We start from the raw sequence: 1016273 nt of genomic DNA on the forward strand, positions 1-1016273 counted from the left end.
AGTCGGACACAACTAAGCAACTTTCACTTTCACTTCACTTTAGAAGTATGAATCCTCTGAAATTTATTTAGGTGGTAAAGGAAAGTGACCAGAGTAAATATCATGTGACTCTAGGCCATGAAAACTGAATGAGTCTAGGCAGAGTCTAGGAACTTACTATAATAGCTCATGGAATGAACTGAATTCAGCCAGCTCTCCTTAGAAGTTACTTCCCCAGATCCTAGTAAGTCATCTCTTTATTTTTCCTGGTCTGCATCAAACTCTTATTTTGTGAAACATAAGAGTAAATCTGGGACTCTCAAGAAAACCCATGCTAGCTTCCCTGGTGGTCCAGTGGTTAAGAACCTGCCTTGCAATGCAAGGGACACCAGTTCGAGCCCTGGTTTGGGAAGATACCACATGCCAGGGAGCACCACAACTGCTGAGCCAGTGCCCTAGAGCCCTCGAGCCACAACTCCAGAGTCCCTGCGCTGCAACTACTGAAGCCCAAGTGCCTAGAGCCTGAGTTCTGCAACAGAAACCACCTCAATTAGAAGCCCACACACAGCAATTAAGAATAGTCCCCGCTTGCTGCAACTAGAGAAAGCCCAAGTATAGCAACAATGACCCACCACAGTCTAAAAAATAATAGTAATAAATAAATCTTTAAAAAAACTTGAAAGAAGTTTTTGCTTGAAGTCAATAAAAAGAGTATTGTTACTCATTCCTATTGGACGTTGATGGTTTCTTCCCAATCATAGTGCTTTCTGGACACAATTGCAGTTGCCCTATGACCCTTAGATCTTTTCTTGATGTTTTCACACAGAGCCAGGCATACCATAACTGCAGCTGGTTTCTCCTACTTCCTTCTCAATTCCAACATGGCTCCCTATTCTACTCCATCCTTTCAGGAATTTGTAACCTTTGACAGATACTCCTAAGCTCACCCTGGTGTCATCTGGAAGTCTTATGGCATGCTCCCATTCTGTGATAATTGAATAATCTTGATTATCCCAATTTCTAATCAGCTACATAAAGAGAATTAACACCAGGGTCACCAATGCCTAATTTCCTAAACACAGCACACAATTACTTCTTAGCTTTGCCCACACAGGGGCCAGCACATGTGTTTGTGCTGATTGTCTTATGTACTACTGAATAAGTATGTCTTTGTATATACCTATGAATGTGGTTTGGTGGGTGTGGATATGAGTGTGGGTATGTAATCAGAATTCAGGTCTAGTCTTGAAGTCTGAATAATGAATGTATGGTATTTTACTTTAATTAGTCCCTGTGCATTCTTAGCCTCAGTTTTTGTCTACCCTCAAATATCAGAGGAAGAATGAGTTCATTTCCTTGAAGTTTATTAACTGTTACTGAAGGCAGAGCAAATTCCATAAAAGAGCAGGTTCCATACAGAGCAGTAGAAGGGGAGCTCTGAGTTGGTATGAAAAAATGCTTGGAGTGGGGACTTCGAGTGAAAGGTGAAAAGAAAGATCTTTCCTTGCTTTTTCCCTCCATTCCCACAAGGATCCTGGATTTTCAGAGGGGGTATCCTGCTCAGTATTCCCTCTACAAAATGGAACCAGAGAGGGGAAACTTGATACAAAGTAGAGGCGGAAACACCTCACAGCTCCTCTGTTTCTCCATCCAAGGGGATGCTAATATCCACATTGTAGTCTACAGGCTCCCCGGAGCTCAGCCAGGGAATAGGGGTTCGATTGAAAGAAGGCCTGTTGGAGAGGTTCTGGTTGTAGAGAACTAAGGGTTCGCTCAGCAAGGGCCCCAGGTCAAACTTGGGCATCTGGAAGGTCATGCGTTTGGAGGCCTTCTCATATCCACCATAAGGCATTGCTGTCCTGAAAAGGAGAAACATGATTTCATTAAAAACCAGAACAAAAGAAAAAGAGGGTTTTTTTTTGTCAGTGAAATGTTACCCTGTTTGGAGGATGGAGAAGTCTGTGAATTCTAGTTTAAGATCATTTCTGCACTGCTTTTTCTTCTTCTCCCTTAGTAATCCATCCTGCCTTCTGGTTTGCTTGTTTCCCCAAGGCTAATAAAGAAAAAGTAGTCTAGAGGGTACTAAATAGTCTCATGGATAGCTGTGATCCAAACCAGTCAAATTTCAGAGAAATTGACAACAAACGCTACAGGCCCAAGGGTCTGAGATCACCTTAAATTATAATGTAGAGACCTCCCTCAAAATCCCTACCCCACCTCCAGTGGATAATGTGTGCCCTAAATGAGAAGAATTAACATTTCCTGAAGAATCCAGGCACCTCAGGACCAAAGGGCTTCCCTGGTAGCTCAGCTGGTAAAGAATCCGCCTGCAGTGCATGAGACCCTGGTTTGATTCCTGGGTCGGGAAGATCCACTGGAGAAGGGATAGGCTACCCACTCCAGTATTCTGGCCTGGAGAATTCCATGGACTGTATAGTCCATGGGGTCCCAAAGAGTCAGACATGACTGAGCAACTTTTACTCACTCACTCTCTTAGGAGCAAAAGCATTTCTCTAGTGCTTCCCTGTCCTGTTTTCACACAGTCTAGAGAAGCCTGGAGAAGGCGATGACACCCCACTCCAGTACTCTTGCCTGGAAAATCCCACAGACGGAGGAGCCTGGTAGGCTGCAGTCCATGAGATCGCTAAGAGCTGGACAGGACTGAGCAACTTCACTTTCACTTTTCACTTTCATGCATTGGAGAAGGAAATGGCAACCCACTCCAGTATTCTTGCCTGGAGAATCCCAGGGACCGGGGAGCCTGGTAGGCTGCCACCTATGGGGTTGCACCGAGTCGGACATGACTGAAGCGACAGCAACAGCAGCAGCAGCAGAGAAGCTTAGCTCCAAAACGATAAAGCCTATTTGAGCCTTATAAAGTAGGGTATGGGGCCTCCCTGGTGACTCAGACTGTAAAGAATCTGCCTGTAATGTAGGAGACCTGGGTTTGATCCCCAGGTGGAGAAGATTCCCTGGACTAGGTGGACTAGGGAACAGCAACCCGCTCCAGTATTCTTGCCTGGAGAATTCCATGGACAGAGGAGCATGGTGGGCTACAGTCCATGGAGTCACAAAGAGTCAGACACAACTAATTAACACTCATTTCACGTTTTATTTCAAAGTAGGGAATAAAGAAACAGAATCTTCAATAATATTATAATAACTGTGTGGTATGTAATCTATAAAAATACTGTGTCACTGTTGTACACCTGAAAACAATATAATGTAAGTCAACTATACTTCAATGAAAAAAGAAAAGAGAAATAGAATTCTACTATAAGGACAGTAATGAAAATTATAACTTTGAATGAAGGGACCCCCCCCCAAGAGGCCTTTACATGTGTGTAATGTATTATTCCCATTTCACAGTCAAGGCAACCAAGGTTCAGAAGTAGGGTTACTTTCCTACACAGCTAATAACAATGAACCAAAATTCAGATCCTGCCTCCGAGCGAATCTTTCCTTCATCGTACCATGCTGTTTCTCTGAGCTGGAGTAAAAAGGGCAAGAGCCTTCAATTAGGGCCCCCACATTACTCCTACGCCTCCTCAGTCTCCTGAAACATCTGAACCAAAGTCTCCATTCCAACTAAGGACATGTTGCCATACACTGGAATGCATCAGGTTCCTTTCTCACCCCCCCTTACCTGTTGAAGGACTTATACTTAGGGAGTTCAGCTTTGGCCCCATAGGCCAGCAGGTCGATGCCAAGTTCCACTTTCTGTTGGGGGTCAACCCCCATGGCTTTCTCCCATGGGGAAATATAGGTCTTAAACACAGTGACATGTTTTCCTTCTCCACCTGCCTGGTTGTCTGGCAGCCGAGGGAGAGAAATAATAGTCAAATGATAGCAGTTAGGAGGAAATGGAAATTAGTCTAGAGCTCTGGACTAGAGAAGTCGCTAGGGGCTGGGGACCAAAGGTAAAACATGCTAGTAATTGTTTATGGTTTGCGAAACTATGATAGCCTGGAGTCAGATATGTGATGAATGAGAGAAAGGTGACTGAGAGATAGGACTTCTGGGTGGAATAGACATGTCTCTATATCCTTCTGGACCCAGAAGACCCATCAAGATATCTCAGCAGGCCTTTCCTGTATCCAACACCCAGTCCAGGCCTCATTCCTAGGGATTTCTCTGCTTTAGGGACCAGACGTTTGACTCTTGGGTAAGGATACTTACCTGTTCCTGTCTCACCAACCCCTGCTGTGCCAGCAGCACCTCCTCTGCCCGCATGGCCCCCAAGACCACCTGCACCCCCAGATCCAGGGCCAGAGCCAGACCCAGAGCCAGACCCAGAGCCCTGACGATGGTGTTGCTGGTCAGAGCCATACTGCCCGGCAGAGCCACTTCTCCCTGCCTGGCCTCCGACACTGCTCTTGCTGTAGGAGAATCCCTGGCCAGCTGTCCCCAGCTGTCCCCCCACTGTGGGAATGAACTTCTGGAAGTGATCCTGAAAAGAGAGGACAGAGTGAGGGGAAGGTTAGCAATGGGCACAGGGAATACCATAGCAAGTATGAACTGATCAGAGACAATGGCCAACTCAAAGACCCTGAATCCTCTGAGACTTCCCCATCCACTAGATGTTAGTGGATAAACCTGACTGAGAGAAATTAAACTCTCCTTAAGGGATACAACCCCATTGGCTCAGTTCTTCGAATTACATCTAGGATAGAGGCAAGTTTTTGTCCAAACTCCCCTTTCCCATCCTTACCAATGCAAAAAGGATCAAGACTTCTGTTCCACTAAAATTTGAGAGATTGGGTTTGGCATGGAGAACCCAGCCTTAATTTGAGGAACTAAGGAGATCTCTGCCTCTCTCCCACCATCTTGTCTAACAGATAAAAAGTGTGTCTCTTCCTCTCCCTTCCTCCTTTCGTTGCATAGGGAACCAGGACTTCCTGACGGTGAAACTGTAGCAGGTAGGGGGAAGGGTGGCCCAAAGGGCAACACTGGAGTCATCCCCAAAGCCTAAAAATAACCCTGCCAACTCCTTCAGGAGGCTCTCCTGGCCACCCACCACGCACACCCCCACGCTCCACCCAGTGTAACCAGACACAGGCAGGGAGGAGGGCTTTTGGCCTCCTAAAGTTAGATATGGCCGGCTCAGCAATTTTGTTCTGCTCATACATATGGGCCAATGGCAGACACTCCTGCCCCTGGCCCCATGTAGGCATCTATTTTCACCCTTCCCTGGCTGCTTGGGAAAGATGGAGGGGGAAGAAAGGAAATGGAGACGATCCCCTCCTCCTCAGCTGTAACATCTTGTGCCTGGCCCCTCTCCAATCCCTACTTCTCTTTGGAGAATGACCCTGACTAAGGGATGTTGGGCGTTAATGGATGGTTTCAGTCCTTGCATCTATGGCCCTTAGACTGACCCTTAAATAAAAGAATGGCTCAAGAAGAGATGGCTATGGAGAAGGCATTGGCAACCCACTCCAGTATTCTTGCCTGAACAATCCCATGGACAGAGGAGCCTGGCAGGCTACAGTCTACGGGATCTCAAGAGTCAGCCAGGACTTAACAACTAAGCCACCACAGTCATGAAATGTTACAATGTTACAATTTAAGGTAGCACTCATACTTGCAAGTTACTGCAGAAAATCAAGACAAAGATTCTAGCCAAGAGGGTATTTTCTTTGAAACATTGTTATAAGTTATACAGAAATGAGACAATATTTTTGAATATTTTCTTATTTAGAGGTTGGAAAAACAGTGCAAATCTAGATACTTGAATAATACATTTCATTTTAATGGAGTAATATTTTCAGAATTTATGGCAAGCATTTGAAATTAATTCAATAAATAATTTTGGAAAATGCAGTTCGAGTTAGTATCTATGTATAAAAATGCAGATTAAAACATAGTAAATATTTTTATGTTGCTAAATATGAGGTTCAATTTCTGAAACATTAACAAATTGTATTTTAATAACAAATGTAATGGTCATTTGAAAGAAATATTGTTTTAATAACCTGCATAATTAAAATAAAATCAGTGATAAAGTGAAAATTTGAGCTGAGAAAAATAAAGCAATAATGTTTTAATATAAAAAAAAAAAGAAGAGATGGCTATAAAAATTCACTTACCTCTTTCTAGGGTTGCGAGATTTTTGCACACACAAAAAAATCACAGGACACCAGTTAAATTTGAATTTCAGATACACAACAATAGTTTTTTAGTACAAATATGCCTACATATTCATGGGACATATTTAGATATAAGAAAGTATCCATCGTGTATCTGAAATTCAAATTTAACTGGGTATCCTGTATTTTCTAATTTAATTTTTATGTCCCAAATATTTCATGGGACACACTTATACTAAAAAATTATTGTGTATCTGAAATTCAAATTTAAATTATCTTTAATTTTTGTTTCTTTTTCGACTGTGCTGCATGGCTTGTGGGATCTTAATTCCCCAACCAGGAAGAGAATCCAGGCTCCTGGCAGTGAGAGCACCAAGTCCTAACTACTAGACCACCAGGGAATTCCCTAAGTGTCTTCAATTAAGAAAAAAGAAAGTTACATCCCAAATATTGTGTGAGATATACTTTACAAAAAAACTATTTGTGTGTATCTCAACTTTATTTTTGTAACTGAAGTAGAGTTGATTTATGTATAGATTATACACCATTTAAAGGCATTATAAAATATTGGCTTTATTTCTGGTGCTGTAAATATATCTCTATAGCTTGTTTAGTGTGTATCTCAAATTTAAAACATAGGACTGGGCATCCTGTGCTTTATCTGGCAATCCTATCTTTAATACTTAACCATACTGGGGAGGAATTTTCTCTCTGAAGGTGTGGTACTCCTCACCCTGCTTCACCAGCTCTAAGATACAAATTTAGTTTCGGGGTGGATGGTAATTCACCCTCCATCTATTGGAGGCATGCTATATCTGAGGGGTTAATGAGTTTATAAATTTGCAGGGAGGGGAGGTTGATAATATTTTGGAAACTCTGGGCCTGCCAAGAAACTGTCAGAAGAAGCACTAGGCTTCAAGAGTTGTAGAGTTCTAAACTCACCATTGAGCTGTCAGAGAAGACATCAGGGTGGTTTTCATAGATAAACTTCTCCACACGCAACTGCCTCAGTTTGAACATCTTGGAGCCCCGGTTAGTGAGCAGCGAAAGCTCCTCCAACATCACGTCTCTTGGGACACTGATCTTCTTGCCCAGGTTCAGGCCTGAACTCTCTTGTCGACCTTTCAGGGAGGTGGGGAGGCAGAGACAAGGGAAGAGGAAAGTGGGGTTTGCTAGTTCCAAATGCAGCTGCCATCCGCAACTAAGCGTGTGTGTGTGTCCCAGTGGAGGTCACTGAGGGAAGCAGATGCTGTCTCTGATGTCTGGTTAAATTCTGTCTAGTCTATGAGGGATTTTGATTTCCTGGGTTTGGAGTTGGAGAGAACGCATGGGAAATGGGGTGTAGAGGGGAAGACAGAGGGAATACTAAAGTGGCGTGGAGAGGGTACATGGCGTAACAGAGGTATGGGGTACAAGGCAAAAGAGTAAAGAAACATCATAGGTGGAGAACATTGGGGAAGCCTAGCATGGGGGGAGGCCCAAAGGCCACCTCTAAATATAGACTCCTGTCTCAACTTCTTTCCCTTCTCTTCTCATAAACTCTGGCTGCAAACAGCCTCTCGGTATTAGGAAAGCTCATCTACCCCCAGGAAAAATGCTCAAGGAATTTTCCGTTTTAAGTGCTCAGACAAAGCTCCTTCGTTCTGGGGAAAGAAGTAAGGAAATTAAGCTCTTATTGAGACCTTACTCTGTGCCAGTCTGCAGCATATATGTTTTCTCCTCAAACAAACCTCATTGACCTGTGGGTCCTGTTGTCTTGGACCTGCGCTGGGTAATATGGCAGGGATATTACTGTCTCAGATTACAAGGTGAAAAGGGTGGAAGGGGGAGTAGTCAGTGTTGAATTCTTTCTTGTTCTCCACCCCCCACCACCCCTGTAAACCCCACCACCACCCCAAATTCCTCGTGTCTCTTCATATCTCTTCACCTTAAGACATATACAACCTTATGATATTTCTGGAACTCTTGGGCCAGAGATACTCTTACTAAGAAGTCCCATACTAGGTAGGTGCGAACATGCCATACCTCCAGTGAGTTCCATGATCAGCTTGCTGGATTTCCTCTTCTTATTGGGGGCTGGGGTCCCTGAGAGCGGCATTGTGGAGGTGGATGGAGCCTGGACAGGGTGGGAGGGGGAAGCTGAAGGATGGACAGGGTCTAGAGTGAGTGTCCCCAGTAGGTACTGCTTAAAGACTTGCAGGAAAAACACTTCATTAGATTTTTCAGAGGAAAAGGCTTCCCTGGTAGCTCAGACAGTAAACAGTCTGCCTGCAATGCAGGAGACCTGGGTTTGATCCCTGGGTCAGGAAGATCCTCTGGAGAAGGAAATGGCAACCCACTCTAGTATTCTTGCCTGGAAAATCACATGGACCATGGACGGAGGAGCCTGGCGTGCAACACCCCATGGAGTTGCAGAGTCTGACACGACCGAGCGACTCACAAACACACACAAAAGGTGAAAACCCATTGCTTTATGGCTTCTCTTCTTAGGAAGCAGAGCAGAAAGTATAGATATACCCCCTGTTCCTACCTTCTACCAACCTCTCTATTCAGCTGTTTTACACAGAGATGGTGCAGAGTTTAGGAATACAACGTTATGTTGGGAATAAAACAAACAAATTACAGGTAGGGCAATGCACCCAGATTTCATTGGTTTGGCATGATATGAAGTTTTTATTTGCATGGGTCTCTCAGTTTGGAGCTGTCATTCCAAGCTCTAGTCTCTCAGTTTTCCCCAAGCCCCAGGGCAGGGGTGGGGAGGTGGGGGTGGAGCAGAAAAAATGTTCTGCCAGCATTGAGGAGATCCAGCCAAAAACATTCTCCATAGGATGAAGAGGTTATTGCCCCTCCCTTGGGCCAGCTGGATCATGGCCTGGGAGGTCACAGCACTCTGCTTCTGCTCTCTCAGTCACTCCCCCCTGCCCTCCCCAGCCCTGACTGGACCCTAGAACCAGAGTGCAGAGGGAGGTCAGGGGACATTTGAACCTTGATGCATATCAATTCAGCAATATCACAGCAGCACAAAATTCAGGGAGGACAGAAACATACTCATAGGACCTGGCAGTAGATGGGGACAAGCTGGAAAAAGATACAAATTCCAGCCCCTCCTTCACAGAAGCTGGGTCTCAGCAAAATGCTGTCTTCTACTGAGTCCTATCTCACAACACACCTGCAATTCTACTTGCTTAGTGGGGTCTGCTGCAGCTGGAGCCCAGGAACTGCTAAATGGACTTTCCCTGTACCCCTCTCAACCCCAACTAGGTTCTTATTTTCCACCCAGCCTCTCAGTCTCCACCCCTCTGCCCGTTTCTTCAGTGTCTCCCCCAACATCTCAGTCCCCCCACCCTCTGGAGTCCTTCTCCCACCAACTCTCTGTGGCCCCCCTCAACTGGACAACTGGGGAATAAGTATAGATGGAGGAAGGGGGCAGCTCCCCTGGGATCAAGGGTCACTGTTACAGACACAGACACAGCAGTGACAGAAGGCGCTCCAGCCCCTTGGGCCATCAGCTGGAGACTTACCGGCTGCTCAGGCGGTGGTCAGCTCTCCCTGGGGTCCAGCAGCTCTGGAGGACTGAGCTGCTGTGACTAGAGAACCCGAGCTAGGCAGGCGTGGGGGCAGCACTGGCAGTGGGGGAGGGAGCATGGTTATTAATAGAGATGATGAGCGCAAGCAGCTCAAATGGCACAGGGGGTACTGAGACCCTGGAACCAAGATCCCGCCCTCCTTGCCCAGAGGCTCGGGAAGGGTAGGAAAAGCCTTTGGAATTCTCCCACTAAGCTGTCTGAGCCAAGGATCACTCTGCCCAGGGACTCCCCTTCCTTGGCACCTAGAGGCTCAGATCCAGAGAAGCACTCAGGGAGAAACTGAAAACTGAGAGGGAGAGAGGAAGCAGGCAGCAAGTGGTGGACAGGAATTCGGAGTGGGAGAGTGAGAACCAGAACGTGTCTGGAGAGCCATGCAGAGCCAATGTAGGCCGGGGCTTGAGGGACATGTGGGTGGGAAGGCTTAAGATGCTATGTCTGGAGAAGGGAATTTCTTTTTTTTTTTTTCTCAGTTCAAGCCTTTATTTTTTTTTTTCAGGTTTAGTTTTTTATTTTTTAAATTTTAATATCTTTAATTCTTACATGCGTTCCCAAACATGAACCCCCCTCCCACCTCCCTCCCCCCAACATCTCTCTGGGTCATCCCCATGCACCAGCCCCAAGCATGCTGCACCCTGCGTCAGACATAGACTGGCGATTCAATTCTTACATGATAGTATACATGTTAGAATTCCCATTCTCCCAAATCATCCCACCCTCTCCCTCTCCCTCTGAGTCCAAAAGTCCGTTATACACATCTGTGTCTTTTTTCCTGTCTTGCATACAGGGTCGTCATTGCCATCTTCCTAAATTCCATATATATGTGTTAGTATACTGTATTGGTGTTTTTCTTTCTGGCTTACTTCACTCTGTATAATCGGCTCCAGTTTCATCCATCTCATCAGAACTGATTCAAATGAGTTCTTTTTAACGGCTGAGTAATACTCCATTGTGTATATGTACCACAGCTTTCTTATCCATTCATCTGCTGATGGACATCTAGGTTGTTTCCATGTCCTGGCTATTATAAACAGTGCTGCGATGAACATTGGGGTACATGTGTCTCTTTCAATTCTGGTTTCCTCGGTGTGTACGCCCAGCAGTGGGATTGCTGGGTCATAAGGTAGTTCTATTTGCAATTTTTTAAGGAATTGGAGAAGGGAATTTCTGTTCACAATGTTTTAAGTGCCCTGTGAAAGTTCCTGGATAAGCGAGTCTTTCTTCTGGGAGGGCCAGATCTTAGCAGGATAAGGGACCAAATTAACCAAATCCAGTGCTTAGGCTGTCAGGGATGATGTGGGGCAAAACTTGAGCCAGTTTCCTCATTTTTACCCCCATTTGCTGTTGGGGTGCTCAGCTCAGCCTACTCAGAGGACAGATGTCACTTCTCCCTGGATAGATATCCTTCTTCCTGAGAAGGACATAGAGGCTTCTGACCTGCCAGGGCTTTACTCTCTGAGGTTCCTACTTAGAATTTTCTGGACTATCTCATTCACACTGGTCTAGAGAAGCCTCTGGGCTGGGGCACAAGCTTGAGAGCACCCTGGAGGTCTGTCATTTGCCTGAGCCCTTTCTCAGTAGCTGCAAGAACACCCTGGATCCTCCTGTCTTCTGCTCAGGTTTTGCAACCAGCTGTTTCACCTCTGCTGGAGCCACCACCATGCTGTAGCTGCCTTAGGAAGTGGCTTCTGTAGCTCCCAGAATACCATTTCGTCCTTCTATGAGCTAGCCACTTTTCCTGACCATGTCCTTTTCCCATCCTGAACTTTATAGGTTCAGGTTAGATTGCCGGGAGAAATCTCAATAACCTCAGATATGCAGATGACACCACCCTTATGGCAGAAAGTGAAGAGGAACTAAAAGCCTCTTGATGAAAGTGAAAGTGGAGAGTGAAAAAGTTGGCCTAACACTCAACATTCAGAAAACGAAGATCATGGCATCCGGTCCCATCACTTCATGGGACATAGATGGGGAAACAGTGGAAACAGTGTCAGACTTTATTTTGGGGGGCTCCAAAATCACTGCAGATGGTGATTGCAGCCATGAAATTAAAAGATGCTTACTCCTTGGAAGAAAAGTTATGACCAACCTAGATAGCATATTCAAAAGCAGAGACAATACTTTGCCTCATGTATGGATGTGAGAGTTGGACTGTGAAGAAGGCTGAGCGCCGAAGAATTGATGCTTTTGAGCTGTGGTGTTGGAGAAGACTCTTGAGAGTCCCTTGGACTGCAAGGAGATCCAACCAGTCCATTCTGAAGGAGATCAGCCCTGGGATTTCTTTGGAAGGAATGATGCTAAAGCTGAAACTCCAGTACTTTGGCCACCTCATGCAAAGAGTTGACTCATTGGAAAAGACTCTGATGCTGGGAGGGATTGGGGGCAGGAGGAGAAGGGGACAACAGAGGATGAGATGGCTGGATGGCATCATGGACTCGATGGACGTGAGTCTGAGTGAACTCCGGGAGATGGTGATGGACAGGGAGGCCTGGCGTGCTGCGATTCATGGGGTCGCAAAGAGTCGGACACGACTGAGCGACTGAACTGAACTGAACTGAACTAGGGGCCAAAAGTTCTCCCTGCTCCCCTCTACTTGGCCTCTGACCAAACCAGTTTAGCCTCCAGATACCTCATCTTTTGTCCTTTTCCTCTGTTCTCTCCTAACCCAAAAAAGCAGTTAGATGAAAAAACATAAGTAGCAAAAGGTGATTTTGTCATCATCACCATCCTCCCCTCAAAACCCACAAAAACCAACCAAAATTTGGTCTTCTATGACTGAGTACCCAAAACTACTATGTGAATGAAGACAGAATATGTATTGTAGGCTTTCTGAGCCCTTGCTTTGGAATTCTGTGAGTGTGCACGCGTGCACGTTCAGTCCCTTCAATCGTGTGTGACTCTTTGCGACCCCATGCACTGTACCCGTCCAGGCTCTTCTGTCCATGGGATTTTCCCAGCAAGAGTATTGAAGTGGGTCATCATGCCCTCCTCCAGGGGAATTTTCTGAGAGGCTGCTCACTTGTGACAGGATCAGGGTCATAGGGCTGGTTATTGGCACAAATCTGCCCCCTGCTGGTAAAACTGGAGTAATAGAACTTTCCTTCTCAAAAGTCTAAGTCTAGCCTGCTTTCCAGTGCCTTCTCTTTTATTAGTCTCAATCCAGGCTGATCCACCTTCTCTCTCCCTCTTCCTTCTCTCACCCCACCTTCACCTTCAGCCACTGCCTTCCCTTCATTTCCTCCAGGCAGTTGGAAAATGTTGATGGCAAAAGGGTTAGAGGGCCTTTTCAAATTGTCTTGGTTCTGTAAGCTTAGGCCTCATCTGAGAGGTATGGAACAGGGGATGGAGACGGAGAGAATCTAGACAGAGGGAACCGAATGGAGGTGGCTACACGGGGTCAGGACAGAATTGGTAGAGAAGAGCAAAAGGCCTTGGGGTGAAGGGCAGAACAGTAAAAAACAGGAGGGCAGGAGCTGAGAAAAAGATCAGGATTGGGGAAAATGAATTAGATAAGATGAAGGGGAGACCTGGATTTAGGCAAGAAACGAGACAAGATGACAACAGAAGATATAGGGCATAAGTTTATTCTTGTGCACAAACCAAAGCACTGTGGTTCACACTCAATATGCAAAGGAAATGATCAGTTTCCAGGTCAAGCAGCAAAAGTGACTGGTGTTCATGGTGAGAGGGGAGTCCGTATCTCTCTCAGACAGAGATCAGGACCTCAACCTGGAAAGGAATAAGAGCTAGGATTTACGGGATGGGGTAGCACTAAAAAGAGGTTTTGGCTCTGGGTGTCTCCTTACCCTTTCCCAGGTAGTTATGACAAGCTGCAGAAGATAGAGGAACAGATTCACAGGAGGGAACACAGATATACCTGTGTTTTCAACATTCAGCACACATTCTCGCATCCCTCTACCATCATCCCCCTTCTCTCTAACAAATACATATTTCTTCCTCATTTTCTCCCAGTCCCCCTTTCGTACACGACTGGTTTCTTATTATCCAATATTACTCTACCAACACTGCACTCACCCTAACCATGCTCCTCTCTAAGTCTCAATCAATTTCATTCATTTCTGTCCTGCTTCTGGCTTCTACCTTACTTGCCACATTAAGGTTCTTTTCCCCTTCCTTTCTGTCTTAGGTTCATGAGGCCATGAAGCCAATGATTTGGTCATTCTCAGAGGAGATTTTCTTTCTTTCATTTCCTGGATGCTTTGTTGCTCAGCATGGGCCTCTCAAGTTGTTAGCTTTCTGAAATCCTGAGGAACAGAATTCTTAGTTCTATTCCTGGTCTAACTGATGTAACTCAACCCATACAAACTGCCCTGGTCCTTCGTGTCTCCTCACACTCTGTGAATTTCACAAGATGCTCTACATTTGCTGCAGATGATGATATTTAACTCTAGTCAATCTCTTTCTCCCCTCCAGACATTCTATGCGAGGAAAAACCTCTATGTCCTCTATGTGAGGACAACTGACTCTTCCTTCATCAGTGCAAAGGTGAGACCCAGATTGGGTCTTTATGTAGACTTTTCCTCTTACTCTTGCCTCAGAGAGAAGAGTACATCTGTGTTCATGCACACACTTGCACATACACACACATTCACAGACATACACATGCCTAGGAATATACCCGCCAAGCTGGGAAAGAAGAGTGAGGAACAGCAAGTAACTTAATGCAAATAGGGGGTCAGTCATTCCCTTTGCTGCCTGTCTGGTGGTGAGCTTCTCACCTGAGGTCTTAGTAGTAACTTCCCTGTGTGTTTCTCATTGAATGTTAAAACAAGGCCCACAGAAAAAGGCACAAATGTAGAGAAATAGGGACCAGCACAGGAGTGTAGGTGAAGAGACCTAAAGACAGAGATCCAGGCAAGGAACTACGAAGAGAAGCACAGACACCAAAGCAGAGAGAGTAGGCTGGAAGGCAACAGGGAGGTTGGGAGCCAGGAGGAAGCTGCGGAACAGGACACCAAGTCCAAAACTATCTCTGGCAGGGGGAATTTAGCCTGCTTGGGGGTGGGGGGGTGTGTGTGTGGGGTGTGGGGGGTGGAGGGAGGGGTCGCAGGGAGAGTGTTGGGAAGGAGAAGCAATTTTAGGAACTGGATGTTCCACCTCCCCTTGGTCCTGGGAGCTGTGCCCTGTTCAGTGGTGGCCCGCCCCAGGCCTCCACACATGAGCCTGCCATCCTGTTCTGGTAGCTGAGAACCGGGGCCTGGCTACTTGGAAACCACAGGAGCTGGGGGAAGTCCCAAGACCCCTGGGAGACTCTGGAGGAGGGGGTGGGCTAAGGACAGGGGCTGAGGCCAGCTCTGTCCTCCAGATGGGCTCATCCAATGTAGTGGCTGCTCTGGGGGCAAGCACAGTGGGGGCCAGGGGTTCCGCAGTGGGCTGGGGCGCTGGAGTTGAAAATCGGCGGATCTCCTGGACTCTGGCAGTTTTGGGAGGCCCTGAGGAGGTGGGTCCAGGAGTCGGGGGAACCTCATCAAAACAGAACATGGCAGTTTTAAGTTGGTAGGGCTGGTGCCGCATGAAATCCAGAGCCTTGATGCCCTGCTTAGTGGCTGCCCGAGGCCCTTGGGATTGGGTCTTACTAGGGTGAGTTCGGGCAGCGTGGGGGAAAAAGGGTGAGAGCAGTGGGTTGTAAGCAATAGGAGGTGGGGCACGTATATTGGGTGAATATTTCCAGGAAGAGGGCAGTGAAGGGGTAGGAGAAGGGCTTCTGGGCCGAGGGCCAAGGCCAGGACCAGGTGGAGCTTCCACCACATACCTGTCCGCTCGGCTCTGACGTTTGGCAAACAGCTCCCCACCCCTCCCCTGAAGCCTTGGTGTTTCAGGGATTCCAGCCGCAGGGGCCGCCCCGTTCACTAACCCATCGAGGAACGCTCGTGAAGGGGGCTTAGGAGCCACTGGGGGTGGAGTCTTAGGAGTCGTAGGGGGTGGGGTCTTGGGAGCCGTTGGAGGCGGGGTTTTAGCTGTCACGTGAGGCAACGTCTTGTAACTCCTGCCGCCTGGTGGCTGCATGAAATTGCAGGCTTCAGCCCCGAGGCTCAGAGCATCCTCCTCGGGACCAGATTCCGCGCCCCCAGCCCGGGGTTTTTCATCCAGGTTTTGCACCAACGATAGCAGCTCGGGGTTGGGCGAGTTCTTCGTCTCCTCATTTCCTGACCGGAACATCTGCTTTCGGGTTCCCCGACGCCGGGCCTCCTGGAGGATGCCCGTGCGAGCAGCTGGCACGGAGATGCGTTGCTCCCGAGCGCTGGGGGGCTCAGGGGCCGCAGAGCTAGGGGCAGGCGCTTCTGGGCGCACAGCAGGTCTCAGAGGCGACGACAGGAAGATAGAAGCGGTGGAGGTCATGGCAGCTCCGCTAGCGGGGGCGGGGGCCTCTGAGGCTCCGCCTGGTGTAACAGGACGTTGAGGGGCTGGGATGTAGAGGGAGCTGGTGGCCGTCACGGGGCCGGGGGGACGTGGGGTGCTGGGGGAAGCGGGGACTGGCACGTGGCTGGGAATCCCTGAAGTGAAGTTGGGCACGGGAGTGGTACCCTGCGGAGGAGACAGGAAAGGCGGTGGGGCGGAGGGGAGGCCTCCCAGGCTCTCATTTGCCCTCTTGGGAGCTAGAGGCCGGAAAATCACAGAGGTGGTACCTGACCGCTGCCCTTGTAAACCGGGAGTAAAGGGCCTAGCTGAACGGTTAAATATGCTTGGAACTGAGGTAGAGGTTCCACAGCCAGGGAGGAAAGGTCTGGGGCTGGCCACAGGGGCTGGCGAAGGGCTGGATGGGAGCAGAGCCGCCTCTGGCGGAGCGCTTTGTGGCCGAGGTGGAGACTGCAGGCCCTGCCCGTTGAGCGTGGCCACTGGACCTTCCTGGGCCAGCTGCTGGGTGATGGCGGCTGTGCGCTGGCGCTGCTGTTCAAAGAGTTGGGCCCCTCGCCCGGAGGCCTCACTCAGCTGCCCTCCCAGCCCCCGGTCCTCTGCTGTGCCTGAGCTCGGCCTGGCTAGCTCCATGTCCAGGTAGGGGCTGTCCCAGTCGGACTGGTTGGTGAGGCTGCGGGCGTCGGAGAAAGCCTCTTCGTCCAGCTCGGACTCACTGGTTGGAGGCAAGCCGTCCTCCTCCTCAGCGCCGGTCCCCGCGGCAGCCCCAAAGCTCACTAAGGTGTACTTCTTGGCTCTCTGCCGACGTTTCTTAAACATCAGTACCCCCTTGGAGTGGGGGTTGGGGGCTGCGGTGAGCAGGGCTGCAATCGTCCGGCATTTGGTCTTGGCCTCCTTCACACTCCTCTCTTGGAGGCTCTCTGCCCTTTGTAGCTCTGAGGAGAGGAGAAGGGGGGTGGTCAGTATGCATCTGTGAGCCCCAAGGTTCTCCCCTCCTCCCAGTTCCTTTAGGCCTCTACCTTTGGCCTTTTCACTGGCCTAACCCACAAGGGCTTTCCTACCTGTGGCAAAGTCCTCTGACTTGGGGGCAGAGTGGAGGTGAAAGGTGAAACCAAGGACAATGGAAGGGAAGGCAGAGCCTAGTTGGCTGCCCTGACACCACTCTGACCACACAGCTCTCCTCCCTCTACTCTGCTCCTGTCTTTCTGGAAATCACTTTTACTCACACCAGGCACTTGTCCCCCTCTCCCCTCCATTTCTGGCTGGCAATGTGAGGGTGGGGGATGGGGGGGGGGTCACTTCGCATGGCAGGCAAGGACATGAAGCAGGTCCCAGGGTAAGAAAAGATGAGAAGGGACACTTCTCCCACCAGAGACCACGTTAGAGGGCTTCTCGGAAAGTTTGGGACTTCCCCTTATCCTACCCCTTACCCTGTACTAAGGATAAAAGGATCCTTAGCAGTGGTGATCTTCATTCATAATTTCACTACCATCATGTAAGCCACATCATATACATTCACAGAAATAACTCCCACACATTGTTTCAACAAGAATATGGCCCTAGGGAAAGGCACCTATGAGCTTATGCTCTCAGATGTATTTTTCTCCCTCATTCCCATATACTCTAGCTTATATAGACCCCAGTTAATAGACACATGTGTAAATCCATGTGTCCACACAAAAACATACATGCATAGCCCAGGTAGCTCTTCTTCCCAGAATTCCCCTAGCCAAGACACTGTCACTAACAGTTGGGACAAAATTCCGAAGGCACTCCTTTGTGCCTTAAACCCCTGCTACTCACAGCCAGGGATGGCCTCAGATCCGAGATGCAGGAAAAGCCAGAGTGTTGCTCTCCAAGGCGAGCTTCCAAATCTTTAGGATATCTCAAGGTCACCAGCTGATACAATCTCCTTTCCCCCAAGCTGAGGCTGGGAGTGGAGTGGGCTTCTTTTAGAGTCAAAAGAAGCCCCCTATATTTCAAACCTTCTAGGTCGAGTGCTCAGGCACCACCACCAGGCAGGCACAAAAGGACTGTGCTAAGAGGAGCCAGGACAGGGCCTCCCAGGCCATGTGGGGCCTGGGAGGTGGGGCCAGGAAATGGGAGAGGCTGCCCTGCTGCTAGGACCCTGACTTGGACACAGTTACTCTCTAATCCGTGATCCCCAGTTCCTCCTGAAAAATTCTTGAAATTCCACCTACTTTCCACTCAAGATATCAAGCTCCTTTCTAATTTGGGCAGCCATTCCACCCATTCCAACATCTGTACCACACAATAGTCCTAGAGATAGGCACTGGAGTCATAGCTTAGCTCAGATTTCAGTTCCTGGGAGAGTTACTTCATCTCAATGAAGTTCAGTTTCCTCATCTGTAAATGAGGCTAATGGCTACCTCACAGAATTGCTATGAGGATTCAGTGAGATAATATAGGTCAATTTAGCATTTAACCTAAGGTCCACTATGAGTAATCATTACTATCAAAGCTTTCTTGATACTGCTGCTGCTGCTGCTAAGTTGCTTCCGTCGTGTCCGACTCTGCGACCCCATAGACGGCAGCCCACCAGGCTCCACCGTTCCTGGGATTCTCTAGCTGCACACAAACGTCTTATTCACTCATTTCTTCTCCCAGAGGCTCCTACACAAGAGTACTCACACTTCTCTCACACACACCCTCTCTCCATGAGTTTTCCACAGCTCATGTTGTCACAAACCCCTGTGACATGTGGCCATAGCATTAGCCCATCCTGAGAAAAGGGCAGTGAAACTCCTGAGAAAAGAAGGAATAGGAAGGCAACAAGGAGAAGGGGTGTAAGGGGGTAAGATCTTTCCCAAAGACCTCCCTTCCTATACCGTTGATATAGTCCCTTTCATTCTAGATTCCAGAACTCTCTTGGCTATGGGAGGGTAGTACCTGCATAGAATGGGTCCTGGAGCTCAGGAACTGGGTTTGGGGCTTTGTCGCAGCTGGCTTGGCTGAGGGGCTCTTGGCTGATGGGCTCAAAAGTCTCCATGCCGAGAAAGGCAGTGTTGGCTGGAGCAGGACCAGCTTGAGCCACCCCCCATGCCTTTTAAAGCCCCTTTGTCTTGGCCCCAGAGCTGGCAGCTGAATGAGCTCACTGTGCTATTTTTGGAGCCTGGCCCCTTCCCTCCTCTCAGCTGCCCCACAAGCCCCGGTGTGATGGACATGGGCACCTGCCTACCCTCCCCCTCCACTCCAGTGCACTGAACAATGAGGTCTGCTTGGCTAAAAATATCCGTGAGCCACTAACTACAGTCTCATCCAGCATGATGGGGAAGGGAGAGGGTGCTAAAAGGAGAATTGGGGTTAAGCATGGGATCCTGAATGTATATCTGGAATTTCAATGTGGGACATGGGACACTCTCAGGAATGTCAGAGGGTGAACTGTCACGTCCTTAGCCTCTATTCCAGACTTAGAGGCACAAAATTCTATTGATCAGGAATCAGAGTGGTGGGAGAGAGGAGTGAGAGATAACTAGGGGGTAATCCCGAGATTTCCAAGGTGACGAGAATGGAGTGCTATGGGAGGCGTAAGACAGGGAGAAACTTCACTCTTAAACCTTGTACTGTAGCTCACATCAAAAATAGTAGAGAGCCCGAGATAAGTGGAATAGGCTTTTTCTGTCCAGGCCTACATTATCGCCTGAGATACGAAGCCAAAGATCTCTCCCTCCACCACTTCCTAGGGATCTCATGACTATTCCATAGCCTCCTAGTCCCCAGGAATCTTCATGGAACTAGCAGTGCCAAAGGCAGCTCCGATGTTATGCCTGCAGTAACACTGAAGAATCCCTATGCCCCTGTCCTGCTTCTAAATACTCCCCTGCCCCATGTCTGTGCTCCCCTCACCCATCTGACATCTAGCAATATCACACCAATAGGCAAACGCTTCATCAATTCATGTCCCTTTCCAACTTCCCTACTTAGGCCGTTCCTGGGTTAGGTTGAAGAAACCCCCTGTATCTTTTTATCCCACTGGTTCAGACAGAAAAAATAATGGGGATCGTGAGACTAATTATTTTCCCCTCCCCTTCTCCACCTATTCCCAAGACTGTATTCAAGGGAAGCATAAGGTAGATAATTGACAGAATGTATAGTTAAGGGGGATTAGATTTAGGACTCAAACTGAAGTATCCTGAATAATGAAAAGGAGTTCATGCACTCACTGGCTTGTTTGGCCTTCTGGGTATAGGTGGTGGTAAGATCTTCTGCCACTGGGTGGGGAACAGGCCCCACCATAGGGATGAGATGAGGGCCAGGCCGGAGGGGGCCACGGGGCAACAGCAGGGCTTCGGCAGGGGGTGGCTGAAGACTTGTCCCATCCTCCCAAGATGGGGAGCTCACACGACTGTCACCCTGGCTGGGAGGGCCAAGGACAGCAGGTGCTGGCTCTGCAGGGCTGTCAGACAGGTAGACCTCATCCGGTGGGGCTCCTGGAGGGGTGGGCCTTGTGGGGCCTCGGCGGCGGGGTCGGCGGGGCTTTTCCTGGGTGGCTGGGCCATCAGCATCACTGTCTGTCTCTCCATAGTAAGCCTCACTGTCAGGGGGCGAAAGGAGGCTCCCGGGCTGGAGAGGCTGGGGAACTGGAGCTCCTGGGGGCTCAGGACTCAGTGGAGACAAGGGTGACCGTGCCTGAAGCTCACCCGGGGATGGAGATCGCACAGGTCCCTCGTCCTCTACCCTGGATGGGAAAGATGACAGAACTTGAGAAATGAGCTGGATGACTGATAGCTAGAGAGATCTAGAGGAGATGGGAGAAGGCCGTATGGGGAGAGGGGACTGGCATTTGGGTGGAATGGATGGGCTGGATAGAGTAGAGATTTGAAGATGAACTGGGAGGCAAATCTGCTTGGCAGGCTTTGAGTGGAAATGGGCTTAAAGAGAGAGATGATAATGCAGAGACAGGCAAGGGGTCTAAGATAGGCCCACGTACCCACATTCAAGTGCTCTGAGAGGCATACACAAACATCCGTGCTCCAGCAAAATACACAAGCAGAAATAGGTACTTGTTAGTAGCTGAAGTCAGGTCAGTGAGACATAGAGCTGAGACAGGCAACGGAAGCCCTGGACTAGGGGGCTGGGGATAGGCTGGGGTGGAGGGATCCATACCGCCGCACAGTGAGAACAAGCTGATTCCCTGAGGTATCGATAAGGCCCATGGCACTGGCATGAGAGAGGCTGGTGCAGGAGACCCCATTGATGGCCAAAAGCTGATCCCTCTCTCGGAGTCCTGCTCTGCCCGCCTGGCTCCGTCTTCGGATCTGAGAAGGTGTTGGAGGAGAGACTGTAGGTGAGGGAGGGCTCCAAGGGGGAATAGAATGAAAGGAGTTAGGACAGGAAGGAACCATGTGTGGAGGGGATTTTATTGGGTTAGCCAAAAAGTTTGTTCAGGTTTTTCCCTACGATATTACTGAAAAACCCAAGTGAACTTTTTGGCCACCCAGTACTTTAAAGGGTAAGAAAGGGTGGAGAGGGGCAAGGGGTGACAGTTAAGGGGGTCAATCTAGAGGGAAGAAGGTGCTAACTGGAGAAAATAACATTGTATGAAGGGAGGTAGGGTAATTGCTAAATGAAAGAGGCTTGGGGAAAAATGCCTAGGAGAGACGTACTGGAAATGGTGGTTATCGCCTCAAGGCTTTCCTCCAAAGGAAATATCTATGCTAGCCAATATTCTTTCTCTTCTAATCCTTGAAATCCTAGGCACCGTTATCTATACAGTCAAGATTTTAGAACAGTATTCCAGACTGGAGAGAGTCCAGCAGATTCTGAGATTATGATTGTGTGTGTGTTGTGTGTGCACACACATACATATGTTAAAGTAATAATAGTAGTAGTGGGTATCATTTACTGAGTGCTTACTAAATGTTAGGCACAGTGCCAAGCACTCAACATGTTTTATTGAATTTAATCCTTCAGAATTTAGTATCCATGGAGTAGGTACTATTATTACCTACATTTTACAGTTGAGAAAAATAAGCTTGTGCTATGAAACCAAAATGGTAACAACTTCATCTGACAGGTCAGATCTTGCCATAACGCTCCTAGTACCTAAAATAAGTCTTGCCTAGTGAGAGAAAGGATCTCGCATAGGGAAAGAGGACAAGGGGCAAGGCTGGGCTCAGCTGGATGAGACAGCTTCAGCTCATCACACACCAATTTAGTTAGAAATGAGAGCCTTCCCTACATTCCTGGAGTTTAGGGTAGAGAGGCACAGGCCCAGGAGATTGGAGGGCCAGCCCTGGGCCTCTGCTGCTATGGTGACGCAGGGAACCAAGCCAGTCTTTCTTTTTCTCTGCTCCCAGAAACCAGGGATTCCCTTTTCTATAGCCCCCCACAAGAAGCCACTGCTCAGATACTATTCCCACCCCCCCCAACAGATTTGAGCATGCTCCCTCGACCACCTGCCCACTCCCACTCCACTTCTTCACAGCCTCCCACTTCTCCCCTATAGGCCATCACATGACTTTTCCCAAGTTCCCTTGGGTTCCCCTTTCCCTGAAACCTCAATATAGGCTCCCTTACCTTGGACACCTGTAAAGGTTTCCTCTGCTCGGCCCCCCCCTGAAGTCGGAAGCCCCAGGGGGCTCCCCCTGACAGTGTGACCAGCACCTCCTCCTCAGCACCCATCGCTCAGCTTGGCCTATGGCCCTCGGAGTTTGGACAGCGTCCCAAGGAGAAAAGTCGAGGCGCTGGTACCCCGTCCGGCCTGTGTGGCTGTCCTGCTTCTGCTGCCCTAGGCCTTCCCCCCCACACCACACACCACAGGCAGGCAGCCTGGCCCTGAGATCAGTACAGTCCACACACGTGTCCTGTCAATCGGAGCTGCGCCCAAAATAGTCACCGGCTGTACTCCCCTTCCTCCCCCAGCTGTGTTACTCCCAGAGCTAATTATAGTGAAAATTTCTGCCCTCCCCGTCCCCCATTCTTCTTCATGGACTTTTTATTCAGGACTGAGTACTAGCTCTGTGGGCTCTATCACTAATGTACATCCTTTCAGGGATGGTGCCTTCCCTGATGGGGTCATGGACTGATCCCAGCTGCTTTCCTCCAAAGCTGATTCCAAAATGGCAGCAGCAGGGGCCTCAATTCTCGAGCAAGGAATGGCTAGGTTTGTCCCACAGGTTGGCAAGCTCTCCAGAAAGACAGTGCCCCTTTGCTGTATGAATTAACCAATTAATCAAAGCAGATAACCATATGCCACTTGCAGTGCTGGGTACAATGTAGAGAAATTCTGACAAGCCTGCTCCAGCTGAAGTACTGCCTGTTTCATAAAGTTTTCCTGACTGTCTCCCAACTCCCTACCTAAAGAATTAATCCTTCCTTCCTCTGGGCAAAAAATGTAGCTTGTTTATATGTCTGTTATTGTAGTTTTCAGCCAATATTAGCTTGTTTATATACCTGTCTCCCTAGGTTGTGAGAGTCTTGAAGGCAGGGACTGTGTGCAACAGCCAATCAATAGCCCACAGAGCAATGACTGATTTAACAGGTGCTCAATGTTTGCTGAAATAAATTACCTTCTACAATACATAGTTGGTCATGGAAAGGTGGGTATAGATAGCTGTGCCTAAACATGTCAACCCATGTTAATAACACAATATTTACTTATTTTTAGGTTTCCATTACATTAATATCTCTATATTAATATTATGATGCTGTAATTATTAAAAGCTACAGTTCCTGGAATAGGTGCTCTGCTAGCCTGCTAAATGCTGTTTGCCTTGGTGTATGATGTAGTCATGAAAAGCTCTTGGAATTTAGTCAGAATTGGACTTGTATTCTTGTTATATTATTTCTTAGCTGCGTGACCTTGGGCAGTCACTTGACCTCATCAGTAAAAAGAGTATCTAAATATCCATTCATTCACTATTCAAACATTTATTGAGTATTAGCTAGTAATACCGGAGAAGGCAATGGCAACCCACTCCAGTACTCTTGCCTGGAAAATCCCATGGGCGGAGGAGCCTGGTAGACTGCAGTCCATGGAGTCACTAAGATGCAACTGAGTGTCTTCACTTTCACTTTTCACTTTCATGCATTGGAGAAGGAAATGGCAACCCACTCCAGTGTTCTTGCCCGGAGAATCCCAGGGACGGGGGAGCCTGGTGGGCTGCCGTCTATGGGGTTGCACAGAGTCGGACACGGCTGAAGTGACTTAGCAGCAGCAGCAGCATCTAGTAATACGTGTAAGCCATTGTGCCATACCACTGGCTTTCAATTACCTCTACACATTGAAATCACCTGGAAAACTCTGAAAGCTACTGGTTCCTTAAACTAGAACTGTGTATAGGATTAGATGATGTATAATGGCATTTTACATAGTATATAAATTTATATATTATACACACACACACACACTCAGGCTCCTCAACCTTGCTGCTGCTGCTGCTAAGTCGCTTCAGTCGTGTCCGACTCTGTGTGACCCCATGGACGGCAGCCCACCAGGCTCCCCCGTCCCTGGGATTCTCCAGGCAAGAACACTGGAGTGGGTTGCCATTGCCTTCTCCAATGCATGAAAGTGAAAAGTGAAAGTGAAGTCGTTCAGTGGTGTCCAACTCTTTGCGACCCCAGGGACTGTGGCCTGCCAGGCTCCTCCGTCCGTGGGACTTTCCAGGCAAGAGTACTGGAGTGGGGTGCCTGCTCCATCCTCAACCTTAGGGATTCTAATTTTACTGGCCAGTTTTAAAAGCACTCCAGGTGATTCTAATGTGCATCCAAGACTGAGAACCAGAGTAGGGATACAGAAACCAATGAAATGCAACGTATCAGTGTGTATTCTCAAAAAAACTGACTTTAGGACTGCTCTGGTGGTCCAGTGGCTATGACTCTGTGCACCAATGCAGGGTGCCTGCTTTGATCCCTGGTCAGGGAACTAGATCCTACATGCTACAGCAAAGAGCTGGCATAGCCAAATAAAATTAATTTTAAAAAGAGAAACTATGAATTTAAACTCTACTACTTACTAGGAGTGCATTAAGCAAGACAGAAGATACCTACTTTCCTATGCGTGAGCATACATGTTAGGACCGGAAAGATGGTGAACTATGTCTGGGCAGGGCGAAGCCACAGGAAACTCTGGTGGAGGTCCGTAGCGGTAGCGGTCCTGATGTGCAAATCGGTCGTCTGACCCAGGTATAGGGGCGAAAGACTAATTGAACCATTTAGTAGCTGGCTCCCTCTGAAGTTTCCCTCAGGATAGCTGGCGCTCTTGCACAAACCATGCAGTTTTATCCAGTAAAGCAAATTATTAGAGGTCTTGGGGCTGAAACGATCTCAACCTATTCTCTGACTTTAAATGGGTAAGAAGCCCGGCTGGCTGGTGTGGAGCTGGGCGTGGAATGCGACTGCCTAGTGAGCCACTTCTGGTAAACAGTGGCGCTGGTAAACAGAACTGGTGCTGGGGGATGAACTGAATGCCAGGTTAATGAACCCATGGGTTCAGTGGGATAAATGATGTGGCAATTGCTCAACAAATGTTAGCTAAATTTCACAAATTACTAATCCAGACTAGTGGGTCTTAAATCTTCAGTGTGCAGTGGAATTATCTAGAGGGTCATGGCTTGCTGGGCCCCACTTGCAGAATTTCTGATTCAGTATGCCTTGGATGGGCCTGAAATTTGTGTTTCTAACAGGTTCCCAGGTGAAACTGACACTGTTGACACCAAGATCACAGATTGAGAAACAAACTGTGATTTGACTCCATTATAAACTCCTGAGGACAGAAAAAATCTTGCTGTTTTCTAAAATATGCTCAACGACTAATACAGCTTCCAGCAAACACTAAAAGCGCAATTTTTAAAATGAGTGAACCATTTTGTGCCTCAGAATAACTAATATTTACTGCACAATATGAGAGCAAGAACCACCCCCCCACACACACATTGGTCATTAAATTCATTTAATTTTTTTCCCCTTTAAATGAAAGATTAATGAACAAGATGATAGCAAGAACTTTTCTACCCCATTGGTCATAAAACTCTTAATTTAACATTTTTTTCCCTTTTAAATGCTTCCACCAGTGCTCTTTTCCCTCATTTCTTTTATTAAAATTTTTTATTCTGAAATGAATTGTACATAATACATATGTACTATTTTAAAATAACAATAAATATCCATGTGAATGTTAAGAAATAGAACACTGTTAGTATTACTGATGCTCTATTATGTTCCTCCAAATTATACTTTTTCCTTCCCCAAAGGTAACCAACAGACTGAAATTTGTGAAAGAGTGCGCCAGAGAATTCTTTTTCTTTATAGCTTTATCACGTGTATATAATTACAAAACGATAGTTTAAATTGGCCAAAAGCTTTTGTTTGTTCACTGCTGTATTCCCAGAACCAAGAACCTGGCCTGATACACAACAATGCTTAAAAAATAATTATGAAATGAAAAGATTATTGAAAGGATTAAATGTAGTTACGTATGTTTTTAAAACTCCCACAAATATTATCTAAATTATTGTTATTCATTAAACAGGGTAATAATCATTTCACGAACTGTAGCTCTTCTTTTAGGCTGGGGGCATTCTTACAAATCATCAGCCTCTGGCAGAGCTCTGCATCTAAACCTAGGCGCTATATAAAAATGGTTAATAATGAAAAAAAAGTTAATAAGGGCTTCCCTTTACTGAGCACTTACTATGGTGCCAGGCAATGTGTGACTTAATTCCATCCTCTCAACAAGTTACTACAATGGCATTCCTCTTTTCTCCATTTTACAAATGAAAGAAACTGAGGCCGAGATTAAATTACCCAAGTTAGGGAACTGCAGGGACAGAACTTGAATACATGCTGCCTAAAAGCGAAACTGCTACCCTTTAAAGTCTAAGGGCTTCAGCAACTCCCTGGTGGTTCACTGATTAGAACGCTTGAATTTTCACAGCCCAAGGGCACGGGGTTGGATCCCTGGTCAGGGAACTAACATCCCGTCAGCCACATGGCCCGGCCAGAGGAAGTAAATGTACAAAAAGTATACTATATCAGAATAATCATAATTTTTTAAAATCCCCAAGCCAAAAAACATTATACTTTCCATTCCGCAAGTCTTATGACCGGCAAAGGTCATGGGTGAGAGAACCTCCCAGACGGAAATCAAAGGGGCCAGGGGTCAGCAGGAAGTCGCCACAAGACTTTGACTAAAATGCCATTGGAAGGAGAGTTACTAAAGAAAGTTCAGTCGCATTTCGGTTTGGGGTGGGACCATAAAGTTACCACGACATCTCAGAGGGGGAAAAAAAAAGGAAATACATAAAAATCCTCAGAAGCCCCCGCAAACGGCCATCACAGAAAGGAAACTAGGGCGTGCGCGGAATCCGGGTTCCTCGGCGCGTGCCTACTGCAGACGTGGCAGAAGGAGGGGCCTTGGAGCGTGGGGGGTGGAACTTCCGGGGGCGACGCGCCGGCCCCCTCGGAACCGGAAGTGGAGCCTGGGAGCCTTGACGTTAGGAACGAAGTCGAACCTGGATCTGGAGCCGGGTGAGGAGTGGCTTCGGGAGGTTGGTGGGTAGGAAAGCAGAGGAGATGCCGGGGTATCACTGGCCAGGTCGGCGTCCTGTTTGCCAAGGAAGAGAGAGGCTCGGGGGCGGAGCCCGGGGAGAGACCCTCACCTCATGCATCCACAATCCAGAATCAGTCCTAGACCCTCCTTTTCTCCTGGCCCAGATTCCGGCTCCCGCTTCCTGTCCGGAGCCTGTTGAAGGGCGCAAGACGCTCGATCTTCTACTTAGAGCAACAGTCTTCTCATTGTGGCCCGAGAAGCTTGTTTGGTTTCTTGGTCTTGATCCTCGGCACTCCCAGCCTCCACAGCTCGACTACTTTCAGAGTTCTAGGGAAGCTTGCCCCGCCCCCTGGGTTGTCACCCTTGACTGTCCACGCAGAGTGAAGTCGAAACTTGAGCCTGACTCCAAACTCTTGTGTGTGTTTGAGGGAACTATTTCCTCCCATCCCCACCCCCACACCGACTTCAGGAAGATAAACGGGAGGGGGACATCCGTCAAGCCTAATGTTATGACCTGTGCAAGGTTCAGGATTTGGAAGAATAGCTCCTGAGATGGCTTTGAATTTAAAAAGTTCTAGTGCAAGAGCAGCTCAGCTTTTCTGTAGTTAAGGTTGCCCTTCCTAGCACAGGCGAGAGGCCCATTGTTCCACTGCAGCACCTATGAGCTCTTTTGCTTCCTGGGTTCCTTCTGTAGGCTAGTTGGAGTGATCAGGTTGTGTTGAGTAGATGTGATCAGATAGTCCTGTTCTTGGAAGGATCCTGGAAAGACCCTCCAATTCACTCCTCTATTGTTGGGCAAGATTGTAATAATTTTGGACGTGGCCTAGATTCATGACAAGCCTATTAGGAGAGCAGAAAGAGTTGGAGAAGTGCCTTGAGATTTGGAATAATTACAGTCCCTCTGCTTGAAGGATAAGGTGAATGATCTTTTCCCATGAAATCTAACTTTGCTATTGATCTTTGAACTGTTTCTCTGGGTTATTGTGTGAGGTTTTTGTGCCAGACCTGCACTCAGTTCTAATCTGGTACATTGCTAGAGTTTTCAGCTGTCCTTTACATTTAGTGATTTTAATGCTTCAGTACTAAGGTCCATACACTCTTTTGGTGGGAAGACTGAGGATGGAGTAAGCACTTGATTTACTGCAGTTTAGCCTAAGAATGTCATTTTTCTAAATGGTCACTCTAAAATTTGTCTTCTGAGGGGGAGGGGATTTAGTTGATCTGTTTTAGACATGCAGTTTGAGTGATTAAAAATGACTAGCACACTGCAGGGTATTCAGTTTTGTGGAAGGAATGGATGCTAGAGTGAATGAACAGAAAGTGGGAACATTGTTTCATTTACCTGTACTATCACAATAGTTCATCAGTGGCAGGACTCCTTATATGACTAGACACTAGAAATCATACCACTAGGGAATGGAGGCTGCTGCTCCATTCCACTGGGCCTGTCTGAAGTTGAAATTTATACCCTCTTGGCAGTGACAAAGCATAGGGTTCAGAGTAACAAAATCCTTACTTTGAGGAGGCAGTCTGTCTACTGTCTGGGGAAGAAAATTACAAAGATCCTGTAATAGTGTGAGAATGATTAGGCTGATCACTGCCTGATAAGGTCAGTCCGTTTCTAGCTCTATTTCCTACTGTGAATAGTGCTTTCACTTTAGAAAGTTGATTTTGACTAATTTCTGTCTTCTCTCCCATCTAATAGGTGAGACCAAGTCGGGGATGCTCTCATAATGAACGTTAACCAGTCAGCTCCACCTGTGCCGCCATTTGGGCAGCCCCAGCCCGTCTATGCAGGGTATCATCAATCCAGCTATGGTGGGCAACCAGGGTCCACAGCCGCCCCCACTCCCTATGGAGCCTACAATGGCCCAGTACCAGGCTATCAGCAAACCCCTCCCCCAGGTATGTTTCCGAGCTTCCTTTGAGCTAAGGAAGGGAATTAGTAATCTTCAGGTTGGGTGGTATTGCCCTACTTAAGCTGCCTAAAGGGTTGTGGTGACTGGGATTGAGGAACATGAATCTGGCTCTTGGTCACTGAGAGTCCTGTGGGCAGTCTGCCCTTTCCTGTTTTTATATAAGGTGACTGTGTCTTTAAAACATCTAGTAGGGTGTCCCATCTTCCAGGTTCAATGGCAGTTTACTTCATGTTGGTGTCACCCTGTGCAGCCTCACCTGGCTGAATTGTTCACAGCTGGATGGAAGGACTGTGGTCATAGTTCCTCCAGAGCCAGTGATAATTTCTCTCATCGGACTTGTGGGTCTATCTATACATGACTGTGGGACATAGGGATAAAAAGTATGATGTTTGTATGCCTGGGTTTTGGTGCTTCTCATATCTTTTTGGTGATAGCATTCCTTTTCCTTTGAGTTTCTTCAGCTTCTTAGATGTTGTTTAATATCAGGGAAATTAAAGGAGACTGGTTGTCCTTAGGGTCAGTGTTTGGCTTTTATATTACATTTTTCATGAAGTGGAGCTCGTAACCTGTGGGTTATTCATAGGGGGCAAAAGAAGATGGTTGACAGTAGCTCTTTGGTTAGGTGAAAGGGAAAGTGTTAGTTGCTCTTTGCGACCCCATATACTGTAGCCCGCCAAGCCTGTCAGACTCCTCCGTCCATGGGATTTTCCAAGCAAGAATACTGGAGTAGGTTGCCATTTCCTTTACACCTCCCACATTGCAGGCAGACTCTTTGCAGACCCACATTGCAGGTTAGGGTTAGGGTTTGGGCCTTAGGGTATGCCAGATGCTTTATGCTTTTTAAGAGAGTTAATTCCATCATGAGATATGTGAAAAAGAAGGCACTAAAGAGGCACAGGTAAAATTTGAGAAATGAATGAAGTTATTACCTTTTTAAATTTTGCCATGTGGCATGTGAGATCTTGGTACCCCAACCGGGAATCAAACCCATGCTCCCTGCAGTGGAAGCTCAGAGTCGTAACCACTGGACCACCAGGGAAGTCCCAAAGTTGTTACCATTTTTGTGATGACTTTGGGGGGGAAAATATATTTTTTTGGAGTGATGAGATTAGGTCTCAGGGCTTTGGAAGAGCCTTACTCTGGGTTGGGACTTTGGCAGGACAGAGTCCACGTCTGATTTGCCAAGCTGTGGCTTATCAAGATGGAGCTGGCATTGCCCCAAGAAGAAGCTCTGTTATTGAGAGGAAAACATACCTGGCTCTGTGATGGCTAGTGAGCAGGCCAGTGAATGGCTAGTGAATTCAGATTAATATGATTAATATGAACCTGCAGGCAGGTTCTGTAGTGTCTAATCTCTACTGAGGGCAGAACAAAAGAAAAACAGTGGTTTGAACAGGGGTCAGCAGCATTTCCAAAGTGATATGCCAAGTAACTAATGGCTTTCTTTCTGCATTTCATATGGGAAGGATGATTAGCAGTCATGCTGCTGCTAAGTCACTTCAGTCATGTCCGACTCTGTGCAATCCCATAGACGGCAGCCCACCAGGTTCTGCCATCCCTGGGATTCTCCAGGCAAGATTACTGGAGTGGGTTGCCATTTCCTTCTCCAATGCATGAAAGAGAAAAGTGAAAGTGAAGTCGCTCAGTCATGTCCAACTCTTAGCAACCCCATGGACTGCAGCCTACCAGGCTCCTCCATCCATGGATTTTCCAGGCAAGAGTACTGGAGTGGGGTGCCATTGCCTTCTCCAGATTAGCAGTCATAGAAGTAGCTTTGATGGCAGCTCTGGTGAGCAGAACACGCGTAGTGCAGCTTTTGTGAAGACATAAGCGACAGCAGTAACTGGAGGCCAGGAGACCTGTCCTGAGGGCTTCCCAGGTGCACTAATGATAAAGAACCCGCCTGCCAATGCAGGAAACACAAGAGACCTGGGTTTGATCCCTGGGTCAGGAAGATCCCCCGGAAAAGGGCATGGCATCCCACTCCAGTATTCATGCCTAGAGAATCGTCATGAACAGAGGAGCCTGACGGATTACAGTCCATACGGTCGCACAGAGTTGGGGACAACTGAATTGACTTAGCACACATGTACAACCTGTCCTGACTGAATAATTGGGCAGAAACAAAGTCTCCGACCCATGGGAACACTTCCCTGAGCCATGTACTATTGGGAGTGTCAGCATTTAGAAGTGGATGAAAAGAAGGTGCTTAGGATCTGTAGAATATATGAGGAAGAGGCTGGCAGAATAGTCTCTCTAAGGGGCGCCTTTCTTTCTTTTTTTTTTTTAAAGAATTAAAACAATTGTTTATTTACTTGGCTACATTGGGTTTTCATTGCGTCATGTGGGATCTTTCATTGCAACACGTGGATTTCTCTAGTTGTGATGCAGGAGCTTAGTTGCTCTGTGGCATATGGGATCTTAGTTCCTCCACCAGGGATTGAACCTCCAGCCCCTGCATTGCAAGGTGGATTCTTAACTACTGGACCACCAGGGAAGTCCCAACGGTTATGTCTTTACAACCTAGTTCAGCATGTTCTTGGTCATCTGCTAAGCCGCCTTCCTCGCATATGTTCTGAGTTTCTGAGTTCTAGGATGGAATCTTTTCCTTAAAAGAGTTGATGTTTTGTCTAGGGTAAGAATATTAGACCGTCCTGGATTGAGTGAGGGTGTCTAGTGATCACAGGAAAGCTTTTCATTTTTGTGGCTCTGGCTACAGCTTCACTAGTAGTATACCTATTACACCTGTTTAAGAGAGTGAAAACTCTCTGGCTGGGCATCCATGTTCAGAATTTCTTGTAACTGGAGTTGCATCCTGATGGTGTCCTTTTCATTGCCAAGCTATGATATTATACTTGTGATATTGCAGTGAAGGTTGGAGCTTATTGATCCTTGCTTTGCATTCCTTGCTCAAGGTGGAGGAGAAATTTCCTAATTTCTTAGCTTCTCTTCATTACCCTCAGGTGTTTCAAGAGCCCCAGCTTCTTCAGGGGCACCTCCAGCCTCGACAGCACAGGGCCCTTGTGGCCAGACTGCATATGGCCAGTTTGGCCAAGGAGATGTACAGAATGGACCAAGCTCCGGTGTTCAGATGCAGAGGTATGTACTTGGGTCAACCTAAAATTGGTCTGATGAGACTGGAAGGATTAGGAATGTATGAGGGCCTATTTTACTTTTCTTTTTTTTTTCCCTTTGTTTTTCTCTTGGATTCCTTTTCCTCTTCCCTTCATCTTTTTGTAATTCGTTTCCCTTCTTCCAGATTAGAGATGCTGCTGCTGCGCCTCTGTGGATTATTGACTCATTTAAGCACCTGTGTTGTTTGGCATATTCTTTCCATTTCTGTGAACTTGAGTTTTTTCCTTGACTAGACATATCTTAAATAATTGTTATGGTCCTTCAGAACCTACCCTAAGGAAGAAACAGGAAGAAGGAACCTTAGGATTATTTATGTCTCTTTTGACTTCCCCTTTCCCTCTAGAACAGGAACTTAGTAGGATTTATTGGTTAATTTGGGTGTGATCAGTCATGAAAAGAAAGATTGCAAAGGAAAACTACATAAATGATGAAAACTTTGGTGGTGTGTGACCCGATAAACCCTTGTCTCTGTGTGGAAGTCCATTAAAGAAGGGCAGTCATCTCTGTTGGAATGCTGTTTGTATTTTGGTAAACAAAGAATGAAGCATAACTGTGGTAGGATGTGTAGTAGTGGAAGAGTTGCTTTCTGACATTTTTATTAGGTGTCCAGAATATACATTTTTAGCATCAAATGTAAGCCCAGAGGACTGAGCCTTGGAGCTTACCAACTTATAAAAGGCATTCAGAGTAGGGGCCATCAAAATGCAATGAGAAAGACCAGTAGTGAGGTAGGTTAGCCAGGGTGTCATAGCATCCTGAAATTAGGTAAAGTAAGTATTTTAGGAAGTCAAGAGAGTAATCAGGTGTGTCACTTGCTGCTGAAAGGTGAGATGTAGACCAAGAATTGACCATTGGGTTTGACATCATTGACAAATGTAGTTTCAGTGGAGATATGAAGGCAGCTGTCTAGTTGGAGCAGGTGAAAGAATTTCAGCTGGGAAGTGGATTAATGTAACCTAAAACCCTTCTGCTATAAATGTCTAGAAAGGGGAGAGGAAATAGAAACAAAATTTTTTTTTTTCAAATCCATAATCAAGCTTCAAGGAAAGTTAAATCCTCAAGTGCCAGATAACAAGTGGGAACTGAAAATCAGAGTGGTAAGTTGATATTGTGGCTGCCTGTGCAAAGGGTGGAAATTATCTTGAGGACCTAGGGGCTTAAGTTTAAGCAGGTAACTTGGGCATTTCTGAGCTGAGGTTTAGAACTGAAATCTTGTTTATGAAATCTGGACTTAGGCTACACTTCAGTAAACAGGTAAACTAGAAAAAAAAAAATCTGTACACTGGCAGAGGGAGATAATAAGGAGTCCTGATTCTCCCAGGCTGGCTGAGGATAAGTTAGCAGGGGAGTCGGGGGCGGGGTGTTTTTGAACTGCATGTGAACACCAGGGATCATTTGGGGTGGTGAAAATGTTCTAAAATTGGATTCTGGTGATGGTTGCACAACTCTTTAAATTTACTAAAAATCATTGAATTGTGCACTTAAAAGGAGTGAATTTAATGATTTGGAAATTACAACTTAAACTTAAAAAAAAAACTTTGATACTGGGCAGCAGTATCATTGGAGTACCCTCCAGAAGCAAGTCAAATGCTAAACAACCACTCTAACTCAATTCAGGGATTTCTCAAAGGAAAAAAAAAAAGATTAGACTATGAGAGGAGAGCAGATAGTAGGCTATTACATTGATTAAGGGACTGTAACTGTCAATATAGGATTATGTACCTACCTAAGAGAAGGCAAATAAAGGTGTTTTCAGAGACTGGTAGTTTACCCTGTATGGGCCCTGGCTGAGAAAAGTACCAGGGAATAGACTAGGGGGAAAAAAGGAAAAAGAACCTAGAAAGAAAGATCTTTTAAAAGAGATATGAATAGTAATTAAAGAAGTAGAGATAGAGACTTCCCTAGCGGCCCAGTGGTTAGGACTCCTCATTTCCAATGCAGGGGACTTGGGTTTGATCCCTGAAGGGGGAACTAAGATTCCACAAGCTGCATGGTGTGGCCAAAGGGGAAAAAAAAGCATAGACCAATTTTTTCCTAATGTTTGACTAAAAGATAAAAGCTTGAGGGGGATGTGAGGTTTTAGGGCAATTTTATTTGATTGTATTTTTAAAATCCAATCCAATTACATCTCAGTTCATTGAGATGTAATTCATATACCATGACCATTTAAAGTGCACAAATTTAATGATTTTAAGTATATTCACAGATATGTGCAACCATCACTATCGTCCGTTTTAGTACATTTTCATCACCTCAGGAAGACACACAATATCCTTTATCTGAGGAGCTATCCCTATTCAGCTTTTCCTTAAATCCCTCACTCCCCCAACCGTAAACAACCACTAATCTACTTTCTGTCCCTATAGACTTCCCTATTCTGGATATTTCATATTAATAGAATCCTATATATTTTGTAACTGATTTCTTTCACTTAACATAATGTTTCCAGTGTTTATTTATGTTGTAGCATGTATCAGTACTTCATTCTTTTTATTACAGTATTTCATTATATGATTATACCACTACATGTTCTTTATCCATTTATCTGTTGATGGACATTTGGGTTGTTTTCACTAATAGTTGGTTATTTTTTGAGATATTTGTATGTTTTTGTGCTGATGGGAATGATCAAGGAGAAAGACATTGAATGGGAAGTACTTTGGAAAGAAAAGTTCCAGAATGGAAAAAGATATTTACACATAAAGTAGATAAAAACATAAAATAGTGTCCAGAATATGTAAAGAACTCCTACTAGTCAATAAGAAAGAGTCAGTTCAGTTGAAAAAATAATAAACAAAATCCGGAATAGTATTTTATGAAGGAAGGGATACTAATGGCCAAAGAACAAATTAAAAAGCGGTTCAACCTCATAAATGAAGAAAAAAGTAAACGTTAAAAACCACAGCAGAATTATCCTATGTATCGATCAGATTGGCAAAATTAAAAAGCTACTAGTACTGAATATTGCTGAGCATATGGATTATCAGGAACTCTCCTCATCTGCTGGTGGTCAGATGCAAATCAGTACAACTACCATGGGAAAATAACTTGGAATTATCTGTTAAAATTAAAGATATCATATCATATAAACCAGTAATTAAACTCATAGCTGTATGCCTTAGAAAAAGCCCAGGTATGTATAAGTTAAATATATGATTTAACATAGTAACATTATTATTGATAATATCCCAAACTTAGAAAACCTTCAATATCCGTCTGTAGTAAAATGCTTAGGTAAATCGTGGCCTATTTATTTAATGGAATAACATTTTGTGATGAAAGAGAATGCTAAATGCAGCAGCATAGGTGAATTCATAAACATGTGGTTGAACAAAAGAAGCAAAACTCAAAGTACGTATGATGTGATACTGTTTAACAAAAGTTTGAAAACCTGACATAACTGAATTATAGTTTTAAAGACAAGGGAACAATTTTTAGAAAGTTGGGAAAGTAGTTATCTTTGGGAGAAAGGGGGCTTCCCTAGTAGCTCAGCTGGTAAAGAATCTGCCTGCAATGTGGGAGACCTGAGTTTGATCCCTGGGTTGGGAAGATCCCCTGGAGAAGGGAACGGCTGCCCACTCCAGTACTCTGGCCTGGAGAATTCCGTGGACTGTACAGCCCATGGGGTCACAAAGAGTCGGGGACAATCCTGAGCGACTTTCACTTTTGGGAGAAAGGAAAGGGTTGTGAGGAGAGGCACACAGGGCCTTTGGTGTATTCCATTTCTTGACTGGCCTTTAGGTTACAGGGGTGTTTGTGTTATTCAGCAGTACACATATGTTTTATGTATCTTTTTCTATTTATGTTACATTTCACAATTTTAAAGTACACTGGACTAAGAATTGGGCCTGGACCTGGGTTCTAGTTCTAGTTTAGCCTGCTACTTTTATCCTTAGTGTTTTAGTTTTCCATCTGCTCGGTTCTCTTCATTAATTTGCTGTAAGAATTAAAGCATTTAGAGATGCTTTGTAAACTATAAAGCTGTGTGCAGATAAGGTATGAGTTTATATGATAGAATACCAGTAGGCAGTTGAGAGTATTATCCATATTAATAGAGTAGTACCATGGAATACAATTGTTCTGGCAAGGATTTGTAAGCATCTGCCATGGGCTAACAGTATGTTTGCTGCTATGGAAGGCAAAAACTGCAAAACCCAGCAAAGAGCTTAGGGAGGTAAGTTTCACTAGCATAATGCCCTGAAAATGCTAGTTGAATGAACAAATGAAAAGTGAAACTGCAGGACCAGTAGAAGCTGACCAAACATAATAAAGTTCCAGTTATTTAGAAAGACAAAATAAACAGGAAGTATAAATCAGGATTTCAGTGTAATAGGCTACTATGATGAAGAATTTGATTCATTCTTGAAATCCCAGAAGGAGCTTGTTATGTACAATAATCTATGCTGTAGATTTCTGCAGTAATATTACTGTAAACCACTGGTGCAATGGCTAGTTGGTATGCAGTGATATTACACTGATGCTGTGTTTGTATTTTAATGTGGCAGGTGGTACCATGGGAGTGTCCAGCGCAGTTATTCAAGTAATGAGACTTTGCTGGATAGACTCAGCTAGCAGGCTGCCTGGCTTATATCCTCTGTGTCTAGCCCTTAACTCTGGTGAGATAGCATCATCTTTCTCCTTAGTAGAGAATTCCAAACTTAGCTCACCAGCTCTTCTGATCTTAAGAGATTTCTAATACCTTTCCCAGGATTAAGTGATCCTTTGGTTTAAAGGTTAAACAATCAAACTGCATTTGTTCAAGCCCACATTTATTAAGCTTCTGCTGTGTTAATGCTTCTGTGCACCTTTAATTTCGACTTCTTCAGTGCTTTTGAATATAGAACCGAAGTGGCTTGTCAACAAAGGATTAAGGCAGAGGAGGTGATACTCTAACTACCAGGGTAAATACTGTTTGATCTGAGGGTGCTTGGCACGTGTTTTTGGAGTGAACCTAATGGAAAACAAGGTTTGCCCTGAATAATCACAGTGTAGATTATGAGGAACGTGATTTATTCACAAATATATAAAAATATGAAGCCATATAAGAGCCCAGATGAGAGTAAGATGCTGTAAAACAGTATTGTTTCCCATATAATGTGGGGCTCCTGTCAACTTGGAAGGGATTCCTGGCCCACTAGAAGCTTCTGCTTTCCATCTCTTCACAGGCTCCCTGGGTCTCAGCCGTTTGCGTCTGCCCCATTGGCCCCTGTGGTCAGTCAGCCAGCTGTGCTTCAGCCCTATGGGCCTCCCCCGACAAGTGCACAGGTGACTGCTCAGCTGGCCGGAATGCAGATCAGTGGTGCTGTGGCCCCAGCCCCTCCCGCTTCGGGGCTGGGCTATGGTGAGTACCTATGACCATAGGAATACTGTTTCCTTTTTAGAGGCATCTGTCTCTGGGGTATACCTGGATCCCTTTTATTTCTTTTATGTATTCCTCTAAGCCCCAGCAGATGGGACAAGTCATTCCTGCCCCTCGGGTGGAAAGGAAAGTGGTTTGCTGAACAAGGAGGCAGAATGACTGGGGTTCTGACTCTACTTCTTCTACTTCTCAGGCCCGCCAACATCACTGGCCTCAGCCTCAGGAAGTTTCCCTAATTCTGGTCTGTATGGCTCCTATCCTCAGGGCCAAGCTCCTCCCCTTGGCCAGGGTCATCCGGGGGCCCAGCCTCCCCAGCGATCTGTCCCACCACAGGCCTCCAGCTTCACATCCCCCGCCTCAGGGGGTCCTCGGATGCCTTCGATGACTGGTCCACTCTTGCCTGGACAGAGTTTTGGGGGGCCCCCAGTGAGCCAGCCCAACCATGTGTCCTCACCTCCTCCTCAAGCTCTGCCCCCTGGTACCCAAATGACTGGGCCCCCAGGACCACCACCACCTATGCACTCCTCCCAGCAGCCAGGCTATCAGCTGCAGCAAAATGGTGAGTTTTTCCCAAGGACTACCTAGGAGCCAAAAGCTTCAGCTATTCAGGTGTTTTCATTGTTGTTGTTATTTGCTTCTGGTATTACTTGCTAAGTGGTGAACTAGATAGACAGCTTCAGGGTATTATTACTAAGATGTGGGGTTTATAAGATTTTTTTTTTCTCACAGTTCAGATAACAAATGGTTATTACTGTACCTCTCAATTCTGTGTTTATAATAGGAGTCTAGTCATTTCCGTGAGGCCTTAAGAGATAGGGAAGGAATATTTTGTTCATCAACCTTGCACTTGTCTCCCAGGTTCCTTTGGACCAGCCAGGGGCCCTCAGTCCAATTATGGAAGTCCCTACCCAGGAGCAGCCACTTTTGGCAGTCAGCCTGGGCCTCCTCAACCATTGCCTCCTAAGCGCCTGGACCCTGACGCCATCCCGAGCCCTGTAAGTAGATACTTATGTGGTCCTGGGGAAGGAGCTTGTGGCTATCAGATAAGTGAGTCAACCTAGATGAGATGTTTGCCTAGCCTTTTCTGATTATTTTTCCCTTTTGTTCGTCATGTTGCAGGTGTAGAGCCTACGTGTAATTTTTGACTCTCTAAATAGAACTTGACGTTCCAGAAGTATTTTAGGGGTATTTTTACTTTATAGCTGGGCAGGAAAGGAAGGGAAGCCAGGAGTGATCAGCAGTGTCATAGAGCTCTGGGTTGCTGTCACCACTGGACAGAGCCTGGAAGCCTCTGCTCTTTTGTGGAGTACTGGCTGTGTCCAGGTCTTGTCCTCTTAGATCTAGTAGGATAGCATAGCAGTCTTCTTAATGGTTAGAGCTGGCGGGGAATCTCTGGTGTTATTGATGAGAAAAGGAAAGCCTCTCTGGACTCTTTCTGCCTCTACTTGGATAGTGTTTTAGGAGAAAGCCTTCGATACTTTTGCTTGCTAGTCTTCTGCTGTGTGGATGGAGAAAAGTGATCTACAATTTCAAGGGCAATGTGGGGAAGTTCCTTCTCCCAGGAAGAAGGTGAATCTTACCCTTAGAGCCATCAGAATGCTCAGACCTTCCTCATCATACTCAAGAGTAGAGGCTGATATGGTATTCCCAAGTGGAGGCCACTGTCTAGTTCTGTCTGCAACATTTGCTATGTCAGTTGCCTCACCATGCTTAGCCATTGTCATATTCCATCCTGTTCTCTTCCCTCTTCCTTTGGGGAACCATCATGGTGAGGGACCCAGCTGGCTAAGGGGGACCCTAGAGGATGAAGCAGTGCCTCTTTCCTTTTTCCTCTTTTAGTGAGAAGGAGCATCTGGTTGGATGTGAGGGGAGGCTTCTTTCAGTGTAAGAGTAGTTCTTACATGGGAGGCTTGGCCTTTTGGAGGGAACATCCCTCTTCTTCCTTCTTAAAATTTCTCCCATTCAGCCCCTCCATATAACCCCTCTTGCCTCCTGTTTGCCCCCTTCCTTATCTTTCTACATCATAGGCTAAGCCATTAAAGGCTCTTTTTTGGCCCAGAAAAATTTGGAATTTATGATCGAGAGGGGGCCTGATTTCAGCAGTAGGAGCTGGGCTCCAGCTGTTCATGTCTAACTCATCAGGGCTGAGAGAAGTAACATCTGCTTCTTGTTCTTTTGTCTCCCTCCCTGTATTCCCCTGCTGCCTTTATTATTAAAACACTAAAAGCAACTCAATGAGCTGCCTCCTCAGCAGAAAACCAGGCACAGAATAGACCCTGATGCCATTCCTAGTCCAGTAAGTGCAGGGGGTGGGTGTGTGTGTGTGATCCCTGTGTTAAATCACCCGTGCATGCCTATGACCTCATCTTCACCTCATCCACCATGTCCATCCCTCTCCATCCTCTTCCCTTAGTCCTTCTAGACCCTTGCTTTTACAAGCTAGAAGGATATGCATGCCTCAAGTCACCATATAATGAAGTAGCACGCTGTTAGCAGTGCCTTTAAGTATGGGATGGTAGAAGGTCAGGCTCGAAGGGCGGGATCAAGTAGCTTGTTAAGCTTTGGTTTTAGCCCTGCTGGTTCCTCCAGGAGCCTGCCTGTGACATATGATGGAAGAGGACAAAACAGTAGATCCTTCCCTTTTGGGTTTGATTTGTCTACTGCTTGTTGCAGAGAAACATGGGTAGGTGGCTACTAATGTACAAGTCTGGGAAACTGGCATTTCTTACAGGGAAAGGGACTGCTGGTTTGGGAAAGTGTGGGTCACTTTCTCATCTGGAGAGTCTGTTTGACTCTGATATATTTCTAAGCTTCAGCTCTTTATTCTATGGGACACAGAGTCTTATTTTCCCTTTACTTTTTCTGGTTTTACCAAACCCATCTTGAAGTAACTGACAAAGGTTATCAGTCTGCACAAAGATCTGATCACCAGCTTTGCAATATCTCTTTTTTTTTCCTTCGCTGGGTCTGTCAAAATGTGGGGGACTGAGGATTGGGCTATAAGATCCTCTTCTCCCATGTTTACACGCTGATGCTTACCTGAAAATAAGGCAGCATCTGCTTCCTCACCTTGCCTGATCATTTCTGGCTGTGTAATCCTCTCCTCACCCTGTCCCTTCTGCTCTCATTGAGTGTAGAGTCATTCCAGGTAGATTTCATTTTTACATGGTTACTGTTGTCTGTGTTCCTGCTCTTGGGGAGAGAAGGGGAGGGGAAGCCTCGATGTGGGAGGGAAGTGGAATCTGACCATGTCTGAAGGCTTGTGATTAGAGCTGGAGCTTTCCTGGAGTAGGTATTGTAACAGGGTGATCACTGTTTATTGGGGGTCAGGGCGATTCATAAAGAAGCCCTTTCTCAGTGTTGCCCATGCAGCAGGTTGCTGCTGACTATAGAGTGGAAGATTGGCATTACTGCATTTTATATGATCTCCAAAAGGAGAGCAGGCCTGGTGCATGAGGTGTGTTCCTTGGCAAATTCTTAGTTTCTGTGCTGCAGCTCCAGCCTTTCTTTCTCCTGCCTCTGGGACGTGGTACTCCCTTCTCCCTTTTCATCTGTCGCTTCATTCATTTCACTTCTTCCCTACAGATTCAGGTTATTGAAGATGACAGGAACAACCGGGGTTCAGAGCCATTTGTTACTGGAGTACGGGGCCAGGTGCCACCCTTAGTCACCACCAACTTCCTGGTGAAAGACCAAGGTGAGAAGGGCAATAACTCCTCCCTGCAGGACTTTTTCTCCAGCATTATCAGCTTATGGATGGGGCTCTTGTCAGAGACCAGTCCCTCATTGGTCTCTAGGGGGAAAGAGCCACCGTCACCTCTAGCATCTGTTGGGGTGATGGGGTGTGTCAGCAATGGTGAGCTGGTGTCTGGAGTGATTCTGTGATCTGACTCAGCTTTTCCATCCCCTCCTTCAGGAAATGCAAGTCCCCGGTACATTCGATGCACATCCTATAACATCCCTTGCACCTCTGACATGGCTAAGCAGGCTCAGGTGCCGCTGGCAGCTGTCATCAAGCCGCTGGCAAGGCTGCCCCCAGAGGAGGTGAGTCAGGGACAGACTAGAGTATAATAAGAGGGAGGAAGTGAGGGGGAGCGAGGATAAGACTTCTTCCTAGATGTGATTCTGGCAGTCACAGTGGATGAAGGCTTGGTTGGTCGGGAGGGGAGCGTATCATCAATAGCTTTCTATCCCAGGGCCCATGCCTGAAGAGGGTGATAGGGAGGAAAGCAAAAGCCCAAGAAATTCCTGGATGGAGCAGAGTTCACACGTGAAACACATTTTGAAAAGAGTCAAGGCCAACTTGTAGGGGAGAAGACAGCTGGAGGCAGGAGCCTCCTGTAGCACGGTCATCACCTGGTGATGAGAGGCACGTCACTCTGGTTTTTCTTGTACTCTGTCCTGTCATCCCAGGTAGGTTAGAAATATTAGGACAGCATATTAAGAAACAGAATCCAGGGGTCCTTTTACCTGGTTTGGGCTATAATCTGTCACCCAATACCTGGAATCAGGATGAAAAGAGAGAGTGCTTGGAGCTGCTGCTGCCATGCCGTGGTGTATATACACTTGTGTTCATGCCTTAATGAACTTGGGGGGGTGGATTTCTCTATAACTGGACATTCAGGGCTCACCTTACATCCTGCTTCTTTGTCTTGTTCTGTCTTTTTCTCTTTCTCTTTTCCTGAGTCTCAGTGAGGGTGGCTGGACACTTGCCTGCTGGTCTCTTTATCTGTAGGGTAACATCTGCCTGGGGTGTCAGTAGGTATCACAGAAATCCAGGGATTGGGGAGGACAAGTGTCACAAATACTTGGGTAGGAAAGGAAGCAGGAACGAAGGGGATTGAAGATTGGGCCAGAAATGAGAATCCTGGGTAATCTTTGACTTTCTCCTCATGTGCCCACGTCAGCCCCTGGCTTGTTTGGGCCAGTTCCATTGTTGCTCTTCTCTTTCAAGAAGTGAAGTTCTAGAGGTAAGGAGTAAGGAGAGGGACTATAGTCCTTAGACCGTTAGGGACATTTGTCCTCATTCCCCTTCTCTCTGCTCCCTCCGCAGGCAGACTGTCTGAGCCATGTTCTTCTCCCTCCAGGTTGTTCCTCCTCATCTGTTCCCACATATCACTGTAGCTTCCTTCTGTGTCTGAGCCCCTTCCCTTTGCTCCTTAGGCTTCACCGTATGTTGTCGACCATGGGGAGTCTGGCCCTTTGCGCTGCAATCGTTGCAAAGCATACATGTGCCCCTTTATGCAGTTCGTTGAGGGAGGGAGACGCTTCCAGTGCTGCTTCTGCAGCTGTATCAACGATGGTACGTTCACAGAGGCTGGGGCTGGGGGATCCTGACTGCATCTTCATTACTCTCTTTCTAGTTAGATAGATGAGGCTCCATTGTTTAGGAGATGGGGACGTGAAGTGCCTCTGGGGCTGTGGGGCATTAGAGTGAGCTCAGCCAGGACCAGACGAGGACCGAAAGCGGACCCATGAGTAACACTCTGGCCTACTCCCCACAGTTCCTCCCCAGTATTTTCAACACCTGGATCATACCGGCAAGCGTGTGGATGCTTATGACCGTCCTGAGCTGTCCCTGGGCTCTTATGAATTCTTGGCCACTGTAGATTACTGCAAGGTGAGGGAGGGGAGCATGGGGAGGAGCAGTGGGTGAAGGACAATGAGACAGCTGAGACTTGCTGTGGTCATTTCCTTCACCCTGTCACTGTCCCCTTGGATGTTGGCTTATCTCTAGTCAACTGACCTGCTTACTGCTAGCCCTCTCCCCTCCAACATTTCCTTCTTTTGCAGAACAATAAGTTCCCCATCCCTCCTGCCTTCATCTTTATGATTGATGTCTCCTACAATGCCATCAGGAGTGGTCTTGTCAGGCTCCTCTGTGAGGAGCTCAAGTCACTGTTAGACTTTTTGCCTAGGTGAGAGTTAGGGGCCAAGGTATCCTAGGGATGATCATGGCTGGGGAGGGGGCGCAAGGGTGGGTGGTTGGGATAACTCAGCATGTGGATCCTGACGTCATGCAGTTGCCTGGTGGAGAAGGTGGCAAGTCTGGGTAACAACATCCCTTTCTGCAGGGAGGGCGGGGCAGAAGAGTCAGCAATCCGCGTTGGCTTTGTCACCTATAATAAGGTGCTCCACTTCTACAATGTGAAGAGCTCATTGGCCCAGCCACAGATGATGGTTGTATCTGATGTGGGTGACATGTTTGTGCCACTGCTGGATGGCTTCCTGGTCAATGTCAGCGAGTCTCGGGCAGTCATCACCAGGTAAGAGTCAGATTGTGGGGGAAGAGAGTCAGATTGTGGGGGTAAAGTAAGGTGGAGGGCAAGGTACAACCACAGAAAGCCAGTGATAGACACAGGCTATGCCTCAGGAGTTCTCAGAGTCTGGGGGCCAGATGACTTTTTGGGGGAATTGAGGGATCTGAAATTTGGATAGAGTTTTGATTGCCTCCCATCACCTATCTCTTAAGCTTATTGGATCAGATTCCAGAAATGTTTGCAGACACAAGGGAGACGGAGACAGTATTTGCCCCAGTGATTCAGGCTGGGATGGAGGCTCTGAAGGTAAGGCGAGAGTCCTGGGCAGCCGCCTGTGTGACACTTTCTTCTGAGCATCTTACCTCTGGGATACAACCCCTGTTTCTTTAGTGACTGGTGACTGTCCAGTGAGTCAGCTTGTCTGACATAGTTGGCACTGAATAAATGACAAGGGACGGGATGAATGAATAATGGATGAATAAAGGAAAGAATGGACCAGTAGATCTCTCTCCTCTTCTAGGCTGCTGAGTGTGCAGGGAAGCTCTTTCTATTCCACACCTCCCTGCCCATTGCAGAGGCCCCAGGGAAACTGAAGAACAGAGACGACAGGAAGTTGATCAACACAGACAAGGAGAAGGTGTGGGACTGGGAGCTGGGGGGAGGACTTCACATCACAGAGGAACGTGCTGTCTCTTTACAGTGCAATACTCTAAACTTTCTCAAGGGGCTACTGGGACGAGATCCTCTGTCCTTTCATATCTGTGGCTGCCAGCCTTCTCCACCGCTCCCACACCTCTCTACCCCATCTCATCCCAAAGCCCTTGGTAGACTTTTTAAAGAGAATGTTCTACTACTATTGCAAACTGTAATGCAGCTCTGAAGTCTTACGTGTCCTCGAATAATAGCCCATATTATATACATAGTTCTCAAACAGGGTGGAACTCAGGTCTCAATACCTTCTTCTGTTCCTGCCTAGACTCTGTTCCAGCCTCAGTCAGGTGCCTATCAGACCCTGGCCAAAGAGTGTGTGGCCCAAGGCTGCTGCGTAGACCTCTTCCTCTTCCCTAACCAGTATGTGGATGTGGCCACCCTCTCTGTTGTACCCCAGCTCACTGGTGGCTCTGTCTATAAATACGCTTGCTTTCAGGTACGGCACGGGACTCTGGGTGGCACGTGGAGGCAGGACTGGAATGCCTGCCTACAAGTGGAGTGGCTCCTTAGCTACTGACTCATTGATAGGAATATCATTGAGAAGACCACACAATGTGAAGAAGAGTGTAGCGAAGAGGAGCACGGGGCTTGAAATGAGCCCCGGGTTGATATTCTGGCTCTACCACTTGGCCGCTATATGACCTAGGATAAATTACTTATTTTCTGCTTTGTTTCTTCATCTATAAAATGGGATTTTAAAGTAGTTTTTAAGTAGGGTTTGTCATCAGGATTAAGTGAGCACATGTAAAGCACTTAATGTAGTACTGGGCATGTAATAAGTGCTTAAAAGCTTAAATAATAACATCGTTATTATTACCTTTACCTTATTGTCATTACGATTCTGCAGGCTTGTAGAGTGGAGAGGGTACAGGGATTGTTGGTGGGTTGTATGTAGTAGGTGATGTGACTCTGGGCCTGGGGATGCAGGTGGAGAACGACCAGGAACGGTTCCTGAGTGACTTGCGTCGGGACGTCCAGAAGGTTGTTGGCTTTGATGCTGTGATGCGGGTCCGGACAAGCACTGGTCAGTTCTGGTTGGAGATGAGCAGTTGAGCGTGGGCCCTCAGTCTGTGCACCTGTCATATCATTAACCGTGTCCCCATCCATGTGGCCTCAGGTATCCGTGCTGTAGATTTCTTTGGGGCTTTCTACATGAGCAACACCACAGATGTGGAGCTGGCTGGGCTGGATGGGGACAAGACGGTGACTGTGGAGTTCAAGCATGACGATCGGCTCAACGAAGAGAATGGAGCCCTCCTGCAGGTGCTGGACAGGAGGCAGGGGTCGGGGAAGAAGTGTCAGCGGTCACGTCACTGGATTTAAGTAGGCTGTAGGGAAGGGGGTGAGGGGTGCGCAGAGAGGACTAGAAGAGGCTGGAGAAGGCGTGGCTCCCATCTTTCTTCTAGCTTCATAAAATAGCAAACAGGAGGTGTCTTGAGGGTCTTGGTGAGGGAGGGGTGTGAGTTGCCCCTCTCACTCTCCCCGTAGTGTGCCCTGCTCTACACCAGCTGTGCAGGGCAGCGACGGCTCCGCATCCACAACCTGGCTCTCAACTGCTGCACTCAGCTGGCTGATCTGTACCGAAACTGTGAGACTGACACGCTCATCAACTACATGGCCAAGTTTGGTGAGGGCAGAGGCCAGGCAGAGTGGGATCGGGGCTGAGGATGGACAGCAGTCCAGCATTCCTGGGTGGCTGTGATGGTGGGAAGGCACCCGTGATGGAGTGGCTGACCAGTGACTATGCTGTCTCCTTTCCCATCCAGCATACAGGGGGGTCCTAAGCAGCCCTGTGAAGACTGTTCGCGACACTCTCATCACTCAGTGTGCCCAGATCTTGGCCTGTTACAGAAAGAACTGTGCCAGCCCCTCCTCTGCGGGACAGGTGGGGCAAGCTTGTTGGTGGAGAAGGTATTGGGATACACCTTTGCATTGGGAGGGATTTCTCATGATCATGATCACTGACTTTGTTTTGATAACTCCCTTAGTTGATCCTTCCTGAGTGCATGAAGCTCCTCCCTGTTTATCTGAACTGCGTATTGAAGAGTGAGGTCCTGCAGCCTGGAGCTGAAGTCACTACTGATGACCGTGCCTACGTCCGGCAGCTGGTCACCTCCATGGACGTGGCTGAGACCAATGTCTTCTTCTATCCTCGGCTCCTACCATTGGTGCGACTGAATGCTGGAGTGTGAGACACTGTACCGAGAAAGGGGCATCATAGGAGGAGGAAGGGAAGGATTAATATTGTCTGTATCTGACGCTAATACATTTTTACCTATATTATCTGATGTAATATTTTCATACTGAGAGTTACTCAGGTGCTTAGTTTTCAGAAATTTTGTGTGTATGGGGGTGCAGGATGGGCAGGTGCAGGTGGGCAAACGAGTCTTAAAGTCATTGGTAACCCTTTGCCCTCTTCCTTTTGTCCAGACAAAGTCTCCCATTGAGAATACCACTGAACCACCAGCAGTCCGAGCATCTGAAGAGCGTCTAAGCAATGGGGATATATATCTGCTGGAGAACGGGCTCAACCTCTTCCTCTGGGTGGGAGCGAGTGTCCAGCAGGGTGTTGTCCAGAGCGTCTTCGGCGTCTCCTCCTTCAGTCAGATCACCAGTGGCCTGGTGAGGGCAGGGCGTCAAGGAGAGTGTGGGTGTGGAAGAAGCTTCCTGATAAGAGTAGAAGCCAGTAAAGTTAGTGTGCTCATTCTCTTAAGTAGCAGGGGACACTGAGAGGGAGGGTGCTGTCATTCTTCACAGGCTTCCATATTTCAGATAATGCATAAATCTGTGCTGCCCCATCTTGTCTACTGGATTCAGCGTACCTTACCATAAGGATATTGAATTTTGTGTTTCAGAGTGTTCTGCCAGTTCTGGATAATCTGCTGTCTAAGAAGGTGCGAGGCCTCATTGATAGTTTGAGGGCACAGAGATCGCGATACATGAAGGTAACAGAGATCCGAACCTGCATTTCTTACCTTGTCAAGTCCTCACTCTGAAGGCGGGGTGGGAGAGTGAGCACCTAGATAATGGGATTTCGGGGCATATGGTTAATTCTCTTCAGCCCTGCATCATGACCCTGTATTCTGACTATAGCTTATTGTGGTGAAACAAGAGGACAAGCTGGAGATGCTATTCAAACACTTCCTGGTGGAAGACAAGAGCCTGAGCGGGGGAGCGTCCTATGTGGACTTTCTCTGTCACATGCACAAGGAGATTCGACAGCTGCTGAGCTAGAGCACGTGGGTAACCAGCACAAGGTCCAGGCCAGCTTCCGGAAAGTGCCCAGGACAGCAGAGAAACTGGGACAGTTCCATATCTTATATGTCATGTAAGCTGACCTCAGTCTCTTTGTGGGGAGGGGGAGGTATAAGGAGACACCTTCTTTCTGGGCTCAAGTATCCTACCACTCTGTCATGTCCTGCTGTTGGAAGGTGCCCCTATCCCCTCACTTTATCCTCCTTTTCCTGCTAATCCTGTCGTAATGAATGTAGTTTCTCAGTTCACTGTATATGATTTGGTGTTGGGGGATTTGAAGCCACCCAGACCCTGGCAATATTATGTGTCCCTTTGGACCAGCCTCCAAGAAGCGAAGGGCAGGTGGGATGGCACGGAGATCCCAGGGGGTTACTACGGCGGGGAGGGGCTGCTAATTCAGCTCATTGTCATCAATGACTTCCTATATTAGGGAAAACATACATACAGGTGCACGAGAGCTGGGCTGTAGGCCATAGATGGTAGATGGTAGGTGGTCAGTCTTCTTGGGCCTGGAAGTCAACAGCCAACTCAAAGTGACTGAGGGTGGTTGATTAGCTTTCTTGCTCTGCTTCCACTGCTCTTTCTCCTGCAATGACCGATGATCCCTTGGTGGACAGAGACACATTATCAGAAATGAATGAGCCTGGGAACAGTTGCAAAGTATATTGAGACCTAGGAGAGGTATTAGCCTCCATTCCAGCCAGAGCAGCCCCAACACTGGATGGTTCTGTAGGGAGCCTGGTCATCAACTTGCAATACCTCACAGAGCCAGCCTATGTACCACTCTGAGCTTCCGCTGGAAACACTGCTCTCCAAGCTGCTGGGGAGAGAGGCAGAAGTGGCTAGTCTCTCCTGCTAGGACACCACTCAGGCTTTGGTATTGACAGAGTGGCTGACAGTTATCTTCCAACCCGACCTGGCTGGGGCAGGACAAGGGCTAGGCTTGATGGTGGCCAGGCTTGCCTGCTCACAGCCTGGGATGCCCCTGCTCTGGACCTCTCATTTCTCTTCATTGGTTTATTTTTCAATGCATCTTTAATTTGTAAAGAAATAAAAATAAATTAAGATGTATCCAGAAGCGTCATTTTTATCTGCCACGTATCACTTTCCCTCCAGTCCTTCCTGCCAGGACTAGCGGCTCTCGGGAAGTGGCCGGCTGAGCTGGCCGCTAAGCCGCGCATGCGCCACATGCCCCTGTGGCGTAGGACCTCGTCCCATCGCTACTCGGAGCCAGGGGGGGACCGGTGCTGCGGGCGTCGGCCGCCAGAGTAGACATGGGGGCCGGCCGCACGGGGTGTGTGCTTGCTGTCCTGGGAGTGCTTGGGGTCTGTGCGACCAGAGGCCCAGGACTCGCGGCGGAGGGGAAGACCGGCGGGGAGGCGGAGTGGGCGGAGCCGTGGGATGGCGCGGTTTTCCGGCCTCCATCGGCGCTGGGCGCAGTGGGGGTGGCTCGCAGTCCGGGGGCCCAGCGGCCCGGGAGGGAGGAGGCGGTGGACTTGCCGGTGCTGCTGTGGTGGAGCCCGGGGCTGTTTCCTCACTTCCCGGGCGACTCGGAGCGCATCGAGTGCTCGCGCGGGGCGTGCGTGGCGTCCCGGGACCGACGGGTGCGGAGAGACTCACGGACGCGCGCGCTGCTCTTCTACGGCACCGACTTCCGCGCGTCCGAGGCGCCGCTTCCGCGCCTGGCGCACCAGAGCTGGGCGCTTCTGCACGAGGAGTCGCCCCTCAACAACTTCTTGCTGAGCCACGGTCCGGGCATCCGCCTCTTCAATCTTACCGCCACCTTCAGTCGCTACTCGGACTACCCGCTGCCGCTGCAGTGGCTGCCGGGGATCGCTTACCTGCGCCGCGCGGCACCTCCGCTCGAGGAGCGCGCAGAGTGGCGCCGCCGCGGCTATGCGCCGCTGCTCTATCTGCAGTCCCACTGCGACGTGCCTGCGGACCGAGACCGCTACGTGCGCGAGCTCATGCGCTACATTCCGGTGGGTGAGGGCCGGGCGGAGCGGGAGGGGAGGGTGGCGCGTGGGGCTGAGACCGGGACCCGTGGTGTCCTGGCCGACGTGCCGTGCCCTCTTGACGGCCGTGCTCTACCCCTCTCAGGTGGACTCCTATGGGAAGTGCCTGCAGAATCGGGAGCTGCCCGCGCCGCGGTTACGGGACACAGCCACAGCCACCACCGAGGATCCAGAGCTCTTGGCCTTCTTGTCCCGCTATAAATTCCATTTGGCTCTCGAAAATGCCATCTGCGACGACTACATGACAGAAAAATTGTGGCGCCCCATGCACCTCGGTGCTGTGCCCGTGTACCGCGGCTCTCCCTCTGTGCGGGACTGGATGCCGAACAACCACTCCATCATCCTCATTGACGACTTTGAGTCGCCGCAGAAGCTGGCAGAGTTTATTGACTTCCTGGACAAAAATGATGAAGAATATATGAAATACTTGGCATACAAGCAGCCTGGGGGCGTCACGAACCAGTTCCTTCTGGATAGTTTGAAGCAGCGCGAATGGGGAGTGAATGACCCCTTACTACCTAACTACCTTAACGGCTTCGAGTGTTTTGTCTGTGACCACGAACTGGCGCGGCTGGACGCCGAGAAGGCCCACGCAGCCTCTCCTGGGAGCATCCCGGTCCCTGAGCCTCATATTGCCCAGCCCTCACACATGGACTGCCCAGTGCCCACACCTGGCTTTGGCAGTGTGGAAGAGATTCCTGAGAATGACAGGTAAGGATAGCTGGGGTCCCCTGGGGCTGTCAAATCAAATGATTTACAGACTTACTTCCTGCAGGCAATAAACTAGCCCTGGGTGCTGAGGGGATGTTGTATAAGGAAATTATGACATGAGGTCACTATGCCTTTAAGGTATCAAGAGTCTAAGAGAAGACAAATTGCGAAAGAGCAGTAGAAAATGTGAGAGGTAATTGAGGGCAACAACATACAAAAATCAGCTTGTATAAACAGTGTTTGTAGTAGTGATTCAAAAAAAGCTTCAACTAGAGCAGAGGGCCTGTTTAGGGAAGTGATGAGGGACAAAGTTGGGCCAGGTTATACATATTCTGAATACCAGGTCCTGGAGCTGGACTGTCCTGAAAATCAATTCAGCTGTTTATTGAGCATCTTCAACATGGTGGGGCTGTGGATGAGAAATACATTAGTGTTTCCAGGGAGGTTTGCCTGCAGTAATCAGGGTTTATACTTGTTAACTTGGTGTAGCTATTAACAGCATCTCCTTTGACTCTTAAAATTACCCTGATTTAGATGATAAATTATGTTTGTCCTAGACAGAATAGAAGGGATGCTTTCAAAAGATGATTAATGATTGTGGCCAATGTGGATTGGAAGGGAAGTGAGGAGAGGACTGAAGGAGGCAGCAGAAGGCAGTGGCATTGGGAAACGAGGTCGGCATAGGAGATGGGGTAGAAAAACGAAGCCGCTTGCGTCAAACCACACCTGTTAGGGGAGGGGCCATAAAAGACTATGAGAGAGACTGCTAGAATGACCTGCAGAGATCACCTTGGACAGTGGATGGCAGCAGAGGGCTGGCGCAGCTTGGTCCTGGGAGTGGAGTGGATTTGTATCCAGTAATTTACATCAGGTAATTTGTATCTAGTTTGTGCAGAACATATTATGATTTATCAGAAGTGTAACATTAAAAAAAGAAACATTCAGGTTATGGCTCATCTAGACACTGGATATGGTTGCACTTCTTGATTACTGAAACAGGTGTAATATAAAAAGTAACCATCTAAATACACGCCTTTGCTTTTCTTAGGAAGATTACTGTTTCCATAGTTTGGCCCCTGCTCTGCCTACCTCTTAATTCCCTCCACATGTGGAGACCAAGAGCAGGCAAGTCAGGAAATTTAACTCACTGGGATATGTGTGTGTGTGTGTGTGGTGGGGGGTGCTTGGATAATGAGTTTGTGTTTTGGGCTCACTGCCTGTCCCTTGGATTAGTACTGGATTTACTTCACATTTCCTTCCCTCAGAGCAGATTGTTGGTCCTAACCAGAAACCACTGTATCTGCTGAAGATTTCTTTGGCCACTGGGAGAAAGGTAGGTTCATAGCTATACTGAGGCTCCATAATCCAACTCTCATTTTGATGTTTCAGCTGGAAGGAGATGTGGCTGCAAGATTACTGGCAAGGTCTGGACCAGGGGGAAGCTCTCACTGCCATGATCCACAACAATGAGACACTTCAGGGGAAATTTTGGGATTACCTAACGGAGATCTTCATGAAAAGGAACCAAAATCTCTAACTGCCAAGTATTTAACTTGACAGAGCTAAGGAGATGGAAGTCCTTATTCAACCATGGGACATGAAGGATATCCAGTGCACAAGTCCTTAATGAACACTGTCTTACCATGAATCCAAGGAGTAAGTTATATCCACTGATATTTTATTCTAATCATGTGTAGCCAGGGTCTCAGCCTACGGTAATAGAGCCTCTTCTCAAGGAGAGATGGAGGCATCCAGTTTTTGATTCAGTGGGAACCAGAAGCCTGAAACACTCCCATTTGATTCAAGGTGCTGATCAACAGAATTTTTAAAGAACTCCTTATTTTTCTAGCTCTTTCAGCCTCTCAATCGTGATTTGGGATATGTTAGTACTTGGCTGATGGGCCAGGTTTACAGTATGAAAACCTCTCCTGTATTCTTTAAACCACTCATTATTCAATACCTTTTCCTAATTTCTATTCCTATTTCTTGCTTTATAAACTATTTATGTTGGTGGTGAAGCAAAACTCCTGGTGGGTTATGTTCTGGCTCTCTGGAGTTGTATTTTTCTCTATCACTCACTTTGCCTTTCATGTCAGCCTTTTTGAGTGGCTTTTGCCTGGTTTTCCACAGTTTCTGTTGGAGATGGAGTAGCCTTGCCACCATTCCCACACTCATTCCCACCTGCATTAAACTGGCTAGAGATTGGACCCCTTTTCTTACTGCTGATTTGCTTCATATCTAGGGCATATCTGAAATTCCTTCTCACCTCATGAATATAAAAATTCAGAGGCTAATATCATGTCAAGTTAAGGAATCATCCTGCTCTATTTTAGAGATGGAGACTCAGGGTGCCAATGACAGCAGAAAAGGTTATCATTTCAAAAGGTTAACATAGGTCAATGTGAATCAAAGCGCAAATTTTTATAGGTCTTTGGTCTTTTTCTGTCTGCCTAATGAACTCTTTATTATCTTTATATGCTACAAAAGTCCATTTCCCCCCAAAACTCATGAAAATTATGGTAGAAGAAACAGCCCAGCAATATAGCTCTAGTAATTATCTCGTACTGTCTCATATTCTGTGGCACTTTTAAGTGGGATAAACATTCCAACTTAATCCATTCTATTATTGTTACAGTGCATAACTTTTTAGTACTTACTGAGGCCATATTTTTATGAAGTCCATCCAAGGCCCTAAACCCAAGGGGATGAGAGGTGAAGCAAGACATTTAAGCCATCATGAGTGGCTGGCTAAATAAAAAGCTGTTAGATTTGGGGAGATAGCCAAACACTTCTATTACTGTGGTTTAAACATACAGCTTAATGGAGATGGAGATCATCTGCTTTTTCTGGGGCAGTGGGACAAGAAAGAACACCTTGGATCTTAGAACTACACTGGTTGTAATGTATTAATGAATTATCACTAGAGAAATCACATAGTTTATCAATATATCTGGTTTAGTGTGTATGCGTGTGTTTATGAAGTGAAGTCGCTCAGTTGTGTCCGACTCTTTGCGACCCCATGGACTGTAGCCTACCAGGCTCCTCCCTCCATGGGATTTTCCAGGCAAGAGTACTGGAGTGGGGTGCCATTCCCTTCTCTAGGGGATCTTCCCGACCCAGGGATCGAACCCGGGTCTCCCGCATTCGAGGAGGATGCTTTAACCTCTAACCCACCATATGTGATGCTAAAGCTGAAACTCCAGTACTTTGGCCACCTCATGCAAAGAGTTGACTCATTGGAAAAGACTCTGATGCTGGGAGGGATTAGGGGCAGGAGGAGGAGGGGATGACAGAGGATGAGATGGCTGGATGGCATCACTGACTTGATGGATGTGAGTCTGAGTGAACCCCGGGAGTTGTTGGTGATGGACAGGGAGGCCTGGCGTGCTGCAATTCATGGGGTCGCAAAGAGTCGGACACGACTGAGCAACTGAACTGAACTGATATGTGGTTGTAAAGATTGAAGAGGAAGATGATGCTTATGACTTCAGTATAGACTATGTATAATAGAACCTTGGGTTTCTATCAGGGTTTTTAATATTTTGAACAGCCTGCTAAACTGTTCTATGTGTGATATACCAGTTTGTTTTTAAATTTAAAAAATCTAGCTATTTATTTACATCAAAGCTAACATCAAGTGTTTATTTTAAAACATAATGGCACTTGCTTTGAATGGGGTAAAGATCAGAGACTTTACAATTTTGGGCTGACATGAAACTATATAATATCCCACAAAATGGAAAGGCTGCCACAGACCTCACAACAAACACTTATATATGTGGGGCGCTCATATATATATTGGACTTCCCTGTGGCTCAGCTGGTAAAGGATCCACCTGCAATGCGGGAGACCTGGGTTTGATCCCTGGGTTGGGAAAATCCCCTGGAAAAGGGAAAGGCTGCCCACTCCAGTACTCTGGCCTGGGGAATTCCATGCACTATGTGTAGTTCATGGGGTCGCAGTTGGATTTGCACTTTCATGTATACATATATGATGCTTCCACTAGGGCCCCACACTTACTGTGGCCTTTGAAGATGTAGCCAACCAAATTTAGGCTGGATTTCACTGTCAGGGTGATTCTTTTCGTTTTTTGACTGTGCCACACAGCTTGTGGGACCTCAGTTCCCTGACCTGGGACTGAATGTGGGCCTGTGGCAGTGAAAGAGCAGAGTCCCAACCACTGGACCACTTTTTCATTTTATTCAATAAAAAATGCCCTTCAAGGACTTCCTTAGCAGTCCAGTGTTTAAGACTCTGCCTTCCAACGCAGCGGGTTAAGTTTGATCCTTAGTTCTCTGGTCCCGAACTAAGATCCCACATGCTCCAAGGAACAGCCAAGAAAAAGAAGGGCCCTTCATAACAATATGGACTTTGGCAGAAAAGAACAAGACAGACCTTTGAAAATACTTACATTAAAATTTGATATAGTACAGACTCTTACGAAAGCCAAATTCAGGACTCTGATTTGTAAGCATGCAAGCTATTTAAATGCAGACACCAGTTTATATTGTATACAAAATACAGTATTACCCAAGTGTAAACTAAAGTTAGGACTCAAATTTCATTATGTGCAATAAAATGGGTAGGCAATGGTTATGCAAGATGTCGAATCATTCTTACTTCTGTTTAATTACACCAGTTCAACTGGCATTACCTTAGCACTTTTATGTACAAAGCAGGCCAGTTGTTTAGGAATGATTGCGGATGGAGACTCATACCTGGTTTGTGGTCCGTGCTTCCGAGACTTTCTTCTTTATTCCTCTTACCACAAAAGTATTCACAGAAGAGCAGGGTAAGCCAGGTGCTACCTTTCCACAAGGGAAAGCAGAACCAGTAGCCGCCACATGGCTCTCCAACTAAAGGCTTCACTTTCTCTGTAGAGAAAGCAAGTAATGTGAATTTTCTGTGGTTTGGGGCCTAGCCTGCTCTGTATGCCTCAGCAGGCTTGAGGTTATTAGTGGTAGAAGTATCCAGTAGGAATCAACTTTATTTGTGTTGCTGGAGTGGGGGTGGAGCATGGGGCTGATGCCTTTATAATTCCCAAGAGTTGCTATTTTCTATTATCTCAGGTTTAATTTTGTATTAATAAATGGCTTATTTTTAAACAGTGTCTCCTGCTTGATTTTATTTCTGGGGTGAACATGGTAAAGTTGGAGACTTGCAAAAATATTTCAAACATTTGTTCATTTAACAAGTATGTATTGGCACTACTCTAGGCCCTGGGATATAGCACTGAGCAAGACTGACAAGGTCCCTGCTCTCACTATGTGTACATTTTAACTGTGTGTTGGGGTTAAAGCTGTAAACAAACAATAAATGAATAAAATAATCCAGACTATCATAGGTACAATGAAGAAAATAAAACATGTTGATGGTGGTTTGGATGGAAGTCAGGGAACTCCTCTTTGACATGAAGTGAGACTCAACAGAACAAAAAGAACCAGTAATGCAGAGATAAATGGGACGATTCTAAATATCTGTGACAAGTGATTAGCACACACTCAATTTACATAACCAAATAAACACTGCTCCTCAAAGTAATCATTTTATGAACTGTAAGGCTGTCCAAGTTATCCTTCTATTACCAGAAACATTTCTTGGAGATCGTATGTAAATGCCTTGAGCATCAGTGGTACATCTTTGGACTGAGTTTTGTAAACAGCTAAGTCACTTCAGAGGGGCAGGGGGAAGAAAAGATCACTTAGAACCAAGTCTAGTTAAAGCTAGGCATTACAAACCAAGGGCCAAGTGTATAAACAGAGATGATACTGCAAAGTATCTTTGCAGGATTGGCGAGATTAAATAAAACGATGAATGTGAGAAAGTGCTTAAACCTCACCCTATCCAATGAGATCACTACAAATGAGAAAACTGTCACGTCCAGCTCGACAGCACAGATTTCCCCAAAGCGCCACTGTGGCGAAAGAATGAGAAACACTCAAAGTTACAGTGGGGATCAGGGGACAAACAGCCCCACAAGGTGAAGGCGCCCGAACTGATCTTAAGTCTGCTTTATTATACTTTTTGAGACTTGCTTGTACGTGTTTACGTGAGCGTAGCAGGCCAGGTGGCCTTCAATGATAATCCGGTGCAGCTAACATTTAATATTTTTGTATCCCTGTTTTTCTGCCTCAAGGACAGAGACCCAGGTAATCTCTGTGTGCCTCCCAGGCACCAAGGACAGGAACAGTCTGCTGATGGCTTCCCATCCCCAGGTGGCCAACCTGCTTTCAAGATGTTTGCTGTTCCTGCCTGGATTCCTTCACGAGTCACATACTGAGTCATGTCCTCTCAGCAAGATTGTGTAACTCTTTGGTCAGGCCTTTTTGTAGGCCTGTCTCCTACATCTCCCCCTTTTTGTTTCTGTAGATAACTGAATATAGTCAAGAAGGCTAACTGTTGCTGCTGCTTCTTTCTTGTTCTTCTCCAGACTATACAGAGACAAAGCGGAATGATTAATAAAACATTGCAACTAATTTTAAGTCATAACCACAGGATTTGGTTTGTTTGAGAGGATTTAAGGAAGACAGTTCATCAGCTAGAGCATTAAGCAAAGAAGAGCCAGTAATCATATCAAGTTTTTTATTAAACATGTCTAGAATGTCACGTTGTAATTCTTGTATATCTAATGTAATATTTCCTTGATTTAGTAAATGTCGTTTAACCTTATCCCAGTTGAAAGCTGCTTGATTATATTTATGTGCAGTCACACAGAATGATGTGTGATTCCAGTCACACTTTGTCTTATTTTTGTAGACTTACCGATTGATCTAATAAAGTAACAGAATGTTGTAAGTCAGCCACTTGTGAAGCCAATTTTTCATCTATTTTTTGTTGAGTGGGCCAAAGAATGTCTGCATCCTTAGGCCATTCTTGCTCAAAATGAACACTTTGAACAGACTGATGCAGTGCTATTCTGGCCACTGCTGTGGTGGCGGTTATTGCTATAATTCCCAGAATAGCTGCTATTAACATACCAATAAATCTTTTTGTTCTTTTAAAAGTTGCTTTTATAATTTCTTCTATGGCATAAAGAGTAGGGCTTTCTTGCCAGCCTCTTTGTAAATCCACTGGTATCCAAATACCTGAGTTTTTAAAACATAAATACTTTGCCAAGATTCACTGAAAGGAATGGTATTGTTTAAACAAGTATAAAAAGAACAATTTATACAATTTATAAGACCAGTAGAGATGTTCTATATCGCTGGCCCTAACACAAATACAAAAGGTAATCTTACACAGGCCTGAATAGTAGGAGTAGAATTTTTAGTAAAATTAAAAGTTGCCTTAGGATCGTTTAAGTTGTATTCAGTATAACAGCCATAGGTGTCTTCCAAATCTCATTATGTACTGGGTGATGGATAAGTTGAGGAATGGGGGGAGCAAATCCCTCTCCTTGCCATATCAAAGATGCATTTCCATACGTACCAAGTGTGTCATTATGATATATCCATGGACTAGAGATATTTGTTCCTTTAATCTTAGGGGTTCGTCTAGGGCCCCAATCTATAGTCTGTCCCTCAGGAGTATTTAGTAACAGATGACCTTCAGACCGTCTACCATTTTTCCACTGGATCCAGTCCTCCATCCACACCATGTCCTATTCTTAAAGCATAGCCTGGAAGATTAGGAGGACTATAATGTATGGTGGAATTTTCTCTTTCTTTAAAAGTAAGTGCTGTTAATAAGAAAAAAGTGTTCTTATTCTCGCCAGGCTTTTCTACAATAGAAAGCCATCCCTGGAATCCTATCTTTAAACAGAATTCTCCAAATCCTATACAAATGGATGTGCTGTCTGTTCTTACTGTATAATTTTTTAGAGATCGTCCTTCTTCTTCCTTTTGTAAAGGAAGGCTTTGATCATAAGGACCAGGAAAGCCAGGCTGATTCATTGACAAATATAGGAATACTGAATCTTCCTATGTAATGGGTCTTAATAAATGAGGATCGGGAATATATGCCCAATAATGACTGGAATCAGCTTGAACACTTACCGACACTGTGATAAGGGTTACCATAGCGAGTAGTAGATTGGCAGATGTTTTTGGACGGCCATGATGATGAACTAGGCTCTCAGCGTCCTGTGATAACTTCTTTATCTGACCCCAAGTGGGTATTGTAGCAGTTCACGTTCGCTTGGTCTTGGCAGGCCCAAGTTCTAATGTAAGGTACGGCGTGGCAGGCGTCCGAGGTCGGGAGGGTGGGTCTATGTCAAATCATGTTTTTTTTCTTTCCAGTACCAGATTCTCCTCCTCAGGATCCATCGGTGTTCATTTTCCTCTATTAAGACAAGAGCATCCCCTCTTCCTTATTTAAGCATGACACCCTGCTTCCGTCCCCTGTCCTCTTCCCACAATATTTTTTGCCAAACCTCTTATAAGGGAGAAACTTTAAGGGAAGTATCTTTAGTCTGTTGTGAAAAGTTCCAGTGAACCTCAGCTGCTGGTTTCTCATATGGTCCTCTTATGTCCAAAACACTTTTGAGTAAAAAGAGCTAGAGCTATTTTATCCTTAGGGGAAATAGGTCCCAAGCCATACTGTTCTCCCCCTTTTTTTTTGTAGTTTTAAAGTTCAGTGGGTACGTTTGATGATGGCTTGTCCTTGAGGATTATAAGAAATGTCTGTACAGACCAGTCAGCTAAAAATTTTTGAAAGATATGACTTTTATAAGAAGGCCCGTTGTCAGTTTTTATAGTTTCTGGTAGGCCCATATAGGCAAAAGCTTGTCTTAAGTGAGGGATACATTGAGCAGTTGACTCTCCGTTATTAACTGAAGCAAAAATCATTCCAGAATATGTGTCAATGGAAACATGTATTAAACCTTAATTACCAAACAGGGCATATGAGTAACATCAGTTTGCCATAAGTCATTAGGATATAATTCACAGGGATTTATGCCTTCCTGATTCATGGGCACTACTGTAGAAGTTTGACAGGTAGGGCATTGAAAAACAATATTTTTAGCTTGTTGTCAGGTAACTGAAATCAGTGTTGTAATCCTCTGACATTAATGTAAGTTAAATCATGAAACTGAGTGGGAGTAAGGAATGTAGTTAATTTAACACCAATCTGGTCATTACCTTCTGATAAAGGTTCTGGTAATTGAGAATGAGAGCAGATATGAGTAATATGAAATGGAAATTGTCAATTCCTAACTATATCTTGTAATTTCAAAAATAATTGATGAATGGGAAAGTCCAAGACAGGAATATGAATAGTTTCTATCTGGAAAGTTACCTTAACAGCATATTGAGAATCTGAGATACTATTAATGGGTATTATTAATGTCTGATAGGACAGTAATTATGGCATCTAGTTAAGCTTGTTGTATTGATGAATATGATGATTGCCAAATTTTGGTGGTTGGACCATAATATCCAGCTTTACATTCTATATTTGCATCTGTAAAAAAGATAGGAGCACACTTGATAGGTTTTGTTTTAGTTATTCTAGGCAATGTAAAAAACATGTTTTTTAAGAAAATTAATTAATTTAGAAGATGGATAATGATAATCAATTGTACCAATAAAATCAGATAATGCTATCTGCCATTCCACGCTTTGTGGAAAAAGTCATTCTATCTGATCTTTAGCTAAAGGAACTACTATATATTTGGGATCATATCCTGAAACTTGTTGAATAAGAGTCCTCAATTTAAAAATCAATTTACTAATAAGGTCTACATAGGTAGTCATTTCGTTTGTTTATGGGGTTAAAATACCCATTCTAATTATAAATTCTGATAAATTCATTTTGCCATATTATTCCTGTAGGGGAATGAGGTTTAGGCATAATTAAAGCAGTTAAAGGCTGTTGAATATCAATTCAAGATAACTGTTTTTCTTGTATGTTTTGATTCATTTCTTGTAATTCTCGATTGGCTTAAGCTGTAAGTGTTCATGGACTGTTGAGATCTGTATCTCCTTCTAGAGTATTAAATAAAATTTATTAAATAAATTTGTCAAAGCATAATTAGGGATACCCAGTGTAGGTCATAACCAATTAATATCTCCTAATAATTTTTGCAAGTCGTTCAGAGTATCAAGGTAATCAGTTCTAATTTGTATCTTTTGAGAGGATACTGTATGACAATTAAGAATGTATCCCAAATAATTATTTTCTGTATTTTATCCGGGGCAATTATTAAGCCAAATTCTTTCAATATATTTTGAGTGTCTAAAAATATATGGTGCAATAACTGATTATCTGGATGAGTCAATAAAATATCATCCATATAATGTATAACAAAAGCTTGGGGATATTTTTGTCTAATGATAGATAAGGGCTGATTAATAAGAATTTGACATAAGGTAGGACTGTTCAGAAGCAGAAGATATTAAGAAGAGGTGGCAAGAATACACAGAAGAACTGTACAAAAAAGATCTTCAAGACCAAGATAATCACAATGGTATGATCACTGACCTAGAGCCAGACATCCTGGAATGTGAAGTCAAGTCGGCCTTAGAAAGCATCACTACGAACAAAGCTAGTGGAGGTGATGGAATTCCAGTTGAGCTGTTTCAAATCCTGAAAGATGATGCTGTGAAAGTGCTGCACTCAATATGCCAGCGAATTTGGAAAACTCAGCAGTGGCCACAGGACTGGAAAAGGTCAGTTTTCATTCCGATCCCAAAGAAAGGCAATGCCAAAGAATGTTCAAACTACCGCACAATTGCACTCATCTCACACGCTAGCAAAGTAATGCTCAAAATTCTCCAAGCCAGGCTTCAGCAATACATGAACAGTGAACTTTCAGATGTTCAAGCTGGTTTTAGAAAAGGCAGAGGAACCAGAGATCAAGTTGCCAACATCCTCTGGATCATCAAAAAAGCAAGAGAGTTCCAGAAAAACATCTATTTCTGCTCGATTGACTATTCCAAAGCCTTTGACTGTGTGGATCACAATAAACTGTAGAAAATTCTGAAAGAGATGGGAATATCAGACCACCTGACCTGCCTCTTGAGAAACATATATGCAGGTCAGGAAGCAACAGTTAGAACTGGACATGGAACAACAGACTGGTTCCAAATAGGAAAAGGAGCACATCAAGGCTGTATATTGTCACCCTGCTTATTTAACTTCTGTGCAGAGTACATCATGAGAAACGCTGGACTGGAAGAAGCACAAGCTGGAATCAAGATTGCCGGGAGAAATATCAATAACCTCAGATATGCAGATGACACCACCCTTATGGCAGAAAGTGAAGAGGAACTAAAAGGCCTCCTGATGAAAGTGAAAGAGGAGAGTGAAAAAGTTGGCTTAAAGCTCAACATTCAGAAAACGAAGATTATGGCATCTAGTTCCATCCCTTCATGGGAAATAGATGGGGGAACAGTGGAAACAGTGTCAGACTTTATTTTTTGGGCTCCAAAATCACTGCAGATGGTGACTGCAGCCATGAAATTAAAAGACGCTTACTCCTTGGAAGGAAAGTTATGATCAACCTAGATAGCATATTGAAAAGCAGAGACAACACTTTGCCAACAAAGGTCCGTCTAGTTAAGGCTGTGGTTTTTCCAGTAGTCATGTATGGATGTGAGAGTTGGACTATGAAGAAAGCTGAGCACCAAAGAATTGATGCTTTTGAACTGTGGTGCTGGAGAAGACTCTTGAGAGTCCCTTGGACTGCAAGGAGGTCCAACCAGTCCATTCTGAAGGAGATCAGCCCTGGGATTTCTTTGGAAGGAATAATGCTAAAGCTGAAACTCCAGTACTTTGGCCACTTCATGCAAAGAGTTGACTCACTGGAAAAGACTCTGATGCTGGGAGGGATTGGAGGCAGGAGGAGAAGGGGACAACAGAGGATGAGATGGCTGGATGGCATCACTGACTCGATGGACGTGAGTTGGTGATGGACAGGGAGGCCTGGCGTGCTGCAATTCACAGGGTCGCAAAGGGACTGAACTGAACTGAACTGAGGACTGTTCATCATTCCTTGAGGTAAAACAGTCCATTGATATCTCTGACTAGTATTAACACTAGACAGTAAAAGCAAAATTAGGAGCATCAGAAGAATCTAAAGAAACAGTAAAAAAACCAATCTTTTAAGTCTATTATTGTAAGATGTCATTTTTTAGGAATCATAGATGGTAAGAGAATACCTGGCTATAAGGTTCCCATGGGTTCCATTACAGCATTAATTTTTCTTAGGTCTGTTAATATTCTCCATTTACCTGATTTCTTTTTTATAACAAAAACTGGGAAGTTCCAGGGGCTAGTACATTCAATTATATGTCCTTGGTCTTTATGTTCTACTATTAGCTCCTATAATGCTTCCAATTTTTCTCTAGTTAAGGGCCACTGCTCCATCTAAATGGGTTTTTCTGAAAGGCAAGTCAGTTTTAACACAGTCTTTTTTGAAGCAGTGGCCACTAGGATAAATTTGGATTTTGGAAATGGTTATATCCCATACTGGACATAATTTGTTTAGCTTCTGGGGATAGAGTGGGTATGGTTACATACGCTCCCCATTGCATTAATAAATCTCGTCCCCCAAAATTGATTGGAATATCTGCAACCAGAGGTTGCAAAGTGGCAGTTTGTTGTTCTGGGCCTTTACAGAGCATAGTTTGAGAGCTTTGAGAAATATTATTCATAGTCCCTATTCCTGTTATAACAGTAGGAACTGATTTTAATGGCCAGGAATGAGGTCAATGTTTTATAGCTATTTTGAAACATCAGCTCCTGTATCCATGAGCCCAGAAAATCTCTTTTCCATTATTTCTATATCTAGTTTTCGTCTCTCATCAGTAACACAGGTCTGCCAATATACTTGTTTTCCCGTACTTCCAAATCCTCCTTCTCTTTTCCTAGGGGAATTATTAATCTTTATGTAAGGCAAGAGAAGGGAGTTATGTAATTCGGTCTCCCTTATTTATTTGATATGGAATATTAGCACTCATCATAACATGAATTTCCCCTTCAAAATCTTCAATGATTCCAATTTGTACTTGAATGCCCTTTATAGTTAGACTACTTCTACCAATCATAAGCCCAACAGTATTTTTTTGGAAGAGGACCCCATATTCCTGTAGGGATTTTACATATTCCCATAGATGGCATCAATAACTGATTATCTAGGGCAGGACTATCTACTGCTGCACTGCCCGAGGTTGCTGGGAGTAAATCATAGATTGATTGTTTTCTAATATTTGGGTAGGATATGTGAATGGGACTGCATTCCATAAGCTCGGATTGTTTTGGGAGCCCCCAGCTCTGCCCCGAAAGGCATTTCCCAACAGAGGATTCCTGTCTTTATGAAATTTGGAATGGCATGGATTAGCCCAATGATTTCCTTTTTGACATTTAGAACATAATCCAGGGGCTTTAGCTTCCCCTTTTCGATCATTATTATTTTTTATTTTACAATCTTTTTTCATTTGTCCCAGTTTTCCGCATCCATGACATTTAATTTTATTGTCCTTTTTTCCTTTTGAAAGGGCCTATGCCAATAACTGCATCTTATAGGGTTCTGATCCAATATCATGACACGCCTTTATATAATCTTCCAAGTTGCTTCCCTGAGCTTTTTTTTCTTTCTTCCTTTTTTTTTTTTGTTTTTTCCCCCGAGCTTCCCGCCCCCCCCCCCCCACCCCCAAGCTTTTAAAGGTTGGAGAGACTTTTGGCATTCAGAGTTAGCAGTGTCATAAGCCAACAGCTGTAAAAGCATGTTCCTTAGATTAGGCTGAGATACCGTGCTCATTAAATGTTTTCAAAGTCTGGCTATCAAGTCAACATAAGGGTCTCCATTAGACTGTCTAACTTGTGTAAATGATGGAGTAGTATGCCCAGGAGGATTAAGCTTTTCCCAAGCTCTTAAACATACAAATCGTACTTGGGAGAGGACCTGCTCATCAAATTGTATCTGAGGCTGTATTCCAAAATATCCTGCTGACCCCATCAGCTGTTGCAAGGAAATGTTAATAGGTGGATTTGAAGCAGCATTTTTAATGAGCTTGTTGATTTGTTCCATCTTGCCACCAGGTTTTAAACTGTAAAAATTCAGAGGATGAAAAACAAGTTCTTGCAACCATACCTCAGTCAAAAGGGATCAGCCTTTCAGCTTGAGAAAGTCCTTGAATTAAACCCATAGTATATGAAGAGTTAGTACCATATTGTGTACATGCTTGTTTTATCTCTTTGACTGTCTTAAAAGGAAGAGGATGATAATCATTAGTAGTAGCACCTCGTGGATCCTGTGGACCAGGGGAAACCTGAGTGACTACCACAGGGAGGGCTAGGGCATCTTCACCCCCTTGTAGTTGTGCCTGTCTAATTACCCTTTGAAAGGGAGAAATATGGTTGGGCACTGTCAGAGGAGGTTTCAAAATGCCATCATCCCACGGAGTCTCCGGATCTAAAGGGGGTGGCTCCATTAAGGGTGCTGAAGGATGAGCCACATTAACCATGGGAAGAATCATTACTCCCATACGATTTTCTTTCGCTGTTTTCGTTTGGGGTGCAGAGGTGCTTTTTCCCCTTCAGAATCACTCTTCTCATATAAACGAGATTCATTCTCTGACTGTTCATGTGTTGTCTCTACAGAATTTTCAGAATCGGAGGCTTCTGAATGTAAAGGTCCTAGCGCAGTGCTAATAAGATTCCCCAGTGACCAGACAAAGGACTACATTCCCCACTATGATAAGCTCTGCGTAGGCAACGCATAACTTCTTGCTATTCTTTATACCTTAAAGTCCCTCTATCTGGATCAAGTCAATAGCAATGTTTTCCAATAGCAGAAAGAAAGTCTTTTAAAGCAGAATGAGAAACTTGCACTCCCGAGCTTTTCAACAAAGTCTTTTAAGACTTGCATATACTTGGTATGCTTAGGGCTTCCCTTGCGGCTCAGACGGTAAAGTGTCTGCCTACAATGCGGGAGATCAGGGTTTGATCCCTAGGTCGGGAAGATCCTCTGGAAAAGGAAATGGCAACCCATGCCCCATTGTTACCCTGATTGAATTATCCACGGGGTGTACTCACCAGGTACTTTCCACTTCCACCTCTTCAGTCAGAATTCCCCGAGTTCCTTGCCTCCTAAGGAGAAGCTTTCTAAAGCTGATTTCCCTTTAAGGTCCCTGTTGGGGTGCCACTTGTCGAGTTCAGCTCGACAGTACAGGTTCCCCAAAGCGCCACAGTGGCGAAAGAATGATAAATACTCAAGGAAGTTACAGCGGGGATCAGGGCACCAACACCCCCACGAGGTGAAGGTGCCCAAACTGATCTTAAGTCTGCTTTATTATACTTTTTGAGACTTGCTTGTACGTGTTTACATGAGCATAGCAGGCCAGGTGGCCTTCAATGATAATCCTGTGCAGTTAACATTCAATATTTTTGTATCCCTGTTTTTCTGCCTCAAGGACAGAGACCCAGGTAATCTTTATGCGCCTCTCAGGCACCAAGGACAGGAACAGTCTGTTGATGGCTTTCCATCCCCAGCCGTCCATCCTGCTTTCAAGATGTTCGCTGTTCCTTCTTGGATTCCTTCAGGAGTCACATACTGAATCATTTCCTCTCAGCAAGATTGTTTAATTCTTTTGTCAGCCCTTTTAGTAGGCCTGTCTCGTACAAAAACGATTCCTTAAGCAGCAGCAGCTGTTCAAATAAATGAACCTATTTTTCTTCGCGGCTTCGAAGTGGCTGTAAAAGTAATCAAAACCAACAGTTCTTTAAGGTTTATTAAAATTAAATCATCCCCTAGTTAGCATCTTTAAGTCTCACATTTTGATCCGCTCCCATCCTCTCTGTCCTTGCCTATGTCAATCACTCTCTAATGCAGACTTTACCACCCGAAACTTGAGCTCTTACCTGGGTGTTCCTGGCCCAGTACTGCCCAAGACTTCAGGGCCCAGAGCTCACAAAAGTCAGCGTGGACCCACAAAACAGCCCCAGAGATTCTCCTCCTAACCTGCACATGTCTACACCAGCCAGGGTCCGAAACCGGAATCAAGGCGACACCGCCAAGAAAAGAAAGAAGAGCATCCTGGGGCGGGAGGTGGGTGGGTTGCAGCCGAGCCTCTTCGGGCTCGTAGGGGTCACGCAGGGTCACGCACGGTGCCGCAGAGCCTGCCGGGAGCTCCGTGCGCAATGGCGACGCCAAGCCTCCGGGGTCGGCTAGCACGGCTTGGGAATCCGCGGAAGCCTATACTGAAGCCCAATAAGCCCCTCATCCTAGCTGACCATGTCGGGGAACGGCGCCGGGAGAAGGGCGGTGAGTCGTCTGAGCCTTGGAGGCCCCAGAGCGGAAGCTGGAATAGTGCCGAAGACTACTGGGTGGGAGGGTCGGAAAGTAAGGGTTTCTTTGTGACTGAGGATCCTCCCGTTCTGCCCCTCCAGAGGCGACCTGTATCACGGAGATGTCGATAATGATGGCTTGCTGGAAGCAGAATGAATTCCGCGACGAAGCGTGCAAAAAAGAGATCCGCGACTTCTTCGATTGTGCTTCGAGGGCTGAGGTGACAGGAGGCTTCTGGGGTGCCCTTTTGGGAGGAAAATAGGGGGCATTCAGTAGCGGTTCTTCCTGTTCTTGCTTGGTGATAGGAAAGTCTCTCTCATTCTGAAAGGGAGAGGAGATTTTTAGAAGCTACTTGAGTCACGCCAGAGTGGGAAAGGTTACTGTTTTGAAATCGCTGTGATGCTGAGTGATTTGTTTCATTGCTTTCAGCTTCACCGGGTGCAAAATGAGGTTAATAATTAATACTCGTTTTACAGAATTTTTTTTAATCAAGCGAAGACATGCATGGGAAAGCCACTTGTTAAAATTTAAATTGCTTTTCAAATAGACATTATTGTTTAAAGACAGTAAAGGACAGGTTGTTTGGTTTCCAGACTAAATTGCCGGCTGGCAATTGTATACTAAATTGTATAATTCAGATTTTACAATCATTCATGGATCCCAAGTCCTATGAATGAAAGGGAACTGGGAAGATGACACAGATCTCCAGGCTGGTTAACACCTTAGTGTAATTTGGCTTGTGTGAGAACTGTTAGTTTAGGTCAGGGCCAACTTCAGAGCTGTCATTTTAATTTTTGTTCTGTGTTTTCAGGCAGCCCGAAAAATGAGATCAATCCAGGAGGATCTGGGACAGTTGGGGAGTTTACCCCCCAGGAAACTGAATAAGCTGTTACAGAGGTTTCCTAACAAGCCTCACGTCAGCTGAAAATGGAGAAGCATTTTCAATGACTGGACTTAGCTTCTGAGAACTAAACAGAGGCATTTTAGAGATATTTGCACTGCCATGCTCTCTTTGAAGAGTAGAAGGAGGCAAAACACTCTTTTTTTGTCCCCCCCCCCCCTTTGGAAACATTATGTGGGTGGAAATTTTGCTTTATTTTGAAATAAAATCTTTTGAAGAGAACTTGGCCTTTTGTCATGGATTAGGTACTCCCACCATAGTTGAATCTTGTGTCCTCCCCTACATTCTGAAAGGTCTTTGCTCCATGATTTGCACCAGGAGGAGGACAAAAACCTTTTGTGTTGTCCTGCAATAGAGGTCCTTTATACCATTTAGTGCCCTTGCCTTTGGATGCATTAGGTTGTTATCCATATGTGCAATTTTTTGCCATCATCTGTAAGTATATTTAGAGAGGACCTATTTTTGTGCATAGCCCCTGTAAGGTGCTGCTGGAATAATCAGAGGTCCACAAATTAATAACCCACAGTTACTGCAGATGAATTTTATTTGGCCCACACAGTTAAAATTTAAATTAGCTGACCACAATAGAAAAACTGTCATAAAAAGTCCACTTTTTAGCTTCCCTTAAAAAATCAAAAGATCTGACAACCCTAGTTTCTTATCCCCACATGGAAATAAAGATTAATCAAATAGAGTTGATTATCTTCATTCTCCAGAGATCTGGTCATGGGACTCCCCCAAGTGGTGAGACTAAGACTTAATTGGCAATTATCTTTATGTATTACCTGTTCAGTAGTGTCATTATCTGCCTAGTTGCTGAAGGCATTTACTTTTGTGACCTCTTGATATTCTATAGCCTGCCCTTTCAGACATAACTGAGTTAACTTTTTCTATGTACTTTACAGCACATATATCCCCCTTGAATGTACAAAGGGATCAGCGGGGGTTTTAAAGCTCCAGTGGGATAATAAGATAAAAGAAGGGGCCATGCCTCCTTGAACCGCATACCCCATACCACCATATACCCCATTGATGGAGTACTGGACAACTGCCTATTCTGCCAGCTGAGGCTGGTAGGAAGAAGTTCAGTGCTTAGGTACTGTGGACTAGCCTTGAAGTTCTTAACGTTTGGTCAACAGACTCCCAGTAAAAGTTCTGTGAATATGGATGAGAAGAGAAAAAGTTATTTTTAACCCCAACTGAAATTGAGTATTTCAGTTAACACTGGGAAACAACAGTATTATTAGCAATACCTATATGAAACCACAATATTTTATACATTACAGTTTGTTACAGATGTCTCAACATTTATACTCATCACAGGGAAGCCTCGTGTGCTGCCGTCCACGGGGTGGCAAAGAGACACGACTGAGTGACTGAACTGAACTTCAAAATTATGGTAGTTACACTTGCAGCTAGACTTTATTTAATGTACAAAGAATTACTGTCTTACACATTTACTAATATTTTGATAATTGTATGTCAACATAAAATATTTTCTTTGTAATTCTTTGATTTAATCTACTTATAAACAATCTGAGGGACCTCCCAGGTGGTCCAGTGATTAATACTCTGCATCCAGTGCAGGGGGCGCAGGTTCAATCCCTGTTCAGGAAACTAAGATTCCACATGTGGCCAAAAATGTATAAATAAATACTTACAAAAAACTATGGGGGGGGGGGTGGTGTCCAGGTCTTCACCAGGCTGCTATGGCACACACATAAAAAAGGTTAGGAACATCTAGACTCAAAAGCCCCACTGACAACAGTTCTACCACCTCCCGAAATCAAATGCCTTCTTTTCCTGGTGTTTCGCCAATTAGACCCCATAAAAAGTCTTCTGGAATGCAGGCTTCTGAACTACAATTCCCAGAAGGTGGTGCGGCCCTGAGCCTATCCAGAGTTAGGACAATAACCCCACCCAATGGTTCCTGTGTTTGTCTCTTGACAGCCTACAATTCCCGACATGCGTGGCGGCTGTTTATTCCTTGGGAGTGTTTCGGGCGCCGACTTATTGCTGGGATCTATAGTCATTTCGTATACTTTTGGGGGTTGGCTTTCTCTTAACGGTACTGGGGGTGAGCTCCAGAAAGAAAATAAAAGTAGCATTTAAACCGCTCTCTTCTGTCCGCGCGCACCGGGTCGGGGTCCTGGGCGCGCGAGGGCGGAAGTGGTGGTGGCCGGCGCGGCCGGAAGTTCAGATCAGCTGATGGGGGAGGCGGTGCCGCAGCCTCTAAGAGGCCCCGGCTGCCGAGCGCTTCGTCCGGGCCCTGAGTCTCCGAGTCTGGCTGCGATCCCTGTTCACACCGAGCAGTTGGGCAAGGCCCCGTCCCATATCTCTCCCAGGCCTGAGATCCTCGCCCGGCACGGCCGCCCTGAGCGCCCCGGCCACCCCCAGCCCCGGCTCGCCCCTCAGGCCCCGGGCCTCCCCACAGTCCCCGGCCGGCGGCCCAGGCCCCGGATCCGCGGGGGGGGACCCGGCTCCGGGGGGTGCGGGCCCCATGGAGCTGATGTTCGCCGAGTGGGAGGACGGAGAGCGCTTCTCCTTCGAGGATTCGGACCGCTTTGAGGAGGATTCTCTCTGTTCCTTCATCTCCGAGGCTGAGAGCCTCTGCCAGAACTGGCGGGGATGGCGCAAACAGTCAGCGGGGCCCAATTCCCCCACTGGCGGCGGTGGCGGAGGTGGCAGTGGCGGTACCAGAATGCGAGGTGAGAGAGTGGGCTGGCCGTGCCCCGGCCTGTCTCTAGGGCTGTCCCTGGCCGGGAGCTGTCCCGGACCGGGAGCTGTCCCAAGCTTAGAACGGACTTCAGGACTCGCTTTTCCGGTCTTCCTGGGGCTGCTTTCTCCACAACTGCGTGTGTGTGTGTGCGTGTGCGCGCTTTTCCGGTCTTCCTGGGGCTGTCTTCTCCGCACCTGCGTGTATGTGTGTGTGTGTGTTGGAGTGATGACTGGGGAATCCTGAGTTGGATAGGATTAACAACAGAAAGTAGATCTTTTGTCGTTCATTGGCCTTAGAGATAGGGTAAAAGGGAATTCCCACTTTGACTTGGGAGTACTTATCCAGTTCAGCCTGAGGCAGGGCAGAAAATAGAAATGAATATGAGTAGGGGGCGGATTGTGAAGAAGTGACCACTTGAAGTGTCACCCCATTGCAAAGTGCACTTGGAGCTGCTTCTTCAAGGTGATGATCTCTCATCCCAGCTGCACCAAGAAGGGATTCCATCCGCAGGAAAGTGGAGGTGAACTGGCTGGTGAGAGCAGATGTCACATAGGTTTAGATCAGAGGCTTGGTTCCTGGCCGTGTGTTCAGAAACCATGGCTGGGACCAATGTATTAAAACCTTAGATTTCCATCACCTGGAGCCTGGGGAGGAGTGTAGATACTTGTCTCCAGAGTCTCATGAAACATTCTTGTTTTCATTTGAGTTTCTTCCATCCTTGGGCCTTTCAGTGAGTTAACTGATTAATGCTGTGAAGGATTTGTTTTTATTAAAGAGGACGGAAGAGAAGAGTCTTGATAGCTGAAGTCCTGAAGGCTCAGGACATTCTTTCTTTGCCTTCCTCAAGGCACAGTTTTGTCCTGGGCTTCATTGCAAGTGGACTTTTTTCACCAGTTGAGGGGTTTAATTTGTGATTCTATTCTGGACATTCTAAGGTCCTGTTTTTCAAACTGCCCTGCAGAGATTTCCAGCACTCCTTAGGGAAGGAGAGAAACTTACATGTGTCACTACTTAGAAGTGATACTGTTTATTTTCACTTAGATACCATATGCCCTGTACACACACAGACACCCACGTGCACAGCGGCAGTCTCACTGTGGGTCTTCAGTGGCCGCTCTGCTTCTTACATATTTGCATGTGTGGGTAGGCTTGGGGCTTAGAGATCCCTCATTTTGACGGAAATAACTGAAGATGGTGAAGATTTTTAACATAAATCAACTATACTGTGATACTGTGAAGTTGCTCAGTTGTGTCCGACTCTTTGCAACCCCATGGACTGTAGCCTACAGGGCTCCTCCCTCCATGGAATTCTCCAGGCAAGAGTACTGGAGTGGATTGCCATTTCCTTCTCCAGGGGATCTTCCCGACTCAGGGATCGAACCTGGGTCCCCTGCATTCCAGGCAGACGCTTTAACCTCTGAGCCACCAGAAATCAACTATACTCCAGTTAAAAAAAAAAAAAAGTTTTCAACATGTTGGTATCTTCTTGAACAGGTTAAAATCTAGGAAAACACGTCATTTCCACCCCTCCCCAACCCGACCCTAACCCGACCCTTCTTCGGTCGCTGACTGAAAGAACCAGAGGAAACTTAACTTTTTTCAGAAAAGTTCCTTTCCGCTCCATCATTTTCTAATATGTGTTTTAATCTATCAGTTTGGTAAAATATGCAGTTTTGTATCTTTTTGACTAAAACAATGTGTCACACTTTGAATGGTAACTACATTCAACTCCAGGTGATTCCAGGAGCAGCAGTCAGGTTACCTTAGGATAACCTAACCCTGTCCCAATCCCCCACCCCAGGGCGTTTGTTGTGGAAAGCCAGAGTTCAAGTGTGGCAAAGAAAGGGCAGACTCTCTTGCTTCCGGAGGCTCCTCTCTTGAACTCTTCTGGGTTCTAGACTGCCTTTCCTCCTTAGGTGGAGGCACGGAGTCATTTAGAGAAAAAGGATAGTTTTTTTAAAAAAGCAGTTAGAGAAGAGAATGGCTGGTGAGATATATTAACAGTGTAATATGAATCTAAAGTGCTAGGTATATGGGAAACTAGATGCCAAGCCAAGTGAGACTAATTACTTTCTGGGACCCTGGAACACACCTGTTTGGCCAGGAGTTTCTGGGACATCCCAGGCATCTTCCAGCAGCCTGTTGCCTGGGGTTTGTTTAGCTCCCTTTCCTCAGATAGAGTCTTAAGGGTTAATGTATCCTGACAGAGGGGGTCCCTTGGTTTTTCATCCAGATGTCCTCCTTTCATGGTGAAAGTGGGAGACCCCAAGATGTGGCACTTGTATTGGTGCTGAATGATCATAGCCCTTTTCATTTCCCTTCCTCTTTCTCCTCACCTTGACCTTTGTTTCCATAGATGGACTGGTGATCCCACTGGTGGAGCTGTCAGCAAAGCAGGTGGCATTTCATATCCCATTTGAAGTGGTGGAGAAAGTTTACCCCCCGGTGCCTGAGCAGCTACAACTCCGAATTGCTTTTTGGAGCTTCCCTGAGAATGAAGAGGATATTCGGTGAGGCTAAAGGACTGGGGTGGAGGGGTGGGGCCCTGAAGTTCCGCACTGTGTGCCAGGCTTCCCAAGGAGCAAAGGAGATGCTGTGCTTGGGACTGTGGTAAAAAGACAGCAGGGGCAGGGAGTACCTGGAATTTTCCCCAAGAGGGTGTAACACTGGGGAGAGTGCCCGGGGCAGGGCAGTCTCTGACAGGATCTGTAGAAGGGTATTTGATACACATGGCCATGTCCTCTTTTTCACTCGCAGACTCTATTCCTGCCTGGCCAACGGCAGTGCGGATGAGTTCCAGCGAGGGGATCAGCTGTTCCGCATGAGGGCTGTGAAGGACCCTCTGCAGATAGGTACGGGTCCTGTCCTGCCTTGTGGTACTTCCGGCTCCTCCCTTTCCCTGTGTGAAGAGTTCAGGAACTACTGCAAGAAGCTGGAGCGGGTTGTCTAAATAACCACAGGTTCAAGCGCAGAGGCCTGTGTCTTGGCGGCTGTCCCCGGCCATACCCATGTTTCTTCCCAGGGTTCCACCTGAGTGCTACAGTGGTGCCGCCTCAGATGGTCCCCCCCAAAGGAGCCTACAACGTGGCTGTGATGTTTGACCGCTGCCGAGTCACTTCCTGCAGCTGCACCTGTGGTGCTGGGGCCAAATGGTGCACCCACGTCGTGGCCCTCTGCCTCTTCCGCATCCACAACGTGAGGCCCTCCCCACCTATCCTGGCCCAATCCTCCGCTCCATCCCCTCCTTCTCTGCTGCATCCCTGGCCACAGCGTGAACCCCTTCGCCTCCCGGACTCTGCCTCTCTGTCCCCAGCTCCAGTGTCGGCAAGTCTTTCCTCAGATTGTTTCACTTCTCTCGGTGCTCCCTTCAGGCTTCTGCAGTCTGCCTGCGGGCCCCCGTGTCAGAGTCCCTATCTCGGCTGCAGAGGGACCAGCTGCAGAAGTTTGCTCAGTACCTCATCAGTGAGCTCCCACAACAGGTGAGGGAGGTTGGCACACCCTTCTCCAGCCAGCTCTAGGGCTGTGTATCAGCCTTCCTGTGAGGCCCTGGCCTCCTCGGGTCACTTCTGCCTTTGTGTCCCTTTCTCCGGTCAGATCCTCCCCACAGCCCAACGTCTCCTGGATGAACTCCTCTCCTCCCAGTCAACAGCCATCAATACAGTGTGTGGAGCCCCGGGTGAGTGTGGTGAGGAAGAAGGGTAGCAGGAAGAAAGCAAGCTGGGGTTGCAGAGCGCCACTTACTAAAAAGGCAGATCCAAGCCCCTGCCTCCAGGTGACGGACTGCTTGTTACCCCCAGACCCCACAGCAGGGCCCTCCGCCTCCGATCAGAGTACGTGGTATTTGGATGAATCGACGCTCACCGACAACATCAAGAAGACACTGCACAAGTTCTGCGGCCCCTCCCCTGTGGTGTTCAGGTGAACTGGGTCTCTTCGTGCCATGTCTGTGGCGGGCTGTGGACAGATCCTTTGTCAGTGCCCGCCTCCCCCACCTCCATTCCCTGTGTTGGTTCCCTGCCTAGTGAAATCAGTGGGTGATGAGAATTTTAAGTAGTCACAGAGTGGTCTGTCCTCAGGTAAAGCATGCGTTATTTTTCTTCCTTTCAGCAACTGGGAAACTGAGGCAGAGAGCGATTAAGAATTTTTGTCAGGGTCATACTTCCCCCTGTACTTTGTGTTTTGACCCCTTTTGTGTCAAAGTCGTATTGTTCTTTCACCTGCTTTATTCAGCCCCATCTTAGGGTCATCATTTTCCACTCTGCGACTTTCACAGTGACGTGAACTCCATGTATCTGTCTTCCACGGAGCCTCCGGCCGCCGCTGAATGGGCATGTCTGCTGCGCCCTCTGAGGGGCCGCGAGCCAGAGGGCGTCTGGAACTTGCTTAGCATCGTGCGGGAGATGTTCAAGCGAAGGGACAGTAATGCTGCCCCCTTGTTGGAAATCCTCACTGACCAGTGCCTCACCTATGAGCAGGTAATTCTCCCAGAGCCAGGTAACCCCATGCTGGTTCATCCTCTCCCTTTCTCAGCCGCACCCCTTCTTGCTGACAGGGACACTGGAGCAGGCTACTCTGTCTTTCTCCAACTTAGCAGGTTCATCTCAGAGCCCTCTTTGTTTCCAGATAACAGGCTGGTGGTACAGTGTGCGCACCTCAGCCTCTCACAGCAGCGCGAGTGGGCACACAGGCCGGAGCAATGGGCAGTCTGAGGTGGCGGCCCATGCCTGCGCCAGCATGTGTGATGAGATGGTCACCTTGTGGAGACTGGCTGTGCTGGACCCTGCGCTCAGCCCCCAGCGGTAAGTCTCCCCCAAGGCTCACTACGGTCTGGTGGCGGCCCAGCCCTGGATGACCCAGCCTTCGTCTCCTCACGCACACACACTTACCACTGTTCTAGTCCTGGGGACACGGGAGGTGCTGAGCATTAGGTTTCCAGTGATTTATGAGTCCTTTTTCTGAGAGGCTTTCTTCCTTCCCTTCCGTAAGTAGCCCACTCTCCCAAATCCCTGATTGTTCAAGTGACGTCTATGGGGCTGGCTCAAGAAATGCTTCCCAGGGTCCTTCCCTGTAACCCGCTTTTGGGGTTCGTCATCTCCCCTCTGCACCCCTCCCTCCTTGGTACAGAGTGTAGCCGCCCCCACCTCCCAGCAGCGCGCCCCCTCTGTTCCCTCAGCCGCCGGGAACTGTGTGCACAGCTGCGCCAGTGGCAGCTGAAGGTGATTGAGAACGTGAAGCGGGGACAGCACAAGAAGACCCTGGAGCGGCTCTTCCCTGGCTTCCGGCCGGCTGTGGAGGCCTGCTACTTCAACTGGGAAGAGGCCTACCCGCTGCCCGGTGTCACCTACAGCGCCACGGACCGCAAGCTGGCCCTGTGCTGGGCCCGAGCCCTGCCCCCTCGGCCGGGCGCCTCGCGTGCTGGGGGCCTGGAAGAATCCCGGGAGCGGCCCCGGCCTCTTCCTGCCGAGCCAGCTGTGCGGCCCAAGGAGCCAGGGGCCAAACGCAAGGGATTGGGTGAGGGGGTCCCCACGTCACAGCGGGGTCCCCGCCGCCTCTCGGCAGAGGGGGGAGATAAGGCACTGCATAAGATGGGTCCAGGTGGGGGCAAAGCCAAAACACTGGGTGGGGCTGGCTGTGGGGGCAAGGGCTCAGTGGGCAGCGGGAGCAAGCGACGGCTGAGCAGTGAGGACAGCTCCCTGGAGCCGGATCTGGCTGAGATGAGCCTGGACGACAGCAGCCTGGCCCTGGGTGCAGAGGCCAGCACCTTCGGCGGATTCCCTGAGAGCCCGCCACCCTGCCCCATCCCTGGTGGCTCGCGAGGCCCTTCTACCTTCCTTCCTGAACCTCCAGATACTTACGAAGAAGATGGTGGCGTGTACTTCTCAGAAGGGCCTGAGCCTCCCACAGCCTCTGCTGGCCCCCCTGGCCTGTTGCCCAGGGAGCTCTGTACCCGGGACGACCTCCCTTCCACAGACGAGAGTGGCAATGGACTCCCTAAAACCAAAGAGGCAGCCCCTGTGGTTGGCGAGGAGGATGACGACTACCAGGCATACTATCTGAATGCCCAGGATGGGGCTGGGGGCGAGGAAGAGAAGGCTGAGGGTGGGGCCGGGGAGGAGCACGACCTGTTCGCTGGACTGAAGCCGCTGGAGCAGGAAAGCCGCATGGAGGTGAGGGAACTTGGACAGGACTCTGAGGGTGCCCCATGGCCACAGCAGGGAGAGGGACCATCAGCCTCTGTTTGGGAGTTAGAGGGCTGTTGTGCGATGGTTAGAATCCTGTGGCAGGCTTCTCACTGGCCTCGCTGCCTACAGTCCATTCTCTTCTGTCTAGTGATTTTCCTGGACTGTTTGGTTGTGTCACTGGTGCTTTAACTCTTCAGTGGTTTCCGTTGCCCTTAGGGTGAAAATGAAGGGCCTCGGCATGGCCTGCAAGGCTTCACTTGTTCTGATCTTTGCCTGCCTCTGCAGCTTCATCTAGCTGCTATCGTACTATACTCAGTTGAGCCATTCCCATAGCTTGCCATGCTCTCTTATATCCGTACTTGAGCATGGATTGGTCTGCCTGTCTGGAGTGTCTTTCCCTCATCTGGTTAGCCCCTGTTCCTTCTTCATGCCTCAGAGATCTTAGAGATCATGTCCTCTGGGAGGTCTTCTCTGAGACTGCCCCAGGGACCAGTGAGGTATCCTCCCCATCTGCTCCCCTCTGGACCTTCCCCAATAGTAGCTGGCTGCACACCTCTGTGTGTTCGTGTGCCTGTGTTTCTAACTGGCTGTGAGTTTCTGGTGGGACTGGCACAGGGTCCAGTGGATTGTCGGTGCTCACGGGAGATGTGCTGCCTGAGTGAGTGTGCTGTCCTGCCCCTCGGGAGCATCAGGGATTCAATGCATCTGGTGCCCATGTCCTTTTTCCAGATACTGTTTGCCTGTGCTGAGGCCTTGCATGCGCACGGCTACAGCAGCGAGGCCTCCCGCCTCACCGTGGAACTTGCCCAGGACCTGCTAGCCAACCCGCCTGACCTCAAGGTAGAGCCGCCCCCTGCCAAGGTGAGAGAGACCCCTCACCCTTCCCTCCGCGTCACCCCCAACCCTCTCCCACACCCCCAGGCAAGAGTCTCCTCCTCCCTCCACCAAGGTGAGTCAGACTCATCCGCCTGCCTCCTTGTGCTTCCCTCGTTAGGGCAAGAAGAATAAGGTCTCTACAAGCCGTCAGACCTGGGTGGCTACGAACACGCTGACCAAGGCAGCTTTCCTGTTGACAGTGCTGAGTGAGCGTCCAGAGCACCACAACCTGGCCTTCCGAGTGGGCATGTTCGCCTTGGAGCTCCAGCGGCCCCCAGCTTCTACCAAGGCCTTGGAGGTCAGAGGTCCTGCCTGGGCCTTGCACTGCCATCTCCTTGGAGCCTTGCGCCTTGGCGTCCATCCGGTGTGAGCGGTCTGAGCGCCCCCCTGTGCCCTCAGGTGAAGCTGGCCTATCAGGAGTCGGAGGTGGCCACTCTGCTCAAGAAGATCCCCCTGGGCCCCAGTGAGATGAGCACCGTGCGCTGCCGGGCAGAGGAGCTCCGTGAGGGGACGCTCTGTGATTATCGGCCAGTTTTGCCTCTCATGTTGGCCAGTTTCATCTTTGATGTTCTCTGTGCTCCAGGTATGATGCCTGACTCGACAGGAAGTGGGGAACTGGAGCAGGGTAGCTTTCTCTAAGGAGAAACCAAGAGCCCCAAGGCTTTGAGCTCCCTTTAAGACACATCGGGCAGCTTCTTGGAAGAATCTAGAAAGATGAACATCTTGGGTTTGTTCCCTTTTATTCTGTCCCATGTTACTTCTGCCTGTGTAACTTATCCCAACTTTTATCCAGTGGTTTCTCCCACGGGTTCCCGACCCCCAAGTCGCAACTGGAACAACGAGATGCCCGGGGACGAGGAGCTGGGATTTGAAGCAGCAGTTGCTGCCTTGGGTGAGTCTGTCAGTGTCTTGAGCCCATGTGTGAGCTAAGCCTGGCTCAGGCCGTGAAGGGCGTTGAGACATGGGCCCTCTGTGGAAAGGGGAAAGCTAGCGTAAGATGTAGGGCCTACAAGACTGTCAAGAATTTAGGGCAGAGACGTGTGCTGTGAACATTGGGTGTTACAAGGACAGCAAAATCAAACTCCAGGGTAAAGCTCTAGGAAGGGGATGGAGTATGGGATGTGAGTTAAAGGATCCATTAAGTTCCAGGTAGGTGGATAAAACACTGTGAGTAAAGGCCCAGGGGCAATCAAGTCTCCATGAGAGTGAGGAGCCCAGCTTCCCTGAAGTGATGGATGTGTCAGGACAGCAGAGGGGCCAAACTATGAAAGCCTTAGAAAGCAGACCAGAGTGTAGGCAGTGGGCACCTTCCACAGGGAATACAGGTTGAACTGGAACCCCTTATTTCACACACTGGTGGCTGGGAGCCCGGTCCTGGGAGTTCTGGCCACTCACAACCCCTGGGCGCCTCTTTCGTCACAGGCATGAAGACAACAGTGAGTGAGGCAGAGCACCCGCTGCTGTGTGAAGGCACACGCCGGGAGAAGGGCGACCTTGCCCTGGCCCTGATGATCACTTACAAAGACGACCAGGCCAGACTCAAGAAGGTGAGGGGCTGTGGCACTGAGGTTCACAGGCAAAGAGCAGATTTTACCACCTTCCTCGGGGTTCCAGTATGATGAGAAAAGGGTTGTTCTTTAAGGAGATAGCGGGGGAATCTTGGAACACCTGGTCAGGAACACGAGAGACCATTGGTTCTTATAGGAATGCTTGGGCTTGAGGTGGAAGAAGAGAAGAGGGCATAAAATCGTTCATTCATTTCAATATTGAATATGAACATACTCAGTCCTGTGGTCAGTGTTACAGGGCATACCAAGACATGTAAGCCAGCCCCTCTCTTCTAGAAGGTTCTCCTGTGGAGGAAAGCCTTGCTGAGGAGAAAGTTTTAAGCTCTACAAGGAGAAAGAAAAGTAATAGAAGACAGGAGATAAAAGGTCCTGTCACCACTTCTCTTTCAGATCTTAGACAAACTCTTGGACCGAGAGAGCCAGACGCATAAACCACAGACACTGAGTTCGTTCTATTCATCCAGCCGCCCGGCCACAGCCAGCCAGAGGTCTCCTTCAAAGCATGGGGGCCCATCTGCCCCAGGGGCCCTGCAGCCTCTGACCTCAGGCTCTGCAGGGCCTGCTCAGCCAGGGAGTGTGGCAGGGGCTGGGCCAGGCCCCACTGAGGGCTTCACAGAGAAGAATGTGCCTGGTGAGGTGGGGGCACTGGGCAGGGGGGATGAATGGTCTGGAGCCATGTTGGGTTCCCCTTTCCCAGGCTCATCCTGGTGTCCTATTTTCCTGATGTAGAGAGTTCCCCACATTCCCCCTGTGAGGGCCTTCCACCTGAAGCAGCTCTGACCCCAAGGCCAGAGGGGAAGGTTCCCAGCCGCCTGGCACTTGGCAGCCGTGGAGGCTACAACGGACGGGGCTGGGGCTCACCAGGGCGGCCTAAGAAGAAACACACAGGTATGACAACCCATGGGATGACGTGGAAGGAAGGAGGTTCCTAAAGGTTGGAGTCTGACTTCTGGAGCAGATTTCTGAGACTGACTTGTCTTGTGGGTTAGGCATGGCCAGCATTGACAGCAGTGCCCCTGAAACAACGTCGGATAGCTCCCCAACCTTAAGCAGGAGGCCGCTGAGAGGGGGCTGGGCCCCTACCTCCTGGGGTCGAGGCCAAGACAGTGATAGCATCAGCAGCTCTTCCTCAGACTCCCTTGGCTCCTCGTCCTCCAGTGGAAGTCGCCGGGCCAGTGCCAGTGGAGGGGCCCGGGCGAAGACTGTTGAAGTTGGCAGGTCAGTGGGAAGAAATAAATACCCTTCTCTTCTGCCCTGGTCCACCCCGAGCGCCATATCCCTAGGGTCATGCAACCAGTCCCCCTCAGTGTCCTCACTTAACCCTGGTTTTTTCCAGCCTCCCTGGACACCCATTTCAGAGAAACCCCAATCCCGGTCCCTACCCCGTTGCCCCTTCAGGTACAAGGGCCGCCGTCCCGAGAGTCATGCCCCCCATGTACCCAATCAGCCATCAGAGGCAGCTGCACACTTCTACTTCGAGCTGGCGAAGACAGTGCTGATCAAGGCAGGGGGCAACAGCAGCACTTCCATTTTCACACACCCATCTTCCTCAGGGGGCCACCAGGGTCCTCACCGCAACCTGCACCTTTGCGCCTTTGAGATTGGGCTTTATGCCCTTGGCCTGCACAACTTTGTTTCTCCCAACTGGCTCTCACGTACTTACTCTTCCCACGTTTCCTGGATTACAGGTAAATCTAGTATCTTGTGATCTGGGTATGGGAAGGGAATTAATGCACGGTGGTAAAAGCCTTATCCTTGTAGTTCCTGACCTGATAGGAGAGACACCATTCCCATTCCCACTGCCTCTGTTAACCACATCCTGTTCTCTCCTTTTCCCGAAGGCCAGGCAATGGAGATTGGGAGTGCAGCCCTGACTATACTGGTAGAATGCTGGGATGGGCACCTGACGCCCCCTGAGGTTGCGTCCCTGGCTGACAGGGCATCACGGGCACGAGACTCCAACATGGTGAGGGCAGCGGCGGAACTCGCCCTAAGCTGCCTGCCTCATGCCCATGCGTTGAACCCCAATGAGATCCAGCGGGCCCTGGTGCAGTGCAAGGAGCAGGTATTTCTAGAGGCCACTGGGGACCTGCTTTGGGACATCTGGGCAGGAAGGTTGGGCATGGGAAAAACTGATGGCCCAGGTCTTGATTTCACAAGCCTGGCATTCATGAACTATCCGATTGGTCCTCTCATGGTGACAGTTGACATAGTAACGTGCTTTAATATCCATTACATCCTTTACAACTCTAAGGATAGGACTGTTCCTATACCAGAGAGATTCTCACTGGGGGTGGAGTCCTTGGGGAAGGCCTGAGGGAGATGATGGAACTCGGCTGGGAGTAGCTGAATTAGGTTGGAACTGGGACTGCAACTTGGGTCTTGACTTCTGCTGGTCAACAGAGATTTGTTCATTGTCTGTGTGAAGCATTCACCGCGCTGACAGACTCTGAACATTGGCTCTGACCTTGGCTGCCTCCCCAGAACCAGCCAACTCTGAAGAAGCGTCAGCATTTGTCATCTAGAACTGTCCCTGAGTAAACCTCTTCATCCTTAACCCTCTTTGCCCCTCCCTTTCAGGATAACCTGATGTTGGAGAAGGCCTGCATGGCAGTGGAAGAGGCGGCTAAGGGTGGGGGCGTATACCCCGAAGTGTTGTTTGAGGTTGCTCACCAGTGGTTCTGGCTATATGAGCAAACAGCAGGTGGCTCATCCACAGCCCGTGAAGGGGCTACAAGCTGTAGTGCCAGTGGGATCAGGGCAGCTGGGGAGGCTGGGCGGGGGCTGCCTGAGGGCAGGGGGGGCCCAGGGACTGAGCCGGTTACGGTGGCGGCGGCGGCAGTGACAGCAGCCACAGTGGTGCCAGTCATCTCGGTGGGGTCCAGTTTATACCCAGGTCCAGGCCTGGGGCACGGTCATTCCCCTGGCCTGCACCCCTACACTGCTCTGCAGCCCCACCTGCCCTGCAGCCCTCAATACCTCACCCACCCAGCTCACCCCGCCCACCCCATGCCTCACATGCCCCGGCCTGCCGTCTTCCCTGTGGCCAGCTCTGCATACCCGCAGGTGAGACCAGTGTTCTGCTGGGAGGCTGGGCATGTGGGGGAGCTCCCTGGGGGTTCACAGGGGTTGGAGGAGGGCACTCTGGGAGGATGGTGGGGCTGTCCCAGAGTCCTGGTGAGGGGGCGGGAGTCGGGGGACCAGCCCGACTATGCTAAGAAACGCAGGGATGCCCAGGTCTGGATGAACGGGAGAGAGCTCCATCCTAACACAATTTGCTTCTCTTCTGTTTCTTCTCCCCACTTCTAGGGTGTGCATCCTGCATTCCTAGGGGCTCAGTACCCTTACTCGGTGACTCCCCCCTCACTTGCTGCCACTGCTGTGTCTTTCCCCGTCCCTTCCATGGCACCCATCACAGTACATCCCTACCACACAGAGCCAGGCCTCCCACTGCCCACCAGTGTGGCCTGTGAGTTGTGGGGACAGGGAACAGGTGAATGGAGGGGTGGCACGCTGGGCAGGGGAGGTGGGGAGGGAATCCTCTGTCCCTCTTCGGGCTCTTGAGTTCCTCACACGGCGTCCATCCTACCCTCAGTGAGCAGTGTCCATCCAGCTTCCACGTTTCCAGCCATCCAGGGTGCCTCACTGCCTGCCCTGACCACGCAGCCCAGCCCTCTGGTGAGCGGGGGTTTTCCACCACCCGAGGAGGAGACCCACAGCCAGCCTGTCAACCCACACAGCCTACACCACCTGCATGCTGCCTACCGAGTCGGTGAGAGGAGGTCCCTTTCGGCACCCCCACCAGCAGTGCCAGAGGCTCTTTAGTGGCCCTTCCCCACCCTGTCTCTTCGTTTGTTTACTGGGGGGCTAGGTGATAGGCTAAGGGGTAGGGGATGGACCCTCACCACGGTCCCACCCTTTTCTCCCAGGAATGCTGGCACTGGAGATGCTGGGTCGCCGGGCACACAACGATCACCCCAACAACTTCTCTCGCTCCCCTCCCTACACTGATGATGTCAAATGGTTGCTGGGGCTGGCGGCAAAGCTGGGTAACACCTCCCCTCCCCAGGACCATTGTCCGCCCTCACCTGCTTCCCCACCTTCCTATCCCAGACCTCCTTCCTAGCTCTTGCTCAGAGTTGAGGCCTTGGTCGGGTATGTGTGCGTGCGCGGGGGGCGGGGGGTGACCTCAGCTCCTGGGGTGGAGGGAGGCTCTCTGCCAGGCCAGAGCTGAGAGAGTAAAGCTGGGTCCCTAGGGCAGAGGTGGCCACCCCCGTCTCATGCCCCTCCCCCTGCCCCCCAGGAGTGAACTACGTGCACCAGTTCTGTGTGGGGGCAGCCAAGGGGGTGCTGAGCCCGTTTGTGCTGCAGGAGATCGTCATGGAGACGCTGCAGCGGCTGAGCCCTGCTCACGCCCACAACCACCTGCGTGCCCCGGCCTTCCACCAACTGGTGCAGCGCTGCCAGCAGGCATACATGCAGGTGACCACCTGGGCAGTATGGAGCAGGGTGAAGCACCTGGGCAGGCAGGGGGAGAGGCCTGATCCTGTGCTCAGTGGCTTCTCCTCACTCCGTCCAGTACATCCACCACCGCCTGATTCACCTGACCCCCGCCGACTACGACGACTTTGTGAATGCCATCCGCAGCGCTCGCAGCGCCTTCTGCCTGACCCCCATGGGTATGATGCAGTTCAACGACATCCTGCAGAACCTCAAGCGCAGCAAGCAGACCAAGGAGCTGTGGCAGCGGGTCTCACTCGAGATGACCACCTTCTCCCCCTGAGTCTGACCCCCATAGGGCCCTATACAGGGACACAGGCCTCTGGCTATGGGGGCCCCTCACCAAGGGGGAATGAGTCTTGGCTGGACAGATCATCCCCACTCAGCTCCCCAGTAGCCCAGACTGGCAGCTGCTCTTGGGCTGTAGCTTGGGGCCAAGATGCCTCAGACCCTAGAAACCTAGGGTTGGGGGAGACAGCCCTGTCTGGGAGCGGGCATTGGGTGGCCTCTGGTATTTATTTGGCATTTATAAATATATAAACTTTTTTTACTCTCGTCTGCCTGGGCCTTTCCCTTCTTTCCCTCCATGTGTGGATGAACCCTGAACTAGGGCAGAGGAAAAGCTGGATGCTTCCTTTATTCTAGGTTTCTCCCACTCCAGCGAGGCAGACAAAACAGAAAAATAAGGACGTTTATTAAAGTCATTTCTAGCCCACAGCTAGGGCTCATACTCAGCTCTATGAGCCATCGTCCGACCTCATCCCCATTCAATGTGAATGACATTAGGGAGGCCGGGCCACAGGTAGATCCCATTGATCCCACGGTAAGGGGTCCCTCCCATAGCCAGTATAGATAGATACACTGCTGGGGATGAAGAGGGAAAGCACTGGATTAATACGTTCCTCTACCCTCTGCCTGGACCCTCTCATTCCCTCCACCTTCCAAGACCATGGGCCAAAGGTGCCTAGTACCACCTTGCAGGGTATCAAGGGAATCCCCTTTATTATACCCCAAAACTATGGCAAAGGGATGCCCTACCCTTCTCAGCCATCCCAGGCCTGAAGGCCACTGAGGTAGAAGGGGGAGGGACTGCCCTGCTCTGGAGCTTGCCCCTTAGGGAAGCAGGGGGCTTTTGCTGGTACAAGAGGCTGATACATCAGCCCGAACTGGAATGTTGTAGTTCTTCTCGAAGCCATGAGGGCACTGGCTGTCCAAGCCGGCTCAGCAGCTTTGACAGCTCCAAATTGTGGTTCCGGAAAAAATCCATAAGGAAAAGGCGGGACTAACAAGAGGAAAAATGAAGTCAGAATGGTAAGGAGTGGACAGGATCAGATCTTAGACATGGAGAGGGAAACCCTGTCCCTGGTTTTCCTTACCTCAGCGTCCATATCTGGGTACTTCCGGCCTTTGCTCTTGCCTAGACAACGAGTCTTGCCACCTTCAAGTCCCTGGCACCAGAATCCCTTATCTTCATCAAACCTGCTCAACAGGAAAAGGCCATGAAGTAACAGAAAAGAAATCCAGGCCCCATAAATGAACACTACAGCCTCTCCCAGCCCACAGGGCACATGCCTCTCCTTGCAAGACAGGGTAAATTCATTTCTCTTCCAAACAGACATGGTCAACCTGCGTCCCCATTTCCCCCAGAGTCATCCTCCCCTGGGTCATGCTCTCCCACCTGAGGGTCCGTGTGTAGTTCAGAAAGGGTGTGATACCCAGGAACTTCTGGATGCTCTCCATTGAGGCAGCTGGGTTGGTACGCAGCTCTTGCCCATCCACAATCAGCAACTAAAGGAACAGGGATGTTCCCTCTATATTCCTTAAAAGCCACTGGGCTGACAGGAAAAGGAAGGGGACCCCCATGAGGGCTACTGGGGAACTGTACCTGTCCAGAGGGGTAGTAAGTCAGCCAGCGTTGTAGATGAGTGGAATAGTAGCCGGGGACAAGACAACGGTTTTGTAGGGAACGAAGTGCTGGAGGGGCCTGGGAGGAGGCTGAAATCACCTGGTAGAAGGTATAGTTCAAAGCAACTGGGTCTCCATGTGCTCGCTGATGCTGAAGGACAAGGAACAGGAAGGGAAGGAATCGGTGACCTGACAATTATTCTGCCTTCCCTCTTGGTCTGGTGAACAGACCCCTCCCCAAGGCACTAGCCTGCTTTCCCTACCCTCATTCCTTCCAGTCTCTCCAGCAGTCACCACCTCTTATGTTCTAGTGTGTCCCGAGTTTCAGATTCACCTGGTACCAGGAGTATGCCCTGTCAGCAGGGTTGGTGAGCACAGTGATGATCTTGGCTCGTGGCAGGAGGGCAGCTCCCCGCCGTGGTACAACCTCTGAGTCAAAGTACGTGGCACTTTTCTCAAATAGGAAATCAGTGCTGGCATTGGAAGGGACAGGGAAGAAATCCATGTACCTAGGAAGTAGTAGACAGGAGAGGAAGACAATTTGCAGACAGAAGGGGCCAGATGCCTGTGCTGGTGGAAGCAGGAATCGGGGGGGTTTAAGAGGAAAGGAATGTTCTGAGAAGCATCCCAGGTCTCACCAGTCAATGCCCTTGTGGTAATTAGGGCCATTGAAGAACTGAATCTCCTCAAAGGTGCTGGGGCTAGGAAAACTGCTAGTCACAGCTGGGTGCAGGCTCAGGAAGAAGTGAATAGCTGTGGTCCCTAAACGGGAGAGAAAGTCCAGACCATGGTGGGAGAGAACCCAGCTCAACAACATCAGCTTGAAAGAGGTCAGAAAACAATCACTCTGGGTAGTAAAACACCCTTTGGCCAAACTAGAGCGAGAAAAGAAAAGCCAAAGAGAGGTCCAGGGAAGGGTCAAAATGGTTCTCAGCCTTGACTGCGCATCGGAATCACTTGTGGACCTTTAAAAAACAACGGCGACAAAAAAAGACATAATTCTGATATATAACCAGGCTAAGAATCTCTCAAGGGGACTTCCCTAGTGGTCCAGTGGTTAAGAATCTGCCTCACAGTGCAGGGGACACCGGTTTGATTCTTGGCTGGAGAAGATCCAGTATGTTGTGGAGCAACTAAACCTGCTCGCCACGCATTCTAGAGACTGTGCTCCACAACAAGCCACAATGAGAAGACCACACATCACACTAGACAGCAGTCCCCTGCTTACTTGCTGCAACTAGAGAAAGCCCGCACAGCAACGAAGACGCAGCACAGCCAAAAACGAAAGCGTCACTCAAGGGACTGGACTGATGAGGGGTGGTGTGAGAAGGGGACTCCTCGGCCAGAGAATTCTCTGGGTTTAAGGCAAGGCGACAGAAACTGGCTGAGGACGACTCACCCGTCTTCTGAGGTCCCACGATGAGGAACTTGGGCAGCCGATCACAGGTTTTCTCCTTGGACCAGATGTCTTTGTGCCTCTTGTCGTCACAGGGATTCTGAAGGTGAGGCCAATAATCAGATAATCTTTTCCTCAGCAGCCACCCCCATCACGTCTCTAGGTTAGCCTGCGCTCCACTTCTACCTGCCAAAGGGGGCTTCGCTCTTGAGGGAAGAGGTCAAAGTACTTTCGTGCGAGAGGGACAGGAGGAAGGGTCTGTAGGCGCAGCCTCGTCCAGCACTGGAGAAAGCGCACCAGGCTCTCAAAGGTATACAGGCCCAGCCGATCGTTTCCATAATTAGACAGATGAGTCATAAAGATGCTGATCTGAAAGGGGGTGCCTGCATGTCAGATTTGGAGAGCCTACCCCACTTCAAAAGCTGGCTTGGTGAGTAAGTCTCAGCCTGCAAACACACTGGCTGTCCCATCTTCTAGTCCTTCCTCTCGGCACCTTACCGGATTAAGCAGCACTGTCAGAAAAAGTTCTCCACCTCGGATGCTCCGGTCGAGTTCACGAGAGCCTCCTGGATACTCATTATAGAAGATTGTGTGAGTGAAGAGACCACACGTCTGCCGTGGCAGCACCTGAAGAAAAAAAGAGAAAAAACAGGGAGAGATGAGATTGGAAGGTAGAATGAGAACTAAAAGGCATCTACAGAAGACTAGACAGAAGACTTGAGGCATTTTAGGATTCCTTGGGTTTACAGAGAACAGCTTGAAGTTACAGCAATAAAGCTCTTGCTCTATGCATTATGCGTTTTCACCCCTCTACCCCCTATTATTATGGACGAGCTTGGATAATGCAGGTTGGAGGCTGGCCGATTGTGGGAGTTTGATTCAGGTTTGTACTGGGAGACAGTCCCTCACCATAATGCCATTGTGAATGAAGCCACGGCGGTAGCGGGCAGGGCGGAGATGGGGGTACTCCTCAGTGCTGGTCACCTGGATGCCCCACACAGATTTCCAGGCTTCATAGAGCTGTGTGTGGATGGGGTACACGCCGGAGTGGTGGGGGGCCACAGCATACCCCAGATCCGTGGGAATCCCATGCTCCTGGGAATGGGGCATAGACTCTCACCAGGATCTGGTGAGGTTTGGGGAGTAGAGGGTAAAGGGGGGATGCCCCCACAGAAAGAAAATACGAAAGGACAAGGAAAGGGTACTCCGCTAGGGAAAGGTCGAAAAGGAAGCATTATCTTTGGGGAAAAGTATGGGGAAGAGATCCAAGGGGGTCTCACCAGAGCAAACTGTTTGTTGAGCCTCATCTGGTCAGCCAGCACGGAGCGATTGTGGAACAGATGTGGCTGCATGTGGCTCCACATGTGGGGGAACCACCAGAATTCTTGGCGGTGCTTCAGCAGCATGTCGTCCCCAGCATCCTCCTCCTCTGTCCCTATGACCACACACTGACCACTGACCACAGCCAGTTAGACCCTGGTCCTCCTTCGTTCTGTACCAACATGGACCGTTTTCCATCCTTGGGACAAGACAGCTGACCTCTGCCCACCTAGGACTATTTTCCCCATTGCCAACCTGCCCTCCAGCCACCCATGCTAAACCAAAATTCCCAGCCACTGCTAGCTCCTCACAGCATTCTGACCCCAAACCTTGCCCCCTTTCTCCAACCTGTCTGCCCAGGAGGATGGGCAGTGAAGGGACAGATCAAACTAAGACTGATATGCTGAAGGAACAAGCGAACGAGCTCACCAGTATGATAGAACTTGCCCGAGAAGCCCAAGTTGAAGGTGAAGTTGGGGACTAAGGTCCTGAGTTTGTTCTGGGTGGTCAACAGGGCCTAGGAAGAGTAGCAGGAACATGAGAAATCAGGAGAGAGCAATCTAAAGAGAAAACTGAGAGGTTGCATTCTTCTTGCCTGTAAAAGGGCAGGGAGCATTACCTATGACAAGCTTAGAATCAAGGGAGGGAGTCTGAAAGGACAGAGCCTGAAACAGCTTCTAAGGAAAGAAATCAAAGTCAGGAAAAAGAAAGACTGACCTCAACATCAGCCACCTTCATGCGGGTACCTTCCTTGCCCACAAAGATGTCATCGATGTCTACCAAGATGTAACGGTCAAGGTCCAAGCAGAGGCGCTTGCCAGTGAGGTATGCAACGGCATCGACGAAAACTAGTTTGTGGAGCCAGAAGGAGAGGCCGTGACCGAAGAGCACCCGCTGGATGCCGTCGTGAAGCCCCAGGTCCTGCACCACAGTGGGAAGCCGGGCCCGGCGAGGCACTGGTCCTGGTACAGGGGGCTCAGCCAGCCGAAGGCTGGCGAGAAGCACTGGTTCATAAGTGCTGTGGTTGGACTGGAAGATGGTCCAGTCATCACCGGGTAGTGGCCCAGGCTCCAGGCGGCTGGGACGTGTGAGATGCAGGAGTGGAGCTGTAGGATTCACTTGGTAGTCCCGAAGCCCCAAGTTTGAATGGAGAAAAAGGGGAAAGCCCTTGAGCTGGGCACTCAGTAGGCTATGCTCATGGGCTCGGAAAAAGCCAATGATGCCCACACCATACTCCACACAGTACCGGTCTAGCAGTTCCCGACTCCAGGCATCCAGGTTGACATACTTGAGCAGGTTCTCATAAATAACCAAGACATACCGGCCACGGGTATGATCAGTCAGTGTGGGCATGTCCCCTCGGCCAGGTGCCAGCTCAGTGCTATAACGAAAACGGCTAGACTCCAAGATGGCCACAATCTCCTGCCCCAGCTGCGAGTATGCACTCTCCACAAACACAAGGACCACGGGTTCAGTTCGAGCTGTCTCTGGAGGCCTGGGGGGCCGGGGAGGGACTGGAGGCCGCACGGGGCCAGGACCACCTGCCGCGCCACTGCTGCAGTCTCCCAAGGGGAGGGGCAATGGTTCCTTGGCCTTGGGGCTGGTGGATACGTAGTAAGCCAAGAAGCCCATGGAGCCCAGACTGAAAGCAATCAGCAGCAGTATGAGGCGGTGCAGTTCCAGCTGCCGAGCTGGGCGTACCACCTTCCACAGCTTGAGCATGGCGGGGAGGTGAGGCAGGGATGGGGACCACCTCAGGGGATGGGAGGTAGGAGTTCTATAGGCTGAGGCTCTCCGGGAGGGTAGAAGGATATGAAAAGAGGGGAAAGGGATTCCCGCAGGGTCAGCTCCCTGCAAAGGTGGAAACAAGTCCCCTTAGTATAGGGTAGAGGAGGTAGAAAGGGCAACAGGGGGCAACTGGACAGAGTTCATCGGTCTCAAGTCACCATGGCCCACTGGCCCATGCCTTCGGGATGCAAATCTAGTTAGGCTCCACCTTTGGTCCTGGCTGAGCTCGTCACATCAGATGTTAGACAGAGTTCCTCACAACCTGTAAGAGAAATTGGTGCATTACTTCTCTCCTTGAAACTGTCATTAATCCATCCCCCCATGCACCCCATCTCTCTTACCTCCTGCTCACAGGATGGTTTGTTCTCCAAGAACAAGCTCCTGCAGAAGAACAACACAATCTGAGTCTCATACCTTAGCTTCACAGACTGTTCCCTTTCTTAGAATGCTGACTAAATTCTCCTCCCTGAACTAAGTTCAGAACTGAAGCAGTATATCCAAGGTCTGGAAGAGAACAAATCTCCCATCAGTAAGAGGCCAAATAGCCCAGGACGCTGAAATGAACCTGCTCTGAAAGGAGTTCCCAGCCTGTGACTGAGCAATTGGTCAGCCAGTAGGGGCTCTGGTCTTCCTGTGAAGAAGGGAAGGAAAGCCCCAGAAGTCCCATGTTCCAACGAAATATCAGATAAGAGGAAACTCGTGTGTCTGTTAATCTCCCTCATCTATCAAACCCAACATCTCAGGCTAACAGCACTAACGAACTTGCAGTCAGGTGGACACTATAGTAGGGGAATTAAGGGGAAAGACAAATGTGCTAGCTAATGGTTCTATTACCTTCCAAGCCCAGAACCTGAGGATTCTCTTCCCCACTCCTTGTGAAAAATTACTCACCCCTGCTCTTTACCTCACCTGTGCCAATGTCAGGAGGGGTGATAAAAATGTAGCCCGAGAGCAGGCCACATCACTGGCACCTAAGAAAAGCTAGAGAGGTGAGACCAGAGTCTGTCTCCCTATCCACTCTACTTCTCCTTCCTAACTTAGCCTGGGTGGTACTACATCCTCATCCCTAAATGGCGCAGAAGGGTCCTGAGCCAGCCTAGACAGACATGAGGGATTGAGTCCTACTACAGAAACAGAGCAAGCTTGAGTAGGGCTGGGTGGCAGAGAGCAACAGGAGCTTAAGTAGTATCCAATCAATAACAGAAAAAGGACAAAGTACCGTCGGAAAATAGTTTTAAAGAGATCTACATTTTAGAGACTTTTTCCCTTAAGTAGACCAACTAGAAGCTTTACTGTCACTCTCCCCATCTTAATCATTTCTAGTAAGGCCAGTGGCTGGCAATCTCTACCACTCACCCCCCCACACACACATACACATTTTGGGGTGATTAAGCAGAGATAAGGGTCTTTCAGAATTAAGAAAGACAGTTTAAGAACAGTTCAGCTTTTGCCTGAGTAAAACTAACTGGCATGAAGAGAGCTGGGAAAGGATCAAAATGGTGATGGGAAGGGGTGAATCCTAAGACCTAGAGGAAACTTTTTGGGGTAAACACAGTAGTGAGAAGAAATCACTGTAGAATGGGGGAAGTAGATACTGGAGGGGTGATCACTCATAATGTTAGGGATAATAGTTAACATTTACTGGGGGCTTATCTTTGCCAGACATTTTTCTAAGAGCTTTCTCTATATTTAATGTTCACATCAGTCCTAAGAGGTAAGTAATATCCCCGTTTTACATAGGAGTAATTTGAGGTCCAGAGAAGCTTAGTAACTTGCCCAGGATCACACAGCTCAGTCAATGGAGGAATTGGGACTCAAAGTCAGGCCTGTCAAGCTCCAGCCCTGCTCTTAACCACTGCATTTTAGCTTCGGACCTAGAAGCAGCAGCAATATTCAGAGAAGGGGTGATGAGAAAGTCCTGGGGGAGGGCGCGGGGTGGGATGATAAATACCGAAGCTGGACCACGGCCGGGGAGGGGTTGCTGAACGTGTGCGCAACAGCGGCAGGAGAGCAACTGAGGTGGGGGCTGAAAAAGCCGGGGGTGTGGGCCCCGCGCTGGGAGACCAGCAGTGCAGATGCCGCGGGAGGAGGGGGACCTAGCAGCGACAGGAGCGTGGGGCGCTGGCACATGGGGTCACGAACGGAAGGCCCAGCTAGGGGGGACGTGGGTTCACAGGTGGGTATGCAGAGAGTAGGGCGTGAAGCACTCAAGGGGAAAGAAGGGGCTAGGGGCGCGCGGAGGAGAGTCTGCGGTGACATCGGGGCGGGCGTCGGGCTGGAAGAGCCCCGAGGCGGGGAGGCACCCGGGGCAAAGGGGGCCAGCCGAGAGGAATGAGGGCACGACCAGGGCGGCCTGCGGAAGGGACAGGGGGAGGGGAGCGCGGGCCGCCCCGAGGGGCCGCGGGGCCGCCCCTGCGGGCGGTTTCGGTGGCCACACTGAGGGAAGTCTGTGAGGGGAGAGCTGCGGGGCCCGTGGGCGGGGGCCACACTCAGCGGGGCTCTCCTCAAGGGCGGCTCACCCGGCGGACTGGGCGGCGTCCCCGCGGTCCCCGGGCTCCGCCACGTCCCGGGGCTGCCCGGCTTCCCTGCTCTCGGGGCCTCGGGCCGCGTCGCGGCGGCTCCGCCATCTCCGAGCGAACGTTCTGCCGCAGCCGGGCCCAACCACCGCTCCCACCGGGGGGAGGCGGCGCGCTGCCGCTCGCGGCCCCGCTCGGGCCCCCGCTGCCTCCGGGCCGGCCAGCCGCGCGGCCGAGGCGCCGGGCTGCGGAACGGTGCTCCTCAGCGCTCGGCTGAGCCGCGACCTCAGAGACAGCCGGCTCCGCGCGCCCCCGGCAGAGGCGCCCCCCTCCTTCCCGCGCGGTGGCACAACCTGGCGAGCGTCGGCGGCGCGGCTCCCGAGGCCGGGGCGGGCCGAGGGTGCGGGATCTTCCACTCGGCCCGGCGGAGGGGGAGCCGGGCCGGCACACTGAGGGGCGGCGGGGGAGGGGCTGGGCGGCCCTAGACGGGGGCGGGGCGAGACTCCGAGCTCACCTCCCGAGAGCGCTAGTTCTCCCCAACCCCAGTCCCAAACTCGCCCCGGCAATGCAGTGGGGTGATTGGAGGCTGATGAATTTAGGAGGAAGTTTTATTCTAAAATGGGTCCAAAAGGAATGGGAGGAGGTCCAGCTCTCCACCAGAAGCCTTGTAACCCAGGCTGTTAAATCTAAACCTCTGGCCATAAGCCTCTGACAGCAGTAACACAATGGACTGTTTAAAGGTTATTTTATTAAATATCTTCAGTTCAAGGTTTCATTGTAACAAAGCTATGAAGGGTCTACCAACATTCAGAACAAACACTAACAATTTTTAAATTATTTCTATGTCATCATGCAAAAATTCTGCATCAAATGCCTTCCATTTCCTGTTTAAAAGGTGTTGTTGTTGTTTTTAAGTCTATTGTCTATAGATGCTGACATTAGCCCCAGAAGAGGAATAAGAATGCTAAGAAGTGGGGCTGGAGCAGCCATATGAAGCTATGGGTCTTAATGAACTCTAAGACCATTTGTCTTCAAGCCAGCAAAACCAAACCCTGTGGTGAAGGTGTCTGCGTGCTGGTACTGCAGGCTGCTGGGCGGGAGACGGCGGGGACCCGGGGGCTGGGGCATGCAGGAGGTGCTCGGAGGAGCCTGGCTAAATCCAAGCACCAGCACCTGTGAGTCTGCTCTCTTCTCAGCTGGCTCCAAGGTAAACCTGTAGCTTTGCCTCTTCTCCCAGCTCCTGTGCCTCCTTAAGGCAGTCCAGGGAGCTGGGGTCTACCCATCTCTCCCCCAATAGTGCAGACATTTGTGCAGACAAACCTGCACAGTTGTTTGGGGGGAAACCAAAGCCATGACCAATTGCTCCTCCATTATCATCTCTGCTATCTGCTTAGAGTATACATTCTTCCCTCCTGGAATGGAACTCCTTGAGCACAGAGAGGGACAACGAAGGTAGGAGCCTTGGCTCTGGACGTCTCTTTTGGGTACATGCAGGTGAGACGGGGGTGATGCCCATGCAGATTGTCCAGCAGTAAGTCTAAACTTCAGTTGGTCAGTAAAGAAGTCTCTTTATAGAGGATACCTCTTCTTGCCAGAGTAGCCAAGTCAGTCTCAAAGACAGGAAAAGAGATTGGCGTGCAGCAAGGGAAGAGTAAGAAGGGAGGCAGCCCTGAGGGCAGCCTGAATGCATAGAAACCATCAACTCAGTCCCGCTGCCTCACTCCTCCCATCCCACAGGAGCACTTGGCAGAGGGCCTAGGCCCAGATGAGAGTCAGCACAGGGACCACCACCAAGAGAAGGCAAGACAAAGATGGTCCAAGTCAGCACGGAAACAGAACTGCCAAAGGCGGCAGGGGGAGCCCAGACCAAGGCCTGGCTCTCTCCTTGCTAAGTTATAAGAAAACGAACACAAAGCAAAGCGGCAACCCCTCCCACTTCCCAGCTGCTAGGATTGGGCCTCAAGATCAGAGCCCACGTGCATTGTGCATCCTATAGAAATGGATGAGTAAGTGAGTGCATGTCAGACTAACACGAGGTTCTCATCAGCTTCGGAGCAGACACGCTTCTGCAGCACCAATTCTCTTCCCTCCTACGCTAAATGGTAGAGTACAGCAACGTCCGGGCCCTGCTTCTCAGTCCTGAGGCCACTGCTTCTCAGCTGCCTCCACGGCAGGCTGGGAGCTCCGCATTCTCTCCCAAGTAGGTCTGTTGGCCATGGTGTTCTCATAAGCCTCGTTCTAGGCGCGTATACAAATTCTGAAGAAGTCCATTCCGAGACCTGGGGCAGGCAGGCCATCTCAGAGGCTGCAGTCACATCACACAGCCCCCAGAGCTCTGTCAGAGTTCTTGCCTGGTCCCGAGTCCATGGAGGCCAGAGGCCGAGCTCACCTCTTCAGGGCTGGTGGGTGAGCCCACTGCTTGTGCCAGGATGGGCATCACACAGACTCCTGCCTTCTTGCCAGCCCAAGGGCTGCCGATGGTTTTAAAACACATCATGGTATGGATCCCACTTTTTTTTTTAACAATCTTTTTTTTTTCTTTTTTTCCCCCTTAAATGTAAAAAACACCTCGGTACAGCAGAGACAGACACGAAGGGCGGGCGGGAGGGCTGCATGCAGGGGCGTGCATTGGCTGCTGCCGCTTTGTAATTTAATTGTTTTAAACCTCAAACGAACAGGACTGCCGCTGTCACTCAGGCCCTCCAGAGCCACTGGCTGCGAAGGTTTGACCTCCGGCTGGGATCTCCTCATGCCCCTGTCAAACAGGACAGACGTGGTAACAGGACAGAGGACAGTACGCACATTGGAGTTCCAGAGACTTAAACACATTACACACGTGGCCAACTCTGCCAGAGAAGGTGGAGGATGGGGGAGAAGCTAGTATTTAAACATAACATCGCCTCCCATTTGCTGAGCACTTACTGACTGATTTACTTACAAGGACCTTATTTAAATCTCACAACAAAGGAGGCAGGCACCGCTCCTTCCCTCTTTTTAACAGCTGAGGAAAATGAGGCTTAGGGAGGGGAAGTAACCTGTTCAAGGTCACCCAATGTAGTGTCCTGGAGCCAGACCCAAGTCTGTCTGACTTGAGAGCATAACTTATTGCAACCATCACACTGTCTGGCCTTCACTGTGCTTCTGGGCTGGCCCGAATGTCCTCCCCCAAGGCCACCTCTCAGCCCCTTCTTCCTCCTCTGACCCCACGTGTCCCAGCCCCCCGCTCCCCACCAGGTGCACCTGTGGCTGAGCTCACTGCAGCGGTGCGGCAGGGGCCCCTGAGCAGTGATAGTGGACATTGAGCCACTTGCCATCCCGGCGATGCCAGACCCGGGTCTCCTCCGACTGGCTGGTGCGAGGCCGACCCTGCCCATCGATGTACTGGGTGAGGCGGATGTAGGCAATGCAAGCCGCGTCCTCTCCGATCACGTGGACGTGTGGGTTCAGGATGGTGGTGTGGATGGGCTTGCTGTTCTTGGACAGGACTGTAGTGGGCAGGGTGGGGTGAGGTAGGTAGGAGGGCGTCAGGCCTGGGGACGGGCATTTTCCTCCCAGCCTGCACTTCCCAAGTCTCACCCTCTCTCCAGTAACCATTCTGGGAGTCGCCAAGTTCCCCCATACACTCTCCAGAGGCTGGGAAACCCCATTAGATTAGTTTCAATTATTTAAAAGGAAGAGAAAGGTGGGGAGCAGTGTTAACAGCAGCTAGTATTTTAATCAGACAATGTACTGCGGGTTTTACATGCATGAGCCATATTCCTTGGTCGATACTATTTTCTTCGTTATAAGATAAGGAAATAGGCTCAAGGAGGTTAATTAAGTAATTTGCCCACACAACATTTGAACTCAAGATTATCTTAACGAAAGACTATGATGATCTTTCTTCCCCGACAGGTGGGTTTAGATTTCATAAGCCTTGTGTGTGCTCAGTCGCAGCTGACACTTTTGCAACCCTATGGACTGTAGCAGGCCAGGCTCCTCTGTCCATGGGATTTCTCAGGTAAGAATACTGGAGTGGGTTACCATTTCCTTCTCCAGGGGATCTTCCCGACTCAGGGATCAAATCCTTGTTTCCTGTCTTGGCAGGTGGATTCTTTACCATTCTGAGTCATCTGGGAAGCCCTCATAAGGGTTGGCTTGTCCCTAATTAAGACTGTAGAGCAAAACCAAGAACTTAAAATATTCAAAATTGATTTTGATTTTTATAAAGGCCCAAAGTTAAAAAAAAAAAAAAAACTCAGCAAAGCACCAAGCTGAGGGTACTCCCAGAGCCCCCAGGATCCTCTGGGGGAAAACCAAAAGAAGATGTGTTGCCATTATCAGCAAACACCATGAACTGTGTTGCTTTTACTGAGATTCACATTTTAGTTCAATTCGAATGTTAGGGGCTACACGAGACCTTTCAGAGAGTTTCTGTGCGCTCTGGAATTGCTTCTGGCTAATAGAATTATTTAGATAACCTAGGGTTTATAACTGCAGCTGAGACATGGAGAGGCTGGTAGTCAGCAGAGAAAACAGTGAGAAAATAAAATTCAGGGCGGGATGGGGAAGGTCCAGGATAAAGTGGGAAAGACGAGGAAAAAAAATAAGGAGGGGGATGGTCTTAGTGGAAAGAAAGATGGGAGGAGGTGATGAATTAGCTTCTTATCCTCTGGGACTTCCAGGAACTGTCTGGAGCACAACACCCCAGCCACCCACCCCTAGCCAGGACTCCTGAATCCCTCAGTGGCTGGAAGGAGGACCCTAGCCACAACTTCCAATCTCACAGTCACCAACGGTGCCCTGTTACTTGTTTGCACATTCTTATCCTGGTTTTAATTTCCTCTATTGTGAAACCTGCAGACACAGAGCTTCATTATTACTCGTTGATATCATTTCAATCTAACCTCTCACGGTTTCCAAGTATCTTGGAAAGAGGTAAGGCTTAAACAAATACAGTGGCCTTGATTACTATACAGCGGCACTGCTGCAGAACAGAGGGGCACACGGGGCTCTGGGAGGAGGGCCTTTGGAGATGCCAGCTGAAGACCATCCTCAGGCCCCCGGAGGCAAGCACACAGACCAGGGTGCAGCAGGCAGGCCCAGTAAGGGAAAAGCGGGTGGCTGGAAAGAGGAGGTGAGCAGGGACAGAGGCAAGGGGGTGAGGGGCAGGCAGGAGTATCTCAGCAGCACGAACCCACTCACGATTCTCAAAGTAAAACTTATGGAAATCCATCCCTTCCACGAGGTTACCCAGGGCCTCAGGCTCAAAGGAAGTGAGGCCTGGATCACAAATCTTCCTACAGGGGAGGGAAAAAAAAAAAGCAGCCTGTCAGTCTTATATGAGAATTATTATCTATCTTCCTCCAGTGGCAGCAGGTGAGCTGTAGGCTGGGCCTGACAAGATGGCTGAGATCTCAGGGCCCTGCCAGCTGAGCAGCTTAGCTCCACCTTTGCAACCCACCAGCCCAGGCACCATGGGTGGGCTCAATCACCAACGTCTACCTGGAAGGGCTCTCAGGGGCCTGGTGTTTAATTCAGATGCTGTGCCCAAGGCCCAGCCTTCTCTTTTCCCTGGGTCCCAGCTGCTTTTTGAAAGGCAGGAAGGGCTTGAGAGATGACTTGGATCTCAAGGAAATGGGTCTCTACTCACGTGTAGGCCTCAAAGTCCCCATTGTTGATGGCCTCAATCAGTTGTTCTGTGATCTTAATGATCTCCTGTTTCCGCACTGTAGGGGGAAAAATCCAGCAATTTACCCATGTGAGACTGGGATTCTCCCAGATGACACAAAGCCCTCCCCAATCCATCAGAGAATCCCCTGTGATCTCTTTGACAAAGACATCCCTCTTCTCTCTTTAAGGCCCTTCTCTGGAAAAGCGAGCCTACCGTTCTCTCCCTTCGCCCTCTGTTGTCCACAGACCTAATGACCCTTTTGTCCTAAAGCCCGCCTTATGATCCTCTGGCCTTTGCCTCCCTCTCCATCAATAACCAGGATGCAGAAAACACTCTTGTCTTTAAAGCAAGGAGCCTGACACACCTTTGTATCCCATCCCCACAGGTTCAGGCTCTCAAAGAAGCATCTCCTGGATATGGCTGTTTCCACCACTCATTTCTCTCACCTGAAGGGGCTCAGTCAGGTCTCAATTACCAGCCCACCCTCCATCCCCTCAGCCCTCACACAGTGGTCCAAAACTTAGTCCTGGGCACCAGCCAGCCTGAAATCAGACTCTAGCCAGGGTTGAGGAGGGCTCCAAAGAATGAACAGACCCCTGGGATGGATGCTTAATTCTCTTCGCCTTATTCATCTCCTCCACAGGGCTTTTTGGGGTAAAGGGCCTTGGAACTATAAACACTCTTTTTAAATGGAGCCTCTTACCAGCTCCATTTACCCTTGGGAAAACTCTAAATCTCACACCAGCTCTCAAGCTAGGATGTGTCCCTCAGGAAAACCAAGGACAAGGCTCAGACTGACAGGCAGGCAGAGTTGGTGCCCTCAGAGCACCCCCCACCCCAATTCCAAGCCAAGGGACTGCTAATGACACCTCGCTCTAGTGGGCAGCTCACTTACAGGGAGCGCCACTATTAGCAGAGGGTGCTGCCAGGGTAAGGGAGCCCCAGGCTGGCCCAGGCCATGAGCGAGAGGCTGCAAGACAAATGTGAGCATTAGAACAGCACAGCCAAGGGGCACATCTGGGAGAGGACAGTGCAGCCAGCACAGGGCCCCACAGGCATTGGCACCATCAGGAGGGCGGCTCGGGTGAATAAGCAGGAGGGTAGGGGAACCACAGGGCTTCATCCACTTTCTAAAGGCAAGCAGGTATATGCACACACAGACACGCACACACAGACACACACACACAGACACGCCCTCTCCAACCCCACCAAGCCCATCTGCAAGACCTGACTGGGGCCCTATGGGTGAAGAGGCTCGTGTTTAGAAACTCTAGAAGTATCGATGGTAGGAGGGAAAGCAGCAGACGAAGGCATCCTCTACAAAAACACAACTGAAGATGTAAATACAAGCTACCACTAACCAGCTAAGCATCATATCAAGACATTCCACTATCCCATTTATATTTCTGAGGTGAGTGTCATTTGATTACCACTTTACAGATAAAGAAACTGTAGCTCCAGGAGGTTAAGCTACTTCACGCATTTTTGAAGGCAGTGGAGCTAGATTTAAACTCAGGTCAGTCTCACCCCAAGCTCTTGGTATGATATTATGCTGACCCTCACGAACCACTGAGGGGAACACGTTTTCTTGACTATGAATTTCTCCACCACCTCACACCCACTACCATGGGCCTGACTTCTGACTCCACCTTTCTTCCCGCTCAGCGCTGAGACGAGGCCCTCTGCATATCCCACTGGCTTTCTACTCCTACCCTCCTGCCACATTCTTCCACCCACTTTTCTTCATGTCTTTGGGCCCCAGTCTCAAGGACCCCTGTCTGGTCTTAACAGCACCTCCATTCAGCTCCCCCACCCAGCAGAGGCTGAGCTCCCGAAGCTGTAGTCACTAGATGACAGCTGGGCTGGGCTGACAGCTCTGGGTGGTGGGTGGGGGGATCCCTGAGGGGCTTCAGGACGAGCCAGGGAGGCGGAAGCCAGAATGTGCCTCCCTCACACTTACTGGCTGAGGAGCAGAGAGAAGGCTGGGGCTGCATGCCTGCAGAGGGGGCTGTCCTGTCCCGGGAGCTCCGTCCTTCAGGCATCGAGCTGCCATTCCCAGTGCGGAGCGGGGCAGCTAGCCAGCCAGGGCAGGGCAGGGCAAGGCAGAGCAGCCAAAACAAACAGAACAAGGCAGGTGAGCGAGCAAGCCGGACAGGACCCGAGCCCATGGCACTGAAGAACCGAGGCATGGACCTGGGACCACATCCATGCTGCCAGAGAGGCCTCCCGGCTGAAAGCCCCAGGAAAGGGCACAGACCTGGGTTTGCGGCTTCCAGAGGAGCCTTCCAACAGCCTGTACAAGGAGCCCTGGTCTCAGGGAAGATGTTCTAGGGACCCACGCTGCAGGGTCCAAAGCCCAGCAGTGACGGAGCCACTGACTCTACCAGTATCACCAGAACTGAAATGACCTGATCTCAATCCCGGCAGCCCTGAAGGCACTGTTCTTTGCTGCCTTGTGTGTTTCTGCTTTCTCTTCTTGATTACCAAAGGTTTGCTTGCTCCCTTATTGCCTCGGGTGTGCTCTCTCAGCTGTGAGCTGCAACATTCCCCCGACTTTTCTGAGAACCTGTCCTAAGGTCACTTAGGACAAAGGGAGCAATCCCAGGAGGCCAAACCAAAGAGTCGGACAGAGATTCACAGTGGTCTAGCCTGCCATGCCTTCCCACGTCCCCTGGCACTCTGGCCAGGCCCAAACTTAAGCTGGTGTCCTCATGGGACCACTGGGGCAGGGCCAAATGCGGTTCTGACTCCGTCACTCACGCCAAGGCTTTGTGACAAGAGTGACCCACCAACCCCAATGTGTCCAGGACTGTTCTAGTTTTAGAGCCCAAAGTTCTACATTCTGGGGAATTACCTTAGTGCCTGGGAAACTGGGATCACTAGTGACCTTGTTAATGGCTCATGACATCTGCAGGCCACCTCTGCAGGGACTCAAGATGTCCCTGATCTGGGATATCACACTGTAGCAGACAGGAGCATCTCTCTGAGCCCTGGGCCTCAACAGGCTTGGGAAAAGCCCTCATTTAACTATCCTGGACATGAGGTCAAAGAAGAGAAGCCACCTGCCCAGCCCAGCAACATGAGACAGGGGCCTCATCCCTGGGCCCATGGAAAGTAGCTTTTAGGCCAAACCCTCTCCTGGGGTACAAGGAGCCACCAATCTCAGTTCTGGGGGCAGATGAGGCAGGTGCCCCCTCGGGACACTGCTGGGGCCCCTTCCCCACTATGGGCCAACACCTACCTTTGAGGTCCTCATCTTCTGTGGTGGTGTTGCAGCTCTCTGTGGAGCCCTGCGGGCCAAAAAGAACAAGTTCCTATAAACTCAGGCCCTTGGAAACCAGAGGAACCAAGCAGAATAAAAGCAGAGTACATGTTCCTATGGGAGCTGCAAGGAAGAATCAGACCCTTGCCATGTGACTCTTATAAAACTCTGATTCCCAAACACCCTCCTAAGTCTTCCCTAACTCACTAAATGTACCACTTATCCAGTTGTTCAGGCTAAAATCTGGAGGTCTGATTTTATAATATGCTAATGCCTTTCTTTCTTCCCCTCATGTCCCAATTATCCAATCGAAAACCAAAAATCAGTCAGTTCTACCTCCAAAATAAATCGCGTCTTACCTCCTCTCTTCCAATGCACAGCTGAGCCCAAGATACTAACATCTGGCACCTGAACTCCTACCATAGCTGCCTGGCCTCCCTGTCTCCACACCTGCCTCTTCTCTAAAGTTCTTGCCCATAACACGGCCAGTTTTTCGATGTGTAAATTGGACTCCATTACTCCTCCGTTATGGGTTTCCCTCATAGCTCAATTGGTAAAGAATCTACCAGCAATTCAGGAGACCCAGGTTCAATTCCTGGGTGGGGAAGATCTCCTGGAGAAGGAAATGGCAATCCACTCGAGTATTCTTGCCTGGAGAATCCCATGGACAGAGGAGCCTGGCAGGCTATAGTCCATGGGGTCGCAATCATGCCGCCACCCCTCGGCCATGGGGTCCTCCTGGCTTCTGGCCCTGACCTCGGGCGTGGGGTAGCTCCTCTCGGCCGCACTATGTGCGCCGTCGCAGGACTCCACCAGGACCTCCCTGTTGGCTCAGACGGTAAAGTGTCTGTCTCCAATGCGGGAGACCCAGGTTCAATCCCTGGTTTGGGAAGATCCCCTGGAGAAGGAAATGGCAACCCACTCCAGTACTATTGCCTGGAAAATCCCATGGACAGAGGAGCCTGGTGGCTACAGTCCATGGGGTCGCAAAGAGTCAGACACAACTGAGAGACCTCACTTTCACTTTCTTTCACTCCCCCGCTAAGAGCCTCTAACAGCTTTTTTGTAGCTGCTGGTAAAAAATACAAATTTGCATCAAGCCTGACAGAGCAGGTCCTGCCTGCCCCTCAGGCTTCACCACCCTCCTGCCTCCCTCTCCTTGCTCACCATGCTCTGAGCTCTGATTTCCTCTGCGCCTGGCCCTGACCCCTGCATCCTCACTGTCTAGGGCACTCTGCCTCAGGGTCTACCCGGCTGCCACCTTCCAGTTGTTTAGTGTTTTAGCTCAAATATCACCTCCTAAAAGAGGCCCTTCCCGACCACTCAATTAGAGGCCCCGTTCATTCTCTATTTACTTCGTGACATTTTCTTCACAGCACTTATCACTACTGGATTTTATCTTATTTGTACAGATTTTGGTTTATCATCTGCTTCCCTTACACCTGTGGAGAGAGATTTCCTCTTGTTACCTCTGTAAACCAAAGCTGTGGATGATTCAATAAATATTTACTAATGGTAATGAAAATAAGGAGACAAGGATATTGAGGGCATCAAGGAGTGAGGCAATGGACAACTGTTGCTCTAGGATTTGTATGTTTTTGCCTCTGTTTTACTGGCTCATGTTTACTCATTTAAGCTTCACCAGTCATGGAGGAAGATTCTATTATTATTAGCATCCCCAGTTTTCAGATAAGGAAACTGAGGTGCAGAGTGGGAGGGTGACTTGTCCAGTGGCCCAGCGCCAGGATCCAAATGCAGACCTGTCTGCCTCTAGAGGCTGAGCTCAGAATCACTGAGGTATGATGTCCTTCCCAGGAACACAGTGACGACAGGCCATATGCTGCCCCCAGCCGAGACTGCAAACACCGTGGCCCCTAGGTGCAGCCGTCTCCAGGACCCTGAGACCCTGTGGCCCAGCCCACCTGTTCCCTGCTGACCTGGAAAGCAGGAGGCCAGCTTGGGAGCCACTCACCTTGATCCCATCGGTAGCGTTGTGTACCACGGTGGTTTGTGGCTCCTGTGAGAGAAGATGAAAGTTACCCTCCTGACCTGGGAACGGACCTACGGCTCTCCCCTGAGGGACCCCAGCCCTCAAATATTGACCCTACGATGACCACTGAGGCCTGCTTGCCAGTCATTCTTACAAAATATCCTGGTTCAACTGGGTCCCAGCCAGCTGGAAGCCCCAGATTTAGGGGACAGCACTGGCTGGTTAGGAGTAGAGGCCTAGTACTTAATGGAAGCAGGTACTGGGGAAGCTGAGGACAAGGGCCCCTGCTCTCAAATCCAGCCAGACCTGAGTGTCCTTTCTCCCATGGGACAAGTACCCTGGAGCAGCTGAGGGTACTGAGGGCTGAGGGCACAGGCTGGGCCTGGCCAACAGTGCTCGTCAGGGGCTGTGTGGGAGACAGGGATACTGGGAGAGTGGACTGAGGTCTCCCAGAAAGATTCACAGGAGGCCCTCAGCGAGTTGAGCCCAGACTGCTGCCTGTTCCACCCACCCCTGCCTCTCTCCAAGTTCCTGTCCTCAGCAGGCAGCTCTGGGGGACAGAGTGCAGGGAGGAGGAGTGGGGGGGCAGCAGCACTGGTTCCCCTCCCTCCTTCCCTCCCAGTTACCCCTCTGCCATCTCCACTTAGCAGCAGAGGGGGACCTGAGAGCACATAGTGCCCTTGACTGAGCCAGGACAGAACTCAGACAGCATGGGGGCTTCCCAGAGACCTCAGCACCATCCAGAGGTGGGGGACTCCAGGCCCCCTTCCTATTTATTGCTTTGTCAAGGAGGGGCTGAGGCAGATTTTACAAGGAGGCCTTCAAAAACTGAGATACAGAGCCCAGGGAAGCTCCTACCCTCTCCCTTTAGAAGCAGCTCACCTTCCTGGCCACCCAGCAGACCCTTTCGGGGCTGGGAGGCTTAGCTGAGAGCCCTGATCACTCTTCCCCCCCAAGAGCACAGAGAGCAGAGTTATGCCATGCAGGAGGGAGCATGGCCAAGCAGGACCATGAGAGGGCAGTACACAGAGCCACCTGCTCTATAGGGATGAGGAGGGAAGTGGCCAAGGAGGCCTGGCAGCGGGGGCAAGAGAAGGAAGCGGGCAGAAGCGGGAGGCAGCCAGGGGCAGGGGCGGAGAAGCCGTAGTCAGGAGGTACCATGGCCGTCTGCAAGGGCGCGGGCTCTTGGGCTGGGCTTACGAGACTGTTTTTGTTGTTGCTCTGTGGCTGAGACAAGAAAACAGATGGTTTAGTTCCTCTAGAGTCGCCGAAGTAGATTGGATTTGACTCCCAGACCTCCCTTGTCCCCCAGCTTGGTCCGGAGGCGCTAGACCTGAGGTGGGCTAACACTCCCGTAACACTCTGGGGTGGGAGCAATGGCTGGATAGATGATCAGAGAAGATTATTTGGAGGGACCCAGAGACCTAGCCCTGGAGGCATCCTCAAGGTGGAAGGAGCCCGAAGACTCGTTTTAAAAGCATCTCTCCAGAAATCTTTGCTGATGCTAGGTGCCCTGTCATTGTGCAATCACACTTGATGCAGAGAAATTCAGATCTTCTCACTTTATAGGGGGAAAGAAATGTAGCTTATGAGAAAGCAGAACGAAATTCAGAAACTCTGGGTCCCTGTGGGCAGTCCCTTGCTGCCCTTTCAATCTGCCACCTGCATTTCCTTCCCCTTACAACACTACATTGAAGCCTGATCTGAAGAGGAGCAAGAAGAGAAAGAAAACCTGGTCGAGGAGACAGTATCCACAGAGGAAAGGGATGGAATTTGACTCTGGATACAAAAGGCAACCACTGACCCGGGGGCGCAGACACAGGGCTGTGCTGTTGGCCTTTTTGCCTGGCTGATCTTAGACATGATCAGCTGGGAATATGGGCAGAACTCCAGAGAACAGCAGGTGAGTCCAGGTGGGAGCTGTGTCAGCAGTCCTAGTCCTCAGGAAACAGCAGGCTGCCTAGCAGGCCAACAGCAGCAGACCACTAGGCTATCTCCTTGCCTTTCAGAATATTACACTGAGTGGCACAGCAAGGGAGGCGGGAAGAAGATGGCGAGGAAGAAAGGAGGCCGATCTCCAGGGCAAGGAGCCATACTGATGCTCTCTGCCTCTTACAATCCCCTAACCAATAAATACACTGAGTCTCACTGGGAGTCTCTGTGGAACCGGGGGCCACTAAGGAGCAGCCTGATGCCTGTGAGGTCTTCAACATGCAGACACACAAATGTCCAGCGACCATCAGTGTGCGGGGTGCCAATGACGGCACACTGGCAGCTAGGACATGCTTTTTCTCCCCCAGAACACATCCAGGAAGCTCTCCAGACTGTCCTACTTCTTCTTGCCCGGAAGCCTCTTTTGTGGCCCCTCGGACCACACCTGAAGCTGTAACTTGTTATCAGTGGTTGAGGCGTTCCCAAATCTGGGGCTTGGCATGGAACCTCAAGCCAGGTACCAGGTGCTTTAAGTCTCTGCTGAACTCTGCAGGCTGGAGAAGGGGGCCCCAGGAATAGACAGAATGTGGGCCTAATCTCACAAAAGCTCTGCTCTCTTCCATATCCCCAGAAACTGCAGAGCCCTCCTCACTCAGCTGCTGACATGGACCTATTGGGGCTGATTGAACAAAACCATTCTGTTTGCAAAGCTGAGACAAAGACCCTGGCATGGGGTAAGGACTGTACTGTGTCTGTAAAACCTGCCATATCTGCGGAGGGCTGGGATGTCACCCAGGTAGCCCCACCTTTGGCTTTAGTGTCAAGTTGGCCAAAAAGTTCATTTGGGTTTTTCCATAAGGTGTCATGAAAAACCCAAATGAACTTTTTGGCCAACCCAATAGATGTTTCATAAAGATTCAGGCTGCTGCATTCCCGTGGGTGCTCTGTGTCCCTTGAGAAAGAAGACGAGCTCTGCAGCCTTTCAGCTGGTGCCCCTGTGGGTGGGGTGGGAAGGACAAACACTGGGCACAGCTGGCTAATGGGCACCAGCACAGGGGAAAGCTGAGAGAGTGAGAGTGAAGCTCAGAGCCTCCACCCGGCTCCCCCACACTCCACATGGAAGGCCCCTGGCTGCCGATCCGTAGGAAATAGTGCTCGTGCCCAGTGAGCAGGGCCTCTCCTCCCGAGCGACCATGAGTGAGGGTCTCCCCCTGTGCTTGCCAACTGGCCCCGAATCCCTACCAGATTTACATCCTGCCCCGGGGCTGCTGGGGGCAGCCCAAGCGCTGTAGCAGGGAGTGCCACACCACACCTTCCAATGCCTAGTTCTGAGGCCGCCGGGTGACCTCGGGCATTGGACCCCGCCTGGCAGGACAGGCCGCACCTGCCCGCACGGCACAGACATGCAGTGAGGATGAGGGAAGCACACGCACACGGCAGAATGGGTTTGCGTGGCTGGCAGGCGGGCGCAGGCAGCATGGAGCGGGCGGATGGGTGGGCAGGCAAGGCTCACCATTAGGTGCACGCTGGAACTCGACTTCCTTTTCTGGACACACCACAGCGAAAGGGAAAGAGAAGGGGAAAGAGGAGGTAAGAAGAGAAGCACAGAGACGCTGCAGGTTAGTGCACCAGCGTGGGCTCTGCCTCAGGAGAAAGGAGGAGGAGGAGGAGGAGACCTGGAGTCCAGCACCAGAAGGGTTAAAACAGCGTCTAGCCGGACAGGCACACACATCCCTCCAGACCCAGAGAAAGGGAGGTTCACAAACACTGAGTATATTCTGAGGTATCTCAGCTTTGCTCAGAGAAACTTCTTTCATGGAGATTAAGTCACAGGTCTATGAGAGTGAGTAACAATTTTGCTGCAAAGTTATAGGTTTCAGCTTATTGAGCTCACCTATAGGATTATTTTTCTCACTACTAGGTCTGCTTGAGAGCTGAGTGAACAGTTACTAGGTAAAGAGCCAAAGCTGCTTTAACAATGCTTCACTTCGGAACCTAGACTTTTTCACTGCACATCGATAGCTTTTCAGATAAAGATGTTGGGCTTTTGAAAATCATTTGACAAACATCATATTTTGGCACCCATTTCTCTGTTGCTATGGCCATGCTCATTTATAAGATTTCATTGTTTTATTGCATTTTGCAACTAGTGGGCAATGGAACACCAGGAGTGCAGGTGGTTAAAAGTGCAGTGATCACACGGCCACAAAGATGCCAACCACAGGGAATGCTGAAAGCATGGATGCCTTAGTCTCAACTAGATGCTCAAAAACTTTATGTCCAGATATAAATAAGCAGAGAAAAATAAAGACTGTATGGAACACTGACAATACATCTCAGAAGACTATGTCTAAAAATTGAAAGGCAATTAAGAATTTTATCATCAGCTTGCTGGGAGACAGGAGTCCTCTTTGAACATGTCTGTCTGTCTTTTGACTTGCATATTCATGAACATACCCAACAAATGCTTGTTGAGGACTATTCTAGGCATGGTGAACACAGACAGATGTTTCTGCCCTCGAGAAGTTGATATTCTACTTCAGAAGACATTTTTGAGAATGCGTTGTTTTTTGTTTTTTCAAAAGAAGGGGACTACAAGTATTTAAAAGAATGCTCACAATTTAGAAATAGATCTAAGGAAAAAGAAAGTCTAAATATAATGAGGCCTCTTGCTTTTACCCTTTCATACGTACTCACATAGGAGATTTTACTTCCAAGTTATCCAAAAAAGAGCAATTTGCTTTACATTCAGATATATATTTATCACTTTATCCAACCAGAGGGGTAACACTCTGAAGGAAGGTCTATATCTTATTTGTCTTGGCAATTGAGCAAAATGTCTTACAGTTAACATTCGATCAACAAATGTTTGCAGAGTTAAACTGGGTTTGTTGACTGTTACTGTGGTTTTCTCCTGGGTTAAAGCAGAGCACAGGCTTCTTCTAACTAGCCTGGAATCCCAGCACCAAAAACTCTGCGGGGGCACAGCCCAGGGCTGGTCTTGTCAAAGGCCATGCAGGTTGCTTTCACTCACTTCTTGCCTTCACTTTCTGCTGTCTGCTTCAACTAATGAGGAATAAGTTCCCAATTTGCTCCCAACTGGCTCTCTTTTTCCTAAACTGCCCTGCAGGAAAACCCAAGATAATCCTTTCTACTCATGGCTTAGTTTCTACCAGGTGAGCAGACTTCTTTCCATTTCTTTCTCCATTCCTTTAGGGCTTTGCCCGCAGCTGTGCATAGCTGGCCTCCTCCCCTGCAGCCAGCAGTACTATTTAATTTCCAGATCATTTTTTAAAGAACCACACCTCACTTATGTTTAACAATTAAACGTTTAAAATTTTAAACCAAAAGAAGGTTCAAGCGTCCTTCCCACACTGAAACATTCAAACAGTACTTAAGGAAAATAACAGGACCTCTCTCCCTTTTCTTTCTCTCCCTTCTTCTCTCCCTTCTTTCCTTATTTCTCCCTCCTTTTTCTCCTTCTCTCTCCTTAAAGACTGGATGGCCATGCTGGCCTGGAACTAGTGGAATGCATAAATTATTCTCAGTGAGAAGTCTGTCCTCATAAGCGGCTCTAATCCTCCATAGACCCTGGGTCACTGGCATCTACCTTTGAAGAAACCTAAGCAGAACCTGAAGTCCCCATATTTAAGTGCACAAGGAAGACTCGCTGCTCAAACCAGTGCTAATATCCGAGAGCGTCTGTGAAAGCTTCTGGACAGCAAGAAAGAAATCCCCCTATGGACTCCCAGCAGGAGCTGGGGAGTGGGGTGGGGCTGGGAAAGCAGCATGGGGTCTAAAAGAACAGTCTGGGATGCTGACAGCTCACGATCTTCTGAGCAGCTTCACAGGTCTCCCTCATGACACAGGTTATCACCTTGACGCTCAAGAAGGCCCAGAAAAGAAAAAACCCTGCATCTTGCCTTGTCCTTTCCTTCCGCTTTTGGGGCACTTTTATCCAACCACGCTGTTCATTATTATATACTTATTCCTCATAAAAGGACCGCAACCACATTACGAGCAGCTTGGAAAAGAGGGGGAAAAACACCCAGAATCCTATCACTCTTGCTAGTCTTTTGTGTATCCAATTTAAAAATATCATTGTAAGCTGTATCTGAGTTTATCCTTCCTTTCTTTTAATACCTTACTTTAAAAATAAATAGCATCTTAATTTTTCTTCTGATTATCAAAGTAACACACACACTAGGTGAAAAATGTAGAAAATACAGGAAAATATATGAAATAAGTTTCCAAGTTCCCATCACCCAGTGAAGCTACTATTAACACTTCAGTGGGTTTTCTCCTGGTTCTTTTTCTATTCACCTATTATACACTGAATATAATCTGAAAAACTTTGTTTTTTTAAACAAAATTTAGATAGCAGTGTATGTATAGCTTTGTACCTCATTTTTCCACTTAAAACATTTCTGTCATTATATAGTCATAAAAATTAATAACTTTGTAATGGTCAATTAATTTCCCATAATTATTTCGTCTTTATCTTATTGGCTTTTGATGTTCCCCATGTCATTATCTTGTTAGCTTTTGATGTTTCTCATCTTCTCATGGTTATAAATAACGTCATGTTGAACATCTTTCTGCTTTCAGTTTTTCCATATTTTGAATGATTCCTTTAGGGAAAATTCCCAGAATTAGAACTAAAGGGTAAAATAGGAACACTTTTATGACTTTTGACACACAGGCTGTTTTAGTAGGGGGTCATTCTGATTTACACCACTACCACAAAACTAAAGAGTCAAAAAATGGGGACCTCCCTGGTAGCCCACTGGTTAAGACTCTGCCCTCCCAGTGCAGGGTGCACAGGTTCGATCCCTGGTTGGGTAATTAAGACCTCCCATGCTGCGTGGTGTGGCCAAAAAAAAAAGTGAAAATGGGACTGCATTTCAACCTGCCTCTGACATCAGTGAGACTAAACACCCACATTTGTTGACCCACGTTACTTCCTCTTTCATATTGTTAGTTCATCCTCGCTGACCATTTATCTGCCAGGTTTTAGGGGGTATTCTTATTTATTACAGAAAGCTCTTTTGCATAAAAATAATATTAACTCATCCCATCAATGGGCTTCTCTGGTGGCTCAGGTGGTAAAGAATCCGCCTGCAATGTGGGAGACCTGGGTTCAATCCCTGGGTTGGGAAGATCCTCTGGAGGAGGGCATGGCAACTCATTCCAGTATTCCTGCCTAGAGAATCCCCATGGGAAGAGGAGCCTGGAGGGCTACAGTCCACGGGGGTCACAAAGAGGAGGACATGACCGAAGCAATGAAGCACAGCACACCCCATCACACCTGCTGAGAATATTTTCCCCAATCTCTTATTGGCCTTTGAATTTTGGTTGGTCATGCCCTTCTTAAAAACTTGCATCTTAGTTTCTGGTCCCACCTCTATATTTAAAGTCTTTTCTCAAGCATAAAACTCATTTATGTAGCACTCGATCAGGGTCAGACCCTGGGCTAGGTTCCCCAAAGCAATTTAACTGCTGTTTCTGTTTGCCTAGCCTGCATTTCTGTGTTCCTGTAAGGACTGGCTTTGTTGTACACTTCTGTTCTTTGTCTACCTCTTTCTTCATTTCCTTTGCTGATTCTTCTTCCAGCCTCTTGTTTAACCCTGAAATTTTTGCCTTTTCTGGACTCTTTAAACCTTTGTGTGCTTTGGATTCATATGGAGGAATGGAATTAGTCAGATTCTTCCTTCCACCCAAGGCTTCCTGAATTTGAAATCCGGGCTGGACCCTGACATCTGTGTATTTTACCTAGCTCCTTAGGCTAGTCTTACATAGCTGTGCCTGAGGCCAGGAACTACAAAGTTCTGCTAGAAACCTATTCCTAGGTGAGAGTGGGGTTCATGTTTGGGAACGCATGTAAGAATTAAAGATTTTAAAATAAAAAAAAATAAAAATTAAAAAAAATAAAAATAAAAGTAAAAAAAAAAAAAGAAACCTATTCCTTAATGACACCTTTAACCGTCCTCTCACCATCTCAGCTGTCACTGCTTTATTTCAGGTCCTATTTTGTGCAACGACTCTTTGCTTCTGCCATACAAAAGCTAACAGAGTTCCCAGAATCATCATGTTGTTTCAAACTCATGTATCTTCACATGTGCTATTCCCTCTGCCTGGAATGTCTTTCTCTTCCCTCCCCTTAACTTGGCAAAATCCAACTAGTCCTTCAAACTCAGTTTCCTGTTCTGGCTCAGATGCTGGTCTCTCTGCTCCCCAGTGGCTATCCTGCATGCACCTCCCTCCTTGACCTTAACAGACCACACCAGAACTCAGGGTTTCCCTGTCTTTCTCCCACAGTGAACATTTTAAAGGATGGATCATGTTGCTGCCTTCCCAGCTCCTCAGAATCAGAACTGGCTGAGTAAATGGACTCATGAGATTCACGCATGTGAGTCCCCCTTTGCACATCTGGTGTTGACCTCCCTGGGCTATACCAACAGCCTTAACGACCTCTCCACCCATTCCCTGGCGGTCTACTCATTGAGAATCTGCCTGCCAATGCGAGGGTCACAGGTTCACTCCCTGGTCTGGGAAGTTCCCACATGCCGGGGAGCCACTAAGCCCCATGTGCCACAACTACTGAGCCAGTGTTCCAGAGCCCGCGGGCCACAACTACTGCGTCCCTGCACTGTAGCTGCTGAAGCCAGTGCGCTTACAGCCTGGGTTCTGCAAGAAGAGAAACACTGCGATAAGCTTGTGCACCATAACGAAGAGTAGCTCCTGGTAGCCACAACTAGAGAAAGCCTGTGCACAGCAATGAAGACCCAGCAGAACCAAAAATAAATAAATCAATCTTAAAAAAAAAAAAAAAGACCTCTCTACCCACATCTCTACCTGTCTCTGAGTCTCAATGTGGTTCAAAAGAAAATGTCTCTTCCCTCTAAAACATTCCTTCACTACTCCCCATTCCAGCAGAAATACCACCATTTCTTTTAACAGTCCTGAAACTTTGACATTACCTTTGATGGACCCTCTTTTAATCCCTGAATCCAATGAGAACATCCTTTGTCATACCCCTTATCAGGGCTAACGTCTAATCCAAGCCTGGCACTCATGGGTAGAGCTGGACCAATGACCCATAGGCAGCACCTATTCCAGCTGGTCGGTCTGTGCTCCTCTGGTTAGTTTGAATATTAACTCTATATTTCTCATCGTCTTCACTTCACCCTATACCCAGACTATAATAAGCCCTAGTTGATACTTCTGTGTCTAGCTCCTACTGTCAACTTAAAAAATGCACAGTGTGAGAATTGTGAATTAAGTATTATTTGGAGCAAAAATGAGGACGATAGCCCAGGCGACAGCACCTCAGATAACTCTGAGAAACTGCTCCAAAGAAGTAGAGGGGAAGGTCAGTATATGTGTGATTTCGGTAAAGAGGAAGTACATGCCATCAAACACATATTTTTTTTTTTTTTTTTGCAGAAGGTTTCTGCTAGTCACGAGGAACACTTGTCACCATGAAAGATTTTAGTGGTTTTCTAGATATGGGAAGTTATAAGAATGAACTGGGCTCATAAAATTGGCTCCTGATTATATCTAACTATCTGAAGAGCTGTTCTGCCAGTTTCTACCAGAGCACAGAGTGCCTCGTTGCAGCTCTCCACTCTGAACTCCTTTCAGGGGGTGTTGAAAATTAGTAGCTGCGGCAGCATATGATTTAATCCTTGTAGAGGTAGATGCTAAGTACCAATGGCAAGTGCCAATTTGTGGTTGACACTACCATCCTCTATTTACCCTTACACACTCAGCCAAGTCTTTCAAAAACATCACTCTTAACCTTCCCTGCTCAGCGGCCTACGGTGTTTCCTGTGGTCTAACACACAAACCTCCAATTTCTCTGCCCAACCAGACCAATCCAGCTGTGTTTTCTGTATCCCTTTACCATATATTCCATGTTTCAGTTGAGCAGAGAACATCAACATGTATAATAGAACCTATAAAAATATTTTTTGTTGTTTTTAAGTTACAGAAGTAATATATTCCCATTTTAAAGAAACATGTGTACAAGTTAAAAAAAAAAAAAATGGTGTGTCTCCCCATCCTGCCCTTGCCTCCAATTCCATTTTCTAAAGGCAATCACTGACTTGGGTCCAATCTCCCTACATCCTGTAGCTTTCTCCAGTAAGTTTCTTCCCAGAAGCTTCTTGGACTGAACCATCCCTTGTAGGGTCCATGTACCATTCAGTGCTTAGCTGATCCCAGCTGTGTCCACTTTCCTTTTCAATTAACCTTGCAACCTCTTGAGATTGAATGCGATCTGCATCTCCTCTTTATACCTCTTATGTGCCCCTAGCACTGAGCCTCTGATAGGTATTTAATAAACACTTTGTGAAGACAGAGTCTAGCTTCTTCTCCAGAAAGACACATGCAAAATCTCTAAATAAACTGACCACCTTTTCCTAGGGATTCCCAGGTGGCTGAGTGGTAAAGAATCCATCTGCCAATGCAAGGGACACAGGTTCAATCTCTGGGTTGGGCAGATCTTCTGGAGGAGGAAATGGCAACTCGCTCTAGTTTTCTTGCCAGGATAACCTATGGACAGAGGAGCCTGGCAGCTATAGTCCCTGGGGTCACAGAGAGTTGGACACGACTAAGCAACTAAGTACACACACACACACACACACACCTTTTCCCTAACTTGGCTCCACCATCTAGTCCACAACCCTGAAACTGAGGGGCTGCCAATCAACCCCAGCTCTATGTCAGCAGGTGTGTGTGGAGCCCAAGCTCCCCTCCTTGGGGCAGAAGTACACGGAAGCAGGCATGCAAAGAATGAGAGAGAAAGGAAGGGATGGGGGCAGGGAAAGGGGCACAGCTCTATCTCAGTGGGGAACATAAGATCCCAGGGAAAAGTCTAATTTAAACTTACGTCTTAATTTAAAGGTTTGCATGATAATGGTTTGAAATTCTCTGCGATATAAGTTGGTAGGTTTCAAGATAGCATGAACTCCTATCTATCTCCCCAGCCCAGGGCACTTTATGGCCCCAAAGCATCTAAGAATACCTTGAGCTTTGTGTGGACCCCTCTACCTTGGCCAAGCAGCCACCCTCACTGAGACTTCTTATTTATGGGGCCTGGTCCCTCCTCTTGCCTTGATCCCCCAGAAAAGTTTCCCTCACCAAATGAAGATGAGCTGTGATAACCAAGTCCCTTGCCTGTTTCTAAGGCACCTATGCCTCGAGACAGTTCAAGAAGCTTTCCCTCAACGGTGAAGTGCTTTGGAGATCAGAAAAAAAGAGAAAAAGGATAGTAGCTTCAGGTGCCAAGCCTTGTGCCCTGAGTCAACCAGGCAAACTTTGTTTTCCTTTGATTAAATGGGTTTCTACTTTTAAAAGAAAATAAGATTAACCAATAACCTAAAAAACCCAGAGAATCAAGCCCTGGAGATAAAACCTGTGTCTGGAAGTCAAGTTCAGGATTCAGTCCTAGCAAACTATAGTTTGAATCACCTCCCCTGAGTCTTTCCAATCAAGCTAGGGTCAGGTGAAGCACGTATCCCTCTGCCCTCCCAGGCCAGTGGAACCTGCTGTTCTGAGCACAGAGGTTTCTGGCTTAAAGCAAAAAGCAAGGATAGGGAGGTTCTTGGGGAAAGGGGAGACAAAGTGCCAAGGAGTCCCAGGAGTGACTTTTCAGGGAGAGGGGCCACACTTGGGCTGCAGGAGTGGAGACACCTACCTTGACACCGCCGTCCGACTTCTTGTTCAATAGGCTTTTGGCAGCTGTGAAAACAAAGAGAAAAATCAAGTCTCCTGCATTGTACCCTCTCTTCAACCTGAAGTCTGGCAGCTGGATCCGCAAGAGACTGACATGTTTGACAAAGGGGCCAAGAGTCTCCTGAAACCCCTAAATGAGGCCCTTCCTGAGGCCCCAAAGCAAGAAGGGCATCTCAGGCAGCGTCAGATCCGCAGGGTGGCACCCCAGGATCTCCTCTGCCATGGAAGAGGACTCAGCAGAAACAAGGACACTCCGGGCTTGGGAGAAAACCACAGTCAACACTGGGGCTGCCTGGGTGATTGGGAACTCTGCCTTCAACAGCTTCCACCTAGGCCTGGAAGCAGAGTGCCAGGGTGAAAGGTGAGGGCTCCACCCCTAGATGCCGTGGAAATTCTCAGGACGGCCAAGCTGCAAGGATGCAAGACATCTCCTGAGTGTTCTCAAGAAACAAGAGTGGCACAGTTCACGAAGGAGACCAGACGTGAGGACAGACAGACACAGACACAGAGACCAGGACCACCTACAGGAGGGTTTTGCCGGGGGGCTGAAGCCTTGACTGGGCAGGTCCTCAATGCCACCCTTTCCTTAGAGTCTAGTCTCTGGATCCACTGAGCAGAAAGGACTGGGCAGACAGACTCTAGCCAGGGACAGGCTGATGCTGATGAGCTCCACTAGGAAGGATGGCGATGTCTGTTGGCCACAAAGGCCACAGGAAGGTGGCAGGCAGTGGATGGGAGATTCCAGGGAGACGGAATCAGTCCAACTGTCTGTCCACCTTGACTCTGATGGGCTTGCATCTAGGGTCTACCGCTTGCTAGCTGTGTGAGTTACTTAATCTCTCTGAACCTGTTTCTTTATCTATAAAATGGGATCGTGGCATGAAAAGCACTTAGCAGAGTGCCTGGCACATAGCAAGCACTCAGCAAGTGTTAACAACGGTCACTACTGCTGCCATTCTTCCCTTCAGGTGGCCATTCCTACCCAATCTGGGTCTCCCGTGAGAATCACAACTCCTCTGACCTCCAAAAACAGACTTCGGTCCTATCTCCAGTTAATGCTGGGGTAATCTGAAAAAAAATTTTTTTTAATGCGCTTATTACTATGCCTGACCAGCCACTGTGTTAAGTGCTTTACATACATCAAAGTTCTCAACTCTGATAGTACATTAGAATCACTTGGGAATTTGGGGGTGGGGGGAAAGCTTATACCTATCCCATGCCTTAGGGATTCTGATTTTATTTATCTGGGGTGGGGTCTCAGCCACAGGAATATATTTTTTGGACAAGTCTTCTCCTACAGGCAGCGTTGAGAGCCTTAGCCAAAAATGATTTTAATTGTTATATTATTAGCGCCATTGGAGAGATGAGGATACTAAGGCTGGGAGAGCTGCTGTGACTTGCTCAGGGTGAGGCAAGGCTAGGATCCAAAACCAGGGACAGCTGTCTGCACAGCTTCTGCACTCTATTGCCTTCCAGACCCAGAGGCTTGCAAGGCCAGACCTCATAATTTTGAGGGGCGTGGCTGCCCCCGCGGCGGGGCGGGGCCTACCAGTGCGGCTGAAGCCTAGTCCTGGCCCCCAGCGCAGGTCCCGGCCAGGCCAGGCCAGGCCAGGGTTGTCTCGGGTCGCCTTGGGTTGCCTTGGCCGCAGCCCTCACAGGTAGGCCAGGCTGTCAGGCGGGCGGCGCGTTGGGAGGAAAGCCTCCTGCTGCCCAGCTCCACGTCCCCAGGCTATTGCCTCCTGAGAGTTGGCAAGCGCCCAGCATGCACGGCTGGTTAGGGGGCTCCGTAACACCGAGGCGCTCGCAGATGCCAAGTTAGGTGGTCCGTCCGGCATGCCCATCTCAGCCCGCAAGCATGGGACTCGCCTCCCTGGTGAGCGGGCCTGGCATGCTGGCCCTCCTGGTGGGGTGGCAGGGAGCCGAGGCAGGCGGTCGGGGAGGACTCATGCCACGTACCTTGCCCGGCCAGGCCGGCGGCGCTCGCGGCAGGCGAGGCGGGGGCGGAGCTCTGCCTGCCAACTGAGGGGATACAGTCTCTCAGTGCACAGAGCTGCCGCAAAGCCACGGGGGCCAGTCAGCAGCGAGCATGCCCCAGCGCGAGGCGCAGGAACCCGCTGCCGCCGCGCACAGCAGGATCCGGGCGGCGTGGCCAAGCCGGCCGAGCTGGGGGAGCGGAGGCGCCGGGGGCAGGCTGGTGAGCAGGTGCAGCCAGCCCTGCAGCAGTCTGGGGACCTGAGAGGGCCAGGCTCGGGCAGGTCGTGGGGAAATCCCGGGGCTCCACCTGTCCCATGACCACCTCGGGTGGAAGGTCTGCAGGCCCAAACCTGACCTGGAGAGAGGTGGCCATCCTTTCCAAGGCAGCCCTGCCCCAGCTTAAGGCTGGGAGGAGTCGGAATCTCATCTGCAGACCTTCCTCTCGAGGGGACCTAAAGGAGGGCATTTCCAGATGGCAGCCCTTTCCTTCGCCCACCTGGGGCCCTGGGAGGGTCTGTGGCCCTAGTTCACAGCCCTCAGCTTCTCAGAGACACAGGTCACTTTCCCTCTTCAAGGCAGGTGGCCAGGAAAGGCTTTATTCACAGTGTTCCAAAGGTGGAGGTGCCCAAAAATGAGCCCCCAGAAAGAAAATCAAGGCTGCTAAAGCAATACATTCTAGAAGCCCCTATTCACCATTGGCCAGCCTGCTCGAATCCAGGGATAAGCTGAACTTTCTACTTGGGATCAACTCAGCAAACAGTCTCACTTGTTCCTGAAGAAGCACACCAAGTGCCCTTTCTTCTTGATTATACCTGTACACACCTCTTTCTACAGAAGCTTCTGGAGACAGGCTGTCTTCACCTGTCCCAGAGTCAGGGCAGAAGAGGTTATCCTGGAATGCTTGCAACATTTTTTTTTTTTTTTGGGTCTCTTGAGCCAGGGAAAAGTGAGTGTGAAGGCCAGACAGAGTCTGAGCAGCAAGGACAGGAGGCTCTTTAGGGACCAGGGAAGGTGCTGTGTCCTAACAGAGACCGAGTTCCTGAAACTAGGACACCAATTTCCTGAAATGGACAAGAAGAAGCTGACGCGGAGGCTGTCTCATGGCCGGGCACATGCTATCGATTTCCTAGCAGCCTGTTACACGTCTCTTCTACTCAGAGAGAACAGATCACCCCACTCTAGGGTGGGCACAGAACTGCCCTTGAGCATCCTCTCAAAGGGCTTTCTTAAACCCAGAACATAGACTCTGTAAGCAGAAGTAGCCGACCAGAGGCCCAAGGCGGGCAACAGATCCACCTCTGCTGGAGGTGGCTCACTGTGCCCTCCCATCCCCATCTGCAAGGCGAATCCAGCACACAGCCTTTCCTTCACGGGTGCCCACAACACAAGACTGAGCCCCAGCCAGGGCCACAGGTCCCTCTGAGGAGGACAGTCTCCCAGCTCACTGTCTAGTCCTGACCTTCCAGGGCCCTGTGGCTCGCAGTCTAGAGTTCATGAAACCCCAGAGGCAAGGCTGGAGGTTACCAGGAACTACTAGAGCCAGGCCTATGGATTCAAGTTCAAGGGAGCAATCTCTGCCCAGGGAGCCATCCACCCGAGCCTCCTGCACACCCCCTCCCCCCACACGATGGCTGTGCAAAAGGAAAGCAAGGGCAGGAGTCTGGTTATGAGAAAGCAGGGGAAGTTCTGAACCAAGCCAGTGGGGCTGGGGGAGGGAGGACCAGGGGAAAAGGCAAGTTGGGAAGACACCTTTCTAGTCTTTTAAGTCCTGTCATTACTCTCTTCCTCACAGAAAAGCCACAATGCTTCCCAACTGAAGGCCAACAATGATGAGGGCGGGGGCGGGGGCGGGGGCGGGGGCGGGGGCGGGGGGGGGGGAGGGAAGGTGGAGTGTCTTGCATCTTAAAAAGAAATGTCAAGTGTGATTTACAAATTATTGATCCCAAGATTCCCAATTCCACATACAAATTTAAGCAAGTTCCTTTCCCTCCATCCTGCTGGCTTGTTTCTTCATTTTTACGGTTGGTATCACAGAGAATACTTTAAGCATAGTCGCTGTAAATGGTTTAAACATCTAGAATGGTTTCTATTAGTCATCGCTACTTGGACACAACAATGTAGAGATCGTCCCAATCGGCTAATTAATGGGGGTAACTGGGAAGATTCACTCTATCTCATCTCTTTCTTTTCCCAAGCACATCCTCCAGTGCCCTTGAGACTGTCTAAAATCTTAAAGTGCTGAGAGTCTTCAGAGAATTAAGAATCCCCAAGGACAGCATAAATGGAAGACTGGGCAGGCTACTCTTTGTGAAGTTCTAGGAAACACCGATCATAAATCTGAAGTCAAGTAAAGCCCCCCAGAATTTCAGGTTACAAGACTCAGCTGTAGCAGGGCCTCCAAACAGCATCCTCACCATCCTGGTCAAGGTACTGCCTGAGATACGCAGCATCGGGATGGCATGATACCTTGGAACGGCCCATCCTGACCCACTCACCTCAAAGAATGAAAGTGCACAGCCGAACACATACCTGAAAAGTTCCTGGAGACAAGCATGGTTGTGAGGATGGCACCCTGGAAAAAGAAGAGGGTCTTGTGAATTCCATCGGGCTCTACAGAAGCGCGCTCTGTTCTCAGGCAGAGTGCAACTGCTGGGTAGGGGCCCTCCTTGGGTACCATGTTCATAGCTCAGCTCCAGCCATGAGATTGTCCCAGTCGGCCGATTAATGGGGGTGATGACTGGGAAGATTCACTCTCTCTCTCCTGTTGTGATGGGGCAGGGGGCGCACTGCCAAAGGGTATGATTTCAGGATGCTGGCAGCCTGGCCCAGAAGGCACAACTCACCTTCAGTTTTCTCCGGGCATTGAACTTGCGTAGGCACTCCACTGTCTCTTGACGATGCATCATAGATGCCACTGTGGACCGTTGCTGGAAGCCAAACAGACAGGCCTGTGAGCCCCCAGGCACATCCTCTGCCCCTCACCATAGTCCCAGCATCAGTGGCCTTGTGCTCAGCCACTCGAGAGTTGCTCCAAAGATAAGATGAGGTCATAGAGGTGAAAAATGCTTTTACAATAAAAGCTCTACCCAAAACTCAAGGTTATGTAAGGATAATAATTTGAACATGAAAACACCACTGGTAATTGATGCTGGATGAGGGTGCCTGAGAGAGCATTCTGATCTTCCTTAGGGGATGGAGGCTATGGAAAGTGTGAGTATTCTCTGTGTTGTGATCCTCACACAGTTATTCCTTCACCTACTATTTAGTGAGCACCTAAAGCACTCCAGATTCTGGGCAGTGAGAAAACAGGAAGGGGTCTTGCTCTCTACAGAGAGCATTCATTCTTTCCAAAAGCTCCTCTCAGCAGCCCCCTGCTGCTGCTGCTGCTAAGTCACTTCAGTCGTGTCCGACTCTGTGCAACCCCCGAGACGGCAGCCCAACAGGCTCCCTGGTCCCTGGGATTCTCCAGGCCCCCTACAAGGTCCTAAATGAAGTTGTGATCTGAGAAACTGAGGATCTTTACCATGACGCATCAATTCTCTTCACCATTTTGGATGGGAATTTTTCTTCAATGTATTACTGCTAACTTTTAAACAGAGTCCCTTAGACACGATTTACATTTCCCTGATGACTCAGGGTCAGCAATACAAGCATCAATTATTACATAATATCCTAATATAGAGATGTCCTCAGGGGCTACTGAGATATACAGGATGATAGGGAGTAGGGCCCACAAACATGCCCCCAGAACATACGATTCCCACAATTCTTGAGTACCCGTTTTAAGTGGCTCATCCCTTTACTCTGCTCTTGTTGTATCCTGGCTAGTCTGCTAGAAAAATAAAACCTACAACACATAGCCTGGTGCCCACTCCCCCATGGGACCACCCTGCCATCCCTGCCCTCATCCCTGGCTTCTCCCTTTCCCGGTCCCGGAAGCAACTCTCCCTTCTGTCTACCTTCTGGAGTGGGGGTGTGAGTGTATCATATTTCCTTTCCTCCTCCAAAGTGTAAACTTCTAAACCAAGAGAAATGAGAGATGATTGAGCAAGAACTTCTTCAGTTCCAGCCCCCACAAGCTGATTTTCACCCCCCTGCAACCTAATCTCAGGTCTCAGAAGCATCACCACTCATGTGCTGGCCCCTGCCCTGGGCTCCAGAGCCCCTCTCTTGTGCTTTCCAAACACTGGTTCTTCAATTAGCCTATATATATATCTTGTTTTTTATACAAAACAAGTCAAATTATCTTCCAGATTAGTAGATAGGACACCTTCTACAGGTCTCATTGAGCCAAAATTTAGCCAATATTTTTAACCCTTTATTCTGCATCATATTCTTCTCTGCAGTCAACACAATATAATCAATTGCAAGATTTTAAAAATTCCCGACTCATCCATCTTCTCTAAGCAGTATCACTGGTCTCTCTGCCTCCACTGCCTCTTTCAGTGAAATAATGAAACAATGGTTTTAATTGGTCACAGCCAACAGGCTCTCTTCCATCTTTATCATGGACTTTCTGAAGCATCTGATTACAGACCCTCCCTTCCTGAGACCTCATGTTTCTTAGGATCTCCTGATCTTCCTCCCGCCATGGACATTCTCATTCGCAGCCCCCTTTGCTGGCTCCTCTCCGGGCCACTAAATGCTGGTGGCCGTATCTTCTCTTACAACAGCTCACAGTAAGGAGTCAACTAGCAGAGAACCAATCCCATCTATTTCTATAGCCCCAACACCATCCATACAGAAATGACCACAACCTGTATTTCTGATTTTTAACTTCTCCATACTTCTAACTCCCCACGAGATATCTCCAGCTGGAGGCCCTCATACTTAACATGTATGAAACTAAAATCATCATCTTTTCTCATAAAAGGGTTCCTCCTCTAGGTTTCCTCTGGGTCAGTGAATGGTACAACCCTCCAACTCAGTTACCAACTCAAAACCTGGCAATTCCCACAGATCTCTCTCTCAAAAGACCTTCACTTTCCAAATCCAGTTGGTCACAGAGTCCTTCTTATTTTGTCTCTCAAATGTGTCCACTCCTTGCCACACCACCTATCCTATCATTACCCTCAGCTGAAACGTTGTCTGGCCTTGCTTAGACAACCACAACAGCTTCCTTAGCTCTCTCTGCCCCTGCCTCTTCAATTCCATTTTCTACACAGCTTCCAAAGCGATCTTTCTTAATTGCGTATTTCATTCCCTCTTTGAAACTCTTAAATGGTTCCCTACGCTTTTAGAGTAACACCGAAACTCCTTAGGCAGAAACTTGTATGTCACTGGAATCGTTTTTGGCTTCGTTCTCTTATATTCCTGCAGCCTTACCTTCATCTACAACCAAACTGCTTAACATTCCTTAATCTTGCCGTAATTCCCCATGGCCTCTCACCTTAGCCCGTGCTAAGCTCAGTCTGCAGGTTATCATCCTGGGGAACTTCCAGTAATCTACTAAGAACCAGGACAGAGCTCACCTCCTCCACACCTTCAGCAATCCCACTGCCCACCAGAGATGGCAGGGGCTCCTATACACTCGTTAGGTTTTTTTTACGTACTTGTCACATTGCAGACTGGTTGCCTGCTTGAGTGCCTGTCTCCCCAGATCATCTCTGAGATCTGTGGGGGAAGGCAGCAGGCCTTATTCATCTTTGTATCTCCAGCACACAGGGACCAGCACCAAAGAGGCATTCAGTAAACATGGAAAAGAACAAATGAATACATGCATCATGGTTGTCAGGAGGCCTGACTATAGCAGACCCTGTTTGAAAAAAGATATTGCAGCCAGATAGAAGCTTACACAAAAACAGAGCATGATGATGACCCACATCGATAGCCTGGGGGCTCTTCTAGGATGAGCTTTGTGACTGAACTTCAGGAGCTCTTTTTCATTGCTCACAGGCCCCTTTTGTTTATTTGTTGGGTCTCGTCACCTTCCCATTAGAGTTGTCTTATTTGGAATCTGGATATGCACTCTAGGCATGGCAATTTACTTTTGAGTTCTGCTGGTTGCTTTCTGTCATCAACTAGAGTCTGCAAGGGTCAACCTAAGCCCTCATTCAACAGCAAAACTAAGTCATACCTGCCAAATGAGTGGGGAAGGTCAGGGAGAGGTCAGTTAGTCACAATAGCTTCCCTGGCTTCTCTTGGTGACATTTGCTGCCCCTGGGCTCCACCCAGTCCCCTGTCCCCTCTGCACCGTCTTAGCTCAAGGCCCCACGTGATTATTCTCTAGTCACAAGAAGGAGGGTAAAGACAGTGCTATGAGCACATTGAGAGCTGATATCCTGGATCTCCTTGACCTCAGGAGAAGACACTTACGCAGACCCATGGGTGCTTGAGAGCCTGGTCAGCTGTAATACGCTTTGCAGGGTTTATGGTCAGCATCTGGTTGATCAAGTTCTTGGCTTCTGGAGTCACTGTGTCCCACTCTGGTGATGGGAACTAAGAAGTGGGAACAGGAGAAGGAGGGATATAAAATCTGTGCACCTTATACCCCCTGTAACCAGGGTTAACTATCGAAAGCTGCCTAGCATGAAGTGGGCTAAGCACTGGGTATCCCAGGAGTCAACTTAAAGATTGGGAAAGAAAAACAGAACAATCATGGTTAGAATGCCAGAATATCATATCAGGGGACCCTGACATCTGGTTCAACTCCATCTCCCTACAAGGAGGAACCTGCTGCTCAACACTGTGCCCAAGGCCCCACCGCAGTGGGAGGAGCCGCCATACTTCTCATCTCTATGTCACACGGCACACTACACAGCCACACCATTCTTTGCAAATAACAGAACAAAGGGCTTTAGTAGACTCCCTGATTCTGCAGCCACCAACAATGGCTGTGCAAAAAAGTTGCTCCCTGGGACAGGTGGTGACAAGAATTGAGGCCTATATGGTCCTCAAAATCCCTAACTCCCCACACCCTGCAACACACTCAGCACACCCCCTTCCCCTAGACAGTGGGGCAGGAACAAACTTGTCCTTACATCATAGGCTCCAGCCTTGATCTGCTGATACAGCTTGTGCTGATCCTCATCCCAGAAAGGAGGGTAGCCCACCAGGAGGATATACAGGATGACCCCTACAAGACAGAACACAGGTCACTGGGGTCAGTCACCTGCTTTGCTGAAGAACCAAGAAAAGCCACATGGGGCTCCGAGCCACCCAGAAAGTCAAGGACCATCCCAGAGAGAGAGGTGGATGGCAGCCGACAATGCTGTGCCACTGTGCTTCACACCCCACATAACCACGCCATGTCTGGGATTTCTTCAGGCACAACCCACCCACTAAGGCATGGGTAAATCCCTCTTTTGAGAAGGAGACATCATCTTCTAGGAAGCTGGGGAGGAGGTTGTGAAGGGAACAGCCATCCCGGGGGACACCAGAGCAAATGCTGTGACTTCACATATACCAGATGCCTGTGGGACCCGCAGGGAATAGCAATGCCTGTTTCTTGTCATCGCTGGAAGCTGAGCGCCCTTAACACCAAAAAGCTGAGTGTGTGGAATGGGCTTACCGCAGGCCCAGATATCCACAGGTTTTCCATAGGGATCTTTCCTCAAGACCTCAGGGGACAAGTAACCTGGGGTGCCAGCAAAACCTGTAGCGGAAGAGAGAGCGGAGGCACACTGAACCCACTTTCTCTCTCATTAAATCCACATCAGCAGTTTTCCCCAAGTCCCTTCTTACTCCTGTTGATTTGGCTACATAAGCTCTCAGCACCTGGGCAGCAAGAGACGACGGGCTGGGCTTCTTGCAGTGCCCGGAATCTAAACCAGAGGGCGAATACATGTGCCTTAAAGGAACTTCCATTGTCCCCGGAGGCAGCAAAAACGCAGTGCTGACAGCAGCTAGTCTCACTGTACTGAGTCACGGAGGGCCAGGGGGAACTCTGTGCCCGCCCTTCCTCCAGTCTCTGAGGAGGCCAGGACCATTAAGGGTCTGGCCTGTAGTTCTGAAAGAGGAAGGCAGATCAGGAAGAGGAGGAAGGGCGGGAGCTGCATTCCAGGAAGACAGGGTCACTCTTACCAAACCAAGCCTGTTGCTCTCCCTGTACTTCGATGGCTAGGCCAAAATCAGCCAGCTTGACAGCAGCACCCTTGCATTTACTCGCCAGCAGCAGGTTCTCAGGCTGTATAAGGAAGACAGAGAGCCTCGTGAGGCACCAATCCCACAGCCCAAAGGGAGCTTAGCTTGGGACCATGCAGTACTATCATCTGGCGCCAGGTGGCGCCAGTGGTTCACAAACAAGAGGCAGAGGGGAGCCGGGCAGAAAAGTACCTTCAGGTCCCGGTGGACGATGTCATGCTGGTGGATGTGGTTAACACTCTCCAGAATCTGATGTATACAGTGGCTGCAAAAGCACGAAAAGAAAGGTCAGTGCAGGGTAAAACCATCCACGACGACATGCTGTAGACTAAAGCACTTAACTCTGGCTAACGGATTCACACAGAATCACTGAATGAGGAGCTAAAACCTCGGACTTTGGACACCATCTGTTCAACCTACTTTACCAAAGAGGAAACTGAGGCCCAAGCAGACTAAGTGGTTTGTCCAGGGTCTTCCACTAGATAACAGCAGAGGACAGACTAGAACAGGGTCCACCAAGCCTCCTTAGATTGTGAAGGCTCAACATATCCAATTTGTTTCCAAGGAAGAATACCTCAGACTCCTGAGAAAGAGACACCATCCAACCCCTTCCTCCTTCCTCTTTCCCCCTATAGTAACTGTGTTCTTGGAGAAGAGGCTTGTGGTGGCAACTAAGGAAGGATAGTCCAACCAAGCCCAAGTTGTTTTGGGGGTAGGGAAACATTTATCAAGCACCTATAAGCACTGGGCTGGGTATCACACCAGCTGTATAGGGGACCCAGTGCCTGCCCTGAAGTTTATCATCTAGCAGGGGAGAGAAATGAGTACACAGGCATCATCGAGAAACAAGACACTTAAGAGAGTTTCAAAGAGGCACCCCAAGGAGCATTTCTCATCATGCTTTTGCACAGGAAAAGACACACCAGCCTAGAGTCACATTCGGCTGCTGATTCTCAAATTCTCAAAGGCCACCCACCTTCCAAACCATCCTCCACACCTGTGGTCAACTCCCAGTGGAGTGCACCAGGAGTCCAGGGCACTGGAGAAAACCAGAGGATGATTTCGGCCCCCCAGGGGACATCTGGCAACACCTGGAGACACTGCTGGTTGTCACCACTGAGAGGGAGGGTGCTACTGGCATCTAGCAGATAGAGGCCAGGGATGCTTCTAAACCTATAACGCACAACAGGGGCCCTCACGACCAAAAATGATCCGGCCCGAACGTCAGTAACCTGGACTGACAGTATTCCTTCCTCTGAAATCTGAGGCTGGGGCTTCCACAAGAGCCAAAGTGTCTCGCTGGGTTCCTGGAGGCTGAGGCTTAGGCCTCCCCATAAGGACATGGTCCAAGAGTAGGCCGAAGAGTCTTTAAGACTGAGCTGAAGAGGCGAGTCTCCACAGAAATATATAATTAGAACAGAGCCAAGCTAGCAGGGAGAGCCTTCTGGCCAAAAATGGCAAAAGTGCGAAGTGTCCCAGCAGAGCCAGGCCAAGCCCACTGGTACCGTCACCCGCCCCAGCTCCCCCTCCTCCCCGCCAGGCTCCCTGAGCTATCACCGCCTCCTCCCCCCCACCGCCCCAGAGCCTGGTCCTCCCCTGCTGGCACTGGAATTCATCTCCCACTTGAGAATTTTTCCTGAGGCTGAAGCATCTGAAGCTGATCAGCGAACGTTGGCCTCTGAGGGTTGAGAAATCTGTGAGGAAGCTGTTTCCCCCTCCACGCCCCCAGAGGCAGCCAGAGCTGGCACATATGCCTGAGAAGGCTGCAGGCAGGACACCCAAAATCAGGTTGTCAGGACATCACCCTCAGAAAAGATCTGGGGTGGGGGAGGAGCCGGGGCAGGAAAGGCAGGCCAAACAAGTGCCCAAGAGCTGTGGTGTGGGAGGAATTCTGCTGTGTCATGTGGAGAAGCTGCCAGGGTTTCTCAGAGGGCTGGGGGCTGAGGGGTGTGGCCGAGGAATGGTTTTCCAACCTGAAAAGCTGGTCCTAGTGGTCGAGACACAAGGTGATAGTGGCTGAAATCTCCCAGGAGGTTCCCTGGTTGGATTATTAACCCAGACGTTTACACTCCTTTGGGACACAAACCATGTTTTCCCCATCTCTGGATCATTCCCAGGATGCCTTGTATGCAGTAGAATTTGTCAGAAGGAGAAAGTGGAGATAGGGGAGGGCCCTCATGAGTATACAGTGGGGCAAAGGAAAGGCATTTCTGGTGTGACAGGGTGAAAGAGATTTGTAAGAGCTTTGCAGAAAACTGACCTGGGAGTGCTGAATTATTAACTTCTAAGCATGCCCACGGAATGTAGCCTGAATCCAACCCTACAGAATCTTTGTCCAGGTAAGAGCTCTTCTGACCGCTCCCAAAGACGGTTCCAACAGGCACAATGCCCTGCCCCCTAAGATGGTTAAGAGGCACACTTACACCTCAGGGCCTCATCTCACCTGGCATCGGCTTCACTGTAGTATTCCCTGGCCACAATGTCTTCAAACAGCTCTCCGCCGGTAACACTGCAACCAACAAAGAGGGTCAGAGGAGGCAGCATCCAACAAGCAACCAACAGCCACACTGCACAGCGGCTTTTACAGACGTGGCAACTCTACGTGTGCTTCGTCTGCAAGCTCAGAACACACCAATCCTTCAATGAAATGGAGCTTCTTCCTGGGACAATGGGAGCCCTCCCCACCCCCTGCACATTTCTGTGTCTATAATTTGTAGATTACCTAATACTCTGGTAGAGATGAATGTACAGGCAGTTAAGAGAAAATAACTGACTTACTCAAACAGTCTTAGCTTTATTTGAGACCAATGAATACTAAGATCCAGCTGCCCAAGAAGGACTGACTTACTACTGAAGTTGAAGAACAGTGAGACCAAGGACACAGAGACCCAACCCTGAAAATACCAGAGAGGCATTTCCATTAGGTGAAGAACCACTTTTAAGACATTAAACCACAACCAGAGTGGGAGAGACCAATGGGAGCCCAGTTTACAACTAACTAATAAAAGGTGCCTTCAATTTCCCAGAATTCTTAAGGTCAGGCAAAGAGCTACGTTGTGTATCTCCACTAAGGACAACACACTGAGAAACAAGGGGGGAAAAGCATCTGCACAAGGTGTGCTGCAGAACAGAAAGTGCAAGAGCAATGCCACCCCAGGGTCAGAGCCCTGGGGAAACACTGAGTGAGCAAGGAGACCCTCGGCAATCTGCTCATTCCGAGCGGATGGTCAAAATCAAACCCCTCTCCACGGGCACGACTGAGCGACTTTACTTTCACCTTTCATTTTCATGCACTGGAAAAGGAAATGGCAACCCACTCCAGTGTTCTTGCCTGGAGAATCCCAGGGACAGGGGAGCCTGGTGGGCTGCCGTCTATGGGGTCTCACAGAGTCAGACACGACTGAAGTGACTTAGCAGCAGCCACGAGCAAAGGAGAGGGACCCTTGGCAGAGGCTGAAGACCCAGTGTAGGGCTTTTTTTCCCAGCCTTCCTCTTGAGCCGGCTGGAGGGAAAGACCCCCACACCCTCAGAAAGTGGCACTTACAGGTCAAACACGAGGTAGTGAAACCCTTCTTCAGAAATACTGTCATGGAGGCGTACTGCAAGAGAGGAGATGGGGACAGAGATTAACAGAGAGAAAACCTGGAAAGCCTGCTCCTCTCCTCCTTGGCCACCCCAGCCCTGTCCCATCCTGTCAGCCCCACTGGCTCTTTCCCAAGAAGAGGCAGATGCCCAGCATCCCTGGGTCCAAGATGCGGCCACAGAGCAGAGATGACCAGACCCCAGGGCCAGGGCTCGGGTCGCCATCTCAGACTGCCTCAGATGTAGGCGAGAGACAGAAGCTTTGTGGCTAAGAAGTAAGGCAGGATGGAGAAAAGCAGGAACCTTCTTCCAAGAGGGGCTGGTCCCAGTGAAGGTGGTCCTGGGATGTGACGTGTAAGGGTGATGTGCAGAGCAAGAAGCACCTAGGGATGCAGACCTCAGAGGGACAGAGAATGACAGGAGGGGAGACCCTGGAGTAAATGGGAGCAGAAGAATTAGGGGCAGGGGAAGAAGCGGCAAAGGCACAGCCCAGCAGGCAACACACGGATTCAGGCAATGACAATAACCATTTATTAAGTGCTGACTTCGTGCCAGGCCTTGAGTTAGGCTCTTTGCGTACATTACTTAAGCTACAAGTATGTATCGAGTGCTGACTGTGTGTGGTAGATGGTAGGATTTAGGAAGGACATAGTGTCTACTTCAAGGAGTTTATTATTCCTGATGACCACTCTGAGATAAGTATTTCTCCCATTCCACAGATGAGGACAATGGAGGCTCAAAGGCATAGAGTTTCTTGCCAAAGGCCAAAGATCTGGTGGGTCCAGATGTGAACCCAGCTCTTTCTGACTCCAAAGACTGGTTTATACCACTGTCTCCTACAAGAAATGTGGAGGAGCCCACACACCCAGGCGACAAAGCAGTGGAGCCTGGAGAGAAACCGCTCACGAATGTGCCCACAAGATGGGGACGGGAGGCTACTGCATGGAGCTGCAGTAAAGGCGAAAGAAAAGGCTGGTGAGCAGAATCTCTTCCCACTCACAGCCTCCAGAGCTCCTGGGCAAGAGCCCAACCTGATGCTGCTGAGGTCTCCTCTTTAAGCTTCTGCCCACAAAGCCACCTCAGGGGGTTAAAATGCCAACACCCCCCTCAGCATCATTCTAATGCAAACGCACCTCTGCTCTGATCAACACTCCTGCTTGGTCCCTTCCCTCACCTGCACTCATGGAGAGCCTGTGTCCCAAAGGGCTCCCTCTGTTTGACCTTCACGCAGTTCCAGGAGCTCCTCACGGAGCACTTCAGGAGTGGCCTGACACCAAACCGACCAGTGAAGTTCTTAGATACAAAGAAATCTCTAGTGTGTCAGGCCCCCACCAGCTCAAAAGATACCTTTCATTTCCAGTACGAGGGTGTCTCCTCAGGACTGAGGCACTTCCCTGCCTCCCCTGTGCCCCACAGCAAGATGAGCTGAATGTAAAATCCAGGCCCTCAGCCATCACTGGAGCCCTGTGCTTTTCCTCACTCGACAGATGAGGACTCGGGCCTGCCAGGGCGAGAACCAGGGCCCAGCAATTGTTTATGCTTCATCCTGCCGACGTTATTAGATCTGATCTGGTTACTCAACCTCAAAATTCCACCAGAACTCAGTACTTCTGCGATTTACCAATGGAATCAAAGGCGGGTGGTACTCCTAAAACCCCTCCTCCTCAAATGATTCTCTCCTGTACTTGGGCGAACAAGCAAGCTCCTACTTCTCTAGGCCTGTGGGTGACAGAATGAAGAAGCTACAGCCAGACCCCTGCCTCCCCGCTCCCCCTCACTAACCCAGGCGCGCTCAGGCGAGCTCCCCCAAAGCCCTGCCGCCCTCGTTCCTGACTTGCCTTCTCTGGCCGGAATGGGTGGCTCACGCTGAGCCCTGCTGCAGCTGCTGCTCCCTTGCTTCCAAAAGGACTTTCCATTTAATTAAAAATTTGCTATTAAAACGCATTAAAGTGTGTAATACAAATAATCCCCTGGAAATCAGCTGTCCCAGAAGCTACAGATGAGCTTCATTAGGGAGGTGACTAACAGCAGCAGCAGGAGGCACTAACAGGGCAGCAGGCACCGTGCTAACAGGGATAGTCCTGGCACCTGGCTGTCCTCCCCAGGACCCTGATTCCAGACCTACACACCCCGCCCCCACGGCCCCGAGCCCAGAAGGGCAAAAAGGGCAGGCACCCATGCCTCTGCGCAGACAGGGAGTCATGGGCACTTGCCCTTCCCCATGAAGACCACACACAGAGTCCAGGTGTGAGCAGACTGGGAGGGGAGTCAGCTGAGCAGAGCTGCGAGGGAAGACTAGTCCTCCCAGGCCACCCAGCCCAGAGCTCCACTTTGGTGTGGGTCCCAGGGCCAGGCACCGCCAAGGCAAGGAGGGACAGGTGTGGAAGGCTCCATCACTGAGCAAGACTGCTATCTTTCTCTTTCCATTTGTAGAGAAAATGAACAGGGGGCTGAGAACAAGAGGAGAAACTTGACTGCACCACTCTAAGTGCCAACCTAGCAGATTCGCAATAATAAAGATCCAAATTATAATACCTAACACTTAGTTGAGCTGTTTCAATGTGCCAGGCATTATGCCAAGAGCTTTACACATGTTATTTGATTGAACCCTTGCATTAGCTCTGTAGGGTAGGTACTTCTATTAACGTCTGTGTAACAGGACAGGCAACAGAGGCTCCAAAAGAAACTCACCCAAAGTTACACTGAGTGGCAGAGCTGAGACTTGAGGCCAAAGCCGGCCAATATTAAGATCCCTAATTTTGTAGAACTGCCTGGAAGGAGTCACTTTCTCCATCCTCTTGGGCAAAGAAGCTCTAACCTGTCCCTATTAGCCCTGGCCATTCCGACTTGCTCAACAATGTCCATGTGGCACCCCCCTGAAGCAGGCGTGGCTGGACATGCCATGGACACAGCTGCGAACAAGAGAGATCCAGCAGCCTGTGCGGGGGGGACGGGCTTTAAAGAAGCACTTATACAAATACATAACCAAGCATTAGGGGCTGTTGGGGAAAAGTAAAGGATGTGTTGGGGGGAAAAAAATCCAATACCCTGGCCATTCCATAGTCATGAGAGGGTATGGAGGCCAAGGAGAACCAGACCAACCCTAGACAGGAAGATCTGGGAAAAGAAGCATGAAGCATTTGAGCATTACAGTCGTAAACCTAGTTATTGTTCTTTACAAACCGTGGAAGGAAGAACAGGCCAAAAACAACACACTCAGTGTCTTATACCTTCAAGTACTGACAAAGCCACAACCCCAATCTTGTGGCTATTTCCAACTCTTTAAAAACCACCTGACAGTATGCCATATTTTCACTAACAAACTTTGGTCAAAAAAGCACCCACAACTATCACTGTTCATGTCCATGGAAATACAGGGCCGGGGAGGAGGTAGTGTCATCCCAGGGGGCTGGCGGGGGAGTGGAGGCTGCCCTGCAGGGAGGAGCACGTGGGCATGATCTGGGAGCTGCTCACCTATGCTCCAACGTTTCCATCTCTTTCTTTGCAACTGTTATTGCTACACTTACTATTTATTAGCTGTGTGTGGCCTGGGCCCAACATAAAAGGCAGCCAGGCTTGAATAACATGTGTGAACTGAGTTGGGGCTGGAGGGACTACTTCTGGGAGCTGGAATCTCCAGTTTCATCACCTCCATTTATTTCCTAGGCCTCGTTCACTTGCTCATCCTTCTCAGAACAACTCCATTAAGAGGCACAGACGACAAAACAGAGGCACGGGTAAGGAAAATCATGTGCCAGAGGTCACAGCTGCCCAGCAAATCCCAGATTCAGACCTGGAGGACTGGAAACTGAGGCCACAGACCTTTGCTTTTCCACGTGCTGAACCAGCAGCATGAGCTTCACCTGGAGACATAGGGAAGCTCAGGTCCACCCCAGACCTACTGAATCAGAATCTGAATTTTAACACGATCCCTAGGTGATTCACAAGCACATGAAAGTTTGAGAAGTACTGCTCTAAACCACAATGCTAGGCTGTGATCGAAACTGCTGGGGCAGCTCAGCACGAAAGAAGACAGAGTCTATTCATTAGAGGAATTCAGAGCAGGGAGCAAGCAGATCACAGGTAGAAGACACTTCATTCAGACTCTAGACGGTCAGCACTACTGCCGTTTCTTCCTCTCAACTCGGCACCTCTGGCCACTCTCCCAGGGCTGTTTTAGGTTCTGCAGTACGCCTCAAAACCAACAGGCTTAAAAAAAAAAAAGGCTTTACCTTTTAAAGCAATTTTGGGTTCATAGCAAAACTGAGAGGGAAGCACAGAGAGCTCCCACCTACCCGCTGTCCCCACAAACGCACAGCCATCTCCACAAAAGAAGCAAGCTCATTACAACTGACGAACCTACACTGACACAGCATTATCACCCAGAGACCATGGTTTACATTAGGGGTCACTCTTCCAACAGACTGTCAACTCCTGGGGTAGAATATCTATTAAGGGAAAAAACTGGGGGTGCCTGGCTCCTTGTACCAAATACCCTTCTGAATGCAAGTGCTGGTGAGTCTGACAATGATCAGGGGTGGACCATGTGCTCTCTGCTTCCTCACCTCTGCACCACTCTTAGGCTGGTCCACTGGTATCCCTGTGGGATGGAATTAGAAGCTACAGCCAAAAGGGCCACCGCTCTGAAGGATCGAGCAGTGGAGAGAGAAGAGGGATAGCGAATTAAGCAGATAAAACGGGCTCCTCTTCTGCCGCAAGCCAGGTCAAGATCCATGGCAACCCCCATCTCCTGGACCCACAGCTCCCCCTCATCTCTAGGAGTCCCGGTTCCCACTAGAGGACAGTGGGACAGCCTGACCAGATCATTCTCCCAGGACATGGTCCTGACTACTCATCCTTCCTTCTCCCTTCCCTTGACCCCAAATAGGGCCTCAGACCAATGCCCCCAGGGTCTGGGAGCAAGCATGAAATGAAAGCACAGTTCTAGGCAATGAGACGCTGACAAAGGGAGAGAGCCTTGCCTGGCCTTCCCTGGGTTCTGCTGTCTCCCTAACAGAGCAGATGGCTGGGGGAGACAGTCCCTCCATCTGCCTTGATTCTGTGCTGGGGACTGGTGGTTAAAGAAAAAGGGGCTACCAAACAAAGTCTAAAAGGTTCAAAAGTATGTATCTAATTTTCGAAAGCACAGAAAAAGAAGGCTAGAGTATTTCCCAGCTAGAATTCCAGTTCTGGACTTCCTGGTCGATTCTCAATTGTCTTTGTTCTACCCTGACCCTTCTGTGGTCAACCACACCCATGTTGCAGGTAATAAGGACATGGTTCCACCTCCTGCACCATCGACCCCACCCTCTGTTCTCCCCTCCCTCCAGGTGGGCGATTCATCATTGCTCTATGAGTTGGTCACTTGGGGTGTAAGGAAAGGAAGTTGTTGTCCTCAGACCCTGAAACCTGGGACTGGAACACCAAAACGCTTCTGTGCTTGTGGGTGGCTTTAGTCACCCACCCGCTTTTTTTCTCCAGTTCTGGCACGGCTAGCTCAGAGTGACAAGCTCGTAAAGCCCAGAGGGACCAGGTAAGCAGTAGAAAGTTAAGTTAACAGCATAGAGAGTGGCCAGCAGGCTAAGGGGGCAGTCACTGCCCAGGTCCAGCTGATTCTGGCCATGCATGGATGTGGGCTCGGCAGAGCCAAATCTGATTTGAAAGATTGGGAAAGAGAATTTTTTTTTTTCAAAATGTGAAATCTCATTTTAAAATACTGGCAAATAATAAAAATATTTTTAAACCACTAAGCCAGCCAAACAAAACATGCCTGAGTTGGTAACTGCTGTTTTCGCTGTTCCTTTAGTCGTTTCTCTCCTACCCAAGGCGACAATTTGGTCCCCACTATGCTGTTTTCAGGTGAGGGCTGAACTTCAGAGAGCTCAGGGGTTCCCAGCCCAGGACTCGTGGGCTGACAGGGGCTGGCTTAGTGCAAGACTGCACCAGGCAGAACTGAGTACCAGCTACCCCAATCTGTGTCGCGTGTAAGCCAAGCTGCTGATTGCCATCTATAAAGCCGTGCATGGCTTCAGTTCTGGTTACCTCAAAGCTCCCTTCCCCTCGGGCTGGAGTACGACCCCGCTCTCCCGTGTCAGAGCTCACGGTGAAAATCTCAGTCCTAGGTCTGTGAAGCTGGAGGCGGAGTAGCTCAGGAGGGAGCACTGAACTTCAGCAAGTCACCTCACGGTGCTGGCTACCAACCCAGCAGAGTGGGCAGCCTCGGGACACCCCTAATATCTAGGTCATGCCTGAGGAGCACAGAAACTCACTCTCCTTTGTGATAATTGGAGCTTTCAGGGAAAACCTAGGAGATGTTCCCTGTTTTTCTACCTCAAGTCAAGCCTGGGGTTTCTGCTCAGATGCTGAAGCCAGCCCAGTTTCTGTCCCCTCCGAGAGAAGCACCAAATCAGGGCCAACGCTTTTGGCAAAGACTACTTCAGCTGAACAATGTAAAACTGAGCCAGAGTGGGTTGTGGCAGGCAAACCTCCTCAGGCTTTAGAACAACCAACAATGTGCTCTTGTCCCCCGAGTCAGGGTGGGAGCAGGGAGAAATCCTCTTAATTTTTCCTCCTTCTCCAGCCGAGTGGCTCCTGCCACCCCTTCTTCAGGGAAGCCAGGCGGGTGGGCAGCTTGCTTTCCTGGCTCCGGGGAATACAAATGGGAGTGCCATGGAAACCCCCAGAGTGCACATGGTCCCGCAACAAGGAACAAAACTCTTTCAAGTCCAGAAACAAAGTGCAGACCCTTTCCTGACGGCCGCGGAAGGCCCCTGGCGAGGGGTGCTGGCAGGCCACTCGCCCCGAGCCTCACACGCCGAAGACCTGGCCCTCAGCCCAAAGACGGAAGGAGAGGGGAAGAAAGGGAGCCTGAAACATATTCTGATACCTCACTCCCAGCCCTGAGATGGCACCACGGGGAGGGAGACGTTCAGGTCTCTAAACTAGAACACCCCAGAATTCCGAGCTGCGATGCTGCCTGGGTAAAAAAAGACACCAGGCAGACGCCCAGGGACAGAAGTGGTTCCCCACACAAAAACAGTGGATCTCTGTTCTCGCCACCTTCTACAAAATACCCAAGACATGCTCTATATAAGGGCACTTACCGATGTTTGGATGTTTCAAAAGTCGGCATATCCGGGCCTCACGTTCTAGTTTCTGGTGATCTAAAAGTGGAAGAGAGAAAACGAAAGCGATCAGACATCCATTCTATTTGCGGCCACTTGGCTATTCATATGCCTTCAATTCTGAGGCACCTACTATGGCCCTTTTAAAAAAAAAAAAACAATTTGCTGAATTAACATAGCGGGTCACAGCAATTCTGGAGACAGGTATTAATGACAACCTTTTGCCATGAAGCAGTGTCTTAGGAAAGCTTCCCACGCTAGTGAGCGGCAGAGCCAAGATTTAAATCCAAGTCTTAAACTAAAACTCTGGTGCTCTTTCCACCACAGCAGGGATTTCACTGGGCCAGGGTGTCCAGAATCTCTTCCTTGTTGAAAATACTAATAATAATGGCTAAGTTTTACTGAACACCTACTACATGAACATATATTGTGCTAGGAGTTTTGCATATATTCCCTAATGCAGTCTTCACGGCAATCCTGAAACATAACCATGCTGACAATGGAGACATGATAATTTGAAAAAAAAAAAATTGCTAATGTTTATTGAGTGCTTACTTCTACACCAGGCAGATACATCTTTTAATTCAGTCTCAAAACAACTTTTGCAGGTTGGTAGTATTACGATGCCCATTTTGCAGAAATCCTGCTTCTTCCCAGGACCCGCTTGGCTGCCTACTGCTGGGAGCTCTGACCTACTGCCATGCATGTTCTGAGGTCACGCTGCTTTGAAACAACCAGAATCCAAGAGCCCACAAATCTAAGCAAGATGTGGTAGTTGATTCCTTCCAGAGGAAGGCAGAGCTCCAGGCACAGAAAGAGAGGCTGCTACTGCTTTAAACAAGGTAGCCTAGAAGCCCCAGCCACTCTACCCCCAATCTCTACTTGCTGAACTCCACCAAAACCACCTCCTTCACAAAGTCTTCCCTGTTTCTCCCAGTAGACTGTGATTTATCTCCCCATGACCAAGCTCTGTCTCCCAGAGCACCTCTTATAGTTCTCACATCACACATTTAAATCACTTATCTTTCGGTCACAAGCCCTTCAGAGTGGCACCTCTCTGTGTGATGCTTCCTAGAGCTCCTTCCACATCAGAGGCTTCATAATGGTTTATCAATAGCATTGACAGTACTAGTAAAAACTATTCTTTATTAAGTATTTACTATACGCTGGGCAGACGCACAATCTTATTTCATCCTCACAGAAACCCAGTGAAACGGAGGATCTGATTTGCTCAGTTACATTGCAAAGGGGGAAACTGAGACTTAAAAGTTTCAAGTAACCTGCCCAAGGTCACACAAACAGGCCCCAGAGGCAGGTGGTCTGAGCCTAGAGCCCTCTTTCTCCATTGCTACGATATGATGACAAGATCAGGAAAAATGAGAGCATCAAGTCAAGACTCCAGGCTTTAGGGGCACAGTCCAGTTCACCCCCACTCCTACAGGTCTAGGCAGGTACTGTCCCTTCCATAGCTGCCAAGCGATTCCTGCGTCCCTTGGTAGGGGCTTGTGCCCACCCCACCTCTACCTAAACAGCAAAGAGCCTCTGTAAAGCCTCCCAGGACCCTCACAACCATCCTACCAGGTGGGTGCACTGACTGTCCACATTTCACAGATGATAAAACAGGCCCAGAGAAGTTAAATAATTCACCCAAGGTCCTACAGCAGGAATGGGAGAGAAGTGCGAATTCAAACCCAGGCCTGCCTGAGATAACGCACGGATTATAGGTGAGAAGGAACTCATATTTACTGTCTCAGCAAGCACCCTCAGCTCTATCCTAAACGTTCCCTCTAGGGATGGCTCTGCTCTATGGAAGAAGGAGGTAGGGACAGGCAGAGATTAGTTCCTGCTGCCCAGCTAATCTATCCCAGCTGCCCATAGATCTGGGTCGGGCCTTCCGTCCCATCCTTGAGTTCGGTATGGGGACTGACCAGGATGCAGCCAGGGAAGCCCCAGCTAATCCCACACTGCCTGTGACCCCTCGGGGCCGGGACCTCCAGAAGGCAGTGCAGTTGGCGAAGCGGCACTAGCGTTGCCTGGTGACAGGGGGCTTGCTTCTTCCAGACCTGACTGGGGGACGTCAGGGCGACCCCACCTTCCTCCCCAGCCCTGGTCGTGGGATGGTGGTACCAAGCAAGCCACACTAAAGCTGAAGACCTCCTGGCCCTCTCTCTCACCACTCACCTCACACCCTCCAACCCACAACTCTCAGGCTGGGCTGCCCGGGCAGGTGCAGGAGGGCAGTATCTTGCGATGCGGAGGTGGCAGCTGAGGGGAAGGCCCAGAAGATTAATGTTTATCTCCTCCCTTAAGTCTCTTACTGGCTAATGGTTACGGTTCCACAACACCAACGACACTAAAAATAAGGGAGCTCTGGCTTTATCAGTGACTCAGAGTGGGAAGAGAAGAGACACAGTCACACTCCCAGCTCCTCGAAGGAGCTGCCCGAGGTCCAGAGGGTCCTAGACAGTCACGCAGTTTGACCCTAATTCCACGGAGCTGAGTACCACATTCTGCACAAGTCTTCTTTGAACCCCAGGCTGTGCTGAGGTCCTTGGTCTGACCCTCAGTCATGGAGTCTGGCCATTAACCCACTGGTTTTGAATCTGACAGTCCCAGATGGAGCCCTAGAGCTGCGAGTCCCAAACCCATCTGAGTCTCATTTATTCATTCAGAAAATACTTACTGAGGCCTACTATGCGACAGGTGCTGTTTCAGATGCTGGGGATAGAGCAGTGAACAGAACAGACAACAGTCCCCACCCTCAGCAAGCTGATACGCTAGTGGAGCTTGGTCGGGGGACAGACCGTAAGAACTGGATGGCATGTTAGATGTCACAGCAAGTGCAGTAAAGAAAAATAAAGCAGGGCAGTGCGAGAGTGCACCCTTAAACTGCATGGTCAAGGACAGCCTCGGCATGGAGTGACATGTGATGGAACGGAGGTGACAGTGAGCCAGGTACACAGCTTGGGAAAAAGTTTCCTCACTTCTAAAATGAAGGCAGGGATGTCTGTGGCTTAAACGACGTATTTGGGTAAATGCTCTGCACAGTGCCTGGCACTCAGGGACAGCCTCCTTTCCAAGGGTCCAGCAGTAAGACAGATGAGGTCTCCCAGGCTGGGCTTGTGCCCACGGCCATCACCAGAGACACGAGAGAGCTGGACCCACTCTCCATCAGCCTGGGCATTCACGGGGTCTTGGAACACTAACCAAGCCCTCGACCTGGCTCCATCACAGCCTTCCATTTGGGTGGGGCCCACTGGTGTCCGCAGCCTGCAGAGGAAGGCTACCAGCAGGGTAACCTCCGAGAGAGGACAGCCCAGTTAAAGCCACTGTCTGTGGGAGCCCTGGTCGTCCTCGGCCCCAGCCTTATGGGCTGTGGCGTCCTGCCATCCTGAAACAATGCTCAATGAGCCATGTGGTTCCTGCCTACCACGCTCTCCCTGCTCCTGAGGAGGATCCTCGCTCAGCCGGCCAGCACCCCAACCTCTGTCTCCCATCCCTTTCCCCCTCACTTCCTGTCCTGTTCTCCACTGTGTGTCTGGGAAGAAGCACAGGGCTCCGTACAAGCAGCAGCAATGTTTCAGGAACAAGTCAGGTTTGCAGAACATCTTTTCCAGCTGCAGGGTTTGTCCTATAAACTCAGCATGCTGTGCTGTGCTTAGTTGCTCAGTCGTGTCTGACTTTCTGACCCCATGGACTGCAGCCCACCAGGCTCCTCTGTCCACAGGGATTCTCCAGGCAAGAATACTGGAGTGGGTTGCCATGCCCTCCTCCAGGGGATTTTCCCAACACAGGGATCAAACCCGGGTCTCCCACATTGTAGGCAGATTTTTTATCAACTGAGCTATCAGGGAAGTCAGAAACTCAGCATCCCCAAGTCCCGAACGGCTAAGGCCACTGACCTGGCCTGGTCCACAGTGGCAGGTCCAGGCCCTAGCTTGATATCCCAAGGTGCTAACACATCAGCAGTGCTCCCGTCACGAAGGCGGCCTTCTCCCTTGAGACACTCCTCCTTCCAGTGACCGCTGAGCTCTGTTCCAGACCTTCTTCAAGGCTGACCCTCTTCCCACCCACCTTTCGACTGGGCTCGTCCCCACCCCCTCACACGGCCCAGCCCCCCCTTCCTGTTTGACAACAGCCACTTCCCGCTTTTGCACAGGGCCACTTCCTGCCTGCCTGTGTGCTACTGCCATGGAGAGACCCACCCCTGCCGGCCTTCAGCCCAGCTCCAACCACAGCCCTCTGCAAGGATTTCCACCTCAAGAGCTAGATGGTAACAGGAGCAGAAAGCAGAAGCGGCCGTTACCAAGATCCCCCTTCAGGCCTTCCTGATAGCACCCTCAGGTGAGGGCCAGGCCCTGGACACCAGGACCCCTTGCCTCCCCTGCCTTCTGCACAAGAGCTTAAGACTGTCAGGGCACCACAAAGGCTGAAAACCCTTGACGAGAAGGGCAGCAAAGGCGTGACCAGATGCAGGGCAGAGGAAGCAGACGGTGAGGAGACCTCGAAACACCTCTCCCCGAGGGATGATGCCTGCTCCAAACTCACTTTCCTGCCCCACCAGGATGGAGTGCAGGGAAAGCCAGCCAGGTTCTCCACAGCCCTACAGAGACACACTGGCTGATTCAGTGACGTCTCTAAAACCACAAATGCTAGCACGGACTTCAACTAAGATCCTGCTGACATCTAAACATACAGCCCACTGTAAGTGGGCAAAGACACAAAGCCCTGCTCTGGCTAGGGGGACCCTCCCCAGGTTCTGATCTCAATGACATCCTCAACTTTTCGGAGTTATTTTGAAGGTCTGTGCCTGTGGTCCCAACATGGACCAGGAAAAGCTTCCCACAGCCCACCCAGTTCAGATGCTCTGTGTGGGCGTCTCCTCTTGCTTCCCCCTTCTGGCCCTCTGAGGCATCGCTCAGAGAAGAAACAAGGGCAGCACAGGGATTTGGTGTCATAATCCACATTCCCCAGCTGCTTATAAACAGCCCCTGGCCTTGGGAATCCCAAGCTACAATCCCATTGACCTCACCCTGACATTGTGATGCCACAGCCCTTCCTCTCTGAATCTCACTCTAAAGGTGCAAAGTCCCCAGTTAAGAGCAAAAGTCTGTGTATCACATAAGAGCAGGGGCCACAGCTTCTAATTCATATCCATACAACTGGGGACTAGCTGAGGGCTGTGAATACAGCCCAGTGGGGCCTGAAAAGTCCCCATGTGAACCCCCAAGGCTCTGTCCTTTGAACTGGTGTCCTTTCCTTCTCTTCAGCCCTAAATCAAGCAGTTTTAACTGGGTGACACAAGGACCTGAGCCTTACTCTGGTCTTTGGATCTTAAGACAGAAGCTTTAACTAAGGAGGACAAGGAGAGAGGCTCCAAGAAGAGGCCCATAGTGAAAGTTTTCCCAAACCAGCTTGGACAGAGAAAATCCCCATGGGGTCACTAGCAAGCCCCAAGAAGGCAAGGCTCTGCCTCTGGACACTCTCAAGGCCAGAACAGGGTCAGCCACTGAGCTCTCCATGCCCCCAGCAGGGCTCTGGGTGCCTGCAGCCTTTGCCCACTGTTTTGGTGACATTTCCTTCATGGTAACCAGCCCCAAGTAAAACATCCCAGGAAGCAGCCCCTAAAAATAGCTCCTCCCAGGGCAGCAGCAAGCTGGGGGAGGGGAAAGAGAGGGAGGAGAGAAGAGGGGAGCAGATGGGAAGCTGCTGCTGATAGGGCCCAGGAAGTAGAGGTGGTGTTTGGGGGGGAAGTGGCTGGAAACATCCCTACCATACAGCAGTCTCTACCCGCAGAGGTATGTTCAGATGAGAGCGAGACTTCGTCAGTGGAAGGGAGGGATCTGCTCCACTGGGCTCAGAGCTCTGGGTCTAGATGGAGAGGCGTGGAGGTGATCTATCAGGATTTAGCACAGAAACAAAATATCTAGAATCTGTATTTTAAAGGGAAGAGCCAAAGGCTAAATGATGACCACACTGCTTAAAGATGCTGGGATCTGAGCACTGGCAATATCACTGGCATGCCTACAGCTCACAACGAACAAACCGGTCTTTTGCGTTCTGGTTTCCCCACTGGCTGTAAGGGAGATCTGTCTGGCCCATGGACAGAAGACAAAGGGCTTCTGCCGAGAGGCACTCGAAAGGTGCAAAGTGCCCATCTCTTCCTGTCACCACCCTTTTGGCACCCATGGGATCAGGCCCTTGTCAGCCTGCCAAGGCTGTCCAGAGAGCAGCACGCTCAGAGATGGGGCAGGAGCTGGTCACACCCACTCCACCCCTTCTCTGCCTCCAGCCTCCGCAGAGAATGGGGTCAGCCACTCACCTCTAGGGTTTCAGCACAGCCTCAAAGCTTGGAGCACAGCTCCTGACCAGGGCCCAGAGCAAGCAGCAGGAAGCAAGCACAGGCTTCTCCTACAGGATGGGGCCCCTTCCAACCTGCATCACCACCCTATGATGCTAGCACCCAAAATCACTCTGGGAAGGGGCGGGTGGGCAGGACGGCAGGCCACTGTTGAAGGAGCTAAATGACACAGCTCACAGCATGGCTGGATGATGAAACCAACCCTTAGCACAAAGAAGGGGCCTCCAAGCTGTTTCCTCATCCAGCGGGGAGAGTCAGAGGAGCTCAGTCACCTCTGCACAGGATGCTCACTTCTCTGTCCACAGAAATTGGTCTGTTTTATCCTCAGGAGGAAAAGCACCGTTTCGGATCTAACCTCCTCAAATGCTTCAAGTCCCAGAGTCCCGGTGCTCCAGTGCCGTATAGATCTCTCTTACTCCTGCCCCCCTTCACTGCTGCGTCACCCTCCCCTCTCTTCATCCTTAACAGGAAAGTCTCACTTGGAGATACCACAGGGGACACAAATGTCATGGGGGCTACTCAGGCCAACACTAAGGGGGCGGAGACTTTCAGCTGGCACCACCCGGGGGGGGATCCTATTTCAGTCCCCAGGGCCAGCTGGACCAAGAAAGTTCAGTCCCCAGGGCCAGCTGGACCAAGAAAGGCACAGCCTTTGCCCTTCTGGTGGCCAACATGCCACAATTACAGCCACTCAGCTTGCCACAGCCTTGGATGTGAACTGACACCCCAATCTGGGGGCTCAGAAGAGGCCCCTAATCACAGAACAGCCCGTGTGCACAGATGGTCACAGAACGGCAGAGACACCACCTGGAGAAGGCTGGGCCAAGGTGTGTCTGGTAAATATCAAAGAGCATGGCAAGAGCAACTGTCACGGCTGTCGCTTTTTAGACGGCATTTCTTAAACGTGTGGCTCAGGGCCCACCTGCATGAAACTCACTAAGGCACTTGTTAAAAGTGTAGATTCTGAGGCTCCACCCCAGACTTCCCAAAGCAGAATCTCTGGCTAGAGCCCAGGAATCTGCATTCTTAACCAGTCTTCAAGGTGATCCTCTTGCACACTAAAATTGAAAACTGCTGCTTAGAGGAAGTCCTGACATTGCCCTAAAAGGCCATTTATGACAGGGAAGGAAGATGATAAGCTGCAATATCCTATATCTCCCACCTGTCTTACTCCCCAAGCACAAGTCTTTAACTTCATCTGTTCTCTCCTACAGTTGTATCAGGACTACAGCCTGGTCCATGGATCAGAGAGAACCCAAGCCAGTGCCAGGGTACAAGGGTTCCAGCAACCTGGCTATGAGTTTCCTGAGAGCCAAAGCCAAAAGGCAACCTGGCTGGTTACACAGTCCATTCATTCAACCTGTAGTATGTACCAGGCACTTTGTTCTATCAATATGTATCAGGCCCCTGTATCAATATGTATCAATCATATACCTAAAGAAACAGATATGATTCCTATCCTTACCTCCCAGGTCCTGGGGAAGGGGAAGGCTTTTGCTTACATTTAACTTCAACAGAAATTTCTTCACATGGGGTATACAGATTAAATAAATAAACAAACAAGGCAAGTGTTATTAACAGATTTCATAATATTGTTTCCCATAGCACCTTTTAGTAAGGCTAAGCATCCCTTCCCAGTGAAAGCAACTGGAATTCAGATAAATGGTCCAAACAGAGAAATTTCTTATGATGTAAACTGCTCCACGGATAAATCCTAAACTACATAGAAAAAAGAAAGGACCATTTGCCCTTCAACTGTAGCAATATGGGAAATGGTTTGGATATAAGCAAGAGAGTGGGATATGAAATGTTATGTTCCACGAGGTGAAAATCTATATGCATATGAATAAAGATAAGAAGGGAATCTGAAGATTTAAAAATAAAAGAAGACATAAGGGCTCAGGCTCCTGGGGGAGGGGGTGCTCTTAAATCTTAAAATAACGACTTATCATTGCCATCACCTGGCCCACTAGCTCTGCATCCAAGCCTATTTTAAATGCCTCCTTCAGCCTAGCTGAGAGCTAAGCTTGGAATCACAGGCTCAAGAGCCCCAACTCCACACCTATTGCCGTTCCAAAGCAAATGGAGTGACATTATGTGACTTTCAGTGACTTTACACAGACAGACCCGCAGACGAAGACAGTGCTCAACACTCAGCTGCCTGAGCTCTCTACGCTGTCACACAGCCACCATCATGGGCCCCTGAGGCCACCATGACAAGAAACAACAGAGCAAAAGGATTCTTATCCAGAGCTGACCCCCCAGAAGACCAGGTGATCTCTCCCCATGCCTCCCGGGCCACCTCACCACGGAGGGCAAGCAGAATCAGCCTGACAGTCTCTCTTTCACTCTGCAGCACAGAGAATCACAAACAAGACAGGAACAGGCAGGGAGACTCAGCAAACGCCCTTCAGACTTTCATGGATGACCCTGGTGGGCCCACCACATTCCCAGATACAGAAATCCAACACCTGTGGAGCCCTAGACAGACAGACAGCGATGAGTGAAACCCAGCCCCAGCCTCTGCACCTTTATAAAATATACAGCGTAAACTGAGAGGCTGCAGGAAAGCCACGGCCTTCACTCACTAACCCCACGGGCACTAGCCTAGTGGGCACCCTGGCCCAACCCTCCCCCGGAGCTCAATCCCCTACACCCACACCTACAGTGCAACCCCCGGACGACTCCCTCCATCTCCAAGACAACAGCCTCCCACTCTCAATCTCCAAACAGTATTGGCACTTACATATCCCTGACCTCTCTTGTTGGCATCTGTACCTACCAGCCAGGACCAGGCCAAAGTCAACCTGGCACACAGGCCACACAGCAGAGCCCCAGTTTTGGCATAACCATCTCGAGAGGGGGAGTTGCTGCCTGAAGCATATGATCTTACACAAGAATCTTCTTGAAGAAAAAAAAAATCAAAGGGAAATAAAACCTCATCCAGTTTGGGCAGGGAAAAAAGATATCAGCTGGCAAAGATGGGACAAGGTTGAAAGAAGGTGAAGCCTGGAAAGGGACATGACCGCACAGGTTAGGGAAGTTCAGGTGGGTAGGGAAGGAACAGAAGAAGACAGCCTAAGGCAGGCAACTCCACAAAGTCACCACACCAGCTCTCCTCACCCTAGAGTTCAGCTCGCAGCTGTCTCTCCCACCCTCATGCCTGGGTCAGAGGACAGCGGTGAGACCGGGAAAGCAAAGCATTGCATCATTAACTGGAGACATCAGACACCAGCCCCGTTACTGATGCACACGGGCTATGCTGTGTGGGCACCAGGAGGTATCCATTCTCAAACCGCCATCCCTGCCTGCACCCTGCATCCCTGGCCAGAGGATGTCTGCCAAAGAGCCCAGCCCACTGCACCGTCCCCCCTCCTCAAAGGAGGAGGGCATCTGACTGCCCACATATCTCTATGGCAACCATCGCCTCCGACTCAAGGTACCCAGAGAGAAAGAAAACAAACAAATAAGTCAACTTAATAGCCAGTGTAGAGAAACAGCAAGAGGCAGGGGCTGGGAGGAAGACAGCGAGTCAACCCCTGCTTGTGGGGATGGAGAGTGGTGCTCCCAGCCAGGAGGCAGACACAGACCTGCTAAACAGGTCCCAGAATAACTGACAAGAAGCCCACTGTCAGTTTATAGCTCCTCCAATGCTTAGAAACATGTATTACATCTCTCATTCCAGAGACGCCCAGGTCATTACTAGTCATGGCCCACGTCTTCTCCAGGGCATTCTACTGCCCAGTCTTAACTCTTTTCTGAGTCTTATAACCTTTGTCCCAGGGCTACACTTTGCAGCTCTCAGTGACCTGACCCATCCACATACCTCCCTACTCGCCGTAGCTATGAAGAGGACTTCACATTGCTGGGTCTATACCTATCAGATGAGTTGACTTTGGCAAGCACCCAGCACAAGCTGCAGGGAGACAAGGTTCAAGGTGTGAGGCACAGGGCCTGACCCTCCCCATCCCCAGGCACTTGGGAGCATCTCACAAGTTAGGCTCTCAGGCCTGGGCCTTCACAATCTTCAGATCCTGAGGCCCAGCTGCTCGTATTCAGACCAGGCCATTGAGATTTCCAGACCATGAGGCATCACCCTCCACCCAGGACAGACTGCATCTGCTGCTGCACCACCAACTTTGTAATTTGATCAAAAAAGCAATCAAGTTCATCTGGCAGGATTTGTTCCCGAGAAGCCCTCGCCAGTAGCAGCCTCCCTTGATGTTTACAGATTCCCTTCCCTTGGGAGTCTGTTCTGCCGCCTGGTGGGTAGGGGGAGGCTGGGTTTGTCAGAGCTGTTCACTTACTGCATTTCCATCTTAAGTCACCACTGGGGCGCAGGGACTAGTCAAGCCTGGAGTGGCTACCACTGCCCCAAACACAGAGATTCCAAACGCCCCAAACGAAGAGCTAGCCACCCACCACTCCCGATATCCTCCCCCTCCATAAAAACCAAGCTCCCTTGAGCCTTCAGGGACCACTCCTCCTAGCAGCAATCAACAACTCTTACATCTTCATTCTTTTCTATCTGTTCCCTGTATAATTCTCTGCCTAGCTTCAAAGGTCACCCACCCTGAAATTCCAACTCTTCTCCAAGAGCTAAAGCCACAACCCCCAACTGCTGGTTCTTCTTCAGAAGAACACTAGCCCTTGGAGGCACCCCCATGGAGAGACTGAGACGGGGAATACTCACCCCGAGCAGATAACTTCTTGGTATTGATGATTTTTGCTGCATACTCTTGCGTGGACGTTTTCTTCACACACCTGCGGACCACAGAGAAAGCACCCCTGGAGGGAGAAGGGGGAAAGAACTGGGACACGGAGCAGAGCAGAGTGACACAAACACACTTCAGGTCTGAGGACAGTGATGCTCCCATCACCAGACCTTTAGTCAAAATCACACACACACCAGTGTGGTGACTATTACCATCCAACCTGGGGCAGAAGGATGTGGCCTCTGCAGGCCGCTCAACAGATGTGGGTGGAGGACCACGCTACTCCCACGCCCACCCACATCTGTTCTGGGTAAAGCAACAGCCCTAACCTCAGGCTGTGCGTCAAGAGCTGGTGGGGGATGCTTAAAACACACACCTGCTGCATCTCACAGACGGCCCTGCAGTCCCAGCCAAGAAGACCGGAGAAAGGAAGACCCTGCCCTTTTCTCAGCAGGAATAGTTGGGGTAGGGGAAGGGAACATTAGAAAGAGGGTATGTCTTTCTAATACATGTCTCCCTCAACCACGGGGAGGAAAGTGAGACTCAAATCCCCCCAGCCGGCTTCATCCCACTGCGTCCTAGCTCAACTGATAGCAGGGAAAGAGAGGACCCAGTTGTGGGTCTCAGACATCAACAACTCCCCTTCCCCATGACACTTCCCTCTACACGCCCCCCAGCCCTCAATGGGAGCTCGCACTCTCCAGCTCTGGAAACATCCAGGGGGGCGGGCTGGGCGGGGGCTGCAGTGGCCAGGCTCGGCGCCGCGGGTGGGGGTGGGGGGCCAGGGCTGGTGCAGCGGCCGGCTCAGTGCGGAGGGGAGGGGGATGCTGCGGCTGCGGCGCGCGGCTCCCGGGACCACTGCAGGGATGGGGGGAGGGGACGGGGGTGCTGCAGCACTGCCCAGCAGCGGGGCTGGGATCCTGGAAGCGGCACTAGCCGGGGGCGGGGCCGGGTACCAAGCATCCCCCACAGCCGGGCACCGCAGCAGGGTTGGAGCTGCAGGGCCGGGGAGGGTCCTGAGTCTCAGGCGCGTGGGACGTGGGACCGGGTGCTGAGTGAGCTCTTGAACAGAGTGGGGAGGGGGCAGCAAACAGGCGGCGTTGGGATTAGGGGGGGCGCCAGAAGGGTGCGGAAGGGGCGGGGCTGGAGGGCGCCCAGGAGCGCTCCGGGGGCTGCAGTCCCCGCGGCAGCGCGGGGTGCAGCAGCCCGGGCAGCTGCTGCAGGGCGCGGAGGGGGCTGCGGGGCAGGGCGCTGGGGGCGAGGGGGGCCCCGGGAGGCGGCTGGCGGGAAAGGCTGGGGGTGGGGTGGGCCGAGGGGGCGCTGCAGCGGCCGGTGCAGGGCCGGGGGGCGGGGCGAGGAGCCGCATAGCGCCCGGGCGGCAGGGGCAGGGTGTGGGGGGCCCCGGCTGGCGGCGGACGAGCCGTACTTGCCGAGCTCCTCGAAGAGCTGATAGTCGTCGGTGAAGCGGGTGCAGGTGGCGGTGGTGGCCATGCTGGCGGGCGGGCGGACGCGGCGGTGCAGCCCGCGCCGACGTCGGTGCACAGTCACCGCCGCCCGGCCGAGGGAGCAAGAGGAGGAGACGGGGCTGAGCCCGGCAGCACCGCGAGACTTTACCGGGGAGAGCGAGGGAGGGAGGGACACCCCCGCGCCGCCCGCCCGCCCCGCCCCCAGCCCCGCCGGCCCCCCGCCCGGCCCCCGGACCGCCCCGGGGGAGGGGCCTTCCGCCACCGGCCCCGCCCCGCCCGGGGAGCCGCTGGGGCTGGGCGGAGGCACCCGGGAGCGAAAGCGGGGGTGCGGGTGGGGGTCTCAGACCCGGCCACCTGGAGGGGGCTAGAAGGTTCCTGACCTGTGGGCTTGTCCCAGGGCAGACCCTACAAGTGCTCAGGATGTGAGTGCAAGTATGCATGTGTTGGGAACGGGTAGGGGTCTGGACCACCGAGTTCTCTGGCGGAGCTCTACACTTGTGTCCTAAGCCCCGAGTCCGGCTCACACGACGAGAGAGGGCCAAGGTCAAAAACGCCCGTGTCACACTGAACACTTGGGAGACGCCCCCAATCTGTGCAGAGCCAGCTCTCAGCAGCCTTCCCTCGGGAAGCTGACAGTCTAGACTTGTGTAAGCGTCAGGGCCATTATTAGATAAAATCCTTCAGGCACGGTTTGTTCAGGGAGACCAGGCCAGGGCGAAGGATGCAGGTGGAACTCTGCCTTCCTTCCTGCACTCCAGCCTTAGAGATGAGAGAATGTTCTCTCTCTGGCCAGCAAAGAAAGGGATGAAGTGGGAACCACTTAGAAAAGGCTTAGTGCAGTGTGGGCTAGAAGAGCAAGTGGAAGCAAGAAGAAAATAACCCCATTTTCCTTCAGGCACCCTTTGTTTTTATTTATGGCTCATCACATTGTATAATGATGTGTTTACCAGTATGAGAGGCAGCACACAAGAGCATGACTGTCTTAAGTGTGAACTCGGGTTAGACTGCTTGACTTCGGTTTCTGGCAACTCACTGACCAGCTATGTGACACTGGGCAAGTCAATTAGTCTATCTGTGCTTCAGTTACCTTATCTGAAAACGGGGAAGAATAGTAACTAACTACCTCACAGAGTTTTGAGTATTAATGAACTAAAGCACATAAAGCATTCAGAATAGTACCTGGTACCTAAGTAGAACTGTGCTCGCTATTTAATATTTGGCTTCCCAGTAAATTGTGATAGGGCAGGGCTGCCTTTGTTCACCTCTCTACTCAGCCTCAGACCCTTAGTAAATATTTGTGGGATGAAGGGATTCCTTGGGATGCTGGCAGAGGGAGTTACCAGCTCTTTCTCTGTCTCCACTGTCAGAGGATGGTAGGAACAAGACACATAACTGTTTTGGAGGAAGAGAAACAGGCTGGGCAGGTTCCTGACCTGCCTGGGCAGCTGTACCCCCCAAGTCTAGAGGCCAGCCCCCACTGGGCAGGGCGGAGCTCAGCCAACTGCTGCTGTTCAGTCTTGATTACAGCAGGATGCCCACTGGGAGTCGGGCTTCCATTGTCAGCAGGCTGACTCGCCTGCCTGAAGAAGGCAGCTGAGAGGCTGAGAGGTGTCCCAGCCTCCCAGGCCTCCTCCCCCAGGGGGTGGGTGGAGCAAAGCTCTCCGGGAGGGCTCCTCTCCTCTCCTTACCCAACAGTCCTGGGAGCTGGTTTGAGAACCAGACCTGCCCAGTAGGGGTGATTAAGGGAATAGGATAGGAAAAGAATTAACAAATTGCCTGGGAGAAGGCAGAGGGCCGAAGGAAAGGGGTGAGGTGACTGAATATCATGCCCCACCCCTCCCCAGGGCAACAGGAAGTAAGGTGCTGGGGAGTAAGGCCACTTCCTATCTTGAAGCACAGGGGTAAGAGCCTGGTTCCAAGTGCCAGTGTGGGGCAGGGCAGTGAGATTGTACACACAGGGATGTGTAAATCATCCACCTTAAAGGCAGAAGTGCAGGCTAGCCTACACTTCAGTAACAAGGCCTGCATGCTGGTTAATCATCAATGTGTCCTGCCTGAGCCCTCAAGGCAACTTGGTTCCTGACCTCCAGATGCTGAAACTTTTATTCATTATTGTAAGGCAGAGTGAGAAGATGGAGGGACATCTCACTTCTCACAGAGCAAGCACAGATCAAGGCTTCTAAGGAGGCCCCTAGGGTATCCCAGGGGAAAACAGAAAAACAGGATCACAAACCTGACCTGTTCTCGACAGAGGGTAAGGGAGGGCTCTACTACTTCGCTTCTCCTACCCGCACTGCTCTCAACAGCCTCTCTGACGTGGCTTCAGAGGTGATTTGGAGACCACAAATGCCTTCATGTGCACATACAAACACACCCTGGCACACACCTTCCTTGATCCCCATTGCTGTCGCATCCACACAACTTCCAGCCACCGCAGGGCAGTTAGAGGGCAAATACATATAAATAATAACAAGCTTGCCAGCTCCCTCTTCAACAGTATCTACGGCAACCCCATGGGGTCCAAGACTTGTGATGTTCCATTGCACTTGATCCCCGCCACCCCCCGCCCCCACCCCCGGCAGGTCCAGCCCTCAGTCCCCCACAGCACAGGGGGCCCCACTAAGTGAACCCTCTGTCATTCTGGTGATCTTTCTTTTGAAGGCTCTGAAAATTACACCAAGGACTGCCCCCTGACTGAGAGGCACTTCCCATCCTAGTTTTGGAATGCAAGTTTAGAGTAGGTTTATACATATATGTTCAGTCATGTCTGATTCTTTGTGACCCGATGGATTGTAGCCCCCCAGTCCTCTGTCCATGGAATTTTCCAGGCAAGAATACTGGAGTCGGTTGCCATTCCGTACTCCAGGGGATCTTCCTGACCCAGGGATTGAACATCTCTTGTGTCTCCTGCCTTGGCAGGTGGATTCTTTACCATTGCCCCATAAAGGTACTTACTCTTGAGCTGAGGAAAATGGAGCAGTTCAAAGTGATGGTTTCTTTTTATTGAAGTATGGTTGATTTACAATGATATACGAGTGTCAAGTAAACAGCAAAGTGATTCAGTTTTATATTTTTTTCTGGTTATTTTCCATTATAGATTATTCAGTTCAATTCAGTTCAGTCACTCAGTCCTGTCTGACTCTGCGACCCCATGAACTGCAGCACGCCAGGCCTCCCTGTCCATCACCAACTCCCAGAGTTCACTCAAACTCATGTTCATTGAGTCAGTGATACCATCCAGCCATCTCATCCTCTGTTGTCCCCTTCTCCTTCTGCCCCCAATCCCTCCCAGCATCATAGTCTTTTCCAGTGAGTCAACTCTTTGCATGAGATGGCCAAATTATTGGAGTTTCAGCTTTAGCATCCATCATTCCTTCCAAAGAAATCCCAGGGCTGATCTCCTTCAGAATGGACTGGTTGGATCTCCTTGCAGTCCATGGGACTCTCAAGAGTCTTCTCCAACACCACAGTTCAAAAGCATCAATTCTTCAGTGCTCAGCTTTCTTCACAGTCCAACTCTCACATCCATACATGACCACTGGAAAAACCATAGCCTTGACTAGATGGACCTTTGTTGGCAAAGTAATGTCTCTGCTTTTGAATATGCTGTCTATGTTGGTCATAACTTTCCTTCCAAGGAGTAAGCGTCTTTTAATTTCATGGCTGCAGTCACCATCTGCAGTGATTTCGGAGCCATCTGCACATCTGAAGTTATTAATATTTCTCCCGGCAATCTTGATTCCAGCTTGTGTGTCTTCCAGCCCAACGTTTCTCATGATGTACTCTGCATAGAAGTTAAGTAGCCAGGGTGACAATATACAGCCTTGACATACTCCTTTTCCTATTTGGAACCAGTCTTGTTCCATGTCCAGTTCTAACTGTTGCTTCCTGACCTGCATATAGGTTTCTCAAGAAGCAGGTCAGGTGGTCTGATATTCCCATCTCCTTCAGAATTTTCCACAGTTTACTGTGATCCACACAGTCAAAGGCTTTGGCATAGTCAATAAAGCAGAAATAGATGTTTTTCTGGAACTCTCTTGCTTTTTCCATTCCTCTGCCTTTTCCAAAACCATCTGGAAGTTCACGGTTCACGTATTGCTGAAGATACCAAATATTGTTCCCTGTCTATGCAGTAAATCCTAGTTGCTTACCTATTTTATGTATAGTAGTTTGTATCTGTTAATCCCATACTCCCAATGTATCCCTTCTGCTCTTCCTTTCTCGTTTGGGAACCATAAATTTGTTTTCTATGTGTTTTCTCTGTGAGTCTGTTTCTGTTTTGTCAATAAATTCATTTGTGTTATTTTTTAGGTTATTTTTTAGATAAATATCACAGGATACTTGTCTTTGACTTTGCTTAGTATGATGATCTCTAGGTCCATCCATGTTGCTGCAAATGGCAATGTTTCATTCTTTTTTTTAAGGTTGAGTAATATTGCATTGTCTATATATACCGCATCTTCTTAAACCAATCTTCTGTTGATGGGCATGAAAACGAAGTATTTAAAAGCAAGAGAGGGCTTCCTAGGTGGTGCTAGTGGTAGAGAACCTGCCTGCCAATGTAGGAGACCAAAGCAAGAGGGATGACACTCTTGAAAACAAAGAATAATTATCTGCTTGTTAGGGGTTGTTATGAAATAAATTTGAAGAGAATACACTCTTGTACTATAAGGGGTTTTTAAATCCACAGAACCCTATGAGTTACATGGTCATGCCTCAGCAGCTGCTCAATATACTGGGGTTCTATGTAAGATTTTGTTAAGAGAAGAGCCCCTGGCTAAAAGGAGTCCCTGAAAGAAGTTTGAAACCCACTGGACCTTCTGAGGTCCCCTCCAACTCTAAGATTCTACAATTAACTTTGGAGAATTAGGAGTGATGAGGTCATGGCCTTTCTCCAAGGACTCTGACAAATTTTATTATTTTGAGGCTTTTGAAACTAGTGAGATGTGATCATGAGCATAGGTAACAATGAGAAAGACAAATAAAAACATTTAAGTAAGTAATTCCCAAGCTAGGAGGGGATGTGGGATGCCCCTCTCCTCTGGAAGACACTTCAAATCACATCCATGAACAGAAAAGTTGATATGACCCATCCTCAATGAGAACTACTCCCAACAAAGCCACTGACCTTGATGAGAGTGTTTTCCCATCCCCCCTATGACTGAGAGCTGAAAAAAAGGGTTAAGAACCACAGACTAAATCAATGACTGCAGTATTTCTTAATGGAGAAGCTGAGGTTATTTTAAAGTGAGGGACTCAATTCCTATTGGGCACGGGGGATGAGATTTTGGGTTGAAAATCTGAGAATGTTTGAGGTGAGGGCTAAAGCATTTGGTGTGAAGAACTGAGGTATTTGTAATACCTATGGTCTGAGATACTGAGCTTGGAGCTCAGAATTTCAGGTGAGTTGTGAGGAGTCAAAATAATTGGAGTGAGGGGCTGAGGGGTCAGAAGGGAGGAAATGCCTTCTATTTTCCAGCTAGAGGGCTGGTTCTGAAAGGCAGTCAGATTCTGCCTTTGGATCCTGCAAGTCCAGCTCAGGGTTCCCTTGGCCTCTCAGCCACTCTATCCTCCATTATCCCCCATAGACTGTGTGCTCCTTGAGGACAGAGGGTATCAGATCTTTCTCCCTTGTATCCTCAACTCCTAGCACAAAGCCCGGCATACACTAGGTGCTCAACAGGTATTGTGGAATGAATGAAGTATTGGGGCAAGGGGCTGAGATAGTTGGGGTGAAGAGGGAGCACTGGTAGAAAGGTGACAGGGTTGTCATCATAGAAAAAAAGGGAGGAACTGAGATGGGGGGCTGGCGGCCTGCATCAGCCAGGCATGGCTTGGGCATGTGGGGCCCCCTGGTGGGCAGACCTGAGGTGCACAGGGTGCTTGGAGGGAAAGACAGGAAAACCAGAGAAGACAATAAAAATGACAGAACTCCAGTACTTTGGCCACCTCATGCGAGGAGTTGACTGCTTAGAAAAGGCCCTGATGCTGGGAGGGGTTGGGGGCAGGAGGAGAAGGGGACGACAGAGGATGAGATGGCTGGATGGCATCACCGACTCGATGGACGTGAGTTTGGGTGAACTCCGGGAGTTGGTGATGGACAGGGAGGCCTGGTGTGCTGCAATTCATGGGGTCGCAAAGAGTCAGATATGACTGAGCGACTGAACTGAACTAAACTGAACTGACTAGCACTTGGGGAGAGCTTGCTACACAGAAGACACAGGCACAAAGCACCCAGCAGGAGCTATTTCATTTAACCCCCATCACCGCCCTGTGAGTGTAGGAGCCAGCAGCCCCATTTTACAGAAGAGAAAACTAAGTTTAGAAAGGGAAAGCAGCTTGCCTGAGGGCAAATAGCTACTCTGTTGTAGAGCTGAGATAATGTGATTGAAGGGAAGTGAATACAAAGAGATGTGCGGTGGCATGGGGCTTCAGTTTCAATGTGCTCATCCAACCTATGGAGGCTTCCCTGGTGCAGCTCGTAAAGAATCCGCCTGCAATGCAGGAGACCTAGGTTCAGTCCCTGGGTTGGGAAGATCCCCTGGAGAAGGGAACAGTTACCTACTCCAGTATTCTGGCCTGGAGAATGCCATGGACTGTTCAAAGAGTCAGACATGACTGAGCAACTTTCATCTCCAACCTACAGGATCTAGACTGTATTCTTAAACCTCACCCACATTTATCCTAATGTAGACCTGGTCCTGAATCCAGGCACTTACTCATAGGGGACACTGATCCATCCTTTCATTTCTTCATTTTATTAAGCACCTTTTCTCTTCCCTGGGTTTCCCGGTGGCTTGGTAAAGGATCTGCCTGCAATGCAAGAGACCCAGGTTCGGTCCCTGGGTTGGGAAGATCCCCTCCAGAGGGAATGCTTACCCACTCTAGTATTCTTGCCTGGAGAATTTCATGGACAGAGGAGCCTGGAGGGCTACAGCCCATGTGGTTGCAAAAAGTCGGACACAACTAAGCGATTGACATTTTCACTTTTTCTCTTCTAGTCACTGGGGAAGCAGAAGAGAACAATACCACAATACGACAAAACTCCTGCCCTCAGAGAACTTACATTCTTGTGGGCAGGCGATGAAACTAGAAAGAGGTCATTTTAGATTGGAATTCTACAGAGAAAGTAAAGCAACCGATCGGAGAGCCAGGAATGGGGAGAGACTAGAAAACGCCTTTAGCTGAAGTTCTTAGCTCTGGCTGCCCCCGGAAAGTGACTTGTACGGGAGACCTAAATGATGATAAGGAGCTGGTCACTTCAAGATCTGGGACAAGACCATTCCTGGGGGAAGAAAGAGCAGTGATAGCCTGAGAAAAAATATTCAAGGGGCGGGAAGAAGGCTGGTATGGTGGGAGCAGAGCGGGCAAGTGGAGAAGAAGGAGGAAACTAGGACCCAGAGCCTTGTCAAAGCCCGCTGTCTAGTACAACTGCCCTAGTGCTCCTTCCACAAGGACGGCTGCCTCTGTGCTCACAGAGGCACAAGACCCCAAACCCCAACTCAGTGTGAGAGGATCCCTTGATCAGAGATGGACATGAATCTGGGCCTGAAGCTGGAAATGATATTCCTTGCATACCATAAAGAAGGGTGGTGAGATGAGCACAGGATGACCTCTCAGCACTCTAGGGCTTCTGGGAGTGATGTGCAGAGGGGTTCTTGCAGAAATCACCAGTGTTGTTACTCTGCTGCTTACAAACCCATCTACTGACCCCAAATTCTGGTGAAGGATAGTACAGCAAATATTTCAGGATGCCAAGCAAGGAGAACAGGCAACTCATGCTCAAAATATCCGAACTTCTTAATGGCTCTCAGGGAATGGTTTTTAAAGGCAACATTAGGGGTGAGGATTGCAGGGTGTGTGATCAGCTCAACAACTTTGTTCTGTTTGGTTGGTGGTAAGGTAACAAAGGCAATGGCACCCCACTCCAGTACTCTTGCCTGGAAAATCCCATGGATGGTGGAGCCTGGTAGGCTGCAATCCATGGGATCACTAAGAGTTGGACACAACTGAGCGACTTCACTTTGACTTTTCACTATTATGCATTGGAGAAGGAAATGGCAACCCACTCCAGTGTTCTTGCCTGGAGAATCCCAGGGACGGGGGAGCCTGGTGGGCTTCCGTCTATGGGGTCGCACAGAGTTGGACACGACTGAAGCGACTTAGCAGCAGCAGCAGCAAGGTAACAGATCATTTGAGTTAAATTCACCCATTCCAGTCCATTTTAGTTTGCTGATTCCTAGAATGTCGACATTCACTCTTGCCATCTCCTGTTTGACCACTTCCAATTTGCCTTAATTCATGGACCTAACATTCTAGGTTCCTATGCAATATTGCTCTTTACAGCATCGGACCTTGCTTCTATCACTAGTCACATCCACAACTGGATATTGTTGTTCCTTTGGCTCCGTCCCTTCATTCTTTCTGGAATTATTTCTCCACTGATCTCCAGTAGCATGTTGGGCACCTACTGACCTGGGGAGTTCCTCTTTAAGTATCCTATCATTTTGCCTTTTCATACTGTTCATGGGGTTCTCAAGGCAAGAATACTGAAGTGGTTTGCCATTACCTTCTCCAGTGGACCACATTCTCTCAGACCTCTCCACCATGACCCGCCCATCTTGGGTGGCCCCACAGGGCATGGCTTAGTTTCATTGAGTTAGACAAGGCTGTGGTCCTAGTGTGATTAGATTGACTAGTTTTCTGTGAGTATGGTTTCAGTATGTCTGCCCTCTGATGCCCTCTTGCAACACCTACCATCTTACTTGGGTTTCTCTTACCTTGGACGTGGGGTATCTCTTCACAGCTGCTCCAGCAAAGCACAGCTGCTGCTCCTAACCTTGGACAAGGGGTATCTCCTCACCACCACCCCTCCTGATCTTGAACGTAGAGTAGCTCCTCTCGGCCCTCCTGTGCCCATGCAGCCACCGCTCCTTGGACGTGGGGTTGCTCCTCTCAGCCGCCGCCCCTGACCTCGAAGGAAAGTTATGACCAACATAGATAGATAGCATATTCAAAAGCAGAGACATTACTTTGCCAACAAAGGTCCATCTAGACAAGGCTATGGTTTTTCCAGTAGTCATGTATGGATGTGAGAGTTGGACTGTGAAGAAAGCTGAGTGCTGAAGAATTGATGCTTTTGAACTGTGGTGCTGGAGAAGACTGTTGAGAGTCCCATGGACTGCAAGGAGATCCAACCAGTCCATTCTGAAGGAGATCAGCCCTGGGTGTTCTTTGGAAAGAATGATGCTAAAGCTGAAACTCCAGTACATTGGCCACCTCATGCGAAGAGTTGACTCATTGGAAAAGACTCTGATGCTGGGAGGGATTGAGGGCAGGAGGAAAAGGGGACGACAGAGGATGAGATGGCTGGATGGCATCACCGACTCAATGGACGTGAGTTTGAGTGAACTCCGGGAGTTGGTGATGGAAGGGAGGCCTGGCGTACTGCAATTCATGGGGTCACAAAGAGTCGAACATGACTGAACGACTGAACTGAAGGTAACAGGGTGATGTTTTGGGAATCTCTGTCATTAACTTTCTGGTTCCAACCAGTCTGGGGTCTAGAGCTTGTGGTCAGAGTATAGTCACCATCCTCCACCTGGGTCAGGGTGGAGGATAGTTTCTGCAGAACAAGTCAAAGATATGCATCAGATGGTTATCTGTATCTTCTGGAGGATCCAGGAGTCCTGTGATTATTCTAATCATTAACTGCTTGAATCTGCTCTTTGAAATTCCAGGAAGGCCTAGGAGACTAAAGCTTTTTCTATAAACAAGAAATGGGTAGACACAGAGAGTCTCTTGTACCCAGGAAGGCTCTAAAGTCTTGTTCAGTTTCAACATCCCCTCAGTCCATTTAGATAACCATCTCCCCAGAATGGGTAAGCTTCAGTCCTAACTCTTCTAAGGGATAGAAAGATGGGCCAGAAATAGTTCCTGCCTTAAAGGAGCTTTATTCACTGGGGACAAGAAGATAGGCATGGTAATAAAGGGACAATATGAAAGATTAGTACCCCAGTACAAAGGGCTGCCTGAATCACATTTCCCCTCCTCTGCCTATCCTCCATTTCTCTGCTCAGTTGTCACTTTCTCAGAGAGGTTTTCCCTGGCCTCTTGACCAGATCAAATCCCTATCATGACAGCCCCTCAAAGTCCACACACCCCTCCTTCAAAGCACTTGTCCCAAGGGTGATCTCACATTTGTCGGTATGATTATACCTCTTTTGTGTAGGATGTTTATGTTCATCTTGGTATCCTCCATGTCTAAAGCGCCTGGGATGTAGTAGGTACTCAGTAAATGCAAAGAAGATAAAAGCAAAGTGCTATGGGACTTTGGGGCTTCCCAGGTGGTGCTAGTGGTAAAGAAACCCCCTGCCAATGCAGGTGATGCAAGAGGCGTGGGTTCAATCCCTGGGTGGGTAAGATCCCCTGGAGGAGGTCATGGCAACCCACTCCAGTATTCTTGCCTGGAGAATCCCATTGACAGTGGAGCCTGGAGGGCTCCATTGGGTCACAAAGAGTCAAAAATGACTGAAGCTCGCATGCATGCATGGGATTTTTAAAGGGGGAATAATCAGATCAGTTGGAATAATCAGAAAAGACTTAATGGAAGAGAAAGAAGAAGGGAAAGGATGTTGGCAGATAGGGGTGGAGATGGGAGAGCATTGCTGGCAGGGAAGAGAATGCAGGGAGTTCCATGGTGGCCTAAACGTTAGTTTTCTGGCTTTCAGTGCCACGGCCCGGCTTCAAGGGTTCAATCCCTGGTCAGCAAACTGAGGAGAAAAAAAGAAGTGAATTTGAATCAGGTCTTGAGATACGGAGGGCCTGGCAGATGTTTGGGCGACTGTGTGGTCAGGGGAGGGCATGAAAAGGAGAGGAACAGGAACCAGCCAGATGAAAATAGTGTCTGGCTGGGGATATGCTTACAGGTCAGGCAGGGATGGCCTCAGGAAGGACCAATGTCCAACTTTCTGGACTCCAGAGCAGGTCCCAAGGCTCTTAGATCCCAGTCCTGAGTTACAGATGATCACACGTCAGATATTCCCACTTGAATGTCCTGCTGGCCCCCAAATACAACAAGGATGGTTGGTCTATGGTTCTGATATGGTCCATTTTCTTGGTAGTGGTGCCATTTTGTGTACTCTTGACCATGAGTCTAAGGATGGAGAACCTGGCGATCCTGGGGGCAGAGAGGTGTGGAAGTTGGACCTCTACCCCAAAAAGGCAGTGATTCTGCTTGTCCACTAGAGGCCGCGGTAGGCCCGGTTTTTAGAGAGCCAGCAGGGCTGTGGCTTGCTCAGTCGACCCCACCCGTAGGAGTCATTTCCAACAAGTCTGTTCTAGAACCCAAGGCCACAGAGAGGGCCTATCAGTGTCTCTGGCTTCAGTTTCTTGTGATAGGTCATCAGATTCCCAGACCTGGGACAAGTTAGCTCCAGAAAAAGTTGCTGATGGCAGCTAGATAGCAGGCGAAGCAACAAGTAGTTCTAGATGCCCCTGAATTAGCCAAATCAAGAAATGTATATGGAGCAACCTACTGAGTTCCTGCCCGGTACCATGCAGTGTCCCAGACTCTGGATCTACCTCGGTGAACAAGACAGACTCTGTTCCTGCCCTCCCTGCTCTTATGATCTAAGGAGACAATTAAACATGCAATCTAAAAATAAGCTGCGAACATGGTTTAAATTCCAGGATTAGTTTTCTTTGTGTCTTCAGTTCACTGTGGATCAACCTATGTGATATCTGCCTAATCCAGAGAAAGGAAATAAAGGCAAGAAACAGAGAAAAGAACCTTTGCCTGTATTTGGAGAATCGCTGCAGGGCCCCCTCCTCTCTTGAGGTGGAAGGATTCCCAGTGGCTTCTAGCACATCTGAGGGTGTCTGGGGGCAAGGAAGTTCCAGGGCACATCACCACAGCCTTTCTGGTCTCCTTTCTCCAAGCAGCCTAGGAGCTTTGCTTGGGAAGCGAAGTAGATTCCCCAGATTTTGGAGTGTGACCCAGACTTCTGGCTTTCTCATTGCTTTCTCTTTACCTCTTTCTTTTCTTTGTTCCTGGTCCTCAGGTTATCAGCAAATCAGTATATTTACCAGATGAATAATATGTTCAGGGCACATTTTTTGTTTTGTTTTGTTTTGTTTTAAACCAGGAAACATGAGATTAAGGAAATTGCAACAGAGTTGAGTAGATAGAGGGGTAGAGATAGACACCCAGGCAATGCAGCATTTTGATAAGGGCAAATTGGTAGCTGCAGGCAGTCATTGTCAGGGTTGATCCCTGGGGGTGGGGGAGTTTTCCTTCATGGACAAAGTGACCAGGCTAAGGATAAGCCCTCACTCTGCCCAGTGGTGAAGTTTTTCTGGAAAAGGCATCCTTAGAGAAGAGGAAGAAGGGTGAAACATTCCCCACACCCCAGCTGTTCATTCCGCTGTGCATGGACAAGGGCTCAGAGGCCCATGTGCTCAACATTCCTGAGAAGCAGCTTCTGAGTCAGAGTCCCAGAAACAGCTGAGGCAGCTTCAGGCTGGAGTCTTGGCTCTCTTTTTCCCTTTTCTGTCCAAAAGCAACTCCCTCCCTAGCTATTTGGATGTGACCAGAAACCCAAGCAGGGTTCTGGTTAGAAGCCTGGCACAGCCAGTCTGTAAAATGCATTTGGTCCCCACATCCCCTCCTGGGCGGCGGCCCTCAGGTTAAGGCATGTTCCCAATGCCACCTGTGCCAGGAAATCCAGGGACAAGGGAGACTCATCCTTTGCCTATAAGTTGCAGCTCCCAATCCGGCCATTGTTGGACTGCCCTCCAGAAAGGGGGCCTTAACTGGGAACTGGCTTAAGACAGCAGCGTTCCCTGGGGCAATCTGCCAGTGCCTCCTCACTGCCTGGGCGTGGGGCCCAAGACATGCCAGGGCGATGCCAGAGAGCTGACTCAGGGGGGCAGCATGAGGGGAGAGGAAAACCCTTTGACCCTGACACCTAAGAGAGACGATGGAGCTGCCCTGATGCCTGTTGTGACCACCCTGTAGTGCCAGACCACCCACAAGATGTGGGGCTGGTCCATCCCTCAGCCACTGATGCACTAAGCCCCACATTTCCTGGGGCCACCAACAGAAGGCCTAGGTTCCCCTTCTCTCTATATACTCCTCTCTCTCTATAAAGACCTCTAGATGTACAGGTCTAGGTTCCCAAACTCCCTTCTGCAACTGATTCAGGCAACTCATTGTCACTTTGTTGACTATGACCTTGGGCAAGTCACTTACTTTGGTGAATCCTAGACTCCTTATATTTAAGGTGGGACAAATCATACCTGCCCGCCTCATGGGACTGCAGTAAGGATTAAATGAGATCACATCCGTGAAGGTAACATAAACTGTGAAGCACATTTATAGCGTATTATTGTTGTTATGGTTATTCCTGTGTTGGTGATTATAGCCACTAGGCCCTGAATCTGAGAGTCTTCCTCTTTGCTCTTTTGCTGGACAAGTTGCTCAGAAGCCATTGCTGACACCTAACTGAGTCCTGAGCCCAAGAAGCATTGAGCTCTTCTGCCTGGCACTATGTTGCCAGCTCAGGGATGCAGCTCCCACTACCCCAGCTCTGTTAAACCGGTTCTTTCCCTTCTAATCAGACTCCCTCAGTCCACTTTGCTTGCAGTGATGACAAAAGGAACTTAAAATAGCACAGGTTCTGCAAACACTGCTGGAGACGGCTTGGAGTAAGGTGGTGCCTGTCACCCGTGGACCTGTCTGGGCATCTCAGCCAGGCAGAGCCCTCTGCCCTCCGGGGCCTGGTGTGTCTTCCTCTGTACAGCACCAGGATGACAGTGCCTCCAGTCAGCACTTTGGGTGCCTGAGCTGGATGACTACCAGCAAGCTGGCTTGGTGAGAAGTGCCAAAAGAAGGGGCTCTCGGCTTCCTGTATCAGCTCCTCACACACAGTTGCAGGACCTCTCCTTGCACCAGGGGGCCAGGTGAGCTGGACCAAGATGGTGCAGAGCAGCAGCTGTCTCGTGGCTCTGGGGTGGATTGCTGACTGGGAACCAGGAGAGTGTGATTCTGAGGACCCTGGAGCTGGCAGGCTCGGGCTTGTCACTCTTGCTGCAGAACCAGTTTGGTGTAGGCGGCTGCTGGGCCTGCTGTGCAGCTCTGAGACTTCCCATGGGGCCTTCATGTGATTTACCCTGGTGGGAGTGGTGGCTGCCGGCACATTCAAATGAGGAAGCACACTTCAGGGAGCTGCGGGCAGGAGCTGCCATTCCAGCTGCCGCAGCACTGCCCAACCCCCCTCTAATTCCCCATATTTTAAGCAGTCACTGCCACCTGCCATGGGTTTCCACCCTTAGGAACTTTCTCACTCAACTCTTTTCTTAAACATCCTTTAGCAAACAGGTTCCCTTTCCTGGGTGATTGATGAAGTCTTAGCTTACATCAGGAATCCCAAACTGATGGTTTGTTGGCTAAATCCAACCCTTAAACCTGTTTTTGTTGACATGCACAATTCTAACTGGGAAGTTTTAACATAAATAAAAATCTGCATTTTGAATCTTTCTTAACATTTTGTGTCCTTGGTTTCTTCCAGAGGCAGACCCTGAGACAAGGCTTCAGTTGCAAGTAGTTAATTTTGGAAAGCAATCCTGGGAAAGTCCCGTCATGGAGAAGTGGGACAGAGGAAGGAAGGGATCCAGGGCAAGTTATCAAGGAAATTACCATATGGGCATATGGAGCTTAATTCTTCCCAGGGAACTCAGGGAAACAGTGTAGAACACGTGTCTCAAAGTTATCTCAACTGAGGGGCAAGGGCATAGTATATTTATCCACTGCACCCATCAGTCATTCATTGGTTGGGAGCTGCTACTGTGTGGGGGAGGTGGGGTACTGGTGGTGTTAATTCCTGGGGAATATCCAGCCTGCTGTACTGTAGGGAAGTGGAAGTAAAAGTAAAGCCACTCAGCCGTGTCCAACTCTTTGTGACCCCATGGACTGTAACCTACGAGGTTCCTCCATCCATGGAATTCTAGGCAAGAGTACTGGAGTGGGTTGCCATTTCCTTCTCCAGGGATCGAACTCAGGACTCCCTCATTGCAAGCAGATGCTTTTACCCTCTGAGCCATAGTCCAGGAGTGGGCTGCAAAGGCCAGAGGAAGATGAAACTGACAACTGCTGCAAAAGGGAAGATCTAGCAAAATTGGTCCTCAGTTCCTTCTTGGCAACAATTCGTGGTAGCTGAATAGCAGTTGCTTCCTTTAAAGGAGACAAGAAGTCTCCAGGCTGCCAGAGTCTCTACTCCCCGCCCAACCCCAACATCCTACCCTCAGCCTGCTTCACTCTTTACGTTACCTGCTTAGCTTTAGTTTTTGTGTTTGTGACCTCTGGTTTATGTCTATGTGTGGGCTGTGAATCCCACTGTCTCTGTTTCCAGAGGGAAGCTTCCCACAGGGAAGCTAGCCCAGTGATTCCAATAGACGCTGACTGATTATTTCTGTTTCTATAGCCCTGTACTCTGAATTGTTAACTTCTCTGTGCTGAGTCTTAGACCACCTCACCTCCATGTTGTTACATGTGCTGATTCAGACCATGTGAAATAGACCCTCACTTTGGGGACTGACTTGGGGAGGCCCTTGGTTATCTCTTCAACATCTCCAACTTGATTGGCTTTCATCTGCCTCAGGTCAGTTCCTCTGCCTGGAAAGTTCTTTTTACTCTTCAAGGTAGGCTAACTCATATTCACCCTTTTATGACTTACCTCACTTCCTCAGTGAAGCCTTCCATATCATTCATCCCTCCACCCCTTACTAGGTTATGTCCTCCACCATACATCCTTATAATGCACTGTGTTGCTCTTTAACATATTTACAATAATTACAGGAAAGTGAAACTGGCTCAGCTGTGTCTGACTCTTTGCAACCCCATGAACCATAGCCTGCCAGGCTCCTCTGTCCATGGAATTCTCCAGACCAGAATACTGGAGTGGGTAGCCAATCCCTTCTCCAGGGGATGCTCCCAACCCAGGGATTGAACCCAGGTCTCCCACATTGCAGGGGGATTCTTTACTGTCTGAGCCATCAGGAAAGCCTGGTTACATACTTATTGGTAAAATTTGTATTTACACTGGAGTCCCATCGTTCATGCAGTTAACTTATGTAAACCCGACTATAAATACTCAGCTAAAAGAGCCAGAAACAAAGAAATTACTTTATTTAAAGTCACTTTCCATCATTAAAACCAGATCTTGGCACCTACTGCCCCAGGATCATGAACAAAGTGCAAAGAGAAATAGATGTTATTGCTTGACTTTTGTGCTTCTAAATGTCAAGGTTCTGGTGAATTAAGGGATCTTCAGTAATAATTTTGCAATCTTTGACTCATGAACTTATTTTAGAATCTATTACCACCTCACAAACACACAGAAGATGGAAATCCACTGTACTATCTGTCTCTCCTTCTAGATTGAATTTCCATGAGGACAGACAAGATGCTTGCCTCCATCATTGCTGGACCCTTGAGTCTAGCAAAATGCTTAACATGCAGTAAGTATTCAATAAACGTTTGTTGGATGGATGGTGGAATGATGGGTGATGGATGGATGGATGATGGAGAAAGGATGATCAGAACTTCAAGGACTAGAACTGTAGGAAATGCACCTGGAAATAGGCTGAAACTTAATGTGGTGTAATGATCTACCTGCTTGGGAGGAGAACTGATGAAAGCATTGACGTGGCTGAACTACTGCAATTGAACAGTCTCCCTAAAGGCCTGCACTTCTACAGTAAATCTCACACTCTACTCTCCCCCAAATCAAGATTTCTGGATTAGAGCCTTATCCCAGACAGCTCAGCCACCTGTGAGTCACTGCACAACACTGCTGTAGCCCTTAGGGCTCAGACAGTGCATACCATCCGTTGGCTTGGATTCCTAGGCCAAATCAAAATTTCCACATAACCCCCTACTGTGACCCTGCTCATGACTCCCTTCCTACCCTAACCCAGAACTTTGCTTTGACCCAATTCCAGCCCTGATCTTGATCCCAGTTGTTTTTACAGCCCTAATGCCAGTCCTGACCTTGACTCTCATCTTGACCCTAACCTTGGCCCAGACACGTCCTTACTTCTGATCTTGAATGTACTATCATATTATACATCTATGCTCTTTTGGCTTTATTTATAGAAATTTTATACAGATTATTTAGTTTGATGTTTACAACTCTATGTAATCATCTCTATTTTACAAATGAGAAAACTGAGACTCTGAAAAATGCCCAAGGTCACACACCTAGTAAATCAGGGAACCCCGATGAAATTCCAGTCTTCCTGGTCTAAATTCAGGGCTATTCCTATAGTGTGGGTTACTGAAGTTCCACATATGGTCTCCATTGTGGCAAAGCAATCCTAGATAATCAAAGACTTCAGGGTATTAATAGTAGTGCTGATAATTATAATTACCTTAACTTACTGGGCCGTTTCTCTGTGATGAGTGAAAAACTCTCTCCATGTGGTTATCTTACTTAGTACACACTACAAGGCTATGGAGTTCTATAACCCCATTTTACAAGTGAGGAAATCATGGCTTTTGGAGGTTAAGTAATTTGCTCAAGGTCACACAGCTAATGAGGGGCAAGACAGAATTTGAACCCAAGTCTTTCTGACCTTAAATGCAGTTCACGTCAACCTTTATAAAGAATTGAGATGGCAGCAAGGAGCGGCAAGGAGCCTGGGTCCTGCAACCATGTTCCCACCTTCTGGGCTGCATTGCCAATTCCAGAGTGTTGTGTTTGATTACCAAAACTGTGTCAAAAATGAATCAAGCCTTGGTAGGACTGACTCACTGTGGTGTCTGTCGGCTCTACAAGGAGACAGGAAGCCTCAGTGGGCCACAGCCAGCTGACCACTGCCTAGTGGATGAAGGTCCCAGAAGCATCCACCACAAGCCCTGTGGCGGTTAAACGTGGAAACTCATATGCCAAAGAAGCACCCAGACTTAAGACTCATTTTAAAAACCAGACCAGCCAATCCCTGTTTCTTTCTCCATAGTCAGCTCTACCCCCTAATAGGGCTCCATTTCAGCCACCTTCTCTGCATTTCATCTCTGACTCCCACACTTTCTCCTCATGGACAGATTGCTTTGTCTCTGTCCCAGTTCCCTCGCCCATCTCAGCTCAAGACTCTGAACATCTGTGTTGCCACTTTTTCATGTTCTGTTTCTCTGTGTCTTATTCTCAGTGCCTTGTCGATCCCTGAGTCCTAAGGTCCCCCTTTTTTGCAATTATTTTTTTGTAAAATACACATAATGTAAAGTTTTCCATTTTTCACCACTTTTTACATCTCAGTGGTACTAAATACATTCAGTTTGTTGTGAAACCAACTGTTCATTTCCAGAACTTTTCCCATCATTTGAAACAGAAACTCTGTATCCATTAAACAATATTTCCTCCAAACACCTGCTAACCTCTGTTTTTTCTGTCTGTATGAATTTGCCTATTCTATATACTTCTTAGAAGTGGAGTCATACAATATATAGCCTTTTGTGTCTTGCTTATCTCACTAAAGAATGTTGTCAAAGTTCATGCATATCATCCCATGTGTCAGAATTTCATTCATTTTTAAGGCTAAAAAATATTCCATTGCATGCCTATGCCACCTTTGGTTTATTCCTTCAATGTCAATGCACAGTTGGGTTGCTTCATCTTTTGACTACCGTGAATAATACCACCATGAACATGAACTATGAACTATGCTCAGTCGCTCAGTCATGTCTGACTCTATGTGAGTCCATGGACTGTAGCCCACCAGGCTCCTGTGTCTATGGGATTTTCCAGGTAAGAATACTGGAATGGGTTGCCATTTCCTTCTCCAGGGGATCTTCCGCACCCAGGGATCCAGCCTGGGTCTCCTACATTGCAGGTGGATTCTTTACCATCTAAGCCACCAGGGAAGTCCATGAACGTGGCTCAGCAAGTATTCTGTTTCAGTCCTTGCTTTCAATTCTTTTGGGTATATACCTAGGAGTAGAATTGCTCGATCATATGTTAATTCTATATTTAATTTTTTGAGGACTTGCCAAACTGTTTTCCACAGTGTCTGCATCATTTTACTTTCCTACCAGCAATGCACAAAGGTCCTAATTTTTTCCACATCCTCACCAACACTTGTCGTTTTCCACTATTTTGATAAAAACCATCCTAATGGATGTGAAGTGGTATGTGAGATCCCTTTGGACCACAGCACTCCACAAGTCCAAGTGTTCCAGATTCCCAAGGTCTGCTTTGCTCCCTGGGGCTCCCACGAGGCTCCCTGGCTCTGAGAATGGTCTTTCCAGCCAACACACTTCTTTCTTTCCATGCCCTCTGGCCTCTCTTCCGGGCTCTGACAAGACACTACCCTTGTCTCTGTCTTTTGCTTACGGAGAGTTGGACCCAGAAGTAGGACAGACTTTGGGAAGAATACAAATCAGATTTCTTTAAGCCCTACAATCTTCTGAGCTGCTTTTTCCATGTTAGCTTCCAGACCAGAGACGACTGCGCTGGCTCCACGCGACCGACTTTATGACTTTGACCTGCCACTGACCTCAGCGCTAGAACACCATCCAGCTGCCTCAAGCAAAACTGTTTACTGGTCTTACCAGGACCTAAGGGAATGACTTACATTCTAGCTACACCCTGGGGGCTAGCTAAATCAGGACTTCCCTGAGCCCCTTCCTTTGCTAAGGCTCATATTTGGTGCTTTAGGGCTTCAAGATAGATACTGGGTGTGGTGATTCACCTCCTCACGAGCCTCATGACTCCTTGAGGGGAACTTGGAGACCTGGAATTTTGGTCATGATTCCCTGTTCGTATTCCCAGAACCCAAACTCTCTGGGGCAACATTTGTTTATATTGTTTAATGCTTACATCCTCTCCATAGACTTCTGATGTCAAGGGCATGGGTGTGTCAAACCTGGCCCCCTGATCTCAGGCTTTGCTTCAGCCCAGACCTTACCCCTTCACTTAAATTCTTTTTCTTTCAGCCACTTCTTTCTTCCATGGAAGCAGGTGGAAAGGACATCCTTCTGCTTTCACAAAATAGGAAACAGAGGCCCGTGGAGGGAAGTGAGTCACCCAGGTTCAAAGGCGGATTCAGAACCTGAGATGGGAATGGAACTCCATTCTCTGACTCTGAAACCACAGCTCTCAGCACGGCAGTCAACTGCTTCCTTAAGAGGAAGCTCTCGGCTCATGCTTGGAGACACGGCCTTTGTACTTGACAGGTGCCTCTGGGATTGGACAGTGGGACTCTCTGCCCTCAGTTGAAACTATTATTGAAACTATTGTTCTGGCCTTCAAATATGGATTTCATGGTTCAGCCCTTTAAAGGAACCTTCTAAAGATCTTTATAAAGTAAAACATATGACCCTGCAAGTTTGGAAAAACAAAAGTCCCTAATGAATAGGAACAATGACAGCTATACAAGAGTCTGGGTCCCGTTTCCTCCTTGAATTCTCACTTCCCCTTGGTGTCCTTTTATTTCAGTTCTTACTCCCCTTCTTCACCCAACACTGGGGGTTTATCATTTCCCCATTCCCTCCAGCCCAACCCCAGACAAAATGCAAGTTACTTTCTTAACTTCATTTATTTTCATTGAGACCAGTGGGAATTTTCAGCTTTACTAAAAATCTTATACACATCCTTGTTCAAGAACTTACAGTGCTTTCCTGGAGTCTGTGTTATCAAGTATAGACTTCTATTTGGCTTTTAAGAGTTTTTATAATCTGACTTCACCTTACCTATCTGTACGTGGTTCTCACTGCTCTCCGATGTAAATGCTCCCTAATTGGGCAAGACTGATCACTGCTTATGTACACGTGTATACACATACATACACACACAGAGTTAAACACATACAAAGTGTACTCTCCATAATATATACAATGTTTATCTAAGCTCCTATCTTGCTTAGAACTTCTTTTTTCCTGTCTTCTGCCAATCCTAACATGACTAATCCTTTACGATTTGTTCAGGTCCAGGAAATCTCTAATTTCAGTGTCTCTGTTCTCTAAGTTTTTACTTCATTTATGGTCAGTGTACATAATGTTTAATTTAACAGTTTTTTTTTTTAAATTGTGGTTAAAACAAAACAAAACAAAACACACAACACAGGGACTTTCCTGGTAGTCCAGTGGCTAAGACTCCGTGCTCCCAATGCAAGGGGCTGGGATTTGATCCCTGGTCAGGGAACTAGATTTTACATGCTGTAACTGAGAGCTTGCATGTTGCAATTAAAGACCCTGCGTGCCACAACTAAAGATCCCATGTGCCACAACTAACTTTATTTGGCACAACCAAATAAATAAATAAATAATTTTTAAAAACACATAACATAAAATTTATCATCTTAATTCTTTTTGAGTGTACAGTTCAGTAGTGTTAAGTATATTTACTTTACTGTGCAACAGCTCTCTTGAACCTCTTCATGTTGCAATATTAAGCTCTATGTTTTAAGCTCTACGACAGAGAGGGCCCCAGTAAATAAAATCAGAGGTGAACGAGAAATTACAGTTGACCCCAAAATATAAAGGATCATAAGAGATTACTGTGAAAAATTACATGCTGCAAAATTGGACAACCTAGAAGAAATGGATAAACTCCTAGAAACATACAATCTCCCAAGACTGAATCAGAAAAAAATAGAAAATATGAGCAGACTGATTAACAATAATAACATTGAATCAGTAATCAAAAAACAAACAAAAGTCCAAGGCCAGATGGCTTCTCAGGTGAATCTCATAAAACATTTATAGAGGAGTTAACACTTACCCTTCTCAAACTATTCCAAGAAGTTGGTAGGAAAGCCATACTTCTGAACTCATTCTATGATGCTAACATCATCTTGATATCAAAACCAGGTAGAGACAGCAAATAAAAAAGAAAATGTCAGGCTAATATCACTGGTGAACATATATACAAAATTTTTCAACAATATATTAACAAGCTGAATACAACAATACATTAAAAGGATCATACTCCCCTATGCCATGTACACAAGGATGGTTCAATATGCACAGATGAAATGATATGATACGCCACATTAACAAAATGAAGATTCAAGATCATATAAGGATCACAGTAAATGCAGAAAAAGCTTTTGATGAAATTCAACATGCATTTGTGATAAAAACTATTTAAAAAGATGATACAGAAGGAACATACCTCAACACAATAAAGGCTGTATATAACAGAACCATAGCGAATATCATATTCGATGATAAAAAGCAGAAAGCATTTCCTCTAAGTATGGGAACAAGATAACATGATATTGTAAGTCCTAGCCACAGTAAACAGACAAGAAACAGAAATAAAAGGCATCCAAACTGGAAAAGAAGAAGTAAAACTGTCACTATTTGCAGATGACATGATACAACATATAGAAAATCCTAAAGGCTCCTCCAAAAGCTACTAAAAAATGAGTTCAGTACACTTGCAGGATACAAAATTAATATACAGAAACCTCTTGCATTTTGAGACACTAATAACAAACTATCAGAAAGATAAATTAAGGAAATAATACCATTTATAATTGCATCAAAAGAATACAATATCTGGGAACAAATCTAACCAAGGGGGTGAAAGATCTGTATTCTGAAAACCATAACACATGGGTGAAAGAAGTTAAAACTGACACAGACCATCAGAATGATATGCCATGCTCATAGACTAGAAGAATTAATACTATTAAAATGTCCATACTACCCAAGGAAATCTACAGATTCAAAGCAATCCCTACCAAAATATCAAAAATATTTTTCACCAAACTAGAATAAATAATCCTAAAATTTTTATGGAAACATAGAAGACCCCAATTAGCCAAAGCAATCTTAAAAGAGAAGAATAAGGCTGATCATATCAGTCTCTGGTTTCAAACCACACTGCTAATACAGTAATCAAAACAGGATGGCACTGGCACAAAACAAAACCCATAGATCAATGGAACAGAGATCCCAGAAATAAGCTTATTCTTATATGGTCAGTTAATATACAACAAAGGAAGCATGGGCTTCCCAGATGGCCCATGGTATAGAACCCGCCATGGTAAAGAACCCATCTGCAATGCAGGAGACCCAGGTTCAATCCCAGGAAGATCCCCTGGAGAGGGAAATGGCAACCCACTCCAGTATTCTTGCCTGGAGAATCTCATGGACAGAGGAGCCTGGAAGGCTACAGTCCATAGGGTCGAGAAGAGTCAGACATGACTGAATCGACTCAGCATGTAAAGGAGGCAAGAATATACAGCCTCTTCAATAAATGGTTTTGGGAAAATTGGACAGCTCCTTGCAAAAGAATAAAACTGAACCACTTTCTCAAGCCCTATACAAAAATAAACTCAAAATAGATTAAAGATTTAAATGTAAGACCTAAAACTATAAAACTTCTAGAAGAAAACATAGGCAGTATACTCTTCAAGAACAGTCTTATCAATATTTTTTGAATCTGTCTCCTTGAGGAAGAAATACAAAAGTAAAAATAAGCAAATGGGACTACTTCAAACAAAAAGCTTTGTACAGTGAAAGAAACCACCAAAAAATGAAAAGACTGCCTACTGAATGGGAAGCTGCTGCTGCTAAGTCGCTTCAGTCGTGTCCGACTCTGTGCGACCCCATAGACGGCAGCCCACCAGCCTCCCTCGTCCCTGGGATTCTCCAGGCAATAACACTGGAGTGGGTTGCCATTTCCTTCTCCAATGCATGAAAGTGAGAAGTGAAAAGGAAGTCGCTCAGTCATGTCTGACTCTTCACAACCCCACGGACTGCAGCCCACCAGGCTCCTCCGCCCATAGGATTTTCCAGGCAAGAGTACTGGAGTGGGGTGCCATTGCTTTCTCCGACGGAATGGGAAGAGATATTTGCAAATAATATATTTGATCAGGAGTTAACATCCAAAATATATAAAGAACTCACACAACTCAGTATTTTTTTAAAAAAAGGTCAAATAATTCAATTAAAAAATTGGCAAAATGTCTATTGACCTAAATAGACATTTTTCCAAAGGTGACATACAAATGGTCAACAGACATATAAAAAGATGCACAACAGCACTAACTATCAGGGAAGTGAAAATCAAAACCACGAGATACTATCTGATACCCGTCAGAAGGACCATGACCATTAACAAGAAAACAATAAATAACAAGTGTTGGCGAGGATGCAGAGAAAAGGGAATCCTCAGGTATTGTTAGTGGGACTGTAAATTGGTTAGCCATTATGGAAAATGGCATGCATGCTCTTCAAAAAAAGAAAGAAAGAAGCTACTATACAATTTTACTTCCAAATATTTACATGAAGAAAACAAAAGCACAAATTCAAAAAGATACTTGCACACTATGTTCATCGCAGCATTATTTACAATAGCAAAGATATGGAAGGAATCCAAGTCCATATCAGTAGATGAATGGATAAACAAGATGTGGAGTATTTATACAATGAGATATTACTTAGCCATAAAAAACCCTTGCCCCTTGCAATAACATGGATGGATTTGGAGAGTATCATGCCAACAGAAATAAGTCAGACAAAGACAAACACCATATGATTGAACTTATATGTGGGATCTAGTGGGATCTAAAAAACAAAACAAACAAATAAATAAAAAGAAAATGTAAACAGGCTTGGAACTTCCTTCAAGGGGTTAAGAATCTGCCTGCTGATGCAGGGGACACGGGTTTGATTCCTGGTCTGGGAAGATCCCACATGCCAGGAGCAACCAAGTCCATGTGCCACAACTACTGAGCCCACTCAGCACAACTGCTTGAAAACGCATGCCCGGAACCCATGCTCCACAACAAGAGAAGCCACCACGATGAGAAGCTGTGGACAGCAATAGAGAGCAGTCCTTGCTCACTGCAGCTAGAGAAAGTCCACAGGCAGCAACAAAGATCCAGTGCAGCCAAAAATAAATAATTGATTAATTAAAAAAAAGAAAACAGGCTCTTAGAAACAGAGATCAAATGGGTGGTTTCCAGACAGGGAAAGTTTGAGGGAACTAGGGGAAGAGAATTAAGGTTTTGAATTTCCTGTTATAAAATAAATAAGTCACCGGGATGTAATATACAGATTAAAGAATATCATTAATAATATTAAAATAACTTTGTATGAGAACAAATGGTTACTAGATTTATTATGGTGTTCATTTCATAATGTATTTAAATGTTAAATCACTGTTGTACAGATGAAACTAACATAACATTGTATACCACTATGTTGCCATTAAAAACAAAGAAAAACTGAAACTTTATAGCTATTTCACAACTCCCTAGTTCTCCCTCCCACCAACCTCTGGTAACCACCATTCTCTGTCTCTACAAATTTGGTTACTTTGGATACCTCTGTATCTATAGATATGAGTGGAATCTTATATATCTATGTATGATTTTTGTGACTGGCTTATTAAAGCAGAGACATTACTTTGCCGACTAAGATCCGTCTAGTCAAGGCTATGGTTTTTCCAGTGGTCATGTATGTATGTGAGAGTTGGACTGAAGAAAGCTGAGCGCCGAAGAATTGATGCTTTTGAACTGTGGTGTTGGAGAAGACTCTTGAGAGTCCCTTGGACTGCAAGGAGATCCAACCAATCCATTCTGAAGGAGATCAGCCCTGGGATTTCTTTGGAAGGAATGATGCTAAAGCTGAAACTCCAGTACTTTGGCCACCTCATGCGAAGAGTTGACTCATTGGAAAAGACTCTGATGTTGGGAGGGATTGGGGGCAGGAGGAGAAGGGGACGACAGAGGATGAGATGGTTGGATGGCATCACTGACACGATGGACATGAGTCTGAGTGAACTCCGGCAGTGGGTGATGGACAGGGAGGCCTGGCATGCTGCGATTCATGGGGTTGCAAAGAGTCGGACATGACTGAGTGACTGAACTGAACTGAACTGAACTATTTCACTTAGTATAATGTCCTCAAGGCTGCCTAGGTGATGCGGTGGTAAAGAACTCTTCTGCCAATGCAGGAGACACAAGAGATTCAGGTTCAGTCCATGGGTTGGGAAGAGTCCCTGGAGTGGGAAATGGCAGCCCACTCCAATGTTCTTGCCTGGAAAATTCCATAGACAGGGGAGCCTGGTGGGCTACCAGGGTTGCAAAGTTGGACACACTGAGTGACTAAGCATGAGCCCGACAGTGTCCTCAAGATTCATCCATGTTATATAGTAAGTGACAAGCTTTTCTTCCTTTTAAAGACTGAATAATGCTCCTCTGTATGTTTGTGCCATTTTGCTTACCTCTTCATCTGTTAGTGGACACAGATCGCTTCACCATGCGGTTATTGTGAGTAGTGCTGCTACGACATGGGTATACAAATTTCTTTGAACTCTGTTTTAAGTTTTCTTTTTGATATATACCCAGAAGTGGAATTGCTGGACATTTGCTAGTTCTAGATTTAAATGTCTGAGGAACTGCCATCCTGTTTTCCGTTGTGGTTTGCAACATCTTACAATCCCACCAACAGTGCATAAGAGCTCTAATTTATATCCTTTGCCAACATTTGTTACTTTTTTTTTTTAATAAGTCATCATACATTATTTCATGTATATTCATTTTTTCTTCTTTACTAGATTTTAAACTTCTTCAGGGCAGGGATCATGTCTCAGGGCCCAGAGTCGTGCTTGGCATGCCTTAGGTATTTGAAAGTAATTTTTAGTTCATTGAATGAAATGAGCAGTTTGAGTTGAGTTCAGTTCTCTTAGTTTTAGAACTTGGCATTGAATTTTCTTTATGATTAGACTAAGCTGACTGTCACAATGCAGACTGAATAAGTCTTTAGGATGCTTTGCAAAGGAGCAGAGGGTGTGCATGGGGAGAACGACACTGTTGCTTCCTTCTTGACTACAGATGCAAGCATTGCGGTCATCCCATACGCTGCTGGGTCCATCGTTGAGAGGCATAGTTTCTACACTCCCTGCAAAGGGATGATGCTCTGGAAACCCAGTTCTATTCATGTGGAACCAGAAGAAAATAAACAAATAAACTGGCCTTGGGAAGCTCAGAAGTTGGGCCAGCATAAGATCCGTGAGGAAATATCACAGATAGACAAAAACCAGTAAGAGACTTCCCAGGTGGTCCGGTGGTCAAGAATATGCCTGCCAATGCAGGGGACACGGGTTCGATCCCTGGTCTAGGAAGATCCCACATGCCACGGGGGCAACTAAGCCAATGGGCCACAGCTGTTGAAGCCCGTGTGCCTTGAGCCCACGCTCTGCAACAAGAGAAGCCACTGCAATGAGAAGGCTGCACACCGCAACTAGAGAAAACTGGCAACGCAACAAAGACAAATACAGATTTTTAAAGAGAAAAGCACCAGTCAGTACAAGTACTCTCAATTCTTCTTTGTTCTCAGGGTTACTCAGCTTCTCCCAATTTTTCTGAAGCCTTGAGTTGTCAATTTCTTATCCATTCCCATGACTTTGAGGGTTACTCTGATTCCCCAAACTCCTTTAGTTTCTACGTGAAAAAGTCCCTCCATTAGCCATATGTTTGGCATTTTTAAAATGAAACTATCATTATTATCTAAAAAAAAAAGAACAAGTACAGAGGTGCTGAAGCAATTAGCTTTCAGAGAACAGATTCTTTAGAAAAATCGCCTCAGGGTGACTGGGTTGGCACAATGCTCTCAGGTGTACATCCCCTTCTTGATTCATCTCTGTCTATGAAACTCTGTCCCAAAGTCAGCTTTCCAGCCCTGGATTTTCCCACCTCTGCTCTCTTCGGGCCCCCATCTCAAAGGACTGGGTTAGAGTCGAAGCCTCAGTCGATAGAAAATTTGTGATTTAGTTGGGCATTCCTAGGTGAAAAAATAAAGTAACACTCCCTAGGCATGCCCTAACTGACATTTTCTCCAAACTTGTTTGATGGTAAAAATCTTCTGGGATGTATATAAAGAATAAGATTCCTGAACCCACTTCTGGACTTAATGAATCAGAATTTCCTAAGAAGTTACTTGAGATTTTGTAATTCTTAAAACATTTAAGACAAGGTGGGGAAACATAACATTAGTAATATTTATTACTACAGATTTTCGAGGAACTTACTAACAGGGTATTTTCCCCCCCTCAGAAAGAGGTAAACGGACAACACTACTGATATTGACTTGGCTGTGTGTTCTAAACCTCTCAGGGCCTCAGTTTCCTTATCTGAGGGGTCAAAACTGTATCTCCTTCACTGAGGATTAAATGAGAGAATGCACACAGGATGATTACTCAATGCCTGCTAAATAAAATGCATGCTCAGTGTAGAGATGCTATTGTTATTTTGCCACAGAAAAATCCTAGGTATCTCCATCATATAAATATAGGTGAATAACAGTTTTGAAAAAGAAAAAAACTCACCTTTGATGCTTCTAGAGAGCTACACAGAAAAATAAGCACATACAGAAGACCCAATGAACTTCTCTGACTGGACCCTGCAGATACGGCCATGGCTGGGTTTATTAAGCAAAAGGAGGAACATTTTTTCAGTCTGGCTCAAGCTGCACAGATAGGACTCAACCCAGACATGACTTGGACTACTGGGGACACTCTGGGATGGCACCATGGGGTTAGAGTAGGGATATTAGGTAAAAGGACTAGGATCTCCACCTTCCTGACTAAATATGATATTGCCTCAGAGGTAGTTCTCCAAACCCGGGAATCAACCAACCCTGGGTGTGAGTCTCAGCTCTACCATTTGCCTGCAGCGTGACCATGGGTAAACTGCTTAAACTCTGGGAGCCTCAGTTTTCTCATCCATAAAAGGGTGATATTAATAGTACCTTCCTTTTTTTTTTTTTAATATTTATTCATTTATTTGGCTGCACCAGGTCTTAGCTGCAGCATGTGAGATCTAGTTCCCTGGGCCCCCTGCACTGGGAGCTGAGAGTCTTAACCACAGGACCAGCAGGGAAGTCCCAATAGTACCTTCCTTAAAGGTTGTTGATAACACTGAAAAAATGCTGATGCAGCTCAGTCGCTTTAGTTGTGTCTGATTCTTTGTGACCCCGTGGACTGTAGTCTGCCAGATTCCTCTGTCCATGGGATTCTCCAGGCAAGAATACTGGAGCAGGTTGCTATACCCTCCTCCAGGGGATCTTCCCGATCCAGGGATCAAACACATGTCTCTTGTATTGCAGATAGATTCTTTACCGCTGAGCCACTGGAAAAGCCAGAAAAATAAAATGAATATAAGCAATATAAGTTGGCTATTATAATCTATCTTCAACAAGGAATAGATTATCATATCCCCTTGGAGAGAAAAGACTTCCTCTTTAGTTTCTGTCATATTACTACCAACACTGTTCTCAGAGTAAACACGAGCCTCCTGGTTAGATTATCTACATACTATTCCTTCTCTTCACTCTGCACACAGATCTCTTTCAGGGGCTTTCTGCCATGCCCCCTGCCCTCTCTTCTCACAGACTTCCATACATTTCATCCTCTAGTATCTTCTAAAAGGGGACTGACTTCTCCCCAGAACTTGGCTGCCTCATCACACTGTTATCAATCACCGTTTGGAGAAAAGAAACACCTTCCACAGGTGGGTAGGAAGACAAAGAGACTGAGGGTGGGGATTGAGGGTGGTCAGGAAGGGAGGAGAGCAGATTCAGAATAGGAGGGGAGGGGGGGAAATGTGTCATGAGGTTCCTCAAAATTGGTGAATTCTGAATCTCATCATTTTCAGTGAATGAACTCAGATGATTCACTTCCTTTCTTCAGCCCTCTATTTTCCTCTCTGTGTAATGGAAAGGGAAGTGCTGCATTTGTGTTAAAGGCAGAGTTATAGGATGCAGCTTATGAGTGTCCTAAACTCATGAAATTATACCTCATATAGGCTGTGGATGTTATGTTGGTTTTCTTCTGAACAATAGTTTTGAATATGCTAACTCCTAGTTGAATGTACTTCCTTTAATGGCATTGACTTCTTGGCAGTTTTTAGCAAACCCATCAGTTTTTGGTTTCCCATTCTAGTCCTTTGTTTCTGGAATCCCTTTTAGCTTCCAGCTAAGGCAATGGCAACCCACTCCAGTACTCTTGCCTGGAAAATCCCATGGATGGAGGAGCTTGGTAGGCTGCAGTCCATGGGGTAGTGAAGAGTGGGACACGGCTGAGCATCTTCACTTTCCCTTTTCACTTTCATGCATTGGAGAAGGAAATGGCAACCCATTCCAGTGTTCTTGCCTGGAGAATCCCAGGGACGGCAGAGCCTGGTGGGCTGCCGTCTATGGGGTCGCACAGAGTTGGACACGACTGAAGCGACTTAGCAGCAGCAGCAGCAGCAGCAGCAGTAGCAGCAGCAGCAGCAGCAGCAGCAAGAAGCTATTGCATCCAGCAAGGTGTTCTGGGCTCCAAGCAGAAGTCCTAGGACCAGGGCCTAGCTTTGTTTCTGGTAGGTGGCCTCAGAATCCAAAAGGTCTGGAAAGCCATGACCAGCACTCTTCGAAGTAATAAGTTCCTGATTTAGGAAGTAACCAGATTTAAATTAGGGACAAAGGAAAATCTGGCCAAGGCTCAAAGTAATTCATTCAGACGTCTGAGCTTACTGGCTTGGGTGGGGCTAGGAATTGGACCAGAGATGATGAGGCAGAAATGATGAGAAAGGGTAGGGTTCATAAGATGATGCTGGAGGGTCCAACTTGGCCCCTTTGTTCACTGAGTATAACCTCAGGGTATAGCCCCTGGGCTTTTTGCTTTCTATGAGTAAGGAAGCAAGTATGTGGCTTCCCCCGCCCTACTCTTTCCACAGGCCACTGGGGGCCTAGCAGCTCCAGCAACTCCCCTATCATGTTACAGGCCCCAGACGTGGCTTCCAGTGCCTACTGTGAAACAGTATCTTCCCCCTTAGCATTAAACATGCAGAGAGACCCAACATGTCTTCAGACCCAAGGAAATTATGCGACCAGCATTCAGTACCTCCTTCCCAGAACTGCAGAGGAATCTGTCGGTCCCATGAGTGTGAGAGAAAGAAGAGTTTCAGTCCACGGACAACTAAAGAGGAGACGGAGAGAGTGGGAGTCAGCGCTGTGGGGATGAGCAGCGCACACAGCTGGCCTGTTGCTGGGAACTGTTGGCTAAGGACGTAGCATTGCCACTTGACTGGAATCCTGGGATGAAGTCCCAGGAATGATCTGGACTTCTGAGCCAGGAGAGTCATAGACAGGAAGGCACAAGCATTTGAGGTAGGAATTATAGTTTACAAATTTCATCCGTGAGTCTCTAGCATCTAGAACTCTGCCTGACACACACAAGGCCCATGATAAATACTGAGTGATTTAATAAAAGAATGAACGAATGATTTCACCCACGTCTGTGACCTCATTCAATCGGCAAAGTGAGGCACAGGCAGGGCAGGCGTTGCCTCTTTTTGTACATGGGCAACTGAGACCCAAAGAATTAAATATCTTGCCCTGAGGTCAATCGGCTTGGATGTGGCTGACCTGTGGCTAGACACTGTACTTTATACACAGTACCAAGTTGAATACTCTTGGTATAGAAACCCAGGAAAACATCCTGTGACTCGACATGAACTTCCTTTTGGGTCCTGCTAGTCAGAAAATAGCCCTTCAGTGGGCTAGCTTCCTAGACACAATCTCAGGGCCAAGTTCGGTATCCTGGTCCTCCTTGCACACTTGGCATCTGCCTGCTTTTTTTATGAGTCTCTCCAGGAAACAGCGCCTCTCCATTAGTCTCTTTTTGCCACATCTAACTTGAGGGATCTGGACTGCTGAGATGTGGAAGGAGGAGGTTGGTTTTACTCTGAGAGTCAGGAACAGAATGAAACCACATATATTCAGTTCCTTATTTTCTCACACTGGATAGAAACTTCAGATACCTTAGACCACTAAGTTAGTTTCAGGAATTCAGGCAAGGGACTAACGCATATTATAGCTGGGGCCTCCCAGGAGCTCAGAGTTCATAGTCTGAGGTGTGTTTCTAGAAGGAAGTCTCCAAAGCCAGTAAGAGGGCTCACCGAAGCGGGAACATCTTACATCATCTGATCCTTCTATTCAGAGTCTTCTGTTCTGAATCCTTCTCTTTGGAAGCAGTGAGGTATAGAGCACAGGACCAAGGGTGAGAAAATCTAGATTCTAGCTCTTGCTTTGCCACTTATCAGTTATGTCTCTTCTCTCCACCTCATTTTCCTCATTTACAGAATGGGAAAAACAATTCCCAGCTATGTAAGGCGGCTCTGAGTTTAAAGAGGAAGGGTTTGTATCAAGGTGCTTTTTAGCAAAAGACAGAAATTATGTCAGGACTATTTTTTTATGGCAAGGCAAAAAAGAAAAGACAAAGAGGAGGAGGGAAACTTCTAGGGAGCCCCCGAATGCTTTGTTCTCACTTGTTCATGGATTCCTTCATAATAAAGCACCTAGGTGAACAAGGCGTGCATCAGGTGCTGAGGGAGAGAAAGATACTTAAGACGTAGTGTCTGCCCTAAAAGAATTACAAGATGACTGCACCAAAAGATGAACACAGATTTCAGAGAGCACCAATGGTCACAAAGTGGAAAAGAAATTCTGTCTTCACAGAGGCTCTAGGATTGTTCAACTAGGTGAAGAGGCCACAACAGGAAGGAGGGGGAAGAGGAGTGTCATGGTGCATAACGGTCTCCAAGTCTCTTTGTCCGGGAGGAAATGAGGTCATCCTGCTCTTAGCATCAGCATGACAGCCTCCAGCCAAGTAATCTGAAGTCATGAGAGCTGCCGGGAGTGTGCTGTGAATCACAAGAGTCAGCTGGGAATTTCCTGATAACTAACCTACAAGTTTCGGGGTAAGTCCTCAGGCAGCAACATCTCTGTTTACATTTTGATCGCATTTATTTACAATTAGTGGGTTCTAACTCCAAACAAAACATACCAAGATCTTCTAGAGGAAGTAGCAAAGCTGGTTCGGAGGCCTCTAGCATTCTGACTCAGAACGTGAGGCTGGTAGCTCAGAGCTGGGCACAGAAAATCTCTCCAGAAGACGGTGGGTCACTGGCCTCACGAGCTGGATAGTGAGCTTTTACTTTCCCCAGGCAGAGGCCAGAATCCTGAGACCTCTGGCTGGATCAGAGCAAAGAGGCTTTCCTTCTTCCTGCTCTCCTGGTACTCTCTCCTACCCCTCTCAGGTGAACCCAGACCCAAGGTCCAGGTTTGCCAGGCAGCAAAATGCTGTAGGCCTCTGGTGGCTCAGATGGTAAAGAATCTGCCCATAATGCGGGAGACCCAGGTTCAATCCCTGGATTGGGGGAGATCCCCTGGAGAAGGGAATGGCTACCCACTCCAGTATTTTCGCCTGGGAAATCCCATAGACAGAGGCTACAGTCCATGGGGTGGCAAAGAGTCAGACATGACTGAGCCTTTAACACTAGGCAGGGAGAGGGACCAAACCTTACGCCTCTTTGAGCCTCCCAGTGGCCTCTTCTCCTAAGCCTTGGGAGGATTTAGCCTCCTCCCCTTCCACTGAGGTGACAGGGTGGATTCAGGTGACCCCAAGCCCTGGTTCCCAACACTAGGGGAAAGGGATGGGGGTGACTGAACTCCAGAGTCCCTACTGTGGTTCTTCAGCTCTGCCTGAGAGATAGGTGTATATGCATGGAGTTGTGTGTGTGTACACAACTGTGCACTTGCCGTCAGGCAGGAAGCATAAGTAGAGTTCTTTACACATGGTCTTTCTGAAGACCAATCTTACTTGATGAGCAATTATTTTATCTTAGTAGAAACAAGGTTTTATGATATAGAATACTAAATAAACATGCATTGAAAACTGTAATTATCTTTTTGGAATGGGTGATATACAAGGATATGTTCAAAAATTTAACAGTGTAAAAGGCCATATAGTGAAAAATAAATCTTCTTATTCTTGTCCTCCAGTTTCCCAATTCCTTTCCTCAGAGGTGAAAACAAGTTTCTACATTAAGAAGGCTTTATTCTTATATTGTCCTTATTAAGTGACAATACTATGGATGGTTCATTAGAGGAACTTCCTGGAAGACACATCAAAACTTCAACAGAAAGCATCGACAGTTTGTGCCCTAAGACATTATTCTCACGTCTGTGAGTGTAAAATCGCCTCAGTCCTGTCTCTTTGGAACTTTATGGACTAACCTTCCTGTGTCCTCTCTCTATGGAGATTCTCCAGGCAAGAATACTGGAGAGGCAGCCATGCCCTCGGGGGATCCAATCCAAGTCTCTTCTGTCTCCTGCATTCGCGGATAGGTACTATGCCACTCATGCGAGTGGGAAGCCCTTGGAAGCCCTGTCCTCACAATCCTACAAAATCATAGCAGGATTCTTATCCAGTCCTTATCAAGCCCTCACTTTCAAAGACCTCCCTTAAATCAAACTGCCAAAGTGAAAGTCGCTCAGTCGTGTCCAACTCTTTGCGACCCGGGGACTAGTCCACGGAATTCTTCGGGCCATATTACTGGAGTGGGTAGCCTTTCCCTTCTCCAGGGATCTTCCCAACTCAGGGATCGAACCTGGATCTCCCGCATTGCAGGCGGATTCTTTACCAGCTAAGCCACAGGGGAAGCCCAATCAAACTGCAAATTCTCAATAAAATCCGACGCCCTCCCCCCACCCCCTGTCACGACCAAACTGCCTTACTGCAGTAAGCAATAAACTCAGCTTGTCTTATCCACTGGTTGTCTTGATTTTGGAGAAGCCGGCATACTACAGGGGCAGCCCCAGTAAGCAGGGTTTTGGGTTTTTTTTTGGTCTGTTTCACATCGAGAAAGACTTTACAGCTGTGTGAGCTGCGAGCTATGCCCCTAAGCCCAGGGGTCCGAATCTCTGTCCTAGGCAGTTGGAGGCCGAGGGTGGAGAAGAGCTGGTTTACTGTAGGGGACAGTCTCCCTAGCGCCTCTCCTTTTGGCAGTTCGGGAGGTGGAGGGGTGCTGCACCCGGCGGGCCCAGGCCAGGTGAATGGAAGGAGGGGGCGGTGAATTTAGTTACCTCTCCATCTCTAGGTTCAGACCTGGTTCGTCCCCTCCACTGGGGACCGCGCTGCCCCTCACAGTTTCGGTTGTGGAAGCCTGCGGGGTCCAAGTGGCGGCTGGCCCGCAGGGCAGGGGAGGGAAGGGAGCGGACGGGGCGATCCCGGGCTGGGGCGGGGCCAGAACTGGGGCGAGTCCTAATATAGAGCCTGCAGTGCCGGCTGGCAGCACAGCGCAGAGACTGGAGCCCTAGACCCCGGCGGAGCATCAGAGTGCCTACAAGTCCCTACAGTCCAGGTCCTGCGCCCCTCTGGCCGTAGCCGCGGGTGAGTGTGAGCCTCCCTGAGAGCGCAGAGTGGATGCGGGGGACCCCGCTCGTGCCGGCTTTACTTCCCCTTACCGTCTGCCCCGGCTCGGCTGCGTCTGCGCGCTGAGTCACCGTGTCCCGTGCCCATGTATCCCCCTGCAGCGGCGGGTCCAGGCTGCGCCACGACCCCCTGAACCTCCAGAGAGGAGAGACGGGCCAGGCCTGGGAGGGAACCTAAGGGCTCCAGCCCTGAACTGCAGTAATCCACCCCGTCCGCCTTCACGCTCCTCCGCTTCGTCCCCTGACTTCTCCTTCCCATGCAGAGCTCCTGTCTAGAGCCCCAGCCTTGCCACCATGAGGGTCCTGTTGGCATGCCTGCTCGTCTGTGCCCTGGTCGTGAGCGACTCTGATGTGAGTGGCTTCCTTGCTTTGACTGTAGGTGGAGGGAGGCGGCTTGCAAGACCCCCGAACAGCGCAGGGGAAGGAAGGGGCTGCATAGGGAGCTGGAATCCTCCAAAATTCATCAACAGTAGAGCCAAACAGGGAAAAAGGACAGGCGTGGCATTGGGGCCTTGAGAACTGGGGAGCTTGCACTTGCTGCCAGGGGAAGAAGAAGCCGCAGGGACTGCCCCAACCTGCTGGCACCTGATTTGTGAAGCTTATTTGAGTCAGTCCATTTCTCCCTGCTGGAAACCTATGATCTTCCATATGAGAGCTAGTTAGACATGAACAGGGTGAGGAGAGAGGCAACTGGAGGGAGGGTGAGTTTTGGGATTGGAGCCAGTTCATCTTCACTCTGGGCTCTCAGGAACATGGAACCTTTGATGAACTTTCTCTCCCCCACTCCCCTATCTCTTCCAGGGCAGCAATGAAGTTCATAAAGAGTCTGGTGTATGTGAGTATCTACCCCTCGCGCAGATATCTTGGGAAAGCCTCAGGGGGCAGCCCCTCCCTGTTCTTGCTTCAAGGCTGGCTCTCCCCTGGCCTACTCCCACGCTCCTTGCCTACCCTCCAACCTTTGTGTTTTCCAGCGGACTGTGGCTGTCTGAATGGAGGAAAATGTGTGTCCTACAAGTACTTCTCCAACATTCAGCGATGCAGTTGCCCAAAGAAATTCCAAGGGGAATACTGTGAGATAGGTATGGGGGTCCTGACTCTAACTGGGAGGGGGCAGGGGTACCAGTGATTTGGGGGCAGGGAGACATGGGTAGGATGCAAGAGCAGGCAGGAGTTAGGAGGTGGAGCAGAGGGCATCTTCACCCCCATGTGATGTACAGTGAACACACTGTCTCATGAAGCTGCTGCTCCTGCTGCTGAGTCGCTTCAGTCGTGTCCGACTCTGTGCGACCCCACAGACGGCAGCCCACCAGGCTCCCCCGTCTCTGGGATTCTCCAGGCAAGAACACTGGAGTGGGTTGCCATTTCCTTCTCCAATGCATGAAAGTGAAAAGTGAAAGTGAAGTTGCTCAGTCGTGTCTGACTCTTAGCCACCCCATGGACTGCAGCCCACCAGGCTCCTCCATCCATGGGATTTTCCAGGCAAGAGTACTGGAGTAGGGTGCCATTGCCTTCTCAGCTCATGAAGCTGGGGCTGCACAAATGTAAGATGAGGGTGGAAAAAGCCCCTTTCTAGGATCTTCTGTCTCACTGAAATCATCTGAGGCCTGGCAAGTTCTCTGAAATGCCTGTCTGAACTTCCTTCTCTAATATTCTCATCCTCACATTCTTCCACAGATACATCAAAAACCTGCTATCAGGGGAATGGTCACTCTTACCGAGGGAAGGCCAACACAGACCTCAGAGGCCGGCCCTGCCTGGCCTGGGACTCTGCCACCGTCCTTCTGAAAATGTACCATGCCCACAGATCTGATGCCATTCAGCTGGGCCTGGGGAAACACAATTATTGCAGGTAAGTGGTGAGTGGGGGTAGCAAGGACCTTGGCCTCACAGAAATCCTTGTTACTATCCTATTTGCCAAGTGCTGGCCATAGTATGAGAAAATCAAGGCCATTGGTTGAGTCTTCTCTGAAGGGGAAGATACAGAAAAGGCAATTTGGCTTGGAATGACACCCTCCTCCCCTCTATGTTGCCAGGAACCCAGACAATCAGAGAAGGCCCTGGTGCTATGTGCAGGTTGGCCTAAAGCAGTTTGTCCAGGAGTGCATGGTGCAGGACTGCTCTGCTGGTGAGTGTCACTGGCCTGTTTATGATGGTGGGGTGGAAGGTGACAAACTCCTACGTTCCCTTATTGCATCACAGGAGGGATGAGGAGGGAGGCCTGCCTGGCCCTGAAAACTGGGTGGTCAGAGGACCAGGAGCAAAACACTTTACCCTACCTCCCTGCCCAAGACATCCCTTTCTTTCTCCTCCAGGAAAAAGTCCCTCCTCTCCTAAGGAGAAAGTAGAGTTCCAATGTGGCCAGAAGGCTCTGAGGCCTCGCTTTAAGATTGTTGGGGGAGAGTTCACCACCATCGAGAGCCAGCCTTGGTTTGCAGCCATCTATAGGAGACATCGGGGAGGCTCTGTTACCTACTTGTGCGGTGGCAGTCTCATCAGTCCCTGCTGGGTGGTCAGCGCCACACACTGCTTCACGTATGTTCCTTGTTTTTTGCCCCTGACCCTTCTGCCCAAACGAATCCCTTCCTCCTTCCCACCAAAAGATTCCCCTTATTTCTAATCCCTCAGCCTCTCTCTACATGGCCCAGGGCCCTGGGGAGAGGTGATGCTCCCAGGTCATTGTGGTGGGGAGGGGAAACTGACAGGATCTCATAGGGTCAGACTGTCTGACAAATCTCCCCACAGTAATCACCCAAAGAAGGAGGACTACATTGTCTACCTGGGTCGTTCAAAGCTTAACTCCGACACACTTGGGGAGATGAAGTTTGAGGTGGAAAAGCTCATCTTGCATGAGGACTACAGTGCAGACAGCCTTGCTCACCACAACGATATTGGTGAGTGGAGAACCCTCATCTGCCCAGTGATGATAGCTGGGGGAAGGGGATCTGGAGAGACCTGAGTGGGAGGTTGCGGTTGTAGGGGAACTTGAAGACCCTGCTTTAAAGGGAGTGGTAGGGAAGGGTTCAGAGTGAAAAAAACGAGGGGTCTGCTGCTTCTCTATAGAGTCCCTGAATTTCCAAACAGGGAGCCTCCGCTGGGTGGCAATAGCTTGGACTGGGACGCCCACCAGGATATAGAACTTGGAGAGGGTATTGGGGCTGGTTTCAGCCCAACGACCTCTGCCAGGGCTTTCTGCAGGAAAAAAGCCATACAGCTGTATGCAGTAGCCCTAGCTGTCTAAGCCTCTGTCAGCAACTGGAACAAAACCCTTGAAGCATGGAACAGAATAGGCTTGTTTTAGGTAACAGGCTACCAGCAGACCTCCCAGGATGCTTCTGACCTTAACTGATGCAGGAACAGACAGCTTCAGGGTTTGGAGGGGAGTGATGGTAACCACCTGACCATGTGGTGATCTTTCTCCTCTGCCTCCTTCCTGCTCCCCTAGCCTTGCTGAAGATCCGTACCAGCAGAGGCCAATGTGCACAGCCCTCCCGGTCCATACAAACCATCTGCCTGCCCCCACTATATGGAGATGCCCGTTTTGGCACAAGGTGTGAGATCACTGGCTTCGGAAAAGAGAATCCCTGTAAGTGACATTTGGGTCTGGCTAAGAGGGTCCTCGGGAATGTGTTGTAGCCTGGAAGTGAACTCAGCTTGATCAAGGGAGGACTGTGGAGAAAGAGATGGGAGCACGGTGGAAGCAGCACATAGGTCCAGGGATGGAGTAGGGAGCATTGTTTAGGAACTGATGAGCCATAAAGTTAAATGGGTGAGGGGTGAGGGACTACAGGTGCGGTAAAGACCTAGATTTTGGGTGGGGGAAAAAATAAGGGCTTTCCCTGGTAGGGACACTTTTTGGCCCCCTCCCTGACAGAGCCCCAGTGTGCAGACTGGACAGACACATCTTAACATAAATTCCTCCCTGTTTCCTCCATCCAGCTGACTATCTCTACCCAGAGCAGCTGAAAATGACTTTTGTGAATCTGGTTTCCCATGAGGAATGTCAGCAGCCCCACTACTATGGCACTGAAGTCACTGACAAAATGCTGTGTGCGGCTGACCCACAGTGGGAAACAGATTCCTGCCAGGTGAGAATTCCAAGCATCTCTCTCCATCACACTGGTCTCCCAGGGCTTCTGGGCTTTTTCCTATCAACTTTGGGGAGTCTCTCTCCAGTCAAAGTCCCAAGAAGCCAGGACCAGGACCGCGGTTCCAAACATTTGTCAAGAGCCTGGCTCTGTGCTAGGCACTTCAGACTCAGAAAGGGACAGGGACTAAGACCATAAGAAAGAGAAAACAATAGAAAATTATACTACAATGCAGTGCTCAGAGTGTCATGTGAATTATAACTGATCAGCTGTTTAGAAGAAGGAGGTGAGCACCAACTAGAAGGTCATGGCCATGGTGGGGGGCGCTTTAGAGAGAAAGAATGTAACTCTTAATCCATAGGGAAGCAGAGGGAAGACTAGGGAGCATTTCAGTTTGCAAGATATAAAAATGAGAATGACTACGGCATATCTTGGGATGGGAAGGAGAAGTATAGGGTCTGAAAATGTAGATGGAATTGTAGATAACAGGACTTTGAAAGGCAAGCAGAGGAGTTTTAAACTTGATGTGGTAGGAAATGGGGAGTCACTAAGGACTTTGACTCTAGGAAACTCTCTTTTCTCTCTTTGGCATGATTGGCCCCCTTCTCACTTCTCCTAGGACTCACCTTTTGTGTCTTTGGCTTAACAGGGAGACTCAGGAGGCCCGCTGGTCTGTACCATCCAAGGCCGCCTGACCCTGACTGGGATTGTGAGCTGGGGCCGTGAATGTGCCATGAAGGACAAGCCAGGAGTCTACACAAGGGTCTCAAAATTCCTGCCCTGGATCTACACTCACACCAGGGGAGAGATTGACCTTGGCCTGTGAAGGACCCCAGACAACCAAGGAAAGCACCACCCACTCCCATGCTGACCATCATTTTTTCAGTAGGGCCAGCTGCACAGCTATATTAAGGAAGAGACTGAGGAAGATGGACCCTGCAGAGGTGGTTTTGCTTGTGCTACCCCCAGGGTGAACGACAGTAGACTTACCCTCAGATATGGTCTGGGTGCTGGATGCCCAGATCCTTCCTGATCAGGATGGAAGGGTGGTCCTGAACCGGGATGGTATTGTCCATTTCTGGACTAAAGCTTCCTGGAGTTAAAAATGGCATCTCCTGTGCATAGGTGGAAGGAGACCCAGCTCCCTGGCAGTGGGCCAAGGTCACGGTTGGGAAATGAATAATTTCCCAATTAGGAAGTATGACACAACTGAGGTCTCTTGAGAGAGCTCAACCAATGAAAGAACAATGGTTTGGAGAGTAGAGACACTAATGACTTGAGGGAAGGGCTCTGACATTCCATGAATGTATCAGGAAACGTTACATATGCGTGTGTATGTTTGCACACTTGTGTGCAAGCTGTGTCAGTGTAAGAGCTGGTGTTCTGTGTCTGACTGCAAGTCTAGATACTTCCCCAAATTGTCTGGATGTGACGTCATACAGAATAGCCTGTTTAGAGAAGTCGTGGGTCACTCCTGGGGCCTCTTGGGCCTCCCAGGTGATGATACGTATAAATGTATCATTCTAGGGCACAGACTGTGAGAAGCACTAAATTTGCAGTTTCAGTTTCACATAGACGTTTTCTTGGCCAGTTTTCCCTTCTGACCTTCTAACTGAATTCATCCAATATTCACTGAGTGAGGTGAGGACCACTCCTGTACACTGAATATTTAATAATTATATTCTGGTATTTTTATTTATATCTATTTTTGTAATTTTGAATAAATATGATCAATCAAATGTGATGTTTCTGAAGATTTTGGCTCTTTGCTGGTGCTTGTATGGGAGGGAGTTGGGAGCATAAAAAGTAGAAGATGACGACGGTGGAATGCATCCCAGGGTTTCCCATGGGGCTATATCTTGGACTTAATGGGCCTTTGGGAAGGAGAAACTAGGAGAGTTGTAGGGCAGATCCTCCATAACACATAAGGTACAAAAAGGTGCCCCAGGGACTTCTCTGGCAGTCCACTGATTAAGATTCTACCTTCCAATGTAGAAAGCACAGGTTTGATCCCTGGGGAACTAAGGTCCCACATCTGGTGGTGTGGCCAAAAAAAAAAAGGTGCCCCAAGCCAGAAGTCCCCAGCATGATAAATGCTGTGCAGGCTGTGTCAATTCTCAGCTTCCTCCTGAGCCTGATGCCTTTAGGCAGTGCACATCGTATTCAACTTTACACGGTGATCCTCTTTAGAACTGCGTGTGTGCTATATTGCTTCAGTTGTGTCCAACTCTTTGAGACCCCGTGGACTGTAGCCGGCCAGGCTCCTATGTTCATGGAATTCTCCAGGCAAGAATACCAGCGTGGGTTGCCATGCTCTGCTCCAGGGTCTTCAGGATTAGTCTCACCATATTCTCTTCATTCTATCCCCAACGATCCTTGGGCTGAATTCACTAAAGCGGGAGACTTACACAAGTTGCTGATCCAAAACCTAGCCCAGCTTGAGTTGGTGGCATTCAGGAAACAGAAAACGTAATTTCCCATAATTTGTCTATGAGGATGGTGCTGAGTTTACCTGGTGTGTTAATGAAGTTCGTTACTAGCCTTTCCTATCCCCAATATCAGAAAGTTCAGAATATAAAGAGTTATATATAGCTGGATGCCAAAATACTGAAATTTGCAAGCTATGTTAGTGAGTTTTGGCAGTGTTTCTTTACTAAGTCACCTGAGAACTTTAAAAATAGATAGATAGTCTATGCTCCACCCACAGAGGCTGTGACTCAGGTCAGGACTGGTGCCAGGGCTCGTGATTTTAGAAAAATTCCCCAGGTATTTCTGATATGCAGCCCTGACGCAGATCTGTTGGGGACAATTGGCCTGAAGAACTCAGTAAATTCTGGATGTGGTCAGGATATGCTCAGTTAGATTTCTGAGTAGGGTTTGAAGATACAAGGTCTCCTAGTCTTCCTGTTCAGAGAATCTCTAGACCATGGACCCCTGGAAGGCAAGGACCCAGAGTATTCAGTTTTTAATTCCCACAACCTAGCATGTTTCATTCAGTACGATGCAGTGGTTCAGAGCATGGGTTTTGGAGTCAGGTGGCCCAGACTAGATTCCTGTATAACTTGCGAACAACTCTTAACTTTTTGTGCCTCAGTTTCCTGATTGGTTCACAACAAACCGTGAAAAGACATGGGAATACCAGACCACCTTGCCTGCCTCCTGAGAAATCTGTATGCAGGTCAAGAAGCATGGAAATGAACATGGAACAACAGACTGGTTCCAAATAGGAAAAGGAGTATAACTTATATGCAGAGTATATCATCTGAAATGCCAGGCTGAATGAAGCACAAGCTGGAATCAAGATTGCCAGGAGAAATATCAATAACCTCAGATATGCAGATGATACCACCATTATGGCAGAAAGTGAAGAAGAACTAAAGAGCCTCTTGATGAAAGTGAAAGAGGAGAGTTAAAAAGCTGACTTAAAACTTAACATTCAGAAAACTAGGATCATGGCATCTGGTCCCATCACTTAATGGCAAATAGATGGGGAAACAATGGAAACAGTAAGAGACTATGTTTTTGGGGGCTCCAAAATCACTGCAGGTGGTGATTGCAGCCATGAAATTAAAAGACACTCCTTGGAAGAAAAGCTATGACAAACCTACCTGCTAAGTCGCTTCAGTTGTGTCTGACTCTGTGCAACCCCATAGACGGCAGCCCACCAGGCTCTCCCGTCCCTGGGATTCTCTAGGCAAGAACACTGGAGTGGGTTGCCATTTCCTTCTCCAATGCATGAAAGTGAAAAGTGAAAGTGAAATCACTCAGTCGTGTCCGACTTCACGACCCCGTGGACTGCAGCCTACCAGGTTCCTCCATCCATGGGATCTTCCAGGCAAGAGTACTGGAGTGGGTTGCTATTGCCTTCTCCTGACAAACCTATAAAGCATATTAAAAAACAGAGACATTACTTTGCCAACAAAGGTCCATCTAGTCAAAGCTATGGTTTTTCCGGTAGTCATGTATAGATGTGAGAGTTGGACTATAAAGAAAGCTGAGCACCGAAGAACTGATGCTTTTGAATTGCGGTGTTGGAGAAGACTCTTGAGAGTCCCTTGGACTGCAAGGAGATCAAACCAGTCAATCCTAAAGGAAATCAGTCCTGAATATTCACTGGAAGGACTGATGCCATAGCTGAAACTCCAATACTTTGGCCACTTGATGCGAAGAGCTGACTCATTTGAAAAGACCCTGATGCTGGGAAAGATTGAAGGCAGGAGAAGGGGACGACAGAGGATGAGATGGTTGGATTGCATCACTGACTCAGTGGATATGAGTTTGAGCAAGCTCTGAGACTTGGTGATAGACAGGGAAGCCTGGCATGCTGCAGTCCATGGGGTTGCAAAGAGTCGGATACAACTGAGTGACTGAACTGAGCTGAACTTCTTCATTGGTATAAAAGAAGTATCTACCTCCCAGAATTGTTATAAGGATTCATGCACTCAGAAATCTCTTAGCCATTACCCTGGCCCCTGGTAAAGGCTCATAAAACAGTGCCTACTATCATAAAACTCAGTACATTCTTGTAGAATTGAATTAGGGACCCCCTCCCCTCTTCCACACCAGGACTGAATACATGTGTTTTGTGGAAGCTGAAATCTGCTAGGAGAGAAAAGGCACAGTGTGAAGCTAAAGAGCCCAGCCCACACTGAGTTGCTTCTCAGCCTCTGCATTCCCTGCCAGGGGCTAAGAAAGATCATGTTCCAACACGAGCAGCGCCAGCATCAGGGCTCCAGACACGGAAAACAGGAAGTATAAACCCCACTGGCAAGTTGAGCAATGTACTGCTAACACTCTTCAGACCATTTCCCAGCCACCTGACTGACCCCCAGCCAGCTGTTGTCTCTTCCCTGTCACAGACTTCACTCGGGGTTAGCAAGGATCAGCCACTTCTCCAGCAACCAGTTTTGTGGTTCCAGACATGACCCTGTCACTCACTTTAGGGAATATCTTCTTCTAGTGTCCCCATGTTCTGGACCTCGTGCTAAAGGTCCTTCCCCAAGGATCTGGTTTAATCCTTGTAACTATCCTATTGATGGGGGAAGGTGCCATCCTTAGCCCCATATAACAGTAGAGAAAATGGAGGCACAGAGAGATTGGGTGGCTTGCCCAAGGCAGTGTGGCTGGTAAGTTGTGGAGCCAGGCTTTTGATCCAGGCAGCTGGCTCCAGAGCACACAGGCCCAGCACTGTGGCGTATGACTTCTCAGCAGGGCCCCTCCTGAGGGAAAGTTAGCAGCCCTCTTTTCAAGCTCCCTACTTCAGGGATGCTGGCTTTGGGGAGGCTAGGTGTGTCAGAATTTCAACCCTGGCCTAGATTGTAATTCTTCTCTCTTAAAAGACTCCCAGGCCAAGTGAGCAGATCACATTCAACCACCAGTTGCAAAGTAACACTTTACCCTTCTCAAGTGAACCTCAGCCTTTTTGGTTGACACCTGATTTCATTGAAGTGGTTTTTGCTTTCACCAGAACCCCACCTTCTGAAATAGTCTGTGGCCCATTGTGTTATCAGGGCCTGACTTGATTTCCACTCATGCTCTGCCTTTCCCAAGCCAGCCTCCCGCAACAACCACACCCCTGCTCTCTTCCACCCTTCCACCCTCACCCCAACTTGTCCCCCTCCTTCCCCAGCTGCAGACACTTGAGCCTGCCCTTTGAATCACCGTGAGAGGAGTTTGCTGAGCTGCACTTTAAATAGTAGTATTATTGGGATATACTAATTCATGTGCCATACAATTCACCCATTTAAAGTGTACAACTCAATGATTTTTAGTATATTCACAGAGCTGCGCAACTATCATCACCATCAGTTTTAGAACATGTTCATTACCTCAAAAAGAAACCCCATACCAGGGAAGAGGGATAAATCAAGAACCTGGGATTAACATTCACGCTCTACTATATAAGATAAATAACCAACAGGGACCTACTGTATAGCACAGGGAATTCTACGTGGTGTTCTGTGATAACCTATATGAGAAAAGAATCCAAAAAAGAATGAATCTATGTACAGCTGAAACTAACACAACATCACAAATCAACTATAATAAGAAAAAGAAATCCCATACCTGTTAGCAATCACTCTCTTTTTCTTCCCAATTCCCTCAGCTGCTAATCTACTTTCTGTCTCTGAGTTTGCCTACTCTGGACATTTCATATTAATGGTTTGCCATCTCAACCTCCTCCACTTGGCCCTGAATATTGGGGTCCCCAAGATCAGACCCAAGACCAGTTCCTCTTCCCGCCCTAAACTTTCTCCCACACAGTCTTATTCACACTCATGTGTAAATGACCATCAATCAACAGTTGACTTACAGATGCTTATCTCCAGCCAGACATCTCCTCTGAGCTACAAACCCTTAGTTTTAATTGTCTACTTGACACTCCTTTTGGTTTTCACATACAGGGCACTTCAAACTCAACCTGTCCCAAATCAGCCCTGTCTTCAGGCCCCAGCCTGATCGACTTCTATTGCTCTCTGTCTCAGGTGATGGCACCACCTCTATTCACATCCAGAAAGCTGAGAGTCATCTCAATGCGTCTCTCCTTTCACCCTCTTCATCCCATCCATCTCCAAATTCTGGCATTTTGTTTCATAGTTGTTGAGGTCATCCAAGTCTCTCCATTTTCACTACCACCATTACTTGAGCCCCTGCCACCATCCAGTCTTGCTTAGACCACCACAATAACTTCCCTAATGGGAAGCTTGCAAACTTCCCCAGGTTGGGAAGCTATTGACTTCTAGCTGTGACTCTAGAGGCGATTTGATTCATTGACTCTATCACTTCTTTCACTCCCTCCACACTCCCACCACTACCACACTACTGCACAACTGCACTCATCTCACACACTATGGTGAGAGTTGCACCATAAACAAATCTGAGTGCTGAAGAATTGACGCTTTTGAATTGTGGTGCTGGGAAGGGTTTTTAAGAGTCCCTTGGACTGCAAGGAGATCAAACAAGTCAATCCTAAAGGAAATCAATCCTGAATATTCACTGAAAGGACTGATGCTAAAGCTCAGGCTCCAGTACTTTGGCCACCTGATGTGAACAGCTGACTCATTTGAAAAGACCCTGATGCTGGGAAAGATTGAGGGCGGGAGGAGAAGAGGACAACAGAGGATGAGATGGTTGGATGGCATCACCGACTCAATGGCCATGAGTTTGAGCAAGCTCTGGGAGTTGGTGATGGACAGGGAAGCCTGGCATGCTGCAGTCCATGGGATCGCAAAGTCAGACACGACTGAGCAACTGAGCCGAACTGAACATCCCCACCAATCCTTTCTGCTCATTGGAAGTAAGAAATCTTTTGAAACTGCACATGTGCTTACTAACTCCCATTGCTCCTGCTGTCTAGCTTGGGCATGGTCCAGCCTCTCCCTCTTCTCCAGCTCTGCCCGACACCAACCTCTTCCAGGCTTGCCCTACTCAGCCGTTCTCTTACTCATCAGTTCCTCTCTCACCATGGGGCCCTTGTGCATCCTGATCCTTCTGCCTGGGACTTTCTTCGACTGGTTAAGTTCTTTCTATGCTTCAGAGTTCACTTTGCAAGGAAGTTTATCCTGGGTTGCCTCTGTCTATAGATGATCCCAGGGCTTTTCTGGTGGCTCAGACTGTAAAGAATTTTCCTGCAAAGCAGGAGACATGAATTTGATCCTTGGGTCAGGAAGCTCCTCTGGAGGAGTAAATGGCAACCCACTCCAGTATTTTTTGCCTGAAGAACTCCATGGACAGAAGAGCCTGGCAGACTACAGTCCAAGGGAGTCACAAAGATTCGGACATGACTAAGTGGCTAACACACACACATACACAAGTGATCCCACTATTTTGTCTACAGTCTCATTACACTATGCATCGCCTCTCTGATGCACTTGTCATGGGTGCAATTTTACTTTTCTTGTATCATATCTGACCAACGTTTGCTTTGCCCTACCAAGTCGTAACCTCCATGAGGGACAGTGTGTTTTGATCACCACTATATCCCCAGCACTAAGCATGATGTCTAGAATATGGCAGACATTTAAAAACTGTTTATTGAATGAATGCATTCTGATGCATTTCTTTCCATTTTTTTTCCTCTGCTTCTTTTTTACATAGTCATGTTCACATTCTACACATAATTTTGTCTCTTGTCCTTTGCCTTTGTCATATTTTATCATAAGACACTTCCTGTGGTATAACAAATCTCTCCAGGCCTATTATGTACAGTGTAGTTAATAATAACACTAATCCAACCTACCTTTCTGGATTGAGGCATCACAGATAAGGTATGCGAAAGTTATCTGTAATCTGTATCTGTAATCTGTAATCTGTATGTACATATGAGACAGTACTATTTTCATTTAAAAGGAAATGGAGGTAAAATTTCTCTCTGGTGCCCTCCCCACCTTTACCCTTATACCTCTTTACCTTGGGCATGTTTTTGTTTTTTTGTTGCCCTTGTTCTGCCTGACCACATAGTTAAGGTTTAAAGTAACTCATTAACTTTAACATGCTACCAGCCCAAAGAGTTTAGAAGGTTTTCTAAAAGAAGGGCATTCTGGCCAAGTCGATGAGGGTTGGGGGCTAGGAGAGGACTCAAGATACTTGCTGACTTATTCTTCTCTCATTCATTTAACAACTGTTTATCAAGGGCTGGTCATGGGCCTGGCACTGTGCTATGTACTGAGTGTAGAGATGAAAGCCCTAGTTGTTGCCTCAGTGGGCTAGAAGTCAAGTAAGGAGCAGACGTGCAAATAACAGAGCACAGTGAAAGCACAGCTATAGGACAATGTAAGAGATGGGCACGGAGGGCTGAAGCCGGATCTTGAAGGGCAAATATGGAAGGGACAAATGAGAATCTGAGTAGAGGAACCAGTACATGGAAGGTAAAGAGGAAGGTGGACACACGGGGCACTCAAGGAACTGGATTCAACTGGATGGGCTAGAGGGCCAACGCTGGAGAGACAATCCGGGTGGAGGGATTGGCGAGAGCTGAAATCTGAGGGCCTGGCATCTGGTCCCATCACTTCATGGGAAATAGATGGGAAACAGTGGAAACAGTGTCAGACTTTATTTTGGGGGGCTCTAAAATCACTGCAGATGGTGACTGCAGCCATGAAATTAAAAGACGCTTACTCCTTGGAAGAAAAGTTATGACCAACCTAGATAGCATATTCAAAAGCAGAGACATTACTTTACCGGCTAAGGTCCATCTAGTCAAGGCTATGGTTTTTCCTGTGGTCATGTATGGATGTAAGAGTTGGACTGTGAAGAAGGCTGAGTGCCGAAGAATTGATGCGTTTGAACTGTGGTGTTAGAGAAGACTCTTAAGGGTCCCTTGGACTGCAAGGAGATCCAACCAGTCCATTCTGAAGGAGATCAACCCTGGGGTTTTTTGGAGGGAACGATGCTAAAGCTGAAACTCCAGTACTTTGGACACCTCATGCGAAGAATTGACTCATTGGAAAAGACTCTGATGCTGGGAGGGGTTGGGGGCAGGAGGAGAAGGGGACGACCGAGGATGAGATGGCTGGATGGCATCACGGACTCGATGAACGTGAGTCTGAGTGAACTCCGGGAGATGGTGATGGACAGGGAGGCTTGGTGTGCTGCGATTCATGGGGTCCCAAAGAGTTGGACGCGACTGAGTGACTGAACTGAACTGAACTGAGAGGACTCTGCTGGCCTCATGAAGGACTTTGGACTTTATTGTAATGAAGAGTCTTTAGAAAGTTTGCTGCATGTGGTAGCAGTGTGAAAGATTGAGTAAAAGATTTTTTGGCCTAGATGAGACTGTGGAAAGAGAAAACCAGCTTAGAGACGAGTACAATCAGCTAAGTAGAAGCTGAAGAGTGTTTGAACCAGGGCAATGGCAGTGCTGTGGGGGTGGAGGGTATAGATATGGGAGATTTGTTGGGGGCGGCGGGGGGGACAGGGTAGACTTGGAGTCTGGCTAAGGTGAAAGGAGGAGAAGGACGTATCATTTGATTTAGCCTCCAGCCTTTGGATAAGTAAGATATTGCATAATTTTACAGGTGAGAAACTGAGGTTTCACTGTAAGTGATTTCCCTAAAGCCATATCTAGTAAGTAGGGCTTCCCTGGTGGTTCAGATGGTAAAGAATCTGCCTGCAGTGCAGGAGACCTGGGTTTGATCCCTGGGTTGGGAAGATCCCCTAAGAAGGGAATGGCTATCCACTCCAGTATTCTTGCCTGGAGAATTTCATGGACTGAGGAACCTGGTGGGCTATAGTCACTCAACGGGGTTGCAAAGAGTTGGGCACAACTCAGTGACTAACATTTTCACTACTTCACTTTCACATCTAATAGGTAGTTGACAACACTTGAGTTACTACTTGTGCAATTTTGGGAATCAGCATCTACAGGGCAAGCTAGACCTGCTGATGAGTTCTGTGACTGTCCACACAATCAGAAAAATTCTCATCATCATAACCGCAAGTGGTGCCCAAACCTGTGGGGGTTGATACTTGTTCCCTAAACTTCCCAGGTCTGTTCAACCCTGTGACTGCGGTTCTGAAATGAAGGAACTTCTCCAAAACCTCCCAGTCCTGTGATGCATTGTCAGTGAACTGGTGGATGGGTTGTGGTATGTATAAGGGCATTAGCAGATGCTGGATCTAGCTGTTTGCCTTCCGGCTTCCCAAAGCTGAGGCATGACTTCTGGTGTTTGGGAAGATCATACGCACTTTGCACATAACCAAGTTCTGTGCTCAAGGTGTAAAAATGAAGTGGATTTTGTAAGAACTCCAATTGATAGCGTTTTCAGCCCAATCCCTCCATCCTCCTTTTCTGTGACCTGCCAATTGCCTTTACTTTCTCACTCCCTGTTAATATAAAGGAAAGGAAATGACTTTCTTCTGTCCCTTGGCTCTTTTCATCTTTGCTCTGTAGTCTCTTTAGCTCTCTCTCTCTCCAGAGCTGGTATCAACACCATGGGTGAACAGGACTCTAGCTCCCACTTGACTTTCCCCCTAACTAGCTTGAGTATCACCCACTCCAGTACTCTTGCCTGGAAAATCCCATGGACAGAGGAGCCTGGTAGGCTGCAGTCCATGGGGTCACTAAGAGTCGGACACGACTGAGTGACTTCACTCACTTTTCACTTTCATGCATTGAAGAAGGAAATGGCAACCCACTCCAGTGTTCTTGCCTGGAGAATTCCAGGGATGGGGGAGCCTAGTGGGCTGCTGTCTATGGGTTCGCACAGAGTTGGACACGACTGAAATGACTTAGCAGTGGCAGCAGCGTGAGTGTGTCAACCCCTACTTCAGACTTTCTCTTACTTCTCACTACACCTGTTGGCTTCCCTGGTGGCTCAGATGGTAAAGAATCTGCCTGCAATGTAGGAGAACCGGGATCCATCCTTGGGTCAGGAAGCTCCCCTGGAGAAGGGAATGGGTGCCCGCTCTAGTATTCTTGCCTGGAGAATTCCATGGACAGAGGAGCCTGGCAGGCTATGTGTATAGGGTCGCAAAGGGTCAGCCACAACAAAGCACACGTGCACACCTGTATACCTCTTACTATCATGAGCTGAGAGGCTCTGCCAGGGAAACTCTAAGCTTCTGAGCCTCAGGGGAGCTAGGTGTATACGTGGAGTTAACAGCTATTGATAAGATCACTTTTATTCTCCACTGTAATTTGGCTACCATCCTTGGCCTTGGAGAGTTATTAGAATTCTGCCAGGATGCCCCAGTGGTGAGCTTATTGGAAGTCCTGCTCTGACAGCCCTCTCTAGCAGCCCCGTCAGGTCAAGACTCCCTCATGCACTTACCTCAACACTTTCTCTCCCCCTGGCTGGACTCCTTCACGGCTGAAAGAATGAGGAGGGAGCATGGATACAGGCAAGGGGTGGGGTAAACACTTCTTAAAACATCCATCTAAAGCAGTGGTTCTCCAAGTATTGTCCTTCAAATAGCAACTTCAGATGACTTAGCTCTTGTTAGAAGTGCAAAATTATCGGGCCCCACTCAGACCTACCGAATGAGCAACTCCAGCAATCTGTGTTTTAACAAGCCCTCCAAATGATTCTGTCACACACTCAAGTTTGAGAACCACCCATCTAAGCCATTTATTCTCAGACTTTAGTACACATCTGAACCACTGAGCTTGTTAACAATAGCCTAGTTAAAACTGGATTGGTACCGGGGCAACTGTATTTTTAGCAAGCTTCCTGATATTCTTCAAAGATTGAGAATCACTAATCTAAGGAATTCACTTTATCAGTTAGCTGAATCTCCTGGGGAGGGAGGAGACAGAAGGCTGTAGAAATGTCTCAAAGTTCCTAATGCTACCTGCATCAGAACCTCTGGGGAGCTTGTTAGAGAAGCAGGATCTGAGTATCACATGTGGTGACCCAAACTCTCTGGCCCTGAAGCCTTGGCAGGCACATTCAGAGTTCTGTAGGTTATTGCTATGCATGTGAGTGTTTGACAATTCTAGATGATAGGTCGGCAGGCATTCTCAACGATGGATGCACGTTAGAATCCCCTGGGGAGCTTTAACAGTGACCTGATATCGAACCCCACTTCCAGAGAATCTGATACAATTGGTCAGATACGGGGCTTCAGTACTTTATACAAGTTGTTCCTCCCACCCCCACCCAAGTGATTTTAACATATAGTTAGGGTTAAGAACCATCAGGTTAACGGATGGTGCTGGACTTCCCTGGGGGTCCAGCGGCTAAGCCTCCACACTCCCAATTCAGGGGGGCCTGAGTTCCATCCCTGGTCTGGGAACTAGAGTCACATGCTGTAACTAAGAGTTTGTATGCCACAACTAAGACCCAGTGCCCCCAAATAAGCAACTAAATATTTTTTTTAAAGGATGATTCAGATCTGGAAAGAATGAGGAAACAAGAGAAAGTGAAGGAGTGCCTATGAAACACTTGGCGGAAGCCTGTGGGGGAGGTTAGTTAGAAACGGAAAGGTGGACAGGGCCTCAGGTGGGAGGGCGAGCAGGTTGGCTCAAATGGTGTGGAACTCAGTGTAGGAAAAGGGTTAGTGTATTAATTTTCTACTGTTGCTGTAACAAACTACCACACATTTAGTGGCTTAAAATAACACAAAGTTATTATTTTAAAGTTCTAGAGGTCAGAAATCCAAATAGGTCAGCAGGGCTGCATTCCCGCTAGAGGGTGTATTTATTCTACTCTAGGGGAACAGAATCCATTTCCTCGCCTTTTCTAGCTTCTAGAGGCCCCCCACATTCCTTCATATCACTCTGACCTTTGCTCTGGCATCATATCTCCTTCTCTCCCTCTGACTCTCCCATTTCCCTCTTATAAAGAGAGCCCCTTATGCGTGTGATTACATGGGTCCTACCCAGATAATCTTCTGGGCTTCCCTGGTGGCTCAGAAGTTATCACCCCCAAAGCCCCAAATTTCACCATCTAAATATTCTTAAATATGGTATCGAAGAGGAAAGTTAAAATTTTACATAATCTCCTTCTCCTTTGCCTCTGTAACTCAGCTTGCCCCTTGCAAAGTCTAGATCATGTAGGTCACGTAGTCTCAGAAAATGGGGACTTACAATACTAGGAACTGGAGTTCATTTCATGCACCCTTGTCCTGCTCTTTGCAACTGCCCAGCCCCTGCAACCCTGCTTAATCATGCCTGTCCAGGCCAGGCATGCCCCTCCCCATCTTGACTGCTGTTCCCACTTGCGTGAAGCCCCTTAGTTTAAACCAGCCTATTAACAGCTAGTGTTGCCCACTACAGTCTGTCTATACAAACTCTGTAATCCCTTGGTTTGGGGCTCAGAGCTTGGAGTGTTCGCTCCCTTGGGCCCACTGGTATAATAAACCTGAGTTCTCCAACTCTCTGAGTGTGGTGCTTGATTTCTCAAGTACTGGTTTCTGCAACATTTCTGGAGGCCCCAGCGAGATTCCAACCGTGCCAGCACCTTGAGCCGCCGGACTGGTGGCTTGGTAGGGCTGGAGTGAAGGAACCCTGAGAAGAAAGAGGAGGCACGCCACCTGACGGTATTCTGGGTTCTCTTTCCGACCAGTGTTCCTACTCTCCGGATGACTGAGCCCCAATTGAACTCATTGGAGGAACAGACCAACTCACCAGGAATGGCCACAGGATAAGGTGAGGCCCAGGGGATGGTCCCCAGGAAGGAACCTACCCTAACTGGTAGAAGAGGAGACTGGTTACCTCCTTGGGCTCCCAGGAAGGGAGCATCAGACAGAGAGACCTCGGGACTTGGGAGGAAGGGAGGCATCGTGAATGATAACCTCCTTGGAGCTCCCAGGAAGGGAGCAACAATTAAGGAAACCTGTAGACTCAGGAGGAAGGGAAGCATCATGACTGATAACCTCCTTGGGGCTTCCAGGAAGGGAGCAACCGTTAAGGAAACCTGGGGACTCAGGAGAAGGGAACCATTGAGATAGCCTCTGAATGATTGTGAGTGTGTGATTGCTGATTGAATGAAGTGAGAGAAATTTTTATTTTTGGAAACTGCAAAATCAATTATTTTTGCACATGCAATTAAAAACAACTAGTGTTCTTGCCTGGATAATCCCAGGGACGGGGGAGCCTGGTGGGCTGCCGTCTGTGGGGTCGCACAGAATCGGACACGACTGAAGCGACTTAGCAGCAGCAGCAGCAGCAGCTTGTTATAAGGGGTTTCCCTTGTAGCTCACTCGGTAAAGAATCTGCCTACAGTGCAGGAGACCTGGGTTCAATCCCTGAGTTGGGAAGATCCCCTGGAGAAGGAAATGGCAACCCACTCCAGTATCCTTTCCTGGAAAATCTCATGGACAGAGGAGCCTGGTGGGCTGCAGTCCGTGGGGTTGCAAAGAGTCGGGGGTTGCAAAGAATTGGGCACGACTGAGTGACTAACACTTACTTAGCTTGTTATAAGGCCTGCCCAGGGAAAAGCTTGAAGTTAACACTTTCCATGTCCTTGAAATACACAGCCAACTTTGCCTGAGACCTCAGCCTTGGGCAAATTAGAACTTTAAGCAAAGAGAAAAAAAGGGAGGGGGTCAAAGAGATATTTTAAATTTCAAATAGAAAACTATAAGATCTGTCACTCTGTCTGTCTGGATTCATGTTTGTCTCAGTGTATGTCTTTTTTTCCGATAATATTGTTGAAGTTGTAAATGAGTTCTAATTGGCCTAAAGAAAAGTAAGTGCTTACAAATCAAATAATTCTAAATACAAGAAAAATTAACTAAATAAATTTCAGATTCATTTGAATCCAGAAAATGGGAAATATTCAATAGTAAATATCTAGTATTAATGTTTGTTTGCTAATCTAATAAGAAAGTAGGATGTATGTTTTAATAAAAAATATAAAAAAATAAAGAAAGTACGTCTGACTTCCAGGCGGCTGTTACAGAAAGTGATTAAAAGGTGTGTGGAAGGTGGACCCTGAAAAAAAGTTTTGTGCATGGTTGCTGCTGCTGCTGCTAAGTCGATTCAGTCATGTCCGACTCTGTGTGACCCCATAGATGGGAGCCCACCAGGCTCCCCCGTCCCTGGGATTCTCCAGGCAAGAACACTGGAGTGGGTTGCCATTTCCTTCTCCAATGCATGAAAGTGAACAGTGAAAGTGAACTCGCTGTCGTGTCCGACTCTTAGCGATCCCATGGACTGCAGCCTACCAGGCTCCTCTGTCCACGGGATTTTCCAGGCAAGAATACTGGAGTGGGGTGCCATTGCCTTCTGTGCATGTTTAGGACTAACTAATTTAAAATAAATTTAATTAAGTTTACCTAAATGAGTTTAAAGCAAGCTAGTGCAGAAACTTAAATTCGGCCCTTCTCTCTGTTAAGAAGACATACTTTCTTCAAATGTTGAACCGCTTTTGATAATAGACGTAAGTTTCTTTACCTCTTAATTGATCTATTCTATATTTACCTTTGAAATTTTTGAAATCTTTTTAACTTTGGCTAAATAAATATTTTACAGTACGCCAGTCTATGTCTGACGCAGGATGCAGCATGCTTGGGGCTGGTGCATGGGGATGACCCAGAGAGATGTTATGGGGAGGGAGGTGGGAGGGGGGTTCATGTTTGGGAACGCATGTAAGAATTAAAGATATTAAAATTTAAAAAATGAAAAAAAAAATTTCACAGTAACTTATGTCATCCTTCTTGACTGAGTGGTATAAACCCTTTTGATATTTATTGACAAAAATTCCTAAATAACTTGACTTCTAACTAACTTTGGGACGTTTCAGAGGGCCCCTGAGACATCCCAAAGAGCTATTAAGCTACCTGGGTTCATTGGACATGTTAAATTATGTGGGAAGTATTGTTAAAGGGGTGAAAAATCTTCTCAGGTTATACTGTATGGTTGATATTACTAATAAAGAGATCCTAAAATTATGTGAAATTCATATGATTCTGATATGCCCTGATAAAATATGGTCAATAATAGTTCTAGTTATCATATTAAAGTGTTATGACCAGCTTTCTTTGTCAATTGCAATAGAATCAGAATTTAAACATACCTTCTATGGTTTCACTCTCATGCCTTTAGAAGAATACTGCCAGTTCTTCAAGATTCATGGAAAAGACTTTCTAAGACTAAACAGATAAAAAAATGTTGTTATTAGCAGTAAGCTGGAACCAGTCTGGAATTTGTCTTCTCTCTGTTTAGAAGACAAAGTTTTCTTAAAATCCAGCTTTTGATAACAGATTATAAATTTCTTTGCCTTTAAATGATTTATATTTGTTTTTAAAATCTTTTTGTTACTTTGGTAAAGGAAATAAACATTATTTAAGATTATGGTACATGTAGACAAAGCTCATTCTGCTTCTACAAAAAATAACCCCTCATGGTTAGACTTTCGCTATCTTGATGTCCTTAATAGTCTGCTCTTAAATCAGGAAATTAAAAATAAATAAACAACAGCTAAAAATCAAAGAGCCAGGGCTATAGGAAATCCAAGGTGGCTGCTTGGTTATTCCAGGCTCCCCGACAGACCTCATTTTTATTTGATGGGTTAAAGCCTTACCTGGCTACGGTGTTAATGCCCTCACAATGAGTTCTCCAAAAAAAGAAAAAATTATGTTTCACTAAATATTAAGTTCTAGTTTTGTTAATTAAGGTCTGTGCTTACTAAAAAGCAAGAGAGTTCCAGAAAAGCATCTATTTGTGTTTTATTGACTATGTCAAAGCCTCTGACTGTATGTATCACAACAAACTGTGGAAAATTCTGAAAAAGATGGTAATACCAGACCACCTGACCTGCCTCTTGAGAAGCCTGTATGCAGGTCAGGAAGCAACAGTTAGAACTGGACATGGAACAACAGACTGGTTCCACATAGGAAAAGGAGTACGTCAAAGCTGTCTATTGTCACCCTGCTTATTTAACTTGTATGCAGAGTACATCATGAGAAACGCTGGGCTGAAAGAAGCACAAGCTGGACTCAAGATTGCCGGGAGAAATATCAATAACCTCAGATATGCAGAGGACACCACCCTTATGGCAGAAAGTGAAGAAGAACTAAAGAGCCTCTTGATGAAAGTGAAAGAGGAGAGTGAAAAAGTTGGCTTAAAGCTCAACATTCAGAAACCTAAGATCATAGCATCTGGTCCCATCACTTCATGGGATATAAATGGGGAAATGGTGGAAACAATAGCTGACTTTATCTTTCTGGGCTCCAAAATCACTGCAAATGGTGATTGCAGCCATGAAATTAAAAGACACTTGCTCCTTGGAAGGAAAGTTAAGACCAACCTAGACAGCATATTCAAAAGCAGAGATATTACTTTGTCAACACAGGTCTGTTTAGTCAAGGCTATGGTTTTTCCAGTGGTCATGTATGGATGTGAAAGTTGGACTATAAAGAAAGCTGAATGCAGAAGAATTGATGCTTTTGAACAGTGGAGTTGGAGAAGACTCCTGAGAGTCCCTTGGACTGCAAGGAGATCCAACCAGTCCATTCTGAAGATCAGTCCTGGGAGTTCATTGGAAGGACTGATGTTAAAGCTGAAACTCCAATATTTTGGCCACCTGATGCAAAGAGTTGACTCATTGGAAAAGACTCTGATGCTGGGAGGGATTGGGGGGAGGTGGAGAAGGGGACGACAGAGGATGAGATGGCTGGATGGCATCACTGACTTGATGGATGTGAGTCTGAGTGAACTCTGGGAGTTGGTGATGGACAGGGAGGCCTGGCGTGCTGTGATTCACGGGGTCACAAAGAATCAGACACGACTGATTGACTGAACTGAACTGATGCAAAGAGCTGACTCATTTGAAAAGACCCTGATGTTGGGAAAGATTGAAGGCAGGAGGAGAAGGGGATGAAGAGGATAAGATGGTTAGATGGCATCACTGACTCAATGGACATGAGTTTCGGTAAACTCCAGGAGTTGGTGATGGACAGGGAGGCGTGGAGTCCTGCAGTTCATGGGGCCACAAAGAGTTGGACACGACTAAGAGATTGAACTGAACTGAACTAAGCTGTGCTTATTATGACTCACTTCTGAGATAGATCCTTGTTATGTTATATTGCTAAAAGGTTTAATTAAGTTATTAAAAAGGACACTCTAAAGCTTATCTCAGTAACCAGTCTTTGGATAAAGGTCAGATGTTCTATGATGTACAACCAGGAGATTAACATTTGGCTCTAATCATTTAACTGAGGCAGGTGACCTGGGGTATACTGGGCTGTACCCAATGAAACTTCTTGACTTAAATTTTTGCTTGTGACCTTACTAATAACTGCTAGCTATATGTGTGGACCTGGTTCTCCTGGATAGTCCCTCAGCAGCTTTTCTATTTCTATTAATCTTTGGGCCAAATATCTTTAACTTTCTTGTTAAGTTTGTTTCTCCAAGTAGTAGTACGACAAGAATATCCCCCGGCCAATGTCCAGCAATGCTAGAACAAGCTGCCTTATTCTGTGAATTCTCATCGCCCTTGCACCCTGAGGTCCTCATGCTGTTCTCTGTTTGAGATCTTATACGGGAGACCACCTCCAGTGATAAAAAACTCAAGGGAGACCACGAACAACTAGCTCACCTGTAGATGTCCCAACACCTCCAGGCCCTGGGAAAGTCTTCCTCCATATCACCTGAGAAAGGACATCCATTCCATTGGGCAATTGGGTTCACCCCTGTCAGCCAGAAGATGAGGTATGGGTTAAAGATTGGAAAAATGAACCACTTCAGCCAGTTTGGACAGGTCATCACGCAGTCTTCTTGGCAACCCCTACTGCTGTTAAAATTATAGATGTCATCCCTTGGATCCACCACACCGAGTCAAGAAGGCAGCAGCTTCCTATAATGAGGACACCTGGAAAGCAGTTTGGGATCCCAAAAACCCCCTCAAGGTCTGCTTCCAAAAACAATGGCCCTCACCCATGAAGGACGCTGAGCGCTGCTCTAGTCACTCTGGAAGCTGACTAGTCCATGCCCTGCAGAAGCTTGAGAATTCTTCAGCCTTGCTCCAGCCACACTCTGGCAGCTGGCTGGTCAATGCATGGTGTGAAGCTTAAGGATCCAGCTATCAAAATATTAATGGATTTTCACTGTCAATCCTGGACCCTATCCCTCATTGCTATTATTTCTGTGCTCTTCGCTACAGGACTACCTTCAGTCGTATGCCAGGACTGGGATTTGGGTCAGAAGCTGTGGTGAACTGTTATCTCACTATAGTGGGAAGTCTCATTCTTATTAGATGTCTCTTATGAGCTATTCTCCTTACTAACTAAACTGCTCCACAGTGTAGCTGAACCCCCTTCATGATAGCCTTAGTTGCTATAGCCGTGACGACCCAAAGATGGGGAGAAAACCTTTTGCTAGTGTTCAGTTATCTGTTACGTGCAGGCTGCTTTGCAGCCCTTTGGTGTCCCTTGCTGTGACAGATGGTGCTGCCACTATCAAGGCTTTTTCTTTGTTGGTGGGACAGATGCTTACTTATGTCTACCTGTCAATTAGATGAGTATCTGCACCTTAGCTTTCCTCACTCCGCAGAAGAATATTGTCCCTAACAACCAGACTCTCGCAGTACCTTTGGCAGCACATACATGGTCAAAAAAGAGCCATCCAGTTTATACCCCTACTAGTTGGTCTGGGAATCATGGCTGGGATATGTATGGGAATAGGAGGAATGGCTTCATCAACCACCTTTTACCATGCACTATCCAAAGACTTCACAGACGACATTGAGAGAGTAACCAAATCTTTAGTGGCCTTATAGGACCAGCTAGACTCCCTGGATGAGGTGAGTTTACAGAATAGGAGAGGGCTAGACCTACTGACAGCTGAAAAGGGAGGACTCTGCCTCTTCTTGAGTGAAGAATACTGCTTTTATGTAAAACAATCAAAGATAGTCAGGGACATGGCCCAACTGCTAAGGGAACAAATAATAAAAAGGAGAGCTGCTGCTAAGTCGCTTTAGTCGTGTCCAACTCTGTGCGACCCCGTAGACGGTAGCCCACCAGGCTCCTCTGTCCACGGGATTCTCTAGGCAAGAATACTGGAGAGGGTTGCCGTTTCCTTCTCCAAAAAGGAGAGAGAAACTAACTAATTCCTGGGGTAATTGGAACAATATCTGGAGCTGGGAATCGTGATTTCTCCATTTAGCAGGTCCTCTCTTCATGCTCTTTGCGATGCTTTTGTTTGGCCCTTGTAGTCTCAATGCAATTACCCAGTTCATAACCTCTCAGATTGAATCCATAAAATTACAAATGGTAATAGTTCAAAATAGCCCCCTAAACGATGGGGAGCTCTGAATGTCCTACCAGAAACATGAGATGATGCTTTCTACAATGAGTGATAGAAGCATCAAGAGCGGGGAATGAAGAGGAAAAGTTAAAATTTTACATAAACTCCTCCTTCTGCCTCTGTAACTCAGCTTGCCCCTTGCAAAGTCTAAATCACATAGTCTCAGAAAGTGGGGACTTGCAAAACTAGGAAATGGAGTTTATCTCACTCCCCCTTGTCCTGCTCTTTGCAATTGTCCAGCCCCTGCAAACCTGCTTAATCATGCCTGTCCAAGCCAGGCATGCACCTCCCCATCTTGACTGCTATTGCCACATGCGCAAAACCCCTTAGTTTAAACCAGCCTATTAACAGCTGGTGTTGCCCACTATAGTCTGTTTATAAAAACTCTGTAATCCCTTTGTTTGGGCCTCAGAGCTTGGAGTGTTACCTCCTCTGGGCCCGCTGGTGTAATAAACCTGTGTCTCCAACTCTCCAAGTGTGGCGCTTGGTTTCTGGTGTACTGGTTTCTGCAACAGTATGAGTGAGGCACTGGATATAATCAATTCTAAGACCCATTTTCTCTCTATCTGTGAGCCACTGAAACTCAAAAAACAGGTTATCTGCTTCTAGGAATAGGTATAGGATAATAGTTATAGATATTCTCATTCAAAAGGGGAGAAAATGGAAGGAAAAAAGAAGTCACTGGTCCCAAGAAATTTCAAACTATTGCTAGACAAACTCCTTTAGGTTTCAAGGTCTGGGAATAAGCGTCTGTGGCTCAAAGCTCTGTCCTCTGGGCTTGCTCCTCCTCTCTCAGAGTCATTCTTTCTTCTACTTGAAGGATAACGTATTCTCAGCAAGAAATTTTATCACCCTGTTTCTTAACTGTAGAATGTTGGGAGTCTGACAATCTTTAATTTTGTTTTCTCTCTGTCACTTTCAGTCCAAACTAGCAGTGTTTCTGCTGGTATAAAATTCTCAAGAGTCTCATGGGTCTTCCATATATGTCATAAATATTCTCTCCATTAGATAAGAAGTTCCTCCACAGGTTTTTCTGAATGATCCCTTCTGTTTCTGGATTCTGCTAAGATAGTTGTGGGGATCCAATGAGTAACATACCCAATCCATTGTAAGAGCACTTTGTATTAATAAATACGCTGACTGTTTGCATTGCCAAAAGGTTTTCCACCCACAACTTGACTTTCTTTCTAGAGTATTCTTTCCTGACAGTGAATATGCTAATTTTTTAATATCTTTTCCAATCTAGATAAGAGAACTACCCAAACACTAAGTCCTGGTTCCTTTTTATTTAGAGTTCTTCCCTCAATTTCCCTCTTTCCTCTCATATTTTACTACAAAGATCAAACAGAAACCAGGATGTACCTTCAACACTTTGCTTGGAAGTCTTCTAAGCTAAATACTCAAGTTCATTTCTCACAAATTCTACTTTCCATAAAAGTTTAGGATAAAATTCAGCTGAGTTTTCTGTCATTAAATAACAAAGGCCCCTCCTCCCCAGTTTCCAATTAAATATTCCTCACTTCCTGGCCCTCACTATACCTTCAATGTCCATATTTTCACCAATATAGTGTTTATGATTTAAATATTATCTAAAACAATATAATTTTTTAAAATCTGCTCTTCACTTCCTTCTTATCCATCACTAGTAGAGTTTTAACATCCATAGTTCTACTAACAGGCTATTCAAGACAACTAGACTCTTAAACGGAGATGGCAATGGCACCCCACTCCAGTACTCTTGCCTGGAAAATCCCATGGACAGAGGAGCCTGGTGGGCTGCCGTCCATGGGGTCACACAGAGTCGGACACGACTGAAGTGACTTACCAATAGCAGTAGCAGACTCTTAAAAAATATATATATTTACTTGACTGCATCAGGTTTTCATTGCATCACGGGAGGTTCAGTAATTGTGGCATGCAGGCTTATTTGCCCCGAGGCATGTGGGATCTTAGTTCCCCAACCAGGGTTTGAACCCACATCCCTAAGTTATAAGGTGGATTCTCAACCATTGGACCACCAGGAAAGTCCCAACCTAGGCTTTTCCTATCATACCTCTAAAAATGCTTCCTTTCATTGCCTACTGCCCAATTCCAAAGCCTCTTAGTATTTGTTGCATCAGTACCCTACTTCTGGTACCAAAATCTACATTAGTTTCCAACTTTTGCTATAACAAAGACCACAAACTTAGTACCTTAGAATAATACAAATGTATTATAGTTCTAGGAGAAGGCAATGGCAACCCATTCCAGTACTCTTGCCTGGAAAATCCCTTGGACAGAGAAGCCTTGTAGGCTGCAGTCCATGGGGTCACTAACAGTTGGGCACGACTGAGCAACTTCACTTTCACTTTTTACTTTCATGCATTGGAGAAGGCAATGGCAACCCACTCCAGTGTTCTTGACTGGAGAATCCCGGGGACAGAGGAGCCTAATGAGCTGCCATCTATGGGGTTGCACAGAGTCGGACATGACTAAAGCGACTTAGCAGTAGCATTATAGTTCTAGAGGTCAAAAGTCCAAAATGAACCAGCAAGACTGAAGGTCTAAGTGAAGTGGAGTGAAGTGAAGTCGCTCAGTCATGTCCGACTCTTTGTGACACCGTGGACTGTAGCCCACCAGGCTCCTCCATCCATGGGATTCTCCAGGCAAGAATACTGGAGTGGGTTGCCATTTTGGCAGAATCTATTTCCTTGTCTTTTCCAGTTTCTAAAGGCTGCCAACATTCTTTGGCTCAGGGTCCCATATCACTCTGATCTCTGCTTCCTTCATTACATCCCTTCTTCTCACTCTGGTCATTGTTTCCCTCTAAGGACCTTTGTGACTAATTGGGTCTAGATAGATAATTCAGGAATATCTCCTCATCTCAGTTTAATCATACCTGCAAAGTCTCATTTGCCATGTAAGGTAACATATTCATAAGTCCCAGAGATTAGAATGTTGACCTCTATGGAGGTCACTATTTAACCTTTTATAGTTAGCACAGCTTAATGGGAGTGCAAACAGTTGCTTCAGGGACAGTGAAAGTCAAGCAGAGGTGAAGGTGCCCAGTTTGGAGTCCAGCCTCTCCCAGGGTTGGGTTGGTCATATCCGGCTGACTGAGATATTTGGCCAGTCGAACATGCTCGTTGGTGTTCCTCAGGCCCTAGACTTTCCCCTCAATTCAGAGAGAGGAGAAGGGAAGTGACATTTGTTGAGGGCCCACTAAGTGCCTGTAACTCAGATAAGCAAAGGAGCCCTGGATTGTTAATTCTCTACCCTAAGGCCTTGCCCCTGGCCTGGGACTGTAAAGGCCTTCACAGAGTTTCAGGGGCTCTTAACATCCAAGATCAGGCTTGCGGTGGTCCTTGAAACCCTCAACGGCCACTCTCCTTCCCGAGCAGGCGGATGTGTCATGCGGGGCAGCACCTTTCCCTCCCTGGCACCTGTGTGTGACTCAGACCCCCAGGTAAAGCCCAACCCAATGGGAAGTGACTAAGCATTGAACTTTGCTTCCTCTTACTGGGGAGAGAGGAGGAAGCCTGAAGCTGGGCCTGGCCCTCTCGCTCACTCAGATGTCTCAAGAGAGTGAGGGAGAGGATTGCGTTTTGCAGGTGACCACGCCAGGGGCAGTCCCCTAGAGCAGCCCCATACGTCTGCGTTTACCCTGCACACGCGCATGGCTGTGTGTGTGTGTGTACACACACATGAGTGCAGTGTAGGAGATTTGAGGGTAGTGGTCATGCCGGGATCTACCAGATTTTCTCCCCTTCTAGAGTTTGTTTCCTGCTTTCAGTGAGTCAATTTTCTTGAGTATGTAAAGTGGGATTTAGGAAATCAGGAGGACTCTGGCTGATTGCCCAAGATGGAGTCCTGACAACATTAAATTACAAAGGCTCTGTTAAAAATGCACCGTTGGACATCTCTCTAGCTGCTACTGTAGTTGTCTCTAGGAAGGGAAAGTGGACGGTTGGGCAACAGGAAACCGAGCCTTACTCTTCTCTCTTACTCTCCTTTGATAACTTTTAAATTTTGTTCCATTTGCAAGTACTCCAATTTCAAACAGAAAGAATACTTGATAACCCAAGAAAGAAGAGAACAAAGAGAATCTTTTTCCATATTAGTGCTAAAATAATTCACAATGTTAGTCATTGACTGGATAAACATTATGGCATCCCTGTTGGATGTCAGGCACTGTACTAGGTTCTGGAGATGCTGCAGAGAGCAACACAGCATTCCTTGTTTCACAGAGATTCCAGTTGGGAGAGCAATTGAGACAGAGAACCAGGCATTGACCACGCAGTGTCAGAAGCATGATGATGGGGAAGGTGCAAAGAAGGTGTCTTTGCCCAGACTTGGGGAGAGGAAGCCTTCTTGGACCTGGTGCTGTCCAAGCTGAAACTCAAAGAGTACATAGGAGTTAGCCAGGGGAGAAGAGAGAAAGGGAGGCATAGGAACCAACACAAGTACAAAGACTGTAGGGGCCATAAAAAGAAACTTCATTACATCCCTGGAATTGCAAGCACTCGTTAGGTCTGGAATGTTGAGTTTGGAGGAGGTGTTGGAGAAATAAAGTTGGAGATGTAAAGTCAGATCATGATGTGTTTTATAAGTGAGTTTTAAGACGAGTTAGTGGTCACTTTGTAGGCAGGGATGGAGCACCAAGGGACAGGTTAATAATAACCTATGGAAGAGTTGGAATGCTCTTCTCTGCCAGGGTACTATAATCTTTTTATGTAAGTTTCTTCATTTAATCCTTGCAACAAGCCTAAGATATTTACTATCATTTTTTCTCTATTTTATGAGTGAGGAAACTGAGGCTCAGAAAGGTTAAATGCAGTGGGAAATATTACAGAGTCACACAGGAAGTAGTATAGATGTTTAAGCACACAGCTGTGTGTGTTAGTCGCTTAGCCATGTCCGACTCTTTGCGACCCCATGGACTGGAGCCCACCAGGCTCCTCTGTCCATGGAATTCTCCAGGCAAGGAGTGGGTGGCCATTCATCTCTCCAGGGGATCTTCCTGACCCAGGGACCAAACCCAGGTCTCCTGCATTGTAGCTAGATTCTTTACCGGCTGAGCCACCAGGGAATGCCAAGCACACAGCTAGACCAGGGGAGATCTGGTGTCTCTAAGGCACTCACTTAGTCTGCCATACTACTTCTTCATTCAGATAGGGCTGTGGTTCTCAACAGGGAGTGATTTTGCCCCTCAGGAGACATGCGGCAATGTCTGGAAACATTTTTGCTTGTTACAACTTGGGGGATGCTACTGGCATCTGGTGGGTAACTAACATTCTACAAAGGACAGTCACACACAGCAGAGAATTATCTGGTCCCAAACCATGGTCAACAGCACCACGGCTGAGAAAACTTGAGATAGAGAATGAGTTGTAGAGGGCAAGACACAGGGAGGTAGCCAGAGGTTGAGTGTGAGAGTTTTAGAAAAAAGTTTTTTTTTTTTTTCCTAAAGAACTTGTATATTCTGTACTCATAGCAGCAAGAGACAGAGGTCAATTGCATCAAAGCTCTGGATGCATCTGGCATATTGTTTTCCCAGCATGTTCCAGCTACTCCCAAGCACCAGCCTTAAGAGCTCAGAGATAACCAATCACGAATTATCCCAGAGTTACCCAGAACTCTGAAGAGTTTCCTGCCTTCTGATAGATCCAGGACTGTTAAGGGGTCTTAGTCAAGATGACCACCTCCTCACAAGCTTATTGTGACAGGCCAGGGCTCCCAGCTCTGGTCCTGCTGACACATGGTACTGAAGCCCAACATTTTTGGTCAATGCATAATTTTAGCAAACGATAACAAGCAGCAGCCAAGAGAACAAAGACATAAGAAGAATATTGCAAACCTTATTGCCTGAATCTAATACTCTTACAAGTATCCCATCCACCTTGGTCAAGAGAGGATATTAAATGGGTTAGCTGCCTGCTCACTGACTTAACACACTGGCTGGGAGCCCACTCATCTTTCTACCTGTAAATTTCACATTCCTATAAAGTGGATCTTTATAGGAGGCTTGTAAAAGCTCAGAGGATGAAACAAAATATTGCCTTAGTTTCCAGGATATTTCATGATGGGTACTTGGTCTCCTGATCCTGCATATCTCTTGGTTTCTGATCTTTGTGTGCTAAATCGCTTCAGTTGTGTCTGACTCTGTGCAACCCCATGGACTGTAGCGCACCCAGGCTCCTCTGTTTATCCAAGCAAGAATACTGGAGTGGGTTGCCATTTCCTTCTCCAGGAGATCTTCCCAACCCAGGGATTGAACCCACATCTCTTGCGTCTCCTGCATTAGCAGGCGAGTTCTTTACCACTAGTACCACTTGGGAAGCCCCTTCTGACCTTTAGCTGAACTCTTAACTGTTTCCCTCCTGGTTCTTGTCTGACTCTGTGGTTTGACTTTTGACAGAGGTATCTGTCCTGTTAATTACTGGGCTTTCCAGCAGGCCTTATCTCTGTTCCAGGCCTATGTGAATCATCAAAGCCTTGCCTCTGTCTTCCCATTATAATTTTCCATCTTGCCCATAGTTGTAGTGCTGAGTGAGGTAAAATCATCCCCAGGGTCTAGGTTCTAAGAGCGCTCAGGAAGATCCACCTTTTCCTACATCTGAGAGTCCATTCGTAGAGAGTTAAGTTCTTCTAAACATCCTGTGTATATCAAAGCATCCACACAAAAATTCTGTATTAACTCATATTAAGTGGAAAAAAGAGTTTGTAGCCAAATAAGTTTAGGGAATGCTCTGTAGTCTTAGTCTCTTGTCTAAAACAAGGTTTCTCAGACTCCTTGATATATTATGTTCAGGATAAAGATCCAATAAGGGCATTTATACAGTTCACAATCCAGTACCCCAAACCCTTGGGATGAGATGTACTTGAAATTCCAAATTTTTGTGTGAATATATGATTTATCCCATAGCATCCCCAGCAGAGTGGGAGAGGCCCTGTAATCACATATTTCTGTAACAAAACATATGGATATTCACACTAAGTAGGTTAAATAAAGAATCTGAAAAGTTACACATCAATTTAGGTCAGGTTCTGTCCCTGAGTTATGAAAAACCATTTATTTTTCAGGACTTTTTTGACTTCAACATTATGGATAAAAGATTGTGAACCTGTATATGAAGCCCCCCACTCCAAACATATTTGACCACAGAATCCCCGTTTTCCGGGGGCATCCCACAGGAACAGGATCCGCAGACTCTGGAGGACACTCAAGCTATTGGTCTATATTGCAACCTTCCCAGGGGAGGGGACACACTGCGGTCTCACTGGGCACTCACATTAGTCTCATCATCTCTGGGGACAAGTGGATGAGATGGGGATTCTAATAACTGAATAAGGAGAAAGAGATTAAAAGACGAAGCTCCTACCAGACATAGCAGATCTGGGCAGATAGTCCTGGTGCTCAACCTTCAAGCCCTGGGTGGAAAACCCAGCATGAGGAAGAGCAGCGCTGTGAGACACAGGCTCGAGTTTGCCTCTTAGCACTGTCCACATTTTTCTCATTTCCTTAAAAAATTCGCTTTTTTTCTCTCCCTGATTGTTCTTTTCTACTGTAAGGAGTTATTGTTCTGAGTGTTGCTGAGGGAGAAAGGCAGGCCCAGGGCTGATGCTGGGTCCTTGGGAAGAAGGCTTCCCCTTGCTCTGGCATCATCATCCCAGCCCAGAGCTGAGGTGGGGGTGGGCGGAGTAGGCTGCACACCTAAGGCCAATGTCCCCTGGGTAAGGAGGAGGATGTTGGATTTCTGGAAGATTTCCAGGAAGACTTCCTGCTCTGACAAAAACAACACAAACACAGGAAAAGGCTTTGGGGCCTAAGGGGAGGGAATAGTGGACCAGAGTAGAGACTTTGGAATGGGACAGCCGATACAGAGGAGCCTTCCCCTCCTTAGCCAGCTATGTTCCTCCAGCCAACTGAGAGCATTTCTCCACTGAGGGTGAAGGTTGGGAGCTTGAGGAGGGAGACCAGTAACTCTTGAACCCTCCTCACTTTCCTCTTTTATCTACTCTGCACTTGGTGTAATATTTCGCTATGGCTTGGTCCATGGTGGTTGGAGGTGGAGAGGAGACAGTGAATCAGAGGGCCATTTAGCTAGGGCCTCACATTTATGAAGGGTCTCAAATACCGACCTTAAATGTGTGGGGTTGCATATCCAATGAGGAGCCTCATTCACCGAGATTAGCAGAAAGCACGCATCCCAAACTTGTCCCATTACCAGACCAACCACCTAGGCCAGAAAAAGTTCTTAAAACCTGAATAATGTCTGAATTTAGGTTACTAGTATAAATGTTAATTTCTTAGTTTTGATGAATGGACCTTTCTTCTTATTGTTGTTCAGTTGCTAAGTCATGTCCAACTCTTTATGACCCCATGAACTACAGCACTCCAGGCTTCCCAGTCCTTCACTATCTCCAGGAGTGCTGTAAACTATTATTATTTTCATATGGTTTGTCAATTGCACCACTGGCTTCCCTGGTGGCTCAGACAGTAAAGAATCTACCTGCAATGAGGAAGACCTGGGTTCGATCCCTGGGTTGGGAAGATCCCCTGGAGGAGGGCATGGCAACCCACTCCAGTATTCTTGCCTGGAGAATCCCCACGACAGAGGAGCCTGGTCGCAAAGAGTTGGACATGACTAAGCAGCTAAGCACATGCTACATCATATATTCGTATGTATGTGTGTGTGTGTGTGTGTGTCTGGGGGAGCCATAAGCTTTAATTTGCTAAGTATAAACATTTGAAATAGGTTACAATTTAGTAACTATTTTTTGGCAATTAAAAAACATATCAGGATCCATAAAAATGGAAGTAGTAAACATTTTAAAATAACAAAATGGAAACAGTCTGGTGCTTCTTCACCTTTGAGAAGGATAAGGGGAGCCCCAGGCAGGAGGCTCAGGGAGTCTTCCCAGCTGTGTGCTGGGATTCAGCTTCTAGCGGACAGGATATTCTGCCAGCTCCTGGGCCCTCCTTTCATGGCTCCTGCCAACTCTGGCTTCATCTGCATCACTCTAGCGGCCTCTGCTGGGCTGGGGGTGAAAGGCGACCGAGAATGGAGTGGCACTCAGAACCCTGGTTGGGAAGTTGGGTGGGATGCTCTGGTGGGCAGTGTGAGGACATTGGTGCTCATATTAAGAAGATAAGATCCAAAGACTTCAAGGCTGTTTATACCATGCTTTGTTGGAACAGACTGTTCTGTTAGCGGTGCTGAGGATGGGAGGCAAGTTTAGATAAGAAGGCAAGATGGCTGAGCCCAGGGAGAGAAATGCTCTGTTGCTGAGTGGGGATTCCTGACTCAGTTTCTCCTTTTCTGAGCCCTGGCTGCATATGGTGACCACAAAGGGCCTGGCCTCTCTGAAAAGGGCAGCCATTCTCCTCTATGCAGCAGGGTTGGGTCATGACCTCTTTGATTCAAAGAGAGAGAACAGGAAGTCCTCCAGAGGCCTCTGGCCACAGCTGAGTTCTCTGATGAAGCTTTTACTAAAGGACCTTGTTTTGAGGGCAAGCAGTAGCCTTACCCAGGCAGTTAATGAAAATCCTTCTTAGGCACATAGCATTTATTCCTGTGAGGTAGATGGTAACATTCAGGCCTCCGATCGCTTCTTTGAACCTACTGGTGACCAAGTGAGTCCCAGTGAGTGCTGGGAATAAAAATAGCACACGGAAGCCCACAGCTTATTGCAGCTGCCGTGGCTAGTGACAGAAGCTGGTATTAGGTTATTGAGAAAACAGAGTCTTTTAGGTCTGGCAAAGGCTCACTTCAAACAGACAGAGGCTGTTGTCATCATGAGTAAAGCGGTTTATATCTCGATAGCTTGCTTTCCCCTCGACTCTGTTTCTCATTTAACAGTGCAGATGGAAACTTTATACTGCAGACAAAGCTGCTTAGTTTTATCTGGTCTAAGAACACTTGTGTGTGAACTTTGGGCCCTTAAGTTGCTGGTGGTAGCAGCTTCCCCCAGTTCTTTCCTCTTTCTCTTTCTTTGTTTATTATCCAGGGCTGCCGAGGGGGCTTGCCAGGTGACGCTAGCAGTAAAGAACCCACCTCCTAGTGCAGGTAGACATAAGAGACGCAGGTTTGATCCCTGGGTGGGAAAGATCCCCTGGAGGAGGGCATGGCAACCCACTCCAGTATTCCTGCCTGGAGAATCCCATGGACAGAGAAGCCTGGCAGGTCGCAGTCCATAGGGTCACAAAGAGTTGAATACAACTCAAGTGACTTGGAACACACACATGCGCAGGGCTGGTGAGAGCTGCTGCAGAGCTAACCCCTCAAGGCCATGGGGAAGTTAAGAGGTTCCTGAAATGATGCCCCTCCTCTACTCACATGCCCAGGTCAGCCTGGGCTGCTTGATGGCACAGGGCCTTATCAGGGTTGTGGACTGCACAAGGCAGAGATGATGGTTCAACCACAAGAGGGTGGTTGGTTTTTATCAGTGGACAGTAAAGAGGAAGAGCATATCTGGAATAACCGAAAACAAGCCCATTTCTAGAGTAGTCTGTATCTAGGAGTCAGATCTATTCAGACTCAGGATTACTATCTCCAATGTACAGAAAACTCCCAAAGATTAACAAGAAAAGAGACCAGACATCCAATGGAAAAGTAAGCAATGGACAGACTAGAAAATCATAGAAGGGAAATTAGAAAAGCTAGCAAGTGTGTAAAGAGATGTTCAACCTTAGAAGCATTCTGAGTGAAGCAAATTAAAACATAATATCACTTTATCATTAGATTAGCAAAAATTAGGCAAGTCATGTATCACTTACCAAGTGTTGGCAAGAATGTGGGAAAAAGGGAAATGGTGGTGGTGGAGTATAAACTTGTAGACCGTTCTAGAAGCCATCTGACTCTTTTCCATCAGTTTAAATATGCTATGCCCTGAGAGCCAGAGATCCCACTCTCGGGTATATTGCTCCCCCAAACTCTCAAACAAGCCCATAATGGAACATAAACAAATGTATTCATCAGTGAATCGTTTAAAGAGGCAAACCTGGGTGTCATCATCAGAGAGATGGAGCAGTGAAATGTGTGGATGCACTGTGTAGACACCAGACACAATGAACCAGAGGTACCTGGAGCCACACAGCAATCTTAAAATCATGAGTCATGGAAAGAAGAAATACAATAAAATCTATGGTACAGTATCATTTACGTAGACTGAAGACATATCTCCCCACAAAAGAGCACTATGTATCTTTTAGGAATACCTATATACCAGTGGATATACATTACACATATTATAGTAAGTGCCCCTTATGGGGTGGGGAGAAAAATAAATGGTTAGGAGAATGAATAGGAAAAAAATAAAATAAAAGAGAGGCTGCTGCTGCTAAGTCACTTCAGTTGTGTCCAACCCTGTGTGACCTCATAGACGGCAGCCCACCAGGCTCCCCTGTCCCTGGGATTCTCCAGGCAAGAACATTGGAGTGGGCCGCCATTTCCTTCTCCAGTGCATGAAAGTGAAAAGAGAAAGTGAAGGTGCTCAGTTGTGTCCGACTCTTAGCAACCCCATGGACTGCAGCCTACGAGGCTCCTGCATCCATGGGATTTTCCAGGCAAGAGTACTGGAGTGGGCTGCCATTGCCTTCTCCAACAGAGAAGCACTTACTTACTAATGATGAAATGACGTACCATCAGCTGAAGAGATTTGTCCAACTTTCTGTTCCAGAGACAAAAAAAAAAAAGTACTGTCAAAACTTTTCATACAGACTGTCAAAAATAAGGGGCATCTGGAGCTTCCTCTAAGGATAGCTGGTGGTTGTATAAAGTCTGGATAGACATTTCAAGTGAAAGACCACAAGGATTGTTAACAAAATTCCTCAGGCATCTTAGAGGCACTTTAAGGTGACCCAGGAATTGTATGAATGAGAAGGGAGGTAAAGGCTTAGGCCCCCAAGTGACATGCCCAAGGAAGTCATGGGATAAAATTACAGTTGGAAAGGGAAGATGTACATTGAGGGAAGCGAGAACACAATGGATCTAATCTTATCTTGGGTGACATGTCTCCTGATGGGAATTCTCTGGTTCCTGGAATCAACCTGCTCAGAGTGAGCAGGATTTGTTTTACGAAAGGAGTCCTTCCAGAGATCTCATATCTGAGGTTCCTAAAGGCAGGCAATGGAGAAGAACAAAAGGACAGCAAATGATTGGCCTGAAAGCAAGGTGATAGAAAAACGAAGGAAGGCACTGTGACCCCAGGCTAGTGATATGTGTGGGGAAAAAAAAGGAGCAGACTTAAGAAGCAGGTGAAATTTGTGAAAACTTTTTTGTCCCAAAGCAATGTACTATCCTAGGATATAAGAAGGACGGAAGTGCAAAAACTCATAAAACTAGAACGTCTGAATTTAGGTTAATAGTATAGTACTAATGTTAATTTCTTAGTTTTGACAAATGGACCATTGTTAAGTGTCTATAATGTATTAGGGCAAGCTGAGTGAAGTTTAGACAGGAATTCTGTCTTTGCAAATTTTTTGTAAATCTAAAATTATTCCAAAATAAAAAAAAATTTTTAAGTTAAAGCTCCAGTCCAAAGACACTTAAAAGGAAATGGAAATAAGTAAATATAGCAATCAGGTATATATTATATCTAAGATGCGTGCATACATCATATCACCTGGGGCTTCCCAGGTGGCACAGTGCTAAAGAATCTGCCTGCCAATGCAGGAGATGCAGGTTCAGTTCCTGGATTGGGAAGATTCCCTGGAGTAGGAGACGGCAACCTACTCCAGTTTTCTTGCCTGGAAAATTCCATAGGAGCCTGGCAGGCTACAGTCCAGGGGGTTGCAAAGATTTGGACATGACTGAGCAACTGAGCACAACACCATAACAACATGCATACATGTTTATATATGTATCAATTTTAAAATTTGGAAGAATTTACACCAAAATATTATTACCTCTAGATCATATTATAACTAGGATGTGGATGTGTATAGCTTATTGATTTTTTTCTTTATACCTTTTTGTATTCTCTCTATGTTTTACATAAATGCCATAATTATGAGAAAAAAACCTCATCTGGGTCTACCAAAAGAACAGGGTGCCACACTCAGAAACTTCCTTGCATGTCTTGCATAGATTCCAACCCGCATTAGGTCCCAGGCCCCTGCTCTCCCAGGGCCTGGTTTGAGCAAATCTCTAGCAGATGAGCAGCTTTCTTCTCCTTCTGTGAGGTTGTCAGTGAAAATGTGTGGTCCTGCCAGTGTTTAGGGAGAAGCACTGATGCTCTTATTGGTGGTCAGAGAGCTCTGAGCATGTTCACATTCTGCCTGATACTGGACTTGGAGATGCAGAGAGTGGACTGTATGTATAGACTGATAGTGTTTCTTTCTTTTCTGATCTTTAGTATTTTTTTTATTACAAAAGTAATCAATATATGTGCACTGTAATAAATTCAGAAAGCATAAATGTGTAAATAAAAAAGAAATCTCCCGATATATGGCTCAGGAACTTTTTCAAAAATAGACTGTTTAAACAAAAGTTTTAAATTCACAATGAAATTGAGTGGAAGGTAGAGATTTCCCATATGCTCCCTAGCCCCATCCACACACCCAGTATTAACACCCCTCACCAGAGTGGCACATTTGTTACGATCAATGAGCCTGTGGGTTTTGACAAGTGTACAATGATGTGTACACATGTCATTATGTTTACATGTCCGTATGTTTTTCATACCATACAGAGTAATTTCATTGACCTAAAAATCCTTTGTGCTCCACCTATTCATCTCTTCCTTGACATTTTTCATATCAGTAAATAATTCATTCAGTAAACCATTCATTCCTTTGAATGGTTACATGCTGTTCCACTGAATGTTGTACCATAGTGTAGCAACCAAACACCAACAGCAAAAACAAGCACGCGGCAAGCATTTTCTAAGCCTCTGCTAATACAAATGCATCCACACCAACACTTGCATATACCTCTTGTGCAGTCTTGCTATTTCTGGGGGAGAAATATTTTCCCTGTAAATGTGAATTGCATATTTACAGTGTTGGAAGAGATTTCCTTCTAAAAGCATTTGTTCATTCAACAAGTATTTATTGGGTATTATTTTGTATCAGACCCTAGGAATTCAGCTATGAATTAAAACAGATACAGTTTCTAGTAGAGGACTGTTGTCACTGAACAAACAACCACACAAACCAATATATTACTGCAATTGTAACTTCTCCGAAGGAAAAGAAAAGGCTGTTGGAGAATATAGATGGAGGAATCTACTTTATACTGAGGATTCAGAGACAGGCGTCATCAAGCTGATAATTAAAAGATAAATAGGAATACATTAGGAAGAGTGAGGGTCTGGGAGACGATTGAGGGAGAAGGAGCCTTCCAGAAAAGGTGAAGGCCTATGTGGAGGGCTTGAGGTGGATAGCGGGCTGAGTTGGAGGAACACCACGGCCAGTGTTGGGGAGAAAATCTGGAAGTGGGGCTGAGAGGAAGACTGAACCAGGCCATGCTTGTTCTTCTAGGCTGCCTGATCAGTCTCCCTAACAGAGCAGGAAGTTTCCATTTCCTGTATCCTTGAGACCAGCAATGCTTAAAGGTGCTTTCATCCCTCCATTCTATAATTACATGAACATTCAACACAAGCCTTTTTGAGAAGTGTGTAACAGCTCACGTAGAGATTGTCAGATTCAATATACACATCAAATTTACTTCACAAAGTTAACCAAATTCCCCAAATCCCTGCATATCCCAGAATATTTATTCTATTTTAGGAATTAAAGTATGAAAGAAATTTCCTGTTTTTTTCTGTAAAACCAATTTCTTCATCTAAAGCAAACAGTGCTTGTTCCATTCAGCTCATGTTCCAGAAGGTCCCTCTGGGGCTCCTGGATCCGCCTTGTTCTAGCCAATGAAATGCAAGGCTTGTGTGGGAGGAAGAGGCAGCTGGGCAGCTGGCCTTTTCAAGTCACACTTCCTAGATACACCCTTGATGCTGTGAGTGGTGCTATCAAATACAGGCCTTTCACTCTGCGCGTCCCACTGTATCCTGGGATAAACCTGTTGTCACAAGGTCCACAGTGTTGCTTAATCTTTCCCACTGGCGCTCGATAAGTGTTTACTGAACAGATACACTGTATTAGCAGAAGGTAGAGAATATCTAAATTATGGTACATCATTTAATGGAATACTATGCAAGCATGAAAAGTGTGGGTAGATACATATTTACTGATGTAGAAAGATGCCCATAAGCTATTAGGTGGAAAATGCTAGCTACACAAGACATATAGGACAGTCTTTTCTTTTTAAAAATTGTGTACACACATATATGGAAGACATTTATGTTTTTATTTATACAGTTCTGCATTGTCTGAATGTTACAGTGCACAGATGTGAGTTTTGTAATTAAAATGAATGAAGGAATGAATGAATATGGGAATTTTTAGGATTTTCAGAGGGCTGAATGGAAAATAAAACTCAGTCTGTAAGTTCCTCTCCCTGATCTATTTACCAAGTCTAAGACTTGTTCTTTCAATCTCTGTTTGAATAATATTTTTAAAAAATTACCAAAGGGTGCTCATGATATAATAAGTAAAAGACAGGCAGAAAACCTGGGAAAATTTTGTGTGAGAAAAGGGTCTCAGAGCAAACTGCTTACAGAGCTATCCCTGGGTATGGGGTGGATTAGAGGAAACCTCTACTTTTATTGCTTGAATATTTTGCAATTTGCATCTATTTCTCTCTATATCTATGAAGTGAAGTGAAGTGAAGTCGCTCAGTCGTGTTCAACTCTTTGTGACCCCATGGACTGTAGCCTACCGGGCTCCTCCTCCATGGGATTTTCCAGGCAAGAAAACTGGAGTGGGTTGCCATTTCCTTCTCCAGGGGAACTTCCCGACCCAGGGATCGAACCTGGGTCTCCTGCATTGTAGGCAGATGCTTTACCATCTGAGACACACACACACACACACACACACACACACACACATATATATATATATATGGCACTCCCCTCCAGTACTCTTGCCTAGAAAATCCCACGGACGGAGGAGCCTGGTAGGCTGCAGTCCATGGGGTCGCTAAGAGTCAGACACGACTGAGTGACTTCACTTTCACTTTTCACTTTCATGCATTGGAGAAGGCAATGGCAACCCACTCCAGTGTTCTTGCCTGGAGAATCCCAGGGATGGCGGAGCCTGGTGGGCTGCCGTCTATGGGATCGCACAGAGTGGGACACGACTGAAGCGACTTAGCAGCAGCAGCACATATATATATATAAATATATATAAAATGAAGGGTTAAGTTCCTTTTTTTTTTTCACTATTCCATACTTCCTTTTCAATTAAGATTTATTCATTCATTCAGAAAATATTTACTGAGCAAACACTATCAGCTTGACCCAGTGCTAGAAATTTTTCTTCTCTTTTTTTAATTTGGCCATTCTAGTAGGGGGAAGTAGTATGTCATTTTTTAGCTTTGATTTACACTTCCCTAATATTTAATGATGATGAGTATCTTTTCATATTCTTATTGGTCATTTGTATGTCTCCTTCAGGGAAATGTCTATTCAATCCTTTGCCCATTTTTAAACTGGGCTATGGGATTTTTCGGACATGTACACACTGCTATATTTATATATTTATTTATGCCTGTGCTGGGTCTTTGCTGCTCTACATGGGCTTTCTCTAGTTGTAGAGAATGGGGGCTGCTCTCTAGCTGGGTGCACAGGCTTCTCACTGTGGTGCTCCTTTTGTGGTGGAGCACAGGCTCTGTGTGTGCAGGCTTCAGCAGCTGTCGCACTCAGGCTTAGTTATTCCTTGGCATGTGGAATCTTTCCAGACCAGGGATTGGACCTGTGTCCCCTGAATTGGCAGGCAGATTCTTATCCAGATTGTGGGATTTTAGTTCCCTGACCAGGAATCAAACCCAGGCCCTTCATAGTGAGAGCATGGAGCCCCAACCACTGAACCACCAGGAAATTCCCTAAAACATTTTCTTCTTAAGGAGCTCATGGTTTAGTGGAGAAGACTCACAAGAAAGCAATGTGGGGACTTCCTTGGTAGTCCAGTGGCTAAGACTGTGCTCCAAATATAGAGGGCTAGGGTTCGATGCTTGGACAGGGAACTAGATCCCATATGCCATAACTAAGACCTGGAGCAGTGAAATTAATTAATCAATTTTTTAAAAAGCAATGTGGTGTGAGAGGATATATAATGCCAAGTATTAGGCAGGCCCCCATCTGCCAGGAGAGCCATAGAATGGCCAGGGAGGGTTTCAGAGAGGATATGCTACTTCTGCTGAATCTTAAAGAACGAGGAGGTGTTTGCCAGTTGGACAAGGTGAGGAAGGGTATTCCAGATAAAGAGGATATCTTACATGAAAACACCTTTTATAAAAATCTAGAGAAGTCTAAGAGGCTATCTTGCTCATAAATATTAACTGGATCAGCATGGTGGAAATACAGGGGATATGGGGAGAAGACGGGCCAGAGAAAGACACCCTCAGAAAATAAGAAGCCTTTGAAGAAATTGTGTGAGCTATAGAGCTGGCATTGTCGTCCCATTTAATAGTTGAGTAAACTGTGTCACAGAAATGACATGCCCAAGGCCACATTAGGGTAGGAGGCCAAGCTGCATCATAGTTCTAGGGCTTCCATGCTTCAGACTACAGGGCTTCCTGGGCCAGGTCCTATCCTTGAGAGCCTTCTGATGTTCTGGCTTGAACCACTCCAGTTTGTTAGCAAAGAAGAACAGGGCCGACCTCACAGTAGGGTCTGGCCACAGTGACCACACACTTGGCACATCCTTGTACCAGAAGCTGTAGGAGAGCTTTCTAGAGGGATTTTCCTGGAAAAGGACACATGGACACTCAGTCTGGAAGTTGCTGGGTACCCCTTGGAAACGACGGAGGAGACAGCTTCCTGGAACCTAGCTGTCCTGGGGAGCCACTTTCCGCTCTTGCTGCCAGCATGTAAGAAAGTGGTACTTAGGCCTCTTGTTCCCACCGAAGCCAGAGTCATGGATGTAGCAGTAGCTCAGATCCAGAGCTTGGTGATGCTGTGTAGGCTCTGGAATCAGAAACAGCTAATTCTCACATTCACTCTAATGGCAAAATGAAAAGACTGACAATTCCATGTGTTGACAAGAATGTGGAGCAACTAATGATTTGGCAGTTATTTAATAAAATTAAATACATTCCTACCTAAGAAAAGTGTTCATGACAGTATTATTCAAAATGACCTAAAACTAGAAACAATGTAAATGTTCATCAACAAGTTGGTAAATAAATAAACTGAATGGTATATTCATAAAATCATATCCTATTCAGCAATAAAAAGGAAGAAACTGCTGATACAAATGATAACGTGGACAAACCCTAGACATACTATGTTGAGCAAAAGAAGCCAGATACAAGACCATGATTTTATTAATATGAGTTCAAGAATAGATAAACCAAATCTATGAGAATAGAAGTCAGATTACTGGTTACTTGAAATGTATGGGGCATGGGTATCTGCTGGAAAGCGACATGAGGGAAAGTGTGAGAGGGATGAAAGTGTTTTAATCTTGATCTGGGTGGCAGCCACATAGGTGTATGCATGTTAAGTATATATAAGTGACAGTGTAATAAAGTATTCTGTGCATGTGTGTATGTGAGAAAGAGACAGATAGATGACAGAGACAGAGAGAGACAGAGAATTTAAGGCTTGATTCTAGTTCCCAGTTCTACCACTGTGGCTTCTGGGCAAGTTAGCTAACACTTATGACTCCCTTGTCTCAACCATAACATGGGGATAACAATAGTACTTCTCACACAAGGTGGTTCTTACATTTTTATTTTACTGTGATTAGAGCACTTAATATGAGATCTACTCTCTTAAGAGATTTTTAGGTGTAAAGTATAATATAGTTACAGTCACAACACTATATAACAGATGTAGAACTTATTCATTTTGTACTCCTGAAGCTTTAAACCTATTGATTAGCAACTCTTCATTTCTCTCTCTCCCTTGGCAACCAATGTTCTGCTTTTGGCTTCTGTGAATTTGACTATTTAAATTCCTTATATTAGTAAAATCATATAGTATTTGTCCTTCTGTAACTGACTTATTTCCTTTAGTATAATGCAGGGGTCCCCAACCCCCAAGGACCCTGGCCTGTGGCCAGTTAGGAACTGGGCTGCACAGCAGGAGGTGAGGTGAGTGGTGGATGAGAAAGTGAAGTTTCATCTGTATTTACAGTCACTCTGCATTGCTTGTCACGCCCACTCCCCATTACTGGCTGAGCTCTGCCTCCTGTCAGACCAGTGGTGGCATTAGATTCTCATAGGAACACAATAAATGTAACGCACTTGAATCATCCCAAGACCAAACCCCTCCCCGCCCTTGGTCCATGGAAAAGTTGTCTTCCATGAGGTCAGCCCCTGGTACCAAAAAGGCTGGGTACCACTGGTACAATGACCTCAAGGCTCCACCATGTTGTAGCATATTTTTAGGATTTCCTTTTTTTTAAGGCTTACTAATATTTCATTGTACATATATATACCACATATTCCTAATCCATTTATCCTTTAATACACATTTAGATTGTTTCCACAACTTGACTACTGTGAACAGTGTTGGGTGAGCATGGGAGTGCTAATATCTCTTCAAGATACTGATTTTAATTCTTTTAGATAGCTACCCAGGAGTGGGATTGCTAGATCGTACAGCAGTTCCCTTTTAAATGTTGAGAAATTTTGACACTGCTTTCCATTAGTGGCTATACCATTTTGCATTACCACCAACAGTGTACAAAGGGTTAATTCCACATCCTTGCTAACTCTTCTTTGCTTAAGGTGGTTTTAAGAGTGGAATGAGATGATGCACAAAACTCTCTTAGTCCAAGAGCCTGGAAAAAAAACTAAGAGTTTGGCAAAAGTTATTCTCACTGTTGCTTCCTCATCCACCACTTACCCAACCAGGAACAGGCCCCTGAAGCCTCACCCCTCAAAAAACAGTTTCACCACTGGATTGTGCCAGATCCCCAGGCAGTGCTCCCAAGCCCTAACAACACTGAATGTTGTCATGCTCGCAGAACCCATGAGGCTCTAGTGACTAGAAAGATGCTTCATCGAGTTCTGAACAGGAAGCAGCAGTGGCAGCTGATAATCTGTGACCTGAATATAGCTATCCATTATCTCCCTGTGGTTTCTTGTTTCCCTGACAGAGGAAACGCCTACGACTTTCTTGAAGTTATTCTAAACACTCAGTTCCTTGTGTAGCTCTGCCAGGATAAAGTTACCCCTGGGCACTCCTGCACTTTGGGCTGGGGACTCCCTTCCAGGCTGTGGGTCTCAGCTCAGCCATCAACCTATGGGGTAACTGTCCCCTCTACTTAGGAAGGTGGTGTCATGAGCAAACAGGGAAAGAGGCCAACACTATCTATAGCCGTTGGAAGAGAAAACAAAACAAAGCAAGAAACCTTTACCACAACATCCCCTTTTTGTTCCTGTTTAAGAAACCAGCCAGGCAAAACTGTCATGCTGGGCGAGAGGGTGTCGCCAGTTTCTTCTGATCATCATTAGTTTCTGCGTTGCTCTTTGCCTCTAGTTGCTTCTCTCTGGTTCTGTTCTCCTCAGGGAAGCAAATCTGTCCTCTTGGTGAGTCCGCCCTCCGGGTAAGGAGTAAAGTGCAAGCCTAAGCTTCAGGCTTGAGCAGGAAAGCCCTACTGACTCTTGTTCTTGTAGAATTTAGAGCCCAGGAGGCCCTTGGACAAACTGCAAAGGAGGGAAAGTTTGTCTTTGACTTCTCATTCCCTTGGCTCTTCTCTGACCAGCCTGTTCTTCACCAAAGCTTTTATGATACCAATACTCACCATCTGGGGAATAATTCATTCTGAAGAATTAAGGATTTCAGGTGCACCCTCTCTCAGGAGTGCTTATGTTTTAAAAGAGAACTCAAGATAGTAATGCTTAAATCAAAGGACTACATCTCTAACTGACATCTGGGGAGCTGTGTTTGGCAGGAGGGGGAGGCCTTTGGGCTCTCTCTGGCCCCCTGGTGGCCATCACTTCTTGGTCAGTTCTCCAGATGGAGATGACACAGAATGACTAGTCTCAGAAGACTGTTTTTTTTCTTAAGAGGAACAGGAAGGTAGAACTCCTGCAATCGGAACAAAATGGGGAAACTATAAAAGCAGGTGGCTTCAAAACACAGGGAAATGTGTTCAAAAGCTCCTCTCACAGGCTCAGAGTTTGTGCTCAGAGCTAGGAGGCCCCTAGGAAAGCTGGAGGAGTAAGTGGTTATTAACAGGTTCTGATAAAGAATCTGCCTGTAATACGGGGGACCCAGGTTTGATCCCTGGGTCAGGAAGATCCCCTGGAGAAGGACATGGCAACCCACTCCAGTATTCTTGCCTGGAGAATTCCATGAACAGAGGAGCCTAGTGGGCTATAGTCCATGGTTGCAAAGAGTAGGACATGACTGGGCAACTAATGCTTTCAAGGGGTTCTGAGACGCAGTGGAAGCAACACCAGATTAGCAGGGACAAAAACAGCCTTCTCAAGGCCAGGCTGAGCCATCAGCTAGCCAAACCCTGAGGAATCCTTAATGTCTCTGGGGTTTGTTCTCTTCAGTTAAAATATTCCAGGCAAGAAGAACACACACTGAGATGTTGACAGAGGTCCTCCCTGGGTATGGGATTACAGGTGGATTTAGTTTTTTTCTTAATGTCTGTATCAGCCAGTGTTTAGTCAGAGACACTACTAGGAATGTCATAGAATGAGTTTATTATAATGACTTGACATTTTGCAATTGTGGGAGCTGGTTAAACAACTTGTGTGTGACTGTAGAGTATGCTTCTGGTGCTGGGCTTGAAGTTAGGAGGGCAGGTGGTCAGGAAGAGTAGCTAGATGTGAACTGTGGGAGAGCAAAGGCAAAGCAAATTTGGAAAAAAATATATATATGGTGCTCACAAGGGTGAATTGGAAGCTCTGTCAATCTCTTACTGGGTCCTTTGTCATAGAGCTCAACACACACTGGGCCCAGGAGTTGAAAAAGCTTCACATGAGATTTAGTGGGAACTGAAGGAACTGTGGGCCTAATGGCTACCTGGGGCTAACAAGGTAAGCCAGCAGATGTGAGAATGTGTTTGAATTATGACAGCACCTGATTCTACACAGACCTTCTGAGTTTATGCAAATGTGTTTGTGGCTAATCCTAGCCCAGAACCAGACAAGGAAAGCAATTCTGAAAAACATAGTTTAAAATTTAGCTAGAGCTAAGTTTAAAATTTAGCTAGATTGACATAGTACAAATTTACCATAATTCCTTTCTGTATTTGCTAAACCTTCTTCAATTAACACATATTACTTTAATAACCAGGAAAAATCTTTGAGTCCCTAAAATATTCAAATGGCTAATAAATATATGAAAAGATACTCAATTCACTAACCAATAGGAAAATGCAAATGAAAAGTACAACATGATATCTGTACACATCTACCAAAATGGCTAAAATGAAGAAGATAGACAACACTAAGTGCTAATGAAACTATGAGCAACTGGAACTTGCATTCATTGCTCATGGGGGTGTAAATCAGTACAACTATCAATACTTTGGAAAATTGTTTGGCAATATCTGCCAAAGTTGAACATATGTGTACCTTATGATTAGCAATTACATTTCTAGAAATACATATGTTCACCAAAAGACACATACAAGAATAATCAGAACAGCACTATTTGTAATAGCTAAAAATCTGGAACAATTCAAATGTCCACCAATAATAGCATAGATAAATAGTTCATGATGAACTTACATAATCCACTATCCAACAATGAGAATAATAACCTGTGACTACATATGACAATAAGGATGAATATCATAAATATAACATTAAGTGGAAGAAACCAGACATAAAAGAATTCATACTTCTAATTCCATATATGTTGAGTTAAAAAATAAGAAAAATTAACAGATGCCTTTAATCTATGAACAGGGATTGGTCTTGAGCCATTAGTGACTGGAATGGGTCAAAAGGGGGCTTCTGTATATTTTTGAGATTAGTTGTTTGTCAGTTGCTTCATTTGCTATTATTTTCTCCCATTCTGAGGCTGTCTTTTCACCTTGCTTATAGTTTCCTTTGTTGTGCAGAAGCTTTTAAGTTTAATTAGGTCCAATTTGTTTATTTTTGCTTTTATTTCCAATATTCTGGGAGGTGGGTCATAGAGGATCCTGCTGTGATTTATGTTGGAGAGTGTTTTGCCTATGTTCTCCTCTAGGAGTTTTATAGTTTCTGGTCTTATGTTTAGATCTTTAATCCATTTTGAGTTTATTTTTGTGTATGGTGTCAGAAAGTATTCTAGTTTCATTCTTTTACAAGTGGTTGACCAGTTTTTCCAGCACCACTTGTTAAAGAGATTGTCTTTAATCCATTGTATATGCTTGCCTCCTTTGTCAAAGATAAGGTGTCCATAGGTGCATGGATTTATCTCCAGGCTTTCTATTTGTTCCATTGATCTATATTTCTGTCTTTGTGCCAGTACCATACTGTCTTGATGACTGTGGCTTTGTAGTAGAGCCTGAAGTCAGGCAGGTTGATTCCTCCAGTTGCATTCTTCTTTCTCAAGATTGCTTTGTCTATTCAGGGTTTTTTGTATTTCTATACAAATTGTGAAATTATTTGTTCTAGCTCTGTGAAAAATACCCTAGGTAGCTTGATAGGGATTGCATTGAATCTATAGATTGCTTTGGATAGTATACTTATTTTCACTATATTGATTCTTCTGATCCATGAACATGATATATTTCTCCATCTATTAGTGTCCTCTTTGATTTCTTTCACCAGTGTTTTATAGTTTTCTATATATAGGTCTTTTGTTTCTTTAGGTAGATATATTCCTAAGTGTTTTATTCTTTTCGTTGCAATGGTGAATGGAATTGTTTCCTTAATTTCTCTATTTTCTTATTATTAGTGTATAGGAATGCAAGGGATTTCTGTGTGTTGATTTTATATCCTGCAACTTTACTATATTCATTGATTAGCTCTAGTAATTTTCTGGTAGAGTCTTTAGGGTTTTCTATGTAGAGGGTCATCTACAAACAGTGAGAGTTTTACTTCTTCTTTTCCAATTTGGATTCCTTTTATTTCTTTTTCTGCTCTGATGGCTGTGGCCAAAACTTCCAAAACTATGTTGAATAGTAGTGGTGAAAGTGGGCACCCTTGTCTTGTTCCTGACTTTAGGGGACATGATTTCAATTTTTCACCATTGAGGATAACGTTTGCTGTGGGTTTGTCATATATAGCTTTTATTATGTTGAGGTATGTTCCTTCTATTCCTGCTTTCTGGACAGTTTTTATCATAAATGGATGTTGAATTTTGTCAAAGGCTTTCTCTGCATCTATTGAGATGATCATATGGCTTTTATTTTTCAATTTGTTAATGTGGTGTATTACATTGATTGACTTGCGGATATTGAAGAATCCTTGCATCCCTGGTATAAAGCCCACTTGGTCATGGTGTATGATCTTTTTTTTTTTCACCCTGCAAGAAATAACATCACTTTATTTTAACTGAAGTTAAGGACAAAAGCTGGCAACATTCAAGAGTTTAACAGGCCTCCTCCAGATGGCTAAAACCTTCTTCTCTTTCTTGGCTAATCATCTAAATTTTAGCGATTCCCACAAGTTCTCTGGAACCACCTGAAACTGTCCTTTAAGGAGCCCCACCACACCACCACGTGGCGAAGCTTGGCCAGACGCACCGCTGGACACACCTCACTGGATATCATCATTGTCAAAGAGATCTTCAAAATCGTTAAAAAAGTCTGCGTGAACTGCCTTTTCATTGGCTGCCAAGTCCATCAGGAGCCCGGTGCTGCCTCCTGCCTCGTCCAGGTCCACATACGGCCCCGCGCCCTCGGGAAACATCTCGTCCACCGCCGGCTTCATCTCCTCACACAGTCCCGGCCGGTGTATGATCTTTTTAATGTGTTGTTGGATTCTGATTGCTAGAATTTTGTTAAGGATTTTTACATCTATGTTCATCAGTGATATTGGCCTGTAGTTTTCTTTTTTTGTGGCATCTTTGTCAGGTTTTGGTATTAGGGTGATGGTGGCCTCATAGAATGAGTATGGAAATTTACCGGCCAAAGAACTAAACAGACATTTCTCCAAAGAAAACATACAGATGGCTAACAAACACATGAAAAGATGCTCAACATCACTCATTATCAGAGAAATGCAAATCAATGAGGTACCATTTCACGCCAGTCAGAATGGCTGTGATCCAAAAGTCTACAAGCAATAAATGCTGGAGAGGGGTGGAGAAAAGGGAACCCTCTTATACTGTTGGTGGGAATGCAAACTAGTACAGCCACTATGGAGAACAGTGTGAAGATTCCTTAAAAAACTGGAAAGAGAACTGCCTTATGACCCAGCAATCCCACTGCTGGGCGTACACACAGAGGAAACCAGAATTGAAAGAGACATGTGTACCCCAACGTTCATCACAGCACTGTTTATAATAGCCAGGACATGGAAGCAACCTAGATGTCCATCAGCAGACGAATGGATAAGAAAGCTGTGGTACATATACACAATGGAGTATTACTCAGCCATTAAAAAGAATACATTTGAATCAGTTCTAATGAGGTGGATGAAACGACCTATTATACAGAGTGGAGTGAGCCAGAAAGAAAAACACCAATACAGTATACTAATGCATATATATGGAATTTAGAAAGATGGTAATGATAACCCTGTATGCGAGACAGCAGAAGAGACACAGATGTATAGAATAGACTTTTGGACCCTGGGAGAGGGAGAGGGTGGGATGATTTGGGAGAATGGCATTGAAACATGTATAATATCATATATGAAATGAGTCGCCAGTCCAGGTTTGATGTTTGGGGCTGGTGCACTGGGACAACCCAGAGGGATGGTATGGGGAAGGAGAAGGGAGGTGGGGTTTAGGATGGGGAACACGTGTATACCTGTGGAAGATTCATGATGATGTATGGCAAAACCAATACATTATTGTAAAGTAATTAACCTCCAATTAAAATAAATAAATTTATATTAAAAAAAGGGGGGCTTCTGAGATATAGAGATGTTCTGTTTCTTCATTTAGGTTTTGGATACATAGCAGTATTTGCCTTTTGAGAATTTATAGAGCTGTATGTTAATAATTTGTGCACATTTCTGTATACAAGTTATACTTCCACAAAAATTTTTAAGAATTAGTAATCCTTAGCTTAGAAACTAAAGATAACTACTCTTGTTATATCACAAGTTGAACAGATCAAATTCCACAATGTGCTCAGATAGAAAAAGAAAAAGAAACCCTGATGAATATGTAGACACAGGAATGAAGAGAGAAAATGGAATATTTAATCTGGGTTGGTATCTTTTAAAAAAATGAGGTAAAATCTCCACAACACAAAATGCATTTCTTTATAAATTTTTTTTAAAGAGAATGTGTGTGATTGTGTGTGTGGCGGGATGATAGTTGTTAGGGGAAAGTGGGAAGGAAAGACAGGTTTCCTAAATTCTTAACTAGCTTTGGCCATGGCCTGCCCTGATGTGACAAGCATCTGCTCTGCTTGCTAAGCTAAGGTCTTGTGACCAAACAGGGAAATGTCACTGCTCCCCCTGAAGTCAGTCCCTTCCTTGACTAGGAGGTGACTCTTCACCCCCCGAAGCCAGGCTGGACCAAATGATAAAAGTGACTACAAATTTCAGAAATGCCACTAAATCCAGGCCCCACTCTGCTCCCTCTAGTCCAACAACACGCATTCAGCTTCACCTGTGAATGTCTGTCCCCAAAACTTCTTTTCTTCATGAGTAGTCATGAGACAGATCAGGATGACAAGTTCAGCAAGGGCTTTAGTCGCCCAGCGTGGTAGCTGTCATTTTGCTGTACAGTTTGTGACATGTCTGCCCTTCTAGGCTCAGTGGGGCAGCTCTTTCTTTGTTCAGCTCCCACACTAGCACCAGCACCAACTGGAGAGGGAAGCAACCCACAGCTCCTAAATACCTACACTGTAGCAGAGGCCAAGGATCCCAGAAGAATTTATCCCTAACAGTACCTGGAGAAAATTAATTGAGTGCCTACTGTATGCTTGGCATGACACTCCCAGGAAGACATCTGAGCTTCTCAGACATCAGCAGAAGGCTTGGGACTCAGCCAAAGTTCCCTGAGCTAGAGCTTTTTAAGGGCAAGAGAAATCTGGATCAATTACAGTGGGTGACTCATTCTCCCTCTTCCTAGAAGCCTAACCAGCATCAGACTTTATTTTCTTTAAATCAGATTAAATACTAAGAACATGTATATAAAGAGAAGTCTCGAAGTACAACAGCAGAGGTTGTCTTTTGAGTCCTGGTGTGAGGATGATATATCTCTTCTTTATACTTTTTAAGGCAGCATGAGTGCATGCTTACTCTGACTCTTTGAGACCTCATAGACCTTAGCCTGCCAGGCTCCTCTGTCCATGGGATTTTCCCCAGTAAGTATACTGGAGTGGGTTGCCATGCCCTCCGGGGATCTTCCCGACCCAAGGATTGAACCTGGGTCTCCTGCATCACCTGTACTGCAGGCAAGTTCTTTACCGCTTAACTACCAAGGAAGTCCTTTAAGCCCACAACCTTCAGAGAGCAAACACTAAACACTAGGGTTCAAATCTCTGCCTTGCTGTGTACTAGCATTGTAAGTTTGTGCAAGTTACTTCCCCTGTATGAACTTGAATCTTCTTACCTGTAAGAGGGAATGAAAATAAACCTACTTCGTAGGGATATTACGAAGTTTGAACAAAATGATGCGACTAACACACACAGATGATCACAATAGCAGCTCCCATTTATGGAGTATTTTCTCTGTATATGTTAGTCGCTCAGTCATGTCTGACTCTGCGATCCCATGGACAGTAACCTGCCAGGCTCCTCTGTCCATGGGATTCTCCATGCAAGAATACTGGAGGGGGTTGCCATTTCCTCCTCTAGGGAATCTTCCCCACCCAGGAATCAAACCCATGTGGCCTGTGTCTCCTGCATTGCAGGCGACTCTTTACCCACTGAGCCATTGGGTGTTACATTTCTATATTATTTGAAAATTTTTTCAACAAACATATTTTTAAAATAAAAACAGTAAAAAAAAATTTTTTTTTTAAGAGAAGTAAAGGATAGCTGTATAGCTGTTAGGGGAAGAGAGTTAGTAAGAGGGCATGTGCAGACGCACTAGGGATCTGGGCAGGAGGGTGGGGCTCAGACGTGGAGAAGGGAGTGTGAGCCTTTTCTTTGGCCTCTAGCTGAGGAGCCGTCTCTTTCTGTTCTGGGACACCGCCCTCTGCTCTCTCAGGTCATACATAAAGACATAATGAGACAAACTGCTGCAGTTAGCTCTGCCTTGGCAACTTCTCTGATTCTTGTAGAACCCTGAGACACACTGGCCAGCAGAGGGTTTCTTGCCATATCTGGGTCCAGGGTAACCTGGCTAGCTCAGCACAAAGTCGGTATGATTTTATCTCCTGGTTTGACAGGCTGTGTCTGTGAAAATTGCCCTAAAAGGTTAGTTCCTTGAAGATTCTCCTCGTTAGTCCCTGAAGCTCAGAATTCATCTTACTTTTAATGAGATAGCCACTTCCGTGATATCATCAAGATAACTCTAGATAGGAGATAGTCCTTAGCCATGGTAGCTTCTCTCCCCTTCCCTAAGGCTTTTCATTTTCTGCCAAGTGGATGCTGACTCTGTCCCTTCACATCTGGCCTGGCGCTCAGCATACACCATTAAGTTTGCCTTTTGTCACACTGAGCATGCCTTCTGCAACCACGCTGGGGCACACATTCTCCCATATTTGGGAGTAAGCCGGAGACTTGGCGGCATGTGGGTTTCTGTTTAAAATTCCAAAGCCAGCGGGGCGTATATTATCCATTTCCTCAGATCCAACATGCTGTGAAGCATGAGTCAGAGTCGGATAAGCTTCTTCCCAGGGGAAGTTGTGTCAGTTGGTTAGTGAATGTAATTAAACAAGGATAATGTTCACTGGCATTAGCTGCAGATTAATGCAGAGAAAAACAAAATCTCCATCTCGAGTTTACAGTATTTCTGCCAAGATAAGACAACTTTCCCAAGTGTCACTGATCAGAGAAGGCACAATCCAACCTTCATGAAATTTGAGGGGTACAGGAAGACCCTTCCATCAACACTCCCCTCCTATGTAAATAAATAATGGAGAAATGAGGACCTCTATGGGGAGAGATTATATTTTGATTACTTTTAAGGTATATTTGTGAGTGGGGTTACATGTTAGCAAATATCCATGTGGGTTATTTTATTTGATTTAATCCATCATCGCTGAGGGCCAGGTGGTTGAAAGCAGACTCTGGGAGAATGGAACATGGGATAGATAAGATTTCATAAGCATTGAAGATAACATCCAGTTTATTGTGCTTTGCATACCAATGGGCCCTTTGGGAGGTTCCTCCCAGAAGCCAGGAAGCAACTAAGGTCCTGAGCTTCGGAAGGGCTGAGGGGATAAGGGTACCAAGAAGGAAGTTAGGAAATGAGGGGTGTGTCTAGACAGCACTGAAAACCATGATTTTCACAGCATATTTTAGCCTAGACAAGCCCTTTTCTCAATCATGGAAGCCATAAACTAGAAAGACAATTCTAGAAAGGCTGCTGGAAGTCACTTAGTCCAACTCCTCTTTGGAGAAGAGCAAACTGAGGTTTAATCTGAGAGGTTGATTAAGTTGCCCAAGTTTCAGTCCCTGAGTTGGGAAGATCCCCTGGAGAAGGGAAAGGCTACCCACTCCAGTATTCTGGCCTGGAAAATTACAGTCCATGGGGTCACAAAGAGTCGGACATGACTGAGCGACTTTCATTTTCACCCAGCAGGTTAGTGGCAGAGTTGAGACTTAAGTCTCCTTGTTTTGTCTTTCCAGGGATGACATGAGCCAATACTCAGGTTGATCTCACTGGCCCATATCTACAAATATCTGTCCTGCCTTTTCAAATATAACCTCTACCCAGGGTGTAAAAAGCAATGCTAAAACATTGCTTCATAGTGGCAGTAATCTCCTGGCACTCAGGTCCCTCCTGACATAAATTAGCAATTTCAAAATGCATTTTTTTCTTAACTCCACTAAAAAGCATGCTAAATTTCACATGTTAGTTGCTCAGTCGTGTCCAACTCTTTGCAACCCCATGGACTTGTGGTCTACCAGGCTTCTCTGTCCAGGGGATTCTCCAGGCAAGAATACTGGAGTTGGCAGCCATTCCCTTCTCCAGGGAGTCTTCCTGACCCAGGGATTGAACCTTGGTCTCCTGCATTGCAGGCAGATTCTTTACAGTCTGAGCTATGAGAGAAGCCCAAATTTCATATAACTGAGATTTAAAACATTACTAACTGGAATAACTTCTGGAAATAAAGAAAAAGGAATTTGTGAATGTTCTTTTAACTCTCTGAAGAAGTATTCTCACCCTCACGCCGCTCCCAGCTTCCACCTGAAAAAAGCATTTAGAAATATACTTTTTTTTTTTTTTTTTTTTGCATTTCTCTGTGTTTTAGTGTTTTCAAGTACCCCTTCTGATTCAGGTCAAAGCATTTTGTTTTTCTTCAATGTGAGATTGTATTCTTTCTGCCCAAAGAGGATCGAAGACTTTTCCAAATAAGGAAGTTTTGCTGGAGTGTGTGTGGCCCAGGCAGCCGCAGTTGTTGGAGTCTTAACTTAGTCAAGTACAGTAGCTCCACTAAGCCGGAAAGCACTTAGGGACTCATTAGCACTACTGCGCAGCTGAGCCAATGGGGGCCGGGGGTGTTGCCAGCAAGTGGTTGTGGCAGGGACACAAAAAAGATTTGTAGAGAAGGCAAAGTCTGGTTTGGGTACAACCCTGCTCTCCTCACTCCCTCTTTCCCAGCCCACAAGTCCTGCTTGTGTCCACCTTTTATTCAGGATAGAAAGAGGATACTCCGATTTTTTGGAATCAGATAGATCTGAGTTTAAAACCCTAGCTCCTCACACAGAATCTTTGCGACCTTATAAATTTGCTCAACTTTTCTTTAAAAGCAAAAACAATGGTGCTTATCTTACAGAGTTGTTATGAGGAGTAAATAAATACACATAATGTGTATAGTATGTTCCCAATTCCCCTTTTTAGGTTTTAAAATTACAGTTGACTCTTGAGCAACTCAGAGGTTAAGGTCACTGACCCTCCACGCAGTCAAAAATCTGGGTATAGTTAGCTCTCTGTGTATGCGGTTCCTCTGTATCCTCAGTGTCCCATTCTTGTATTCAACCAATCACAGATCCTATAGTACTGTAGTTTTTACTATTGAAAATAATCTGTGAATAAGAAGACCTGTGCATCTCAAACCATGTTGTTCAGGGATCAACTGTCTTCCTTTTCCATCCTTTCTCTAGTACCTCCTCTACGATCAGAAACACCTTAGTTTGACTTAGTACTTAACTAGGGATTAGGAGGAAAATGTGATTATTAAAATAATTTGTGCTAAGGTGTGAGTGACTACAGTGAAAATGTATTAGCCCATATGAACTTCCATAACCAGGGATGTTATTGTAAATGCGATGAAGAATTCCCTTACGACACTGGGGAAATTTAATTTTGCAATGCCCTTAATTTATACCACTATGCCTTGTCCACTTGCCATGATGCCTAGTCAACCTCTTAAGGTGAGAAGAAGCAAGTGCTCCATGAGAGTCTATAGTATTCTGGAAATCTGATAAATAAAATCATTATTTTTTTTTCTAGACAGACGAATGCTAATCATCTTATTTTAAGAACTTTTAAAAAACACATAATCATTTAGATTGGTAAATCCAGACCATTCTAGAGTAAGTATCTTTGACAGAAGTTTCTTACCTGAACAGCAAAGACCTGTTCTCAATTCCATACCCAAATGGAAAAAATATTAGCCCCAGACCAAGTAGCTCTTAAAACAGTCTTGATGTAAAATGGTACACTTTGTAAAACAGTCTGCCAGTTTCTCAAAAGGTTAAACATAGAGACGCCATATGACCCAATAATTCCGTTCCTAGGTATATACCCAAGAAAAATAAAAACATATGTTCACACAAAAACTTGCATGTGAATGTTCACAGCAGCGTTATTCACCATAGCTAAGTAGAAACAATCCAAACACCCATCAACTGATGAATGGATAAACAAAATGTGGTTTATCTGTACAATGGAATATCATTCAGACTTAAAAGGGAATGAAGTACTGATATATACTACAATATGATGGATGGATACATTATGCTAAGTGGAAGAAGCCTGACACAGAAGACCACATACCATATAATGCCATTTGTAAGAAATTTCTAGAACAGGTAAATCCATAGAGACAGAAAATAGATTAGTGGTTGCCTTAGAGCTGGGGCAAAAACAGGAGTACTGTTAATTGGTATGGGGTTTCTATGTGGGGTGAGGAGAATGTTCTAAAATTGGTGTGGTAGTGGTTGCACAACTCTGTGAATAAAGTAAAAACCACTGACTTGTACTCTTTAAATGAGTGAATTGTATAGCATATAAGTGCTCAGTCGCTGCTGCTGCTGCTAAGTTGATTCAGTCGTGTCCGACTCTGTGTGACCCCATAGATGGCAGCCCACCAGGCTCCCCCGTCCCTGGGATTCTCCAGGCAAGAACACTGGAGTGGATTGCCATTTCCTTCCCCAATGCATGAAAGTGAAAAGTGAAAGTGAAGTCACTCAGTCGTGTCTGACTCTTAGTGACCCCATGGACTGTAGCCACCAGGCTCCTCCGTCCATGGGATTTTCCAGGCAAGAGTACTGGAGTTGGGGTGCCATTGCCGTCTCCAGCTCAGTTGCTACGTTGTATCATTTCTTTGTTACCCCATGGACTGTAGCTCACCAGGCCCTCTGTCCCTGAGATTTTCCAGGTAAGAATACTGGAGTGGGTTGCCATTTCCTTCTCCAAAGCATATAAACTGTAACTCAATAAAGCTGTTACACACACACACACACACACACACAAAGATAGCACTTGTTACCTTGTAGGTACTACCAGATTGGTTGGTTAAAAGGCTACAGGTCTCCTAAACTCTAGAAAATGAACCTGGTGTCCTGTCTGGAGATCCTAGTAAGTGACCTCTTATGAGTCCAAGCATGGATGGGAGGAACAGGATGAAGACTTCACAAGTTCCGCATTCTGTATTTCTAGTCTTCTGGCTGGAAACATGTATACGACAGCAGGAAATAGGCCAGAAAATGGCTTCTAGTATTGCTACTGTTTTTTCTTAAAAATCTAATTTCTCTGTAAGCCCTATAAATAGAATAAGCCTTATTAGAGGTATACTATTATTTAAGATTGAAGTCACTAGAGAAATCATATGATTACTAATTCCACAGGCAACGAATTAAAATGGAACACTCAAATCAGCTATAGGGAGATGAGAAAGGATCTTTGGCAAGATACTAGATTATTAACAGAGTTCTTTTGCATTAAAACAAAAAGCCTTAGGGGTCAGCAAAAGTAGTTATAATTGCTTTGTTTCAAAGATTCAAGTGATTGATGGAATAATAAAAGTAATTCTTTGTACACTAGGAAATTTAATAGTATGTGTTTCAGGATCAATTTTGGTAAAAATGGCACCCCATCTTTATGAATTTTTATTGTTTTGCCCAAGAAATTCTCCCTCTTTGGTTTGTAAAATGGAAAAGGGTAACTAAAGCACAGTTCAGACCTTATGTCATTAGTCTCCATTTCCTCAGTGAATCTAAAATGCAGATACCAAGTAAGCAGTATCAAATCTCTATTTTTCAGCTTGAAACATGATTTGGTAACATGATTGTTTTTAAATTAGTAAACACACAAAGTTAAGATTGACTTCACACATTTTTAAATTGCTTTTAAAACTTCAAATGCAATGCATGGTCATATTAGAAATGTAAAACTGCAGCAGCTTGCACATTATTAATAATAATTGCCAACAATGATAGAGAAGGCAATGGCACCCCACTCCAGTACACTTGCCTGGAAAATCCCATGGATGGAGGAGCCTGGTGGGCTGCAGTCCATAGGGTCGTGAAGAGTTGGACACGACCGAGCGACTTCCCTTTCACTTTTCACTTTCATGCACTGGAGAAGGAAATGGCAACCCACTCCAGTGTTCTTGCCTGGAGAGTCCCAGGGATGGGGGAGCCTGGTGGGCTTCCATCTATGGGGTCGCACAGAGTCGGACACGACTGAAGTGACTTAGCAGCAGCAGCAAACAATGAACACATATTTACTCTGAGCCCAGCACTAGGTTTAGAGTTAGCTACTTTAATCCTCACAACCATCTACGAGGCATATTTTCCTCCATTTTCAGACAAAGAAACTAAAGAGAGGTTAAGTAACTTGTTGAAGGTCACATATCTTCCAAGTGATAGAATCATGATTTTAAACCAGGCAATTATATACTTCAGTATCTAAGCTAAGTTCCTTTATACATTGAGTGAAGTTCTTATTAACTTCTCCAATCCTCTTCCTCCAAATTAACTATTATTTGGAGTTTACCATATATTAGAAAGATGAAATTTAATAACTGGAAAATAACCTTTAGCTTTCTCATTCAAATCCAGGTATATAGATCCAGTATATAGATCCAGATATATCATATAATATATAAAACTAATTAAACATATAAATGTAATTAAATATAATTAACTATATATAATTAATTGTGTAAAGTTAATTAAATGTATTATAAAATACATCACAATATTCCCAGGCCCAGATAGCAACACCCCCAAAATGAAAAACCAGATTCACACAAAAATATTCATAGCACAAAAATGTGAATGTTCATAGCAGCATTATTTATAACAGCTCCAAAGTGGAAACAATTCAAATGCCCACGAAATGCTGATTGATAAATAAAATGTGATGTACTCAAACAATGGAATATTATTCAGCAATAAGAAGGAATGAAATACTGATAACATGCTACAGGGTAAAACTTGAAAACATTATGCTAATTGAAAGAACTAAGTCACAAAGGACTACATATTGTATAATCTGATTTATATAAACTGTGTAGAACAGGTAACTCAGTAGAAATGGAAAGTAGATTAGTGGTGCCTACAACTGTGGGTGGGAATGGTTGAATGGGGAGAGACTAAAAACAGGTAGCAAGTTTCTTTCGGGGAGTCATGAAAATATTCCAAAATTGATTGTGGTGATGGTTACACAACTCTGTAAACATGTTAAAAAACCATTGAATCGTATAAATATATACATTTTATAATATTTAATTATACTTCTGTTTTTAAATGATGAAAGTAGCTTTTTCCAAATGTGTATTTATTACCTTTTTCCTGGCTGTGCTGGGCCTTCGTTGCTGCGTGCGCTTTTCTCTAGTTGCAGTGAGTCGGGTCTTCTCTCTAGCTGTGGTGCATGAGTTGCTCACTGGGGTGGCTTCTCTCGTTGTGGGGCACAGGTTCTAGGGTGCTCAAGTTTCAGTATTCAGGCGCTCAGGCTCTAGAGCACAGGCTCAGTAGCTGAGGTGCAAGGGCTTAGTTACTCTGCAGCCTGTAGGATCTTCTTGGATCAGGGGTTGAGCCTGTATCTCCAGCATTGGCTGGCGGATTGTTTATCTGAACCACCAGGGAAGCCCTAAATTATATTTCATTAAAGCTGCTAAAACTTCATTCATGATAGTGAATTATAATCAAAATCCATTTGATTATTTTAACCTGTCCTTGAAACTTAAATAATTAATAAAATTGTAATCAAGAACACCTTCATAAATTAAGGTAATTAGTTTGCTGTTCGGATTGTCAAGGTTATAATGAGAAGAGAAAGCAAAAATTTAAAAACCACAAGAAGCAACCACAACTTACATACTGGTCACGTAGAAGGAAGAAGAGGTTACTAGTACAAGATCACATTTGGCTTTCAACAGACTATATACTTATTTAATATGATTTTAAAATAACACATTTTTGGCAAGAGGTCTGGTATATGAACCGGGATGGTGTGGCAGCTAAGCCCCAAAGACAGACCCTGATATACCTGCTGCTATTCATGCTTTTGTGTAGTCCTCTCGCACATAGAATCTGGATTGACCCTGTAATTCATTTTTTAAAACTACTAATAATTCTTTTAAAAATTTACTTTTGGCTGTTCTGGATCTTTGCTGCTACCCTCGGGCTTTTTTTAGTTGTGTCAACTGGGGGCTACTCTTCGTTGTCGTGCACTGGCTTCTCATTGTGGTGGCTTCTTTTGCTGCAGAGCACAGGTTCTAGGGCAATCAGGCTTCAGCAGTTGTGGCACATCAGCTTAGTTGCCCCACAACATGTGGGACCAAGGATGGAACCTGTGTCCCCTGCATTGGCAGGTAGATTCTTAACCACTAGACTACCAGGGAAGTCCCAATTACTAATAATTTAAATTTGATTTAGATGTTATACAAAAATTTGAAGCTAGGTGATGAGTACATGAAAGCTCATATACTTATATAGTATATTTGAATATTTCCCCACTTTGTTTTGTTTTTGTTTTAACCAGTACAGCGAAAGTGATGACTAGTTCTAGACATAAGCCTTCAGAATACTTTGCAATTCTTGCTTTTGCACTTTTGAAGAGTGTTGAACTGCCGTGCAAGAAATCTGACTACCCACTGGAGAGGTCACTTAGAGAAGTGACTTAGAAAGGCCATGTAGAAAGGGAGAGATCCTGAGACTGAACGGAAAAAGAGGCCCAACCATCCCAGCAGTCCATGTCCAGCCTTCCAACCATAATCACCAAGGAACCAGACATGTGGCTGTGCTGTCTTGGATGTTCCAGCCTCAAGCATCCCCCAAATAATGGCAGTCCCATCTGACACCTCACGGAGCAGAACTGCCCAGCTGGCACCAATCAATCCACAGAATAATGACAGATCATACAGTGAAGCCACTGAATTTTGGAGTGGTTTATTATGCAGCCGTAAATAACGGAAATGAATATTTCTGTTTTGTTTTCCCTAAGCCTCCTAATCCCACAAGTGTTTGTGGGCTTTATTGTTCTTAGAGCTAGTCAGGGAATAAACTACCAGTTTTTCGCTTTAAAAACTTTTAATTTGGAAATAATTCCAAATTTACCAAAAAAGGAAAGTTGCAAAATAGTACACAGAGCTTCCATATACCTTTCACCCTGGTTCTCTGCTTATTATTTCTGATCCATTTGAGAAGGAGTTGTAGACACAATGTGCTATATTATGCTTTAACATCTCAGTTTGTATATCTTGAGTGTAAGGATACAGTACAACAATCAAAATCATGAAATTAACATTGATCCAACAATATTATGTAATCTATGGACCCAATTTAAACATCCCCTAATGTCTCAATGGCAAATAGACCAAGAAACAATGAAAACAGTGAGAGAATTTATTTCTTTGGGCTCCAAAATCACTGCAGTTGGTGACTGCAGCCATGAAATTAAAAGACGCTTGCTCTTAATCATCAGTAGAGACTCATGATTTCTCTTTCACTCATAGGGCTACAATCTGTTATTATTCCTTTGCTTTAATACTCCAATTGTTCCAGACTTTGCCAGTGAGAGCCCCTTCAAACTGATTACTTGTAGACACGTTCCCATCATTCTTTGGGGATATCTTTACTTTCTAGTGTCATAAAATGTTACTAACACACCCTGTGTTTTCCCTGCTCCAGTTCTGGAGTCAGCCATTTAATTAAGAGCCCTGTTTCTTTTTAGTGGATAATGATATCAATAAACCAAGATCTAAATATGCTTATTGTTATTGGAATGTCATTGCTTCTAGAACTTGCCAGCAAACAAACAAAACACACACACGCATACACACCCACTCACATACAGCTATATTTGTCTGTCTAATCAGAGGCAGGAGATACCAGCATCTCCAATGTCTATGCAACATTCTAGGTTATAGTCTAGATTTCTCAGTTTTCATAGTTGTAATTTCTTTCCCAGTGAAAAATCTATATTTATTTATTTGCTTAACCCCAGACATGCCAACCTCCACCCCTTACTGGATACCAGTGCATAAGTTGGCCCCAATGAAGGGGAGTGAAAGTGAAATTGCTCAGTCGTGTCTGACTCTGCAGCCCCATGGACTGTAGCCTGTCAGACTCCTCCATCAATGAAGGGTAAGAGGAAGGAAAAAAGACATTTCCCCTCAGTGTGCCAGAAGTTTAAAAAAATATTTATGTATATTCAACCATTTTGACCATGCAGTTCACAGATCACTCGTTTTGTTAAACAACAAAAAAATACAATTAAATTTGCTTAAGTCTCCATATATTATAATTAATAAAGGCTTTAGCAAACAAGATTTTTTGAAAAGTATTTATTTTGCTGAACCCTGTCTTAGTTGCAGCATTCAACACTTTTAGGTGAGGTATCAAGGATCTAACCTGGGCCCCCTGCTTTGGAAGCACAAGAGTCTTAGCCACTAGACCACCTGTGAAGTCCCAGCAAACAAGATTTTTAATGGCATCTCTGAAAGCGGTGGAAAGACATGAGATTGTGAGCTAGAAGGAGCTGGGCTTAATTTCTGTCTCTAAGACTTAGTGGAAAAATTTTAGGTAAATCCCCTAATTTCTCTGAAATGATTTCCTCTTCTGTAAAATGGAGATGAAGACATAATTGTTTTAGGATTAACTGAGACAATGCATATGCAATGGATTGTCTTGATAGAGACTGGATTTTGAAATTTGAAAAGCAGAATGAAAACTGTAACTTAAAATTTACAAGCAGTTCCTTCCTGATAAGAAGTGAAGATCTGGATACACACTGAGAATGCACTGCCCTTTTTTTCTGGAAAAGTTGCCACTTTGTCTTGAAACTATGGAAATGTACACAAACTAGCCATCCATTGGTCTTGGGGAAAAAATTGAAAACAGTAACAGAATGCAAATATAGTGGTTTTCCATAAAGAAATTATGTGTTTGATAATGCAAATAGAGTATAATTTTTGTTTACAAATTATTCCTCATTCTTGGAGAACAGCGTAATTTTTTCCCAGTTGTTTTTTATGAGGGAACCCTGAGAACTGTAGGAGGAACTGTGGGCATAACTTCACCTCAGGTCAGAAGAGAAATTGTTCACAGCGACAGACTTTCACACAGTAGTTAAGACAGAATAATCTAGAATGTATTGATGCTGGATGTGTTATTCCAGGCCCTCTAAGATGGTATTCGATGTGTAAGAAATGTATTAAGGAAAATGTCTGAGAGAAAATGGGGAGGGAACCCTGAGAGCTGGGACGGTCATTTTTCATACTGTGGATGAAAAAGGAAAGCGAGTACAGAGAGGGGGGAATGAAGCGGGAGCCCAAGAAGATACATAGAGAGATTTCTGTCCCTGGACTCGGTACTCCACACTCCTTTTGTTCTGTGGCTGACGAGCATAGGCTGTGCCTCCTAACTTTGATTCTGTGAGATAATCTTCTATCTGTGCAACATCTGCCTCTTCTGGGTTTGTTTATTTAAATGCATTTGACTCCTAAGAACCACCACAGGTGAGAGAGGTAGCTAAGAGCAGAGCAACACCCGTTTTCTGATGCCAGACTGTGGATACCCATGGAGAGAACTGTGGCAGGCAGGGCAGGGAGCACACAGGTGTCCCCTGCCTTGATTATCTGGTCAAGGTCCCTGAGAGAGACCACAAGGTAAGGAGGCCAAAGTCACAGAGTCCTACAGATCTATTCCTGACCCCTCAATAGATAGTCCTTCTCAGCAGGTCATATTGAAAAGGTGACTTCTTGGCAATGAATGAGTATTGAGTATTTGTTTTAGTATTAATGGACACATGGCTGAAATTTGTAACCGTAGGCTGATGAAGCTCAAGCATTTGGGTTTCCTAGATAGATAAAGTGAGGGTTTCATAACAGGCCTACAATTAATGCTACTTATTTTCCACCCGCTATCCAAGATTCTCTGTCATTCTATAAAATGCCATGCTCCAGGGTTGCCTTATATACAAACGTACTTTAATTTCTGGAGAAATCACTTCTGAGCACATAAAGGATAGCGCAAGTCCCCCTTGCTTAGGAGAATAAACAGCATTTTAGGAATTTTGCTAGGTGGCTTACATTCTCTCACTGATTTCCATTAAAAAATTGCCAAATCAGGGGTCTCTAAAATGCGCTGATTATAACAGTGTTTACAAAACATGGCAAAATAAAAATAAAATTTCTTTATAAAAAAGCAACATTTGTATAGGTTACTGGAAAGAAAAAAAGAGTTCGCTTAGAAAAGATAGTAATATAGTTATTCACGATACTCCAAACCATAATACTGTGCTGTTCTCAAAATGAGCCCCCAAATAAAAATACTAAACATGTTACCAAATACTAAATACCAATACTAAACTGTTACCAAAGAGGTGGGATATTATGATTGGCCAATCCTGGGTCATAGTCACTCTACTTTGGTAATGGTGAAGGAAAAATGTTGGAGAAAAGGGATAACTGTAAGTAGGAGCCTCACCCGGTCACATGAAGAAGGCTTTCCCATTGGCTCAGTGGTAAAGAATTCGCCTGCATTGCAGGAGATGCAGGAGACGCAGGTTTGATCCCTGGGTCAGGAAGATCCGCTGGAGGAGGGCATGGCAACCCACTCCAGTATTCTTGCCTGGAGAATCCCATGGACAGAGGGACCTGGCAGTCTACAATCCAAAGGGCTGAAAAGAGTCAGACACAGTTGAACAACTGAGCACGCACACCAGTCACATGAAGAAGGAGAGGAATATGCCAAAGCAAAAGGTTTTGTACATTAGAAGGATAAGAAAGATATTGAGTGTCAAATATTACAGCTCACAGAAGGTAAGATGCAGAGCCCGATCTAGATTTTTCTACCTTTGGTTTTCCCTATGTCTCAGTTTCTTAGGCTAATAAGTTCATTTGCTTAAGCTGATGAGATTCAGTTCCAAACAACATGGTAAAATACTCTTTTGCTTTTTCTTCCTATTGCTTTTGAACTTACTGTCCTTTCCAGATTCCTCAGCTTGCTGCAGCTTAGCAATAACCATATAACTTATTACCTTTGGACTTGAAGAGACGGTGGCATCTAAAGTTAAGATACAAAATCTGTGAGAAATGAATTGGATTTTAATTTTAGAGCCCTAGTCAAGTTTCTTGAACTTTCCTTCTGCTTTGACCAAATGCTACTTAGAAAAGAAGCAAGAAAAGGCAATAATGGGAAGCATGGGGGTGCTATGCTGTGTGTGAACATTTTACCAAATTTATAAATTTCAGGCTTTCTCTTAAATGAATTTCTGAAAATCATGGCATTCCTGTACCAGCCAAAGAGGTTTTATTTATAGGCACATAGAACTCCACACTATAGCAAGTATTGTTCTTACAGATGGAGTGGGTAGCTTCCTAGGTTAGTGTTTAGCAAATGCCAGATCTGGGACTCATGTTGGGATCACCGAGGGATCTTATTAACAATACAGATTCTTTGGCCCCTTCTACAGAACTACTGAGTCAGAGTATTCTGGGCAGAGCCTAGAAATTTGTATTTTGAAGAAGCTCCCTTTGTTGATTTCAAGGTGTAGTCAAATTTTAGAACTACTGACCTAGATGTCTGGAAGACTCCATCCCCTTGAAAATTTTGCCTGTTGTCCTACCACAATGCTTGAAATTCTCATGTAACACTTAAATACTGAAGATTATAATCGACGTGCAAACGTTATCAGTATGTTTTAATTAGGGATCTTTCAGTTGTCAATGATAGAAACCCAATTTAAGTAAACTGGCTGACGCAACTGAGAGGAGGAAGGAGAGGTTTTTCAATCATGGCTTGCTTTAGTGATTCAAATGATGTCATCAAGGATTGGGTCTTTACAGCTCTTGAAGTAATGGGGAATAAAGCTGTTGTCAGGCCATGATTCACAATGTGGGCAGGATGGTGGGGGTGGTGGTGGGGAGAGAGAGAAATTATCTAATAGTTCAGCATGAGAGTTTCCAAGAATCTTTGGCCAATCAGAAGTCACATGTGTATCACTGAGTTGGAAAAGTGGTGTGTTCAGCCTCATTTGGACCATCTTAAATAGGATCTCTTTAGGAAAGAAGGGTTTTGTCACCAAATAAAGATGAATGTGATGCTGGGAAGTCAAAAATAAGAGATGATAGCTACAGTATGGACAAGGAACTCATCAGCATGGACCAGTGTCTCAAGGTGTAGTGTAGGGATCCCTTTGAGTCTCTGAAACAGTTTCAGGGGGTCCACATTATTTTTCACATTAATTTAACAGTAAAAATGTGTTTTTTATGTTAACATATGGTGGGCTTATTTTACAATGACTGAAAAAACATATAAAAGTTTGATAATTTCTTTAAAGCAGTAAATATTGATAAATGTAGTCACATAAACAAAAAAATCTTTGGGGTCCTCACCAGTTTTTAGGAGTGTATAGAGGTCCTGAGACCCGAAAGTTTGAGAGCTACTGGCACATGCAGAAATTAGCTAACCAACATTTTTGCTATACAGTGGCTTTACTCACTAGGATTAATCTGGGATCTGCAAAAAACATTGCTGAAAGAAGTTCTCTGCATAAAAATCCAGGACTGAAAGTTCCACTTGATGGGTTAAGAAAACCCATGGGAATGAATAAGATATGAAGAACTCATCTGCACAGCTAAAAAAACAGTGCCCTCTGATTATTCCTTTACCATTATAAGTACTTAAAATGTACAAATTAAGGGTTATTTGGAGCTGTTCCAAAGGTATGATTGAGTTTATAGTCATTTTAAAAATAACAGCAGGACAAATTAACAAGTAAAGTACTGGATCAGGCAGTTGCTTGGGGAAGTTAGAAGAAGCGAGAAATACTACATGAAAAAATGGCTTCCAAGAAAAATGAGCATATCTGTCTAATCAAAAGACATATATGAGAGTTCACAGAACACACATATATGAGTGTTCACTCATATAAGACCAAATTTTGTTTAAAAAATCAAATGGCCACCAATAGCAGAAAGGATAGATTTTGGTATATTCATGAAATGAGATACCATGTAATAAAGAACAGACTACTGCTGGATGTGTTTGGATGAATCTCACAGGTATAACAATGACTTGAAGAAGCCAGGCACAAAAAGAATACATACTGTGTGAGTCTATTTGTATAAACCTTAAGAACAGGCAACACTAATCTATGATAATGATAGAAATCAGATTAGTGAAGACTTCTGGGGGAGGCGTGTACTTGATATCTATTTCTATATATTAAATTACCTAAAATCTTAATGGCATAAAACAACAACAACAAAATGATTATCTCACATAAATTTTTCTGGGTCTGGGATTTACGAACAGCTTATCTAGGTGGTTCTGGTTCGGGGTCTTTCGTGAGATTGCATTCAAAATATCAACCAGGCTGCAATTACTTGGATGTTATGCTTTAATAACAATTTGTTTTAAAGCAATAGCCTTTCTGGACTTCCCCCGTGGCTCAGCAGTAAAGAATCCACCTGAAATGAACGAGCTGCAGGAGACACAAGTTCAATCCCTGGTCATGGCAACCCACTCCAGTATTCTTGCCTAGAGAGTCTCCATGAACAGAGGAGCCTGATAGGCTACAGTCCATAGAGTCACAAAGAGTCAGACGTGACTGAAGCGGCTTAGCACACACGCACGGCCTTCCTACGCACATTGCTAGACTATAAGCTCTGTCTTAGTTACTATTTCTGTGCACCAGACACAGTCTGGCACACAATATGTGCCTATATCAAGTTAGCCTCTTTTAATTGCAAGTGATAGAAGACCCAAATCAAGGACTTTCCTGGCAGTCCAGTGGTTAAGACTCCATGCTTCCATTGCAGTGGGCACAAATTCAATCCCTTATGGGGATCTACAGCCAAAAAACTAACAAGAAAGAAAGAAAAGGAAACTACATCAAACTAACTTAAACCGCAAGATTAATTTCCTCAGTGTGCTGGTTAATTTTGTCCCATCTAGACTGGGCCATGAGGTGCCCAGATATTTGGGTGAACATTATTCTGGGTGTTTCTGTGAGAGTGTTTCTGGATGAGATTAACATTTAAATTGGTAGACTAAGCCAAACAGATTGCCTTCCCAAATGTGAGTGGGTGTCATCCGATCAATTAAAAGCCTGAATAGAACAAAAAGGGTAACCACCCTGGAAACAGGGAATTCTTCTTGGTTGCCTTCCAACTGGGATAGGAATTTTTTCCCTACCTGAAACATGGGCTTTTTCTGAGTTTGAGCCCTTGACAGGAATTATATCATTGGCTCTTCTGGTTCTCAAGCTTTTAGACTTGGACTAGAACTTAATCACTTTCCTGGGTCTCCAGATTGCCAATTCAGCTGGTAGATTTGGGGACTTTTCTTCCTCCACGATGAATCAATTCCTTTTAATAAATCTCTTTGTTCCTATTAGCTCTGTTTCTTAGGAGAATCTTGATCAATATATTCAGTAACTGAAAAATCCTCAGGGCAGTCTGGCTTCAGGTGAGAACTGAGTCGAGAATAAAAAGTGTCACTGAAGACATAGTTGTCTCTTTTCTCCACATTGTTGCCTTCAAATTGAAGCTCTTTATGGTGTTCCTCAGAGTTCCAGATTCTCCCATCATGGAAGTGAAATGGCTGCATATGTTTCCATTTTTACACCATAGCTTGAGGGAAAAGAAAGCATGTCTTTGGTAGCTCCTACACCTGGGAGTCATACCTCTTTCTCACAATGGACCAAATTGGATCAAATGCTTATTCTTGAGCCAATCTCTATGAACAGGTGGAGAGACTGTAGTGATTGCTTGTGCCCATCAAGGGAGTGGTGTTCCTGTGCATCAGAAAGGGGCTTGTATCTACCTCAGAAAAACAAAAGATTTTTTAGATCTCTGAGTTTGGTTTCATTGAGCTGAATTGATCACTTGGCTATTCTAGTTGCAAGAAAGTCTGAGTACTTTTGTATAGTTAGCTGAGTTCTGATAGGAGGAAGAGGAAAATTAATTTGGGGTAAGCAACAGGTAGTGTCTTTTTCTTGGTGGGAGCATGCTGCAAAGCATATGGGATCTTAGTTACCTGACCAGGGATTGAACCTGAGCTCCCTGCACTGAATCTTAACCACTGGACTGCCAGGGAAGTCTCTAGCAGTATCTTTCATATTAACAACAAATACTGGGGTTATCATAGTTGGTTCAGACAAAGCATGGTTCATCCCTTAGGTTTGGGGAGGGGCCCACCTTCTCTGAGCATATTTGCCTTCTTTGGCAGATAATACTTTTCAAATGTTCTCTTTAAATGGATACTTCTCCATGAAGAAGTGAGTCTATGTTCCCTTCCTGGAATCTAGGCAGACTCATATATGATTCATGTGGGAAGTGATATTAGGTACCTGCAAGGCTAGGTTAGAAAAGGCAGTACAGCTTCTGCATAGCTCTTGATTTCTTGGGAGATGTGCCTTTGGAGTTCTGAAGTCTGGCTATCCTGAAGTCATCATGCTTGAGAGACCATGGGAAGGATCACACAGAGATAGAAAGAGATGCCTGATGGGTTCATCATTTAAGCCCTCAAGCTCTTTGAGTCTTCCTAGTCCAGTTATCAAACCTATGAATGAAGAAGCCTTTGAAATGACCCCAGCTATAGGTACTATATGACTGCAATCTTATGAGAGACTCTGAGCTACAACTTCCCAGCCAAGCTACTTCCAAATTCCTGAGCCACAGAAAACAAAAGGGAGAATAAAACATTATTGTTTTGGAGTAATTTATATGCAGTAATAGATAACTGATATATTGCTCCAAACTAATAGATTCTGCAAGTTAAGGATGAAAGGGAGAATGCCTATTGAGTAGGCAACGAATAGGCATAGATATTTGTTCATCTCATAAGTAGCAAAGATGTTAAAAAAACAATTTGATGCCTATAAAAATAAAAATTCAAGGCTATTTTTTAGAGCACTATTTACAATAATAAAGAGTTGGAGACAAGAGACAATGTAACTCTCCAAAAATAGGAAGTTGATTAAATAATTTATGGTTCTTGTACACTTTAAATGTAATATGTCTATGAAACAACTACAAAAAAAATCAATGTTTGATGAATACTCAGTGTTATAGGCATAGTTCTTGGCATAATAATGTTCAGGTGAAAATATCAAGAATAAAAATTGAACACCATCATTTATTTTTTTTCACTTTTTTAAAATTTGTTTTTAATTGGGAGAAATTGCTTTACAACATTCTGTTGATTTCTGCCATACAACAATACAAATCAGTCATAATAATACATACATCACCTCCTTCTTGAGGCTCCCTCCCTTCCCACATCCCATCCCCTCTAGGTCATTACAGAGCACAGCCAGGCTGGGCTTCCTGGAACACTTTATTTTAAAAGAGTGAATTTTATAGTATGTAAAGTATCTCAGAAAAAATTTTGTATGCGAAAAAAATTGAACGCACACAAAATATGTGAGAACAGGAAACAAAGGCTTAAAGGGGATATTTTAAATGTTATTAGTAGTTATCTCTGGGAGCTATAATTCTACATAATATTTAATAATCTTCTTTTGTAGCTTTCTCACACAGTGAAAAAGGTTGAAATGCAATAAAAAAGTGAGAAAACTTAAAAAATGTGTAAAACTGGAAAATGATTTCAATTCACATTGAATTTTTAAAAGATTGGTTAAAAAAGAATAGGATCATATGGTAGTTCTATTTTTAATTTTTAAAAAATTTTTATTGAATTTTTGTTTCAGTATTACTTCTGTTTTATGGGTTTTTTTGGTTTTTGGCTGTGAGGCATCTGTGATCTCAGCTTTCAGACCAGGGATCAAACCTGTACCTCCTGCACTGGAAGATGAAGTCTTAACCACTGGACCCACAAGGGAAGACCCTCTGTTTTTAATTTTTGAGGACGTCCATCATGATTTCCATAATGGCTGTACCAATTTACATTCCCCAAAGTGTATAAGGATTGACTTTTCTCCACATCCTCACCAACACTTGCTATTTTTTTATTTCTCACCCTACCTTTAAAAAAATAATGTATTTATTTTTAATTGGAGGATAATTTACATGTTGTGTTGGTTTCTGCCATACATCAGCACGAATCAGCCATTGGTATACATATATACTCTCCCTCTTGAATCTTCCTCCTACCTCCCACCTCATCCCGCCCCTCTAGGCTGTCGTAGAGCATCGGGTTGAGCTCCCTGTGTCATACAGCAAATTCCCACTGGCTATCTATTTTACATATGGTAATGTATATGTTTCCATGTCACTCTATTTTTTTACTTTTTGATAGGAGCTATTCTAACACATATGAGGTGATACCTTAATGCTGTTTTGATTTTCATTTCCCTGATGAATAGTGATACTGAGCACCTTTTTGGATGTCTACTTTGGAAAATGCAATCCTAATTCTGGGAATATATTCAAAGGAAACAAAATCTAGTTCTTGAAGAGGTATCTGCACTCCCATGTTATTGCAGAATTATTCGTAATAGCCAAGACACGTAAAGAATTGAAGTGTCCACCCAACAATAAAGAAAATGTGGTATATGTACACAGTGGAATATTATTCAGCATTTAAAATGAAAGAAGCTTTGCCATGTGCAACAACATGGATGAAACTGGACGACATTATGCTAAGTGAAATAAGCCAGACACAGAAAGATAAATACTGCATGATCTCATTTACATGTGGAATCTAAAAAAGTCAAACTCATAGAAACAGAGGGTAGAGGGTACTTACTATGGGAAGGGCTGGAAGGAATGGGAGAAATGGGGAGATACTGCTAAGTCGCTTCAGTCGTGTCTGACTCTGTGCGACCCCAGAGATGGCAGCCCACCAGGCTCCCCTGTCCCTGGGATTCTCCAGGCAAGAAGAGTGGAGTGGGTTGCCACTTCCTTCTCCATGGTAAAAGCATACAAACTTTCAATTATAAGATGAATAAGTTCTGGAGACCTAATGTACAGCCTATTAACTATAGTTAATAATAATGTATTGTATACTTGAAATTTTCTGAGAGTAGATCTTTAAGTATTCACAACACACATGAAAAATGGTAAGGATCAATAAGTGAGATGATGCATATGTTAATAGCTTGATTGTGATAATCATTTGACAATATATCTGTATATCAAAACACTACAGTTTATACTATAAATGTATATATACATATATGATACCATATGCTTTATATAAGTAAATAAATAAATAGTTTTTATTTGCTAATTATACCTCAAAGCTAGGAATAAAAAAAGAAAAAGAACCACATCTTTTTCAAAATGATGGCGGAAGTGGTTGTGGTTTTGGGTGGGGATGGTGGGCGGGGTGGGGTGTACATGCAGCATTTGGGGAAGGGAAGGAAGGACTACTGACTGAGCCACTTTGTGGTTCGTGTGTGGGGATGGCCTGGGGAAGGGGTTGGTAATGTGTTCTAGAGAGAGAAGGTACATCTGTGGGGAGTTGGGGGAATGCTGTGCGTGTGTCTATATGTAAGTTGTGGATTCACCCGTGTGGGCGTGAAGTGCGCTGGAGTGTACTGAGAAGGTGTAAGCAAATCCTTAGACACATGACCAACACACAGCAGTCCAAAGCCTCATCAGAAGGAGAACACAAAAACATGGAGCAAAACTGAGCATCCCAACAGAATATAGAAGTCTCTCTATCCCCGATTAAAGTTGCTATAAATTGTGCTCATACTGACAGTTGCTACTGTGTGTCAATTTTCCAGTCTGTGTAATAAAAGAGAACGGGTACTTCTTGTTTTCCACTTACCTCAGAGAACTGTTATGGACTTAAAAGAATCTAAAGTTTCTCATGTCATGGACACTGTGTAAAATAATTGCCACTGTCAATGCTAAATTTTTACATATCTTACAATGTTCCCTATCATTAGTGGTCTTCAGACTAATTACATGGCAAACAGTGATGTTGAGCTAGCCACAACCATGAGCAACTGTCACAGAGTCCTTAACCTCTGTATGTTGTAATCTTGTGGAAATTTACCTTTTTATCTTTATCTTCGAGTTGTATGAACATTTACTTCCTTCTGACTAACATAATCACTGTCCTGGAGCATGCTCCAGTCCAGGTCTTGCTCATTCTGGAATGTCTGCATCTTGCCTGCTTAACCAAACATTATTCTTCCTTTGAGGACAGATTTGATTTACTCTTGTTTGGAACTTGATCACATGCTCTTTTCCACATTTTTTACTTACTCTCATGATGGTTCTTAGTCTCAGCTCAGTTCAGTTCAGTTCAGTTTAGTCGCTCAGTCATGTCTGACTCTTTGCAGTCCCATGAACCACAGCAAGCCAGGCCTCCCTGTCATCATCAACTCCCAGAATCCACCCAAACCCATGTCCATCGAGTCGGTGATGCCATCCAACCATCTCATCCTCTGTTGTCCCCTTTTCCTCCTGCCCTCAATCTTTCCCAGCATCAGGGTCTTTTCCAATGAGTCAGCTCTTTGCATCAGGTGGCCAAAGTATTGGAGTTTCAGCTTCAGCATCAGTCTTTCCAATGAACACCCAGGGCTGATCTCCTTTAGGATGGACTGGTTGGATCTCCTTGCAGGCCAAGGGACTCTCAAGAGTCTTCTCCAACACCACAGTTCAAAAGCATCAATTCTTTGGCGCTCAGCTTTCTTTATAGCCCAACTCTTAACATCCATACATGACTACTGGAAATACCATAGCCTTGACTAGACGGACCTTTGTTGACAAAGTCATATCTCTGCTTTTTAATATGTGGTCTAGGTTGGTCATAACTTTCCTTCTAAGGAGTAAGTGTCTTTTAATTTCATGGCTGCAATCACCATCTGCAGTGATTCTGGAGCCCCCAAAAATAAAGTCAGCCACTGTTTCCATTGTTTCCCCATCTATTTGCCATGAAGTGATGGGACCGGATGCCATGATCTTAGTTTTCTGAATGTTGAGCTTTAAGCCAACTTTTTCACTCTCCTCTTTCACTTTCACCAAGAGGCTTTTTAGTTCTTCTTCACCTTCTGCCATAAGGGTGGTGTCATCTGCATTTCTGAGGTTATTGATATTTCTCTCAGCAATCTTGATTCCAGCTCGTGGTTCCTCCAGTCCACCATTCGCAAAATTTAGTTCCTGCGGCTGTGCAAATGAGGTCCATATTTCCCTGCTGTCTGTCAGCCAGGGCCAGGCTTAGCTCCTAGAAGCTGCCTACATGAATTGACCTCTCTCTCTGGTAACATTTTTTGATTGCTTGCTGCTGCTACTAAGTCACTTCAGTCGTGTCTGACTCTGTTCGACCCCATAGACGGCAGCCCACCAGGCTCCGCTGTCCCTGGGATTCTCCCAGCAAGAACAGTGGAGTGGGTTGCCATTTCCTCCTCCAATGCATGAAAGTGAAAAGTGAAAGTGAAGTCACTCAGTCATGTCCGACTCTTAGTGTCTGACTCTTAGTGACCCCATGGACTGCAGCCTACCAGGCTCCTCCATCCATGGGATTTTCCAGGCAAGAGTACTGGAGTGGGGTACCATTGCCTTCTCTGTTTGATTGGCTATTATGTGCTAATCCTTTGTATTCAATAAGATTGAAAACATTTTATCCTCTTTTAGAGATGAGAAAACTGAAGCTTTGTAACTTGCCAAGTGTCAATTTGAAACCATGCGGCTAAGTGCCTAGCTATGAATCTGGGGTCTGTTATTGTAGAGGAAGAGCAAAACAGATATTGGGAGACATCTAGCAACTTCTCTTATAGAGAGATCAGAGATAAATGTAAAATGGTCATCTAATAGAAGGACAATTGTGATACGTGCTATGAAGGAGGAAGGATTGTATAAACAGTTCAGGCTTTGAAAGAAGTCAAAGAGAGAAAACTAGACGTGGGCCTTGAAGACAGGTATATTAGTTATTCTATTGCTATGTAACAAGTTATCCCACAACACCCACTTATTATCTCAAAATTGTATAGGTCAGAAGTCCTGTGTGATGTGGCTGAGTTCTCTGCTCAGCATCACAGGCTATAATCAAGGTGCCAACTGGACTGAGTTCTCATCTGGAAGCTCTGGGGTAAATCTGTTACTGAGATCATTCTTCTTGTTGGCAGAATTCAGTTCCTTGTGGCTGTATGAATGAGGTCCGTATTTCCCTACTGTCCGTCAGCCAGGGCCAGGCTTAGCTCCTAGAAGCTGCCTACATTCCTTGATATGTGGCCTCTTGTATCTTTAATGCAGCAATAGCTTGTCAAATCCTTCTTGTGCTTCTAATTTTTAACTTCGTCTTTCGTGATCAGCTGGAGAAAGCTCTCTGCTGTAAGGGGGTTAATGTAATTAGGCGAGACCTGCCTGGAAAACCTTCCTATCTTAAATTCAGCTGTACTATATAATGTCAATCATGTAAGTAAAACCTATTATAGTCATAGTACTGGGGATTATACCAGGGGCCATAAATCTAGGGGAACATCTCGGAATTTTACTTGGTGGTGGTTTAGACGCTAAGTCGTGTCCAACTCTTGTGACCCTATGGACTGCAGCCTGCCAGGCCCCTCTGTCCATGGGATTCTCCAGGCAAGAATACTGGAGTGGGTTGCCATTTCCTTCTCTAGAGGATCTTCCCAACCCAGGGACTGAACTTGGGTCTCCTGCATTGCAGGCAGATTCTTTACCCACTTAGTTATAAGGAAGCCCCATAAGACATAGACAAGCAGAGAGAACTTTCTATGTGGGGAAGAAAAGCAGGCAAAACTCAAAAGTGAAACTGCACCACAGATTCTTGGATATTAGAATGTCTGTTTGTGACGGCTCCCATAATAATAACTTCCTTTTACTGAGGTCTCCTTGGTGCTTGACACAAATTCATTCACTAATCCTTATATCAGCTTTATGAGGGTGGTATTATTTCACTTTTATAAAGAAAGAAATTCAGGCAGAGAGAGGAAAAGCCACTCATCACAGTTCTATTTCAGTCAAGTAATAAAGCTGGCACTATGGCTTGAGCTCTGGATGACTTCCAAGTTTGTGCTCTTTCCATTGCTTAACCCACCTGACTGTGGGTCTGGACGGAAAAGCAGAAGTCAGCCATGCTGGTTTGAGCTTAATCTGTGGAGGCATGGATGTTAAAATGTGTTAACAGGTGCCATGGAAGATTTTAGAAGGAACATGTGAATTGTGGGAGAGGAAGGGGACAAAAGTAGACATGGATGTGGATGGAGGGAAACATGTGGATTGGATGTGCAGTATGGTATTTTAGGGAGGTCAGTATGATCAGTCAGGAGGATCCTGGATTACAAGATTGTAGACATGGATGATATGTTCCAGCTGACTACTGCGTGACCAAGCCTCTGAATCTCACTGCTAATTTGCAGGAAATTCACAGAACAGAGGAACATGTTAAATCGCATATAAGTATACAATCAGCTATTCTTTGGAACTCTGCTTTCATATGCTTATATCTTTCCTTTTCTCCTTTGCTTTTCTCTTCTCTTCTTTTCACAGCTATTTGTAAGGCCTCCCCAGACAGCCATTTTGCTTTTTTGCATTTCTTTTCCACGGGGATGGTCTTGATCCCTATCTCCTGTACAATGTCACGAACCTCCGTCCATAGTTCAGGCACTCCATCTATCAGATCTAGTCCCTTAAATCTATTCCTCACTTCCATTGTATAATCATAAGGGATTTGATTTAGGTCATACCTGAATGGTCTAGTGGTTTTCCCTACTTTCTTCAATTTAAGTCTGAATTTGGCAATAAGGAGTTCATGATCTGAAGCACAGTCAGCTCCCAGTCTTGTTTTTGCTGACTGTATAGAGCTTCTCCATCTTTGGCTGCAAAGAATATAATCAATCTGATTTCGGTGCTGACCATCTGGTGATGTCCATGTGTAGAGTCTTCTCTTGTCTTCTCTTGTGTTGTTGGAAGAGGGTGTTTGCTATGACCAGTTCTCTTGGCAAAACTCATGTATGGATGTGAGAGTTGGACTGTGAAGAAAGCTGAGTGCTGAAGAATTGATGCTTTTGAACTGTGGTGTTGGAGAAGACTCTTGAGAGTCCCTTTGAAGATCCAACCAGTCCATTCTAAAGGAGATCAGTCCCAGTGTTCTTTGGAAGGAATGATGCTAAAGCTGAAACTCTAGTACTTTGGCCACCTCACGCGAAGAGTTGACTCATTGGAAAAGACTCTGATGCTGGGAGGGATTGGGGGCAGGAGGAGAAGGGGATGACAGAGGATGAGATGGCTGGATGGCATCACTGACTCGATGGACGTGAGTTTGAGTGAACTCCGGGAGTTGGTGATGGACAGGGAGGCCTGGCGTGCTGCGTTTCGTGGGGTTGCAAAAAGTCGGACACGACTGAGTGACTGAACTGAACAGAACTGAACTGATACAATCAGCAGAATGGAGGCAAAAGGAGGATTACAGATAACAATTCATATACAGTTTCATCACCCAAATATTACTATTACTAATGTGAAATAATGAACAGGGAAAACAGCTTTGGTAGCTGTGGTGTGTGTTAGTTGCTCAGTCGTGTCTGACTCTTTGGGACCCCATGGACTGTGCCCACCAGACTTCTGTCCATGGAATTCTCCAGGCAAGAATGGTGGAGTGGGTTGCCATTCCCTCCTCCTGGGGATCTTCTTGACCCAGGGATAGAACCTAGGTCTCCCAGATTGTAGGCAGATTCTTTATTCTCTGAGCCACCAGGGAAGCCCAACTGTGGTAGGACTAGATAACAGTTTTAATAGATTTGATAAGAGGCTCCATAAGGAATGGGAGTTCCTAGGGAGCTGTTTAATAATTAAGTCAGTCATGGTCAGATGTAGGTTACCAGCTGTGTAACTAGGGCCAGGTTCATGGGTACATAATCAGTGCAGTTACACAAATATGAAGTTATTCAGAACTTCATATTTGGGGCCACATGCTTTGCAGTCACTGTCTTGATTCTTAATAATTTTATCTGTGAGTTTGTACTTTAGCAGAGAAGTCCAATGGGAAAATTGGAACAGACACCAGGGGCTAGGAGACTCAGCTACTGCATGGTCCTCCCTTTGACCACATCCCTTGCATAGGTTTTCTGACGCTGGTCCCTAGGCCCCAGTCAAGCTCCCTTGTCCTGTTTAGTGACTATTATGTACTACTCTGCCTTACTCTGCTTGGGCAGGGCTCTTGTGTGTTCCACCAATAGTATCTAGGGTTAGGCAAGTGGGTGGCTATTCTCAACCTAAGCTATTTAATATCAATGCCACAGCATTTCTTTGCACTTCACTCAGTGGGGGTGAGCTTCTTGCCTTTCTTTATCATTACAGAGAGGGTCTCAGTGTGGAGGTTGTGATACCTTTGGAGGTCACCCATTTACTGTGAGTTGAGCAGGCAGGCCTATGGGAAGGGGAGATGCTTGACTTGACCTCCTTATCTTTTGCTGGGAATAGCATGTTAGTCCAGTAGCTAGCAGGAGGGGGCTTCAGGCAGCCAGTAGGTTGCTTGGGCCCCCAATTTCCTGTGGGGGGATCTGCATTTATGCCAAAGATAAACCCCTGCCCAGGGAGCGCGACATTAAATAGCAGATAAAAATACTATGACAGGTTGAGAGAGAGACCACCAAAGAAAGGAGTAAGCTTTACATTTTAGCATCTTTAACTGCACTTTTTCCTGTTTTTTGATCCACATTTTTATTTTGCCCTGGGCCCCACAAATTTAGCAGCTGGTCCTGTGTGTAATCTTAGAAATTACAAAGTATCAAATTCTAAGTTTCTTAGAACTTCAGTTCAGTTCAGTTCAGTTCAGTTCAGTCACTTAGTCTGTCCGACATTTTGCGACCCCATGAGCTGCAACATGCCAGGACTCCCTGTCCGTCACCAACTCCTGGAGTCCACCCAAACTCATGTCCATTGAGTCGGTGATGCCATCCAACCATCTCATCCTCTGTCATCCCCTTTCCCCCTTGCCCTCAATCTTTCCCAGCATCAGGGTCTTTTCAAATGAGTCAGCTCTTCGCATCAGGTGGCCAAAGTATTGGAGTTTCAGCTTTAGCATCAGTCGTTCCAATGAACACCCCGGACTGATCTCCTTTAGGATGGACTGGTTGGATCTCCTTGTAGAACTTAGAAAGTAACAAATAAATGTTAGTTCAAAATAGAGAAATCCATTGCCTATAAGGACATGAAAGCAGTAACAAAAAAGTATAGCTACTATGAGAAGGAAAAGTAGAGGACTTAGTAACACAAGGTAGAAACAAGATGTATACTACTAGGCAAAAACAACTTCAAGAATTGCACAGTGCAACACACACTAGTTTAGCTTTTTGCAAAATGTGGGTCCTTGAAAAATACTTGCCTTTGACTTGAGCATCTTCTGCGTGTAGGTATCAGTGAAAGTGTTTCATCTTGGAATGGGGAAGCTTAGGCAAGAGCTTTTGAGGTGAGGAAGACATTTAGAAGATGTCTTCTACACAGCATGCTGTGAGAAGATTAGGCAATTTGGTCGTATCTATCAAAATGTATGGATTTTTGCATTTTTCACTTCATTTCTAGGTTCTCCTTAAATACATCTATGGGCTTCCCTGGTGGCTCAGTGGTAAAGAATTTGCCTTGCCAGTGCAGGAGATGTGGGTTTGATCCCTGGGTCGGGAAAATGCCCTGGAGAAGGAAATGGCAGCTCAGTCCAGTATTACTACTACTGCTACTACTAAGTCGCTTCAGTCGTGTCCGACTCTATGCGACCCCACAGACGGCAGCCCACCAGGTTCCCCCGTCCCTGGGATTCTCCAGGCAAGAACACTGGAGTGGGTTGCCATTTCCTTCTCCACAGTCCAGTATTATTGCCTGGGAAATCCCATGGACAGAGGAGCCTGGAAGTTCATGGGGTGGCAAAAGAGTCAAACATGACTAAAAAAATAACAATATAGAAGCAAGTACCATTAGATTCATGCAGAACTGTTGAATAGGGAAAAATAAAAATGTCCATTACTAGGAAACTGATTTCATGCAATGGAATATCATGCAGCCATCAAAAGAATGAGGTCCACCTAGACTTATATTTACCAAGAAAGAGATAACCAAAGAGATTTTATTTAAGGGGAAAAATATCAAGTTCCTGGAAAATGTTTAATCCCCACTTACTCAGAAAATATATATGCACAAGATAGTGAGTAGACTGGTCTAAAGCAAAGGTCTAAATCCTGCACACCAAACTGTTAACAGTGACTATCTCTGAGGATGGGAGTGGGTGAAGTGTGTGTGTGTGTATGTGACGGGAGTGGGTGAAGTGTGTGTGTGTGTGTGTGTGTGTGCCTGCGCTGTGTGTGAATGAATGGGACACATGTTCCTCTGGGCACCTCTGCTGTTTGAAAGCATTACTGAGAGGAAGTGGAAAACGTATTTTTAGGGCGTCGCGTGAAGGGAAACTTGGGGAGCCAGGAACAGACTAAGGGCTCTCGGGTTTCCTCAGACTCCAGCGCCGCCGGAGGTGAGGAGACCCCGCCCCACTGAGGTGATTCTGCAGAGGGGCGGAGTTCTGCAGGGCCGACGCGGGAGGCGGCCACGGGGGCGGGGCCCCCGGCTCCAGCCGCTCTCTCCGCTCCCACCATGCCCTTATAAGGAGCGCCCGGCGTTAGGGCTCGGGAATCCGGTCGCAATCCCTGCGGCGCAGCCCCAATCCCAGGCCCCTCCCTTGGGAATGGGGGCGGGGCGGGGTCTTGGCGGCGCGGTTGCGGGGGTGGAGCATATCAAAGAGGGACCAATAGGAGTGGAGGCCTGGGTCTGAGCGGCGCTTCCATTGGGCGCGGCGACGCGAGCGGGCGGGGCGCCCGTGAGGCTGGTTACGCTGAGGGAAGCCCCGACTCAGTAGTCGCTGCTGCGAGTCCGTCTCCGTGCGGGTTCCCGGCCCCTGGTTCTCAGTTCTCTGTAGCCCGCGGTTCGCCGCCCCGCTCGCCGCCGCGATGCCGGTGTTTCATACGCGCACGATTGAGAGCATTCTGGAGCCGGTGGCGCAGCAGATCTCGCACCTGGTGATTATGCACGAGGAAGGCGAGGTGGACGGCAAAGCTATCCCTGACCTCACCGCGCCTGTGGCCGCCGTGCAGGCGGCGGTCAGCAACCTCGTTCGGGTGAGCGCGCTGGGCCTGGGATGGGGAACGGGGGTGGGAGACGTTCCTGAGGTCCTGGCTCACCTTACGGTTCCCGGTCACTGCCTGTGAGTTTGTGCGTGGACTCGGGAGCCAGATCGCCTCAGATTTGAATATTGACTCCCCCGCTGTCTGACCTTGAGCGAGCCCTCGGGCCTCTCTGAGCTTTAGTCTCCTCATCTATAAAATGGGGACAATGCTAATAACGCCTGCCTCGCGGGTTTCTTGTGAACATTCAGTGAGGTGGTATTTATAAAGTGCCTAGCGCAGCTTATGACCTGTAGTAAGCGCTCAGTAAATGGTAGGTGTTAGGATGTCTGATAGCCCCTTTCCTTCAGCCGGCTGTCGCCCCTCCCGTTGACAGCCTTGCTCTCAGCTCCTTTTTAGGCCTGCCCAGCCTGGCCTCTGGGTTGGCGGGCTCCTCTACTGACTCCCTGCCTCTCCTTCCAGGGATTCTTAAATAGGAGCCACGTTGTTCTGATACTTCTGCCCCTCACCTTGAAACCTGCCTCACCCACCACCCCTCCCCAGAGCTCCGCGGGTCCGGCCCTTTTGTCCACTTGTCTTACTGACCCCTCCTGTCTGTCTCCTCCCTTCCTGAGGAGTCTACTTCTGCTCACACCTCTGGCACTCACAAACGCCGGGTGACTTCTTTATGCAGTAATTCGTGAGCACGAATCCCTTTCCCCCTTTCGCTTAACCCCGCTGCTTTTCATTCCCGCTCCCACCCCCAACTCCTGTGGAGATTTCCACCTGGCTTTACCTGCTGTCACACGACTTCCTCCCCCTGGGGCCTTTCCAGACTCGGGGGCCCTCCTCCTCGGCCCCTCCTCCTGACAGGAAGCAAGATGGAGCTGCCGGGAGAGGCCTGTGGAATCTGGGATCTGCGGCCCCTGCCGGAGAAAAGAACGGGGCGTGTCCTCCCCAAGCCACAACTTTCCTAGATGGCTAAGTGGCTCCGCAGACCCCTGTCGCCCACAGCGGTGACTCGTAACTGAGGTGGTTCCTGGAGGAGGCGGAGCCCGCTTCTGAAATGAGAAAAGAGGTGCTGTGCCCAGTCTCCTAAAACCCCGCTGGCTAATATCACACTTTTCTTTCCCACCCTGGGTGGGTGACTCAGAAGGCTGTTGCCTGTGAGAAGCAACTTCGGAAAAAGTTCATAAGGCTTCCCCACCGAGCTGTGTAAATATTGTGTGTCAGGGTAGTTAGGAGGCTGGGCGGCCACTGTGGGTCTGGGTGCGGCTTGGGCTCCTTATCTGATTAGAGCCCTTTAATGCACTTCAGCTGCTGAAAGTCTTCCTCAGTCTTTAGGGGCCCAGTTCAGGAGACAGTTCAGGAGACTGGTAACTAGGAAGACACTACTGACCAAATTCCCCATCTGTTTTCCCTGTAGATTTAGTTAGACTGTATTCAGGAAGAATACTGTGTTCATTCAAAATGTCTAGTTCTACATTGTTTTTATTTTTTTTATAACTAATTTTAATCTAAGGCTCCAGAGCACATTCTTAAGTAGTGTTGTCTAACATGGCTGCATTCCAGGCCTCCATTTTTCAACAAATAGGAAACAATGTAAAGAGTCAAGGTAATAGTGTCCCTCCAAGGAGTACTTCAGGAAATGAAATCTTAAAACCACATGTTGCACTTGGAACAGAGCTGGTGTAGTCTAGGGGCTGATATCTGGCTAGGCTATTTAGAGAAAAGTTATTTATGAGCTTCAGTGCATGAATTAATAAGAATTGAATGTCTGTTGTATAGGGAACATTTTAATAAATCAGGTTTTCAGGTTGAAATGTGCATTAGAATCACCAGTGGGGCTTTTTAGAAATAAAGATGTCCAGCTCCCATCCCAGACTTACTGAGGAGGTTGGGTCAAGGTCTTTGTGTTTTTAAGAAGCTCCATAGGTGGCTGTGATACAGTCCCTTAGTAAACATTGTAATAGATTCTGTAAGACAAACACAAAAGAAACGAGGGCAGTGATAAGCTAAAAACAAAATTATTTATTATTACATACTTTCCAATACATTACAAAAGAAGAAATTTGATAGGAGTTAGCAGAGAGAAAGTGAGGAGGATTGTGTTGATAAATAGTCAGTGGTGAACAAAAGTACTTGTGATTAAGTCACTTCCAGATTACAGCAAGTAGATTATCTTGACTCGCTCAGGGAGGCAAGGTGGAGAGAAACTGGAGCTGAAGTTGGTGCATGCTGTATGGGCAGTTTAACAGAAGTCCAATAAAATGAAAAAGAATGGAAGGGAGAGGATAAGAGTGTGTGAGGGAAACTGTATAGACTGTGTTCTGGGGAGCCCAGAGGATTTACCCATCGCTTGGAATTCTTGGTGTCTGTCGTGGCCCTTGGGTATATGCTACTGAATATTGTGATGAATTGTGTACATGTATCAAGTTCCTAACTAGATTGTGTCTCATATGATATGTATGTGCTCCCCAGTTCCTACCCTTAACATTGGCACATGGGATGGCTTGATATTGTTGAAGGAAAGAAGGAACTATGGGAAGGCAGATAAATTAGGAGACTAAAAATTGGTTGGTCATGAAGAAAATGAGAGGACTTTGGGTTTGGCAGGCAAAATGGAGCAGGAAATAGGACTATATTAGAAATACAGTAGAAGAAGAATTAGTAGAGCCTGATAATAGAACTCTCAGGGAAGAAATGTGATGTTCCTCTAATGAATCTGATTTTTGAACAAGTATTCCAAAATGTATGCAACTCACATTTCTTTCAGTTACCTTGGGAGGCTATATCCCTATTCCAATGTTTCTCTTTGGGATTTTTTTTTTTTTTTTTTTACAGATTGTATACACACAAATACATTTGTTTTATTTTGGTCAAGAAAATTTTGTCTGAAGTGCGTATTGCTTAACCTTACTACCATTTTTGAGTCTAAAGTGACTCGAATATTTCCAAAATGAAAATATACCCAATGATGATGAAATTCTGCATTGTTAAGCAGTGGTCACCCACTTATCAGATCAGTATTTATTGAGAACCCCCTTTTAACATCAAAGCAGTATTATGTTGGCCAGAGTAAGTATAATATTGGATTGAAAGTCATAAGTGGCCCAGAGAAAGTGAAGTATGGAAGTTCAGAGGAAGATGAGGTCACTTTTCTTGAGAGCATGGGGAAGACTGCATGGAGAAGGTAGACTCTGAACTGGCCTTAAAGAAGGTGGTATTTGAACATTTAAAGATGTGGTAAGAAAGGCATTATAGGTAGAAAGAACTACCTAAACAGAGGGGATAGAATTACTGAGAATCTGAGGGAGGACCAAGTTTTGACTTAGGGAATCATTAAGCAAAACATTTGGATTTGCAATTTTTCATGTAATTTGTTAAATAAAAGTAGTCTGGTCACTTTATATATGTATCATCACAATTGAGTGATCACTTTTACTCTACCCTTAGAGAGAGGGTAGGATGAGGTTATTTACATGTCCTTTTTTCTAGTGAATAAGATCATTTTTTAAAAAACAGCTTTGTTGATATATAATTTACATACCATACAGTTCACTCATTTAAAGTGTACAGTTCAGTGTTTCTCAGCGTGTTTATAGAATTGTACAACATCTCCAGAGACTAATTTTAGGACATTTTTGTTCCCTCAGAAAGAAACTTCATACCCATTACATTCACTGATTTTCTCCCATCCCCTAATACCCCAGCCTTAGGCAACCATCAATTTGCTTTCAGTCTTTATGGATTTGCGCATTTTGGACATTTCATGTAAATGGAATCATAAAATATGTGGCCTCTTGTGTCTGACTTTTCACTTAGCATAATGTTTTCATCTGTGGTGTAGTATGTGTCAGAAATTCATTCCTTTTTGTTGCTGAATAATATTCCATTGTATAAAATAAGGCCATTTTAAACACAGAGAGTGATTCTAATGCAGTAATAAAACAAGGAGGGGACCTAGGAGAAAGAAGGGTGGGAAAGGAAAAATGGAGGAGGGGTACAAGTTCTAAAAGCAATGTGAAAAATTCAGAAGTCTTAGGCTGTCTGTGTTGTAGCATGGTATATAAATTTTTCTTTTTTCCTATTGAAGTGGCCCATAGAAATCTGAGTCTTTGTGACCGTAAAGTCATGCCAGTTTTGTTAATGGGGTTCATACACTTTGCCTTCTCCATTGCATCTGAGGGCATGTGTTGTAATTACTCCTGGGGCTCATGAAATATTTATTTTGGGAGTTTTGTGGCTTTGACTTTTATGAGCTTCACCCATATATCATACCCTGTTGGGACCAGCTCTGGGACAAACAGCAGCACTGTCTTTAAACTGATAGATGAGAAAGACTGTTCTGTTCTTAAGAAGAAATCAGCAGTTTATTTTGTTGTTAATACGTTACCTGTATTAACATCTTAAATTATTCCTACTTTAATTTCTTTTGGTTGATGTTGGACTTACTTCATTTAAAATAAATAGCAATGTTTGGGTGACAGGGCTATGGGTGATTTTTCTCTTCTTAATATTCTGTATTTTCTAATTTTTAAAATGAAAATATTCATTCCTATATTAAGGAAAAATTAAGATAAATAATAAGAATGTATAATTCTTTATAGTTTATAAAATGCTTTCATATAAACATGTGTATAATTTCATAGCAATCCTTTAAGGTAGATATTGCTATGGTCCTAATTTTACAGATGAAGATACTGTAAATCAGTTAAGTAACCTGCCTACAGTGGCACAGCTGCGTAGTGGTGGAGCTTGGACTTGAACTCGGTTTCTCTCACTCTGGACCCTCTGCCTTTTTCGCTTTACCATGCTGTGTCCCCTTGTCCTGGATCTGGCAAGATTATTTGTTTAAAGCCTGGCTTTGGCATGGCCTGTGTGAAGGGTATATATTAAAAAAATGATGTGAAGGTAGTGTTCTGTTTCACAGCGACATTTAATTCTGCAGCTTAAAAAAAAATAGATACAGATAGTACAAAAGTATCTATGTCTGTAAAAGATAAAGACTTTTTCTGGTGTATTTAGCTGCTTAGCTTGAAGTCTATTAGAACTAAATAGTATTTAAAGTAGGTTTGTAGGATTTCTTTATATTTAAATAGTGTTTAAAGTAGGCTTGTGGGTTCTTTGGGGAATTATGAAGTTTCATTTGAAACAGATCAAAAGAGATATACAAATGGGACTTAAATCTGCTCATGACTGAGAGAATGGAAGAGTTTTGGAGACTGTGTTTCTACAACTGTGTTTATAATTTTAGTGGAGTCCCAATAAGTATTTATATGTACTGACACTATAGAAAGTTGGGCTTTTCTAAAGCTGTTTTATAAATAGCACTGGTATAACAGTGGATACAATAAAAGTTATTTTATATTTCATGGACAAAATAAAAGTTATTTTATATTCTATGGACAAAATAAAAGGTAAAGTTCTGTGCTGTCAACCACAGTATCCTATGCTGACTCCTTTTGCCCTTGTCAGGAGTAAGGACAGCTTTAAGGCAACTGCTTTTATGGATATGGGACTAATTTGGATTTTAATATTTCTTGTATATTTGTTAAAAGAGTAGTCTGGTAATTTTATATACTTAATTACTGGTTATTTTTACACAGACACACAGACACACACACACACATAATACTTATGTTTTATATGTATCACAACTGAGAGGGTCATTATTTTAAAAGTTTTCTGACAACTTCCTGGTCTTTTGCTGGCACACCTTGAAAGAGGGTACCATGGGAACATCTTAATTATCCACAGTATACAGCAGCATAACATGTATTGTTTTTCTCTTTTGACAGCCATCATACTTGGTCAGTATTTGTCTTCACTGGGTTGAAGGTTTCTCAATGGCAGGGACCATGTCTATGTGTTTGCTTCTTTATTTCCAGTGTCAAGTTGGTAATAGGTATGAAATATAACTTAAAAAATACTAAATACATAGCATTCATTTTTTATGCACAAAATATTATAATAGGAATTTTTGTGTGGCAAATATCTTCCATCCCCAGCTTTTAAACATCTAGGATACTGAATTTGAACAGTCTCTTCAAATTTATAATAGGCCTCATCTGAAACAAGTAGAATGTATACTGAGAGGGAGGAATGAATGGCTAACTGCCCATTGTTTGAGATAACAAAAGTGTTAGGCTATTTTGGGTTGTGGTTCTCTGTTTCAGAGTCATTTCAACTATGCAGGCCACTTACTAAATTCATAATGTGCGAATATGTTGCCTCCTGTCTGAAAGTGGCATTGAGATTTTGCATTCTTTTTGAACTCTTTTTGTCTTTTAAAAATTTAACATTTCAGTCCAGGGGTTGATATATTGTTTGGAGCTCTGCTAGTTACGGTGCAGTATCATACCATGAGTCATTAATGCCTCATTAAAAGATTTTTATTTCCTTGAACTATATGGCAGAAGACAAAGATTTCAGAAAGTTGATCTGCTTCTTTTTTGTGTTTTGGCTGATCTGCGGCCCAACTTTTTCAGTGATCCTTATGTCGTGGTCACGACGGTGGGGTATATTTTTACATAATAAACCAGCATTAGAGCAATATCAAAAGAAGTAGCAGTATGGAAAGAGCAAATGTCAGAGATCAGTTGGTATCCCAGCAAGTTTTCTCTCTAGGATAATGCTCTGTGCTCAGGACTCTTGCTGAGAAAGGGTCATTCTGTCAGTTCATGTTGCTTTCAGGCCAGTCTGCTTTTAAATCTTCCCATATAGAAAGGACTAAAAGAAGAAAACAAACTTTAGCCTTGGCTTTTTTAAGCTCCACCAGCCTTCAGTGCTATGTAGTATAAATATTTCAGAGTGAGCTTTAAGGGGTAAAGTTCAAATCTGTAATAAGACTCTGAAACACCCAGAGATGAAAGTTTATATATGTGAGGAAGTACCTTCCATTGGAGGCTTTCATCTGTCTTTCTGTTGCTTGTCTGGACCTGTAGAATCCTTACAGTAGACATTTGGGTATGTTGGGCCACACAGACAGTTAAGTTCAGATAACATAAGTTTTGAGTTATCTAGGTGACTACTCCTCTGATTTTTTTCCTGTAATTTTCTTATTCAGTTTCTGTTGGGAATGGTTATGAGAGGAAGGCTATCTTACCTATTTCTCCTTAATAATTTACAAAAAAGTTAATTAGGGAAGGAAGTTGAAATAAATATATAAGTAGAGGATTTTTGTTCATTTATATTTTTAACATAGTTAAAACTGTTTCATCTTTCATTTAAAATAATACTAGTGAATAGTATACTATCAATAATTATTTTTTGTCATGCTGAGCCTTCATATAGTCTTTCAAAAAGAACAGTTTTTCTTGTTACAAAAGTAGTATACTTTTTATTGTTGAAATTTACAAAAATCTATAGTCACAGTCTTCTTACAGAGTTTCTCAGCCTTTTCCAGTCTTTTACCTCTACTCCAAACCAATTTGTTTCCACAGACATAAATACAAACTTAACTATATATAGGTGCACCAGTTCTTATCCCTTTTCCACCACTAACACCCCTCCTCTCAAACCATTTAATTCACTTTCCTGCTCAAAAATTTGCAAACAAAAGCAAGGAAACTCAGTCTGTTATAACTACCCAGGATTTTCACTGCCGTGTGCTGTTTAGGGAGCCATAATGCTTAGCTTACAGCTCTTTAAGTGAGTGGCGAATGAAATAAGTTCAAAATAATGGGCTGGGTCCGGAAAGAACTTCTAATCTCAACATCCTCTTTAAAGATATGGGGTCTTTACACTGAATAAGTTTGTGCATTATATGTACACAAAGGGATAAGGTATGATAGAGGAATGAATAAAAGAGGACTTGTATAATTAGATATGGGCAGTTAGGGAGTCCTTGCTTTCTTTCCAGTCCCTTGGTAAAACTTTGTAGATCTTCTTTGCCTGCATTGGATGACTTGGTATTCTCTTCTGCCCATAAATGTTGCTGTATACAAATGCCTGTGTAATCACAAAGATAAACAGATTCATAAATATTATATTGTGTTGGTTACATAATTGGAACTTTAGATTCCAAAAACTTACTTCTATCAGAAGTCAGCTTATTGGATTGGTGTGAATGTGGGATGTGTGTATGTATAGAGGATGAGAGGTAGTGAATCTTGGAGCTAAAAATGTTTTACAAGTATTGTTAAGTTGCAGAAAATAGAGTCGTGGCCCTTAGAGAATTTCCCACTGATAAGATTTCCAGTTGAATGATTTTTAAAGGGAAAGTGGCTGAATCTCATTGCAGTTGGCCACAGTCCAAGCCAAAGTCATTCCTTCTTTTGAAATAAGCTTAACTTTATTCCCATAGGTAGGCTTTCTGTGAAGAAAGAAAAATGGTATATTTGTTCTTAGATTTGAAAGTTGAGGGACAACTAGCAACTTATTTAGCTTCCCTGTATTTCCAGCCTTCTCTCTGTCCCCACCCCATCCCTGGAGAACTAGATCATCTTTTATCTGTAAGGTGGACAACATGTTTCTATTCATTTAATTCAAATAGATAAGCATATCTGAATGTGCTGGTAAATTTCTAGTAACACTCAATTTTCTTATTCTGTGGCTGTCACCCAACAGCAAAATTAGTTATCAGACTCTAGCTATGCACATTGCCTGGTGTTCTGAATGATTTGCTGTCATTCAGTCACTAAATTGTGTCCAACTCATTGTCACCTTATGGACCACAGTATGCCAGGCTTCCCTGTCCTTCTATTTCCCAGAGTTTGCTCAAATTCATGTCCATTGAGTCAGTCATGCCATCCAACCATCTCATCCTTGGTTGTCTGCTTTCTCCTCCTGCCCTCAATCTTTCCCAGCATCAGGGTCTTTTTTCATGAGTTGGTTCTTCACATCAGATGGCCAAGTATTGGAGCTTCAGCTTCAGCATCAGTCCTTCCAGTTAATATTCAGGGTTGATTTCCTTTAGGATTGACTAGTTTCATCTCCTTGCTGTCCAAGGGACTCTCAAGAGAAGTCTCCAGTGCCACAATTCAAAAGCATCCATTCTTTGGCACTCAGCCTTCTTTATGGTCCAACTCTCAGATAGGGTCTGTGGCCTCAAATTGTTAAAACACAGGTGAAATTTATGATCTTATAAAAGATGTAGCTTATCTACATTCTCTCCACGCATCAAATTGTTGTGGAATTTAAATTATTTACTTTAAAGGGTTGTGTGTTTGTAACAATAGTTTTTATTCCTTGGAGCCATGGAGAAAATGTGAGTGGTCTAGCAGCAGAATGCTCAGGTGGTATGCCCCCAGTTAGGAAAAGAACTGAGCGTTGGCTTCAGCTTCCCTCTTCCTGTGATTCTCAAGGCACAGTGGGTATTCGTTTCCTCAAAGCCGGGTGCTGCTTGTGGGCCATCACATGGGCTGTTCCCTCTGTCTGAGCTACTCTTTACTTGGATTTTGAAGTAAAGCTGTTCTTTACTTTGATCATTTCTGTTAATCCTCGACTTCCATATTAAATATCAGCTTTTTAGGGTTGACTCTAAAAAGTCAAAGGTTGACCTCCTTGACTCTGCCTTCAAAACTATGTTAGGTCCCTCTATCATATGATTATTTTTTTCTTGATTGTGCTTTTTATAATTGTAAGTCATTATTTGTGTGATGATTACTTCTTTAACATCTTTCCCCCTCTAGAGTCCCATGGGCAAACACGGGCTCGGCTGTGTTTGCCCCTGAATTTCCAGCATCCATCGAAGTGCTTGACACATAGAAGAGTCTTAAGGAATGATTGTTGAATGAACAAGAGGGAAGACCACTTGCTGCTTCCCTACCCCCAGACTGTTCTATGCTTTTTGGAAAAATGTATCTCATGCGTGGGTGAATCTTGGCAAAATTTAGCTGCCAATTAGGAAAGCAGCTGTAAATCATTGCTTAGCATGGGGTATTGCATGCAATAGGATCATCCAATTCATGTTTCCTGAATGAATAAATTTTAGGCATAGAGTCCTGGAGTGCAGATGGGGATAATCTTTTTCAGCATAGAATCATGCAGGGTATGTAAATGTAAATAAAAATATACCATGGGTTTGGGATTCTCTGTAGTTTTGATGCTTTGCAAATGAACAACTTTGGCAATGAGCATCTAGTATGAGTTAGCAAATACCAAAATCAGAGTTTAGATATAGATGTAAGGTACTCCCCTGGAGAAGGGTATGGCAACCCACTCCAGTGTTCTTGCCTTGAGAATCCCATGGACAGAGGAGCCTGGTGGGCTACAGTCCATAGGGTCACAAAGAGTCAGACATAACTGAAGTGACTTAGCATGCATGCACGCACACAAGGTAATTCAGCCTAGAATATAATGGTTAAGAGTAAACTCTTAAGGTTTAAATCCTGCCATTGATTGACACCTACAACATATATAACATTGGGGAAAGTATTTAATTTCTCTTTTTCATAGTCCTCTGCTGTAAAACAAAGCTAATATTAGTATCTGACTTAGGGTGTAGTATTGTGAAGATTAAAGAGGTCATAAAAATGTTTAGAACTATGCCTGACAGGTAAGAGCTCAGTGAGTGTTAGATATATTAATATATTTTTCACATGATTTTTAAGTCATATTTTAAATGTTAGTCTAATGAAAAGGCATTGTTGATTTTTTTTTTTAATGTCTAAGTATAACTCCTAACTTTGACTCAACAAGGCAAAGTGCCAGTGAAAGTGTTCCATAGAATTCCATATGTTGTGGAATATATAGTTTTATCAACTGTGGGGAAAATATATCTCACAGTTTAGGTGCCTGAGCCTTTGATTGCAAGTTTCTCGTGATGTAAATCAGACGTCTAAATTTATGATTGATATCTCTCCTTTATTTGGAGCAATAGTGAGGGTACCCACCCCAATTTAAAAGCAAAAATTGAGATTTAGGATTTGAGCTGTATTCCAAGCATTCATTATCCTATTTTCTAAAAAAGAGAAACACTGAAGGGGTAGTCATTAAAATAAATGGAATTGGCTCTTTACAGGTAGAGTTGAAAAGTATAATGCATTTGTGAGATAGAATTCATCTTGTTCTGGAACAGCCAAATTGATTTAACAAATATTTCAGTTCAGTTCAGTTCAGTTGCTCAGTCATGTCCAACTCTTTGCGACCTCTTAATGACTACATATTATGCTGGATACTGGAAAAGGTTAGCTTGAAAGGAAGGATAGAATCTCTTCAAATGTCCCATCAATATAAGAGTAATAGATGGACTTTCCGGTGAGTAAGAATCCACCTTCCAATGCAGAGGATGTGGGTTTGATCCCTGGTTGGAAAACTAGGATCCTACATGCCCTGGGACAGTTAAGCCCATGTGCTGCAACTACTGAGCCCCTGTGCCACACCAAAGACCCAGCACAGCCCTTCCCTCCCCCCCACCCCCTCCCCGCCAAAAGGAATAGTCTGAGTTAGAAAAAACTATTATTTCTGGTGTTTCAGTGGTTTTCTGGAAATTTTTTAACATGCATAGTTAGCTTCAAAGTCTTAAAATAATTGGCACCTTTACTGTTTACTTGAATAAAATGGCAAAGTATTTGTAATCTCACTGTCCCCTTATATATGGTTGTCTGAGATTTTGTTTCTCTCTTGATTTTTTTCACCCTGTAAATTAGATACTGTTGTTCTCTTATACTGTTGCCTTCCCCCTCATTTACCTATGTGTTCACCATTTTCTTTGTGATATAAGAGAAACAGTGAACAAATCTCCCTTCTTCCTGAAGTCTCTCCTTTACTAATATCTTTAGGTGGGTCTTTGGGCAGTACACACTCTAGTTCTTTTATCTGAAAATATCTTTCATTTTGGCATCTTTTTTTTGAAAGATTGGATATACAAAACTAGGCAGGTAGTAATTTTTTTCTAGCACCTTTAAAATATTATTCCAGTGTTTTCTGCGTTCAAATCTGCCATCAGTCTAATTGTTATTTTGCTCTAGATGATGATTTTTTTCCTTAGTGAGTTTTAAAGTCCTTATTTATCTTTCTTGGGATTTTTTGGTCTCCCTGATTTTGAAGATCAGTTTCTTTTATCAATGCTAGAAAATTCTTAACTATCATCTCTTTTGCCAAGAAAATGCACTGGTCATAGCAAACACCCTCTTCCAACAACACAAGAGAAGACTACAGATGGTCAATACTGAAATCAGATTGATTATATTCTTTGCAGCCAAAGATGGAGAAGCTCTATACAGTCAACAAAAACAAGACCAGGAGCTGACTGTGGCTCAGATCATGAACTTCTTATTACCAAATTCAGACTTAAATTGAAGAAAGTAGGGAAAACCGCTAGACCATTCAGGTATGACCTAAGTCAAATCCTTATGATTATACAGTGGAAGTGAGAAATAGATTTAAGGGCCTAGATCTGATAGATAGAGTGCCTGATGAACTATGGAATGAGGTTCCTGACACCGTACAGGAGACAGGGATCAAGTCCATCCCCATGGGAAAGAAATGCAAAAAAGCAAAATGGCTGTCTGGGGAGGTCTTACAAATAGCTGTGAAAAGAAGAGAGGCGAAAAACAAAGGAGAAAAGGAAAGATATAAGCATCTGAATGCAGAGTTCCAAAGAACAGCAAGAAGAGATAAGAAAGCCTTCTTCAGTGATCAGTGCAAAGAAATAGAGGAAAAGAACAGAATGGGAAAGACTAGAGATCTCTTCAAGAAAATTAGAGATACCAAGGGAACATTTCATGCAAAGATGGGCTCGATAAAGGACAGAAATGGTTTGGACCTAACAGAAGCAGAAGATATTAAGAAGAAGTGGCAAGAATACACAGAAGAACTGTACCAAAAAGATCTTCATGACCCGGATAATCATGATGGTGTGATCACTCACCTAGAGCCAGATATCCTGGAATGTGAAGTCAAGTGGGCCTTAGGAAGTATCACTACAAACAAAGCTAGTGGAGGTGATGGAATTCCAGTTGAGCTGTTTCAAATCCTGAAAGATGATGCTGTGAAAGTGCTGAGCTCAATATGCCAGCAAATTTGGAAAACTCAGCAGTGGCCACAGGACTGGAAAAGGTCAGTTTTCATTCCAATCGCAAAGAAAGGCAATGCCAAAGAATGCTCAAACTACTGCACAGTTGCACTCATCTCACACGCTAGTAAAGTAAAGTAAAATTCTCCAAGCTAGGCTTCAGCAATACGTGAACCATGAACTTCCAGATGTTCAAGCTGGTTTTCGAAAAGGCAGAGGAATCAGAGATCAAATGGCCAACATCCGCTGGATCATGGAAAAGCAAGAGAGTTCCAGAAAACATCTATTTCTGCTTTATTGACTGTGCCAAAGCCTTTGACTGTGTGGATCACAATAAACTGTGGAAAATTCTGAAAGAGTTGGGAATACCAGACCACCTGACCTGCCTCTTGAGAAATCTGTATGCAGGTCAGGAAGCAACAGTTAGAACTGGACATGGAACAACAGACTGGTTCCAAATAGGAAAAGGAGTACATCAAGGCTGTATATTGTCACCCTACTATTTAACTTCTGTGCAGAGTACCTCATGAGAAACGCTGGATTGGAAGAAACACAAGCTAGAATCAAGATTGCCAGGAGAAATATCAATCACCTCAGATATGCTGGTGACACCACGCTTATGGCAGAAAGTGAAGAGGAACTAAAAAGCCCCTTGAAGAAAGTGAAAGAGGAGAGGGAAAAGTTGGCTTAAAGCTCAACATTCAGAAAACAAAGATCATGGCATCCAGTCCCATCACTTCATGGGAAATAGATGGGGAAACAGTGGAAACAATGTCAGACTTAATTTTTTTTGGGCTCCAAAATCACTGCAGGTGGTGACTGCAGCCATGAAATTAAAAGACGCTTACTCCTTGTAAGCGTAACTCCTTGTAAGTTATGACCAACCTAGATAGCATATTCAAAAGCAGAGACATTATTTTGCCGACTAAGGTCTGTCTAGTCAAGGCTATGGTTTTTCCAGTAGTCATGTATGGATGTGAGAGTTGGACTGTGAAGAAGGCTGAGTGCCGAAGAATTGATGCTTTTGAACTGTGGTGGAGAAGACTCTTGAGAGTCCCTTGGACTGCAAAGAGATCAGCCCTGAGATTTCTTTGGAAGGATTGATGCTAAAGCTGAAACTCCAGTACTATGGCCACCTCATGCGAAGAGTTGACTCATTGGAAAAGACTCTGATGCTGGGAGGGATTGGGGGCAGGAGGAGAAGGGGACGACAGAGGATGAGATGGCTGGATGGCATCAGACGTGAGTCTGAGTGAACTCCGGGAGATGGTGATGGACAGGGAGGCCTGGCGTGCTGCGATTCATGGGGTCGCAAAGAGTCGGACACGACTGAGCGACTGAACTGAACTGAATCATATCTTTGAATTTTTGCCTTTCTTCATTTTGTTCTCATCCTTTGGAAGTGTAGAGATTTTCTCACTCTATCCTCTGTATATCTGAACTGCTTATATTTTCCATTTTGTTATTTCTTCAGCTCTTCCACTTTGTTTGTTCTCATTCAACTGGGTCTAATATGCCATTTAGTTCAGCCATTGAGTTTTTAATTTAAATGGCAGTATTTCTCATTTTTAGAATTGTATCTTTTTCAAAATCTTATCAGTATTGGTAGTCTCTTGTTGTTTCATCATACTTTTTAAAAAAGATTGCTTTTATTTTCATTTTGTTTGATGAAAAACATCTTGGAGTGCAAGGAACTATGAGAGTAGAAAGGCAGTTATAAATGCCAGGAAAGCATTACTGTTGAAGTCACTGATTCGTTTTTTTTTTCCTCTTTTCAAAAAATTTTATTGTAGTAAAATATACATAAAATTTACTATATTAACTATTTTTAAGTATGTCGTTTTGAGGCATTAAGTACATTCACATTTTTCTTTAGCCATCACCATGATCTCCAGAATCTTTTATTTTTCTCAGTTGGAACTTTGTACTCATTAAACCCTATCTCCCCATTTCTTTCTTTGACAACTGCAATTCCACTCTCCATCCCACTTAATTTGACTTCTCTAGGTACCTTCAGTTCAGTTCAGTTCAGTTCAGTCGCGTCCGACTTTTTGCGACCCCATGAATCGCAGCACGTCAGGCCTCCCAGTCCATCACCAACTCCCAGAGTTCACTCAGACTCACGTCCATCGAGTCCGTGATGCCATCCAGCCATCTCATCCTCTGTTGTCCCCTTCTCCTCCTGCCCCCAATCCCTCCCAGCATCAGAGTCTTTTCCAATGAGTCAACTCTCCGCATGAGGTGGCCAAAGTACTGGAGTTTCACCTTTTAGCATCATTCCAAGTATAAACATATAGTAAGAACAGTATTTGTTCTTTTGTGAGTGGCATATTTCACTTAGCAATATATCTTTGGATTTCATCCATATTGTAGCAAGTGTCAAAATTTCCTTCCTTTGTAAGGCTGAATAATATTCCATTTTATCACATTTGGCTTCTAGCATTTGACTAAGGCGAGTAATGCTGCTATTTCATCACACTTTTAATGCTTTCTGAGGTCTGGACTCTGTCCCCAAGGGGTATAAACTGACGAACTCATGGGGGACTACAAACCCAACTTCTAATACAAGGGAGCAAACTTGTAATCAAAGTCTGAAGGACCTTTTAAAGAGTAAGGTGGAAAGAAGACAAGAGGGGAAGTTCATTCTGTGTTACAGAGAAGCAGTGTTTGAAGCATGAGAGAGTGCGCCCGCCAGAGAAAACCTGGAATGCCTTCTGAGCAGAGAGAATGAAAAGATAGAAGAGTGTGAGTGTGCCGTAGGGAGTGGGGAAGCTTTAGTGATGATACTGGTAAGGTAGATTGTGCTAGTTTGTGAAGGGACTTACATGCCATATTAATCACTGAAACCTCCAGTTTTTGAATAAGTGAAAACTTTACCCTGGTTCAGAATTTAAAATAGTGAATTGTCTCCGTCCCACCCTTGAACTCCAGCCACCTTGGTTCCCTCAGAGGAAACTAATGGACACAGGAGACCAAATGTCTTGAGTGTGCTTCTAGAGATAGTTATGTATATTCAGGCAGTTGTATTCCTCTTTTATACAGATGGTGACCTATTACCCTGTTCTGTTCCTTGATTTTTTTCCCCCTTAACCTGTTTAGAAGAACATTTCTTATCAGTTTATATAGAACTGTCTCTTTTTTTAAATTACATTTTTTTCTTTCTGGGCCATACCACATGGCATGAGTGATCTTATTTCCCTGACCAGGGATCGAACCCCTTGCAGTGGACGTACAGGGTTCTAACCACTGGATCACCAAGGAAGTCCTATCTTCCTTTTTTTTTTAAAATTATAGTTGATGTACAATATTATATGTTATAGGTACAGTAGAGTAATGCATAATTTTTAACGGTTATAGTCCATTTACAGTTATTATGAGATATTGGGAATATTTTCTGTATTGAATAGTATATCCTTTTACTTGTTCCATACAAGCTTTCTCTTCTTTTGATAGTTACATAATGATTCACTGATGGTTGTAACACAGTTTATTTAACTAGACCCTTGTGGAAGTACCTTAAGTTACGTATGATCTTTTACTAATTCAGGCAGTGTGGCAATGAATGACATAGATATGTCATTTTATATGCGTGTAGGTACATTTATAGGATAATTTTTAGAAGGGGAATTATGTTTCATGTTATGTTATGTTCATGAATTCTGTTTCATGAACATTCTAAGCCCCGGATGTTTAGGCAATGGAGGGATTTTAAGCTGATGTTTAACATGGATGGTTTTGAGCTTTAGTAAGACATCCCTGGTAGTGGTGAGGCGATAGATCAGCAAGTGAGACACAGGAGTTGGAGAGCCACCCATTCAAAATGGTTAAGGTTGCCTTCAAGCAGTGGGAGGAATGTAAAGAGGGGACATTCTAGAGATAGCATCTTTATTACATAATTTACATTTGGATTCATAGTATTCTCAACAATGTGTCAGTAAAACAAATGTTTTAAAAACTATTTTATGTATCCTCAATTATTTTATTTATACTATGTGCTTATCATTCCCATATGTGGCAGGACCAGTTTTAATTTTGCAAATAAAATCACTTTGAACTGCATGACAGAATAACTAGAATCCTTATCAAATTTCAAAGAAGTCAACGATTTTATTGACACAGCAAGTTGTATCCAAACTGTTTTGATCTCATGTGAAAGCAGGAAAACTCTCTAGAGAAGACAGAAAGAAAAGATCTGAAATTGGAAGCTCAAAGAAAGGTCTGTAAAGGAAGGATTATACTTACCGTTGAACTCAGGTATGCCAGTGGATTTTAATTACTCCAATGTGTATTCCAAGATGGCATAGAAAGATTTGCATGCTAAGATGTTATGCAAAAAACAGCAGGCGGATATGTTTAGAATGATTCCATTTTGTATTATTTTATATGTGGAAGAGCATATACTAAAATGTGGTGGGATTGAGTCGTGGGGTTTCAGGTTAAAATTTTTGTTTTTCTTACCATAATTCATGTTTGTCTTCTAACAGTGAACATGTACAACTTTTGAAGTAAAAAAAAGAGATAAGCAAGTATTTTCTCACATCTTTTTATCATTATTGTTTGCATTATTCTCACTGCCTGGAATTATTTTTCCTCTCCTGTTTAAAAGGGATCCAGTGTTGATGTCACTTCCTCCATGAAGCTCCATTTAGGTTGCTTAGTTGAAATTAATCTCTGAATTTGCTGTTCCCATGAGGCGTGGCCATGTTTCCTATCGAATACTAACATGAATTAGAGCTGTTGCAATGCGTGCATGTCTCCTTGCACCCCTCGTCCTCCAGCTCCACCCAGCTTCCAAATTTGAGTTCTAGAAACATGGAGTGTTCCCATTGACTCGGATTGCTCACACTTGATAGACCCTAGAATGTTGAATTGGTTGTATTTGTAGCAGTGCAATATTTTCCTGTGTCAGAGCAAAGCAAAGATAGATATAAATTCTGAGTCACATTCAGCAGGGTGATTTTTAAATTCTGAGGGCAATGATATATCTATGTACACTGGATGTATACTTTTTCCTAATTTGTGAAGGCCGCTGAAAATTAACTCTATAACTGCCGTATCTACTGCATCTCTAAAACCAAACACAAAAGCTACATTTTACCTGAGAACTTTTATCTTGGAACTGGAAATTTTAACTTGGGTTGTTTGTTTGAAAGCTTCCACAGAAAGGCAAATTCCTCAGTCGACTGCAGTCATGAACTCTACTTCAGACACTGAGGAATGGGAATGCAAAAATCACCTTTTCCCCCCTTCCCTGGAAATTGACCTCTTTTATTATCTTTGTGAAATAAACCTTTTCCTCATCATTTTTTAAAGTAGTGTTTTGTTGATCCTTCCATATCGTGTTCCCCTATCCCCCCCGCCGCCTTTTCTTAAAGCTACCAGCCTAGATTAGGCTTTAATATTACCTTTTCTTGAGAGTTGTCTACTAATTTCTCACTCTCATCTATTACTGGCAAGTAAAGATTCTAGGTACAACTCTGATCTCAACACTTTCTGTCCAGAAACTGGCATCTCCTCCCATTGTTTTCTAAATTCATCTAAATTCCTTTTTCCAGCTCTTTTTAAAAATTGAGTATATTTGACATATAACATTGTTAAAATTTTAGTTATACAATGTTTCTTATCAAGAAAGATATTTTATATACTCATATATTGCAATATGTTGCTGTTTAGTACTATTTATCACATATAATTATAGTACAGTCTTATCTATCTTATTCTAGCTCTTGATGGTTATTACAGTTTACCCCCTTTCTGTTCGTATTTCTCTATGGAGTAGAGAAACTGGCAAATTACAGCCTGTGGGCCAAATTTTGTACTGCCTGGGAGCTAAGAATAGTGTTTAATTTTGAAGTATTTGGAAAGTCAGAAGAAGACGATTTCGTGACACATGAATTTATATAAAATTGAAACTTTAATATCCATAAATAAAACTGTATTGGAACACAGCCTTGCACATTTATTTACATGTTTTCTATGACTGCTTTCACACTACAGTAGTGGTGAGAAGTGCTGGCACAGAAGTGCTGTGCTGTATGACCCACAGAGCCTAAAGGGTTTACTCTCTGGCCCTTTATGGAAAAAATTGCCAACCCTCGACCTAGAGTCATAGATTTATAAAGTTGGAAATAAGACCTCAGAGATGTTCTGCTCCAACTCTTCATTTTAAAAATGAGAAAATGTATTCTCAGATGCAGTCAACAGTATGTCTAAAGCAAGGTCCCTTTGGCAGCGGAAAAGCCAAGATCAGAATTACTGCTGGTCCTGCTTTCCCATGGTACTCTTCCATGAAGTCTGTACCAGCCTGGTGAGACTGCTGGCTGTTCATGAACAAACTCCAGTTTGTGTCACCTCCGCTTCTATGCATATGCTGAATTTCCTTCCAAGATGCCTTCCTCCCTCCAGACATTTTATCCATTCATACCTTAAGGCTCATCTCAAATACTGAAGATTGCCCTTATCTCAGCAACTGGTTGAGCTCTCTGTCCACCTACGCCTAGTAATACTAAGTTATAGCTCCCCGATAGAACTCACGAGAGTCATTTAGTTCTGATGCTATTCCAGGCCATAAACTTAGTAACAGTGCATCTGTATGTCACCTGAGGAAATGTCACCAGCACATTGCCTTACTCACAAAATTCTTAGGACATAATGAACCAATCTAAAATGTCAAGATCCAGAGGCACTTTCAAGATCTCTAATTTACTTCTCTTCTATTAAAAAAGAAAGAGTAAAAATGAAACAGCACTGAGTAGTATTTTCGATGGGATCAGCTATATAGAAGAGTTCATAGGGAATTTACCTACACTGTATTCACCTGGCTATTAATGAAGTATATACACCCTGGGAAGAGGAACTTGGGTTTGTCCTAAGGAGGATTATCTAACTGTGTGATGATTATTTGAGCCTTTAGTATATTTGTTGATTACTAGGACTTCCCTGGTGGCTCAGATGGTAAAGAATCTGCCTGCAATGTGGGAGACCTGGGTTTGAGGGTTGGGAAGATCCCCTGGAGTTCAGTTCAGTCGCTCAGTTGTGTCCAACTCTTTGTGACCCCATGAATCCCAGCACGCCAGGCCTCCCTGTCCATCACCATCTCCTGGAGTTCACTCAGACTCACATCCATCGAGTCCGTGATGCCATCCAGCCATCTCATCCTCGGTCGTCCTCTTCTCCTCCTGCCCCCAATCCCTCCCAGCATCAGAGTCTTTTCCAATGAGTCAACTCTTCGCATGAGGTGGCCAAAGTACTGGAGTTTCAGCTTTAGCATCATTCCCTCCAAAAGAAATCCCAGGGCTGATCTCCTTTAGGATGGACTGGTTGGATCTCCTTGCAGTCCAAGGGACTCTCAAGAGTCTTCTCCAACACCACAGTTCAAAAGCATCAATTCTTCGGCACTCAGCCTTCTTCACAGTCCGACTCACATCCATACATGACCACAGGAAAAACCATAGCCTTGACTAAACGGACCTTAGTCGGCAAAGTAATGTCTCTGCTTTTGAATATGCTATCTAGGTTGGTCATAACTTTTCTTCCAAGGAGTAAGTGTCTTTTAATTTCATGGCTGCAGTCACCATCTGCAGTGATTCTGGAGCCCCCCAAAAATAAAGTCTGACACTGTTTCCACTGTTTCCCCATCTATTTCCCGTGAAGTGATGGGACTGGATGCCATGATCTTCGTTTTCTGAATGTTGAGCTTTAGGCCAACTTTTTCGCTCTCCTCTTTCACTTTCATCAAGAGGCTTTTAGTTCCTCTTCACTTTCTGCCATAAGGGTGGTGTCATCTGCATATCTGAGGTTATTGATATTTCTCCTGGCAATCTTGATTCCAGCTTGTGTTTCTTCCAGTCCAGCATTTCTCATGATGTACTCTGCATATAAGTTAAATAAGCAGGGTGACAATATACAGCCTTGACGTACTCCTTTTCCTATTTGGAACCAGTCTGTTCCATGTCCAGTTCTAACTGTTGCTTCCTGACCTGCATACAGATTTCTCAAGAGGCAGGTCAGGTGGTCTGGTATTCCCATCTCTTTCAGAATTTTCCACAGTTTATTGTGATCCACACAGTCAAAGGCTTTGGCATAGTCAATAAAGCAGAAATAGATGTTTTTCTGGAACTCTCTTGCTTTTTCCATGAGCCAGCGGATGTTGGCAATTTGATCTCTGGTTCCTCTGCCTTTTCTAAACCCAGCTTGAACATCAGGGAGTTCACGGTTCATGTATTGCTAAAGCCTGGCTTGGAGAATTTTGAGCATTACTCTACTAGCATGTGAGATGAGTGCAATTGTGCGGTAGTTTGAGCATTCTTTGGCATTGCCTTTCTTTGCGATTGGAATGAAAACCGGCCTTTTCCAGTCCTGTGGCCACTGCTTTTTCCAAATTTGCTGGCATATTGAGTGCAGCACTTTCACAGCATCATCTTTCAGGATTTGAAACAGCTCAACTGGAATTCCATCACCTCCACTAGCTTTGTTCGTAGTGATGCTTTCTAAGGCCCACTTGACTTCACATTCCAAGATGTCTGGAAACCCACTTGTATTCTTGCCTGGAGAATCCCCATGGACAGAGGAGCCTGGCAGGGTACATACAGTCCATGGGGTCTCAAAGAGTTGGACACGACTGAGCGACTAAGCATAGCCATAGGCTTATAGAAACTTGCTGCTAAGGTAGGAATGCACATAAATTCAACAATAAAAACCTTCCATGTTCTCTTTCAATCTCCAGGGATTTTCTTCTGTCATACTTTCCATACAAACTCTCAATTTGGATGACTTCCATTTATGAACTAAATATAGACATTTATTGCCCTGTAATGAACCATTAGGAGAATACTTGATGTTTAGTAAGGACTGAAGAGAAAAAGATTGTAATTTAATGTTCAGGTGCATCGCCAGCATTGTTTTTAGTTTTGTTAAAAAAAAAAACTACCAAAAAAAGTCAAACTAGATGGATGAATGGACTCTCATTATAGTGTAATTCTTTTAGTTCTATTTCTTCCTTTTGCCCAACTGGGAATAAGTTACCTAAGATGATAGCGCCAGAACTTACTAATGGGTTTAGTTGTCTGTGGCAACTGCTGAACAGATAGATATCTAGGCTGCAGTATAGATAGTTTGTATTAGAAAGCAAATGAAACAAAAGGACATTGACTTTAATATTCTTGTCAAAGTCTTTTTGATTAGACTGATTAGACTGAGGCTGTGTCTAATTTGTTATTGTTACATGAAGAACAGTGATGAAATGCAATGTGCAAAAGGCATACACATGACTAGTATTGCTGTAGATGGTTGATAACTTTTTTCTATCTATACATCTTGGCTGGTTTATTTCACTTTTCAACAAGTTTAAAACTAAGTGTGCTCAGCCCGTATATAATCTCACTAAGTTATATTTATAGTAGTTGAGAAGAAAAAAAAGAAAAGCCTAAAGGTAAAACTTTGGGGGTTTTATAGGTACTATAACACAGGAGTTTTTCCTATAAGCTTTATATTGGGAACCTTAACCATTTGACACATTAATATTACAAAACATTGAATTTCCAGTTCTGGTTGCTTGTAAGAAGTGTGTTTGTAGCTTGAGGTAAGAAATAGAATAGTTTTACTTATGGCCCTAATTGAATGGATCAGAGCGTCTTTTATAGCCTAGAGCCAAATTAAATTACTATACTGTAAAGTGACTCTGAATAATTTCCAGTTACCAGGCAGGATGGTTCCCAACAGTAGTAACAATATTTATTTTTGCTATTGGGTTACTACTTCAAGTTTGAGTGCACTGTTTGTTTTTTTTTTTTTTTTTTTTTAAAGGGCTATATTGTTGATCATTCCTGGTTCAATTTTGAAAGCTAGTTGTAGCCAGGTTGACTCAGTTGATCATCTCTAAGCAAGTAACAGTTAAGAAGCTTAAGCAACTGAAGCCCTAATGAGCGTGACCCCTGTTTGCTGTGTAAATTTTCCAACTTCTGGGAAGGAAAATCAAACAACATAAGTTGTTTAAACTTCATCTTGATGGTTTATATTTGCCTGTTGTGAGCTTGAAGTTTTTCTTGTCCTTCTTGCCATCTGAAAGTTCCAAAGAATTGTAAAATCATGCCGATTTACAGCAGAAAACTTGAGACATCATTGAATGTGTCTTCCACGTTTTTGAAAAACACAGAGTAATGGTATTTGTGACTCTGTGGACTGTAGCGTGCCAGGATTCCCTGTCTTTCACTATCTCCCAGAGTTTGCTCAAACTCATGTCCATTGAGTCAGTGATGCCATCCAACCATCTCATCCTCTGTTGCCCCCTTCTGCTCCTGCCCTCAATCTTTCCTAGCATCAGAGTCTTTCCCAGTGAGTGTTCTTCACATCAGGTGGTCAAAGTATTGGAGCTTCAGCTTCAACATCAGTCCTTCCAATGAATAGTCAAGGTTGATTTCCTTTAAGATTGACGGTTTGATCTCCTTGCTGTCCAAGGGATTCTGAAGAGTCTTCTCTGGCACCACAATTCAAAAGCATCAATTCTTCGGTGCTCAGCCTTCTATATGGATCAACTCTGCCATCCGTACATGACTACTAGAAAAACCATGACTTTGACTATATGGACCTTTGCTGGCAAAGTAATGTCTCTGATTTTTAATATGCTGTTCAGGTTGGTTGTAGCTTTTTTTCCAAGGAGCAAGCGTCTTTTAATTTCATGGCTGTAGTCACCATCTGCAGTGATGAGCCCCTAAAACTAACGTCTGTCACTGCTTCCACTGTTTCCCCATCTATTTGCCATTAAGTGATGGGACCAGATGCCATGATCTTTGTTTTTTGAATGTTGAGTTTTTAAGTCAGCTTCCTTGGTGGCTCAGATGGTAAAGAATCTGCCTGCAATGCAGGAGGCCCAGGTTTGATCCCTGGGTCGGGAAGATCCCCTGGAGAAGGGAATGGCTACCCACTCTAGTAGTCTTGCCTGGAGAATTCCATAGACAGAGGAGCCTGGTGGGCTGTAGTCCATGGGGTCTCAAAGAGTAGGACACAACTGCTTATTTAACTTATATGCAGAGTACATCATGAGAAATGCTGGACTGGATGAAGCACAGCTCGAATCAAGATTGCTGAGAGAAATATCAATCACCTCAGATATGCAGATGACACCACATTTATGGCAGAAAGCAAAGAACTAAAGAGCCTCTTGGTGAAAGTGAAAGAGGAAAGTGAAAAAGTTGGCTTAAAACTCAACATTCAGAAAACTAAAATCATAGCATCTAGTCCCATCACTTCATGGCAAATAGATGGGGAAACAGTGGAAACTCAGTGGCAGACTATTTTTTTGGGCTTCAAAATCACTGCAGATGGTGAATGTGGCCATGAAATTAAAAGACGCTTGCTCCTTGGAAGAAAAGTTATGACCAACCTAGACAGCATATTAAAAAGTAGAGACATAACTTTGCCAACAAAGGTCTGTCTAGTCAAGGCTATGGTTTTTCCAGTAGTCATGTATGGATGTGAGAGTTGGACTGTGAAGAAAGCTGAGCGCCAAAGAATTGATGCTTTTGAACTGTGGTGTTGGAGAAGACTCTTGAGAGTCTTGGACAGCAAGGAGATCCAACCAGTCCATTCTAAAGGAGATCAGCCCTGGGTGTTCATTGGAAAGACTGATGTTGAAGCTGAAACTCCAATACTTTGGCCACTTGATGCGAAGAGCTGACTCATTTGAAAAGACCTTGATGCTGGGAAAGATTGAGGGCAGGAGGAGAAGGGGACGACAGAGGATGAGATGGTTGGATGGCATCACCAACTCAATGGACATGAGTTTGAGTAAACTCTGGGAGTTGGAGATGGACAGAGGGGCCTGGTGTGGTGCAGTTCATGGGGTCTCAAAAGAGTCGGACACAACTGAGCAAGTGAACTGAACTGAGTGATTTTAGGCAAGTCAGTTAATCACTCCGTGCCTCTGTTCTTCATCTGTGAAATGATTTAGCGGTGGTACCTCCTTCATAGGCTTGTTTAAAAGGATTTAATGAGGTAATGAAGGGGTCCTAACTTGTAGCATGTTCTTAATATTAAAATAATTTTTTTAAGGATAAAATGGAAGTCACAAATGAGTGCTGCAATGGCAGAGGGGAAGAAAAAGGGACTAATATTTATTTAGTATCTGTTATCTTTCCAGGTGCATATATATATTAGGTGATTTATCTCTGTATTACTACATTCTTCAGCCATGAGAGACATTTTCCTTTTTCCCTTTTACAGATAAAGAGATTCAGGCTCAAAGAGATTATTACTTGCCCCAGGATACAGAACTAGTTTTAACAGTTTCCCTGGTGGCTCAGTGGTAAAGAATCTGCCTGCAATGTAGGAGACCTGGGTTTGATCCCTGGGTCAGGAAGATCCCCTGGAGAAGGGAATGGCTACCCACTCCAGTATTCTTGCCTGGAGAATTCCATGGACGGAGAAGCCTGGTGGGCTACAGTTCACAGGGTCGCAAAGAGTCGGACGTGACTAAGCAGCTAAAACTTTGAAGATTCCTTCCAAAGCCCCAGTGCTTTTCCTACCTCTCCATGTTGCTGTCTAGGATGGGCCCTTGGTCCCAGTTTTCCAAACATAAAAATGGGTGAATTTTCGAAATTCGTTTACAAATTGGTTTGGAGACAGTGTTTTTCCGTAGGGACAGTATTACAAATGAACTAAATCTGTTAGGAAAAAAACGCATTTGCAATTCTAGCTATTAAAGTAGAAAAACAGGAAAAATAAGAGTGTATTCTGTGGAATGCTTGGGAAAAGCAGATTTAGTTAGAGGGCAGTGAGGGAAATACAGACTGTTTTGGGTTTTTTGTTTTTTTTCCTGAAGAGTTATTTATTTTCTTTGGCTGTGTTGGGTCTTCGTTGCTGTGAGGGCTTTTCTCTAGTTGCGGTGAGCAGGGGCTACTCTTCATTGAGGTGTGAGGGCTTCTCATTGTGGTGGCCTCTCTTGTTTGCAGAGCAGGGACTCTGGATACTCAGGCTCAGTAGTTGTGGCGCCTGGGCTTCGTTGTCACACGGCATGTGGGATCGTCCCAGACCAGGGATTGAACCCATGTCCCCTGCATTGGCAGGTGGATTCTTAACCATTGGACCACCAGGGAAGTCCTAAAGACTGTTTTGATGCTGATGGGGCCTCTAGGATACTTTAAGGGATTAAACATTTATGACACAGAGACAGCCTGCATTTGATAACACTTCCATAGAGTACAAAGCACATTCATATGTATTATTTCCTTATAATCTTGTTTGAGATACATAGGATAGGCGGTAGAGTTGACCTGATTTTTCTTAGCAGTGTTTAGCTTTCCTTTCTTTTTTTCATGTTTTTAATCCATGGAGCTTGTCACCTTAATAGAGCCATAGAGGACTAGTTTATAGATATGTCGAAGAAATAATGAAAAGAATGAAAGATCTTTTTGAATTCATTGTGGGAGAAAGTGGGTGGTGGAAAGTTATCTGTGATGATGACTTGCTTTCTTGTTATTAAGAAATTGGTGGCCACCCAGTGCACAGGTGTCCATGGTTGTGTCCACAGAAGAGTCTGGAGTTGAGGGAGAGAATGCAGTATTTGCAAATTGGAAGACTGTCCACAGTATCTTCATAAATAAGAGATCTGGTGAGCAAGGCTGCTCTGCTAACATTTATCTAGCCTAATTGATACACTCAATCTCATGTTGTGTTAAAACAAGCAACTGCTGCCAAGGCAGCTTAACCCTAGCTCTAAGGAAACTATGTTGCATCAAGTGAGTTAGTTTGACATTAGAATTTGCCGCTGATGTAGTTCACCTGCTCTTTAACCTGTTCGGTTGTATTCTTTTTGATGCACATTTAAGTTTTGGGCAATTGGTCAAAATTTGAACCTTTTAGGTGCCGGTGTTGTCTCATTACTTTATGGACTGTTTCACACCAACAATATTGTTGACATGTTTTAAAAATTTAATTGGTATTTTTCTGATTATGAAGGCATTGCATACTCATTTTTTAAAAAATCTGAAAAGGATGGAAAAGGATTGAGAAGAAAATAAAAATCATCTGAAGTTCTACTTTCCATACTGTAATTCCTTCCAGTCATTTTCTTTTGTTTTTTGAAGTGGATATATATTGGGGAGCAACTGAGGTGTTTCGTTATTAGTGAAATATCTGAGGCATAGTAAAATTTTACATGACTCTCCTGATATTGGGGAGTTTGCCTTGTCTACTGTGCTAATTAAGAATGGAATCTTTTTGTTATATCAGGTGTCGCAAACTCAAATACCTGCAGAGTCAAACAGAAAATGAGTGAATCAGGTGGGTTATAGGGCACCAGGGAGTGGCTGACCAGAGAGACTGGTCAACTGAAAAGTACAGGCCCTGATTGAAGAATACTGTTATTATCTTCAGCTTATTTTTGCCACATGGAAACAGGGCCTAATGTTTCCAGATTTTCCTGATAATCAATAAAATCTAAAAATCTATATTTCTTTTTATGTGAAATTTTCCATTTAAAAAGAATACAGAGCAGATCAAACAAAATAGGTCTGTGGGTTGCACTTGTTCCATGCACTCCCATTTTGTCATTCCTGATATAAATACTTCTCAGTCTTTCTCATACCTCTCATAAGAGCACTTTTAGAAAATATTTAGAGAAGAGTTGGATAAGGAATTTCTGAGAGTGGCTTTAGGAACTTTTAACTCTGTGTAGACACTGAGAGGGTTGCCTAGTATAGGAGTGAAAAACTCTGATACCCCCAGGGACCAGACAGTGACATAAATGAGTGAAATGGTCTGGCTGTTAACATTTTAGGGAGTGATGCAGAAAGTATACTCCCTATATGGGACATTTGGGGTTCCTACACATTGTTTTCTTACTGAGATTCAGATCTCATATGGTCAAAGCTTTTGATATTTTAAGAGATGTCAGAAATTTGAATCTTTGTGAAGTTTTTTTTTTTTTTTAAGGACCAAAGAAAAATCACCCTTGACTCAAATTCTGCACAAAGGCCACTAGTTTGCAACTTCTAGCTTTCCCTGAGTAACAGTTTCCCTGAGTATCCTACAAATCCTAATTCCGTACTGACATCGTTCAAAGTATCAAAAGCTTTGGCCATATGAGATCTGAATCTCAGTAAGAAAACAACGGGTAGGAACCCCAAATGTCCCATATAGGGAGTATACTTTTTGGGGTGATGAAAATGTTCTAAAATTGATTGTGGTGGTGGTTGTGGTGGTGTTGTTCAGTCTTGTCAAACTCTTTGCGACCCCATGGACTGTAGCATGTCAGGCTGTGCTGTCTTTTACTGTCTTCTGAGTTTGCTCAAACTCATGTCCACTGAGTTGATGCCATCCAAGCATCTCATCCTCTGTCGCCCCCTTCTGCTCCTGCCCTCAATCTTTACCAGCATCAGGGTCTTTTCCAGTGAGTCAGCTCTTCGCATTAGGTGGCCAAAGTATTGGAGCTTCAGCTTCAGCATCCAATGAATATTCAGGACTGATTTCCTTTAGGATTGACTGATTTGATCTCCTTGCTTTCCAAGGGACTCTCAGGAGTATTCTCCAGCACCACAGTTTGAAAGCATCAATTCTTTGGTGTTCAGCCTTCTTTATGGTTCAACTCTCACATTGATACATGACTGCTGGAAAGATGACAGCTTTGACTATATGGACCTTTGTTGGCAAAGTGATATCTCTGCTTTTTAATATGCTGTTTAGATTTGTCATAGCTTTTCTTCCAAGGAGAAAGTGTCTTTTAATTTCATGGCTGCTGTCACTGTTCATAGTGATTTTGGAACCCAAGAAAATAAGGTCTGTCACTGTTTCTATTTTTTCCCATTTATTTGCCATGAAGTGGTGGAACTGGATGCCATATCTTAGTTTTCTGAATGTTAAGTTTTAAGCCAACTTTTTCACTCTCCTCTTTCACCTTCATCAAGAGGCTCTTTAGTTCCTCTTCACTTTCTGCCATTAGGGTGGTGTCATCTGCATATCTGACATTATTGGTATTTCTCCTGGCAATCTTGATTCCAGTTTGTACTTCATCCAGCCCGGCATTTCACATGATGTATTCTGCATGTAAGTTGAATAAGCAGGATGACAATATATAGGTGATGGTTGTACAAGTCTGTAAATGTACTGGAAACCATTAACCTTTCTCTAGAGTTGACACTATTTTTCACTTTCTTTAAACTCGATCCCTTTGACTTTCATGACACAGTTCTACCACTCCCTGACCCTGCACTCACACATTGCCTTCTCAGCTCTTTTCATCAGCTGATTCCACCAGCCACAACCTATTTTTTCAACCCAGTGAATTAAACTGAGGAATCATCTGTATGATTTCTCCTTGAACATTTGCTTATCTGCATCTGAACATCCCATAGATAAGTTTTAGTTTCTCTCTTGGAGCTGGCTGTCGTCCTCCATTACAGGTATTACTGTTTCAGGAAGGGGGACCCCTCCAGGGCCCAAAAGTGGGCTGTTGTCTAACACTTGGAAGTGAATTGTCCAGGGAGACACATGAGCTGACAAAGCAAGAGATTGTATTGGGAAGGGGCACCCGGATGGAGAACAGTAGGGTAAGGGAACCCAGGAGAACTGCTCTGCCACATGGCTCACAGCCTCGGTTTTTATGGTGATAGGATTAGTTTCCTAGTCGTCTTTGGCCAATCATTCTGACTTAGAGGCCTTCCTGGTGGCACACACATTGCTTAGCCAAGATGGATGCCAGCAAGAAGGATTTTGGGAGATGGTCAGAAACGTGGTTCTCCTTTTGGCCTTTCCCGAATTCTTCTGTTTGGTGGTGGCTTATTATTTCCGTGTTCCGAGACCTCCTGTCATAAAATAACTCACGTAAATGTTTACCATGGTGCCTGGCCAGGGTGGGCAGTTTCAGTCAGTGTGCTTCCCCTGACATTACCAAGTCACTTGATTCAGAAGTCTGGGTGTGTCCGTTGCCCTCTGTTTGGACTGAGTGTCATGTAGATGGATTTCTTACATCTGCCCTCATATCCATCTGTACTGCTGCTGCTTTAGTTCACTTTTAGTTTATCTTTTACTGAGACCCTATGCTTCCTGAGGTCAGGGGCCATGTGTATTTTCTTCGTCACTGTCTTAATACTTGGCACATGGTATGTTATATAAATATTTGATTGAATAAATGAACTTGTATTTCTAGTTTTTCTCCCTCTGGTCCATTGTTTCTCCTGAGTTTTTCTTGTTGAAATATAAACCTAATATGTCTTTTGCTTAGAAACCTAAAATAATTTCCCACTGCTTTAGAGAGTGAAGTCTAAGTACATTGCACATAGGACCCTCCCTGATGTGGCGTTTTTTGTTTCTCCAGCTTCCTACTCTCTATCCCTCTCCTCCACCCAATACCCTTTGTTCCAGCTGCGTGGGTCTGTGTTCCCTGAACTGGCCATGATTTCACATATGCTTCTCCATCATTGGAAACCTCTTCTTTCTTCCCCAAATCCCATCACTCCTGGAGAACTCTTATCAGCCTTCTTAGAGTTTCTTTTCCTCTGTGAAACTTGGATGTAACTCTGTTAGAGCATTACCTTGTCTTACAATGATTTATTTAAGCATTTGTCTTGTCTATGAAGGGCAAGGCCTGCGTCTCCCTTATTTTTTGTGTTCCCATCACACACTGTTGTGCATGGCTATTATGTATGAAGTTCTCAGTAAGTGCTTGATTAAATGAATGAGTTAGAAATCAGAGTAGGTTAAAGAGTCCTAATTTTTCTGGTATATGTGGCTTTTAAAAAACTTGGTTCTGAGACTTGCCTGTTTGTCCAGTGGTTAAGACTCCAGATCCATGGTCTGGGAAGATTCCATATGCCGCGTGGCAACTAAGTCCCTGTGCCACAACTACCACAGCCCATGCTTTACAGGAGATGCCACTGCGGTGACAAGCCTGCTCAACTAGAGAGTAGCCCCCACTCACTGCAACTAGAGAAAGCCTGTACACAGCACGGAAAACCCAGTGTAGCCAAAAATAAATTTTAAAACGAAATAAACAGACATTGGCTCTGGTGTGTCATTTTTTTTTTTAAAAACCCTGCTTCTGCTTTTATTTTTTTTATTTTTTAGCCACTCTGGGCAGCATGTGGGATTTTAGTTCCCTGACCAGGGATTGAATTCCCAGTCCCTGTATTGCAAGCATGGAGTTTTGACCACTGGACCACCAGGGAAGTCCCTGGTGTGTCATCTTTGAATGATACAAAAGGAACCAGTGAGTGAGTGGATGGATCACAAGTCCGTCACCAACCATTGTAGGAAAACAATCGAAAGTGTTGCTGATATTGAGACACATACATTTTCACTACCCTTGTATGACCCACACATAGTATTGGACATGGCAACGCATCAGAATGGGCTTGCCAGGTGGCTTAGTAGTTGGGAATCCACCTGCCAAGCAGGAGATGCAGGTTCGATCCCTGGGTTGGGAAGATCCCCTGGAAAAGAAAATAGCAACCCGCCTCAGTATTCTTGCCTGGGAAATCCCATGGGCAGAGGAGCCTGGTGGGCTAGAGTCCATGGGGTCGCAAAGAATCGGACATGTTGTTGTTCTGGTGTCATATCAGCTTTTTCATTTTGTTAGTGACTCAACAACAACAACCTATCAAAATGGCTGTTCCAAATAATAGATTGATCAGCCTCATACTGAGCCAAACTCATAGGCAGATGAATGCATATTCCCTTGTCTGGTCACAATCAATAGGTCAGTCAGTTGACCTCATACCTTGGCTCGGCCCACTGTCACCTTAACTGTAAGTTAGTGTTACGTTTTCATCATTTGTATCTTCTTGTCTAAATACGTTAGCAACCTCTGTTGATTACCATCTCCCTGCCACCATTTTAATATAATGCTCTATAGTTACCACTTGTACAGTACAAATCACTAACACAAGTCCAACTTGCTGTGTTTTGTCTTCCAGTTTTCTTACACTTAGTCTTGCTAAGGGAGACATCTACATTAACATACTTTTTAGTCTGGGAAGTGACTTGAATCAGCCAAGCTTTTTTTTTTTTTTCTTGCTAAAAAGAAACCATATCTCTGTATTATTGAACCAAATTGAGATAGATAGTGATAAAAGAGTATAAGAACAGCTGAAGACAAAAGGCTTCTTGCAAGTAACTTGGAACTAAAGTCACAGAGTGAACAAAAGATATTTAAATTAACTATGGAACAAAGTAAGAGCTCTTCAAAAGAAACAAGGCTTCCTGCCAAGCCCTTAAAAATGCCCCCAGGTCTTTTACTCATTCACTACCATTATTTCAGTTTATATGTCTAAGAATGCTTTATTTCTTATCTCATTCTCTTTCACCACCTAGCAGACACATAGTTGGCACTTACTGCCTATTCATTGAATGAAGTGGAATTGGGCCTCAAGAGTTAGAAGCAGTTCTCTGAAGAAGAAAATAAAAGAAATTATTTTAGCATTGAATAGAACCAAAAAAATCTGAGTTTAAGCAAAGGAATGCAGTTTGGAAGCCCTAAAATGTATTTACAGTAAAGCTGGATCACTTTGAAAGGGTTGTTGTTGAATGCTAACCTGAAAAACCTGCTCAGGATTTAAGACTATAATATAAAACTAAGACCTTATATGTCATTCTTTTTTATTCGTTTTGAAAAAGTGCCTTACTATACAGGTCTTTTTTTTCGAGGGAATAAGGCTTATAAAAGGTTAAAAAAATCAGGCATCTACTTTAGGCATCTCACAGTCATAAAACATACAGATAAAATGTGTAGGAAATGAGAGCTTTTACATTTTGTATTTATTAATCGTTTTATACCTTCTCTTGCTCACCAAAAGAATTTGAGGTAGAAAATGAGATTGTAAGGTAGAGAAAAAAGTTTTTCTACATCAGAGAGCTAAAAGAAAGTTTGGTCAACACACAGTAGACAAGTAGGAGACCCTTAAAGAGATCATGTAGTATGGAAGAAATAATTGAGTAATGTAATGATTTATTTGAGGTCACATAGTCATTTATTTGCAGCAGGGAATGGTAATCCAGTATTCTTGCCTGGGAAAAGCTGTAACTAGTAATCAAATCACCAAATTCCCACACATGTGCTCTTAACATGTATGTAGCAAACATTTGACATAATTAGTCAAGAATCTTGATGACCTGGTACTGTACAGGTTCAAGAAGCATTTGTCAAGATTACCAATGACCCTCCTGTTTGCTCAGTTGTAGCCTGTATTAGGAAATCATACGCTTCCCCATATTAACGTTGATTTCCAGGAATAATGTTTCCCTACAAGCCGTGAAGATTCTTACTAGTTAACAAAGGGCATTTTGTGAATCCCTTTCTGAATTGTTCTATTCTTTTTATGGCTCCTGTAGAAACTATTTCTGTTTTGATAGTGTGGGGAGAGAGAAGGAAAGTGTTATCTCCTGGTTGATGGCTTAAAAACAGGAAGTTTTGTCTCTGGCTCTCTGTAGACTTTGTCAGCTGTTGACACATAGGAGATGCCTTTCTGGTCCTGCATATCTTTAGAAACTGGCTTCTTTGAAGTTCTTGACTTGATACTTGATAAAGTGATGGAACACCAAATTGAAAAGATCCAGATCTAGTACAAAGGATGACAGCCTTTGAATACATGGGCAGGGTAAGTTACATAATCCTCTCTGCCTTCACTTTGACATACAAAGCCCTTCCTAGGCTGACTCCAGTTTGCCTTTCCAACTTCATTTCCTTTGCTGAAGCCACACCAGCCTGTTTTTCTTGTCTAGTTATTAACTGTGTGCTCAAACACTTCTGAGCCTTGACCTGTGCTCTTCTTTGTGCTTGGTCTGTCTGATCCCTCTCTCCTCCACCTGGTAATTGCGGTCTCTCCAGGCCCAGCTCGCTTCTTTTGTGAAGACACCAAGTAGCAAAGGCAAAAAGCAACATTTATCTACCAGATGTATGAAGAGTGAATTAAGGAATCCTGGAGGCAGGAAGACCAGTTTAGGAAACAGTGCAAGTTCCATAGTCCTAAGTTGTCCAGTATGGTAGCTGCTAGCCACAGCTACCATAAATTCACATTAAATGAAAGAAGACAGTTTGAAGAGGTTACATGCCATGTGAGTCTAACTATATGATGTTCAGTTCAGTTCAGATCAGTCGCTCAGTCGTGTCTGACTCTTTGCGACCCCATGAATCGCAGCACGGCAGGCCTCCCTGTCCATCACCAACTCCTGGAGTTCACTCAGACTCACGTCCATCGAGTCCAGGATGACATCCAGCCATCTCATCCTCTGTCATCCCCTTCTCCTCCTGCCCCCAATCCCTCCCAGCATATGATGTTTAGGAAAAGGCAAAACTGTAGAAACAGTAAAAAGGTCAGTGTTTTCCAGGGGTTTTGGATGGAGAGAGGGATGAAAAGGCAGAACACAGGATTTTTAGGGCAATACCCTGCTTGATACCATGATGATGGATACCTGTCAATATACATGTGTCTAAATCCATAGAATGTGTAACACCAAGAGAGGAGTATAATTTAAACTATGAATTTGGGGTGATTATGATGTGTCAGTGGTAGACTCATCCGTTTTAACAAATGTACCATTCTGGTGGGGGGTGTTGATAATAGGGGAGGCTATTGGTATGGGGGCGATAGAGGATGAGATAGTAGGATGGCATCACCAACGCAATGGACATGAGTTTGGGTAGGCTCCAGGAGTTGGTGATGGACAGGGAAGCCTGGTGTGCTGCAGTCCATGGGGTTGCAAAGAGTCAGACATGACTAAGCGACTGAACTGAACTGAATTGGTATGGGGGCAGGGACTGTATGGGAAATCTCTGTATCTTTTCCTTAATTTTGTTGTAAACCTAAAATGACTGTTTAAAAAATAGTCACATCTACCAATTCATCCCCGACGTAAAGCACTACCATGTGTAAAATAGATAGCTCCCTGTATAGCCTAGGGAGCTCCGCTTGGTGCTCTGCGATGACCTAGATGGGTGGGGTGGAGTGGGAGGGAGGTCCAAGTGGGAGTTATATGTATGTATACACAGAGCTGATTCACTTTATTGTACAACAGAAACTAATACAACAGTTTCAGTTCAGTTCTTCAGTTGTGTCCGACTCTTTGAGACCCCATGGACTGCAGCATGCCAGGCTTCCCTGTCCATCACTAACTCCCAGAGCTTGCTCAAACTTATGTCCATTGAATGGGTGATGCCATTCTACCATCTCATCCTCTGTTGTCGCCTTCTCATCCTGCCTTCAATCTTTCCCAGCATCAGGGTCTTTTCAAATGAGTCAGTTCTTCGCATCAGGTGGCCAAAGTATTGGAATTTCAGCTTCAGGATCAGTCCTTCATCCAATGAATATTCAGGACTGATGCCTTTAGGATTGACTCGTTTGATCTCTTTGCAGTCCAAGGGACTCTCAAGAGTCTTCTCCAACACCACAGTTCAAAAGCATCAATTCTTTGGCGCTCAGCTTTCTTTATAGTCCAACTCTCACATCCATACATTATTACTGGAAAAACCATAGTTTTGACTAGATGGACCTCTGTTGGCAAAGTAATGTCTCTGCTTTTTAATATGCTGTCTAGGTTGGTCATAACTTTCTTTCCAAGGAGCAAGCATCTTTTAATTTCATGGCTGCAATCACCATCTGCAGTGATTTTGGAGCCCAAGAAAATAAAAGTCTGTCACTGTTTCCATTATTTTCCCATCTATTTGCCATGAAGTGATGGGACTAGATGCCATGATCTTAGTTTTCTGAATGTTGAATTTTAAGCCAACTTTTTTACTCTCCTCTTTCACTTTCATCAAGAGGCTGTTTAGTTCTTCTTCACTTTCTGCCATAAGGGTGGCGTCATCTGCATATCTGAGGTTATTGATATTTCTCCTGGCAATCTTGATTCCAGCTTGTGCTTCATCGAGCCTGGCATTTCACATGAGGTACTCTGTGAAATGTACTCTGAGGTACTCTTATACTCTGCATATAAGTTAAATAAGCAGGGTGATAATATACAGCCTTGATGTACTCTTTTCCCAGTTTGGAACAAAACATTGTAAAGCAATTATATTCCAATGAAAAAGTCTTAATAAAACAGGTTAAATTTAATGAAACTGAAATAAAAGTAATAATTCAATTCCTTACTTACACTAGCCATATTTCAAGTGCTCAGTAGCCATACTTGGTTAATGGCTGCTGTGTTGGGTGGCGCAAATTAAATAGAACATAAATAGAGCATTTCCATCATAATGGAAAGTTCTGTTGGACAGCATTGCCAAAAATCAATTCCCCAAGTAGAAATGGCATTCATTCTACATAAACGTGTTTTATGTGTACCTTAAAAATAGGACCATTCATTGTATGTAACCTAATTATAAGCTGAGTGTATTGAAGATGAGAGCAATTATGGATACTATCACTGCGGTTATGAATGCAGCTTAAAATAATCAGATTTAGTACCCATCACTTAAGTACTTAAAAATAGCTTTTAAATAAGTAGCCCTTGAGTATGTTTATATTGTCTATTTCTCTTCTTCATTTACCTTTTTCTTTACAAAAGAGACAAAATATTTTAATAGAATTCATTAAAAAAAATTTATTTATTTGGCTTTGCCAGGTCTTAGTTGCAGCCTGTGTGATTTCTGTCTTCACTGAAGCATGTGGGTTCTTTAGTTGTGGCATGTGGGATCTAGTTCCCTGACCAGGGACTGAACTCAGGCCACCTGCATTGGGAGCTCAGAGTCTTAGCCACTGGACCACCAAAGAAGTCCCAATAGAACTCATTCGTTAGTAATTACCTCTGCTGGGGTCAGAATACTTGATATTTGAAAAGCTATTTCATTGTTTTGCCTGGTGTATTCATGACTGTTGTATCTTTTTATCTTAAATCTTTGCTATATATCAGCCTTCTGGCATTGCTGCCTTTGGAGACATTTTACTTAATTGACCTACATGTCTTTTCAAATTTTTTTTTTCTCTCAGTCCACTCGCTAACCCCTACTTCACCCGTTCCAAGAGCAAGTCCCATTAACTCTCCAAGAAAATGAATTCTCCATTTCTACTTTCATGTCTTGTTTTAAGTCACTACTATCATTCCTCTGCATGACTACAGTAGCCTCCTAACTGGTCATTCTGCTTCCCCTTGCCTGCAAAGATCACTTTTCCTTATAACAGGCAAAATGACCTTAAAAAAAAAAAAAATCAGGACTTCCCTGGTTGCCCAGTGGATAAGAATCCACCTGCCAGTTCAGGAGACACAGGTTTGATCGCTGGATTGGGAAGATTCCACCCAGTGCAGCCAAAACTTAAAAAAGAAATCAGATCAAGTCAATCTCTTGTTTAGCTCTCCTGCTTCTTGTTATACTTAGAAAAGATTCCAAATATCTTAACCTGACCTTAAAAAGCTGTTTGTGATCTAACCCTCCTGCTTTCTTCTGAAAACCCAGCCTTATCACCATACCCCTCCTCACTGAGCTTTAGCCACTCTGGCCTGTTTAGGGCTCTTTGGGTATACCCAAACTTTCCTGCGTTGGGTCTTTTTCTTGCTTCCCCGTCTGGATTATTCTTTCCCAGCTCCTGCATGAGTAGCTCTTCTTCAGCTTCCGAGTCTCAGCTCCAGTGTTACTTCTTTGTCCTCTCTGTGGCTCCCAGCTACCCACTCCAGTATTCTTGCCTGGAGAATTCCATGGACAGAAGAACCTGGTAGACTGTAGTCCATGGGGTCGCAAAAAGTTGGACTCAACTGAGCTACTAACATTTTCACTTTATTCTTTCTTTCTCTTTTCACTCCAACCACATACTCTTTATAGCATCATCTTTACTAATACCTGGCATGACTTCTTTTATTGTTGTTTATTTATGTGTTTACTTTTGTGCTATCTCTGTCTACTCCCACTAGGATATAACTTCCATGAAGGCAGGAAACTTTATTTTTACTTCTGCTTTGTGTAAAGTACCTAGACAGTGACTGCACATGCAGTTGCATTCAGTAAATGTTAATAATGTTGAATAACTGAATACTTTCTAAAGGAGATATAAGAGGAACTCCCCCCATTCCCCCAGTTCGCTCACTCTTTCTCTGCTCTTGCCTCTCTCTAGCTCTCGCTCTGTATGTGTACACATGGTGTATATGATAAAAGGGATTGCCATTTATCTAAGTGTGAGTATCTTTCTAAGCCCTTTATGCTTAGAATGAACTAGTGACTTTTTTGCTGAACTTCATCTTTTCCTTCTTGAAGTCATGGCCTACAGCTTTTTGAATGGCTAAGTTTTGTTGGAAACTCTGGTGAACAATACATCTGGAAATATTCTGTCATGTTTTGATCTGAGAAACTCTAGAGAACTAGCTGCTGATCTGAAAGGCTTTTATTATGATACAGACTGTCTATTGTCTACAAAAGCACTGGCTATTACACAGTGGTATATGTGTCTTTCTTTTTTCTGAGCTATTAATATGAGAGAAAAAACTTGTATTCATTAACTCATGCCTGACTGGTAATTCTTGAGAATTATTTATTATTTATTTTAGCTTCTTTACTGTGCATTTGGGATTTTTTAAACTAGTTTTTCTTCTTTAAACTCAATAAAAAGTTAAATAATATGATTGAGAAAATTTCCATCTGGGTTTTAAAATTTTCATAAATTTCTGCATTGAAATCTGGTTTGTATTTTGTGATTTAACATTCCTAAATAATTTTATATTGATAATAGGGTAAATTTCACTACCCCTTATATCAAAGTTTGTTTCTTCTATATTATAATATGATATAGTTAAAGAAAAATTGACATCCAAGCCCTACATAGGAATGATTTTGAAGAAAGGGTAAGTATACATATCATTTGTAGTGTAGTAAATACATGTACAGATACACACAATCTGGTTAATGTGACAGTATTTTAAATTAAAAAAATTTTTTTAACCATTACTTTTTGGAAAGATTTTGGTATAAAATGACAGATAATTACTAAAATCATTTGATAGGAAATAACTGCACCTAAGTAACCCAGAGTAATATGTTAATATTACTTTTTAAAAAATAAAAATTTTATATTCACATTTCAGAAAATTAGAAGACAGAGCATACAGATACAGATTCACTCAAAATTTTGCAAGTATTAATAAACACATTTTGTTTTATATTCTTTCAGGGTTTTGGCCTTATGATAGTGATTTTGTGGTTTGTTTTAATCATAGTGTACTTATGATTTTTTATTTATCCTTTTGAATGAATTATAACATAATAAACATTTTCCCATAGTGCTGAGTCTTTATAACCATTGTTTTAATGGCTGCATAGTACTAAGGCTAAAGATATATCTTAATTTAATTACCTGTTCCGCATTGTTGGATAAGTTTTTAAAAAATGTTTTTACTTTTTTAACTAGCATGATAGTGAATATTTTTAGAAATATTGTGATTACCACACTTGGTATTATTGCTTATAGGGTATATTCTCATAACTGGAATTCTTAGATAGGACAGATTCGTTTCTTAACACATATTCAGTTCAGTTCAGTCGCTCAGCTGTGTCTGACTCTTTGCGACCCCATGAATTGCAGCACGCCAGGCCTCCCTGTCCATCACCATCCCCTGGAGTTTACCCAAACTCCTGTCCATTGAGTTGGTGATGCCATACAGCCATCTCATCCTCTGTGGTCCCCTTCTCCTCCTGCTCCCAATTCCTCCCAGCATCAGGGTCTTTTCCAATGAGTCAACTCTTTGCATGAGGTGGCCAAAGTGTTGTAGTTTCAGCTTCAGCATCAGTCCTTCCATTGAACATGCAGGACTGATCTCCTTTAGGATGGACTGGTTGGATCTCCTTGCAGTCCAAGGGACTCTCAAGAGTCTTCTCCAACACCACAGTTCAAAAGCATCGATTCTTCGGCGCTCAGCTTTCTTCACAGTCCAACTCTCACATCCATACATGAGCACAGGAAAAACCATAGCCTTGACTAGATGGACCTTTGTTGGCAAAGTAATGTCTCTGCTTTTGAATATACTATCTAGGTTGGTCATAACTTTCCTTCCAAGGAGTAAGCATCTTTTAATTTCATGGCTGCAGTCACCATCAGCAGTGATTTTGGAGTCCCCCAAAATAGTCTGACACTGTTTCCACTGTTTCCCCATCTATTTGCCATGAAGTGATGGGACCAGATGCCATGATCTTCGTTTTCTGAATGTTGAGCTTTAAGCCAACTTTTCACTCTTCTCTTTCACTTTTATCCAGAAGCTTTTTAGTTGCTTTTCACTTTCTGTCATAAGGGTGGTGTCATCTGCATATCTGAGGTTATTGATATTTCTCCTGGCGATCTTGGTTCCAGCTTGTGCTTCCTCCAGCCCAGCATTTCTCATGATGTACTCTGCATATAAGTTAAATAAGCAGGGTGATAATATACAGCCTTGACGTACTCCTTTTCCTATTTGGAACCAGTCTGTTGTTCCATGTCCAGTTCTAATTGTTGCTTCCTGACCTGCATACAGATTTCTCAGGAGGCAGGTCAGGTGGTCTGGTATTCCCATCTCTTTCAGAATTTTCCACAGTTTCTTGTGATCCACACAGTCAAAGGCTTTGGCATAGTCAATCAAGCAGAAATAGATGTTTTCCTGGAACTCTCTTGCTTTTTCCATGATCCAGTGGATGTTGGCAATTTGATCTCTGGTTCCTCTGCCTTTTCGAAAACCAGCTTGAACATCAGGAAGTTCATGGTTCACGTATTGCTGAAGCCTGGCTTGGAGAATTTTGAGCATTGCTTTACTAGCGTGTGAGATGAGTGCAACTGTGCAGTAGTTTGAGCATTCTTTGGCATTGCGTTTCTTTGGGATTAGAATGAAAACTGACCTTTTCCAGTCCTGTGGCCACTGCTGAGTTTTCCAAATTTGCTGGCGTATTGAGTGCAGCACTTTCATAGCATCATCTTTCGGGATTTGAAATAACTCACCTGGAATTGCATAACTTCCACTAGCTTCGTTCGTAGTGATGCTTCCTAAGGCCCACTTGACTTCACATTCCAGGATGTCTGGCTCTAGGTGAGCGATCACACCATCGTGATTATCTGGGTCGTGAAGATCTTTTTTGTACAATTCTTCTGTGTGTTCTTGCCACCTGTTCTTAATATCTTCTGCTTCTGTTAGGTCCATACCATTTCTGTCCTTTATCAAGCCCATCTTTGCATGAAATGTTCCCTTGGTATCTCTAATTTTCTTGAAAAGATCTCTAGTCTTTCCCATTCTGTTCTTTTCCTCTATTTCTTTGCATTGATCACTGAGGAAGGCTTTCTTATCTCTCCTTGCTATTCTTTGGAACGCTGCATTCAAATGGGAATATCTTTCCTTTTCTCCTTTGCTTTTCGCTTAACACATGTTAGCAAATGCTTTTCCAAAGAGAATGTACCAGTTTACATTGCCACTAGCAAGGGGTAAAACTGTCTATTCCATTACAGCATGTAGCATTATATATTATTTCAAGTTGCTCTATGACTGTGTGGGTCACAACAAACTGTGGAAAATTTTTCAAGAGATGGGAATACCAGACCACCTGACCTGCCTCCTGAGAAATCTGTATGCAGGTCAAGAAGCAACGCTTAGAACTGGACATGGAACAACAGACTGGTTCCAAATCTGGAAAGGAGTACCTCAAAGCTGTATATTGTCACCGTGCTTATTTAACTTATATGCAGAGTATGTGAAATGCCAGGCTGGATGAAGCACAAGCTGAAATCAAGATTGTCAGGAGAAATATCAATAACATCTGATATGCAGATGACACCACCCTTATGGCAGAAAGCGAAGAAGAACTAAAGAGCCTTTAATAAGAGTGAAACAGGAGAGTGAGAAGTTGACTTAAAACTCAACATTCAAAAAACGAAGTCCCATCGTTCCATGGCAAATAGATGGGGAAACAATGGAAATAGTGACAGATTTTATTTTCTTGGGCTCCAAAATCACTGCAGATGGTGACTGCAGCCATGAAATCAAAAGATGTTTTGTCCTTGAAAGAAAAGCTATGGCCAACCTAGACAGCATATTAAAATGCAGAGGCATTACTTTACCAAGAAAGGTTCCAGGAGTCAAAGCTATGGTTTTTCCAGTAGTCATGTGTGAATGTGAGAGTTGGACTGTAACAAAAGCTGAGCACCAAAGAATTGATGCTTTTGAACTGTGGTTTTGGAGAACTCTTGAGAGTCCCTTGGATTGCAAGGAGATCAAACCAGTCAATCCCAAATGTTCAATGGAAGGACTGATGCTGAAGCTGAAACTCTAGTACTTTGGCCCCCTGATGGGAAGAACTGACTCCTTGAAAAAGACCCTGATGCTGGGGAAGATTGAAAGTGCGAGAAGGGAACGATAGAGGATGAGAAGGTTGGATGGCATCACCGACTTGATGGACATGAGTTTGAGTAAGCTCTGGGAGTTGGTGATGGACAGGGAAGCCTGGTGTGCTGCAGTCCATGGGCTTGCAAAGAGTCAGACATGACTGAGCGACTGAACTGGTGATTAGGGAAAATATCATGTTGATTACTAGTTAAGCTGTGTATTTTCATGTATTTGGTTCTAGTTTCAGTTATAATTGCTTTATATATTTTCCCAGTTCCAGTAATGTCAATTATTTTCTGAATAGACATTTTAACCTACCTAACTGGATTTTCATGTACTTCGTGTAGTCTTTCAGAGATGTGGCAGTTTATGATTAAACATAAATAAGTACACACATACATATTCTCAATGATGAATTTCTTTATTTCACTCAGTGTGCTCAATGATGCCTTCAAATTAATTACTCTAGAGAAGGGGTTATATTTTATGTTTGCACTCCATATTGTTATCCAACTGTATTATGGAAGGAAATATAGGAGCAATCCTGATAATTAAAAAAGAAAACTAGAAATTATCTTTGAATCCAGAAGCTTAAATGATAGATTGTGATATTTCCCATATGTTTAAGTAGTAGTTTTAAAAGTCTGAGAATTTATAATTGAATTGTGAATCTTTTTTCCCTGTAGGTTGGAAAAGAGACTGTTCAAACCACTGAGGATCAGATTTTGAAGAGAGATATGCCACCAGCATTTATTAAGTAAGTAATTAAACATTCTTCTATTGCTAAGCAGAATAGTCTTTTTGTTAGAAAAGGAAAAATAGTGATCATAGAAGGAAATTTTAAAATATATAAAGCTCTGTTTATAGTTGAAATTTCAGTTTTTCATTTTTCAACACTCAAGTTTTCTATTCTTGATTTTATTCATTGGTGTTAAACATTTTTGACATAATTTTTAATCAAACTATGACTTCTGAATTTTGTTTTTCAGAGTGGAAATGATTTAGAAACATTCTGATCTTAGCATGCATGAGTCTGGATTATGTACTAAATACTTTTGCTCAGCAATAACAGTAGATAAAAACTTAAAAAAAATATTGTAACATATTTCAGCATTTTAAATTTAAATTTCTAAGCATTTTGACCCATCCTATGTAAACTAAGCAGAGTTACTAACTTTTGATTAGTTAAAGCTTCTTGTCAAGTCCTAAGTAAAAGTAAAGGCTGATACATAAGACAGAAAAAAAAAAAAAAGAAAAAGAACCTCTACAAGTCATTAAGAATAACATGACCATTCTGTTAAAAAACAAAAGAGGCAAAGAATTTGAATAGGCAATTGAAAGGAGAGGAAATCCAAATAGCCAGTAAACCTGTGAGAAAGTGCTCTATGTCATTAGCCACCAGAAAAGTAGAAATTGTTCTATTATAAACTCCTAAATTAAGAAGTCTGATGTTGTCAGTTGTTGATGTGGATGTGGAGTAACTGGAACACCCATATGCTGTTGTTGGGAATGTAAATTGGTACAACCACTTTGAGAAACAATGTGTCATTAGTAAAGTAGAAGATAGGCAGTTTCACTGCCTCCCAATATGTTCCCTAAAGAAACTTATACCCTTGTACACTAGGATCTATATACAAGAATACTGATATCAACATTGTTCATGATATCATTTGTCTACCTACATTGGAATGGATAAAAACAATCATGGTATAATCATCAGTTGAATATTAGTAGTAAAAAGGAAGGAGAATATCTCATTTTAAAATGGTCAATTTTATGAATTAAAAAAAAAATGAATCTCAAAAATAATTAGGGAAGTGAATGATAGAGATATATAGGTTGTTGTTGTTCAGTTGCTAAGTCCTGTCTGACTTTTGGCGACCTCATGAACTGCAGCATGGCAGGCTTCCCTGTCTTCATGACTTCCAGAGTTTGCTCAAATTCATGTTTGTTGCGTTGGTGATGCTATCTAACCATCTCATTCATCATATGTAGGTAGATTCCATTATTTAAAGTTCAAAACCATGTAGAAATAAATTGTGTGGTTTAAGGATGCCTGTAAGGTAAAAAGATAAAGGTGAACAAGGAAATAATGAACACAGAAGTCTGAATAGTAGTGTTTCGAGGATGACAAAGGAGGGCTATATGAGGGAGAGGAATGCAGGGACTTCTAAAGTGTTAATAATGTTCTATTTCTTGATTTAACTGTTCAGTTACATGAGTGGTATATGATATATCACAATTCAAAATAAAGCAAAAAGTGTTCCTTTATTTTTATCTTCCTTATGTTTTATTATTTTCATTGAACAGATGCAACATTTTACCCATATTGGTGCCTTATTTCTAACTTACTTGAGTGGGTGCTTCTACAGAACCATGTTTTTGTTAATTCTGCAGAATGTTCATGTGTTAGGAAGTAAGGTACCAGAAGCATCTGTTTTTTGCAGTCTGTTTTGTGGGAATATCTTTTCAAACTTGCCTTCCTTGGACTTGGTGGCCTCCTAGGTTTCTTCCAGGTCTAACCAGTATGAGCCTACTTTATGTGCCATTTCATCATCATGGTAATAATTAAGAGTTCAATGCTGACAGTTAAATGTATTATAAGTAAACTTGCATTTACTTTATAATAAAAACAGAACTCTAGCTGATACCCATTTATCCCTCACCCCTTGGAAGGTACAGAGCTTGGTGAGATAGTGTATAGGGAGATTCAGTATCTGTTGGACTTGATGAACCTATAAAAAGTTCCTTTCAACCCTTCACATTCAAGTCTATGAATATCATTTGATTGGTAAATGAATTTCTTCAGGAAACTGATTTTTGCTTGTTCCCAGAACTCAGTCTGTAAAGAATCTGCCTGCAGTGTAGGAGACCCAGGTTCGATCCCTGGGTTGGAAAAATCCCCTGGAGAAGGAAATGGCAACCCACTCCAGTATCTTTGCCTGGAAAATCCCATGGACAGAGGAGCCTGGTGAACTGCAATCCATGGGTTTGCAGAGTCGGGTGTGACTGAGCAACTAACAGTTCACACTTTACTTCCAGAGACAAACTTTTGAAATACGCTGTGTGCTGTTTCACAGGCTTCCTTGGGGACTTAGAAAAATTAAGGAGTACCCTAGTTGTGATGACATTCTCAAAAGAGTGGGTAACTTTAAACAAAACTTCATTGATCACCCTTGGTGTTAACTAGGTCCCCAGCCCCTTACTCTGGTAATGGAAAATTTAAAGAAAAGAGTTAAGCGTTTATCCTATCTTTTCAGAGCTTCCTCAAAGAATTGAAAATAGAACTGTCACATTATCTAGCAATTCAACTTCTGGGTATTTATGTTAAGGAAACAAAATTACTCATCTTGAAAATCTATCTGCACCCCATGATCATTGCAGCATTGTTTACAGTAGTCAAGATACGGAAACAATCTAAGTATTCATCAATGGGTGAATTGATAAAGAAGATGTGAGATACATATTATTCAGCCATAGAAAAGAAGAAAAGTCTGCTATTTGTAATAACATGGATGGACCTTGAGGGCTTATGCTAAGTGAAATAAGTCAAAGAAAGACAAATATTGTATGGTTTATATGTGGAATCTTTTGAAAAATGAATTCATAGGTATAGAGGACAGTTGGGTGGATGTCAGAGGTGGGGAGGTGGAGGGATTTGTCAAAAAGCACTGACTTCTCGTCGTAAAATAAATAAGTCATGGGGACATAATGTAGAGCATGGTGCATATAGTTAACAATACTGTAATGTATATTTGAAAGTTGCTGAGAGTAGATCTTAAAAGTTCTCATCAAAAGAGAAAAAAAATTATAACTATCCTTTCTCTCCTATGTGTACTTTATTTCTCAGTAACCTAATAGCCCTAATTGATGAGGGGAATTCTAACCAATAAATGTGGAATAAATGACAAATTAGAGATCATCTTTGTGTAACATTTAATGAAACCATTGATTTAGGAAAGGATCATCAATGGATGAAACCATTTAGAGGTTTTAACCTTTATCATACTATGGGGGGAAATCCCTGGTTTCCTTGAGGAGTCGGGAGAAAACATTGTTTTATGACCAACTGAAATAATTACTGCATAGTTTTTAAAAAGTACATGTCTTAATATGTCACACTCTGAAATGTTACCTGAAAATAACCTGGAGTACAGAAATAATGTGACCGTGGTTATCAACCAGATATGGGGAAAAATAAATATTCTGTAGTTTAAAACATCAGGCCTCTTTATGCTTTCCTTTAGAATGCAAAATGAAGCAAAAAATAGCTTTAGTAGATGCCTTGACTAGGATGGGGAGGGGACAGAGAGGGAAACAGATGGAAGCAATTAATGACATCCTTGGAACTGTTGAGTAGGACATTCTTTTGGGCTGTTTGGTTGATGTTTGGAAGTTTCCAGGGCATGATAGACTGGTGCTTCCTCTGCCTCCACTTTCACAAGGATTTCTAAATAGTGTCTGTTTTGGGAACACTGAAAAATAAGTTAAAAAATTTATTCTTAGATCAGTCTCTTCTAGATTGTTAAAATGTAAGGGCTAAAGAAAACAGAAGACTGATGATCTATAGATGGATTTATACCTCAGCAATCTGATGTAGATATAGAGATTTTTTTTAGGAAAAGATATGTCATTTTCAGATTCTTTGACTTTATCAGGTTTGGGGAGGGGTCTGAAAATAAAATCATAGTCTATTTGTGTGACTGGCAATTAAGGGGGCATGCTGGAATGTTATAGAATGTTTTAGTATCTGTTAAAGATTATACATTCGGGTTGTAACTGTTGATAAGGGACTTCTAATGCTTGGCAATTTGTTATTGTAAAACTGAGGGCCATTTTAATATATAACAAGATTTGCTTTGTCACAGGAAGGACTTGTTCTTGGGTGGAGCAAACGTTATCTGATCCCTGACTGCACTGGCAGATAGAGTTTACAATTTACTAATTTTACCGAAGATTGCATTAATAGCCACACTGTTGCACAAGAGGTGTAGGGTTGCATGATGATTGCCACAGAAACTGTGATATTCATAGACTTCAGGAGTGCCGTGGTCATGCTATACTGTCAAAATATTGGTCAGACTCACCCTATAAGAAGTCATTTGTTCCCTTAGAGTCTGGCAGCAGGAGATTCAGCTGCTGTACCCCATGTTTGTATTTTGTGTCATCGTCATCAATCATTGTTTTCAGGCAGTGGCAGCAGTGATAATATTTATGTGCAATTGATTGATTAATGGGCTAGACACACTAATTGGTTAATTGAGTATTTACTGATGACTTTTTATGTGTGTAGCATGCTGAGTGCTACATAGAATAGCAGTTTTTATCATTTTTATTATGAATGATTACCTGTAAGATATATTACAAATTATTTATTAATAGTGATAAAGTGCCAAAGTTTGCAAGTGCTTGGTTTTTTTTTTGGTAAAAAGTGATCATATTCAAGATCACATATATAATAACATCCCTCTCATTCCAACTCACTAGGTGTCAGTTTTTTCCTTTTACCTTTATTGAAGTATAATATGTTCACCAGCTTTTTATTATGGTTTCTTTAGTGGGGGAGAAATTAGTGGAAATATAGATATTGTGGCTGAAAACTGCATAATTCCAGGTATACCCAAGGGGGTAGGTCATAGATGAGAGTTTTATTCTTCTGTGTATCATGGAATGAATAAGGTGACCTGCTATTACAGAGAGATTTTTTATTTCCTTTTTTAATATTTATTTATTTTGGCTGTACTGGGTCTTTGTTGCAGCACATGGACTTTCTCTAGTTGGTGGTATGAGGGCTCTCTAGTTGCTGACCATGGGCTTAGTTGGCCCGAGACATGCAGGATCTTAGTTCCCTGACCAGGGATCGAACCTGTATCTTCTGCATTAGAAGGTGGATTCCTAATCATTGGACCACTAGGAAAGTCCCTCAAAGAGGTTTTTGAGAAAATGCTTCAAGAATTTTCAAATTGAAGAGCTGTAAAACAGACTGATTCAACTGTAATAGAAGTTCTGAGGAGTGCTATCATTTTAGGTAGAAATAGTAGGAAGACGTTTCATGTAGGAAGTGGGACTTGGGAGGATAGAGGGAGGGAAAAAGGAGCATACTGGAAATGGGGATAGGTGTGGTGAGAAAGGAAAATACTCCAGGTGGAATGAGTAGCATGAGTCAGTCATGGGGGCTGTGAGGAAAGGAAGTCACAGTGGGAGTGATGGGAACTCAGCCTGGGTAGCTGGGCCAGGTGAGGAATTTGGAGTTGGGTGCGGGGAAACTTTGCACTTCTTGAACAGTAAGTAGAATGACAAGATGAAGGTGGTTCTTCAGAAGATTCATAGCCAATACAAGGTGAATAATAGGTAGCTGTTAGTGAAGGAGAGGAAGCTGTATGTCAGAACGACCAGATTCATTTTCTGTCAGCATGGATTTGCTTCAGGTTGATTTCTTATAGGTAAAAAAATGTTTATGGCAAACTATTTTATTTGCCTCAGAAAAATTGCTGTTGCGGTATACAGTGGAATTTCATTCTTATTTCTGCAATGGAGCAGAAATGGATAAGGAATGCAGTTCTTGACTCTGATCCCGGGGTGTTCAGTGTCTGAGCATGTCAAAAAGTGTCACTTGTGAGGTGGCCTTGTGGTATGAACTTATTTAAATGGGCATAATGCATTTTGTCTGTTGGCAGGCAGATGACAGTTTCATTTAGAGCTGGGAAGTGCCGCCACTCTGTCTCAGTGCTGCTCTGCACAGTCTGCTTGAAATCATCAAAACTTGGATTGAGTCACAGTTTGGACTATTTTTGAAACATATTGTAATGTTTATGCCTATCAAATAAAAGAATGTTCCTAAAATACCTTGTAAAAGGGTGTATGTAGTATTGGAAATGTACAGAATGGCCATTAATCATATTTCCTAGGAAACTGTCTTGTTTTAACCCTTAAAGTCTTTAAGCACAGTTATAATCTGTATTTGATATAATTTTATCTGGACTGATATTCATGTACAAAGAACTTTCTAAAGGATTTAAACATGCTTACACTTAATCTTTCACCTTTCACTTTCATGCACTGGAGAAGGAAATGGCAACCCACTCCAGTGTTCTTGCCTGGAGAATCCCAGGGACGGGGGAGCCTGGTGGGCTGCCGTCTTTGGGGTTGCACAGAGTCGGACACGACTGAAGCAACTTAGCGCACTTAATCTAGGTCTCTTCTGACCGAAAGTAGTAGTGCTGTATTTTTAGATCACACGCCCTCATATTTAGCTTTTTTCACTGCTTTGATCTTGAACACTCTGAATAATTTGTGACGAAATCTGAATTTTCAAACACTCTTCTTGGTGAAAGTGGCCAGCACATCTTTTTAAAGTATTAATTCTTTGATTAATACTCAGTGCACTTTGCTTCTCTGGGGCTAATGTGTGATTCTATTTTTTTTTTTTTCAAGTTTTTTTGTGATCCTTTCCATTGCTGCTTTAAGAGATTTTTGTCACTTAAGATAGATGACCAAGTAGCTGTGAGATAATCATTCACATCTGCCAGCTGATTTGTTGCACCTTTGACCTAGAGCAAGCATTTAGACTTTAAATAGTTCACCTTTGAACTTGCCATATTAACCATAGTTGAGTACTACTTGTTTTTCATAGACTTTCTCAAACAAAAATGATTTAAGTTTTGAGTTTTCTCAGTAATGAACTCTGAGTATTTTATTAACTCGTGGGAGAGTTCTAAACATGTTGGCAGGGATTTAATCTTTATTTTACTTTGTATACCTTAATAGTTAAGAAGTAAACAAATAATACTTTAAACATGTAATACTTTGGTTTCCATTGCCAACAGACTAGTCATGGTAACATGATTGAGGAAAACTCAAGGGGCCAAGGGAACTCACATTTATTGAGTATGTATTATTGGGTGAGGTACTTACGTATTTTTATTTTCTCATGTAATTCTGAGAACACCAACTTCAAAGTATTAATACATTCATTTTATAGATAAGAAAACTAAGGTTTGACAAACGTTAACTCACCTAAGTTTGCTCATGTAAATAGGAAAGCATGTTTCCTGTTGATGGTCTTGTATCCAGGTGCATGTTCTTTCCATAATCTGACTTCCAAGAAGTCATGTAGTCCACCAATCTCTTTTTTAGGCAGTAAAGACTATGGGCTCTCCTGGTGGCTCAGATGGTAAAGAATCTGCCTGCAATGCAGGAGACCCTGGTTGGATCCCTGGGTCAGGAAGATCCCCTGGAAAAGGGAATGACTTTATACTCTAGTATTCTTGCCTGGAGAATCACGGACAGAGGAGCCTGGCAAGCTATAGTCCATGGGGTCACAAAGAGTCAGACACGACTGAGTGACTTTCACATTTTCCTTTTTCTTAAACTAACTTTATACCACTCTGAGGATAAGTATTTACAGTTTTCCTAAGTATTTCCAAAGGAGGAATTTTACGGATATAATTTGTCATGTACTGCACACACAGTTCTTAACCTATATAGAAGTTAAAGTCATAATATTTTAAAATTAGAAAGAATCAGAGATTATTTAATCCAACTGCTTTGTTATATAGATGAATTGAGGCCATTGGCTACCCCAGCACTACCCTGCAAATATAAACAGAAACACTAAAAGTATTTAGCGACTAAAATTCCCTCAATTGTTACCTTCACTATTGCTATAAAGGTCCATTCTCAAATTAAGATGCTTGCAAAATTAGTTTTTTTTTTCCTCTATCTACTTAAAATCTATATTGTTCTTTTCTTAGTAAGAGAACCTTATAAAAATAGCTCTATTTCTGTTATGGACAGTATGCATAAAAACAAGACAAGATTTATTTATAAAATAATATTCAGAAACTATGCCTGGAGGATAATTGTTTTGTGTATTTTTTGTGCTACAAAATAAGATGCCTTTGAAATGCGTATATAAATAATGTAAATACGTTTTAGCTATGGAAAATAAATAAAATTCCAACATTAACAAATTGAAAAAAAAATAGCTCTATTTCTTGAGTACCTTTTATGAGCTGGTACTTTGTTTTGTTATTTAATCCACCTCATCTTGCAGATGGGAAAGCTGAGACGCAGAGTAGTTCACAGTTAATTTGTTGAAAGTTACCCAGTGCATAAATGGCAGAGTTAAGATTCAAACCCTAAACTATCTGACTTCCAGGCTGTACTCAATCTAGCATGCTAAGAATGTTTTTTGCCCTTCCTTAAAAGAGTCTCTTCTTATAACATATTAGTTATTGTGAGGCTTAAATGAGTGAGGTAATATATGTGAAAATACCTGAAAAATTTTTTTCATGATTATTAGCTTCCTTCATGAACTTCTCGATCTTTTTTTCCTCAATCATTTCCTCCAAATAAACTCAGTTACTTTTTAAGCTTTTTTCATAGAAGAGTCTCCTCTAATTTATTCTCCTGTAGTAAAACCTTTTTTAAAAATAAAAGTCATGATTGCTTGTTTTTATTTAATACTTTTTCTGTATAATATACTACTTTTTCAGATAATCATGCAGTTTTTATCCTTTACTCTGTAAGATGGTCTTTAGTCTACTCCATAAATAACAGCTTTTCTGATGGTGACCTGTATATGCATTTCTTTTTCTTATTTGGCCACCCTGCGTGGCTTGCTGGATCTTAGTTACCAGGCCAGGAATCAAACCTAGGCCCCAGCAGTCAAGGTGTGAAGTCCTAATCTCTGGACCCCCAGGGAATTGTCCTCCCTGTGCATTTCTGAGACAAACACTATGTGATTGTGATTTAGAAAAGAAAAGGCAGTGCTAAATTCAACTTTAATATTTTTAAAAGGCTTTGCTTCTTAGTTCATGAGGGGGTCTTGATCTATAATTTTCTTTTGTTATTCTATTTCTTACCCTGTTTTGTTATCAAGGTTATTTTAGTCTCATAAAATTTCTAGTCTTTGAAACATTTTATATAACAAAAGGATTGTCTATCCTTGAAAGTTTGGCAAACTTTCTCTGGGTCTGGTGTCCTTTAGAGGAAGAAATTCGATTACTCTTTCAGATTCCTTTTATTATCTAATTCAAGTTTTAAGTTCATTTTGAGTTAGCTTTAACAATCTGATTCTTTTCTAAGAAATTATCCCTTTCATCTCTCCTTTTTTGTTCAGTATTGTTTACTTCTGCTTTTTTTCTTATCACTCTTATGGGCGGATTTATATTTTATTATTTTTTCCCAAAGTCTGTTTCATTAAATTCTGCTCTTATATTCATTATTTAGTTGTTTATTATATGAATATGTTATTTTCAATATTTCTGTCTTTTATGTTCAGTATTTCTTGTTTTTAATAAATATATTTTGAGCTCTCAGTTTTGCTCTTAGTCTGACTACAAGCTTGTAAACAGTTTACAGGTACTTACGCTGCTTCTGCTGCTAAGTTGCTTCAGTCATGTCTGACTCTGTGCGATGCCATAGATGGCAGCCCACCAGGCTCCCCCGTCCCTGGGATTCTCCAGGCAAGAACACTGGAGTGGGTAGCCTTTCCCTTCTCCAGGGGGTGTTCCCAACCCAGGGATCGAACCCAGGTCTCCTGCAATGCAGGCGAATTCTTGACCAGCTGAACCACAAAGGAAGCCCATTTATATATAGCAGTTCAACCCTAAATTTTTTGGTAATTTTGATGTGAATTCCTCTTACCTATGTGTATTATCTAGTAGTACATTAAAAATTATTTTTACTACAGGCATACTTCAGAGATATTGTGGGTTCAGTTCCAGATTACTACAGTATTTGCAATAAAGCAAGTCACATGAATTTTTTTCCCCAGTGTATATAAAAGTCATTTACACTATAGTCTGTTAATTGTGCAATAACATCATGTCTAAAAAAAAGCAGTGTACATACCTCAGTTTAAAAATATCTTATTACTAAAAAATACCAAAGCAATTACAGTAATAACATCAAAGTTCACCATAGCAAATATAATAATGATGAAAAATCTTGAAATATTGTTAGAATTATCAAAATGGGACACAGAGACATGAAGTAAGCCAATGATGTTGAAAAAATGGTGCCTGTACTTTTGTTCAACACAGCTGCCACAAACCTTCCAATTTGTAAAAAACTCAGTATCTGCTAAATGCAGTGAATTGAAGCACAGTAAAATGAGATATGACTGTATTTTTTGATTGTTATATTTCTGATTTAATTGTGTTATGCCTAGTAGTCAAGATGTATTATTGATTCTTGGAAATTCTGTGACATAATAAGTGGTCAGTGTTGGTAAGTGTACTGTGTATGTTTAAAAAGAAAGTGTATTCTCTTCTGCTTGGGTGTAGAGTTCTCTTTTTATCAATTAGACCAACATAGAAATATTATTGATCTGACATGTTATATAGTCTTACTATAGATCATAAATTGTTTATGATTAAGGTCTGTTGAAATCTACAATAATTGTAGATTTGTCAGTTTTCCTCATAATTGTCAATTTTGACTTTATGTGTTTCAAAGCAGTATTATTTAGTCGTTATACGCCTAATGATTCTCTGGGTCCTAAATTATGTTCATTATTTTGTTACTAGCCTTTGTTAAGAATGACTGTTGCTTGATGTTAAGCCTACTGTTGACTTATTTCCAGATTTTGTTCTTTTTTTCTTTTTTAAACCATATCTTAGATTTTGTCAGTTTTCTTAAAAATATTTTCTTATGTGTCTGTGCTCAGTTATGTCTGGCTTTTTGCAATCCCATGGACTGTAAACTGCCAGGCTTCTCTGTCCGCGGGATTATCCCAGCAAGAATACTGGAGTGGATTGCCATTTCCTCCTCAAAGGGATCTTCTCAATCCAGGGATTGAACCCACTGGATTCTCCTGCATTAGCAGGCCGGTTCTTTACTGCTGAACCACCTAGGAATCTCTTATTGTGTCTATTCCACTTCATTTATTTTTAGGTATTAACACCTCTGCTGTGTCATTACATCAGCAGTCATTACATTCTGCTGTAGAATAGTGACTGTTGAATTTTTCAGCATTAAAGACCTTCAAGTAATAATGGTAAACTATTACTAGTTAATTAAGAATATATAAGAATAAAGGTTACAATGAATTTATAATGTTTTAAAGTAGATTTTGATTTTATTTATCATGACAACATCAACATACATTTGAAAACTACTAGTATCTGTAATGGAGAAGGCGATGGCACCCCACTCCAGTACTCTTGCCTGGAAAATCCCATGGACGGAGGAGCCTGGTAGGCTGCAGTCCATGGGATTGCAAAGTGTCGGACACGACTGAGTGACTTCACTTTCACGCATTGGAGAAGGAAATGGCAGCCCACTCCAGTGTTCTTGCTTGGAGAATCCCAGGGACGGGGGAGCCTGGTGGGCTGCTGTCTATGGGGTCACACAGAGTCGGACACTACTGAAGTGACTTAGCAGCAGCAACAGCAGCAGTATCTGTAAGACACACTTATTTCTGTGTTTATCTGTTTCTGCCGTAACCCTAGCATGAGATGGAAGAAAGACCAGAGGAGCTGATGGACCTGTAAATAGCAGCGTTCTTGATTGAACCTTGCAGGCTCTGAATCTCCTCTTCCTTCACAGATGCTAGATTTGAACAGGAGGTGGAAGAAGGTGGGGAGAAAGACTAGGACTAGTCATTCAGGCTTTAAAGTATACAGTTGTGACTCATACTGTCTTTCAAATAACCTGCCACTGAGACTTGAGGAGGATGTGACTTGGCCAGCTGTGACACTTCAGACCTTCCCATCCCCTCCATGCTGCTTCTCTGTCAGTTATCTCTGGGCTTTGGTTTTGTTTGAAGGGGAAGTTGAAACTGGCTGCATAGCCTTCTAATATCATATGAAATAAAAGAAATTAGTGAGCCTTTGATGTTTATGTGTGTTTTAGCTCTGTTATCTCAATGTACATGTTCTAGCAAAAACAGTTTGGTGTTGCCCTTAAAGGGTTTTGAATTTTTTCAGTATGACTCATGACTCATTGTGGTTTTTAATTTTAGTCAAAATTACTGTCACTGAATTAGGTCAGGAAAAGAATGATATGTGGATAAGCCCTGTAGGATCTTTAAATCTAGGAGCCCAAGGTTGGAACAGTGTGTTACCATTCAGTGTACACATGGGTCAGTTGATGCTGGGCATTTGCTACTTGAGCTAGATTAGAGTTTATCATTGTACTCAGTGTTCCTGACTCCCTCCTAAAAACTGTAACTGCTTGTGGTCTTCACTCAGGTTTCTGGATGACTAACGGCTAAGGCTCCCTGACCTTTCTCAAAATGGCAATGCCAGGAGCAAAGCATATTGGTTTGTCCTGGGTTGCCACAGAATGAGTCTAGCTTTTGCTATTTTAAAGTAAAATTTGTGCCAAATGGCGAGTATATAAAAGAATATTTTCACATACTCCATGAGTCTTTTGAAATCTCTCTCTATATTATTATCATTTCTTAAAAATATTATGTATATGCACAAAAGAGATGAAGATACAATGGGTTGATTAGAGGCCGTACTTCCTGTTTGAGGGGTACTAGAAAGACTGCACTCTCGTTGCTTATGCCTGGAATTTCATTAGAGCTCATTCATCAGGTTAACAGTTTAAATGCTTGAATACCTGGGAAAGGGAGAATCTTTGAGGCATCAGCAGTCATTTTTACCGATCTTGGGTTAGGTTCTAAATTTAGGAAAGCAGAGGGTATTGAGTGCTTACCCCTTACCCTCAACCCCCTGGCCCCTCACCCAGGCCTTATATTTGTGAAGGGCCTGGACTTCAATATTTTCTTCAAATGATACCATGTATACAGTCCCAGAGAAAAAAAGGCAGTCTTAAAAGAAAATCTTTATCATGCAATTAAAATTACTCAGTGTAAAGACTTGAATATTCTACTATGTTTATAACCTTGTTTTGGCATTTCTTTATTTTTATATATGATGGGTTTCTCAAACTTGGAAGTGATCTGGCCCTTTCATGATATCCGAGAGACCCTGCCCAGATAAGAAGGGAGGGGAGGTCTGAACATGCATTAAGAAGACAGCAGGAATAGCCTGGCCAGTCGATTTCGCCTGTGAGGTCATCATGCCAGGGTCAGCCTGGTTGGAAATGGTTATGTTGGGTGCCATGGCTACAGTGGCAGAAACCTCATCCACCAGCAGATTGTGTTCTTTCTTCCTTCCGCCTGTTTCCTTCCCATCTACCAAGTGTCGTCTGTGCTTCGACTGATCGGATGTGCTTGTGATCTGACCAGCTCTCTCTCTCTTCAGAGGACAGGTCCCAAGATGTAAAGACCTGCTTCCTTGGATGTGCTCCAGGCTAATCCGACTTCCATGAAATCATATTTTCAGGTGTTCTCCTCCAAAGCACTGCAGTCTTTAGCAAACAGAACACATTTTTTGTAATAGTGTTTATAACCTAAGTGACTGTACTGTCTAAGGTTAGGTTTTATTCATATAGTGAGTTTGATATGGGATAGTTTCCACCACCCCTCAACATGTGTTTTAGGGGTAGGGTGAAAGTTTAACTTGCTGAATGTTTTAGAGAGCTTTCTGGTTTAAAGTTATGGAGCAATATATGTCTAAATAGGCCCATAAGACTCTCTCCTTTAGGGAGGCATGCCTTGTTTCTTTGCATTTAACTTCATTATGCTTTGCAGATACTGTGTTTTTCACAAAGGTTTATGGGAACCCTGCATTGTCAGATGGTGGTTAGCATCTTTTTTTTAAGTGATAAAGTATTTTAAAATTAAAGTATGTAGTTTTTCTTCTGGGAATCATGCTATTGCATACTTAATAGACTACAATAGAGTATAAACATAACTTTTATATGTGCTAGAAAAGCAAAACATTTGTGTGTCTCACCTTATTGTGATATTTGCTTTATTTTGGTGGTCTAGAACCAAACCCTCGGTATCTCCAGGGCGTGCTTGTATTATTTTTTCCAGCTCTCTTTCTCTCCCTTCTTCATTTAAATCAGTGAGCTGGGATATGATAATTGATTTTGACAGAGTAGATTGAGATTATTTGGCTTCAAGGCGAGGGATTTACCTGTCCTTTGTAGTAGTTAACTGCCCTTCCCTTGTCAAAGCAGGTCTACTGCAAATGTTTATTATTGTTCACAGAAAGGACACTTGACTGTGTCCCTGTGAGAGAGTGAGAGAGAGACACACACACAGAGAAAGAAAGACAGGGAGGGAGAGAAGGAGATGGGGAGAATATTACTCCATGGGAAAAACAACTCAAAGAGATGCTACTAGACCTGTTATTATAAGTAGTACTGAGCTTCTGAGGGCAGGAGCACTTTTCTGTCACAACTCTTATAATCTCTCAGTTAAGAAAGAAGACTACTTCTACTTTTGTATCCCCTCAGCATGTGCTGGGCATACTTCTAAATACTAATTCTTATTTGTTTATTTATATGCCTCGTCTTACCACGGTGGTAACCCCTTAAAAATAGGGACTTAAAAAAAAAAGTCTAGGGAGTTCCCTAGCAGTCTAGTGGTTAGGACTTGATGCTTTCAATGCTATGGGCCCGGGTTCAGTCCCTGGTTGGGAAACTAAGATTCTGCAAGCTGTGTAGCACACCTTCCTTCCAGTCTAGTTCTAGGACTCATGTAGCATGTAGTAGGTCCTCAATATGTTAGATGAACTAATATATGAAAGAATTAAACTAAAGGAATTTAAGATTAGTAACTCACTTCTTTGATGATGCTGTGAAAGTACTGCACTCAGTATGCCAGCAAATTTGGAAAACTCAGCAGTGGCCACAGAACTGGAAAAGTTCAGTCTTCATTCCAATCCCTAAGAAAGGCAATGGCAAAGAATGCTCAAACTACCACACAATTGCACACACCTCACATGCTAGCAAAGTAATGCTCAAAATTCTCCAAACCAGGCTTCAACAGTACATGAACTGTGAACTTTCAGATGTTCAAGTTGGATTTAGAAAAGGAAGAGGAACCAGAAATCAAATTGCCAACATCCATTGGATCATTGAAAAAGCAAGAGAGTTTCAGAAAAACATCTATTTCTGCTTTATTGACTATGTCAAAGCCTTTGACTGTGTGGATCACAACAAACTGTCGAAAATTCTTCAAGAGATGGGAATACCAGACCACCTGACCTGCCTCCTGAGAAACTTGTATGCAGGTCAAGAAACAACAGTTAGAACTGGACATGCAACAACAGACTGGTTCCAAATCTGGAAAGAAGTACGTCAAGGCTTTATATTGTCATGCTGCTTATTTAACTTATATGCAGAGTACATCATGTGAAATGCCGGGCTGGATGAAGCACAAGCTGGAATCAAGATTGCCGGGAGAAATATCAATAACCTCAGATATGCAGATGACACCACCCTTATGGCAGAAAGTGAAGAAGAACTAAAGAGCCTCTTGATGAAAGTGAAAGAGGAGAGTGAAAAAGTTTGCTTAAAGCTCAACATTCAGAAAACTAAGATCATGGCATCTGGTCCCATCACTTCATGGCAAATAGACAGGGAAACAGTGACAGACTTTATTTTTTTGGGTTCCAGAATCACTGCAGATGGTGACTGCAGCCTTAAAATTAAAAGATACTTTGCTCCTTGGAAGAAAAGTTATGACCAACCTAGACAGCATATTAAAAAGCGGAGACATTACTTTGCCAACAAAGGTCCATCTAGTCAAAGCTATGGTTTTTCCAGTAGTCATTTATGGATGTTAAGAGTTGGACTGTAAAGAAAGCTGAGTGCTAAAGAATTGATGCTTTTGAACTGTGGTGTTGGAGAAGACTCTTGAGAGTCCCTTGGACAGCAAGGAGATCCAACCAGTCCATTCTAAAGGAGATCAGTCCTGAATATTCATTGGAAGGACTGATGCTGAAGCTGAAACTCCAATAATTTGGCCACCTGATGCAAAAAAACTGACTCACTTGAAAAGATCCTGATTGTGGGAAGGATTGAAGGCTTGAGGAGAAAGGGATGACCGAGGATGAGATGGTTGGATGGCATCACAGACTCAATGGACATAAGTTTGAGTAAACTCTGGGAGTTGGTGATGGACAGAGAGGCCTGGCATGCTGCAGTCCATGGGGTCACAAAGAGTTGGACATGACTGAGCCACTGAATTGAACTGAACTCACTTCTGGGTGCAGTCTAGAAGAATCTTTAAAAATGTCTTGTGACTCTTTCAATTCTGGTTTCCTTGGTGTGTATGCCCAGCAGAGGGATTGCTGGGTCATAAGGCAGTTCTATTTCCAGTTTTTTAAGGAATCTCCACACTGTTCTCCATAGTGGCTGTACTAGTTTGCATTCCCACCAACAGTGTAAGAGGGTTCCCTTTTCTCCACACCCTCTCCAGCATTTATTGCTTGTAGACTTTTGGAAAGAGACCCGTGTACCCCAGTGCTCATCACAGCACTGTTTATAATAGCCAGGACATGGAAGCAACCTAGATGTCCATCAGCAGATGAATGGATAAGAAAGCTGTGGTACATATACACAATGGAGTATTACGCAGCCGTTAAAAAGAATACATTTGAATCAGTTCTAATGAGGTGAATGAAACTGGAACCTATTATACAGAGTGAAGTAAGCCAGAAAGAAAAACACCAATACAGTATACTAACGCATATATATGAAATTTAGAAAGATGGTAACGAGAACCCTGTATGCGAGACAGCAAAAGAGACACAGATGTATAGAACAGTCTTTTGGACTCTGTGGGAGAGGGAGAGGGTGGGATGATTTGGGAGAATGGCATTGAAACATGTATAATATCATATATGAAACGAATCGCCAGTCCAGCATGCATGATACTGGATGCTTGGGGCTGGTGCACTGATACGACCCAGAGGGATGGTACGGGGAGGGAGGAGGGAGGGAGTTCAGGATGGGGAACACGTGTATACCTGTGGTGGATACATGTTGATGTATGGCAAAACCAATACGATATTGTAAAGTAATTAACCTCCAATTAAAATAAATAAATTTATATTTTAAAAAAATAAAAATACCAAAAAAAAAGTCTTGTGGCATTGAGTCTTTATAATCTCTAAATCTGTTTTTCTCTTATTTTTCTTAAATAAAATAATTCATCATAAGTTAAAACATCTTGATTAGTGATAACTGAAATCACATGGAACTGAATAGTTTGGAACCTTTCCATCTCTTAAATGATATGGTGTTATATCATGTAGTAATTTGATGAAGAATGGACTTGAGGGTTATGAGTGGGTCCTGTGAGGCTGTCATTGGTTCATTGATCTAAAGCAGAAGAGCTTTCTACTAATTTAGATTGAAGACTCAAAGGCAGAGAGAAACCTTAAAATGTGTTAGCGGATTAATTTAAAGTAGCTAACTCATTATGATTAATATATAGTCAAGATTTATTTTTTTAAATTTTATAATTATTTAAGAAATAGACTTTATCCCTGCTGTCATTCTCTAACATGTTTTTTAAAAAAGATTTGTGTTAAAAAGCAGATCACTTTAAGAAGCCAGGCAGGTTGGAAAAAGTCTCACTTTCACAGACAAGACAGACTCCTTCCTGTTTCTGCCTACTGGTTAGTCATGGTGGGATTTGTTTGGCTTTATGAATCTCATTAAATTTTAATGTACAGATCAGATGTCTTATTGTAGGTAAAAGGAAAGGATGCAGTGTCTGTTTTGGCCCTATCATTTTACCACACAAGGGAACCATTAGTGGAGAATCAAATTGATTCCTGTAAAGCTTTTCCATTTCAGCTTTTCTTTTTCCTGTTTCCTTTCTCCATGATGGTTATTCCTTTCATTTATTTTTTGCTTTTTCCAAATTTGAAACACTTGTGCAGAAACTATCTTTTCAAATAGATGTAGTGCAGTAGTTGCAATCTGTGGTGTTTATGTTTGCTATAATTGCATCAAGGTTCATGTTAACCTAAAAATACGTTTGTGACCTTTTAAAGTTAATGATTTTGATGGCCAGATGATTTCATGATATCCTGTACTTGAAAAAAATCCATTCTTTCATTCCACAAGTGTTTATTGAGTATTTACTGAATATTTCTTATGGGTCAGGGATTGTACCCTGTGAATACAGGAAAGATAAGGTCCTTGATCTTGCTGAACTTACAGTCTTCTGGGAGACAGGAAAAACAAAGCCAGGAGGGTTTGTCTCGTGAACATATAAGAGAGACACTTATAGATTTGTGTAGGTTTTCTGAAGGAAGAGTTGTTTAAAAGCAGCATCTAGTCATTTGTCAACACTACCTTCTGGGTAAACTGTGTCCTCAAATTTTGAAGAGCACATGTGTGTGCTCTCTTGTTCCTTTTGCTTTGTTGCCACTGAGAAAGCAATGTAGGTCACCAGCAGCTCTACTGGAACCATTCGAGAAAATTTGGCCAGGGTTCTCGCTCTTGCTGGCCTACTCAAACCAGCGGGGTCTGATCTGGAAATACAAACTTAAGATCTTCAGCCAGTACTTGAAGGACATGAGCTTCATTAACTTGGCCTAAATGAACTCCCTTTAATGGATCATCCAGCACATGTACCATATGCAGAAACAATACTAGCTCTTTGTATATAAAATAAAAGTTTTGAAAACTCAAAAAAAAAAAAAAAAGCAGCACCTAAGAGAATAAATAGGGGTTAGTCAAGCAAAAGAGGGGAGAGAGAAAGAGGTGTTTCAGCTAGAAGGAATGGCTGTTAAAAAAACAAACAAACAAACCTTGAAGCAGATGGCCAGTGCTCTTCAACTAGTGGTCTTTAGTAAGCATCTGACTACTCCTAAAGTGAAAGTCGCTCAGTTGTGTCTAATTCTGCGACCCCATGGACTATAGAGTCCATGGAATTCTCCAGGCTAGAATACTGGAGTGGGTAGCCTTTCCCTTCTCCAAGGAATCTTCCCAACCCAGGGATCGAACCCAGGTCTCCTGCACTGCAGGCAGATTCTTTAGCAGCTGAGCCATAGAGGAAGCCTGAGTATTCCTAAATACTCAGATACTTTGAATACTTGTGAATACCTTGAATATTCCAAATTTAGATATTTATTTAATTAAATAGTTAATTACTTTAAATTTAAATATTTAAAATCATAAGTTTAGTTGCAAAACATGTATTTTCTGCCATATTATGTATTTTGTACACATCTCAAATGTTTCCATGTTAATTTAATTTGTGGAAAACATTTGCCACAATATTGGCGAAACCAGTCCTCATTTTCTAACTAGTCAGCCAAATCAGACTTACTTTTTTTGAACTTTGTATCTTAAAAAGTTCTTGCTTTAGCCAGTCTATTATCTTTTAAAGATTTAAAAATAAGAAAAAAATGTGCTTTTATATTTATGCACATAGTTACCATTTTGTGCTCTTCCTTTATTTCTGTAAATCCAAACTTCTATCTGGTATAATTTTCTTCCTGAAGGACTTCCTTTAACTTTTTTTATAGTTCATGTCTGCTGGGTGATGAATTCTTTTAACTTTTGCATAGCTGGAAAAGTCTTTATTTTGCCCTAATTTTTGAAATATTTTCTTTGTATCCACCCAAAGTGCTTTCAGTGCTTTGCTCCAGTCTTCTCTGGCTTGTATTGTTTCCAATGAGAAGTCTGTTGTTATTCTTATCTTTGTTTCTCTGTAATATAAAGTGTCTCATTTTTCTCTGGCTGCTTTTAATATTTTCTCTTCATTATTGGTTTTAAGCAATTTCTTATGATGTAGCTTGTTGTGAGTCCTTTGATGATTTTTGTGCTTGGGGTTAATGAAGCTTTTTGAACCTTGTGCTTTATTCTTTTCATTAAATTTGAAAAATTTATAGCTATTTTTTCTTCAATTTTTTTCCCTGTCCCTTTTTCTCTCCTTTGGGGACTTCAGTTACAGACATACAGGCTGCTTGGAATTGTGCCACAACTCATAGATGCTCTGCTCATTTTCTTTTAAGTTTTGTTTTCTCCTATTTTAAATAATTTTCATTGCTATGACTTTAGTTTCAATAATCTTCATGCAAAACAGAAAAAAGAAAAAAAAATCTTCGTGCTATATCTTATCTAATAGTAATCTATCCAGTGTAGTTTTGTATCTAAGACACATCTCTAGTTGATCTATCTGAGTATTTTTTTAAATATAATTTTCATTTATCTACTCAGTCTTTCTTTTAGCTTTTGAGCATATGAAACACATAGTAACTGTTTTAACCTTCTTGTCTACTAATTCTGTCGTCTGTGTCATTTCTGGGTTGGTTTTGAATGATTATCTTTTCTGTTCATAATAGGTAGTATTTTCATGTGTTTTTATATGCCTAGTGAATTTCAGTTGGATGCCAGTGTCCTATTACTCTCACAACAAGCACAATACAAATGCTTTATTTTACAGTTCTGGAGGTCTAAAGTCCAAAATAGGTTAGCAGAGTTGGTTCCTTCTGGAGATTTAAGGAAAGGATTCATCTCCTTGCCCTTTCCAGCCGCTAGACACTGTCCGAATTCCTTGGCTTATAGCCCCATGTCACTCCAACCTCTACTTCTATTACATCTCTTTTTGGTTCTGTTTTCAGATCATAGTGAGATGATACCTTCAACGTGTTGATAAAATAATGATCAATCAGAATTCTGTACTACTGAAGTAGTCTTTGAAGAATGAAGACAAAGTAGGCATTTTCAAACAAACCAAAATGAATACATTTTGTCACTAGCAGACTCATAAAGACACATGTAAAATACAAGGATGTGTGTGTATGTGCTCAGTCGTGTCTGACTCCTTGCAACCCTTGGGCTGTACCCCATGAGACTCCTCTGACCATGGAATTTTCTAGGCAAGAATACTGGAGTGGGTTGCCATTTCCTCCTCCAGGGAAAATCTTCCTGACCTGGGAATCAAACCCAAGTCTCCTGCGTCTCCTGCATTGGCAGATGGATTTTTTACCACTGAGCCACCTTTGATCTGAAAATATAAGGAAACAGAAAGTTAAAGTTATATCCAATCAAATACAATAGTCAGAGCAAGCTGGTTTACAATAAACCAGCAAAAAACATTATTGGAGATATAGAGAGGTGTCACCTAATGATTTTTAGGTTCAAATTATAAGAAAGATATAATAATTGCAAATTTATATGTACCTAATAAGTTAGCTTCAGTAAAACAAAAACAGAGCTGCAAGGGGATATGGACAAATCTGTTGTTCTGATGGGATTTTTTATCACTCAGTAATTGATAGATAAAACAGACCAAAAAAGTATCAGCAAACATATAAAAGATTTGAACAGCACAGTTACCAAGCTTAAGCTAATGAATATATAAAATAATTCACCTAAAAATTAAGAGCAAACTTATTCTTTTCAAGCACATAGAAAATTATACCCTTTAAAATTACTAATTGTATGTTATATAAGTATCATCTCAAACTATTGAGATTTATCAGTTTTGATCTGTCATATTGGTGAAGATGCCTAAGTTTGATTATACATTGAGTTGTTGAAACTCTGAGGAAGCAGGTACTCTTATCCATTGTGGTGGAAATGTAAATTGATAATTTCTGTGGATGGCAATATAGCAATGTTTGTCAAACTATTAATGTCCACACCTATGGGAGAAGGAAATGGCAACCCACTCCAGTGTTCTTGCCTGGAGAATCCCAGGGACAGGGGAGCCTGATGGTCTGCCGTCTATGGGGCCACACAGAGTCAGATACGACTGAAGCAACTTAGCAGCAGCAGCAGCCACACCTATGACTCAGCAGTTCAATTTCTAGATAGTGTCCTACAGATATATACATTTAAAAATGATATTTATTGGGAAATCCCTAGTGATCCAGTGAGTTAGTACTTGGTTTTCATTCAGTTCAGTTCAGTTGCTCAGTTGTGTCCGACTCTTTGCAACCCTACGAACCACAGCACACCAGGCCTCCCAGAGGAGGAGGAGGCCAACTCCAACTCCCGGAGTCTACCCAAATCCATGTCCATTGAGTCAGTGAAGCCATCCGACCATCTAATCCTCTGTTGTCCCCTTCTCCTCCTGCCCTCAATCTTTCCCAGCATCAGGGTCTTTTGAAATGAGTCAGCTCTTCGCATCAGGTGGCCAAAGTGTTGGAGTTTCAGCTTCAACATCAGTCCTTCCAGTGAACACCCAGGACTGATCTCCTTTAGGATGGACTGGTTGGATCTCCTTGCAGTCCAAGGGACTCTCAACAGCCTTCTCCAACACCACAGTTCAAAAGCACTCAGCTTTCTTTATAGTCCAACTCTTAACATCCATAAATGACTACTGGAAAAACCATAGCTTTGACTAGATGGACCTTTGTTGACAAAGTAATGTCTCTGCTTTTTAATACGCTGTCTAGGTTGGTCATAACTTTCCTTCCAAGGAGTAAGCATCTTTTAATTTCATGGCTGCAGTCACCACCTGCAGTGATTTTGGAGCCCAGAAAAATAAAAGTCAGACACTGTTTCCCCATCTATTTGCCATGAAGTGATGGGACTGATGCCATGATCTTGGTTTTCTGAATGTTGAGCTTTAAGCCAACCTTTTCACTCTCCTCTTTCACTTTCATCAAGAGGCTTTTAGCTCCTCTTCACTTTCTGCCGTAAGGGTGGTGTCATCTGCATATCTGAGGTTATTGATATTTCTACCTGCAATCTTGATTCCAGCTTGTGTTTCTTCCAGCCCAGCATTTCTCATGATGTACTCTGCATATAAGTTAAACAAGCAGGGTGATAATATGCAGCCTTGACGTACTCCTTTTCCTATTTGGAACCAGTCTGTTGTTCCATGTCCAGTTCTAACAGTTGCTTCCTGACCTGTATACAGATTTCTCAAGAGGCAGGTCATATGGTCTGGTATTCCTATCTCCTTCAGAATTTTCCACAGTTTATTGTGATCCACACAGTCAAAGGCATTGGCATAGTCAATCAAGCAGAAATAGATGTTTTTCTGGAACTCTCTTGCTTTTTTGATGATCCAGCAGATGTTGGCCATTTAATCTCTGGGTCCTCTGCCTTTTCTAAAACCAGCTTGAACATCTGGAAGTTCATGGTTCACGTATTGCTGAAGCCTGGCTTGGAGAATTTTGAGCATTACTTTACTAGCATGTGAGATGAGTGCAATTGTGCAGTAGTATTCTTTGGCATTGCCTTTCTTAGGGATTGGAATGAAAACTGACCTTTTCCAGTCCTGTGGGCACTTCTTAGTTTTCCAAATTTGCTGACGTATTGAGTGCAGCACTTTCACAGCATCATTTTTTAGGATTTGAAATAGCTCAACTGGAATTCCATCACCTCCACTAGCTTTGTTCATAGTGATGCTTTTAAGGCCCATGTGACTTCATATTCCAGGATGTCTGGCTCTAGGTGAGTGTGAGTGATCATACCATCGTGATTATCTCGGTCATGAAGATCTTTTTTTGTACAGTTCTTCTGTGTATTCTTGCCACCTCTTCTAAATCTTCTGCTTCTGTTAGGTCCATACCATTTCTGTCCTTTATTGAGCCTATCTTTCCATGAAATGTTCCCTTGATATCTCTAATTTTCTTGAAGAGATCTCTAGTCTTTCTCATTCTGTTGTTTTCCTCTATTTCTTTGCATTGATCACTGAGGAAGGCTTTCTTATATCTCCTTGCTATTCTTTGGAACTCTGCATTCAAATGGGTATATCTTTCCTTTTCTCCTTTACTTTTCACTTCTCTTCTTTTCACAGCCATTTGTAAGGCCTCCTCAGACAGCCATTTTGCTTTTTTGCATTTCTGTTTCTGAGCCCAAATTCAATCCCTGGTCAGGAGACTAACATTTTGGAAGCTGCACAGCACAAACAACAGAAAAGATGTTTATTCAAGGTGGTTCATTGCAGCAGTCTAGTAAATTATGGACTTACGGAGCTGTGTAAAAGAATAGGGAGGTTCTTTGGATACTTCTGTTAGAACATCTCCAAGTTAAGTGAAAAAATCAGAATGCAGAGAGTATGCATAGTGTGATCCTATTTATATTAAAAAAATGGAAGTCTGTGTTTTTGTTTCTTTGTGCATAAAATATCTTTTTATTGAAGAATACAGAGGAAATGGGTAACATTGGTTGCAAGTAGATGGAATTTGAATGCCTAGGAGGTAGTGGAGGGAAGAAAAATTTTCACTGTATGCCTTAGTGTTTTATATATGTGTATATGTTTTTGTCATATGTATAGATATATATATTATGTAATTTCAAATTAAATTTTAATTTTAACTTAAAAATTTTAACTAAATATAACCAATCACCTAAGATTGTTGATCAAAAGCCATGTCAGTGAGCTCTTGCTCTTTGCTGATATTTATAATGTGCTGCCTTATGGCTCTGATGTTTGTGACTTACCAGAGTATGTTTCTTGAGAGTTAGTGTTTTTTTGCATCTTTATATACATAGTTATAGTGTCCATAGCCCAGTGCTTTTTACGTAATTGAAATTGATATGTTGGTTTAATTCTATTTATTAACAGTGCAAGACTGCCTTGTACTTGTGGAATTTTATATTATTTTTTTGATCCTCAGAACTGCCTGTGGAGTGGGCTTTTATTTGTGTGGGACATTTTTTTGTGTTTTCAAATAAGAATGTGTAATTTTGGCTAAATACTTTAACTTAAAGTAATTTATTGCATGTGTTTATAAGTTACTCTGTGATAACATAATGCGTTTATTCAGTATGGAATTAGAGGAAATGATCTGGTAAGTCCTTTTCACCTCTGTATAGAAGAACAGTTGAATGAATGAATACATATTAGTAGTACAGGAGGATCAAGGTGAATATTTGCTTTATGCGTTTTGGGTTCCTTTTTAAAATGATCTCCCACCTCCAAAAGACACGTGACTTCACTGATCAGGTCATCCATGCTATTAAACTAAATTATATCAAACTATTAATTACTGGTTATTAATGCCAGTGACATTTTAATAAACACCACTGTTTTATAGGGCTGTTTTCAAACAGTCTAGTTTGTCAAGCAAATCCATTTGACTAGATGAATGAAAAATTTGTACATTACCTCATGCTTTTTCTTTGCGTTTCCTCCTATTCCTTTGGTTCGTCTGATTATTATTTTTTTCATTTAGTACAGTGCTTTGGTATTTTGTTTCCAGATGTTGAATCTGAAACTGTTGTCAGTGTCTTTTAATGACAGTGTGTATAGGGTGAGTAGTAAGGAAACAAAGGAGTTACAGAGATATGGCCCCCTAAAGTAAAAGGTCCAGAACTCCTTTTCATTCTGTTTTGTAGTCAGGAAATAATGAAGAACAAAGGCTTAATGCAGTGAGTGAATGAATATGCTGCCCTTAATTGCCCATTTTAAAAGCTGTAAACTCTTGTCTATTTTCCATATAGGAAAAAAATGTGAATTCATCTCCATTTACATCCATTGAATTTGCATGTGATATTCCTCTGCTTGGTTCTGCCAGTGAGTTAACTCCATGTTCCTCCCCACAGGGTGGAGAATGCTTGTACCAAGCTTGTCCAAGCAGCCCAGATGCTTCAGTCAGACCCTTACTCAGTGCCTGCTCGAGATTATCTAATTGATGGGTCAAGAGGCATCCTCTCCGGCACATCAGACCTGCTCCTCACCTTCGACGAGGCTGAGGTAAGGCACCCCGAAGTCCCAGCAGACCTCTTCCTGACAAAAAGCCCAGTCGTAAAGATAATAATGGAGGATTGAGGGTTGTTTAGGATGAGAAAACGTTGACTAGCTACACATCTGAATCACTGTGTTTTCTACTTATCGTTAACACAATTGATTGAATACTCTGAAATATATTTTCAGGTTCGTAAAATTATTAGAGTTTGCAAAGGAATTTTGGAATATCTTACAGTGGCAGAGGTGGTAGAAACTATGGAAGATTTGGTCACTTACACGAAGAATCTTGGACCAGGTTAGTCATATGCTACTTTTATAATAAATGTTCTATGAATTGTCCTTGGTTGATCAGGAGGAAAGGGGCACTCCTCCCTGCTTTTTTTGTGGAAGGTAGGTAATGATGCTTTGGATTTTTAGTTGTCTCTGCTCTCTTGATGGAGCTGACTCTGTGCTTCTACTGAAGAGAAATCATTGTCTCTGAAAGCTGAATCTGCTTTCTGCAAATCCTGGCCCTGTCTAATGAACTGAACTAGACATTGCAAATGTTGCTGGAGAATGTAGGAAATACTTTTCTATTACTGCAATGCTTAAGGCCACCCTGAATCCTGACCTCTTCATTCCACATTATACGGCATTTCTTCACTGTCTGCCAGCTGGCCTGAGCTCTCTGTGACCTCTTAGCTTGCTAATTAGCTCGCCTGCTATTATGGATTCATGCCCTTGCCCAAGACTGCATAATATAATCAGACCTAGAAGGAGAGAAGAGCTTCTGTAGCTAAATCTCTGATTGTGTAGTCATCTGAGAATTAAATATTCAAAATACATGACCAGTACCAGCTTTTGGTGTTATATAACATGAACTTGAGGCTCCTTAAAGTATAAATGAGACTAATGATAAGACATATTAGATGTTTAATTTGTTAGTATTAAGGATCACATATTTTATAAAATTCTTTTTTCTTACATGAGATGATTTTTAATTAATAGCATTTTCTGGAGTCTCCAATGCAGTCATTCTGTAAACTTAACGGCAGTTAAGAATTTCTCTGAGCTATCATTGAAGATCTCTGAGAAATGGCTTTAGAGAAGTACCCTTTAAACTTGTTCCTAGCACTATGAAGAAACCTTATTTCTTCAGATGAAATCTAGTGCAAAATCTCAACATATGAAAGACAAAAATGGAGCCAGTGTGGATCAAGCAGGGGTATCCCCACCTTTCCATCTCCTTTTGGGTACCCTTGAGAATCCATGAAACTACTTAAGAAATTCTAAGAGCAGTTTGAAAATCAAAGTATTAGAGACTCACATAGCACCTTTGAATAATAACCAAAGTAAACAAAAGTTTCTAGTAGGCTAACTCTGAAATACCAGATTGTTTCAAATGCTGTCATCACCATAATTACATTTATAACATTTTTGTTTGTTTTTAATTATGACAGTGAGACCCCCCTCCTTATTTTGGGCAAATTGGAAAGTAGAGAAAATTTTAAAGATGAAAACAAAACATGTTATTGTAATTCCTAAGATTTTTTTCAGCTGCTAGATTCTCAGTACAGACACACGTCATTTTATTGTGCTTCTCTTTCTTGTGTTTCACACATACTGCGTTCTTACAAATTGAAGGTTTATGGCAACCCTAGCTCAAGCAAGTCATTTGGTGCCATTTTTCTACTTCATGTATCTGTGTCATATTTTGGTAATTCTCACAACACTTCAAATTTTTTCATTATTATTATATTCGTTATGGTGACCTGTGATCACTGATATCTTTGATGTTACTGTTGAAAAGATCATGATTCGTTGAAAGCTTAGATGATAGTTGGCATGTTTTAGCCATAAAGTATTTTTAAATTAGGATATGTACTTTGTGTTTTTAAATAGTGTTATTGCACACTTAATAGACTACAATGCAGTGGAGATATAACTTTTATATTCCCTGGGAAACCCAAACATTCCTATGTCTTCACTTTATTATGATGTTCACTTTGTTGCAGTGGTTTGGACCTGAATCTACAGTATCTTTGAGGCGTGCCTCTAGTAGGCTCACATGAGGTTCTTACACATATAGGCTCAGTGGCCAGGTACATGACATGAAAACTGGTATGGAAGCCAGGCAAGGTATTCCCCCACTCACCACTTGTGAATTGTTTTTTTTTTTTTTAATATATATGTATTAATTTCAACAGTTTAAACATATTTGTAAATGTATGTCAAATGTATGAAAATTATGTCACATTTAGGATTTATATTTATTAAATTAATTTTAATGAGAAGAATACATTTGCCTTAAGTTAGAACTGTTCAGCAAAATTCAATGTTATAAATGATAGAGTTCATTGATAGTATGTATGTTTAAATAAGTGGGCAGTTTGGACTTTCATGGTAATTCATAGTGAATATAGGTTCAGAAAGCCTGACTCTGGATTATTTCACTACTCACCCTGTACAATTTATTTCCTGTGCCCCAGGAATGACTAAGATGGCCAAGATGATTGACGAGAGGCAGCAGGAACTGACTCACCAGGAGCATCGAGTGATGTTGGTGAACTCAATGAACACTGTGAAAGAGTTGCTGCCAGTTCTCATTTCAGGTATTTTCTGTCTGTACTTTATCTTACAGAAGGAAAAAAAAAAAAGTGTTTATATGTTCTAAACTCTGGTGTTCATTTTATTTTCTGTTTAGTTGCATGTCCTTCAGCCTAGGTAAAAATGCAGCTGGTTAGCTAAGAGCCAGGATTCACTTTCTTTAATGCTCTCCTCCTGCTCTTTGTGTGAAACTGCCCTCCTATTGCATACTACTGTTCCCTTGAAGTTCTAACAGGCTCCTTTTCTTCTCTAGGAACTCTAGTTTTGGATGTATGGATCTTGACCCCTTTCTTTGTACTTGGGAAAAAAAAATTAGGAGCTGGATTAGATCTAGAACACTATATAGTAGAGAATTGAGTCCACATCCCTTTCCTGGCTCTTCTCTACGTTGAAGAGCTGATGGTCTATACCAGCTAGGATCACCTTCCCATTGGGCAAAGCCCACAAATGCAAACATGATGGCTACTCTCTCAACTAGCAAAAGAGAATTGTGCTTATTAAGAGTCTAGTATGTATCAGATATTTCTGGTATGTATCACATATCTTGTTGTTTATGTAAATTTTCTTAGTCAAGTTATGTGTTAGTTGGTTTAACTCTAAGAGGGTTTCTTTATTTTCAAAATCTTTTAAGGCATGTCACTGTAACCCCCCAGCGACTGCCTTCCTGCTTTGTCATTTTTCAGGTAGTGATTAAAATAGGAGATGTGAGTATAAGAGTTCAGAAAGCCCTTATATAAACTAGAAAATAAAAAATTGTAAATAGAGTCTTATAGTCTTCTCAAAAATATGTTTTTTGAGGCCAACTGTTCCATGTGGCAGAAAGGCTTTTGGGAAAAATATTTCTTTCTAATTTGGGTAACTCAATAAAACGTTGATTAATCTTTGTTTTTATAATTTTATTAGTTTATGAGAAGATATTTTCTTTTCCAATGTTTCATTATTATTTTCTTCTTTACTTGTAGGGGTTAGATAGCCCTTCCTATATGTTAAGAGAAATCATGGAAGATAAACTCAACACTGGGATCTTCCACTAGGATTGAGGCAGCAGCATACTCTGGTTACAGTTTAACTGACTGTTTTTATCTTGTCCCATTAGGTTTGTGTTAGATGGGACCAGTGTTAGGCCTGGGATGGTAACTGATTTAGAACAGTGGATATTTTGGATCTTCAGTACATGCATGTTAAATTAGTTCCCTGATCATGATGTGGTGATGTTTTGTACCTTCAGTTTTCTTTACAGTGAAGGTTGCTGATAGTGGAATTTTAATAGCAGACTTGTAGTATTTATTTTCATATTCTTTTTAAGACCCTAGAAGCCCAAAACATGTTCAAAGTGTGAAACATCTTGTGTGACTATTGTAATACAGCAAGATTACATTCCAAATTTAGTTTCTGATCTTTTGTTTATTTTTACAGCTATGAAGATTTTTGTAACAACTAAAAACTCCAAAAACCAAGGAATTGAAGAAGCTTTGAAAAATCGCAATTTTACTGTAGAAAAGATGAGTGCTGAAATTAATGAGATCATTCGTGTATTACAACTCACTTCCTGGGACGAAGATGCCTGGGCCAGCAAGGTAAGTGTTATTGGGGAAGAAATAAGCAAAATCCCTAATTCTCCCCTCTTGGGGTTGTGATTGTCTCATATTTTATCTTGTAATTTCGTGCAGCATAAGACTACTTAGATATTATGAAAGTAATTTCATCTTTATTTCATGAATTGCTTGCTGCTTTTGCACTTTTCCTTTGTTTTCAGGTAGAACAAATAAATAGGTATGTGAGGTGAATGTTGGTTAAAAGCTGAGATGTGTAGCTTTTCTTTCAAACTGGAGTCTCGTTTATTGAGTTGGTGGAGGAGTTCTGCTGTGGTGTATACTCCCCTGGGTAGGAGCCCTGCCTTTCACGTGGGTGGTTGTTGCTAGGTTACTAAGTAAGATACAGAATATGCCTACAGCTGAATTTTATGGAAAACTTTTCTTAATCAGCTTTTGACCCAGAGAAATCTACGAAGGAAAATATAGGCATTTCTAAGTGTGTCTCTTTATCATTCCATTCTCCCTAAAGAAAGCTTCACTGAAATAATAGTTTTCACATTGTCTGTTAGTTTGAGGGTCCCTTTCCCCTTGGTCTATAATTTCCTGTTGGACTCCACAAGGGCTGGTGGATTCCTCCTAGACCCCAGCAGCAGGGGTTTGAGGTGCTGCTCTGGCCTGCTTCTCCCTGTTTAGTGACTGGAAACAGAGACACTTCTCTTATAGGAGCCCAAGATGCAGACAGTGAGGGGAACCCACTGTCTCTAGGACCCAGCTTCCCCTACTGTGTGGACCCAAATGTGATCTCCAGGGCCACCCAGCAGTCTGAGAGCAGACTGCAGAATGGATTTTGTTGTATGATTTCCACTGGGTGTACAGTAGGGCTCTGTTTGTCCTCTAGGACACCTAAAAGTTAAGGTCGAAGCTGGGCCTAAAATTACCAATTCTGTCTCTTTTGTTGCTCAGGAAGTTAAACTAAATGTGTAGGAGAAATTAGTTAGATTATCTTAACCATGGATTTGTTTTCAGAGGCATGAAATTATTGAACAAGTCCTGAGACTATATTTTAAATCCATATGGTAAAATCATATAAAGTCTTTGATATTTTACTTAATTTTGCTTTTGCATGTTTGACAACTTTCACTTCCCTGTTATGACTTCTTTATGCATCTTTTTTTGTTCTCTTGTTTGTTTTATTCTTTTTCTCACGTTTAGAAGGTAAGCTTTCTCTTGCCTTTTAGTTTCTTGCTTAAAAAGAGAAAAAGCATGTCTGTGAGGTTTTCTTGTGCTGTGTGCCATGCCTTATCCTGTGTGCTGGTGTGTAGCACTGTGCTCGATTATGCGTCAGAATGTGACTTAATATGGGACTTGGGGCTGTGCTGGGCGGACTGTTTAGCTCAAAAGGAGCTGTTTTTTGGGGGGAAGCAAGAGGAAAGACATTAATATGGGATGTCAGGCTTTCTATATTTGGTGGGCGCTTTCCTCTCTTTGGGGACTTCCCTGGTGGCTCAGTGGTAAAGAATCCCCCTGCCAGTGCAGGTGATGTGGGTTCAGTCCCTGGGTCGGGAAGATCTCCTGGAGATGGAGGATCTCCTGAAGGAAATGGCGATCCACTCCAATATTCTTGCCTGGGAAATCTCATGGACAGAAGAGCCTGATGGGCCATAATCCATGGTGTCACAAAGAGTCGGACACGACTGAGCAACTAAACAATTCCTCTCTTTGAGCAGGCTCCTGGGAACTGCTTTGACCTGGTCCTTCCCACTGACTTCTTTTGAGGGGCAGATTTCCCCATGTGGGCGATCCCTAAGTTATCTGTGGATCCTGCTCTTAGCAAAGGAAACTTCCAGCTGATGCCATCTCTGTATTTGTCACTCGTGCCAGTTTCCTTTGCAGGCTCTGGAGCTTGGCTTTTGGAGATGCATCATTGAGGTTTTAAGCCATAATGAAAATAGGTAGGCTAGAGAGTCTCAATGAGGGACCTGTCCTTCACAGTAATCCAAGCCTGCAGAATCAAAAGGAAAAAGTCAGGTGTACCTAAAGTTTTTCCTAACTTCAGTCCCTGGCTCACTGCATGTTCTGCTGTGTGAGCTGTGAATCAGCCATCGTTCTCTATGACCTCATGTTCCCCTAACCTAATCTCTTTCCTTATTCTCTTCCCTTTGCTTCTAGCAGATGAGAAATAGTAAAAAATGAGGAGCAGGCACTGCAACCGTCATGTTTCTATTTTCAGAGGGGAAAAGTCATCCATCAATTAGAATAAGTCATTGAGCTTTACTTTGTGAAAATTTGAGAGCTGCTTCTTTAAAGACCAAAACCCAAACTGTGGTCAGTTGAGGTTTTCAGGAGGAAGATTAGGCACTTGGGGGCACATACAAGGGAAATAGACCTGGTCCCCACTGTGTCACAGTCTAATAGCCATCTCAGTTTTATGCTGATCTGGAAGGAATCAGACTGTTAGGATACTGTAAAACTATCAGAATTAAAGGAAATAAATAAAATTAGCTCAGCCAAAAGAAGCTTAAGTACAAAATGAGATCAGAATGAGCAATGAATATTTATTTTTAAACTTCCTTTTGCTTTTGTTATACATTTACCTGATTCAAAAGTCAAAATGCTGTAAAAAGATATATATGACATAGCTAACTCTCATCCCAATCCCTTTCCACTCTATCTCCCTTACCCGCTGAGTAATTGTTTTTATGAGTGGCAAGAATATTTAGAAAAAAATTTTACCCTGAAAATGGAAGTTGGTAACTAGGATTTTAGTTATTTTTCAGTAGCATTATGCATCTTTCATTGCTCACTTGAAAGCAGTGAATTAATCAGACCCTGCGTCTGTCTGTGACCCCTGGGTTCCCATTCTGTTTAATACATGCAATATTTTTACCTCCTCTCACCCCTTACCAATAAAGAATTAACTTTGTCTTACCATACTTGTTTCATGCCTCCCCATTGGTGCAGTTTTCTCCTGGAAAGTGATGATTCCTCTAGAAAAGTGGGGGAAGAAAGTAAGTGGAAAAAATTCTTGGTAAAAGTGCGTCTTGCCGAATAAATTAAGATTTTAAAGAGGCAATGCAATAGCTGACTATTTTATGTTTTATACCTACATTCAGATGGCAGATTTACAAATTTAAAAGTATTTTGACTTAAAACCCTTCCTTTTATTTTGAAAATAAAAGTTCTCCCCCCTTAAATCAATAATCATCTTATAATGATTTTTAAAAACTAGTTTAGCATTTTTCCTGAGAATACATCATGAGACAAAAAAATTTAGGGATTAAACAGAATTCACATTTTACCCTTTGTAAATTTAGCAATATATATTAATCTTTTTTGGTGTTTATATTACTTGTATTTTGATGCATGTTGAGAATAAAGAGGAAATGAGAAAAAATTTAAAAACGTTTCATTACTGAGAATTTTTGAACCCTATGAGGTGTTCCTATAACTGCACCCTGAGTCAGTTATTCAGAATTTGTCCCTGTGGTCTATCTCCTCCCACTGTGGGCCTAGGTTGGTGGTGGGTAAATGTAGTGAGTGACTCAGATGTCTTTGTGCAGATTAGAGTACCAAAGAAGGAAATACTGCTTAGAACCTGTGATTCTATAACACTTTCCCTTACTGCAGACCATTGGGGTTTAAGTGTTGATTTTTATTTCAATTTTGAAAAAATAAGGTTATCTATGAGCTTTTTATGAGCCTTTTAATGTGATGCAATATTAGTATTCTAGTATGCAGCTAACACAACAAAGGATTTATCTCTTAGAGTCTGAGATAAATAGTTAATTTAAGCGTTTATATATCTTACCCCCTCCCCCAACCAAAGGAGAAAAGCCCACCATGTTAAATTGACATTTCCCTTCTGATCCAAGTGATCTTTTAGTTGATACAACTGATTGTGTTCAAATAGGTGGTGCAGAATTGTAGCACTGAGAAGGTATTCTTAGAAATGGGGAACTGATGCCTGGGAGGCTTGCCTGGAGGTTCAGGGCTAGACAACTTTCTTTCCTTGGTTAAATGTAGTTTACAAGATTTTGTGTTACTGCCCAATTTAACTTTCCAAAAACATCTTTGTTTAAAATATGGATTTGGAGTTAGAAATGTGGTCAGAAATGGAATGGAGTGGGAAGGGTGGGGACAGGAGGTGTTAGTAGAAAAAGGAGAGTAGGTTGGGCAGTGAATGAGAGGGGGTCCTTAGTCACATATTTAAAATTTTCAAGAGCATGGGATTGCAGGAGCTCAGCTTTCCTACCACACTTCCTCTTGACTGTTTGTGGGAGAAACTCAGTGGTTCTTAGTATTAATATTATTCAATGTTCTTTAGGTCTAACTCTGTATTAAATTTCAGAAGTGTTTCAGTTCCTGGAAAAGCGTGGAAAAAGAAGTCTTTTAGGTTGTCCTTCTGACTTTCAGTATGTGTGGTGGAGTTTCAAGGAACTGTGTTTCTTCATTTAAAACCTGAACTCCTAAGAGTTTTACAATAAAAGGAACCAGAGCAAGAGGGGCCAGAACCCTGCCAGCTGTCCCCAGAGCTGCACAACTATATCTGATCTTTTTTATATTCACTAAAAAAAAAAAAAACCACAACAAAACCCAACAACAACAATAAACAGAGAATAGGTTGGTGAAGACTTTTCTCTTTCCCAAATTTGAGATATTATAGAGAAAAGTACTTAGTGAAGGTGCAGTTTTTTTCTCTTGTGTTTCATACCCATAGTGTACTCTGGGTACTTAGACCTACATGGCAAGGTTTAACTAAAAGCTCTGTGGTACATAATGTAGTTGGCCACAGAGTTACGGTTATTTTCATCCTTTATAAATATCTCAAAATTGCTTCTTAGTCCTAGTTGAATTTGTTTATATTATATCTAGTGTTAGTATACTTCTGTTGTTGCTTATGTCAGAATTCTGTTACTTCCATAATAAACACTCCCCTTCAAAAGAAATTCTTACGACATTCTTAGGACACCACAATTTATGTTCCTATAGACATTTTTGCTTTTAATGTGGTTGGTCAAAAAGTTTGTTGGGGACTCGAACAAACTTCTTGGTCAACCCAATAGATATGACATTTAAATGTTCTATGTTTAAATGATTATTTACAACTTGTCTTATTCCAGCAAGAATTGAATGTGGCCCTCCCAGTTTTAAATCTCCAAAATTGTCTAAAATTGATTCTGTTAAAATTTTTGCTAACTAATTGAATTTCCCAGTTTAAAAATGCATCTTCGTTGCATATTTGCCACTGATTCTTTTTAAGAGAAAATGATAGTAATTATAAGAAATAATGTTAACTTCTTCATATTGTCACATCTTCTCAGGACCAAATTAGTCACATCCTTAGAGTTGGATTCTTTCCTTGAAGTGTGGTAGCCATGCTTTATTAGGGAGAGAAAAAACAGTGACTTTTGAGGATACTGAATGCTGAGCAAACCCGGTTTTTCTATTGTGTTTCAAATCATTTTTGGGCAGTGGTGAGTAAAGGCAGTTATTTAGGTTAGTAAGAATTATAAATTTGATTTATAGAGCTAATTTTCTGGGCAGTGACTGTATTAACCAATCCAAACTGGCAAAGCAAAAGATTTGCTGACTACTGTAAAAGGTTAGTGGAATCTTTGACAACTCTCTTTGGTAAAAGAAAAAAAAATTCTTGAATTTCATCCATCAGAAAATAATGAGATTTGAGATCAAATGGGGCTTCTAGGACTGAGCCCCTTAATTTAAAATTGAAGTTAAATGAAGCAATGAGGGAAAAAATGGCTAAAGTAGAACCTAACATGCAAGAAATGCTCAATTAAGGTTAGTTTCCTAACTAATAGCTGTTAATGCTAGAGTAGACACTAGAAAATTTCTGATCTTTGTTTCCTCTTAAATTTAATTTTGAAATATAATAAATATCTATTGAATTTTTCACTAAATATATATGTGTATCAGAGAAATAGTTATTAAGAGGTTTTAAATTAAGTGTTTTTACATGATTTCAGTTTCTCCTCTTCAGCATGTGCACAATATTTCCTAGGTGAGAAATTGTGAATTTTTAAAAAATCTATATCTAGGCAAAGTCCTATAACTTGTATTAGACCCTGAAGGCTATCCAGCTCGGAGGTTGGGTATTGCCTGAGGCTTTCTTTAAAACGATATTAATTTGGGTCTTGCTAATTTGGAATTAAACTAAAGTTGACTTTTGAAGGCAAGGTTTGCTGTACAGAGTAATTAGAACAAGATGGAGGAGGAACAAATATTTGAGAATCAAAGCACTTAAATGCCACTTGTCTACTTGCACTAAATACAAATGGATTTAAAAATAGATCTTCCTACAACTCAGACTTTTATTGATAGATAGCTATCATAATTTCATACACCTCAATAATAAAACTATTTTATTTCCATTTTTTTCAGTAATTTAGTTCACTTCTTTTTAGTTGCTGTGGATGAGAATGTGTTTTTTAGAGCCTTGAAGTAGACAAGTTTATAACAGGAGAACAGCCTGTATCTGTTTAGATGGGGAAAGAGGGAGTCTAAAGCTTTGAGTTCTATACTTTGACTGAGTACTTTGGAAAAGCTGGGGTCAGTTCTTCTGAAACTCTAAGCCTAATTATGAATGCTCCCTATACTTACTGGTGCTAGTGCTGGGTTTTGTTTGCGTTCAAAGTGGGGTGCTCTTAGTGCCCCCAAGTGGAAAACTGGTGGCACCACACCTTTAGGAACCCAAATTTACATCAGTGGGAATTGAAAAGAGGTGGGGATTTAAGACATTCCATAGAGTTTCAGAGGGTAACTCTGTACTTTGATGGATGGACTCTGTAACAGCCAGTTCCCTGAGTGTTAATAACAGAGAGAGAGACTGACTTTTAAGATGTTAGAGACTTAAGAGATGGCCAGTCATTCAGTTGTGAGAATGGGTTCATACGTATTTGTTATATTGTTTTCTGTATTTTTATTTACTTAAAAAACCCTATTAAAATATGTGTATATTTTAAAAGTGATTAGTCTGTTTAGACTTCTCATGCTATATCCTGGGAGGTTTTATGCTAGTCACTATGAATCCTGATTGTAAACAATAGATTGAGACCCCCTTATTCTATCCTGCCTCTTCTTCCAGGTTAGGGATGGTAAGGGAACTAAGGATGAGGAGTGGCAGAGAAGGCTGAATGTATTTTCTTGTGATACATTCAGTGGTTTATTTGTGGAATTAAAACTAAATTGCTAGATTAAAATGTTCAGTTTTCTTCTAACCAGTAATTTCAGGTTCCTTGGGTTAATTAAACATAGTGAAATATCATCCAGTGTGTATATTTCAAAACAAGATGTAAGAGAAACTGTGATTTGTGGCACCACATCCTAATGAGGCTTCTCTGAAGCCAGGAAGGCTTTGGCAGGGCTGCAGTATATGAATGTTGACTAGTAGAAAGGCTGATAATGAGGCATGTGACAAAAGGGCTTTTTCTTGCTAATGATATAAAACTGCTTTGACATGAGCAGTTTTACCAGTTTTCGTAGTTTAGCAATAGGGAGACCAGAAGATAGAATTAACTGAAGATTTGCATGCAAGATGTTGCATTTTGACAGAAATAAGCGTTATGGTGTGATGAGAATATTTTTAAGGCTGTTGTAGGACTACTGTAGCTATTGTATGTTAATAGTGTAACTTCTTCTCTGTCTTACTTTGTATCATGGTATTTCAGTTTTTGCAAAGAAAATAATTTATACTTTTCTTCAAAAGGACACTGAAGCCATGAAGAGAGCACTGGCCTCCATAGACTCCAAACTGAACCAGGCTAAAGGTTGGCTCCGTGATCCCAATGCCTCCCCAGGTAACCCTCTGGTTTTACTTTTCTGATAGATACATCAAAAAGCAGGCAGAAAGAAAAAAAAAAAAAGAATTTATTTCATAATCTCATAATTCTGAGATAACTACTGCAACATTTAGGGGCATATGCCATTCTCTGATAGTTTTGACTAATTGAAGCATTTCTGGTCCTCTAAAGGATGAAGGGCATGAATTAATTACCTCTCATCACAGAGGAATAAACCAAAGTGAACTGGGCATTCTTTGCCAGATTATTGGTTCACCCTTTCCCTGAATCAGAAAGGTAATTATTTTGAATAAAAGCTCTTCTCTTATAGTTCCCATTGGGCAGATTTCCATTTATGCCAACAGAATACTTAATTAAGCAGATGAAATGATGATGCTAATAAGAATTGGGAAGCAAAGTTGACTTGTGATAAGACCCAAATAGGTTATTGAGCTAGGCTTTATGGATTTTCTAATCTAATATTTATTCAGTTTTAGATTAATATTTGAATGAATGTATAAAGCCTAATAGAGTTTGGAGGTGTTAAGTACTATTAAATTGTTAGAGCCTACTTTCATCTCATCCATATGCTTACCACAAGCTGCTTATTATCTCCAGCTGTTTATGGTTCCAAGGATCTTTTTCAGCAGTCTCTGTGGTTGAAACCTCACCCTACGGTTTAAGGGCACTGCTTGGCTATTAACTATCAGATGTATTGCCTTCTATTCACTAGTCATTTAAAGTCATCCATTCCTTCATGAATGAAATGACTTGTAAAGCATCCTCTCTAAATAATTAATAGATCTATAATGTAGATATTGAATCTCTCTCTCTCTTTTTTTTTTCTGGCTGCCCCTGGCTTGTGGGATCTCAGTTCCCCAGCCAGGGATTGAACTCAGGCCATGGCAGTGAAAGCCCAACATCCTAACCACTAGGCTACCAGGGTACTCCCTTGAATATCTCTTTATTTTAGGTGATGCTGGTGAACAGGCCATCAGGCAGATCTTAGATGAAGCTGGAAAAGTTGGTGAACTCTGTGCAGGCAAAGAACGCAGGGAGATCCTGGGAACCTGCAAAATGCTAGGGCAGATGACTGACCAAGTGGCTGACCTCCGAGCCAGGTAAAGTTTCTCTGCTCTCACCAGAGCACTGGTGGTAACAACTGGGATCTTGCTTCTGATGGAGTGATTCAGAAGCAAGTTTCTGTGAATTTTACTGAGTTCTCTTTGGCTAATAGATAACATAGGTATTACATTCTGTGTTGGAATTGGAGTGAATTTTCCTTTTGATGAACTTTTAAAATATATAGATGCCTTGTAGTAAAGTTGAAGTTGAAACAGAAATATGTTTTTATAGTTTCTAGTCATAGGCTTATGAAAAACAAGGTATAGTGGATAGATGTCTTTTATGAAGGATGATGGAGAGAAAAAGAAACATAAATTGGAATTTAAAAAATCAGTTAAATAGATTATCCTCTGTGTTGGTCATATCTAGGCTCTGTTGAGTTTCTATTTGATTATTATTCATTTAGTTTTATAATTCTTTTATCTATCTCTTAGCCACTTCAAGTTTTGGCTTTTAGAATCCAACTCCATTCCTCTAAACTGTGTTTAGTTTGCTGATAAGAAAACTCAGTATAATAGGTTTGTTTGGAACTCATACATATAGTTAATGAAGTTCTAAAAGATCTTCAATTTTTATGAAATTTTATACTATGGATATTGAGAAAATTGAGGTATAGATAGAGTTTAATTTTGCTTCAAGATGGTCATGACACATCTCGAGGTAATTGGAATTACCTACAAACTAAGACCTCAGGAACACTCCTTGATGTGTTGCATACCATTACACATGGCCTCAAATGTATTAACATAATGGAATCCAGAATATAGTTATGTTTTTTCTTTGGCCATGCCACGTGGCATGTGGGATCTTCATTTCCCAATCAGGGATTGAACCTGTGTCCCCTGCATTACAGAGTCTTAACCACTGGACGACCAGGGAAGTCCTAAATACGGTTCCTAACCTGTTTTGGACCCAGGTCATTTTTATAATTTGATGAAGACTATCAATCTCTACCTAAAAAAGATGCATATAAACATGCTTATACAATATTATGTGTAATTTCCAGAAGTTCATGGATTCACTGTAGCCCTGGAAGCTCCATGGGCTTCAGGGTAAGAGTCTTTACCTTGAAGGAAAGAAGAAACTGCATAAATAAATGTGATCTCATTGAGTGCAGTGGGCCTTTTCTCCTGCTGTGAAGCAGTCTCCTCTGTCATGAGCCTGACAGAAACTCTACAGAAAGGACAAAAAGAAGTCCTGTTCCCATTCGGAGAAATGCCAATGCCTTTTTGACAAGATTCTTGGCTCTTCTAATTTCTCTTGGCTCTTCTAATTTCGCTCTGCTGCCTCTTTTGTGTGCAGCCTTTTCACAGTGTGGTAGACAGCTTTCAGTTGGAATTCTCAAGTACACAGTTATATGTGTTTAGAGAAAGATGAATCTGAACAAGAGAATGAGGTAGTTTCTGTACAGGATCGACCATAAATCTATAAAGAGAAAAGGTTGAAGCAGTGAGGAGCCCCAGTGAGTCTGCTTCACACTGGCGCCTGCAATCTCCTTTCACAATGAAAGAGTGCAAAGCTGTCTCCCTGTTATCCTTTCTTGGATATGCCTAACTGTCTAACAGTTTAGCGGCTGAAACTCAATAACAGTTTCCTCTTTAGTATTCTTTTATTCAGTCACCTAGGATTGTAAATGTATATTTTCCTCTCCATGGGACTCAATAAGCTTTTTCTTTTGAATGAAAAATTATGTAGCCCGTAAATATTTTTACTTTTTCACAGTTGGACTCTTACACAAACAAGGTTCCTCATCATGAATTATTAGATTTGAAAGAAAAAAGCAAGTTAAAACATAAAAAGTATCTTTCCAAAAGTCTCAGATCCTTTGCCATAAAACGGAGGTGTCAAGCATAAGTAAAACGTGTATATATTTATATACAAATATTATTGGCAATAAATATTATTGAGTTCACTACCTCAAATATTGGTGTACATGAGAAACCTAAGTTTAAAAAAGAGGTTAGATAGATGAATGATAAGTCCATAATCCATACTATCATTAAAGGAAGCAAAGATATTTGGAGGTTATCCTAAAATCAGAAGCTTGGGTTATGATTAGCCATGCTATTGGACCAAATGATGGAGTTGTTGCTCACTATCATTGAATTTACCAGGCTGGGTAGACTAAAAAATAAGAATATGAAAAGATGGCATATCTTACTTTCTTATGACTTGGGAAGTCTCTTACAAAGGGAAAATAAGTTTCCACTAACTCGTATCATTTTTTGTAGTAGCAGCATACTACTTCTGAGAAAGGAAAATAAAGAAATTAGTTATTTAGGAACTTGGCGAGAACTTGTCACTCTGTGCCCTTTCCCTCAGTACTAACTGCTTTTGATACGTACAGGATGCATAGGGATGGAAGGTCGATATTTAAGATTACCATTAGGTTATGATAATGTCAATTCTGTAGTAATAATAGTTATATATGTGTATTGGTTTATTGCCAAACTGTTTTCAACTATTTCTTTTTGTGAGGCACCACTCTGTTTGATAAGCAGGGCAAGTATTGTTACCTACCCACTCTTCATTTTCTAAGTTAGAAAGCTGAAGCCCAAAGAAGTTAAACATAAGGTTCCACAGGTACAGGAGCCAGGATTTGAACACAGATCTCCTTGGTCCTGGTGTGGTGTGCTTTCAGTAACACCATGCATGCTGCCTCCTGAAACATTTTCAATGTATATTTGCCCATAAATAAGACAATCTAATGGGCTGTTTATTTCTAAAGCATACCTACTATGGTAACAAACCCTCCATAGCAATAAGATCACAAGTGGGTTTGCCCCTCTTAAGATTAGGTTTGGTTATGTAATCACCAAGAGGAGAATTATAATTATCAAAATTTGCAGGTCTTCAAGTGGTTATTCAGTTCCGTAAAGCTTCTGTATGATATTGTTGTTTTCTTTTTTGTTTTGTTTTGACCATGCTACACAACATGTAGGGTCTTAATAATTCAACCAGGGATCGAACTCATGCTCGTCGCAGTGGAAACTCAGAGTCTTAACCACTGAACTGCCAGAAAAGTCCCTGCTACTGGTTTTAAGATGGTTTGGATGGTTTGCTTTGTTTCTCTCTGTTTCCTTGTGTTATCCCAGATTTAGTGGAGGAAAGGAAAAAGGACAAATATGCAAAATGATATACACTATGCTTTTAGTATTATTTTGCCATTAAGATTTTGAGAGAGTACAACAGCAACACATCTGTCTGTTTGAGTAGAGGACAAGGAGCCTCACCCGTGGCCATGCAGAAAGCCCAGCAAGTGTCTCAGGGTCTGGATGTGCTCACAGCAAAAGTGGAAAATGCAGCCCGCAAGCTGGAAGCCATGACCAACTCAAAGCAGAGCATTGCAAAGAAGATCGATGCTGCTCAGGTAGCGATGGTGATTTTCAGGAGGGGTGGGAAATAAAAGACAAAGAGAAATGTTCTATAAATATCCTCTATCTCCCTCCTCCCGATTTTCTGTGGGTGGATAATGGGTGTTTGTAAGTGGTGACTGATTCCCAGCAGCTGTCATTGTTAACATGTTTCCTACTACCACAGGCTTAAGACTGATGTTTATCTATATTTTGAAATGGAGATCTTAATTTCGAATACTTCAGTTAGTTAGAAATAAGTGTTCTGAGTACCATTCTCCTAGTTCCTGATGGAGATTGCTGCTGCTGCTGCTAAGTCGCTTCAGTCATGTCTGACTCTGTGCGACCCCATAGATGGCAGCCCACCAGGCTCCCCCGTCCTTGGGATTCTCCAGGCAGTATGTTAAACCTGTTCTTCATCTCAGAATTCACAACTATATTTGGTCATAGCAATGTTAAAGGGTTAAAAGTTTTTGATACTACTCTACTGTAAAATGATTTTCAAGTATTTCATGAAGAAAAATGTTTAAGAAACTGAAGAATTAATAAGGTATGATTAATTCAAAGATAAGATAAAACTCATGAAGATATTTTATCCTGATGAGAATAAAAAAGTCAGTTTTAACAAGATGGATTGATTTGATTTTCCCTTAGCAAGAACCAATGTAAAATAATAAAGACTAGCATTATTGCTGATATGCCTTGTGATTACTTTTGAAATATTTCTGATGCCCTTGTTAAGTTGAATAACATTGGTTCATGAGTAAATCACAGTGTGCTGCTTTTTCATTTCTGTGTGTGTAGAATTGGCTTGCAGATCCGAATGGTGGACCAGAAGGAGAAGAACAGATTCGAGGGGCTTTGGCTGAAGCTCGCAAAATAGCAGAATTATGTGATGATCCTAAAGAGAGAGATGACATTCTGCGTTCTCTTGGAGAAATATCTGCTCTGACTTCTAAATTAGGAGATCTACGGAGACAGTATGTATTTAATCAGTTAAATGATGCTTTACCTCCTCCCTTCTCCCCCCTGAGCACATATGTAGTTAAATTTTATAGGTTAAATGCACATATGATGCTCTTCTCCTGTATTCTCATTGATTCTGTGTGACATGGTAAGGGCAGATGGTTTTAAATTATTAATTAATTTAGGATACTAAGAACACCTTTTTTGGGATCTGTTTTTTAAATTTCTTAGGACATCCTGCTACACCATATTTGTGACTTTTCTGTTTTGCAGGCATATGAGGAAAATAACTTGTGGCTAGCTGTGAAAAGATAGGGGTGTGTGGGGGGTAGGATTGAGGAGACATAAGAAAATATTTTCTTCCTTCCTAAGCAGTGTATTTTTTATGTAGCAATTATAAAAGATCCTTAAATATGATATTCTCACCACAGCTTCTTTTGAAGATTTTTTTAAAAAATCAGACAGATAAGGCCTTCTTAGCACCTACTTGGATTATATTGAAAAAAGGTGTTGCTTTCTCCTTTTGAAAGATATTTTTCTGTCTTAAGAAAGCAACTGCATCACATGCTAAAAGGACATTAAGAAAGTGTACGATAGCAAAAGTTAAGAGTTGATTCTCTCTCCCGCCTCAGTCATCTAGCCACTTCTCTAGGGAAAACAATAGTCAAGTATCTTGGGAGATTTAAGATACTTGAATGCTTCAGTTCCTGTTTTCCTGTGTTTCATTTAACTTGTATGTTTCAGTTCCTGTTCTTCCATGGGAGAGTGCCTACCTTTTTCCCAAAGAGGTACTTTAGAGTTCTTTCAAATCTTATACGTTGGCTAAGAGAGCAATATTGGCTAAGAAAGCAAACTCCTGCCTCAGACCATGAAATAGAAATGAGCGAGAGTGGAGTGGACATACTTTAGGCAGGAGGTTGTGGTGATAGAGAGCAGCCTATGTAATAGCTAAGATTTGATTTGGTATCAAGCTCAATCAATTGGGGGTCACTGCTTTATACCCCAAATCTTAAGTTATGTAGGTGGGAAAATGTATAACTAGACAATTGTAAAATACAATGGGTTTCCCAGGTAGTGCTAAAGAACCCGCCTATCCATGCATGAGACATAAGAGACGTGGGTTCGATTCCTGGGTCAGGAAGATGCCCTGGCGTATGGCAGGGCAACCCACTCTAGTATTCTTGCCTGGAGAATCCCAAGGAGAGAGGAGCCTGGTGGGCTACAGTCCATAGGGTCTCAAAGAGTCAGACACAACTGAAGCGACTGAGCACCCACACATGCAAAATACAATATCGACAAATTTAGGCATCTGTTTATTAACATTAGCCTGTTAGTGCAGTCTGCTTACATTTTTACTATATACAAAAATACACAGAGAGGAAACTGTGTTCTCAGGATCTAAACACAAGCCCATATTCATAGCAAGCACTCAGTAATGTTTCTTAATGAAGAGAGAGTTAATGATGACACTGATAACAGCAGACCTTCATGTTTGGTCACATGCCATCATTACTTATAATATCTATCTAATATATGTATTTATATAAAACTTCCTAACAGGGCAGTTACCTTTTTTGTCCAGCTTTACAAAAATGGAGAAAGTATAAAAATTTAGAATCATAAAGGAGCTCTTAAGATGGTATCTAAGTTAGTCATTCTATCAGGTAGGCTAATATTTGCGGTTTTCTTAGTGAGACCAGGTACACTTCTCCTGGTTTACTTTTCTATGGCCTACTGGATTTGAGCTATAGAATGAGTCATACTCTTGAGGTGGCCGGCTAGAGGGAAGGATCAGTCAGCTAATCTATTGATGACTGAGCTCAGCTTACCAAATGGTTGAGCTTGGTTGAGCCAGAATGACCAAATTCATATTTAACTATCTTAACTAGGAAAAACAATCAGAATTTATAGTATTAATTTCTTATTTAAGGGCCAAATAGATAAATCCCTTTCCTTTCAAGTCAAGTTAATAATAATCATTAGCAATTTATCATTTCATTAGCATTCCTATTATCGGTTTAGTCATCTCAATGTAAAGAGTATCTTGGTGTGACAAGGTGACTATTTTTTTCTCTGCAGAGGAAAAGGAGATTCCCCAGAGGCCCGAGCATTAGCCAAACAGGTAGCCACAGCCCTACAGAATTTACAGACTAAAACAAACAGGGCTGTGGCCAACAGCAGACCTGCCAAAGCAGCTGTCCACCTTGAAGGCAAGATTGAGCAAGCGCAGCGGTGGATTGATAATCCTACTGTGGATGACCGGGGAGTTGGTAAGGCTATTAGTGGACTTAGCCTTCATTAAACTTATTTCAGTGAAGATAAGCAAGTTGTTGCTAGAGATCCTGTGTCATCTGTGATTAGGTACAGAGGGGCTCTTTAGTCACTGGTGAGTAAGTAATTCCACAGTAGGACTTCATCTCTGAATGTAGCCAGTAGTATTTCTTTGATTTAATCAAAATTATTAGCAAATAAATGATTTTGTTGCAGGCAAATAGAGAAGTCCTCAGGTTGCAATTGAAACTTTGAGCTGATTATTTCCAGTTTAAGTGTACTTTCATTCTATTATATTTCTTTCTGTTATTACAGTCCTTAGAAAGTTGACAGTTAAATATAATTTTTAAAACTAAATAAAAGGTACTTAACTGCCAACGTTATTTTCAGTTGTGAAGTCTCCTGTATCACACAATCACCTGTAGAATTGATAACCTAAAATTTTGATTTTTGAGATATTTTAGGAATAGAACTATAAGAATTTAGGTCATATTATGATAGCAAGCCTGTTGAAGCTGAAAGATATATTTAGTTTGTTTGCTGCATTCATTGGAAAAATTTTAATTATTTTAATTAATCCAGTGTTGGCTGATCAGGCAGATGTATAATTTACTGGTGGAGGAATAACTTGGTACAAATTTTCTGAATGGCAATTTGGAATTATTATATGTCAGGAGCTTTAAAAAAAGTTTATACCCATTGACTCAGCATTTTGACTTATAGGAATTTATTCTAAGAAATAATTAGAGATATTTCTAAGGAGTTACAATAATGTATATAAACAACATAAATATTTAATAAGTAAATTGTCAACAATTAGGTTCATATGATAAAATATTACATAAATTTTAGATCATGATTTTTGAATAATATTTAATGATGTAGAAAAATGCTCATGTTAAATAAAAAGAAGCACAGAATAAAAGTTAATGTATAGTTTATCCCAGATTTATGAAAGAGAAATGTATGTATGTATATAGAGGAGCATGCAATGCATTAAAAAAAACTGGAAGGAAATGTTCTAATATATTAGTCTCCGAGAGATGGGATTATGGGTGGTTTATATTTTTTTACATTTTTTATATTTCTCAAATGTTTTGTCTTTTTAGTGGTGGGGAGGAACACACCACTAAATGTTACTATTAAAAAAAGAAATCCTTACCAGAATGGCACAGTGATTGGCCTCTCCATATCCTTGTGAGTGTCAGTGTTTTCCCTCCTGGTACAGGTCAGGCTGCCATCCGAGGGCTTGTGGCCGAAGGACATCGTCTGGCTAATGTCATGATGGGGCCTTATCGCCAGGATCTTCTTGCACAGTGTGACCGAGTGGACCAGCTAACAGCCCAGCTGGCTGACCTGGCTGCCAGAGGGGAAGGGGAGAGCCCCCAGGCGAGAGCTCTTGCATCTCAGCTCCAAGACTCCTTAAAGGTAGAGCTCGGGAGCATGTATCATTGCATTTCTTATGCTTAACTATAATTGAAAAACTAGGGAGGGAGAGAGTTTTTAAAATACATAATTTCCTGAGTCTAGGGAAAGTGAAAAAGATGTGATCAAGAATATGAGAAAATCCAGAGTTTATTAGGAAAAAGCTTATCAGTGTGTGATAGGAGTTAAAATTGTGTTTCCCAAGAAATACAAGAGCTCTTTCATATCTGCTCTACCACGTATCACTTACACTTGTTTAGTCAGACAGCTTTTTTTCCTAAAATGGACTCCTTTTTTAAACTTAAATTTATTTAAAAGAAAAGTTTATAATAATTTTGAAGTCAGGAGCTTGATGAGCTGGTTATATTTTTTCTAATATTCTGTAAAAGAAACAATTATTAAAATAAAAACATTTTTCTGTATAACACCTAAAATCTTCTTAGATATCACCAGCCAGTGCATGCCATCCACTTTGAGAAACAGTGGAGGTGACTGAAACTTTTTTGAGTATAAATCTGTTCTAAGACTTGGACTGGAACTTCCCTGGTGGTCCAGTGGCTAAGATGCCACACTTCCACTGCAAGGGTCACGGGTTCAATCCCTTGTTCCCCTGGTCAGAGAAGTCCCATATGCCTTATGGTGCAACTAAAAAGCAAACAAAGAAAAACCTTAGGTTGGACTAAATGTGAGTTATAAAAAGGAGTTTTTTTCATGACTTCTGAGAATTCTCTTCTTTAGATCCATGTTAGAAAATGGATACATATAATGGTTATTGAGTTTTTCTTGAAATTTATTTGAAATATCATGTATCCAAAAAAATCCATTATTGATTTCTTTCTTCTAAATATAAGAAATTACTTAGAAATTTGGCACTGTATCCACAGTATCTTACAGTTACTGAGATCATGTCAGGCCCCTCCAGCATTGGGACTGGTGAGGGATTATCTCATCTCATGGTCGTCTTTGGGCTCAACCCTGTGATTCTTAGTATTATTTCTTAGAGGCCATCAAGAAATGAAATAAGATTTCTTACTTGGGTGGAACAGTCTCTAGAGCAATGTGGGTTATGTCCTTAATTGCTTAGAGGGTAAGATTCACTTATACCTGTTTTATGCTAGCTCAGTGCTTTGCACATGGTTGATACTCACAGTTGATAACATTGAAAGAAACACTGAAGGAGTGAATGGGAAGAGAAGACAGTGGCAGATGTGGTTTTTGGATATTTACGGAAAATTTCATTTGTAAACAATGCTTTTAAGGATCTGAAAGCCCGGATGCAGGAGGCCATGACTCAGGAGGTGTCAGATGTTTTCAGTGATACCACAACTCCCATCAAGCTGTTGGCGGTGGCAGCCACTGCTCCTCCTGATGCACCCAACAGGGAAGAGGTGGGTGTCTGAGGTCTTCCATTTCTTCTATTGGCCATCCGCGTGTGTGTGTGTGCATGTGTGAAGGTAAAATGTGACTACAGTGTACATCGGGGTGGTTGGGAAATTGTGGATGAAGAGTAGAAGAGGGAAGGAAGGCCTTGCCACTTCTTATTTCAGTCACCACGTATATCAGCTAGGAATCTCTTTAGGACATGTCTTCACTTGCAAGTAGTGGAAGACCTGACCATCAGAGATGAAAACAATGGGTTTTATTTTTATCACATAACAAGAAACAGGGAGCTAGGTAGCCTTGGCATTGATTCAGCAGCTTGACACCTTGAAAGCTGGCATCTCTGTGATTTTCATGATCTTTCCTGATAGAGATGGCTGATGCAGCCCTGGGCATTATGTTCAAGGCAGTAAGAAATGAGGAATGGGGACACCCCGGTCATAACTGCCGTAACAGTCCCTCTAGTCATAATTGTCCCTTCACTGTGTCCTTAGGACCCTTTATTCTTGACACCAAAGTCAGGACACTTCTTTTAAGTCATTTGATGTCATTCTTTTACTCAAACCCTTCAGATTACTCCTCTCTGTCCCAGAGTGAAGCCAGAGTCCTTACAATGAACAGTAAGGCCAGTGATGTGCTGGTAGACCAGCTCTCGAGGAGAAAACAAAAAACAAAAGACTCTGATTTGTAAAGTTTGTTGACTTTCATGATGTAAATACTCCCACGATGACTGGTTCAGTGTGAAGTCACTGTAAGCAGAATTGGGAAGAGATGGGCACTTCTGGCTCTTATGAGTTTGTGTGAGTTGATACCAGCATCTTCGTCACACCACTGCATCTGAGATGGTCCCCATCTACTTCTCTGACCTCATCTGGTACCTCTCATCCCTCTCATGCTCCTCTCTCTGCATTGACCTTCTTGTATTGTATTCCCAGTATTCCTTGTTTGTGTTTATATGTTCTAATCTTGAAGCCCTTGCTCTTCTCTGGTCCTCCTACAGATAACTGCAAATACTGTTTACTCGCTATCTTCAGCTCTCTACTGAAACATCACTTTGGGGTCACCACCTAAGAGAGCAACCCCAGCCCAAGGAATTTCCTTATCTCCACATCCTGTTTCTCCTTTGTGTTTATCAACACTTGCATATTTACCTCATTTTTCTTTGTATGTTTCCCTCATGTTAGCATGAAAGCTCCATGTGGACAGGGATTTTGTTTTGTCATTACTTTATTCCCATTTCTTGGCACAATTCTTGGCACATCATTGGCACTGAATAAACGAAAGTAAACACTCCCAGAAATCCTCCAGGAGACTTTTGTGCATGTCTCATTGACTGGAACTCTGTCACAAGGCTACCTGACTGCAAAGGAATCTAGGAAAGCAAGTATTTGGTTTTCTAGACTCTGTAGTCCTGGCAATGAAGGAGAAGGAGTTGGGTCAGGCACCCAAGACAGTGTAGAACAGGTGGGCAGAAGTTTGTGTTATTCTTATTTGCTAATGATCCCCATTTTTGTTCTGTGGCCTTGATTCCTAGGCAGTTCAGCTCATGGTCCACTTAGGCTGAGGTAATTTGCTATTTTTTCATTCCAGACATCTCTCGGTTTTGGATGAGTAGGCAAACTCTGTTGGTAATCTCTACCTAGATACTGCTGGGTACCATAGCATGTATTGTCCTGTTTTTTCCTATTGGAAATTTGTGAGTTGCCACTGACTCTTCCCTTCATCAATAAAATAAGACAAGCTAATTTGATCTCACAAATATGTCTTGAGTTCTAATTTCTATTCATGTTGCCATAGCTGTAATTCTGATCCTTGTCCCTTGCGTGTGACTATGCAGCTGTGACTGGTCTTTGAATCGGTCACTAAGGGACACATAAAATAAAATTAAAGGTCTGAGCCTGATATTTTCCTGCTTAAACCTTTCAGTGGTCCTTCCTTTTCGCATAGGAGAAAGCCAGGGCTCTGTGATCCGGCTTCTAATACTCTCCTTACCCCTGTTTCGCACAAAGCCCTGCTTCTCAGTTCATGTCCCTGAAATAAATACCTCTTTGCTTATAGTTTCCTGCCTACTCTGTCCTTTCTTTTCTCCATGTCTTTGTTCTCTCTATCTCTCTACCTAATTATCTTCCCCATCATCTCTTTTGGCTAATTTCTATTTATCCTTTATTCTAGTATCCTTTTCTTCCTGGATAGATGTTATGTGCCTTTTTCCTCCCAAGTATCAATGCTTAAATTTATTATTTCAGATAGCACACAACTATTGTAGGCATCTGTTTGTGGGCCTTTTAGACCCTGCTAGGATGTGAGCTCCTTGAGATGCAGAAATAATGTCTTACTCTTTAGCAGCCTTTCTAGAGCCTGGCACATAGTAAGTGCTCAGTAAATTTTGGTTTCATGACACGAAAAGCAAGCGAAGCAGTAGATTAAGTCAGAGGGAGCAGTGGACGTGGTCTGGGATTGAGATGGTCGACAAAGTCAGCAAAAGCCTTGTGTATTCAGAGTAGGGAGACTAGACAAGGAGAGAAACAAGGATGGAGGCCAGGAGAAGAGGACCAGAACACCAGAAAATTAGGAAGAGATTCTGAGCATTAAATGGCAAGAATCCATTAATGGCTGAATCCAAAGAAGAGACCAGGATGGAGAAGACTTGAGATGGGTAAACACAGAACCCTGGCAATGAGGAGTCTGTTTTTGGGCCAGGAGACCTTTAGAGAGTGTCTGCTAGGAGGCAGAACTTGACTCCAAGTACAGGCACGTAGACCTTCTGGAGGAGGTAAAGAGGAGGGTAGATTCTGCTAGGCAGTCCTGACGTGCTCTGTGTATAAGTGTCACCCAGGACTGCTGCTGAGCGTCAGTCCTCATAATGTTCAGACAGATGACCGAGGAACTTCTGTCCTCTAAGCTCAGTTGTCCCCTTCGAGGTATGCGACTTTGAATAATATCCATGCTGAAGCAGATGTGTGACCTGAATGAACAATTCAGTAGATAGTTTTGCTTTGGGGTGATGGAAATCAGCCGTATCTCCCTTGTGTCAGGCCTGGGTGTGAGCACCAGCTATCGTTTTTCCTATGGAGGTCAGGGGCAGAACTTTTACAACATTAATGGTAATGGGATATGTGAGCTGCCCTGAGGAGGCGGGGGCTCTGGTTAGGACTCCGTGGATAGTCTTGGCCTTTAACGCATTCAGCCACCAACCTGGAGTAGGTTTCTCTGACCTCTTCAAACTGGAGGATAAGCCTTTGGGAAAGGGGAATTAAGTCTTTGGATGCTGTGAACTTCTTGTAGACCACACAGCTCTGTATGTCTCGTTTGCACTTGGTAAGCATTAGTTGAACTGAAATTCAAGGGTGTGTGTGCACTTGTCTGCATACATGTGGTGCTAATGACCAAATTTCTGAGGAGATATGGCAAGGCCAGGACTCAGTGTGTGACTGTTGTCTTATTAGCTGGGGTTTGATGTCATCTCCTGAAGTCTTTGCTCAAGCAGTTGCTGCCTCTACTTATAAAGAGAGACTTTTCCCTTAGGCTGTCTGACCTGTTTTATTGAAATAAAATTACTTAGTATCTTTGTTTTTTTCCTCAAGGTGTTTGATGAGAGGGCAGCTAACTTTGAAAACCATTCAGGAAGGCTTGGGGCCACAGCAGAGAAGGCGGCTGCTGTTGGAACTGCTAATAAATCAACAGTGGAAGGCATTCAGGCCTCAGTGAAGACAGCCCGAGAACTCACGCCCCAGGTGAGTTTCACTCCCTTTTTGTCATGTAAGTTCATACCATAGTGAGTAAAGGAGGTTAACTACAGAACAGTTTCTATAGATTTTTGAACACTTATTATTACGAAATATCATGAAAAAACCCACATTTACCTTTAGTGTCTATAAAATCATTTTTATATTGTTTGAATTTTTTTACAATGATATGATTAGTTTTGAAAGTAGAAGAAACTAGTTAAGTACCCCCCTCCTATGCAGAATTAAAGAAAAATTTGATAGTCTTGAGAGGTTAGTTGGCTTTGATTAATTTAGAGTTTACGCCTTTCTGCACATCTCTTTGATGGCATTTAAACATTTTTAGCTGTGTTTATACTTAGTTTTCTTTTTTCTTTAATTATATAACCAAGATATAGCAGACTGAACAGAATATTGGAAGAGTGGGAACAAAAGAAAACAAATTGGTAGGAATTAAAGTTCTAGTACATGATAGATGTTCTTTAAAAAAAATCAGTTCAATGTCATTTAGTGTGATGTTTGTGCATTTTTTTCTTTCAATCAAATTATAGAAAATTTATTATTTTTTCACTTATTTACTCTGCATATATTTCTTAAATGCCTGTGACATTAGAAACTGTCCTGGCTTTACAGATTTGTGATACTAGATTTAGTAGGAGCATGTAAGCAGAGACAGGGGACATTTAGCATGTCCCTTCATTGTTCAGCTTTTATCCATGTGGCATGTTAACAAGTTAGATTCTCTTGAAAAGTCATGCTTGTCTAGCTTTTTTAAACATGTCTGTAAAACATGAGTGTATCTAACTTTCCTGAAAAAGTTCCATAAAACATGAAGAATAAAAATATAGAATTTCTGTATAAAACTGAGATTCCTAAAAAACAGAAACACAGCAGTAGGCTTAACACACCAACTGTAGAAAGAATCAGGACTCTGGAGACAGATCTGGACTTTAATCCTTTTCTCATATGTAAATGGAGGTAACTCTTTCCTAGTGGATTGCTTTGAAAATTCAGATATTTTTATGTTATACAGCCTATAACTTGTCAAATACTCAGTAAATGTTAGAAATGTTAGTTCTTTCCCCTAGGGCTGTAACTGACTAGCTAAGAGCTCTTGAGCAAGTGACTTCAATTTTCTGTGTCTTGGTTTTTGCAGCTGTGAAGCGGAGAAATTACTATCCTGTCTCTCTCACAGGCTTGTTGTGAGGATTCAGCCTGATAATGGATGTGAAAGTACTTTGTTAACTATAGACAGTTGTTGTTAGTAAATATTCACAAATCTGTTAATCAGTATCTTTTTAAATGGTGCTTTTTAAGATGGAAGGACATGGAGGGCTTAAGTATTTGTCTGTTTTGTGTATGTTTGGAAGTATCAAGGAAACACTCCTTTACTTTGTTACTTTATTAGCTGAGCTGCTTATCAGACCAAAACTAAAGTTTGGCCTTAAAGGAGACTCGCCGACTTTTGGCCTTATAGTGCCACCTGCAGGTGAAGAGGAGGAAGCTTCACTCAAGGCTTATATTTGAGTGGGAAGGTGCTCTTGGTGTTTCAAGGTTGTTTTGTCATTCCCAGGTGGTCTCAGCCGCTCGCATCTTACTTAGGAATCCTGGAAATCAAGCTGCTTATGAACATTTTGAGACCATGAAGAACCAGTGGATCGATAATGTTGAAAAAATGACAGGTAGAGTTGTGTGCAAAAATCTTGCTGTCTAATCCATGAGAAACAAGTTCTGAGAAACTCAAGCAGGACCGGTTATGTTACTAAGCTGTAATTGGATAAAGGGACTGTCATGTGCCTGACAGTGTACTTGGCCCTGATTAAGGCCTCTGAGCAGTGGCAGCTTCTCATTCAAGCCTTGCAACTTTGTCCAAAGAGAGACTCTTTGAGCCCCTTTGATTTTAATGCCGCCCTCCCAGTGTGATGTTTATTGTTACAGCTCCTATCTTCTCTGAATAGTGTCTTTTCTCTGTCTGAGCTGGGGTTTGGTTTCAGAGGCTGAGAGGCAGTGTTTGTGGATACAGTAAGCGTCCCTGTCATTTTCAACGGGTTCACATTTCAAGGAACCACAATAGCTACCATTTAATACAACTTGTCTCAGAATTTCCTCCAACTTATCGACTACGTAGTTTGTTTTTTTTTTAAAAAAGGAGACACCAACAACCAACAGACCTGTGTCTGTGCAGCTGAAGTGGCATCTCTGAATCTTCTTCATTCTCCGTGGAGGGAGGGATGGGAGAGGAAGAGATGAGGGAGGTAGGCGCTTTAGCTTCTCTGCACGACCTGCTGGGGCAGGGGTCCATAGCAGCCAGTGATGAAAGTGGAGCTCCTTGGGCATATGAAGACAGGTAACAGAAACAAGAAACAGGCTGTTAAGGTTACCGGAATCCACCATGTGGCTCATCTTGGGCACTACAAGCTGCCAACAAGCAACAGATGGCTGGGGAGTGAGACGGGAGGAGAAAGCATTCTTAACAGATAATGTGGTGCTGATGCAGCGAAGGTTTCAGACACAATCCTGGTTTCCTCCAGATGTGAAAGCGTTACTGGGTGTCTGTGGTAGATATAAGAAGGCTGGAACCACGGTTGGTAAAAATGCTCTGAATCTGTTTGGCCTCCTGGGCTACATTCTCACTCCCCACCCCCCACCCACCCTCCAGTGCTGCTTTTGATTGTGTAAGAAGGACTTTGAGCTGAAGGGGAGAATTATGAGTGTTGTACTTTCACATGAGTGGGCATCAGGGTTTTGGAGTCTCTATTCTAAAATAGAAACTAAATTCCATTTCTGTTCTCCGGACAGGGCTGGTGGACGAAGCCATTGACACTAAATCTCTGTTGGATGCTTCCGAAGAAGCAATTAAAAAAGACCTGGACAAGTGTAAAGTTGCCATGGCCAACATTCAGCCTCAGATGCTGGTCGCTGGGGCAACCAGCATTGCTCGTCGGGCCAACCGGATCCTGCTGGTGGCTAAGAGGGAGGTGGAGAACTCTGAGGATCCCAAATTCCGTGAGGCCGTGAAAGCTGCCTCTGACGAATTGAGCAAAACCATCTCCCCAATGGTGGTGGATGCAAAGGCCGTAGCAGGAAACATTTCTGACCCTGGTAAGCAATGCATGGTGTGGTTCATCTCACCTGAGAGGTTAATTCAGGCAGCTGACAGGGAGGGAAAAGAAGATGTACCCCAAAACCCCCACATACAAAGTCTTGGAGGAAAAACTACAGCCTGCTAGTTTGAGAATGCTAGATTAATCTTTTTCTGTTCAAAATATGTTGGACAGAATATTTCCTGCAGGGTTGGCAGGGTTATTGTAAATTAGTTTCTCTGGAGCAACTTCTCTGCACTTTCTTCATGTAGTCTGACGAAATAGCTCCTTCTCCTGTTGAATCATTATTTTGAAATTTCTCAAAAGATGCATAATAACCAATTTATCAACCACTTAACTTATGTCACTTGCATAACTTCTGCTTTTCTTAAAATGCTTTTTTTCTAGACATAGACGACATTCTTTATTTCTGTCAAATTGGGAGGACCTGAGTTGACCTGTGGGTCTGCTAGGTGATTATCTTGATCCTACACCAAAGAATCTGGGTTTTCTTTCACCTAATTTTGGTCATGTTTTCATTGCTGCTGAAGATGTTTCACTCCTTTCTGGTAGGAAACATCTGAATTCCTTCCTTCTGTGACCCTCCAGTGATTCTAGCCTCTTCTCTGAGTGGGATCCACTCAGTGTGAGAGAGTGGGAGGAAGGGGCTGTCCTCTTCATCCCTAGCCCAGGCAAAGTCTACCTCGTTTTCTCAACCCACCATCACTAAAGACATGCTCAGGTGCCTAATTGGAGTTTCTAATAGTTCGAGTGGCTTCCCAGGTGACTCAGTGGTAAAGAATCTGCCTGCCAATACAGGAGACATGGGTTCAATCCCTGGGTTGGGAAGGTTCTCTGGAGAAGGGAATGGCAAACCGCCCCAGTATTCTTGCCTGTGAAATCCCATGGACAGAGGAGCCTGGCGCGCTACCGTCCACGGGGTTGCAAAAGAGTTGGACACAGCCTAGTGACTAAACAACAACAATAGTTTGAGTAAATTCGTTAATTCTAGGTGACCACATACAGTAGCAGCAGCTCAGCGTAGGGGTTAATATGCTGAATGCCAAGTGGAGCAAAGGATTAGGTAGGGAGAAAGGTGAGAAGTACTTCAGGGAAAGTCTGCCCCATCTGAAAGTGACATCTCCCCTGTTCTGAGTGGGGCATGCTTATCTCTTGACTGCTTTATCATGAGAGGTGATGAGCACCACCTGATCCCAAAGTGTTCCTGCCCAGGAATGTCCTGAGTGCTTGTCAGCTGTCCAGGCAAGAAGGTCCCCTGAGCACTACAGGGAACGGCTGGTTTGTGCTGCTTCTGACTCTTTGCAGGACTCAGGGCATCTGCCTCGCTCTTACCTCCCTTCCCTTTCAGTCGCTGCCTGTGCCACTTACTGGCAGCTTCACACTCAGCTTTTGTTACTGGAAACCAGTTCTTCTGCTGGACAGAGAGTGCTCCAGGGTACTGACCTACCCAACTGAAAGTGAGGGTGTCTGTGTTTAGGACTGCAAAAGAGCTTCCTGGACTCAGGATACCGGATCCTAGGAGCTGTGGCCAAGGTCAGAGAAGCCTTCCAGCCACAGGAGCCTGACTTCCCACCTCCTCCACCAGACCTTGAACAGCTCCGAGTAAGTAGATCCAGATACATGGGGAGAACTGAGCAGCAGGGTGTTGGGACTGTAGTGGCAGAGAGGTAGTCTGCTCTGGAGCCTCTGTCACTAGGTAGCTTTGTTTTATTTTACTTGAATCTCAAAGGCACAACTCAGCTTTCATTCTTGAATCTAGGGGAGTCCTAACCCAGTGCTTATGCATTGGGTGTGCTGGGTAAGTAGAGAGTCTGCGGTGTTGGTCTGCTTTGATGGGGAGTGACTGGAGCAGAGGAGCTGGCTATGGTCAGTGTAAATGTGATGAGTGATGAGTTAGTGGGGTAGGCTGGTGAAGAGTGGGAAAATAGCCGTATTGGAAATAGCTGTCCTTAGGAATAGCTTATCAAGGCAATAATTTGATTTAATGTCCTGATTTACTTTACCATATTTAATGTCCCAAGTTTGCTTTCCCATATTTAAGTTTCTAAATTTGTTGAGGAACAAATTTGGGTGATTGTGCCCATAGCTAATGACCAGTGCTTCCCCATCAACACTTCTTTTTTGATATGATTTGATTCTTTCCATCTGATGGACTGTGGGTGGGTGGTTAGAGTCAGGAGATGGCTGTTCTGGGGAATGGATTCTTATGGGATCAACAGAGTCCTGAGATTTGGAATCAAGAACTTAGAAGTCATTTGGTCTAGACACCCCTCATTGGTAAATGAGGAACCCAAGGCCCTGGGGAGAAGTTCCATGCTTATGCAGCTGCCCCTCAACTCTGGTCTGAAGTTAAGACCAGAACTTATATCTTCTTTGAGGATCTTTGGCTTGGTATTGCCATGCAGGCCTCCCTGGGATATGTCCAAAACAGTAGCTGCTAGTTTTTTGTGAAGAAAAAAGGAAGAAAATATGCTTCTGTTGAGATTGAAGCAGGTGGTCCTCATGCTCAGTGTGGATGATTGTGAATGTGGGTGACTTTTCTGGGGATGCTTTTTATTTAAAAAAAAAAAAACAAACTTGTTTATTTTAAATTGAAGAATAATTGCTCTACAATGTTGTTTTGGTTTCTGTCATACATCATCATGAATAAGCCATAGGTATATATATATCCCCTCCGTCTTGAACTTCCTTCCTACCTCCCACCCCATCCCACCCATCTAGGTTGTCACAGAGCCCTAGTTTCAGTTCTCTGAGTCATACAGCAAATTTCCATGGCTATCTACTTTACATATGGTAGTATATATTTCCACGCAACTCTCTCCATTCATCCCATGTCCACCCATCCCGACCTCCCCGTGTCCACAGTCTGTTTTCTGTGTCTGCATCTCCACTGCTGCCTTGCAAAGAGATTCATCAGTACCAACTTCCTAGATTCCATATATATGTTTTAATATATGATATTTGTTTTTCTCTTTCTGATTTACTTCACTCTGTGTGATAATGCTCTAGGTTCATCCACCTCATTAGAACTGACTCAAAAGTGTTCCTTTTTATGGCTGAGTAATATGCCATTGTATATGTACCACAGCTTCTTTATCCATTCATCTGTTGATGGACACCTAAGTTGCTTCTATATCCCAGCTATTGTAAATAGTGCTGTAGTGAACATTTGGGAACATGTGTCTTTTTCAGTTATGGTTTTCTCAGGGTATTTGCTGGGGATGCTTTTTCGAGGAAAGGAAAGAATTCTAGTAGGGTAGTTCCTAGGGCTTTGCTTATAACCTAGCAATTGTTTCTTAGCTGACAGATGAGCTTGCTCCTCCCAAACCACCTCTGCCTGAGGGTGAGGTCCCTCCACCCAGGCCCCCACCACCAGAGGAGAAGGATGAAGAATTCCCTGAGCAGAAAGCCGGGGAGGTGATTAACCAGCCAATGATGATGGCTGCCAGGCAGCTCCATGATGAAGCTCGCAAGTGGTCCAGCAAGGTAAGTAGTGAAGCTCTTCTTGTTGAGAAAGGATGAAAAGCCAGACACACAGCCTAGGAAGAGTCTTTGGAAAATCACCCTCTCTCTGCTTTGGTTTGTGTTGTTGCCAGTAGCAGGATCATCTTCTTTCTTGTGACTTAGTGAGATGTTTCTGGTACTTGATGGTTTCTCCTTCTAGCAGCTCAAGTGAGAGCTAGGACACCTGTGTTTGAGACGAAGGTTCCTTTCCTCTTTCCTCTGGAGTATCAGCTCCCCTGACGGTGGACATTTAGTCTCTAAGAAATTTCTCTTCTTTCTTGGGGTCACTGAGTGTTTTTAGAGGCTCCCTTGGTAATTCTCCACACTCCAAAGATGGCACAGTCTTCTGTGGGCTCTGCTAGAGCTATATGAAATAGTTTCATTTTCCTTCTCTTTTCTCATAGAAGCAGATATTTGGTATCTTAAAAGCTTTGTCCTTTGTCCTGTTATCAGAATCATCTTACCCTTCAATTCAAGACAGCTTCAGGGTAACTCCAGCAGATCTGGAAGTGTAATGTTAACGTGGTTGGTGAAAATGTGGATGCTATAGCAGTCGTGCCCCATGAATAACTTTTGCCTGCGTGTGTGTGGGTGCGTGCTCGGTTGTGTCTGACTCTTTGCAGTCCCATGGACTGTAGCTTGCCAGGCTCCTCTGCCCTTCCAGTTTTCCAGGCGAGAATACGGTAGTGGGCTGCTATTTTCTCTTCCAGAGGATCTTCTCCACCCAGGGATCAAGCCTGTGTCTCTTGTGTCTCCTGCATTAGCAGATGGATTCTTTACCACTGAGTCACTTGGGAAGCCCCTGTTTGGCTCTAAATGATGAAAAGTGAGTGGTAGCCTTTCTAGATAAGAGTTAAATTTATTTGTTAGTTTTAAGTCAGTTGTGTTTCTACTATGACCCTACATCTTTATTCCCAACATCTATTTTCCTTTTTTCTTTTTACACTCTCTGTCATCTCAAGCTCTTGTATTGAATGTTGTTCCCAAGGGACCTCCCGCACATGCAGCTGATCTTGGGTTTTTTTCAGGCTGGGAATTTGACCTTAGTTTTTTTAACTCTGTATTTTTCTGAACTGTTAGCTGTGAGTCCAGCTTCACAGAAGGAATGGTGACCTGGCTGGTGTTGGACCTGACCTGTGGACTTACTTACAATCATGTCTCTCCAACTGGGGCATACATACCCCTGGGACCGTTAGCAGAGTCCCAGTGCATGTGGGGAGTTGAGTGGGGGTGACAGTGAAGGTTGGTTTTACTTAGAGATTTTAAAGAAAATTTATTTATTTATTTGGCCATACCTCACAGCCTGTGAGCTCTTAGTTCCCTGACCAGGGATCAAACCCAGTCCCCAACAGTGAAAGCGCTGGGTCCTAACCACTGGACCACCAGGGAATTTGCTAAAGAAAATATAAATTTCATTACAATAAACCCAAATACATTGTTCAGAGGAACACAAAATATACATGAATTGTAAAGATAAACATAAAACTTGAGGGGTGGACAGCATTGGCCTAGATGTTTTATCCTACTCTGCTATTTGTCACCAGAAATCCTTAAATCTGACTGTGCCTGGTCGTTGGCCTCTGGGGGTTGCTGACTTCAAGCTGTGTGAAGTCAGTAGTTACTTGAACCATGTGTGTTTAGGGAGGTGGGGAGTGGGCTGTGTTTGTGTTTCTATCAGTCTGTCTTTGTACACTTTGGGACTCTGAACCCCATCCAGAAGGAGTAGGCTGGCCTTACCTCTAAGGAACGGGGATGAGTCCTGGTTGAGACAGTTTAGGTGAAAGGATTTAGAAGGTACCTACACCACTTGCTGGTGATGAGTCCTCCAAGTTAATAGTCATTTTTTGGAGGCAGTCTTTCTGTGCAGATAAAGATTTTTAGGAGTTGTAGCAACCTCAAATAAAATATGACACAAACTCTTACTTTCTTTTGGTTAGAGATGTTTGTAGTCTGAGATTACATACCCTGAGATGTTTGATATAAAGAACCCATGTTTGCCATTCTTTATTTTTTATTTTTTTTGCCATGCTTTATATCAGTGGTTTGGCTTCACTGGGGGAAGTTCCTTCCATTTTCTTTCTCCCTCAACCTATTTTTAGCATCTGATCTCCCTGCTTCCTCCCTGGGCTTTCAGAATCCCATCCCTGGTATTAAATTAATTGTCTCCCCCAACACACACAGGTCCCATTGTCTCATGGGCATCAACTTAGAGCTCCTCTGAACTCAGCCTTGGTCAGTTGACAAGTCCATGCGTTAATTATCTGTGAACTGTGTAAACTGAGTTTGGGCTGAGAGCAATTGGAGAGATTTAGGTTGTACCCAAAGAATAGCTTGCTGGGGCAGCATTAGTGATAGATGCAAAGTGAGGTTGTAAAGCGCTGTCTCTGAGGACCTCAGACAGGGATGAGTGCTCTGAAGTATGTTTCCCCTAAGGATGTTGGGTGAGGTGTCTTCCCGAGGCTCCCTCTAGCTGAGTGACTGGTGGGTATTTGATAAGCCCTCTTCACTCAGAGTTGTGTTTTCCTTTCTTCTTTCCTGAGTTGATATCTGTTGCTTCCAGTTTATCATTTTAGATTCTAGGACTCTTAACCTCAGCAAGAAAAAAAAAATTTGTTCTGGCAGAGCTGACCCAAGATACCTCCTGTGTCCAGGAAACTGCAGGACAGTGTCCATATGAGCCAGCAGGGTTTTCACTTTGTTCTCTTCAAAGCAGCTTGTGTGGCCGCATTTACTTTTCCCCTCTGAATTCCTTTTAAAGTTAATAGGCTACTGTTGATTGTTTGGCTTCTAAAAAATGTTCTGACCCGAGAATTACTCTTTGGTAGTAAGTGTATTAAAAAGGAACGCCACTTTCTTTCTTTGTATAAATATGTCTCTGGAAACCTTTGCTACTGGAGTAAGCAAGCCTCTTTCCCTTGCTATGAGCAGATTGGTGCTGGAGGCTGAGAATTCCCTTTCTGCGGAGCTTGGCTCATCTGACTCCTGGAGGGAATCCGTTTTCTTTCCCATCCTAGGCCAGCTTGGGTTACTAAACCAGCTGAAGCTCAGTTTCCCAAGCCCTACTGCTCTTACTAACACTGTCCCTGTTTCTCATCCTTCCTGCCATCGACCAAGCCGGGTAACCCAGCCGCTAAGGTGGGTATAAGTGTTGTAGCTGAGGCAGAGGCGGCTGATGCTGTTGGGTTCCCTGTCCCCCCTGACATGGAAGACGATTACGAACCTGAGCTGCTGTTAATGCCATCCAATCAGCCGGTCAACCAGCCCATTCTGGCCGCGGCTCAGTCATTGCATCGGGAAGCTACCAAGTGGTCTAGTAAGGTACTGATGAGCGCCCCCCAGTGGGGCTGCTCCCTATGCATCCGGCCATGTGCAGCCTTGACACACTGCATCACTCATGATCTGTGCGGGTCCTGTGAGTCTGGGCCGGGCGGGCATCTGTCTGTTTGCACCTTGTTGTTAGGACTGGCTTCACAAGTTTCATAGGTCTGCTCATGCCAGATTAATTGGATTGCATTCATGTTTGGGGGTTAGAGAAAGATGGGGTCACTGTTTGAAAGGATTCCTTTTCTTACTGACCTTGTGGCCGACATTGGAACCTTAAACCCATTGGGAAGCTGTGGATGCGTCTCTCAATGACTTTCAGGTCAGGAACCACTGTAGACCATTAAGAGGTCATCTGGCCTGATCATTGGGCTTTGCCTGCCCCCCACCCCCAGCTCCTCTCCGCTGACCTCTCACTGATGGCTCTGGCAGAGTTGATCAGGGGGAGAAGCAGCTTTACATGGCAGGGTTTCTGGGGAGGACTGCTTGCTGTCCTGCACTTGGCTGTGTGGCAGATGCTGGCCTTATTGGGTACCCACAGGGAAGGGAGCTTCACTGACTGCTTGATCAGGGGTTTCAGTGGGCCAGGGTGTGGGAGTGGGGAAGAGAGAGGGCTCAAGGCAGGACAGGAACCAACAGAGCTCTGGCCTTAGGGAGTAGAGGATGGGATCATTACATTTTCCCCCTTTGAAGGTGGCATGTTGCAAGAAGAAAGGTTTTGAGGAGTGATGCGTGATAAATAACTAACCCTGGCACAACACTATCCTCTAACCAAGGTCATGAAATCCTGGAATGATCCCAGGTCTGCAGTGGAAGAGGTGGGCCTAGCCAACCTTGTCTAACGTCCTCCTGTTCTCATGAGTTCTTCCCGTAACTGTGTTCTCTCTGGCCTCGATGACTACCTGGGAGGTTACACACCCTCCTGTGTAAATGAGCAGCCACTTCATGGTGCCTGTGGATGCCTCTCACAGAGCACCCTGCTGTGGCATGGTTTGCGTATGCCTCACTGCATTGTCTAGAAATTGGAAAGCATGAGGGGAAAAATGCATAGGGCCTGGCCTTTTAGGTAGTTTTGAACACTGCATTTATTATTTTTGCTTGCTATCAGCCAAAAGATGAGCCTTTTGAAGGCATAAAGTAAATTACTTGTACATTATGACCCATGAAGGTTATAATGAACCAAAATGCCAAATCTAAGATAAGCTGTGATTAGTTGCAGGGGTTCCAGTTACAGCTTGACACATGATTTTTATTTTCCCAAAGCCTCCCCTAGCATCCTCTTAGCTGAAAGTTTCTTTAATTGAAGCCACTTAGCTGAGGGGACCGAAGAATTGATTTTGGGTCTTTTTAAACGTGAAGAATGAAAATAACATGTTCCTTTAGGCTGACAGTACAAACAAGAGGCAGTAGAGAGAGGGAAGGAGCTGTCTCAGTAAGAAAAAAATTTTTTTCACCAAGGCTAATAATAGTTACTTGGTTTAAATTCTAGTTCAGCAGCGGCAATCCTTGGCTGCTATCTGTAACAAGGGTAAGGATGAAGAGGATGATTTCAGCATCTGGAAAGGCTCATCTGTATTTTTCCCTTCAGGCCAACTTTACTGCTTTCCCCCCACAGAAAGGAAAATGCCTGTTTAACCAATTCCTTGGGCCCACTCCCATTTTATTGACATGATTAACCTGGAGATGCTGAAGTGTTTGTTTAGTGCTATGCCTGGGGCTCACATGTTGCCCTTTCAGATTAATATCCAAGTCCTCCTTTTTTCGGTTCAGTGATCTCTCTCTCTCTCTCTCCTCTCACTGAATGCTAGGGTGAGTGCCCTGGCTCACTCCTCTCTTCTCTGCTGTCCATGTATTCTCTTCTCACCTCCCAGAGGGCTGCTAGAGCAGCAGGCTCCCTCCTCTCTTCTCTCTGCTTCTACTTCGCTCCCTAACTTGGCCAGAGTATGGGCTGAGCTCACTCTGTCTTGCTTCTCTCCAGGGCAATGACATCATTGCAGCAGCCAAGCGCATGGCTCTCTTGATGGCTGAGATGTCTCGACTGGTCAGAGGGGGCAGCGGCACCAAGCGGGCACTGATTCAGTGTGCCAAGGACATTGCCAAGGCCTCAGATGAGGTGACTCGGTTGGCCAAGGAGGTTGCCAAGCAGTGCACAGATAAGCGGATTAGAACCAACCTTTTACAGGTACTCAGGAAAAGTGTGTGTATGTGTGTGTGTGTGGTGAGGGGGGAAGAGGGGGAGTGGCAGGGCTGGGGAGAAAAGCAGGAGAGAGAAATCCAGGTGAGTAAGGAGGAGGAGGCACCTCAGAATGGGAAGAAATAGCAGAAAGGGGAAATATGCATGTGAGTTTGGGAAAGACAGAGTTGGAAAAGTTTATTTCTGAATCAAATGAAAGAATTTTAATGCTTCCATTTCTGGACAGAGAGACTAGACTGATTCTAGGGGGAAAACAAATGGAATTCTGCTGCTGATATATTGAATGCCTTCCGCATGCCAGCCACTGAGAATAAGAGGTGGATAAGTCTTGCCCTCAAGGAGCTTGCAGGCAAGAAAAACATAGAAACATACTCAATTAAGTTTTCTTTCTAAGGTTTGTGAGCGAATCCCAACCATAAGCACCCAGCTCAAAATCCTGTCCACGGTGAAGGCCACCATGCTGGGCCGGACCAACATAAGCGACGAGGAGTCTGAGCAGGTATGTACCTGCTGCTTCTGATTTCTCACCAGCAGCTTCTGTGCCTCTTTATGGTGATTTAATTCAGCCTTGAGGAATGAGTATTCAGGACATGGGACGGAGTCTTCAATTCTCTCAAAAGGGCATCTATGTTGGAGAGATGCATCAGAAATTTGGAAAGGGAAGTGAAAAGCTCTTGTGCAACTTTTGTCATTTTGCAAATGAGAAATGAGGGTTAGGGAAGTTGAGTGAATCAGCAGCAGTTAAGACTCCACTCAGTTCTTTTTCTACCTGGAATAGGCTTGGCTCTTTAGAGGCCTCTAGTGTGTGTTCAGTCCTGCCCACTGGACCTTTTCGGCTGGAGAATTTCTGCTTCCTTGCCCTTTGGATGATAAGTACCTCAGGGAGGATGCACAGTGCTATCTTTTCAGGGGCATGAGGTGGTTAGGCCTGTGGTGAGGCAGAAATGACATCTCAAAGGAGGTGCTTCTCTTTTGGTTTTTTGACAGATACTGAAATAAAGATGGTGGGAATGTTTGCTTAAAGTGTTTCTTGTATGTATTTTGGCAATCACAGTTTGTTCTCTTCCCTGCCTCCTGGAAATGTGGCTCAGGTCTTTCAGAAAGCCATCATTTGGACACCTCTTCCTCTCCTAAACTCCCTCCAGTAGGTGTGCTGTGAGCCGGCCTTCCAGTTTCTTCTTATGGAAGACAGCACATCTTTTATTGAACTGCCCAGACAAGGCTTATCATACATTGGAATATGTATGTGGCACTGTATAATGTGCTATGTAGAGGAGTTAACAAAAGACACAGTCCCTCTCCTTGGAGAAGTCTGGGCCAGGAAACAGAGGGTAGGAGCACTTGAGAGGAGGCAAGGAGGCTACTTCTCTTAGGGCCAATAGTGCTGCCTTAACTACCATGTTTTAATTCACTAGCTCTCACCTTAACCCTCTCGTCCCCTAAACCATGCAAACTGGATCTTCACCTGTAACTTCCGTGTATTCTAGGCAGGGTTTGGGCAGTTGGCTATTTCCTGTCAGGTGATCTCTTCTGCCCCAGGGAAAGGAAATAGAAAAGACAAGGAAGGAAGGGTAAGACTCAAGAGTTTCCGACCTTATCATGTAATCAGTTAACCAGCAAAAATGTATCTTGGGAGTGTCTACTATGTTCCATTAAATATTCTAGTAGAAAAAGAAGAAACTGACAGTGTGGTAGAATGGAAGAGACACAGGACTGCAAGTTAGAAATTTGAGGCCTTATCCTGACTGTTGTGTGAGTTTGGCTGGCAACTCTCTGAATCTTTTTGGGCCTCAGCCTCTTTGTTGACCAAGTGAAAAGATTAACTGATCGGGACTTCTAGTCCATAGTTATGCCTCTCAGAGCCCATAAACCCTCTGATATCACATTCACAAATTTTGTGAGCTTCTTTTTCTGGGGAGAATCCACAGCCTTCATTAATCTCTCAAAGGATCTGTAGCTCAAAAATATATAAGAATTTAAAAAACTACTGGGTTAATAGATTGATGTTACTAATGTGATCTCAGTCCTGTATTTTTTATGTTTAGAAGACTTACTTAGATTTTCATGGATTTATAAGGTGGTTGGTTTATGTGATTACTTTTTCATCCATTAATTAAATATTTATGAAATGCCTCATGACAGGCACTGACATAACACTAAAATACAATAGAGAACAAAACTGACAAAAATTGCTGCCCTCATGTTACTTAAATTTTAGATAAAATTAGATAAAACATCAGATGAACAACCTAGATAAAACATAGTATATCAGCTAGTGATGATGAGTTCTATAGAGAAAAATGAAGACAGAACTGGAGGATGAGGCACACTGGGAGTTGGGAAGGTGCTTTGTGACTTAAAATACGGTGAGCAGGAAAAGCCTCAGCAAGGTGATAACTGGGCAGAGAGATCTGAAGGAGGTGAGAGGTGAGCCATTGGGATACCTGAGGGAAGAGCATTCTAGGCAGAGGGGGAGCCCAAGGCAGGGGCTTTTTCAGACATCGGCAAAGGAGTATACACTAGATGCCATCTGAGAGTACAGTCCACAATCAGCGATGGTCCAGTTTGGGGTTCTTTTTGGTGATCCAGCTATAAACCACCAGTGACGCCAGGTGCAGATGGGGTAGACTGCATTCCATTCCTGGCTTAAGCCTGTTTCAGAGGCAGGGCTCCATCAGGGACTCTGAGTAATGGAGAGCTCCTCTTTCCTTGCAGGCCACAGAGATGCTGGTTCACAATGCCCAGAACCTCATGCAGTCTGTGAAGGAGACTGTTCGAGAAGCAGAAGCAGCTTCAATCAAAATTCGAACAGATGCTGGGTTTACTCTGCGCTGGGTTAGAAAGACTCCCTGGTACCAGTAGACACCTGGTTGAACCTGGCTAGCACAGAAGCAAGCCCCTGCTGCACAGAGCGAAAATGATCTGGTCCCAGGAGCCACCCAAGATTGCTGGGGGGTTGAAAGCCACCATCCTGGCTTGACATACAAATTAGAAAACATTTACACTCTTGTTATGGACACTGAAACGTGTCTCCGTTATAAGGCCTGTATTCTCAAACACGGCTTTACTTATGCACACTCTTTCCCAATAGGCAGACTGGGTTTCTAGCCCATGGACTTCACATAAGCTCAAAATCCAAGAGTGAACACTAGCCTGACACCCTGCTCTGCCCTTGTTCCCTAGAGGACAGCTCCCTTTCCGCCTCTACCCTCTCATTCTTTCCACTAGGCTTCCAAGACCCAGGGCCAGGCAAGTCAGTTAAGGAAATCACTGTGCCTCCAACATTTGTTTTGGGCTTTCCATGTTGCTGCTGACCCTGCCTGCCTCTCCTGGCTGTGCTTCCTGGGTCTTTTTCAGATGTGAGCTTCACTGTGGCAGGGGAAGGTGGCCTCTGGGGAGCCCCAGCTCGTGGGGCCTGAACTCACTCGCTTCCTTTCCCTAATTCAATCCTTCTAGTTTCCCACAGAACACAGCCAAATTTCACTTTGTCAGGAGGAAATCACTGTATCATGTGGTTCTGTCTTTACCTCACCCCAGAGCAGTGTCTGTGCTAGGAAACCTTTCCGTCCCATCCCCTGCCTTGACCCCCCAAGGCAGCCATCCCAAGAACACACTGTGTGTCCTGGTGCTCTCTGCCACTGGAGAGGCAGAGTAGCCGGGGCGTGGCTCTGCCCACCCTCCTGGCAGGGCCACTCCACGCTTTGTCACTGCCTGCAGAGGTCTATGCTGAGGCCTTATTCATTCATTCTTAGCTCTTACTGTTCTTTCTGAGCTGAAATGCTGCATTTTATTTTTAACCGAATCATGTTTCCTGTCCTGGCTTTTGTATTCTTCCCTCAGACCCTTCCTAGACAAGATTATAAAGATAAATGTTTGTTTTGTAATTTTGGAAGATCCTTTTTATCCTTTTGAAATTCAGTCCTGAGAATTGGTGCTTGCCCCCAGGAGTGTTTAATGGAAAGGCAATCCTGTCTGAAGGACGCTTCCTAAGGGAGGTGGTACTTGCAGACTGGAATTCTGGCACTCTGGGGGATGAGTCAATGGGAAATAGTCCTCAGAAATTCCTACCTCCCTTGGCCAACAACAACTAAGTCCCTCGCAACCTCCTCTCCCTCCAAGTACAGCTGTTCAAGGGAGTAATGGGTATAATATTTATCACCATAAGTTTCCTATTAGCAAAGTGAGAGAAGGGAGCTTTTCCTTTCCTGTACTTTTCACTGCTGTCTAAGCATTCCCCAGCACATGAAACTATTTCTTCCCAAAGCCAGAACTGGATGAGTAAAGGAGTAAGACCCTTGCCTGAATGTCCTCCCCACCTCAAATGTGTGTTAGATCCTAACATCGAATGTGTAAAACTTGTCTTAAGTTGGTACTGTACACTCAGGCTTCCTCTATTACCTTTTAACTGATAATGATTTTCAAGGCCCTCGGCATCTTTGTATAGTTGCTTAACTGATATAAATGCAATATTAATGCCTTTAAAGTATGAATCTATGCCAAAGATCACCTTTTGTTTTACTAAGACTACTTAGAGGAAGTAAGAAAAATCATGTTTGCTCTCCAAGTTCTTCCAGTGTTTTGAGACACTGGTTTACACTTTACGCCAATGTGCTTTTCTCTAATATCAGTGCTCAAGACACAGTGAAACAAATTAAAAAAAAAAAAAAAATCCCTGAATGCTGATTAGAGATATCACCAAGAAAAACTACATTTATAAGCCAGAATTTGTTATATGCAAATATTTTCTGCCTCTTCTGTTTAAAATAAAGTACATTTGTATAAAGCTTTAAATGATGGGTATGTTATTTCAGCAAGAACTTAAAAAAAATCCATGTATTTATCTCTTGGTTGTGCTGGGTCTTCGTTGCTGCATGGGGGTTTTCTCTGGTTGCGCTGAGCAGGCCACTGCGGTCCTTCTCTTGCTGTGGAGCACAGGCTCTGGAGCGCGCAGGCTTCAGCGGCTGTGGCTAGTGGACTCTAGGGCATGGGCTCTCCTCGTTGTGGTACATAGGCTTAATTTCAGCAAGAACTTTTAGATCAGGCTTCAATTTTGCTCTGGAGAACAGCAAGTGAAGCTAATCCTCAAAAATGAAGAAACGAAAGATTTTTATTTAACCCAGTATTGTACTGGAAGAAGTAGAAACCAGTGGTCATACATTTACTTCACAAGTTCTGTGTAATAAAGGACAACTCGGGGAATTATACACTAGAAGGAGCAGATATGACAAGGCTAACAGGAGGAGGAAAGCAGGCAGACAGTACAGACCATCCCCTGGTTGAAGGAGTCTGTCTTAGAAGAGTCCAGCTGTATGTGGAGGCCATCACTATCCTCTAAGAAGCTAAAGCTGTTACATGGGCAGGAATATTGCGAGTCTACATGTCAGAGTCTGAAGTCTAGGGATCCAAACAGGGCTGTGAGGCAGAGCTAGCTTCTGGGGACATATTCCTCTTCTTGCTTGAGGAAGCTCAAAGAGTAGGAACAGGTTCTTAAAGTGGAGCTGGGACATCAGTATTTTTGATTGATTTTCTAGATCCAAATATCACTAAAGAGGGAGAGGACTGCTGACTACATTTATCACTGCTTTAACTTAGAAAAGCTGCTGACTAGGGAGGCAGATTCTGGGTGTTCAACTTACAGGGCAATGTCCAAGGCTACTGAATTAGCTCAGCAATATCTGGAAACAGTAGTCATGGCCTCATTTTTGCTCCTCACCATATGTTCACTGGTACGGCCTTCCTCCTGCATTCTCATTCTTCTCAAATCAGATGACTCAAAGGACTACAGGATCACTATCTTCCACGGATTCTTCTACAGTGGCACTTAAAGAGAACCCATCACATGAACTCCCTTTGAATAAAATGATGGTGACTCCTTTATGCAGAAAATAAGCTTTTGGGTTATACTCCCTTAAGAATTAGAACAAGAAGCTATTCTTGAACTATCTGGAATTCTGTACTTGAAAAATACTTCATTATGATTAAGTACTCATGGATCTTAGTTGTCAGCAGGTGGTGGTAGGGAGAGGAGCTCCGATCACTTCTTCAGTCTGGGCTGGAAGGGTGAATCTTAGATACGGGCTATTAACATAGTCAGGAGAGGAGCATTTGGAAGTGCTTTGCTGCAGCCTTCACACCTCGTGTGATGATGCTGGGTAAAACGGGATCACGGCTCAGCTGCTAAAGAATCCACCTGCCATGTGGGAGACCTGGGTTTGATCCCTGGGTTGGGAAGATCCTCTGGAGAAGGGAAAGGCTACCCACTCCAGTCTGGCCTGGAGAATTCCATGGACTGTATACCATGGGGTTGCAAAGAGACACAACGGAGCGAGTTTCATTTTCAGCCTATTTGAACACTGAGGCATGTGCATCTGAGAATGCTCAATTAACAGTCAAGCTAAAAAAAGTCAACTTGTTGCTTTCATCTTTTTATTGACAGTGTAGCCAGAGCTGGAGAAAGGACTTACTGGATTCCATCAAATTAATAAATACAATAATTTAATTATAAAAGGAAACAGTCTCCTTGGAAGTTTTAGCAGAAGTTACTAGAGGCAAAGGACTCTTGGCATACAATCTGCTGGGATTTGGGAGGGTAGTAGAGAAAGAAAATTAGTCCATATATGGATGGTTGAGGGATTCTGCAGAAAGAAGAACAAATGTATTGATCGCTCTTTTGAGGTATGAACTCTGAAAAGGAAGACATTAAAATGAAAAGCAACTGAACTTGGTAACCAACCTTATGCAAAGGGAATAAACATTTGGCAACATCTTAATTTTAGCTGCCAAGCTGATACTGGTTGTCCTATAAACTGCAAAATGTGATCTTTCAGATTAGATGGAAGGCAGGCTTGGTGCCATAGGCAGCAAAGAATGCTGCTGTGCAGTGGGCTCCCTATATCAGCACCAACCACCAGCCCTTGACAGGAGAATGGGGTGAGTGGAAGGGCTACTGTTAGCATATGGGAAAGGGAATTATAAGTTGAGAAGAACAAAATGAATGGAGTTACAGGGAGAAAACTAATAGCAAGAACAAGCACTTAGATCTTAACTTTATTCTTCATGTCTAATGAACCAAAATAAGTGGGCAAGGACTTCTAAGTCATCCAAGTTAAAAGATAACTGCGGGCTGACTCGCCAACCACAAAGATCAATACAGGTTTATCAATGTTACTGAGGATTTTGTTTCTGCCTTATTATATATGTACTTTCACCTACTTGGTCAGTAGAGTAGAGATATTTAAGTATTCCAGTGACAGTTTCAACAATAGTTTCAGAGAGGAATCTTTTGACTATAGCCTTGGGTAGCACACACTATGTAAAGGGAGTCCCCCTGAAAGCAAAGAATGTAGGCAAACTGAATCCATTAAGAAAAGGAAAGAAAAAAGATAAAAGATTAAAAAAATAATAATTTGACAGTATTGAGGCAGGCACATTTTCTTCCTTTAGCTGAACTAGGGCATGAGGGCTTTAGGCTAATTGGTTCTAAGTGGTATCAGACAAGCTTTATAAAACATGAAGACGGCAAAGGTTCACTTAAGTTTCTCTTTTACTATGTTAGTTTGCTCAAAATCTCAAATGCTTGTGCTTGCAATAACTTCCTAAAAGCAGAAGTAGAAGTAGTGTTCCCTTTTATTACCTTAGAGCATTTGCCCCTTTGATACAAATGACTTTTACTGTGCTAACAGATGAGCTAAGTGGCACAAAACTGAGAGTGTACTTCCTGCAGCAAGGTCCCTATAAATCAAAATCAGCTTTACATAAAAATCTTATTTATAAAAAATACAATACCAAGTACAGTGAGAATGGAGCATGGAGCAGCAGTGCTCCCTGCCAGGGCCATGTGGAGTGGCTTTTGCTACAGTGCTTGCTTAATGGCACAAGTGAAAAGCTGAATAAGGCAAACACTTGAAGAGGCAGTTTTTTGTAAACTTCTTGGGTGGGAGGAACTATTCCTCTGTTGGGACAGATGATTGGGGATGGCTACGATCAAGTGTGACACTTGGCTCCACTTGATACATCACGTTACAGACTAAGACAGCGTCTGCTGGCTGAGACCGGTTCACTTGTTTTAGGGGAGAGGTTATCACTGTAGACTTCTGCCTTGACTGTGAAAATGTGCAGCCTCTAGCTGGTGCCTTCCTATGGAGGAAATCACCTCTAAAACTTTCCTAAGTGACAAGGTACAAATAAGCTAAGTCATTCAGAAGTTTCCTTAGCTTAAAGTTCCTTAAGAACCCTGCATCGATAACTAAGCAACTCTGTTAGCGGTATGTGGCTAGACATAAATGCTTTAACTAGAATATGTATTCCCACCCAATTGGTACCTAATAGTAATACATTGTGATGACGCCTGGAAAACAAATAAATCTTCAGGAATTCTGGCCTCTTCTCATGTCCTCACTTGGAACTTTCCAGCTTTTGTGACGTATTTGACTCCTTTAAATGGCTTATATTTCTCCCCATACATGTCCAAGCGGTTTACTTTTAAGCCTGTGTCAAAAAGAACACATAAGGAAAGGAACAAATTACAGTCCTGGTCACACCAACCAGTACAATATTTGCTTAAGAAACAGTTTACTATACAGTAAATCTGACATTAGCCAGTGTCCATTTCAAGATCTGGAAGCAATGTTCCTTCTAGCATTCACAGATTCAAGTACTAGGAGGGTATGATTTTAGTTCAGATTCCCATATGGACAAGCAATGTCTTTTAAGGATAATTCTACTTTCTTTGAGTATAAATGATTTCTTTCTTTGTGCCTGAATGAGGGTAGGGGTGAAGGGAAGCTATGTGAAATAAGGTGCTCTCCAAAATCACTCTCAAAAATCAAGGAGAGTGAGAGGCATACTGGAGTAGTTGCTCTTTGAAGAGACGGAATGTCAGTTACTCTTCGAAGCTCCTAGCAGCTGACCTCAGCAAAACTCAGTTAACCCTTACACACATCAAATTTCTCCTTACCTGAAATAGCAAGCTGTTGGATCTTGAACTGTATGTTGAGGCTTGGATTCTCTTCTGGCTTGGGAGCCCCAGACTGTAAATTTACCAGTCCTTTAAGACTGGGGAGCTTTTGTGGAGTGATTTTCCCCACATCCCACGTTAGTACCTTAGAAAGAAAAAAACAGAAAACATTCTGAACTATTTATTAAAGACAAATGTTCAAAGACAAGGTTCAAAGACCATAAACTTCTGTAGAAAATAAAGCACAGTGTCTTGGAATAAGAGACCTGGGATTCCCACTGAGTTTTACCACTAGTTAGTTCTGTGACTCTGAATGGGGAGTGAAAAAAGGAGTAGATGCATTTGTTGAGCATCTACTTTTGGATATAATACTGTGCTCAGCACTATTCTCACGCTGTCTCGGAAGTCTGTGATGTAAAACTTTGTCTAATTTTGACAAACAAAGAAACTAAAGCTGGAGTCAGATGACTTGCTGAAGGTCACATAGCTAGAGGAAAGGTTGGGATTTGACCCTAAGGCTATCTGGTATCAAACATCCTTTCCACTATGCCATCTTTACTGTTTCTCTCTGGGCTTAAGTTTAGTTTTCTGTAAAATGAGAAGATGGGCCTAAATCAGTGCTTTTAAACTTTTAGTGATGGAACCCTTTGTTCAAATGAAATACCTAGTGAGGGAGCTCAGTAACAGATGAGAAAATAAAGCTGTTATGGTTGAAGCTGGGGTGAAGGCTAGGGATCTGGAGCTCCTGCTTAATTTCTCAGCCCTGTGTGGTCTCTGGGGAGATTCTTTGACTTCTTAGGAATAGATTAGATGATCTTTAACATTCAATGATTTTATAGTTAAATAAAAAAAGACTTTTCATTTACTATGCAGCTCAATGACTCTATTGAGGAAAAGAATCATTCCTTTACCCAAGCAGGAAGCAGAGAGAAAAATCAGCTTTTACAGTTTCTCTGAACTCCCTCTGCTAGAGGCAAACATATAGAGGGTGAGAAGGCAACTTTCCTAGTCAGCATCCTCTGTAGAAGAGTATGAAATAATGCTTTTAAATTAAAAAGGAAGAGAAAGATCTTAATTTCTTAACAATTAATACACTGTAATATCTATTAACCATTAATAGATTATTATATGCACATAATGCTTTTCTCTTTTTAAAAAGTTTTTATATCTTCCTCATTGAAGAGTTAGTGAACCTCTGGATTATCAATGTATAAGAAAAGGCAGATTCTGAAGGAAGAAGGAATGAATCTCACTTTTCTGCTCATCAACTTAGCAGCAGATGCAAGATTCTCTCCTGTGGCAGAGCACAGCACAATCTGCATTCTAGGCTGTTAGAGCTTTAATTTCAACCAAGATATTAGACCCTTCCCTCTGTCCTCCCATGTCCCCAAATCACAAAATAAGGATTGCAGAAACACTTGCTCACTCTTGATTTTAGGTGACTGTACCTTGGTAACTGGATCAAAAGTATAGCTGCCTTGTGTTGGTGTCAGGTTCATATTCAACACAACTTTCGGCATGTGAACGGTCACCGTGATTGCTTCAATAGTTTTCCCCATATTCTGCTTTGGTCCAATTGTAATATCAAATCTACCACAAGAACTGTTCTCCTTAAAACTGATGCTGTGTTTCACATATACTGGTATTGCCACTAGACTAAAAAGAGAAAGACAGACACAACCACAAAAAACATACAATTAATAGTGTGAGCTCTGGAGGTGGCACAAAAACCCTAGTATAGAATATCCAATACCCGCAGAACCGCAGGTTCAGTATCTGAGCCAGGGCAGTTGAGTACAGCGGTGTTGTGGAACCACTGTGCCAGAAATTATACAATTTCTGAGCAGTAAGTATACAAATCAAGATAAAATTATAGCATCAATAATTGGCACAAACAGTCCTGGTTTCAAGAAATGAATTAAGATCCCAGAGAAAGATAATTTCGAATTACACAAACTAAATATATCAGTTTCTCTGTGATAAGAGCCAAGAAAAAATTCCTCTGCTTTTAAGTTCTGTTTTGATGTTGTCCAAATACTTTCTGATGTTTTCAAGGGACAAACCAGCTACAACCCAGGATGCTAAATCATTCATTTAAACCTCAGTGCAGAGAAGAGTGACTTCAAGCCAGTTAGTTGAGGGATGTCCTGGAGAACTACAGGTAAGTCTGTCTCCTTCTATCAGCCATAATGTCCACAGATCATAGTAAAATTATGGCATGGGTTCATGGTTTCGTCCAGGTTATGCATGGTCCCAAGTGCTTGCTCTAAGGTATATATTTACTATTACTCTATACTCTTAAGATTCAAAGTATACTAATTATATTTTCCGCATATATTTTCACCAGTTTGTTCTGGGTCTCCTGGTGAGCAATGGCTAAAGGGAGCAATGGTGAATTCAAGTAACCAACTGTTAGAATGAAACAGGGAAAAAGTGAGTTCTACACAGCACACTGATAGATGACAGGAGATTATGGTTGATACAACAACATACTTCTGTGAGCTGACACGGTATGATATGAGTCGGAAGTTTCCATCTGGAGGAATAAACGACAGAACTCTTTCAGATTCCCAACGCTTGAACCGAATGCAGGGGTGGAAGCTGACATCATCTAGAAGCCTTGGATTCTGCCATGGAAAAGAGAAGACAAGCATATTCATAAAGTAAAACGAATATGGCAACTCTAGTCAGATATATTATGAGATCTGAGAAATATGCTTCCTTAAGATAAAGCAGTCATGTAAGTTTATTCAGGCTTATCGTTTCACAATGCTTTCAAGTGTACAAATATTTTATATACATTATTATTTGAATTTCAATAATTCAATTCCAGTAATTCCCATGAGGTAGAAAATGTGAGTGGTTTCATTTCCACTTCATAGATGAAAAAACTGAGGTTCAAAGAAAGCTCAAGGCCAGGACAAGTTAGAGGCACAGACAGCATCAGGGCTCAGTTCTCTTAGCAGTTCTCAGTAGTGTAGTATGCCGAATCTAAAATGATGAAAAGATCAATGCCTTTTCATACCAACAGAGCATATAACAACTCAGTAAAAGCAGCACTACATATCCGCAGCAGCCAGCCAGCCATTTAAGCTACTTCTAACATACTCAGAGGCAAAGCCTCTCCACAGCCTATCCATAAAGGCAGTGCTCATCATGTAAGCTACTGTCTTTGGAAGCTGTGCTAGGAATACTTCTTACATAATCCAATGTGATCTGAAAGAAGCATGTATCAGTATTTATCATTTCATTTAGTACTTCATATATATTAGGCACGAAGGAGTTACAAAACAGAGCAAAACTTACCATGAAAGAGAGGGAAAGGTCAGGCATTCCAGAGAGCTTAATGCAAGCATCGATGACCCCCTGAATTTCTGCAAAGACTGTAGATCCTAAAGGAATAATAAAGGTATCACTGGAATATGCATGCATTCTAGTAAAGTAGCTCTACCCTACTAGAGCTATCACTATATCTGAAGTAATGGAGATATCTCCCAGGTGTCAGACATACTGAAGCTTTGTACATCTATTAAAAGGTTAGTGGACAGAGGATCCATTACACCAGTTTAGACAACTTCTTTACTGAGTGCCAAGGCTGTTCCTGTCTCCGGTTGGAACAGGATGATTCTAAGGAAAATCAAACCCATCCTTATCTTTATAGAGTCAGCCTTGTAAGACTGCTGGATGTGAAGTTAAAATACTTTTTTTCCACTGACTTTTAAAATTAAAAAAAAAAAAAACTATTCAATTTTTAAAGGTTACTTTCCATTTATAGTTATTACAAAACATTGGCTATATTCCCTGTGTTTTACAGTGTACTTGTGAGCCTGTCTTACCCCCAGCTGTTTGTACCTCCCATTCTCCCACCCCTTTACTGCCCCACTCCACACTGGTAAACACTAATCTGTCCTCTGTATCTGTGAGTCTGCTTTTTTTTTGTTAAATTCATTTGTTTGTTGTATTTTTTAGATTCCACATATAAGTGATATATAGTATTTATCTTTCTTTATCTGGCTTATTTCATTTAGCATAATGTTCTTCAAGTTCATCCATGTTGTGCAAATGGCAAAATTTCATTCATTTTTATGCTGAGTAATTTTCCATTGTGTACATATATACATCTTCTTTATCCATTTATCTGTTGATGAATACTTAAGCTGCTTCCACATCTTGGCAACTGTAAATAATGTTTGTTTGAACATTTTTTTTTTTGAAGTTCAAATATTTTAAATAAAATTAGCCAAGTTTCTAATGAAATGTTAAAAAGTAGGAACCATAATTCTTTAACAGTACAGCAACTATTCCATACAATGGAATTTTTATAATAAAAATGCAACTCACTGTAGAGATAATTGTCTGTAATTCACAGTAAGTCATTTTCACATACCAACTAGTGGTGTGACCTTTAACAGGTTATTTAACTCTTCTAAGTCTCAGTTTCCCCATACATAACATGTGAGAGTTGGACTAGATATCTTTAGTAAAATATTACGATTCTAATACAGTACTGTTCTTCAGTCTGGGGTCTTTACTAGAAGGACTGCACACAAAGTGGTTGTAAAAAGTATGGTGCACAGTAGACATACACTACATATCAGGCTGGATAAATGGCAAGATAAATGAATACACGATAATTAGCTTAAAGTAAGGTTATTTACTCTGATTTACAAACGTTTGGCATTTCTCAACTAGTGGTTATGAAAATTGTATGTAACCCCTGGGCAAAATAAACAGATTTGAAAACGAATGCCTTTCCGGTACATGATACTGCCAAGGGATATCAGTTTTCTGTTCCGCTTCTGTCACCTGAATGGTTTTCCCCCGATAAGAAAACATGCACCCAATTACCTGATTTATCTATAATTGCATCTATTTCTTCAACAACATCAAAATAGGCTTCATTGTTTGTGTACTTTACCCCTGCGCGGCGCCACGGAATGTTGGACAGCTGCCCAGTGGGGAGTGTGTCCCCAACGTTACTACTGCCTAGAAATCAGAAAAATAGAAAGCAAAGCTAACATATAAAACGGTCAGAAAAAAAAAACCCTCAAATAGTTTAGCTGCTTGTTCAATGTTTGAGTTTCTCTCCACTGAAGTTGTAAATGGTTTACAGAATTGTCAGAGACATATCCATATCAACATGATCAAATTTCTAGAAGACAGAAATAGGCCACATGGTCCTGTGTTTGTCTGCCAAGCCAGGTTAAATTCATTTGCTTATCTTCTGCTTCCTGTGTGCTACAGTAGCCTAACCTAATTCCAGTGGCTCAACTACGGAATCTCCTCCTGCTGCCACTAATGAAAACAGGCGACATGTTTCAAAATCCTTCGCTGATTAAATGTTTGCACTGAGAGTACAGAGTGATAAGTAGGCCATTTGGTGTTCAGCTTGAATTATACATGAGATGCTGCCAAACAGGCCTCTCATGTGGAGAGTAACTGGATGTGGAGTAACTGGATGAAGAACATACTCTGGCCTTTTAACATTTTAAGGTCAGCACATTCATATGGTACCCATATGTGATATGGAAAATGTTCAAAATCTGGCTAATTTCCTGGTTAACTGACATATGTCTGAAAATAAGTCTGGTTGTCCAAAACATATACCCTTGAGCTGTGACACTTTAACATTCTGGTTAATTTACATTTCCAATTCAAAAGTAGTACATGTTTAACAACAACAACAACAACAAGTGAAAAATTAAGAAAAGTAGCTAAAAACTATCTTCCTATTATAGAAATATAGCTACTATTAACATTTTGGTGTATGTATTTCTTCAAACATTTCCCTCTGGAGAAGGTAATGGCAACCCACTCCAGTGTTCTTGCCTGGAAAATTCCATGGACAGAGGAGCCTGGGGCTTGGCAGGTTACATGACTTAGCGGCATACAAACACAGACACACACACACACACGCTGGACAGAGGAGCCTGGGGCCTGGCGGGTTATAGTCCATGGGTCGCAGAGAGTCAGACACGACTTAGCGACACACACACACGACACACACTCCCCCTCAGAGCAGGTTGCATCTATTATTTTTCTTCTATTTTGATAATTTTGCTTTCTTTTTGATTTCACTGTAAAATATATAATTGACCCTTGAACAACACAGGCTTTAGGGGTGCTGATTCCTGTGCAGATGAAAATCCATATATGATTTTATAGTTGGCCTTCTCAAAACGTGGTTCTGCATTAACAGATTCAATCAACTGCGTGGACTGTGTAGTACTATAACATGTATTTATCGAAAAAAATCTAGATTTCAGTGGACTCTTGCAGTTCAAACCCATGTCTGGTTGTAGTTGCAGTCCAATCATACATACAACTTTGTAGTGTGATTACGCTGATGATCCCGTCTCCAACGCTGCTGCTTTCCAGAATTTTCTAAAAAACACTGCTTTAATCTTCCTTCTCAAAACCTTGAAATGCTATCCCACTGGTTTTATGATAAAAGCTAAATATTTAGCCTAGTGTTCAAGGACTTCCTCAACTTAACTTTTTATCTCATGACTCAACTGAAAAACAGCTCTGCTTCTATTAAACAGGTTAAAACAATTCAAGATTTTTCCACTGTGTGTTTTCTCATATGGTTCTATCTATGAAGAATGTTCTTATTCCTCCCTCCCTTCCTAAATTCTTTTGATTCTCCAGATCCCTGCCCTAGGGCCACCCACTACAGTTCAAGAGAGATTACTTCACCCACTGAACCACTCTCTTGATCTTTATTGTGTATTATAAACTTTAGAATTTTTTTGTGGGGATATTTATTTATAATTATGGGCAACTTGTTATGATTGTGCGCTTTTTTTTTTTCCTTTCTTGGCAGTGCTGCATAGCTTGTGGGATCTTAGTTCTCCAACCACGGAATGAACCCAGGTCCCAGCAGTGAAAGCACCAAGCCCTAACCACTGGCCCACAAGGTATTCCACATTCCGTCTTTTTTTCATTTAATAGCACATGATGTGTACCCTCTAATGTCATGACACTGTCTATAAAGTTATGGAATTGTTTTTCAGAATCTTACACTGTTATTTATATGTTTTAATTTTTTCCCCTCAGTTTCTCATCCAGAGTTTACATTTTAGGAACAAAAAAATCTCATCTTATCTTTCCTTAAATTTCTCCTGACACTTATTCTTGAGGATGAGGATGAATAATGGAAAGATCACTTTCTTATAGACCTTGCTTACCCATTTTTTAGGCCAGTGCGCTTGGAAAGGAGTTTGCAATGGTGGATAGTATGCATGGAGTATGTATGGGGTATATACATGGAGTGGTACTTAACAGTTCATAGAAATTTTTCTCTAGAAGACTTTGATACTTTCAAAAGAGTATTGTCATCTGAATAGCTCTAATTTCTAGCTATACTTAAGAATTAAAGCAAAATTAGAAGTTTGCAACACAAGTACAAGGGCCCATAATGCATGAAATCTCACAAATACACTTATTTTCTCTTTAATGCATCTTTTATATGTGTAAAATAAAGACCTGAAGGAGGTAACATATACTCTATGGTGCAGAATCTTAAACTTTCTATACTCTAGTAATTGTGCGGTATGCAGTGGTAAAGAATCCGCCTGCCAATGCAGGAGATGCAGGCAGCATGGGTTCAATTCCTGCGTCAGGAAGATCCCCTGGAGAAGGAAATGGCAACCCACTCCACTATTCTTGCTTGGTAAATCCCATGGACTGAGGAGACTAGAGGGCTACAATCCATAAGGTTGCAAAGAGTTTGGACGCGACTTAGCGCCTGACACAGGGTAATGCCAGTTTTAAAATGCTACTTTTTAAATTTTATTTTTTGTTTTTTCCCCAGCTTTATTGAGATGTAATTGACATAGAACAGTGTATTAGTTTAAGGTATTCAACATAATTATTTGATATACATATTACAAAGTGATTACTACAATAGTTAACAGCAGCCACTATACTGGCTTATGGTTAACTGGGATAATTTATTCAGTGTTACTATTGTGTTAAACAATAGTAATAATATTGCTGTAGTTTTGAAGCAAAACTTATAACAAAAGAGTAATAACCAAAAACTCTATCATTTAAGATATAGGCTCTTTTCAAGAAAAGAAATATACTGATATATCCATTTTAACATTACCACTAACTATAATTCTGGCCAAAATGGACTACCTTAATAATCTGCCAGATCATAAGCAAAAATGAATTGTTTACGAAGTTTTAATGGCTTAGTTCCTAATAGACTGTTTTACCTTACCTGTAATAGAGTTGACGACAGAACGCAGAATTGTTGGTGGTTTAATCAATTCTTTCAAGATGTTAGATTCAGTAGCCAGTGGAAATCCATTGTCTAGCATTTCTTCCAAGAGCTCATATACTATGACCACATTATCCTTAATTGCAGCCTCCGAACACTCACCAAAGTAGTCCTAATAAAACATACATAGTATTGCACAATGGAAGGCATGAAAAAGGTTTGCTAAATATTTTTTATTCTATTATAAAGGGCATATTTACAGTAGCATAATTCACTGTTTAAGATGTTGAAAATATGTAAACCAGAGGGAAAAAAGCCCTCTATAATTCTATATACGATTTCTCAATATTTTCTTAATATTTTTAGGTTGAACTGAATTCCTACTACAAATTATGCCAGAAAGTACACTGAAATGTTAAAACAGAATAAGAACTATAAACTTCATTTTCCCTGATTAGGTACTCCAAAAGACACAGATCAGTTTTAAACTACTGGTACATTAAGCAAGACAAGACAAAAAATGAAATGTAAGTAATGCAAGATTTCATAACCTATAAAAACTTTGGTGCCATTCAAAGAATTGCATGTGGAGGGCACTATTATTTCCTGATGACATAATTTATAATACATTAAAAAAATACAGTTTCTATGACCAGGAGATTGTTCTGTTCTCTTAAAACAGGGGCAGCCACATGTACTACTTGTATACCCTATTAAAAAGGTTTACGTTTTATGAACTTATGCTTAGTTGGAAAGAAGAGGGACAGAGAGACAGGGAAACAGACTATATATCAAAATTAAAGAATATACTTATGTCCCACCTCCAACTAACTTGAATAATCCAACTTCAAAAGACTTGATGAATAACCAACCTGAAAAGTGTCAGCAACTCGATGTAGGAACTCAATTACAAAGAGAGGTGGTACTTCAGTCTGTATGACGGAGACAAAGAAGAGCTTATCCCGGTAGATACTGATGAGGTAGTGGTGAGGTGTTGAAATAACAGGTGGTACATTTTCAACATCAGCAGCTTTCTCTTGAGCTTCAAAGAAATAATCGCAGACAGACTGGCTCACGACGCTCTTCCAGTGCTTCTCTAGAAATATGTCACCGGAACAGTTTATGAGAAACAGACTGTGGATCATTTTCTGTGGGAGGAAAAATGTTAAAATTTAGTATGTATCAAACAAAAGTATCTTTGTATTATCTGGACACCAAAACCAGACAAAGGCAATTCAAGAAACAGACCAACATCTGTAGACAGAGGTAAAAATTTTCAATAAAATACTAGCAAACTGAATCTAGCAACATATAAAAAAGATCATAAACCTGACCAAGTGGGATTTATGCAAGAATGCAAGGCTGGTTCAAAATAAGAAAATCAATCAATATACAATTCTCATAAAAGACAAAAATATTATTATTTCAAAAGGTACAGAATATCATTTGACAAAACCCAACCACCTTTGTGATAAAAACATTTAAACTAGCAACAGAAAGAAACTTCCTCAGCCTGATAATGAGCATCTGTGAAAATCCTTTAGCTACCATTTAATGCTTAAAGACCAAAAGCTTTCCCTCAATATAAAGAACAAACAATACTCCATTTTCACTACTTCTTTTCAACGTGGTACTGGAGGCTCTAGCCATGACAACCAAGCAAGAAAATGAAACGCTGCAGCTATGTGCGAAAACAGTGTCGAGTTCTTCAAAAAGTTAAAGACAGAGTTACCAAACGACCCTACAATTCTACTTTATACTCAAGAAAACTGGAAACATATGTCCATACAAACACTTGTACACAAATGGTTGTAGCAACATTATTTATAACAGCCAAAGAGTGGAGATAATTCAAATGTATATCAATTGATGAATGGATTCATTAACCAAATAATGGATAAATAATACTGATAGATATCTGAAATAAAATATTTAGCCATAAAAAAGAGTGAAGTACTAGTACATGCTACAGCAGAATGGATCTTTAAACATTATGCTGGCCAGATACAAAAGACCATAGATTGTATGATTCCATTTGTATGAAACGTCTAGAACAGGCAGATCTATAGAGACAGAAAGTAGGTTAGCCGTTGCCAGGGGCCGGGTAGAGGGAGAAGAATGGGGAATTACTGGTTTTACATTTCTTTTTGAGGTGATAAAAATCTTCTAGAATTAGAAATGATGGTTGTACAACTTTGTGACTATACTAAAAACTACTAAACTTCACATTTTTAGAATACTGTGCAGTTTAGTTTTTAGTATTAAAAAAGGTAAGTTTTAATTTATTTTAATTAACACAAAGTATTAATACTCTGCAACACATAAGTCTACCCCCAGATGGATTAACAGAAATATGTACAAATGTACACAACAAACATGCATAAAAATACGCTGTAGTAGTGGAGACTATTACCAGTTATTAACAGTAAATGGGAAAATAAACTAATATATTAAAATGAAACAGCAATGAAAATGATGAATTATTGCTACATGAAACAAAATATGGACAAATCTTACAAATACAATACTGAACAAAGCTAGACACAAAAGGATACATGCAGTATGATTCTATTTATATTAAGTTCTAGAACAGACAAAACTACTCTATAGTTAAGAGAAATCAAATGGTTTCTATTATGAAGGAGAATGGGGTGGTGACTTAAGTGAGGCATAAGGTTGGCCTTCTAAGGTACTGGTAATGTTTTATTTCTTGATCTAGATGATGGTTACAAGTTGTGTTCATTCTGTGTTAATTTATTGGGTTTTATGTTAACAGCTTGAATACTTTCCTGAGTGTTAGTTATACTTCAAATAGAGTTTATTGTCCTTGTAATGTGGGAGACAGTGGACAAATATCTAATTACGTTAACTTGCTCCTTTCTTTTATATGAATAATATCAGTACCAGAAACTTAGTCTAGAGGTTCATTCATTCAAAATTACAGTGCTGAATGATAAATGTAACCTAAGGAGAAAGAATGTAAAATCTATTAATATAGTTTCTAAGCATGAAGACCAATTGCAAAGAGGAAAGGAAGAGTTTCCAGAATGAATTCAATTCTATCAACAGGGAAAACGATGACAACCTGACCAGTTCTTTTCAGAGGAAGTCATTTACTTAATGAAAGCAGTTGACATTTAAAGACTATCTGATGATTTCCTCTTCCCATGTGGTGCATGTTAAATAGTTATTAATTTAAATAATACTAATTAATAAGATGTGCTTTAGTAATTACTGTATTAATAAATATGGGTGCTGTTAATAGTTTAGGCTTCCTATTTATTAGAAAGAGAAAATGTTTCTTTGTTCAAAGGCATCTCTACTTAGCCAAGTAGTCAACTTTGATTGAGTTGGCAGCAATAAACCCTGACAGCTAAGGCTTTTAGTTCAGTCGCTCAGTGGTGTCCGACTCTTTGCGACCCCATGAATCGCAGCACGCCAGGCCTCCCTGTCCATCACCAACTGCCGGAGGCTTTGGACCTACTAAATTTTTCCAGATTAATAGCCATACTCAGTCACCCAGTCATGCCTGACTCTTTGTGACCCAATGGACTATAGTCTGTCAGTCTCCTCAATCCACGGGGTTTCCCAGGCAAGAATACTGGAGTGGGTAGCCATTTCCAGATAAATATCTGGAACCTGCTAAATGTTTCCACTTTATCTAGTCAGATGCCTTGTTTAATAAGTTTGCTTTGTGTCAGTTGCCATTTGAGTAGCACCACTGGAATACAGAGACTTGCTATTCAGAACCTACTGACTTTTAACTATTACCTCTGCTCTCTGATATGTTTAAAAATAAAACAAGGAAAAGGGGTATCCAGAAATAAGATATGTGACTAAAGCTGCATTATGATACCTTCTGTGGAATAAAATTTTCATCTGAAATATAAAGTACGGATTAAAGTGGAACTTTTGTAATCAATGCAATGAGACCCAGATTTGAGCACTTCAGGAGAGCCATCTATGGAATATAGCATCTTTCACAATAACTAATTTTCAGCTTCAAAGTGTTTTATTCATTAAAGATAAATGAATTAATAATATCTAAAACTGAATACTTACTGTGGGCCACACACTATGCCAGGCACTTTACTTACATTATCTTCTTTAATCCTCATAATCAACGCTATAAATACTTATCCCCATTTTGCAGATTAGACAAGAATGTCTGGAAATAAGTCAATTATCTAAGGTCATGCAGTTAAGTGTCAGAGCTAGGATTCAAACCCACATCCAGTTGAATCTTGAGCTCCTGTTCTTACTTGCCTCTTAGAAACTAATTATCATGAACACACTCTACTGTAGTAATATTTCCTGTAATGATGGCCATGTTCTCTACCTCTGCTGTCTAATATAGCAGCCACTAGTCACATGTGAACACTTGAAATGTGGCCAATGCAACTGATGTACTGAAGTATTAAATTTAAGTAACTACATGGAGCTAATGGTTATCATATTGGACTGGGCAGCAAATGTGCTGTTTGAACTTAAAATATAAGAGAATGAGTTGAAGGATATGTTTCTTGTTTAGTTAGAAGCCAAATGTATTCTTTTTTTAAAAAAATTTTATTTATTTATTTGGCTGCTCTGGGTCTTAGTTGTAGCATGTGGGATCTAGCTCCCTGACCAGGGATTGAACCTGGGCCCCCTGCACTGGGAGCTCAGAGTCTTAGCCACTGGACCACCAGGTAAGTCCCCAAATGTATTCTAATAAATTACATAGAGCAGAAATTATGTTTGAGAGAGCTGACATAGTTATCTTCACCTATTTATCCTAAAGAAAGTATAGTTCGCATGGATCTTTGGTACTTTACTGCTACAATATACCCTAAAAAAGCTGCTTGTTGTTGAATAAGTGACTTCGTAGTTTCTTTATTTGAAGGGCCAGATTCCTACTTGTCGTCCTAAGCTGGTGAAAAATTCTTTCCAGGAAAAGTTTCCACCAAAGTTGTTTTTATTGGCACCGTCCAGGTCTCAGAAGAATAGAGTAAGTCAAACCACCATCTGGATTAACTGCTATTGTCCTGAGTGCTGATATGAAAGCATAGTACTTGCACCTTTCAACAGCGCGCAGCTTTAAAACCGACCTTAATCTTCTATTACAGGGAAAGAGAGCTTATTTCTTTTATCCATATTAAGACCAAGGGCCTAGTGCAAAAAACATATACTACATGCAGCTGTGTAAATTAAGTTGTTTCTTTAGCTTCTTATCCTTTGAGTAGCCGCAGTTACTTCTTCCATTATTTTAATAGACTTTCTGGGAAAGCTACCACAACTATCATTTTGTTCCTAGTGACTTCAGAGTCAGAAAACAGCATTCTCCCAGCTTATATTAAAGCCACTTAAGAAACTGTGTTTAGAGGCAGTTCCATCAGAGCTTCAATTGCAGCTTAAATATTTCATAAACCCTCTTCACTGAATGTTGAACACATGCAGCCTGATGATTCACAAACAATGCAATCACAATAGTCAAAATGAAGAGAGTGACTAAAAAAGAAAATGTATTCCTTCTGCACATAACAGAATGGAAGCACAGAAGGGCATGTATCTAAGGTGAGAGAATGAAACCAGAAAATATTTTAGTCATTCTGATTTTTAAACAATATTTGGACCATTGTTCATTCAACAAAGTTTTGTATGTTTTCTATATCAAGCAATGGGGATACAGTTGAATAAAACAGAGTCTCTGAACTCAAAGCATTCAGAGTTCAGCAAAGAAGGCAAACAATTTAATACAGTAAGATAACAGGGGAAAAACAGTGTGCTATAAAAGTCCACAAGGCTTCAAGGTGAGAAAGAACATAAGGTAAAGAAATCCAGTACAAATTTAGCAACTTCAGAAGGTGGATGGAGGTGGTGAGATAAAAATGGAGAAAAGCAGATATTGGTTCACTTTGTTCCCAGTGCAATGCAAAAAGTCATTTTTAAAATGGTTTTATGCAGGGGATTCATGCAATCCAATTTATAGTTTTAAGAAAGATCACACTATGGAAACTGGATAATTGGGCAATTGAATATTGTGACATTAGCTGAGAGATGACTTATGTGGTGGCCTACACTAGAGTGCTGACAATACAGATGAAGCAAAATGAAAAGGTAAGAGAAACATTTAGGGTTGAGAAAAGTTTTGGGGGTAGAGACGGGGCAGTGGACATGAGAGGGAAAAGGAGGAATTTAGTTCTGGTCCTATATAATCTGACCCAATTCCGGATATATTTGACCCCAATGGATATATTCAAAACACCACTGTATACAGAGGTCTGGTGCTTCAGAGGGAAGCCAAACTGGAGACAGATTTGTGAGTACTGTAACTATGATTTTTTATTAATGGAAATTATAACAAAAGGAGGCTAAAACTGCAAACAGAGAACGTATATAGTAGAAGAGAACCTAGAGAAAGAACTTCAACATTTGAGAAGCATATGGGTCAAGTCGGCCTACAAAAAGAGTGACAAAATGTGGCTGAAGATGGATAAGGAAAAAAAAGGGGGCAGAGTTTTTAGTAACTAGAGTATGTCAGTCAGTGTGTTTCCAGAACAATGGAGCGGTAAACATTTTAAATGGCACAAAGAGGTCAAGCTATAAGAAAAACTTAAAATATCTGTTATTTTACAGTGTTCCTCAACTTTTTTTTTCATTATTGCATCTGAAGAGGCCTTTTCAGAACCCCATTCATTATTAATTCCCCATTCCTCCATAAAATTATTAAAATCATAGAATATTTCTGTACACCTCTTTATGTACCATAAATATCTGTGCTTTATACATAAAAAGTATGATTTTTTTTTCCTCATAAGAAGCAAATTTTGTCCCTGATGAGAATGTACAATTTAGAGGCTATTGGTGATCTCAGTGAAAGAAGTTTCATTGTAGCTCAGTGGAACAGTGGCAAAAAGATATACTACAGTGGGCTGAAAAGGACATAGCAAGAAATGGGAAAAACAGAGATAAGGAGAGTAGATGATACAGTCAAAAACTATAGCTGTGAAGGAGATAAAAAGGCAAGAAAATAAAGGGGAATAGTTCATAAAGTTAAGGAAGGATATTTTTAAATGCTGAAGGAAAAATGTGAGTAGAAGGGAGGCTGATGATGTAGGAGAGAGGGAATAAGTTAAGGAACTCTGAGAAGGTAGGGGAGGATGGCACTGGGAAACTCAGTGAAAGCATGTGTCTTTCCTAAGGAGAAGGGGCACTTTCCCTTCTTTAAACAAAAGGAAAGCAGATTTGTATACTTGGTTGCAAGATGATGGCTTCTATTTTCTCTGTCCAAAAGAAGAAAAGGTCATTTGTTGAGAAAGTGAATTTCTCCTCTCTACAAATACCATTTGTTATGTGTGAAGAGCTACTTAAATATATCTAGTCTGCAGGGAACTCCAACAGTCTATTATGTTGACTGTTTAGAAACCCTGTAAAATCCTAAGATTCAGTAAGAAAAGCTAAACCTTGTTGCCAAGAGAGCTTCCCAACTAAAGGGATATTAGGATTCCGGTAATTTTTCTCTCATCTCAATCCTCTACTTTTCCTATGGTTCATCTGAAAGTGTCCTCTGTCCTTTGCAACAGTAATCCTTTCACCTCTAATTCTGATCCCATCCCCTCTCCTCTCTTCCAAGGTCTTACTTCTTCTTTCTTGAATCTTTAATCTTATACATTAGTTACTTGCTCATAAAGTGCCTTGTATCCTTTAAAGCAAACAAACCCCAAACATTTTAGGGAGCTTGCAAACAATTTTTCTCTTCATGCTCCACATGAAGAAGCATTGGTCTACACTTGCAGTCTCTCCTCTCAATAACTGACTCTTATTAAAGCAGTTCTTGGAAATGACCCAATGCCTTCTTAATCATCAATTCCAACAACCTATTCTCAGACTTCAACTTCCTCCTTTGATCCTTGCAGCATTTCATGTCGCTGTTAGGTGTCTGCCAAACAAAACAAATACTTCTTACCAAATTATATGAAACTTCACCTGTTTTGGTTCTCACCTGGAAAGTTTCTTTCTGGTTTGCTTATCAGAATGTTTTTTTTTTTTCAACCTTTCATCTCCATCTAAACTACTATCTCAAAATGGATATAGCCCAAGTCCTACAAAATTCCTCCTTCTCATGTGGTGTTGTTTAGTTGCTAAGTCCTGTCCGACTCTTTTGCGACCTCATGGAACTGTGTAGCCCGCCAGGCTCCTCTGTCCATGGGATTTCTCAGGCAAGAATAATGGTGGGTTGCCATTTTTTCCTGACCCAGGGATCGAACCCGGGTCTCCTGCATTGGCAGACAGATTCTTTACCACTGAGCCACTTGGGAAACCCTTCTCAGGTGAAGACTACTAATTTGAAACAAGTATCAACAAGTCTTCCCTGTAGCTCAAAGGGTTAAGAATTCTCCTGCAATGCAGGAGACCACGGTTCCATTCCTGGATCAGGAAGATCCTCTGGCGAAGGGAATGGCAATCCACTCCAGGATTCTTGCCTGGAAAATCCCATGGACAGAGGAGACTGGGGGGTTCGTGGGGTCGCAAAGAGTCGGACACGACTGAGCAACTACTACTACACTATCAACTTCTTAATCAAGCTCCAACTTCAACCCAAATCCAACTGTCACCTCCTCAGTTTAGATTCCTATTAACTCATTTTTGAAGAACTGCAACACCCTTCTCACCGTATTCCCCGAGGCTCATCCAGGTGCCACCCTCTAACAGGAGGCCCGCTCGCGTCAGCTAGGGATTTTGTCCTCCAAAGCAGAAGCCTGGGGTTGAGGTCCGAGCTGTTGGTACTCCAGCTCTCCGTGCGTGACAAGACCTTTTTCCCGCGCCGAAGCACGACGAGCGACCCCAATGAGCCTGAACCTCTTGAGCTTGAGGTCTGAAAACACTGGGCTGTTAGGTGCACCGTTCCCTTCCGGCCTAGCTGGCAAGAAGAACCGGAAGGCCGGGAGGAAGGCGCGGCTTCGGTTCACAGCACCAGAGGCGCTTCCACACCCCTGGCTGGAAGCCGGAGCTCTAGCTACTCAGTCTACTTCCCAGCTTTCGTGATGTCCCCTGTCCGTAGACCACCCCTCTCTCCCCCGCCCTCACACTCACCCCGGCTCCTGGGCCCGTCAGTGATTAGACGCGAGGTCCTCTCCGGACCGAGGCTGAGACAGCTGAGAAAGCCGCGAGGACCCTGCAGTTGGGATGCCCAGTAGATTGCCTGAGTAACAGCATCAATATAACCAATAGTTTTGGGAAGAGTAAACGAGCGGGAAGACGCTGAATGAGAAGACGTCTTTCGAATTTTAGGATATCATCTTCTGAATCATCCAGGTCTAGAAGAATGGGAGCGTTCACCTCTTTTGGACTCAGGCGCTCATCTGCAGCCTAAACCAGTCTGGGGTGTCCCTGGAGTTGAGCGCGCGGGGTCTGGAAGAGCTGCGTACCAGCCAATGGGTAAGGCCAAGAGGTAGGGCCAAAAGACTGGGGCTGGGAGAGGCACGAACTGGGAGGAGCCAAAGGGGCGGGGCTTAGTGACAAGGAGGCGGTGATGCGGCCAGGGGGCGGGGAGAGGGAGCCGAAGGGGTGGGGCGAGCCGTGGCGCGTAAGTGAGGTGGGAGCGCGAAGATGGCAGCGGCTGAGGAGGAGCCAAAGCCCAAAAAGCTGAAGGTGGAGGCGCCTCCAGCGCTGAGGTGAGCCCTACCTGACATAGGGTGGAGGGCGACGATGCCTGCCGCTAGCCAGGGGCCACGTAGGGTTGCGCGACAGAGGCGCTGGGTGGTAACCTCAACCCCCGGCATGAGGCCAACGCACGGGACGGGTAGCTCTGGTAGTTGCCCGCGGGGCTGCGACCCTTTGCCCGCTGTCCGTCCAGTCTGGCCCAGTCGCCGCAGGCTCCTGAGACGCTCCGCCGCCCTTGACCAATCAGAGCGCCGGCCGGGGTGCGGAGCCGGCTTTGGGCAGGCTGCCGGCGCCACGTGGGAGCCCGCCCCCACTTGGCTGTGCGACCCGGGAGGACCGGACCGGACCCGATCTGAGCCGAGTCAACCGCGGTCACCTCCTCTTCCCTGGGAGATGACGAGGAGAATGCCCAGCGACTGGCCTACCCTGAGGCAAAGATAGAATTCTTGGGTATTTTTCGTAAAGGTCGCGGAAGGGCGCTTTGACCTTCCTTTTAGCACTTAGGTAGATCTGAATGCTGGTACCTTTGCAAATCCTCTACCGGGAACCAAGACCCCGCCTCCGAGGCTTTGCTGGAGTGGGGTCGGGGGCGTGGGGATGGCGTTTGCCAAAATGGTTAGGAAAGGTTAATTTTTCTTCTTTGCACATTTGGCAGCAGTGGAGATAGTTCCGCACCTAACATATGATTTGATGTTGCAACTTTTACTTACAAAACGTTACTGGTTAAAATATTCGTTTCTGATAAGTATAAAGTGGAGTATGCACGTTTCTGGATGATTTTGCAATGCTCTTTGGAAGGCAGTGGGTTTTCTATGTAAAGCTAGATATATAAAACTGATTTAAAACTATTGGGACACTCCTGATTATACAAATTTAGTTTCTTCCAACATGACCCTTCTTCACTTTTGAAAGAACTAATCTTTCATGTTTGAAAAGATCACTTAGGAGTCCGGTGGTCTGTTCACGCTGTTTTCAATGGATAATTATGAAATCCCTGCCAGTATCTTTAATATATTCATATTACCTTCAAAGGGCCAAAGTGTTAGTGTGCCTACCTTATATAAAGAAAATAAACTTTTTTTTCTCCCCCACGACTCAGGTTGTCTGTTTTCGTTTTAAGCTTTCAAACTACAGACTAAAGCAAAGGCTTTTAAGTCAGACCTACCTGAATTTGAGTTGTTAGGAGAAGCAAACTGAAACCGCCCACCCTGGCCAGGCACTGTAATAACCATTTGCCATGAGTTATTTTACCATATGAGGTCATGGTAAGGGACACGGAATTAACAAGCCACCATTAACCAGATGTATTTGGGAAGGGTTAAAAGGAGGCATCATGTGTCCAACCATCTCCCAGAATCTTTCTCACTGGCATCCATCTTGGCTAAACGGTGCCTGTTCCACCAGGAAGGACCCTGAATCAGAAAGATTGGCCAAAGACAACCCGAAAACTAATCCATCACCTAAAACTTCAGACTTCAAGAAACTGTGACAGAGCAGTTCTCCTGGGTTGTGTTAACCTACTGCTCTCCGGCAGGCGTCCCTTTCCAATAAAGTCCCTTGCTTGGTCAGCATGTGTGTCTCCTTAGATAATTCATTTCTGAGTGTTAGACAGGAGCCCACTTTTGGGCCCTGGAAGGGGTCCCCCTTCCTGCAAGAAAGGCATATGCTTTCCTTGAAAAGCACCTTCTTAACAAAGTTTCCTGTACCAAATTGGAAGACAGCTCCAACTTTTCCCCCTCCTATCCTACTGAAGATGCAGCCCTTAGATTTTTCTCTTCTGCTCCTCCATTTTCAAAGTGCTTTCCTGTTTTACAGATGAGAAAATGGAAGCCCAGATGAAACAATAAAGGAACTGAAGTTTGAACAGAAAGAATCTGGGTGCAAGTTCATTGTTATTTGACTTTACTATACCTACTTTTATACAGTCACCCAAGATATGCTTCTCTCTGACTATGCAGCCTTAAAAATAATCATAAAAAATAATGTTTAATATGTATTGTTTCAGCATTTTGCCTATTTTAACTCATTCAATCCCACAACCACCCTTCAAGGTAGACACTATATGTCCATTTTACCAAGGAGGAAACAGGTATAGAGAAGTTAAGTTAACTTTATCGAGGTCAACTTTATTAACTTCACATTTTGATCAAAAGCCCTAGTGAACTATTAACTCAGCTTTTGTTTTTTGTTTTGTTTTTTGGTCACTGTGTATAATTTGTTGTTGTAATACATGAGCATATGATACTTAATAATTCTTAAACGTGTATAATGTTATTTTACGTGTCATTAGTGTCTGTCTACCTAAAACTTGAAATGGCAACCCCCTCCAGTGTTCTTGCCTGGAGAATCCCAGGGACGGGGGAGCCTGGTAGGCTGCCATCTATGGGGTCGCACAGAGTTGGACACGACTGAAACGACTTAGCAGCAGCAGCAGCAGTGATTGTCTACCTAAAACTTGTAAGTCTTTACTAAGTGTAGACATGAAGGTAGGATTAGACACTTGAGTACTGGAATAAATCTCTTCATTTTGTGTGAAGGCCTTTTGTGATTGGCTATTCGTACTTTCATTATATTCATTTGTCTTTAAGGATCTCGGTGTGATAATGTACTGAGTGGTTAGATTGTGTGCCTTATTTACGATGACTTGCTTGACATTTAAGAGGCTAGCTACCAGTTTTGGTTAACTTTTAAGAGGATGGCTTATAAAGGCTGTTGTTCAGTCATCAAGTTGTGTCTGACTCTTCATGACCCCATGGACTGCAGCACACCAGGCTTCCCTGTTCCTCACTATCTCCTGGAGTTTTCTCAAACTCATGTCCATTGAGTTGGTGATATTATCTAACTATCTTATCCTCTGTCACCCCCTTCTCCTCCTACACAGGAAGCCTCCCAAACAAAAAATTATCCAGGCAAAAGTGACAATAATGTGGAGGTTGTAAAAACTCTGCTCCAGAGAGAGCATCTGACAAGTCTAGTTTCCCTTTCTCAAAAAATATCTTTCTAGGCTTTTTAGGGTTACTGAAGTTGGAAAGAAGCTAGCTCTATCATGTTTTCACACTGGGCCGAGGAACAGAAGGGAACATTAATTGAGTGCCAGGCACACTAGGTGCTTTATATATGCTATCTCATTTAATCTTCAAGCCACCTGTGAATGAGCCTTGTGTTACAGTGGTGTATTTAGGCCTGAAAGAAGTCCAGAAGCATTTTGGGGAACTGTTCCCTGGATAAAGGTGTTCCATGATGATTACCTGTATTTAGGACCACTTTCTTTTCTCTCTTTTGGGAATGTCATCCAAGTTCATTTCTTGATCCATCTGGGAGGATAGAGTTCCTTCCCAGGCTTTCTGAGCACATGCCAAGTCTATTCTTTTAGTCTTTCGAGTGCCTGCTATTTTAGGCATGGTGCTGAAAACTAGGTACACGAGGTGAGAGAGCGAAGAACTGGTACCATCTTCTTGGTGGGAAAATGACACCTGAGCACTCCAAAAGGTGACAGAGCGCTAGCCAGGTGGAAAATAGGGTGTCTGGCTTTAAAGAAAAGTTTGTTTGGAGGTAGAAATGGGAGAGAGCTGCCTCTGTTGGGGAACTACATCTCTTTGGTCTGACTGAAGCTGGAAGGTATAAAGGGGTCCAGGTTTTGTACTGAACACTTTCGCCTGTGTGATCTCTCTACCTCTATGTCCTTCAGACCTAATTTTAACTGCTGAATATCTCCTACGCAGTGTCTTGCTGACACTTTAAAGTTGTATATATCAAACTAAATTCATCTGTTGTCCTAAATCTGCACCTTTTTCCATGGTCTGTACGTGTGTTAGTGGCGCCACTAACTTCTCTTATTCCAAAGTTTGGAGACTAGACACTTGGTTCATTTTCCCTCTGTATATGGTTATCAAAGTTGGTCTTCTTCTTCAATTATGTCTGATAAATTCCTTTTCTTTTCCATCCTGCTGCCACAACTCAAGTTTAAGACTTTATTTTGCTTAGACTTTGTGTTGACTTTCTCACCAGTCTCAAGTTCTGCCTAAGCTTCATTAAGAATAGCTCGACTTATTCTTCATAGAAAATACTTGTAAGCTCTGAAGTTGATGTTAGGAAAGGCTGAATCTGAAGAGCCATTGTAACTCTTTCTGATGTTAGTAATTACACATTGTTCTGGGTCATGGTTTAATAATCACACATTGTTCTAGGTCATGACTTTTATATAACTTATACATATAAATTATATATAATTTTAATCTTTATTAAAAAGGAAACAGACAGCACTTCTCCAGTCAGCAAATGTTGAACTTTTCTCAAGTTATTGTTGCCTAACCATTTCTCTTCTATGGGGTCCTTTTAGTCTTTCCTTCTGTCTTTTACTTCACTAATCTCTCTGTTTTAAAATTGTGTATTGGAACTTTCCCTATGGCCCAGTGGTTAAGCCTCTACGTTTCCACTGCAGAGGGCCCAGGTTCAATCCCTGGCCAGGAAATGAAAGTCCCACATACTGCTGGATGCAGCCAAAAAGAAAAAAAAAAAAAAATAAAATTGTGTATTAAACCTTGGAAAAGTCTGTAAGTATTTTGGATGACAAAGCAACAGTATTAGCAACCTCTTTTTTTAAAACACTTTTTAAAAAAAATTTCAGAAAATTCCCTGGAATATGATTTTTATGAATGGAGCATACTGTTCCTGGGGTGGCCTGTTGTGAGGATTAAATGTGGAAAATGTATGCATAGTAGAAAAGAGAAAGGATGACTGATCATGTGTCAGTAGCGTGTTGCTCAGTGCCTGGTCCTTAGGAGCTATTCAGTTAATGTTTGTTGAGTGAATCAGCAGCACAGCGTAGAGTGAGACTAATGAGTTTTACTTTTTTAGATCTTATGCTTTTAACAGTGCAGCCTAAAATCAAGTTCGGCTCTTTTTAGGTGACATTGCATGTTGTTGACTTACAAGTTTAATCCTTTAATATTAAAGCTTTTGACTATGAAGTAAAATGAAAAATGGAACTCTTGGAGGTACTTTGTATGAATGCCTTAATAAAGTCCTTTCCTAGGCATTATAAATTAGGGCAGAGAGAGGGTGGTGAAAAGGCAGAGTCAGAGGAAAGCCTCCATGGATGGTCCTAGGTATCTAGAGATAAACATGAAATGCGTGGAGCCCAGGCAAAGTCAGAAGGACTTTTGGTAAAAAGGCATTGAAAACTAAGTTTCTGGTATTAGGTATAGGCCTAGACTGAACAACACTAAACAAAACATGAGGCCAGCTTGCTACTTTCTACCTGGAATATGGCTTGACTACCCTTCCAGCCAATAAAATCCTTTCTGTATGCAAAATATTCAGAGTTAAATCAAAATTCTCGAGCATTCTGGTCAGGATGGAAGCCAGAAGAGGAGCAGTTAAGAGCATGGTCTCTGGAATCAGATCTTTGGTCCTTGGTCCTTATTAGCTGGTAATCTTGGTAAGATTGTTTAATGGCCCCATGTCTCTGTTTTCTCACCTTTGAAATGGGTATAATAAAAGTACTTACCTCAAAAGATTGTTGAGAGGATTTCATGAAAAAAAAAAAAAAATTGGCTCATAGTATGTCTTCAGTAAATGTTAGCTGTTGCTGTTGTGGTACTGTTTATCCTGCTTTTGGCTCCCTACCCCGTTCCAAACTCTGCAATTACACATTTAAGCAGAAAAAGAAAAGATGCAGGTATACTCAAGAACAAGATAAACATCTCCAGGGACTGAAATGAAAAGGAAACATGCATTTAGATTCTGGGTTCAGGAGCAAGTGGAAATAACTTTGTGCAGGGGAGCTGGAGTCAGATACCCTGAATGAATCTTGTAGCTGGATTGGGGCTGACTGAAAAGAAGGCTGAAAGCCTCTGTTCCTGGCTGTTGCTTTAAAAAGCTGTGAATCTGAAGTGGTGATACAGAAGTGGCTGAGCTGCCAGATGGCTCAAAGCTGGGAACTGTAATTTCTCCATTATCAACTGGTACAAGAGCACCAAACTTGGAGGTCATGAATCTAGAAGAGGGGTGGCTTACCTCAAAACCATTGGAAAAAGGAAGGGAAAGTCTGAGCCTGCAAACAGATAAAGAAGACTATTACTTAGAAAAGAAACACAACCACCAGGAGATAAACTCACTTAAAATCTAATGAATTGTTAGAGCAATTTCAAACTGATTTTAAGTATTTTTAAAGATCCTTAAAAAGATAAATAATAGTTAATTTAAAAATGTTATAAATAAAAAATAGTAAATATGAAGTAAATGGCTATATAAAATAAAAAATAGTTCCTGAAATTAAACAGCAAAAGTTGGTTAAACTTCAGTTCAAACACATTTAAAATGAAAATTAATGAGTTGGAAGATCAGTTCTGTTCAGTCGCTCAGTCGTATCCGACTCTTTGCGACCCCATGAATCGCAGGACGCCAGGCCTCCCAGTCCATCACCAACTCCTGGAGTTCACTCAGACTCACGTCCATCGAGTCCGTGATGCCATCTAGCCATCTCATCCTCTGTCGTCCCCTTCTCCTCCTGCCTCCAATCCCTCCCAGCATCAGACTTTTCCAATGAGTCAACTCTTGTCATGAGGTGGCCAAAGTACTGGAGTTTCAGCTTCAGCATCATTCCCTCCAAAGAAATCCCAGGGCTGATCTCCTTCAGAATGGACTGGTTGGATCTCCTTGCAGTCCAAGGACTCTCAAGAGTCTTCTCCAACACCACAATTCAAAAGCATCAATTCTTTGGAGTTGGAAGATAGTACTGAGTAATTCTCCCAGTTGTAGTACAGAGAAATCAAGAAAAATCAAGAGAATATATATATGTATATATACACATGTGTTAAATTCAGTCATTAAGTCGTATCTGACCCTTTGCAATCCCATGGACTGCAGCATGCCAGCATCCCTGTCTTTCACTATCTCCTGGAGTTTGCTCAGATTTATGTCCATTGATTCGGTGATGCTATCTAACCATCTCATCATCTACCAACCCCTTCTTCTTTTGCCTTCAATCTTTCCCAACATCAGGGTCTTTTCCACTGAGTCAGCTCTTCCCATCAGGTGGCCAAAATATTGGAGTTCACCTTCAGCATCAGTCCTTCCAGTGAATATTCAGGGTTGATCTCCTTTTGGATTGACTGGTTTGATCTTGCAGTCCAAGGGACTCTCAAGAGTTTTCTCCAGCACCACAATTCAGAAGCATAAATTTTTCAGTTTTCAGCCTTCTTTACAGTCCAACTCTCACATCTGGAAATGACTGCTGGAAAAACCATAGCTTTGGCTATCCTGACCTTTGTTGGTAAAGTGATGTCTTGCTTTTTAATACGCTGTCTAGGTTTGTAATGGCTTTTCTTCCAAGGAGCAAGCGTCTTAATTTCATGGCTGCAGGCACCATCTGCAGTGATTTTGGAGCCCAAGAAAATGAAGTCTGCCACTGTTTGCATTGTTTCCCCATGTATTTGCCAGGAAGTGATGGGACCGTATGCCATGATCTTAGTTTTTTGAATGTTTAGTTTCAAACCAGCTGTTTCACTCTCCTGTTTCACCCTCATCCAGAGACTCTTTAGTTCCATTTCACTTTCTGTCGTTAGAGTAGTATCATCTATATATCTGAGGCTTTTTATATTTCTCCTGGAAATCTTGATTCCAACTTGTGATTTATTCAGGCCCGACGTTTCCACTTGATGTGCTCCACACGTAAGTTAAATAAACAGGGTGACAATATACAGCCTTGTCATACTCCTTTCCCAATTTTGAACCAGTCCATTGTTACATGTAAGGTTCTAACTGTTGCATCTTGACCTGCATGCAAGTTTCTCGGGAGATAGGTAAAGTGGTCTGGTATTCCCATCTCTTTAAGAATTTTCCACAGTTAGTTGAGATCCACACTGTCAAAGACTTACAATATTTGATGAAGCAGAAGATGTTTTTCTGGAATTCCCTTGTTTTCTCTATAATCCAACAAATTGGCAATTTGATCTCTGATTTGTCTACCTTTTCTAAACCCAGCTTGTACATTTGGAAGTTCTCCCTGGCAGTACATAGATATGTGTAAAAATTGAGGCACCAACTAATGTCTAATAAGGAGTTCCAAAAAGAGAAAAGAGTGTGAATAGTGGAGAGGCAATGTTGTTTTGCTGAAAGTTTTATTTCAATTTAGGATTGGAGGATTCATTAATAAACCACTGCTGCTGCTGCTAAGTCACACAATAAATAATTTCAGTATTTAACACAGGATTATTTGACTTAATCTCAACATATAGTCATTTCTTTACCACTAGAGTCCATATGGTCATTAAAAGAAAAGAAATAGAAACAATAGAGGCAGTAGCATATGCATCACCAAATTGGCCAAATTCTACATCCAGACTTGAACAGCACAGGCAAGTCCTGAGTAACAGCAGTCTGGAGTCCTAGTGGCGAAAAGGGTCCTGGGCGGTGTGTCGACCCCATAGGTGAGACTTCATATTGCAGTTTCGGAGGCTCCTGCTTGTGGTCACAGGCCACTTGACTTGCTGGTAACAATTGTGCGATTTACAGGTAGGCATGTAGACCAGGCAGGTCCAGGCAAGATCAGAAGTTGGTCAGAGGTCTGCTGCCTTACTTCTGAAGCCTGAACAAGACTGCCTCCATTTTAATTTCCCTAAAACATATTGGAAGAAATGATGACTGAGAATTTCCCAGAGTTTAAGAAAGAGCAAAGCCCTCAGGTTGAAAGGGTATTCCAGGTGCGTTTAAGTGGCATCATATGGTATTTGTCTTTCTCTCTCTGACTTACTTCACTTAGTATGATAATCTCTGGGCATCTGTGTAGCTGACAATGGCATTATTCCATTCTTTTTAATGGCTGAGTAGCATTGCACACACCACGTCTTCTTTATCCATTCTCTCACTGGACATTTTGGTTTCCGTGTCTTCGCTATTTTAAACAGTGCTGCTATGAACATAGGGGTGTGTCTATCTTTTTGAATTACAGTTTTGTCTGGATATGTGCCTAGGGGTGGAATTGCTGGATCATGTGGTAACTCTATTTTTTTTCTTGGAAATTTGTTTTTATTTATTTATCTATTTTTTACTTTACAATACTGTATTGGTTTTGCCATTTGTTCTGCCTACTGGCTATACCAGTTTACATTCAAATGGTGGGTTATTTTTGTTTATTACTTTTTCTTTTTTTGTATTTTCCAACTGTTCTACATTGAACATATATATTAGGACTTGATTTTAAGCTGGAGGAACTTGATGTATACTGAATACGTATTTTGGTCAAGTGCTGAATGGCTGAGTATCATTATAGAATGGACCTCTGGGATACTAAGTAAATCTGAAACTTTGTAAAATAAGCGTTAAGATTTTCATATAGGTTATAGTCTTTTCATCTTTATTTCTGAAGTCCCCAAAGCTCTGAAAACTGGAAATTGAAAAAAAAGGTTTGAGATAGAATTGATTTGCCAGCAAAACGTGGAACAGTTGTGAGGCTCTCTATAGTATTTATTTGTTGACACAAATGTGTGTGTTTTGCTGTAGATATATCTGCTTGTTAATGGCATGCTGCATGAAACCTTCCTGGGCAGTTTACAAAATATAGTACATAAAGTGTATTACCTTCCTAAAATTCACAAACTTCTGAATCTCATAAAATTCTGGCCCTAAAACATACCTTGCCCCAAGGATTCAATAAAAGGATTGAGGGCCTTTTGAAAAATTTAAATACTCAATTTGTTGTTGTTGCTCAGTCGCAAAATTGTGTCTGACTTTGCAACCTCATAGACTGCACAACACCAGGCTTCCTTGTCCTTCACTGTTTCCTGGAGTTTGCTCACTTATGTCCATTAAGTCAGTGATACCATCCAACCATCTCATCAAACTCTGTTTTTAAAAATTCAGTTTTTTAAAGTTTACTATTGTGAGGAAACAACAGTGTCTCATCAGAATCACTTGCTAAAATATTGCTGCAGTCCCCATTCTGCTAAATCACTTCAGTCATGTCTGACCCTGTGTGACCCCATAGATGGCAGCCCACCAGGCTTCCCATCCCTGGGATTCTCCAGGCAAGAAAACTGGAGTGGGTTGCCATTTCCTTCTCCAATGCATGAAAGTGAAAAGTGAAAGTGAAGTCACTCAGTCGTGTCCGACTCTTAGTGACCCCATGGACTGCAGCCTACCAGGCTCCTCTGTCCATGGGATTTTCCAGGCAAGAGTACCGGAGTGGGATGCCATTGCCTTCTCCGGGTCCCCATTCTACATGTCAATAATTCTAAATCAATGCTTGTTTCAAAGGTATTGTTTGGCTAGTTCTACCATAGTACGTGTGCTGGTTATGTCATTGAGTTATTAGGTTTTTTTTTTTTTTTTTCCTTTCTGATAGTAACTGACTAAGGTAAAGACTTCAGGTTTTTGAATTTCACGATTTAGAAGGCGTATTTCATTGAAAGTGGTCTCATGAACTGAAGTTTCAGGTACTACTTGAAGATGATACCTTTTGAGTATTTTCCAAAGCAGATTTAAAGTTGTTGCCCTCTCTTCTATGTTTTACTTCTGGTTTTTTGTTTGTATTTGTGCCCTCACATGATTTCTTCAAAAATGTTTCCATAAATGGAAAACAATAATTAGCTTTCAACATAAGAACATTTGAATTTCCACTTGGAATTTGGCTTTCATCGCATGCATGCCAATTTCACCACCTTCTGTAGAATAAGAAATTGTGTATAGCAATTATGTAAGAAACCCAGTTTGCTTACTTATTAACAGACTCTCACAATTTTGTCTGCAAGCCACACTTATTCATTAGCAAACCCTGCTATTTTTCTGTGTTAGCTGCAAATACAAGATTATAGATCTGGAAGTAGCCTATGTGATCACTGATCACTCACAAAATTAGCGGTTATTGGAAATGATATTGAAGCAGTTACTTGACTTTTTTGCCTTCTGGAGGCTGAGGCTGGACTTTGTTGTATCCCTAGTAGAACCTGCCGGGGTCCAGCCCCTGCATGGTCCAGGGGAACCCGAAGGGAAAACGTCGTTGGCGATTGATTTAGAGAGAGATAAGGAAAGAATATTGTAGATAAGAAAATAGAGGAGGGAAAGAGGCTGATATTCCTTGGTTTACATAGAAAGCCAATAAAACTCCGAGACAAGAAGTTTGCCCTGTTCACGGAGGCCACAGGTGCCCTCCTGGTCTCCCAAGGAAGTGAAGATGCAGAACGTTTTCCCGTTCAGGTCTTAGAAACCCAGGCAGATAAGTGAACGCAGGGAGCCTCTATGCTCCAAGCGATCAGCCTGAAAAAGAGAGGGAGAGAGAGAGAATGATTGACACGGGGAGACCAAGCTGCTTCAGTGAGCGAGGCCCAAAAGCTTTATTTTTCAAAAGGTACTTTTATACCTTGCCTTATACATAGAGGGAAATGAAAGATGCAAGGTCATACAGAGTCAGCAGTTTTGCCCTTATCGAAACCAGGATTTTTTTCTGCAAACCTTTACCACAAATGATGTTGTGTACATTATCTTCTGGCCTTGGAGGCCTGTGAACATTTTATGACCCTCTTTTGATAAAGGCTGCTCAACCAGAAAACTTATTTTCCCTCAAAGTGTTTTTTCTTTTTATTTCTAATCTATGTCAGCCTCAGAAAATGCCAAACAGAGTTACATTTCACAGAGTAAAGGTGCAGTGAGTTACAAGAAAGAACCAATTAGCTCAAAAGTCTGATGTGGTTAATTTCAAGGCTACACTTGTTTTCTTACATTCCAACTATGTTAACTAGTGCACTCCCAGGTGCACAGTGGATAAGAGATATGGGAACTTAGCAATAAGCATTGGCCCTATAATGAAATCCTATACCAGCACTACTTTAATAACTTTTAACTCTTTGAAAGGCTCTATGTTTTAGGCTTTCTGTGCCTCTCACAGTTGGGAGGCTGTAAATAATCATATGCGTAGCTGCAAGAGTCTGGATATACCTGCCAAGCAAGCTAGAATGCTAATAGAGGGGGTTTGATTTGAAATATTCCTCTCATGTCCAGGAGACTTATTAGCTAGAGCCCTAAGTTGATTTTCTCCAGAGAAAGGTGGTCAGGGATAACCCCCTGTATGTCAGGAAAGTTGGTGAAAGACACAAGATAGTAAGACAGACAGATTCTGGTCTTAGGGTAGATGCTCGAGAAGGCCCAGGGAGACCCTCGAGTCCTGAAGCCTTGCTTAACAGTTCTCTTCCACATGACCTTTGCCATGGGTGGGATCTCCCGTGCTGGCTCCCGGCAAGAACCATTTCTAATTCTCTAAGAGACTCAGTTGACTCACAGAGCGGGAAGTCTAGCCAAATATGACTCATTCTAGGAGTGCATCCCTAGCTTCTATTATCCTCTGGTATTGAATTTATTTCTCACACAGGCCATCTTAAATGTAGTAAGAAAGACAGCATTTTTCATCCCTAAGCCCACAATCTCATGAGCCCAAAGGCAAGACTTTCCACATCTGTTTAACGGTTTTGAGAATATTCTGATTGGCCCTGCCTGGGTTACATACCCACCATTGAACCAGTTAGTGTCTCAGAGGTGGGGATTTTGGCCAGCCTTGGATGTACTCTTACTTTTTTTTCTGTGTGCGTGTGTTTATACACGTTGGGGAGTGTATGGATGTTGAGGAAGACACTATAATCAACAGCTATACCAGGAACTTGAAGGGTGCAGGAGGTGGTGTCATTCTCTCAGCAAGAGAAAAATTCATTATGGCACTTAAAAAAAATATTTACTAAAATGAACAAACAATCCTTTCCTGTCTCCTGCTGCCACTGGAAACCTCATTCCTCAAGGTCTAGACAAAGCCTGTCTTCCTTATAAAATTTTCCTAATCACCCAGCCTGGGAATGGCTCTCTCTCTGGTGCTTGGTACTTTATGCTTGGTATTATTGCAGTGCACAGTATGTGCATGTTTTATCTTGTCTACTGCTACTTGAAGTCAGGAAACTAGTTGAATAACTCTCAATGCTTTATAACTAATTACTTCATTGCAACATAGGCACTACATTTTTGTTCAATGAATTAATAAACTCTTTAAAGAGGTTTGAAGCTTATCTTTGTGGTATTCAGTGGTGCAAAATGGAATCATATATTGACTGTAAATTGTTATCTGTTCAGAAGAGTTGATAGAACTCTTACCTGAAAATGTTTCATGGTTCTTGGACCTTTGTTTTTTATTGTCATGTGGAGTGAGCTTGTATGTGAAATAAATCCAATGCTGGAGGACAGAGGCCAAGAGGTGCACTCTAGACTGCATTTCTGTTTTACTGATGACTGTAGTGAGCTTTGACTATAATAATCATTTCATGCATTTGTCCATAGGGGAAATTACCTCAAAATAAATATATTTCTCCTATATTAATAGCTTCCCAGGCAGCACAGTTGGTAAAGAATCTGCCTGCCAGTGCAGAAGATGCAAGGGACTCGGGTTCCATCCCTGGGTCCGGAAGATCCTCTGGAGGAGGAAATGGCAACCCATTCCAGTATTTTTGCTTGGAAAATTCTATGGACAGAGGAGCCTGGTGGGCTACAGTCCATAGGATTGCAAAGATTTAGATACAACTAAGCACACAAAAACAACCAACCAACAACCCTATATTAATAGAAGTGTATTATTAAGGCCATGTTGTAAGTGTTTTCTTTCTTAAAATAAATACAGTACAACTGCTTATTTGGTGGAGAAATGAATTTTCTGAAAGAGTGAATTTACACAGAACTCAGTGACCGATCAGAATGGTCAGTCTTTTCCCTCTGGGTTTGCAAGTCCATATTTAGTGAGATTATTTGCATTGTAATGAACTCCAAAAGCACTGAAGGTTAGCAGTATTGTTCTTGATTTCATAACATACTGTGTAACAATGTACCATGTAACCAATAAGTGATATCCCAAAATGGTCTTTTTAAGAAATTTGTCTCTATTGACTCATCCAAGAGGGGTTACTTGAAAACTATTGAAATAGAGCAAAATAATCAAATTCAGATGTCTTAGGGTTCTCAAATTCCTTTAAGCTTGATGTAGCAAAGTAAATAGTTTTACCCTTTGAACCCTTGAGCTAAAGTTTGGAAAGCCATGTTAAGTTTCTGAGTTAAGCAAGTTAAACAAGAAAATTTTATCTTTTTAAACAAACAGTTCAAATGTGTTGTCTTTGAAGTTAACCACATTAGAGATTTGAACATTTTCTTATTTTGTAGGCAGGGCTGAGGAAGTCTTTGGTTCCTCCTAAAATAGAGTTTTTTAGAAACTGTTTTTCTTTGCAGAGCTCACTAGAGACTCCTTCCACTTCACTTCTATGTGAAGCCTGAATAAGCTACATTCCTGAGAAGACTTGTTAGTATCCTGTAACTATCACGTCAGACTCAAAGCTCTTTAAATGCTCTCTTGTTGAACAAGATGTTGTTTCTTTTTACTCATAAAACAGGTTAAAACAGGCTTTCTTAGACTGCTTTTAGGAGCTTTTAGCTGCTTTTCTTAGGCTTCCCTTTTAGGAGCTATTTTGGTATATCCCAAGAATGCCAGGGAATGCTGGTGTGGGTAGGAGTAGGAACAGGGGTGGGAAGAGATGTCTAGGTAGGTGTGCAGACTCTAAGGTAGGGTAGGATCTCATAGAGCTGAAGTTTCCTGCAAATCTCAGTATTAGCCAGATGTGGTTTTGAAATGATAATTTACCATTTCCACATGATTTTTTTTTTAAACTCTGAACATGTTTTAGACCCTTTAGGTTGTTAGTGCCTGGGGAGGTACTTAAAATCAGTCTCATATTTACCTTGTGTTTAGAGAATTGAAGCCCAGTGAGGTTAAATATATTGGAGAAGGAAATGGCAACCCACTCCAGTATTCTTGCCTGGAGAATCCCAGGGAAGGAGGAGCCTGGTGGGCTGCTGTCTATGGGGTCGCACAGAGTCAGACACGACTGAAGCAACTTAGCAGCAGCAGAGGTTAAATAAGAGTCGTGTGACATAGCTATTAAGTATCTGAAATGAAATTTGATGCCAAGGCTTATAATTTCTCATGGTCCTACTTTCTAGAACAGGAAATGAAGTATCATTCTTTTTTTTAAAGATAAAAATAACATATGAATACGTCAATAACTTTCACTTACCTTTTCTTACTGATCCTCTCAAGGCCACCAGGTAACTGCTTTTTGCTGAGGAAATAGACCCAGGGAGGTTAAGCGTCCCTAAGTAGTAAGCTCCCATTTCACACTCAGGACATCTGATTCACATTTCTTGGTGTGTGTATTACACTCTGAAGACAGAAATTGAGAACTTGTCAAAATAAATTCTCTGTGTGAGAGATAAGCACACTATTTAAGGAAATGCTGTTTTCTATTAGGTAACCTTGTTTAGATCTTCGTCTTTCAAATTCTCTTATTCACATATGGAAGTGTCCAGCCCTCCTCACACCCTAAAATAAAGTTGTGGGATATACTTAATTGTATGCTTTGCAGTGGATTAACTCATTGAACTTCAGTTTTGAGCAGGTTGTGTTTTCCATTAAAAGCCTTTTTTGCTTGGCATAAGCCAATTTTGCTTATGTTTTGAGAGTTAAAATGTTCCAACTAAGAGAACAATCTCTGGTAAGTTTTTATTTACTTTGGAGATTTTGTACTTTTCTCTGATATTGATGATTTGGATGTTATGACTTAGCATTATTAATTATTATAATAATATGGAATAACCATTACTGTCCACAGAATTTAATATGCTCAAGATTATACAATAAATGGCAGAGATAGGGTTCAAACCTGAATCTGTCTTAATGTTTAGTAATTAGCTCAAATATTCAGGTATTATATAAACAGTACAGCAGGAATCAATAGTGATTTGTGGGATTAAAAAAAATAAGCCCTTTGCTTCAAAAATACTCCTAAATTGTATATGAAACTATTACTAGTAATCTAAATATCTATTAATTAATCTTAATATTAATAATTTAAAATGTCATAAAAATATTCTACCAAATCTGAGATGGCAGTGGTGACAATTCTTTTTCATTAGAAAAGACCTGCAGCCACAATTAGTCTTGGACCTCATTCAGAAAAAAAGCAACATTTTTAAAGAAATGATAAAATGTTCAGTTAGTCTACTTTTAAGGATATGACTATAACATTTCATTAAATTCAACTGAGACTTAAAAGGTCAATTTTATAATGCTTGAGAACCATAGGAAAAAGGAAGTAGGAGTAAGAAAATGCAGATCTGTGAAAAGAAGAGGGGAAGTAAAAGGAAGTGATTTAAAAAAAGGACTCAATTCCTCTTAGCTATTTCTGATTTCTGCATCACTTCCAACATCAGACATCTCTGCTTTTCAGCTTTTCACTCAGCTCTGAAGTGTGTATTCGAGTTTGTGAGAAACTTCTTGTTATGAACTGTAATACCTGTGGTCTCTTAGGATGGTATAAGGGAAAAAGAGCTTTGTATTATTAATCAGAACACTTGGGTCCTATTAAGGTTTCTGTCTAGGTTTGTGTATATACCTGTGAAGTGAGTAGTCTAGATTAAAAAGCTTTTCAAACTAGATCATGAATCAATTTGGGTGTAGAAAAAGTGGTATTTTATAAAAGGAAAATAGTATCAGTGTATTGGATATGGTAAGGATAAATACTGCTTTGTGAAATATTTCTGTTATGTGTATTTACGGAGTGTTAGTTGCAGTGCAAAATGTATTTTCACAATGAGTTTGATTTTTCTGTCCCAAAATTTAGGGGCTTCAAAGAGCAGCCATTTTATTAGAGTTAATGGTTTTATAGGTCAGGAGTAGCTGGCTAGGATCACTTGGAAGTATTTAGCTGATAATATGGGGAAGGCAATGGCACCCCACTCCAGTACTCTTGCCTGGAAAATCCCATGGACGGAGGAGCCTGGAAGACTGCAGTCCGTGTGGTAGCTAAGAGTCAGACACGACTAAGCGACTTCGCTTTCACTTTTCACCTTCATGCATTGGAGAAGGAAATGGCAACCCACTCCAGTGTTCTTGCCTGGAGAATCCCAGGGACGGGGGAGTCTGGGGGGCTTCCATCTATGGAGTCGCACTGAAGCGACTTAGCAGCAGCAGCAGCTGATAATAGGTCTGGTCTGTTTTGGTAGAGGTGACTGGAAATCTTGGCTAGATTCCTCTTTGTGTAGTTTGAGTGCCTCTCCGTGTGGTTTCTTCATCCTGGTAGATGGATCTCCTTGAGAGAAGCTCAGGTCTCCAAGAGACCAAGGCAGGAGCTGGCAGTGCTTTATGGCTAAAGCGTGACCGAATTTGTCTATCTAAGCTTTTAATTCTGCTGCCGTCCTTTGAATGATGATTCATTTCAATAATCTACTCCCCTACCCTGCCACTTGCACAAATAACATTGAAAAATGTGTCAACTTTTGGTTTCGAAGTGCAGAGTTTAAATATGTATATTATTTTCACATGGTATATAGTGAATTTTAGGTTTTTGGAGAAATAATTTAAGGTCTAACCATTTTTGTGGAGTCCTAAGTTTGTTACCTAATGCTGCCTAAAAGAACTGCCTTCTTATAATGTTTGGAGATTCCCTTTGGATTTAACTACTTCTTCCCTTCACATATAGTCAGTCTGGAGCTTTTGTTGAAATCTGGAAAAGTGCGAAATCTGTTCCCACCAACCCCTATTCCACTTCACAGTAAAGAAAACAAAACCATTAAACGTTTTTGTTATAAATCTAAAGGTTGTTATCACAAGAAAAAAAATCTTTGTGTATGGTTACGAATGTTAACTAGACATTTTGGTGATTATTTGCAATATATACAAATACCCAATCATTTGAAGCTAATACAATGTTAGGTGTCAATTATACTTGCAAAAAATATATTCATTTTTGTAAAATGTAGATTTTGTGATGTATTTTTAGCTGACAGAGACTTTCTAGAATAGGACTATTCCCTATGATGGAATTGTGGAGATTTTTTTATATATACTTTTTATTCTGTATTGGGGACCAGCCAATTAACAATGTTGTGTTAGTTTCCGGTGAGCAGCAAAGGAACTCAGTCATTCATACACGTGTATCCATTCTCTTAACTCCCCTCCCATCTAGGCTGCCAGGTAACCCTAAGCAGAGTTCCATATGCTATGCGTAGGTCATTGTTGTTCATCTATTTTAAATCTAGCAGTGTGTACATTTCCATCCCAAACTCCCTATCACCTCCCTCCATCCTTCTTCCCAAAAGCTGTAGGGATTTGAAGAAATGTCCATATCAGCGTATCTGCCCATATTTGGAATATTAATAGCAGTCTCTTAGGATATGAGTAAAAGGGATTTATCTTACCATACCCTTGGCTATTTAGAATCCCAGATCTTGAAGCAGTGTTTGAATTTAACCCCTGGCTTTTTGGGAATGGGTTGGGCTGGTTATTTGACTAGTTACACTGGAGAGTGATTATTTTTTTTGCCTCTGTCTGCAGACAAATGTCTTGTTTTTCAGATAACCCACATTCATTTTAAATGTTCCTCCACCTCAGACTATTCTTTCCCATCAAGAAAGACATGAAGATAATCAAGATTTCCTTCAAAGTGATAAAGGAGGAAAATGTGGAAAACGATAAGAATTTAGAATGAAATTCTGTGCATTTAAAATGCCAGTATTTAAAAACAAATATTAAAACCCACCCTCAAATGAAATGGGAGTGGGAATACTTAAGTATATTTTAAGCTTGTAAATAGGCTTGTGAAGATAAATGTCTTATCTCAACCCCTGGCAAAGTGATATGTTATAGATGCTTGAAAGAAGAAAGGGAAACCGCTCAGTCCTGTCCTCTTTGCGACCCCATGGACTGTAGCCTACCAGGCTTCTCTGTCCATGGGATTTTCCAAGCAAGGGTACTGGAGTGGGTTGCCATTTCCTTCTCCCTCCCAGGTTTCCCAGTAACAATGAGACTACTATCATTACCACCTCCACTGCCATCACTGCTGTATAAACTTCCAAGTGTTTCCATTTTAAATGCTTAGTTATTGCAGGAAAGCAGTCTACCCTGTTTCCACAAGGAGGGGTTGCGCTGTCTCTCTGCACCCTGAAATCCAATTTCAGGTCAGTCTTTAGGCTGATGAGAGCCAGTGCCAGTCTGTCCTGTCCTAAAGACTGTGGGAGAAGATTGCCCTCTGCCCATGTAGTAGGGTCGAAGACAGGGCCTTCAGATCTAGATCAGTCCTCATAAGTGGAAACTAGGAGATTGCTGGTTACCGTTGTTAGAATACACTGTTAGGAAAAAAAAAGCCCCAAAACACTGAATAAGAGACCAGTTTCATCATTTCTAAAAATCTCAATAGAAACTATTGTTCCTTAGAACTCTTTGGATAAAGCTGCATATTTTTTACTCTTATTTAGAAAATGATAGGCACCGGTTAGTTAGAGGACATACCCAAGGATAGCATGAATATATAAAAAAATTTTTTTCTTACAGTGGAGCCTTTTGTGGACATTTGTAGTTTCAATTTCTGAGTCTTGAAAGATCTTGCTAAGAAATAATTTGTAATTTTCCTAAAGCCTAAATTTGATTTGCACAAGATGAATGGCTGAGATGGGATTTTTTTTTAGTTTTATAGTAAATTGAACCCTTGTATACATTGTGTGCCTCTGAATTCTTGCAGAGTGGTAAAAAAGATATTTTTCTTTGTCAGAATTCAGTCTTATGATTTTGACAAATGAAATTGTGGTTGAAATTTAAAAAATGAAGAGCTCTAAGAGATATTTCTTGGTGGCAATTAGGAGTCTTGGCCAAATTAAAGATAAAAATGGCAGATTCATTGTCTGCTTAGATTTAACTATGAATAAGTACACATGGGAAAAAAAAGAAGCAGCTTCTGAAAGTATTTCCTATGATGCTCCAGCTAATAAGAAAGCTGTTAATGGACTATTACATTGTATGGGTTGAAGTCACAGTATAGTGGTCTGAAACTTGGATATTTATAAAAGTCTCAGACTTACCTCCGGAAAAGGCAGTGGCACCCCACTCCAGTACTCTTGCCTGGAAAATCCCATGGATGGAGGAGCCTGGTGGGCTGCAGTCCGTGGGGTCGCTAAGAGTCGGACACGACTGAGCAACTTCACTTTCACTGTTCACTTTCATGCATTGGAGAAGGAAATGGCAACCCACTCCAGTGTTCTTGCCTGGAGAATCCCAGGGACAGCGGAGCCTGGTAGGAGGCCGTCTCTGGGGTTGCACAGAGTCGGACATGACTGAAGTGACTTAGCAGCAGCAGCAGCAGCAAATTTACGTCAGTCTATCTTGGGTTTACTCTGATCAAACACTGTATAGTGGTAACTAGTCCCAGTTCTGGAGTCATACTACCAGAGTTTGGATTTCTGCTCTGTAATGTATGACTTTCAGCAAATTATTTAACCTCTTTGAGTTTCAGTTTCTTTAAGTGTAAATGGTGATAATAAAATGTCTTCTATTGCAGTTATAAATTCAAATGAGATAGTACTTGAAAGATATATATAGCATGGTTCCTGGCACATACTAACCCCTCATTAAGTTGTACCTTGGAGAAGGACATGGCAGCCCACTCCAGTATTCTTGCCTGGAGAATCCCATGGACAGAGGAGCCTGGCAGGCTACAGTCCATGGGGTTGCAAGAGTTGGACACGACTTAGCAACTTAGAGAGTGACTGCTAGCAGGTGACAGCTAAGGTAGAATGGCTCCCCTCTTAGGGTGCTGTTCAAATGAAACTGCCTATACAATTATGGACAACTGTTTAGTCTATTAATAGAAACCAGTAGGCACTACAGAGTAAGAACGACTAGAAAGAAAGATCTGTTTCCCAAGTTTTTATTTCTATCCCTGACCACTCCTAGAACTTGTCCTTTGAACTTGATTCTTGCCTTTTCCATATATCTTGGTAATAGTAGCACCATTACTCAATTTAGTCCAAATTTACCCAGTGTAGTCTACAATCTAGGAGTTACTGTTGATTCCTTTGTTTTCCGTACTCCCCTGTATTTTGCAAGTCCTGTCATTCTACCTCCAAAATGTCCACTTACTTCTATGTCCACCACTATTTTTGTGGTTCAAATCAGAATTATTTGTCATCTTTAATACTGTAGTAGGTTAGTTATTTGGTTGCATCAGGTCTTAGTTGCGGCATGGGGGATCTAATTCCCCAATCAGGGATTGAGCTTGAGCCCCCTGCATTGTGAACACAGAGTCTTAGCCACTGAACCACGAGGGAAATCCGTGTCACAGGCTTTTAATTTAGTCTTTCTGCCTTCATGCTCCTGTGATCCATTCTCTGCACCGTAACCACATTCTCTCTTAAAACAGTATCAGATCATGTCATTCCTGTGTTTAAAACTTAATTAAGTGTTTAAAACTTAATTCCTGTCTTGCTTATAACAAAATCTGACCTTCTGAGGCTCATCAAAACTAAGACAGTCTGCTTCTTCTCTGACTACAGCCTTCCATCTCTTCCTTGCCTTTCTTCACACTGGCCTTCCAGTCACTTTAGTCATGTCTGTCTGGAATCCCTTCCCCACTTTGCTCTTCTTTGCTATCCAGTTCCCTGCTACTGGGGGCCTTCACTGACTACCCACTGTAAATGAGCCTTTCTCTGTGTTGATCTGCTGGCTTTAATTCTCTGAATAGCACTGATGAGCATTTAATGATCTTATTTATTTTGCTATTCATCCCTATCCACTCACTAGAAGGCACGTTCTTTAAGGGCAGTACATATTCTTGGTCGTTGCTAAGTCTCCAGTGTTTTGAGTAGTAGAGTAGAACTCAAGAAATATTTGTTGAGCTAATGAGTGATTGATCCCCCTCCCCCTTTTTTTGGCTATACCTTGGATTGTGGGATCTTAATTCTCTGACTAGGGGTTGAACCCCTGACCTCAGTGGGGAAAGCATGGAGTCCTAACATTCTGGACCACTAGGAAATTCCCGAGTGACTGGGTCCTAAAAACTTGTTTGTGAAGTACCAGATTTATGGTAAAATAAAAATAAGAAAAAATCTTTTACATAGAAACTATACTTCACAAGATTACCAGCAATACTTTGAGTAGTGCTATTTATTCTGTGATGTCTTTTTTAGATTTTTATGTTAAAATGCCCTTTTATGAAATGATAGTGCTGTATTCAGTTATGTAATTTAAATATATATTCTTGGCAGCATAAATAATTGGGAAGGTGTGTTGTCCTATACTTTTAGGTTGGAAGTTTTCTTTGACTTTTAGAGATTTGTGGTTCACTGAAAATAAAGAAGCACTGTGTGGGTGTTCTTGGGAGGGAGTTTTGCTCAGAATTCTTACTAAATAAAGTTCAATCAATCAAATGTTATTATATTCTTCAAATTCTTCTGGGAAGTAAATTGTCAGTTTCCATTTAAAGATTAGGTTCTGTTTGAATATGTCATGGTAAAGTGAAATGTGACATAAGAATCTACAGACAATAATTTAAAGGAAATAAAAATAGTGAAACTTTTATATCTTTTGAGGTAATACATTTAGCAATGTTTTTTTGAATAACCTTGACCATAATGAAAGCTAAGTAAAACTGTACACATTTTATTTTCATTAAAACTGACCAATTCTTAAAAAAAAAATCTACCCAATTTGTATTGAGTCACAAGTGGACAGTTTTTTTTTTTTTTTCCCACTGTCCAGTAAGAACTGAAAGGGACCTGAGATGTTGACTGTAACAAACGACCTTGCATTTCAGATAAGGAAACTAATGGTCAAAAGACATACTTTTTTTTTGGTAGGTCTAGGCTTAGAATTCCCACCTCCTTATTCCTGTGCTTCCCTGGTGGCGATAGTGGTAAAGAACCTGCCTGCCAAGGCAGGAGGTGTAAGAAACACAGGTTCCATTCTTGGGTATGGAAGATCTCCTTGAGGAGGGCATGACAGCTCACTCCAATATTCTTGCCTGGAGAATCCCATAGACAGAGGAGCCTGGCAGGCTGTAGTCCACAGGGTCACAAAGAGTTGGACAGGACTGAAGTGACTTAGCACGCAGGCATTCTATTTTTGCTTAGTTAGGGATGTAATAAATTTTTGCTACTGTTAATGCGAAATGAATAGTATACGAATCCTTGTTTACATTTGCTCTATTTTATCTGATAGTTGGCTAAAACATGGAATTGGTGACACGTATTACCACAAAGCTTTCTAGAAATGTACCATTATATGGAAATACTTGTTTTATTGGACTCTTAACAACAAACTGGTGGTGTTGGAAGAGAACTTTGCTATTGTTTTGGGGTTGGAAGCATTTGTTGAAAAGGTAGGCCTACGTATTTGTTATGGTATCTGTAAATGTACTTATTTAACTATTTGGGGATTAGCTATCTACGTGCTTATAGTGGCAGACTAGCCACAGGATTAGATAAATAGAATATTTGCTTATCTATCTTTACATGAGAAAATTATTCTGACCCACTGATCTTGATTCAACTCTTTGAATTGGAAGAAGGTTCAGTCAGTTCAGTCAGTTCAGTCGCTCAGTCGTGTCCGACTCTTTGCGACCCCATGAATTGCAGCACGCCAGGCCTCCCTGTCCATCACCAACTCCTGGAGTTCACTCAGACTCATGTCCATCGAGTCAGTGATGCCATCCAGCCATCTCATCCTTTGTCATCCCCTTCTCCTCCTGCCCCCAATCCCTCCCAGCATCAGAGTCTTTTCCAGTGAGTCAACTCTTGTCATGAGGTGGCCAAAGTACTGGAGTTTCAGCTTCAGCATCATTCCCTCCAAAGAAATCCCAGGGCTGATCTCCTTCAGAATGGACTGGTTGGATCTCCTTGCAGTCCAAGGGACTCTCAAGAGTCTTCTCTAACACCACAGTTCAAAAGCATCAATTCTTCAGCGCTCAGCTTTCTTCACAGGCCAACTCTCACATCTGTACATGACCACAGGAAAAACCATAGCCTTGACTAGATGGACCTTAGTCGGCAAAGTAATATCTCTGCTTTTGAATATGCTATCTAAGTTGGTCATAACTTTTCTTCCAAGGAGTAAGTTAGTGTCTTTTAATTTCATGGCTGCAGTCACCATCTGCAGTGTTTTTTTTGGAGCCCAAATAAATAAAGTCTGACACTGTTTCCCGTCTATTTCCCATGAAGTGATGGGATGGGATGGGATCTTCATTTTCTGAATGTTGAGCTTTAAGCCAACTTTTTCACTCTCCACTTTTACTTTCATCAAAAGCCTTTTTAGTTCCTCTTCACTTTCTGCCATAAGGGTGGTGTCATCTGCATATCTGAGGTTATTGATATTTCTCCCTGCAATCTTGATTCCAGCTTGTGTTTCTTCCAGTCCAGCGTTTCTCATGATGTACTCTGCATATAAGTTAAACAAGCAGGGTAACAATATACAGCCTTGACGTACTCCTTTTCCTATTTGGAACCAGTCTGTTGTTCCATGTCCAGTTCTAACTGTTGCTTCCTGACCTGCATACAGATTTCTCAAGAGGCAGGTCAGGTGGTCTCTCAGAATTTTCCACAGTTTATTGTGATCTACACAGTCAAAGGCTTTGGCATAGTCAATAAAGCAGAAATAGGTGTTTTTCTGGAACTCTCTTGCTTTTTCGATGATCCAGCGGATGTTGGCAATTTGATTTCTGGTTCCTCTGTCTTTTCTAAAACCAGCTTGAACATCAGGGAGTTCACTGCTCACGTATTGCTGAAGCCTGGCTTGGAGAATTTTGAGCGTTACTTTACTAGCGTGTGAGATGAGTCCAATTGTGCGGTAGTTTGAGCATTCTTTGGCATTGCCGTTCTTTGGGATTGGAATGAAAACTGACCGTTTCCAGTCCTGTGGCCACTGCTGAGTTTTCCAAATTTGCTGGCATATTGAGTGCAGCACTTTCACAGCATCATCTTTCAGGATTTGAAACAGCTCAACTGGAATTCCATAACTTCTACTAGCTTTGTTCGTAGTGATGCTTTCTAAGGCCCACTTGACTTCACATTCCAGGATGTCTGGCTCTAGATGAGTGATCACACCATCGTGATTATCTTGGTCATGAAGATCTTTTTTATACAGTTCTTCTGTGTCTTCTTGCCACCTCTTCTTAATATCTTCTGCTTCTGTTAGGTCCAGACCATTTCTGTCCTTTATCGAGCCCATCTTTGCATGAAATGTTCCCTTGGTATGTCTCATTTTCTTGAAGAGATCTCTAGTCTTTCCCATTCTGTTCTTTTCCTCTATTTCTTCGCATTGATTGCTGAAGAAGGCTTTCTTATCTCTTCTTGCTATTCTTTGGAACTCTGCATTCAGATGTTTGTATCTTTCCTTTTTTCCTTTGCTTTTGCTTCTCTTCTTTTCACAGCTATTTGTAAGGCCTCCCCAGACAGCCATTTTGCTTTTTTGCATTTCTTTTTCATGGGGATGGTCTTGATCCCTGTCTCCTGTACAATGTCACAAACCTCATTCCATTGTTCATCAGGCACTCTGTCTGTCAGATCTAGGCTCTTAAATCTATTTCTCACTTCCACTGTACAATCTTAAGGGATTTGATTTAGGTCATACCTGAATGGTCTAGTGGTTTTCCCTGCGTTCTTCAGTGTATGTCTGAATTTGGTAATAAGCAGTTCACGATCTGAGCCACAGTCACCTCCTGGTCTTGTTTTTGTTGACTCTATAAAGCTTCTCCATCTTTGGCTGCAAAAGTTAAAAGTTCCGATTGACTGCTTTTCCCTAGAGTGACGAATAGGATTGAAATAAATTGCTTAGAAAATTGATCAAAAGTTTTTTAGTAGTTATTCAGTAGCTAACCATGTGTGTATTTGTATGTGTATGGTTGAAAAAAACTGGGTGGAAGAGAGGGTAGGGAAAGATTAGAAAAGGAGCATGAAAAGCTGAGGAAAGGAACATGCCATGAATGGAAAAAGCTGCTGCCTTTATCTGGAAAGACATGTCTTTTATCTTTACCTGAATGACTCTAAAAGAAGGATCACACATGAACCCTGTTTACTGAAATAACATCTTTATATCTATACCTGCAGAAATGAACTGTTACCTAAGTACATTTTAGATAATACACTTTTAAAAAGTTGTGTTGACTGGTTATGAGTACAAAAAAAACCCCCCAAAAACAAAATATTGATTGTTAGATGCAAAGTGTCACTTCTCAAGAGTTGTTTTTTTTTTAAATCTTTGAATTTGATATGACTTTAATTATATTGAATATTTGAACATTGCAGACTTTTATCATCCCTTAATAACATACAATATACTATATTTGTTTAAAAGCAGGGTTTCAAATCTAGCTTTTTTGTGTACCACCTTTTTTTCTTTACCTTTATTATTAAAAATCAAAAGTAAGTGTTAAAAGCATGATTGAAAGTTCATTTATTTTTCACAGGGCCAAGTTCATGTTAGCTTTCATATCATGCTTCTTAGAGATATAATTTTAACAAGTGTGGTAATAACAAAGTAATACTCATGTCTTGTGCTAAGGACTGTATTAGACACTTTACTAGAATTGAATTAATTTTTAATCTTCTCAATGCCATGAAAAGCATGTAATGTGTAAACTCATGCAGGAAGTCATGTAGGGGTTCCAAGTCACTTCTGTCTTGTTACCTTTATAATCTTGCTACTTTACTTTACAGCCTTGCTACTTAGCATGGCCCACAGAGGAGAAGCAACTGGCAACATCTGGGAACTTAAGGAAATGCAAAATCTTGACCACAGAGCTTGCTGAATCCTTAATAATAAGATCTCTCAAGTGATGTAAAGTCTGAAAAGCACCATAGTACATCCCATATTAAAAGTTGCATGGAGATTTTGAAGTTTGTTCTGAGTATTATTCCTGGTTTTGCCTTAGTTCATCCGGGTTATGGTTGTTGTTCAGTCGCTAACTTGTGTCCGACTCATGTGGGTTATCTATTAACATTTTCCATTAGTGGAGAAGGCAAACTGTTGAATTAGTCAGTGTCTCCACTGCTTCAAATTGCTATCCTGCTGCTGCTTTGATTCACTTCCTGAGGAACAACTGACTAGTTGTGGACATTTGGACAAAGTCTCAGTCAGCTGAGACTCTTGTTTTTAATAGCCTTTATTCATGGACTGAACACATCAGACTTACAGTGCAGGGCTTCCTTCTAGATGGGCATTTTCCAAATTAAAGAAAATAATGTTAAAAAAAAAGCATTTTTGAAGAAAACTTGAAATCTTTTGGAATACTTATATTTTAGATTGTAAGAAACCACCGATTTGTGTACATTGATCTACTAATTTCATTTTGTGAACATAATTATTCTGTCACAGGGGCAATGATGGGTAAGAAAGCAAGGCTGGCTTAGTAGAACAGCACTGTCAGGTAGACATGTAATGTAAGACAAAGTTAAATTTCTAGTAGCCATATTAAAAAGTAAACAGTTTAATCTTAATAGGTTTTATTTAACTCAGTGTAGCAAAGTACTATTTTAACATGTAGTCAACATATATATATATATATATAAACTATTTGAGATATTCTGTATTTTTTTGTACTGTCTTGAAAAAGTACATATTTATCTGTGCAGTGTCTCAATTTGGATGCTAAGTTTTCCACAGTGAAATGTATGCAGTGAAAAATACTGTTTAATGGAATAATATTTTACTTTGCTTTTGGTTTTAAAATTTAAACTAAGTAAAAGGAAATATTTAGTTCCTTCAGTCATAGAATGCACATTTCAATGTTATGTGTTGGGGTGTGTTTCTAATGTAACTGATTTCAGATTATGGAATTGAACCCCATCCAAAATGGTTAGTAAATGAATGCCACTGGAGGTTATGCTCTGTTTATATAAATATTTGTACACAGAATAAAGAGGGAATAAACAAGTTATTTAGAACATAAAACGTTTATTTTCTAACGCCCCCATGTCAGTCCTTCCCGCAGTTGGAATTGATATACTGTCTTTTATTAGTGGTTCAGACTCAGTTTCTTAAGTCCTTTTACCCCCGCTAAATTGCAAGGTTAGCGCCAAGAGTTAAGGTTCTTCCAGTTTTCTCCCTATGACTAGATGCTTGCTTCAGAGCGCTTCATCCTTTTCAGGAAAGCGAGGACGTAAGACAGTTAGTGTGTCAAGCAGGATAGTCTGGGCTAGTTTGGCCTGGAGGTTTTAAAAGTTACACGTGTACCTGGATAACCCGGGAACTTGCTAAAAATACCATTGTACGGGCCTCACTTTTCTAGGTTCTGATTCGCAAGTTTACACTGAGACCCTGGACACTTCCTTATAAGCTGCCCTAAGTGTTTTTAAAGTCCAAAACGTTAGGGGACCACCATACTCAGCATTTGACTCTTAAAAGGCTGCGAGTTCTAATTTAACACATCGTGCTGCTATTGCCACGCGATCGATTCTACCCGGACTGAGGTTGCCTGGCGGTTGCTGTTTTTCTGCAGATGGATTTTCAGGCTGTTAAACCCCCTCCCCGAAGACTGCCCTGACATCGCCCCCGTCCCAAGCCCTGTTAGAGCGACCTGGGCTGGCCGAGGTAGACCGCGCCATGTGACTGATAAACCGGTTGCCTTTCGGGGCGGCCATTTTTGAGGCGGGCACCCAACCTCGTGCACCGTGAGCCGGGAGCGGGGGCTAGGCAGTTACCAGGACTCAAGATGGCCACCGAGCCCGCTAGCCAGCCCGCTAGCCCGCATGCCGGCACGAGACGCACGGGCGGCTTGCCGTGGCCGGCGGCGCCCTGGGCAGGTCCTCCGGCCGCCGGCACGGGGCGGAGCGCCCGCCCCTTCCGGGCGCGGCCAATCAGCGTGAGCGACCGAGGCGGGGGCCGCCCGCGCGCGGGGTGTGTGAGGACGCGCTCCCGGGTCGCTGAGTGAGCCCAGAAGCGGTGGCTGTGGTACCTGCTGCCGCCACCCGTGGGGACGCAGAGCATCGGACGCGAGCGCTGTCGCGTGGGGCTGGAAGGTGAAGCTATGACGGCCATCAGGTAATTAGTCCGGGCGGCAGCCTGGACTGCGCGCTGGGTAGGCATTAGCCTCTCGGCTGCTGAGAACTGTCGCCCCTTCTCTTGGGTGTTCTGGAGCCTCCCGGTGCCACCGGTCCCCCGCATGTGGAGGCTCTCTGCACTTTTCATTTGGTCGTTCATGCCTTCCTCAGAAGTTCTGGGGCCGAGGCACATGGCGGAGACCTTTCAGTAGCCGCAGAGCTGAGGTGACCCTCGCCCAGATTCCAGGATTTGAAGCTTGCTGATGAGTCTAGTGGATTTCTCATGAAAAATGTAGCTGCCTTCCCCCCACCCCCGGAATGGCCTGAGGCCTGGGGAAGTGTGACGTGCACCGGGCGTGTCCATGCCCGCGTGTCTTGCCTTCTGACAACTTCGTTGGTGGCCCAGTGCAGACCTGCAGTGTTGGCCCTTTGATGCAGGTAGATTGCCCCCAAGTTTTGAAATTGTGTTCTCACAGTGTTTGCTTATGACTGGAATTAGTACTCTGGTTCCCAGGGTACCATCTGTTTACCTACTTTTATCTGAGAGCCCCAGCAGAATGAGTTTCATAGTATTCAGTGAGAACAGTAAATGAAAAACTTCACCTCAGTTGCTCTTCCAGAGTTTGCAAGGTTCTTTATTGTTAATGGCCGGGTCCAGTGTCTGTGGGTAGCATTGACCAAATGGTTACCTCATGCTAATGCAACTATTTATAAAAAGAGATAACTCTAAAAAAAAAGAGATAAATTGCCTTATTTACCCAGTGTTCTGAACAGCCTCTTTTAAAGTAGACCTTGGCCTTCATGGGCTTCCCTTGTGGCTCAGCTGGTAAAGAATCCACCTGCAATGCGGGAGACCTGGGTTCTCTCCCTGGGTTGGGAAGATCCCCTGAAGAAGGGAATGGCTACCCACTCCAGTATTCTGGTCTGGAGAATTCCATGGACTGTATAGTCCATCGGGTCGCAGAGTCCCACACGACTAAGTGACTTTTCACTTTTTGACCTTCATTGTGCCAGCGAAAGGGAGGCCCCAGCACAAATGTGAAGAGAATAAATGAAATGAAATTTTGCTCTGCGAGCTTCCAGCAGCCTAAGTCCTGGTGATTTAATGGTTTCTCACTGGTGATTTTGACTACACAGTATTTTAGAAATTACTTTAGAACCTAACCCTCATGTAATTTAGGATGTAACTGTTGAACTTGGATGCAATTTCTCTTAAATTGCATAATTCTAGGTAAACTCAGAGTACTTACCTCATTCTGCAGAAGGAGGACGGAAATACAGTACTGAAATGTGGGGCCTTCCCAGGTGGCTCAGTGTAAAGAATCTGTCTCTTAATGCAGGAGACCCAGCAGATGCAAGTTTGATCCTTGGGTTGGGAACATCTCCTGGAGGAGGAAATGGCAAGCCACTCCAGTATTCCTTCCTGGAAAATTCCAAGGACAGAGGAGCCTGGTGGGCTATAGTCCATGGGGTTGCAAAGAGTCTGACACAGCTGAGCACACACACACTGAAATGTGGAGATCCACATGGAAAGATTTCCCAGTAAATTATATTGGGATGTATAAATTTAGCTTTTAATGCTAACAGTATTTTAGGGTGAATTAGGATTATGCTGTTAAACCTAGTTTATGCTCCATCTCCCCATTTGCACTTTGAAATCGCATCATTTCAGTCTGCTACTAATTAGGAGTGTGGGGCAAATACTTTCCATGTTAAGGGTCTCTTCTTGTGTGGACTTAATTTTAATCCATCATCATAATCCTGGCTACTCCTTGGTGGAGAAACACCCAAGTCTAAAACTTCTGCTTCTTGGCTAGTGACAACAGGATGTGTTTTTTAATGTAGAAGTTGAGTGGTGTTGTATTAAAAAGACTTGACTTTTTTTTTAAACATGTATTTTTGGCTGCCTCTGTTCTTAATTGAGGGTGTATGGGCTTTTCTCTAGTGATGGTGCTCAGGCTCCAGAGAGCACAGGCTTAGTAGTGGCAGGCTTAGTTGCCCCGAGGCATGTGGGATTTTAGCTCCCCAACCAGGGATCAAACCCATGTCCCCTGCATTGGAAGGCAGATTCTTGACCACTGGACCACCAGGCAAGTCCCAAAAAGATTGATTTAAAGGTTGCTGCTAGTCTTATTTGACTCCTGGAAGGGTAGATTGTTATGCCCAAGTCACGAAATCTCCCAATGACCACCAGGGAGCTGGTATCCGATGCAAAAGCAAGAGAGTTTTTATTACCAAGCTTGAGCTGGGGCTCACACCGTTACCGACGCAGTGGCTAAGGAGAGGAGCCCCGAGTTTTGGGTTACGCTGCTTATATAGGGAATATTCAGGTGAAAGGGTAACAAAGGGGGTGTTCAGGCTGAAGGACTACTGGTTGGTTACCCTCTTCTATAGTGGTGTGTGTGGATTTCTGATTGGTTTTTTTACTTCCACGGTAGATCATTACTTCCAAGGTAAATCACAAATGTCACAATTGTAAATCATTACTTCCAAGGTAAATCACAAATGTAAATCATTACTTCCAAGGTAAATCACAAATTCTTGAACTTAAAGTCAGGAGGTTTAACCTAAGGGCTGATTGGCTTATGCACAGTGGGGCAAGTTTAGGCAATATCCAAAGTCTAAGTCTGTTTGCCTGGTACCTTTGCAAAATGGAGTTCTTTTACAAGATGGAGTATCTCAGGCTCTTCATAGATGACTAATAATAGTTACATTTATGCTTGTATCTTCAGATATTAGTCTACATTTTTATAGTCTTCAGCTACAGTGACATTACTCGAAGATTTTTAGATATTACCCAAAACCAGTTGCCACATTTATACCTGAGGCTAAGAAAGATTGAGTGCCTTGAGTAAAATCAGTTAGTGGCAGAGTTAGGAACTGAATCCAGATATCCGTAATCTAGTGCTCTGCAAGATACCTTTATCGAAACAACATACCACTTAAATTTCCTGAAAAGACTGTTTCTAGAACTTTCCTGGCGGTCCATTGGTTAAGACTCTTGTGTTCCCAGTGCAGGGGCATTAATTTGAACTAAGGAACTAAGGTACTGCTTCCACATGGCACAGCCTAAAAAACTACAAAATTATATATATAAAATAAAGAAAAAACTGCTTCTGGGAACAAAAATTGTAAAGTATTGTGAGGGACAACTATAGTAACTTTGTTTCTTTCCTATAGTCCTGCAAAGAACTTAATAACTTAGGTTTAAGAGTAGGTGTGGGGACTGCTGAAGTTGAAGCAACTTTGTATATGTGGTGACAGTTTTAAATGGGTTGGTAATCCTACAGATACCAGCTGGTTCCCAAAGAAGACAACACTTAGTGCAATTTTATGATACCTTTCACATTTATGTTTATTGATTTTCACATTTATGATGTTGTGTGCGTTCCCATTTTGCACTCAGTTTGACAATAGCCCAGAGAATGGGACTGCTGACTTGCTTGTACTGATGAGGGGAATGATCAAGGTCACCGAGCTGACGTCATGCCCAGTGCTGTTTTTCACACCACACTTAAGATAATTGCTGGTAAATATAGTAATATGTTACTCTTCATAGTGACTATGACAGAGAAATGAGAACCAGTGAGGGCCAGTGGTCAATACACCTGGGTTCTAATTGACAGTATTTTTCTGATTGAGTGATCTTTTTCTTTTTTCTCTGAACATTTGTTTTATGAAATAGTGACGGTAATGTGTGCTCACGCTCAGTCACTCAGACGTGTCCAACTCTTTGTGACCCTTTGTGACTCTTGGAGCCCGCCAGGCTCCTCTGTCCATGAGATTTTCTGGGCAAGAATGCTGGAGTGGGTTGCCATTTCCGCCTCTAGGGGATCTTCCCCACCCAGGGATTGAACCCACATCTTGACATCTCCTGCACTGCAGGCAAATCCTTTAACTGAGTCGTTGGGGAAGCCCTCAAACAGATCTCTGGTTCCACTGAGACTTGAACTAAGATTGCTGGATTCAGAGACCAGAGTGTTAATCATCACACCATGGGGCCTGTTGTGATGGTAATACAGATATGTATTCCACAGCGTTCTTGCGTAGATATGAAACTTTTTTATGTTTTAAGGCATTTTGTAAATGGAATATTAACTTGTTGAATGCAATTTGGTCTCCTTAGAGAATGATGTCATCTGAAAATAAATGTTTAAATCTTAGATTTTTAAATAGGAAGCGAACTTAGCTAATTTCCTCATTTTACAGTCGAAGAAACTGAAGGCAAGAGATGCTGTGTTTTGTTCAGGTTCATACCAAGTAGTTGCATGTCTTGAAGTAGATCCCAGATCTCTAGATACCTGATTTAGTGCCCTTTCCAGTGCAGCATTCCAACTGGAACTCCTGAATAACTATTTACATAAAACGAATTTAAAAAAAGCTTATGATTTTTGAATAAGTTTGGCTGGAGAATTTGACTCTGACTTTTATTGTTTATGCTCTACTCTGCTTCACCATTACTAATGAAGAGTCCAAGTTTGCAGCCTCTTAAACCAATTATCAGAGTATGTATTGGGTTGGCCAAAAAGTTCATTCGGTGTTTTCTGTATGGTGGCTACCGAAAACCCCAAACAAACTTTTTGGCCATCCCAATATATCAGATTCCAGCTGGTCTTCATCTGAGAAATGATGAAACCTACTTGATAAACTGATGCTTTTGTCATTTTTAATTGGCCTAACAGGAAAGTTGATGCTTGGGTTAAAATTCAGGACACACAGGAAAATGTAGAATGTTAGGAGTATAAGAGAATCTTAGAGAGCGCTTTCCTTTCTTTCTTGATACTGGACCTTCAGGCCCGGAAGAAGAGCTATGTCCTAGTTTGGCAGCAACTTTTTATAGGTACTAAGCCAACAGTATTTCAAAATACTCCTATGAATATTGCCTTGTTTTTCCAGCATGAATGTCTAGTCTGGTTTTGAAAATTGCTTACAGCTTGAGTTTGTGCCATGTTTGCTGTAGAGCTGAGGAGCCTATTCTTTGGCCTGCGCAGACAGGTCAGATTTGGTTTAAGACTATTCTGGGACTAGACATGACTGTGACCTACATGATAATTCTGTAACCACTTCTGTGGGTTAAGCCTACATTGGAAAATTTATGTGGGCTGTGGGTGGAGTCCTGGGATATTTTTCTCGTAACACTCAAGACTTTGAGGTACGTCTGGTAGGATCTGCCAAGCTACTCAAATGGAGAACATTCATATGGAGACTAAATTCTGGCTGAGATTGAAGTGTATTACTTTGTTGAATTGGTTTCTTTAGAATATCTAAACAGTTTTCAAACTCATTTCAGGGCTTGTGTCATTTATAAGAGTTATACATTTTATATTATTAAGCAAATTTTTTATGCCATGAGGCTTCTTAGTGAAGCTAATGAGCTTTTTAAAATAAAATGAAATTGTTTCATTTATGAAATATTTTGAAGAACTAAAGCAGGAATCCTTTCCTTGGAGAACTGCAGTGTTGTCAGCTGTTAATACTCATATTTATAAATAGGTCATCTTTGTTTGAAAAGGCATACAAGGATTTCTAACTCCAGATCTTTCCAGCCACAGTATTGCTACATTAAGCAGAACTGTCAAAGATGAAATGGAACCAGAATGATTGTCTAGACACTTTGAAATGTTAACCCTTTCTTGTAACATTGGTTAATGCTCATGACTATTTACCTTTTCTACTTGGTTTTAAAATTGTTACTTTAAAAAATATTGTAATAAAATATAAGTCTGAATTCTTAATTTCACATAGCATAGCTAGCTTATAAATAGAATGACCATATGTCCCAGTTTGCCCAAGACAGTCTTGGATCATGCCTGTTATCCTGGCATAATTATTAATAGCTCTTCCTTTATTCTCAAAAGTGTCCCACTTGGATAATAAGTTATCTGGTCACCTACTTAACACACTATAGTAATTTTGTGATAGTAGATTTGGGTTGTTGAAATGTTACTTGACATAGTACCATAAGATAATGGAATATTAGCTTATTTTGGCTAGATTTGGATATTTTTCATCAGTCAGACATTTTTATTAACAGAATTCTTATTGTCTCAGAGTAGCATATTAAACAAAAAGAATGTGATTTGAAGTTAGGTATCATTTATTTGTTGTATGACGTTCGACAGGTTATAAACTTTGCTCAGCCTCTTACTCTCTTTAACAGTGGTGGTGGTTTAGTTGCTAAGTCATGTCTGACTCTGGCGACCCCATGGACTGTAGCCCTGCCAGGCTTCCATAAACACAGATAATAGCGAAACCTATACTATAGGGTTTTTGTGAGGATTTAAAGGCAATAACATACATAAAAATGCTTTGTAAGCTTTAAATTGCTGTGTGTTAGTATCTCACACATACGCTTCTGAAAATTGAATTTAAAATGAATAATTTTATCTACTTTAGGGAACCTTGCAATTTCATAGCACAGTCTTTTAGAAGTGTTAGCTGTCATGGGGAGTAGGGAAATAATACTTAGAGATATATGTATGGTTGAGGATTTTGGGGATAAAGGGGAAGAAAAAAATAGATGATGCTGGGCAGAGGGAAGAGATTTTTTCCTTGAGTGTGCAAGATAGCATGCTAGTATGGACAGGCTTAAATGAAAGGACTGGCTTCCATAGCCTAAGGGAAACAAAGATTTTCCTAGTTTGTTTACTTTTTAAAAAATGCCAACAATGTAATTCATATATAGTAAAATCACAGATCCTAAGTTCACTGAATTTTTTGGGGGGAAAGAAACCTATTTGTAAAACACCACCCAGATCAATTTAACAAAACATGTTCATCCCCTAGAAAGTTTTTTCTTGCCTCTTTTCAATCAGTCTCTTTCTCCTGCCCCATACAAGCAATCATTTTCTGGCTTCTATTAGTAGAGATTAGTTTTGTGTATTCTAAAACTTCATATAAATAAAATCATACAATAAGTACTGTTTGTGTCTGATTACTTTCGTTCAGTGACAGTTTTGAGATTCATCCATTTTGACGTGTGTTTTAGTTGTTTGTTTCTTTTCACTGCTAAGATTGTATGATATGAATATTATAACAGTTCTGCTGATGGACTTTGGCTTGTTTCCAGGGTTTGGTTACCCTAAGTGAAGCTTCATGAACCTTCCTGTGTAAGCCTTTGTGTGGACGTGGGTAAATGCCCAGGTGTGGAATTGCTGTGTTCTAGGGTAGATGTGTGTTTAACTTCAGAAACCACCACTGTTTTCCAAAGTAGAAAATGAAATACATTCAGCATTCAGTATTATAAGAGTTCCAGTTATTCCACATGCTTGACATTTTTGATGTCACTTACTCCTTTTCCATCCTTTACTCCTTTTCTGTCCTTTCCAAATACCAAAATGTTTGGCATTTTTTATTTTAGCCATTCTGGTGGGTATATAATTGTATTTCATTGTAGTTATAGTTCACTGATGGCTAATAATGTGATTATAGGCCATTTGCTTATCTTTTCTTTTGAACTGTCAGTTCAGGTCTTTTACCCATATTTGTAAGTATAGGTTGTCTTTTTGGTTGCTGGTTTGTTAATTCTTTTGGTATTTTAGATAGGAGTTATTTGTCAGATTTTACACATAAGCATATATATCTTCATGTTTAGCAAATATTTTCTCTCTGAGCCATGTCTTTCATTTTTGTAACAGTGTCTTTTGGGAGCAGAAGTTTTAAAATTTGATATTGAATTCATTCGATTCATTTTATTTTATGTTTATTACCTTTTAATAGAGATAAAGAGATCTTTCCTTTTCTATCTCAAGGTTATGAGACTATTCCCTTATGTTTCCTTCTAGAAGCCTTATAGTTTGAGCCTTCACATTTAGGTCTGTGATCCATTTTAAGCTATTTTTTTTTTTTTTTTTGCTACAGTGTAAGGGTTTCCTTCAAAGGATTCTCAGTCAATAGATTCGATAGGTATAAGACTTTTCCCAGACTCTGTTCTGACCTGTTGATCTGTTTGTATAGTGTTATGCCAATACTACACTGACTTAATTATTGTAGCTTTTTAAGATTGGTGTTGTTTCTTTAAATTTTTGATAGCTTTCAGCAGTATAGCCATCTGGGCCTAGAATATTTAAAGATATGATAAATGGTTATTCAGATTTACCATTTTTTCCTGTGTCAGTTTTGAATTTTTAAAGAAATCTGTTCTGAATTGCTGGATTGTTACAGGGTTACTCATAGTATTCTATTACCGCTTGCGGGAACTGTTTTATGTCCCCTTTTTCATTCCTGATACTGGTACTCCTCTTCCTCCTCCCACCCCCTTTTTTTTTTAAACTTTTTGGGCTCAGTCTTGTTAGGGGTTTACCAATTGTATTAATCTTTTTAAAACCCCAGATTTGGGTTTTGTTGAACTTCTGTTTTGGTACTACATTTTCTATTTTGTTAATTTTTTGCTGTCATATTTTTATTTTCTTGCTTCTACTCTTTTGGACTTAATTTACTCCTTTTCCATTTTCTTTTGAGTTAGAAATTCAGACCATTCATTTTAAACTTCTCTTGTTTTCTGATATGTGCATTTCATATATAAAATGTTTCATATATATAAATGTTTCCCTCTCAGTACTTCTTTAACTGCAACATACAAATTTTGACATGTGTGATCAATTCAAGTAATTTTCTAATTTGTTGTGATTTTTCTCATCTACAGATTTTAAAAGTTTATTGTCTAATTTCTAAATATTTGGGGGTTTTCAATTATTTTTAAAAATTGATTTTCTATTTAATTCCATGATACGGAAAATATATTGCTTGTACTTTATAAGCATATATTGGTATTTTATATATGTGGGCATGTGTGCTTAGCTGAGTGTGACTCTTTGTGACCTCACCAGGCCCCTCTGTCCATAGGGTTATCTCAAGTAGAATACTGGAGTGGGTTGCCATTTCCTCCTCCAGGGAATCTTCCCAACCCAGGGATCCAACCCTTGTTTCCTGTGGCTCCTGCATTGGCAGGTGGATTCTTTGCCACTGAGCTACCTGGGCAGCCGCCTTTTTATGTGTAGAGAAAAAATACATTGTTAAGTTTCAGTCCTTTGGTATCTACTGAGATTTTTATGGTCTTACCTGTAGCCTGTTTTGCTGACTGTTACAAGTGTTTTTAAAGTCTTTAATTTCACTCAGCAATGTTTTGAGATTTTCAGTGCAGTTGTTCTGTAATCATTTATTCAGTAAATGAATATTGCAGCTGTTGGGGTGTATTGTTCTATAAATGCCAATTAGTTTCCTTATTTTATTTACTGCATTATTCATTTCAGTTCAGTTGCTCAGTTGTGTCCAACTCTTTGCGACCCTGTGGATTGCAGCATGCCAGGCTTCCCTGTCCATCAGTAACTCCCAGAGCCTGCTCAAACTCAGGCGCATCGAGTTGATGGTGCAGTCTGACCATCTCATACTCTGTCTCCCCTTCTCCACTTGCCTTCAGTCTTTCCCTTCATCGGGGTCTTTTTCCAGTGAGTCAGTTCTTTGCATCAGGTGGCTGAGGTATTAGAGCTTCAGCTTCAGCATCAGTCCTTCCAGTGAAAATTCAGCACTGATTTCCTTTGGGATTGACTGGTTTGAGCTCCTTGCAGTCCAAGGGACTCTCCAGAGTCTTCTCCAACACCACAGTTCAAAAGCATCAATTCTTCACTGCTCAGCTTTCTTTATGATCCAGCTCTCACATCCATGCATGACTACTATGATACATAATTCACATGCCATAAAATCTACCATTTTAAACTGTACAACTCAGTGGTTTTTAGGATATTCATAGTGTTGTGCATCCATCACCACTATCTAATTGCAGAATATTTTCATCATCTCCAAATGAAGTCTCAGGCTTCCTTGATAGCTCAGCAGGTGAAGAATCTGTCTGCAGTTCGGGAGATAAAGGAGATGTGGGGTTGATCTCTGGGTCAGGAAGGTCCCCTGGAGGAGGAAAATGCCAACCCACTTTAGTATTCATGTCTGAAAAATCCCATGGGCAGAGGAGCCTGGTAGGCAGCATTCCATGGGGTCAAAAAAAGCTGGACACAACATAGTGACTGAGCACAGGGCAGAGATGAAGCCTGGCACCTGTTGGCAGTCGCTCTCCATTTCCTCTGCCCATATCCTTGCAGGCACTAATCTACTTTGTGAATTTGTCATACTCCGGTCGTCTCATGAGTGGAACCATGTATTTGGGCTTTTGTGCCTGGCTTCCTTCACTGAGCATATTATTTTCAGAGTTCATCCTATGTTGTTACATGTTTCAGTATTTCATTCCTTCTTACGGCTGAATAATATTCCATTGTGTGTATAGACCACATTTTGTTTATCCTTTTGCCAGTGGATGGGTATTTTTATTTCCACTTTCTGACCATTATGAGTAATGATACCATAAACACTTACGTCCAAGTTTTTGTGATGTCATGCGTTTTCATTTCTTCTGAGTATATACTTATACTGGGTCATATGGTTATTTTGTTTAATCACTAAGTTATATCCGACTCTTGCAAACCCATGAACTATAGCCTGCCAGGCTCTTCTGTCCATGGGATTTCCCAGGTGAGAATACTGCAGTGGGTTGCCGTTTCCTTCTCCAAGGAATCTTCCCGAGCCAGGGATTGAACCCACATCTCTTATGTCTCCTGCATTGGTAGGCGAGTTCTTTACCACTAGCACCACCTAGGAATTTTACATTTGTTTTTTCTTTTGAGGAACTGCCAAACATTGTTTCAAGCTGGCAGCATCATTTTACATCTCCACCAGCAGTGTGGATTCCTTTTTCTATGTTCTTTCCCATACTTGTTATTGTCTCCCAGTGTTTGCTGAGAGGCTGTCTATGCTTGATAAAGTGTAACTTCAATGCTTAGCCAGGCTTACAGTGCTGCCATAGCCTTTATTTCCTGCTTGTGCAGAGCCTCATGTTCAGAGATGATTGCTTAATGCCTTTTCAAGTCTTTCTTGAACATGCACACAGGCCAAGGCACATGTACGTGGTCTCCTAGATTCTTAGGAATATTCAGAACTTTTCAAAACCCCTATCGACATTTCCTGTCCACACTTTTCCTTTTAAGCTTTTTGGTTTGCTCCCAACTGCTTCAGATGGCTGGAGTGTTAAACAATTGCAGATGATTGTTTTTGACAAATGCCCCTGGGGAAAAGGCTGTGAGCTCTGGGGAAACTGTGAGTCAGGTCAGATAATGAGAAGTGTTAGGAGTAGGGATTTTTCGGGTAACTGCCGGTTACTCAAAAGCTCAGATAATAACAGTCTCTGAAAATGAGGCCTTGAAAGAGCTCCAGTTCTGTTCCAATTCCTCCAGTGGCTGATGGGCTCTTGCTTTCCACTGTGTTTTGGGGGCTGTTGCTTTTAAGGCTGCCATGGAGCTGGGGAGGGGGATGGGAATTCGGCAAGTTAGAATGCCACAAAGCTTGCTCTTTTGCAGAGGTTCAGCCTTTTTTTTTCCCCTTTGAAAAATGCTCCTCAGATGTTGAAAGCCTTTGGAGTTCTGAAAGTGTTGATTTTGACCTTTTTTTTCTTTTTCCGTTATTCTTGTTGCTTTTGTGGAAGAGAGGATTTTTGCAGGCCTTATTCTACCATTCCTGATGATGTCACCCGAATTGTTTTTTAAACATTTTAATATATTTTTCTCTTTCTTTTGAATACTTTACGATTTTCTTTTTTGATTCACAGGAAGTTGCAAAAAGAGTACAGAGAGTTCCTGTGCACCTTTCACCCAACTTCCGCCAGTAATAAATCTTAAATAACCATAGTATATTACCAAAACCAGGAAATTAATATTGGTATAGTACTTTCCCAGGTGGCGCTAGTGGTAAAGAACCCATCTGCCAGTTTTAGGAGATAGAGATGAGGGTTCATTCCCTGGGTTGGAAAGATCCGCTGGAGGAGGCAATAGCAACCCACTCCAGTATTCTTGCCTGGAGAATCCCACGGACAGAGGAGCTTGGCAGGCTACAGTCCATGGGGTCACAAAGAGCCAGACACAACTGAAGCGGCTTGGCACGTGTAGTACTATTAAGCTGACTATGAATTGACTATGAATGTTTTTAGAATATCACCAGTCTTTGCTTACACTGCGTTTTACTGGCGTGGTGGCGGTGTATACTTCTGTGAAATTTTGTGCAGAAGAATCTTGTATAATTCATGAAGTTTCATGAATCTGTACATACAGATTCCATATGAACACAATTTGGGTACGAAACTGTTCTGTCAGCAAAAGAAACTCCTTTGTGTTATCCCTGAATGGTAACTCAGAACAGTGTGTTTGAAATCCATCCGAGATGTATCATAGTTCATTTCTTTTTAATGCTGAATATTAGTCCGTTGTATGGGTGTACCACAGTTTGTTTACCTAGTTACCTGTTGAAGGACATTTGGGTTGCTTCCAATTTTTTACTATTACCAGTAAAACTATTATTATAAGATGGGCTCCAGGCTAGGCATTTAAACTGGCTTCCTGTATACATTTCTTGGGGCAAAAAAAGATGAGCTCCAGTCCAGACATTTACAATTAGCCTCCTGTTTCCATTTCTTGAAACAAGAGATATGTGGGCTCCAGGTTAGATATTTACAACCAGTCTCCTGTTGGCACTTCAAAATAGAAATAACAACAGAAATAGAGTAAATAGCCAGGCTTTGTCTCCTGAGGACACTTTAAGATAACAACAGTCAGAAACAGAAAGGGGCTAAACCCTGTTTGTGTAAAAGATCAAGAGGTCATATATTTCCCATCCTTGGGGTGAGGGATACATTGCACGTGCACAGAAAGGCTTCTTTGGGGTCAAAAGGAGGAGTTTGTCACTCCAGAATGTGTGATGCCGAGGCCACCCTATAGGCCTCTGGGCTGGAATATATTTTGAAAAAAATTGCACATGCATGTTGGGGAGGGTCCTTGGGTAAGTCAGGTGTGGAGAAAGAAACCATATAATTGGCCAAAGGTAAACAAATACCCAAAAAAACTGCCCTGTATAAATGATTTAACCACCTCTTTACTGCCCTCCTCCTCTTTAGGGGGGACGCCCACACCCGTTCTCTTTGGGTGTGTATTTCTGCCTTGCTCCCATCATAACTGTTTCTCTGTGTGCTCGCCCACTTGTCATGGTGCTTTGTCTCTAATAATAAACTTTGTACTTGCTTGTACAGTTCTTACCTCCATGAGAAATGAATTTCTCAGTGGGGGCAAGAGCCAGGGAAAATTTACTTCTAACCTCTATCCCTTGCTCCTGGGTACACAGGTTCAATTCCTGCTTAGGAAACTAAGAGCTCACTTCTTGCGACTACTCACTGCTGCCTCTCTAAGATCAGTTCAGTTCAATTCAGTCGCTCAGTTGTGTCCAACTCTTTGCGACCCCATGAATCGCAGCACGCCAGACCTCCCTGTTCATCACCAACTCCCAGAGTTTACCCAAACTCATGTCCATTGAGTCAGTGATGCCATCCAGCCATCTTATCCTCTGTCGTCCCCTTCTCCTCCCGCCCCCAATCCCTCCCAGGATCAGAGTCTTTTCCAATGAGTCAACTCTTCGCATGAGGTGGCCAAAGTACTGGAGTTTCCGCTTCAGCATCATTCCCTCCAAAGAAATCCCAGGGCTGATCTCCTTCAGAATGGACTGGTTGGATCTCCTTGCAGTCCAAGGGACTCTCAAGAGTCTTCTCCAACACCACAGTTCCAAAGCATCAATTCTTAGTGTAACTAAATATTTTTGCTGACCAAAGAGGTAATTGACAATAATATATCAGTAGAGTAGACAAAGTTTTATGAGTATCTTTTACTTTGATATCTGCATCAGTGCATGAAACTTGGAGGTTGTGTAACAATAATAATTATAGGTTTATGTTGGATGGCATCTGAGTTATGAGACATGTAAAATTACTGACTAAAGAAAAAAACCAACAAAACCAGTCATTCAGAATCTTTCATCCTAGCATCCATTCCAGGAAAAAGACATTGCTAACATTTATATTGCTAACAAAATAATAGTCCTAGTATGAGTCAGGTAGTTTTTGGCCATAGACCAGCCCCATCTTGTTAACATCTAATAGGAAAAGATCAAAATAAATGCTTACTTAAATAGTATTTTCATTATTTGAGAAGGGTGGTACAGTATTTACTGGCCTGGATACTAGTGTGTATTTAGGAAATTAGCCGTTTTAAAGCATTAGTGTTTTTAACAGAGTTGATCTGTTATATTACAATGAAGTTATTTGATGGCTTCTCAGTAATATACAGTGATGGAGAGGAAAATAATGTGTGTAGTCTAAACTCATTTGCTTTTGGAAATAATTGTATAGTTTTTAACTTAACTTACTGTATGAAGACACCTTTTATGTTTGTTTTAAATTCTGTTGTCTCCTACCTCTTGTATTAGCCATGCTTGCTGCAGTGGGTTCCAACTAGGCCAGCTTGACAGCATCTCTCATCAGGGCCTACGGCATATAATTCTTGCACTAAGGAACAGTAATTGGTATTTAAGTTCTTCCTCTTTTGTCCTTTACACAGGGAGCTCTAGATCAACATTTCACATATTCTTATCCATTTATGTTCATAAGCAAAGGTTTTGTTGGACAAATAGATTTAGAAATGAGTTTAAACATGGTTATTGTGATTCATTGTTCTCATTTCCCACCATAATTCTTTGACTGTAGCAGCCATGGGCCTAGAGAGGTTGCATTAATTTGATAATATTATTTCTACTAAATTTTTGAGAAGGGTGTAATAAACCATTTTGAGAGTGCAGGAGCTATGCAAAGGACTGACTTCTTAAAAAGAAGTATCACTGTTATATTTCTTAAAACCAGGAGGGGACCAGTTGGGGGTGGAGAGACTGACATGGGGGCAGTTTTATTTTTTTGTGATGATGGAAATGTCTTGTGTGTTAATTTTTGCAGTGGTTACATTACTGTCTATATTGAACTAAACACTTAGAAGGTGTGAATAAAAAGAAACAGCCAAGCAGCTCAATGATATTTCCCCTGTGCTTTTTTGTTTGTTTGTTTAAATAAATAAGAGATCTTTTCAATAAAATTAGAGATACCAAGGGATATTTTCATGCAAAGATGGGCACAATAAAGGACAGAAAAGGTATGGGCCTAACAGGAGCAGAAGATATTAAGAAGAGGTGGCAAGAATACACAGAAGAACTATACAAAAAAGATCTTCATGACTCAGATAATCATGATGGTGTGATCAGTCACCTAGAGCCAGACATCCTGGAATGCAAAGTCAAATGGGCCTTAGGAAGCATCACTACAAACAAAGCTAGTGGAGCTGATGGAATTCCAGTTGAGCTATTTCAAATCCTAAAAGATGATGCTGTGAAAGTGCTGCACTCAGTATGCCAGCAAATTTGGAAAACTCAGCAGTGGCTACAGGACCGGATAGGTCAGTCTTCATTCCAATCCCAAAGAAAGGCAATGCCAAAGAATGCTCAAACTACAGCACAGTTGCACTCATCTCACACGCTAGTAAAGTAATGCTCAAAATTCTCTAAGCCAGGCTTCAGCAATACATGAATCATGAACTTCCAGATGTTCAAGCTGGATTTAGAAAAGGCAGAGGAACCAGAGATCAAATGGCCAACATCCGTTGGATCATCAGAAAAGCAAGAGAGTTCCAGAAAATCATGTACTTCTGCTTGATTGACTATGCCAAAGCCTTTGACTGTGTGGATCACAATAAACTGTGGAAAATTCTGAAAGAGATGGGAATACCAGACCACTTGACCTGCCTCCTGAGAAATCTGTGTGCAGGTCAGGAAGCAACAGTTAGAACTGGACATGGAACGACAGACTGGTTCCAAATCGGGAAAGGAGTATGTCAAGGGTGTGGATTGTCACCCTGCTTATTTAACTTATATGCAGAGTACATCATGAGAAATGCTGGGCTGGAGGAATCAAGATTGCCGGGAGAAATATCAGTAACCTCAGATATGCAGATGACACCATCCTTGTGGCGGAAAGTGAAGAACTAAAGAGCCTTTTGAAAGTGAAAGAGGAGAGTGAAAAAGTTGGCTTAAAACTCAACATTCAGAAAACCGACATCATGGCATCTGGTTCCATCACTTCATGGCAAATAGATGGGGAAACAGTGGAAACAGTGAGAGACTTTATTTTGGGGGGCTCCAAAAGCACTGCAGATGGTGAGTGCAGCCATGAAATTAAAAGATGCTTGCTCCTTGGATGAAGAGTTATGACTAACCTAGATAGCATATTAAAAAGCAGAGATGTTACTTTGCCAGGATAGGTCCATCTAGTCAAAGCTATGTTTTTTCCACTGGTCATGTATGGATGTGAGAGTTGGACTATAAAGAAAGCTGAGCAATGAAGAATTGATGCTTTTGAACTGTGGTGTTGGAGAAGACTCTTGAGAGTCCCTTGGACTGCAAGGAGATCCAACCAGTCCATTCTCAAGGAAATTGGTCCTGAATATTCACTGAAAGGACTGATGAAGAAGCTGAAACCCCAGTACTTGGCCATCTGATGGGAAGAACTGACTAATTGGAAAAGACCCTGATTCTGGAAAAGATTGAAGGCAGGAGAAGGGGACGACAGAGGATGAGATGGTTGGATGGCATCACCGACTCAATGGACATGAGTGTGAGTAAACCTTGGGAGTTGGTGATGGACAGGGAGGCCTGGCGTGCTGCAGTCCATGGATTCACAAAGAATTGGACATGACTGAGCGATTGAACTGAACTGAAGAGTTTTTATTGTTTGCCTAATAATACACAAATTAGACAGAGAAGTTCCTAATGAAATGATGGTCACATTTTACTGTGTCTGCCTGTTGATCCTTCATTTTCTAAGGACTTACTTTCTTTATTAGACTTTTATTTTGATTATGAATGCCAGTGTGAACAAATAAATACATTGTCTCTTATCCCTCCCTCATCAGCTTTCTTTAAATAGAAGGGACAGATTTCCCACTGCATATTCAACCATAGTTGCCCAATCTGTGATTTTACTTTAGTCTTCTAAATCATTTTAGACTGCAAGTGTAGGCTGTACTTGGTTCTCCTAAGGAAACTTTGGTGTATCAGTCCTGTTGGTGTTAATGATAATCTCCAAGTGGTGAGAATGGTAACTGGTTTGGAAGCAACTGGAAAAGCGCTTGAGCAAACTAGATACTGATGGGAAATTATTATGCAGAGGCGAATTTTATTTCAGTAACTAGAAAAATGTCCCTGATCGAGGCTGACCCAGCTATGCCTCCAGTCCATTTCTTGCTGTCAGTTGGTATTGCTTGTGGTTCTCAGGGTTCTATCTTTCCCTTAGTTTTGAGTGATACTGAAGTACTATGGAAAACAGACTCCCTCAAAGTCCCTTAAATGTAATCGAAAATGACACTCTCTATGACACCCACTGTAAAGGTCCCACTCCAGGCATTCACAGTTTTTCAAGGATAAGGCTGTTGCTTGAATTTTTCCAGGACTTGCTCTATGCTCTGCAATAAACTTTCATTAGTTCAGTATTTTACTGTCTAGATAGAATTAAATATTTATCATGTTGGTTGAATATATAAAACTTTGTTAAACCTTGAAAAAAAAGAACATTGAATTTAATTAGCTTTCAGTTCAGTTCAGTTGCTAGTCATGTCCGACTCTTTGTGACCCCATGAATTGCAGCATGCCAGGCCTCCCTGTCCATTACCAACTCCCGGAGTTCACTCAGACTTATGTCCATCGAATCAGTGATGCCATCCAGCCATCTCATCCTCGGTTGTCCCCTTCTCCTCCTGCCCCCAATCCTTCCCAGCATCAGGGTCTTTTCCAGTGAGTCAACTCTTCGCATGAGGTGGTCAAAGCACTGGCGTTTCAGCTTTAGCATCATTCCTTCCGAAGAAGTCCCAGGGCTGATCTTCAGAATGGACTGGTTGGATCTCCTTGCAGTCCAAGGGACTCTCAAGAGTCTTCTCCAACACCACAGTTCAAAAGCATCAATTCTTCGGCGCTCAGCTTTCTTCACAGTCCAACTCTCACATGCATATATGACCACTGGAGAAACCGTAGCCTTGACTAGATGGACCTAATTAGCTTTACTCATTAGCTATTAAATATTGTGGAAAAAAATCATATGATCTGGTTTCTTCTTTTGTTATGTTTTATTTTGTCCAATTTAAAAGTCATTCTCCCTTCTGAATGGCTTTATGCTACCTCTAAAGTTTGTCCTACATGTATGTAATAAGCAAATCAAAGGTTTAATAATCTAGTATGTTAGGTTTATTTTCAGGGTAAAGTGAAGATATTTTTATATTCGTGTGCGTTTTATACGTCACCTTACTCAGAGGTATTTCTAACTTGTGCTTGTATTTTGTGTTTTTTTTTTTAGTGAAAATATTCTCTTTGGAATGGGAAATCCTCTTCTTGACATCAGTGCTGTAGTGGACAAGGATTTCCTTGATAAGTAAGTATTGAGCTCTTCATATTTACTATGTAAAACATACATCTAAGTAAAAACTGAAAATATTAGAGTTGAATTTGCTGTTTAACATCTTCAGTTGGAGGAAAATTCAGGAAATTTAATCCTGATAATGGCAAGTGCAATACCATTATTATTGAGTAATTGACCATAATTTTCCCTGGGAAAACTTTGGTACTTTTGTTCATTCCTGTTGCTCCTTTCACTTGAAGTTGATTCTGTTATTCTTTGCAAGGAAGAAGTATGTGATTTACTTAATGATTTAATTTCCACATTTTAAAATTAACTGTCAATGAACTAAATCAGTAATGGTACCATACCATGTGGGAGAAGGAATAGGATTATAGAGAACAAGAAGAATATGTAAGACATCATTCTAACACTATGAATCTTCCCTATTTCCCCCAATAGTAACTTTTGATATTGTTAATTGAGCGGAGAAATCATTTTATGTTTATTTATCCGTGCTCATTTGATACAAGGGAAAAGTTAAGTACTAAAGAACACTTAATAATGAGAAATTAACAGCCCCTTCCTCTTAAACACCCCAAGTTCTATGCCCAGGGGCAACCACTTTTAAAAAATATTACTGATGCAAAATTTACTTAACTTCACAATTTTAACTATTTTAAGGTGTACAATTCAGTGACTACTAGGACATTGGCAGTGTTGCACAACTGTCACCACGATCTAAACCCAGGACATTTCATCACGTCAAAAAGAAACTTGTATCCAATAAGTGGGCATATCAGTATTCCCACCTGCCCTCCCTGCCTTGCCCCAATCTACCAGTTTAGTTTGTTTCCATGGATTTGCCTATTCTGGATATTTTATTTCATATAAGTGGAAGTGTGCAATACGTGGCCTTCTCTGTCTGGCTTATTTTACTTAACATGTTTTTCAGGGTTCTTCCATGTTGTAGCATGTATCAGTGCTTTATTCCTGTAAGGCAGAATAATATTCCATTGTTTGTATATACCAGTTTTTTTATGCATTCATCAGTTGATGTAGTCATTGGTTGATGGGCACTTAGATTGTTTTGTCTTTTGACTGTTATAAAGAAACCTGCTGTGAATATTTGTGTACAAGTTTTTGTAAGAATATATATTTTCATTTCTTTTGGGTTTATATGTCGGAGTAGAATTGCTAAGTCACATAGTAATTCTGTGTTTAGTTCTTTGAAGAACCGCATGCTCACCAAAACTTGGTCTTTTCCCCTTTTAAAATTATAGCCATCCTAGGACTTCCCTGGAGGTCCAGTGGTTAAGACTCCGTACTTTCTCTTCCAGGGGCACAGGTTCAGTTCCTGACAGGGGATTGTAAATGGAGTCACTTTCTTAATTTCAATTTTGGATTGTTCATTGCTCATGTGTAGAATACAGTTGATTTTGAGGAATAGCCGGTTTTAGCAAATTCTGTTTTTTAATGTCTTGGAGATTAACTCTTTATCTGTATAAACTCAAGTGTCACAGGGTCAGCAAGAATTTATAATTGTGTGAATTTGGCTTATTGCAATGTAGTAGGAAATAGGTTAGGGATCCAAGGACAAACTGGAGGATGTGTCTTATCATAAGACATTCAGATACAAATTTTAAAATACACTCTGCTAATCAGAAATACTCCTGCATACAATTATATTAATAGTTTTACTTCTTTTGGTTACCTTGTACTTTTTAATGATATAATATTCATACATGAAAATATTTTCTTGTATCAACTTTCAATAGAAGCCCTTGACTTCTCCTTATGTACAGTGAATTTACCAGTGCCCCTGTTCTTCCCTCTGTTATTTCTCCTCTGCTTTCTAAGTTTTGTTAACTTTCTACTTTAACTCCTGACTACTGCTCTAACTTTTAGCTTTATAAATTCTGTTTAATTATATTTTTATTTTAGTATTAAGATTGATATGTTTTCATTCTGTTGGCTATCTATTATTAATTTCCAGTTTTGAAAGCAAGTGGTAGTGAAGATTGAAAATCACTTATCCATACTTAGACAGTCTCACTATGTTTATTCCTTTTTGCAGAATGAAATAGTGTGCTTAGAGTGTAGGGTAGGTTTAACATTTGGAATGTAATTAGAGTACTTAACTATATTAATAGTAGAAAAAGAAAATTAATGTAATCATCTCAATAGAAAAACCATTTGCCAAAACCACTATCTATTCCTGATACAATTTTGTATAGGATTCTTAGAATAGAAGGGATCTTATTTATTTCTCATAAAAGTTTGGTTAGAGTAAAGCCTCATAACATAATTTCTAATGGTGAAAGTCTTTATACTTTTCCCTAAGATCAGAGACAATTCAACGATTTCGGCCCTTACCACTTCAGAATGTATACAGTGGTCCTGGAGATTCTATTCAGAGCAGTCAGGCAAGAAGTAAAAGACACCCAGCTTGCAAAGGGAGAAATAAGCTATTTTTGTTTCCCCAAAGCATGATCATTTATGTAGAATAACTGATGGAATCTACAAAAAAGCTACTGCCTGATTTCAAGAATTATTTTAAAGTTATAGTAATCAAGCAGGGATGTCAGTGTAAAGTTTGATTGCATAGAATAGAATGTCCAGAAATAGCCCCACACATAAGTGGATGACTGATTTTTGACAAAGGTGCAAGTCAGTTCAGTGGAGAAAGGATTATCTTTTTTCAACAGGTAGTACTGGAACAATTGAATATCAACATGCATAAGAAGGAAATTGTATTTTGTACCATATACAAAATTGACTGATAGAGCTAAATTTTAGGCCTAAAAGTATAACACTTCTTTAGGATAATATAGCAGGAAATCTTTGTGACTGTGATTTAAACAAGAATTCCTTAAATATAGAACACCAGAAGTATGTTCTATTAAAGAAAAAACTGATGAGCTGGACTTTTTCAAAATGAAAATTTTTACTGTTGGGAAGATACTCTTAGAAGAATGAAAGGACAAACCATAGGTTTGAAGAAAATGTTTGCAAAGCATATATCTGATAATACTGGTGAGAATATATTACGAACTCTTAAAGCTCAGTCAGAAAAGAAACAGCCTAATAAAAATGAGTAAGAAATTTGAACATTCACCAAAGATAAACAGATGGCAAAAAGCACATGAAAAGGTACTTATTCTCTTTCATTATTAGTTAGTTAGTTAGTTCAGTCGCTCAGTTGTGTCTGACTCTTTATGACCCCATGAATCGCAGCACATGGGGCCTCCCTGTCTATCACCAGCTCCCGGAGTTTACTCAGACTCACGTCCATTGAGTCAGTGATGCCATCCGACCATCTCAGCCTGTCACCCCCTTCTCCTCCTGCCTTCAGTCTTCCCCAGCACCAGGGCCTTTTCAAATGAGTTAGCTCTTCGTATCAGGTGGCTGAAGTATTGGAGCTTCAGCTTCGGTATCAGTTCTTCAGCAGTGACTATTCCGGGTTGATTTCCTTGTTGTTCAAGGGACTCCCAAGAGTCTTCTCTAACACCACAGTTTGAAGGCAGTTCTTCGGTGCTCATCCTTCTTTATGGTATACCTCTCATGCCTGTACATGACTACTGGAAAAACTGTAGCTTTGACTATACAGATCTTTGTCAGCAAAATGATGTCTCAGCTTTTGAATACGCTGTCTAGGTTGGTCATAGCTTTTCTTCCAGGGTGCAAGCGTCCTTTAATTTCATGGCTGCAGTCACTGTCCATAGTGGTTTTGGACCCCAAGAAAATAAAGTCTGTCACTGTTTCCATTGTTTCCCCATCTGTTTGCCATGAAGTGGTGGGGCCGAATGCCATGACCTTAGTTTTTTGAATGTTAAGTTTTAAGTCAGCTTTTTCACTCTGCTTCACCTTCATCAGGAGGCTCTTTAGTTCCTCCTCACTTTCTGCCATTAGGGTAGTATCACCTGTATATCTGATGTTATTGGTGTTTCTTCTGGCTGTCTTGATTCTAGCTTGAGTTTCATCTAGCCTGGCATTTAGCATGATGTGCTCTGCATATAGGGCTTCCTTTGTAGCTCAGTCGGTAAAGAATCTGCCTGCAGTGCAGGAGACCTGGGTTTGATCCCTGGGTAGGGAAGATTCCCCTGGAGAAGGAAATGGCAACAAGCTCCAGTATTCTGGCCTGTAGAATCCCATGGACAGAAGCCTGGCAGGCTACAGTCCTTGGAGTCATAAGAGTGGGACATGACTTGGTGACTAAGCCACCACCACCACTCAGCATATAAGTTAATAAGCAGGGTAACAGTATATAATCTTGACATAGTTCAGTTCAGTTGCTTAGTTGTGTCTGTCTCTTTGCGACCCCATGGACTGCAGTACGCCAGGCTTCCCTGTCCGTCACCAACTCCCGGAGCATGGTCACACTGATGTCCATCGAGTCAGTGATGCCATCCAACCGTATCATCCTCTGTTGTCCCCTTCTCCTCCTCCCTTCAATCTTTCCCACCTTCAGGGTCTTTTCCAATGAGTCAACTCTTCACATCGGATGGCCAAAGTACTAGAGTTTCAGCCTCAGTATCAGTCCTTCCAGTGAATATTCAGGACTGATTTCCTTGAGGATGGACTGGTTGGATCTCCTTGCTGTCCAGGGGACTCTCCAGAGTCTTCTCCAACACCAGAGTTCAAAAGCATCAATGCTTTGATGCTCAGCCTTCTTTATGGTCCAGTTCTCACATCTATACATGACTACTGGAAAAACCATAGCTTTGACTAGATGGACCTTTGTCTGCAAAGTAATGTCTCTACTTTTTAATATGCTGCCTAGGTCTTTTAAGCGTCTTTTAATTTCATGACTGCAGTCACCATCTGCAGTGATTTTGGAGCCCCCCAAATAAAGTCTGTTTCCATTGTTTCCCCATCTAGTTGCCAGGAAGTGATGGGACTGGATGCAATGATCTTCATTTTTTGAATGTTGAGTTTTAAGCCAACTTTCTCACTCTCCTCTTTCATTTTTATCAAGAGGCTCTTTAGTTCTTCACTTTTCTGCCATAAGGGTCGTGTCATCTGAGTATCTGAAGTTATTGATATTTCTCCCAGCCGTCTTGATTCCAGCTTGTGCTTCATCTAGCCTATCATTTCGCGTGATGTTCTCTACATATAAGTTAAATAAGCAGGGAGACAGGGTACAGTCTTGATGTACTCCTTTCCCAATTTGGAACCTGTTTGTTGTTCCATGTCTGGTTCTAACTGTTGCTTCTTGACTTGCATACAGATTTCTCATGAGGCGGGTCAGGTGTTCTGATATTCCCATTTCTTGAAGAATTTTCCACTGTTTGTTGTGATCAATATAGTCAAAGGCTTTGGCATAGTCCATAAAGCTGAAGTAGACGTTTTTCTGGAACTCTCTTGCTTTTTCGATGATCCAGTGGATGTTGGCAATTTGATCTCTGGTTTGTCTGCCTTTTCTAAATCCATCTTGAACATCTGGAACCTCACGGTTCACATATTGCTGAAGCCTCGCTTGGAGAATTTTGAGCATTACTTTGCTAGCGTGTGAGGTGAGTGCAATTGTGCAGTAGTTTGAGCATTCTTTGGCGTTGCCTTTCTTTGGGATTGGAATGAAGACTGACCTTTTCCAGTCCTGTGGCCACTGCTGAGTTTTCCAAATTTGCTGGCATATTGAGTGCAGTATTTTAACAGCATCATCTTTCAGGATTTGAAATAGCTCAGCTGGAATTCCATCACCTCTGTTAGCTTTGTTTGTAGTGATGCTTCTTAAGGCCTCGTTGATTTCACACTCCAGGATGTATGGTGCTAGGTGAGTGATCACACCATTGCGGTTATCTGAGTCATTAAGACCTTTTTTGTACAGTTCTTCTGTGTAATCTCACCATCTCTTCTTAATATCTTATGCTTCTGTTAGGTCATACTGTTTCTGTCCTTTATTGTGCCCATGTTTGCATGGAATATTCCCTAAATATCCCTAATTTCCTTGAAGAGCTCTTTAGTCTTTCCCATTTTGTTGTTTTCTTCTATTTCTTTGTTTTCTTCACTAAAGGCTTTCTTATCTCTCCTTGCTGTTCTTTGGAACTCTGTATTCAGATGGGTATATCTTTCCTTTTCTCCTTTGGTTGTGTGAGGCCTCCTCAGACAAGCATTTTGCCTTGTTGCGTTTCTTTTTCTTGGGGATGGTTCTGGTCACCACTTCTTGTACAGTGTTATAAGCCTCCGCCGTCAATTGTAAAAGTTGTCTTCCACTGTGGGTGCTTTCTTTGTGTTCCAGCGTACTCTCTCTCTCTCATACATTTAGACATCTTGTGAGAGGCTTAATGGCTGGAGATAGAGGCTACTTCTTCTGTCTGTGAGGAAGTCGACATAACTAGTGAGGAACTGAGACTTGCCAACAACCATGTGATGTGAGTGAGCTGGAGAAGTGGATTCTCCATTGTCCTTTAAGCCCTGTGATTGCCATTCTGGCTGACAGCTTGACTGCAACTAGAAAAACTCAACTAAACTACTCCTGGATTCCTGACCCTCAGAAACTGTGCGGGATAATGAGTTGTGTTTTAACCTGCCAGTTTTTGGGTGAATTTGTTACATAGGCAAAGAGCACCTATAAATAAAGCAAAAAAATTTTTTTCCAAACCCACACACACGCACACACCCATATCCCACATTCAAAACCACATTGGCATGTTGATATGTGTGGGTTTGAAACTGCCAGGTGGTGTTTTGGGGGCCTCCAAGGAGCTCCAGTTCATGTCTCAGTGCAGAATGACTTCAGTGAGAGGCAAAGTGGTAGATACAAGTGGTTTATTGGAATAGGATGCTTGTGAGGTTTACAGTTGGGCAAGTGAGATGGTATCATGTCCTAAGAACTTAGTGGGCTACAGTTTTATAATCAAAGAAAAAGTAGGAGGGGGAAAAGATCACCTTTTTCTTCATTATTATTATTATTTTAAAATTATTTTATTTATTTATTTTTGCCTGTGCTGGGTCTTCATTGCTTCCCACGGTCTTTTCCCTAGTGGTGGCGAGTGGGGGCTGCCCTTTGTTGTGGTGTGAGGGCTTCTCATTGCAGAGGCTTGCTGCTGCGGAGCCTGGGCTCTAGACACACGGCTCAGTAGTTGTGGCACGTGTGCCCTGTGTGGGTCCTGGACCATATGGGCTTCCCACAGCCGTGGCTCGTGGGCTTAGTTGCTCTACAGCGTATGAGATCTTCCTGGGCCAGTGATCAAACCCGTATCCCCTGAATTGGCAGGCAGATTCTTAACCACTGGACCATCAGGGAAGTCCCTTCCACATTCGTGAGTGCACATCATGCTTCCCTCATCAGCTCCTTTCTGTCAGGTGGGGGCGTTTTCAGTCCTGGTCAAGCCAGGACTGTCTTGGCACCATGGAAAAATCATTTCAGGTCTCAGAACAATGAGGGTCTTTCACTTTGAAATGTCACCTTTCCATAAATTACTGTGTTTTATATGTGCAGAGACTTTGCCCTAGGGATCATTAATTTAATGAGCTCACTAGACAGAATGTGGATCTCATACCACCAGTGTTCTGTTGTTTGGGGGCATGTTTCATGCTTCTGTTGCTAATCAAGCTTGCTTAGCTTTGTGCTTAAGCAAACCTGCTTTATTGAGTGATCAGTAACTTACAAGGGTCTCCCATACTTTTTTCTTTACTTACAATCCTCTAATAGGATTAACTGCTTAACTTACTTTGTCCGTTTACTCTGTCCCTTTCAGATTGGGCTTGACCAAAGGCTTGGTTATGCTAAAAGCCTATTTTTCTGAGGGTGTGTGTGTGACCCTTAATGTTAATATCTGGAAGTCTAAAAAATCTGTTCAGTTTCTTTCCAGAAAAGTCTTGCATTTTGCTCTCTGAAGGTTTCAGCCTGGCTGCTTTATTCTGAGTTGGCCGGTAGGGGGGTACCTTAATTAAGTAGGCAGTTTCACCTGTCCGTCTTTACTTCCTCTGCTTTGCCTTTTGTCCGTTAATTCAGAGATGCTTCTGTTTGGTTTCTTGAGGGAATAAACTGGTAATTTATCTCTATTTTAGGAATCGTAGGTTGTAATGGTGAGATGGTAGTAGTCCATTCCCTTACTTGTGGCCCCGTGTCTTATGTATATCTTCTGAGGTTAGTGTTTCTGCAGATGGACTAGGCTTGCTTATCATAAGCAGCTTCTTTCAGTTCTAATTGAGATTTTTGTTTATTTAGCACTGCTGAGTTCCTCACCTGTTTTTGTTTTTCTGAAAATTTGTGGAAACCTTTTGACCAGTACTGCTTAGTTACTTCTTTTATATTATTTTTGATCCCGTAGATGTTTGCTTTTTTTTTCTTTTTTGTACCTTTGTCATCATTTTAACAGTCTTAGATGGAAGAGTAGATAATCTTTCTGCCATATATAAGTGGAAGTTCCAGGGGTATGACTGTGTATATTTCACTGTTGTTGTATGTACTATAGCAGGACATATATAATCACAGGAATTTTGAGACAAACTGGACTTTGGAGATAATTTAAATCTCTTTATTCATTTTACAGCAAAGGAACAATCTCAGTGAAGTGACAGCTTTTGCTGTTGATGATAGTTAGCAGTGCAAGCCTGAGATGGAATCTGTATGTCCTGACCCTGTTTATTTCTTTTTCTACCATGCCACACTCACTACCTTTATTTTTTAACTGGATTATTAAATTATCGGTAATTTAAACCTATTGTATAAACTGAGAATTAACAACTACATACCAGATTTGGGGGATTCAAAATGAGTAAGCCTGGTTTCTTTGTCAGAGCAATCTCTGGATTAATAAAAATGAATTTCTTATTTTCTTTTAGTTCGAATCTTTTCTTGATTGCTGATCTTATCTTTTGCTTTAACTATTTAGCAGTTTGTATAATTTATGTGATGATCTCAACTTACAGTTTGTCAAACAAGTGGTGGTTTTAATGAGAGGTTTTTTCCCTTTAATTTACGATTTCCTTTGACTTTCTTGACTCTCATTACTGTCTTCTGCCTTCTCATTTCTTGAGAGGAAGCTCAATATTTTTTCTGTTGTATGGGTTTATAATTAAATACCTATAGCATATGCCTCACATCAGGATTTCTAAACATTGCTGGGGAGAGAGACAATTAAGAAAAGTATCTTCGTAAATTTTTTCTGTATGTGCTAAGCTCTTGGTGCAAAGGAATTGCACTTTTCTTACATGACTCTTAGCACGGTGCTGGATATATGTTAGGCACCTTGGTAGATAGCATCTGACTGAAAAATATTTTATGAAAGGCCTTTTTTAAAGTGGAGTTTTGTGTTCAGTGTTGAAAGCTAATGAGGGAATTGGTATTTTCTTCACATTTATTTCTGTGAAGATACATTTTTCATGTGCTGTGTTTGTCAAGTTTTTCAGCGCAGTTTTTTAAAGAACAAGAACCACCATATTCCAATGGTCTTTGCATTTGGGGCTGGTGTACACAAAGGGTTCAATCTAAAGAAGGGCCATAGAGAATCCATCTGAAAAACTTTTAAGGGTAAGGAGAAAAGAATATAATTATTTTTGACAATTATTATTTGACCATGAAGCATTTATACAATGTATATTAGGTACATCTTTTATATAATATTAGTTTGGTCCTCATGACAACTTCATGAGGTAGTTATCCTCATAAAAAATAACAGAGCTTAAGACATTTGTTCATGACCAAAAAATGTATCAGGCATTGTGCAGTAATTTGAAATACATGCTTGTTTTAATTGTAAACTTGTATTCTATATTTTCTGCTATCTTACTCTGGAAGTATTAATTTGAAATTGAAAAACTCAATTATACATCTAGATTTTTGTAGTGTAAATAAGTATATATGTAAAGGCTCATAGAGTTAATGAAATTCTGTTTTCATTTAATTATAGAAATAGTGTAGATGAGAAAGATGTGTGTTATTTGCTCTAAACATTGTTCACGTTCAGTTTTAATTAGTTTATCAGTATATTAATAATTTCTTTGTATTGTAAAGTAATTAGCCTCCAATTAAAAGAAATAAATTAATTTTTTAAAAAGCAAAAAAATAAAAAAAGAAACAACAACAAAAACAGAAGGACTCTAGAATTCTCTTTTTGGCTGAGCTTTGAAAACAGTGAAGTTATGTGTTGGGAGGATGGTATGTTGCCTCCAATTGACCTGTTTCCAGAATAGAGCAAGTATTGCCATGATTTGGAAACATCAACTAGATAATTATTTGATATTCAAAAATTAAATTTCTTCTAGAGTTTCTGTTCTTTACTTGAAGATTATAAAGCTGGTATTCCCTTGAATAAGAAAAAGTTAGGATCTTTAACTAAAAGAGAAGCAAAATTAGGTTAGTTTGTTTTGATGTAATTATTTGATGTAAATATTATAACTGAAATTAAGTAGGAACACTTGTTATAGGAAGTAGACTATTGAAAATAATCTTTCCCAGCATCTTGAAGAGACACAGTGGGTGTGAGGAGGGGAGGAAATACGGAACATATAAATACTTCCAGATGAATATTGGTGTAATTATGGAGAGTAAAGGAAAAGGAATGTGTTAATAGGGATGGAAAACAGAGGGAAGGAGTTTGTAAGACAGATTTGCCTTAATTTTCCCTGACACCAGATAAATATCCACAGAAGTAAGAGAAATGAGAGAATTAATGAAATGGTAATTGGAAATAAAAATCATCATTTGTAATGAAAATACTCAGTTTTAAAAAGGGAAGCTAGAGTAGTTCAGGAAATATGTTTCTCTCGTGGATATAAATTCTTAATAATGATATGAACCTTAGGTAAATCTTGATTAATGTAAACAAAAATGAAAGGTATTACATAATGTTTGCTGTAAAAGTACTAAGAGTAATAATAGTTGGTCATAAATTTCAGTACTGATTATTTAGTGTCAGCAATTTATAGGTGAATCATTGTGTAAGGTATGATGAATTACTTCAATAAATGAGTGTATAGTAGTTTAAAGGTGAAACATTTGGAGTGTCAAGTAGGACTGTATATAAGGTTAAAAGCTATCATTGTTTTGTTTGAAAGTAATTGTGAGATGCTCTGACATTTTTGTAGTTAAATCTATATATAACTATTTTGCAATATTTTCTTCTGCAAGTCGTATCATTATGCTTTGTATATTTAGGTCTTTAATTGATCCTAAATTGATTTTTGTATATAATGTGAAGTAAGGATCTGGTTTTTAAAAAGTTTTCCTTATAGGGAATCGGTTATTATATTACTGTATCGTGAATAGTCTACCTTTACCCACTGATCTGCAATGCGAATTTTAAAATTTATCTGTAGTTTGGTTTCTAGCTTCTCAATGTTTTTTCTTTCTGTCCTTGAGCTTATATAGCCCTGTAGTTGTTTTGCTGGTAAAGCTTTATACTGAGTCTTTTTTTTTTTTTTTTTAATTTATTTCTTTTTGGCTGTGCTGGGTCTTCATTGCTGCATTCGGGCTTTCTATAGTTGCATTGAATGGGGGCTACTCTCCAGCTGTGGTCTGCAGGCTTCTCACTGCGGTGGCTTCTCTTGGTGCAGAGCGTGGGAGCTCATGGGCTTCATCAGTTCTGATGCGTGACCTCAGTAGTTGCAGCTCAGAGGCTTAGTTACTCTGTGGCATGTGGAATATTCCTGGACCAGGTATCAAACCTGTGTCCCTGCCATTGACAGGCAGATTCTTAACCGCTTGACCACCAGGGAAATCCATTAACTTTTTTAGATTATTGCTGGTATTTGGAAATGCTGCTGAATTTTGAATATTTCCGTTAGCTCAGTTATCTTTGCTTTTCGTTAAAAGAAAGGTGATCTTGGCCATTTTGATAAAAAAAAAAAAAAAGAATTCTATATTCTTAGAATTTGAAACAAACTGATATATGATTCTGAATCTTTATATTACTTCATATTAAGTAGCTGATTTTGAGTTGCTCTGGGGCTTCTTCAAATAAGACCTAAAATATGGATGCTAAATGAACACAGACTCATTTATGAAGACCTCATTTTGCCCCAGATATTATAAGATGGTATTCCTTGTGGTTTCTCTGATATTTAGACCTGATTTTGAATATTGAGGAAAATGGTACTCTTAAGACTTAACCTAAGCATAGATTTATTTTTAGCAGCTCATTTGAGCTCAGTACATATTTTTTTGAGCATCTACTTCATGGTCAGCTTTTTGCCAAATAAATTTCTTTCCTTTAGGCAGCTAGTAGCATAATTGAGGAGACAAATGAAGAAAGAAATCAATTCATTACTGTGGCATTATAGAATTTGGTTAAGTATAAGGTAAGGTAAGGTGGCACAGTGGTAAAGAGTCTGCCTGCCAGTGCAGGAGAGAGAGAGATGCAAGTTTGATCCCTGGGTCAGGAAGATCTCCTGGAGTAGGAAATAGCAACGTGCTCCAGCATTCTAGCCTGGAAAATTCCGTGGACAGAGGAACTTGGTCTGTAGTCCATGGGGTTGCAAAGAGTTGAACATGACTGAGTGACAGAGCACAGAGGCACAAGGTAATCTTAATGTATTGGTTAAAGTTGTGCTCTGGAACAACTTGTAGTTGTGTGACAATCTGTGGAAGCTCAGTTTCCCTGTAAATAAAATAGGAATACTATATCTGTTGTCGTTATTCAGTTGCCCAGTTGTGTCCAATTCTTGGCGACCCCATGGACTGCAGCATGCCAGGCCTCCCTGTCCCTTACCATTTCCTGAAGTTTGCCCAAGTTCATGTCCATTGCATCGGTGCTGCCATCCAGCCATCTCATCCTCTGATGTCCTCTTTTCCTTCTGCCCTCACTCTTTCCTAGCATCAGGGACTTTTCCAGTGAGTTGGCTGCTCACATCAGATGACCAAAATACTGGAGCTTCAGCTTCAGCATCAGTCCTTCCAGTGAATTATTGGACGTAGTACTCCAATGAGTATTCAGGGTTGATTTCCCTTAAGTTTGACTTGTTTGATCTCCTTGCTGTCCAAGGGACTTTGAGAACTCTTTTCCAACACCACATTTTGAAGGCATCAATTCTTTGGCATCCTGCCTTCTTTACGGTCCAACTCTCACACCATGTGTGACCACTGGGAAGACCATATAGCCCTGACTGTACGGACCTTTGTCAGCTGAGTAATGTCACTGCTTTTCAGTACATGGGTTATGTTAGGCTGATATAAACGTAATTGTGGTTTTGAACTGTGAATTTTAAATCATTATAACTAGGCTCAGACATATCTTTATTAATCAAAAATAGGAACCATTACAATCAACACACTTTTGTTAATGAGAGATAAGCTTGTTTATTCCTTTAGTGTAAATGATTGACATTGAGCTCTTTGGCAACTTCTCAAGTAGTTGTAAGAGGATCAGCTTCCACGATCCTCTCGACTGGTCCTTGTCAGCTTCCAGTGTCCAGCCACTATGCTACTCACCTTCAGCACTTTTTGAACCACCACGTGCTCTGTGTTGGTTAGCAGTTCCTGGGCCAAAAAGTGTTGTTGATGTTGGGAGTTGTCTCTGCTGCTTTTATGACCCATTTTGAACTTGAATAAGAAAATTGCTCAAATTTGCTTTTTGTCTAACATCATTTCCCTAATCTAAAATAAATGTAAATTAAACAGTAAGACAGAAAGTGAAGAGGAACTGAAGAGCCTCTTGATGAAAGTGAAAGTCGAGAGTGAAAAAGTTGGCTTAAAGCTCAACATTCAGAAAACTAAAATCATGGCCTCTGGTCCCATCACTTCATGGCAGATAGATGGGGAAACAGTGGAAACAGTGTCAGACTTTATTTTTCTGGACTCCAAAATCACTGCAGATGGTGACTGCAGCCATGAAATTAAAAGATGCTTACTCCTTGGAAGGAAAGTTATGACCAACCTAGATTCAAAAGCAGAGGCATTACTTTGCCAACAAAGGTCCATCTAGTCAAGGCTATGGTTTTTCTAGTGGTCATGTATGGATGTGAGAGTTGGACTATGAAGAAAGCTGAGTGCTGAAGAATTGATGCTTTTGAACTGTGGTATTGGAGAAGACTCTTGAGAGTCCCTTGGACTGCAAGGAGATCCAACCAGTCCATTCTAAAGGAGATAGGTCCTGGGTGTTCTTTGGAAAGAATGAAGCTAAAGCTGAAACTCCAGTACTTTGGCCACCTCATGCGAAGAGTTGACTCATTGGAAAAGACTGATTCTGGGAGGGATTGGGGGCAGGAGGAGAAGGGGACGACCGAGGATGAGATGGCTGGATGGCATCACTGACTGGATGGACGTGAGTCTGAGTGAACTCTGGGAGTTGGTGATGGACAGGGAGGCCTGGTGTGCTGTGATTCATGGGGTTGCAAAGAGTTGGACACAACTGAGTGACTGAACTGAACTGAATAAGTCACTTCCCAAAAAACAACATGAAATGAGAAATGTGCATTAAAATGATGTATAACATAACCATATTAAGATATATTCCAGTATCAAACGACAGAGTTCTGCAGTGCAAAACCAATTATTTTTGCACCAGCCTAATAGCAGGAATATTATAATATGACGATTGAACAAGATAATTTATGTATTTTCCAAATGCTAGCTGATATTATTGGCTGCTGAGGAGCTTGGAATGTGTCTCATGTCTCTGTTACAGACAGTGGAGACAACTTCAGGGAGTTAATAAGCAAGGGGATGACATGGTCAGATTCATGTGTAGAATTCTGTAAATCACTGTGTCTACAGTAGATCAGGGGGTGTGAGGGGATAAATTAGAGGAGGCTGTAGTATAGACGTATTGAGAGATGGTGACCTAATCATTATAGTTAGAAAATGGTCAGGAGAAAATTCAATAATACAGTGTTATAAAGGTAAGATTTGATTGATTTAATGAAAAGAGCAAAGGAGTCAGGAATGATGTTCCAATGTTTAGTTTTGGTGAATGACTAGATGTTGTTATTTATAACTGAATTAGGGAGTCTGGGAGGAAGAACATGTTAGAGGTGATGAAGAGATTGGGTTCAGATTTGTTCATGGATGACATAAATATGTGTTATCTAGATGGGCATATTTAGGAGCGTCTGTGATTTATGTGTCTGGTTGATAGAGGATTCATGGTGGGAGAGACATATAATAAATAAAGGTTATATTTAATTGTACTTTGGCCTAATGCCACTCGATAAATGTTACCTGTTATTACCATTATCATCCTCATTATCACCACAAATGCCACCATCATTGTATAGGCAGTGTTAATTTTTCTTTGATAACCTCCAAAAACTAGTTTAATACTGCTCAGAAGGCCTAAGTCCCGTGAGAGAGGCACAGCCAGAGCCTGCATGCTATGTCGCTTTAGTCGCCTCCCACTCTTGGTGACCCTGTGGACTGTATAGCCCACCAGGCTCCTCTGTCCATGGCATTTCCCAGGCAAGAATACTGGAGTGGATTGCCATCTTCTCCTATAGGTAGTGTTTAAAGCAACTAATAGATAAGCCTTTCTAGAGGAAAGACATGAAATAAAAAGAGAAGTAGGGTGGAGGATAAAGCATTTAATGGATGGGTAGATGAATTACAGAGGAGATGGTGAGCTTTTATTGGGAGAACTAAGACCAGGTCTTACAAAGAATGGTGAGCTTGTATGACAGAGTAGTGAATAGTATCAGATGTAACAGGTTGGCGATATAAAACCTAGAGGGAGTCCACTGAATTTGGCAGTACAATATGAATGGTGACCTCAGCTAAGTAAATCACAGTGGAATGATAGAGAGGGACAGAAGCCAGATTAAAATGTACTTAGAAGTATATTGAAAGTGTGATACAAAATTGGCTAGCTTTGTTGAAGTGGTTCAAGAGCCATGTGGTGACATCTTACAAGTACCAAATATTAAAAATTTCCTTTAATGAAAATATCTAGCTAGTTATTATGAATAATTATCAGTGATGTTTTTAAAATACAAAAAGTATATTTCTGTGTTGAGACTTAAATCTAGCTTTATTATTTTTCCTCCTGTTTTTCTCTAGCTGAATTTTATTTATTTATTTTTTAAAATAAATTTATTTTAATTGGAGACTAAGTACTTTAGAGTACTGTAGTGGCTTTTGCCATCCATTGACATGAATCAGCCATGGGTGTACATGTGTTCCACATCTTGGACCTTCCTCCCACAGGCCTCCTCATCCCATCCCTCAGGGTCATCCCAGTGTACCATCCCTAAAGCACCCTCTCTCATGCATTGAATGTGGACTGGTGATCCATTTCACATATGATAATACACATGTTTCAATGCTATTCTCTCAAATCATCCCACCCTCGCCCTCTCCCACAGAGTCCAAAAGTCTGTTCTTTACATCTGTGTCTCTTTTGCTATCTTGCATATAGGGTAATCGTTACCATCTTTCTAAATTCCGTATATATGCGTTAATATACTGTATTGGTGTTTTTCTGACTTACTTCATTCTGTATAATAGGCTCCAGTTTCATTCACCTTATTAGAACTGGTTCGTATGCATTCTTTTTAACAGTTGTGTAATACTTCATTGTGTATGTGTACCACAGCTTTCTTATCTATTCGTCTGCTGATGGACATCTAGGTTGCTTCCATGTCCTGGCTATTATAAACAGTGCTGCGATGAACATTGGGGTACACATGTCTGTTTCAATTCTGATTTCCTCGGTGTGTATGCCCAGCAGTGGGATTGCTGGGTCATATGGTAGTTCTATTTGCAGTTTTTTAAGGAGAATACCAGAGCACCTGACCTTCCTCTTGAGAAATCTGTATGCTGGCCAGGAAGCAACAGTTAGAACTGGACATGGAACAACAGGCTGGTTCCAAATAGGAAAAGGAGTACGTCAAGGCTGTATATTGTCACCCTGCTTGTTTAACTTCTATGCAGAGTACATCACGAGAAACACTGGACTGGAAGAAACACAAGCTGGAATCAAGATTGCCGGGAGAAATATCAGTCACTTCAGATACGCAGATAACGCCACCCTTATGGCAGAGAGTGAAGAGGAACTAAAAAACCTCTTGATGAAAGTGGAAGAGGAGAGTGAAAAAGTTGGCTTAAAGCTCAACATTCAGAAAACAAAGATCATGGCATCTGGTCCCATCACTTCATGGGAAATAGATGGGAACAGTGGAAACAGTGTCAGACTTTATTTTTTGGGCTCCAAAATCACTGTAGATGGTGATTGCAGCCATGAAATTAAAAGACACTTACTCCTTGAAAGAAAAGTTATGACCAACCTAGATAGCATATTCAAAAGCAGAGACATTACTTTGCCAACAAAGGTCCATCTAGTCAAGGCTATGGTTTTTCCAGTAGTCACGTATGGATGTGAGAGTTGGACTGTGAAGAAAGCTGAGCGCCGAAGAATTGATGCTTTTGAACTGTGGTATTGGAGAAGACTCTTGAGAGTCCCTTGGACTGCAAGGAGATCCAACCAGTCCATTCTGAAGGAGATCAGCCCTGGGATTTCTTTGGAGGGAATGATGCTGAAGCGGAAACTCCAGTACTTTGGCCACCTCATGTGAAGAGTTGACTCATTGGAAAAGACTGATTCTGGGAGGGATTGGAGGCAGGAGGAGAAGGGGACAACAGAGGATGAGATGGCTGGATGGCATCACTGACTGGATGGACGTGAGTCTGAGTGAACTCCAGGATTTGGTGATGGACAGGGAGGCCTGGTGTGCTGTGATTGATGGGGTTGCAAAAAGTCGGACACAACTGAGCGACTGAATTGAACTGAACTGAAGGACTCTCCACACTGTTCTCCATAGTGGCTGTACTAGTTTGCATTCCCACCAACAGTGTAAGAGGGGTCGCTTTTCTCTGCACCCTCTCCAGCGTTTATTGTTTGTAGACTTTTTGATAGTAGGCTTTCTGACTGGTGTGAGATGGTACCTCATTGTGGTTTTGATTTGCATTTCTCTGATGAGTGATGTTGAACATCTTTTCATGTGTTTGTTAGCCATCTGTTTGTCTTCTTTGGAGAAATGTCTATTTAGTTCTTTGGCCCATTTTTTGATTGGGTTGTTTAATTTTCTGGAATTGACCTGAAGGAGCTGCTTGTATATATTTGAGATTAATTCTCTGTCAGTTGCTTCGTTTGCTATTATTTCCTCCCATTCTGAAGGCTGTCTTTTCACCTTGCTTATAGTTTCCTTTGTTGTGCAAAAGCTTTTAAGTTTAATTGGGTCCCATTTGTTTACTTTTGCTTTTATTTCCATTACTCTGGGAGGTGGGTCATAGAGGATCCTGCTGTGATTTATGTCAGAGAGTGTTTTGCCTATGTTTTCCTCTAGGAGTTTTATAGTTTCTGGTCTTACATTTAGATCTTGAATCCATTTTGAGTTTATTTTTGTGTATGATGTTAAAAAGTGTTCTAGTTTCATTCTTTTACAAGTGATTGACCAGTTTTCCCAGCACCACTTGTTAAAGAGATTGTCTTTTTTCCATTGTATATTCTTGCCTCCTTTGTCAAAGATAAGGTGTCCATAGGTGTGTGGATTTTCCTCTGGGCTTTCTATTTTGTTCCATTGATCTATATTTCTGTCTTTGTGCCAGTACCATACTGTCTTGAGGACTGTAGCTTTGTAGTATAGTCTGAAGTCAGGCAGATTGATTCCTCCAGTTTCATTCTTCTTTCTCAAGATTGCTTTGGCTATTCGAGGTTTTTTGTATTTCCATACAAATTGTGAAATTCTTTGTTCCAGTTTTAGATAGGGATTGCATTGAATCTGTAGATTGCTTTGGGTAGTATACTGATTTTCACTATATTGATTCTTCCGATCCATGAACATGGTATATTTCTCCATCTATTAGTGTTATCTTTAATTTCTTTCATCAGTGTTTTATAGTTTTCTATATATAGGTCTTTTGTTTCTTTAGATAGATTTGTTCCTAAGTATTTTATTCTTTTCATTGCAATGGTGAATGGAATTGTTTCCTTAGTTTCTCTTTCTGTTCTCTCATTGTTAGTGGAAAGGAACGCAAGGGATTTCTGTGTCTTAATTTTATATCCTGAAACTTTATTATATTCATTGATTAGCTCTAGTGATTTTCTGGTGGTCTTCAGGGTTTTCTATGTGGAGGATCATGTCATCTGTGGACAGTGAAGAGTTTTACTTCTTCTTTTCCAATCTGGATTCCCTTTTCTTCTCTGATTGCTGTGGCTAAAACTTCCAGAACTATGTTAAATAGTAGTGGTGAGAGTAGGCACCCTTGTCTTTTTCCTGACTTGAGGAGAAATGCTTTCTGTTTTTCACCGTTGAGGATGTTTGCTGTGGGTTTATCATATATGGCTTTTATTATGTTGAGGCATATTCCTTCTGTGCCTGCTTTCTGGAGGGTTTTTTTTTTTTTTTATCATAAATGGATGTTGAATTTTGTCAAAGGCTTTCTCTGCATCTATTGAGATAATCATATGGTTTTTATCTTTCAATTTGTTAATGTGGTGTATCACATTGATTGATTTGCGAATGTTGAAGAATCCTTGCATCGCTGGGATAAAGCCCACTTGGTCATGATGTATGATCTTATTAATATGTTGTTGGATTCTGTTTGCCAGGGTTTTGTTAAGGATTTTTGCATCTATGTTCATCAGTGATATGGGCCTGTAGTTTTCTTTTTTGGTGGCATCTTTGTCTGGTTTTAGTATTAGGGTGATGGTGGCCTCATAGAATGAGTTTGGAAGTTTAACTTCCTCTACAGTTTTCTGGAAGAGTTTGAGTAGGATAAGTGTTAGCCCCTTTCTAAATTTTTGGTAGAATTCATCTAGCTGAATTTTAATACTCATCTAGTTTTCTAATGAGAATTTAAAATAGTATTTTCATAAACCTTGTAACTTTGCTATTATTTGCATTCTAACCCCATGGTTTACTCTTTAATTTCCTTCTCTAGAAGCCTCTTAAATTTCAGCCTTAGTGATTAGTAGATTAACACTTTTGATCTCCTTTTTCTTCCTTTCTAGTATTTTTTACAATATATAGTTGATTTACAATATTATGTTAATTACTGTAGTACAACAAAGTTATTCAATAGTACATATATATTCATTGGTTTTTTTAAAATAATCTTTCCATTATGGTTTCTCATAGGATATTGAATATAGTTCTCTGTGCTTTTAACATTTCTTTTTTTTTTTTTTTTTCCCATAGTGCACACCTTGGCGGAGATCTTAGTGCCCCAACCAGAGATTGAACCCAAACCCCAGGCAGTGAGAACCAGGGAATTCCCTTAATATGTTTTAATCGAACTTTATTTTTCAATTGCAAGAACCATTTAAACATGTTAAGTTTAAAATCTTGCTCTATCCACACTATCTGATTGATTCTGTCAACTTTATAGAAATTTGCAGGATACCATTAAGGTTCTTTGGTTTATACGGTAATATTTGTAGATTTCTAGAATTTTACTTGTTTGATTCTCAAGAGGGCAATCTTAGTTGCAAATATTTATGGACTATTTATTATCATCCTCCTTTATAGCAAGTCTTAGCTTGGCATTAACTATCTGACATTGGTAGGGCATTTCATTTATGACTGAGCTGTTTTTGGGCTTAACAATCTGTCCAAAGACCTTTCTGAGCCTTAAGTTCTAAGTTATGCTAATCTTCAGGGAAATAACATATTTGAATGAATAATGTTTGTTTCAGTCTCGTACAGAAGACTCAGACTTTGTGGGGACTAGAGGCAAGAGAGAGAGGGCCCTTGCCTGTGTCCTCTTCTGCTTCCTCATCTCCTGATGACTGGAGTGTATGTCTTTTCCTTCTGGTAAATTCAGGTAGAAAACATGTTGAGAAATACCATGGTACACTTTTGCTGTCTCTGGCTTTTTTAGGAACTATGTTCATGTTTGAATCTAAGAAATGACATGAAAGCAGAACATCTGTTTAATCATGTCTTTAGGAAACAAAACTCAAGTGAAAAATAGTTTATGCGTTGTATTATTCTGGAGGAGACAGAGTAGAAAGTTGAAGTATAGCTCTCTACTTTCTACTTCTTACTAAGTTGAATTTTCCCTTTCAAGTTTATTAATTTAAAACATTGAATATTCAGAGAATAAGTTAAATGTAATAAGAGATTAAAAAAATCTGTATATCTTTTGTTCTGCCAACAGAAGTTAGGTTGGCAGAGTAGGATCCACTAAATGAAAAAGAGAAATGCATTTAATTTAGTCCCACATTTAAACAGACATTTTAAAAGCAAATATTAACATTAAATGTTTCATTGAGAAGGAGCTCCATTTTATTAGTAAGGATTGTGGACCTGATGGCATATTTACTTTTACATTTATAATTGTAATTTATATCTTGCCTTCCAAAATGAATTTGAGGCAGTGTTTTAAGTATATAACTGTGTCCTCAAACCTAGAAGTTTGGCTTGCTCTTGGCAGTAGGTCAGGTTCTTAAGAAGAAGGGTACAAGAATCAAGGAAGAAATAAGGAAGATAAAACTGACTAAACCAGCAAAGACAAAGAAGAATAAAAGGTTATTGAGATCTAATGGAAAGTTACCTGGCTTGGGGCAGGGGAAAATCATATCAGAGAAAGAAATACTAAGGAGAGACTGAACATTTTAAAGTTTGGGATTAGAGAAGTAATCTGCCAGTAGAATAGTTTAAAATGGATCTTGCATTTTGATATTAATTTCTCATTTAAATGCTTTCTTCTCTGTAGTAACCCTCTGTGTTTTTTCAGTCTTTTAACTTTATTGAGGCTTTCAGTGGATAATCAAAGGTGGTGAATGCTACATTGTACTTAAAAATATGTGGGTTCTTTTTAAATATCTTTGATTTTTAACATAATTCCTCAGTGATAACAGAATAGACTGCATTAGACCATGAAATTTTTGTACCTTATTTTATGTCCCTGGGTATGTTCCAGGGTCTCCTGATTTATAGTCTGTGGAAACTAGAATTTCTATCGTACTGTTGTGTGAAAATTATGTGAATCTTAATGATTTTGGCTTGGTTCATAGTACTTTTCAGATTTACTTATCCTTCTACTTTTCTGTGTATTCTGTTAGTTTTTGAGAGTTAGATACTGAAACTCCAACTAAAAATCTTAATTTATCGACTTAAAAAAATTATTGTAATATATAGTGGAACTACATGTAACTTTGTTCTATACTTTCCAAGTCTCCTAGATGTGTTATCATACTTTCATAATTTAAAAAATAAAAAAAAGAAAGAAAAATAACGGATCTTGCAAATTTATTGTTGAGGACCTGAAGATGTATGCGAATCTGCAAAGTAGAATGTCTTTTGAGTGATTTGATCACAGTTAAGCTGTCCTTGCCTTCTTCTTGCCTATAATATGGATCTTTTTTATGGGTTACTTTCACTATTCCCTTTAAATTCTTACCCTGAGACTTTAAAAGTTGTTGTTCAGTCGATAAGTTGTGTCTGACTCCATGGATTGCAGCGTGCTAGGCCTCTCTGTCTTTCACTATCTCCTGGAGTTTGCTCAGATTCATATCCATTGTGTCAGTGATGCCATCTAACCATCTCTTTCTCTGTCTCCGCTTTTTCCTCCTGCCCTCAATCTTTCTCAGCATCAGGGTCTTTTCCAGTGAGTTGGTTCTTTGCATCAAGTGTCTGAAGTATTGGAGCTTCAGTTTCAGCATCCGTCCTTCCAATGAATATTCAGGGTTGATTTCCTTTAGGATTGAGTGATTTGATCTTGCTATCCAAGGGACTCTCAAGAGTGTTCTCCAGCACCACAATTCTTTAAACGGAGGAAAGGTTTTTTATGAGGAAGGAGCACAGAAGTGATAAAATAGGAGAGGAAGAGAAAGTTGGGCAACAGATAAAAGTTGTTCTTTTTTTTGACTCTTACAAAAGAGACAGTACTCCCTCTTCTACATTGTACTTAACTTTATTGTAATATCAATACTTATGACTCTATGAGCGGTTATTTTTATTCTGATTTGTCTACTGAATTGTGAGATCCCTAAGGGCAAGACAGGCTTCCCTGGTAGCTCAGAGGGTAAAGAATCTGCCTGCAATGCAGGAGACCTGGGTTTGATGCCTTGGTTGGGAAGATCCCCTGGAGAAGGGAATGGCAACCCACTCCAGTATTCTTGCCTGGAAAATCCCATGGACAGAGGTGCCTGGTGGACTATAGTCCATAGGGTCACAAAGAGTTGGCCATGACTGAGCGATTAGCACACGCATGGGCAAGACATGTTTGTTATTTCTTGCCTGTAAAATCCCACAGACAGAGGTGCCTGGTGGACTATAGTCCATAGGGTCACAAAGAGTTGGACACGACTGAGCGATTAGCACACACATAAGGGCAAGACATGTTTGTTATTTCTCTTTCACTATCTAGAGAAGGAACGTAAGGGAATTCCCTGGTGGTGTAACGGTTGGGACTCCCTACTTCCATTTCAGGGGACACAGCTTCAATCCCTGGTCAGCAAACTAAGATCCTACTGGCCTCGTGGTATGCCCCCCTGACAAAAGGAGCTAATATTAAAGGTGTTTAATGCTGTGCTACAGCATTGTTAAGCACACAATACATGTTAAAAAAAAAGGAAAGTTCTATCGAATGAGTTGCTATTTTATATATATCAAGCACTTTGCTAAGAGAGAGATATCATCAAATCCACTGGTTTCAAACTTTTTAACTTCCATGAAAATGTTTTGATAAGTAAGTACTTCCTCACTCATTTAAGTATTTATGATTTTTATATTTTAATGTTAAGTAAAACTGGTAAATGATTATTTTACTGGAGTCTAAATACCATAGTGGTTTGATACCTACCATTTGTTATATATTTATGAAAAGATACAAACAACTTCTTTCTTAACATTAAAAAATTTATATTTCTTTTTCTGTTTAAATTTGTGTTTCTATTATACTTTTCCCACCAGGTTTCATCCTTTTGTGATGTATTTTTTATGCATGGATTATGTTTTGCATATAGTATATTATGTATACATTATGAAGGCAGTGTATTTTTATGCATGCAAGGCTTTCTTGCATATTGATCACCCTGTCGTATGTCTTTGAACAACTATATGTATGAAGTCAAGTTTAAAATATTTTTTCTAGTTATTTTAATTAGCATACAATTAGTAAAACAATGTAAATGTACTAACTGTTAAATCATTATTAAACAAGAAAATAAGAAGTTTTTGGAAATGCATCTTTTAATGAGATGGATGAAGCTGATATTTAATTTTTTTCAATTAATTGAACCTTTTGTGGATAAATAATACTCAGTGCTACAGTAAGACAATGTTCAGCATTAGTTTTATTTCCCCCTTTTTTTTTCTTTTAGAGATCTAAGTTTTGAGTACTCTGTATTATTAATTGAATGGTAATGGACAGTTTTGTTTCAGAAATTTTTACTCAATTATTTGAACTTTTCTAACATCAAATGATTTATCATCAGAATTATTTTTATTTATCTATCCGCTGATAATTTGATTAAGACGTTTTTCAGTTTTGTTGGAAGCAAAGAATAGAAATCGCCTGACTTTGCCAAGTCTTTAAAGACTTGGAATTCTGGGAAGTATACCAAAAAGGCTCTATTAAAGCTTCTTAATATAGTTCTATTAAGTAGTAATTATACGTTGGTGTTTTATTCATAGGCATTGTTCAGACAGTATTGAGAAAAGCTAAATCTTATTAACTTCAATATACCTATGTCAAAAGAATATTTCTTTGATAAGATGTTTTTATCAGGTGACTTAAACACGTTTTAACCAAAACCATTTATTCAGTTTAAAGCCACTGTCTATCTTGAAACCTTTTTTGGCAAAACTGTTCTTTCATTGTCACACCAATGAGATTTACTTTCATGATGTAAGAAGTCTGACTTCATTTTTTCAATTCAAATAAATTGATTTGATTCATGTTCCTGTAACAACCATCTTTGATACTTAATGTAGATAAATGTAAGGCAAGAAGACTCGTTCAATGTTGCTTAGAAGAAATAAATTGACTTTGTCTTTCTTGTTCCTTTTTAGAAACTCTCTTAGCTTTGCTTCACAGAACTCTCCTTGAAAAGGAATGTATTCTCTGATAATGAACATGGGCTAGAAATGATAAACTTTTAAAATGAAAATTGTAATCAACTTCTGAATATATCTGAAAATAGAACATTCTATCCCAGTTCCTCATTTTAAATTTCTGTCTTCATTCTTTACTGTAATAGTGTATAAAACAGGACACCATAAAGCCAGTTTGTAGTACTTTAAGAAGACTTTGAAGACAAAGTATTATGAATCATTCCTTGTTTAATACTTCAGAGATTTTTATACTTAGGCATTGCAGTATGGTTACATTCACGATGGAACAGATGTGTGCCATTCTTTTTATAAAGTGAATAAAAGCACTTGTGGAAGGGGAGGCAAGAAAGGAGAATTAGATGACCTCTCTGCTGTCAGACAGTTTGTTTTAGGAAAAGGATGAGTACAAATGGAAATGGAAGACCTGTCCTTTGTTGTTTGCCTATTTCTGTGACCTTTAGTAGTATGAACTATATGATATTGGAATATCCCTATTCTTATATTTACGATAGCCTCTATTTTATAGTCAGGGAAACTTATGGTTGAAAGAATTGCCTATGGTCACTAAGCTAGTTAATGGTTTAGTTAAGAACTCTAAAGCTTATTTTTCCTCCTGTGTTACATTACCTAGTACATAGTCCGATATATAATAAATGTTTACTGTATATTGCTTTTTTCCCTCTTTTGGCCGTACAACATGGCATATGGGATTTTAGTTCCCAGACCAGAGTAGGAACCCACACCCTTCTGCTTTGGAAGCGTGGAGTCTTAACCACTGGATCACCAGGGAAGTCCCTACTGTATATTTAATGAAAGAATAACTTTGTATTGTTTTGTGAACTGTTAAATCTTAACCTTGGAGTAGTTTCTTGAATTTTGTACTGCTGGATAAATACAACATTATAGATAAGTCACTACAGAAGAATATTGAAGATACCTCACATTTTTAAAGCATGGTCAAGTTCATTTCCCTTTCGTTACTGAGGTGGTGTTGGTGGAAGTGTCTAATAGAGCATCAAAGAACTCAGACATATTTTTAATGTTTTATCAATTAAGATAGAGACCTGTTATCAGTGTAGTAGTGTTTATTTGCTTGGGGTCAACTGGTGTATGTAGAGACTACAGTCAGATGTCCATGAGGCAAACGTATATGTTTATTTGACCAGCATATTTTTGTTTCTGTGTTACAGGTATTCTCTTAAACCTAATGACCAGATTTTGGCTGAAGAGAAACATAAGGAACTGTAAGTGCATTAAACCCTAGGCTATACATAATTTAGAGTCTGTGGATTAGATGTGTAAACAATCTGATTTTTAAAATTCCATGAGGTTTTAAAAATCTAAAGATATAACCAGTAGTATGTTCTTAATCCTAGTAGGATTAGGACAAGTTATACTACATAAGGTTAACAAAGTTGTTACCACATGCACATTAAAATATGTTTTAATAGTATTGTATCCCATCATCTTGTGAGTCCCTTGGACTGCAAGGAGATCCAACCAGTCCATCCTAAAGGAGACCAGTCCTGGGTGTTCATAGGAAGGACTGATGCTGAGGCTGAAACTCCAATACTTCGGCCACCTCATGCGAAGAGTTGACTCATTGGAAAAGACCCTGATGCTGGGAGGAATTGGGGGCAGGAGGAGAAGGGGACGACAGAGGATGAAATGGCTGGATGGCATCACCAACTCGATGGACATGAGTTTGGGTAAACTCTGGGAATTGGTGATGGACAGAGAGGCGTGGCATGCTGCGATTCATGGGGTCGCAAAGAGTCAGACACGACTGAGCAGCTGGACTGAATTGAACTGATCCCATCATCTGGACTAAGGGCATATTGGGAAATAAGTTGTTTTGTTCCCTTTCCCCAGATAAAGTAGTAAATTGTCTTTGTTAATTTTGGCTCTTGCTGAGTTGACTTCCACCCTGTGCTTAAGGTGGAGACATGATTTTGTCACCTTATGAAAAAGTAAATGCTTAAGCTTGTTTAGCACAAGGGTAAAAAAACATTTTAAAATTGTAGATGTGAATATAACTTTGTTTCTTTAAAAATTTTTAGTATTCATAGGATTCTCTTTTTCAGGTAGAGTAACTGTATACATGATTTTGGAATATCTCTGTTGCTGTTTTTCTGCCCTATGGCAGTGTCTAAAAAAATTACTGCGTTACAGGAACTGTGAGGTTTTTAGCTAAAAATTACAGACTTGGTAGTTTTAAAAATTCAGCTCTTGTTTTTCAGTATTATAGGATTGTTCCAGGAGGGAAGCTAAAAAAAAATGTTTATGCTTCTCTTTTCTAGTAGTCTACCTTTTTTTCTCCATCATGCAATAAGAAAGTTCTGATAACATTAATTAGTATGCAAATATTTAATATCAACTAATAATGTAGAACTAAGAGTTTGAGGCTTACTATACCTTTAGGTTGGACTTAACATTATTAGTATTAGTATTATATGTTTTTAGAATTGAAGTATAGTTGACTTACAGTGTTGTGCAGACCATACTTATTCTCAGTGATAGTTAAGGTTCTATCCTGTTTAAAATACATTGGTGAATTTGTTTACAGACATCCTTGGTTGTTTCCTTAATGTTTGACATCTAATTCAAGTCCCTTGCTGTTTAGTTTAAATGAAATCTTCATTTGTACTCATGTGTATGGAGAATAACTTTCTGTAGATAAAGTACTTTTCAAGACTCTTATTTTTGTCCCAAGGTTAAGTAGTGATTTTTCTGAGTACTTGTAACTGCTTAAAAAAAACTCTGTCCTGGATCTTTTCCACATTATTTTCTTCCTTTTCTCTTATTGAAGAGATTGCAGAAAGTGTTAATCATCAAATGGTGTGCAGGGAAAGGATTTCTTTAAGAGTTCTTACAATTGATATATCCCATTATTATGTTAGCCTTTCATCATGTTAATCATAAAATGATAGGCTCAATGTGTAGGGAAAGGATTTCTTTAAGAGTTCTTATAGTTGGTATATCCCATTGTTAATATTAGCCTTTTACCAGTGTTTTTATATTTGTTATGTCTTCATTTAATTATAATCTCTGAGTGAGTTCTCAAATTTATTGTCAAGGAGTTTTATATAATTTTTTCTTTACAACCAGAAATTGTGGATGAGGGTACATGATTGTAACTGTACCATTGGTTGATTGCTTGTTATTTATAGGTCTTATAGCGGAGCTTTTTCGGTTTGGGAATTAGGTAGTCAACCTAGAAGTTCTTTGGGGCTTTCCTGGTAGCTCAACTAGTAAAGTATTCTGCCTGCAATGCAGGAGACCCTGGTTCGATTTCTGGTTGGGAAGATCCCCTGGAGAAGGGATAAGCTACCCTCTCCAGTACTATGACCAATATTAAAAATAGCAGAAAACTTACATAGTGTAAATATTTTCATATTATTTAATATGTAACCCATACTAATGTCATTCATTTATAATTTCTTTAGCCGTCTATGATATAGTTGACCCTCAAGGATAGACTGATGTTTTTCTTTGACTTTATTATGAAAAATGTACAGTATATATTTAACCATATACTCACCACCTAGATTTTATCATTGACATTTTACTCTGCTTACTTTTTTACCTGTCCATTCTTTTGTCCATCCATGACTTCATCTGCTTTTTGAATGCATCTCAAAAGTAAATTGCAGACATCAGTATGTTTCCCCATAAGTATTTCAACATGCATACCATCACCTAGAGTTCAGTCTTTTAAAGTTTTTTGTATTTACATGTAAAAATTTTCATACATTGAAACACACAAATCTTCAGTGTACGTTTGCTGAGTTTTGACAGATACATGAATGTTTGTAACCCAGTTCTCTATCAAGATCCAGAACAGTATCATCACCCTTGAAAATTCTTCCCTTCTTCTTTGTAGTCACTCTCTGCTCCTAACCTCCGAGAGGAACCATTATTATGATTCTTTTTCAACCATAGATTAAGGTTTTCCTGTTCTGAAATTTCTTACTAATGGAATCATATGTCAGTTCTGTTTTATATAGTGCTTCTTTCACTCAGTATAATGTTTTTAGATTCTTTCATGTTGTATGAATTAATTCTTTTTATTGCATATTAACATTCCATGGTTTATCTGTTCTCTTATTGGTGGACAGCTAGGCTGTTTCCTTTCATTTTGGCTGCTATGAGTAAAGTTGCTGTTAATATTTTTGTACAAGTCTTTTGGTGAAGATGTTTTCATTTCTCATGGAAAATTACTCAGGGGTAGATTTGCTGCTGAGTCACTAGGATATAGGGTGCCATCATATTTGGTTCTGTAAGGAACGACAAGATTTTCTTCGGAAGCAGGACTGTTTTACATCCCTAACGGCGATATGTGAGAGTTCTAGTTGCTCTACATCCTCATCAACATTAGGTGTTCGATGGTCTTGCTAATTTTAGGTATTCTGGTGGGTATGTAGTTGCATTTCATTGTGGTTTAATTTTCATTTCCATGGTGACAATTGATATTGAGCATTTTTTCATTTGCTAATTGGCCATATGTATTTTCTTCGGTGAAGAACCTGTAAAATCTTTTGCTGATGATAAACATTGGATTGTTGTTGTCTTTTCGTTGCTGAGTTGTTGAAATTCTGTATATATTCTGGGTACCAGTCTATGTCAGCAGTCCCAGGCATACCTTTTTCCCTTAATAGTTTCTTTTGATAAGCAAGTTTTAAATTTTTATAAAGTCTGATTTATCAGTTTTTGCCTTTATGATTATTGCTTTCTATGTTTATCTAAAAAACTTTTACCTGCCCTGAATTTATGAAGATCCTCTTATATTGTGATTTGAGCTTTTTTTGTTTAGGTCTGTGATCTATTATGCATTAATATTTGTCTGTGATGTGAAGTAGATGTTGAGGTTCATTTTTCTTTACTTGGATGGATATCTAGTTACTTCAGCACCATTTGCTGAATAGACTTTACTTGTCCACTGAATTGCTTTGATGCCCTTGCTGAAAATCAAATAACCTTAGAAATATGGATTTATTCTGTTCTGTTGATTTACTTGTCACTCTGTGCCAGTAACACAGCATAGTAAATATTGAAGTCAGTCACTGTAAGTCCTTCGACTTTGTTCTTTTATGAGATTACTTTGAATATACCAGATCCTTTACAGTGCCTTTTATTTTAGCATCAGCTTCTCAGTTTCCTCACAGAGACCTTTTGGGATCAGCATGGGGATGTTGAATCTGTTTCAGAGAGAAGTGACATCTTAACAGTGCTTAGTTCTCTAATTACTCTCGGCAGTGCGTTGTAGCTCTCAGTGAAGCAGTTTTGCTTGACTAGGCTACATGAATTTTAATACCACCCGTTAATGACTGAATTTAGAAACAAAAAATTGAGGGTTTCACATTATATTTTCACCTTGAATGTGTTAAATTTGGATAGATGATTTTTTCTTCTCACAATGGAAAATCTTCTGTATTTGCGTTCTTCTTGTAGATTATTTCTCTTTGAATATATTATATAATAATTATTTTTATAAGTTAACATTTATCAATGTTATACATTTATCCAAAAAAAGTATGTTGGAGTTACTATTTTTCTACCATTTCCCCATAATTAGCTGTGTAGGAAAATTAGGTATGTTCCTAATCTTTGCCAGCTGTGGTTAAAATGAGTATGATTGAGCTATTCCAGAGACTGGAAAAGAGAATTAGGTATTTAGCTCAAATTTGTCATAATTAGTAGAGAAACTCTTCAAGGTGTGTAGTGTGATGAAAGATTAATAGCTCAAAATTTTAATTTAATGCAAATACTCTACAAAAAATAGTATGATATGACAGGAAAATACAATTGCATTACTGATTGAAGCAGATTTTTTGGTTAGACCTTTTCTTTTGTCACTATTTAGCATTTAAAAATTACATGTTTTCTAGGTTACTCTTTGCTTTACTTATTTAAATTTTAAAAAGATGTTGGAAAGGAGTCTAGAATCTTGTTAGGATTTAAATAATATATACACATTTTACAAAAAACACAAATTTTTCAATTGTCTTAAAAGGCAAGTGCCATACCCTTGGATTAATCTTAAATGATTTATTCTCTTTTTCCAGTGAAATTAAATAGTTAACTGTGTAGAATATTATGTAGTTGTTAACATGTTTTTAGGAAAATATTTAATATTACAGTGATAAAATAATTGAAAAAGCTTGCTTACAGATATTATAGAAGAGAACTGTAGTAGAATAGTAGATCTGTGGGTGATAGGATTATGGGTGAATTTTGTTTTTTTTCCTTGTCCTTTTATGTGTGTTTTAAATCTTCTCTAATGGGTTGTGTTACTTCTTTAGCCAGAAAAAAAGAAAGAATAAAAGAAGTCATAAATTCCCTAAATTTAAATTGGTTATTAAATATATTATCTGTTTCAGGATGAACTTTTTCAACTTTATGATCATAATTGGTGATCTAAGTGAGGAAACATAAAAATGAGGGTCTAAAGGTTGAAATGACACAACTTAATTTTTTTTTAGTGCAACTTGAAGTCTTCTTTCTTAATAACTAGTGCTTATGCAACAAGGACGGAGAAGGCAATGGCACCCCACTCCAGTACTCTTGCCTGGAAAATCCCATAGACGGAGGAGCCTGGTAGGCCTGGTAGGCTGCAGTCCATGGGGTTGCTAAGAGTCAGACACGACTGAGTGACTTCACTTTCATGCATTGGAGAAGGAAATGGCAACCCACTCCAGTGTTCTTGCCTGGAGAATCCCACGGACAGGGGAGCCTGATGGGCTGCCGTCTGTGGAGTCTCACAGAGTCGAACACGACTGAAGCGACTTAGCAGCAGCAGCAGCAGCATGCAATAAGGATCTTAAACTTGTTAGTACATGTTTGATTGATTTGGCATTGGTTGATGTATCTTAATTCTTTTGACTGCTGGTTCTCTTTAGTTTTTGACCTGTACACTTAAGAAAACTCAGTTGGGTATGCCACTGTCAGAGCAGATATTAATTTAAAAAAACTCAGCATTAGTCCTTCATGAAAGCTGCTTATAAATAATTTCATTTGTATTTTATACTTAAAATAGCTGAGATCTCTTTATGTTTAAGACAAAGCTTTTAAAAATATCATAAGAGGTGTAGCTATAAAACAAAATTATCCAAATTAATAATTCCATGCTTTATTCCTATAAAACAGTATTATTTGCTTCTTAATTATAATCTGCTGAAAATCTTTATTTAAGTTTTAAAAATGCAACATTAGGTTAACTGACCTATTGAAAGTCTACATTAATTCTTTGTATGCCAATAGGAGAGTATAATAACATTATTTTGATATTACTTTGTGGTAAATATTAAGTATGCTTTTATTTAAAATATTCTTAGTACCCAAGATGTCATAATTCAGACTCCATATACGTTTAGTCACTTGTGTTTCTCACTTGTACTTGTTACTTCCTTGTTTGGGGAAGACTGACATGCGCGAAAACAGGAAAGTGGTCAGCAATGAAAGTGACACTTGTTTGTTTTAAGCATAGAGGCTTTTCTCAAGTTGCTGTTTTTCAGTGTACTGAAGATACTGAGAGGTGATTTTTAAGTGGGATAGGCCAAGAAATTAAATTTGTGATCTGATTAATCCAAAACTATGGAATTTATACTTTGCACTGTATGTGATCCAATAATGAACTGGTTTCATTAGTCTTCTGCAGATTTTGCTCAGTCTTCTAGAGTTTTAGTTTTCTAGTTGGAGATACTTAAATGAGAAAAATATCACTATTTCATTGAATAAATATTTTTTCACCTACTTACCAGTTGCTATGCTAGGTGATATTTAAGAGAAACATTTATCAATGTAGACTTGGTGCTGCTGCTGCTGCTAAGTCGCTTCAGTCATGTCCGACTGTGCGACCCCATAGACAGCAGCCCACCAGGCTCCCCCGTCCCTGGGATTCTCTAGGCAAGAACACTGGAGTGGGTTACTCCCCAATAATAGTTCACATTTTAAAAGTTTTGTAGTTGGAGATTTTATAATAGTACATTCTCTCACTGTTGAACATCTACAGTTATAGGAAATAGAACTCTTTTGTGTTTTTATTTATGAATATCTAAATCTGTATTACATTGAACAGAATATTGAGATCAGGTCATAAAGATTCAGATAAGGAAAGATAAAAATTGGCTTGAGTAAGAGATAAATTTCAAAGGCAAATATAAGTAAATTCAAAAGAATTTGTGCCATTTAGCACATACAGAAGTAACTTGATAACTGAGGATTGTTTTTCAGTTTCCTGTACTTCATAAAGCATGGGGAAAGCCTCTGTTTAGAAGAGATTCACCTTTATTTACTTGGCTTTTAAATATAGTTGCCAAGAGAAAGGGTGAATTTCTACCTTTACCTCTAGAACAGTTCATGCTCTTCCAGATAGGGAGTTTATTTTACTTTCTGTTACTGAATAAATTCTCCTTATTGACTATTTTTTATGTCAAAAATTGTATTAGCTTGTTAGAATTAGTCCTTGAATTTAAAATTTTGTCTTGCGATAAGTATAATATATTTAAGTTTTTATCAGCTTAGGGTTATGATGAAATGGGAGAAAATGAATGAATTACGTAAGAGGTATGAAGTAGAAGTATTGGAAAGTGAAATCACTCAGTCGTGTCCGACTCTTTGTGACCCCTTGGACTATAGCCTCCCATGGACTATATCCTCCATCCTTGGATTTTCCAGGCAAGAATACTGGAATGGGTTGCCATTTCCTTCTCCAGGGGAATCTTCCCCACCTAGGGATGGAACCTGGGTCTCCTGCATTGCAGGCAGACTCTTTATGGTCTGAGCCACTGGGGAAGGACACTGTTAGACCTTAGTCTTTGATTCAGTGTCAAAACATTAGGATTTCTTAGAGAAAAATGCCCAGTTTATTAACCAGAAGATTTTTAAGTATTTAAGTGGCACATTTGAAAACATATTCAGAGCCATTGGAAACAGTCAATAGCATCTGTCTGAATGTTCCTAAATTCATTATTATTAATGGTGTGACTTAGTAATTCTTTGAAAATATCAGGATTGTTTTGTAAGAGTAATATAAGAATGTTTGCCTATAAAGCTGATAGATTTTGTTCATTGCAAATACCAAAGAGAAAAAAGAAAGCCTGGGAAATGAAAAGTCAAAACTGAAATAAAGAACACCTAGGACCAGCAACAAGGTTACATGGTTAGTGTTTTATATCTTTTACATTATAGAATGCACGATTCTAGAAATGAGCCCTAGAATTGGGTTACCCTGCCCCTTACTTACAGCATTGGACCAGAATCCGAATCTCCTGATTCCCAATTAATTGCTTTTTTATCACACCCAGAAGCTCCTTAAGAATATGATTTTTTTTTTTAATAAAAGGGGTTGATACTCATTGGCAGATTCACTGATTATAATGAACTCAACTGTATCAAGGCTCAATGGCTAATTAATTTTACAGTATTATGGTTTTAGAAACAACCTCAGACTCACTGAGTGAGTTGAGGACAGTCAATCAAATAAATGCTATGTGTATCTGAATTCCAAATACGAGGCACTTATTCTTCCAAGGAGAGGGTATAATACAAAGCTTTTTGGCCATCTCGATTCTAAGAACTTTTAGAGAAGTTTGCAAAATGTCAAATTTGTACTTGTAATTTAGTTCCGTTATATACATTTTACAATCACATGTGAAATGATATTAAAATTATTTTTTCTTTTTTACTTGTTTGAATATCCAGAATTTTCATAATCACCACTAGAACTGTTTTCTCTAGAACACAGCAGTTTTCTTTGATCCAAGTTGTTTGATTTCATGTATAATACTTTCATAGGACATTTTATTCTAAGCTACCAATTCGTCTTACATGGGAAACATTTTGTGTTGTTGTTTGGGAAATATTTTTTAATTGATTTTTTAATATATAGTCATGATCTTTGTATAGTAACTGTTCACTATATTGCTTTTTAAGTTGACCTTTAAAAGGTGCCATATAATAACATTACCATGTGTGCTTCTGAAGCTGTGGCTCCCTCTAGGAATAAGTACTAAATGTATGTTCAGATTCTTTGCTCCTTTTTTTTTTAAACTAATCAGGTGACTTTTCTAAGAATCACAAACTAGCATTGACTGAATTTATTTCAGACAACTACAAATGGTTCATACTGTTCATGGGGTTCTCAAGGCAAGAATACTGAAGTGGTTTGCCATTTCCTTCTCCAGTTACAGCTTACTCCTTGGAAGGAAAGTTATGACCAACCTAGACAGCATATTAAAAAGCAGAGACATTACTTTGTCAGCAAAGGTCCATCTAGTCAAGGCTATGGTTTTTCCAGTGGTCATGTATGGATGTGAGAGTTGGACTATAAAGAAAGCTGAGCACCGAAGAATTGATGCTTTTGAACTGTGGTGTTGGAGAAGACTCTTGAGAGTCCCTTGGACTGCAAAGAGATCCAACCAGTCCATTCTGAAGGAGATCAGTCCTGGATGTTCATTGGAAGGACTGATGTTGAAGCTGAAACTCCAATACTTTGGCCACCTGATGCAAAGAGCTGACTCATTTGAAAAGACCCTGATGCTGGGAATGATTGAAGGCATGAGAAGGGGACGACAGAGGATGAGATGGTTGGATGGCATCACTGACTCAATGGACATGAGTTTGAGTAAACTCCGGGAATTGGTGATGGACAGGGAGGCCTGGCATGCTGTAGTCCATGGGGTCACAGAGAGTTGGACACGGCTGAGCGACTGAACTGAACTGACTGAATTTACTTGACGTCATTTTACTATGTGATATCAATTGGGTAAATACTTACTAGGGTCAACCTGAGTTTGAGAGTAGAAACTGCTGTGTTGAATTCTCTTTTCTTCTTGGTCTACAGCAGACAAGAATGTTTTGAGAGTGAAGCTATGACAGATATCAACTTGAAAAATAATGAAAAGGTTATGCTGACACAGTCTATTGTTCCCTAAAGAATTGAGTCAGATTATTTGGAAATGATATGAATTTAGAAGTTTCAGGGAAGTTTTAATGTCTGTTAGCAGCTAATGTAGCTCTTGAAAACTACTGACTATAATTAATATTTTCTCTAGTATCTATAATGATTTCTGTTTAGAAAATATTGAAAAATTGAATAACATGAGTATGGGATGAGAGCAGTATTTTAATTACTGTTATGTGCTAATTTAATCTTCACAACAACACTATGAGGTAGATATAATCATTCCCATTTTACAGGAAACTGAAGCTTGATAAGACTCTATTACTTGTTTTATAGTAGAAAAGGATGGGCTCCAATTTGATTTCAGTTTGTTTCTTTTATTGCCTTTTCATTGCCTAAGTTCGGCAACCCACTCCAGTGTTCTTGCCTGGGAGAATCCCAGGGACTGGGGAGCCTGGTGGGCTGCCGTCTGTGGGGTTGCACATAGTTGGATACGACTGAAGCGACTTAGCAGCAGCAGTGACTTAAGAAAAAGAGTATTGAAAGAAATTCTTTAGAAGAATGATGTTATTTAAAATGAACATTTACTTCACACACTCTGGTTGGGGCGGATGCTATGTTTCATTAGTTTAATGTGATTTGCCAGAGAAATGCCACACTTTGTAGATAATATTGTGGTTTTTTGGGGGGTTGGCTGATGGCCAAGGTGTAAAAACCTTAGTGTATAATCCAAGTTTATGTTGATGAATAGAAATCTAATATTTCTAACTGAATAGGTCTTTTCTTGAAGTTCTATGTATTATAAAATTTTTCCTTGTGGTGTTAGCTCCCTCTGTAGAACTTCATTAAGATTGCAGCTTGGCTATTTCAATCATTTTGCAAAATGATTGAACATTATCCAGAATACATTAACAATTTTTCCTTTAAAACTTTTGCTTTATATTCTAATAACTTCTAAGTGTTTTTGTTTTCGTGTGTGTATATATATGTGAAAATGTTGCTTTTATAAAAAGTCTCACTTTGTATATACTAAATTTTAGTAGCAAGTAGAAAGGGAAACCATCTTTCCCCAATATTCCTGCTACTTTAATGTTTATTTAATTTGTGAAAGCCAGAGATACTTTTGATTTCTAGGTCTGTAGGGTCTGTTGGATAAGACCAGAGGGGATAGGAAAAAACCTGATGGAAGATTTTTGGGGGGGGGGGAAGTTTTCTGCAAGTATAACTGGTTTCCATATATCATATTTTAAATTATCTTTTTTAAAAGAGTTTTTTCAGTGTTAAATTGGATGAGAAAATGATCATTAAGGGAATTTTCGGGGGAGGGGTCTTGCAGAAAGGGCCCGAAAATTTCTGCATGCTAGAAGGATTCATTTCTTTTCAAATTGAAGTCAACAAAAAAGTCCAAAGGAATGCAGGAAATACATACATAGTTTCCATAAATTTATGTTCTTGTGGGAAAATCCTTTATTATCAAATCCTACCACCAATTTTCCTTTGTTGCAATGTGGATACTTCTTTCACCTCTACTTTTTCTCCTTTTTCTTCCAGATTATTTTATATTTAAATATTGAGTTGTATAATTATCCCTTCAGGGAAGTTTTCCCCATTAGAATGAGGGCAAAGTGAATGTGTCTAGCTTCCAAAATGAAATTTGGAAAAATGGGCAAATCAATGTCAACTTTAAAGCTAGGGACGTAATTAGGATGATGCATGAATCGGCTTTTAAACAATTTTATAAGTTAATTATCTTTGAACTTTTTGTTAATTTTGAGTGTATTTATTCTGTTAAAGTATAATATAGTTTATAGAAGCACAGGTGTACATCATGGTGGCACAAAAAACATCAGGGATGATTTTTATTTTTTATTTGTTGAGCTTCACTGAATTTGATAACAGAATTATTTGAAAGAGTATAATTGAACTATTTTATTGACATAGCAATACCCTTCATGATCTTTTAAAAAAATTGAGATATAACTGATAAAACATTGTATTAGTTTCAGCTGTACAACATAATGATTCAATATATGTGTATTTTGAAAATCAAGTATATAGTTGATATACAATGTTAATTTTTGTTGTACAGCAGTGATTCAGTTATATATGTATATGTATACTTTTTTAATATCCTTTTTCTTTATGGTTTATCACAGGATTTTGAAGATACATGTGTATATTGTAAAATGATCACGTCTAGTTAACGTCCATCACCAACATAGGTGCAATTTTTTTTCCTGTGGTGAGAAGTTTAAAGATCTACTCTCTTAGCAACTTTCAACTGTCTATATATTTTTTTTTTTTCATAATTCTTCCTAGAATGTTACAGTAGCACCTTAGGACCACCTGCCTTATCTTCATCCCTTCTCTTCACTTCACGTTCTTTGTTTAATGTTTGTTGCAGTATTTTTTTTTTTTTTCTGACCTATTGATTGTGCACCTTTCTAAGAGACTGGTTTGTCCCATCTAGTTTGACCATATTATTAAGGCACATTAATAGTTCTCTGTTGGCTGTTGGATGAATTGCTCTCTGCCTACTGCCAAAGAATGTTCAGACTACCGCAAAATGAAAAGTAAAAGTGAAGTCACTCAGTTGTGTCCCACTCTTTGCGACCCTATGGGCTGTAGCCTGCCAGGTTCCTCTGTCCATGGGATTTTCCAGGCAAGTATACTGGAGTGGTTGGCCATTTCCTTTTCCAGGGCATCTTCCTGATCTAGGGATTCAATCCAGGTCTCCCATAGTGCAGGCAAACTCTACCATCTGAGCCACCAGGGAATACATGCTAGCAAAGTAATGCTCAAAATCCTTCAAGCTAGGCCTCAGCAGTGTGTGAAAGGCCAATTTCCAGATACACAAATTGGATTAAGATAAGGCAGAGGAACCAGGGATCAAATTGCCAACATTGTTCAATCATAGAAAAAGCTAGAGAATTCCAGGAAAACATCTACTTCTGCTTCATTGACTATGCTAAAGCCTTTGACTGTGTAGATCACAACAAACTGTGGAAAATTCTTAAAGAGATGGGAATACCAGATCATGTTACCTGCCTCCTAAGAAACCTGTTTGCAGACCAAGAAGCGACAGTTAGAACTGGACACAGAACAACAGACTGGTTCAAAGTTGGGAAAGGAGTACGTCAAGGCTGTATATTGTCACCCTGCTTATTTAACTGATGTGCAGAGCACATCATGCGAAATGTTAGGCTGGATGAAGCACAAGCTGGAATCAAGATTGTCGGGAGAAATATCAATAACCTCAGATATGCTGATAACACCACACTAATTTCAGCAAGCAAAGAGGAATTAAAGAGCCTCTTGATGAAGGTGAAAAGAGGAGAGTAAAAAGTTGAAAAAGTTGGCTTAAACCTCAACATCCAGAAATGAATATCATGGCATCTGGCCCCATCACTTTATGGCAAATAGACAGGGAAACAATGGAAACTGTGACAGACTATTTTCTTGGGCACCAAAATGGCTGTGGATGGTGACTACAGCCATGAAATTAAAAGCCGCTTGCTCCTTGGAAGAAAAGCAATGACAAACCTAGACAGTGTATTGAAAAGCAGAGATATTACTTGGCTGACAAAGGTCCATATAGTCAAAGCTGTGGTTTTTCCAGTAGTCATGTATGGATGTGAGAGTTGGGCCATAAAGAAAGCTGAGCACCGAAGAATTAGTGCCTTTGAACTGTGGTGCTGGAGAAGATTCTTGAGAGTCCCTTGGACTGCAAGGAGATCAAACCAGTCAATCCTAAAGGAAATCAACACTGAACATTCATTGAAAGGACTGATGCTGAAGCTACAATACTTTGGCCACCTGATGCAAAGAGCCAACAGGTTAGAAAATACCCTGATTCTGGGAAAGATTGAAGACAGGAGGAGAAAGGGACGACAGAGGATGAGAAGGTTGGTTGGCATCACTGATGGGTCGATGACATCATGTATGTGAGTTTGAGCAAACTGGGAGATGAGAAAGGACAGGGAAGCCTGATACACTGCAGTACTCAGGGTCGGAAAGAGGTGGACAAGACTGAGGGACTGAACGACAGCAGCAGTGTGTGACTCGGAAGCAGTTGATCCGAAGCTGGCTTTCCCCCGTTAGTTCTATCACCTGCCAACAGCTTTGTCTTTGTCTGTATTGTCCTACCCGTTCCCAATCTTATCTGCCTAATAACTTCAAAATTTTGCTCCTTCTTCCAGAAAGCTCCCTCTTCACTCCTGAAAAATTTGCTTTTTTTTATTGTACTAAAACTTGTCTGTGTTGTTGTCCATATTAGACTGGACTTCTTGAGGCCTGTGACTACTTCATACCAAGTTTTGCTTGTGTGTGGTACATAGGTCTGCTTATCAAATGCTATGGAGTCAAATTAAATGCCTGTGGACTAAGGAATAAGTGTAAGTTGAATTGGAAGTTGAATTTCTAGAAAATGATGCTTTAGGAATTTTAGGCAAACAGTGTTAGTTTTTTAAGCATGATATCCAAAGTGATAGTATTGTTGATATTTATTTTTAGAAGGATTTTTAGACAGCATAAAATTATTCTGATTTCTTTGTTTTGAATGTTGTAGGAAAATATGAAAAAGATTGGTCCATAATTTAATCCTTTTAAAAACAGAATTAATTATCAGAACATTTCTAGAGCATAATTTTATTCCCATGCTGATTTCATCCTTCCACCTTATTTGTTGTCAAGTAAAGGTCAGGAAGTGGGGAAGGGGGAAGATGGAGAGAAAGGTAGGGAGAGGGGAAGGAAAAGGGTAGAGTTAGTTGGGTGTGGATGTGTGAGTACGTGTGTGGGGGGCTGAGAGAGAGAGAGAGAGAAAGAGAGAGAGAATATTTCTTCTTTCCTGTCTTCCTCCTCAGGCTTTGTGTGGTGATATAGTTCAGCTCAATATTTCTGTTGCTTTAAAGACTTCAGTGTATTATGGATATTTTGTACCAAAAATGTCCTTGGAAGTTTCTTATCATTTTAGTGCAAGGAGCAGAGATGAGCTTTGCTATAAGTTTTTTGTATTTAAGTTCAAGTTAATACTGGTCGGGGTGTCTTTAATATAAAAGCTGTATAAATTGAGATGTTCAATTTCTTTACGTTAGGAAACAACAGCATAATTAAAAGGGAGAAGAATTGCTGCATTTGCAGGATACTTAGTCAGTGGGGAAAATGATAGCTGCGTTGTAAGTCTCATGAGAAAATGGGTTTACGTCTCTGTGTGTTTGTGTTTCCTGTCCATTGTATATATAGTGCTTAACTTTGTGTAACCAGTAGTTCCTTTTTCTTGTTAAACTGTTTGTGTGTGTGTGTTAACCAATAATTACTGAAAAAATGTAACACGTAATTTTTATCTTTTTAGATAAAAAAGCACATCAAGAAATATGCTACCCTTTTGGGGACTTTTTAATATTTTGATCCTGTTCGCATTCTCCATTTTACCCTTAAAAGCCAATAATTAATGTCCTAATTTTTGTCTTTAGTTTATTTTCCTTTCCATAGTTGTTACCATGACCTCATAAAATTATGATGTAGTTTATGTTTTGACCATTATCCAGCACAGTACTTAGTATTCAGAAATGTTTTATTGTTAATCAGCCTTGAGATCAGCCTTACTAATTTAGTTGATTATTTAGATAAACTTATTTAAAAAAAAAATCAATGCTGGGAATTCTCTGGTAGTCCAGTTAGGACTACGTGCTTTTACTGCCTGCGGCCTGGGTTCATTCTCTGGGAACTAAGATCCCACAAACCTTGTAGCATGTTCAGGATGAGGGTTGGGGAACCATAGTATAAACACAAACAGCAGAGAGTGCTTTTTTATATCTTTCCTTTTTTTATACTTTTTTTTTTTTTTTGGCTGTGGTGCACAACTTGTGGGACCTTAGTTCTTTGACCAAGAATTGAACCTGGGCTTTCAGCAGCAAGAGCTTGGAGTTCCAACAACTGGACTGCTAACAAATTCCGTGTTTTTTCTGAAGATTATCTCATATCTCATCCTCTTCATTTAGTATACATGTATTATATCAAAGGTCTGTTTAGTCAAAGCTATGGTTTTTCCAGTCGTCATGTATGGATGTGAGAATTGAACTATAAAGAAAGCTGAGTGCTGAAGAATTGATGCTTTTGAATTGTGATGTTGGAGAAAACTCTTGAGAATCCCTTGGAGTGCAAAGAGATCCAACCATCCTGAAGGAAATAAGTCCTGAAAATTCATTGAAAGGACTGATGCTGAAGCTGAAACTCCAATAGTTTGGCCACCTGATGCAAAGAACCAACTCCTTGGAAAAGACCCTGATGCTGGGAAAGATTGAAGGCAGGAGGAAGAAGGGGAAGACAGAGGATGATTGGATGTCATCACCAGCTTGATGGACATGAGTCTGAGCAAGCTTCAGGAGTTAGTGATGGACAGGGAAGCCTGGTGTGTTGCAGTCCATGGGGCTGCAAAAAGTCGGACATGACTGAGCGACTAAACTGAACTGATTATATCAAAAATAAAATTATTTTTATATTAAAAATTGACATTTCCTTCTTTTTAAACAAAGATCCCAAGGTTCTGAGGAGATGTCATCCTTAATGGCCTGAGAATAACGGTTAACTTCTTAGTAATTAAAGCAATGCTGTAATCTTGTTTCAGTTTTCAAGTATACTTTTGCTTGCTAATCAAGCCACTTTTTATTATTCATTTATAGTACTTTATAATGAGTCCCTATTGCGCAATTTTCCCAAAATAGAATTAGTAAGGTAAATTTAGAAATTTATTTTGAAACTAAGGTGATATCCACCAGATGGTGCTATTTCGCCTGTTTTGTTTGTGGGGAAAAGGAAAGATGAATAAACCAATACAGTATTGTAAAGTGAAATAAAGTAAAATTAAAAAAAAAAAGTGAAAGATCTCAGCGCTCAGTGGACAGAAGTATTCAAGTATTGTAAGCTTATAGAATATAAAATAAGTTTACGTATATAAGTTATACTAATGTGTTTTAATAGAGTTATAGACCATTGCTACAGTTAATATGGCAGAGAACTTTCTTTTAAGTGTAAAAATATTAAGTAGATATTCTTAAGTTTTACATAATGTGATGCTGTCAACTGTTGTAACTCCATAAGCATGAAAACAAAATTTATATTTCTGTTTTCTTTTTGTTTTGAAGTAAATAGTATTACTGTCCGACTGAGTTACATAGTTATTTACGAGTGAGGCAAACGTTTTGATTATTTTGTATATTCTTAAATATTTCTCAGATCGAGAAGAGAGGATTAGGCTTGAATTCATTATTTTTACAAGGGGTAAAAATGATCCAAGTTAATTTGTATATTACAAGAAAGCAACCGTGTGGCACACTAGTCGTTTAGATGCTGCAGTTGAATACTGACTATCCATTGTAGTTAAAATGGCTAGCTAATGAAATATGCTTTTCAGTGACATAGGAAAAATCATTGAGCGTTTCTAGGATTTTAATATACTTTACTTTTTCTGGTCTTACCATCACTCCGTATTTGTGTCTGGCCTTGAGATCGAAGCATAAAGGTATATAGGTCCTGTTATAAGGATTTGCCAAAGAATTGTGCCAACAATGATTCTGTTTGCCTATGTGAAATTGGAGGTTAAACTTGCATTTCTTATATTTAACTTTTTTCTGTGGAAAGGTACATGTATTACTTTGTAGGGGAGGAAAATTTTTTCCTATACCTTTCTAGGTTATTTTGGTTGGTCTGGTAATTCAATTGTCGAAAGATGACAGGAAAAAAAAAAAGACAAATTTAACTACTTATGTATGGGATCCCCATAAAATATGAAACGCAAGGGCAAGCCTGGTATTTGATGCCTTCTTGAGGTAAGGAATGGGATAGGGGCCTGGGGCTTTAAAGGGGAGGAGGATATTTCACAGGACAGTAAGAAGAGCAGATGTTTGGTAATTGTATGTCATATAGATCGTCCATTCAGATAAACTGTTATCTCTGGTAGCTGTGTCTCTGAGCCAAGCCCCTTATCTGAATGTTTTTTAGGTACTTAAGGGAGAGGTAAAAAGCTCTTCTTGAGTCTTTTGGGCATTGGTTGTCTCCAGCTCAAAACAATCCAAATGCTCAAGTGACACATTTTTGGGGAGACTTGTTCTGAACCCCTTCAACTTCAGAGTCAGTGAATGAAACTTAGCTCTTTAGGCTAGGAAATATAGATAGTAGATTTTCTTGTATTTTTAGACTTCGCAAATGAATAGTTTAATCATGATTATATTAACGTAGTTGATATTACAACCTGAAGATTGTGAATCATCATAATATAATCACTCCCTTTGTATTTTATTTCTTCTCTGTAGTGATTTCCATGATAATAGTATGCTATGTCGCATTATTTTTAATCTTCAACATCTTTTCTTACATGACTTTTTATAGCTGGTTTTAAAAGGACCATCTCGTTGAACTCTCTTAAAATGATATTAGTGATGCATTCTGTCATGGTGAAGATAATGTATTTTCACGTGTTTTTTTTTTAATAAATATCAAATCTTATCATCAGTCTAGTTCCATGTGGATCTTGAGAATTAGGATGGTCTAGCCTGATAGTGCTCCAAGTGTGGTTCAGGGCCTCTTTGTTGAGGCAGAGTTCGTAATACCTTTTCCAGGGGGCATGAAGGCAGAGCTGTTTTCAAAATGATAGTAAGATATTGCTTGCTTTCTCATACTCTCTCATGAATGTAAGTAGTTTTCCAGAGGTTACATGATATATGATAGATTGAATGCCTAAGCATGTGAGGATGTAGCTGTCTTCTATTAAGCCAGACATTAAAGAGATTTGCAAAAATAATAAACAGTGTAACTCATGTCACTTAAAGTTTTTTTGTTTGGAAATAATTTTTTCCCCATAAAATGTTATTTGTTTTGATGTTTAGATGCTTCTATTATTAAAGGCAATACATTAATAAACATTTAATAATCTTAAAAATTTTCTAATATGGTAACCAGGGATAGATATAAAAGCTCTTTGAAGTATTCAGTACTTTTTTTTTTTAAGTATAAAGAGGTTCTGAGATCAAAGTTTATGAGCACTTCTGATCCTGATTTTTCATCTTCATTTCACAGATGAGAGTACTCTGTGGTCTAGAGAGGTGAAGTAGTTTAATCAAGTATACTCAACCAGTTTTTGGCTTAGCTGATACTTGTGTCACTGATTTCTGACTGCTTTGATTTATTTTATTAGCTGTTTTGCTATTTAGATATTTTCCAACCTAATACCAACTCTTGAGTTTCTTAAACTGTTTTGTAGTTTGATATTTTAACTGATTTTATTAAGTATATGAGTAAATTGGGAATATTGACCTGATTTTTTAGCTACAATAAAAATTTTTCTTACGTTAAATTTATAATATGACTTTGCTATAACGTATAAACTTTTGAGAAAGAAAAGGGAATTGATAGATGAAAAAGTGTAGCCTTAGTGTCAAAAAAATAAAATTGAGGTCAAAGAGGTAGCCTCTTGTGTTTTAGAGAGTCTTTTACTACTCTTTACTTGTTTTTTCGCCATTCATCCACAATAAAACGTAGATTACAAGCTTCCCTTGACATTTATGGCAGTCTACTCGTAGAATAATGAGGTATTCTATTCTTAGGTTTGAAAAATTAAGAGGATAATAATTCCACATTCTCTTTTGGTGGATATGCATTATTTCTTACGTTGAATTTCATGCTTGGAAGAGTGAATTGTAAAACATTCTCTCTTTTTTTTTAATTGTGGAAGAAATTTAAATTCTTACCATGAAGATGGGTGGAAAACCTGGGTAGCTTTAGCTTGAAGAGAGAGGATCAGGCGATGTATATGATAGCCCTCGTCATTTGAAGGACTTTCTTCATTTGGAAATATTAGGTTTATTGATTTATTTGTAAAACCTCAAGTATAGAAGAACCAGTGGGAAGTTGACACAGACTGGATCATTTTAGCTGGATAAAGGAAAACTCTAGTAGTAAAGAAGTACAGAAACATAATCAGTTTCTTTTGGAGGTATTATGTGCCCTGTGTCAGGAGGTGTTAAATTGTAGACCAGATTTCTTGGTGGGAATGTTGGCAAATGAATCGAGAAGTTAAGGTTAGTTGAATTAGATGATCTTTCATAAGATTCTTTCTGTTATTATGAGTTTGCATATACTTGTTGAAAATATCTTGTAAATGATAAGGATTTATTTTAGAAAGGTAATTGGCTTAGCAGATGTATTTTACTTTTATATTAACTAGTCAGTAAACTTCATGGATCTGTGGTGTTGCCATGAGCAGTGTAATCGATTCTCCTAGAAGGACTGTGTGTTTTGTTTGTTCCTTTTATTACAAGCCATTTGAAAAGATGATAGATTGGTACCAGAAGTTTAGAAGCAAAAGGAATGATAAACATTAGAAAGGAAGATGAAAGCAATTTTGAAGATGTACTTTGAATTGAAGATACTTTGAGATATGTTTTATTTTATTATTATGATCACAAATATTTTCTGCCTCTTATTACCATTTTTTTCCATGTCTGTTCCTTTTCCAAGTATCACAACAAAATAAACTATTCTATAATCAGTATTTTTGTGAAATTCTTTCAATTGTTGCTGGTTTTATAAGTTATAGGCTGCTTTGTAGTACAATCAAAATGATGGCAGCATTAAAACATATTCTTAATTTAACAGTGTTGGCCTGGGGAAGATCTAAGTAATATTTTTAACTTTTTTTGGGGGGGGGTATACTAGAGGAAAGAACATGTTCTTACTATTATTAGAACTATTAGTAAATGGATTATAGCAAAATATTTGACTTTATTTTCATTTGTGAGTGGTTGTCTGTCTTTCTGTCTGTGCATGTATCTTTCTCTGTATAACATGTGTATTCTTAATACTTTCAAAAATGATTTTGAGATTTTATAATGTCTTATTGTCAGAGAAGGCAATAGTACCCCACTCCAGTACCCTTGCCTGGAAAATCCCATGGACGGAGGAGCCTGGTGGGCTGCAGTCCATGGGGTCGCAAAGAGTCGGACACGACTGAGTGACTTCACTTTCACTTTTCACTTTCATGCATTGGAGGAGGAAATGGCAACCCACTCCAGTGTTCTTGCCTAGAGAATCCCAGGGACGGGGAAGCCTGGTGGGCTGCCGTCTATGGGGTCTCAAGAGTCGGACACAACTGAAGCGACTTAGCAGCAATGTCTTATTGTACATGCGTGCACTCACACATACAGATGTACACAGTGATTTATTTGTTTGACACACATTGATTGAAGACCTGGCAACTACATGGCTCAGGTAGGAAGTGAATGAGAGAGATGAGCCAAGTTGGAAAAATAGTTTTTGGTTGATAGGTAGACTGTATTCTCTCTTCAACATAAAATTTGTGGCACTGTGGAATCTTGCCCTCTGTTACACAGTGTAAATAAGATTATTGTATTTGATATTTAAATAGTTAAGAAATTCTAGCAGAACTGAATGCAAGGACTTCTTGGTCAAATTGTCATTATACAAATTAACTAATCTCCCCATTCTTTAAGAATGCTGAGGTTGTCTATGTATTAATTCATGTGTTTATTCATTTAATTAGCATTAATTAATCTCCTACAGTGTGTAAAGCCTACTTCAGACATTGGATACTGTATCAGATGATAATTTTTCTTCACTCATAGAGTTTATAGTCTAATGGGAAAGGCAGATATGAACATTACATTTCTTATTCAATAAATATTTCTAGTAAAACATAAAGTAAAAAGCTTAGAACGTGGAGTCTAATGATTTGAGTTCTTATTCAGACACTCTTTAGCTTTTCATCCAGTTAATGCTAATTATTAACTGTTTATTGTATATACCAGAAACATAGAGATGAGTAAGATATAACTGCTCTGAAAAAAACTCAGTCTCTCGAGGATATAGACAGCTAATAGCTAGTGATAAATGCTGTGATTGAATTCTGTATGAAATCCTTAAGGAGTAGTACATTCTTCTAGCTATGAGGGATACAAGAACCTAATTCAAAGACTGATATTTGAGCTAGACCTTGAGGATGATTAGAAATTATTTGGGAACAGAGGAATCAGTGTGAATAAAGGAGGAGTTACCCTTGTTGACTGAAAAACAAAACAAACAGGAAAAACAACCCATGACGTGAGAGCTATGCGTTCTCTTTATTTGGGACTTGCTGAAGACTGCAGCCCTGGAGACGGTCGCAGATAGCTCTGAGGAACTGCTGCGAAGAAGTCGTGGGGAAAGGTCATTGTATTGAATATATGTGATTTTGATCAAGGGAGTGTATGCAACCAAGCACACATCTAATCAGAAGGTTACTGCCAGTCACAAGGGACAGATGTCTTTGTTAATGATTTTAGTGCTGTTCTAGGTATGAAAATATGCAAGAAATTGGACTCATAGAATTTTCTCCTTAAAATATCTAACCAACTGAAGACCTGTTCTGCCAGTTTTTCCCAGAGTACAGAGTGCCTCATTCCTGATCTCCACCCTAAAATCCTTTCAGGGTATGTCAGAGGTCACTTCATTGGCTGGGAATTTGATTCTTTAGAACCAGATGGTGAGTAACATTCTTTGGTTTATACCCCTATGCCTAATAGAGGGATGTCCATGAATGCACAGAACGTGAATGAGCAAGTTTCATGCAGAGAATGATAAACTATTTTGTACTGTTTATAACTCTAGGTATGCTGTGGAAGGAGAAGTAGCAGAAGAAGCTACACATGTAGGTCGGAGCCAAATTATGAGAGGTCTTACGTTGTTGTCCAGTTGTTAAGGAGTGTCCAGTTGTTTTTGACTCCATGGACTTTAGCTTGCCAGGCTCCTCTGTCTTCCACTGTCTACCAGAGTTTGCTCAAATTCACATCCATTTGAGTGGGTGATGCTGTGTAACCATTTCATCCTCTGCCGCCTGCTTTTCCTTTTGCCTTTAATCTTTCCTAGCATCAGGGCCTTTTCCAGTGAGTTGATTCTTTGCATCAGATAGCCAAAGTGTTAGAGTTTCAGCTTCAGAAATCATCCTTCCACTGAATATCGGGGTTGATTTCCTTTAGGGTTGACTGGTTTAATCTCCTGGCAGTCCAAGGGACTTTCAAGAGTCTTCTTCAGTACCACAGTTCAAAAGCATCATACATTTAATAGACTTATATACTAGGCTAAGTTGTTTGGTAAAATTGAGAGCTGTTTGGGACCTGTGGAAGGCTTTAAACCTGGCAAGCATGATTAGACTATATTTTACAGAGATAATTGATAGAATACTGTATAGGATGAAGTAGAGCAAAGGTGAGACTATAAACAGTTGTACTAGTTTAAAAACTCCTCATATATTAGATATTAATGAGATAATGAGGATCTCTTATAGGGTAGTAGTAGTGACTTGGCAGCAGCAGTGACTTTAGAACATGGGATAAATTTGAAGTATACTTCAGAGGTTGAACTGACAGAATTTAGTAGTGGATAAGGAGAGAGGACATCCAGTAAGATTTTGAATTTTTGTCTTTGTCATGTGTATAGATAAATGATGGTGCTATTAAATTTGAAAGGAAAAGCAACATGGTTTGGGGGATGTAATAAATTTGTTTTTGTAATGTTAATTTGGAGAAGTAAACCTAAAAGGAACGTTGGAGTCATTTACATTGTAAGTTGAGGAAATGCCTTTTACAGAGAAAGGAGAATTAGGAGAGATAGTTAGCTGTAGGTATGTCATTGAATCTCTTAAATTCTCAGTTTGTGATTTATAAAATATGGCAGGTGGGATCAGTTATTTTTATGGTTTGGAAATAAGCAATGTTTTTGTTATCACAGTTATAAATTAATGGTGCAGAAATCATAATGATAATTATGTATGTTACAGACTAATAATATTAGTTAAGATTTATTGAGTGAGTTAAAGTTGAGTTCTCCTGTGAAGCTTAGCTGAAACGTTAAGCATTTTATGTTCATCATCCTATTAATTCTCATAGCAGCATGATTTAATATTATACTGTATGGATTTTCAGAAGAGATGATTTGTTGATCAAGAGTAAACAAGTGAAGGGTTGGGTATTGAAACCCAGGTTAGTCTGACTTTAAAATCCAGGCTCTTAACCACTATGCTAATTGCCTGTTTTGTAGAACATGAGAGCTGTAATAGATCTAAAGACATTATCTAGCCCTGCCCTATAATCAAATATATGTCATAGCTAAAATCTGTAATTAATGTCAAGATTAGCTGTCCAATTTACTTAATAAAAAGCTTACCCAGCAGCCATTCATTACTGCTGTTGTCCTTGTGGCAGATCTCTGTATGTGTGTGTGGGTGGGGGGATGGGCTCACCCCTCTACTCTGTGACTTGAGAAAAATCCTGTCAGTCTAGGCCAATCCTGTTTGTCTGTCTCTCGCTCGCTCACTCTTCTATTGCTAGTAATTAGTTAAGATACGGGCGTGTGACTACATATCTGGCCAATGAGAGGGGATGCTTGATGAGGGGCTTCGGAGAAAGTTTTTTCCCCACTTATTTCTGGATGTTATCCATCTATGTGGGTGCTTGGAATTGTGGGGTTTATTCTGTAACCATTTGAGGGCTAGTTGAGTATAAAATTAAACAAAAAACCCCCACTGTATGGCAGAGTGAAAAGATGGAGAGAACCTGGATCCTTAATGACTTTGTTGAGCTGCTAGACTGCCCAGCCCTAAAACTACTCTATCTCAGGACTAAGTATTATATGAACTTAGAGTAAGTCTCGTAGGCTGTGTGAAAAAAAAGAGAGAGAGTTGTTAGACCATTTTGGATTGGAATTTTTTTTTTTTTCTCATAATTTCCACTGAAAGAAACCTAACTGGGGTCAGATTATTTACCCTTGATCTGAAGTACAACAGAAAGCATTGTAAGACTTGCATTACTATTAAGGTGCAATTAAAACAGGACTAGTAGGCAGTTTTATTGGCAAATGTGCCTAATCTAATTGAGGTAGAAGCTATAATAGATGATTATGTACTGGAGAATAGACGTTATAGGTTAAGGTCGGAAAGTGTCATTGAGGAAATAAGCCTGTTTATCCTAACAGTTTCTGTAGTTAAAAGGAATAGAAAGTAGGTCTTCACATTAGGGTAGGGAATGGAGTTGGCTTTACTTGGTAGTCAGCTAACTTGTTTCGGGGTACACAGGCCCTTCCAAGGCCCTGAAAGGATCCCAAGCAATGTGTTTTCATAGTTTTTTTTTTTTTGTGGGGGGGGGTCGGGTAAAATTTGCAAAAGTTAGGTATTTTTAAACAGTTAAAAATGTTGTCTCTTTCACTTTGAACTTCCTGCCGTCTGCTCAGTAGTACCCTCATTGAGTTGGGATCTAGTTAAGGGGAAGTTTAGTAGGAGACGCATTTACATTTGCAGCTGCCTGACTCTAGAGCTCAGGCCTAGGGGTTGCGGCACGTGTGTTTAGCTGCTCTGCGGCGTGTGGGATCTTCCCAGGCCAGGGATCGAACTGGGGTCCCATGCATTGCAAGGTAGATTATTAACTAGTGGACCACCAGGGAAGCGCCATTTGAAGTTTTTCTGTGTATACTTTAGTTATTACTAGTCATTCGGGCATAGGGGCGACTTCTAGGAACATTCTTACTTTCCACTAATACACAGATGCAGGGCCAAGGGTCTTAGGGCAATATGAATATGTTCTTTGTGTCTGGAACCAGAATTATCTAGGCAAGGAAAGGGGAATATGATTTCACTATTAATATATGGAGTCAGCAGCTTGTCTGGAAAAAGTTTCCAAATCTTAGAGCATGTTTATGAAAGAAACTTAATAGGAGTTTTCCTCAATCTGACACTTTTAACAATGCACATGACCTTACCTGTAGTATGTTGTAAAACTGATATAAACTTTCTTAAATTATTTATTGTAATCATTGATCAAATAGACTGGAAGAAATAATTGTCTATTTTCTTGATACTACAAAAGTGTTGTGTGAAGGGACAATAGATTATGTAGCCAGAAATGTAGGAAATATGAGTATTAGAGAGGTTGGTCAGGTAATGAATAAAAATAGGCCATTCTTTCTGAAATTTTTGATGTTTTTGGCATTAGTTTTTTAAAGTGTGTAATTTGTTGTAATTTATTTTCACATTCTAATTAAATGCTTACTTCATAACTAATTTTGTATTTTATTTCTTAAAAAGAATCCCCCTTGTTATAAAAGATTCTGGCCCACAAAGCATGGATCCATTTCTCTTAGGAAACAAAAGCTAAGATTTGTTTTGTAGAAGTGTTGAAAGAATAAAGTCAAATGACAGTTAAGCAAGTACCATGTTTCATTATTGTGGCAGAGTAAGATAGAGGTAAAAAGTTTGAAATGAACACAGGGAATTGGGGGTTTTAATAGCTATATTGGGTTTGAATGATAATGTTTTCCCTTAACATTTTATCAGATTATTTCTGGTGCATGGCAGTGGCGGCCTTGACGATACTGTCTTTGCTAATGTTCTTCAGGAGTTGGAATGGGAGAGATTTGCTGAGTGCAAAGAAGGCCACTACCGTGTGGCAGCTAATGAAGACTAGACAGAATCACTCTCTGTTGTATAATAAAGAATTTTTTTTTTTTTTTTTTTGTCCTGGGTTCCTGGTACAGAGCAACTGAAACCCTTGGAATTTCCCAAGTGATGGAAATACTGTTGTTATTCACGAGCTGCTTGAATCACTGTGCTATGGCTGTCATTATGTTAGTGACTAAGGGTGGACTCCTGGATAACCCCTGCACTGGTCACCCAGGAAGACCAGATCATGGGATTACAGGGTAGGGACTTTGAGCCAGCCCAGCTCTGGGAAGGGGCCTTGTAGGTTGTGTTCAGTCATGTGGCCAGTGATTTAATCATTCATTGAAAATGAAATCCCAACTGTGGACATTGAAGCTCAGTGGAACTTCCTTGTTAGTAAACAGAGTAGGTTCCAGGAGTGTGTCCAGCTTTGCTTGTACAGAGGCAGAGGGCATGGAAGCTCTCTGAGATTCTTTCAGACCTTATTATGTCTCTTCATTTGACTGTTTGAGTGTTATCAATTATAGGTTAACTGTGAGTATGCTGCTTTCCTGAATGGTGTGAGTCTTGTGAAATATTCAACCTGAAACGGTAATGGTAACCCCCAAATTTGTAGGCTGTAGGTCACAAGTGTGCGTGGCATCTGATGAGAGGGAATCCTGCTGTGAAGTGTCTTTTAACTTGTGGGGTCTGCCCTAACTCTGGGTGGTTGGTGTCAGAATTGAGTTGCAGTTCCCAGTTGAGATTGACAGACAATACCTCCAGAAAGGCAAATTCTAAAATTATGTGTGAAAATTGTTGTGTAGTCGCTAAGTCATGTCCAGCTCTTTTGTGACCCCATGGACTATATAGTCTGCCATACTCCTCTGTCCATGGCATTTTCCAGGCAAGAATACTAGAGTGGGATGCTATTTCCTTCTCCAGGGGATCTTCCTAACCCAGGGATCAAACCTGAGTCTCCTGCATTGGCAAGCAGATTCTTTACTACTGAGCCACCAGGGAAACCATATGTGAAAATACTGAACACAATTTAGGACTTGGTGGTTTGCAGCACCAAAATGAAAAACATAAATGGACAACTCACGTATGAGCAGATATTCAATTTCATTCCTCAGAGATGGAACATTTTATTTTTTGGCCTATTATGTGTTTCAGTGTTTCCTTTTCAGGAGAATGTTAATAACCAGTTCACATGTTATGTCGATTAGAATTGAGTTTGCATGTACTGGAAAGCCCAAAATCACAGTGACATAAACAAGATAGAACTTCATTTTTCTTTTATGTAAAAGATATCTAGAAGTTAGCTAGTCCATATTGGTGTAAGAGCTTAATAGTTACCGGGAACCCAAGCTCTGTTTTCTCTGTTCTGGCTTCAATTTTCAGGTTCTTTATGGTGGCTGTTAATATGTTTAAATCTTTTAGAGTTCCTGTCCTTAGAGCAGTCTATAAAAAGACCCAGTTCCTGACCTCCTGGAGTTTATAATGAATGAAGAAGCCGCTTGTAAAAGTGAAGGTGTAGCAGGCATCAAATAGTGGCTTCTCTTGGGGAAGGCAGCTAAGGAGAAGGTGATTTTTGAATACGGTAGATTAGGAGCAAGCAAAAGTGGCAATAATTCCGATGACCTAATCAGAGAACTGTGATTGACTTTAAACGGACAGCAGTAAGATAATTATATGGTATGCTTAAGGAAATAATAAAGGAATTTGTATAAAATATAGAGCCAGCTTTGAGGAAGGAACGATTAACTTTGTTGGGATAGGATCAATGATTCAAGATCAACAGGACAGTCTTCAAATAATTTGGAATCCTCTATCTGTTAACCTCTTATTTATTCAGGCTTATTTATTCATATTCTGGTTAGCCTCAGGTACTCTGTTTGCAGTTTGATTGTGCCCCGACTTTAGTGCTTATATATAATTTTCTGTCTGGGAAGTTCTTCCTCTCCCTGTAAGACTCATATCTGTTTTTCCTTGAAAATTCACAATTCCTTAAAAGATTACAAGCCTTTCCCCTGTCCACCTCCTTCCATCATGCTAATCTCTCCTGCATTTCCACAGCATGTTAATGCTTTTTTTTTGCATTATATTTACGCTGTTTTCATTTGTCACATCCTAAAAATTGTATAAACTTGAAGATAGAAACTGTTTTGATTATTTCATCTCTACTGGAAATAGCAAATATTTACATGAAAAAAATTTTACTGTAGTATATTCACTTGCACATACTTTCTCACTATTTCTGTGTGTCTAAATATATAAGAGCTACTATAATCATTATTTTTAAGTAGAATTTTCCTAAAATATCTGGGCTTTTAGGTCACTTTTGTATTACATAAATTATATAATTTTATAAAATCTATTTAAATGCATTTGTACTGAACATGTATGTGAAAGGATTTTTGTACTTTTGAAAAATACTAGTATAACCAGGCTTAACATCTTTCTGTCTGGAGAGTGTAGAAAGTGTCTGGAGAATGCAGGAGACTCTCTCATTCTATTTATTATTTTTTAATTGTTTTAAGTTACAGTTATAAACTTATAAAAAATTATTTTTCTTTGATTCCAGATATTAGCCAATTGCATGTTCCTTGTGCAAGATCAAAATGATTCCTAAATACATAGAAAACAGAAGGCCCTCACAATTTCTTATCCATGAGATAACCAATACCAGTAACTTGGTATATATTTTTCAAACATTTTCCTGAAAAGTATTTGATATAAACAAAATAATATGTGTGAGTCAGACAGGGAGAGACCAATACTGTGTGTTTTCACTTATATGTGGAATGCAAAATGCAAAACGAATGAATAAATAATAACCAAGGAGAAACAGGCTCATAGATATAGAGAACAAACTAGTGGTTGCCAGAACTGGCCGCAGCATGAGGGTATGAGTGAAATAGATGAAGAGGATTAAAAGGTATAGAGGCATGTGGTCTGATCACCTCATGGCAAGTAGATGGGGAAACAATGGAAACAGTGACAGATTGTTTTCTTGGGTCCCCAAAATCACTGCAGACGGTGACTCAGTTCAGTCGCTCAGTCGTGTCTGACTCTTTGTGATACTCTGGACTGTAGCAGACCAGGCTTCCCTGTCCATCACCAACTCCCGGAGCTTTCTCAAACTCATGTACATCGATTCGGTGATGCCATCCAACCCATCTCATCCTCTGTCGTCCCCTTCTCCTCCCACCTTCAATCTTTCCCAGAATCAGGGGCCTTTCCAATGAGTCAGATCTTCGCATCAGGTGGCCAGAGTATTGGCGTTTCAGCTTCAGTCCTTCCAATGAGTATTCAGGACTGATTTCCTTTAGGATTGACTAGTTGGATTTCCTTACAATCCAAGAGACTCTCAAGAGTCTTCTCCAACACCACAGTTCAAAAGCATCAATTCTTCGGTGTTTAGCTTCCTTATAGTCCAACTCTGTACATGACTACTGGAAAAACCATAGCTTTGACTAGATGGACCTTTGCTGGCAAAGTAATGTCTCTGTTTTTTAATATGCTGTCTAGGTTTGTCATAGCTTTTCTTCCAAGGAGCAAGTGTCTTTTAATTTCATGGTTACAGTCACCATCTTCAGTGATTTTGGAGCCGCCACAGATAAAGTCTTTCACTGTTTCCACTGTTGCCCCATCTATGTTCCATGAAGTGATGGAACCAGATGCCATGATCTTAGTTTTCTGAATGTTGAGTTTTAAGCCAACTTTTTCACTCTCCTCTTTCACTTTCATCAAGAGGCTCTTTAGTTCTTCTTCACTTTCTGCCATAAGAGTGGTGTCATCTGCATGTTGGATGTTTTTGGTATTTCTCCCAGCAATCTTGATTCCAGCCTGTGCTCTATCCAGCCTGGCATTTCACATGATGTACTCTGCATGTAAGTTAAATAAGCAGGGTGACAATATATAGCCTTGATGTCCTCCTTTCCCAACTTTGAACCAGTTCATTGTTTCACGTCCAGTTCTAACTGTTGCTACCTGACCTGCATACAGGCTTCTCAAGAGGCAGGTCAGGTGGTCTGGTATGCCCATCTCTTTCAGAATTTTCCACAGTTTGTTGTGATCCACACAGTCAAAGGTTTTGACATAGTCAATAAAGCAGAAGTAGATGTTTTACTGAAACTCTCTTGCTTTTTCCATGATCCAGCGGATGTTGGCCATTTGATCTCTGGTTCCTCTGCCTTTTAAATCCAGCAGGATGGTGACTGCAGCCATGAAATTAAAAGACGCTTGCTCCTTGGAAGGAAAGATATGACAAACCTAGACAGTATATTAAAAAGCAGAGATATCACTTTGCGGACAAAAAGTCTGTCTAGTCAAAGGTTGGAGACGGAAATGGCAACCCACTCCAGTGTTCTTGCCTGGAGAGTCCCATGGACGGAGGAGCCTGGAGGACTGCAGTCCATGGGGTCTCACAGAGTCGGACATGACTGAAGCGACTAAGCAGCAGCAGCAGTCAGAGATGTGGTTTTTCCAGTAGTCATGTATGGATGTGAGAGTTAGGCCATAAAGAAGGCTCAGCACCGAAGAATGGATGCTTTTGAGCTGTGGTGCCGGAGAAGACTCTTGAGAGTCCCTTGGACTGCAAGGAGATCTAACTAGTCAATCCTAAAGGAAATCAACCCTGAATATTCATTAGAAGAACTCATGCTGAATCTGAAGCTCTGATACTTTGGTCACCTGATGTTTAGAGCTGACTCATTGGGAAAGACCTTGATGCTGGGAAAGAATGAGGACAGGAGGAGAAGGAGACAATGGAGGATGAGATGGTTGGATGGCATCACTGACTCAATGGACATAGTTTGAGCAAACTCTGGGAGTTGATGATGGACAGGGAAGGCTGGCATGCTGTAGTCCATGGGATCGCAGAGAGTCAGACACGACTAAGCAACTGAACAACAACAACAGTATAGCAAAGGGAGTACAGTTAGTAATACTGTAAGAATTTTGTATGGTGCTTAACTATAACAATATTAAATCACTCACACAAAAAGAATATATATATATATAATCTTGTGAAGCCTACTAATGAAACTAACAGTCACAAACCCATCCCAATTTTAGAAATAAAATGTTTTTAGTAGCTTTGAGAATCCCTGTGTACTCCCTATGGATTTTATTCTCTCAAATTCCCTACAGAGGTAACCATTCTCCTGAGGGTGGGGCTTGTTTTTACAGTTCCTTTTCTGAATGGTTTTCTTGTAAATGTATATTCCTAAATAGTATGTTCTTTAGTTTTACTTGTTTTGAAACTGTAAAGTTAATGCATTTTTGTATGTTTCTCTGATTGATTGTTGTTGATACATATAGTTCATTGATTTTCATTGTTAACTTGTGTTCCATTGCATGAACATATATCACTTTAATTTTCAATTCACCTGTTGATGGACGTTTATGTCATTTCTGTTTGTTTTGTGATTATGAACCCAATTTTTTAAAATTATCTTACATGCGACTCCTCTTGTACATGTGCAGTAGCTTATTTAGGGTAGTACTTATTAAAATACTGTGAATTACAGCTTGGAACAAGAAACGCATTTTATATTTCAGTGCATGCATGTAGACACATGCTCCTACAACTGAAACTCACTATTTATTGTTACTAAATATAATAAATATAAAAAGTTAATGACAATATGATTTTAAAATTTACAGAATGAGTAGTGAAAAATGAATATTTATAAATGTTTTGTTTTGGAACTATTTATACAGTTTTAAGCCTCTTGATGAAAGTGAAAGAGGAGAGCGAAAAAGTTGGCTTAAAGCTCAACATTCTGAAAACGAAGAGCATGGCATCCGGCCCCATCACTTCATGGGAAATAGATGGGAAAACAGTAGAAACAGTGTCAGACTTTATTTTTTTGGGCTCCAAAATCAACTGCAGATGGTGACTGCAGCCATGAAATTAAAAGACACTCCTTGGAAGAAAAGTTATGACCAACCTAGATAGTATATTCAAAAGCAGAGATATTACTTTGCCGACTAAGGTCCGTCTAGTCAAGGCTATGGTTTTTCCTGTGGTCATGTATGGATGTGAGAGTTGGACTGTGAAGAAGGCTGAGCGCCAAAGAATTGATGCTTTTGAACTGTGGTGGTGGTGAAGACTGTTGAGAGTCCCTTGGACTGCAAGGAGATCCAACCAGTCCATTCTGAAGGAGATCAGCCCTGGGATTTCTTTGGAAGGAATGATGCTAAAGCTGAAGCTCCAGTACTTTGGCCACCTCATGCGAAGAGTTGACTCATTGGAAAAGACTCTGATGCTGGGAGGGATTGGGGGCAGGAGGAGAAGGGGACGACCGAGGATGAGATGGCTGGATGGCATCACTGACTCGATGGACGTGAGTCTGAGTGAACTCCGGGAGATGGTGATGGACAGGGAGGACTGGCGTGCTGTGATTGATGGGGTCGTGAAGAGTCGGACACGACTGAGCGACTGAACTGAACTGAACTGATACAGTTTTGGAAATTTTTATTACGGATGTTCTTTCCTATTCATAAATCGCTTTCAGTTCACTTTGTAGAAGAGCAGTGTTTAACTGGCACACTGTTGAACCTGTTGTTTTCTGGTGTTTTTAATTGTCAAGTTGAAATCTTTGTTCACACTAATAGATTTTTGTCAGTGGTAATATGCTCTTTCTACATAGAAATAGAAATTTCTTTTTGGTCCTACTCTACAATAATTCATGCTGTTTGAACATCAAATTTAATGTAATTTTTGATTCAAGGTTTAAAAAGTGAATCTGTCCTCTAAATGTTTCTCTTTTAAGTTTCAAATTTCTTATTCAAAAATTAATCATGAAATGTTTTACACAGAGAAGTAAGAATTTATAATACGTCAATTCAGACTTGTTTCCATTAATATTCTCTTCAGTACGGGAACAATGCTTTTTGCTATCCATGGCTGTTTCTGTTGTATTAAAATATATCATTGCTTGTTCCCTGTAGTTTGACATTTATTTCTCTAAGTGTATTGAACATAATCAAACATGCCTGTTTTGTCCCCCAAGTTTTCAAAAGTGCTTACCTGAAAAGATTTTTATTCCATTTAGAAAAGGATATCTTTTTCCTTCATTTCTTTCATTTCCTTCATTTCATCTTCTTAGTATTTTCTTTCTGAACTGCTAATAAGTGCTCTTCAAATGTAATTCTAAGTGGGTATGGTTAGTTCTAATCTCTGAACAAAATATTTTAGAAGGTCAGCTATTCAGTGAGCCTCCTGTCATTACATTAACAGATTTTATTACATTTTTTTTACCCATGCGATTTGATGGAATTTGTGTGTTAAAGCTTTACTGCATAAAATAATGATTCCAACAAACTCTTTGTTTTAGTAGCCTAGTAGGTTTTTAGAATAGCTGTTCTTTTCCAAGCATATTTGCTGCTCCATCACTTATAATTCCTGTAAGTTTTTTAAATTTTAATTTATGCTGATCAGCAGTGCACTTTATTTAAAAGTTGTGTGTGTGGTTTTTTTTTTTTTTTTACATTTTCTATAAAGTTTCACTGGAAATTATTCTAGTAATTTATCCTGAATATTTTGTCTATTATATCTCTAGTAGACCTTTGATATTGATGAGTATTATACCCATTACCTTTATGAAACTCCAAAGTATCAAATGCTTCTCTAGCATATGTTGTCACTCATAAAATGAAACCAACTACAGCTCAAAAAAGTGAACAAGACTCTTTTAGATCCTGTTCTACAAATAAGGAACTAAACTTTTATAAAGCTGTTAAGTGTTGCCAAAGCAATTGGGTGAATTATTTCTCTTGTTTCCATTGGACTTTATCACATCAGATGGCTGAGACACCTCTGAATAATGCCTTTGTGATAAACCCAGTCATCTGAAATTTAATAGGTCAATCCTGTTCCTCCCACAGTCTGCCTCACTTTGATAGATAATTGCAGGGCAGAAAACTGGAAGCTATCCATGGCACAAAGCTCTCTCTCATTCCCCACCTCCAGTCCAACAGCATGTTTTGCCTACTCATTCTTCCTTCAGAATGCTCCAAGTTCACACACCTCTATCTGTCTCCATCGGCAACACCCCACCTCCTCTCTTTCAAGAGCCTCTTGTCTTTCTCTTGCCAATACTGCATTTTATAATTCAGTAAATGTATTTGAGCTAGTTGTTCAGTTCAGTTGCTCAGTCGTGTCCAACTCTCTGCAACCCCATGAACCGCAGCACACCAGGCCACTCTGTCCCATCACCAGCTGCTGGAGTTCACCCAAACCCATGTCCATTGAGTCGGTGATGCCATCCAATCATCTGATCCTCTGTTGTCCCCTTCTCCTCCCACCCTCAATCTTTCCCAGCATCAGGGTCTTTTCAGATGAGTCAGTTCTTCACATCAGGTAGCCAGAGTATTGGAGTTTCAGCTTCAACATCAGTCCTTCCAATGAACACCCACACTGATCTCCTTTAGGATGGACTGGTTGGATCTCCTTGTAGTCCAAGGGACTCTCAAGAGTCTTCTCCAACACCACAGTTCAAAAGCATCAATTCTTCAGAGCTCAGCTTTCTTTATAATCCAAATCTCACATCCATATATGACTACTGGAAAAACCATAGCCTTGACTAGACAGGCCTTTGTGGACAAAGTAATGTCTCTGCTTTTGAATATGCTATTTAGGTTGGTCATAACTTTTCTTCCAAGGAGTAAGCGTCTTTTAATTTCATGGCTGCAGTCACCATCTGCAGTGATTTTGGAGCCCCCCAAAATAAAGTCAACCACTGTTTACACTGTTTCCCCATCTATTTTCCATGAAGTGATGGGACCGGATGCCATGACCTTAGTTTTCTGAATGTTGAGTTTTAAGCCAATTCTTTCACTATCTTCTTTCATTTTCATCACGAGGCTCTTTAGTTCTTCTTCACTTTGTGTCATAAGAGTGGTGTCATCTGCATATCTGAGGTTATTGATATTTTTCCCAGCAGTCTTGATTCCAGCTTGTGCTTCTCCCAGCCCAGCGTTTCTCATGATGTACTCTGCATAGAAGTTAAATAAGCAGGGTGACAATATACAGCCTTGATGTACTCCTTTTCCTATTTGGAACCAGTCTGTTGTTCCATGCCCAGTTCTAACTGTTGCTTCCTGACTTGCATACAGGTTTCTAAAGAGACAGGTCAGATGGTTTGGTATTCCCATCTCTTTCAGAATTTTCCACAATTTTTCCAACCTAGTTTATTGTGATCCACACTGTCAAAGGCTTTGGTATAGTCAATAAAGCAGAAATAGATATTTTTCTGGAACTCTCTTGCTTTTTCGATGATCCAGTGGATGTTGGCAATTTGATCTCTGGTTCCTCTGCCTTTTCTAAAACTAGCTTAAACATCAGGAAGTTCACGGTTCACGTTTTGCTGAAGCCTGGCTTGGAGAATTTTGAGCATTACTTTACTAGCGTGTGAGATGAGTGCAATTGTGTGGCAGTTTGAGCATTCTTTGGCATTGCCTTTCTTTGGAATTGGAATGAAAACTGACCTTTTCCAGTCCTGTGTCCACTGCTGAGTTTTCCAAATTTGCTGGCATATTGAGTGCAGCACTTTCACAGCATCCTCTTTTAGGGTTTGAAATAGCTCAACTGGAATTCCATCACCTCCACTAGCTTTGTTTGTAGTGATGCTTTTTAAGGCCCACTTGACTTCACATTCCAGGATGTCTGGCTCTAGGTGAGTGTGAGTGCACACCATTCTGATTATCTGAGTCGTGAAGATCTTTTTTGTACAGTTCCTCTGTGTATTCTTGTCACCTCTTCTTAATATCTTCTGCTTCTGTTAGGTCCATACCATTTCTGTCCTTTATCGAGCCCATCTTTGCATGAAATGTTCCCTTGGTATCTCTAATTTTCTTGAAGAGATCTCTGGTCTTTCCCATTCTGTTCTTTTCCTCTATTTCTTTGCATTGATCACTGAGGAAGGCTTTCTCATCTCTGCTTGCTATTCTTTGGAACTCTGCATTCAGATGCTGGTATCTTTCCTTTTCTCCTTTACTTTTTGCTTCTCTTCTTCTCACAGCTATTTGTAAGGCTTCCTCAGACAGCCATGTTGCTTTTTTGCATTTTTTTTCTTGGGAATGGTCTTGATTCCTGTCTCCTATATAGTGTCATGAACCTCTGTCCATATGTAGTCTATCAGATCTAGTCCCTTAAATCTATTTCTCACTTGACTGTATAGGCATAAGGGATTTGATTTAGGTCATACCTGAATTGTCTAGTGGTTTTCCCCACTTTCTTCAATTTGGCAATAGGGAGTCTGAATTTGGCAATAGGGAGTTCATGATCTGAGCCACAGTCACCCCCGGTCTTGTTTTTGCTGACTGTATAGAGCTTCTCCATCTTTGGCTGCAAGGAATATATCAGTCTGATTTTAGTGTTGACCATCTGGTGATGTCCATGTGTAGAGTCTTCTCTTGTGTTGTTGGAAGTGGGTGTGTCCTATGACCAGTGCCTTCTCTTGGCAGAACTATATTAGCCTTTGCCCTGGTTCATTTTGTACTCCAAGACCAAATTTGCCTGTTACTCCAGATGTTTCTTGACTTCCTGGTTTTACATTCCAGTCCCCTGTAGTGAAAAGGACATCTTTTTTGAGTGTTAGTTCTAGATGGTCTTGTAGGTCTTCATAGAACTGTTCAACTTCAGCTTCTTCAGTGTTACTGGTTGGGGCGTAGAGTTGGTTTACCATGATATTAAATGGTTTGCCTTGGAAACGAACAAAGGTCATTCTGTTGTTTTTGAGATTGTATCCAAGTACTGCATTTTGGATGTTTTTGTTGACTATGATGGCTACTCCATTTCTTCTACGGGATTCCTGCCCGTAGTAGTAGATATAATGGTCATCTGAGTTAGATTCACCCATTCCAGTCCATTTTAGTTTGCTGATTCCTAGAATGTCAACGTTCACTCTTGCCATCTCCTGTTTGACCACTTCCAATTTGCCTCGGTTCATGGACCTAACATTCCAGGTTCCTATGCAGTATTGGTCTTTACAGCATCAGACCTTGCTTCTATCACCAGTCCCATCCACAACTGGGTGTTGTTTTTGTTTTGGTTCCATCTGTTCATTCTTTCTGGAGTTATTTCTCCACTGATCTCCAGTAGCATAGTGGGCACCTTCCGACCTGGGGAGTTCATCTTTCAGTGTCCTCTCTTTTTGCCTTTTCATACTGTTCATGGGGTTCTCAAGGCAAGGATACTGAAGTCGTTTGCCATTGCCTTCTCCAGTGGACCACATTCTGTCAGACCTGTCCACCATGACCCGTCCGTCTTGGGTGGCCCCACACGGCATGGCTTAGTTTTGTTTAGTTATTTAAGGCTGTGATCAGATTGCCTAGTGTCTGTGTTTGTGGTTTCTGTCTGCCCTTTGATGCTCTCTCTCAGCGCTTACCGTCTTATTTGGGTTTCTCTTACCTTGAACGTGGGGTATCTTTTCACGGCTGCTCCAGCTGCTGCCGCCGCTCCTTGCCTTGGACGTGGGGTAGCTCCTCTCGGCCCTCGCCCCTGAGCTTGGGCCTGGGGTAGCTCCTCTTGGCCACTCCTGCACCATCGCAATGAGCTAGTTATATGAGTGGTTAAAATTGCTGCAATATAAGAATCTTAGATTAAATTGTCTTCCCACATGTATCTGATATAAATTCATGGAGTTCTTATCCAGTTATGTCATGAAATTTATGCCAGACTAAAACTGAGAAGTTTCTTGATATTTTGCAGTAGTACAGATTTTACGTAGTTAGTAGTATATCGTTATCAGAAGATGTAGCTATTAATGTATCAGCTTTTTTTAAAAAATGCATCTTCCCCCAGTCTGTACAATGCTAAAAGTAAAAAAATGTTCAGTGACTGTGTGTCATTGCTTTTGTGAAGAGTTTGGCCACTAAATGATGACTTACTTTTACTTTTGCAATTGTATCTCCATGAGATATCAAGACACTTACTGTTCATTTATCAAAACATACTGCTTTTCTTTAAGACCGTTCATTTGTCACCATAGAATGGTAGTTATTTTTCTGAACTTTTTTTTTTTATTAATCACCTATGATGTTTCCGGAGGAGGCAATGGCACCCCACTCCAGTACTCTTGCCTGGAAACTCCCATGGACAGAGGAGCCTGGTAGGCTGTAGTCCATGGGGTCACTAGGAGTCGGACACGACTGAGCGACTTCACTTTCACTTTTCACTTTCATGCATTGGGGAAGGCAATGGCAACCCACTCCAGTGTTCTTGCCTGGAGAATCCCAGGGATGGGGGAGCCTGGTGGGCTGCCATCTCTGGGGTTGCACAGAGTCGGATGCAACTGAAGCGACTTAGCAGCAGCAGCAGCAGCATGATGTCCCCACTCCAGTACTCTTGCCTGGAAACTCCCATGGATGGAGGAGCCTGGTAGGCTGCAGTCCATGGGGTCGCTAAGAGTTGGACACGACTGAGCGACTTCACTTTCCCTTTTCACTTTCATGCATTGGAGAAGGACATGGCAACCCACTCCAGTGTTCTTGCCTGGAGAATCCCAGGGATGGGGGAGCCTGGTGGGCTCCCGTGTATGGGGTCGCACAGAGTCGGACACGACTGAAGCGACTTAGCAGCAGCAGCAGCAGCAGCAGCATGATGTCAAGTGCAAGGGATTCAGAGGTAGATAAGACTGTCTCCTTTTTGCAGTGTTCCTAGTCTAGTAGGTGCTAAATATGTCAGCAGATCTGACAGACTCAGCAGTGGCCGTAGGACTGGAAAGGGTAGTTTTCGTTCCAGTCCCAAACTGGGCAGTGCCAAAGAATGTTCAGACTACTGTAGAACTACTCTCACTTCACGTGCTAGTAAGGTTATGTTCAAAACCCTTCTGGCTAGGCTGCAGCAGTACGCAAACTGAGGACTTTCAGGTGTACAAACTGGGTTTAGAAAAGGCAGAAAAATCAGAGATCAAATTGCCAACATTTGTTGAATCATGGAGAAAGCAAGGGAGTTCTGGAATAACATCTACTTCTGCCTCACCGACTACAGTAAAGTCTTCGACTGTGTGGATCACAACAAACTGAAAAATTCTGGAAGAGGTGGGGTAGCAGGCCACATAACAAATCTCCTGAGAACCATGTATGTGGGTTAAGAAGCAGAAGTTAGAATTTAATGTGAAACAACTGACGCTTCAAAATTGGGAAAGGAGTACATCAAGGTTGTATATCATCATCTTGCTTATTTATCTTACATGCAGTCTACATCATGTGAAATGCCAGGCTGGATGAAGCACAAGCTGGAATCAAGATGGCCAGGAGAAATGTCAACAGCCTCAGATAAGCAAATAATAACCACTCTAATGGCAGAAAGTGAAGAAGAACTAAAGAGCCTCTTGATGAGGGTGAAAGAGAAGAGTGAAAAAGCTGGTTTCAAACTTGACATTCAAAAAACTAAGATCATTACTTCATGGCAAGTAGAAGGGGAAAAACTGGAAACTGTTACAGGTTTTATTTTATTGGACTCCAAAATCACTGAGGTTGGTGACTGCAGCCAAGAAATTCAAGATGCTTGCTCCTTGGAAGGAGAGATATGGCAAACCTAGACAGCACATTAAAAAGCAGAGATGTTACTTTGCCAACAAAGTTCCATATAATCAAAGCTATGGTTTTTCCAGTAGTCATGTACAGATGTGAGAGTTGGACCATAAAGAAGGCTGAGTGCCAAAGAATTGAGCCTTTCGAATTGTGGTACTGAAGAAGACTCTTGAGAGTCCCTTGGCCTATAAGGAGATCAAACCAGTCAAACGTAAAGGAAATCAACCCTGACTGTTCATTGGAAGGACTGATGTTGATTGAAGCTGCAGCTGCAGTATTTTGGCCACCTGATGTGAAGATCTGACTCATTGGAAAAAACCCTGATGCTGGGAAAGATTGAGGATAGAAGGAGATGGGGCCAATGGAGGATAAGATGGTTTGGTAGCATCACTGACTGAAAGGACATGAATTTTAGCAGATTCTGGGAGATGGTGGAGGACAGAGGAGCCTGGCATGCCTCAGACCATGGGGTCTCAAAGAGTTGTACATGACTTAACAACTGAACAACAGTAACAGCAGTCTACAGGGTACCCAATGAACAGTCAGAGTGGAGAAGTGAAATTAGTGTTTAAGGGAGTACAGAATCTTTGGTTGTTTCATCAGTCAGGCAGAGCTTCATAATGGAGGACTTAAGCTTAGTTGAAAGAAGAGTAAGATTTCATTAAGTAGAGGTGGAAGGGAGCCCTCTGACATAGACAGCCTGTGAAAAGGCAGGGAAGACTGAGTTCAACATTTGTACTAATTTTGTCTCCCTGGAGCATTTTGTAACTTGTATTGGGTATTCTGACAGGACAGAAAAGCAGGCAGGGATTAGTTCATGAAGTTGGGGAGTGAGTCTGAGAAAATTAGAGTAATCTTAAATTGGTGATGTGTTCAGATTTGTAGTATCGTGATTATAGTTTTGGCTGTTTTGGCTGGAACTGATTGTTTAGATTTGATAGTAAATTAATACAAAAAAATTGGGATTCTCTCTTTGTTTTCAGAAATCTTTATTATCTAACCTGTCTTCATAGCCTACTGAGTGAATTAGATGTCTTTAAGAAAAAAATTTTTCTTCTGAAATTTAAACTTTGTGAAGATTTATCTTTCTCAGATAATTGATCTAATGAGTTGTGAGCAGAAGTGAAATGTGTTTTTTAGGATGGAGCATTTAATTACCAATGCAGGTCATTTCAGAGCTCTCTTTCTATTAATCGTGATGACAGGCAGTATTTGAGATTGTGATTGCTCCATCATCTTGGTTAGTGAAATGAAAAGACATGGAGTGGAGTCTTTAGAAGACCCATGAATGTCTAGTAAAGTGAGGAAAGGACCTTTGGGTCTTAAGCCACTGAAGTTTTGCAGTTGTTACCTGGTCCTAACCTGACCTCTCTTCATTGATGCACAACCTATGTATTAAAGCAGTCTTAGCTTGTAAATAAAATTATTTGAGAAGGAATCATTATAGAAGTATAAAAACAGGTAAAGAAAATTTTCTTATCTGGTTTAGAGATATTTAAATCACGATAATTCATATATGTGAGAATGTCAAAGTTTTCTTGATATATGTAGACTATGAGTTATTGTGTCTGTTTAAAGTCATTTTAAAGAGATTAAAATGGTGTTATTTTTAGCATAAATATAGTAAATGTGATATAAATCCATTACAAACTGGGTAAAAATTGAAGATAACTGCAATTTTATGTCACTGCATTAATTTTACACTAGATATTATTTTCCAGTAAGTATTTACATAATTGGACACTTACGGGGTTTATTTGTACTTTGATATTCAGAGTGCCAAAATAATCCACATGTACATTTTGTGATGGTAGAGTGGTACCATGTCAATGGTAAAGAATCAGCCTGCCAATACAGGAGACTCAGGTTCAATCTGTGTGTCAGAAAGATCCCCGGGAGAAGGAAATGGCAACCCATTTCACTTCTTGCCTGGGAAATTCCATGGACCAAGGAGCCTTTGTGGGCTACCGTCCATGGGGTTGCGAAAGAGTGAGACACGACTGAGCAACTAAGCAGAGCACAGCATAAGAGTTACTAAAGCAGTTCATACTTTATTGACATCATGTAATCATTTTAGATAATCATTATAAAATATGATTAGGATAATCATATAGATATAGGTAACTTAATGTTTACATAACACATTTTTGTGGTATTTTGGTTATTCCAATAATGAATACTGAGTAAAAATTTTATTTCAAAATGTGCAAGCTAGCATTAATATAAGCTTAGAATTGTCATCATTTACTGATAGTAAATTAGATTCCCATACTAAATTATTCCTGCTTATTTAGGCAATACATTTAAACTATAGGAAAAAAAATGCAATGTAACTTGTACTGTAAATAAACTATTAGTAATGAGCATCACAGTGAGAGCTGGTAGCATATGAATTATTCACTGAAAACTTATTATCTCTGTGTCATTAGCATGTAAGATAATGAACCTAATTACCATGGCTTTAAGCTCAGGGGAATTAGCAATTTATGTGGGACTTCGTGGGCTGTAGTTACCACCCACTCGGGTATTGAGAGAACTGCAGATACTACTGTGTTTTGTTGCTGAGATACTGTTTCTCCTTATTTGCTGCTTTGCTGGTAAATTTGTTTTTGTTTATTTTTAGGTAAAGACAAGAGATTTTCTCTTATTTGAATACCCTTTAAAGGAGTTAAAGGAAACACTTAAATATTTTTATATGTTTTCTTTTTAGTGTTATTTAGGGTTATAGGTAGACAAAGTATTATTGATACACTTTCATTGACCCACATAAATTAGCATCACCTATTACAGTAGATTACCATAAATACTGTATTTATTTGAAAAATCTAGGCTAAAGGTTAATAATCAGTGTTCTCCTTTTAAAGAATTTGGGCTAAAATGCTTACTTTCAAAGTACTAGATATTTAGCCCTGTCAAATCTGTGATACTGTATCTGTGATAATAATTTAAGGTTTTGATGAACTTCTTGCTTCTGTTTTCTTTATTATAGTGTAAGTTATCTGTAGTAAGTCATTCTAATTAAAATTGGTAAATCTACAACTGCTTCAATTATACAGTAATCAATTATACACTAATTCCTCTTAGCACGGTATGGCACATCATTAATTGGTTTCAGACTTAATACAACAGATTTAGAAGTAATCAAAATTTAAAGTATTTTATTTAGCTGGGAAAAAGTGAAGGATCATAGTGTCAAATAATTCACATATCTGCTAAACTAAGTGATTTATCACTTTTACAGTGAAAGCATGCAGCTGCCATTTATGTTCCTTGTTGAGTGCCGTGGGCTGTCAGGGTGATTATATAATAGCATCAGATATGAATAATATACTTGTTTTATATTCTGTCCTTTAAATTTTTAATGTTACTAACTTGCTTTCTATACCATGGTTTTACTATATATATATTATATGTATATGTAATATGAGAGTATACCTTAATTCATTGGTTTTCAGCTTTCTCAGGTCATGGCACACACAGAATATTAGTACCTGGTTTTAAACATGTAGGCATGTGCTAAAATTATTGTTTCTAGAATTATATTAAAGAAATAAGATAATATAATGTAATTAACTTAAATCTTTAGTGAAGTAATCTTTTGTTATGGTTTTATTCTTGTTGAGGTAGTGATTGAAGTGTGCTTCAGAAGTCTTAGGAATGAGTTATAAACTCAGTGTAATAACTTTTCTCAATTAACTGCTCATTGAATTAAATGATTCAGATTACATTTCATTACTCATTCTTTCTCTGCATGTTCATATTAGGGAATACTCCTTGCCCTGCCCACCTTTCTTTCCAATAAATTATTTCTTTGTAAGAATGTTGTATAGATGGGGGTTTCTAGGTTATGAAGACTATGTTAAATGCATTTTGCCCTTTTGAGAAAGTTATTTTTGGTAGCAAGTTTCAGGGAATCCCATGGGCCTTTGATCCATTATATCTCAGGACCACTTTAAAAAAACTCCAAGTTAATATATGCACATGGTTAGAATTCAGATAGAACAGATGGTCTTATAATGAAAAACAAGAGAAATCATATCCCACGTTTCCCCTTCCCACTCCCCTAAAGGCAGCTACTTTTAACTCAATCTGTTTTGACTGCTTGTTGTGGTTATCTCTACCTATAGTAGGGATTGTGTATTATTTCTTGGTATTTCTGCTTTATATTCTTCTATGATGGGATGAATCTTTATCTCATACAATCTCTGTTTCCTTAGCTGTTTCAGTTCTTAAATTGGTTACTTTGTATTTCAAATAACAATAGGAATGTTACATTGTATGGATGTTCCCTGCTTTCTTTCAATTCCCTTTAATTTTAACAATATCAAAGTTGATAATACTAAGAATGTTTTTGTATTAAAATAATTGTTGCATGTAGGTAAAAGACTTGATTAGTGCCAGGTTTACAGTAAAATACAGCAGTTTTCTGCCCCTCAGTTTTCTAGAAGTAACCACTTTTTAATGCTATTATTGATAGTTTCTTTCTTATGATACCACTTTATTTCTAAGTAATATGGTTGCTCAGCTTTTCTTGACTAACCAATTTTGGCTATAATTATTGACTTTTTAATGTTGATTTGTGAGTCAAATCATGATACACACCTACTTCTTTCTTCTCTAGTTTAAAAAAATATAATAATTTTGGGTAAATCTGTGAACAGTCTATACTTAATATTTACATTATAATGATCATGTAAGCATTGAATAACAATGCACTATATTACATCCATTTACTTAAACATTTGTCCTTTCCCCCTCCTCTATGATTTATTGCTTTGCTTATTCATTTACTTAGTTTTCTGTGAGTTAATTTGCTTATTTCTCCCTGTGTTTCAACAAATCTCTTAGGCACTGCTCAATTTTTTTTCCAGAGTTTAAGTATAGGTCTAAAAGCTATTTTTTTTTCTAGAGCTTTCTCTCAACTTAATGTTCTGCTTCAGTCTTTTTTAAAATGTTTCACAGCCCTGATCCTGATTCTCTGACTTTTCTTTTGGAGTATTTTCTTTTGGGGCTGTTTTCTTCTTTATTAGTTTATTTCCTCATTTTACTGAAGTTTATTCTCGCATTTTACTGAATCATATTATTCAAAGATTGTTGAAGAAAGAATGTGTTAAAAAGTGAAATTTATGAGTACTTGGAAGTCTTAAATATCTTCATTCTTTCTTCACCTTAGATAGTATTTCAACAAGGAATGGAACTGTAGATTGAAAATAATTTTTCAGTTATTTTAAATTATTCAAAAATTTTCAAATTTTTCAAGAATTTGAAGGCCTAACTTCATTGGTAGCTATTGTTACCCATGAGCGTTATATGTAACCTGTTTTTCTCTTTGGAAACACTTTGATAGAATTTTTTCTTTCCCTCTAGTATTCTGAAATGTCTTTATGCAATTTTTCTTAGGAGCATGTGATGAAACCTTATCATCCAGAGACTTTAATGTTCCTCTTGGCATTTTTGTTAAGCGTTTTTGGCAATTTCCTGGTTACCATTTTCTGTGTTCTTTCTCTGTACGAACTGTAAATTATCTTTATTAACCATCTTTCTATTAATAAACATTTTGAAGCCAATTATTATCTTTTTGCATGTGTCTTTACACAATTGTGCCAGTTTTAGTAAGCCGTAACTTAAAGTCAAAGCTAATGCCTTTGACTGTGTGAGTCATAACAAGTTGTAGAAAGCTCTTTAAAGAGATGGGAATACCAGACCATCTTACATGTCTCCTGAGAAACCCGTATGCGAGTCAAGAAGCAACAGTTGGAACCTTATAGGGAACAACTGATTTGTTCAGAATTGAGAAAGGAGTATGACAGGGCTGTCAGTTTGCACCCTGTTTATTTAACCCACATGCTGAGCATGTCATGAAAAATGCTGGGCTGAATGAGTTACAAGCTGGAATCAAAATAGGCAGGAGGAACATCTATGTCAGATACGCAGATGGTATCACTCTAGTGGGAGAAAGCAAAGAGGAACTAAAGAACCTCTTGATGAGGGTCAAGGAGGAGAGAGAAAAAGCTGGCTTAAAACTAAATATTAAAAAACTAAGATCATGGCATCCAACCCCATTATTTCATGGCAAATAGAAGGGGGAAAAGTGGAAGTAGTGACAAATACACCCTTCTTGGGCTCTAAAATCACTGCGGATGGTGACTGCAGCCATATTGCTTCTTGGCAGGAAAGCTATAATAGATCTAGACAGTATTTTGAAAAGCAGAGACATTTCTCTGTTAACAAAGGCCTGTATTGTCATGACTGTGGTCTTCCCAGTGGTCACGTAGGATTGTGAGAGCTGGACTGTAAAGAAGGCAGAGTGCCAAAAAATTGATGCTTTCAAATTGTGGTATTGGAGAAGATTCCCTTGGACAGCAAGGAGATCGAACCAGTCCATCTTAAAGGAAATCAACCCTGAGTACTCGCTGGAAGGACTGAAGCTGAAGCTCCAATATTTTGGTCATCTGATGTGAAGAGTCGACTCATTGGATGGGAAAGTATCATCTTTCCTGATGCTGGGAAAGATTGAAGGCAGGAGAAGAGGGCATCAGAAGATGAGATGACTAGATGGCATCACCAGTGCAATAGACGTGAACTCGGGCAAACTTCACGAGATGGTGAGGGACAGGGAGGCCTGGTATATTACATAACAGTCCATGGTGTTGCAGAGTCGGACGCGACTGGGTGACTGAACAACAACAGCTTAAAGGAATGCACATTCTAACTCTTCAGAGATGCCAAATTGTCTTTCACAAAAGTTGTATCATTTGCTTATGATAGAGCATAATGGTGTTCATTTACACATGCAACCAGTGCAATAAATGAAAATATGACAGCAGTTCTAGTAGATTTTCTTTGATATTCAGGACAGTTTTATTGGCCATTTTTAAGCATATATTTTGCCTTTGTCCTGGCTTTGTCGTTTTTCAGACGGAGGGGTTGTTCCCAAATGTAAATGTACCAAGCAAAGCAGAACACCTTCAGAAGACACGAGATTTTCACCTTAAAATTGGGATTGGGCTTTAATCCTGTTTTCCGGTGTTTCCTCTGAGAGAAGGAAGGTGGGCGGCAGAAAGCTGTGAGAGGAAGTTTCGCAGTTCTACTGACATTCTGGTGTGAAGCTCCAGTGTTTAGAACTGCTTTTTCAAGCATGTTTATTTTCAGTTCTTCACTTTTTTTTTTTGTCCTACGTAGTCATGAATCATAACAAACAAATAGGGGACATATTTGATACTGATAATAGATAGTTGGATTTGTTGATTATTCGTTTATTCATTCAGTCACAATGACACTATATCTGATCTCATGGAACATAGAATCCTAGGGATTGGTTGGAGTCTAACAATAAAACATGTAGTTTGTACTTCTTAACAATAGAAGGATTGAATAATTCAAAAAAACTTTAGAATTCAAACACAGGCTTACTTTAAAGTGGAATGTCATGTTTGCTTGTTTGTATTTTCATGAGTACATTTCTTAGCTTTTGATTTTTAAAGCTAGGAGAGAACAGTGTCTTGGAAGAAAGACCTAATATGTGATCCTTATGAATTTCTCAATTAGTGCAAAACATAAACATTTAATAAGACGTTCAACAAAGGAGATTAAACGTTATTTAAAACATATGTTATAGTTGACCTCATGGCTAAATGGCCTGGTTCAGGAATCTATGAATTATCCCAAGGGTAATTCTTATATAGGAGAGCTTTTTGTTTTGTTTTCATGCTGAAATACTTGATTTCTACAAATACTGCACAAGGGAATTGAGTAAGAAATCAAAAAGTCATAAAAAAAGAGAAGCCTTGACTTTTTACTGCTTAAACGAGGACATAGAGAACATTTTTAGTAAAAGACTATGCTTCATCATGAAAATACAACTGAGTGTTTTAGGGCTTCACAAATTTGATTTCACTGTGTTTAGTGATGAATGTTAGTAAGCTAAATGAGATGGGAAGAAATTAAACAGGAACTCTCACACTTTTGAAGTGGTTGTGTTCTATAGTTTGTATCATGGATTTTCTTGTCTTTAGATTTTCCTTATAAAATATCGTAAGTATATAGAAGAATTGAACAGTACTGAATCATACACCCACCTACCCAATATATTAAAACTGTGCTATATTTGTTGAAGGTTTTAGTGTGGCAACATAACAAAACATACAGATAGAGTTAGGGCTTCGTATGTACCACCCTGCAGTCCCATTCTCCCTGTTACCCCGTCATTAGTTGTTCTTCATGTTTTTAAGCTATGATACATCTCTTAGTGTTTAATGTGAACATATGTGTATTCATGCACAATATGAGTGAATTGATTAGAAGGTTGTAAAGCATTATGTAAATGCTGTGTTACTGTGTCTATCCTTCATGGTTTTTTGTGCAGTATTACTTTTTGAAGTTTATATATTTAAATGTTATTTATATGTTGTATTTTGCATTTAGTCATTTAGTCTAACGTCCGACTCTTTTTCAACCCCAGTGGGCTATAGCCCCTCAGGCTGCTCTGTCCATGGCATTTCCCAGGCAAGAAGACTGTTGTGGGTTGGCCATTTCCTTCTCAAGGGGACCTTCCCAACCCAGAGATCAAACCTGTGTCTCCTGCATTACATGATGAATTTTTTTTTCCACTGCTGAGCCACCAGGGAAGCCCTATATGTTATATAATGCATTTAAATTTCATGGACATAAATGTTATGAAATAAATATGTATTTTCTTCTGTGCAGTACTGTATGAATGTGTCACAGTTTGTACTCCGGTTGAGGACTTAGAAGTTTTTCAGTTTCAGAAACTTTGCTGCAAGTAAAATTCTTGTATTTGTGTATGTACATGTGGAAGATTCTCTTGGGATATACTGTCTACTGCAGTAGCATGTCAATGTTTGAATTAATTAAGATTTAGTACATTTAATTAAGTTGCTCAGTTAAACTAGCCACATTTCAAGTGCTCAGAAACCATATGCAGCTAGCAGCTAAATGTACTGGGTATTGTAGATACAAAATATATCCCTTTTTCAAGGAAGCTCTGTATAACAGCACTGACTCAGATTTGTATTTATTCCACCTGTGTGTGGAGTTGTCAGTCATGCGCATCTTATACTTTACTAGATATTGCTGAATTGTTCTTGCCATCAGCATCTGAGCATTCCTTTTCTCAACTGTCATGCTAAGAATTGGTGTCAGTAGAAATTTTAATTTAGTTTTACTTTGATAGGTGTGAAATGTATCTCAATGTGGTTTTCACTGACATTTAAAAAATGTCTGGTGTAGTTGGGCATGTTTTCCTACAGGTTTATTTGCCTATTTTGTGATTGCCTGTTAGTGTCATTTGCTCACTTTTTTTTTCCTGCTGTGATATTTTAAGTGACTAATTTATAGTTTTTTTATATTTTATGGATACTAACTCTTTGATTGTATTCATTTACATATTTCTGTGCCCTGTGTGTGACTTATCTTTGTGGTGTCTTTTGTTTCATGTAAGTTTTGTGATTTGATGTTAACTAAATTTATCAATCTTTTTCTTCTATACTTTATGCTCTTTTGCTTTAAGAAATTTCTTCTACCTCCAAGTCAAAGAATTTCTATGTGTGCCCTACAGAGTTTGTTCTTTCATCCAGCTGAATATAAGTTTTGTGTATGGTGTGAGGTAGAGTTTGAGACTGAATTTTTCCTAAATGGATAACCAGTTATTTTGGTATAATTTTTTGAACAGTCCAGTGTCATATATTGAGTTTTCTGTATATGTGTGAGTCCGTTTCTGGGTTTTAATTACGTTTCATTCTTATCCCTACATTTTTGAAGAATTGAAAAAAATGGATAACATTTTGAAAGTCAGACACTTTCAAGTGGTAGGTTAAATTTTTTAAAATTAATTTTCACTTTTATTTTCTTTTGAAATACAACTTTTTTTGTTTTCTTTTGGTACACAACTGAATCACTCACTCCCAGTTTTATAAATTGGGTTTGTGGTTTGGCCATAATATGAAACAAAGAAGAAAAAGCAATATGCGTCTTGTGAGTAGTAATTAAGCAAATGGGTTTTGGAGTCTTACAGCCTGTCCAGTAATTTGTGATCTTGGGTACGTGAATGGGATACTCAGAGTAGTAATTTTACTAAACTCTTTGTGATGATGACCTGCATTAAGCACCAAGTGCCTGGCGAAGGTGAAGGGCATTCTAAACAGTTGTTCCAGAAGTGACAAGACAGTTGTTGAGAGAGGAACGACAGGAGACCTAAGACAACATGTATGTGCGTAGGAATAAAGGAATGGATTTTGCACAAAGGAATGGATTTTGAAATAATTATTAAATACAGAAAGACAGTAGGGGACTTGCCTGTGTTCCTTTAGCTGTGAAGGAAGTGGAAAGACAGTGGATCTCAGACAGTGACCAGTGCAGGGCACTAGGTGGTGCCATTAGTCTAGACTGTTTGCTTGATGTCACTGGAGGCTGAACAGCCTCAGGGTAAAAGAACGTCAGGAATCCGACTCAATGGGCATGAGTTTGAGTGATGAGTTGGTGATGGATAGGGAGGCCTGGTGTGCTGCAGTCCGTGGGGTCGCAAAGAGTCAGTCGTGACTGAGCAACTGAACTGAACTAAAGGTGTGAATTGTTTTTTTAAGAGTACCTTTCAAAGTAATGTGATAGTTCTTGGTTTTCTTCTCAAGTGATCATTGTGAAAATGTTTCTGTTTTGAAGTAGTTTGTTACTTTTTAAATAGTTTATTTGATGGATAATCCATTTTCTTTCCAATTTAAAATTAAAGATTATATATAAAAATGTATTTCTATGTAGAACTCATGGTGAAACTAGATAACAAGTTTTCATTTGAGATGATAAAGTCAGAAGGAATTTGGTGTTAAGTTTTAGTGACCTTACCTCAGATCGGATTATGACTCCATTAAACTTTCTAAAATACTGAAAATAATTTAATTCCTGTTTTTTTTTAAAGATGCCTGTTAATTTCCTTTAAGATTCCAAATTGAGAATAATTAAATGCATTATTTGGCTTTTATGAATGCTATATACCACTTTTTATTGATATGTGCTTTGAACAAGTGACAGAAACCTCTAATTTAGACTGGCTTAAGCAAATGGAAATTTATTGGGTCACATAATTACAAAGATACGACATGGCCGGTTTCAGGTAAAGCTTGATCCAGTGGCTTAAATAACATCTTTGGGTCCTCTTCAACTGTTAACTGTGTTTCTCTTGGTTTTAGCTTCTTTTGCAAATAGGCTTTCATCTCCTGGAGGTAGGGTGGGCCCCAGCAGGTTTATATCCTTTTCATTTTTCTTTTTAAATTTGCATCTAATCTCTCCAAGAAGAGTTATGGCATTAAATCATGTTAGATCTGTTTGGCTAGTCTTGGGCTGCCTGTCTACTCCTGCAACTGGGGGTAGAATTAGCTCTCCTGGAAATTTAGAGATTAAGAGTTTCAGAGGGGTAGTTTCTTAAAAGCAGATTTGAAGATTGTTACGGGAATAAAGAATGGTTATAAAAATGATAGTCATTCCTTTAAAAAAGTTGACTTAAAACTGCTTTCATTCTTTTGATTTTGTTTTGCTAGAGTTTGTTTTGACTTTAATTCAGTTTATGCTATATCTTGGTTGTACAGCTTCTCAGAATCCATTTTGTCATTGGCAGGGGGAATATGACACCTATTGCTTTAGTTATTGTGATGATGAAATACAGTGATAAGTGTGGAATATGTAGCCGAATGCCTGGCATATATTAGATATTTTAGAAATGTTAGTTCACCTCTAAGCATGGCCTAAGCCAGAAACTTTTGGGTTTAATCAACATTTGTCTCATATTAGTCTGTAATCAGTAAATATTACAAGTGTAGTAACTTTTATTGATAAATTTCTAAACTCAATGTAATTTATTGGTTAGCACTTTCAGTGATTAAAATGGTAATTGATAGACACTGTCCTAGTCATGACTTACCTGTATCTTTATATTCTGTTGAATGTATAGATTTAGCTCATGAAGACTTTTGTAATTAGTCTATGCTGGGAAATATAAATTATCTTTAAAGACAGCAATAAATGTAGTTAAATTGTGATAAATGGTTTTATTGTTTGGGGAAATAATATAAACTGTTCCATGTGTTTGAACAATAGAAAGAAGTTGGCAACAAGAGAGAAAGATGAATGATTATGGTTTAAACTTGTTTTTTAATTAAGGTGCTTCATTGCTGTGTACAGTATTCAGAAATGTATTTTTAAATGTAACACTAATTTTTCAACTACCATTAATCTTTATTTGAAAATATTACTTACATTTATCATAATATTTTTTCACCAACCTTAACTTTTATAATCCATTTAGGTTAACTAATGTGTAGTCTCAAGAAAAGAACCTTCATAATGGTTTTTAAAGTATTTAAACATTAGCTATTTGGTAACCTACATTTCCAGCAATATACATAAAACTCTCGATAGTGCTGACATAGAATTAATTATGTTCTTTGTAATATAGCACAGTACTGGTATCTTTTATCTGGTATTGATAGCAAATATAAAAATATTTAACTGTATAAAATTTTGTAACCAAAAATAAAGCCACATCAGACCAAAAGATATTGAAAACTCATGTGGCCCATCTTTTATTGTTGGTTATTGTGTTCATTATTATTTGTTTTAATTGCAATTTATTTTTTAAAACACTGTATTATATATATATATAAGCAATTAAAAAACAATGCTAATGAGAGGTATCAATTTGATGGTAATTAAAAGTACAGAAAATTTTTTAAATTGAAAATGGTGAAAAATTGATTTATACAATAACAGAAATTATTTTGAAGACAAAGTTGGTGATTAAATATGTGAAAAGTATTATTCCTTTGTCACAGTGAGTTGTTGCTTCTTGGTTATATTTCTTGATATTTTATTGTATCAGAAATTAACATGAAGACATTTAAAATTTTTATTTAAACATTTAAAGATAGCTGTAATAAACTCATTATATATTAATATAAGTAACATATTTTTGTGAAAAATGATGTTTTCTAAAACAGAAAATGATATAAAAAGGTTGATATTGTTTTACTTTATGTTTTACATTTTTGCTAATTTCTTAAATGTCTGAATTAGTAGAAGCAGGTGGATTCTTACTGTCTGCATTCAGTCTGTTGCAGTATATTGTTTTGATTGAAGTATATGAATGAAATATGGCCTTACACCAAGATTACAGCATGTATAGCTAGTTAAGAGTGTATAATAGAAGTAGTAAGAACAAAGTAATTAATCTGTGAAAATGTCCATGCTAACATCCTAGATCTATTACCTTAAAAAATAAACTTCTCAAAACAAAATGGAACACAAACATATAATCATTCATTTCATTAGCTAACCAGAGTGATGTCATTATGTTGTGTAGCCTGTGCAAAACTTTGCTATATAATCATGCAAGAATAGATTATAAAATGAAAATAATTTTGCATGCGGATTCTCTGAAAGAATTGTAGGGTCCCTTGTGGTCCATGGACCATATGTTGAGAACTCCTAGCCTACATACTTGAAAACAATCGCTGGGAGGCGTTGGTAGAAATTCTTTTTAATTTACAGTAAGGTTTGAGAGTTAATATCAGATGTCTATTGATCTTATGTTAAAAGACCAGGAGTTTGAGAATTTTAAGTCTTAACACAATGTGTAAAAGTTGCTGATCAGATTTGTAGCAGCCAGGAATAGTCCTTTAGGGTTAAGGCTCTTTAAATTTATTTGATACTCAGTTAAATGGCAAGTTAGCTATTGTGGATGTTATAGCTGCTAAAATGTTTCTTAGGATACTTGTGCAGAAATCATCAAGAAGAGAGAAATTATTTCATGACTAATTTTTATGTGAACAGACCAGGACTATTTTGGAGAAAGAAGCAAATAAAATACATGGATGAGCAAGTTAGGAATAGAGGATAACAATGTATTTTTCTATTTGACAGGACTCATATAGGGACTGGTCATGTGTGATTGAGAAGCAAAGGGGATTTAACCTATTTACATATAGTAGAAAAAGTGAAGTCACTCAGTCGTGCCCGACTCTTTGCGACCCCATGGACTGCAGCTACCAGGCTCCTCTGTCCATGGGATTTTCCAGGCAAGAGTACTGGAGTGGGTTGCCATTGGCTTCTATATAGAGACCTTTCTTAGTATAACTTATATTCACCCCAATATCACGTTGTGGGGGATTTTGATACCTTCCAATTGGCAGTTGTTCAGCTGAGGCATGGAGACAAAACACACATTGGTTAGTATCTTGCAATAATTGTAATTTCTAATGTTGGAAATTTTAGCTCTAATACTATGTATTAAAAATTTAAGCATTCATGTTTTCTTGCTTAAAGACAAAGTATTTCTGTTCTACATTTTTATCAAGTATGTTTTAAGGCAGTTTTCTTTTAAGTATATCATTTGTTTTCTTAATAGTTAGTGTTTATCAAACCGATTATGTGTTATGACAGAGCTACTTGGCATTGTCCTATTAGCTTAAGCTTCCCTTTGATATGTCCAAATAAATACTTGCTTTTCCTGAGTGGAACTCAACTACACTGTAAATCCATTGATAACTAAATTATTTGTGAAGAATTAACATGCAGGGAAGCCTTAATTATTCAGAATACACTTGTGTTATGAAGTGTAGATGATTTGTTTACTATCTTTAATGTAACTCAGTCAAAATATATGTAGATTTTTGCATAAAAGGGAAGTGTTGCTAATATCTTTTACATTACTTAATGTTACAAATAAAATTAATTTTCCTTGTTAAGAGATGTGAGAAATTTTTTCATTCTTTATTTCTGTTTCTTCTCTTTGATTTCTATGAAAATGTAGATTTGATCTTTTTATAATACAAGGAGAGTAGAACAAATGTGGCAAGCAGCATTGGTTTCTGGAAGATCTGAAAGTGCCAGCTCATCAGCTTTCAGTCTCAAGTATTTATATAATTCTTTAACAATTAGCAGCAGATTAAGTGGCAGGAAGAATGACTGATCCTGACAGACACTTTGAGTATAACTCTTACCTCATGTAACCCACTCCAGTATTCTTGTCTGGAAAATCCCATGGACAGAGGAGGAGCCTGGTGGGCTCCAATCCATGGGGTTGCAAAGACACGACTGAGCAACTAACACTTAACCTCATGTAAAAGCGCTCTTGCTCACAATGCTTCAAGGACACTGATCTATGTCTTGTTTCTTGAACAGCTGCTGATTCCTATATTGGGACCGTGCATATGTTTCCTTTTTCTGGAATACTCTTCTGTATAGTTCTTTTGGGTTTCTTTCAGTTCTCAGTTTAAATCACATTTCTCTTTGCACTTCCCAATATCTGAAGTAGCTTTGTTTTCTTGTTTATTATCTGTCTAGAGTATAAGCTCCTTGAAGCCAGGGTCTCTGCCCAATTGACTTCTATATCCTGCTCCTAGGAGTGGCTGGTACATAGCGGGACCTTAAATATTGTTGTATGAAGGAAGATTATATTTAAGTGATTTAAGATGAAATCATTTAAAAATGCCTTTAATTCTCATTATAATTTAAAAGATATTGTTATAAATGCTTAATCTTATAACCCCCAAGTAGTGATATTTTACTGCTCCTTGTTGTGATGAATAAATTATAAGCCATCCTGTGTTTAATTCTAGTTGGATTTGGTGGAAACGTTTTCTACTTTCAGAAGTTTGCTGTTAGATCATTTTGTCAACTATTTCCATGTAATTGCTTAGTTCATTTACAGCCTTTCCCAACAATTTACAAATAAACTTAGGTCAGTAGGGCCTCCTGTTGCTCCTTCTACCCATATGCAGTTTCAGTCTGCCACAGGTTATAGTGCACCTTCTGTAAGGGCTTTATACTGCAGACCTCCGCTTGCGCTTTTACCTTAAGCAAGCACACACATGTAATTGGAAGAAGTAGAAAAGATAAGAAAGGAGTGAAGTGGAAGAGAGGAGGGGATTTTTGAGAATGGGTGAAATGGGTTCCTAAGTGGAAGTGTGGTAGACATAGAGTTGTGCAGCCCACATCCTTCAAGGAAGAATTACAAGGGGAGAAGAAGGTCATCAGAAAGCTTTCAGCTATCAGCTTGTTCAAGGTCGGCTTCTGGTACAGGGAACCTCCTGCCTAAGGTTCAACCCTTTTCAGGGCAGCTCTCATCCTGCACCTGAGCAAGGCAGAGGTGTAAAAGCCCAGCCTTTTTGTTCACACTGAGAAAACCCGGACAAGTAACTACTTGCAGAGATCCCTGCCAGGTTGCACGAGGCTTTGTGAGGTCTGTGTTGTCATTTGACTTCTGCCTTGCAATTCTCCTTTCCCCTCCTTCCTTTCACAGGAATGATCTCTAGTAAACATCTTTCATTCCAAACTCTTGCAGTGTCTGGTTTTAGAGAATTCTAGTTGTAACAGGGAGGTCTATGGGTATCGTCCTTGACTTTTTCATAAAATTTATGCAAATTTGTGTGTGTGTGTGCAGGTGTGTGTGTGTGTGTGTGTGTGTGTGTGTGTGTGTGTGTGAGATTCTGGGAGGGTCTACAGCTTTCATTCTATTTTTAAAGCTAGATTGAAAGCTACAGGTCATTTTTTATCCAAGATTTAAGAAGGAAAGTCTTTCGTTTTAGTTTTTTTGGGTTCAGGTTCAGACTAAATATTGTGAACTTCTAATTTTGGCTAGCAGCTGAGCCAGAGCTTTGTTGACTGGGGAACATTCTCCAGTATAGCATCCTGGCAGAAGCCATTGGAGCTGGTTCTCATTTGCTGCTGCAGTGGCTCTTAGAAGCTCGGGAAGAGTGATGGCCCATGTTAATTGAAGTCGGTATGTTAGAGCTGCTGTTTATCAATAATGTAATAAGGAAGTGCAATAGTGAGGGGGATACCAGCATCATAGAGAAGCTTCCAGTGGCTGTTTACTGTAGATGGAAGCTGATGGTGGTTGTGTTCAGTTGCTCAGTCGTGTCCATGCTCTTTGCAACCCCATGGACTGCAGCACACCAAGCTTCCCTGTTCTTCACCATCTCCTGGAGCTTGCCCAAACCCAACCATCTCATCCTCTGTCGTCCCCTTCTCCTCCTGCCTTCAATCTTTCCCAGCATCAGGGTCTTTTGTAATGAGTTGGCTTTTTGCATCAGATGGGCAAAATAGATACTTTATAAAACTGGACTCTAGTAGGGAAGGAGATGATGAGATCCTGGAATAGTAAAGCCTCGGGAGCAGTACTTAACTGCAAGGAATGTATATTAGTTTTCTGTCGCTTCCATACACATTGACACAAATATAGCAGCTTAAAGCAACACCCGTTTATTATTTCATAGTTCTGTAAGTCAGAAGTAGGTATGGTGTGTCACACTGAACTGCTTCTCTGCTTCAGTTTTCACCAGACTCAAATCAGATATTGGCAGGACTGCATCCTTTCTGGGGACTCTAGGGATGAATGCTTCCATGCTCATTCAAGATATTGGCTGAGTTTAGTTACTTGGAGTTGTAGGGCTGGGGTCCCATTTGCTTGCTTGCTCTTGGCCACAAACTTGTATCTGCTTAATCTCTATTGTTTCTGTAGTTATATATATGTGCATTTTCTCTTTTGTGTGTGTGTGTGTATTTTCTAAATTGATCTTTGTCGTACCTTTGCTTTCTGTCTCCTTAATTTGTACTCTTTATTTCCTTCCTTTTGGTTATCTATTTTTGCTTTCCTAATATCGTAATATGAACTAAGAGTTTGTTCATGTGAACACTTGGCTTATTAATTTACAGATTTTTTTCTAAGACTTTCAATTAAGCTCTATGGTTTTTCTCAGAACACTAAGATAGTGTTTTAACTATCATTCATCTGTAAGTATTTTAAATTTCCCTTAGCAATTTCTTTTTTATTCTTTAAGTGGGAATTCTTTGTAAAAATTGGAAATATGGACTTAAAAGAAGTTATCTGTTTGTTTTTTAATTCCAAATTATAGTTAGAAAGTTATGTATGCTATTTGCTCTTAGAAATTTTTGTAATTTATCTTATGTATACATTTACTCAGTATACAATTACTTTTGTAATTTTTTATGTGTACTTGATATATACTCTCTAATTGTTGGATGAAAAAAATCCATGTGTTCCATATGTCATTGTATTATCCACTCGTGTGTGTATAGGCTTGCCTGATCAATAATGTACAAAGGTGTGTAGAAATCTGTTGCAATATAAGATTAGTAAATTTCTTTTTCAGATTCTTTTATTTTTGTTTAATATATGTTGCCCATTTTATTAGATGCATATACTTTTAGAATTACTATTCTTCCTTATGAACTTAGCTTTTAAAAAATCATTATTAGTGACCCTTTCTGTCCTAATTGATGTCTTTTACTTTTAATGTTTATCTGATAACAGTTACAATTAAACTTCTTTTCATTAACATTTGATCAGTATATCCTTTTCTTCCTTTCAGAACATTAGATGTTCTTATGCTTTTGATGTATCTTTTATAACAGCCATTAGTTGAACTTTTTCTTTACCTTAAAATCTTTCTCCTTTAGCATATATTTGTGACTTTTAAAATTTGTCTTGCTTGTCTTTTTTTCCTCTTTTCTTGCCTTTAGAAAATAAAGTGTCTTTAACCTGGAGTCTCACTAACAGAGTTGTTAAACTTTGGATTTTTTCCCTCAACTTAATCACTAAAAATGCGTTTTTAGCCTACTTCTAATTTGTGTGTTTTTTATAATGAGTAAAGTTGAGGCTCTTATTTCAAAACCATTTGTTTCTCTGTTACTATGTAACATTTTTCATGTATTCTATACCACACCTCCTTTTCTGGTGAATTGTTGATCTTTTGAATGATTTATGGGAGCTTTTTATATGTTAGGAACCATAAGCTGGTCCAGTTCTCTTGCCTGGAAAATCCCATGGATGGAGGAGCCTGGTGGGCTGCAGTCCATGGGGTTGCGAAGAGTTGGACACTACTGAGCGACTTCACTTTCACTGTTCACTTTCATGCATTGGAGAAGGCAGTGGCAACCCACTCCAGTGTTCTTGCCTGGAGAATCCTAGGGACGGGGGAGCCTGGTAGGCTGCCATCTATGGGGTCGCACAGAGTTGGACGTGACTGAAGCAATTTAGCAGCAGCAGCAGCAGCAGCAACCATAAGCTGTGTAGATATGTGTTAGAGACATTTTAACAAGATTATAATTTAGATTTTTTTGTTTTGCTAATTTTATTTTTATTATATTATTGATCTTATTATTTCTTTTAAGACTTCTTAATTCAGTATTTTACTCTTAAGTATTTGATTGATTTGTTATTTATCCTCGTATGTAGTATGGAATGTGGATTCTACATTTGATCAGCATATCCTTTTTTTTTCATAGCTGGTTATTTAGTTGTTTCATACTCTTCAGAACATTAGATGTCCTTTATGATCTAATTGACATTTACTTAATAGAACACGGCACTTAACAATGTTGTTGTTCAGTTGCTAAGTTATGTCTAGCTATTTGTGACCCCATAGATGGCAGCGACTGCATAGATGGCAGCATGTCAGGCTTTCCTGTCCTTCACCATCTCCCGAAGCTTGCTCAAACTCATGTCCATTGAATCAGTGATGCCATCCAACCATTTCCTCTGTCATCCCTTTCTCTTCCTGCCTTCAGTCTTTCCCAGCATCAGGACCTTTTCTAATGTTGTGGCTCTTTGCATCCGGTCACCAAAGTATTGGAGCTTCATTTTCAGCATCAGTCCTTTTAATGAATATTCAGGATTGAGTTCCTTTAGGATTGACTGGTTGGATCTCCTTGCAGTCCAAGGGACTCTCAAGAGTCTTCTCCAACACCACAGTTCAAAAGCATCAATTCTCTGGCATTCTTTATGGTCCAACTCTTACATCCATATATGACTACTGGAAAAACTGTAGCTTTGGTTATATTAATTTTTTAACCTATGTCCTTTACCACATTCTCTTATTGTTCATAAGTTTTCTACTGCTTTTTTCAATTTTTTAACTATGCACCTTTTTAAAACTATGCAATAACATATTCCAATATTTATAGCTCCAGTTTCCTTCATTTTGTTAGCAATGTTGACTAGTATTCCAATATGATGGTAAATGATGATAATAGACTTTCTTATCTTCCATCTAACTTAGCAAATTAGAGTGGTATGTTGTGCATTTCATGGTACTCCTCCACCTTCAAAAAGTATATTTTCACAGACTCATTCAGTGAATTTCCACCAGTGAACTGTCTTGTCACATTTTGTGCTTTTCTTCCTGCTGCATGACAGCTGCTTTTGACAGCTTACCATGTGCATTTATAGTTGTTCTATACCGTCATTGATTACTCTAGCTTTTTCTTATTAATTTGTAGTACCTACTGACTCTGTTAGAGCGTCTCCAGTGGCTTAAGGGGTAAAAAATCTGCCTGCAGTGCAGAAGACACAGGAGATGTGAGCTTGACCCCTGGGTGGGAAAGATCCCCTGGAGAAGTAAATGGCAATCCACTCCAGTATTCTTGACCGGGAAATCCCATAAATAGAGGAGCCTGGTAGGTTGCAGGCCACAGGGTCTCAAAGAGTCAGACATGACTGATCAACTAAGCACGCAGGCATGCACTGCCTATATTCGTCTCCTACTTTTACTAAAAATAAGGTGCTGTTTTCATTTTCCTTGATGTTGCATGATTTCCAATAGGAGGAAGAGAATGTTCCATGAACATTAAAGTTCTAGTCAGAAGTTTCTAACAGACTTGCGAGCGCATCCTTAATTAAACCACAGCTCCATTTTCCTGTTCTCTGTATAGAACTGAAATATTTAGAGTTGTTGAGATTTGAGTACTCTTAGTCCTTTCTTGCAGTACTGGCTGTTGTATAACCAGCTACTTGAAGCAGACATTTTTGGTACAAAGTATTCTAAATCTCAGCAGTGTATTTTTTGCCAAAATTACCTTTGTATTTTCAAGGCAATGCTCCATTATCTTCTAGCTTTCAGTGTTGCTCTGATGAATTCTGATTCTTTATCCTTTGTTCAAAACACTTTTTTTCCCCCCTGCAAAAAAGCCTTCAGGCTTCTTGTCCTGATAATGTCTTTGTATGAGTCTCTTTTTATCCGTTTTGCTGGATACATTGGTGGTGGGATTCTTTTGATATGGATCTTGTCCTGGAGTCTTTTCTTGCTATTTTTTTTAACATTTATATTTGTCTGTGCTGGGTCTTAGTTGTGGCATTCGGGATCTTTAGTTGCTGCATGTGGAATCTAGTACCCTGACAGAGGATAGAACCTAGGCCACCTGCATTGGGAGCACAGAGTCTTGGCCACTAGACCACCAGGGAAGTCCGTTTCTTGGAGTTCTGAAAAATGTTCTTTAATCATTTGTATGATTTCTTCCTATTTGTTATTCTTCTCTTCATGGGTAGGGACCCCAGTTATTGGGATATTGGACATCTTCGATAGGTCCTCTAAACTTTCTCTTCTAATTTAAAATTTTATTCTCCCTTTTTGAGGAATTTTGTTTTTTACTGTCATATTTTTAATTTCAAAGGATTCTTACTTATTCTGATACATTTTTTTAGTAGCATCTGTTCATGTCTCATGGATGCAGTATCTTATCTTTCTAAGGATTTTAATAAGATAGGTTTCATATCAAGGTTTTTTTCTAATGTATGTCTCCCTTTCCTCCAAATTTGCAATTAACTTTGTTTTGACTTCTGTCTTTCACAGCGGAGAGTTTCAGATGTCTTGTAATATTAACCTCTTTGCTTATTTTAAGAGTGGAAAATTGAAAGATAATAACTGTGCTTGGATAAGAGTTGATCACTGTTAAATGATCTGCTGTGCTGTTTTGTAGCAGAATTCCATTTGATGTTAATGAGATAATTTCTTATACTAGGTCAGTTATAGGAAGGTTTTTTCCCCCAACTTCCTGGTTCTGGAGCGAAGAAGGAGAAGAAAATTGGATGTCCGAAAGTTTAGTGTATCAACTTTTGGTTAATCCTCCTTATGTTTTCAGTATACTTTTATAGTAGTCTTACCCGTTTTAGAAAATGGACCTCTAGTCTTCTGCATGGCTGAGAAAAAAGGACATTTGCCCTGATATATGAAGTACAGGGAGGGATCTTAAGCAGACTTTACGTAGCTTCACTCCCATTCGTAGAGGTTCCCAAAGCTGTCTAGTTTGATGCTGGGGAGTACGGCAGTGTAAATTTGATAACCTTCAGTTTCCTTCTACCTTTCTCCACTGCTATTTGATTTAACTTCCTTGGGCCTGTTGAGTTCCTTGGGTCCATTCTTTTTTATAGTGTCCAAAGTTTTGCCACCATTGTTTCCTTTTCTGGAATTTTTGTCCTTGAGAATAGTTTTAGTGGCATTCAGAACGAATCAGAAGTTCATTGAAGTATACAGTTCCTTTTTCTTTTGCCTGAATGTATGACACATGTTTTGAATTGCTGCTTTTTCTTATTTTGGTCTCTTAATTTAGATGAAAAACTATTGCATTATATAGTTTTCTAGTGAGATATTCAGTTATCAGAATTGAGAATTTTAAGAGGTATATAAAAGGATTTTCCACATTGTTACATATAATGTTCATTTGAAGTATGTAAAGGAAATAATGACGATTGTATATTATATGTAATATATGAAAATAGTGTAATTTGATTCTTCACATTTTATAGAGTTCACTTGATACTTCAGTTTTTATTGCTTATCAAAGACCCATGTAAAACTTTCTGAGAGACTAAGTTCTTCTTTACCTTCAGTGACTGAATTTGAATTAGTCTAAGCTAATCATCGTTATTTCATTTCTTTTGATTGGTTTAATAATGACTGGCCAATGACACTTGAAATTTATTTGGGAGGTTTTTCTTTTCTTATTTTTATGATACATAAGAAAGAGACAGTCTTTCTCCTTTGGACCTTAGATAAAATGATGCTTACAACTATTGCAGCTATCTTGGGCCATTAAAGGACAAAAGTCAGCGCACCACACTGAGGATGGCGTGGAGGAAACATGAAAACAAACTATGCCAGTGATGATGATATTGAGTCATAAATTCACTAACCCAGGAGCACTGCTCTAGGTCTGGCACTTTTTATGTGAGATGGTAATTCTTCTAATTATCGTTGAAAATAATCAAACTAACCATTATTCTTAGCGAGTTAGAAAAAAGAATCCTAAGTAAATAAACATTCTAAAGTTCAAATTACATAAATGTTAAAACTGCAGGTTTCTGAGAAGTTAGTAGGTCCCCCCCCCAACACTAAAACAAGCTGAATTTATATTGTATTCTTTCATTATTACTATTTTTGCCCATAGCTTATGTGACTCTGACATTTTAGTTGTTTGGTAAAACTGGTAATTTTATTCTTTTGTTTTGGTGTGATTCAGGTTGACATGACATTTTAATAAATCTGGCTCCTAGGACTGATTAAAGGAACAACTTATTTGTTGAAATACGTACATTTTTCTTCATGAAATTTTAAAAAAAATTTGCGATTTGCCTTGCCAAAGCTTTGGGATTCTATGTTTTTGATACTGGTGTTACATTTTTAATTAATATTTAAACGCAAAAGGTGACAGCCTAAAGGATTGTTTTGTTAGTGGCTTATCCTTAAAAGCAAGTGGCATTTGGTTTTATTTTACAATAGAATTTAATCCTACATGTTTTTTGTTAAAGTAATGTTACCAAAAAATCTCTTATTGAACTATTTGTGGTGAGCTTTTTAAGGATGTTTAAGATTTCACATGCAGTTTAACTGATCACAGATGAAGTTGTAAATTAATACCTCATGAGTGTATTTGACTGCAGGGCATTGTTTGTGAATCAAAACTCCTTTGTTCCTGTAAACTGTGAAAGAGGTTTAAGCATATGGATTAAAATTGCATGGTGATACCAATGTACTTATGAAAAGACACTGTAGTTGGATCATTTAAAATGTACTAAAATATTATGAATAGCCATAAATTGTAATAAGTACCTTAAGCTTTTAAGGGTCATAAGATTTAGTTTTATTCCTTTGTTGGATTTTACCACCGTAATAATAAATTGCTTTGTTGTTTCTAAAGCTGTGCTCTGTGCTGTCACTTCAGTCATGTCTGACTCTTTGTGACCCCATGGACCATGGCCTGCCAGGCTCCTCCGTGAGGGTTCTCCAGGCAAGAATACTGGAGTGGTTTGCTGTTTCCTCCTCCAAGGGATCGTCCCGACTCAAGAATCGAACCTGGGTCTCTATGTCTTGAGCATTGGCAGGCGGGTTCTGTACCACTAGCGCCACATGGGAGGCCCCTTTTAAAGCTGTGCAGAGTGATAAGAATAACCTTTGATACATTATGGTGGTAAGAACGGCTGAAGTTTCTTAGAAAACATGTATTTTTACAAAAGTGTTCATGGCTTTATCAAATAAACACGGCAAGTTTTTTCTTCTTTTCATTTAAGTCATAGTCTTAATAAAACCTGTAGAATGAATAATTTTCCATTGATATTTTCTAGTATAAGATTATTAAGTAAACATTGTTTAGTGTAAAGTCAGTTTTTTTTTTGCTCTATTTTTGTTTTACAATATATGTTAGCCACCTGATGTAGAATGAACTTTTCTGATTGTGACAAACTGTCAAGTATCTATTGAAAAAAATCAGAAAATAGGGAATTCTTCTGGAAGGCAGTGATAGGTTAGAGGAAGCAGGAAGAAGCTTTATTTAACACTTTAAGTGAATAACGCAAACACTAGATCTTACTAGAAAAGATGGTTGGGAAGCTTTTGGGGTTCTGATCTGCGTCACCTTTTTAGACTCCTTCATTCTTTGAAAACGTTGGTACCTGTTTTACAAATATTCTCTTTCTTACCGTCTTCTTAGTTCTCATGTGCGTGAGTAGCAGGCATCACACTTCATTAAACTCCTCTGTTATAACTACCTTTATGTTCATTTCACTTGAGCAACCCTCTTTTCACATTCTGAACCTGCGCCATCCCCAGAACTGTTTTAACAAAATAATCTGTGTCTTCCTTTTTAGCTTCTTCATATTTTCACCTTATTCTCTTTACCTAGCCCGAGTGGCAGGGACAGTTATTTCAACTACCTCTTACCATTATCTTCAACTTTCTGTTCCCTTTGACCAAGCCAATATCTAAACCTTGGTTAATTTAATTTTATGCCTTGTTTTTTGACTTTTTTTTTTTAAATCACAATTATTTTGACTTTTTTTTTAAAATCACAATTAACTTATTTTGTCATATTATGTCAGCCATCTTTGATCCTACTGCTTAAGCCTTCATAAGCAAGTTATTCACTAATTGTTGTTAGCAAGTTGTTGTTCAACACTAGCAAACTGGGCTTATTACCATCTGAAATGGATCTAAAATTTCTCCTTCTCTGCTCCTTTCATGTTTATTGCCCATATCGTCTCTTGGATTAAGTACTGTAGCCCTGTCATCTCTGGTTTTATTTCTGCAGTGGTTCTTGCTTTCCACTTTTTCTCTCTCAGCAATATATGATGGATTAGATATTCATCTAACCCTTTCCCCCTAAATTACGAGTCACCCGTCAGTTGTTGTTTTGTTGTTTAGTTGCTAAGTTATGCCTGACTCTTTGGGACCCCATGGACTGTGGCCCACCAGGCTCCTCTGTCCATGGGATTTCCCAGGCAAGAGTACTGGAGTGGGCTGCCATTTCCTTCTTCAGGGGATCTTCCTGACCCAGGGATCTCCTGCATTGGCAGGGAGATTCTTTGTGGCAGAGCCACCAAGGAGGCTGTCCCTTGAGTAGTAATTCTCATTTGAGGTGCCAAATCCTCTGTGTCTCGGTAGCATGTGTATTCGATTTTGAAAACACCTTAACAATGATTCTCTTCTTCTGAGGTCCTAAAGTGTCTATTGCAGGAATTCCTTAATTCCATTTTCTGTAGTGCTACAGGAACTGTCTTTTTGAAGCATGGATTTGTTTGGTTGGTTGGTTGGTTGGTTTGGTTTTTTTGGAGCTGCACTATGGCTTGTGGAATCTTAGTTCCCCAACCAGGGATTGAACCCAGACTCGAGCAGTGAAAGCTCTGAGTCTTAACCACTGGACTGTCAGGGAACTCCCTGAAACATGGATTTAATTCACTTTACAAATGTACAGTCACCTTTTTTTTTTTTTTTGGCCATACAATATTAGTTGCTGGAGTAAGGCTAAGGTGCCTGCCTTTGAAAGAAATATTAATGTCACAGGACATCTATCATTTAGTGAAACTTTTATTAAGTGCCAGCTACTTCTTGAATTTGTCTAATAGTCCTTCAGTGTAGATATTGTTAGTCACTCTGTAGATGAGCAAACTTGAGACCCAGTGAATTGTAATAAACAAGTGATAAATGTTATGATAAATACTTGAAAAGTTACCTCTGAGAGCTTTGAGGTGGGATATCTACTTTAAAAGGGTTAGAAGATTAATGATTAAGATTGACTGCAGTAGAGATGATGATGTTAGTATGAAGTTAGACAAAGAAACTGATAAATAGGAAGATGTGTGTGTGGCATGGTTGTATTGTGAACAGCCTTTGCAGAAAGCATGCAGAGACTTGAGAAAGCATTTTTATGGACACACCACAGTATGACTGAAACATGGGACATGAGTGAAGGACCTAAGAGTGAGTTAGCAGATAAAAGATGTTAAATGCAACCTGGTTTATATGTGTTTAAATACCCTGCTAAAACGTTTAGATTTGTTTTTAGTAGGTGATGGGAATAATTTTAAATAGGAGAGTTAATTGATTAAACAGTGTGAGAATGGATTGAAGGAAGGCCTTTCTGCAATTGTAAAGACATGTCAGACTTTTGAAATATCCTAAATACTAAATAAGGAGGCCCTACATGTCCCAGTGAGACTGAAGGGAATAGAAGTGGGATTTAAGGCCTGTTTGGAAGCTGAAATCAACAGATTTCATGTAAACACTGAGAGGAGTGATTTCTCAGGTTGTATTCAGTGTGGGAGAGTGGTTGTGTCAGTCTGAGATAAAACATGTTAATAATATATAGTAAGTAATGTAGACATGCTTAAGGCATTAATAGGCTCTGAATAAATATTTGTGTAAGCTGCTTCCTAAATAGCCTTCTAGTTTTTTTTTTATTGGCGTGCGTTCTTTAAACATCTGAACAACTGTGACCATGGAGACCCTTTCATTTATCGAGCCTTAACTAAATATCTAGGGCCCATATACTGTGGTTCCTATGGGCTGTGGGGGCTACAATAGAAATTCTGGGGTTGTCCATCTAGTTGTATTGCTTGAATTTAAACAGCTTATGAACTTCAGTTTTCATTTTCTCGAACACTGAAAACAGACTTTTTTACTAGTGATCATATAAACCAATATTGTGGTTAAAAAAAACAGTGACTGTAATATATAGAAGCAAACTTTCAAAACTTCACTATAAAGACATTTACCTGAAGGTCTCATCGGTTTTTCTTTTTTAACAAAATCTATACATTATTAAAATACAGTGAAGATGAGCTGTATTAACATCTATCTCCTTAGATATGTTTAGAGTGGAACCTTGATAACTAGTGTAGTAGAAAGTAGGATCTAAAATGGGCAACAGTGTTACTTCACTTTTCTTTATTAATTTTCATAGAGGTTAGTTGGCCTTAAACTGTTTAAGAGATTATTTATATGAAAAGCAAGTAATGTCTTATAAACATCACAAGTGACGAGGGGGAGGGGGAGTACTTTGAAAATTATGTCAATGCGTAGAAAATGAAAATATCAGAATGAACCAGTTTACACTTCGTTGTTGAATTGAGTCCTAACGTAGTGGATTAATTTCTGGATTAAACTTGATTACAACTCAAACATGCTTCACACACGTACATACACAGATACACACTCATTCTCCCTCTTTCTCAATACATGTACATTCACTGAAGTCTTATAGCTACTTTTTTATGACACTCTGCTTGGAGAAGGCAATAGCAACTCACTCCAGTACTCTTGCCTGGAAAATCCCATGGACGGAGAAGCCTGGTAGGCTGAAGTCCATCACTTCCATGCACTGGAGAAGGAAGTGGCAACCCACTCCAGTGTTCTTGCCTGGAGAATCCCAGGGACCGGGGAGCCTGGTGGGCTGCCATCTATGGGTTCGCACAGAGTCGGACATGACTGAAGTGACTTAGCAGCACCAGCAGCTTTACACATAGTAGGCATTTGATAAATACTTGTTGAATTGAACTAAATAAACAGTATTTGTGAAAGCTATGTGAAGATTAAGCCTAAGTAAAGATGTCTATTGAACCATGATGAAAGTTAAAATTATGTAAAACATACTCTTACTTAAACAGCAATTATTCTTTCTGATTGTTGAGAAGTTGGAAAATACATAAAAATACAACAAAAATATAAAGATCATCGGTAATTCCATCGTGAATAGAGTACTTTTGTTACCACTTTGTATTTTCTTTCAACTAACTTTTCTGTGAAAATGGCACTATGAACTTCCAGTTAAAAAATAAATAAATCATGGGATGATATTTACAGTATGGTGAACATAGCCCATAATAATATAATATGTAACATAGCTGATATATAATATAGTAATAATATAAAAAAGCATAACTAAACTTACTGAAATGATCATTTTTAATGTATAGAAATGTTGAATCACTGTGTTGTGTATCAGGAATTAGTGTAGTGTTGTAGGTCACTTGTACTGTAAAAAAACAAATGAACAAGCAGAAAAAGAGATCAGATTTATTGCAGGTGGGTGTAGGAAGAGGATGTTGGGGAGGGGGAATTTGAAAATAGCCAAAAAGTATAAACTTCTAGTAAAATAAATACTAAGGATATAATGTATAATATGATTAATATGATTAATACTGCTATATGTTACATATGGAAGTTATTAAGAGAGTATATCCTGAGTTTTCATCACAAGGAAAAATATTTTCTTAATTTGTATCTATATGAGAAGATAGTTACTAACTTACTGTGATAATCATTTCATGATGTATGTATGTCAATTCCTTATGCTATACACCTTAAATTTATACAGTGCTGTTTGTCATTTGTATCTCAGTAAAGCTCGGAGGAAAAAAATGGTACTACAGTTTTGAAAGAGATGAGTACTTCAGGGAAGTTACTGTTTACTTACTTTCTTACATTGGTGCTTTTCAAAAAAGTTGATTCTGAAGTTTTCTGCTGTAGTGGATTTTATTTTGATGCTTAAAAAAAACCTCTCCCCTTCATCTAAAATAAAGGAAATAAAGTTCTCTTTCCTGGAAAAAGGAGAGAAGATAGAATATATGTATGTCATCATACATGTGAAAATTGATGCACTTCTATAAATATATGGGCAGTTAGTAGTTTACTCTTTCTTAATACTTTTACACTCTATTAGGGTTCTTGGCTCCATGTGACAGGAAATTTAACTAGCGCTAGCTTAGTCTAGAAAAGGAACTTAGCAACTTAAGTCTCTAAAACTGCATACACACAAAAGTATATGGGTACAAGTTGGGCCTTCAGTTCAGTTCAGTCGCTCAGTCGTGTCCGACTCTTTGTGACCCCATGAATCGCAGCACGCCAGGCCTCCTGTCCATCACCAGCTCCCGGAGTTCACTCAGACTCACGTCCATCGAGTCAGTGATGCCATCCAGCCATCTCATCCTCTGTCGTCCCCTTCTCCTCCTGCCCCCAATCCCTCCCAGCATCAGAGTCTTTTCCAATGAGTCAACTCTTCGCATGAGGTGGCCAAAGTACTGGAGTTTCAGCTTCAGCATCATTCCCTCCAAAGAAATCCCAGGGCTGATCTCCTTCAGAATGGACTGGTTGTATCTCCTTGCAGTCCAAGGGGCTCTCAAGAGTCTTCTCCAACACCACAGTTCAAACGCATCAATTCTTCGGCGCTCAGCCTTCTTTCACAGTCCAATTCTCACAGCCATACATGACCACAGGAAAAACCATAGCCTTGACTAGACGGACCTTAGTCGGCAAAGTAATATCTCTGCTTTTGAATATGCTATCTAGGTTGGTCATAACTTTTCTTCCAACTAGTAAGCGTCTTTTAATTTCATAGGAATGACTAAATTTACAGACTCAAAAGCTGTCAGATTTTTCTTTCTTCAGTTTTCTCTGCCTCTGAGAGTTATCTTCAGGATTTTGTTTCAGTTTGTCAGACTTCTCTTTTCTTACTTTGACCTACTGTGTGTTGTGGTCATCTGTTAGCTTTTCTTGTTGTTTGTTTGAAAAGTTATCAGTACTGTTGATTAACTAGTAATTGCAGATACTGTTTTTACATTTTTATTTTATTTTATATGCAAAACAAATATCCAGAAAAATAATTTGGTTTCATAGTTTTGTGAGATTTATGGTGTATTTCATTATTTTTCCTCAGAAGAGTAATTTCAAATGAAATAACCATGACTGGAATCTCATTTGTTTAATAGCTGGAAAAGCCTTTGAATTTACACTAGGGACCTGCTGATAAATTTTAGTATTTGTGGCATATTCATATTCTGAGGTGTTAAAAGTGCTTTTATGAAAGAGGTGAACTGTTTTACTTAAAGAATGTCTTTTTCTTTCTTTTTTTTTTTTTTTTGCTAATTTGCAGTGCTTTCTCCATTTTTGCTGAATGCTCTTTTAAAAAAAGACAGTTTACATTGTTTCAGGTTTTTCTTCTTGCTAATCAACTAATATGCTAAATGTGTTTTGTTAAGGTGACCCTTTAAGATTGCTCTTACAGACTAAGGAGAGGCACTGAATTTTCCGGTGTTGAAGAGGTTATATTTAGCTGTTGGTATTTCAAGTTGGAACACTTCATTCTACTTTGCCTTTAGTTAATGAGTCATCTGGAGAAAATGGGCGGCCTCTTGCTTTTAGGAAGAGTCTGTAGCAAATAATAATAATGAATTAAATGCTGTGGGAGATTTTCTGCCAAATTACAAACTTAAAATGGAAAATGTTTTGTAATACATTTTATTGTCCATATGTAAGATATAAGCTAAAGAATATGGAAGCATTTTGCTCATTATCTTCAGCTGAGAAAAATAAAAAATAATCCTGATGTTCCATATAACAGAAAGAAAGGTTTTTTTTTCTTTTCCTTTTTACCAAAGCATTATATAGATTATTATCAGTTACAGGCACGTGGGAAGCCAGATTAGCTCTGAAATTCTTTGATATACAGGATATATTACAGTGGCCAAACTTGAGTAATCGTTAGTAATTGAGGAAACTATTGTGATTATTGATGTACTGATTTTTTTTTTTGGTCTTCTTATATCTGCCTAGTTTTTTCCATATTAAAAAATTGTGGTAAAATGCATATAATATAAAATTTGCTATCTTAGCCATTTTTAAGTGTACAGTGGTTTTGAATATAGTTGTTCAGTCATTACCACCATCCATTTCATTTCATCTTATAAAATTGAGTCTCTGTGCCCATTAAACAATAACTCCTGTTTTTCCCTTTCCCTAGCCTCTGGCAACTACCATTCTACTTTTTGACTCTATGGTTTTGATTACCTCTATGTACCTCATAGAAATGGAATTATAGAGTATATATTTTTTATGACTGGCTTCTTTCTTGTTCTTGAGATTTAATTACATTGTAGTATGTATCAGAATGATAGTCCATTATGCTTATATTTGACATTTTGCTTATGCATTATCTATTGATTGACACGAATTACTTCCGCATTTTAGCTGTTATAAATAATGCTGCCAAGAAAATGGATGTGCAAATATCTCTTTGGTATCAGTTGTTTTGGTCATAAAGACAGAACAAAAAATACATACCCAGAAGTAGAATTGATGAATCCTATTGTAATTCTGCTTTTATTTTTTGTGGAATCCTGTACTGTTTCCCACAGTGTCTGTACCATTTTACATTCCCACCAACAAGTGTACAAGGGCTCCAGCTTCTTCCTGTTCTGGTCAAACAGTTATTATTTTCTGTTTTTTGATAGTAGCTTTCTTAATAATAATACTACTATTTCCTAATAATTATTTCCTAATAGTAAGTTTGAAGTAGTATAATTCTGACTTGCATTTATCTAATGATAGTGATGTTGAATATCTTTTTCTTGTGCTTTTTGGTCTTTTTTTTTTTTTGAGAAGCATTTATTCAGGTCCTTTGCCTGTTTTTGAATTATGCTGTTTGGTTTTCCTTGGAGTTATGTAGAAATTCTAGATCTTAATCCTTTATCAGATATATGAGTTGCAAATATTTCTTCCCATTTTGTGGGTTGTCTTTTTCTTCTGTTGATATTTTCTTCTGATGCACAGAAGTTTTTCACTTACATGAAGTCTGTCTATTTTTTGTTGTTGTTGCCTGCTCTTTCAGTGTCATATCCAAGAAGTCATTGCTTAATCCACTATCGTGAAAGTTTTGCCCTGTGTTTTCTTCTAAGAGTTCACAGTTTTAGTTCTTCAGTTTAGGTCTTTGATCAATTTTGAGTTAAGTGCATATATAGAGAGACTTAGATGAACATCCAACCTCATTGTGTTACATGTAGATATCCAGTTTTCCTAGCACAATTGGTTGAAAAGACTGTTCTTTTGTTCATTAAATGATGTAGGCATCCTTGTCAAAAATCATTTGACCATATATGCAAGAATTCATTTCCGGACTGTTTATTGTATTCCATTGGTCTATATTTCTGTCTTTAAGCCAGTTCATAGTATTTGATTATTGTAGCTTTGTAGGAAGTTTTGAAATCAGGAAATACAAGTCCTTTATCTTTGTTCTCTTCAAGACTGTTTTGGCTGTTTGGTTTCACTTAAGATCCCTCATGAATTTTTAAGGTATATTTCTTTATTTCTGGGGAAAAAAAAAAAGGTCATTAGGATTTTTGACAATGTGTTAAATTTTTATAGTTTTCTTTGTTACCTCATATTTGGTTTAGTATGACAGCTTTGCAATATTAGAAACTCCTTGAGAGAGTAGCAAATGATATGGAAGATACTGATTCTAATTTTGGTTACCTTTATGTTATACCTGTCACAATATTTGCATACTGTAATTTTCTCATCTGGAATATTTTGTTTCTCATGACTTTTCTTGTAGGAGTGAAAGGAGATAGCATGGGATAAAGAAGAGCTTATCTTTTGGTTCTGCCTTAGTAAAGCCTGCATTTTGGTTCTTTATGTGTACAACCCTATACATGGCAGTCAAGCTATAGGACAGTTTCTATCTGAAAAGAAACTGGAAAAATGGCAACTGCTGTAAAGTCTCTATACTTTTTTGTGGATCTCATGGATCATTTCTTTTCAGTGAAGTAGAATGTCTTGTGGCACAGCTCATATCCTAAACTCAACATATCCAAAATCGAACTCTTGATCTTTCTCCAAAACCTGTTCCACCTATAACCTTCTTTTTTTCACTTTATGACAACTTTATCCTGGTTTTTTGGGCTGCATTATTCTTGATTCTTCTCTTTTTCTGATGGCACGTATCCAATCCTTCACAAATCTTACCGGACCACTTTGAAATACATCCTGAGTCTAGTCACTTTTTAACCGTTGATACCACAATTGTCATATATCCCTTGCTTTATGCCACCATCATTCTTTGCCTTGGTTATTGCAATAACCTCTATTAGTCTTGCTTTTTCTACCGTTCTCACCTTCATTATATTCTTAGCAGGGCAGACGAGTTGAATTTTTAAAAACATTTAAGTCAGATCATGATGCTCTGATACAGAAATCAAAAAGAAAGGAAACTATAGTTTGTAGGTGAAATAACTCTGTTTTTGTAAAACTCAAAAAATACCAACAAACAAATATTTAGAAACATTTACTTGGTAGGAATTTACTTAGTGGAGGTGATGGAATTTCAGTTGAGCTATTTCAGACCCTAAAAGAGGATGCTGTGAAAGTGCTACACTCATTATGCCAGCAAATTTGAAAAGCCCAGCAGTGGCCACAGGACTGGAAAAGGTCAGTGTTCATTCCAGTCCCAAAGAAAGGCAATGCCAAAGAATGCTCAAACTACCGCACAGTTGCACTCATCTCACACGCTAGTAATGTTCAAAATTCTCCAAGCCAGGCTTCAGCAGTACATGAACCATGAACTTCCAGATGTTCAAGCTGGTTTTAGAAAAGGCAGAGGAACCAGAGATCAAATTGCCAACATCATGGAAAAAGCAAGAGTTCCAGAAAAATATCTATTTCTGCTTTATGACTATGCCAAAGCCTTTGACTGTGTGGATCGCAACAAACAGTGGAAATTTCTTCAAGAGATGGGAATACCATGGCACCTGACCTGCCTCCTGAGAAATCTGTATGCAGGTCAGGAAGCAATAGTTAGAACTGGACATGGAACAATAGACTGGTTCCAAATAGGAAAAGGAGTATATCAAGGCTGTATATTGTTACTCTGCTTATTTAACTTCTATGCAGAGTACATCATGAGAAACGCTGGATTGGATGAAGCCCAAGCTGGAATCAAGATTGCCAGGAGAAATATCAGTAACTTCAGATATTCAGATGACACCACCCTTATGGCAGAAAGCAAAGAAGAACTGAAGAGCCTCTTGATGAAATTGAAAGAGGAGAGTTGTTGGCTTAAAGCTCAGCATTCAGAAAATGAAGATCATGGCATCCAGTCTCATCACTTCATGGCAAATAGATGGGGAAACAGTGGAAGCAGTGACAGATTTTTTTGGGGGGGCTCCAAAAATCATTGCAGATGGTGACTGCAGCCATTAAATTAAAGGAGCCATCCTTCTCCTTGGAAGAAAAGTTATGACCAACCTAGACAGCATACTAAAAAGCAGAGATGTTACTTTGCCAACAAAGATCCATCTAGTCGAGGCTATGGTTTTTCCCGTAGTCATGTATGGATGTGAGAGTTGAATTATAAAGAAAGCTGAGTGCTGAAGAATTGATGCTTTTGAACTGTGGTGTTGGAGAAGACTCTTGAGAGTCCCTTGGACTGCAGGGCTATCCAACTGGTCCATCCCAAAGGAAATCAGTCCTGAATATTCATTTGAAGGACTGATGTTGAAGCTGAAACTCGAATACTTTGGCCATCTGATGTGAAGAGCTGACTCATTTGAAAAGCCCCTCATTTGATGGTGGGGAAGATTGAAGGGAGGAGGAGAAGGGGACGACAGAGGATGAGATGGTTGGATGGCATCACTGACTCAGTGGACATGAGTTTGAGTGAGCTCCGGGAGTTGGTGATGGACAGGGAAGCTTGGAGTACTGCAGTCCATGGGATCGCAAACAGTTGTATATGACTGAGCAACTGAACGGAACTTGGTAAGAGATTATAGAATTAATACACAAAAACATTTTTTATACTTTTCTCTATACAAAGAACCATAAATGATAAATTGGTATTTTAGTGGCCTTTTGGCTAAGATCAAGTGGTGGCTCAGATGGAAAGCGTCTGTCTACAGTGTGGGAGACCTGGGTTCGATCCCTAGGTCGGGAAGTTCTCTGGAGAAGGAAATGGCAACCCACTCCAGTACTCTTGCCTAGAAAACCCCATGGACGGAGGAGCCTGGTGTCCGTGGGGTCGCGAAGAGTTGGACACGACTGAGCGACTTCACTAAGCTGTCTCTGACTCTTTGTGACCCCATGGACTGTAGCCCATCAAGCTCCTCTGTCCATGGGATTATCCTCTCAAGAATACTGGAGTGGTTTGCTATTTCCTCCTCCAGGGGATCTTCCTGACCCAGGGATCGAATTTGTATCTCCTACTTGGCAGGTAGGTTCTTTACCTCTGAGGCACCTGGCAAACTCCAAATGATAAATTAGCAGCAACATAAACAGAATACAACTACATACCAAGAGACTAGCACAAGTGGAGATTCCTCCCTAGTAGCTCAGATTGTAAAGAGACTAGCACAAGTGGGGTTTATTCTAAAATGAAAGGATCATTCAGAATTAGGGAATCTTTGAATAGGGTTTACCATGCTTTTTCCCTAGCTGCTTCCCAGAGGTTACTATTATTTGCTCATCAGCTCCAGACCAGCTAAACTAATGAACCCTGCTATCTGGTGGCTGAACCACACCTTGTCAAATGAAGTCTGATCCTTTACATGTTTTTCCTTCCCCTCGAATACCATATGGGCATTCTTATGTCTTTTAGTTACTCTTTTATCATAGTTAATTCTTTATGTTAAAAGTCCCCTGTTTAATCTACTGTGGTTTTAATCTTTTTAGTGAACCAAACTAATGAACCATATTAGTAGATTTTTGGAGAAATTTTATATATTTTTTTCATAGATGCCAAAAATGCATTTGCAAAACTCAGTGTTTATTCTTTTACTGACTTTTTATGAATTGAAATATAACACACATAGAAAAGTATACAAATCATGTGTCCAGCTAAAGGAATTATCTGAGTAAACATACTTGGTTTAACTGCCATCCAGTTCTAGAAATAGAACTTGGCTAGCAGCCTAGAAGCACTCCTGTCCCAGCTCTTTGTTCCCGAAAAGTATCCACTGTCCTGACTTACAACACAGAGATTAGCTTTGCGGTTTTTGAACTTTAAATAAATGGAATCATACAGTGTGTATTTTTTTTTTCTAATACCTTTCTGGCTCGTCTTTGTTTGTGTGATTTATCCACGTCAATTCTGGTAGTACTGCTTCATTCATTTTCTTTTCTATGTGCTATTCCACTGTATAAATCAATCTCAATTTACTTTGGTATTCTACTGTTGATAAAAATTTGTGTTGTTTCTAGTTTGGCTCTGTTATAAATAATGCTAATAAAACATTCTTGTATATATCTTCTAGTGTTAATGTGCGCACATATCTTTTGGAATTATGTGTAGCATTGGGTCACTGAGTATGCTTGTCTTAATTTTTACTAGATACTGACAGAAAGATTTCCAAAGTTTTGTGTTTCCATCAGCAGGACTGAGAATTCTAGTTTTTCCACTGTTATGTTCAGTCTTTAAAACTTTTGTTTTAGCCAGAGGGTTGTAAAAGTAGTGGTATTTCATTACTGTTTTAATTGTATTTCCTTGACCATAATCAATAATAAGTTGAGCATTTTCTTATTTGTTTATTTACTGTTTGTGTGTATACTTGTTTGTGAACTGCATGTTTAAGGTCTTTTCCCAGTTTTCATTGGGTGTTTAATAATACTTGATTGATTCATAGGAATTTTGTATATGTTATGGCCCTTTTTGGTTGGCAAATGCCTTCTGTGATTTTGAGACTTGCCTTTTCAGTCTTTAAAGGTATCTTTTTGTGAATAAATGTTCTTCATTTTAATGTGGATACTCCCTTTTGGTGTTCTTCTCTTTCTGTGCTCTGTGATTTTGACTTCTGTTAGTGTTATCTCATTCTTAAATGTTCTGTAGCATTCAGTGATAATGCTGTCTCAACTTGGAGTTTTCTTCGTATGAATATTCCATTAAAAATAGATAAAGGACTTTTTATAGTTTTCTATTTATTCTTATGCCACCTTTGGTAAGATTTGTGTTTATAAGTATTCATTCATTTTGTCTAAATAGTTAAATGTGTTATTTATACAACCCTTGTTCATAATGTCTTCCTGTGATCTCTTGATTTGTATGTAATATGTGGATTACAAAATGTACCCTTTTGCATTTCTGCTAATGGTTGTTTGTTACTTCTAAGGGTTTGTCAGTTTTATAAACATTTTTAAAGAGCCAGCTTTGTCTTTGTTGTTCCCCTACTTGTTTTCTGTATCTACTTATTCTACTGTTTGTTGTTTTCTTTTGGTTTAGTTTGTAGGTTTTTTGTTTGTTTGTTTTGTATTCTATTTTTTTTAATTTTAGTTTTTTATTTTTTTAAATTTTAAAATCTTTAATTCTTACATGCATTCCCAAACATGAACCCCCTCCCACTTTTTTTTAATATATGACAAAATGTTTGCCTAAAGTCAGAAGACAGTTCACGAACTGATCAAAATAATTGCCAATTAAATCAGAGTCCAAGTCCAAGTTCTTTAATATGTTAAGAGCTTCTAGAAATCAACATGAAAAGAGCAACAAGTACATATTAATAATGAGCAATGTCTATGACCAGATAATGGACAGAGAAGTTAATATCAGTGGTACTTAAACATATGAAAGGATGTTCATCCTCTCTCCTATGGGGAATTCAAAGTAAATGTGTTGTGATAATTCTTACATAATTTATTGGCAAGGATATGGGAAATGGGCACTTATATACTATGGTGGGATATAAATTGCCACAGCCTTTTAAAGGAGCAATTTACATTATTTAGCAAAATTTTAAATGCCCTTTGACTTTTATGTATCCATATGTATATTTGTTCTCATATTACCTGTAAAAGCGAAAAGGAAAAAAAATCCTGGAAAACATCTGTTAGTATATGTTTATTCTACAGATTAGGTTGTAGCTATGCAATGTAAAGCTGTGAAACCACTGAAAAGAGGTAGTTTGAAGGTGCTGGTTGTTATGGAACAAACTCTGTGAAAGACTGTTTGCTGAAAAATGTATCTTGCGAAAGAGTTTGAGGGTCAAGTGTGGGTTTTGTGTGTGCATAGGGAATTGCTGAATTGCCTAGCTGTGTATCCTGTGTAAAGTAAATGCTAAGTGTTTGTTTTATGTCTGTGGAATTGAATTGACTTCATCTGGTATTTATTTAACACAGGATATTCAGCATTTCTCTTAGTTATATTATAATTTTTCACTCATATTGCAAATTCATTGAAAATAGATGATATGGACCATGCTAAATGCTCTTTATGTGCTCCACGCTGCCTGTCATAATACATTGAATGTTGTACAGACAGTATTTTGTGAATGCGAAATAGAATTAGTTCACACACAAACATTCATTTCTTTTACAGTTTCCGAACCTGGTCATAGTTGCATATGTGGTAGATGGATAGGCCAGTCATTATTTAATTTTCATGTTGCAGAAGAGTGAACTGAGCTCAAGTGAATAAATGATTTCTCTGAAGCAAGGATTGGTAAAGCCTGTGGACCACACCTGTCCCTTCACCTGTTTTTGTGTGATCTATAAGCTAAGAATGGTTTTTATATTTTTTAATGACTGAGGGGGAATAATATTATATGACAGGAAGCTTTTATGAAGTTCAAATTTAATTTAGTTTGTTAAAAGATATCATAAACATTTATTTAAGTATTGTCTGTGGCTGCCTTCCCACCACTATGGCTGACTTCAATAGTTGCAGCAGAGATTCAGTGTGGCATAAGCGTCATGCGTATTGCTGTACCATAACATTTTATTTTTTTTTGTAACTGTTGCATATCTCATTATGACAAAACAAGAAAAGGAGAAAAAAGGGGACTTTGAAACTTACAGTTTTAAGGGAGTGTGGACTGTAAATTATTTTATTAAATTAGATGATAAAACATTGGGTTTATTATGTTCTATTAAAAGAATATATAATATATGTTGCCCTTACCAGTCTAAGCATTACAGTTTTCCAAATGCAGGAAAGCAACTCTCATAAAAATTAGAAATTTTAAAAAATTTCATCATAGCAGAATTTTTTTTTCCCCACAAGTATAAAAAAGGTGAAAATGAGCTGGCTCTCAAAGTAAGGTTTAGAGTGGCTCATTTGTTAGCTAGGCAAAGAGAGCCAGTTACCAATGGTGAGCTAATTTAATTAAACTGTGTTTTATTGCAGTAAAGAAATGTGTTCAGAAAAAATTAATTTGTTTAAGATTATTAGCCTTTTGATGACAATAATTGCGTTAAGAATTGAGGACATTGGTAGCAACATCAGTAGTCAAATTTAAAAAGGATAATGATTTTGAGTGGTTTTCCTGACTTTTGATGAGTCAACAGATGTTTACTGACACTGTTCAGTTGTGTATTCAAAGAGGCAATGCTGAGTTTCAAGTGACTGAAGAATTAATTAGTCTCCCTGAGAAGTGTTTGTAGAACAACTTCAGGCAAGATTATTTTCAATGAAGTTGACAACACTATTTCAGTGTAGTCTGAAGTAAAATCTAAAGATATGTTACAAGTGATGGTGATAAAAATATATGTGGAGCAGAAAAAAAGGTAAACTAATTTACAAAGTTTGTGAAAATGTAAAGTTTTTAAAGCCTATGGTTATTCTCTATTTTTATGGTTGCAGAATTGTGGAAAACATTTGTAACTGCCATTTATTATTGAGCCAGAAATATAAATAGTGAACAAAATCAGATCTCATGAAGAAATGGTTCTAGTTTTTGTCAGAAGTTTGAGCTATTTGATATAACCTAGCACCCATAAGTTTGATCATTGCAATTTTTTGAGCTTGCAGTCAAGATTAAAAATTTTCTAGATAGGAACACACTCCTTTTACTGCTCTTGGAATATTGAATGGCTTGAACATTACCTTTTGCTTCAATCTTCATATTGCTTATTACCGATTTAATTGATAATATTTCTAATTATGAGGCAAACCAACTCTTATATGTGAAACTTATACCATGGTAATCATTCGACAGCAACTAAGGTCCATCTAGTCAAGGCTATGGTTTTTCCTGTGGTCATGTATGGATGTGAGAGTTGGACTGTGAAGAAGGCTGAGCACCGAAGAATTGATGCTTTTGAACTGTGGTGTTGGAGAAGACTCTTGAGAGCCCCTTGGACTGCAAGGAGATCAACCAGTCCATTCTGAAGGAGATCAGCCCTGGGATTTCTTTGGAGGGAATGATGCTGAAGCTGAAACTCCAGTACTTTGGCCACCTCATGCGAAGAGTTGACTCATTGGAAAAGACTGTGATGCTGGGAGGGATTGGGGGCAGGAGGAGAAGGGGACGACCGAGGATGGGATGGCTGGATGGCATCACTGACTCGATGGACGTGAGTCTGAGTGAACTCCGGCAGTGGGTGATGGACAGGGAGGCCTGGCGTGCTGCAGTTCTTGGGGTCGCGAAGAGTTGGACATGACTGAGCGACTGAACTGAACTGAACTGAAGGCAACTTGACCTGGAGAAGAGAATGGCAACCTACTCTAGTCTTCTTGCCTGGAGAATTCTGTTGACAGAGGAACCTGGCAGGCTGTAGTCCACAAGAGTCAGACATGACTGAGCAACTAACGCACACACAGACACACACGCACGCACGCACACGGCAGCTTGAATCACAAGTAATGTCAGTTTGCTTTATATATGTCATTCTGTCAGAAGGTAAAGCAAGGAGTGATCTCTCCATTCACACAGACAGCAGACATATTTTCCAGGCTAGAACTGTAGTTCCAACAGTATTTTTCAGACCTTGATGGAGATGCAAAGAAGCTTCCTTATTTCAAAATCTTGTAACAGTGCGATTGAGGAGCCTCTACCTAACCTTAAGTTAGAAGTGAATGATCTATAGTGACATGCTAAAAGGCAAATATCAAGAGACTTTTGTAATAGAATTCTATAAATGCCGTATAAGTGATGAATATACTCAATTAAAATCATATGCTTGTGGATTGATATCGGTATTTGGCAGTATATCTGTGTGAAAAGACATTTTCAAAGTTGAAATATGTAAAATCTCATTATAGATCAGTGTTAGCAGATGAACATTTGCATTCATTTTTGATGATGGTGAACAGTAATTTTGAACACCCATTAAATGAAATGTTATTCCCCCCAGAAGAATTATGTTCTACTGCTAATAGTAGACTTGAATTGCTGAAAGTTTTTTGGAAATTTGTTCTCTCTCTTATTTTATAACTACCTCAGTAATACTGTTATTATGTGTTTTTCTCTTTACAGAGAAAGTTTTCTGAAGCCACTCTCCGCCTGAAGGAAAAATATATTTCTAGTTAGAAACCAGTTATGCATTGATTGTCCTTTATTCTCGTTTTAGAGTTCTTGCCTTTAGAAAATACTGAAAATGTTCAAATTTGGGACAGTTTATTGCCTATTAAGATAATTTCAATCTTTGAAATGTTGAAAATGAAATTCACCTGTAAATTATGTCAGCAGAGGATGTCCTATAGAGTATCTTGCAACAAACACCCTTCTCCTGTAGTAGCTGTCTAATTTTAAAATTCAAGGCTTTGCCTTCTTTACCTTTTATTGTTTGCTTTTGCTTCCAAATGACTGATGATGGGTCTTCAAAATTTTTTACTTCTGAAGTTTAGTATATACTGAAAAGGATTTTTATTCTATGTTGTACTGAGTCCAGTGTTTTATTTTATTGTTGTTTTATATATCTATTTTTGGCAGTTGACTTAAAGAACAATATGAATACTTTCAAGTTAATAAGCTTCATGGACAGTTTAATTTTAAATTCTGTGAGAAATACATATTTTAGGACCCCATATAACATGCCTTGATGCATTCTATAGTATATATTTTGGTAAATAATTGTTTATGAAACAGGCTTTTACATTAACAGCTTAACTTCATGCGAAAGAAAAATGCACCTTCAGGATTTTAATAGAAATTAACCCATTTATTCCTTACAGTAATCTTCTGAGAGTTTATTGTTATCTCATGAGAGTTTCCATCTTTTACCAAAGGAAATATTTGTTATCTGAACCCTTCACCCAGTATATTTGTTAGCAGTTACACAGGATTATTGATAGTTACTTTCTGGTCGCTGATCCCTCTAAGATTAGTATATTCTTATATAAATAAGTCCTATATATTTTATAATTGAGCACTAGTGTTTGTTTTTAAAGTTTTCTTTTATGGAGCATTTTTGTCTCTTGGTACTTTGCTTCCAAATTATAGTTTCTTTTTTCTTTTCTCTCTCTCTGTTTTTTAAAGTCTGTTTATATTCAATGGGATTAAAAACACACTTCCACTGTTAGAGCAGATTTATCATCTCCCCTTCAGGCTGTTCTTTAACATGGAGCTCTTAAAATGAATATCTTAAGATATACCCCAGATGTTTTAAACTTCAGCAAACTTGTGGTTTTCTTTATTGGAATCTCTGTTTGTAGTACTCAGAAGATGAAAGAAAACATCTCCTCAGTCTCCAAACACTTTTCATACTGGTTTTAACGTCTTGTGCTGTAAAGGCATGCATAAGATAAAACTTCTATTACTGATAAATGTTTAGAATCCCTCATTTAAAATATAATTATCAAACTTGGAATTGCATTAACAATCATGTAAAAAATAATATTGTCTGTTGTATGTGCTTTTCAATCAACACTGTTATGTGGTTAGTTTTTGTTTTTTATAGCTGTAGCATTTAGGAGAACTTGAGGATGTTTTGTTTCAAGTGTTTATCCAAAATGTTGGGAAGTTTGAATTTAAATTTTTTTTAATGATGTCAATCATTTAGTTCTTTTTTTCTTTTTCTTTTTTCTTTCTTTCTAGAGGATAGCCAAATTGCATAATCTGTACAAAATCAGCAACGAAAGTATTTCTCCAGTTATAAAAATAGTTGGTAACATTTATTGAGTGCTTACTGTATTCAAGGCAGTGGCATATTGCTCATGTCACGACAAAGTAGCAATGATTTGTACTAATTGAAAGATAATAAGGGGTTACTAAATGAGTACAGTAGTGTACTACATACAAACACACACACTTTTGTCATCTTAAACATGTTGTTAAGGAAGCAGGTAGGAGCACCTTATCTGATCGCTACTGTTTATAAATAATCAAACTTTTTTCTTACTAGATGGCATCATATCTAAATATTAACCTAAAGTTTATGTCTTATACTTAAATTTCTCTTGTAACAATGTTCTGCATTCTCATTTGTTTTAGTTCTTTTGATTTAATTTTCCACCTCATGTCTAGGAGGTATCTGTGACATAGGCAAAATTGCCATCAATGTCAAATTTTTTCTGAAAATATTCAAGAAAAACTTAATTTTGTTAAAATGTGTACAAATTGGCAGTCTCTACCTTCTTGAAAATTCAACACCAGCAGCAGCAAAAAGACTCTTTTATAAAATCCTTCCATAGCTCATCCATCCACTTATCCCCTTTTTTTTTTGGCGCGCATGCGTGTGTGTGTGTGTGTATCCAGTATCTGTCAGGCACTATGTTTAAATGCTGCAGAATGCAAAAACAGTCTCTAATGCCATGCTTTACGCATGAGGAACTTAATCTCGGAGAATATAAATTACTTGCCCCATCTCAGACAATTAGATGAATATGAAATTAAAGCCAGATCTGTCTATACCAGAGCCTTTGCTTAAGGAATCTGTCTGTCTTGATCACTTGCTATGTAAAATCATAGGCTGACCATATTGGTATCAAGTCTTTTATGTTCTTGGTAAGGAATTTCAACTATGTTAGATTGATATCTGCCCTACCCCCTTCTTCCTTCCTTTTAAATTTTTTCCTTTTAAATACTGATATTCCATCTGGTTCCACCCTCTGGGTTCTTCTCATTTGTCTAGGCATAGATTTCTTTGGATTTTTTTAAGCTTCTTAAGCCTATAGGAATGTGTCTTTAATAAAATTTAGGAAGTTTTAAGGTGCTATTTCTTCAAAATTTTTTTTGCACTGCATTTTTCTCTTCTTCTGATACTCTGATAGCATAAATGCTCGATGTTTTAGTATCATTTCATAGGTATCTGAGTATTTGCTCATTTTTAAAAAATCATTTTTCTCTCTATTGTTCAGACTGTATTGATTGGTCTTCAAGTATACTGAGTTTTAATTTTTCTGTTGAGTCCATCTAGTGAATTTTAAATTTTCACTTATTGAATGTTTATTTGATCTTCTTTATATCTTTTATTTCTTTGATGAGTCGTTCCCTTTTTTCTAGATACTTCAAGAGTTCTAGTAATTTTTGTTTTCTGGAGTTCTCCTTTCTGGTTTCCTAGCCAGAGATCTGGGGCTTTATTTTCCCAGTTCTGCCTCAGACTCAGACTTGTCTTGGGCTAAGTAATAGGAAGATACAGAGAAAATAGTCTCAGCTTGAACTTATATTCAAACTTACAGTTATTTGACCAATAAATTCTTAAACTCACATATATCAAATTGTTTAGTTCTAAATGTTTACTCTTTTTTATAATTTTAATCCTCTTAAATTCTCCAGTGTTTCTAGTTTATGCATTTGTTTCCTTTAATTCCTTGAAAATATTATAGTTACTGTGAAGTCTCGTTTCTTATTTCCAGTATTTGGATCATTTTGAAACTTCTTTGTTGTTTTTTTCATTTTTAGTTTTCAGTCAAATTATTTTGTCTTTTTGCATAACTATCAGTTGCTCACTGTTTGCTGTTCACTTTATATAAGAGCTGTTGATCCTTCAGATTGTATATTCTACCAGATTGTTCACCTGTTTGTTTAAGAGGCTGATGTGAAGTGAAAGGAGAGCTGATCACCGTAATAAAGTTAAGAATTTGAATCTAGGTTAGAGTTGATTTTTGGTTTTAATAAATTTGGTCTACACTGTTTGCCTCTGTTTCTAGAGCTTGACTCTAAGATTCTTAATCTAGACGACTGGGGTCTTTGTCTCAGCTGTGGAACAGTCCTCCAGAACTTCTCTCAGAGGTTTCTAGCTTAATTCTTTAGCTTTCTGCCCAGTACACATTCAAAATTTGACAAATATCTCAAGTAGGAGACTGACATTTAAAATATATATATATTTTCTAAGATTTGAGTATAGTTGATTTATAATGTTAGGTTCGTTTCACCTATGCAGCACAGTGATTTATACATATATTCTTTCCCAAATTCTTTCCTCTTACAGGTTATTACAAAATGTTGAATATAGTTCCCTGTGCTATACAGTAGGGCTTTTTGTTAGTTATCTATTATATATGTAATAGTTTATATATGATAATGCCAACCTCCTAATTTATCCTCTCTCCCCTTTCCCTTTTGGTAACCCTAAATTTGTTCTCTGTGTCTGTGAGTCTATTTCTGTTTTGTAAATAAGTTCATTTGTATCTTTTTTTTAATATTTCATATAAAAGAATAGCATATGATATTTGTCCATCTGGCATACTTCACTTAGTATGATAATCTTTAGGTATATCCATGTTACTGCAAATAACCTTATTTCATTCTTTTTCATGGCTGTGTAATATTCCATTGTGTATTATATATAACCTTTTTGAATTAAAGTTTTCTCCAGAACTATGCCCAGGAATGGGATTGTAGTATTGTATGGTAACTCTATTTTGAGTTTTTTCAGGAACTTCCATGCTGTTCTCCATAATGGCTGTACTGGTTTACATTAGGAAACTGACATTTTGTTTTAGACTCTAAGTTTCCAATTTTATCACTTTGGTATGATGTAATGAATAAAATTATCCAACTTTTTTTTTAATCTCCCTCCCTTCCATCCCCATACCATTGTTCTCCTAAACCCAAAGTTTGAATTTTCAATTTCAAGATAGAACCAGGATAGGCACACATCCTCTCCTGCTTCCCAGTAGAAGAGTGTCTATCTTTAGTTTTTATTCTCCACTCTTCCTATGGAGTTCATTTCTTGCCTAACATATCTTTAGTTCCTTTGCTCTTGGCCTTTGTTTTGTAAGCACTGCCAGACTGGGCAGACTTTCTGGTTTTCAGGTGATTTTGGTTAACCTCCTTTGTTTGCATTTCATTTTCAGAATTCAGCAAATGTGTTATGGGACAAACCAGCTGTATGTTTGTGGTTCCTGAATTGTCAAATTTTGTCTCTCTAGCCTAAAGCTGGTGAGTACAAATTTGGACAGGTCAGACAAACAACTGCTGGTTCTGGCCAACTCTTTGAACAGTTCTCACCTCCGTAGTAATTTATTCATTTGGTGATTGTTGCTTCCAAAGATCTCTTGTACCTTTAATGATCTGTAATATGTGTGACTTACTAGTTGTTGTCAGTAGAAATGCTATTTATGACTCAGAATCAAAATTTCTATGTTATATTTTGATAAGAAATCTGAATGAGTGTTTCTTGTAAATGACATGTTTTATAGTTGGATAGAGAAAAATGATAAATTTGTTGCTTAAATACTGTCCATATCCGTATCTGTTACATATGTTTATGGAGTGTTTGTATTAAAGAAACTAAGGCCCCATTATAAACCATGTATTCTGTGATAGAAATAACAAAGCAGTAATGGAGTGAAAAAGTATAGTTTGTGTTTTGGAACTTTCTGTGGACATATGGGTGACACTCTTAAGTTTATCAGGTTTGTCTCATTTTGAGAAACACTATCTTACAGTATTTCTCTTTCTTATATATTACTTTTTCTTATATAGTTTAAAAGTAAATGTCAAATAGTTCTACTATTTAAAGAAACTTGTACATTGGTTTAGTGAAGTTTCCTTGTATATTTTTATAAGGAGGGGATACCTAATGTGTATGCTATGCATCTGTGTTTAGGAATAATTCATTTTATCTTAATCATCTACACTTACATACAAAGTACTTTTCAACAGTTATTTCACGTGGAGACATCTTCATTCATCTTCAGAGTTATAAATGGGAATAATGAAAACTTTTAAACATTTTAGAATTGAATAAAGACTTATCTAAACAATGGATGCTTAAAACTGCTTTCTTATCAAGGAAAATAAAATTAGAGGTTAGAGAAATACCTTTAAATTACGATCCTCATGAGCTAATAGCTTAACCCTGGTTTTGAATGACTGTTACTTTTTCCATCTTTTAAAAATATGCTTAAATATAAACACATGTGGGAAATGTTCTTTTGGCTTTTATCAAACTGACATTTAAGTGAATTTTTTTGAACCTCACTAAACATTTGTGGTAAAAGATTTCAAAGCTTTGAATCTTTCTATTGGCCTATGGATTTTTCCCCACTGTGTTATTCTATTAACATTTGGTCTTAATAAGTGTAACCTGTTTAGAATTAGTGATTTTTTTCATTTATTATTTGTTTAGATGAGAAGTTTAGGAAAAGAACTTCATCAGAACCCTACTTGGCAGTTATAAATGCTTTCTTAAGGAAGTTAAATATTTTGAGTTTTACTGTAAAGATTTTGCATGTATCTTATCCTTCATATGTCTTCTTTACGAAGTTTTCAAAATTTTTGATGTTTGGTTTCTATGCTGTGATGTTAGCACAATGTGAGGTCTTCTTTATCTTCTGAGCTCACTCTCTTTTTCCTTCCAAGGCTGGGATAAAAGAGACTTTACTTTAGTTGCTGTGAAAGTGGGAAGCAATTGCCCTAAGATAGAACTAGAAATTATAAAGGATGGTTTTGTGGACATTTTCCTGTTGATATTTCTTTTATTTTACTTACAATAACTTTTTTAAGGAGATTTAAGAATGATTGGTCCTAAGTTATAGGGTATAACTGTGAAATTTTCCTCATGATTTCAAGATGCAGAAAATCCTTCTAAAGAGTCATAAAAAGAAAAAGAATGATAAGGAAAAAAAACACAACAGGAGAGAAGAAATTAAGTTACAGAAATAGTTCCTTAAGTGTTAATGTGTAATTTTTCTGTTCTTAGGTTCAAGCTAATAAGGTATTTTATTCTAAATTATCTTATTTTTACTTTATATGATTTTAATGTTTTCTTAATTTTTGGATGGATCTCCTAGTCCTGAATCTGCCACTAAGAGAAATTAATAAAAAATCATTTAACTGGACTTGGAGGATAATGAAAGTGAATTTCCTTGGTCTTCTTAAAACAAGGCTCGTAAATATAATCACATAACCTGCAATTCAGAATTTCTAGGAGACAGATCATAAGAATTTAAATTTCTTATAAATACTAGAAGAAACATCAGGTTCCAATAGAGAGAGCTCTTAACTACTCCTGTATATCTTTACCTCTGGAGAAAAACGTTGGAGAGTAGATGACCTTAAAGAGCCTATGAAAAAGAAGGGAAAGATGTGGAGAACAGAGTTTAAGAGCAGATGCAGTCAATCCTGAAAAGTACATACTTCTCAGAGTTAATAATAAATGTTGAAGAGCATTTTTATAACAATAAGTATATCTTTGAAATGCTAGGTCAGTTAATGTTTAAGTCAGAAATGCTAAACAATGCTTTAGCATCCTTAGTCACTAGCCTCACAATGACATATTCAGACTGAGTGTAGGTTTCCAAACTTGTCAGGAATTAATGTTATGTAATATGAAAAATATCTAGATTGGTAAATCACTTTTTTCAGGAATGTCAGGAAATAAGTTCATATATCTAAAGTTTTTCTTTAAAAAGTCTCACATTTATGTCTTTGCCATTTGTCTTACCAATTTACATCGCTGCTTGGGTAATTTATTTAGGGTTAAAAAAGAGGTTTATTTGAAAGAAATTTCTTAACCTAAAAACTGAGTAAAGATAAGAATTAAAAATGCCCTACATTCTAAAACTTTCTTTGAATCTTAAAAATTTGAACTAGATTCTTGCTTGGAGAATCCCATGGACAGAGGGGCCTTGTGGGCTACAGTCTATGGGGTTGCAAAGAGTTGGACATGACTAAGCAACTAACACACATATTAAGCCTCAGATTATAAGGGATAAAACTTACTTTATCATTCATATCCTTATGTGTGAATCACTGTCAGTGGAATTAAGAGTCTTATGATTGTTTTTTCTAAGATACAGTATATATACATTGTTTTATTATCATCCTGTGACAAATACTATTCTCCTTAACCTTTACACTCCTGATTTTTACTTTTGTGTGGTCATTATTCTTTATTCCTAAATTATCTGAGTTAGACTCTGCTTGTGTTTATTTCTTAAAACTCATTGAAAAATCATTCACTGTTTGTTCCTCATTCCAACTTTGTAAAGTGGATACTAGTTGGAAATTTTATGAAATGAATAGTTTACTATAATAATAAGCAGCAAAATCTAGATACTGTCTTCAAGGTAGCACCATATTTCTCTTCCGTTAAACTTTTCAGTTATTGACTTCTCCATAGTCTTATCTGACCATGTTGTAGTTGTTTTTCAGTCACTCAGCTGTTTCTGACTCTTTGTGACCCCACAGACTACAGCACACCAGACTTCCCTGTCCTTCATCATCTTCCAGAGCTTTTTCAACCTTATGTCTGTTGAGTCAGTGATGCCATCTAGCCATCTCATCCTCTGTCATTCCCTTCTCCTCCTGCCTTCAATGTTTACCAGCATCAGGGTCTTTTCTAATGAGTTGGCTCATCGCATCAGATGGCCAAAGTATTGGACTTTAAGCTTCAACATCAGTCCTTCCAGTGAATATTCAGGACTCATTTTTTTTTTAGGATTGACTGGTTGGATCACCTTGCAGTCCAAGGGACTTTCAAGAGTCTTCTCCAGCACCACAGTTCAAAAGCATCAGTTGTTCGATGCTCAGCCTTCTTTGTGGTCCAACTCTCACATCCATACGTGACTACCGGAAAAACCATAGCTTTGACTAGATGGACTATTATTGGCAAAGTAATGTCTCTGGTTTTTAATATGCTGTCTAGGTTGGTCATAGCTTTTCTTCTCAGGAGCAAGCGTCTTTTAATTTCATGGCTTCAGTCACCCTCTGCAGTGATTTTGCAGCCCAAGAAAATAAAGTCTCTCACTGTTTCTATTGTTTCCCCGTCTATTTGCCATGAAGTGATGGGACTGGATGCCATGATCTTCTGTTTTTGAATGTTGAGCTTGGAGCCAACTTCTTCACTCTCCTCTTTCACCTTCATCAAAAGGCTCTTTAGTTCCTCTTCACTTTCTGCCATAAGGGTGGTGTCATCTGTGTATCTGAGGTTATTGATATTTCTCAGGGCAATCTTGGCAGCTCTGCCAGCCATGTTGTAGTTAATATAGTAATTACTGTTTTTGAAAAGGTGAATCTCTTTGTAGTATACTCTCCTACATTCTTTTCCATTAATACTTGGCTTGACCTCAATGCCAAAAGAGCTTTTATGCTAAAGGATGAATTATGTTTGGTTGACTGTGTTTACTTTGGTCATTTAGTCATTGCCCAGCTGTTCCAAAATTAGAAGCTCTTTGCTCCTGCTAGTCACATCCGTACGTGACTATTGGAAAAACCATAGCTTTGACTAGATGCTCCTGTAGCATGCTTAGGATCATCAGTATTATTTTTATCAGAAGTCTGTGTTATCTTTTAATAGACTTAAAATTCTCATGGTTGATCATTTTCTTATGATAACTTCTCTGTGTATACTACCACTCTGAGGTATGGTTTAATATTAAACCAGGATTAAAAGGCTAGTATTTAGTCATATCTCTGCCTGCCATGTTAATATTTGAAGTCTTCTCTACTCTATTATTTTTTTACTTTTCTTCTCAAAAAAAAAGAGCATATATATATAGATAGCATATTTATGAAGTATTTACTAATATGTGATATGAGAGCTGAGAGTGTTACTTAAAATTTAAGTTCTCCTGTGCATCATCAGCTTGATACTATACACAAGTATTACAGTTCTTTAACAGTATATGGTATATTGCATTCTTCTTTTTTCCATAAGGTTAATCTTTGAGAAATTCTGAATTATATCCCAGTGACATTAATTTTTATTTAAAATTTTCTTTAATGAAAATACTTTCATATGAAATGGATCAGCTGTTATTTAAATTCTTTTTTTTATTGAGGTGTTTGATACACTCACTCCATTCAGACAAAGAAGCTCAAAGAAAGGAAAAAGTAAGAATGTATCTATGACGTACAGAAATAGACAAATCACTCCCTGTAGGAAAAAAAAATCACATTCTGAAATATATGGAAGTTCTCTATCAAATGTAAAGGTATCATAAACTCTGTTATTTCTAAGTAACCTAGAAAATATTTAGGGTTTTTATATAATTGATTATATCCCTATAAAATTTAAACCATGGTTTTGAGGCTTATTAATATCTTAGCTCTACTTTTTTGTTCTTTCATTAAAGATATACAGTCCCTCTTTCCCTGGCATTTTCCATTGAGCATTTATAGTTTTGTCATAGACAATGTGGAACTTTCATACAAAATCTCTTTGATAATCACGTACTTAGGAGTTCCCTTTTTTCCATATGACTTTTCTTCTTTCTTATATTGCCTTTCTTAACACCATCCAACTAGTCATGCAAAGTAGAAGTCTCAGGATTGTTTTTCCCTCTGACACATCTTTCACTTCCCGTTATTTATCACATGCCCTGTCTTCAACTTCGGAAATGATTCCTTAGCTTGATCACTTCCCTCTAGCCCCTTGGCTCAGCATATGACTTATGAACTTTTCCAAAGGCTTGCGATGTGCCTCTCTCTCTTTCTCCCTCTCTCTCTGTTCATTTTTTTTTCCTCAAAAGATGTGATTTTCCCTCTCTACTCTTTTTAAAAAATACTTTATGTATCTGGCTGCGCAGTTGTGGTGTGTGGGATCTAGTTCCCTAGGCCCCCTGCATTGGGAGTGTGGAGTCTTAGCCCCTGGATCCCCAGGGAAGTCCCAGTCTGCCTCCCAATCTGCCTTGTTCTTGGAGAAGAGCTATTATCATTTAAAAAGAAAATCTACCTTTCACACTATCAGTAAATAGATTTTAATAATTCCTAGTTGCCTACTGCATAGTACTGAAGTGTATTAGTCTGGCAGAGAGAGTTCGCTTTTGTCAGTTTTTACTACTTTGATTTTTACCTACATTTTAGTCTGTGTATAACTTACTTCCCTGAATATGTTAGAGTTTTGTTTTATCCTTAGCCCTGAATATTTTTTCTCCCATATCTGTCAAATTCCACTTCAGATATTACTCTTTCCCTGCCTCTTTCATTCAGAGCCACTCACTTCTCTGCACTGTGTTTTGATTTGTATATAGTTCTATTTGTATTGTTGACTGGGAAAACTGCTATTTTCTTCCATTGTAAGATGAAGTAGATTTTTAAATGTTTTCATTACAAACAGTTTCTATGCATATTACACAATCAAAAAAAAGTATATAAGATCTGTAATTGCTTCTTCTTTGGAGTAAACCACTGTTAACACCTTGGTTGTAACCTTCCAGGTCCTTTTTAGAACATACGTATATTGGGTAATTTTGCTTGCATTATACACATACATATTGTAATTTTCTTGGGTTATATTGTACATATATTTTGGTTACTTAATATTTCTCAATTGAAATATATGGAAAGTGTCAGTAGTATAAGTCTACTTCGAAGAAGTAGACTGAATGTTGAAGAATGTTAAACTATTTAGTAGAATCAGTGCAAGGAGATCCAACCAGTCCATCCTAAAGGAGATCAGTCCTGGGTGTTCTTTGGAAGGACTGATGCTGAAGCTGAAACTCCAATACTTTGGCCACCTCATGTGAAGAGTTGACTCATTGGAAAAGACCCTGATGCTGGGAGGGATTGGGGGCAGGAGGAGAAGGGGATGACAGAGGATGAGATGGCTGGATGGCATCACCGACTCGATGGACATGAGTTTGAGTGAACTCTGGGAGTTGGTGATGGACAGGGAGGCCTGGCGTGCTGCAATTCATGGGGTCGCAAAGAGTCAGACATGACTGAGCTACTGAACTGAACTGAACTGAGAATCAGTGCATACACACAGTAAAAAGTCAAAATGAAAAATTAAACATTTTTGAAATGGATCTACCTTGTCATCTATCAGAATTCATCAGGATTTATTAGACCAAAATATGGAATACTGCATACTGTAGTATGTAGGTATTTGTTGAAAAGAAATTGAAAGAAATAGGAGCTAATAGTAGTACCCATGTTATAAACTTGCATTGAGCATTTAAAAAAATGATTTGGATAAAATATTTAAAACAGTAGCTTCTGGCATGTAGTAAGTATTACATAAATGTTAGCTATGGAACCTAACCCTAGAACCTCAGAGGATTCTAAGATCCTATATGTTTAATAAATAAAACATTGTTCTTTATTTCAGATATCTCAGTGCTTTTAGTATGCTGATATACAATATGCATCTTCAAGATGAGAATAGAATACACAATTTCCTATGCTTATTTGCTCTTGTAATCCACTTTCTCTAGAGCATCTTGAAGAAACCATAATAGTCTAGAAGGTAGCCGCTAGCCTTGAGGCTATAGATGTTCAAGCAAAAGTTAATAAAGTTAAATGAAATTTAAATTTTTATTTGAAATAAAACATAAGTCACACTGTCTACCTTCCAAGCGTTCAGTAGCTAGCTAGTGGCTGTCAGACTGGATGCACAGATACAGAACTTTTCACTATTAACAGAAAGTTCTATTTGATGGTGCTGGGAGAAATGAGAACAAAAACAAAGTAAACAGTACAGATTGTCACTGGTTTACTGTGATTTTAGTATCTGTACTAAATCTACCCCCCAGTTATTACCAAAATATTATATCTGTTTGATTCTTTGTTGTTGGAAGGAAGAAATTAATGATGGAGGAGATAAGACATAACTTAAGGAAAGATTCTTGAGAGAGTGAGAAAGGATGGTGTTGCTGTACAACAACAAACTGGGGTGGTCTTCAACAGAAATTTATTCTCTTAAAGTTCTTGGGAAGCAAAAGTCTGAAATCAAGGTGTTAGCATAGTTGTACTCCTGAAGAGCCTAGTGGAGAATCTTTGTCTCTTCCAGCTTTTGATGGATGCTGCCATTCCTTGGCTTCCTTGGCTTTTGGCCACATTTGTCCAATCTCTGTCTCCATCTTCACCTCTGTCTTCTCTTTTGTCCATTGTAAGAAGAACTGGCATTGAGATCTGAGACTTAGCTGGGTAATTCAAGAGGGAGGATTTTACCTCCTGAAGAGCCCCAAATCTCTACCTCCTGCAAGACCCCCCACTTTTTTTTTCCAAATAAGGTTACATTCACAGGTTCTGATGAAGGGACATATCTTTTTAGAGAAATTGGCTTTTGAAAGTGGAATGGCCTCAAACAGGTAGAGCAGTTAATCACTTAATGTTTATTTTGTCCACTCATTCTTCCTTTCTCTTCCAATCTCCAGTATCATTCTTAGCTGATACATAGTTTAGAAAGTAATTAAAAGAGAAGATTTCCTAGACTACCACAACTCCCACATATCTGCATCTGGGACTATGTACTTTTTCTTCTCTCCTGTAAGTATTCAGTTCATTTCAGTTCATTCGCTCAGTCGTGTCTGACTCTTTGCAACCCCATGAATTGCAGCACGCCAGGCCTCCCTGTCCATCACCAACTCCCGGAGTTCACTCAAACTCATGTGCATAGAGTCGGTGATGCCATCCAGCCATCTCATCCTCTGTCATCCTCTTCTCCTGCCCCCAATCCCTCCTAGCCTCAGGGTCTTTTCCAATGAGTCAACTCTTCGCATGAGGTGGCCAGAGTATTGGAGTTTCAGCTTTAGCATCAGTCCTTCGAATAGGTTAGTATTATTCCATTCAGTTCAGTTGTTCAGTCATGTCCGATTCTTTGCAACCCTGTGGACTACAGCACGCCAGGCTTCCCTCTCCATTGCTGACTCCCGGAGCTGGCTCAAACTTATTGTCCATTGAGTCAGTGATGCCATCCAGCCATCTCATCCTTTGACTTCCCCTTCTGCCTTCAGTCTTACCCAGCATCAGGGTCTTTTCCAATGAGTTGGTTCGTTGCATCATGTGGCTGAATATTGGAGCTTAACCTCCAGCATCAGTTCTTCCAAGGATTATTCAGGGTTGATTTCCTTTAGGATTGATTGGTTTGATCTCCTTGCAGTCCAAGGAACCCTCAAGAGTCTTCTCCAACACCACAGTTCAAAAGCATTAATTCTTTGGCACTCAGCCTTCATTATGGTCCAACTCTCACAACCATACATGACTACTGAAAAAAACATAGCTTTCACTAGATTAACTTATGTCTTTAAAGTAATGTCTCTACTTTTTAATATGCTGTCTAGTTTGGTCATAGCTTTTATTCCCAGGAGCAAGCATCTTTTAATTTCATGGCTGCAGTCACCATCTGCTGTGCTTTTAGACTCCCCTACCATCTGCAGTGATTTTGGAGCCTCCAAAAATAAAGTCTGACACTGTTTCCACTGTTTTCCCATCTATTTCCCATGAAGTGATGGGACCGGATGCCATGATCTTCGTTTTCTGAATGTTGAGCTTTAAGCCAACTTTTTCACTCTCCTCTTTCACTTTCATCAAGAGGCTTTTTAGTCCTCTTCACTTTCTGCCATAAGGGTGGTGTCATCTGCATGTCTGAGGTTATTGATATTTCTCCCGGCAACCTTGATTCCAGCTTGTGTTTCTTCCAGTCCAGCATTTCTCATGATGTACTCCAAATTAAAAGACACTTACTCCTTGGAAGAAAAGTTATGACCAACCTAGATAGCATATTGAAAAGCAGACATTACTTTGCTGACTAAGGTCCGACTAGTCAGGGCTGTGGTTTTTCCAGTAGTCATGTATGGATGTGAGAGTTGGACTGTGAAGAAGGCTGAGTGCCGAAGAATTGATGCTTTTGAACTGTGGTGTTGGAGAAGACTCTTGAGAGTCCCTTGGACTGCAAGGGGATTCAACCAGTCCATTCTGAAGGAGATCAGCCCTGGGATTTCTTTGGAAGGAATGATGCTGAAGCTGAAACTCCAGTGCTTTGGCCACCTCATGCGAAGAGTTGACTCATTGGAAAAGACTTTGATATTGGGAGGGATTGGAGGCAGGAGGAGAAGGGGATGACAGAGGATGAGATGGCTGAGTGGCATCACTGACTCGATGAACATGAATCTGAGTGAACTCTGGGAGTAGGTGATGGACAGGGAGGCCTGGCGTGCTGTGATTCATGGGGTCGCAAAGAGTCAGACAGGACTGAGCGACTGAACTGAACTGAACTGAAAATACAGTCTCTCACTGTTTGCATTGTCTCCCCATCTATTTGCCATGAAGTGATGGGACTGTATGCCATGATCTTTGTTTTTTGAATGTTGAGTTTTAAGCCAGCTTTTTCAGTCTCCTCTTTTACTTTGATCAAGAGATTCTTTAGTTTCTCTTCACTTTCTGCCATAAGGGTAGTGTCATCTGCATATCTGAGGTTATTGATATTTCTCTCTGCAATCTTGATTTCAGCATGTGCTTCATCCAGCCAGCATTTCACATGATGGACTCTGCACATAAGTTAAATAATCAAGGTGACACTATACAGCCTTGATGTACTCCTTTCCCTACTTGGAACTACTCTTTTCCATGTCCAGTTCTAACTGTTGCTTCTTGGCCTGCATACAGATTTCTCAGGAGGCAGGTCAAAAAGGCAAGGTAAGGTGAAGTCACTCAGTCGTGTCCGACTGAGTGTCCGACCCCATAGACTGTAGCCTACCAGGCTCTTCCATCCATGGGATTTTCCAGGCAAGGGTACTGGAGTGGGTTGCCAGTTCCTTCTCCAGAGGATCTTCCCGACGCAGGGATCGAATGTAGTCTCCCTCATTGTAGGCTGACGCTTTACCGTCTGAGCCACCAGGGAAGTCAGGAGACAGGTCAAGTGGTCTGGTATTCTCATCTGTAAGAATTTTCCACAGTTTGTTGTCATCCACACAGTCAAAGACTTTAGTGTAGTCAGTGAAGCAGAAGTAGATAGTTTTCTGGAATTCTCTTGCATTTTCTGTGATCCAGTGGATGTTCGCAATTGATATCTGGTTCCTCTGCCTTTTCTAAATCCAGCTTGAACATCTGGAAACTCTTGGTTCACATACTGTTGAAGCCTCGCTTGGAGAATTTTGAGCATTACTTTGCTGGTGTGTGAGATGACTGCAATTGTACAGTTGTTTGGATATTCTTTGGCACTGCCTTTCTTTGGGATTGGAATGAAAACTGACCTTTTCCAGTCCTGTGGCCACTGCTGAGTTTTCCAAATTTTCTGGCATTTTGACTGCAGCACTTTCACAGCATCATCTTTTAGGATTTGAAATAGCTCAGCTGGAATTCTGTCACCTCCACTAGCTTTGTTTGTAATGATGCTTCCTAAGGCCCACTTGACTTGTCACTCCAGAACATCTGGCTCTAGATGAGTGAGCACACTATCATGGTTATCTGGGTTTTTAAGATAGTGTTTTTGTAAGTTCTTCTTAGTGGTATACAGATACTGTTGTCAAAACTTTCTAGTGGGTGCTCCATCGCGTCTGGCTCCTGCGACCGCCAGCCTCCTCTATCCATGGGATTTCCCAGGCTAGAATACTGGGGTGAGTTGCTATTTCTTACGCTATGGGATCTTCCTCACCCAGGGATTGAACATGTGTCTCCTGTGTCTCCTGCATTGTCAGGTGGATTCTTTACCACCAAGCCACCTTGTCCACAGTTTGGGCTTTGCCAGTTGTATTTATTGACATCTCAGGGTTTTATAGATGTAGTTTGAAGGCAATTGGAATGATAGAAGTGGGTATAGTAACTCTGTTTTCCCTGTTCCTAACGTAACCATCTCTATATTTATCCGTTTTTGTATTTTGAAGTTTTGTGAAAGGTTTCATTTGAGTAAAAAACCTCCTTCTGAGCTTTAAAATTTTAAAGTTGTGAAAATAGCACTAAGACTGGTGTCTTTCTTGAACACTGTATTCACATCCCAGTCTCTCTTCTTTGGTCTTCTGTAACCCTTGCTTTCTGTATTGCATGCATTTTGTTTATGGATAACTTGGTGTTTTAAAATTTTCTTTTTTCATGCATATTCTTTCATCCTTGTCCCTCCAAAACATATAAATCCTTTAAAATAAAGTTTATGCCTATGCCCTTTGGTTATCTCCCACAGCATCCAACATGTTAGAGATGTGTCTCTGATAATATTGACTTGTCATCTAGATTATTAAGCGCCATGTAATCTGAGACATTTTAATCAATTTACTTAGCCCTTTGAGTGTAATACTAGGGATTTACATGCATCACCTTGTATGAAAAGTACTATGTGTAGTTAGTATAATATCTTCCTTTATCAGATGCCAAGGTAATGAAGTATGAAAGCTTTAGATCATCTCTCTCTGCCTCTCTATTTCGCAGATACAGAAACTGTCACCAATCAACTTTCCTAAGAATCATGCAACTCCATGTAGTTTTGTGATTCTTTAAGTTATAAAATTGTAGCGATTATGATACTAAAAAATTTTGAACTTATTAGGACATACATTTGTTAGAATTTTAGAATTTAACATTTAAAGTAGGAAAATATTCATTGCTTATAAATATTTAATAACTTACAAATTTTTATTTTTACCTTTTATTTAATGTCTAATATGGTCACCCTATGTATTTTAAAGTCTCATAATTGTACACTTGTAGAAAACAATTTGTTAAGTATGGAAATTTAGCAAAGTTGTTTTCATATAGCATTTTAATTCATTTATTCAACATAATTATGTAATTCAAAAATTTCACTAAATGTAATTTAATGAGCTTCTAATCAGAAAAATTTGCATTGTGACAACTGACAAATGCTAACATTTTTCTACTGTGATTTACTTTTAGGTTTGATGAACTTGTAAAAAAATTCAAAGTTGAATATCATGCTGGTGGCTCTACCCAGAATTCAATTAAAGTGGCCCAGGTTAGTTGATTATTTTAAAGGTGGTAAAAGAAATTGACTCAAAATGATTTGATACTTTTGGCCATTGTTCATAAGTATTTTAATCTATATTTTTTGTTATAGAATATTTTTGTTGGTTTTAAATGTTTATTATTCATATATATTTCTTAATTACCTGTGGAATCCTTTGGATATATTTTATAACATTTCATGTTCTTGATTTGTAGAAGTTCTGTGTTTTTTATAAATAGTATTCCTTTTTTGGAATTGGAAGTATTTTTTATTTGTCATTTGTACTTTAATGACTTTTCACATCTTTTACTCTGCCAAAGTTCTTAGCTTTTTTAATATAATTAAATTTTGTGGCTTTCTTATAGTACTTAGAATGGATGTTCTTATGGATACTATAAGTTTTCTTGTAGTATATATAAATACATATATATCTATATATTTGTGTATATTTATATATGAGTTTATGCATCTCTGTCTGTATCTATATACATCTTCCAGTGGGTAATTGGACGAACTCATTTTGACGTGTACTCTTTCAAGTTACCAGTGTAACCTAATTTTAAGTGGTAATGTTAGTGTTCTATTTAAAGTTCCAATTGTGAAGAACAGGAAGAGCTTTATAAATCTCTGTTCTTACCTCTGTGATTTGTAAACTAGCTCAGAGTCCCTGTAACTGCAGTCACAAGTTAACTCTCATGGATTCAGGTCATTTTGTTTTTTTTTTTTTACATTGATTAATGCTTTTCCTTGCAGTTTTAATTATGGACTGAAGAAGTGGAGAATTGTCGAAGATTGGACTTTTATTAAATTTAGACATGTACTGTAATTATCCTGCACACTATCAAAGCTCAGATTTAATCATTTGATCATTTAAAGTAGTAAAATGTTTTAGGTTGTAAAACACTGTGTTCAGTGGCCTGAGGAGATGAGATCTTTGTGTTTATCAGTGGATTTTGTTCGTTTGTTTGTTTAACATTCCAGTAGTCATTTAGTAAGTTCAGGTTAATAGAAAAAAGACAGTTTACTTTTTGTACTTAGGTGTTTTTATTAGTCTTCTCAGGCTGCCACATCAACTGTATCTTAATCTTAGATTTCCAAGCCTCCAGAAAAAGTTTTCTATTGTTCAAGCCATCTGGTCTATGATATTTTGTTATATCAGGCAGAGCACACTGAGACAGGTTATATACCCAAAAGAATTAAAAGCAGGGTATTGACATTATGTACATGTGTGTTCATGACAGAATTATTCAGAACAGCTAAAAAGTGGAGGCAACCCACATGTCCTTTAGTGAATGAATGACCAAACAGAATGTGGTGTATGCATACAGTGGTATATTTTTCAGCCTTGAAAAGTAAGGAAATTCTGACACATACTACAATATGAATGAATCTTGAGTGTATACAGTATATGAAATAACTTAGTTACAGGAGTATTAATATTGATGATTCCACCTATACGAGGTACCCAAATTAGTCAAATTCATAGAGATGGTAAGTAGAACGTAGTTTCCAGGGGTTATAGGAAGAGAAAATGAAGAGTTATTGCTTACTGGGCATAGAGTTTCAGTTTTATAAGATGAAGAGTTTAGAGGTGAATAGTGTGGTTGTACAACAGTGTGAATATATCTAATGCCATTGCACTGTATGCTTAAAAATGATTAAAAATATAAATTTGGTATCTCTTTTTTATATCTTGTATACCTTTTGTATATATCTTATATATCTTTTATCATATTTTAAAAATAAATTGAAAAATAGATTCTAGAAATGCTTCTATAGGAAGTATATCAACTTTATTCAAGTTTTATATTTCATTTGCTTATTTAACAATCACTGAGGCAACAAGAACATAGGCTTGCTCTTGTGGCTATGGGAATCCATTAAACTGGGTTTGGGTTCAAACTTTGTTGCTTTACTGGCTGTGAAACCATGAGCAACTTTAATGGGCCTTTCATCTATAAATGTGGAGTTTAATGTGTATCTCAAATGAAGGTCATAAGGATTAATGAGATAATGAACATTTTAAAAAGTTATACTGCTCTTAAAGGGAAAGTTTGGAAACCACTAGGGTTGCAGGGCTTCTCCCCCTCCCGCCATTTTACTTAGTTAACAGACTGTAAACTTACCCATCCATGGACAGAACAACCAGATTTGTGGCTCTCATCCACTGAAAAATACTATTTCAATCTAGTCTTCAGTTAAACATGTTATTTGGCTTTTTAGTTCCCCTAATGTTTTGAGAGTGCTTTTCCTTTCCATCTGATTGATGATTCAGCTACATAATTGCCCAATTATAATTTATCTTTGGGGTAGCCAGAGAGGTTTGAAAAATGTTCCTAGAGAAGTACTTTTCTTCAGAAGGAGAATTCTTCAGATTTTCCATGGCAGTCATTAATAGAAATAATCGATTGCTTTATACATAAAGTAAATATTTATTGGCATCTGCTATGTGCTAACCGTTGTGCTCAGTAGTAGCTGGTATCATAAGCTGTGTCTTCTTAAGTTTAAGTCAAATTTGATACAATATTTAGAACATTAACGTGAACAGTTTTGATAAAGCCTTGCTTGAATCTAATGTGATGAATGAATGAGGTTGAACTGTAAGCTGTTTAAAAAGTCTAGCTGGAGATGACCCATCAGGACAGGTTCCAGATTTTATTTTCTGTTAGTGCATTTGATTTGTTGGTTTTGGGCTTTGGTCTTCTTTTCTTATCCATTTGTGTTCTCCTTTACTGCAGAGAACAACTGGATTGCCCTTCCATTTTCTCTTACTATTCTAGGTGACTGAGAAGCAAATACTGGGCAACAAATACCAGTTTGGTGTAACTGTGCTAACTGAATGTCTTCCAGGTCCTGTGAACTGTAGATCTAAAATAGGGCGAAGCTCTATGATAGGAATTCAGTCATCATCAAAGTACTCATAAATAATTTAATTCTGTATAGTTTTTGTTAGTACATACCATGTGTAATATGTGTTTCCTGGGTGATCTTTTGTAATAGGTATTTTGAAAATCAGTTCTTCTGTAAAGATAGGAAAAATAAAGATAGATGAAATTTATAAATAGTAAACTGATAGCTTTTAAGATTGAGATAAAACTAACAGGCTTTTTTTTTTTTTTTTTTTCCCCTTGCCCGTGCCATGCACCATTTGGGATCTTAGTTTCCAACCAGGGATCAAACCCTTATCTCCTGCAGTGGAAGCACAATGTCTTAACCACTGGACTGTCAAGTATAAGTAGTAAACAAGTAGCTTGAGAAACAGGCAATATTGATATGATTTGTTAAATATAAATAGCAAGTAAATTTGTAACCTATAAGACTGCTGAAGATGGAATAAAAAGCTATGCTATAACAAACAAGAGTGTTACTTATAGCTAGAAAAGGATGGAAAAAACATATTATGATCATGTAATACTAGGCTGACAGTTATACCTACCCTCGAAAGATCATTCATTAGTGAAACTTACTATGTCCTTATTTCTGGCCTCGAAGGTGTGTAACTTTGGAAAGGTAAATAAAGCCATGACTACTCAGGTTATTTCCCAAGATTTAGTTTCCTTGTTTTATAATATCTGCCAAGGACTCCCGTCTCTGGGCCCCATTGCTCAAACTGTGGCCTTGCTCTCCTACCTATACCATTATCATCAGTCGGATGAGGTTAAAGGCAGATAATGTGTGAACATTCAGGTGGTGTGGTCCTTACACTTATTTGCAAGTGAGCATTAACCTGCTCCGACACTTTCCCTTGCTTCTTGCTGTGTGCTTTAGATGGATACATCTATGATTTCAACAGCTTAATTTGGTCAGCAGGCCCTTTCTGTTCTGTGTCCTCTGGTATTGCTTGCTTATAAAGTACTTGGCGTCTACCAGGGCTTTAAGGTAATTTCACCACACAACACCAGGTTTAGGTCGATTTCTCCTTATTCAGTAGTTTAACAATAGTAGCTTGCATGGTAGCTATATTTAAAGATATGCTGAAACACTGAAAGGGAAAGTTACTTGGAAAAGTCATCACTGCTACTAAAGAAGAACTGAAAGTCACATGGAGAGTGAAGGGTAACATTTGACGATGTAGAACTCATTCTGTCAGATCTCATCAGCAGGCACACTTTGATATAAGCGATGGGACAAACCACATCAACAGGAAAATGTTCCCATTAGCTCTTAGAGAATTTAATTTGTTAAAACATGTTTTGAAGATTTGAATCAAACTTCAGGCAGCATAAAATAAGATATCATAATATTGTTGATATCATGCCCAAATATACTTTTTAGACTTTTCTTATCTGCATATTTGACAGGCAGTACAAATTTAAATTTTAACAGATTCTGTTCATTGTAAACTTACTAATGAAAATAAAAAGATTTTATCTTCTAAATATCCTGCACATGTTGTATACAAAAAAGTGATTTGCTTACCTGTGAGATTGGTACCTTCATAGTGGACGTTTGATCACTTTCCGGTTTTTTTAAATGTACAGATGCACTTAATGTGATTTTTGACTTTAAAAAAATGGAAGAAGATTGCCTCCTTGAACATGTGCCTGAAAGATGGCTATAATTATTGCTGGACCTAGAAAATATGTCCTGCAATATAATATTTTAAAGATGTGATATAAGAAGAATGTCCTTGTCTAATGTACATTGAAGAGAATGCAGAGAAAGATTACAGTAAAACAAAAATTTATATGCCATTTCTCCAAAAGTGTTAGATGATACTTGAAGAGGCCATAAAGAGGCTAAGAAAAACTCACACAGCAATCAAATGACTCACTGTTGTGTGATAGGACTGCTTTATATCTCAAGAGGGGTAGAAGGTCACTTTGAAAGGGCAGCTAACTTAAATAGGACTTTCTCAATGACTTTACTAAAACTGTAACCTACTTGGAATCCAGCTTGACAGCCAAAACTGCAGTTGTGTTTTGAAGTGTTTTGAAATAATGTTCATTTTAGGCATGGATAGTATATGTAATGAATCTATCGATGCAAAGGATATGATTGAATAAACATTTGGAATACTAAAACAGCCATTTAGATTCAAGGTAGAGCTAGAAATGGATTCTGATATATCTCAATGTCTGTTATTGCTAATAAGTAAAATCTAAAGTATTACATGGTCAGATGCTTTTGTTGAAAGGATATTTAGTTTCATGTCATCGTGTTGGATGGACATCACGAATGTGGACTTGATAAGAGCAACGCTGTAAGTCAGAGTGACATTTACATTTAACTGTACCCAGTTTTATCACACATTAAAGGAGATGTCCTAATGGTTCTAATCAGTTCAGAGAAGTATTGGAAACAGAAATTTGAAATATTCTTTTGTTTTATGGGACAAAATGGAACATGTCATTGTTATTCTTTTCTAAATTTTGGTAATATCTGTTTAATCCAAGTGTACTTAACTCTTCTTTTTAAAAATTTATTACATTTATGTACATTAAGAACATACAGTATGACCTATTGAAGTTTAAATATGTAATAAAGAGTTAGGAAAAGTATACAATTTCAATTAAATACTATGGTGGTTTGCTCTGGCTGCCGTAATAACATCATGGATTGGGCAGCTTAAAAAAAGAATTTAACTCTCTCACAGATCAAGGAAGCTTAGAAGTTTAAGGTCAAGGTGTTGGCTCCTTGGTTTCTTCTGGGTCCTTTCTTCTCTTACTGCCTTTTCACATATTTGCCCCTCTGTGCATACCCTTGTGTCTCTGTGTGTTTCTGTTAATTCTTATAAAAAGACACTAGTCAGATTAGATTCAGTTCAGTTCAGTTGCTCAGTCGTGTCCGACTCTTTGCGACCACATGATCCGCAGCACGCCAGGCCTCCCTGTCCATCACCAACTCCTCTGGAGTCCACCCAAACCCATGTCCATCGAGTTGGTGATGCCATCTAACCATCTCATCCTCTGTTGTCCCCTTCTCCTCCTGCCCTCAATCTTTACCAGCATCAGGGTCTTTTCCAATGAGTCAACTCTTCACATGAGGTGGCCACAGTATTGGAGTTTCAGCTTCAACATCAGTCCTTCCAATGAACACCCAGGACTGATCTCCTTTAGGATGGACTGGTTTGATTTCCTTACAGATTAGGGCCTATAATAAATGTCTCATTTTAACTTAATGACCTCTTTAAAGCCATAACCTCCAAGTACAGTTGCGTTTTGAAATCTTAGAGGTTAGGGCTTCAATGTATCAATTTTGGAAAGACAGTTCAGGACAAGTACTCATTTGTTACATATCCTTTTTGGTAGTGCACCATTTTGATTCCCATCTTCTTTCCTTTTCTATATTTGTTTTAGTTATTTCCTTGGTGGTTACTTTGGGGGATTACAGTTTCATTCTAAACTTATAACAACCTAGTTTAAATAGTATCAACTTAGTTTCAATAGTATGAATACTTTGCCCCTTTATATCTCTATGCTCCCTCTTTATATTATTGTCACTGATTATATCTTTATACATTGTGTGCTCATTAACATAGATTTATAGTTACTATTTAATTCATTTACCTTTTAAATCCTATAGGAGGAGTTGCAGACCAAAGTATAGTAATACTGGTTTTCATATTTCCTGTGTAGTTACCTTCATCATTGTTTTTTATTTCTTGATATGTTTTTAAGTTATTATTATATGTTATTTCCATAACATCTCACAGAAGAACATGAACAAATTTTTTGGACAAACCAATGCTAACTGATGTGCTTTCACTTCAATCTGAATGACTCCTTTCAGCATTTCTTATAGGGCAGGTCTACTATTAGCACCTTCTTTCCACTTTTGTTTTCATCTGTGAATGTCTTAATTTATCCTTTATTCTTATTAATTTATTCACTTATTTAGTTATTGGTTGCACCATGTGGCTTGAGGGACCTTAGTTCCCTGATCAGGGATTGAAACTGGGTCACAACAGTGAGAGCCTGGAATCGTAACCAGTAGGCCCCCAGGGAGCACGCTATCCTTTACTCTTAAAGGATAGTTTAGCTATGTGTAGAACTCTTGGTTGACAGTTCAGTACTTGAAGTATGTCATATCATTGCCTTCTGGTCTCCATGGTTTCTGATGAGAAATCAGCTTTTACAATTACTGAGGACCCTTTATTTTTGACAAATTGCTCCTCTCTGCTTTTAAGATTCTTTGTCTTTTGATAGTTTAGTCAAATCTTGGTATGAATCTCTCATTGTTGAGCTTCTTTGATGTATAGGTGCATGTATTTCATCAATTTGGGATGTTTTTGACCATTATGTCTTCAGATATTTTTTTCTGCTCTTTCCTCTTTTCTGTGATTCCTATAATACATAATATCTTGGTATTCTTGACGGTTGTTGCTTCTTAGAGTGTGGAGCTGCCTGTCTCACCAATTGTTCCATAATTATTGTTTTGCCATTATATATATATATAATATATATATATGTGTGTGTATATGTGTGTATATATATATATATAGCAAATATACATATATATAAAATACATATATTTATATATATATAAATCTGGTACATTTGTTCCTGGGCTGCGATTCTAAAAAGTTGGTCACTGTTTTAAGGCCAATGGTCTATTGATTTCTATTCTTATGCTGGAGCTATTGGTTTTTGTAAACTATTTTGTAAACTATTTTGTTTCTTTGCAATCTTTATTGTATACCAATGTTGTATACTTGCTCAACTTTTAGAGCCTCATGATGGCCTATGAGACAGAAAAAAATATGTGGTTTCTGTTTTAATGATAAGATTCTAATTAAATAACACAGATAAAATGTCATGGTGGGTGACAAAGCAGATCAGTGCTAGAACTCAGATGTTCTAACTGGAAACATCTGATTGCTCTCCTTGCTGGAGATTTTCCCCTTACTGGAGACTTTCTCTCCCCCTTAGCTGACTTTAGTTTTGACTTGTTCATATGCTGCATTTCACATAGTCTCTACTTCTTACAGTCTGCTTCAATTTGGGAAGATTTGGAGGTTTTCAGAGAATCAAGTAGCCATCATTTTAAATATAGCTCTGAGTAAACCAACTCCTTCTTTCATGCTTCTTAGGGACAGCAGTTTTTCTTGTTTGGATATCTTTTTGCTTCTTGACAGTTCATATTTTTTCAGACTCACTGAATTTTCCAGAAGTCTGATGACCAGATACATGTGGTATTCCTATATGGTTTTAAGTTATATAAATTCACTGTTTTTAAGCCTCCTGTACATTTAAAAAAATTGTTTATTTTTTATTTTTGGTTGCACTGTTTGTTGCTGCGCACAAGCTCTTTGATTGCAGTAAGCAGGGGATACTCTTGGTTGCAGTGTGAGGGCTTCTCGTTGCAGTAACTTCTCTTGTTGTTGGAGCACAGGCCCTAGGTTTATGGGCTTCATTAGTTGTGGCTTGCAGCTTCAGAAGTTAAGGTTCTCTACAGTGTGGCCTTGGTAGTTGTGGCACATGGGCTTAGGTGCTCTATAGTATATGGAATCTGCCCAGACTAGGGATTGTACCCATATCCCCTGCATTGGCAGGCTGATTTTTATCCACTGTACCACTAGGGAAGTGCCCTCACAAATTGATTTATTGATTTTTCTAATGTTCTATACTTGTTGAAATTTTGTCATTTTGGATATATTCTAGGTATCTAGTCAAATATTTTAAGTGCCTTCTCAGTCTTTGTTACCTGGAATATAATGTCTTTGGAATCAATTAATTCTTCTCTCTTTCATCCCCTGAAATGTTAAGGCTATATGCATTGTTATAATTCTTTCTTCAATAATAAAGGGTAATCTTTTTCTTGTTACTTTAATAATTGTCATTTTTCTAAATATGTTTTTCTTTCTCATTTGAAGCAAAGATCTTGGGGATCAAATAGTGCTTCTTTCCTTGCTGTAGTTTAAATCATTTATTGAAAACTACTAAATTTATATATGTTCCATGTCAAATAGCCCTCTCTCCTACATTTTTCTTTAGAAAGTATAATATGTTCCTGATTATAAATTTTCTTCCTTAATCATATATATAAATCCATCAGTGATAGATTTTATTCTCTTCTTCACATAAGCATTAAACATTTCACTTGCTCGTTTCTTGAATTCTTATATCCTTCTAATTCTTCACATGGTTTTCTGGTTATTGACTTTTTAGTCTTTGTATTTCTCATCTTTCTCCCAGTTAGATAAGCCTTTGTATTGAAATTTTAACCACGGTGTGTGTGTTTAATTTTGAGAGAAATATTTTTGTGTCAGTATTTTTATGTTTTATGCAGTATGACTATGAGAGGTATGTATTAGGAAGGGTACTTTTTTTCATACAAACATCACTTAATCTATCAGTTTTCAGAATTGTTTTAAAGCTTTCCCAAACTCTTTATGTATTGAATACCTAAAAACATTTTTTATAGAGTTTACAGTTAATATTGGATTGAATAGAAACATGTTCAACTCAGAATTGTAAGCTTGGTATTTTAAGAACCTTGTAACATTTCCAATTAGGTCACAGCATAATAGAGCACAGCTACGCACAGCAGGTTTTCCCGGCATCTTGTTACCTGGCTGTGGTTACCTTGAACTGTTAGTGGTCCTGCTCACCCACTGGTCAGTGCTGCACTGGTTCCCTCCCCTGAGGGACCATTAGTGGGCCCATTCACCTTACGACCAACAGAGTGGTGGTCCCCAGTCACAGAGTAAGATGAGAGTGTGTCCTGGCCTTCTCCCCAGGGCTCTTCAGCTCATCCAGCATCAGGTAGTGAGTGGGCTGGGGCTCCCAGGGAACAGGCTGAAGGCTGTGTCCTGTGGGGCTCCACTACTGCCCGGGCCCAGGCCTTGAGGTGGCAGTGAACCTCTCCCCAATCTCTGCCTCTGCCACCAAATGCAGCTGCCATCTGCCAACCTGCCTCTGCTGTGTGGGTGGCCTGTGGAGCCTGAGGGCCAGTTGGGTCCTGGGCACCTGTCTCCCCCAGCGATGTCAGCTGAGGGAGTCACCAACCGAGAGCTGCCGCCTCTTAGCCAGGACCTGAGGGTCAGAGTTGTGCCTTGGGGTCTGGTCCTTTCTTGTCAGAACGTAGAATGTTTCTCTGGTGGAGATTTATAGGAATGTTGTTACCTGACTGTGACCTAATACCCAGAAGTTTAGGACTAACCTAAACTCTTCCTCACTTTTCACAGAAAAGGGCTTTGCTGAAAGCTTTTGGGGAGTTTGGATTTTTGTTTGTTTGTCTTATATTTTTAAATTGCTTATTTATATTTATTTTTGGCTGAGCTCCATCTTCATTCCTGCATGTAGGCTTTCTCTTGTTGCGGTGTGCAGACTTGTCTAGCAGTAACTTCTCTTGTTGCGGAGCATAGGCTGTAGGTGTGGGTTTCGATAACTGCATTTCACAGGCTCTAGAGTGCAGGCTGAGTTGCACCAGTGCACGTGGGATCTTTTCGGACTAGGGATTGATCCAGGGTCTCCTGCACTGGCAGGCGTACTCTTAACCACTGGACCACCAAGGAAATCCTGAGTTTGGGTTTTTAAGGGATGAAGCACCCATCTCTTTGCATGGCCCTCAGTAAACCTTGCTTTGTTCCAAACTGACATTTAGTATTGTTTGGACTCAGTGTGCGTTGGGCACACGGGCTTGTGTTTTAGTAACAGTAGCATTTAGAAATAAAAATTGATGAAAGTCGAGATCCTCATCTTTATTTTTGTAGACTTTTTTTTCTTTTAAAGAAACAAATCTGTGGCTTTCCTATATGAATAAGTAGTATTCTGATTATTTCATTTTCTGACCAATTTCACTTGAAAAAACTATTTAGAGATTAAAAGGCAGTTTAGTAGATATATCTCTGGGAATCTGGGAACAGTCTAGACTGCTTAGATCTAAAGAGAAGAAATGACACTGGAGTGATCAAAGAGAGTTCTCCCTTCTAATGCCTTACACCTGGAGCGGTTGTAGAAACATCAATAGCACAACTATATTTATAAATATCAGAGCAGGATATGGCAGATGGTGATGCAACACAGAATCTTGTCAAACTTTTATGTCCCTAAAAAGAAGATTTCTTTTAGTGCCTATTTTAATAATTTTAACTTGAATCTTACAAAATAAAGTTGACTCTTTATATTGTGAATTTCTCCTTGCAGTTGAAAAAATTAAGTATGAATTAATATCTTGCTGCTTTGGTAATCTTTTTCTTTGTTGAATTAGACTGTGAATGACTGTTGTAGTAAACTAAGGTGACAAAAGTAGTGGTTTGTTTTCCTAAATGATATTTTTCATGTGTTTGTGACATCTTTCTATGTTAAGTTAGATTCTATAATGTAAAGCAAAAACCAGTATTTTCTCTTTCTTCCTTAGCTCCCCATCCTCTTTTTCTCTTTCCTTCTTTCTGTATTTTTTGTCCTTTAAGGCTTACTTTATGACTAAGTTCAGGGATTCTTTTGCCCCCATTAGTAAAACATGCCTTTGGTTTTGTCTCAGTAGTTTTGGTGTGCTCTGAGGTTTTATAGTATAAATCTGTACCTACGTATCATAAAGCGTGCACTTTATTTAAACAAAAAAGTGTACCTTTCATACTTACGAACCTTAATGTGGTGCATTGTCCCATGGTATGAAATTAAACATGGTTACAGTTTGATACTGTGTTTCTCCTGCCTAATAGTAAAGCAACAAGTGCTTCAGTAAGGAAAACTGGAAATAGCAGGACCTTATTTCATCCAGGGGATAAAATTTTTTGTGTTGATTCTGTTTCCTGTTATTCTATTTGTAATTACATTTAAATAAGTGTCTTTTTGATTAATTGATTTATTTTTTGGAACTGAAAAACAAAGTTGAGACCTCTTCTGGTATAGAGGTGAGTGCCTAGACTTTTTTTTAAATAGGGAAGGCTTTTTTTTTTAAGATTTATACATTTATTTTTGACTGCACTAGATCTTCGTTGCTGTGTGTGGACTTTCTCTAGTTGTAGCAAGTGGGTGTGCAGACGTCTCACTGTGGTGTCTTCTCTTGTTGCTGAGCACGGGCTCTAGGCACAGAGGCTTCAGTAGTTGTGTTGGTAAGACCAAGCAGTGGTTCAGTAGTTGTGGGACAGGGGTGTAGTTGCCATGTAACATGTGAGATCTTTGTGAAGCAGGGATTAAACCTGTGTCCCCTGCATTGGCGGGTAGATTCTTAACCATTGGACCACTGGACTTTTTGTTTGATTAGTTGGATAGTGAAGATGGTCTTTGCCGATTAAATGGTATAGCGGTACTGTCAACTGCCATGTTTTTTAAGACAAGCTTTTCTAGAGTATTTCTGTTTTCTTTGGTACTTTCGGTGATAAGATATTTTGTAAAAGTGAAAAAAAAACGTAAAATTTTAGCTTAACATCATATAGTGGTGGGGGGCTTAGTGATGTTTTGTGCAGTAAATAAAGCTGGAGAAGTGTAAACTTGGACTGGTTACTTAACCTTTTCAAGTTTCAGTTTCCTTTTCTGTAAAATGGGAATAATCATAGTACTCTTACAGGCTAACATCTTAGAAGGGAAAATCATGACTCTCAGATATAAAATAAACACATGCCAACAATTTTATTTAACTCATTGTTGATTAGTGTACAGGTAAGATGTTGCAGTTTATCTTAAGGAGACTTCAGGACTGGAGATACATGTGGTCCATGGAATCAGTCTATAAATATTACGAAACTGATGATGATGAGGTGACATTTCATTTTTCATCTCTACTGGGTTGATCTTAATTTTTGATTTTTATAGATATAATTATAAACTCATAAAATAGCTCAAAGGTGATAATATGATGTGTACTTCATGTTGCTGCTGCTATTTAGTCATGTCCTACTCTTTGCAAATCCGTGAACTGTTGCCCACCTTGGGATTGGCTTTGTCCATGTGATTTCCCAGGCAAGAACTGTGGAGGGGATTGCCACTTCCTGCTCCAGGCTATCTTCTTGAGCCAGGGATTGAACCCACGTTTCCTGCTTGACAGGTGGATTCTTTACCACTGAGCCACTTGAGAAGCCTATAATTAATGTTAGGGAAGAATAATTCTAATCTTTATATTTTCACAACTTTTATTAAGAAGAGCTGTTGACAAGTTCTCTGGTGGTAAAGAATCTACCTGCCAATGCAGGGGACATGAGTTGGATGCCTGGTCTGGGAAAGTTCCATATGAGGCTGGTCAGCTAAGCCTGTGTGCCACGGCTACTGAGCCTGTACCCTGGAGCCACAAGAGAAGCTACCGCAATGAGAGGCCCACACACTGCAAGTAGAGAGTCGCCCTCGTCCATTTGTAGCAGTGAAGGCCCAGCACAGCCAAAGATAAAGTAAATAAATAAATATTAGAAAAGAATAATTGTTGAGTTGATAGCATAATTATTTTTCCTTTTTAGCCTGTTACTACAATTTATTATTGTAATATTTTTCTCCTGTTATTATTGCATATTCTTTAAAATATAAGCATTATGAGGGCAGGCCCTTTGTTTAATTCCTTGCTCTGTGCCCTTAGTATCTCCAGCAATCTGTGTGACTTATAAGACTTTCAGTGAACAAATTTTGAGTGACGGAAGTGATTAAGAGACATAACCCTATATGAGAAAACTTATTTTTCTTTAGTGCTTGATTCTCTGGTTTGTACTAATTTTATTTAGGTTTTTTTTTTTTTTTTTTTGACAGGCTGAAAACATAGCATCTTTACAAGCATAAATATTTATTTTAATCTTATTATTAATTTTTTTCTTTTAATGTCATGCATTGAAATGTTTTGACTGCAATATAAATAAAGTTTATAACAGTATAATCTTCAGAGGCAAAGATCTTTATTTTAGACCTGGTTCTTCACTTTCATATTGAGTGGCCTTCAACTCTTTGAGCATTAGTTTCTTCACAAGTAAAATGAGATGATAACTCAAAACATCAAAACTCTGTAGTTTATTAAGAAAATTCAATGTAATAATAGGCATGAATTACCTAGCAAGGTGCCTGACGCATAGTAAGTGATCAAAAAGCGTAGCTTTGGGACTTCCCTGGTGGTCCAGTGGCTATGCAAAGGGCTCGAGTTCAATCCTTGGTTGGGGAACTAGATCCCACCTGCTCCAACTAATATCTGGCAAAGCCAAATAAAACTAGTAAATAAATTAAAAAAAAAAACCCTTAGCTTTTGCATAACTATTTCTGATTTGAAGGACTCACAGATATAATGTGATGGTGATTTATCACATTAATAATAGATATGATAAAGTAAAATGCGGGACCCTAAAATACACCTATCTAAGTTGGTATTCAGGATGTTTATAGTCTTTCTGAATACATGATATCATAAGATATTCACCATACCTAATAAAATAATGTCATGCTTTTTACTTATGTTAGTGGGCAAATAAGCTAACTTCTGAGAGTTAAATCAAAGGTCTGAATTTTGCTTAACACATTTTGTGCTATGTAAATAAGGAATTTTAAAGCATTTCTAAGACATGCTCACTTAGAGTTCCCCTTTAAGCCCTCAGTTTAGCTGATAATATCCAAAGTTAAGTGTAGGAAAAGAAGTTTTTAAAAATCTTCAGTTCAGTTCAGTCGCTCAGTCGTGTCTGACTTTTTGTGACCCCATGAATCGCAGCATGCCAGGTCTCCCTGTCCATCACCAACTCCCGGAGTTCACTCAGACTCGTGTCCATCGAGTCAGTGATGCCATCCAGCCATCTCATCCTCTGTCGTCCCCTTCTCCTCCCGCCCCCAATCCCTCCCAGCATCACAGTCTTTTCCAATGAGTCAACTCTTCGCATGAGGTGGCCAAAGTACTGGAGTTTCAGCTTCAGCATCATTCCTTCCAAAGAAATCCCAGGGTTGATCTCCTTCAGAATGGACTGGTTGGATCTCCTTGCAGTCCAAGGGACTCTCAAGAGTCTTCTCCAACATCACAGTTCAAAAGCATCAATTCTTCGGCACTCAACCTTCTTCACAGTCCAACTATCACATCCATACGTGACCACAGAAAAAACCATAGCCTTGACTAGACAGACCTTAGTCGGCAAAGTAATGTCTCTGCTTTTGAATATGCTATCTAGATTGGTCATAAAAATCTTAGTTGAGTATAACTGCAAAATGTTCTTGTTTCTACTGGAAGAAATTCAGAGTATGTAAAAGAAAATTCTGAAGACAGAGTTTTTATTTTAACAGTACTATATGAATAGGCCTTTGAATATAATAGCTTATTGATAAAATTTTTGAATTTGTAAATGAATCATCTGTTAAAATCTTTAGAGTTCATATTAAATCTTAGGAAATTGTTCTTCATTTTTCATATATAGTCTGTGTATTGTAGTTCACTGTCAACTTTGCAGTATATAATAATGAATTGTTGAATTGAGAATCTGTGATAGTACTTTCCAGGTTCTGTTTATTTGCCTGATACTCATCTTTACACTAAGAAAGTGAGCTAAGTGAATTCCCTGGCTGTCCAGTTGTTAGGTCTTGGTACTTTCACTTCTGGGGCCTGGGATCAGTCCTTGATTGTGCAGCTAAGATTCTGCAAGCAGAGTGGCACAGCTAAAACATAAAAGAGTGAACTAAACTGTTTGTTTGCTTGGACCTACCCTGTGCATTGCTGCTTTTTAGGTGACCGCATACTCTGAACTCCTCACTCCCGACTTGTTTCTTTTGCTTTCCCCCTCAGAGGCATTGTTGCCATCCATTAAGAGCCAATAACTTCCTATTTTCTAATTTTATTCCTGTACTAGTCAAGATACTCATTCCTTCTTTGACATTTTCAGGACATTGTATTCACATTGATTTATAAGATTATTTGATTATATATCTGAGATGGCTAGATAGCATCATGGACTCGATGGACGTGAGTCTGAGTGAACTCCGGGAGATGGTGATGAACAGGGAGGCCTGGCGTGCTGCGATTCATGGGGTCGCAAAGAGTCGGACACGACTGAGCAACTGAACTGAATATTTATATTGGGCTTCCCAGGTGGTTCAGTGGTAAGAATCTGCCTGTCAAGCAGGAGACATGGGTTCAATCCCTGGGTCTGGAAGATCCCCTAGAGAAGTAAATGGCAACCCACTCCACTATTCTTGACTGGGAAATCTCATTGACAGAGAAGCCTGGCAGGGTGCAGTCTATGGGGTCGCAAAAGAGTTGGCCATGACTTTGCAACTAAACAACAGCAGCAATATATTATTAGGAAATGAAAGGCCTGAGTTTTTTGTTAATGAAATTTGAAATAAGTGCAAGGTAAATAGGATAAGGAATATTTTCTCTTTTTAAAATTAGACACCTGTATGGTTGGCTGTAAAGATAAATATGTATGCATGTATACACAGGGGTTGGTGAGATAAAATGAAGAATTGACCTAAGGAACCCTATTTCATTCTATTCTCCTACCTGAATCCCTCCCATGTAAAGCATTTAGAATCCAGTATGCAGTGATATAATCCTTGGATTCATTTTCATAGATCTTACTTGGTAGTAATTGCTGTCCATTCTATCATGAACTATAATTTCCAACTTTTCATAGAGTCTCTACATGAAAATTAGAAGCTTTCAAATAAGCAGGAATAAAATTGGATGGTTGGTTGGAAGTTAGCTGACCATTGAGAAGCTCTGTTCTTGGTAAGAGTAGCAGGTTGATTGCAGGTGGTATATAATTAAATTGATGAGCTTTGCTGTTTAATCTTTGTGTATTTAGAAGTGATTTAACAATATGTAACAGAAAAATATGAACATTTTTATAATTTAAAAATTGCGATCTGACAAAATAAGGAACATAGGTTTAATTTTATGAAAGTAATACCAATTATTATGCTTTATGAATATGGCATACAGTTTATGCAAATATGAGCAATGAAATAATAGTTCATTATATAGATCAGGTTATTTTCTGTTAAGTTCAGAAAAGTAAGTTTTTGTATTTATGGACCACTAGGGATTTGCACTTTATGTAAAGTTATCACTTTCTCTTTTATTAAAAATTGAATGAAATGTTCATTGGGTAAACTAATACAATTCACATTTGAAAGTAATATTTGAACCATAAGAGTTATCTAAAAATACTGGGGAACTAAAAAGTAATATCTTTACTGCTTTTTTTTACTACTATGTAAATGTGAAGGATTTACATAAGTATGTCATTTATCTTAAATGGTGAAAGATTTTAAACCTCTAAGTATATAGAATACAACTTTAAGTTATTTAAAATAGTTCATTTTTCCTTCCCCAAACTTACAGATTTAATCCTACGCTGTGCAAAATAACACTAAACGTGAAAGATCATAGTCATTAATACTGTCGTCAGTGTTGCAGTTTTTTTAAAAGCAGAAACTATCAATTCTTAACCATCTCCTTTAAGCACCTAAGCGTTGAGGTTTAATTTTATAATAGCAGTGACTGCAAGTAATGTACATTGCTTGGAACATGTACATGGCTGACCTGAGAGGGCTCATACTTTTGCGTTGACTATGTAGAAGGTGGAGTAGCAAGCTCAGCCATTGGGCTCTTCTGTGTATAATTAAACCTTTCATATAGGAAGCTGTGGCAGGTTGATGCTTTATCCTCACCCCCATAAGGCTCCTTAACATTTTTTCAAATGTCTTTGTTAAACTTAGAACTCATGTTAGAAAATTGAAATGTAAAGAAAAGAAAAAAAAATGACATTTTTTTTTTTCTTTCCAGTTGTATGTGAGTTGGTGTGTGTAAACATAGTTCTTAAAATTGGAAAACTTGGGGGAGAAAACATTTGCTTTGTTTTTAAGGCAAATTCAGTTTACAGGTTTACAGAACCACCAAAACACAATGTTAGGGAGAGTAATGTTAAAAACATATTGAAAATGAAGGAAAATGGACTAAGAACAGTATATTTCTTGAATATGGTGCTTAGTTCTGGTAACCATATATATTTAGATTACGTGATAAACTTGTTTGGATGACCTTGGGCAAGTCATCCAAACAAGGCTTCCCTGGTGGGCTCAAATGGTAAAGAATATTTATGGACCACTAGGGTTTCCCTGTGGCTCAAACAGTAAAAAAAAATCTGCCTGCAGTTCAGGAGACCTGGGCTCAATCCCTGGGTTGGGGAAATCCCCTGGCAAAGGAAGTGGCAGCCCACTCCAGTGTTCTTGCCTGGTGAATTCCGTGAACAGAGGAGCCTGGCGGGCTACAGTGTACAGGGTCAAAAAGAGTCGGATGCAACTGACTGGATTTCACTTTTTCCTGTGCCTCTGCTCGTTTGTCCACTGTAAAATGCACACTGTACACTTGGCTTTGTGAGGGTGAAATGTAAAATATAAGAAGAGTATGTACGGAAATGCGAACTTAGGCTGTTACACAACTGCTGGGGTCTGCTGTCGCCGCCCGCCCGGCAGTCAGTCAGCCTCGCCGCCTCAGCGGTTCCGGTAGTCTTAAGCCCGCCCCACCACCTTTTCTCCGCGCCTCCCGGAGCCTCCGGGTGTCTCCTGTCCGCCCGCACAGGCCGGCCGCGACCGTCTGCGTCTTCTCGGCGCCCCTCGCCTCTCCGGCCGACATGAGTGGGGACCATCTCCACAACGATTCCCAGATCGAGGTGGATTTCCGACTGAATGATTCTCATAAACACAAAGATAAGCATAAAGATCGAGAACACCGGCACAGAGAGCACAAGAAGGACAAGGAGGAGGACCTAGAGAAGTCCAAGCACAGCAACAGTGAACATAAAGATTCTGAAAAGAAACACAAAGAGAAGGAGAAAACCAAACACAAAGATGGAAGTTCAGAGAAGCATAAAGACAAGCACAAAGACAGAGACAAGGAAAACGAAAGGAAGAAAAGATTAAAGCTTCTGGGGATGCAAAAATAAAAAAAGAGAAGGAAAATGGCTTTTCGAGTCCACCACGGATTAAAGATGAACCTGAAGATGATGGCTATTTTGCTTCTCCTAAAGAGGATATAAAGCCATTAAAGAGACCTCGGGATGAGGATGATGCTGATTTTAAACCTAAGAAAATTAAAACAGAAGATATCAAGAAAGAGAAGAAACGAAAACTAGAGGAAGAAGAGGATGGTAAATTGAAAAAAACCAAGAATAAAGATAAAGATAAAAAAGTTCCTGAGCCAGATAGCAAGAAAAAGAAGCCGAAGAAGGAAGAGGAGCAGAAATGGAAATGGTGGGAAGAAGAACGCTATCCTGAAGGCATCAAATGGAAATTCCTAGAACATAAAGGTCCTGTATTCGCTCCACCATATGAACCTCTTCCAGAGAATGTCAAGTTTTACTATGATGGTAAAGTCATGAAGCTGAGCCCCAAAGCAGAAGAAGTAGCTACGTTCTTTGCAAAAATGCTCAACCATGAATATACTACTAAGGAAATATTTAGGAAAAATTTCTTTAAAGACTGGAGAAAGGAAATGACCAATGAAGAGAAGAATATTATCACCAACCTCAGCAAATGTGATTTTACCCAGATGAGCCAGTATTTCAAAGCCCAGACAGAAGCTCGGAAGCAGATGAGCAAGGAAGAGAAACTGAAAATCAAAGAGGAGAATGAAAAATTACTGAAAGAATATGGCTTTTGTGTTATGGACAACCACAGAGAGAGGATCGCCAACTTCAAGATAGAACCTCCTGGGCTTTTCCGTGGCCGCGGCAACCACCCCAAGATGGGCATGCTGAAGAGACGAATCATGCCTGAGGATATAATCATCAACTGTAGCAAAGATGCCAAGGTTCCTTCTCCTCCTCCAGGTCATAAGTGGAAAGAAGTCCGACACGATAACAAGGTTACTTGGCTAGTCTCCTGGACAGAGAATATCCAAGGTTCTATTAAATACATCATGCTGAACCCCAGCTCACGAATCAAGGGTGAGAAAGACTGGCAGAAATATGAGACTGCTCGGAGGCTGAAGAAGTGTGTGGATAAGATCCGGAACCAATATCGGGAAGACTGGAAGTCCAAAGAGATGAAAGTCCGGCAGAGAGCTGTAGCCCTGTGCTTCATTGATAAGCTTGCTCTGCGAGCAGGCAACGAGAAGGAGGAAGGAGAAACAGCGGACACTGTAGGTTGCTGCTCGCTTCGTGTGGAGCACATCAATCTGCACCCAGAGCTGGATGGTCAGGAGTATGTGGTGGAGTTTGACTTCCTGGGAAAGGACTCAATCAGATACTGTAACAAAGTCCCCGTGGAGAAGCGAGTTTTTAAGAGCTTACAACTATTTATGGAAAACAAACAGCCTGAGGATGATCTTTTTGATAGACTCAATACTGGTATCCTAAATAAACATCTCCAGGATCTCATGGAAGGCTTGACAGCCAAGGTGTTCCGTACATATAATGCCTCCATCACGCTACAGCAGCAGTTAAAGGAACTCACAGCTCCTGACGAGAATATCCCAGCAAAGATACTGTCTTATAACCGTGCCAACCGAGCTGTTGCAATTCTTTGTAACCATCAGAGGGCTCCACCGAAAACCTTTGAGAAGTCCATGATGAACTTGCAGTCTAAGATTGATGCGAAGAAGGAACAGCTAGCAGATGCCCGGAGAGACCTGAAAAGTGCTAAGGCTGATGCTAAAGTCCTGAAGGATGCAAAGACCAAGAAGGTTGTAGAGTCAAAGAAGAAGGCTGTTCAGAGGCTGGAGGAACAGCTGATGAAGCTTGAAGTTCAGGCCACAGACCGAGAAGAGAATAAACAGATTGCTTTGGGAACCTCTAAACTCAATTATTTGGACCCAAGGATCACCGTGGCTTGGTGCAAGAAGTGGGGGGTCCCCATTGAGAAAATTTACAACAAAACCCAGCGGGAGAAGTTTGCCTGGGCCATCGACATGGCTGACGAGGACTACGAGTTCTAGCCAGTCTTGAGGAGCAAGAGTTCTGTGAAAAGGAACAGTGTGGTTTGGGAAAGATGGATAAACTGTGAGCCTCGCTTGCCCTCACACCTGAGGGAAAGAGGCAGCAACTCTTAACTAACATCTTTGAGAAAAGATATTATAAGGGAGAGCTGAGCCAGTTGTCCTATGGACAACTTATTTAAAAATATTTCAGATATCAAAATTCTAGCTGTATGATTTGTTTTGAATTTTGTTTTTATTTTCAAGGGGTCAAGTGGATGGGAATTTGTCAAGAGTTCTGCCAGGCAAATTCACTGTTTCACTGAAACATTTGGATCCTCTTAGCTACTGTATACGAAGTCCGATTATATTGGTGCGTTTTTACAGTTAGGGTTTTGCAATAACTTCTATATTTTAATAGAAATGAATTCCTAAACTCCCCTCTCCCCCATTTCAGGAATTTAAAATTAAGTAGAACAAAAACCCAACGCACCTGTTAGAGTTGTCACTATCTATTGTCATGGGAATCAATTTTCATTAAACTTGAAGCAGTCGTGACATCGGCAGTGTTTTGGTTCAGACACCTGTTCACAGAAAAGCATGATGGGAAAATATTTCCTGACTTGAGTGTTCCTTTTTAAATGTGAATTTTTATTTCTTTTTAATTATTTTAAAATATTTAAACCTTTTTCTTAATCTTAAAGATCGTGTAGATTGGGGCTGGGGAGGGATGAGGGGTGAGCGAGTCTAAGGATAATAAATAATCAGTGACTGAAACCATTTTCCCATCATCCTTTGTTCTGAGCATTCTCTATGCCCTTTCAGATACCCATCTTTTTCATTAAAACCCCAGTCTTTCACTTGAAAGATATTATTGTATAAAAGTTCCACAGGTAAAAAATTTAGAGGAAAATGAGTATTTGGTCAAAAAAAAGAAAGGAAAAATAATCAAGATTTTAGGGCTTTTATTTTTTCTTTTGTAATTGTGTAAAAAATGGAAAAAAAAACACATAAAAAGTAGAATTTTAATGTGAAGACATTTTTTGCTATAATCATTAGTTTTAGAGGCATTGTTAGTTTAATGTGTGTACAGAGTCCATTTCCCATATCTTTCCTCAAGTATCTTCTATTTTTATCATGAATTCCCTTTTAATCAACTGTAGGTTATTTAAAATAAATTCCTACAACTTAAAAAAAAAAAAAAGAGTATGTACTACGCAGTAAGGTGCTGGGACATAAAATCATTTCACAGATGTTATTAAACTTCAGTATCATCAATAAAGATTATGTGATTTAATTTTTCAGTGTTTTCATAACATATTCGTATGAATAAGTGGTACACACTGACATATTGGCACTGTTCAGAGCCATTTTCAAAATAGTCCTTTAGTTATACATTCAATGCTGTTTTTTATTTTAGATACAAACATAGAGATTGAGATAAGTGCTTTTTCATAAAAATTAAATCCCAGTTCTCTCTGTCATTCTTTTGGTAAATGATAAAAGTTTGTCAGAAATTCCCTGGCAGTCTAGTGGTTCGGACTTAGTGCTTTCACTGCTGAGGGCCCAGGTTCAGTCCCTAGTCAGTGAGCTAAGGGAGGAGGCGCTGGCACCCCACTCCAGTACTCTCACCTGGAAAATCTCATGGACAGGGGAGCCTGGTGGGCTGCAGTCCATGGGGTCTCGAAGAGTCGGACACGACTGAGCTACTTCACTTTCACTTTTCACTTTCATGCATTGGATAAGTGAATGGCAACCCACTCCCTTGTTCTTGCCTGGAGAATCCCAGGGACGGGGGAGCCTGGTGGGCTGCCGTCTATGGGGTCACACAGAGTTGAACACAACTGAGGCGACTTAGCAGCAGCAGCAGCAGTTAACTAAGATCCCACAAAGCCATGAGGCAGGGCCAAAAAATAAAGCTTGTCTTACACAGAGTTATAGGCATGTTTTTATTTAATTTTCTAATATTCTTCTATTAGTATTTCCCAAAATGGAATATGTATGGTTCGGCTTTTAAAAGTATTGCTCTCAAGTTCTTTGACATTCTTATATTTAAAAGGTGGGATCTAATTTCCCTGTTCTTAAATATGAGCCAAACTTAGTAACTAGTTTCTAACAAATAAAATGTATGGCGTTGATGATGTGCTATTTCTGAGGCTAGGCCCTTAAAGGTATTGTTGCTCCCATGTTATTTTCTTTTGAATGCCCATAGTAACAAAGTCAACTGGTGTGTCATGAGGATACTTAATCAGTCGGTAGAGAGGTCCACATGGGAAAGAACTAAAGTTTTCCACCACCAAGGAGCACCAACATGCTAGCCGTATGCAGGAGCCAGCCCCAGTCACCATAACCTAATGAGATACTCTGAGCCACAACTCCTTTGCTAAGCTACTCCCACATTCCTGACCCATTAAAAACTACATAAGGTTACGTTTTTTATTTTAAGCCACTGTGTTTGGTAGCAACAGATAACTAAGAGTCACAGAGTCCAAATTTTTAAATGTAAAAGAGTATGTAGTGAAAAGTAGGTTTTCTTCCTGTACCCATACTCTGCTCACCCAGCTCATTAAATAGATGTGATTCCTGTAACAGATTTCTTGTATTCTGCTGCTGCTGCTGCTGCTAAGTCGCTTTAGTTGTGTCCGACTCTGTGCGACCCCATAGCTGGCAGCCCACTAGGCTCCCCCGTCCCTGGGATTCTCCAGGCAAGAACATTGGAGTGGGTTGCCATTTCCTTCTCCAATGCATGGAAGTGAAAAGTGAAAGTGAAGTCGCTCAGTCGTGTCCGACTCCCAGCGACCCATGGACTGCGGCCCACCAGGCTCCCCTGTCCACGGGACTCTCCAGGCAAGAGTGCTGGAGTGGGGTGCCAGTGCTTTATCCTTCTAGAAATATGTTATTCTTTTACAACTATGCCCATATCTGTCAATGTGTGTTTTCTTCATGTGTTATCCTATACAGTTTTGGTATTTTGAATTTTTTTCTTAATAGTATATCTTTATATAGTATATGGAGGTTGTTCCATATCAGTATGAAATAAATCTGGCTAGTTCTTTTTAATGGCTATAATGGTCCATTCTGTGATAGTATTATAATTTGATTAGTTACTACTTCTTGACACTTAAATGGTTTATAGAGATGCTTTAGGAGTGCCTTAATATACATGTTATTTTCCATTTGTATGTCTTTATAATTTAGTTTTAGAAATAGAATTGCTGACTGAAAGAGCCATAGGCATGGTAAATTTTTATTCAAATAAGCAAATTTGTCCACATAAACATTTTACCAATTTTTATTTCCATCAGAACTGAATAAACATGTTTGTTTTAGTACATCCTTACCATTTAGAGTATAATTGGGATCTTTTTTATCAATATGCTATGTAAAAAGACCTCATTGAAAGTTTACACTTCCATTTCTCTGGATGACATGAATTACTTGGACGGAGTAAACTATTTTCTGAGAGGAAATAAATCACCAAAACTCATTCTAAAAAGAGAAAAATCTGTGTGGTATAATGCTATTTTGAGAAATACAGATTATCAACAAGCTTCTTCTCCATAATCGTGAAAATCCCAGATGATTTTGCTTAGAAAATATACCAGACTTGGGAAGAGTAGATTATTTGAAGATAATTAAACCATTGAGCAGTGTAGGTGAAAAAACCTTATAGATTCTTTAAAGCTTGTCTCACATTGATACCATAACCCAACAAGGAAAGCAGAAAGAAAAAGAAATAAGCAGACATAAAACTAAAAGCATAGATTAATACTGTTTATGACTATTTTGAAAAAAAAAAGCCTCAAGTACAATATTTGGAAGTAAATTTCAATTTAAATTTAGTACCACATTAATAATTGTCAGTGACCAAACTGAGAAATAGGATTAATTCTGGGAATGCAAGGATGGTTCATTGTGACAAAATCTGTAATTTGGACCCATAGTAATAAAACAAAGGAAAAATAGGATCTTCTCTGGAGATGCTGAAACAACTTCCATTAAAGAAAACAGGTATATGTTTCGTTAGTACAATCTGTCTCTTTTATCTCTAATGACAGTATTATATTTTATAGATTAAATGGAAAAATAATTTAGCACTACCTTTGTTGAGGGAATTCCCTGATGGTTCAGACTGCTAAGAATCCACACGCAGTGCAGGAGTCATGGGTTCCATCCCCTGGTCAGGAGTGTCCCCTGGAGAAGGGAATGGCTACGCGTTCCAGTATTCTTGCCTGGAGAATGACGACTGAGGACCCTGGCGGACTACAGTCCATGGCATTAGAGAGTCAGACACGACTGAGCGACTAAGCCCACGCGCACACTTATTGTGTCTTTTGTGTAAAACCTCAGTGGAATGAAGTAAATACTGTTGTCAACAAAGAACTAATATATTAGCTGCATTTAAAATTAAAATGTTGAGGTGCTTATATTAATAGACGCTATTAACTAAGCCTCATTTATGATAGCAAACAAAAAGATAATGCAACTTTTGGACAGACATTGTTCTTTTATTTTTGTTTTCTGCAATCTCTTCGCCACCAATCCTCTTTCATATTTCCTGTTTTTATTTAAACATTCTTTTTTTCTGCCCTTATTTTTATTTCTCTGTTTTCTCTCTACTCCCATTCTTGTGTGACTTTATATATTCATTACTTTCAGCTATAAGAATAATTTAATACCAGAGACATTACAGATAGCAATATTACAACATGTACAGAAAATACTACTATTATTATAATTTACTGTTGTTGCTTACATCAAGAAGTACAAAAATAAGCTATTCACGGGCTAATTTTTGTTCTTTACAGATGTGGGGAAATGCCTAAATTTCAATCTTATAGATGTGTTTTCCAAGTTTTAAATCATGCTTCTAGTTTTGAAAACCATTCTTGATTTTTACTTCTCAGAAATGTGATACTCTAAAATAAATACATTGATAAATGATTATTTAAGTCATTTTACTTCAATCAAAGTAGCAAGGCCAGAATAATTTAATTTCCCAGAAGAATAATGGAATAAAAATCAGTGGTAATTCTATGTAACATTAGCCTATATTTCTATTTCTTTAACTTTGAAATCATTTGTTGCCTTTAGCTGGATCATATTTCTTGAGTTTTACTTTAATAATAATTATGCTAATGTAAAAAATTGCTATATAATGGAATTAGTAATGTCATACTCTATTAAGCTGATGCTCTCGTAAAAATTGTTGATGATAGCAATATAAAATGAGAGGTATATGTAGTTTTGAGTGATCTTAACATTACTGTGTATCTTTTTATTTAAGTTTAAAATATACTCATATTTTTTCTATCACCAGTATTTTTCTTTTAGTGGTATAACACAAAGAGCTATATTATGATGGTGAGACTATGAAAAGGTAAATTTATGGTTAGTTTCCAAATCTGCTCTAGAGTTTATTACCATCTGGTCTCTTTGGAGACTATTATAATTATTCATGGAAGTGTTTTCAACACACAAAAAAGGAAGGTTTGTGTATTGGCAGAAAGCAAGAAATACCAGTGGTTTAAACCACATGTAGTTTTCTTGGGAAATGAACTAAAGAACTAATTGAGAATCATTAGTAGTTATGTGGTTTGTCTCAATTTTGTCAGGATTTCATTCATAAAGAACAAAATACTGTACAAGAAAAACTGAAGGTCGTAGAAATATAGTAACTCCATTTGGCATATTTTATTTTCATTTTAATCAGTGAAATGTTAGGATGGTCTCAAATCTTGGTGTAAACCTCAGAAATAAGATGAGGAATGTATGTCAAATTTGAGGGCTGTTGAAATAAAAGCAAAAATATATTCATGTTAACATAATTATAGAAATGAGAATGCCTTTATTAAAGGTATTTGTCTTGGATTTAATGCAAACATTATATTAAATAATTTTACATGTGTTCTGGACTTACGTCACTCTCCAGGAGTAGTAGTTTACAGTGTTTTAAGCTAAAGTTGATTTAATAGTAAAAGGATAAGAAGAAATATCTTTTTACTTTTCCATTCTCAGAGTTGGAGAGAGGTCTATAAAAAATGAGATGACAAGTCAAAAAATTGAATTCATCTATTTTTATTCAGCAATTTTAAACAGAAAATGCCTGGTGGGCTGGGAATATACAGGAAATTTAAATTTGTGATTGAGAATAAGAAATGCATTTGTGGTTTAAAAAAGAAATAATAGCATGTCACATTAGAGTTATGGTATCTACAGTATTATACAGTTAGCAGGAAAATGTATTACATCAGGGGGTATGTTGCACTTTAGAGAGCTAGTGTGGGGATGCGGATGAAGAGAATAACTCCATAGAAAGCGTGAGCATTAATAATCCAGTCAGAGAGGAAGAAGTTTGCTGTCTCGCATGTAACATAAAACAGATGTTACGTTCTATTAAAAACCTCCTTAACTAAAATGAATGTTTAGATCACTGGTCAATAAGAAAAATATGAACAATGGCAATGTAATGATTTTGAAAATTTATTCCATTTGTCAGTTAATATTGGTGGTAGGGAGGGTGAAGGGGAGCTTGCTAAATGTTACTGTATTTTGGATATCTTAATTTAGAAAGCTGAAAGACAGCAGTGAACTATATTTGTTTTTAATTTATTTTACACATTTAAGCTTGTTTCTTTCTCAGAAATTGTTGTAAAAGCCAACAAGAGATTTAGAAACTATGAGTTCTGATTTAATATGTCTGAAGAGGTGATTTAAATATATCTAAAAGTTTTAATTAATTAAGTGAATGCTGGAAACATTGTTAAGTAGTTGGCAATGAAAAGAAGACATGTGGAGAAAAGGACACTGGGGATGTTACCACAAGTGCTAGATACCTTTCCTTTAAAAAAAAAAAAAAAAGATGTACCTTTTCTTTTCCCTTAATATTTTTAACCATTAGAAAATTTAAGGTGTAAAAAGTAAAATTTTAGGTGTAAAAATTAGGTGTAAAGTACATGCAGTAAAGCTGACTTTTTAATGTACAGTTGGGTCAGCTCTGACATATGCACAGAGTCATGTAGCCAGTACCAGGGTTCAAGACATATTTTAGCTCCCCTACCCCAAACGTCCCCTGTGCTCTATTGTAGTCAGCCTTTCCCCACCTCAGCTCCTACCAATCAGTGCTCTGTTTTTGTTGGCAGATATAGACCTCCTTGGTTGGTGTGCCAAGACCATAAGGCTCTGATTGCTCTCTTTCCTGGGACATTTCTCAGTATTATTTATACAGCTGGTGGACTTAAGACATGAGGTAACTGTCTCTTGCCAGACAAAGAGCAGACTTAGTTACTGTTTGCTATAAAATTGGTAGAGTCCCCAAGCTTTATGTTCCTCACCTGCCAGTGGAAACCCAGAGCATATATAGCATCTCTCTGAACCATATCCTATTACCTCCGTAGGACTTGGAGCAAGGGGAAATAGTACAAATATGCCTATATTTGAATGTCTTGCCTTGAGTAAAATAAAGTCTTTCCCTTTGACTCAGAAGTCTTATGTCTTCTGTCAATGAATTAGTACCAGACTTTTTTTTTTAATTAGCTTTTAAAACATGATAAAATCAAATCCCATATCTCAATAGTTTTCTGTTTTTATAGTTTAACCTTTTACAGTGTTTCATATTGACAGAGCCAGCTCCTGGCTGAAAACCTATGTGTGATTTTTTCAAGGTGTCCTAGAGATCTACAAAGGTTTTATATGGAGGGCTTTAAGTGAGAAAGCTGCCCTCCCTACTCCTGACTTGGTACAAAGCCAATCAACTGTCTCTGAAGGGAGTTGCAGTCAAGGACTCGTCCCACATGGCCAGCCACGCTCATTCTTACACATGTCAGTATTCCTAGGCCAAGTGCCTTCGTTTGGAAACTTGACTGGGGCTTTCATTGAGACCTGGCTTAGATTTCTATGTGAAGACCTTCTTATTAGAGAAGTTAAAGAACTTGGAAGACACCTTTCTGTTCTGTGACTTAGTACTCAATACTCTTCTACACCTAGCTCTCCTTCCATCTTACTCCAGACCCAGCGTCTGAAAACTGCTGGAGCCTTTTTTGCAGACTCCCTTGGAAGTGAAGCAACTCCCACATTGGTTAAGATTCACCTGCTCTTTGATCAGTGTACTGGTCTTTGGGGGGAACATATGGAGCAGTAGGGAGCTGACACTTTCTACAGTTTAACCTCTTTTTTTTTGTTCTTTAATTTTTATCAGAGTGTAATTGTTTACAATATTGTTTCAGGTGTAAAGCAAAGTGAATTTGTTACACATATGGATTTATCCACACTTTTTTAGAATCTATTCCCATTCCCATGTAGGTCATTTCATAGTATTGAGTAGAGTTCTCAGTAGGTCCTTATTAGTTATCTATTTTATATATACTTGTGTTTATATGTCAATCCTAATCCTCCAATTTATCCCTCCTCCCCTTTGCCCCCTGGTAACCATAAGTTTATTTTCTACATCTGTAGCTCTATCTCTGTTTTGTAGATAAGTTCATTTGACCTTTTTTTGTTCTTACAGATTCTGTGTATAATCTGTATCATATATTTATCTTTATCTGATTTACTTCACTCAGTATGACAATCTCTAGGTCCATCCATGTTGCTGCAAATTAGTCTCTTTCTTATAGTATCACTGTAAGTGAAGAAAGACTTAATTAGTTTCAGTTTGATTTGTTGTCTTTTTTTGGAGGGAGGGGGTGCACAGCTTGCAGTTTCTTAGTTTCCCAGCCAGGAATTAAACCCTTGCTCTCAGCCTTGAAAGATAGAATCCAAAGCACTACGCTCAGTTGCTATATCGTGTCTGAATCTTTGTGACCCCATGCACTGTAACTGCCAGGCCTTGTCCCTGGGATTTCGTAGGCAAGAACACTGGAGTGGGTTGCCATTTGCGTCTCCAGGGGACGTTCTTGACCTCAGGATCAAACCTGCATCTCCTGCTTAGCAGGCATTCTTTACTGCTGAGCCACCAGGGAAGCCCTCTAAATCAACTGGATCACCAGGTAATTCCTTGGCTTGTCTTAATCAACTATGCTGATATCTGACAGCCCATCTTTCTTCAACTCACTTGAGTTCCTGACACATATAAATGGAATCATTTAGTCCATCTGTTCAGTTCAGTTGCTCAGTCATGTCCAACTCTTTGTGACCCCATGGACTGTAGCATGCCAGGCTTCCCTGTTTATCTCCAACTCCTGGAGCTTGCTCAAACTCATGTCCATCAAGTTGGTGATGCCATCCAGCCGTCTCATCCTCTGTCGTCCTCTTCTCCCGCCTTCAATCTTTCCCAGCATGAGGGTCTTTTCCAATGTGTCAGTTCTTCTGATCAGGTGGCCAAAGTATTGGAGTTTCAGCTTTAGCATCAGTCCTTCCAATGAATATTTCAGGGCTGATTTCCTTTAAGATTGACTGGTTTGATCTCCTTGCTGTTCAAGGGACTTTCAAAAGTCTTCTCCAACTCCACAGTTCAAAAGCATCAATTTTTTGGCCCTCAACCTTCTTTGTGGTCCAGCTCTTACATCCATACATGACTACTGGAAAAACCATACCTTTGACTGGATGGACCTTTGTTGGCAAAGTAATGTGTCTGTTGTTTAACATGCTGTCCAGCTTTGTCATAGCTTTTCTTCCAAGAAACAAGAGTTTTTTAATTTCATGGCTGCATTTAGCCCATAACTGTTGAATTTTCTTTGCTTTAGTTGGCGTAAGTACATCAGAGATTATCATACCTTTTGTTGAGTATCGGTGGTTTGTTTCTTTTGTGACTGAGTAATATTCCATCTTGTTGATGTACTGCAGCTTGTATATCTGTCCCTAATGGAGGAATACTTAGATTGTTTCCAGTTTTGGTGATTCCTGATAAAACTGTTATAAACATTTCTGTATATATTCTTTATTAGCAAACGTTTTCATTTCGCTAGAAGTGGAATTGCTGGATCACATGCTTCATAAGAAATTGTCAAAGTGGCTGTTATCATTTTACATTCCCACCAGCAGTATATTAAGAGATTTGGTGGCTTCACATTCTTGCTGGTACTTGGTATTCTTGGCTTTTGTTATTTATCCACTGTAGCAGGGGTAAAGAAGTTTCTCATTGTTTTAATTTATACTTCCTAATGATTTTGAGCATATTCTTTTTTTTTTTTTTTTACTATCTGTATACCTTCTTTAGAGCAATATTCAGATCTTTAAAAAAAAAAGTTCATTTTTTGACCCTAGTTGAGGGTCAGAACTGTATTCTTCTATATTTTCTAACAGAAATTTCATTGTTTTACTTGTTATATTTAGGTCTGTATTCCATTTTGAGTTAATTTTTGTGTTTGTAGAATGAGACATGAAACAATGTTTCTTTTTAATCCTCACTTTGGCATATAGGTATCCACTTGTTCCAATGGTTAACCTTTCCTGAAATCTTTTTAAATCACTGTAATTGCCCTTGTACTTTTTCCAAAATCAATTCTGTGGTTGTTTTTCTGTGCTGTATGTTCTGTCCCATTGATCGATATGCCTTACTCTGTTTCCATATGCTGCGGTGATTTCTGTAGCTTTGGAGTAGCCCTTGATGTATTTGTTTTCTGTGTTCTCTATAATCATATTAAATCGAGTCTAAACGTTGGAATTATTACATTTCACAGGTTGAAATTTTTTCACATTTATATCCACATGCAGGCGTGCTCAGTCACTTAAGAGTGAGTGAGTGAAGTCACTTAGTTGTGTCCGACTCTTTGCGACCCCGTGGACTGTAGCCTACCAGGCTTCTCCGTCCATGGGATTCTCCAGGCAAGAATACTGGAATGGGTTACCATTTCCTTCTCCAGAGGATCTTCCCAACCCAGGGATTGAACCCGGGTCTCCCGCATTGGAGGCAGACGCTTTAACCTCTGAGCCACCAGGGAAGCCACTTAGGTCACGTCCAACTCTGTGTGACACTGTGAACCGTAGCCCGCCAGACTCCTTTGTCCATGGGATTCTCCTGGCAAGAATACTGGAGTGGACTTCCATGCCCAACTCCAGGGCGTCTTCCCTACCTAGGGATCAAACCCACGTCTCCTGCATTGCAGGCAGATTCTTTTAACCGCTGAACCATTGGGGACGCCCATTTACAGTCATAAACATCTATAAATTTTCACTATTGAATTTTGATTAATGTACATATTAGAAATTGTTTTCAATATCCAAAGTGTTGTTAACTAACAGTTGAAGAGAATTTTGTAGTAGTGACTGTAGTTAATAGTAGTAAGTAGAAAAATTAAATAGAAAAGGGAAGACTTAATACATGTTGCTAATTGTCACTACTTTTAAAAAATATTTTTATTTTTAGTGAGACTATTTTTGTTTTCATAGGTGGTTTAATTTTTATAGGTTCCCTGAGGAGCAGAACCTAGGACAAGAAGTTTAAAACACCAATTTTGGACATGTAGGTGTCTCTCGAAAGGGTGGCAGGAGGTGATTCAGGGAAGACAGAGCAGCTAATAAAAAGTCATTAAGCGTACTATCACAATAGGATACTGGGGCTTTATCCTGTGGGGAAATTTTAGGAATAATCAGTGTTGATATCGGAGAAGGCAGTGGCACCCCACTCCAGTACTCTTGCCTGGAAAATCTCATGGACGGAGGAGCCTGGTAGGCTGCAGTCCATGGGGTCGCTAAGAGTCAAACACGATGGAGTGACTTCACTTTCACTTTTCCCTTTCATGCATTGGAGAAGGAAATGGCAACCCACTCCAGTGTTCTTGCCTGGAGAATCCCAGGGACGGGGGGAGCTTGGTGGGCTGCCGTCTGTGGGGTCTCACAGAGTCAGACATGACTGAAGCGGCTTAGCAGCAGCAGCAGTGTTGATATCAATTTCAGAATTAACTCACAGAAAATGCAAGTATATTTCCTGTTACTGATGGTGAAGTGTGGTTTAGAGGACTGTGCACCTGCCTAGTGCCCACATGGGCACAGTAGCTTTCACCAGTTGAGGAGAAGATCCCTCTGGGGCAGAGAGGAAGCTTGCAGCATTTAGAAGCGTTGAGCCAGAGTAAACCGTTAGGTTCAAAGAACACGGCAGGGACACTGATAGCATCTGTGTCCTATGCATGCTCTATGACTTAAGTCCCTTTTCTGGGTTATCATAATAAACAACTTCAATCAGATCATCCCTATAGTGATATTTTCTAAATAGATTATACTTTCTGTACTTAAGTGTCTCCACTTTTTATTCATAAAGCTTCATTAAGTTTTGTTTATTTATCCTTGTCATACTATTTACTTATGTGAGAGACCTTATTAACTACACACTTAGAAATATTATTGTTTATTCCATCTTAAAATCATGTTAAAATGGCAAATAAGTGTATAATACATTTTCATTATCTTTAGCTATCAGAAGAGTGCAAGTTAAAAACATGAGAAGCATTGCACATCTTTAATTAGCTAACATTTTTAAGTGATGACAGTAACAAATCCTGATGAGAATACAGAAGAACTGGCTCTCCCATACATTGCTGGTGGGAATATAGAATGACACAGCCACTCTGGAAGCAGCTTGACATTTCTTTTAAAATTGAACATACATTTTCATGACTCAGCAGTCACATTCCTGAGCATTTGTCATAGAGAAATGAAACTAACGTTCCTGCAAAAACTTCCTACACTGTATTCATAGCACTTTGTTATTGCCCCAAACTGGAAGCAATCCAAATAGCTCTTATCAAATGAATAGCTAAATTGTGATACATCTGTACGATGAATACATCTGTACAATGTGATACATCTGTACTACTCAGCTTTAAAAAGGAATGAAATATTACTTCAGACAACAGTTTGCATGGATTTCAAGGGGGAGTCACACTGAAGGTAAAAAGCCAGTTGCAAATGGTTATATTCTTTGTGATTCAAATTATATATCCTTGGATTTAAAAAATATATATAGTTTTGAAATATATTAAAATGGTTGTCAGAGGTTTAGGGATGAACTTGAAAGATAGTGTAAATAGAAAGAATTTTCACAAAAAGCTGTCTTGGTGGTGATGGAAGGGTTCTGTATCTTGATTGTGGTAGTAGTTGCACAAATCTATACACTGTTAAGATTTTATAAACTGTACACATACACAAACAAGAATGCATGTGAAACTTGGTGAAATCTGAATCGGATCTGTAGTTTAGGATTGTACCAATGTCAAGTTCCTGGATTTGAAAGCGAGCTGTGGTTGAATAATACATCATCTTTAGGGAAAACTGGGAGAAGGTAATATAGGAGCCTTCTATACTATTTTTTGCAATTTCTAGTGAATCTGAAATTAGTATTTGGTTACTCAGTGTGTTTTATTTATTGACATTCTTTTACATCTCGTAAGCTGATTCTTCATTACAGAATAATTCCATAATATGTAATTTAAAATGTTTTTTAAGTTAGGGCTTAAAAGACTATGAAACTGCTTGTATGAAATTTAATTTTGTCCAGTGTTTCCCTTGTCTATTTTAAACCTTTTCACAGAATTTCAGGGTTGCAAATATAAATAAAATAATTTCATCTTTAAATGATCTACTTTATAGACTAAATTAGAGAACACTCATGATTTCTTCAGAATTCTAGGTTGCAAATTAAAACCTTTGATGGTCACTCATCTCATTGATATAAATCTATAATCTTTCCTACTTGTAACATTCTTTTTGTTTGTTTGACCTGTTTGTGCCCATTTCTTGAATCTCAGCTTAAATGTGACATTCTTGTGGAGGTCTTTCTTACTCTGACACTCTTCTTTCAAAATCTTTGTTTCTACTCAGATAATATGCTTCTATGCCAAGTCAAATTCATTTTACATATGTACAGAGTGGTCAAATAATGGGAAAGTTAATCAACGAACAGTGTCATTTGGTATAAAATTTTGGAGTACATCCTAAATCTTAAACATGTTAATAAATTATTGAAAAGATGAGACCACCCAACCTATTCTAGTGATACTTAACAGAGATGGATTTGTAACCAGTACAAGAACAATCACTCCCTGAGTGTAAGATCAATTGCTGTTCGTTTTATTCACCTGAAGATAAATCACTTTTTCAGATTTTGCAAACTTTCCCTTTTTCTGAAAAAATGATATATTAAAGTAAAAGTTTCTTTACTATATCAATGCTAACTTCCTCTTCCTTTATAATACTTCTATATTGAAGGGACCCAGAGGTCAACAGTAAGTCTTGTCTGCTCTCTTTTTTATTTCAATGTTATTTCTAAACGAGTTGATGAAATTCCCTTCTGTTTTGAAGGACCATTTTTCACCTGCATATGAGGAAATTTAAACTATTTGAGCTGATATTGACATATTCTATTACTACAAATTATCTATGATTTTAAAAAAGTATTTGTCAATTTATATTTACTAAGTATAATTTTAGGATTCAAATCTACTGACCAGAAAAAAAAAATAGTGTTTTTTGGTATGGTGAAAAGAAAAAGGTATATGATAATGGTTAATTATCTCAGGAAATGTTTTCAGTGTTTCATCATGTGTCAGAATTTTGCACTGCTTATATTATATGAGGAAAAACTTGGTTATTTCCCTATATTCTCATACACTTTTTGACACTTTGACAAGTATGATAGTTTTTATTTCTGCACCTAGTGACTTTTCATTCTAAAAATATTGTTTGAACCAGGTTTCAGAAGATATATTCTGGTTCCTAGTTTGGGAACTCTATTACTATTTAAAACTAAGCATTTTCATCTTTTATGAAAATGAGGGCCTATGTACCATTTGTTTTGATAAAGTGAGTAGAAGTATGGATTATTCTGGGAAGTCTAGAATATATAGTTTTATTGTATATATCTAGATACAATAGATTAAAGACCAGGGGACCAAAATAGAGTCAAGAAATAAATACACCTAACATTGGAAATTATGGAAGAAAATATATAAAACTGGCAGCCAGTGGAGGAAAACGAAGAAATTACTATTTGTGGGAGAATTTTTTTCTACTCATGAGCTTTCTTACTGTTTTAATCACTTCTATAACATGCTATGTATCATGAATTTTAAGTATGTACATAATTTTGAAAAATTAAAATGCACTGTTAGATTTTTGTAAGAGCAATTTATTAATCAATATTTAATTATCCGTTTGCTAATTATACCAGGATTAGTATGATATGTAGAACATTGGACACTGTCTTTCAAATGCTTTTTTAAAAAACAGTACAACCTTCTTCCATAAGAAATATTTCTTAATAAACTATTCATTAGGCATATACCATTATCCTTTATGTCAGAAATTTAAAATAAGGAAAATTTTATGGCTGGCCTGAATGATAAACATTTGTCCTCATTTTCTTGTGCTCTGGCCTTTGTGATATCCAAAGGTACAGTCCCCAGGTGGCACTAGTAGTAAAGAACCTGCCTGAAATGCAGGGAACATAAGAGGTGTGGGTTCCATCCCTGGGTTGAGGAGAACCCCTGGAGGAGGCCATGGCAACCCACTTCAGTATTCTTGCCTGGAGAAGCCTGGTGGGCTATAGTCTAAACAGTTGCAAAGAGTTGGACACGATTAAAGTGACTTAGCATGCACACATATGACCTTTGTGATATCCAAACTTACAGTTTTTTACGTAACAGGTTTTTTTTTTCTTCCTTTTATAGTATACTAACACAAGTATATTTGATTCAGTGTCCTAATTTCTTTTCTTTAACATTTAAATTTTAATTTTTATCATCCTTTTGCCAAGATTTCTTAATACTTGCCATACTATATTGTGTACATTGAAATAATTTTTGAAATCATTACTTTTGCTTCTTGCTGTCTCTGGTTTTGATTTGCTATTGTGGCCTCTTCAGAGTTTTATATATATTTGGGCTTAACTTATTGGAAAATCCACCATGTGTTAGCTCTCCTAATAGTTCCCCATGTCATGCAGCTCCTTACATAATACAAGTAACTATTCTTGGGGTTTTATATATTTATTTATTTGACTGTCATTTTATTGAAAATTGTTCGACAGTTGTTTACTTATGAAAAATGCAATGCAAGACTAGCAAGCTCAGTTTGTGCTATTGTAGTTAATTGTTGCTACATGGGTATTTTCAAATTTTAAAAGACTCAGAGAACAATAAAACATAAAGTTAGCACAAATGTTACCACTCCTTGGTATCTTTAAAACTGTGCTTTAACTTTTTAAACCTTTGTTCTCATGCTCCTTAAAAAAATAATTTTATTGAGGTATAATTCATCTACCATAGTTTTAATCATCTAAAGGGTACAGTTCCATGGTTTTCCCTGTATTCATAAATATGTGTGGCCACCACCAGTGTCGATTCTGGTACATTTTTATTACTTCAAAAAGAAACCGCATGCTCTTTAGTTATCACTCTCTAGTTCTCCTTCATGTGTTTTCCACATGAATTTTGGAGTCAGCTTGCACATTTCTACAAAAAATACAGCTTGGACTCTGATTAGGATCAATGTGGGTATTATTGGCGATATTAAACTGTGTGAAGTCTTCTGACTCTGAAAAAATGGGATTTTTTTCACTTATTTAGATCTTTAAATTCTTTCAACAGTGTTTTACAGTTTTCAGAAGTTTTTCATGTTAAAAGAAAGTATTTCCAAATATATTTTTTTAAAAAAAATAATGTGTTTTTGGCTGTGCTGGGTCTTCATTGCTGTGTGCAAACTTTCTCTAGTTGTGGCAAGTGGGGGCCTCTCTTCATCGCAGTGCCTGGGCTTTTCATTGTGGTAGTTTCTCCTGTGGAGCACAGGCTCTAGGTGCGTGGGCTTGAGTAGTAGCTGCTTGTGGGCTCAGTAGTTGTGCCTCGAGGGATCTAGAGCACAGGTTCATTAATTGGGCTTTTGGGCTTAGTCGCTCCCAAGCATGTGGGGATTTCCCAGAAGAGAGATCAAACACGTGTTCCCTGCATTGGCCAGCAGATTCTTAATGACTGGACCACCAAGGACGTCCATCTTTTTTCATTTTGGTGCTATTGTAAATTGAATTACTTTTTAAATTTCATTTTTAAGTTGTTCATTGCAAGTGTATAGAGATAGAATTCATTATTTAAATATTGATCTTATTTCCCGTAGCTTTTCTGAACTCATTTCTAGTATTTCTGAACTAAGTTCTTATATTTTTCAGTGAATTCCCTACGGTTTTGAATGTACTAAATATGTTATCTATCAGTTTGGCCAAAAAGTTCATTTGAGTGTTCCATAAGATCATTCGGAAAAACCCAAACAAACTTTTTGGTCAACACAATACAAATACTTTTACTTCTTCCTTTCCAGTTTGGAACCCATCTGTTTGTTTCTTTTGCCTGATTGCCTTGACTAGTGCCTCTTTGTTGTTGTTGTTTAGTCACTAAGTTGTGTCTGACTCTTGTGACCCCATAAACTACAGCACCCCAGTCTTCTCTGTCCTTTACTATCTCCCTGAGTTTGCTCATGTCCATTGAATCAGTGATGTCATCCAACCATCTCATCCTCTGTTGCCCGCTTCTCCTCTTGCCCTCAGTTTTTCCCAGCATCAGGGTCTTTTCCAATGAGTCAGCTGTTCACATCAGGTGGCTAAAGTATTGAAGCTTCAGCTTCAATGTCAGTCTTTCCAGTGAATATTCAGGGTTGATTTCCTATAGGAGTGACTGGTTTGATCTCCTTGCTGTCCAAGGGACCCTGAGGGGTCTTCTCCAGCACCACGGTTTGAAAGCGTCAGTTCTTCAGCACTCAGCCTTCTCACATCCATACAGGACTGTTGGAAAAACCATAGCTTTGACTGTACAGACCTTTGTCGACAAAGTGATGTCTCTACTTTTTCATACCCTGTCTAGGTTTGTCATAGTTATTCTTCCAAGGTGCAAGCATCTTTTAATTTTGTGGCTGCAGTCACCATCCGTACTGATTTTGGAGCTCAAGAAAATGAAATCTGACACTGTTTCCACATTTTCCCCATCTGTTTGCCATGAAGTGATAGGACCAGATGCCATGATCTTTGTTTTTTGAATGTTGAGTTTTAAGCCAGCTTTTTTACTCTTTTTTCTCCTTCATCAAGAGGCTCGTTAGTTCCTCTTCACCTTCTGCCATTAATGTGGTTTCATCTGCGTGTCTGAGGTTGTTGCTATTTCTCCCAGCAATCTTGATTCCAGCTTGTGCTTCATCCAGCCTGGGATTTCAAACGATGCACTCTGCATATAAGTTAAATAAGCAGGCATCTAGTATAATGTTGAAGAGAAGTGATGAGAGTAAACATCCTTGTGTTGTTCCTTGTCTGAGGGCCAAAGTGTCCTGTCGTTCACAATGATGTTTACTGTGTATTTTTCGTAAATGTTCATCATATTCAGGAAGTTCCTATCTATTGCTAGTTTGTTGAATCTGTTTAACATGAAACAGTGTTAGATTTGCCAGGTGCCTTTTCTGCATTTGTTGTCATAAGCATATGAGTTTCGTTTTCTATACTGTTGATATGATATATAACATTAGTTGATTTTGAGATGTTAAGCCAATCTTGCATTCCTGAGATTAAATCTCATTGGCTATATAATTCATTTTTATACATTGCTGGATTTGTTTTTGCTAATATTTTACTGAGGATTTTTACATTATATTCATAAGACGTATTGGTCTGTAATTACCTTATTTCTATCTGTGGTTTGGTATCATGGTAATACTGCTCCATAAAATGAATTGGGGTTTGTTTCTTTTTCTGTTTTTTGGAAGAATCTGTGGAGAATTTTCAAATTCTTCTTTAAATATTTGTTAGAATTCAGTGATGAAGTCATCTGATCTTTGGTTTGTGGGTAGTTTTTGATTACTAATTACTTCACTGGTTGTATTGGTTTCTAAAGGTTACATGTTTATTCTTGAGTCAGTTTCAGTAGTTTGTGGTCATTCCATTCATTGTATTACCCTTCTTATCTGAGTTACGTAATTAATTTTTATGTCTGTTTTTTCATTACAATAGCCATTTCAGGTCTCTTCTGGATATTTGCATGACACATCACTTCCCACCCTTTTACATTGAATCCGTTTGTAGCTTTTGATGTAAGGTGTGTTTCTTCTAGACAAACAAATATTTTTATATAAAAGTATCAGAATTATTGATATGAAAATGTGAGATTTGTCTCATTATTTTATTTCCATGAATCGGTATACTAGTCCACAAATTGTTTTCTACTTTTTCTATAGTATTAACTTGTTTTATCCATGGAGTCTTAAAATAGGTATGAAAAGAATTATTGTTTTTAAATGAATGTCATATCTTTTCAAAAATACGATGAACTTTATACATCAATTTTTCATGATGCTAATTATAGAGTCATGAAGACATTAATTATGACTATAGAGTCTTACTTAAAAACTTTATAAATATCTGGGATGATAGAAACAGTCAAAGGCCTGATGGGAACTCACAAAGTAGAAAGTCTACTCCATGCTCTGTCAGCAAGTAGCTGAATGATCTTGGGCAAGTGATTCCACTATTTAATAATTTAATAATACTTGATAATTAATTAGATATGATTATTGTGGGGAAATTAACAAGATGGTGCCAGTCAGGCTCTGTCGCCCCCCACTCTCATGCCCTCTCACCCCATATTCTGGAAACAGTGACTTTGCACAGCTGTGTAACCGCTGAGACCATTTATGACACTGCACATGTGTATCACGAGGTCCTTGCTTGGTCACGGGGGCCTCGCTTGGTCACGGGGGACCTGTGCCGTGTGCCTACGTGAGCTTCACCATGAAAGCCCTGGCTGCTGCTGCATTAGGGCTACATCGGAGCTACATCATAGTTATGTTATATAGGACTGTATTTTTGCTACGTTATAATTATTTTATGGTTATGTTATAGCTGCTGCGTCAGCCAGGAGAGAGGCTGTGTTATGGCTGCTGTGCCAGCCAGGTGAGAATAAATGTGTCTGTAGTTCCTGGGCTTCCCTGGCAGCTCAGCTGGTACAGAATCTGCCTACAGTGCTGGAGACCCTGGTGTGATTCCTGGGTTGGGAAGATCCCCTGGAGAAGGGATAGGGTACCCACTCCAGTATTCTTGGGCTTCAGTGGTGGCTCAGATGGTGTGGAATCCTCCTGCAGTGTAATAGAGCTGTGTTCAATCTGTGGGTTGGGTAGATCCCCTGGAGGAGGGTATGGCAACCCACTCTAGTATTCATGCCTGAATAATCCCCATGGACAGAGGAGCCTGGCGGGCTATAGTCCATGCGGTCGCAAAGAGTCGGACACGGCTGAGCAACTAAGCACAGCAGCAGTTCCTGCATCTCCGCGAGTCTTCTTCCAGCCTCTTAGCTCCTGCCTCACCTACCCTGGCTTCAGTGAACAGTGCGCACAGTGGGAACAGCAAGACAACTGGTGCTGTGAACAGGATCAGCTAGATAATTATAAATTAAATAATTATTTTAGACTTGATTTCTGTGGTCCATATAGCTCCCAGATTTCGTGACATTGCTCCATTTTCTTTTATATCGTTTTTTAATCTAAGTAAAAGCAACTGTTATATTGATGGGAAAGATCTATTTGCAGTTGAGTTACTAGGTATGTTATTGCTTCTCATTTTTCATCCACTGCTTCCATTTTTTTGTGAGTATGTTTACGATATGCATTTGTAATGCGTTTTTTTAAGTCCAAGCAGAACACTGCAGTAAGTAACTAAAACTTCACTACAACTTGGTTTGGCCAGCATCAAGAGAGAGTTATTATACAACTTATTGAGAAATACTAGGCTGTATGAATTAGAAGCTGGAATCAAGATTTCCAGGAGAAATATCAGTAACCTCAGATATGCAGATGACACCACCCTTATGACAGAAAACAAAGAGGAATTACAGAGCCTCTTGATGAAAGTGAAAGAGGAGAGTGAAAAACCTGGCTTAAAAACTCAACATTCAGAAAACCTAAGATCATGGCATCTGCTCCCATCGCCTCATGGCAAATAGATAGGGAAACAATGGAAACACTGACAAACTTTATTTTTTTGGGCTCCAGAATCGCTGCAGATGGTGACGGCAGCCATGAAATCAAAAGATGCTTGTTCCTTGGAAGAAAAGCAATGACAAACCTAGACAGCATATTGTAAAGCAGAAACATTACTTTGCTGACAAAGGTCTGTCTAGTCAAAGCTATGGTTTCTCCAGTAGTCGTGTATGGATGTGACAGTTGGACAATGAAGAAGGCTGAGAGCTGAAGAATTGATGCTTTTGAACTGTGGTGTTGGAGAAGACTCTTGAGAGTCCCTTGGACTGCAAGGAGATCCAACCGGTCCATCCTAAAGGAGATTAGTCCTGGGTGTTCATTGGAAGGACTGATGATGAAGCTGAAGCTCCAGTACTTTGGCCACCTGATACGGCGCCAGCTCATTAGAAAAGACTCTGAAGCTGGGAAAGACTGAAGGCAGAAAGAGAAGGGGACGACAGAGGATCAGATGGTTGGGTGGCATCACTGACTCAATGGACATGAGTTTGAGCAAGCTCTGGGAGATGGTGATGGGCAGGGTAGCCTGATGTGCTGCAGTTAATGGGGTTGCAAAGAGTTGGACATTACTGAGCAACTGAACAACATTACTAGCCTGGAGAAAATTCAGAATTCATAGTAGTTTCTTTCTCTTTTTCTCCACGGCCATATGTGGGATTTTTGTTCCCTGATCAGAGATTGAAGCATGGAGTCTAATCACTGGACTGCCAGGCATGAGTATAGCTTTCCCACCATCATAATGTCCAAAAATTGTAGACCAAGCCATCATAAGTCAAGGACTGTCTGTATTACTATAGTAATGAGTAATCTTTCACTTTGGAGCAGCTACCGCATGTAGATCGGTTTCTAAATTTTGGAATTACTGTCCTCTGATGCACTTGGCTGGCACTAGTAGCATCCTGTCCTTACTGCATTGTCCCCTGAGGACTGGTGCTCAAAAAGGCAGCACTAAGATATTTCTCTTGCTGCCATTCTTTCCTCGATATGGATCTTTCTGTCGTTTTTGAGATTGCATCCAAGTACTGCATTTCAGACTCTATTGTTGACCATGATGGCTACTCAATTTCTTCTAACGGATTCTTACCCACAGTAGTAGATACAATGGTCATCTGAGTTAAATTCACCCATGCCAGTCCATTTTAGTTCGCTGATTCCTAGAATGTCGACGATCACTCTTGCCATCTCCTGTTTAACCACTTCCAATTTGCCTTGATTCTTGAACCTAACATTCCAGGTTCCTATGCAGTATTGCTGTTTATAGCATCAGACCTTGCTTCTATCACCAGTCACATCCACAACTGGGTATTGTTTTTGCTTTGGCTCCATCCCTTTGTTCTTTCTGGAGTTATTTCTCCACTGATCTCCAGTAGCATATTGGGCACCTACTAACGTGGGGAGTTCATCTTTCAGTGTCCTATCTTTTGCCTTTTCATACCGTTCATGGGGTTCTCAAGGCAAGAATACCGAAGTGGTTTGCCATTCCCTTCTCCAGTGGACTACACTCTGTCAGACCTCTCCACGATGACCCGCCCGTCTTGGGTGGTCCCACACGGCATGGCTTAGTTTCATTGAGTTAGACAAGACTGTGGTCCTAGTGTGATTAGATTGACTAGTTTTCTGTAATTATGGTTTCAGTGTGTCTGCCCTCTGATGCTCTCTTGCAACACCCACCGTCTTACTTGGGTTTCTCTTACCTTGGATGTGGGGTATCTCTTCATGGCTGCTCCAGCAAAGTGCAGCCACTGCTCCTTACCATAAGGAGATATCCCTCGTCCAAGGTAAGGCTTGTTATACTAGTTTAAAAATAGGCCACGTACTGGCACTGCATTTTTTGTATTCTAGCGTTGGTCATTTAAAATAGTGAATATTAAATATGTGGGCTCCACGTCTCACCCACAGAACATCCACCCCAAATCTTCTTGTTCTGTGTAAAATATCCACTGTGTATATACTATGAAAGTTTTATCTAGGCTCCATTATTAAGTCAAAAGAATGTAAATAGTCATATCATAATAAGCTAATGACTTGCATATTTCCATATGGATAAATGTCAGTATATCTAAATAGGAAATAACTGCAATCCTATCTGCCTATATTAAAAAAATAGAATATCTCCAGATTTGCATACTCATCACTATGGAAGAGGTATGCAGGTTTTAAGGTTTCATAATCAGATGTCAGAAAAATAGCAGTTATTCCTGCAATATCTCATTAGCATCTGACTCAAATTATTTTTAGATTTCATGACTTAGAAGACATTATAACCCCACTAAGAATTTGTAATTATTCTGAGATGGTTTCATCATTAACCCTAGAATCAGTATTAGAAAGAGTAACAATGTGATATAGGAAAAAAGCTAATCAACATGACTAAAAATATGGTCACTTTCAGAAGAGCAGTCTGGTCATCTGGAAAAATCCCAGCTATAACCTGCAAATACTCCCATGTGGGAGACTGGCCAAGGCACCTGATTTCTAGGCAGGACAGCCATGAGATTGGGGTGAATGGAGGCTGTCTCTAAGGAGCAGGCTATAAACTTCCAAACTGACTTTGGGCAGCATAATTGGTCCCATTTCCTCTAAAGCAGGCTCATGTTCTCCTCCCCACAGCAACCCCCAGTTTGCTAAAGAGCATATTGGAGCAGAAGTGGACATTCTAGCACATTCTTATTGCTGTATTACGTTCGAAGACAAGAACATCCCGCCCACAACAGTGTTGTTCCAGGAAGCAGGGAGGGAGTAGTGGTAGGTTAGAAAAGAGACTATTAATTGCACAATTAACAAGAAAGTGAAAATGTTTCAAGACCTACAAGAAGCCTATATCCGAAAGAGGCTGTTTTGTCAGTGATGCTGCACTTTGAATTCTGTGCTAAAGCTTGTAATGAACTCACTCTGGTCTGCCGACCTGTGTCCGGCTTGCTTCCTGCCTGTTGAGGGGTGCGTATGCTACACAGAGCTATGATGGATTCTGTGGAGTGGTGAGATTCACAGAAGTTCTAGGATGCTCATGTCAGGAGCATTTCTTGTGGAAAGTTTGATGCAGATGAAGATAAAGTGGTTTCTTGGTCAATAACTGCAATTTCTTTCTTTTAAAGTCAGTGGGTTTCTTGTATAGTTCTATTACAATTGACCCAGGTTTAATTTCGTCCATCTCCATGAAGGCACAACTCTCGGTGCTGGTAAACCTTTCTTTAGGCTTGTAGTGTTAGAATTAAAAGAAATAGCTGCACCTTTGGTTAATTTTTCAGCATGCTTCTAGAGCTCAGTGTCTACATTGAAATGAGCATATGTGTCTTCTTTTCTTGAAGCCACAGGAGTTAAGTCTATGCCATTTAGGTCTTTCACCCTAACTGTGATATAGGGATCAGTGTATTGCCTGGCATCTTTCAGGCCAGTTTTCTCAATTCTGATAGTAACGTCATTCCTGGTTCTGATGGCAACCTTGGTAATAAAGTACTGTGAACTCTGGCAGGAATGAAATCAGGAGACCCTACTCCAGCACCACCCTCTTCTTCATCTTCTTCAAATTCCAAATTCTCTTCTTCACCAGGTGCTAAAATTCTTAAAGGGACAGGCTGAACATCAAATGGGAATTCTTTATTATATGTAAGAATATTCTTAAGGGTTGGTTCTAGCTTCGTCAGATCTTCTGCCTCTCCTAAAACTGGCGCCCCAGCACTGCAGCAGACTTCGAGTCACCTCTGACATGGCTGGTCCCCACCCCGTCCCCTCCCACCCCTGCCCCAGGAAAGGCCGGGCTCTAGGGCGTCATCTTCCCTGGGCCTGGCCCCGACATTAACAAGGCCAGGAGGAAGCGCTACAACCACTGCTGCCACCCGCCAAGGAGCCGCCGAAGCCCGTTTGCCTTACCAAGTATCTTTCAATTTCATGGCTGCAGTCACCACCTGTAGTGATTTTGGAGCTCAAGAAAAGAAAACCTGTCACTACTTGCACTTTTTCTTCTTCTGTTTGCCATGAAATGATGGGACCGGATGCCATAGTCTTGTTTAATATTGAGTTTCAAGCCAGCTTTTTAACTCTCCTCTTTCACCCTCATCAAGAGGCTCTTTATTAATAGTTTCTCTTCACTTTCTGCCTTTAGAGTAGTATCATCTGCATATCTGAGGTTATTGATATTTCTCCCAGCAATCTTGATTCCAGTGATGAGTAGAAGTTTGTATAAAGCCATGCTCTTTGTAAATAGGCAGAGTAACTCAGTTTTCCAAACTAAGTTACTGAAATGTCTTTTCTTTCTTTTTTTAATTTAGTTATTAATTTACAATGTTGTGTTAGTTTCAAGTGTACATCAAAGTGATTATATAAATAAAATTTATTTATTATATATATTCTTTTTTAGATTCTTTTCCATTATAGTTTATCACAGCATACTGGATATAGTTCTCTGTGTTATACAGTAGATCCTTGTTCTTTGCTTGTTTTCTATGTAGCTGTGTATAGAAGTTAATTCCAAACTCTTGATTTATCCTGTTGGTGACCATAAGCTTATTTTCTATGTCTGTGTGCCTATTTCTGTTTTGTAAGTAAGTTCATTTGTATCATCTTTTAAAATTCCACAAATAAGTGACATCATGTAATATTTGCTTTCCTCTATCTGACTTACTTCCTGGACATTTAGGTTACTTCCACATCTTGTTAGTGGCTCACTCGTGTCTGACTCTTTGCAGCCCCGTGGATTGTAACTCGCCAGGCTCCTCTGTCCATGAAAATCTTTAGGCAAGAAGACCGGAGTGAGTAGCCATTCCCTTCTTCAGGGAATCGACCAACCCAGGGATCGAACGTGGGTCTCCTGCACTGTGGGCAAGTTCTTGAATGACTAAGCCACCCTTAGTTACTCTAAAGAGTGCTGCTGTGAACATAGCGGTGTTTAAGGAAGAGTTTTCCTAGATATATTCCCAGGAGTAGGATTGCAGGATTATATGGCAACTCTCTTCTTAGTTTTTTAAGTAACCTTTGTAAAGTTCCCCATTACATGTAAGTGGCTGCACCAGTTTACATTCTCAGCAACAGTGTAGGTGGTGGAACTTCTTTTCAGTTCTTTAATTTGCTTTTAGCATTCTCTCTTATTTTCTCTAGATTTTATGTTAATAATTTTTTCCTATCCTCACATCTACCCAGTCTCTTATCCCCCTACCAGGAGATACCTTCCCAGCTTCTCAACTAAGCAACTATTTTGGCTTTCAAGAAGTGTTTTCAGTGTCTTGTTATGTAGTCACGCTTAACTGCATCCATATCTTTATTTTATTGTTTCTATCTAATATTTGAGAATTAGTTATTCTACTTTCATTTTATATCTGATATCCTTCATTTGTGCTTTTCTTCTCATCCTTGAGTCTGCCTTCAAATCTTATCCCCTCCCTGGTCTTCACTATCTTTGTTATAAATGTGCTTAATTTCTCTCCCATCCCAATATAAAATAAGAAAATCTCTCTCCAAAATCTGCCTTATCTATCTAGTTTCCTTTTCAGTTGAAATTCTTGAAAATGTAGTCTATACTTCTTTATCTCTTTATTGTACTTACCAAATTCTCTGAAACTGAGGTAGTAGGAGCCACTGATTATGATTTGGTCATCTAATCCACTGAATACTTTATAGTTCTCATCTCATTTAACTCATTTATCAGTGTTGACCCTACCACCAGTTTGAAGCTTTTGTCCCCTCTGGCTTCGCTTCTGTGATACCTGTTCCCTAGGTTTTCTTCCTTTTCTGGCTCCTCTCCCTCCTTTTCCATAGCTGGATCTTCTTTTAATTCTTGTAGTGTTTCTTTCCTTCTGCTTAAATCTTTACCCACTGTTTTCTCTTGGGTTCTTATGGCCCCTTAACAAATGAATTCCAGCTCATTTTCTGACATATTCTGACACTAAGCTGGAGTGTCACAGGCACTGTTTGTGATTTCCTCTCCTTCATCTGCGTGGCAGTCTTGAAAAGTCTCCCCTGGGTTTCACTGTTCCCCTCTATCTCTCTCTGATACTCCTTCCTCCCTTACTCTCGTTTGTTCTTTACTCAATTATAGGATGATTTCCCTCTGTTCTCACTACAGCTGTTTGTCTCTCCACCAATTTGTGTTCTATAGAGCTACTGAAAACCCTACTAAAAGACAAATTTTGTGATGTTGCTTCTTTAGAATGCTTCAGTGGGTAACGTTAACAGGATAAAGAGTCTTTCCTTTTTGTGTGTGTTCCTTTTTCACTGAAGTAAAATCCACATAACATAAAATAAATCATTTAAAGTGTACAATTCAGTAGAATGTACTTAATTCACAATACTGTGCAACCATACTCCGTGTCTAGTTCTAGGATGTGTTTTACCAATCCAAATGGAAACCCCTGAATGAAAGCAGTCGTTATCATTCCCTCCTGTCAGCCCCTGACAAACACAGACAGTTTATCTGTTACAATGGATTTGCCATTTCTGAATGTTTCATGTAAATGAAATCATTGCTTTATATGACCTTTTTTATTTGGCTTCCTTTACTTATATGTAATAATATTTTTATGATTTATGTAGATTGTCATATGTATTAGCACTTGATTCCTTTCTGTAACTGAATAATAATTCCATTATGTGGCTGTATCCTGTTCATGAACATTTGGGTTGTCCACAGCGTTTGAATGCCTCTTTTTTATTCATTTGAGTATATACCTGCAGGGATTTAATTGATGGCTCGTTTGGTAAATCTGCGCTTCTTGAGGAACTACCAAACTCTTTCCACAGTGGCAACAACAATGTACATTCTCACCAGAAATGTATTAAGGGTTCCAGTTTGTACAGATCCTTGCCAGAATTTATCCCCTCACCCTTTCTTTTCTTTTTTTCTTTAAAATTATAACCAGTCTTGTACATACAGTGGTATTTCATCACTGTGTTATTTCTCTAATGACTGATGGTATTGAACATCTTTTTATGCAGTTGTTGGCCATTTATATATTTTCTTTGGGATAATTATTAGGCTGATTGTCTTCTGTTTTTGACTCAGAAATACCTTTTAAATGATCAGATCCAAGATATTTCTGGATTTAATGATCATCAAAGAAGAGTTTACATTTTGACCTTAGAAGTTCTTTATTATTATGGTCTCGTTTTAAATGGAACTTCCCTGGTGGCTGAAATGATAAGAATCTGCCAGCAATGCAGGAGACCCCAGTTCTATCCCTGGGTGGGAAAGATCCGCTGGAGAAGAAAATGGCCCACCAAATCCAATAGTCTCCCCTGGAGAATTCCATTGACAGAGGAGCCTGGCAGGCTATAGTTTATGCCTCACAAAGAATAAAAAACGACTGAGCAACTATCACTTTATCATTTTAAATAGTTCCTTGAATATTACCAGCATTTCTGGACTCTCTGTCCTTAAGATGCAGCAAATTGTTTTTTCATCTTAATACTAAAATATCCAGTTCAGTTGAGTTCAGTTGCTCAGTCGTGTCCGACTTTTTGCGACCCCATGAATCGCAGCACGCCAGGCCTCCCTGTCCATCACCAGCTCCCAGAGTTCACTCAGACTCACGTCCATCGAGTCAGTGATGCCATCCAGCCATCTCATCCTCTGTCGTCCCCTTCTTCTCCTGCCCCCAATCCCTCCCAGCATCAGAGTCTTTTCCAATGAGTCAACTCTTCGCATGAGGTGGCCAAAATACTGGAGTTTCTGCTTTAGCATCATTCCTTCCAAAGAACACCTAGAACTGGTCTCCTTTAGAATGGACTGGTTGGATCTTCTTGCAGTCCAAGGGACTTTTAAGAGTCTTCTCCTATACCACAGCATCAATGATTGATTCAAAAGCATCAATTCTTCGGTGCTCAGCTTTCTTCACAGTCCAACTGTCACATCCGTACATGACTACTGGAAAACTATAGCCTTGACTAGACAGACCTTAGTCAGCAAAGTAATGTCTCTGCTTTTGAATATGGTATCTAGGTTGGTCATAACTTTCCTTCCAAGGAGTAAGCGTCTTTTAATTTCATGGCTGCAGTCACCATCTGCAGTGATTTTGGAGCCCAAAAAATAACCCCATCCATTTTCCATGAAGTGATGGGACCAGATGCCATGATCTTCATTTTCTGAATGTTGAGCTTTAAGCCAACTTTTTCACTCTCCTCTTTCACTTTCATCAAGAGGCTCTTTAGTTCCTCTTTACTTTCTTCCATAAGAGTGGTGTCATCTGCATATCTGAGGTTATTGATATTTCTCCCGGCAGTCTTGACTCCAGCTTGTGCTTTGACTTTTTGAAAATTTTAATATAGAATATTTCCACCTAGCATTTCTTCATACCTTAATGAGCAGTTACGAAAAGGGTATAATTTCCTTTGTCTGTTAACTAGTAGTCATTGGTTAGTGCTGAAGTAATTGCTGATATTCTCTGTTGTTTAGTACTTTCTCTTTTTAAAAAATATTATTTGCTTTCCTGTGAGTATGTAATAAACTTATAGCAGGTTAATGTTTCAGTTGACCATCAGGTATAAATGTGAATAAAAGGTATAAGTGTGTTTTTTGCAGTCATTCTTATGTGAATATAAGAATCTTTGATTAATATTTTTGAAGACCATATAGAGTAATTTTGAGGTAATTTGAAAATAAGCTTGTATTTATTATCATGGAGATATGCTAAACTGTTGAGGGTACCTTTACTGATTACCTAGTATTTTAAATCATAGTGTTTGCTTTTCAAGCAACAGATCATGATGAAAAGTTAATTCACAATGAAATGTATATATTAGCAATTGTTACTTTTCAATTTGGCAAGGAAAATGTATAATCTGAAGTTTTATCTACCACCACCACTCCAAAGATAGTTTCCCTTGACTTTCTGAATGTTTCAGATTAGATTTCTAACATCCCCATTTTCAAAGATCGTATATTTATTTTAACTTACATTCTGATAGAACTGGAAGGTTTAGCCATAAAGCTAAATGTATGAAAGAGATTGGGTTTTACAAGAGAGAACGTATATCTGTTAATGTTTTTTGTGTTACCTCCAAATTTTTCGAAGATGAAACAAACCTGAAATCTACTACTTTCCAATGGCTTCATAGGTGGTGTTAGTGGTAAAAAATCCACCTGCCAATGCAGGAGACCTTAGGGATGCAGATTCAGGAAGGAAGATCCCTTGAAGAAGGTAATGGCACCCTACTCCAGTATTCTTGCCTGGAGAATCCCATGGACAGAGGAGCCTGGTGAGCTATTGTCCATAGCGTCACCAAGAGAGAGACACGACTGATGTGACTTTGCACTCGCATGCGCTTTCCAAATGAAAGGTTTTTGCATATAGCATTTTTCTGCTTTATCTAAAGGGCTTACTTTACAAGCTTAATTTGAGACTCTGTTCTGTGTCAGTGCATGTAATTTCTGGAGACTAATTACATCTTTTTGTTTGTTTTGTGTTTTTTGGTTTGTGGTTTTTGTTTAATTTCATCTTTTAATAAGGTGTGTTTCTTAGCTCTCAGGGAATTTTCAGCATGTACCAATTATTTCTTAGAAATGGGCAATAAATTATTTGGAAACAAATATTCCATTTTTTTCTACTTTTCCTAGAAACCGCTTCTCTGAATAATAGACTTTTTGGGGTGTCTGTTAATTGGTAATTTTTGATATCAGTTGATTCCTGGGATTCTAGTTGTTAAAAGTTAACTTAATGAAGAATTATAACTCTTTAAGTAGTAGTTGCCTATATTTTATACTGTATTTTTTGTTATTAAGTGTCCCGTGATCATTTGTTAACTAAGTCCTTAACTTATCTGATAAATGGGACATTTATAATCAGTCAGTTCATTTGCTCAGTTATGTCCAACTCTTTGCAAATCCATGGACTGCAGCATGCCAGGCTACCTTGCTCATCACCGTCTCCTGGTGCTTGCTCAAATTCATGTCCATCAAGTCAGTGATGCCATCCAACCATCTCACCCACTGTTGTCCCCTTCTCCTCCTGCCTTCAATTTTTCCCAGCATCAGGGTCTTTTCTAATGAGTCAGCTCTTCATATCAGGTGGCCAAAGTATTGGAGCTTCAGTTGTTCCATGTCTGGTCTAACTGGTGCTTCTTGACCTGTATATAGATTTTTCATGAGGCATGTAAGGTGATCTGGTATTCCCATCTCTTCAAGAATTTTCCAGAGTTTCTTGTGGTCCACACAGTCAAAGGCTTTGGCATAGTCAACAAAGCAGAAGTAGATGTTTTTCTCGAACTCTCTTGCCTTTTCTATGATCCATCGGATGTTGGCAGTTTGATCTCTGGTTCCTGTGCCTTTTCTAAATCCAGCTGCTTGGAGAATTTTGAGCATTAATTTGCTAGCATGTGAGATGACTGCAATTGTGTGGTAGTTTGGGCATTCTTTGTCATTGCATTTCTTTGGGATTGGAATGAAAACTGACCTTTTCCAGTCCTGTGGCCACGTTGAGTTTTCCAAATTTGCTAGCGTATTGAGTGTAGCACTTTCACAGCATCATCGTTTTGAATTCCAGCTCAACTGGAATTCTAACACCTCCACTAGCTTTGTTTGTAGTGATGCTTCCTAAGGCCCACTTGACTTTACAGTCCAGGATGTCTGGCTGTAGGTGAATGATCACACATCCTGGTTATAAAGATCTTTTTTGTATAGTTCTTCTATGTATTCTCTGTATTTTAGTAAAAATTCCATTCATATTTAAATGAATATTCTACATCACTTAACACTGTTAGTTTTTTTTTTCCTTGCTCTCCTCAGAATAATGATGATATTCAGTCCCAGCATGATTTTGTACATATGCTTCAGATCTTCTATATTGAGTGAGCAGGCATCTATTGAATAATTAGTATTTCTTAATAACATTGTTTTAGAATATAGTTTTTTACTTTTAAAATACTTTCAAATCACATACCTTACTTTTTTGAAGAAATAAAAAATTTTTATGAATATCTTAGTACTTTCAGTTCAAGGTAATAGTACTAGGCATTATTTGAAAAACAGTGTAAAATGTTGGGAAATGGTGATGCTGTCCTAACATACCTTTTCAAGAAAATTTTAACATTTCCCCTCTTTTGGCAATTATTTTTAAAATTGTATATTTCCTATTGATCAAACAGAAGCAGGAAAAATGCACATTTTAATATTTTCTTTTTTGTATTTTTGAAGTCTAAAGGCATTTAAATGAATTTTCTTGTAACTTGTAAAGATCTGTCTAGTTTCCCAATCAGAAGGCAAGGGATGATTTCACTGGTAGAAACCATCCATCTTCTCCTTTCAGAGTTTGTTGAACTTCATTCTTTTAAAATAATTCTCTGTCAGTGCTGTAAATTGTCATCCCTACAGTTCTATATATGAGATCTATGACTCATTTTCTGTGCTGATATAGAATTTTCCTAGCCCTTGTACCTCTACGTGTCAGTGCTCCCAAATCTGGCATTTCACTGCCCTTAGTGCATTTGAGTACACTTAAGTTTCTCTCAAACTTATGTAAACACGTTGTCTCACTTTTTGTGTTCTTTTATTTCACCATGCTTAGCCACCAACCCTAGGTCAGTCTAACTTAGTATCTGCCAGTCTATTCCTTGGTATTGAGATACTTGAATGCAAATCACAGCACTGTTAAATGCATGGGTCCTACTTCAAATTCCTGGTCACCAAACTCACACTTAGCTCTCTCTGTAGTACTTTTGGAAATGGTAGCTTTTCTTTTTAGAAATTCTAATGAAGATTAGTGTTAAAGTATTATATAATTTATGTAAATACTTCGTTGTTCATCCACTTGGAGGATACTGAATTCTAGCATAGGAATACATTTTAGAAAGTTGATGAATAGTTGACCCTGAACATTTAGGGGTTAGGCTTGCCAGTCCTTCAGCTATAACTTTATAGTTAACTCTCCATTACCCTGGATGTATACCAACAGTGGATTGTGTAGGACTGTCTGTTCAGTGCAGTTCAGTTGCTCAGTCATGTCCAACTGTTTGCAGCCCCATGGACTGCAGCTTCCCTGTCCATCACCAACTCCCAGAACTTGCTCAAAATCATGTGCATTGAGTCAGTGATGCCATTCGACCATCTCATCCTGTGTTGTCCCCTTCTCCTGCCTTCAGTCTTTCCCAGCATCTGGGTCTTTTCCAGTGAGGCAGTTCTTCGAATCAGGTAGCCAAAATATTGGAGTTTCTGCTTCAGCATCAGTCCTTCCAGTGAATATTCAGAACTGACTTCCTTTAGGATGGACTGGTTGGATCTCCTTGCAGTCCAAGGGACTTTTAATAGTCTTCAACACCACAGTTCAGAAGCATCAATTCTTTGGCGCTCAGCTTTCTTTATAGTCCAACTCACACATTCATACACAATTATTGGAAAAATCATAGCTTCAACCAGATGGACCTTTGTTGGCAAAGTAATGTCTCTGCGTTTTAATATGCTGGTCTAGGTTGGTCACAACTTTCCTTCCAAGGAGTAAGCGTCTTTTAATCTCATGGCTGCAATCACCATCTGCAGTGATTTTGGAGCCCAACAAATAAAGTCAGCCACTGTTTCCACTGTTTCCCCATCTATTTCCCATGATGTGACCAGATGTCATGATCTTAGGTTTTTTGAATGTTGAGTTTTAAGCCAGCGTTTTCACTCTCATCTTTTCCTTTCATTAAGAGTGTCTTTAGTTCATCTTCACTTAGTGCCATACGGGTGGTGTCTTCTGCATGTCTGAAGTTATTGATCATTTCTCCCTGCAGTCTTGATTCCAGCTTGTGCATCATCCAATCTGACATTTCACATGATACAGTCTGCATATAAGTTAAATAAACAGGATGACAGTATATAGCCTTGATGTGCTCCTTTTCCAATTTGGATCCAGTCCATTGTTAAACGTTTGGTTCTAACTGTTGCTGCTTGACCTGCGTACAGATTTCTCAGGAGACAGGTAACATGGTCTGGTATTCTTATCTCTTGAAGAATTTTCTACAGTTTGTTGTGATCCACACAGTCAAAGGCTTTGGCGTGGTCAATGAAGCATAAGTAGATGTTTTTCTGGAACTCTCTTGCTTTTTCTGTGATCTAGTGGATGTTGGCAGTTTGATCTCTGGTTTCTGTGCCTCTTCTAAACCAGTCTGAACATCAGAAAGTTCTCAGTTTACATACTGTTGAAGCCTCACTTGGAGAATTTTGAGCATTACTTTGCTAGCGTGTAAGATGAGTGCAATTGTGCAGTAGTTAGAACATTCTTTAGTGTTGCCTTTCTTTGGGATTGGAATGAAGACTGACCTTTTCCAGTCCTGTGGCCACTGCAGAATTTTCCAAATTTGCCGGCATATTGAGTATAGCACTTTCAAAGCAGCATCTTTTAAGATTTGAAAGTAGCTCAACTGGAATTCCATCACCTCCGCTAACTTTGTTTGTCTAAGGCCCACTAGACTTCACACTCCAGGATGTCTGGCTGTAGGTGAGTGATCACAACATTGTTGTTATCTGGATCCTGAAGATTTTTTTGGTATAGTTCTTCTGTGTATTCTTGCCACCTCTTCTTAATATCGTCTGCTTCTGTTAGGTCCATACCGTTTCTATTCTTTATTGAGTCCATCTTTGCATGAACTGTTCCCTTGGTATCTCTAATTTTCTTCAAGAGATCTTTAGTCTTTCCCATTCTCTTGTTTTCCTCTATTTCTTGTCACTGATCACTGAGGAAGGCTTTATTATCTCTCCTTGCTGTTCTTCAAAACTCTGCATTCAAATAGATATATCTTTCCTTCTTCCTTTGCTTCACTTCTCTTCTTTTCCTGTACAAATAAGGACGCCTTATTTTCGTAAGGCCTCCTCAGACAACCATTTTGCCTTTTTGCATTTCTTTTTCTTGGGGATAGTCTTGATCACCGCCTCCTGTACAATGTCATGAAACTCCATCCATCGTTCTTTAGGAACTTTTATCAAATCTAATCCCTTGAATCTATTTCTCACTTCCACTGTATATTTGTAAGAGATTTGATTTAGGTCATACCTGAATGGTCTAGTGGTTTTCCCTACTTTCTTCAATTTAAATCTGAATTTGGCAATAAGAGTTCATGATCTGAGGCACAGTCAGCTCCTGGTCTTGTTTTTGAAGACTGTATCGTCTGTATCTTCTCCATCTTCAGCTGCAAAGTATATAATCAATCTGATTTTGGTATTGACCATCTGGTGATGTCCATGTGTATAGTCGTCTCTTGTGTTGTTGGAAGAGGGTGTTTGCTATGACCAGTGTGGTCTCTTGGCAGAACTCTGTTATCCTTTGCCCTGCTTCTTTTTGTATTACAAGGCTAAATTTTCCTGTTATTCCAGGCTCTTCACTTCCTACTTTGGGATTCCAGTCCCTTATGATGAAAAGGACATATGTTTTGAGTGTCAGTTCTAGAAGGTCTTGTAGGTCTTCATAGAACTATTCATCTTCTGCTTCTTTGGCATTAGTGGTTGGGGCATAGACTTGGATTACTGTGATGTGGAATGATTTGCCTTGGAAATGATCAGAGATCGTTCTGTTGTTTTTGAAACTGCACCCAAGTACTGCATTTTGGACACTTTGGTTGCCTTTGAGGGCTACTCCATTTCTTCTGAGGGATTCTTGCCCACTGTAGTAGATATAATGGTCATCTGAGTTAAATTTGGATGACTTTAATCATCCTATGTTAAAAACTATAGTGTAGTACTGGAGAAGGCAATGGCACCCCACTCCAGTACTCTTGCCTGGAAAATCCCATGGGCGGAGGAGCCTGGTAGGCTGCAGTCCATGGGGTCGCTGAGGGTCAGACACGACTGAGCGACTTCACTTTCACTTTCACAACTTCACTATTTTCGGATACAACTGGAAGTGATGCAATGGCAACCCACTCCAGTGTTCTTGCCTGGAGAATCCCAGGGACGAGGGAGCCTGGTGGGCTCCCATCTGTGGGGTCGCACAGAGTCTGACACAACTGAAGCGACTTAGCATGCAGTTCCAACCTGTGTTGTTCAAGGGTCAACTGCAATTGCTAAATGAAAACACTACTCTTATTTTTTATCCTGCTTTCAAATAAAAATGTATCCTTTTATTTATCACTTGAGTTGAAAATCAACAAACCATGTCAAAATTTTGCCGAAAAATAGTTTATGACACAGAGAAGATTTTTTTGATTCGCAGAATAATGACTTCAAAACAAGAAAGCAATATCATGATTGTGATCATTTTATTATTGTTATATAATATTAATTTTATTATAGTATATTAATATAACATGAAGGGTATATGAGAATTCTTTGCATTATTTCTGTAAGTTTTCTTTAAGTATAAAATTATTTTAAGGTAAAAATTAAAAAAATAAAGTAATTTTATATTTAGTTTTTTCAAATAAACTTTTATAGAAATTATTTTTTATGGGACTTAATTGATTTACAGTGTTAGTTTCAGGTGTACAGCAAAGTGATTCAGTTATACATGTACATATATCTGGTTTTTTCAAGTTCTTTTCTCATTTAGGTTATTACAGAATATTTGAGCAGAGTTCCCTTTGCTATATAGTATTTCCTTTAGTTCAGTTCACTCACTCAGTTGTGTCCGACTCTTTGTGACCCCATGGACTGCGGCATGCCAGGCCTGCCTGTCCATCACCAACTCCTGGAGTTTACTCAAACCCATGTCCATTGAGTCGGTGGTGCCATCCAACTGTCTCATCCTCTGTCGTCCCCTTCTCCCGCCTTCAGTCTTTCCCAGCATCAGAGTCTTTTCAAATGAGTCAGCTCGTTGCATCAGGTGGCCAAAGTATTGGAGTTTCAGCTTCAACATCAGTCCTTCCAGTGAATATTCAGGACTAATCCTTATTGGTTATCTATTTGAAATGTAGTAGTGTGTGTATGTCAGTCCCAAATTCCCAATCTAATCTATCCCTATCCCCATCTTTTCCTACCATAAGCATAGGTTGATTCTCTTAAGTCTGTGATTCTGTTTCTGTTTTGCAAATAAGTTTGTATCATTTTTTAAGATTTTTCATATTAAGAGTATCTTAGGATACTTGTGTTCTGATGTCTGACTTACTTCACTTAGTATGGTAATCTCCAGGTTCATCCATTTTACTGCAAATGGCATAATTTCATTCTTTTTAATGACTGAGTATATTATATTATATGTAAGTATCATATCTTCTTTATCCTTTCATCTGTTGATAGACTTTTAGGTTGCTCTTGTGTCTTGGATATTGTAAATGGCAATGCAACCAGCATGGGGATCTGTGTATCATTTTGAGCCATGGTTTACTTCAGATGTATGCCCAGGAGTAGGATTGCTAGCTCACACGGTAGCTCTGTTTTAATTTTTTTAGAGAACCTCTATACTGTTCTCTGTAGTCACTGCACCACCTTACATTCCCACCAACAGTAGTAGGAGAGTAGACTTCTCATTTGGAGTAATTTTAGATTTATAGAAAATTTTTAGAGTAATACGGGAGAGTTCCTATGTAATCCTCACCTAATTTCTTCTCGGTGTTAGTTTCTTAAATAAAAATATCATTTTCAGTGCATGTTTAAGAGCTGAATACATTTAAAGTCTTTATTCTAACTCTGTTTAAATATAATCTTTAACATTAATTAGCAATTTTAGTACTTCTTACTTTTGATTTTATTATGCAAAGGATTCATTGACAATTATTATTAGTAATATAGTTTAGATATAATCTTGATTAAAAATTTGTTGTACTTCATATCATAAGATTTTTAATTCTGTGGTTATGTATTAAAAATTATATGTCTTGATAAATTAAAAATTCCATTTTTAGTGATATTTACAAATTTGATCCTATACTACAAATATAAATTTTAATAGGTGCCACTTCATCAGTTTGCCAACCCATTAGTATGAAAGTTTTAATCTGATTCTATAGAAATTAAATCAAATAGAACTATAAGTTCTTCTTTGGAAATCTTGTCACTGTATAATTATCATATTAGTGTATACTGATTTGTATGAAAATTTTCCATTAAAAAGTCATATAAAAGGTAATTTTCTTGAAGCATGTATATTTTTTCATTTTCAAAAATCTTGTCATATTTTATATGTATTCATTGAATCTGTCCATATGCAAGCATTTTCTAGGCATTTTAAAGGACTCAGACATGTCTGTATCCACAACACTTTGAGTTTCTACTCCCATCTGTCATTCCCTTTGTGTTTGTTTGAAGTGAAAGTCGCTCAGTTGTGTCCAGCTGTTTGCAACCCTATGGACTTCACAGTCCATGGAATTCTCCAGGCCAGAATACTGGAGTGGGTAGCCTTTCCCTTCTCCAGGGGATCTTCCCAACCCAGGGATCAAAACCAGGTCTCCCACATTCCAGGCAGATTCTTTACCAGCTGAGCCACAGGAGAAGCCCTCATGTTTGTTTAAATCTCTCTTAATCTCCTTTAACATAGAGATACCAAGGGAACATTTCATGCAAAGATGGGCTCAATAAAGGACAGAAATGGTATGGACCTAACAGAAGTAGAAGATATTAAGAAGAGATGGCAAGAATAAACAGAAGAACTGTACAAAAAAGATCTTCACGACCCGGATAATCACGATGGTGTGATCACTCATCTAGAGCCAGACATCCTGGAATGTGAAGTCAAGTGAGCCTTAGAAAGCATCACTACGAACAAAGCTACTGGAGGTGATGGAATTCCAGTTGATCTATTTCAAATCCTAAGAGATGATACTGTGAAAGTGCTGCCCTCAATATGCCAGCAAATTTGGAAACCTCAGCAGTGGCCACAGGACTGGAAAAGGTCAGTTTTCATTCCAATCCCAAAGAAAGGCAGTGCCAAAGAATGCTCAAACTTCTGCACAATTGCACTCATTTCACATGCTAGTAAAGTAATGCTGAAAATTCTCCAAGCCAGGCTTCAGCAATATGTGAACCGTGAACTTCCTGATGTTCAAGCTGGTTTTAGAAAAGGCAGAGGAAGCAGAGATCAAATTGCCAACATCCACTGGATCATGGAAAAAGCAAGAGAGTTCCAGAAAAACATCTATTTCTGCTTTATTGACTATGTCAAAGCCTTTGACAGTGTGGATCACAATAAAGTGTGGAAAATTCTGAGAGAGATGGGAATACAGACCACCTGACCTGCCTCTTGAGAAATCTGTATGCAGGTCAGGAAGCAACAGTTAGAACTGGACATGGAACAACAGACTGGTTCCAAATAGGAAAAGGAGTACGTCAAGGCTGTATATTGTCACCCTGCTTATTTAACTTCTATGCAGAGTACATCATGAGAAACACTGGACTGGAAGAAACACAAGCTGGAATCAAGATTGCCGGGAGAAATATCAATAACCTCAGATATGCAGATGACACCACCCTTATGGCAGAAAGTGAAGAGGAACTAAAAAGCCTCTTGATGAAAGTGAAAGAGGAGAATGAAAAAGTTGGCTTAAAGCTCAACATTCAGAAAATGAAGATCATGGCATCCGGCCCCATCACTTCATGGGAAATAGATGGGAAACAGTGGAAACAGTGTCAGACTATTTTTTTGGGCTCCAAAATCACTGCAGATGGTGACTGCAGCCATGAAATTAAAAGACGCTTACTCCTTGGAAGAAAAGTTATGACCAACCTAGACAGCATATTCAAAAGCAGAGACATTACTTTGCTGACTGAGGCCCATCTAGTCAAGGCTACGGTTTTTCCTGTGGTCATATATGGATGTGAGAGTTGGACTGTGAAGAAGGCTGAGTGCCGAAGAATTGATGCTTTTGAACTGTGGTATTGGAGAAGACTCTTGAGGGTCCCTTGGACTGCAAGGAGATCCAACCAGTCCATTCTGAAGGAGATCAACCCTGGGATTTCTTTGGAAGGAATGATGCTGAAGCTGAAACTCCAGTACTTTGGCCACCTCATGTGAACATCTGACTCATTGGAAAACAGTCTGATGCTGGGAGGGATTGGGGGCAGGAGAAGAAGGGGACGACAGAGGATGAGATGGTTGGATGGCATCATGGACTCGATGGACGTGAGTCTGAGTGAACTCCGGGAGTTGGTGATGGACAGGGATGCCTGGCGTGCTGCAATTCATGGGGTCGCAAAGAGTCGGACACGACTGAGCGACTGAACTGAACTGAACTATTCTCAGCAAGTTACTTCATATCCTTCTCAACATATATAACAGAAATCATCAGGTTTCAACTTTTTTACATTCTCTCCTCATTGTCTTCAAACCTGTTTATATAATTTTATTTTTTAGGTTCTATTCCAGTTTCTTTCTCATTCTCTGAAACAGCAAATTGTTACCTTTCCACCTTCCCTTCACTACCCCTAGTCTAGGTAGAAGAGTTTATGTTCATTATCACCACTGCTTTACCCACTTTTAAGATTTCAACCTTTATCTCTCTTTGCAAACATTATTTATTTATTTTTTACAGAAATCAGTAATAATATAATTGGTGAAACCAGAGACTATTTAAAAGTATGAATTCTGATTGACCCACTCAAGGTTATTTCATTTGTTGATTAGTTCCTCAGTTTTAAAACTTTCTTACGTTGGCTTTCAAGACAAATAAATAGCACTCTTTGTTCGTGTTGACTTTTAGCTGTCTGTACCCATTACTGGCTTATCGTCCTCTGTTAGTTTCTCACTGTTGTCTCACTGTTGTTTCTAATCTGTAAGTCTTAAATTACATTAAATTCAAAAAGTAGTAGGTGAAATACATCATAAACAAAGATGAAATGAAAATATTTGCAACATTTATCTCGCAAAGAATTAATGTTCCTAAAGTCTTAAACAATTCTTAGCATTTTGGCATCACTAAGAAAAGAAAAGCCCAACTTAAAAAGTAAACAAAGGATATGATGAGTCATTCATTTCATATAAGAAGAAATATGAATTGCTAATAAGTAAACCTCAATCCAGTTAACAATAAAAATGCAAGTTACAAGAGAAGTCACCAGATTTGCATATCACTTAGTTGTAAATAATTTGATTAGAATTCAGTGTGGGGAGATTGAAAAGCAAAGGATACTTTTATACCCTTTTGTATGGGAGTGAAAACTAGGTATACCTTGTTGTGGAGCAATTGGCAGTATTTTTAAAAATTTTATATGTGCATAATCTTGGATGCAGGAATTCCTAGTTTTGGTATCCTATAATAGTAGTTAGATATTTAAATAAGGACTATGTAAATACGTTAAGGGAGTTTTTATAATAAAACAGACTGAAAACAATGTAAACATTCAGCAATAGGGGAAAATTACAGTCATTATGGTATACTCTTATCTGTGTATGGAATGCTAATTTTCCAATGGTAAAAATTATAATACCACTAGCATTTATAGAGTGTCAGTTTTATATTAAAGCTGTGCATTTAAGAATCCATTGGTAAGGGGTTTTACATTTAGATCTATAATCTGTTCTGAAGTATTCTTTTTACAGGTGAGGAATGGATGGAAATTTTGTATGTAACTGTCTAGTAATTCTAGCTCTATTTGCTTAAAAACTATTCTTTCTCCATTGAATTATGTTTGTACCTTTGTCCGATCTAGTTGTCACAGATTTTAGAGTTCAGAAAGAAATTTACAGTTAATTGATTTCTCACGAGAATATCAAAAGAAACAGAGAAAGAATGGCCTTTTCAACAAATGATGCTGGGTAAGGTAAATACAGTAAAATGGACTCGTACCCTGTCTCACACCATATATAAAAATTGTGGTGAGGATGTTGAGCTGGTAGGATTACAAAATGGTGAAGCTGGTTTGGCATAGAGTCTCCCAGTTCCTCAAAAGACTAGAATTATCATATGACTCAACATTTCCGGGTATATACCCAAGAGAGATGAAAATATATCTTTACATAAAGAGTTGTACATGTATATTCATAGCAGTGTTATTCATAATAGCAAAAAAGTGGGAGAAAACCACATGTCCATCAATTGAGGAATAAATAAACAAGATGTGAAGTATCTGTACCGTAGAATATTGTCAATAAAAAGAAATGAAATGCTCATGCTACAATGTGGCTGAATCTTGAAAACTTTGCGCTAAGTGTAAAAAGCCGCTCACAAAAGTACACATACTTTATGATTCCATTTCTGTGAGATTTCCTAAATATGCATATTTATAGTGACAGAAAATACACTGGTTGTTTCCTAGGATTTGTGGGAATGGGGGTTTAGGGGTATGGTGACTAAGTGATGTGGAATTCTTTTTAGGGTGTTGAAAATGTTCTGAGATTGATGTGGTGATCCTTGCAAGCTCTGAATATACCAAATGCTATTGAATTGTTCACTTTAAATATAAATTGTGTATGTGTTGACTGTATATCAACAAGATATTGTGTTAAAAGATATATATATCCACCAGTCTTTTTAACTCCTTGTATAGAAATTCTTCCCATGTGTGACTTTTACTATGGTGCATTGTTCATTTGCAAAGTTTTTATTCATTAAATTATCCAGATTTTTCAAATGTTTTAAAATGTCTCTCATTTGTCAGTATCACTTCACTCCTAGTTTCAAGAAAACAGTCTTTTATGTATTGGGAATCTCACAGTGGTAAATATGTGATTTATACAATTATAATTTTCAGTTGAAAGCTCAAATTTCATTATTAAGAATAAATCCTGACAGTTATTTTTTTTAATGTGACAGGCTTACTTTTTTTCATTTTTAAGAATATATCTGCCAAATGCTCAAGTTTTAGTAACTGTCATTTGTCTGTCCATCATTATTTAAATTAAAAATAGTTTTTTCTATAGAAAGCAATTTAGTTCGTGTAGAAACTCAACATCACAAGAGTTTTTCCTTAGGAAACCATTTTATTCATTCATACTTTTCCAGTTTCTTAAACAGTGCATTTAAAAGATGTGTATTTAAAGGCTAGTGCTTAATAAAAATGGTAATTTTGAAGATCAGTTTTATTTTTCTTTTGAGTTTCAGTGAACATCATCTCATGTTATGCTCGCAAGTTTGTACCTGTGACTGTCCAGCAACACTATGTTAGTTCCTGGTGCTCAGCTTAGTGAGTCGATGTTTCTGTGCATTATGAAAGGATCACTGCGATAAGACTAGTTAACATCTGTCGCCATACAGAGGTATTACATTATTGAATATATTACCCATGCTGTTCATTTAATAAATTGGTATCTTTTTATATGAGCACAAGGTTGTGAAGAATTCAGTGACTACTGTTCTGTGGCTCCACTTCCTTTATTTATCTTAGATACCAGCAGTTTACCTGTCATTTGCAATTTGCACTTTAAAAGCAAATGTCAGCATAGTGAAAAATGCAGATAATATCTTCATATAGTCTGAAACTTGAATTGACTTTGTGAATACCTTGTCATGTTTTCAGGGTCTTTGAGGGGTCTGTAGACTGTTTCAAGAATAGCTAATTTTCAGTGCTTTTTCAGTATTTGTGACCTTTTGTGGTACTACAAACTGGTTTTTCCAATATACCAGTAGATATTCTACATGAATGTTCTCCTAATTCCATATGTTGAAATTCACCTTTTTCTAGTTTTTTGACATAGTACTTCATCCTGTGTTCTTATATCAGTTCAGTTCGGTTCAGTTCAGTCGCTCAGTTGTATTCGACTCTTTGCGGCCCCATGAATCGCAGCACGCCAGGCCTCCTTGTCCATCACCAACTCCTGGAGTTCACCCAAACTCATGTGCATTGAGTCAGTGATGCCATCCAGCCATCTCATCCTCGGTCATCCCCTTCTCCTCCTGCCCCCAATCCCTCCCAGCATCAGGGTCTTTTCCAGTGAGTCAACTCTTCACATGAGGTGGCTAAAGTATTGGAGTTTCAGCCTCAGCACTAGTCCTTCCAGTGAACACCCAGGACTGGTCTCCTTTAGGATGGACTGGTTGGATCTCCTTGCAGTCCAAGGGACTCTCAAGAGCCTTCTCCAACACCACAGTTCAAAAGCATCAATTCTTCGGCACTCAGCCTTCTTCGCAGTCCAACTCTCACATCCATATATGACCACTGGAAAAACCATAGCCTTGACTAGACGAACCTTTGCTGGCAAAGTAATATCTCTGCTTTTGAATATGCTATCTAGGTTGGTCATAATTTTCCTTCCAAGGAGTAAGCATCTTTTAATTTCATGGCTGCAGTCACCATCTGCAGTGATTTTGGAGCCCAAAAAAGTAAAGTCTGACACTGTTTCCACTATTTGCCATGAAGTGATGGGACCAGATGCCATGATCTTAGTTTTCTAAAAGTTGAGCTTTAAGCCAACTTTTTCACTCTCCTCTTTGACTTTTCTCAAGAGGCTTTTTAGTTCCTCTTCACTTTCTGCCATAAGGGTGGTGTCGTATGCATGTCTTAGGTTATTGGTATTTCTCCCTGAAATCTTGATTCCAGCTTGTGCTTCTTCCAGCCCAGCATTTCTCATGATGTACTCTGCATATAGTTTTTCTCTATTACTAATGTAACGCCCCCCCCCTTTGTCATCCATTTAGAGCCTTTATAGTCAGTTTCAACATACACTGCCCTTCATTTGCCGTAACTAAACAGTCCTTTGGGGCTTCCTAGGTGGCGCTAGTGGTAAAGAACCTGCGTGCTAAGGCAGGAGACGTAAGAGATCCAGGTTTGATCCCTGAGTCAGGAAATTCCCTGGAGGGGTACCAAGGCAACCCACCCTAGTATTCTTGCTTGGAGAATCCCATGGATAGGGGAGTCTGGAGTACTACAAGACCATAGGGTCACAAAGAGTCAGACACGACTTCAGTGACTTAGCACACGTGAACTCAAAATCAGTCCCTCGTCTTATCCGTTTTGCCTCCAAAAGAACCTTTTTTATATCTGTGTCCTGCTTTCCTTAGAATTCTTGAGAGTGAGATCCTTGTCTCTTTTCTGCAGTACTGCGTGGCCAGCTAATTGGTCTTCCTGTATCCTGTTCCTGATCATCCTCTTCTCTTTGTCAATAACTGTGAAATGTCTTGGATTTTATACCTCTTGCAGGCTAGCAAATTGGTCTGCCACAGCTTCTTAGTTGTTAACAGAAGGCAAGAAGCTCCTGGGTCAGAGACAAAGGATTTTTTTTTTTTTTTTTTTACTTACAACAATGCAGGCAGCATTAAGTTTCTATTCCCATTAGTTCTGTTTGATTCCTCAATCACAGAGGCAATGTGGAGGGGAAGCTGTGTTCACAGAGTTTGCATCACAATTGAAGAATCCTGAATTTAAGAAATCAGAATCTTTAAATATGCTCCCTGAAACTTGCCCAACCTTTACCCTGACATAAAGCCACAATCTTTATCTTTGAAGACTGTTTGTTATATTAACATCCTTAAAAAGAGAGAACAAAATCTGATACGACCTATAGAGACATGATAGATCCATGGTGATTTGTCTCTCAATATTTTTTGGTTAGTTTTCTGGATACTGTTGCCAAAATTATCTTACTAGAAAACATTTTTGTCATGTAACTCAGTGATTGCAGCCTGCTTTTCCGTGTTATGGATTGCTGGTCCTTTATAAAATATGCTATTACAGAACCCATGTTTTACTAATCCCCTGAGTAAGCCATGGACATAGTTTCCCTCTGTGTTTTTGCCCATATGTTTCTCTTGTGTATAACTTACTTTATTTCTCTTGTTCTCAAACTGATAAGATCTTCAGCCTTCAAGAACCAGCTTATTTGTCATTTTCTATTTGACTTTCTCATTACTCCCCAAACTTCTTGATGATCTCAGAATATTTTGTGTCTACATCTTTTATAACGCTCACTGTTTCTGTTTCCATGCTGCCTCCTCCACTGGACTATAAACTCTTTGAGGTCTTAATTTGAGATTGTGTTCCCTCACAGAGTACTTTAGATATAATAAGAGCTTGATAGAAGTTTATTGAATTAATAAGTGTGTAATTCCATGGTGGGTGCCCAATAACATTTTTATGAAGATAGAATTCCGCTACTAATAAGAGTCTCCTTGGAATCTCTGCATGTTAATCTCCACACCCCCCCCCCCGCAATTCTGTCCATTTTAATTATCTTGTGCTACTCTGTAATTATCTGATATTACTGTGCAAAAAATACCATTTATTGTTCGTTGCTTTTGAATATTTCATTGTAAGTGTAGATAGATACAGGTGGGATAAAATGTAGGTCTACCAGGGATATCGATATGCCTGAAAAATTGTTTTTTGATTCACAATCTGCTCTTGGGACTATGATGTTGTTACCACTAACACTGGATAGACAGGATCAAAGCTAAAGTGTCTTATTAGAGTCGGTCAAAAGGGGCTAGAACTGCATAAGTACCTCAGCAGTATGTTGAGAATGGCAAGAATACCTTCTTCAAAGACATACGGCATACTCACTAGGAACAGGAAGTTTTAATAACATCAAGAGTGGCCTCCTTCATGCAGATTTGAAAGCCAGTGAAGAGTTCTTTTGTTCTTTCAGAGTGCTGCTGATTCTTACTCTTTACAGACTATAGTGTTCTTTACTTACATTAAAGGAATATGTGTACTATTGCTTATATCATGTCCATCTCTTTGTGGCCCCATGGACTGTAGCCCGCCAGGATCCTCTGTCCATGGAATTTTACAGGCGGAAATACCGGAGTGGGTTGCCATTTTCTACTCCAGAGGATCTTCCTAACCCAGCAGAGATTGAACCCACGTCTCTTGTGTGTCTTGCATTGGCTGGCGGATTCTTTATTACTAGTGCCACTAGTGCCACCTTGGGAAGCCCAAGGTGTCAAATTGAGAAACAGAAATTGAACCTGCTGGGAGAACACTGGTAGTGGTGGTGTTCTCGTTTAGTTTGCTAAGTTGTGTCCAACTCTTCCATGACCACATGGACTGTAGCCCTCTAGGCTCCTCTGTCCGTGAGATTTCCCAGGCAAGAATACTGGAGTGGGTTGCCGTTTCCTTCTCCAGGGCATCTTCCTGATCCAGGGATTGAACCTGCATCTCCTGTGTCTCCTGCATTGGCAGGTGAATTCTTTACCACTGAGCCACCAGGGAAGTCCTTATATGTATGAGCATTACTCTATGAAGCACCATGCTTACGACAACCTTGCATATTATTTTCTTACTGATTTTTGAGAGTGCTTTGTACATTAAGGATACTGACCTCTCGCCACCCTTTTGGCATGCACATGCTTCTTTGCCTCTTTGTAATGATTTTAACTTTAAATCAAGTCACAGCTATCAGATTTTTCCTTTATAGCATTTGGTGTTCTTGCCGTAAGCAAATCTGCCTTTGGAAGTCGCTGGATTTTCTAACTTTCTGTTTTGTTTTGTTTGTTTGTTTTACATTTTTTTTGGTTTAAGTATAAGGGGAAAGAATCACCCCTACCCCCCAAAGGCTGTATTCTTATCCTAGTACAGTATATTGAATAATCCCCTTTTCCCCCAACTCAGTGAAATATCATCTGTAGCCTATACTGTGTTACCATCGGTACATGAGTCTGAATTGGAACTCTTTTTTATCCCCCCACTGATTTCTTTCCGTGTTCGTACCAGTTACAATTGTCAAATAATACATTTTAAAGGCAATCTAGGTTTGTCATAGTTTTTCTTCCAAGGAGCAAGCATCTTCTAATTTCGTGGCTGCTATTAGGATGATGTCATCTGTGTATCTGAGGTTATTGGTATTTCTCCCAGCAATCATGATTTCAGCTTGTGCTTCATTCAGCCTGGCGTTTTGCATGATAAACTCTGCATATAGGTTAAATAAGCAGGGTGACAATGTACAGCCTTGACATACTCCTTTCCTAATTTGGAACCAGTCTGTTGTTCCATGTCCGGTTCTAACTGTTGCCTTTTGACCTGCATACAGGTTTCTCAGGAGGCAGGTAAGATGGTCTGGTATTCCTGTGTCTTGAAGAATTTTCCACAGTTTGTTGTAATCCACATAGTCAAAGGCTTTAGCATATTCAGTAAAGCAGAAGTAAAGATTTTTCTGGAATTCCCTTGCTTTTTCTATAATCCAGTGGATGTTGGTAATTTAATCTCTGGTTCCTCTGTCTTTTCTTAATCCAGATTGTATTTTTGAGTTTTCAGGTCATGTATTGTTGAAGCCTAGTTTGAAGGATTTTGAGCATTACCTTGCTAGCATTTGAAAATGTGTACCATTGTACAGTAGTTTGAACATTCTTTGGCATTTTCCTTCTTTGGGATTGGAATGAAAATTGATCTTTTCCAGTCGTGTCCCAGTGCTAAGTTTTCCAAATTTGCTGGCATATTGAGTACAGCACTTCAACAGCATAATCTCTTAGGATTTGAAGTAGCTTAGCTGGAATTTCATCGCCTCCACTGGTTTTGTTTGTAGTAATGCTTTATAAGGCCCACTTCAGTTTTTACTCCAGGATATCTCACTCTAGGTGAGTGACTACACCATCATGTTTATCTGGGTTAAGTTCTCCTGTGTATTCTCGGAGAAGGCAATGGCACCCCACTTCAGTACTTTTGCCTGGAAAATCCCATGGATGGAGAAACCTGGTGGGCTGCAGTCCATGGGGTCGCGAAGAGTCGAACACGACTTAGCGACTTCACTTTCGCTTTTCACTTTCATGCATTGGAGAAGGAAGTGGCAACCCACTCCAGTGTTCTTGCCTGGAGAATCCCAGGGATGGGGGAGCCTGTGGGCTGCCGTCTATGGGGTTGCACAGAGTCGAACACAACTGCAGTGACTTGGTAGCAACAGCAGCCTGTGTATTCTTGCCACCTCTTATTAATATCTTCTGCTCTGTTACGTCCATACCATTTCTGTCTTTTATTGTGTTTATCTTTGCATGAAATTTTCCCTTGGTATCTCTTATTTTCTCGTTGAAAACTGAGTATCTACTATGTGTCAATTTCTAAGGATGCACTGATGAGCAGAACAAATAAAAATTCTACCTCTGTGTACTTTGCATGAAGCGAAGAGCAGACTCATTGGAAAGACCCAGATGCTGGGAAAGATTAGGGGCAAGAGGAGAAGTGGGTGACAGAGGATGAGATGGTTGGATGACATCACTGACAGACTAACTCAAACTCATATCTATTGTGAGAGAGTGAAGGACAGGGGGAAGCCTGGTGTGCTGCAGTTTATGGAGTTGCAAGCAGTTGTACTTAACAACTGAGCAGCAGCAACAACCTCCATGTAACTTATTTTTGTGGGAGGAAGAAATACAAATAATGTAATGTGTTAGGTGTTGACCTTAAAAAATTTTCTTTAGGAAAAATGTGTTGATTCAGGATCAACAAACCATTGTAACTGGGGATCTGCAACCATGACAAGCCTTATGCAGATCCCTACAAAGGAAGGAGAGGACTCTTTTGTTTATTTATGTTTTTGCCTGTTCTCAGGCTTCATTGGTGTGCAGGTTTTTTCCTAGTTGTTCTGCGCAGGCTCCTTACTGAGGTGGCTTCTCTTGTTATTGGAGAGCTCAGGCTCTAGGGCACAGCAGTCTTCAGTAGTTCCTGCTCCCAGCCTGTAGAACACTGCCCCAGTTGTTGTGGGACATATGTTTAGTTGCTCTGAGACCTGTGGGATCCTCCCATACAAGGATTGAACATGTGTCTCCTTCATTGGTGGGCAGATTCTTTACCACTCAGCCACTAGGGAGGACTCTTAAGAAAGGGAAAATAAATTGGGAGGTTTTAGTAAAATAAGAGTCAATTGGGGTAACTGAGAGATCAGAATAAGTGACTTTTCATTGACTGAGTGATGACAGTTTCTATTGGCTGAGCTCTTGCCAGGCAAGGAAAGGACCAGTTCCTCCTACTGGTCTCCACACTTTTATTTTAACTGAGATATCTGTTTATTAAATTTTATAAAAGCAAAATAATTAAAAGTAAAAGAGAATTGGGAGAGTATTGGGAATGTTGGAACAAAAGGAATGTTTTTTAATATTAAATAGAGTGTGTGTGGAATAATTTTGTTTAGATTTGTGTAAAGAATTTTTAGATGAGGGAATCACTGGGAAATCTGGCTCACTGGAAGAGTCCAGTCTAGTAGAGTGTCAGTAGTTGCTGGGGGAGAGCATGCTTGGCATGTTTCAGAATCCTGCAAGGAGTTCATTGTGGTTGCAGCAGGATATGAAGAGTAACAGAAGATGAGGTTAGAGAGGGAATAGGAGGTAAAGAAGATTGGCTTGAACCTGTATGGCCTCACAGACTAATATAAGAAGTTTTGCTTCTTACCGAGTGATCCGAAGAGCATTACAGGGTTTTAAGCAAAGGAATGACATTTGCTGATGTATGTTTTAAAAGGAGGCTGTCAAGAAAGGAGGCAAAGACATCAGGAAAGTTTTGCAACATTTCAGGCAAGAGATTATGGTAACTTGGATGAGTGGTAGCAGTGAAATCAACTAAAAATTCTTGAAAAAAAAAAAGTAGTTAAAATTTGGAAATAAAATGAGGATAGAAGCAATTAGCTTTTCCAAAGGGCTAGATGCAGGATGTGAATTATATCATCCTAACTAATATCTTTTAGGCTTCCCAGGTGGCTCAGTGGTATAGAATCCACCTGCCGATGCAGGAGATGCAGGAAATGGCAGCTGATTCCAGTATTCTTGCCTGGAAAATCCCATGGAGAGAGGAGCCTGGCTGGCTACATTCCATGGGGTCTCAAGGAGTCGGACACGACTTACTGACTGAGCATGCACGCACAACTGATATCTTTATTGCCTGTCTGTTTATCTATGTCTTGAAAATCCTTTATATGTAATAGTAACATTGATTCTCATTTAAATTCAGTAATTTTGCTTTGTTGTTGAAAACACTTTAGTGACATTCTGTTGCACTCTGTATAAAATTTATTCTCTCTACCGTAGCCAATAAGGTGTGCATTATCTGGAACCTACATATGTGTCAAAACTTAGTTACTATAAACAATTTTTTTTCAGTTTCTTGAATATATGCCAACTTCTTCTGTGCCTTAGAAGTTTTGCACTTGCTTCTCTTTCTGTTTGGAAGGGTCCCCACCTCCTACCTCACTTTTTACCTATTTAGCTTACTTACGTATTTTGTGTCTCAACTTGTTGTTCCTTAGGCAGGCCTATTTAAGGTAAATTATTTCCTTGTTTCTCTCTCCCATGTCTTTCTCCTTCTCGGCCTTTTTTTTTTTTTTTTTCCTTTTTCGCATTTCTTGCCATCATTTTATTTCTCTGTTCAGTGTTTTTGTTTTATTTGCTTTCATTTGTTTGTTTTGTTTTCTTTTCTTTGGTATCTCCCTGAGGTAAGAACTGATTCTAACTTGCATAACTTTGTGTTTCAGTGCTAGTCTGGGGTCTGACCCATAGACTCATTCAGTAAATACTTCAGGTTGGATTGACGGACTAGATTAATGCTCAAATGAACAACCAAAATATTTACTTTATATGCCAGAGCTAGCAGCCCTAGACATTACACCTAACTTAGATTTTTATCGTCTTGTTATTTTGCTACTCTCCTTGTTTAATCAGCCATTGCATATTGCTAATTGTAAGATGATCATACATGATTCTTTGTCACTAGAAGAAAGTTTCTTCCTTGAAATTCATTTGGTTATTAAAATTAGGCAAATCCTTATGTTTCAGAAGACAGCTGTAGTCATATAGTTATACTGCCTGTTGCAATGATGTGTGAAAGAAAATGTGAAATAGTAGCTTTAAAGATGTTTCCTACCCCCACCCCTGTTGCTCCTTAAGCTATTATCTTAAAGGAAGAAAAGGAAAACAGAGAAATCTATGGTGTGAGTTCAGGTTTACTACTGTAAGTATATAAGAAAGGCCCCCTGTTACCATGACAACAAATGCATGAATTTCAAATGGAAAATTTTCAACGTAGGGAACTGATAAAATTGTAACATCCGTATTCTCTTAGTATAGAATTGCTCTTTGGCAAGTAGTAAAAAAAAAATTCTGAAATCCCCTACTAAAATTAATATTAAAATAGTCCTATAATATTGTTTTAAAGTCATTTATTATGAGTTAAAACTATACCAAAACAATATCCTTTCATAGATCTGTCATACAGAAAGTTAAGTATTTAATTTGACATTAAAAATTACTTTTCTAACCTATGCTATATCTTTGCTTAAATGGTAAATAGTTTAATATATTGGGAGTTTTTGACAATAGAAAATGGCCTGCCACTTTATGGCTTCCTTTGCCTTAAATGCTTTCTAACTCCAGTAGAGGAAGGCTGTTAAGCTTTAAGTGCTCTGTCATATTGGCAGGCTTTTATAGTCGAAGAGAACCGCAGTGAGCAGCGATGATGGAAGACGGTGGCAGGTAGACTTAAAACACCATAAAGCACAGACGATTGTGTGTAATGCTGTGAATTGAATCCTTTTCGAATGAAATGATCAGCCATATGTGCCACCCTTATGGACCCTGTAAGAAGAGGAGAAGAAATGTGCCCTAATGCTAACTGTGCATGAAATTGCAGTGTTAGGAGATATTGACCAGATGTTTCAATCTCAACAAATAGCTTGTTATGTGACTGAGTGAAAATATCTTTGCTGCTTTGATCACATACACCTTGAAAGAAGGGGTAATTTAATAGAGGCTGTCATAGTTCATCATTGTCAATAAACTTTGACTTGACCTTTGCCTTATGTTTTTGATGTTGCTTCTGATAAGCACTGATGGGCAGATGTTTACTGCCTTGAGGGATTTTTCTTTTTATAACGTGTATGCTAGAAATTGTAAAGGAGAAGGATTTTTCTCAATTCTTCTCTTGCTCTTTGGTTATTCTTTGGATTGTTTCTTTTCAGATTTTGTAGAATTTCTGCACGAATACATCTGAGAGACATTTTTACCTTTAAAGACCCTCAGTGGTTTTTCTCTGAAAGTTTCTTATTCTCCTCACCTCTCTGTTCCAGTTTTAATTGGCCACAATTAGCTTCTGTAGTGGTTTTTTTTCACATTTCATATACTGTATATATATATTTTTTTGTAGTTTGAAGTGATGGATATCTTAGAAAAGCATCATGATTTGCTGACTTTTATGATTGAGAACAGTGATAGCTAGAGAGATTAAGTTACTTATTCAAGGATACTCTTTTCAAAGCTGGCTGCATGTCTGAGAACTGATGACACTCTTTCCAGTAAAATTTTCTTTAGTTCACTTTCTTTCCTATATCTAGAGTAGTGATTGAGAGTATACCTTCCAAAATAATCCAGACTTGAATTTGCCACTGACCTATTTTCCTCATCTGTGAAATTGGAATAGTAAGTATCTATATTGTGCTTGGTAGTTCAGATTAGCTGAGATTACATAAGTAGGTAAAGTATTAGCATATTGCCTAACATAAAGTAAGGGCCCACTAATTTAACTCTAAATTATATTTTTGTTTCTAAAAGGAAGCCTTGCATGCTGCAGTCCATGGGGTTGCAAAGAGTCGGACATGACTGAGCGACTGAACAACAACATAGTTTGTTAATTACAGTGCTTTCTAGCTGTTCTTTTTTTTTTAATTGCAGTTTTTTCTTAAGTTGTCAGAGGAAAGTATTTAGACTATATGGGGAAAATTAAAATGATTTTAGACATCATTTTTAAATTATGGTAGAAAATATAGATAAATAAAATGTCCTTTAAACTAGAGCAGCTGTTACTTTGAAGTTTCTTGGCAATTGTAGGTGATGAAAAATTTTCCTTGACTCTCATAGGGTCCCTGGCTAGGTTTGAAAATCAAACTGACAAAACATACAGATTTATTTAATATAAGTTGTATGTGACGTGAGAGCCTTCTTAAGGCAATAAAGATCCAAACAGTTTGACCTGTGTAGCTAGCTTTAATGAAGAAAGGGAAATCTTACAGAAATACGATAGGTCAGAGAGTATGAGCAAGTGTTAACTGGAGGAAACGTAGCAAGGTCTTTTTGTTGGGTCTTCTCAGTGTCCCTTTGTCTTTGGAGATAAAGGTGCTCTTTTCCTTCAGATACAGGGAGGGCGCTTCACACATGAAGGTTTTATGACCTGTTTCAGGAGAGGAAGGGGATGGTAAGAGGGATCATTTTCCTGCTTCTGCCCTTTTTTTCAAATTCCTTTAGCCACTATGCCATAACTTGGAGTAGTGTGTCTTAAACCTCCTCAGTGTATTGTCTACATATATATATATATATATACACACACACACAACATTATTTCACTTTGTAAGGGAATATAACAAGTTCGGGTAATGTCATGGAAATTTTATATTGAGTTCTGTTTCTGAAGACTTTTTCTGTAAGGTTTTTTTTTTAACAAATCAAATTTCTCCTTGTAAGACATCTCTATTTTGACCTAAAAGTAAGACTTAATTCTGCATAGCAAGAAAATAAAGGTAGGCCTAATTTTTAAAATCATGGGAAAATATAGAAATAGAGTATAAATTATCTGTTTGGTAGAGATCTTATTTCCCAAAGACCTCTGTTGAAAAGCAGATTGAACACTGAGGAAACCAGAATTGAAAGAGACATGTATACCCCACTGTTCATCACAGCACTGTTTATAATAGCCAGGACATGGAAGCAACCTAGATGTCCATCAGCAGATGAATGGATAAGAAAGCTGTGGTACATACACACAATGGAGTATTACTCAGCCATTAAAAAGAATATATTTGAATCAGTTCTAATGAGGTAGATGAAACCGGAGCCGATTATACAGAGTGAAGTAAGCCAGAAAGAAAAACACCAATATGGTATACTAACACATATATATGGAATTTAGAAAGATGGTAACAATAACACTGTATGGGAGACAGCAAAAGAGACACAGATGTATCGAACAGTCTTTTGGAATCTGTGGGAGAGGGAGAGGGTGGGATGATTTGGGAGAATGGCATTGAAACTTGTATAATATCATATAAGAAATGAATTGCCAGTCTAGGTTCGATGCAGGGTGCACGATGCTTGGGGCTGGTGAACTGGGATAACCTGGAGGGATGGTGTTGAGGGGGAGGAGGGTGGGGGGTTCGGGATTAGGAACACGTGTACACCCGTGGCGGATTGATGTTGATGTATGGCAAAACGAATACAGTATTGTAAAGTAAAAATAATAATAATAATAAATTAAAGAAAAAAAAACCTGAATCCTGTTACAGCACTGTATTCAGGTGCTGTGGTATCTTTTTATCATCTGATTTTGGAGCTTTTGGAAATAAATCTGGGCTACTTACTTTTGATAAATGAAGAAATTTTATAACAATTTTCAAATAATCTAAGTTGTTTAAAAATGTTTTTCAAAATTTAGATGAATAGTTTTGAATCAGTGGTTTTCTTGGCTAATTTGGTGCAGTTCTATAGCCTTCTAACCCTTACATTTGAAAAGAAAAAGGCATCTACCCTAGCTATAGCTATGTTCTCCCTACACGATTCCTCTTCCCCCTCCTTCCTCTCTGGTGTGGGTGGTCTAATCCCTTTTAAGAATCTAATGAAATTTGTGAATCCTATCTTCTGAAAAATGTATCAGAATTTCCTTATATTTCAGAGAGTTCATGAATTCCCTGCTTTCTCTCATATATACCTTGACCTGATTGGAGCCCATGGACCTCAGATAGGCTACAAATTTCATTAGAAAATAAAATTCAAACTCCTTTCTAGTAATCTCAGTATTTAACAGTTTACCTTAGAAATAATGGTGTTATTGATACCCATATAATAATTACAATAGTAGTGGTTAAAAAAATAGTTGAAATTTTATTCTGTACCATTATACTCCATCTTCTGTTAAACCTTTAACCCAGACTAATGGTTTATTATTAATGATATCCCCAAGTGGACTTATCCAGTTTACATTTATTGTGTGCTTTAGAAAATAGTGTATCTTTAGAATACAGTTTTAAAGAATAGATTATAAGCATTTTGATTCTAAGACCTTTGCTGGTTTATCTTCATTTGCTCCGTTTACACAAAACTCCTTTTAGGGATACTGAATTTATTTTTAGTCCTTTAATTTCAGTGGTCTTTTGTTTGCTTCTGAGCCTGTTTGTCATTCTTCTTCTGCTGAAAATTAACTACCCCACCAAGACCCACATGTCCTTTATTTCCTACAAATTTCAGTTTGGACACAGGTTCTTATATTGCCCTTAGGATATATTCTTTGGTCACTCCCCAAAGTCTAACATACATGCTCCTCCTATGTGCTGCAGTAATGTTCTCATTCTCTCTTGCTCACTTGCTGTCACACTTTATATATATAAAAATGGATAGGATCAGAAGAGTAGATTCCAGGCTGGTTAATACTAAGGGATCGGAAGAAGAAAACAAGTCTACTAAAGAGATAATTGTTTCTTTATCTATTATTTACTACAGTAATGTTCAGCAGGTGTTCAATGATCAGAAATACTTGTCAGATGAGCTAAATGAAGTTACACTAAAATTTATTTTTATTATATCTCAGTGTACTGTTATTGTCCTCACTGGTACTCTTGAATAGGTACTGCTTTAGGCACTTTACTTTCATTATCTTATTAAATTCTTGTAATAATTCTGCAAGAAATATAATTTTTCATAAAGTATATAATTTATCATCACGTGACTAAATGAACTTGCGTATGTCTGAGTCTGAAGTTTGCTTGTTTGTTTGATTTTCTAGTAGGCCAAAGTTTCCCAGAATCTCTTCAGAGAAATAGATGTTAACACGTATTTAACAAAAGAAATAACAAAATCTATTTGGGGGATAATAGTAGGATTATTGGGAATCAGTTTTTACTAATGGGTTGTATGCTGCGGCTAAGTCGCTTCAGTCATGTCCAACTCTGTGCGACCCCATAAACGGCAGCCCACAGGCTCCCCCGTCCCTGGGATTCTCCAGGCAAGAACACTGGAATGGGTTGCCATTTCCTTCTCCAATGCATGAAAGTGAAAAGTGACAGTGAAGTCGCTCAGTCGTGTCCGACTCTTTGCGACCCCATGGACTGCAGCCCACCAGGCTCCTCCGTCCATGGGATTTTCCAGGCAAGAGTACTGGAGTGGGGTACCATCGCCTTCCAATAGGTAAAAATGAAGCAGCTTTGGCAGGACGGGAGAATAGTATTACTAGTCATTGAAGAAGAATGGATTCTTAATAATATTTATGAAAATTTTGTTTCACCCTGACTCACTTGGTAGCATAGCAGTCATCTCAGAGAATCAATCCTTTAAGCTTTGTGATATATACAGTTTTCCTAACCAAAAGTTATGACCAACCTAGATAGCATATTGAAAAGCAGACATTACCTTGCCAACAAAGGTCCGTCTAGTCAAGGCTATGGTTTTTCCTGTGGTCATGTATGGATGTGAGAGTTGGACTGTGAAGAAAGCTGAGTGCTGAAGAATTGATGCTTTTGAACTGTGGTGTTGGAGAAGACTCTTGAGAGTCCCTTGGACTGCAAGGAGATCCAACCAGTCCATTCTGAAGGCGATCAACCCTGGGATTTCTTTGGAGGGAATGATGCTAAAGCGGAAACTCCAATACTTTGGCCACCTCATGCGAAGAGTTGACTCATTGGAAAAGACTCTGATGCTGGGAGAGATTGGAGGCAGGAGGACAAGGGGACGCCAGAGGATGAGATGGCTGGATGACATCACTGACTCGATGGATGAGAGTCTGAGTGAACTCCGGGAGTTGGTGATGGACAGGGAGGCCTGGCGTGCTGCAGTTCATGGCGTCACAAAAAGTCAGACATGACTGAGTGATTGAACTGAACTGAACCTCAATTTTGATTTCCTCATCACCCTTTGCTATCTGCTTTGTTGCTGTTATTTCCCAGTTTTGACATTTAATTTCTAATAGTTGTGCTTTATGGTTTTCTTGAAATACCTCATTGGGTTTTCTCTTACAAAATTTTTTATCTTAGGCTTATCTTGGAAGTATTTTAGTATCTAGGTATTGTTCTTCATCATTCTTCATGGATTGAATTAAAGTAGCATTATTTTAGAAGTGACTGGTTCTTGAGCATCACTGTCATTTATATTGTCCTAAATGTTAACATTTAGGTGACAAAGAGCAAATTCATCTGAAAGGTGAAGTTAATAGAAATCTTTCCATGTGTTGTTTAAGTCTCTTGATGTGAAGCTTAATATGTCATTTATTCAGCTCCTATTTAAATCCAGTTGTAAATTTCCTCCTCCTGGTTTCTTCCCTTATGAGAGATCATCTCTTACCCTCTCATTTTTGCTAAAAATCCGTCCTGTGCACCCTTCTACCTATAGAATGTTGCCTAAACTTCTTAAAGTGGCATTTAATGATCTCACCTAGGTATTTGCTCTCACCAGTCTCTTTCCTTACATATTGGTGGTTGTTCAGTTGCACTCTCATGCCCAACTCTTGGTGACTAATCCCATGAACTGCAGGTCGCCAGGCTTCCCTGTCCTTCACCATCTCCCAGAGCTTACTCAGACTCACGTCCATTGAATCAGAGATTCCATCCAACCATCTCGTCCTCTGTCATCTCCTTCTCCTCCTGCCTTCAGTCTTTCCCAGCATCAAGGTCTTTTTCCAGTGAGTCAGCTCTTCGCATCAGGTAGCCAAAGTATTGTAGCTTCAGCTTCAGCATCAGTCTTTCCAATGATATTCAGCACTGATTTCCTTTAAGATTGACTGGTTTGATCTTCTTGCTGTCGAAGGGACTCTCAGGAGTCTTCTCCAACACCACAGTTCAAAATCATCAATTCTTCGGCACTCAGCCTTCTTTATGGTCCAACTCTCACATCCGTAATTGACTACTGGGAAAACCATAGTTTTGTTGGCAAAATAATGTCTCTACTTTTTAATAACGCTGTCAAGGTTTATCATAGCTTTTCTTCCAAGGAGCCAAGTATCTTTTAATTTCATGATTGCAGTCACCATCTGCAGTGATTTTGGAGCCCAAGAAAGTAAAGGCTGTCACTGCTTGCATTGTTTCCCCATCTATTTGCCATGAAGTGATGGGACCAGAGGCCATGATCTGAATGTTGAGTTTTAAGCCAGCTTTTTCACTTTCCTCTTTCACCTTCGTCAAGAAGCTCTTTAGTTCCTTTTCCCTTTCTACCATAAGGGTGGTGTCATCTCCGTATCTGATATGCAGATGACACAACCTCATATATGCAGATAACACCATTCTCACACATCATGTTCTGTAATTATATTCCTAATTGAAAAATGTTTATTTTGCTTTATTTCTCTTTCTCATTATTTTTATTAACACCGTTTTTATTCCTCAAACTGTGTGCCAAGGTCTCATCTGTGTGGACAGTTTGGTTCCACAGTATATTTTAAATTTTCTAGGGAAACAGTGATATCTATTAGATATAGTACAAACCACTCGCTTCAGATATTTCCATTTTAAAATTGGATTGCAATCTTTCTTTTGGTGGTATCATAAACTTTGTAAAATTGAGTTTCTGTGATTGAAGAAAAAAAAAAAGCACTGCTCAAAAATCATTGTGAGACAGGAAATGAGTGTGGTGGTGACCAGTCTGATGGCAAGGTTTGAGAAGTGTGTAGTGCCCAGCAGGGGCTAAATTGTTATGAAATAAATACTATGTTGTTTAGAACTAACCACTTAATAAATGAAACTTCTTTTTCCTAACACAGTAAAGGAGGCATGTGCTCTATGCTTCTACTTTCTTTCCAGTTTATAGCTGTTTTTGAAAATTATACCTATCCTTCAGACTAGTTGTAATGTCACCCATCTCTGGAAGGCTCTTCTGATCCTCTCAGCTGCAATTAATCTCCCTCCTGGGTGTTTCCTGGTAACATGGTATCTTTACTATTGCTTTCAAAATTGATAAACTCCAATACTTTGGCCACCTCATGCGAGGAGTTGACTCATTGGAAAAGACTCTGATGCTGGGAGGGATTGGGGGCAGGAGGAGAAGGGGACGACAGAGGATGAGATGGCTGGATGGTATCACTGACTCGATGGGCGTGAGTCTGAGTGAACTCTAGGAGTTGGTGATGGACAGGGAGGACTGGCGTGCTGCGATTCATGGGGTCGCAAAGAGTTGGACACGACTGAGCAACTGAACTGAATTCATGTGTTTATTTAAAGTTAACAGTGATGACTTTCTGGTTCTCCGTTTAGGTGTAGTTACTTACAGTATAGTAAGAGCTATTTCATATCATTTCCAGAACTAAAGTGCGTGTTTCGTTAGTCTATTTCTAATTCTTAAAGCATCCTTATAAGATCACAGATTATATTATCCACATTTTATATGTGAAGACATTGAAATTTAAATCACTGTTAATTTCTGTCACACTGCCTACCTCTTAACCTTTGACTGTTCTTGTTACTTCTCCTTTTCCTATTGATAGAACCAGCTTTTTGATATATCCTTAAAAATTCTATTGAGCTTTTTCTTTGTTTGTTTTTCTTTATTTGTTCTTGGCTGTGCTGGGTCTTCAGGGCTGCCCACACGCCTTCTCTAATTGCAGGGAATGGGGCACTCTTTAGTTGCTGTGTGTGGGCTTCTCATCACCATGTCTTCTCTTGTTGGGGTGGATGGCTCTAGGGCAAGCAGGCTTCTGTACTTGTGGCATGCAGGCTCGTTAGTTGCTGCACATGGGTTTAGTTGCCGTGCAACATGTGAAATCTTTCAGGACCAGAGATTGAACCCCTGTCCCTTGCATTGGCAGGGAGAGTCTTAACCATTGAACCACCAGGGAAGTCCTCATATTGAGATTTTGATTATGATTTGCAATGGCTCTCTCAATCTATTAATGGAGAATTGTGTTTTTTAACAAGTATTGAGTTTTGGGGAATTCCATGGCAGTCCAGTGGTAAGACTTGATGCTTTCACTGCTGAGTGACCAGATTGAGTCTATTGGTTAGGAAACTAAGACCCCGCAAACCACACAGCATGGCCAAAAATGTATGTGTGTGTGTGTGTGTACATATTTTTTTCTAATCCATACACATAGTATATAGCTCTCTATTTATGCAGGTATTTTTCCCCTTTAGCAAACATATATAGTGTTCTCTGTACAGATTTTGCACGTTTTCTTAAATTTATCCCAGTATGTTTCATTTTTTTATATTATTGTAGATGACATTGTTTTCTTAATTTTAAATTTTAGCTGTTCCTTGGTAGTATATGGAATCACATTAGATTTTTTTTTTTTGAATAATGACTCCTGATTCAGGCTTCTCCAAGCCAGGCTTCAACAGTATGTGAACTGTGAACTTCCAGATATTCAAGCTGGTTTAGAAACGGGAGGAATCAGATATCAAATTGCCAATATCCGCTGGATCATTGAAAAAGTAAGAGTTCCAGAAAGACATCTACTTCTGCTTTATTGACTACACCAAAGCCTTTGACTGTGTATCACAATAAACTCTGGAAAATTCTTAAAGAGATGAGAATACCAGATCACCTTACCTGCCTCTTGAGAAATCTGTATGCAGGCCAAGAAGCAACAGTTAGAACTGGACATGGAACAACAGTGTGGTTCCAAATCGGGAAAGGAGTACATCAAGGCTGTATATTGTCACCCTGCTTATTTAACTTATATGCAGAGTACTTAATGAGAATGCTGGGCTGGATGAAACACAAGCTGGAATCAAGATTGCCAGGAGAAATATCAATAACCTCAGATATGCACATGACACCACCCTTATGACAGAAAGCAAAAAAGAACTAAAGAGCCTCTTGATGAAAGTAAAAGAGGAGAGTGAAAAAGTTGGCTTAAAACTCCACATTGAAAAAATGAAGATCATATCATCGAATCCCATCACTTCATAGCAAATAGATGGGGAAACTGGAAACAGTGAGAGATTTTATTTTCTTCGTTTCCCAAATCACTGCAGATGGTGATTGCAGCTATGAAATTAAGAGACACTTGCTCCTTGGAAGAAAAGCTGTGACCAATCTAGACAGCATATTAAAAAGCAGAGACGTTACTTTGCCAACAAAGGTCCATAGTCAAAGCTATGGTTTTTCCAGTAGTCATGTATGGATGTGAGAGTTGGACTATAAAGAAAGCTGAGTGCCGAAAATTGATGCTTTTGAACTGTGTTTTTGGAGACTCTTGAGAGTCCCTTGGACATCAAGGAGATCAAACCAATCAATCCTAAAGGAAATCAGTCCTAAATATTCACTGGAAGGACTGGTGCTGAAACTGAAACTGCAATACTTTGGCCACATGATGCAAAGAACTGACTCATTTGAAAAGACCCTGATGTTGGGAAAGATTGAAGGTGGGAGGAGAAGGGGACAACAGAGGATGAAATGGTTGGATTGCCTCATTAAATTCAATGGGCATGAATTTGAGTAAGCTCCGGGAGTTGTTGATGGACAGGGAAGCCTGGCGTGCTACAGCGCAAGGAGTCATACACGACTGGGTAACTGAACTGAACTGACTCCTGAGACCTTGATAAAGTCACTTGTTAATCCTAAAGCATTTATATGAGATTCTTTGTGATCTCAGATACTCCTTAAACACGCACAGCTTGGTCCCCAGCCAGAGCCCCAGTAATTACTCTACATGGATTTCAGCTCATTCCTCTTTGAAAATCTTTTGCAAAATTTCTAGTCTCCTGACTCTCCTTGAACCTCTGTCTGCTCATTTCAGTGAGCATGCCAGGTTGTGTTTGTCTTCTTCTTCCCTGCACCATAGTCTGTACATTGCTTACTGGCAGAGAGACTGCGTGATGTCGGGGCTTACCTTGTGTCTTTCCTATCAAAGGTTACAGTGCAGCTCTTCCTGTTGGCCAGCGTTTGAAAATTCTACAGTTTTTCCCTTTTGATTTTCTTTATAGTTAATTATAGCGCAAAGGTAATTCTGAACCCTGCTTCTCCCTCAGAGCTAGATTGGAAATTAAACATATGTGTTTAATGGTGTACTGTACTTATAAGAACAAAAAATTGGGGCAGTTTATTTTGCCTTTAAAAAAGCAGTAATGATTGAATCCAGTTATGACTGAAGGTTTAATCTCTTCTAGAAACTCTTGAGAATGTAATGATTTTGACTTTGTTTTAGGGACTGTTATTTTCATCTTTTTATTCTCTAGTATACATGTATTAAATGTTTAAGAATTGATTTTTTAATCTTTCCCAACTTCCTTGATTACAATGTCTTGACTTATTCAGGTAGTTTACTAAATACTTTCAAGCAGTGAGCATGGCTTCTGTTTCTTTTATGTGTCTGCTTTGGCTTACTAAACTCTCATTTTAGATTGGCTAACTTTTAAGTGGAAATAACTGATCCAAGAGTAAAGTTCTTTTCTTTGTCAGTATGCTGATATCAGATATTACCAGAATGTTAGCCAGTTGCCTATGATGAAATATTCAATAGTGGAATTATAATATAACCTGCTGAATAGTTCTATTATTTATCCATTCTTTTTATTTTGAAGCTTCAAGTAATATTGATTTGTAATATAAACATTTCAATTTATTTAAATTCTGATTAAGGAAGAATTATAAATCAGATTTAACCTCCATAGTGAGGTAATATAGCCCTTTTTTTCAGACTACAGTTTTTAACATATGAAATGTGATTATAATTAGGCTGAATTACATTGAAATTACTATCATTGATGTTTTAATGACATTTTAAGTTATTTAAATGAACATAGTAAAATTTGCTATTGACTTTCCCTTTTTTTATCTCACTACCTAAAGCAAACATGGTTGATCATTCAATCATGCTTCTACATGAGTAAAAGTAAATTATAAAAAAGCCCCACAGATATTTTCTGTTGTTAAATTTATAATTTACCTAAGAGTGGTTTAGAGGATTTAAAATCTATTAGGTATGGCCATTGATGCATTTTAAGATATTAAAATGCTTCATGTGGTTGACTTATTTTTATAAATTGATATCATCAAAGTTTGAATAAGTTAATTTTAAATTATTATTATTTTTAAATTTAATGACTGATTTAGTCATAATATCTGTGTCCCTTCAAGTTTGAAAATTTTCTAGCTTACAGAAAAATATTTGTTTTTGTTCAGTCACTAAGTCATATTCAGCTCTTTGCGACCTCATGGCCTGTTGCATCCCAGGCTCCCCTGTCCTTCACTGTCTCCCAGAGTTTTCTCAAATTCATGTCCATTGAGTCAGTGATGCTATGTAACCGTCTCATCCTCTGCTGCACCCTTCTCCTTTTTGCCTCAGTCTTTCCCAGCATCAGGGTCTTTTCTAATAAGTCAACTGTTCACATCAGGTGGCCAAAGTATCAACTTTCAGCTTCAGCATCAGCATCAGTATCAGTCTTTCCAATGAATATTCAGCATTGATTTCCTTTAGGATTGACTGGCTTGATCTCCTTGCAGTCCTTGGGCCTCTCAAGAGTCTTTTCCAGCATTGCAGTTTGAAAGCATCAATTCTTTGGCACTCAGCCTTCTTCATGGTCCAGCTCTCAAACGCGCACATGACTCCTCAAAAAACCATAGCTTTGACTGTTCGGACCTTTGTTAACAAAGTGATGTCTGCTTTTTAATATGCTGTCTTGGTTTTTCACAGAGAAGTACAAAGAGAAGTAAAAGGAACTTCTTTGTACCTATTATATAAATATACCAACTTTTAGCATCTTAGCTTTCGCTTTCTCTTTCTTTACATAAATGTATATATATATTTTCTGAACCATTTTGTATTCTCTACTTGAGAAATTTAGAATTTATGTAATACTGTTTTCTGATATATTATACATATTCCAGTTTCAGTGATTATTCTAATAATTTTATAGCTGTTTGATTTTATTCTCAGTTCAACATCCAGTAAGGATTACACATTGCGTTTAAATATTTGTTGTATTTCAAATGGTTTTGCTTGTCTTTTTTTTTTATTCCATTGATTGAATTTATTATATTTTATTAACCCAGTCTTCTGTGGTGGGACATTTTTTTCCCCAATAACTTTTCATAACAAATAATGTCTCAAAGAATACTTAGGCATATGTTGTTTTGTATTTGTGGATGTGTATCTTCAGGATAAATCCCTATATGTAGAATTAGGCTGCTAAATCATTAGACAGTTAGTGTATCTTTATCTTACAGATTTCTCTTCATTATCTTTTTACTTTCCTCATCCCTTTTACACTGAATATATTGATACATGCATTTCTTTTCTCCCCCAAATACTTGCGAATATGGTATGATTTTGACATCATGACTATGTATATTGAGTAGTTTGCTAAAAAGTCATAGAAACAAAATAAATGTTTACAGTAACAAAATGACTGTTTTAACTAATACGAGTGTTAAAAACCTCAGGAGTTAGCCTAATTAGAAAAGATAACAAGTCAAGAGAAAGTATGCATTTTAAAAGACATTTTCATTAATTAATAGCAAATTAAAGTTTATGAGACTAATGAATTAGAGTTTTTAATACTCTTTAGTTCTGAATAAGTAAGTTGTCTTTAAAGCAACTTACTAGACCTGAACATAGTTTAGCATCTATATTTGTGTGTGTATATATATATATATATATATATATATATATATATATATACACATATATGAATTACATATATCATAGAGACAACAACAGCTATACATCATTTACTGTATGCTGTGTACCTTGTCCAACAATGCATATACATTAAATTACTTAGTTGAATCTCCAGCAACCTTATGAGATATAATTATTTGCCATTTATAGATGAGGACACTGAGGCATAGAAATGTTAAGTGACGTGCTCTTAATTATTCAGCTAATTAGTGGCAAAGGCAAGATTTGAACCCACACGGTATTCATTATAGATTCTGGACTTTTAATGACAATGCTTCACTACTTCTATTGGACTTGGTATTATTTTTCTGTATTAAGGCTAATTAGTAACCAAACATTCTATATGACTTTGATTCTGAGTTCTTAATCAATCGCTCTGCTCTCTTTCTTTCCTTGAAAGAAGTATATTAAGATTTTTCTCTAGTTGTTACATCAAATTTGTTATCGTAAGTGGTGATACAAGAATAGAATTCCGTTCATAACAGCGAAAGCTGCTCACAAAGAAACCATTTTATGCCACCATCCATGGCAGAATACTGAACTATGTGTTCCATTTTTCTAACCCATTAAAATTATTTATGTTTCCATTTTTCAGTGGATGATTCAGCAGCCACACAAAGCAGCAACATTTTTTGGATGCATTGGGATAGATAAATTTGGGGAGATCCTGAAGAAAAAAGCTGCTGAAGCCCATGTGGATGCTCATTACTATGAACAGAATGAGCAGCCCACAGGAACTTGTGCCGCGTGCATCACTGGTGGCAACAGGTCAGTGCTGTCTGAAGGCAGCTCTGTACTAATTGACTGTTTAACCGCTGGTAAAATCTGAATTCAAATCTGAGTTTGGAATTTAGATTTCATATTTATAATGGTTTTAATATTTAATAAATCCTTCTTATATCACTTTTCCTTAAGGTTTTCTTTTTTTCCTTTCTTGAACCTGCTGTTGTCTCCATGAAGCACAATGAAATGAAAATTTGGAGATCATGTGTTCTTGCTGATGCTTTTTATGTGTGTGTATGTTAGTTGCTCCATTGTGTCCGACTCTTTGAGACCCCATGGACTATAGCCCACCAGGCTCCTTTGTCCATGGAATTCTCCAGGCAAGAATACTAGAGTGGGTTGCCATTCCCTTCTCCAGGGAATCTACCTGACCCAGGAATTTAACCCGGGTCTCCTGCATTGCAGGCAGATTCTTTACCAGCTGAGCCACCAGAGAATTAGAGTTAAGAATGAAGCACATTTTATTCAATGTTTTATAGCTAGGTTCTTGCCAAACTGACATTAAGAAGACTGTCCTTTTCTACGTATCCTGAGATTGAAATGTTAAATATTTGCACATATATATTTTAATATATATAAAATATATTTTAATGTATTTTATCATGTATAAAATACTACGTTATATCCAGTCTCTTACGGATTACATCATCTAAAGCAGTTCTGGCAGATATTTATCTGTCCAAACTAAACAACTTCAGTCATGGGTAGTGTGCTACTCAAAAAACAAGCCATTACATTTCTAAACAGCTTTGCTTATCAGAAGATTTTTCTTTCTATGAACTTGAACGCTGTCTGTCAGAGCCTGCCATGCATTGCCTCTTTCTGTGCCTTTTGCAGTTTCATGGGGTATATCTTCAGGACATTCATGCTTTGTTAACATCAACATTACCATGTTGCTTATCAGCACGAGCTTTTTTCCTCCATTGAAAAAGAAAAAAATGATTTTTTTTGTTATTGTTAGAATCCACAAAGATGATCTCTTTTAAAATAACAATTCACTCGATACTTTACATACCTTATACTAGAAATGCTGTATGTCCTCCCCCATTTCCTGTCTCTCTTTTTCTTCTTTCTAGCCTCTTGTCTTCTTTTCCTTATTTCCTACCTTATCTCTGCTCCCCTTGCTCTATTCCCTCTTTTTACTTCATTTATTTTTACGCACTTTTGACTTTGCAAACGTATATTAAAACCTTGACTATTCTAGACAGTAGTCATGAAATAGCTAAAATAAAACTTTCAGAAATAGTTATGGTACCAAAGCCATTTTTAAAAATAAAGTTACAGGAAAGTAGTAAAGTTCTCCTACCAACAAAAAATAGTATTTGTAATAAATAAAACCATCAATTGTTGAGATATTGAGATATACTTAATTAGACCTTTCCTCTTTACAGTTTTTCTAAAATTACCTTTAGTAGGCAGGTGCAGAGATTTCCTGTTAGTGAGCAATGGATCGACTTCTGCCTGTTTTACCACTCAAGCTACAGTAAAATTGCTAAATTGTTTTTATCTGTTGTTATTTTAAAGAGCATTTGTGATAATACTAGGTTTTCCAGATGTCAGCAGCTTAATTTATATACTCATATGAATTGCATTATCAGTATTATTTAGGTAATATTGGAAGTCAGAAACTGAGGGAAACCTTTGCTATCTAACTCATTTTCCAAATTGTAGAACTTAATAAATTTGGATAAACTTTTAAATAGAGCTAGAAACCCTTACTTCTACTATCCCAAACTCAGATTAAGGCAATATTTTTCTTAACCAGGTTTTTTTCTCCAAACTCTGGACCAGATACACTTGGATAGTAAGAATACCTGTATTTTCTTTTGGAGGACTATTTAGTTTTCTACCGAAGAGTAGTTTTATTATCAGAATAGAATTTAGTAGCTCATACTAAAAGTATTTGCTTTTATTTAGTAACCTTTTTATGCCAAAATTTTGCAGGAGTCACGATTACTAAAATATATTTTATAGATTAAGTGGTTATTCTTAAATTGTAATATAGTTATTTTATATATGCATGCATTGATGCATATCATGCTTATTTTCATTAATCCAATTGAGCATAAACAGAATGTATCCTTCAGTTAGTCACTCAGTTGGCATATGGGTGAGTAGAAATATGTTTTTGAAGATAATTGATTTTTTCCAAAGAGAGTCTAACCATGTTAGATTCTTAAAATCTAAGTGATTTTAATCACAAAATCTTAAGTGATTATATATTTGTGGGTTTGTTTCCATTTTTTTAATCACAACTGTTACCAAAAAAAGTTGGAAAAATTGGCAAGTTGTGTTTTCTTATTTCTGGATCAGTAGGAAAAGGAAAAGTATTTTTGTATGTAATGTAAACAATTATTGTGTTAAGTTTAATTGTTGGACAATAATAAAAAGTTGTATGTGATACTTGGCAGCAAAATTTTAAGTGTAGTATTGTGGTTAGATTTTTCAGCTGCAAAACTGGATCAGCACAGGGAGTTCTCAACTATAAAAAGTAATTTAAATGTTATAGTGCATAAAATGTAATGAATTGCAAGTTAATTTCTCATAGTAAATATGGTCTACATATATATGTGGGTTTTACAAAATTAATCTCATGCTTGGCTTTTAAAGCATTAAATATCAATGGATATTCTGTTGATACTTAAAAACTGAAGATTTTAGTTGCATATATATTTTTTCTGTATAACTATATAGTAGCTATTTCTTACCTGTGTTTTGAACTATTAAAATGTAGAGGGTAGATAATTTTATCATGTTAGTATCAAAAGGAAGCTTAAATGCTAGTTTCTTGAAATACTAGATGATATTTAGATTAATGTCTGTTTTTATCAAGGTAACCAAGATGTCTTACAAAATTTTTAAAACAAAATTAACATTAGTTTAGTAAAATCAATATACAGCAGTTTGAAGAATTAAGAATTAAAATGAAAGTCATAGTGAAGTATTTCAGACAGAGAAGGAGATATATCATATGACATCCCTTACATGTGCAATCTAAAAAGAAATGATACAAGTGAACTTACTTACAGAATAGAAAAAGACTCAGAGACTTACAAAATGAACTCATGGTTGTGGGGAGGTTCCATGGGATAGTCCAGGAATCGTTAAGGACTTTGGAAAGGTCATATATAAGCTGCTATATTTAAAATGGATAATTAACACAAACCTATTATATAACACATGAAACTCTGCTCAATGTTATGTGTCAGGCTGGATGGGAGGGGTTTTGGAGGAGAATGGATACATATATATGTTTGGCAGAGTCCCTTCTCTGTTCACCTCTAAGTGTCACAACGTTGTTAAATGGCTATACTTCAATACAAAATGTTTTTGGTGTTAAAAAAATTTAAAAAGAAAAATGAAAATGAAAACAAAAGTTGCAAAAATAGTTAACTGTATAATTACAGGACAGGTGCGACTGTAAGTAAAAGCCTACTTACATTTTGTTGTTGTTTTAGATCCCTTGTAGCTAATCTTGCTGCTGCCAATTGTTACAAAAAGGAAAAACATCTTGATATGGAGAAAAACTGGATATTGGTAGACAAAGCAAGAGTTTATTATATAGCAGTAAGTATTTGACTAATTCAAATTTCTGGTACATATTTTTACTATAAATTATAGTTGTTTGTTGATGTACATTTAAAAATAATTGTCTCATCCTGCAAATTATATACCCATCTCAAAGCATATTTTGGGCTCACTATTACAGAACAGAAATATGATCATTCTGTGGTAACATAATTTGAACTGTTTACCTTTAAGTATACCTTCTTTTGTATACATTATATATAGATATTTTTAACCAAGTGACAAATTCTGTATTAAATGTTAAGGTCTTTTGAATTAATTCTGGAAATTAGCCAGTTGTGGGCTGCATATGAATGATGCATGTGTTGTGTGGGAAAATATTAGTAATATAATTGTTCACTGCAAACAGTTTGAGCTCATTTGCCTAAAAAATCTTAATTAGTATTTATTCCATAGTAATTACCATGACACCTTTTAATTTAATATTTCAGAGACATTGATCATGACAAATCTGTTAAATATCAGAATAAGGGCAGCATGTAATTTCAATTATTAAGTCTTCTGACATAAAAATAATTAGTTAAGAATTCATTTCTAAAATAAGACTGTAATAAAAATTCTCCTGAATTAATCACCCTATGAAAATCTTATTTTTATTTGATATGAGTTAAATGTGACTGATGAAAAATAAGTAGATAGCTCTGAAAAATTACAAGTAATTCATATGCATATATGGTTTTGATATAACAGCTGCTGCCATTTACTACCTGAGCTGTGAAACAGCTGGTAAGATGTGTAAAAAATTGATTATCCAGTAAGAACATGTTTATTGAAAATATAATTATTTCTTTCAGTCTAGTGTTAATGTCTCCTACAGCATGTTTATGTGCTCTGCTGTAGGCTTTACAAGGTTGGTATTGATCCTTCTGGATAGCAAATCCTGTCTCCTTTATAGCTGTCAAGTAAATGCTTACATTGAGAGGATTATATAGAGGAAAGTCACATTATGTCTTCTGCTGCTATGTAAGAAAAACATCTCAAAATTTAAAAAATTTTCTGTGTTCTGTTTTGTTTTATTTCTCAAAATTGTCGCATTTTTTCATTAATGTCTTGGTAGCAAGGGTTTGTAGTATAGCTGTAAGGGGGTCTATGCATTATCTTAAGCCATCTCTTATTTGAAAGTCAAAGAGCACATGGTTTAAAGTTTGTTGTTATTTATGCTATATTTACTGACTGAAATTTGACAATATATAATGATACAAAAATACTTTTACCCTGACAGTTATAATTCTTTGTATGTCAGTATATTCATTGGACCTCAAGTTATGAGGTAACTTGGAAACAACTCATAATTTTAATGATTATGCACATATAATACATCTTGCCAATTTTGCATGAGTGAAATTTTTGTAGCAGTATAGACCCATTTGAAACCAACAAATAATTGTAGCAATTATATACTGTAACACATCTAGCCAACTTCAGGTAGATAGAATTTTTTTAGTAGTGTTAAAGTTTTTTATAAAGTATAGAGTGATCAGTTTTGATCAAAATAATAAAATTGAATTACTTTTGACACTTGTGTGATGTATTCAGCCAGAAACGAGTATCGAAACAGATTGTAGTTGATTCATCTGTTTGTAGCTGTTAGCTCTTAGTTTCTGTGTCAGCAATTTCATAAAAGAATGCTCTTTCACATTGCCAGGTAAATCTATAGTTTGTTCAGATTTGACTATTTAAATAGTTCTGGAAATAGTAGATTCATACCGGATACTTACAATGCTATATATTCTTGGTGAACATTCAACAAATATTTATTCTGCTTAACAACTAAGAACATAATTACTGTTCATTTAAATCTGTGATATTTCTTCAGAAATGTAATGTTATTTCTACAGACTTTCAGCTGTTCTTTTAAATATTTAATTTCCTTTGTGTTCAGAGCATCCAGTCTAGTCTTAGTGAGAAAACTGCAAATTTAGATTGAGTTGATAGATATATCTGTACTTATTTCAAGAAATCAGATGGGCTTTCTAACACTTTCAGGTTCTGTAGGAGTTTGTAGTCATCTCACATCATCGTTGTAAACTTTGGAGGTTCAACAAGTTGAAATTGTGGGAGCTCTTTTAAATATAAAAGGTTCTTGATCTAAAGAAGCGGTTCAGTATATCCAGCATATTTCCATAAGTAAAATGTCTGTCTGCATTACACAAAATAATCTAAATCTACATACTCGACTTTTTCTCACTCTTCCATGAATTATTGAAGCATTAAAAAAATTTAAAACTTTTCATCATTTTCTCTGTCACATAATGCATTGAATCTATAATTGAAAGCAAAAAATTGTCTTATAAAAAATTGAAGTGTAGATTATGCATACACCAGCATTCTCTTTTGGTGTAAAGTGTCCCACTTATGGCATATAAACTCAAATTTTCCATGTTTAAACCAAATTCTTAGTAGATATTTAGGGATTCTTAGTTATATTAGTAGCTAATTGATTTTTGAAAACGTAAACCTTAGTTGCTCTTTACCTTCAAATCAGATTGACATGTCTGTTTCTTGAAAGAAACATTGTTACAGTAGCCCTCTAAGACTGTGGTATTTAGGAAAGATATGAAAAGGATGAAAAAGATGAGATTGGAGCCATTAATTCTATAAGCCATGTGTTTTCTTTTTAAGCAATATTAATGTGCTGTGAAAAGTCAGCAAATTAGTGCTATATTTCATCTTCCTTCTTGTTTTTTATAATTATTCTTATATTTAAAGTGTTTAAAAATTTACATTTTGTTCTATAACCATAATTGTTACAGACTTATTCTATATTTAAATGATCTAAGTGCTAACTATCCGCTTCTTTACCCCATTTACCCCATTCCTTTATTGTTTACTTTGACTGTCCCTCAATTGGCTGCATTCATTAAACATTTCCCAACCAATGAGAGACTAAGAACTCTCTTCTTGAGCTTATTTTCATATTGTTTTTATATGTGAATGACGCCTTGTTTGGTGTCATATTTTATGAAACAAAGTGCCTTGTGGACATTGCTTCATTGTCCCTTAACACTTCTTATGGGCAGTGCAAGGTCAGGTTGGTTTTTACTTCTGTTCTTTACCGTTATTTTCTTTTTTTCTGTCTACTGTGAATTTCATTTGCCACTCATTTACTCCTCTTCCTTCGTTCTGTTCCGCCCCTCTTCCACCTTTGGAAGAATTATTTATTGATTTGAGACTTCTCTCTTCTACTATAGACATTTAGTGCTGTAAAATTCTCTGAAAGCATTTTTTTGACTGTCTCTCACAAATTTTGATATATCATGTTTTCATTTTCGTTTAGTTTGTAATACTTTCTACTTTCTCTTTAGCTTTTGTATATGACTCATGGATTATTTAGAAATGTATTGTTTTTTCCTAAATATAGAGATTTTCCAAGGATCTTCCTCCTACTACCATTATGCGTTTGTGTATTCCTCCTTGCAATTCTGATTTCTCTTCATATATTTTGGAACTCTTTTATTAGGGGCATAAATGGATATGGTTGATTATTTGACTCATTTATCATTTTGAAATATTTATCCCTCGTAATATACTTTGTCCTCAGTTCTACTCTGTCTGGTATTAATATAACCAATATAACTTTCTTTTGACTGTTGATATTATGGTATATCTTTTCCCACTCTTTTACTTGTAACCTATTTGTCTCTTTAAAGTGGATCTCTTGTAGGCAGCATGCTAGTGAGTCTTATTTTTTGTCCATCCTAACAAGGGCTACTTTTTGATTGGAATGTTTATACCATTCCCATTTAATATAATTATTGATATGGTTAGATTTGGTATTTGTCCCATCTGTTCTTTAATGTCTGTTTTCTCTTTTCTCCTCCTTTTTGGGTTAATCCAGTGTTTTTATCTCCATTGTTGGTTTAATATCTCTAACTTTCTGTTGTTATTTTAGCAATTGTTTCAGGTGTTATATATATTTGAAACATTGTAATCTGCCTTCAGATAGTGCTGTATGGCATCACACATGGTATAAGAACCCTGCAGTAGTGCACTTCAGTTTCATCCCTCCTAGTCTTTATGCCATCACTGTGATACATTTTATTTTCTAATCTTGTGTTTATTTTTGAAAATAGCTTTATTAATACATTATTCACTTACCATACACAGCCATATTATACTTTTACATGTGATAAACACTATAACATTTTTGTTGAAATCATCAAATATCTTTTAAAGTGATTTAAATAATAAATGTATATATGTTCATTTAATTACTATTTCTAGAGCTCTTCATTACTTTTGCTTAGAATCAGATTTCCACCTGGTATGATTTTCCTTCTGTCTGAAAACCATTTTTTTTTAGCATTCCATGTGTTTTGGTCTGTTGATGATGAATTCTTTCCCTTTTTTTATACGTGAAAAGTCTTTATTTCACCTTCATTTTATTTTATTTTATTTTATTTTTGTTTCTTTTTTTTTTTAAATTTTTAAATTTTAAAATCTTTAATTCTTACATGCATTCCCAAACATGAACCCCCTCCCACCTCCCTCCCCATAACATCTTTCTGGGTCATCCCCATGCACCAGCCCCAAGCATGCTGCATCCTGCGTCAGACATAGACTGGCGATTCAATTCACATGATAGTATACATGTTAGAATGTCATTCTCCCAAATCATCCCACCCTCTCCCTCTCCCTCTGAGTCCAAAAGTCCGTTATACACATCTGTGTCTCTTTCCCTGTCTTGCATACAGGGTCGTCATTGCCATCTTCCTAAATTCCATATATATGTGTTAGTATACTGTATTGGTGTTTTTCTTTCTGGCTTACTTCACTCTGTATAATCGGCTCCAGTTTCATCCATCTCATCAGAACTGATTCAAATGAATTCTTTTAACGGCTGAGTAATACTCCATTGTGTATATGTACCACAGCTTTCTTATCCATTCATCTGCTGATGGACATCTAGGTTGTTTCCATGTCCTGGCTATTATAAACAGTGCTGCGATGAACATTGGGGTACATGTGTCTCTTTCAATTCTGGTTTCTCGGTGTGTATGCCCAGAAGTGGGATTGCTGGGTCATAAGGTAGTTCTACTTGCAATTTTTAAGGAATCTCCACACTGTTCTCCATAGTGGCTGTACTAGTTTGCATTCCCACCAACAGTGTAGGAGGTTCCTTTCCACACCCTCCAGCATTTCTTGCTTGCAGATTTTTGGATCGCAGCCATTCTGACTGGTGTGAAGTGGTACCTCATTGTGGTTTTGATTTGCATTTCTCTAATAATGAGTGATGTTGAGCATCTTTCATGTGTTTGTTAGCCATCCGTATGTCTTCTTTGGAGAAATGTCTATTTAGTTCTTTGGCCCATTTTTGATTGGGTCGTTTATTTTCTGGAGTTGAGCTGCAGAAGTTGCTTGTATATTTTTGAGATTAGTTGTTTGTCAGTTGCTTCATTTGCTATTATTTTCTCCCATTCAGATGGCTGTCTTTTCACCTTGCTTATAGTTTCCTTTGTTGTGCAGAAGCTTTTAATTTTAATTAGATCCCATTTGTTTATTTTTGCTTTTATTTCCAGAATTCTGGGAGGTGGATCATAGAGGATCCTGCTGTGATTTATGTCTGAGAGTGTTTTGCCTATGTTCTCCTCTAGGAGTTTTATAGTTTCTGATCTTACATTTAGATCTTTAATCCATTTTGAGTTTATTTTATGTGCGGTGTTAGAAAGTGATCTAGTTTCATTCTTTTACAAGTGGTTGACCAGTTTTCCCAGCACCACTTGTTAAAGAGATTGTCTTACTCCATTGTATATTCTTGCCTCCTTTGTCAAAGATAAGGTGTCCATATGTGTGGATTTATCTCTGGGCTTTCTGTTTTGTTCCATTGATCTATATGTCTGTCTTTGTGCCAGTACCATACTGTCTTGATGACTGTGGCTTTGTAGTAGAGTCTGAAGTCAGGCAAGTTGATTCCTCCAGTTCCATTCTTCTTTCTCAAGATTGCTTTGGCTATTCGAGGTTTTTTGTATTTCCATACAAATCTTGAAATTATTTGTTCTAGTTCTGTGAAAAATGTAGCTGGTAGCTTGATAGGGATTGCATTGAATTTGTAAATTGCTTTGGGTAGTATACTCATTTTCACTATATTGATTCTTCCAATCCATGAACATGGTATATTTCTCCATCTATTAGTGTCCTCTTTGATTTCTTTCATCAGTGTTTTATAGTTTTCTATATATAGGTCTTTAGTTTCTTTAGGTAGATATATTCCTAAGTATTTTATTCTTTTCGTTGCAATGGTGAATGGAATTGTTTCCTTAATTTCTTTTCTACTTTCTCATTATTAGTGTATAGGAATGCAAGGGATTTCTGTGTGTTGATTTTATATCCTGCAACTTTACTATATTCATTGATGAGCTCTAGTAATTTTCTGGTGGAGTCTTTAGGGTTTTCCATGTAGAGGATCATGTCATCTGCAAACAGTGAGAGTTTTACTTCTTCTTTTCCAATTCGGATTCCTTTTATTTCTTTTCTGCTCTGATTGCTGTGGCCAAAACTTCCAGAACTATGTTGAATAGTAGCGGTGAAAGTGGGCACCCTTGTCTTGTTCCTGACTTTAGGGGAAATGCTTTCAATTTTCACCATTGAGGATAATGTTCGCTGTGGGTTTGTCATAGATAGCTTTTATTATGTTGAGGTATGTTCCTTCTATTCCTGCTTTCTGAGAGTTTTATCATAAATGGATGTTGAATTTTGTCAAAGGCCTTCTCTGCATCTATTGAGATAATCATATGGTTTTTATTTTCAATTTGTTAATGTGGTGAATTACATTGATTGATTTGCGGATATTGAAGAATCCTTGCATCCCTGGGATAAAGCCCACTTGGTCATGGTGTATGATCTTTTAATGTGTTGTTGGATTCTGATTGCTAGAATTTTGTTGAGGATTTTGCATCTATGTTCATCAGAGATATTGGCCTGTAGTTTTCTTTTTTGTGACATCTTTGTCAGGTTTTGGTATTAGGGTGATGGTGGCCTCATAGAATGAGTTTGGAAGTTTACCTTCCTCTGCAATTTCTGGAAGAGTTTGAGGAGGATAGGTGTTAACTCTTCTCGAAATTTTGGTAGAATTCAGCTGTGAAGCCATCTGGACCTGGGCTTTGTTTGCTGGAAGATTTCTGATTACAGTATCAATTTCCGTGCTTGTGATGGGTCTGTTAAGATTTTCTATTTCTTCCTGGTTTAGTTTTGGAAAATTGTACTTTTCTAAGAATTTGTCCATTTCTTCCACGTTGTCCATTTTATTGGCATACAACTGCTGATAGTAGTCTCTTATGATCCTTTGTATTTCTGTGTTGTCTGTTGTGATCTCTCCATTTTCATTTCTAATTTTATTGATTTGATTTTTCTCTTTGCTTCTTGATGAGTCTGGCTAATGGTTTGTCAATTTTATTTATCCTTTCAAAGAACCAGCTTTTGGCTTTGTTGATTTTGCTATGGTCTCTTTTGTTTCTTTGCATTTATTTCTGCCCTAATTTTTAAGATTTCTTTCCTTCTACTCACTCTGGGGTTCTCCAACTCTTCCTTTTCTAGTTGCTTTAGTTGTAGAGTTAGGTTATTTCTTTGACTTTTTCTTGTTTCTTGAGGTATGCCTGTATTGCTATGAACTTTCCTCTTAGCACTGCTTTTATAGTGTCCCACAGGTTTTGGGTTGTTGTGTTTTCATTTTCATTAGTTTCTATGCATATTTTGATTTCTTTTTGATTTCTTCTGTGATTTGTTGGTTATTCAGAAGTGTGTTGTTCAACCTCCATATGTTAGAATTTTTAATAGTTTTTCTCCTGTAATTGAGATCTAATCTTAATGCATTATGGTCAGAAAAGATGCTTGGAATGATTTCGATTTTTTTGAATTTATCAAGTTTAGATTTATGGCCCAGGATGTGATCTATCCTGGAGAAGGTTCCATGAGCACTTGAAAAAAAGGTGAAATTCGTTGTTTTGGGGTGAAATGTCCTATAGATATCAATTAGGTCTAACTGATCTAATGTATCATTTAAAGTTTGCGTTTCTTTGTTAATTTTCTGTTTAGTTGATCTGTCCATAGGTGTGAGTGGGGTATTAAAGTCTCCCACTATTATTGTGTTATTGTTGATTTCCCCTTTCATACTTGTTAGCATTTGTCTTACATATTGTGGTGCTCCTATATTGGGTGCATATATATTTATAATTGTTATATCTTCTTCTTGGATTGTTCCTTTGATCATCACCTTCATTTTAAAAGGGAATTTTGCCAGGTATGTAATTCTAGTTTGACAGGTGTTTGTCTTTTAGTACTCTGAAAACGTTGCTCTACTGTCTTATCACTTGCACTATTTCGATGAGAAATCTGATATCCTAAATTTTGATTCTCTGGATGTCACATGCCACACACCCCTGATTCTGTGTCCTCTTAGATAGAGATTACCTATTGCTGATTTTGATCAGTTGATTATTGTGCTTCAGTTTTTAGTTTCAGTTTTCTTTTCATGTTTATTGTGCTTGGGGTTTAACTGCTTAGAGCTGTGGACTTATGGTTTTTATTATGTTTGAAATGTTTGCAGCCATTATTTCTTTAAATATGTTCTTTGCCTCAACATCCATCACCTCCTATTGGGTCTCAGAGTACTTCTGTATTAGGACACTTGAAGTTTCTTACTGTGATGACTAAGGATTGCTACTAGTAGGTACAGGACAGTAATGTTGCTAAACATCCTACAATACATGGGACAGAACCACACAACAAAGGATTATCCAGTTGTAAACATCAATACAGCCAAGATTTAAGAAACCCTGTTCTAAGGCTAAATAATCCCTATGACTGAAGCAAGATTTATCTATACTTACGGCAGTGCCCTGTTAATTGTGAGTTTTTTTGCTTTAGATGATGGAAAAAGTACCATTTCCAGAGGTCTGTGTGCCTAAAACTATTGTATAATCCTTTTCCCTGTAATACTTTTAGGTCATTTTTTCTTGGGCTCTGGTCTGGTGAATGTTCAAAAGCAAACCCTTTGCACGTATCCGGGATTCTCTGTAAAGCTTTTGCTTCTTGGATATCTGGCCTCTGATGTCTGCCTGCTCTGGTCTTCCTTGATTCTCAGCTCTATCTCCTCAACTTAGTGGGCTGGGAACTCTCTCAAGGCAGTAAGCTAATTCAGTTTTGTTGAATTCTGTTTAAGAGAAGCTAAAGGCAAAGGAGAAAGGGAAAAATATACCCATTTGAAAGCAGAGTTCAAAAGAATAGCAAGGAAAGATAAGAGTGCCTTCCTCAGAGATCAATGCAAAGAAATAGAGGAAAACAATAGAATGGGAAAGAATAGAGATCTCTTGAAGAAATTGGAGATACCAAGGGAACATTTCATGCAAAGATGGGCTCAATAAAGGACAGAAATGGTATGGACATAACAAAAGCAGATGGTATTAAGAAAAGGTGGCAAGAATACTCAGAAGAACAATGCAAAAAAGATCTTAATGACCCAGATAACCATGATGGTGTGATCACTCACCTAGAGCCAGACATCCTGGAATGCAAAGTCAAGTGGGTCTTAGGGAGCATCACTACGAGTAAAGCTAGTGGAGGTGATAGAATTCCAGTTGAGCTATTTCAAATCTTAAAGGATGATGCTGTGAAACTGCTACACTCAATATGCCAGCAAATCTGAAACACTCAGGAGTGTCTACAAGACTGAAAAAGGTCAGTCTTTATTCCAATCCCAAAGAAAGGCAACGCCAAAGAATGTACAAAGTACCGCACAATGGCACTCATCTCACTTGAGAACAAAGTAATGCTGAAAATTCTTCAAGCCACACTTCAACAGTATGTGAACCGTGAACTTCCAGATGTTCAAGAAGGTTTTAGAAAACGCATAGGAACCAGAGATCAAATTGTCAGCATCCGCTGGATCATCAAAAAATGCAAGAGAGTTCCAGAAAAACATCTACTTCTGCTTTATTGACTATGCCAAAGCCTTTGACTGTGTGGATCACAACAAACTGTAGAAAATTCTGAAAGAGATGGGAATACCAGACCACCTCACCTGCCTCTTGAGAAATCTATATGCAGGTCAAGAAGCAACAGTGAGAACTGGACATTGAACAACAGAGTGGTTCCAAATCAGGAAAGGAGTACATCAAGGCTGTATATTGGCACCCTGCTTATTTATCATATATGCAGAGTGCATCATGAGATACACTGGGCTGGATGAAGCACAGGCTGGAATCAAGATTGCCGATAGAAATATCAATAACCTCAGATATGCAGATGATAACACCCGTATGGCAGAAAGTAAAGAAGAACTAAAGTGCCTCTTGATAAAAGTGAAAGAGGAGAGTGAAAAAGTTGGCTTAAAGCTCAACATTCAGAAAACTAAGATCATGGCGTCTGGTCCCATCACTTCATGGGAAATAGATGGGGAAACAGTGGAAACAGTGGCTGACTTTATTTTGGGGGCTCCAAAATCACTGCAGATGGTGATTGCAGCCATGAAGTTAAAAGACTCTTACTCCTTGGAAGGAAAGTTATGACTGACCTAGACAGCATATTCAAAAACAGAGACATTACTTTGCCAACAAAGGTCCGTCTAATCAAGGCTATGGTTTTTCCAGTGGTCATGTGTGGATGTGAGAGTTGGAATGTGAAGGAAGCTGAGCACCGAAGAACTGATGCTTTTGAACTGTGGTGTTGGAGAAGACTCTTGAGAGTCCCTTGGACCTCAAGGAGATCCAACCAGTCCATTCTGAAGGAGATCTGTCCTCGGTGTTCATTGGAAGGACTGATGTTGAGGCTGAAACTCCAATACTTTGGCCACCTCATGCGAAGAGGTGACTCATTGGAAAAGACCCTGATGCTGGGAAATATTGAGGGCGGGAGAAGAAGGGGACGACAGAGGATGACATGGTTGGATGGCATCATTGACACGATGGACATGGATTTGGGTGGACTCCGGGAGTTGGTGATGGACAGGGAAGCCTGGTGCCCTGCAGTCCAAGGGGTCGCAAAGTGTCAGACACGACTGAGTGACTGAACTGAAATGAACTGAGTTCTGTCTGCTAAAATTTTGTTAAGGTTTTTTCCATCTATGTTAAACAGTGATATTGGCCTGTAGTTTTCTTATTTGTTGTTGTTTTTGTCTAGTTTTGGTATCAGGGTGATGGTGACCTCATAGAATGAGTTTGGGAGTGTTCCTTCCTCTGCAATTTTTTGAGAGAGTTTTAGAAGGATAGGTGTTAGCCCGTCTCTAAATTATCCATAGAATTGTCCTGTGAAGCCATCTGGTCCTGGGCTTTCGTTTTTGGGGAGATTTTCGATCACAGCTTCAATTTCAGTGCTTGTAATTTTGGTTGTTCATAATTTCTTTTTCTTCCTGTTTCAGCCTTGTGAAATTGAACTTTTCTAAGAATCTGTCCATTTCTTCCAAGTTATGCATTTTATTGCCATATAGTTGTTTGTAATAGTCTCTTATAATCCTTTGTATATTTGCATGGTCTCTTGTAACCTCTCCTTTTTCATTTCTAATTTTGTTGATTTGATTCTTCTCTCTTTCTTTCTTGATGAGTCTTGCTAAAGGTTCGTCAATTTTGTTTATCTTTCACAGTACCTGCTTTTAGTTTTATTAATCTTTGCTATCATTTCTTTCATTTATTTTTTAATTATTTCTACTCTGATCTTTATGATTTCTTTCCTTCTGCTATTTTTGTTTTGTTTCATTTTGTCTTGTTTTTTGGACTTCTTTTTCCAGTTGTTTTAGGTGTAAAGTTAGGTTGTCTATTCAGTGTTTTTCTTGTTTCTTTAGATAGGCTTGTATTGCTATAAACTTCCCTTTTAAAACTGCTTTTGCTGCATCCCAGAGGTTTTGAGTTGTCGTGTTTTCATTGTCATTTGTTTCTACAAATTTTTTTATTTCCCTTTTGATTTTTTCCGTGACCTTTTGGTTATTTAGAAATGCATTGTTTAATCTCCATGTGTTTGTGTTTTTTGCAGTTTTTTTCTTGTAATTGATATCTAGTCTCATAGTGTTGTGGTCAGAAAAGATGCTTCATATGATTTCAATTTTTTACTGAGGTTTGATTTGTGACCCAAGGTGTGCTCTATCCTGGAGAATGTTCCATGTGCACTTGAGAAGGTGTATTCTTTTGCATATGGATGGAATGTCCTGAAGATAGCCATGAGATCCATCTCATCTGTATCATTTAAGATTTGTGTTTCCTTATTCATTTTCTGTTTTGATGATCTGTCTATTCATGTGAGTGGGGTGTTAAAGTCTCCTACTATTATTGTGTTATTGTCCATTTTTCCTTTTTTTAGCTGTTAGTGTTTGTGTTATGTATAGAGGTGCTTCTATGTTGGGTGCATAGATTTTTACAATTATTATGTCTTCCTCTTGGATTGATCTCTTGATCATTAGGTGGTGTCCTTCCTTATCTCTTCTAATATTCTTTATTTTAAGGTCTGTTTTGTTTGATATGAGGATTGCTACTCCAGCTTTCCTTTGCTTTCCATTTGCATGGGATATATTTTTCCATCCTCTCACTTTCAGTCTATATGTGTCTTTAAGCCCGAAATGGATTTCTTGTAGACAGCATATATATGGGTCTTGTTTTTGATCCATTCAACTAATCTTTTTCTTTTGGTTGGAGCATTTAATCCGTTTACATTTAAAGTAATTATAGATATATAAGTTCCTGTTACCATTTTCTTAATTGTTTGGAGGTTGATTTTGTAGATCTTTTTCTCCTCTTGTATTTCTTGACTATATAACTCCCTTTAATATTTGTTGTAAAGCTGGTTTGGTGGTACTGAATTCCCTTAAGTTTTCCTTGTCTGAAAAGCTTCTGATTTCTCCATCAGTTTTGAATGAGATCCTTGCCTGTAGAGTAATTTTGGTTGTAGATTTTCCCCCTTTCAGCACTTTAAATATATCCTGCCATATTCCTTCTGGCCTGCAGAGTTTCTGCTGAAAGATCATCTGTTAAATGTATGGGGTTTTCCTTGTATGTTTCTTGTTGCTTTTCCCTTGCTGCTTTTAATATTCTTTCTTGTGTTTAATCTTTGTTAGTTTGATTAGTATGTGTTTTGTCATGTTTCCCCTTGGGTTTATCCTGTATGGGACTCTTTTTGCCTCTTGGACTTGATTGACTAGTTCCTTTTCCATGTTTGGGATATTTTCAACTATAATCTCTTCAAAAAATTTCTCATACCCTTTCTTTTTCTCTTCTTCTGGGACTCCTATAGTTCAAATGTTGGTGAGTTTGATATTGTTCCAGAGGTCTCTGAGATTGTCCTCAGTTTTTTTCATTCTTCTTAATTTTTTCTGCTCTTCAGAAGTTATTTCCACCATTTTATCTTCCAGCTCACTGATTCGTTCTTCCGTTTCAGATATTCTGCTATTGATTCCTTCTAGAGTAATTTAATTTCAGTAATTGTGTTGTTTGTCTCTGTATGTTTATTATTTAATTCTTCTAGGTTTTTGTTCATTGATTCTTGTATTTTCTCCATTCTGTTCTCAAGGTTTTTGATCATCTTTACTATCATTATTCTATTCTGAATTCTTTTTCAGGTAGTTTGCCTATTTTGTCTTCATTTATTTGGACTTCTGTGTTTCTGGTTTGTTCCTTCATTTGTGTAGTATTTCTCTGCCTTTTCATTATTTTTTTTTTAACTTACTGTGTTTGAGGTCTCTGTTTTTCAGGCTTCAAGGTTGAATTCTTTCCACCCACTAAGGTTGGTGCAGTGGCTTGCTTAAGCTTCGTATAGGGTGAAATTTATGCTGAGTTATTTTGTTTGTTTTTCCTCTGATGGGCAAAGCTAGGTGACATGGTAATCCTGTCTGCTGATGACTGGGTTTGTATTTTCATTTTGTTTGTTGTTTGGATGAGGTGTCCTGTGCAGGGTGGTACTGGTGGTTGGTTGATGCTGGGTCTTGTATTCAAGTGATTTCCTTTGTGGGAGTTCTCACTATTTGATACTCCCTAGAGTTAGTTCTCTGGTAGTCTCAGGCCTTGGAGTCAGTGCTCCCACTCCAAAGGCTCAGAGCTTGATCTCTGGTCGGGAATGAAGATTCCACAAGTGGTTTGTTATGGTATTAAATGAGATTAAAACACATACCCAAAAATGAGAAACCAGAGATGATCCCCAGACCAATGATAGTTACAAAATCAGGCAAATAATAATTAAAATAATGGAGTATATACACACACATATACATCCATAAGCTAAATCAAAACAGTCCAACAAAAATAAAGTACAATAGATTGACCCAGCAAAGAAAGGAAACCAAAAATTATATCTACTAGTTAATAACAAAAACTAGCTAAAGCACAAACTGGAAAACAAAACTAAAGCAAGGTGCCAACTGGGGAATAAAGCAATGAAAGCAAAACTAAGAAATATGTTAAGAGGAAAGGAAAGAAAAGAAGGAATAGATATGCAAAGCTAAATAGAGGTACATGAAGATTTATATACATTAAAGGTTAACTGCACGGGGAAAAGAACAGTAGGAAAAGCAGACAAAGGACTGAATGTAGAAAAAATAATAATAGGTTTTTAAAAATTAAAGGAAAAGGAAAAAAAAAAAGGAAAACTCCACAGAACTGCAAAAGCTCAATGCAGAGGCAGAGGTTTATAACAACAATTAAAAGTGTGATTGGAAAAAAAAAAACACACACCAAAAACTCAAAGCTCAATAGATTTCATAGTGCCCTTAAAATTGACAACTACAGTGGGAGGGGGTAGCAGTGAAGGAAAAAAAAAAATCCAAAAGACACTTCAGAACAAATCAAAACATAACAATAACAAATGTTTTTCTTGAGTCACTGCTGTCAGGATTGTTTCCCTTGCTGGGAGTCACAGTCCCCCTCACCTCCCTAGGATGCCCTCCAACACTGTGCTGGTCTCTGGCCTTGCTGTGGGGGCAGCTCAGATTCTAATCTGGTTCTACTCCTTCGTATTCTTGCCTCCAGTGTCCACAGCTATCAGAACTAGTGTGTTTTATTTTGTGGGAGCTCTCAGTGTTCTTTTATATATTCCATAGACACAGAGTCTACCTAGTTGATCGTGTGGATTTAATCGGTAGCTTCTACAGCTGGTGGGAAGGTTTTGGGTCTTCTTCCTTAGCTACACTGCCCCTAGGTTTCAATTGTGGTTTTATTTCCACCTCTGCATGTGGATTGTCCACTGAGGTTTGCTCCTGAGGCTGCCTTGGAGGACTTGGGTCTGCCCTAGTGAGGGCCAGGTGCAGAGGTGGTATAGCTGCTTGGGTCGCAGGGGTTCTGGCAGCACCAAGTACTCAGAGGAATTGGCGGTTAGGGCAGCAGGAAATACAGTGCTCCAGAAGGGTATGGCAACCAGTATTGGCCAATACACTCCAGTATTCTTGCCTGGAGAACCCCCCTGACGGAGAACCCCAGCAGGCCACAGTCCAAAGGGTCCCAAAGAGTTGGACATGATCAAAGTGACCCTGTGTGCATAGAGGCAAGGCATTTTTTTTTTTTTTGCCTGTGGCAGCTCTGCCCCAGCGAGGGTTGAACATGAAGGTGGTGCAGCTGCTTGGGTCATGGGGACCCTGGTGGCTCCAAGTGTGCAGGGACACAGAGTGCCTCAGCCGCTGGAGTTATGGCCCTGTCAGCCTTCTTTTGAACCTCTGGTAGCTGACGATCAGAAGGCCTCTTTGACTAGTCTTTCTCCATATCTCTGCCTGTTCAGGCACTTAGAGGGCTCCCTTACCTGGGGTCCTTATCTATTGTTCAGTGCATCAGGCAGATAGAGGGGCCCCCATGGCTGGGGTCCCACTCTGTAGATCGGCACGTCAGCCACTTAAAGGGGCAGGGGGTGTCCTACTCTGTAGTTCAGTGTGTCAGGCCCTTGATGGGCCAGCCTGTTGGTTGTTCAGATGCTGATGCTGGCATGTGGGCAGAGAGAGGCTATGGTGGTGGCTCCACCCACTGTGTGTCACTCAGCAGTATTGCCTTGCTTCCGTGGCTGCCTGGCTTTCATCCACAGGCATTTCCTACCTCAGTCTCCTCCCTGATGTCTCCTCGGTCCATCTGTCCACAGTCAGCAGCAGCCCTTGCCTTGGGATTGCTCCACAATCCCTAAGCTCCGGCTCCCAGCCACTTCGCCTTCTAGGGGACCTGTGTCCCTGTCTGGGATACATGTGGCTGCGGCAATGACTGTCTGATTCTCAATCTATTTAGGCTGCAGATAATCGTTTTCACTCTCAGCCTTAAATGTTCCTCTTCTGACTCAGACAGTTGCCCTGATGTGGGGATCGGACCCTTGCTTCAGCTCCTCCACCCACTGAGGGCATGTCCAGTCCTAGTAACACTCCTGTTTTCCCCTCTAGCTCCTCTGTCCTGCTGAGTTTTGCATGGTTCCATATATTTTTTTCCACTGGTCAGGTACTCCTGTCTGCTCTCAGCTGGTGTTCCACATGGACGTCTGTGTTGGAAGGTGTATTCCTGATGTATTCGTGGAGAGAGATGTACTCCAAATCCATCTACTCCTCTGCCATCTTGTTCTCTCCACCCAATGTATTTTTTATCTCAGACGTTGTAGTTTTCCCTTTGTAAGTTTGATAATGGGCCTTTTTAACTCCTGCTGTGTCTGCTCTACATATTCATGCTTTTTACCTGAGTAAAAGGTATGAAATTTTAGAAATTATCTGCATTTCTAAACTTATGGGATATAGTTATACTACCTGTTTTAATACCCTTGTCTGCAAGTTCTATCGTATTTTTTTCTGGTTCTTACCTTGACATTGGGTTTTTTCTTCATGCACATGTGCTAAATACTTGATGGGAAAGCCTTGCAGATCTCAAGTTCTCGTCTTGTACCTCTTTCTTCAAATGGCTCTATCCTATTCAGTGTATTACCCTTGCATGTGCTACCTGCCATGGCTTCCCTGATTGCAGACTACTGGACTCTGTTTAGGTTCTCTCTGCCTTGACTGCAACCTGGAAATTCTCTCTAGTAATTAAGTTTGAATAGTTGTAGAGATCACTTGATCTTGTCTCTCATATGATTGTTGTCCAGTTTCTCAAAGTTGTTGTTTGATATGTTTTGCTCATTTTTATTGTTCTTTAAAATGGGAAGATAAACCCGTTTCTCACTGTTTTCATCTTGGTTAGAATTAGAAATCTCCTGGCTTTGTTTTTCCTTTTTTTAGATGACTTTTTTTTTTCCTATAAGATTACCTAAGCTTCTTTTTTAGATTTGAACAATTTTAAGGTTCATTCAGCCTAAGAAACTGTGTAAGTTATTGTTCTAGATTCTGTAAAATTCTGTAAAATGATAAAATGTCATTTTATCATTTAAAAATGTGAAAGTTCTTAGCTAATAGATAACTGTCATCCATGTATAATTAAAATATTACGGTAACTTTTCTAACATTTTCAGTCAATTCTTAGTAGTGTTTTGGCCTGCATTGTGAGTACAGTGGGATTTTGCATAGACGTTTATGCATTATTTCTGAAGAATTCTTAATGAGAAAAAGTTTCTGTATATCAAATACATTGAAAAACAGTAATCAGCTTGCAAGTTTAGGCTTCTATAGGGAGAATTTTTAATTTTAGAGATCAAAGTGATATTTAAGAAATAGGTTAACAAGAGCTTCAAGTGCCATGTTACTTACTTTGTATAAACTGAGTCACCTAGTGTGTGTGTTCTTTTTTACTGATTGAAACTGAAGCACCATAAATGAAAAAAACAGTGAGTCATAGTTTGTCAGTGATTGTTTGAGAATGCAGGGCCAGTAATTTGGATTATCCTTTGACTCCTGTGCATATTTTCGTCTTTCTGTGATGTTGTCAGTTTTAATGGCTTATCATAGATCTGTTACAGCCTATAGTCTTACCATTTTGGGTAGTATATTTTTCTGGAAGGTAAGGTTTTAAATGTTAGTAAGGTTTGCTTCTGGAATGATGGGAGATATGATTATGGATGATTGGAGGAAACATGGTTTGAAGAAGTGTGCATGCTTAGAGAAAAGGAATAGAGTTAACACATGGTAAGAAATAGGATCTTTTGCACATAAGGGGCAACTAGTATTCAGTGACAATTATTTAGGTTGTAACTTCGTTCAGCCTGGTTGAGTTTTCTACTAAAATTCTTAATAATGACATTAGTAATAATTTATCTTAATAGAACTGTTACTTGGACTCAGTTACAATTAAATATCTTTATTGATATTGTGAAAGCAATAACTAAAGTAATTAAAATGAAGTGTGATAAATTATAAAAATGTAGTCTAGGAAATCATATATTTGAGATTTTTCATATTAGAAATTTTTTCTGTGCATGTTGAATAGCAAATTAGAATGAATGTATAATGGAATAAGATAATTGCTGGGTTTTTTTTTCAGGATTTGGTTTTCTTCAGATAACATTGGCTAAAAAAATACACTTAGTATATAACATGATTAGAATTTTAAAGACATTTTGATTATACTCAATATTTAGTGTCATCTAATATTGTAATGTGAGAAAATTTGAGAGAGATTCTAATGAAAAGGAATGAATTTGTGTTGTAATTGTAACCTAATAGAAATTAATGTACAAGGGAATGGAAGATACCTATTTAATATATATTATATATATGTGTGAGATTTATACTTCTTCCCCCAAAACATCTGGATAGGTGAAAATAGAAAAATTTTGCTCAAGTATGGACACTTAAACTCGTTACCATACACTTATTATACTATAGAAAAAGCCTTTGTAATATCATCTTCTGAAAAATGTGCTATTATAGTGAATTAACTTTGACAGAGTAAATAAACAAATGTATTTTTTAAAAGAATTTAAGCTATTTTGTGTGCAAGAATTGATTTAATAAGTCACTTAATCTGTTTATAAAACCTTTAGCTATGAATGAATTCAAGGCATTTCTGAAATTTATTAATCTTTGTCATAATCTTCTAAGATCATTAGTTAAGGAGTTGGGATGGTTGAACTATCTCTGACTTTTCATTTTATCAGTGTTCTAAATGCAGTTTTTCAGTGCTTATGTATTTGAAACTCCCATTGCACTGGTCAAATTAAAGACCATCATTTGGTTTTACTCCTGCATTTTTTTTAGAAACTTTAAAAATTTTCTGAATTCAATTTTAAGTTGAGCTGAGTCTTCGTTGCTTTACACAGGCTTTCTCTAGTGGCAGTTTGCGAGCTTTCCTTGCTGTGGAGCACAGGCTGTAGCTGCTCAGGCTTCAGGGCCGCTCAGGCCCTAGGGTGTGAGCTCAGTAGTTGTGGCGCACAGACTTGGTTGCTTTATGTGGAATCTTCCCGGAGCAGGGATTGAGCCTGTGTTCCCTGCGTTGGCAGGGAAATTCTTATCCATTGTGCCACCAGGGAAGTCCTATTCCTGCATTTTTATATTGGAAAGTTTTGACTATACTATTCTGTTTTGCTTCACTGACTTCATTAGGAAGTAACTATGAATTTTTAAGCTTAAAAAAATTTTTTTACAATGTCCTTATAGGTGACATTAACTATTAACATTTATAAAGTCAAAAGATAAAATAAGAAACATTTTCTCCCCTTCTTTCTGGAGCATTACATGTTTGTGTTTAATTTCTGACATTTAGTATAGTAATCCCCCCACCTCACCCCCAACCCTTATCTGTGGTTCTCCTTTTTGTGCTTTCAGTTACCCATGATCATCTTTGGCCTGAAAATAGTAAATGAAAGATTCTGGAAATAACAATTAATAACTTTAAATTGAGCACCATTCTGCATAGGATGACGAAGTCTTGTGCCGTCTTGCTCTGTCCTTTGCCTGTCACATTGACACTGTACACTACTTGTCTGTTAGTAATTTAGTAGCCATCTCAGTTATTAGGTCAACTGTTGCAGTATCGCAGTGCTTGTGTTCAAATAACCGGTATTTCATAATGGCCCCAAAGTGCAAGAATAGTGATGCTGAGAAAAATGTAGTCTATAAAGTGTTTAGAACTATTGGCAATTTCAATATACCTTGATATTCTCGGAATGTATTTTCCACAGATAAGGGGGGTGCTGTACATATGAATCTGTGTCATTCAGGAATTTAGAGTTTTATGTACCAATTTGACATCTCTTCAAGTAAAACTCCAAACTGTGTGGTAAAAGACATCCATCTTTAACTTGGATACAAGATAGAGAGAAAGAAAAAGACTGTTAATTCTTTTGCTTCTTAAACATTAGCATTGGAGTTCAGTTTTTAAGCTGAAAAAATTTTCTGAATGTTATATCTGTCCAGTGAGTTACACAAATGATTACTGCTCTTGCTTCTTCCTTATTAAAGAGAACCTTTGATTCACACTAGAATATTTTTCAAATGAGAATGTGATTTTTAGAAATTCTATTTGTATTTGTTTTCAGTTTGTCTAGAATTTTTTTCTGGCAAGTTAAACTCTAACAGTTTCACTTTTTAAATTAATACTTTGTGAAAAATATATAGAGATATTTTCTTCAAGTTGAGCAGTTTACTCCTGTACTGTGTTAAGTCGCTTCAGTTGTGTCCGACTCTGTGTGACCCTGTGGACTGTAGCCTGCCAGGCTCCTCTGTCCATGGGATTCTCCAGGCAAGAATACTGGAGTGGGTTGCTATGCCCTCCTCCAGAGGATGTTCCCGACCCAGAGATTGAACATGCATCTCTTATGTCTCTTGTATTGACAGGTGGTTTCAATAGCACCACCTGGAAAGCCAGTTTACTCCTATATGCCTATAATTTTTCTTGAGTCTCATTTTTAGCAGGTATCAAAAGTAAAACTCTATAGTAGGAGGGATGAATACATGGAATATTAAAGTTATCTTTAGCTAAACAGAATAATTTTTTTACTTGCTTAGTAGAGGTAAGATAGTATTGATTAAAGAAGCTTTGGACTCTAAAGATAGAAAGATAAAGGTTGAAAGTGTTTGTGTTTTAAACTTCTGGCTTTATAATTAAGTCTTGGAATTTTATGTGATGTTGGAAACCACACTGTGTGCTAATCGCTTGTGGGTGTGTGTGCACTCAGTCATGTTCAACTGTTTGTGACCCCTGCAACTGTAGCCGGCCAGGCTCCTCTTTCCATGGGATTTTCTCAGGAAGAATACTGGAATGGGTTCCCCTTTCCTTTTTTAGGGGATCTTCCCGATCTAGGGATCAAACCTGTGTCTCGTGCGTCTCCTGCAACATCAGGTGGATTTGTTATCACTGAGCTACCATATGTATATGTATAACAATTAATTGTTTAGACAGAACCCCAAATGAATTAATAAACCATCTACTGAAGTGTTTCTGCTTCAGTTGATAATATTTCAGGTCAATCAGCAATTGCTTGAGAAAATGTCTATTAAATCTCTTTAATAAACATGTTTAAGAGGGGAAATTTATAAGCATTGTGATGGCAGTATACATTTTTACATGCTAGTTGTCACGTCTTTGATATTGTATATAAAGTGGACATAAACAGTCTAGTATCTGTAGATGTATATCTTTTTTCTAACAAATTTTATTGTACATTCTTTCTAGCTTAATATGATTTAAGCCGTATGTTCTATTGTGTCTGTTCTACAACAGATAAATAAAATTGGATTTAGTCTCTTTATAGCAGCTTTTTTGAGATATTTATATCCTGTAAATTTCATCTGTTTAAAGTGTACAGTTTGGTGATTGTTAGTTTTGATATATTCAGAGTTCTGCAGCCATCACTATAATTTAAATTTAAAACTGTAACGTCACCACAAAAAGAAACTTTGTACCCATTTGCAGTTACTCTCCATGGTTCCAGCATTCAATTTATAGCCATATGGTATAGTTGTTTGTATGATTCAAGTATTATGGCTATAAATTATATAGTTTTCCTAATTAGATGATGAATTTATTTCTTTGTTCTTTGACACACGTAGTAGAAGTCATAATAAGTTCTATTCTTTGTTTTCTTCCTTTTACCTATTTCTCCTTTGCAGATACTCTGTAAAGAGTGGCTTTTAATCTTTTGTTCTCATTTATTTGTTCTAAATATAATATTACATGTTTTGGAGTCAGTTCTTTACAATAGCACTTAATTTTTCTTTTTCTGATCTGAGTGGATGACGTGTAGTATCACATGTAGTAGATGAAGCTTTAAAAATCATATTTGGTAAAGTGGGATGAAAAGATGAGAAAAAGTTTCTTCCTTTTCAGTACTTACTTAGACCTATTAAATTCATATTTGCTATCATCTAATTTCAGATCAGTATAGTTTCTAAACTATATAACAGGGCTCATTTGACTCTAACCTCTTGGGTCTATCGTGTGTTTTCTCCCTACCCCTTGGATATATTCATATTAAGTTTTTCACTGACTTTGTCCTAATATAATTAGGAGCATTAGCAAATCCTAAATAACTGAAGATATTTTAAAAGATAGATTAATACCCTTCCAAATTGCATTCCTCATGTACAGAAATACTGGCACAAGTTTTTGTTTAAATTTTGATAAACCCTTGAACACTTTTCTCTCTCCCATCTTCCCCTATAAATACTTTTAGCCCAAACACAAATTTTGTCTAATCTCTCACCTCTGTTTAACCCTGCTGTCCTGACTAGTCTTTTTATGTATTTATTTTTCAAATTATTGTTTCTTACTTCATTCTATAAATAACATAAGACCAACTTGTATTATTATTGTTAAGTTTAAGGGACATGACAGAAATAGTCACAATCAAAACAAAATATGAATATATAGTAACTCACCAAAAATATCTTGGCTTAGTCTTTTCAGAAAGACATATATATACACAAACTAAGAGAGTCCCATATATTCCATTATTCATCCTATAAAAATAAATATTTTTACAGACATGTAGTTTCTTCTAAGGTTAATATTTATTTAATTTGATAGTGATAATAAACTAAATTAAATCTTTAAAATATTATTTTGCTTAAAAATGTAGACCAGCATTTATCAGGCAGATGTATCTGCTTAGTATAGTAGATTTTAATTTTTTCTGAGTTTTGAACCATTCCAGAAAGATTTACTCATAAAATTTTTGTAGAGTTTTTGATAGTTCATGGATATGAGAAGACTTTTTCCTATTTAATGGAGCCCAGGTCAGTAACCCCTGTTTAGTAAATAGTGAATGAAGTGATATATAATTCTAGTTATAGTTCCATATTAAAAATGTCCATTCTGGATTTCTAAAGCTTCTCTAGTAGTGTCTATATGCTTGTTTTCTTATATCATTCAAGAATTAGATTTTGTAGAAAGGTGTTAAAATGGAGAATCAGGCCCAGTGGTGAAATGATATAGTTTAGTGCCAATGACAGAAGAACTGAATTCTATAAAATTATTCAAATATCTTTAATTCATTCAGTCTGTCAAAGTGGTCATTGCGATGTTTTCAGGTAAACCACAGCATTTTTACTTCCTCATATGAGCCAAATTGGGACTATGCCTTGTGGGAAGTTTTTTTAATACAGTATGTAGACATGGCTGAGAATCGAAATGTCCACTAACTTACTAGTTTCACAGATGCTTCCATAATACTTAGTGTACCCTTGGGTTTATTAAATTATCATATCCTGACAGCAGTCCTGAAACATGCCAGTCCTATAAAGCCATGTTTCTAAGAACTAAAGCAAGGTTTCAGCGAACCATAGCTGACATGCCATGTTAATTTCCATAACTATCATTCTGGAGGCAGTAGTATTTCTAAGACATGGAGAATCTTGATAAATCTACCAAGTAAAAAAAGAGAAAATATCTACGTTTTCACTGGGTTTCCAATTATGAGGTTTGGTTTCTTTCAGTTCTACTTGAATTGCTTCAAAAACAATGATAAGCATCTTTTTTTCTCTTATCATGGATTATACAATAGTTATTTAGGTATATAATATATCAAAACGCAGTATCTTTTTCTGTTTTTATCATGTCTAGTGTTCATATTGTGAATGAAAACCTCATTCTCTCATCTCATAGTATATTTACATATACATATGATTTTTACCTTAAGCAGAAGGGAAACAACCGACAGATACATAATTTCCTTTTTAAAACTGCAGCAAACTGTTGTGTGATTCTTTTGTGTGTTTAGGACTGTTTTGTGGAGAAAGAATTTGTCAAGCAGCATTTGAGGGACATTGGCCTTTTGTGTACCCTTTCCTAAATAAACTTAAACAGTAACCTGTCAACTCAAGAATAAAATATTTCTTTGTAAATTCTCACCTGCAAATAATTGATAATAGAAGGAGCACCTTTTTAATCCTTATATCCTCCTTTTCCTCAACAGCTTTTTGATTGTAGATAAACTTCCCAGCTCAGTAATTAACTGAGCTCAGTCATTGCACCCCATATCATGTGATTTTTTTTTTTCCAGTAGAATACATTATTAGAGCACTTACACAGCCAGTCTAGCTGCAGCAGCCCAGGCGGCAACAGCAGTGCCATTTTTCACAAAGAAAATGTTGAACAGGAGCCAAATGTTTGGTGGCAGTCTGTTGCTAGGAAATCAAGGTCCTGAGGCGATTAATGACAAAGCAAGCAATAACAAGAAGGCAGAATTACAGATTTAAAAGAGAAAAAAGTGGTTGGTGTTATAATTACCCAAAGAAATCCGCACTCATTAAATTGGCTGTTTTTATGATTGACTTTAATTGGAGGTTAGCTCAGATATTTAGCTCCTTTCCCACCCCTTTAAACACACACAGGCACATAATCTGTAGAACTGCAGACTTGTTTTTCTAAGCATTGAGAGGAGCTTGCCCTGTAATTTGATCCCCACTGACAGATGCATTTTCTATGCTGCCATTTTGAATTAACCTATTGTAGAACAATTTTCTTCAGCCCTGTTGAATAAAACATCTAGTCCGATTACCTCTGAAGGATTTGATAGAGTAAAAGAATGTACTTCTCATTGAAGTAGATTGTTTGCATAGACTCTACTGATTTTGAACTCTGCCAATAAGCACAATCATTTGTTATAAATTTTCAAAGAAATTTGTGGGGAGAAGGTAATGAGAGTCACCCTTTTATAGTTTAATGTGTGGGTATCTGCATCAAAACAATATTATTCTTTCAAGAAAGCATTATTTTCCCAATAAGATGTTCATAGGCATTTAAAAATTTTTTATGAATCTTGATTTATACTGTTGATAATTTTAGGAATAGAATCTTGTATTTATGTACTTAAAATGACTGCTCTTCCTCTCCACCAACAGTATTTTAATTATAGGACTCATTATGCTTCAAAGACCCTCTTGTAAAACTATTTTTAATATATAAAATATTTAACTAAAATGATTTTAAGATCTGCCTGTTAGAATAAATGTTTGATGTATTTATATATAGAAAAAGAATTCCTTTACATTTTCTAGAATTTGATGAAGTATATTACCAGAATGACATTGATCAGTCTTTAATGTACAGATGAAGCATCACAGTTTATTTACCTTTTACAACCTTAAGAATAAAGTTACGTGATGCCACTGCTCTCCAGATTTCTAATCAAACCCTGAAACAAAAGAGCCAAGCACATTCTATCTGACAATACACACACTGCTAATCAGATGCCAATGCCAAGCTGTCTGCTTTGTTAAATACTTAGCTTCCTAGCGGCAGGAAGACAGCTGCTATGAGTATGATAAAATTTGGTAGTTCAGTCTATTTTTACTACCCTTGAGCTACTAAGTTACTGTTAATTTAGACCACCCCAATTGGTATACTTTAGGGAGCTTTTTTTTTAAGAGTTTGTAATTAAAATGATAAAGCATTATTGTTACATTGAATACCTTCTGTAAGTTTTACATTTGGCAGATACCTACTGAGATAACTCCAGCATGTAATTTATAATGATGTAATGGTTGTAATTGCATTTTGAGGGGGCAAAAGAGGAACTGTAGGAGAAAAGTGCTTCCTTTAGAAGAGTTTTGAGATCTGTTTCTATTTCATCTAAATCCACTCTTATCCCAAAATTGGCTGCCTATAATTGACTGTAGCAGCCATAAACATAAAGCATTAAGATTCTATCCAAATATTATTTAAAGTGTTAATGCATACATTACCACCAGGGGGAGAAAGCTAAAAAGTCTTTGATGATAACACTGCCAGCAAGTGACTTGTGCTGCTTAGACCTATATAGTTAATCATATCTCCAGATAACAGTGCCTTTGGGGTCATGATTCATATACAATTTGTATATGAAATCAAATGTATATGAAATCTATACTGACTTAACTAAGTACCTAAATGTAAATTAAATGGAAACTCCCATACTGCATGATTTTTTTTTTAAGAGCAGATACAAATAAACAAGTTGAAGATTTTTATTATTATTTTTGTCTTAACTGTCTGTCTACTTGAGCTATCCTTCTGAAACTGAATTCTTCAGATCTGTGACATTGGGTAGATATTAGCATATCTACTAAAATCGAATATTCACATGATTGATATGCCAAATTGAATAGTCTGTAAGATAGTTTTCTAGTTTATTGTCCCTACACTGTAGTTGTGGTGGTGTTTTTTTTTTTTTAATATCTCTCTAGTAAACCATTTACAATTCAATACTAAACATTTGTGTAAGCAAAGCTTATAGAGTCTTTCCCTGGACAATACTTTATAAACATATAAAATAGGTGCCTGGGACTAGACCCCAGTTCTCAACCATGAAAAATGTAAAAGTTGATCTCATGTCTTTTCTCCAGTCTAAAACTCTAAAGTGATACAGTATAAGCACTCCCCCATAATGTTTAAGCATGGCCTTTCCTCACAATTTTATGTTTTATTCTGTGAAGAATCATCAGTTTTAATTCTTATATTCTCATTTTTAATCATGGAGATATTAAAATTATAGATGTTGGGCAGATAAAATCATTGACTGCGAAGAAGACATGGAGATCAATTTTTGTCCTGATAGAACTGTTCTTGGATAGTACTATAGTGGTAGGTACATGATGCTATGCATTTATTAAAGCCCATAGAACTGTACATCACAAGGAGTTAAGGTGAAAATATTTTTTAATGTAGGGAATCCTAGAATTAGGAAAGACTTTGAGAAATGAATCTGTCTTCCAAATATATAATATTACCTTACTGGAGGGGTGCAGAAAAAAGGAGCTGACCTAAGTAACTTGGGAAATGGTGTTTTGACTGGAAAATGTTAAGTTAAATACAAAGGAACACTATAGAAACATTGTAGTTGGCAGATTTGTTTCTTACAGGCGTATGAGTTAATAATTCTGAGCCTACTTTGTATATATACTGGAGTTGGACAACTATTGAAATCGATGATGGATGGTGGGATTCAGGTTTCTCACTGTCAGAGAGAGATGTTAAAGATAACCTGGGGTTGGGGGGAAACTAGAATAAACTCTTCGTACTGAGTTAGAGTTGGCAATAATAGTATGAATTCTTGTTCAGTTTAATATATAGAAATGATTACAGATACATGTGTGTACATGAATTAGTGTACATACGTATATTTCCTAGATCTGTCAACTAAGAAGGCTTAGAAGAAGTGATACCCCAAGCAACAGACATACTCAGCACCCAGACCTGTGTTGGAAAATACTATTCTCCACTGAAAGGACCCAGGGTTCCTTGGACAAATGGCTGATTCTATGACTGGAACAGGGAAAATGAACTTGTAGTATCTTGTATTCTTCCACCCCCATCTAATCATGAGGACATCAGACTAATCTAAACTGATGGAAACTCTTAAGGAATGCCATTGAGTACTCCTCAGAACCTTTAAGATTGAAAAAATCAGGAAAGACTAAGAATGTGCCACTGATAAGAGGAAACTAAAGAGATATAACAACTAAGCACAGAGTGGTTTCTTGGATTGGAACCAGAACAGAAAAGGATATTAGTATAAAAACTGGTGAAAATGAATTAGGTCTGGACTTTAGTTAATAGTAGTACAACAGGTTGGTTTCTTTGTTTGGGCAGATATACCATGGTAATGTAAGGTGTTAACTTTACAACAAACTGGAATAAGAGCATCTGGACACTCTCTTTACTATGTTTGAAGTTTCCCTATATATCTATAATTATTCCCAAATAAAACTTTTTATAAAAATTAACCTGTGTACCTACCACCCATCTTAGGAAACAGAAATTTGCCAGTATCTTTAAACCTCTATTTGATCCTTATGATCCTCTATCTCTCTCCAGCCCCAAGGTAACCATTATCTTGAGTTTTATGAACATTATTCCTGTGGTTTTCTTTATAACTTAACCATATTTGTATCCCTGATCACTTTATCGCAAAACCTTTAATCACTTGCATAAATTCCCTGTCTTGTCTTTGCTGCTATCTGGATTATGATGTATTTTCTGATGTTTCCGATTATGTCTTCAGTAGTGTCTAGTATTCTGTTTTGCCTCTCCTTTGAGGTTTTTAATATCCATAACTTTATTTTTCATTTTTATTTCTTTTAGATTTGCTTCTTGTTTCATCATTTTGGTAAACTCGGACTCCTTTCTCCTGTTTATACTTCTTTCTTTCATTTTTAAAAATATATTAAACTTTATTTTGTGCCTAACCTAATAGTTAAATCTTTTGCAGTTCTGATTTTGTTGTTTTTTGTTTCTGCTGGCTCTTACTCAGACTCCCTTAGGTTTTATGTGTGAGCTCACATTCATTATTTGTAGTATTTTTGAGGCTGAGATGAAGGTGAGTTTCCAGAGAAAGGATTTGCATGGGAATCTGCCAAAACCCTAGGAATACTGTCAACATGGACACACATTCAGATAAATTGTAGGCTTAAAGTTTTGTGGGCTACATAGGTAGTATGAGTTCTAGACCTATAAACTTCTATGAGGGTGGGCTTGTGGTTAAATTTTCAGGAAAGATATTTTTACCTTCACCCATCAGCAAGTTTGAAACAAGCAGATTTCCTTGCTGCCTCTTTCTTTGGGATAGGCTTACTTCTGTTTCACTCTTACACTAAGTGTGCAACTCTTTAGAATTTCAGCTTTATGTTGAGATCTATAGTCTCCCTATCTTCAGTTTACCTAAGATTTCTTTTCTAAACCTTAGGTTCAGTAGTTTGCTGGTAAGGATTTTAAAACTTGCTTTCTAGAGGGGGAAAAAAAAGTCTTGACTTGCAGTATTTTTCAATTTTATGTTACAACTAATTTCAAACTACCAGTGTGAAGTCATTGAGCATGAATTTGGGAAGAGATCTGTATAGTTTGCTCCCACAAGCCATTTCCAGGATACTGCTGCCAACTCTGTACATGGCTGTAAAAAGTAAAGCTCATTTCATGGAATTTGACATGTCTCTAGAATGAAAGACATTTGGCTGTTTGCTTACCTCCGTGGATTTCCATTTTTACTTTGTTTTAGCTTTCTGAGTGTTCTGTGTCAATCTAGCAATGCATTTCAAAACGAAAAAGATTCTTTTCTTTTTTATTTAACTCATCATTTGTTGTTTTCAGCAAAAGGGCTTTGTTATTATGGTACCTAAAGTCAGTTTAACTATCAAAAATAGAACTTTTTCTTGTTTGCAAATATAATTTATTGGTTTTTTTGTATTATAAACATAATGCATGATGATTACGTTAAACTTGAGACATACAAAAAGTACAGCAAAGAATATTAAAACACCCATAATCCCATCACACATTTGTTTTTTTGTACATGCATGTGTCCCTTTGAGTTTTTATATAATTTGCATCATACTATATCTTCTGTTTCATAATATGTTTTTATTTCTTAATATTTAAGGAATGTTTGCTCATGTCATTAAAAATTCCTCCACAAGATGCCCATACCCCATTACATAAGAGTAAAGAAAAACATCTTCACAAGTATGAATTATTTTAAACCAGGAATCCAGTCCTTATGGTATGTTAAAATAATTTGCAAAGATTATTTATTTCAGTATAATTGTAAAAATATTAGAATGTATATAAATGACCAATCATAGGAGATTGATTGAATAAACCATGGTACATGCACACTATAGAGTACAATGCAGCTTTTTTATAAACAGAAATGAATTGATATCCAGGAAATAAGATACCAAATGAAAGCACAAAAGAGTACATGTAGTGTTATTTTTGTGTGTAAGAAAAAGGGAAAATAAAACATGCATCTGTGCAGGAAGGGTAAAGCAGACACAATAAAATCAGTAATCCGTATGAGGCAAAAAGTGTGGTGGAAGAGATATGGGTCTCACATGACACTTCTTGAAGTTTATTTTTTTAGTATAGTTTCAAATTATGTTAGTATCCTACCTATTCAAAGGGCTTCTCTGATAGCTCTGAAGTAAAACATCTGCCTGCAATGCAGGAGACACAGTTTGATCCCTGGGTTGGGAAGATCCCCTGGAAGAGGAAATGGCAACCCACTCTGGTATTCCCCCTGGGAAGTCCCATGGACAGAGGAGCCTGGTGGTCTGCAGCTCATGAGGTTACAAGAGTTGGACATGACTTAGCAACTAAACCACTGCTGTGTATTCGATAGGTTAAAGAAAAATGTTATCAGTGAGATAGCAGATCTAAAACTAAGCATACTAAAACAAATGAACATGATTGTTTATCAGAAGTCAAATGAATGATGTATACTGAAAGATAAAGAAGAAAGAAGGGAGGAATAATTCAAGTACTTTATTAACACAGTATTGGATGATATATCCTCAGTTTGGGGCAGAATGAGAGAGGCAAACAGTATTGCATACAAATCTTGAACTTTTTTTCTTTATTCCATTTGTTTATTTGGGCAGTTTGAGCAAACTAATCCTGAAATTATTTTGAGTGAATGAGTAATTGAGTTAATATTGTCTGGAGCAGGTATTATCACTGTGGAAAAAATGGACATACAAATGTAGAATGAGAGAAGACAGAAAAGAATGCTATGGGGATGGACTGGATTAGAGGTGTCTGTGTAAATATGTACATTCCTGTGTGTAAGTGACTTGTGTGTGTGTACTTGTATATATACGTGTGTGTTTATGTGAATATATATACATTTATGCCCTAGTTCTCTTGCCAAGTGGACAAAGGAAGAAAGTTGTTCAAGTAGTAATGACACAGCTAGTGTCCCATTCTTTTAGCTTCCTAGGGCTACTGTAAGAAATTACCAGAAACTTAAAACAACGGAAATTTATTCTCTCACAAGTCAGGAGTCTAGAAGTTCAGAATCAATGTGCTGGCAGAATTTGGTTAATTCTTGATCTTAGAGGGGTCGAGGGGGGATCTCTGCCATGCCTTTCTCGTAACTTCTAGTGGTTGCCTGTAATCCTTGAAGTTCCTTGGCCTGTGGCAACATAGCTCTAGTCTCTGCCTCCATTGTCGCGTGCATTTTCTCTATGTCCAGATTTCTTTTTTTCTTATAAGGACACCAGTCATTGGCTTAGGTCCCACATGGTATAGTCTCCTCTTGGTTATATCTGCAAAACTTTATTTCCAAGTAGGCCTGCATTCACAAGTAATACCAGCAGTTAGACCTTAAACATATCTTATTGTGGGGCACAGTTCAACCCATGACAACACTTAAAAAAAATCAGGACTCCTTGTTGAAATAGCAGGTTCGAGGGCCAAGTATAATGTCACAAAGGAAGCATTCAAAATAATAATGGATGGTTTATGTTAACTATATAGGAAAGAGCTTGAAGGTCTCCCATTGGCCAAATTTTGAACAATTTGAGCATCAAAATAATTAAGTACCATAATGAATTATGAACCATTGGGAAAAAAGAGTTTTATGAGATTATGCCAATCATAGGTGGGAGGGAGGAAGTAAAAGGAAGAAAACAAGAAAAAGAAGGCATCTTGTTACAGCAGAATGCTGCAGGTTGAATGACAGATGTGGAAGGTGTCGTGGAGCTGGAAAAAAGCAAAACTGAAAACAAACCTGACATTGTTTTGCAGCTTCCAGGGTAAAAATTAGAGCAAGTAAAAATTATCAGTAGAGGCAACAGGTTGATGAGGTGGAGATTTGCGTGCTCTTAAAGTGGCTCCCCAAAGAATGTTTATTAGTTGTAGGGTTGAAAAGAAATAGCAGTAATGCATTGGAGATGCTAAGCCCTATTGATGAAAATTATCACCAGTGAAAGTCAGATGGCCAATGTATGTCTACTGATGAGGTTCTCTGAGGAGGACAGTGTTGCCTAATATTCTATCTAGAGTGCATTATCTCAACTTAATAACCAGGAAACATTAGAAAATGCACAAATAGAGAAAGACAGTCCTAACAAGTGCAAATAAATAAAGCAAATGAAATAAAAATGTTAACAGAGGAACATGAGTAAAAACCATATGTATATGAGTGTTTTTGTACAATTTTTATTTTTGGAACTTTTCTACATTTGAAATTATTTCCAGCTGAAAACTCATATGAATTCTATGACAAACCTATACAGTATATTAAAAATCAGAGGTATTATTTTACCAGCAAAGGTACATATAGTCAAAGCTATGGTTTTTCTAGTAGTCGTGTATGGATGTGAGAGCTGGACCATAAAGAAAGCTGGGCGCCAGTGAACTGATACTTTCAAATTGTGATGCTGAAGAAGACTCGTGAGAGTCCCTTGGACTACAAGGAGATCAAACCAGTCAATCCTAAAGGAAAACAACCCTGAATATTCATTGGAAGGATTGATGCTGGAGCTGAAGCTCCAGTACTTTGGGTACTTGGTGCAAAGAGCCAACTCTTTGGAAAAGACCCTGATGCTGGCAAAAGGAGATTGAAGGCAAAAGGAGAAAGGGTAGGCGAAGAATGTGAGGGGTTTGATAGCATCACCAACTAATGGGACATAAATGTGATAGCATCACAAACTAAGGGGACATAAATTTGAGCAAACTCCAGGAAATAGTAGAGGACAGAGGAGCCTGACATGCTGCAGTTCAAAGAGTTGGACAAAACTTAGAAACTTAACAACAACAACAACAAAATTCTTTAGTTACTGAGAAGAAATTGAGGAGAAAACCATCTTAAATTGGACTCAGATAGTGTACAGTCCCAACTGACAATTAGCCAATCCTTTTAGTGAATATTATTCAAACTTTTTAATTAAGAAACTGATTTTGTGTTAATTGTGAAATATCTTATTACACTGACTTTATGCTTCTTGAAGCATTAAATTATGATACCTAGAATCTCTTTGAGATTTAACATACCATTTAATGTGTAGTTATATATAGCTAACATATATATAATTTATAGTTTATATATAATTTATAATTAATATATAATTAGTGTCTATATATTATAGATATATAATCAGTATCTATGGGGAATTGGTTCAGGAACTACATCCCCCTCCAAGGACATCAAAATCCTTGGATGCTAAAATGCCGTATATAAAATTATATGGAACAGTCAGTCCTATCAAGGTATTTGTCATATTAAGGTATTAATATCAAGGTATTTCTGCATCTACATTTACAGAATGCTGGCTCTATGGTTAATACACACAACTTGTAGCAAAGTATCTCAATTCTTTCCATTAATTCCAATCAATTTTTCCATGCATAACAGAGATCATTAGAGTTATTAGAAGAAACCTATAAACTTTTAAGACTACTGGCCTTATTAATCATAATTCATATCTGTAATATTATAGAGATAGAGAAGGAAGAGATTAACAATATATCTGTCAGCTCTTTCAATCAAGATGGATATAATACAAATGGATTTTAAGCCAAGGAAGATTTCATGAGAAAGAAAGGAGGAGAAATTCTCTAATGCAGAGGAGAATTTTTGTGGTCATCCATAATCAATTATACAAGTTATACAAATATAAAAAGAAAGTTTGACATGTGATATTCTCAAACTTGGATATTCAGAACAGTGATTTTATCCGTGCACTGGAAGCAAATACATCTCTCAGGACAATTCATTTGTTCACGTGCTTATCATGTGCTGGACGGTGTTTTCGGCACTTAGAACATAACTGTGAATAAGAATCATATTTATAATAGACAATATAGCAGCAAATGTTCTCTGAAGAATTGTTAATAATGGATCATATTTGTGTAGTGACACATCCCATTCTAAGATCTTTATGTATCTTAATTAATTTACCTTAATTAACCTTGTGAGTATTGGCACTGTTATCACCTCCATTTAATGGTTGAAGAAACAGGAACACGGGGATGTTACTTAACTTACTCCAGGTGTCACAGCTAGCATATGACCAACCTTGAATTTGAACACATTGTGTAGGCTCCTGTGTCCAACCCTCTTTTTTAAAAAAGATAAAACTTTTGAGATCACTGAAAATTCATATGTCATTGTAACAAATAATATAAATAGATCTCATATACCTTTACACAGTTCCCCCAAAACACTATACTGCAATAGCACAACCAACATACTGACAGTAATATAATCCAGGTACCAAACAGATCCATCACAAGAATCTCTCATTGTCTTAGGCTACTGTATGAAAGTGCCGCAGACTGGGTGGCTTAAACAATAGGATTTTATTTCTCATAGTTCTATAGGCTGGAAAGTCTAAGATCAGAGTGACAGCATAGCATGGTTGAGTTCTGATGAAGGTCTTTTTTGTCTTGCAGATGGCTACCTTCTTGCTGTAGCCTTACATGCTGCAGAGAAGGGACTGTCTCTCTTGTCTATTCTTACAAAGGCACTAATGCTTTTCATGAGACTTCTATTCTCATGACCTAATTACCTTGAAAAGCCTTCCCTCAGAAACATTGCACTGAGAATCAGGGCTTCAGCATACAGAATTGTAGGGACATACTCTCATACGAAGAGTTGACTCATTGGAAAAGACTCTGATGCTGGGAGGGATGGGGGCAGGAAGAGAAGGGGACGACAGAGGATGAGATGGCTGGATGGCATCACTGACTCGATGGATGTGAGTCTGAGTGAACTCCGGGAGTTGGTGATGGACAGGGAGGCCTGGTGTGCTGCGATTCATGGGGTCACAAAGAGTTGGACACAACTGAGCAACTGAACTGAACTGAACTGAGACATTTATTATATAGCACTTATGTTGTCTCTCTATAGCCACACCCACTTGCCTTCTTCCCCAACCCCTTCACATACCCCCTTAACCCTGGCAACCACTAACCTTTCTCTGTAATTCTGACATTTCAAGAATGTATAAATGTAATCATACAGTATTTCATTTTTGAGATTGGCTTTTTTCACTCAGCATAATCCTGGAGAGAGTTACCTAGATTGTTGGCATATATCAATAGTTCATTCTCTTTTATTAATACATAGTTTAGTATGGAACTGCCACAGTTTGTTTACTCATTGGAAGACCTCTAGGTTGTTTCTAGTTTGGAGCTATTATAAAAAAGTTTCTATAAACATTTGTTTATATTTGTATTTATTTTTCTTAGCTACTTCTAAGCTTTATCCATCCTTTCATATCTCTCAGTACACTGAATAGACAATAACTTGCTGGTAAGATGACATTGAGAAGAGGCCTGAAGGAATTAAGGGAAAATGCCATGTAGCTATTTCAGGAAAGCACATTTCTAGCAGAGGGGAGCAGTTAAGAGGCTTTGAGGTAGGAATATGCCTATAGTATTTACAGCACAGCAAAGGAGGACGTTGAGACACACCACAAAGAGAATGAAAGCTGACGAACTCTGAAAGGCAGCTATGAGTCAAATATATTAAGATATGTAAGGTTTTAAATTTTCCTAAGATGAGACAGGCAACTAGTAAAGAGTTTGAATAAAGGAGTGGCATATTCTATATTATATTTGAAAACTCACTGTAACTCCTAAGGAAAATAGATGGAACTTGAGCCAGGGAGAACAATAAGGAGACTTTTACAATAATACTTGGCAAATACATGATGGTGGCTTGCACTAGTGGTGGAGCTGTTTAAGATGAGTTAGATTCCGGATATATTTTTGATAGATTGACTATTGGATATGAGAGAGACAGGATGATTCAGTTTACTGACTATGCCGAAGCCTTGCACTGTGTGGATCACAATAAACTGTGAAAAATTCTGAGAGAGATAGGAATACTAGACCATCTGACCTGCCTCTTGAGAAATCTGTATGTAGGTCAGGAAGCAACAGTTGGAACCAGACATGGAACAATAGACTGGTTCCAAAGAGGAAAAGGAGTATGTCAAGGCTGTATATTGTCACCCTGTTTGTTTAACTTATATGCAGAGTACATCATGAGAAACACTGGGCTGGAAGAAACACAAGCTGGAATCAAGATTGCCGGGAGAAATATCAATAGCCTCAGATAGGCAGATGACACCACCCTTATGGCAGAAAGTGAAGAGGAACTAAAAGCCTCTTGATGAAAGTGAAAGAAGAGAATGAAAAAGTTGCCATAAAACATTCAGAAAACTAAGATCATGGCATCTGGCCCAGTCACTTCATGGAAAATAGATGGGGAAACAGTGTCAGACTTTATTTTTGGGGGCTCTGGGAGTTTGTGATGGACAGGGATGCCTGGCGTGCTGCAGTCCATGGAGTTGCAAAGAGTCGGACACGACTGAGCGACTGAACTGAACTGAACCTGCATATTCTCTAGCCATAGATAAATTTGCATTGAGAGCTCAGTATTTTCTCTGTGATGACATAGAATCAGAAGAGAGTTTCAGTCTTTAGTAGCATGTGTACTTGATAACTTCATCTCTTCATTAGGACCTGAAAATGTGAAGTCCATTGTCCATAGTTCCTGAGCTCTTGTTCAATATTAACATTTGCCTTTCTCTCTTTTATGACCTGTCAGCAGTAACAGAACTAACTTCAACGTAACCTTTCTCTAGATTTGTTGATATATTGAAACAAGCTGTATTGCTTCTTTCATCTTATTTTGTTGTTTTATGGTTTACTGCCGGAATCCAGCTCCAGCAGCCAGGGAATCAGCCTGAAGGGGTGAGTGGTGTCGGCGGACAGTGCTGTAGCCTCTGACTCATAGTACGGAACTACATGTTTATTTCAAGCTTCAGGTTCTCTTTTATACTTTGACAAAAGCATTAGGTCAGAGGTTTGACATTTTTTGTTTCCCCCACCCAGATTTACTGTACTTAACTTGTGTTTACATTGTAACTGATGCTACATTCCTCAGTTTATTTCTTGTCTTTCTAAATCCTGTTTGCCCCTAGTATCTTAAGATCACTATCTCCTAAAAAGGTTTCTGAAAGTGAAAGTGAAGTCACTCAGTCCAACTCTTTGCAACCCCATGGACTGTAGCCTACCAGGCTCCTCTGTCCATGGGATTTTCTAGGCAATAGTACTGGTGTGGATTGCCATTTCCTTCTCCAGGGGATCTTCCCAAACCAGGGATTGAACCCGGGTCTCCTGCATTGTAGACAGACGCTTTACTGTGAGCCACCAGGGAAGTCATGGTGGTTTCTAGCTATTCTTAATTAATCCTAAACCCTAAACTCAGCAAACTTCTTTTGCCATAAACATTCCCCTCACAAACAGGTCTCAGATAATAATCCTTCCCATGGCCTCAAGCTGTGGCCTATGTGCTCATCCTGGGACATTCTTTATAAAGATCCTTGAACAAATGTCAATGGTTATTTTATAGATTATTTTCTGGGTACAACTGCAGAAGGCTTTGTGCTTTCTCATGCTTCTCTAAAGCACCTTAACATTCTTTCCAGCCAACTCAACTAAAGAAAGGAAAGAACAAGTCAGAATCATAAGGCCTAACTCCTTCATCCCGGGGCTGTGCCTGCAAGATGAGGAGAGGGGTTTGGGGCTGTGCCTCCATTTTGTCAGTAATGCCTAATGCAGCTCCCTACAGTTGACTAAAAGGTGCTATGAATATTCCTTATTTACATGTTATTGAGTAATGTCTCACATTGTATCATTGTAATAGCAATAGTGATAAACAATAAACATGTTTTTCACTTGTATAAATTTAGTATTGCAGTTAATATTGCTGAAATTTCGTTTAGTGATATATCATTTATCCAGAATTGTCAAGGATAGTATTACATCTTAACAAACAAAATACTGAGTAAGAACATCTTTAAATTTTTACTCTTTCAGATAAAGATGTAGATGTATAAATTCATGATCTTTTTTATCAGTTCTGTGAATATAATTGTTTTCTCCATGTCTCAAGATTTCATATACAGTATCTATTGTTTAATGGGTTTGTTGTGTGTTTTTAAGTGACTCCAAAGAGCTGTGTATTTTCAGTTCAGTTCATTCGCTCAGTCGAGTCCGACTCTTTGCGACCCCATGGACTGCAGCATGCCAGGCTTCCCTGTCCATCTCCAAATCCCAGAGCTTGCTCAAGCTCATGTCCATTGTGTTGGTGATGCCATCCAACCATCTCATCCACTGTCGTTCCCTTCTCCTCCCACATTCAATCTTTCCCAGCATCAGGGTCTTTTCAAATGAGTCCATTCTTCGCATCACATGGACAAAGTATTGGGAGTTTCAGCTTCAGCATCAGTCCTTCTAGTGAACATTCAGGACTGATTTCCTTTAGGATTAACTGACTGGATCTCCTTGCAGTCCAAGGAACTCTCAGGAGTCTTCTCCAAAACCACAGTTCAGAAGCATCAATTCTTTGGCCCTCAGCTTTCTTTATAGTCCAACTCTCACATCCATACATGACTAATGGAAAAACCATAATTTTGACTATCTGGACCTTTGTTGACAAAGTAATGTCTCTGCTTTTTAATATGCTGTCTAGGTTGGTCATAAATTTTCTTCCAAGGAGCAAGTGTCTTTTAATTTCATGACTGCAGTCACCATCTGCAGTGATTTTGGAGCCCCAAAAGATAAAGTCTGTTACTGTTTCCATTGTTTCCCCATCTATTTGCCATGAAATGATGGGACCGAATGCCATGAGCTTAGTTTTCTGAATGTTGAGTTTCAAGCCGAGTTTTTCACTCTCGTCTTTCACTTTCATCAAGAGGCTCTTTAGTTCTTCTTCGCTTTCTGCCATAAGGGTGGTGTCATCTGCATAGCTAAGATTACTGATATTTCTCCCGGCAATCTTGATTCCAGCTTGTGCTCCATCCAGCCCAGCATTTCTCATGATGTACTGTGCATGTAAGATAAATAAGTATGGTGACAATATACAGCCTTGACATACTCCTTTCCTTATATCAATCTGTTGTTCCATGTCCAGTTCTAACTGTTGCTTCTTGACTTCCGTACAGATTTCTCAGGAGGCAGGTCAGGTGGTCTGGTATTCCCATCCTTTGAAGAATTTTCCACTGTTTGTTGTGATCCACACAGTCAAAGGCTTTGGCATAGTCAATAAAGCAGAAGTAGATGTTTTTCTGGAACTCCCTTGCTTTTTCTGTGATCTAATGTATGTTGGCAATATGTTCCAACTGGTTCCTCTGCCTTTTCCAAATCCAGTTTGAACGTCTGGAAGTTCACGGTTCACGTACTATTAAAGCTTGGCTTGGAGAATTTTGAGCAATACTTTACTATCATGTTGAGATGAGTGCAGTTGTGTGGTTTGAGCATTCTTTGGCATTGCCTTTCTTTGGGATTGGAAAGAAAACTGACCTTTTCCAGTCCTATGGCCACTCCTGAGTTTTCCAAATTTGCTGGCATATTGAATGCAACACTTTCACAGCATCATCTTCTAGGATTTTAAATAGCTCAGCTGGAATTCCCTCACCTCCACTAGCTTTGTTTGTAGTGATGCTTCCTAAGGCCCACTTGACTTCGCATTCCAGGATGTCTGGCTCTAGGTAAGTGATCACACGGTTATCTGGGTCGTGAAGATCTTTTTTGCATAGTTCTTCTGTGTATTTTTACTACCTCTTCTTAATATGTTCTGCTTTTGTATATAGATACTTTGTAATAAGTTTACCACCTCTGTGGCTGGTAATGAATCGTCCTTAACCAGCTTCCTTTCAGTATTTCTAATTTTTTAAGGTAGGTATGAAAAATCTAATTAGGTAGGTAGAATTTTCAGAAAAGAGGAAATAAATACGAAATAATTTAGGTATTTGACTACTCTGGGACCTTTTCAGCTCCCTGATTCTCTTTTGTACTCTGCTTTCCTGAAAGGCTTTACAAAGTAAGTCAGCAGTATCTCCATATGTCGTTTAATTTGAAGTCCTTTGGTTCCTGGAAGCAAATACTGCCCATTATTAGCTACCTGACATATTCTGTTGATGAGAAAATGAGCAATTTGGATCATCCATAATTGTTTATGCTTCAAACAGTGTATCAGAAATGTCATAGTCTCATTTCATTAAAAAATTTACATACACACAGATTTTAGAGTACTCATTCATGATGAAAGTCTACTTCCATACTGTTTGTGTTTGGAAACATTCAGTAGCCAGTCTTGAACTTAAAAATTTAATTGAATGCTTAAAGAATTACAAGTGTTCCTTTTCTTAGCTCTAATGCTAACCAGAGTGCTTTTCTAAACTGCTGAGAATGGACTGAAGATTCTGCTGAGGGCTGTAGATACTTATCTGCCTAATTGAGCCATCATTTGTTGACATGAGGGGAAAAACCACGTGACCTGCTTTAATGCATTTCTCAGTAACAGCAGGATGCTAGAATGTAGTTCATTCAAAAGTAAACCAGCAGCAGTATATTAGACATGTGAAAATAGCATTGGTTATGTAGTGGTTTTAATAAAAGGTGAATAGTAATATCAAAGGATATAATCTTATAAAGTATAGGGTGTGATTTTTTAAAATCACTTGTTAGTTATTCATTAACTGTTTACTGATTTTTACACTTGCTAGGTATGTTAAGGTAATTGTTGACTTCTCAAAATTGATTATTAGTATAAATTAGTGGTAAAATTTGAAATTAGTGCTTTATCATGCTGTGCTAAAGCATTGAAATATTTTTGAATATTTCTGAGTAGATAGGAATGTAGTAGGATCCAAACTTTACTGACTACATTAACCTCACCTGGAGTAAGAGACATTAGTTGGCTTTGGGGGCTTCCTTGTGGCAATTGCAGTTAGTATTGCTGAAACTTTGTTTAGCGATATATCATTTATCCAGAATTGTCAAGGACAGTAGTGCATCTTAACACACAAAATGCTGAGTAAGACTGTCTTTAAATTTTTACTCTTTCAGATAAAGATGTAGCTGTTTAAATTCATGATCGTCTTTCTCTATCAGTTCTGTGAATATTATTGTTTTCTCCATGTCTCAAGATTTCATATACAGTATCTTTGTTTGACTAGATTATCTACATTATCTACATTAACCTGACCTGGAGTAAGAGACATTAGTTACAAGAACATTAGTCAGCAGTGTTACTTGCGTCTAGGTCAAGGTAAAAGAACATAGGAACCTTAACCAAGATACCAGTTAAGAAAGCAGGAGATAATATAAGAGCCTTTGGGAAAAAGTGTGTGACAGACCAAAACAAGATAGTATTACCCTCCTGGATGTCTTGAGAGACTTATGGCTCCATTAGCAATCCAGAGGGAAAAAGAATTGTCTAGATACATAGTAAGTTTGATTAGGGCGTGTTGAATTAGAAGAGCCAGTTTAATATGTGTGGGTAATCTAAATGCAGCTATGGTTCTTGGGAAGTGAGTTGGAGCTAAAGGTGAAGATTTGTGAGTCGGCCATAATGGTGGATTTGGTAAAGCTTCTAGAGTATTGAGATTATTGAGAGAGAAAAATATAGAATACCAAAAGCAGTACTTTGAAAAGTGCTTCCTAAATGGTGAGTGAAGAAATTAATGAGCTGAGAAGACAGAGCCTGGCATACGACAGTCCATGGAGTCGCCAAGAGCCAGACATGACTCTGTGACTGAACAACAGCAGCAAACAAGGTACAGAAGAATGGTTTCAAAACTAAGAATTCATCACAGAGAAATCCCTTACAGACTTCTACATCACTGGTGGCAGTACAAAAAAAGTCACTAGAGCTAAGCGTAGTCTGGGAGACATTTGATCTCAGTCTGCAATGAATTAAATACAGCAATCAAGAGAAAGTATTTAAAAACTTTTTAGCAAGTTTATTGTTGCTAAATGTCAGTTTAATTCCTCATTGAATAGGGAATGGATAACTTCAAATGCTGGGAAAACCTGTGGTAGATTTCTGATGATATAGTCTATAAGCAAGTCTTGTACTGTGGTGCCATATAAGAGTTCATATTGGAGTGGCTTAAAAAATCCAACTTGTCTTTCACCATGCACAGTTTGATATGGACTCCACCAGAGAGATAGTGATAGTAGACAGATTACATAAAGAATGTTGGATGAGAATAAAAGTTTGTTTAGACGTAATAGATCTGAGTTTGTATATTATCTGAATAAGATATGATAGAAGTCTGATGATGGAAATCGAAGAATTATAACTAATAGATGGAATGAAATCAAAGGCATATAGATGAAGGCTTTATTGTTGGAGGAAATTTTATACTTATGTAATATTTTATGTGTTGTTTTTATTAGATGTTTATTTTGGTTCTCACAGGAATCCAGTGAGTTAGGCAATGGCACCCCACTCCAGTACTCTTGCCTGGAAAATCCCATGGACGGAGGAGCCTGGTAGGCTGCAGTCCATAGGGTCGCTAAGAGTTGGACACGACTGAGCGACTTCCCTTTTGCTTTTCACTTTCATGCCTTGGAGAAGGAAATGGCAACCCACTCCAGTGTTCTTGCCTGGAGAATCCCAGGGACGGCGGAGCCTGATGGGCTGCCGTCTCTGGAGTCGCACAGAGTTGGACACGACTGAAGCGACTTAGCAGCAGAAGCAGCAGGCAGAGTATAATTTCTATAATTCATTCCTTTTTACATGGAAGAAAATAGAGAAAAAATTCAGGTTCTTTGAGGCTTTCCTAGTGGCTCAGATGGAAAACAATGTGCCTGCAATGCAGGAGACCAGGTTTGATCCCTGGGTTGGGTAGATCCCCTGGAGAAGGGAATGTCTACCCATTCCTGTATTATAAATAAATGGTATAATGATTTTAGTTTATGAATAACTGGCTCTCCACCTGAAAGAAAAAAAATTCAGATGCCTTATCCATTATCACATGGTTATTGAATAGAAATATTCCGATGCCTAATTTTATACTAATAATTACTATCATGTTTGAAAATAAGAAAAGATATTTGAAGAAATAATGGCTGAAAACTTCCTAAATTTGTTGAAAAACATTAATCTACATGTCTCATTCAGAATTTCACTGAATGTCAGGTGTTATAAATGCAAAGATATATAATAGTCAAAATGTTGAAAAACAGGTACAGATAAGAAATTATGAAAAAGGCAAGGGGAAAAAATAGTCATCACATAAAAGGGCACACCAGTAAGATTTTAAGCTGACTTCTTATCAGATTAGAGACCAGGATACAGATGGTAAAGAATCCACCTGCAATGCAGGAGACCTAGGTTAGATCCCTGGGTTGGGAAGATCTCCTGGAGGAGGGCATGGCAACCCACTCCAGTACCTACTAGCTCTCCTTTCTTCTCTGAAAGACATAAAAGTATATAAAATAATACATATAAAAATTCATCCCTGGGTTTGTCACATACATATAGACTTAATATATAATAATAATAGCATAAGAGAGAGGAGTAAATAGAGCTGTACAGAAATAAAGTTCTGTATCTTGCTAGAATTAAGTTAGTATGAATCTGAGGTAGATATAATTAAGATGTATATTCTAAGTACTAGGGCAACCAAGGAGAAAATCACAAAAATTTTAACTTAAAGTCATTAAAAGACCCATATAAGTGTATTCAACTGATTTTTGACAAAAGCATAAAATCAGTTCATTTGAGGAAGGATAGTCTTTTCAAAACATTGCAGCTGAAATAGTACATTCATAGGTCCAGAAATGAGCCTTATACAAAAATCCTCATACCTTATATAAAAATCAAGTCAAAATGGGTCACAGACTTTAATGTAGAAAGGAAATTATAAAACTTTCAGGGGGAAAAATGGGTCCAAATCTTATCAATATAGGACTAAGCAAATTTCTGTTCTATATTATACTAGAAGTACTAATCAAATCAGTTAAGCAGGAAAAATAATAGACAGCTAGAAGAGAAAGTAAAACTATCTGCTGTAGACTATTTGTGTCCCTTCAGAATTCATATGTTGAACGCTAATAATTTAATCCTCAATGTATTTAGAGGTATGGTTTTTGAGAGGTGATTGGGCCATGAGGACAGAGCCCTCATAGGTGATATTAGTGCACTTAAAAAAAGAGGCACCAGAGGGATCCCTTGCCCTTTCTGCCATGTAAGGACATAATGAAGAGATGCCCATCTATGAAACAGGAAGCACGCCCTCATCAAACACTTGATCTTCCTCTTCCCAAATTCCAGAAATGTAAGAAATACATTTGGTTTTTTCCAAGCCACTCAGTCTTTGGTTTTTTCTTATAGCAGTCTGAATGGATTAAAGACATTGGATTTGAAGACAGTATGTGATTTCTCATGTAGAGAATTTTAAGGCATCCACTCAGGGGGAGGGGTGCGGGGGAGAGGAAAAGGATATGACAAACATAAATTAGAAGTTAATGAAATAGAAAATAATACAGACTTAAACCTAAAACCTAGTTGTTTTAAAAAGTAATCAAAGTAGATAATATTATTTGTTAATACTAATAAAGTGAAAAACAGGAAAGAGCCCATTAACAATGAAAATGATGTTTAATCAGTAAAGAGAGGAAAAATTGGGACCAGTATATTTAAAAATTTGATACATTCTGAAGTTTTCTCATTTATCTTATATATTATCTTCATAGTAGACTTAGCAATACTCATGGCTATAAATATCCTTCATAGAGGGTTGTGATTTCCAAATGAATTTTTTTTGTGTATGCCTCTTTTCAAATTTCCAAGTGTAATACCCACTGCATTCATTGGAGAAGGAAATGGCAACCCTCTCCAGTGTTCTTGCCTGGAGAATGCCATCTGTGGGGTCACACAGAGTTGGACATGACTGAAGCAACTTAGCAGCAGCAGCAGCAGCAGCAGTACCCACTGGTTAGTCGATACATACCAACGGTAGTCTTGAAACACCGTTGATCTTATTTCTCCCTTTCATCTAACACATTTCTGTGCATGATATCACTATAAGGTTTGGCTCAGTGCTCTCTGGCCAAATCCTAAAATTTATCCTTGTTTATTCCCTTTCCTTCAAGAAGTATCTGTCTTTAAAGTTTATCAGGAATGCATCCTTTTTTCTTTTATCTGCAACTACCTTTCTATTATAAAACTTTAGTTTGTTTGTTTTGTTTTTTTTTTTACTGTAGGCCTACTGCAACAACCAGTCTCCCCAGTTTTACCTTTTGACTCTTTTTAAACCATTCTCCAAAGAATAATAGGAGTTATCTTTTTAAAATGCACATCAGTATAAGTCATTTACTGTTTAAGTTCCTTGCATAGTTGCCAGTTGCTTATAAAATAAAGTCTGAACTTTATGCAATGATATATAAGATCCTACATGTTTTATTGCTTTCTCTTAACGGTCATATCATCTTATTCCATTCTTCTGTCATTGACCATTTCTTAAATATCTGAACTCTTCTTCTTCAAGTCCTTCACTCTTATTCCTTCTTCTTAGAATACTCTTGGCCAGTGGTCCCCAGCGTTTTTGGCATTAGGGACTGATTTTGTGGAAAACAAGTTTTCTGGATCAGAGGTTAGGTGGATGGTTTCTGGATGATTCTAGCATATTAAATTTATTGTGCTCTTTATTTCTAATCTAATGCTGCCTCTGATCTGACCAAGGTACCAGTCTGCAGCCCAGAGATTGGGGATTCCCTGCTCTTAAGTAACATTTTCTAAGAGCCGACTCATGCATACTCTTCAGCTTTCAACTTAGATATCATTCTTTTAGCAAGACATTTTCTGGTCACCTGTGTAAAACTGCTGCGCCTGCTTCTTCCTGCCTTTGTTATTATATACCTCTAACATACTCCCCATTCATTATATAATCATATTTGTTACCTTTTTTGAGTCATCTCAGTTGGTAATTATCTTTATTTCTCTTAACATCCTAACTAGATGAGAAGGTAAACAAAGTTCTTGCCTGTCTTAATAACCACATTAACTCTGGCGACTAGCACAGTGCTGGGTATTTAATTTATATTCAGTATGCATTTGTAGAATATTATTTTTCTTTTTGTATACTACCCAGTGCTGACCACATTGTTAACAACTAGAGGAGAGTGAAAAAGCTGGTTTAAAGTTCAACATTCAGAAAACGAAGATCATGGCATTCGGTCCCATCACTTCATGGCAAATAGATGGGGAAACAATGGAAACAGTAACAGACTTTTATCTTTTTGGGCTCCAGAATCACTGCAGATGGTGACTGCAGCCATGAAATTAAAAGACGCTTGCTCTTTGGAAGGAAAGTTATGACCAACCTAGACAGCATGTTAAAAAGCAGGCATTACTTTGTCAACAAAGGTCCGTCTAGTCAAGGCTATGGTTTTTCCAGTAGTCATGTATGGATGTGAGAGTTGGACTATAAAGAAAGCTGAGTGCTGAAGAATTGATGCTTTTGAACTGTGGTGTCGGAGAAGACTCTGGAGAGTCCTTTGGACTGCAAGGGGATCCAACCAGTCCATCCTAAAGGAGATCAGTCCTGGGTGTTCATTGGAAGGACTGATGCTGAGGCTGAAAGTCCAAAACTTTGTCCACATGATGCAAAGAATTGACTCATTTGAAAAGAAAGATTGAAGGCGGGAGGAGAAGGGGACAACAGAGGATGAGATGTTTGGATGGCATCACCAACTCAATGAACATGAGTTTGGGTAAACTCCGGGAGTTGGTGATGGACAGGGAGGCCTGGCGTGCTGTAGTCCATGGGGTTACAAAGAGTCGGACATGACTAAACAACTGAACTGAACTGATATATATATATATATATCAACAGATACTGTATCTCTTTTGAGTTTCTTTCTTGTTTTATAGTGGGTCTATTCCCTCCTTTCTCCCTTCTTTAGATCATACAATCATTTATATTATTGATTTGTCTTCAGTTTCATGTGGCATGTTCAAATGCATGACTATGGTCAGTGTTCTTTTCTCCCTAAGTATGTGTCTTTTGAATAAAAACTCAACTTTCTATCGTGATAACCTTTTAAAGAACCCTTTTATATGTTCCACAGAATGCCTGTTGTTTTTTTCTTGTTGTTAGGTTAGACTGCCCAATTAGGTGTCACATAAATTTGCTGCCTTTGGCACACATTCTGAACCAAAATTTTAATTCTAGAGCTTAGGGTCAGCATTTTCCAAGTGTGTTAAACTATAATCCTTTATAAAATGTTATATGTAAAATAGTAGGTAATTTTGAATTTACTAGAAGCTGAGAAAGTTATTACTTTGGCTTTCCCCAAGATGACTTAAAGTTTATCAAAAAGGATTATAGAAAGAACAGATTTATAGCAGCTGTCTGATATATGCCCAGAATCCCCATGTTCAACTAAAACCGTCTTGCCCTAGGCTTTCTAGAGCATAATGCCCGTAGCAAGTAGCTTTCAACAGCTTTTTCAGGAAGCAATATTTTCCTTCAGTAAAAGGGTCACTGTACTGTTTTTCTTTTTCCTTCTCCTGTCTTATCTTTTGAGTTCAGGAAGTACTTTAAATTTACAGGCAGCTTTGAAGGCATGAAGCAAGTTCAGTCCTAGAAGTATTTCCTGTTATGGCATTAATCTAATTCCATGAAAGTAGAGCTGATTTTTCATCTGTAAAGTAGATAAAGTGCCTAGAGCAGCCGACCATTATTCTGGGTTATCATGATAAAGAGGCTTAGTTTTGACACGAAAGAGTTTATCAGCCTAACCAGTGGAAGATTTCATCCTTTTTGTTGAAAGATATATTAATGGATTATAATCTGTCTTGGCTTCCAAAAGAGAAAATTCTCCTTCATATTGAAATTGTTTACTTAATTGAGCAGATACAATTTTCATGTTTATAAAGTGTATAATACACAGTAAATCAAGACAACATATTAAGGGCATCACAGAAAATTAAATGTTAGAACATTTTTTCTTAGTGTTCAAATGAATGTCCCAATTTGAAATAACCACAACTTCTCTAAACGAATCAATGATTTAATTTTAGTATATAGATATGTATAATTTCCTATAACCATTTATGTTTGGTATTAGTAATTAGGTCATATAAAGTCTTCTATCAACTTATATAAATAATTTTCTCATAACAATGTATTCTGTTTAATAGTCAAATAAAGTTATTTGTTTACTTATGTTATTATGGACTTTGAGTATATAAAGCAGGCAAATAATACATAATTCAAAAAGTAAAAGTTAGTCTTTTTCCCATTTCTGCCACCTAATTCCCCACTAGGCTAAGATGTTTAGATTAATCCTAGTACTTTGTTATAGGTTGAAGAATTTTTTTTTGTTTCAAAACTGCACATTGGACATATTTACAGTGTTTTCTTGAATAATAATAGCTTATTTTAACATATCTTACTACACAATAGTATATTACATATTTATTCCCCTTGATACTTCTCTATTTTAAATTCTGTTACCTACTTGGAAAATGGGGCTTCCATGGTGGCTCAGCGGTATAGAATCTGCAAGCAATGTGGGACACCTGGGTTTGATCCCTGGGTTGGAAAGATCCCCTGGAGAAGGAAGCAGCTACCCACTCCAATATCCTGGCCTGGAGAGTTCCATGGACTATACAGTCAGTCCATGGGGCCACAAAGAGTTGGACATGACTGAGCACCTGTCACACTTCACTTGGAAAATACAGAACCTGAAGTTAAAAGAGGTTAAATAGTTTGCTCAAGATCACCCAACTAGTAAGTGGTGGATTTGGGACTGGAACTCATGCCCTCATTATAGATTTATAGACGTAGACAGTCATTTCCTGGATCTGCCTTTTATACCTGACAGGAACAAAGAATCCACTTACTACTTATTTCATAGTTAATGAGAAAATTGCTAAAGCTTTTCCCTATTCTAATGAGATGATACCTAGTTTTATGTTCATTTTGTTTAAAATAAGCAAACTATCTATTCATGCTCATAAACCAAAATAAAGACATTGCTTTGTTGTTGAATATTTTAAAATGTCATCTGAATGTGAAGAATTTCTGGCCCAATCAGAAATAAACTGAGCATTAAGCTTGTTATTAGGAAATTTGGAGTTTTGTTGTGGTCTCATTAATTCAAATTACAATTGTCTGTGATTATCATATTTCAAAAGGGGTTTGAATACTATCCATTCTATCTTAGAGGGTTTTGGGAAGTTAGTATGAGATTTCATGTTAAATTTATTAATTGAAACATTATTCATTGAGTCTGCCTACTGTGTGTATTCTGTTAAGTAATGTGACAGGTACAAAGATGTAGAAAACAAGGGTGCTGTCTTTATTGGATTACCAGTTTTTTAGGAAGAATGAGATCTATTGCAATATAAATTGACAAATACTTACTTAGTATATGTGAGGGTCCCCTTAGCTAATCTGTGAAGTAACAAGTTAAGTATAATTCCATCAAGCTTATACTGATCTATAGCTCTGTAAACTCAAGGCCTTACATCTACTTTCTGAAAACACATACACATACATATACTCAAAGCAGAGGTTTTTATAAGAACATGAAAAAATGTTCAGCTTCATTAAGGATCAGAGAAATGTAAATCAAAACCACAGTGAGATTCATCTTCACACTCAGTAGCATTTCCATAATCAAAATGATAGATAATCAAGTGTTGACAAGGATGTGGAGAAAGTGGAACTTCATGAACTACTGCTGGGAGTGTGCCAGTTCCTTAAAAGGCTAAACGTAGAGCGACCATATGACTCAGCAATTCCACTCCGGGTATATACCCTGGAGAAATCAAAACTTTTGTGTGTGTAAAAATTTGTACACAAATGTTTGTAGCAGCATTATTCATAATAGTCAAAAGCTAGAAATAACTCAAATGTCCATAAACTGATAAATGTATTATAATCTTTGGATTTATACACTGGAGTGAAAGTGAAAGTTGCTCAGTTGTGTCTGACTCTGTGTGACCCCATGGACTGTGTGGAATTATGGAGTTCATGGAATTCTCCAGGCCGGAATACTGGAGTGGGTAGCTGTTGCCTTCTACAAGGGATCTTCCCAAACCAGGTCTTCTACGTTGCAGGTGCATTCTTTACCAGCTGAGCCACCAGGGAAGCCCAAGAATACTGGAGTGAGTAGTCTTTCCCTTCTCCACAGGATCTTCCCCACCCAGAATTGAACCGGGGTCTCCTGCATTGCAGGCAGATTCTTTACCCAGCTGAGCTACCAGGGAATATTATTTAGCAATAAAGAGGATCAAATATTGGCACATGCTACAGCATGCTGCTGCTGCTGCTAAGTCGCTTCAGTCTTGTCTGACTCTGTGCGACCCCATAGATGGCAGCCCACCAGGCTCCCCCATCCCTGGGATTCTCCAGGCAAGAACACTGGAGTGGGTTGCCATTTCCTTCTCCAATGCATGAAAGTGAAAAGTGAAAGTGAAGTCGCTCAGTCATGCCCAACCCTTAGCGACCCCATGGATGGAGACCTTAAAAATATTATTCTAAGTGAAAGAAGCAATTGTGCCACAAAGTGCCACAGACGCATAATCACACTTATATGAAAATTCCAGAATTTGATAAGAGACAGAATTTAGGTTGGTAGCTGCCGGCAGGGAGGGTGTGGAGGGGAACTGTGGGGAATGGGGAGATAGTGATGGATGATGGGGACTGACTCCTGGGTACAGGGTTTCTTTTTGGAGGTTACAGAAGCATTCTAAAATTGACTGTGGTGATGAGTGTACATCTCTGTTACTATGCTAAAACCACTGGATTGTGTACTTTAAATGTGTGCATTGTCTAGTCTGTGAGTTAAACCTCAATAAAGCTATGATTTTAAAAGTAAAATGTAAAACAAAACATGATGTTCAGAATGTTTAGACTACTTAGACCTGTTGGCACACCTAAGATCAAAGTATCTAAAACATTAGTACTTAGAAGTATACTTGTTTGTAGTATTAAAGGCATAGAATTAGAGAGGGGCACATTGAAGAAATGTATAATGTAAAAGTATTATTGTTATTATATTTATTCATCAAAACCATGGTGGTGTTAATTTACGTATTCTCTGTAGTCCCATTTGGTTAAGTAGACTACAGTACTTAGAATGAGTCAAATATTGGTAATCCATTGAGGAAGAATTCATATCAGAACTTCATGGAACATCTGTCACTTGCCTCTCCATTTCAGGCATGTGCAGGTGACCTAACTGTTAATATGATGATTTCTTTGGCACTTCGTCAGTCATTTGCCAGATTATCCAGTGTGAGCAAATGATCGATATAGCCAAAGTGTATTTGTAATTTTGTTGTTTAGAACTTAAAATGCATTTCACCACAGGAATTATCCCCCTGTGCAAAAGCTGGTTAATTCCCCACAGTATTTCATAAGTACTTAATATCACTAATTTAAAGCATTATTTAGGTAGGCAGTGAACGAGGAGGAAAAAAAGCCTCTTTCCTGAGGATAAATCCTGGCTCTGAGGTTTTAACACTTTCAGTGGGAAATATTTGTCTGTTTTGTGATGAACACGTATTTGGAATTGAAACAAACTCATGGGTCTTCTGTTTCATCCCAGTCATATAACTGATTTTGTTGTGTTGTTGTGTTAATCGCTCAGTCATGTCTGATTCTTTGTGACCCCATGGACTGCAGCCTGCCAGGCTCCTCTGTGGAATTCTCCAGGCAAGGATACTGGAATAGGTAGCCATTGCTTTCTCCGGGGGATCTTTCCTACTCAGGGATCAAACCTAGGTCTCTGGAATTGCAGGAAGATTATTTACAGTCTGAGCCACAAGGAAATCTCCATTTAACTGATGTTTGTCTGCTCAATTGTACCTGACTCTTTGTGACCCCATGGACTGTAGCTCCTCCGCCCCCAGGCTGCTGTGTCCATGGAATTTTCCAGGCAAGAATATTGGAGTGGGTTGCCATTTCCTTCTCCAGGGAATCCACCCAACCCAGGGATTGAGCCCACATCTCTCGCATCTTCTGCATTGGCAGGTGGATTCTTTACCACTAGCGCCACCTCGGATCTTTTAAAAGAAGTTACTCATTTGAAATTCAGAGTTAAGAGAGTTACATCCTTTTTCTTCAATAAGAAGAGAAAGAGGTGATGGTCATTAATCCTGATCCATTACTTTTCATGAAAAATAGGACATTTTTCCTGTATTGGTTCATTTGTCTGACTACTTTATTTCCCACCAGAAATCACAAAATCCATTTTGTGTAAGAGTATAATAATTTCCATAACTTCTGCTTATAAGGGCATATGGGATTTCTTTGGAAGGAATGATGCTAAAGCAGAAACTCCAGTATTTTGGCCACCTCATGCGAAGGGTTGACTCATTGGATAAGACTCTGATGCTGGGAAGGATTGGGGGCAGGAGGAGAAGGGGACGACAGAGAATGAGATGGCTGGATGGCATCACTGACTAGATGGACATGAGTCTGAGTGAACTCCAGGAGTTGGTGATGGACAGGGAGGCCTGGTGTGCTGCAATTCATGGGGTCGCAAAGAGTCGGACATGACTGAGCAACTGAACTGAACACACATAATATTAAAGATAGGAATTAGAAAAGAAGTAATAAAACATTGAGAATAAATATCATGGTAGAATTAGTTTCTTCACTGGCATAATTACTAAGTTCGGAAAATAAAAGTAAGCAGTGATGTAAATATGTTGTTTGGTATTTTTCTAAAGAATTAGTTCATTGCATGCACACTTAATTTTTACATACTTGCCCCAAAAAAGTTTTCTCTCCCTATTATCACATGAAAATTACAGATGTAATACACAGCCTCTGTTGAAAAAACCTTCCATTAAAATCAGCTGCCCCATAGAGTGATTAATATCTTAATAACAAGTATGAATATCATTAATGTATCTACATCTAATTTCATTATTAACACCTCATGTTTCTTATTATTCATTCCTCAGATGAAGAATTTTCCAGTTTATAGCTAAGTGGCAATTATATTTTTTAAAATTTAATAAAGAGCAAGATGCTTTTGGTAGTACTAATAACTCATATATAAGTTTAAACATGCTTTTATATTCATTCTTTTATGTATTTGTCCACTATTATTCCATATTTTAAGTGCCTTTGAGTGAACAAAAGTGGTTGAAATATAAAAGAAGCTACTTGGAATGTCTGTAATATCACATGCCCTAGTATGTTTACACCTGCTTGAAGGAAAGAGTAAATTATTTCCTGAGAACCCCACAGTTACATAGCTAGTCCCACCTCTGATCTGCTCTGAGGCATTTAACCTCTCTTAACCTTGGTTTCCTTATTTAGAGGAAGTGGCTGTTGAGCTTTATACCTAAATCATAAAGTGAGTGCAAGTAATTGTTTACTGAGAATTCTAAGAAAGGGTAATGGAAAATGTCAAGTATAAATGAAAGAGTTATAACTGCTCTCTTCTCTCAAAGGAATTGCAGTTGAGTCGTTGAACTATCATTTTTAAAACTTCTACCTTTTTGAAAAAGAGCTGTTTAAAAATACATAAAAGATTTGCTTTGTTATCTCAATAGTGATTTTGAATTAATTGAAGCATAAACATTTTATTATTATTATTTAAATAGTAGATTAGCAAAACCCAGTAAAGAATTTGGGAATAGGTTCTGCCAGATGAACCATAAAATGAATGGTACATACTTTGAAGGGCTTTGACTTTTTCTTTTTTCTTTTATACTGATTTAAGATTGATAATTTATCTCCTTACTCATTAATTACTTGAAATTGGAGGGAGGGTATCCTGCCACTAATTGTATAAACTTTTTGTAAGTTATTTTCTCAGAAATCCTTCCAACCTTACCCTCTCCTTAATATGCTAATATTCATTTTGAATTTGTAAGAGGGACCTATGCAGCTCTTGAAATTCATTTGCCACTCAAGCCTTTTTCCCAAAGAGAGCTTGTTAACCTGTCCTCTGGAAGAGATTGTGAAATACTAAGATAGGTTGTATGTGGAAGAATGGGTAGGAGGTTGTGGTAGAAAAATAGAGTATGGTAGAAAATATAAAAGTTAGAAGGACCTTATATTTAATGGTTAAAAGTATAAGCATTTGGGAACCATGAAATCTTTTTAGAAGGAATGTGGTATAAGACTAATTTGAAAGAATACTAGTGAGACAGTAGATAATTGTTCATTTGTTTTTAACCATTTATGCTAGTGGTTCCCAAATATGTAAAATGAATGAAATACAGAAGAAAAAGCTTCAGCTTTTCTTCAGTTTTTTGTTGCTTTTAGAGTGTGGAAATACGTTGAGATATTTTAAAACCTGTTTCATCAACTATTATTTTCTCTATTTTATATACTACAGTGATTTTAAGCATACTTTTACCTTGATTTTTATAAGCCAAAAGTATAAATGATCACTGTCAAAACACCTCATGTTCCTCATTTGTGTTGAGAAAGCTTTGGGGTTTTGTTTTTGTTTCCTTAATGCTTTAGTGAAAGCATTTCACATCATCTACCCTTCCAGTAATAATTTCTATCAGACATCTATTATTATGTTCCTAATGAATATTAACTTATTAGCTGTACTATTTGCTAACTTTATTTAAACATCCTTCTCTTTCCCTATTTGCCAGAAGATTGTAGGAGAAATCGGCTACAGACTACTCATTAATACTAGAATGCTGAATGAAGATGCACTTTAAGATTTGGCTCATATCCTAGTACTCTGTCAATTTCCAACCTTAGTTCCCTCATCGTTAAAATGGAGATGATGATAGCACTTTGCTCAAAAAGTTGTCAAAAGTTAATAAATACATGGGAATTTCCTGGCAGTCCAGTGCTTAGGACTTCACACTTACTGACTAAAGCCCAGGTCATGTCAGGAAAATACAATCCCTCAAGCCAGCATGGCCTACAAAGAAAAAAGAAACAAAGAAAAATCTATAAAAGTGCTTAATAAAAATGGCCTAACACATGTTAACTGCTCAATGAATGATTCATAATGCTGTTAATCATTTCCTTCTAAGAGTCTGTAGTGCAGAAGAAAAAGTTGGAGCTCCTAGAGTTAGATAGGCTTGTATTCAAATTCTAATTCTGTCACCTGTTAGTTATATGACCTTGGACAACTCAACCTCAGCTTTCCTATCTGGAAATAGAAATGATAATGTTTAGTTCATTAGATTATAAGCATTAAATGAGGCAGCATTTATCAGGCATATGATAAATTTCATTATATGCCACTTCCTCTTCTATATAAATTTTCTAGGCTTCTTGTCCTACCCCAGGTGTTAAGCAAGTTTTATGTTAAAACCGTGTCCTCTCCTGCCTTGTAACACACCTCAGTGCCAAGTGAAGTGCTCTGTTCATAAAATAATAAAGTTTTCATTGACAATTTAGAACTCCTCTTCAGTTTTCTCTATGATTAGGCCCCTTTAGTTGAAAGTTGATGTTTAAGCCAAGAATTGTTAGACACATTCACTGCAATTCAGACTGGTGTATTTTATATACTCATTTACAATAATGTGTACTGGCTTCCTTAGTTGATAAAATGCCCATTTTTCCAGTTAAAAAGCAGAGGCATGCATTATTTGAAAATGTATGAGTATAATGTGTGATTTGGAATGAGATTTTCATCAGTCTCGGTTCAACCAGAGAAAGAGAACCAATAGATACATTTGATATGCATGCATACAGAGAGATCAAGAGAGAAATTTCAAGGAATTTACCTTTATCCTTGTAGAAACTGGTTGCTGCTGCTGCTGCTAAGTCGCTTCAGTCGTGTCCGACTCTGTGCGACCCCATAGACGGCAGCCCTCCAGGCTCCACCGTCCCTGGGATTCTCCAGGCAAGAACACTGGAGTGGGTTGCCATTTCCTTCTCCAGTGCATGAAAGTGAAAGGTAGCCAAAAAAACCACAGGACAGGCAACCAGAATGATGACCACCAGGCTAGAACTCCATGGGCATGGGCTGAGGCTGTCTTCCATAGGTGGAATTTATTCCATGAGGGAAACATTTGGCCATGTTTTTGAGGCCTTTCAACTGATTTCAGTCCAGCCCTTCCAGATAATCCAGAATATATCCTTATGAGATGTCAGCTGATTAGGGGTTTTAATTACATCGGAAAAATACCTTTACAGCAACACCTAGGTTAACGTTTGAATGAAAAACTGGAGTCTGTAGCCTAGCCAAGTTGATCTCATTTAAAAAACCATCATAGAGGATAAATTTTGGTGAAAGAAATAGCAAGTTCAAGGTATTTCCTCTTTATTTTTGTGTATTATGTGGACTTTTTTATGTTTAAAGTATAAATTAATAAGAAGTAATAAATATATTCTCAGTGTTTCTGCTTTTATATATTTAAAGTTTATTTTGTCTTTAAAGCATTATAAAGTTTCTCTGGTTGTTATCTTTCAGTGCTTTTCTGTGTAACGAGATAAAGCAGTTGAATATAAAGGAAAACTATTTGTGTGGGGATTAAAGATTTATTGTATAAATGGCTTAAAGTTTTCTATTTTTGCTACATCCCTCTGCTTCTGACCAGGGACTGTACTCAGGCCAAAACAGTAGAAGTCTATAATCATAACCACCAGGCCACCTTTAAACCTCCCCTAAATGATTTAAAGATTAATTAACTGTTATCTTTTTACCTTCCTATAGAGCTTCTCTGGTGGTTCAGATGGTGAGAAATTCACCTGCAGTGCAGGAGACCTGGGTTCGATCCCTAGGCCAGAAAGTTCATCTGGAGAAAGGAATAGCAACCCAGTCTGGTATTCTTCCCTGGAGAATTCCATGGACAGAGGAGCCTAGCGGGCTACAGTCCATGGGGTCACAAAAAGTCGGACATAATTGAGTGACTTTTACTTTCTTTACTTTCCTATCACAGATCAGTCATCTGTTGTTCAATTGCCAAGTCGTATCTGACTCTTTGCAGCCCCATGGACTGCAGAGCACCAGGCTTCCCTGTCCTTCATTATCTTCTGGAGTTTACTCAGACTCATGTCCACTGCCTCAGTGATGCCATCCAACCACCTCATCCTCTGTCACCCCTTTCTTTTCCTGTCCTCAGTCTTTCCCAGCATCAAGGTCTTTTCCAATGAGTTGGCTCTTTGCATGAGGTGGCCGAAGTATTGAGCTTTAGCTTCAGCGTCAGTCTTTCCAGTATAATATTCAGGTTGATTTCCTTTGGGATTGACTAATTTGATCTCCTTGCATTCCAAGGTACTTGCAAGAGTCTTCTCCAGCACCACAGTTAGAAAGCATGAATTCTTCATCACTCTACCTTCTTAATGATCCAACTCTGACATCCATTCATGACTAATGGAAAAACCATAGCTTTGACTAGACAGACTTTTGTCAGCAAAGTGATGCCCTTGCTTTTTTTAATACGTTGTCTAGGTTGGTCATAGCTTCTCTTCCAAGGAGTAGGCCTCTTAATTTCATGGCTGCAGTTACCATCCACAGTGATTTTGGAGCCCAAGAAAATGAAATCTGTCACTGTTTCCACTTTTTCTTCATCTGTTTGCCATAAGTGATGATACCGGATGCTATGATCATAGTTTTTTAAATGTTGAGTTTTAAGCCAGGTTTTTCACTTTCCTCTTTCACCCTCATCAAGAGGCAGAAAGTTATCTGTTAGTACCTAGAAACTGTTTTATTTCCCATTTTGTTCTCACTTCTGACCACGTATCAGAAAAATATCAAAGGAAAAAACAGTTGGACATCTTTTCACCTTTTTATGTTTTTAAAATTTTTAAGAAATACGGCTCCACTGCTATTTTTGTAATTAAATTTGTTTTTTACCAGGATCTTGTGGAAAAAGTAAAATACTAATTCTATTTATTTAATGGTTTTCTTTTGAGTTTATCCTTATTTTATAATATCTAGTCAATTGAATATTATAGAGTATCTTGTGGGAAACAGTAGGGATCAAAGAATGTCTTACTCTGATGGCTTTTTAGTAATTTTATTGCTAGAATGTGAAACATTGCTTTATTGTTTATTTTACTCAGTAAAGTTGTCTGAAACTAGGTAACAAAATGCAAAACAGTATATTTACTTTTCCACCTTTCCCCAAAGAGACAATAAAAACAGTGTTCCAGTGGAATAATTTGCTACCTGTGTTCTTCCTTGGCAAATACTGGTAGCTTTTATCACATGATCATAGATACATACAAAAAATGCTAATGATGAAAAATGAGTATAATTTCCATTCGTTGAAATGTGACCAAAAATTTAGAAATGAAACCTGTTTTTGTGAGGTGACATCTAGATATGCAGTTCTTTCTTAACAAATGATCTGATCCGCTTTTTTCTAGCAATTTAGAAAAAAGGTGAGAGTGGGGGCCTCATATATAGCAAAGCTACTGAAGTGACTATCTGAGTTTTTCATTCCATCTATACTGGATATCACGAATTTAATGCAAGTGGATGTAATTATTTCTCATTTTATGAAGAAATAAAGGATTGATCAAGCCATCCTAAAATGAAGGAGTAAATGCCAGGAAGAATGGAAGTAAAAAGTAAACTAAATATTGTATTCTTTAAAGAATAATAATATAACTCAATGTATAAAAAGTGAATTATTTTAGAGATTATTTGCTTACTTATTCCTGTAAGTGGCATTGTTGGGAAAGGAACTTTAAAGTACTTGATCAGAACCAATACATTGATTAAACGTCTCAATCGACTGTTTTGCTTGTTAATGGTGTATCAGCTATAATTCAGAGTATAGACATGATATGTTTCACAAAAATTAAGCTATGTATAATTATGCATAATTAAAAGAAAGCTACACCTTAACTTGAATTAATGCTATTTGTTTTAGTAAATTTGCAACTGAGGAAATGGACTTGGTTGACAAAATATGAAAGATATATTTTAGATAAATGAATTTAAAATTTTCAGATTAACCTATAATTTTATCTGTATTTGGTTATATCATTAGCTGAAATGTGGAGCTAGTCATTCATTCTACTTATTGACAGCTTCTAAAGTACTGAATTTATGTTATAAAGCTTTGCGGTGCTGCTTTCTTTATAGCTGTTAATGATTTGCTGTTTCTAAAACAGTGTTTGAAGTCAGTCTGTAGTTAATTGATCAACACACATGAATGTGGTAGGAAGAAATGAGATTAGGCATATAACCTCTATTTTTATTTCAACACTGTAAAACCATGAATTTATAAGTATATATAGAAATAAAATACTTCAGATGTATTTTGGTAAATTTATAAATGAGGGCTTGATTTTGCTACAGAATAGTAATAATAAGAATTCTTTCCAGAGGTTTTTAAGAACACTGTTTCCTGGCCAGCTGATTCTGGGTGACCATTTTCATGTTAACTCTAGTTTATCATATGACTGGCCACAAGTTTTTAAAATACACATTTGAATTTAACCAGATACACTTCATTATGATTAGAATAGCTCTTAAATTAAAAGAATTTATTTTGAACAAGCAGTGGGCACATTTCTGGTTTGCCTCTTGCCATAGACCTATTAGGAATTTTTCTCAACTTGTTTTTGGTTACTATAACCTCTGAAGTTTACAGTGATGATAGTGATAGTGTGTAGGTTTTTACTATAATAGAATTTAGAAAAAGTTACGTAAGCTTTATGCTTTATAGGTGTATAAAGATACTTTATCAGATAGATACACTGATTTTTAAATTGTCTTCATATTGCAGTTATTTTTATTTTTATGCAAACCATAGTTCAACATATGAGCAGATGATTAGTTTCATGCTAACAGATAAGTTTAACTAAAAATCAAATTTTATAAATCTTTCTGAAACTCACACAAAACTTTCTTACAGGGTCAAGAAGTTACTAATTTTTAAAAGTTGAACACCTGGTACCATCTAGATGTTTTATGAATTTTTTTTTAAAGCAAGAATCCAAATAGTGAATAGCTTATTTGTTCAGCATTTAAGATTCATTTCTATAGGACTAAGAACATGCACCCCATCTCGTTGACTATGGTTCTAATTACCTCAGCTTGGACTGATCAATATTTGATCTTTTTCCCACCATACAAACATGCTACTTTGACTCTGTCTCTTTCTCTTCCTTTTGGATAATTTGCAGCCATGTGAGAATGGTTCATTTTGTTTGTTCTCTCTGGCTAGAGGCCAAGGGTCTCTTATTAGTATAATGCAGCTCATTGATGTGAATTTGTTGATCTCCTGGGTAGTTTTTCACAAATTTAAGGCAATTAAAAGCTTTTATATAGCATTTCACTTGAAATTATTAGTGGCCTTTCAGTGATTTTGCTTTTAAAAATTACTTCATCATTTTATAGTTATTTCCTTTCCTTCTCATTTCTCTCCTCTTTCTAACATATAAAACTCTTGAAAAGAAGGTTTGAAACAACCATTTCATTGATAGATTTCATAAAAAGCAACAATTTATAAACTTGTAATTCAATAACAGTATTTTAATTAACAATTTTAAAGGACTAATGAATTGTTTTAAAATAGTTGTTTATTTTAAGCTTATGGATATTCATAATAGAAGCCATAATGAATCTGGAGCACAATGACAGGAATTGGAGGTCAAAATTATTTAGTAATTGCTAAAAGCAAAACCATATATATGTGTGTGTGTATAGATGTACACATATATATTTCAAACTTTTGTTTTTCAATGAGGCAAGTTTGTTTCAAAATTAGAGCTGTATTAATATCTTAAAATTTCCTCATAGCTAGTAGTTGCCTGTGTTCATTCCTTAACCTCTGCAGTGAATGGACCTTTCTTGAATACATCAGAAGTAAAAAATGTTGAAGACCACCTGAGTCTTAAGGAATGGTCTTATTGCACTGATTAAATTAAAATCTTTTTACTTCATTTGTACATATTAGGAATCATGGTACTATTTCTTTATTCTTCCTCCATTTAAACGATTATTTATTGAGTTGTTTTGGACAGTTCCATGGTGGTCCATTGGTTAAGACTTGGCACTTCCACTGTAATAGATGCGGATTTGATCCCTGGGTACCTGGTTGGGGAACCGAGTTCCCACATATCATGCAGTGTGGCAAAAATCACAGTTGTTTTCGTGGTGTCTGTCAGTAGCAAAGTTTCAGTTAGATTACATGATTCGATTTGTTTTGTTAGTATACTTGATTATTGTAAAGAAACCACCACTAGCGTGTATCTTGGGTAACTTGGAATTGCTATCAGTATATGAAATGTCATATTCATTTATAGAGACATTCTTTATGTTTTCCATTTTTTAACTTGAAAATATGTATAAAAATAATAGACACTTAATAGGAACTTCATGCTAAGGTAAGAATATATTATTTTGGTTGAGAAAGTATGCTTTGAAGTTAAACTATCAGGATATAAATCCAGATATCACTGCTTACTAGCTGTGTTCTCTTGGGCAAGTTAACTTCTAAACCCATATTCTTCACTTCAAAATAATACATATCTCATAAGGATAAAATAATTATGTGTAGGTTGTTAGAATATTGTGTGGCCCACAGGAGACACTTGGCAAATATTGTTCAGCTGCTGCTGCTAAGTCGCTTCAGTCATGTCCGACCCTGTGCGACCCCATAGACAGCAGTCCACCAGGCTCTGCCATCCCTGGGATTCTCCAGGCAAGAACACTGGAGTGGGTTGCCATTTCCTTCTCCAGTGCATGAAAGTGAAAAGGAAAAGTGAAGTCGCTCAGTCCTGTCCGACGCTTCACGACCCCATGGACTGCAGCCTACCAGGCTCCTCTGTCCATGGGATTTTCCAGGCAAGAATACTGGCGTGGGTTGCCATTGCCTTCTCCGAATATTGCTATGAAGATGTTTTTATTATTCAGACTATATGTTAAATTTTATACAGGTTTATTCCAAAATTAAAGGTATACCAAGGAGAGAAGTTGAATCCCAACAAAAAGAAAATCAAAGAATTGTTAAAAGAAATATTTTTCAAGTAGTGTTTTTATATTTAAAAACAAAAGCTGTTCTTTATACTTCATTGAAGTAGAACTGTATACAAAGGAAGCTCATAATTTAGAAAATGTAGTTAACTCTTGGACTTATGGTTGAGTTATATTGAGTAGATAAAAATCTATTCTTGGCTGATCAGAAACACTTCAGAGAGTTGACATTCTCATTTTTATAAGAAATAAAGTGATTTGTTAATTTGAACATCATGATCAGAAGCTTCAGGTTTGATTTCATTATTCGTAGGTGAATTTCATTAGTGTATCATGGGAAATACTTAACTTTCTTTTTTTAAAAATGTAGCTTAATCTAAATTAAAGGAATATTTCTGAAATGATTTCTATTATTTTGCATTGCAGTGACATGACTTTAAGATGCACAAAACTATTATCTACCTCTTCCTCTAAGCAAATCTCTTTTTACCCAAGGTTTTTATTTATTTTTAATTTTAGCTGCAAATCTCTTTAACCAAGAATTGAATTTAAAAATCTTTTTGACATCCAAAAGAGGCCTTTCCTTGACTGATTTCTACCTAGCTCTCTTGCCTGTTTTCAGACAGTGTTCTGAGTTTCAGACACACTGGACTTCTTTCAGGTTTTATTCTTTTCTGATGAAACAATTCTTATATTCTTACCTTCCATTACCTAGTTAACTCTATAGATCCATCAGATTTTGTCTCAATAATCAATTCCTTCATCAGTTCCATTTAATGTACTTTTGTTATCCTAACAATATTTACACTTTCAACAAATGTTAAATGAGTCCATACTATATGCTAGATACCATGTATATATTTGTATATACATATGTATATAAAATTTTTTGCTTTCAGTAATATATCATTCTAGAGAGGCAGGGGAAGGGGGTAGGGCACAACAAATACAGCATATATATATATGTGTGTGTGTATATATATATATATCAGGTGGTAATAATAGTTTATAGAAGTCACCTGACAGTAAGTATTTTATAAAAGAATCAATTAGGGAAATTGACTAGCACTTGACAGGTAGGGATTGGTAGTGTTCTCTTTTTAAACATGATATTCTTGGATCTCTTTAAGGAGAGGATGTTTACTTGAGACAGAAATTATTTGAGGGGAAGATCATGTATATATCTGAATGTTCCAGGCAGATAGAATAGACAGTACAGCATGCTTGAAATTTTTGAGGAATAAAAAGCCTTTGTGATGAGAAGGATGGCAATGTTTTGTGGCCCTTTAAACAGTAGTTAGCACATAGCCAGTAAATATCTGTTGAATTTATGGACTGATATTTGAAACACTGGCCCAGATCATTATTTTCCTAGAAAAACAAACAGATTGTTTATTTAGTAACTTTTCTTTTGATCAGCTTAAGACCTTGCCTTTCAAACAGGCTTGAAAAATATCAGGGGTATGTCACATCTTCTTGGCTATAAAATTGGGAGTAAATGTTGTTTGTAAACATTTCAATACAGAATTCTCATAATTTTTAAAAATGATGACCAATAATTTTTAGTTTATGATTTATCCCTCAGATTCCTCATGTTTCTACCACATCCCAGTTTTTAAGTTTGTGCTCTTTTCTGTCATTCAGGAGTGAGTACATTGAGACCTATTCCAAAAGAAAAATATTATCATTAGCTTGGCTTTAAAATTTTTTTGTACTGTACATCTAATAAGGTCATCTAGTTTCAGATTGGTACAGGCTGTTCCATTTACCACACCTGTACTATCAGCTCCCACTTGTCTCAGCTCCCAAAGCAATTAACTAAATAGCTTTTTTTTTTCCTTCATATTTCTTTCTGGAATACTCATCTACCTTTCTTCTGGGACCAGCCTACAGACCACCTGATGGTTCTTCCCTAACCATAGAATTATTTAGATTAGTTAGGATTTAAAATGGGAAAGATCAAGAAATGATAAAGAAAACTTGATTAAAAGATTTTTTTCTTTAAACACATACATACATACCCTACCTTAACATATAGTGAAAAGCAATTTTTCCTAAATGAAAAAAGAGGTTCATTTCCAAATTGCTGGGAAAATAAAAGTAAGGATAGGCAAAAATTGAACACATTTCTTTACTGTGAAACAAAATCCTTTTTTCACAGAACATGTTTTTACATATCAGGAGACACTAGGGTTCAGCAGGACACTATCTGGAAAATACTAGTACAAAAAATCAGCTCTCTATACCCAAGAGTCAAACATTTTCACTGCTAAAATAAGGCAGATTTGTTTTTCCCCTGGCTTTGTTTCCATGTGTTGAAAGTGAAGTCGCTCAGTCGTGTCCGACTCTTTGTGACCCCATGGACTGTAGCCTACCAGGCTCATCAGTCCATGGAATTTTCCAGGCAAGAGTACTGGAGTGGGAAGTGATTTGGGTTTGGAATCTGTTTCTCTGGCTATCTATCTGTTCCTCTACCCCAAGGGGAAAATACTGTGAAAGAACACCTGGTATTAAGTGCTCTTTGAACATTATTCTCCCAGATAAAGCAGGGGTTTTTTTGGTTTTCTAATGGAAAAAACAAAGCCTTGTGATACCTGTGTACCAAAAGGTCCTTTTGACATAAACTTTGTAATTCTAATATGCACATGTATACAAACTCATTTTGATTGTTGCAAATGGGAAGGGTGGAGCTTATTTCATTTGTCATGTTTATAAGTCTGCTATTCTATAGTTGTGAAATTTCGGATATTAGTATGTCTACTTTGTTGTTGATTTGGCTCATTTCTTACCTAACACACGTAGTATTGTTGCTGTTGAAAAAAAAGTGATGCATGCGTGTAAAAAGATTATAGTTTTTTAAAATGTACATGAACCCCATTAGGTTTTGTATAATTCTAATAATGAAGAGATTTCTATTCAAGGATGCTTTATTTTTCTTAAAACTTCAGTTATGATTTTATATTCAGTGTAATTTATTCCATCTCACTCTAGTGCCAGATTATTCTATTTGCCTTGTCCCTACCATATACAGTTTAAACACTCTATGCCAGTGAGGAGTATAAGCAAAATTGTCCCTAACAAACGTGATATCTGCAAGACCTTTATTTGTTGTATCTTTTTCCTCTGAAGTTGTTACTTCAGGGTAATATAATAAGATGTGAATGTTCTAGTGAAGTGTTCCTTTTATTCCATGGATTACAAATAGCTTGAGAAAATATTTAAACTGAAACTGTAATGATTACTCCCGGTAGTCTCCATTTTACTGAGAATGCCTTTGTCAGAAATTATGTCATCACAATGGACTGTTAGCCAGGAAGTTCTGTCTAGCAGATGAATGAATTAAGAGTACTGAGATTCTAATAAAAGACTCTGTTGTAATATTGAAATACTGCTGGTAGGGGGTTGCCAGTTTTCTGTCTTTAAATTTACAGAATATCTTATGTGATTAAGGTAAGAAATACTTAAAATAAATCCTTAGAGTAAACCAACTCTAAACTTGAGAAGCCAAAAATAGAAAATGATATTTCCTTTTAATAATGCCATTTAAGTACCCAACTTCTCTGAATTCAGTTGCCAGACACTTGTTTCTTTGTCTCAAAAGCTCCTAGCAAAAAACAATAAATATGCTTCTTGTTTTAGTCAGCTAACATCTAATTTTATCTGCACATTAATTCCATTCTGATTATCAGAACAAAGATTTTGATTCTCTGTTTTGGAAAGGAAAAATATCCTGACAGTACTATTTGCACATCATTTAATTGTTTCCTTCCAATTTAAAATATGAACTATTTTAGATACATCTCTGATATTTCACTATCTGAGTACTAGTTCTTTTGGTAATTCATATTGCGATCGTATAACCTCTTCCAAACACATATCCCGTTTATGACTGACACAAAGCTTTACATATAGCAGGTATGCAATATAATAGAAGATGGTTTGGAACTCACTCATTTTCTTGGCTAAATATAACCTCCTGCTGTTTCATCTACTTAGCTAGATTTATTTTTAACAGTCACTAGACTTCATGACATTTTACAATTAATGGTAAATTCATTATGGTATGGTAGATTCATTACTATATCTTCTATAGTAAATGTAGAAAAATATTTTTGCAATATTGTTCCCCAAATCGTGGCTTCCTAACTAATAGTAAAATATCTTATCTGTACTAGAGTTTTATTATACAATAATTATAGCATTTTATAGTGCTGTATCATAGCCCATTAACTAAAAATAGCCCATTTCCATTTAAAATAGAAAATAAAATTATCCTGTTGCTTGAAAATATCTTAACTTGGGTTTTATTACATGTTGCATGTGGTATCTGTTAGAACTTTGAACCTATCTTGCTTGTTGAATTATTATGTGGATTAACTGTTGTGTTTGAAAGTTCTTGACTTTAAAAGCGTATGTCTGTTTTAAATCTTATACAAATGCTCTACAGGTTTTGAGAAGAGTCTAATTTCTTCGTTGTATGTCTTTTTGGTTTATTTGTTTTGTTTTTATATCAGAAATCGATGTCCTAAGCACTCCCAAATTTAAAACATTGCTTTATATTATATGGTATTATTGATATTAGATAAAATCTACCTATATTACTGACATGGGGACATCACAAAAATTTTAAGTTTTGAAAAATGATGATATACAGCATATTAAGATAAAAAAACTCTTTTATCATAGTACTCCCAAGAAAAATAAAATCTCTTTAAGAGTACATTTGAAGAACTTTTCTATAATTCTATAGATTGATCTATAGAGAAAAAAGTATAAGAAAAATAATTTTTAAAAAATATATAGAGACCACATTTTCTTCTAAAACTAACTTCTGAAGTTTTGCGAAGTAATTTATTAAATAATGTGTAGTTCATATCTAGTTTCAAAAATCCAAGTAATTTTTGTGTTTTGGCTACCAAGTAGAGCCTTACAGTTCAGTCATATTTGAGTGAGTCATCTACTTCAAAATGAAAGAACAAGATAGTTCTTGCCCTTTCATCACAAATTTGGTTTTCATAATTTGACTCACATTTACCATGATTTTAGGTAGTGAATGAATCTAGTAAACTGTCTAGCACCTGTGTGACATACTTTCTCCCCTAGAGCTTATCAAGTATCAGTTGCCCTTCTGAAATAATAAGAACTTGGATTCTTTCTGAAAACTTACCTTTAAGTGAGAAGAGTAGATTATTGTAAAGATAAAACCTGATTAAGTTTAGAGATACACATTAAAGAAGGATGACTGAAATGCAAAATTTAAGATTTTTAATTAACTTCCTCATTAATTCACAGATTTAAGAATTTGTGATGGTCTCAAAGTATCTTCTGGATTCCAAGAAAGTGATGACTCAAATTTCGTAAATAAACATCAGTTCAATTTAGTTCAGTCACTCAGTCATGTCGCAGTCTTTGTGACCCCGTGGACTATAGCAGGCCAAGCTTCCCTGTCCATCACCAACTCCTGGAGCTTTCTCAAACTCATGTCTAACAAGTCAGTGATATCATCCAACCATCTCATCCTCTGTCATCCCTTTCTCCTGCCCTCAATCTTTCCCAGCATCAGGGTCTTTTCCAGTGGGTCAGTTCTTCACATCAGGTGGCCAAAGTATTGGAGTTTCAGCTTCAGCGTCAGTCCTTCCAGTGAATAATCAGGACTGATTTCCTTTAGAAGTGACTGATTGGATCTCCTTGGAGTCCAAGGGACTCTCAAGAGCCTTCTCCAACACCACAGTTCAAAAACATGAATTATTCGACACTCAGCTTTCTTTATAGTCCCACTCACATCCATACATGATTACTGGAGAAACCATAGCTTTGACTAGATGGACCTTTGTTGGTAAAGTAATGTCTCTGCTTCTTAATAGGCTGTCTAGGTTGATCGTACCTTTTCTTCCAAGGAGCAAGTATCTTTTAATTCTATGGCTGCAGTCACCATCTCCAGTGATTTTGAAGCCCAAGAAAATAGTGTCACGGTTTCCATTGTTTCCCCATCTATTTGCCATGAAGCAATGGCACTGAATGCCATGAAACAAAGAACCTCTATACTATTTACAGATTTCCTAGTCTTGTACATTTTCAGTTTTTCAGTGTAGTTTTCCTTTTCCTATATTTATTAGAAAACTAAAAGTAAGTCTCTGTTTTGCAGCTTATGACATTGTGTTTACTCTGTTTTTTCTTTACCAGTACCTTTTAATCATGGTCTTATCTTTTTTACATCCTTCTCAACCACCTTAATCCTCAAAGAATTCGGTAAAGTGTAAGTGAAATACTTATAAAACTCAAGAGAATGTTCTTAGATTCTTACTTGCCAACATATAGATCCTAAATATAAGAGAAAAATCATGAGCAACACTTCATGGTCTTTATATAATTAGAAAGTACTGTTACTGTTATGATTACTCTGAATTGATGTATTCTTATAGATACCCAAAGATTCTCGTATATAAGTGTTATTTGTATGCTTCCAAAGTTATAGAGAGTTTGTACTAAAAATGACTAGCAAGAGAATATTCAGGAATACACCTAGGATATATTTTATATGTGACACCTTCTCCTGAGTCCTTTGTGTTCTAGTTTTAGAAAGTTTCGTTTTTTTAACAGCAGTACATAAATGTTTTCTTAGCTCTGTGTAAGTAAGAATCTGTAAACAATTTATGGAATGATATTATATTATAGTTCTGTTTTAAATTTGTTTCTGTCATACCTTGAGAGAATATTTCATGAACTTTGAATCATTTGTCTTCAAGAGGTACAGGAAATAATTTCAAAAGATACCGTGCCGTAACAACCGTAGTTAAATTTAAATATTGTATGTTTACTTCATTCCTAATGCTGAATAACTATGTATCTGCCACTTTTTCTCGGTGCTGAAAATATATCTGTGACCAAAACAAATAAAGATTGCTGTTCCCAAGGAGCTTACGATTTGGTGTATAAAGACTTCAAACAAAATATGTAGTGTATTAGATGGTAATAAGAAGTATAGAGGAAAATAAAATGAAAAAGGAGTGTTGTGGGGTCTGCAGAGAGTGGTTGTACTTTCAAATGGCCCCATTAGAGAAAGCCTCACCCAAGAAGGTAGAATTTAAATAAAGTTTGAAGAAGTTCAGTGAGCCAGTCACGTACATCTTAGGGATTAAAAACAATCTAGACACAGGAAATAGAAACCAAGTATGTCTATAGTATACATGTGAGGAGTGAGGAGCATAGCAGATTTCAGAAGCAAGGAGACTAATATAGCTAGAGTGGAGGAAGCAACGGGAAAAGTAGTAGATGTAGTTACAGAGGCAAAGATTTGAGGGGCATATTGAGAACGACTTTATACACTATAGTAAAGACTTTATTTTTGTTTTACTTTCAATGAATAAAATGTCTTCAGAGGCTTTTGTGTGGAAGAGCAACATAACCTGACTTTTATCTTAGTATAGCATTATTCTGGCTGCTTTGTGGACAAGAAACTAAGTGTGACAAAGATAGACATTGGGAGATCGATTTGGAGAGCTTTGCAGTTATGCAGGGAAGAGATAAGGTGGCGTGAACTTGGATGCTGGCAATGGAAGTGGTGAGACCCGATCAGGTTCTGAGTATAGTTTGCAAGTAAACGTAATAGAATATGCTATTGGATTGGAAGTAAGATATGAGAGGAAGAAGGAAGTATTATATATATTATTTACATGATAAAAGATGGAAATTCCATCAGCTGAGATGAGGGAATTGGGAAGAATTTGGTTCCATTTTACACAAACTATGGGAAGTTTTAGTCTCATAGCCCAGTTGCCTCTGGTTAATATAGTCCCTTGTCCACAGTGAATGAGTGATCTTTCAATATTTCATTTTGTCTCAAACTTAGTTTAGACTTAGACCTTGATAAATTTGTAATTTATGATGAAGAAATGGGTCTTTTTTTAGTTTATTGATTCTGTTGTTGCTATTTTATGATGTAATATGAGGCACTCTAATGGAAATACAACTTGAAGTTCTTTTCTTTTCTTACTAACATTTAAAAAATAAGTATATATAAAGTCTTTTGTCTTACTAACGTATTTGTACACCCTCCCCCTTCTTGGCAAACTTGTTTGAAAGTATAGTGTTACACGTTATGTCATGGGTATACTAGAGCACATGTGTTCAATACAGTTCATAAATGGAAGCAGCTGGCTTCCTGTGCAGTTAAGAGAAGGCATGCACACAGCTGAGATCTTCAAACTTCAGAATTCATTGGATTCAGTTTCTATCTTGTGTGATCATGTTGTAATTTCAATTAGTACAGATGTGTAACAAGCTACCTTAATGGCTTAAAAACTATTTTGTTTCAATAGTTGAACTGCTAAACCTAGTTAATGTTCTTTCCCCATGCCTTGTCCCAACTCATCCATCCTACCTCTTAAAAAAGCACATTATACCTATACGCTTAGTTTTATATTCAATTCTGAAAAGGTCTTGGCAAGAGGCAAAAAAGTTACCATCTCAGAGGGAAAAGCTGAATTCATACACAGGAACTGCAGGATTACTTTGGCGTTTTACTAGTCCCTTGTAACACTAGCAAGTCCCATAAATACCTAATGGAAAAACAGCAGAAAATGAGATCTGCAGCAGCCTTTTGAGATCGAATTTATGTTGCTGAACATTTTTTTGAGGTTGAGTGTAAAGGTCAAAAGAAAGTGGATAGATTAAACTTGCTGATTTTTGCAAACTTAAGGCCATGTTTAAAGGTTCCTCTTTCTGTAGCAAGAAAATTTCAAGATAAATGGCTTTGCTTCATTAGTTGAAATGTCATGTCTTCATTTAATATCTGTTACATGAGACATTTAGTGATTTACTAGTATTTACATGCAACAAATGAAATCCTCAATCCAATTTAACAAATGTAGATAAAGAAAAGAAATTAATTTTTAAAATTGGAGATCTTACCAGGTAAGATAAGTGAATGTGTATGATTTTGTTCATATGTTTTAAATTTTAGATTTTTTTTGGAAAAGATAGAAATCAAAGTTTTCCTTTTAGTTAGTGTAAGTTATTGATCCAGCATAGTATTACCTATCTCTTTTAAAAACATATTTTATCTATTATAAATACTGTTTCAGGGAAGGTAAATTTCACTGCAGAAAGGACATTAATCTTTTAGCATTAAATTAAAGATCATAGATGTTTTTACTGGTCCCTTTACCTTTTGAACGGGCTTCCCTGGTGGCTCAGACTGTAAAGAATCTGCCTGCAATATAGGACACCTGGGTTCCATCCCTGGGTCAGGAAGATCCCCTGGAGAAGGGAATGGCTCCAGTATTCCTGCCTGGAAAATTCCAGAGGAGGAGGAGGGCTGAAGACCTACAGTCCATGAGGTCAAAAAGAGTCGGACAAGACTAAATGACTAACACTTTCTTTTCTTTCTTCTTTTTTTACCTTTTGAATAACCTTCTGTCCCTATATCACTATTTTAATGAATCAAAGAAAGTGTGAGCTACTAGCATACTATAGACTTTGTACAGTAAAAAACTATAAACTTCCATTCTGGACACTTCTTTTTTGAGTTGATAGTACATAAAGCCACAACAAATATTAACTTAAAATTATGAATTAGCTGTATCTCCAGGACTTTCCTTCTGTCTTTGATTCCACAGTCCAGATTGTCAGTCATTGATAACTCAGAATCCAAAAGAATAAAATAACAAATTTTGGCATATTACACTGACTATTACAGTAAAAGTTATCAAATAATATATTAAATATTTTCTTCTTTTGCAGTAGTTGCGGATTACTAGTAAAGCCATTTATTGTTATCTCTAAGAAGTGGGATTATGGACAATTTTTCACTTTCTATTTTATGGGTTTTTTTAAAAATCATTTTAATGACACAGATTAATATATTTAATAATGTATAATTCACAGAGAAGATAGACATCATAAACCATTAGACACCAAAGAAAGAAACAAAGATACATAAAGCAAAAATCAGAAGATAGACAAGGGAAAAGAAATCTATTTTATGTTTTTCTCTATTTTAAGCAGTTTTCATGACAAACACCTTAGTAAGGACAGTATTACTTTTATTATTTTTGTTTAAAACTATATCTCAAATATCAGCTGATCTTATTAATAATCTGGATTCACAGTTTATATAAAAAGTTACTTTCATATGAGTCTGAAGTCTCAGTTGATCACTATTGTTCTTTATGGAACCAGACAGAGATTAGATCTCTTGACAGTGACAGCTGGCTCTTAAACCCAGGTCCTGTATTATACCACATTTCCTCATTAGTTTGCACTATACTCTAAGGCAATTTCCTACTCTTAACTTTTTGTATTTTATTACTCTGTTAAGTAGAGCTATACTTCTCTTTCCAGCTGCCCTTTTCCATTCAGTACTGCTTCTATTCAGGGGTCCCAAGTGGTCAGTTATTCTGATTGGGGAGAGGGAGTGGGTGTTGGAATAGCTAGTGGGATTAAAAGACCATTAGGAAAGTGGGTAGCTGTATAGTTGTTATACCTCATTAAAAAGAGCCTTCTCTCACCTTCTTCTCAAGTAAGGCTGTACCTTAACTGACTTACTGCCATTCTTATTTTTGAAGCCACCCATTATTAGGTTCAGCTTTGGGCTGTTTTTGATGTTGTTGAGGTGAGGAGCTCAAAGAAAAATGAACCAAAGTTCCTTTAATTTCAGAGTTTTAATAAACTTGTGTTCTCCAAATCTTCAAAAGGAATGTTTAACAATACTCTCAAATATGATATACTGTCATGTGAGTTTTTAGTGATAATTGTTAATGGAACAATTTTCAGTATTTTAGCTAGCTATATGTTCTGTGTTCATTGGTAGAGCTTTTATGAAGGAGTCAGTATTGTGTACTAGAGAGAGCATTAGATGACAAATTGTGTTTCAAATGTTAATCATAGTTTTGTCACTAGTTTATATATATGCAAGTTTAATAAACTTTCTCGACCTGTACTACTAATAAAATTGGAAGGTGAATAGGGTTATCTATAAAGTTGCTTTCAGCTCTAAAAACTATAATTATTTAAACATTTTATTATGGAAAAATTAAAATCATACACAAATATGAAATGGCACAATGAACTCCTCTATTCCCATTACCTACATTCATATCTTAACATTAACAGTAATCCCTAGTGTATTCTAATATCTAGTCCATGTTAACATTTTCATATCATTTCAGTAAAAATAATTTTCATTGTATAATTGTTTTATTCAAATTGTAATCCAGTAAGATGTGTGTGTTTATCATGTAGCTTTTTTGTCTTGTATGTGTGTGTTCAAAAACACCTAACAAAATTTATCTTCTTAACCATTTTTATGTGTATGGTGCTGTAGTATTAACTATAAGCACATTGTTGTGAAACAGATTTCTAGAGCTTTTTCATCTTGCAAGACTGAAACTCTATCCATTAAGCAATAGCTTCTCTTCTCCCAGCTCCTGGCATCTATCATGCTACTTCCTATTTCTAAGAGTTTGACTATTTTAGATACCAGGTATGAGTGGAATCATGCCATATTTTTATGTTGTTGTTGTTATTAGCTTATTTCTCTTAGAATAATATCCTCAGAGTTTCCCATGCTGCACCATATGATAAGACTCCATTCTTTTTTAAGGCTGAAGAGTGTGCCACTGGTGGTGCTAGTGGTGAAAAAACCCACCTGCCAATGCAGGGGACAGAAGAGACACTGATTTGATCCCTGGATTGGGAAGGTCCCCTGGAGGAGAGCATGGCAACCCACTCCAGTATTCTTGCCAAGGGAATCCCATGGATAGAGAAGCCTGGCAGGGTACAGTCCATAGGGTCACAAAGAGTTGGACACAGCTGAAGCAACTTAACACACAGTGTTCCTCTGTACATATTTATCACATTTTTATATTACATTTTGGGCTTCCCAGGTGGCACAGTGGTAAAAAATCCTTCTGCCAAGCTGGAGATGCAGATTCGATCTTTGGGTTGGGATGATCCCCTGGTGGAAGAAATGCAACCCAGTCCAGTATTCTTGCCTGGGAAATTACATGGACAAAGGAGCCTAGCAGGTGTCTCAATGAGTCAGACACAACATTGTCAAAATGCATTTAAGATTTACTCTTGTAGTGTGAAATCAGTCGTATTTATTATGTGAAATAGTTATTTTATAAATGAGTTCTGTCATTTTATATTCTTTCTGTTTCTGAGGTTATTTGTTTTGTTTTTGTTTTAAATCTTTCCTGTGGTCTCTTCTTCCCCCTAAACCCCATGCCTGCACTCTGGTTTATTTTGTGTATGTTTGTTTTCCATAAATTTTTAGGCTTATATTTTTATTCTGATTATTCCCTTGTAATCTGTAACATCATATAAACTAATTTTTTAAAGATATTAACTGTTGATTCTTAGAAATTCCTCATTCTCTTTTCTTACAGTGTTTCCCCCCCACCCTTTGTATTTTTAAGCAAATGTAGACTACAGTTGCATGGTTTATCAGCTTTTCAGAAGCTCCTTGACCCCTGACTATGAAAGAAGAGGAAATCTTAGGTAATACACTGTCTCTCACCATTCACTCTCAATTACTGAGAGAGAAAGCATCCATAAAGAGGTTTTATAACATTTACATTCTGTTCTATAACCAAAACCAGTCATCCACCCCAAATTTTTGTTTTTTCCTTAATAGTAAAAAAGAGTCAACATTCATTGCCAGACTTTTATTAATAGTAGTCATCTCTGGTTTGCAAAAGTTTATTCTCAATGACTTCTTCAGAAAATCACATAGATATTATATTCCTCTGATTCTTTTATGTTCAAAAAAATTGTCATTTCAGGTTACTTAATGTTAATTTAGTCACAAATAAAATTCTTAGCTAGACTTTCTTTCCTTGAGGAGAGTATGGCCATGGCTTCATTATCTTATATCTTTTGATGATGCTTTGAAGTGTCCGCACACTCACGTAGATTTCTTCCCTCTTCATTGGTTAACTCTCTTTTACATTATGCAGTTTCATTACTCTGTGGTCTGGTGTATGTATTTCTTATTTATTCGTTGTCTGTCTCCATCCCATAGAATGAAGATAACAATAATAAAGAGATTTGGTCTGACTTGTTCACTACTGAATACCAAGAGTCTCTGTCAGTGTCCATTACTTGTTCAGTCGCTCAGTCGTGTTCGACTCTTGTCCGTTGAGTGACTCTTAGTGACCCCAGGGACTATAGCATGCCAGGCTTCTCTATCCTTCATCATTTCCCAAAGTTTGCACAAACTCATGTCCGTTGAGTTGGTGATGCCATCCAACCATCTTGTCCTCTGTCGTCCCCTCTTCCTCTTCCTGCCTTCAGTCTTTCCCAATATCAGGGTCTTTTCTAAGGAGCCAGCTCTTCTCATACGTGGTGAAAGTATTGGAGCTTCAGCTTCAGCATCACTCAGGGTTGATTTCCTTTATAATTGGCTGGTTTGATCTCATTGCTGTCCAGGGGACTCTCAAGAGTAATTTCCAGCACTACAATTTGAAACCATCAGTTCTTTCATTCTCAGCCTTCTTTATGGTCCAAATCTCACATCCATACATGACTACTAGAAAAACCATAGCTTTGACTATACGGACCTTTGTCGGCAAAGTAGTGTCTCTTCTTTTTAATATGATGTCCAGATTCGTCATAATTTTTCCTCCAAGGTGCAAGCATCTTTTGATTTCATGGCTGCAGTCACCATCTGCAGTGATTTTGGAGCCCAAGAAAATAAAGGCTGTCACTCTTTGCCTTGTTTCCCCATCTGTTTGCCATGGTGTGATAGGACCAGATGGCAAGATCTTAGTTCTTTAAATGTTGAGTTTTAAGCCAGGTTTTTCACTGTCCTCTTTTACCTTCATAAAGAGTCTCTTTAATTCCTCTTTGCTTTCTGCTATTAGAGTGGTGTTATATGCATATCTGAGGCTGTTGATATTTCTTCTGGCAGTCTTGATTCCAGCTTGTGTTTCATCCAGCCTCACATTCTGTGTGCTGTACTCTGCATATAAATTAAATAAGCAGGGTGACAGTATACAGCCTTGGCATAGTCCTTTCCCAATTTTGAACCAGTTCATTGTTCCATGTCTGGTTTTGCTATTGCTTCTTGACCTGCATACAGGTTTCTCAGGAGGCAGGTAAGGTGAGGAATTTTCTCTAAGAATTTTCCACAATTTGTTGTGATCCACACAATCAAAGGCATTAGCATAGTCAATGAAGTAAAAGTAGATGTTTTTCTGGAATTTTCTTGCTTTTTCTACAATCCAGCATATGTTGGCAATCTGATCTCTGGTTCATTTGCCTTTTCTAAATCCAGCTTGTCCATCTTGAATTTCTCAGTTCACATAATGTTAATGCCTAGTTTGAAGGATTTTGAACATTACCTTGCTAGCATGTGATATGAGTAATATTTTGTGATGGTTTGAACATTCTTTCGCATTGCCTTTTTTGGGGTTGGAATGAACACTGACCTTTTCCAGTCCTGTGGCCACTGCTGAGATTTCCAAATTTGCTGGCATACTGAGAGCAGCACTTTCACAGCATCATCTTTTACACAGCATCATCTTTCAGGATTTGAAATTGCTCAAATTCTGAAATAGCAGAAATTCTGTCACCTCCACTAGCTTTGTAGTGATGCTTCCTGAGGCCCACTTGACTTAACATTCCAGGATGTCTGGCTCTAGGTGAGTGATCACACTATCGTAGTTATCTGGGTCATTAAGGTCTTTTTTGTATACCTCTGTGTATTCTTACCACCTGTTGTTAATATCATCTGCTTCTGTTAGGTCCATATAGTTTCTGTCCTTTATTTTGCCCATCTTTGCATGAAATATTTCCTTGGTATCTCTAATTTTCTTGAAGAGACCTGTAGTCTTTCCCATTCTATTGTTTTCCTCTATTTCTTTGCATTGATCGCTGAGGAAGGCTTTCTTATCTCTCGTTGCTATTCTTTGGAACTCTGCATTCACATGGGTATCTTTCCTTTTCTCCTTTACCTTTCATTTCTCTTCTTTTCTCAGCTGTTTATAAGGCCTCCTCAGACACCCATTTCCTTTTTTGCATTTATTTTTCTTGGGGATGATTTTGATCATTGCCTCCTGTACAATGTTATGAACCTCTGTTCATAGTTCTTCAGGCACTCTGTCTATCAGATGTAATCCCTTGAATCTTTCTGTAACTTTCACTGTATAATTGTAGTTGACTTCAGTCACTCAGTCACGTCTGACTCTTTGCGACCCTGTGGACTGTAGCACGGCAGGCTTCCCTGTCCATCACCAACACCTGGAGCTTGCTGAAACTCATGGCCATTGTGTCAGTGATGCCATCCAACCACCTCATCCTCTGTTGTCCTCTTCTCCTCCTGCCTTTAATCTTCCCAGCATCAGGGTCTTTTCTGTGACTCAGTTCTTTGCATCAGGTGGCCAAAGTATTGGAGTTTCAACATCAGTCCTTCCAATGAATATTCAGGATTGATTTCCTTTAGATTGACTGGTTGGAGCTCCTGGCAGTCCAAGGGACTGTCAAGAGTCTTCTCCAATACCACAGTTCAAAAGCATCAATTCTTTGATGCTCAGCTTTTTTATATTCCAGTTCTCACATCCATACATGACTACTGGGAAAACCATAGCTTTGATGCAACTAACCTTTGTCACCAAGGTAATGTCTCTGCTTTTTAATATGCTGTCTAGGTTTGTTGTAGCTTTTCTTCCAAGGAGCAAGGTGGCTGCAGTCCCTATCTGCTGTGATTTTTGGAGGCAAAGAAAATAAAGTCTGTCACTGTTTCCATTGTTTCCCCATCTATTTACCAGGAGGTGATGGGACCAGATGCCATGATCTTTGTTTTCTGAATGTTGAGTTTTAAGCCAACTTTTTCACTCTTCTTTTTCACTTTCATCAAGAGGCCCTTCAGTTGCTCTTCACCTTCTGCCATAAGGGTGGTGTCATCTGAATATCTGAGATTGTTAATATTTCTCCCAGCAATCTTGATTCCAGCTTGTGCTTCATCCAGCATGGCATTTTTCATGATATACTCTGCGTATAAGTTAAATAAGCAGGGTGACAGTACACTGCCTTGATGTCCTCCTTTCCCAATTTGGAACCAGTCTGTTGTTCTGTGTCCAATTGTAACTGTTGCTTCTTAACCTGGATACAGATTTCTCAGGAGGCAGGTCAGGTGGTCTGGTATTCCCATCCTTTGAAGAATTGTCCACTGTTTGTTGTGATCCACACAGTCAAAGCTTTTGGTGTAGTCAGTAAAGCAGCAGTAGATGTTTTTCTGCAACTCTCTTGCTTTTTCTTGATCCAACAGATGTTGCCTTTTGATCTTTGATCTTGCCTCTGCGTTTTATAAATCCAGTTTGAACATTTTGAAGTTCTCAGTTCACGTACTGTTGAAGCCTCACTTGGAGAATTTTGAGCATTACTGTTGAAGCCTTGATTGGAGAATTATGAGTATAATCATAAGGGATTTGAGTTAGGTCATAGGTAAATGGCCTAATGGTTTTCCCTATTTTCTTCAGTTTCATTCTTAATTTTGCAATAAGGAGTTCATGATCTGAGCCACAGTTAGCTCCCGGTATTGCTTTTGCTGACTGTATAGAGCATCTCCATCTTTGACTGCAAAGAATATAACCAGTTGATTTTAGTATTGACTATCTGGTGTTGTGCATGTGTAGAGTTACTGAAAGAGGGTGTTAGCTGTGACCAGTGCATTCTCTTGCCAAAACTCTGTTAGCCTTTGCCCTGCTTCATTTTGTATTCCAAAGCCAAACTTGCCTTTTACTCCAGGTATCTCTTGCCTTCCTGCTTTTGCATTCCTGTCCTCTGTGATGATAAAGACATCTTTTTTGGGTGTTTGTTCTGGAAGGTCATGTAGGTCTTCACAGAAGCATTCAGCTTCTTCAGCATTAGTGGTTGGGGCATAGACTTGGATTACTGTGAATTTGCATGATTTGCCTTGGAAACAAACTGAGATCATTCCGTCGTTTTTGAGATTGTACCCAAGTACTGCGTTTCAGACTCTTTTGTTGACTGTGAGGGCTACTCCATTTCTTCCAAGGGATTCTTGCCCACTGTAGTAGATAAAATGGTCATCTGAATTAGATTTGCTAATTCCTATCCTTTTAGTTCACTGATTCCTAAAATGCCGATGTTCACTCTTGCCATCTCTTATTTGACCACTTCCAATTTACCTTAATTCATGTACTGAACGTTCCGGGTTCCTATGCAGTATTGTTCTTTGCACCATCGGACTTTAGTTTCACCACCAGACACATCCACAACTGGGTACTGTTTCCTGTTTGGCTCAGCCTCTTCACTCCTTCTGGAGCTATTTCTCCGCTCTGCTCCAGTAATATATTGGGCACCTACCAACCTGAGGAGTTCATCTTTCAGTGTCATATCTTTTTGCCTTTTCATACTGTTCATGGGGTTCTCAAGGCAAGAATGCTGAAGTGGTTTGCCATTCCCTTCTGCAGTGGACCACGTTTTGTCAGAGCTTTCCACCGTGACCCATCCATCTTGGGCGATCCTACACAGCATCAGTTCAGTTCAGTTCAGTCGCTTAGTCATGTCCGAGTCTTTGCAATCGCATGAGTTGCAGCACGCCAGGCCTCCCTGTCCATCACCAACTCCCGGAGTTCACTCAGACTCACATCCATCGAGTCGGTGATGCCATCCAACCATCTCATCCTCTGTCATCCCCTTCTCCTCCTGTCCCCGATCCCTCTCAACATCAGAGTCTTTTCCAATGAGTCAACTCTTCGCATGAGGTGGCCAAAGTACTGGAGTTTCAGCTTTAGCATCATTCCTTCCAAAGAACACCCAGGACTGATCTCCTTTAGAATGGACTGGTTGGATCTCCTTGCAGTCCAAGGGACTCTCAAGAGTCTTCTCCAACACCACAGTTCAAAAGCATCAGTTCTTCAGTGCTCAGCTTTCTTCACAGTCCAACTCTCACATCCATACATGACCACGGGAAAAACCATAGCCTTGACTAGACAGACCTTTGTTGGCAAAGTAATGTCTCTGCTTTTGAATATGCTATCTAGGTTGGTCATAACTTTCCTTCCAGGGAGTAAGCGTCTTTTAATTTCATGGCTGCAATCACCATCTGCAGTGATTAGCTCATAGTTTAATTGAGTTAGTTTGAATTAATGAGATGAAACTCATTCTTTCCCATATTCCAGGTTTCTAGGTACTTTGAGGTGTTTGTTGGTTCATCAAAGAATTTTTTAAATAACTTTTTAATAAGAAAAGTATTAGATTTCTTTACTAGGAAAGAAAGAAGCTAACTTAAGTCAGCAAAAAGTAGTTTGTTTAGATAGTATAAAGCTAGAAACATAAAGAACCATGTATATATACACTACTATATTATACTTTCATTGGTGTATTTGTTTATCAAAGATACAGTTTAGCAATTTTTCAACTGCTTTACAGGCATACTAGTAATACATTTAATTTACTAATTTATTTTGGCTCTGCTAGGTCTTTGTTACAGTGTGCAGGCTTCTCATTGCAGTTCCAAATTCATTTTCATGATTTTTCCATTACTGTTTCATTTTTCTAACTTAGAAACATTAATATATTATCTTAGATTTACCTGTTTGTTGTTTTCATAATTTTTTGTATATTTTGGACTTTATTTAATGATTTTTTTAAAGTAGTTGTGGAGTTCCAGCCAAATTTAGAGGACAGTACAGAAATTTCCCATCTGCCCTTTGCCTTCACACTTTCATAGCCTCCCCCATCATCAGTGTCCACCTCTGGAGAGGTTTGTCTGTTACAGTTGATGAACCTCTCTGGACACTTCATTATCATCCAAAGACCCTAGTTAACATTAGAATACAGTCTTGATGTATCCTCTGTGGATTTGAACAAATGTATGACATATATCCATCATTATAGTCTTATTCAGAATATTTTCATTGCCCTACAAATGCTTTGTTTCTATCATTTTCTTAATAATTTATTTTCCTGTTTTCATTAGTTCCCAATTTATGTTACTTACTTTACCCAGTCCTGCTATATTTCTTTTACTACATTGTTAGTATTTCTTCTGTCCATTTCTGTGATAGTTTTACATTTATTTTAGATTTCTCCTTTGAACCCAGGCAGTTTATATTTCATTTTCTATTAACATCTTTAATCATATCTCCTCCATACTTTTGCCTCTGTTTTTAGTACAGATCTTTGCTGTATGGGATTTGTCCGTGTATTGGGTTATAGTTCACACATGTTCCACTGGTATATATTAATATTTCTGTTAAATCTCTTTCATGTGTCTTTTTTGTTGTTGTTGTTGTTTTGTCCATGAAGACATTCTAGGCTGACTATGATTCTCATGTTTGAATAAGAGATATTTTTTTAAACCAGCTATTATATAGGAAGTTCAAATAAAGAATAGACAAGGTATTTGTTTTATATTGGCAGGAATTTTCCCTAGGGTACCTGTGTACCAGTTCATTTTATGGTCAGAACTAGTAGGATACAAATTGTGTGTACCTTTATGTATTTTTACCACTGTTCTCAAATGGTTTATATCAGACTTCCTTTCTGTTAAACCTTGATATCTAGCAAAAGTTTGCTACTATTTTTTAATCACTGATTTCAGCTATTACGGAAATCCTCTTTATTTTTGGCCATTAAAGTTTTAAGTCTAATACCAAATACATGCTCAGTCACTAAGTCATGTCTGACTCTTGGTGACCACATGGACTATAGCCCACCAGGCTCCTTTTTCTTGGAATTTACCAAGCAAGAGTACTGGAGTGGGTTGCCATTTCCTTCTCCAACCCAGGGATCAAAACCATGTCTTATGCATTGGCAGTGGATTCTTTACCACTGAGCCACCAGGGAAGTCGTATATCAGTTTTATACTATTCATAAACTGAAAACTTTAATGTCTTTAAGGTGGTCAGTTCTTCCTTTGGTGAGCCAGAGAGTCAGTGCCATTATCATCAAAACTGAAATGTTTTTGGGAATACCATAAGTTTCTATTGAATAGGAAAAAGCCAAGAAAAAATCAGGATATTTCTAAGAAATGACAGTGAGGGGTGGTGGGACACAGCCTACCATTTATACAGACTATTGGATGTTGACAAAGTGGTAGAACATTGAAATTGGATAGAGAGGACTGAGACAGACCTCCTCATACATAGTAACCTGATTTATGAAAGAGCTGGCTTTGCACTTGATGAAGAAATGGTTGATTTTTAGTAACTTTGCTGGAATAATAATTTTTTCATAGAGAAATAATAAAACTGAATTCCTGTTTTTACACCAAACAGAGAAAACAATTTCAAGCGGATTTTTGATCTAAATATTTAAGTTAAAACAACAGAGCTTCTGGAAGATGACATTGATAACGATCTTTATGACTTTGGGGTCAGAAATGATTTGTTGAGCAGGGTACGAAACATATAAAGGAAAAGACTTACGTTTTAATTCTAAATGTTGCCAAGATTAGTACTAATGATTCTTACATGTTTTTGAAAACTGTTACATTACTTGTTAAAGTTGAAGATATGCATTCCATACAGTCTGGAAAGTTTTGTTACTTTTTGATGCACTAATTATGTCTGGTATCTGGAACTTTACTGTATGAACCATGTACAAGGCCTCTATACAGAAAGTTATAAACATATTAAGGAAAGTTAAAGAACAGTTAACTTTGGAGTAACAGGCAAATTTGGCCCTGGAGTACAGAATGAAACAGGGCAAAGGCTAATAGAGTTTTGCCAAGAGAATGCACTGGGCATAGCATCCATAGATTTAAGGGACTAGATCTGATAGACAGAGTGCCTGATGAACTATGGATGGGGGTTCGTGACATTGTACAGGAGACAGGGAGCAAGACCATCCCCAAGGAAAAAAAAATGCAAAAAAGCAAAATGGCTGGCTGAGGAAGCCTTACAAATAGTGTTTGCTATGACCTCTTCCAACAACAAGAAAAGACTCTACACATGGACGTCACCAGATGGTCAACACCGAAATCAGATTGATTATATTCTTTACAGCCAAAGATAGAGAAGCTCTATACAGTCAGCAAAAACGAGACCAGGAGCTGACTGTGGGTCAGATCATGAACTCCTTATTGCCAAATTCAGATTTAAATAGAAGAAAATGGAAAAAACCACTAGACCATTCAAGTATGACCTAAATCAAATCCCAAATGATTATGCAGTGAAAGTAGAAATAGATTTAAGGGACTGGATCTGATAGACAGAGTGCCTGATGATCTATGGACGGAGGTTCATGACATTGTACAGGAGACAGGGAGCAAGACCGTCCACAAGGAAAAAAAACACAAAAAAGCAAAATGGCTATCTGAGGAGGCCTTACAAATAGCTTTGAAAAGAAGAGAAGCAAAAGCAAATGAGAAAAGGAAAGATATACCCATTTAAATGCAGCATTCCAAAGAATAGCAAGGACAGATAAGGAAGGTTCCTCAGTGATCAGTGCAAAGAAATAGAGGAAAACAATAGAATGGGCAAGACTAGAGATCACTTGAAGAAAATTAGAGATAGCAAGGGAACATTTCATGCAAAGATGGACTCAATAAAGGACAGAAATGGTATGACCTAACAGAAGCAGAAGATATTAGGAAGATATGGCAGGAATACACAGAAGAACTGTACAAAAAATATCTTCATGGCCCAGATAATCATGATGGTGTGATCACTCACCTAGAGCCAGACATCCTGGAATATGAAGTCAAGTGGGCCTTAGAAAGCATCACTATGAACAAAGCTAGTGGAGGTGTGATGGAATTCCAGTTGAGCTGTTTCAAATCCTGAAAGATGATGCTGTTAAAGTGCTGCACTCAGTATGCCAGCAAATTTGGAAAACTCAGCAGTGGCCACAGGACTGGAAAAGGTAGTTTTCATTCCAATCCCAAAGAAAGGCAATGCCAAATAATGTCCAAACTACCGCACAATTGCAATACTCTTCTCAAACATTAGTAAAGTAATGCTCAAAATTCTCTAAGCCAGGCTTCAACAATAAGTGAAGCATGAACTTCCTGATGTTCAAGCTGGTTTTAGAAAAGGCAGAGGAACCAGAGATCAAATTGGCAACATCTACTGGATCATCAAAAAAGTAAGAGAGTTCCAGAAAACATCTATTTCTGCTTTATTGACTATGCCAAAGCCTTTGACTGTGTGGATCACAATAAACTGTGGAAAATTCTGAAAGAGATGGGTGTACCAGACCATTTGACCTGCTTCTTGAGAAATCTGTGTGCCGGTCAGGAAGCAACAGTTAGGACTGGACATGGAATAACAGACTGGTTCCAAGTAGGAAAAGGGATACGTCAAGGCTGTGTATTGTCACCTTGGTTGTTTAATTTATATGCAGAGTACATCATGAGAAACGCTGGGCTGGAAGAAGCACAAGCTGAAATCAACATTGCCTAGAGAAATATCAGAACCTCAGGTATGCAGATGACACCACCCTTACGGCAGAAAGTGAAGAACTAAACAGCCTCTTGATGAACGTGAAAGAGGAGAGTGAAAAAGTTGGCTTAAAGCTCAACATGCAGAAAACAAAGATTATGGCATCTAGTCCCATCACTTCATGGCAAATAGATGGGGAAACAGTGGAAACAGTGACAGACTTTCTTTTTGGGGCTCCAGAATCACTGCAGATGGTGATTACAACCATGAAATAAAAGACGCTTACTCCTCGGGAGAGAAGTTATGACCAACCTAGTCAGCATGTTAAAAAGCAGAGTCGTTACTTTGCCAACAAAGGTCCATCTAGTCGAGGCTTTGTTTTTTCCAGTAGTCATGTATGGATGTGAAAGTTGGACTATAAAGAAAGCTGAGTGCCGAAAAATTGATGGTTTTGAACTGTGGTATTGGAGAAGACTCTTGAGAGTCCCTTGGACTGCAAGGAGATCCAACCAGTCCATCCTAAAGCAGATCAGTGTGGGTGTTCATTGGAAGGACTAATGCAGAAGCTGAAACTCCAATGCTTTGGCCACGATGAACTGACTCATTTGAAAAGACCTTGATGCTTGGAAAGGTTGAAGTTTGGAGGAGAAGGGGATGACAGAGAATGAGATGGTTGGATGGCATCACTGACTCAATGAACATGCGTTTGAGTAAACTCCAGGAGTTTGTGATGAACAGGGAGCCCTGGCGTGCTGCAGTCCATGGGGTCGCAAAGAGTCAGACACGACTGAGTGAATGATCTGATCTGAACTCAAAGAAAAGCTAAATAAACTAAATAAATAATTTTTATCATTGTTTACACGTTAAGAATCTGTATTATAAAGATTTAGTATTGTCAGTTCTCAAACTCATTCATAGATTCAATGCAATTGTAGTAGACACCCTAACACACGGACTGTATCTGTGTATGAATTGACAAACTGATTCTTAATGCTTCTAGAAATTTAAAGGATTTATAGTATCAGGGACTCTCTTAAAAATTAACAAAATGGCAGAAGTTAATTTTGGATATAAAGTTATAGTAGTTTTGATACTGCCGTGATGATAATGGAAGAGAGTAGAGGATCTAGAAACACCAAGAAGTAAGAGTCTTTCATTTTTATTAATGTGACAAATGTTTCAATAAATGTGGTAAAAACTTTCAATAAATGTTTAAGATTTTATCATAAGTATGTACATAAATCAAAATCTGTTTCCTTGAGAAATTGAGTGATATGAATTATGGCCTTTGAAATATAATCTGAGTTTAGGTCGCAGTTCAGTCATGTATTAATGTAGCTAGTTGTGTGAAGGCAGTTATTTAATCATTGTTAGTCTGATTTTCTTCATCTGTAATATAAAATACTAAAATTTCCCTCTCAGGATTTTGGTGACAGAAATAACAAATATAATCCTCCCAGCACATTTCGGTATTGATAATGGGTACTTCTTATTATGTTTCTCAGAGACCATGAAAATTTTTCTTTTTTCAGTAAGAATTCATGTAATTTATGTTTCAAAAATTTGGATATAGTATTTATTATATTTCAGCTTACCAAATAGCCTCTTTTGTTATGGTTGCAATTGGGTATTTTTGTTGTGTGGTTGTTATATGGAACTCCTAATCCAGATTCGATTTTTATTTATGATTAGTTTTCATGGTTTAAGACAAGCTTATTATTGCCTTGTATTCATAAAGTAGTTTTGTAAACAATGATTCAGTTTAGTTCAGTTTCTCAGTCGTGTATGACTCTGCGAACCCATGGACTGCAGCACGCCAGGCTTCCCTGTCCATCAGCAACTCCCGGAGCTTTTTCAACCGCATGTCCATTTAGTTGGTGATGCCATCCAACCATCTCAACCTTCGTCATCCCCGTCTCTTCCTACCTTCAATCTTTCCCAGCATCAAGGTCTTTTCTAATGAGTCAGTTCTTCACAGCAAGTGGCCAAAGTATTGGAGTTTTAGCCTCAGCATCAGTCCTTCCAATGAATATTCAGGTCTGGTTTCCTTTAGGATGGACTGGTTGGATCTCCTTGCAGTCCAAGGGACTCGCAAGAGTCTTCTCCAACACCACAGTTCAAAAGCATCAGTTCTTCGGTGCTCAGCTTTCTTTATAGTCCAACTCTCACATCCGTACATGACTATCGGAAAAACCACAGCTTTGACTAGATGGGTCTTTGTTGGCAAAGTAATGTCTCTGCTTTTTAATATGCTGTCTAGGTTGGTTACAGCTTTTCTTCCAAGGAGCAAGTGTTTTCTAATTTCATGGCTGCAGTCACCCTCTGCTGTGATTTTGGCACCAAAGAAAGTAAAGTCTGCCACTGTTTCCATTGTTTCTCCATCTATTTGCCATGAAGTGATGGGACCAGATGCTATGATCTTAGTTTTCTGTATGTTGAGTTTTAAGCCAACTTTTTTCACTCTGATTTTTTCTTTCATCAAGAGATTCTTTAGTTCTTCTTTTTCTGCCATAAGGGTGGTGTCATCTGCATATATGAGGTTATTGATATTTCTCCCTGAAGTCTGGCTTTCACCTTTTTTTTTCACCCAGCCCAGCATTTCTCATGATGTACTCTGCATATAAGTTGAATAAGCAGGGTAACAATACATAAACACTGATTATCGTAGCATAATGAAAATTAAAAGCCCTCAAAATGATTAATGTTTTTAAAAATACTTGAAAAGGGTTAGCTCTATTTTATAATAAGTCCTGTTATAGTAATTAAATTGAGTAGGACCTAGTTTTTGTACATGCTAAAGATAGTATTTGCTCGAGAAATTTGATCTAATATAACATAAATAAATTACATATTTATTAGCATTGTGTTTAGCTTCCTGTGAGATCTTTTGGGAAAGACTTCACTGTATTGAGCAGTGTCCCAAGGTGAAGAGGTTTATCAGGTCTTCAATAATGAAAGTTAGGGAAGTTCCAAAGATAAATTTGGATGAAATAGAATAGTTTAACGAGTACATTGAAGCTCTAACTGAAAATTATGTTTCACAGTCAACATATTACTTTGCTTATCTAACAATCATACATTTTTAATCAAGCAGAATTTTTAGTCATTATATATAATCATTGCTTCCTGAATATATATGCCAGGGCTTCTCTGGTGGCTCAGATGGTAAAGAATCTGCATGCAATACAGGGTACTTGGTCAGAAAGATCCCCTGGAGATGGGAATGGCTGTCCACTCCAGTATTGTTGCCTGGAGAATTCCAATGATAGAGACCATGGACAGAGGAGCCTGATGGACTGCAGTCCATGGGGTGGCAAAGAGTCAGACACGACCAAGTGACTTCACGCTGTAATCATTTAATGAGATAACCTCATATTAAACTTAGGGAGTTACCCCAACCAAGTGATTCAGTATAACCTCTTTAATAATAACTTAGTGTGTTTCCCAAGGCATACAGTGAGCGTCATCTATTTATATCACCGAAAACACTGAGCCATCACTACCAACAAAGCTAGTGGAGGTGATAGAATTCCAGTTGAGCTGTTTCAAATCTTCAAAGATGATGCTGTTAAAGTGCTGCACTCAATATGCCAGCAAATCTGGAAGACTCAGCAGTGGCCACAGGACTGGAAAAGATCAATTTTCATTCCAGTACTAAAGAAAGGCAATGCCAAAGAATGTTCAAACTACCACACGATTACACTCATCTCACATGCTAGCAAAGTAATACTCAAGATTCTCCAAGCCAGGCTTCAACAGTATGTGAACTGTGAAGTTCCAGGTATTCAAGTTGGATTTAGAAAAAGCAGAGGAACCAGAGATTAAATTGCCAGCATCTGTTGGATTATAGAAAAAGTATAAGAATTCCAGAAAAACATCTACTTCTCCTTTACTTATTACTCCAAAGCCTTTGACTGTGTGGATCAGACAGACTGTGAAAAAGTCTCCAAGAGATGCGAATATCAAATACCTTACCTGCCTCATGAGAATCTGTATGCAGGTCAGGAAGCAACAGTTAAAACTGGACATGGAACAATAGACTGGTTTCAAATTGCGAATGATGTATGTCAAGGCTCTACATTGTCATCCTACTTATTTTAATTTTTGCAGAGTACATCATGCGAAATGCAGGCTGAATGAAGCATAAGCTGGAATCAAGATTGCCAGGAGAAATATCAGTAATGTCAGATATAGAAATGATACCATTCTTATGGCAGAAAGTGAAGAACTGAAGAGCCTCGTGATAAAGTGAAAGAGGATAGTGAAAAAGTTGTCGTAAAACTCAGCATTAAAAAAACTAAGATCATGGCATCCAGTTCCATCACTTCATGGCAAATAGATGGGGAAACAATAAAAACCGTAACAGACTTTTATTTTCTTGGGCTCCAAAATCACTGCAAATGGTGACTGTAGCCATGAAATTAAAAGATGCTTCCTCCTTGGAAGAAAAGTTATGACCAACCTAGACGGCATATTAAAAAGCAGAGACATTACTTTGGTGACAAAAGTCCATCTCGTCAATGCTATGGTTTTTCCAGTAGTCATGTATGGACGTGAGAGTTGGACTATAAAGAAAGCTGAGCACCAAAGAATTGATGCTTTTGAACTGTGGTGTTGGAGAAGACTCTTGAGAGTCCTTGGACTGAAAGGAGATCCAACCAGTCCATCCTATAGGAAATAAATCCTGAATATTCATTAGAAGGACTTACGCTGAAACTGATACTCCAATTCTTAGGCCTCCTAATGCGAAGAATTGACTCACTGGAAAAGAAGACCCTGATGCTGGGAAAGATTGAAGTTTCACGGAAAAGGGGACAGAGGATGAGATGGTTGGATGACATCACCAACTCAATTGACGTGAGCTTAAGCAAGCTCCAGTAGTTGGAGATGGACTGGGAAGTCTGGCGTGCCGCAGTCCATGGGTTTGCAAAAAGTTGGAGACAACTGAGCAACTCAACTCAGCTGAAAACACTGAAGTATCAGACCAGTCTTGACTGTGAAACATTCTATAAGGCAATGACCTGGCATCTCAGAAATGCCACTGTCATTGAAGACAAAGGGGAGAGGGTGGGAGAATACTTTCAGAATTAGGGACGGTGAAGAGATTTGACAAGCAAATGCAGCACTTGATTGAACCTGAATCCAAAATTTTTCACCAGAGGAAAGAAACTTGTTGCAAAGAACATTTTTGAAATGGTTAAAAAATATTAGATATGAACTGTGTGTTAGTTATATATTTTATATTTATATAGTAAAATGCTTTTGATCTTTATGGAGAGAAATACTGAAGGACTTAAGGATCGTGATGTTTGGAATTATTTTCCGGCAGTTCAAGGGGGGAAAAAGTCATTTGTGGAGTATGTTCCCGTTGGTAAATACAGATGCTCTAAGAGTGTTCATTGCACTTTTCTTTGAACTTTTTCTATAAGTTTGTTGAGCTTTTTGCATGGGGCTGCAACATGCAGCTTATGGAGTCTTAGTTCCCCAACCAGGTATTGTACCTGAACCCCTTAGATTAGAAGTGCAGATTCCTAATGACTGGACTACTGAAGAAGTCCCAGTTTGTTATTTTTTCAAACAGGAAAATTGAAGAATAATTTGCAGGGGGAAAAACACATTTTAAAAAATGGTAGCAATTATAATAATTAATATACTAAATATGCTTTTTTAACGTTTATGAGTTACTTTTTTAGAAATCAAGTTTCTATGGCAGAGTTTTTTCACTTTTGATAACTTCTTAAAAATAATTTTCCAAATTTCATATACTGGGAATGGAGGAATCCAAAAAATGTGGCTCCTCCCTCCATGGAATTCTCCAGGCAAGAGTACTGGAGTGGGTTGCTATTTCCTTCTCCAGGGAATCTTCCCGACCCAGGGATCAAACCCGGCTCTCCCTCATTCCAGGCAGACGTTTAACCTCTGAGCCAACAGGGAACCCCTTTTATTTAACATCTAAATGCTAATGAAAACTGACCTTTTAAAACATTAAAGTCATTTAAGTTACCTAACTGGGATTCATTGTTTAGCTTTGACCATCAGATTGTATTCAACATTTAGGTGTTGTAGTAAAGTAGCTAATCTCTATGATTATCCAGGTTTATACTGATTTTATAACGTCAACTACATGATCTTGCTGAGTCTTTTGACTCAGTATCATTTGACTCAGTATCTATGCCTTAGTCCCCTCAGATATCAAATAGGGTAATAAGAGTACCTATATCTTAGGGTTTTAGTAATGATTAAAAGAGTTAATGTATTTGGAACACAAACAAGTGTTTTAAAAAGTGTACCTGCTGCTGCTGCTCCTGCTGTTGTATTTTTTATAACCTGGCCCTTTTCTAAGAAAATGTGAGTAAGACTGTTAAGACTGGACTGCCTTTGAGGAGTTCACAGTGCAGTAGCTTGACTCTCAGAGAGAAGGTAATTTTACATTTTATATTAGAAGTTCATATAGCACATTGCTTATTTGTTTAGTCGTGTTTTCAGTTCTACAATATAAAGCATAGCTTTCAGCTCAAGAGACAGGTAAGAATATACTTTACAGAGTGTTTTTAAGTGTCACAGTAATACTACTCAGAGAAATTCAACAAATTGGCATCAGTAAAGAAAGTTCATGATTTTTGGATAAAGATTAGAGAAATGGGGAAAGGAGACACTGCGAGCTGGGATAATGACTTGGGGAAGGGCACAGATACATGTAGTACCTCCAGTGGATTTGAAGGTGTATGTGTGTATTGATATAGGAAAATAATCTTCAGAATGTTTACATTTGAATTAAATTCTTATTTTAAGACTTCATTTTCTATATCCATCTTGTTTTTGATAGCATTCTGTTTCCTAAGTCATACTTTGAAACAGGACTATATATATATATATATAATCCTGAAAATGCTGCTATTATTCCACCACAGTTAGAACAAGAGAAGATAATTTTCTGATTATTCTCCAGTTGGATCAACCTAAGTTCTGTGCATAGCTACTAAATACAGACTCAGAATTAAAACTATTTCCAGTTTACTTGTCAAAATGGAATTCATAGATTTTTTTTTTTTTTTTAGGCCTAACACGCAGCTAATATATATAACATACTGAAACCACCAAAAGTCAGGGAGAAAAGGTCTTGTGTAAATTGGCATAATATACTGGGGTTTGAATTGCTCTTAGAAAGTCTTTAAGAATCATGTAAAATGATTTGAGTTTCTATACGTTTGTTGGATTACAGTGGCCCACATTAATGTTGCCTATTTTAACCCATATATTTCAGCATGATGGAGCATTGAACCAATTATTCTGAAAATGAATTGCTTTTCCAGTCATAATCTCTGTACTTAAAAATTCCTTCCATTAATTAGGGAAACCACTGTTTCTCTTCACTGGGTACATTTACAACCAGTTTCTTGAAAACTGTTTCCCATTCCTGCTATCTTTTGCTTTGGAGAGCAATGTGTCTACACAAGGAGCTGAGCTGACCTTCCTATGGGGGTGCCTTGGAGTCTGCAGTGATCAGAATAATTAATTTATTTGTGTCTTCTGTTATGTTTGTAGTTTTTGACAATAAGAATCCTTACTACTTTCAAAAAAAATTCATTCTGTTTCTTTTATAATTCATAGCATCTACGTTTAGAAAATATATCAATAAGGAGGAAAATAAGCATTTTTAATTGTGTTAGAAAAGATTTTCCAAATTAGATAAAAATGTTTGACAAAATAAAACCTTTATGAATTCATTGCAATATTGATTTTATCAGTGTGTTTCTGAAAAGGTACTTTTATAGTAATGTTGAAGAAGTTCAACATATGGTATATATTACATAATTAATGATAGTATAAAACTATGTTAACCCATAAAATATTGTCAGAGATTTACAAAAAGCCACAAACTTAATTATACTGAAAAAAATTGCAATGGAAAATGCAGTCCTTTGTCTTTACATTCTCTCTTTATATTTAGATGGTACCAGAAATATTATATCCCTATGCAATATATAATCTCCAGCATATGTTGCTGAATTAGGACAAAGCTTCAGTGCCTAATAGTTAAAATTATTTTCATAGTGCTATATTAGTAGTAAATAACAAGAAAAAAACTTTGATCTAGTGTCTTACTGTCAATCTCCTAATTGAAATGATCCAAAAGTTCAAAGATTTCAATACATTCATTTCTGCCTAATAATGAAGTTTTCTGTTTTTGTTTTATCCTTGGGCATCAGTTCATCTTTGTCTTAATTGTCTTAATTTTCAACTGTTAGGGTTGAACACAATAATTTTTATTGCTCCTTCCAGGTTGAAAATTCTGTTGATTTTTCTTTTATTAACTCACAGATAGCTTCCCAGGATGGAAGTAGTGTTGTACACACTGAGATATCAGATATTTGATCATATTTGCACCCATAGATCTGTGATTAAATTTATATGATTTATGTAATTCTATGGAATGTAATATCTATTTCAAAAATATGACACATTTGGTCACTCAATAACCCTATAGAATTCTAATAGTAAGTTTTTGTTAATTAAATATTAAATTGCTTAAAATGAACATGAGGAAAAGATGTCTGTTTACAAAGCTATTTATAAAAGTCTTCATAGTTCTAACTTGAGACAAAGATCATACAGTGCCTTTTGTCCACAGTGCCTTGTAGATAGAAGATACATAATGAGTTTTTGTTAAGTAAATAAAATGTGATTTAATTTGCTATATTCCATTTCCTTAAGGTTTTATTTTATTACATAAGTCTTCAAAGACACAAAATTGCAAAAATAATGTAATGTAGCCACATCTACCCACTACTAAGATTCAGCAGTTACTAAGATTTTGCCTTCTTGCCTTTAAAAACGTTTTTACATTCAAAGATTTCCCTTAAAATATATAACCCCCATCTTTTTTATGCTATATTCTTCGTATTTTAAAGAAGGTAGTCTTTTTTTTTTTTCACTTTTTTTCTTTTCCTGAAGACCTCACTTCTGAGGCCCTTCATTTCTTTGCTTCAAGCTTTTTACCTTTTCTTCACTATTATCCTGAAATTCCTTTCATCTCTGATCTGTGTTGAATCCTTAGTTTGTAGAATCTCATGAGTCCTTCTTTAGTTAAATCCTTATTTGAAAAGTACACATCCTCTGTTAACCTTTTGAGAAAAATACAAGGGAAATAAATATTTGGAACCTAAATATTTCAGTCTCTACCATTTACTCTCATGCTAGATTAATAGTTTGGCTGCATATGGAATTCTAGAAAGAATATTTCATTTCTAATGTTGAAATATTTGCTCTATTATATTCTACACTCAGATGTTGCTTTTGAGAAGTCTGAGTTCATTTATTTTGTAAGCCATTGTTTGTGATCTGGTTTTTTTCTAAAAATGTTTATAATCTATCTTTATCTTTGATTTTTAAAAATTCCCTAACAAGTTATAATGGCAGAGGTCCCTTTTAGTTCCTTGTATTAACTTACTGATTCCTGGAAATCTAGACAATAAGAAAGTTTTGGTGCACTTTAAAATGCAAATGTAAATTCTATTCTATGTCATTTCCTTCCTTCGATTTTTCTATTCTTTCTTTTTGGAACATATAGAAATTTGGCTTCCTGGAACGTCCCTCTACTATTCTCATTATTTTTCTCTTGATAACCTCCACCCACCCCACCCCCAGCATTTTCTCTGTTCATTCAAATTCCTTTTTTATACCTTCACTTTTTGTTAGAGACTCTTCAAATATCTGGTAATGCTGGTTGTCCATTTATATTTAGGAATGATATGTTAAATACCTCATCAGACTTTACGCAACTGAGACATTTTGATCTTAGAGTATTTGAGTAAAAGGCAACTTTTTCATGGGAAAGGTAATTTGTGCCACCACAGTGGCTCAGTGATAAAGAACCTGCCTGCCAATGCAGGAGGTACGAGTTCCATCCCTGGGTCGGGAAGATCCCCTGGAGACAGAAATGGCAACTCGCTCCAGTGTTCTTGCCTGGGAAATCCCATGGACAGAAGAGCCTAGTGGGCTATAGTTCATGGAGTCACAAAAGAGTTGGACATGATTTAGAGACTAAACAACAATAACAACAGGGCTGTTTATTCAGTTTCTCCAGTGTAACATTGGATCCTCCAGTTTTCTGTTCAAGTGAACTTGAACCTGAATGCTAGTCAGGGAAAGTGTCTCAAGGACTGACAAGTTGTACTATGTAAATTTTCACATAATCACCTTCACCTTGGCCCATTTTCAGCCTAGCACTTCATTCTGAATCCTGTCTTCCTCTCTGCTTGGAGTTCCTGAACCTGAGCCCTTCTAGTTCTTTCATAGTTCTTTCTCCGTTATCCTTCAGTGGCAAGGGAATGTGTGGTTCTGTGGGATGTGAATGGGAATCTGAAAGTACAACCCTTAAGTCACTTCCCCAGTTTTTCAGCCCCACTGTGGTTCTACCACTTTTTGAACTTCACAGGGTTCTTTGGATGAAGTAGCCTGCTTCTTGCTAATGTATCTGCCAGCATTTTTACTGTAGCTTTCTGTACTCTGCTAACCTAGGTACTACTTTTCTTCGTGCTTTCTGCCTTCAGATATTGTCACCTGTGATAGGTTCTTCTACCTTTATTTACAAAGGTGTTTTGTTTTAGTTTCTCCTCTAATTATTTTGAGGTAGTTTTTGGCAGAGAATGTACAGAAATGTCTACATTCTGGCTTCAGAATTGCTATCTTAAAACCAACTCCATATCTTTCCATTTTCTCTCATTAAAGTCTGTAAATAATTGGAAATGGTTATAATAAATGAAATTTTCCTTAGTGTCTGACTTTAAGTAATCTACTTCATTTAAATAAGTATTTAAGAATCAATAATATCAATAAAGCTTTCTATGTTGAAATCCAGAAGCCTCCACTGACCACTGGGGTCAAGCAAACCAGTTCTGTTTAAGTCATGAGAGCCTCTGGATTGCTAGATGCTACGTCTCCATAGACTCAAGCAAATACATTCTTTCTCTCTTGTATATCTTACTTGTAAATTGTTTGTTATTTTATTGAAAGTGATTCTCCAAAGAATGAAACAGATTTCAGATTTTTTAGGAGGATAGAGAAATGAGGCAGGTCATATTTAAGTATTAAAGTATCTGTATGCATAACTCAGGCTGAATTGAACAACCTCTGTGTATGATTTTTAACTGTAATAGCATGCGATCCCTTAGCCTAATTCACTCTTTCTTAGTACAGCATCCTCAAAGTGAAGGAGAAAAAAGAATCAATAATATTTTATGGTTGAAGATAGATGATATTCTATTTGATCAGGGCAAAAGTATGGCATTACTTTGGGCAGCATTTCCAGATTAAAATAATAACATGCTATTAACATTTGCCAAAAATAATATTCTATCTTATTTCCATATGCATTTATTGATCACCTCCTGTTAGTCATCAGAAGCAATGACGTTTATTATTCCTTGAGTATGTGTAGTCCTGCTTTGAGAGAAGAAATGACTTTTGAATGTTATCACTCAGTTCAGTTAGTAAGTTTTGCCTATGAAAAAAACAAAATTATGGGTTTTTTAATTAAAAATTGAATACTTTGTGTGTGTTTACTGAGTTTATTTATAGTTTTGTTCTAGTGATTACCTTAATACTTCCACAATTTCTTATGCTCTTTTGTTAGTCTTCTTATTTAACCTTTTACTATCTGGTTTATCTGGTTTTATTGATACCCCTTAACTCTCATCTGTCACCTATTTTGAGCTTATATATTTCCTTCTGTGTTTGTCTTTTCTTTCCTTTGTTAGTTACATTATTTCTACTTTCTCCCAATGTAAAATGTGTACGTTAGTCTTTCATCTTTATCTTTATTTTTATTTTAGTCATAGATGTACCTGTATATATATTTTTAATGTTTAGCCCCATTTTAAAACTCTAAAAAATTCTTCAGAAAGACTTATGAGTACACAATTCCCTAAATTTTGTGTTGAAACAATTCTTTTGTAGTCTTAATATATTTAAGGGACACCTTAATTGGGCATAAAAATCTTTGATTGACTCATTGAGATTTCTAAAACTTACTGTTCTACTGTTGCCTTGCTTTATGTGTTGGTTTTGAAAAGTCTGATACCACTCTAATTATTTTGCCTTTTATACGTTATTTGACTGGATGTTTGGAGGATTTGTCTTTATTCTTGAAATGTAATGGTTTTGCTCTGATACATTGCTAGGTTGCTCGTGTGTTACTAAGTTGCCCAGATATCTGATGGGCTCTTTCAGTGTTTAGATTTAGGTCTGTCTTATTTTTCAGAAGTTTCCTGGGATTATATTTTTAAAAATAAATTCCATTTACTAGTACTTTTTTTAGGGACTCAAACAATGTGAATGTAATTACTCCTTTTTCTGTCTTCCTTTTCCATTATTTTTCTCTTTTTACTTATTTCATTTTCATCCTCTTAATATTCATTTTTTTCCTTTTTTACTGTCCCTTATTACATTTTCATTTGAGTTTATTCTTTCTTGAGCAACCTGTCTTTGTCTTTTGTCTTCATTCTTGAGTTCAGTCCACTCTTTCTTCTTGTTTTCTTAATTTTTATTAGTTTTTAAATTTCAGTTACATGGTAGGTTTTCATGTCCTCAAATGCTTTCTTGAGTATAATTAACTCCTTGTGTGGTACTAAATTATTTTCTTTTGATTCATGATTGGTTTTCCTTTGTGGAGCTTTCCTTGGTTGATAGGGGCTTCCCAGGTAGCTCAAACAAAAGAATCTGCTTGCAGTGCAGGAGACCTGGCCCTGGGTTGGAAAGATCCCTTGGAGAAGGGCATGGCAGCCCATTCCAGTATTCTTGCCTGGAGTATTCCATGGACAGAGGAGCCTCGTGGTCCCCAGTCCTTGGGGTTGCAAAGAGTTGAACATGACAGAGCGACTACTGCCTTCACTTCCCTTGGTTGATGCCTGCTGATTTTCACTTTTCATGTGTCCTAGCTATCTGTTGTTGCCGCTGTTTAGTCTCTAGTTGTGTCTGACTCTTTGAGACCCTGTGGACTGCAGGGCACCGGGCCTCCCTGTCCCTCACCATCTCCTGGAGCTTGTTACTATCTGTTCCTAACAGTTTGCTATTTGTCCCTCTGTCTCTTATTCAGAGAAAGAGAGAGAGTGAGTGAGTGTCTTATTCTGGTCCTTTAAATAACTCTTGGTATAATAGTGCCCTCTTCCATCAGTATGTCAAAGTGCAAATTTGTTAGTAAATTTGTGGAGACACTGGGAGAGACAGGAGTTGTTTTCAGTGGATTTGTTTCAGATGGGATTAGGGATTGTGAGCTTCCCTACTTTGTGCTGTCTTTCAAAACTCTAAAATTTACCCCTTTTGATTCTTATTCTTTTCATGACTCAGTTGGCAAAGGGACTTCTTCTTTTTTTTCTTTTTGCCTTTTTTCCTCACTTAGAAATTATGCATTTCATAGAATGGCCCTTCACGTTTCTGTGCTTTTAAATTCCTCCTCTGATCTACCTGGACACCTATTAAATATTTTCATATTTAGGATAGAGGTCATCTTTCTGACAGTGGTTTTATGTTGACCTTAGTCCCAGTTACCAGCTTTCTTCTTAGCCAGTTTTTTTGTCAAACTACTTTTGCTCTTCACAAGGCCTCATGGTAGAATGGAGGTGGGCATGAATATAAGTGGTATATGGTGAGCCTTCTTTTACTTGAAGTTATTTTCTACTTTAGGCATTGTTTTTCTCAACTTATGCTGAGGACATGTTGTTTGGGTAGATTTATTTTTCTACACTGGTACTGTAATATTTCAGAGGGAGACAAGACTTACATAGAAACTACTGCTTCAACTACCTGGCATTTCTGAAATTAATTTGTTTTAATTTTATATACCATCTCTTCTTCCCTGCTTGTCTTCACGTGAAGTTCTAGACTCGTTCATTCAAAAAATATTTAAAATATTTTTCTCTCTGTATGTGAAGTCTTCTAGGGATGTAATAATGAACAGAACAGATGTTATTGCTCTCATATATATATCATTCCAGTAGAAGAAAGAAAGTAAAGAAGAATATAATATAATGTTACATAGTGATGGATAGTATATTTAAAAATAAATACATTAAGCCAGGCAGAAATGACAAGGCTGAGGAGTTTGTAATACTTTGTACAATAGTTGATGAAGACTTCTGAAGAAATGTTATTTGAGCAAATTATGTTATAGAACAGTAATGTACATATCCTTATACTAGCATTTACTTCATATAAATCCTAAAGATGCTGTTCAGTTGCTCGGTCATGTCCAACTCTGCGACCCCATGGACTGCAGCACGCCAGGCTTCCCTGTCCTTAACCCTGTCCTGGAGCTTGCTCAAACTCATGTCCGCTAAGTCAGTGATGCCATCCAACAATTTCATCCTCTGTCATCCCCTTCTCCTCCTGTCTTCAATCTTTCCCAGTATCCGGGTCTTTTTTAATGAGTTGACACTTTGCATCAGGTGGCCAAAGTATTGGAGCTTCAACTTCAGCATCAGGCTTTCCAGTGAATATTCAGGGTTGATCTCCTTTATTATTGACTGGGTTGATCTCTTTGTAGTCCCAGGGGCTAAAGAGTCTTGTCTAACACAGTTCAAAAGCATCAGTTCTTTAGCCCTCAGCTTTCTTTATGGTCCAACTCTCACATCCATACATGACTAATGGAGAAACCATAGCTTTGACTGTACAGACCTTTGTTGGCAAAGTAATGGCTCTGCTTTTTAATATGCTTTCTGTATTTGTCATAGTTTTTATTGTGAGGAGGAAGCATCTTTTAATTTCATGGCTGTAGTCACCATCTGCAGTGATGTTGGAGCCCAAGAAAATACAATCCGTCACGGTTTCCATTAATTCCCCATCTATTTGCCATGAAGTTATGGGACCCGATACCATGATCTTCATTTTTTAAATGTTGAGTTTCAAACCAGTTTTTTCACTCTCCTCTTTCACTTCATCAAAAGGCTCTTTAGTTCCTCTTTGCTTTCTGCCATAAGGGTGGTATCATCTGAATAGCTGAGGTTACTGATAATTCTCCTGGCAATCTTGATTCCAGCTTGTGCTTCCTCCAGCCCAGCATTTGTCATGATGTACTCTGCATATAAGTTAAACAAGCAGGGTGACAGTATACAGCCTTGACGTACACCTTTCCCAATTTGGAACCAGTCTGTTGTTCCATGTCAGGTTCTGTTGCTTCCTGACCTGCATACAGATTTCTCAGGAAGCAGGTAAGGTGGTCTGATATTCCCATCTCTTTAAGAGTTTTCCACAGTTTGTTGTCATCCACACAGTCAAAGGCTCTAGTGTAGTCAGTGAAGCAGAAGTAGATGTTTTTCTGGAAATCTTGCTTTTTCTATGATCCAGCAGATGTTAAATCAAAAGAATGTCTAAAGTTTGTAAAGATCTTACTAGACCCACTCCCATAATTTACACTTTAAAATAACAGGATTAGCCAGAAGGTTTTCAGAAAGGAGAAACTGTCCTCAAGCAGGATACATTGTTGTTATATAATCCTTAGTACAGAATTTAAACTGATTTGTTTTTTGTGTAATCATCAGTTCCAGGCTTAAAGAAAAAAAGTGTTTTATGTGACTTAAGACCAAGGAATGTAGAGGAAAATAAAAAAGTTTGTCCTTTCTTCCTCCTTGAGAACCCCAGACCCCTGTCTCCGCTTCGAGAGCCCCAGTCCCCTTTCTCCTCAGGGATCCCCAGATTTCTTATCAACCTGCCTAGGAATTGACTCTCTCAGTTCTTTCTCATATGAAAGTAGCACTTTTCATCTCTTCAAGAATGAAAGCCAGGTAAGCGAGTGTCTTACTTTTAGCTTTGGCTCTCAAGAAACTTAGAACCAAGTTCAGAGCCAATTCAAGCCAATTCAAGACTCCCTCAATCTTAACCTGTTCTAAGCTATGTTTTCCCTCATCCTTTTTCTCAAAGTTGCCTCCTTAGTTATGGAGTGTGACTGTGGAGCATATAAACAAGTAAGCAGACGTACAAGTCAGTAGATGTACAAGTGCAAGTACCTCCTCACTTGATTATTTGTATGACCTTAGGGAAGTAGAGCAACCACTCTGGACTGTGATTTCCACATCTGCAGAATGGGTTTATAGATCAAATGTTTCTAGCTATAGAACCATATTTCCATGGGAAATTACTCAGATGTAATTTGAGTTCAGCCCAGTGCCATAGCTGCAGCCCAGTGTGTGTTCAGCCATATGCCATAGCTGCAGGGAAGCTAATTTTGATATCTTCTTAATCTAGATAATATCAGTTACCTCTTGGAACAAAAAAGCGTAACTTTATTTCACTACAGCCAAGTTTTATATTTTGCTGCGATCTCCCTTTTTGCCATCTTCATAAAGATTTTGAGTTTCTCTGTGATGGAGTAGAAGTCTTAAGAATAATGAGTAGGTATTTCATTATTCCGGAGCAGTGGGTTTTGTCTTTTAACATGCATCAAAGTCACATAGGGGCCTTGTGAAAACACAGTTTGCTGTATCCATCCCACAGTTTCTCTTTCAAATAGGCCTAGGTTAGGACCAAAAATTTGCATTTTTTAGGAAGTTCCAGGTGATACTGAAGCTGCTGATTCGGGAATTACACTTTGAGAATTACTGCCCTATATCTGTTAAAAATGCATTTTAATCAGTTTCCTTATTTTAGAAATTATGTCAGATCGTGTAACTTGATAACAGCCAAGACAAGTAATGTATAATATAATATGTAAAATAATATTTAAATAATATGCAAAGTCTCTAATGTCATGAAGCTGTCATATCTAGCAATAAGGGCTTTCCACACCTTTCTGATGACTTATACTACTGTTATGAGTAGATAGATACCAATCCAGCAGCAGTCTGGGTTGGCTTCTGCTATAAAGCAATTATTCAAGTCTAAAAGCAATCTTCTCCTATTGACGTGCTGGAGACACCTAACAAAAAAATGTCAGGGTCAATATAAGTGCATTGACTGACAGTTTAGCTCTTTGCTATGTCCCAGAAGATGGGTTGATATTTGGCTTTTATCAAAAATAGAAACACCAACCACTTAGAATGATAAAGCAATAGCTTTCAGCTTAGTCATTTTCCATTTACAAAGCAATACTTTTATAGAAAGAAGCAAGCAGTTGTTTATTTTCACATAGTTTCATCTTCATCATTTCTAAACTCAGATTTAGAACAACTGTGTCCAGTAGTAATGGGGAGAAATCACTAGCTTGCATTATATTAAAGCAACAACAGAGGATCACTTCAAGACAAAATATAACCAAAAGGAACAATCGTCTCACCGTAGGTTCTTACAGATCACTTGTGTTCTCTAGTCTGTTTCTGATCTATGTATTTCATAAACTTTAATCTTAGAATTTTTAATTTTTCATTAAACCCTCAATTAATTGGTTACATGAATCAGCAGTTATAATAAGTTGCATTTCTAGCTCATTGAGACCTGTCAGTTTCTGGATGAAAGGGACTCCCTCTTCAGAATATCCCTTCAAATCTTTTTTAAAACACACTTTTGATATGTACATGTTTTTTATGTTATTTAATGCTTCCAAAAGTATTTTAAAATCAGGTATAAAAACAAGAAAAATGTCTATAAACATATAGTTAAACGCAATGTGTCATATCCATGCAATGTGGTATTATTTGCCAATAAAAGAAATCAGTGTACTAAATCCATTCTATACTATGAGTAAACTTCATATATGTTACGCTAAGTAAAAGAAGCCAGACATTAAAGATCACGTAATGTATGTTTCCATTTTTGGAAATATCTAGAATAGGTAAATTCACAAAAACAGAAAATAGATTGGTAGTTGCCTGGAGCTAGGCGCTATGAAGAACTGACTCACTGGAAAAGACCCTAAAACTAGGAAAGACTGAAGACAGGAGGAGAAGGGAATGATAGAGGATGACATGGTTGGATGGCATTACCAACTCGATGGACATGAGTTTGAGCAAGCTCCAGGAGTTGTGATGGACAGGAAGGCTGGTGTGCTACAGGCCATGGGGTCGCATAGAGGCGGACACGACTGAGCTGAACTGAACTGCGAGGCATTGTAGAGTGACTTCTTAACGGGTATGGGCTTTCTTTTCAGGAGTGATGAAAATGTTTTGAAACTATATGGAGGTGATGATTGTACAACACTATGAATATACGAGATGACATTAAATTGGTCACCTTAAAATGGTTAGTTTTATTTTATGTAAATTTCACCTCAATTAGGAAAAAAATAGGGTAACTTAAAACCTACCTGAATTCCACAATTTTTGACATGGAAGGGCTTCTCAAGATCATCTACCCATTCTCCTGTCATGAAGAAACTGAAGTTCATCAGGACTCTCACTCAAATATTTAAATGTACCTTGTCCAAAACATAGACCAGAATTTGAAATGTCTGAATTTCTAGTCCAGCCACTTATTTTAAAAGTATGACTTGCCGCTTTATTATCTTTTATCAGTTTAGATACTTTAGGTGAAATACTACTCCACTTGTTACTTGTGCATTAAAATAACAACAAAGAAACATAGCTTCATTTGTGCTACTTACTAAAAATGCAGGAATAGCAGGTGATTGTTTTAGTAATTTGCCAAAAAGCAGGCCAGAGCTTGAGTTAAAAGAGGGTAATTTTCTGCAGTACATAAAAGAAGGCACCCTGTATTTTAATGCTAGTCCACAGTTGCCTGGTTTGTGAACCCTATGCTTCTAGCATTATTATGATTCATTTTTAAAAATTCAAAAGTATTAAATTTTTACCACTGACAATTTTTATATTTCCAACATAGAAGAATATTCACGGTATAAAAACTAAATGTTCCTGCCTACCTTATGGTGGCTAGAGGTTCTATTTTCAGCCATTGTCCTCAGAGGCACCTAGGGAGAAACACTGAGTGGGACTAAAGGGTAGAGACAGCAGCAACTGCTAACGCAACATAACTTACATCCTTTGAAACTGAGTTTTATACTCACATGTAGGTAGGTAACTTGCCTTGATTTGATGCTTGCCTCAGAAAATAGTTATGTGTTCTTATTTCAGGGGAAGACACCAGAAAATGCAGAGTTTACCCTTGATCAGTGTGGGAGTGTAATGGTGCCATCATCCCATGTAGTCAAAAACCCACATCAGTTCAGTTCAGTCGCTCAGTCACGTCCAACTCTTTGCAACCCCATGAACCGCAGCATGCCAGGCCTCCCTGTCCATCACCAACTCCTGGAGTTGGACATTGTCTCCTTCTCCTACTGCCCTCAATCTTTCCCAGTATCAGGGTCTTTTCAAATGAGTCAGCTCATCACATCAGGTGGCCAAAGTATTGGAGTTTCAGCTTCAACATCAGTTCTTCCAATGAACACCCAGGGCTGATCTCCTTTAGGATGGACTGGTTGGATCTCCTTGCAGTCCAAGGGACTCTCAAGAGTCTTCTCCAACACCACAGTTCAAAAGCATCAATTCTTCTGTGCTCAGCATTCTTTATAGTCCAACTCTCACATCCATACGTGACCACTGGAAAAACCATAGCCTTAATTAGATAGATGGACCTTTGTTGACAAAGTAATGTCTCTGCTTTTTAAGATGCTTTCTAGGTCAGTCATAACTTTCCTTCCAAGGAGTAAGCGTCTTTTAATTTCATGGCTGCAATCACCATCTGCATTGATTTTGGAGCCCCCCAAAATAAAATCAGCCACTGTTTCTACTGTTTCCCCATCTATTTGCCATGAAGTGGTGGGACCGGACGCCATGATCTTAGTTTTCTGAATGTTGAGCTTTAAGCCAACTTTTTCACTCTCCTCTTTCACTTTCATCAAGAGACTCTTTAGTTCTTCTTTGCTTTCTGCCATAAGGGTGGTGTCATCTGCATATCTGAGGTTATTGATATTTCTCCCGGCAATCTTGATTCCAGCTTGTGCTTCTTCCAGCCCAGCATTTCTCATGATGTACTCTGCATATAGGTTAAATAAGCAGGGTGACAATATACAGCCTAGATATACTCCTTTTCCTATTTGGAACCAGTCTGTTGTTCCATGTCCAGTTCTAACTGTTGCTTCCTGACCTGCATACAGGTTTCTCAAGAGGCAGGTCAGGTGGTCTGGTATTCCCATCTCTTTCAGAATTTTCCTCAGTTTACTGTGATCCACACAGTCAAAGGCTTTGGCGTAGTCAATAAAGCAGAAATAGATGTTTTTTTGGAACTCTTGCTTTTTCGATGATCCAGCGGATGTTGGCAATTTGATCTCTGGTTCCTCTGCCTTTTCTAAAACCACATATAATCAACTATATTGCAATAAAAATTTTAAAAAGAGAAAAGCCCTGTGTGCCACTTTAAAGTCACCCTCCATATCCATCCATAAGCATCCACAGATTCAACCAACTGGGGATCATGCCGTACTTTCACATGTATTACTTAGGGGAAAAAAATCCGTAGTTAAGTATACCTGAGCTGTTAAAACTTTTGTTGTTCAGGATCAACTGAATATAGTTTTTTTCTCTCTAAGGTTACTTTATCATTCAGTTTCTTCATGCTGTTCATTCTTAGGAGGAAGCTACCTCTCATTATCATCCTATATTGGATTTCCTATTAATTTTTCTCTCCAATGTTCATTTTATCACAGTGGCATTTTTACTTGGTAGTTTGTATTTCCTTCTTTTCCTTCAGTCCAGGGGGCAGCAAAATACGTCATCTAGGCCAGATTTGGCTCACTGACGGTTCTTGTGAATGAAGTTTTATTGGAACATAATCATTCTCATTTTTTGTGTTATTTTATATACCTGCATTAATATTAAAACAGCAGAATTGGGTGGTTGCAGCAGAGATCACAAATCTAAAATATTTACTCTTAGGACTTAAAAAACATTTGCCAGTCTTTAGTTTTGTTGTCCAAGTAAAAGGTGAAGAATAGGTTCTACAGAATGAATAAATAAAACCAGCATATGAGAGGATACGGGGAAGTGTAATAGAATTTGTGCTTAAGCTAGTTAGAAGCTCTGTGTGGTCAGTAGAAAAGTTTCTTGAAGGTGAATCATCAGAGAAAATGTAGAAAAGATAGATTCCTGTCATACTTACTGGTTTTGATGGCATGTCAGAAATGAGGTGTATTGTTTAGGAAATGAGCCATTTAAGGTTTTTGAGCAAAGGAGCTTTGCCAAAACGGGATACTGTTGCAGTAATGTTTACTAGCCAAATGAGGATTGTATTAGTGGAAAATTAATACTAATGTATTAATGAGGAAGAGCATAGTTGTAATAATTTCTAGAGATAAAATTGATAGGCCATTTGATTTGAGGACAAAGAGTTAATAATTCTCAAACTTCATTGAGCAGGAAATTGGAAAATTATTTATACATATTTTAGAGATGAACTGATTTATATGGAATGTTTAAGTTAATGGAGAAGGATTACACCATTATATAGCATAAGAAACAAAATTGTTTACTAGGTATCAGCGGTAGCAAAGTTATTAGGGAGTCTCAGCCAAAGGCAGTTTTTCATTGGCCTTATTTTGCCAATGAAATTGTAACCTATCCCATTTCCATCATCTAATTAGGGTCCATCTCTTTATAAAATCCTCTTTTTTTGGTCTCCAGAATTCTACCCTTACACTCAGATTTACTTCTGTTGTCTCAAATTATTGACATTTTCTAAATACTCTGAATCATGCCCAAGAAGGGCTTTAGCTCTGTCAAATAAAAATCCTTATCACAGTATTTTCTTCAACTAAAGCCATGTTTTGCAGAATCTGTACTGAGATACTCCATGGTCCTGTTGCAGCATATTTAAGAGTTCTGTAGGGTATTTTGTATCAGGGTAATGCATAGTCCTAACATCAGATTGTGATGCATTCCTTTGGGATGATGTCCTATGGGAATGGTTGCTGTGATTTTTTTTTTTAAATCCTGAAAATTAGTGCAGAATAGGAAATGAGAGTTGCACTGTTCAGTTAGAATCCAAGGCTTGAAGAGTTGTGCAATACCCATAAGCACCGTATCCCATTAGTAAGTGTTGTGCTGGGTTTTGAATGAAGTAAGAAAAACTTTTCAGTTTGTATGTATTCTTTTTTCAAACCATGTAATATACTGTTAAGATTATCAGTAGTTGTTAAGTTGTTTAGACCTGACTGTTATCAAAAGTAGAACTGTTAAGTATTTCTTAGGGCACCATGAAAAAGTTGTTTGTTCACTAAGGGTGTTGTGAACTGAGAAAGTTCAGATTCTTTGAACTAAAGAATTGTCCAACTCTAAAATAAATATACTCTTCCTTTAGCATGTGAAAATGCATCAATCCTTTTATTTCTCTTTCTAAAACTGCATTTCATAGAGTTACAGATGTAGAAAACAAACTTTGTGATACCAGGTAGGAAAGGGGGAAAGGATAAATTTGGAGATTGAGATTGACATATACACACTACTGTCTATAAAATAATTAATCAGCACCTACTGTGTACCATCCCCTGAAGGAGGGAATGGCAACCCACTCCAGTATTCTTGCCTGAAGAATCTCATGGACTTGTACACCTGAAACTAACACAGCATTATAAATCAGCTATACTCTGATAAAAATTTAAAACAAAAATAGATGGGAAAAAATAACATTTCAGTTACATGGGATTTTATGTAGAATCTCAATAAAAATTTAATCAGATATTTTAAAATTATCTCTACACTGTGCTTTGTGCTATAGCAAACATAAAAATAAAAAAATAGTCTTAGCCTTAAGTTTACAATCAAGTTAGGGAAGTAAGACAAATGTAAATTGTTTAAATTATTAAGTAAAATAAATACTCTTGGTTATTTATTTTATAGTATATATTATGGAGGGTCAAAGAAAAAAGAGTGTATCTGTTGGTAGGAATGCAGTATGACTTTGTGGGATGAATGTTCAACTTAAAATGGACCTTGATGGAGGGGTAAAATTCTAACAGGTAGAGGGGGTGGATAATTTAAACAGAAAAAAAAACCCATAATGACTGAGATTTATTTTGGGGGAAGCAATTCCTTCTATATGATTGAAGGAAGGACATACCTTGTAGAGTAATAGAGGTTACAGCTGATATACTCTGAAAGTTGGAATATTATTGTGGAGAGCTTTGAATGCTGGGGTGTGAGACATTTGGATTTAATTTACTAGTAAAAGAAGACTGATTGGTGTGATTAATCTGTCAGCAGGATATAGGATGATTAAATCAAGGAGAGATAGGAGGCAAGGAGCTTTTGGAAAGGGAATGATGGATTTTGTTTTATGTATTTGTATTTCAAAGGAAATACCAAGCTCTATATTCAAGTTTAAAAGCATATTTTTGAGCAGCATTATAACTAAGAGCTATAAAATAGAACTCAACATTAATAGAAAAACAAAACTTTGTAACGCTCTTGATATTACTGCAGAAATAATATTAATAAAATGTTAGTATGTGTGGAGTGCATGCTTCATGCCAGGCATTATATGAAGCATTCATTTAATTTTCACAACAACCTTAATAGGCATTTGTATTCCCATTTTTTAGATAATAAACCTAGGGAGGTTACATAGCTCAGGTCACATAATAAGTACTAAGACTGGCAGACTGTTTAAATATACTAGTTTGTTTAACCTCTCGCACTGAGAATTGAGTGAATCCATCTCAGATTTTGACAAATTATTATTATTTGGCTTAGGTATGGCTTCTCTTTTATTAGTTTATTTTTCCCTATCATTCCTGATCTCTCCTAATTCTTCTTCACTCTATGGATACTCCAGTGTGTTTGATATGTGTCTTGCATGCTTGAAAAATGAATCATCATGTTTTAGGTGTGTGCACTTGTGTGTTTATTGTACACAGTATATAAAAGGATGAACTATATGCAATCTGATGCATATGTTTCTAGTATATTACTTTATATCTTTGTATAACAGTATGTATTCACCACATTTTCTGTGTCTTTTTCCTTAGAAAGGAACTTTCAGAATGTTTAACATTTCCTTATACTTTCAGCAAAGCTGTGGTAAATATCCTTGCATGTATCTCCCTGAAATCCATGTTCTTTCTACATTGCTTCCTCCTATTACATGCTTTTGAAGCTGTTTATTTCGTATGGAAGAAAACCTGACATCTTTTCACCTGTTCATGTTTTTTTAATCCTGAAAAAGATTAATATATTTGTGGAATGAGTGATTTTATTTATGCTTCCAAAAGGCAAGAAGAACCAGGTGAATTATCCTGTTCCATTGCTGGATTACTTTAGTCAGTGGTAACATAAGCGTTACAGCATCACTAGTATATTTTTTCTGACTTTCTTCTTTTAGTGATTCTTTTCCTGTCATTGCTATAAAGGAGTGCATATCATAACATTGCAATTGTAAACAATTTACACATTATCCTAATGTTAGTCAAAGTCAGTATTTTCCTTACAAACATATAGGAACTATGCTTTGTAATAATTCATACTTGATCCTCACACTCCTACAAGGAACTACATTTTCTACTCTATAAGAGATTTGCAGAACACATAGGACCCATTAAAAGAAAGAAAACATGCTGTATGAGTTTTGTGTTTTTTTTTTTTTTTTGGCTTCTTATTTATTCACTCTCTCAACTAGTCTTGACTAGTGTTACTATGGCACTTTCGTTATGGTGTGGAAAACAGACTAATTATGTTCTTTAAAACAGACAACAGTCGTACATCTTGAGATACAGCATCTGGTACTCTCAGCCATCCCTCATCAGTGCTAGTCTGCGTTTGGTAGGGCTTCTAGTTGTCCAAATATTTTTATGTTATTGTGTATTCTTTTTCTTTTTTAAAATATTTATTTATTTATTTTTGGCTGCGCTGGGTCTTCATTGGTATGTGCAGACTTCCATTGCGGCGAGTGGGAGCTATTCCCGTGGCTGTGCACAGGCTTCTTATTGCAGTGGCTTCTCTTACTGTGGAGCACAGGCTGGGGGGGCGGGGGGGTGTAGCGGATAGTTTCAGTAGTTGTGGCTTGCACAGGTTCAGTCATTGTGGCTCAGGCGCTTAGCTGTTCCATGGCTTGCGGATCTTCCTGGACCAGAAATCAAACCTTTGTCCGCTGCAGGCAGATTGTTAACCACTGGACCACCAGGGAAGTCTCTCTTTTGAAGAGTTTATATCAGAGAATAATTAAACTACTTCTCCAAAATTTGAAAAATAAAAACATGAAAATCATCCATAATTTTTCTACTGAAATGTGACCATATTTGCTTTTGGAGTATCCCCTACTAGATTCTTTTCCTACTGATGTAATATAGTTTATAACCATATTTTGCATATACTACTTATATAGCTTATGTTTCATTTAACACTTGTGTGGCATAAACATTTTCCACTTTGCCGCTTTGTTTCATAATTATCCTTTTTATTATCTTCAAAGTATTCTCTAGAATAGCATTATCCAGTGGAAATACAATAAAACCCACACAATTTAAAATTTTCTAGTAGAGACATTGAAAATGTAAAAAGAAACAAGTAAAATAATGTTAACAATATATTTAACTTCAAATATCTAAAATAATTATCATTTCAACACATATTTATATAAAATTATTAATTATATTTTTAACCTTCTTTTTTTCTTTGAAATTGGTATCTGTTTTACATTTGTAACACAGCACAGTCACTAAATTGTCAACGGTCAAAATGAAATGTAACCGTACCAAAACAATAAAAATGTATTTAATAGAAGAATATTTTTCATTCCTTCCATTTTGAAATTTCAAAAAAATTATATAAAAAATTCAGTTCCACAGTCACACTAACCACATTGCATATGCTCATTATCGACATGTGGCTTCTTAAATTTAAATTAAAATTAAATAAAATTTGAAATTCAATTCTTCATTTGAACTAGCCACATTTTAAATGATCCATAGCCAAAGTTAGAATGAGTGTATATGCCAATTCTTACTTGACTACTTATTCCTCTATTATTGAATATTTATGTTTAAGTCACATGTATAGTATACTGATATATTCCTAAATGAATATTTTCCATATTTTGAATTATTTACTTGAGGTAGACTCTTAGAATTATTGCATCAAAGAATATGAATTTTATAATTCATCATATTTTCAATTTATTTTCTTGGAAAAGTGTCAATTGCACTCCCATCAGCAGTATTAATATAGTAATTTCAGCAACCTTTCTTCATCATTAAGTTACTACAGTGATTTTATATTCTATGTATTTTATTTTTTAATTGAACTATAATTGATTTACAATATATTAGTTTCAGGTGTACAACATATTGATTCTATTTTTTAATAGATTTATATTTCATTTAAATTATTAGAAAATGATGGCTCATTTTCCTGTGATGTACAGTGAGTATATTTATAGCCTATTTATTTTATATGTAGTAGGTTATATCTCTTAATGTCATACTGCCGTCTTGCCCCATCCCACTTCTGGTAATCACAGTTGTCTTTTTATATCTATGAATTATTACATTCATATGTGATAATAAAAAGTATCTGTCTTTCTCTGTCTGACTTATTTCATGAAGTGTAATACACTCTAGGTCTGTTCACATTATTGCAAATGGCAGAATTTCATTCCTGTTTATGGCTGAGTGATCTTCTTTATCCATTCATCTTTTGATGGACATTTAGTTGCTTTCAGCTGCTTTGAACTTTGGAGTGTTTTTATCGTTTTGAATTAGTGTTTTTGGTTTCTTTGAATATATATTCAGCACTAGAATGGCAGGATCATATGGTATTTCTGTTTTTAGTTTTTTGAGGAACTTCCATACTGTTTATGTAGTGCCAGTACTAATTTCCATTCCCACCAACAATGTGCAATTGTTCTTTTACTTCATAATTTTCCAAATATCTATCATTTATAGACTTTTTGATGACAGCCCTTTTGACAGATGTGACATGATATCTCATTGTGGCTTTGATTTGCATTTCTCTAATGAATAAGAGTTGACTCATTGGAAAAGACTCTGATGCTGGGAGGGATTGGGGGCAGGAGGAGGAGGGGATGACAGAGGATGAGATGGCTGGATGGCATCACTGACTCGATGGACGTGAGTCTGAGTGAACTTCGGGAGTTGGTGATGGACAGGGAGGCCTGGCGTGCTGCGATTCATGGGGTCGCAGAGTCAGACATTACTGAGCGACTAAACTGAACTGAACTGAATGATTAAGAATCTTTTCATGCACCTATTGGTCATCTGTATATCTTCTTTAGAAATGTCTACTCAGATCTTCTGCCCATTTTTAAAATTGGATTGCTTATATTTTTGATATTGAGGTATATAGACTGTTTATGTAACATTTCGGATATTAACTCCTTATTGGTCATATTATTTACAAACTTCTCTCATTCTGTAGATTGTGTTTTTATTTTGTTGATGGTTTCCTTTGCAGTACAAAAGCTTTTAAGTTTAATTAAATTCCATTTGTTTAGTTTTGCTTTTATTTCCTTTGCTTTAGGAGACAGCTTCCCCCAAAATTGTAATAATATCTGTCAAAGAGTATTTCACCTCTGTTTTTCTCTAGGAGTTTTATGGCATCCAGTCTTACATTTAGGTGTTAGGTGTTTAATACATTCTGAGTGTATTTTTGTGTATGATGTTTGAGTATGTACTAATTTATTTTTTCTACACGTAGCTGTCCAATTTTGCCAGCACCAGTCATTGAAAAGACTGTCTTTTCTCCGTTGTTTATCCTTGCCTCCTTTCTCATAGATTAATTAAACACAATGCATGAGTTTCTTTTGGGCCCTCTATTCCTTTCCGTTGATCTGTGTTTCTCTTTCTCTGCCAGTACTATATAGTTTTGATGACTGTAGCTTTGTAGTATAATCTGAAGTCAGGGAACATGATTCTTCCAGCTCTCTTCTTCTTTCTCAAGATTGCTTTGCCAATTTGGGGTCTTTTATAATTCCATGTAAATTATAGGATTATTTGTTCTTGCTCTGTACAAGATGCTTTGAGTTATCTGATCAAGATTGCAATGAATCTATAGATTGCTTTTAGTGATATGGACATTTTAATCATTTTAATTCTTCTATTCCATGAACATGGAATATCTTTCCTTTATTGTGTGTATATTATCTTTCATTTTCCTTCGTCAGTGTTTCATAGTTTTCAGAGTATAGCTTTTTCACCTCCTTGGTTAAGTTTATTTGTAGGTATGTTATTTTTGATGTGATTTTAAATGAGCAGTTTCTTTTCTTTTCTTTTAGTGTTTTAAACACTTCAGTTCCGTACATTCCCCCATATTTAAGCTACCCTGAGAAATCCTCAGAGTGGCTGACTGACAAATCTGCATACTTGGGATTTCCAAATTTTATGTCTGCCTCTGATAAAAAACGGTTCTTTGGCTCTGCCTTAGGCTTTCCCCATTCCTTTTCCTCCTGCCTTTTTGTTCTGCTTCAGTTTTCATTTTAATGGATAAAATTGTCTCACTTCACCCTCAATTCTGATTAATATTAACCAGTCTCTAAGAGTTAGGATCTACTTTGCTTTTCATTGTTCTTATGGCCAAAGAGTAGCAGGGCTAACTTGTGCTGACTGAAATTCCTTATTAGAATATTACAAAAGTTTTGTTGATTCTGTAGAGTGTTTTTCTAAACTATAGCTCTCTAAACTATTGGTCTGTTTTTATTAAAAACCTGTTACTTGAAAAAAAAATTTATACTGGCACTGTTTTTATTTTTGGTGATACTATACTCTGAAACATGTGGCTTAGCAATGGATATAAATCAAGAAAGAAAAATTATGGTTGGCATCAATTTTAGGTCTTTGCACTCTAACAGAGCACAAATCCATAATTGCTCAAATACTAAATATTTACTTAAAGAGAAACAAGAAACAATTCAAAAAATGGAATTAATTTAAATTGTGAATATGCCTCAATTAAAAACTGACCTTTTTTTGTATATTCTTTGTAAAATGGAAGTTCTGCTGTCCACATCACATGCTCTTATGTTGCATTTTAAAGTTAAACATGCATACAACATATACACATTTGGAATGAGGCCACATTTAGACTCCAGGGGCATACTGTTCTGTACCTTAAATTACAATCAGATGTATTTTAGCACAGATCAAATTTTCAGTCTGAAGTTGGTGAGAAGCCTAATTATTTGACCAGGTTACTATTTATGTAGACCATTCTATGCCTGTCTGTGGTTAATCCACAGCTGGCAGAGTGCTAACTCTGGGAGGTTTTTATTTCATGCTGAAACAGTTTGGGGAGAATTAGGAGAAGGGGAGAGTTTTAAACTCTCCTCATTAAATGAAAGACTAAAGAGCAAATACATCCATATTACTATGGAGACAAGATGCTATATACACTGTTCATCTTAATTCTCCAAGTGACAAAAATAGCAAAGCAGCTTGAATGCTCGTAGTTCTCAAGTGACATGGTATTTGGTTAAAAAATAAAGATGAAAAGATTAAATGATATTACCTAATAATAAATGATGTTACCTTTCTAAACAGTTGACTATTGGTAAAGAATGAATGCATTAGAATTTTAAATGATGAAAAAGTTTTGTGTTATTTTGATTGGAGAACATATTTCTTATAATTTTATTAGCAATACTTTAGTAAGAGATAATTATAAAGTTCTCTCTAAATACTTCAAGATTTTTAAGGGAAAGATACTCTTCAAAAATATACCCCAGTACACATGACTTCTTCCAGAAAGTTGATTTTTTAATGTTCAAAATCTTATTTTCTCTTTAAACTTTTTGAGTTTGCAAGAGGGACGTAGTTAGTCTCTCAATTATAAGTGAGCATTTCAATAGCTGTTTTGTAACTTAAGGTTGCTGCTGCTGCTGCTAAGTAGCTTCAGTCGTGTCCGACTCTGTGCGACCCCATAGACGGCAGCCCACCAGGTTCCCCCGTCCCTGGGATTCTCCAGGCAAGAACGCTGGAGTGGGTTGCCATTTCCTTCTCCAGTGCATGAAAGTGAAAAGTGAAAGTGAAGTCGCTCAGTCGTCTCTGACTCTTCAAGACCCCATGGACTGCAGCCTACCAGGTTCCTCTGTCCATGGGATTTTCCAGGCAAGAGTACTGGAGTGTGGTGCCACCACCTTCTCCAAAACTCTTCTCTAATGAAATGGCACATAATAAGCATACAGTACTCAGATGATAAACTTTTCTCCTGATCAAATGCTGTAGTTTCCTGGTTTGCATTTTATAATTGCATTTTTAAGGTTTACATTGTAGAGGCTGGGCTTCCCTTGTGGCTCAGCTGGTAAAAAATTCGCCTGCAGTAAGGGAGACCTGGGTTCAATCCCTGGGTTGTGTAGAAGGGAACATCTACCCACTCCGGTAGTTTGGCCTGGAGAATTCCAGGACTGTATAGTCCATGGGGGTTGCAAAGAGTCAGACACGACTGAGTGACTCACACTTTCACTTGTAGAGGCTTTTGTATTATGTATGTTGTTGGTGTTGTTAAGTTGCTCAGTCATATCCAATTCTTTGTGACCCCCGTGGGCTGCAGCATGCCAGGCTCCCCTGTTCTTCACTGTCTTGTGGAGTTTGCTTAGATAGTGTCCAATGAGTTGGTAATGCTGCCTAACCATTTCATCCTCTGCCAATCCTTTCTCCTTTTCCCTTCAATCTTTCCCAGCATCAGGGTCTTTTCCAGTAAATCAGCTCTTCACATAAGGTGGCCAAAGTATTCAAGCTTCAGCTTCAACATTAGTCCTTCCAATGAATGTTCAAGATTAATTAACTTTAGGATTAACTGATTTGATCTCCTTGCATTCTATGGGACTCTCACGAGTCTTCTCTAGCACCACAATTTGAAAGCATCAGTTCTTTGGCGCTCAGCCTTGTCTACGGTCCAACTCTCAGATCTATTCATGACTACTGAAAAAACCATAGCTTGGACTATACAGACTTTTGTTGACAAAGTGATGTCTCTTGTTTTTAATATGCTGTCCAGGTTTGTCATAACTTTCCTTCCAAGGAGCATCTTTTAATTTCAAGGCTGCAATAACCGTCCGCAGTGATTTTGGAGCCCAGGACAAAAAATCTGTTACTTGCTATGAAATGCCATCAGTTGAATGTTGAGTTTTAAGCCAGCTTTTTCACTCTCTTCTTTCACCCTCATCAAGAGGATCTTTAGTTCCTTTTCAGTTTCTGCCATCAGAGTGATATCATCTGCATATGTGAGATTGTTGATATTTCTCCTTGCGGTCTTGATTCCAGCTTGTGATTCATCTGTATTTTGTATAGATTTCTTGTATTCTCACTGAGAATGATTCTGTGGAGATAGCATTTCTAATTTCTCCTTTTTTTCTTTACCCAGGGTTTTTTCCTCACAGTTTCTCCAGAGTCAGTTTTAAAAGTGGCTCACCATGCTTCTGAAAACAACAGAATTTTCACTTTGAATCTGTCTGCACCGTTTATTAGTCAGTTCTACAAGGAATCATTGATGAAAGTTATGCCTTTTGTTGACATACTTTTTGGAAACGAAGTGGTGAGTAATTTTTTAAATAAAAGTACCTTGCTTTTGGTTTCTGTTTGTGTATGTGTTTAGAAATACATAAATAAAAACTTAAACAACTGCAGAAGTACACTTGAGAATTACACAGTAAAATGGCCTCAGTTCGGTCCACTATAGTTCATTATTTTCAGTATTTCCTTTGGAATATACTAATTCCTTACATAATGAGCAGTTAGTCTTTTTAAAAATTTGGTTGTTCAGGTTTATAATCACGCCTATGAGCTCCTATAACATTTCTGTGAGCTTTTGCAAATGTATACCTGTTATATGACTTGTAAGCATAAGCAAGATAAAAAATGTTTTCATCTTCTTTGTCAGTCAAGCCTTCCCCTAATCCTTAGCCCTTAACATAAACTGTTTTCTGACCCCGTAAAATCATGTTTTCGTTTGATATTTTCATGGATTAAGATAAGTGATATGTAGCTGAAATAAATGTTTTATGAAGTTAAGTACATTTTCAAGGTCTTGAGTCAGTTTAATAAATTATGACTATATGGTTGTATATTGTAATTTGTAGTCAAATGTGTTTATTTATAGTATTATTTTTGCTAATATTGTCTTATATTTGAAGGTGATAAAAGGAAATTTCATTTAAATTTTATAGCTTTTATTTTTTATCAAGATTATAATTTATTTCATTCCAATTTAGTGAAAACAAAATTTTTTAATTTAATATTCATACCTTCTGTCTTACCTGTAGACTATAAAAATCCATAAATACTTGTAAAAATCCTTGAAATAGAAAAAAAGGAGACTTTTGCTATATCTTCCTTTTATGAATGTGTGAAATTGTGTGAATTACCTCAGAAGTCCATTCTGATTCAGATTCTGTGATTCTAACTTAGTTTGATTATATTCACCAATTTTATATCTAAATAAAATAACTATATTGTCTGCCTAGAATAACATAAAATTTGACCTGGAAGTAACTTGTGGGTTATTGGTGTGGAAATCATATGGTGTGAATATCTTCTAAGGGCCCTTAACCAATTGAAGGACATGCTACATTCTTAATGATTAACAAACTGACATAATGGCAAGAAATAGTGGTAAAACCTTGATCTCCTAGGTATCTGCTAGAGGTCTCATTTGACTGAAATCTGTATTTTAGATTTTCCGTATTGTCAATGTTATTTTCTAGGTACAGGAAGCTCTTAAGAAAAGTGCTATTCTAGACTCTTTAAATAATGTTAAAGAATTGGTCATTAGTATAGTAGTCTGAGAGTGCTTGGGAGAAATTGACACTTGAATCCAGAGTCCTTTATAGTCAGAAACAGTAGAATGGCAATACTTAGACTTTAAGAAGATAAACTTTAAAAGTTTTAAAAAAGATAAATGTCATTCTAAAGAATGAGATTTGCAAAATAAAATTTGAGAGGATTGAATACCAGCAAAAATTCAGTTATGACTTTAGAATCTCAAATGACCTTAATTAAAAGGAAAATGAAGAGGAGCCTTAATAAAAATAAAAAGCTCTATAGAACACACAGAAAACTGTTTAATAGGAGCTCATGTTTGTAAAACATATGTAAAAATGATGGAAAGCATTTATAGAACAAAGGAGCAGTGCTGAAAATTTGACTGAGACATAGGAGAATAGAAAAGAATAGAGGCCTAAGAATGATTAGTTTTGCAGAAAATGCCGATATCAAAATGTTCTTTATTGTTTAAAAAAACTTCAAAAGTGCAATCAACAAAAAAAGCAATCGGACTTCATTAAAATTAAAAACTTTCGTGCATCAAAGGACACTGTCAAGAAAGTGAAAGACAAGCCACGGATGGAAGAAAATAAATACATCTGATAAGGGATTAATGTCCAGAATGTATATCTCAGCAACTCAAATATATCTCGACAAAGGAAACAATCCCATTTAAAAATTATCAAAGGACTTAAACATTGCTTCAGAGAAGACATACAGACTGGCAGTAAGCGCACATGAAAAGATGCTCACCATCACTAATAATTAGAGAAATGCAAATGAAACCAAAATGAGATACTACTTGGTACCCTTTTGGATGGCTGTTGTCAAAAAATGGAAAATAGCAAGTATTGCCAAGAATGCTGAGAAATGGAAACCCTTGTGCATAGTTGCTGGGAATGTGAATGATGCGGCTGCTGTGAAAAGCGATTTGATGCTCCTCAAAAAGTTAAGCGGGGTTATCACCACTATTGTCGCTCAGTCACTCAGTCGTGTCCAACTCTGTGCGACCTCATGGACTACAGCATGCCAGGCTTCCCTGTCCTTCACCATCTCCTGGAGTTCACTCAGACTCATGTCCATTGAGTCGGTGATGCCATCCAGCCATCTCATCTTCTGTTGTCCTCTCCTGCCTTCGGTCTTTCCCAGCATCAGGGTCTTTTCCAGTGACTTGGCTCTTCGCATCAGGTAGCCAAAGTATTGGAACTTCAGCTTCAGCATCAGTCCTTCTAATGAATATTCAGGGTTGATTTCATTTAGGATTGACTGGTTTGATCTCCTTGCTGTCCAGGGGACTCTCAAAAATCTTCTCCAGCATCACAGTTCGAAGGCATCAGTTCTTCAGCACTCAGCCTTTTTTATTGTCTAGCTATCACATCCATACATGACTACTGGGAAAACCATAGCTTTGACTAGATAGACCATTGTAGGCAAAGTAAGCAAAGCACTGTCTCTGCTTTTTAATATGCTGTCTAGGTTTGTCATTGCTTTTCTTCTGGCGAGCAAACATCTTTTCATTTCATGACTGCGGTCACCATCCACAGTGATTTGGAGCACAAGAAAGTAGGCTGTCACTGTTTGCATTGTTTCCCTGTCTATTTGCCATGAAGTAATGGGACCAGATGCCATGGTCTTTGTTTTTACTATTACATTATGACCCAACAATTCCACTTACAGGTATTAAAAAAAAAAAAAAAAACTGCTTCAAAGCAGGGATTTAAATGCTTTTACACTAGTGTTTATCAGCATTGTTCACAGTAGCCACAAGTTGGAAGCAAACCAGATGTTTTTCAATGGATGAATAGATAAATGTGATATATTAAATACAGTGGAATACTATTCAGTCTTTAAAAGGAATGGATCCTGGTAAAATACAGAATAAATAAATAAATAAAATCTTTTACCTGATACATGATAAAATCTGAATGAACCTTGAAGACACTTATGTTAAGTGAAATTAGCCCTACCTATACAAGCAGACCCTTATGGCAGAAAGTGAAGAGGAACTAAAAGCCTCTTGATGAAAGAGGAGAATGAAAAAGTTGGCTTAAAGCTCAGCATTCAGAAAACGAAGATCATGGCATCCGGTCCCATCACTTCATGGCAAATAGATGGGGAAACAGTGGAAACGGTGTCAGACTTTATTTTCTTGGGCTCCAAAATCACTGCAGATGGTGACTGCAGCCATGAAATTAAGAGATGCTTACTCCTTGGAAGAAAAGTTATGACCAACCTAGATAGCATATTCAAAAGCAGAGACATTACTTTGTCCACTAAGATCCATCTAGTCAAGGCTATGGTTTTTCCTGTGGTCGTGTATGGATGTGAGAGTTGGACTGTGAAGAAGGCTGAGCGCCGAAAGAGTGAAGCTTTTGAACTGTGGTGTTGGAGAAGACTCTTGAGAGTCCCTTGGACTGCAAGGAGATCCAACCAGTCCATTCTGAAGGAGATCAGCCCTGGGATTTCTTTGGAAGGAATGATGCTAAAGCTGAAACTCCAGTACTTTGGCCACCTCATGCGAAGAGTTGACTCATTGGAAAAGATGCTGGGAGGGATTGAGGGCAGGAGAAGAAGGGGACGACAGAGGATGAGATGGCTGGATGGCATCACTGACTGGATGGACGTGAATCTGAGTGAACTCTGGGAGTTGGTGATAGACTGGGAGGCCTGGCGTGCTGCGATTCATGGGGTCACAAAGAGTCGGACACGACTGAGTGACTGAACTGAACTGAACTGATACAAGAAGACACATATTGAATTTTCCTATAGGAATTCCTCTGAAATGAAGTATTTGAAATAGAAAAACTCATAGAGAAAGACAGCAAAACAGTGGTTACCAGGCACTGAGGGCAAAGGGGAATTAGTTATTATTTAATGAGTCCAAAGCTTCTGTTTGGGATGACAGAAAACTTCTGTAAATGGATAGTGGAGATGATAGCAGAACATTGTGAATATAATGTCAGTTAATTTAACACTTAAAATTGTTTAAATGGTAAAATTTTACTACATTATGTACATTTTATCACAGTTTAAAAAATTTATTCTACAAATCAGTGAACTTTTAAAGTTTGACTAGAACTTAGTATCGCTTATTAGGGAAATTATTTTTCCTAACCTAGAAGAGGAAGTAGTCAAATTACAAGCTACTACATGGCTCCAAAAGGGCTTCCCTGGTTGCTTAGTAGTAAATAATCTGCCTGCAATGCAGGAGATGCAGGCTTGATTCCTGAGTTGGGAAGATTTTCTGGAGAAGGAAATGGCAACCCACTCCCGTATTCTTGCCTGGAAAATCCCATGGACAGAGGAACCTGGCAGGCTATAGTCGGTGGGGTCGCAAAGGGCCAAACACAACAACCTAACAACAGAACTCCAAATCATGTCAGGATGACTTTAACTTTTCTGATATGATTGCTCTTCATATGAATTCATTTCAGTAGATATGTAGTACTTGTTATGACAATCCAATAAGCAGTGATGTATATAGTATATTTGAGATAATTTGTCATAATATGGATTATAGAATAATGAATATTGGATATAGTGCAGTTTGATATATTTGATAATTGTTGAACCAGTCTCAAAAAATTCTTCTGACAAATTAATACTGATATGCTTTGCTCATATCAGATAAGTGATTCAGATAAACTTGTGTTTGTGGATAATGCAGATATAGAGAATGCAAATAACGGAACATGTTAATAAATTATCAAGTAAATTGAATGTCAAAATGAGACTTCCGACAGTTTTAATAGATTAGAAATACCAGTTAAGTGATGAAATTTAATAAGGATAAATGAAAAGGATATCATATTTGATTATAAAAAATATGGTATTGTAAGGTTTATCTCTTTGATCTCATCTTTCTTTGTTTTCCTCAAATATTCTAGTAATAATAAACTATCTTCAGTTCTCTAGGGAAGAAAGGGGACATCTAACTTACAAATTGCAATGAAGTGTGAAATATATTTCTGAGGGTATGCATTCAGGATTGCTTTGTCCTTACCCCTACCTCTTTATCCCTCAAACCTCTCCCCCAAATCTACTGTGTTTAATATACATTCTCAAAATGCCAATATCTAGCCAAAACTAAATACACTTGGCTCTTATTTTCTACCTACTGCCATTTTTTTCTTTCATAGGATGTGTGCCCTTTGATTAACCCAGCTTACCACTTGGAGAGGGTTCCCAGTTCATTGCAGAGGAGAACCCACGTAGAATTCAGTCTCTTTCAGTTGAGGAAATGGAGCTGCAAGTTTGGGAAAACTAACAGCTAGCGAGCGAGTTTGCAGTTCATAGTACCAGAAAGGAAAGAGCACATAGACAAAGAACACAGGAGATTTGCGGAGTCCCACCCAAGTCTTTGAGCCTGAGTGCTGATCAGCTATGAGGAAACTAGTGAAGGCTGAGGAAAAAAAACAACACTTGAGAAGATCCTAGGGCATAATCTTCAGAGTGCACAGAGAGCCTATAACTATCCTTATTTTACTAGCTAGAATAGAGACCCTTATCATAATTCATGGGCTTCAGATACAGTACTTAGAACATCTCTGGGGCAAAATTAGTCTAAAATATGTCTTTTCTCCCTTATAACAATATTATCCCAACATGCATATGGTCTCCTGTATTGGTATGAAGCTTCCTTCTATTCGTATTCAGAATACTAAGGGCTTTTTTCTAGAATGGATTTGGATTTTGAGATTGCCACCCCACCCCAATTTTAGAAAACCCAATCCAATAATACATAAAAAGGATACTTCATTGTGACCAGGAATATTCAGTTGATTTACTGATCAATATAATTCAACTTAGTAAAAATAAAAAGCATTACCATCTTAATAGATACATAAAAAAGATATGTCAAAATCCAACATCCGTCCCTGATAAAAAGCCCTCATAGTACTTAGAAGGGACCTTCTTCAACTCAATATGAAACATTCACAAAAAATATACAGCTAACATCATACTTAAATGATTAAAAACTGAGTACTTTTCTCTAATATCAGGGACAAAGCAAGGATGTTTGCTCTCTGCACTTCTATTCAGCATTGTCATATATGTTTTAGCCAATGCTAATAACATATGAAAAATATCCAGATTAGAAAGAAAGAAAAAAATTATCTCTATTATTAAACATAATGCTTGTCTTTATAGAAATCCTATGAAATCTACAAAGAGATTTTAGAAATAAAAAAGAGTTCAGCAAGGTTGTGGAATATAAGATAAACACACAAATAGCAGTTATGTTTCTATTACAGTAACAGCAAACAGTCAGAAATAGAAATTTTTAATCACTATTTTCATTACCAAAAAGATGTATAACATACTTTGGGATAAATTAAAAGATATGTAACACCTGTATACCAGTTACTACAAAATAGTGTTCAGAAAAATTAAAGAGCTAAGTAAGTGGAGAGAGAAGGCCTCTTTGTGGATTTTAAGAGTCAATTGTGAAGATGTCAGTTCTCAAATTTGTCTATGGATTCAGCATAATTTAATTTAAAATCCTAGTAGGTTTTTTTGTTTGTTTTGTAGAGGTTAACAAGCTTATTCTAAAATTAATGTGGAAAAACATTGGACTGAATAGTCACACAGGATTGAAAAAAAGTCAGAGCACCTGCACTACATGGTGTCAGGACTTAGAAAGCTGCAGTAGTCAACACAATGTGGCACTTGCCTAAAGACAGGCATATTCCTAGCACCCTTATTGAAGAGATTATCTTTTCTCCATTGTGTATTCTTGCCTCCTTTGTCAAGGATAAGGTGCCCATAGGTGTGTGGGTTTATCTCTGGGCTTTCAGTCTTGTTCTTTTGGTCCATCTTTCTGTTTTTGTTCCAGTACCATACTGTCTTGACTGTAGCTTTGTAGTATAGTCTGAAGTTAGGAAGGTTGATTCCTCTAGCTCCATTCTTTCTCAAGCTTGCTTTGGCTCTTTGGGGTCTTTTGTGTTTCCTTATGAATTCTGAAATTTTTTGTTCTAATTCTGTAAAAAATGCCATTGGTAATTTAATAAGGATTGCATTGAATCTGTAGATTCCTTTTGGTAGTATTGTCATTTTCACAATATTGATTCTTCCAATCAATATTGGAAGAACATGGATACATGGATATCTCTCCATTTGTTTATATCATCTTTGGTTTCTTTCATCAGTGTCTTACAGTTTTCTGTATACAGCTCTTTTGTCTTTTTAAGTAAGTTTATTCCTAGGTATTTTATTCTTTTTTGTTGCAGTGATAAATGGAATTGATGCCTTAATTTCTCCTTCTGATTTTTTATTATTAGTCTATAGGAATGCAAGTGATTTCTGTATATTGATTTTGTATCCCACAACTTTTCTGACACTATCTTTTGGTTTTTCTATGTATAGTCATATCATGTCATCTGCAAACAGAGTTTTACTTCTTCTTTCCCAATCTGGGTTCCTTTTATTTATTTTTCTTCTCTGACTGCCTTGGCTAGAACTTCCAAAACTATGATGAATAATAGTGGCAAGAGCGGACACTGATCAGGATCAGTGTCTTGTTCCTGATCTTAGAGGAAGTGCTTTTAGTGTTTCACCATTGAGAACAATGTTTGCTGTGGGTATATCATACATTGCCTTTATTATGTTGAGGCAGGTCCCCCTCTACCCATTTTTGAAGAGTTTTTAATCATAAATAGGTGCTGAATTTTGCTGAAAGCTTTTTCTGCATCTGTTAAGATTATCACATGGTTTTTATCTGGATAGCTATATGTGCAACAATGAAATTAGAACACTTCCTAACACTGTACACAAAAATAAACTCGAAATGGATTAAAAACTTAAGTTTTAGACCAGAAACTATAAAACTCTTAGAGGAAAACATAGGCAGACCACCTATGACATAAATCGTAGCAGGATCCTCTGTGACCCACCTCCTAGAATTATGGAAATTAAAAACAAATAAACAAGTGGGACCTATATAATTTAAAGCTTTTGCACAACAAAGGAAGCTATAAACAAGGTGAAAAGACAACCCTCAGAATGGGAGTAAATAATAGCAAATGAAACAACTGAGAGAAGATCCCCCAAATATACAAGCAGCTCATGCAACTCAATGCCAGAAAACAGACAACTCAGTCAAAAAATAGGCAGAAGACTTAAACAGACATTTCTCCAAAGACATAGAGAAGGCTAATAAACACATGAAAAGATGCTCAACATTTCTTATTATTAGAGAAATGCAAATCAAAACTATAACTAGATACGACCTCACATCAGTCAGAATTTCCATTATTAAAAAATCTACAGACAGTAAATGCTAGAGAGGATGTGAAGAAAAGGGAACCCGCTTAAACTGTTGGTGGGAATGTATATTGATACAGCCTCTATGGAGGACAATATGGAGATTCCTTAAAAAACTGGGAATAAAACTACCATATGATCTAATAATCCCACTATGGGCATATACCCTGAGGAAACCATAAATGGAAAAACACACATGTATTTCAGTGTTCATTGCAGCACTGTTTACAATAGCTAGATCATGGAAGCAACCTAGATACCCATCAACAAATGAATGGATAAGGAAACTGTGGTGTGTGTGTGTATATATATATATAGGAATATTACTCAGCCATAGAAAGGAATGCATTTGAGTCAGTTCTAATGAGGTGGATGAACCTAGAGCCTATCATATACAGTAAAGTAAGTCAGAAAAAGAAAAACAAATATCATTTATTAATGCATATATCTGGAATGCATAAGATGGTACTGATATGCATTTGAGTCAGTTCTAATGAGGTAGATGAACCTAGAGCCTATCATATAGAGTAAAGTAAGTCAGAAAGAGAAAAACAAATATCGTTTATTAATGCATGTATCTGGAACACATAAGACAATACTGACAAACCTATTTGCAGGGCAGCAGTGGAGCTGTAGACAGAGAACAGACTTCTGGACACTAGAAGGGAGAGTGTATGACAAATGGAGAGAGTAGCATGAAAATGTACACACTACCATGTGTAATATAGTTAGCCAGTTGGAATTTGCTGTATGACTCTGGGAGCTCAAACTGCTGCTCTGTGACAATCTAGAGAGGTGGGCTGGGTGGGAGGTGGGAGATAGATTCTAGAGGGAGGGTCAGTTCAGTTAATCTGCTCAGTCATGTCTGAGTCTTTGTGACCCCATGGACTGCAGCATACCAGGCTTCCCTGTCCATCACCAGCTCCTGGAGCTTGCTCAAACTCACGTCCATTGTGTCGGTGATGCCATCCAACCACTTCATCCTCTGTCGTCCGCTTCTCCTCCTGCCTTCAGTCTTCCCAGCATCAGGGTCTTTTCCTGTAAGTCAGTTCTTCGCATCAGGTGGCCAAAGGATTGGACTTTCAGCTTCAGTATCAGTCCTTCCAATGAATATTCAGGACTGATTTCCTTTAGGATGGACTGGTTTGATCTCCTTGCAGTCCAAGGGACTCTCAAGCATCTTCTCCAACACCACAGTTCAGAAGCATCAGTCCTTCAGCGCTCAGCTTTCTTTTTAGTCCAACTCTCACATCCATACATGACTACTGGAAAAACTAAAACATATAGATGGATCTTTATCAGCAAAGTAATATCTCTGCTTTTTATTATGCTGTCTAGGTTGGTCACAGCTTTTCTTCCAAGGAGCAAGCATCTTTTAATTTCAGCCATCATCTGCAGTGATTTTGGAACCCAAGAAAATAAAGTCTGTCACTGTTTCCATTGTTTTCCCATCTATTTGCCATGAAGTGATGGAACTGGATGCCATGATCTTAGTTTTTTGAAGGTTGAGTTTTAAGTTAGCTTTTTCACTCTCCTCTTTCACTTTCGTCAAGAGGGAGGGAACATGTGTATATCTGTAGCTGATTCATATTGATAAATGACAGAAAGCAAAGCAATATTGTAAAGCAATTATCCTTCAATTAAAAATAATTAAAAAACTGTATCAAAATAAATACTCCTTGATAGAAATGCTAAAATAGAATAAAGATAGGCAAATAGATCCATTAGACCAACAATTGATTTTTTTTCAAAATTTCAGAAGCCATTCTATAGAGAATAGTCTTTTTAACAAATTATACTATAACCACTTGAATGTCCATATCCAAAAAAGTAAACTTCAATCCATACAAAATACAACTGAATACAGCATACTGTAGCTATTCAAGTGTTCAACATTAAAAAGTTTGACTATGCCAAATATTTGCACGAGCTAGTTGAACTGTCAGATACTGCTGATCAAAATGTAAAGTGGTACAACTACTTTGAAAAAATGGCTTCTTACAAAGTTAGATATATACCCACCATTTGACCTAGCTTTATTATTCCTTGGTATTCACCCAGGAGAAGTGAAAGTATATGTGCATATAGACACATACACAAATGCTTATAGGAATTTTTATTATATTCAGTCGAAGCAATTTAGCGTTCATTAACTGGTGACTAGATAAATTGTGATATATCTATGCAGTAGAATACTACTATATAAAAGAAATATATTTATACATACAGTAACACAGATGAATATACTTACACCAACACAATCTGAATATTTATGCTGAGTGAAAGATGAGCTGCCAGACAAAAAGTACATTCTGTATGATTCCATTTAAATTCTAGAAAATTCAAAATTTGTAGATTCATGGTTGCTTGGAAAGGAGTTAGGCTGTAAGGCAGTGATCACAAATGGACGTGATGAATTTATTCCTATCTTGATTGTGGTTGTGGTTTCAGGATTTCACGCTTGTTTCAAAACATTAGGTACTTTAATTTGTGCAGATAATTATATTTGAATTATATCTTATAAAGCTGTTTTGAAAATATACGTACTGTTTGATGCTGGTTACATAAGTTTAAAAATGGAGAAAATTTACCTTGAGTTGTTCAAATAAAAAGCTCTAAAGAATCAATGTTAAAATGAAGGCATGAAATAGGTGAAGGAAATTGAGGTATCTCCCCTAAAAAATGAATTGCCAGTTTTTTGTCTGGTTCACCATGTACCAAATTTCTGTTATTTCTATAGAAGTTCCCTTGTATTTGAAGGGCAGTATCAAGTCAGAGGAGGAGTATTTTGATAGTCCTGACTTTTAATTTGGACAGATTATTTTAAATTATCATACTTTATCATTAAATAATACTTTTTAAAATTACATTGGGCATCCACAATAATCATCATTTAATTTGCATATCAGTACTGTGGCTGGTTTTCTAATGCACGTAAAGTTTTGGCTTGATTCATAGTAAGTAACGTTGACCTCTGAAAAACATAAGGGTAAGGGGTGCCAACTGTAAAGGCAATAAAAATTCTGCTTATAATTTATGGTTGGCTCCCCACCCTAATGGTTCTACTGTACCCAGGGTTCCAAGCAAAGGCATATCGAGTAGTGGTCCAGTATTTACTGTTGAAAAGAATCTGCCCCTCAGTGGAACCCTGCACAGTTCAAGCAGTCTTGTTCAAGCGTCAGCTGTCCTGAGGTCTTGGTATGTACTATTGAAGGCATCCTTTGGAGTACTGCTATTCTGCCTCTCAAGTTTCACTTAACTTACTTTCTTGAAAAACATGCACTCTCCATTCCACTGTTAAAACATCATACGTAGTGCCAGGTGAATGAGGAAAACATGTTAAGCTATTAGACGATTTTCTGATCGACCAGCTTTTTTTTTCCTACAAATTTTTTTTTCTGATCAAGAGTCAATTTATTTGTTCCTAAGAATTATTTTTATGCAGTTATAAAATATAGTTCGGTTCAGTTCAGTCGCTCAGTCGTCTCTGACTCTTTGTGACCTCATGAATCGCAGCACACTAGGCCTCCCTGTCCATCACCAACTCCCGGAGTCTACTCAAACTCATGTCCATTGAGTTGGTGATCCCATCCAGCATCCTCTGTCGTCCCCTTCCCCTCCTGCCCCCAATCCCTCCCAGCATCAGAGTCTTTTCCAATGAGTCAACTCTTCGCATGAGGCGGCCAAAGTATTGGAGTTTCAGCTTCAACATCAGTCCTTCCAATGAACAACCAGGACTGATCTCCTTTAGGATGGATTGGTTGGATCTCCTTGCAGTCCAAGGAACTCTCAAGAGTGTTCTCCAGCACCACAGTTCAAAAGCATCAATTCTTCGGCACTGAGCTTTCTTTATAGTCCAACTCTCACATCAGTACGTGACTACTGGAAAAACCATAGCCTTGACTAGACAGACCTTTGTTGGTAAAGTAATGTCTCTGCTTTTGAATATGCTATCTAGGTTGGTCCTAACTTTCCTTCCAAGGAGTAAGCATCTTTTAATTTCATGGCTGAAATCACCATCTGCAGTGATTTTGGAGCCCCAGAAATAAAGTCAGCCACTGTGCTTCCTCCAGCCCAGCATTTCTCATGATGTACTCTGCATATAAGTTAAATATTATTGAGCCCATCTTTGAATGTAATGTTCCCTTGGTATCTCTCATTTTCTTAAAGAGATCTCTGCTGCTGCTGCTGCTGCTAAGATCGCTAGTCTTTCCCATTCTATTGTTTTCCTCTGTTTCTTTGCGTTGATTGCTGAGGAATGCTTTCTTATCTCTCCTTGCTATTCTTTGGAACTCTGCATTCAAATGGGTGTATCTTTCCTTTTCTCCTTTTCTTTTCGCTTCTCTTCTTTTCACAGCTATTTGTGAGGCCTCCCCAGACAGCCATGTTGCTTTTTTGCATTTCTTTTTCTTGGGGATGGTCTTGATTTCCTGTCTCATATACAGTGTCACGAACCTCCGTCCATAGTTTATCAGGCACTCTGTCTATCAGATCTAGTCCCTTAAATCTATTTCTGACTTCCACTGTATAGTCATAAGGGATTTGATTTAGGTCATACCTGAATGGTCTACTGGTTTTCCCCACTTTCTTCAATTTAAGTCTGAATTTGGCAATGAGTTCATGATTTTAATGTGAATTAGTTTAATGAATTAAGTTCAGGTACAAAACTCAATAAAGACAAATTGCTTTAAAAAATTGTTCTTGAGGACTTCCCTGGTGGTCCAATAGTTAATCCACCTGCCAATGTTTGATTGCTGGTCCAGGAAGATTCCATAAGCCATGGGGCAGCTAAGCCCATGTACCGCAACTACTGAGCTCACTTGCTGCAACTGCTGAAGCTCATATACCTCTGGTCTTTGCTCTGAAACAAGAGAAGCCCATACCAGATCTAGAGAAAGCCTGCACACAGGAACAGATACTGTGGCGCCAAAACTAAATACTTTTTAAAAAGCTTATTGAATTAGGTGTGAGCATGCAAAGTTTGAAAGAGTAAAGGACGAAGAACCCATAAATATCTGCATTCAGGGGTGTTTCATAGAAGTCTTCAAGTTTTGATTCTGCTTTAAAGAAACTAAAAGTGGAACTCATGAACTAAGAATTGTGGATCTGATTCTGTAAGGTAGACTCTGGAGTATCAGTCAGCATATACACTGAAATCCTTGACCCTACTTTAAATATTAACAAATAATGTGTCTTTACATGTTAAGAAAATGTTTATAGATTTTTTCAATTAAAAATTTTTAATTTAATCAATTTGCTGATTAGCCAACCACTGTTCTTTCCTCTCCTGATAGGTAAAGTGAGGGATTTATATAGAAATACTAGGTGATCTTTCAAATTTTTTCTTATAACCTAAGAATGTTTTTTTCAAAAACCATGAATTCATTTTCTAATGAATCTAACATTCTGATATTCAGTAACACTAACCAGTTTTGCTATAAATCCGCAAGTCCTTGTTCTGAAATCTAGAATATTACAGTCCCAAACATTAACTTTCGATAGTCTTTTTCATTGTTAATAGGCTCGACTATAGTGCTTTATGAGCTAGATTTTCCCCCTTCTTTTACCTGTACTATTTCTTTTCTCTGTTTGATATGCCCTGGGAAAAGAATATTCTTCTGTAAGGGATATCTGAAAATATTTGGTTGAGCTCATTCTGAAACAAAGTAAAAGTGATCACAAAAATACCAGGGCTCCATTAATATGATAAAAAGAAAGTATAAAGTATTAACTGATGTGACTTTTTTTTTCCTTCTATCATGGTAAAAAATGCGTAACAAATTTACTGCTTTTGAGTGTATAATTCATTGATTTTAAGTACACTGACAGTGGTGTGCAATCATCGTCACTATCCAGTCACAGAACTTTTTCACCTTTCCAGTACAGTAGCTTTGTACTCATTAAACAATAACTGCTAATTCCTCTTCTCTGCCAGTGCTGGGTTATCACATTTCTACTGTCTTTCTCTATGAATTTGACTGCTCTAGGTACCTCAAAAAGTGGGATCATACCTTAGTTATCTGTCCAGCTTATTTCATTTAACGTCATATTTTCAAAATTCATCAGTGTTGTATCAGTTTCCCTTTTGTCTATTTATTCATCTGTGAATGGATATTCAGTTTGTTTTTACCTTTTGACTTTTGTTAATAATACTGCTGTGAACACTGGTATACAAGTATCTATTCAAGTCCCTGCTTTCAGGTTTTTTGGATATGTGGAAGTGGAATTTCTAGGTCATATGCTAATAATTCTCCTTTTAAGTTTTTGAGGAACCACCAAATTGTTTTTCCCAGCAGGTACACTGTTTTACATACCCACTAGCAATGCACAAGGGTTATTGTTTCCCTACAACCTTGCTAGCACTTGTTATTTTCCTTTTTTTTTTTTTTTTTGCAGTAGCATCCTGTTGGTGTAATGTAGCATCTCATTATCTCATTGTAATTTTGATTTGTGTGATTTACTTTTAGAAATTGATAGCGATAAATTTCTGTGGTACCTTAATTAAAAATATTGATAATCTGTTAAATTGCCTTTTGTACTTTTAAACTGCACACCTGAATTTATTGGTTGTTCTTGTTAAGATAGTTTTAAAACATAAATTATTTAATGTTTGCATTTTAATTTTTTTCTGATATCTTCAAAGTTTAAAGCATTTCCCTTCAGCCACAACCATTTGTTACCTAGAGTCACATGTAATCAGCTTAATGAAGGACATTCTGCATGCAGGTAATTATATTCATTGATGCCTGCTAATGCAGTCTGCTTTGTAGTCATTATCTAGCAGTACATGACTAAAGAACTTGATTTTCTTCTTGATTTCATTTTTATTAAATTAAGGTTTTTTTTAAAAAAATAGTGTCATCTTGCAAAGTGTTCTTAAGAATAATACCTTTCAAGTCTCTGTAATCACTGGGTAATTAACCTGCCAGGATTAAGTACCCTCAACTTTGCTTCAGGATACTTAACTCTCAAATAAGGTCAATTATCTCATGATAATAACTGCTTTGTCAAGAGTTACCACTTAATTCCGCAGTGAAACGTCACATTACCGGTACAGTGTGCTTTAAGATAGAGTTTAAATAATGAAGTACAGGTAGAAAATTGGGCAGAAGAATTCAGTTTAATTATTTCATAGATATTGTGAATGCTACATTTTAGATAAAACTCCAACTCATAGACCTAGTGTTTTGAATCTTACAGATGATTTCTATTTATAAAGATTATGTGTTACTCTGTTTTATCCATCCTTTTGCTGGCAATATTCCCACACTGTACATTTTCTTGCAGGGAAGTCCATTTTAAACCTATTGATCCTACAGAGGATTCAGTATATTAAAAATCTCTAGTGCAGACCAGGAGAATTGAAATGACTCTCTTTTGTAAGTGATGATTTAACTTAAAAAAATATTTTATTAATCAATGAATTATAAAACAATAAACACAGCTCTGCACTTTTTTGTTGTAGTTTATTTTGTTGTGGCTTACCAGCTCTTAAATCATATTATGTCAGTGATGTGCAGCCAAAAACAGGAATGCTACTTGAGGCATCAGTACACTGAAAGAAGTGTAAAACTGACTTTCGTTATTTGAATCCATGTTTTCTGAGCTTGAATAATGGCTATAGCACCGTGTAAGTAAATCCTGATCATTTTTTTACTAAACTAGGTGGAATAGGCTAACTTTCTTTTTTATATATATTTCGCTGGGAAAGGAGGAGATCTTTATTGACATTTATTGTTTACACCGTTAAATTCTTCTTAATCTTTCTAATGGGCTTCCCTGGTGGCTCACTGGCTCACTGGTTTAAAAAAAAATCCACCTGCCAATGTAGGAGACACAGGTTTGATCCCTGGGTCAGGAAGATCCCTGGAGAAGGAAATGGCTACCCACTCCAGTAATTTTGCCTGGGAAATCCCATGGACAAGAGGAGCCTTGCAGGCATAGTCCATGAGGTCACAAAGGGTCAGACATGACTTAGCGACTAAACAACAGTCTTTCTAATAGCCATTGATTCTTTTTTATTTTTTTATTATTTTTTAAATTACATTATAAAAATTAAGAATTGGAAAACAGGAATAGTTTTAATTGTAAATAATTTTTGGTAAACTCTGTCTTATCTGAAGTATTCTGTCAGTGTCTATGCAAAGACGTCATTTGCTATTTCAATATGAAAATCTGTGTAAATCTTTAAGTCATGTGCACCAAATATAATAAGTGCTATACATGCATACATAGGAGAAGGCAATGGCACCCCACTCCAGTACTCTTACCTGGAAAATCCCATGGGTGGAGGAGCCTGGTGGACTGCAGTCCATTGGGTTGCTAAGAGTCAGACACGACTGAGCAACTTCACTTTCACTTTTCACTTTCATGCATTGGAGAAGGAAATGGCAACTCACTCCAGTGTTCTTGCCTAGAGAATCTCAGGGACGAGGGAGCCTGGTGGGCTGCCGTCTCTGGGGTCGCACAGAGTTGGACACAATTGAAGCGACTTAGCAGCAGTAGCAGCATGCATTCATCTTCATCCACGTAGTCTCTGTTTGGTTAGAATACTTTCTTTACAAAGGTATTATTTTTAATTTGGGGGAGAATTTCCTTTCTCTCTCAAGTCTGTGCACATTTTATCCTCAAAGAATTCCTTTTTGAGTTCTTGTATCTTTTTATAAAATCTAATTCTTTAAGATAACATGATTTCCAAACACTTTCAGAGAGCCAGGTTGTCACCAGATCCATATTCTGCCAATGTAAGAGATGGTCTTTTCTTTCCTCAGATTAAGGTATTTCCAACATGAATGTGGGAAATAAGGCTGTATCTAAAATGGTAATCCTACCCTTTTAAGTATACAAAAGTGCCTAGTTTCTTCCAACAAAAGATGGAAGTCACCTTCCTCTGACTGTTCATATAGGTTTTTCCATTCCTGTCTCTTTTCTATCAATATAAGCAAAGAAAGTGAGAGGTGCCTAAGATACAGACAGAATCTAAGGTTATTATAAGGTCAGTCCAGGAAAGTAGGAAATGATGTTTCAGAGAAGATATATAGCCCCTTCATAAAAATTAAAACATATGGTGTTCTTATAAGATTCTGATTTATTTTCTGTTAAGGATAATGAAATTTCAATTAAGATGATGCTGTGGCATTGTAATGCTGCTTAGCTCCTAGATGTAACTTTCTCCTCAGGGTCTTTCTGATATATTTAACTCACGTGGAAAAAAATGAGATTTACTGTAGCACAAGGGAGTCTTCTAATGTCAGTGGCATGTTGTAAAGATGGGCTGTGGGAAGGATTTTGAAAGAGCCAGAAGCTATTTAACTGTAAGCTCTGTGCATCTTTTCCTTCCTTTCCTCCTTTCCTCTTTTTTCCTTCTTATCCCCACCAACATACTTGCTCCCTTCATTTCCCTCTCATCACCAAACTACATTGCCTCTGTAAGGATGAAAGGTCTTTCAATCATTCCTAAACTAATAGTTTGTTTAAAAAAAAAAAAATCCTGTGATTTGAAATGATTTGAATTGCTATGGAGATGATCACATTTTATACAGTAGTGCTTTTCTGTGTTACTCAGAATTTCAGTTACTTTTTATTTGAATGTTTTAGTTCAGTTCAGTCACTCAGTCATGTCCGACTCTTTGCAACCCCATGAATTGCAGCACGCCAGGCCTCCCTGTCCATCACCAACTCCCGGAGTTCACCCAAACTCATGTCCATCGAGTCGGTGATGCCTTCCAGCCGTCTCATCCTCTTTCATCCCCTTCTCCTCCTGCCCCCAATCCCTCCCAGCATCAGGGTCTTTTCCAGTGAGTCAACTCTTGGCATGAGGTGGCCAAAGTATTGGAGTTTCAGCCTCAGCATCAGTTCTTCCAGTGAACACCCAGGACTAGTCTCCTGTAGGATGTACTGGTTGGAACTCCTTGCAGTCCAAGGGATTCTCAAGAGTCTTCTCCAACACCACAGTTCAGAAGCATCAATTCTTTAGCGCTCAGCTTTCTCCACAGTCCAACTCTCACATCCATACATGACCACTGGGAAAACCATAACCTTGACTAGACGGATCTTCGTCAGCAAAGTAATGTCTCTGCTTTTGAATATGCTATCTAGGTTGGTCATAACTTTCCTTCCAAGGAGTAAGTGTCTTTTAATTTCATGGCTGCAGTCACCATCTGCATTGATTTTGGAGCCCCCAAAAATAAAGTCGGACACTGTTTCCACTGTTTCCCCATCTGTTTCACATGAAGTGATGGGACCGGACACCATGATCTTTGTTTTCTGAATGTTGAGCTTTAAGCCAACTTTTTCACTTTCATCAAGAGGCTTTTAGTTCCTCTTCACTTTCTGCCATAAGGATGGTGTCATCTACATATCTGAGGTTATTGGTATTTCTCCCAGCAGTCTTGATTCCAGCTTGTGCTTCTTCCAGCCCATCGTTATTATGATGTACTCTGCATATAAATTGAATAAGCAGGGTGACAACACACAGCCTTGACATACTCCTTTTCCTATTTGGAACCAGTCTGTTATTCCATGTCCAATTCTAACTGTTGCTTCCTGACGAGGCAGGTCAGGTGGTCTGGTATTCCCATCTCTTTCAGAATTTTCCACAGTTTATTGTAATCCACACAGTCAAAGGCTTTGGCAGAGTCAATAAAGCAGAAGTAGATGTTTTTCTGGAACTCTCTAGCTTCTTTGATGATCCAGTGGATGTTGGCAATTTGATCCTTGGTTCCTCTGCCTTTTCTAAAACCAGCTTGAACATCTGGATGTTCACAGTTCACGTATTGCTAAAGCCTGGCTTGGAAGAAAGGCAATGCCAAAGAATGTTTTAGTTACTGTTCTATAAATGTGTCACTATTATAGTATTATTTGTCTGGTATGCCATGATATAAAGGCAATGACAATATTTAAACTTAATGAATTTTAATATTATTACTAAAATTATAATGAAACTGACTTACTTGTAAATAAAAGCTAAATTTATATGACATATAAAGGAGCCTACGATTATATTTAGAGTTTTTTAAATGTCTGTTTTTAACTCAGCTTGAATTTTTTCTGTAGCTTTCTTGTTTGACATTAGGAGGATAATTGGGGAATTTTTAATAGGTTCTATAGTATGTTATCAACAGTAATTTCCTAGCTTTGATGTTTCTAAAATGGTTATGTTAAATGTCCATATTTGGAATACTTTTCACTCACAACAGCTGTATACATGAATGTTGTTTCTAATGGAGTTATTTTAATGTTTGGTTATTGACTATTTTTAAGGCACTGCTATCAAATAGAATTCATTAGAAGGGTCAGAGTCTAGGCTTATTTCAAAAAGTTGGTTGCTACGAGAATTAAACTGAATTAAGAATATAATTGACTCAGCACCTATCAGCCTATCATTTGAGCACAATAAAAAATAATCCAGTAAATTAAAAAATGATCATTTCTTAAGATATGGACTTTAAAGACATCTCATTTTTGCTTGTCTAAAATCATTCAATGAATATGAATGAATCCTCATTATATATTAATAGTTTTTTCTTTATTTTCTTTTCTCCTGCAAATCCCTCTTTCTCCTGAACTTCCTAACTACTCAGGTTTTCCAGACTGCACCATTTAATTTTTGCCTTCATGTTTTTTCATCTTTCAGTCCTCTGTCTTTATCTTTAATGTCTCTAATTATTTCTGGCAAACTTCTACTTATCCATTAAAACTTGCATTACTTCCCTCACCTTCTCCTTTCCTTCTCCTCCATCCCCATTCACTTAGTCATTTTTAAAATTTGATTTAGTGATATTTTGTGTGTAATTATAACACATTTTTCTTAACACTTGCATAGTTTAGTAATTACATGCTTATGTATTTTCTTTTACACTAATATATTCATTCACAGTAGACTTCTGTTCATTATTATAGTCCTACTGCCTAACAAATAATATGTGTTTACTAAACATTTAATAAATGAATGGGTGAGGTTTTTTTTTTTCCCCGTTGCTTGGAGTTTGAATCTTTGCAAATTGTATAGACTGGTTGTCTTTTTAAATACGATTTTCCTGCTTAGTCACTGCTGTTTTTTTGTTTTGTTTTGTTTTAATCATTACTTTTGATCTTAGGAAGATTTAGGATTTAAGAATTGGCCATAAATATGAATCCCCCAAACTAAACTTTTAGCTATTTTAGGCTATATTTGACACATTTAAAATATTTTTAGGTGATTAAATATTTTCCTTCAATTTGACCACTATTTATTAAGAGAATATTCTGTATCAGGCCCTGTGTTCTACATCTGTATTCTAAAATCCTTTTAGAATGTCATCAGTGCTATTACACAGACACTTGCTTATCATCATCGCTTTTCTCTCAACTTTTTGAAAATAAGAATCTGCAGCATGTTTCACAATAAGAAATTCAGGTCTGGCTTAGGGGTCCCAGTTCATATGAATAGTTTGAAGAGCCTCAGTTTTGTGGTAACCGCTGTACTAACTTCACAAGCCCAGGGGACTGTAGTCCCCACCAGAAGTATTTTGTCAGCCCTCTGGTTACTCTCTGGTTTCAGTTCATAGTGTAGAGAAGGGAGACAAGGGGACTGAAACTGCAGCTCCCTCTTGTCAAACTTTACTCCCTAAGAAACAAGATTTAAACCTATCATCTTTTTGTACACTTAGGAAATGATTGGCTCCTCCAATTTTTAATTCTTTTTCTTTGGAAGAGTGTCCTAATGTTTTTTCAAAAATATGATACTCATAGGATTGATGTTAGATAATCTTTAAGCCAAATAGATATGGTATCCCCCATGACTGTTGTTACAAATGTTACTGTTCCTTTTGAACTATGATGAAAATGCCTTTTAAGAAGCAGTGTGTGTTTTCAGTAATTGACGTGAATGAAACTAAATATTAAGTGTGGAGACGTTTGTTAATAGAGTGGATATTAGTACTAATTTATTCATATTAGTACTAATTAGTCATATTAAGGCAGAATATTTAATTTGACAAGTAAAGTTCTTTTATTACAACATCATGCCAACTAGGGTTGATAATTTGTACAAAATTAATTTTTTATAGCATAGGGAAACGTAAGTTTTCTTTCTCTCAGCATGGTATTAGTTTAAAAATGACCTCTTCAGTATCTGAAGAGGTAAGGGGGCAGTTCTGGCTTGGAGGTAAATTCAGTTTACTCCTTCCTAATCAAATTTCACATTTGTTATGTAAAGTCAGAGTCTACATTTCTTGATATGTTGAACCCCAAAATGTACTACAAGGAATACCAGAAAGTAAATCAGCAGAACTTTTGTTTGTTGCTCAGGAAAATATAGACCAGCTACAAAATAAGTGAAAAGATACAAACCTACGAAGCAATGTTGTCACAACTGAATGGTACTTAGAATTAGTTTTCAAATAACAAATGAAAGAAGTGGAAACTTTAGGAGAGGGAAAGATTTAGAAAGGGCCTTTTAAATTGTGATTTTAATATATTAATTTCCGTATGGCAAGAGCATAGGAAGAGATAGTGACACAGAAGTAGGGAACTGTGAAAGTGAAGTTTGCTCAGTTGAGTCCGACTCTTTGTGACCCCATGGCCTATACAGTCCATGGAATTCTCCAGGCCAGAATACTGGAGTGGGTAGCCTTTCCTTTCTCCAGGCGTTCTCCCCAACCCAGGGATCGAACCCAGGTCTCCCACATTGCAGGCTGTTTGTTTACCAGCTGAGCCACAAGGGAAGCCCTAGGGAACTGTAGAGGATCCCGATTCACCCCACACCAAGGAGGAAATAGGATGTGGGTGAATTGGGAGATTGGGGTTGACATATACACACTGTTGATACTATGTATGAAGTAGATAACTAATGAGGACCTACTGTATAGCTGCTCTTTGGTGACCCAAATGGGAAGGAAATCCAAAAAGGAGGGAATATATGTATAAGTATAGCTGATCCATTTTGCTGTACTGTAGAACTTAACCAAATTTTAAAGTAACTATTACTCCAAATAAAAAATTTTTAAAAGAGGCCTTTCCTAGAAACATTTTTATCTCTATTTGTCTAGCTATTCTCAGATTTGTACTGAGTTCTGTATTTCCTTTTTCTTTATTATTATAAACAATCAGAACATTACTACCACGATGTCATTGATTTAGTTATCATAGTCCCTTTATCCCTTTGTATAATAGGTAACAAGTCCAGGGAACATTTCTAAAAAGATTGCTCATATCTAGATTAGTTTTACAGTAGAGCTTTTAAAAATTAAGAAAAGCTGTGTCATAAGAAAATAGAACATCTTGGATAGTAGAGAGAAGAGTAGAAATAGAAGTGAAAAAGTGAAAGTGAAGTCGCTCAGTTGTGTCCGACTCTTTGTGACCCCATGGACTGTAGCCTGTCAGGCTCCTCCATCCATGGGATTTTCCAGGCAAGAGTGCTGGAGTGGATTGCCATTTCCTTCTCCAGGGGATCTTCCCAACCCAGGAATTGAACCCAGGTCTCCTGCAATGCAGGCAGACACTTTACCATCTGAGCCACCAAAGAAGCCCCTAGAATTGAGAATGTGTTCAGTCTTCTAATGTATTTTGTAATGATCTTTTTTTAATGTTAACAATAAATTTTTATCCTGAAAGTCTATAAATAAGACAAATTAACAAGTCATGGACTATATATTTTATCAGATGACCTTTAAGTGACTTTTAATATTTTCCAACTATAATAATAATGCATGCTCATATAGAGAATAAAATATAGAAACAGTCAAAGATAAAATTAAAATTAACTTTCATTTCAGCATTTTTTACTTAGTCTAAAAAATTCTTGTGTGTTTCCTCACAGTGTTTTTTTCATACATATTTTTTAGCTTAAATTTTTTTTGGCTTTTTATTTGCCTGCACTGGATCTTAGTTGTGGCACTCAGGATCTTCAGTCTTCTTTTTGGCATGTGGCATCTTTGAGTTGCAGCATTCAGGATCTTTAGTTATAGTATGCAAACTCTTAGTTGAGGTATGTGCGATCTAGTCTCCTGACCAGGGATCTAGCCCAGATCCACTGCATTGTGAACACGGAGTCTTAACCACTGGACCACATGGAAGTCCCTAAAGTTTTTATTTTGAAATGATTTTCAAATTTAAGAAAAGCTGTAAGAAGAATACAAATAAATTTCTCCCATAAGCTTTGAGTGTCTTCTCTTTTTGCATATGATACTTGGTGTATATTCAGATTTTTCCTGTCTTCCAGGAATGTTCTTTCTAGTAATTTTGTTTCCCTACTCCAAGATCCAGTTCAAGATTGTGCATCACCTTTGTTTGTCATATGTCTTCGGTTTCCTTTAATCTGAAACAGTTCCTTGGTTTTTCCCTGTCATGACATTGGCATTTTTAAAGAATGTCGCAAACTGTTGGGCATATGCAAAGTTTTAACAAATTGAAATTATTTCCATTATTGTAACTTTATTTCTCCTTTTCCGCTTAGCATTAAATTTTCATTATTTTCCAGTGTCATTAATTGTTCTTTCAGTTATCATTTTAGGTTGCTGTATAATGTCATTTATTTTCATTAGTCTTGTATTGCTGAACGTTTTTACTGTTTCTGATTGTTTCAGTATGGCAAGTACCATTCGGAAGAACATCTCTGTATATAAATATTCAGTGTAATTTTCTTTTCTGTCTTCATCTATCAAGTATTTTTTAAGTACTTATAACATATAGCAACAGAACAAAATTCCTACAGAAGAGAATGATTAAGTGTTAAACTCTGTGATCCTGAATATAGTTAGAATGGAAATTTGGAAAGGGGGGAAATTACCAATTAACAAGATTGCCAGAAACAGCTTAGAAAATGCAAGATGTCCATTTAAATTTGAATTTCAGATGGAATTCACTATGTTAGAGATATAATTAAACTAAAAAATAATTAATTGCATATATGAAATTCAGATTTAACTGGTAATCTAGTATTTTACCTGGCAAGTATACCAGAAGATTGAATGTTCAGGAAACCTTCATGGTAGGGAGTAAAGATGTTTTACACAGAAAAAATGGCTTCAGAAAGGCACTGAATGCAAGAATGGAGTATGCTCCATAAGGATGAAAACGTTGTGTCTCATTCATTGCTGTATTCCCAACCCCTTAAACAGCATCTGCACACTGTAGACACTCAGTATTTTCTTAATAAATAAATGAATTTGCACGATGAATACAACTGGGACTTTTTTTTTCTTTTTTAAACAAGAGTTACCTGTTACAACTAAGTGGATGAGGATCAAATTTCCATGATCCTGGAAAACCTCGCAAAAAATTTTTAACTTCCTCCCTTTTTTTATTCATTTATTTCACAGTGATTTATTAGGTGTCCACTACATCCAATATTAGGGATACTTGGTTGAATAAGAAGAGATATGGTCCCTACCCATAAGGATTTTATAGTCTAGTGGGAGTGACAGACATTATTCAGGTACTTCTTAATTTATAAGTATAGGCTTGAATATTATAGAGAGAAGGTACTTTTTTCTGAATTCATATAAAATAAGGGTATATTCTTAAATACCTGACCATGATGAATGTAGAGTTGTGTCTACATTGTGTCTTGAGGGACATGTTGTGTCTCGAGGGATAGATGTAATTATTCTGTGAAGTTTTTGTTCATTCATTAACTTTCCCCTTGAGTTTATAGAACTCTCTTTGGGCTGTCACAAAGAGGTATAATTTATACCTATAATAGGTATATTTGTATGTTAACTCATTGAAGTTATAATGGAGCTTTTAGTAGCCATAGATATGCCAGGTACATTAAGATTGAGACTATTTCTGGATTCTTTGAAGACGTTTATGTCTAGTTGTCATTCTTAGTTTATAAATCTGAAGTGGCAATTTTAGGTCAGAGATATCTATCCAGTGGTTTGCAGTCAAGGAGCTTTGTATCCATTGTCACATTAATCACAATAGTTGTGTGTGAATCTACAGTCAATCTATATTGAAAATCTAACTATCTTATACCACCTCTTCTAACTTCTTCCTAGTTCATGATGCTCTTATCACTTCCTGGATTATTGTAATAGACTCAGTAACTGCTCCCCACTCCCCAGGTCTTACCACCATGCATCAACAACAGAAAAATATTAGAGGTTTTAAGGCAGTGATAGTAACATTATTAGATCATGCTTTGACAGAAGTATGTTGTATTTAATAGATTGGCATAGGGATAGAGTCAATGTGGATTGATTTGGAAAATACTAACAGCAATGTTGGGCTTCCCTCGTGGCTCAGATGGTAAGGATTCTGCATGCAATGCAGGAGGCACGAGTTCAGTCCCTGGGTCAGGAAGGTCCCCTGGGGAAGAGAAAAGTTACCGCTCCCGTATGCTTGCCTGGAGAATCCCATGGAACAAGGAGCTTGGTGCGCTACAGTCCATGGGGTCACAGGAGTTGGACACAACTGAGCGACTTTCACTTTTCACTTTCAATAGCAATATTAGTCTTTTTAATTTGCATCTTACTGCTTATTAATATACATTTGAACCTCAGTTTATAATGTGTTATACTCAAATGTAGTTGAATTGCTTTGTAAGTAAACATTTCTATTTTTATTGAGATAGATTGACATACAGAATTACATGAGTTTAGGGTGTACAGCTTATTATTATTATATAAGTTTAGGGTATACAAAATTCTCCAAGCCAGGCTTCAACAGTATGTGAACCATGAACTTCCAGATGTTCAAAGTGGATTTAGAAAAGGCAGAGGAACCAGAGATCAAATTGCCTACATCCTCTGGATCATGCAAGAGAGTTCCAGAAAGACATCTACTTCTGCTTTATTGACTGCACCAAAGCCTTAGACTGTGTGGATCACAACAAACTGGAAAATTGTTAAAGAGATGGGAATACCAGACCACCTGATCTGCCTGCGGAAAAATCTGTATGCAGGTCAAGAAGCAACAGTTAGAACTGGACATGGAAAAACAGAGTGGTTCCAACTCTGGAAAGGAGTATGTCAAGGCTGTATATTGTCACCCTGCTTATTTAACTTATATGCAGAGTACATCATGAGAAACGCTGGGCTGGAAGAAGCACAAGCTGGAATCAAGATTGCCAGGAGAAAGATCAATAACCTCAGATATGCAGATGACACCACCCTTATGGCAGAAAGTGAAGCGGAACTAAAAAGCCTCTTGATGAAAGTGAAAGTGGAGAGTGAAAAAGTTGGCTTAAAGCTCACCATTCAGAAAACGAAGATCATGGTGTCTGGTCCCATCACTTCATGGGAAATAGATGGGGAAACAGTTTAAATAGTGTCAGACTTTATTTTTGGGGGCTCCAAAATCACTGCAGATGGTGACTGCAGCCATGAAGTTAAAAGATGCTTACTCCTTGGAAGGAAAGTTATGACCAACCTAAACAGCATATTCGGAAGCAGAGACATTACTTTGCCAACAAAGATCCGTCTAGTCAATGCTATGGTTTTTCCTGTGGTCATGTATGGATGTGAGAGTTGGACTGTGAAGAAAGCTGAGTGCCAAAGAATTGATGCTTTTGAACTGTGGTGTTGGAGAAGACTCTTGAGAGTCCCTTGGACTGCAAGGAGATCCAACCAGTCCATTCTGAAGGAGATCAGCCCTGGGATTTCTTTGGAAGGAATGATGCTAAAGCTGAAACTCCAGTACTTTGGCCACCTCATATGAAGAGTTCACTCATTGAAAAAGACTCTGATTTTGGGAGGGATTGAGGACAGGAGGAGAAGGGGACAACAGAGGACAAGATGGCTGGAAAGCATCATTGGCTCGATGGACATGAGTTTGGGTGAACTCCAGGAATTGGTGATGGACAGGGAGGCCTGGCGTGCTGTGATTCATGGAGTCGCAAAGAGTTTGACACAACTGAGTGACTGAACTACATCTGCAGTAGTAGTTAAATCAGCAAAATCAGGAGTGATTTCACATATATGTAAAACTTTAACAAAGTTGAAATTATGACTTGAAATATAGATACCATTAGAAATCCTTTCTATTTCTGTAAGTATAGTCAGTTATATGATTTGCATTTTTATAGTGGAATATGAATTATATACTTCTACCGATAGCTGCAGAGTAGAAAGTTTTAACACACTAGAATGAAGTGTATCTTTGAGACATTTCTTGGTGTCTGAATATCAGTATGCTCCATATGGTGCAACTGAACCAATGAGTTTGAAGAAAATGTTCCTATTGCTGAAATAGCAGAAAGTGGATTACTCTTTTATGCACAAGTTTATCATCTTTCCAACTTAATTTATGTATGATAGTTGTATGTATAAAGTATATTGATTATAAATATAACCTGCTTTATTTAACCTGTATTTTTTCTTCAAGTTCCAATAAAATTATACTATATTTTCTAAGTTTATTACAGTTAAAAAAAAACAACCTCCTGATCTAAGTTAATGGCAAGTTATAAGATATGGTTAAGCTTATAACATTGTCATTTACTATGAATAATAAACCATTCTGATGGGTTTTTTCAGGAGTCCATCTTGTTTTTAGTATTTGTTGTATTTAGCAGTGTGTTATTTCCCATAGAATATGGTTCTTTATAGAAGAACCCCGAAGTGTGTATTATATAAAAGCATAATTTAAGTCATTGGTGTGAGATCCCTTTAGCTGTCTCATAAACCAAAGAAAGACATCTTTTTCATCACAGGGGATAGGACTGCAAGAGTAGGAAGATACCTGAAACAATGGGCAAAGGCTAACAGGGTTTTGCCAAGAAAACACATTGGTCATAGCAAACATCCTTTTCCAACAACACAACAGATGACTGTATACATGGACATCACAAAATGGTCAATACCAAAATCAGATTGATTATATTCTTTGTAGCTAAAAATGGAGAAGCTGTATACAGTCAGGAAAAAATAAGATCTGGAGCTGACTATGGCTCAGATCATGAGCTCCTCATTGCAGAATTTTGGCTTAAGTTGAAGAAAGTAGGGAAAACCACTAGGCTCTCCAGATACGATCTAAGTCAAAGCCTTTATGGAGGTGACGAATAGATTTAAGGGATTAAATCTGGTAGATGGGATTAAATCTGGTAGATGGAGTATCTGAAGAACTTTGGATGGAGGTTCATAACATTGTACAGGAGGCAGTGACCAAAACCATTCTAAAGAAAAAGGCAAGAAGTCAAAGTGGTTATCTGAGGAGGCTTTACAAATAGCTGGGGAAAGAAGAGAAGCAAAAAACAATGGAGAAAGGGAAATATATACTCAACTGAATGCAGAGTCAGAGAATAGGAAAGAGAGATGAGAAGGCCTTCTTCAATGAATAATGCAAAGAAGTAGAAGAAAATAATACAGTGGGAAAGACTAGAGATCTCTTCAGAAAACTGAGAGACTAAGGGAGTATTTCATGCAAGAATAGACATGAGAAAGGACAGAGACTGTAAGGACCTAACAGAGGCAGAAGAGATTAAGAAGAGAAGGCAAGAATACACAGAAGAACTATACAAAAAAATTCTTAATGACCCAGATAACCATGATGGTATGGTCACTCTCCTGGAGTCAGACATCCTGGAGTGTGAAGTCAAGTGGGACTTAGGAAGCCTTACTGCAAAGAAAGCTCAGGGAGGTGATAGAATTCTAGCTGAGCAACTTAAAATCCTAAAAGATGATGCTATTAAACTGTTGGACTTCATGTGCCAGCAAATTTAGAAAACTCAGCAATGGTCATAGAACTGGAAAAGATCAGTTTTCATTCCAGTCTTCAAAAGGGCAATGCCAAAGAATGTTCAAAACTAGTGGACAATTGCACTCATTTCTTGTGCTAGTAAGGTTATGCTCAAAATCCTTCAGTCGAGGCTTCAGCAGTATGTTAACTGAGAACTTCTAGATGTACAAGCTGGGTTTAGTAAAGGCAGAGGAACTAGAGACCAAATTGCCAGCATTCATTGGTTCATAGAGAAAGCAAGGGAATTCCAGAAAAACACCTACTTGTGCTTCATTGACTATGTGAAAGCCTTTGTGTGGATCACAGCAAGCTGATAAATTGGGAATACCAGACCACATTACCTATCTCCTGAGAAACCTGTATGCAGGTCAAGAAGCAACAGTTAGAACCTTGAATGGAACAACTGGTTCACAATTAGAAAAGGAGTATGACAAGGCTGTATAATTGTGCAAAGTATATCATGCAGAATGCTGGGCTGGATGAATCACAAGTTGGAATCAAGATTGCTGGGAGAAATATCAACAGCCTTAGATGTGCACTTGATACCACTCGAATGACAGAAAGTGAAGAGAAAGGAAAGAGACTCTTGATTAAGGTAAGAGGGAAGAAAGAAAAAGGTGGCTTAAAACTCAGCATTCAACAAACTAAGATCATGGCATCTAGTCCCATCACTTCATGGCAAATAGGGAAAAAGTAGAAGCAGTGACAGATTTTATTTTCTTGAGTTCCAGAATCACTGTGGACAGTGACTGCAACCATGAAATTAAAAGACACTTGCTCCTTGAAAGAAAAGCTATGACAAATACAGACAAAATGTTAAAAAGCAAAGACCTCATTTTGCTGACAAAGGTCCTTATAGTTAAAGCTATGGTTTTTCCTGTAGTCATGTATGGTTGTGAGAGTTGGACCATAAAGAAGGCTGAGTGCTGAAGAATTGATGCTTTTGAACTGTGGTGCTGAGGAAGACTCTTGAGAGTCCCTTGGAGTGTAAGGAGATCAAATCAGTCAATCCTAAAGGAAATCAACCCTGAATATTTATTGATAAGACTGAAGCTAAAACTACCGTACTTGGGCCACTAGATGCAAAGAGCCAGCTCACTGGAAAAGATCCTGATGCTGGGAAAGATTGAAGGCAAAAGAAGAGGGGAGCAGAAGATAAGATGCTTAGATAGCGTCACTGACTCAATGGACATGAATTTGCGCAAACTCCGAGAGATAGTGAAAGACAGGCAAGCCTGGCGTGCTGCAGTTCATGGGATCACAAAGAATCAGACATGACTTAGAGACTGAACAAAAAGACCACAAAGTCAGAATGATGGATTGAAAGAGAGGAAGGGAGGAAGGGAAGGGATGAGGGAGAGAGAATTGTCAGAGAAACTTAAGGTTTACATTCCTAAGTGACATCATACAGAAAGTTTAAAATTAAGTATACAATATTATAAATATCTCATTAAAATACAGGACAATAGGACTGTTCTAAAAGTAGTCAAAATCTTTGGATGATCTTTTTTTTCTAGGTTGCTCTGGTAAGAAAGCACTTGGAAGATTTAAATAACACTGGTGCCAAATCAGAGATTTCTTCCCCTATAATCAACTAAAAACCTGACCTAGTTGGTCCTAACAGTAGACTCAAAACCCTAGAGAAGAGAGTAAGAGCATTTTTCCTCTTGACCAAGACTGAGACTTCAATCCATCCTTAAATCACATAGGACATTGCACTTCTTTTTTAGAAGCATCGATCTGTAATAGTGGTAGTAATAGTTACATCGGTAGTTCTTTATGAAGCAACTGAAACCCTAGAATGAAAGACAATATTCATTTGTTTTCTTGAACGGAGCAGGCATTAGAGAGAGTGAACACTTATTAAATGTGATTTTTTTAAAAAAAGGTGTAGAGTTTTATTCTGATAAGTCATGCAACAGGGAATTTAAGTTATTGCAGCTCCAGGGCAGCAATTACTTATATATTGACAACTTATACATGTTTTACATGCCTGTTTGCTCTGTTCGCCACTGAAATGTAGTTACCATAGCAATGAGCACATCACATGGTTCCTGTGCTAGTTCTAAAATAGAGAACAGCAATATGCCATATGAGCCATGCTTATTTTGTACATAAGGACGGCATACACAACTAGAGGATATTCCACTCCCTTCTCAGTGCAGATAGCTTATCACTGATTTAGAAATCTTTCAAAGTAAAAAGCAGTTGGCAAGAGTGTATTTCAAGTCTCCAACCTCTCTTGTACTATATAGTTTGTATTCTTTGCCACTGAGCTAAAAGAACAGCTTCACTATCTCTGACCAGCAGGGACTCTGCTATTGTATATTTAACCAAGTATCTTCTGTGGAGCATCACTACTACTCAGAAGATTTGACCGGAAGGGCATATATATATAGCATGCATGGAAACATTTTTCAGTCTTATTGACCAGTCCTTATCCAATCTTAGCTTTTCTCCTACTGTCTTCTTTTATGTATTAAGTTAAAAAAAAAATGGAGTCTGTTTTAGAATTTGAGAAGAGAAGGATGCCAGGCACAGCTGGAGGCATGCAGTTAGTTCCCTTTTAGGACCATTAATTGCTCTGTGAGATTTAAGTGTAGGTTACATAGCAGTGTATCTGTAAAAAAAGGACTTCAGATTTCTGTGATTGATGCTGTCAGATCCCCACTTCTCCCCTTCTCTCGCATTCTTTAGAGTATGTAGAAGGCTGTCAGACCTCAGAAATAAAATAGGAGCACACCCTTGTTACTATGGATCTTACCAGATATTTATTTTCAACAGTCCCAAGAACTATGACACATTAGAGAATGGTGCTGCTCTGTAACAACCTCTAACAAGTATAAAATAAGAAAATGAATTTCTACATGAACTGGCAGCTGCATTATACCTATTTCACTGGAAGTATGAATTAAAAATTTTTTAAGTTCTTTATTGAAACTACTAGAAATAGCTATACTATAGATAGTAAAGGCTCCCCTGATGGCTCAGCAGGTAAAGAATCAGGAGACACAGGAGATGCAGGTTCAATCCCTGGGTTGGGAAGACCCCCTAGCGGAGAGCATGGCAACCTACTCCATTGCTCTTGCCTGGAGAATCCCATGGACAGAGGAGCCTGGCCGGCTACTATCCATGGGATCACAGAGGATAGGACATGACTAAAGCGACTGAACACAGCACATAATTAATAGAGGAAGTTATTTTTGACTGAAGTTTGTAGGAGGTAAATCACAGATCTTCAAACACAGATTAGTCAATTTAAAAAGCTAAATAGGCATATATATATATATATCAATATTTGACTACCTATTACTCACGGGATATATGTTGAGGGTATATTTGCGTTTGTCCTTTCATCCCGCTTGTAATTTAAAAAACGTGATTTAGTATTCCATAAACTTTACAGTATCAGATACTTCCCTACCCAAATAGTATACAACAAGGTAGAACAGATGACTGAGGATATCATGGTTATATGGAACTTTCTTTTTTCTTAGTCATTGTTTAGAAATTGAGCTTTACAAAACTAGATAATGCCAAAAGGAAACTCTTTCATAATCCCACCACATCTCATAGTGAGATAATCTCTGTTGTTACTTTTAGGTATCCCTTCCAAATACCTTCATATTTTACCATGTAAAGTATCTTAAATGTTCATTTTAATGAGGTTGTACTGTAATTCTGCTTTAAAGCTTTTTGCCTAACAAAATACATAGACCTCTTTTCCTGTTAGCACAGATTTCTCTTTGGTATTTTTTTATAGTAGTCATATAATTGTATGCATACACTGTAGTTTGTTCTCCTATTGAAGGCTATTGGGGTGTCTTCTATTTTTTTATTGTTATAAATAGTGCTGTAGTGAATATATGTCTGTGTACTTAAGTGTGCATTTTTCTTTAGGATCAATCTCTAGAAGTAGAATTGCTAATGATTTTTAGATTTGTTAAATTTTTCCAGTTGCCCTCCTGAGAGTTGCTACCAAATCATATTCTGAATTTAAGTGGGTTTTTAAGATTGGCCAAAATGATCAACTAAAAGTAACATCTCTTTGTTTTAATTTGCATTTCTGGAGTTATTGTTGAAGTTTATAAGTTTGAGAGCCATTTCTATTTTAATCTGTCATCTCTCAAATTCTTTGCTCAGCTTGCTTTTGAATGATGCGTTTTTTACTACAGTGTTTATCCCCTCCCCTGCTTTGTTTATTAGGGAAATAATACCTAATAAATTCCTCACTTGTAAATATTTCTCACAGCTTGTCTTTTCACTTTATTTTTGATGCTTTTCTTATATGTGGAAATTTTTCATTTGTATGTAGTCACATTTGTTGGTTTTCCTTTTTAGTTTATAACCTCTAAATTTTAGTATCGTATTTATTTGGGTCTAAAGTATTCATTTTATTCACTTATTTTCAGAATCTAATCATTCGAGTCCTATTGTATACCAAGTGTCTGGAAACAGTTGGTCAGTACTGCATGTACAATCAAGGAATATCCTCATACTTCCAGCAGTGAGGTTTTAGGCTAGCAATAGAGCAAAGTCTCTAGTATGACTAGTAGCTTCTTCTAAATATTATGGTAAAGCAGAGTAACTTGTAACATAATCACATTCTCAAGAATTATTACTAGTCATTTCTGAATATTGCCTTAAAGTTAAGGTAACATGTAACGTGTAAAAGCCAAAGTAAAAACCTATATGGTACAAATGATTTGTCCTTTTCTGAAATTTGATTTTGTCTCTTATGTGTCTTTATATTTACTCTTAGTTTTGTGGCTAAAAGATGTACGTCTTTCCAAGTTACGGTCTTATTATAAAAACATCAGTACTAGCATTTCTCATAAATAGGAAAAAAATTCCTTCAGATAAGAGACGAACCACAATTATCCTTATTTTACATACTACTCTGCAAATTATCAAATTAATAAATACTTATTGATTTATTGCTACACTCTTATAAGAAAAAACACTAGTTGGTTTGCGTTTTGTGTGTTTTTTTTTTCTTCAGTTTGAGTTGTAACCCTCTCTTCAAGAAGCTCATGATCTAGTTTGGAATATATGGTTTAAGTGCATCAAAAGTTAAATAATAAAATAAATGATAATTGCCCAATAGTATACAAAGAGTCCCTACCCAAACCAAAATAATACAGAATGATAAAAAAAAAGTATGTTTCTTCTGTAGAAGTACTATATGGTAAGAAAATGTTACTGGTGTGAAAGGTTTGGCTGTAATCATTTCTAGAATCACAAAATGAATAAATCATCAAAAAAAAGATACCTGGAGGTAGCCAGTTTATAGATAGGCAGAATATGTGGTCGTTTGAGAGTTTGTGAATTTATGTATTGGAGAATATCCTTATTTGTTTGCTTATTTCACCATTTGCCAGATACTCCTTTGTGTTGAAGCTTTCACTTTTATTAAAGTAGACGTACCTTGTGGAAATTTTGAATACCAACTGTTGTAAAATATTAATACTTCAGTGTGAATAACTTTTAATCCTCTCCTCATCTTAGTTTTGGATAGGGAAAGAGAGAGACAATGAGAAAATTCAAAGTCTCTGGAGAAGAAGAACCATGGGAGTCTAGGTTTGTTTACCTTTGTACACCTTGCAGTGACATCTGAATACACCCTTTATCTGCACATTATATATGTGTCTACTCCTCATATCTACACATTTCATTGAAATTGATGGGAACAGTTAGAATATTTTAAAGTGTTCACTCTTTATAGCTTGTACAGCATCATTATATGAGTCAGAGTTGAAGCAGAGGAGCGGAACCAGTAGAACCATATAGATAATATGGATTTCTTACAAAGAATTGGCATATACAGTTCTGAAGGCTGACTAAAGTTTAAAGTCTACTTAAGAACAGAAGATGATGAGCAGGTTAAAATCATATGGGTGTATGTGGGATAGAGTCTCTGTTTAGGGAAAGCCTAGGCTCTCTTTTGGGTTTCCTGGGGGCTCAGTGATAGTCTGCCTGCCAATACCAGAAATGTGGGTTTGATCTCTGGTTCGGGAAGATCCCCTGGAGAAGGAATTAGTGACCCCTCCAATATTTTTACCTGGACAGTCCCATGGACAGAGGAGCCTGATAGGCTACAGTCCACGCGATCGCAAAAGAGTCAGACACAAGTTAGTGACTAAACAACAAGCTCTCTTTTGTAGAGCTCACTGATTATGTCCCACTTGGGATTTACTTAAAGTTAACTGATTAGGGACTCTAATTTCATCTGCAAAATTCCATCCCAGCAGCAGATAGATTAGTGCTTGGTTGAATAACTGGGAAAGATAGTTCAGCCTAAGCAAGATAATGTGCCCCAGCGCCTCCCAAAAGCCATCAGAATCATTTAGACATAATTAAGCAATAATTGTTACCTTGGCTATAATTCACAAAAATAATAGTTCCCCTACAACTGGTAACCTCAAGAATCATTTACATTAGCACCGTTCACACTCAGAAACTAAGCTTTGTTGCTAGTCTTAAAGTAGAAAGATCTCCTTAAGAAGCAATCAATCTATCCCTTCATTTTTCAGGTGAAGATCTAAGGCCCAGAAAAACTGTGAAATTTAATTTTGTTTTAATACTTGAAATATCTCATTTAGGGATATATTTTAATTGAGTTAGTCTTTCACCTAAAGTCCTGCAAGATTCATCTAAGAGTATAAATAGAGCACTGAAAATACTCCATTTTTAGTTCAATTATCAGTTTGTAATATTATTATATGTGAAAGATCTTGGTACTTAGAAATGTGTTTCTTTGGGTATAGAGCTTAAAATCTGGATATTTAATGAAGAACTTTGTAGAGATGGCTTTTATGAGAATGAATTTTGTCCTCTTTGGAGGATTAAAAACATGTTTTAAGCACTCTCATAAGGATTAGTGACACAGTTTTAGTATTTCTCCATTGCCTTGCCTGCTACCTTTTCCTTGTAATTTTTTATACTGGATCCCTAGTTTGCCCTTTGATATTATGATGTATAATTAAAGTTTAACTGAAATTTGGTTGTGAGTTTTTTTGTGCTTAATTGTGTATATATGATGTTCCTGCGGAGGACGCAATGGCAACCCACTCCAGTACTTTTGCCTGGAAAACTCCATGGATGGAGGAGCCTGGTAGGCTATAGTCCATGGGGTCACTAAGAGTCGGACACAACTAAGCAACTTCACTTTCACTTTTCACTTGCACACGTTGGAGAAGGAAATGGCAACCCCCTCCAGTGTTCTTGCTTGTAGAATCCCAGGGACAGGGGAGCCTGGTGGGCTGCCGTCTATGGGGTCGCACAGAGTCGGACATGACTGAAGCAACTTAGAAGCAGCAGCAGCAGCATGATGTTCTTGAATACTTGCATAATCTCCCACTAAAGGTCCGTAAAGACCATATATTAATTCAAAAAATATGTAAATGACTGTTATGTGCCTAACACTTCTCTTGATGCAGTGGTGAGCAAGATGGATAGTCTAGTAGGAAAATGATACAGGAAACACCAGCATTAATTATGGAAAGTATCTGTACTGCGAGAGTATAGAGACATGATTCATGGTTTTTGTTTTTTAATTTGGCCACTTCCTGGTGTGTGTGTGTGTGTGTGTGTGTGTGTGTGTGTGCCACTCAGACATGTCCAATTCTTTGGGACTCCATGGACTATAGCCCGCCAGGCTCCTCTGTCCATGGGATTTCCCATGCAAGAATACTGTAATGGGTAGCCATTTCCTTTTTCAGGTGAATCTTCCCAACCCAGGGATGGACCCCGCATCTCCTGAGGCTCCTGCATTGGCAGGCTGGTTCTTTCATTCATGCTCTTAGTCTCATTGTTCCTGACCTTTAACCTTTGTTTTGAGATCAGTATATTGGTTTGAACTAATTGAAACTGCCAGTGACCAAGTGAATAGGACATAACTAAAAAAAGTTGAAGTCCTTATTATGTTGCTGCATCACTAATCCAGGCTTCTAGCTAAATTCCAAAATATAAATTAAATCTCTTATCAAATGTGGCACATAAAATTTTAGGATCCTTTTTAGTGTGGTGCATGTGTTTTCAATAAATGCCTGCTTTGGCAAGAAATTAAACCAGCCTTTGTGTCAAGTACACTTGCGTTATATTTTATGCTCTATAACTTTAAAGCTGTTCTTGCAAACCAGGTCAAAGGCAGAATTAAATTTGATTTCTGTATTTGGTTTTATATTCAACAGACACCATTTTTTCTTTGGTTATGTTGTGTTGTGAGGATTTGGTTTATTATTATTATTTTTTTGTGAACAAAATTCAGAATCCATAACACCATCTTTCCACTAACCAGTCTCCTGTCATGGTGGCCTATTTCCAGTTTTAAAAACTGTTGACCTATTTCTCTTCTTGTCTCAGACTCCTTTCATGTTCTTTTCCCTCTGCCTTGACCTGTGGTATTAACTTTTATTCACCCACTAAATTATTCATTCTTTAAAGATTCCATCTTCATTCACACCACCAAATCTTAGTTAGATCCTGCTTAATAGTTTCTTCTGTATTTTTAGTTGCTATTAGTTCCTGGTACATAGTGGTAAATGAAAGGATGGATTAATATACTGAGCACTTATTATGTTCTAATCAATATAAAATGCCCTCAAGGAACTTAAGTTTGAGTTCCAAAGGCCCATGTTACTTTGTAAATGATATTCTTAGTTTCACTTTATGGAACAAAATTACCAGTTCTGAATGGAATAAGTATAAAGATATAAGAATGTACATTTATGTAAATGCATGTATACCTATGTCTGTGTATGGCATGTTACAAAGTAAAGTGAATATTTTACTGTGGTTGCTGTCAAGAAACCTTGAAAGCTACCACTTTAGTGGATGCTGTTGTGTAATAATTTCCTAACAAGTATTTCCAGAAAAGCAATCTATTTCACTTATCAACTTCCCCAGGCATCTCTCTGTTTCTGCAGCTTTGGCTTCTCACATTTGTTTGCTTAGAGTCAAAAGCCAAAATCAGAAATCTCCCAGAAAATGCTGTTAATGTTTAAGTTCAAGGAGCCCATCAAAATTTGGAGGAAAGCCTCTTTAAAAAAAGGAAACACTGTATAACATTCTACCTTTAATTTTCAAAACCTGAAAACCTTCTCAAGCCTAGGAAAGCTAATGGTATTTCATCTGTTCTCTTTATTGGACCATGTGCCCCATCCTGTGATTTTCTTAGAATTCTATAATACTTCATATTTTTATGCTTTTACTTTGTTTTTCTTCTCAGGATGATCTTTCAGGAAAGAGCAGGGAAATCCTTTTTCTCCAACAAACCTTTCTAATTTTTTTAAAGCTCTTTGAATTTTCTCACCATTTTGGTATATATATTTCTCAGTTTTTATGTACTATACTTTCATGTACTTGGTTATATAAACATTATTTTGTACTGGATGTAGGCTTTTCTGTGTTTGTTTTATTCTTACTCGTTAATTTCACATTTGTCTCCACCCAAAAAGTTGTCTCTTGAATCTTATTTTCATTAAATTTAGTGCAATTTTAAATTGCTTTCCTGGGAAATTAGATGCACATCATTATTGGGGTGCTTTCCTTTACCTCCCCAGAGTTGTTACACAAAGTATAGCACTCAGGGAATTACCACCAGTCTCCACCCTCTTATCTTCTGTCCACATTGGCTCTGCTGAGATCCCTAGCCGTTAGCTTTGGAAGTTCAGCGGCTCTGCTGCTTCCTCTGCACGAAAGTTTTGACTAAGGTTGGTAGCTTTAGTAGCTTATATTTAATTTTCTATGTTGGATATTTTCTCTTGACCCTTCAAGATTGACTTTTGACTCTTTCCCTTCCCTATTTTGTGCCCGAAGGTCCTTAGAAAATTGCTGAGTATTGGTAGCATGGAGAGAAAATGTCCTTGTGAGGCCCTAAATTTTTTAAAATGTGGTTTTAAATCCCTGGGAGCCCCAAGGTCAGGTGAAAGTAGAAGAGTTCAAAAAGAAGAGGGGGCAGGTTAGAGCCTGGAAAGTCAAATGATGGGACTTAGAATATAGCCTAACTCCAGGAACATTACTGTATCCTTTCTGTGGGCTTGTTGAGTTCCATACTATTCCCAGGTAACTGAAGGAGAGAGTTAAATATTTTAACAATCAAGATTGCTGAATATGAGACTGGCGATTTTTAAACAAGTGATCATATCAACAATAAAGCATAAATCTTGTCTTAATAAGACACCACTTGCAGTTCTATTTTTCAGATTAATGAATATGATTAAAAATAAGATAGAATTAAAACTTTAGAAAACGGTTAACGGTTAAAATCCAAATTGGATGTGAAATAAAGGCCAAATTGTTATTTTCAGTCATGTGGTGCATATTTCCATATGTTCTAAAAATCCTTAAGAACTTGGCATAAAGTTCTGCTAAAATAATTTCTGCTTCTTAAATGACAGGTGTCCCATCTTTTATTGTAGTGTTAACTCAGAATCCATACAGTATGAAAATGCATAGTACGAAAGATAAATTTGTAAGCATTTGCCTCAGAATCATCACTATAGTACATTGACTTGCAGCCTATTTCTATATCCTTCCTCTCCTTCACCTAGCCTCCTTATGTCTTTACTTGCACCTTCTTTTTCATTTTAACCACCATCACTTCTCTATCAGATGGTTCTTGTTTCTACTTCTGAATACATTTAAACGCCATTTATGCAGTCATAAAATCTTATTGAATTTATGTTTAAACCTAATGGGATTCAGCAGTCATTTGAAACTGCAACATAATTATTAAATGTTGATTTTAATGCCAGTGATGATTCACATTTTCCAACCTCTGTATTTTGCAATTTGTTTCTCTTGGCAGGAGTTTGTTTTCATATACATGAATAAGGCAAAAGGTTTCCTGAATTTTGGCTTTCAGAAAGAAGGAACGAATCTTTTACTGTCTTCTGGTGGTTTGGTCACTAAGTCGTGTTGGACTCTTGTGAGGCCATGGACTGTAGCATGCCTGGTTCCTCTGATCATGGAATTCTCCAGGCAAGAATACTGGAGTGGGTTGCCATTACCTTCTCCAGAAGTGAAAGTCGCTCAGTCCTGTCCAACTCTTTGCAACCCCATACAGTCCATGGAGTTCTCCAGGCCAGAATACTGGAGTGGGTAGCTTTTTCCCTTCTCCAGCAGATCTTCCCAATCCAGGAATCAAACCAGGTTCTCCTGCATTGCAGGCAGATTCTTAAGCAACTGAGCTATCAGGGAAGCCCCTTACTGTCTTCTAAAATGTTGCTTTACCTTTAGCAAAAAGATACAAGCAGTAAAAACTGACAGATATTTAAATCTCACTGATTTAGTCCAGTCATTTCTTGGTAGAATCTCTGGACTTTCTGCTTGAAGGAGCTTTCTCTAATATGCTTTCTGTAGTTCTTAGGTACCTTCCAAAAACTCAGTTGTATAGTCATTGAATTATATACTTAGACGGACTTGAGAAAGTGTTAAGCCTCTCATTCTCAAGGTGAGGAGACGGAGTTTGCCTTGCCCACAGTCACACTATAGGTAAAGAAAGAGACAAAGAAAGAACTGGAATCCAAGTTTCTTGATTCCAAGTCCAGGATTCTTTGATTTTATTTCATTATATTATGTAACTTGGAAGGAAAACCTAAATAAAAAGGTTTGCCCAAAATTTATTATATTGTGTATATATTTTTTTTTAGTTTTTTATTTTTTAAATTTTAATATCTTTAATTCTTACATGCTATTTTATAACTTATCATTTCTATACTTTACTTTTTGAGTTAAATTATTTTGTATTCATCACCTGTTCTCTGATCTGCCATCTAAAAATCTTCACCTGTCTTCCCTGTTATATCCAGTCTGTATATTGCCACTAGATAAATCAGTCTTTACAAAGTGTAGAACTAATTAGGCTGCCTATCACATAATATCTCTCACCTCCTCCATCGGCCTACCACATAGTTAAATGAATTAAATCCAGTCTTCTAACTCATTGCAGTGTAAATCTACCTTTCAAATCTTAGTGCTTTCGAGTCCTGTATTCATAGCTTATGATCCACCCACATTGGACCACTTGCTACTGACAGGACACACCTGTCATTTTCCGTACCTTCCTATCCTTCCTAAAATTTTGCCTTTTAGATTTATAGCAAATTCTACTTCTACCGTAAAGCCTTTTCTTTTGGTTTCTCTCATTTTCACTTCCATTGCAACATACTGTAGTCCGAGTTTAATTTTTGCTTTCATCTTCATTATTTCCTTATTTTTGATTAATCAGATGAGTCTTGCACAGTGCCTTATAACTTTGGAAATAAAAAGTACCTAAAAAGTCTCTAATATGGTCATTGGTTGCTAAAATTCTTATGAAAGTTAGGGATTACTACCGTCCCTATATTCCTGCATTAGATAATCAAAAATCTATCCAGGTCATTAGAACCAAGAGAAGTCCAGCAACTCCCATTCCTATCCAGCGATCAATAGTATCTGACTAACATTGTCATGGTGATTACATGGAGGCTGGAGATACAAAATACCTGCTATGAAATGCCTGTTCTGAGCCTATTACAGTCACCAAATTTCATAGTTTATGCAATATCTGTAGAATATACACTGTTTATATTTTGCTTTGGGGAGACTAATCAGAGGCCTTTTTTTCTTATGCAGTTGCACATAAAATCATGCCATGTTCTGTGGCAGCTATGTTTTCAGATGCTGTGCATGATAATACACTGAGTAATTTAGGATGCTCCTGAAAAACCTTAAATAGAACTTGATTTTAGTATTTTTTCATATATGCAGTTTATGCAGTTTGCTTCTTAAGAATGTACTGTTGCTTTTTTGTGACTCTTGACTTTTCTTGCCATCATTTCAAAAAAGAAAAATAAATTACTATCTACCTATTAATTAACAAAGGGTAATTGAAGGAAGTAGGGAAAACCACTAGACCATTCAGGTATGACCTAAATCAAATCTCTTATGATTATACAAGGGAAGTGAGAAATAGATTTAAGGGACTAGATCTGATAGATAGAGTGCCTGATGAACTATGGATGGAGGTTTGTGACATTGTATAGGAAACAGAGATCAAGACCATCCCCATGGAAAAGAAATGCAAAAAAGCAAAATGGCTGTCTGGGGAGGCCTTACAAATAGCTGTGAAAAAAGAAGTGAAAAGCAAGGGAGAAAAGGAAAGATATAAGCATCTGAATACAGAGTTCCAAAGAATAGGAAGGAGAGATAAGAAAGCCTTCCTCAGCGATCAGTGCAAAGAAATAGAGGAAAACAACAGAATGGGAAAGACTAGAGATCTCTTCAAGAAAATCAGAGATACCAAGGGAACATTTCATGCAAAGATGGGCTCAATAAAGGACAGAAACGGTATGGACCTAACAGAAGCAGAAGATATTAAGAAGAGGTGGCAAGAAGACACAGAAGAACTATACAAAAAAGATCTTCATGATCAAGATAATCACGGTGTGATCACTCACCTAGAGCCAGACATCCTGGAATGTGAAGTCAAGTGGGCCTTAGAAAGCATCACTACAAACAAAGCTAGTGGAGGTGATGGAATTCCAGTTGCGCTGTTTCAAATTCTGAAAGATGATGCTGATAAAGTGGTGCACTCAATATGCCAGCAAATTTGGAAAACTCAGCAGTGGCCACAGGACTGGAAAAAGTCAGTTTTCATTCCAATCCCAAAGAAAGGCAATGCCAAAGAATGCTCAAACTACCACACAATTGCACTCATCTCATTTCCAAGCCAGGCTTCAGCAATACATGAACTGTGAACTTGCAAATGTTCAAGCTGGTTTTAGAAAAGGCAGAGGAACCAGAGATCAAATTGCCAACATCCACTGGATCATGGAAAAAGCAAAAGAGTTCCAGAAAAACATCTATTTCTGCTTTATTGACTGTGCCAAAACCTTTGACTGTGTGGATCACAATCAACTGTGGAAAATTCTGAAAGAGATAGAAATATCAGACCACCTGACCTGCCTCTTAAGATACCTATATGCAGCCCAGGAAGCAATAGTTAGTACTGGACATGGAACAACAGACTGGTTCCAGATAGGAAAAGGAGTACGTCAAGGATGAATATTGTCACCTGCTTATTTAACTTATATGCAGAGTACATCATGAGAAACGCTGGGCTGGAAGAAACACAAGCTGGAATCAAGATTGCCGGGAGAAATATCAATAACCTCAGATATGCAGATGACACTACCCTTATGGCAGAAAGTGAAGAGGAACTTAAAAGCCTCTTGATGAAAGTGAAAGAGGAGAGTGAAAAAGTTGGCTTAAAGATCAACATTCAGAAGATGAAGATCATAGCATCTGGTCTCATCACTTCATGGGAAATAGATGGGGAAACAGTGGCAGACTTTATTTTTGGGGTTCCAAAATCACTGCAGATGGTGATTGCAGCCATGAAATTAAGAGATGCTTACTTCTTGGAAGGAAAGTTATGACCAACCTAGATAGCATGTTAAAAAGCAGAGATATTACTTTGCCAACAAAGGTCCGTCTAGTCAAGGCTATGGTTTTTCTAGTGTTCATGTGTGGATGTGAAAGTTGGACTGTGAAGAAAGCTGAGTGCCAAAGAATTGACATGCTCTTGAACTGTGGTGTTGGAGAAGACTCTTGTGAGTCTCTTGAACTGCAAGGAGATCCAACCAGTCCATTCTAAAGGAGATCAGTCCTGGGTGTTCATTGGAAAGACTGATGCTGAAGCTGAAACTCGAATACTTTGGCCACCTCATGCAAAGAGTTGACTCATTGGAAAAGACTCTGATGTTGGGAGGGATTGGGGGCAGGAGGAGAAGGGGATGACAGAGGATGAGATGGCTGGATGACATTACCAGCTTGATGGACATGAGTTTGAGTGAACTCTGGGAGTTGGTGATGGGCAGGGAGGCCTGGCGTGCTGTGATTCATGGGGTCGCAAAGAGTCAGACACAACTGAGCAACTGAACTGAACTGCATGTAAAGGTAGCAGAGTAGGAAGAGAAGTTATTGATAACTGAAAATCGCTATAATAACAAATCCATTGTTTAGTGTTGGTTGTCCAAGTGAATGTTAACCATGGCAGTGATAAAGTGAATTACTCTGAAGTGGAAGTGGGTGATACAATAATGTGCTCCTTAATCCAACTCCTTGCCTTCATCCTGCAACTGCTAATCCAATATTGCCTAATTACCAGACTCTTCTGGGTTGGTGAGCACATCTCAGGCAGGCCCCTGTTTTGTCCAAACCATGTCTAATATGCTCTGTCTAGTGAAGAATTGACTTTCCTGTTTGTGAGGTAGAGTGCCTGTTAATTAGAAATGTAACTCAGATCATTCCTTTCACCATGAAGTTTTTAGATATGTTATCATTGCTTCTAGCTTCTGTTTCCAGAGGCTCACTATCTAAATTAGATCTTGTTCTTGGAAAACTTGGACATCCCTGGTGGCTCAGATGGTAAAGAATCCACTTGCAATGTGGGAGACCTGGGTTTGATCCCTGGGAAGGGAAGATCCTCTAGAGAAGAGAAGAGCTCCCCATTCCAATATTCTTGTCTAGAGAATTCCAGGGACAGAGGAGCCTGGTGGGCTGCATACAGTCCATGGGGTCACAAAGAGTTGGACATGCTTAACCAGCTAACACTTGGAAAACGTAATACATAAGATCAATTTATGAATGTCAGTTTCTCTTCTTTTGAAATCAGAAAATTTAACATTACGTCTTGAGCTGCACATGTATGGGGTTGTATCTATAATGATATGTGCACTGACAGTGAAAAAGTGATATGTATTACATTGGATGTATTAGCATTCATTTACTAAAGAAAATAAATGGCATTTTGAAGTTGTGAATCTACCATAATGGGTTGTGGCTGGTTGTAAGCTCATTTAGACTTCTATTTCTATCCCAAGTGCTATAAATTCTCTAATTATCATATATGTCAGCAAAGTAAAATAGTAGCTTATCATAAAACCACTTAGTAGATAACTTATCAAGTCTTTAAACCTGAGTTGAGACTTGCTGTTTACCCCTGTTATTTAATCTGTATGGAAGAGGTTGTTTTGTGGGTTTTGTTTAGTTATTTTTGTTGATTTTCTTTGTAGCTGTTCTTGCTACTTCCATTATAAATATTGCTGCTTATCTTTGTTGAGCTGTATTAGACCCTTTGATATCCACTATCTGGCAGTGATGTCTAGACTGTGCCTATCTTTGAAAACATAGTTTAATATTTCAGAGTTAACCATTCTTCCAGGAAAAACTATTTCCACAATTATTTGTGTGATGCTTGGAAAGAGACAAGTGCCAAAATCCTTTATGGTAACTTCCCAGAGCAGGACAACTGCAGAAATAGCTCAAATACATATTGAATGAATACTGTCACGGAACACCTACGGCCAGCAATTTGCTGGCCAAATCTTAGGTCTCATTCCAGAAAAGCTCAATATACATGAGTAGAAAGATCTTTTACCTTTTAAAATGTGTTTCTTTTAAAACAGTTTAACTCATTCCAGCTCTCATTTGTTTAATTCATACTCTGTGTGAGGTATAATTCTAAGATACGATATAAAAATTAGTTCTCAAAGAAACTGATAAGGTAGGGGAGAAAATACACTGCGTAAATAAATTGTAAAGCAGTGTAAGAAATAACAGAGAAATACACAGAGCACCAAGATCTCTAAAACAGAAGTATGAAGGACAACAAATCAAGTCATTGATCTAATGTAGAGGTATTTCTTCTTTGCTTAATGTAGGTGAGTGCTTTATCCTTATCATTTGGTAAATCAACAAAGATGTATTATCTATTCTGGGCAGAGCAACATATCAGATGTTTTGAGGATATAAAATAAAAAAGTTTCTATGCTAAGAATTTGTAATCTAGTAAGAGAGATAAGCTGTCTACACACATAACGATTTCCAGTCGGTACATAACTGCCAAAAAAAGAAACCTTTACAATTTTAGCAAAACTCTTCTGCAATGCAGAAAGCCACTTCTGGAGATGGGAAGGAAAGACCATGAACAATTCAAGAAGGCTTCCATTAAGGAGAAGATGGTTGAACTAACCCTGGAGGGATTGGTAGGATTTTGACAAGGGTGGTTGAAGGGTATTCTAATTCATTTAGTGCCTACATGTGCAAAGTAGCATGAAGGCAAAAAAGCCTGAGGCATGTTCAGAGAATAACAAGTATTCTAGTTTGAGTGGCATCTGGTACATGTACAAGAGAATAGTAAAAGATCAGGCTAGGAAGAAAAAGTAGGGGCACTTTATGGAGGACCTTTGAAAGTCAGGCTTTGGAACTTTTATCAGTACTTTATCAGGAAGCAGTAGGTAGCTTTTTGAACAAAGGCTAATCAGAGTTGATATTTAGGAAGGTGGATCTAATGATTGGGTGTAAGCATGCATTCAAATATGCATATGACTGTTTAAGAGACTATAGCAGTAATCTAGGCAAGAGGTAATACAGGCCTGACCTAGGTTTCTGTGGGTAAGAATGACGACAAGACTATATAGGCATTGTGCTTATAAAATGTACTTGGCAGAACTTGGAAGCTGTCAAATGTGAAGAGAAAGAAAATGTCAAAGGGTCTCTGGAAGTGAGGAAGTATATCTGAGGATGTTACCAAATGAAAGGAATAAAGGAAATTACCCCAAAAAAATGTAAAGAGAGACAAGATTGAAAAGTTGATATCTCAATTTCTAGGTAAGACTATGTTTAGGGAAGTTAATAAATTTGAAGATAAGCAACAGGGAAGGTGAGAGAGAAAGGGAAAGATGATATGTAACAGAAAAGTAGGGAGGAATGTTTCTTGGAGAGGGTGGAAAAATTCACACTCTAAAGCATCAAAAAAAAAAAAAAGAATCTCAGTTTTTCATCTGTTAAATTAAAATAAAATTGGAAAAATGCAAGCAAGAGGGCTTAAATATGTAGGAGTAAGTAGGAAGTCTGACCAAAGACTAGAAAGAGGGAAAATATTTATTCAGGAAATGAAGACTAATTGGTAATGCAAAGAAATTTGGACAGGGATTAAAATTATGCTTCTGAAGAAATAGAAGGAAATGACTATTCTTAAAATAGGAGAAAATAAATATTTCTTAAAATAATTATTCCTAACTTTTACACCATGGAGAAATCCTTCATCACTCTAGAAGAGAGATCAAGTCCTATTCAGAAAGGTGAAGGAGAAAGCTAGGATTGGTGACCAACGGGAAAAGTTTCTGAAATGGATATAGGTTGAAGCCGATTTATAATACTATGTACAATAAGTCAAAAATACTTTTAACAAAAATCCCATTTGTTAGCCAGTCACTTTATAATGTTCAGTACAATAAAAATGCCGGTGCTTTGTTACTACCTCTGTGCTGAATTACCTTCATTTCCCAGTGTGTTGTTGGTATCTAATGAAAACTCATACTTTGTTACAGAGACTCCTAAGCACATAGGCAAGCACTTGGATTAAATGTTATCTCAGATTTTGACAAAAGGTTTGTGAGGCGGGGGGGAAAGGGAATTCCCTGGCAGTTCAGTGGTTAGGACTCCTCACTTCCACTGCAAGGGGGCAACAGGTTCGATCACACATGGGGCAGCCCAAAAGGAAAAAAAAAGGTTTGCAAGGTAGATGAATATCTCTTGGTTCTAGTTTGTAGACTTAAGATGATTGTCTCCCATTTCATTATCAAATGCAGTACTGGCTTTTCAAAAGTAGCTTTTTAAACATATTTATCTTAGAGGTCGGGTAAGGGAGTTATGCTTTCAGCTAAGTATTTATGGAGATACATATTATGTTGGGTGTTTCCTATCCTCTTTCTGTAATTATTTTTTTAATAGCCTGACTTTTTTTTCCATTGACTTCTTTATAGTTTCATTTTTGTTGTGGGGTTTTTTTGGTTAGTGGTGGTAGTGTGCTCTTCGCTTTCTTTTTTCTTTTCCTTGAGAGACCTGTATTGATGGTTACCACCATGCCTAACCTTGTTTCTTCCCACTGGCCATTATGAAAATTCTAATTTTGTCTATATTAGATTTGTTTCTAAGGTATACTGCTACTGTACACTTTCTGCATAATTATTGTGACTCACTTGGCAAGAATGAAAATAATACGGGGTTTTGGTGATACTTGAATGGAATGTTGTTATATACACATCCGTAGTTTAAAAATTATGACCTGAGAAGAACTACCTTTTCCACCCCGACCCCCTTCGCCAACTAGAGGTTAGGAGATTAGATGCTTCTCATTTTGTTTTCTTTTTGTTTGTTTGTTTGTTTTAAACTATTTTTTAAATGTTATTAAGTCACAATGTGTTCCTATAAGTTTCTTTTTAAATTAATTCAGTAATATTTTGGGTTGTGAATGTTGTTATGATTTCTAATTGTTTCCTCTTCTCCCTTGAAAGACCAGGAGACTCAAAGAATAGAGGAGCTTTTATGATAGGTTCTGCTGATAGGGCCATTAGGGTGGCCATAGAGGGCGGAAACTATGTAGCAGTGATTATCACACCTTGACCCTAAGGTAGCAGTGATTATCATACCTTGACCTTAGGAAGGTGTGATAGGAAGCTTAGGAACTTTAAGAAGCTTAATGCATGGGATATAGAAAAAATAAAGGATATTGGTACACATTTGAGAGAAAAGATTAAGATACTTAATAAAAATGCCAATCTCTCCCCATCCTAAGGTCTTTGTTTCCTTTTTTGATCTAATTTTTAACACTGATCAGTAATACCTTTCTCATTGCCCCACGTAAACATGTATCTAAACTTGTAAGAATCAATTATTTATCTTGTCTTTTACTGTTTTTTATTAATATAAGTGACTCAAGTTTTGCATTTTTTTTCTTTTTCCAATAAATGAGGTACGTAACATCTGTCTAAAGATACATTTTACTTATCTTAAGGTTAACAAGCTGTAGCCTGGTCTCCATAGGCCTTCAGTTCTTCACTGGTAATGCAGTAAAGAAGAAAAATGTCTGTTTTAAAACTTATACGTATTCTATTAATAGCGTAAAACAGGGATTGCTCAAGTTCAAGTGACCTAACATTCATATTTGGAGTCCTAGAGAGGAGAAACAAAACAGATATTTGAAGTAAAAAAGAGTGAAAATGTTCCAAATTTGAAGAATACTATAAACCCAGAAATCAAAGAAGCCCAACAAACCGCAAAAGAAACAAGGAAAAAAACTACACCAAGGAACATCATAATCACATTGCATAAAGTCAGTGATAAATCTTAAAACAGATTTTTAAAGATATATTCTATATAGAGAAACAAAGATAAGAATGCATCTGAGGGCTTCCCTGGTCGCTCAGGGATGATCCTGCCAGGTCAGGAGACATGGGTCTGATCCCTGATCCATGAAGATCCCACATGCTGCAGAGCAGCTAACCACGTGCCACAACTATTGAGTCTGTGTTCTAGAGCCCAGGAGCCAAGAAAGAATGCATCTGAAACAGTGCAAGCTGAAACTCAGAGAAAAATTGTCAATCTCAAATTCTATACCCTGCAAAAATATCTTTCAAAAATGAAAATGAGGTTAAGACAAAACAGCTAAAAGAGTTCAGCAGACCAGCACAAACCGTTCAGAAATCATCAGATCCAGCTGCCAGCTATTATGAATACATTTTATTTGGTATTGAATATATACTTTAATGTCTCCAAACCTTCAGATTTTTATTTATGAAAGGAGAAGAATACGTATTTTATGGGATTTTTATGAGGATCAAATGAAATGAAAATAATTGACACCTGTTAAGTGTCTTCATTATGCCATGCACATGGTATCTCACTAGAAATGGAAATAAAACACCCAATAAGAGGCCTACTCCCCTAATCGTTTTCTTATCCTATCACCTCTCCTCTTTTTTTTTAAGCAGCTGAAAAACTTGGGTTAGTCTATAAGTTAGCCCAAATAGCTAGTCAATCAAATTTTGATGAAATACTTTTCCTAAACTTGCTTTCCTTTACCTACCATCATTAAATATGCATAACAGTGGGCGTGATGAACAGCTTTCCTTGGTAAAACAGACATATCACCTAGTAAATCATTTTGTGAAAGGATTAAGTATGTTCTAAACTGAACCTAATTTATTTGGCTTATAATTCAGCTATGTGATTTTTTTCAGTCATGTTTATGAAGGTATACTTTATACACTGTTTAATTTTTATCATTGGATAGGGGCCATGCTTGTCTTTATAGCTTATACATTGCCCCACAGAGTTTTTGACACTCAATAAATGTTAAATAACATTTATATTCAGCATTCTGCAGGCAGGAAGCATATGGTAATAAATGCCAGAGCACAGGTTGAAAATCTCCCAGAAGTTGTATGTTCTTTGAAAAACCAGTACAGATATTTTCATGAATGAAACATTTTAAAAGGGGTTTCTCAGATTTATATTTACTTAAAAATATTATCCAGCCTTTGTTTACTTTATTTACAAGTTAAAACTTTTCCTCTTCACAAATAATTTAGTATTAAAAGTAGTATAACATTAATGCAGTCTCATAGGAAAATATGTAAATATTTTTATAAATAAGTACAAAGTACATTTTGTAAATAGTACAAGGTAAAAGTAACTCATAGTGTGAAGGATAGTGTGAAGAAATATTTAGAGGCTTAAGCAATATCAGTTAGTTTGGTTCAGTCATGACCAACTCTTTGGGACCCCATGGACTGCAGCACACCAGGCTTCCCTGTCCATCCCAGCTCCTGGAGCTTGCTCAAACTCATGTCCATTGAGTTGGTGATGCCATTCAACCATCTCATCCTCTGTCGTCCCCTTCTCCTCTCACCTTCAGTCTTTCCCAGCATCAGGGTCTTTTCCAATAAGTCAGTGCTTTACATCAGGTGGCCAAAGTATTAAGAGTTTCAGCTTCACCATCAGTCCTTCCAATGAATATTCAGGATTGATTTCCCTTATGATTGACTGGTTTGATCTCCTTGCTGTCCAAGGGACTCTCAAGAATCTTCTCCAGCACCACAGTTCAAAAGCATCAGTTCTTCGATGCTCAACTTTCTTTATAGTCCAACTCTCACATCCATACATGACTACTGGAAGAACCATAGCTTTGACTAGATGTGTCTTCGTTGCCTAAGAAATGTCTCTGCCTTTCAGTATGCTGTCTAGGTTGGTCATAGCTTTTCTTCCAAGGAGCAAGCGTCTTTTAATTTCATGGCTGCAATCACCATCTTCAGTGATTTTGGAGACCAAGAAAATTAAGTCTGTCATTGTTTCCATTGTTTCCCCATCTATTTGCCGTGACGTGATGAGACCAGATGCCATGATCCTATTATTTTTTGAATGTTAAGTTTTAAGCCAGCCTTTTCACTCTTCTCTTTCACTTTCATCAAGAGGCTCTTTAGTTCTTCTTTGCTTTCTGCCATAAGTGTGGTGTCATCTGCGTATCTGAGGTTATTGATTTTTTCTCCCGGCAATCTCAACTCCGGCATGTGCTTCATCCAGCCCAGCATTTCACATGATGTACTCTGCATATAAGTTAAATAAGCAGGGTGACAATATACAGCCTTGACATACTCCTTTCCCAACTTGAAATCAGTCTGTCTTTCCCTGTCTGGTTCTAGCTGTTGCTTCTTGACCTGCATACAGATTTCTCAAGAGGCAGGTAAGGTGGTCTGGTATTCCAATCTCTTGAAGAATTTTCCAGGTTGTTGTGATCTACACAGTCAAAGGCTTGGAAGTAATAAAGCAGAAGTAGATTTTTTTTCCTGCAACTCTCTTGCTTTTCCATGATCCAACAGATGTTGGCAATTTGATCTCTGGTTCCTCTGCCTTTTCTAAATACAGCTTGAACATCTGGAAGTTCACAGTTCATGTATTTTTGAAGCCTGGTTTGGAGAATTTTGAGCATCATTTCGCTAGCATATGAAATGAGTGCAACTGTGCGGTAGTTTGAACATTCTTTGGCTTTGCCCTTCTTTGGGATTGGAATGAATACTGACCTTTTCCAATCCTGTGGTCACTGCTGAGTTTTTAAAACTTGCTGACATATTGAGCGCAGCACTTTAACAGGATCATCTTTTAGGATTTGATTAAGCAATATAAGTCTTCATAATGCTATAGTCCATAGGGTCACAAATAGTCAGACATGACTGAGCAACTGAACTCAGCTGAATATAGGAAAGAAATTAACAGCAGATAGTTCTTTATCATTAAATGTCAGCATGACTCAGAGGTGTATCACTGCTACAGCTAAGAAATGATTAATCACAATCAGGTATAGAAAACCATTTAGATAATATGTTTCTAAATTATCTTTCCTTTATTTTCTCACCTGTGATTGATCTGTTAGCCACGCTTGTTTGGTTTGACTTTTGTGAGGATTTTTTTTAAGGATTAGCATAATCTGAATAGAGAGGTTTTCTGAATTGGACCATGTTAGTTAAACTCTTATAGGCTTAGATTCCTCATGTATAAGATGTGGATAGAGAATCTGGGCACAGCTTAGTTCGGTGCCTCTGAATTCAGAGTCTCTTACAAGGCTGAAGTCAGGATGTCAGCCAGGGCTGTAGTCCTGTCACTGCCTGGGGAGGATTCACTTCCAAGCTCATTCACGTGGCTGTTAGCAAGCCCTAGATCCTCTCTGATGGTTAGTTATGGGCCACTCCATGGGGGAGCTCACAACATGGCAGCTCATTTCCCCTAGAGCGAGAGCTGAGAGCGAGCATGTGAGCAAGAGAACGAACAAATGACATCCCATCACTTTTTGTCAGGTATTTGTTAAAAGTGAGTCTCTTAGTCCAGACAACACACAAAGGGGAGAAAATTTTACAAGGATTTGAATGTCGCCAGTTAGGCACACAGTAGGCAACCATTTTAGAGGCTTCCTGCTACATATATGATCCATAGATAGGACAAATCATGGAATGTACTCTGGATGCTCTGAAATTCATTTGCTTAAATTTTCCTAAGATTTTACCAAAAGCTTGAATTTAATAGGTGATATGATTTTATAGTTCACATTAAATATTTTCCTTATTCCTAGTAATAATCCAGTCAGTTTTGTTGGCCTCCGTTTTACTAATATAAACTGATATATACTGAGTGACTTGCCCAAGATTACGTATCAAATGAGCTATAAAATGGTAACCTTAGTGAAGATCTTCTAAGCCAACTACTCTTTCTATTTGTCTGTAACTGCTTCCTGACCAGTACTATCTTGCATTTAAAGCCTTCAAGAAAGGCTTCATACATATAATTGTATAAAAATATATGGATTTTATTTATATGCAGAGATTTTTATACATAGATTTATATAGATAGAGACAGACATAGATATCATTCCATCTTAGACTCTCATGTGCACCGCACCATTTAGGATTTACAGTATTGTTTCAAATATTGCAAGTCAAAGTCCAATAAGATGTATAACAGCTGTAACACTGATGTATCTCTAGCATTATAGTATCTGTTAGCCTAAAACTGTCCTTGCAGGGTAAATACTAGTTGGATGGAGAGATGAACAAACAAAATAGAACTGTTTTGGTGGTTCCATTCTCCCTTGGTTTTTCCCAGAGCTCTGGCTGGACTCCTATGACTTGAGTGAAGACCATGCAAACTCCAGTGAGTTTGCTGCTTCCTGTTTGCATTGGAGCAGCAAAATAGTTTATTTTGAATGGATGAGCTGCCTTCTGTGGATAGTCAGAAGTTTTCTTTCTTTGGTCCTAAGTTGGATGTTCTTTTTTTACTTCAGTCCATGAAGTTTCAGTCAACACCCAAGATCCCTCGTGTCCTATATCGAAAAACAGAGTGGTAACATAAGCAAGCAGATAATAGCTCTAAATGGATTCAGTGCCTTGAAATGTAGAGCCAGAAGTAGGAGAGCAAGGGTTATGAGCTATGATAGTGGTGGGTAGTTTGTAGTTACACCCTTCAGATTACCCTGGAGAAAAGAGAGATGATTTTTTAAGGCATGTTGCTAAATTCTTAAAATAACTTTGTGGTTTGGTTAGTAGGAACATCTTGTTTCCCTAAAGGAAAAGGATAGTTCCTACAACCAATAAGTTAATTTGGCAAAGTCTCAGGATATAAGGCCAATAATACAGAAATCATTTGTATTTCTATGTAACTAGTAACAGATAATTAGAATGAGAATAACAATATGGCCTGTTTATGGTTTTAGTTTTATAGTGACTACAGATAATTCTACATAAAATCAAGGTGTTATCAGGCCAAATGCAAAGAAAATGGTTTTCTTCTTAGATATAAAGGAAATTGTTGTATTTTCATACACACAGACACACACTGGAGTTGTTCCTTCCTTTCCTGTATAACCTGAGAACTGTGCTTTTTAGTAGCGGTTTGCTAATCCCTTTAAATAGTTCTTCATGTAAGTATTCCATAGTTTTCATTAACCATGAATTTCAGCTTTATTTTTTAAACCTCTACTCAAAAACTGTTCTTGGTTGTTGCTGCATCCTTTTAGCCTAGTCGGTGAAGCAGCAAGCCTACTGCAAATCCTAAATAGCGTGGTGTAGATGAGAGCCTAAGACTTTAATTATATGCCATTTTATTCACAACACTCAATTCCAGGAAGGAAAAAAATGACTTTGTTGTTGTAAAAAGACATATGTGAGTATCATTCATTGTAAACCAAAAATGATACTGTATTATGGCTTAGACAACAATGGGAACTGATTTTGAAAATGTGACCTGTATGAGAAGCTGAATAATAGTGAAAGTTATCAAAATGGAAAGTAGTGTTAATGTGAAATCCAGCCTTCTCAGAAATACTCTTTCCTGGCCTGTTTCGTTTTGCTTTTGTTGCTTGTCATGCATGAATGAAAGTGCTACACTCTCAGGGGAGCAGGAAAGCCTCTGTGTCGGTTGTTTATTTCCTTAATCCCGCCTCCTTTGTGATTTTTGATGTCAGATCTAAAATGGAAAGCCTGTAAATATAATGATTATCACATGGATAATCACCTGCATTAGGGACCGCCATGCTTCTCTATTCTAACCCTAGCTGTTCTCCACATGTCACATCCACTCTGCGGTTGGATTTTAACCTGACTGCTTCATTAGATTTGTGAAACTCAGTACGTGGCGCCCTGGGGCAGCACAGATGGGGACTTGCTTGTTTTCTTTTCTCACTTTTACTGCGAAGGCACGCTAAAAAGTCCTTTTCAATTTAGTGTGATCAGTTCACTTGGAATTACCCCTGATATTTGGAACCTGCCTTACTGTTCTGCCCGCCATTTATGCCTTTTTTCTTCCCTGATTTCTGACCTAATGCCTTTTCTCTTTTGTCCCTCCATGCAGTGAATCTTAGGACTAAAATTCTCCATCAAATTCTTACTGGGTCAAACTGTTCCTCTGTGTTGTTTTATTTGTTTTGCTGTGAGGGAAAAATAAATGTTGTTCCATCGTTGTATCTACAAACACCTTCAGATCAGAGGTTAGCTGTGGGAAAGTCTGCAGTGATGTGAGCCAGCTGCCTTTACTAATGGAGTGACTGGGGGGCACCAACCCAAGATCAAAGGAAGGTGGGAGGAAGTCGGGAGATAAGATCTTTTTAAGCTATAGAACAAGTGCTTAGCTTTTCAGTGATAGGGCACAACTCTGCAAACCTGTGTGAGGGGGCGCTAAGATAGAAAATTGAGTTGACTTTTCTTTAGCATGTCCTTCCTCAGTCAGAAATATGTTAGTGCTTGGAATAGTTTACAGATGTGGAAGAGTCCTAGGGCTCAGTTTCATTGAAGAATAATGATCTGACATTGGTAAATGTGCCTTCTTGCAATTAGTCAGTTCTGTTGTACCATAACGGATCACAGTCTATTGCTTCTTACTTTGGGGAGCAAAACTGGATATTAAAAAGGCAACTTACCTACTGTATGTGAATTTTGAGTTTTTATGTCTTAGTACAATTTTAGTTGTACAGATTTGTCATATTAACTTTGTCTTACAGTCCTTTAGGTTTCTTTCATGCCTCTGATAAAGTTCCATATAAATAAGTAGTTCTCACAAAGCTGTTTTGTTGGTTTTTTTCTATAAGAATTAGCTTGGTTAATTCTTGAGTTGGACAACTTGGAAAAATTTTACATTGCTATCTTTTGAACCCTATCCTTTTCCTTGACATCCAAGCTAGTAAATATTATTGACTGTCTGGTATACAAGATTCTGGTGGAAGTAAATTGTCAAGAAGGCTAACCATCCTTACCCCAATTGTCAAGATCATGATTTAATTTGTTTTATCTGTATCAACTAAGGTTAACTCAATCAGTTTTATGCTTCTCTAGTGAACAGCCTAAGGAGCTGTACTTTCAGCTTATCACTTCCTATTAACTTCAGTGTTTAATTGTGATAGTATGTTTCACTCTTCTCAGACCCTCAAAGTGGTTCTTTAAACTTACATGGTATTAGCATATTGGACTATAACTGCATACATACTTCTTTTCTCTATGTTTTCCTTAACATGTAGATAGTACCCAGATTTGTGCTGGAGACATTAACTGTAGTTTCTGCCTTACATGGTTTGGTGCAGCAGTCATTTTAGTCAAGTTGGATCTGCTCACTACTCAGGCTCACATCCCATCCTTCTATTAATATCTCTTGGCAAAGATAATTCTGGAGGAATGTAAGTTAAGATGTAGAGACTCTTGACAGTTGTCTGCAGGTTTTTTTTTTTTTCGTCTTCAAGAGGGAAGTGGAATTGAAAAGTAATATTGCCTCCATTTTCTGTATCAGTACTAAAATGAAAATATATGCACAAAGTAGAGAAAGAAGAAAGGGAAAGGATTTGATTACACAGATGTGTTTTTGTCATTTGATAGCCTATTATAAGGGCATTAGATTATATAATAATGTTCATCAGATTGTGCCCTTAAGATATATTTAATATCTAGAAAAACATTGTTTTCAAATTTTTAACTAAATTTTAAAAAATATTCAGCATTTGTTACCCTGTCATCTTAAATCAGAGAGAAATGCGGGGGTAGACATTTTATTACACAAATTTTCAAACAGGCAAAAATAATACTGAATACATCTAGATACATTAATATTTTACCATTTTTGCTTCACTTTCTTTTTTTAAGTTTTCTAAAATAAATTACATATACCATGCCATTTTATCCCAGGATACTTCAGGATACACCTGAAAATCTAGGATTTTTTTCATAGCAAGTTGATAATTCCTAACATTATTTGATTTCCATTTCATAATCAGACTTACCCAAAATGTATTTTACAACTGGTTTGTTCAAACAGTTTCCAATTAAAATCTGTACATTACTCCTATACATTTTATCATGATGTTGACTTACTAAAAAGACCAAGATACTTGTCCTGTCTGACGGTAAAGTGTCTGTCTACAGTGCAAGAGACCTGGGTTCGATCCCTGGGTTGGGAAGATCCCCTGGAGAAGGAAATGGCAATCCACTCCAGGACTATTGCCTGGAAAATCCCATGGACAGAGGAGCCTGGTAGGCTACAGCCCATGGGGTCGCAAAGAGTCAGACACAACTGAGCGACTTCACTTCACTATGGATTTGTTTATTAGCTTTCTCAGTGTATCATTTAACTTGTTCTTCTATCCTCTATATATTTCCTGTAGATTGCAAGTTATTGAATAAAATTTTGATTAATTCATGTTAAAAACTTTATAGATGGTGCTCTGTATGTTATACTACATTATGACAGAAGCCACAGACTATTTGGTGATCAGAATATTAGGTAGTAAGATTGATCACTGGGTTAAAGCGATGACTGCTTGATTCTTCCACTGTAAAGTTATACTTTGCTCCTCGTGACCAGCATGTGATCTTTGATACTTTGATTCCATGAAATAACCAGTTCCCCATCATTCTTTAACCTAATGAATTGAGCATCCTTTGATGACCTTTGCCTGAATAAATCAGAGATTGCAAAATGGTGGGTTTTCTGAATCTAATTTATTAGCAAACATTCTTCTTACAGAAGAGTTTTCTGAAAGGTATTGTTTTAATTAAAAACATAACCATCAGCATCTTCCTTAGGTTTCAAATGATTTTCTTTGTTGGGGTCAAAACACCTGAACTCATGGTGACAGCTACAGTAAAAACATGTACTACATCTTCTTTATTTCAGCTTGTGAAGTGTGTTGACATTTGCTGCCTTTTTTTTATGCCAAGGAAAAAAGAAATCTTTTTTTCCGTGTAAGAATGAAAATTGAACTATGTGAGTATATTGAGATAATTGTGTAAAAAGAAGACTGTTTGAATGAGTTTCAAAATGGATTATTTCTTCATTACCTAGCACTTTATAATTAACTGTTCTTTTTTTTTTATTTCAGGAAGCTGCCACTTTTGCTAGAGAGCAAGGCTTTGAGGTGAGTTAACCCACAATTGCACACTAAACAGATCCTAAAGGTTTTTTCTAGCTGATAATGAAGTTCTTTTGGACAGTGATTGATGTGCTATTATACTCTCAGAGCCTCGCAGCAGTTGCCATGGAAACTTGGCAGTCGTCATGGTTTCTTTGTTCTGCCAGCACAGTGTTATGACGCACTCTGCTAGGTCTGCACCCAACATCGCCTACAGATGTTATTTATTGAATTTTGAAAAGCCTCTTGGGAAGCCAAGAGGTTGGGCACGGTTTCAAGCTGCCTCTGCAGATATGGGGCCTGTCAGTTTGTTCAGTTAAAAAGCTACCTCATTAGCTGCATTACATTTCATAAGAATTCACTGCTAAAGCAGTGGTGGAGCAACACTAAATAGTGAAATATAATGTCATTTAAATAATTTCAACCTTACCACATGTAGATTATCATTATGTAAATTAATTTCCAAAAGGTTATACTTAACTGTTGTTAGGAACTGACTAGTTTAAATCCTTCTCATATGAACTTCCTGTTTGAATCTTTTTTTCTTTTCTTTCTTTTTCCTCATTTCTTTGATAGCATAAAACATATACATTATCTGAAACACAAAATTGATAATTGCTTTAATTTTCAGATAATCAGTTCTGTTTTCCTTATAGAAATACTATCCTGTTGAGATTCCAAACCCCATATAGTTGTTGTTGGCAAAATTAAAATAATAGCCAAGACCATGTTTTTACATATGTAGTATCTACCTTCCGCTAGATTGTTGGGAAACACTGACTAATCTAAACCCAGGCTAATTGACAGAGATTAAATTAGTGTGTGATTTTTATCACCATCTTATTTATTTAGCCAGAACTCTGTAGAATATTGTGTTCTATATAGCAAACTGGAATGTGTGATGGAAGTAAGTTTTTTAAATTTAACCTGACTAGATCTGGAATATATAGAAACTCTTTCCTTATTTGCATACTCAGTATTGTCTACCATGTACAGAAACTGTGAGCGTTGACTGGATATATTAGTAAGCTTACTTTGAACTCTTTAGAGAAAGGTGTTTTATAAAATTGTGAAGGAAATGTTACTTAAATGTACTAAAGACAGATTCGTTATTAAGCAACAAAGTGATACATGTGTATGTTATCCATGTCATAGGACTTGACAGCCAAGGTGCTGCTTTTTCTTGGGGGAAGATAGTGAGCATGTGGTATAAGTATTCTACTCTCAAGGTCCTATATAAAAACTGTATCAGGGCAGGAAGCTGCCTCATAGCTCTCAATTAATGGAAACTATCATCATTTCTTGGGAGTTTGCTTTTTTTATTTTAACATATTCTCATGAATATAAGGTTGAGTCACATGAAGAAGGAATAAAGATTTCCAAGTAATTTTTATCTAATTTAAGTTTCCCTTTGTAATTTCCCAAACTGGCAATTGCTGTACAGGGCTAAATGTAATGAGGGGAACGTTCAATTTAGAAAGGCAAATGTTTTGATCATGAAACTATAAGTAAATATTTTAAGTCATGTTATAAAGTTTCACTGATTTTAAATTTCAGTGTTAACAATTAATATTCTCCATTGTTACATAAAAACTCTTCAAATAAAACATATATAGAGTATAAATTTGTGTCCTATTTTATGTGCTAACATTTAGAAATGTATTTCAGTTCTAAAAAATAACCACTTTTATAAATGCTTAGATATGTAACATGTATAACAAATGATTCTGTAGTACCTGATAATAATTTTAATAATTTATTAAACCTTACTAATTCAGTTTTATTGTCCTGTTGAGCTAAATGCTTTGAATATGCCTGGTTTAAATTCAGTCTTAGCAACAAGCTACTTTTTCTATTTTCTACTAACTAACACCATATTAACCTTGCCATTAGTTCTTACTTATTGACTCTAAAGTTGTTTCTTTTTACCATAAGTCTGCCATAACTGATTACAACATATGAACAAAGTGATGATTATAATAGTATACCTTATTACCTCCTGACATAGCAAAACTCAGTTGGTAATCTGACGATGGTGTGTTAGATTGTATAAAGCATACAGTGTCTTGATGTATCCCTTCATGGGTTCCCTGAAATACTGTAAGCATTTCAGAATCTGTAAAACCCTTGATTAGAATACCCTGAAGTCAGTATTTTTAATAAAATATAATCCTTGTACTGAATGCTATCTAGAGAAAATGAATGATTTTAAAATGTCATTAAAGTTTCCTTAGTTGGTTAGATAGTAGTATGAAGGCATAGATTGGAATCTCAGTATTTTTAAAGACTCTAACGAGAATAAATCATTTAACAGTTTAATGTCTGTGGGAATGTGTCAGTGCTTTCAAGTCTTGTGACAAACTAGACAAGATCTGTATCTATTTCCTCCCAACTTTAATTTTACCTCTTAATTTGAGACATGAATGAGAGGAGAGAAGTGAAAAAATTAAAGAGAAAGAAAAGGTGGGCACTTTTTCTTCCCACAAGTCCTACCTTCATTTTCTGTTATAAATCCCAATCAGTTCCCAAAGCCACTGAGTGTTGCCACTAGTGATCTTTCTGCTAAGAGACCAATCCAAATGCATCTAAAAATAACCAGTGTTTATCATCAGGAAATATCCTCAGTGACATTGTTTATGATATTCTGGTTAGCTTCTCTGCAAATTTCAGATAATCTTTCTTTAAGAAAAAAATCTTTAATCTTTAAAGTGAATTGGGCAATTTTCAGTAAGAAGCAGCAGCTTAGGAGTGCACTGGAGAATGAGATAAAAACTGGAACTGGCCAGAACACAAAGCAGAAGAGAGAGGAATGTATATATATATAGGTTGATGGAAAATTGCATAGTGCCTGATTTAAATGACAGACCTGCTAAGAATTTAAAATGACAATTCTTGGTGTAAAAAGTTTCATGGGGCCTTTTATTATTTTGGAAAATCGGTTCAGACTGCAGTGTGTTTTTCAACCAACCTTATCTTAAGTTGAACCGATTAAAGGTTTGTATTTTTAGAACCTTAATAGAAATGAGGCACTTAGCAATATGTTTCATTATGAAACCTTTTAAAAGCACTATTGAAAATTGATTTAAATTAAGGTGAAGAACATACCTCCAAAACCTAAATAAAACTATTCTTTGTGTTCTCATTCTCAGTGCAATAGAGTATATGCCAAATGATGAAGAGAATTCATACCTTTTCTATTGTATCGGTTACTCCATTTTACTCCAAGCAGCAAATTTTAATTTTCTTATTTTAGAGCTCTAAAATACAATACTTCTAACCATAGAGGAAATAAAGCAATCCTTTTCCATTTTCCCACTTCCCTACAGCCCATGACTCTGCCCAGAGACTTCCAGGCTTATAGTCTTTCTCTGACCAATGACAGCTCTATCATCTTAGACCACTGAGAGAAGAAAGTATTGAAAGTGCTATCCAATAGGCATCCAGAAGCCATGTGTGGCTATTTAAATTAAATAAAATTCCAAGTTCGGTTCCTTAGTCTCTAGGCACATCTCAAGTGCATGCCTACGTAGATAGTGACTACCATATTGGACAGAGCAGATGTAGAACGTGACATCCTCACAGAAACTTCCATTGATTAGCCCTGGATAGTAAGTCCACAGAGGGTTTCAGAAGGTGTTGATGACCAAGGAGTTCTCCAAGATTTTCCTAATGTTCCTGTTTTCCTCACAAATATAAAGAATTCACAGTGAATGGTCGCCAAGAGTTTCTGGAAATGAGACACTGAATTAGATCATGTTTGTTGATGGAGTACAGTACTGCTTCCCTAAGTGACTGAGTTCCAAATGATAACAGTTTTGAAACACTCAGTTAACAGAAAGAGATAGAATAGTCTTGATTATCTTGATTTAATCACTTACTCATTCAACAAATCCACTTGCTGAGCACTTACTTTGTGCCTAACACTTCGATAGACCCTGAAGACAAGATAGAAATAATGAAAGTGTACAGTAAAAGAAAAGATGGGAGTCTCCTATTTTAGATACTCTGATCATTGGAGTGACTTCTGAGGAAGTAAAACTAAAAAAACACAAATATCAGTCGGACACGACTGAGTGAATTCACTTTCACTTTTCACTTTCATGCTTTGGAGAAGGAAATGGCAACCCCCTCCAGTATTCCTGCCTGGAGAATCCCAGGGACGGGGGAGCCTGGTGGGCTGCCGTCTATGGGGTTGCCCAGAGTCAGACGCAACTGAAGCGACTTAGCAACAGCAGCAGCAGATAGGTGGTAACAGTATTCTTTTACATTTGTATCATCAGTTTGTTAAAAATGAAATGAAGACAATATATTAATTTGGAAAACAGTGCTAAATTTAAAGTGTGTGAGCACTAGTGACAATAAAAGCATAATTTGACATTTATGAAATGATTCAAAGTTTATAAAACATTTTCTAACATATAATTAATACATTTAATATTCATACAAACCTTGGAGGGGTAGGTAGGGCATGTACTGCCATATCAGTTGAACAGAAAAAAAAATAAACTACATAACATGTTCAGAGTCACATAGCTAACAGATAATGGAGTCAGAATCTGAGCTCAGCTGTCTTGAATCTGGTGATCTTTATAAACTATACTTCTTTCTCACAGTCTAACATATTGGAGGAGGAAATCAGATTTTCAAATGACCTTGGAAAATGAGAAATATCTGGAAATTCAGAAGTTGAAATTCACTAGGGTAAAATACAATCCAGAATAATTAAGAAAAATATCATGTTTAAATGCAAGATCAGCAATGACTTGTGACTGTGGCATATAATCATTTAACATGAAGATGCTTTAGTTTTGTGATCACAACAGAAATCACATAACCAGAATTCGTAGACGCAGTATGATCTGTAGATAACAGGGAAGAGTGTTAGAATCAAGACTTTGTGGATGCTAGACCTGGCTCCACTTCTTAGTATGTTTATGACCTTGGGAAGTTACTTAACCTCTCTGTGACTCAATTTCCTCATCTGTGAAATGGGGATATAGTAATAGCACCTATTTCCTAGAGTAGTTAAGATTTATTGAATACTTTAGAGCTATGTACATGGCTCTTGCTTTCTGCATCTATAAAATGGCGACATAGTAATAATACATACTGTCTAGACTGGTTAAGAGGTACTGAGTATTTTAGAGTGCTCATAGCTGTTCATACATGGCTCGTATTTAAATTGTGAGCTTTCTACTTTTTCTTCCTTTTTTCTCTTTCTCCTCCCTTATTGGATAACATAATTGAATTCTCAATACTCAGAATTCTTCAGAAGGCTTCTCTGTGGGCCAGTGGTTAAGAATCCACCTCTTGGAATGCAAGAACACCAGTTAGATCCCTGGTCCAGGAAGTTCCCACCTATTGCTGGGCAACTAAGCAACTAAATGTGTTACAAGTAATGAGCCCACTCACTACAACTAGAGAAAACCTATGAGCAGCACTGAAGACTCACCACAGCCCCACTCAAAAAATTCTTGAGGTCCTTTCTAGAGATTTTCAGGCAACTTAGGATTTGACAGTTTTGGAGTATATTTAAATGACAGTAAATACAGGAAATACATTAATATTTATTAAGTACTTGGCATGTGCTAAATACTGCATTCAGCTCTTTCACTTACCTTATTTTTCCTCCTCATACACAAAGAAAACTATTTTTAACTTTCTATTTTGAAACAATTTTAGATTCAGAAAATTTTAAAAATAGTACAGAGCATTTTTGGATACCTTCACTTAGCTTCCCCTAATGTAAACATCTTACAGAACCAAGGTATAATGATCAAAACCTGGAAGTCAACATTAGTACAGTGTTAGTAACTGAACTATAGAATTTATTCTCATTTCACCAGTTTTTCCTCTAATTTCTTTTTTCTCTTCCACAGTCTAGTCCAGGGTCACATTGCATCTGTTTGTCTTCTTAGTCTCTTCTTATCAGACAGTTTCTCATGCATTCCTTGTTGTTCATGATCTTCATACTTTTGAAGACTGCCTGTCAGTCATTTTGTAGAATGTCCCTCAATTTAGGTTTGTCCAACATACAGAAAACTAAGATCATGGCATGTGGTCCACTTCATGGCAAATAGATGGGGAAACAGTGGCTGATTTTATCTTTTAGGCCTCCAAAGTCACTTCAGATGGTGACTGCAGCCATGAAATTAAAAGACGCTTGCTCCTTGGAAGAAATTCATGACCAACCTAGACAGCATATTAAAAAGCAGAGACATTACTTTCCCAACAAAGGTCCGTCCAGTCAAAGCTATGGTTTTTCCAGTAGTCATGTATGGATGTGAGAGTTGGACTGTGAAGAAAGCTGAGCACCAAAGAATTGATGCTTTTGAATCAATCATTGATGCTGTGGTGTTGGAGAAGACTCTTGAGAGTCCCTTGGACTGCAAGGAGATCCAACCAGTCTATCCTAAAGGAGATCAGTCCTGGTTATTCATTGGAAGGACTGATGTTGAAGCTGAAACTCCAATACTCTGGCCACCTGATGCGAAGAGCTGACTCACTGGAAAAGACCCTGATGCTGGGAGAGATTGAGGGCAGGAGGAGAAGGAGGCGACAGAGGATGAGGTGGTAGGAAGGCATCACCAACTCGATGGACATGGGTTTGGGTGGACTCTGGGAGTTGGTGATGGACAGGGAAGCCTGGTGTGCTGCGATTCATAGGGTTGCAAAGAGTCAGACACAACTGAGCAATTTCACTTTCACTTTTCACTTCCATGTATTGGAGAAGGAAATGGCAACCCACTCCAGTGTTCTTGCCTAAAGAATCCCAGGGAGGGCGGAGCCTCGTGGGCTGCTGTCTATGGGGTCGCACAGAGTCGGACACGACTGAAGGCGGTTAGCAGCAGCAGCAGCAGCATTGTGCCCTTGTCAGTGCATCATAATAGGAATATACACGATATCCCAATGTCTTACTCTTGGTGATGTTAACTTTGATCACTAGGTTAAGGTGGTATTTATCCTGTATGAAGTTAACTATTTTCCCGTTGTAGTTGATAAAATATCTTGGGGGTGATACCTGTGCAAATATCCCATTTTACCCACTAATTTAAGCATCACTAAAGTTGATCACTGGGGTAAAGGGATGTCTGTCAACCTTCTCCACTATTAACATTTCTATTTTTTCTTCTGTAATGAATAAGTTTAGAGGGAGATACCATAAGACTAAGCAAATACCCCATTTCTCTTCAGACTTTTGCCCACTAATTTTAGCATACTTCACTCTCAACATCTTTTAACACAATTACTATTGTCTTAGTTTTGTAGATGAGAAAATGGAGTTTCAGAGAGGTATATTTACCTATTTATTGTTCAGTTGCCCAGTCATGTCAAACTCTTTGCGACTGTGTGGACTGCAGCACTCCAGGCCTCCCTCTCCATCACCAACTCCTAGAGTTTCCTCACACTCATGTCCATTGAGTCAGTGATGCCATCCAGCCTGTCTCATCCTCTGATAGCCTCTCCTCTTTCTGTCCTCAGTCTTCCCTAGCATTCAGGGACTTTTCCACTGAGTCATCTGTTTGCATCAGATGACCAAAATACTGCAGCTTCAGCTTCAGTCCTTCTAGTGAGTATTCAGAGTTGAGCTCCCTTAAGATTGACTGGTTTGATCTCCTTGCTGTCCAAGGAGCTTTCAGGAGTCTTCTCCAGCAGCACAGTTCAAAAGCATCAATTCTTTGGCATTCTACTTTCTTTACGGTCCAGCTCTCACAACTGTACGTGACCACTGGGAAGACCATAGCCTTGACTATATGAACCTTTGTCCGCAGTATAATGCCTTGGCTTTTCAACACCCTGTCTAGGTTTGTCATCACTTTCCTGCCAAGGAGCAATCGTCTTCTGATTTCATGACTGCAGTCACCATCCGCAGTGATTTTGGAGCCCCAGAAGAGGAAATCTGTCACTACTTCCACATTTTCCCCTTCTATTTGCCATGTAGTAAGGGGGATGTATGCCATGCATGAACTTAGTTTTTTAATATGTAGTCTTAAGCTCGCTCTTTGACTCTCCTCCTTCACCCTCATCAAGAGACTCTTTAGTTTCTCTTCACTTTTTGCCATTAGAGTGGTATCATCTGCATACCTAAGGTTGCTGATGTTTCCCCCGCCTGTCTTGATTCCAGCTTGTAACTCAGGCAGCCTGGCATATCTCGTGATGTGCTCAGTGCATAGGTTAAACAGACAGGGTGACAGCAGACAGCCCTGTTGTACTCCTTTCTCGATCTTGAACCAATCACTTGTTCCGTACAGGGTTCTAACTGTTGCTTCTTGACCCACATACAGTTTTCTCAGGAGACAGGTAAGATGATCTGGTAGTCCTTTCTCTCTAGGAGCTTACCACAGTTTATCATGATCCACACAGTCAAAGGCTTTAACATAGTCAATGAAACAGAGATAGATGTTTTTCTGAAATTCCTGTGGTTTCTCTGTAATCCAGCAAATGTTAGCAATTTGATCTCTAGTTTCTCTTCCTTTTCTAAACCCAGCTTGGACATCTGGAAGGTCTTGGTTCACATAATGCTGAAGCCTAGCATGCATGATTTTAAGCATGACCTTACTAGCATGGGAGACGAGTGCAACTGTCCAGTGTTCAGCACCTTCTTTGGTACTACCCTTCTTGGGGATTGGGATAAGAATTGACCTTTTCCAGTCCTGGGGCCACTGCTGGGTCTTCCAGATTTGCTTTCATAATGAATGCAGAACCTTGATGGCATCATCCTTTAGGGATTTGAATAGTTCTGCTGGAATTCTGTTGCATCCACCAGCTCTATTAACAGCAGTGCTTCATAAGGCCCACTTGACTTCACACTCCAGAATGTCTGGCTCTGGGTGACTAACCACACCATTGTAGTAATCCACTTCATTAAGATCTTTTTTATACAGATCTTCCATGTATAAAAATTTACTAGTTGAGGTCACACAAATAGAAAGAAAAGCTGTGACCAACCTAGACAGCATATGAAAAAGCAGAGACATTACTTTGCTGACAAAGGTCCATATAATCAAAGCTATGGTTTTTCCTATACTCAGTGTTCATTGGAAGGTCTGATGTTGATACTAAAACTCCAATACTTTGGCTACTGGATGCGAAGGGCTGATTCATTTGAAAGACCCTGATGCTGGGAAAGATTGAGGGCAGGAGTAGAAGGGGACAACAGAGGATGAGATGGTTGGATGGCATCACTGACTCATTGGACATGAGTTTGGGTAGGGTCCGGGAGTTGGTGTTAGACGGGGAGGCCTGGCATGCTGCAGCTCGTGGGGCTGCAAAGAGTCAGACACGACGGAGCAACTGAACAACAACGTCAAAATTAGTGAATCCAATTGTGTCGTACTCTAAAATCCCTTGTGATTTCATCATTCTGTTAAGATATGTTAGAGCAGATACACGGGAGAAAGAACTGCCAGGAGATAAGGAAGAGGTTCATGTTTTCAAGTTTTACAGAACTCGAAGTATATGTTGTTAGGAAGACAAAATTGAAGTTTTAAGAAAAGCTTTTATACTAGATGGGAATCGTCTGTTGAGGGCAAAGCAATGACTCCTCAAAGCTTAGTGTGGGATACTTTGATTTGGTGCACAATGGAACTATAGATATGGATACAAACAGAATAAAGCTTAATCTTTCTGTGAAGATTTATCTTTTATATTTGAAAAGTTTGTTTCAATCTTGAATTGCTGTTTTTATAAGGTCTAACTTGAGGCATGAAAAAAATGTTGCTTTGATTAGGTTACCAAAACTCCCACAGCACATTCTCTTTTTTCACAGGGTTGGTATAAGACAACCAAGTCTCACTCTTAATTTATTCCTTATACCACTTTTAAGAAGGATCTCTACTTAAAAATCACCCAGTACATGCATAAAATTCCATTCCTAAGGTGTTAAAGTGAGTCTTTCTGGAGTTTGCCTCCTATCTTTACTAAAAATGAACTGTACTCAATCATAAGCAAAAATCCTATATTAGTAAAATATGTCTGTAGTAAAGAGATTTAAGGAACAGGGGAGCCTGATGGGCTGCCGTCTATGGGGTCGCACAGAGTCGGACACGACTGAAGTGACTTAGCAGTAGCAGTAAAGAGATTTGGAGAATATATATAATTTTAATGTATATATTTATTAGAAACATTATTATTATAAAACACTGTCCTTTGGGGGGATAGACTTCCCTGGTGGCTCAGATGGTAAAGTGTCTCATCTGCCTACAATGCGGGAGACCCAGGTTCAATCCCTGGGTTGGGAAAATCTCCTGGAGAAGGAAATGGCAACCCACTCCAGTATTCTTGCCTGGAAAATCCCCTGGACAGAGGAGCCTGGTAGACTACAGTCCATGGGGTCGCAAAGAGTTGGACATGACTGAGCCACTTCACTTTCAAATGTTACTGGTCATTTTTAATAGTCTTTCCCCTCAAACTGAGGGAATTTCTTTTCTCGTCTTATCAGAGTTTCAGGCACAGTTCTTTTCTAAAATAAGCAAACAAAAGTGAAATAGTCAGCATGTTTGAAAGGTCAGCAGCATTGTCCAACCACAAATGGCTTTTTTTTTTTTTCCCCCCAGAAATAGCAGTCCTCAGGAATCATGATGTTAGGTTTAGGAGAAGCTTAGATTCATATATCATCCAGAATTTCTTAAGTATTTTGTGACTAAACAGCATACAAATATTTCATTAAAGACTGTCATACCTTTAAAAACATCATGGTTTCTGATGTTGTCTGTAGCCACTGTGACTTGTCTGCTTTGCTTACCTAAATTTTTCTGTCCTATATATCCTAATTAATTTCTTTTATCAGATATATTTCCACTCTGGTATATATTTCTGTCTCCATAACTTTTTAAAACTTTGCACAGTGATAGAGGAAGCTGCCAACAAACTCCAAACAATGGACAATTTTAGCAGCCCTCCAAATTCAAACATGGGTTTTTAAATTATCTAAAATTGTTGAGGACTTCCCTGGTGGTACAGTGGATAAGAATCTGCCTGCCAGTGCAGGAGACACAGGTTCAGTCCCTGGCCTGGAAGATGCCACAAGCTGAGGAACAGCTAAGCCTGTTCACTGCAACTACTGAGCCCGTGTGCCACAACTGCTGGGCCTACCTGCCACAAGTACTGAAGCCTACAAGCTGTAGGCCCATAGGCCACAACTACTGAAACCATGTGCCTAGAGCCTGTGCTCCACAACAAGAGAAGCCACCGCAGTGAGAAGTCTGCACACCACAACTGCTTACTGCAGCTAGAGAAAGCATGCACGCGGCAATGAAGACCCAGCGTAACCAAAAAAATAAAATAAATCAGTTTTTTAAAAAGCTAATAAAAATACATTTTTTAATTCAAAAAAGTTGAAAACATGATTCTAAAAATCTAAGCCATAACTCAAGAATTAGATTTCAAGGAAGAACATTTATGATGTAAAACTGCAGCCTATATGATCATGAAAAACAGCATGAGGGTTTCTAGAACTAATTTGTACTTTTTTAAACTTTATCTTTAAAAAAGCCAAGTCTCTAGAAAATGGTTAGCATCTCATTTTAGTTCTTTGAAAAATTTATTATATTAATTGCATTATTTCCAGAACCAGCATAATTATGCTCTCTCTGTAAGCCTCTAAAATAATTCAGTAATACTCTTTTTTACAAATCTCTCATTAATTGGAAATTTGAAAACTGACTTTTGTTGATATTAAAGAATTATCATTAATTAAAAATATGATAATAGATGGTTATGTTTTAATCATTACCTTTCAGAAATACATAATAAGGCATTTTACATGTGGCATTATGTAGTATTTGAGATTTCCTTAAGCATAATATGAAGGGTAGATAGATAAATAGAAGATTTCATAGATTTCAAATCACTGCAGCTTGATGATAGGTTCCTTGAAGATTGTTGTACTATTCTGTTTACTTCTGTATGTAGTTAAAATTTTTATGTAATAATTCTATGATCAAGTCTCTCTTATTTTGAGCATGAGAAACTAAATCCTGAATCTACTATAAAATTTTAGTTTATTATATTGATTATGAACATATTTTTCCTCCTTTCTATTAATAGACTGAAGACATTAAAGAAATAGCCAGAAAGACACAGGCTCTGCCAAAAGTCAACTCAAAGAGGCAGCGAATCGTGATTTTCACCCAAGGGAGAGAAGACACCATACTGGCTACAGGTACCTGGGGAAGCTGTGGGAAAAACCCAGTATTATGGAGATTAATCATTATTTTAAGGTGTTATATACTTTTATTATAAATTACTCAAAACAGTGTACGTTTTTCTTTCTAAAATCTTCATGTACTTTACTCACTGTCATCCCCACTCCAACCCTTGCCACTGGCATCCACCAATCTGTTCTCTGTATCTGTGACTTTGAGTTTTTTTATTATTTTTTTTTAAATTCTAGATACAAGTGAGATCATACGGTATTTGACTTATTTTGCTTAGTTGGTGTAGAGTACTGAAGTTTCCTCCATATTGTTTCAAATTCTAGCATTTCCTTTTAATAGGCCTAAATAGTATTTCACCGTGTGTGTGCACACATGCGTGAGCTGATGTATATGTACCACATTATTATTATCCATTCTGAAGTCTGTCCATCCTAAATGTCTATCAGTGGACACATAGGTTTCTTCCATGTCTTGGCTATTGTAAATAATACTGCAGCGAACATGGGGGTGCAAATATCTCTTTGGGTTAGTGTTTTTGTTTCCTTCATGATTCAGAACTGCTGAGTCTTATGGTAGTTCTGCTTATTTTTGAAGGGCCTCCATACTGTTTTTCATAGCAGCAGCACCAATTTACATTTCCACCAACAGTACAAAAAGGTACCTTTTTATCCACATTCTTGCCAACAGGTATTTCCTATCTTTATGATAGTTTAGCCATTCTAACAGGTCTGAGGTGATACCTCATTATAATTTTGATGTGTATTTTCCTGATGAGTAGTTATTTTTAGTACCTTTTTCGTGTACTTATTGGCCATCTGTTGTCTTCTTTTGAAAAAATGTGTATTCAGATCCTCTGTCCCTTTTAAAGTTGGATTATTTGCTCTTTTGCTGTTGAGTTGTGTGAGTTCTTTATATATTTTGGATGTTAACCCCTATGAGGTATATGACTTGCAGATATTTTCTCCCGTTCTGTAGGTTGTGTTTTACTTTGTTAATAGTTGCCTTTGCTATACAAGAGTTTTTTAGTTTTAACTCCCACTTGTTATTGTTATTTTAGCCTTTGCTTTTGGTGTCAAATCCAAAAATTCATCATCAAGACCAATGTCAAGGACTTACTCCCTTTGTTTCCCTCTAACAGTTGTTTGATTTCAAGTCTTAGCTTCCAGTCTTTCATTCACCTTGAGGTGATGCTTGTGTATGTTGTAAGATGGTGGTCCAGTCTCATTCTTTTGCCTATGGCTGTCTGGTTTTCCCAATACCACTTATTGTGAAGAAACTGTCTTTTCCCTCTTGTGTCCTCTTGGCTCTTTTGTCATAAATGAATTGACCTTATATACGCGTGTTCATTTCTGGGCTCTGTTCTGTTCTCTTGACCTGTGTGTGCGTGTTATTCGGCAGTACTATACTGTTTTGACTACTCTACCTTTGTAATGCCATTTGGAATCAGGAAGTGTGATGCCTCTAGCCTCATTCTTTCCCTCAAGATTGCTTTGGCTATTCAGGATAGTTTGTGGTCCCCTGCAAATTTTAGGACTGTTTGTTCTATGTCTGTAAAAATGTACTTTTTATTGTTTATTTTAATAAATACAGCTATCTTCTCCTAGTTAAAAAAAAAGTTTCAAGAACTTATATTTATTAAAATTCAGTTAAATAAATCCATTTTGATTTTGTTTATTTGTTTTGTAATTTTGGAGATACTGTCAGTCTAGAAATATCTTTCCTGAAAATAAATAAGTAAATAAATAAATTTTACTTACCAAGTACCATGCTTGAATAAAATAAATTTATCTGATTATGAGCAAGTAGAATTCAGAAGTAAGTTACTTTGTTATTTTTAAACTTCAAGAAGAAAACTTCACTTCTGTTTTTACTCAGCAATCTATTTTATAACTGTCATAGAAATAGAATAGGAATTTTATCTAATAAACAAACATTTATTCATTGAAATGAGTAATATTATCAATATGATGCTGCCTACTGTTAAAGCCAAAGTAAAATCCTTTAAATATTCTCTGAATCATTAGGATTAAATTCAGTCAGCTCATTAATAACTGTTATAAACAATAGCAATTATTAGTTTTGTGTTTGTTCAGTACTCTGCAGAACACTGAAATTTAAAATAGACTTAAAGATCTGGCTGAGAAATAAAGTTGGTACCCATCAAAATGTGAATACATGCATGCAGAGTCACTTCAGTCGTGTCCAACTCTTTGTGACTCCATGGACTATAGCCTGCCAGGCTCCCCTGTCCATGGGTTCTTCAGGCAAGAATACTGGACTGGGTTGCCATTTCCTTCTCCAGGGGATCTTCCCGACCCAGGGATGAAACCCATGTCTCTTATGTCTCTTGCATTGGCAGGTGGGTTCTTTTCCACTAGCGCCACATGGAAAACTCAATGAATCCAACAGAGTATAATTGTTTACAATGAATACAACAGAGTATAAGTATTTATTGGTACAGACTAAATGGGTTGTATTGACTCAAAGAAGGAGATCAGTAAACCTTGAAGAAAGATGCTATAGAGAATATGTAGATGGTTTTTTACTGAATTAAGTATATAAGCCTAAAATAGGTAAAAGAAGAAACTGTTGTCAAATTATGGGAAGAAGGAACCCTATGGTTAATTTATTTCAACTTTCTTATTTTAGAATTGTCAAAATCAAGGTTGAGAAGTTTACTTAAAATTATGTTTCAAAGTTAATTCAGTGAGGGGTAAATAGTGAAGTGGGATGATAAATGAGATGAGATTTGTCATGAGTTAATAATTGTGGAAGCTGGGTGATGGGGGATGGTTATTATGTTATTACTTCTACTTCTACATATGTTTTAAACTCTCCATAATTAAAAGTGAATGAAACAGAAAGAAAAGTAAAAAACAAAATAATTTTTCAGACAAAATTCAGAGTTATTAAGGACCTTTCCTAAGATGCATTGATATCCTTGCTAAGTCTTGAATTTTAGAAGGAACTTAAAGAAAGGAGGGCAGTCCTGTCAAAGAGGATCGTGTAAACAAAGGCACCAGGTAGTGTATAATCTTTAATTGTTGTGACAGGAAAAGCCATGTTGTAAATGTGTACAGGGGAGAAAAGGGTCATGAAAAGATGGCCCTGCATTGATAACTACCTTGATTGCTGTCTTCCTATACCATGTGGCCTCTTCCTGTCTTAGCAATGAACTCTTTTTGGAAAAGTGAAGAACATGCAGATTTTTTTATCTTACAGGAACTGGTATACTGCCTTCAGATTCAAAACATGCAATTTGTTGCTCTTTATGGAGACATTTATTTTAAGGCTTTATATATTCCAGATCTACATATTGTACAAGTGTCTTCCTCATTGTGAATTTGCACAATTTTCCCAAAATTGAAACCTTTAAAATTAGCCTCCCCTTCCTATGACTGAATTTCCTTGTCAACTCATTTTGTTCTTTATTAAATCTATTAAACCGTGCTTAGGGATGCTTACCAGCAGGCATTTATTTGAGGAAAGACACTGGCTAATCTTTGCTGTTCCTACTCTATGAAAATGAACTTAAATTAGAGGATGCACTATATCTGCAATGCATGATAAATACAAGATGGATAGAGAATCTGTTCAGTAGTGTCAGCTACAAAAGCAAACATGATAAATGTTAATGCAGTTTTGAGCCCTGGGATAAGCTATTCAATGCAGAAGCATAGCTGAATCTCTTTGCTGTGTTGTTATTCATGGCAGCCAAATAAATGTCAATAATAAAAGAGAATTAAAGATTTTCATTTCCCAGAGGCAGTCCTCTAATACGGCTTGATCTTTCATTTCATTTGTAATTCGTTCTCATGTCAGGATGGAATCATTCGCCAGGCTCTGGGTGTCATGTTAAGTCATTTAATAATGATTAAGAACATAAAAATGCTTGGCCTGTGGGGCAATTCACAGAAGAGATGCCAATTTGTTATTGTTTTTCCTCCTTCCCTCTTGAATATGGATCAGCTTTTTCCCACCTCCTAGCATTAAAATACTAATGGAAGATGGGGAAAGAAAGTATCCCTTAATTTACTATAAGTGACATTCCAGAATGGCACAAGGCAGTGCTAACACACTTATTAAAACACTAATTAGAAATCATTGTTCCTCAAACCTTGCGCTGTAGAGTACTTTTAAATGATCATTGCTAAGTTTGTGGCATTTAGCAATAATGTAACAAAATTAGTTTCCTTGGTATTTAATTCTGGAGACCTTTCTCCTTTTGAGATAGAGTCGATAAACTGTTTTCTTTTATATTATAAATTAATTCTTTGAATTCCTCTTCCATAAATTGCTTGTGAATCTAAAGACTTTTCCACTTTTTTTTTTTTTTTTTTTTTTGGTCACTTCATTTGGGAATCCATCCTCTATCCTTCCAGCCCAGAGGTTTTGTCACATACTAATCATTGGTTCATTGCTTGTAGGCTAATTGAGTTCTGAGCTTTTGGGGGAGTGAGAGGATTGGAGAGGGACTGGAAAATAATGAGTAAGAGACTAGGGATGAAGGCAGGAAAGAAAAGTTGATTCTATCCATTTTGATCCTTTTAATAAATGTTGAATGAACCTGTTGGTAACATGGGAGTCAGGTTAGGGAAATCATTTCTGTGTCTATAAACTTTAGAAAAACTAAGACTGAAGATTACCTACTGCAAAGCAGCTGCTAATAAGGTCTTCAAATATTAACATCTTACTAAAATAAGGATTGTAGTGGAAAAAAAGATTTTCTACATACACATGTATAAATATGTACATATATGCACATATATACATATTTATATCTTTGTAGCAAATTTAAGTTTTTCCAAGTTTCTGTACTAAATATATCACTGAAAATTGGAAGAAGCAATAGGACTTTTGTTCTGAATTGAAAATAACACATTTTATACAGTAGCTGTTATGAGACAATAAAATAGGTGCGCTGAAGAATAAACTGTAGACTTTTCTGAATACTTCCAGAGTGCTTTCTGATCTGTTTGAATTGTAATTGTGCCCTAAAAGAAAAAAAAAGACTAGGTCCAGGATTCTCAACTGGAAAACTGGTGCTGTTATATTAGAATCACCTAATGGGCTTATGGTAAATATTGCCTCCCTTCATAAAAACACCTTCCCCTCAATCTGATACATCCCTGTGAGGAGTTAGAATATATATCCTCAAGATGTATAAGAATGGAGGTGCTAGAGTCTGGGGGAAGAGAAGTGCAAGGCTGTGAATTTGTTGAAAAAACTTCTTTAGGTGATAATGTGTGTGCACTTAGTCACTCAGTCAAGTCCGACCCTTTGCAGCCCCATGGGCTGTAGCCTGCCAGGCTCCTCTGATCATGAAATTCTCCAGACAAGAATACTAGAATAGCCATTCCTTCTCCAGGGGTTCTTCCCAACCCAGGAATCTTACCCAGATATCCAGCATTGCAGGCGGATTCTTTACTGTTTTAGCCACCAGGGAAGCCCCTTAGGTGATATAGCAATGCTGCTATCCTCTTCTCTCACTTTGAGAGCCATTGGATTAGGTGATTTGATGACGTTGCTTCAAGTTCTATGATCCTGTGGGATAATAGAAACAAAATCTTTTAGCAGCTGAGCATCTAATGCCTCAATAAGTCAGGCCTTGTTGAATCCTTCTCCTTCTCAATAAATCACAAAGTAACAAGGACTCATCCACAATAAAAAGCCATCTGTATACATACTACTTTAGTCTCCTGCCTCTGGGAAGTTTGTAATTTAAGATAGTCACATCATAGTGTCTTCTGTCATTTTCTTATGAGTAAATGGGGTTATTGAAGTTTTTTGTTTTCATGTTCTTGAGTCCTTAAACTTGGTCACCCCATTTGCTAGTTAAGTTTTCATGTTCTTTGAAAACACTCAAGGCTGTCTATTACTCTCTAAGAAAAGCTCAGTGTGATTTGCAATTCTGGTAGGCATAAACCACAGAAGGTGTGCAAAAGAAAATGTGAACTCTAAAGGAAAAACAATCTCAGCAGCTGAAAGAATAATGTCAGCACATCATCACAACTGCTACTGCTATAAAATATTATTATAAGTCACTTTGAAAGTGTTTTCCACTATAGCCAAACCAATTTTAAATCTTGTTCTTATTGGCATAGGTACTGGTAATGATGTGGATGGACCAAATTAAGTAGCATTCTTTCAGAACATCTATGCATGGCATTCTTAAGAAAAAGTTCTTACCAGATAAGGTTTTACACAGTATGTATTTTTCTTAACTATTAATGTAAAGAGGTAACTTATTAACTCATGTTCCAATTAAAATTTTTTGTAACCACAAATGACAAAGTCCTTTAATTAATCCAGAGGTTCAAAATAATTTAGAATGACATATGTGAAAATGTCGTGTTCCTGACAAAGTATTATCTTTGGGGCATGGTTTGTGTGGTTTAGTGATCTCAGGCTTGTCAAGAAACGAGACTTCTTTGAACACCCACCTTTCTATCAAAGCTAGAAAGCAAAATGGAAGACGGCCTACACTAGGCAAATGTTTGCCTTATTATAGAATTTATTTTTAAAGGACCTTTATTCACATTTATTAAGGTATGGATTACATATGGTAGAATGCACATATATTTTAGCAATTAACATGGAACAGCCACTGTAATCAAAATATAAAATGTATGGTTTTGAAATATAGTGTGGACACACAGCTGGTTCAGATTTTCATTATGTTGGCACATCATACCTATGATTTTCATACCTATGCCAGTGACCATCAAATCAATTAAAAGAACTCTTCTAGCACTTCAGAACCCTCTCCTTGTGCTCCCCTCCTAATCATTACCCCCACCAAATTTACCCATTCTTTTCACTTCTACTGCTAACAATTTGTTCCGCTTCTTTTTAAAATAGAATCACCCAATATATAGGCTTTTTATCCTGCTCTGTCCCCATACTTTTTTAAGCACTTCCTTTTTGATAACATAGGATCTTCAACTACTTCTTCAAATAACCCCAGCTCCTTTTACTAGCAAATGTTTTTAGAAACCCAAATCTGGGTACTAGATATGCTCATTGCTACTTAAGAATCATTGCTTCTAGGCCCTCTTACAAATAGATTGGCTGCTGCTGCTAAGTCACTTCAGTCGTGTCAAAGTGAAGTCGCTCAGTCGTGTCCGACTCTTAGCGACCTCATGGACTGCAGGCTACCAGGCTCCTCTGTCCATGGCATTTTCCAGGCAAGAGTACTAGAGTGGGGTGCCATTGCCTTCTCTGACCCATGACTCTACTCCTGTTTATATTTATTTCTCTATCCATGTATATATTTAAATTCCGTGAGTTCAGACTGATAACCTTTGATGCCAGTCCAACAATAAAGTTCTTTCTGACCTTCTTCCTTTCCTTATTTATAACTTCTTACTCTGATATTGAAAGTTCTGGTTTTGTTATATAAGCTATACTTACTATTTGTTTCATCCTAATGGCACCCCACTCCAGTACTTTTGCCTGGAGAATCCCATGGACAGAGGAGCCTGGTGGGCTGCAGTCCATGGGGTTGCTGAGAGTCAGACACGACTGAGCGACTTCACTTTCACTTTTCACTTTCATGCATTGGAGAAGGAAATGGCAACCCACTCCAGTGTTTCTTGCCTGGAGAATCCCAGGGACGGGGGAGCCTGGTGGGCTGCCGTCTCTGGGGTCGCACAGAGTCAGACACGACTGAAGTGACTTAGCAGCAAAGTAGTTTTTGAGCTTCCCTGGTGGCGCAGTGGTAAGGAGTCTGCCTGCCAATATAGGAGATGCATATTCAGTCCTTCAGTCAGGAAGAGCCTCTGGGGAAGGAAATTGACAACCCACTCTAGTATTCTTGCCTGGGAGATCCCATAGAGAGAGGAGCCTAGCAGTCTACAGTCCGTGGGGTCGCAAAACAGTTGTACACAACTTAGCAACTAAACAACAAAGTAGTTTTTAATTGCTTTCCCATACCCTTGTGTGAAACATATTTCCTTGACATACAGTGTTAGTTTACAGTTATTTTTGTCTTTGACCTTGCAGTATCTAGTCAGTTCAGTTCAGTTCAGTCATTCAGTCGTGTCCGACTCATTGTGACCCCATGGACTGTAGCACGCCAGGCTTTCCTGTCCATCCCCAACTCCTGGAGTTTGTTCAAACCATGTCAGTTGAGTCAGTCATGCCATCCAACCATCTCATCCTCTGTCATCCCCTTTTCCTGCCCTCAATCTTTCCCAGCATCATGGTCTTTTCCAGTGAGTCAGCTCTTTGCTTCAGGTGACCAAAATGTAGGAGTTTCAGCATCAGTCCTTCCATTGAATATTCAGGACTGATTTCCTTCAGGATTGACTGGTTTAACCTCCCTGCAGTCAAGATGGTGTTATCCAAAAGTAAATCTAAGTTAGTTCTTTTTATTCCATCAACTTCAATATGGTTATATTATTCATTTGTAATAGTTATATTTGTTAGAGTTTGTATTCTACTTTGATTTCCTTTCATATCTGGGTTTTTTAATTTATTTTTTAATTGAAAGATAATTGTTTTTTAAGTAAGTAAAAAATTTACTCTTCATAGTATCACGTTCTCTGTGTTTTGACAAATGCATATGTTTATGTAACCACTACCATAGTTACAATTCAGAATTTTCCAAACTGATGGTACCAATTTATATATAATGACTTTTTCCTCCCACATTTTCACCAGCATTTGATAACTATCCATCTTTTTTAATTTTGTCATTCTGGTGAGTATGTACTAGTATCTCATTGTGCTTTTAATTGAAATTTTCCTGTTGTAATGAGGTGGGGCACATTTTCATCTGCTTATTAACGTTTGAATATCTAGTTTTGTGAAGTTCTTGTTGAAGTTTTTGTGCTTATTTGATTGTCTAATTGACTATAATTCTTACAGTCAACATGCAAGTCTTTGGTTAGAAAAGCCTTTGAAAGTGAAAGTGAAGTCACTCAGTTGTGTCTGGCTCTTTGCAACCCCGTGGACTGTAGCCTATCAGGCTCCTCCGTCCATGGGATTTTCCAGGCAAGAGTGCTGGAGTGGATTGCCATTTTCTTCTCCAGGGGGTTTTCCCGACCCAGGAATCTAACCCGGGTCTCCCGCATTACAAGCAGACGCTTTACCGTCTGAGCCAATTTATTTATTTACTGTAAAATTCTATTTTGTATTCTTATTCCCTGTAGCACACACAGTGTATGTAAATATCAAACCATTTTGCTGTGCACCTGAAACTAATGTAATATTTTGTTTTGTCTTTAGTCTTCAAAGGAGTATAGCTGATTAACAGTGTCGTGTTAGTTTCTGCTCTACAGCAAAGTGAATCAGTTATATATATATCACTCTTTTTAAGATTCATTTACCATAAAGGCCATTAAAGAGTATTGAATAGAGTTCAATTACAGTTAAGTCTTTATTAGTTATCTGTTTTACATATAGTAGTATGTTACATCAATCACAATTTCCTAATTTATCTTCCCTGCCCTTTCCCCTGGTAACCAAGTTTTGTTTCCTACATGTGTAACTGTATTTCTGTTTTGTAGATAAGTTCGCTTTTTTTTAAGATTCTACGTGTAAGCAATATCATATGATATTTGTCCTTCTTTCTCTGACTGACTTCATTCAGTAGAGACTAGACCCTAGGCTGACACTAGACACTAGACTGACACTCTCGAGGTCCATCTGTGTTGCCGTAAATGACATTATTTCATTCTTTTTTTTAAGACTACTGTGAGTAGTATTCCAAATTGTGTGTGTGTATATATATGTATATATGTGTATATATATATATATATATATATATATATATATATATATATATGTATACCAGATCTTCTTTATCCATTCCTCTCTGGATGGACATTTAGGTTGCTTCCACGTCCTGGCTGTCGTAAATAGTGCTGCAGTGAACCTTAGGATGCAAGTATCTTAGAAAAGCCTTTAATTTTAATATAGTCAAATTTATAGTGTTTTCCTCTGTGGTAAATAAACTTTCATGTTTTTTTTGAGGAAAATCTTTACATATGCCAAGCTCATGTCTTCATATTTTCCTATTCTTTTTTCCTAAAGTTTTAATTTTTAAAAATTTTTCATGTAGATCCTCAGTCCATCTAGAATTAGAGCTAGTTTTTATATATGATGTGATCTAGAAGGCATGATCCGTTCATTTTACCCATGTGAATAACCAGTTGACCTATCATCCTCTTCCTAACTGCACTAAATTGATACCTTTGTCATATTTCAGATGATCTTATATCTGTGGTTCTTTTCCTTGACTATTCTATTCCATTGTCTCTTTATGCTTATACTGATTTACATTGTCATTTACTTAGTTTATATAATCACCTTTATTATCTGATTATTATCAGCTTTCTAACTTTGTTCTTCAGGACTCTCCTGGTTCTTCTTGGTCCTTTGCATTTCCACATAAATTCCAGACTCTGTTTATTATCGCCCCCTCTAAAGTTTTATTTTTTTTGTCAAATTCTTAATAGAATTTTTTTTTTTAGATTCTATTGAATCTGCATTTCAGTTAGAGAGCATTGACACCTTTATAACATTGTATTTTCTAATCCATAGAGTATTTCCCTCTGATATTTTAAGTGGTCTTTAATTTTTCTCAAAATGTTTATTATTTTCAGTGTAATAGTCTTATAATATCTATCTTTGTAATATTCCAAGTTTTTTGTTTTTTAGTGCTATCCCTCTTTAAGTGACATCCTTTTAGATTTCAGTTTCTATTTGTTTTTAATTAATGTATAGATTTTTTATAGTGACCTTGTTTTATTCATTTTAGTAATGTATCTGTTGGTTCTGTAGGATTTTCTATGTATATAATGATATCATCTGTGAATATTTACAGATTTACAATTTTGCTTCTTTCCCAAATATTTACTTTTTGTTTTGGCTCTATGGGCTTTCTCTAGTTGTAGCAAGCGGCAGCCACTCTCGAGTTGTGGTGTGCGGGCTCCTCAGTGCAGTGGCTTCTCTTGTTATGGAGCACAGGCTCTAGGACACGGGTTCAGTAGTCGTGGCATACAGGCTTAGTTGTTCCGCAGCATGTGGGATCTTCCCCAGTCAGTGATTGAACCAGTGTCTCCTGCACTAGCAAGTGAATTCTTTATCACTGAGCTACCAGGGAAGTCCCACAGATGTTTGCTTTCTTTCAAACTTTTTCTCAGCTGTATTATCTAGCACAGTACAGCATGTCAAATATAAGTACAGTCGAAATGGTTATTTTGAGTATCTTTGTCTCATTTCTAACAGGTGGAAAACCTTCAGCACTTCATCAAAAATGATATTTTCTATAGCCTCTTTGTCGATATTCTTTATCAGATTAAGGAAGTTTCCTTCCAGTAATAGTTTACTAAGAATTTTATTGTTGTAAGACTATTTTTGACTCATGAAGGAATGTTGCGTTTTATCCAATACCTGTTCTGATCTATTAAGATTGCTATATGATTTCTTTCCTTCTTTTCCTTTTAATGTGTGAATTATAGCTTGGTTTTGGAGTGGTAAAACCACCTTCACATTCTTGAGATAATCCCAATATAATTGTGATATTCTTTTATTAGATCATTGGATTTGATCTAATTATGTTTTGTTTCTGATTTTTGCAGCATTGCTTAGAGTTTGCCTTATAATTTTCCTTTCTTGTAACATTTTGTTACTTTGAGTAGGAACATTATGATGATCTTATAAAGTGAATTAGATAAATGCCTTTTTCTGTTCTAGAGGAGTTTTATTACACTGTTAGTTTTATGTAAATATTGTAAAGAGTTCACCCTTCAAAATGTCCTGGCCTAGGAAATACTTTGTTGTATGACTTTTCATTGCAGATTCAGCTTCTTTCATTGAATCAGTATGTGTAGCTTCCATTTCTTTCTATGCTAGTTTTGATAAATTGTGCTTTTTCTGGGAATTTTCTTCATCTAAATATTAAAATCTGTTAGCATAAAATTATTCATACTATTCTCTCACCTTCCTGCTTACTATAGGATTTATGATCCTATATCCTTTTTAAAATTCCTGACCTTGAAATTAAATTTCTGCTCTTTTCCGTGATCATTTCCTAGAAGTTTACCTTAGTTAGAATTTTTCAAGAAGTAGATGCCAAGGTGAAGTTAGAGGAACTTGCCTGGTTATCCAGTGGTTAAGAGTCCACCTGCCAATGCAGAAGACACAGATTAGATTCCTGCTCCAAGAAGATCCCACATGCCTCAGAGCAGCTAAGCCCATGTGCCGTAACTACTGAGCCTGTGCTCTAGAGACCACGAACATAGCTACTGAGCCAGCATGCTCCAACTGCTGATGCCTGCGTGCCCTGGAGCCTGTGCTCATCAACAGGAGAAGACACCATAAACAGAGGCCTGCATACCACAACAAGAGAGGAGCCCCCACTCACCTCAACTGAAGGAAGCTGGTGGGCAGCAGCAAAGACCCAGCCAGCCACAGATAATTAATTGCTTACATTTTTGAAAAGATGAAGTTAAACATCCAAAGACTTATTGAAGGAAACACCTGTGAAGGATAATAAGATGGCAGTCAGAGGGGGCAAAGAGACTTGTCAAACTGTGATGCAGGTCTGTTCCCTGTGTGAGAGAGAAGGAAAGTAGGTAGGAAAGAAGGAAAGTAGGAAGAGGCTTAGGTTGTAATACAGCAAAGTTTTGACAATATCAGTGAGGATTCCTCAATCCATAGTTGTTCATCAAGCCAGACTGTCGAACAGAGTCCCGCCTCTCACGAATAGGATTCCAGAGCTTCCCTGGTGACTCAGTGGTAAAGAATCTGCCTGCCAGTGCAGGAGACTTGGGTTCAGTCCCCGGTCCAGGAAGATCCCACATGCCGTGGAGCAACTAAGCCCATGCGCCACAACTGCTGAGCCTGTGCTCTAGAGCTTGGGAGCCACAGCTACTGAGCCCGCATGCCACCACCCAAAGCCTGCGTGCTTAAGGTCCTGTGCTCTATAACAAGACAAGCTACAGCAGTGAGAAGCCTGCACGTCTCAACCAGAAGGTAGACTCTGTTCACTGCAACTGACTAGAGAAAAGCCCATACAACAACAAAGACCCAGCACAGCCAAAACATAAATAAATAAATGCAGCGACAGCAGAAAGAAAAAGAGAACTCCTCTGTCTTCCTGCTCTGCTCAGTCCCATGCTGTTGGGAAGCGTGGGCCCAGCATGAAAGCAGTGATGGATTCAGAACATAGCTAGTTCCACCAGTCAGTTATGGCACATGGCAGATCTGAGAGGCGCATTTTGATGGCCTCCACAGGGTTGATCAATTATTATTCTTCTTGTAAAGAATCAAGTCTGCCTTCATTGATTTTTCTCAATTATCTTGTTTAATTTTCATCTTTGAAATTTAAAACCTTAAGTTATTTAGAAAGTTTTGCTTAATTTCCGAATATCTGGAGATTTCCTAATTATCTTTTTGTTTCTGACTTTAATTTTATTGTGATCAGGTATGTTGGATGATTTTAGTTCTTCAAAATTTGTTGTAATTTTGTTTTTACTGCATGTCGTATGGTTAATTCTATACATATTCTTTGGGCATTAAAAAAAATGTGAATGCTGATATTCTTATATATGGTCTTTATATATACAGTTAGGTCAAAGTTTGTCAAGTTTGTAGTTCAGACCATTTATATTCTTGTTTATTGTCTGCTTGTTTTGTCAGTTATGAAGAGAGGTTTATTAAACAGTCTTACTCTGATTTGAATTTGTGTATTTCTCCTTTTGGTACTATCAAATTTTGATCTATGTATTTTGAAGGTATCCTATTACATGCATATAAGTTATTTTGTTTAATGTATATTTATTTATTTTTGACTGTGCTGGGTCTTCTTTGCTATGCACGAACTTTCTCTGGTTTTGGTGAATAAAAGCTAGTCTTCACTGTGGTACACAGACTTCTCATTGTGGTGGCTTCCCTTGCAGAGCATGGGCTCTAGGCATGCAGACTTCTCTAGTTGCTGCATGTGGCTCAGTTGCTCTGAGGCTTGTGGGGTCTTCCCAGAGCAGGGATCAAACCCATGTCCCCTGCATTGGCAGGTAGATTCTGAACTAGTAGACCACCAGGGAAGTCCTGTATATAGGTTTAGAATTCTTTTATCTTCATGATAAATTGAACGTTTTATCATTTTGAGATGTCCCTCTTTACTTCTAATAATGCCTCTTGCTTCAGTGTCTGTGGTATCTGTTATTAGTGTAAATATGCCAACTTTCCGTGGCTTATTGTTTGCATTGGTGTATGTCTTTCTATTCCTTTACTTTCTACCTTTCTTTGGTCTTAATTTAAGATTTTTTTTTTTTTTTTTTTGCAGTTGGCATATAGTTTTTGTTGTTTTTCAATTCTGACAATCTTTATCTTTTGGAATCTTTATATTAAATATAAATAACTCATATAATTGGATTCATGTTCTGTTTTCTCATATTTGTTTTTTTTTTTTTCCTGTCCTTTCCTGCATCTTTTGGATTAATCGGGTGTTTATAATTCTCATTTCTGTCTCTATATGTTTGCCAGTGGTATATCTTTTACTGTGTAACCTAAAGATTACAGATTACCCTAAAGATTTCCAAAGAATAGCAAGGAGAGATAAGAAAGCCTTCCTCAGTGATCAGTGCAAAGAAATGGAGGAAAAGAACAGAATGGGAAAGACTAGAGATCTCTTCAAGAAAATTAGAGATACCAAGGGAACATTTCATGCAAAGATGGGCTCGATAAAGGACAGAAATGGTACGGACCTAACAGAAGCAGAAGATATTAAGAAGAGGTGGCAAGAAGACACAGAAGAACTGTACAAAAAGGATCTTCACAACCAAGATAATCACGATGGTGTGATCACTCACCTAAAGCCAGACATCCTGGAATGTGAAGTCAAGTGGGCCTTAGAAAGCATCACTACAAACAAAGCTAGTGGAGGTGATGACATTCCAGTTGAGCTATTTGAAATCCTAAAAGATGATGCTGTGAAAGTGCTGCACTCAATATGCCAACAGGAAATTTGGAAAACTCAGCAGTGGCCACAGGACTGGAAAAGGTCAGTTTTCATTCCAATTCCAAAGCAAGGCAATGCAAAAGAATGTTCAAACTACCGCACAATTGCACTTATCTCACATGCTAGTAAAGTAATGCTGAAAATTCTCCAAGCCAGGCTTCAGCAATACGTGAACCGTGAACTTCCTGATGTTCAAGCTGGTTTTAGAAAAGGCAGAGGAACCAGAGATCAAATTGCCAACATCTGCTGGATCATGGAAAAAGCAAGAGAGTTCCAGAAAAACATCTATTTCTGCATTATTGACTATGCCAAAGCCTTTGACTGTGTGGATCACAATCAACTGTGGAAAATTCTGAGAGATGAGAATACCAGACCACCTGACCTACCTCTTGAGAAACCTATATACAGGTCAGGAAGCAACAGTTAGAACTGGACATGGAACAACAGACTGGTTCCAAATAGGAAAAGGAGTCTGTCAAGACTGTATATTGTCACCTGCTTATTTAACTTATACGCAGAGTACATCATGAGAAATGCTGGGCTGGAGGAAGCACAAGCTGGAATCAAGATTGCCAGGGGAAATATCAATAACCTCAGATATGCAGATGACACCACCCTTATGGCAGAAAGTGAAGAGGAACTAAAAAGCCTCTTGATGAAAGTGAAAGAGGAGAGTGAAAAAGTTGGCTTAAAGTTCAACATTCAGAAAACAAAGATCATGGCATCTGGTCCCATCACTTCATGGGAAATAGATGGGAAACAGTGACAGACTTTACTTTTTGGGGCTCCAAAATCACTGCAGATGGTGACTGCAGCCATGAAATTAAAAGACGTTTACTCCTTGGATGAAAAGTTATGACCAACCTATATAGCATACTCAAAAGCAGAAACATTACTTTGCCAACAAAGGTCCGTCTAGTCAAGGCTATGGTTTTTCCATTAGTCATGTATGGTTGTGAGAGTTGAACTGTGAAGAAAGCTGAGCACTGAAGAATTGATGCTTTTGAACTGTGGTGTTGGAGAAGACTCTTGAGAGTCCCTTGAACTGCAAGGAGATCCAACTAGTCCATTCTAAAGGAGATCAGTCCTGGGTGTTCTTTGGAAGGAATAATACTGAAGCTGAAACTCCAGTACTTTGGCCAGCTCATGTGAAGAGTTGACCCATTGGAAAAGACTCTGATGCTGGGAGGAATTGGGGGCAGGAGGAAAAGGGGACGACCGAGGATGAGATGGCTGCATGGCATCACCGACTCGATGGATGTGAGTCTGAGTAGACTCTGGGAGTTGGTGATGGACAGGGAGGCGTGACGTGCTGCATTTCATGGGGTCGCAAAGAGTCAGACGTGACTGAGTGACTGAACTGAACTGAAAGATTACAGAATCTATCCTTGACCTATTAAAGTCAAATATAAACTGTAACTTTTGCCATTTCTCATACAATAGTAGGATCGTAGAAAGTTTTAAATCCATCTAAACCTTTTAATCTTTTGTATTGTTGTCATTCATTTTAATTCTGCATATATCTTAATGCCTTGTAGTGACAAAATACTGTTATCTTCTGCAGTTGAATATACTCCTTCCATTGTTTTTCTTTCCCTTTTGTATTTCCATGTTTTCATCTAAATATTTCCAAATTATCACATAATTTTTCTCTGCCTAAACAGCTCCCCTTTTAGTGTTTCATTCAGTGTGTGAATTCTTTTGGTTTTTGCTTGAAAATGTTTCTATTTTGCCTTTCAATAAATATGGAACTCGATATACTGGGTTACTTGAGCTCTTTAATGATCACTTTCCATTATCTTTTGGATTCTTTTATATTTGTTGAGAAACCAGACATTAGTCTTATTCTTGGTCCTTTGAACATGATATTTTCATTTTCTCTTACTGCTTTTTGGGATTTCTCTTTGACCTTAACTTTGGTTTGTTTGTTTTTTGACTTTTTATCTTGTATTGGAATATAGGTAATTAACAATACTGTGATAGTTTCAAGTGTACAGCAAAGGGACTCAGTGATACATATTACATGTATCCATTCTCCTCCAAACTATACTCCCACCCAGGTAGCCACACAGCATTGAGCTGAGTTCTCTGTGCTATACAGTAGGACCTTGTTGGTTATCCATTTTAAATCGAGCATTGTTTACATGTCAGTCCTAAACTCCCTGACTATCTCTTGCTTCGATCCTTACCCCCTGGCAAGCGTAAGTTTGTTCTCTTTCTTTGACTTTAATTTTGTATTTGGTTTTGTATTCATCCTGTTGGGATTTTTAGTGCTTCTTTCATCTTTGACTCTGGATCATCTTCTTAATGTTGTTTAACAATTTGGGGAAATTCTCAGTAATTATCTCTCTAGATACTGCATTTCTGTCTTTCCAATTAGAAACCAATCACACATATCTTGGGCCTTTTTCATTGTATCCCTTATGTCTTTTTTACTTTTTTTGTATCTTTTATCCTTTTTCTTCCCTCGGGCTTCAGCTTGTGTGTTTTGCAGTGACCTAGCTTCCCTGGTGGCTCAGAAGTTAAAGCGTCTGCCTGCAATGCAGGAGACCTCGGTTCGATCCCTGGGTTGGGTAGATCCCCTGGGGAAGGAAATGGCAACCCACTCCAGTATTCTTGCCTAGAGAATCCCATGGACGGAGGAACCTGGTGGGCTACAGTCCATGGGGTCGCAAAGAGTTGGACACGACTGACCAAGCGACTTAACTAACTAACTAGCATTTAGTTCAGGAATCCTTTCTCTTGCTTTCTCCTATCTGCATTTCAACACATCCGTTGATTTCCTTATTTCAGTAATCACATTCTTTTTTTAAATTTTCTTTTTTATTGATCGCAGTTTTATAATATAACCCTCTACCTTGTCATTAATTTTCAAACATGTTAATTACAGTAATAGTAATAGTAAACTGCATGTCCAAAAGCTATATCTCAGTTATCAGCAGATGTTTCTTTTATCCCTAATAAATTATAGCATTTCTGTTGGTGATACTGTCTTTTTGTAAAAGGCAGCTAGAGTAACGCTAGATCAGAAAGTGAACCAACCCAGGGTTTGTTGCAGTTTTTATAAGGCTCAATCTATTTCTGGTTTTTTTTTCCCCCTCACTCCTGAAATTCTGCAGGTCTCTTGAAATCCTGGGGTATTTGCTAGGATCCCTACTCACTGGTAGGTTCTCTTTGGCACCATATAACTACCCAAAACATTACTCTGCCTTTTAGAGATCTTCCACTTAATCTGTTGACCTCTTGTCCTGCTGCCTTACAAATTTGGCAGATACCTCAAAGGAGAAAACCCCTGAGTACCAGTCTTACTCTACTGTATTCCCCTTCATGATCATGACACTTCAGTTCAGATTGCCTTCACTCCAAGTATGTCTCACCAGGCCTGGAGATTGCCAGAAACTCCATTGGCTTTGTTGCCTTTTGTGCACTTAGTCGCTCAGTTGTGTCTAACTCTTTGCAACCCTGTGGACTGTAGTCTGCCAGGCTTCTCTGATGGGGATTCTCTAGGCAAGAATACTGGATTAGATAGCCATTTCCATAAACTGCGGAAAATTCTTCAACAGATGGGAATACCAGACTTCATGACCTGCCTCCTGAGAAACCTATATGCAGGTCAAGAAGCAACAGTTAGAACTGGACATGGAGCAATGGACATGGAACACAACAGTGTTCCAAATTGGGAACGTCAAGGCTGTATATAGGCACCTTGTTTATTTAACTTATATGCAGAGTACATCTTGCGACATACTGGACTAGATGAAGCACAAGCTGGAATCAAGATTGCCAGGAGAAATATCAATAACCTCAGATACGCAGATGACACCACCCTTATGGCAGAAAGTGAAGAAGAACTAAAGAGCATTTTGATGAAAGTGAAAGAAGAGAGTGAAAAAGCTGACTTAAAGCTCAACATTCAGAAAACTAAGATCATGGCATCTAGTTCCATCACTTCATGTCAAATAGATGGGGAAACAATGGAAACAGTGACAGGCTATATTTTCTAGGGCTCCAAAATGACTGCAGATGGTAACTGCAGCCAGGAAATCAAAAGACACTTACTCCTTGGAAGAAAAGCTATGACTAACCTAGACAGCATATTAGAAAGCAGAGACATTACTTTGCCAACAAAGGTCCATCTAGTCAAAGCTTTGGTTTTTTGATAGTCATGTATGGATGTGAGAGTTAGACCATAAAAAAAAACAGCACTGAAGAACTGATGCTTTTGAACTGTGGTGTTGGAGAGGATTCTTGAGAGACCCTTGGACTGCAAGGAGATCTAACCAGTCTATCCTAAAGGAAATCAGTCCTAAATATTCATTGGAAGGACTGATACTGAAGCTGAAGCCCCCGCACTTTTGCCAGCTGATGCAAAGAACTGACCTTTGGGGAAAGAACCTGATGCTGGGAAAGATTGAAGGCAGGAGAAGGGGATGACAGAGGATGAGATAGTCGTATGGCATCAGTGACTCGAAGGACATGAATTTGAGCAAGCTCCAGGAGTTGGTGATGGACAGGGAAGCCTGGTGTGCTACAGTCCATGGGGTCACAGAGAGTCAGACATGACTGAGGAACTGAACTGAACTCCTTCTTCAGGGGATCTTCCCAACCCAGGAATCAAACAGGGGTCTCCTGCATTGCAGGCAGATTCTTTACCAGCTGAGCTAAGGGGAAGCCCTCTTAGCATAAGCCAGTTCCCCAGATTCTTAGCCATTCACCAGAACCAAGAATTACCAGGCCTTGAAGGAGAAAGTCAACTTTTAGTACATCAACATATCTCTTTAAGGTTCTCTTTTCTCCCATCAAGTCTTGTCTACTTTGGCAGCTCTTATACCTTCATTTATTTAAAAAAAAAATTTTTTTTTCAACTGTTCTAGCTGTTTATGATGTATGAGTTGGTTTGTTACAAGCAATAGCAATAGAACCTAATGTCCTTAGTAAATATCTTTTATTGTAAATTTGAAAAGTATATAGTCCTGGAAAGTTAAGTGGGCTGATCTATTTGTTATGTAAGGTTGTTAGCTGATTTGGTAATACTGCCCTCCATAATTAGCTTTGAAAACTGCTGGATTAGGTAATTTCCCCATGACCCCAAAGTTAGAGACAAAAACAGCTAGATTAGAACCTAACCTTTTGATTCTTAATCTAGTATAATCCATTCCGTACTATGGTGCCTCATGTATTTATTACAGCAGTGGTTCTCTTTCCTTTTGGTTGTCACAATGGAATAGGTAGAGGAGGGTTGGGGAATTCTACTAGTATCTAATGGAAAGAGGCCAGAGGTGCCACTAGACATCCTTTAATTCACAGGATAGCAACTCACAACAAAGAATTATCTGACCCAAAATATGGATAGCACCTGGATTGGAAAACCCCTGGCTCACAGTGTACCTCAGAATGTTTATTTAAATGATCACTGTCTCCTTCCCCATTACACACTTAACTGTAAGATCAATAACAATAAATCTTCATATAGGAATACAGCCAGGGGCCCCTTAATGTAAGAAAGCATCTATGTATGAACTAGTCCATACTGGGTTAGCTGTGCTTTTTAGAGTTTCTCCCAAATACCCTCCAATACTCTTTAGTTAGAATTTGTTAGAGCTAGAAAACAGTCTGATGAAAAAGAGTATGTACATATAAATGCATTTCATGTATATGAATGGATATCTAGATGATAGATATGTTTAGCTACACACTGACAGATAGATAGATAGTGAGCTCAGTCACTCTATCATGTACGACTCTTTACAACCCTGTGGACTGTAGCCTACCAGGCTCCTCTGTCCTTGGAATTTTTCAGACAGGAATACTGGAGTGGGTTGTCATTTCCTGACCCAGGGATTGAACCCATGTCTTTTGTGTCTCCTGCATTGGCAGGCGGATTCTTTACCTTAGGGTCACTTGGGAAGCCCTAGATAGATAGACGTTAGCTTAAATAGTTCGTAGAGAATGTATCCGTTGTGTTTTAAAACTCTGTATAATCAATTTCTATAATTTAAAGCTCTTGAAAGTATACAAATGGATATTTACCTAAGAAGTGTATTACCAAATATTTTTCAGAGTAATTATTGATTATACCCAGTAAGTTATTTTTCTGCAATTCAGTTAGACACCAAAATTCATTTTTCAGATCATTACAACTTGGCGGCAAAATTTTATTTTGGCTTAAATACCGCATGCAAGTTTTTGGCTCAGATAAAAATCTTTGGAAGAGTAGCAGATAAGTATAATTCAGATAATTGAACAGCTAAATTTTTACTCAGTTAAAAGGAATAAAGTGTTTTTACATTTAATATGAAAAACTTATTTAAATGCAGACTTAACTGTTGCCTTGTTCCTATTATTAGGATCAGACAGTTTATCCCAGTTAAACGTCTTAAGAAGCTCACATCATTTTTAAATCATTGATTTTTAAAGTAGCCCTATAGAAGCCAGTATTCCTGAGGACTTTCCCCCTTTGTTTAATCTTGGTCCATAAAGTTTATTTAGCTTTTCCCTGTTTCTATTAAACTATTTTAAGTTCCTATATTTAGAGCTTTTCTTGTCCCAAGAAAGTGGCCTATTTTTTTGTCTCATTATTTTGCACTTAATATCAGCAATCCCCAAACCTTTTTGGCACCAGAAACTAGTTTCATGGAAGACAGTTTTTCCGTGGCCAGGGGTGGGAGGGTGGTTTAGGGATGATTGAAGTGCATTACTCTTTTTTTTTAAATTTTCTACAACCTTAATTATTAATATTCTTTTGACATTAATTTTAATTTCCATATATTAAAATTTAGATGAACCCTTTTTTAAATTTTATTTTTAATTGGAGTGTAGTTGCTTTACAATGTTGTATTAGTTTTAAGCACTATACATTTATTGTATACTTTATTTCTATTGTTATCACTTTAGGTCTACCTCAGATCATCAGGCATTAGATTCCAGAGGTAGGGACTCCTAGTTTATATAATTTACTCATTGTAATAAATTTTGGCTGTACTCTTAATGATTTCCTAGAATTTCACCCATACTCACCTATAACAAAGGGAAAAATTTTTTTAATGCCTCATGAGTAGGCAGTACATTCACATGGTTCAGAATTCAAAATGTATAATAATTAGGGCTTGTTCAGCTGTCCACTACTTGTGAGGAAATAGTTTTTCATTATTTAAGTTTATTTATGGTTATTTATGGTTTATTTATGGTTATTATTCAACCATAAAACTTGTCTTTAAAACTTACATACTTTTGGAAATGGAAGGGGGTACTATTAATTGTAATAGGACTATCCTGGGCAAACCAGTCTCTGTGATCATGCAAGTCATTATAGATATTTAAACAAAAGTATTTAGTAAAATGAATTACTACATTGGTTGATGTTTTGGGCTTATGTTATTTCTAACATTTCTTCCGACTCACAAATTCTTGATCATGTGCTAAGAATATGCCAGATAATATAGAATTTAAGTCTGAGAATCTAACTCCAAGAACAACAAGTTGGAGAGGCAAGATACCGATAGATTAAAACAGTAAAGTCGCAATACAAACGAATTCAAGTCAGGGTCATTTTATTGAATGCCTTCTATATGTCAAAAGTTGTAATTACAGAGATAAAATAAGACAAAATCTCCTTTCCTTGGAATCTAGAAGAGACATAACCCACTAATACAACATGAGAAGTTGTATACAACTTTTATGAGCAAATTTTTATAGGGTAAAGAATGAAGAAATTTGTAAGTTTCACAGAGGAAGTGGTGTTTGAATTAGGCTTTGAAGAATACTTACAGTTTTGGCAAGTTGATATTACAAAAGAATTTAAGTTAATGGAGCACTAAGATCAAAAGGCAAAGAGGCCTTAAAGGGTATGATGTATCACAAAGAAAGTTACATATCATGGAGATGGGTGTGGGTAAGCATGAAATGGTAAGTTGTAATAGGCCTTTGAATGCTGTACTGCACAGGACATGATTAAGTGCTTAAAGTACATACTAAGAAGAAAGAGATTTGGGCTGAGAAACATCTTGTGGTCAGTTTATCATAATTCAGTAAAAGAAAGGAACTATACTTACACTTGTTTATAAAGCTCTGTTTCAGAGGGATCAACAAATACTAAAGATGAAGATCCCTTTTTTTTGTTTTTAAATTAAATGCCAAAGAATAAAAGCTGGAATAATCCCTCTAAAACGTATTAGTGATGAACAATCCCATGGGGTCAGAGTGAGACAAATTTGATAGGGTTAGAAAAATTGTAGAGAAGACGAGCTATATATAAACTGTGATGAAAGCACTAGGGAAAATGCCTTAGAAAATTAATAAAGATTGGCTTGGTTTAAAGATGATAAACAAAGACTAATGCAAGAGGCTAATGAATTCAGTCATGAAGAAAGTTTATACTAAAGTACTCTCAAAAAGAATTGCTGCTGGCCTGGTTTTTATTAAGCATTTTTCCCTTAAATTAGGGGGAAAATATAAGTAACCCATTAATAAAATTTGCAATTGATACTAAGTTAGGAGATACTGTCTCTGTTAATAAAGTGATGGAAATTCTGATAATGTTAATAATTACTGTAAGTTGGATATAGAAGGTCAAAATAGTGTTTAGTGTTTAACATAAGATAAGCTATATGTTTTCCATTTTTAAACCCACACAGAAGCAGCAGGTAGCATTTGAGAAATGTCTCCATTTCCAGGAGATATTCTTGGTTTAAGGGTTTTAAGAACTGAATGGTAGGAACTCCCTGGTGGTCCAGTAGTTGAGAATCCACCTTGCTATATAGAGGACATAGGTTTGATCCTTAGCCTGGAAAGATTCCACGTGCTGCAGGGCAACTAAGCCTATGTGCCACAACTACTGAAGCCTGCGTGCCTAGAGCCCATGTTCTACAACAAGAGAAGCCACAGCAATGAGGATCCCATTCACCTCAGTTACAGAGTATCCCCCACTCGCCACAGCTAGAAAAAAAACCCATGCACAGCAGCAAAGACCCAGCACAGCCATAAATAAACACTTAAAAAATTTTTGTAGGAAAAGAACTGAATGGTAGAAACACCTAAGATGTAGAGCTGTAGGAATATGTCTTCACTGGAGAGTCTACATTTATATGATGTATAATGTGATTATATTCTATGATTCAAAGTAGATTTTTTTGTGAAACTTTTCAGATAAATCTTTGTCACTGAATTTTCTATGAAATATTTCTTTCTGAGACTCAAATTTTAATCAAGGAATTATTTTAAAATTCTTACTCCCTCTTGGATACAGCATGCTTGGGGCTGGTGCACGGTGATGACCCAGAGAGATGTTATGGGGAGGGAGGTGGGAGGGGGCTCATGTTTGGGAACGCATGTACACCTGTGGTGGATTCATGTCAATGTATGACAAAACCAATACAGTATTGTAAAAGTAAAATAAAGTAAAAATAAAAATTAAAAAAATAATAATAAAATAAAATTCTTACTCCCTCTTGATGGTGTTTAGATACCTAGAGGAGGATGTGTAGGTCTTAAGGAGTTAGGTGAGGAACAGTGGATGGAGGCCTAGGCAAAAAGTGTAGTTCCCTAGGACAATTATATAGTTCCCTTAGCAAAGTTCATATTTCAATGTAAGCTGCTATTTGTACTGAATGTGCTCATGAGCTCTAGAAAGTGAACTATGGCCTTCACTTTCTACATCTTGCAGTAGATTTTACCATAAATTAGAGACTGTAGTGTGATTATTTGAAAGATCATGTCTGACGTAGGGTGCAGCATGCTTGGGGCGTGTGCATGGGGATGACCCAGAGAGATGTTGTGGGGAGAGAGGTGGGAGGGGGGGTCATGTTTGGGAACGCATGTAAGAATTAAAGATTTTAAAATTAAAAAAAATAATAATAATAAATAAATTTAAAAATAAATAAATAAAAAAAATAAACATTGAAAAAAAAAGAAAAAAAAGAAAGATCAACAGTGTAATTTGTTAGGATCAAATAAACAGTTTTCAAGTAAACTATTCTGGAATCTGTTGATGCATTTAGACTTAAGCCCTCATAGCAAATCCATAGAGATTTAAACTTTTTAGAACCTGGACTCTAGCTACTTTGAAAATTTGACACAGAGAGTAATTTTAAAAGATTTCTTTTGAAATGACCTCAGGCTCATCAATCTCTATTCTTATACTACTCTATAAAGAATCTCTATATTCAGGTTTCTTTGGTTGGATGTTTTGTAAGTATAGAAAACTATTGGGTGGGCGGGGCAGGGGGAGGAAGGAGAGAAAGAGAGGAGGGAGAGAGGGCGGGGTGTGTGTGTGTTCAACCTTAATGGAACAGTTGGCTGTAGTAAACGTCTTGAAACCTGTACATTGGTATATCAACTTAAGAAGTGGATCATAAGGAAAGTCAGTAGGTTTCTTTGACACATGATAGCAAGAACCCAATCCAGCATGCCACTTGTAAGCTTATCTGTAAAGCATGGAGGTATTTGTCACCATTGACAGTACTGACATTTAATCTGAGATCTGTTTGCAACTCAACTTTCCATGTGTTTCCATGTATATGGTGGTCTCAATTCAGCTTCAAAGCATAGCTTTTTCTATCAAGTTATTCTGAATTTTATGTAATAGAGGAAAACAGGAATATTGAGTAGATACTGTTTGGATGATTATTTTTCTCCAGATGAGTTATGCCAACCAGAGGGTTCTGGGCATTGACCTCTTGTGCTGTTTTTGCAATTCACAAGCCAAAACTGTGGTAAGTTAAATTATAGGAAGTTGATTAATGATCCAAGAAGGAGGCACAGTAGATCAGTTACATAGGAAACTCAGGAAAGCCAAGTCAATAAGGACTAAAAAATACTTTAACCAGATGAGGCAGATGTTTAAATAAGATGTCCTGGTTACACAAGTTTATAGCAAATCTGGTGTCAAGTCAGCTTGGGTATAGTCTCCACAGAAGTACAACAGCCTGAGGAATTCTAGTATGAATCCACCAACATATTATATGAGCTAGGAATGGTAGCAGGAAAATGGAAGAACTCTTTCTCAGAAGTCAATCAGTGTCATTCAGAGAGGTTTATTTTTAAATAAAAGCCGCTGGTTTAGTCGCTAAGTCATCTCTGACTCTTGTGACCCCATGGACTGAAGCTCACCAGGCTTCTCTAACTAGGATTCTCCAGGCAAGAATGCTGGAGTGGATTGCCAGTTCCTTCTCCAATAAAAGCTGCATTGGTCTTCTAAAATGGAAGGTTCCCAAGAGCTGGCACATTCTAAAATTCCTAGCAAACACCTTGGAGTGAAAGCCATCTAGATTTAGAAGACAGAGCCTAGAGTGTTAGGAAGGCTAATACTCAGGGCTAAAGATAGGGAATCTAGACCGAATCTCAGTTCAGTTCCTAGGATTGACTAATGCAGAAGACAACTTACTAAGATAGAACAAGAGGTTTGTGGTCACATTTGGGCCACCACAGCTTACATCTGAATGTCTGTTATTCCATGTTCTAATCTTGACAACTATCCTGCCCTTATTAGAATTAGCTGAAACTTGGTACCCAGCTCTGCAAATGCAACCTGAACTACAAAGAACTAGCAAAGATATAAACAGAGCAAAATGAAGAAGGACCTCATGCAAGCAAAATCAGGACTTAAAATGTCAGCAGATAGCTGTCCGAACATGTCATGGCAGAAAGCAACTTGCAACTTGTTTAACTACTACAGTGCTAAATTGAACCGCTGCTATGTGTAACCTACTGTGCTGAGGTAATGTTGGAAACAAAGATAAACGGCCTTTATGGCAGAGCTTATTCTTGAGCAAGGCAGGTGAGATATATACAAGAAAACAGAATAAGAAAGAATTACGTGAATTTTACCCAAAAATACACTGTAGAAATAATGCAAGCATGAATTCATTTTATTCTAGTGATCATGGAAACAATATATTCTAAAGGGAACATGTAAACTAAGTTGTGGAATGTAAATAAGATTTTGATACAAATAAGAACCAGAGATGATCTTAGAGATCATCTGGTACATCTTAGAAATTTGAAAAGTAATTGAGACCCACTGCTGGTGGGAGAAATTTTGTACAACTTTCCTGGAAGATAGCTTGGAAATACATATCAAAAATCTTTAAAAAATGTATAAATATGACTCAGTGTCTTTACTTATAGGAAGTGATTCAGTGGAATAATTTAGCCTATGCACAAAGATTTATACACGAGGATGATTGTAACAGCATTGGTCTTAATTTTTTAACTTCTCATTTTCTGCAGCGAAGTTGTTAAAAATTATAGAGATCTTCCATATATTAATTACCCAGCTTTCCTAATCTTTAATATTTCATGTAATTATAGTAAAATCATCAAAACCAGGAAACTAATACTGATTTAATAGTATTAATAAAGCTACAGGCCTATTCATAGGTAGCCAGTTATCAGTAATGTTCTTTTTCTGGCATAGGATACAATCCAGGATCCCACATTGCATTAGTCATTAGTCAATTCCTCTTATTCTCTTATAGTCTGGCATAGTTTTACAGTCTTTCTTTTGTCTTTTGTGACTTTGACACTCATAAAAAGTACTGCCCAGCTATTTTGTAGAATGTCTCAATTTGAGTTTGACTGTTTCCTCAAGATAAAATTCACGTTATGTATTTTTAGGCAAGAATACCACACAGATAATATTTTGCTCTCCTCAGTACATCATATCAGGAGGCATATGATACCAGTTTGTCTCATTGGTGGTGACATTAACTTTGATCACTTACATAAGATGGTTCCTCTCACATTTCTCCATTGTAAATTAATGTTTTTCTCTTCTTAATCAACAAAGTATTTTGTGGGATGATACTTTGAGATTGTATCTTTCATCTCCCCCCCGTTACATTTTTGCCCTCAAATTTTAACATCCATTGATTGATTAGTAATAATGATTACTGTAGTGTCAGCCAAATAATGACTTTTTAAATTTTTTTTATTCATCGTATATTTATTAATTGGAATTCTGTCATCAGAAGGAGCTTTCTCTTCTCCCATTATTCATTTACTTATTTATATCAGGATGACCTTACAGATATTTATTTTATTCAATGGATGCGCATTCATTAGTATCATTATTTGTTGCTCAGATAGTTTTAGATTTGGCCATTGGAAGCACCTCCAAGTTGTCTCTTGTACCCTTTCAACATGCTTCTATCATTTCTTTATTTCCTTATGTTCTGACACAAGATATTCCAAGATCATCTTATACTTAGCCCTGGCCATGGGATCAGCCATTTCTCTAAGAAGCCTTTGATCCTTTTATTGGCACTGGCCATTCTCATTTCTACTGGATTGTCTCATTTTTAGATTTCTGTGGATGAGATTAGAAAATGTGTGAATATATAAACACGTCTATCTAATTCTATATCTGTGTATATGTATTTTTAAAATATGGGTTCATATTGGTATTGTCTACTTCAGTCCAACACCAGAGACTTCCCTGCACATCCTGGTTCATGTTAACTTTTATATATATATGTGTGTGTGTGTGTGTATATATATATGTATATATGTAAAAAGTTACCATGACTGCATAGATACTGAGTGAAGTGTCTCTCTCCACTCATCCTTTCTTCCACATTCCAGTTTTCAATCTCTTTCATACTTTTTCTACCCACCAGTAGGCAGCAGAGCTCTTTACTTTCTGACTATTCTTCCTGTATTTTATCTTTTTTTCCTAATAGCTTGCTGTTGCTACTGCTAAGTCGCTTCAGTCCTGTCCGACTCTGTGCGACCCCGTAGACAGCAGCCCGCCAGGCTCCCCGTCCCTGGGATTCTCCAGGCAAGAATACTGGAGTGGGTTGCCATTTCCTTCTCCAATGCATGAAAGTGAAAAGTGAAAGTGAAGTCACTCAGTCATGTCCGACTCTTAGCGACCCCATGGACTGCGGCCCACCAGGCTCCTCCATCCATGGGATTTTCCAGGCAAGAGTACTGGAGTGGGGTGCCATTGCCTTCTCCGTCCTAATAGCTTATTGAGGTAGAATTCACATACCATACCATTTACTCATTTAAAATGTGTAATTTTGTCTTGGTGATATATTCATAAAGTTGTGTGATCGTCACTACAGTCACTTTTAATATTATTTACAATCAATTTTCTTCACCCCAAAACATACCATTTTTCCTCAGTTCCTCTGTCTTTCAGCCCTTGGCAACCAATAACCTGTCTCTCTATCTATGCCTTTTGTCCTAGGAGTTTTTGAATTTATTAATATATCCATATGGCAGAAATTGATTTAGTAATGAAGGTGTTTTTATTAACATGGAAAGATATACACAATATATTTTTTTGTAAATTTTAAAATTTATATTCTCAATGTATAATACTTTCAAACAATACATTCCCTTTTATATTGGTCCTCTTTCATTTAGTATGGTATTTTAGAGGTTTATCCATGTAATATCAGCACCTCATTCCTTTTTCAGTCCGGTCACTCAGTCATGTCCAACTCTTTGTGACCTCATGGAATGCAGCACACCAGTCATCCATGTCCATCACCAACTCGTGGAGCTTCCTGAAACTCATGTCTATCAAGTCGGTGATCCCATCCGACCATCTCATCCTCTGTCGTTCCCTTCTCTTGTCTTCAATCTTTCCCAGCATCAGGATCTTTTCTAACGAGTCAGTTCTTCACATCAGGTGGCCAAAGTATTGGAGCCTTAGCTTCAGCATCAGTCCTTCCAATGAATATTTAGGACTGATTTCCTTTAGGATTGACTGGCTGGATCTCCTTGCAGTCAAAGGGACTCTCAAGAGTCTTCTCCATCACCAAAGTTTAAAAGCATCAATTTATTGGTGCTCAGCTTTCTTTATGGTCCAACTCTCACATCCATACATGACTACTAGAAAAATTGTTGCTTTGACAGAACAGACCTCTGTTGGCAAAGTAATGTCTCTGCTTTTTAATTTGCTGTCTAGGATGGTCATAGCTTTTCTTCCAAGGAGCAAGCATCTTTTAATTTCATGGCTGCAGTCACCATCTGTAGTGATTTTGGAGTCCAAGAAAATAAAGTCTGTCACCGTTTCCATTGTTTCCCCATCTGTTTGCTATGAAGTGTTAGAAGTGGATGCCATGATCTTCCTTTTTTGAATGTTGGGTGTTCAGCCAACTTTTTCACTCTCCTGTTTCACTTTCATGAAGAGGCTCTTCAGTTTTTTTTTTTTCACTTTCTTCCTTAAATGTGGTGTCATCTGCATATCTAAGATTATTGATACTTCTCCCGGCAATCTTGATTCCAGCTTGTGCTTCACCCAGTCCAGCATTTTGCATGATGTACCATGCATATAAGTTAAATAAGCAGGGTGACAATATACAGCCTTGTCGTCCTCCTTTCCCAATTTGGAACCAGTCCATTGTTCCATGCCCATTTCTAACTGTTGCTTCTTGACCTGCATACAGATTTCTCAGGGTGCAGGTCAGGTGGGTGGAAGGATTTTTCACAATTGTGATCCACACAGTCAAAGGCGTTAACATAGTCAATGAAGCAGAGTAGATACTTTCCTAGAATTCTCTTGCTTTTTCTGTGATCCAGCAGATGTTGACAATTTGATCTCTGGTTCCTCTGCCTTTTCTAAATACAGCTTGAGCATCTGGAAGTTCTCAGTTCACATACTGTTGAATCCTATCTTGGAGAATTTTGAGCATTATTTTCCTAGCGTGTGGGATGAGTGCAATTGTGCGGTAGTTTGAGCATTCTTTGGCATTACCTTTCTTTGGGATTGGAATGAAAACTGACCTTTTCCAGTTGTGTGGCCACTGCTGAGTTTTCCAAATTTGTTGGCATATTGAGTGCAGTGCTTCCACAGCGTCATCTTTTAGGATTTGAAACAACTCAGCTGGAATTCTATCAGCTCCACTAGCTTTGTTCATAATGATGCTTCCCAAGGCCCACTTGACTTCACATTCCAGGATGTCTGGCTCTAGGTGAGTGATCACACCATCGTGATTATCTGGGTCGTGAAGATCTTTTTGTATAGTTCTTCTGTGTATTCTTGCCATCTCTTCTTAATATCTTCAGCTTCTGCTAGGTCTCTACCATTTCTGTCCTTTATTGTGCCCATCTTTGCATGAAATGTTCCCTTCAGTTCAGTTCAGCTGAGTCACTCAGTCGTGTCCGACTCTTTGCAACCCCATGAATTGCAGCACGCCAGGCCTCCCTGTCCATCACCAACTCCCAGAGTTCACTCAGACTCACGTCCATCGAGTCCGTGATGCCATCCAGCCATCTCATCCTCTGTCGTCCCCTTCTCTTCCTGCCCCCAATCCCTCCCAGCATCAGAGTCTTTTCCAGTGAGTCAACTCTTCGCATGAGGTGGCCAAAGTACTGGAGTTTCAGCTTTAGCATCATTCCTTCCAAAGAAATTCCAGGGCTGATCTCCTTCAGAATGGACTGGTTGGATCTCCTTGCAGTCCAAGAGACTCTCAAGAGTCTTCTCCAACACCAAAGTTTAAAAGCATCAATTCTTCAGCACTCAGCCTTCTTCACAGTCCAACTGTCACATCCATACATGACCACAGGAAAAACCATAGCCTTGACTAGACAGACCTTAGTCGGCAAAGCAATGTCTCTGCTTTTGAATATGCTATCTAGGTTGGTCATAACTTTTCTTCCAAGGAGTAAGCATCTTTTAATTTCATGGCTGCAGTCACCATCTGCAGTGATTTTGGAGCCCCAAAAAATAAAGTCTGACACTGTTTCCACCGTTTCCCCATCTATTTCCCATGAAGTGATAGGACCAGATGCCATGATCTTCATTTTCTGAATGTTGAGCTTTAAGCCAACTTTTTTACTCTCCACTTTCACTTTCATCAAGAGGCTTTTTAGTTCCTCACTTTCTGCCATAAGGGTGGTGTTATCTGCATATCTGAGGTGATTGATATTTCCCCCAGCAATCTTAATTTCAGCTTGTGTTTCTTCCAGCCCAGCGTTTCTCATGATGTACTCTGCATATAAGTTAAATAAGCAGGGTGACAATATACAGCCTTGACGTACTCGTTTTCCTATTTGGAACCAGTCTCTGTTGTTCCATGTCCAGTTCTAACTGTTGCTTCCTGACCTGCATACAGATTTCTCAAGAGGCAAGTCAGGTGGTCTAGTATTCCCATCTCTCAGAATTTTCCACAGTGTGGAAATATTCCCTTGGTGTCTCTAAAATTCTAAAAGTAGAGCTTCATTTCCTTAATTTTCTACAGGAACTTCATTCCTTTTTATTGCCATATAATATTGCATTGTGTGACATATTAGTTTCCTAGGACTGCCATAACAAATTACCATTAACTGCATGGCTTAAACAACAGAAATTTATTCTCTTATAGTTCTGAAACTTAGAAGTCTCCAGGTATCAGTATATAGAGTCATAAGGATATTAGTTGGGCCATGTTCAAAGACTATAGGGAAAAATCTTTTCTTGCCTCTGTCTAGCTTCAGGTAGCTCTTGGCAATTAATCTGCAGCAGTGCTAACATTCCTTGGCTTGTAGCTGAATCACTCCAGTCTTTGCCTCTGTCTTCACATGGACTTCTTGTATGTATTTCTCTGCATCCACATCTCTTATTGAGCTTCCCTTGTGGCTCAACTGGTAAAGAATCTGCCTGCAGAGGGAAGGAAGGTTCCAAAAGGAGGGGATATGTGTATACCTATGGCTGATTCATGTTGAGGTTTGACAGAAAACAACAAAATTCTATAACACAATTATCCTTCATTTTTAAAAAATTAATTTTAAAAAAAGAATCTGCCTGCAATGCAGGAGACCTAGGTTCCATCCCTGGGTTGGGAAGATCCCCTGGAAAGGAAAAGGCTACCCACTCCTGTATTCTGGCTTGGAGAATTCCATGGATTATATAGTCCATGGGGTCACAAAGATTCAGACATGACTGAGCAACTTTCACTTCACTGCACTTCACCTCTTATTATAAGGACTTTAGTCACTGAATTTTGGACCTACTCTAATGTAATATGATCTTATTTTAAATAATCAGCAAGCATCTTATTTCCAAATAAGGTTACAGCCTGAGATTCCAAATGAATGTGAATTTGGGGTAGGTGCTATTCAACCCACCTGTATATAAATATGAGCTTCCCTGGTGGCTCAGAGGTTAAAGCATCTGCCTGCAATGCGGGAGACTTGGGTTCGATCCCTGTGTTGGGAAGATACCACATTTTATTTATTCATTCATTGGTTGATGGACATTTCATTTTTATACTTGTTTATGCTCAAAGGAACAGATACATGAATGTTTTATTATTTCCTTTTCTTTTCATGTGAAAGGTGGCATACTGTTGATACTTGTTTGCACTTTGCTTTTTTCAGTGAATGATATAACTTGAATATTGCTCCATACTACTTCATAGAGGTCCTACCAATTATAGTCAGGCTCAAAGGAGTAGATACTAACTTTCATCTTAGAATAGGAATAGCTCCTATCAAACCAATCCTTTCTCACGTAGCGATTATAACTCTGGAAAAATATTAGAAAAGAAAATACTAGGGTGTTCCTGATGGCTTAGTGGTGAAGAATCCACCTTCCATTGCAGGAGATGTGGGTTTGACCTCCGGTCTGGGAAGATTCCCACATGCCGCAGAGCAGCTAAGCTCATTCAAGATAACTATTGAGCCTGTACTCTAGAGCCTGGGAGCCACAAGTACTGAACCCTGAGCCACAACTAATGAAGCCCACGTGCCCTGGAGTGCTCAGCAGCAAGAGAAGTCACCACAATGAGAAGCCCATGCACCAGAACCAGAGTATCCCCTCATCGCCACAACTAAGAAAAAAGTTCATGCAACGACAAAGACTGTGCAACCAATAAATAAATGAATATTCTTTTAAAAAATTTACTGGGAGATACTGGAAAACAGTGAAAAATCAGGTGGAAACTGAAAGAGTCTTACAGACGTCAGGAGCAGAGAAAGAGTTTGGGGTGACTACGTCAGGCAGAAAGTGAGCAAAGAAATTCCTGAAAGGAAAGAACCATAGCAAAGTAGCCTGAAACTGCGTAAAGATCCTGCAGTCATGGAGAAGGAAGACATTTGTATGACCCCAAATTACACATATACAGACAAGTTCCAGCAGCTCAACCAAAGCTAAAAGAACTGAATGACAATTTCTGTTATTGTCCGTTGCTGGAACCAGGAGTTTAGAATTTGAGTTTAGCTAAGTTTAACTGCTTGCTTAGTGGGCACACAGCCACACCCATTTCCTGCTTTCTGCCACTGCTTTAGTGCCACTAGTTGGGGACTAAAGTCTTGTCCTTTCCGTACGTTCATTTAAAAAATGGGGTAATAATAGTGATGGGTTTCCCTCATCGCTCAGTAAAGAACGGTGGTTTTTCTTAGTTGTGGCGATGAGGGGATACTCTCTGGTTCTGGTGCATGGGCTTTTCATTGTGGTGACTTCTCTTGCTGCTGAGCACTCCAGGGCACGTGGGCTTCATTAGTTGTGGCTCAGGGGTTCGGTAATTGTGGCTCCCAGGCTCTAGAGCACAGGCTCAATGGTTATGATGAATGAGCTTAGCTGCTCTGCGGCATGTGGGAATCTTCCCAGACCGGAGGTCAAACCCACATCTGCAATGGAAGGTGGATTCTTCACCACTAGACCACCAGGGAATACCACCAATTCTTTACCGAGCTGCTTGAGTAGCTTGGACATGACTAAGCAACTTTCACTTCACTTCACTTCACCTCTTATTATAAGGACTTCAGTCATTGAATTCTCCTCCTTAAAGGAGACTCAGGTTCAATTCCTGGGTCGGGAAGATCCCCTGGAGAAGGAAATGGCAATCCACCCCAGTATTCTTGCCTGGAGAATCCCATGAACAGAGGAGACTGATAGGCTCTTGTCCATGGGGTTGCAAGAGTTGTACAAGACTTAGCGACTAAACCACCACCACCAACTGCTTACTTAAATTAAAAAAAATTAATCCTCTTCAGAAATACATAAATGACAAGTCTCCCTACAATAAAGGTCAACCAACTATTTTTAAAGGGCACAAGAGTAAATATAGAGTTGTAGGCTTTGCCTTGTGGTCTTAGTTGAAACTACTTAACTATGCCATTGTAATGCAAAACTGTCCATAGAAAATCTGTAAACAAATGGACTTGGCTGCATTCCACTAAAACTTTATTTAGAAAAGTAAATGACTGGCCCTCTGGTTATAGATTGCCCAACCTCTGTTTCATATCCCGTGCACAATATTCAGGATATAATCTCAGATTGCAAAGAAACATTCATGCTGAAGAGCAAAAACAATCAATGGAGACAAGCTCTGAAATGACACTGATGTGGAATTAGCTGAAAGGAGTTTTAAAGCAATTGTTTTAACTGTATACGCCAAGATGTAAAATATGCTCATATGAATGAACAATTAGAAAATCTCAGCAGAGATATAGAAACTTTTAAACATAGAAATTCTGGAACTGAAAGTACAGCTTCTGAAATTAAAAATTCACTACCTGCTCTGAGCAATTTAGAAATGATAAAAGAGCTAGCAAACTTGAGTACAGATCTATTGAAATTATCAAGTCTGAGGAACAGAGAGAAAAAAAGACTGAAACAGAATGAACAGAGCTTCTGTAAACTGTGGGACAATATCAGAGGGCCTAATGTATGTGTATTTAAAATCCCAGAAGGAAGGGAGAGAGAAAATGGGGCAGGAGAAATGTTTGAAGAATAATAGTTGAACATTTCATAATTCTGATTAAAAACATGAATTTAAAGATTTGGAAAGCTCAATGTATACCACAAACAGAATAAATACACAGAAAATCAAAACCAAACATATTATAAAACTACTGAAAACAAAAGATAAAGAGGAGAAAGTTGCTAAAGCAAAATAGCACATTACATACAGAGGAAACATTAAATGAATAATTGCAGGTTTCTCATCAGAAGCGTTGAGGGTCAAAAGAGAATGGGAAATCTTCCAGGTACTCAAACAACCTGCCAATCCAGAATTTTGTGTCCAACAAAATTTTTCTTCAAGTATGAAGGTGAAATAAAGTCACTTTTTTGTAAACAAAAGGGTGCATACTATATGATTCCGTGTGTGTGTGTGTGTGTGTGTGTGTGTGTGTGTGTATGTATAAAGTCATTGGAGATAGAAGTCAGGTTATCTTTGGAGGGGATTAGTAATTTCAAAAAGGGAATGTTACCATATAACATACCACTGCACAAATTAGTAGCTTTAAAAAAAGTTTCATTAATGATTCTGTAATCAAGAATAGGCTCAAGTGAGTAATTCTTCTTCTGGTCTTGACAGTAGTCACTTGTATGACTGCATTCAATTAGTGCGTTGCCTGCAAGCTGGATTTGTTAGGGTTGCCTGGAACCCTCTCTGTCTCCATTTAGTCTTAGAGTCAGCACTTCCGGCCTCAGGCTTACAGTTTATACCCCTTTTAAATATGTGTTATACTTCAATAAAAAGTTTACTTTCAAATGGGGTATAATCAGTGGAAAACCTAGTTGTTAAAGAATAATGTAGCAAAAATGGTTATTACAGAATGTTTCAGAGAAAACAAGTACTTCTTATCTGTCTAGTGTAAAGTTTTTGTAAGGAAACTTAATAGATGACAAAGAAAATATTTAACTTTAGGTTACAGTTAGATGGCTCCAACTTCAAAGGATGTAAGAAGCTGTTAAAAGAGTTTTTAGCAGAGGAATCATGTGATAAGAACAGTAGTTTAGGGGATGTAATTTCATGCTAGGGTATAAGATCAAATGGAGGGGAAAGAGGTTATAATCAGGCAGGCTTGTTTGGAAACAGCGATTCAGATGTGTACCTGTAAGTATTTGAACTATAATGGTGGAAATTTAATGAGAAAGAAGGTAATAAAATTTATTTATTCCATATACAGGGATTGAGGACCTACTATGTTCCAGGCACTGGGTAGGGAACTCACAATATATGAAACAGAAGTATAGAGAAATAATCGCAGTTTGTTGTAAGGAGAGTTTTAACAGATGAATGCTTAAGGTGTTAAGGACACAGGATGAGGAATCAAGTAATTGTATGGAAGACTCTAATAAGTGTTTTATACAAGATTAAACATTAGGTGAGCATTTGCAGTTTGGCGAGCAAAAGCCTAAGTAAACAAGAGTAGAGCATCTTGCATTGAGGGCGTGATAAAAGTATGTCTGTGTGTCCAGGCTAAGCCACAGGCACAAGGAGCTAGAAAGACAAAAGAAGGATTCCATTGCTAAAGGCAAAAGGTACCATTAAAGAAGGCTTAATAGAAATTACAACTACGTAAGTAGGCAAAAATTACCCTACGATTCTGAGTATGAGTAACTAGAAGAATGATAATACAGACAAATGGGAACTCCATGTTAAGAATTATGTAGCCTATAGATATTTTTCATCTGAGTGTACCTAAAATACACAGCGAGTATTTTTTTATGTATGTTTGAACACTAAATGTGTTTCATCGGTGAAATTCTGAATATCATACACTCACCATAGGTTTTTAAAGCCAACAAACAACCTAGAATTGATTATTGACCATTGGCATAGTTTGTTTGTTTTTTTTTTTTTTCAAAATTACAATATATAAAATAAAGGAACATTTACCTGAATTTTTCTTAACTCAGAAGAAAAGAAATAGGGTAACTAAATGAGAAACAGAACTGCTATGAGTGTTCCAAAGGTTTGGATCTAAATTATCAAATTAATTCCTCTTTCATTTGTTTTAAAATACTGTTGTTTCAAGAACCACCAATTATCAGCTAATGCTAGATCTATAATTATGTGTTAATATATGACAAGGCTGGCAGTCTCCACAGAAGACTGGCATTTAGCAGATGCTTGAATCTGCTGTTGGTCCAATGAATCTGTAGCTCAGAAATTTTCCTACAAAAGAACCTCTATTGTTCAGGTTACACATCCATTTTTGGAGACACAATCCACTGACTACAGTCAGTATTACCTGAAAAATAACAGTAATTGAATAAAAATCCAAATCAAAGTTTGATAATATGGATCCACTATGAGTGGTTGTCTAAGAACTAGGGGGCAGAAAGAGATAGAAGCTTATTTAAAAACACAAGGGTAATTGTGAAAGTAATAGATATGTTTATTGTCTTGATTATGGTGATAGTTTCATGGATATATACATACTACATACTTAACAAATTATACACTTTAAATGTGCAGTTTACCAGATGTCAATCTGTTACTTACCTACGTTCTTGGACTCTTTAATCAATAGAAACTGATAAGAGGTCAGAGGAGAAATTCAGGCCAAGGTTTACTGGGACTCATACCGCAGCACAGGGAATGAAAGCAAGTTCCCTTTATCACTCCCCAGTGCCCAGTGTGGGGATGAGCTGGTCCCATTAATGGAGTGAGGGTAGGGGCAGTGGCTGGGGCTCAACGGGTGGCTTAAGTGGTCTACCCGCCCCCTTGGTGGTGCTGTGGGCAGGGGTCATTCGCACTACCCTGCTTTTGCTCTGGTACCTCAGAAGTAGCAACTGGGGCTTGGCCTTTTTGTATATTGTTCATAATTTGCCCCAGCTATGCATGCATGCAGTTATTTTTAGTTTCTTAGTGTTTTTTTGTAGTTTTTTGCTCTAGGAAACATTTGTCCACTTACAAAAACTCCAGTAGAGGGTCCCAAGCCATAGGTTTCAGTATGTCTCAAATCATAGCTTAGTGCAGCTGTTATTAAAAGAAATTAATCTTAGAATAGTCAGATAGAATATTTGGGGTCCTGCACCATTATTCATATTTAAAAAGATCTAGTCATTTTTAAGTGGATATACACAATTTGAACTAATCTAGGTTACCTGAATTATAATGAATTGAGTGTAGTGATTTTTTAACTAGAGTCTTAAAATAATATGCTTTATTAAGTATAGATTTGTGTGTTTGTGAATCTGTGCTGGGGCTTCCCTGGTGGCTCAGGTGATAAAGAATCTGCCTGCAATGCAGGAGACCCAGATTCAATCCCTGGGTCCGGAAGATCCCCTGGAGAAGGGAATGGCAACCCACTCCAGTATTCTTGCCTGGAGAATTCCATGGACAGAGAAGCCTAGCGGTTGATTCTGGATTTTTTTTTTTTTTTTTTTTTTTGAGAATGTATTTCTGTGGACTGGATATTTAAATTGGCCTTCAAGCAGGTTTTGTAATACATCAGTACCACCTTATTTGAGTAGTTTTTCCTTATGAGAGATGCAGAAAGTGCCCCAGATCATAATAAATATTTTAAATACTTTTCTTACCTTTATACACTTTTGCTTTTATTAATGAGCTTTTTTAAAACTACTGAACTATTAATGGATTTCTCACAGTTTCATACTAGCTGTGAAAAGTGAAAGTGTTAGTTATTCAGTCATGTCTGACTCTTTGCCACTCCATGGAGTGTAACCCACCAGGCTCCTCTGTCCCTGGAATTCTCCAGGCAAGAATACTGGAATGGGTAGCTATTTTCTTCTCTAGGGGATCTTCTCAACTCGGATTACAAGAAGATTCTTTACCATCTGAGCCACCAGGAAAGTCCATCATCCTAGTTGTGGTTGAGACTAATGTGAACTCTAGATTGGTGGGTTGGTTTTCCTTTTTTTCTTTCTTTGAACTCTAGCTTTTAAGGTTAATTCTGTTGGTAGAACATAGATGTGTTAGAATACATAAGGACTTTGATAAAAGATCAGCTGAGGATATGTGGTATAAGAGGATCTTTAAAAAGAATTGATATTTGATGCTTGGGGGTGTAGTCAATCAGATGCCTATATAATGTTACTAAAATACAAATAAGTGAAAATATTCATATCCTTTAATACAGTATTTTCAGTTCTTAAATTTTAATCAAAGTAAGACAGTGTGTGAAGACAGCTATATCATTTTTTATGCATAGTAGTAAAAATTAAACAAAACCTTGATGGAATGGATAAAGTATGTTATTTACTTAATGCTACCATTAAAAATGATACAGCAATTTTAGACCCTTATGTATTGTGTTAGATGAACAATGCAAAGTGTTTGTTCATTTTGTGAAACATCATTACTTAAAATTTGAGGACTTTTCAATAGTATACAAAAATCAGAATATTAAATTACCTGCCACTACAATCAAAATAGCAAAAGTGATTATGTTGGAGGTAGGGGTAAGATGATAAGTACTGTGTGTTTTCCATATCTTATTTCTATATATTTTTAAAATTATGTTGTTTTTAAAAGAACACAAGCCTTTTAATTAAGTATACAAATTTAGTTACCCTAAAGTAATATAGACTACTAGTGTCTGAAGCTCTGGGGTTTCATTAGTACAGTGACGACTTAATTAACAAATCCTCAATGAACAAAACCTCTTTCCCCAAGACTGGCCTTGGTTCAGCAGACATGAGGGAAGGATCAATTTTCTCTGAGCTAGATTGGTGGCAGCAGGGACTAATGAGGCAGGGCCTTGAAAGTAGCTCTCTCTCAGATCTAACTCCTCAGGGGTTAGCTAGAGCTGATGCTAAGGGCACTGCTGTACTCCTGGGACCGACACAGCCTGGTTACCCAGGTGTTAAAAAAACAATTTCTGTGCCAAGACCATATGTGGCTTTTAAGAGACTCGGCAGGACTCTTGATTTAGGCAGAGCATTCCTAGTGTGGAATGAGTAGGCTAGAAAATAGCAAAGTGGGAATTCCGTGTGCTAGGAAGCTTCCACTTGTCTTCTGTGTGCTGCTTTTTTTATTTTCTGGGTTTTATTTTATTCAACTATGAAATGAAAGGACTGACTAGAAAATCTCTACTGTATCTTTCAGTTCTAATGGTCTGTGTGTCCAGATTGCTCTAATGGTCTATATGTCTAGATCAGGAGTCAGCAACCTTTCTATACAGGGTCAAGATATATGATCTCAGTTGAGGCTTTTTAACTCTGCCTCTAGTATGAAAGTATTCCTATATAACAGTACATAATCAAATGGAAATAGCTAGATGTGGCCCATAAGCCATAGTTGGACAATCTCTGGTCTAGATTTTTTGTTAAGATTTATATATCTTTGGCTGCTCCGGGTTTTCAGTGCTACATGCTGGTTTTCCCAGGTTGTGCTGAGTGGGAACTATTCTCTTAATGGCGGTGTGCAGGCTTCTCATTGAGATGGCTTTTCTTGTTGCAGAGCACGGGCTCTAGGCACGGGAGCTCAGTAGTTGCAGCTGTCCGGCTCTGGTGCACTGACTCGGTAGATGTGGTGCATGGGCTTAGTTGTTCTGCAGCATGTGGGATCTTCCCTAACGGGGGATCCAACCTATGTCCCCTGCATTGCCAGGCAGATTCTTAACACTAGACCACCAGGGAAGCCCTGGTCTATATATTAATGTAATGTAAGTGTTAAAAGAATTCTCAGGGGGCTACAACATAAACGTTCTATCAGAGGGACCATTCTCTCAGACTTTTTACTTTTAAGGTTCAGTTCAGTTCAGTTCAGTCGCTCAGTCGTGTCCAACTCTTTGCGACCCCATGAATCGCAGCACGCCAGGCCACCCTGTCCATCACCAACTCCCGGAGTTCACTCAGACTCATGTCCATCGAGTCCCTGATGCCATCCAGCCATCTCATCCTCTTTCGTCCCCTTCTCCTGCCCCCCAATCCCTCCCAGCATCAGAGTCTTTTCCAGTGAGTCAACTCTTCGCATGAGGTGGCCAAAGTACTGGAGTTTCAGCTTTAGCATCATTCCTTCCAAAGAAATTCCAGGGCTGATCTCCTTCAGAATGGACTGGTTGGATCTCCTTGCAGTCCAAGGGACTCTCAAGAGTCTTTTCCAACACCACAGTTCAAAAGCATCAATGAAACATAAAATGATACTTCAGAGAGTTCCCTGGTGGCCTAGTGGTTAGGATTCCAGGCTTTCACTGTCGTGTCCTGGTTTCATTCCCTGGTTGGGGAACTGAGATAAAAATAAGTAAATAAAATGATATTTCAAAGTCAGTGTTTAACAGCTTGGAAGAAAAGGATAAAAATACCTTGTCATCAAACTATTATAGTAAATTATCTGCAGTAGAGGAGCCCTGTGATTCCCAATTAAGGAAGAAATGGTATTTATAATACTTGTGACTAGATTCTTTAAAATCCTCAAAACTGTCAGCCTAGTAGGAGAGAAGTTCAACAGCCTGTTAATATAATTTCCTATAAAATAGGCTAAATCAGTCCTTTCATGGTAGTGTACACTTCAGACCGTGTGTGCGTGTGTGTGTGTGTGCGCGCGCGCGCGTGCACTTTTCTAGAAAAGGGCAACTGCCATGCTAGGCAGGCTTCAGATTTCCATCTATCTTGTGTTGGGCTTGTGTATCTCAGTCTTAAGCTACCAGGATTCTAACATGGAAATCAGAGTATGATCACTTTGGAGACCTTTGTTAGTTCTCCCACTTTAGGCCTCATCCAGTATACTTTATCTAGAGCATTTATAGCAAACTTTACTTTTGTTTGCTATAACAACAGAGAAATCATAGGTTGGGTTAATTAACTCAGGCCTATTATTATATAAAGGGATCAGTACAGTGACATGTTATCTGCCTAGGGAAGTCTAAAACATTCTTCTTAGCCAGCTTGCTTTCATCTAAACACTTGAGATCTTTTACTTTCTAAGCTGCAGAGCATGAACTCCTTAGTGGCCTATCCCACTAAACACAGCTGTGAGCACAGCAGAACTGACATATTCTTTGAGTTACAGCTTGTCCAGAGTGAGCAGTTGTACCATCCCAGCATAGGGACATCAATAGCCGTTACTTTGATACAGCAGTTTTCAAGGTGTGAACCCATTGGAGGTGTCCAGGACACTCTCAGAGTGTCTTCCATGAAGGCAAAACTGTTTCACAATAATACTAAGACATTGTCTTTATGACTCAATCTCAGTAGAGTTTTCCAGAGAGTGCATAATGTGTAAAACAGCAACAGATTTAATACTGAAGTAAATATGAAAACCCTGCTATCTTTTATTAAACCAGACATTAAAGTGATTAGCAAAAATGCAAATGCAAATTTTCAATAATATTTTTATTTGGAATATATTATTTTTATTAAAATATTTTAAAATTTAATAGGTATATTAATAATTTTTTCCACTGTCTTTTAAAATTTCTAATACAGTAAGTATTGATAAATATAACTCACATAAACAAATGCCATTTGGGGTCCTCAATCTTTAAAAGTATTATATATGTCCTAGAACCCAAAAGTATATTTCCCAGTTACTGATAACAATCTCAGCATATTTTCATACATAAAATGTCAACTCAGATTTCCCCATTCAGCAAACAGATGTTAAGAATTTAGTGCTTATCCTTTCAGACATCTTTCTACTGAGTGCTTGCATGCCTACAGTACATAATCTTATATATATAGGATTATATTATACTTTTTCTCTGAATTCTTATAAAATCCTAAGGTCTTTAAAAGGGCATAGGAATCATCTTATTTCATTCCCAACTCAATTCAAGAATCCTTTCTAAAACATGCACTGCCTAGCAGATTCTTCATTTTGGTTTTATAAACCCTAAATTGTTAGAAAATTCTTCTTTCTGTTAAACAGGAATTTACCTTCTTATAAATCTCTGCATTGGTTCTAATTTCGCTTTCAGTAGCTATGTAGAATCCATCTTATCTATCTTCACTGTGTCTCATCCTGGATATTTTCTTCTGACCTATCTTCCAGTTCACTAATTATTTTCCAAGCTGCATCTGAGTTTCCTTTAAATAGTATTCATTGAATTCTTATTTTCAGTTTTTGTTTAAACCTATGAAATTGTTATCTATTTTTCATACTTTATAGTCCTCTGCTAAAATCGTCCGTTTTCAACTTGTAATCAGTAAGTACAGTCATTTCAGAGTTTCTGTTTGATGGGTTCATTATCTGGACCACTTTGGTCTACTTTCTGTTGTATAATTTCTGGTGGTTTTAATTTCTTGCTCTTCTTATATTACTGTTTTTTTATTGTGTTTGAGACTTTGTATTTGGAAAATTCTTTATAGAAATAATTAGAGGTATAGGCTAATTCATGTTTTCTTTTGGTAAGCATGAGTCCACTGGCATACTAGAAGCATCTTGATCTAAATTTAGGTATTTAGATGATTGGAGTATAAACCACAGTCCATTGCTTAGACCTGTCTACCTCCTGTATACCCTAAACCTAGCTGCAGTCCTTTGGGTTCCAGACTTAATATGAAGAGGTTTTACCAGGGCCATCTCACTTTATAGGGTCTAGATTCCAAGTTTTGTCCTCCAGCAATATCAAACATCAGACTCACCTCTCTGGGCTCTATTATCCCTTATGTCCTACCCTGGTAATTTTTCATTCTTTTGTTATGGCATCAGTACCTTCAAGCACATTTCAAGGATATTTTTTGCCCATTCTGATTCTTCTTCATGAGATAGTTGGTCCAAATTACTTAATCTCTTACTATCAGAAGTCCCCAAAACCTGCTTAAACTCATACTAATATTTCTCTATTCTTCTGGGATGCTAGAGAAACTGTTAGGAAGTAGAGATAACCCTGAAAGGGCATCCTCATAGACGCATTTTACCATCTGTACCCCATTTATCCAGATGCTCTTTAAAAGCACATGTTGAATGTTTAATCTGATATTGCATTTCATTTCAGACACAGTGACGGTATTATCAAATTCAAATAAGCAGTTATTCTGTAGTCTTCATCTCATAATTTTGGAATGTTAAGATTAATAATTCAGTGCTACCCTTTTTTTGTATATATATTTATTAGCCAGATTAGGTTAAGGCAGCAGCCTACTAACAAATAACCTCAGAATCTTAATGACATTCAATAACAGATATTTCTTTTTCTCTTGCATTCTTTTTCTTCACTTGGTAGCTGAGGCCCTACTCCATGTTTTCTCCTGTCTGGGATCAACACCGAAGGGCAGTCCCAATCAGGGGCATGTTAGTTGCATTAGAGGGGTAAAGGCATGATGAAAGAACTACACGTAGTTGTTACATGTCTTGCAGCATCTCCCCTCACATTCCATTAGCTGAAGCAAGTCATATGGCCTGATAATAATCAGGTAGGAAGTACAGTCCTTATTACAGAATGTATAATGGTTCCCCCACAGGAATGAGCCCAGTAAGGAGGAGCACTGAATACAGTGTGTCCGTGGACCCGTTTTCCATCCCAGGTTTTTATTCTAGTCTTCTTGAAATAGAGTCTAGTCTTCTTGAGATAAAACTAATGGTCTTATTGTAATTTGGGGTTATATCCTAAATTTATCATAAATTACACTAACAACAAAAAAGTCAGAACATGCTATTCTTTAAACCTTAGAGAATGAGTTTTTTAAATTTAAATTTATTTATTTTAATTGGAGGCTAATTACTTTGAAAGCCACTCGCATTGCTCTTCTTTAAAACATTAATTCTGTGTGCGTACAGTTTCTTCCATCTGGTGTTTCTCTAACTTCCTCTGCCCCACCTCTTTTCCCAGTAGTGATAATGGAATTTGTTTTCCAGGGAGTTAAATCTTTCATAGTGACCTCCCGGTATTACAGCATAGCCCAGTTGTTCTCTGTTTTGTATTATACCTTCATTAGCACTAAATTTTTCATCCTAGCTTTCCTAGGATTTTTATATTTTTGGTTTTTTTTTTAACTTTAATAACATTTTTCCCATTTATTTGCACATCTTCTCTGTTCTTCATTGTTTCATTGTGCACCCATTTACTGTCTCTTATCTTTTCATTCATCATGTATGCTCTTAAATTCTAAACTCAGAGATTCTCAGTCCTCTTTTATAGTTAAAGTGTTTCTCTAGTTGTTCTCCTGTTACTATTCAAAATGTTTTTGTAAGGTATTGGGATTTTCTTCAGTCTTTGAGGTTCTCTGACATGTCCTTTTATTTTCATGCATCAGACTGATTCCTACTATATTTGTATGGGTTCTCATATAATTTTTTTAATGTGGAAAGCTTTGAGCAGCATCAAGATTTTATTATTCCTTACTCTAAAATACAATATTTATTTAATAATGAGATGAAAATACAGGCTTTATGAGATATAATTCCTGTGTCAAAAAGCTGTAAGTGCTACCACTGTTTTGTGACCCCCTGAATGATGTCTGCTTTCTTTGTGTTAAATCTAATAGTAAATGATCCCAAGGAATATCATAAAATTCCCTGTCATTAGCTCTAGAAGTGCCTTGATGAGTAACTTGTTTGATGGAATAAAAGCTTCAGTAAACTGATGTCCCCACCTGAGTGGTTAATTCCAAAATATTATTTGTCTAACACATTGTTGTCAATGACGACTGAATAAGAACTTTTAGGAGCAGTTGGCTGTCCAACGATCACAAATTTCAAGGCTATGCAAATTGTGCCAGTTCAGCCCAGCTCTCTTCTCTATTATCATATCAATTGAGTCAGTTCATAGTAGACAAAGCAAGGTTATGGGAACCACCTAGAGCATCATGCACCATTTAACATCAATGCGGCATACAAGAACATCTGCAACTTCAATCTTATTAACAGTGGAGAGAATGGAAGGCAATAAACAGCTTTCTTCACCATTTAATTGCAAAATAGTATTTCCTAATGTTTGCATTGTTTATCAACAGGAGCTTCATCAATAATTGTATAATTATGGTTGCCTAGATTACATAGGCAACCCTCATGCATCTTGTCGTTTATTACAGAGAGGTCTGAATTCAATCTGAATTTGAACACACAATTCAAGACTAATAATGTAAGTCCTTTGAAATGTGAGTTGTATAATATAGATAATTTGTGCAGTAGGAGAACGGCAGTTTATGATTTTTCAGTCACTTTGGGGATTAAGTTAACACAGAAAAGACTGAAAGGCAGTGAAAAATGAGGGGAAGCCACTAGTTAGATTCTAACATAGATCCACTGAACATGAAAGTGGGTTATGTTCTTCAGAATTAATCACGAGTAATTAGATGTTTGCTTTAGGCCAAAATTGGGCTGAATTAATACAGAATTATTATGCTGAGGTCTTCCTCTCAAGTCTCTATACTCAGAGGGAGAAATGGCAGAAAACTACAAGTATACTGAGAAAAAAACTATGGTGGCCAAAGTTAGAAATTGTAAATGCAGAGGAAGACTTGACATATCTGTTCAGTCTTCGCCTTTGTTGCTTTTTTTTTTTTTTAATCGCCTTTGTTGCTTTTTGAAGCCATATAACATGACTATCCCTAACTAGCAAAATGTGAGTGTTTGTAGCAAGCAACCAAGTGCATTCTTCAGGCTCTGCGGAAGCAGGGAGTTTCTTTTGGCACACATTGCAAAATAGCCAAGAAAAATGAGAGGAAATAATATAAGTCCGGTTACAGTTATTGGTGTGGTCAGTGGGAATTGTCTAATAATAAAACAGGAGCAGGAAAATGTGAAAAATAAGAGGTACATTTGAAGTAAGTCAGGCAAGGGACTGGTCTGAAAGTTTGTATCTTTTAAACAAGAAAATCTCACATTTTTACTTCGATATATTTTGTGTATGAGGAAAACCAAAAGCCTATTCATGAAATTAGGTCTGAAACATTTCAATATTTAGAATATTTTCTCCCCCTGATTAGTCTGTATTTATACCTGCAATAATTCTTCATTCATCTTCTAGCACTTCTTTTTAAAGATTGCATAAGGAAGAAAAAAATTGCTATAGTAAAGTATCCACAGAGTAGAAGAATATATAGAGTTTTTGTCCCATTTTTTGGTTGTTCTGGGTATAGTGAACATAACAGAAGCTTTCTTAACATGACAGTTGACCTATCATTTCCTCCACCTGAGGGATTCCAAGAACCGATGTGCTGGAGGTAACGCTTCGACCTGTAATTACGTAACATTTTGCCTAGAAACATTTTTTTTTAAGTTTTAAGTAGTTACAGCCTCTGCTATAAACTTTGAAAAAGTTCTAGCTCTGAAGAATGAGAGTGGAGATTTTATATGCATGCATATATATAGATATACATGCATATCTATATATATCTCTCACTTAAAATACCTCAGGGAAAACATTTGTCTATGCTGGGGCTTTGCGTAAATGTGTAGTACCAATTCTGACACTTGCACACCTTTCCTTTAAAGAACTTATATGCAAACATTATTCAGGAACCTTTTCTAGGAGCTATTTATCAAAACTGCTATGATAATAACTCTGTCATAATGAGTCCTGTTCTCTGTTTAGGGAGTAATCGATAAACTAAAAATTAATGTTCCATAATTCACATTACAATGCACATGTAATTATTTGAGATGAGGCAAACCCTGTGCATTTAATTTACAACTATAATTAAGTAAACTCATTTGATACTAATTAGGTGAGCCTAAAAGGATCATAGGTTTGTGTATTTAATTATCAAAGTACAATCAGCAACCAATTTCTGCAAAGCTTTCCTAGCTTGAGCTCAACATTGATCTTTGCCCACACTACAATTTTATCTTCCTGGACCGTCAGTAAATTAAAAGGCAATGTGAATCATGGAAAATCTACTTGGTGGGTTAGCTTTTTTGGTCATTTGTAATTCACCATCTGAAAACAAGGGTTTATATATACTGGAGTTTTATATCTGTTAAAAATATTACATCAAAAATGAGGGAGAAATTAAGATATTTCCAGTTAACAAAAGCTAGAGGAGTTCACTACTGGTCAGTCAGTCAGTTCAGTTGCCCAGTTGTGTCTGACTCTTTGTGACCCCACGGACTGCAGCACACCAGGCTTCCTTGTCCATCACCAACTCCCAGAGCTTACTCAAACTCATGTCCATCAAGTCAGTGATGCCAGCCAGCCATCTCAACCTTTGTCATCCCCTTCTCCTCCTGCTTTCAATCTCTCCCAGCATTAGGGTCTTTTCCAGTGAGTCTTTGCATCAGGTGGCCAAAGTATTGGAGTTTCAACTTCAGCATCAGTCCTTCCAATGAATATTCAGGACTGATTTCCTTTAGGATTGACTGGTTGGATCTCCTTTGCAGTCCAGGGGACTCTCAAGAGTCTTCTCCAACATCACAGTTCAAAAGCATCAATTCTTTAGTGCTCAGCTTTCTTTATTGTCCAACTCTCACATCCATACATGACTCCTGGAAAAACCATAGCTTTAACTATCTGGACCTTTGTTGGCAAAGTAATGTCTTTGCTTTTTAAAATGCTGTCTAGATTGGTCATAACTTTTCTTCCAAGGAGCAAGTGTCTTTTGATTTCATGGCTGCAGTCACCATCTGCAGTGATTTTGGAGACCAAAAAAATAAAGACTGTCACTGTTTCCATTGTTGCCCCATCTATTTGCCATGAAGTGATGGGACTGGATGCCATAATCTTAGTTTTCTGATTGTGGAGTTTTAAGCCAACGTTTTTCCTCTCTTTTTTCATTTTCATCAAGAGGCTCTTTAGTTCCTCTTCACTTTCTGCTATAAGGGTGGTATCATCTGCATATCTGAGGTTATTTATATTTCTCCCGGCAATCTTGATTCCAGCTTGTGCTTCATCCAACCCAGCATTTCTCATGATATACTCTGCATGTAAGTTAAATAAGCAGGGTGACAATATACAGCCTTGATGTACTCCTTTCCTGATTTGGAACCAGTCTGTTGTTCCATGTCCAGTTCTAACTGTTGATTCTTGACCTGCATACACATTTCTCAAGAGGCAGGTAGGTGGTCTAGTAATTCTATCTCCTTTAAGAATTTTCCATCATTTGTTGTGATCCAGATAGTCAAAGGCTTTAGTGTAGTCAGTAAAGCAGAAGTAGATGTTTTTCTGGAACTCTCTTGCTTTTTCGATGATCCAGTGGATGTCATTAATGGTAGACCTGCCCTATAAGAAACCCTTCAGGCTGAAATGAAAGGATGCTGGACAGTACTCGAAGCCATGTAAAGAAATAATTCCAGTAAACGTAGTTACAAAGGTGAATGGCCAGTGTTCTTGTATTTTGAGTTTCTAACTCCTCTTTTTTTCATACATGATTTAAAAGACAATACATTTAATAGTAATTACAAATATATGTTAATGGACACATGTGCATAAAGATGCAATTTATAGCACCATCATAATAGGGAAAAGGAATAATATGGAAGCATAGGTTTTGTGTGGTGTTGAAACTAATTTGGTTTCAATTCAAATTAGATTGTTATATATTTAGAATGTTGATTGTAATCCCTGTTGTACCCACTAAGAAAATATTTGAGAAATACAGAAGTTTCCTCTATTTTGTTAAAATAATATCTAAAAATTAGTTTATGAGAAAATGTATTTGTTTCCTAGCTTAGAAGTCTTTTAATTCTACCATTAGTCAATCACCAAATATTTGTTATGTACCTAATAATGGGTTTCTGCTACATTTCAATAATTATCTCCATTTCTTCCCACTAAATATGTAAACATATAATTAAGAAAGACTTGTTATATGATGTCTAGAGTGACTTCATAGACTTGGAATATGTTAGATAAAATGCTCACATTTTCTCTCTTTTTAAAAAAACTATTTTTGTCTCTGCCGGAGTCTTTGTTGCTGTGCACGAGTCTTCTGCAGTTGTAGCGGTGGGGGCCCCTCTCTAGCTGCAGCGCGTGGGCCTCCCATTGCGGTGGCTTCTCTTGGTGCAAAGCACAGGCTCTAGGGTGCGTGGGCTTCAGTAGTTGCAGGTCTTGGGCTCAGATGCCTCGTGGCATACAGGATCTTTCCAACGAGGGGTTGAACCTCTGTGCCATGCATTAGCAGGAAGATTCCTAACCACTGGACCACTAGAGAAGCTCTTCACCTTTTCATATTTCTTAATGGCATTTATTCTGTAAAGAGGGTGAAAACGTGTGCCCCTGACTTTCCCTGATGGTGTTAAAGATGTTTCTGTCTGCATCCCTTTCAAACCACGGTACCTGGATATAGGTAGAAGGCACCTGTATGATCCAGTATGTGTTCCCTTCACTCTCAAAGTATTAAGGGGATTGCCATCACTACCAGAAAATGTGAACCATAGCCACAGACGCTCAAATTCTAAGCTTTCAGAATGTGCTTCATGCTAAGCTTGAAGGCTTTTCCCTTTCCTTATCAGTTACCACTCTGGTAAAATAAAAACTAAACTGCTGATGCAAATGTTGCTCACTGCTGCTGCTGCTAAGTTGCTTCAGTCGTGTCCAACTCTGTGCAACCCCATAGACGGCAGCCCACCAGGCTCCCCCGTCCCTGGGATTCTCCAGGCAAGAGTACTGGAGTGGGTTGCCATTTCCTTCTCCAATGCATGAAAGTGAAAAGTGAAAGTGAAGTCGCTCAGTCATGTCTGACCCTCAGCGACCCCATAGACTGCAGCCTTCCAGGCTCCTCCGTCCAGGGGTTTTCCAGGCAACAGTACTGGAGTGGGGTGCCACTGCCTTCTCCAAATGTTGCTCACAGAGAACATTTACTTAACATTATCTAGAATGTGCTATTAAAATAGGTGAATAAATTCATACCTGGCCTATTGACGCTTCTTTATTTCTTTGGGAATACTAGTGCAAGTTGTCAGTATTAAAACAGAGAGTTGTTTTTTTTTTTTTTAATAACAAGGCCTAAGTTTCTTCTGTCCAGATGTAACCAATGTCAAGAAGTCATACCCCACACAATTAAGGACACCAGCCATGCAGCACTGACCTCTACAGCCTGACCAATTTGTATTTTGTCTCTGGGTCATCTGAGGAAGTATAAGTGGTATTGTGGACTGTAAACAGACCAAGGCTAGCACGTGCCATTTACATAAACTAGAGCATCAATAGTATCCGCTGAAGCTGTACAAGATGGTTTTCTTAAATTGAATTATCTCTCATCTTCCAGTCTCAGAAACAAAGATGCTAGGTTTTGAGGGCGGGGGGCGGGGGGGTTGGTATCATTTGAAGAACTATCTAGTGGTTCAACCTAACTAGCAAAGTATAAAGACTTGACACCTAATGGCTTCTATTCTAGCCTCTCATGGTGACAATTATTTGGTGACTTCAGAAGAGTAATAGACATCTAGAATGACACTTTGGACAGGAAAATGGAAGCAGCAACTAAGGATTATTAGTAGAAACAGTTCTGAGAGGAATTAGCAGTAATCGGCTCAGTATTAGATGACAGACACCAGCCTGTTTGGAAAGAGGGTCTTTATCATTTTTTAATAGGGTTGTGCCATTCTTTTTAATCTACTTAGGGGTATGAGTATGATCCTTAAACTATTCCTGCAACTTTTCAAAAATCTGATGCTACAAATTCTGTTCATAAAGAATAGCGAGGAGTACAACCAAGCTTAAAAAGCAGTATAAAATATTGTAATTGAGAGGTTTTCTTCAAACAGGTAATTAACCATACGTTTATACATTTTAATCTACTTTTAAGTGCAAGAGAGATTGGTAAATGCCTCAATAAAGAAAAGTGTTCTGTTTAAATTGGATAAAATCGTTGTTTACTAGTGCTTATCGCTGTACTCCAAGTAGTCAAGTGATCTGTGAATCCAATTTAGTTTATTGGACAGTAAACAGTACTCATAACTTTTATCAGTGTTTGTCACGGAGCCCTCTGAAATTCACTCCATACTTTGAGGAAGTTTAATTTTATTGTATAGTATAGACTTTAATTTTTTTTTGTTTCCTTTTAAACCTACAATGTTACCTTAAAGCATTATCATCCCTGCAAACCAGATTGCACTAAACATTAGTGATATTTCATTAATGCTTTCTTGCTCTAAGATTTCTTAATCCATAGGATAAAAAAGGAGATATTGGTTCCCTCATATCTGATGCAGCTTTTCCTTTGCAAACTTAACAACATTACCATTGCCACCACCAGCAATTCAAAAGGAAATCTTACCAATAGGAAGCCCATGATTAGAAGTAGTGGTATCCGTAGCATCTTCATTGATAATGGAGAATAGCTTTGTACCTGCATATCCATTTGAAAATCTTTACTGTTGTACTCAGGAAGAAATACATGGTTTTGGAAAGGGGTCCATTTAAAGTACCAGTAGTATCCTGTATCCCACTACTGCAGTGATTAGGACTAAACCACAAGAAAAGGACAGGAAGGATGGAGGGAAGGAGAAAGCCATGGATGTTTGACTGCTCAATTTTTTCCGTAACACTACACAGTTCAGTTCAGTTGCTGAGTCATGTCCGACTCTTTGCGATCCCATGGACTGCAGCACACCAGGCTTCCCTGTCCATCACCAACTCCCGGAGCTTGCTCAAACTCGTGTCCATCAAGTAGGTGATGCCATCCGACCATCTCATCCTCTGTCGTCCCCTTCTCCTGCCTTCAGTCTTTCCCAGAATCAGGGTCTTTTCCAGTGAATCAGTTCTTCACATCAGGTGGCCAGAGTATTGGAGCTTCAGCTTCAGCATCAGTCCTTCCAATAAATATTCAGGACTGATTTCCTTTAGGATTGACTGGTTGGATCTCCCTGCATTCCAGGGGACTCTCAAGGTCTTCTCCAACACCACAGTTCAAAAGCATCAATTCTTCAGCACTCAGCTTTCTTTATAGTCCAACTCTGACATCCATAGATGACTCCTGGAAAAACCATAGCTTTGACTATCTGGACCTTTGTTGGCAAAGTAATGTCTCTGCTTTTTAATATGCTTTCTAGGTTGGTCATAACTTTTCTTCCAAGGAGCAAGCGTCTTATGATTTCATGGCTGCAGTCACCATCTGCAGTGATTCTGGAGCCCCCCAAAATAAAGTCTGTCACAGTTTCCATTGTTTCCCCATCTATTTGCTATGAAGTGATGGGACCGAATGCCATGATTTTTGTTTTTTGATGTTGAGTTTTAAGCCAGCTCTTTGACCCTCCTCTCTCACTTTCATCGAGACTCTTTAGTTACTCTTAGCTTTCTGCCATAAGGGAGGTGTCATTTGTATTTCTGAGGTTACTGATATTTCTCCCGGCAATCTTGATCCCATCATGTGCTTCATACAGCCCAGCTTACTCTGCATGTAAGTTAAATAAGCAGGGTGACAATATACAGCCTTGATGTACTCCTTTCCCAATTTGGAACCAGTCTGTTGGTCCATGTCCAGTTCTAACTGTTGATTCTTGACCTGCATACAGATTTCTCAGGAGGCAGGTCAGGTGGTCTAGTAATTCCATCTCCTTAAGAATTTTCTACCATTTGTTGTGATCCACATAGTCAGAGGCTTTGGGATAGTCAATAAAGCAGAAGTAGATGTTTTTCTGGAACTGTCTTGCTTTTTCTGTGATCTAATGGATGTTAGTTAGCAATTTGATCTCTGGTTCCTCTGCCTTTTCTAAATCTACCTTGAACATCTGGAAGGTCACAGTTCACGTACTGTTGAAGCCTTTTGGAGAATTTTGAGCATTACTTGATAGCGTGTGAAATGAGTGCAATTTTGCAGTAGTTTGAACATTCTTTGGCATTGCCTTTCTTTGGGATTGGAATGAAAACTGACCTTTTCCAGTCCTGTGGCCACTGCTGAGTTTTCCAAATTTGCTGGCATATTGAGTGCAGCACTTTGACAGCATCATCATTTAGGATTTGAAATAGCTCAACTGGAATTGCATCACCTCCACTAGCTCTGTTCATAGAGATGCTTCCTAAGGCCCACTTAACTTCGGACTCCAGGATCTGGCTCTAGGTGAGTGATTGCACCATCGTGGTTATCTGGGTCACTGAGATCTTTTTATAGTTCTTCTGTGTATTCTTGCCACCTCTACTTAATATCTTCTGCTTCTGCTAGGTCCATACCGTTTCTGTCCTTTCTTGTGCCCATCTTTGCATGAAATATTCCCTTGGTATCTCTATTTTCTTGAAGAGGTCTCTAGTCTTTCCCATTCTATTGTTTTCCTCTATTTCTTTGCATTGATTACTAAGGAAGTCTTTCTTATCTCTCCTTTCTATTCTTTGCAACTCTGTATTCAAATGGATATATCTTACCTTTTCTCCTTTGCCTTCCTTTCACTTCTCTTCTTTACTCAGCTATTTGTAAGGCCTCCTCAAACAACCAGTTTTTGTTTTTGCATTTCTTTCTCTTGGGAATGGTCTTGATCACTGCCTCTTCATCTCTACTTCACCTCTAATATCACTTTGGCCCACTATGGCTCCAAGCCCCCTTGTCATGGATGCCTGTCTTGATCAATCTCACCTAATTATAAGGATGAGTTGCTCAGCAAGAGAGAGAAGGGGAAGGGGGTGGGGGGGGGCAGTCTTGAATTAAATTTTTAAGGATAAGTGGGCTTCTCTAATCAAAGGTAGATAAAGCACACTTCAGGTAGGGAACTTATATATGAACTATGGGATATAGAAAAATAATTCTACAAGTTTGTATTTTTTCCAGAATGTTACTAAATAGTTGCATCACAATTTGTTGAACAAACTTTCTTCTCCCAGTGTAAAATGACAACTTCTACATTTATCATATTTTAATATGTATGTGGGTATATTTATTTCAGTCCATTTGGGCTGGTATAACAAAATACCGCCCATGGAGGGTAACCAAGCTTGTTATAGCCCAGGTCCTTTGTATTGAGTATTCTACCCCTGATGTGGCTACTTCCTGCTACTGTAGTCTCAATTCAAACATCACCTCCTCAGTGAGGAAGTAGCACCCATCTAAATTAGCTCTCCTCCCCAGTCATACTTTTTCATCCTATTTGTTTCCTTAATGTCATTTATTGTTATTTCAAATTATCTTCTTCATTTTTGTGTTTCCTCACTAGATGTTTCCTCACATCTGTATTCTCCCTCTCTAACAAAGGTCCTGACAGATGATAAGCTCTTAGTAAGTATTTGTTGAGTAAAGTAGCTGAGCGAAAACCAGACTCAAACAGTGGAGTCCTAATGCAGTGTACTTGCCATCATTCCATTTATTCTGCCTTTCATGAAAGCGCTTATACATTTGGAACTACAATAAGGATTGATGTTCAGAATAATAACACTAACATGTGCTATAAGATTCTCTATTATCAGAGAAAATTTTCATTTGAGTTCAATAAACTAAACTAATTAAAGCAGGGATGTCATGGTATGTTATTATATTAGTACATTTAGAAAGATTTCCAACTAAAGAGACTTTCTGCTTTTTCTTTAATCAGAAAATTAAATTAGCCCAGAGTTCTTCATTCCCCCCAAAGTCCCTGTTAATTAGAAGTATTCTATAAATCTGTATTATTAGCAGAATTTGTCATCTGTTTCATTATCCTGTTTATTAGAGCAGTCTGAGCAGGGTGTCTTTGCTCATATCCTGGTTTGTGTATCACAGTGAAAAGAAAAATTATTTCCTAGATTCTCCCTTTTTTTCCTATTCTGTGACACAGGCATATTTCATGCTGTTTGTTTAACAACTTAATTCCCTTGTGTCAGTTCCCAGTATAAAGTAGGAATGATATTATTGACTTGGCTATTAAGTCAAATAATTAGATTTAGAGTCTACTTAAAAACATTAGTGCTTTGAAACATTGTGATAACTGAATATTGAAAACAACCTAACAGTCCATCAGTAAAGGACTGTTTAAGTAAACAAAAGGACTGTCCATTTAATGGACTATTATGCCGCCATAAAAAATAATGGGGACATTGCTTACCAACATAGAAAGATCGCCTAGAGAAAGAACACGGTCCAGGGCAGGCTGCATAGTGTTATTCTTTTGTTGTTGTTGTTTAAAATAAAAAGAAGAGGGAGGTGGGAGAGGGATTCATGTTTGGGAACGCATGTACACCCGTGGTGGATTCATGTCAATGTATGGCAAAACCAATATAGTATTGTAAAGTAAAATAAAGTAAAAATAAAAATTTTTTTAAAAAAATAAAATAAAAAGAAGAAAAATAACTATGTATTTTGCTTGTATGTGCATAGAGAAATTATGGAAAGATACAGGGAAGTAATAACAGTGATAACCAGATTAGAAAATAGTAGGACTAGAAATGGGAAATGGGAGAGACTAGGGAGTGGAATTTATACCATGTCTTTCTTTTTATAGATTAATATTTGGAGTCTATAGGTTATGTATTATTTGTAACAAAAATTGAAAGGTTAAATTTTTTTAAAAAACCCATAACTAAAAGCAATGTGTGGTTCTGGACTGCATCTTATAGGATTAAAAAAAAGTGCTATAAAAACATTAAGGGACTTCCCTGGTGGTCCAGTGACTAAGACTCCATGCTCCCAAGGCCAGGGGCCCAGATTTGATCCCTGTTCAGGGACCTAGATCCCACATGCCACAGCTAAGAGTTTGCATGCCACAACTGAAGATCCTGAGTGCAGCAACTAAGAGCTGGTGCAGCCAAAAAAAAAAAAAAAAAAAAGCCTATTAGGACAGTTAATAAAATTCAATTATGGAATACAGATTAGAGGAAATAATAAATAATAATTAATAAACTTAATAATAATAGTAAGTTTTTTAACTTATCAACTATACCATGGTAACCTAAAAGAATATATTTGTTCTTAGGAAATACACACTGAATTATTAAGGAATAAAGGACATGATATATGCAAGTTATGCTCAAATGACCTGAAAGAATAAATAAAAATATGTGTGTATGTGTATATACATACATATCAGAGGGTTGATAAATTTTGACAAAATGAAAAACTAATAGATCTGAATAAACAGTCTCTGTACTTTTCTTCAAACTTTTCTGCTAGTTTAAAATTGTCTTTTAGTCGCTAAGTCATGTCTAATTCTTTACAACCTCATGGACACTAACCCGACAGGCTCTTTTTTCCATGGTATTTTCCAAACAAGAATAGTGGAGTGGGTTGCCATTTCCTTCTCCACGGAATCTTCCCAACCCAGGATTCAAATCCACATCATGGATTCTTTACCACTGAGCCACCAGGGAAGCCCAGTTTAAAATTATCTCCACACACTGCCCCCCCCCCCAAAAAAAAAGGTTAATAAAAAACAAGCAAAGAATCTTAGAAGTTCAGGTTTTTAAACAGTAGTGCTTATCACTTTCTGGTGAAATTTTTGCCATCAGTTTTCAGTTTTTTCCATGACTGGTAATGCTCATCAGAGGCAGTGGCAGAAGTGGTGACTGACTACAATCTACTTTATGGCTGAAAATCATCTGCCTGTCTACTTCTTATCCTGCTTTCTATCTTTTTCAGTTGTATCTTCACTACAACTTAGAGGTGACATTTTTGATACAGTGGCAACACGTGGCTTTTTAATATACCTTGAACAAAATTTCCTAAGGATATTAACTGTCTTGGGACTTTGTGTATAGTGCTAAAATATATAGTTCATTTTGTAGTGGTAAAGCTACAGGAACAGTTAGTCTGGTTGTGTGGCATTGAGTGACTGAATCTGTATTATTATTTTTGAGTTAGATATTTTGGCATTTGTATGAACTACCATCTCTAGTATAAATGACTTAACATTATAGTTGATTCTAGCCAGACTGGCCTCTTAAGTGCTTGAGAAGTAAGGCATATGTCACAGTAAAGTGAGGAGTAAATTATCTGCTTGTATAAACTGTCCAGAGAATGTTTGATTTTTATTGCTTTGTATTTTAAGTATGTTAAATTTGATTGTTCTGAGTGAAAATACCCTAAGGTCTTATCTAATAAATGATACTGACACGAAACAAATCTGGTATCAACTGAATTGTTAGTGTTTGTTTCCTGTCTGTTTAGGGAAGCACATGATTTTGTGCTATTGTAGAAGTCTGGAAAATAGGAATAATAATAATTCCCATGGGATGGGGAGGGAGATGGAAGGGCGGTTCAAAAGGGAAGGGATTTAAGAATTCCGAAGGCTCATTCATGTTGAGGTTTGACAGAAAACAACATAATTCTGTAAAGCAATTATCCTTCAATTAAAAATAAATTAATTAAAAACAATAATAATTCCCAGCCCTTTCCCTTCTTACTTTATAAAAAGTGAGAGGAAAAAAAAATTGGGAGGAATTGAGAGACAGTAGCACTTAAGCTCGTATTTGATCAGAACTAACAGTGTCATTTTTCTATAACTAAGGCAAATGGCTATTTTTACTACTTTTCCCACAGCTACTCCAGACCCATTTCACACCTTTGAAAACTAGTTCTCAGTTAGAGTCATGTGAGTTTCTTGGGCCTCATTAGCTGAATAATGCCCATGCATATAAATGGGTCTTCAGATTTAGTTAAGTACTTTGTATTTTCATGCAATAAATTGACTAGATGGCTATGAAATAGATCATGCCGGCAAAAAAACCCATTTACTTAGTTTGTGGATTTTTTTTAAAAAAATAGCTCTGTAAAACAGCTTAGATCATTGTATTTCAAAATAAGAATTTACTGAAAATATAATTGAATATTACTGAACATTGCTTAATCCCCTTTCAATAATTTGAAACACCATTCAAGGTCTTGGAATTTTGGGGGTTATTGTTTTGAAGAGTTCTCATAGTATAGCTCTTGATATGCAGCAGATAAAAGATTCCCAGGTGGCTCAGCGGTGAAGAATCTACCTACCAGTGCAGGAGATGCAGGTTCAATGCCTGGGTCGAGACGATCCCCTAGAGGAGGAAATGGAACCCACTCCATTTTTATTACCAAGAAAACCCCATGGACAGAGGAGCCTGGTGGGCTGTATACTCTGTGGGGTCGCGAAGAGTCGGACATAACTGAGCACACACGGTGCAGCAGATAGTAGAGCCTGGACTGTGTCTATACCAGTTTACGACAGCTCTCTATACATTCTTCATATTCTCATATATTTATTTATATTAACAAGTACAGAAGGTAGAAAATATTTCTACTTTGTTTTAGGAAATTGAACTTCACATGACACCTAAGGATAAAAGATTTTAAGAATCTACACATACATCCAGAAAAAAGTATAGTAAAATTTCATTCACTTAGAATTTTTGCTAATGTAGACCAAAAGTGATTCTTAAGAACATAATTCAGATGAACTCTCCCATTGTGAATTAGGTTTTATTCATAAAGATTTATCCAATTAAAAATCAATAACTTATTTAAATAGGAAATCAAAGAATTATATCTAATTGTGGCTTACTTACCATTTATTGATAATTATTTTCAAATCTCTAATCCAGTAATTAATTCTTATATTAATTCTTCTACTACCTAAAATGTTTTATAGACATATTATTACATAATGTAACCCTATTATAAATTGTAATGGTGTCATTAACTTAGCTCGTTTTACTTGTTTAGTGCCTATTCGTTCTAGTTTATAATTGTTAATTCCCTTTATAGTAGGACTTATACTTGGAAGTAATAAAATCAGATTTCTTTATAAATATTTATGGTACAGACCTTCCCATAAAGCAGACTGTAGCCCTTTCCTTTCCTAATTATTTCCAATAAACTCTATTTATATCTCTTTTTTTGGCCTGTATAGCAGTCTATACTACATACTCCCTAGGAAATTTAATCCTGGATATTTATGCCTTAACTTCCAATTAATCAAAACCTTGTCAACTTCATGTATGTCTTGTGTTATAAAGTGTGGAAAGGTAGTACTTATAGTTTTTAGATGGATACGTCTAACGTGAAGTCTTCTTAGCATCTACAGCCATAGGGATCATGAAGTGAATGAGTCTTCTTCTGGAGCATCAGTCTTCCCAGGAGGATCTTTTTCTCATTATCTTAACTTTGTTTATCTCTTGTTGAAAGTATCCATTAGTAGCAGGTAGCAAAAAGCAGGCAGAACATGCTTTTTGAAAGTCTTAATTTCTTCATTAAAACCTTAAAGTTTCCAAGATCTCCTTTTCTCTCCTTCTTCATCTTAGGTGAGATTGAAGGTTACAGTTTTTTGGGCACATCTATCACCAGAAAGGATGCAAATTTGTGGTTTGAGAAGTTCCAGACACCAATAAAAAGCACTATTCAATCTTTTACAAATGTCCTCTAGGCCAGATTTCATCGCAAATACAGTAGTTTCCTGTACTGGCAGGGGGTATGTCCCAACAAATTGGATTCCTGAGACTGCATAGTAGCAGACCCTATATATACTATGTTTTTTGTCCCTATACATACATAACTACAGTAAAGTTTTAATTTATAAATTAGGCATAGCAAGAGATTTACAACAATGACTAATAATAAAATATAATAGTTTTAATCTGTAATAAAAATTATGGTATGGGAATTGCCTGGTGGTCTAGTGATTAGGACTCCATGCTTCCACCTGCAGGAAACCCACATTAGATCCCTGGTTGGAGAAATAAGATCCTATAAGCCTCAAAGCACAACCAAAAAAAAAAAAAATATATATATATATATATGAATGTGGTCTCTTTCTCTTTCTCAAAGTTATCTTATTATACTGTATTCACCCTTCTTATGATGACAGGAAATGATTCAGTGCCTGTGTGATGAAATGAGGTGAGATGAATGACATATTGTTATGTATTATTAAGCTAACATTGACCTTCTGATGATAACGTCAGAAGGAAGATATCAAGCCATGATGTCAGTGGTTGGGTGTCAGCAGCAGATGATGTCCATGATTGGGGATCCTTGATGGTTGAAGGGTATTTGTTTTTGTTTGTGTTTGTTTCACTGAAATCTTTTAGAAGAACATGGTAATTGGAAGTTGTCTCTTTTTAACACATCAAACTTTTGCTGCCATGTTTGAATCCTTCAGTGATAATAAGGGTAACTTTAATACTGCATTCCATCCATGAGTCTTGTTCCCTAATTTTATCCTTTAAAGTCTGTGCAATCTGAAAGACTTCAGCAAATTTTGGTATCGTCTGAATTGCTGGTTCTGTTTCACTTTCTTCTTTGTAATCTTTCTCTTTCTCTGTTGACGACTCAACAAATTCTTACAGTTTCTCATCTAGTAACACTTCTTTCTCCATAGTTTCCTATGTGTTCTGCTTCTTCATCGAGCATGTTGGCAAATTCTTACTGTATGAATGATTTTCCTAATGTTTTTGTTGATTCCCAGGAAGCCTTTAAAATCACTCATGACTGCAGGCCTTTACAATATCTAGTTTAATTAATCCACTGCAGCTTTGATGAGTATTATTGTGCATGTAATAGTGAGTGATTTCCAGTATGGCATTGTGTCTAGACTGGAGTCTGCATCAATTGCTGGTCGAATGTTATCAAATACCAGCAAGGTGTATGTGGCCTTGACAAACTGAATGATGCCCTGGTCAAGGGGTTGAAGCAGTGAAGTTGTATCTGAAGTTGTAAACTTCTAGCCTCAACATTTTCATGTTTATAACAATTCAGGTTGACTAGGTGCATTATCCATAATTAATAGGACTTTAAATTCCAACCTTTCTTCTTGCAAATATTTTTTCACTTGTGGGATGAAACATGAGTAAAAAAACCATCCAATAAATGAGGTGACTGTCACCCTTGCTTTCTGACAGTTTTTGAGAGCGAGTGAGTTCTTTGCCCTGCACACTACTCTTATTACTCTGGGCTTTCTCACATGCCCTGCAGTGTTGCCACATAGTGCCAGAGTTCATCTGTCCTTCCATGTTTTATACCCTGGTACCTTCTTTGCACTTTCATGAATGTAGCTTCTCTTGGGCATCTTCTTCCAGAAGAGCCCAGTTTCATTGCCACTGAAGACTTGTGCTTTTGGTATCCTTTCTCCTTAATTAGTTCCAACACTGTCAGGAATGTGGCAGTAACTTCTTCATCAGCAGACTCAGCCTCACCAGTAATTTTTATGTTTTTCAGTCTAGATCTGTTCCTGAATCTGTGTAACCACCGTTTGTGTGTGGGTGTGATCAGCCACTCAGTCATGTCCATAACTTTTGTAGTTTGAGGTGCAGCATCAAATCTAGCACAGATTTTCTTTTTCCTTCTTCACAATTTCAGATAGAAGATTCATTCTTACTGTAGATCTTAGAAACCTTTTCACTTAAACGAAGTACTTCATGGCTTCTTTTTGGCATATCCAAATCTCCAGCATCGCTACTCTGGTACTTTGGGGCCATTAATAAGTAAAATAAGAGTTACTTAAACATAAGCTCTGCAGTACAGTGACAGTCAATCTGGTAACCAAGGGGGCTACTGAATGACATACGGGAGGCATACATCACACAAAGGGATGATTCACATCCAGGGCAGGATAAATTGGGACAGTTCTCAAAATGATATGGAACTTAAAATTTATGAAGTGTTCATTTCTGGAATTTTCCATTAGACTTCAGCTGACCGCTGGTAACTAAAACCACAAAAAGCAAAACTGTGGGTAAGGGAGACTACTGTAATGTCATTCCACTGTCATCTGCCAGGATTAAAGCAGTGTATTCAGTTCCTCTGTAGTCAAAACAACCAAGCCCTAGTCCAGACTGCTGTAAGACCAGAGCTCATTGCACTGTCCCTTTTGTTCTGCCCAGGCAGAGGTAGCTTTTCCTTTTGTTGTTTGACTGATAGTTTGGAGGAAATAGTGGCTCTTTTGTAAAAAGTAACCAGATTAGGTTATTTATAATAAGCCAACTAATATCAGTAATCCTTGCCATTGGCATGAAGTAATCTTTGCCATTGGCATGAAGTATTATTCAGAACAGTAGTTATATTTTTATTGTGCCATTGTGATTTTCTATATAGAAACACCCAAGATTCATTATTTCTATTTTTTAAATTTATAGCTCTTTAACTATATCCAGGATTTCACTGCCAGGGCTCTGCTGGTGACTCAGTGGTAGAAAATCTGCCTACCAGTGCAAGAGATGAGGGTTCGAGGGTTCAATCCCTGGTCCGGGAAGATCTCCTGGAGAAGAAAATGGCAACCCACTCCAATGTTCTTGCCTGGAAAACCCCATGGACAGAGAAGTCTGGCAGGCTGTAGTCCATGGTGTTCCGAAGAGTCGGACATGGCTAAGTGACTGAACCATAAGATTTCACTGGCAGGACTGTAGGCCAGGCTTGGTGTTTTATTAGAGATCCATGATATAGTACTTGAAAGCACTTCCTTTAGTTCATAGCTTCTGTTCAGGTATTTTTACTGTCCAAAAAGGTACTGCTACCATTTGCAGTCGTTCCTCAAAAATGTGAACCACCCTCAGTATAACTCTTGACAAAACGTATGGCATCTGTGTGCTGAAAATTACCAAAAGCACATTGCTTACAGTTGGCCTTTCACCTTGGTTCCCAAGTGCTCGTGTGGAGAATATGGACCTCATGTTCCGTCGCTCTCTTTGAATGCTGTAGGAGCTTTAAGCTTTCCTGGGTTAGTCTGTATATTGAGTGTTACGAAGAGAAGTCATTCTGCCTTGCTTTGGCTCTAATTGCAGAAAATGAAGTCACCGCTTTTGCTGTCTTGGATCAAGACCAGAAAGAAGTTGTTGATACCAATGGAGCTGGAGATGCATTTGTTGGAGGTACAGACTCATTTATATGATTCTTACTTATAAGTTAAACGTTTCCTTTAACCCTATCTTTGCCACATGGCCAAGATTTTTTAATTTAATAACTTTTACTTTCTTTTTTTAAAGAATTAACTCCTGATATTTTTCCATATGGTTCTATCATTTTTATGAAGGATATATCACTATAGAAAAATGTATATTTGGGGCTTAAAGGTAATTTACTATTATGCTATATCCCAGTCATTTTCACAAGATTAATTGTGTCTGTCAGAATATTGCATAAACAAGCTGCATCAAGTATAGTACATAGCATACTCATAGCCCTTCAAGCTGAAATGTTAACACATTGTTGTTCTTTAAAACAAGTTGTGAATATTAATAGTATGCTAATAACTAAGGATGATGTCTTTGGATTATATCCTTTGATTGTATCATCTGTTTCTAACACATGATTGGATATTTATAAGAACTAAGTTTTTTTTGGAGTGAGTAGTCAAAAATAAAATCAAGAAAATTGGCAGAGTCTTGGCTTCCTGACTTAGGGATTCCCTGGTGGCTCAGACAGTAAAGGGTCTGCCTGCAATGTGGGAGACCCCAGTTTGATCCCTGGGTTGGGAAGATTCCCCTGGAGAAGAAAATGGCAACCCACTCCAGTATTCTTGCATGAAAAATCCTATGGACAGAGAAGCCTGGCAGGCTACTGTCCATGGGGTTGCAAAGAGTCAGACACAGCTGAGCAACTTCATTTTCACTTGGCTTCCTGACTTAGGTTGATGTAAAATCTGATTCATAAGTTCTGAACTCCTTCTAGCTAAGTGTAGTTAAGCTAGGTTAGGATCTCTAGAAAGCTTTAGATTCCTGAATGATAGCCCAAAAGAGTCCCTCCTGATCTTTAGTTCTCATAACATCAAGGAAAGAAAGGTAAATGGAACTTGTCCTTCTTTCCTTGGAGTATAATTTGAATTATGGGAAACTTATTTGAGATTATGTAATGGTTTTAACTTAGTATTGTTTAAAATATTTATATTCTTTTTATTTTAATATTCTATTTCACTAGCATAAATGTTTCGTGTTTCCTTCTTTGAAACTTTTATTACTAAACTGTTAACACAAGACTGGTCACATGCACCATGCCCTGTTCTTGGGAAAGAGTACATGTGCACACAACAAATAAGGTGCTACTTTGCTGTCATTCATGTATCTTTTATTTCTTTGCTGTGAAAGTTTTCACCATTGATTATTTTGCAGCTGTTTTTTCTATTCCATGCTGCTTCAGAGGTCTAATACCATGTAAAATCTAATACCATGTAACCTAAAAACACCTTATCCAGAATTGGGTCAAATTCTGTAATACATTAAGGAGACACTATTGATTTCCTGGTTAAAAATTGGTTAAACCAATAATCTTAGTACAGAAACTTATAAACTTATAACTTTTGTGTGTATTATTTAAGCATTTAAAAATACTTAAAACAGAATTCTCTTTCTTTGCTGTTTAGTTTGGTACCTCCTGAGGCCACCGTAAATATAATGATGATGATATGATGATGGTGACCTAACTAGCCACTACTTCTGATCCTCAGGCCTGGGTTTCCTAGCCTTGCAACAGCAATTCCGTTATAGACCCCTGCTGCTGCTGCTGCTGCTAAGTCACTTCAGTCGTGTTCGACTCTGTGAGACCCTACCTACGGCAGCCCACGAGGCTCCCCCGTCCCTGGGATTCTCCAGGCAAGAACACTGGAGTGGGTTGCCATTTCCTTCTCCAATGCATGAAAGTGAAAAGTGAAAGTGAAGTCACTCAGTCGCGTCCAACTGTTTGCGACCCCAAGGACTGCAGCCCACCAGACTCCTCCATCCATGGGACTTCCCAGGCAAGAGTACTGGAGTGGGTTGCCATTACCTTCTCCATAGGCCCCTACGTCCTATAATGTTTCCAGTACAAGGTAGGAATATGTAGACTTTCTGAGGAAGAGAAAAGGCATTCTTAAGATAAGAAGTAGGAACAGCCAGCTACCCATTTGTATTATGGTTAACTATGTCATCAAAGCACTTGGGCTCTTAGAGGATTTTCAGCCTGTTTATCTTGCTTTTCTTACTCAACTTCATTATATACTTATGGTTGGGGTACAGTGAGGTAAATAAAAAGGAAAGAGTGTGGAACAGGGACCTGCAAGCTTTTTTATCCTAAAGGGCCAGGTAGTAAATATGTTAGGCTTTGCAAACCATATACAGGCTATATCGCATATTCTTCTCATTTGTTTTCTTGCTTGTTTCTTGTTTTGTTTTTTCATGTTTTACAGTACTCTAAAAATGTGAAAACCTTTCTTCGCTCTCCAACTGTAAAAGAGCAGACCACAGGCTGGGTTTGACCCTTAGCTATGGTTTGCCAACCCCTTTTGTAATATGTTGGCAGCTTCCTCACTTGATTCACTTTCATCATACCCTGGATTTCACTACAGAGTGTTGAAATCAGTATAGAGAAAGTGGAAGGCAGGCTAAAACTAGGCAGAACTTTACTGGTAAAACCTCAATTCAGTTCAGTTCAGTCGCTCAGTCATGTCCAACTCTTTGCGCCCCCATGGACCACAGCATGCCAGGCCTCCCTATCCATCACCAACTCCCGGAGTTTACCCAAACTCATGTCCATTGAGTCGGTGATGCCATCCAACCATCTCATTCTGTCATCTCTGTCTCCTCCTGCCTTCAATCTTTCCCAGCACCAGGGTCTTTTCAAATGAGTCAGCTTTTCACATCAGGTAGCCAAAGTATTGGAGTTTCAGCTTCAACATCAGTCCTTCCAATGAACAGGACTGATCTCTTTTAGGATGGACTGGTTGGATCTTCTTGCAGTCCAAGGGACTCTCAAGAGTCTTTTCTAATACCACAGTTCCAAAGCATGAATTCTTCTGCATTCAGCTTTCTCTGTAGTCCAACTCTCACATCCATACATGACTACTGGAAAAACCATAGCCTTGACTAAACAGACCTTTGTCGGCAAAGTAACGTCTGTTCTTTTTAATATGCTGTCTAGGTTGGTCATAACTTTCCTTCCAAGGAGTAAGCGTCTTTTAATTTCACAGCTGCAGTCACCATCTGCAGTGATTTTGGAGCCCCCCAAAATAAAATCAGCCACTGTTTCCACTGTTTCCATCTATTTGCCATGAAGTAATGGGACCAGATGCCATGATCTTATTTTTCTGAATGTTGAACTTTATGCCAACTTTTTCACTCTCCTCTATCACTTTCATCAAGAGGTTCTTTAGTTCTTCTTTACTTTCTGCCATAGGGTGGTGTCATCTGCATATCTCAATTAGGTAGCCATTTTTTTTCATTGAACCCTACTCTCATTGCCTCACAAGATAATCAGATCCTGAAAGACTGAGTCATGCAATGAGATAAATAATGTTATTTTAACAAAGAATACTAATGTTGGCTAGTTCAGCACATTCTGTTTACTTAAGTCAAGCTATACAGTAATAGCAATTAGTAACACATAGTACTGCAAGCCAATCGATATCCTAGGCACTTTACATATATTAACTCATTTAATGTTTGTAAAAGATCCTGGAGATAAGTTATATTTAACCCCATTTTACTGATAATAAAGCTGAGACACGGAAGGGTTGGGTAACTTGCCCAAAGTCTCATAGCTAGAAAGTAGCAGAGATAGGCAGTATAAACTGTTCTGCTTCTCTAAACGTTTAGGGAAATCTCATCATTAGGACTCAGAACCACAGACCAGCCTTACTAATAACAACTGGTTTTGCCAAAGAGAATTTTCCTGTCGTCTGCATAGATGACTTCATTTATTGAACAGGAGCTTTTGTTATCTGATAGGATTCTGAGAACTCTAGGGTAAGATTGTTGCAGAAAAGAAAGAGAAAGGGAAAGGGAAGAGAATCGAAGAACTGGAATCCCCAGTGAGTTTGAACCGGGAACTTCTTGCTAAATAGTGGAATTGATGGCGCTACATACTGAAAGACAGATCATTAACTTGTTTGGCCAGCATGGAATCTGAATGGAGAGAGTTATATGAATCAACTGTTCAACAGCACCAGGGTGATGCATCTGTCTTACAATAGAGATGGTCTTGTTACTTTGAAAAGTGAAAAATCCATTGGTTAAAATCCCCTACTTCCATATCTGTACCTGGGAAAGCATACTCCTTTGGCTTGAACATGAATGGAGAGGCAGTGGCAACGTTTGCATGTCTTATGTAGTTTCTTTTTTGTGCTTTATTGCCTGATTAATATACCTCCTTTCTGATTGACACATTTTATCTTTAGATGGTTAATATATTCCTCCTATTACTTTCAAGTTTTGCTGGCTTAAAAGCATTTCTTTCTTTTGTGAATTTGCATAACGGTATTCCAGTCCTAAATTTAAGTTCTTAGATAAATGATGACTTCACCTACCATGTGGTGATATTACATATCACAATACCAGAGTGCCATGTATTCTTATTAGCCACATAAGAGGGACATGACTACATCATTGATGTATAATTTTAAAATGACTACCCCAAATAGACATAAATTAAATTCATAGTTCCATCTCCAGGGTTTAGTGACAGTGACAAATACCTCCAACCTCTACAAGCATACCTCCTTGTTCTGTTTGTAGATCTTAAGCACTTTCTTATGTGTCACTAGCCAGCCCTGATGGAACTACCCTTTTCACATTCTCCCTCAAAAGCCCAAGCACTACGATTGTACCCTTGGAAATGGAGACAATTCTATAATCTCTAAGTATGATTTCCTAATTTCCCAGGTCAGTAGAAAATTTCTTCCTGTTGTCCTGCTGTGCTTTGTCACAGCAGGTTTGCTTTCATTTGGAACCCTCTTTGTCACTGCCATAGTAACAAATGGAAACATTGAGAACATTTTGTGACAGGCACTGTCATTGTTCCCAGTGAAATCTCTTCCCCTGTGTCTTCCCAGTAAATGAAACTGAGAAGAAAAATCATAACAAATACCATGAAAGGGGACCTAATCAATATGTTCCCAGTGAGCTGTCAATACCAGCTTGTGTTAATCTAATATGATTTAGTCATATGTTTCATGGCAGCTGTAGGAATATGGACTAGATCTGCTAATCATTTTTAGACTGAGTACACCTTTGACAGATTATTCCCAGGCACATATATATTAATATAACTCTCAGATAAAAGACTAGAGACCTCACTCAAGGGCCAGCATTCTTAGGATTTAAAGCGCTTCATTAAATAATGGTTAAAAGCCATATATAGGTTAGAACAGTTTATTTTGAATGATAGTAGAGTAACTGTGCTGCCTTTAATATTTATATTTTCAAATTTCTCATGACAGCTTTTGCAAGGAAAATGAATTTTCCTAAAAGATATTACCTACAACATGCAAATGACCATTAAAGCTACTTAGCAATCACACTGTAAATAATTATCCTATTTCTCATCTAATAAAAAGGAACATTAACTTCACTTTCTAATTTATGTTCAGAAAAGATGTTTTGTTTTTTTAAAAAAGGTTTAAGTTTCTAGAGCAGAGATACTACTTCCTTTTCAAGTAGCACCTGTCTACATTTCTGAAAACCATAGGGAATCTAAATTATGTTTATAGTCTCTATTCTCCCCTTGCTTTTTGTTCCCAAACATTTGTATTAATAGCTTACTCTCCCATTTTTCTAAACTGCTGCTTCATCGTGCTATGCAAAGAAGTGGTGCAGAATTCTTATGATTTTCTTTTTTCTCTGCACAACCCCCTTCCTTTGCTGTCAACTCAGAGGACTAGAAAATAGCTTGGTGCATGTTGAATATATCATTTCTCACACTTCTTTACTCAAAAATCAAAACCTTCATATGACCCACTGTATGCAGAAGATTTATTTGTACATGGTAACCGAGAAGATTGCTGCATATTCCCACCATGTCCCACAGCAACAAGAATCCCTTCTCTGTCTTTTACCTCTAGGAGGACATCTTTGGTGTTTAATTTCTTAAGCAGTTTCCCTTAAAACCATTAAATGAGGTATAGAATACACTTGGCCATTTGTTGTACAGTTGCTCAGTCGTGTCTGACTCTTTGTGATGCTATGAATGGCAGCACACCAGACTTGGTCATTAGGAATTTGAAATACAACACAGACAGCAACTCAAGTTCATGCAAGGGGGAAGGGAAGAGAGATTCACACCTTGCACAGTCCTAGGATTCTTCATGACATGCTATGCTGATGTTTCACATCTAGAGATTTCAATAAGCTGACATTGGACCAGGACCAAATTTCATGAACCTTGCCAAAGATTATTTAAGCCTTTGTCTAAAGAGGTAAACATGATCTTCAAGCCTTAACAAAAAAGAGAAATAACTTTCATTCACATGGGGTACAGGATGAGTTTAAGATAAAGTCTGAAATTTCTCACCATTAGAAATGTTCCCTCAAAGATACAGTATCTTGGATGGCCTCCATCTAGAAGCAATTGTTAATAGATAATGAAATTCAAAGGACTTTGTCTTCTGGAGATTTGGATAATTTAGAGACAGGCTGAGCTGTGTAGGCTGTCAGATCCTGAAACGTATATATGAATCTTGTTATTGTTTAGTTGCTAAGTCATGTCCAACTCTTTTGTGACTCCAAAAAGAGCCTGGCAGGCTCCTCTCTCTGTAGGATTTCTTAGGCAGGAATACTGGAGTGGATTGCCATTTCCTTCTCTAGGGGATCTTTTATGACCCAGGAATCAAACCCACGTCTCCTGCATTGCAGGTGGATTCTTTACCACTGAGTCACCTGGGAAGCCCAAAGATCAACCTTACATTTCCTGTATTTGAAGGCTATTGAGAAATGCTTATTCCAAGGAAACAACGTTGGTATTTATAAGATTTCATTTGGTAGAAGAGAGCAGAAGAAGTATCATAAGCAAAACTTTCTGAAGTTGATTTTCTTAGAAGTGTGACATGACAAAATATATGTGTGTAAGTTTTCCAACCTTTAACAAGTTTGTGAGTCAAATGGAACTAATTTGAATCCAGTAGCGGTTTATGCTGCTATTACATGTATTTGGTCAATTTTACCTACCTTATCTGTCTAATTCATACAGCCAGTATCAGTTAGGTTTTGCTGTGTAACACACCACCCTCAAAACTTAGTGACCTGAAAGAACAACCGTTTATTTAGCTCCACAAATCTGTGAATTGACAGCTGGGCCCAGGCTCAATTGGGCAGTTCCTCTAGTCTCAGAGGTTCGAGAGATTAAGTAATTTGCCCAAGGTCACAGTGAAAGCCAGGATTCGAACTTAAAGTTTGACTGCAAAGTTCTTAACTCTGATTATTTTGTTATACTCCATTCTGTTAGTATATCCTCTTGTCTTCCCCTCCAAATGAGGAGAAATATCCAAAGTGCCTTTCTAACCACTAGTCTGTAGACTGGGGCCAGTCTACAGAGATTTCATCAATCAATGACAAAATGAAAACAAAAGGTAGGAGCAGTATAGTAAGTTTTCACAAAGCTAAATATATTCAGTTTGAAATCTTGTCTCAGCGATCTTTGAATTTGTTACCATGTGCCTTTATTGGCTTTGTTATTAGTATAGTCAAAATAAATGAAATCACATGTTGGTGGTACTGATGTTTAGCCTGGTCCACCTTGTGACTTAGCCAAAGTCTTAGCCACGGTGTGTAAGTTATTAGAAACAATGTCCAAACTATATGAAAATTTGTATGAAGTCTAACCTGTGTTGTCAAAGGGCTGTTTACTGTCAACAGAGGTCTGAATGAAACAAAAATTTATCGACATGATCTCTAAATTCACAGCTATTATCCCATCAGATATGAGTTCCCAAACGTGGGGTATGAACACAGGATCTTAATTTATTTTTCATTTAATTATCTAGTTTACATTGACATTTTATGAAGTTAAGATATGTACCTTTTATTTCTAGCCCATGAAGTAAATGGCAAATTAAAACCAGTCTCTGTCATGGAGTGCTCTTAGAATTTTGAAACCACCCTGCTGTGAAGAATTGTCAGTTGATCAAATACAGGTTTTTGAATTGAGTTAAATTGTAACAAAATTACTTATCTTGCATATGAATTGAAGCATAAATAATCTTACTATCATCTCCTTACTCCTACAGCTATGACTTTGTCCTGATATGCCTTTTTGTTTTTAATTATTATTGCTTAAGATGTTAGTGCTGAAAGGGAGTATTTTTTTAAATCATGTTTCCTGGTTTTCAGGTTTTCAATAGTGAAACCATGTTCAAATGAGGTCTTATCTGAATCAAAATGAAATTAGGTTAAACAAATCCCCCATATTACCTTATCCACATTTTATTTAGCAGTTCATAAAAGAGCTCCCTTGAATGGGTTGATACTAGTTATGAAAACCTAACATAATCTGTTAAAAAGCCCCCATTTGATGGATGAGGAAAGTGAGACCAAAGAAAAGGAGTTAATTGCAAATATGCAATACTAGAAACTAGATCTCCTAACTCATTAATTCATGATCAGTAATTAAATATGTTCATAAGCCAAATGAAAGTTGTCAGTTAAGTAGGCCTTTTGGAAATATATAGGTCAAGAGTCAATACCCCAAATGGATAGAAGCCTTTGATGTAGTGTTTTTGTTTTTGGCATGTGGGTATCCAAGATGTTAAAGCTTTCACAATAAACAGAAGCATGTGCTAAACTATTATTTTGGGAACCACATCAAGAGCTCACAGGTTAGGTTTAGAATTCAGATTCTAATCTCATCGTGTACATTTTTGTTACATAAGGAGTAATGATCATTACAGCAGTATTTTGAAAGGGGCTGGGGTGTAAGGGCAACTTATCCATACAAGTAAAACATACTGCTTTCTGGTACTTTTTAGGAGCTTCTTTTCTGAATTAGGAGCATTGAAAGGTTTTCTTGGTTTGGGATTTTTTCTTTTTTAATAATTCGAATGTAATATCCCACACCATGTTAATAGAGTTTGACAAGTTTCCATTTTCAGATACCAGAGAGGGGAAATAAGTTATCCTCATTGTTATAGCACTGATCACTGCCGTGTGTTATACCATACTGCTCAGTCGATGTCTTTGTGTGGGAGAGCATATTGTGCTGAGCTATCATAAAGGAACCTTCGCTCTGAATTGACTTCCTGTCCATGTCAGTCACTACACCATCTGACACCACTTAGGCTTTGGTTTTCATTATGCAAATATCTGCTAGGTCAGACCTTACCCTGACAGGCACAGTAGCTTTTTAAGTTATTTCAAAACTTAATGTTTGTTGATTTCCTTTTTCCAGAAAAATCTGTGTTTTTTAACATATGAGTCACAAGTTGTTGTTTAAGTTCATGACTAGCTGGTAGTCAATATAAAGTCAAAACAAAATTTTACTAACTAAACTACATAGAAAATGAAAGAAAAAAAAAAAAAGCTTATGTCTCAGGCTTTTTCAGCAGGGGGAAACCATTACTTTGTCACATCTGGGTAGTCTAAGCCAGCCAAATTGAAGTGGGAATTTCCTGCCATATGTTAGTTCTTTGAGCAACCTGTGAACATCTAAAATAGGGTATATGAGTTCTTGTTTGGTAGAGCTGTAGCCACTGTGGAGGCTTGCTCCTAATAGGTAGCAGACGTTTTTATGTACTGCCACTCATCAGGAGGTTGTGTAGTCTGTCTATAGCTAACAGTGTTTGCTCTTGTTAAATACGTTAATTTGGAAGACCTAATTTGGAAGGTAGAACATCAGGTCTCAGATACAATGGTAAGAGTGAACACTGTGACCTCCCAAATTTTGGTGATAGTTTTGTTTCATCAATAAAAAGAAGGTAAGACTGAACCACCGTGGGTATTCCCGATAACTTGAATAAGGCTATTTTATAAAGTCAGTGAAGACCAAAATAAGCCATTTAATGTAAACGAAAATAAAGATTCTGAAAAGGCAGAAGAAATATCAAGTATTTACATCAGCTTTCTATTCAGATACACATGGGAATTAGGAAGTAAAAATTTCATTCAGAAGAGTTGTGCACAAAAGGTAGAAATGCTTTATCCATTTTAAACAAGAGACATTTTTAAGGGGAAAAAAAAAAGGCTTTCCACATGATCTCACTGTTTTTGTCATCCTCTGTAAGGGAAAATATTGACATTTGCCAGACTGTTTGCTCCAGCTTTCTGATCCCCTGCAGTTTATTTTTATAACAACCTTATCGATGGGCCTCTTACCCAGCTCTCTAGGTTTAACTGAGTTGAGTCGATTTGTTACCACAGCTTCAAGTAGCTGTTATAGAACAAGCAAGACATCCTAATAAAGCTGTAAATGTGTTTACTCAAACAGAGTATTGATTTTACTTGGAGAGGGAGAAGCTGGTGCTTAGCACAGTGTCAGGGTGGATGAATTTCACTGCAGTTTTTCATTGTCATCTGCCATGGTTGTGAGACACTGAGTAAAGCCATCAGAGGATAATTAGAAGTACCAGAAATTTAGCCCCTAAAATCAGTTAACCGCCTGGGAGTTTTGTAGATTAATTAACTTTTATTTAAAATTTCCTCTAGTAATAATAATCAAGCATTTTTAATGGTGCTTTCAGATAGAGCAAGATTTCAAGGTCGTGACTTGTTAAATATATAAATTTAATGGCTAAGGGTTTTTCAGACTTTTTTTCATTCTTGTAATTTAAGCTAACATTAGAACACAATGTAAGGAGACAGTGATCTGTACTCATATCAAAAGACATACATGGTCTTTCTGAAGAATCAATTTTAAAGAAATAGTAAAGCAATTATAAAGTAATTAAAACATCCTATTAAGGAAAAAAAGACCCAGTTAGCATCTTTAGCAAACCTAAATGGTTTTGTAGTGCAGCATGACCAAGACACACAAAACTGTAAATGCCACCCTTGTTTCTTAATACCTTCCTTCATTAAAGAAGAATCTAAAATATTCTAGCTTGCTATAAGTTAGTCGTTATCTTGAAGATAAAAGTTGATTGCACAACTGTGAGAAAGACAAGAGTTAGATTAAGAAGTTACTTACCTTCTATAAAAACTATATTAGCTTTTGAATTTGATAAAAGGTAGTCATATAAACACTTTACTTGCCTCCTTGCAAATGACTAGAAAAAGTCACAGTTGAATTATACCTAGGATGATGAACATAAAACTGAAAATTTATCAAAAATATGTTTTACCATTATAGATTTTTTTAAAATTAGTCTTTTTCCCATCATCTACAGTCATTTATTTGCTGCCTTATAAGAAACTCATGCTTTCTTGCACTACTGCCCAGCTTACCTAAATGACTCATTAAAATGATGATATCTGAGGAATGACCATTTCTAAAGCCTAGGAGTAACAGACTCTGTCAAAAAAAAAGTGAAAGATATTGAAGCGTTTTCTTTGCCTTTGAAATGGTATATAGTTATCAGCCAAATTCTACCCCGAGTTAAACTTCTAAACCTTGAAGTAGCAGATTGTAAAATTTTGTTACGTAAGTGGGCACCACTAGAGCTTCTTCTTTCAATTTTTCAGAGGGTAGAGAAGGAAACTGGTTTTTCACAGCTGTATTTCCATCTTTATTCTATGTTCAAGTATTCAAAGACAGAGGAAAAGGAAAGGATGTAGATTTATATCATTCTGTTTTTTATATTTCAAAATCCCTACAATCCAGTAATTAATTTTGTTCTATTCATTTCTAGAGAATGACAGCTATGTGAAGAAGCTTGTTGTCATGGAAGCAGGGAGGGGTGCAGGATCTAGTAGGGCAGCCATACTTTGGCTTCAAGGTACTATCTCATCTGAGTCCTTTGGTCAGAGGAACAGAAACCCATTTCATCTAGCTCAGAATAAGGATTGTTTTTTAAGGAAGCACATTAGCATTAAAGGGGACATTATAACATTGTGGTTAAGACAGTGGGTCAAAAGACATGGATATGAGTCCTGGTTCTGCCATTAACTCGTTGTGGAACTAGTTACTTGACATCTCTGAGCCTCAGTTTTCTCATCTATGAACAGAGGACCAAGTACCTTTCTCATTTGGGTTATTGTAAAAGTTGAATGTAACAATGTTTACAAAGCACAATACGTAATACTTAGTAAGGACTCATTAAGTGTTACCTGTCATAAAAGGAATCTCAAGCAAGAACCATGACTGGACGAGTTTTTGCTGAGAATGGAGCCAGATGATGATTCTAGAACCCATCAGTTCTAGAGACCTCAACAGCAGAAATTCATGGATCTTTACTCCAGTGCTTATGCACTAATATTACTCAGCTTCACTGTATCTCTGCTTCTTCCTTCTTGGTCCTTCTTTTTTTTCCATTCTGGCTCCTAAAAGAGAACACTAGGTTAGCTCAATTTACTTTTTGTGTCATTCATAAATAGGACACTGGAAGAATATCTTGGGTCAGATGTCCTGGCCTTGATCCAGGGGTTGATCTGTATGCTCAAAATACATCAACTGACCCCCTCAACAATGTTGAAGGTGAAGCAGTTTTTCTTAAAAGGGTGATGGATGGAGCCTTTAAAGGGCTCTATGTACATGTATGTTTGCATGCCTTGTCTTTACCCTTTTTCTCATACTTAGAGTTCTGAAAATGTTCCCTACAGCATGATCCATCTATCACATAACACATGGAACATCAAACACCCTATATCTTAAGCTAGAAATCTAGGGATCTTACTCAATACTTTCCTTTCCCTCTGTTCAAACCTTCAGTGAGTTCTTTTGACTCAATTTTAAGGATATATCTCATGTCAACTTATCTCAAATCCATCTGTTTTTCTGCTTTATCAGATCTACCGCTTTAACTCAGGCCTGTTTTTTACTTACTACAGTAGCTTCCTATGTGCTTAGTCTCTCAGTCGTGTCCAACTCTTTGCGGCCCCATGCACTGTAGCCCTCCAGGCTCCTCTGTCCGTGGGATTCTCCAGGCAAGAATACTAGAGTGGGTTGCCATGCCCTCCTCTAGAAGATCTTCCCAACCCAGGGATCAAACCCAGGTCTTCGGCATTTACCATCTGAGCCACCAGGGAAGGGGATTCTGCCTGGCCAAATTCTGAAAATCAAGACAAGGAACTCCTTTCTATGTCTGTTCCATTTTCTTCCTTCTGGAATAGGAATGTCTATAACTATTATCACATGCCTATCCCACCACTGCATTTGGAAAGCAGGAGCCCTGTTAATGTCTTGTTTCTCTGATTCACAGATGCAGAGGAATTTTACCCCAGGGTTTTGACCTGTTGCTGATTTAGATGATCTGGATGAGATTTGGGACTTTTGAACTGATGATGTTTGGATGAGAGTTTAAACTTTAGGTTTGAGACTTTGGGGAATATTAGGGTAGGGTGAATGTATTTTGCACAGGGGACAGACATAAATTTGGGGGTCCAGAAGGCAGACTGTAGTGGGCTAAAGGTCACCTCCATAAAGATATGTCCATATCTTAATCCCCAGAACCTTTGAATGTTACCTTATTTGGCAAAAGGGTCTTACAGAAGTAATTAAGTTTAGGCTTTTCATATGAAATTATCCTGGATTATCTCAGTGGGCTTGAAATTTCAACAAAAGCGTCCTTATAAGAGAGAGGCATAGGGAGATTAAATACACAGAGCAGAAGTTAATGTGAGGACAGAGCAGACAGAGAGATGTGGCCATAACCCAAGGAATGCCAATAGCCACCCAAAGCTGGAAGAGGCAAGGGAGGGTTTTCCTCTAGAGCCTTTGGAGGGATCATGGGCCATTGATTTTGGACATCTGGCCACAGCAACCATGAGAGAATAAATTTCTGATATGTTAGGTCACCTAGTTTGTGGTAATTTACTACAGCCGCCAAAGGAAACTAATATAACTAGTACACATTCTGAAGGGTTTTGCACTTTTAGAAAACATTCTGAAGAAAATCTGCATAAATTTCACCTTTGCTTGCATGCTCTAGCTATGCAAGCCTTCTTTCAGGCCTTAGACACTTTGCACATGGAATTCCCTTTGCCTGGAATGCTCGTCCCTACTTTGCATGGCAATGTCTTTGCCATCCTCAGTCTCAGCTTAACAGTTTTCTCTAATCATTCTATCTAACATGGCTCCATTCACTCTTCTGTACTGCTGCACATAGTCATTTTCCTTAATAGCACTTAACATTCTCTGGAATTATCTTACTTATTTATTATCTTACTCACTGACTTATTGCTTCTTAAAAAATCTCCCCCATTAAAATACAAGCTTTAAGAGAATAGGGTCTCTATGTGTCTTCTTCACCAATGTATCCTCAGGATCCACCACAGTACCTAGCAGAGAATAGACAGTAAATATTCATTGTATGATATAAAGTCAGTTAATCACGTGCATAGTTACAACAAACTTACCTCTTATGTCAAATAAACTTAGTATAAATAAGAACTTGGTTATTGAGGGATTTTGTCAGAAAGGGAATGAGTCAGGAAATAGCAGGTTAGACCATACTTTAGTATCAGAGCACCTTCACCTACGATTAAACTGTGCTGCTTAAATGACCACTGTCAGAAGGTTGGATAAAGAAGATGTACATGTGTACAATGGAATATTACTCAGCCAGTAAAAAGAATAAAATAAAGCCATTTGCTGCAACATGGATAGACCTAGAGATTATCGTACTGAGTGAAATAAGTCCAACAGAGAAGGAGAAACATTATATGGCATCGCTTATATGTAGAATCTGAAAAGAAATGGTAGAAATGAACTTAACTTACAAAACAGAAACAGACTCACAGACTTAAAGAATGAACTTCTGGTTGCCAGGGGAGAGGGATAGTTAGGGAGTTTGGGAGGGACATGTACATACTGCTATATTTAAAATGGGTAACCTTCAGGGACCTACTGTGTAGCACGTGGAACTGTGCTCAGTGTGTTTTGGCAGCCTGGATGGGAGGGAAGTTTGAGAGAGGATGGATACGTGTATATGTATGGCCAAGTCCTTTCACTGTACACCTGAAACTATCACAACATTGTTAATTGGCCATACCCTACAATACAAAATTTAAAAGTTTTTTAAAAATAAATAAAAGTGAAAAAGCAAAAAAAAAAAAAAGATTGAACTTTGCTATTATGTGTGTGGATGCTCAGTTGCTGAGTTGTATACTACTCTTTGCAACCCCAGGGACTGTAGCCCTCCAGGCTCCTCTGTCCATGGGAATATCCAGGCAAGAATACTGGAGTGGGTTGCCATTTCTCCTCCAGGGGATCTTCCTGCCCAGCCCAGGGGCTGAACCCTCCGTCTCTTACATCTCCTGCATTGGCAGGCAGGTTCTTTACCTCTAGTGCCAGAATATGAAAACTGATTCTCAGGATCATAATCCTGAACATCAGTTCCTGATGTTAATAGGGAGTAGCATACAAGTCAGAGGCTCCCAGGAAGATATCACAGAATGTACTGAAGTTACCCAGTAGATATCTAAATCCGATTTGCTAAAATGCCTAGTGGAATGTCCAGTGCATCTAGTAACAGTGCCTTTGTCGTGTCCTACCTAGGACCTTTACTGCTGTTTCTTACTGAAAGTGTTGTGAAATGTAGCTTCTCCACAGGAGTAGCAATGAGACTCCGATGAACATACATATATGCCTGGGGCATAACCCTTGTTTCATTTTCTACACAGTTACCTAAGCTTTAAGCCACAGAATTGTTCTTAACTTTTTAACTTGCATCAGCACTCACATCAAATCACTGTTTATTCTCCTTCCTACCCTTATTATCTGTCACATTAGACCTGTGGTTCTCAAACTTGAGCGTGCATCAGAATTCAGAATCACCTGGAAGACTTGTTAAAAGATAAGTTGCTGGGTCTTGTCCTCAGAGTTTCTGATTTGATAACATCGGGGATGGGGGTTAAGTCACACTAAAGCTGCTGGTACAGGAACCGCACTTAGAGAAACACTCCCAGAATATTGAAGTAGATGCCTATGTGATCTCTTGCCAGCGCTCTCTTTCCTAGTGAATTCATGTTACACACTTCTGCCAGGATTATTTTTAAAGTATTTATATGGCTTTCCTAAAAACTCTAAAATCCTCAAGGATTAACACTGTTTTATCCATCTTTGAATCCTTTGATGTCTAGCACCTTACCTAGTAATGACAGGTATTCAGTAGCTGTTGGTTGAATTAATCAAAATACTTTGATTTGATAGCATTCTAGGTTTTTATTTTCATTTGCTTCTTATACAAGTTTGTATAAGTATATGAGTGTTAGCATGATAGTGGCATGAGTCTAATAAATTGAGGATTCAGATTAGTCAGTGTTTTAATTTATAGCTTATTCTCTCTCTTAGAGCATGCACAGGTAATAAAAATAAAAGTACAGCCTTTAAGTTGACTGTCTCATTTGCTGTGTGGCAGCATATATCTGATAACCATTGGTTTAGAAGGTATAGCAGACCAGTCTAAGAGAGCACATAAAATCATCACTGAAGTGTAGATACCTAAGAAAGATGGAAAATAACCAAATATTGAAAATCAAATTGACCTAGAAATGACAGCAAAATTTTTACAAAGAAAATGACAGGGAGAATATAGAATTCAGCACTCTTAGTTGCTGTAAAATATTATATCAGGTTTGCTTTAATTACACGGTAATGCCTCTGAGAACAAAGGTAATTACATGATAACTTATGTTACTATTCCCATATTATCTCTTAATAACTATGTGATTAACTCATCACTACTATACAGTGTATAGTTCAATATTACTCATGTTTAAAGAACATTGATAACTTAAATGGATGAGTTGGGGTGGGATGAGGGATGAAGATAGTAGAGAAAGCATAGTATTATAAATATCTAGAATGCAAATGATTCATTAGATCATTGACCTACTCCTCAAGGATCTGAACCAAAGCTGTGGAGAATACCATCAGTGTCTAAAGTAAATCATGTGGCTTCGAAGACAACATATGTAAAATATAGTAAGTTTACTGTGAGCAATGAAATAGATAAGTGAGCATAGGACAAAAGGCATATACTTTCATGTTTTGAGAGGTTTTTAGTTGTAAGTAAGTATTAAGATTTATTTTTTAATGAAAAAAGACATTCTTTTACACATATCATTAAGCCAGCATCTTGAGTTTGTATGTGCAGACTATGTAGTTAGGATGTATAGCACCAGAAACTCTTCATTCATTCACCGCTGATAGGAATGCAAAATGGTACAGCCACTTTGGAAAACGGTCTGACAGTTTCTTAAAAAATACACTTACTGTAAGATCTAGCAATTGTGATCCTTGGTTGCCCAAATGAATGGAAAACTTATACCTACTTATACCTTCATCCCTGCACACAAATGTTTATAACACTTTATTCATAATTGACAAAACTTATAAACAGCCAAGATGTCCTTCAATAGATGACTGGATAAATAAACTGTAGTATATCCATTCCGTGGAATATTATTCAGTCATAAAAAGAAACAAGCTATCAAGCCATGAAAAGGACACAAAAGAAACTCAGACATACCACGCTAAATGAAAGCCAATTTGAAAGGGCTACAAATTGTATGAATCCTTTACTGAAGGGACAAGACTATGAAGAGAGTAAAGATATCAGTGATTGTCGAGGGGTGAGGGGGGAGTGAGAGGTATGAATAGATAGTACAGGGGTTTTTTGAGCAGTGAAACTATTCTATGTAGTATTGTAATGGTATGTAACAAATCAGACATTTTCTTTTTATATGTCTTTGAATCCTATAAAATGAACAACATAAAGTGAACCCTAATATAAACCGTGGACTTCAGTGAGTCATTATCAGCTCATTAATTGTTAACAGTTAATGATACGGGAAATAAGGGATGTAGCAATGAGAGGGTATATAGGAACCCTGTGCTTTCTGTTTAGTTTTTCTGTAAACCTAAAACTGCTCCCAAAAATAGTCTATGAATTTAAAAGACAAAAAAGGCCAAAATGGAAAAACATTTCTTCCACCCACCTCATTTTACTAGTATCTTCAGTTTGGGCGTGTGCCTTAAGTTTCCCAGCTTCATCAGTTGCAGTGTTCTAAGATTCTAAGGCCAGTGTCCTATGGCCAGTGATCTCACCGTTTTTACTAAAAAAGCTTATTCTATTGATACCACATAATGACCACTCTATTCAAGTACAGTGAACCTTTCTGCTTAATTCTGGCAGGAATTCTCCCAGAATCCCTGCTAAGGAAGCATTGGTCCCTGAATTTCCATTTCAAAAGATGCAGACTGATGTATTTGGCATATGCCATCTACAAATGAAGTCTTCATGTGGGGAAGAAATACTGTACTAAGGTTGCCTCAAAAACTCTCTAAGGTGCCTCCTCTAACATTGCCTGTGTTTCCCTAAACCTGAGAATATAGAAGGTAGTGAAGATCTTTAGTTCTTGAGAAATCTTTCTGAGAATAAGGACCAATTTCATTGTACTTAACATTCATACTGATTTACTTTACAGAAAGCTGTTCCCCAACTGGCTATAATTATTAATAAATTCTAAAAGCATGAATGGAAAACTATCAGAATAAAACATCACTTAACTGAAATTCTTGAATGAGTTGTTCGTAAACATTTTCTGAATAATTAAATGTCCCATGTTATCCTTTAAAATGTTTATTGATTTTTTTCTGATTATAAAAGTAATATTATTTACTATAGAATATTTAGGAAATAAAAGGAAACAGGAAGTAAAAACCATCTCCAAAATCTGGAAATGATCATAATTCTTCAGACATAGAAGAATTTTGCTTTTTTACTGTTTTGAATAAACATGTTTCTAAAATACATTGCAAAGATCTGACCAAAGAGTAAAAATGGAGGGAAACACATGTAGGAATTTAATAAAATCAGAATGAGTACAGATGTACTCTACTGTCTTTGCAACTCTTATGTAAATCTAAAATTATTTCAAAATAAAATGTTTTAAAATGTTTGGAACAAGATGGATTACTTAAGATACGATGGTGGAACAAAAACGTAACTCTGGGAAAAATGAAAGTTGATTACTACCAATCATGACACTCAATTTCTAGATGGAGTAAATAATTAAATGACCATAAGTGAACTAAAAAAAATATAAGCTGATATTTATCTGAATTCATGGTATGGAAGACCTGTCTCAACTCAAATTTAGTGGAAAAAACTATTAAAAGATAAATATATCGATGTGGCAATCTAAGGCGAGTGACAAAATAACAGGAAGTACTCTCAACATAAATAGGAGACAAACTGGAAGAATATCTTTTAGAAATCAATTATAGACGAGAAATCCTCTAGTAGGAGAACAGGTAAAAGCTGTCATCAGACAGCTCATAAAAAGAAGCAATACAAATGGCCAGTAGACATATGAGCTAAAAAATTTTTCAACCTCCCTAATAAACAAATTTAAGTTAAAACAAAATTCTGCCTTTCACTTTTTAAGTTATCAAACAGATTTTTTTATAGCAAGAATGCTATTGGGTATATATGTTAATAACATCATTTTGAAAAGGAGTTTGGCAATATGAATAAAAAGCCTTAAAATTAATTACCTCTGGGGCTCCCCTGGTGGTCCATTGACTAAGACTCCGAGCTCCCAATGCAGAGGGCCTGGGTTCTATCCCTGAGCAAGGAACTGGATCCCACATATACCAAGATCTGGTGCATCTCAATAAATAAAAAAATTAATTAAAAAATTAATTACCCTTCAAGAAATATATCCCAAGAAAATTAAATTTTTTAATTGTGCACAATAAGTGTTATTAAAATGTTATAAAGATACTCACTATAGTGTTATTTATAGTAGTAAAAAAAGTTAGAAATACACTTAAATATCCAGTAATAGGATTAAGTAAATTATACTGCATCTACATTTAAAATGCATGGTCTCTAAGAATATTTAAAGATATAGGAAAATGTTTCTAATAAAGTTTTTATTACAGAAATAATACCTGTAAGCAGTAGAAAATACAACAGCACAAAAAGGAAATATAGAAGTACTATATTTATATGTAATGAAAGGTAAGCATGGCTTGCACCCCAGTCCTCTAATTCCCCTCTGTGAGGTAGCTTTGGTTGCTGGCATCTGTTGAATCCACCCATAAATATTCTGTGTTTGTACAAGTTTGTATATGTATATATATCCTAGTTTTCATCAAATGAGAGTATACTGGGCTTACTTGAGTTTACATTTACTTTTATCTTGGAAATTGTCTCATAGCAGCTTAATGAAGATCTAACTCATTTTAGTTAACTGCTTTCTGTAATTCCTTTGCATGGATTTAGCTGGTCACCTTTTTGAATTGTTGGATTTTTTTTTTTTTAACATAAACCATGTAGCCATATGTGATGATAATCAGAAAAGCTAACTCATGCTTTTACTGTGAATGTTGAGTGAACAGGAATGGAGTCTACTGGGTTTTTAGTTCCAGCCACCATGAGAAATATTAGTGAAGGAACTGTATATGAAAAAGAAAATACTGACTTATAGATTTCATTCATTTCCTTCTAAAATATTCCTGACTCCTAAGTGTCTTTATTAAGACTTTCATAGTTACTGACAATATTTCTGTTTTCTATGGATGACACTAAGGAAATTCTACATGTTGTATGTTTTCTACAGTAACTACATGGAATGGACAACTTGAGCTAGAAAATCTCATTGCCTTTTGCCCACACTAGCCATCACACCTCTATATGCTTTGAGAAAAAAAAACTTGGTACTCCTTTCAGCACACTTTAAATTATGTGTCAGGTCTAATCTCGGACACTGAATTCATGCTGATTGAATGCTCAAATTGACCACTCTCTTTAATAGCAGTAAAAGAAAAGTCCAAATGAAATTAACCAGAAGATAATAAACCATACTGGTTGTTAATGGACTGAGGTTTATTCTGAGAACTCTGGGTCTGTGATTGCTCCAAGATTCAGAGCCCTAGGAACCAAATTCAGTGTCAGTGAGAAGCCTTCAGGTACACTGTGCCTCAGCAGCCTGAGCATGGACCTAAGGCCCATGACATGACCAGAAGTGGGAGAGGCCCTGGAATAAGCCTGTCCATGAAAGGATCAAAGAGAAGTTAGGAGTCACAGAAAGAAGGCACTCAAGTTAAAAGGTACAACCACTGCCTCAGCATGTTCTTGATTCGGAAACCTGTACTGCTGTTTCTCGTTCACCAGTGTATGCCTCCTGTTCCTGTTCTCATGGCTGTCTTGAAAGGCATATACACAGAGCCTTACTATCCATTTTTAACATGATATACTGACAAGGACCATAAGCTAATGGCCTCCCCACAAAGAGCTTCTAAAGTACTTTTTCATATTGAACACCCATTCCAAGTCAGTTATTTAAAATTTTACTTCTTACTTCTTCTTTGGCCCAGAGTCTTTACTGAAAGAGTACAAAATTCTTTTTTAATTTATCTGCAAGCCATATTTATCTGCTATAGTGTCTTCTAGCCACAGTATTTGTAATTCATCACATTCAGTGAATGAAATATGAATAAGCACTTTGTTTACTTGCTGGCACAGTATTTGTATATACTAACAGCATATTGTATTTTTCCTACCTAAAAATACTTTATTGAAATAGTATCCTAAAAATACAGAGAACTTTAAAAAATTGGGGTGGGAGAGCCAAAAATTCTACAGAAAAATAAGCAAAAGATCAGAAAAAACAATTCACAGAAAGAGATTAGTTTTTTAAACATAGAACAAGGTCTTCAATCTCACCCATAGTAAGAGAGATGCAAATTAAATTCACATTGAGATATGTTTCTAACCCATCAGATTGGCAAAAAATCAAAAGCTTGACAGTGTACTCTGTTATTGAGATTGTGGGGAAATGCTCATTAAACATTACCAGTGGAAATGCAAAAGGTTTAACCCCAAGAGAGTAGAATTTGGCAGTATCTAACAAAACTACTTACGTATTTATCCTTCAACCCCCAAAATGCCACTTCTAGAAATTTACCCGAAAGATACACACACACACCCAACAGCATAAAACACACATGCAAAATGTTATTCGTTACAGAATTATTTGTAATTTCAAAGCATTAAAAACTGGTGAACATTCATACATAGAAGATGGAGTGAATGAACTATGGTGTATCCATACAATAAGCTGCTATGCAGCTGTAAAAAAGAATGGGGAAAATCTCTTATGTATTAGTATGCAGTGATGCCAAGAGATATTTTAAGTGGAAAAAAAAAGCAAAGTGCAAAAGGGCATATATTCTATGCCACTCCTTTTGTATAAAAAAAGAGGAAATAAGAAAATGCACAGATATCTGCTTACTTTTACAAAAATAAACACAGGAGTTTAGTTCAGTTGCTCATTCATGTCCAAATGTTTGCAACCCCATGGATTGCAGCACGACGGGCCTCGCTGTCCATCACCAACTCCTGGAGTTTACTCAAACTCATCTCCATTGAGTTGGTGATGCCATCCAACCATCTCATCCTCTGTCGTCCCCTTCTCCTCCCGCCTTCAATCTTTCCCAGCATCAGGGTCTTTTCAAAGGAGTCAGTTGATTGCATCAGGTGGCCAAAGTATGGAAGTTTCAGCTTCAGCAGCAGTCCTTCCAGTGAATACTCAGGATTGATTTCCTTTAGCATGGACTGGTTAGATCTCCTTGCTGTCCAAGGGACTTAAGAGTCTTCTCCAACACCACAGTTCAAAAGCATCAATTCTTTGAGACTCAGCTTTCTTTATAGTCCGGCTCTCGCATTCATACATTACTATTGGAAAGACCATAGCTTTGACTAGATGGACCTTTGTCGGCAAAGTAATGTCTCTGCTTTTTAACATGCTGTATAGGTTGGTCATAACTTTTCTTCCAAAAAGTAAGCATCTTTTAATTTCATGGCTGCAGTCACTCTGCAGTGATTTTGGAGCCCCTCAAAAAAAACTCTGTCACTGTTTCCATTGTTTTCCCATCTATTTGCCATGAAGTGATGGGACTGGATGCCATGATCTTAGTTTTCTGAATGTTGAGTTTTAAGCCAACTTTTCCACTCTCCTCTTTCACTTTCATCAAGAGGCTCTTTAGTTCCTCTTCACTTTCTGCCATAAGGGTGGTGTCATCTGCATATCTGAGGTTATTGATATTTCTCCTGGCAATCTTGATTCCAGCTTGTGCTTCATCCAGTCCAGCGTTTCTCATGAAGACAAACCAAAAAACAGTGAAATTGGGTACCTCCAATGGGGAGAGCATAGGGTAAAAGAAAGTGACACTTCTCTGAGCATACCTTTTTTAGAATTTTTAATATTCTACATATTTTTTAAAAAGTATTAAGTTAATAAGGATGAAAGTGAGGGATGAAAATTGAAATCGTGACCCCCAACATTTTTTTCGGTCTTAAGTAAGTGAACCATTCTGAGAGAGTCAATTCCTAGGCAGGCTGATAAGAAGTTTGGGGGTCCCCAGGGAGAGAGGGGTCTGGAATTCTCAAGGAGGAGGAAAGGACAAACTTTTTTTCCCTCTACATTCCTTAGGATTATATAACAATAATGTATCCTGCTTAAGGACAGTTTCTGGAAAAAACCTTCTGGCTAATCCTGTTATCTTAAAATGTAAATTATGGGAGTGGATCTAGTAAGGTCTTTACAACCGCCAGACATTCTTTTGATTCACTGTAATAGCTAATTAAAAGTATATAACTCCATTCCTAACACTAGTGAGGGGGTACTCTTTCTTCCCCCTTCTGATGTCTATGTCAGAAGCTTTCTCTGTCTCTTTTATACTTTCATAAAACTTTATTACACAAAAGCTCTGAGCGATCAAGCCTCATCTCTGGGCCCGGATTGAATTCTTCTCTGGAGGCCAAGAGTCCTGGGGTCTTTCGTGGTTCAGCAACAGCTTGTCAGTTCTGAAGTGGAGTAAAAAGGAGAACCAATCTAAAGAGCATACTGAACACAGTATTTGAGCACATTGGAGAACAGCAAACCGATTCTAAGCTGTTTTTAATAGTTTTGGGGTTTTGTAAAATTAGTAGTGAAGCAATTTTGAAGCTGTTTTGGAGATAGTATAAAACTGAGCCAATAAATATTTTGATATTGTTGAAAGCTAGGGTTTTCACTATGGAAAAAAGTACAGAATCATAATAATGGACTGGAGAAAGGTAAGAAAGAGCGCTATAAGGATGGATTGGAACTGGAAGCATTGGTGTCAATTCAATTTCTAAAATAGGTTTGTGTATACATGTATATACATACATACACATTTATGTGTGTATGTATGTGTATCTGTATCTGTACATGTGTATAAGTACATACTTCCTAGCTCCATTTGCTATCAGGGTCTAGAAGCAAAGAATGCACCTACCTCCCACACTGTGGTCTCTAACACCATTTTACCCTAATAGGAAATAGGTATCCTTGGAAAAATGGCAGGTTCTAAGGCTGAGATAGGGTGAGTTTAAGATGAGCCAATAATATAATTCCAAAAAGTAAGGAAGTACTCAAAGATAGTATGAGGGGCATATCCAAGGACACCTGAGCCAGCTTTAAGGTGCTCCCACTGGTAAAAACTGGGACATTTTGAGCACCATATAGAGCTGTATTGAATTATAAACCATTGATTAAAAAATAAAAGTCTGTGCCTCCTTATTGATACATAAATAGATGAAAAATAGTAAATGAGATAAGAGATAAGCTCTTACATATAGAATGTTGAAAGCTGACTGGTAAATGTGAAGGGAGTGCTGGAGTTAGAAAATCATCATGGTTTAAGTTGCTTCAGTTAGGAATTACAAGTGAATACTAAATTTGGGAGAAGGGATTGGGATTCTTTATAGGGAGCAGAATATTTGCATGGTATTAAAGTGTCTACCAGCAGACTCCTTGTTAGATACAAGGGAAAATATAACTATACAGTGGAGAAGTAGGACAACATCTTGATCAGGTGATCAAAATTATCACCAGTGAACAGCAGCCAGACATAATGTGTTCCTAAATGTGATACCCTTGAGAAGGACACAACATAATTTTTCTAGTATTCTGGCCAGGAATGCATAATCTGAATTTAATCATGAAGAAATATCAGACAAACCAAAATGAGCATCATTCTATTAAATACGGAGTAGGGGAAGACTGTATTCTTCTAAAATGTCCTTTTCACAAAAGTCGAAGGAAATGTTCAAGATAAAGGAAACTAAAAATATGACAAATCCTAGACTAAATTCTATCCTAGATGGAAGAAAAATGCTATGAAGGATATTAATGGGTCATTGACAAAACTGGAATATGAACAGTCAATTAGATAACACTGTTCTAACAGTACTACTGAAGTCGATGACTATGGTTATCCATGAGACTAGCCTTATTCTCAGGAAAGATGCATAGATAGATTTAAAAGTAAAGGGCATGACAAATGCCACTTCTTCTCAATTAGTTCAGTGGAGAAAATTGTGTTTTATACAATTTTATACAAGAGCAGATGGGCCCAAAAGGAGCAAAATGTTGACAATAAGTACATCCAGGTAAAGGATATATGGATACTATTTGCATTGTTAGCAAGTTTTCTTTCTTTTTTTGGCAAGTTTTCTGAATTTGAAATTATTTCCAAATGTGGTTTTTAAAAAATACATTTTAGGCCAGCTAATAATAAAAATCTAAACTTAAAAATTTGTACTGAAAAACATTATGCTAAGTGAAGTAAAGCAGACACAAAAGGCCAGGGGTGGGAGAGAATGGAGAGTTTAATAAATATAGTTTCTGTTGGAGTAATGAAAATATTCTGAAAATTGATAGAGGTGATGGTTACACTACATTGCAAATAGACTTAATGGCTTGAATTGTACACTTTAAAATGGGTGAAATGGTAGCTTTGAGGTTATGTATATTTTATGCAATAAAAAAGGTATCTTGGGGATGTTTAATTCTTATTATGAAAGAATTTCCTATGATTCTTTAAATATAAGCTCCTTTATTTTTTTAAACTATTTTGTACAACTTGTGAAGACTCATATCAGCTACTTTATGAAGGTTCAACTTATAACTGATTATATAACATCTGTAGTTCATCTCAGTTAGAATTTAAAAATAGATTGTTAAAGAACTGATATTCACTCAGGGCAAAGGTCTAAGCTTTTTTTCTCCATGCAGGTTTTCCACTTGTCAAAGCAAATGTCTCTTCAGGGGACTTCACTTCAATCATCAACTAGCTCTTCTATTATAAAGAGGATGCTGGTACTTATGCTTCTCAAAAATATTTCATAAACATAAGCTTTCTTTTTCTCAGAAAGAACATACCAGGAGGAATGAGGAAAACAGATGTTCCTTATAAGTCTTCTAATAGACGTGTTTCCATTGTAAGCCGATCTGACTGAATTTGGCATCTGCTCCATTCACTGTGTGGGCTGAACAGTTTAGTCTCACAGTTTGGCTGAAAGTTAATATTGACCTTTGACTGTTACCTGAAAACTCAATGATAAAATACTCTTACTAAACCTCTTGAGAGAGTGATTTCACATTCTAAGCAAATGTCTTCAAAATACATCACTCCATTAACCAAATTAATTATTCTTTGGTTGGGCGTACTTATTTATTTTATTGGATACGGCATTCCCCAAATCTGACAAGGGAGAAGCCTGTGTGGTCAGAATGGTAGAAGAGAAAGAACATAAATCTCTTATAATGCTCTCTACAGGTCACTATACCACAGCTTTTAAATTAACCTTAACCCCCCAGCTGCCCAGGGCCTGTGAGGCCTAAAAGTCTGGCTACAGAACAGTTTCTCATTATCATCTGTTCTTCTGCGTATTTGAGTACTGCTATAGCATCTCCGGTTTTCCTTAGAGGGGAAGTAGCCCCAGGTTTTTCTGTTCTTGACTATCTTATTTGTAACTACAACAGTTTTTTATGTAGTTTTATTACAGTATAATTGACATACAATAAACTGCACATGTTTAAAGTGTACAGTTTTACAAATGTTGACTTATGTATACACCCATGGACCATCACTATGGACACATTTACTGCGTCCGTACTATTTGGATTATTTCCAATTTGGCGCTATGCCAAATAAAGCTGGTCTGAACATTCATATACAAACCATGGTTAAATACCTAGAAATAGAAAGACTGAGTCTTTTGATAAGTGTTTGTTTAACTTTTAAGACACTGATAACTGTTTTTCAAAAAGAGTCTTATAGTCTCATAATCAGTATTTGGGGCTTTCCGGTGTCTCTGAGGTAAAGAATTCGCCTGCCAATGCAGGAGATGCAGGAAACTCAGGTTCGATCCCTGGGTTGGGAAGATCCCCTGGAGGAGGAAATGGCTACCCACTCCAGTATTCTTGCCTGGAGAATCCCATGGACAGAGGAGCTTGGCAGGCTGCAGTCCATGGGGTCGCAAAGAGTTGGACACAACTGAACGATTGAACACACACACAGGCAATCAGTATTTGAGAGTTTCAGTTAATCTGTACTCTTGCCAACACTTGTCTCGTCAGTTGTCTTTCATTTTAGCCTTTCTAGTGGATGGGCAGTGGTATTTCATGGTGGCTTTAATTAGCATTTTTCTAACAGATAATAATGTTGAACGTCTTTTCCTGTGCTTATCTGACATGTTTATCTTCTTCACTAAAGTATTTGTGTAAAAGTACTTAATTTAGCAAAGTCAAAATTATTTTTTCTTTCATAAAAGTTTACACTTTTTATGTCCTAAGATCTTTGGCAAGTTCAAAATCACAAAGATTTTCTCATAGGTTTTCTTCTCAGTTTTATAGTTTTAGCTCTTGCATTTAGACCTGTGATCCATTTCAAGTTAATTTTGTGGTTGGTGTGAAGAAGGGTAGAAGTGTATGTGTTTTTTTATGTTTTCACATATGGCCCATCCAGCTCTTCTAAGAACATTTGTTTAAAAAGAAGTCTATTATAATAACATGGAAAAAAAGAAAGATTATCCTTTCTCCATTGAATTGCTTAATACCTGTATAAAAATCAGTTGGCCACATAGAAGTAAGTTTATTTCTGGATTGTCTGTTCAGTTTCACTGATTTATTTGTCCATCTTAATACCTGTACCACAGTGTCTAAATTATTTTAGTTCTATAATAAATTTTTAAATCAAGTACTCTTGTTTTCAGAGTTCTGTTTTGATTAGTCTAAATTCTTTGCATTTCCACATAAATTTTAGAATCAGCTTGTCAGTTTCTGTTAGAAAAGCTTGCTGGAATTTTGGTTGATATTACATTGAATCAGTAGAGCTGATAACAATATTGAGTCTTCTGTTCTCTGAATAGTGTATAGCTCTTCATCTTACTTAGCTTGTTTTTATCTCTCAGCATTGGTTTTTGTTTGTTTGGGGTTGTTTTCTCAGCTTTTTTTTTTTTTTTTTGTCATTTTCAGTGTTGAGGTCTTACACAGCTTTTGTCAGATTTAGGTATTTCACATGTTTGGTAGTATGGTGAAGAGTATTTTTAATATCAATTTCTAACTGTTCATTGCTGGCATATACAATTGCTATATATACACACATTACTAGTATAAAAATTCAATTGATTTGTGTATAGGAATCTTATATCTTGCAGCTTCACTAAACTAACTTAGTAGTTCAAGTTAACTTTTTTCTAGATGCCATAGGAATTTTTATATAGACCAGGATTTCTCAGTTTGAGTATTATTGACATCATAGGATATTTAGCAGCATCCCTGGGCTCTACCCTCTAGTTGCCATTAGCACCCTCTGGCATGAGTATGACATTGCCACATGTTCTCCAGGAGGCAGAATTACCACTGTTGAGAACCATAGATATAGGTGGTCATGCCATCTGCAAATGAAGACAGTTCTACTTCATTTTCAATTTTGATGCCTTTTCTTTCTTCTGTTTGCCTTAATGCACCGGCTAGAGTCTACAGTACAATGTTTAAGAACAAACATTCTTTCCTTGTTCTTAATTTTAAGGGGAATAACACTTCATCGTCCTCCATTAAGAATGATATTAACTGCAAGGTTTTCATAGAAGTTCCCTTCTGTTACTAGTTTGTTGAAAGTTTTTTTTAGAAATCCATCTTGGGTTTCATCAAATGATTTTTCAGTATCTATGAAGATGACCATATGATTTTCCTGGTTAATATGGTAGATTACATTGATTGATTTTTGAAAGTTAAACCAACCTTGCATTTCTAGGATAAATGCTACCTTATCATGAATTATTATCTTTTAAAATATACTATTGGATTGGATTTGCTAAAATATTTGCATCTTTTCTGATTATACTGTCAGAGTAAAACTGGCCTCAAAGAGTGAGTCAGAAAATATCCTTTTTAGTTTTCTAGAGTTTGTATATCTTCCCTGGTAGCTCAGACAGTAAATTGTCTGCCTACAATGCCTACCATGTGGGAGACCTGGGTTCAGTCCCTAGGTCGGGAAGATCTCCTGGAAAAGGAAATGGCAACCCACTCCAGTATTCTTGCCTGGAAAATCCCACAGATGGTGGAACCTGGTAGGCTACAGTCCATGGGGTCGCAAAGAGTCGGGCACGACTGAGCGATAACATTGACATTATTTTTCTTCTTTAAATGTTTGGTAGAATTCAGCAGTGACACCATCTGAACTGGAATTTTCTTTGTGGGAAGCTTTTTAATTTTAAAATCAAATGTTTCATAAACTCAAGGCTATTCAGGTTATCTATTTCTTCCTGAGTGAGCTTTGATAGATTGTGTATCTCCAGAAGTTTGTCTTACTTGTCAGATCTGAACACCTTATAGTTCTGTAACACTTTGTTGGCATTAAGTTGTTATCCTTTTAGTGTGTATAGATGCTCTAGTGATATGATGTCTCTTCTTATCAGTAGTGACCATTTATGTCTCTCCTCTTTTTTTTTTCGTTCTCAGTCTGTATAAATGTTTATCGTACTATGATTCCTACTTCCATCTTCTCAACTTGGTAACTGTCAGGCTCTGCCAAGGTTTTCCTTCCGTGAATCGTGGCCTGGTAGTTTTCCTCATTTGTTTCCCTTCTTTCATGTATCTTTTGTGACTGATGTATAATATTTGAGAAACTTTGTTTCATATACTTTGTTTTTTATTTTAAAGTTGTTTCTGAAGAAAGGGTAAATCTGATTGTTTTATTTCGTCTTGATCGGGAGCAAAAGGCCTCAGCATTGTTATCTAATCACATTTATTTTAATGTCAAACTGTTCCATGGTGCTTGACTCTAGATATTATTTCCCTGATACTTCTGGGAGTGAAAAAGGTATATAAAAGGTCCTTCATAACTTTTCAACTATCAGATTTGTTCTTGGAGAGATATCCAGATGATAGAGTTTTTCCCAAATAACAATTCTCTAACAGCAATACAGAAGGAATTTAGAGAGATAGGCAGAGGTATAGCTCCTAATTACTCAGCTGTAAAGACCAAAGACAATACTATTTGGCCAGTAATTCTTTCTTACAACCTTTTACTCTCAAAGTTAAAGGAAAGCATGATCGTTTATGCCTAGAAAGACTAGACTGACTTGATGATGAGTTGTTAAGTCCCAATTTGAGCTCTTTAAAAGAATTATTAGGGAAGAACCCTCTAACCCTGGAGGTTTGACACTTCACTGTCAAGACTAAAGGTACGTAGACCATATTTTATTCTGGCCCATCTGACATTTCTGATGCCATTACACAATACTCAGGTTTCTCCCTTCTGTCTGTGCTCCAGGTTTTCTGTCTCAGCTGGTCTCTGACAAGCCCCTAACCGAGTGCATCCGTGCTGGCCACTATGCTGCAAGCGTCATCATTAGGAGGACTGGCTGCACCTTTCCTGAGAAGCCTGACTTCCACTGATGGAAAAAGCATGAAGCTGCATCCCAGGAGTACAGACACTGCCCAGATTGTTTCCTGAGAATTCCCATATTAATCAAGAAGAAAACTGAATGCCACCTTTCCTACTATAATAATGTTGATTCTTAATTTAGGGGGTACAGTAATGCACAATAGAATCTTTATTCTCTCAACAACCTAAAGTAGGAGGTTTATTTCCGTAGTTTGATAGTGCCAGGCAAATGTCAATTAAACAGGGATATAGTATTTCAATTGAAATTTTTGTTTCATTTTCCATTACACTGTAAATTCATGTGTACTAAGCAAAGTGATCATTTTTTTACATTTCTGCTTTGAATGCAGATGCAATTTAATATAATAGATTTTTTTAAAGGAATTAAAGATAATACATAAATCTTTAGCTTTTATACAAGTATATTTAATTCAGAAGTGTGTTTATACACATATACACACACGTGTTCATATATGTACCACATATATACATGACAAGTGGTTAAATAAGGTACAGAAATATTTATCTTTCCAAGTTATGCCAAGTAATTTCATCAGTGTGTACTCAAACATGTAATAAATTTTGGATAATTAATTTGCCAAATTATAAGCTATATTATAATATTCAAGTCATAATCTTATATTTACTTATGGTACTCTGTATTTGATACAAATAAAAACTTGTCATAAAGGGCCTTTTTTCTGTCTTTGTCCTGTACTCAGCAAACTAAGGTAGAAAGATAACTGTCTAATCCTGGGTCCTGAAATATCTGATCTGTTTATGGAGATAGAAAAAACAACATAACACATCAAAAAATAACTTAGTATTGGAGATCAGTAAGCCACTGTTTTCAGGAAGACAGAACGGTGTGATATAACTTCTGGGGAATGCCCTGGCAGGCCAGTGGTAAGGACTTCATATTTCTGCCCCAGGAGGCACAGGTTCAGTCCCTGGTCAGGGAATGAAGATCCTACATGCTGTGTAGCACAACCCCCACCCCAAAAAAAATCTTAAAAAAAAAATGGAACCTCTGGAGTCAGACGTACTTACCTTGATAAGAGCTTGTGCAAATTACTTAGCCTCTTGAACGTCAATTTCCTTTCTACAAAATAGAATCATAATCCCTCTGTATGAGGTCACTGAGATGATTCAAGAGGGGATTCTAGGTACAAAATGCTTGTTACAAGTCTAATAAGAACCTACTATTGTTATGATTATTATTACTGAAGAAGAAGAAAATCATAGTTATAAAACTGAGTTCATAGAAAAGCATTCAGGTTTTTGTTTTATGTTTAAGAAGACTTTTAGGTCTCCTACGCTAATCTTTTTCATCATTGTTGAGATACAATTCATAGGCCATAAAAGTTTTTAAAGTATACAATTCAGTAGGTTTTAGTATATCCACAGAGTTGTGTAGCTATCACCAATATCTAAATCAAGAACACTTTCATCACCCCAAAAGGAAACCCTTTTCTTCCCAATTCACTCCCTATCCTCTTGATAACCACTAATCTATTTCCTGTTTCTATAGATGTGCCTATTCTTGATGTTCATAAAAATGGAGTCATATAATAATGTTTTCTTTTGTGTCTGGCTTCTTTCACTTAGCATGTTTTCAAAGTCTACTTATCCGATGATATTTTCAGTACTTCTTTTTATTGCCAAATAATATTTCTTTGAATACATATGCCATATTTTGTTTATCCATTCATGTTGATGGACATTTCAGTTGTTAATGACCCAATCAACCCTTAGGGGCTATTATGAATCGTGCTGTCATTAACATTCATGTCCAAGTTTTTTATATGGATGTATGTTTTCAACTTCAATATACGAGAAGTGGAATTGCTGGATCACATGGTAACCCTATGATTAACTTTTTGGGAAATTGCCAGACCTTTCCGAAAGGACTGCGTCATCTTGCATTCTCACTGTAAAGGTTTGTGAGTTTCAATTTTTTCACACCCTTCCCAACACTTGCTACTCTCTGTTTGATTATAGCCATCTTGGAGGGTATAAAGTGATATCTCGTTGTGTTTTTAATTTGTATTTTCCTGTTTATTAATGGTATTGTATTTATTGACCATTTGGATTCCTTTCTTTGGAGAAATGTCTATTCGAAGTTATTGTCCATTTTTAAATTGAGTGGTTTGTCCTTCTTTTATTGTTGAGTTGTGTGCATTCTTTGTATGTTCTGTATATTCTTATCAGTCATGTGACTTACAGATATTGTCTTCCACCACATGGCTTGTGAAGCTTTTTTTTTTTTTTTTTTCCTTTTGGCTGTGCTCTGCAGCTTGTGATTAGGCTTCTCAGGTGGTACTAGTGGTAAAGAATCCACTTGCCAATGCAGGAGACGCAAGAAACGTGGGTTTGATCCCTGGGTCAGGAAGATTCCCTTGAGGAGGAAATGGTAACCCCCTCCACTATTCTTCCCTGGCAAATCCCTTGGACACAGGATCCTATTTGGCTACAGTCCATGGGATCACAAAGAGTCAGACACAACGGTGCACACACGTGTGGCTTGAGGGATCTTAATTCCCTGACTAGGGGTTGAACCCGTGCCCTTGGCAGTGAAAGCATGGAGTCCTAATCACTGGACCACTAGGGAGTTCCCCAGATGTTTTTAATTTGTATGGGAGCCACTTTCTTTCTCTCTCTCTCTTTTTTTTTTTTTTGTCAATTGTGCTTTTGGTTTCATGTCTGAGAAACCATTGCCTCATCCAAGGTCATGAACAATTAACATCTATGTTCCCCTCTAAGAGCTTTATAGTTGAGTTGGGAGGTCTAATTATCTTGCTTCTGGATATGCAGTTGTCCGTGTGCCTTGTTAGAAGAGACTAGTTTCTCCACTATTGTATTGTCTTGGGGCTTCCCTGATGGTAAAGAATCCGCCTGCAATGCAGGAGACCCAGGTTTGATCCCTGGGTGGGGAAGATCCCTCAGAGAAGGAAACACTCCAGCGTTCTTGCCTGGAGAATTCCGTGGACAGAGGAGCCTGATGGGCTACAGTCCATGGGGTCACAAAGAGTCAGACACAACTGAGCAACTAACACTTTTACTTTCACTTCAGTTGTATTGTCTTGGCACCCTTGTCAAAAATTATTGACCATAAATATAAAGTTTTATTTCTGGACTCTCAGTTCCATTAGTCTGTATGTCTGTATATTATCCTTATGCCAGTCGGGACTGTCTTGATTACTGGAGCTTTGACTAAGTTTTGAAATCAAAGTCCTCTAACTTTGTCTCTCAAGGACAATTAGTTTTTGAGTGTTAGAGTATCTTTATCATATTAAAACTACTACAAAATGTCTTCCTCTTAGATCAGTAGTTCTGATACTGATAAACCTTTCCTATTCTTTTTTTGATAAAGTCCTTCACCCCAAGATTATTGATAAGTACCACTCACCAGCTAGACTTTTATGACAGTCACTATTTTTAAGAGGTTCCAGAAGCATGCTTTCTGGTAGTAAGTAACATGCACACAGATCACATAACTTTCTTGTATTAGCAAAATAGTCACTGGGATGTGTGTATTTTTTTCTTGGATTTATGGCATACTTTTTTTAGTTCTCTGTTTTATTAAAGGACAAGGGGAAAATAATGGCTAGCCTTGCTGACCAGGTCTCAGGAAAACTGCCTCTTAACTGGTTGTCCAGCATCCTCTTCTCTGGGCTAAATTTTTCTATCTTGGAATGATGAATAGCTAACCTAGTTCCACTTTATAGCATCTTGACTTAGCAGATAGTTGAGGAAAGACATATAGGACTCCCGAATGGGGGAAGGGATAATGAAGTTGTCAAGAAAACATGGGTTCTGGTCTCAGATTGGCTTCAAATAGTTGAGTGACTCTCTTATTTTATGTATTGGGTTGGCTAGAATGTTCATTTGGGATTTCTGTACAATGTTACAGAAAAATCCCAAACTTTTTGGTCAAGCCAATAATTCTGAAAATATAAATGCTTTGGTTGTGACATTCCTAAAGGATATTATGTATGAATGGTTTTAACAAGCCTGCCTTCCTGAATCTGGGAAAAGATGGTCTTTACAAGCCATTCATTTGCATGTTACAGTTGGGTAAATTGGGTGGGCATAGGAAACCCATGCCTCAGGGGTGAACCTAGGTGATCTGGAAAATTAGATTAAAAATATATATATACTTATTTTAATTGGGGATAATTACTTTACAATAGTGAGATGATTTTTGCTCTACATCAGTATGAACGGGCCATAGGTATACGTGTGTCCCCTCCATTCTAAACCCCCCTCCCACGTCCTTCCTCACCTTATCCCTCTAGGTTGTCGCAGACCACCCTTTGGATTCCCTGCTTCATACATCAAACTCACACTGGCTGGCTGTTTTACATATGCTAATGTATATGTTTCAATGCTGTTCTCTCAAATCATCCCATCCTCTTCTCCCACTGAATACTAAAGTCTGTTCTTTACGTCTGTATTTCCTTTGCTGTCATGTATGTGGGATCGTCAGTACCATCTATGGTATTTTTCTTACTCTTTCTGACTTACTTCACGCTATATAATAGGCTGTAGGTTCATCCACCTCATTCGAACTGACTCAAATGCATTTCTTTGAGTAAGAGAATTAGATTATTGAGGCTGGCCTTGTCTCAGCAGATGATCAAGTTTGCTTGAAAACTGCTACCATGATGTGGAAAAGAAAATGATACCAAACATTTGGAAACAGGCTGGGTGCCCAAGTATTAGTATAGCGGAATAGGAGAGAAAGAAAAAGTAAGAGTGGCTATTGAGCTTTCTTCTAGTTTTTATTGAAGGCAAAAGGGGGTGGCAGAGGATGAGATGGTTAGATAACATCACTGACTCAATGGATATGAATTTGAACAAACTCCAGGAGACAGTGGAGGACAGTCCTGGTGTGCTGCAGTCCATGGGGTCTCAGAGTCAGTTCAGACAAGACTTAGCAACTCAACAACAACTCATTTTTATATCTATCTTAATGGCATATACCTTTAAGTATTGTTTTCTTTCTGTGAATTGTGGAAAAGTAATTTTCATTTTAGATCAGGATGAAAGAAATACATTTTTTATCTTAAAGTCCAAGCAACCTTTGCTAAAAGCTGTTGTTCTTACTCAATTATGTAAAGCAACTGTTATAATTCTATATCTTTTCAAAAAAAGGGATGCATATTATAGATTGGGTTTTTATGAGTTTGGGGGGAGATTTTGTTTTATTTTGTGTTGGTTTTTAGGGGGATAATTATTTGGGGGCTTGGTAGTGGTGGTTTTGGGGGGGTTTTTCCCCACACCATGCAGCATGAGGAACTTCTACAACCAAGGATCAAATCTGAGCCCCCAGTGGAAGCACAGAGTCTTAACCACTGGACCACCAGGGTAGTCCTAGATTGTTTTAGATATACACAAGCTTACAAAAGAAGCATGTGTTTGGCTAGCAGTCTGAAAATACCACCTGTATTGAAATATAAAAACATGCACTTACTCATTTCTGTTACTCCATTACCCTCAGAAAAAGTGTCCATTTAATATTTTCACTGGCTATAGTAGGTTTAAAATGTGAACAGTTTCTTTATGATTCAAAAGGTCTGTCTAGTCAAGGCTATGGTTTTTCCAGTAGTCATGTATGGATGTGAGAGTTGGACTGTGAAGAAAGCTGAGCACCGAAGAATTGATGCTTTTGAACTGTGGTGTTGGAGAAGACTCTTGAGAGTCCCTTGGACTGCAAGGAGATCCAACCAGTCCATTCTAAAGGAGATAAGTCCTGGGTGTTCTTTGGAAGGAATGATGCTAAAGCTGAAACTCCAGTACTTTGGCCACCTCATGCAAAGAGTTGACTCATTGGAAAAGACTCTGATGCTGGGAGGGATTGGGGGCAGGAGGAGAAGGGGACGACAGAGGATGAGATGGCTGGATGGCATCACGGACTCGATGGACGTGAGTCTGAGTGAACTCCGGGAGTTGGTGATGGACAGGAAGGCCTGGTGTGCTGCGATTCATGGGGTCGCAAAGAGTCGGACACGACTGAGTGACTGAACTGAACTGAACTGAACTGAGTAGTTCCAGAAGTCCTTTACTTTCTGTCCCTTTGGTCAAGTTCTTGAACTGCCCTAAGCCTTGGTTTTCTCAATTCAAAATGAGGAAAATAGTGAGTGAGAGAGTGTTAATAGGAGAATAAGACCGTTTTATCAACAGTAAAATAAATTTGAATATGCGGTTTGATATTTTACAAAAGCACCAAAGCAACCGAATAAGGGAAGGAAAATCTTTTCAATATACAATGCTATTACAACTTGATACCTTTATGGGGTAAAAAATGAACCTTTCACCCTTTACCTTACACCATACATAAAAATAATAAAATGAATCACAGCTGTAATAAAAGCTAAAACTATTACTCTTCTATAAGGAAATAATATTTTCACAGCTTGGGGATAGGCAAAAGTTTCTTATTGAGGACTTTGAAAGCACTAACCATGAAAGAAAAGATACTGATACATTCAAAAAAATTTAATCCTATCGTTCATCAAGATACCATTAAGAATATGAATAAACAAGCCATAGGCTAGGATAAAATACAACATATACCTAACAAAGAACTTATATCCAGAATATACTAAAAAACTAATTCAATAGTGAAAAGACAAACAGGAAAGAAAATACGTGAATAGTCATTAAGTATATGATAAGAGTATTCAACATCATTAGTCATGAGACAAATTAACATTAAAACCTCAATAAGGTAACTTCTGCATTACAATGACTAAAGTTTAAATGAGATGACCAAATGTTGGAGAGGATGTGAAGCAACATTGCCAGTGAGAGCGTAAAATGAAACAACCACTCTGGGAAAACACGTGTGAGTTTTAAGAAACTTAAAAGTTAAATGCACCTATTCTTTGATGAAGGCATTCTACTCCTGGTGTTTACATAAGAGAAGTGAAAGCATATGTCTACATAAAGACTTGTATTCGAATAGTTATAGCATTTTTATTCATTGTTGCCAAAAGCTGGAAACTGGGTTAGTTGTTCAACAGCAAGAGAAGAGATAAAAATGGTGGTATAGTCAAACAGTGGAATAATACTCAGCAAAAGAAGAAGATTGCTGATAAAACGATATGAATCAATCTCAAAAACACTTTACTGGGTGAAAGAAACTAGATACAAAAAAGAGTGCATACTGTAAGGTTCCCTGTATGTCAAGTTCTAGAACAGGTAAAACCAACCGACTGAGACAGTTCAGAACAAGAGCTGCTTTGTGGGAGAGGGGAGAAGTGGAAACTGACTGGGAAGGGAAATGAGGGGACTTTCTAAGCTGACAGTGATGTCATAATAGGGGTTACACAGGTATATTCATTTGTCAAAACAGGGAATGTCCCACTTAAGCTTCGTGGTTTTTGAAACTCTCACATACACATAAAATAAGCTAATGTTGAACTCTAGTTAATGATGTGCATAGATATGAAGTGTATTAATGTCTTTAACTTACAGTGAAGTGCATCAAGTAATAAGATGAACGGAAAGAGGGATGGTTAAATGGGTAAACAAGTGATGTCAAATGTAGCAAAATATTAGTTGTAGACTATAGAAGGAAATGGATGTTTTCTGTATAATACTTTTCAATGTTTCCTTATGGTCGAAATTTGTCCTAATGTTCAAAAAAATATAAAGTACTTAAATAGGAAAATCAGTTAAATAAGTATAGCTGATTTACAATATTGTATTAGTTTCACGTATACAACAAAGTGAGTCAGTTATATGTTTTTTCAGATTATTTTCCATTATGGATTATTACAAGACATCAAATATAAATATAACTCCCAGTGTATACAGTAAATCTTTGCTGCCTATCTATTTTATGCAGTTTGTATCTGTTAATCCCATATTCTTAATTTTCTCTCCCCTTACCTTTAATCTTTGGTAACCATAAATTAGCTTTCTGTAACTGTGAGTCTTTTTCTGTTTGGAATATAGATCCATTTGTATTTGGACTCACATGTAAGTGGTATCATGTAATATTCATTTTTTTCTGTGTCATTTATTTCACTAAGTATAATATCCTTTAGGTCCATCCATGTTGATACAGTGGCGATAGTTCATTCTTTTATGGATGAGTAACAATATTCCATTATGTATGGAATACACAATCATCTGTTGATGGGCACTTGGATGGTTTCTACCTTGCCTATTAAATATGATTGATAGCAACGTTTCATGAAGAAGGTAAAACAGCACCTGATGCAGAACCACATATTTACTTCAAAATGTAAGTTTCACATGAATTCTCTGACAAAATTAGCCAATCCTTGGGCTGCTGCAAGTTAGCTAATTTTGGGGCTCTTTGCAACCTCCAAGCTCCTCTTCTGAGTATGGAACACCCTCTCCTCATTCCCTAACCCACCTAGCAATTGGATTATTCACAAAGCACCTCTGTAAACACCAACCAGACCTCTTCCCACCCAGACTCATAAACCCACTGCAGTCTGCCCCTACCTTCTCTGTAGCATCCCTTCTCCTGATAACCAGAAAATTCCTAATAGTCAGACCTGAGAGCCAGTGTTCAGTCCTCATCCTACCTCATCTTAGCATCTGACTTGGAGGACCATGCTCTCTTGACTTATTCCCTCAACTTTCACCCAGCCACTTCTTCCTCATTATCTTGCCTCCTTTACCTCCTCCTCTTAGCGTGCTTTCAGAACACCTCTGTCCTTTTCTTGTGTCAGGATACCTCCACTCCCACAGCCTTTTGTCACTATAAGCTCCTCCTAGGTGTTCAGTTTGACTGCCATGAATTCACCTATCATCTAATTACTCTCAAATCTCTGTTTCTAACCCTGATCGCCTTCCCAGGTTTAGGCTCAAAACCTATATAGGTCAGCCCCTTGGGATATTCTGCAGGCAAGTTAATGATCAAAATAGAACTCACCTTCTCTTGAAGTCCCCAGCCCAGTCTATTTCTACTTTTTCTATCTCCATTAATAGAAGTAATTCCCAACTTTTTCCTTCCTTGCCCATTTATCTAATTGATCACCAAGTTCTGTCAGTTCTCCCTCTCCTAAATCTCTTCCCCACCTCCTCCTGCTCTCAGGTGTAGTTTAGACTTTCATCATATCTAACTAATTTGCCCAACTCTAGTTCTTCCCCTTTATTGGCCGTTAGTCTTCTCTCACCACGGGGGTTGCCCTCCTAAGAAGAAACAGTCACACTCCATGGTCTGGTCATTGACCATCCACCCTTTAATCGCTTTAACAGCCTTCCTACTGCCATACATCTTTACAACCCTTCACCTGAGCCCAAATATACCTTATAACTACACTCTTGCCTCTACGCAGATTGCTGTTTTCCCGTTACAACTGCTCATGTGTCAGAATCCAAGCTCAGAAGTCTGAAGTTTAAATGGCAACACCAAATGTTGGAGAGGATGTGAACCAGGACTGCCAGTGAGAGTGCAGAATGGAGCAACCACTTCGGGAAAAGGCATGGAAGTCTCTTATAAAGTTAAACACACCTATTCTTCGACTCAGCCGTTCTACTCCTGGAATAGGTGTGTCCTTTAAAAAGTTCTCTGTAAACCTCCCAGGCAATTAGTTCCTGCTCCATCCTTTTTTTCTCTCAAACTGCACTGCATATTTCCTTATTGTAGTTTATACAATCACAATGTATCATATGATTTTTATTGGTGTGTATGTCTTCTTCTAAGAACTATCCACTGCCACAGAGTACATGTTCAATAAATGTTTGCTCAAGGAAGGCCTTTCTCAGTTCTCCAGATCTCTGCAGTGAGTTAGAGCTTAGAGATGGCAGGGTCACCAAGGATATCAGCTACAACAGCTATCAATTGTTACTATCTGGTTATACTTCTTACATTTTCCATAACTGAACTCTCCCTGCCTTTCTTTGTAGCTCCGTTCTTTGAAGACTGTCTACTAAGTAAGCAAGTGAAAAGAGTATCCAGATTGCCACGGCTAAAACACCTTCTCTCCACCTCCCCAGACACAAAATCTGCATGCACATAAATGACACCTGATCGTGTGATACGGAATAAGCTTTTATCCTTTGTAACTCTGATCCTTTTTGAACTCAGAAAAAGCTAGAGGGTAGAAGATCTGGAATTTGAGGACTGATCTCTAGTCTAATCTCTGCACTATCTAGCTAGTGAGGGGGGGACTGATTCCACAACTCTGAGCTTAGTGTCTCTCCTTTAAAAATGACTTGGAGTGAGCCATTTGTGAAAACCTAGTACAATGTATCTATATGCAACAATGACTCATTTATTCAACAAATATTCACTAAGTATTCATACTTTTTTAAATTGATATAAAAAGTATCGAGTATCTGAGTGCCTACTAAATATCAAGTAATAGGTTAGGTACAGGTATATATATAGCCCTCAATGAATATGTTTTCTTATAAGTGCCTATTAGACTTTCTTAATTTTTAAATATTCTATATAGTACTATTTCCTCCCCACCCTATCCTCTTTTGGCCAAAATAATTTTTCTCTGAATTCCTCCTTTAAGGTCTGCTAAGTAGCATGGAGTGGTAGCTAATAGCATGAACTTTAAACCAGACTTTCAAGGTTTGCACCTGGGCTCTACCACCTTTTAACTTGAGACTTTGGGTAAGTTGTTTAACTTCTTAATGTTTTGCTTTCTTCATTCTTAAAGCACAATAATATCTACCCCATTAGGTTGTTATAAAGAATAAAAGTGTTAATACATGTACATCTTAAAGTGTTACGTGGCACTAAGTAAGGTGCTGAAGTCGTGGTAGCTATTATTATTTGCAGCCTGTGGTTCATAGGGTCCCTGCCTTGCCATGAAAACCATTTCATGGCAAACTATAAAAAAGCAATTAAAGACCTTACTTTTCATTTATATTCCTTTAAATAACTCTGCTTAGAAATTTTCTTATAAACCTACACTGTCCAACATGGTGGCTATTAGCCATCTGTAGCTACTGAGTACTTGAAATGTGGCTGATTGGAAGACTAGGGTTGCAAGTATAAAGTAAACCAGATCTTTAAAATTTAGAGGAGTGACCTCAGTGAAAATAACAGAGTAAGAAATACCTAAAGCTTCCCCTCTAAAGTGCAACTGTAAACTGGCAAAAACTGTCAGAATCAACTTTTTCAGAACTCTGGACAGTAATCAAAAGCTTGAAGCAGCTTGGGAAGCATTTTTTTAAGAAAAGCAGTAGCATCCTGATAAGACCAGTGAGCTTTGTGGCATTTTAACTTGCCTGAGTCCCATTTCTTGTACCCTGAGGGATGCAAGAAACAAGGAAGTATGGCCCATACATGGAAGAAAAAGCAGTCAATATAAAACTATCCCTAAAGAAGCCCAGACATTAAACGACAAGGATTTTAAATCAGCCATCTTAAGTAAGGTAAGCGCTAAGAAAGTCACATTGAATCATATAAAATCAAACCATTTTGGAAAGAAGTTTGGAAGTTTCCTAAAATGTACCTACCACATAATCCAAGTATTACATTTAGGTATTTTCCCCACTAAAATACAACATATGTCCATACAAAGTTTATACATGAATGTTCATAGCAGCTTTATTTGTAATAGCCCTAAGGAGGAGAAGTGCGTGACAAAGGATGAGATGGTTAGATACCATCATCAACTCCATGGACATAAGTTTGAGCAAATTCTGGGAAATAGCAAAGAACAACGAAACCTAGCACGCTGCAGTCCATGGGGTCGCAAAGAGACAAGATTTAGCAACTGAACGAACAACAACAAAAACTAGAAATAACCCAAATATCCATCAGTAATGAGTGAATGGACAAATTAATATATATATATATATGCTATTCATCAATAAAAAAGAATGAATCATTGATATGTTCAACACATGAAGCTTGAAATACTTATGCTGCAAAAAGCCTGTCAAAGGATGATTCCATTTATGTAAAATTCTAGAACGTGTAAGCTAAACCATAGTGACAGGAAGCAGATCAGTGTTTGCTTGGGAATAACAGGGTTATGGAGTGTGAAAGGATGGGGAAAATGCATTTCAAAGAGGCATGAGGCAAATTTTGGAGTGATGCTTATGATCATTATCTTGATTATGGTTATGACTTTACAGATATATACATGTCAAAACTTACCAAATTATATACTTCATATTAGTACATTTCATTGTATATCAATTATAATGCAATGAAACTTTTCTAAATTGCATATTTGCTGATAATATAAAATGATACAGCCATTTTTGACACAGTTGGGCAGTTCTTCAAAACGCTAAACATGGAGTTATCTCTAGTCAGCAATTTCACTTCTACATATCCACATTCTACATAGAGAATGCTCCATAGTAGCATATTCAAAATAGCCCCAAATCAGAAGCAACTCAGATGTCCATCTGCTGATCAGTGGATAAACAAATATGGTATAACCACACACTGGAATATTATTCAGCCATAAAAAGGGATCAAATACTGATGGGTGCTACAATATTAATGAACCTTAAAAATATTATACTAAGTGCAAGAGCCATCACAGAACACCACGTATTATATGATCCCATCTGTATGGAAAGTCAAGAATAGGAAATTCTCCAGAGACTGATTACCAGTGGGCTAGGCCTCTGTGTAGGGGAGAATGGGAAGTGACTGCTTATGGGTACAACTTTCCTGTTGGGCATGATGAAAAAGTTCTAAAATTAGATTATGCGATGATGGCACAACTCTATAAATATACTGAAAAACACTGAATCATATGCTTTAACATGTGAACTTTATGGTATGTAAATTATGTCTCAAGCTGTGAAAAATTACATATATGGCTGGCATTCTATTTCTGTTGGACAGTGCTATTTCAGAGAAACACAGCTTGGTGCAAAATATGGGCCAAAGGTAGATAGGAGAGCATAGTGGTGCTCATTATATGACTACCCTACATATTACGTTTTCCATGAATATTTACTCAATTGTTAACGTAGAACAAAGGCTATAGGTAATAAAAATATATTAGAGGGAATTTTTTGACTGCAGGATTTTTTTTAAATATCCTGTATGAAAGATTTTAAATACTCCATTTACATTTGCTAAGCAATAATTAAATTATCTAAAATCAGCTTGCATATACAAATTACATTCATGTCTTGGATAGTTTGTGCCTTTAAGGATCTTCCTGTAGTCACTAAGAATGCCATCCCCAAATCTGCCCACCATCTACAGCAGAGTTTCCTCTGCATCTCACAGATCTCGGCCTTGGAAAAATCTAGACAGCAGCGAGCCTTCTAATCAAGTGCCACCTAATGGTGTGTCAATATTTGGTGATCTCAAATTTAAATCCACCAAATGAGCCTGATGCCAGAATCAAACAACTTTATGATAAGCTGAAAGCGTGATGTCTATGTGAGTTTGGGGCATGATGTGGGCAGTAGTTTTATTTTTTTCCAAAAGGGTGGAATTGTCTTCTACTTCTTCTTCAAGGGACATGATGATTCCAAAATATCCTGTGTAGAAAATAAAGGGATGAAAACTTTGATAAACATAATAATCCCACAAAGGGGGATAATATAATCCCCTAATCCCTAGAACATATGAGTATATTATATAAAATGGTAAAAGGGCATTGCAGATATGACTAAGGTTACAAACTTTAAAATAAAGAGATTATTCTCTTTGATCTGGGTGAGCCCAGTCTAATCACATGAGCCTCTACAAGCAGAGAACAGAAAGAGAAGTCAGACAGACTTGAAGCGTGGAGACTCAGTGCATCGTTGCTGGCTTTGAAGATGTAGAAGCAATGTGACAAGAAATATCAGAAAACTTAAGGGGCTGAGAGGGGCTTCGGGCTATCAGCCAGACAGTAAACTAGACCTCAGCCCTACAACCACACGGAACCATATCTCACTAGCAGCTAAAGTGAACGTGTTAGTGGATTCTTACCCAGAGTCTCCAGAAAGGAACAAAGCCCTACTAACACCTTGATTTTTGACATTTTGAGATCTGGAGGGAAGTACCTTCCCAAGCCCACCAGACTGCTGACTACAGAACAGTAAGATAATAAATGGAGGTCGTGTTTGTGGCAGTTTGTTACATGACAATAGAAAATGAATACAATAGCTATTAGAAAGGGATTTCAGAACCCCACTTGCTGAAAAGGTTCTTGGGGAAGGTAAGAAGGCAAGTAAATTTAAAAACTGGAAAACACATTCAGGGATATAAAGAAAAACATGAGCAGGATTATATTATAAAGCTGGATTTAGAAAAGGCAGAGGAACCAGAGATCAAATTGCCAACGTCGGCTGGATCATCGAAAAAGCATGAGACTTCCAGAAAAACATCTGCTTTACTGACTATGCCAAAGCCTTTGACTGTGTGGATCACAGTAAACTGTGGAAAATTCTGAGAGAGATGGGAATACCAGACCACCTGACCTGCCTCCTGAGAAATCTGTATGCAGGTCAAGAAGCAACAGTTAACACTGGACATGGAACAACAGACTGGTTCCAAATCAGGAAAGGAGTACGTCAAGGCGGTATATTGTCACCCTGCTTTTTTAACTTATATGCAGAGTACATCATTAGAAATGCCTGCCTGGATGAAGCACAAGCTGGAATCAAGATTGCCAGGAGAAATATCAATAACCTCAGATATGCAGATGACACCACCCTTATGGCAGAAAGTGAAGACGAACTAAAAAGCCTCTTGATGAAAGTGAAAGAGGAGAGTGAAAAAGTTGGCTTAAAACTCAACATTCAGAAAACTAAGATCATGGCATCTGGTCCCATCAGTTCATGGCAAATAGATGGGGAAACAGTGGAAACAGTGGCTGACTTTATTTTTTTGGCTCCAAAATCACTGTAGATGGTGGCTGCAGCTGTGAAATTAAAAGATGCTTACTCCTTGGAAGAAAAGTTATGACCAACATAGACAGCATATTCAAAAGCAGAGACATTGCTTTGCCAACAAAGGTCCATCTAGTCAAAGTTATGGTTTTTCCAGTATCATGTTTGGATGTGAGAGTTGAACTGTGAAGAAAGCTGTGCGCCAAAAAATTGATGCTTTTGAAGTGTGATGTTGGAGAAGACTCTTGAGAGTCCCTTGGACAGCAAGGAGATTCAACCAGTCCATCCAAAAGAAATCAGTCCAAAATATTCATTGGAGGGACTGATATTGAAGCTGAAACTCCAATACTTTGGCCACCTGATCCGAAGGACTGGCTCATTTGAAAAGACCCTGATGCTGGGAATGATTGAAGGCAGGAGGAGAAGGGGACAACAGAGGATGAGATAGTTGGATGGCATCACTGACTCGATGGACATGAATTTGAGTAAACTCCAGGTGTTGGTGCTGGACAGGGAACCTGGTGTGCTGCAGTCCATGGGGTTGCAAAGAATCGGACACGACTGAGTGACTGAAATGAACTGATATTATATCTCAGAATCAGGGTTTGTGGCTCAGTGCCTGGTTGTGTATTGGACTCTGCAGCAGGGATGGAACTGGCCTGATAGATTTAACTATAGTTGTACAAATTCAGAAGGACTCAGAGAATGAAGACAAGAAGTAAGACTCTAATTTGTGTATGATGTTGAGAGATTCTTTGAGAAAGGAACAATGATCATGCTGCTTTTTGACCCAAAGTTGTCATCACCAGAATTTTCTATTCACCTCATACATAGCAAATCGATCACTTGTGTCCCAAAGCATCAGTCAAGTGTTTACTGGCAGAGTATGAGCAGCTCTAGGATGAGAGCATATTTGGTGTCTTCCCTGGATGAAAAAATTAGCTCCTTCAGGAAGTAAACATACAAGACCACTGTTATCCCATTTGGGGACCAAACCAAAACAAGAAATACATTTCTTGTCATCTGGATTATTGTTGTATAAATCTCTGTTCTTACCCAATTTTATAAATTCTTTCAAATGTCTGATATTCAAGAAACCAGTGCTTTATCTCAGTTCTAATCTTCTACTTTGAACTTTATGATTTAATGTGATTGTCAGCGAATAAGAATGAAACACTTAATTCCAGTGCTATATAAGCTATAGAAATAAAGCAAGATACTCAATTTATTTTACGAAGCTAAAATACACACACACACACACACGCACACGCACACACAGGCCAGATCAGACTAGTCTGACTTAAGCTACTTATATGGAATTTATAAACATATATTCAAAATGGAATACTGCCATATCTAATCCGTTAGCACAATATATTAAAATAACATTCTATCACCAAGCATTCTATAACATTCCATTCCAACATACCATCATCACCCAGAAGTGCAAGGATGATGATCAATACTTTGCAATTTATAAATACTGTACACAGACCATGTCTGTCCTGTGCTAGTATAGTCTTGGTGGTTAGCACTGTGCCTAGCACACAGTATTTGCTGAAAGACTAAATTAGTATTCACTGTCAATAATCCGTTTGAAAATAAAATGAGAAGATAAATATCCCATTCAAGTAGCAATTATAGAAATTTTATATAAATACATAAAATGTATACATATAAATATTAAAACATACATAAATATATAAATATAATTTACATAAATACATAAAAATTTATTCGTTGTTTTATTGCAATTTACTTTATTCCATCACATTTTGGTAATTCTCACAATATCTCAAACTTTTTCCTTATTATTATTGTTTGTTATGGTGATCCGTGATCAGTGATCTTAAACGTTACTGTTGTAATTGTTTGGGGGATGCTACAAACACACCCATGTAAGATGCTGAACTTCACTGAAATATGTTTTGTGTGTTCTGACTGCTCCACCAATTGGCCATTCCCCCATCTCTCTCCCTCCTCTTGGACTTTTCTGAGACACAGCAGTATTGAAATTGGGCCAATTACCAACCCTAAAATTGCCTCTTAACTGTTCAAATGAAGGGAAGAGTCACTTCTCTCACTTTAAATCAAAGGATTAAGCTTAGTAAGGATGGCACGTCAAGAGCTGAGACAGCTTGAAAGCTAAGCCTCTTGAGCCAAACAGTTAGCCAAGTTGTGAATGCAAAGGAAAAATTCCTGAAGGAAATCAAAAGTGCTACTCCGGAGAAAACAAATGATAAGAAAGAAAAACAGCCTATTGCTCATACAGAGAATGTTTTAGTGGTCTGGATAGAAAATCAAACCAGCCACAACATTCCCTTAAACTGAAGCCTAATCCAGAGCAAGACTCTAACTCTCTTCAATTCTGTGCAGGCTGGGAGAGATGAGGAAGCTGCAGAAGAGAATTTTGAAACTAGGAGAGGTTGGTTCTTGAGGTTTGAGGAAAGAGGCCATCTCTGTAACATAAAAGCATTAATTCAGAGTGAAGCAGAAAGTCCTGATATAGAAGCTGCAGCAAGTTAGCCAGCAGATGTAGCTAAGATAATTTTTGAAGATGGCTAAACTAAACCACAGATTTTCAATATAGATGAAACAGCCTTCTATTGGAAGAAGATGCTACCTAGCACTTTCATAGCTAGGGAGGAGAAGTCAACGCTTGGCTTCAGATCTTCAAAGGACATGATTTTGGTAGGAGCCAGCACAGCTGGTGTCATTCAGTCGAAGCCAGTGCTCATGTGGCATTCTGAAAGTCCTAGGCCCTTGAGGAATGATGCTAAGTCTACTCTACCTGTGCTCTGTAAGTGGAAGGCAAAGCCTGGATGATAGCCCACCTGTTTATAACATGGTTTACTGAATACTGGAAGTCTACTCTAGAGATCTACTACTCAGAAAAAATGATCCCTTTCAAAATACTGTTGCTCACTGACAATGCCCCTGGTCACCCAAGAGCTCTGATGGACATGTACAAAGAGATCAGTATTGTTTTCATGACTGCTAACACATCATCCATTCTGCAGTGCTTGGATCAATGAGTAATTGACTTTCAGGTCTTATTATTTAAGAAATATATTCTGTCCGGCTATAGCTACAATAGATAATGATTCCTCTGATGGATGTGGACAAAGTCAACTGAAAACCTTCTGGAAAGGACTCACCATTTCAGATTCCATTAAAAGCATTGTGATTCATGGGAAGAAGTCAAAATATCAATGTTAACAGGAGTTTCAAAGGATTTGGTTTGTACCCTCATAGATGACTTTGAGGGGTTCAAGACTTCAATAAAGTAAGCAACTACAGATGAAAATAGCAAGAGAACGAGAATCAGAAGTAGAGCCTAAAGATGAGGCTGAATTGCTGCAACCTCATGATAAAACCTTAATGGTAAAACTTGAAATGATAACAAAGGATTTAGACTATTACATAAACTTGATAAAACGATAGCAGGGCTTGAGAAGATTGACTTCAATTTTGAAAGAAGTTCTCCTGTGGGTAAAATGCTACCAAATGGCATCATATGCTTTAGAAAATTATTTGTGAAAGGAAGAGTCCATTGATGTGACGAAATTTGTTGTTGCCTTATTTTAAGAAATTACCACAGCCACCCCAGCCTTTAGTAACTTTTAGTAACCTGATCAGTCAGCAGCCACCAGCATCAAAGCAAGACCCTCCACCAGCAAAAAGATTACTACTCACTCAAGGATCAGATGATAGCACTTTTTAACAATAAAGTATTTTTAATAAAGATGTATACATTTTTATACATGATACTATTGTATATTTAATAGGCTATAGTATGTAAACATAATTTTATATGTACCAGGAAACCAAAAAAATTAATGTTGCTCACTTATTGTGACTTTCACTTTATTACAGTGGTCTGGAACTGGATGCATCGTATCTCCATGGTATCCCTGTATATATGTGTGCATATATATTTGCAGGTATGTACATGTGTATATATATCACTGGGAATAAACTTTATAAAAAACTTAAAATATATGAAGATCTACCTGAAGGAAAGAGCAAAACTTTACCAAGGTACATTAAAAAAGATAAATTCATGAATAACAATGTGGCTGTAGTTAACTGTACTGTATTTTACACTTGAAATTGCTAAGAGGGTAGATCTTAGGTTTTCTTACCACAAAAATGGAAAGAAAGAAAAGAGAAAAGAAAAAAGTAACTATGTGAAGTGATGACTATGTCAGTTACCTTGATTGTGATAATTTTCTACCATATATGAATATCATATCAACAAGTTGTACACCTTGAACTAATATTTTACTTTTTTAATTCTTAAATTTGTTATGAAGCAAAATTTGGCATAGAATAGACAGATCAGTAAAATAAAATTTAAAGCCATGAAACAGACGTGAAGTATTAGTATATACATGTGTTTAGTATATGATAAAAATAGCATTTAAATCAGAGGTAGAGTGGCAGTGGGTAAAATTGGTTAAGAAGGTTAAAAGGTATCATCACTCATCAGTTCAGTCACTCCGTCATGTCCGACTCTTTGCAACCCCATGGACTGCAACATGCCAGGCTTCCCTGTCCACCACCAACTCCCGGAGCTTACTCAAGCTCATGTCCATTGAGTTGGTGATGCCATCCAACCGTCTCATCCTCTGTTGTCCCCTTCTCCTCCCACCTTCAATCTTTCCCAGCATCAAGGTCTTTTCCAATGAGTTAGTTCTTTGGATCAGGTGGCAAAGTATTGGAGTTTCAGCTTGAGCATCAGTCCTCCCAATGAACATTCAGGACTGATTTCCTTTAGGATGGACTGGTTGGATCTCCTTGCAGTCCAAGGGATTCTCAAGAGTCTTTTCCAACACCACAGTTCAAAAGCGTCAGTTCTTTGACACTCAGGTCTCTTTATAGTCCAGCTCTCACATCCCTACATGACTACTGAAAAAACCATAGCTTTGACTAGACGGACCTTTATAAACTTCAAGTTATAAAATAAGTAAGTCATGGGGATGTAACGTACAGCATGTTGACTATAGTTGATAATTCTGTATTACATACTTGAAAGTTGCTAAGAGAGTAAATCTTAAAAGTTCTCTTCAAAAGAAAAAAAACCTGTACCTATGGTGATGGATGTTAACTAGACTCATTGTGGTGATCATTTTGCAGTATTGACAAATCTGAATCATTATGCTGTATACTGTAATACAATGAGATATATCAATTTAAAAATCAGAGGGGGGAAATATTATTCAAGCAAAGAGTTCTGGGATAGTTAGTTTCTCGTTGGAAAAATTAAGCTAGAGTTTCCACTGCATACCAATCATCAAGATAAATTTTCAAATAGGGTTATTTTTTTAGAATACCTTAAAGAAAATATAGAAAGGGCTTATATAATTTTGAGTCATAAATGTTTTTCAAAGCAAAAATCATAAAAGGTACATAGATTTGCCTGCATAAAACTTTGAAACAGATTTAATTTAAAAGAATGAAAAGCTAAACCACAAACAAGGATAAAATGTTATCCTTAGACAAAGGCTAAATGTCCTTAATTTTAAAAACTCTTGCAGGGGGGTGGGAAAATAAATAAATAAAATAAAAATAAAAACTCTTGCAGGGCTTCGCCGGTGGCCCAGTGGTAAAGAATCCACCTACCAAAGCAGGAGACACAGGTTTGACCCCTGGTCCAGGAAGATCCCATAGGCCGTGAGGCCACCAAGCCCGTGTGCCACAACTACTGAAGCCTGTGCTCTACAAGAGAAGCCAGCACAATGATAAGCCCGCACTCCACAACTGCAGGAAGGCTGGTGTAACAACAAAGACTTAGTGCAACCAGAAATAAGATAAATAAATAAAAGTGGTTTTTTTTTTAGTTTTTTTTTTTAATTTTAAAATCTTTAATAAATAAAAGTATTTAAAAAAGAAAGAACTTGCAAAGCAGAAGGGAAAAGACATATATCTCAATTTTAAAAACATGCAACAAAAGGCAACTCACAAAAGTAGAATACAAATGAAAAAAAGAAATGTTTTCCTCACTAATAAACTTATGAAGTTATCTTTTTATATATCCCAAATTGACAGTAATTAAAATAATATAGCTACTGGAAAGCAATGACCTCATATACTTACTGCAGAAGGCAGTTAAAAAGCCTTAAAAACATGTATCTAGAATTTTCTTCTGAAGAAAAGATCAAGGGACACGTGTAAAGATCTATATCCAGGGATATTCATCACAGAATTTTTTAAATGTTATTAATGGAAATAATAGAAATGTTCTACAGAAGAAGGCTGTTTTGGTACATCAGTCTATGTGTACAATGGAATACCACAGAGCCCTTAAAAATTATGTTGAAGAGTATGTTCTAACTTGGTAAGTATCAGAATGTTGAAGCCATTGAACTCTAGAGTCAGACCTGGATTTAAATCCATCTCTTCCCAGCTTTGTGTCATGGGACAATCAGTTTTCTCTCTCTAAGCCTCAGTTTCTATACTGACCCTTTAAAGTTATTGAGGGAGATCAAATAAATCAGTTATAAGAAGGACTTATAAACACAATGCCTGGCAGTCAGTAATATGCTCTGCTCATACACAGAGTTGAAGTCAATAATACTGGCATACAGAAAACATTTAATAAACAAAAAAGATCTTCATGACCCTGATAATCATGATGGTGTGACCACTCATCTAGAGCCAGACATCCTGGAATGTGAAGTCAAGTGGGCCTTAGAAAGCATCACTACGAACAAAGCTAGTGGAAGTGATGGAATTCCAGTTGAGCTATTTCAAATCCTGAAAGATGATGCTGTGAAAGTGCTGCACTCAATATGCCAGCAAATTTGGAAAACTCAGCAGTGGCCACAGGACTGGAAAAGATCAGTTTTCATTCCAATTCCAAAGAGAGGCAGTGCCAAAGAATGCTCAAACTACCGCACAACTGCACTCATCTCACATGCTAGTAAAGGAATGCTCAAAATTCTCCAACCCAGGCTTCAGCAATACGTGAATCGTGAACTCCCAGATGTCCAAGCTGGTTTTAGAAAAGGCAGAGGAAGCAGAGATCAAATTACCAACATCCACTGGATCATGGAAAAAGCAAGAGAGTTCCAGAAAAACATCTATTTCTGCTTTATTGACTATGCCAGAGCCTTTGACTGTGTGGATCACAATAAACTGTGGAAAATTCTGAAAGAGTTGGGAATACCAGACCACCTGACCTGCCTCTTGAGAAATCTGTATGCAGGTCAGGAAGCAACAGTTAGAACTGGACATGGAACAACAGACTGGTTCCAAATAGGAAAAGGAGTATATCTAGGCTGTATATTGTCACCCTGCTTATTTAACTTCTGTGCAGAGTACACCATGAGAAATGCTGGACTGGAAGAAACACAAGCTGGAATCAAGATTGCCGGGAGAAATATCAATAACCTCAGATATGCAGATGACACCACCCTTATGGCAGAAAGTGAAGACGAACTAAAAAGCCTCTTGATGAAAGTGAAAGAGGAGAGTGAAAAGGTTGGCTTAAAGCTCAACATTCAGAAAACAAAGATCATGGCATCCAGTCCTATCCCTTCATGGGAAATAGATGGGAAACAGTGGAAACAGTGTCAGACTTTATTTTTTTGGGCTCCAGAATCACTGCAGATGGTGACTGCAGCCATGAAATTAAAAGATGCTTACTCCTTGGAAGAAAAGTTATGACCAACCTAGACAGCATATTCAAAAGCAGAGACATTACTTTGCTGACTAAGGTCCATCTAGTCAAAGCTATGATTTTTCCTGTGGTCATGTATGGATGTGAGAGTTGGACTGTGAAGAAGGCTGAGCGCCAAAGAATTGATGCTTTTGAACTGTGGTGTTGGAGAACACTCTTGAAAGAGTCCCTTGGACTGCAAGGAGATCCAACCAGTCCATTCTGAAGGAGATCAACCCTGGGTGTTCTTTGGAAGGAATGATGCTGAAGCTGAAACTCCAGTACTTTGGCCACCTCATGCGAAGAGTTGACTCATTGGAAAAGACTCTGATGCTGGGAGGGATTGAGGGCAGGAGGAGAAGGGGATGACAGAGGATGAGATGGCTGGATGGCATCACTGACTGGATGGACGTGAGTCTGAGTGAACTCCAGGAGTTGGTGATGGACAAGGAAGCCTGGTGTGCTGCAATTCATAGGGTCCCAAAGAGTCGGACACGACTGAGCGACTGAACTGAACTGAACTGAAACATCTTTGAATAAATAAAATATGATGAACATGATAGGAAATTTTACTACAAAAGTTGTGTTTAGGTCAAAAAGAAGATGTGGCTCTAAAGTAATGAGACCTTGGTTTTATAGGACTTCAAGAACTCAGGAGGAAATACCAAAAAAAAGCTTTCGGAAGGATTTTGAGCAGCAGCAGCATATTGAAATAAATGTACACAGCATGGATAGCTGGAAACATATTTAGATGTAAGTGTTCTGCTAAAAGTATATTTTGACATTGTAATGTTGTAGCTGTTTTTTACATGGCCCACCTCAAAATACCCTTAGTACGATGTTCATTCAACACTTCCTGAGTACTGACTGCTAAGCACTGCCGCAAGCTCAGGGTCCTCGTGGAGTGTTTTACTGTGCTTGGGTGACAGTCTCACGTCCCAACAGGCACTTTGGCTAAGCTCTGGAGAGCCTGGCACTTTGACTCAGGAAAACCCCAGGTTTAGTTCCTGGAGAATGAGTCCTGACTCTGGACCTCAGTCTTCTCATCTATAAAATGAGAGCATTAGAAAGACAACTTCCTTTTTTTCTTTTTTTATACCACAAGCTGAAAGAAATCAGTTGTGACCCAGAACATACTCACATTTACACACAGACACACAAAACATAAAGCGATTTCACGAGTGCCAAGACCACTTCCAGCTCTGAAATGTTTGTTTTTCTAGTGGAAAAAGGTCTGGCAAGGAACCAAAAGCCCTGATTGTTGGTGGCTGTCAGCCTTATGGGATCTTCGGCAGATTATTTCAGCTCTTCACACACTTCTCTATGAAATCAGGTTCTTGGACTCGATCTCTGAAGTCCCCCCATTTCTGAAATTCTGTTTTGTGATCATTTAATTCTTTTAAGCAATCATTATTGAGTATCCTATGCCAGGCACTTTCTGGGGCCAGGAGAATGACTCTTGGACCCACTGTCTTACTGAGTGAGTCAGGGTAGGTGGCACAAAGATGGAAACAGGTGTGTATGCTTGCTCCAAAGTTGGTTTATAACCTGCTGGAAGGTCCTTAATAAAAGGTCATGATCTCCGCCTGTCTCCTATCTGGGCCTCAGTAATTTTTATAGTTCAGTAAATGGGCAGCAAATGCACTGAATCACCAAACACATATTTTCACCACATTTCCACCACCCCGCATCCTGAAGGAAAGGAGTTTCCAGGGGGCACTCACCGTCTGTTCTCTGTGCCCAGAGCCGGCAAGCCCTGGTGACAAGGAGAAATGCTTGCGCGTGTGGCACAAGCTGCACGTTGTGAAGGACAAATGGAGGAGACATAATATAGCTGAGTGCTGAGTTAATCATCTTAAAGTCCAAATGTTATTTTTCAGCCCTCACTCCCCCACCCTGTGAGCTGCTTTCTTTTATCAGATTTTTAAAATCAACGTCATGCAAAAAAAAAATTCCATTCATATTAATCCAAAAATGTTTCTTCATTTGACCCACAGCCCTATCCATGTGACCACTTTCCATCAGAAGATAGCTGTTTGAATTGTCAGCTCAAAAGCGCCCACTGCCCAGCAAGGCCAAATGCCAACACACAAAACAACCCTTCAAACCAGTGAAGTTTATCTCTATGCCAAACACAGCTTTGAAATACAAGTTTAGATAGAATGTGAACCGCTGATGAAGAACTGCTTCAAGGGACTCAGCCCTGTAAAGGGCCAGAGGGGTAAACATGGTCTTCCATGTGAATGAACTGCAGTGGCTGCATATTGATGAGACACATTCAAGTCTTACCTTCGGTGGTGCAGTCAAAAGTAGACTCTTTCCTTGCTCGGGTATGAAAGCCTATCTCTAAACAGTTTTACCAGCTCTGTGGTGCTAGACAATTGGACAAGTGAAAGAGAGGATGGTAAGTTCTGCCTATTACCAAGGATTGTTCTGTGTGGCTCTGTAAAAGTAGGGCACTTGGTCCTGTCCCCCATTATGTGAGTCAGCGTCTCATTCTTTCAGATGCCTCTGCGCCTGTTCTCAGTCTCTGCCCATTACTGTTTAGCCTTAGCAGCAGCAGAGAAGCAAAAGGTGGAAGAGCCAAGCACAAAACAGGCCCGTCCCAGTGCCAAGTGGGTAGTGTTCTCTGTCTAGGAATTGCTGTTTGGCTACAGACCCATTACTCAGAGTGAACTCAGGGTGGTTTAGGGTAGAACTTTTCTGGGAAGCAATCAAGCTATCCAGGAAGCCATTGTAAACCACACAACCCAAAAAATGTTCCTTGAGACTTAATATATACCAACAAGTTCCAGGTCCTGGGGATGGGCCCCCGGCTGTCCTGGAGCACACACTTAGTGAGACAGGAACAATAAATAATTACATCATGTATTGTGTGGTTTTCAGGGTAAGAAAGAAAAATCAGGACAAGGGGAAAGATGCTATCCTAGATAGACTGCTTAGACAAGTTTCCTCTGACAAGGCAATATTTGAATGAAGATTGAGTCACACCCTTATCTGATGCAAGAGTTTCAGGCACAAGAAACAGCAAGAAAGAAGTCCTGGCTAGGGATGTGCTTGGCATGTTTGAGGACCCAAAGGTGACACTCTGAGGAGCCAGTGACAGAAATTCCTCCTGCGGTGCCTCTTACAGGAGGTAACTGAGTTAGGTTGTGAATAAGGGGTTTCTCACTAAGATTGCTAGTGCTCTCTGCATGTGGGTGGTGGGTTGCTCCTACCCATAATGTGCACACACATCTTCTAATCCCTCCATCCAGTCTCCTCAATATGTGTTTTTTCAAAGTGCCAAAGTTGCTAAAATCTAAGCTGCTTCACAGGCAAAAGCCCACAATAGAATGAAAAAAGAAAAATAAGTCTGGTCTTAAAAATATCTGTAAAGAAAAATAAGTCTTTGGTTATTTTCTGTTGATCATCTACTAAATACACACATTATATATATATTATAATATATATATTGTATATATACAATTGTTATAATGTATTGTATATGTATATATGTATAAATATATATTATGTTACAATATATTATTATATTATATAATATATATAATTTATATATATATATATATAAGTCATTCTGTACATAGGTGTTATTATCCTCATTTTACACATGAGTAACCTGGATCCTGCTTTGAGCCCAGGCTGTCTGACTCCAGAGCCTGTGTTCTTTTCCACTGCAGACCATCACCTCCTGTGTGCTGATTACGTGCATTGGATACTACAGACTCATTGCTAGCCCAGTGGTTACCAAGTGTTGTCAGAGAGCAGACTTCCAGATTTGGTTTGAGACTATGCAGCTCCCCCACCCCGACCCGTGCCCCACAATGACTGGCAAACTGTTTGTACGTGGCAGCTGTCAATTCTTCAAAACCTGTTTCTCCTCAGTATATGTCATATCTCCATTGCAAGTCAGCCATCCCACAAACCTAGGTGATGGAACAAAATGCCACCTTCAGCCCAACTTACATCTGAAGACCTCAGATGATGAGATTAGGGCCGGGCCTGCTTGGCTCTCAGATATTGCCATATGCTGTCACAGTTAACCAATGCTTTCTTCTAAACTAGCACCCACCCACATATGAAATGGCACAAATAGGTTAATACTCGTTTTCCCTTCTTTTTTTTTTTTTATTTTATTTTATTTTTTTTTCGTTTTCCCTTCTTTGAAGAGACATCTAGTACCTGGAATTATGGAATGTTGAGCATCAAAATGGACCTGAGATTTTTTTTTTTAAGACCCACCATCCTCTCATGGTTCTCTTGCTGCCCCATTTTTTACCCAGTGGTCATTCTGTTCATGCTTGAACACTCCAGTTTCCAGGGAACAAGCTACCCCCTGAACAGCTCTTCTGTTTCTGAGTGGCCTTGAGCAGCTTCCTAACACTGCGCCAATGTCTCTCCTCACTTAGGCTCTACTCTGTGAAATTAATTCATGCTCTTCCTGGGAGGCTATGCAGTACATCTAATCCCTGTTACAGGGAAGCCAAATATTTGTCCTATACTCTTATTAATGTAGCTTAAAATCACAGCCTTTTTGGTTCTCACATTGTACTACTGATTCACATTGAGGCTTTCATCAGCTAAAACTTGTGGGGCTTTTTCTTAAAGCTTACTCCTGTTAAGCCATATCTTTGTGTCCCCACTAATACAGTCACTTTAATAGACAATTCCAAGACATTTATCTCTATTAAAGGTTTATCTTGCAATGGAAAATTACAAGACGTTTATCTCTATTAAAGACACACATCTGTTAACTAGATCTTTCTGGATCTTGATGTTTTTATCCATTTTCTTGCTATCCCTCTCACCTTCACTTCATCTGTGATAATTTGGGAAAGCATCTGTCATCAGGACTTCAAAAGTCAAATACTTGTAGAGGCCCAGGAGTGGATCAATGGGGCTGGTTTTAAGTGTACACTCTGTGAATGATGTGGGCTCTGTGAGCAGGGGAGCAAGAGTCCCTTGGCAGAGGAGCAGCTACTACTTACTTCAGCTGACTGTTGCTCTACAGGAATGCAAATACACTATGACCTGATCACCAGCTTCTTTCAAAATCTGGAATTCTGGATTTTTTTTTAAGTCTACTGATTTCAAAACACAGACTATTTTTTACCAGCATATGGGATAAAAGTATCTATAGAACAGATGTCCTGTAGGCCATCAGTTTGCAATCAATTAATTCTACACTAAAGTAACTGAACAGTTAGAGGCTGTGACATCACTAGAAAACTACCCTTTGAGGCATTCCGAATTCATTCCCCAGCCCCCTCTGAATGTGGTTGTTCAACCACTTATTAAGTCATCTACCTGGAATGATATCCAGCCCTCATTTGCCATCTTGCCCAGATATCCTGGGGACTGCTCCATAGAGGAAGTGTTTTATTTCAGAAGGGAATACATATAGTGTAGGCAGAGTTTAGGCGTTGCTGGGATCTCATCTTTCCCCTTCTACTTCCTGGCAGTGTGACTTTGGGCAGATTCCTTCACTTCTCTGTGCTTTAGTTTTCTCTAAGTAAAATGAGGATGATAGCATCTACTAAAGAGAGTTAACGTAAGTATTTTACAAAATCATAGCTATAGGTTGCTTAGCTCAGGGTCTAGCACGTAGGAATTGTTCAATAAATTTTACCTATACTTATTACTTTTATGGTTATATACTTAGTACTTTGTTATTAATATGAATCACATTATTATATCTGACACATTCTATAGGTAATGACTGGACAGTAAGAACAACCCAGTGAGCACAGTTGGAAGTTGGAAATATCTCCAGCCTTTGTCCTTCATTCGTGACCCCCTCAGCCTGGAAACCTTGGCATATTGCTAAAGCTCCTCTTAGAGAAAATAGCTCCAGTGGTGAGAGTTGAAATCTCAATTTTGCCTCCGTATGACACACACCAGATCATGCTGTTCCTCTCCTTGAAAACTTTCAACGTTTCCTCTTTCTTGCAGAATGGAGTTCACACTCCTTTGCCTGTGATCTAAGGTTCTCTCCCACCTCCTATCTGCCCACAGCTTCAGCTCTTCCATCGGGAGAACTTCCCCAGGGGCCTTCACCGTAGGAACTCTCTGCCTACAACTTGCCACTCCCTGGATGTGTCCCAGGATCTTTTGTACACATTCTATGAGCTCATCTCCCAGGTAAGTAGTCCTCACCTTGCCCGCCACTGACTAAATCCCATTCATCCTTAAAACCCTGTGAAATTCAAGTCTACTGTGAGAAGTTCTTCTTTTAAATTCTTTAGCATTTACTGTTTCTACCACTTACCTGGCCTTAGCATGTTCTGCTTTCTGTTGTTGCTTGACTGGTAAGCTACAGAAGAGGGTCTGGATCTTGGCCTTTTTTTGTGAGTCTCCCCTCAACACACACACACGTGCATGCACGCGCCCCACATAGCACAAGGCTGAGAACACTGAGAATGCTCAATAAAGAAACATTTTTTTGGCCTGAATGAATGGCCTGAAGGACTGTTCCTTTCAACAATTATGGCCCAATAAATTATACTGGCATTGCCTCCTAGAGAGAAAGGCCACACTAAGGCTCCACAGATGGGGAAACTGCTCTGTCTGCCAAAACCCAGATTCAGGGCAGCCTTGGCCCTGTTTGGCTGTCTACCTGAATCTGGGTTTAACAACTTGGACTACAGTTTTACAGCCTAAGTCACCAGGCTAGCACAGCAGCATGAGTTCTTTGTCCACATGCTGGTGCCAGGTGTTAAAGGGAACTGGCTCACTCTGCTTAAGGAGACCTGCAGCTGGGGGAGGGGCTGCCTGTGCTGCAAGCTGTCAAGCCAGGGGGCTTTCTGCAAAAGGAGCCTTCATCTGGATCCTAAACAGGAAAAAAGAAATGAGGAAAGTTTATAACATGAGGATTCGGGCTGGATGCTGGGGAGAGGGGGGTGGGGAAGTAGAATGACCTGAAGGTCATGACTGAATGAGACAAAGCTGAGAAAAATGGCCTAGACTCAATCAGATTTTATTTCCGTTGTTGTAAGAGTTGCGCAGTCCTAGGAAGGTGAAAGAAGACGGGAATCCATCAAATCAAATCTTTAGAGTTGAAGTTACTTTTTTTTTTTTTTCCCAAACCGTGCAGTATATAGGATCTTAGTTCCCCAACAGGGATCAAACCTGTGCCCCCTGCAGTGGGAAGTGTGAAGTCCTAACCACTGGCTGTGCTGTGCAGTGGGAAGTGTGAAGTCCTAACCACTGGCTGTGCTGTGCAGTGGGAAGTGTGAAGTCCTAACCACTGGCTGTGCTGTGCAGTGGGAAGCGTGAAGTCCTAACCACTGGCTGTGCTGTGCAGTGGGAAGCGTGAAGTCCTAACCACTGGCTGTGCTGTGCAGTGGGAAGCGTGAAGTCCTAACCATTGGCTGTGCTGTGCTGTGCTTAGTCACTCAATCATGTCTGACTCTTTGCAACCCCATGGAGTGTAGCCCACCAGGCCCCTCTGGGGGAGGAGAATCCATGGAAATTCTCCAGGCAAAAGTACTGCGGATCTTCCCAACCCAGGAGTTGAACCCAGGTCTCCCGCATTGCAGGCGGATTCTTTACCAGCTGAGCCACCAGGAAACCCCAAGAATATGGCAGTAGGTAGCCCATCCCTTCTCCAGGGATCTTCCTGACCCAGGAATCGAACCAGGGTCTCCTACATTACAGGCAGATTCTTTACCATCTGAGCCACCAGGGAAGGCCCCTAACCTCTAGACCACCAGGGAATTCCAAAGGTTACATATTTTAAGATAGGGTCCCCAGCCTCTGGACCGTGGACCAGTACCTCTGGTCAGATCAGCAACAGCATTAGATTAGAATAAAGTGCACTGTAAGCATAATACACTTGAAGTATCCTTGAAACCATTCCCCCCTCCCCAGTCCCTGGAAAGATTGCCTTCCACAGAGTCGGTCCCTGGTGCCAAAAAGGTTGGAGACCACTCTTAGAGACAAAGAAATGCAGTATCCACACAAGTGATAGAAGGGTTGGAGACTTTTGTGAGTAGGGGCTGGAAGGGTCTCTGGCTATGTGAGCTGTCCCTTTTGGGGTTTTGAAGTTATCGGTATAGCAGCTATAAATGGGATTCCAGCCATGGTGTGATGGTTAAAGCTTAACAACCAATTCTCAAAAAAAAAAGCCCTGGCTTGTAGCATTTGCAGATTTCTGTGGTGTAAATACACACACCATGGTCAATTTCAAACTACTTGGTGAAGGCTCAGAATGTGGGGTTGGGAAGTGCTTGTGCAGCTGGCTCTCGTGAGCCTGGGCAAGTGGTTACAAAGGTGAAAAGTCTGAGTTACCACAAGCTCACCTTCTCAGCTGAGGCTGAACAAGTTGGTGTGATGCCTCCGTGTTTCAGCTTTCAACTCTAAATAAGTGTCCTTTCTGGCTGTATTAAGTGCCAACTTTTTACATTTTTACCCCTTTGGTTGCTGTTTTCTCTTTTTAAAATGGTCGGTTCCTCAAGTGTAGTCCTGAAGTGCTGTCCACTCTTCCTGAGAGCAAGAAGGCTCTGCTGTGCCTCACAGAGAAAACATGAAGATAAACTTCACGCAGGAATGGATTATAGTGCCATTGGTTGTGAGTTCAATGTTAGTGAATCAACAGTATCTATTAAATAAAGTACTTTAAACAGAAATACACATAAAGCTAGGTATGTATGGATCAGGTAACAAACCATTATGACCAGAGGCTCTTGGGAACCTAATTCTGTATTTCCCTGAAGAGTAGTTCACTAATTCAGTGTTTGTGCCAACTTTATAGGGCACAACTACCTCGAATGAGAATTGGTTGTGCTTTCAGAAAGAGTGAGGGGCTGCAGTGGCCCAAGGCAGAGCATCAGAGCCCCAGCAGGATGAGCGGGGATCCCTGCAGGGGAAGCTCAGGGTAGAGAGTTAGAATCTCAGCAGAGAATAGAAGAGGCAGCCCAGGTGGGAAAGATTAATTGTGTACCAAGATATGAGTCAAATAACATAATGGAAGCTAGAATTCCCTCTATCTACTGCAAGGACCCAGGAGCAGCAGCATCCCAGTGGCATAGAGCTCACCTAAGGCCCAGATCTTGGCTTCTAAACACTACTTTTTCCATGGCTTCTTGGAGGAAGAAATGATTCTAGGGCTAGGAGTGAACACATGATTCTGAGTTTGATTTGCGTGCTATAAAGGACATCATTAGGACTATGGACAAAATTCTTTTGAAGTCTGAGGAGTTAATGATGAATATATTAGTGTTCATTTCCAGATGTTAATGGCTCTGTTGTGGTTACACAGGAGAATGTCCTTGTTTGTAGAAAAACACACACTAAATATTCAGAAGTGATGGAACATCAGATTGGCAACTTACTCTCAAATGGTTTGGAAAAAAGTTCTTTAAATTGTGCTTTCAAAGTTTCTATAAGTTTGTGTTTGTATTAAAAATGTGTTATCAGGTAATTGATTAGATTTATAATTTTTAAGTAGAAATATTACCAAGTTTATATATAGTAGTGAAACATTTCAGAAGAATCAAGTTCACCATATGTATTTTTTTAATTTATTAGATTTGTAAAAATTACTTAGGTACTTTGAAGGGTTTATCAGTTAAATAACTGAAGTACTTTTAAAAGGAAATAGAGTATATTACATTTATAAATGCTGTTTTAAATAGTTCAAAGTATTTAACAGAATCTATAAATGGGACCAAATTATTATTTTTTAAGTAATCACTAAAATGTGCTAGACGTATAAATAGAATAAAGCCTTCAACTGAATTTAAAAGTCTAATTAATATTAACCTTTTAAAGCCAGAGTAAATATAAATAGTTTTTCATGGGTAATATAGATTCAGCAGTTAACTAGCACTGCTTTAGCACTAATTTTGTACCTGGAGCAGCCAGGATAAAGAAGAAATATACAACATAATCTCTGACCTGCTAAGGAGATTATAACTAATCAGTGCCATGAGATCAGCACATAGGAGACAATAACAAATAAAACAATATGGCAAGAATCAGAAACTGAGATGATGTGGCGGATGCTTGTGTACACCTGTATAACCCTAGGAAGCAGAACTCTTATCAAGAGGAAAATAAATGGAAGCAGTTACAGCACTCAGCTTTAATACTCAGGATGGGATTAGTCTACTCTACAAGAACAAACCAACCTTGAAGTCTCAGAGGCCTAACGTGAAATTTGTATCTTGCTCAAGCAAGGTTAAATGCAGGCCAAAGTAGCTATTTGCCCTGCAGTGAATTTAGGGCAAACAGCAGTGAATCCAGACACCTTTCACCTTATTGCTCCACCATTTCCAACCATTGCTTCCAGAGTTGCTGCAACAGGAGAAGAGAGTGGTTGTTACAAGAATTAAACTATGATGTATCATCAAAATTAAAGGGCTTAAAAAATAGTTGTTGGTGTTGTTGTTACTATTATTATCATTATCAAACCATCCACCAGTTGAACTTTATAACTTAGAAACTAGTGAGTTTCCTCTTACTAGGAGGTATCTAAACAGAGAGAGGCCAGAAGCTGATCCAGGATTCCATGAGAAATATTCAAAGACTGGGTCAGGCTAGACCTATAGGGACCTTTCATGGAGATTCTGTTCTGTTCTAAGTGCACTAGAAGATGAAAGAAATTGGTGTGCAATAGAGGAGATGAGCCTTGAAAGATGAGGTCAGTTGGTCATGACCACCATAGCACTTGGCTTCAGAGTGACTATTCATCAGGTGGCCCCAAAGGAAAACATGAAGTCAGGAGAACTGGCTAAGTTTTCTTCTGCCTCTTTCAAATGTAACACCCGCTTTTTCTTTAGGAGTCTACATGCTGTCATTTCAACAGATGATCCTGAGGTTACTGGATATTCACATCTAAAAGAGTGAAATTGAACCCCTTCCTCTCATGTACCACATGTAAAAATTAACTCAAAATCGATCACTGACCTAAATGTAAAGTTTAAAACTATAAAACTCTTATAATAAAACATAGATGTTAATCTTTAAGACTTTAGGTTAGGCACAAGCAACAAAAGGAAAATTGACAAATTAGACTTCCTCAAAATTAAAAACTTTTCTGCTTCAAAGAGAAAGGAAGAAGACAATGCAGCAAATGAGAAAAAATGTTTCCAAGTTGTAGATCTGATAATGGTCTAGTTTCCAGAATATAAAAATAACTCTTATAGCTAAATAACGAAAAGAAAAACAACTCAGCTTAAAAATGGACAGAGAATAATTCTCCAGAAAAGACATACAAATGGTGAATAAATACATGAAAAGATACTCAACATCATTAGTCATTCAGTTCAGTTCAGTTCAGTTCAGTTCAGTCGCTCAGTCGTGTCCGACTCTTTGCGACCCCATGAATTGCAGCACGCCAGGCCTCCCTGTCCATCACCATCTCCGGGAGTTCACTCAGACTCACGTCCATCGAGTCTGTGATGCCATCCAGCCATCTCATCCTAGGTCGTCCCCTCCTCCTCCTGCCCCCAATCCCTCCCAGCATCAGAGTCTTTTCCAATGAGTCAACTCTTCGCATGAGGTGGCCAAAGCACTGGAGCTTCAGCTTTAGCATCAGTCCTTCCAAAGAAATCCCAGGGTTGATCTCCTTCAGAATGGACTGGTTGGATCTCCTTGCAGTCCAAGGGACTCTCACGAGTCTTCTCCAACACCACAGTTCAAAAGCATCAATTCTTCGGCACTCAGCCTTCTTCACAGTCCAACTGTCACATCCATACATGACCATCCATACATGACCAGGAAAAACTATAGCCTTGACTAGACGGACCTTAGTCAGCAAAGTAATATCTCTGCTTTTGAATATACTATCTAGGTTGGTCATAACTTTTCTTCCAAGGAGTAAGCATCTTTTAAATTCATGGCTGCAGTCACCATCTGCAGTGATTTTGGAGCCCCAAAAAATAAAGTCTGACACTGTTTCCACTGTTTCCCCATCTATTTTCCATGAAGGGATGGGACCGGATGCCATGATCTTCGTTTTCTGAATGTTGAGCTTTAAGCCAACTTTTTTACTCTCCACTTTCACTTTCATCAAGAGGCTTTTTAGTTCGTCTTCACTTTCTGCCATAAGGGTGGTGTCATCCGCATATCTGAGGTTATTGATATTTCTCCCGGCAATCTTGATTCCAGCTTGTGTTTCTTCCAGTCCAGCGTTTCTCATGATGCACTCTGCATATAAGTTCAATAAGCAGGGTGACAATATACAGCCTTGACGTACTCCTTAGGAAATGCAAATCAAAATCACAATGAGATACCACTTCACACTCGCTAAGATGACCTTAATAAAAAGATAGACAGTAATAAGTGTTGACAAGAATATGGAGAAATCGAAATCCTTGCATGTTGATGCTGCTGCTGCTGCTAAGTCACTTCAGTCGTGTCCGACTCTGTGTGACCCCATAGACAGTAGCCCACCAGGCTCCCCCGTCCCTGGGATTCTCCAGGCAAGAACACTGGACTGGGTTGCCATTTCCTTCTCCAATGCATGAAAGTGAAAAGCGAAAGTGAAGTCACTCAGTCATGCCCAACTCTTAGCGACCCCATGGACTGCAGCCTACCAGGCTCCTCCATCCATGGGATTTTCCAGGCAAGAGTACTGGAGTGGGGTGCCATTGCCTTCTCTGTCCCATGTTGATAGTGGTACATGAAATTGTGCTGCCATTTTGGAAAACAGTTTGGCAGATCCTCAGAAAGTTAAACATAGTGTTACCATATATGATCCAGAAGTTACACTCCTAGGTATATATTCAAGAAAGATGAAAACATATGTCCATACAGAAAGTTGTACACAAATGTCCATAGCAACTTTATTGACAATAGTCAAAAAGTGGGAAAAACCTAAATATCCATCAACTGATGAATGATAATCAAAATATGATACACCCATACAATTGAATATTATTCAGCCATATAAAGAAGTAAAGTATTGATAAAAGCTATAACACAGATGAACCTTAAAAATTATGCTAAATGAGAGAGGCCATTCAGAGAACATCACCTATTATACCATTTATGTATATGCAGTGTCCAGAATAGGCAACTCTACAGAAACAGAAAGTAAAGCAGTGGTTGCCTAAGGGTGGAGGTGTTGGGGGAAATGGGGAGTACTGCTAATAGTCATGGGTTTTTTTCTTGAGGTGATGATGTTCTAAAATTGGTTGTGGTTATGTTTGCACAATTCTAAACATACTAAACAATTAAATTACATACTTTAAAAGGTTGAATTGTAAAGTCAACAAATTATATCTCAATAAAGTTGTTCTATTTTAACAGCTTTAAAACGCATACCTAGAATGGAATTATATCCAGAATATGCAAAGAGCTCTTAAAACTCAACGATAAGAAAACAAACGAGTTTAAAAATGATCGAAGGATCTGAACAGATCCTCACCAAATAAGTTACACAAATGGAAAATAAGCATGTGAAAAGATGCTTAATATCATATGTCACTAGAGAGTGCAGATTAAACAACTCCACACCTCTAAAAATGACCAAAATCCAAAGAACAGACAGTGTTAAATGTTATGCTAGCTAGGATGTGGGGAAACAAGAACTGTGATTCATTGTTGGTGGGAATGAAAAATGGTATAGCCACTTGGGAATACAGTTTGGCATTTTCTTACAAAGCTAAACATAGTCTTACCATACTATCCAGCAGTCACACGCCAAGGCATTTAACCTCATGAGTTAAAACCTAACGTCTGCACAGAAACCTGCACATGAATGTTTATAGCGACTTTACTCATGATTGCTGAAAGCTGAAAACCACCAAGGTATCCTTCAAAAGGTGAGCAGATAAATGACGGTAATCTGTAAAATGGACTAGTATCCAATGATAAAAAGAAATGACTGACCAAGCCTCAAAAAACACATGGAACAACCTGAGATACATAGTGCTAAGTAAGGGGAGCCAGTTGGAGGAGGCACCATCATGTATGATTCCAATCATTTGGCATTATGAAAAAGGCAAAACTACAGAGACAGTAGGGACTTCCCTGGTGGCTCAGATGGTAGACTCTGCCCGCAGTGTGGGAGACCCGGATTCAATCCCTAGGTCGGGAAGATTCCCTGGAGAAGGAACTGGCAAAACCCCTCCAGTATTCTTGCCTGGAAAAGCCCATGGACGGAGGAGCCTGGCAGGCTACAGTTCTGGGGTCACAGAGTCGAACACGACTGAGTGACAGTCGCTGCCACACATGGAGACAGTAAAAAGATCAGTGGTGGCCGGGAGTTTGGGGGTGGAAGGGAGAGAAGAAATGAGTGGGGCACAGGAGATTCTTAAGGCACTAAAATTATTCTCTATGATAGCATAATAGTAGATGCATGATATTATGCATTTGTCAAAACCCATAGAAAATACACAACATAAAGCTTGAACTGGAATGTAATTTATGCACTTCAGTTTATAATAATGTATCAATACTGATTTATCAGTTTTAGCACGTATACCACATAACTGCAAGAGGCTAATTATAAGGGAAACTGTGTGCTGGAAGAGCATGTATGGGAACTTTCCCTACTATCTGCTGAATTTAGTATAAATCTAAACAACTGTCTATTGATTAAAGAAAAAATAGAAATGAATATGGGCTTCCCTGGTAGCTCAGCTGTAAAGAATCCACCTGCAATGCCAGAGACACCAGATCAATTCCTGCGTCAGGAAGATCCTCTGGAGAAGGGATAGGCTACTCACTCCAGTATTATTGAGCTTTCCTGGTGGCTCAGATGGTAGAGAAGAATCTGCCTCTATCTGGGTTCAATCCCTGGGTTAGGAAGATCCCTTAGAGGAGGGCATGGCAACCCACTCCAGTATTCTTGCCTGGAGAATCCCCATGGACAGAGGAGCCTGGTGGGCTACAGTCCATGGGGTCGCAAAGAGTCGGAGACGACTGAGTGACAAAGGACACACTCACACAAGGAATGAATATGGAAAACAGAAAACAGATTAAAAATACACAAGACTAGTACAAATCAGACCAAAAAATATGAACAAATGGTACTCTTTAAAAACATTAAAAAGAATTTAAAGTTTTCTTCAGAGTCTATGTGCATCTCAAAGAGATCCCTGCACTTTCACATTCATTACGAGATTATTCACAGTAGCCAAGATATGAAACTGATTTAAATGTCCACCAATGGATGGATAGATTATGAAATCTGGTATATACATCTAAAGGAATATTATTCACCCTTTAAAAAATAAAGAAAGGGGGCCATTTATGACAACATTATGGTAAGTGAAATAAGCCCAACAGAGGAAGACAATACCATATAGTATCACTTATATGTGAAATCTAAGAGAGCCAAACTCGTAGAAGTACAAGTGTTAGTCACTCAGTCGTGTCCAACTCTTTGTGACCCGTGCACTGTAGCCCGCCAGGCTCCTCTGTGCATGGACTTCTGCAGGCAAGAATACTGGAGTGGGTAGCCATTCCCTTCTCCAGGGGATCTTTCTGACCTAGGGATTGAACCTGGGTCTCCTGCATTGCAGGTGGGTTCTGTACTGTCTAAGCTAGCACAGAGTCAAATGGTGTCTGCCAGGGGCTGGAAAGGGGTAAATAGGGAAGCGATGGTCAAAGAGTACAAAGTTTCAGTTATGAAGATAAGTTCTGGAAATCCACACAACATAGTGCCTGCTGCTAACAATATTTTACTCAAAAGTTGCTGAGAGGCTAGATCTTACATTAAGTGTTTCTACCACAAAAATAATAATAATCAAAAATAAGGGGGGTGAGAGGAACCTTTGGGATGTGATGAATATGCCTATAGCTTAGATTGTTGTGATGGTTTTAGGGGTGTATATTTATCCCCGAACTCAACGAGTTGTATACATCAGTAGGTACAGCTTTTTTTTACATGTCCATCATATCTAAGTAAAGTGTTTTTATAAATAGAGTCTATGTGCTTGCCAACTATGATGTGTCTCCTCTTGCAAAGGACAGATGATGTCATGGCAGTGTGTCTCCTTGTCGCTACTCAGATGTTTGGAACAAGAGCAGTACTACAATAGGCATCAGAAGCTCTCCTGACAGCCTCAGGGAGCCAGGGAGACCTCTGCTCCAAAAATTTAACTAGGAGAAAAAAATGCATTCTCTACTTCCATTCCAAACTTCCTAGTCACTAAGAGTTATTCCGTGACACCGTGATCTGTGTTCTTTTTTGGTATGTGTCCATCTAGAGTACAAGCACTGGGAAAGCAGCCCTCAGGGGCTCCCACAGAACCAACTCTCCTTCCTCGCTCTGCCAAAGCTGTGGGAGGAATGCTGTCCTTGACAAGCAGGGATAAGCCAGAACATGCTTGGCCACTGAGGTCCTTGTCGAGAAAAGAGCAAGAACTATTACACATCGCCAGGGAACTAGGGACTATGGGACAGTAGTTCTCTACCCTACTCTGCTTGGACTCACTCAGGGATCCTGTCAAAATCACAGGTACCTGTTCTACCCTGTTCATTCAGTCAACAAATGTTCAGCAAGCATCTTGTTTTGTGTGCCAGCCACTGTTCTGTTTACTTCGAATAAAGACTGACCCTCCCCCAAACGACAAAAATGTCAGTGCTTTTGTGGAGGAACAAAAAAAGAGCAAACACAATAATTAGTAAATGGTGACTGAACAGAGATGACTGAGCGTCTGGACTGACTGATAGATGTGATAAGGAACTAAGTGCTACGGAGGAAAGATGTTCAGCAAGGAAGATGCAGAGTGTTAGGAAGGGTGAGAGTTTTGAATCTCAGGGGCTGGGTTACGCACTCGGAAGACTAGCCCTGCAGATAGGAGAGTCAGCCACCCAGCCTCAGGCAAAGGAAGCAGTCTCCAGGGCTGAGGGAATAGGATCTGCAAGGACTGACCTTGGATGGGATCGAGGTGTCTGTCCTCTGCCACTTAGAAGTGGGCCCACCTGGTTTTCCTTTCTCTGTCTTGGAGTTTGAGAGGTGTAACCATTAGGAGCTCTTCTGACTTGGAACTCTGGTGGCAGGTTAGAACAGGAATGAGAGAGATTGGAAGGGCTGACACCGGTGGAAACGCCACTTCTGACTTGTCAAAGTGAGTGACAGCAGACACGAAAAAGCCCGAGGCTGCCGCCCGGTTCCATGAGCTATGGATGCAGACTCAGAACAGAGCATGGGACGTAGTGTGTGGTGTGACAGCAGAGACAGCTGCAGTTTAAGGCAAACTCAACAGTAAGTGTGGCTCCTTAATGCATTTACTCATCAAGTGTGGAACCTGCTCTGATTTCACACAGGTTGAGTGCTTTTGTGCTAAATTGCCTCAGTCATGTCTGACTCTTTTGGACCCCATGGACTGTAGCTCTCCAGGCTCCTCTGTCCATGGTATTCTCCAGGCAAGAATACTGGAGTGGGTTGCCATGCCCTCCTCCAGAGGATCTTCCCAACCCAGGGATCGGACCCAGGTCTCTTTTTGTCTCCTGCATTGGCAGGCGGGTTCTTTACCACTAGTGCCACCTGGGAAGCCCTTCACACAGGCTAGTGAAAGTTGCTCAGTCATGTCAGGCTTTGCCACTCTGTGGACTGGCCATGGAATTCTCCAGGCCAGAATACTGGAGTGGGCAGCCTTTCCCTTCTCCAGGGGATCTTCCCAACCCAGGGATCAAACCCAGGTCTCCTGCATTGCAGGTGGATTCTTCACCAGCTGAGCCACAAGGGAAGCCCAAGAACACTGGAGTGGGTAGCCTATCCCTTCTCCAGGGGATCTTCCTAACCCAGGAATTGAACTGGGATCTCCTGCAATGCAGGCGGATTCTCTACCAACTGAGCTAGGGTTTGTGTAAAACAAGTGACATCAATGTGTATATATTTTCAACCATTGTTTAAAGAGAAACCTATTGCTTTAGGGAATTTCATCTACAAAGTTCGTGGACATGGATATGGAAGCTATTATAGAACCCAAAGGCATGCTTGAAATAGAAAAGGTGCTAAATATGATTTCACTCCACATAGCAGGGTGCTAGTCAGGATAAGGTCTGTTGCCGACAACCCAAATCTCAGTAGTTTATAACAACAAGGTTATTTCCACTGCATCTACATGTCTATCATGAGCTGGCTGGGGCCACTGCCCCACGTGTCCTCACTCTAGGGCCCAGGCTGGGGAAACAGCTGTTGTCAGAAACATTACCAGTCGCACAACAAAGGGAAAGAGATCTTGGAAGGGTCTCGTACTCATAATTCAGTACTTGAGCCCAGCCATTGTACTTCCGCTACCACTAAGAACATCTAAGAGGGAGAACATGACCAGGGCAAACTTTGTATCAGGTTATGTAAAAACACCAAAAAAAAAAGCATGCATTCTCCCCAGCTCCAGCCCAAGACCTCTGAATGTCTCAGGAAGTGGGATTCAAAAGGAAAACACCATGTTCTAAATGTGCCAAAGTTTGAGAAGGCAGAATTTCCAGAGGGCTGGATCCAGCAGGCAGGTAGCGATATATTTCAGGCAAGAAAGATGGGCTTAGAGACATAGGTTCAGAAGTCATCTGCATTGAGCTGAGAACCAAGCCAGGAAGAATGAGGAAAAAATGTCAAGGACAAATGCCAATGGCCTCAGACACTGAAAAGAGAGATCAAGATGTCAGAGGAGCAGGAGGGCACGTCCAGGACAAGGGTATGGAGAGGAGGGCAGCCATATGGGTTTGGTCCCAGGGGTTAAAGGGTATGTCCAGGCAGAGGGACTACATGAGCATGCCAGGGGGTCTCAGCTTAGACATGGCACCCTGAGAAACCCTCCCTGGCTTCCCTCAATTGCACCTTCAGCCCTCTTGAAGTCTGCCTCTGGCCCCCCCCTCCCCATCCCTCTCCTTGGACCAGGGCTCCTTGGCACCTGAAACAGTGTTTTGTTCACTGTGACACTTCCTCCCCACCCCAGTGCCTAGTCCAGTGCCTGACACTTAGAAGGCACAAGATAAATGCTCAACAAATGAAGAGGTGGATGAGGAGAAAGAGAAGGTATATCCAGGAACTAGTGACGACGGAAGCTAAGGTTTCAAATGGAGGAAAAAGTAGAAAACAGGAAAACAAAGATAGATGCAATTTGGCTTAATTCAACAAATAATGTACTCAGCCCTCTGGGGGAGGAGATGGCGGTTGCGATACAGGATATGAGAGAACACGGGTCCTGTTTTCAGGGTGCACACGGCCCAGTGGGGAGAGACCACAGGCCACACAGAACTCCAGTATCAGAGTCAGGGAAGCACTAGAAGAAACTCACAGAGTGCCATGGGTATTTTAAGTAGGGAGAGATGGAAACCCAACCTGAAAAAGATGGCATCTGAGATGTGCAGTTGAAACAGGGAGTGGATTTTCCAGGAAGATGAAACAGAATGACAAAAGGCACCAGCCCAGGTAAACGTGGCCTCCTGAAACATGGGTCATTGGTGTCTTGAGTTGGGAGAAGGAATCACTAGTGTGTTAATGAGGAATGTGCGAATTCTTCTTCATAGAAATTACTCTGTGTGAACACCAAAATGTGAGCACAGAGGGACGACTCAGATCGCAGGCAGTATCTCTGCTCTTTTGTGTGGTCACTGAGCTGCTGTCACCCGGGAGCAAAAGTGCTCAAAAGGACAGATGCAAACAGAAGGTGTCAAGAGGCACCTTCCCCTTCTCAGCCACTTAAGACCTACACGAGGAAAGCAGAAAACCACTTTATCATTGACATCACTAGCCCCCTGAAAAAAAAAAAAAAACACTTTCTGGCTCATAGTCTTTCAAAGTCTGGAAGGAATTTTTATTTATTTATTTATTTATTTATTTTAATCTTGTCTCATGGCTTATGGGATCTTAGTTCCCTAACGAGGGATTGAACCTGGGCCCTCAGCAGTGACAGCATGGGTTCCTAACCACTGGACTTCTGGGGGATCCCCTGGATGGAATTTTTAGATTTTATATTTCACAATTAGTGACTGTTTTATTTGCCATCGTCACTTGTCGGTTTGGGACACTGGCAGAGCAACCAGACACTTCGATTGGCCAGAGGCCCTGTCCCTCTCACAAAGATCTCAGAGATTTTCCAAACAAATTATGCAGGAGGCGAGGACTAATGATGCTGGGGCCATTCCATGCCAGAACTGAACTATAGTGACCAGGGCCAGGGAGTAGGGGCAGAATGAAGGGCAGGACCCCAGGTAGAGGACGCAGTTACAGGCAGGCTTCATCTCTTCCCTGGCAGGGCACAAGAGAACAGGTGCTAAGCTCCCTGTGGCCCAGCGGTTCTGCTCCTCTGCACCCCAGAAGGAGGAGGGCCTTCCAGTGTTCAGCATTACTTATCCCTGTGAATAAACACAAACCTCCTGAGTTTCTCTTTGTAAAACAGCCGTCTATAACTGTCAGAAGTGGAGAGATCAAAAAGTGTCTGTACCCTCTCCAAAAACAGATCAAAATCTCTCCTTGATCTAAATAAAGTGACTTAACAAGTTTTCACTTAATATAGAGTTAGGATTTGCATCCAATTCAACAATCCACCTGCCAAAAAGGGCACTTTATGGAAACTAAAGCAGAGTTATGAACCTCTCAGCAAACTTGTGCATAATGGAAATTATAAATCAGCACCAATGATATAATTATGAAGGATATTTTACAAGAAAAAATTCTCTTAGCATGTTTAGAGATACTTTATGTTCCATAACATAAAACACAAATCCAGGGCTAATTGGAAACAATGGCATGGTACCTAATAATGAATGTTCCCCCCAGTGAATCCGAGTATTCATCTGAGTCCTTATCTTGACCTTTCTGGGTAATCAGATTTAGAAATCTTAAAAATCTCATGTGCTCAGAGGCAGGCCATGGCAACTTCACCCAGGGGTGAGCAACAGAGGAGTGCAGTGAAATAAGAACAATCAAGGGCCAAGCCCCCATGGGCAGCAGGATGCATATCTGGCACCAAAGCCTGGTGGCTGTACTGTACCATCCTGAATTGACCCCAATAAATTCAAATTAGGTAAAACCAAAAAAAAATGTCATTTTTCATAGGATATAGCATTTCAACCCTGAGGAAAGAGGACAGGAAAAAATCAGAAATTCTCATATGTCATGTAAATGGCCAGTGTGTTGGATGTGGGAAAATGCTGCATGAAAAGTAATATTTCCCAAAATAGGGTACCCAAGATCACTTTAGGGGATACAGAAAGGAATCTGTTTTTAGGGGGTTCATTTTATTTTTTTGAAATAGTTCTTTAAGAATTTTTCTTTTTTTTATTTTGGAACAATTCAAATGTGTATGTTAATGAACAAAGACAAGTGATACTGGCTTTTCAGCTTATGATATTGACGTAAAATTTTCCTTTTGGCTGCTGCTGCTGCTGCTGCTAAGTCGCTTCAGTCATGTCTGACTCTGTGCAAACCCATAGACAGCAGCCCACTAGGCTCTGCCATCCCTGGGATTCTCCAGGCAAGAGCGCTGGAGTGGGTTGTCATTGCCTTCTCCAATGCATGAAAGTGAAAAGTGAAAGTGAAGTCACTCAGTCGTGTCCAACTCTTAGCGACCCCATGGGCTGCAGCCTACCAGGCTCCTACATTTCAGTAAAGCAGCAAGTTCATTTAAATAAAACTTTTAGTAAATAATAGCATGGTCACCCCTTAGCTCATGGTAAAACAGAGACACTGATGCCCCATTGTGAGGTCTGGGAAACAAGAACAAAAACAGAAATCCTGGACCTTCTGGATATGTCCTTTTGTCCCTGAGTGGGAAGAGTTTCATTCATTCATTTGGCTTTTAGCTAGTGTTTTTTAGGTGCTTGTCATGTCTGGACACTGTTCACTGGCATCTGAAGGTGAACAACAAATGGTCTGCCCTTGAGGAGCTCCGCATTAGAGGGGATACAAACAATTAGAGAGACAGTGGGGGGCTTCCCTGGTGGTCCAATGGCTAAGACTCCATGCTCCAACAGAAGGGGCTCTGGTTCAATGCCTGGTCAGGGAACTAGATCCTGCCTGCCACAACTAAAAGATCCCATATGCCTAAATGAATACCCTGTGCAGCCAAATAAATATAAATATTTTTTTAAATATATTAAAAATAAAGAGACAGGGACCATATGCCATGGTAAGTGAGAAAAAAGGATCAAGGATAAGTCATAGAAGAATTAGATGCTTTAAAACAATGGATAGTAAATTATACAAGTATTCAACAGTGAGAAAAAAGAATGATAATATATTCATAGCAAAACTAATGGTGTATAATACTATATTAATGAACAAAGATAATGTTTCAATGTAGAGCCTTTAGCATATAACACTCTTCGCATATATTATTTCATTTATTCCTTACCACAACACTGCTAGTTCCTTGTTATTAAATTTATCTTACAGGTGAGTAAATAGTCATCCTCAAACTCACACAGCAGTGCTGGGATTCAAACTCAGCTCTTCTTGCTGCCAGAACCTGAGCACACTCACTCAGTCATGTTGCCTCGCTGGAGCAGATGTGGGAGGAGCAAGGGAGAGAGTAGGGAATGGAAGAAAAGTGTGGAGCAAAGAGGAGGAATAGGGAGGAGAAGCAAAGAGGAAAAAGAAGTCAAGGAATGGAGGAGAAGAATAGGAAAGCAGGTAAAGAAAGAGGAAAAGGAAGGGGCAGAAAACCTGTATCTCAGTGATGGGGGAATTAAGGAAAACACGAATCAACTCAGGCAGGGGGTGGGCTGGGTATGGTGACAATGCCAAATCCATTGTTCAAAATCCTTTAAATTGAAGACATGGAATGTTCACAGTACGAAAATATACAGAGAAAGACAATAGATTTGTGGTTGCCCATGGCTGGAGGCTTTGGAGTAAATGAGGGGTGACTGCTAATGTGTACAGGATTTATTTTTCAGTGATAAAAAAGATTCTAAAATTAATTATGGTAATTGTTGTAGAACTCTGTGAATATACTAAAAACCATTGAATTGTATACTTTGGGTTAACTGTGTGATATGTAAATTATATCTCAATAAAGTTGTTATTAAAAAAAAAAAGAATCAGAGAACTTGAAGATAGGTCAATTGAAATTATCCAACCTAAGGAACAGAAAGAAAAATGACAGAGAAAAAGAACAGAATCTCGGAGACCTGTAGGAAACCTTCAATTATATCAACATATGCATAAGGATGTTCCAAGAAGGAAAAGAGAGAGCAAAATGGGCAGAAAGAACATTTGAAGAAATAATGGCTCAAAAGTTCCAAAATTTGAGAAAAATATCAATAATCTACATAACCAAGAGCTCTACAAAATCAAAATAGGATAAATTCAAAGAGGTTCAAATCTAGACTCATAATAAACAGTTGAAAACAAAAATAAAGAGTGAACCTGGAAAATAGCATGATGGAAAAAACACAGTAACATACAAAAGGCCCTCAATAAAATTAACAGTTAATGTCTCTTCAGAAACCATGGAGGCCAAAGGGTAGTGGGAACATAGTCAATGTTCTAAAAGAAAAAACTGTCAGTCAAGAATTCTATATCCAGCAAAATTATCCTTCAAACATTAGAGAGAACTCAAAAGACATTTGTATACCAATGTTCAAGCAGTATTAATCATAAGAGCCAAAAGGTGGAAACAAACCAGATGTCTGTCAACAGATGTGAAAGTCACTCAGTCATGACTCTTTGTGACCCCATGAACTTCTCTAGGCCAGAATTCTGGAGTGGATAGCCTATCCTTTCTCCAGGGGATCTTCCCAACCTAGGGATTGAATCCAGGTCTCCCGCATTGCAGGCGGGTTCTTTACTATCTGAACCACAAGGGAAGCCCCTATCAACAGATAAATGGACAACAAAATGTAGTCTACAGACAAATGAATGAAATTCTGACACACACTATGGAAGAACCTTGAAGGCATTATGCAGAAGAACACTGTATGATTTTACTTATATGAGGTACATCCAGTAGGCAAATTCATAGACAGAGTTGAATGGTGGTGCTCTCTAGGGGCTGGGTAAGAGGGATTGAGGAGTTAGTGTTTAAAGGACACAGAGTTTCAACTGGGGAAGATGAAAAAGTTCTGGAGATGGATGGTGGTTATAGTTGCACAATAATGTAAAGATACTTAATGCCACAGAATGTACACTTTAAAATGGTTAAAATAATAAATTTTACATTCTGTATATTTTACCACAGTAAGAAAAAATACAATGTTAGATTAAAATAGCAAAAAAAAAAAAAAGGTGAAATTATGACATTCTCAGATAAACAAAAACTGAGAGAATTTGTCAGTAGCACACCTAGCTAATGGAAAATACTAATAGGAGTTCTTCAGGCTGAAATGAAAGAACACCAGAGGATAATTTGAATCCACATGAAGAAATAAAGAGCATTGGAAGAGGTAACTAAATAAGTATGTATGAAAGACAGTATATATGTATAGTTTGTTTGTAACCATTTTTCTCTCCAATCTGATTTAAAAGACAACTGCATAAAGCACTAATTATAAACTAACTGTGAAAGATTGAAAATATATGTTGACAGTCATATATTAGATAAAGATGTATTTGCTTGACAATGATAGCACAAAGGAAGGGGAGGAATTGGAGCTATGTAGAAACAAAGTTTTGTATAATTTTGAAATTAACTTGGAACTGTTCCAAACTGGATTGTTTCAAGATGTGAATTACAGTCTTCAGGAAACCACTAAGAAAATAATTCAAAAAAAATATTAGAAGAAATGAAATTAAAATGGTACATTAGAAAATATCTACTGAGCAGAAAAGAAGACCGTAATGGAGAAATAGAGAAATTTAAAAAAAAAAAAGACATATAGTCAGCAAATCGCAATGACTGGTGTAAATCTTTCCTGTGTGGGATTGTGCTCAGTTGTTCAGTCATGTCAAACTCTGAAAATCCATGGACTGCCAGGCTCCTCTGTCCATGGAATTTTCCAAGTAAGAATACTAGAGTGGATTGCCAGTTCCTCCTCCAGGGGATCTTCCGAACCCAGGGATCGAACCTGCATCTCCTGAGTCTCCTACATTGGCAGGTGGATTCTTTACCACTGAGCCACCTGGGAAGCCCAAACCTTACCTTATAAGGTAATTGAATGTGGGTGGACTAGACACTCCACTCAATAGGCCAAGATTCTCAAAAAGAGTAAAGAACTAATCACACACTGTCTACCAGAGATACACTTTAGATTCAAAGGTGCAGGTAAGTTAAAAGAAAAAAGATGGAAAAAGACGTACCATGCAAACAGTAACCAAAAGAGAGCTGAAATGTCCATATAAATGTCAGACAAAGTGGACTTTATAATAAAAATTGTTACTAAAGACAAAGCAGATTACATAATTTTAAAATGACCAATATATAAAGGAGACATAATAATTATAAATATACACCTATCAGAGCCCCAAAACTCATGAAGCAAAAGAGTCATAATTGAAAAGAGAAATAGACAATTCAGTCATTACAGTTGATGAATTTAATATCCTATTTTCCATAATGAAAAGAGTAGGTAGAAGATCAAGTTAAATGAAGACCTGAACAACACTATAAATCAACTTGCACACATCTATAAAATACTCTAACAATAGCCGAATACACTTTCTTCTCAAGTGCTCATGGAATATTTTCCAGTATTAGAGCATATGTTAGGCTGTAAAATTTTTTTCAATAAATTTGAAAGGCTTGAAATCATACAAATATGCTTCTGATTGTATTTTCATTTCACAATGAAGTGAAAGTACAAATCCATAGCGGAAGGAAATTTAGGAAATTCACAAAAATGTGGAAAATATAAATATTCTCTTGAAAAACAAGTAGGTCAAGGAAGTCACAGGGGAAATTACAAAATACTTTGAGATGAATAAAAATGAAAGCCCAATATACCAAAACTTATGGAATGCAATGAAAGCAGTGCTTTGGAGGAAATGGCTTTAAGTTCCTATATTAAAAAGAAGAAAGATCTCAAATAAATAACCTAACATTTCACCTTAAGAAATGAGAAAAATACCAAAACCAAAGACACAAGAAAGGAAAACTACAGATCACTATCTCTGGTGAATATAGAATGGAAAAATTCTCAACAGAATATCAACAAGCCAAATTCAACAATAATTAAAAGGATCAAATTAATTTGAAAATAAATAAAATGAAGACTTTTGAAAAAGAGAATTCCCTGGTGGTCCAGTGGTTAGGACTCCATACTTCCACCTCAGGGGGCACGAGTTTGTTCCTTTGTCTAAGAACTAAGATCCCCAATGCCATCCAGCACAGTCAAAGAAATTTTTTTTAATAGTGAAAAAAAAATTTTTAAAGAAGATCATATACCATGATAAGTGCCATTTATTCCAGGGGTTCAAGAATGGTTTGACATCCATAAATCAATCAATATGGCATACCACATTAACAAAATGAAGGGTAAAAATCATATGATCATATCAATAGATGAACAAAAAGCATTTAACAAAATTCAACATCATTCATAATAAAAACTCTCAACACAGTGGGTATAGAGGGAGCATACCTCAACATAGGCAAGGCCATATATGACAAACCCATATCTTACATTATACTCAGAGGTAAAAAGCTGAATGCTTTTTCTCTAATATCAAGAACAAGACAAGGATGCCCATTCTCACTACTTTTATTCAACATGGCATTGGATGTCCTAGCCACAGAAATCAGGCAAGAAAAAGAAATAAAAGTCTTCCAAATTAGAAAGGAAGAAGTAAAATTCTCACTATTAGCAGATGACATAGTGTTATAAATAGAAATCCCCAAGGACTCCACCAAAAAAAAAAGTTCAAACTAATAAATGAATTCAGTAAAGTTGCAAGATACAAAATCAATATATAGAAATCAGGAGTTCCCTAGTGGTCCGGGGGTTGAGACTCTGCACTTCCACTGTCAAGGGCCCAGGTTCCATCCCTGGTTAGGGAACTAACATCCCAAAAGCTGTGTGGTGTGGCCAAAGAAACTCAAAAAACAGAAATAGGTTGCATTTCTGTACACTGATAACAAGTAATCAGGGGACTTCCCTTGCAGCCCCAGTGGTTGAGACTCCATGCTTCCAATGCAAGGAACTAAGATCCCACATGCTGCATGGGGGCAGTCAAAAACAATAATAATAATAAACAATTAGAGAAATTAAGAAAATAATCCCACTTACAATTGCTTCAAAAAAAGAATAGAATACCTAGCAATAAATATAAGTAAGGAGGTAAAAGTCTTGTAAACTATAAACTATGAGACACTGAGAAAAGAAATCGAAAACACAGATAAATGGAAAGACGTTCCATGGTCATGGATTGAAACAATTAATATTGTTAAATTATCCTTATTGCCAAAGCAATCTACAGATTCAGTACAATCCCTATCAAAATTTCAATGGCATTTTTCATGGAACCGGAACAATTCTAAAATTTGTATGGAAACACATAAGACCTCAAATAGCCAAAAACAACCTTGAGAAAGAAGAACGAAGCTGAAGGTATCATATTCCCTGATTTCAAACTGTATTTACAAAGCGATAGCAATCAAAACAGTGTAGTACTGGCATTAAAAACAACAACAACACATAGATCAATGTAACATAATACCTAGAAATAAGCCCATACATATAATAGTCAGTTAATTTACAAGAAAGGAGCCAAGAATATACAATGGGAAAAGGACAATCTCTTTTAAGAACTGAAAACCAGACAGCCACATGAAAAGAATGAAACCAGACCACTATCTTACACCGTCCACAAGAATTAACTCAAAGTGGATTAAAGGCTTGACTGTAAACCTGAAAGCATAAAACTACTAGAAGAAAACAGGCTCATTGATATTGTCTTAGTGATTTATTTTTTTGATTTGATACTAAAAGCAAAAACCAACAAAAGCAAAAATCAAAAAGTGAGACCACATCAAAATAAAAAGCTGCTGAGCAGCGAAGGAAACCACCAGCAAAATGAAAAGGTCACCTGTTGAGTGGAAGAAAATATTTGCAAATCATGTCTCTAATAAGCAGCTAACATCCAAAATATATAGAGAACTCATACAACTCAATTGCAAGAAAAACAATCTAATTTTTAAAATGGGCAGAGGCTCTGAACAGGCATTTTTACAAAGAAGATAAACAATGGCCAAAAGATACAGGAAAAAGTGTTCAATATCCCTCCTCATCAGGGAAATGCAAATCAAAGCCACAATACAATATCATCTCACACCTGTTAGAATGGCTTTTGCAAAAAAGATAAGAAAAAGTGTTGGCAAGGATGTAGAGAAAAGGGAATTCTTGTGCACTGTTGATGTGAATATAAATTGATGCAGGTACAATAGAAAACTGTATGGAAGTTCCTCGAAAAACAAAAAAATAGAACGACCATATTACCCACCTGGGTATTTATCAGATCAGGAGGTCAGGAAGAGGGCCACTCACACACATATCACTCAAGTCAACACAAATCCCATCTGGAAGAAATGCACCTTGTGTCTCCAGCAGAAAGTAGCATGACTTTACTAGTGCCGGCAGGAGGGATAAAGATTTTCTCCTCGCCTGGCAACAGCTCAGCCAATGAGAGACTGTCATAATTCAGCCAATGAAAAGCCTCAAACTTGTTGTTTCCTCCAATTAACTTGTTTTAACAGTCCCTCCCAACTTTTCCTTCTCTGTAAGTTTCCTCTCCTTTGCCTTACTGGACTTGCATGTAGTTCCCCATAGTTGCATGTCCTGAATTGCAGTTCTTAGCTGCTCCTGGATAAACCCATTTTGCTGGTAAAAAATAATTGGCTATTTTTTTGTTTTAGGTTAACAATGAACATTTAAACTGTCTCTGTTTTTCTCTCTCCCCCACCCCGGACCCCCCCACCTTTTTTTTTTTTGGACTGCACTGCATGGCTTGTGGGGATTTTAGCTTCCCAACCAGGGATTGAACCCAGGGCCTCAGCAGTGAGAGCATGGAGTCCTAACTACTGTACCACCAGGGAATTCTCTACCTCCTTTTTTATTATACAAAATGCCACAGTGGAAATTTAAAAATCTGTCCCTTAGAGCACATGTGGGAGAATTTTTCTAGGAAGGGAATTACTGGATTGTGGGAGTATTTTCTTCTTAAATATTATTAGCTATTGCCAGCCTGCTCTGCAAAGAGCACATCCCATTTTACACTGGCTCCCAGTGTATGTAGACGTTTCAGTTGCTGCACAGCCTAACCAGTCCTTGAAATAGCTCTTTGTGGTTTTAATTTGCATTTCCCTATCCCTGGTAAAATTGAACACCTTTTCACGTGTTTATTTGTGGTTTAGGCTTTTCTTCTAATTGCCTGTTCATGTCCTTTGATCACTATTCTACAGAGATATTTCTCCCTCTTTTTAAATTGATGTTTAAAAGTTTTTTAATATGTTCTAGATACTAATCTTTTGTTGATTATACACAATCTGTTGTTGATTATATGTAATGCAAATATCTTCTCCCCTTCTCTGACTTGTCTTTACTTTTTTTTATGACATCTTTTGTTGTACAGAAGTTTTTAATTTTTAGACAGTTGAATATTTGAGTTCTTTTCTTTCAAGGCTCATGCTTTTTGCATCTTGTTTAAGAAGTGCTTCTCTATGCTGAGGTCATGATATCTTCTCCTCTTCATTATTCCTTTATATTTGTTAATACAGTCAGTCTGGTTGGTGTTAAGAGGGAAAGGGAAGATTGATATGTCCCCTCAGATGTAACTTGGCATATCTTGCCTGGATTCTTTAATGCTGATTTCATGGTTTAACTCTCTGTGGGCAATTGTATTCTTATTTCCAGGCTCCAAGGAAAGCTTTACTGAAACTTCCAAATCCTAGGCAGAGTTTTATTTGATTGGCCTGGAGTGGGGCCCAGGAGTCTGCATTTTTGATATGCAGTCCAGGTGATTTTGATGCAGAAAGTCTCCTTTTGAACACCTCTGGTAGTGCTTAGCCACCCTTCCAGGTATCTGAAAACTTAGCAGTGAACCCAGTTTTTGCTAACCAATGACTTAGCCTCTCTCTGCCTCAGATTCCTCTTTATAAAAATATCTCCCTGGAAGAATTCTTCCATGAATGGTGAGTCTCATGATGAGTCTCATGTATGAAGACTTGACCTGGACCTGGCATGTGGCAGGGCTAAGTAAAAGATGAATCTTCACTAGCCCTGAAGGTCTCAAGCTCTGGGGTGAACCGGCCCTGCCTCCCTCCTAGACTCAGCTCCCACCATGCTCCCCATCATGGTGGCAAGTCACTTAACCTCTCAGAGCCTTAATTTCATGATATGTAAACTGGTATTAATAATCCCTACTTTGTGAAGTTGTTGGAAAAGTTAGAAATGGCATATAAAATGCCCAGGACAGTACCCAGAATGTGGTGGGCAAACTGAGTGTGTTTAATTCTGGAGAAGCTGAAACTTGAAGTTCAGAAACTGTTCTTACTGAGTAGCCACAGGCCTAGAGAGTCCTGAGGCATCTCCCATGTCCCTTCCCAGTGGCCAGAACAATCCTAGACACACAGGCTTTTGGTAAAGGCTTGATCAGTTCCTGTTCCTTTCCAGTGTAATAGACAGCACCTCCAAAGGATCCACAAAACTGGAAAACTTCTTATTATTTTATTTAATAGGTGTTTGTACAGAGCTTACAATATGTCAGGTCCTGTTTTAAATGCTTTATATTAATTAACTCATTGCCTCTTCATAATAACTCCATGAGGTAGATACTTTTATTATTCCTGTTATATAGATGACGAAGCTAAGCTAAAGGACAGCCCTGTACTGAGTGAATTGAAACTTCCAGCTGTGTTGCTTTCGGAATAGCGGAATTAGACCCCCCGGACAAAAGGGGCTACAACTGCTGTTCCTTCTCAGAGTTTTCTATGTCTGATTAAGGTGGCTTAATAGGAGAGGAAAATACCCTTTGAATTGAAATTAATATGCTTGAGCAATATTAGTTTTAAAAAATTTTTATATTTTAAAACCCATTCTACCGCTTCATAGCTATTAGGATGGCTACTGAAAACAAACAAGCAAACAGGACAAGTGTGGGTAAAAATGTGAGAAACTGGAACTCGTGGTGCCCTGTGGGTGAGAATGGTGTAGTTGCTGTGGAAAACAACATGGCAGTTCCTCAACAAATTTAAAAATAGAATTACCATACGATCCAGCAATTCCTCTTCTAGGTATATATCCAAAAACTTGAAAGCAGGGATTTAAAGAAATGTTTGTATACCCATGTTCATAGCAGCATTATCACTATAGTCAAAAGGTGGAAGCAGTTCAAGAAATTGTGGCATATACGTACAATGAAATGTTAATTCAGCCTTTAGAAGGAGGGAATTTCTGATACATGCTGTAGTGTGGTCGAAACTTGAGGACAGTATGCTAAGTGAAATAAGGCAGACAAAAAAAGACATATTATTTAATTCCACTTATATGAGGTACCTCCCGTAATCAAATTTTTTCATTCGGAAAGTAGAATAGCGGTTGCTGAGGGCCTGGGGGAGGGGTAGAATAGAAAGTCACTATTTAATAGGTATAGAATATCAGTCTTGAAAGATAGGAATGTAATTAATGCCACGGAGCTGTATGTTCGAAAGTGGCTGCTGCTGCTGCTGCTAAGTCGCTTCAGGTGTGTCCGACTCTATGCGACCCCAGTGATGGCAGCCCACCAGGCTCCCCCGTCCCTAGGATTCTCCAGGCAAGAACACTGGAGTGGGTTGCCATTTCCTTCTCCAGTGCATGAAAGTGAAAGTGAAGTCGCTCAGTCGTGTCCAGCCCTCAGAGACCCCATGGACTGCAGCCTACCAGGCTCCTCCGTCCATGGGATTTTCCAGGCAAGAGTACTGGAGTGGGGTGCCATTGCCTTCTCCAATGCAGGAAAGTGAAAAGTGAAAGTGAAGTCGCTCAGTTGTGTCTGACTCTTCGCGACCCCATGGACTACAGCCCACCAGGCTCCTCCGTCCATGGGATTTTCCAGGCAAGAGTACTGGAGTGGGGTGCCATTGACAGTAAAATTTATGTTATATGTATTTTACCACAATAATAATAATAATAGTTAAAGGAGAGAGCAAACAATCTACTTGTGTGATGGTGGAAGAAGGAACTGCAGGCCCCAGGAGACCAGTGACTTGTCTGCTGTGTTCATTATTGAGTGTACTCCGTGCTTGGTCTCGTTGTATGTGTGTGCTAAGTCACTTCAGTCATGTCTGACTGTGTGTGACCCTGTGGACTGTAGCCTGCCAGACTCCTCTGTCCATGGAATTCTCCAGGCAAGAATACTGGAGTGGGTTGCCATTTCCTCCTCCAGGGGTTCTTCCTGACCCAGGGATCAAACCTGCGTCTCTAAGTCTCCTGCATTGGCAGGCAGTTTCTTTACCACCAGCGCCACCTGGGAAGCCCCCTACTTAAAGATAGTGGATCAATGAACGTTAGATGAATAAATGAACGTTAGAGAACAAATCCTTCTGCTAACTCCTCTAGCCCATTAGGCGCTTCTCAGGTGGCGCTGGTGACAAGAACCTGAAGCGCCTTAGCCCGCACATGCATGCGTAGCCCATTAGGGAGCCCTGTAAGAAGTGGAAGGTGGTGTTGGGAGAAATAGTGGAATCAAGTTCGAGGCCAGTTGTTCCAGTCGCACATGAGCCAGGCAAGAGCTGGCTAAAAGGCCCCTGCAGAGGCTGGGAGGTTTCCCTGATGGGGAAGTGGATGAAAGCTGGCGCTTAGGAAATTGATCTCTGTCTGGGTGTCTCGGCCCAGCAGCATCCCAGGGGCTCTGAAGAAGGACTGAGATGTTCCGTGGCACTCCTCTCCCGCCTCCCCGCTCCGCAGCAGCCACTGTGCCATTTCCATGCAGCCTCCATCCCACCTCTAACAGACCCTTCCTTTCTACCTTATTGCTGTAGCAAAGTGATTTCTGTGAATAGTCTGTCTCCTTACCTGTAATGCTTCCCTCCTCCAACCCAAATTATACAAAGTAATCTTTATGAAATCAGCTTTCATACTTTAAAGAAGTTACCAATGTCTCATTCTCTACCTACTGAAATGTAAACTTGGATGTTTAATGAGCTCTTGGAACTCTATCCTTTTCCAGCTTACACAGGCTGTGCTTCCTCTTCACCTGCCTGTCCTAGGATTTGGGATGTTTATTTTCCTTGTTTTCTTTTTATTATGGAATATTCTAACACATGCAAACGTAGAGAGTACAAGGAACCCCTATCGACCTGTCCCAGTTGTCAGCAAATGATCAGTTTTGTTGCATCTGGACCCCCTCCAGCTCCCCACACACTACCTTTTATTTTTTGGTTCATGAGCTTTTCCATTCTTTATTTTCTTTCCTGATTTTCAAATAATATTTCTTATAAAAATTTCAAACTTCACAAATGTACAAAGCAAAGAATGTGGCAGCCTTCCGTAATCCCACATTCCTCAGATAATAATCATTGTTCACAGTTTGGTGTACGTTTTCAGATTTTTTTTTACTTTTTTGCTGTGAATATATGATATAAATAACCATATTTTATCTGCTTTGCAAATTGTTTTTCCATTCAACAATATATTTTTGACAGATTCCATATTAGATCATGTAGATCCACCTTATTCTTTCTAACAATCAGATTATATTATATTATATGCTTTGCTGTAATCTGTTTAACCAGCCCCTATGGGTGGACAGTTGAGAGAGCAGTTTCCATCTTTCCATTGTTACAAAAAGGTTACAGTGAGCATGCTTTTACATATTTCTTTCTGCACTTGTGCAAGTATGTCTATAGAAAAGAATCCCAGAAGTTGAGTTGCTCAAGTTTAAACAGATGCTGTAAAATATGAAAAGTATATAAAAGTACTTATTTTGTCATTTTCTTACATATAATTAATCTGTCTTGTCTTTGCCAAACTGATAAATTTAAACTATTTCATTATGATATAAATTTATAGGATTCTAAGTTGAGCCTCTTTCCTTCTATTAACCAAGTATCAAAACTCCAGGGAGGAGGTGGAGACGGCATGTTACTGACAGAGGAACAAGGTAGAGGGAGCCTGAGCCTGGAGAGTGGGCAAATTCTCACAATGGCAGGTGTGTTGAACTTCAGGTTAATGTAGCTGGACCATACGACAAGTTGTAAGGTTCAGACCAAGGAGTAACTAAGTCGAATTCTCTGCATTCAAGATTTGGTGCTCTTGAGGAGAGCCTGAAAGCCCTCAGGTGCTTCTGTGTTCATTTCTATAAGGAGGCTTTTCCCCAGAGAAGCCTGCCTTCAGACCATGAGTACTCTCGTCCCACCCTTTCTCCTCCAATGTACCAGGACTCAAGCAGAATTTCAGCCAAAGATGGTGGACTTTGGGCTCATACTAAGACTGAGACACTTAAATCATTAGAAGATATTTTTGTAAAACTGTGATACTTGAATTCCTGTACTTCTCAATGTGTACAGTAATTAATAGAAACCAAAATTATTTTTTGTATAGGACTTGGATTAAGAAAATTCAGTATGTAGCCACTAAATTCATTCACTGAGTCAACCAGTGTTCCCCAGAGTTTTCCTGAGTGGTGCCAGGTATTATTGCTAGATAAAGGGATACAAAGGAGAGTAAGAGAGACTTATGGTATGGGCTTCCCAGATGGTAAAGAACCCACCCCCAATGCAGGAGACGGAAGAGACGCTGGTTTGATCCCTGGGTTGGGGCGATCCCCTGGAGGAAGGCGTGGTAACCTCTCCAGTATTCCTGCCTGGAGAACCCCAGGACGGAGGAGCCTGGTGGGCTATGGCCCATAGGCTCTCAAAGAGTCAGACACAACTGAAGTGACTTAGCACGTATGCATGCATGGTATGGTATGGGAGGAATGACTTCTATTTCAAAATAAAATGTCAATATCCCTATTATAAACAGATATAAAAAACAAAACTGACAGAGAATGAACCAGCAAGAGTGACTCCCTGATCTGTGTTCAAAAGAACAGATACTAAATGCAAACAGAAAAAAATTACCATGTTTAAAATTACCAAAAGGAGATAGTTCAAAAATATAAGAAATAATGTTTTAAGAAGTCAGCCGCAAGTGAATATGAATTATAATGAAAAAACTTGTTTCAAAATATGACTCATTTGATAACTTGGTTATAATATACAAGGATCATGAGCAATTAAAAATATTTTTATAAAAAGTGTATGAACTGAAGTTAACCATAGAGAAACATCAGAAAATCCAAACTAAAGGAAATTCTACAAAGCAACTAGCCAGCAATCTTTGAAAACATCAAGATCATAAAATCTAGGTGGAGGAACTCATCCAGATTAAAAGAAATTAAGAGAGAAAAACTTAATGCAACCAAGACTGGATCCTGGTCTGGTAAAGAAGGAGATGCTGCTGCTGCTGCTAAGTCGCTTCAGTCGTGTCCGACTCTGTGCTACCCCATAGACGGCAACCCACCAGGCTCCCCTGTCCCTGGGATTCTCGAGGCAAGAACACTGGAGTGGGTTGCCATTTCCTTCTCCAATGCATGGAAGTGAAAAGTGAAAGTGAAGTTGCTCAGTCGTGTCTGACCCTTAGCGACCCCATGGACTGCAACCTACCCGCCTCCTCCATCCAGGGGATTTTCCAGGCAAGAGTACTGGAGTGGGGTGCCATTGCCTTCTCCGAAAGAAGGAGCTATTGGAGGCTTTATTTGGACAATTAGCAAAATTTGAGGGACTTCTTTGGTGGTTCAGTGGTAAAGAATTCGCCTGCAACGCAGGAGACTCGGGAGACATGGGTTCAATCCCTGGGTTGGGAACATCCCCTGGAGGAGGCAGTAGCAACCCACTCTAGTATTTTTGCCTGGAAAATTCCATGGACAGAGGAGCCTGGTGGGCTACAGTCCATGAAATCACAAACTGTCAGACGTTACTGAGCACACATACAGTGAAATCTGAGTGTGAACTACAGATTCAGGTCAGTTCAGTTCAGTCGTTCAGTCGTGTCCAACTCCTTGCAACCCCATGGACTGCAGCACGCCAGGCTTCCCTGTCCATCACCAGCTAATGGAGCTTACTCAAACTCATGTCCATTGAGTCGGTGATGCCATCAAACCATCTCATCCTCTGTCGTCCCCTTCTCCCTCCCTTCGATCTTTCCCAGCATCAGGGTCTTTTCCAGTGAGTCAGTTCTTTGCATCAGTTGGCCAAAGTATTGGAATTTCACTGCAGATTAGATATCAGTAATTTAACAATGTTAAGTTTTCTGAATTTAATAACTGTATTGTGATTATAAGAGGATGTCTTCACTGTTAACAGCAAAGATGAAAATGTTTAGGAGTAAAAGTCTACAATTTGCTTTCAAATAGTTCATTTAAAAGATAATAATAAAAAAAAAAAAGATAATAATGGTATGCAGTTTATAGTGAATAGTGAAAGTCGCTCAGTCGTGTCTCTTTGCAGCCCCATGGAGTGAATTCTCCAGGCCAGAATACTAGAGTGGGTAGCCTTTCCCATCTCCAGGGGATCTTCCTAACCCAGAGATTAAAGCCAGGTCTCCCACATTACAGGCAGATTCTTTACCAGATGAGCCACAAGGGAAAACCCCCTAATATATTGTATCGAGAATGGTAAAGCAAATGTAGCAAAAATAAGAACAGTTGGTGAAAATAGATGAGGAGGGTTTGTTTTTGCAACATTTCTGTAAATTTTACTTTTTTTTTTTTTTTCAAAATAAGAAGTTAAAAATTAAAAAGTCTTGGGAATTCCCTGGCTGTCCAGTAGTTAGTGCTCTTTGCTCTCACTGTTCAGGGTCTGGGTTCAACCCCCGACTGGGGAACTAAGATCCCGTAAGCTGTGACACATGGCCAAAAAAATAAAAAATAAAAAAAGCCTTTTTTTTTTCTTTTAACACAAGTTTACTCTTAAATATACAATAGATTCCAAGACAACACTTCATTCTAGCTATAGATGTCAACAGATGTTATGGCAGGCAATCCAGAGGTTTAAAGAGGAATGGAACTAAGAATCGTCATTGCCTCAGGCATAAGGAACAGCTTACTTTTTGCCAGATTTCTTGATTCCACCTGTGGCCAGGGGGCCTTTCTCTGAGACTTTGGCTTTAGCTCCTTTAGTCTCTTCTGCTGCTCCTTCTGTTTCTGCTTGCATGCCTCATCTCATCCATCTCCTTGGCTTGCTTCTTGGGCTGCTTCAGGGGCAGCTTCTTGCCACCTTTGCACCCGACACGACACCTGCCCAAGAAAGCCTTTAGGGTCTGTAAAGACAGAAAGATATTCCCAATATTCCTGGTATGGTATTTATTTAGAGTGGCTCCATCATGCTTTCTGGGAAGAAGAGGCTAACCGTTTGAGTAAAGCAGAATTGGATGCCTGAACACAGCCCTTCAGTGCCCCTTGCTCTTGGAGAATAATTGTTAGAAAAAAACAATACCAATGGCTGAGCTGCAAAGTAAAATCAGCTTTGGAGCCAAGGTGTAACTTTCTGCCTCTGCCCAGTATTGCCCCTGAACAGCAAGCAGTAAATGAGATCCTGACAGCAACCTGACCCACCTCTGCCAAAGGTGGACAGTTGTTCTATAGACGCTTCTTTTTCCTTTTTTTTTTTTTAATGTTGAATTTTCTTGATTCTTCCTTGTCAGTCCAGGAATGCTCTGAATTTTCTATGGATTGGAGTCCATCATTTGCATAGCACAATCTGGGCTGTCCTGTTCTTTGCTGTTGGAAAGGAACTCTGCTTTTCCTCCTAGGTCCGTGAGAAGAGAAGTAGAGAGTCTTCTGAAGCTGCCCCAGCCCCTGTAGGGGAGGACTTGCCTCCACCCCCACCCCCAGCCCACTCATCTGGGAGCCACAGCACAGTGAGTCCCTGAGGGGCTGTGTGTCCCACTTGGATGGTGGGCTGGGCCAGGTGGGAGGCGGGGGTGGACTGGTCGACTCTCAGTGTGACCTTGAATATTGAGGCTGCCAACATCTGAGACTGGGGTGAAGTAAAGTGTCAGCTGCTCAGTTGTGTCCCACTCTTTGGGACCCCTTGGACTGGGGCTCGCCAGGCTCTTCTGTCCATGGGATTTTCTAGGCAAGAATACTGGAGTGGCTTGCAATTTCCTTCTCCAGGGGATCTTTCCGACTCAGGCATCAAACCCTGGTCTCCTGCATTGCAGGCAGGCTCTTGACCGTCTGAGACACCAGAGAGGCTGGGGTAATACCTTGAAAATTCACACATTTTGTTACCAGTTGACCATGACTGTTTTGTGGCAGAAGTGGATAGGGCAGGAGAATATTTTTCCCTTGTGTACTACGCAGATTTACCTAGGAGGCACAGCCATTTGGCACTTACTCACTAAGCGGAACCACAGTCACTGAACAGGTATCTTTTGGGCGCTTATCAGGGGTTCAAGAGATGAGGCAGATAGCCGCGGTCCCAGCCCTCAAGGAGCTCAAACAGGAAGAAGAGTCAATGGATTAGGACAATACAGCATGTCACAGCAGAGAAAGAGCAATTTCCTAGAACCTTGACAATATGTTTTTTATTTTAAAGCTGAATGGCAAAAACCCCACAAAAAATTAAAAGATAAGTGATAAACCGGAGGAAAGAATTTGCATATGTTTCAGCTGAAGAGCTAAACGAAGAAAAAAAAGAGAGACCTACTACTCAATAGAAAGTGAGGCCAAAAGCAGACAATTCAGTGAAAAGGAAACACAAATGGCTGTTAAACATATGAAAAGGTGCTCAACCTCACTCACAATAAAAGAAATGCAAATTGAAATTTCAATAGAATACCACTTTCACCTTGGCCAAGAACAAAGGTTGATAACACTGATGTGGAGAGCTTCAGAAACAGCCCTTCTGATATCTTTGTCCAAGAGTGCATTGGAACCTCTGTGGGGCAAGTTGGCCATAACTGTAAATCTTTAAATACACATCTTTTGATTCAATAATCCCAATGCTAGGCACTTACCCTACAGACACGTAGAATTTGTGAAATGTTACACTGTTAAGTGAAAAAAAGCAAGGTACAGAGCAGTGCATATCATAGGCTATCAGCTGAGTTTCTGTCTGAAACCACATGTCTGGACCATAACTTTCTTAACTTTCCCCTAATGCTGGATGGATTGCGCCCTTGTTTTTATGATCATAAGTAATCCTAGAGGGACTTCCCTGACAATCCAGCACCTGTGCACTTCCCCGGCGTGGGGTCATGGATTTGATCCTGGTCGGGGAACCCCAGATACTGAGGGTGCAAGGGAGGGGAAAAAAAAAAAAAAAAGCAATACTGGATAGACATGTTTTGTACATGAATCTTTGCCTACATGTCAGATTATTTCTCTGGGACAGTCCAGATTACTGGCTCAAAGAGAATTTAGAATAACAGCCACTACAGCCTCCCTGTGTGTTAAGCCCTCTGTTTTTTCCCTTCAGCCTCACAACAGCCCTGTGAGGCAGGGAGAAGCACCCGTTGTTCTCATACTTGAGAAGAAGAGCATAAACGAGGCAAAGAGGCTTGTCCGTGGGCACACAGCTGGAATGGTGGGATCAGGACTCACACTTGCTTGGCTCCCACGCCCCTGCTTTAGCGTCCACTCATCTGCGCGGAGCATTGTTAAGGCTCTTGATAAACGCTGTCAGCTATTTTCCAGAAACTTCACATCAATTTATGCTCCCAGAGAGAGTGTCACACTTGCCACACCGAGGCCAGTGTGGGGGGACCCCATGCTTTCATTTTGCTTATTTGGAAAGGGAAAAACAGGATCTCACACATCTTCAGTCTGGACATTTTTCATATGCTTATTAGATACTTACACTTTTCCTCATTTAAACATTTTGGTTACTTATTCTTGGCTCTGCCGGGTTCACCCTGCTGTGTGGGCTGAGCAGGAGCTGCTCTGGTTGCAGCGCGCGGGCCGCTTGTTGCAGTGACCCCTCTCGCTGCACAGCATGGGCTCCAGGGCACAGGCTCAGTGGTTGAGGCTCATGGGCTCAGTTTCTCCTGGCATGTGGGATCTTCCTGGACCAGGGATTAAACCTATGTCCCCCTGCATTGGCAGGTGAATTTTTTACCACTGAGCCACCAGGGAAGCCCTTTGTTATTTGTTAAAGTGTTCATGTTAGATTATATATTCTTTAAAATATATCAAACTTTCTTTAAAAATGTATCACATCAATTCCTATCTAGTCTCAAGTCAGTACACTGGCTCATTTTGGCTAAAGCAGCAGGCCAGGCAACCGGATGGCTTATGCCTGCTCCTGTGTCCTTGGCTTTACACTGGAGATCCACGTCCAGGAGGTAGCTGGGATGACCGTGGCAGAAACAGAGTACATTCATGTTGAGAAAGGAGTTGGATGTGATGCTTAAACAAACCCATAGGACGTAGGATAATGTCCCATCCACATGTTAATTGCTTTCTGCTAGAGTAACAGTTATCTGGGATCATCCTCCCTGAAATGACCCTTTCTGCATGATGGCTGATGCCAGGCTGGTGATGATGCTCAGGCTGGACCCCGCCAGGGGCAGGCACATTTTCAGAACGGAGCAGAGGTTTTCTGGGAGGGAGCCTGCCAGTTTCCAGAACCTTCTGGCTGATTTCCCTGCTTCCGTCTGTGCAAGCCAGTGGGGTCATGTCCACCAGGGAGGGTCAGAAGGGAAGGCTGGGCTCAGGATCCCAGACTGTAGTAAGGCCATGCCAGCCCCAGGCCCTGCCTGGCTAGCCCTTTGCGGGTAGGTGGGGGCATGTGGCGTGGGGTTCCCAGGAGGCAACCGAGCAGGGAAGAGAAGGCTCCTGTCAAAGCCAGGTGAGCCCTGTGAGTTTTCTGTGCCAGACATCAGCCCTTCAGCAAGGTGAATTCTTTCAGAAAGAGACTCCCTCACATGCTGCAGAGGCATCCGCAACCTGTTCGTGAGTTCACACTAAAAGACAAAACAGCCACCGGGCTAGTTTAGCAACTTGAGTTAGTTTGGCAGCTGATGCTCCATCCCTTCGCTGGGAGGTCACTCCGAGAGTTACTTTGTATCCAGCGGCCCCGGGCTTGGCGGTGACAGCAGAGTGACGTAGATGGCACCATGGGATGCGGAATGACAAAGGCACAGAGTGTCTCCCGGTGGCTGGTGGGGGACAGCGCCACAGACACGGGTTTGCGCCCGGGAGTCTCTGCCGCAGCACCCACCTGCTGGAAGCTTAGTATCCTCGCTCATTTCTCCTCTTTCTAAAAAGTATTCTTATTGAAATTAAGTGAGAGGCTTTGGCATGCCAGAAAGTGGTTATTCCTGTGTTCTCACAGCCTGGAAGTGGTTCGGCCTCTGGACTCCTGGAGGCCTGACCTGGAGGCTCTTCTCTGTTACTTTCTCCTCTCCATCCAGTGCCAGGACTCTTTCTTTCTGCCCCAGAGGCCGCTTCACCTTCCTGGCCTGCAGCGTTCCCGTGCCTTCCCTTTCTTGGTAGAGCCAGCTTCCTCTCTGCCAAGAGCCTTGGGCCTGGGCACCTGGGTGAGGTCACGTGCACCTCAGGGGTTGCCTCTGTTGCACAGGCGCTGAGTGGGCAATGCCAGGAGGGCAGGCTGCTCAGTGGCTGCCTGGCCCCCTGTACAGCCCCACAGGGCCCCACTCCCATGGGCAGTGGCTGGAGGCCTGGCTTTGAGTTCATACCTCATCAAGGGGCAGGTAAAAGGAATTCGGACCACCAGCCGGCTACTCAGCACCTCGGCCACAGTTTCCTAGTCTGTAAAATGGGGGATAATAGCAGTATTTAAGGAGGATTTTTGTGAGGATCAAATGAGCCAATTCAGGGAAATCACTTAGCCCTGTAAGTACTCTGTAAGTGGTAGCTGTTATTAATAATATTGTTAGGCCAAGCACTTAAAAGCCGTACTCAGCCAACATGTTCCTGCAGTCCACTTCAGCATCCCGTGTTCCCACGCTGTTTATCCTAAGAGGTTTTGAGTGGAGCCACAGAATTACACAATACCACGCCCAACATGAGTCCCCCTTCTTTAACTGACAGGAACAAAATGCGCTTCTCCTAGCCACCTTGCAAATCAGCTCCTATATCATTTGTCGTTTCTTAGAGCTCCAAGGCTAGGCTGAGAAACTGTAAAAAAGGACACTGAATGGACTGGGGCAGAATTTCCTTCTCTTAAGAAGCAGCAGTTTTTCCAAGAAATACCCATATTTCAAAAAATTCAACTTACAGTGGTGACAAAATTAATTATTTGGAAGCCAACAAAGCCATGCTAAAGTAATACAGTGATTCCAACTCAATTTTTCTACTGTCTTCAGAAATACAGTAGATTCTAGCCTAAGCATGACACTACCACCCCAGACTTTTCACAGTTTTTATTTACATGAAGAAACAGAACCTTTTTTTTTTTTTTAAGCATTGTATCTTTAAAATTTAAATAAATATATCTATTTATTTATTTGGCTGCACTGGGTCTCAGTCGCAGCATGTGGCATCTAGTTCCCTGATCAGGAAGGTGCTTGGGGCTCTTGCATTGAGAGCCCAAAGTCTTAGCCACTGGACCACCAGGGAAGTCCTGGATCCACTGTTCAATTCCCTTCATCTCATCAACAGTTTTACTGAAGCATTCTGGGGGAAATCCAACATAATATGATAGATCTGATATATCCATCGCAACCGTGGCCAATGGGCAGTCAGCTGGGGTGCTTGGAGAAAAAGGATAATTAGTGAGGAGGGACGTGTTTTTACCGCAATGACACAGATACTAAGATTTTTTAAAAGGTATTTGTAAAGTACTGCACTTAGGAAATACATTAATTTAGGTTCTGCAACTCCACTGCTTGCCATAATAGACATACTTCAACGCATATCTCTTTGGCTTAACACAACAAAATTTATTTCTCCTGTTACACATTAAACCCAATTGTGGGATTTGGGGAGTCTTCTCCATTTAGTTACTCAGGGGTCCAGGCTGATAGTGGCTCTGCCAACTTGCAGCTTCTTGTCTGTAACACATGGCTTCTGAGATGCTTCAGCAAGGAGAGAGAGGCATGGAGAACCATTACCCTGGTTCTTAACTTTCTTGACCCAGAAGTAATGCATACCACTTCTGCTCAGAGTCCATTGGCTAAACCTAGCCACACGATCTAACCAAACTGAAAGGAAGGCTATGAAATATAGGGGAACATAGGGAATACTTGGAGAACAGTAATCTCTTTGCCTTGCCATAGATTGAGATACTACAAACAGCAAATAAACTGAACCTGGAGTTGTTATTTTAGATCGTCAATTAAGATTTAGGAAGCAGAGTCAGGAGCAATTATAGACTCTTTACTAAAGGTAATCGTTAGATGTGTGGCACTGCAATGGGAAAAAAAAGGAAGATATCAGTCCCAGCTGGTAGATATGCCAAGTCACACTGGCTACTGAAGCGAGCCACTGGGAGCACTATAATAGGTCACAAACTGCAGACGTGGGTAGCTAACATAGTTGTGGGAGTAGGACGATTTCCTCAAAGTATGGTGTTCTTGATCTTAGAAACTGAGATGGGAGTGGTTTCAAGTCTGTGTATATATGTATGTTCGGTTCAGTTTAGTCGCTCAGTCGTGTCCGACTCTTTGTGACCCCATGAATCGCAGCACACCAGGCCTCCCTTTCCATCACCAACTCCCGGAGTTCACTCAGACTCACGTCCATTGAGTCGGTGATGCCATCCAGCCATCTCATCCTCTGTCGTCCCCTTCTCCTCCTGCCCCCAATCCCTCCCACCATCAGAATCTTTTCCAATAAGTCAACACTTCGCATGAGGTGGCCAAAGTACTGGAGTTTCAGCTTTAGCGTCATTATAAATATATATATACCTGTGTGTACCTATGTGTATGTCTGTGTGTGTATGTATATATATATATATGTTGTTAAGTCATGTCTGACTCTTTGCAACCTTATGGACTGTATGTAACCCACCAGGCTCCTCTGTCTATGGATTTCTCCAGGTAAGAATATTGGAGCGGGTTGCCATTTCCTACTCCAGGGGATCTTCCCGACACAGGGGTTGAACCCACATCTCTTGAGCCTCCTGCATTGGCAGGCAGATCTTTTACCACTGAGCCACCTGGGAAGCCCGTGTGTGTGTGTGTGTGTGTGTGTGTGTGTGTGTGTGTGTATATATATATATATATATATATATATATAAAACCAAATGTAGTATATAATAAAACATACCCATTGATCAAATGCTGAAATGTTAAATGTTTAAGAACATTAATATTAATGTTTAAAAAATGTTAATGTTTAAAAACTCTCCAACAGACATACATAACTTAGAAAAACTGGTTTTAGATTAAGTAGCAGAAAGTACAGTTTTACAGTGGTTAGGGAATGTGTTCATCCAGCCTTCATATATTGAATGAATGTCTGTGAAGTATATGGGACTTCCCAGGTGGCTCAGTGGGTAAAGAATCTGCCTGCATTGCAGAGATGCATGTTTAACTCCTGGGTTGGGAAGATCGTCTGGAGGAGGGCATGGCAACCTACTCCAGTATTCTTGCCTGGAGAATCCCACAGACTGAGGAGCCTGGCGGGCTACAGTCCATAGGGTCGCAAAGAGCCAGACACGACTGAAACAGCTGAGTGTGCACACACGATGTACATGACCGTATACAGGAAATACTTCAGCTTAGGACGTTTACAGCCTGCTTTATGAATTTTCTAAGATAAGCAAATAGATAACAGATCCTTTTTATTTTACTCAACATCATTTATTAATACCATGTACAGGGCAATTGGGGAACTGTACACATGAACCCAATCCCAACCCTGAAGTTTCTGGGCAAGGTTGTTATGATCAAGCAGGCTCTCAACCATGGTCTCCTACAAGCAGTTTTGTTACTAATACTGAGAAACTGCTCACCAGGCTGATCTTCTCGACTGCCTTTAAGATGTTTTTGACTTGCTGACTTGAATGATGGGATGTGGGCTGCACTGAGAACCTTATGGTTGGAAAGGCTAATTCAGGCCCTCTGTCTGCAATTCTATCAAAAAATTGGAGTGATTATCATACAATATGCAATAATTATCATATATGCAAACTGTCTGAGAAGTTGCAATATTCTAGTAAGTCCTAGTAAGTTACTTTTTTTACTACTGCAGTTTCCTTAGCTGAAAAATTTATCCCAAACTTCAGCCACAATAGAAACATTGATTGAAGTAAAAAGTTAGAATACTTGCCAACATATTATCTTTCGGTGTCAGGACTTACAACTAATTTCTGTTTACTTTTCTCCCCTTTTTCTTTATTATCCACACTTTCTATGACAAATATGTATAAATATGTTATAATTAAAAGATGCGGTAAGAAAAAACATATTTAGAAGTTTCATTCTTTCATCAGTTCTTTAGAAACTTTATATACAAGAACAATGACCTTTTGGGAATCACAGGTAAGCCAACAATAAATTACTAAGAGCAGAGATGAGTTTCAAGATGTCGCCACTCTGGATTTGTCCAAGGACACACACTAGTTGCTGGCAGAGATGGATAAAAATCTGGTGCCTACTTTTATTTTGGTGCTCTCTTCCATATTCCTTTGCCACTACCTCTCTGAGCTGTATATTTTCTTTCTGTATTAAAGATAGAATAAGAGAAAACCATCTTCAATTAGTTGAGCACATTGAGTTGGGCATGTTGGAGAAAATTATTAATGATTAGATGGAACATGATCTATACTTTTTGCCCCTGGAAAAGTGTAAAATAGTCCAGTGATTCCTGAATGCACTCTGCTCAGGTAGCCAGACTCAGAAGTAAAGTTTCAATGTCGGCACTGAAATGGAAAAAAAAAGAGGAAGAAAGAAAATGTACATGTTGATATAGTCATCCACTTTCATTTCATGGGCGAGACTATCCTTTATTCGGAAAGTTCTTTCTTTTTTGTAATAATGCAGATGCATCAGTTCAGTCGCTCAGTCGTGTCCAACTGTCTGTGACCCCATGGACTGCAGCACGCCAGGCCTCCCTGTCCATCACCAACTCCTGGAGTTTACTCAAACTCATGTCCACAGAGTTGGAGATGCCATCCAACCATCTCATCCTCTGTGTCCCCTTCTCTTGCTTTCAGTCTCTCCCAGCATCAGGGTCTTTTCAAGTGAGTCAGTTCTTCGCATCAGGTGGCCAAAGTATTGGGGTTTCAGCTTCAGCATCAGTCCTTCCAATGAATATTCAGGACTGATTTACTTTAGGATGGACTGGTTGGATATCCTTGCTGTCCAAGGGACTCTCAAGAGTCTTTCTTCAACACCACAGTTCAAAAGCATCCATTCTTCAGCGCTTAGCTTTCTTTATAGTCCAACTCTCATATCCATACATGATTACTGGAAAAACCATAGCTTTGACTAGATGGACCTTTGTTGACAAAGTAATGTCTCTGCTTTTTAATATGCTGTCTAGATTGGTCATAGCTTTTCTTCCAAGGAGCAAGCGTCTTTTAATTTCATGGCTGCAGTCACCATCTACAGTGATTCTGGAGCCCCAAAATAAAGTCTGTCACTGTTTCCACTGTTTCCCCATCTATTTGCCATGAAGTGATGGCACCAGATGCTATGATCTTAGTTTTCTGAATGTTGAGCTTTAAGCCAACTTTTTTACTCTCCTCTTTCACTTTCATCAAGAGGCTCTTTAGTTCCTCTTCACTTTCTGCCATAAAGGTGGTGGCACCTGCGTATCTGAGGTTATTGATATTTCTCCCGGCAATCTTGATTCCAGCTTGTGCTTCATCCAGTCCAGCGTTTCTAATGATGTACTCTGCATATAAGTTAAAAAAGCAGGGTGACAATATACAGCCTTGATGTACTCCTTTTCTGATTTGGAACCAGTCTGTTATTCCATGTCCAGTTCTAACTGTTGCTTTTTGACCTGCATACAGATTTCTCGGGAGGCAGGTAAGGTGGTCTGGTATTCCCGTCTCTTGAAGAGTTTTCCACAGTTTGTTCGATGCAGATGCGTGCATGCATGCCAAGTCAATTCAGTTGTGTCCGACTCTTTGTGACCTTATGGACTGTTGCCCAGCAGGCTCCTCTGTCCAAGGGATTGTCTAGGCAAGAATACTGGAGTGGGTTGCCATGTTCTTCTCCAGGGGATCTTCCCGATCCAGGGATCAAAGCCCAATCTCCTTATGTCTCCTGCGCTGACACATGGGTTCATTACCACTAGTACTGTCTGGGAAGCCCCAATAATGCAGGCAGTGGATGGTCATTAGGTCTTTTAAAAAATGTCCTTACTATCAAAATTATAAGTTGGCAGCTTTTTTTCCCCAATTTTAAAATTCAAACGACTGGGAATCATTAAATTAAATCTTGGTATTGTTTCATTTTTCTTTTTTATAGCCTGGTGCTAAAAACTGAGTCTTTATTAAGACTCTCTTAAGTCTTAAAACAAAACCAAAAAGATCCTGAGTCCCCTGTCCTCTCAGCAACATTTAGCTAATTTTATAATCTTTTACCATTCTCTTGTCTTCAGAATTTCTCACTTGATGCTGAGGCATCCTCCTGGTAAATATAAAACAATGGTTCTGAACTGTTGACTGCACAGGGTGCTTAAATACTAATACTAATAAACAGTCCACCCCAAACAGTCTTAGGTGTCCTCAGGTGGGACTTGGTGCTAAGCTGATTCAAAAGTTCCTTCAGCGTGCAGCCAGGGATGGGAACCACAGGTGTGCGTGGTGGTTGTTAAGTAGCTTCTATGGGTCAGGCTCTAGGGCAGTTATACAGATGGAAAAACTGGACCGTGTAGTAGAAAAGCTAACTAGGACAACAGACCGGCAAAATGTGACAACAGAGTGTAAGTGCTTTTATTCTGTAATTTGACAAACAGTAACAGAGCACTCAACAAGTGCAGGGCTGGATTGCTCCAGGTTTGCTTCAAGTCCTTTGGGCTCCCTACAAAGACCAGGGAAACTTCACAGAAGAGGCAGCAGCCAAGCAGGGATTTGAAGGTATCTTTTTTTCAAGGTCTTCATCAGATAAGGTAGAGAGGGCAGGCATGACTGCAGAGGGAACAGTGTGTGCTGGGCACGGAGGAGTGTGTGGGGCTGGGAGAAGCTGGAGATGAGATAATGGTTGGGTGCAGATGTACATAGCCTTAGAGGTAGGCTAAGGAGTGTAGACTTGGTTTAGAATGCTTTTAAATGACACTAAAAGTTTTTAAGCTGGAACTAATGGGGTAAGAGTATAAAATATTGGTATTTAAAACAATGCAGACTTTTCATACACACCTATAGCTTGAATTTGCTAGCCTATTTCAAACTAATGGTTTGACTGATCATCCCTCACCCCCTTTGCCCTTGACTGACATAACCAGACACTGTGACCTTGTGGGGATACAATTTCCAGTCCCCAGTGGCAGGTGGAAGGACAGTGGAGACCATTGTTTTTTTAAGTGACTAATTGAGTGTAAATAGACTTCATTTTGAGCTTTGGCCTGGACAGATCAGCTCAGGGTCTCTGCCTGCTGCCTCCCTTCCTCGGTTTCTTTCATAAGGTTTTGTTGGTGCATCTGTGGATATGATCCCTCTTATCAGAGTGTTTGTTTGACTTGCTGCAGAGCAAGTAAACAAACCCCAAAGATCAAGCCCTTCAGTTCCCTTCAGCTCCTGAAGCTATTCTGCATTCTTTTTTACTCTTACTCAGGACTGAAGGACAGATAGGTCAGACCATGGAATCATCTCAGTATACTAGGGACTATAACCTTCTGGCTGAGAAGCTCACAAAAGAAACATTAGTTTGCAATTGGGAAAGACAAGGATTCAGCCTAGGCCAGTGGTTGTCAAATCAGGGATCATAAGCTTCAAGTCAAGTCATGGGCTAAAAATGTAGATTTGGGAGACTCACTGTAGACCTACTGAATCAGAATCTGGGGTTAGGCTGAAGAATCTGTGTTTTAAGCACTCATTCCCAGATCATTCTGATGCTGCTCATCTGTGAGCAGTGCTGGTCAGTGGTGCCCACTGGCAACTCTTTTGGGGAAGGGGGAGGACTCATCAGATGGGCCCCTGGATTCATAATCCTTCAGTCCAGTCAGCTTGCAAATTTTGCGCTGGGCTTGGTTTTCAAGTTATTTCTAGATTAACTTATTAATTGAGCTGTTTAGCTCAGCTGAGGCTTTGAGATACTATAGATAAAGAGAGGTTTAGAGGAAGCATTAAGTATGTAACTCTTTCTGTGACTCTGTTATGCTTTCCAGTCCCACTTATCTGAAGAGCCAGGATTGCTCAAAGGACAAGTAAGCTTAGAGGGGAGTATCATTGGGAAAGCAACACAGTCCCTTTCCTTGCCATGCCCTGTTAGAGAACTATATTAAGAAAAGAACCTAAAAAAAAAAAAAAAAAAAAGCCACATCAATTTGTTGGATAAAGATACTTCCATCTTCTGTGTTTGCCAGCTCCTGGGGTTACAGGAGCACAAGTTTAGGCAAATGAGACCCTTTTCTATCTAAGGTGTCTGTTCAGATCTTGATGCACTGGAAATCCATCTGGCTAACTCATTAGTGATAACAAGTGTTAGATGCTCATAAATCTCCCACAATTCATTGGCTGAAGACATCTTAAATGCAGACTTTTGGCTTTAATTGTCTTTGGTTGCTTCTTTAGCATACTTTAGTTTGTACAGATTTGGAGTTTTGAAACTTGTTTTTAATTAAGACATGGTTTATTTTTATTGCTTAAGATAAAATGCAGCCTGGGAGGCTCAAATCTAAGTTACAAAATAAAGTGCATCTGGGCAGACCACGGGCGGGGGGGCAGGGGGGGCACCAGAATATAAAGGCCAAAGTGTGTGCCAGGATTCTTAGATTTACTTAGTAATTTCTTGGAGAATAAAAATCCCAACAAGTGCATTATTTAAAAAAAAAGCATACCTTATAAATGTCCTTTTCTTTGAAATACCTAAATGAACTAGACTGAATTATAAACTAATGGCTTGTAAAAATTCACCTTGAGCCAGCTACTGAAGATATTAAATAAAAGAGGTAGGAGAGGCTATGAGGAAACCCAACCTGCTGTTTGTTTGTTTTATCAGTAATGTAACTCAAAAGTAGCCAAGCCAGAGCTTCCCCTGTGTTTTGTTTCCCCAAGCTGAGCCGGTGAATGCCAAGATTTAATCTAAAGAGGTTTGTGTTTTAAAAACTAACAACCAAGTAATAAAACACCTATAAAAGGGATTTATAATGGAACCGGTGACAGTTTTGAGTGTAGTATTACAACTCTTCTGCTCCCCCTCTCCCCTCTTCTGTCCTTTCATCCAACTCTGCACCCTTTGTCTTAGCTCTTTTCTCACCTTGTTGCCAAGAAGCATGTAAGTAGGGGTAGCTCACACCCTAGAGAAGCAAACCATCTTAAAAAGTGAAGTGTGTTTTAGCTCTGCAATCGATGACTGCGCTGTGCTGCTGCTTTTGTTTGTTTGGGAGAAGTTGCTCTAACAAAGCACCTACCTAGCTTACACAGTGGTTGCTAACGCGAAGTTGAAGATGCTGCTGCTGCAGTCACTGCCATGAGGATGCTAGAGTCAACCAGGGTAGGAAGCCTGGGGATTCCTCTCCCTGGTTACCATGTGTCACCCTGCCAGGGCCCAAGATCGCCCTGGGGCAGACTGGAGTCAACAGGTGGCTTGCCACCTAGGCCACCATGCCTGAAACTTGGTTCTTTTACAAAGTCATAGTTCTCCTCCCCCTCATGAAGAAATGGCGCCTCGGAAGGGAAACTTCGTACTCAAACTCTCTAGGAGCCATTTCCCAAGGCTACTTTTACTATTTTCTGAAGTCTCCCCTGTCAGCATCCCGCCGGTCTCTGGGAAGAACGAGGGAGTCTCTCTTCAGAGTCTGGACGGCGCTGGGAGGCATGTGGGCAGCGTCAAAGTGGCCTCGCCTGGGCGGCCAGATGAGCCCCCAGCCTCCCTCTTGTGGGCCTCAGGAACTCGGGGGGCCCAGGGGAAGCCTGGAAAACCGAACTTCGCCATCAGCCTTCCTTCGAGCGCTGGCTAGAAGAGAGGGGGAAGGGCCCCCCCAGCCGTCTCTCCCCGCCCCTAGCCCCTCTGCCACCCGGCTGCATCGCCCAAGAAAGCACTGAGAACGCAGCTCAGAGCTCTCCAGCTCCTCGCAGACCGGGAGAGGGTATTGAGGGGCAGCTTCCCCCTCCAGCGGCGTCT

General features: G+C 40.0%; 14 protein-coding genes, 2 long non-coding RNA genes, 1 other non-coding gene and 1 pseudogene across 89 annotated transcripts; 8 read left to right on the plus strand and 10 right to left on the minus strand.

Annotated features, from left to right (window-relative positions):
• Positions 1–1326: 1326 nt before the first annotated feature.
• MYOZ1 (myozenin 1) lies at positions 1327–9690 on the minus strand. 2 transcript variants are annotated; one of them, XM_004021473.4, is made up of 6 exons: positions 9587–9690; positions 8091–8181; positions 7008–7186; positions 4159–4429; positions 3626–3791; positions 1327–1838 (listed from the first exon to the last, which is right to left on the minus strand). In XM_004021473.4, the coding sequence occupies exons 2-6, from the start codon at positions 8161–8163 to the stop codon at positions 1607–1609; spliced, it is 921 nt and encodes a 306-aa protein (XP_004021522.2). In that variant the 5' UTR covers positions 8164–8181; positions 9587–9690; the 3' UTR covers positions 1327–1606. The 2 variants fall into 2 exon arrangements, with proteins under 2 accessions (XP_004021522.2, XP_042097002.1); XM_042241068.1 differs by having other exon boundaries at positions 8091–8204.
• Positions 9691–13217: 3527 nt separating this feature from the next.
• Positions 13218–22772, minus strand: SYNPO2L (synaptopodin 2 like). Of its 2 annotated transcripts, XM_015104449.3 has the most exons (4): positions 22565–22772; positions 21152–21303; positions 20209–20723; positions 13218–16959 (listed from the first exon to the last, which is right to left on the minus strand). In XM_015104449.3, exons 1-4 carry the CDS (start codon positions 22667–22669, stop codon positions 14798–14800), a joined length of 2934 nt encoding a protein of 977 aa, XP_014959935.3. In that variant the 5' UTR covers positions 22670–22772; the 3' UTR covers positions 13218–14797. The 2 variants fall into 2 exon arrangements, with proteins under 2 accessions (XP_014959935.3, XP_042097003.1); XM_042241069.1 differs by lacking the exons at positions 20209–20723; positions 21152–21303; positions 22565–22772 and adding an exon at positions 18935–19067.
• Positions 22773–27448: 4676 nt separating this feature from the next.
• SEC24C (SEC24 homolog C, COPII coat complex component) lies at positions 27449–49246 on the plus strand. 4 transcript variants are annotated; one of them, XM_042241070.2, is made up of 24 exons: positions 27449–28453; positions 29242–29441; positions 32419–32554; positions 37756–37931; positions 38143–38508; positions 38808–38944; positions 40177–40245; positions 41535–41646; positions 41866–41993; positions 43113–43251; positions 43454–43569; positions 43743–43867; positions 44024–44215; positions 44422–44515; positions 44730–44846; positions 45186–45356; positions 45848–45944; positions 46038–46183; positions 46409–46547; positions 46687–46805; positions 46909–47088; positions 47351–47542; positions 47776–47865; positions 48014–49246. In XM_042241070.2, the coding sequence occupies exons 2-24, from the start codon at positions 29270–29272 to the stop codon at positions 48152–48154; spliced, it is 3354 nt and encodes a 1117-aa protein (XP_042097004.1). In that variant the 5' UTR covers positions 27449–28453; positions 29242–29269; the 3' UTR covers positions 48155–49246. The 4 variants fall into 4 exon arrangements, with proteins under 4 accessions (XP_042097004.1, XP_011960734.1, XP_060262636.1 ...); XM_012105344.5 differs by having other exon boundaries at positions 27449–27514; XM_060406653.1 differs by lacking the exon at positions 40177–40245.
• Positions 49247–49378: 132 nt separating this feature from the next.
• Positions 49379–56006, plus strand: FUT11 (fucosyltransferase 11). Its single transcript, XM_015104450.4, has 3 exons — positions 49379–50157; positions 50276–50901; positions 52291–56006. Exons 1-3 carry the CDS (start codon positions 49450–49452, stop codon positions 52436–52438), a joined length of 1482 nt encoding a protein of 493 aa, XP_014959936.2. The 5' UTR covers positions 49379–49449; the 3' UTR covers positions 52439–56006.
• A 1463-nt stretch (positions 56007–57469) lies between these two features.
• LOC105604994 (uncharacterized) lies at positions 57470–66936 on the minus strand. The gene is made up of 3 exons (XR_001024596.4): positions 66706–66936; positions 65881–66537; positions 57470–59181 (listed from the first exon to the last, which is right to left on the minus strand). It is a non-coding gene; the product is annotated as an uncharacterized LOC105604994 (long non-coding RNA).
• A 22-nt stretch (positions 66937–66958) lies between these two features.
• On the plus strand, positions 66959–68255 carry CHCHD1 (coiled-coil-helix-coiled-coil-helix domain containing 1). The gene is made up of 3 exons (XM_004021478.4): positions 66959–67108; positions 67234–67352; positions 67944–68255. The coding sequence occupies exons 1-3, from the start codon at positions 66985–66987 to the stop codon at positions 68055–68057; spliced, it is 357 nt and encodes a 118-aa protein (XP_004021527.1). The 5' UTR covers positions 66959–66984; the 3' UTR covers positions 68058–68255.
• A 2005-nt stretch (positions 68256–70260) lies between these two features.
• On the plus strand, positions 70261–84433 carry ZSWIM8 (zinc finger SWIM-type containing 8). Of its 7 annotated transcripts, none has more exons than XM_027962369.2 (26): positions 70261–70741; positions 73109–73262; positions 73510–73604; positions 73775–73947; positions 74124–74231; positions 74347–74428; positions 74550–74670; positions 75026–75227; positions 75376–75551; positions 75926–76919; positions 77664–77795; positions 77929–78108; positions 78210–78393; positions 78604–78702; positions 79233–79357; positions 79769–80009; positions 80108–80266; positions 80368–80596; positions 80777–81066; positions 81220–81443; positions 81959–82444; positions 82688–82871; positions 82974–83150; positions 83308–83427; positions 83682–83860; positions 83958–84433. In XM_027962369.2, exons 1-26 carry the CDS (start codon positions 70534–70536, stop codon positions 84159–84161), a joined length of 5526 nt encoding a protein of 1841 aa, XP_027818170.1. In that variant the 5' UTR covers positions 70261–70533; the 3' UTR covers positions 84162–84433. The 7 variants fall into 7 exon arrangements, with proteins under 7 accessions (XP_027818170.1, XP_027818167.1, XP_027818171.1 ...); XM_027962366.2 differs by having other exon boundaries at positions 83750–83860; XM_027962370.2 differs by having other exon boundaries at positions 82688–82847.
• Positions 72112–72184, minus strand: TRNAS-GGA (transfer RNA serine (anticodon GGA)). The gene has a single exon. It is a non-coding gene; the product is annotated as a tRNA-Ser (tRNA).
• A 122-nt stretch (positions 84434–84555) lies between the features above and the next one.
• Positions 84556–93254, minus strand: NDST2 (N-deacetylase and N-sulfotransferase 2). 8 transcript variants are annotated; one of them, XM_060406669.1, is made up of 15 exons: positions 93157–93254; positions 90629–90668; positions 89217–90549; positions 88929–89016; positions 88460–88614; positions 88089–88199; positions 87678–87806; positions 87366–87548; positions 87183–87279; positions 86422–86545; positions 86118–86292; positions 85764–85934; positions 85557–85666; positions 85255–85357; positions 84556–85160 (listed from the first exon to the last, which is right to left on the minus strand). In XM_060406669.1, exons 3-15 carry the CDS (start codon positions 90219–90221, stop codon positions 85035–85037), a joined length of 2577 nt encoding a protein of 858 aa, XP_060262652.1. In that variant the 5' UTR covers positions 90222–90549; positions 90629–90668; positions 93157–93254; the 3' UTR covers positions 84556–85034. The 8 variants fall into 8 exon arrangements, with proteins under 8 accessions (XP_060262652.1, XP_060262651.1, XP_027818179.1 ...); XM_060406668.1 differs by having other exon boundaries at positions 88089–88274; XM_027962378.3 differs by lacking the exon at positions 93157–93254 and adding an exon at positions 92807–92934.
• Positions 93255–93531: 277 nt separating this feature from the next.
• Positions 93532–148800, minus strand: CAMK2G (calcium/calmodulin dependent protein kinase II gamma). 50 transcript variants are annotated; one of them, XR_009598541.1, is made up of 24 exons: positions 148643–148800; positions 147195–147289; positions 136120–136179; positions 128979–129033; positions 127878–127943; positions 125627–125699; positions 125375–125477; positions 124863–124946; positions 124333–124427; positions 123668–123790; positions 120196–120279; positions 119882–119924; positions 117335–117397; positions 115341–115384; positions 107154–107186; positions 104867–104935; positions 103691–103735; positions 101698–101746; positions 100417–100530; positions 99352–99426; positions 98436–98511; positions 97980–98082; positions 96044–96288; positions 93532–95558 (listed from the first exon to the last, which is right to left on the minus strand). XR_009598541.1 is itself a non-coding variant. In XM_060406674.1 (24 exons), exons 1-23 carry the CDS (start codon positions 148705–148707, stop codon positions 96056–96058), a joined length of 1818 nt encoding a protein of 605 aa, XP_060262657.1. In that variant the 5' UTR covers positions 148708–148800; the 3' UTR covers positions 93532–95558; positions 96044–96055. The 50 variants fall into 50 exon arrangements, 44 of the variants coding, with proteins under 44 accessions (XP_060262657.1, XP_060262656.1, XP_060262659.1 ...); XM_060406674.1 differs by having other exon boundaries at positions 97988–98082; positions 147195–147265; XM_060406673.1 differs by having other exon boundaries at positions 97988–98082.
• A 28303-nt stretch (positions 148801–177103) lies between these two features.
• LOC132658650 (uncharacterized) lies at positions 177104–183718 on the minus strand. 2 transcript variants are annotated; one of them, XR_009598555.1, is made up of 3 exons: positions 183604–183718; positions 179579–179653; positions 177104–177824 (listed from the first exon to the last, which is right to left on the minus strand). It is a non-coding gene; the product is annotated as an uncharacterized LOC132658650 (long non-coding RNA). The 2 variants fall into 2 exon arrangements; XR_009598554.1 differs by lacking the exon at positions 179579–179653.
• A 95-nt stretch (positions 183719–183813) lies between these two features.
• Positions 183814–189766, plus strand: PLAU (plasminogen activator, urokinase; the record flags this gene model as incomplete). The annotated part of the gene is given in 11 exon segments (NM_001163593.1): positions 183814–183910; positions 184215–184302; positions 184753–184786; positions 184923–185030; positions 185626–185800; positions 185985–186076; positions 186264–186483; positions 186694–186842; positions 187394–187534; positions 187888–188036; positions 188686–189766. Coding segments are annotated over 10 exon segments (1302 nt in total). The 5' UTR covers positions 183814–183910; positions 184215–184245.
• Positions 189767–233191: 43425 nt separating this feature from the next.
• On the minus strand, positions 233192–233605 carry LOC101121062 (COP9 signalosome complex subunit 9). Its single transcript, XM_004021479.4, has one exon. The coding sequence runs from the start codon at positions 233595–233597 to the stop codon at positions 233424–233426; it is 174 nt and encodes a 57-aa protein (XP_004021528.4). The 5' UTR covers positions 233598–233605; the 3' UTR covers positions 233192–233423.
• Positions 233606–265419: 31814 nt separating this feature from the next.
• Positions 265420–377434, plus strand: VCL (vinculin). 2 transcript variants are annotated; one of them, XM_027962288.2, is made up of 22 exons: positions 265420–265680; positions 308557–308627; positions 334214–334364; positions 334545–334653; positions 336827–336949; positions 338361–338521; positions 346203–346293; positions 347249–347396; positions 350617–350770; positions 351558–351733; positions 353799–353989; positions 355219–355418; positions 356675–356803; positions 360380–360529; positions 362094–362202; positions 363320–363622; positions 365102–365226; positions 366925–367110; positions 370243–370446; positions 372428–372631; positions 373038–373142; positions 375359–377434. In XM_027962288.2, exons 1-22 carry the CDS (start codon positions 265513–265515, stop codon positions 375503–375505), a joined length of 3405 nt encoding a protein of 1134 aa, XP_027818089.1. In that variant the 5' UTR covers positions 265420–265512; the 3' UTR covers positions 375506–377434. The 2 variants fall into 2 exon arrangements, with proteins under 2 accessions (XP_027818089.1, XP_027818091.1); XM_027962290.2 differs by lacking the exon at positions 370243–370446.
• Positions 377435–379055: 1621 nt separating this feature from the next.
• Positions 379056–399667, minus strand: AP3M1 (adaptor related protein complex 3 subunit mu 1). Of its 3 annotated transcripts, none has more exons than XM_042241152.2 (9): positions 399494–399667; positions 390702–390977; positions 389830–390001; positions 386448–386585; positions 384906–384991; positions 384093–384226; positions 383048–383255; positions 381600–381744; positions 379056–381130 (listed from the first exon to the last, which is right to left on the minus strand). In XM_042241152.2, exons 2-9 carry the CDS (start codon positions 390972–390974, stop codon positions 381030–381032), a joined length of 1257 nt encoding a protein of 418 aa, XP_042097086.1. In that variant the 5' UTR covers positions 390975–390977; positions 399494–399667; the 3' UTR covers positions 379056–381029. The 3 variants fall into 3 exon arrangements, with proteins under 3 accessions (XP_042097086.1, XP_004021533.3, XP_011960769.3); XM_004021484.6 differs by lacking the exon at positions 399494–399667 and adding an exon at positions 398902–398942; XM_012105379.5 differs by lacking the exon at positions 399494–399667 and adding an exon at positions 398481–398942.
• On the plus strand, positions 399397–943502 carry ADK (adenosine kinase). 2 transcript variants are annotated; one of them, XM_012105377.3, is made up of 11 exons: positions 399397–399482; positions 446651–446725; positions 472819–472872; positions 571583–571661; positions 658178–658350; positions 661824–661932; positions 777241–777411; positions 835798–835833; positions 847876–847990; positions 912049–912135; positions 942695–943502. In XM_012105377.3, exons 1-11 carry the CDS (start codon positions 399418–399420, stop codon positions 942817–942819), a joined length of 1089 nt encoding a protein of 362 aa, XP_011960767.1. In that variant the 5' UTR covers positions 399397–399417; the 3' UTR covers positions 942820–943502. The 2 variants fall into 2 exon arrangements, with proteins under 2 accessions (XP_011960767.1, XP_004021534.1); XM_004021485.5 differs by lacking the exon at positions 399397–399482 and adding an exon at positions 428232–428347.
• On the plus strand, positions 589899–593604 carry LOC114110832 (DNA topoisomerase 1-like). Its single transcript, XM_027962291.3, is given in 2 exon segments — positions 589899–590383; positions 590386–593604. Coding segments are annotated over 2 exon segments (2301 nt in total). The 5' UTR covers positions 589899–590118; the 3' UTR covers positions 592422–593604.
• LOC114110782 (axin interactor, dorsalization-associated protein-like) lies at positions 616294–638577 on the minus strand (annotated as a pseudogene).
• Positions 943503–1016273: the final 72771 nt, after the last annotated feature.

The sequence above is a fragment of the Ovis aries genome, chromosome 25, assembly GCF_016772045.2.
Source record: "Ovis aries strain OAR_USU_Benz2616 breed Rambouillet chromosome 25, ARS-UI_Ramb_v3.0, whole genome shotgun sequence".
Lineage (NCBI taxonomy): Eukaryota > Metazoa > Chordata > Mammalia > Artiodactyla > Bovidae > Ovis > Ovis aries.

Excerpts from the sequence above, each read along its gene's own strand:
- MYOZ1 (XM_004021473.4), bottom strand. The coding sequence starts at position 8,163 with ATGCCGCTCTCAGGGACCCCAGCCCCCAATAAGAAGAGGAAATCCAGC. Across the intron at positions 7,187-8,090 it reads GATCATGGAACTCACTGGAG|GTCGACAAGAGAGTTCAGGC; the intron begins GTATGGCATGTT and ends CCTCCCTGAAAG. Across the intron at positions 1,839-3,625 it reads AAGTATAAGTCCTTCAACAG|GACAGCAATGCCTTATGGTG; the intron begins GTAAGGGGGGGT and ends TCTCCTTTTCAG.
- SYNPO2L (XM_015104449.3), bottom strand. The coding sequence starts at position 22,669 with ATGGGTGCTGAGGAGGAGGTGCTGGTCACACTGTCAGGGGGAGCCCCC. Across the intron at positions 21,304-22,564 it reads AACCTTTACAGGTGTCCAAG|ATCCGAAGACGGAGCCAGGC; the intron begins GTAAGGGAGCCT and ends ACACCTTCTCAG. Across the intron at positions 20,724-21,151 it reads CTTGTTCTCACTGTGCGGCG|GGTAGAGGACGAGGGACCTG; the intron begins GTATGGATCCCT and ends TTTCCCATCCAG.
- SEC24C (XM_042241070.2), top strand. The coding sequence starts at position 29,270 with ATGAACGTTAACCAGTCAGCTCCACCTGTGCCGCCATTTGGGCAGCCC. Across the intron at positions 44,516-44,729 it reads CTGGGATGGAGGCTCTGAAG|GCTGCTGAGTGTGCAGGGAA; the intron begins GTAAGGCGAGAG and ends CTCCTCTTCTAG. Across the intron at positions 44,847-45,185 it reads TCAACACAGACAAGGAGAAG|ACTCTGTTCCAGCCTCAGTC; the intron begins GTGTGGGACTGG and ends GTTCCTGCCTAG.
- FUT11 (XM_015104450.4), top strand. The coding sequence starts at position 49,450 with ATGGGGGCCGGCCGCACGGGGTGTGTGCTTGCTGTCCTGGGAGTGCTT. Across the intron at positions 50,158-50,275 it reads AGCTCATGCGCTACATTCCG|GTGGACTCCTATGGGAAGTG; the intron begins GTGGGTGAGGGC and ends TACCCCTCTCAG. Across the intron at positions 50,902-52,290 it reads GAGATTCCTGAGAATGACAG|CTGGAAGGAGATGTGGCTGC; the intron begins GTAAGGATAGCT and ends TTGATGTTTCAG.
- CHCHD1 (XM_004021478.4), top strand. The coding sequence starts at position 66,985 with ATGGCGACGCCAAGCCTCCGGGGTCGGCTAGCACGGCTTGGGAATCCG. Across the intron at positions 67,109-67,233 it reads ACGGCGCCGGGAGAAGGGCG|AGGCGACCTGTATCACGGAG; the intron begins GTGAGTCGTCTG and ends CTGCCCCTCCAG. Across the intron at positions 67,353-67,943 it reads ATTGTGCTTCGAGGGCTGAG|GCAGCCCGAAAAATGAGATC; the intron begins GTGACAGGAGGC and ends CTGTGTTTTCAG.
- ZSWIM8 (XM_027962366.2), top strand. The coding sequence starts at position 70,534 with ATGGAGCTGATGTTCGCCGAGTGGGAGGACGGAGAGCGCTTCTCCTTC. Across the intron at positions 74,232-74,346 it reads TCAGTGAGCTCCCACAACAG|ATCCTCCCCACAGCCCAACG; the intron begins GTGAGGGAGGTT and ends TTCTCCGGTCAG. Across the intron at positions 78,703-79,232 it reads AGCAGCAGTTGCTGCCTTGG|GCATGAAGACAACAGTGAGT; the intron begins GTGAGTCTGTCA and ends CTTTCGTCACAG.
- NDST2 (XM_060406668.1), bottom strand. The coding sequence starts at position 90,221 with ATGCTCAAGCTGTGGAAGGTGGTACGCCCAGCTCGGCAGCTGGAACTG. Across the intron at positions 86,546-87,182 it reads CGTGGGACCTCAGAAGACGG|GGACCACAGCTATTCACTTC; the intron begins GTGAGTCGTCCT and ends TCTCCCGTTTAG. Across the intron at positions 85,667-85,763 it reads CTTACTACCCCTCTGGACAG|TTGCTGATTGTGGATGGGCA; the intron begins GTACAGTTCCCC and ends CTGTTCCTTTAG.
- CAMK2G (XM_060406673.1), bottom strand. The coding sequence starts at position 148,707 with ATGGCCACCACCGCCACCTGCACCCGCTTCACCGACGACTATCAGCTC. Across the intron at positions 125,700-127,877 it reads TACAGTGAAGCCGATGCCAG|CCACTGTATACATCAGATTC; the intron begins GTGAGATGAGGC and ends GTGCTTTTGCAG. Across the intron at positions 124,428-124,862 it reads TGTGGATATCTGGGCCTGCG|GGGTCATCCTGTATATCCTC; the intron begins GTAAGCCCATTC and ends TCTGTCTTGTAG.
- LOC101121062 (XM_004021479.4), bottom strand. The coding sequence starts at position 233,597 with ATGAAGCCGGCGGTGGACGAGATGTTTCCCGAGGGCGCGGGGCCGTAT.
- VCL (XM_027962288.2), top strand. The coding sequence starts at position 265,513 with ATGCCGGTGTTTCATACGCGCACGATTGAGAGCATTCTGGAGCCGGTG. Across the intron at positions 362,203-363,319 it reads TAATGTTGAAAAAATGACAG|GGCTGGTGGACGAAGCCATT; the intron begins GTAGAGTTGTGT and ends TTCTCCGGACAG. Across the intron at positions 367,111-370,242 it reads CTCGCAAGTGGTCCAGCAAG|CCGGGTAACCCAGCCGCTAA; the intron begins GTAAGTAGTGAA and ends CCATCGACCAAG.
- AP3M1 (XM_042241152.2), bottom strand. The coding sequence starts at position 390,974 with ATGATCCACAGTCTGTTTCTCATAAACTGTTCCGGTGACATATTTCTA. Across the intron at positions 381,745-383,047 it reads CTTTTGATCCAGTTACCAAG|GTACTAACGTGGGATGTGGG; the intron begins GTACAGTCACCT and ends TTTCTTTCTAAG. Across the intron at positions 381,131-381,599 it reads CCAACAGCTTGCTATTTCAG|GCTTAAAAGTAAACCGCTTG; the intron begins GTAAGGAGAAAT and ends TTTTTGACACAG.
- ADK (XM_012105377.3), top strand. The coding sequence starts at position 399,418 with ATGGCAGCGGCTGAGGAGGAGCCAAAGCCCAAAAAGCTGAAGGTGGAG. Across the intron at positions 399,483-446,650 it reads GAGGCGCCTCCAGCGCTGAG|TGAAAATATTCTCTTTGGAA; the intron begins GTGAGCCCTACC and ends TTTTTTTTTTAG. Across the intron at positions 446,726-472,818 it reads GACAAGGATTTCCTTGATAA|GTATTCTCTTAAACCTAATG; the intron begins GTAAGTATTGAG and ends TCTGTGTTACAG.